This window comes from Phalacrocorax carbo, chromosome 4 (assembly GCF_963921805.1).
Source record: "Phalacrocorax carbo chromosome 4, bPhaCar2.1, whole genome shotgun sequence".
NCBI lineage: Eukaryota > Metazoa > Chordata > Aves > Suliformes > Phalacrocoracidae > Phalacrocorax > Phalacrocorax carbo.
This window is the reverse complement of record NC_087516.1, coordinates 3,978,395-5,131,827: the sequence shown is the minus strand read 5'-3', so window position 1 is coordinate 5,131,827 and position 1,153,433 is coordinate 3,978,395. Positions and strand designations below refer to the sequence as shown.

The window sequence follows — 1,153,433 nt, the reverse complement described above, 5'->3', positions numbered from 1 at the left end:
TTCACAGCTCCCTCACGAAGCAAATTATTCTGTGACTCCATGATAATCTTTTTCTGAATTAATTTTCTTATGTCATTATTTCTTTTGCATAGTCTTTCTCTATTTGAGAGTAGATACAGCATTTTAAAAAAAGAAAACACTTGTGTGGCTGTTGGTGGTGTGAAAAGTGCTCAGTGGGCAGCACAAGGCACTGCTGTTCTGTTTGCCTCCAGATGGGCTAGTCGTAGGTCCCAGTTCCCACGCCTACCTCACCTTTAACAGACCAACACGTAAGGTGGTGTGTACTTACTTCAGGCTTAATATTAATTAGAAATCTAAATGTAAAAGGTAATCTATTTATATTGTCCATTAGTACATGATTTAGCTAATATTTATTAATCTATTGATGGCAAAGTGGCTTTATAGAATTTTGATTTCCCCCAAACTCTCTTTATTGAAAACCTAATTTTAACTTATTGAACCAACCAGTAAAATTTTTTTTGACCTTTTCATTCTCTTGTTTAACATTGTGCCAAAGTGCTTTACAGAATATTTTAATCAAATACAGAAGCTTGTATAACTCTTAAGATTAATAGTTTGCATTTTCCAATACTGTAAGTGCCATTGTGTTAACAAACATTGAAATGTTAATTACAAGAATACATGACGTGACACAGACCTTAAATATATGTTTCACTGAATAAAAACGTAGGGTTTTTTTCCAGAATTATGAAGCAAGGAACAAAAAAGAATGGACAATAAATAACCATGCACAATAACCACAAGGCAGCATTTTCAATAGGTTCATAGAATTTAGGTACAAAAGGGACCAATATCATCATCTCAGCTTCCCTGCAGCTTAAGAGGCTTCAAATTTCTCCTGCTGACTCTTGCATGGAACCAACTAGTTGTTCTAATAAAGTGTACGTATGTTCAAATAAGACAATATTCTCTCTTCAAAGTATATCCAGGTGCTATTTCAAAACTTCACATACACGAAAATCAGCCATATCCCTAGGTAAATTCTTCCAGTGGCTAATCATTTTCATAAGAAGAATGTAGAGGGTTGCTTCATCCTTGGTTGTTTGTAGCTCTCCAGCAAAACAGTGAAGTGCTTGTCATAGGCACTTGTCCCAAAATGGAAAATGAAGCAATACTGCCTAACTCCCCTTTACTGCGGAACTACATCATTCAGGCTCTCACATGGGAATGGGAGATCAAGGTTTAATATTCTCACCTTGCTGAGAGTGCTCTGTTCATACAGTGAACCATATTTTACTATAGGGCAATCTCAGTCTTTCCAGTCCCTTTCTTTTCCTGTTGCTGTTTATTAAGCCAATGTAAGAGGATGAGGGAAAATAGCTCCATAAATTAGGGATTAGGAACTAAACTAGAATGCCAGGATTTGAGTTCTAATTTCAATTAATATGTAAGCACCATGGAAGCACGTGTAGCACTGTCAGAGGGATAACTTCAGAGAAAGGCATAGCACGATCGTGTATTGCAAGTTAACAGGGATACACTTGTGAGTACTGAGAGATCTAGGATTGAATCTCCATAGGTAGAGAAGAAAATTGAATTACCTCCCCTACCTCTTGTTCGAGTGCCTGATACAGTGGATTGCTGACTAAAAAACAGGTGCTGTTCCCTGCTTACATGCGTCCAATTGGTGTCCCCAGAATTTAAAGCAGGTCTAGACTGCAAATTTCACTCAAAACGAGTTGCCTCCTTTTTACAGGTAGTGCAAGCAAGAGCTATTTTTCATCTACCTATACTGAAATAGGGAAGCTCTCAACATGAAGCAGAAATTACAGTAAATGCATCTATTCAGCTGAAATTTAGACCAGGTTTGGTAAAGAGTATTAAAAAGTCAGGTAAAGCAGATAAAACTTTAATAACAACATGGTCCGGGAATGATTCTTTGCTGTATTACTAGTCAAGTGCGACATAATAAATTTCAGTGTGACTCCATGCTTTTTCTTTTCTCTCAGTGATTTAATTTTAGCACAGTCCATTCAATTTCAATTTCATACATGTATGAGGTAAAGGCTTTCTTTGCACACGGTCTGGAAAGCGCAGATGAATTAACTGTTTCTGAATTGATACAGATCTCAAACCTCATATAGGAATTGTGCTAGTTATTTAAGAGAAACCCCATATAAATTGAGCATATAGTACTTATTTACATATATGACAGAACACCACCTCTGTCCTTCACAAAGTTGTCTATTTTCCACATGCATTGGATCTGTAAAACAGAGGGCTGAGCTGCACTATTTCTATTAACAATGTCTCTTTTCTAATTAACGTTAATGTACATTAAAACTTCCATATACGTTCTTGTATTTGAAAATATTTTTCCAACAGAATACATATGTCCTATGGGACTAGAGGACTATATATTTAATGGGCTGAAACAACAATAAATATTAGGAATAAATGACACAGTCTGCTTTGCCGTACTGTTGCACAAGCTATTCAAAACTGAACAGAAGTATTCTGGACTGAATAAGCTTTCAGCAGTGCAGTGTGCATAGAATTCGTAAACAGGAAGGATTTCAAAGCTGTATAGAAACAAAGTAAAATACCTGTGAATATCTATGTATCTAACACAAAGATATGTTAGATACTGAAGTAACCCAAAATTTGACCTGATATATATAGACGCGCACAAACACAACCCTCTATCTCTCTATACATGAATATACATACCATATATACATAGCGAAGTCCAACTGAATGTAATAACACTGATTATCTCTCTTACCCTAATCACGCTATAGAATATGCTGATGGAAATCATAGCTCTGCCCTAGAATTCTAAAAGGTTTTCTTAAAAAAAAGACATTACGCTTGGGGCTTTTAGAGTACATTTTCCAAAGCCTTAGTACATCTTGAAAGGGGCTGATTATTTTTTTCCACAGTAAGATCCTGATGTCTTCAGAAAAAGGAAAAGCCTGTCAATGAACCACAGAGTATTGTACAATGAAAAAAACTAAAATGCGGTCTTCTCTTAATAAAAAATCAAAGAAAATGTATTCTTTGTTTTTCATGTAGCTTAAAATACTTACAGTGTTCTGTCGTCTAATGCCAAATATAATACCAGTTGTAATTATTTATTTCCTCTGACCTTTTCATTAGTATTTAGTGACATTATCATTTTGACACATTGGGGTAGGATAATTACAAAATTAAGTGTTTTTTCACAAACAAGAACAATCTTAAACCAATTTAGCCGAAGCAAGAGAGCTATGTTTAGAACTGCAATGATAGAGACCGATAAGGAAGTATCTTGCCTTGAGTGAAGACCCGAATACAACCAGTAGGCATGTTGTCACATGAAAGAAGCTAGGCAATTTGTTTCAATGGTTCTAAATTATTATACAGTCATGAGAGAAGTGGGACAAATATATAGGGATTTGTTCTGTTAAATTGTAAGGTTGCGAGGTCTACCCTATATTGTCTTCCTTTCTGTTTGCAAACCAGCGACTATATTCCTCTACACAGCTGGAAGTGTATATGTGATGCATTGACAAAAAACACAGCATAATCAGGACTTCTCCCAAAACGTTTACACTAAAAGCTTCAGTGAACTTTAATCAGTATAGCCATTTTGGTTGGACTGCCAATAGGAAGGATTTCACGTTATGGAGGCCTGAGCAGTTCTGTCACCTTGCACAAGAAGATATTATCTACTGAAAAATCATACAGAGGTTGAGTGATATTAGGAAAATGTTCTTCACGCAGAGGGTGGTGGAGCACTGGAACAGGCTCCCCAGGGAGGCAGCCATGGCACCAAGCCTGCTGAGGGGAGACCGTATCACTTTCTACAACTTCCTGAAAGGAGGTTGCAGTGAGGTGGGGGCTGGTTTCTTCTCCCAAGTTACTAGCGATAGGACAAAAGACAGCCTCAGGTTGTGCCAGGGAAGGTTTAGGTTGGATATTAGGAAAAATTTCTTCACTGCAAGAGTGGTCAGGCATTGGCACAGGCTGCCCAGAGAGGCGGGGGAGTCACCGTCCCTGGAGGTATTTAAAAGATGTTTAGACATGGCACTTCAGGGCATGGTTTAGGCGACATGGCAGTGTTGGGTTGACTGTTGGACTGGATGATCTTAGAGGTCTTTACCAACCTTCTGTGATTCTATATTCCAGAAGCACTTGGACAACACCCTCAGAGCCACAGTGTGAATTTGGGGTGTCCTGTGCAGGGACAGGAGCTGGACTCGATGGTCCTTGTGGGTCCCTTCTGGCTCAGGGCATTCTGTGTTTCTCTGAATTGCACCCTCTACTTCTTACCGTGTCCTTCGTTTTGGTGGGGGGATACTTAGTTCAAATAAGTCCAGTGGTCAGCTTTACAGTGGTTAAACTTATTTAAAGCAAGTTGATATCAAAGCAGTGTTGACATCCCTGCCTATGTAACTGGGAGGTACTTGCAGATAGAGATTTGAAACCACAAGTGGATTCATTTCCTACCCTTTCACTTCGTAATTCTTCTTTTCTGACATAATATGCAATGCTCCAGGTTACTTAGTCCAGTCAGCCTACATCTGATCTACATTTAGTAAAGTTTATTTTCAGTAATTATTTCTGGGTAGACTCCATCAAGCATATTTTATTTCAAGATTAATATATCCTCAGTTAATTTTTTCACAAAATAGCTGCCTTATACAAATTATATACAAATGCTAAAACAAAAATATTTTAAAATAAAAATACCTTATCAGTAAATTAAATGTAACTGCAACTCAACAAACCCTGTCTATCAACTGATAACATTGTTACTGCACCAATGCCCCAGTTAATTTCTCTACAGAGTATCTCATTGTACATTGCTGTGTGGATCATTAATTTATTTGAAAAACTAAGCAATGCACAGCAACACTAGATTCTCACAAGCAAAGCTGTAATGGTCATTAGCTGTTACAACATTTAAGATTTTAAAAATAGCAAAAAATTGCAATATTTTTTCTTTTTTTTGCTTAGTTCAAAACTTGACGGCGGTTTCATTTTTTAAAATTTGAAATATGTCTTTAAATATTACTGAAACTGAGTTTCTTACTACATTAAAGGTCCTAAAAATTGTTTTATAGTTTAAAAATCTGTAATAATTTCTGCGAAAAAAATAACATCCAGATAAAGGTTATTTTTCAGTCCCAGATTTTTGGCTGGTACCAGTAGCTGTCACTTACTTTTGGGTCAAACACACCTCAGCAATGCAAACTGTCAAATCTTCCCATGCATGTTATAGTCATGTGCATGCAACTTTTATGTACGTGCTCTTTATGAGAAGATGGGTTGATCTGAGTCACACTCAGGTAATTACCTTCAGCTGTGCATAGTCTGCAACAAGTCCTACTCTCTTTTCAGTCCCCAGGCTACGGAATCTGGTCTTCTCATGCTTTTTGACATTACATAAAATACAAAAGGCAAATATAGTGGCCGTATTACAATGGCTAAACACACAGCTCAGCGGTCACATACCACATACCTCCATCCTACAAAGTACTTAATGATTCACATTTTAGGTGAGTTGAGACAGAAATTACCTTTTTTTGGGTTGTGTCTAGTCATACTAAGGCTATTTGACTTTGAAAATAAGTATCATCCTACTAATAGATACAACACTTATATTTAGTTCAGAGACCTCTGGGGAAAAAAAAAAAGTTTTTAAAACTCCTGGAATAATTAATCCTGCTGGTTGATCATCCAGAGATGTCAAAGAGCTGAATTATTTGATCCAGTATCACTTGCGCCTATGCTGAATGGAAACCTTTTCTGTTCATCTTCTCCTGGGCTTCAGAATGGGCACAGGGTTTTCATCACAAGCTGCCTCATAAATAAGGAATCTCAGTTATCAAAAGCTCTCAGGTATGTCACACCATCTGCCTCATCTTGTTGAAACATCCCACATCGTGGTATGTTCAAAGAACATCAGCACCCATTCAAAACTCCAAAAGCTTGTACAGCTCTTTGGTATGTCATTCTTAAAGGCAGCCAGAATTTATTGTCCTATCGCTGCCTCATTTTTCCAAAGGACAGTTTTATAATTTTCATGATTTGGTGCAACCATTTAAGAGAAAAACCTCCAAAGAGGTTCATAACAGCTGCCTTGTTTCATTCAAGCATCATGCAGTGAGTGCTTTCTCCTGTTCATGAACAGCTGGGTCCTGTAGCCTGTAATCATGGCCCAAATGCAACAGCCTGGGCATCACCGACTACCTTCTTGGAGCACAGAAGCAACCGCCCCTGGCATGCAGAGCAATTACATTTGCTGGGCTTGTTCAGCACCATGTTACACCATGACTGTACCCCAAACTCCCCCACTTGCCTTTCTTACCTGAATGAAATGCTTGGCAATTTTAGGTAGTCTTGACTAATGCCTTAGAAATTACAGAAGCTTGCAGTCATTTGATTCCTTCAAACACCAATCCCAAATATAACAATAATTCAGAGGCAGAGCAGGCCGCCAATCTGCATACACTGCATCGATATGAATATTTTGGTTAGCCTTGGTGTACTTCCATTGCTACCATCTTGTTTGGAAATGCCAGTGGCTGCAGCCCAGGGACAATTTGCCAATTAAGACGTTAACCTATATATCGACTGCAAAGAGAGACAAGAATACAGGGCTCAGCTGTATGACAGTGTGAACAGCTTTGGAATAAGTCTGCTGTCTTCACCAGTAGTACTCAGCAGTAAAGTGCTAACTGGACATTACGGAGTTAAGGTGGGAAAGTTGCACATAACCTAAAGGCAACATAAAGCTGCAGAAAATGGCTTGACCGTAATGACAGCGACTTGAGGCAGAAACCATTCAGCAAATTGGAAATTGTGAGTCATTAATGATGCATATTGTTCAATTTACAAATTAAATTAATTGTGTTAAAAGTTCATGGTTGTGAGTCAAGTAATTTTTCAGAGTACGCATCATATTTAGAACCATTAAGGAATTTCTATGGATGGAAAGTGAGCTGTTATTTGATGATTATGTCTCTTTCCTAAGAACCCTAAATTAAATTTTTAAAATGTCAGGCAAATTACCCGTGTGTGCATTTCTGAGGCACAAAAACCTTTTAAAGATGTTATTTCTTCATCTGGTAAGATCCGCTATGCCTGAATATACACAGCACGGTACAGCATCTGGCCTTTTAAGCATTAAAAGCTTCTGAAACTTCTCAGAGGATAAAGTCATTATGAGGTGTATTTTAAAATTAATCCAATAAATTAAGCAAGAGCTTATTCAATTCAATTTACATTTATTTTTTTTTCTGGTCCATAGCTATGAAAGAAAAAAGAATAGCACTGCCTTTGTTCCCTGTTCGCTAACTACTGCACTGCGAGTGTCTAGGTGGCTAGTACGTAACTTATCTTCTTAACAGCTTTATTTCTTTCCAGGCATTAATTTGTTTGTTCGGGTTTGGGTTTTTTTAAATAAGTATTCATTTTTGCCAACTGGTACAAAGGGAATATATTGTTTGAACATTTTAGTGCTTTACTCATGTATTTACATTTTCTGCATGCAGAAAATACAATGCACGATGAAAGCTCTTACTCGAGGGGAATGCATATTGGTCTGTTCTTGTTTTGGCTTTTTGCACTCTGTAGTCCTGGTAGTATCAGCTCCTTTTAGGTGATGCAATGGTTTCAGTTTAGAAGACAGGTTTTCATCTGGAAGCTGAAGAAAGCTTTCTCTCAAAGTTCATCATCTTATTTCTGCTTAGACAGTGAAATTAGCTGCCAGAAGATTTTGTGAAATTGCTTTCACTGGAAGTATTCAGAATGAAACTCACCGTTAAACTGGGGAAGTTTGCGGAGAATGCAATCAGTTATATGATTAAGTGGCAGACACCCAGGGAGAGGCAGGAAGATTTCTCGTAAAGGTAGAGCACATAGTTCACCTCGCCTGGTTTTTCTCTATAATCCCCAAGTCACAGCCTCTGTGGAATATTCTGGTATAGGGAGGCAGTGCCGCCTTTTCTGATTTGAAATCTGATTCTTTTCTAACTTAACTGCCAGCACGTCTATGGTTCCTCACTCTTCCCTGGCCCAATAAAGAGGAGGCAGACTGTAGGTTTTTATAAGCAACAGGAGTAAAAACAACTTTCCATGATTAAAAAATAAAAAGAGATACTGCAAGCATCCCAGCGTGAGGAGTCCTAAGGCAACAGCCAGAGGAGCATGGTGGGACAGAAAGGACCTTTATAAGGAGTTTTAAGCACAGTCAGGTTTAATTGCCTTTGAAAGCCATTAAAACCCTTTCAAATGTAGACGCTTCTATGAAGCTAGTCAAGTTTCCTGAGCCCCCAGGAAACCCTCTGCCCATGGTACCCAATGGTCATGGGCCTACGGGCACTGATGTTTAGCAGAAACTGCCCTGCAGAAACACTGTACTTTAATGCCCCTCAGCGGCTTTTTTTAAAATAAAAAACTCTCTGACTGTCCTGTGACTATGAGCAGCATTGGCTCACAAGCCAGGGGATGATAACATCTGATTCTTCGTTACAAAACCAGCATTTCTGTCTATGTGCTAAGTGACTGTTACTCCAAAGCAAAGATTTCTGCTTTGCAGGAGTGACTAGCAGAAAACAGTTGGGTGGAAGACTATAAATATTCATTCCAAAAATGCCCAGAGTATGTCTGTCTCACCAGCCTGTTTCAAAACTAAAGCACACTCCTTGTCTTGAAGGAGAGTCCAGGAGAGTGGGTAACGAAAGCTGCCCCTCCCTTTACTCAGACACAGAGCCGAACAGCCACTGCTGTCATGCTATTCTGACGTGGAAATTTAAAACTAAGCTGCGTCGCCGTAAACACTCCTTAGGAATCTTTTATGTCAAAAATCACACTAGCATGTGCTAAAATATGGTGGTATTAGCTGTCACTGCACGAATAGGGTGCTATTTTTGATTCACTCTGGCAAGCGAAAAAGACAGATACTGAGTTAATAATCAGTTCCAGGATTAAACACACCTCCTTCTTATCTTCAGGCTGGATGGCGCACTCATGTTTTATAAATTCCTACTGTCTAGATCTGAGAAGCCGTGGATTTGTTTTTATTCTCTCCCATGTCTATTGTAACTTAAGGAGAAGACAAAAAACATTTATTTTTCTTATTTTACTTCAAGAAATTACGGACTCATTCGAAAAGCAACAGCTATAGGCACATTTTAACTGTAACTACTTCAAAAATTGAAATAACAATTAAAATTTTTAGCTTGGTGTATGTATTCTGGGTGGTTTGTGCTTTCAACGCATCCACAGATTTATTTTTATAAGTGTTCTTACAGATGATAGTCCTTTCCACAGAAATTAGTATTATATTAGTATTGATTAGTAGCAAATGGAATACCATATGCAAGCAGCATGCAGATTGCTGCCAAAGAGATAACTCATCTCTCCTCTACAGGATAATAATGAAAAGATAAAGATAAATTTCTATAGAGCAGTCCATGACTGTTGGTGCTCCCAAGCTCTGTTAGTGTCATTTGGACAGAAGAAAAGCAGAGGAGGGTCTGGGTGTGTGGCACCTCGCTGGAGTTCCCTACTCCGCAGCATATGTCCTGGATGACCTTGGCAGATCATAGTGCATCTTTGGTCTCACCTGTACAGTACAGTGGGAGCAGCCTTTAGGCCAGCTGTGCAGTAACACAGCTCATACAGTTACCTTCTGTCTTATTAATAAAACCTGGAGGGAATGCAAATACTACAAAGGCACGTGACAGTACTTTTGCTGTTGCTCTACACACACTCTCAATATCTTGTTTTCCTGGGATCAGGGTGAATTTTTCAGAAATCAGGACTTGGAAGCCTACCCATTTTTAAAAATTGAACATGTATGTACAAAGAAAAGTATCACAGTAATTAGTGATCAGTAGTTGAAACGAAAGAGCATAGTGGCATTAGAGATGCCCTCAAGCACCTTGTCTGATCTCCAGCTGCCACTCCAGAAAGACAGAGGAATCACGTCAGCTCACACCAGTCAGCCCCACTTGGAAATCTGATTCCCTACAAAATCTTCTGTGGCCCTACCAGCCTTTAAGTGGGCACCTGAATTTAACCCTAAGATTTCTCTTTTACCTTTAGGAACTTAAACCAGTGGCTGAGAAAAGACCTTTAAAATGCCAGCGTCATATTTGTCAGCTCCACTTAGATGGACATAGGGTAACTTAATTGGAATTAAACATCTGTTTAGGCAGCTGAGTTGCATGACAGCTTTATAAAATTTAGTAGAAGGATTCAGCTTGCTCTTTTAAATGCCTGAATATAGGAATCTACATGTGGGAGCAATATGTAGGTTGGGTGATTACTACATACCGCGTATCCTGGTAGTACACTCGGAGGCGGTTAGAGAGCTATTCATCTCATCCTGAAGTAGACTCCTACATTCATTCAGTCAGACAAACTGCTGTCTACATGTCAGTGGGTAAATCAACCAGGGGCTTGATAACATTGCTAAAACATCAGCTTCTGCTGTCATGTCAGATTTCCTAGGGTTCCTGAGGTGTTTTGTCAGGCTGGTAGATGTGATACCAAAAGTTGTTAATGAAAACAACTTCATTGCCTTCAGAAATAAGACTCGAACAGATGCCTGGCAAAAGAAGAAAAATGGAATTTGTATGTCTTCATTATACCTCATCCACATGCATGGAAATATGGAAATAGTGGTTCTTAAAATTGATGGCACCGGAACTCAACTACACTGACTTCAGCTAAAAACCTATTTTATACCAAGTAAAGCTACAAAAACATTATATTCTCTTTTTATGTCTCGGCAAATGTGAACCAGTGCAACTGGAAGAGACTAAAGTACAAACTAATATTTAGAATTTTTAGGACTATGCTGTGGGTATCAATAGCACCTTGACACAATGCAAAGGACTACACGTAAAAATGTATGAACACAAAAAATAGCAAGTCTGCTAATGGTACTGATCTCCCAGTACAGGCTCAGGCCAGCCTTTTTTGAACTCTCCCTGAGGACAAGTTATTCTCTAGCTTTGTGTCAGTGCCTTCAACTCTTACTGAGGGTATAGGTACCAGGCACTGCTGGATGCAGGATACTAATTTAGGGGTAAATTTCTCAAAGGTATCTAAATTCAACTATTCGGTGATTCTGCAAATGGCATAGACTTCCAAGCTGTCATTTCTACAGCACTGCTTGATTGCCTCTCATTCATTCATACTGACCTTATCCATCACTGTCTGAAACGCTGATATGAAACCAAAGTCTTGGTTAAATTCATTCCTCCAACCACAGCTAGTTGTATTTCTACCTGACTGCATTAAGCAGACTTCTCATTGAGTTAAACACATTAAGGTTTTGTGTAGATGCCTCTCTACTTTGCATTAATTTGATTTTCCTCTGCCTGACATTGTAGACAGACTGTACCTATGTGTCACTAACCAATCTATACACTACTCGGCCTTATATTGCTCTTAAATCTGTGTCTAAAGGCTTGCCTGCAGTTCAGTGGTGTTATTCCATGCACTGGACCAAAAATATGAAAAGGTCTTTGCTTTCTGGAGAGAGGTGAAAGTATAGGAAACTCTAGGAAGGAGCCACTGGAATATAACAATAGAGAAGTCCATTGCTCTGCTGGTTTTGGCTGAGAAGGGGTTAATTCTCTTCACTGTGGGGTCGCGGACCTTTCCAGCTTCCCGCGCTCTGCTGTGTCGGCGGGAGGCTGGGAGGGGCGGGGCCACGGCCGGGACAGCTGACCCCGACTGGCCAATGGCAGGTTCATTCCGTACCATGTGACACCATGACCAGTATATTAAGGGGGGCAGTTGCGGCGTCGGGCGGTGAGCAGCTGTGTTGCGTGTGGTTTGTTTTGGTGGTTCACCCCCCTACCCTTCCCCAGGTTTTCACGCCTCTCGTTTTCCTTTCCATTGCATTTTTGTTGTGGTTTTTTTAAATTATTAAACTGTTCATATCCCAACCCACGAGCGTTACCCATCTGATTCTCTCCCCCATCTACCGGTGGGGGAGTGAGCGAGCGGCTGTGTGGGGCTGAGCTGCCGGCTAAACCAGGACAATTGCTAACAGAGCAGCTGAGGTGTCAGGCCTGGAAAATAGAGCACTTCTAGGTCAAGAGGTTGAAAGTAGATTATAAGACTATGACCATTTAAGATCATAAGTCAATGACCAAAGGAAAAAAGATTGTGTTTTGGCAGTACATCTGCCAACTCTCCTTATAATAAAGAATTTGACAAGATTCTATCAAGATTTCGATTCAAGCTGCATTTCACTTAAGAGAATGGCAAAGACAATGAATATGTAAGATTTCTATGATTCTTGTTTGGAGAAGGATGTATCTCTCATTATGGTCTCTTTGAAGCACAAGGGAGTGGGAGACAGCTGGAGACACCAACCTGTAGACATTAATTTGCTACCCACCCTGGAAGTCCTGTGATGGGCACTTAAAAAAGAGAGGATGTCTCACACATCTATTAAATAGAATTTAAGTATTTTTTTTTAAATTTAGAGACATGGATAATATTAGTTCTGTTGTTGTGGCTTCAGCCTTTGGGGATAATACAAACAAAAAAGGTACTTCCCTGGGTAACGTGTCCAAAGTTTTTATCCCATTCTTGCCCACATGCTCAAAACAAACATGCTGGGATTCTCAGCTGCAAAAATTATTCCTGCTTTGAGAATAAGCAGTACAGTGGCTCCTTATGAGTCCTTCTTCCTTGCTAATCCACTCCATTGCACATACATCCAACTCTCCGTCTCCTATCCTACTACCCAGTCCCCTGCTGCCCCTGCAAGTTCTAGTGATAGAAACCTAACAGGAAGCATATTTACCAAGTACTGCAAAAACTAGATACCATCCAAATAAATTTGCCTTGGATCAGTGTTTTGCTTAAGGTAACAAGTTTCATAGAATTAATCACAAAACTCTGAGATGGAATCCACAGTATTTTATTTTTGCATGTGATAACATACATTTCAGACTACTGCATCATACCACTGTGTGGGGCATATTTTATAGCATTTTATCAAGTTGATCAACATATGTACTTTGAAGCCATTTATGTAGACATTTCATCCAGTATAAAGCGTAGCTTTTTAGCAGCAGGTAAACTCCTCAGGGGAAATATTTCAGAGGCTAAGCTTGAACACATATGAAAGTACAGGGATACAGCAGACCACAAATGAGGAAGGAATCTGAGAGCACTGCTAACCCCTCTGCTTCTGACAATATGTATTTCACACATTTGTCTACAGGAAATATGAAGTACAATAAAAAATGCAGCAGTTCTTTGTGGTAGGTGTTCCATTACAAAGCACAAGTGTCTCGGCTGTTTTTCCAGCATAGACAAGCTATGTCCTGGGAGCATCCCATAAGGGACCATTTTGGTTACTGACAGCCCAGGAAACTCTAAGTCATCTCTCCAGCTTCCTAAAAAAAGAAAAGCAGGTTTAGTTTTCAGTCCCACTGTTAAGGGATTTGCTCCAACACCATGAGAAAGGCCCACAAAGCTTTAGTTCTGCAAGTCCTAGCTGTCAAAGCCCCAGAAGGCCAGTTTAGCTTGCAGTACGTAAAGCATCTTCTCAGCTCCATTCTGCCCAATTCCTTGTGAAAAAAAAATTAAAAAGCTATAAAAGTAACATTTTAAAACTGATGGAGAAATATGTTCATATGTTTATTCTCTGATATTCTTGATAATCAGAACGATCTTCCACTTCTGAAGCACAACATCTCTAGGCAACATCTGGCAGCAGAGCTGCTGAGAACTCCATCGAGGGGAAGATGCAGTTTGCGTTCTGGAAACCTATCCATAGGTGCCTACTCTTCATCCCTGGACACAGCCCAGGCTAGCAGCATAAGCAGATAAGCAAGCTTAGAAATCATGCTCAGGTTCTCAATTTAAGGAGCAACTTTCTACTGCAGTGTTTCCACAACTGCTCAGAAGGTTGACTGTGCTGAAAACCTAGAGCTGCACAGGTTAAAATAAGGGTGGGTTTTGAAATTTTGTTGAATTGTTTGCTTAGCTACAATACCTATTAAAGCTTAATGGGAACACAAATCAGGCAGAGATAAAGAGATATAAAGTAATTTACATTATTTGTATATTTCCACTTAAAAATAGATAGTGGTTATGCTGAAATGTGATCAGGTATGCTTTTAAAAATGCATCAGATAACATGTCTTATACAGGCATATTTCAAAACACAGAAGTGGATTTTCATAGGGTAACAAATACCATAAAAATAATTAGGAAATAGTTCATGAAACACTCAGGAAATATCTTATTCTTTATTACATAAAGATTAAAGAAAGTATTCCAACCATAAGTTTAATAAAATATAAGATTAAGATTCACAAAAATGGTCCCCATGAAATTATCTTGAAATACATCATGAACTATTTCATTATATTGCATAGAATATTAATGAAATTTTATTCCTCGAACATTATAATATTCATGAAGTTTCATAGAAATATTATCAAAATGTCAAACAAAGCATAAAGAAGTAATCACAGCCACAAAAAAAACCCCTAGACATAAAAGTCACTTTTCCATACATAAAAAAATGTCATTTAAGAGTACACTTCTTAAACTCGTATATAAATAGAATACTTGGATTTTCAAAGAGCTTTTGAAAACACTTCTTTTCAAAGGAAACTAAGATGTCATGGGATAAAAAGAAAAGTCCTCTTATGGATTAACTACTGATTAATGAATAGGAACAAAAGGTAGGAAATAATTACAGTTTTCACAATGAAGGGAAGTTGCCAACATAATCCCGAAGGGTCTATGCTAAAACCTGTGCTTTTTGATGTGTTCACAGGTAATCTAGAAAAGGATACAGAGAGTGAGCTGGCAAATGTTACTGATTGTTCTAGCCGAAGGAGTAAAGGGGAAGGTTGACTATAAGAATGGCAGGAGGAGGTCACAGGTTTAAGTGACTGGAAAATAAAAAATAAAAAAAGATGTTGCTAAATAAGAAGCACTGTAGGAAAAAAAAACAGGCCACAGTATGCAAATCAGAGTTTTATTAACACTCAAAACAGGTATCTTAGAATCATTTCAGCGGTGCCCAACGCCAGGCCAAGGGGCCACGGGCACAAGCTGGAACACGGGAAGCTCCACCTGAACATGAGGGGAAACCCCTTCCCTGTGCGGGTGCCAGAGCAGGGGCACAGGCTGCCCAGAGAGGCTGTGGGGTCCCTTCCCTGGAGACATTCACCCCCCGCCTGGATGCGGCCCTGTGCCCCTGCTCTGGGGGTGCCTGCTCCAGCAGGGGTGGGACGGGATGAGCTCCAGAGGTCCCTTCCAACCCCCGCCAGTCTGGGATCCTGTGATTTGAGATAACTCTGAGAAAATATTACTTAATGCACAGTAGTAAGCCATAAAGAAAAACAATGCCAGGTTATTGGGAAAGAAATAGAAAATAAATGAGAAAATGTCATTAAACCACTGTGTAGCTCCTTAGGAGTGGTCACATCTTGAATACTACTTTTCCTTACATCAAAACCCACAAAGTAAAACTGGAAAAGGTACAGAGAAGAAAGAAGCAAATGGCCAAATACATACAGGCATACAGCAGGGCCTATGTGGGAGATCAGCATGACCAGGAGTTTAAACTTTGAAACTTAGCTGAAAATAAGGACAAATTCCATTGTAAACTGATAATTGGGAATTATCCTAATTATCCTTCCTATGGAGGAATTCTCCTCCATATCAGTGACCCTCATCACTGCTTGTCATCATTATGCTCAGTTCTGTGCTTCTTAAACTACTATCATCAGTGAGAATTTCTACATTACTTACATGGCCAAATTTGTTGTTGTTTTACCTGGAGAAAAAATAGATTTTAAGTATTGCTGTAGTTCTAACATCTGGTCTTTATGGAGCGAGTTTACAGAGCTGTAAGTTCTGCAATGTCTGTCCTACACAATATTCACACAGTTATAATAAATGGATTACCTTGTGAAAAATCTCTGCACACCACTGTTTAGAATTCTTTGAACCCGGAGAAGGCAAAAGAAAGGGTAATTGCTTAGCTGATGCAAAATGAGGCTCAAGGCTACAATTATTTAAACAGTGATGCTTCTAGCCATGCCTTCAGCTACTAAACAGAGCTGCTTTCCTTTCTTATATCAAGTACACTTGCAAAGGACTGAATATATTAGGTACAAAAATGGGTCTTTTTCATTCCAAACAAAGTTGTAGTTACTTAACTGATGAAAGAGTGAGTTTGGTTGGAACTACTGCATACACAGTAGAACATTTACTCATTATTAGAAATAAACCTGAAAGCAATATTTCAATCTTTCAGATTACTCTCTTATGAGTTGGGGTTTTTCTGGTAGGTTTTCTTGTGTGGTGAGACTAATCATCCTTTAATCATCTTTGTGGAACTTCACTGGACTCACTCCAGTATGTCCATGTCTCTCTTGTACTGGGTGGCCCAGCACTGGCCACAGCAATCCAAATACCTCACCAGTGCTTCATAGAGGGGAAGGATCACCCTGTATCACCTGCTGGCAAAGCTCTGCCTAAAGTGAGTTTATAAATTTTTAAAAGGTTTTTGTGTTATTTATCTGGGTTCTTATGAATATAGACTTTATAAAGGATTCTGTATTATTATCTAGGTGCACATCAGCAACAAAAAGCACTGTTTTCTTTAAAAGAAAGCTTCTTGTCAAATGTCTCCACTGCCAAGAAACAGGTGAGCACCTCGACCTCCTGAAAATTTATTCTAAAGTGTTTTCTTAATTTGTTACTTCCTCTTTCCCCCTCCTCTTCCCAACGAGTCTAACATATTTTATAAAAGTGTATATTGTCAGAAATTTAAAAGCACAATTCTCCTTCTTTGGTATTAAGGACCGTAAATAGCACAGTACTATACAAGACGATGGGAACAGTATGAAATGAAACAGTAGAGTAAGAATCAACATGGTAACATATCTGAATTACATACCTGAATTGAAATGAGTGCTGACATACAAAAACAAAAACCTGCAAAATTCACACTGTTTATATGCTATCACCTGTACGTATTTCATGTTCTGGTACCATCTAGGATTCTCATTGTGCAAGGTGCAGCCCAAGTGTAAGACAAAATAGTGTTCTGTGCTCCCAGATAACGCAGATCACATTCATCTGCAACTTAACTGAATGTTTCACTGTTTTCCAGAGGTAAATAGAATGTGTATTTATTAGGGGATTTCTTGTAATACTTGTGGAATACATAAAACCTTAATGTATGCAAAATAACTTTGATGATAAGGTCCATAAATTCTCTTTACTGTGATGGCTTTTATAATTACACTCAGTGACTCAGTGGCTATTTTGAGACAAAGGGCAGATACTTCCAAATCTTCATAAAATTTGAAGCTGAAGAAGGTAGAGGTACTTTCATGATCATCTAGACTGACCTTTCTCTGTTGCCCGACACATTTCTCCCAGTGAGACAATCCTGTACTGACTCCAAAGACTCACGGTTAAATGAGAACATCTGTAGAAAGATACTCTGGACCATAAAAATGATCTCAAAGGCCTCGATTCTAACTTAAGCTATCAAAAAGACATCTCGTATATGGCCTCCCTCTTACAATCAGTGAAATTCAGTCATTTGAAAGTAGCTGTCTAGGCTAGGTGGAACAAATGATTCCGGAAGTACCCATTTTTCTAGATAACTAAATTTTTGAAGACTAAAATTAGGTGAAAAGCATCCCTCCAAATATGAATTTTTAAGTTTTTCCCCTCTGCATCCATTGCAAAGTAATTGATTACCTGTTCCACTGACTGATCCCAGAGGTAACTTGCCTCCGAAGACAGGCTAGGGGGAAAGGTTCTCATGTCTCTTCGCTCTTAAATGCTTTCTGAAGACCTCAGGCAGAAACTTTGTCAGAGCTGGAAAACAAACCCAGATTTTCTTTCCTGCACTCCCTTATAATACTTAAACCTTTCTCAGGTGGCATACCAGGATGCAGTAGTAACATTCTCAATAGCTGGCCAGACACACAGACAGAAAAGTCATGCAGCTGCTTCATAGCCAGACAAGTGTTTTTTGCAACCCAGTGACTACCAGCAATGGTGCTCTACAAGGCAGTCTCTTTCCCAGCTTCCTTTCTATTTGCAGAGCAGGAACTGGAGCCATTATATGATCCCACCATTAAAAGTCTCTCCCCTCCCAGCCCCAAGACTCCCAGATAATATGTTATTTTAAATCACCCCACAATAATTTGCAGACCCCATACTGTCACCTTCCCAAACTGACTACTACTTATAATCCACTAGCAGATGACATCACATATATGTGAGGGAATACATTCAATGCATGAGGTTAAAAATCCAGTAAGGAAGTAGCTATTTAAGAAAAGCGTGCATACAGCTGGCTAAGCAGTAAAAGCTACAAGTAAAGAAGCATCCACAGAAGAGTTTGGGTTTGCTTGAAGACTTGTAAGAGGGGAGTGGCAAGAAGGGGACTCCAGCATCTGCAATCGCTCTGGCTCAGGCTGGCTATCAGAAGGAAAACGCTATCACATGAGGGGAGAATCTTTAGAATTAATGTGATATTGTCTGACCAAATTCTATGGCTCTTTTGTTAAATATATGGTCTACTTTCATAGTCTTCAAGCTGAATGCATAATATGAGATTTCTTAAATTGTAAGAGTTGTGGGGTACGTATGGGGCAGTTTGCAGAGATGTTTTAATTAACACCAAACTATATCTGAAAGTATTTCTTCCTTTTGTACAACTTCAGGTTTTAGTCCCTGGGATTTAAAAAAAGAATTTAAAGGCATGAAACTTAAATAGCAGTAAAAACGTTAAGGAAGCCTAAAGATAAAAGTGTTTTTGTGTTATAATCATTCCACTGAACACCTGTGAACTGTTGAGTTTAATTGGGTTACAGCTGGTGCTGAATCTGTGCTTGGAGATAGGGAGAAATGTGTGTGGGGAGGTGTTTAATGACTTCTTTGCCATGTATTTACAGTGTGATGCCTTGATTGTTTCTAGCCATGCCCTCTCTTCTCAGCTTCCACTTTCATGGCAGCAGATTAGAGCAGCCTGGACAGCAGAGTAACAGTAATTTAGCTTGCATAAACGTTCCCAAGTCTTTGCAAAATAAAAAGTTTGCTATAATAATGACACCCATTTGTAGCTTGGAAGCTAAAGTGGGTTGGGTGAGAATACTATACAGGTGCCTCTAGTGGGACAAGAACAGAAGTTAAATTGCCGTGTTCATTTTCCTTAGCCTGAGGACCACTTCAGATTGTAGCCTTCAATAACAGTAATTAGGGTAAAGGGTAAGGCGTTCCAGTGATTCCCATGGGACTGGACAGCACGAATGTGGTGCAGGTCATACAATCAGCATGCAACAGGGAATGAGCGTAACTTCAGGGCTTGCCTGGCACTGCCCAATTCCAGAGCTATATGTTGAGTGCAGCCCTGTCACACTTACTATCTTAAAACTCTTTACTGAGCTAGTGATTTCCCAGTACATGGAAATGGTTTCTAGATGCTTTTATATGCGCAGCTCTCTAGATCTGTGACAGATGACAGTCCTGAGGAAGTGCAGTCTAAAACCAGATGAATTTATTAATGCAGTTCTGAAACTGGTATGTTCTATACCTGTTTGTAGTTTGCTGAAATTTTCAAGTATTTCTATATAGTCTTAGCACTAGAGTAATTGTGTGTAAAAATAAGTGCTACACAGAATGTCAGCTTCAATAACCATCATGGACCTTCCTGATCTTAATGGAAAACTAACAAAATGTCTGCCAGAGGCTTTCAGTACATTAGCTATATCAAAAACCCAAGGCAACTGGTACAGAGTGTCAGTAAGAAAGGACTATACTGAGACGATACTGACAGGATACACCTTATTGTAACCATACATCACAGCTTTCAAAAACCAAACCCATCATGTGCCTTGGACAAAAATCCAAGTAATAATATGATGAAATAAGAGCTATTGGATTGCAGCAGAGATGTACAAAGTATCTCACCATTTAACTCCTCCTATTTGTAGCCATGAGAGATTTCATAATGAGCTGCTTTGCTAATTATACTATGACACAGAGAAAAGGGTTTTCTGAAATAGGCAGACCCATTGAGACTTTAGGAAGAAAGCTGACATGCATTCTAGTGTGGTTTCAGTTTCTAAAATCATTTGAAGCCTGAGCCATTGTATGCAGAACACACTACAGCGGAGTATCTTTCAAGTACAAGAGCATTGTCACAATCTGCCAGTTTTAAACTGAAAAATAAAAAAGCCCTCCTGGTAACTAGATGTACACCTAACATAGATGGAATTTCAATACAGGCAGGAGATAATACTTATTCCTATTTTTGTTCAGAAATAGATTAAGTCCTCACTTTGTCTTTGATTGTTCCTTCTGATTTGCTACGTTATTTCCACTTTCTCTCTAAAATTTTAACTGCTGCTCAATTCAGTCCGCACCATGTGCTGAGGTGAAATAGATCAGATTCTGATTAAATTCCCAAGCTTAATCATCATGAGTTAAAATTACCCATGCATAGACTTACATACTGACTTAATCAGAACTCATCTAACAGAGAGATCTTGAATAAGCCAACAGAGAGGCAGTTGTCTATGTCTTAAGCCATGTATGTTCCTGAAAATTCACTTATCCAAATGAAGACCTAGCACCTTGAAAGACAGTGTGCCTATTTTACAAGTCTCTTTGGACAGCCTTGAGAAATTTGCATTCAGTTGCAGAATACATGCAGCAATGAAACCATATGTGTTGAAACACTGACATGTCTCCTCATTGAAAACAAAATCTGTGTCTTTATCCTGACACTTAGCAATCTCTAACTCCTTGTCCTTCACTACAGCATCATAGGATGATTCAGGTTGGAGGGAACCTCAGGAGGTCTTTAGTCCAACCTGTTCCTCCAGTCCGAGCCTTTCTTGTTTCATCTTATTGTCTGTTTTCTCCCATCCCCCCACTGTACCTTCTCAATAAACTATCCACTGGTACTGGAAGGTTGATATCAGGTCTCCCTAGAGTCTGAACTGGCTGAACTCACCTGTTCCCTCAGTCTCTCTTCACAGGTCGTATTAATGCCAGAGCTACTGCATGGGTATTTGCCAAAGCTACTTCACCCTTATCATTTTTCCTTCTTAGTAACAGCAGATCCAGCTACACATCCCTTCTGGCCAGCCCACTCAGTACCTGTGTTTGGAAGTTATCCCTAACTCCTCGCAGAAATCTTCTTGACTGCTTGTGTCCTTCTGTGTTGTCCTTCCAGCAGATGTCAGGGAGATTGAAGTCTCCCATGAGAGCAAGGTTCTGTGATCTAGAGCCTTTCTTGAGTTGTTTAAAGAAGGCTTTTGGCCCTGACATACCAGTTCTCAACCAAACTGTCAACTGTTCCAAAGAAGAACTCCATATAGGCACCATTCACGTCTTCCTTGCCTGTCTTTCTTGAAGAGCTTGTATTCACCCATTGAAACATTTGTGCAAGACACCCCACTGCATCTCAGTCATTTGAACAGTATCATATCTCAGGGACCATAGGTGGAGCTCTAGATCCTCCTGCTTGTTTCTAAGGCCATATGTTTTTGTGTACATACACTTGTGGAGGACATCCTTATGCCCTATTTTGTCATTCCTGAGGTCTCTCTCATTCCAACTTTCCTGCATCCTCTGGTTTCCACCTTGGCCTCTGCTACCTCATTTAAATATGGTCATCATCTGCCTCCACACTGTTCCTAGTTTAAATCTCTCCTCACTAGGCTGGGCATCCAGTTGATGAAGATCCTCTTGCTCCACTTTGTTGGCTGCATCCTCTCTCATCACCCATCCTCAACCCTCAAAGAGGGTACTGTATAGCAGATCACCTCTGTTCCAACACAGACAAAGTTTGTTGCAAGGTATAACTTCTGCAGTGTAATTGCACCTCAATGAAAAAGAGTGGATGAGCATGAGCTTTGAAAATCAGCCCTGCAAAGGTGGAGGAAACATCATTAAATTAGTCTCTCTCGGAACTTGACAGTTAAGGTTTTCATCCATACTTTCCACAGAGTTATAGAATCATAGAATGGTTTGGGTTGGAAGGGACGTTAAAGATCATCTAGTTTCAACCCCTCTGCCATGAGGAGGGACACTTCCCACTAGATCAGGTTGCTCAAATCCCCATCCAACCTAGCCTTGAACACTTCCAGGGAGGGGGCATCCACAACTTCTCTGGGTAACCTGCTCCAGTGTCTCACCATCCTAACAGTATGGAATTTCTTCCTAAGATCTAATCTAAAGCGTCCCTCTTTCAGTTTAAAGCCATTACCCCTCATCCTATCACTATACTCCCTCATGAAGGGTCCCTTACCATCTCTCCTGTAGGCCCCCTTTAAGTACTGGAAGGCTGCTGTAAGGTGTCCCCTTGAGCCTTCTCTTCTCCAGGTTAGACAAGCCCAATTGTCTCAGCCTGTCCTCACAGGAGAGATGCTCCAGTCACCTGATCATCTTCCTGGCCTTCCTCTGGACCCACTCAAGCACATCCATGTCTTTCTTGTGCTGGGGACTCCAGAGCTGAATGCAGTACTGCAGGTGGGTTCTCACAAGAGTGGAGCAGACGAGGAGAATCACCTACTAGACCTGCTGGCCACAGTTCTGATGCAGCCCAAGATAATATTGGCTTTCTGGGCTGGGAGTGCACATTACAGAGTCACGGAATCCCAGACTGGTTGGAAGGGACCTCTGGAGCTCATCCCGTCCAACCCCCTGCTTGATCAGGCACACCCAAAGCAGGGGCACAGGACCGCATCCAGGCGGGGGGTGAATGTCTCCAGGGAAGGGACCCCACAGCCTCTCTGGGCAGCTGTTCCACTGCTCTGTCACTCTCACAGAAAAGGAGTTTTTTCTCATATTTAAGTAGAATTTCCTGTGTTCCAACTTGTGCCCGTCGCCCCTTGTCCCTTCATTTGGCACCACTGAAAAGAGTCTGGACCCATCCTCTTGACATCCACCCTTTAAATATTTATAAGTATTGATAAGATCCCCCCTATGTCTTCTCTTCTCCACACTCAACACACTAATGATTTATTTAAAGAAGCCCTTCTTGTTAACCTTGACATCCCTTGCCAGATTGAGTTCCAAGTGGGCCTTGGTCTTCCTTGTTGCATCTTTGCATACCCTGAGAATGTTCCTATCTAACTCCCAAGTGGCCAGTCCTTTTTTCCACATCCTGTAAACCTCCTTCTTCCATGTGAGGTTTTCTAGAATAAATTTTCTTATCCTGGCTCCTTTGCTTGACTTCTTCCTCATAGGGATGCACCAATCTTGAGCTTGGAAGAAGTGGTACTTGAATATTGTCCATCTCTCTTGGACTCCATTACCTACTAAAGCCCTAGCCCATGGAATTCCTCCAAGCAGGTCTTTGAAGAGGCCATCATTGGCTCTCCTGAAGTCCAGGGCTGTAATCCTACTTGTTGCCCTGCTTCTACCACACAGGATCCTAAACTCCACTATCTCATGGTCACTGCAGACAAGGCTACCTCCACCCTCACATCCTCTACTAGACCTTATTTGTTTGTCAGTATAAGGTCCAGCCGTAAATGTGTCCTTGTTGGCTTCACCACCTGTGTCAAAAAGTTATCCTTGATCCTCTGCAGGAACCTCCTGGATTGTGCACACCTCACCGTGTGTCTTTTCCAGTAAATCTCAGGGTGGTTGAAGTCCCCCATGAGAACCAAGGCCTGCAACTGTGAGGCTACTTCCAGCTGTCTGTAGAAGGCCTTGTTGACTTCCTCTTCCTGATCAGGTGGCCTGTAGCAATTGCCCACAACAGTGTCACCCATATTTGCCTTAAGTTTTACCCATAAGCTTTCAACTTGTTCTTACTCCACCGCTAGGCAGATCTTAATACATTCCATTTGTTCCCTCACATAAGGAGCTCCTCCCCTACCTTGCCTTGCTGGCGTCTCTTTTCTAAAATGTATGTAGCCATCCATGACAGCATTCCAGTCATGTGAGCTATCCCACCACGTGTGTCCCACCACGGCTGAACCACACTGTGCCCAGGTGGCCAAGGAGGCCACCAGCCCTTGGGCTTGTGTCAGCACTGGTGTGGCCAGCAGGAGCAGGGCAGGGATGGGGCCCCTGTGCTCGGCACTGGTGAGGCCACACCTCGAATGCTGGGCTCAGTTTTGGGCTCCTCAGGACACTGAGGTGCTGGAGTGTGTCCAGAGAAGGGCAACAAAGCTCGGGCAGGGTCTGGAGAGCAGATTTTATGAGGAGCAGATGAGGAAACTGGGATTGTTTAGCCTGGAGAAGAGGAGGCTGAGGGGAGACCTTATTGCTCTCTACAACTACCTGAAAGGAGGCTGTAGTGAGGTGGGAGGTTGGTCTCTTCTCCCAAGTAACAAGTGATAGGATGAGAGGAAATGGCCACAAGCTGTATCAGGGGAGGTTTAGGTTGGATATGAGGGAAAATGTCTTCCCTGCCAGAGCTGTCAGGCCCTGGCACAGGCTGCTCAGAGAGGTGGGGGATTCACCATCCATGGGGGCGTTCAAACAACGTGTAGATGTGACACTTTGGGACATGGTTTAGAAGACATGGTAGTGTCTGCCACACCCTGACTGGTGTGCCATGCCCTGTTTGCAGCACTCCTGGTCGATTGCACTCCCTCAGGCTGTTTAAATCTCCTACGATTGCTCCTGGCAACATCTCTGCAGCGTCAGCCTGGCTTGCGAGAGCTGCCAGGACCTGCAGGGGCACTTTGCTCTTCCTCAGGTTTCTCTGGCTCCAGAAACACCCTTGTCCACCCCAATCTAGCACCCAGCCACAGAACTTACTGTTGCTGCTGTTGCATTCCGTGCTGACTGACAGCTCACATTCAGTTTTTCATCCACCACACCCCCAAGTCCTTCTCTGCAGGGCTGCTCTCAATCCATTCTCTGTTCAGTTTGTATCTGTGTTTGGGATTGCCCCAACACAGGTGCAGGACCTTGCACTTGGCCTTGCTGAACTTCATGAGGTTTGTGCAGGCCCACCTCTCCAGCTTGTCAAGGTCCCCCTGGATGGCATCCCTTCCCTCTAGAGTATCAACCATAGCACTCAGCTCGGTGTCACCTGCAAATGTGCAAATGTGTCCGTCAGTGTTGCTACCAAATTTGTCAGGCACAATTTTGCCTTGGTGAAGCCATGTTGGCTGTCATTAATCACCTCTATTTATCATGTGCCTCAGGATAGTTTCCAGGAAGATCTGCTCTGTGTTCTTGCCAGGTGCAGAGGTGAGACTGACCAGCCTGTAGTTCCCTGGGTCTTCCTTTTTTTCCCTTTTTATAAATGGGTGTTATGACTCCCCTTTTCCAGTCAGTGGGAACTTCACCAGACTGCCATAGCTTTTCAAATATGATGAGTAGTGCTTCAGCAACTTCATCTGCTAGTTCCCTCAGGCCCCTTGGATGCATCTCATCAGGTCCCATGGAACTGTGCACATTCAGATTCCTCAGATGGTCACGTTACCAGTGAGTCATTAGAACACATGTCCTTTTTGAAGGGTGAAGAAAAAGCAAGGAGGGACAAAATAGTAGGGAGCTATTTTTACATTTTAAAACGGCAAACTGTCTCACTGAGTGCAGTGCATGCTGTACCTTTGTACATGAAAACTGCTTAGCTGAGATGTACCCTTTCTCCATGAAGCAAGGCATTCCATAAACAAAAATCACATTCAAATGACAAGGTTTCTATTTATTTTGTCAGGAAGAGAAAAAAAAGTGTCTTTGCATTTGGAGATTCATATTGGTAGTAGAAAGAGCTTAGAGAAAGATATTAAACTACACTTCAGACATCTAATTTAAACCAGGTGGATATAACCCTTGTCAGAGCATCTCATGCTTTTTTAATAAAAGATACCAATTTCATTTACATGCACAGTTCTAGCTTTAAGTGAACTTGTGATGAAAGCATCTTGGTGTACTCTTCTCTTCTTATGAGATGCAGGACACATTCATGACATTTCTTAACACTCAAAGGAATTGAATTGAACTTTATCCCACTGGAAAGGGATTTAGGTATTACTGAAGTAGATTAGTGCAAAGCAGGGACTATTTGAAGAAAAACCCACATCATTTACAAAGAAAATATCAGATAGTAACATTAATTGCTAGGCTCTGCTCTGCCTATTAAAAGTTGAATGAGGCAGCTTGACATGATTTTATAATGATCCACAGGGGATTTTTTGGTAGTGGTTTTATTTCTAATATACTCAAGATCTTCGTGGCCAGTTTGAACCTTTTTATGTGCAACCTGGTATCCCAGTTCAGATAACTAGACCCACCACAATAACTTCTTATCAGCTGCCAATACATAACAGTTCAAAAGAATATAAAAACTAATGTTAAGAGTGATGTAATAATCAGCCCAATCATATCACAGAGGCAAAATAGTTCCTACCTCCTGTGACTGGAGCATGAGAAATAATTTGCTGTGGTAACTCCAATAAAAAAAGATTGCTAGTATGTTGATGGTGTGATGACGTAATAGTGAAATATCCTGATGAGCATCCTGTGGATGTTTATCTGTGCTCTCCAACTTTCTGATCGTCCATTTCTTTCTTTTGTCCTGTACTTTGAATACAAGGTCTCTAGAGACATGGAATATTATAGGAAAGGATTCTATTTAATAACCCAAGGGATCTTTCTCAGTCTCATATTCCTTCTTTAATTGTACACAGGGCAATTCTGAGCTTTGTTTTATGGAGCTTTTCCCTTGTAGCTCATTGATTTAAACCTTCTGGGTAATAGCAAGTTTTACTAGTCCATACAAAGATTTTTCCTCTGCCAAGTAATGTACAGTATGAAAAAGCCAGAAGCCAAGGGTGGGGGGGGGGGCACATGCAGGGTAACTAACTCAAAATTTCTAATTTTAGTAGGATTATAATGATTTAATAAAGCCTCAGTGCCCAGGGTTTCTTTTAGGACTTGGCCAAATTCCCATTGAGGTCAGCTGTAGTCAGTATAAAAACTGAACTTGAAACAGTAACCTTTACTTTAAAATAGTAAGAGCTGCCACTGGAAGGGAACAGAGTTCACATCAGCCTAACGCACAGATTGCCCCACTCTTCATCGGAAGGCAGATTTCAATGAAAAACTTGCATTTAAAATACCATGAAGCTCTTAAAGGTAAAAAATAACATAGTCAAGAAATATATAGGAAGAGTGTATTTAAGATAATAAACCTAAAAGGTTTTCTGTATGGGATGTAATTAAATTATTTAGACAATAAAAGAGTTCTGACACTGACTATTCCATATGAAGCTATTATGATACTAAAATATGGTAACACAAATGTTGTTTATCAAGAAGAGTTTGCAAGTAATGATATGAGGAGGTGTTTGCTACACATTTTATTTCCTGTCTAAAATGCTTTTAAGGATATAGTTTTAAAATTTAATGGGCTGTGGGGGAGTGAAGAAAAAACAATTAGTCTGGAATTCAATTTGTAAAATATTTATATTTGTTCACTTTTTTCGTAATTTCATGTTATCTTTGTTTAAGTCCGTCTTTCATAACTGGGGATCTTTACACTGCAGAAACATGGAGCTTAAAATGATCCATAGCCAAATTAATAATTTTGGCTCTTATCCATTTCTTGAGCTCTTGCTCCCTCAAAATATATATTACAAGACATGTCCTCCACACAGGAAGGATTATATGCCAAGAAAGAATTTCTTCAGGCCACAGTTTATTTAATTAGAAAACAAACAAACAAAACCAGCCCAAAAGAAAGTCTAACCTAGGACTAGGACAGAGACCTCAAATTTTTCCACCGAGTAGCCAGCTTCTTGTCTGCACAATCTCAGCAGCCACAGACAGGCCCATTTTCCTGGGTCTCTTGCAGCTGTGTTCTACTAACTGTACTTAATTTACATAGATCTAAATAATAAATATTGAAGAAATTTATCTAAAACTTGAGCAAGGATGGCCCATGTAAAGGAAAATAGCTTTATCAGGGTTCCTAACATCATGAGTGCCTGTGCCGTCAGTGCAAAAGCTTCAAAAGAGGCACAATTGAATTGTTCTTGCATAAAAAAGACAGACTACTCAAAATTTATACTGCTTAGGTTTTCTGCCTGTGATTTTTTTAACCTTAGTGAAATTATTTGGATAGAGAATATTGTACTTGAAGGTCATTCCCATGTACATGATACTACATGACACTAAGCTAATGAAAAATGCAAATTTGTCTCATCTCTACCACATAGAAAAGATTCACTGAGGGAAAAATAATGTGAATTCAGTTTTGATGTCTTATCCCCAGGGAGTTCCCAAGTGCAATCCCTCAGAAAAATTGTGCTGCCTGCTTCCCCTAGAGCAATATATCCCAGCAGGTAGCCCCAGTGTATTTCTGCCCATTTGTCCCTCAGCTTCATCTTCCCAGTGCCAGTTCCCCACATTCCCTTCTTGACTCTGAGGTGTTCCTCTCTAAATCCTCCATGTGACCACTGCTGCACAACAATGTGGAGGGGGGAACCCAGGTGTCTTGGTTCTCCCACAGCTCCTGTGTCAATGCACCAGCCAGCCTCATGCAGATTTCTTGTCCACAGAGGCCTTTAATGTGGCACCAGGCCTGTAGGTTTAGGTACCTGCACCGCTCGGAATCTCCTCCTTTGGCAGCCACTCATGGCAAGTGTGTCCCAACCACAGAAGTGGAAACACTGGGCAAGTGCAGTTCAGGCTGATCTTGAGTGAGATTTAGAAGTTTCTCTGAAAAATGACTGGGTGGTTATCTACAGTTCAAGGACAGATATATGTGTTCAAGAAAATTCTGATGACAAAATATTTAAAGTTCAACATTTAATCATTACATTTAGCAATTTCTGAATTAACTACACATAATATTGTTGGAAACATGGACTTCCATTTGAATTGCCTTCAGTGCTCTCTAGATTTCTGCACTAATAGCACTAAGTATAATCAGTTCTGCAGCCACCTGTAGTGCACTAATTTAATTTTGGTCCCATCCCAGCACCCATCTGCTCATAAAGATCAGCTACAACAGCCTGAAGGCTTCTCTGTAGTGCACCAAGTTCAGGTGTACACATGAGTGTATTACAGGAGATGCAAAATAACCGATAGAGAATATTTGTCTGTGCTGGGATGACATAGCCACAATTCTACTCTTTGAATGAATGAAACCTTGCAAATGGATAACATGGTTAAGTGGCATGTATAATCACATATAAGGCTCTATTAAATCAAAAGATAAACTGTGGCATGACACCAAAAATTCTTATCAAGTATGGTGCGCAAAACTGACTCGTTTGTACAAAAAGGCTTATGCTCAATTCAATGTAAAAGTACCAGTTAACCTCTTGTTTTGAAAGAAGAGTGAAATGAAATGCACAAGAATAAGTTCTTTAAGTTCTTTCTCTACTTCTGTAAGAGATTCACTCCCAGATAAGTTCTAGAGTTTTCATTTGTTATTCTATTAGACACTACACAACAGCAACAAAAAGGAAAACCACAGAGAGAAAGGTCCCTGGTATTAATAGAAAAATGAGAGACACACTCTTAAATCTAATTTACGTTCGGCAGCAGACAAGATAAAAGTAAAAATATGAAACAAAGCCCAGGGATGGAAATTCAGAGATTGAAAATTACCCTGATAAACACTGCTATTTTTATTTGGCAGTGAAGCCCTACCAAGCCTGAGCTTTAACTTCCTGCTACACACATCAGAAAAAATCTGAAGTCCCAGCTATAAGCAGACTACCATATCAGTATGCACACAATATTTGGGTTTATGTGTTTCTTATGTAAACGCGTTTCCAACTTTATAAACAAAACAGTAATTTTTCCAATTTTTTCAATAAAACCCTTTTACGCTGTACTTTGTACTTTAATCTTATACAACGATTAAAATGGAGGCAGGTGCATTTCACGCTCACAGCACAGCACTTCTGCAAAGCAAAGATTTCAAGTAAGTCAGCGTAGAGAGAAAATCACTCCCTGGCTTATCTTCATATCTTAAGAATAGAAGTATTTTTCTCATTAAAGTGAAAGAATGAATATGCCTGTGGCTAGTGGCAAGCATTAAAAGAAAGGCAGAGATACTGCCAGGCATGATCTGTGTCATTTTGGCAAGCCGCAAACCTGTAATGCCTGTAATGTCTCAGGAAAGGTACTCAAGGGAGAATGAAGTAGGAATGCAAAGGACCCATCCTGAGCACAAAAAGTGTTTAAGTATTAAGTGAATTGTCACTTTTTGATACATGGAGACTGAGTTTTCACAGATACCTAGAGATCTTAGACTTTTAAGTTTTGAATTTTGAGATCCAAGCATCCTTAATCTCCTGCAAAACTGTCCACATTTCAGAATCAATCTCCCAAATGATAACATTATTTTATGACTCTTTAATAGGTTTAAATTAAAGTTACCCATGTTTTATCTGTCAGCTTCCATTGATGTGAATTCAGTGCTATGAATTCCAGCATTGCCATTCGCTATCCAATCCTCCCTGCAAGAAGCACTGAGTGTCTATTTAACATGTATCATTTCTTCCTCTTCAGCAAAGCTGAACACACACACACTTCCCTTGACACCAGTAAAATATCTAAATGCTGGAAAGATTAAGCTCTGTTAGTTCTGTATTTTCTGAGTAGTAGGCGAGATCATTTTCTGGGTTGGTTTGTTTATTTAAAGAAGCACTCTGTGTTCAAAGGAACAGATCATGAAATCCCAGAAAGATGTAATAGGATTTGTGTCTGAGCTTTAAAAGTTAACCCCACCATCTCCATTGAATTATGGAAAGTTTCCAGACTTAGCACGTGGAAACAGTGACATTGCAAACCTCGGGTATAAAATACAGCCTCAAGTTTCTCTTCATGACCAACAGCACCCTTGGGCTGATGTCTGGATCCTTACCCTGTATGACAGATGACTTGACCTCAACAAGCCTCATATGCCAAAATATGTTTAATCCAATTAATATTTAAGTTCTATAATAGGTACAGTTAGCAGTTCACTAGGTGACATTCAATAGGAATCAATATGAATTCTTAGTCTACCACAATATTATGTGTCGGGGCACAGCCTTCTTAGAAGAAAGCTGTTCATCACAGATTTCAATAACTGTAATTTAAACAAGAGTAAATGATATATGAATCTGCCTTTCCAAAAGATTACTGAATATTAGAGACCTTTCAAGGCTAACATATATCTGCATTTTAAACTCCTGGAACTTTCAGTTTTTGGTGCTGCTTGGTTAAGATTTTAGTTTTCTTGTTTGCCACTCGCATTTGATTCCTGAATTTAGTCGAGAAGGTATCATTTTGGTCAGCCTCAGAATGCAAGGCTCTGTAAGGATACATTGTCATGCTTCCTATTGATGACTTAAAAAATGGTCAGTGTATCTTATTTCCACAGTTATACCTTTCCTAACCTCAAATTCCTGAATGCATCTAAAATATGTATTATACATTCCCCCTTTGCTGGAGATGCAGGACGTAGAGATCTCAGTGTCTGGACAATGGTCTTAGTCATATGGTTTAGTTTCAGGTGGTCCTGCAAGGAGCAGGGAGTTGGACTCAGTGATCCTTATGGGTCCCTCCCAACTGGAGATATTCTATGATCTTATGATCCTATGATTTTAGTTTCTCAACTGACCTATGTTTTTTGGGAGCACAAATTAAAAGGCTTATAAGTGTCTAAATCAAAGAATACCAACCCTTCTGAAAAATTGAATGCCTTGATTAAAGATTTCTGAAGTTATTCACTGAATAAGTTAAGTGTCCGATGAACACTGGTTACTTTTGAGAGCTGTCTTCATACTACCCGGTGCTCACTGCGGTCATCTTTTCAGATTCCTGCAGGAATCTCACTGAAAGCAGAATTAAAGCACTCGGTGGGTCTGTGCCACAGGTTCAATGCAAACTGAATCATCTGAGCCAAAGAGAACAGCTAAGAGCCAGGCTACACTGCGTGACACTCAGACCTGAGTGCTGCATTACCATGTACATGTGAGAAGTACAGCGACAGGGATTCTGCAGCCTGCCAGGAGCACTCATGGAAGGACAGAGAATAGCATGCAGAAATTTAAAAATTAATTTTGGAAAGTGGTCAGGAATGCACTTAAAAAGAGGTCCAGAGGAAAGAATAAATAATTTTTCCTCTCTTCATATCTCTGATTGTCTGATAGTCTGCCATTCAGAGAAGCACATATGACCTTTTTTTTTTCTGTAGTAGTGCTGTATACAGATGCTCAGTCAGATTCTCTTTTGTTTCCTTTATTGTTTGCATCCCAACAGAGAAAGCCAGAGTAATCATATATACAAAGACACAAAACATCTGAGCAAACAACACGTAACCCCTTTCTTTGTAATTGAGTTTTGCATATCATATTCCTTATCTTATATGACTTTCTTTTTCCATTCTACTCCTCTAAAAAAGAAGTAGTTTCATTTAAAATACAGTAATTTACCCTAAAAGTAGGAAATGAAAATATGAAAATTAAATTTTCTGCAGGACTGGAAGATTATTTTTATTATTATACTAATTCTCAGTGGTCAAGTGATAACTCTGAGAAATGGCATCTGTTATGAAAAGAACTCATTTACAGCATATATTATTCATGTGTGTCCCCCTTTAAAATTGTCTGGCACAGAGCCAGGAAGTCTAAGGTCACTAAAGTAACATGCTTTAAAATGACACGTCATTGTAGCCCCTTGCTAACTTTGTAATAAATGTTTTAATTAAAGGGTAACATCGGACAGTCCAAAATCTGGATCGGATTTAATTGTAATTCCTAATTTTCACAATTTGGTATCTTCAGCTCTGAGAGAGCTGGAACATCCTCAGCTAATTATCTCTTGCTATTCAGTATTCTGCAAATGCATAATAAATAGAACTTAAATTTTTAAGGTGCAGTGTTATATAAAAGGCAAGGGGACAGCACTGTTCAGATTATACAGATAACGGTGTCCTTTGAAGTAGAAAAGTGACAGATTTGTTAAAATAAACTATGAAATAACAAAGTAGAAAATCATCTCATAAAGACCTGTCTTCAGTGACATCTTACGGGCTTTTGTCTGCTAGTTTGCAGATAGATATTTATTGTAGAAAGGACAATGCCTGCACCAAAATTTGAGGCAAATTTGTTCTGATGCTTTAACTCTAAGCATTTTGGATCCATGTTGGCCTTCTTTCAGGTGTTTCTAAATTGCGTGCAACAATAGGAGAGATGAAGCATCCATGATATATCTCAATAAATTAACCATAATAATTTTAATAATAATTTAAGCAACGATGTCTTCTGATATTTACCCATAACAGTAGCACTTTACTTTTTTGCACTAACTTTCCATATATAATATAACCCCCCTGCTGGAGCAGGCACACCCAGAGCAGGGGCACAGGGCCGCGTCCAGGCGGGGGGTGAATGTCTCCAGGGAAGGGACCCCACAGCCTCTCTGGGCAGCCTGTGCCCCTGCTCTGGCACCCGCACAGGGAAGGGGTTTCCCCTCATGTTCAGGTGGAACTTCCCGTGTCCCAGCTTGTGCCCGTTGCCCCTTGGCCTGTCGTTGGGCACCACTGGGAAGAACCCGGCCCATCCCCCTGACACCCACCCTTCAGATATTTATAAGCATTGATGAGATCCCCCCTCAGCCTTCTCTTCTCCAGGCTGAACAAACCCAGGTCTCTCAGCCTTTCCTCATCAGGGAGATGCTCCAGTCCCCTGAGCATATGCATAGCTCTCCACTGGACTTTCTCCAGTAGTTCCCTGTCTTGCTTGAAGTGGGGGGCCCAGACCTGGACACAGCACTGCAGGTGTGGCCTAACTGGGGTAGAGCAGAGGGGGAGGAGAACCTCCCTCACCCTGCTGGCCACGCTCCTTTCCATGCACCCCAGGTACCGCTGGCCCCCTTGGCCCCAAGGGCCCGGTGCTGGCTCAGGGTCACCTCGCTGCCCCCCAGCACCCCCAGGGCCTTCTCAGCAGAGCCGCTCCCCAGCAGGTCCCCCCCAGCCTGTGCTGGTGCGGGGGGTTGTTCCTCCCCAGGGGCAGGACCCTGCACTGGCTCTGGTTGAATTCCCTGAGGCTCCCCTGGGCCCAGCTCTCCAGCCTGCCCAGCCCTCGCTGGATGCCAGCACAGCCTCTGGTGCATCAGCCGCTCCTCCCAGCTTGGCATCATCAGCGAACTTGCTGAGGGGACGCTCTGTCCCTTCCCCCAGGTCACTGATGAATATGTTGACCAGGACTGGCCCCACCACAGACCCCTGGGGAACGCCACTAGTGACAGGCCTCCAACCAGACTCTGCCCCATTGGTCACGACCCTCTGCGCTCTGATGAAAAATCAGGTTGCACAAGGCTTTGAGGAACCTAATCTAGTGAAACATATCCCTGCACATGGTAGGGGGATTGGACTAGCTGATCTTTACAGGTCCCTTCCAATACAAACTATTTTACGATTCTATGATCTGCCACCTGATACCTTTGAAAGAGGGTCTCTATGCTGTTCTAGTTATTCCAAAAGAAAAAGGAAAAGGCTTTGGCACTTTTAGTATAATACACTAAAGCTGGTAAAAATCACATTTATTGTTATTGCAAAAAACAATAAGGCTGTTTTTCCCCTCACTTCACGGACTTCCTGTACGTAGTTTAAAACTCTCTGAAGATTTTTAAAAAGTGGAAGGGATAGAAAGAAAAGAGTATGAAGCCTCAGTGTTTCCAATCAAAACCTACTTGATTGTTATCTGATTTAGACCAACATATCATAGAAATATTTTTACTTATGTTTATGAGAAGAGGTTTACATCCTTAGAAGACACATTGTGTTTACCAGCTAAATGCAAGAATGTAATGTAGTGTACTACATCCAGTAGGTTCATATCTGCATGCTTTAAAAAAGCAAAAACAAGTTGAATTTGTGTCCTACATGCGACAACTCACCTTGAAGTCCCTGGAGCCTGTCAATTTCACCCCTAAGAAATTTAAGCTTTCTCTGGTATTTCCAAATAAGAAGCAACAAGGCATGTTAGTAATGTAGGCTAAAAGGATGTTCAAAGGGATGCAAAAGAGATTGAAAATCTTTATCCTCTTTAATATGCAAAAAAAGAAAATAGTCTGAAAAATCCACTTCCCTGCCTTATCACTTCATGTTTTTCTACTGCGTTTCCTCATAGAGCTCACAAAAACTGGTCGTCTGGTAAAAGAAAACATACCAGAAAAGTAAAATGTACAGATGAGAGGGGAAGTCTTCCTTATTATACTATACGGCTATAGACTGTGCGATGTTTTGCTATGCATTTAAGTTAGAATGAGATAAAGGATATCAAGGAGAAGGCAAGATGAAATAGATAATAATACAAGCTTAGGATTTGTGCTTTTACCATATTGTGTAACTTTTGAACAATTGCATAGGAAAGCTTTAGAAACATGCCTGGTGTTCTTGCTATATCCCAGTTTATGGAGTTAGGTGGCAAACTCTTCCTAACCAGATCTTATATGATAAATTTGTTACTAATTTCTGATGGATGTTTATCCCAGAAGTGGCTGCATTTTATATTGTCATTAAAAACTAATTGAAAAATATCTCGGGAGACTTTGGGACAGAACAGGAGACATAAATGGAATATCCTATTAATATTCCATTAAGTTAATAATATCTGTCCAACTAAATCACAGTTATATTTTCTACCAGCTTTTAAATACAGTTTAATTTATGTTGGTGTTTAAATTCCCATTGTGTAGAGCTGTGTTAGTTTCTTTGTGCTAGTTTTGGCTGTTTATCTTGTGTTCCTCTAAATGTGTGATGGATAAATTACTGAGCTGGAGGCAGAGGTATTAGAAACAGAAGAGTCTAAGGCAAAATAATGATTTTGACATTGTGTCCAAAGCATAACCACATCTCTCAGTGAATTCCAGACTCTGATTACACATTCACACACTGCTGGATGGTTGTTTATCTGCTTTGACAGTGGGTCCAGGGGAGTGTTCAATACGCCTTAATTGCATTAATTTATATAGATTGGGGGACTTTTCTGGGATTACATTTCTCATCAGGTTCCAACCAGACCTCTTCACACTGGTCACTTCACATTCGTACAGAATATGTGCTGCTTCATCAGATACTCCACCAGGTTTGAAGAGGTGAATAATTACAAAGACTAATCAGAGGGGATACAATTGCTTCCACCTGTAAATAAAATAGAAATAACCTTAGCTGTGGTAGAAACCCGGAGAAGGTTTTATTTTTGTTGTTATTATTAAATGCAGATATTTTCACTCTAGGTTTTCAAGGGGATCTATTCCCCTTTTTACAGATGTACAAGAAAAAAATCTAAGCTAACATTCCAGGGATTTCTTGTGGACCTACATGCTACATGCCTTCAGTTCTGATTCCCATATAAGTCTGTAGGTATTTTTTAAAGTTAAAATTAGAAATGTAGTCGTGGTGCCTTCCTTTTGGATCAGCTTTACTACTCTTCTTGCCATGATCTCAGTGTTACCCAGGAGTTTTCCTGATATCAGTAACTGATTGTACCTAAGCAAGATCAAAATTAAGTCTGTACAGATTAACAAATCAAAGCCTAGAAAAAGAACAACAGAAATGATGACAAAAGTTCATTGTAAGAGGTGACTCGGAATGTGATGCTATAAGCTCTTGTATAAAGCAACAGAAGAAGAAATGTAAAATGAAGAGCCATAAGCCCTGCAGGAAAGGGCAAAGTAGGTATGAATCGCTTCAGAAAGAAAGAGAGGGAGATTTAAGAATCTGGTAAGCAGGCAGAGAAAACGGGAATGATGGCAGAAGAGAAGCTTTTGAGCAAAGTAGTGGTTGCTCTTCTTCCCAAGTAGCTCATCAGTTCTTTGCTGCGGTTGTTCTTATAAATCAGTAATGTATATATTATCTATGTGTGCTACTACTTTTTTTTTTTTTACTTCAGTCAATGATCTCCAGCTGGAAACCTTACTCTTAAAAATGACGAGTATTGTGTAGTTATGAGTCACTGAAAGCAGTAAAAGCAGATGGAGCTTCCAAAGGAAACCTAGTACTAACCTACAGATGGTAAGCACTGTGCAGACAGCAGGATTTCAGCTCCTGAGCAGTACTTCCTAGCAAAAGCACTTTGCTCTGGTGTCTTTGCTAAGTTTCCAGGGAAACTAATGGCTAAACTGAGTATGTACAGACTGTTCTCTGAGGTGGAGACATTATTTTCATAGATTCACAACTCCAGCTAAAATTTCCCAGAGGACAAGTGAGCCAGAACAGAATAGCTTAGATGCTTACACTGGGATTTCAGTGGCTCATGTTAGTGTAATTTCCAGCTTCGCCAGCTCACCTGTCTCACAATAGGATAACCTAAAATGTTTGATGCTATGCTCTATTAGCTGGGTTCTCTAATATGAGAGATCTTAAAATATTAAAAGAAGTTATGCATGAGTTTAAAAGACACTTTAGCACTGTAGAGGGCAGAGGAAAGTGTTGAAGGACAGCATTACTGCCACCTATTCTTCAATGTTGATGTCAAGCAACATAAACTACAAAGGGCCATGTCTTTGCAAAAATGAACAGACATCACTCTGTTCTTCTTGAAGTTTTAATTCTTATTTTCATAACTGATATTTTAAAAAGATCATGGATATCTTTTTCAGCAGCTTTTGCTGGTGTTCAAGAATATATAGATAATATCTCAGTCAGTAGATTCTTTCCAGAAAGAATGTTAGTCCTAAAGTGTCATCTTAATCACACTGAAAATTTTAAAAGTCCATTTCAGAGCAAATCTTCCAATAGACATTACATAAAATAATTTAGAGGGCACTGAAACACAGTGTATCCATTAACCTTCCTTTCCAAGCTAGATACCTCAACCATTGGCTACATTCTCATCCTGATTTTGTTTGCTTGATAACTGAAAGACACTTCAGTTATTCTCCACAAAGTCAAAGTAGTTCATTAAAGGAAACTCAAAGATATCTACCTCTTGACACAGAGGAATAACTCATTTACTGATGAGTAGAAGAAGCTTGAATGTGGTAGTAGTTATGTCACTGAATTCCTTGGGCAGTTAAAAACCAGTAAACCCACATCCTGCATGAGATTTCGTTCCCGTCACTCCTGGCACTAGTGACAGGCATAACAAATCTCAGTTTGTGATTCTGAGAGGGATTAGGCATCTGACAGATGCAAAAGATCAGTTTTATCAAGAATAAGATGGTTTCAGATATACTCCAGTGGAAATCTTACACTTCTAGGGAACCTCTGCATCATGAGTCATGTTGCCTGCAGATCTTCAATTTAGGAAACATAGGAGAGGAATGTCATAGTGAGGTGTGGATATCTTAGTTTGGGGTTTGTGTCTTGAATGCAAGAGTCAGACTTGACACTTTAATTTCCTTTATGGATTCAACCCTAAATAACTCCTTTTATGATTAAGCTGTTCTGCTCACAGGAATCTTGTTGCAAAGCACTGAATTTGACCTAGTATGCAGGTAGTAATCCACAGACGGGACAATCTCTCCTTGTCAAAGATGCTGAATACATTTAAAAAAAAAAAAAAAAAAAAGAGAGTGAGAAAAAAATTCCTCACTTATAATGAAAAAGCCAATTTAGCTTCCTGCCAGCAAGGCCATAACATATGACATGAAATTAATGCCAGCAGTGAAGCAACTTATGGCTACTTTATTACTGATTTAGAATTAACAGTGTCCTTCAGAATTAGGAAAAAAAAAAAAGAAAAAGGAAAAGAAAAAGCCCAGTACATAACATAATTGCCTGAGCCAAAATTCTCCCCTACCTATGATTCTCCCACCCTACAGTCCTGCATTTGGGATTTTGGGGTTTTTGGAGAGATCTGAATATTTTTATGAGACCTGTGTTTTGTCATGCACTTTTTTTTGTGGCTGCAATTTACTCTAATGATATTCCAGTCTCACTGACCTTGAGTCTGTAGGCCAGAATGTAGATCGGATCAGCAACTCTGTGTTCAGAATAACAAAATTATTAAGGTTAAGAACAGTGTTTTATACAGCAGAAGCCAAGCTAGAATCAGAACATAAATTGCCACTGGATGTACCATACTTGGCAACTTGCTTAAGAAAAAAATTAATGCAGTAACCTGCTTAGAGTATAAAATTATCATCAGCAATAGTCACCGCTAAAAAGCATTAGTCTAGAAATGGGATTTTAAACCAAAATGACTGAAATCTAGTTCCAAAGCATGACAGAAAGAGGGAGAGGAGATGGATACAATTTAATCACACTGTAAAGTCAATATCTATCTGCAGGAATATTTGCTGTTTACTGTAATTTCCACAGGCCTCTTACAGACTTTTCATTTTTAAATGGAGATTTGCATAGGTTTTCTTATGCATAAAGTTTGTGAAATAAATGCTGTAAAGCAGCATAGAAGCTAAAGGATAGCTAAATATAAAAATATACATATGGAGAACAAGTAGGAGAATTTATGTTGCCATTCTTAAAATTATGCAGGGTAGCTAAGATTTTGAATAGACGTGCACAATCTTTACCACAAGAAAAAGCAATAAAATAGGAAGATAAGTCTTTGGACTTATTACTTTCCAAATTTATGGTCCATGAAATGTATTAAAGAGTTCAAAGCATATCTTCAGGTGATTTAAATCCATAAAGTTCTAGGAAAAGGGAGAAATCTGTGCTGAATTCCACCGTCTCAGGATCTGCCTCGCGCATAGATGCCAAGTTTCCTTCTTCATATTGCTATTACAGGTCACATGAAGGGAGAGAAGCTGACTTTCCTGCAAAAATCAGATTATACAAGGAAGCTGATCTGAGTTGACATGATTTGATTTGGGCTAGAAGATTAATCCAGACTTCAGCTGCCAGAGGCTTTTAGATAAATAGCACTTAGCCCACTTATACTGAATGGATTTTTTTTTTTTTAAGGAAGGGTTATTAATTAGAACAGCAGTAACTGGAAGTGTAAAAAAATCTGAAAAGACTTAGGATTCATGTGACAAAGGCTATGAAATACTGCTGCCTTCATAGATTATTCTATTGGTGTTCAAAATGGGATATGTGTTTCTTTCCATGATCTGGTTAGTGACTGTACTTGTGGCTCATCTGATGAGGAAAAAAATGTAGTATCTAAAAGCACCGAGAAAAACCCAGAATAGCCTAGCCTGCTTTGAAAGGACTATGAAGACAAAGGTTTTGAAACTGTTTCAAATGCCAGCCCTCACCTGAGGCTAAGTAAAACCTTAATCCAAGGTAGGGCAAGCTTTGCGACAACTTAGCATTTCAGTACAGAGTATGGGTGACGTAAGTTCCGTGCTGCCAGCAGTCAGCTGTGCTCCTTCTACATGCATTTCCTTCTGATATATCCTCTCTGAAATATTTCTGTTCTGAACATGTCATTACCCAAGTCTCTTGTTAGAGCTGGTTGTTCCCTAGATAGCAGAATCTTCTGCTAGGTTCACCCTAAATTAAAACTAGCAGACCAAAATAAGGTATTTCATTGTAATTTGGAAAAGTCTGAAGTTTAACATTTTTGGTTTGGAGAGGCAGAGTTTGGGATTCTACTCAAACTAAAACGGCAAAGTAAAACTTTAATTTGGAGAAGGATATCTCCAAATATTGGCCACAAAAATGATCAGAGGGATGGAACACCTCTCATATGATGAAAGGCTGAAAGAGCTGGGGTTGTTCAGCCTGGAGAAGAGAAGGTTCCAGGGAGACCTTGTTGTGGCCTTCCGGTACTTCAAGGAGGGTTATAAGGAAGATGTGGACAGACTTTTTAGCAGGGCCTGTCACGATAGGACACGGGGTAATGGTTTTAAACAGAAAGAGGGTAGATTCAGGCTAGATATAAGGAAGAAATGTTTTATGATGAGGGTGGTGAAACCCTGGCCCCGGTTGTCCAGGGAGGTGGTCAATGCCCCATCCCTGGAAACATTCAAGGTCAGGTTGGACGGGGCTCTGAGCAACCTGGTCTGGTTGGGGGTGTCCCTGCTCACTGCAGGGGGTTGGGCTAGATGATGGTCCCTTCCAACCCAAACTATTCTATGATTCTGAGAAGGTCTCAAAGGAGGTCAGAAGGAAAGAACAGAGACAGAGCTGAAATAGCTTGTGACACAACCCCAAAGAGTCAAGTGGAATGCACAGTTGATTGGTAACACCACAGTAATGCTTTAAGCCTGTGATGACTGTCAAAATCCCTGTGTTAAAGTTTGAACAACACAATTCCATTCATATATTCTAAAAAGATACAGCACAGCCAAGAGCAATGTAGGGCCTTTATTCCTGTTGATAACAGAAACTAATTGCATTTTCTAGTGTCATGCAGAAATCTGTGGCAGAACAAGAATCTTGGTCTTCTAAAGCTCAGTTAACAGCCCATCCATGAAATGCTGAATGACTAATTAATGTTCCTTAGGATTTCCAAATGAGATTATATTAAAACACTGTTCAAAAAAGTGAAATTACTGGCAATTTCTGTAAAATTGAGGACACTGGCACCTGGCTTCATTTTGCCCAAATGTCAAAAGTTTAGTCTAAAATAATACTAAGAGGTCCCTGTGGAAAATCACTAGACAAGGTGACTCAGGGATATGCACCCATCCTAAGTGTGTATGGTAAGTTAGCAGATGTGAGTGTGTGAAAAACGTCCCATAGAAATGTCAGACTTCTTTCTAGATATTTCTAAATCCTACCTAATATCTGAAACAGAACTTGGACACTGAAACTGAATCACCTACACTGAAATGATGCCATTTTGCCAGGTTGAGGTAATGCTATATAGATGACACCATGGTTGAACAATATCAATATGTGCACTGGTGAAACTAGATGGAAGTTCCATTGACTTCAAAAAGCTTTGCATAATCCACTAGCCAGGATTAATTAGATGTACTCTCTCAAGCCCTCACCCTCCAGTGGAGAAAGTCAGCAATTTGTAGTTACAAACTCAGTCTTTAGAAATTTAAATTTTAAACATTGCACAGTATTTGATTGGTTCACTATCAGTCAGCCAAGAAAGCTAGACATCTATAATAGAGAAAATAATTTTGGAATAAAAACTCCTGGAAGCCATGTCTTGGCAGATGGAGACTCCTAACACAGATTATTCTGTGAGTCTAAGAGTTCAGTCTTATGCTTTACAATGCATGCCTTATATTAAATTTACATAAACTAGTGTTGTCCAGCTCTTAGGACATCTGGTTCATTTTGGGAATTTGGATAGGTCCTATCTCCCTTGTTGTGTTGACTCATTCTCTTTATGCAGTGGTCATGAACTGTTTACTTCAGTACATTTCAGTTTTGTAACTGCATATGCTCTTTTCCATCTTATACTTGCTCAATGTTTAATTACTCCTACCACTTCCTATGGGAAGGAAGGGAAGATTTCGAAGCCTTCTGAATTACCAAGTGGCATAATTCTAGCAATCATTTCCTAAAATACTGGCTTATTTCATCTCAGCATTTATTTACAGCATTAAAGTACAGATGATTCCATCAATTCATTGTTCTGTTAAAGACTAAAAATCCATTAGCTACTGCAAAGGCAGAAATATATAGCTTACACACTAGTCTTTATTAATATCAGAGACTATAATATCAGTAGAACTTTCACGAGACGTGTAAGTACAAAAATCCCCCTTTTGCAAAAAAATAACTGAGGAGTTAATGGCAATACTGATACAAAGAGAGTTTCTTCACTGACAGTCTGATACCACCTGAATGCGTTTCAAAGAGAGCCCAGATAAGACTGAGTCCTGGGTATGTCTGAGGATATTTTGGACCAAAAATCAGTCAGTGAAAGGTCAGAAAATAATGGAAGTTGTAATGGTTTAGCCCCAGTCAGCAACTAAACACCACGCGGCCGCTCACTCACTCCCCCCACCCCAGTGGGACGGGGGAGAGAATGGGAAGGGCCAAAGTAAGAAAAGTCATGGGTTGAGATAAGAACAGTTTAATAATTAAAATAAATCAGTAATAATAACAGCAACAACAACAACAATAATATAATGAGAAGGAAAATAATGAGAGAGGAAGAGAAAGGTGAAACCTTGGAAGGAGGGAAAAAAATCAACCAACCAAGTGATGCAACCGCTCACCCCCCGCTGACCGACACCGCCCGTCCCCGAGCGGCGATCGCTGCTTCCCCAGGCAGCCCCCCCAGGTAACACACTGGGCATGACACCATATGATACAGAATACCTCTTTGGCCAGTTTGGGTCCTCTCTCTTGGCTGTGCCCCCTCCCCTCATGGCTCCTTGTGCCCCCGGCAGAGCTTGGGAGGCTGGAAAAGTCCCTGACTAGTACAAGCACTGCCCAGCAACCACCAAACCATCGGTGTGTTATCAGCATTAGTCTCATGCTAAGCCCAAAGCACAGCACTGGGCCAGCTGCAGTGAAGAGAATTAACTCTATCCCAGCTGAAACCAGGACAGACGGGTTAGTGACAACATGCTTGTGAATAAAATTTAGAACATTGGTTTCTCAACTAAAAGTTTTCTGAAAACTCAGCTCCTTTCCCAATGAGTGAATGCCTTCCAGCGAGCACAAATTATTGTGTAATAAACTTGTGAAGTTGAAATGAGCTTTACCTGCATTATGATGAAATGTTATGGATTCTTCAAAGCTGCAATGGAAGAATTAATCTTTTTCATACCTTTCAAGATAGCTACTAATTTTGTAGGTACAACTCTATCTAAACATGCACACATTTGAGATACATATATACACACAGACACACGTGCATGTATATGAATGTGTGATCGGGTGTGTATATTTGTATAAATATAGGTAATATATTTTTATTATCTATTGATAAAAATATCTTGGATAAGAAATATATAATAACATTTTCTGTCCGTAATCTTATTTTCAGTAGACAATCCTATTCACATTCATTCTCCTTATAGAATAAAATTTCAGCCATAATATCCCATGATTTACTGCTCAAGTAAGTTGCAGTTAGGCAATTTTTCATTAGAATTTGCGTGTGAAAGAAATACTAAAAGTGTCTCTTTTTTTTCTTCTTTTCTGACGAAGTAAGTTTATTACAGAAAGCATATACGATGCTTTTTTTCCCCTCAAGAACATGAATGTGGAACAGTTATGTTTTAAAGTACAAATATCTTTAAGGCCAACAAAATAAAGTTTTTGGAAATTACTGTTCAAATGGCTGTTGAGTTATGCCAACCTCTTTTTGAAAGCTATAAAGCTATGGCAGACAGCCTCGCACATTCTCTTTTTAAGATGGTTTATGATTAGACCCCTGTGTACAAATCAAGGGAAAAAAAGGTGACAATTTTCATGGACTAGAGACAGTGAATATAATCAAGGTTCTCTGTGGTTTGCCAAGATAAATACATAGGTAAGAAAACTATTAAACTGCACATTTTCACTATTAACAGTGATTTGACATTTTCAAGCAATAGATGAGAAATGAAAACAGAAATCTGTGGTGGTTTTCACCATAAGAATAAGTCAGGAAATAATAATAAAAGCTTTTCAGATCTGCTGTCTGATGTGTTTATAATAATATTCAGCTACTACCTAGTGTGCTTTTCATCAGTAAACTTCAAAGTATTTTTCAAAGCAGGTAATCTTTAGAAAGGTTTAGAAAAATTCTGGCTAAAACATGTTTTCATCAGGTTTTGCATAAGAAGGAGAAATAAAACAATTTGATTTCCAGCAATTTTCTCAGACATCAGGTAGGTTTTTCATAGAAAGTACAAACTACTTCTGAGTTTTATCCGTTGCGACGCTTTGTGCTGGCACAGACATTGCAATTGTCTGGAACATTGTTTGAGAAGGAATTTGCAATTTGTTTACTCCTTCTTTAAAACTGCTGTTCATCCAACAACATTATATGGAAATAACTTTTTATTTTTGAAGTAATCAATACATGATTTTAATTAAGGGCTTTAAAGTTATAAATATACTCTGACTACAGATCACAGTGATTAATGTAGGGACAAGTACGAGGGCCATGCCCAGGTCACAAAACTACTTAGGGAGGGAAAAGAAAGGTCACTGTCAGGTCCTACGGGTAAGAGGGAATAAAATTTTTAAAAGTAAGCTTTTATAAAAGGAAAATCACCTCAGTCCTTAGATGCTCATGTATCTCCCAATGCACGGACAGTTCTAGTGGCAGGGTCATCCTGCCATTTGTAAAATACTGTTTCTTTGTTTACAATCTGAATATTTTATTATTCCATGTCAGGAAACCGAAAGCTGAACAGACCAAACTGAAGCGAGTCACTAAGGCCCTGGCAGAAGCTTTTTCACTGACCAATCTGATAGCAGAAGAAACTATTGTCAAGCAAGGAGAAGGAACAAAATAACACCTCTTTAACAGAAAGGTTTTCCATGCATAAAAGGGATTTTTTCCTGTGACATGGATGCAGAATGCAGTGTTTGATGACCCCAGAGATGCCTTCTCCTCCTAAGATATATGACACTGTCTCCTGCACTTGTCCTAATGGAGTAAAGGACCATATTTCTGCAGAGCTCTTGTACTGCAGAAAGGTGATGCATTAATGATGGTGGCTTCGGTGCTGGCTATGTGCTGCAAATAAGAACTGAACTGAAATCTCCATATTCATTTCACAAAGGTCAGTGAACAGATATCATTGCAATGCATTTTTTAAGCCTGAGGGATCTGATTCAGTGTTGTATCATTTTAAGATTATGTCAGTTTAACTTCTCTGAAATCAGTTGAGTTGGAAATGCCGTAAAACTGGAAGAAAGTAGGAGTGAGTCATGTCTTTTTGTTTTCAAATATAAGAGCTGAGTGTTTACCGTGGTTTCAGCATGAAGCCAGAGTAAATGGGGAGATCTGGAGTGGGTTTTGATGACTTGTCTGAACCTGTAGCTCAGAAAGCACGAATCCATGCAAACTAAAACCAAGATACAGTGCATGCACACATCTTATTGAACAAAAACTGCTGACTTTCACACAGCTTTAGCTGCAAAGTCACATTCATTTAACTTTTTTTCCTTGATGAAAAATCTGCAAGTAGTCAGATAGGGAGTGTTTGCAGGGAAGAATGGTTTCATAGACAGAATGTAAACAGAACACATTTGCTAGTACATAAAGCAGGTAAAAAAAACCCAAATCCAAACAAAATACCCTGAAAACAAAAGCAGTATTCTCTTCACCTATTTGTGATTTTACTTAATGTCCTGCTTTTAGCTGGGATAGAGTTAATTCTCTTCACTGCAGCTGGCCCAGTACTGTGCTTTGGGCTTAGCATGAGACTAATGCTGATAACACACCGATGGTTTGGTGGTTGCTGGGCACTGCTTGTACTAGTCAGGGACTTTTCCAGCCTCCCAAGCGCTGCTGGGGGCACAAGGAGCCGTGAGGGGAGGGGGCACAGCCAAGAGAGAGGATCCAAACTGGCCAAAGGGATGTTCCATACCATGTAATGTCAGGGGCTGCCTGGGGAAGCAGCGATCGCGGCTCAGGGACGGGCGGTGTCGGTCAGCTGACAGGTGGTGAGCGGTTGCACCACTTGTTTCTTTTCTTCCCCCAGGTTTCATTTCTCCCTCTTGTTGTTTTCCTTTTCATTATTGTCATTATTATTATTGTTGTTATTATTATCATCATCATAAAAATCATTATCATCACCATTATTACTATTACTATTTTATTTTAATTATTAAACTGTTCTTATCTCAACCCACGAGTTTTCTTGCCTTTGCTCTTCCCATTCTCTCCCCCATCCCACAGGGGTGGGGGGAGTGAGCAAGCGGCTGCGTGGTGTTTAGTTGCTGACTGGGGCTGAACCACGACAATTGATCAGGCAACTGGCCACCTTCAAGCCTGAATGCCTTCTGTAGATTGTTGTCTTTCTGAATTAGAGGTAAAATCTCCAGACTCTATGCACTGAATTCATACATTTAGTGATGTGCAGTCAAGCATGCCATTTCCTTCCAATACAGCCCACAGGTAGTGTTCCCTTATCAGTCATACAGGTAGTGATTTAGGGCTGAATACCAGTAAGTACTGAGTCAATATCCCGCCTATGAGTATTCCAGTACCACCATATTACTTGGAGAGTCATGAAATTACAAGCCTGTTTTTTACTCCTCTGAAATATCGCTAGGTCCTGGCCTTAAAGCGCTGCAGTAAAGGAGTGTAAGTGTTAGTATGATGTACCACACACTCAGCCAATTTGTGAGCACTAAGTGTGTTTTAAAGTTTGTGCGCTACTTCTAACCAGTGCAGTAAATCTGGATCAATAAAGGTAGAAGCCCTCAATGGGTTTTTTTTGGGGGGGAAAACAACCCTTTTTGGTTTTTTTTCACATTTCTGGACAGAAACTCTCTTGCTTTCCCTCTCCCCTCACACTCCCAGTGCACAGAGTGGATTTCAATAAAAATACCACTTACATGAAAACAGTCTTTGCCTTTGCTTATCCATAATTATTAGCTTAGTGACTTAGACTTGATCTAGTCTTTGCCATAGTAAGACTGGGAAGTATTTTATAACTGTATTTTTGCTGTAGAACTGTTCTACATCAATACTATTGCCACTGTTGTATAAAGGCAGAAACTGAGGAGCAAACAGAAGCCGTAGAAGACTGGGGCAGAGATGGTTAGAGAATCCAGAACTGCAGCTCACAGCCCCACACTTTATCCCTTTTAAAACATGCAATTCAAAAAATGAAGTCCAGCAATACTGCCAAGAGAATAATTTGAAAGCTGCGGAGGCTGCAGGTATGGCTTAATATCATCTGGGGCACAGAACTCACTCATGAGAAGTTTTTACTCATTCAGGTAATCCCACGGAAGACTAGGAAACAAGGAATGTTTCGGGGAGCATAAACATATTGAGCTGGCAAATTTAGAACTGCATGTCCAGTAGGATTTTTTAAAGTACTTGCTTTCACAGTGGTGGCTTAAATCAACAGCTAAAACCCCTAAAAAAAAATTAAAAAATTCCAACGAACCAAAAAAACCCCAAACAAGAAAACAAAAAAACAAAACCCAAAACTATGTCAGGTGCTAATTCTCTAATATAAACTTACCCAGAATAGTGATCTCACCACATATTCATGCTGGTTTTGGCTGGGATAGGGTTAATTACCTTTATAGAAGCTAGCATAAGGCTCTGTTTTGGATTTGTGCTGGAAACAGTGTTGGTAACCCAGGGATATTTTAGTTCCTCCCGAGCGGGGCTTGCACAGAGCCAAGGCCTTTCCTGCCCCTCACCCCACCCCACCAGCGAGGGGCTGGGGGGGCACAAGGGCTTGGGAGGGGACACGGCCGGGACAGTGACCCCAACTGACCCCAGGGATGTCCCACACCATGTGGCGTCATGCTCAGCACATAGAGCTGGGGGGAGAAGAAGGAAGGGGAGGGACATTCAGAGTGATGCCGTTTCCTTTCCCAGGTCACCGTTAGGCGTGATGGAGCCCGGCTGCCCTGGGGATGGCTGAGCTCCCGCCTGCCCGTGGGAAGGAGGGAACGGATTCCTTGTTTTGATTTCTTGTGTGCGCGGCTTTGGCTTTACCTGTTAGACTGTCTTTATCTCAACCAATGATTTTTCTCACTTTTACCTTTCTGATTCTCTCCCCCGTCCCACTGAGGGGGAGTGAGTGAGAGGCTGCTAGGTGCTTGGTTGCTGACTGGGGTTAAACCATGACAATCATATTCAATCATTAATTTAAACATAATGAAAGGTGCAAAAGTTGAGATCCTACATTCCCTATGCAGTTAATCAAAAGAGAGAGGCTATGAGGGGAATGCTGCAATGCAGAGCACCTAAGACTTGGTAATGTGGATAAATAGAGTGACCAAGATTCAAGAACTACCTTGGCAAGAAGACTCTGCTCTCACATACACAAGAAATGAAGAAATGAAGATATAACACTGAAGAAAAATGGTTAGTAAATAAACTCATGATACAGGAGCTATGCTTTTCAAACTTTGAACAGGAACCAAAAAAAAGAAAAAAAAGCGCGACATACCTCTACACTAAGAAAATAAGAATTGGCAAAAAGCCAAGACAGTAGGAAGATGCCAGAAGCCTTATAGCTGTATGGATTGTGTGTTCTTTTTGTAGGAACACTTGAGAACAGATCTCCTCTTTTAATGTTTTCCCGCTCAGCAGGAAATGAGGCAGAGAGGCTCTTCATGGAGATGGGCTGCTAAAGGAGATGGTCCTGGACTGTGAAGGAGTTTGGCTAGCAGCAGAGGATAAATACAAGACATGGGGAAGGAAAGTACTTGAGAATAAACTATATTGCTCTTGCTGGACTTTCTTTTTTTTTTTTTAATTCTCAGATGGTTTCCTATTTTATTCCAGATCACACAGAAATATAGAATTATGTGGCTGGAAGGGCCAAAAATCATAGTTTTTCTGCCTGCTTTAAAGTAGGCTCAGTTGATCCTATCATTCCCAAGAGGTATTTGTGTAACCTGTTCATAATGGTCTCCCATGCTGGCAACTCCATGACTTGCCTAGTCAATACATCCCTGTGTATCACAGCCCTGATAGTCTTTTTGCCCCTAATATTTAACCTGAATTTTCCTTGCTATAAATTAAACACACTACTCTTGTCCTACCTGCCAAGAAGACAGAATAGAGATAATTTCTTTTCTCTTTGCTGAATTAGCCCCGCCCCCAGGGGGTAATTCTATGATGTCTGTGGTCTATAAGCAGCACTGGACTATGAACAAGTGCTGTAAACATCTACAAAGTAGCTTCAGACAGACCAGAGCCCACGGAAATTCTCTCTTTTTTTCTGTATCTTTGAGAAATAATCTTATTGACATCTTTGGCCTGTAGATATCAAAATTGCCACCGTAAGATCTGCCTCTCAGTCAACATGAAAAAACATTGTGTGTGATTCTCATCTGTTTGCTCTCTTGGTTTTTACGACATTACTATAATCCTCAATTTATTCCTCCATCTGAGTTTAATTTTTTTATCCCTCGTTGTATGTCAAATCTTTGCTTCCCTGCTGCTGCTGGTTCCCAAAACGCCGTGAGATCTCAGAGTGTCTGCGACACATCCGATGTGAATACAGAATAAAACACCAATTTGTGCATACCATCCTAATACTTAGCTTTTCCAGTTTCTTTTTTTTTTCAAATAAAAGTTTGCTCACAATCCCTGTCAAAGGAAGTAGAGTTGAAAATGTTGACAGAATTGATTTTCCAGTTTTGTTCCAATTCTTCTGTTTAAGGTTTGGGGGTTTTTTTGGCTCTATTTTGCTTTCTAGCTCCTCATCTACAGTGCTGCACAGGATTTGTTGTGGCACAACAAATCCCTCCATTGAACTCAAGTCACATGAGCTCTGTAATGCAGGATGTCACTCGCGGGGTTGAGTTACAAATAGAATTTCTTACTTTACCCTGAATCTCTCAGGTATACCCTAAAACCTGTCTTACTTCTTCCCCTCATTACCAGATTAACGAACTCAAATGAGAAAACTGTGGAAATAGGCCAGAGAGAAAAAACAATTCCTGAGCCTGTTGGTCATGACCCCAGAAAACCCCCACGTGTCCTCATCTCTGGAAAAAATGAAGGTTCAGCAAGAGGAAATTGTCACGAATTCAGAGTCATGATGGAGAAACAAGTTTTATCACTTGGCTTTCAGGGTTCAGGATGACATGGTCATGACATCTCACAGCAGTATAGGTATCGATCACTCCTCCACAGCAGCACAGAAGAAGCCGCAGGTTCCCCAGGGCAAGAGGCGTGGAGCCAGGTATCACAGGTTAGAAATGACATTTCACCCGATCTTTAGGAATGGCTTCACCAAGAAGCTTCTTTGAACAGCACAGTACCAAGTTAGCAGCAAAACACTAAGATGCTTGGTGGCACCGTACCCACTGGAATTCCACTGCAAGATTTTGAAAGGCTGCTAGATCTTTCCCCCTTCCTTTTCCAGCAGGACAAACTGTACATTTCTGACTGTGCAAGTAGTTCCAGTGCAGCTGAAATTTTTCCTGTACCAAAGCACACAATACCGCCAACAAATCTTTATGACTGTATTATAAAGTAATTGTTCTCTGTGGCTGTGAGAAGGGTGAGAACACTGTAGTTTAGATGCAAATACTTTTACTGTAGTATTGATAGCTGTCTCTCATTTGCCCATAGCCACAGTGAATCACTCATATCTTGGTCAACTACATCCAGATAGCAAGATTTTGTTTACTACTTCCCTGCTTAGACAGGGACTCCTTTTTCAGGGCAGGTGTTACAATGCTCATCACAAAGGAGACAGCACTTGTCAACAAAGACTGCACAACTGAATCAGAAATATTAATTTATACATTCTTAGTTAAAACGGGTGGGTACTGCTGTAAATTGTCTGTGCTGACAGATATCTCCTGCTCTCTGTAACATCCAAATTAACAGATTCACTCATACTGTAATAGGAAGATGTACCTAAAGAAGGAGCTAGGATTAGGGTTTAAAGAGTACAAGCTTCTGGCTTCAGTCACAGTCATATTATTAACTGCAAAATCAAGCTTGTGTTTTCATCTAGGTGTTGGGCTGAGCTCCTCTCTGCTTGCATCACCAGGAACATATGAAACACAGCAGTTTCTTGATGAGAAGAAGATTACAGAGAAGAATAATGACAATTCCGGGAAGGCAACACCCCTCCTGTGCCAAAAGCTGCATAAAGCAGGGACCACAGCACTGACCTGTGAATCCAATAGTACAATGAGCATTGACTGCGCAAATGAATATCGATCATACAAACAGCAATCATAATATTAAATTCTGTCATGATTTAGCTGCAACACAGTGAGGAAGTGTGACTATCAGAAAAGACAAAGAGCTATACTAAACAAATCATGTTACTGCTTGATAAAACAGACATTTGTGATGATGCAAAGATCAACACGTAAGTCTCAAAGAGTTTAATGCAGAGCTGCATATTTATGCAGAACACTAAGGGTCAACAATGTTTAGTCCCGTGTCAGGCATAAGTTGTGCAAACAGCTATACAGGAAAAAGGCAGGAGCAGCAAAACAGAGTGACTATCAGTCAGCCCAGCCCAAGGCTAGCCATACGTCGCTCACTCGTTTGCCTCCTCCTAGGGCAGGAGGATGGATCGCAGCAAAGACGGCAACAATTCAGTGCGACACTGAGCAGCCCAGCACTGCTTAGTTTCCCTTCCCCTGTTTCACTAACCTCTAGAGATGAAGCAAAGGGGTTGCAAAAGGTGATACTTTCAATTCCCACAACTCTGCCAACCACCATAATTAGCAAGAGCTTGTAGAGGCGAGGTATCTCATGCTCTTATGAGGAAAGAGGGCTTTGCTTTGTCCCAATGGGGAAATGTGGACAGACTTTAATGGAGAGGAGTGGACTGCTAAATGGACAGCCTTTCCAGCAGTCGTTTTTCTTCCTCCAACCAAGAGTAGCATCTTTTTTTTCCCTCCTGCATTGCTGTGAAGCAGTGAATAATTCCAGATAGTTTGGTTCATTGTTTAATCATAAGGTTTTTACTGAGTGAGGAGGTGTTTCCTTGAAAATTACACCTTTGGGGAGTGGAGTGAGGGTTTTTGCTGGGGCATATATAACACAATGTATGGTTTGAGGAAGGAAAGGTAAACAATTGAAAGGGGTTATGAAAGTCCAGATGAATTGGAGTAGCTTAAATTGCAGATCAATATTTCGTCACATATGATCCAACAAGTGTGAAGAACACAAGAATGCAAAATGTTTCACTTGTGCTTTAATTGCTAATGCCACAGAAATAAACAAAATATGAAAATAAGTAACACCTAAAAATATGTAAAGTAATAATATATGACTGCAGAATACAGTCTACTTGTTCTTACAGCTTTTTTAAGGGATGTGGATCTATAGAGCCTCCCAACATGCCTTGGATTGTCTAGTTAAATGATCTGATTTTTAATTTACTTTTTTTTTAATTGACAAGAACAGATATTCCTGACAGATTTCTAAGATCTGTCTCTCTGTAGCTGGAATTTTAAGCACAGATTTTATTGTTTTGCTCAAAAGTCCTGTTTTGACTTTGAATGGTGCCAAGAAACAAAAAGAAAGACAACAAGCAAGAGGATGAACCAGGCTTTCTGAAATCCAAGACTAAAGAAAAGGACAGAAATAAAGACTGTGAAGTGAAAAAAAAGTCTTATTTACCTCATTAATGCTGTATTTCTGTCTGTAGAGAAAATCAGAAATTATTTAAACAGGTTACTTCTAAACTGAAACATAAACTCAAAGTTTCTAAAAAACCAAACCATACAAAAACCAAAAATTGCTTTAGAAAAGTAAAATAAATTCAGGGGTTAGCTATTTTCAGGAAAAGAAACAGGCTGCTTGATGTATGGCGACTCTATAACCAGCTTATGCAGAGTCCTCTGGAGTTAGAGTTTCCCTGCATAATGGAAATAACCTAGAAATCAGACAGCCCTGCAATGGAATCATTTCCCTGTATTATAGTTCAGAAACTGAAGACAATTTCAAATACTAGGATACCTGAATGACCTTTGAAAATTCATTCCTTACAAGTTAAACAGATGGGCGTAGAAAACTTGCTGGTTTGGAAAACATTAGTTTAAATCAATGCTTCAATAGAACATAGCTAATCCTCATTTTCCAATGAATATACACAGCATAAAGTTCCAGAAAATCTCTCTGGCTGTAACAGAAACTGCTCTGTTTTCTCCCATGTTTTCAAATTGCAAAATAAGATGCAGAAAATAGAAAAATTACCTAAAGTATGATGAAAGCTATTTAATAGTCTGCTAGGAGAACACATATCTGTAGTTAGGAGAGAAAATACCAGCTGTGTTGGTTTAAAAATTAGCACAACTCTCATGATAACATGTACAAAAGGTCTGCCATGAAAATGGAGTTGGCATTTCTGGGCTAGTTCTATGTTTATACACGGTACCTACAGGCATATTCACGCATGACACTTTCTTGAGGTGAAGCCTTAGCAAATATGTCATTTGCCCAATTTAGAACTGGAATTCTATAGAAAAGGTCCGTACAGAATCGGAATTTCCGGTGTATTGCTTCATCCCCAAGACGATGCTTTGCTTCTCTCCCTTCTCAAACACTTTCTAATACGTGTTGTGCAAAAGGCAGAGAGAGGCCTTATTAATCAACCGCAAAGTACATTAAAGAAAACTGTCTAAGCACCTAAATAACTTGTTTATACAAATGATCTGCTCCACTGTAAGTGATGAGGTCAAGAGTCCCATTTGTTGTGGTGTGCCATTTTATTGATGCGATAGGATGCATCAGCAGCTGTAATTTTGTCACGGTTTGCTTTCCATTCCTCCAAAGAATAATCATTCCTGGGCTGTCCGATGCATCGAATATACCAGTGCATGTTGCATGTTTGATAGAGTGCTACCTTGGTCATTAATCATGCATGGAGTTAAATTTCCTCTGTCAATACAGTAATTCTGCAAGGACAAGAATGTCTGATCAATTTTTATTGAAGAAATGACAACAAAAACTGGGTCAGTCTGAGGTTTCTTTAAATAAGTTTCTTAAAATTAAAATTATACTGACTAGCTAAATTTCATAATATGATTTAACTTTAAAATAGTTTCCATATCCTGTTACATACCAAGTCCCAAGGACTGACTTTTTTTTGTTGTTGTTTACAAAGTGCATCTCTTTCTTAGAGTGTAATTTCACTTCAGGCAGAAAAATGATGATTTTCAACATTATCCCATGACAATATAATTGGCTGTGGCAATGAAAAAGAGTCTCTAGGGTCTTGCAGGTTTTGGAAAACATTTTAGAAAAACAACTATTCTGACAAGGATGCTTACAAATCCCCCAAACTTTCAATAGTCATTCCGATTGTCAAACAGATGCAAAGACTAAAACGAAGCAGTATGAAATGTCAGGCATTTCAACTTTATATTCCTGTACTCATTTAGTGTAAGGGTCAGAAAGGCTATGAAAAATCAAATCAACTTGAATAACGTAAAAATTCAACTTATAGGATTATGGATGATCAGTATTAACACAAAAAGATCTCTGATGGAAGAGGCCTCTCTGATCTAGCAGACAAAAGTATAATGAGACGCTATGGCTGGAAGCTGAAGGTAGACCTGCTCGGAACAGAAAGGAGGGAAACATTTTTAACGATGAAGGTAATTAACTGTTGCAACATTACACTTAGAACCACAGCGGATTTTTCATCACCTGACATTTTGGAATCAGTAATTTTCTAAAAGCGGCGCATTAGTACACGTAAAAGTTGTTATGAGCTTGGTACAGGAATCGCCTTGGTGAGGAGGACAAAAGAATAGGCAGATGTGGAGGATGTGCTAGAGGTCTCTTCATAGATACAATATCCTGCTACTAATCAAATGCATTTTTTTTCCTTTTATATCCTGCTTATTATGGTGATGAGAACAAATGCCCTTTTTTCCCCCTTACTCTCTATAATTAATACAGCAACAGAAGAAGGGTTAACTGTAGTGAAGATATTTCATCATCAGCAGTCAAATTAAGGAGCTGTGGGAAGGGATACAGTTATCTGTAGGAGCACTGTTCCGAGACACCAAAAATAGCAACTGACATTTAGTACTGGTGATGGTGACACACAAACCTTAGTGGATGTATTTTTGTTTCCACGAGAGTAACTAACTTGTAGGAGAGGTCTGGGAGGAAGGGACGTTAGGAAATACGGTAGATGTCATCTGTAGTAATTAAAAATAAGGACTGGATATCATTCCAGAAGAATCACTTTGAAAATCAGATTTTTCCTCAAAGAATGGTTAACTGGTGAAGTTCTTTGCCTCTGAAGACTCTCTGCTCAACATCCTGTGGAACATTTGAATAATCTCAGATGCAACATTTTCATTTGCAGTCTGTGAAGTTAGGCACAACAGAAAATTTATGTAAAACAAATAAAATATTTATTTTAATGTCTATTCTTTCTTACATTCTCTCTACTTTTGCACTGAGATACTGGCCAATGCTAAAGAAATCCCACAGCTGCCATTAAAAAAGGACAATTTAACCCTCCCTGTAGTAGATGTCGTAGACAAACAATGCATTATGCTTTATGTACTTACGTATCTATGAGTTTCATGTGTCACAGAGAAATAGAAAGTTTCAATATTCCCTAAACACGACAAGGCAGGAAACAGATTAGGATCAAATGTGGAACTGCTTATTTGGGGAAGGATTCTTCATTTCGCTTTGTTTCTTAGTTGCCCCTCTAAACTATTATCGAACCAGAAGTGCATGAGAAGGTCACAAGCTTGAGCTGTTTTCTCTTTACATACTCCAGTTAATGTTTCTTTGAGTGGGAAAAAAATGACTATGCTGATCCCAGGGTTGAGCAGGATTAGATTGATGCCTCTATTCTTTGCGCTAGCAAGTGACCTTATTTCACATATTCTATTTATTTTAATAAATTGTATTATTTACTGCACAGAGTGTGTATAATATTTTTTAAATATTTATGAAAGAATCCTTTACATACATACCACTGATGTTTGTCCTTGGACTGCTGCCAGAGAATGAGCAGCGTATGGCTTGAACAATGAGTTTGGATTATGCAGTACTTACTGCTTTTCTATTTTATCTCTTTCATACAATAGACAGAAGCTTCGTCTGTTATAAAGTACAATACTGTTTTCTCCACATGATACTATTACTGCCTTACTAGATTTTTTTTCCTAACCCACCCTGTCATTTCTGGTTTTGAATCTTCCTTTATGCATCTACACATCTTTTTGTGTTAATAGAACACAAATATTTTACTATTTTCTTGACGTCCCGTGTTCTACTAATATTTTAAGAATGTCACGCTCCATTTAAGTGTCAGGATGAAGACATCTAGTGTAATCTCTTCTTCCTCTAAGTGCTTTTGACTTCTTTTTTGTCTGTATAATTCTCTCTTCCATGGAGCCTTTTGCAAACTAATGTTCTTAAGAACACTGTAGATGAAAACAGCTCACCTATGGCATTACAAAGCAATGAAACTGGCAGTGGGTGAATAGCTGGGGAAGTGAGATATTAGAAAGAAAAAGAAGTAATCTAACTACAGTGAAGCAGTCTAAAAGCTCACAGCCAAAATGTCAGATACTGAATTAAAAATGAGTAATACATATTTCTTCTAAGTGAGCTAAATTCTGGTGAGAGCTACCAGACCGAGAGTTCTGAAGAAGTTATCTCTGAAAAGGATGTAAAGACCAGAAAGGTGCAAGCTTTTCTCTATCCCTGGGCATTCAGTCTGGCCTAGGAAGGTCTTAGTAAGGGCAAAGGATTCAGCTAGTTTTCTGCGTGCATTCAATCTTTCTCTTGGTGATTTGGATCTATCAGACATCAATAAGGAATGATCAATTAATTTCATATAAATTCACCTTCAAATTGTAATTGGTGGTGGTTATTTGCAGCCTACTGCACAAATTTGTGTCTCCTAGGGAACGCTAAACCTTTGCCCACGTACACAGAAATAGGAACAAAGTGAATAACAACAACAACAACAACAACAATAATAATAAAATAATACTTTATCTAGGAGGAGCTTTGGGGCACAGCTTCTCAGTCTGATAAAGATGTAGGGGGATAATGTTAGAAAACCACAGTTTTAACTTTACTTATTAATTTATTTACCAGGCTTGTGCAAGACCTTTCAAAGGACAATAACACCTCAAGTTCTAACATTTCACCTTAAAAGTGTAAAAATGCTTGACACACTAAAATAACTCTGTCTGTGAATAACTGGCGCATAGTAAAGTAGTGATAATAATCACATGAGGGTACCTACATTTTTACAGTTTGAAATTGTGATTATTTCACTAAATTTCCAAAACTGTGAGTGTTATTATTTAACAAGGCAAAATTTGCCACTGTGAAAACTGCAGGCAAAAACTACAAATTTATTTTACAAATTGTTCTGGAAAATAACATTCAGTCCTGTTGGAATGGGTTTGTATTCTCACATGACCCATCAATATTGAACTTGACAGAACTACTATTTGGAGAATAGTAGTATTCCTACACTTCCTTTCCAAAGAAAATGGAAGAGTTGATATTAAATGGTTGATAGATATAAGCTGATGATTTGAAGGAAGACATTGATAAAGCAGGCTTTAAAGAGTGGAATGAAGAGACATTCTGTGCATGTTTAAAGACTGCAGACAGAAATTATCAGAGAGTTCATCCCTTGATAAATAGATAATATTTGAAATTAACAAAATAGTAGTAAAAATAATTAGATTTTCACAGGTGTCTTGGGAGTGACTGTGATTTTTCCTGCCAAACTACGATGCTTTCAGGGATAGGGAGAGACAAGTATTTAATCTCTCTTGTACACTGATCTTTTCAATGTAATATAATGTTGGCAGTCTGAGTATGCATATTGGCAACATTTCAGTGAGTGACGGATAGGCCAATAATTTCTTACACAAGACCTAAAATAATACTACTTTTCTTTGACCTCCTGGACCATAGCTCTGTACAATAGATTATTCTATAGCCAAAAACATAAAAGAGAGAAACTCAAGATATATAAAGCTAAAATCTTGTCCCTAACTCCAGGGAACTAGATTGTCTCCAACAATATATTTGCTATTGCTTTTTCTAGAACACTGACCCTGACTGATACTGATACTCCACCTATATTGTAGATGTTATCCTATTCCTTCTATCCACACCTTTCTGCTCTTTACCCTTCTGACCCTGGCAACAGATGAACTGACATCCAGTATGAACTGAGATAAAAATATTTTTTTCTTTACATTTTTCCCATTTCTTCCCTCAGAAAACAAAAATGTTTCCTTAGATGTTTTCTAATTATTACAAGCAGATAAATAGCAAACTCCAAATAGCTACCCAAGTCTTTGCTACATGAAAGAAAAAAGATTCCATAAAGATGCAATAAACAGATGTAATAAATTGTGCAGCAAAAGACCAGAACCAAAACCCATGGCTTAGACATTAGTAGGATACTTATTTTATAAAGCTTCAAGCAAATGGTTTATTTATCTTTAATTATAAAAAGAATAATCTTTCAGTGAGAAATGGCATAACCCTGCAGTTTGTAAATATCCATTAGTGGAATTATAAGCTATTACTAATATTCATTTGTTCTGTTTTACTCCTTTTTTGGTAGGAAAGAAATCAATTTAAGAATGCAAATTAATGCTATACTTCCCTAAAATCATTCACCAACAGCATTTTAATCCTAGAATTAAATATATCTTGCAGTTAGGAATTACAGGAAGTATATTTATGTGTGTAAATAGGTACTGTAGAAATTATTAACTACTTTATGTCTCAAAATAACCAAAGCAATAAATTGACACTAAAAGGTCTACACAGCAGAAATAGTTGATACCTCCTGTCCTTGTATAACTTCTATCACCATGCACTGGTTCAAGAGCTGATCTCTTCTCTCTGGTGACCAGTAATAGGGAGATGTGCCAGGGGAGGGTTAGGCTGGGTTTTAGGAAAAGGGTCTTCACCCTTTTCCTAAATGCTTGTGGCATCCACAAGCTTAATCATAAAGTTTTCTTCTGACCTGAAGTCTTTTTTTCTTTGATATTTTCTTATTTGTTTCTTTGTTTGGTTCCTCTAATAATTAAAATAGTGTAGTGGAACCATAAGCAAAAATCCGTACTATTTCACATTATATACTGCAAGCCAACTTGTCTTCATTCATATAAACACACATGTGTAACATTAAGAAGTTCAAAAGTGTATTTATTCATACACCTGTACCCACACTGGTGTAAACACACAAAAGTCAAGACTACCACATTACCTTCAGGAAGGACAGGAGGAAATGTCCTTCCCCCATCATGCGTGCTCAACCAAAATATGTCTCATTGAAAGGAGTATGTCTAAGGTCAGTGTCTAAACATCTCTCACTGACACGAAAATGTCTTAGGGTACCACTAGCTTTGAACATTTTACCTAACAATTAAGAATGTGTTTGCCAAAAAGTATTAAGAACATTAAGAAAGAAAGACCTTGGCTTCTAATACCCAAATCCCATCCCATACATCTCTCTGGCTTATTGACTAGAGGCATGACACTAACAGATTTTGAGCTTTCTGGTGGTATTGTGGGATGAAGCTGAAAAAAAGAATATTAGTTAGGGTGTGGGTGTATACTAGGTGTATATATAGTATATATATTAGGTTAACCCCTCCCCGCCCCCCAGGTAGGGGGGCATTGGAATATGATACCATACTCAAGGCAATATCTAGTTCAGACAACTTTACTCTCAGATGTAGACACAAAGGAAAGGAATTACTAAAGCCAGGAAGTTGAGCTCTTTTTATCTCTTTATGGTTGATAAGAAATGCCATCAACCGTACAAGAAAACTTACAAAGCAAGGGATTTTTAAGCAAAATTTTCATCATCAGAAATTATCATTACCTCGGCTACCATAGTGAACGCTATTATTACTGCAACAATAATAAAAAAAAGAGTAAGTTGCCCTAAAGACAAGAACCAAGCTTTGCTATTCCCCCTTCATATGCAGGATTATCATCTCCACATAAATTTCCTACAGGGAAGCACTGAGTGATCTCAGTCTGCTCACGTTTTATGGATATGCACCATATGGATGAAGAGGAAATGTCTACATTGACAACAGAAACCACTGAATAAACAAAATGTTATCTCTGGGGCCCAAAGATAGACAAATTTACATAAGAAAGGAGCTGCACATTTTAAGAAGAAGGTTAATTAACCATTTCAAAAGTTTATCTAAAAACATGATCAGTTCCATCAGCTAAAGTCTACAAGTCAAGATTAGAAGTCCTTTTAAGTGATATTAGCTAGTTTAACCAGAATTTTTTTGGGAATTAATATAGGCATCACTGGATAAAATGTTACTAGCAGTGTATTCTGGCTTTAGAGTCTATAAATATAAGAAAAAAGGCTTAACGATAGTGGATGATTTGTCAAATGAAACACCCACTGATATGGAAAATGACCCCAAAACCTAATTGCAAGCATAAAATATTATGTAGCTCTTGTCAAATATTTGCCTAAGTGGTGCCTTTGCTTTGGAAAGACTGCATCAACATCTCCTCACTGTGCTGTCTTTTACAATTCATAAAAAAGTACTCATAAATTATGGAAATAAGGAAAATTTAACCAAAAATTAATCTGAATGCATATCTGAATAGACTCAGACAGAATGAGTGGGCTGTAACTTTTCATGTTTGCCTATCTCTAACTATGATTAATTATATAAGTGAGTCTGAGAAGGTCTGAAGGTCTACTCATGTAGGCATACAAAAATATTTGAGCCTAGCTGAGGCTATCCATAACTATCTCATCCATAAACTGGGTTGGAAACACGATAAACAAGCAATACCATGAGAGCTTCAGATTTCAGTTTCTTAATATTTTTTGCCATGCCTTATTGAATATAATTTTCATGCTTAATATGCAAAATCTTTTTTATTTTTTTTCTTTTTGAACTTAGTACTTCTAGAGAGTATTTTTTTCTGATATATATTAAGAGGCTAGTGTATTTGGACATGGAAACGGTTTTCCTCCCCCTGGTATTATTACAGATGCATGACATAAAGCTATATAAATGTCATCTAAATCTCAGAGGGCCATCTACTTTGGTTTCTTGAGCCTATCTTTGCTCCTGAAAGAAAGTCAAATTAAGATTGCTAGAAGTGATATGTACAAAGAAGGTAAAGTAACTGGCAGGGTCAATAGCCTTAGCCGTAAAATGTGTGTGAGCATTGAGCAACACCTTCTAATACTCATATAGCAGCATTTGGCTTTGGGATCAAGTTCAAAACCACTTTTGTATTCTTAGGGATCTACATGCTTGTTTCAGCCTGTCTCAAACTTTGCTTATGCTACCAATTTTCTCTGTGGTCCACCCTGACATCTTCCATATTTCTCAGCACAAGATACCAACTTGTTCAGGCTTCCTAATTCCTCTACTTCATAGTATCCTGGAAGAGCCTACCCCAACTCTTTTTGTAACTTTAAGAGTTTCAAGTTATTAGATCACCCAGTCAGATTCTTATATACCACAAACCACTTAACATCATTCAATTATCTTTTGACTGACAGCAAACACTTTCTATTCGATACACTTGCCCGGTTTTGAGGATTTCAGGAGGCTGAGAAGTTATCACTGTTTCTGTAGTTTGCCACAATTATTTTCCATGTTAAGGATTTGTGCTTTGCTTTGAAATTGCATTAATCTATTTCTAAATTCCAGCCATTATACCTGATTAGAGTAAAGGTCCTTTAATACTTGGCATTTTCTTCAGTGAGAGTATTTATGTGAGCTAATGAAGTCACCTCTCAATCTCCTTGTGGAAAACCAAACAAACTGAACCTAATATATTTATCACTCTGTGGTTTTCTCGAGTCTTTGAAACCCTTTGTTTGTGCATGCCTGTCTGTGCATTTTTCATCTTTTTCTTTAATTTTTAATGAACTACTCCCTGCTTTATACATGATGAATCACAGTCACATTATTGCACAAAAAGCTTGATTTTCTTGACTACTATAACTAAACTCCTTATCACTTCTTATAAATTTCCAGCATGCGTTCTCCCATTCTGAATGACTGGCATTCATTGTTCCACGATCTCTAATGCTTTATTCAGCTGAGCTGACACATACTTTGAGAGATCCAAAGTTACCAAGTAAAACAAACTTCTTTATGTGATTGGTGCACCCCCTTTTTATTTAATATGACACAAATCTTTCGGTCATCTCCAAATTCTATCAGGAGTAATTTCAGATCTGTCTCCTGAAGATTGATCAATATAGTCCATATCACATAGGAGTATTCACTGTGGACATCTCCATCTCAGTGTTTCCTTTCACCTCAATCTTTTTGACTGTGAATTTAACCTGGAAGACATTCAGGAGTTCCTCTGTACTCTGAGAGGAGAATAGCACAAGAGATTAAACACTGTTGAGGTCTCTAGATAACACCACAATGATTGATAACTTCACATTTGCATTTTTATAAAGACCAAGAAGAATTTGGTCCTTTCTGCATGGCACTCATCTCACAAACACAAACAATCAAGATCCCTCCTGGATGAATAAAGCTGGAAGTTCCGCATGAGATCAATAAATGCACATAAGCACATTTATTTCACAATTACAACCTTTGAAGGCTTGGAGAGAAAACTGTGTTATCAGCAGCTGACAACAGGTGGAATCATGACACAAGTCTGCTTCATGTGAATTAAATTTTGTCGCATTAAAAGTTGATTTAAAGCTGTGTCACTGCAGCCATGAGGCAACTTTGAGGCTTGATAGGGAGTTTTCTTTTTTTTGTTGTTGTTCTATAATTTTATCATTTACACCTCAGCCATCAGAATGCACAAGTGACCTACAAATACGCAAGTCACAGAGAGCATCTGGCAGCTTTGTGCTCAACCACCCTTCACAGCATGCATCATTCGCAAAATAATATAGGCTTACCTTAGGGCACTGCTGTTTGCATCAGCAGCTGCATCAATGTTTCTATAAGGAATACAGATTTGCATGGATTTTAGTTGGCTATAAAATTTGCTTTCATACCGATGCAGACTGAGTGGCATGAATGGTTTTTAAAATTTATTTTAAAAAGGAAATAAAATTGACATATTTTAAAGAACAAGAGCACCAGCTGTACCTAAGTATTGCTATCACACTAGTTTTTAAATGCAGTACACATTACAAAGGTTGAGTTACAGGGCGTTGTATTGGTCAGTTTTCAAGACACAGTAATCAACAGTCATGAACTAATTCTAGTTTGCTCCAGGGGGGTGGTTCTCTTGACTGCCACGACACTGGTTTGTCCAGTAAAAGCAGGGTTCAGTACTCAGACTAGGACACCTGAGTTTACCTCTGTTTAGGCAGGTAATTACAATACTAATTAGATCTGCCCTGGCCGTGAACTTAGCAGAGCTTTAAGAGCCACTTGGAGAAGGTGTCTGAGCTACCTTGGCTACCGTGAGAACTTAGGGTGCAATCCATTTGCCAAAAGCATCTACTGTCATTTGAGACAGTCTAGGACATCCTACATGGCCTGCAAGCACCAGTCCAGAGGATGCGTGTTTTTCAGCGGTCATGTGTCACACCTTTCAAACTTGTGGAAATGCCACAGACCTACTTGAAATGGCTCCAGATGGCCAGTTTTCAGCAACTGACTCAAGACTCTCACATATAGGCATCTACCTTTAGATACATCAGCATCTGCAAGCTGACTCCCACCCCAAATTTTCATGTTTCTCCTAAACCAGTAGCAGTACTAAACCATACAATGATAAAAATAACAGGAACTTTTGGCCTAATTCTGGTTGCAGACTGATTTTGAAGTCAGGAAATGATTTAGTGTTCACTTTTCCCCACTGAATATTTGGAACAGGGGATAGTTCAAATGCAGGCTGCTATTCGTTTCTTAATCTTAATTAAGAAGCTCCACTTCACTGTGGCTGTGTGTCTGTACATTTTGTTCTGGTTAAAGCAGCTAAAAAAAATAGTTACCAGTAGATAGAAAACACAATATATTTGGTTTCCTGAGATGAACCATCTTCCTGGAACATTTCTGAATAATCAAGTAGTCGCAGCCTGTTATTGTGACTAGTAAGAAAGCTGGAGAGAACTTTAATTTTAAAATACCAGAGTTGTGATTAGCAGTTTTATGCGTGAGCCTTTTTTCTGGACTGCTGCTTGGCTAGGATCTTCCCCAGAAATTCTTGATACAAATGACCTGCAAATTCACATGTGAATAAAGGGATGAGAGACCAGGTTATTTTGGAGCGTTGAAAGTAGTGATTGCTCTTCCTTATATAAAATCACAGTTCAGCAAATCAGGCTACTGGGGTCTTAAAGAAAAGGTTTTCTTTCCTTTCTCCCTATTCTCTTCTCACTTGCCTTTCTACAAAAATCCTCCAAAACTTCACTGAAGTTAATGAAATGTCACCAAAGTAAAAGGAATCAATTTCAGGCCATTTATGTTGTCTCACATTTGATCTTATTCCTGATGTTTTACTTGTCTTTGTCTTCCTTTTCTTATTTCCCAGGAGAACAAAATAAGCAGGATCAGAGCCCAGTTCATCACTGGATATTTACGCCAGTATAAAGCTATTTGTTTCAGTGCTTTATGCAGGTTTGAAATTTGATTTCCAGTGTTTGGACGTGCAAATCCACGAAACGATAAGCTACAAAGGAAGCATGTTTGAGAAACGTTAATGAGCTAGGTTCACGATGTTATTTTTCCACTCAAAGTTTGTTAAGGATTTGGTTTTTATAAACGTCTGAGAGATAAGGTATCAAATTTAAGATTTCAGAATTGAAATATCGAAAGATCTTTAACTGCCATGACAACAGCAGATAAATTATCAATAATTGCTATTTTGAATACAATCTGAAATTTAATTTCTTTCATTCCATGACAAAGTTGATAACAAAAAAAAGGAAATATTCCAATAATGTACATTACATTTTTCTGAGAAGAAATATGATTTCTTTTATGAGCAACCTGGAAACTGGCACATTTCATGCACAGAGACACCAAAGTACCAAAGTAAGCAATGATTTGCAATCACTAGAACTTCATATCAAAATTGAAATATTAATACGGTCCATTGCCTCTGCCCATTCCTGATGTTATTACCTACAAAGTTCAATTTTCTATTGGTTTTGTATATGCAGATTTTCTTTATGTTTAGGTAGTTCAACACGTAGGTTCAGCGATGTATTCCAGACACAACCTAGCTTTGATATTCCTCAGATGCAAAATTTCTCCAAAATGTTTTTGAATAATCGGTCTTCCTAAAGTATGTACAAACAATATCACATCTACTGATGTCGGCTGTGCCAGTAGCTACACTCAGCATTACTAGAACTCTATGCAGAGTAAAGTCGTGCTTAACCTAAGAAGGGCAGCAAAATTTATCTACAGCCATAACATATAGCTCTGCTTAACTTATGGAAACAAAACTGACAGATTTGGTTAATACTTTAATAAAAATGTTTTAAAGAAAAACATAAGGCTTTGGAGGAAAAAAGAAGTATGGAGGACGTATTCTGAATAGGTTTTACCTTCAGAATCCAGCGTGGAGCATGGAGTTATGATATATGAAGCTTTTAAGTATATTTGGGTAGACTTTTGTTGAAGTGCTTTACTCTGTATTTCTAAGGGGAAAGAGGAAAAACGAGGTTTATAATCCTCATTTTTCACAAAAGTGTGTTTGTGTAATAGGGAAGAATCATTTACAAAAAAAAAAAACCCACAGGATTTTAAGAAATTATCTGAATGCATATAGTATTCTGGCACTTTAAAAAAGTGCATTTAACATTCCACCAATGAAAACTCAGTAGAAAACTTTTTAAAATATCTCTATTAAACTGGAGGATATGTTTTGTTAAACATTTAAAATGTATCAAGGAAATTTAGCCTTTTCTTTTTTTTTTCCCCCAGAGAGCAAGTTACTGTTTCCTTAATATAATTTGTTCTGTCCCCAAAGCAACTTGGCATTTAAGCATGTTTAAATACATGCTTAGTCTCCTTAAAGACAATAAGACTTCTCACATGCTTGAGTACCTTACTTGACTGGGACCTATAGGCCTACTCCAATTTCAAACTGTCTTTTCATTTATTTTAATGAGTATTAGATTGGATGCTTTATGAATTTATTTCACCATTGTCATCTTCCAGTATTTTACCCTGGGGATTGACTGCAAATATTTGAGATTCGACATGTGTTGCTCATCACTTTTGATTAGAAAATATGCCATGTTTCCTGTCTTCCTGTTCTTTGAATGGATGAACACAGAAGGTCTTCCCACAGGATGTCTTCCTGGGCAGATTTAAATCTCCCCTTCTGCAGATGCTCATATGAGGCTTTGAGTTGCATTTGCTCTGAACATTTGTGCCAATAAAACTTTATTGTCTAGATGTGTGCAGAAAGTGAGCACAAAAGGCGTGCGTGTGTACAAAACCCCTTACTGCTAAGCGGTTTTCACATCTTTCACTGTGGCTGATGAACAGATGAGAGCTGGCTACAGGAACCAGCCAGAGAATTTAATTTTGTCACTTTTCAAAGGATTATTGAAATTTCTCTAAATACTAGAGTGCTGAGAACTGTATGAAGGGCAATATAGAACAAAATCTTTCAAGAAAATACCAGGGTTCAGTTCAGAGTGACAACAGAGATGGCAGTCAGTGCCTCGCACAAGGGAATTTACGAAAAGAAATGACAGCTGATGAAAAATGTCTGAATATGCATTAAAGTTGGGAAAGTAGTAAGGCCATTTTCTGTTTAAACTCTCACATTGCACAGATGAGAACTGTTAAATAGCTGTAACATTCAACTTCAGTGGTTCAATTTCAGTGGTGAGAAAAGTGTTTGCGAAGTGTTATAAGCACACATGAGTTGTATGCTGAATGATTGTATTTTATGATAAAACTTGTGAGTAAATACATTAAATATTTGCAGTGGAAAAAATCTCTCTCCAAGACAGGATTATATCAGATAAAGTTTGTATTTATCCCTACACACAAACCTAATATATTATAAAACTCTCTAGAAATACTTACAAGCCAAAATAAGAAGTTCATTTTACAGATGACCTCATAAATTGTGGGGTGAAGACGTTTGTGCCTACAAATGAAGGAATTTCCCTTCACATGTGTATAATTAGAAGCTGGAGAGAAAGAGTATAGATGAGGAGAAAAGGTGAAGATCCATTTCCTGTGGAAATAACATCCTAAAAGCTGGGTTATCAATCCAACAGGGCAGATTCCCTAATACAATAGCTACCTTTTAAATTAGCTCTTGTAAATTAACCAGCTCAACTAAACATTGGCAGGATCTTATCACCGTAATGCACAATAAAGCCTGCATTATTAAAATTCCACTAAAGAAAACTTAGTGTGAGATAAGGCAGCCATGAATGATCATTTAACATTAATCCTGATGACAACCATTTCCACTTTGCTATTGAAATTCCCTCCTTCCTACAATTTCATTTCCAAATACAATACGAACAACATGCTCTAATCAATCACATATACATCCACAATAATTTTTATACAAGGCCCTGTACCTTAGATATATAAGCCATTAAAGATAATTTATCTTCCCTCTCGCTTTGCAGTCTCACTGAATGAAAGGAAAGGTAGAGAAAGGTAAGGTGGTACAGAGAAGTAGCAGGAAGATATACAGTTTTAGGGGCCATAGGTAGTTTCAACACTGACTTTTCATTCAGAATTCATTTAATGTTGAACCACAGGTGTTTATAACAGGCAAACATATTCCAGTCCAAAAGAGAGCTACGCTTGCCTGGCACAACATCACCTGAATGTGATTACGTTGCTTCCAGCCTAGGTCTAAATCAGAATGCGCCGTCCGCATCATCTCTGCAAAGTGGTTCCAAGCCCAGGTTTGTCTCATACGGTATCAGCTTGATGCCCATGGCGCTGAATTCCCATCCACCCCTAAGTGTAAGGACGAAGTTAGTCAACACAGGCTATTTGTAGATGCTGGATGTTGGAGAAGTGGTACCTGCATGGCGCAGTTCGGATCACTTATGATGTGACCGGTTTGAGTTTGGTGTTTCTAGAGACAGGCGAGGATAGCAATGCGCCTAGTTTATACCTTATGTTCAGGTGGGGTAGCTGATATAAAGACCTGTTCATAAGTCCCCAGTGTCTGCTCTGAATGGGCATCAAAATCTGCAATTATAATTGCATTAAGCACTAGCACACATGGCCTACTTTTCGGAGGGGAATTATCAGTGAGAGTAGTTAGTACTTATCATCTCCAGAAGTAAAAAAACATCAGATCACATTGGTAAGTTGCCAAAAGATGTTTTAGTTTAGTTGTCTGAGCTTGGAATGGTGCTTTTACTACCCACCAAAAGAAAAAAAAAAAAAAAAACAAACCCAAAAAGCTTCATTTTTCTACCATAAAACTATATGTATATGTATGTATGTGGGTGAAAGGACTTAAGTATCTTCTCCCACTTCACCCTTAAACCTTCTAGTCACTCTTATTTCAACAAGTCAGCAGAGTAAAATCTCCAATTTATAAAGAAAAATATAGATGAGAAATACTCTGTGAAAACATGAATTATTCCTAGAATGTATCTATTTAAATAATTTCACTGATCTCTGAGGAGGCTGGCAAAGTGGAGAAGAGAAAATGGCTTTTTCACTAAAAATGATGACCCTTTTTTCTGAAATCTCCCACACAGATCAGTATAATGGTACCACTGAAATTTTTGCTTAGAACACGATTTGATAAAAATGTGTTTCTTTGATTTTTTTTTCTTTTTTTCCTGGAAAAACCAATTTGACATAGCTACTGAATGGAATAATTTTCTAAATGAAGGCAGCATTTCATTCAGCCTCCATCAGAAGATGAAACCGGAGATTTCAAAAGGTGAGCAGAGTATAAAGTGAGAAGAAAAGAAAATACAGCCAACATTTTTATCACAATTCACAATGACAATAGAAAAAGATGTTATGGAAAATATATGTAAAATTATTTGAAAATTAAGCACATATAACAATGGCTCTGAAAGAAGCATGAACTAAGAAGCAAAATGAAAAAAGGGGAGGATAAAATGCAACCGTTATGCATGCAAACAAGAACAAGGGTTCAATCAGCTCATGCAAATGCAAATCAAGACATTTAACATTTTGAAGATGAGAAATACAATGCAGCAGGAAGAATCTGTAGAGAAGAACACGTTCCGGGGGCCTGATGAATTCCACCTGAAAAGCAATTCGCTTTTGTTAACCTCAAAAGAAATATTTAGAATGAGTCATGGCTCACACAGACTTCCCTGCATACAGAGCAGGTATTAGTAACCATGAACTTTTAAACTTACAATATCAAGAGAAAAAAAAACCTGTCAAAGAAGGGGAAACACAAGAAGAAAACTGTGTTGCTAACAAAACACGTGCTTTTCCTAGTTGCAAGCATGCCGCAGGAGTTTAGGTCCCGGAAATTTAAGTCTTACAGTCTAAGATCTGTGGTGCCAGAATAAAACCAGAATCAGAAGTTTCTTGTAGCTAAAAAGAAATTGGGTAGGGCTGGTGTATCTATATTGTAGCCAAATGTTAGGAATAAGACTAGGAAACTAAGCGGCTGATTAAAATAAATCCCCAGGACCTTTTGAATATTTACTTTTCAGTAATATGCTGCTAATTGATAAACCAACACACAGCTAGGGAAGTTCCACAGAGCAGAGTTCTGAGTTGCTCTGTGACAGAAGATGAGATGCTCACCTCTCTTATTAGGTAAAATGCCTTTAATACCAAAACAGTATTTGATGCATTTTATATATTTGAATAAACAACTCTGGTTATCTCCCCATGCCCTCTAACACTAGTAATGCTGTAAATCTCTCATCTTGTTCTCTGGGCTGACCAAGGCACGTGGAGAAGGCAGACAGAACGTGAGACTTGGGGGCAAGAAAATGCTTTCAGGCGAAAGAACAGATGACAAAAAACATTAAGAGAGACAATTTCCAGCAGCACATAGGCTAGCCAAAAATACCCACCTACCCAGACCAGAAGTATCCAAATCTTCTTCAGTGAACGGGCAAGATCTTATGTCCACATTGACTGTCTTTGAGGTATTCAAACTGTGGTCAGTATGTTATCATCATGGGCTGTATATATGCCTTAAATGACAAAAATCTGAATGCCACACTTGAATATATCCTGGTCTGCCAGCTATGATACAAGTTTTCAACAGCAGATGTGTCAGACCACTGGCATTTTGTTCCTCATTAGCCTCACACTAAGCTGCTGCTTCTGTAACATCATAAGGCACTCCATCAGTCAGTTATCAATATTATGAGGCTTTTAATATAAATATTATAAAGCTTTTCTTCCAGGAAAGGCATGTGCTTTTCAATTCCATTTCATTAGATCATTGCAAATACAAGCTTCTTGGTACTGAGTATTCTTCACATTTCATTTGATTTTAAGATCTCACATATTGAGACCTCTTCAATTACGGCGTGTCCTCACTAAGCAGATGATGTGTCACTAAATTATTTGCATAAGAACAGATTACAGTTGCAGTTGGAAGGCACAGTGACTTAGCCCTTGTAAGATATCTGGTTTCCAACTAGGTTTTTTTTTACTTCCCAATTGCTTATTGCTCATTAATGTGTCTATGTACACAAGGTAAAGTTCTGCCTTATTTCTCATGTACTTATACCTCCTGCCTAAGTGCTTTTCTTATTTTTATGAAGTTAGGTCATGTCTTTCAGATAAGTTTGGTAAAAAACATAGTTTACAATTCTTTTTAATTCTTTTAAGAAGAAAATATTTCACAAAAAAAATAGCAGTTTCCATGGAGCTTTGTTTAAGAAAATAATTTCAGGCTGAAATACATTTTTTTTTGAGAAAGGGTTTATTGCTTATACAAATATAGTCATGTCTAGAAACATATATTTTCTATATGCCAGTGCATTTATTTCTTATCTATATGCATAGATATAAATGGGTCAACATGTATTCACACAAATACATATACAGAGAAAAAGAAACCAAGAAATTAACTATTCACTAACTTGGCATTTTGCACACTAACATCATGGGCTGTGAAACTGCCTTGCAAAACCTGTTCTAAATCAGACCTATCTATTCAAGGACAAATATCCAGGATAGAGATAAGTTCACCTCGGATAGTACACATTTTTTCTTATTTCTTCATCTAAAACCATTAAAGTTCTTGTTTTCATCCTAATGTAAAAAGGATTTTTGTTTTTAAGATATCACTAATTTTCATGGAAAAGAAAAATATTTTCCCTTTTCTACTATTGAGTAACATGCCTACGTGCAATGGCATGGCAGACTTTCAGCCCTTCCTCCTTCATTCATACCCTTTATTCTCACCTTGCTATTTTGCCCTATTTCCAGTTGAATTATGTTCCAGTTTCAGTCAACAGTGAGGAATGTTACTCAAGGTACGTACTATTTTGGCAGTAAATTTACTGTAGTGCATCACTCTGTGAAATAAAACAGAAATAGATAATGAAAGCAATAACTTTTTAAATGGAAAAATAAAATCTATAGTTTTGAATTAATCTAAAATTTGGTAAAACAGCGTTGCAGATATATCTGCAAACTATGCAAAAACACCACGGGATTTTTTCTGTGTGAGAAATTCCTGTACTGTCAGAGGGTGGACCTATCTTTTTGCTATGATGTGAATGTTCAGTCTTACAGGATGCACAGCAGCATGCAGAAATGTCAAGGAACTTCAGTGGGAGTAAACTAAACTAGTCACTGCAAGATAAATTTTCATATGCTTTGATTTTTTATTAGGATCCATTAAACATCAGTTAAGCTACTTCGGAGAGGTCTCCAAGTGAGTGAACCTACACCTTGTCATAGAAACTCAGCAGAGTGGGAACGTGACATACAAAGCTCACTCTGGGGGACCTTACCCCAGCCAGGCTTCTCAGTAACACCATAATACATTATAAACATTTAAACTTAATCCATCATCTGAAGCAATGCAAACTGAACTGGGAGAAGACGTGAAGAAAGTCAAAACTGTATATAGACTACAGAATTATTTGATTGACTTATAAATTAATGCACATGATTTCAGGAAGAAATAGGCATCCAGAGGTATTCGCTTTACCTGCCGCATTACGTTGGTGACTAGTGAGGCTTAAAGTACAGACAGTCTGACTTGGTGAAAGTAAAAAAAAAAAAGAAAACAAAACCGATGCTATGGTGGCGAAGAGCACAGGAAGCAACTGAGAGATCCAGCTTCAGTTTCTCCTTTATTAAAAGCTGGACACATTCCTGTAGGCAAATCCTTTAAATGAGACTTTCTAAAAGTGTTTTATTATGAACAACTGGGGACAGACACTCAAGTGTACTTCACAAATGGAAGGATATAAACACTTGAAAGACATCCAGCCTAGAGGTCTTTTGTAACTTTGATTCTTCAATTCTGCAGTCTTCCCCTTGAAATCAATGGGAGTTGAGGATGCTTGGCTTACTGCAAAATCACATTCTGTCCCTTTGTTTTCCCTATTTGTAAAATAAAGATAAGACAATATACTCCCTTCAGCACTGTGCAAGGAATTGTATCTTTAATGCTAGGAAAGCTTTTTAAGATTTGTGGATTGAAGGTGCATATAACTACTCCTAATTCAGGTACGTATCCCAAAGCAGCTGAATTCTGTAAGCCCTCCAGCTCTCTGAATGTCTCAGGGTGTTTATTTGAAATGTCTCTGAGTCTCTTTCACATGGTCCCACACAACATCCTTGTTGCTGAATTGGAGAGATATGGATGGACTATTTGCTGGATAAGGAACTGGCTGAATGGTCACATCCAAAGAGTTGCATTCAAAGGCTGCATCAGATCAGTAACAAGTGGTGTCCCTCAGGGGTCCGTACGGGGACCGGTACTGTTCAATACCTTTAGTAATGACATAGACAGCGGGATCGAGTGCACCCTCAGCACGTTTGTGGGTGACACCATGCTGAGCAGCGCAGCTGATACGCCGAAGGAAGGGCTGCCATCCAGAGGGACATCAACAGGCTTGAGAAGTGGGACCATGTGAACCTCATGCTCAGCAAGGCAAAGTGCAAGGTCCTGCACCTGGGTGGGGACAGTCCCCAGTATCAGTACAGACTGGGGGATGAATGGATTGAGAACAGCCCTGTGGAGAAGGGCTTGGGGATACCAGTAGATGAAAAATTGGACATGAGCCAGCAATGTGTGCTTGCGTCCCAGAAAGCCAATTGTACCCTGGGCTGTATTAAAGGAACCGTCGCCATCAGGTGTTTTCTTGAATAAATTACTGCTCCTTCACCTGCAAAATTAATTTCAGATGTTTTGGCTTGGAAGGTTCATTTTTATTAAATTCTTAGAAGAAGGAGTGTTTTTCAAGACAGAGGAGATTCTGTTTGTTTCAAACATCAACTATCTTCTATATGAGGAATGTAAATAGTGCCAGAAAAAAATATTATTAGGGTTCTATAGTCATATTATTTGCATTATTGTTTAAATACCATAATTATAAATATATGAAAAAAATTATTGTCTTATAAAAAATGAATTCTTGTATTTCAGTGTTTAGACCTGCTAAAATTTTGTGTTACAGCACTCTAAAGCCTGGAGTTGCATAACTTAGTTGTTATCCTTCTCTCTGCTTTTATGACCTCATATCTTGCACTATGAATGTATGAAGTATGAACAAAACCACAGCAAATTCATGGTTATGAAAACTTTTAGTTCTGTCATTCCACTTCACATTACAGCTATTTGATATATCAATGTAATAATCGAGGATAGGACCCCAAGTGAGTCTATGGCAAATAACAGCTAATAGAGATATGATACAGGTGTTTTGCAGCACAAAGGACTGTTAGGCATTTTTCGTCCAGAAGAGATCAGAGGTGATATATGAAACGACTTTAAAAGCTAACATCAACAGATTCAACTGACAAGAACAGATATTGACACAGGATCAGACGCATTTGGCTTTTCATGGCTCTAGGCATATTTAAGATCTTCTAAAATTTTCCATGTAGTGTTAAATTCCCTCTGTGCAGCCCAGCTGAGATTTGAGGGAGTTCACCAGCGCTCTTCTAAGCACTAAGTAATCCTTTGATTAGAGAAAGATTGACAAATGTCAGCATTACGCCTGCACTGTACAAGCAGATGTTTCTGATGCTCTTTAGTACAAAACCTAAACTAATTCAGAAGCAAACCACCCTGCATATTCCAATGCATTTCTGCAAATCCTATAGGTCACTTTAGATCATTGAGCACATGTAACATATTTCATATGAGAAACCTGTGAGTTTATATATCCAACGGACTGCTTGGTAAAGTTTAGAAGTTTCAGTGTCTGTCCGACTATGCTAAACCAGTCAGGTTTGAAAAAAATAATTCAGTGGTTGATTCCTTGCTATGAAAAAGGCTCTGAAAGTAGCCTTTTGTGGTAACACTGAATTCCTCCAAATCAGTAATGCAAGTGGAAATATTCTGTTATTCACTCGACCTAAACATAATGCAAGGAAGAGAAAGCACTCTGTTAAGCAAACTTTCTAATGTATACTTGAATGGGAAATTTCTCCTTTGCGCTTGATGATCTATAGACATAAGGCATTCGGACTTCTGTGCTGTCTGCTTCTGGGCCCAACACTCAGAAAAAGTGGATTTGATTAGTCCCAGATTTGCACCACATCAGTTAAATGATTAAAAATAGTCATTATATTCTCCAAACCTGTACCGCACAGTAATGCGAGGCTTAAAATTTGGGAAATTATTCTAATTAAATTTATCCATACCTTTAACCTTTGAATCAAAACTGGGGAAATTGAGTGCCTTGACGTAACTGAATTTGTCTTTTTGTTGGTCGTGTTGCAGGGCCCATGCCATCTTCAGTGCATGGGGCAAAGGAGAGATCTGGGCTGTTTCCCCTTTCACCAGCTTCACCCAGAAATTCCAAGGGAAGCAGATGAACTTTAGTGATAGAGGCATTGTTTCCCAAACTTATGTGGGCTATTACTCTGTCTAGCTGAATGATCTAATTTCCCTCCTGTTTTTTATATGTAATGATCTGTAAAATAAGAGTAAACCCCTACTATTTCACAAGCTGCTTGTAAACAGCACATATTTAACATATTTGTTTCCTGTACTTAGAGCACAACAGGCTTTTGTGACCACATTATTCTCTTCCTTGAATAACTGATCAAATTTGTCTTTGCTTATGAAATAATGCTGTCTATAATACACTCCCTTACTAGTTAATATCTTTAAAAGAAGAAAACATAGTTCAGCTGGGGGCTGGGAGGAGACATTTACTTTCCCTGCAATAATTTATAAAGAACCCAACAAACGAAACCCAAACAAAATGGCAGCTTTAGTAACCTCAGCAAGTTTATGCTCTAAAAGATCCAAATCATTAGTGTATTATTATAGTACCCATTATTAATGTATCATTAATTAATCCGTTCAACCAGTGCTAAACAATGAAGGAGCTTCTGCTGCCACCACCCCGACATACCACAAGTGTGGGTTTGTTAGTTACAACCACAAAAGGGCTTTTTATAACATTTTAAAATACTTTATTTGAGAAGCTGCAACTCCACTCTCATCACAAAGCATTTTGCCTTGCGCTGCAGTGTAAGCCTCAGTACGCTGTTTACTTTCTTCAGGGAGAATTTATTAAGATGCAGTGTATTTTTGTTTGCTGGACATTATTTCACAGAAACACAGCAAGCACCAATAAATCACATACTGTAAACCTATGGAGAGATTACAATGCACCGAACTATGGCCATTCAATCAAATTGTAACAAGCTTTGTATGGTCCTGGAAAGAGTTATAGAAAAAGCAATTCCAGTATGAAAAAAACTTTTGTTTATTTGTTTCTCTGATTATTAAAAAATAAGTTGTGAAAGTCTTAGATGTGTTGCAGTGATAAAACAAAAATATCAGCATTGGTTTTGGTGCTTTCTGATATTCCCTCTCCATTTTCCTATTCTGCACCAGTTTTGTTGTTAAAATGAATGTTACTGTTTTTTCAACAATTGAAACTGGTTTACCATATTTTACTCTGCCCTAGGGAAGACACAGCTCCGTACACCATTCATGTAGAAGCAAATGTATAGGCCTTATACAGCATTGCACACAAAATTTTCAGTTCCTTTCGTCCAGCTTCAAAGAATTATCCACTAAGTCCCGTGAAATTAAAGGAAAACATACTTGCCAAAAAATAATGATAAAGTGAGGCTACAAAAAACATTGTTCTGGTTTCAGCTGGGATAGGGTTAATTTTCTTCCTAGTAGCTGGTATAGAGCTGTGTTTTGGATTTAGTGTGAGAATAATGTTGATAACACACTGATGTTTTAGTGGTTGTTGAGCAGTTCTTACCCTAAGTCAAGGACTTTTTCAGCTCCCCGTGCTCTGCCAGGTGCACAGGAACCTGGGAGGGGACACAGAGAGGAGAGCTGACCCAAACTGGCCAAAGGGATGTTCCATACAATATAACATCATGCTCAGTATATAAACTGTGGGGAGTTGGCTGGGGGGCAGCGATCAGTGCTTGGGGACTGGTCAGGCGTCTGTCGGTGGTTGCATCCCTTGTTTTTCCTGGGTCGTGTTTCTCTCTCTCTCTCTCTCTCATTTTCCTTTTAAGCATTATTATTACTAATATTATCATAATCATCATCATCATTATTATTTTGTAATTTTTAAGCTGTTCTCTAGCTCAACCCATGGGTTTTCTTACATTTGTCCTCCCGATTCCCTCCCCCATCCCACTGCTGGGGGGAGGGTGAGCCAGCAGCTGTGTGATGCTTGGTTGCTGGCTGGGGCTGAACCACAACACATAGACTTGGGGAATGATTTATAGAACTAGTTCCAAAATAATTGCCCTCCGTTTAGAACTAGATACTAATCTGTCTGTCAAGGTGGGATACAGCCTTCTCTGTGCTGCCACAGTTTAGCAATCACTATGATGATAATTAAAACAGACTGAAACAGTAACCTTTATAAATAAAAACAGTACAGCATCTAAGCTGATTATATTTCCTCATTTTATTGTAATTTTGACACAAATTAAGCCAAGATATATTTTATTCATTTTGCGTTTTCTGTTCATGTTTTGCTTTATGGCCCTTAGGGATATAGGAGTATGGATGTAAAGAAGTCTATAAATTAAAACAAAACCATGTTTTACGGTAAATACTACCACATCTTTACAATGCATTAGCTTAATGTGAGCAAACAACAGTTTTCATAGTAGTTCATTTGCATTTCCTTCCCTGCAGGTTGCCAGGTATTTTGAGGTATCAGTACATAGCTCATGGAAACTATTATGGTGAGGGGAAGATTAAAAAAGGACAAACAGCATCGTCTGAGTTTTCTCATAAGTCATTTTATACTATCCAGATACAGTCCTTCCCTCCCAACAGGTGGCGATGGAGTGTCTGAATCTAACTGAATCCTGCTGCTCATTTATTATCAGGACAGTTGGAATATGAAGAATATGTTTTAAAAAGAAGTCCTGGGTTTGGGTGTGTATTCATAAAGGTATAATGTTTTGAACCTCAGATGTTAAAAGTTATAACTTCAAGTTCTCAACAACCATACAGTGCTCTCAGTGGATTATTGTAGGGAGCCTTCAATGAGTGAAATTTTCTGATAAGAAAAACTATACGTTTTCCCCTTCTCTAAACTGTTCTTAGAATCTCTGCATCAAGGATGAGGGCAGAAAGCCTTTTTTTGGGTTGTTTTTGGTGTGTTTGTTTCAATGAGTGACTAGGACTAGCATTTCACACTTTTATAGAGACCAATCTGTCTCTCTAGGTCTTCATTCTGCACCTTTCTTTGCTCTCCTTAGCATCTGAGCACTTCTTTTCCAAAAGAGATACCTGGAGATGACAAAAGTCTTACCAGAACTTGTTCAGTAAAAGATACCAGATACCTCTGCATCCCCAAAGATGTGTAATGATATTCCAATATCTATAAGTAATGCTCTAAACATGAATAAATTAATGGCTAAACTATCACTGATGTCAGAGGGAGAAGGATATCATCCTGTACCTTCTGCTGCTGGAAGTCATGCTCAGCTATCATCTAGTGGAGTATCTGAAAATGTAAGATATACTCTCATAAAAAGCTTCTGTTGGACAGCCGAGTCTGCACTTCATAAGGCAGATTTCATTTCACCCAAGGATAATGTGCACATCATTGGTGGTATACATAACGCGTGATTATTTAATGTGTATACTTACACATCATTGTATAATTTCTTGTAACACTCAGTAAGATTTAAACAGCAAATGCAGTCTTATTTTTATTGTTGGACAGAAGGCCAGAATACAGCAGAACGCTGACTGGGTTAATAGTCTTCCATAATTCTCATATGTTTTTCTTCTTTTCCTGAAAAGAACTACAAGTCTGTCTGTCTGTACATGCACACAAATACTGTCCGTGCACACGCACGCACATACTATGATGTATCTTTGCATGTGCAGTATGTCCTGCACAAGAAAATCTGGAAAGAAAATGAAAAAAGATTACTGACACTACTGTATCTTTTATAGGTGCATTTTTCTTCCCTGAAATATTCTCAAATTCTCATACACATATTTTTGTGCCAAAAATGTTGTTATTATGCCTCATTCCTCCTATAGAGATGAGGGGAAGAAAAGCAAATGTTTCATCTCCATATTATGCAGAAATTAATTGAGTGGAAGAAAGTTCTATTGATTCTTGCTAAAAATACGCTGCTTTCGGTTGTCATCCTCAAGTCATATGCTTTTTAGGTTCTCATGCAAGTGCATGAGATTAGTATACACCCCATTTAATCTGATCATGATTGCCTGCTATTTTAATTAACCTTTATTGGCATACCTATATTGCCAAGAAAATATACTTTGAGAAGCCCCATTAATAACAACATTATTTGTCAGGGCTTTTTTTTTTTCCAGTTTCACCCATCAAATTCTTTAGAGAGTAAATCTGTGCAGCCTAGGGTTATTGGTAGGCTGTTTGTTTTGTTATGTTTTTTAACAACACATTTTAAACTTAATTTTCTGAGAAAAAGATTTTTAGAAAAATAGTTTCACTTTTACCTTACAGAGAGGAAAACTGAGGCAGTTTTATGGCAGTTATATGGCTTGCCCCTCCCTGTACAGCAAGTCTAGCCAATAGTGGGGTCCATCTGTGTTATATGAGAGGTAAGTCAGATAATTCAAAGGTTTAATTTCACTATTTAATGATCATACCCTCCCCACCTTACATCCTTCCTTGCCTCCCACTGACACATCTCTGGGGCAGGGAGATGATCCCAGATCATTGTTCAGTTTCAGCTCAATCCCTTTTTTCTTACTGAGAGGTCTGTATTTCAATTCCCTTATTAGTCAAATCTCTGAATTTTTCTGCTGAAGACAGAAGCCACCTGTCCACAAAAGTATCTTCTGAATCTTCCGAGTCACAGGCCCCCTCACCACAATGGACTAAACCAAGACGTGTTATTTTACGCTCGCCCAGAAGCATGATACAATTTGGTGCAGCCATTGAAAAGCCCTGGTGGCAATGGAGCATTTATTTCCTTGAATGGCATCTCTGCAGCTAATCACCGCTGACCTGAAGACTTGTCACCAGGAAAAAGATAAGGTTGAACAGAAGCTCAGGTGGTGATCTATTAATCCTTCTTTCTGTCTTATGGCAGGACCCTGTGCCTGCCTGTGTTTTTTAACCCACAAAATGAGTTCCTGAAGGCTGTATTTTGGTAGATTTTCTAAGATCTTCAAGATGTCAGAATTTTTCTTCTTTTCCGCTATTTTTCTTCTTTGGCAATAGACTCTAACTCCATATGTTGCTTCCTTCTATGATAAAGCTATTAAAGAAAGCTCAGCAGAGCCTCTCCCACTCTTAATTGGATCCCTTCCACTCTCACTGGGAAGGCAGAGTACTTTAGATGATATGTAGCTGATTAGTTGTTCTCAGTGGCATTTGAATGAACCATCTTTACTATTACCTTGCTCTGTATGTGCACAGGCTTATCTCAATGAGAGTAATGTCTGCTGCTCTCTATCCACCATGGATTGTACACTTTAAAGAATTTACCTGGTCTCACTTCCCTTTTTTTTTTCTTTTTCTTTAATAGACCTAGTAAAAAAAGTGAGATTTTCTAGTTGCTGTCATCTGAATCGTAAACACAACCCTCCATGCAAGTAGAAATTGCAGCTCTGGTCTTATGGGCTGCTCCTGAAACAGCCTTGTGAATGAGAAATGACAGCACATCATAAATCTTATCCAATATTGAAACACATGCAGAGATAACACTGAATGACTGAATGGGTCCTGTTTGTTCTCAGTTATGCTACCACATTTTTGGTTGCTTACCCCTTGACAAACGAGTAAAATATTTTGTGTTTCAACCATGATCTGCAAGCAGAAAAAGAAGGTGTAACTTAATAAACAGAAATACCACAGTTACCTCTTTGGATTTCCATGTTTTTTTGAGTAATGTTACTTACGAGCCCTTGTACTGTTATTTGCCATTAGATGAGACACGAGACAAAGTAGTTGGTAGTAAAATATGAAATGTGAGAGAGAGTAATCTTTTCCCTAACTTCAAATGTGGAGAGAATTGGAGATGACATGATGGGAACTGAAGAGAAGGAAGAAGTTGTTACAGTTAATTTTTTACACTTAATGTTCTATATCTACTTTGTCAAAGTTATTTCTTAGTTTCATTGTTGGTGTTATGTGTGAAATCTGATTAATACTAATGGAAAGGTATCACTTGGTTCAAAAGAAATTTGAATACCAAATCAGCACAAGCCCACTGACAGAGCACTGAATAACCCTAAATGTTTTCCCCATACAAATCAAGCCATATGCCATATGGTAAGAGGAAAAGCAACTTTCTCCTAATGCTAAACAGTAAGTTTATTGGAATAAACTAAGAAATACTATTCCCCAAAGTAGTTTTTCTTTCCTCTGCTCATTGTAATGCTTATGGCTAAAAGTCTTCTCAGTTCTTTTCTGCCTGGACACCACCTACAGCTTTAAAGAAGCCATACATGTTTTATTTCACATGTTTGTCTTTGCTACAGTTATCTATCCATGGAAGGAAATCACTGGTTTTAAATCATTTTCCTTCAGAGGGAATTAATTCACAGGAGGCTCCTTGTGTATCTTTTGCCCCTTAATCTGAGGTTTTCCAAGAACAACCTGCTCCTACCAAAGGGGGATTTTAGGAAAATGCAATGGGACGTATGTCCCATATGCTACTGCTCTGGTAATATGGAAGCAGCCATGTGGTAGTAAAGACTGTTTCTGTCTTCACCCCTAGAAACTGTGACAAAGGCTTCTAATGTCTATGATCATAAATTTTTACTAGACAAGGTGCCACGAGATGACTCAACTGTATGTGGGTATTTAATGAATTCTGTAGCACCAAATAAAAATAACTGTGTGCTTTAAACAGCAGCTTTTGTGGATCTTGTAGTATCGTAATTCTCATTTTACAGAGAAGGAAAATGGGATACAGACAGTGAATGATTTATGCAAGATCAAATATATAATGCATAAAAAGTCAAACCAAGAATAGAATCCAGAACGTCTCATTCCCGTATCTGGGATTTGACCACCAGACTATGCATTTCATATTTGTATACTTTAGTGAGAAGGTTATCAAGGCCACAGAAAACCCCAAAAGCTCACAAATTGGGTTAGGCAACAATTTTCATTTTCTCTGAAAATATGCCTCTGCAGTCTTCCTGTGGTAAAAGACCACCATTTTGTGTATGACACTAGATCTGAACCTCTTTATCAGGTCACTGTACGAAAAGGAGTTAATTAACCATAATGCAGTGCTGAGTAAATGGCTTGTTGTTGAACTTCTTTCTACATGTTTAATTCCAGCAAAGAAAACATTTTGTCATTGGACAAAGCCAGCAGGACCATTTCTTAAAGCAAGGACTGTTGAAGAGGTTCCTGGGTAGACCATTACTCAATCAAAGGGTCGTCATTCACTTGCTCAATTCGCTGTTTTTTCTCCTGCCATTAATTGTTTATTTTCTGCCAAATACAGATTAACTTTTATGTGTCTGATGAGTGATAGATGGTGACTTCCATATAAAAACAGTTTCAGAAAAGCTTGCTCACAATGTACAGTGTCCTACCTCATGAATAATTATTGGCCCCATAACAGTAGACTCACATATAGCAGCCTGCAGAACTTCTTTTAGACTATTCTAGCAATGGCTTTAACAGAGATTTACTGAAGGATTGTTTTACTTCTGTGCATGGATATCTCTAATTTATTGTTTACATAGATAAATAGAAAAAAGGTCTGAACAACCCATCTTTTTAGTAATTTTAAGTGGAAGAAAAGCATAGCTACAGTCTACAGGGAATCATTTCTTTTGTACTAAACAAACAAAATAACCTTATTTAATTAACATTCAGTAACATTACACAAACTGAAAATTAAAATAATCAGAAAATCAGGTAGATTTTCTTCCTTGGTCCTGGTACCTCACATTTTTTACCTGCTATAGCAGCTCTCCATAAAAGTTAGAGAAGACAACTTCCTTAGGAGTAATCTTTTAACAGCAGTCCAGTCCAGAAATGTTATACACAACAGGATAGCTGCTGAAGGGAAGCACAAGGCTGGCAGGTATATGGTGAAATCCTTACCCAAGGTCTTTTCAAAAAAAAACAAAAAAATGTCTGTACATGTATATATAAAACCAACACCAAACAGCTAGGAGCAATTGAAGCAGAGATTAGATGAGATCTCAACAGCTAAGCAGGGCCAGGTCCCACAGATAATTAGACTGAGCACAAAACTAAAGCTGTGTAGCCTTGGGCAAGGCATGATTGCAGTGTTCATTAAGCTGACCACTAGAAACCCATTGTTATGTTGATTTTCACAGCAAATGTTTGGCAGAGGCATTAAGATGGGACAAAAATATTCCATAGTGCTGCTACTTGTAAGAAGATACCGATGCATTGAACCTGTGGTTTCATTCCCATCAGTGGTCCTCTACAGCGGATGAGTGCTGCTTTTGCCTGGCAGCAGAAGCCGGGCAGGTAGCTCTCCATACTGGGAGCCACCCCTGGTGAGGTGCTGGGACGAAACTTGCCCACAGCTATGTTGTGAGTCACTGCCCAGGCTGGGATGGGAGCCTACGGCTGATTTCACTCTGGAAGTCTGCATGAGTCCTTTTGCTAATTTCACAGTGCAGCATTCAGTTCAGATTAGGATTATTTGAAGAGTAGATTTTAGTTCAAATACCAGAAGAGAAGGGCAGGAGTAGCACAGAAAAAAATTACTATTTTTCATATTTTCCATGCATTCCTTACATATTATTTTAATTAAATCCAGATAAATATCCAAGCACAAATATGGCTTTTCAATACCTTTAATTTTTAGAAGCAGTGACATAAACCCCTTTGATTTCCTTATCTCCATCCCTTCCCCTGCTACCAAGATGAAACAATTAGATTCATTCACTGGGAATTTGTGATTAGTTTCACTTATTCTGAAACTACACTTCACTTGTTTTTGACAAATAAGCTTTTCAGCTATTCACCACATTCTACTGCAGAGCTATGGGATGGTAAACCAGACCCCACAGGTGTGCAATTTATTATGAAATGCTGAATCAGTCAAGAAACAATATAATAGTCTGACATTCTGGCCTGGATATGAATTAATTGTAAAAGCGGTACCTGGTCATTGAAGCGCTGCAGATGTTTAAATATTCTCCTGCAGCCACAGTCAACCTGGCCACAGCTGATCTTGAGGGCTTAGGGCACCATGTTAACCTTATCAAAGGTGGCTGCAAGGTAACAGCTTCACATAAATATCATCAACTTCACATATGTATCATAACTGTCTACATGTAGTAACAATGTGAACTGTTTCTTTGTGAGGAGCTTAGTGATATTCTTGACATAACATAGAAGTCTGTATCTCATTAGTTGGTCTCAAGCTGATGCCAATTCCTAAAAAATCTTCAGTTATACCAAAGACACCTTGGCTCCCATGTCAGGATAAATATAGTCTACAACAAAATCATCCTTCCTTTAGCCCACCAGGTCTAGTGGCCTGATAAAATATTTTCTAGGCCCTTCATTCTTCCAACTTCAAAAAACAGTCAACTAAAAGATAAGGCCTCCAGACAATGAGAGAGGGATGCACATGTCACCATGATTCATATCTTCCACTTTCTCACCAAAAAATTTAATCCCCTGGCTGTATCATCAATTTAAAATAGAACAAATACAGTTTCATCCTCAAACATCAGATTATAGTCTTCTGCAGATTTCATGAAAAGCTCCCTTTTCTCCAGGGTCCACCATTATTTCATATTTGGAATTTGGAATAAATCCCTGGGACTCTTCTGCATTCTGTAGCACCTCTTGAGCACCTGTGGACAGGTGCAAAAGCGAGTCATCCTTGTGCTGTGGAGAAGCAGAGCAAGAACACCACCTGTGTTGTGGGATCACTCAGACAAAGTCTGTAATAATAAAGAAGAGAAGGGACTAATCCATACCCTGGAACCAAGTAGTGCAGATTTCTTTACTCTTCTTAGCGCTATCTCAATATGCAGCAGACTGCTCCCAGAGAGCAACTCAGGGAACTGAGAACTGGGGAAGTGAGCTGTTAATGTTGGCATGTGGACAGTCAGTCTGAATGTTCAAATGCTCCTCTTATTATATTATTAACCTTCAGTGGCTGAGAATTCCAGTGATAGCTGAAGATCATTGCAGAAACTATTTCTGACCACAACAAGCAGGGCAAGTTTGGCTAAAAGTATGAAATTCTGGACTGGTATTGTAAAAACAAAGACTCCTCTTACTTGAAAGCATTTGCCGAAACCATGTATGCTTTTACAGTAAACTCTTTCCCAGGAGTAAACCATTTCCCACCGAGCCCTAAGAAGTTTTTGAGGCTTGGTTCCCATGTATAAACCGAACCTTTCTGGACCCGGCAGCTAAGATAGCAAGGATTCCTCACGCCCTGCCTGCAGAAGACGGAGGTAAAGTAATAAAAACAACAGTAAATTCATATGGAATCAGGTCTTGTCAAATTCTGGGCAGTTCTTTCAACCCCCAGAAGGTACGCAAGTTCAGAAAAGATTGTAGGAATGCAAAAATTTCCAATTATTTTTTCGCCAAAGAACCTAGAGGATTTATCTAGGGCCACAAAGAGCTGCATGAATGGACATCTCCAGCCCTGCTAAGGTTGATGCTTTATTGTGTTAGAAGCTGAAGAGGCTGGCTCCATTTCACCTGGCTGTGAAATAATTTACAACTCAATCCAGGTTGCTTTCTATTAGTGCTGATTCTGAATATGGCAGTGGGTCGAGGTATAAGGAGGGGATGAGGAAAGAAATTATAACCTGGAGGGACTCTGGACATAAAAAGCTATGTCCTGTATAATCTACTATTGTTATTACTGTTAATATTTGTGGCTATTGCAATGCCTGAAAATCGTAATCCTAGACCATGATCACAGTCCACTAGATACCACAGTTTCTAAAATAAAAATGTAAAAGCCTACTAACCTCAATTCAGGGAGAACACATGCTATTTTATTACTTAGGGAGCATTTTCTTTCTGTTAATAAAGTTTACTAATAAAGATAAACCAACAGCATGGTAATTTGGGATGGATGGACTGCTATGCTTTGTCTCCATCGACAGGAACCCAGGGGCATCCAATTTCATGTCAATGCAATGACACCCTAAGTCTTAGCTGATTTCTCGGCCTTCCTGCTCCTGGGAGATTTCAGCTTTACATATCAGGAAACTGAAATATAGAAAGGAATTACTTGTCTAAGGCCACAGAGCAGGTTCTGGCACATGAAAAAAACTTGTGAATGGCAAGCCTCACCACCTACCCTAAATAAAAGACAAAATTGTCTTTTCATTCTCCAGCTTTCTCTAATGTGTCTAGGGAATTACGGGACAAATTCAAGGTACAATTAACGCTTTATTTAAGTTCTTTGTTTTCTTGTCCTCAATTTTTAAAAAGACAACTTTGTTTAGATGTCATTTTAGGTATAGAAAATTTTATTGCTTTTCTTCAGACTGTAGGGAGGAATCAAAACAATTCTATTTAATTACTGCTGTAATTTAGCTTGCTTGATCATAAAAAGAGCTTATCAGGTTGACAACGAAGGAATTTCCAAACTAATTGTTGTACTTCAAATAAAAAACATATCACTTAACAATCACAGAATCACAGAATCACAGAATGGTAGGGGCTGGAAGGGATCTCTGGAGCTCTCATCCAAACCCCCTGCTTGAGCAGGCACACCCAGAGCAGGGGCACAGGACCGCGTCCAGGCGGGGGGTGAATATCTCCAGGGAAGGGACCCCACAGCCTCTCTGGGCAGCCTGTGCCCCTGCTCTGGCACCCGCACAGGGAAGGGGTTTGTCCTCATGTTCAGCTGGAACTTCCCGTGTTCCAGCTTGTGCCCGTTGCCCCTTGGCCTGGCGTTGGGCACCGCTGAAAAGAGCCCGGCCCCATCCCCCTGACACCTGCCCTTCAGATATTTATAAGCATCGATGAGATCCCCCCTCAGCCTTCTCTTGTCCAGGCTGAACAAGCCCAGGTCTCTCAGCCTTTCCTCATCAGGGAGATGCTCCAGTCCCCTGAGCATATGCATAGCTCTCCACTGGACTTTCTCCAGTAGTTCCTTGTCTTGCTTGAAGTGGGGGGCCCAGACCTGGACACAGCACTGCAGGTGTGGCCTCACTGGGGCAGAGCAGAGGGGCAGGATAACCTCCCTCGCCCTGCTGGCCACACTCCTTTCCATGCACCCCAGGACACCGCTGGCCCTCCTTGGCCCCAAGGGCCCGGTGCTGGCTCAGAGTCACCTCGTTGCCCCCCAGCACCCCCAGGGCCTTCTCAGCAGAGCCGCTCTCCAGCAGGTCCCCCCCAGCCTGTGCTGGTGCGGGGGGTTGTTCCTCCCCAGGGGCAGGACCCTGCACTGGCTCTGGTTGAATCCCCTGAGGTTCCCCTGGGCCCAGCTCTCCAGCCTGCCCAGCTCTCGCTGGATGGCAGCACAGCTTCTGGCGCATCAGCCGCTCCTCCCGGCTTGGCATCATCAGCGAACTTGCTGAGGGGACGCTCTGTCCCTCCGTCCAGGTCACTGATGAATATGTTGACCAGGACTGGACCCAGCACAGACCCCTGGGGAACACCACTAGTTACTGTCCTTCAAACAGACACTGCCCCATTGACCGCAACCCTCTGAGCTCTGCCATTCAGCTGTTCCTATTCTACCTCAATGTCTGCTCATACAACATTCACTTATGAGGCTTACCTATGAGGATGTTTGGGAGACAGTGTCTAAACCCTTGCTGAATTTGAGGTCAATGACATCCATTGCACTCCCTTCATCTGCCCAGCCAGTCATGCCTTCATAGAAGGCTATCAGGTTGGTCAAGCATGATGTTCCCTTGGTGAATCCATGTGGGCTATTTCTGATAACCTTTTCTTGTACATTCCTGGAGGTGACCTCCAGGATGAACTGCTCCATCACCTTTCCAGGGATGGAGGTGAGGCTGACAGGCCTATAGTTTCCCAGGTCTTCCCTCTTGCCCTTTTTGAATCCTGGAGTGACATTGGCTCCCCTCCAGTCCTCAGATACCTCTCCTGTCCTCCACGACCTTTCAAAGATGATGGAGAGTGGCTTAGCAACAGCATCTGCCAGCTCCCTCAGCACTTTTAAGTGCATCCCATCAGGGCCCATGGAATTGTGAGGATCTGGTTTGCCTCAATGATTTTTAACCCAATCCTCCTCAATCAAGGGGAAGTCCTCCTTTCTCCAGATTTTTTCTCTCTCCTCTGGGGGCTGAGATGCCTGAGGGCCAGCCTTAGCAGTAAAGACTGAGGCAAAGAAGGCATTCAGTAACACTGTCTTCTCTACATCCTGCAGCACCAGGGCACCCACCTTGTTCAGCAGCAGGCCCACAGCTTCCCCAGTCTTTCTTTTACTGCTGATGTATTTGAAGAAGACCTTGTTATCCTTGGCATCCCTTGCCAGACTGAGGTCCAAGTTCCCTTGACCTTCCTTGTTGCAACTTTGCATACCCTGAGAATGTTCCTATATTTCTCCGAAGTGGCCAGTCCTTTTTTCCACATTCTGTATACCTCCTTCTTCCATGTGAGGTTTTCTAGAATCTCTTTGCTCATCGATGTGGGTCTCCTGGCACCTGTGCTTGACTTCTTCCTCATAGGGATGCACAGATCTTGAGCTTGGAGGAAAAGGTACTTGAATATTGTCCATCTCTCTTGGGCACCTTCTAGAGCCCTAGCCCATGGGATTCCTCCAAGCAGGTCTTTGAAGAAGCCAAAGTTAGCTCTTCTGAAGTCCAGGGTTGTAACCCTACTTGTTGCCTTGGTTCTACCACAGACGATTCTGAACTCCACCATCTCAATTATCACAAAAGAATATTTCTGAATTCATAAAATTGTACAAAATCTTGAAATATAATGGAAAAGAATTAATTGTTCCTAGATTCCAATAATGGTGTTTCTCCTTTACCATGCTAATGAGAACTGAAAGCAAAAGTGTAACCAAAGCTAGCTTGTTCTGTAAATCATTGACAGGGACAGAAGGAGGACTTGGATTTTTTTCAGTCTCACACTAATAGTTCAGCAAGACACTGAAGTGCACTGTGTTAATGAATCTTATACTTCCCCCAAAATTTTACAAATGCGAATATACAGTGTGCCTCTCATTTCATTACATTAATATAAGCTTAATTCATCAGCACAGAAGTAAGAGCGAATTTGTAAATTGAAATGGACTCTCCTAAACTAACACAGTAGGGCATGAAGTACAAATTACATAATGTATTTATGCCACTTGAATAATGTTTTACACTCCATTGGTAGGGAATGATTGACTGAACAGGGATGTAAGAAACACACTGGCTAATCATAACCTTCATTAGCTGTAAACTGAAGCAGACTTGTGAAGGAAATCAATACCACCTCAGCATCAGGATAATGACAGTGAACCTTCATCTGCAAATTCTCATTCATGGCAATTGGGGTTTCTCATGTAGCTGGTCACTATTCAAGTAAAAGGGACTAGCACCACAGTAAAGATTTATAGGGTGAGATCCATAATGAAGTTTTCATTCTGGTTTTGCCCAGAATGAAGAGTATTGAGTCTCAGGTAATCATTAAAGTCAAGCGAGCATGTTATATCATGAGGACAGCTCATTTGCCTTTATTACATGGAAAGAATGAGATGTGACAAGGACCAGAAGATCTAAGAAACAGGGCTGGTTGATATAATCTCACCTGGGCAGGTCTAAGTGGGAAGCAGTAACATTTCATCTTTTCAAGATGAAAAAATTTTCATGGAGGCATCTTGCTCTACTAGTACATACAACTGGGGTTTCTGAACAACTGTAACTGTAAAAGACATCTGTAAAATTGTTAAGGACAAAAACACCTAAGTATTTCACAAAAATACTTCACACTGATGCTGAGGGAGTCTAATGTATAACTGATCTTTATATGCTTGAACTACGAGCAGTGAAATATATCTATTATGAATTAAATTATTTATTCTAGATACTGGGGTAGGTGGACAGAGGAAATGTAGGCATCACTTTTCACCTTGAGAGCCATACATGTTATGTTGGTATTTATCAAGGTTTCACTACAATTTTGGGGGTGTGATAACTCTAAAATACAAGCAGGTTCCTTTTGAAAACGAGAGTAGATGTTTACTATTTTGGTTAATATCTAGCAAAAAAGGGTTGTTCCTCCTTTCTACTTCTCTGCATTAGCATTCAGTTCGCTAATGATCCCAAGCCGGGAGGAGCGGCTGATGCACCAGAAGCTGTGCTGCCATCCAGCGAGAGCTGGGCAGGCTGGAGAGCTGGGCCCAGGGGAGCCTCAGGGGATTCAACCAGAGCCAGTGCAGGGTCCTGCCCCTGGGGAGGAACAACACCCCGCACCAGCACAGGCTGGGGGGGACCTGCTGGGGAGCGGCTCTGCTGAGAAGGCCCTGGGGGTGCTGGGGGGCAGCGAGGTGACTCTGAGCCAGCACCAGGCCCTTGGGGCCAAGGGGGCCAGCGGTGTCCTGGGGTGCATGAAAAGGCGTGTGGCCAGCAGGGCGAGGGAGGTTCTCCTCCCCTTCTGCTCTGCCCCAGTGAGGCCACACCTGCAGTGCTGTGTCCAGGTCTGGGCCCCCCACTTCAAGCAAGACAGGGAACTACTGGAGAGAGTCCAGTGGAGAGCTATGCATATGCTCAGGGGACTGGAGCATCTCCCTGATGAGGAAAGGCTGAGAGACCTGGGTTTCTCAGCTGGGTTCAGCCTGGACAAGAGAAGGCTGAGGGGGGATCTCATCAATGCTTATAAATATCTGAAGGGCGGGTGTCAGGAGGATGGGCCGGGCTCTTTTCAGTGGTGCCCAACGCCAGGCCAAGGGGCAACGGGCACAAGCTGGAACACGGGAAGTTCCAGCTGAACATGAGGACAAACCCCTTCCCTGTGCGGGTGCCAGAGCAGGGGCACAGGCTGCCCAGAGAGGCTGTGGGGTCCCTTCCCTGGAGACATTCACCCCCTGCCTGGCCGCGGCCCTGTGCCCCTGCTCTGGGGGTGCCTGCTCCAGCAGGGGTGGGACGGGATGAGCTCCAGAGGTCCCTTCCAACCCCCACCAGTCTGTGATTCTGTGATTTGATACATAACTCTGCCACTTTTGTTTCATTTAGGAACACAGCAACCAACACCTTTATCTTTTTTATAAGTTGGAACTCCTTTATTAGTCACCTCAGAAATATACACCTGAAAAACAAACTGATCTGAGTTCACGGAATAATTTTAATTTTAATCCTTCAGTAGAATAAAGTAGTTTGGAAAAGGATAACCATATCTAAACTTTTTTTTTTCTCTATCTGCTATAGAAGTTTATAATGAATGGGAGGGAATACCACAAAAATTTATAGTGAATTTTGTGTTGCCACTTCTTTCATTTTCCATCTTCAAGAAACAGCCTTTGACTAGAAAAAAAGACTTGTGATAGAAATTAATGTCAACCCTAATTGTGCTGCTTTGATGCATAGAGTGTTCTTCACTAGAACTTGTATTAAATTCTGGGCCTCTGTATGGAAAGCTACAGAACAGTCAATATTTATTTTGATTTATCACTGACGCAAAGTGAATAAGAATGAAATTTACAGATTTAGAAGGAAAAAGACCTAACATCTGTTTGAAATGCCGTGTGCTTCAGAGACCAATGTATGTCCTGTATTGTGTTTTTACTCTGGGTTAGAGGATCTGTTGGTTACATCACTCATTATTTCTTCTTGATCACACACTGTTTTTTAAATAGCAGATGACAGAGCAGCTAGTGCTGTTGGAAAACCAGGCCATGATATTATGCAGCTTAATTCTTTCCTCATCATGTATAATTAAAAGATGGCCCATGGATAGTTACCTCCATTTTATTTTAAATAACTTTTTTATGAGCTACCTTTGATTTCAAAGCTGGGCTGATTATAATTATTATGTTGGCTTAATATTCATCAAGTGATTACTCCTAGTTTATCTTATTTCTCATAGGTCATTTTTGAAGAGAAATGCAGATATATCATTAGAAGTTTTAATGTATCTGACACCTCAGTTCAAAATCAAATGGGTTTTAGTTCTATCATATTTTTATTTCACTTAGAAGATTCAGAAGATCATATTTCCAATATTTAGGGTAGACAAAATCTTTCTCCTACCTTACACTAAGAAGTTCTTATTTTGGGGGCATCCTAAACTAAAATCCAAGTGTACAAAATACATGAAATACTATGGGTAGTGATTCCATGACTTGTCAGACCAAAGCTATAAATAGATTATTATGCTGTTTGCAGTGATGTGCAACAGTGGATGCTTAGGGATTGAGTATAAGAAATTGGGCACACTTAGCATTAATATTCACTATTAGAACACCTCAATTCTAGTCCATGTAGAGGAATCAATGATAGCTAGCTTTCTTTTACAAAGAAAGGAGATGAAGGACCCTCCAAAAACCTTTCTAAGATAGCAATCAGGGAAGCAAGAGCTGAAAGAAACAAGGCCTGGCAAAAAGCACATTTGAGGCAGAACCTAATCTGCTGTTTCCATTCAATTAAGATTCAAAATCCTATGAGCTTTTCTGAAAGATGTCTGCAATTCTTATGGCCAAATCCAAGTGCAGGACATGGATGCCTCTTTTCTTTCCAAGGAATCACAGAATGGCTGAGGTTAAAAGGGACCTCATCTTGTTATCTTGTCCTCAGTGCCAGAGAACATCTCCAATGTCCAGGCTGCTCTCTAGCCATGACCATAACAGGAGACAGCTGCATCTTGTTTCTCCCACTGTCTATCAGAGACTCAGAACCGCAGCTCTCGCCCTCGGGAGAGGACCCCAATCACAAGCTCAGAGGTGACTGGCGCTGGAGATGGAATAATCTATTTTGAAAAAGACAGCTACTATCCCTAGGCCAGAAAGGACAAAAGAAAGAAAGGCAAAGAGTGAGAATATCCAACAGTTTGCAAATGCCACCCAGATTCTTAAACTCCATGGTTATAGAATTTCCTTTGGACAGGGGATTTCCATGTGGCAGTTGACACTCCATAAGCTATCCTTGCATTTTAGACATCAATCACCCTTTCTATGTACAAAACCTTCAGGGCACAGCCTTGAACTCCTCTATACTTGTCCTACATTAACCACTATACTATGGAGACACATGACATGCTCTTTTTTTCCACTTTGCCAAATGTATACAATGTATACAAATGCCATATAAACCAGTAAATACTCAAGAAAGTGCAAAATTTCACGCTGTTCCCCTGTTTGCTTTCAGTAGGAATAAAGCACCTAATTTGTTGTGATACCTGAACATATAATGAAGTTCCTTGAGAGATCAAGGTCTGTAAGAATGTCAGAAGAAAAGATGAAAAATCACATACCTTGCTAAAATAAATATTATACTACATTATATTATACTATACTAATTCATCATAAACTGCCAGAAAAGTGACAGTTTCAGATTGCAGAAACAATATCTCTGTCCTCTTATTTCTTAAACTGTAAAACAGCTTGAAATATAACTGGAAGCTGGAAGAAAGAGATTTAATTCAAGTTCTCTGTTAGTTTTTTATGGGATGGAAGCATTCTGCCAAAAATAATGTCTCATACTGTAATGTAACAGTAAATTTCTCGTTTTGAATACTTTTGGCAACGCTTATAATTATGATGGGAAAGTGTTTGGTAGAAATCTCGGCATCTCATCAGAATATGTATCAGTGTCAAGTCCAGAGTGATTATTTTTGACTGTATGATTTTTGCGTTTTTCATTATTTTGGCTGGGATAGAGTTAATTTTCTTCCTACTACCTGGCCTAGGGCCTAGTGCTGTGTTTTGGATTTAGTAGGAGAATACTGTTGATAACACACTGATGTTTTAGTTGTTGCTAAGTACTGCTTACACTGGTCAAGGACTTTTCCAGCTTCCCATGCTCTGCTGAGTCCACAAGATGCCGGGAGGGAGGGGGCACAGCCAAGAGAGCTGATCCGAACTGGCTAAAGGGATGTTCTATACAATATGACATCATCAGCAGTATATTAACTTGGGGAGAGTTGACCAGGGAAAGCAATGATTGTGGCTTGAGGACTGGTGGTCAGTGGGTGGTGAGCACTTGCATTGCTTGTTTGTTTTGGTTTTTTTTTTCTGGATTTTGCCTCTCTCTCTTGTTATTTTCCTTTTCATTTATAGAACCATGGAATCATAGAATTATTAAGGGTGGAAAAGACCTTTAGGATCATGAAATCTAACCGTCAACCCAACACCACCATGCACCCTAAACCATTTCCCAGACTGCCACACCTACATGGTTTTTGAACACCTCCAGGGATGGTGACTGCCCCACCTCTCTGGGAAGCCTGTGCCAGTGCCTGACAACCCTTTCGGTGAAAAAATTTTTCCTAATCTCCAACCTAAACCTCCCCTGATGCAGCGTGAGGCCATTTCCTCTCATCCTATTGCTAGTAACTTCGAAGAAGAGACCAGCCCCCACCTTAATACAACCTCCTTTCAGGTACTTGTAGGGAGCGATAAGGTCTCCCCTCAGCTTCCTCTTCTCCAGGCTAAACCCCCCCAGATGCCTCAGCCGCCCCCCAGCACACTTGTGCTCCAGACCCTGCCCCAGCCCCGCTGCCCTTCTCTGGACACGCTCCAGCCCCTCAAGGCCCTTCTTGTCCCGAGGGGCCCAAACCTGAGCCCAGCATTCGAGGTGGGGCCTCCCCAGGGCCGAGCACAGGGGCCCCATCCCTGCCCGGCTCCTGCTGGCCACACCAGTGCTGACACAAGCCCGGGGGCTGGTGGCCTCCTTGGCCACCTGGGCACTGCTGGCTCATGCCCAGCCGGCTGTCAGCCAGCACCCCCAGGGCCTTCCGGGCACTTCCCAGCCCCTCTGCCCCAGGCCTGGGGCGTTGCCTGGGGTTGGTATGACCCAAGGGCAGGACCCGGCACTTGGCCTTGTTGAACCTCATACAATTGGCCTCGGCCCATCGATCCAGCCTGTCCAGGTCTCTCTGTAGAGCCTTCCTACCCTTGAGCACATCAATGTTCTTACCCAACTTGGTGTCATCTGTAAACTTAGTGAGGGTGCACTCGATCCCCTTGTCCAGATCATTGGTAAAGTTATTAAACAGAACTGGTCCACGTTCTAGCTGGGCTTTGGCCCTTCTAATTTTCATAACCTCACGACATCCTTGTCATCCTCCTGAGTTGCCTGCCCCTGCTTCCAGAGGTTATAAACTCTCATTTTCTTCCCCTGAGTTCCAGCCAAAGCTCCCTGTTCAGCCAGGCCAGTCTTCTTCCCTGCCAGCTCATCTTCTGGCACATGGGGACAGCTTGCTCCTACTCCTTCAAGACTTCCTTCTTGAAGAATGTCCAGCTTTCCTGGACTCCTTTGCCCTTCAGGGCTGCCTCCCAAGGGGCTCTGTCAACCAGGCTCCTGAACAGGCCAAAGTCTGCCCTCTGGAAGTCCAAGGTAGCAGTTCTGTTGACCCTCTTCCTTACTTCTCCAAGAATCGAAAACTCTGTAATTTCATGATAGCTGTGCCCAAGACAGCCTCCAACCATCACATCACCCACCGGTCCTCCTCCATTTGCGAACAACAGAGCCAGTGGGGCACCTTCCATAGTTGGCTCACTCACTAGCTGTGATTATTTTTGCCTTTCAAAGTTGAACCCTGACTTTTTAACCCGATAGGAGCATTTTTTTATCTTCACATATTTTTGTCTCAATATTTTTTTTAGTACAAAGTATTAGTTATTTGTTAAAATGACAAGTAAAACAAATTTTTCAAATGACATAAGAAAATGTTTATTTAAAGCTTAATATTATGCTTAAACAGCTTAATCTAAAATAAGTAAAAAAAACCCCAACCCTCATTATTCAATTAAATTAATATTAGAAAAATCTGTAACCTACACAGTTCCAACTGCTATTCAGCAATAAGTACGTTTTTAACTTTTGGTTAATTATAAGAAAAAAGTTCCCAAATGAAACTTTTTTTTTTTAAGAAAAGAAAAAAATCTGAAAGATCAAGATACTATTTTCTTAATTTAGGTACTTTAAAATATGTAGAAATTAAATGGTTTGACAGAAACATTGCAAGGAAAGTTATTGTGACTTTAAGTACCAAAAAACCCTCTCTTAAATTTTCACTTTAATAGATGCAGTTTAAAATGTCAAATTCAAGAAAGTATAATACAAGTTCATTAAAGCATGTGCATGTTCAAGTTTGTTCCAAATGGCGGTAAAATTTATTCTCAGATTTTAAATTAGATTATGCTTATTCAAGAATTTCTGTAAATCTCTTAATTCCACAGCTTCATGGAATGGGTAGATTTAAGGAATGGGCACAATATATGTGAAGTTCTGCTTTCATCTAGTGACCTGTTTGTATCTGTAATTTTTTCTCCTACCTCAGCAATATTTCTACTGTTTTTGACCACTTTATCCACAACAAGGATCAAAAGAAACGTCTGTAATTTCAAGGTCTTTCAGAGATGTGTGAGAATATATATTATGTTCTCTGCACTTCAGTTTTTCCCATGAGATGTTACAGAGTCAGCTGAGACCTGTAGGTCACAACCATGCTCTCTGATATGTTCTCAGACCCAGAAAGGTTTTTTTTGGTATGCCAGTCAGAGGAAGACATATCCACCTTCAGCTCTCTCTAACCAGCATGGGTTAGGCGGATGTACACTGGGCAACCTCTAGAAGCAGGGCAGGGTGCTGGGCTTTGTGTGAGAGACTCATCCCTTTCCTGATCATAAAAATCCCTATTTATGACCTGGAGCCATTTTTGGTGAAAGCAGTTAAAATTTACTTCCAGCATCAAACCAATAACACAGCAACAAAGGTTTATGAAGACATGGATGGGAGATATGGTGGGGAGGGGGCAGAAGAAAATTAAGAGAACTAAGAATGCTTAATCTAATTATCCTAAGATCAAATCCAAAAGGTGTCTCTTTCCCCGTGTCTATCTGACACACTGTCGATGTTTGCTTTACTCCCGTGGCCAGTGACATGTTCTCTTGACCATCCTGTGTGCTCAGATTGCTATAACAGGAAACAGATTTTTCTTGGCAAAGTGTGCTAGTTTTTATGCTCAATCCTTTTCTTAAATCTCCCTGGGGTTCCATTTAGATTAAAATCCTCCTTCCTCCCACCAAACACTATTGATCCTTAATTTATTTAGGAGGCAGTTTCAGCACTCCTTCTTCCAGGTATTGACTGCCCTTACTGCCTTGGAAATGATAATGGCCCTTCAGAAAAATAGGTGCTATCTTTTGCACTTGAGTAGACATTAGAAAAATATTAACAGCTCTCCCCCACTTGGACAGACAATGAGTAAATCTCATTGTGAAGTTTTTTCTATACACTGAACCTTATATTTCATATTAATGTGTAAACTCCTAATCATACATCAATGGAATTGATGCTTGAAGCTCATTAGCGGGTGTTGGTTGAAACAGTATTGAAAGTAAAAAGTAGGTCTTGGTAAAGTTGATGAAACAGTTTTCTTGAGGAAAAAACCAAACCTGGTCTCTCAGTTCTTTACATCAGGACCTGTACAAAAACCTGTGTACAATTGCAACATCAGCGCTAGCTGTCTGAGGTGTCTTCTTATCAGACTCTACCTCCTGAAGTTACAAGTCACAAGTCCTTTATCCTAAGAAAGAGCTCACGAGTTAACTGACATCTGCAGGGTTTGCATGTCCTGTCAGAGATCATAATTACACCCTGCCATGGTTATGAAAGACTCTCTCTCAGGTATCACCTGGTACAATGTTACTCACCTGTTTAATAGCACTCCTAAATCCAGAAATACTCCTTAAAACAACCTCAATGAATGCTCAGAAAACTTCTGTTGCATCACAGGTGACAGCAACTGACTATCTAAGTTTATTAAGCTGAAAATAAAGGAGAGGAAATGTGTGTTCATCAACTGTTGGACAGAGAAAATTCTGCACATGAAAAATAACAGCTCTGCAGAATGGTCTGTCTACGTTCTTATATGCCCCTTGTTCCACATCAGTGTCTGAGATCTCATAGTGGGTGTTAATGAACTAAACCTCACACTATGTCAGTGATATAGGAAAGTGTCCACGTTCCCCAGCTTCACAGACAAAGAAATGAAAAAGACAAAGAGAAGCCAGAAGCACCCCACCCCATGGCACAGAGGAAAGATTTTGGTGTCCCTGAGCAGTAACACAATGTATTGGCCATCTCTCCTCTTCCAGCTTCTCTGTATTTACACACATGGCTGGGAGAACAGACACTCTGACCTTTAAAAAATCCATCATGAAAATTTCCTTGGTGTTTTCACTTTACCTTGAATGAAAAGCAACTACCCTCTGTGCTAAGCTCTGCTGGGTAATTACATTTGCTAGAAAAAGAAAAAAGTTTGTTCTCAGGTATTGTTCCATGTGTTTATTAAAATAAATCAGGGCTAATGCAGTGACCTCTCAGAATGAATTCATCTCCTGGCAAAGGATTTCATTTCCAGCCTCAACTATCACTGAACAAGGATATGGACTTCAAAGCATAAAAGCAATATGGATAGACTCTCTGACACTGAAACTCATTATTAAGGTAATAGGTATCATGCCCCATTACTTTTAATGGATTGATTAATAACAATTATTGCAGCCTTTTCATAGTAATTTTGGAAAGTAATGAATGTGCTAATATTTGGCTTGCAGAAGTAAAGTATTCATTTCTAATTGTTACTGTTTCTTGACCAAGTACTTGGCAGAAACAATTGTCCTCCTTTAACCCACACATCCTTTGACTGGAATCCAGTGATTAGCTAGATTAGACCATCACTTTCCTGACTCAGCCATCTTGTGACTGCCCCTGCATGAAAGGAAAAGGAGCCTGCATGCCTGAGTGCTACAAAATTGGAAGGCTAAAGTCTCCAAGCTTCTGTGCTACTGAGTCCAACTATATTCTCCCTACAAACTGCCCAAAACTGCTCTGTAGGAGGAACAAGCTGAATTATTTGTTATATGTATGGTGCCACCTTCTCCTCTATGTACATCTGGAGAAATATCTTATCCTCCAACAGAAAGAAAATGGGACATAAACAAGAAAACTGGTTGGTTTGGGTTTTTTTCCCCCATGTCTTTGTGTGCATTCATTGCAGATATAGGCCAATACCTAAAGTATCTCGTTACTGATTTCAGATTACCCATGTTTGATACAATTGCCCCATTAAAAATAGTTGTGAGTGCTGACCCCTCATGTCAATGACTGGGAAAGTTAGGGCTTATAGTTATATTCTGACTTTGCTAAATCAAATATGAAAGCAGCAGACAGAAATTCCATACCTGTGTGCAAGAAATGTACAGGAAGAAAAAGCCTACCTGTCCTGCAGCTTCTGGTCAGCCTAGCTCATCTTCCCAATTAACAACCAATATTATATACTCAGAAAAAAAAAATAAGAACAAAGAAACCAAATCCCTATAGACTGTTATTTTGTCAGCATGTAAGAAAAGGTACCTGATCCAAGGAGCTTTAAGTCACGTTGAGCACCATTTTGAGGTAGAGCAGGAACAAGAATCAAAACTACGCAAAAGAGGTGAGAAAGGGTATCGACAGTGTTTTTCAGCCCTAGCATTAGAGCCTTTCAAACAATACTGAGGTTTTCACCATTGCGATTGAACAGCTGTCGGTTGTACCTTTTGTACAAGAATAAAGCTGCTGAGCTCATGATCAGTCTAGAAAAGCAGTACATTGCCCCTCACCCCAAACCCCAGCCACCAAGCTGTCCGGACTGGGAGAAGTGTTGCCAGTGAAGCTGTGACTAGCATATCTCCCAGGATCATAAAATATCCTTGCACTTCCACTAAATCAAAGGTGCTTTGGGAACCAAGGTGATAGAGGAAGAGTGCTGAGCAAAACCAAAGTGTTGTTGTGATTTATTGGTTTAGAAAGGAAAATGTCATTAGCTTGAAAGAAAGGAGCGCGTGTGAGTAGAAGGAGCAACCTGCAAGCTTCCACCATGCTCAGACCAAGGCTGGAACCTGTGAATAACCCCAGCCATGGCATCACAAGGGGAATAGGATGCCTGCAGCTATGATAGACCAGCACCCAGGACATGCAGAATATAGAAATCTCACTATGGAATGATTAGTCACGGTTTGAGCCCCAGGACACATAAGTACAAGATGAGCAACAAGAGAATGAAGTGCTGAGCTGTGCAGACTCCGGAACTGAGTACACAAGGGAGGAGAATGAGAAAGGCAGACACTGCAGGGGCGTAGGCAAAATGATGGTACTGCAACGGAATAAAGCAGCCTTCCCATAGCCTCTGTTCCCTATTGTTATTTCAAGAATAACAGGGTGAGGACCCAAGATATGTGAGAAAATTTAGAGTGTAATTCCATAAATGATTTTAAAGTAAAATTTTAGAAATTATCTGTTTGGTAGAAATGCAGCTTTAAGACACTGACAAAGCAAAAAACTCAAAATAGGAGTTGTTAGCTATAGCTTCAAGCTTATAGCTACAGGCTACTGGTTTTGCCCTTGAACATATCATTTAATCCCAGATCTTAAAACTTAAAGCTAAATGGGCTTTCCCACTGGAATTAGATGTTTGTGCAATTTTGAAGATATAAGCTTTTGTTTTTTAACTGTGAATGGGAGAATAAAGGTGATATCCTATGACACATAAATTCTGAGGATAACTACAATAAAGATTATAAATAAAACCATGTAGTACAACAGTGGATTCTGAGTAAGAATGGTGAATAATATATTTTACAAACTCTCTGTTGCATTTCCAGCAGCAGCAGACATTATTCTTCAAACTCTAGGTAAGACGCTGAATTTTGAAAATGAAAACGCAGTATGCAGTACCACGCTGAGCAAAGAGCTTATCCAGACTACAGCATGCAGGAGTGACTGAAGAAGAACATACAGTACAGTCGATGATAAAATGTTTGTTTTTACCTCCCTGGAAGTTGTAGAAAATCAATATACCCATCAGTACCAGGCCTACTGGTTCTAACAGGCTCAGCCTTGCTGCAGGCTTTGATTTCTTATGTTCTGCCTGCATCCCAAGTAGGGATGCTTGTGTTGGTGCCTCTGTGTGTGTGTGTGAGTGAGAGATGTGCAGTGAGCTGGAAACCAATTAAACCATAGTGTTAGATAGGTGACGAAAAGGGCTCTATAAAAGCAGGATGGTGCCAGAAGCTAGAGTTAATACAGCACCTGGCACACAGTGAAAAATAATAACATTAAAAATATTCTGAATTAATTTATTTGTAGGGAGAATTGCAGTTAAAAAAAAAGCAAAGTTCAAACAAAATGTCAAGTTCAGGCAACAAACCTGGAGGAAAAGATGAAGGAATGTCACATCTGATGTTTAAAAAAATGCCCAGGAGTATAAAAGAGCAGTTAACAATGAAAAGCTTGCAGACTACCAAATGCTGACTGCCAAGCAGCCATTAAAAATAATCCAAAAATGTTGGGTGACTGTGATAAAGGCTCTCGTTGGGTGTGGTGGGGGGAATATGAGTAACTACAGCCACTGTGTCAAATCTCTTGAACTGATGATCATCAGTGTCCTCAAAGGATATTGATCCTCAAAACCCAGTGTGGCTTTTGCGTAAGTGCAGGTGGAAATGTGGCACGATACTTCTAGACTTTCAGCTGATCCCACCATGCCCTTTGGGCTGCTGCACCTTCGTTTCACTTCCCCTTATTCAGGAAGAGAAGAGCTGCAATTCCTGCTACCTCCTAGTCAGCGATGTGGAATGCAATAGAAACATTAGGAGAGAGTTTCAGCTAGAAAGTCAAACAGCCACGGTCTGTCTGCCGGAGGCAGCAACGTGAACTGTCTAACCTGGAAGCCTGACCGCCAGTGAAGATATGCCAATGGAGAAACTAATAGAAAGCCACCTGCAGAGGTTGGCTAAGTTATAGGAAAAACAATTCATCTTGCTTTTCATATTCTCTCTGTCCTTTATGCACCTTCTACTCTCTAATTTTCTCTAATCTTCATCTCCCCTTCCCCAGTTGTAGCCCAGTCTAACTTTGACATCAGGAGAGCTGCAGCACCGTTCTCAGAGAGCACCTTTGCCTCTCAGACTACCATACCCATCAGCTGTATAGCTGGGTCAGGCACGTCCACCACTTCGTTTTCTAAAGGATAAATAAAAAAAGGCTCTTGCTATCACCTTACAGGATGAGAAGGGAAGAAGAAAAAAGCTTTCCTCAGCATGTTCAGTCCTCACACTTACTGACAGCTGTTGAAAATGGGATGCTTAGGGAAAGTATTCAGAAACAGTTTCCAGCCCTGAGTTGCCACTGGCAAGAAGCTGAATAACGGACTGAACCAGCACAGTATCCTGAAACAAGGTAACTTCAAGTTCTTTAAGAAAAAAAAAAGGCAAGAAGCTAAACATCCCCTTAAACATATGTACAGCCACACTCCCTTGCTTGGGCAGTACATACAGAGCTGTGTACACTAGGCAGTGGAATAATCCTCTCTGGGAACAACCGGACTGAACATTTCTCCCATTAGAACAATTATTTGGAGGTAAAACCACAGATATGCACATGCACACACTAAAAACAAGACAAAAAAGGGATCTTTGTATAGGGAATAAATGGAGCTGTAACTAAACCAGTGGGAGACTGTTGTTTTTATATAGGCAGACTAATTAGCCCTGTTTTGAATGCTTGAATAAAGGAATAGTTAGGAAAAGGTAAGCCAGTATCCCTCATTAGCATTCTGCATTGTGTGGCAAAGACATTTGCAGTAGCATGACACTGGTCATTTTGAAAGACAGGAAGAGAATAAAAACTGTTTGCTCTGAACTTCCAATTTTGCCTTTTGCAACCTCATTATTTTCTGCAGGATTGTACTGTCAAAGAAAATGAGTTAAACACTGAATTAAGCTCAAAGATATTGGCAAAATTAGGTAAAATTATACACAATATTGAAGCTTCCCACTCTTCAGTTTCTTTCATAAACATCAACTTTTCAGCTCTTTAGAAGTCTTTCTTTCTTTCTTTCTTTCTTTCTTTCTTTCTTTCTTTCTTTCTTTCTTTCTTTCTTTCTTTCTTTCTTTCTTTCTTTCTTTCTTTCTTTCTTTCTTTCTTTCTTTCTTTCTTTCTTTCTTTCTTTCTTTCTTTCTTTCTTTCTTTCTTTCTTTCTTTCTTTCTTTCTTTCTTTCTTTCTTTCTTTCTTTCTTTCTTTCTTTCTTTCTTTCTTTCTTTCTTTCTTTCTTTCTTTCTTTCTCTTTCTCCCTTTCCCTTTTTCCCTCTTTCCCTCTTTCTCTCTTTCTTTTTCTCTCTTTTTCTTTTTTCTTTTCTTTTCTTTTCTTTTCTTTTCTTTTCTTTTCTTTTCTTTTCTTTTCTTTTCTTTTCTTTTCTTTTCTTTTCTTTTCTTTTCTTTTCTTTTCTTTTCTTTTCTTTTCTTTTCTTTTCTTTTCTTTTCTTTTCTTTTCTTTTCTTTTCTTTTCTTTTCTTTTCTTTTCTTTTCTTTTCTTTTCTTTTCTTTTCTTTTCTTTTCTTTTCTTTTCTTTTCTTTTCCTTTCTTTCCTTTCTTTTCTTTCCTTTCATTATACCTTCTATGCTCACAGACCCAACAGTAGCAGTGCCTGATTCTGATTTGAACTCGAAGCTCCACTGATTTTTGTTGGTTCTGTTCTAGTATTGATACCTGTTACAGAATCACAGAACCCCAGACTGGTGGGCATTGGAAGGGCCCTCTGGAGCTCATCCCGTCCCACCCCCTGCTTGAGCAGGCACAGCCAGAGCAGGGAACAGGTAACAAGTTACCTGTTGTGCCAGGTAGCTCAACCAGGACAAAAATAAATCCCTCAAACCCAGAGAATTTAAAATGAGAATCTGACCTGTATTGTTCTAGTATTAGTGAAATGAGAATTAGTTGTCCAAGTTTAAATTTGGAGCACTTACAATGAATAAAGGTGCTTCAGATTTGTGCCCGCATGAGAGCAGCATTGCTTTCGCAGATGCTTTGAGCAAATGCACAGGCTTAAAGAATAGCCATATTCATAGGTTTTGATGTGGTTTCACTGGATGAAGTTCAGCATAAGGCTGAACAGAAACAATTAAAATGGCACTGATGTGTTGTAACTGTAAAACACCTTTGGAGGTTCTTGTCTTTTAAGGATATCTTAGTAATGATGTTCCCATTGGGATATCCATTTAGATATTCTAAAAGGACAAGTCTTTAAAAGCATAAACCATCCCATTTCACTCCCACAGGTTTGCAAGCTGAATAGCTAACTGTCATATTCCTTTGAATCTCTCAGCCTTAATGGACAAATATAGGAAGACAGAAAAAATACCATTCCTTCTAACTATAATAGGGATCCAGTGGGTAGTTCACCATTCAGCTATAACTATTCCATTCTGCATCTCTCAGCAAGAAAGATGGGGCACAATAGGATTTCACCAAATTTATTATAATGGTAGAATAATTGGAATAAGTCTACCAGAACACCTGAAGGGACTGATGGAGTATAAATACCATTTCCATTAGGAAGTAGATATGAGTCAGGCTTACCTGCCAGCCAAAAAGCTCTCACATCTGCCTAGGATTTAGCTATGCTTGGTATCTCATGTTTGATTTTTCTGGCAGTATTATTTCGCTTTGCATGACATACAGGCTTTCGTTTTTTTTTTTTTATTATTTTTATTTTAAATGAGTATGTAGGTTATTATTTATGCATGGTAGGGAATAATGTGGTCACCTGTCTGTGGAAAGAAAAAGCGCAATTCATGCAATTTGACTGCTCATTATTTCAATATGGTACATATAGGCTGTATAAAAGGCTGCCAAATTGCTGTTCTTTCATCAGCCCCATTTTGCATAAAGAGTAACACAGGAAAGTAATTCAGTGGGACTTCTCTTTAGCTGTAAAACATTTTCAAGCCAGTCTTCCCTTCCTCTCTCTTACACACAAATAACTAATTGAATAAAATACCACAGAGCACAACAGAATAGAATGGGGGAGAACTAATTTTGAAAAGATGTTCCTTTTGAGAAATTTTTAATGCTAAAATACTGTAAAGACCCAGTGCACAGAAGCTGTTCAAAATGTTGTCTGGATAGTCAAGTAAAAACCCCAAGGTCTCAAGAACTCATCGATGAGCAAAATCTTCTCCTGTGAGTAACAAAATGAAACAAAACAAAACAAAGCAAAACAAACCAGAAAAGGAGAGCTGTTGCAGTCTGTTTTCGAAACATCAGGGAATGAAAATTGAGATGATGGTTTGGGATAACTCTTAAACCTTCTCTAGGTCCCTGCACTCCAGGAGAGTCTCCTATCCTGCAGGAAAATCTGAGTTCTGTATTCGGAAATATATCACTGTATTCCAAATATATCAGAATATATTTTGGTGAATTGTGACCATTTTCCCAGGCATCTCAGATCACGCCAACTTTATTTATATCCCAGCAATCTGCCATGCTCATGATTTGACAAGATATAGGTCATTGGATATGGGACTGGAACCCATGAGAAACAATTTCTTTAATGACATCTCCCCATTAAGACCTTAATTTGAGATCTGTCTGTTATAAGGTTATTAATCCATCTAATGTTCTTTGTTCATTCTATGTATGGAAAGCTTCTTTTATTCAAATGTCAGATAGTCATACGTCAAATGCTTTAGAGAAAACCAAAGTTTCTCTCTCACAAACAGACCTTTTCAGCCAGACCCAAAATCCTGTCAAATAAAACGTGCTCTTATTTTACAAAAAATTCTTTCCTTGAAGCTATGCTGACACTAACCTCATGGGCTTTTTTTAGTTTTAGCCCTTTCCTGCTGGAGTCTGCTTCCATATTTTACTAGACATGTTATTTGTCTAGAATAAATCAGCTGACTGAAGCAATATATTTCCCCACTTAATTTGTTTGAGTCCTTTTAAATATTGAAATTATTGAAATTTTGGAATCCAACTTGGTTACTAACAAACATTCATGATTCAGAGGGTCCCTTGGCTACCTCCTGTAATGCTTTTGATGTAAGTTACCTTGGTTTGCTAGATTATTAGGGTTTGCAAGTTTTCTATTCCATTTACAGACCAGAGAAATCTCGATCATCTTTTGCAGCAGGGATAAGCAGCTTGCAGCTGACACATGAAAAGGGAACAGCAGCCTATTTTTCTTCGTCACGCTATTTGGGGCGGTATCAGTATAAGCCTCTGTCATTAATGAGCAGCTATCCACTCTACCTACATAAGCAGTGACATCTGTTTTCCCACTTCCACCTCTCAAGCTATGCCTGGACAGGTAGACTACCCCTTCCCAAACCAAGCAACAGCCTGTCTCTGCGCGTGCCATCATCATTTACAGTCCATTTGCATTTGACATAAGCTGCTGCCTCACTTTCAGCATCAGCAGTTGTCTCCTCTCTGCTTTCTAAACAAGAGCAAGCAGTCCTCCCCTTCCTATTATTCCTAGACTTTGGGGAAGGCAAATCTGTTTTTAAGATGTCCTGCTTCATAGTTTAATGCTAATGCCTTTTGTAGTTCACTGCTTCCTTTGATTTAATTTGTAGCATTCCCACATTTTTTTGTTGGCCACAAGTCCTTTGCACAAAACAAGCCTGACCAGGCAATAACCATGGGTTGGTTGCAGAGTTGCTGTATTTTAAAGTATTGATTAACTTTGTACTGAAAATACAAAAATTATCCCTTGCTGCAGGACTTCACTGTATTTCTGATGTTTTGAGAATTAAGTGGGTTTTGTTGCAATGTCTAATTAATATTCCTCAGCTAAAATGCCTCAGTGTAAACACAATTTTTGATGTAGTTTAAGTCATTCTTTAGAGAAATTAGGTAGTCTATAATAAATTCCTGTCCTGCAATTTCATTACATACTGCTTTAATGGCTTAGTATTTGGAGTCTTGTAATTCTCAGTGGTCTCCAGTTACGAGCATCTGATATTGACCCCAGCAATTCTCCTTGCATTCTGATTCTTGAGAATCACCGGCTTCATCACATTTCTTTTCTAGTATGGTGTTGGCAGCAGTGCATACATACTTGTTCTTAATAGGCAATTTGGGGCTAGACTTTGTCAGACATAAAGGATTTCCAGCTCAGATTTCATGCCTCAGTATTCAGACATGACTGCTCCATTTTTAGCCTTCTCTCTCTTTTTTGTTTAATGATCTCTTGACTATGAAAAGATTTAGATGAAAGCTACCACATTTGTACAACCTATTCTCCCTATGCTAGACCTAATATTCCTTGGACTGATTACTGGTGCCACTAAAACACTGATGCCGTTTAAACATTTCAGTTTGGTATCACCTGGCTCCTTTCCTCCCTATACTGAAGGATAGTAGGTTTTCTGCGAAATTCATGGATAGTCTGGATATTTTTAACTTTCATCTTCCTACCCAGATCATTCAAGCTTTCCAGACTCTGAGGAACAGCGCCAGATGCTGTGTCACTGAGTCCAATACAGATGGAGCCAAAGGTAGCTTCAGTTTTCAGTCCTACAGTCTTGCTGATCCCTGAGTCATGGTGTTTGCCTTCATTTCCAAAAGGGAACAAAATGACACAATATCCTCCCAGCTTTTTACCAAACCCTGCCCACTCCTCTTAACATTCTCTCCTTTGCGACAATTGCCAGTTATGCATACTCTGTTAGTCATATCTGCACTTTATTCTGCTTTGAGTTGGGCTGTTTTGCCTACGTCAACCATTAAAGACCTCTCTGCCAAGAGCACTGTCTGCATATCCTTCATTAACACAACTGTGCCTTTGGAGGGAGAAACAGGCTGTGACTCATTTCAGCATCTGCTGGCTCCATAAGGAGATCTGAATGGATGGGTGGGTGGGTGGATGGATGGACAGAGCTTTCTGAATTCACCTGCCAAACAGACAGAAGAGTCTTTCAGTTCCAGCGACAACTTCTGAACATGCCATCTCCCAGTTTTCATACCCTCTGTTGGCAACTGAGTTGAGGACCTGACCCATCAATATGTTACATTCCCAGGGAAGTTTAACGACAGAAGACGACGGAGAGTGTGGGGCTTCTGGCATTTGTAGTTTTTATATTTCTAACATCTTCCTGGCACTGCTCAATGGGAAGTTAAAAGAAATTACATTCCTCATTCTCAGACTTTCACTTCCCTACCCTCCCACATCAGTGTGGACCAGCACATAGTACACAAGGATAGTGGAACCTGGTGCAAAGTGTAGGAATCTTTTCCATTATTAAAAGGGACTATTATTTAATTATTAAAAGGGGTTATGAAGAAGGTGGTGGATGACAGTCACTTGGAAGATGAAGTATGGCACTTCCTGCAAGCACGAGGGTAGCACACTTCAGCTCTAATCAACCCAGACCGTCAAATTTCAGAGCATTACGGACAGCCAAACAAAAACCACTTCCAGGTCACAAAGTTTAACAGACTGAAAGAAAGCCTGGACATCGGTAAGACTACAAAAAATATGTAGAGCTACAGTAGCCAAATCGCAAAAGTTCTGAGAGGTTATTAAGCACCACCCTTGAGTTTTAATACAGACTTTGAATATCAGAGATTAGCATATGACATAATGCAAATAACAGATTATTACACTTCTGCCTAATGTGAAATTCTTGGATCCTTTTCTGGGATATCTAGTACTGTGCACAGTAGGACACTGGACTCTGTACTGGACATCTCAGTTTTGAGCTAATATTTCCTTGCTAACTTGATATCAAATATTCCCAGCTGTTTAAGAAACAGTGCTGATGGGCTGTAAAAGGGAACTTCTCTATAGCATGTTTCTGCCTAGAATATGCTGCCTTTTGGGGGACCAGGACTCAAACCAAGCAAGGTAGGGGTCAAATTACATTTTTTTTTCAGAACACTACAGGATAACTGTAAAAGGTGACAGATGTAGAGGTGCAAGACAATAGAAAAGGTTTAGAGACATGAAGGGAAAGTTTCTCAAAGATTAAGAATTTTAAGTTGTATAGACACCCTCCTCTAAGATATTTTAAATTAAATAATGTTTAGACAACAGAGATTGCTGTATCACATATATCCCTGGAACTTCAACAGCAAAAGTTGTACAAGATTCAGCTAAGACCTTTGCACTGCTGAAAATTTCAGTTAACCTGAGCCAGTCATCCCTGCAAGTGGAATAATTATTACCTTATTTTTATAGACTGGGAGACTGAGCAAAAGGAGTTATTTTTCCCAAAATGACATATGAAGATTATTCCAACCTGCTTTCTAGAAGGCCTTTGTTTAATCACACCACCATTTTTCTTGCTTCTTCATCTGAATCCTATGAGCATGGAATAGTCACTCATATTCAAACAAGTACAATCTGTTAAGAAATTCTCTAACAGAAAGCGGTAACCTAAATGACAAAAAGCAATCACATTTTTCACACCCTAATTCTTGGTGCTGTCTTGGGGTTTGCTCTTTCCTCTTAAAATTTGGTGGTAAATGGATGACTGACAACAACTGTGGTAGAGTGAAAACCTTACCTGTTCAAAGATCCAGTGTTTCAAACTTCACTAGGTTGTACAGATAGAAAGGTGAAAACCATGGATAAACAGGCTCCATATCTTCTGAATAGATTTCAAACTAGTCAGAAAGTTGCCTATTTTCTTAGTGAATTTGAAAAAGTTTGTTAAAATGAACAAAATTGGATAGTAATTTTAAACCAAACAAGAGTCGTTGTTTTCAACTATGTTAGCAAAATTGTTTGGTACATTCTTTGCATCTGCTGAAGTGTTATATTTTTAATATAAAATAACTGCTTGGTCAGAGCTGGATTTCGTTTCCCTTCAGTATGGGCGGTAGGAAAACAGTCATGGGCTCTGCTGAAAGCTTTTTACATTATTTGCAGATTTTTTTCTTTTTAAGAAATCCACAACATCCATAGGAAGTGAAAGAAATAGTGTTGGATGGAAAACATTTTGAAACTTCTGCATTTTGAGCAGCAAAGAAAAATGTCTTTAACAGCTGATACAGTGGGCACATAATTCAAACTGTCCCTCATTACAGACCTAAATTTATCTTCCACCCCACGCAGATTTCTACTCCATCACACTTTTTCTACTCAAAATTATTCACATCAGAAATGTAGGCTCATGAAATGCAGGGTAGAAAAAGTGTTATTTATGCTAAAGAAACCAACCCCACTTCTTATTTAAGCTTTCTGACTGTGGGTTTATTGTGTCCTCCCTCTTGGTGCTAAGTCCCATATGGTATCTCACATTTGCACCCGAGCAGATTGAGAATATGATGTCTTTGCCTCTGAGACCTTCAATTAATATACTAAGACTCAGTCATAAAGTACTAAGAAGAGCTAGAGGCTTTATTGACTTTAAGCTCTCTGGATGCATTTTTGCCATGTGAATTATTTAAAATCCTTTGCGAGCTTCCCTGGGGCCTTTTGAAAAGAAATTCACAATCACCTTCAAATATGTGGTGGCCAGCTCTCCCTTAAAAAATTCTGCTTTCTCTAAACACCATGAATTCTGGCAGCATCTACCCACCTCTGTGAGGAAGTGGAGGCCAATAGTCAAAATTTTCAAAATGCTATACAGTTAGAAGTAATTCTACTTTAAATGACTGGCAATTTTTTTTTTCCAAAATAATGGATAAAAAATCCTGCTAATAATTATAGTTGTTCTGAGAGCCTGTCTTAATTCTATGCACAACATTTATCTTCGCAGGGAATAAGACAAGGAACGTTATTTGAGAATTGCACATGCATGACATTATGCAGTAATACAAACTCAAAAATACTTGGTTTTAGTTAAATTGCATTAAATCTAATTCATAAAGTCACCATCATTCATAGATTATTTCAGAAAAATAAAAAGATTTTCATTTCACAGTCTTTTTCAATAATTTCACCATGAAAATCAACTCAAAATTACATGGGGCACAGGAATTTCTTATGAAAGTATTCTGATAACAGAGTCTGATGATTACCCCAAATAATGCTTCTGGGGAACTTTGTTCCCAAAAGCTTTCAGCTGATGAATCCAAGGTTTCAGTCTTAATCTCATCTGTAAGAAATAGAGCAATAAAAAAGGTAAATCATCACAATATGCAGGTGAATTATGGCTATAAATTTTTTTACATCTGACACCAGTAGAAGTTGTTTTTTTTTTCTGTTCCTATGAACTGAAACAACACAGGTTGGACAGGCTGCATTGAACGACTGGGGTCAATTCTGTGAGGTTTAACAAGGCCAAGTGCTGGGTCCTGCACTTTGGACAACATCCCCATGCAACACTCCAGGCCTGGGGCAGAGGGGCTGGGAAGTGCCCGGCGGAGAAGGCCCTGGGGGTGCTGGCTGACAGCCGGCTGGGCATGAGCCAGCAGTGCCCGGGTGGCCAAGGAGGCCACCAGCCCCCGGGCTTGTGTCAGCACTGGTGTGGCCAGCAGGAGCCGGGCAGGGATGGGGCCCCTGTGCTCGGCCCTGGGGAGGCCCCACCTCGAATGCTGGGCTCAGGTTTGGGCCCCTCGGGACAAGAAGGGCCTTGAGGTGCTGGAGCGTGTCCAGAGAAGGGCAATGGTGCTGGGGCAGGGTCTGGAGAGCAGGTCTTATGCAGTGAGATTGAGGGAACTAGCGGTATTCCCACTGTGCTGGGTCTAGTCCTGTTCAACATATTCATCAATGACCTGGATGGAGGGACAGAGCGTCCCCTCAGCAAGTTCGCTGATGATACCAAGCCGGGAGGAGCGGCTGATGCACCAGAAGCTGTGCTGCCATCCAGCGAGAGCTGGGCAGGCTGGAGAGCTGGGCCCAGGGGAACCTCAGGGAATTCAACAAGAGCCAGTGCAGGGCCCTGCCCCTGGGGAGGAACAACCCCCCGCACCAGCACAGGCTGGGGGGGACCTGCTGGAGAGCGGCTCTGCTGAGAGGCCCTGGGGGTGCTGGGGGGCAGCGAGGTGACCCTGAGCCAGCACCGGGCCCCTGGGGCCAAGGGGGCCAGCGGTGTCCTGGGGTGCATGGAAAGGAGCGTGGCCAGCAGGGTGAGGGAGGTTCTCCTCCCCCTCTGCTCTGCCCCAGTGAGGCCACATCTGGGGGGCTGCGTCCAGTTCTGGGCCCCCCAGTCTAAGAAGGGCAGGGAACTGCTGGAGAGAGTCCAGTGGAGAGCTACCAAGATGTTCAGGGGACTGGAGCATCTCCGTGATAAGGAAAGGCTGAGAGACCTGGGTTTGTTCAGCCTGGAGAAGAGAAGGCTGAGGGGGGATCTCATTAATGCTTATAAATATCTGAAGGGTGGGTGTCAGGGGGATGGGCCGGGCTCTTTTCAGCGGTGCCCAACGCCAGGCCAAGGGGCCACGGGCACAAGCTGGGACACGGGAAGTTCCAGCTGAACATGAGGGGAAACCCCTTCCCTGTGCGGGTGCCAGAGCAGGGGCACAGGCTGCCTAGAGAGGCTGTGGGGTCCCTTCCCTGGAGACATTCACCCCCCGCCTGGACGCGGCTCTGTGCCCCCTGCTCTGGGGGTGCCTGCTCCAGCAGGGGGTGGAATGGGGTGAGCTCCAGAGGTCCCTTCCAACCCCTCCCAGTCTGGGATTCTGTGATTCTGTGAACTGGGGTTGTTTAGCCTGGAGAAGAGGAGGCTGAGGGGAGACCTTATTGCTCTCTACAACTACCTGAAAGGAGGCTGTACTGAGGTTGAGATTGGTCTCTTCTTCAAAGCTACTAGCGATAGGATGAGAGGAAAAGCCCTCAAGCTGCATCAAGGGAGGTTTAGATTGTATATTAAGAAAAATATCTTCACTGCAAGAGCGGTCAGGCACTGGCACAGGCTTCCCAGAGAGGTGGGGGAGTCACCATCCCTGGAGATGTTCAAAAAACCTGTAGACATGGCACTTCAGGACATGGTTTAGGAGGCCTGGGGGTGTTATAATGATGGTTGGACTTCATGATCTTAGACATCTTTTCCAATTTTTGTGATTCTCTGATTATATGAACACTTTTTTCTTATGTATAGCTGATCAGAAAATTGTGTTGTAACACATCAGCCAATTCAAGACACAGTGAAGAAGCATCACTACCCTCATTTATCTCTTTGTCCCTTCATCTCTCCTCTTCATCACCTCTGATTATATCAGCCCCCATTCAGGCCCAGATATAACTTCTTCACCTGTTCATGTATTCTAATTTGACTCTGAGTAATCAATTTTATAGACTATGCCTTCCCTTTCTTTTTCCATTTTCCATTCTCTTTTTGAATTTCTGTCTTAGGCAGGGTGTTTCTAATGAGTTCACCAGCGTCTTACCAGGGAAACCCTGCTTTGACTTGTATTTGTTATGCACCACTTGCAGTGACAGTCTCAATAAATAATAAGTATTGACAATAAGAACACCACCATCACCCCAGCACTTTGTTTGAGTTGACAACTGTGACATAAGGTGCTAACAACACAAGAAACCACTTTATTCACCAATCTTAACATTAATTTCTCTGGTAATAAATAATTACTTAAATGATTTGTAAAATTATCAAGTACAAACCTGCATTTTCCTTTGCAGATCCTACTTGCATGATGAAATTTCCATTTGCATCACGTTACAATATTTAAATTGAAGTGCCTTGGATGCTTATAAGATACTACTCTTACCCTGAAGAAGGATCCTTACCTGATGCAGTTTAAGGTTTCTTTCTCATCTGAGGTTAATACTAGGCAATATTAGGCCCCAAACCCAATGTAATAAGAAACCTACCTATTGTGTCAGAATCAATACATTTTTCTTCCCTGAAGAGGATTCTTAGTACAGAAAAGTATATTACCTGAAGCAACAGTATGATAATGGTAATTTAATCTCATAAGGAAGGTGAATTTTTGAGATTCCTAGATTTCATGCGGTTGTAGTCTTACTAAATTGAGAATATATGGGACTGCTGTCTTCAGAGAACAAATTCTATGAAATCCGTCATGAGGGGTTTGTTTTCTACTATACGTTTGCAGCAATTTATTTATTCGCCTGTTGAATTCAGGTTCTGATTCAGGAAAATAGATAAGGCTGATTCTTACTTGAATGCTGGAATTTTTGTCTCAACTGAAGACAAAAAAAACCCCGTTATGTTGCAGGTCTATATTTCCTTAAAAAAAATCACTTATGAGTTGTCAGACTATTTCTAATAATGTACTGATTCTCAAAACAGCCTTTTCAGTATTGTCAAAATAATTTATAACTGTGAAGAAAAATCAATTTCTTCTTTAGACATTAAAACAAATAAGTAGGCAGAAGATTTCAAAATCTTCCAATATTTTAGTTTATTGGACAACTGAGATTATTAGACACTGACTGAACAGATATTAGGACAAAACAAACCAGTGAGAAGACATTTCTGGCTCTTACCTTCTTCTGGCCATTCAAATCTACCTTCATCTGCAAGCATATACTGATGATATTTCTAACAATATGTCTGTATCTGGGAAAACTGCCAGAGAAAATCTCTCATTGAAAGTAAAAACAAATATGAAAAACAAAATAAAAAATTTCACTGGAAGGAGTGGTTCAGAGGTTATAAAATCACAATACCAGAGTATGCATGGGGACTCATCATCCAGGGAAAAAAAGAAAAGGATATTAAAATTAAACCATTTTCTACTCATGTCCTCAAGATCTGTCTCTTTTTCAAAAAAAAAAACCCAGCCTCAGACAAACACAAATCAGCACAGAGCAGGGGCACAGGCTGCCCAGAGAGGCTGTGGGGTCCCTTCCCTGGAGACATTCACCCCCCGCCTGGACGCGGCCCTGTGCCCCTGCTCTGGGGGTGCCTGCTCCAGCAGGGGTGGGACGGGATGAGCTCCAGAGGTCCCTTCCAACCCCCACCAGTCTGGAATTCTGTGACTCTGTGATTTCCAACTAAGGTCATCTTGAAGAACAGGTCTTTTTATCAGAAGTTTCCTTCTTCTCTCTGAGAGAAGGGGTTAAGAGGATCTTAGTAGATAGAATGCTGCTTACTTGCTGTGCAGCCCCAAGTATGAAACTGAAAGATAGTGCTTAATGTTTTGCTAACTATTGTGCAAATTAGCCGAAGCAAGAAGACTTGTGAAGGACAATTCCTGATATGAACCTGGAACTTGCCTTAAGAACCGGCTAAAACCGACCCTGCGGTTTGGGTAAGAGTCAAGGGATAGCTGAGTCTGAGCAAAAACAAAGGTTACTAGCGGTGATGAAGAGGAGCCATCAGCTTTCATCTCTACGACCCCCAACGACCACCATGAGGAGGAACTGTGCAAGCGCAGTGGGGAGAAGCTTATGGAAATGACTTATTGGCACTAATTTTAATACGAAGCGGGGACAGGTCATGCATATGTACAGGCGTTTTGGGAAACCTTGCAAATATGCAACACTTTGTTGTATATATCCAAGACAAGCGACCACGCGGGAAAGCACGGCTTTGGTGTGACTACCCGCCGTGCTGCCCAGCGCTGAATAAACATGCCTACTTTACAATCTTATAGACTGTGGAGTCTGTTCTCCCATGTCATCTCTGTATCCCCTACTCCAGAGACCCGCCTAAGTAGGAACCCAGAAATCTTTTACAAACTCTGTTTCCCGAAAATTACCAGAATGAGATTTACCACTTACACTCAGAGGGGAATTATCTACCAAAAAATTATTTGCACTTAAGTTAGAAAGCAACTTTTTTGGGGTCCTCAATGGCAGTAAGGACAGTACACTTTTCAAACTTGTGGGAACGGAAAAGCAACATTGCTTTGCAACTTACAGATGGAAAAAATCCTAATTATAATTTTTGTTTGCTGTTGCGTTCTCACCACTTCACGCCTAAACAAGACACAGGAACAATCTGATCCCTTCTTGTGCCTGAACAATCATATCATATTCTGACAGTAGATACAATAGATTCTGCAACTACTTTGGTCTGTGTTTTCTTAAAATAAGTTAAAAACCTCCAGATATTTCAATAACTAATCATACCAGTTCAGTTCTTAAGTAAATAGTAAATCAGTTAATAAATTAAATTACTTTAATCTTTCTTCATCATAGCACCTTAATGAAATCAGGAGATTAAAAATCCTTTAAGGTTACAAATGTCTCATTTAATAAACAATAAATTCTGTAGCAACATATTTTCTAGACATGTTCAGGATCATTTACACGTTGAGCTTCTGTCCCAGCAGTGCAAGTGGTGGTCTCTCCTTACCCTCCCTTTTATGACATGTAAGTCACCTGTTGAACTCTTAAATAAAACTCATATTTTGCAAACTCTCTGCCTTCATTTAACTGTTCAATGAGCTTTCACTGGACCCGCACAGCTTAATATTCACATAAGTGATGCAGTATGACTGAACTTGATAATAAATTTGCATATTAAACAGCGAATGTGACTTTAAATTGGAAAGGTACAAAAAGAAGTGATCAGAAATTAAGAAACCATACAGATAAAGCTAAGGCCTGGATCTCTCAGTAAGATTTTGCTATCAAATCATACTGGAAATACCTATTGAACAGCATATAATCTCATTAACTAAATGAGAAAATTACACGTAATTCTTATTCTCTGAAGGTATGAGTGATAATAAATCCTACTGACGTACCAGTGCATGGGCCCGGGAGCTGGGATCTATTATAATCTACTTACCCTCTGAGAACCTAATTACCACTTGAAATAATAATTAAAAAAAAACCTTAAATACATTGACCTCTAATACATTCAAAATGTTGGAATAAATCAAGTAGCAGAGTTAATAATTGACTCTTTACTGATGTGCTCTTATGAAAGAAAAGAATTCAATATGCTTAGTGCTATCCCTAATTTGAAGCTCTGTCTAATAGTCCGTTCTTCATATTATTCATCCTGCCATTTTCCAAGGTAAAACTTTTTAAGCATTTGCAAGAGGGAACAAAGGTGAAATAAGAGTATAGTTGTAGCTACAGCATGGTGGTTTGAAAGAGTACATAATCCGTTATTTTATGTCATATTTCCCACAGCAGTTAAACAATATTTGTCACTTACCTTGCAATAAAAACTAACAGTGGAGCTTCATTGTGGCAAACGTTATAACAAGACCACATTTTAAATAAGACATAAAAAGAGTGAATGAAATCAAGCTACACTCTCCCTATTTTAGAGGATGAAGTACGGCATGCACAGGCAGAATAAACTGGGTGAAAGTCACATTAAAAACCTGAGGTAAAGCAGAAAGTGGAGGTAACATGTTCCAGGTGTTAATCAAGTATTCTAACTAAATAAGTATCCTCCTTCCCTCGTCACTTCAGTGGATGATTATCTGCACACCAAATGTAAAATGTGCATACACAAAACCATTCTCATTCTAAAGTTACAAGAGTTATTGATAAAAAAAGAAAGAAACTAATCAAGCTTATCTATGAAGGAGGGAAATTTCTGCATAAATAAATAACTAAAAATGTAAGAAATGCAATGTTATATCATATTTTATTATTTTTATCGAGGTGAATGGAACACAGCATTTTTTGGGGGGAACTCACTTTTAATTAGACACATTCTCAAGATTTTCCCAAGATATTTAAGATGGGAAGGGGTCATCTACATTGGTTCTGCAACTGGGTTTAATGTCAAAGTGTATTCAGATGTAGTATCTATGATATCCTTGTGAAATGTAGCACTGCAACAAGCTGTTTGGGCTGCTAACTTTGACAAGAAAAACATTTTTAGCATGTAAATGTCAATAGAGGTTTTCAGTGCAATAATTTTTGGCTGAATAGGAAGACGACATATGTAAAAATCAATAATGATATGTTCCAACATAGTTATTTTTATATTCCTTTTTTCCTTCTCTTTTTTAATTTACATTTATTGTGTAGATGAAACAGATGGAAAAAAAATACCTTTCGCCTTCCATTTGGAGATATTTAAGAAATTATTTACATTCAAAATTCTTCAGATTCAGAAACCACTGGATGACATGAAAAATCTCTCTTAAGTATCCGGGACACTATCCAAGAACTTCTATTTTAATACATTTTTGCATTCATGAACTAAATTCATTAAATAAAGGCACTGGTAAAAGTTTTAACTGTGATCTTCCCAATTACAGTCTTCACTGATTGCATAGTTGCATCCAAAAACCTTATTGTATTTGCAGAGGCATAGAAAGTCAAGAACGGGAAATGCTGAGTGACTGCCTGCATACACGTGTTATGATTTTATCACATGATTAATTAAAAGCTTCTGGAAAGTATATTTCTGCCTGTCATGGTTTCAGCTGCAATAGAGTTAATTTTCTTCACTCTAGCTGGTATAGTGCTGTGCTTTGAAATTAGCATGGAAAAAAACCTGTTGAGATAACACACAGATGTTTAGGCTGTTGCTGGGCAGCGCTGATACTAGTCAAGGACATGTCTAGCTTCCCATGCTCTGCTGGGTGCACAAGAAGCCGGGAGGGGAGGGGGCACAGCTAAGAGAGTGGATTCAAACTGACCAAAGGGATATTCCATATCATGTAACGTCATGCCCAGTATGCTACCTGGGAGGGGCTGGCCGGGGGAGGGAGGGAGCAATCGCGGCTCGGGGACGGGGCAGCGTCGGTCGGCGGGTGGTGAGCGGTTGTATCGTTCGTGTTTCTGCGTTTTTGTTCCCTGTTTTCCCTTTCCTCCCTTTTCCCTTTTATTATATTAACCTTACTGTCATTATTATCATAATCATTTATCATCATCATTCTATTGTAGTTATTAAACTGTGCTTATCTCAACCCACAAGTTCTTTTGCTCGTCCGATTCTCTTCCCCATCCCACAGGGGTGGGGGGGGGGTGAGCGAGCGGCTGCGTGGTGTTCAGGTGCCAGCTGAGGCTGAACCACGACAGTCTATTTTTGGCGCCCAACGTGGGGCGAGAAGGGTTTGAGATAATAACAGTTGCTGGTCACAGCATTGATTAATCTGCTCGCAGTATTAGCTTGTCCAGTCTTTACCATGCTGATTGTAAAGTACATGTTAAAACTTGCTGTTGGTTCTGTCAGCTGGCTGTGCTCTGCAGTGATTAGAGATATTTTGCCTAGGAGACTTGTTATTAAAACACTGGCCTTGACTGTTATCAGTTATTTAGGTTTTGCATGGAAGCCGTTACTGTACTACAGCTACCACCTCATGGAGGCAATTAGCAATTATACCTCCTCCTCTGAGGAGTTTTTTATGGAGGAAATACAGAATGGCACCGTAGCTACTATCTTATGTAATGTCTCCTCCCTCCTTACAACAACTTTTCAGTATCTTGAACATCCTTGTGTAGTTAAGATACATCTGTTGATATTGCTTTGGCAAGTGGTATCAGATCTGTCTAAGGTTAGTAAGCAAGTTAAGAATATAATCCAGAGATCTGTCCCAAGGCTTGATAGCTATGCGTGGCAGGGTATGTGGGAAAGTATGGGCAAATGCCTAAGACGGTGGGCACCCCCCATGGTGTGGGACTTCACCCCTGAACAAGTGCAGAATCCTGAAAAATTAGTAGAACATTTGGAGGAAATATGTTGTCACCCTGGCAATTCCAGAGACATACAGATCACTGCCATGTGCTGGGGTCTGGCTTATGCCTATCGAGCCCTATTTAACACTATTCAGTACCCCCAAGGGAAAGAGAAAGGAACTACTCCGACCCCCGTGACAAGTACTGCGGCCACCCAAACCCTCACGACAGACACTGCAGCTACTCCAACCCCAGCGACAAGCACTGCGGCCACCCAAACCGCCGTGACAGAGACTGCAGTTACTCCAACCCCGGTGATGAGCACTGTGGCCACCCAACCTGCCGCGACAGAGACTGCAGCTACTCCAACCCCGGTGATGAGCACGGCGGCCACCCAACCCGCCGCAACAGAGAATGCAGTTACTCCAACCCCGGTGACGAGCACGGCGGCCACCCAACCCGTTGCGACAGATACTGCAGCTGCTCCAACCCCGGTGATGAGCACGGCGGCCACCCAACCCATTGCAACAGATACTGCAGCTGCTCCAACCCCGGTGATGAGCACGGCGGCCACTCAAACCCCCACGACAGGCACTGCAGCTACTCAAACCCCAGTGCCAAGCGTTGCAGCTGAACCAGAGGACCAACCTGTGCCAGTATCAGTCGCCCCTATACGCAAGAAGAAATCATGGAAGAGAAAGTCAACTCGTTTAGAAAGAGATTACGATGAACCAGGGCCATCACGAGAAGAGGAGGAGGAGGAGGAACCATGTGTACAAGAAACGGAAACTACCCGATCTCTATCCTTGAGTGAGTTGCGGGATATACGGAAAGATTTCGGGCGTCATTCAGGTGAGCACGTTATCACCTGGCTGCTCCGATGCTGGGATAATGGGGCCAGTAGTTTGGAATTAGAGGGGAAGGAAGCCAAACAACTGGGATCCCTCTCTAGGGAAGGGGGCATTGATAAAGCAATTGGAAAAGGAACACAAGCCCTCAGCCTCTGGAGGCGGCTCCTGGCCGCGGTGAGAGAGAGGTATCCCTTCAAAGAAGATATTGTATTTCGCCTAGGAAAATGGACGACCATGGAGAAAGGCGTTCAGCATCTAAGGGAATTAGCCGTGCTTGAGGTGGTTTATGGTGACCTGGACGATCAACGGTCCTCCAAAGATCCAGATGAAGCCGAGTGCACACGACCCATGTGGCGGAAGTTTGTACGGAGCGCACCATCCTCGTATGCAAACTCATTGGCAGTGATGTCCTGGAAAGATGACGAGACACCAACGGTGGCTGAGTTGATTGATAGACTCCGGGAATATGAAGCGAATCTCTCTTCCTCGCTCGTCTCTGCTGTTGAGAAACTGTCCCGAGAGTTCCAGCAACTCAAAGAAGATATGTCCTACTCCCCACCAGTACGGACCAGTATCTCAGCCATTAGGAGTAATCGTCCCTTGGCTCAAGAGAAGGGATACACACGACGGGGCACCCTATGGTTTTACCTGCGTGATCACGGAGAGGACATGAAGAAGTGGGATGGAAAACCTACCTCAGCCTTAGAGGCACGGGTACGTGAGCTGCAAGGGAGAACAATTACTCAGGGAAGTTTCTCCAGGAGAGCTGCTGCCCCAGTTTCCCGTAAGCAATTCTCTAGGCAGAGGAGCAGAAGTGCTGATGGCCTGACTGATCTTAACAGAGACACCCGTGATTCATATCTACCGGAAGTGAGTGATGAATACTATGATCAGGACTAGGGGGGCCCTGCCTCCAGCCAGGTGGAGGAAAGGGATAACCGGGTTTACTGGACTGTGTGGATCCGATGGCCTGGCACATCTGACCCACAGGAATATAGAGCTTTAGTGGACACCGGTGCACAGTGTACCTTAATGCCATCAAACTATATAGGGGCGGAACCCATCAGCATTGCTGGAGTGACAGGGGGATCCCAAGAGCTAACTGTATTGGAGGCCGAAGTGAGCCTAACTGGCAATGAGTGGCAGAAGCACCCCATTGTGACTGGCCCCGAGGCTCCGTGCATCCTTGGCATAGACTATCTCAGGAGAGGGTATTTCAAGGACCCAAAAGGTTACAAGTGGGCTTTTGGTGTAGCTGCCTTGGAGACGGCGGAAATTAAACAGCTGTCTACTTTGCCTGGCCTCTCGAAGGACCCTTCTGTGGTGGGGTTGCTGAAGGTCAAAGAACAACAGGTGCCGATCGCCACCACAACAGTGCACCGACGGCAATATCGCACCAACAGAGACTCTCTGATCCCTATCCACGGGCTCATTCGTCGACTGGAGAGCCAGGGAGTCATCAGTAAAACCCACTCACCCTTTAACAGTCCCATATGGCCAGTCCGGAAGTCTAATGGAGAGTGGAGGCTAACGGTAGACTATCGTGGCCTGAATGAAGTCACTCCACCGTTGAGTGCTGCTGTGCCAGACATGCTAGAACTTCAATATGAACTGGAGTCCAAGGCAGCCAAGTGGTATGCCACAATCGATATCGCTAATGCATTCTTCTCAATCCCTCTGGCAGCAGAGTGCAGGCCACAGTTTGCTTTTACTTGGAGGGGGGTCCAGTACACCTGGAATCGACTGCCCCAGGGGTGGAAACACAGCCCTACCATTTGCCATGGACTGATCCATAATGCTTTGGAACAAGGTGGAGCTCCCGAACACCTACAATACATTGATGACATCATCGTGTGGGGCAATACAGCAGAAGAAGTTTTTGAGAAAGGGAAGGAAATAGTTCAAATCCTCCTGAAAGCTGGTTTCGCCATAAAACAAAGTAAAGTTAAGGGACCTGCACGAGAAATCCAGTTCTTAGGAATCAAATGGCAAGATGGTCGTCGTCAGATCCCCATGGATGTGATCAACAAAATAACAGCCATGTCTCCACCAACCAGCAAAAAGGAAACACAAGCTTTCTTGGGCGTTGTGGGTTTTTGGAGAATGCATATTCCACACTACAGCCTGATCGTAAGCCCCCTCCATCAAGTGACCCGGAAAAAGAATGATTTCAAATGGGGCCCTGAACAACAACAAGCCTTTGAACAGATTAAACGGGAAATAGTTCATGCAGTAGCTCTTGGGCCAGTCCGGGCAGGACAAGATATTAAAAATGTGCTCTACACCGCAGCCGGGGAGAATGGCCCTACCTGGAGCCTCTGGCAGAAAGCACCAGGGGAGACCCGAGGTCGACCCCTAGGGTTTTGGAGTCGGGGATACAGAGGGTCCGAAGCCCGCTATACTCCAACTGAAAAAGAGATATTGGCAGCATATGAAGGGGTTCGAGCTGCTTCAGAAGTGGTTGGTACTGAAGCACAGTTGCTCCTGGCACCCCGACTGCCAGTGCTGGGCTGGATGTTCAAAGGAAATGTCCCCTCTACACACCATGCAACTGATGCTACGTGGAGTAAATGGGTTGCACTGATCACCCAGCGGGCTCGAGTAGGAAACCCCAGTCGCCCAGGAATCTTGGAAGTGATTATGGACTGGCCAGAAGGCAAAGATTTTGGAATATCACCAGAGGAGGAGGTGGCACGTGCTGAAGAAGCCCCACTGTATAACACACTGCCAGAAGATGAGAAGCAATATGCCCTGTTTACTGATGGGTCCTGTCGCCTTGTGGGAAAGCACCGGAGATGGAAGGCTGCTGTATGGAGTCCTACACGACAAGTAGCAGAAACTGCTGAAGGAGAAGGTGAATCGAGCCAGTTTGCAGAAGTAAAGGCCATCCAGCTGGCCTTAGACATCGCTGAACGGGAAAAGTGGCCAGTGCTCTATCTCTATACTGATTCCTGGATGGTGGCAAATGCCCTGTGGGGCTGGCTACAGCAGTGGAAGCAAAGCAACTGGCAGCGCAGAGGCAAACCCATCTGGGCTGCCGCACTGTGGCAAGATATTGCTGCCCGGGTAGAGAACCTGGTTGTAAAGGTACGGCATGTGGATGCTCACGTCCCCAAGAGTCGGGCCACTGAAGAACATCGAAACAACCAGCAGGTGGATCAGGCGGCCAAGATTGAAGTGGCTGAGGTGGATCTGGACTGGCAGCATAAGGGTGAACTATTTCTAGCTCGGTGGGCCCATGACACCTCAGGCCATCAAGGGAGAGATGCAACATACAGGTGGGCTCGTGATCGAGGGGTGGACTTGACCATGGACGTTATTGCGCAGGTTATCCACGAATGTGAAACATGTGCTGCAATCAAGCAAGCGAAGCGGGTAAAGCCTCTGTGGTATGGGGGACGATGGCTGAAATATAAATATGGGGAGGCCTGGCAAATTGACTATATCACACTCCCACAGACCCGCCAAGGCAAGCGCCATGTTCTCACCATGGTAGAAGCAACCACCGGCTGGCTGGAAACATATCCTGTCCCCCACGCCACTGCCCGGAACACTATCCTGGGTCTCGAAAAACAAGTCCTGTGGCGACATGGCACCCCAGAGAGAATTGAGTCAGATAATGGGACTCATTTCCGAAACAACCTTATAGACACCTGGGCCAAAGAGCACGGCATTGAGTGGGTGTATCACATCCCCTATCACGCACCAGCCTCTGGGAAAATCGAAAGATACAATGGACTATTAAAGATGACACTGAGAGCAATGGGGGGTGGAACATTTAAACACTGGGATACACATTTAGCAAAAGCCACCTGGTTAGTCAACACAAGGGGATCTGCCAGGCGAGCTGGCCCGGCCCAATCAGAATCCTTACGTACTGTGGAAGGGGATAGAGTCCCTGTAGTGCACATAAAAAATATGCTGGGCAAGACAGTCTGGGTTATTCCTGCTTCCAGCAGAGGCAAACCCACTCGTGGGATTGCGTTTGCTCGAGGACCTGGGTGCACTTGGTGGGTGATGCGGGAGGATGGAGGAGTTCGGTGTGTACCCCAGGGGGATTTAATTCTGGGTGAAAACAGCCAATGAACTGAATAATATGCTGTTAATTGTAATATGATGTTGTATGTCATCACTACTATGGTTGCATCAGTGGACTGTTATCATGGTGGGAATCTCCCAATTAATGATAATAGCAAATGAACTTTCAATGGAACCGAGCAAAGTGCAGCAGTGAGAGAACACGAACTACCAGTGCAGCGGTGATGGAACAAGGACTGACATGCAACAACCTGACCCCACGCACACCGCCGCACCGAAGGACCCTTACAAGAGATGAAATCCAAAGTCATGGACTAAATGAACTCAATGGACATTTTACAGGCATTCTACAGGGGTGTTCCATAAACTAGTGGAATGATAAATGAAAATCTGTATATATATATTGTTAAAGGGTAAGAAGATGGATAAGGATTATTGAAGTTGTACTGAATAGTATGGGACCTGAGCATGATGTCAATGATATGGAATAAGGGGTGGATACTGTCATGGTTTCAGCTGCAATAGAGTTAATTTTCTTCACTCTAGCTGGTATAGTGCTGTGCTTTGAAATTAGCATGGAAAAAAACCTGTTGAGATAACACACAGATGTTTAGGCTGTTGCTGGGCAGCGCTGATACTAGTCAAGGACATGTCTAGCTTCCCATGCTCTGCTGGGTGCACAAGAAGCCGGGAGGGGAGGGGGCACAGCTAAGAGAGTGGATTCAAACTGACCAAAGGGATATTCCATATCATGTAACGTCATGCCCAGTATGCTACCTGGGAGGGGCTGGCCGGGGGAGGGAGGGAGCAATCGCGGCTCGGGGACGGGGCAGCGTCGGTCGGCGGGTGGTGAGCGGTTGTATCGTTCGTGTTTCTGCGTTTTTGTTCCCTGTTTTCCCTTTCCTCCCTTTTCCCTTTTATTATATTAACCTTACTGTCATTATTATCATAATCATTTATCATCATCATTCTATTGTAGTTATTAAACTGTGCTTATCTCAACCCACAAGTTCTTTTGCTCGTCCGATTCTCTTCCCCATCCCACAGGGGTGGGGGGGGGGTGAGCGAGCGGCTGCGTGGTGTTCAGGTGCCAGCTGAGGCTGAACCACGACACTGCCATATCTGTGAAAGTATAGGCACCACCTTGTCTTTAGCTTTTTGTCATATTAATTTTCATATAATTCTGTGTAACATAGCTCTTTCTGACTCTCACCAGGCATGGATAATACAAGTTCCTTGCTTAAGGTCTATAAGTAGGGGGAAAAAATGTTTATCTTTAGGACTCTGCTTCTCATTATCTTTCACAGTAATTAGGTGCCTATTGATCTGCTCAAAAGCTTTTCCATGGATGTTAATTTGTTCAGTTTTGTTCAACGTGATCAACCTTCTTTTATTTGCTTGCCCACAATCAGATCCTGCAGCCCACCAGATCCAATGTGGAAATTTGAATGCTCAAATTATTAAAACCATCTAAACTACTCTGGAGCTTCTGAAAATTCAGAGAAAAATATTTTGATCCCTAAATCACAGAAATGCTTTTAAAAATATGGTAGCAGAACTTGAAGTCTCATTTCTGGCAAAATGGTAGTTTATTGAGACCAGTGCCTATTGCTACAATAACCACTTGATGTTATTAGTATTTAACCGAAGCATTTTACCTTCTAGTATGCTTTTAACCTTCTTTTCAAAAGTCAGTGCTTTCAGAGAATAAACAAACTGTATCATGAATTAAAGTATTTATATTTCTAACCTAATCTAGGTATTATTTCCTAGATAAAGAGTTGCTCAGGCATGTACTGCATTGCTCTCTTCACAATAGCCACTTGTTACTCTGAATTAAGCATACCTGAAGACATATCAAATTGCTAGCAGATTCATGGTCTATGACAGAAGGTCACAACATATTTTATACCATCTGGGTAAATCTGCAACTCTGATTCACTTGGAGTTCATTAATTATGTCTTTCCCTGGCATATGCTGATATTGAAATCCATGTCTTTGGTGCTAATCTTACAGGAGGATTTGTCGCATCAATATGCTTTCAGGTCTAAGTCTCCCTGCACTAAACAAAAATGTGCACTGGTGCATGGACATGCGGACAGTGCTGGGAAGGTCTGGAGTGAGCATTGCCTAGAGAAAGCATGGAAGTGCGAGACAGACCTGTGGTCTTTTCTTTTGCAAGGGCATTGACAGGCATCAGCTCTCAAGCCCAGACGCCAAACATCCAGAAGTCAGATGAAATGATTAATCATGAAACAGACATGCAATCAGGGCCTGACCTGGTGATACTACAGAGTACAACCTTCCGGATGGACAAGGTGATCAAGTTGATGAGTTTGTGGCCTTCATATTCGTGACTACTGGTGTCCTCTAACAGGTTAATATGAAGGGATGAAAGAGAGTGGGGAGTAAGGTGACAGTGTTTGTCCTCCTGCAACTGTTGTGTAATCTTGCAGACATTTCGGCAGAATGTGGTAACCTTATACAGCTGGCTAGCTGGGTAAGCTATGTAAAAGTGGACCCCCAGAAACCCAAAATGAAGCAGTAGGTAAATACTTGTTTCACGTTTTCAAAGGTTTGGCTTCATAGAGCTTCTTCTGGAAAATAAAGGTTGTTTTGAGTCATGGGTTATCCTTCAGGTGCTCCCTTTCCAACACAGTTCTTTGCACCCAGACATTAATTCCCATTGCCAAGCTGAGCAAGTCTGTTCCTAATGAAATGAAAACTATTGCTATGAGGTAGGGGCTTTTTTTTTTTTCTGCATCCCTGCTGTCTCTGATGACTGATAGATAAACTTGACTTTGATTTAATACTAATCACAACTTCCTAGAAGTTGCATTAAAATTCTTTTCATCCTTTTTTTTTTTTAATGATTTATAGGATTCACTTTCCTTTGTTAAAGCCTGTGACCTCCAAAAATTACAGTGGTGAAAAGTGATATTCAAAAAAGCATTATTTTCGTGTGCTTTCACATTCTTTTGCCTCTTTCAACTTAAAAGCTAGCAAACATGAGTGTAGATTCAAGTTTGTTATAATGTTTAACACACTGCACAGAGAACTTTGCATTGTACCTGCCTCTTGAAATATTTTACTTCTTTCTGCTACTCATCCTAAATTTCTGTTGCGATTTCAGCCAGCAGCTAAGCACTACACAGCCACTCAGAGCGATGGGAGAGAGAACTGGAAGGGTAAAAGGTCAGTTACTACAGTTATGGTCAGTTAAAACAGTTACAACGCTTTGGTGTCTTTCAAGGAAAGACTGATGTTTGGAAATCTAAACTGTCAGAAGTATAAATTCAGTAATCTAGAAACAGTTTGCTAATTACTTATACAAAGGAAATCAAGTCAGTCTTCATAAATTAGCAGCAACTGTGGCTCTTCAGGGAACTGAAATTCAGAAGATAATCAGTTACATGCTCTGTTTAGAAGGACAACACAGCACTCTTTATGAAATGCTGCCATAGACCTTTGAGCATTGGTAAATATTTGAAAGCTACTTCAGCTTGTATTTGGAGCCACAGCCACACTCTTCTCCCATTAGTGTGTGCATAATATGCTAGAGCTACTATTTCACACTTATCCTTGCAGTATAGTGTAAGGGTTTTTTATTATGTATGCCATTATTTTGTAATTCATATGCAGACTTGTATCCTATTACTTTTTAGGAGTTTTCATAATGAAACCCATTTGTTCTGCCTGGGTTAGTACATATCTCAGCATGGTCATATGTGTCATAGATTTTTCTCCCAGGATCATTCAGAAGGCGCCTATTCAAGGGACACCAGCCCAGCCACTCTGAGCAAGCTGAGTAGGTTAGAGCCAATTTTTCTCTCCCCTTTGGACTTTCTGTTCCTCTTATGACGCTCTTCCAAACCAACAGGACTGGTTCTGAAAGCAGCAACTGAACTCATCAAGGTTTAGAGGACAGTGCTCCTTCCTTCCCTCTTGAAAAGATCTCCAAAGTAGTCTCTTTGTAACTGCAGGGTATCAGAATTGCTGCAATGAGCAGAGGAGTGCATAGAGGATACAATTCTGATATAAGCATTCAGGGCCTTACAGAAAAGACAGTAGACCCTCTGCCCTAAAAGCTTTCCTAAAAAGACTGCGGTAAACAGCTAGATTTTCAAGATTTGGAAGCTAAAGTTTGAAGTTAATACAAGACAGACCGGCAATGGAAGACCGAAAGTGAAAACACATGCATACACCACCCATGAATTTTTTGTAAAAATTATTTTAGATGAGATTCCTCAAAAGTATTGCAAACGCTCTTTGTATTATCAGTGGGAGGAGTCTCTGTCATTCAGATAGTTTGCAGCCCCGACACAGCCCAGGCAGAGAGCTGCCAAGCAAGCATATGAGGGGAAGATGACTTTGTAATGAAGAATGCGTTAGCTGCATTTAAGTAACTCGGTGATAACATAGACTATATTGCAGGCTGCAGCAAGTGAAAGAAACATAAAACAAGAGCTAACAGTCCTCGGAGGATGTGATAAAGTCTTTGGATGAAATTAGCTCTGCTTGTTATTGATGTGTCTATTAAAAATGGCTGATGAAGCATCAGAGAGGTGAAGAAAACAGAAGACAAACAGTTCTAACCTAAAACCCTTGAGAAACAGCACAACAAGTGGCAGCACTAGGATGCAAGAACATGAGAACCAAGACTCCCTTACCACAACACACAAATCCTAAGATTCATCTTAACATAGCACTAGGGCACCAATGGGGTGCATCTAAGCCCAAATTCCAGGAAAATCTTTTGGGTCACAGCTTAGATAACAGCTGCAATGGTCAGCCTAAGAGTTAAGTGAAACTTGTTTGCCTTTGTTCACTGGTATTGGGCATAATTTACAAAAGAACAAAACTCTGGAATTTTTGTGATGGACAATACAACACCAGGAGCAAGCCACTATTTACATGGACACAAACTGTTAGGAATACTGTTCTGCTTTAGTTGCTTTGACTTGGTTTAATAATGCAAATCAGCCATAAGCTTGATTTTACTGTTATTGCTGCTTTTTACCATCACAGTAAAACAGCTGGAGTATATTGATGAAACTAGCTCATTTCTGTACATATTTTATAACCATCATCTAGTCCATCTGCTATCATAGACAGAGACTTTTTTTTTTATACCAGATACTTTCTAGGTCTTTATTTGATTTTAGACTACTTTCACAGTCCAATAAGTATCCAGCCCAGGAGATGTATTTTCTCCTTCCCTGCATATACATTTCAATGTGTTTGCATTTGTCATTTGCTAAATGCATTATGACACACCATGGCTTCAATTCCTTGAAGAATTCCTCAGATGATACAGTGATTTGGAAAGCAGCTGATGAAGGCACTGGGCTTATTAAGTTCCTAGTAAGAGCTAAATCCATACGCTTCAGCAAGGTAACAGCAGATGTTAAAATGTGTTATTGCCACCAGATAAGTACAGTTTGCAAAAATAATTTCCAGTAACAGGCTTCCAGTTTTCAATTGTCAGGAAATTTATTCTGGTTATAAAATATATGCAGAATCCTTTGTAGAAATACATTCCCTAAGTATGCAGCCATTCCAGAGTGCCTTGATCACTGTTTTACCATGAGGATGAATGTCTGCTTAGTCCAGCTTCTAGACCCTCTTGAGACTATCTGAAGAACAATGAGGCATATCTTCATCTTAAATGAATCTGGTTTTAAATGAGGAGAGACCAGTGGGAACAATTCTGTTCCTTGATCTAATTGCACTTTCCCATTCATAACTCCTACACTTTCCCATTCATAACTCCTACAGATAAGCCTATGCTACTGGCAATCAAATTCTGCTATCAAGTATGACTCCAGGGTGTAGCCAAAGTGACTCCAAAATTAGTACCCAACTACTGCAAAATGGTTCTTGTCTTGGAGTATGAAATCTCAAATGCAGACAAGGATTTATGTACCCTCGTACTCAGTGTTAGAACACCTAATTTTAGGGGACTTCACCTTGATTACCCACATAAGGGATCTACCTGGGTTGCCAACTGACAACCAACTTTTGATATGTTTACCAAGGAGAGTTTAAAGAAAAGCAGAGAGGGCATTCTCAGGATTGTGGGCAGATACCTGCTCCAGCTTACTGGGAGACTCTAAAGCACAAATAGAGTGGCATGCCATTTCACCAGCATTTCATTATCAAAGACTACAGGATACAGTGCATGTACTTAGCAACTACTACAGATTAGCAGAGCTATAATTAAGTGAGATACTTCAAATGCTATGCACCACCACAGGGGACTGTGGGTCAGTGTGTTGTTTCTTCTTGTTATTAGATCAGAACCTGCTTCCTTTGGTTTCCTTCTTCATTTTCTTCTCTAATTATTAATTTGTTATAGACTCCTAGCTGTAACTGTGCAACAGATTTCTCTGTTGGAATAGAGGCACTTTCAACTTCGCCTTCATCAATCTTTATTTCTCACTTCTTGTGGTTTTGACTGCTCCTTTTCTGGGGGTTGGGGTGGTTTTTTTGGCTTTTTTGGGTTGGTTTTTTTTTCCTTTTGGTTTCCAAAAAGCCATGCTTTCATCTATGTAAAAACAGTCAGACAATACAAGGTATGTTTTATTACAGTGTAAGCTTTTCTACCTAGTTCCTTGCCTGCTACCTCTATGATTGGGTTCCTTTGGGTCCTGCACTGGAAATAGAGTGCCTTTTAAATCTAACCACTCTCCAGGACTTAAGTATTCAAATAGAAAAAAAATTTTATCACTAGGCACCAACAGCACAAATCTTTTAATAAAAGGTAGGCCTTTGTGATCTTTCTTTCAATATCACAGCAGCGGCCATGCCTTTCTTTTACAGAAAATATAGAAGGCAATGGTGAGAAAAATCTCATTTTAAATACAAGGTTAGTCAGTAGTTTGCAGCTGCTGTATAGGGAATGGGGGGATTTCCCACCTCTCTTATTGAAGCTATTCCACCCCTCATAGAATAAGTAAAGTTTGAATGAATGGCAGTTTTACTCTTCAACCTAAGATATTCTCCTGTGGGGTTAAGATACCCACCCACTATGCTCCGGAGAAGCAAGAGCTCTCACCCTTAGGTGATGAGCGTATACTTTCTCTGTTGGCCACTGACTCAGCCAACTAACCATGAATGAACGTCTGATTTGTGGTTCCTGATAAGGCTTAAATACATCCTGTTGAGTGAGATGCTCAGCAAAAACAAAGGGTGAGAAGGAGGATAGTATCAGGTGCAGGTTTAGCAAAGAGAGGCTGCATTCTTTGCAGCCAGTATTGAAGCAGATTCATGACGATTAACCTAAAGTTTCTCTTCAAGCCACATTCAAACACAGAAGGCAAATTAATGCCAGCAGTAGTATTTTCTAAAGGAGGACAGCATCCCAGAGGTGTGATGCATGCAGCTAGGCTGTTGAGGACATGAGATCTTTGGGAGTCCGGTCATGCCAAGAAGCGGAACTTCAAGTGTTTGAAAAATAACATTGAAAACTAGAGTTTAAGAGCATCTGGGGTAAAGTGGCAGCTGAAGGGAGGGGTTTTAAGGATTGCAGTTTTGGTTTCAGATAACCAAAAGTGGAGGTGGGCTGGAGCTTATGAATGAAGGAAAGATAGCAGGAGAGAAAATAAATATATACTATTTATATATGCCTGTGACATTTAATAATTGCAAGAAATATAGTAAGTGAATTCCATCCATCTGTCCCACAAAACACCATTAGTCAGGAGATTTCTTATAAGACTCATATCGGAAGAGGGTGTTGAAACTTTTCCTCTTTTTTAACTTTCTCTTATGGACCACACTAATGAATCACTATTTTTCTAACTATTCTCTTTCCTTCTCCAAAGTGGCACTTCATGCTTCTTAATCCCAATTTAATTATATCTTAAGTAAGAAGCTTCACTATATGTGATTTATTGTACATGGGAATTAAAAAATAGACAAAGTCCATTACTTAATTCTTTCCTTCTTGCATTTTTCCTACACTGAATTACAAAGTGGAAGGTGAAAATTGATAAGAAGAGTCTTCCACTACATACAAATTTGGTGCCAGTTTTACAATTTCTTAATGTGCATATCAACTGTGGCTTTATGGAACAATAAGTTAGAACAGTAAATCACCTGTTGTAATTGCTAATAACCAAAGTAATACATTGGTAGTCAATGTATATATGCATATGCAAATCAAAAATTTATTATGTCATAGTAAGTCTCTCCCGCTTCTATTTTCGACTCAAAATTATTTCAAAATGAGAAATATGTATAATTATTGACTATACACACAATTCCATGTCTGATGAGTGGATAAGTCACTGTTTATCTTTTGTTCTCAATTAACTTTGAAATGAAATACTAAACAGCCATTACACCAATTAGACATTTTTTCCAAGCAAGTCCAAGTTCTATGTAGAAGAATGACATTTTGATTACAAAAATAATTTTAAAAAACAAATTCAGGAGTAGAAGGAAAAGACAGATCTTGACAAAAAGTAGAATCTTATCTAGTTCTTAAAAATATAGTAAATTCATGTTTCTAGCATGTATTAATCTGGGCAGAGGAGCTCATCTGACTATTTGACAATAAAAGCATCTTTTCTCACCGTTTTATCTGTAAATTATCAGAGTTTAGCCACTTCATTAACTCAATGTTTTGAATATTTTACTAGAATTTTTCTCCAAGCTATTTGTACATCAAAATTAAAAACTTGTACTTGACCTAGAGCGTCTTTTAGAAAGTCATTAATTTTCAATCCAAAGAAGATAAATGATAGTGGTGTTGTTGTCATGACTAATGATACTAATTGTTAAAATTGTGCATTTTACAGCTTCTTATGCTTTTTTTTTCTAATGGACTAAAATGCTCTTTGCTTTCAGAAGTCTGCTCTCCGTGTGGATGAATTTACATAGAACATCAGTAGGTTCTCTCTTAGCCTTCATTTGCTAAATTAAATGCTTCAATGTTTTAGGTATTTATTCATTTATTACTTTTAGGATGATTTTCCATAACAACTATAGTTTTTTTCTTTTTCTGAGCCTTTTGAATTCAGCAATGTTCATATTTTAATACTTTATCTATAAGCAATAATATTTTTGTATTGTTAGTATTGCTTTGATTTTATATGCAGCACTGTATTTGTTAATTTAATGCTGACCTTATCCCCTAAACACTATTGCTTATCTTAATCAAAGACAAGAAATGTTTGGTAAGAATATACATCTTTACTTTAACCCACTCCTTCCTGTATTGTATCACAATTTGAAATATGTTTTCTGAAGTTCCTAAGTTCCCTAATGTAGAGCAATAGGAAGTTATACATAAACACTGAATTAAGGAAATGAAGGGTGAGATTGAGCTCACAGAGTAATGGGCTCAAAATTTGGCTTTGCAGTGGGGTTGGCAGGTAAGATGCAGGATCTGGAAAAGACTCATGTACCTTTAGACCAATAATTGGAGATCAGATTGGACATCTTAGGGTACTTCTAGTGACACTAGGAACCCATGAGTGGGCAAGTGCATTAAGCTCTTAGCCAATACACTGATGTACATCTGTTATGGGAGACCTGAATACCTGCACTGACTGTGTTGATTAGATCTCTTGTTCTGTAATACAATCTTAGATAGCCTAAACTGGTGGATGTGCCCACACTGGCAACTAGTTTAGGTGTCTATATCTTGAAGTTGAACCCCATCTGAAATGGCTAAATTGTGATGATTTACAAATGACGAGTAGAAGAAAGAGCTATTTCCCTGCTGCTTTGCAACAGAAAATAACTAAGGAAAATTGTATTTGAAGTACTAGACATTAATGGAGCCATTTCTTTCCTGCCTTGTAGTGTGTGCTGTATTGTAACTTGAGGACCATGCTGTCCTTATTTTCCCTTTCAAAACTACACAAAGCTTCTTAGGTCGCACTGCCTTATACTTGTTACAAGGAACTACTGTTTCAGATTTGGACATAATCTACCAAGTATTTATAGTCCAAGCTAAAACTTGCAGGTGAACTTTCCTTCCTAAGTTTACTTTCTATATTTGGTAGGCACACAACTGGAACAGAGTTTCATGTAAAGCAACACGGTTCTCCTTTAAATGTTAGAGCTACTGTTATTAGAGTGAACTGATACTAATTTGTATGTTTGAAGTATGGTTTAATGAAGAAAATGTTAAAATTACAAAAGTCTGGAGGAAAAAAAAATGTAATTGGATTTTACCATAGTTAACCAACGAAGCTCACCTTGAAATCTTATATTTTGCACTATAGCATTTTTGTACCTGCTTGACTCTCTGAAGATAGGAAAATAACCTTTGAATGCTTTTCTTGCATTGCTCAGAAATCCATCAGAGTCCATGATCTGATAGACATACTTTTCATTCAAACTTTGAGCATTAAGTGACCAGAAATTTATAACCTGACTTTCTGTGAGGTCCTTACTGGCTCATAGCAGGGCTGCACCTGATAGTAGTTTATCAGGTTCAAATTTCATGGAATAACAGAAGCCTCAGTGAGCAAAACATTGATTTGGTGATAATCAGAAAGTTGGAATGGTAAAATGTATCAGGTACAGAGCTCCTGACGGTCTATTTCCAATCTTACTGGTTTCAACCAGGTGTGTAATTACTCATAGACCACAAAACCAGTTTAAAAAAATCAGTACAAGCTGCTGTGTTCAGATCCATTTATCATCTTAGTAGTTTAAAAAGCTGAAATCCTGAATGACATTTAGCACCAGGACAAAAGTAAAGTAGTGTTTAACAAAATTACGGATCATGGGTGAAGAAGTAAAATCATATAGGAAACATATGCAAGAGGTTTGTTCTACAGAACAGTGGAGTGTGATTCTGTGTGAAGGAGAGATGGTTTTGGCATTTTCCTCAGTCCTCCCACAAATCCAGAGTGAAAGCAGGATGGTAAAATGTGCCTAAATTTCTGCAAATCTGTGAGTGTCTTTGAAAACAATACAGACATACAAGCACTGCTGTGCTCCAGACACTTGGTAGGGTTCCATAAAATAATGAACTGTCATGCAGATGAAAGATCATAAGAATCACAGTGCTCACAAACTTCATCCATCTAGAATGAGTCACCATCATGATCACCAAACTGTAACAGATGGCTACTTTTAAGCACAAGTGCTGCACTTCATACCTGAAGGTGGTTCATCAATGGAATATGCAAAAACTAAGATATACTCTACGATATGAAATCTTTCGTGAAGAAGGAAAACACCCTTTTGTGTGCTGGGTTTCATTTCATTGCTGGTAGAAGTGTTATTTTAAAGTTTGGTACCCGCTTCAACAAACAAACAAAAGAATTGCTGTTACTGACTTTGAAACTACACAATATGGACATTCTTGTCATGAATTGAAGAACATTCTGACAGGCAAGGTTTCTAATTAAGATTGGTTAAAATAAGGAACATAGTAATTTAAGTTTGAAGTGTGTCAAATCTATGTATAATCTCTGAAGAAATTATGTTGATATAAACCTATTAATACTCAGATTGATCTGTTTTATGAACACACTAGATAATCTATTTTGTCTTCTTTTTATGCAGGAGTTCCAAGTAGACAGTTAATAATTAATACCTCTGAGTAGTACAGGCTTCAGAGTCTTTCCAATTTCAGCACCAGCCTCAATAAGTTATGGCTGAATGGTGGAATCTCTTTTAAGAAAGTCACTTGGTCTTGATTCAGAATGAACATGGACTGAGAGTGTATTATTTTTTTTCTCAGACTGTTCAAAAGCTGCATTGTACCTTCCCTGTGGCTCATCCAGCTTCTGCCTTTGACTTACTGGATATTAAGATGCTTCTGTTAGCTCAAAGACCCCTCCAGTATCAGATACTTTCTCACTTGTGCTAGGTTTTATCCAGCTAATTATGCTGATTTTATAAAACTCTCCAAACTTTTAAGCAGTTCCTGTATCTCCTTCATGAAATCTTCAAACCTGTACCTACATTTGAATACTGCAAAATTTACAAAAAGTATTTCAGGTTATGTTGTCATAAAAGGTATGGATAGAATGGATTTATAGCTAGTTACTGGAGGACTGCAAAGGATATACCATCATTAATACATGGTAATGCACCACTTTCTTCAAAATCACCTTTTGAGGTCCGATGTCAAGCCAACTTTTAATATGCCTTATGCCACTCTAAACCAAAATGTCCTAAGGATGCCTTCAACTTAAAAAAAAATAAATTGATAAGTGTGCTATTCTTTGAAAAAGTACTAAACAGCTGTGTAAAACAAGAAAGAAACTGCAGAGCATTTTATGGGGATGCGATCACAATAAGGCTAGTAGCCTCCAAAAGACATTTTGTCTAATAGAGCTCATCACTCTTGAAATTTTAAACCCTCAGAAAGAGAATATCAGGTTATAAATGTGAAGCATCTCCTCTGAGAGGAAACCCACTTTCTAATCATCAGTTCATAGTCACACTTCAAACACAAGTATCACTGGACATATATCTTACTTTTAAGTGCTAAGGGCAACCTATTGTTCACAATTTCACTTTTAGTTGCAGAACCACTCTGACTGCATTTCTCAGGTCTGTCATTCAGAGTTTAAAGATCATACTATTAGCACTGAAGAATAAATTTATCTGTACCTAAAGATAATATATTACAAAGTTGGCATCAAGTTAAAGTATTCAAGAAGGGAAAAGAGGGTAAAAACAAAAAGGCCAGGGGTGCAAGACCTCCAAAGCAGAACACCCACAAATCTTCAGATAAATGTGTCAAGATACAAAGGTTGGCACTACCTTCTCAGGTATGTTCTTTATGCTCACAGCAATGTAAATACCCAGGGAGAAAAATTGAGGCAATATGTCCGAACCCTCCAGACATTGAAAATTAAATTGATGTGACCGTCAATGTAAACACACATACATACAGAATTTTGAACATAACTCAGGAAAACAATAAATTTTCCAGGTTAGCAGAATAATTTTTCCTACTACCTGGGTTGCTTAATTAACACTTTCTCACAGTTGTTATGATGGGACCAGGAAAACCAAGAACTTTTCTGTCGTGGGGCAGCATCCTGATATACACAAGACCACCACTGCTTCATCAGGAAAGACACCATTTAGAAAGAATATAAAACTTGGGCACCTAAACATACAAAACCCAAAACCCAACGCAAACAAACCAAGCAAAAAACCCCAACAAAGGTTAGTGGAATCTTATCTCCATTTAATATAAGAGGAATTGAAAGGCAGAACCATGAAGTATGTTCCCAACGTTACGCAGGTTAGAGACTAGTAAATGTAGTGATCTATGTAGTAAACACAAGTAAAGGAGCCCAGTTTTCTGTGTCCTAGCTCACTCCAGGCACTAGTGGACTGGCATGGGGTAACTCCTAAGCACCTTATGTGAAGTGGTGGGGATGAGGGTCAAGACAAGGAAATGCAATTTACAGCTTCTGCTACGGAATATAAAACAGGTATTTGTTTTTCCTATACACCAAACAAGAGAATTCATGATTTTTCTATTTACCACAGTGGCACTGCATATGAACAAGTATGCAACATATTTGAATTCTCTACCACTTCAAAACCTAGGGCAAATAACTGACACCAGCTCCCAAAATCTGCAGGCTGAACTTGTCTTTTAGTCCAGAGCTATTCATAGGACATAAGAGTCTTTGCACGTTTACTCATAACCAGCATTCACTTCCCAACTGTTCACATTGTTCCCCCTTTCCCTTAGTCATACGAGGATTCTGCTCACAAGGAAGAAAGCATTATTTCTTTACACAGTCTGCATTATCTTGGAAAGGGAAGCACAGAGGCACTTGACAGTAAACTGCAGTGGGGATTTCAGTTGCTGTGGGTTCCAGTACACAAACCAGGCAGAACACTGGATAAGCTGAGCTAAACCGCAGTCAAAAAACCCAAACATCCCCAATGAAGCACACTTGAACTCTGTACATTTTTTCGTTTTCACTTTGTCACACACTTCATCTAAGGATCTCAAAACTCTTAAAAATATTTATGAAATCTTACAGCACTCCTGAGAGGCAAATTATCATGAGTGGCCACTTTAAAGAGTGGTACGCTGAAATTAAAAGCCAACTCAGCACTAGAGCTAGGAAAAGAATTTCACACATCTAACACCTTCCCTTTGGATCTGAATAAAAATGTCCTAAGCTGCATATAACGGCAAGCACTCAGAGACACCCTGGCAGCTCTGAGAAGACACATTTATATTGTCTATTAAATTACAGAAATAGATGTTTTGTGTTAATTGATTTTCTTTCTTGCTATCCCTTCTCTGTTCTAGGCAGTTAAGTGTTACAGTTCTCAGAACTGAACAGGAACATACTCTATCCCAACAAATGTCTCATTTTAAATAGGATTTTTCAATACAGATTCACAGAAACAATAAGAGAGTTTGCTATGAAGTTAAATTCAGATAATCCTGAGAATTTTCCTGAAAAACAAGCACCCAGAAACGTTTATGTCCCAATACATATTAATCTGCACTTGCAAATCTGATTGATTTCAACTCTCATTTCAGTGCAGAGGTTGACTGAGTGTTCAGTGTCACAGGGTTATATTTTCTTTATCTAAGAGTCTTCCAAACAAAATGGGTAAACGAAATTATTAAGTTCACCGAAACGGAATGAAATGGATAACTTTACAATATTTCTGCTGATCTGATTGAAGGTCTTTTGTATTATCTCAGAGTAATGGAGCAGAATTTGACCAAAAACCTTGCTTAAACTTTGAGGTAGTGAAAAGTGAAACCCAAGAAGGAAGAATCCCACTGAGAAAGACGGAATATGCTACACTGTGGACAATATTAAGTTAAACATGGCTTTGTGGTGGCTGATTGCAAATGTGATGGAAGCATAGGTAAACCTTAGAACCTTATTTTTCCATCAGTATTGGCCTGTTTTGTTCAATGAGACAGTAGCTGTTTAGGAAAGGGACAGCCTCTTTAAGCATTTTTGCAGATATATAGCCTTGATGCCCATGTCTATAACTGGACCTGTAACACTAACAACAGGACTCACCCTCAGTCATGGCTAAAATACTAAAAACACTTCAAACATACAATGTACGTAGTCCCCAAAGATAATTTTTCATTGGTCAGCATTGGTGGCTTGGTTTTTTTTGGTTTGGTAGTTGTTTCTTTTTCCCTAAGCTGTTCTTTGCACGGGTAAATTAATTCAAAAAAGAGTATCTAGTCATGAATTGAACCAAAGTGAAGAAAAATGGGGATGTTTTGATCTGATGCTTCTTGTTTCCTTGTGATATTTTAGGTGTGAACAGTGCATAACTCAGAACTGGCTAAGGCTAACTGTAAATTATGTGCCTGTGCTGTAATCTATTCCTCAGTTCCAGAAAGAAGAGAGTGAAAATGAGGGATGGATTTCTTGAGAAGTAAATACTTTTTGGGGGTTATTTGTTTTGTCTTTATTTGTTTGGAATTTGTGGTTGGTTTTTTTTCCTTTTCCCAAATGAGAGCCGTACTTTCTTATTGGTTACCAGAAATGCACACACTTTGTCATGTTTTAGCATGGACTGGGAATCAATGAGATGTGTAAAATGGCTGAACACAGATTACCCATTATGCAGCTTTCTGATTTAAGTTATAGTGAAAGCTGAGATCTAAAGGTTGTGAAGTGAAGGTAGAATGTGCTCTCTTTTTTTTCTTGTTTTGTTTTTTTTTTTTTAGGATTTCTTTCCCTATACCTCACTTTTAACACTTACAAGGGAATTCTTTCTCTATTGTGATAGATGTAGCTCATGAACACAATTATGTATTCTGTCCTTGAGGCAGAAAGTGTTCTCAAAGAGTTGTTGCTATTACTAAGAGGGAAAAAAAAAATCCTTAGAGAGTGCAACACTTTTTACAGTTTATCAATCCCAATCAGTGGGGCTAACTGTCCATTGATTTACTGACAACCCCTAATAAATTTTTAAGAAATGACTGCTTGTCCTGAAAAAAAAATTACTGTTCAGAATTTTTCGGTCCTGGAGGACATAATTTTTAATACTTTAGACTCTGGTGTGCTCCTCACTGTCAGCATTAATCTCAGCATTGGCTCAGTCTTAAATCAGAACTGCAGGCCTGTGGATCCTTTCTCTTGTATCAGTGAATGTGGTTGCAAGGTAGTTAATTAGTTTGCAGCTCTGCTACTAGCCTGATTTCATTGGATTCACAAGCCAAACAAAGTCAGTACCTATTAATATTTAGACAGAAGACTTGCAGCTTATTAACATACACACGTCTACACAAGTTGCCTACAAGGTACTTGTTTTAATAATTATTTTAGTTCTGAGGTAAGGGATTACTCTGTCAAGAGCTGTACTAGAGTATATCGACTTCTTAATTGCTCCTTTTCATCCATTCTTTTGTTCTTTTTCAGTCTGTGATAACAAGATCTGAATATCACATACTCAGTGCCGGCTGAACCTCCTACCCTTTGAGAAGGAAGGTCTTCTCTTTTGGGGAAGAGATGAGGTGACTTGTCCTCAGTTGCTTAGACAAAAGGTAGACTGTACAAGTGGCTCTAGACCTTAATCTGTCACAAAACCACAGTCATCCATAGCTAAACCTCCTTTCCACATGCCTGACGAATGCTTTTTCTCACGTGTTGACCCATGCTCTATGGATCTTTTTATTCCTTCCCTTTTGATGTTTTCCCTTTTTTCTGTTCTGTCTAAATATCTCTTCCTCTGTGCCCACTAACCATACGTTGTGTTCTTCCTGATCCTACCATCAAACCTAAATCCAAACTCCCACGATCAGCACATATATTTTGCTGTGTCAGCACAGGTGGCCTACAGGATCCCAAAGATTGGTTAGACCATCAGTACACAGCCCAAACAAGTGTCCTACACATCCAGTACGTCTGCCCAGCAAAGGTGGAATAGCTTTCTCTGTTGTGGACTCCACTTGTTGAAATGGAAGGAACTGACACCATGACTGGACCTTGCTTAGCTTTCTCTGTTATACTGGATTATTGCCATTCCTGTTATGGAGCGCTGGCACTTCATATGGCATGGCTTCTGCAAAAAAGTGGTACAGAAACTTCTTCAGCCCTCTGAAACATATACCAGACCACCCACAGTGATCCATGGCACAGGGCTCATGGCCATCTGTTGCAGTGACACAGATGCTTGTCACCTAAACTAAGGAGACATTTGTTAGCTAAAGCAATATTAAGCTGCAACTATTTGAGGATGATATGCCTAATGGACTATTTAGAGAGGTGCAGCCGTACACAAGCCAGGCATAAAATTGCAGTCATGAAACATTCTTGGGTGAGCCCCAGAAATGGGCAGAGGAATCCAGCTTCCCATGTCATTACTGAATTGAGAGGAAATAAGGGAAAGGACCATCTGGGCACCCTTTTTCTTTGCCCCTGTGAACATTTAAAAAGACAATGTTGTCATATTAATGAGGAGGAACTGTTTAATTTATTGATTCATCTTTAAAAATGATGGGAAATGTTGTGTACCTAGTCATGACATCTTTTCTTAATTTGATGCATTAACCAATGTTATATTCAGTTTCATTAAATGATCTCCCTTAATTATGACAATGGGTAACGATGGTCATTAAAGTAATGACATTTGTCACTATCAGCAGTGGCAAGGATAATGAATAATGAACAAGGCAAAATTTTTAGAGACTTTATAGTCTTATATTCCACTTAGCAGCAGGCTAGAAAAACACAGAAACCACATAGTTCCCTGAGGACAAAAAAGTTTGAGGAAGCCAACAGGGAAGCTTCCTCTTTAAAATACTAAAACACACCAACCAAGAAAAATATGGATTAATGATGCTGAATTTAAAAAAAAACACCAAAACTTAAAAATCTTGTGAGTGAATCCATCTTATTAGGTCTGCAATATTATCACCTTATACATTCTTTTCATAAAGAAACATGAACCAGTTTTTAATGTGATTGGGATAAGAAACAGTGATTAATTGTATATTCTATTGTCATAAGATAAATAAGAGAAATATATGTTACTGTACCTGGACAGGCTGGAAGACTGGGCTAGCAAGAACAGTGTGAAGTTTAACAAAGGCAAGTGCCAAGTCCTGCACGTGGGATAGAATAACTAGAGATGCCAGTACAGGGTAGCACCTGTCTGGTAGGGAACAACCTTTCTGAAGGGACCCGGGGGTCCTGGTGGACAACATGCTGCATATGAGTCCCACTGCAGTGTCCCGCTGCAGCAGCAAAGGCAAATCAGCTCCTGGGCTGCATCCACAGCATCATTACTAGCAAAGATAGGGATGTGATCATCCCACTCCACTCAGTGCTTGCCAGGCCACACCTGGTCCCCACAGGTCAAGAAAGATGTGGACAGATTGGAGATGGTCCAAAGGAAGGCCACAAAGATGATCAAAGGGCTGGAGAACTTGTCCTGTGAGGAAAGACTGATGGAGTTGGGTCTTTTCTCCCTGTAGAAGAGAAGGTTCCAGGGGACCTCATCACAGTATTCCAGTACTTAAAGTGTGGCTACAAAAAGGGTGGAGGTTCTCTCTTCACAAGGAATCACATGGAGAAGACAAGGAGCAACAGGCACAAGTTTGTCTGGAAAAGGATTCATCTTGATATAAGAAAGAAATTTTTTACAGTGAAAACCATCAATCACTAGAATAACCTCCCCAGGAACATGGCAGAGTCCCCATCACTGGAGGTTTTCAAGAAGTGACTGGACAGGGTGCCAGATAAACTCATCTAGGCTCCCTTTCCAACAAAAGGTTGGACCAGATGATCTTTCAAGGTCCCTTCCACTCTGCCCTGTGGACTGTTCTCTGGTTCTGTGGTTTTATACTGAATCCCAGAGGTTGTTTAAATCCTGATCTTGAATGAAAGAACTGACTTAAGAATGCAGGTGCGTATTTTGAGACATAAGAGAATTATCTTTCTGTCCACCTACAAAAGTAACTGACTCAGTCTTACAGTTAACCTATCGCTGTGATGCCTCCTAATTTTTTCCTGCATATGAATAAAATAAATTCCAAATATAATAATCTTTTATTTTCTTTTTTTACATGAACTTTGCATTTATATGCAGAAAGGTAGTTCACATGTGTCTTGCCGTTACACATTAAACTCTTCCATGAAAACATATAAAATGTGACTTAGTGCTTATTTCTGCTGAGAGGCATGAGGAAATGCCTAGGGCAAAAACCAGCCCAGGTAGTCTTAAACTTCATGCCATATATACCACCAAATCTGGTGGTATGTTCATTTTCTCTGAACAGGAAAGGAGGCCAAGCACCTTATTAGTGTTCATTCTCTTTGCCCAGATTCTCTATCCAGCTATAGGACAAGGCAGGGATGATACCTAAACTGAATTAAAACAGTGATTCCAGCTTAACTATCATTATGCACAATCTATTCTATTACCTGCAAAACCTGTTGCCCATTTAAAAATTGGCAAGGAGAACACTTAAGGCTGCTCTGACATGTGCTTTTCTAGGACATGACATAGCTTTGCAGATTTAAAATGAAAGTACACTTTATAATAAATGCCTTGATAGCTTTTAATCAAATGATCCATTATTTGCAAAGATTAAAAGAACTAATTATATACAGCATGGTTGAATGATGGCTGGGGGAAGAGAGATGATAACTATCTCTGTGTATTTGAAAACTAAGCACAGAGAAAAAGGATTTTTAATTTTTAAGGCAGCAGAGGGGGGACAGACCTCATCAAAAAAAGAAAACAAAACAAGACAAAACAAGACAATCTGGGGCTCAATATCAAATGGCTATTAGTCTGCAGACTGAACTCTTCAAAGTGATTGTGAAACCTCTGCAACTTTGGCTGCCAAAAGCTCAACAAGAAAAAAGTATTTGAGAAGACCCCAAAGGAGTATTTGTTGAGTATGGAAACCAGACTGCCTGAATACATCTTAGACATAATGGATAGCTGTGCCAGGAGAAAGGTCAGACTCTGGGCAGTGAGAACGATAATTCCTCCTGCTATTTTCATACGGGTGTGCTTTAGCTGTTCTCATGTGGGGGTCCACAGCCTATGATATGAAGAAGATCACCTTAGAAGACCATAATACGATTTTCCTGACACAGAAATCTGTGAATCTCAGGCTTCCTCAAGCACAGTTTTGACTTCATTTTAAGTAAGTGGTTTAGAAATGAAAATATTTAAAGCAGAGTTTAAATAGCAGTTGCGAGCACTGAGGTCGTCATATCACCTGTCTATTAACTGTGCTAGCTGGCTGTATAACTGTATTTTCGTATAAAAATATATGCTTTTAAACAAAATAAAAACTATGTTGAAGTGAAACCTAAAAGATAATAGATTTGAGCATGGAGTGAAAAGATTTTAATAATTTGACATGGCATGGATAATGAGTTTCACTAATTTCCGAATGGAGTTTGCTGATTTTTTGTTTGCCCATGAAAGAAGAGGGCATAGTGCAACATCCCAGGAAATCTCTACCTGCTCTACATCCCATGGACATACCAAATGAAGAAAACCATTCATGAACAGAGCCTCAAAAGTAATGGAAGTTGAAAACAATCAACTATTTCTTCTGAGATGGAGCATATATATCCCCACGTACTGCCAGGCAGCATGGAGAAGAGCTGGAACAGTGTTTCAGTAAATGCCCTGTTCTCTTTATCAAGGGCAGTAAAGCATTTTCATTCACTGTTTCTTTTTCCCATACTCAGACTATTGTTAGAGTCAGGCATGACTTAATGCTGTTATTTCCCTCTCCTCCCCCGCCTTCTCCTAAAAGCAGAAGCAAAAGGGAAGTAGCTGATGCTATTACTCCCAAGGCAGGCTCAGTCCATCAGGAAATCAAAACCAAGTCTATGATTAATGTGATTAATTTAGAAAAAAAAAAGCTCCTTCAGCTTCAAGACAACCTTTTTTTTTTTTCCCATTATGAATGTCTTATTCAGCTGAGGACAGTAAACGGTCTTATGTTCAGTGACAGATGTTGCATTCAAATGGACTGGAAATGTGATGAACTATCCAGTTTTGTCCCACAAAGGCTACAGGAAGTGCTGGAGTGAAACACTGAGAAAATGGCAACCAACCAGCCTAGATTTATGAGCAATCCAGAGGATAGGGAATATGGAACATGATCAAGAACATGAAATATCTGAACTTCTTTAAAATATTGACCATTTAAAATATTATGTTCACTAAATAAGACTCAGTTGACAAAAAAATGAACAGGTATGAACACTACGTGGTATTGCTTGGAGATGACTGAGAGATGAGTGAACACTCCGGAGTAGATTTCCTCTGCTCATTCGGCTTTGTTTGAAACTGTCTGTGCACAAGAACTAAGAAAGAAGAAACAGGGAAATTAATTAGAGTTACTACTTTGCACCATTTAAAAAAAAATTTAGAAGCTCAGTAGAATGTAAATCAGACAGGACCTTCAGAAAAACAAACCAATAGATCATGTTTGGTGTGGAAAAGGACACATGGCTCATGGACACGTGGGAAAAATGGGTAATATGACCAGAGCAATGAGCTGGGAAGAACATCTTACAGGCACCTTTGAAGTAAATTGTAGGGGTGAGGGAAATGTTGTCCAGGGCATGAGAAGAAGACGTTGTGGTAATGAAGAATCCAGACAATGAGGTTTGTGAATACTACTTGCAGTTTTTGATCAGCTGTGATCTGTGTGGAAGACATAAATTATTAAGTTTGGAAGCACATTCTTTTTCCTTTCCTATGGTGTGACTACATATTTTTCCTTTAATATATATTGCAGTAGGCTTAGAACGTAGGAGATAAGAGGCTTTGTTTCCTTCCTGTAATGTCCTCTTTCCCAACCAGAAAACTATAAATAAAACCAAACCCAACTATTTTATGGTTGATCTCCCAAACTGAGAAATTACCAAATCTGATATCAGAACAATATCACACAATTGTTTACTTTCTTATCACAGTGTTTACAGAGTGGAGCAGAGTGAGAATCTCAGTTTAATCTGAGTTAGTCTCATTCTAAATCCCCATATCAGATACACTGTCACATCACAACTTTTGTTACACTTAACAAGATTTCAATAATCTTTCAGAAATTTAGCATCAAAACCAGGGGTTTGATAAAAAAGTTTAAGAACCAAGGTTGGTTCTTAATAGAATGGGTATATTTCACTTGAGTGCTCTTTGTCTGATTTTAATAGAGAACCTTACTAAAAGCTGTTTTAAGGCAATAAGAGTTTATGCTGGAAGAATTTAAAAAACAACAACAACAACAAACAAACCACCCCCTCCAAAAATCCAATAAACAAGGTAAATAAAATGAAATTTTAAATGAAGAAACATAACCAAAACTGGCATAGGGAAAATTCATGATTGGTATAATTCCACAAAAGACAGGAATATTAACTGAGAGCAAGGCTGTATATGTAGAAATCTTTTCTATATTATATTATGTGATGTGGTGGAACTCAGATAATTTGTTTTTTAGTGATTGATGAAGTCAGAATAATTAGTATGTGGGGTTTTTTTCCTACAAAGAATGAAGCAGATGGATCTGTCAGGGCTTTATAAAGTTCAAATTAAAGATGAGGATTTTCCTCTCCACTGTTTGCCTTCATTCTACGGGGGAGGAGGGCTGTGAGACAGACGACTAACTGCTATTTCTTTGATCAAATCAACTTAGGATTCTGCATGAATTCTGAATAAACCCCTAGGTGCTTTTTTTTTTTTTTTTTTTTTTAAAGCAGTTGGGTTTTCAATCCGGTAAACTGTATTTTATTCCTTCTCAAGAAATTTATAGTCTTATTTCTTAATAAGCCATTCTCAAAAGACTTTCAAGACAGTTGCTTTGCAATGGGGGCTTATTGCTATACAGTTGTATTGTCACTAGAATTCAGTCCCTGATTCAACAAAAGGCCGATAGGCAAAACTAAATCATTAGTTTAATCCAACTTAACATCCTCCAAGGTCTTCCAGCACAGGTATCATTGCACAGGCATTTGGGATCTTTTTAGCTTATGTTACTGTAAATCAGAGCAAAATACCCACACTACTCCTAGGATTTCTAGAACAGTAATACTTGCCCAAGCCATCATACACAGCACACCTTGTTTAACATATATGTCCAACCTTCTTCATAGGCTTTTCTTTTCCTTAACAGATTTACTGATCATGACGGTTGATGTTCTAAAGCTTGTTGATACACAGTTGTCACAGAGCTGTAGCTCTTGCTCTGTTAAGACTATCAGGCTTCCAAATATTTCAAACCAAGGCAGGAAATCCTCACATCTGCTCTAAAAATTTTTCTAAATGGAAATAAAAGCAATGTAGAGGCTATGTGCACACCCAGACATGCAGGCTACTTGCTCAGACTAATACTAGTGCAGATGCTTTATCACACTCCCACTGTCTCTTAATTATAAATAGCCTCTTTAAAGGATTTTTAATAGCTTCCAGTTGAGCAGAGAGACAGATATGACAATTGATATGTATAAATTTGTCTGTCGCTGAGATGCAAGCGCCCACATGGCAAACTGAAGACCTACAATCTAGGTGATATTCTCAGAAATGCTGACCCACAATGACGTCCAACTTTTCCCCAGTGGGGACTGCTGCTTCCTGGAGTTTTGGGAGTTCGGCAATAGAAAGGTTGCAGCTCATGGAGCCAAACCCTCTTGTTTATAACAGGCAAGCTACAGAATTGCCAAAACCATCTGGGAGCCAGAGAGAAACATCTTTACACTAAATAACCCTGCAGGAAGCCCAGTGATGACCTTTTCTATAAAACACAGGGAAAACATTCCTGGAAGAAAGAGTTTGAAGTCAGGATTTTCCCCTGCCCTAAAGAAGCAAGATCATTCTTTGATCTCTTTAAAGAATCTTAGAAACTTCTTTTGCATAGTGACGCTGCTCTGCTTTACTTGGATTTGGTGAAATTTTTAGTCTTCACAGTCTTTTTATGTTGAAGGGGACTAAGGTTGCAATATGGGCTAGGTGTGCAGTGCTTACTCCAGCAGCGTATTAGGCAGCCTCAGAGGGACAAGATCAGACCCTACAGCAGACTTAGGCAGAAGGAATGACACAGAGGCTCAAGCACTAAGACCTTCAGCCCCGCCAGGGGGGACTGGTTCTGGGCTTTCGTAAGAACAGCGGAACAGCTATGGACAAGCCACAACGCAAAGCTGTGTAGACTGACCCAGGTTGTTGACCTCTACTCTCCCATAGTCCATCAGACAAGAACAAGTGCTAACCTAACACACATATTGCTTCTAGCCTTGACATTAATTCATTCACAGATAGCTCAGGCATCTCTCTGCAATAATGCATTGAGCCACAGAGGCAAATCTTAGTAAATTGGTGATGACTTTTGAAGATGACAGTCAGGCAGCACAACACACACCAAGCACTCCGGCGCTCCCATGGATTTTCCCCTTACCCCTGATTCAAATACTTATCTCTGGACACTTGATTTGGAGACATTGTGTCCCTGCCTGTCACCAGTCTGGGACCTGTCACCATACAGCCACTTTAGCACAAAACTGAAATATGACAGCAGAGACTGAAGACAGCTAAAATTAATTAGATTTATCTAGGATTAAAGACATACCTTGTTATAATTAGAATGCTTTCCTGGACACCCTCTGTTTAATCACACATCAGTCTGCCTGATTAGCTAATTGAATCCTTTTAATTAATTTTCCACTGTCCACCACCCCACCTTATTCTGAAAAAAACCCCACCTTTCCCAGCAGAATTCAAACAAGAATTGCATAAAATCTTTTCCAAAACTGTTCTGATAGAAATCATCTTAATGAAAGCTTGCATACAAAATTTGAAGTAAAATATGAACACAAAGATATTAAACGTGTCTCCTCTTTAAAAAATGTGCAGGTTTCAATGTCATTGCAAGCAGTTACCTAAAGAGTTAAAAAGGCTTTGTAGATATACCTGTCCGTAGTACTAGCTTATGTGTTACAAGAGAGAGCCTGCTGTAAGAATATAAACCTCTAATAAGATGAGAGACTTTTACTAAGCCACTCATGCTTGGAGCCTATTGAAAGATAATCTTTGGTACAGTACTTCCAGAAAAGCAGTGAACTGAAATCAATATTCAGTAAAAAACAGATTAAGAGACCAAACTAAAGAAATCAAAAGTCAGTCAGCAGAACAGACATGCGCCTTAAAGATTATCATTCATCGTGAAAGCATGGGGTCTTTTTAGCTCTCAGGAGAGAACAATTTCTAAGGACAAGACCCTGTCTCTTCTTCTCTTTCACTGAAGGTACAAGCCCATATATTACAGTGAATTTTAAATCTCTGCATTTTAATTTAAAAGTAGAGTAAGCAATAAAAAGAGGGTTCAGAGGTCAGCTGATCATGGGGAGAAAACATATTTTTGCACAAAAAAGGAGCTTGTTTTCCCTCACACATTTGAATATGTCTGGTTTTTTTCCTATGGAAAGAGGCAATTTCTTTATTCTTGAGGTGAAAGATGATCTTGCAGCTGGGAAACTGGATGAACACTTAGCAGAGGTGAGGTTATTGCCGACTCTTTCAGAGACCTTAGGCCATTCTAATTACTCCATGAGACCGTTTCCATCCACAAAATGTTGACAGTAATAGCATACACCCTTCCTACTCACATGGCCAACTCTTTGGACCTGCCATAAACTCTTACTATGAAAGCAAGCATATAAGTTCCTAACAAAAAATGATACATATCACCATGGTATTCTCTGATTTCTCTTTCAATACATTTAATTTTAGGCCTCTACTTTGTCAAGGCATGGTTTTGCCTTCCTTTCCCTATCCTTTGCTATATGTTAGCAAAATCAATTTGTATTTTCGTTTTCAAACTGTGAAACGTGAGAATGAACTTCTTTAATCTTTTAATTACTAGTATTGAGATAAGAAAACACAAGACCCAAAGAAGCCTAGGGATATTTTTGCAAAACAGTCTAACATTAGAGAAAAGCCAAATATCTTAACAGGAATTTCAGGGGGCATGTTTGATTTCATGTCTGAATGATTAATATCAGAAAGTAAAATAAACCTACTTCAGCAGACAGTATAGTTACTTATTTCCACTGTAACATAGTTCAAATCTTGGTCTACCCAGTACTAAAAAAGTTACATAGGGAAAAAACACCAGCAAGAATTAACATAAAAATCTATTTTGCTCTTCATTAAAGTGTATTTAGTATTGAACGTTGTTTTAATATTTCTAACATACATCCATATATTTTTGAGTCCTTATTCAGCAGGGAGTAACTCACAACCCCAAAATAACAAACTTCAAAATAAATTCAGATACTCAGTCCAGCTCTACAGGTTTACTGTTGTGAAAGGAAACAGTCTTTTAAAAAAAAAGCCACTAAATTTGCCTGGTTTTCATGTTCTCTGGATTATGTTTTTTCTGATTTCAAAATTTTCTTCTGATGCTTCCTATAAAAAAAAGTTTCACATACTGTCCTGGTTTCAGCTGGGATGGAGTTCATTTTCTTTCTAGTAGCTGGTATAGAGCTGTGTTTTGGATTTAGTGTGAGAATAGTTGTTGCTAAGCAGTGCTTCTACTAGTCAAGGACTTTTCCAGCCTCCCAAGCTCTGCCAGGGGCACAAGGAGCCGGGACGGGAGGGAGCACAGCCAAGAGAGCTGATCCAAACTGGCCAAAGAGATATTCTGTATCATATGGTGTCAGTCATGCTCAGTATATTAACTTGTGGGAGTTGGCGAGGGGGCAGAGATCACTGCTCGGGGACTGGCAGCGTCAGTTGGTGGGTGGTGAGTGGTTGAATCACTTGGGGTTTTTTTACCCCTGAGTTTCACCGCTCTCTCTTTCCCTTGTTTTCCTTTTCTTTATAATAGTAGTAGTAGTAGTAGTATTGCTGCTGCTGCTGCTGCTACTACTACTATTTTATTTTAATTATTAAACTCTTCTTATCTCAACTCACAAGTTTTCTTGCTTTTGCTCTTCCAGTTTTCTCCCCCATCCCTCTGGGGTGGGGGGAGGGAGTGAGCAGCTGCGTGGTGCTTGGTTGCTGTCTGGGGCTGAACCATAATACATTCTTTAATGTGTTTTTTTTTCCATTGTCCTTTCCTATTCTATTTTTTACCTTTAGAAGAAGTATAAGTTTAAATACTTAAGTACTTAAGAGCTCCCCAAATCTTGGCAACCTTGAAATCCTCCTTCTGCTACAAAAATAGTCTCCTTTCCTCTCCAGGGATTTAAATTTTCTACACTAGGGTGAAGCTTCTCCTCCCACCTTATCTTTCCTTCAATGGCCGCGTATATACAGACAATTTCTTTCTCCTTATGCTTTTAAAAGAAAAAGAAACAGCAAAACATGAAACAAACCGTAGCTGAAATTGTCTTCCCAAAAATGCAAACAGCCTGAAAACACAGCCTGGAGACAGCAACGATCAGGCGTTTGATCCTTTCCCTCTGTTCAGCACTAGAGATACTCATGGATACACTGGAGTGAGTCCAGCAAAGGACCACAATGATGATTAAGGGACTGGAGAATCTGTCATATGAGAAAAAGCTGAGATCACTTGGGTTGCTCAGCCTGGAGAAGAGAAGGCTCCGGGGGACCTTATGAACATGTATAAGCACCCGGTAGGTGGTAATGAAGAAAAGAGAGCCCAGCTCTTCTCAGTGGTGGCCAGTGAATGGACAAGAGGGAGTGGGCACTAGCCAAAACAGAGGAAATGCCATTTAAACATAAGAAAAACCTTTTTTGTTACAAAGGTGATTGAACACTGGAATAGGTTGCCCAGAGTGGGTTTAGGGTTTTTATTGTTTGTCCCTTCCAACCTCTGTGACTCTGTGATTCTACAGTTTACAGGTAAATGCTGAACTTCCAAAAACAGTGATGTAAATACCTTAATTGTTTATTTGTTTATATTCTAATAAGAGCTACTTAGCATATTGCATGCCAAGCTTGCTTCCAATATCCCTCACAAGTAAGCAATCCCTGCTGTGCCATCCCAGTGGCCAAAACCTCAAAGTTTTTAACTTTTAAAATAATCCTCTTAGGGAATCTTGCTTCTCCATCAAAAAAAAAAAAACAACAAACCCACAGAAAAAGACAACTATTATCTACAAAACAAGGCCTATCTTAGGGCGCATTCAACTTGTGTCACTTAACTTTCAGCCATTTTAAATTATGTTTCCACTGACTTCCTAGCACAAATAGTACATTGGCTAATTCTGTAAGTGGCAGATAGTAAGCTCCTATGCAATTCACTGCTAGACTTCTGTGATCTCCTTGCCTGACTGCACTGTCCACTTGTTTCTCACAGCTTCTACAACCTGTAACAAAGGAGACACTCATCCTGTGATCTTTCGCCTGTCAGCTTTTCTTTTGTTCTTTTCCCCACCCTCCATTCCCCTGATGTTGGAGTAAAGCTATATTTTCACTTCAGAGCTTCATGGAGCATTTTTTGTGTGTACCTTGAGTCTCACTCTCAACTGTTCACAGGTCTCTCACCTCCCTTGATCAAGCACAGCATTCAGCCTGCAGTTGTTCTTTCATAGACTTGACCTAGCTAGAGGCTTGAATTTGGGACAGCTTGTTATATTTTAAAGCAACAGAATACCCACTCTGAAATGAGGGAAAATGAGGCATTGACAGCTCTTCAGTTGTTTTCTTCCATTTTCTCCTTGTGCTCTCATGACCAGGCACATTGTCTCCTGATCTGTCTCCTATCAAGGTGGCACACCCAAAGGAATCCCTGAAAAAAATGTGCCATCTTCAGTTAAGACTTGCACAGCAGCTCTTCCCTTCCTTTTTGACCCAACAGATTGCAGATGGAGATTCACACCACCATTATGCTTTAATAGAAGAAGAAAGACAAACTCCTTGTGTGTAAATACGTAAATCGACTTCACAGTGTAGGGCTCAATGACAGGCTAGCTTAACCTTGCTGCTTAAATCTGGATGTTGCAAGGTGAACATACCCTAAAATAAATTAAATATTTATTAAACATTCCCAGACAGTACAACCTAAGGAAATTACACCACATCCTTATGCCTGTGTGACTGAGCTCCTTGGTTTTTTGCTAACCAGTTCTCAATTAAAGTAGTGTACATGTGTTTGCTGGTGTCAGCAGGAAAGACATTTTGGAGCTTTTAATCAGGAAAGAAGTCCTGAATGGTGTCGGAGAGGGGAAGTAGAAAGCAGAGGTTTATAAGACAGTTGCATCCAGGAAGAGTTCTGTGTAATCACATTTTAAGTGCTTCTGCTTCAGTACAGAGTCATAAATGTCAGCTGAAAGTTAACTTTGTTGTTTATTAAATATATGTTAATAATGTCGTTGGAAACCTAAGTTCTCTATTGATTGCAAATGTAAATTGGCAATGCTGTGGTCTCTATCTGCCAGTCAATCACAGCAGTATGAGTTAGTGAGGTAAAAACAGAATAAGGGAGCTGATTACAGAAGGCATTGAAGGAAAAGATAAATGACAGTGAATATTTTTGTATTTAGCAGCATCATCAGACTCCCTACAATATAATTCTTCATGCAGCAGCTGATAAAGACCCAATCCTTATAGACGGTTTCTCTCAACTTAAAGCTCAGAGGAGACACGCACAGGCCCACTACCACCTCCTTTAGGAAAGAGCAAGAAGTAACACTGGGTTATAGGAGACAGCCCATCAGGGAGCACCATCCAGACATACAGAGGCTGGATGGGGTCAGGGACTCCTAGAGCATCTCCCTTTTCTTCACAGCCATACATTTGCTGACAAGTTTGGCATAAATTTTTTTGTGCTAAAACTTCTAAAAAGTGACCATATCGAGAGCAAAGAGGAGCTAGCAACTAACCACATCTCAAGAGGGTGATAAAAAATCTTTGGGAAGGGAGAAGACAGCCAGCCTTCTCATAAAGATGGGCTGGAGTTTCAATCCTGCTTTTCTACACAGGTCCTACAAAGTTTATGGCAAAATATCTGTTAGTAAATGTGAACTCCTTAATATTGCTTTATTTTTGATACTGATAAAAATTCATTTATTATCAACAAAGGCTTACTGAGTGCTAGAGCCAACAAGCGCATAAAATCTCAGGTTTATAACTTACCCCAGCCATCAAAGAGCATAACATTATTTTGTAAATCTTCTATGAATGACTTCCTATATTGTTTACAATAATAAGGCTTCAAATTCATTTGAGCTCCTAATTACCAGTGTAGTCTGAGTAATAGTAAATCAGAACCACATTATTGTGGTATTATGCAGAAAGGGTCATAAGTGCTATTTGATTGACGCTATTTGTTTCCTGTACACAAATGCACGTTTCCCTCTGAGCACAGCAGATACTGTCTTGAACAATATTGTTATGGAGATAAAGGACTGTAGAGACGTCTTTTAGAGGAGAACTAAAATAACTCATCATCGGCTGAACTAAAGAAACCTGCTTTCCTGTGGATTTGAGTCCTATCTCCTACTGTTTTCCCTCATCATCTGTTCCCAAAATCTTCCCTGTTTCAATATTCAGTACAGGGCAAGCCACTGCAGTGATCCATCTGCCTTGTCATGGATCCGGACTATTCCCTGGAGAGCGGTACCTGGTTTTAAGCTACCTATTTGTCAGTCAATGAGCAGTAAGTATGTGCTGATTGATACACTGGCTGGCCAAACAGAATAAACTGAGTTTATATAGTTTCTGTTTGATTGGAAGCTCTAGTTTGAGTTGTTTGCCAATTCAGACAGAATTGTCACAAAACATTCTGGCCTTTATCTGCCTGGACATGTTGCCACTTCTGACAAATGGAGCAACAGTGGTTAACAGAAACCAAAAGCATAAAGAGGAAATTAAGCACCAGATACATGAATAACTTGATCTGATCAGCCTCATTTACACACAAAATTATTCTAAGTCCCTTCTTCAAATGTTACTTTTAAAACAGTTATTTCAAACTCAAAACTGTTAAGAGTCAGACAAATATATAATAATCTGCTAACAATTTTTATAAACATATACTGTGCTCATTTCAGACAAATGTGTAAAATAAGTCTATGTCAAATTTCTAATACTGGAGAAAAATCTCAGATAAAGAAAAATAATTTTGTTAGGTACACAATAACAATGCTATAAAAATACCTGAAGTCTTAAAATGTCAAGTGACAAATTATTTGATAAATGACTATTTAAGTCAAGTAGTAGTTGACTTGATTTTTCAAAAAAACTATAATTGAAGTACTTTGCAATTTTTTTGGTGCCTATATAAAATAAAATAATTACATAATTAGCACATAATTACTTTCAGGAGTGACTAATTTTGGATTCTATTAAGTATGTATTAATTGCTATGCTGGCAACTGTGAAAAAAAAAAGGAATTTAAAAAGTAAAAGCCTTCCCTTATCAAGGTCAGCATTTGCATTATAAGACAGTCAAAACAGTGTTAAATCAATTAAATAGTCTGATATTCAATGGCTGCAAGGCACAAGGCAGCAAAAGGGAAGGACAACCATAGGACTCAGAAGGCATTGCTGGCAGGATTCAAACTGACCTCAGACTCAAAGGTCTGGTGTTGCACCCTTGTGAAGACAAATGCTTCCGATGACTTTACTGCTGCAGGATTAGGTCCACTGACATGTTACCTATTGACTGATGTTCATTAGCTATGCAGAGTCCACTCTGAAACCTCTTGCTCATACTCTATCATGCTTAATTACTCCTGTCATTCAGTCTGAGGAGTTATAGAATCATAGAATCATTTAGGTTGGCAAAGACCTCTAAGATCATTGAGTCCAACCGTTAACCCAGCACTGCCAAGTCCACCACTAAAACATGCCCCAAGCACCACATCTACAAGTCTTTTAAATACCTCCAGGGATGGTGACTCAACCACCTCTCTGGGCAGCCTGTGCCAGTGCCTGACAACCCTTTTGGTGAAAAACTTTTTCCTATCTCCAACCTAAACCTCCCCTGACGCAGCTTGAGGCCGTTTCCTCTCATCCTGTCACTGGTGACTTGGGAGCAGAGACCGACCCCCCCCTCACTCCAGCCCCTCTCAGGCAGCTGCAGAGAGCGAGAAGGGCTCCCCTCAGCCCCCTCTGCTCCAGGCTAAACCCCCCCAGCCCCCTCAGCCACCCCCCAGCACACTTGTGCTCCAGACCCTGCCCCAGCCCCGCTGCCCTTCTCTGGACACGCTCCAGCCCCTCAAGGCCCTTCTTGTCCCGAGGGGCCCAAACCTGAGCCCAGCACTCGAGGTGGGGCCTCCCCAGGGCCGAGCACAGGGGCCCCATCCCTGCCCGGCTCCTGCTGGCCACACCAGTGCTGACACAAGCCAGTTATCTTATGTAAAGATAATTAAATGTCCAGCTTTTGTTTAATTTGCTTGTGGTTTTGTGTTATTATTGTGTTAATTTGCTTGTTTAATTTGCTGTGAGTGGGAATAGCTAACGGGAGAAGTGCAGTGTGAGTTACAAGAGAACTTGGCCCATGGTTTTATTCACTGAAATCAGAAGTCTCTTCTCATTTACTGTCAGTAGCCACTTATCTTTGCTAGTAACCACCTGCATTAACTAGCAGACTGAATTAATTGAGAGAGATAGGAGCCAGCAGCCTGATACAACATAATAAACTGTTCCAGGAGAGACCAAAAACTAAGAACTACAGGTTCCCTCCATGCAACATCAGTGCTTTACAGTTTCTAGATGTCCTGTTCCTCGTTTCAGCCTCTTCTTTAACGCCCACTTTTACAGATCACAACAAATGGTATTGGAAAAGCAATTCCCAGACTGTTTTTTAAGTAAAACAAGGGCTCTAGAAATATTTGATGCCAAATATGGCTTTGACAAAATATGCCCTTGGTTTCAAGGGCAAGTAATTGCATAGGACTAGCTCATTTTGTCTTGGAAGCCAAATGGGATGGCCCATCAGCCAGTGGAAACATGTGAATTTGTAAGCAAAAGGCAGAAAATTCTGACCTCCACAGCACTTGCCAGTGATTTAGCTCCCTTTGGCCTCCCAGCTGGTATTGTTTCCAATACAGTTAATGAGTCTTTTAAAACTTTAATCTGAAATATCATGATCCCATGTATTTCTTAGTTTACAGGGTAAAATAATGTACAGGGTACGCATCTTAGTCCAACATGATTGAAATATGAAAATTGCACACTCGGTTTTTCAAACCTTAGCTTGATGCTTATGGTTGCAGTTCCATTTATAAACAGGTAAGTGTATGACATACTCTTCACTCCTTTCAAAACAAATGCTAAACTCTCTCTGGCCCTTTGGCACTACGAGGACAAATTTTGCACATAAATTCTAGTTTGTTGAATGAAATTCCTGTAACTCCTTCGACTCAAAGTTTACCTAGAAGTATTGGGGTTTTTTTTAAAAAATATTATCTTTATCTTCAAATCAGCTGTCAATTCCAATGCTGAAGACAGTTCAGAATAATTACTCAGCATGGGTAGTTCCCTGTCTTTTTCACCCCTTTGCCTAGAATTTTTTGTGTCACAGTGTCAGAATAAATACAAACAGGTAACTGCTTTTCCCTTGGCTTTGAAGAGATCACAGCTGGTGGTTTTTCTATGTACAAGCGTCATATCTGAAGGCCCATTTTCTTTCATTCACACACAAACTGAAACTACTGAGTTTATGTTTCAGTTGACCTCAGCACTACAGCTTCTAGGCAGTCTGAATACATAGACTTGAAAAACATGTGAGATAATGTTAGAGGATATTGATACATGTTAAGCTTTTCACTCATCACACATTTGGCTTTCAAAAAAAGACAAAAAGACCTCAGCAACCAAGACAATGTTCTTCATTCACATTTCTTTGCCATCCTATTGCACTTGTAACAACTGAACTGTGAAGTTAAATTGATGATTCATTATTACAGCCAGGAAAAATGGGGTTAGTCATTGGCAGCTTCACAAGTAACCATTTTGAAGTTGTTGTTGTCTTTTGGTTTTGCAGCTCAGACTTTCTACATGCCTGGACAATTGTTTTTTTCCCCAGTAACGATCACTCCGCAAGCACATTTGCAATAATTGTGGAGGGAGGAGGAACACCCCCACATGTGACAGGCACACCGAAATCCCTCTGCCCTCCTAATACAGTGCTTTGGAAAAAAAGGAAGAGATACATAAGCTGATTGGGCCAGACAACAGTTTTCAAAAATAATTATTCTTATTGAAAAGCAAAAATATAAACAAAAGATATATAAGTTGAGCAGAGCCAAGAGAGAGAATAGTTTTGAAGATACTTTCTCCTCATTATGAGGACTGACCTGTATATTGTGAAAAAAAGTGATCACTTCAGATGCACAGAAAGTAGTACATTGAGCAGGAGAGGGTAAAGATATTGCTGCATTCAAAAGAAATCAATAATCCTTTCCCCCCCATGCTGATAATTTTACTAAATCGTATTCTCCAGTGATGAGTTCTGCCCTACATAAAAAAAAATCTGTTGGCTACAATTAAGAAAAGAGGTGTTATGAAGAAGAAAGGATTTTTAAAAGTGTCCTCTCACCTTTCTTGATTTCAAGTGGAGTTGGTTATTTAAGTCTGTTATGCAAACCAGATTCTCTCCCATTTGCAAAACAAAGCCTGTAACACTTTGAAATTAGTTTTTAGGCCTCTACCAAATATTTTTAAAAATGTTGCATGATAAAGCAAATGTTAATGGATGGTAACAAGCTAGCCCCTTTTATCTGTGGAAACATCTCTACTTAACTGACAAATATTTTCCTTTGGCCTAAATTAATTGAATTCAAAATGGGGTTTTTTTTGAGGCATAAATTATTCAGTCTGATTTTCAAAGACATTGAAAAAAGCAGAACCTTTGCTCATAACTGTTGCAACCATACTGAAAATTGCTGTATTTATATTTAAAAGAAATGTCTATTTTGTATGGATGGGGAGCATGTTAAAATTTGTAATACCAGCTGAGACAGTCTGATTAGCCTTTCATACTTATTCCTCCCTATTTTGATTTCATTAGATCCATATTTTGGCAATTTGAAATGGAGGCTAATTAGAAATAAGCCAAAAATTATTCTACTAGGTGCTACCTTACTAAATAATCTTACAGATGTTTCAAGGCCTTTGATATGGTCCCCCACACGAGGCCTTTGATACGGTCCCCCCAGTCTCCTCCTGGAGAAATTAATGTGTTATGGCCTAGACAAGTGGCCTGTGCGGTGGGTGGGGAGCTAGCTGACAGGCCGCACCCAAAGGGTGGTGGTAAATAGCTCTTTCTCAAACTGGCAACCTGTCACTTGTGGAGTCCCCCAGGGATCGATATTGGGCCCAATGTTATTCAACATCTTAAAAGTGATCTGGATACCAGCATCAAGTGTAGCCTGATGAAGTTTGCGGATGACACCAAGTTGACTGGGGAAGGAGACACTCCAGAAGGGAGAGCTGCTCTGCAGGGAGATCTGGATAGGCTGGAGGAGTGGGCCAGCAAGAAAATTATGGAGTTCAACAAGGACAAGTGTAAGGTCATGCACCTGGGAAAACATAATCCGGGAGTGCAGCACAGACGGGGATCCACCTGGCTGGAGAGCAGCTCTGTGGAAAGGGACCTGGGGGTCCTGGTGGACAGAAAGATCAACATGAGTCAACAGTGGCTGCTGCGGCCAAGAAGGCCAACAGGGTGCTGGGTTGCATCAAAAAGGGCATCACCAGCAGAGATAGAGAAGTCATTATCCCGCTCTACTCAGCGCTGGTCAGGCCACACCTGGAGCACTGTGTGCAGTTCTGGTCCCCGCTCTACAAAAAGGATGTGGCCAGGCTGGAAGGGGTCCAGAGAAGGGCCACCAAGATGATCAGAGGACTGGGAAGCTGCCATACGAGGACAGGCTGGGAGAGCTGGGTTTGTTCAGCCTTGAGAAAAGGAGGCTCAGAGGGGATCTCATCCCCATGTACCAGTACTTAAGGGGCAGCTACAAAGAAGATGGAGACTCCCTTTTTACAAGGAGTCCCATGGAGAGGACAAGGGGGGATGGACACAAGTTGCTCTTGGGGAGATTCCAATTGGACACCAGAGGGACATTTTTCACAGTGAGGACAGTCACCGTTGGAATAATCTCCCCAGGGAAGGGGTTGACTTGGCCACGTTGGGCACCTTTGAGAGTCGCCTGGACAGGGAGCTGGGCCATCTTGTCTAGACTGTGCTCTTCCTAGAAAGGTTAGAATAGGTGATGCCTGAGGTCCCTTCCAACCTGGGAGTCTGTGATTCTGTGATTCTGTGATATATGACACTGGAATTATGATTCCAGTAACATAATACAGTTAATGGTAGCTGAAGAAGGCCAAATGGTCCTTGAGCAGAACGGGGGAACATCTGAATCAATTCTAACAAAGACGACTAGAACCTGAAGCTGTTCTCTGAAACAACAAACCACATTTTGGAAAGCTGTTAGTGGAGCAGAAACAAGATATTCCACAGCTTGGACACAAAATCTGGTATACTGCAACTAGGAACTGGATAACAGCATGGATATTCCCTGCACTAAGGGGAAAAGTGAGGAAAGGACAGGAGTTTCAGTTCAGTTTCTCAGTGTGGCACTGTTCCAGCCAGGGTTTATAGGAATGTGGTGACTTGGCCTTAGCACTCTTCAGGGAGAGTCATGCTATGTGACCTGACACTGAAAAACATCTTCCCCTAAGTGAGGTGCCTTACACTGAATCAGCATTTCAGAGAAAAACCTCAAAACTTCCAACTCACTACAGACTGAAAGAGTAAATTTAACCTACTTCATGGGCTATGCTAATTTTTCAGACTGTTTTCACATCAATTTTATTTGAAAATGTGTTTACTAGTTGCATATTCAATACAAGCCCATACAAAATATAAGTATGCTCAATATGGAATAGATGCCTCCCTTATATCGCATTCGGTCCCTTATGTGCTTACACATCACTATTGATCTTTGATGTCTCAACAAGTCCAGGCTCCCAAGCTCTAGCGTACATACATACATCACACAACATAAACCCTGGCCTGCCTTGACATCCTTCAGTTAAAATAAAGATTTTCCTATACCTCTTAACTCTGCCTTGCCTTGGTCACAAAGCAAGTTGGAGACAATCTTCTTTTTTTTTTTTTTAATAATCCAGTGCTCCATTCACTGAATCACACAGATTTGTGAATTGTTGTGTTGTTAAAATAGTTTTTGATTGAGTAAAGTTTTCTAAGAAAAACAAACAAACAACCCACACATAAACCAACTTCATTTTCATACCATTTTTGTCTCTTAGGACATCAGGAAAACTTACAGTCAACTAAATGTATTAGTATCTCATGTGTTTCTGACAAAACCTTCTTTAACAGGAGGTCAAACCCCATTTAGTCCTTAAAACTTGTTCATTTTTGTTTGTTAGAGCTTTGACAATAACACCTTTCTTATGATCCTGAAATTACCCAAGATAGCTGAGGCATTGATAATATCAGACGTCCTATTTTAGTCACCCCTCATTACTATTTCAGTCAACAAAGACCAAGTTACTATTTAATCTTTTTAAAATGTTGCAATACAGTGATCGTCCTTTTATATTTAAAACCACTTAAAAATAAGACAATATGTATTGATCTGAAATACTAAAAGGACAGATTTTTGGCCTGATCCTGTTCACATCAACACCAATCTTGAAGTTCCTTGCAGGCAGCTATTTTTGCTTCTGTCATTCCTACATTTGCTGCTCTGCATCCCATCTGTATTGCAGGTATCTCAAAGTGATAATTAGCTGTACTGGTCAGTCTCACCTGTAGATGGACCACAAGTCATATAAATAGCTGTATCTCAAAGATCCTAAAAAACAGGTCACTGCTAAAGAAGTTCAATCTACCTTTGGAGAGTAGCAATAGAAGGAAACAATATGAGTGAAAGACCTTTTTGTAAGCCTTTCATGGAGGGTGAACTTCAATGTACTCAGACTGTGTGAGAGAAGGCAACTCCTGCCAATGAGATTAAATTGTCGAAATGAATGAATTTAAAACCTCGGTTTTAACTTTCTACCTATTTACATATCACATGGAGTTTAATGATTAGCAAATTAGACACAAATCATGTGCAAATCAATGCAAATTGCTGGTTCACACACACAATGTAAACTTCATTTTTCATGTTGGGATGTAGCCAGTCCCTAGTTAACAACCATATGGATTTCAGATCTGGGGTAAATGAGCTTCTCCGTCACAAGCCAAAGCTTCCCCTCTCTTCCACCCTCCTCCCCCCTCATTCCTCCACTTGGCACAAAACCACCAGACTTCTCATTCAATCCACATAATTCAGTCAATACTTGCCTTATGTCAGACTTTGTGTAGGCAGGTAATAACTTCTAACAGAGTCATTAAATTAGGGTATGCTTTCTCTAATTTGTGCTCTTTGGTTAGAGTTTTGTGGTCACTTACACTAATTAGAAATGCTTGGTTTATTAACAGAAGATATATATACTTTGGAAAGCCCCTTGAGATCACCAAAGTATTTATAGATCCCTGCAACTTTTGTTTTCTTGACTTTTGTACTATGTTGTATATAACTGCTCTGAACTGAGATGACAAAGCCCTTTGAGCTCATCCTCATAATTAAAGAACATTGCATTCACTGCCTCTCCAGTGCCACTTTTTATTTCAGAGGGGATCTCCTTTTCCCCAGGAGAGATTACATACAGAGTCACAGGCTAGGTCAAGAGTTGTGTCTGGAAGCAACCTCCGCAGGCCTGTTCTGCAAACTCTTGCTCAAAGCAGGAACAACCTCAAAGATAAATCAGATTCCTTGGGAAATTGTGCCACTGAGTGTGGAAAATCTGCAGGGTCTGCTATTCCGCTTTCCCCTTGCTAGGGCCCTGTTCCTGAGTGTAAACACTGTGATGGGGGAAAAAAGAAATTCCTAATATCCAGTCGGATTTTTCATTACTGAAACTTGTGGCCTTTGCCTCTTGACCTTTCATTGTGCAGCCCCAAGAAAAGTCTGCTTCTGCCTTCTTTCTATGTCCCTGTAGGCAGTGGAAGGAGGGTTGCTATAATTTGCCTTGCAACATCTCTCATCCCATCCGCAAGCATCCTGTTCTCAAACCCCCAACCCTCTCTGCTGCACCTGCACGAGTTTCTCAGCTTTGGGGGAGTCTGCAATATCCCAAAGACCCCTCAGCAGCAGTTAAAATATACGGCTGTCCATTGGTGTGCTGCTGCCAATCACCTGTGAAGTCTGAATAATAAACTTATGCAATTACCAACTGCATTTTTTTACTCCCTCTCAGCAAATCTGCATAACAGAGACCTTCCTTAAAGGTCAGGTAGAGAAAAGAGCACCTGGAAAACTAAGTGTTTCTCACCCTCAAACCGACTTTGAAGTGTTTCAGGCAGAGAAGATCAAAACAGACTAATCAAGGGAATGTGCCTGATCCTTAAAACACCAGTGTATCTCACAGAAAATCCCACACAATGTGTACATGCAGCCGAAGTTGAACTCTAACCATTGCTGAAGTCACAGCATCCATTTAAACTGCCTCAGGCTGGAGCATCTAACTGGTCATGAGTGATTTCAATCCCTTTCAGATGTGAATAACAGAGACAATCAAAGAAATATGTCTTCTCTGACATGACCCTTAATCACTGCAAAAAAAGAGATGCTGACCTTGATTAACATTGTGCTGCTGCATTTGATACAAGCGATGTCATTGATCATAGATTCAAATAACTGGGGACATGCAAAGCCTTTCTTTTCTTCCCTTCATTTAGTACCTATAGAATTTAAGGTACGATCAAAACAGAGGAGAGCATTATACACGCCACATCCATAATTTTCTGCTCCCTGCTGAATACAAAGCTCTTACATTTTTTGTTTGAGATAAGAAAGGAATACTCTCATAACCAGGGCTCAAGAGGAAATGCCGGTTAAGTTTCCGTTGTAATGTGTGTGTGGGAGGGCAGAGTTAAATTTCTGCAGGTAACTGCAAGCAACATTTTGTTGACCATTGACCATTGCCTATGTAATTTATACAACCTAAATCAATGAAATGTGCAGAACTAAAAAAAAAAAAAAAGGAAGATTTTAACCTTAAGATTCAGCCTTTAATCAGAAGGTAGTTTAGTGTTCTGTAGCAGTACTTGTACTCTTCTACAAAATGTTCAATTTTTTGTTTTAATGCTTTGTATGATTTTTTAAATTGTTTAAATTGTTAAAATTAACACAATTAAGACAATTTCTTATTTTTTTGTCTAGCCTGCTCCTTTCACAACTCATCCTTCTCCCATCTGAGATGCTCTTTCCTTCACTCCTTGCCTTGCTGCCCAAAGAAATTAATTCTGTTATGCCCATGATTTTGTATGTATAAAACATCAGATTTCAGCGAGCGTTTTCTGACTTTCTGTTTCTTTCAGAAGCCTGTTCTTTATTCTGTAACTTCAAACCACCAGGTACTGTTCATATTTTTTAGACTTCATGATTATCCATCCGATGTGTCAAATGTCTTAAGAGGCTTAACCAACAAATGTACAGCAAGCTGAAATCAGCAAAAAGCACTCATAGTCTGAATCTCAGTTAATAAATATCTACAAACAACTACAGACTTGTAGCTACCTCTCTCATGAGCCCCAGATACAAAGAGACCATAGTTATAGCTATATTCTAAATTCAGTATTCCTGCAAACACTTAACAGCCCCAAAAGCTAACTGCAGTGGAAGGGATATGTGGCTGTAGGGTTTGAAAAACGATAGCTGATTGCAAACTATTGGGAATGACCTCAGCAATGTCCTGACTCCTAAATCATGCTCAGAATTTGCTTCACAGAACACTTCTTAGCGAGTTAGGGTCTAGGTTCAGGTCACCATGTGGACATAACCCATGTTCTAGGTCTTGAAGGTAGCAAAGGGGAGACACATAATGGCTCATGATTTTAACAATACTTAGAAAATCTTTTACAGGGCATTGGAAAGTGAACAGGAAGATACTTGCCACTTTGGGTACTTAAGTAGCTTTTGAAATCCTGCCCTCCTGCAGATATCCACTTTTGAAAACCCTTCAATGCTATGGGTTTAGGAATTAACCTACACGGGGACTGTAGTGACAGTATTACTTCCTCAGCTGGGAGAGTTCTTCATTTACAGCCCTGGACTTGAAATTTTTGTCCCTGTTGCAGTATATAACAGAAGCTCATTAAACAAGGTGTCTGTGAGACGCTTGCTTTGTATCTAAAAATAAGACTTATGCCTTATTTGCACCATGTGATCAGTCCAAGAGGGAGATGTTTTTCTTAATAAATCAAAACGTACCATTATGAACACTGTATGTTTTTACCTCAGAAACCATATGGATTCACAGAGCAAGCAAAAAGGTTGTGGGGTTTTTTTCCCCTCCTCCTTTCCTTCCCTTTTGTTTGGGATTTTTTTAACCTCCTAAATCTGGCATTGTAAAGGAAGGTTGAGCACTAAACTGCATCCACATAGTGAATACAGCAGTACCCAGGCCTGGCTCCAATGCTTCTATTGAATAAAAATAAGCTGACATAAGCTGGACGATAGAATGACTGGGTTTGTGCTGTCATAGCTTTTAAACTGCTGTTGAGGTTGAGCTGTGATCAGACTGAAGTTTAACAAAATAAGCAAAGAAAGCCCCCTGAAAAAAACTCTCTCTGGCTTTGAATGAATGCTATTTTTCACTGGCAAACTTATGCCTTTCTTCTGTGTGTTCATTCTTTGCACTTTATCTGCTTCCAGGATTGCTTCATTGTAAAGATGAAGACAAGTATGATACTGCTCTGAGCCACAGTTCCTTTGGGGGGATCTATCAGGCAAAACCATTGCTTTCTCAGCTTCTGCAGAAAATTCATTCCAAATATATATATCTCATCTTAAATACATTTGCCTTTTTTTTTTTTTTTAAATACATCTCTCTCTATCCAAGTAAATACAGCTTATGCAGCTTCTGTTGTGGCTCAGATGTAAAGTCGTGGATCTCAAGCAAAGAGATTCATGATCAGACTTACCAGGGTATGGTGTCTTTGAGTGAAGCTTCCATTCCAATTTGGTTGCTTTTCCTTCATAGCTGTTCTTTTAACCTTTTCCACAGGAATTACTTCCAGACCAGTTTCTCAACCATATAGTTATATGCGCAGGGCGTTTGAATACTGTTTGCCTTCACAGAATCCCAGAATCCCAGACTGGCAAGGGTTGGAAGGGACCTCTGGAGCTCATCCCATTCCACCCCCTGCTGGAGCAGGCACACCCAGAGCAGGGGCACAGGGCCGCGTCCAGGCAGGGTGTGAATGTCTCCAGGGAAGGGACCCCACAGCCTCTCTGGGCAGCCTGTGCCCCTGCTCTGGCACCCGCACAGGGAAGGGGTTTGTCCTCATGTTCAGGTGGAACTTCCCGTGTTCCAGCTTGTGCCCGTGGCCCCTTGGCCTGGCGTTGGGCACCACTGAAAAGAGCCCGGCCCATCATCCTGACACCCACCCTTCAGATATTTATAAGCATTGATGAGATCCCCCCTCAGCCTTCTCTTGTCCAGGCTGAACAGACCCAGGTCTCTCAGCCTTTCCTCATCAGGGAGATGCTCCAGTCCCCTGAGCATACGCATAGCTCTCCACTGGACTCTCTCCGGTAGTTCCCTGTCCTTCTTGTACTTGGGGGCCCAGACCTGGACGCAGCACTGCAGGTGTGGCCTCAGTGGGGCACAGCAGAGGGGGAGGAGAACCTCCCTCACCCTGCTGGCCACACGCCTTTCCATGCACCCCAGGACACCGTTGACCCCCTTGGCCCCAAGGACCCGGTGCTGGCTCAGGGTCACCTCGCTGCCCCCCAGCACCCCCAGGGCCTGCTCAGCAGAGCCGCTCTCCAGCAGGTCCCCCCCAGCCTGTGCTGGTGCAGGGGGTTGTTCTTCCCCAGGGGCAGGACCCTGCACTTGCTCTTGTTGAATTCCCCGAGGTTCCCCTGGGCCCAGCTCTCCAGCCTGCCCAGCTCTTGCTGGATGGCAGCACAGCTTCTGGTGCATCAGCCGCTCCTCCCGGCTTGGCATCATCAGCGAACTTGAGCTTTGTTCCTTGATATAGTGTTCATTAACAGTCTGGTACCAATATGATATTTGGACACAAAAAGTGTTTCACTTGCAACCAAGTCTCCAATATGTGCCTTAGTAAAAGACAGATGAAGAAATTGGAGGATGTTAAGAGAGAATTGTTAAGCCTGGAAGAGAGAAGACTTAAGTTCCAAAGTTGTCTTTATCTAAAAGAAGAAAGGTACAAGGATAGAGAACACGGTAAAAGCCCAAGAGGCAACAGTAAATCTGCGCAAGGAAAACTCTGATTCAGTACAAGGATGGAAAAAAGGGGGGGAAAAACCAAAAGGTTTTTCCAGTAGGACTGGTTAAGTGCCAAAACAGAAGTCCAAAGGAGTAGTTTGACCCTTCATCCTTGGAGATTTTCAAGACTCAGCCAGACTAAGCCCTGAGAAACATGCTCTGACTTTGAAGTTAGTCTTTTTTTGAGAGGGAGGTTGGACTACAGACCTCCTAAGGTCCCTCACAACCTAATTTTTGTATGATTACAGTACTTAGACTGTATAAAAGTGCCAGCCAAAGGTGGGATTAAGTATGTGCAAATTAAACCCACAAATGTATAGAACAGCTTCTTTAGACTTTCAGTTAACTCTGTAGACTATTCTTGCTCATTGACTTCAACTGAAAGGTGGGCTGAGATACAGGCCAGTGTCTGCAGGTGGTAGTATTTGATTGTGCTGGTGTTTAGCAGAAAGAAGGAGCTGATGGCATTGATTTAGGGTTTGTGATTTTAAATAACTGACAGGCCAGGCAGAGTCTGGGGATGGGTGCTTTCTATTGCAGTCAGATAAAAACAAATAATATAGTTAAGTAGTCATGCAAACTTGTTTGGTTTTTGTCATATCATTACATGGTTTCTATTTCTGACAAACATTACTTACATTTCTAAACACTTTCCCCCCCACCTTTCCATATGTCAGCTGCTATCAAAATTCACTACTTCGAGTTAAGTGGAAAGAAAATTAAAATGATTATTTTTATAGTCTCTGATCTTTAGGTGCTCAAAGAAAATCCCAGCCACTGCAATCTGTGCTAAATGTCCAGCTCTACCCACAACTCTAAGACCACTCTACCGCCTCCAAGGATTGTCTGAGCACTGGAGGACTGCCACCTCAGCCCTGCGGCAAATAACAAACCCATACCTTTCTGAGGCATTGCTTCAGTCATTCAAAACTCAACTAAAATAGATGGCTCAAGGCTGGGATCAAGATTCTCCCATTTCATGTAAATGCTAAATATGTTAGTATCTTTGGAGAGATAACAAGCTGTTCTATAGTGTCAATATGCAGTGTTAAACATTAAAAATAGACATCAAAAGGAACAGTGTATACTCGTCTACAAAGTGGCATTGTGGGAAAACTGGCAGAGAAGTAAACTTCTGGATGGTTACTCAGGCCCTGTACCTGAAATGCCGAATTAAGCTAGGTTACCCCATGAAGGCACAATCGTAGAACGGTTTGGGTTGAAGGGACCCATTAATCATCATCTGGTCCAACCCTCCTGCCATGGGCAGAAATATCTTTCACTAGGTCACATTGGTCAAATCCCTGCCCAACCTGACCTTGAACACTTCCAATGATGGGGCACCCACAACTTCCCAGGCAACCTGTTCCCATTGATGGTATAGGTAACCCAAAAAGCACATTTCGGGGACCTAAACCAAGACAAAACCCTCTTAATCTCTAATTTTTCTTGAACTAGCATGAAAAAAATATTTTACAAGTCTTGTAGTCACCCTATCTCAAGGTTTTGTTTACATTCTCCTTGCACAAAGATGTCCATAATACAATTCACACAGCAAAGTAGCCTAAAAGCACCTCATCCCAAGTCAACACTTACCAGACAGTTTAACAACCCTGTGGCAGCACTCCATGAATAAGGGCAACATTTAGTTAATTTCAAAGAAGGCACTGTGTTCCTTACAGTTATACCATACCTGATAAATTACGTTTAAGAAAATAGAGTATTATATGTGCTGTGTACAGCAGCATGTCCAAAGAGCCACTTTTGATGGTGATAATACATGATATAAATTATTAATCTGAGATGTTACATGAGCACATAATCACATATGGTCTTTAAAGTTTCATAAGAATGAGCAAGAATTACTCCTAAATGGCTGTTTAAAGTTAATTTCAGGTCATAAGAAAGAAGGCATCCATCCAACATGCTTCTGTTTCCTCTAAGACCAAGCTCCAGGGAGCACAAACAAACACAAAAAAATGAGAAAGTGCTGAAACTATTGCAGTTCTAAAGAAGAAAATAACTTTTTGCATTAGCAGAAAGGATATTATTCTGGAGTTCTCTTGACCTATTATGGAAAATGGTTTCTGAAAATTCAGGTAAGTGGTAGGTAGTCTAGTGGGCATAGTGCTAGGGAAAAGAAATCACTCGCTGTAATTAGCAATATAAATGCAGATTTCAACAGGTGAGTGACAAGCAATTGCTGAAGTTAGATGTACTTTCAGTCTTAAATTCAGATGGTAATATGAGACTACGAGACAGCTACAGCATGTTAATGTAAAAAGCTACTCAAAAAGTTAAGATGAAGGTTAAAGCCTACTTTCAGCATGTACACTTCAGTTTCAAATTCATTGATGGGTACAAATAGAACAGTTTACTCATAAAATAGCTTTACAGTTCCTGATCTCATGTGTAGAAAAAAGCATTAGTGCCAACCTCATGCTAATAAATTGCAGAGAAACACAAGCAAAGCATGATCTACTTTGCTGAGAGACCTAGGGTTTGATACCAGCGGGAAATTTATTTTAGACAGGTTTACACCATGCAGTCAATAAAGCACTGACTTTGCAAAATTGTGCATATGTGAGCTCACAATAAAATTTGACCAACAAATCAGTTGTAACCATGAGTTTGTCACTAGCTTCCCATCCGTTATGGTTTCCTTCCTCTCTGCAGTAGCAATTCCATTATATATTATGTCTCCGCTTTTCTACAAGAGAGAACCCGGATTCCTCCAATTTTCTTCAGAGGCAACATTTCTAGATTCCTTATCACTCCTACTGCTTTCTTCTTCAGTTGATCCACAACAGAGTTGATTATTTCTACTTAAGTATAGAATTTTGAATTTATCTGTGATGAATCTCAACCCATTTTCTTCAGGCCATATCTCCAATTTGTCAGGATCATTCTGAATTCTCATCTTGTCCTCCCATGTACTTGCAGTTTCTCACAGCTTGGTGCAGCCTGAAATTCAATAAGTAAAGTTTCTATTCCATCATCTGGATCTTAATGAAAATATTTAATAGCACCACACTAGAACATATCCCTGAAGAGCCTCGCTTGATTCGTGCTTCCATTTCTGTCTGTGACTTATTCTAAATAGTCTCTGAAGAAAGATCTTTAACCAGCTTTGTACCCCCCAATAGTAATTTTATATACACCAGGGATTCACAAGTTTGCTTTTTATTATCATAGAATAGTTTGGGTTGGAAGGGAACTTTAAACGTCACCTAGCCCAACCCCCTGCAGTGAGCAGGGACACCCCCAACCAGATCAGGTTGCTCAGAGCCCCGTCCAACCTGGCCTGGAATGTTTCCAGGGATGGGGCATCGACCACCTCTCGGGGCAACCTGGGCCAGGGTTTCACCATCCTCACAGCAAAATATTTCTTCCCTATATCTAGTCTGAATCTCCCCTCTTTTAGTTTAAAACCATTACTCCTCATCCTGTCACTATAGGCCCTACTAAATAGCAATAATAATAATAATAATAATTTTTTTAATTTTTTTTTTCCCCCCTGAGTGCAAGTGTGACTCCTGGAAGACAGTACTATCAGAAATAATGGTTGGTGGATGGCACCAGTTCTGATAGTGACCTGAATCAGCTTGTTCATGGGACTGTTTTTATACAAAATATTGCTGTTCTTCCTGCTGATACCTTCTTTAAAAGAAAAAAATTCTGAAAATGAAGCACACAGCAGCCTAAGTCCACCAAACGGGCCAAATATGTGTGTATCTTTTGCTTCATATCCCTCTCACAGAAAGAGAGCTTACTATCTGTAACAGATACTACCTGATCTAATTGCAGTTTTCCTTCCCAGAAAGACTGATGCAGAAAAGCATTAGACCTTTAAGCCTTCTCCTCCCCATCTGTAGATACATTTCCTTGACTAGTTTCCACCTTTTTTTCTTCCATAATACATATGAGCTCATGTTAGCTTCATTATTTAGTTAAGTTAATCTTTACTATACTTTCTGTCCTTGTGCTGCTGTGGGCAGCTTGTACTTTATGTAGCTTACGTTTGTGATAAGTCCAGTGCCATAAACTGAAGGGGGAGAGTGGAGGAGTCTTCCACTAAGGATCAGGATGGTAAATTTTTCACACCAGTCAGTGAAAACCAGTATTAACAGACTGCAAATTAACACTGTGAAACAGTTCTTTAGTCCTTTTCTATCTAAATCATCATTTTAGTTTAATTATATAGAGGTGGAGAAACAGAATTTCTGAGAGGTAAGTGGCTCACAGGTTACAACTTTGCCGTGAAACAATTCAAAACAGTTTTAAATGAGCTGATTCAATTAGCCTTTGTTCTGGGCAAGTTAGCATAGCACCAGTATTCATGGTGTATGTTTATTTACATGGGAAACTACATAAGCCTCAACATAAAATGCCTTCTGACCTTGTACTTTCTGTGGGCTAAAATACCTGATGTTTCTACCAAATACTATTTCTCCCCTCCCAAAATATAACTTTATCTGTGTAGGCTTTTATATTTACCCTTATCCTATTACGCTGATCCAGCCAAATGGAGGCATCTAAGTCCCCTCACATTAGGAACAAAATCTGGGAAGAAAAGGTTGCTAATTCGTTGGGCTTTTCTTAGATCTACAGATTTTCAATACAGTTACAGCTGACCTTGAAACTTTCTCTCAGATTTGTGGTCTAAGAGATAATGGCAGAAGTGCTGATAGACTAACTAGTGTTTTGGGATATGAATCTTTGTTGAGTTTACTCCCAGTAGCAGTATATCATTCTGTATCTGAAGTATTACTTATTCTAGTACTCTCACCTCTGTCAGCACTATGAGTAGTTATCTCCCTCCATATCATTAAGGGAGAAAAATCCTGTAGAGTGGCAGGAAACAATTCACACTTTGGAACAAGAAAAAAAAAGAAAAAAAAAAAGAGAGAAAGAGAACACAATTTGAGTGAGAGAGGACTGTAGTCTCAAAGAGTGACTGAAAGCAAGAGTCTGTTGTTAGATTATTATTACAAGAGATTAAAACAATCTTAAGATGCTCCAAGGGGGTATTGTCTTTGTAAATTTCCAAATAATTCAAGAAGAATATTGATTACCTTACTCATTTTCTCAAAGACAGAAAATAAGGCAGTAGAACTAATATTTTCAGGCTTTACTGTATGAAATCAGGTTGTCTTAGTGGGAGGTGATGTGTTCAGTATCTTTGCAAACTATATCACTTACCCTTTAAAATTCTGAGTTTTAAATTCTCATGACAAAAAAAAAAAGCATTGAAATTCAGTTTAATTATTGGGACCAGATCATCAAAAAAGACATAGCAATTTACATGCAGGTATGTCATCACATCAGCTGCTATACCATCATCTACTGAGAGCAAAACAATGCATAACATCTTTTCATATCCTAGGAATCAACTGCTTGCACCAAAGCATCAAGTGACAATGTAAAATTTCCCCAGATTCTGCTGGCAATTATTAAAAAAATATTTAAAAAATAATAATCATTAGAAACCCCCTCCAAATCATATAGCATTTCTGGATGCTTGTAAGGTACTGAGCCATGACTTAGAGGGACAATTTCTGGAGTTACAAAGTTCTTTGGCGTTCATGGCTATCCAGACCTTGACACCTCTGGTAGGAAGACGAGCACAAACATCCACCGTTAGCGGTCCCCATAGCAGTTTGAGGGCAGTATTTGCCTTTTAAAAAACCAGGCTAAGATCTCTGATGCTCAGCAGACAGCCCTGAGAGAAGCAACAGCTCTGCTACAGAAAGGTTAGAGAGCTCTTTGCTCAGGTGTCTTCTATAAACATGCCAAGATCTAAATAACCGCCTGCACTGACTTCCAGTGACCTCTGTCCCTGGAACTGAGGGAAACTTATACTCAAATGATCCTAAATAATCCAAAGGATCTTCTAAGCAAAGGACCGATGCTGCTATGGGACCTGAACAGAGACACAAATCTCAAAATTAAGCCTGGAGCAAACTGCAGTTGTGTCCAAAAGAGTAGTCTGTACAGTGAAAACTAAGCATCCCAAACTGAGAGAGAGTCCATACAACTGTTAATTTGTCCATACTGTGGCCATGTTACATCAGATTTAGAGATTGCATCATATAATTGCAGCTTTCTCGATGTTTACAACTTGATTTAGCACAGACTAATCCCTGCACATGCCAGCCTAGCAACCTCCTAACCAAAACCACCATTTCCTTGGGTTCAGAGAGGTTTTACTTGTTCTATGCCTCTTCACACTTCAGGATACAGCAATGGCTCTGGCTATACTCCAAATCATTTCAGTTTAATATTAATCTATTCTGGTGTATTATGTCTGGTACTTGTTTGAAGAAACAATATTGAAACATATCTTTAAAAAACAATGGACCAGGACATAGAAAATATATTGCAAGTTGCACATCAAGATGCCCAGCCAGGACAAGTTTAAAGCAGTCAGTTTTCACAGTACCCCAGGTGAGTCAAGGGAACATGCTTTTAATCAATAAATGTCTCTGACGCACTGCCAAAGATATGTTTTGGACTTACAGAAGTTCTGAAAATTCTTTGTAAGTTTTTGCCACCAAGTTTTATTTTAAAAACCTATATAAATTTTATAGGTTCTCTATATAATTTATATAAATTTTATATTTTTATTATCTTAATATATAAATGATATAATAATTTACATAACCTATTTCGAAATACAGGGAAAAAAGAATCAGAATCATTTAAAATACTTCCCAAATGAAGCATAGGAAAAGAGTTAGTTCCCTGAATTTGACACCAAATGGCCAGGCGTATCTTAATGCTCCCCTGCTTATGAGAGTCTGCCCTGGGCACCTGTAAACAAGGACCAACGCAGCCAGCCCAGATACACACACTGACTGAGAGGGAGGGAAAGGAAGAAAACAAAAGGCCTCATAGTCCCCACCAGTGACTTGGTTTGTGGAAGGATCCTGAAAATAATCATAGCCTGTAAACAAGCGAAAGTAATATAAAATTAAGTTTCCTGTTATCAGGCACAGCCATCAGTCCGGGGAGAGGGAAGGCGCTCGGGTACCGCAAGGGGGTGGATGTTGCTGGGTAGATGCTCAGCCCGGCATACATATCAAAGGGGCTACGCAACTATTTAGCAAATTACTGCTCTCAGCATGTGCACAGCAGAGTAGACAATTGCCAGCAACCATTAAATATCCTAATGATGGGGCTAACTGGAAAAGGCGCCCTCTAAATGAAAGTGGGCAATCGAATGATGATGGAGTGCATGAAGATGGAAAGCTATGAATATACCAGCCTTCTTTCACACACTTTATATTATTTTACTGGATGTGTAATATGATCTCCACTTCTTTTTCTGGCTGAATTTAGGAAAACTGAGTTCTACCCCATTCTTGCATGTTCATCCTGTTCCAGCAGTCAGATAAGGATCTAAACATTTCAAAGCACAAATTTTAACTATACTGTACCATAACTAATTGGATAAGACCACTGGAGGTAAAGTAGATAATATTCCACAATCACAGAATAACTTCTTTGCCAGTAAACAGGCTGTTGAGTCTCGACCCAAGAGCCTCAAGTTTTACTTTTTCTCTGCAGGGTGGACTTGAGCAATTACTTTGCCTCTTCCCCCAGCTTTGCTTCCTGACCTCTGCAAAGGAAAATGATCTGCTTCTAACAGGTGCTGGAAGAGATGCAGATATTCTTTAAGTGTAGAAGTCAGGTAGCCAGGTAATGATATCTGCTTAACTGTCCCTTATCTCCCAAAGCAAATATTCTTTTGTCATTAAGGAAAACAATAACCTGGAAAAGGCACCAACAAAGAGGCTTTATTAATATAGAATTAAGGTTACCCTTATGTTCTTCCAAGACCGTTGGAAGTAGTACTCTTCCACCTAGGGAACACAAATTATATGGCAATGAAACCCTCACTCTGTGCTTACGGAGAAGTTAAACTTTGTGCTTGCAGATTACACACTTTTTATGGAGAAAAGGGTCTATGATAATTATTGCCTACCATCTAAATTCCCTCTCCCTTGAAAAGGGAGACGCTGTCTAGCTGAACCCTACCTGTCATAATATGGGTCCCTAGCTTTCTCCTAGGACCACCTTCACACCCCTCTTGCGACCCATTCCCTATTATGCCATGCTGTGCTCTCCTGCCTTTGCAGGCTCTTTGCAGCTGCAAAGTGTCACACTTTAGAGTGCCAACGGCAATATTCGGGCAATTAATTCTGAGCCACCCAGTATTAACAAGCACCTTCAATCACACAGAAACAGCAAAGCATCACCAGTAGCTGTTGGCACAGCTTTCCTCATCTCACATATTGCTGTTTGCCACTCCCTCAGCCCCCATTACAGCTGCATTAGACAAAGCAAAAGCAGTTTAGTGACCGCAGGTAGACACTAGAAATTATCACCAGTTTGGGTGCAAAAAGAGTCTGCATGGCATTAGAACCTATCATTTGGGTATTTTTTCTTTTTCAAACATTGAGTGTTACTGATGGTGTTCTGGAAAGGCAGATAAAGCAGAGAGCAATCTGAACTCTACGTAATGAACTCGTATTAATGAATAAAAGAACTGGTCTGGGGTGTGCTCTTTTAAATTTAAGTTTTTAATTTTTTTCTGATAACCACAATGGTATTAGAAGAGTCTCTTTGTACTAAGAAAGTGGAATTCATAGTTATAATCAGAAGTGTATTTTTATTGGGGGGCTAGAAAGAGAACAGAGTCTATAATATCATATTGTTGGTGTGCTTCCACATTCACTGCTTATTTCCCAAGAGCCTAGGACATTTTTACTTTCATCAGTGAAAAAAGCAGCAACTTCCCTTAATATCTTCCAGGTCATACAATGTCCATATTGAGGCCATCACATGCTGTTTTTTTCATATATGATGTTGGTTATTGGGTGGGGGTGTGAAGAGGGAGAGCGAACAGCATTTGAGAAAGAATTGTATAACTGAGACTACATCCTCTAGCTGTCAGTCAACAACTCCCAGGCAACAAATTCTGCATCCAAGAAGCTCAATTTTAAATGAAGAGTTAATTACTGGGTTTATTTTTAAAGGGAGAAAAAAAAAAAAAAGAAGGAAAAAATAAAAAGCACAGTTATTCCAACTTTCAGTAATTAAATATTGAACCATAGGATGATTTAATGTATCCTATTCCTGTCTGAGCCTGGTCACATGCTCCTTAAGAGATTTAAATGAAAACCGGTACATAATCATTAGCAATCTGTCTTCATCTGTCAAAAAACATACAAGTCTCATCCACATCAAGAGTGATATTTCTGTGGTTCTTTCTGCATATGCAGCTGACAATTGGCTTCACTGATACTGTATTTAATGGATTCACGCACTTCTGCATTCACATTAATATTTACTGCTAATCATTGTTGTCAATGCAGAGCAAGTAAATGAATTGTGGGATCCGTTTGGATATCTGAGTGAGGCTAACATTTCATAGCAATATCTTAAAGCCTCAACACATCCCATGAAGTTTTATCAGACTTGTGACATACAGCGTAATGGAAATAAATGCCAAAGGCATTAAAAATATTGTCCCATACTGTTTTTTGAAAAACAGGCTCTATGATCGCATTATAGTATAGAATGTAACTTTGTACTTCAAATATTTTCAGTTTCTGTCTGTGTGCATGAGTGCGTTGATAAGATAGTGAAACATAAAAATAAGATACAACCGAACAGCTTTCCTGTATGTGCAGCTATGCAAGTTGAAAAGATCAAAATCAGCAGCAGGAGTAGAGCAGCCAAAAATCACGGTTCATGAAGGTCTTATGGGAGGCTTATTGCATTACCTCCAGTACAGAGGAGATACAGATCTGTTTTAAACTGATTCCAAATCCATTTGGACTTCAGAATAATTTGCAATGATCTGGTTTGCTCCATTTTACTGTGAAAGCTCATCTTAAACACATATTGCAAATAATAGCGTTTCAGAGAGGCATAAAATACCAACCAGTCCACCATCCTGTCCTTGGGCTGAATCACTGTACCTTACTCAGTTTTGAGTAGAGCCACTTGCCATGGAAAACACGCAGTGATGTAAACTGGGTAGCGTCCTCCAGCGAGTCCCCGTAGCACCTGACCGTCAGGGAGCACATGGGAACCCTGTGCCATGGCACGTCCTTCCTGTGACTGACAGCTTTGGGTCGCGCCTGTAAGCACAGAGTGTGTCATCTGACACGAGATGCTGTGCTGTGGTAGAGTGGACTCAATAGGACCTGGATATTTGTAGGAGAGGATGGTGATCAAAGACGTAGCTGGTCATTTAAAGGAACCTCAGGGAAAGTTAAAAAAGTTAATACACCTTCAAGAAAAACAAACAGAAAAAAACCCAACACATCAAGATCTTAAATGGAAACATCTTGAAGCATATGCGTTAGCCAGTATTTCCTGCCAAATTCAGTGAAGTTTAATTACTAGCTTTCATCCAGTTAGCTTTCTCTTTCATATCTCATTTTTCTCACTTCAGTTCCCAAATCCTGCAATAGAGATCTATCAAGTGGTTAATGGCTGACATACTTTCAGCTAGAGGAAGCTATGTCAGGTAAGTGTTACTGATCCTCATACAGATTTCAGCTATCAGCTCACCTTAAGGACACTTCAGGAGTAAAGTTCACTTGCATTAATTTATTAAGGTAGGATTGACTGCTGAGCTGAATGCATTACTGCAGTGGAAAAACAAGTGATCAAACAGAACAATGATTTTTCCTCTCTTCTTAAGAAACACTGCAGTCTGTTAAAACCATTCCTGCTGAAGTACTTCTTATCCTGAGAGGTTCACAAATAGCAGGCTTTATTCTCTATGCTGACAAGTGGCAAGGTGGTTAGTTTTCAGATTTCCTCTTTTCAGAAAGGTCATTTTCCCTAGTGATTCAGCACTTTATGATTTCATTTTCTCTCTAAACATTCAAAAGTGGGAAACAATGCCTAGTGGGAGCACACAGACACACAAATTTTTGGACACAGGATGGAGAAGAAAAGGGTCAGATGCTTTCTTTTGTGCCAAGGAAATGATTACACTAACTGGTTGCTTGATTTAGGTGTAGTGCAGACAGCTTGCAGCTTGTCCATTAGAACTGTCTTGCTCTTCATAGCATTGACTTTTGAAAGCTTTGATTAATTAATTGCTGGAACTGAATGAAGGGAGAGGGACAAATAATAGATTTTTGGTTCAGTCACTGGAATGAAAAGAAATCAGATTGAATAGATTTATTTAATGTAGAGGTGGAATTTTTAATTGAAGTGAAAGAAATGTTCAAATATTTTTTTCCCAGTTTTGGAAAATTCATTCACCATGTGGGGATCGCTTTGGTCCCAATACTGAACTGCAAGCATTTGAGAGCCTATGCAAACTGTGCAGACAGACACTTTGCATCTCTATCTCATTTCCATCAAACTCCTCAGTGGCTTTCAGAGGTTTGTGCTAGTACTTTCTGATATCTATGGCACTATGATAAAAAATGATATGCTTTCCTGAGTTGCATAAGAAAAAAATTTGCATTCCATTCCCCCAATAGCCATAGAAGTTTACATGTCCTTGAAAGCATCACTTAAAGTAGGATTCATTGAAATCTAACTGATAGTCAAGCTTTTCAATGGCTTTAGTAATCCAACGGGGGAAATTGAATTGCCCTCTGCAAGTGCCGCTGCCTCTCCAGGAACTATAGAAGGAAGCTAGATGACAAGGTTAGACAAGATGCATAAAGTTACAGGACCTGTGTCTCTCTGCCTCATTTTCTACACCTTTAATCTGGTAACTGCAGCAATTCCCAGGGCTACTATATGAGGGCATATTCATTAACATTTCAAGTCCTGCTACTAATGACAAGTATAGGTGAAAGATTTAAGAGCGTGGCACTCTGGCTTCTTGACCGATTTTGCAGTGCTGATATTTGTGGCTTCTTAAATCTTACTGTTGCAGTCATTCCCATCTTTTTTTCATGCATAGTGGGGTTTTCTTCAACCCCCTGATAATATCTGGTATTCTTTTTCTCCTTTACCTATATGCCCTCTTTGGATATCACTACAGTGATTACTTTCTATTTAAATGCCTCCTAGAAATATATATCCTCAGATTTTTTTTTTCCTGATAATCAGATATTGGTATTTTTTATTATATTTAGTTCTAGCATTACTAGCTAAGTTGTAAACTGTAACTTGCAGTACTAGTTTCAGGAATGAAATGTAAATCTATTTGAATTAGCTTTATATGACATTTTTCCTTGTCATCTATGCTGTTACCCCATCAAACTTCAGACGAAAGCTTAGTGGGAATAGACTATCGTAGTTAGTTCAGGCTTCTAAATGTCTCTGCTTGCATTTCAGGCTTTGATTAAATCTGAGCCACTCCCCAACTTTCAAACTACTAGTGGGAAGCAGGTCAACTTGGGAAAGAAAACAGTATCTCAGGAGAGCATACATCAGCAGCTTTGGGGGTCAGGCAATATAACACAAGAGACACAGAGAAAATTCAAGAGTCAGCTCATGATGTATTGCTTTTCTTACTGCCTTCGAAATGGGGCTCTATCACAAGCAGTACAGTGATATATTGATGCTGCATCTTCCTCGTCCACCCCACCAACTACCCTCTCTATATCTGACTTGACTTTTGCTACAAAATAGAGCCTACATTTTTTCTAAACTAGTCTCTGTTCAGTGGGACGTCCCTCTACTTTAGGGAAAGTTTACCAGTAGGAGTTCAAGTTGAGAAATTCAGCTACTTTCCCTGACTGGATTTTAGCACCAAGCAGTCATAAGGCATTGGAAAAATGAAGTATAAGTGGTGTCTTGACGGGAACTACATCTTCAAGAGCTTTTAAGAAGTTGCCTTCAGAGAAGATATCCAAACTGTACATTTTCTGCCTCTGCCAGGACAACCAACGTTAAAGGAGTACAATCAGCACGTAGCCCTATGTGTTCTTCAAAGGCTGCACCTCAAACACTGGTTAGAGATGTAAAGAGCTCATAGCAGTGTCAGTTTGGGTAATCAAATCGATCAGCACTGAGAAAAAGACCCAACTCTCTAACAACCATCTCTTGAAAAAATCATATTCCCTACTTAAATCATAGTCACACACATAGCTTTCCAATCTGGCACTTAGCATTAAACAGAACACCTGATATTACATATACTCTCTTCATACAGAATTACCTGGACAGAGAGCTAGCTTCAGGGGGACACACGCAGCCAGTGGGTTAGCAGAAGTAACTTGAACATATGCAAGGACATCTAAGTGAAAGAAGAACTCAAACTTCTCCACAATTAGACCTCCTCACTGCACAGGATTTTATTTCTGGCAATAAAGCTGTAAGCATCTTCTGAAAACTAAGAGGTCCAATCTCCTCTACAGTCTTCGTTATAGGAATGAATTTTACAGTTTAACTACGAATATCAAATATCATTTCAACAAGCAGTTCAATGAAAAACAAAACTATTAAAGCTTAATTGTCTATATCTTTGATTTAACAGTTGAATAACAAAACCTACCTTTCTCCTATCTTTCCTTGCATAGACCTCTCTCAGCACAACACCCACCAACTTGCCTTCTCTTCCACCTTCCTTTTACTAGGGGACAGAAGAGACTATTTACAGGCCTGCCCATGATGATTGCTTGAGTAGCTATTTTCTCCTGGCTACCACGTGGGTGTTACATACTGCAGTTATGTGCAGTATATTGCACCTGTTGTAACAAACAAGCCAACTTCCCATCCTTTTGGCAAATTTGTACAATCTCTTCTGCCTTCTCTCCATAGAGAAATAGGTTCGTAACAGAGAACAAAAATAAAAGCAGTGAAGGATGCGAGGTCCTCAGGAGTACTGAGTCAGAAATTCTCCAACGATTGTGGAAAGGACAGAAACCCAACTTTTCCTGATGGCAATGATCTTTAAATTACTGCACTAATTAAACATTTCCCAATCTGAATCCAGAAGTTCTTAATCAGAGATGGGAGTAGGCATTCCACAAAGGGCCATGCTACAGCTGTAGCAGAAGGGTTTCCTCTCAATTTCTTGTGTTGTGGGTAACTTCACTCCCTATCTCCTCCTAACAGTGTGGCTTGTTTATATCTGTGTCCCCAAAAAGGCAACTCACCCCATTCATTCTTAACCCAGTTCTCTCCATTTCTAGAGGAAGGTAAACCTATCTGTAACACTTTGGGATTCTTTTTCCTTCTTCTATGAAGTTTCTGTAGTGACTTTTTGTCCTTATCTGTCTCAAATCTCTCCTTCTCTAACGTCTATGACAGTTCTTTTAAAAATCTTATTATATTCCCATCAATACCCACCTTCAGTGTGACACTCTGTAGCCACTTAACAAAGACAACCGAAATGACCAGGCTCCAGAGAACAAATTCACACAAAATGTTACTCGTGGTTTGTTAGGAGAAGGACATAAACAAACCAAAAATAAAATGGAGCCTTCTGGGCTGAGATTTCAAAAATTACCTTGAAACTCCTGGCTTCCAAGGCTCACTTAAAATTAATGAGATTCAAACATTTGGTAACACAGATTTTATTTTCTATGCTCCTATACTTAATAATCAAGTGCAGCAAAGGCAAGATCTTTTTGCTTTGGGTTTGCACTGGACTTAGCATGGTGAAATCTAGAATTGCTCTCCCTCTGTGCTACAAATGATGATTATGGTCTCTCTTCTCTATGAGTAATTTATTTATATTTTTCTAAATGATCATTAGTGAAACATTACTGAACTCATAAAAAAAGTAATGATGGATAAATTATGTTCCACTAACAAAGATAGAGTGAGTTATTCATGTTTTTCTATTTTGTAATCTCACATCCCCATTGGAATTTCCCAGAATAAAGTTTGATGTAATATCTCACAAAATTTTATTTACAACCTACATACTAGCATATATATCCCTGCCATGTAATCTGAGAAAAGAGGGAAAATACAAAGAATATATTAAACAGGACTGCAGCAGTATGAGTAAAGCCTCTAACATAATATTCTAAAACCTGGATATTAAATCTAAACATTGGATCTTAGAACTACTCAAGATTTTCAAGTGTTAAGGAAATTTCATTGCTAAAAATCATTCTTTTCAACTGGAAGGAATTTGATGACACTTTGGTAAAATTTTCTTCCTTGTGTTGTTCTTTCAGCTACTTATAGATCTTTCAGATGGCTTTCAAGTTTCAGGGAGAAGAGGGGAGGGTAAACAAACATTTTTAAACTAGGTGTGATTTTCTCCTTTTTCCTGGGTCAGCTTTATTAAATATCTTCATTACATAATCTCAAAAGAAGAAAGGGGAAAAAAAAGAAATATATAAAACTTAGAAAGGTTGAAAACACCCAGGAGGGCAAGAATATACAAAAGAATTTTATAACATTAGTGAAATGGTTAAATCCTAAAACTGCAAATTTGTTTTTATTTTTAGCTTGTATCACAGTGGAAGAGGATATTGTTTCCAAAGTTTTTTTAATGTAATTTATGTCATGACCAGTGTCTTGACTTTGAACTCATGTGACATAAAGAATGGCAGCTTAAGATCTCAGTTTCTATTTTTCCCATCATATCACACACTCTGCTTTGATCTCAACCAAATTTAGCTGAACTTTGCAATAAAACCAGGACAGAATCCATCCAATTGCATGAAAAGTTTCATCTTCTCAACCTTATTAAGGCAGAGGAAGGGAAAAGCAACCAGTTCAAGGACTATTTGGATAACTAACAACACCAAAGACTAAGGAGAAACTATTGGACTATAGCCAGTCCTGTTCCTGGTAACATCTTCCCTTCAGCTGAATCAATTAAAGCAAAGCGTTTTTTTCATATTCGTGGAAGTATATTGTCACTAGAGAGTTTCTTTTATGGCACCATCTTCTTACATTCAGGTTACCCACCTATGTTGGTTCCTGTAATTGAACTTTTCTCAAAAGCTCATTACTTTCTAATATTTTCCTTTCTATCAATGCAAGTTTATTTCAGAGACCCTCCTTAGCTCTTCCAGCTCTCCTTTCCATATGTTGAAAGACACTTATTGTCCTGTTTTGTAGTTACTTTCTTGCCTCCTGTGACTCCGTTCATACCCTTTTCTGCAAAGTTGTAGGATAGAAAAAACTCAAAGCTTTAGTCTCTTTCCCACAAAATAAAATAATTCATTTATTCTGTTTTTTGGAATAACTGCTTAATCTCTCAGGTCTTTATCATAAGTCATCTTGAAAAGACAACTAGAAAAGCACACAGCCTGACTATAGCTTTCCCAGACCAGCCTACTGCAGATGTGAGGTTTGCCCAAACAAAGCAAGTCTGCTCACAAACAGACTTTATCACTGTCACCAAGTTAACTCCATAAGCCATATGCATTAGTCACCCATGGGAAGTCCCACTGCACTTTTAGACCATGATCTCAAAAGAACTTAACAGCATTGGGAGATTTCATGTCAGTACTCATTCTCCTGTAAATTACTAGCTATGGAGAGCAACATGGGGCCTTGACACTGATTCTTCTCTCCCTTCAGTTGTCAGAAATCAGTTTAACTTGGTGGAATTACATTAGTGGAAAACCAGATAATGGTCCTAATTCAATAAGGCACATTATTTGTTTGCTTTTTATCTGGTGCCAGTCCCACTGAAGTTAACCAGCTTTAAGTAAATCCGAGAATAGCAATGCTTTTTGAATAAAGATTGGAATATAAAGTTATTTAGTCTGAATACTTCCCCCCCAACCTAATATAGAACTCTATGATTATAATTTAGGAGCCTATGATTTAGGACAGCAAGAAAGAGGGGGACAGAGAGAAAAAGAGCTGATGTGAATAACTTCATCGATGTGCCTGTTATAGAGGGCTTTCTTAAAAAGGGAGAACTGTTATATAAAATGGCCAAATTACCAGCCAGTATCAAAGGAGGATGCATTAAGAAAGTAGATTCCTAATTAGGAATATCAGCTAAAGATTTGTAATTAAACAAACTTAATTTGGACTTTTGATCATACACTGGCTGCTAAAAGAAGATATTAGGCTATAAAAAGAGACTTCTGGACCCTAGACCAAAGCAAATAATAAAAAATTGTTAGGGGTTGCCTAATCAGGTAGTCTGACAGCAGCAAATTTGCCATGGGTCAAGCCAGTGAGGCTAAATATTCATTGATGACTATGTTGACCAGGACTGAACCCAGCACAGACCCCTGGGGAACACCAGTAGTGACAGGCCACCAACCAGACTCTGCGCTGTTGATCACGACCGTCTGAGCTCTGCCCTTCAGCCAGTTCTCAATCCACCTCTGTCATGGTTCAGCCCCAGTCAGCAACTAAACATCACGCAGCCACTCTCGCACTTCCCCCATTCCTGTGGATGGGGGAGAGATTTGGAAGGGCCAAAGTAAGAAAACTCATGGGTTGAGATAAGAACAGTTTAATAATTAATACAAAATAGTTTTAGTAATAATAATAATAATATTAATAATATAATTAAAAGGAAAATAACAAAAGACAGAGAGGTGAAACCTTGGGAGGAGGGAAAAAGAACAAACAAATGATGCAACTTCTCACCATCTGCCAACTGATGACACCGGTCCCCAGGCCGCAATTGCTGTTTCCCCCAGCCAACTCTGCTCAGGTAATATACTAAGCATGACATTACATGGTATGGAACATCCCTTTGGCCAGTTTGGGTCCTCTCTCTTGGCTGTGCCCCCTCCCCTCCCGGCTTCTTGTGCCCCCAGCAGAGCATGGGAAGCTGGAAAAATCCTTGACTAGTACAAGCACTGCCCAGCAACAACCAAACCATTGGTGTGTTATCACCATTATTCTCATGCTAAGCCCGAAGCACAGCACTGGGCCAGCTGCAGTGAAGAGAATTAACTCTATCCCAGCTAAAACCATGACAACCTCATTGGCCTCATCTAATCCACACTTCCAAAGCTTACTTATGAGGATGTTACGGGACAGTGTCAAAAGCCTTGCTGAAGTTGAGATCAACAACGTCCACTGCTCCCTTTCATCTGCCCAGCCAGTCATACATACCATCATAGAGGTCTTGTTTTATTCCCTTATTACATGCTTCTTCCTCCCAAAACCACCTTGATCCCTCCCTTTCTCCATCTTTGCTTCTTCCCCCAAACATCCCATAATAAGTCTTGTGAAAACTCAAATGTTCTCATAAAGTGTCCCATATCTCTTAGGCAGTAAGTCTGTAAGGTGATCTGGAAAGCCCCTCCTGTTGACTTGTGACGGCCGTCATCCTGGCCAATGGGGCTGACAGGTCTCCTGGGGCAGCCCGGGGGCATCATAATCCTGGAAAAGGTGGAGGTGGTGCGAAAATACGCAAGCTAACTCAATCCTGTCGTCATAGTGAAAGAGTGCTGTGTCATGCAGGCACAACCATGCAGGTCTCAAAAGACCCTCTTGTCTTAAAACAGAGCTCTGAGCATCCAAAAAGCAGAGTTCACCTGTTCCTGCTGTTTTGCTGGTTTTTTGCCCCACAATTCCCTGAAGAGTTCCACTGAACAGTACGGAAATGCCCATGGGAACACTGGTAATAAATGAAAACGTACGGTATAGAACATTTTATCTTATTTTCTTTTAAAACAAAATAGGCCACTCAAAGTTTTAAGTGTTATGCAGATATAAATGGCTAGATGAGACTTGGCTTACCATGAAATGCTGATGAGGTTAAAAGTTCTGTTCTCATTTCTGTAAGGTGTCTTCAAGTAAGCGAAGGTAATTTCTCATCTGTACCAGTCCAAATCTAACACAGCTCAACTAATTCACCAGAAAAATAAATTGTGCAGTCCAGAGCACAAATAATAACCTGAAGAAAATCCTAGTCTTCATTAGTTATTCCTGATCAATTTAAATAATCCTCTAACTTTATCCCCAAATCAACTGACAATTATTATCAACCTAGAATCCCTGTGGAAAGGTGCTCCCTTCTACAGGTTGGTTGGCCTGTTGTATAAAACAAGACTCACAGTAAATCCATACAATCTTCAGGTCACAAGCAGACTGCATTTTAAGCCTTCTCAAACACAGCTGACTGCCTTATCTCTGTAAGTACTAAGACTATAATAAATTGATAGAATTTACACAGGTGTCCGAATAATTGGGTATAATGAAGAGGAGATTAGAACAATGTAATACTGTTATGTAGTATTTTGAATGCATACAATCTCAAGACAGATTACCAAATTAAAAGTATTTTGGTTACATTCTATGTGATCAAGATTTTGCCTGCTTTGGAAATGGATAGCAGTTAAACTATAACAGTGGAAGCTAATTTGTGAAATACTACACACACACACAAAATCAAAAGCCTGAAAAGGAATATTTAAGATTTTCAGGTCTGTTTTTGAAGCAGGGAAAACAAGAATATCTTTATACCATTGCTAGAAGAAGGTGTGAAGATTTAGAAGTCAAACTCACTTTTTTCCTAACCTAAAGCCTTCCTGAAGAATAGAATCATAGAATCATCAAGGTTGGAAAAGACCTCTAGGATCATCAAGTCCAACCGTCAGCCCAACACCCCCAGGCCTCCTAAACCATGTCCCCAAGTGCCACGTCTGCACGGTGTTTGAACCCCCCCAGGGACGGTGACTCCCCCACCTCTCTGGGCAGCCTGTGCCAGGGCCTGACCGCTCTGGCAGGGAAGGCATTTTCCCTCATCTCCAGCCTAAACCTCCCCTGACGCAGCCTGAGGCCGTTCCCTCTCGTCCTATCACTGCTGACTTGGGAGCAGAGACCGACCCCCCCCTCACTCCAGCCCCTCTCAGGCAGCTGCAGAGAGCGAGAAGGGCTCCCCTCAGCCCCCTCTTCTCCAGGCTAAACCCCCCCAGCCCCCTCAGCCGCCCCCCAGCACACTTGTGCTCCAGACCCTGCCCCAGCCCCGCTGCCCTTCTCTGGACACGCTCCAGCCCCTCAAGGCCCTTCTTGTCCCGAGGGGCCCAAACCTGAGCCCAGCATTCGAGGTGGGGCCTCCCCAGGGCCGAGCACAGGGGCCCCATCCCTGCCCGGCTCCTGCTGGCCACACCAGGGCTGACACAAGCCCGGGGGCTGGTGGCCTCCTTGGCCACCTGGGCACAGTGCAGCAGATGTTAAAATGTGCAGCTGAGCCTTTACCACAGTAGAGATTGTAAATTCCTTTAGGACAGGTGAAGGATGGCTTTGGTTTTGCATTACAACTTTTAAGACAGGTTAAGTTCTCTGCTCCTCGACAGACTTTCTCTATGACTTTAAGTCCTTATCTCTTATGCCTCAGTTCCCTATTTCTAAAATAAGGATAATAGCATTTTTCTGCCTCTCAGTAGTTCTGTGTGGATCAATACATTAAGGATGCGAGGCATCCAGATATTGAGGTGACGTGGGCTGTACATCTCCTAGATGGATGGCTGCTGAGTGGAAGCCAAAACCAGAGTTTTCAGAATACCAGAGAGATATTTATTATTCTGGTCCTTAAACAGTGTAGAGCTGCATGAAAAAAATGTGACCTTGAGATTCTATAACTCTTATTTTGATTACCTCAGTGCCCAGAAAAATACAGTAAATTAACCCAGACCCCCTCAATTTTCTGCTTCATTTGGGATTCCCATTAAATGACCACCCACCTGCACTGACCATTACCCTTTTACACTGTTAGTTAAAAGGGAACAAAAAGTATCATCCCCTTAATACAGTCGTGTACCTTGGCCTGAGGTGATGACAGAGATTGTAACATGAAGTGCAATCTGGTGGTACTCTGGGACTATAAAAATCTTAGAGTCCCACACAGGAAATAAATGTCACCTATGCATTAAAGAGTCATTCCTCATATACCAGTGACTCTCGTATACCTTTGCCCCTCAGTTCCCCATGAGCCACAAAAAACCATCAATTTTTAAAAAATTCTTTCTTTTCTTCTATCCCATTCCATCCTCCTGACCCCTCAAGATATTTCAGCAAAGACTACTGCAAATGTAGACAAATGGAACAAAGTTGTGAAAAAATGGGGATGGACATGGTCCTGCTTGATTGAACTTTTTCACTGCACTTCAAAACGTTAAAGCAAGTCTTCCAATATGACCTACCAAACTCAATACATGTCTAATGCAAGGTGAAATGGACAGAACTCTCTCTTAGAGTCAGAGAACTATTAGAGCTGAGTAAGGATTCAGTTCAGGGTCAGAAAGCAGCATTCAGATCATTGTTTCCTAAAAAGATAAAATAGAGGTGGGGATGTAAAAATCCATACCTGGAAATCCAGAAATATGGTTAGAAGCAGCAATCCAGAAAATTATCTGAGAGGACCAGGTGCTAGAAGTTCAAGTTTTTTATTCCTCATTTCAACATGGAGTAGTATTAGGAAGTGTTATTACTTTCCTTATGTTCATTCACAGAACACTGCTAAAATAGCAGAGAGAATTTTTTTTTTCACTGAATGAATGGAAACTATGAACATCGAAGAGAAGTAGGGCACAGCGTATATTTTGATCTTAATTAAACACTTTCCCATCACATCCTCAGGACAAAGTTCATCTGCTGTCACAGGAATATACTGCCAAACAAAAAAGAAAGGGAATGAGTCAAAGTGGCTGAAATCTCAGATAATACAGCATGAATTGTTATTAGATTCATACTCTTCATACAGCAGTTAATGTATTCAGTGTTTATTGATTCACTTGCCCAATGCTTATGCTACACACATAACAAATAAGATGTCAGGGAAAGCAGTAATCATTGTCTGCTATTTATGCATAAGCACTCCAAGAATTCTCACAAAGCCTTAATATAAGATAACTTAAGCACCAACATAATAAATAAAATACGTTATAGTCAGGACTAGCCGGCTTGGCCACTAGAACATTTATAAAACAAAAACATAGAAATTGCACCAGAGGATTACTAAGGTCACAGAATCAAAACCACAAAAATCAACCAATGTACTCCAGTGTGCATTATAATATATTTTCTAATTACATGAGCTCATGCTAATTCTTTTTTGTTGCTTTCCACAGAGTGGATAATGCTCGATTTCCTCCTGAGTTCTTTAGTGATGCTTATTACTATAGTAACCAAATGCTCCATAAAGATTAATTTTCAAAATATTTCTGTGGAATTAAAGCTGTTTGGATGCAGTCCTGGGCAACTGGTTCTCGGTGGTCCTGCTTGAGCAGGGGTTTTGGACCAGATGGCTTCCAGAGGTCCCTTCCAACCTCAACCATTCTGTGATTCTGTGAAGAATACTATTGTCTTTACTTTGTTGAAAGGAAACTGAGGTAAAGGGCGATTAAGGCTACTTTTTTTTCAGATCTCTCTCTCAAAATACCGCTGTATAATCGCAGAATCCCAGACTGGTGGGGGTGGGAAGGGACCTCTGGAGATCACCCCGTCCCACCCCCTGCTTGAGCAGGCACACCCAGAGCAGGGGCACAGGACTGCGTCCAGGCGGGGTGTGAATGTCTCCAGGGTAGGAGACTCCACAACACCAATAATGTTTTGGGCAAATTTACATTTGTCTCCTCAAAGAACAACTCTTTCCATCTTTAGTTTAGTATTTTTACAGACGTGATGCAGAGTTTTTCCTCAACTACCAAAAAGCTGACGGTCTCAAAACTGAACCAGCACTCACAGAGGTGGCAGCTAGGAAACTGTCCTAGCACTACCTGAGGAGTGCTTAGGATTTTCTTGGGGAGAATCTGTCTCCAAGGAGTCCCTAACCCTTTTTAATCATGAAACAATATAGTCAGCTCCATGCTTCATTTGGTAAATCCGTCCAGGAACAGCTTTGGGTTAATTTTGCATCTCACACAGTGCATAAAATAATAGTCCCAAGAAGGTACAAAGGGGAAAGTCTCCATGTCTTATATTCATTTATTGTAATTGTGGTGCATAAATGCACAGAAACTAATTTAGGGTTGCAGAGACAACCACTGTTCTGACAGTTTCTGACTTTTGTGCTTGAATTAAGACACAGGATGCCTATGTTAAAATAGTAAATAAAATTTGCAGCTTTCTAGTGTTTACAGCTAACTGTAAACAAAATTTACATCCAAGCCCAGTATAAGAAATTATACTGACATCCACATGGTTCACAAGTGTGCTTGGTGACTCATTTCCATCACACGACTCTCTGCTAAGTAAGTCAGCAAAGTTACTGATAACCCTAGGGGATATTCATCCTTTACAGGAATCAACAGAAGAGCAGAACAGACACAGTGCATTTCTCCAATATTTGCTGAAAACAGAACTCTTTCCTCAGATGAGGCTTGAAACCACACCGAGGTGTAAGATGCTAACTCACACCCCTGGAAACAAATGTGTTCGCTCCCACACTTGAGTTCTTCTTCATCTATGATCTCCCTTTTCTTGAATCTTCTTGAATGTTTCTTGATACCCTGTTCAGTAGTCAGACCATCCATTCCCATTTTCTCCAGTTTCATTTTCTCTTTCACCCTCCTTGACTGATTATCTTCCCTTCCTCCAGCCAGCTCCTGCTTTTAAATGTCCCTTTTTAGCTCTTCAGGAGATACCAGTCTCCATTCTCTGTCCAACTAGTTAGTCCCCAATCCTAATACTAATCAGTCCCAGATCTTTTATTTTTCTTGCCTGCTCTCCAGTTCTCAGGATGGTCATCCTAACCTGTTGATCGCTAAACCTCAGGCTACAATCCTATTATGGTGCTTTTACCAGATAGTTTTCTCTAGATTAGCATGTCTATATTTTGCATTTACTGTAGGGGAAAAAGGCAGAGATTTTTGTGAGTCTCCTTCCTCCTCCAAACCCCCCCCCCAAAAAATTCAGCACAGAGAAGTAAAAAAAACCACCTAAATCTTCTAAAGTTATAAACACCTGAACACACAGCTTTACAACAGGGAGAGTCAGGAAACTATTGAGTCACTAAAATATAAAACAATACCACTTTTATTAAATGCATTTCTTGATTGGTAAGTGAGCTACACATCTAGGTGCAAACAGTGTACTTACCAAATCTGAAGAGGGTATTATAGTGCATTCCTCATATGACTAAGCCAGTTTCTATCCTGCTCTGTCTCTGCTTTGTGTATCGAAGTGAACTTCTTGTTCAGCCCAAAACACAAGGAGCCAGTGCTAGAACCATACCTTCTACAGCAAAACAAAATGGGGGAAGGTGTTGCTTTTTTCCCTCCAGATTGCTGAATCCCAGATGTAGAAATGCAGCTATTATTTTCAAACCATACCAGCACCAGAATGTCAACCTATCATAGCAATCAGTCACATTTGAATTGGACATCATAGGCTCAGCTGCTGTAAAAGAGAAAAAGGCCAAAGACAAAAAAATGTTTTAAGAGCAGAAAAACATTCTCAGAAACAGATACCTAAAAATTAGAGCCTAATGCAGACTGAAGAAGTTTAATTCACAAGGCATTTATCCCCAGCAGCTCCATAATAACCTGTTCCCCAGTTAGGTTACAACTACTCTAAATTAGGATGGGATTTTGTACCAGCTGAGCTTTAAAGGTAAAAAGAAACTTTTAGGTATGAGCTTTGGCCTAAAGCTTGGCTTCTCTAGGTGGAATTTTATGGGCTGAGGAACTTTGTCTTGCCTGACATCACAGCTAAAATAAAACCAGTTGGTATTACACCAGGTAATTCAGGGACTTTAATAAAACCCTGACAGAGCCAGGCTTCCAGACTAGGGTCAGAGTTACAACCCAGCGGGCTGTGCTGACTTTTTCCAGCTAGGCAAAGCTTTGCAAGTAGCTGGAGCCCAGTATCATGCAACTCCAACCATTTGGTAGGCAGCAAACTACTTCATCAAATTAGTCCCATTGAGTCCAAATCATTAAACAAACCCTCAGAAACAGCAAGGGAGTAGCTATCACTACTTCCACTTTTGTTATTTGTGGCAACAACTACATCCAAATAAGCAGAAAAAGCTCAAGTTTTTCCTGTTTAATTTCATATTTTTTCTTCTAGATCTTTCCAGTAACAACTTAGCTACTATTCAACACCCCGCTTTGGCACAACCATGCCAGCTTCCAGCAGGCCCACATTCACAGTGGAAGCTCCTAGTCCCTACGACATGCTATTTCCCATCTACCAACTTCACTGGGGCATGAAGAGCAATTCTACCTATTTTAACACTTCTCTTCACATAAAGTATAGAGCCAGGTCAGGCAGGCAATGTCTGTGCATACAACCTGGTAGAATTTAGCAACTGAAACAGAAACAGCTGATTAGATCCTCAATATTTTCTCAAAGTGCTGATGACAAACTCACGGATTTGAGTAATAATGCCAGCAGATTAAATAAATGCTGATGACAGTCTAAGAAGTAGGACAAAGTAAAATTGATACCGTTGCAGTGGGAGGAGAGAAATACAGAGTAAAATATTTTTCTGGGTTCTTATACCTCAAACTATGTGGAAAACTTGCCTTATTGACAGTAGAGCCTTTATGGCATCTTTTCTTCCTGCATTGTCACAGGCAAACGAAAGGATGAAGAGGAGGAATAAAAAGAGCTTGCACCTCATAGAAAGATGAGCACAGAAGTAGCTAAAAGGATGCAAATATTTTATTCCTTTACAGAGTTGGGCCTACAGTGTTGGCTGAAATGTCTTTCTTCCAGGCTAACTGACTGTCTGCTCCATTGCTTATCAGTCCTTTTGCATCGAGGCCACTCCATAAAAACAGTACTTCAGGACTGAAAGTAAGAACTGTCCTAGAAGAAAAGCCTTCAGGCTTGTTCAGTCTTGAAAAAGAAATTAAGCATGGAATTCGTGGCATTATTTAGGACAGCAATAAATATGTGCTGTAAGACCCTATATTATTTTCATTTTTGTTGGACTAGACATGATCATATAAAAATATTACTTCTTTTACTGTGCAAAATTAGAGTCTAAATAAACCCAGGCTAAGCCTGTTTGCTTCCTTGGAATTCCATAGAAATAAGTGGCAGTAGTGCAAAGGCTTGAGTCTTTGCAGGCTTGAGGCTTAAAACTTCTCTAAAAAGACAGAAAGTTTCAAAAAATATATGGAAACTGAGTGCAGTTTCCATTAGTTAAAAATTGTAATGAGTCAGGTTAATCAAGAGAATGTCTTTATATCGTGTTGGTGTTTTGAGATAGACAAACTTTATTATTCCCGTCTTACAGAGTGGACTGAGATACAGAAAGAAGAGCCTATCATCGTACTTGAAATCTGTAGTAGGGTCAAAAATGGAAACAATGGCACTGTTCAAACCACAAGCCTATGCTTCAAACACAGATTGCTGGACAAGAAACATTTTGGTAAAGTGCTAATTGATTATGCAGTGCTGCTGGATGCTGAGTTTAATGTACTAGAGATGTTTGGATACTTTATGCTCTAGATATCAAATCTTTTATAAAATGAATGACCAGGTGTCGACAACCTCATATTTACTGTCTTAGCTATTATGTTTTTTTTCTTGCAGTTTCATACAGTGAAGCTAAGAATAAAAATATATTTCATTTTCTTTCTCCTCTAATGTGCCTTTATAAGTTATTTGATTGTGCAAACACATATGCAGAAATATATATACATGCGAAAAAGAGCTCTGTGGTGTCAGAGAATACTAATGTACCCTGCAGGTTTTTTATTACTACGTTGTGAATTGTACCTAGAACAACCCCCCCCACACCAGCACAGGCTGGGGGGGACCTGTGGAGAGCGGCTCTGCTGAGAGGCCCTGGGGGTGCTGGGGGGCAGCGAGGTGACCCTGAGCCAGCACCGGGCCCTTCGGGCCAAGGGGGCCAGCGGTGTCCTGGGGTGCATGAAAAGGAGCGTGGCCAGCAGGGCGAGGGAGGTTCTCCTCCCCCTCTGCTCTGCCCCAGTGAGGCCACATCTGGGGGGCTGCGTCCAGGTCTGGGCTTCCCAGCTCAAGCAAGACAAGGAACTGCTGGAGAGAGTCCACAGAGAAGCTGTGCCCAGAGAGGCTGTGGGGTCCCTTCCCTGGACACATTCACCCCCCGCCTGGACGCGGCCCTGTGCCCCTGCTCTGGGGGTGCCTGCTCCAGCAGGGGGTGGGAAGGGATGAGCTCCAGAGGGCCCTTCCAGCCCCCACTCGTCTGGGATTCTGTGACCTGATCCTGTTGTTGTGAAGAGTGACAGTAGAAGACATCAGAAGATTCATCAACCCATATGTGTCAGATCTGCTAAAGTTTTATAATGGATTGGGCTTGGCAGAGAGCCTGTTCTTGATTTGCACATGGAGAGGTGAAATATCAGTTCTGATGTTTGGCAGAGAACAAGACCACTCATGGGTAAAGGAAAAGGAAGAAAATGTCCAAAACTGAAGGAGAGAAGACATATATACGCCATTTCTATATTTTGTCCTGTTTAGCTGCTGCACAGAAACATGGATGAAGCAAAAGGATTACCAAGAAAATCCTCTTCCTTCAGGCTAGGGACACAGGGAAAGTATCTTGAAGTCTGCAGCTGAGCAGATATTCCACAGACCTCATTTGCTGCTGAAATGTAGGATGTAGGACCAACACAGCAATTAATTATCTAAGGTCATAAGTGGATCAAAGTGCTTTTAAGAATGGAAAGTAAATATTTAAGTCTTTAGAAGTAAGAGTTTTAAATAGTGAATATATATAAGGATTAGGGAATATATATAAATCCTCCACATATCCTAAGGAGCTTTCCTTGATGCCATGCATAAAATAACTGCCCACTTTATGGTATTTTGCATTATCTGCCAGACACCAACAAGCTCAAGATGCTGAAGTAAATGAAACTTCAGTCGTAGCCTGATAGCAATTCCTCTTTTCCTATGGACAGTCTAAGGGAAGGGTCTCTTCCACAAAGAGCAACCCAAATAATACAGTCCCTGAATTTCAGTCACAGGTATTCAAGTACCCACACTTTGGCTTTGTGGGTCAAACCAGACGGAGACAGAAATGTAGAAGGCACATATGATTTTAAGATAATCTTGTTTTCTGAAGGCTGGGAGATAAAAAGAAAGATGTAGTTAAATCCTAAAATGAGAAATAATTATTCCATTCAAATAATCAAAACAGACGGGTGCAATTTTAATTATTATAACTGGATGCAATTGTGACTAAACTGAGAAGTTGATTATTCACAAAATAATTGTGCCATTCTTCTACAAATAAAATGAAACAAAATGTATTTCATGGTTTGGAAGTTTAGCTAATACTAATAAAATCACTATATTTACTGATGTGAATCTTATTCAATAGTCAAGTGAGTTCCAATCAATTTTCTCTTATAAGGTGCATGTTCGAATTTTAACTGGCAAATTAGAGAGATGACATCTGTTGGCTCTTTTGGGAAATAAGAAATCCCTCTACAAGATCATCAAATTAGTTTTTACCAATTGTATGAAATGATACTAAGTAATACCAGGCTATGTTTTATTTATTCAAAAGTCTGCCTCAGGAATTGATAAGTCAAACCCAGCAAAACAATCCCAAGTGTGATTTTTATGATAATGTCTATTTCAAACCATTGAGTGAATCTGACAATTTTTAATTACTTGGGCACATGTATGACTCACACACAACCTCTGTAACAGATCAGGAGACAGAGCTAGATTTATATCCCAGCTGAACCACAAGAAACTCAGTATCTGGAGGTATAACCTGCCATACTCTGCTCCTCCTTGATGGGAAGCACCAGACTGTGTAGCCATTTCAAATCATCTGATGAGGAAGATCACCACCCATCAGTAAGCAATAATGTAGGGATGAGAAAGCCTCATAGATCTTGCCAGCAAATTTTTGCATCATGTAGTACTGCTTCTAAAACTCTTGAATACTTGACTACAAATAGGTCAAAAACTGGCATCTTCAAAACCTCAGCCAGAATCCTTGACTATCTGAACTAAACAAAACCTTCCACATCTCACATGTAAACATAACATAGTTTACCAAACTAAGTTACGATAAGATATATGACCACATTTATTAAAGTGTATCTATTCCAAAAAACCCCTTAAATTACAAGTTATTTTTGTGTAAAGATGGAATGAAATTTGAGATCTAAGAACTGCCGCTATCAATTACAAATAGAAATGGAACTCCACAAATAAAAACATCTAATCTGAAATAGGTAAATAAACAGTTTTCTAGTGGTGTGACTAAACCACTTGGGGACTGAATAGGATAGACATGTTTTGTGGTCATGTAACTAAAAATTATTTTCTTTTCACACTTTCCATATTTTATACTTCTTAAAATTAACTGTTAATTATTAATAGTAGTTTATTTTAACGCTCATACCAATCTAATGGTTGGGGATTTTTGCAGACTTTTATAAACTTATTTTGGTTAAAACTACTCAGTTTCAGCCTGGACACAAAACTAATTCAGTTGCTCAATGCCCATTTGTAATATAAAAACCAAACCGAACCAGATGAACTAGCCAACCAATAAACCACCCACCCATATTCCTGATAAATTCTTGTGGATTTTTTAAAATAAATGTGGTGTGTTATCTCTCCATGCAGCCAACAGGTAGAGGTAGGTACCTCCAAAGGACAAATCACAGCACAGATTACAGTTGCCATACACAGTGTACACCCTCCGCTTGGGTCAGACCAGCCAAGGATGTCCTGAGAGCGTGCTGTTACAGCCTAACCTCCATGAAAATACAAAATAGGGGGAATCTGTTTCTCTCATATGCTATTTTATAAGTTCACTATGCATTGATCTAAGAACACACATTCAGGCTATTGTTTTTAAGGGTTTGAAACTAACATCTATCCATATCCTTACCAACAGTGCTGGTAGTGGCACCATTTACAACATTTTAAGTCTTCTGCAGTGTGAAATAATAGCTGGGGTTTTTGCAGCGTGTATAAAAAGACAGTATTCCCTAAGGGCTGGTAGGTGAGGAATGTGTGTCTGCAGTCATGCTTCCAAGGGACCCTGAGTACAAATACTGTCCACAGGACTTGGCTCAAAGGGGACAGGGAGAAGGGGAAGGTGTGAGAGAGCTAACTGGTGTAGCAAGAGAAACACTCGATGGACTGTGTGCCTCTTCAAAGGCTTCAGTTAACTTGTTCTACTTCTATTTTATGTCATTCCCACACATAAAAATTATATTCACTGTGAACATAATGAATGCATATTGAGAGCTAAGTATAAATAAACATATAAGTGTTTTCTAAAGATACAGCAAAAATTACACAAACAGTGCAATAACTGGAAAAACAAGAGCTTTAAGAGTAAATTCTGAAATACAATTAATAACAAAACATTTTGCCATTTTCACAAAAATATTGGGCATAGAACACATAACCAGCCTTCCTCAAATAACTTAAATGCCGTTCTGCCAGAATGTTCTAAAGGGGGACGACAAATAAACCACCTTTAAAAGAGCGTTTACCTGGAACAACAGATAATAAGTAGCAGCAAATACTGTCTTCCTGTTACTAAATTATATCACTGTAGCCTAAATTGGTCAAGGAGATGTGACTGCTGAACCATCAATGGCTTGTTTTAAAACATCTAATCTTTGTATATACTTATGAATTCTAATATAGGAAATGAAATCTATATGTTGAACCATTTATTCAATAACCTGTGATATATACTCCATCTATACATGGTGAAATAAATCACAAAACTCCCACTAACTTCAATGAAGAGATATAAATACATGCACGCATATACGTGTGTATAAAACACCTTGTATAGATAGCCAAAGTATTGGTTACAAAATAGACACTTGGTTCAGAGACAGATTTGATATTTTAGTCTTACCCTCCTGCATAAGGCCTAGGAAGTTAAATTTGATGCCACCTTCAGCTGGATTTAGAAAGACTCAAGGAATTGTTCTGGCATAACCCTTAAAGCTTAACTGTGTGTAACAGCTTTGTATTCTTCACTTTGGCAAAAGGTACTTCTGCTTGCATGGATCTAGTGATGCAGCAAAATGTCACTGAGTCTTCTGCTTGTATAAAGATCCAACATTTCAGAGTGAAAATCTGGCTGTGTTGGACTGAGAAGGAGTTTTGCAGTCTATTTAAACAGAGCCAAGCTTTCTTCTTTGCATTTGAAATTTAGGAATGAAGGGAAATTACTATGGCTGGTGGCTAAGTCCTGGCTTGAGGTTAGAGAAAAAAGGAGGTCCTGATAACATTGTCAACTACTTCATAACATTATACAATAGGCAGAGAAGGGACTGGGTCAATCAATAAGAAGATTCATTGTATTAAGATACAGGTTTAAACTCATTTAAGCTCACTTTGTATGGCCCTAGTTACCTCTAGGTGCTCCTCAGTGGCTTCCCAATTATGCCAATTGTCACAAGCCCACTATTCCGAGAAGGTGGGACTCGGGTTCACTCCATGCCTCCATAAATAATGGGTGGTACTACCTGCCATCCTGCTGACTATGCCAATTTGCCATGGATGGAATGATGCATTTGACTCATAAGAAAGAAACCGCAGTACATTTATGGATACAAAACAGTGTTTTAACAAAGTCTGATAGTAAATGCAACAGTGGTTTAACAAGGTTCGATAGCAAGGTACACTTGTTTACTGCACAGGGACAGGATCAGACAAAACTGTTCAGGAGAACCTCCCATTGAAGTTCAGAGGGGACTCCTTTCCATTCTAAAGTCCTTCTCTTGGGTAAGGCTAGGTGCGGCTGGATCCAAACTTAATCCCAGACTTGGTCAATGGTTTATGTTTAAAGGATTATATGTGCACAATCAAAGATACTATATTAGTAAAGCTTACTAAGTTTAGCAAACAGTCACTTAGTGAGGATCTGTTGTGGCAAGGAATCTCTCAATATCAAGAACTAAGGGATCTCTACAGCAGGCAAAACCTTGAAAGACATCCCTACTCAAGGGGAGATCCTGTCATACAGCCCACTGCTGCACAGGAAACACAGGAAAAACAGGAGAACACAAAGGCCTCACTATTTATGGGGGTAAGATGATTGACTCATAGTTGTAGTCACATACCAACAAGAGATTTTATTTTCTTCCAAATTTGGCTTGAGTCAGGCATTGACCAGCACTGTCGTAAGGGGACATTGCTCAAATTAGCCCTTGGATATTGAGTTGTTACCTGTCTCTGGAATCCACTTTGAGCTGGACGCAGCCATCACAACCAGATGCATATAATCCTACAATCATTAAGGTTGGAAAGGACCTCTAGGATCATCAAGTCCAACCACCAACCAAACACGCCCAGGCCTCCTAAACTGTGTCCTGAAGTGCAATGTCTACACATTTTTGAACATCTCCAGGGATGGTGACTCCCCCACCTCTCTGGGCGGCCTGTACCCATGCAGGACCACTATTGCAGTAAAGAAGTTTTCCCTAATATCCAATAAAACGTCTCCCCAGACGCAGCTCGAGACCGTTTCCTCTCATCCTGTCACTGGTGACTTGGGAGCAGAGACCAACCCCCCCCTCACTCCAGCCCCTCTCAGGCAGCTGCAGAGAGCGAGAAGGGCTCCCCTCAGCCCCCTCTGCTCCAGGCTAAACCCCCCCAGCCCCCTCAGCCGCCCCCCAGCACACTTGTGCTCCAGACCCTGCCCCAGCCCCACTGCCCTTCTCTGGACACGCTCCAGCCCCTCCAGGCCCTTCTTGTCCCGAGGGGCCCAAACCTGAGCCCAGCATTCGAGGTGGGGCCTCCCCAGGACCGAGCACAGGGGCCCCATCCCTGCCCGGCCCCTGCTGGCCACACCAGTGCTGACACAAGCCCGGGGGCTGGTGGCCTCCTTGGCCACCCGGGCACTGCTGGCTCATGCCCAGCCGGCTGTCAGCCAGCACCCCCAGGGCCTTCTCTGCCGGGCAATTCCCAGCCCCTCTGCCCCAGGCCTGCGGTGTTGCCTGGGGTTGGTGTGACCCAAGGGTAGGACCGGCACTCGGCCTTGTTGAAACTAATACAGTTGACCTCGGACCATCGATCCAGCCTGTCCAGGTCCCTCTGCAGAGCCTTCCTGCCCTCGAGCAGATCAACGCTCCTGCCCAACTTAGTCTCATCTGCAAATTTACTGAGGGTGCACTCAACCCCCTTGTCAAGATCAAGGATAAAGATATTAAACAAGACTGGCCCCAACACTGAGCCCTGGGGAGCCCCACTTGTGACCAGCTGCCAACTGGATCTAGCTCCATTCACCACAACTCTCTGGGCTTGGCGATCCAGCCAGTTTTTCACCCAGCAAAGAGTACACCTGTTTAATCACTGCATCCAGTACAACTGCCACTGGTGGATATTGCTTGAGCAGGGCTAGGGGAGATAAAGGTCCTTTTGGGGCAGGAGGAAGCACACCGTCACAGCCTGGCACTACAGAGATCTAGGAAATGTGCATGGTCCCTACCATGGCTTACTGGGGGAGAGAAATATCAGTAAGTTATTCTTTCAACAAGTGTCATAAGAAGAATATAAATCAAAGAGAAACCAAAGTGTCTTCAAGGGGTAGAAGTGTTGAGTGTTCTGAGGACATATGAAAACCAATCCTATTGTAAGGTATTTCACAGGACTCTCCATCAGTTTATATTTCCTCTTCCATAGCCACAGTATCATAAGACTCCTGTAATTCTTTATTTTCTTGCCATTGAGGGACATGGAGCTCACTGTGCAATTTTTAGCAGATTTTTGAAGATGTCTGTCTGTCTAGTGGGACACATACGTCACATACGTACCTAAAGAGATTTTTTCAGAAGTATCTGCAACTTTCTGTATGACTTGATAGAAGGAATAATATTAAAGTACTAGACAAACATGGACACCTCTCTGCTTTTGGTCGTTACTTTCTGTATCCCTATTTGTATCTTCAGGCACACAAACATGTTGACAGTTCTGATCCTTTGATTCACTCTGATTTTTAGTTCACCCAGACCAACCAGAGCATGAATTGCATGGCATAAACAGTGCTGTCCTGCTTAACCTGGGATGTAGAACTTACAAGTTGTATTGCTTCCTGGCCCAAAAGAAAAAACCCCAGAAACAAAACAAAACAAAGATTATCTTCAAAGTATAATACATCATTATTTTGTAATTATATAATATGCCATACTAAATGCAAGCAGTGTTAAAGATGAACTGCTTTGGAATGAGTCATTCAAGCCCTGTGACTTTAAGAATCAGCCCTAAAAATTTTCTTGCAAGCAAGAATACTATCAGATTTGTTCTGCCTTCCATTTTCCAAATAAATAGCTGTGAAACCCTTACTTCCCCAACTCCAGTAAAAAACCCCATGTCCTAGACCAACTCAAGTGCACATCTATGTAGCTAAGCTGCACAGCAATTTTGCTGTTGGCCCTGTGAGAATAGGTATGGGTTTCTTTCCAAGTAACTAGTATAGCAATACAGGGAAGAAAAAACCAAAGGTAACCTTGTACTGCTTCTATCTATGCCAGCAGTGGGAGGTGGTTTTTTTGCTTTTTGTTTGTTCATTTGTTTTTTCTTACAGAGGGTGGACAACATAAAAATAATTTTTTTAAAAAAAAACCAGCCACATAAAGTGTTGATTCCATCTTGCCAATACATCAGCTAGTGGAGCTAAGCCAACCTGAGTAAACATGTAAGAAGAATTAAGCCATGCCAAGTAAACAGCTGGCACAGTTTCCTATCCTCCAGAGCAAGGATGAAGCAAGAACCAAGTTTGTGAACTCCTGAAGTTCACAATTTGGATGCAGCTCTGCTTGCTAGGCAGCAAAACTGTGCATAGCCCCTCAGCAAAGACTAAAATTACTTCCATTAGCTGCCCCTGTAGTTTGATTAGCAGTATTTAAAAGCATTTTGTACTTTTACAACCCAGTAGGCAATACCATCTTAGAGAAAGAATATGCATTATGTTGTCAAATCAAGATAAAATTGATACATAAACACCAGAAGATTATTGCGTGTTTCCAATACTCTGTAATCTTACATTGTAAAGACTAGAGACCATGCAATGTACTGTGTTGGTAAATAATAGCTCTGAAATATGAAATGCTTCAGTCTTAGGAAAGCTCGGGTCTGAGCCTAAGAAAACCACCTCACATATACTTGCACCTGCATTCAGAGGGTGAGACTGAAGTTTCCCTATACATCAAAAACACCAAGTTTTGCACTAAAATGTCAAGGTCCCCAGTGAGAGGTCAGACTGAAGGGTTAATTACAGCACAATGTGTTATTACCCATGGCAAGAGGAAAGTAGGACCGTGTGTCACCCTGCACAACACCAGCCCCTGCTTTCAGACTGGCCCAGTTTCAGTCAGAGATGCTAGTGATGCAAATTAATGAGATGAACGAGCTGGCTAATGTAAATGAGTTGGCTTATTTGTCAGTATGATTCCCTCATAAGATTAAAAGGTCTCGTCCCTACTAAAGGCAGAAACTTTATAACAAGATACAGAAAGTGCATGAGATCCCTTTTATTTTAATGTAATACTCCTTTAATTCAAAATGAAGGATTCAGTTGATACGCACATATTTCAGCTATTGATGTGCTGTTGAACATTATCTCTTGCTGTTGTTCATTTCTTCTTTTGTTGTGCAAAGAATACATCCCGCATATCTGCCTAACCCTGCTCACCTTTCTAGTATTTCTTCTCTTTTTTCTTTTCTTTTCTTTTTTTTTTTAATTCTATCACATATATTTATAGTGATTAGTCAAAAAAAATTAGAATTTTTCTTACTTTTTTTTCCCCATCCAAAGCTTTCATTTGCTCTCATATCACTCTGTTTCCTTTCTTGCATTAACATCAAACAGTTTGTCTGTGAAGACAGTCACTCTTCAAAATCACTTGGAGTAATTTCAATTTCACACTGATCATGCAGATCTGAAACCTCTCCAAGCAGAGATTTTCATCATGAGAGAAAATTTGGTCTTCTCTTGGGGTTGTTGGTATTTCAGCTCTGTCTCTTGTTAGCTCTTGGAATAGATGTGTCATGAGAGCTTACCTACAAAATTGAATTGATTGCAACAATGATTCAGGATTAAACAAGATTATCATATTTCTTTCCAAGGAACATTTGTGCTGCATCTTTTCCCCTTTTTCTTTTTTTCCTTTTTTCATTTTGAAACATGGCCATTTTGGACAGTATAAAATCTGGTATTGTCCCACCTTCTTACTGCTTCTTTTGATCCTCTTCTTACGTTGTTTTTATGTTAATTAATTAAGTTGTAGTTGCACCTGGAGTCCTCAGCCAAGACCAGAGAAGCCGTGATGACAGGCACTGCACAGACTGGGAAGACTATCCCCACAGCTCTCCAATACAAAAGCAAAGGCACAGAAAACGGAGCAGAAAGACAAAATGCGTTTCTTATGACCTACGAATGTGTCCCAGTGCTTCTGGATTTTCCAGCCACGCTCTCTCTGTTTATGTCCTCTGCAGTATTATTGGCTATGCACAGATTTGCAACTGTCCTCTGTAGGCTGTGAGATTGTTGATACTGATGAAACCTGGTTTTTTTTGCATGTTTGGAAGCCACCATACAAATATAAATGATTAATTAGCCACAGAGCACCTTAACTAAGGAAACTAAATGTTATCATAAGAAAATATATACTCCTTTTAACTAGCTTTATAAAGCTAGCTCAAACCAGTTAAATATGTTGAACATGAAGGCATTCTTCACAGATTATTCCTTCAGAGTATTAAATGCTTTATGTGTTATATTCATATATTCAATGTTTCTTCAGATTTCACAAAAGTATTTGTGTTTAAACAGTTTGGACATGTGTTTGAAAGGGGACATGTTAGATGCTATGATACTAAATGATCTGAAAAAGACACTGATAATTACATCACCAGAAAGATGGATTTCCAGAATGATCTTAATGTTACTTTAAAAAAAGAAGTGGATCCTGGAGAGAATGTATGAATATTAATCTCTTAAAATTTTTTCAAGAAAGATTAAAGGTAAACAGTATATCAATATATTCTACTTATTATGGCTTTAAATCTGGCACAGGTGAAGTTCAAAAGCCTGGACATTTATTCAAGCTTATCCAATTTAATTAAGTCTTACCTTCTCTTTCATACAACTCCATATTTCAAGGGAAATCTTCAGTCTCTATTATATTCAAAAAAAACGGCTCTGGTAAGTCTCTATTTTACTCTTTTTTGTGGGATTTTTTTTTGGGGGGGGGAACACAGATTTGCTCAAAAATAAAGTTTGTATTATGTGCAAAAGGAAATGTGCATTATGTTCAGTTCTTATTTGGCATTTTGATAGTACTGTCTGGAAACAGAGGAAATACTGAAAAAGTCTGTAATCCTCTGGGAGATAGATAAATGCAGATGGCATGTAAAGGTATCTGAATTCATGTAGCTAAGAATCACAGGGGATGAGGCACACTCCTGGGTCCAGATGATGTGCAACCTAGCAAGCCTCGTACTCTTGAACAAGAAACGGTCCTATGGGTCAGCATACCTTCAGTACATGACTTTTTCAGGTAATGAGTGTTTATCTATCTTCAGGCAAGAATCAGATATCTCCTCATCAGATCACAACCTCAGGGAGACTTTAGGTGTTTGGAGAATAAATTAGGAAGACTGCCACCGATTCGGTTTCTAATCTTGTAAATTAGAGATTATCCTGTGGATCAATATAAGTATATTCAAAACTACAGGCTGAAGGTGATGATCAAAAATTGCAGCAAGAGAAATTCCAATTAGGTATTAAAGAAAGCATTTTCACCATGAGGATATTCAAACATTGGAACAAGTTGTAAAAATAAGTTGTGGAATCTGTATCCCTGCAGAAATTCAAGGACCAGGCCCTCAATAATTGGTCTAATTTAAAAGTTAGATGCAACTTCAGTGGCCTGGTCCCAGGAGGCAGGTCTCAATGACCTCCAGAGGTCCCTTCCAGGCTGCATGACTCAGTATTTGAAGCCAAGTTTATTCTTCAGCTCTTGCTCTTACACAGAAAAGAAAATTGTCTCAATTTTCTTTAACAGCTCAGAACTTGGTGCGCTCAGCCAGGATGTAGAATATATGCCTGATCTAGTCTTTCCCTGTGAGGATTCAAAACCACATCTTTCTCCAGAAGAATGCATTAACCACCAGACTACAGCTGCTCCAGGGTGAAAAGCAGTAAGGAAAGCCTCGACCCCTTCCTTTTGGGTCTGTTTAATTTCATTTCAAACTTACTGAGGGCGCACTCAGTCCCCTTGTCAAGATCATTGATAAAGATATTAAACAAGACTGGCCCAAAACTGAGCCCTGGGGAGCCCCGCTTGTGACCAGCCGCCAACTGGATTTAGCTCCACTCACCACAACTCTCCAGGCTCGGCCACCCAGCCAGTTTTCACCCAGCCAAGGGTACACCCATCCAAGCCACGAGCTGCCAGCTTCTCTAGGAGGGGGCTGTGGGAGACAGGGTCAAAGGCTTTGCTGAAGTCCAGGCAGACACATCCACAGCCTTTCCCTCACCCACCAGGCGGGTCACCCTGTCACAGAAGGAGATCAGGCTGGTCAGGCAGGACCTGCCTTTCATGAAGCCACGCTGGCTGGGCCTGATCCCCTGGCTGTCCTGCACGTGCCTGGTGACTGCAATAAGGATGAACCGCTCCATAACCTTCCCTGGTACCGAGGTCAGGCTGACAGGCCTGTAGTTCCCTGGATGTACATATCTAGCTTAAATCTTCAGAAAATTTCTTACATCTCTGTTGTATTTTTAATGACATATGGCTAATTTCAGCCTCAGACATAGTATATGAATAACGCAGAACCTTACATTTCCTGTTATCCCTTATTTAGAATATCTGCCTACCAATATCTGTAACAGTATAATTTGTTAATATATATGCTCTTCTTTCCTCCGTATGACCAGAATAATATTCCAGTAATAACTGTAACAAACAATCGATCTTTAGATGGCATCTCAGTATTATCTGATGTCCAGTTGAGAGACTGTTATACTACTGAATAGTGTGGTGAACAGGAAAATATTTTTATATGTATTTGTAATATACAACATGAAATATTTATCTTCCTAATCTTTAAAGGTTAAAGAAGAATAGATGCAATCAGGAAGAGAAAAGCTATATCAACTTGGACTGCAGACTGAGACATATTTGTCCTATAAAAAACGCAGAAAACATACTAGGAAACATACGTTGCTTCCAAGGGGTAAAGCATCTCTTTAAATGCTGGCGTAGAGATCTTTTCTTTTTAATTTTCACACTCCTCTCATCTTTTAGAAAATATTGCACAAGGAAATGCTGGACTAACTTAAAAAAGCATTGCAGTAGTGCTAATCCTGGCCTCCTTAGCTGTGGAAATGCTTGAAAAAGCTAAACTCTTCTCACAAGATGAAACATACTTTACTCATCTATGCGCTCATCAAGCTTAATTTATCCTTCAGTGGAAGAGTTGATACAAAGTTCATTTTCATCTCAAAACAAGCTTGACAGTCAGGAAGAACCACAATTTTCTTTTTTTTAATTCTCCTTCTTCTTATTTAAGATAAGGCATTTATTTTTGAGATAATAGCAGCCGCTGCATTCCCACAGTACACAAGAATAGCCAAAACTTTTAACAAGAGGACAAATCAACACCTTCTTCATCATGCTGCCCATGAGCACAGCACAAGGAAGCTCTCCTCTTTAGAGCCTCTTATTATTTTCAATATGTTATTTGCTACTCCTCATTGTACAGCAACTTTGTTAACGGATGTAGTTTCACCAAATCACTTTGCATACGTTTATAATCTATTTCCATTTCTTTCCATAAAAGCAAGCCCTCATGTGGCTCATGTCTAAAAACCCATCTGTAAGAATATGGGGTTTTCTTTCCATTTTTTTTCACCCAGAGAATTCAGATTTTCTGTGCACTCCTTTTCTCCAACGAAAAGCTGAGCAGAACAATCCGTAGTCCTCAAGGCTGAATCCTGTTTCATTGCTATGACAAGTGTAAGATTTTCATGTTTAGGTAGAAGGGGAACAGAAAACAGCCAAAAGAGGTCTTTTTGTGGTCAAAAGTATGAGCTACAAATTGCAGGAGAATTCAAGGAATGACTGTTTAATGGAAACTTAAAGCTGTAATAGCAGGTCATAGAACTTATTTCAGCATAACTAGAATTTTGTTGTCACACAAAATTGCACAGACAATTATGACACCATCAGGGAAGTGGTGTTGTCAGAGTCGGTCTGAAAATTCAGTCCTCAGTGGTTTTTACTTTTCCATTCATGTTAGAGTAATTGATTTTTTTTTTTCTCCTATTGGCTTTTCTCTAGTGACTTATTTATTAGGTAAACAAGATTCCTACCCTTTTAATTTTTTTCTTAATTGCCTGTGATTATTAGAGAGCCACTCATTTTCAGTCACTATTTTGGCACTCTCTCAGCTAAAGATATGGTTAACTCACTTCATATTACAGTAATTTTACACACATCAGAAATATCAATAAAATGAAAACAGGCAGTTATAAGCTTCTGTCTGTTTTATCACATGCTCTGCGAAAGGTGTTCTTCTCTGTAAGAGCTGGAAACTGATAAGTTGCTGACATTTAAAGAGGAGGCTGTGTGGTCTGGGAGCGATGTACTTTCAAATTAAAAATGTTGGTAACAGAGACCTCTGAAACTATACAAGGAGTTTTTTATGTGTTCACAGATTGTCAGTCACCATTAGAAAAAAATCTGAATACATCTAAAACTATCTAAATTCACCAGATAATTCCATTAAAATATCATCGAAAGCATCCATTCTCTCTTCAAGCCAGCAAAGCTGATACAAAATTTTCAAACTTAAACATCCTATCTCAGGTAATTTATAAGTCTTTATAAGCACCATTCCTTGAAATTAAATTTCAGATAGTTTTCATGGTCAAATGACCTGCAAAAGTCAGAGGCAGGAGCTGCGAGATGTAGAAGAGTTATCGGAAGAGTATAAAAGGCTAAGGGGAGTCAGAGGATTTGGGGCTAATGGAGTTAAGGGGCACATTGCTGGGAAGCAGGGTTTTGACTGCTGTACCCTTCTCTTTGCATTACGTGCCCACATGTGTAACTGCAACGGTGTTGGACCAGGGAGTTTTACACTGTTCATCCTCATGAAAATACCACCTGCATGAACTGCATCTCAGAGAGCTCCTTAATGCCCTCGGCAATCCTTGACACTGGTGATGAGTTATGACCCAAAGCACTGGAGCCTTGGTGAAGTCTTCATAAGTCCTCTTCAGGCATCAGACACACCCAGATCCTGGCCATAAACACAACTAATTTAAACTGGCACAGCCCAAGAAATAAAATAATTAAAAAAAAAGAAAAAAGAAATAAAATCAGAATTATTCTAGATGGGAGTGGATTTAATCTGAGAGCACACTGGTGTCTCCCAGACATTCTGTTTCTAAACTGTGACATTTTACTCCCTTCATCACAAATGAATTAAGAGTCAGCACTGTACACGGGAAATTAAAAGCAGCAACCCTGAGAAGGGATTCCTCTGTGAACTTTTCCTGCCAACACACAACCGCAACCCGAACACCACTAGTGGTGCTAGACAGCAATATCAGAGCCTGGATAGATAAACTGGTAGATCAAACTGAAACCAAAAAGTTGAAGCTAAAGAGAGTCGGAATCACTATTTAACTGGCGGAGGCCTTCCGCAGTTTGAAGATTCAACCACAGAACTGATATTGATTCCTTAAAATGAATACCAGTAATAAAAAATAAAATTAAAAAAAGTGTACAAGTAATCAGACAAGATAGGAAGCGGGGGTGGAGCAGATGGGGGATAGGGTGGAAAGAGACCATCTTGAGCAAGAACAAGCAGTTCTGAGGAAGGGGAATGCTAAATTATACATCTTCAGCTAGTCTGTGATGTCTGATAGATGTTTCCTGGGAGTTATGTAACACGGTAATTGCTGTTATTTTTTTCATACCACGCTGATTTTATTAAGCCATTCAGCAAATGCTAATTTCAGAGTATCTTTTCCAATTAGTCACGACATTTCATGGGTATCTCTGCTAGTGAGCGGATGCTTCAACCTTTGCTCCTACTGAGCAATGTTTTTACCCCCTCAAATAATGCCTTGTACTTCTCAGGGTAAAGATGGTTGAATCTGCCCTCGACATTTTGCCATATACAAGTCATTTCCTTAGTCTTAGAGTCAATGGAAAAAAAGATGAGTCTTGTATAAGAGCCTCTCCACAGTCAGTAGGAAAATTGTATCTCAATCTAAATTTTGATAGGTGTAACAAACATTTTTGTTCAAAAAATAAGATGTTTTCAGCGAAAGGGAGATAAGAAATTAGTACTTTTCCACTTTAACTACTTTATACGTGGCTGTTTCCCATATGCGGATTTTCTTCTGAAAACTGAAAAAAATCCTTGAGAATTCTCACTACCAAAAAAAACCCCAAACCCCTTTTTTGTCAAACTGTGGAAAACAAAATCTTTTTAAAAAGAAATGTTCATTAGAACATTTTCAAACAACACTATTAAGTATGATAACAGTATGCTATTCAATCTGTTTTGCAGGTAGATACTGCACTGAAGAATGATGATTTATCTGGCACAAGGAAAATGTCCGTATGTTTTAACAATTCCTAGTTTATTTAATTCAACAATAAACACTATTTTTTTTATTCTACCTTTATGATACACGATATTGTGGAAATGGTATTTTATGATGCTTCACTTTCTGTTGCCTGTAACGTAACAGGTCTCAATTTCTCTGTCTGTAAAACAGAGACAATAATTGTGCTTATTTTTTTTCCACACTTTTTCCCCCCTTTTTAAAAATAAAATTCCACTGATGAGAAGTGTTGTATGAGAATCAAAGTTCTTACCCCTGAAACTTTTCCAGTATAGTTGTAATTTAGATTAAAAAAAAAAAATCATTATGAGTGTTTGCAATTATTGCAGGACAGGCTTATTTTCACAAGCACATTGAACACATGAAATATCAGGGACTTGAAGTACATCTTCCTGCATAACATCCCTCAGCATAAGTTCCAGCAGTTTATAAGACAAATCTTATGCCTTCATTACTACAGTCTTGTTCCTTGTCACATCACAAGAATGACCTGACACAGAAACTTGTATTGCTAAGGGACAGAAAGTCAGGTGGTCACCTTTACACAGAAGTTGTTAACTATGTGTTTGCGTTGATGTTCTGCCTTGAGGTTTCTTGGAAGTCTGCACAATAAAATATACAAAGACTTGGAGTTTGATCATTGTCTCCTTCAAAAAGTTTAACACATGTTTTCCTGAGTAAAAACTTCTGCTCATTTTCCCCTCCTTTTTCAGTTGAAAGATGGCAATTCTGAATAATTTTCCAATTATTTTAATAAGAAGTAGTAATTTATTTTCACAGGGTAACAAAATGTTCTAAAAAAATCTTTTGCGATAAAATTCCGTAGAAAAAGCTGTCCAATTTTACACTTATCTGATTTCTTGGGGCTCAGGACAGACAGAAAGCTAATTGCTTTTGTTTCACACCTCATTCACAAGACAGGAAAGACAATGCTTACTTAATCAGCTGCTACTTGATACTCTCATCTTTTAGTTTATTGGCCCTTCCTGTATTTATCCTGCCCTAGTCAACTCCAGCTTCAAAAACGTTATTATTCATTTCTTCCTGAACCTTCTAGGGTGCTCATCACTATAGAAACTGAGTACCTCATAAACATTAATTAAGTTACCCTTGCTGAGAGGCAATAATATCTCTATTCTATCAGCAGGCAGCAAAAGCACAAAAAGATTAAAATCAAATATATACATGAATTGAGAGTGTCCAGCCTGAAATACCTAGAATGGGGGTGGGTTTGGGGGTCCTTACATCATGTTTTGTTGCAAGCACAGTACTCAGTGACTTTGCCTGCTACTGCAGGAGCTCAGACTCCTGCCAGTCATCACCTAGGGTCTCAAGGTGAGAGACTGGGAAGAGAGGGACACTCAATTAATGACCATTTGTGAAAAGTTTGGTTTCAGTGACTTTCTGGGTATCACACAAATTGAAAGCAGAGGTTGAAATATAATTAACTCCCTAGAGCAGCATGCAGCTACCTCACCATGAGCCTACCTCCTCTTTCTGCAATTCTTTGGCTTGCTCAGTACAGTTTCTCAAAGAAAGTGAGTATGAAGTCTGACAGCCAGCCTCCTCTACTATACAGCCATGATATATCCCAGAAGTCCATCATACATGTGGAATAAGACAGGAGCTTGTGCAAAAAAAAACTGGCCATGCTTAAGTAATTAAAGCTTACTTAATAAGTAAATAGTCTAGACCACGAAGGGAACAGAAACTGGGCCGTGCAGGTAGCAGATAATCAGACATCTTTACGTTTTGCCTAATTTTGCGATGTTATGGATGTGCTGCTGGCTATGTGTTTTACGCGTACATTTGCGCATTGCAATTTCCTCCTCGGCAGTCACTAATCACACTGCATTTCCCTAAGAACCGTTACTCAGCTGGCAGGCTTTGGTTTTCTTCCATTTGCCCATTTACTTTCTTTGAACAATATTTAGCTTGAGAAGTTGACAGTGTGGACACCTATGAGTAAATCATCCTAAAATACCTTCACGACCAATAGTGAGAAAATAGACATTTTTGAGGGCTCAGTTAATCTCACATTATTTCATGATTATATGTTAGGACGTAATGAACTGGAGCTCAGCTGTACCTAGCGGTGTCATCTTTGACTGCAAGATTTACACTTCCACATTAGGCCAGATGAATGTGTGTGATTTTCAATCTTTGGAAGAATAAATCTGAAAACATAGCAATCCTGTATGCCCTGCATCCACATTCTTCAAATTGAGATTGTGTGAGTATTTAGATAAACCAAGTAATTACAGGCACATCAGCCTGACACTGGTTCTGAGGAAAATAATGGTTGACACAGGATATAGCAGATAAAGACCTAAAGGAAGGCAACATAATTTGCATTTTCTTATGAAAGCAGATCCTATCAAGCTAATTTGATACCTTCCTTCATGAAATTGCACATTCGGTAGATGGTAAAAGTTTGCGGTGTCAGTTTTGCATACTGAGCTTTCTACAAGGCATTTTTCATGGGATAACCTACCATTCGGGTTAAAAAAAATAAATAAACCAGAATAATCTCTAACTCACACAAAGAATATTTAACATGTTGAAAACAGCTAGCCAATAGCCTGCCTCTGTACTGAAATGCAACTGTGCGTGAAGAACCAGCACTGCAAAGATGTGCTCCAGTAGAAAGCTGCTCCTGTTTCCATTACCCTTACTTACTTCCTCAGAGCCCACATGAGCATCTCTACAAAAGCTGTGCTTTGTAAACCTTCTCTGGAAGCCATTTGAGTTAATGCCACCTGTGACATATTGCAATGCTCTATTTACACGGTGAAGGGAACACGGCTCACAATGGGCTGTGGTCCTCAGAGATACCTACTGGTCACAGGCACAGCAGGACCGAGGGTGGTGGGTTTGGCTCCGGGCAGTGCAGAGAAAACCCAATCTGCAGGGAGAATGATGGTGGTTTTGTTTACCCAGAGCAAAGCAATGCATTTTTTTCCTACATCATATGGAACAGAATTGGTCCAGGTGATTTTTTTTGTTTTAAGCTGGTTCATAAATACACGGTGTAGAAAGTGTCAGTCCTAAAGGCTATACTTTGGCAAAATGTCCTGCACCCAAAAAGTGGGTCTTTTAAAGGCATATATTAGGTAACTGTTCCTGGTGAATCCCGCCTATAATACTGCAAATGAAGAACGCAGTAAACCATCATGTTGTTTAGGTAATAACTTATAAAGTATCAGGTAATAGCTTATAAAACTGTAGAGGTTAAGTCCTGATGTCAGTGTGGCTATTCTGACTTAAATCAGATGAGGATCTGCTTAATGGAAAAAAATCACTGATTCTCTTCAAAACAGAACTAGCTGGAAATACATTGCTAACTTTCTCTTCTGCAGAAATTCTTTTTCCATAGAAAACTTTATTTCATTTAATAATTGACAGCAGGAAGATCAGTTGCTCACTGTAATCCTTCAATGCCTCAGTATAGATTTTTCTTACTAAGAGTGGAAATAGATTTGGTATTTTGCGAAACCATAGTTATTGGATTTTTTTCCGAAAAAATGAAATGCTCAGAAAATATTTATGAAATAATGTAATAAATATTTTCCCCTCAAAGTAACTACTGCCAGTTTCCTAGCTTGCTTGAAAAGGATGCAGTTCAAAGGAAGTAATTTTTTTTAAATGTTTGTCTTTCTTTTTTTATATATTTATTTTAAGGTGGAACTGACAGGAGAGAGACAATTTTTCTTAAGGATACAGTATCAAAATAAAGAGGTTTACTCTCAGTTATAGTACTGCCCTTCCTACTAGGAAGATATGGAGCACAAAAATCTTTCAAGCCTTGGATTTGTTCTATAAACTAAAACCTTCACTAGTAACCCCACAAATCTTATTGCAGAATTATTCTTCCTTTCTATGGCAGTGGTGTTGATATGGCACATCATTTGAATATTACCTTATTTCCTGTCCTCCTCCAGATAAATGGATATCCAGTCTTTGCCTATTATGGGCCAGAGATTGTTTGTTAGAGAGAGACCAGACCTGCCAATGGACATCACAAGTCCTCACTAACTTTCATGGAAACACAGAGTGGCAAGAGGCTCCTCAGTTTGCTCTGAAATGTTGTAAAATACAGAAATCTGACTGTTCCCAGGCTTCGTTTTCTCTACCCATCTGCACATTGCCCCTACTTGATATTTAACTCTGTTAATGTCAAGGTGTTCAGTGTTTCAGGAGTTGTTCTTAAATACTCTAACTTTAACATGGACACACAGTAGCAAAATTGTTCTCCAATTTCCTCTGTAGTTTTATGGTCACAGACAGCCCTGTGCCTTGCAATTGTGGCATGCTTGTGAGAGTAGGTTTAAACACCTGCAGCGAGGCCTCTGAATAAAACCAGAAATCTTGGTGAATTCACAGTGCAATAATAAAAAGAGGACAGCTGTAGTTAACATTAAACCCTCAGCCATCGATTATTGATGTATGTACTCCTTGTGCTTGCATAAGATAGTTTGTAAGGATCTTATTATTTAGAATTCTTGGTAAAACTTCAAATAAATATAGTTTCCTGCAGTTTGAATACCTTAGAAGTTCACCAGAAACTTTAGGTTGTTTAATGATAGGGTCTTTTTTTAACTTATCTGAACTCACTGACTCAAATAGCCTGCTGCTAAAACCAAAGCTGTCTAAATATGGGACCATGTTCTGCTCCAACTTGCATCAAGAGATGTCTCACAAATCTGCAGAGATGTACATGTTTTATCTATACAGTTTTGTGTACATTTTTTTTAAAATTAGTAATCTGGGTCCGATGCTGCATTAGTCTAGTTAAATATACCAATGACACCAAGCTGAGTGGGGGAGGAGGCACTCCAGAAGGGAGAGCTGCTCTGCAGGGAGATCTGGATAGGCTGGAGGAGTGGGCCAGCAAGAACCTTATGGAGTTTAACAAAGACAAGTGTAAGGTCATGCACCTGGGAAAACATAATCCGGGAGTGCAGCACAGACTGGGATCCACCTGGCTGGAGAGCAGCTCTGTGGAAAGGGACCTGGGGGTCCTGGTGGGCGGGAAGCTCAACAGGAGCGAACAGTGGCTGCTGTGGCCAAGAAGGCCAACAGGGTGCTGGGTTGCATCAAAAAGGGCATCGCCAGCAGAGATAGAGAAGTCATTACCCCGCTCTACTCAGCGCTTGTCAGGCCACACCTGGAGCGCTGTGTGCAGTTCTGGTCCCTGCTCTACAAAAAGGATGTGGCCAGGCTGGAAGGGGTCCAGAGAAGGGCCACCAAGATGATCAGAGGACTGGGAAGCTGCCATACGAGGACAGGCTGGGAGAGCTGGGTTTGTTCAGCCTTGAGAAAAGGAGGCTCAGAGGGGATCTCATCCCCATGTACCAGTACTTAAGGGGCAGCTACAGAGAAGATGGAGACTCCCTTTTTACACGGAGTCCCATGGAGAGGACAAGGGGGATGGACACAAGTTGCTCTTGGGGAGATTCCGACTGGACACGAGAGGGACATTTTTCACAGTGAGGACAGTCACCGTTGGAATAATCTCCCCAGGGAAGGGGTTGACTCGGCCACGTTGGGCACCTTTGAGAGTCGTCTGGACAGGGAGCTGGGCCGTCTTGTCTAGACTGTGCTCTTCCTAGAAAGGTTAGAATAGGTGATGCCTGAGGTCCCTTCCCACCTGGGATTCTGGGATTCTGTGAATACCGGTGGTTAGCCCTTTCCCCTGGAGAGGGGTTCAACAGCAGGGCTAAGTCATTTCTCAAGTTGTTTTAGATATGGAGAATTGAAAAGGCATAAGACTTATGGAGTTGGTGATCTCTTTAAAGACAGTCATTGAATATGTCACCAGAAAAAAAGGCAGGGCAAGGGTTTCAAGCATGCTCTGCACCCCAGGGATCCCTGCCACGGTGCAAAACAGTCCTTCAGCTACTCCTACCCAACAGCTTCCCACCTCCTTACTCTGGTGCTACTTTGGCTTCTTCCATAATATGGATTAGTCACTAGGTTACTTAAACTTATAGCACAGTTCTCTGCCCAGTGAGAGCAAGCAGCCAAGCTCCAGAGGCCAAGCATTCCTAGAGCTGCCTGTGAAAGATGCTAAAGGAAAACCTGGGCTAGCATTTTAATTTTTATATGAAAAAAGAGATCCATTAAAACTTCAACAGGATTCCAAAAAGGTAGTGAGCTGCCATTGATTGGTATTAAATTGGTTAAAGTAAAGAAAGAAATATTCCCTTCTTTAAAATAAAAAAAACCAAAAAAAAAGTAAAAGACAGACCCCACTGCTCGTGAAAAAGAAGTCCTTGCCAGCGCAAATTTAAATCTGGGTCAAATCACTATTGTCAGAGAAAATAGATGTATGAGAAAAGATCTTTATTCAGTATCAGCATATTATAAGCTAAGCTAATGTATGACTGAAGGGCCATTGCGACAAAATAATTATAGGCAATTTATGCTAGAGAGAGGGTATTTTGAATTTTCTCCTGTTTAATTTGTATACATAAGGGATATAAAGTCACTTTAATGTTACTGCACAGGACAAGAACCCACAGTTATGAAGCATTTATATTACAAAATGATACACGGTTTCTTAACAGAACCTCAAGCAAAGATAATTAGAATAAAGGAAGTTTGTGACGATTTCAAATAAGATTAATATAATCTCCTGATAAAATTCTTCACAAGGGGCTGCAGCATTGGTGATATGACTCATTGCTTTAGTATTAGCCATTCTTTACTGGTGCCTAATCTGCCAGTGTATGGATTTTAATATAGAATTAATTGTGGATAGCAGATTTTACATAGCCTATTTCTGAAGTTCCTATTCATTTTGTGGTTTGTTGTGGTTTTTTTGTTTTTTTTTTTTTTTTACCTTGATACAACATGTATGACTTCAGAAGTGGGTCTTTTGCAATTTCTTGATCACTTTTTCTCAAATTTAAATTGGTTTCTGAAGCTTCCGCAGGCAGAGAGCATCTGTGCTCAAGTGGCCTCACACAGACATACAGTCAGATCGTGCAGGTTAATGAGACCGACAGAGAGAAGTGAGAATAAAAGCAAAGCAAACATGTTAAACAAACCTTCACTGAGAGTCATGCCATTACACACAGGCTGCTTCTGGTACCCAGCCTGCTCAGCCAGCTCTAACACTCTACGCCCTGCAGTCACGGGTTTATTCTGAACACACAGACCAGGCAGCATGAAAACCTTCAATGTCAAACTTGATCTCAAAAGGCAACCCAAAACACCTCCATTTTGAATAGAAGCTCTGAGTATTTTGAAGAGATCAGACACACTTATGTCCCACCCCTACTTTTCAATGATGATCTGGTTTTCTTCGCCACCTCCACCACTAGTTCCCACGTCTGTCAGATTTGTTTATTTTTTAAGCAAGCTGACACTTTAGGAAAGTGTCTAAAAGCTTAGTTGCACCTCCGAATCCAACCTAACCCAAATAACTATGTTAGGTGTCCCAATACTGTCTTTTATGTCCTATTTGCAGAAAACAACCCAACAGTTTATCGTTATTCAGTGTACAAGTTTCTGTACTGCAGACTGCAAGCAAGTTTGGTGAGTCTTACAAAGGCACTAGCCTAGAAATGGAGCCAATCAAGTGACTATAACAAATATCCCAGCACTTCAGGGTCTGACTGTCTTTATGGGAGATTAAAAGCCCAGAAAAAAGATTTACAGGAAAAAAGAAGTTCTCGCTAAGAAGGCCAATGCTGAGCAGTCAGTTCCCACAGTACGGTTGTGCCATGCAAGGCACAATTTCATTTCAGTAGGACACACGCATCCCTGTCACATAAAACATAGAAACTCATCTCTCTCATCAGAGCCCACTTAGAGGAATTGCACCCTGACAGGACATCAACCATGTGCAAAACCAAAATCCAAACTCAAAAAAACCCCAAAAACCAGCAGAGCCAAAGTAAGGGAAAACAGTCCAGTTTCAAGATTGAAATACCTGGGAAATGAAGGATGGCCCAGAAGTGTATGAAATTGCTGCAGAGAAACAGTAGGCTCCTCTCTTCTGGCTTTATGCTGCTGGCCCACAGTGGGGAGCCCCTTAGGTATTTTCCTGGGGTATCCCAACCAAGTCACTCGCAGGTACCCGAGCAGCAAGCTGAACAAGGTGGTTTGGCAAAGAGGGTCTCAAGGATCACTGCTGAGTGCTTTCTAACAAGATAACACAGAGAAAGCTATTAGCCCTTTTCTCAGTGTAATCACCATAGAGTACATAATCCAGAAGGAACATTTTGCTTCTGATAAATAATGCTTTGAAGATGGTCTGGGATAGCCCTGCTGTGGACAACCATAATTGATGTATCTGCAACAGAGAGCACATCTTTACCCTACAACAGAGCATGGGGCAGAGACCCTCAAGCCAGCTTTGAGTAGACAGAAATGCTGGGAAAAGTGGTGGGGAGAAGTAGATCCTCCCTGGAGAAAGGGGGAAATAAGGCTCCAGAATGGGACCAGAAGAAAGGGAAGACAAGAGAGCAGGGAGCACATAGTTCAGAGAAAGGCATCTTGTGAGGTGCAGGGAGCAGATGTGCAGTGCAGTGAGATGGGAAGGGAGAGTCTTTGAGGACTGTGTGTGCTGTCAGTCAGAAAGCCAGAAGTTGGTGGAAACTAGCCTGAATACAAGGAACCAGCTCAGTGAGGCAGTGGACAAAGATAAAGTTGTTTATATTGCTTTTTTATGACTACCCTGGTTGCTCAGGACATTTTTGCATTTTAGTTATGTTAAGAAATATTATGTTCTAATGAATCTTTACTTTTATGATTGTTTTGATCTCCTTTGGAAAGATTACTATAGAGAAAAGACATGTTATTTCTGTGTTGAAACCCTGAATAATTAGGGCTTCTTTCAGCTGGTGTAATAATGCTGCTTGTTAGGGTTTTACTTGCATAGGAGATGGCTGTGATGCAGTTACGCTGCTTCTGCTTTCAGATGCAACTCAGGCACAACCAGTCTGGGTATCTCCAAGTCACGCTCTGTGGCACAAGACAGACACAATCTGGGAAAACAAAGAGACAGTAAAAAGAAACTAGGCTAGAGCTTGGACCCATCTGAATGGTGCAAGATGAAGATCCACAAGAACTTCCTGTATCATTCACACCATTGTGCTACAGAGGCGCTTGGTCCAAGCTTTCTTTTGCAGAAACGTGTGATAAAGGATAAAGATGTTTCACAACAACGTTTCCTGCATCCCAGGTCACTGGAAAAGCTTCCCGATGCTATCACGGGGGGTATTAGAGGATGCCCACCCAGTTAGGTTAGCGTAAATAATGATGCTTCCTCCTGAAAAAAAATGCTGAAGAGGGGGAAAGAAAAAAGTAGGCATAGTGGCTACACTCGAGACACAATGCTAGAGTATTTGAAACCCATAAAATCATCAGCAACCAAGTATTTGTTTAAGAAAGAACAGAGCTTTCAGTAGCTTGACTGCAAACCTAAAATCCCGTGGCTTTGGCAGGAGTGAGAAGAATCTGAAAGCAAAAAATTAAAAAGCAAGGTGCTCTGCATGATTAAATGAATAATGCAAAAAAGCCTTCCCAAATAAGAAATACATATTCTGAAAGGAAAAATAAAACTTCTCTGCAATCTAAAGTAGTTCATCAATAATAAATGAAATTCGCTTTTGAATGAGCTCTGCTAGCTCATTGTTTCCTGTAGAAATGCTGTGAATACAGGTTACCTACCACGCGTAACCTTCGTCGTATCACAAAAGACGTATTCAGCTTCCCAGTTCAGCTGTATCTAACAATCTGACGACCAGCCTTTGAGGCCCCGAGCATCACCTTTGCAGCAAGCAAGTCCTCATACCAAATAGACTAATGTGAAAGTCTCCCGTGCCAATAGCCACACCTTTACCGCATACTCACAGAGAGAAAGCACCTTTCATTCAGCTAAGTAGGCTTTTACCAGGAAAGCCTCAGGGGAAACAATTAAATTTAATGGGAGGCGTAACTCCTAAATAAATCCATCTTTTAGCCAAGGCGTCAGGAGGAAAAGGCCAGCTTACCCTCTGCAGCATGCAAGATGCTCTGAGACATTCCCACATCAACTTCAGCATTTCCATTTCTCTTTTCAAGTTTAATTTATGTCCTCATTTCCTAATGAGCTGCACTAAAGCAATAAGCCTTGATGAGGAGGGCATTATCATGAGACAACTTAGTATGCCCAACACATGATGCTCTACAGGTCAATTATAAGGTCAATTAACAAACCATATTCTCAGTCAGACATTTTTGGTAGTAAGAACAGTATAAATTAACAGGCTTTGGAACTGCCCTAGTAATTTTCACTTTCTTTAAGTCTGAAAAGCATTTGAGAAGGAGATTAAGGGAAAAAAGAAGTCATTTAAGGAGCGATTTCTTTACATCTTCATTAAAACAAGGCAGTAGCTTCTGAAATGGAGACAAATGACAGTCTTTTACCCTTATATTTGATTCTGGAAGCAGGTTTCTGCTTTATCTTTCTGTAGCTGAAAGAAAGAAAAATCATTGTGCCTAGCTGTACACAACTACTTGATATGGGGGCATGAGCCAGGCCATTTTTTCCTCAATCTAATTTATATTCTCACCTAGATTCAGCCTGGCCATACAACCTGTAATGCAAAAATCTTTATCCATGAAGTCAGTTTACATATATCTTGTAATTTCAGACCTAGCATTGAAAATTTCCCATAATCCACAAAATTCATATCTGGAAAATTTAAAGTAGTTTGACTTTGACATATGTTGACCACAGAATGTAGCCCTTTAAGCAGGTGAGTTGCAGGTGTTGTGTTATTGGTTTATGGTATTATACTGGTAGATCTGATATCTGGAAGAATCAAGAGACAACTAAATATGTCTCAGGGTGTTGTTTTTTTGTTTTATTTTGCTTTTCTTTTGGCTTTTTTAGGGGTTTTTATTGACTTGTGCTTTGCAGGAAAAAAATGCAAATTAATTTTTTTAAAGATTCTTAGAAATCACGTTAGATAAATAAAAATTAGCTGAGGAAATTGATAGTGATAAAGTAGGATGTAGTAATAATTTGTGTCTGAAAATCCAACCCATGACCGTGCAAAAAAAGTTGTTTTCACGGATGAAGTATGTTTAACAAATTAACACAGATTACTGGTTTACATGTGAGTATCTGTGTGGGTGAGGATTTACATTAATACTTGACCTTTTGTTTTTCTTACTATCAACTGGGTTACGGAGATTAAGTGGGAGGTCCCATATTTACTTTTCATTCAGTGCGTACATCAGCCATAGTGGTTTAGTACTTTTTTAGTCTGAAAATTTATTTTAACATTTTGAGTTTTTTTTTCAATTTTTTACTCTTATTTTTGCTTGAATATATGGTAAAACATATTTGCCCTCTCTGTGGATCACAGACTGAGCGATACTGTGCCTGCAAAAGCCCAGGTCTCTGCTTACCTTGGCCTGACCCTGCAGGGCCACACACCAGCTATAGGAGTCAAGGCTATTGATGTCTGTATTGAACAAGGTTGGTCCAGCTCCAGTCACCCTGCAGACGACTCTTGCAGTAGCGATACTGGCACCTCTCCAAGCACTGTTCTGTGGACTCATGGCATTCACGCAAAGTTAGACGGGAAACATTGCGTCAGCCTGGGCAAGCATGATGTGCTCATCTGAATGCTGATAGCACCAGGTCCTCAGGACAATGAGAGGGGGTGGAGAGAGACACTGAAGATTCATCAAAACCTTGTGTTTTCTACATTCTTTCTTAAAGTTTATAAAATTTTAAATTATAACACCTCCATACTCCTATACCTCTCTTTAAAATTTAACAGCAAATGAGCTGCATCCAAGTAAATACTTCTTAAAGTTATTTAACTTTTTTCCTCACTTATTTCCAAAGAAACAGGCATTTTTTACATGACCTTGACGCAGCTTTGAGATGACTATACCTGTCCATTTCCTATCTTATCTCAGGATTTGGTTTTGCAGGCTTCATTCCAGAGCGCCTTTTCAGCGACGCTAGAGCAAAATGCTTTTTCTCCTCCTCCTAAAAATACTCATTTAAAATTTTTCAAGGTACAAAGTATAATGACTTTCGCAGAAATGCTGTCATAGAGATATGGAATATAAAACCCTTTTCATGCCTCTTTTAAAAGTAAAGAAATTACAAAAATGATTGCTTCGATTGTGCAAAACTCAAATACCAGTCCTAAAATATTAATTGGTGAAACAGTTATACAACTTCCCTTCAGTCATAAGACTGTCTATTGTTTCACTCCTTTAGATGAGCTTTTCTGTCCATTAGACTTGTATTTACACTTGCGCTACAGCTTCTTCATGCCGAAGTGATAAAAGTTTACCTGTAAAAGAGAAAAAATAGGTAGATATGGATCTGTCAAAGCAGGGAAGCAAACTATAAAGAAATAAAGAGAGAGAAAAAGCAACCAGCAGGGTCTTCCCCAATACAGTTTTTGTGAGTCAAGAAAATACCTAAGATTTATGAACTTACATCACTCCTTCCCATTCCCATAGATATTTCTCTCATATAGTGTACATGTAAAATAGGTGCTGAGATGTAAGTTGGGTTTTTCCCCCCACAATCATTTGACAAGTTTGAAAAAGAAAAGAAAAATAAAGCTGATTTCTCTGAGCAACAGAAGCACTTGAAGATGCACACACTGACAAAAGCTAAATGCTCTTCCTATGGGGCGGTGACTAATACTCAATGTCCAGTAGAGCTGGTGGGTAAGACATGTGTAGCACACCTTATGAGCTCAGGCAAGGAATGTTTCTACCAATCCACACAAACATAAATCTGTAGATTAAATTGTTCCCAGTGAAAGGGCTTTCCCATGGTGTGTGAGATCCAGCTAATGTGATTTTTGAGATATCATTGGCAGCGAAGAGATATCATAAATGTTCCCCCTGCTCCCCAACATACATAATTGTGTGAACACCCAAATCAGCTTTGATCAGGACATTAGGGAAAACTGGAGGAGCTTTTCTTCACAGAGTGAATAAATGGCTCACTGAAATACCGTTGAGCTTCTCTAAGCTCTAGCTGCGCATACTGCAGATTTAAAACCCTGCCTTAGGGGACGAATGAAACTAAGAGGCACGTAGGCTTCATATAACTCTATGACAAAGTCTAGTGATCTTAATTTATTCCACAATTATGGCCCAAATAATGGATCTTCCTTACAGCCTCAGTTGTAGACCAGGGCCTAATTAATAATGAAAATTGTATATGACAACTAGCTGGGTCTTTGTTAACTCCTGCAGGTTCCAGACACCAGCCTGTGTAACACTGACTAATGCTGGGCAGTAACGCTCCTGGCAAGCTAACAAAAACAAGGATCCAGAGCCTATGGTTTAACTGAACAAGGTTTGACTTCCATGTAGCCAAAAATATCTCTCTATATATACAAACACACATATGTATGGATACATATATACATATATATGCATATATACATAGAGATATATATTTGAAAAGTCAGGCATTGGGATCGTCAGAGATCTTAAAAACTCAATACATCCTATACAGAAGGTTTTGTGACATCCTTGTGATATTCCAGCTAAATAAAGGCAACCCTTCCTTCCTGGGGAGTAGGTTGCTACTTGGTAGATTTTTGGCCATCTAAATCTCTGTGTATGCTGGGACTTTTTGCATGTGCATGCACATGCACACAAAGTAAATAAATACAAAGCGACACAGTTAAAGGAATATAATCAAATAGATTAAGAGAAATTAAGATTTAAAAAAATGGATTTGTTTCCGTTTAACCTCCTGTTAGCAGGCAAATCTATTGTCCAATGAGCCATTAAGAAAATTTAATATGACCTCCTGGAAAGGCAGGCCAAAGAATGTTTTTTTCATAATTTCTGCATGAAATGTTTCAGAAAAATAAAATAGATCAAACACATCCTTCTAGCAGGGTCATTATCTCTGAATATTATAGGAGGCTTTGGAAAAATTACTTTATTTCTCTTTCTTCCTTGTATTTAATTTTTAGCAAGCTGGGTTGAAGCAGGTAAGTATAAACATTTCATATTATGCAAAGATGCATCCCTTTTCAAGTCCATTATTATGCAGGAATTTCCAAACAACACTGGAACTTTGAAATTTTACCCAAAAGGAGAAGCTAATATTGGGTAGCAGCTACTTACCTATGACATCTTACCTGACATTATTGAAAGAAGGAAACATTGCTCAAGTAATCAAATATTTATTCCTTTAAAAGTATAACTAGAGCACAAAAATCCATTTCTACCTCCCACAGCTTTTATCAAGCTGTCAAGTTCTCCATAGCTTGGTGCTAACTGAGTCATAAAGGGAAAAATATCTGAAGCAGGAGAAATGTGTGAACCCTTGCTTGAGGATGCACTTGGTCATTCAGTGAGAAACCAGAAAAATTTTTGACTATTCCTGATCTCTGCAGGTACAAGTCAGTAGCAAGCTCGATACGTGCTGAACTGCCAAAAAAAAAAAATGCTTGAACTCACTGATGAGATGACATGGGATAATCTGCCCATCCTTGGACACAACTTCAGCTCTGACCTTTCTCTTGTGGACAAACTACTGATGAGGTTCGAACCAAACGACTTCTCTTGCTCTATTCCAGCTTCTTTCCTTCTCCACACACATAATCATCCTCTGCCTTGCAAAAATAACTCAACAACCAAGTCTGATCTCAAGGTTTGTTTGAAGGCATATTTATAAATAAAGTGAAAAGATGCATTACCTTATTTCCATTATAAGCCTTTAATATATTTTCATACTGGGGGGTTCATTAAAGAAAAAAAAAACCTACTCTCTTGGTTTTAACTTGAAAAACCCATTGAAATCTACATATTTATATGCAGAAATGTCATATGAAGCCTATAAATATACATCCTCTTTATTAAACTCATTTCATAGAGACAGAGGAAACTTATTTTGGCCAGTTTTCATGTGGAGATATAAAACAATATACTGGATATTAAAATCTCCACCCAGTATTTTTGTCTTTGTGGTATTGTTTCCTGGTATGTATTTCTACACCTTGGTGCACCTTTTTTAAAATGTAGAGGAACTGAAGTATTGATCGATATTTCACACTCTGAGGACACAGTAGCAGGAAAATACCAGATCAAAGTGAATCTGTGCTGAGGTTTATCCCTTGCTTCCTTATTATCAAAGCATTTGTGCAAGTTTAAGCATATGAATCTTATCATTTATATGCAGCCAAGCACTTAAACTCATGTCTAAGTTTAATGATGTCATTGAGATCACTGGGTATTAAGGATAAAGAAGTGCTATGTATGAATAATGTACTAAGTTATTTTACTACATTCAGGTTTCATTTCTTTGACCCATCCAAAACATTTAGTCCTTTGTAGTAATATGCCTTGCTCACTAGTTCCTTGACTACTAGCTCCTTGACCTCCAATACATATTTATCTATTTTAGCACTTCTTCTCACTTTCAAATTCTTAATTTAATAAATAAACCAACAAGGAATCTTAGGAAAATTATTTTGAAAGTTAACTAAAGGTTCTCAGGCCTTCTGTTTTCTCCAACTTCTTAATTCAGAAATTGGCTGAGGTTTTTGTTGAAGTATGTAATAAACTGAAATATTATGCTAGTCATTTTTCAATATTTTATTAAGATGTGAAGTAAGCCCATCTCCTTTACTCCTCACTGGGTAAAAAACTGGCTGGGCGGCCAGGCCCAAAGAGTAATGCTGAATGGAATTAAATCCAGTTGGTGGGTGGTCACAAGCGGTGTTCCCCAGGGCTCAGTATTGGGGCCAGTCTTGTATAATATCTTTATCAATGATCTGTCCAGGGGGCTTGAGTGCACCTTCAGTAAGTCTGGAGACAATACCAAGATGGGTGGGAGTGTTGATCAAAGAATAATAGAATCACAGAGTGATTAAGGCTGGAAAAGACCTCTAGGATCATCAAGTCAAACTGTCAACCCAACACCCCCAGGCCTCCTAAACCATGCCTTGAAATGCCATGTCTACACAATTTTTGAACACCCCCAGGGACGGTGACTCCCCCACCTCTCTGGGCAGCCTGTGCCAGGGCCTGACCACTCTTGCAGTGAAGAAATTTTCCCCAATATACAACCTAAACCTCCCCTGATACAGCTTGCGGCCATTTCTTCTCCTATCACTTGTTACTTGGGAGAAGAGACCAACCCCCACCTCACTATAACCTCCTTTCAGGTAGTTACAGAGATTGTGAAGGTCTCTCCTCAGCCTCCTCTTCTCTAGGCTAAACAACCTCAGTTCCCTCAGCTGCTCTTCATAAGACTTGTTCTCCAGACCCTTCCCCATATCCATTGCCCTTCTCTGGACACGCTCCTGCACCTCAGTGTCCTCCTTGTAGCGAGGGCCTCACCAGAGCCTTCCTACCCTCGAGCAGCCTCCTGCCCAAATTTGATGTAATCTGCAAATTTACCGAGGGTGCAGTCAAACCCCTCATCCAGATCACTGATGAAGTCATTAAACAAGACTGGCCCAAAAACTGAGCCCTGGGGAACATGCTTGTGACCGGTCGCCAACTGAATTTAGCTCCGTTCACCAAAACTGTCTGGGCTCATCCAGTTTTTTACTCAGCGAAAATGTGCTCGAGGGTAGGAAGGTTCTACAGAGGGATCTGGACAGGCTGGATCAGTGTGCTGAGGCCAATTGTAGAAGGTTCAAGAAAGTTCAGTGCCAGGTCCTGCCCTTGGGTCACAACAACCCCAGGCAACGCTACAGGCTTGGGGTTGCTGGAGTGGCTGGGAAGTGCCTGGCAGAGAAGGCCCTGGGGGTGGTGGCTGACAGCCGGCTGGGCATGAGCCAGCAGTGCCCGGGTGGCCAAGGAGGCCACCAGCCCCCGGGCTTGTGTCAGCACTGGTGTGGCCAGCAGGAGCCGGGCAGGGATGGGGCCCCTGTGCTCGGCCCTGGGGAGGCCCCACCTCGAATGCTGGGCTCAGGTTTGGGCCCCTCGGGACAAGAAGGGCCTTGAGGGGCTGGAGCATGTCCAGAGAAGGGCAGCGGGGCTGGGGCAGGGTCTGGAGCACAAGTGTGCTGGGGGGCGGCTGAGGGAGCTGGGGGGGTTTAGCCTGGAGAAGAGGGGGCTGAGGGGAGCCCTTCTCGCTCTCTGCAGCTGCCTGAGAGGCGCTGGAGTGAGGGGGGGGGGTTGGTCTCTGCTCCCAAGTCAGCAGTGATAGGAGAAGAAGAAATGGCCTCAAATTGTGCCATGGGAGGTTTAGAATTTCAAGTCATGCCAGGGAGATCTTTTCACGGAAAGGGTTGTCAAGCATTGGACCAGGCTACCCAGGGAAGTGGTTTAGTCACCGTCCCTGGAGGTCTTTAAAAGATGCGTAGATATGGCACTTAAGGGACATTGTTTATTGGTGGACTCGGCACTGCTGTGTTAGTGGTTGGACTTGATGATCCTAGAGGTCTTTTCCAACCATAATGATTCTATGATACTGTGATTCTAGCCTTCCCTTCATGGCCACAGGTCAAAAGATACAGCCATTTGTGGAAGAAGCATATAACTCAGTCTTGTATCTTGGGCTTCTAGTTTCTTGTAGAGAAGAAACTATTCCTGGCATGTGAATAGCAAGAAGAGAGGCCACAGCATGGAAGACCACACTAGGATAGAAACTGCCCCTATATCAGGGATACCTGCCTGACCTGCATGCTGATGTTCAAACCAGTCATTTGCTGTACATTCAACTGAAGTCTGGCATCAAGAAACATATAATTTCTAGAAACAGCAATGTAATTGCTTCTCTTGCATTGTAGGTACAATTTGAAGAGAAGATGTTCAGGGCTGTACACATACAGTAACAGGGATGGTAGCCATATATTTGGCTTGCGAACCAAGGTGAGTCATGAGAAACAGACGCAGGTTTCTGACTGAAGGTTGTGGAGGTCCAGCAGTTCTTCATTCCACTATGCTGGTGACATGTGTTCCCTTCTGCTAGTGGAGGACTGGCTGTAGTGAACTTTTCCAAAATCCACACACATTATTTTATGCCTGTACTTTATATTAGGCTTAAATCTAGACCTTTAAGATCTGCAAGATTTCAAGATGGAGCCTGTGGGAAGAATTCTTGGGTGGCATAGTCAACGGAAATGTTATCATTGTGGCAACTGTGACATTGTGAAAATGAATTCCACACTTCATTTATTTAAAAAAAAAAAAGCATTTTTAAAATATTGAACTTGCTGTTTGATAAGTCATTGTCAACCCTAATTTTTGAGTTATAAGGACCAGTGATTACTTGTTCTTTATTTATTCATCTCATAGCCTCACTATTTATGACCCTGAAGAAAATGGAGACTCTTACATTATTTAGTCTTTCCTTATAAGAGAGCAGTTCCAGACGTAGAATTCTTTCTCATGTTTCCATGTACATTTCCATCCTACAGCGGTTCTTCTTTCAGATGAGTTGATAAAAACTGCATGAAGTAGTCAAACATAGGCACATCCCTGATATATAGTATCATTCAATATTTTCCTCTTTCTCTGTTAAACCTCTTCTCATCAATCTTAATAGTCTATTGGCACGAGCTGAGCACTGAACTGGTACGTTCTGCTTGGTTTTTGGTTCTTGTTTTCATGTGTGCTACTTTTCATTTACCAACATTAAATTTTATCATGATACCATAAAGATATTTAGAGCATAGATAAACCCCTTCAAAAGGCAAATAATCCATCCTAAAGTAGGACTCTAATTCACGGCAACTAAGTTGTCCAATGACATTCTGGGTTTTACCTTCACACAGTCATTTGCCTTAGCATTTTGCTAACAGACACTGTCACTATTTTGACTGAGTGACTGGTAATGGATTCCTTGTATTACAGTATTCCTCTTTAGCCATGGAGCTTTAATCAGGGGAGACTCTGCAAGACATGTTCATAGATCTCATTGTCTCTATGCTTTGTTCTAAACTCTAAGGTGGAGATGCCTCTTATAGCAACAATATAATTTTAAAGCAAGCATTCAGTTAATCCATCACAGTTTTAGACCAAAACACTTCTGACAAAGTGCTATGACTTTTTTGTGGCCAGTTGCCTTTTTCTTTTTTCATGCACCATACTGGGACATTTTTATTTGTCTGTTATTTGCTGTTTTTTCTTTAAACTCAGTATCAATCTTTTGTCTCCGTAATTTTTTTGTATAGGTCCCAATTACTTTTAAATAGCTTATCAGTCTATAGGGCATTATAGGGAAAGCTCATTAAGGACTTCCCCACGTCTTGTAATATATTTTGATCACGTGTACAGTCTCCAGTTCTGATTGGAGAACCTTTTTATTATACAGTACAACTAAACAAAGCAAAAATAGTAATTTCCTAAAAGGCCGCTGAGAGTACATTTCTTTATAAAGATTGTGTAGGAGGGTAATAGAAGAAAATTTGGTGCATTGCTATTTCTGAGGGATAATCAGCATATCTGAGACAAACATCCAAATGTTTCTCAAAAACACTGTAAGGGCTATACATGTCACTTATGGTATACCTCACTGCTTGCCACAGTGTTTCAAACCCCTTATGAGGTCATGAATGTTCTCTTAAGTTATTACTATTTAATTATATGAAAAATAAACACACGCTTATTGTTTTGTTTTCATACATACCAAGACTTTTTCATAACACTAATACAATCTCTGCAGTTGATCCAACTGTTGGGGCTAAAAGGGAATAAAAGTAGATACTGCATTTCTTTGCACCATGGTCTTTATACAGGTCTATACAGTGTGGCCCAATAGATGATGTCCAAGGTTCTGAGATGTCAACCGTATAACCTTAACAGATTGAACTATCTTTATGCTGTTTCTGAGGTGTTGTATTTAAACAAGTAACTTCATCCCACACTTCACATGTATGTCTCATATGTATTGAGGTTTAAAACTGTCTCAGATTTAAATTCTGGTTTTGACCCACTGACCAATTTTGGCTATTCTGGTTATAAAAAAGGAGAAAATGAATGTAATGTTGTCTTTCCTTTACCAAAAAAAAAAAAAAAGGCATCATAAGGCAAAATTAATCACTGTCTACATCAATTATGACGCATATCTGTGCATTCAAAGAGATGAGCCATATTGAGGATTCCAAGGTTAAATGAGTTTATTGAGTTAGTGGTTACAATGGTATGTCAGATACCTGTAATCCAAGCTACACCTACATATTTGCCTCTAATTTCTCACACTGTCAGTTTCCGTGTCTCTAAACATTCCACCACCAGGTCTTCTATTACTAATATAATAATAATCATAATAATAATCATAATATAAAAGGCAATGTCGATCACCATATTGTGCTTCATACTCCACCATAAGGAATTCAACTGGCAAAAGTAAACCTCTGGTCATATTAATGGGATTAATTGAAATGTGAGCAATCATAACACTACTAGAATATAAAGAACAAAATATGGTTTAAAAGAAGCATTTTTAAGATGAATTAGTTTGTATCTGTTTTAAAAATTCACATACTATAATGAAGATGACTTAAAAGTTATATCATTTAATTATTGGGCCACACATTTAAGCATATTGGCTAGTACATTTTTGCACTGGAACAGAAGCAATACAAGCTTTATGGTCTACCGTTACAATTCCATTTTTTTTTTCACTTAATATACCTGCCAACCTAATGTTTCTTGCATGCATAAAAATTTCTGGGTTTAGACTTGAATTTATTATTTAACCCACATGTACCCCTGTGATGCAAATTCTTTGGCCAATTTAATGCTATAGTTTAGTTTAAAAAGTAAGCTTGGAATAAGTCCATTTAACATCAGAAGAGAATGCCCTAAATTTTGGCATTGCAGAAAGTTAGTTACTTCAATAGAGTCTCAGGTTGCATGCAAATTGACACTGCTTCCCCCACCCCATGCCAGACGCATACAAGTCGGCAGGTATGCATACAAAAAGAATATAAAACCCTCCTGGTAAAGCTTAGTGTTTTAGAATGAATCCATAGCTTTAAATTCACTTAAGGCCTGTACAGGGGAAATATGTTTCTTCTGGGACCCTCTTCTCACTCTTGTCTGATATTCTTCTGGTTTTTCTCTCTTTACTAGAGGTTTCTTCTCAGGGGCCTTCATCTTCCAAGATACAACTGGTGAGTTCACTGCGGCAGTACCATAGACCTTCTGATACTTAGTAGAAGCCACATACGATGCTTTCACTGTAAGGACCACAGCGTTCATCAGATTTTTAGCTGCCTGGATGAGAGAAGTGGCACTGTCCAGCTACAAACAGAAAAGAAAATTAAATATAGCAAGGTTAGTCCATGACTGGATCACCAGACCATTTCTTGACTGAGGTCTGGATACTCTCAGATCTCATTAAAGGTGAAATTAATCCTCTCCCTCAGGATTAATCAAGTAGCTTGTAGTAACAAGCATCAGCAACAACATGCACTGAACTGTAAAGGTAAAGACTATGGCACCTCACATTCCATCTTTTAATAATTCAAACGAAAAGCTTGTGTTGGCTGGTTTCTTGTTGATTCTTTTTCTATGGGTGAAGAAGTTGCTTCTTTTTCCACAAAAACCCATGACTTCTTACTTAAATCTTTAAAAATTTACTTTTACATGTCAGAAACCACAAAACAAGTCAACAAACATTTTTCCAAGTGTTTGGGTTTGTTCTAATTATTCCTATTGAGCCCTGGATAACACCCCCAATGATGTCTACAGGAACAGTGTGAGGCCAGTGCTGAGCTTGTCAGAGAATCCCATCTGAAAAGATGAAAGGAGATTTTTGAAACCTTTAAAGAAATAAAAAGATGAAACAGTTAAGTGCAGGTTTTTGTATCTAGTGTAATATTTGAGTTACTTGTTTTCACAAGGGCTCTTACTTTACGATTAGCCAGCTTTTCATACGTATACCATTGTGTTTCTGCCGTGCACGAGCCTGCCTGAGGTTCCTGATTCCTCTGGATATAAGAGGCCTTAAGAACTTGTTGAACTTCAAACCATTGTGACTTCCAGTCAATAAGCTTACATCACACACCGTAATCAAGTACATATCCCTAGCCAAATTTTTCAAAAGGATTTAAGCATATAATGGGACTCCCAAACCAATGCCTCAATGTACCAAAACACAAATTAGGCACTTGCCAAATCCAGCTGGACATCCTCAAATTAGTAGGTGCTAAATGTAGGCCGTAGCAACCCAGGTTACTATTTAGGATGTTCAGTTATCCTTTTCCCAAAAGGCTGAAAAAATGGGATACACTTTTGATGATAAAGCCTTTCAGTTCTACCACAGAAGCTGCCTCAGTTTTTTACAAGTCTTTGCCAGAGTGTAGGAAGGATTTTGGATGTAATATTATCTTAACCCTTTAATTCCACCCCACTTGCTCAGTAAGTTCTTAGCTATTTTCAATTAGTATAAAAGGCCCGTCTCCCTTTAAACCTTTCCTGCTCCATATTTTGGGAGCATATGATTCCTTAACATGAATTCTAAGCAAGATAACCAGGAGAAATACTCATAAGGAAATAACAGAAGCCATATTATACTTCACCTCAAGTATTTTGAATCATGAACAGAAGAGTTCAGGAGAAACCTCCTTCTGAAGTGTCAGTGACACGTTGAAGAAGAACAGACGATACAGAAAGCCTGTGTCTGGAACCACATTAATCTATAGACTTACCTATTATTTTTGATTTCTTCAGCTGTGGCCTTATACTCATTATAATTCATTAAATACATAAAGAGCGACATAGAGTGAGGTGAAAAACAAAAAAGCATTTTAATGATTTTCATGTACTTGGTGCCATTCCCTGAAATGCATGGTTAATTGCCTGCTCCCAGTAAGTATTTTTCCTCAGGACTAATTTGTATTTTCTGTTAGTAAAAGAAACTACATTAAAAGATGGAAAATTACATTATATGTCAGAAACATGACTGTTCAATAGGGAGTAATGAAATATAATTCAGTATAGTGTTATTCTATAACCACACTACTGCATGATTTATAAGGCAATCTGTATGTTTGTTGGCAAATAACAGATCATACCCTATTAAATTAGGATATTCTAATTTACTGCAGAGATCTACAGTCAAGCATTATTCATTGTTAAATGTTTCTTATTGAAACACTTGTGGATTGATCTTAAATATAAAGCGATAGCATCAAATAGTATTTACTTCATAATCAATGTGGATAAACTTCTGGATCAAGCTTATATTGCACATTTTTGAATGAATTCTGTCTGTTGAAGGTTTCTAATAGCCTCACATTTTCCAGCTCTTCTTTATAAAAGAATTCTGGTATCTATTTTACGTGGGGCCTATATTAAGGAACAGAATGATTAAAGGAAGCATTTTGAAATGAGGAGGAACCTAAATTAGATGCTTAAAACTCTACAAAAGATGCAGACTCCATCCTTAAACACATGAGTAATTCTATGGAAAATATCGATACAGGTGTGCAGAAGCGTGTACTTCTGCAGGACTGGATGCGGATTGCAACAATGTCTTTTAGAAAAACACGTTACATATTCTGATGCCATTTTATTTACCTCTACTTTCAATCTGCTGTTATAGTAGATAAGACCTCCCTATTTTCACCATTATTAATCACATTTTAACATGCAGATACTTAGTCTTTGCCCTTGATATCCATTCATATTGCAAAATGCTTTCAGGTCTTGGAATCAGAAAAGAGACACAAAACCCCATAATAATATTAGGCTATGAGTGTTCGCCAAAATCTGCTGGTAGCCATCCCATGTATCAGATTTGGCTACCTAACTACTTCCAGTGATTTTCTTATTGCCCCCAGCTCCTTGCTTGTATTATGGCTCAGTAAAGAAGAATTAAACTGAATGATCATCATTTCAATTAACATTTAGATCTTACTACACCACAGCTTTAAGCTGTGCTTTGTAATCAGTGGAGCTACAGTGGCATAAAGCTGGAACGAGGCCGCAGTGAATCAAGCCCTTAGTGCGTTAATTCCTTACAAAATCTGGGCACAGAAACATATGCACTTTTCCAAACAGATAATGTTAATAATAAAAAAAGAAGAAGGAAAATTAACATTTCAAATAAAAGTACCACTAGGAAATTATTGCATGGTACAGGAGGCAAACTTCACTCCCTAGCACTGGTTAGGGAATTATGCATATAACGACAGCTTTTTGTGCTAAGAGCTAACAAAGCCTTTGACTTGCTACACAAAGTAATAGTGTTCTGCTACTTAGGTTTCTTTACAAATACATTTGCCTTCATTTAGGAAAAAAAAGCCCTCTTAAACATAAGAGACAAATTTAGGCTACTGGCCCATAAAACTCCAGGAACAGAGAATGCTGGGGAAAATTCAAAATCCATAAAGAACCTAAGAATCATTGCACTGGAGCCGGTCACTTATCCAGGTTAAAACTGCCATCCACCCAGGGAAGCCATAAATCATTCTGAAAAAAATGAACAAAAGATTTTGCTACTAGCTAACTTTGCAATTAGTGAATGCAAGGGTAGAACGCTGGAGCAGCAGAGCCTATTATCTGCCAAGAAGATAATTTCAGGGTTTCTTTTCCCCTAAAAATCCATAAGGCTTTGAGGAGTTTTTGATCTGCTTATAAGCTGTGCTGCATTTTTCCTACATTATATGCAGAATTTTCCAGGATCTTGTGACAATCAAGATTTCTTCCTTCTTTTACATATACACATCTTCTAAATAAAATAATCAGTAATTACAATACCAAAATAGCTGAAGAAGCAGGACAGAATAAAGCTGGAAATTTTTCTCCTTAACAGTAAAGCAAATGAAGAGAGATGTAAGAAGGAAGAATTATACCACAGTTTTTAGAAAAAAGAAAATTTCATTTCCACAGATTATATTTGTAATCACAAATACACTACAAAAATTAAGGGAAATAATAGAGAAAAAAATCTGTATTTACAGTGAGCAAGCATATAGTATAGGTAGTTTTAAAAGAGCTGTTTCTTTAACAATGTTCTATATCATAATTTTTGAGTTTAATAAACCTTGAAAAGTGGGGGAAGACATCAAAAGAATTGTAGATAGTTCCTAGCCTGGAAATATCTGAGCAGCACAAATAGAATGACCTGTGAAATTATAGGCGAGTTCAGCTGACAGCACTCCCAACCGAAATAATGCAATACCTACAACAGGGTACATAAATAAAGGGAGGAAAGAAATACAGTTAATGATAACCAAATGGTTTTGTGGGTAAAAATGTTTTCAAAGTAACCTACATCATATTTTGACATGATTAAACTTTAGATTGCTTAAAATAATGCTGTTGATATAATTGGACATTTGAAAGGTGTTTTGCTCGGTACTATATGACAGTTGGATTAAAAATTCAGCTGATACAAAATTAACAAGGCACATACAGAATGATTCCAAATTCTCTAAAACCTAAGCTTCCAGAAGTATGTATGCAGAAAAAAAAATCATTGCTAAACAGTGACTTTTGCAGTGTGCTCTTGGGGAAACCATTCGTCAGCTTTACAATATTAATATTTCTGTAAAAAACTTGGAAAAAGTCAATTAACTGATGAAATTTGCAGATAATATAACAACTGGGAAAGTGGTAAGTCATACAGAGGGCAAGCGATTGATATCTTGTAAGCTGGTAAAGTCAGAAATGTAGATTTCAGTTTGGCCAACTTTGTAGTAGATGATACCTACTTACACAGTAAGGAGCTGTATCCCATGCAGGATCCTACACAGTCACTCCTTGAGTATACAAAAAGGAGAACACTGGTGAAATAGGGTAAATTATCGTATTCAGTTTATCTTGTGTCCACAGTTATAGAATTCTGACTCCTCAAGAACAACACTGAGGAACTGGAAATAATTTAAAGTACCTCAAGAACAAAAAACAAATTTTTATGGGAAAGATTCAGTCAGCTCTGTTTTTTACATTAATAAAGTGAACGATTAAAAATTAGTCGATCGAAATCAGCAAGTACGTAGTAACAGAAAGCTGATAATATTTCAAGCTCAACAGATTAGACAGAGATATCACAGAACTTAATGGCTGAAAGGTGAAGGAGGTCATTTGAGTTATTAATTAGCTGAAAATTTTTAGCAGTGACAGTAATTAATCACAAGAACTCATGAAAGATAGCGATTCTATTTCTAGAAATTGTGAAATCAATATTGGATGCTTTTGCTTAATATGCACACTCTAGTTTAAGCATAACTATTGGACATTTTAATGCACATTAATTCAGGGAGCCTATGCACCAGTTATGCGGGAGCACAGCTTAGATGGTAACAATGGCCCGTATTGACCTTGAAAGGTACAAATGCAAAAAATTAGTATAAGTAATTATTGACAAGTAGAGTTTAGTCTGGTTTACTTTGTACAGATTGCGAGAAGAAATCACCATTTATTTAACATATTGAAAAAGACCCTGTAACCCTTTGAATACTCTTGGCGAAGACTTGATTTGTATGCCTTCAGCCGATAATTTATGCATTGCCAGGCCCTTAAGGCTGTCTGTGAATTCTGGGTGCCGGTGCATTCCCTGCTTCTCCTCCTTTTCAAAGCAATTTCATACTTTTGTGGACAGATACAGTTGCTGTTACCACAAACCAAAAGTCAACTAAGAGCCTCTAGAGCCACTGAAGTCACATGAAGCAATTATGAATCTGGAGGGTGAATCAGGAATGGCATTTTCCAAGATTACATTCTTACGCAACAGAACGTTTTCCTCTCAGCTATGCTTAATTGTAAATCCAGTCCTCAATATGTATTTAAGATATATGTAAGAAAAAGATCTTATTCATAATACTTATGTCTTACATTTCTGTGGCACATTTCTTGCATAAAATATGATACTATTAGTGACAGCCAATGCAAGAATGGCTTATCTGCTATTCAGATGCACTCATCCCTATGGTAGGAGACACCTGCTATTTATCAGCAGTACTATGCAATGGCTGAAACCGTATTTCAGTCATTCACTTGAAAACACGTATAACGTTTTTGCTAGATAGGGGTCCACTGCAAGAAACCTATCCTATATATTTGAAATTGTCATTATTTGGAATGTAACGTGGTCACCATGGTGTTAAAAAGGCATCTGTGGCTATGTAGAGAAAACAGTATTATACTCCTCTTTTCCTAGCCATTTATTTTCACGCTTGATTGCAGTTAATTTACTCCTTTATACGTGTTGAATATTTAATTCTTTCTGGGGGTAGTTGTGTTTTATAGGTGGCCAATCCAGTGAATGACTGTCCTCATCTGCATTCTTGCAATTACAGGTAAGAAACCTATAGGGATTCCCAGGCCCATTTGCTTGTATTTAACAAAGGCTGCCACCTCTTAGGACAACAGAAAGCACACAGGTATACCAGGAACTATGGGTATCTTCTGTCTTCTGTGGTCCATTGCCATTTTAAAACACGTTTAATTTACAAGGTCAACAGGATACCAACTGCTTTATGCTACTTTTAAAAAGCATAACTATATAAAAATACCCCCAATACTGGCATTTCTAGTAAAAGATAACAGACATAATACATAAAATTTGCAGAGATGCATTTATATAGTTGATTTACTTATCCCAGCATATTTTAAAAGAAAGAGGATAAACGACAAAATTATTTCCTAATTCATTTGCTTTGAGTAGCACACTTACTATGAAACTACAACCAATATGTACATATAAATATAATCATAAAATACAGATAAATAAAATCAGCACTGGATATCACTAAAATTGTGGGTGGGGTATACTTCATTCACTAAATGAAGAGGTTTGAAGAAGTAATCTTCTTATGATAAACCCTGTAAAGTTAAGGAATACCACCCAAAAGCCCTCTATTGTCCTACAAAAATAACTTCAATATTTTTTTTGTAGCAAGACATATAGGCTACTTCACTGAAACACCAGGGGCCCTGCATATCTTTTGTTTCTCAATCAGCATCCAAAACGTTAAGCCATGCTCCAACTCAGGAATGCTCGGCTAGCAGAGACTGCATTTAAATTTCATAGTGGGTGCCAGAAAGCTTACAAATATTTTTTTTTTTTTTTTTTTTTTTTTTTTGGGAAAAAACCCCTCTTTTTGCTGTCTCAGTTGAGAGACTGAAACATGGACTGTAACATCATGGTCATTTGCCTATTTACTCATCTTTGCTTTGTCCTGTCTTCTCCCATCATCGATAGCTACAAGAAGCCTTGCAAAAAGTCGCACCCACAGGTTACAGTCTGAAGGATACCGAACCCGGCTGTCTTTGGCCCAAGAGCACCCTACACTAGAGATATTAGGCATCTCCAGCTCTGCTGTCCAGCCAGCCCTAAGAAATTGTGTATGCACTAAAACTGCTGGGTGCATCACCCGGGAACACAGTGAAGCACCCCGCTGTAAATCCTGCCAAAGTTTAGGTTTTTGCTAAGTGAGGTAGGCTACCAGGAACGGTTCTAACCAACACACTAGTTTGCACGTTCTGCAGCAAAGCACACACACGGGGAACATTAGTGTTGGAAATGCAGATGCTTTGTGAGGCTGGACTTTGAGGATGACAGCTCAGGGATGACAGAGTTAATACGAGTTTTAGGCAGGACTCAGACACTTATTTTCTTTTACTTTAGTCCCTCTAGTTTTACATATGATTTGTTGTACTGGTGGAAATTGCTAAATGCCCTCTGAGCAAGGCAATATCAAAATGTTATTTTTGTATCAATGGCTGATGTTCCATACTGTCGGTGAGCTAGCATGAAAGCTCATATTTTAACAACTGAAATGATGAAATAAAAAATAAGAGAATTGGAAACAACTAAAAGTTAACATTATCCTATTCTTCTTCTGAAATGTAGTTATTACCGACTTCTCTTCAGCCTGGCAGGTCCCAAAGGTGAAAAATATATTTTGGAATTTTTGATAGATACTAAAGTTTTTCTGTTCACCAACTGTATTTACAATCAAGAAATTATTTATCCAGTATGACATTACTGCCATAACACAAAATTTAATTTTTTTCTTGTTGATACCAAATATAATGCAGGTTATTTCCTCAATAGTTGATATTTCATTAATATATTGTTGCATCCTTTTCAGAATTTAATCGGGGAAAATATTTTAAGTCATAATGAAAGATTTCTCAGAACCAGTTCTTTTTCTTTTGCTCATTATCTGCCACCGCACAGCAGGAAAAAGATGCCAAAACAGTACAGTTCATATCATACACCAGAAACACTGCAAGGACAAGCAGTCATATATATAGCATTAAATTTTTTAAATAAGCTTGCTTTATCAGTCATTTTCATGCTAGAGCACTGCCTCAAAACTTTCAGAGTCTGTTACTGAATTAGGGTGTTTGACATCAGTCTGAATGCCCAAACATCTGGCAGAATTCCACAGACCAAGGAAGAAATCCTCAGTCAGTGAAGTCAAAAGAGTTTTGTAGATGGGAACAGGATCTCACCCTGCACCTTTGCTAGCACTGTGGTGGCATACACTGCACATTTTCTTTGCTAAAGGTGAATGTAGAGGAAGAGACACTTTCTGCACCAACCTACAATTGACAAACATGGGATTGAGTCTTCTGCCATGATGGCTCAGGGTTTTCTTCTTCTAAATCTGCCTCAGTCTGCACAGAACCAATGTCTGGGGGATGATGCTTATGATGGAATGTCATGGACAAAAAAGTAGGATTCTTTAATGGCTATCACAGTTGCATTACTAATTGTAGCAAAATTAGTACAACCATATTTGCCACCTTAAAATAATTTTGTTCCATGGAATGGATTGATCTGAATTCTTGGGTGATTAACAGGAAACAGACTTTTGTATGACTGGTTTGAAGATAGTCGCATACCTAACCTTCAAAGAGAAGATAAAACATCTGCAACAAAGATGAAGTCCCAACTATATTTGACAGGATAGGCTAACTCAAACTATAACTAGGATTTTGTGATATTGCCAGGAGGCTTACTGAAGAAAATTAGAATAAGAAGCCTGTGGAAGTTCAGTATCAGTCTCAATAAAAAAGTGATTAACACAAAACTCTTTGTAAGTGGTCTGTGTATTGCCAGGATTGTATACATCATTTCACACAAGAAAAACGTCTTTCTTACAGTCTTACCTGAAGGGAGTCCAAATCATGTCTGGTTGGCTGTAAACTGTACTTTCAGTGATAAAATGGAGGAAAATTTTGATAAAAAATAAAAAAGCACAGAAACACTATATTCTTTATATAAGAATGTCTTATCTCCTGCTATTCCTCCTGATTTTGTCACAATGAAAACGAAAAGAAAAGCAGCATAATGCAGGGTTTCAGACTGCAACACTGAGAAATGTGATATTTTCCCAACTTCTTTTCTAATTTGTAAGTGTCAGAACGGTATCTGTAGATGAGTTATCTCCATGTCTTCAGCTGTGAGGATCTGTCACATTTTGAGGCAAATTTGCTCCTTCGGCTAGCTTAGTATCTCTAAAGTTATGCTTGCCCAGGTCAGCAGAGAGACACTTTGAAGACAGCTGCTCTACAGGCATAGCTGGCTTTTCTCAGGAAAGAGCTTGGAAACAATGCATCAAACAGTCAAAATGAATAAAACAAAATCCTCTTGTAGAATGGAAGATAGTACCAGGACAATTGTTCCTTGCTTCCTAATGTTTGCCTGCTGTTGTTCATGTATATTTCATGTCTCTCAGAAGCAGATAAAGGGTTTGATCATTCAAGTTATTGATCACTTCTGAAGTGCTAAAGAGCTTTTATTTCCTTGGAGTTGAGGGTCCTTGCCGTCTTGCTCAACTCAATCAGTGGAAACATTCCTTTCTGTTTGATTCCCTGAGCCCTTTTCAGGACTTTACAACAGTATGCAATGAAATAAAGAAACAAAATTGAATCTCCACAGTAGTCTTCCAGAGAAAGCCCCATTTCAGCTTTTCAGAAAAGTCCCAGCACTGACAGAACTACCTTAATAATATATGGCAAATAATTTCTAAGGGAAATTCTAACATTTTATTCCAAATACAATATTCATAATTAACTGTTCTATTTGTTTGACCAACTCAATCAAAGGTTAAATAGCATTCAGTAAGTGTGCCTCTCTAGAAGGTTTCTTTTCCCCTGGTCAGTTACTGAATATACAATTTGTGAATGCATTTGTTCATTACATTTTTAACTTTAGCTAACACTAAATGTTATTAAAAAACGTCAAAACAAGCAAGAATTACTGGAAACTGTAAACAAATGAAACCAGAACAAAACAGAAACATTTGTAAAGGCTGTTGCAGTTCACAAGGTAAGAAAGCAAAGCTGACAGCAAATTAAGAATAAATTGGAACGAGTAAAATCTTGTTCTGAATTGTAAAGGCTCATTTTTATTACATTTTATTATGCAAATATTAATAGAATCATAGAATACTTCAGGATGAAAAGAACCTTTTGAGGTCATCTAGTCCAATGACCTCTTCAACACAAATTGAATAAATGAGGTTGTTCAGGATTTTGCTCAGAGTCTCTCCAAGGATGGATAGACCCCGACACCTCTGGACTAGAGACCTCCACTATGCACACAAATTTGACTACCCTCGAGGTAAAAGGGTTTTTCGTTATATCTAATTGGAATTTCCCATGTTTAAAGTTGTGTTTGTTGCCCCTTTTCCTGTCACTGTGCACCTCTGACAAGTCTGGACCCAGCTATTCTAGAGCCTCCTGTTTGGTAGCTGTAGACAGCAATACCTCCCCTTAGCCTTCTCTTCTGTCTCTATGTGACTGTATCTTGAGAGCGCAGTGTGGATGATGTTGGTGATCTCATTTTCACTGTTACAAGAGCAAGTGTTTTATCCAAAGGGAAAAATGGTATAACTGGAGAAGGGAAGAAAAAATACCAGCAATTTTTGAGAAATATTTAAGAGCTCTCTCAAGTTGGTTAAGTCCTGTACTACTCTCTTCAGAAAATATTCATGTTAGGAAATCCTGATTTTCTTGGTCTCCATTTTCTTTTGAGATTCAGTATTTTAGATAGCATTTTCCCTGAACAACAAATGCAGAAATACTTACAGCCTCAATGAATCGCGTAACTCAAATGGTTTCTGTGCTTTTCACCTCAGGACAACCTTCCCTACACAAAAACAAATTAACTCAACCACATCTCCAAATCTTCCCTCTAATCCAGAATTTATGCAAAGGAGATGAAGGTATAGAGTCAGCTGTTATTTAGAAGAATGGTGAAATGAAAAAGCATTTGCACCGGCTCTTTTCTTATAAAGCTGTTACCTAACTTAAATAGTGTACTTTAGTCATGATTATGTACAGACTTGTCTGCGTTTACTTGGCATCAGAAAAATGTAATTTAATGTCTTTTAATATTAGTCAGGGTCCAGGAGCTGTTCATAGCTAGTGGTGCCAGAACACCCAGAAACATTTTTTTCAGATGCCTGTAACTGAACAGTTTCACTAGGATGTAACCGGTTGTCAGTGTCTACCTGGAACAGCAATATCTGCTCTCTAGAAATGGCTTTTGGTCTCCACTAATTATAAAGGAAGCCTGGAGTGAACATCTCAGATGCAGACATTTACACTTGGCCAGATGAATCACTGTCCACATTGCAATGGAGATAATAGTCAAAAACTCTTCAAAATTCAGGCAAAATCTTTCCAAATAATAAAATACTCAGTTTTCATTACACCATAGACCTACTCTCATCTTTTGCACAACTTGAGTGGGGTAGCCTCTCCCTGTTACTGAAAGATTTCTTCCCAACTCTATCGTTTTCAAGCTGCTTGACTTGACTACAGCGAACTTTTTCTCCTGTTTGTATTTCTTTAATTTTAATTTGGCCATCCAGAGTGGCAACTGGGACATAGAATGGAAGACAGAGAAATGCTGGTCTTGAAAATTATCTGTGTCTTGGAGAAGGATGTAGTGTTTGAAACTCATCATGATTCTATCTTTTCTGCCTTAAGAGTGGCTCAGTATTCTCATTTGCAGAAGGGAAATAATGACAATATTTGCTTCTGGTTTCAGTTTTATGAGGGTACACCACCGTGTTTGCTTTGGGATACTCTGAAGGGACTGATAAAAATCCAAAGGATTATGATTGAACAGAATCAGGTTTAATGTCTTTGAGATGTAACTATGCCAGAAACAGAGAGTCCGGGGTGTTAAAGGCAGTCCTGGTTTCCTCCAGCCGGTAAACTCAGTCCAAGTGCTATTGAGCATTTTTGTTGACAATTCAAACAAGCTGAGGTCAAAGTTTAAAAGGATTGCTTTTATTGTTTAAATCAATACGGAGAGCCATCCAGAATGCTGTGCACTATCATTGTGACTTCTTTTGCTTAAAAAAGATTAAATCAAAAGTAATTCATTTTGAGTCAATGGTGTTATACCAGCCTAAACCTGCAGAGAGAGAGGGCAGGGTGATGAGCATCTATCTGCCAGCTGACATGGTTTGCGAACAGATGGTGCATTCAACAGCTCTCCCTCATTTCTCATATAGAAAAAGAAGGTAAGAAACAACCCACGAAGTTTTAATTCAACCTGTAAGAGATGTCAGCCTGGCAAATACAGAAAATTTGGGAATTTACATCACACCGAAAAAATGTTTGATCCCTATATATGATCTTACATCATTAAAGTATTGCTCACACCTTGACAGCATGACTGAGGAACAAATCTGTAATTTAAATGCTGACCTGCTTAAATATATAGGTATAAATATACTAGTTACAAATATACTAGTTACTGGTTTTGCTTTGAGTCAGTAATACACAATGTGCTTGCAATCATAAAACATCACAGTTTTTAAGAATGCTTTATCGTAAAGTAACTTTCAGTTTGCAAAACACTTATGAAGATTTAACTCATTTAAATTAGCATATATTGGAACAAGTTGCCCAGATATTTGTTTTCAAAAGTTTTCATATTAACACTAAATAAAATCAGCTGCAATCTAGGCCTTATTTTATTTTGCTTTAATTTATGCACATGCAAATAATATACAGTTAAAACAACCATTGCAATTGACTGAATAAAAATTCATGCCAAAGCTGTAAAATACAGGAATCTGTGTACTTTAGATCTTTTATTTTTATTTTTTTTTAATCTTAGGTGCTTGTAAAAATAATTTAACAGGGGAATTAGCTCTGTAAAATTAAAATTAGGCTATTTATCCTCCCAGTGTCAGGTTACTCAGGCAAACCCACATCCTGGGGTTGCATGGACAAACATTTATTAGATTTGGCACAGCCAGATTCCAGATTAATTATTGCAACAGTTTATGTCACTTTGAATATCATTCCCTCTACAAACTAACCCCTATACATAAGTCAGTCAACTGCTGATTTGCTCATCTTACAAGATAAATTTAGAGAGCAAATTTCTCTGGGTTCAAAGTATTCCACTGACATCTCTGTGCCGTAATATCCCCTCAGTGCTGATTGGTATCTCTAATGCACCTTAATTACTGAATGATACTGATTCTGATTTTCTGTTTCCAATCCTTATACATCTTTTACAAAGAATTTCCCCCTATATGCCACCAAAATGCTTTCCTAGTACTGAAGTGGGATTAGGGGGACTGTACAGTCGGTCCTTATGTTTTAGGTATTCTGTGTAAAAATTAAAGCCTCCTGCATTATGCACAAATAATTATGTGCAAGAACAATTTTGTAAATTCTTCAGCAAAGGATGTGTTTAGGATCTCAATTAAATTTTATCTCAAAGCATTCGCCTCTGAAAAGAACAAACCTCAAACTGCCTTTAGTAACAGCAGTTCCTATAAAGTTCTCCCAACAAAACATTAGAGATTGACTATCCTGCTTTTTCTTTCCTCCTTAAAAGATCAAAGTTTGTTAGGGAGGCTAAATTTGCTAGACGAGTTCTTGGCTTTGCAAAGGAAGGGTTGGAGGCTTCAATGTTTGGTTCACTAAAGGAATAAGCAGTAGTAATAAAACTCCTTGCACACATTATTCAAAGCTAGAAAAGCTACCACCTGCCAGGGAGCCAATTTTTGTATTCTTTGTCCTTATTTTTCTCTCTGACAGGAAGGGAAACAATCATTAGTGAAAGTTTTGGTAGCTTTGTAAACAAGACTTTCATCCTCCCAGAATTTCACTCAGGTCTCCTATGCACTGATACAAAGAGCATCACTGAGTCATCAGGGAGAAATATCTATCCATCACTACTGACCAATCCCCAATACATGCCAGTGACCAGAAGACGGAAGGCTCTGCATCCTATACCCAATTCCTCAAAGCCACCTAGTCACCTGAAAGTAGAAGTACTTCATCAATCAGCCTATGGACCACCTCTGCTGAAAAGGCTGTGATTGCACTCTCTTTGCCTTTGATTTATAGAGTATGCATTGCTGCCTTTTAGTGCCTTTCACTGAGATATGACAAGACCCCACACGGAGCTGGTAAAGAGCTTTAAATGAACAAGAACAGCAAGATTTGCAGTATCCCTAGGGGTCAAAATCTTCATATGATCCTTCTTCTGCCCTTTAGTATGGGAGCTCTGACATCTTGACAGCTTTAATAGATACCCAAGAGGCAGAACAAGAAAGGAAGGTCTTCGTAGTCCATCTTGTCTTTTTTAAAATGCTGAGGGATATTAAAACAGTGAAGCAGTAATACTTTAATACCTGGGGCCAAGGGTAATAGGTAACAAGACAGTGCTTTAAAGTAAAATAGTAATGTATAGGCAGTGACACAAGAAAAACACCAAGAAATTCAGTTAGCAATATCCCTGCCCATCTCAAGTTCCTATCACAGAAAGAATCAAATGCTTTGATTTATAATTTCAAAGGTTAAATCTCAGTTATGCCTCCTGGGGTTCGATTTCCTACTGAATTTCACATATTCCACAATTCACTTCTGAATTTTACTTCCTCTATAAAATAGGTCTTATAATTGGCCTGTTGTCAATACATAGCTTCATAAACATTCTAGATAAAGAGAAACAGAGAATATAGAAAGTAAAAATCCTGTCCTATATAAACAGGCATTATCCACAGTTAAAAATGGTAAATATATAAGTAACACCATCTGTCTTCAATCACAAAGTACTTTAGAAAAATGAAGGCCTAGCGCTACTGTAATGAAATTAATGACAGTTTAGCAATTGAGTTCTAGGGGACCAGAGCCTGCCTTTTCACAATGCAAGATAAACATGGGGGGATCAGTTTAAGCACCGGTAAATGGACCACCTCTGCAAAGAAACATGATCAGTGCTTTACCGGTGACATTAACTCTAGGACTTCAGAACAGGAAGGAAATTATTTTTCACAGGTGACTAAAACAACACATGCAATTCATTCTGTGGGCCCTATCGTTAATTAAAAAAAAAAAAAGGCTAACACAAAAATTCCCCATTCTCATGTCTTTTCCCTCCACCCCCAGACCTATAGAAAGAGTCAAAGATATAGATGAGACAGGAGGTTACTCACCGTCGAGGAGTCACTGCTTCCGGTCTCAAGCGTAGCTCCCTCAGCACAGGTGGGTGGGTGGGTAGAAAGTTGACTAGCCCTGCCCCCATCTATGACATCACACTCTACCTCATAAAAGGTAGTGAAAGTGCTCTGAACTCCAGTCTGATTTCCGAGAGATACAGAAAAGAGATAGTGAGAGAGAGAGCAAGAGAAATATTGTGCCGTTGTGTAGAGGTGAGGAGAGAGGAAAACGTGTGCTGAAGGAGCTATGCTTGGTCAAGGAAACAGGGACTCTTCCACGATGAGTAACCCCGCTGTCTGGTGGTTCCTCTCACTTGCTCCCATAGCACAGGTTAAGCACACAAGCCCTACAGGGTTTGCTGATTGGGAAAGGGGGCACATTTTGGTACCTTTAGATGAAAACCAGAGAGGATAGAGAGCTCTATCCCCATTAAAAGCTGATTGACATCAGATCCGGCATGAATTTGGTTGACAGATTTCTGAGTAGCATTATTGTGCATATGGTTTTTGAACAGCTGAACTGCTCAAAAACATAAACACTGATGCAAGCACCTGAAATTCCAGTGACTACAACTGGAATTACAGTTGTGCCCACTGGTGCTGAATAAATATTACACAATCCAGCCCTCTGGGCTGACCTTTGAATAGAAGAAGCCAAAGGGTAGGCCACCTACACTATTATACGAAGGAGGTCAGGAAAGAGTCATGTTTTTCTCACATTGAAAATGAGAACTGACAAATTGTGCTGAAAGAACAAGTGAGGGAAGTATAAAAATTCTGGGCACACATTTATTTACAGAGCACACTTTAAAGTTCCAGAAAATATCAACAAAATTGCAAAGAGGTGATGCTTTTAAAGACTACATTTTTAGACAAGGACAACTTTACAGGCTGAAGCACATTTTTTTCAAAAAACTTCCCATGAACTGAAACTAGAGGGCTTAAAATGGGATATTCATTCTAATTTATTGTAAATGGAATTTTTATCATCCAAATTCTGGAAAAGCAGGTTCGAGAGTAAACATGATTGCATATATTATCCACTGGGATTTTCTTAATAACCTAGCTGTATACCAAAATTGAAAAAAATAGTATATGCTGCTAAACCTAACTCCATTAAATAAACTGCTCAGAGAATGGGGGACCATTCAGTGCCAGTAAAGAGTGCTAGCATAAGATCCTGCCTTTTGGAAGACGAAAAATGAATGCTCCTTAAATCTCTTTTAAGAGTATGTGTTATAAGCACACAGAGTTAATATTGACGTTTTCCCTTAGGCTGTTTGTTGCTACAGGGATCATGTAAATTGTAATCTAATCATGATTATTTTTTTGGCCTTAGTAATGATTAATGAGTATTCCCTGCTCTGTTTGTGTGCTCTTTGTTTTTGTCTCCTTTCCTTCTATTGAAAAAAAGAGTGTGACTAATGTCTAGCACCAGTCACTTCACCTAACAACAGAAGTCAAGCATTTTTCTTCTTAACCTTCAAAACTTTTGTCATAATCTAACCCTGCAGTATCTGCAGATGGTACTGTAACCCAGTATATTTGTGGATTTAAAAACTCAACAAATCAGCTAGTCCAGTTGAGTAAATGAAGAGCTACTGTGACTGTTAGAGATTATATATAACTTCAGGAACACAATGCAAAACTAGGCTGCATCTAAGTCATGCAAAGTGATGATAGTGCTGTGAATTTCAGTTCATAATTGAATTAAACATATGCCTGTCTGATTCCTCGCTATATCATCTTGATTTCAAGCTATTTACATATATGAAGACAGAGAGCAGTAAAAACATCTCTGGTTCCCTCTATTGCATCTCTTCCTTATTAACATGTATGTCTACTAGTCTGCCAAAGAGAAAAGAAAAATTGACCTTTTAAAGGTTTTTATGGTAAAAAGTACCAAGTAGGGTTCAGTTAATTCGTAACTTAGGTAACCTATGACTTGACTATTGCACCACAGTTGTTTTTGCCAAATAAAGTAGGAATATATTTCGAACTCCTGTGACCACCAGACCTTATGAAGCCTAAGCAAGCTTGCTCAGTCTGATAAAGAAAAGGATGCTCAGAGGATATATCCTTAAACATAAGAAATATTACACCTGTAGTAGCAGTAAGGTCTAAAAAGAAATAAATTGTCTTTCATTGGAATAGAAACGTATGCAAGTAGCACAATTAAATCCTGGAAGACTGAGCATGGCCAAGAATACTCGCCAGTAACAGCACAAGATGAGATATATGGAGGAATATTGTAGATTCTGTAATGATGTGATTAAAACCAGTTCAATAGATTAGGTAGCAGATAATACCCCAGATGGTATTTTGGGGCTAGCACAGCTCAAATCTGAAATCTTGTTTTGACCTGCTTCGTATGATATCTGTAGTTGACAAAGAGAAAATTAAGGGAAGAGTAGAAAGGATAAGACTGATTTGCGAACCTACACTAGAACACATTACTTGCCTAAACAGGGAACTAAAGCAGAGAAAGAATATACTTAATTGAAAACATTTTAAAAATGTATATACATTCAAGGAAGGAGGGAAATATTCCAAGTGTTCCAAGGAATACAACTAAAATTAATTAAATGAATGCATGGAAATGCAAAGAGGCAGTAAATGAAGACTTTAAAATATTTTCTTAAGGGATATATGTTAAGCCTAACAGCATAAGAAAACTATGTGAATGTAGATCAAGTCATTGATTTAACCCAGGCACTAGAAATCAGGTTAAAAAAAGGGTCTGTGTTCAGTTTGCCATCAAGGATCTGTCAGAAAAAAACACCAAAGCACTTGTTTTCTTGCTTAAAAAGATGTACAGATGATGGGGAATGGGGAGGTACCAGTGGCTGCTGTCTATAAAGTTTAGTACAGCAAGATGGTGAAAAGCTGAGGAGTACCAACCATGTGGAAACGCTATATGTACTATTGGTATACCTACAGAAGGTAAAAATGGATATATTTTAAGAAATTGAAAAAAAAAACCAGCTTGGAAAAGCAATGTAAAACTGCAAAGCTGGCACATACCATAAAAGTTGAGACCTTAACACCTCTGACCCAAAGACGTCCTGTTGCTGTAGAGGATCAGCTTGACGGATGAATGGAAAAGACTTTTTTGTTCATTATCTGTCATAGCTAAGGGATGGTGAAATACGTAACATGCCATCTGAGACTGACTAAAGCTCTAACTTCTCTAATTTTTTGACAATGGGAACACTGCTTCTAGTTGTAGATATAAAAAAGGATGAAAATATTTCTGCAGTGTTTTGGATTGGATACCGGTGCTCTAATCCAGATTTACAGAGTTCTAGTTTGGCCTTTGTTGAGATTTAGGACCAATAACTTGTATTTTTTGTCTCATTTTCTAGTGATCTATTACCTATCTGGTAACCTCGTTCACAAGGTATTTTGATGATGTATTAGTCAAAATCAGAAAGAATTTAAGTTAAAAGAAAGCATTTGAGAATATCTAACAGTGAGAGGTTAGGATTGATTTTTCTGATACTTGATAGTTTACTTTGACCCATATCAATGTCTCGGACATGTTATACAAAACAAACCCCTTTTGTTGATGCAGCTGCTTCTCAGTTATGTCAGATCAATGATGTGATGTGAGAACAGAGATATTTTTCCTTTGCTCCGATTAGGTTCATAAATAGTACTACTAATAATATGTTCCAAATGTGGAAGAAAATATTTCAGAGGGTAAAGATATAAGGCAAGTTTTAACTTCCCTCACTCAGTTTGATCTCTTCCTAACGGCTATTATGACCTCCTACATTTAATGGAAATACATTCCTATTGTGAGTGTTATTAAATACTTTGTTGTAAGCTGTTTTGCTCAGTATTTGCAATTGAACCTGCTCAGGCTGGGAAGACCTGCAATGTTTTCCCTTGAGGGTATGTCTTCTTGTCTGTTAGTGTTTCTATGTGTGTGTTACTCATCTGCAACTCAGGTTGTCAAGAACTATAATTAAAGTGAAAGAAATTGATGAGTCTGAACTGAAGTTGTTATTCTTTTAATATCTGCAAAAGCAACATCTGATAGTACTTTTAGAAGTGAGATTAAGTCTCACTACTATCCAAATCAGGAATTTAAATAATTGCAAGGGCTAAGATATGCTTCTGTATAAGAAACACCATCCAAAATCTCCTATTGGGTGTTAAATCTGTCATTACGTAAATTCAGTTCTCCATAATTCCATGTGCAAGAAACAAACCCAATTTTTATTTAAAGCCTCACATGTGCTTGAGAATGCCCCAAGAGAAAGGAATTCTTATTTAATATGAAATGGTGAAGCTTGATCCCAAACCACTTCCTTTAAAGGCAGTAAGACAGGAGAAGAAGTGAACATGAGCTAGCACTGAAGTCCTCTCTTTCTTTATAGTAACTTTTATGGGAATAGTCCCTTAGGACCATACCATAGGGCACGTTAGAATGGTGTTGAGGCCTTGCTAATTGTTGCAGGGCTGGTGCAGTTTGTGTATCAGAAAGCCATAATATTCCCATTTTCTTCCCATCTCATTCAGCATGGCCTGGAATAGGAAAACAAGCTGGACTGAAGCCATAACTGCTGTAGCAGGCAAGCTTTGGATTTTAGAGTGGTTACTATTTTTAAAACAAATTCAGTATGTAATGAAGCATATACATTAATATTTCCTTCAATTCTCTATTTTTTTTTATGATCATATTTGTTTCAAGCCTCAATCTTGAATTGTAACACATTGCTTTGTTCTTATGGAAATAAATGTCTTAACATTATTTGGTACCATAAATGTTTTTCTTTGCAGAAAACTCTTCTTTCAATAAATTCAATTTCAATAAATGTAATCTTCTGAAATGTATTAATATTTGTTACCTGATAAAGCACAAGAGCATGTTCCCTGTAGCCAAAATGCTTCTTAACAAGGATAAAAGTCTGACCTGTCTAAATTTTAACCTACTAAATGTAGACATATAGATGGTGTGTGTGCTTCTTGTCTCCATTAATATATTCTAACGAAGACAAGTGTGGTGTGATTTTGCTTTGCAAATGAAATTCTAGATAACATCTTTCCATTTATGCAGGATATGTTGTTTCATATTTATGTGCATGTGTATTTACATGTGCATTTATATACAATGAGATATTTTCTTAGTCCTGAAAATAGCCTTACATCAAAACACTGTAGCGTCAAAAGAACTAAGATTATATAATAAAAACATTTTCTTGTTGATTTTTTTCAGTTACGTCTTAAGCTTCATTCATCTACTTTTCCTTATGTAATGTAAACTCTGCCCACCACCAATCCACCTTCAACTAGCTGCTGTGAAGAAATAACCATAACACTAATAAAAATAAACCAACCTTTCCAAAGTCTTCAGCACTATTCTGTATGTGGATCATACTTATGATACCCCAGGTGCCCAAAGCTCAGGGTATATACTATTGTCCAAACAACAACTGTTATAAAGGCAAAACTGTGTGAACTCACAGACGTAGCAATAAGATCCCATGGGATCCTTCACTTAGCTGAATAGAAACACTGTAAAAAGGTCACGTGAAAGAGACCGCTGGAGGTCTCGTGTACAACTTCCGACTTGAAATGAGTTGATTTCCAACATGAGACCGCCTCAGCTGCTGCATTTTCTGTCTGAGGCTTGAACTCCTCCAAGGATGCCAACTGCGTAAACTTGCCAGACTCCTGGTCTGTGTTACCTTTACCGGAGACATTCACCCCCCGCCTGGACGCGGCCCTGTGCCCCTGCTCTGGGTGTGCCTGCTCCAGCAGGGGGTGGGACGGGATGATCTCCAGAGGCCCCTTCCAACCCCCGCCAGTCTGGGATTCTGTGTTTCTGTGATTGAGATAATGAACTAAATCTTTATTACTGATACATATTTGGAAGAAGTATTGTAAATGGCTTTAAAGCCACTATAGATACATCTATTTATGTCTTTTTTTTCTAATTGTCTTTGAGCTGTTTCATAGGATAATTATGAATTCTTCACTGTTTTAACTTTCAGCATGCCCTAAGACAGTGTTTCCATAAAATACATCATATATAATGAATATATGACATGAGGGATTTTATCAGCACTCATTTTGATTAACCTGCATAACTCACTGATGCCTTTATCCTTTAGGAGTAGTAAATTGACTCAGTGTCAGGATGATAAATTTTTTATGTTACCACACAGAATCATAGAATACTTTGGGCTGGAAGGGACGTTTAAAGGTCATCTACTCCAGCCCCACCTGCAATGAGCAGGGACACCCCCAACCAGAGCAGGTTGCTCACAGCCCCGTCCAACCTCACCTTGAATGTTTCCAGGGATGGGGCATCGAACACCTCTCGGGGCAACCTGGGCCATGGTTTCAACACCCTCATCATAAAAGATTTCTTCCTTAGATTCAGTCTAAATCTACCCTCCTTTAGTTTAAAACCATCACCCCTTGTCCTGTCACAACAGGCCTTGCTAAAGAGGTCTCCCCCACCCTTCCTAGAGTCCCCCTTTAAGCACTGGAAGGCCCCAATAAGGTCTCCCCGCAGCCTTCTCTTCTCCAGGCTGAACAGCCCCAGCTCTCCCAGCCCGGCCTCGCAGCAGAGGGGCTCCAGCCCTCGGAGCATTTCTGTGCCCCCTCTGGCCCCGCTCCAGCAGCCCCGTGTCCTTCCCGTGCTGAGGAGCCCCGAGCTGGAGGCGGCACTGCAGGGGGGTCTCACAGAGCGGGGCAGAGGGGCAGGACCCCCTCCCTCGCCCTGCTGCCCGCGCTGCTGGGGATGCAGCCCCGGGCACGGTTGGCTTTCTGGGCTGCGAGCGCACATCGCCGGCTCGTGTCCAGATTTTCATTCACCAGCACCCCCAAGTCCTTCTCCGCAGGGCTGCTCTCAAACCCTTCACCCCGCCACCTGCATTGATACCAGGGGTTGCCCCAGCCCGTGTGCAGGACTTCGCATTTGGCCTTGTTGAACCTCATGATGTTCACATATGCCCACTTCTCAAGCTTGTCCAGGTCCCTCTGGATGGCATCCCAGCTCTCAGGCGTGTCAACCGCACCACTCAGCTTGGTGTCATCTGCAAACTTGCTGAGGGTGCCCTCGATCCCACTGTCTATGTCACTGATGAAGATATTAAACAGTACTGGTCCCAATATGGACCCCTGAGAGACACCACATCATCAGGTAGTCTGTGCCTACAGGAGTTGGAGATTCCTTTATTAGTCACAAATGGAAAAGCTCAAACAATTTGTTCCAGATAAAGTCTTATCAAAACCTATATATTTATAAGTATCATGTGTTTCATATAGCCATATATTTTGGAACAGAGTGCACTTACTATGACTTTATTTCACCCTCTCATATATCAATATGTCTGTACGCATTCAAACACATATGAAGAGGTTACTTAAATATATCTCCATCCCAAAGGCACAGATGAAATATCTCCCTGTATTTTTCACATCTTCCAAAACAGATGAAATGAGCTAGTTGAATACACAATACAAATCGAGGTCTCTCACTTTCCCCACCTAGCCCCAGCCTTCCTCTCCTGGAAGCTGCCTTTTTACAGTGGTAACTTCAGAGCTGAAATAAGGACCTGAAGTTTTTATTTTCTCTCCTTGCTTGTACTACTAGGGGAGAGAGATTATTGTGGAATCCAACCAACTTTATGGTCCTGACTTTATCTCAGTCCCTTCCCACCATTACAATTCTTTGATTTCATATACCTGTCTTGCTTTTGCATTGGCTTTTTCTTCCCCAGACTCTTGCATATCTCATATTTCAAGTTCCTTGGCTTCTTTATTATATCCAAAGTCCTGTCCTTTACCCATTGTTTTCATTCCAAGCCTTAAAACAGAACTCCTGTCCACCAATGTCATCCTAAAAAAATCCTTTTCTGTGAGTCCCACCTCACATTATTTTCACAGCATTGGTACATACCATAGACTGTTAGTATTTGCAAACTCCCTTTTTTGCCATTCTAACTTCTTACTACAATATTGTGGGTGAAACAGTGGGTGAAAATGAAAAGCAACTTGCAAAAATAAAGCCTAAATTAAAAAAGAAAATCACAAAGGTCAAATTATAATTTTAAGCAATTCAGTAACTATCTATATGGCCCCCCCGGTCCATCTTTCACTTCCCTTTACCAACTTGAGTATATTCACTTGCGTTATATCCACTTGTCATGTATTACCATAACCCAAACCCTAGTCTTGCAATGATGTCAGCTTACACACAGGACTATAACTCCTCTTTGTGGTGTGTAACTCTTTGAGCACCCACTGTCCGACAAACACGTATGCAGCAGTTATTTAGGAATAACTGCGCTTACCCTCAGCTCCAAGTCAATTGAATCACTAGCAGACAAAACACAAATTTCTATTAGTGGTATCTATTAATCATTAAGTACAGCTAGGTCTTAGCTCAGGTGTTTTCTACTGAAAACAATGACAGCTTGCCAGTTCAAGCAGCCCAGAGTCCAGGAATATCTTCAAACCCTGGTTCTGTGAGTATTACTTCATGTAGCATTCTTCTGTTTCTGTTATAAATTAATAGTAAAACTTATTTTGCTGCTAACTAAATAACAGGAGTAACATTTTTGCACTCCTGAGAATCTTGAAGAAAAGGAACGCGACAGTTTTGTCGATTTGCCAACTCTCCCTTCAGTGAACTTTCTTTTACATAATGCTAAATTCTTGCCTTGTTCAGGAGGAATTAAATTACTTTATTTACCAATCTCCAAAACAACATTTTCTCCATACTCTTAAGAATTGTAAATGCAAAGGTTCCCTCTGATTGCCTACTTGAAAACAAACAAACAAAGGGAAAAAAACCCAGAAAGGCTTTCCTGGTGCAGGGAAATGAAATACCACATCAGTGGCTCTTCAGCAACTGCTAATGCACAGGGTCTCAATCCAAATTCAATGAAAGATGGCCTTACTCACTTTTAATAGCAGATGAACTTCAAACTACCTGACTTTTCTTTGAGTCTATAGAATTCATAAATAGCAGCTTGATGCTACACTGCTTGTATGTATACCAACTTGCTTTTACAGCACAAGGTAGTTTGGGGTGATTCAGCCTTAAATGAGAGGAAAGTATGACCTTTAAACTATTTTCTTTTACTAGATGTAAGTTCCATAGGCAGAATTGATAGGGAAACTGTTTGCCAACTGACCTGAAGTAACAGCTGGATGCACACAGTTATTTATTCTGTGATAAATCACAGAATCACAGACTAGCGGGAGTTGGAAGGGACCTCTGGAGATCACCTCATCCACCCCCTGCTGGAGCAGGCACACCCAGAGCAGGGGCACAGGGCCGCGTCCAGGCGGGGGGTGAATGTCTCCAGGGAAGGGACTCCACAGGCTCTCTGGGCAGCCTGTGCCACTGATAGAAGGCTATCAGGTTGGTCAAGTATAATCTTCCCTTGCTGAATCCATGTTGACTATTTCTGATAACCATCTTGTCCTCCTCATGCCTGGAGATGACCTCCAGGATGAACTGCTCCATCACCTTTCCAGGGACGGAGGTGAGGCTGACTGGCCTATAGTTTCCCAGGTCTTCCTTCTTGCCCTTTTTGAAGCCTGGAGTGACCTTTGCTTCCCTCCAGTCCTCGGGCCCTTCTCCTGTCCTCCACAACCTTTCAAAGATGATGGAGAATGGCTCAGAAAGAACATCCACCAGCTCCCTCAGCACTCGCCAGTGCATCCCGTTGGGGCCCATGGATTTGCGAGGATCTAGTGTGCATAGGTGATCTCTGACCCAATCCTTCTCAACTGATGGTAAGTCTTCCTTTCTCCAGATTTTATCTCTCTCTTCTGGGGGCTGGGATGCCTGAAGGCCAGCCTTAGCAGTAAAGACTGAGGCAAAGAAAAGATTCAGTAACTCTGCCTTCTCTACATCCTGCATCACCAGGGCACCCACCTTGTTCAGCAGCAGGCCCACAGCTTCCCCAGTCTTTCTTTTACTGCTGATGTATTTAAAGAAGCCCTTCTTGTTATCTTTGACTTGCATTGCCAGATTAATTCCAAGCAGGCCTTGGCCTTCCTTGTCGCATCTCTCCAGACCCTGGCAACATACCTATATTCCTCCAAATGGCCAGTCCCTTTTTCCACATACTCTGAACCTCCCTCTTCCATTTGAGTTTCTCTAGAAGCTCTTTGGTCATCTATGTGAGTCTCCTGGCTCCTCTGCCTGACTTCTTCCTCATAGGGATGCACCGATCTTGAGCTCGGAGGAAGTGGTCCTTGAATACTGTCCAGCTCTCTTGGACCCCCCTGCCTTCCAGAGCCCTAGCCCATGGGATTTGTCCTAGCAGGTCTTTGAAGAGGCCAAAATTGGCCCTCTTGAAGTCCAAGGTTGTAACCCAACTCATAGTCCTGCTTCTACATCGCAGTATCCTAAACTCGACCATCTCACAGTCACTGCAGCCAAGGCTACCCCCAACTCTCACATCCTCAACCAGCCCTTCCTTGTTTGTTAGGCTCAACCTTATGGTTGAGCAGCACATCTTGCCTTGGTGAGATTCTTTTTTGATGAGGACTAGCTATTTTCAGTTACCTTATTCTTATCATTGATCAAGAATAAACAAACAGGCAGTTATTTTGCAGTACATCCCATATCTGTTAATATTTTTATGTGTCCAAGCTTCCAGTCTAGATATTATGGGAATTTTCGTAATGTCCTACCCAAACTTAATGGGGTATCTCCAGCCCTTTTACCTTCCTTTTTCCCCCAAAAAACTCACTTGAATTCACCAGCAAGAACTCCTAGATGAAGTCACAATCTTAACTGTATTGCAGCTGAGCCTATTATGCTAAGATGAATAGGCCTTTGAAAATAATTGGAAATTGGACCCAGCTAAAGTATATGTTTGGAGTGTGCTTTGGCTATTGATTCAATATTTTTGGACAGTGTTCAAAGGTACATGGCTGTTACTCTGTATGACACTGCATATCTATCTGGCTCAGAAGTTTAAGACTGTTCCGGCAAATTTTCTGATAATACAGCTGATTATATCTGTAGAGTTCTAAATCAAAACTGAAAACAATAGGGGGCTGCCTTGGATAAGGGATTTCCATAGATTCTGTTCAATATAATCCTGCAGGAAAAACTGTAGCAGAGCTACTAACATAAACAAGAATTTAAAAAAATGCAAGCTTATAGCCTAAATAGAGAGTAGGTAAATGAGCTGATCAGCTGCAGAGCAGCAGTAAACAGAACAAGCGGATATTTATCCTAGGGTAAGAAATGAATATATAGATCTGTTTTATTGTAATCGTCTAGCTAACAAGAGTCCAACAGGAATACTAAAAAAATAAAGCAGCCCTAGAGTTAGAAGAAGCCTGAATTTTTATCCAAATAACAAACATTATGGTTAAAACCAACTCCATTCAACAAAAGTAGCTATCACAAAAAGACTATCTATTGGCATAAACTAAGCGTATGTAAATGGTATTTACTTCACTGAGAGTAGCATATGTTCAGCACCTCTGAGGATTCATCCCAATACAATGGTGCAACTGATTATGGAGCAAATATACATTAAACTGAATAAACTAAGGCAAGAGACAAAGAAAATTATTTTGAAGTTATTTTAGTCTGTGTTTTTATTAAAGGAGATTGTTTATTCTTAGAGAGGAATTAGAAATTGAATATTCAACTTCAAAAAAATTACAGAAACTTATATTTGTTGATGGACCAAGGTCAAAGAGACTTTTTTTAGGGACAAGGGTATCATCTACATAGATTAGAAATATTTTAAAATATTTTTCATTTTTTTAATATTAATTCCTTCTTGCTTTTATTTAATGCTCTCCTCATCCCTTTTCTTTACTTTCATGCCTATAATCTTCATGTTTACAAGGCTCCTCACTGAAGAACAAGCATCATATAGTTTTTCCTTATTTTACTTTTCAAAACTCAATTGGAATCAGGAATTAAGAGTCTCACCTTGCAACATAAAGGGCCAAGTCAACAGATAGTCTAAATTGGCCTTGCTCCATTGATATTAATGAGGTTAGGCTGATGTATGCTCTCAATTGCCAGATCTTACTTATCTGGTGAAAATAATTTTGCTACCTGCTTAAAGGGAATTTGATGGGAAAGATCAAAGGAGAGAAAGAGCTGGGGGAAATGGAATGGAAGAAAGAAAGGGAAAACCAACAGCGGGTCCTTTCCTTTACTGAAATAATTTACACTTCAGGAGCGTGACATTTTCTTACTTTTTGATCTGTTTTTCTATTTGCAGCAAAGTCAATGATGCCAAAAAGAACCCCTTCATGTGCTATGCTAGTATCATATCAATCTATAGAGGAAAAAGCAAACAAGATCAGCTTTATGCTTATTTTCAGAGATAAACTATACTGAACTACTGAATCTTGGGGGGAAAGAAGAAATAAAGTTTCACCAAAAGATATATAGCACATTATATGTTGTGTACACACTATTTCTGAAGTTGTTGCAACACATTTTTCTCTAACAGAACTGTAAGAACTGTGGGGTGGCTTTCATCTGTCTTTTAGGTTTTAATTGGTTTTATGTCTCTTTCCTTTTTACATAAATATACATATGCCCACACATAGATTCATATATACATATGCATACATTCATTCATTTATAAATATTGATTAATATTCTTAATAATGCAAAAATTCAAGCAGAGATTGCACTCCCCATAATAGTTCTGAATCACTACTCATCTTTTGGATCACTGAATTATATTGTGGTTCTTTGTAAACACAGTAGTAAATTACAATATCGTAATAATCATCCTGGTGCTTGATATTTGCATCAAAACACTTAAATATAGTGCATTTGCATAAACTTACTTCTGTAGTCGTAGGTTGGGAAGCTTGAATTCTGGATTTCTATTGTACTTCTAACATTGTACTGTATGCAAGTTGCCAAATAATGGTATTTCATTTTAATGTAAATAAAATACTGTTTATTTGTAATTGGCTATCCAAGAGAAAATGAGGAAGAAGATGGAAGCAGAAGCAGCAAGTCGACAAGCAGATGTAGATGTGCACTTGGATACCAGACCTCTGGATAGCAAAGGAGCATACAGTACCGAGCACCTTGAAGAAAAACAGCTTGGAAAACACTATCAGGAAAGCCCTGTGCTACCTGTGTTATACCAGGTAACAAGATAATGCTCTCAAAAAGGGATGCACAGGAGTTCAACTCTCTCTATCACCTCCTGTTCAGAGCAACAGCAGAAGAAGCAAGCTGGGCAATCTTAAAATTTTCTGTATGTCAGTACTACTGAGTCTGTGGAACAGACACAAATAACTTCTGTGGCTGAAGCTAGTTTTGCCTTTGTCTGCAACTGACTGTAAAACCCCAACCCAACAGAAACACAATGGTGATGAAGCCTGGTAAGCAGCAGATGCTAACAATGCCAGACTGGAAATGATGAAGTCAAGCGGTTTGGCCACTTAAATTTCACAACGGATGGTGATGTTCCAGTAACAAATAGATGCTAGAGATTCACAATGGCTTATTCAGCATCCACATACACTGAATAAAGAGACTTGAAAAAGAAACACACACAACCACAAAAGCCAAGCTGGTAGAAGCACTGATTTGGGTAATTGTTATAGATAGATGAATATGACAACTCAATGGGTATGAAAGCTGGACCCAGATGGCAGTAGGTAAGAAAAGATCATAGCATTTACTATGCAGCATAGCTGTCAGCGATACAAGGACAGATTACTCCATTTATATCTGGAAAATGGAAGAGGATCTTTTCATTGCTGTGGGAAGATCAAGGTATTAAAATTACATACGTACATACGTCAAGAAGTGAAGACCAATTGCAGGACAGACACAGGAACATTTAAGCAGCTCCTTTTAGGATTGCATATATGACTTCAGAATGTTTGATCCAAGAAAGCCTGGCAAATGTTTAAGACCTTCTATAGTGCTTTGCAAAAAATTAAAAAGTTATGTAGTTGAGAACATTTGCTCTGACTTCTGATACGTTTGAGGAAGGCCAGTGATTTCACTGGGGAAACTTATGGATGAAATGAAGGGCACAAGTTAGTTATCCTAACAGTCTTCGTACTTGATTGGGCTTAAACAATGAAAGGTGCTTTTTCAAAACCGCATTTGAAAACAATCTTGTTTCAAATATCTTGGGTCTCACAAATCACCATTATTTTGAAAACACACTCAGGAGAGTGAAACATATTATATGTTTACATATGTATGGTCTGTATTTGAGTTAGAAGATAACAAAGGTGTCATGGGGTTAATACTAGGGTGATTCCTTAAAAAAGAACAAAACAAGAAAGTCATGAAAAGCAGCAGTTGCTACTGCTTGGTTCTAGTAGTCCCCCAGAGGCACAGACTCCAACATTAGGGGAAGGGAAAAAAAATTGTTTAAAAATGTAGAAAACTCATTGTTATAATATTACTGCTGCTGCACATTCCTGTCTTTACTTCTAAAAAACATTGTGTGTAAAAAGTTTGCAGTGTTCATTGAAAATAACTGAAATAACTGGATGGGAATTAGAGTATATGATCCTTGTGCTTGCCAATAGTATTTGAAAACAGCACGTGCATCAAAAATTAAAATATTTTGCCGGCATTGCAGAGTTTTTGCTAAACCTAGTGTGCATTGGAACCTGAGTGAATGAAATCCCATTAGTCATCACCATCTTAACAATATGCACTTCATACAGAGCTGGCTTCTGCACAGAGGAAGGAAATTACCAGTACTAACAAAGGGAAGAAGATTTATAATGAGCAAATATACAAAAGCTCCAAATAATTATAATATTCACAGCTTGGCAATGACTTTCCAGGCTATGAAATGACTTCTCTTTTGGAAGAATGAAGATTTTACAAACAAAGGGTTTGTAAAACCCTTTAAACAGGGGTTTAAAAACAAAGGGTACTTGGAAAATCAAATTGCTCTACGCAAGTTATTGTAAGGTCTGGAACAATGGCAATAACATTTAAACAAGCTTGCTTTAAGAATCACCGTATCTTTGTTTTGTGCATTATTGCCATCAGAAATGCTCCTTTTCAAGTGGTACATGGGAAACATAAATGGCTAAATACAAATACCAGCTTACCCCTGATACAATAAGTTCTCCGCCCAGGTTCTGAACTTCTGCCTTCACTTTGCTGCAGATATTGAGTTGGTGGCAGTAGAGGGCGATGCGCTGCAGGTAGGCTAGCAGATCCTGTTTGCAGGCCGAGTCCGGGCACTACGGACAAAAGAAATATTTGGTTAGATGTAGCTGAGTTTATATGGTTATAGAGACATAATCAGAGGAGACAGTGGCAATGTGTGTGTGTAGTAGGTGGATCCACTTCACTTCATCTTTACAGGAGATATTTGATGAAATGTGGAAATTCAAACTCTACCCTTCACTTGACTCAAGACTTACAAATTCTAACCTGAAGATGCACTATACCTTTTCATAAAAATAAGAAACCTCTCTGTCTGCCACTAACGAAATACAATGAAAATAATATGATTGCTATGTTTGTGCGGGAGGTTCACCCGTGATATCAGTTTGTACGGAACAGAAGAATCTATTGAGCAGCCAAAAGACCAAGTTTGACCTGAAACTCCAGGTTGCTGGGTGGATGTCCAGGTTAAGACACAACATGAACCAGTTAAAGTCCGGACAAACCCAGTTCTGACTGATTACATCCACTCTAATGCCAACCCTTGACTGTCTTGCCAGCTTCCCTGGCATTTGTGCAGACCTTCAGAGGACATAGCTCTGCTTCAGACTTGGCAGAAGCCAGGCCCCTTACTGACACATTAAAGACTCAAGGGGCAGAGGTGAGGCTTGGTATTGACAGATTTGGCAAGCTTACTGTTAATGCATAAATACCATAATCTGTGCCAGAAGGAAATTATTTACTAAAGTGTAAGTGACATATTACAGAGTCTCTCAGCAGATGACATCAGTATTGCAGCCCTTCTCAAGAGCACAATGAGATAAGTCGGTCCCTCTGCATGTCTAACAGATGCCTCTTCATACTAGAGGGAAGGCTATCTACAGTCCTGTACCATTATGGATGCTTTGCATCTCAGATATGTTTCGATACAAATTACATATAGGTTAATCGTGGTAGACTCAGTGAAGGCTTTCTAATCAATATAACTAGAAAAGGCCCAAGTACAATTTATTCTTAGTCTTTGTGACTCTTATTAGAAACTGCATCATCCCCCACAATATCAACAGCGTCATAAACAACACTCTTGTAGTTAATATTCAAAGTCTTGCCTCAAGAGAACAGACCTCAGTACTGCACTCTGATGAAACATTGCTAAAAGGGTCCATTGCTAACAGCATGCCTCCAGTAAATACTCTTTGGGGCTACCCAACAGTGTCTGACTGACAATGTTCTTTGAATGTATAGCTTGGGGAACAAATATGTCTTTTAGCATCTTAAAAAGTTTGTGCTCAATTTTTCTATAACATTATCAGAGCACTTTGACAAAAACTGGTAGAATTAAACACACACGAGTCAACAGCATCACAATCTCTGCCTGGAGATGACTGCTCTAGCCCCAACAGCTAATGCAGGTAAGGAATATGTTTGCCGTGAAATAGTTGCATAAACTGTTGTCTATAACCCTGAAAGCAGTCACTTTGGTTTTTTTCTATTCCTTTAAAACTAATAATAAACAAAGCTGGAGGTTCTCTGTGGCTGTTAGGTTTAATCTGCTCTATACTTATGGCAATGCTATAATGCCTCTCTTTCTCAGACAGTTGCCACATCTTTCAGGCATGAATCCCTAAGAGACCTCTTCTCCCTACCACTGACAATTTAATACGGAAATATTTACTCTAGTCTTGAAGTCTATGGACTGAAAGAAATGAACTTTAAAGCAATACTTCTAGAGAGCTGACAAGGCTTTAAATATAAGTACCTTGGAGCAAATGAAAATGCAAAATCTCTCTCATTGGAACAGTAATTAAAAATGCAACTGTCCATAAAAAGTTTATATTGCATGAGCGTCTCCAAAGTTCTGTAAAGTATCATTAAAGAACAAGCATTAAAACAAACATTTCATTCTTATAGTGATTTTACTGTTTATTATTGAAGTGTGCATGTTACAGTCTTCTGAAATTTAAAATGTGACTCAAGCCAAGGCACTCTAAGCATAGCAAGTCTCTTTGTGTTTCTTTCTTTAAAATATTCCACCTCTGCAAATATTGTAGACTAGGAATTTCATCAGCTGACAGATGGATTTCTTCTTTCTTATGCTAAAATTAACAGATTACATTTGAAGGATTGGAATGGGTTAACTACAGGAAAAGTGCTTGCTGATAATGAAGAAATTCTAAACCCAAAATTTCTGAGGTTATAGGAAAATGGGCAGCTTCAGATTTCTTGCCACTCTGGCCCATATTCCCCAGCGGGATGTGTTACACACTATTACACGCTTACTTGAAGAAGAAGAAATCTTTATTTTGAAGAGAAAGACTAGAGGCAAGGAAGTTATCAGTTCCCACTTCCAGCAAAATTTCTCCCGGTGACAATGAAAGGAAACAAACTATAGGAAGTTTACAAGGGAAAAAAATAGTAAAATTTAATTTGCCTAAATCTAAAATTAGCTACTTAGAACCTGTATTTGAAATTTGCCTCGACTTTTAATATGATGTTTCCTCTTGTTCTCCAGATAATCCAGTCGGAAAGAAAGGGGCTGAATATAGCAAGTTCGTCTTTCCAGTAGTGATATGAATTTGCTAATGTGACTGAGGACACAGACACTAGAATACGGAGCAGGGGGCTGTAAGGTGAAAGTACAATAACCTGATGCAAAGCAGAAGAAAGGGAGTCAGGGAATCTTGAGAAAGTGCTATATCAAGGGAAATTGCTGGAAGAATGAGGTGAAGAGAATACAAGGATTCCTAGACATATGGCAAGGGTAACAGACCACCCAAGTCTCTGCTGCCCTCATGACAGCAAATATATCAGTCTAATTCTAATACAATCACCTGGGTCCGGAAATGAGGCTGTGGAACAATTCAGGCATTTCTGAGGTTTAGAGAGACTCATTTATTTATGACTTTCCTGTACTACAAAAACCAAGCTGATTGGTATAGAAGAAACAACATATATTCAATGGGTAGATCAGTATCCAGGCAGTGACTTTCAACAAGTCATCTTCTGCCAAGATAACCTTTTCCTGCAAACAGCAACTCATTGATAGAGGTTACATTATGTTTCTGCCCGTTTTCGTTGTTACCTGATCAGCTACTGCCCGCGCCAATTTGTCCATCCTCGATCCTGCCTCTGCAATCTTCTTGGCCGCATTAATGACATCTGATGTATTCTTCAGAGGGCCTTTGCCTCTGTGAAATACAATACAATTATGCACAATCTAAATAAATCATGAAAGGCAACGGTTTTAGTGACCCTGTTTAGTGTTTGATTTTAAAATAGTAACATGGATGACTTCTTAATTTATTACATTTTCACCTTTTAACTACTTTATAGTATAGCTTGATTAAGAAATCGGTCTGCTATACTTCCTCTCTCTTACAAAATACCTCACTAGCAATTCAGTCTGATGGCGCCTTCAAGCACATGAGCGATACTTAATAGTATATGCATTTTTAAGTGTTCATTAAGACAGCATTCTTTCTGGAATACATAAATATTTCAAAACTATGTTATTCCCAAGCCAGTACTAAATGTTAAGCCTGTCATGTCTAGGGCAAGAATGACACATTTTAGAAAATCTTTTTTAGTAGATTTTTGTCAGAAAACAAAGATATGTGAAGCATAATCCTTATGTTACACTTAAACGTTACACTTAAAACATGACATTTAAAATGTGTAATTAGCTTTAAGACTGTTCTTTCACTATACTTTTAAGATGATGCACAAAACTCTGATTTTAGTCATTAAAGTTACCAACAAAAGACAAAAAGCAAAAAGTCACTGCAGACTTTTCTAAGTTTGCTTCAGACTCAAAACTTTAATCCTGTTTGTAATAATAAATTTGCTGCTGCTCCTGAGAATGGCTCAGTTGGAAGTGAGCTGATTTTCCTTTATTTTTTTGAATACTATGTAGAGAAATAATAGTCTATTTCTATTTCACTAGTGTTAAGACAAGACTGATGGCAAATCATAATATGATCAAACTTAGGTTGTTTAAACTAAAACTGAAAGCATTTTCTCTAAGCACAACATAGTGTCATTTTTGCATTTTTTTACCTATAATGCCAAGAACAGCATACTGAAATATATTTCCATTTTCATCTTTTTTCCATACTTTCATTTCCACCTTAAACAGATATTGAAATGCAACAAGTATCCCACTTCTGTTGAACTTAAACTGTAGCAAAAATCCTTCATAGTGACCTCATGTGTTTCTACATTAATTACATCAGCACATCTGACTGTCACAAAGTCCACACATTTGAAACATTATTCTATTTTAACACTGCTGAGGTTACAGTCAACCAAAAAGGTGTGAAAGGCTTTGTTCTGTTTTAATGGAATATATTAAAAAAGTTTTTATTGAATCTGATGTAAACAAAGGTGCACTTTGATTTTTTTTTTATTTTACTTCAAATGTGACAGTAGTTTTCTCTCATTCTCATATTAGTTCTGTTCTTTTGATGGTAAAAAATGTAATTACAAAATTTTCAATTTGATGTTCAATATATCAAAGGTTGTCTGGGAGGTTGCAGGAACTGTTCATATTCTGGGCTGTTGCTTTAGAACATGATTTCTTCCTTCCTTGAAATGAGGGTACTGTTTGGGCAGTTTTACACTCTGGTTTGCGCGGAAGGATCAGAGACCCAAAGACGATACAAATACAAAAGTAATTAAGATTCCTCTAAACTAAGGGTGATAAAATCTAAGGGTGATAACCCTTCAGAGGAGGTTCTACACTGTCATGTGGTATACAGGAGTGGTGAGTTTACTGCAGAAAGAATAGTAGTAAAAGGACAAACTGAGAGAAAAACAAATCAGCTGAGAGAATAATTACTTGGAAAGAAGTATAGTAGTAACCTATTAAAGTAAGCAAACTTTCTATATGCGTAATTAAATCTAAAATGGATAAAAATGTTTGCTGTTGCCTATTACCAATTAAGTAATTATGCAAGTGCAAGTAGTCGAGTTCTTTGCAAATTAATGGTATTTATACACACAGGGCTCCATCCATCCACCTGTCTATCTATATATAAGGTATGTGCAAACCCTAGCTTGTCAATGCAGAGACTGTCTCTTCTGAAATGGGTTGAAGTCTCCAGACACAAGGCATGTGATCATCTGGAGATTAAGAGATCCCTTTAAGGATCTCCGTGAGAAGGATAAATGGATGTCTTTTATTTTAATTCTGAAGAAAAACATGAAGATTTTTGGTCCAGCTTTCTCTAATCACAATTTGATAAATACCATTTCAACTTTTGAACTCCCATTAAAAATAAACACTGAAAAACCTTTAATTTATTATGGTGATCTGTAATTCAAAGAATCTTGTAAAATGTTCTTCCTTGTGTGATTAACAATACGACTACATTTAAACAAAATAAGTCTGTTGATATGGTATCATTAATGAATGGCCTTTTGATGCTTTGTTATTAGAAAAGAACAAGACATCAACAGAAAAAAAGAAATACAAGCAAGTAAAACCCATTACTGACAGGCTCCAATAAAGTATTAGATCAGAACAGTTTAATTTCATTTGGGATTTTTTTGGAAAGAAGTTCACTGTTCAAAATGATATAAATAGTTTTACCATTATTTTTGATTGACACAAATTGTGTTGAAATGTTGAAAGTTCAGAGAGGCGCATGCATTTAGATGGGTACTAAACGAAATGTCACTTGAGTGTCTGTAAGGTCACAGACTATCTTTGCTGCTGAAAATCAAGATGATCCGCAGATAAAACAGATTCACAAATAGGACTAAAACTTCATGTGATTAATCTCATTTGGAGAAATAACCAGAGCAGTCGTGTGTAGAGAACTGTACAACCCATCCCGTTACGTAGGATGTGGGTTACCTGGCTTTGCATCCCCCAAAACACAGCACATCATCTCAATAGGCTATAAATGGCACCAAAAAAGAAAGACGTGTGGTGTCTGAAGAAGTCCTCAGCACAGGTTATTTTGTCCTTACCTAGTAAAGTCTGTCATTTCCATCATAATCATGCACATCTGCTTTGCCAACACAATGATGTCATTACCACTGTCATCCCACTTGGCCACCTCCGCATCCAGTTTGCTCTTTTCTTGGTGGAATATCTCTACCTGCTCAGCAATCTTAGCCTTCTCCTCCTGGGGAAGCTGAGCCATGATAGCCTGGAGAAAAAAATGGGAGAAGGTGGACATGGTAAGAGGAACGTAGGAACAGTACATTTCCAATCGTCTAAATGGTATGCCCAACTCCTAGTTTCTTTTTATGGGAGTTGAAGATGCCAAGCAAAATCCAGTAGACATTTGATTTCTGTTAGGACAGGCAAAAACAATTTCACAGGATGTTTATAGTTCTTCTCATACCTCCAAGAATTTAAAAATTATATATGTGATGCCATGATACACAGATTGTTCACCAGTTGATACAGGAAGATTAAAGAAAATCCCTGTTAAATCTTAACTTTTAGGAAGGACAAAAAGAATGACATCTATGGGAAAAGGCAGACTGAACTGCCGGTATCTCTGCCAGTCTCTCTCTCTGTCAGAAATAGAGTTTTTCTGCTCAAGCAACACTAAAATAAGCCATGACATGCAAGTAATACATTTGAAGTGAATTATAAAGAATGTACTTTTCAATAATATTTAGTGCTCTAATTGGCTCTTGGAAGATATGCAAACAGGCACTACACAGGCTGCTACTAATCTGCCTTGACGTTACCAACAAAGCAGAAAGTTCCCTGCCCCCCCACCCCCCCAAAAAAATGAAAAAAATAAAACCCTACAAAATGATGAATAATTACTTTTGAAGATCAGATGGACACTTCCAATAATCATTGCCAAGTTGAGCTACTATTTGGCTTTAGGGGTTCTGAAGACCACATGCATTTAATGGGGAGTGACACATATTTAAGTGTCATTACATTTTTTCTTGTTTATGTCACTTTCAATCAGCTGAAGTCTTTCTCTACATATTCTTAAACTGCTCTTGGCTTTTAAAAATTCATAATTGACCTTTTCCAAAACTGAAATTAAAAAAGGTTATAACCGGTAGATCAGAAAAGGAGAAATTTGCAAGTTAATCAAATTAAAATTGAACACGAGTTTTAATTAGGCCTTATCAATGTAACTCAGCAGTTTCAAATGTAAGCATATTAGTCTTTCCACAGAAAAATGCAGTGTAAGTCAAGCTAATAAATAAATAAATACATAAAATACACATAACACACTAGAACAGATGAGTTAACTGAAATTAAGAGAATGTGATAACAGTAGTGAAATTTGGGAAGCCAATCTGTATGTCTTGCATGTGGTTTCTTTCTGTGGGCAGCTTCACCTGCACACCCTTTAAACCAGTATACAGTGTTTTAACATTTCTATTCCAGCTCCTGATGTGTTTTCGAAGAAGCTATATCCTATAGCAAATGCAGCTCGTATATTCAAGTCTTATGTCTATTGAGGACCAGCACAAGTCTTTCTACTGAAATACTAATAGCTTTATGGAGTAAGCATATTAAACAAATCCATTACTTTCCACAAATAAAAATGAAGCTTCTCTACAGAAAAGGTTCAAATAAGATACAACTCTGCTTAGCAGACTCATTTCAATGAGTCACTCAAGACTGTGGACTGGGTGGCTTCCGCTCACCATGTTTCCATTTTAAGTTTTTGTCATTTGTTGCTTCTTGTGACATGTTGCTTTTTACGTTATTCAGAAATGGGACTGTCTTTATAATATATTATGTTTACACAGTGTGTAGCTGATCAAAGCAGAAGGTTTTAAGTGCAGCAGTGATAATAACCACAATAAATGTAATAGAATTGAAGACTCCTAAGTCCCTAGGTGAACTAGATTCTTAGTAAAAATATTACTGCAGTCTTTACTTGGCTTTCAGATCAAGAAAGGATGATATGCTACCCAATCCTAGATGTAACAGAAAAAAAAAAAAGAGACTTTGAAATAACTGCATTGTATCTCAACACTTTTGTACCTGAGACTTTAATAGTCAATTCTTTGAATATATCAAACAGGACTTTATGCTCTTTAAAATATAAAAATCCCCCAAAGATAGTCAACTGCCTCCAGAACATAGTTCTGTCGTCATTCTCAGGGTCAGGTATCTAGGTATCATTCTGCTGTTCTCCTGACCGCATGGTTTGCAATGCTAGTTCCTGGCCGCCCACCTCCCTGGGACAGGACCTACCATCCACCTGCTCTTCATCTAGGTGATATCGAGATAGTTCTGTCCTTGGGATGTAGTGATAGAAACCCCGCTTTTATGATGGTTTATTTACCATCTGTATTCAATATGCAGGGAAATCAAGACAAAAAGAGACCTCTGACCATTCCACTGTGTCATTGGCTCACATTCCTCCCATACCCCTAAGCAAGCTTCATTTAGGTTTGAATTACTCTACTGTTTCTCTTCAGGGTGTAAAATGTTTGAGCCAAGCCCTAACATGCCATGGGTCTTCCTAGAGCAGCTTGAAAACGCCTCTTTCCTGGTCCCCTGAATTGCTCTTTCAAAGCATCATTGCCTTTTGGTCTTCAGGTTCTCAGCCCTACAAATCTTTTTCCAGCATTCAAGGTAAGAAGTCACTGTTTCAGTTACCAGCTTTTGCTACAGTGTGTGAGTGTGTCTGGGGAAGATGCTTCTCATTTAGTCCACTGCTTCACTTCTAGCACTTACCAGAAGAAACTGCAGACTTTGCAAAAGAGCCATGAAAAGCATTCAGGCCATTCCCAGTTCCCCACTGGTTCTCTGCTGGGAAATATTCAGGGTTGTTTTTTTTTTTAAACTCTCTTTCCAGGCAAATATGTTTTCATGATGTCACTTGTCCCCAAAATTATATTCTGAATTTTTTTTTTAATAATCTGAGCTGAGCAGCCTATTTAGTGAAAGGTAAACATTCATCAGAGGGTGGCATAATCCTGAGTGTTAACAAACTCCACTTCTCCAGCACCTGTGACCCCTGAAGCACTCATCAGCTTAATTTGCAATCCCTATGCACGAGCTGAGGTCGCAAATCACAATGACTCGAGTTTATCATGATGTAATTACCCTGGTAAAATTACATTGACTCAGTAACAAATGTCTTCAATTACAATTAAATTACAGGGACTACTCCGTAGCTTAAACAGATCTTCTTGACAGGTTTGCACACTAGGAAACATGACTAATATAAGATTTCTCTGGATACAGCACATGGTGCCCTGATGGGAATTTTTTTTTTTTCTTTAATTTGCTGACTACTCCCACGGTTTTAGCACATTCCAAACCTGCAAGGCCGCCTTCTACAGCACTAGCTGGGACAAATGTCTGATACAAGGCATCACATAAGCCTAAGGAAGATCATTCAATACAGTCAGTGCTTTTCAAATAGGTGAAACATGAAAAAACTTTAAGCTCCTAGGTTGACTTACTCTCATCCTTTCTTACGTGACCCTGAAGATTTGAAACCACTGCATTTGCTTTCCGAACAATAGCTTTTTGTTTGTAGCTTTACAGACACTTAATGTAGTACATGGGTTTTATACTCACCCTTGCACTCTGGCCAGCAATAAGCTGGTCATCTTCAGTCTGAACACTTGTTCGGCTGCGAACGTCATAATCTTCCTGCTCAAAGTCCGAATCATCCTCTAGTTCTTCAGGGGTCTAGAGAGAGCGTCAGGGAGAGGAAGCAAAAGAGAGGAGATGGCAAGCTTATAAAGGATACAGACAAAGTCCCATGTACAGTAAGCTCTTATTTCATCAACTACCTGCCCAGGAAATGCTGTTTCTCTTTTCTTTTAAATTAACTTGTCTGCCCAAGCAGTCAAGAACTGAAATTGAATTGTCTTAAAAATTAAGTTGTTTCAACTCTAGATTTCTTTACAAATGGCATTTATCATTACCTTGCTGCAACTTTTCTTAACTCTGTTAACATGACGAATGCAGTTCCAGGAACAAATGTCCTTTGGAAACACTAACAACTGGAATGCAGTATTTCAAAATAATGTTATTTCGTATATAAATGGACACTAATACTATTGTATTACTGAAATCTCTGTGTAATTGTCAAAAGAGAAAGTAAATACCTGGGGGAAAGTAACTAGCATCCTGGAAGAAAAAATTACTAAAGCAAATAAGAGATTTCCCACTTGAAAGAAAACATAAATTATGTCACCTGGTTTTGAAACAAATATAAACTTTATGATCTGCTTTATCCTGTTGGTTCACATGGTTCTCTTCAGATACAGAGCTTTGGAATTTGCCTCACCCCCTAAACTGAAACCACGTTATCTCCATTGCTAGTGCTACGAATGGTGTGAGGGTCTCTGGGTAGATTGATTGAATCTAGTCACGTATAAGCTGGCTTCAGGTTGTTTAAAATGTTGGAGGGAGAAAAAACAAAAGATAACTGATGGATCCATTTGGGTTTTTCAACTTCTAGCAAAAAAGTAGAAGCCAAAAAATTTCCTTATGTACATATGGAGAGACAGCCTACTTTAAATCACTGTTTTGTACTATATTTAATATAGATGGTGCAAAACCAGAAATAATCTTTAGAAGGAAGATTATATTCCATTTCGTGCTCGAATAGCATCTAGTACAACAATCTGGCCACGAGTGACTCCTTTAGGTACAATACATGGCAGTGGTAAAAGAAAAAGAAGATCCCAGTAACTGTGCAGAGAAATCCTCACCTTACTGGATACCTATATGCCTCAGTATTAACCTAGAGGACCAACGATTACAGAAGAAGTCATCCATGCTGGCATTTCATGCTTGGAAGCAACGTCAAGTTTGCTAGCAGAGGTACTAATCATTGCCAGTTGTCATTACAGCTGTCTTGAAGATGCTCAGTCACTAGGAACTGGTCCAAACCTTCTAACATAATGTAGAGAAGCCTTTTGGCGATATTTATATTGCAGCCTGGTTTCCAACATGAAGTGCACATCACTGTTTGTAACGGAAAATCAGCTGCTGTGCTAGCTACATGGTGAAGTGCACACGATGGGGAGAGTAAAACACAGCCATCTTCATTTGGCTTAAAAAGTATGAATTAAATATGTGTTTTGATGCTGAGCACTAGAGGAAGAAATAACCAAGTATGACAGAATGGTAATGAAACGCAGGCTGCATATCTGAAGAGATGCATGTACAAAAAAGAGTGTATATAACAGGATAGACAGGAGATGGAGTTTAGGTGAGAAAATGAATTTGCCTTTTCTCTACTGCCACAGGAAAAAAAAGAAAGTTTAGTACCCATCCCTATAATGTCCAACGGTCTTGCTTTCCAATTGCCTTTAATCACTTTATTCTCTCTGCTTAGTTGCCTGAGGGTAGGAAGTGACTTTAAAATCTGCCATAAACAAATCAGCTACTAAGGGGAAACTCTGGGAGCAAAGGAGAGTATTTCCTACCATAGGACTCAGCTTTTCACCTGCCTAGCCCTTACCATGAAGAACAGGAACAGGGTGGAACGTTCCAACCCCTTCTTCATAAACCAGCTGGCTCTTCCCCATCCTCCAAGTCCATACAGCTAGCCAGTTGCACTGGTCATTGTAAAACCAGTACCCTCCCACTTCCCCCCACAAGTATACTCTTCTTAGTTTCTTCTGTCTCCACTTTTATAAATAAGTCTATAAAAGACCACGGGCAGCCCTTTCCCAGGCTTCCATAGTCAGAGTTGCAGTAAAGTAAGGGCATAATATTCAAAATTACATCTCAACACTGTAACCAGTAAGGACATGAGGATGCCTCTTAATAAGCTAAAATATTCTGAAAATTCTACATTTCAGGGCTTTATTCTTAAAGAAACAATCAGAAAAAAACATATTGCTGTTACTGCTGGACATTCATAATCTTAAAACTCGTGGTCTTTAAAAGATTGAAACTTAATGGGTATAGATGTTGAACTTGGAGACGCAACTTTAATAATATACTACAAGTGCAAGAAATCTCAGTATTTCCCCTCTGCACAAGTAAGATCTAACTCAAAAGTAACTTTCAGAATCACTTACTTAAGGTTTTCAAGTGTGGAGAATTTAGCACCCTCACGTTCTTCCAAAAATAGTGACATTTTACATTAAGATGAAGACTAGTAGCTAACTATTATCTGTATGCTGCCATTTCAAACAGGTTGTGTGCTTTTCACTCTTCCACCACTGCTTTGTGTTATCTGATCTCTTGGAAGTACAGCCCACGTATAATGGGCTCTCCTATTTGTTTGGAAATAAAGGTATAAAAAAGAAATATTATCTTGAAGTACCTTAACATAAAGATTTTTACCTTTTGCAGGGCCTTCTAAACACACAATAACAACTCTAATTTTTTGTGCACAACTAACAGGATCTTGGTATTTAAAACCCAGTTTCCAAGACAACAAAGTCTGGAACTTAACTTATCTGAGTTGGAAGCCAGAAGGACTGAATCAGTCTTGTAGACACCTGAACCCATCGTCAAACAGATGTAGGAAACACGCATTTGAGATTGGAGACAGCGTCCAAACGAAACTCTGACAACCACTGGTAGCAGGAAGACCTAGACTAACTTTCGTAACTAATAGATTTTAGCAACTCATTGGCTTCAACAGAAAAATGGACCATTTTAATAATTTTTAGCCTGCCTGTTCTATAGCACAGGCCGTAAGACTTCCCAGGGCTAATTTTTTTTTCCAAATACAGTATCTCTTCTACACATAGAGCATATTCTTCACTTTATTCATCTAATTCAGATGAATTCTCCCACTGGAGAAGAATCTTGCACAATCCCAGATAAATTGCCCAATAAGTATATACTTTCTCTTTTAAGATGCATGCTTTATTTCTAATATGAATTTGGACTTTCAGCTTCCAGTCATTGGAATCTTCTTTTTTTTTTTTTTTTTTTAAAATCTCTCTGCTAGACTGAAGACCTTGCTGTAAATAAAATATCTTCCATCAATATAATTTTGTTTTATCTTTGTAGCTGCAGTATAAAAATGTGAATTATGCAGGTATAAGTCATAAAATTGCATATATAGGCAGGTTTATAAATGCTATTTGTTTAATATTTCACCAATTCAGATATACTTAATGAAGATAGAAACCCCATGGTGCTGTAGTGCTGTATGCACTTAAAAATTGTGAGATGCAGCTGTAAGAATTTCAGCTCTGGAAACACCAAGTCAAGCTAGCCTGGTGATGAGAGGAAAGATGGACTGACTGAAAAGATATTTCTCTATTTTTTACCATGAAAATACCCTCTCATTCTAAAAGATAAGGAGAAAGAAAAGAAGCCTTTATAATATGCTTTTCTATTCAACTCCATGCTATTCTGTACATTTGTTTTTGTACAAAGGCAGTTGCAGCCTGAGTGAGCAAAGACAGAGAACCTCTCTCACGGCAGGCCTTCAGGAGTTTAATGATTTACAGTAAAATCTAATACTTTAAATTCAGCCTGAGAAGCAACAGGCAGTCAAAGTAGACAGCGAACCCCATAGTACCCATTAGAGATAGGCTATTTAAAAAGCGGATGGGATTCTGCACCAAGTCTAGTTTTCCAGAGGATCTGGGATTTCACCACAGTGGCTACGCCATAGGTGATCATGGCTAAGCCTACACTGACAAGTGTGGAAGAGTAGAAGATCCTTCATACATCCAAAGCGTTGGTGCTAAGGGCCCCACATTTGCACTACCCTCATTTCATTTTTATTCAGGCTTGCTCTAGTCTTCTCCCATGGACTGAAAGTCCTGTAATGATAGAAGGGCATTTAAGACACTCCTAGAGCACATCTTTCAGGATCACCCCAAAGAATGAAGTTTAGATGCTCTCAGACTACTCTGTAACATCAGCTAAAACACGGCAAGAGAGAACAACTGGAGATTGGCTCCAAAAGTGCACTCCTGATCCAAGCAAATGTAACGCTAGTGCTAACGTAGAAGCAACTGATGGCGAGGCTGCCAATAGCAAAGGCCGTGTGTGAAAAGAGAAGACTGGCCTCAGAGATATACAAGAATGAGAAAAGGTCACTGTGATTCTTCCTAACGGTAGAGACTGTTTCTGTCTTATAACTGAGGGAATTTCATATGTAGCTATGAAAAAAACCAAAGTGTAATTTGATCCCAACGCAGTAATATAAAAGATGTTAGAACTAAGTTATTATTTTCTATCTTATTTTTAGGTTCTATAATTATACTCCTAAATTTATTTCTACTACTTCTTAAGTTGTGAAAGAGGTTTTTTTCTTCTGTATAGATCATAATAATAGTCCCCAATGCAAAAATGAGTCTCCTTTCTCCTCCAAAGGAACAATAAATTCTCCCTTTCTCAAGGGAAAAGAGAAGAACAGAGATCATACCCCTTTCCTTCAGCTTACTAAAAGTAATAATAGCAACAAAAATTAATTTAAAAAGTGGCTTTATTTCCGCCATGGAATGAGGGAATCATCTCAGATAAATTCAATCTTTCGTGGTATGCACATGAACAATTACTGCCTGAAAATTGTTGTTTGTGTCAGATGCTCTAAAAAGGTTTCAAGGTTCGGTATTTTTTTAATATAATTCTGCAAGAAGTTTTACAGCCTGAATTAAAGGTGTGCATGAGATTTAATAGATTATTAGATAAAAATAATCTAAAGACTGTCCTTTATAGCTTAATGCTCTCCCTTTAATTATGCATTCTATTTCAGTGTGAGACGTCCGGATGGGAATGCTAAAGAGTGTCTCAAACTGAAACTAATTTTGTTTTCTACAGAAAATAAGGCTCTGATTCAGCAAACTCTGGCGTATGTAAGTTATGTATGTGGATTTTCCCAGTTAACTCACAAGGCTAATGAGTCCATTTATGCACTTTAGTTCTCTTCCTGGGTAAGGAGCACCACATTTAGCTCCATAAATAAGTAAATTGTCTGAATGCATAAATACATCTTCCTAATCCGGGTAAACAGAATTCCTTAATTCATATCACATGAGGAGCAGAAAGTAGTAGCGATACAATTGCAAAAGCAACCTGGGATGTTTCCACGGAGCCTGCTAAGCCTGCACGCTGCTCAGCTTTCCAAGCTAGAGGTTAATATAACGGTAAGACAGCAACGAAATAAGTGAATGTGCCTCCAGAATTTAAAATGGTGCTTTGTGCTTAGCAGAAACATCTCGCCCAGTGTGGACAGCCTCATGACAACCTCTCTGGGACAGCTCTGGTGTACGGGGGGCTGCTGGAAGCCAGAACTCTGCATAGGCGATGGGAAAGCGTGGGTCTATAGCAGATCCCACCTGACGATTGTGTCTCAGGAAGAAATTTAAGATGACCCATGAGAGACTGTAAAAGATGAAAATGTGCTTAGAAATGGGATCTTGTCCTAAGAGAGGTTTGGAAACTGCTGTTATTGACTAAGGAACTGGATAAAAAAAGGCAAAACAGAGATCCTTTACTATGTAGATCTTTCACCTCAATCCCAGTCCAGAAGTGTTGCAAACACCCAACGCTGCAAATGCAGAAAACAGTGTGGGTTTGCCCCCATCATCAATCATGGCTACAATTCAGGCTACCTGAGATTAGCACTGGGTAAGGAACGGAGTTTGTTTCACAGTTACAAAATTAAGCCTGTCAAAAGCTTTTTGTGTAAATGTTAATACATAGTGACAGACAACTAAAATGAAGCTATTCTGGAGCGCTCCAACTGCCTGGAGTCTCACATCAGTGCCATGCTATAGTCACAACCACAAGTGTATGTTACCTGTTTGCTCAAAGGAATGAGTTGTTGTTTTAGCACTGTTATTTGCTTCATAATTTTTCTCTGCAATTTTCACTGTAGCTTGATTTGTACATGGCTTTCACTGAGGCAGATTCAAAGTAATTCAGGTTTCAAATGAGAGTTTCAATTGCTAAGAGATGTCCAAACCAGGTTTGGTTTGTTGTTGTTTCTTTGTGTTGTTTTTTTTTTTTTCTTTTTAAATCTTTGACAGTAGACTACACTGAAAAGCAAGTCATGCATCTACTCTAACAATAATTATGTTGTTCTATGGTTTTTTATAATTGATTTGGTTGTTTTTTTAAAAGATGCCTAAGCAAATTGAATCAACTGGTTAGTCAATGCTGAAATGACACATTCTTTACCTCGGTAAACACTCAAAACCATCCCTGCAGAGGCTCACTGGAGCAGCAGGATAATTTATTTATTCATTTAGATCTTAACCAGACTTACCTCGTATCCTAGGAAGCACACATACATTAGGGGAAAAAAAACCCAACCAAAACCAAAATTCTACACAAACTTTGAAGACCTTAAAAAAATTAATCTTATTACTATGGAAATGGTAATGAAGTTTGCATCTATTGGCAGTTGTGATCAAATCTTCTCCTAGGTGATTAACAAATTAATTGTGGTTCATCCCCTAAAATGCCCCCATCTCTTTACTTACAAATTCTTTTTTGCTGCACGTACTTTTGTTTCCTGCTTGTTTCAATGTCAAGCTTTTCTGGCTTATTATGAAACAATGTTGACTCCAAGCAGCTTTTATATTCCTCTTACCCAATGTGATACTTTCCTGTAAGTCCCAACTTTTATTTCCCAGGTGCCTTACATACCCTTATCATCAGAACAGCTTTCCTGATGTCACGAACTCCATCATAGACCAAGCGGGAGGCATCAATGAACTCATTCTCTTCAAATGGCTGTGGGACATTCGCACTCAAAGCTTCGATGGCAACCTCAACTTGTTCGGCAAAACGTGGCATAACTAGATGAAACAAAATGAAAGGCAGTAAGATTAGACACCTTCTTTTGTGAACATTTTCCTCTTTCCCTTGGGCATAAATACCTTCCAGTAGACATGGTACATACGGTTGTTGCAATTTCAAGCCCCAGGAAGGCTCATGGCATGGGTGTGTACCAACTCTAAACATGCAGAGCTGCAGCACATTTTCTGACAGCATGAAAATAATACTTTTCATATTCTCTTCTCCAGTTGCACAACAAAGAATGTAAAACTTCCTTTACAAAGTGTGATTCACTAACTTTTAAAAAGTCTGCAAGCCGTCTGAGCTATCAGCAGAGTACATTTAAAACCTCTACAACCTGGAACAAACACAGGACGTATTTATACCAAATGATCAAAGCCAAATGTAGCCATTATGTCTACTAATTTAGATAACTAACTGCGGTCTAGCTCATATTGAATAATAAAAATTGTATTAGGGAAAGAACACGTTTAGAATGCAAAATCTAGCAAATGACTTTTGTGAAGCCATGTAAATGGACATTCTGTTTCTTCTCTATCATCATTTATATAACACAAAAATAGCCATAGATATTAGCTATAGATATCTATATAGATATTAGCTATAGCTCTAGAAATATATAGATATTATAAACTGTGGTATGAGCTTTTTGAATGCATATCTTAAAGCAATTATTTACTTATGTAAATAGTTTAAAGGCATTCCTTGAAGTAACCAGATGCTTTTCTTCAAATTTTATACAGGATTCCTTTGAAGGTATAATCACTTTCTGCATATCATATATGCAGAAACATAAATGTTCTCCAAATCAGTCCTCTAACAACTTAAACCCAGTATGAACATCAGGTCCCACTAATTATAATGCACCTATACTTCTGTACTTAGTTACTCTTATTCTTCAGTATTTTACCTCAGTATTGGAGGTCTGGGCTCTCATATACTACAGGACAGATAGAATCAGTGCTTCATTAGAAACCTGGGTACAAAATCTATTGGGGTTAAGTCTCATAAAATTAAGGAACTTGGGTCAATCTTAAGATTTATAGATAGCCATCTTTCATTATATTCACATAATTTTTATTATTTACCTTCTCCTAGCGTCTAGGTATCCAAATCATGTACCATTGGCTTTATTATTTTGGCACTATAATTGGAAGAAGAGGAAAAGATGATTCCTAACTCAGACAGTTGCCTTTTTTGTTGTAATATGATCTTTCTTTATAATTTTTTCCCCTAGACCCTGTTTTTAATGCACCTTTTGGTAGCCTGATCCCAACTGATGAATACAAAGGGGAATTCCCAGTGTCATTTTCATCAAAAGCAGTGATAATCTTCCCTAGGAAGTAAATTTTCACTGTGGCAGGAAAGTCCATTTTCTTCTTGACTGAATGTCCTTAAATATATTTTACTCATAATAAAAACTATGTTTTAAGCATCTTTCTTATGATCTGATTCAGAGTAAAAACACAGAAAAACATGACTCAAGACTACTTCACATTTTGAAGAACTGGCGGCAGCTATGAGCTCAACTTTTCTGGTTCTGGGATTTAAGTATTACTCACTGGATGTTGAAGGGGAACACTTTAAATGCATATATCTACTCAAATCTTGTTTATTTTGCCTGTATATATACAAACATATATATGTGTTCATGTACACAGATGAAAGAACAGAATTGTACCTTTCATGCAGATAATGTTCAATAAATGCAATAAGTGCTTCAGATATACTGAAGAAAGCAGGAAAAGGTGACAGATAGAATAGACTTAAAAAAAAATAAACATTAACAAAACACTACTAAGTAGAGGGGAAACATTTTAAGTAGAAAAGGAGTTCGAGAGAGCTGGAAGTTTTGGAAAGAGAATTAATAAATGCATATATCAAATTATCTTAATTAATAGAACACTTGACAGTGTAGTAGGAGACTAATATGATTGCATAAGGAGGTCTTTAGCCTGCAAATCAAAAAGCAATCATTAAAAATACAATGAAAACAAGTAAACATAAAGAATAAAAGAAAAAAATATTTACGGTGATAGGAATAAAACAAGTAAAGCTAGAGCTGCAAAAATGGCAACAGAAAAGGAGGCAAAGAACCCTAATTTTTAGGGTCCTTAAATATCTGTCTAGAATTTCCTAAATAGCAGAGGTAGTCAGGTATTTAACATAATTAATAGTAAGTGCAACAGAACTGAATTAGGCAAGGGAAGTTTGGAGAACATTTACATAAACATAAAGAAATGTATCTATTAAACATGTCTTCAAGTTAACAGAGCATAATAAAATTTACCCTGCAGTTCTTAAGAAAATAATCAAAGCAATTTTTGAACCATCTTTGAAAACTCAAGAAAAATAATAACAGTGAAAGTTCCAGGGATTTAGAAAAAGAAGAAAAAGCACATATCTATTTATATGAAGGTAAAGAAGAAAAAAAGGAAGAATTGTAGGATATTCAGCATAATTTCAGTACCCAGAAAGAAAATGAAACATGATGTAACACAATTAATATTTAATTATCTTGTAAATAATGAGCAGATGCTGGAAAGGCAACAGATTTGTCAAAATAGGTTGCAACAAACTATTAGAATATTTTCCTTGACAGGGCAGCTAACTGGTGGGTTGGGAGAAGCAGTAGATGTGATAGAGCTTGACTTTGGTAAGATTTTTGACATGGCCACACATGACATTCTTAGAAGTAAAACAGGGAAATGTAAATTAAATTACTATAAGGTGGACTATAAGTGGAAGTCATGAGAAAAAGCACCTCAAGAAATAATCACCTGCGGTACATTGTCAAACAGGAAAGATAAGTCAAATGGATTTTGCAATGTGTCTAACAATGTATGTAAAAAAATGGCACAGATCAATCTAGAATTCTTACAATATATAAAACAAAGACTTGAGAGAAGGTACTGTTGCACAGTGAGGCCCTAGTTGGAGTAATATGCTCATTTTTAAGTACCCGACAGATTTTTGCAATGTGTGTATAAGAAAGATGTGAAACTCTTTTTTTAAAACAAAATATTTTGTGGTTGTATCCAGATACATATTTCTATGTTCCAATAACAAAATTTAGTCCAGATAACATAAATGTTTCTATACTCCATATCGAGAAGCTATTTCTGAATCACGTTTAAAATGCTCAGATGAAGGAACTTCCACCAACTCCTCAAGAAAATTGGTCATAGCCTGATAGAGTTCACTGCTCAGATTTCCCCCCCCCCAAAGAAAAAAGTTTATGAAGATGCTTATTTTAGTTGACCACTGCAATTCATTTGGTTTCTTGCAATATATATTGTAATTTACATTTAACATCTAAACATTATATTTGGGCTACAATTACTGTTTTGCAATGTTTTTTCACTTGACCTATGAATATGAGAGCACACAGAAGTGGGCAGGGACACATGCTGTAGTTGTTATGCTAGTCTGGTCACAAGCAGACCCTCTGAAGTTGTAGTCTTAGGCACAGAGATCTACAAGGGAGATACAGAAGTGAAACATTTTAAGAGATTTTTACTTGCTAAATCAAAAGTCCCCCCAGTATCATAGATGTTGTTAAAGTATTTAATAGGCAGCTATAGGGTCTTTTTTTCAGCACCAGATCCTGCAAATGTGCTACAATAAGAAAAACTCCTCGCCCGAAATAAACATTTTATTTCTGAGAGGTGTTTTAAACTCATGCAGTAATCTACTAAAACAATGTTATTGGACTTACAATCACCCTTTCCTTGAAATAGAGGCACAGGAGCAACAAATAGGTAGAGGTCAAAGCAGAGCTCAGTTGTCGAAGGATGCCAAGTTCTTCCATATTTTTCCATGTTCTCCCTGCATGGGATTTTTCTCCCCTTCTACCTAAATTGTGAAGTCCTTCAGCTCAGCCAACGAAGCCTCACACCAACAATCTTCCAGACTGAAGGCCCACAGGTCATTTCACTATGCCACTAGGAAGATGCCAACAGTCATGACTTCATCCATTCATTCCAGCAGCACCAGTAATAGATTCATACGCATCAGGCCATGGGGAGGAGATGGAAAAATACATTTTGTTCGCTTTGGTGAACATGAGGTACGCATTTTTGACCAAAGCCCATGGGGTGTGAAAGCTTCTTTCAACAATTTTGACCTTGCAGACCTGGCTGCAGTTTAGTCCTTAATGTACATTTTCACACATGAGCATTATCTACTGTTTCAAAATGGAAATAGCTATTAAACTATATTATGAATTGCTTGCTTGCCAATTGCATTTTTACATCAGTGCTCATTTTTGATTAGAGAACCACGAAAAACATCTTAAACTAATAAGATGCTATTACTTATAGTTTCTCTAAGCATACGTTGTCAGTAAAGCTTTTGGAAATTAACAGTTAAGGTTACTGGGCCATACTTAAAGAGCTCCATGACAGTGGTGTATGGGGACATACCTAACTGAGATGCACCCACAAAATCTCCAGTCTTTCTTATCTGTCATTTACTGTACAAGGAAGGATATTCTTATACCGACAGTGAAATTGCTACAGGCAAATTTCAGGCAAAGGCATAAAATCTGTATCTGGAGTTAAAACTTGTAAATGCATCAGACAGAGGACGATTCATTTATTATGTACAGAGAGATTGGCTGTGGATTTCAGAATCAGAAGCAAATCAATACTTTGGAAGAAAAATTAAATATTGGTTTCTTAGTTTGAGCCATGGTCTGGAAAACAGTTATGCATACACATAGACTGAAAAATGTGATCCATGCACATCTCTCAGTCTAACTACATGAATTAACTTGGCATCTGCAAAAATGTTGACAGAATCGGGTCCCAAGTTAATAGCGACACTTCTAATTTACTGAATATCTTTCTAACAAATACAGATTTTAAAAGCTTTCTGTAGATGAGTTTTCAATGCCATTGAAAGTAAGATCACTGCTAACAAAATTTAGGTTGAACGGCTGCTGGAGAAAAACTGGGAAACAACAAAGTTAAAATTCCTTCCATTTCCTCTATTGATTAATTTTTTAAAATTTCTTTTTTACTATCAACATAATAGAAAAGTTGCACATCACCATGGGTGAAGTCGTGCCTTGATACAACCTGCATTTTCTTGTGAACCACCCTGCTCCACACAGAAAATACTTTCTCTGAAGCTCTTCTTGGTTTGTTTTTTTTTTTTTTTCCTACCCCACCCATATCTGTTACATATTAAAACAAACAAGTAATTATCTATTTTCCAAAAATATCTTCTCTATTGACTTTTTCTTCTATGGCAATCAGTTTGTACTGCAATGTTTGTACTTAAAAACATAGCTGCATATTTTGATTAGTGATATGGGAACAATAAGATGACTGATAGGGAAAAGTTAGGTTACATAATAAAATTATTGAGAAAAATATGAAAAATGTTTGGGTGTTATTGTTCATAGCATTAGAATATATGCAAGATTAAATGAATGCCTAGGTAATTTAACGCACTTTTATGGCCTTGTTATTTAGGAACTTTAATTCTTCACAATCTTAAGGAGATGCGAACATTCAGAAATCTAGAAAGGGATAATTAAGACACAGGAAAGTTATAAAGGTCAAGGTCCCTCCAAGGTCACGGGTTCCTAGGTCTTAATGATATCAATTGGAGGTAGGAAACTTGGCCTGGCTTCATCCTACTTCACACATCTGAAAGTTAGAAATCTATGTTTCCCTATACCAAATGGAGGGCAACAGATGTTTCCGTTAGACAGTTAATCACACCTACTTTAAGAGAGCAGTTCAAGTTCAGCTGAATCAAATTTTGATATTCCTTTGCCCATTGAATAGAGAAGGACGACTGGCTTAGGCCAGATGTCTGCTTTGGACATCCGAGTTTAGGCATAAATAAATCCCATTCTTGCACCAAATCCTAGAACCCTTTTGGCTCTAAATCAGAAGGGTGCCCAGGAGGGCATGGCTGAGCAAGAAGTGGCTATTCTCCATCCAAATCTCACTGGAATTGAAGGGTACCCAAAGGTCCCAACTTCGGGACATTTTTTCTAGCCAGAAGACTATTTCTGAATGGCATCAGCAGAGCTACTTCATAGAGTTTCACTTTAAAGAGACAAGCACCTATTCAACTCTTTCTAGTATCCAGGGGTTTGGATCTAAGGGAATCACACAACTCAAAGACCAGAGGTTGTTCTCTGGGCCGACTGTCCTCAGAAACACCAGATGCTTGATCTCCAGAGAAATGACTGATCTCATATACTCCAGTATGTTCAGCCCTGCCATCTGGCTAGCTCTTGGTAGCTCTGCGTTCATTTAAGCATTTAAGCATGTAATTTTAGCTGCCAATCACCCAGTCGAAATACCCCTTAAGTGGCTGTAAAAATCTGGTCTGATTCAGGTGAGATTATTCAGGAATGACATGACAGTCTAAAGGTTTGGACTGCTTACTGCTAAAAGTTGAAGGAAGGATCCCTGGCAATCTCACACAGAGAATCTGTGCTTCTACTAAACATCACAGTTGTGTCTGTCACATTAATCAACAAAAATATCCAGGATGACTGGCTGTATTGCAAGCTACTGCAAGTTATTAGGAGAGATGAAAAAGAAATAATCCATGAATGTCCCAGTACCTGAGAAAAAAAAGTGATGCTCTGTTAGGAAAAGAGGCCAACCTTTACCCAGATTTAAGAGGTTTTAGTACTGGAAATTCACAAAGCTGTAGCTTAAAATTTCAGAATTTTGAATGAAATTTCTTCTAGGACTTTCTTTTGTCTTGGTTGGGTTTTTAATTTTTTTTTTCATTTATTAACCCATTATTTTACTTAATTGAGGAAAGAATACAGTCCACTACTGGGAAGTTTAAGTATATAAAACAGGTATTTTAAAAATAATTCCTTTGGGGTAGCTGACATACTCTGTTGAAGACAGCACAGTTTCTCAATTTAGTTTGAAGGATGAATAAGGAATTGAACATGGCACCTTATTTAGCTTGAAGTGTTTTTCAAAGTCTGTTTCCAGAGGAACTGTAAATTCTTGATCAGAAAATTCTAAATATTTCATTAAATGTTTATTAAACCCTGGTCTCATATCATATAATAATTTACAACATTTCAGTCATGATTATTATATTGCTGATTAAAAAGCTTTATAAAGCTCCACTGAAATAGTATACGACCTATAACAGTATTAGACCAACTGTGTTTCTGAGAAGCAGATTTGATTCAAATATTTTGTTGCTTGGGCTGGTGTGTGCTTCCATCTATGTATCTTTGTAGCACACATTGTGCATAGACGTATCATACATACACATACATATATTAATAATATTTTGGTTGTCATGGATGAAGAAATGCCCATACATAATGATGTTTGTGTTTTACGTCACTGGGTTGGGTTTTCAGAGTATTTACCATTCTGTGCTCGGAGAAGCGGTCACTGACTTGTGTTACAGCTAAATACTCATCAGTGACAATGTGAACCCTCATTGGTTATGGATATCAAACCCTATGCGTCTCATACTGCTCACTCAGGAAACAGGAAAAGCAAAACTAGGGCAAAATTTGCAGTGTGCTGGTTTAAGTGCTATGGCATAGAAAAGGATGAAACATCACTGAAGCACAAGACCATCTCTTCTCTTCTTGCTATTCACCAATTAGCTTTTCCCCTGATTAAGTGGTTAAAGGATAGATGTAAAACGATGAATATGCATAGCCTATAGCATTTTGCAGTAAACACAAGACTTGTGGGAAGAATCAGCCTTCACTGCCAATACACTGCATCGCCGGTTAGCCATGGACTGTAAAACCAGTATTTTCCGGGTGACTTGAATTTCTGGCAAAGTGCTGACCCTTTGGCCCATATGTGTTAAGTAAATCTTCTGGCACTTCACAGAAGGCTCCTGCTTTATCTCTGGGTATATGCAACTATGCAGGATAGTCATGCAACACTTTCAGGAAAGGTCGGATTTGCTCCTGTGCAGTACAGGTGAGCCCTACGCTACAGAAATTAATGGGGTGTCTGGAGTTACGTTACCAAGTATTGGGAGATACAGACACACATAAAAGAAGAAAACCCAAACCTTCAAACTTTGCTCTGATTGAATTGTCATTTGCAGAAAAATAAAATGTCAGGGGACAACCAATGTCTGCAGGGAGGTGCCTCGTGGCCAACATAGTCGGCGATCGCGTAATGAAAGGGTACATCACAAAGCGTACAAAGAAGGATAACAAATGATGCCTGCAGGGATATACGTGTCTCACCAGCTTCAGATGTCTCACTGTGTACTTGTGCAGATAAAGACTACATACAGTGACTACCCCCAAAAAATATTAGTACTGCTAAACGCAACTCCCTTCAGGTTAATATTCCAAATAAAAGTTAGCTGCAGCTCTTCAAAAATTCCTCTGAGGAAAACAGTTGCATGCTGTTGGACACAAAATGGCTTATATAACACAAGCAAAACACCCTTTCTGGCTTCAGTTATAAGTTTGTGTATATCTATACGTAGGTGTGTGTAGGCAAGGGGATGCGAGGAATGCCAGTGTTTTTATTTTAAAAGATTATTGTACAATTCACACATATTCACAAAACATTCTGTTGAAGCTAGTCAATATTCACTGCATTTTTCTGCCTATATTTTCTAGACTTGGTATAAATTCTTTTCTACCTCCACACTATCCTCCTCACTTTAAAAAATGGCTCTTAAGAATACAAGATATTTTTGAGAAAAGATTTGAACAGCGACTAAGTAATAATGGTTTATGAAAATGGGCATTTCTATTATACTAACCCAATATTCATTATCTAAGGCATCTGGCAAATCCAAAATAGATCATCCTAGCCTTTTTAACCTCTCCCGGAGTTAATTTCCCTCCAAATCCCCACATTTCTCTGCTGCCCAGAGAGGTGGGGGAGTCACCATCCCTGGAGGTATTTAAAAGATGTGCAGACGCGGCACTTCGGGCCATGGTTTAGGAGACATGGTAGTGTTGGGTTGATGGTTGCACTTGATGATGCTAGAGGTCTTTTCCAGCCTTAATTATTCTATGATTGATTCTATGATTCTTTAGTTTTGTGTTCCTTATCTTGACCTTCTCCAATTTCTGGAAGATCTTTAGGTTGTGGAGATCAAAGCTGAAACAACTGTTTGGGGCATTCAGTGAATACTCTCCTTAAAGTACAGGCTAAGATTTTAAACACTGATGTGAGGGCGATTGTGCATGGAGAAGGTATCTTTCCCCAGCTGCCTATAATGCCATATTTTTTCTGAGAGGATGAATTAGCACAGAGCCTTCCTGTCAGTGTAGATAATATAGTTTAAATTGTTCCATTTACCTAGAGAAATTAAGTAAAATTATCTTTCAGTGTTGTCTTTCTGATAAGGAAACTCCCCTGCTCCCACCAGCCACACCAGCATTGTCCTTTTGGCAATTTTTCCCTCTGTCTATTCACCTGTTAATACATACATTATACACCAACCACAGCGCTGACCCTTGAAGCATCACAGGATTTATCTTTCTGCCTGCTGAGAAATGGTCATTTATGCTTTGCTTGTGCCTTGCAACCAGCTCTTAATCCATCAATGGCCTTAACATGCACTCCATGGTTACCCATTTCCCAAACATCTCTGTGTGCAGGACTTTATGAAAAGCCTTTGAAAATCTAAATCAATTACGTTATATTGTCCTTTAGTACTATACTCTATTTTTAAGCTCTAAAAGTGAAGAAAAAAAGAAATAGTATTTAAGCTTTTAGACACCATGGTGATTTATTAATCTGTCTCTCATTCAATTGTTTTATAATATATTTTACATTCTTTCTTACTGTATTCCTCTGCATATTGAACGCAGCCTCTCTGGTTAAAAGTTCTCTGGATCAAACCACGCAGTAGTGGAACATAAAGTTGGGTATTCACTGGTCCTTTTGTAAAATACCTTTTTTTAAAATAATGCATTAAATGTTTTTTGTTGGTGATACCTTGACCTTTGGATTTCAGTTCAGCAAAACTTTAAAGAAAATACTACAGTGCTTTGCAGAATAAAAGAATAAAATAAAAGTTTTTCATCAAAACCCCTGGATAAACGATCTCATCTTCTCAGGATGATGGTAACCATAAGTTGTACTATATTACCTAAAGCTCCCATAAAACATGAATTTAATATCATTTATTCTTCAAATAGGCTCCGTTTTGCAATTTTTAACTCTCCCTAAGATTCGTATGCTTGTTTTTGATTACAGCCGCGCTTAAATTCATCTTCTTGCTTCTACATTTTGTTTCCCGTCATATCACTGCTGAAAAATCCATTTTTACCACATTTTAGTATTAGCTTTGATAATATCATTGAGCTGCCTTTTCCCAGTGATAAATATCTTTAAAGTTTGTCCTACTCACACTGATAAAACTCTCACAGGCTTATTGCTGAATTGCCACTAGTGTTGATTTTCAACTTTAGTCCATTCTGATAAAGATAAAATAAAAAAATTGAGTCAAAATGGAAGTCAGAGAGTGACCTACTTAAAAACAGCTATTTACAAAGTTACTAGGATATTTTTAAAATATGCTAAAAAAGCTAGGCTCGAATTTCTGGTCTGAATCAGATGATTTCAAATATCCAATGTCCTTCACAGGAGTAACCCAAGTACTAAGGTACTTGCTCTTCCAGGATGACTTCCAGACATCCCAATGCAAACTCAACAGAAAAAAAAATTGGAGAGTTTTCACAGCCCTTCCCAGGCAGTGCTTGTCCCATTTCTTCTGCTTTTTCTCCTTCATTTCCCATTCACTCCCTTTCATTCTAACCCTACAAAGTCTACTCTAGTTTTCCCAATTTAAATTCAACCGGCTGACCTTTAAAGAATGTCACAGCTTTTTCTTCTCCCTGCATCTCAGGAATCTTGAAAAATAATATTCAACCTCATCGCCTGCTACTCGATTTCCTTTCTATGGACAATTCTTTTTATTCCTTTAGAAACTCATGCTTCTTCCCTTCAGTCACAGCTTCTCAAGCAGTTGCTGAGTAGACTTCAAGCTCCTCCTTAATTAAAGGCAATGGGATGCTCTCAGCTGGCCTCAGTCACTGCTAGGACAGGATGCTGAGCAGTATGAGAGATCTCAGTATTCAAACAGAAATGTCGCTCTCTCTTTTCTCTTACTCCCTTCTCTTACTTTTTGCCTTTCTTTCCTTGTTTTTCACCATTCCTTCTTTCCTCCTTTCCACCCTTCTCTCCTTCTTTCTTTTTCATGGACCACCTGTAGCAGGATAATTTCACACTTCTCTACAAATGCTGACTGCCAATATAACATTTAACAGGAGCCATCAGCATGGCCCTGCTTACCAGTCCCTGATCCTGGTTCCCCTCGCTGGGCCTGATCCTGACTCCCACCCGTGGGCTGACACCCCAGCCTGGCCTCAGGCCACCCCTGTCCCCATGGAGGTGCTTGATGCCCAAGGCTGGGGCTGCCCCCAGGGAGCCACTGGCCCTTGCTGTTTAGGAAATAAAGCTAAAGATATTAGTAAAACTTCACAGCGGCCAAAAAAGGAAACAAAAAAATTAAACCCTGAAGCTCTGGTTTACTCCTGCACACAATTAACAGTCACTAAAATCTATGAGCTTTGTGTTTGTTCCCAGCAAGCCCTGTAGACTCTGTGGTTTTATAGTTTTCATCTTGGATTTACAAGAAAGTCAGCAAGTGAGAGTCAAGTTTTTATTTTGGTTTTAAAGGAAAATAGAAGTACCCAATTTTAAAAAGACATTAACCAATATGTCACTCCCTAATACTGCTTTCAGAGATAAGAATCTAGCCTCTGCCAAATACTTGGCTATAAAGGCAGTGGGTTAGTCAAGCGCAGGCAGAAAAGCATGAAAACATTAAAAAACCCGACCCCATATATTCCAAAGGCGGTAAATGAAAACAACAAACAAATAAAACTTTAAGGTGAAAACAGTTATTAAAGTAAGGCTTGCAGAGTTTCAATTTCTCAGAACCTACCAATATCGTTTTCATTAAAGATTAATTTTCTCTCCACCCCAAAGAAAACATCAGCAAGGTGTTTCTCTTTCCAAAACAGCGCATACATATTTCTGCACTACCTGTGGATCAAACCTAGTAATCATATAACAATATGGAATCCCTGGAAAAGGAGGCTTAATAGAGGTTTTCCTTTCCTGAGCTGATAGTTAAAAGTAAATAATAATTATAAGAAAAAAGTAATGTGGTTATTTCCCTTCCATTGTCATTTAACTCAATTTTTCTCAGCTTTCAAAAGCAATTCATTTAAAAATAAATAAAGGTACAGTTAAAAATAAGAAGGAACAAAGAAGAAAATGATCAGGCATTCATCACTGAGTTTCTCACAGGCATTTTGATACGTTCACTTGTGGGTGGAGCCTGACTGTCACCATCCTTGAGTGTTCGGAAAAATCTGCGCAGGATCTCAGGATGGTGATAGAATGAATATAATAATATATGTACGTATTCATAGATACCCATGTCTCTCTATCCATAGCTACGCGAACGGATGTGTAGACAGAGACCAGTTCTGGGGGAGAAGGCAGGGTATAAACGGGCAGGGCACAGAATGGCACAGGCTGGTCTAAATACCATAAATACTTTATTTTAGAGTGACAAAATGAGTCTGTAAATTCTACCTTTTTTAATCAACAATCATAGAGAAATAATAATAAATGCCTTGTAAATGGCCTGAAAAGCTGCAGATAGAAATTGTGCTGTAATATTAATGATCCACATTCGTGTCTGGCACAAACCATTTTAGCTTCATTGGCTCTGCTGATTTTGGGCCCTTTCCATCTTCTGAACTTCTGCTGCACAATTTGTATGATGTACAGTTCTTAACATTTAAAATATAATATTTTTTTCTTACTCACAGGTTTACGTACATTGTACAAAATGAAGAATAAGTAATAACTTTGGCCTTGAGGAACAGGGACTCAGTCTTAAAGAACAAATCTCAGCATTAACAAGTTGATATTGTCAAGATGCACTTAGTCCAGAGTTTCTAGCACTTAGATATAATTGAAATTATATAAAAAGGTGCATTAAATATGGAATGTATTTACTGTGCCTATTATTGATCTATTTTACTGTGTTTTATACCTGACAGTTACTCCTTTAAAAATTTTACAGAACATTAGGTCAGAAATTCTAGCTGAATAAAAAGTCTGAAAATGTCCTGGTTTGCTTAATAAAGAAATCTCATTGATGTGAAGAAAAAGTCTCCTTGAACACAAGGAGACTTTAACACCAGAGTGCAACAAAATATATAACCATCTCAAACTAAACAGATTATTTGCGTTTTGTGAATTCATAATACCAGTTCATAACTTTTTGCAGCCAAGGTATATTTACAGTACTCATTCCACTGATCTCTTGTTGGGTAGTAAAAAATAGGGAGACTAATAAAAAATTTTTGGACCCACTTTTGCTTCTCCCACTTAAAAAACACATGATGCTTAAAAAGAGTCACTAAATCTTCAAGGAAAAAAAAGAAACAAACCTCACTGCGTTATCTTCAAGATGTACAAGGCCAAAACCTGATCCTCAGGGTTCAGGCAGATGAAAAGTAACCATGAATGTTGCATAGGAAATAGGTGTGTAGAGCCAAATGGAACATGTAGGCTGAAGAATTTACTGATTCCTGACCTCTCCCCAAAAACGTCTCCCTGCTGCTCACAGGAAAGCCTGTCAAAGCTAATTTCTACAGACTGATGTGAACCTACAATCATTGTGGGTGTTCAAGGCACAGATTTCTAGTCACAATCAGAAGAGTCCACACTTCAGCTATAATTTCCAATAAATCATAACGAAAGGTCAGAAAAAAGAAGAAACTGTTGATTTTGGTCACTGAGATTTACCTGTACATATAGGGCTTGGGGTCCTGTCCTGGTTTCAGCTGGGATAGAACTGATTTTCTTCACAGTAGCCAGTATGGGGCTGTGTTTTGGATTTGTGCTGGAAACAGTGGTGATAATGTGGAGATGTTTCAGTTGCTGCTGAGCAGTGCTTACACTAGTCAAGGACTTTCTCAGCTCCCCTTGCTCTGTCAGGGACACAAGGGTTCGGGAGGGGACACGTCCGGGACAGTGACCCCAACTGACCCCAGGGATGCCCCACACCGCATGGGTCATGCTCAGCACATAGAGCTGGGGGGGAAGAAGGAAGGGGGGGACGTTGGGAGCGATGGCGTTTCCCTTCCCAAGTCACTGTTACACGTGATGGAGCCCTGCTTTCCTGGAGATGGCTGAGCCCCTGCCTGCCCGTGGGAAGCAGTGAATTAACTCCATGGTTTGCTTTGCTTGTGTGCACGGCTTTTGCTTTACCTGTTAAATTGACTTTATCTCAACCCATGAGTTTTCTCACTTTTACCCTTCCGATTCTCTCCCCCATCCCACTGTGTGGGGCTGAACTGCTGATTGGGGCTAAACCATGACAGGTCCCTATTATGGCTAAAAGGTGATAAACTGGGGACAACAATAACACAACAAGCAAAGGTAAATCATCCCAACATTTTTTTAGCTCATTTTGCTGATTTCTGTGCTCAAAGCTGACACAGAGGCTGCCAAAATTACAACAGGTTTTGCCTTTCTCCTAGGGAGGTGTCTGGTTGTTTTGTCCCATTGTCACATTTGCCGTGACCTGAACTGGTGCATTCTCATTCGTCCCTTCTAAAATAACCTTGATTCTTTTAAAGCCCAGATGAGGAAGTGTGGTGAGATAAGGGAGGATCAGCTCAGACATTTTCAGACATCTACACTACGTGCACCTATATCATAGCTGGTCACTTGTACAGCGAGTGGAGACCCAGTCTGTAAAGGCAATGAAATTCAAAGCATGATTCATCTGAAGAAAAGTAGACCACTGCTTTAGAGATGAAAGCACTTGATAGTACTGCCAGCACTGAACAATTCAGACACACACCGCCACAGATAATACAGAGTATAAAGGAGTCTAAAATGACCAGCTTAGATGTAATCACCTACACTTAGATGAATCCAACCCCTGCTCTGTGAAGGCAGAAACAGGTTAAAAAAAAAATCAGTGTTTTTTCCCAGTCTACCCATCTAGCAGACTTTATACTTTTATATAATCTATGTATTTTATATAATCTAGCAGACTTTTATATTTTTTTCAATCAGGTAATATATTTTCAGTTGCTCAAATGTATTTTCAATGAAAAATTGTTTTGTTTAGAAACACAACTTCAGTCACCCACAAGTACATCCGCCTGCACAGACCACAGAGTAATGTTTGTAATGATTTTCTAGAGACACATAATACATAATCAACTGACTCAGAAAGGCTGGGTATTATTTACTCAAATCATTGAAACTTTGATGAAGTAGACTAGCCTTGATGGGTTACTGAATCTCTTATATGGCTCTTGTCAATATGACTTCTGCAGTGGCATTGAGTAGAGAATAAAAAAAAAAAAAATCACGGTCATTAACTTGTTTGTTTATATCTCATTTCAAGCACAGGTTCCCCTCTGAGCTACGGATTTCAGAGAACTAACTGAAAGTTTTAACTGACTTAATACTGAACAGTATTTCAAGCAAGCTTACCAGTTTCAGAGAGCAGCTTGGTAGCTTCCAGTACCTTCTCAGTATAAACTCCAGTTTCATAGTTTTCCATCTCTGCATTAATGATGTGAATAACTCTGGCTGCACGGCCTCGGATGGCACCCGCAGTTCTGTCCAGTGTATCGACATCCCCCTCTTGGAGAGCAATCACACACTTATTCACATCTTCCAGAATATGATTTTCTGGAATGTAGAAAAAAAAAAATAAGGCTCATTTCATTTTGTTCTTTCCCATAGCAAAGCTTACTGATTTGGGTAAACGGCAAATGAATGGACATTAAAAACGGTATCTGTCCTTATCCAGGTCTGCAAAACAAATACCGTTCCGTGATGCTTTGCCACATAATAGTAAAAATCCCGAGTGTGATATTTATCTCTGAAGGGGAGTGGGCTATGTCCTTTCATCTATACTGTGAGTCTCAACCTGTAATTCTTTGAAAAACAGTCACATTAATTTCAAACATCACACTGAATTTTATTATAATGAAAGTGTAATAAAAACCAATGCAAAAAGGAAAATGGTCAAATATTGTGCAGATGATCTAATAAACAATTGGGCACTTCTCTGAAGATGGATTTGCACATTCCCATAAACGTTTAATACGTTTGGTTTATTTGTGCTTAAATAAGTTAGAAAAGAGAATAAATCATTTTGAAAAGACAACAGCAAACGGCCTTTGTAGATAAAAGGAGCCTGCGCACGAGCAGTTCACCTCCTTTACTCCATCTATGCCAGAGATAAAGCTGTGAATTTTTCATGACACAGTACAATTATACGTGACTGTGCAGGTTCTGAAGTAAGAGTAGACACCGGTGAGTCTGCTCACATGATGTAATATCAAGTAGCTTTACTGAAACCTTGGGAGCTGCAGCGTTACTTCTCGGCTTAGAGTCAGGCCTTCTTCTCTCACCTGGTGTGGTATGATAGTTTATGTAGTATTCTCACATACAGATAATGTGAAAGGATGAAGCAGATTTTGACTAGGTCAGACATTATTTCCCTGCAGCCAGCGCAGTTAAAAATATTTCAGTAATAAAACTATGACTGAATTTCGTATTTGAACAAACGCACTCTGAGAAACTCAGTGGCTCTAAAGAACAATTTACTTTTCTGCTACAGACACCACTAAACTGAAAACGAAATGCCATTATTTGTAGTAGCAATAAATAAAACAGAAGCAATCAGTTCACCAACTGCTTTTTGTTAATTATCTTTGGCCACAAAAATAGAACGATGCACTAATCTTCCCTGGTAAAAATCCCAAGGTTGGATCATTTGAGGGTTTCAGAAATGTTTTACACGATGTTGAATTTTAAACTGTAATGACTCTGAATGCAAACTGAAAGTCCCCTGAGCTGTGAATCAGAGGCAAGGCAAAATTCTTTGTTTAAAAGACTGTCTATCCACATTTAAAAAACATTGCTTTGCTAAAGTATTTCTTCACTATTTCCTCCTCACCATCATCAATTTTTTTTACCGTGGTATAGCCAGATTTTGCCCAACACAAAATGTTATATGGATTTGAATAAAATAAACTAACTGATTAAAATTATGGTCAACCTTCTTTTGGTAGCCACCGTATTAATAAAACATGCCATCAAATGTGAAACTCAATATGAAGAGGAGGAGGTGTCATTTCATGAAGTATGTTTAATCAGACACTAACCCATTTTGAATGCTTCACTGGTTTAACATCCAAAATTAAAACTACCTTGTGTAAGCTGAGGCTTCCAAGCTTACAGCTAGCAGCAACAGGCTTTCTGGATACATGAGATGTTTTCTCATCTTTAATAGGGATGCCTATGGACAGCTTTAGGAAAAAATCTAAACCCAAGAGAAGACTGCTTCTCAGCTGCCTTGGAAAGTTTGGATCTAATTCAAGACTATGTTGGAAGAAAATATTATTTGAGAAAAACAAAAAACAAAAATGTATTCTGTTCAAATAACATCTGGTTTTTATGGATGCAAGTGCTTGGAGTGAAAATAACCAAATGGCGATTTAAGCAAGTTTGCCATCTCTTTGGCTTCTGGACTGGGTCTGCGGTTTACAGCTTGGTCTGCCCTTTCGCTGTAGAACTAGGTCTGTTGAAAAGTGTTTGCCGCCTTCAAATCTCAAATAAAAATCTGTGTGCTACCAGATTCTGAAGTACCCTTTTACTGTGAGAGTTAACTTTCATTTTGTTGTCATGGCTTGCAGTAAACACTCTAGCAGTGGTGTTGAACAGTGGAGTGTAATTATACTAAACCAAACCATTTCCCTGTTACTAATAACATTGGGATACAACCAAACTAAACAAAGGGCAGGGCTAAAGAGGAAAGAAAGGATTTTTTAAAAGGATATTTTTTTTCCACAAGCATCTTAAACTTTTATTAGGGAATATAGGAAGCATCAAGGAAAAGAATGTAGAATGAAATATAAAATTAAGGCCAAGCTATCTCCTGAGGTTTGGCTCTTCTGTGATATTAAACTAAGCAGACTTGGCAGACTCTAAGTCTTTATTCACAGCAATGAAATTCACTTCTTTCAAACCGTAATAGCAAAATGAGTTTTGTACAGCAGACAATTAACCCAAGACATGCAGCACTTCGCAATTACAGTATTCATTGTGTATGGCTGTATTATAACAATACACTCTGCCACAAGCTGTAGCATTGTACAAGGAGGATGCAGAAAAGACCATGACCCAAAGAGCCAATGTTCTTCTCTTCTCCATCCCTTCTGCATGTAAGGACTAAGAAATTTTGTCTATTTTCATAGAAGAGCTTGTTTTGCATGGTAACCGTTCCTAGAGAGGTCAGAGACATGCAAAGATTTGCTGTTTCTTATACTACTTTGCTACTACTCTCTGGCTGGTTGCATTGCTACACCAATGCCCCTGGGACCCAGAAGTGCTTCCCAGCTCTCTGGAAATGTACACACTGGTCATGTCCTGACAACACATCTAGATGGGACTCATATGCAACCTCTGCCTATTTCCCTTCTTCCTATCCCTCCTCAGGGCCTGGTAACCTGGTACAGATGATCAGGGAGCCGGGACCCTACGGTACATCTGCCCCACTGTTCAGACACAGCTGATCTGAGTAAAGCTACAAGATAGAGTAAGGAAAGTTCATCTTTCCTCCTCTTGCCTACAACTGTACACGGACTTTAACAATTTTTATAAATACTGTCAGCCTGTCACAGGTCTGGAATATGTTTTCAAAAGGTGGCCAAAATCCTACTTTGTGCCTGAGCTGAAACAAAACTTCTCTAGAAATAGAAGCACAAAAAGCATGCTATTTTCTGGGAGATGAAAACCTAGCCTTTGCTACCAGGGATTAATTGGCATGGCTTGGTTGCTCCTACTGAGTGTAGAAGATCAGCATTCCAATAGGGACAGACTAATGGACTAATGATGCTTTAGTAATTATAGTTTTTCTCTGCTCTGAATCATTAATTTAATTTAGGAGTATATTTTTAGAAGAGTCCCTTGATCCCAGTACCTGAAACAGAGAGGAAATCATCCACCGAAGTGATGTCATCGACAGCTTCAGTGAGAACTCGCACTTGTTTCTCCCACTGATCTTTAAAGACGTCCATGTTGTCCTGTGCTACTTTGCTCTGGGGCCTGGCAGCCAACGTGAGCGCAGCATTTATTACCTGTTATTCAAAATTATTTATTATGAAGAGTGGCAAAATTTTTTCAATAGGGAAAGCACAAGTAGATTATGGACAGTGTTAAAAACACAGCATTAGACTGCACTCGATATGCAGGTCTGAAGATATGAATGTATTTTTCACAGTTCATGGAAAAGAGGCAATGATGTAACAACAAAGGAAAGACTATAGTCTTCATCTAGGCTGTTTTCCCTGTCTCAGGTGATCCTTTTTAATGCCAAAAGAGTCCTCAAGTGCTTTTTAGGATGAATCTTACTTACCTGTGGGCACAGACTATCAATCTGTGTTGCTGCCATACGGACTAGCTTCACACCTTCTTCATTATTCGAGATTGAACAGGCCAGATTTGCAACCTGCAACGACATCAGCAGAATGAGAATCAAGTTTTAGTCAAAGCGGGCCATTTTATACATTTCTCTCCTTTTATTGAGTGTTGCCTAGAAAGAAGGAGTAATGATACAGCATCTTCTGTGCTGGTGAACAGAAACCCATGTAGATTATATCCTTATGAGCAAACTGAACTAGACATCTTCATAAGATTTTTCCAAAATCTTCCCTCACTCTCAAGTGCTTTACATCCTCCTCTATAGCTTAAAAATAATCTCCTGAGAAGTCATATAGAGCATGTAGAGCATCCAGACAATTATCTCTACTTTTCCTTCCCTCACAGTTTCTTTTTCCTTTTATTAACCATGTCTACTATGAGTACTAGTAATCAGGCTCTTCCAAAATGAGCTTTGCAAAATAAAGAATCTTTGATGTCCTAGCACATGGAGTTGTCTTTTCCACCCATCAGCTGATGCCTTCACTGATACTGGGAAGTTACATATTTCTCAAGTGTCTTCATTGTTTCAGATCCTGAATGTTTTATGCACGTTAATATCGTTTTAATTCTCAGGTGGACCTCTTTATTTCTGTGTGATTGCCTGCCCTAGACTAAAATGTCCGTTAGCAAGAGTATTATAACTTGGTCATGTGAAATGTCTCTGTTGAAAGCCTCATTCTGTAACGGATGCTTGAAGATCTCATTCAAAGACATAGGTACCTACATGTACTTGCTCTGGAGCAGCTTTGGGAAGTCTGAACCTTAGAAGAATGAAGGCTGTTTGGATAAGATGAAGACAGGGGAGACTTAGAGAGACACCTGAATGAGGTCTAGCAGTCAGACCATGCCTCCAGACACCTGAGAGCTGCCTCTCTGTGGCTTGGATGCAAGTGGCAGAGCATGTTCTCCCAGCTCATGCAGTGCTTCTTGCAAAAAATCCATTCCTAAAAGCTTTGTGTGAAGTCCACGAATCTGCCATGGGTTTTCCAAGCAGCATTTCATGTCACAGTGTACGTAACTAAGCTCATCAGTAATATTTAAATCCCAGAGGTACATTCTGTGAGGGGGGAATACAAGATATTTTTTTAAATCATCCAAAAGTATGGCTCTTAATTCTAATCTGCATTAAAACAAACTTATAAAATTTTAAATATGCTTCCTTGATATTATTCACTGTGCCTGAAGGCATAACTATCAGTTGGAAATGATTCATGAATTCGTTCAAATACCCCCATCTTTCCAATTTTCCTCCAGTCTCCCCTTGTGGTATTAATCTGTTCTCGTCTCCAGTGCACATTGCCACGTTAGCCCAGGCCCATCTGTTCTGCATAGAACCTATTTCACTTCACAGTCATGTAGAACGTGGTTTGCATATATCACGGTGCCAAAGCCCTGGGAAGAAAAGAACCTAAGGCTTCAAAGAGTCTTGCAGGCATTTCCTAGTCAAGATTTTATCATAATGTTGTGATGTTTATTTTGATTTCATGGTGAGACAAATGAGTTAGTCTGTTTGTTAACAGCCTTACAGCACTCATGTCAAAAACATTCTCCTAGGCTGACATCTTCCAATTAATTTACCATTTTCTGTAGTCACTTCTTTGCACACATCAAACAGACCACTTTAATCTTCATGAGAAACAAAAGCTAAGCAGGTTAATAATTAGAATGCAGTAACATGAATGGAAATTACAGACCTTAAAAACTAGCAAATGGTATTACGTTCACCAAAAGATATCTTCTGTATTTTACATAAGTGCTTTTTCAGATTGCCATTTCATTTTGTGATGATCATGATGAAATTCTGTCCTGAGGCTAGACCATATATCTTACTTTTTCTCAGATAGCAGTGAGATATGTGACTGAAAGGGGCTGGGTGTCATGAAACACCAATCAAAGTATTAAGCAGGTCTTTGAGTTCTCTTGGACGAGATCTCAGAAAAAATCAGTGAAAATAAAACGTATGTCTTCTCTGTGTCTGTTAATTACTCTTTCAACAGAATCTGATGAGGTAATAATTGGATACTGCAAAGCACCCTAGTTTTCCAAAGAAGGATACAGATATAACCACAGAATCACAGAACCCCAGGTTGGAAGGGACCTCAGGGATCACCTAGTCCAACCTTTCTAGGAAGAGCGCAGTCTAGACAAGATGGCCCAGCTCCCTGTCCAGGCGACTCTTGAAGGTGCCCAACGTGGCCGAGCCAACCCCTTCCCTGGGGAGGTTATTCCAACGGTGACTGTCCTCATCGTGAAAAATGTCCCTCTGGTGTCCAATTGGAATCTCCCCAAGAGCAACTTGTGTCCATCCCCCCTTGTCCTCTCCATGGCACTCCTTGTAAAAAGGGAGTCTCCATCTTCCTTGTAGCTGCCCCTTAAGTACTGGTACATGGGGATGAGATCCCCTCTGAGCCTCCTTTTCTCAAGGCTGAACAAACCCAGAAGAAACTTTTTCTCCTTTTTTGTAAAATAAGAGTCCAGTACATGGCTTCGGCTGTTACTATCGATACATAAGGAGTACAAATGTAATCTATGGCGACATTAAATATGCATCAAAAGAGCATTACAGTTATCTGTTATGATACATATCACATATAATCCTAATTTAAATAGTTTCTGTGGTATATTTCAAGTCTTGCATAAATGCAGTCCTGTACCATCAGCAGCCAGAAAGCAATACTGCTTTCACAATTCAGCAGAGTACGCCAGCCTGTACCATGGGAAGATCTGATTATGTCAAATAAGCAGCGATAAGCAAATCCTACAAAGGTAGATGCAATCTGGATGAAATTGAATTTAGCACTACAAATCGAAAATACTATGACTTTACCCAAAACTTATTTTTAAAACATGGCAAGAAATAGATATTACTTGCAAAATCCTGCATTTCAGTGCTGTCATGTGAGCACGGATCTGTGAAACAGTACAAGTTTTAAGTGCACTCAATCACCAGCTATGACCCTATTTAATTATTTTGATTGACTTTGTTATCCAATACACAATCAAGTGACCATCAGTTAAGATTCTTGACACAGCAAGGTGCATATGCATGCTTTTAGTCAACAGCAACTGTGAGGTAATTCAACATGCTTTAGTCTACTCTAAATTCAGCAACTTCAGATATTTTTCCTACCTGAAACTATGACCAAAAAAGATTAGACCCAATTCCACTCCACTTAGCTGAGACACACTGGTTAGGTGCCAAACTGATGTCTCTGGATAATGGATGAAAGGAGAAAGGCACTTCCAGAGAGTGTTTCAGGTCCTTGGTTGACTATCTCATCCTCCAGACGTACCTAGTTTATTATTTAAACTTAGATTACAGCTAGCCCTGACAATTGTTGAAAAAGGTATTACTGAAATAAAAGAGGGTTTAATGCTGCTTTCTAACTTGTTTTGCATGTGCATATTTAATACATGTATTGTGAAGAAACCAGGTTCTTCAAGGTTGGGAATTGGTTTAATATGCCACTCCCGAGTTGGATGGAGCAGAGAGCTTGGAAAGGGAAATGAAAAGCCTGGATGTTATCGTAGCTGCCAATCTGCCAAGACTTTGATTTGACAGCCTTTACCTTTATGCTTCAAGTGCTCTGTCTCCACTAAAGCACTGAAGAGGAGATTTCATGAGAGGCTGTGGAAGTAACCAGGAAATTAATTTTTTTCCTGTTTATTAAGTTCCTTGAATATACTGAATTCACTGATTGCCTAAGCAGAACTTAAGTTCGTATTAAGATCAATGTGAAATGTCTGAAGAGGATTTATATGAATGTATACATTTTAAATACCAAAATCAATGGACTGTGAATCATCCTCAAAATGCACGGGGAACTTAATAACAGTGAAACTGCTGTGTGGATAAACATTATTGTCCGGAATTTCAGGTCTGCTAAGCTACTCTTATACCATCAAAACAATTGCTAAACACCTTCAACCTGTCCTGCAAGAGCACGGAAAAGTAACGAGCAAGAAAATAAACACTCCAGCTGCAGGGATGCTGTATTTTCCTGCAATCACCAAAGCCACTGAACCAATCCTATAACTGGGGAGGTGAAAAAGCACGTACCAACTCCTTCATATTAATTTCCTATCTCTGGCACCGGTAGCCCAAGATGCAATTCTGTGGCTTGCTAGGTATCCATCTTTAACCATGCAAATAGTTCCACCAGTTTCAATTATTCAAAATATATGCAGGATCAGTCCCAATAAAACGTATGTGCATGCATTTGGTTGCATTTCAGCCTCATGCAGTTTTCTGCTGTAGAGCGGATGGGGGTAGGGAAGGGGCTTGTTTCTAATGCCAGTTTTTATTACTGTTGTTGAAAGGACATAGCAAGGACAGGATTTATTCTAAAGATACCCTTATATGGCAGCTGGATGTGTAAGTGCTGTACGGCTAGGCATCGCCTGCACTAGTTTTTCACTAGCTAGCAACTGAAGCGTGGATTAGCGTTTTCTCATTGCTTTTGCCGTGCATCCTACCTAGAACAGAAAAACTTTATTTCTGCCAGGAAACTGCACTCCAAGTTACCAAAGTAATCAAAGGTCTTTCACACCAATTTACTTTCTTTTTACACCGATGAAAATCAGGTGCAGTTACCTTTTGTTGTGCTTTTAAACTAGACTTTTTTCCAATTTTGACTTGAGATCTTTTTACCATTAAAGGTAATTATGACAATCGAAATGTATTGTCCTCTGCTTCAAACTTTAATTCAAAGACCACTCTGAATTTAATGTATTAATGAATTTAATGTACGTGAAAAAGTCCAAGGTCTATTGCTTAGAGCAAAAATGTAAAAAAGGGAGAAGTATATGCTATAGCAAAGGAGCAATAGCAACACGAAGGCTGCAGAATATTGCAGCTAATGTATGTATTCTATCTTTTTTCTTTTATTCTTTTATTCCACCATAAGTTGCAGAGAAGAAATGATACAAAAAAGCTCTATTCAGCTTCCCCAACCATTTAACCATTCTAAGGTAGAGAATGCAATCTATTTATAGCTTAGTTTTTTGTATTATTTATAAATAAGGTTTTTTTACTTTTGATATATGTCTTTTTTCATTTATGTAATTTATTTTTTTCACTGTAATTAACTGATGGAAATATTAGGAAGATGGAAATTTACAGCAAGTAATTATTTTTTTTAGGAAAATACAGAATGTCCTAAACAAACCCAAGACACCATCAAACTTATCTGTCTACACCACACATTTGAGAAACTCAAATTTTCTGAGTTTAATAACTTGAGCTAAAGGCGGTTTAAGGAAGAGTCTTCTATAACGTTCACAGTGGACTAAAGCCAAGCAAATAACTAGTTACCATGCTTCAGCTGATGCGTGGTAACTTGCTGAACTGTGGTGTCTTGACTGTAACTATTTATCCATCCACGTAGTAATTTATCCAGATATTGATACAATCTCTGAAACCTTCAAAATTTTGACATATATTGACGTTGGTACTGCTGCAGGCAGCCAGTGGTATTAATGGAGCCAAAACGAAGGGATTTTTTCTAAAGGAGAGCACAGAGTTGAAGCTAAGTTACCCAAGATCTTCCAATTATTCATCCTCTCTCTATTCACTCAAACATTCTGAGCAAAACTCTGTTTATCACCAGGCGGGATGTTTTTGCACATACACAAGCAAGTGCCAAAAATCAAAATGTCACTGAGAGGACATATTGCAGCAGATTCCTCTTCCTTGTCATGCACTGCAGTGCCAATTTGTACTACCACGAAAATATTAGGCTGTGGTGTCTTTCTCAGTACCTATTCCATACGGCATGGGGGGCACCTCAAACTTGATAACATTGCCAGTTGTCCCTCATTTATATTAACCGGTCACGTAGTCTTATCTAAATGAGAGACGTATTTTTAAGTTGTTTACATGTGCGTACATTCGCGTCTTTAAAAAAAAACTAATTACATGCACAGCAGTAAAAAAGGCATTTCTTTTGTAAATTACTAATGATCTCGCTTACTGAGTTTGACGCTTGCTCTGAAAATTTTTAAATACCCAACCCTGAACATATTTAATATAAACTGCTCGGGCATTTACAAAACTCTGTACGTATCTGAGCAGGTTGGTAACAGCACGGCATTAGAAAGCTAACAGAGAATTTTAAGCACAACAGTTGAACGTTTTATTTCATGCCCTATATGCTGCCCACTGAACTTATGAAAAACTCCTTCACTTCTCAAAAGGTCAATAGCATATTCACTCATACTACAGGAATAAGGCTTTTCCACTCACTCAAACTCCCTTGAGACTTCCTCCATATCAGATTTAGATGAAAGAGCCTTAAGAGATTTCTGCTTCTGGTAAAGTTCAAAGTAACTCTGACTTGAATAAATTTAGTGGGGCTTGGACTGAGATTTTTGAAAGAAAATTAAGTGTTAGAAGCCTCATGTGTACTGAAAGCTTAATTCAAAATGGAAAAATCCCAGCTTCAGACAATTCCAGTGAAGTGTTGTTAACGCAACCTGAATCTCCTCCATTTCTAGGACCATTCTGGTACATGTCTTGATTATTGCCTATAGGATGGGATAGAAGTGACATCAAAAATGATACACCTTGAAAAATCCTTCTACTTCACTACTTTCATAACAAACCCCCCCCCCCACACACTGGTTCATAATCAATTATAGTGCTGCCATTAAGGAATAAAAGGGTATTGTGTTATGTCTGATCCTTTACTTTTAATATTAGACAACAAAAATTATTTTAGATATGAATAGAAAAAATATATTAACCAGGAGTAAATACTGACTCTTTTTTTCCTCTGTCTTTCTACATGGAATTTGACCATACAACTCTTTCTTCCTGAAACAGGTCAAGTTTCTACACCACAATGATGAATCCCAACTGCGATAAATATGCCTGATGGCAAGCACAAGCAACCCCCTACTGTGGTCCAAAGACCTGCTAAAACAAGAGGAGTATGATGCTAATGTGATTCTGAGATTTTAGACCAACTTTCCAGGTCACTGATTTCTCAGCGGGGTCAGCCCAAGCATTCCCTGTCAAAAATGGGGGAAAGCAAATTGATTATAGAAAAGGCAGGTGACTGTTTCAGAGCATTTGTCCAATTTACGTCTGAGACAAATAATTCTGGAAACCTCTTAAGTTTCATTTGTAAAATTATTCAAGCAATGCTGTTGGGCACTTAGAGTGGAGCACTGCCCAGAACTATCAGCCTGTGTTCTCAGCTGGAATAAATTGGCTCAGAGCTGCTCCAGCTACCATACATGAAGACCCGAACCCACAATTAAAAGTCTAGGCATACATCTGTTAGGGGTTCTGTGCTCAAGGACTTTAGAAAAGTGCGTGCAGATGTTAATTCTCAGAGCTGAAATCAATAGAAATGTTTTCTGCTTTGACAGAAAACTCCCTTAGGAATTACAGATGATTCTCTCTCATTCTCATAAGTGTGTTTCTGAGGTGTTCAGCTGGAATACAGTAGCATTGGGGAAGCCATATATGTCCCAGCTGGCCGGCAGGGAGGGAGATGAGTACAGCAGAAAAGGGCTTCTCTCCTGGGGTTCACTCCCACTGGATTTGGGAAGTGCAGCGGGGCCCTCAGCTTCAGACGTATGGGGCATCTCCCTTTAATGATTTACCCACTATATTGATGTGATTTCCGATTTTTCTCTCTGTGTATGTGCATCCACTGCCAAGGAAAGAAACAACAAACAACTGTAGTAAACGAAGAAGAAGAGTAGGACATAGTCTCAAGAACACAATTACGATTAAGATTACTGCTTTAATTTTAATTGGTCTTGAGTAATGTAGCATTGCACTGATGAAACGCAGCACGTCTTTCTCCTACAAGAAAGCAGCCTATAAAGGCATAGGGGATCTGTTCTCTGCTGTCCATCTATTCAGGTGGGCCATGAAGCAGGTATCCTGTTCTACGCCACATAGTTATAACACAACTGCTGAGCCTAGGTAGGATAGCTGTAATTGATTAATTTGATTTACTGATCTCCTAAGTTACAGACATAAATGCATTCTACATTGCAATGGTACACATTTATTTTCTTCCTTTCACAGAAAGCAAATGCAAAATGTCCAACTACAAGAATTCCTTCCGCATAGGTCGGAGACCAGTGACCCATCTCAGTGCTCTTTTACCTCTGTTAGGAGGATCAGGTTACTTTTCTATTTAATTTGACAATAGGTAAAGGCTTTCTTACACCATTCTTCCATACCTGGTCTATTCATACTGAAAAAACAGTGAAGGGAGAACACAGAGGAACACCAAAACTTAGAGCAACATCTCTGAAATGTCAGACAACAGAACCTTTAATCAACAGCAACTTTTATGCTTCAAAGCATGCAAAAAGGCCGAAAGAATTTCTTGTTTTGGTATACCAACAAATGAGGAAGAAATTCAGGGTGTTTGTGTATTAATCCTTTCTGGTTAATCTGCAATCAAAGCCACTGCTATGAAAACTTATAATGAATTATGATCAACATATACTGAAATACTCAAGGGGTGAGAGGGCAGTTGGTGTCCTATGGAAACAAGATTTACAAGACTACGTGTATGAGTTGATCCCATAAAGCAATTTTGACAACATACCCCTGGCAGTGCTATAATTAATAGAGATTAATAGCAAGTAGTTATCAAAGCAATCCATCTATCTAATAACAGCCGACTATTTTGGCAAAGTATTCAGTGACCTTAGAAGAGGGATGCGTGCCTGACTAGGCTGTGATAATCAAACATTAGCTATATTATTAGGAAGCTATATTTTGACAGTTGTTGAAGAAAAACAGAGGGTTGTGGTAGGAACTCAGAAAAGTTCACGATAGCAACAGAAGCTTTGAAGACATTAACACAGTGTGATATCAGACACCCCAGGGTATAAACAAATCAGAAATTATAATTACCGATCCCTAAAGAAACGTAACTTGCAAGTTAGATGGAACCCATTTTAGGGCTGAAGTTGAGCAGATAAAGATTTGTATAACAATCTATTACAGCTGCTAGTGTTTGATAGCACAGGTGGGACATCTTGAAATTCTATATAAGCATCCAACAAAAGCAACTAGCTGTTCACACGAAAACCTGAAAATTGGGTATGCAGGAGTAGTCGCTCTGTTATCCTGCATTGCTAGCTGTGTAGCTATTACTTTATTATCATTAGGGGGATATGTATCTCTAGCACTTGTGCTTCGTCCATGACCCTGCCTTTGAGGCAAGGTTAAGATTTGTGACCGGTCCCACTGGGGGAGAATTCAGCTTTTTGCTTTATTTGGCCTATCTGACAGCCTGGAATCCCGGGTCAGCACAAACACTTATTCAGCCACAGCTCATGCTGCATTTTACTGCCATCAAAGGAGGCTTTGAAGAGAAGATGAGGAAGTTAATGGGGATGAAAGAATACGGGCATAGATGGAAACTGGAGACACTGCAAAAGCAGAAACTGTGATACACCGTCATAAGGACTGGAGAAAAAGAGTAGGATTGCATGAGAAGAAAGATTGCTAGTGTGAAAGAAATCTGAGATTATAATGACACGTAGAATGCAAATTTATTTTTAAGAAATCAGAACTCATTAGTTCCCTTGCTTACCGACAAAATCTTTTAAAATACCTTGATTGCCTTCATAGGGGTGAGTGAAGAGATTTTATTTAGAGTAATATTTTAAAAGTTTGCAAAGTCACATTCAGAGAAAGGTTGATTTTACGTGTCCAATTTTTGTGCAATAATAGTCTATAAAATGTTTTTACAATAATTTAGTAATGGTTCAACAGTAATGCAAAACTGTGTCATCTGCCCAGAACCAGAATGTGTAGACAAGGCAACAGAACTAGATGTTCCCTTTTCTATTCCTCCTGTCAGTACGCTTTAACCCTGGCAGGGAAAGAGCTCATATTGGATCGAAATATCATTTAATTTACTCATCTGCTCTAGTAGCCTTTTTTCCTGCTTATACATCCTCTTTTCTCTTGGAAAAGTCATATTTATGACAATGATTTTTACAATATGAGCGTCTGACACCGAGAAACAAAGACCCAGAGTATTTAACAAAAACCCAATACGTGGATATAAGAGGTATTTTCTCATTTGTGTATTATAAGAAACCAGCCAGCCAGTTACTCCTCCCTTTTTGTGCTGTCACTGTACATCCATACTTTTTGTATGATCAGAAACAGACATGAGTTACAGTCGTTTAACAGCAGCTGCATTTATACCAGTAAGCTAACCACAGCCAAGACACAGACCTGAGCACTTGCACACATCCATCCACCTTTTCTGACTGTAAACATAATCCTTAGCAGGGTTTTAGCTTAAACTACCTCATCTATATAACACACGGTGTCTCTCATATCTGTTAAAAAGATGCGGGCAAAAGAGATGACACTGAGAAACCTTATATCTCAATCTGTTCTTACAAGTAAGTAAAGGCCAATGAGGTGAGAAAAACTGCATTTATATTTAGTTCTTCCTCCTCTTCTGAAACGGTCACACATTTTTTAAAAAAAGGTGATATTAATTACTCATTGTGTTGGAATTCATATCCTCAATTTATATTTTCTCTTAATTTAAGACTGCACGCTTATGGGAATTTTGTTCCTGTTATAGTACTAATAAAAATGTGGTAATTTTCATCTTAGTTGTAAACTCAATCATATGGTTTATTTAATTAAAATTTTTTACATTCTGACTCAGTCTTACATTTTATCCCAGTTCTCACACATTTGCAGTTCCATGCCTGAAAGCTGATTACCTTTTCAAAGGCTCATCATTAGCTCATAAATATCCAAAACAATTTTAACAAACCTAGGATTATTTCTTGTGTATTAGACTGCTGTTTCTGGCTTATTCTTCGACTCCTCAAAAAAAAAAAAGGTATCGTCATATGAATGCAGCTCACACGCAAATAGTTTTTAATAATGAGCTTTTATATCAAGAACTCTTCACGTGACTTTTAGCATTAAACATAAAATGGGAACAAACATATATCCAAGAAATCAAAACTGACATCAAAATTCTAAATCGGACTGCAGGCAGAGATCTTTAATTCAGTGTGCTCTGATTTATGGTCCTCTCAGCGTGCGGAGAGCAGTATATTAAGTCCATTGTCTCTGCTCTTAGACTTAATGGCAATAGCAGTATGCATTTGGGCTCCTTTGTAAACTGCTAGCTCGAAGTCTACGGCCAGTGTGTCCATGATAAAGCTGCAGAATCTCTCCACCAGTGCCTCTTAACAATTTTTTTAAGCTTTTGATTAATTTAATTCAAAGTAACATAAGTCTGTGCCTCAGTGAAAATTAAATTCCTAACATTTCAATGAAAACAGGCAACTGTTTTGATGACACAAACGTTATTAGCCTCTTAACGCCGCACTGAGGAATGAGTTTACCTGGTAGCCCACACTGAGGAATTCGAGTAGGTGAGAGATTTAATAAATTCCCTAGGAAAAGCTGCAGCTGGATTAACCACAAAATACATTTGACCACAAAATACAGATCTCTAAACAGGATTCATAACATCCAGTGTTTAGAGAACTGCTTCTCTAATAAAAGATATTACTTCTTCCTACAAAACTACAGCAAGTGTTGCATGTCTGAAAAACCTTCAGCTAGGAAGCAGGAGCGTTCCTGTGTTTCTGTGGGGTTCCGTGTTGGTTACAAGAAGACAGATTTATAATAAGAAGATGGTTTAGCATGCTTTTGTAGAGACTCCTGGCCTTTGTGATATGTTTAAGCCAACACTGTTAATATCACTCTGGACATGGGAAACCCTAGGTTGAGCCGAGGAGTTTCTCAGCACTTTGGTTTCTTCTTTCCCTAAGAACTTTCCAGTGTACCACCTTTAAAATTAGCCACAGGTGAACGAATGAATTATTGGAGTAGATTTTTTGCCCCTGGGTTGATTTGGAAGCTACCCTTCATCAAGTTACAGGTCATCATTCAGTTTTCCAAGATTGGTCTTTAGACTGATATCTGAGATATCACCCTGGAACAGGAAAAAATTGAAAAAATGTAGGGAATGCAGGGAGACATACAACGAAATGGAGCATTACTGTGTCTCTGCTCAGGCCCATTCCATGCCGTTTTTCGAGGCAGTAATTGCACCCATGAATATGTCTAGGTAAGGTGATGGAAGCTAACTACTTTTTTTTTTATTAACCCATTGATTACTTATCTGTGGAGCAGGTGAGGAATAACACCTCCCTGTAGTCGTCTTTAGGAATAGGCAGATCAAGTTTCTTTTAATGTTGGGAACATTCTGACCAAGTTTGATTAGTTTCATTAGGAGACTAGATAGCACGGGAACATCTATTTCACTACACCAATATTCATATAATATTACTTCGAGTCATGGAAATTGGAGCCGAAAAGAAACCTGACAGATGATGCTCCTGTCTGAAGGCGGGATCAGCTGTAACTAAACCATTCCTGGCAGATGTTTGTTTCACTTAGTCTCACCAGCGTGCACTGATATGACTTGTACGGCTTTATATCCCTGTACATGAAACATTTAATTAAGGAAAACAAATAGCAACAGTGTGTGACGAGGTCAGATTTACTAGACCAACTGTAACGAGTGTGCACTAATCTGCCCATTCAAATACATGTGAAAAGATTGAGTAATGACAGCAAGAAGGAAAAAAAAAAAAGAAAGCAAACCATTTTTCTTTCCTCTACATGTTTCTCCTTTGCAGACTCACTGTTAGCTAAAATCTGCATCTCAGCTATTAGACTTTGTGATGGAAAAGAACAAGGGAAAAAACATTTATCTACTGCACAGCAGTAAGGCTATTTGCATCCATTAGGACTATCTTTACATGCTTATAATAAATTCACAGAACTTCAGTGCCTTCAGAAAAATACAAACTAAAAAAAACCTTAAAATGGGACCTACGGAGAAGCTTCATACATCAGTGTAGGTGACATTTTTAGCAAACAGGAATTTTGACATCCCTTCATCTGTCTTTTTTGCATGTGCATTTCTGTGCTTGGAACACCACCACAACAAATTATTGGTTGAGTCTAATCAATTTATCTTGTAAATTAAATTTCCACATATTACCCAGGTTCTTACAATATCTTTATGCACTTGGAAGACCAAAGGGAAAAATATTAAAACATATCTTTGAAGGATTTTTCTTTCTCTGACAAGTTATTTTCAGAGCAGGTGACATACTGGTTCCTCTGATCTGTTTTCACGCACTGTTATTGCTGGCTCTACTAAGATGTCTGTAGTATCTTAGACTCCCCAAATAACGCAAATATAATGATAAAATTTTTGATCACTACTTATGTCATGTTATTTTAAATGTAACATGGTCAATTCATTTCTATGTATTTGAAAACTAGTCCCTGTTCTCACAGGGAGAAATACCAAGAGAAGCCCTGAACACATCAAAAGGTGCTAGCAAGTTTTAAATATAAACTCTTTAACCTGTATGTGTGAGACTAAGAGACAAAGGGGGTTCGAGTGCAGCTATAAACAAAAACAATTAAGAACTTGCACAGTAAAGAACTACAGTTCACATTCAACATTTCACTCAATGACATAATTTTGAAGTAGTACTACAAAACTCACCAATTCTAACACAAAATGACCAAGCCCTTTCATTCAATCCATCCCATGAGACAAAGCTGAAGATCCCCAATTGATGTACAGCAGCTTTCTTCCACTTCAGCATATCTTAGTGATTTCCACCAGACTTGGCTCATATAACACACTCTTTGGTTAATAAATTGTAGCTTTGACATTAATTTCCCAACCCATCCACCAACGACACACAAATGGTAGTAAATGTTGCTCTGTTTGCACTTCTCTATGTGTACAATGACATTCTAGAAACGTTTACGGGACTCCAGAAGTGTCTCTGTAGTACCAGTCCATGTATAGAAAGAGGTAAATTAAATAGGATTTCCTAAATCATAGAATCATATAATAGAATCATTAAGGTTGGAAAAGACCCTTAAGATCATCGAGTCCAACCGCTAACCTGTCACTGCCAAGCCCACCACTAAACCATATCCTCAAGCACCATGTCTACCCTTCTTTTAAATACCTCCAGGGATGGAGACCCCACCACCTCCCCGGGCAGCCTGTGCCAAGGCCTGACAACCCTTTTGGTGAAGAAGTTTTTCCTAATGTCCAACCTAAACCTCCCCTGGTGCAGCTTGAGGCCATTTCCTCTCGTCCTATCGCTTGTTACTAGGGAGAAGAGACCGACCCCTCTCGCTACAGCCTCCTTTCAGGTAGCTATAGAATGTGGCAATTGATCATGAAAACTCTTCTTTCATTGGCATGAGGCAGACATGACTGGATGACCAAAGAACATGTTGTAGTCTATATATAAAAAAAGTATATATAATTGCTACCAGAAATAATAAACAATGTTTTATGAAAACACATTGGTCCTGTTTTCTTTTATTCTTCTAACCTGCATCTTTTTAATGGTTAATTTATTATGAATTTGCTGAACAACAACCATCAGCACATATTTGCACTACTACAAACTGGAATTTATTCATCTAGCTGCACACTGGGATTTGTTTAGTTATCGGGGGTCAGTGAACATGTAACACAGTTTTATAAACTGATATTGAACAGGAAGAAACTGCATTAGAATGAAGCTAGAATAACAATAAGCCAAGGAGTCAGGTGAGTATTTCTTGCTTCAGCTGTTATATACACATTTTTTTCCACTGTCAGGAAGCTGATTCTTTTTGTTTTTAATTTTTTCTTTCCAATCCTTACTTTTTCCCATTAAATTTTTTGTTTTAGCTCTTTAAGCCCCTTGGCAGCTACCATGATGACAGCCTCCTGCCAGCTAAAACGGCAGGGGAAGCAATGGCACAAGTGGTCTGACAGCGTGTAGCTGAACCAAGCATACCACAGGGTTTTGTCCCAGGGACAGCGAATCCCAAACGGCAGCGCAATGTGTTGCAACATTTCAGTGCTAAAAGCTTTCAATACTACCTTTCTTCTCTGTCTTTCTTTAAAAATTACAGTTTGCTACCAAATCGTTGATTCTCGTCTTTCCGTATATTTAGCATTATATGGTCATCTGCTTCAGCAGAATTAATCCTGATTTACGTTTGTATGAGTGACAGGAGAAATGAGCTCAGTAGTTTGAAGATAACAGCTGTTCAACGTGTTTATTTGCATAAACACAAGGAAACCAATTCAGTTTCTGAGTTAATGGAAACATAACCTACCCTAGGCTGTTCCCATCTGAGAAACCATCTTTTCTGAGAGAATGACAGCCAATATTCTGTAAGCTATTACCTGCTACCTATTATATTAACATTACGCTGTAGTCTTAAGAACCACATCAGGAAACAATGTAAAATCGTACAGAACTGTGTACTAACACAAGAGTGCCTTTTGAATTAGTTTGTGAATAGGTGGCTGCGATGCATGTTCACCATTTAGTTAAAATTACAAAAACCAGCATCACACACAGAGGCACAGATATTCATGCAGCTGTTCAGAATTCCTTGATTATGAAGAATTTTAAGAAAAAATATTTTTCTGTTTATCAATCAGGGCCCAAATTCCAAAATTTTCTTTTCTTAGCTGGCAAAACCCAATCTAAATAATGCTAAATGGACTCACACTGAGGATATTTGAATAGAACATATGCTGAGAAAACAACTGGAGCACTTAAGATCAACTTTACTCATTTTAAAAGTTCACAGAAGAACAGCTGATTTTCATGTCATGTTAGTCCCAGTGTAGGCAAGCATTCAATTTGAGAACGAAGCACAGAGGTGATTTACATAGAATATCTTGATCTCATTTCAAGAGAATGGCTTAAACGCAAACACTGTCAAGTTGAAAGTCTAAATGTTCTACTTGAATTCACATGATTTATGGGAGGGAAAAAAATCCTACACTCTTTCAACAGGCTGAGAAATGCTAGTTTCATCTACATGGACTAAAGGAACCCAAATTCAAACAACAGACACTCCAACTAACATTTAACACTCCAGCTGACATTTGACACTGATGTTCAAACTAACATTCCAGCTAAGAATAAAACTTCTTTTGAAAAACCCTAATTATAAAATAGGGCAGATACTGCATTCATCTATACTGGTATAATTAGACATACTGGACTGAATTCATGTTCTTACTCTGGATTTACGCAGTGTAATTGAAGCCTACCCTTCAGTCTTCAGGCAAAAGCCAAATATACCATTGAGAGTGCTCAAGTGACAGTTCTTTCTCCTCAGAAACACTGTTCAAATTGGAATTAAGATGCCCAGATATGCCAGTGCAAGCTTGCAGTATTATCATAAAAGATTCCGAAGTATTTTGAAGCATTTTTATCCATTTTCAGAATCACTCATTGGCTTTAGTGAGCTGTTCTTCATATTTGAACTTCACTCTTACATTCCCAAATGGCCTACAGGGAAGTACTGCTTTGGTTTTGGGGTTTTTTTTGTGTGTGTGTTTTTGGGTTTTTTTTGTTAATAAATGTTGTTTTTTCAAAGGATGGCACTCTCTGCTTTCCAGTTCTCCAGATATTAATCCCAGTATATGCAAGGTGACTATATAATAGCAAAAGGTGACAATCCTTACTTGCAATTCTGTGCTCCCACCTCCACAAGACCCTTATGGTTCCTTGGATGTCTGGACCAGACAGCGAGCAGGAGTAGCTAGTCCCTGCCATGCTGGTGTCAAAGTAGAGAAAAGCAAAGCTAACTACAACACCAACCTAATGAGCACACACAGAGTGAAGGGCTTGTTTTCCAGACAAAAAGCTAGTATATCAGACCATAGGCTTTCCATAGAGCTCCCTAAATGTGGGTGAAGAACAAATACTAACACCACAGGTTTCAAGTAGCTCCCCAAAAGTCTGCCTTTTATAAGCTGTCTAGTGTTTACTCAGCAGAATTTAAGCTCTTTGTTTACTAAATAACTACACAAACTCTCCTATTTTCTCCACTCTAATTCTGAGGGAACACTTTACACAACCTACACAGTGGATAGGCCAATTAAAAAAGAATTCCTGCCCAACCCAAAGAATAACTATTTTATCAAACTTGATAACAATTTGTGAGGATTTGTGCGAGTAGAGGTTTCTTCTCTAGACTGCTGGCACCCAGGCTGTTTTCAAATTAACTAAGATAATAATCTTCCTTAATGTTCACTGATAGCACAGCTGCTGCTATCAAGCAGTTTTCTTCTTTAACAAGCTAAAACCTCAAGTTCACTGTAAAAAGGTAGATAATATGTAATTAATTGATCTAAATTTGGGGAACATTTTAACTCATCAGTGATGTCTCAACTTTGCATTACAGGGAATTTATCTTCTGTATGTAATGAAAAAAGTACTGACAAAGATGAACCAGAGACAATAAGTGTCAGTTTTTTGTCACTACATTATTTTTTCTGAGTTAGTTCAAAATGTCATGCTGGTTATGAAGGGTTGTGCAAGTTCAGAAGGGAGGACCAGCGAGGGCTCAGCTTCTGTCTATAATATTACAAATTTGAAACTTGGTTGCTATAGCTGATTTAAAATTTGTATATCCAAAAGAGATTAATTTTTCTTCAGCTTGATCAATTTATTTAACAAAATCTAGAAAACTATTCTTACTCAGGCTCTCAGATCTCAGCTAGGCTACTATTGCTTTCTGTGGCCAAAGGAACACTTAGGTTTTTCATTCAGCACTAGCAGTGAAAACTAGCTTCAAGTTCTCAGAACAATTTGTAAGAAACCAGCTTTACAGAAGCTCAGGCTGGCTTTGCTCTCACAGCACAGATGAGTGAACCAAGGGAAAAACCTCCGTATCAAAGACTCACAGCTGACAAGGTTTTCCAGGAGGTGAGAATGTATATCCTCTCCCATCCTACCTACCCATCAGCAGTGGTGTCTCCTTGATTTTGAAATATGTCGGGAAGAATAGTTAATATATCCCCATCTTAGTATAATTTAAGTTTTAGACATCTAGGACTGTTTCCATTCTTTGCCTGAAGGTGCCCAAACCCACAGCTTTAACCTCTGTAGACGATGCCCAAACCACCAGGCTGCAAAGCACTTGTACTTGCCACCTTCGTACTGAAGTTTTAACACCATGCAGAAAAATTTTTAAGATTCAGTGAAAATCGAGAAGGTTTTGGCCTGAACCCAAATACAACCACTTACACATAATTCAGAACATCCTTCAAAAGGAGTTTTAAATAAAACACAGTCATCCTTTGGTAAAACTCAGGCTAAAGCAGTTAAAAGTGCTAATGCAAGGAAATTTTAGTTCTTGAAAACTGAAGCAATCCTACCCATTCATTTATGTGTCAAAAAGGAAAACTATCAGCGTTTGTTTATTGGTGTACATCTCCAACAGTTAGCAAAAGTGAGTTTAACTGAAGAGAGTAATTACACATAATACTTTATGTCTGCGATACTTTATGTATACGATACCACATTAAACTGCTACAGGGTTTAGAAATACTAACATATATACTTTTTCTGATCACTATAACATTAACTTACTTTTGTTTTAAATAAAAATAATCTGTTCCTTCAACATAAGTAAAATACATCTCTACAGGATTTCTTTCCATCTCAAATCATGTATCTCAGTCCCTTGACTTCCAAGTAAAAAGAAAGACAAACAGTGGAAACAAACATTATAAATAGTTTCCTTGCAATGGCTTCTTTTCTCCTGGCCAACTGTGGCTCACTGAACACCTTAAAAAACTAAAGTTACATCAAGAAATTAGCAAGATCATATCATTCTGTTATAGCAATTTTTTCCCTCATTGTATGCTTTAAATACACTGTCAAGATCAATTTTATTTTCTTTAATATCTATACTTTTTTTTCACCACACTCACACATTATCATTTTTTGTCTTTCCAGAAAAGTCTGGTGGCTTTTATATGGAGTATATCAGCTGTTTAGAAAAAAAAACCCTGGTAATTTCACAGTTCAGCTTATGAAGGAAATGAAGAATATATTAATAAGCAAAAATGAGGGGGACCGAGTAAAATAGTTCCAACAGTAATTATTCAGGACATTATGTTTGATATTACACCCTACTGCAGGAAACATGACCAAGTTTCTAAAATATGTGAGAATTCCCACACAATTTCAAAATTAATACATGAATTTATCCTCGTACCTTTCCTCCAGTTCATTATTGTTAGTTAAGTAGACTATATACATGGGTGAAGGTTGACCTTTATTATAAATATATATGACAGATTCAGGAAAATTCTTTTATAATAAGAGAATAAAAATACAGAAACTGTGCCAGACAGAATATTTGTATGTGATATACATGCCAAAAAATAGAGCTGTTTAAATAATATTTTTTTTCTGTTCAGTGGTTGCAATGTAAAATAATCACAAAAAAAATTGTCTCAGGTTGATACCAAGTGTATTTCTATTGGCCAAATTCAGTAAACTTTTACAAATAGTTTATGTTGACCCAAAGCTGCATTTTCTTACTGAAAAACCATTCATATGAGAAATTTCACACAGCTTCTCTCTAGTTCCAGGTTTTCCCAGAATAGCTCAAACCTATAATTATATGGTTTGCTTTTCTGTATTTAACAACCCCAATGTATATTTGTTTAGAGGGTGCAGAAGACTTCGTCTTCAGCTGTATGGATTCACTGCATCAGCTTCAGAGTGGCACCGCCTGGTACCATGCAAATAAAACCATTACTCCTACCTGCCACCTACAAGCATTACCCTTAATTATCAAGGCTATTCTTTTAGTGCTAGTTTAGTGTCTGATATAGCCAGCAAAATTTAATGAGCTGTCTTATTTCTCAATGGAGAGCCCTTTTTATTGAAAATTTCTACCCATTTTTCACAAAACTGACATTTTGCTGCACCATCCCGCCATTTTTCAGCCTTATATAGTCACACACTGTAGATACAAGTATATTTATCAAACAATTATCATCAGTTACTGGAGAGGTCGAGCTTCACAGGTATTTTATGAATTCCTGAGATTTTTCAGGGCACTGACATGACAAAATACATGTCTGTATGTTTTAAAATAGTTGAAACCACACAGCCAAAAGAGGAGGAAAAAAGCTCAGGGTACGTACCGCTTGCTGCTGCGGGTATCACTGTCATTGTGCCTGTGCGGCCTTCAGCAAAGAGTATTCTGGGAAGGAGCCTTTCTTTTCAAGAAGGAAGGTCTCACAAGAGTCTCCAGGCACAAAGTATTTTCCACAAATGATTAAACATTGTCTCTCTGTCCCTTTAGATCACACGTGTTCCCAATAGATCCTTCCATCCTCCTCCTTAAAACGTAACTCCCTCATGGATCATCAGGGGATGCGAATGGTTGCTTTACAGACAACCATGCTTTACAGCCATGTTATGCTATGTCTGTATTGTTAAATAAGAGAATTCCACTGAATGATCTCAGCTCTTGCATTAGGTCTTTCGTCCTCTTTTATTCAGAATTACAGATATATGGATGAGGCCAAAAGGCTTGGACTTAACTCTCTGAGGAACCGCCAAAGGAACATGGATTACCTCAATGTCCATCAGACCAAGAAACTGCAGAGCACGGAAAAGATTAAGAATAAGGAATTATAACAACTCTGACAGGTTACAAGCACAGATGATAATCTATTGTAAGAGCCATACCTGTGTAATCAATTTGAAAGACTAAGGAGACCGGATCAGAGACAAAGTACGGGACACAGGAGCAGATAAAGATGTTGAAGAAAAAAAAAATCAATAGCAGCAATTTAAGAAAATATATTAAATTGTTAGTACAACCCTTTGCAAAGCTTCACCTAACCACCAGTACCAAGAGTTTCTAGGAAGTTTGGGGAATTAGGACATTAGAGTAAGCTACAATAGAGTTTTACAAATGATTTCGACGTAAGTGCTTGGGAGGAAATATAACTAGAGTTTCACATTCTGGTAAGATTTTCAAAATTAAATTTAGGGGACTTGTGAACATTAAGGGAATGAAATTCTGGCATCACCTGCCAAATAGCTCTTTGGCGTAGCGCTTGAAAGTTTCTGGAATTTACAGATTAGAAATTGGACTGGAATTACAAATTAGGTTATGGAATACTTAGAGAATTTTATTTCCTGACTTACCATCCTTGATGGTGTTTCTTGCACTTCATTTCTATAGCACTGAGCATGTAAGCAGGGTTATCAATGCCACCTGATAGGGCTTTTTTTCTTTTTTAAAAGGAGAAGAAAAAAAGCAGCTTGCCTTTTCAGGCAGCCTCCTGCACCTTCATAGAAAGTATTGACTAAAATATTCTGCTTTCTTGGCAAGTGCAGGATCTTATACATCCTATGAGAAGAATGTTAGAAAATTCTGCCCTAAATGTCTTCTAATATAATGAAAAGCTCTCTTAAACAGACACCGAGATGAAAAAATAATAATGATAATTATCATGTAAGTATGACAGAGTTCCAGAATGAGGTATAAACACAAAACTTAATTTGATCACAAGAACTTCTTGAAGGTGATTATTTATATAATACACAGATACATTCTTAACTTTGAAATAAAGTTTCTAGTAAAATGAAAGTAGAGTTTCTAATCACAATACTCTTCCTTTATTTCCCTCTCCTGCAAGCCTTCTACAAATCATCTCAATAAAGATTAAATAACTCTCTCTTGTAAGATTCAGATTTCCATTACTTCATGCACAGAAACACAGATGGGCCTTTTTTTTTCTTTTCCCAAATCAATATTACAGCAAAAATGCCATAATTACAATATAGGATATGAAGAAGAACACACAAGATCTCATTTTTATTTATTATATTACTGAAGAAAAAGACAAGCAGGGAGAATGAAAACAACTACAAAAACCCATGCAGAAAAAGCTGCAGAGAACAGGATCAGTAAGTAAAAATATAGACTTCTGCCTCCCTGCTATAATAACTGCTGTGAAAGACAACTTTATTATTTAATTGCATAAAGTTGTTTTGTCCTTTTTCTTTGAAAACACTGAAAAAAAAAAAGCGATCTAGGAACTAGACTTAAACAGCGTGCTCAGGTTTGCTAAAGGAAGATGGGTTTTGCCATGCGTTAGATCATAGTACAGTTATGGGTATATCAGTAACTATGTGGTATAATATGACATTATTAGTTGGTGTAATTGAAAAAAATCAGACACAAAGGCCCTTCTATAAAGCATGTGATATACTCCCAGCAGCTCAAAGGAAGCAAGTATTGAAATATGTTGCTGTGTTATCTCAGTCATTCAGTTTTTAAGAAAAAAAAAATCCATAAATATTGCATATTTATAAAGAATGAGTCACACATTTTCACTATATGCCCACTGATTTGATTATGGCAAATTTTTTGTAATATTTGAAACCCACATCTGTGTTTGCCAAAGAGCAAGTTGATTCAAAGGCATCTGCGCTTCCGCCTGACAAATGGGATAGGAGCTGGAAGGATGGACCCTAAATTCATGTAGGAAAAATGAATCCTGGACGTGAGAAGATGTAAAAATAATCAGATCTAAATATTTTAAAAAAAGCGTTGAAAAAAGGTACAAATTGCTAATGAGACCATTATGCCTCTTTCAGAGGCCAGGATGCACGGGGCAAGTGTCCTTTTTGACTGCTTTTTAGTAACTACTCTCTTCTGATCTTCACATTGTAATAGATATATAAACTTATAGTGTTTATTTTTCTTGAGGAGACAGTATTCTTGAGTTCTTCCAGGAAGTCTCTGGCAGAAAATAAGGACTGGCCTGCTAAAGATTCAGAGCTGGTAGACAAAGGTGTTACAATCCAGCCTAAAAGGAGGTTAAATAACAGGAGAAAAGGGGGTATCAGGAACCAAAAGCAACAGAACAATAGTACTAAAAAGAAAACCTTCTCAAGAAAGGGATAGTCTTGAGATGAAGTGTGTTGAACTCTCTTAGCACAATTTTTCAGTTCCTAACATTGCAAGCCCCATTTGTCCTCAATCTCTTTCCAATGATACTAAAAAATAAGAGTGTGACTTTGGAAAAACACACTAATGAAGCCTGCGTGCACTACTACCAATGTTATTTTAGCTTCTTTGTCTTAGTCAGAGGAAAACGTAAGTTTTCTAGGCATTTCATCCCTCTGGTTCTCATTAAAGTCAACGGAAGTATCTTTCATTCCCATGAAACAGTTATGAAAACTGACCTCTTCATCGATTGCAATTACAGGATTGCAAGTGGCACTTATTAGCTATTCAGCTGGGTCTACAGTATAAGAAGTTCTTGGAAGTTTATTTTACGGTAATGAAATCAGTTTAGCTATTTAAATGCTGAAAGTAGAGGTCAGCCAATTTGCACTGTGTCCCATCTGTTGTGTTAAAGTTACACGCCAAGATAGCTTTCAATGCACATAAGATGGAAACAGGAGCATCTTTGACAGACACTGCCAACTAAAATAAGCTCAGAGAGCTCAAACAGGTTAAGATTCAACCGACCACAGGCAATGGCTGGAGGTTATTATTCTTTTGCTGCAACTTAAAAGAAATTATTAGAGAAACATATCGTTAGCCTGCATGAGGTGAAATATGTTGATGCTCCCCTTGGACACGTGTGCCACTGGTTGTCTTACTTTCAAAGAGATTTGATATTATAGTGTTATTTCAAGGGAAAAAAAATCATGCAAATGAAGCATTCTAGGCTTTCACAAGAAGGTAACCGTAAGAACGTAACATCCTCACTGCAAGTAACTGGGGGCAGAATTAGAAGTACAGAACATGCAATAGCAGCGAATTCTGCAGTAAAAATCTTTTACCAGAGACATGACTTTTGTCATTACAGATAGAGGTTCACCATACCTAACTCAGCAGTAGCTGTCTAAAAGGCATTTATTGCCACCTAATTGCCTAGGGTCCCTACAAAGTTGCACAAGAGAGAAAGGCATCTTCAGGGTCAACACATCCCACGTATTTTGACTGATAGCCCTACTTTGGGATGGTAAGAAACACCTTTTAGAAGTACATCTCTCTACAGCGATAACCCAGAGGATGTAGACAATAGCCCTCTGAAAGGCTAAAAGATTAGTTGAAGGCAAAAGTTTGGCAAAATGGATTTCATCTTGTATGTTAGAAAGGTTCTAGCTATTTAAAATTAATATTGGAAGTATACTATGTTTACTTTTACTAGCTTATATATAGTAAAGTGTAGGCTGTATCTAGTAGCTTCTAAATGCTCGGAGCTTTTTGCTCACTTGTATCTAGTTTACTATTTTAAGTGATATGTAAATAACAAGTCAACCAAAATTCAAATGATAGTACGGTTAAAATCCAGAAATTGGAACAAGAAGTGTGAAAGCCCTAGTGATGAACCACTGATAGAAATCACAGTGATCAGGCTTTTTTTTCTAGACCTGCCACAGGCCCACTAATATTCTCTGGGCAAATAATTCCACCTTCCAGGATGTCACCTACAAAATGCAGATAATAATGTCTAAATTTAAAAAACATTTTGAGGTTAAAAAAAATATCTGATTTAAGACAGACTTTTGGTGCTCTTGAGGTGTTTAAGGCAGGAAGCATCACCCAAACGCTAAGATAACCTGAGCCATTGTAGTTCTAAGTTCAGTCAAGTTGGATCAAGTCAAGCCTTGGATTTACTCCTGGTGGATGGAGGCTGACATAGTTCATATGAAGATGGAGGAATACTTATCATTTTACACCAACTGATCATCTGGTTTTACATGTTGTCTTACGGCTTGCAAAATGCCAAACATTTTTGTGTTAAATACTACAAAATGAGAAAGAATAAAGGTTGCTGTTCTGCTTTGAAGATGTGGGAAATAATTGTTCTCTAAAAATGAAAAGTCTTTGGGAAGGTAAAAAAGGCAGGTAAAGACAAGGAATGGGATCGTATTCAGCAAAAACACTGGGGAAGACGTTTTTGTATTTGTAAATGTAACACACAAAAACGATGAATCATTCTAATGACTGCTACCAAATTTGGGTATATTCAGATAATACCTCATTCATTTGCAAATCATCAAATTGAAAAATGGGGAAGGAGATGAAAGTTTCTCAGCAGAATTCTGAGTTTTACTAAAAATAAAACTAAAGGAAAAGATGATCTTTGGTCATACTATGGACGAGAAAGAAGGTAACTTCTGCAGAATACGGCAAAGACAGAAAGATGTAAGGTAAGAGCAAAGGTAAAACCATACTTGCACATTGTACTCAGAGCTCCTGCTGTTTTCTGGCTCTCTGCCATCTCATTCTCTGTACATCATTTCAGATGGGAAAACTGCTATCAGCGACTTTCAGAAATGAAAATATATGGTGTGACTCAGAAGTTCCTCTCTAATCCAAAAAGGGATGGAGAGGAGAAAAACGATAGACTTTTACCTGGGGCGGAGGTGGTGGTGTAGAAATAATGAATTCTAGAATATTACCGTACATTTGAAAGATTCATTAACCTCCATTTGTAATTGAGTAGACAGTAAATAAAAGGCTGACTGAAAATAATCAGATTAAATAAACGATTTATGGCCTTAATGCTTTTATCTGTTAGGCTTTTGAAAATAGTGTGTCAGAAATTAGTATCATTAATATTTTGTACTGATGTAGAACCTTTTGTATAAGGTTGCCAGTGATCTATTCATGCTATCTGGATTTACCATTATACAATGAAACAGGCAAAGATTACAGTCATGCTGAGATATTGGTGTGCAACACAAGATACGGAACTTGATCTCCTCTTGCTTCCTTTTATACAGTCTGTGAATATGAAATCTGACAGCTTCATACTTGTGTTATTTGTTTTACTTTCTTTAAACCAGAGGATGCCAAGGTAACTCAGTGATTAGTTCCAATACTATGCATTATTGCAGGTTTAATATTATACAGTTTTGTAAGTACAGTGGCCGTTGGCAGCAGCTGCTACCATTTCTTGTGCACACTTCAATTTTAATAACTTAACCCAACAAAATTACCATTCTTTTGTTAAAAAGGATGCCCTTTGATATTGTTGTTATCTGAGAGGGATAACACGAAGCCTCAACTCTTTTCCTCTCCTGCATAAACTCTACTCAGCTATATTGGCATCCCAGCAAGAATAATTATCCCGCTGAGGAAGTTACACTGTGAGTCAAATAAGGTATCATTATTGCTTCTTTCTCATTTTCTTCTCACCTATCTAAAAAAATCTGTATGTTAATTTCCTTGTTCTTTTGTTAATAGACATTGCTAAGTGCCTTCATCTTCCTTCTGAGATTATGGCAATAGCACTTTTTGCAACAAAAACACATCCATGGGACTTTTCAGTCATGTTACAAACAGCAGCTCATAAATGTTTCCTTGGGCATAGTAAAATTTATAAATCCCTTTATACTGTAGAACAATATCCATTGTGTGTTGGAAAGGTTAACAGCTGATCTGCTACACACTCTGCGTACCTATGGGTAAGAATTGCACTTATTTTCATTACAAGTAAAAGAAAAACTTGAGTCATTTAATTGGTACCTCAAAGGATACAACTATGGAATAGGGCACAATAAGGAGACACGTAACACAACCAGTTTTGATTTTTTGATAAGAAGTTCTCATTATAAAGCAATGACTTGACTAGGTATAATGACACAGACATGAAGGTGTTATCACTAGCCTGTAAGCCACTCATTTTTAGAAGCAGGACCGCTATTCCACAATCCTTTTGGCTGCAAGGGCTATGAGCATTGATAAAAATCTTGACTTTTCCTCCCTTCTCTACCTCGTGCTTTCAAGCATAATGCATTGTAAAGAGATTAAGGCTTACGGAACCTCTTTTCCTGAACTTTTGAAGCCTTGGAACCAATTCAGGATCATGAAAACATTATTTTACCTGGAGTTTTATAACCTGTGTACTGTGAAACTAAACTCACTGTTGAGATTACACTTTCACGCTAAAATCCTTTTCTTGGCTACTTCTAAGTTTCTTAAGAAGTTGTCCTCAGGCTGAAGTTCCTCATGCTTGCTCCGAAGCCAAAGAAAAAAACATTCTAGTACTTTGAAGAAAATCCACTTAATTATTTTATTTGATTTTCAGAACTCCTAACTTGGAAATAAACCAATAAAACCAATGACTTTTCATGCTAAGTCATGAAGTCAGTCTTCATTTATCATCATCAATATCTCAAAAGGATTTTCTACTGAAACGTGATCAACATGTTTGTTATGTTATTCTAACAGAGTAGTGAGGTGGTTGTTTGTTGTTTGGAAACTTTTCTCCAAATTAAGGTATAAAAACCATTTTCAAACACTAAGAAAACTTGCTATTAGGATTACAGTATTTTACTCAGCAATATCTAGTTATTTTCTGCATCCTTTATTATTATATTTAACTAATGAGATATAGCACAGTTGCAGCAGTAGAGATTTTCCCGTGTCTCTTTTCCTTCATCTCTGAGCTCAAGCTTTTACCTAGGAATGTTATGACTGAGAATACTTACTTTCTGGATCCATATCTACAGGAAATGTTGAATTTTCTTGTTGGTTTTCTTGTCATGGGTTGTCAGTAAGTAAAAAGAAAAATCATAAGGAAACTCTTGGGGAAAAAAAAAATCTAGACCTGTACATACTTGACATTCAGCAGCATTACAAGCACGTATAAAGATCTTCACTGAAAATTCCCCCTAAAACCTTCTCTTCCCCCAATAGCCCTACCAGACTTTATTTCTCATAGCCTGTTCTGTGTCCATTCATAGCATCACCCTGATTTCTGTTACCATTTCCCTCATGCAATTCAGTAGCAAAAGCTTCCAGCAAGAGATGTAAATTTTGTCCAAAGAACAACTATCCTGGGGGAAGCAAAGACATGGTTTATCTGACTGTACGAGCAATCTTGAGGAACTATTTTGACAGAAAAATATTTTATAGCCGCACAGGCCGTCCAAGGCTTAGACAATAGGTGTGAAAACACAATAACAACAGTTACTGAATTATCTAAAATGGCAAAAGGTGCTTTTCATTACTGAAAACACCTGGCATTCCAGGAAAAGACACAAAACGTATTGATGTGACAAGATTTTTTCATTCAAGAAAAGACACAAAACACTATGTGTAGAGGTATTACTTCCATCTAGTACATGCTAAGAAAAAGTAGGACATTTTATGTTTGTACCTAGATATACTAGTGAAATTACTGAAAAAAGTGTGGTATAGAGACAAGTTACAGAGGTGGTTAAACTTTTGGAAAAAAAAAGGCTTATAGGAAGAGACCAAAGGACCTCATTCAACAGCCTAAAGTTTGGGAAGTTGGATCAAAACCTGCAAGTATCTACTTGGGGATCAGATTTATTATATGAAAAGTCCTTCTTAAGAAAGGTGCAGATAAGATGTGGAACACACTGTAAGGGCTAAAAAATATGAAATACCCATCTTGAGATTACAGATAAAGTAATAAACTTTATAACTGAGGGGAATTCATTGTTGAAGTTACTTGGCTTAATTGATTATGAATTCAGTATCCGTAAAAGTTTTCTAATCAAAACTTGGAATGGAGCAGTTTTGGCCCTCCTCAAAAATAAATACACCAGGGTATTGTAAATATACCAAGGGAAATGGATGTGGGTGCCACTATGAACACTCAAACTCAGTTTGCTGCAAAGCTCCCAGCGTATCCTTCTGCCACAGGAACTTGAAAAGTCAACACAGCCAGCATCACTGACCAGGAACATTTAGGCAATAAGGATTGTTTTGGCATTTGTGCACTACCAACAGCTAGCCTTGGCACTGCAGTAGACTCAGTAGGATATAACTGTGATGGGGGTATCATCACAACAGCTACACTTGTTAGAATACAGCTAATAGGATACAGGAGAAAAAACAGGATAGAGGACACTGTGACCCACACATTGCCTAATCTAAAGCAACACAGACACTCCCATACAATTCTAGTGTACCTACAATGCTAGTATTTGGAGATGATGATTTTTGCATTTGCGTACTTTGCTCTGGATTAAGAAACTTTATTACTCAAGGGTCTATATTTGAAATTTTGCCATATCTATCTACCTATCTTTCGATTGCAGCCTTTTTAAAAATGAAAGCTGCTAAGGCTTTTGTTCAACTTCATGAGAGTTCTTGATTACAATTTCTTCTTTTACATCAGTTCACAACTCCATCATTAACCATGCCATTCTGTCCTCAAGTCTTTGACATGGCTTTTCCTTGTGCATCTTCTGCTGATTTTTTGAGCAGGTCTGAATGCCCTCCTTTACTTCTGACTCATTATTTTTTTGTGCATGGTCTTTTCAGTCTCCTTAGAAGGATTTACTGCTTGTACTGAACTTTTTGGCTTCTTAGATAGTTCTAGCCCCTCTATCTCTGTCCTGCATGCTGCAAGTGGCTCAGTCATGGATGACAAATTCCCTTTCTCTATAGGAATATAAGCTGTTTGTTTTATTTCCTACTTTATCATGGGTTTGGAACACCAGCATAGCTTCTTGTATTTCATCCTTTCTTTTATTCCCCACCACTCCCCTTGTTTCTATTCAATTTCATGCTGTAAGACAGGTTATTTGATTAAACTCTTCCTTCTTACAGTGAAACCTAAGATGCATATATAAAAGCACCATTCTTAATATTCACTGATTGAAATATAACCATGCTAATACATCACAGAACAAAGGCCAAGATGCTAAACATTTTGCATAGGAGTAACCTGTCTTGAGTCGCAAAAAATTAATCCTAACGTACAGCTTCTAGAGTATAGACTGAGGTACTCTTTTTAAAGAAACACTGGGAAAAAGCATCAGTTATGGTTAGGGCTTGTTGCCAGAGACACAAATAAAACACTTTATAAAATAGGATATGAACGTAAAATTAAATAATGGGGGTAGCTAGGTGGGGCTATCTAGAAAAAAATCACCTTTGAATAACTAACATGCCAAGTATCTCATTCTCCCTATCTTCAGAAGGTCATAATCCCTTCAGATCCCCACAGCTGGCAAGTGGAAGCAGGAAAGATGTCTGCGTTACACAAAACATTGAGGATAGTCACATGAAAGGAAGAAATTAAGAAATTAATGGATGAAAGCCATTCTGAATATTAAAAGCACAAGCCTTGATATCAACGCAGTAATAAAAGAGACTTGCTCCGAGTTCCTCTTGAAAACTTATCCAGTGCCTTACCACATCTTTAATGGGTTGAAAGATGAGGAAGCTAGTAGCAGTCAGCTGTAGCACTAGTTGTATTTCTACCTGATCAATCCTAACCAAAGAGATGGAAGAGATGACATGTCTGTAAATAAAAATCAAATCTATCAGAAGGGTTTAAGTTCAAAGTAAAAGGACATTTAGGTTCCAGAGGGCCCCTTCCACTAACAGGTTTATATATTCATTCCCTTCAAAGCAGTCCTGCCTATGGAAGAGTTAGGGGATGATTTCCAGCCTAGATGTTCTATGGCACCTCAGTATACTAAGGTTATAAACTCAACTGGTTAGGAGGAGCTAAACCCATAATTTATGTAATCAATTAATTAAAATGTTACCAAGAGCTCTTGATTGTATTATTAGTAAGTTTTAAGCCGCAGAGACTGTTATGTGATTGGATTGTATGAGACAGTAGACATAAACGGGTACAAGAGATTGTAGGAGTCATTTTATTTTGGGAAAATGTACCTCATGAATCACATAGCGCAGTAGTGTGATCAGACTGGAGAAGTGAGTCCCTAGCTAAGCAGGTGTTATTCACTAGAAAAATATTTTTTTAAAATTACTCAGTGATTAAAAAGGGAGTAATTGGGCTCATCCCTTTTACAGCAGCCGTAAATAAGCATGGTTAAAAGTTAATTATCATTAAAAAATATCAGCTAACTGGAAAATATTGGGAAATGACTAGGAATATATTTTTCTGCAAGAAGAAACGCAGCTATTGCTCATGAAAATAATTAATAGAGGATATGAAGAGAAGTTATGTTAAAGAATTAGAGAAAAAAATGAAGAAGTGGCCAAAATATATTTTAATTTGTAGAAAATCCTCCAGGATTTTTTTTTTCCAGTGAGTAGAAACACATAATACAGTCATTTGCTAATGAATGATGACCTACGGTAAATCAGATAACAGAACCAGCACAGCACTGGCTTTATGTCTACAGTCCCAAAGCTAGAGATGCACTCAAATTGACATGGAGATTCTGCAGCAATTTACCACTCACTTTTTTTTATTACTATTATTATTTTCTATTTTTTAATCCTGTACTCTCCTGGGAAGGGAAACAAGAACCATCATTACCCACAGGTTGCCAACTTTGTATAGCTTTTGCTTATTATGTACAATACAGAAAGATGCGTGAACAAAGAAAATTATCCTTCAACCCTTTTGGGGTTGCTATGAGATGTAGGAGGTTAGCAGTGTAAGACTAAAGGAAACGGACATATGAATAGAAAATGATTACTCAAGATAATGCTAATAGTCTCACAGATTCTGGCATGCTTGTTTACCAGGGTGTTTATTAGTGGGAAGAAATTTTGGATCAGGACTACATCGTCAAAGAAGCCATCGCATAGGGAAGTTCCTCCCCTTTCAGCCACCCTGGGTTTCATCAGGAACCTGCTAAGGGCAGGTGTTGAGGGACCAGCATCCAGGGGCTTCAGCATCGGCTGTAGCCAAGTGCTTCACTGTCAAATTGTTTAATTTCACCCATGTTTCCATGTTAATGATGCAGCCTGCAGATCACAGGCAGGTTCTGCAACTGTTTCCTCCTACAGCTGACTTTGTAAGCCTCAGAGCTGGATCCATGTTGCCTGAAGACAGAGATGGCTTTGGGATGAAAGCAATCTTGAAAATGTAGACATTGATTATTTAACTCCTTTGATAACCTATCTTCTTCAGGGACAGGCACACAAGAGGCTCAAAAAGTCACAAAGCAGCACTTATTTCTGTGCCTCACCTTTTCTATACGGCAATTTGATTTCATTTCAGTGTTCAACTAGGAACCAGAAGATGAGACTGGCATAGATCCCAGTGGACTACCAATATCCAGTGACTAATGTAAGTAAAAAAGGCAGCGTAAAGAGCTCACCAGTGACATAGCATTACCAGAAAGTTGTTTCCTGAAAGACTTTGAATTCACTTTGCCTCAAAGACACATACACCACCAAGGTAAAGAGATGGACTAACTAGATCTGGCTGCAGCAGGGACTCAGAAGAAATAAATTCAGAGAGTTCAAGCTTTACATGATCTCATTGCAGATAATTGGACTTGTGGTTTTAGCTATCAACAAAATACTCATGATGTTTACTAGGAATTAAGAACATCTGTTGCCCACGCAGGGAAGGAAGGCCTGAGATGGAAATTAAAACTAAAATGAGCAGATGAACCACCAGGACACAGAGGTAGCCCACAGCTTTAATTTCAAATAAAATCTCTCAACTTGAAGGGCTTGAATTAAACTAATCTATGACTTTCCTAACACCCTTTGATTAGAAACAAGGATTACTATCTTCTAAATATTATTTCTTAACTAGCTTAATGTCAACTAAAAGAAAAACAGAAGAATAAAAGCTGATCAGCCTGTAAGAGGAAACCAGCTATGTATGCATTTTTTCATGACTGAAGTTGGATGCAGAAGTTATGAAAGAATATTGGCACTTTTTCTTCATTACCAGAAGCAAACAGTTAGTTGTATAGTCTGATAATGCGGTAATGTGCACATAAATAAAAAAAAAAAAACATAGAACATTTCAAGCATGGACAGGATATTTGTGAAATACATCAGTAGGAACGCTCCTTGTTCATTGAACTAAAGTTGCAGAAATAAAGGAGCAAAATTTTTCCCTCTCAGGGATTGTTACTGTGGGTTTTATCTTAAATGAAAATCCAACTCAGTTAATGAACTTATACAATATGCACAAAAACACAAACACCACATTGCTATATATTCCTTATGAAGATCTCTAGTACATCCTGACAGTGAGCTAGAGTGCCACACCAAGCTGTCGGACCTCCACCGACCTCAAGCGGATTGCAGATTTACACAGAACTTCACTCTCTAAGAGCCTACCTTTGTGTTTCTTGGGGACCAAACACTTTGTATGCTTTTCTGAGAGATATTTCTGGAATGAAAAAAGTGGGTTGGATATTAGTTCTCTTACTGCTGATGTAAATCTCGATTAAATTCACTGTCAACCACCAGAGCAAGATTTTCTTTCACATTTTTTCCTCTCCTCTCATTACCAAATCAAAGAAGCAGGGGTCACTGAGCAGGTCCAATTGCTTGTTTTGTGTGCTGTGCATGCTAGCAGTGCTTTTTTCCCTCCTGTCTTCAGTGTGCAAGCCTGTTTCCACATCTCTGATGGGAAAACATACAAAGAGCCTGAATTAGGGAGCTACAGGTAATAGAGTTCTTGGAAAATGAAGGGTAGCCTGCATCACGTCTCACGAAGAAGTTCAAACACTAACTTTCCTTGAAACTATAAAAGAAAAAAAACAAGCCCCTAAACTCCCCAAAGTAACCCCAGTATCACCTTCAAAGTGGCGATCACATGGTCAGGAGAAAGTTCATAAAGACTCCTGCAAGCCTAATGGACAAAGAGACTGAAACAGAAACAGAAATGCTGCTGTTAGGTTTCATCTGCCACAGATTACTATCCAGCCTTGTGATACTATTGATGTTGCTTGCACTCTATCAAATTTTAATCACCATAAACCATTGCCTAACACAGTTATTCCACAGCCAAGTGTTCTTAGAAGATAACTCTGATTATTTTGGTATGAGATGAAATCCATAGATACATCTAAGCTCCACAAAAGTATTCATAATAATTAATTCATGCAAAATTGGTAAGGCTCTGTCTTTTCCAAAGATTATTTTCAGCTCTTTCAAATTTGGTGCTGCATCAGTTCATGATAAAGAACAAAAATCCCCTTCGTTCCAATTTTGTTGGAAATAAGTTTCAAGGGAGAATAACGCAACTGGATTTAACTCTTGTAAATGATCACTGACCACCAAATGGTGAAGCCCTTCCATAAGAATAATAAAAACCTCCAAAACTTAAATCATTAGTAGAACTCTCTTGGAATTTTCTCCACCCTTGTGAGGATGGAAAGCCTGATCCAATCCACTGATTTAACTAGAAGGCCCTATAATCTGAATTTTCACAGTTCTTAATGAAACTTCAAACATGTTGAAGCTTCCCATTGAAAGCAACTAAACAGCTTGATCTCATGGCTCTTAAGAGTTTACTAGATGCTGAATTTCATCTCCCAGGAAAACTGGTTGGATCTAATAATTTATTTTTTCAAGAAACAGTCCAGAGAACTAACAGTTAAACCAAGGAAGCTTTACTAAACAGAATAATAAAAATTAATTAATTAGCTGCCATATAGTGCTTTAACAGATGCATTGAATAAATCTGAGCTGATTTGTCAGTCAAGTGCCTTTCTGTGGTAGGTATTAGAATAAGCTGTCATTAACCTTATGCTACAAATGAAGGTGCCTGGATAGAGAAGTTAAATGACTTGCCAAGGTCACATTTGAAGCTGGCAATACAACTCAGGCATTTACTGACTTTGAGTCATTAGAGATAAATTTTTTAAAAACATTAGAGGCATTCATGAGGTGAAGATCATGACCTGGAAAGGCACAATCACTTCTCTAACTTCAGTTTCAGAAGGCAGAAAAGTGGAGACGTGACTGCTGAAATATGATTTGAAGAAAAGGAGTTAGCCATCCAGGCCTGGAACGGTACCATCTAAATTCCCTTTTATTTCATTATTATCTTTTACCCCCAGAATCTGTTTGACAATTTGAGTCATTCTGGATGATTCACATTGTAGTTAAGCTGCGTCTCATTCTTGAGGTGCTCTGCCTTCTTGGACTCTGGAAGCACCCTGAGACAAGAAGGCTTCTGAACAGAGGTATCACAGATAAAGTGCCTTAAGTATCATGGGATGACACTTTCGTCTGGGTTTCCAACAAAACTCATAGACAAAACTGGTTGTTAATGAATTTCTAGAAAAATGAGAAGTCATCTTCATGGTTATTATTCTCAAACGAGGCATATCACAGCAAGTCAAGTGAAAGGCAGAAGACAAAATGTTATGATAAGAGGCAGGGATGGGAAAAACATAAATAACAACAGCAGCTTTTAAGAGAAGATTTACGTATTCTGCAGCGTGGACTATAAAAGAAAGTTAACTTCTATAAGCTTCATTCTTACAGCATATATTTTTGAAAATGCATTGACTATGCAAAGAAAATTCTGCCATTTGTATTCATCAAATATCAAGAAATGCATTTTCTTTTCTCAGAATTGCAAAATGTAGCTTTTACGTAAAGAATTATTAAAACATGAGTTATTTTTCCTGACCTTTTGATAGACTTTCTATTGAGCTTGGTAAGAAATCCAAGAAATTCAGATTCTGATTTTTAAAATTAATGATTAATGTTACAGAGCTTTCACAGTACTGGGTTTGCAGTGCCAAATTCCTCTAACATAAGCAAGTGCAACTGCACGTACTTCACTGGAACTGTGTTTGCATATATTACCAAGCAGTTCTGGCCCTGTGCCTAGGAAAGGATCTTACATTCCACAGTCACTTGATTATGTCTCATCTTTAAACCACATTTTACTATTTGTAAAATACTTGACCCACAAAACCATAGAAGCCCATCTGCTAAGATACCATTGTTCATCGTTAAGTAAAAATGATGAAACTATTTTAAGTGTAAAATCCAGTGTACAAGGGATATAAATCTACTCCAAATCCTTATTTTCTTGTGCAGTCTGATGAACCCGAAACTTGGGTTGCAAAATTCCACTTGCACTAGAAATTAATTTCTTCAAGATATTTTAGCATCCAAGCCAGAAGGAATCCTTACAAATAAAAGATTAAGATCCACCTAAAAGAACCCATCTTTGGAAAAGAGTAAGGACAGACCCTCAGGCTAGTACCAGATGTCAGAGACATACAAGAATCAATTAAGGATCAGCTTGCAATAGACTGGAACAACCTACACGGCATAAAATATCAGGTATTAGTGCCATGACATCCATTGTTACTATCATAATTGTTTTACTGATGGGTGCCTGAAGATCTTCAAAATCAGTAACCAAACTCTAGTTTGGTCTAAAATACAAGTCTAACATAGCGTTAGGCTTGTAAAACCAAAGCTAGTTAATCACTCTTGTTGGGTTTCTTCTAGTTGAAGGTTGGGTTGTTTGGTTTGTTTTTTGGGTTTTTTTTGTTTGTTTATTTTTTGGGGGGGGGGCTGTTGGGTTCTTTTTAACTATAACCTTTAAAATATATTTTTCCTCCTTTTATTCACTACCTCTCATCATATTTTTAAACAGATCTGCTCAGTTAATTTTAACTTTTAAATAATGCTATTAGACCCATAATTGCACCACTGTTGTAAATCTGTGGAGGAGGGGCTGCTATAATATTAACCACATATGTACATATGTTCATTGTTTATTATGTGTACAGCTACAGCTCTGACTGCCACTACAGTGTAACTACGAATACTGTGAAGGGGTTTTCTGTTTGTTTGTTTTTCCTCTCTTTAGATACCTACTGCCTGATGCCTTTTTCACTGCCACAGCTCCAGTCACCAGGCGGCAGTAACAGAGGAGTCAGGACTGAAAGCTGCCAACAGCCCTGTGCATTTGTTGCAGACACAGTAATAAACCTTGCTGTATTCAGCATTGTACAGGATCCATCCAGAGCGTTTAAACCCCAGGACCTCCTTTAGATGCTTACAGGCTAAGTACTATAGCAAACACCTGAATCCCAGACCCTGAATGAGGTACCTCGACTCCCGGTTTTGTACATGGGAAGAGTCAGATGCTCCAGAACAGTACCTTACTCCCACTAAAAATAAACCCCCCTATATATTTTATCAGGGAACTGTCTAGCTTTAGTCAAGAGTAACCAAGAAACCTTAACTCCTTGCTTCAGCTCAGGTACTGGAGAATTAGGACAACGCCTGTTTTAAAAACAGAAGTCATTCAAAGGGATAGTTCAATACCTGTCAAATCAGTAGTTCCCTAATAGCATTCTCCTCTGCCAAAGAACACATGGCATGGCAAGAGAGAAAGGACTCAGTCACCAAGGTGAGCAGCTCCAGTGCCAGCATGATCAGCAGCGGAGCACTCCAGCGCGGTGCACAGGGGGGTTTCCCAAACCAGGGGAACCTCTTGGGGAGTAGAGAGAGATGCCAGGAGCCCGCAGCTCATGCGACAGTGGCTGTCGAGACCCAGCTGGGGCCAGGAGCAATGGCGGTCAAGCCCCACCATTTATAAAAGAATATAAATATATAAAATAAATATATTTTAAAAATATAAAAAAAAGGGGGCTGAAGCTCTGCCAGATCAACCAGGGAGCAATGGTATCCACCAGGCAGAACGCCATGGCCTCTCTAAGCTCTGCACCCACCACGACTGACGCAGCTTCCCAGACAGCTCCGTCGGGAACATGCTGCCGCCCCGGCGTCGGGGCGCAGGTGTGCCCTGCTCTTACACCAGCACGGGACGGCAGCGGTGAGCACACCCACGGGAGGTGTGCCCAGGTACGGGAAATCCTCCGCTTAGCGACAGAGCTCAGGAGGAGGTGAGGAGGTTGAGGACTATCAGGAGAGTGAGAGAGAGACAGACTACTGGAATCGTGCCCTACCTTCCCCAAGACAGGCCCCACGGGCAGGCAGGACCCGTGATACGCAGGATTCCCTATCCTCTCTCTGCCTGGCTGAACACAGTGACTTAAGGGATGGGGGGCAATGGTGAGACATTCCTGCCCGGCACAGCAGGCACGTCTCCTCCATGACTACCCCACCTTCCCAGGTGCCCTTGCACCATAGGTACCAGGTTCTGCAAGTGGAACCAAAGAATAATGAGGACAATGGTTCATCTAGCTTGGAGGTGACGCTGAGATTAAGTCAGCCTACGCACTGCATCAAAACAGCTTCCATATAGACAAACAGATGGGTCATTGTCATAGGAGACTCCCTTCTAAAGGGAACAAAGGCCAAATATGCAGACCAGATCCACTTCTTAGAGAAGCCTGCTTCCTCCCTGGGGCCCAGGTTAAAGATTCCTCTGCTGGTACAGCCCTCACATTATTATCCATTATTTTTCAGGCAGCAATGAACTTGAAACTAGAAGTCCAAGAGCAATCAAGAGAGACTTCAGGCCTTGGGATGATCAGGAGCACAAGTAGTGTTCTCCTCTATCCTTTCACTTGCAGGGAATGATGAGAAAAGAAACAGGAAGAGCCAGGAGATCAATACCTGGCTCCAAGCTTGGTGTCATCAGCAGAATTTTCTGGGTTTTGGTCATGGGTTGTTTTACATGACATCAGGCCTGCTGGTGGCAGATGGGAGACACCTGTCTCAAAGGGGAAAAAGGATCTTTGCACAGGAGTTAGCAGGGATAATTGAAAGAGTTTTAAACTAGATTTGAAGGGGGAAGGGACAAAACCAAGATCACTAGAGATAAGTCTGGGGTGACACGGTGAGGGACGTGTGCTAGAGAGGTCACTCAGTCTGCCATCTCAGTGGAGGTAGGGATGGAGGTTCATGCACCTGCAAACACACAAGGGTTCTTGATGTGTTATAAACCACAGAAGCACCAGAGAATGGTCACGCAGGAATCAGGGCTTCTTCCCCCATAAAGATGGTGAGATCAATAGCGCAGCTGAAGTGCATCTACACCAATGCACACAGCATGGGCAACAAACAGGAGGAGTGGAAGCCACTGTGCAGCAGGAGAACTATGACATAGCTGCCATCATGGAAACATGGCAGGATGACTTGCACAACTGGAGTGCTGCTATAATGTCTTCAGAAGGGATAGGCAAGGAAGGAGAAGTGGTGGAGTAACCCTGTTTGGATTGTCTAGAGCTTAATGATGGTGACAATAGGGTTGAGTGCTTATGGGTAAGAATCAGGGCCAACAAGGCAGATATCATGGTGGGAGTCTGTTATAGACCATCCAACCAGGATGAAGAGGCAGAAATATTCTACAAGCAGCTGCCAGAAGCCAAATGATCACTAGCCCTTGTTCTTGTGGGGGACTTCAACCTACTAGACATCTGCTGGAAATAGAACATACCAGAGAAGAAACAGTCTAGGAGGTTCCTGAAGTGTGTGGAAGATTACTTCTTCACACAGCTGGTGAGTGAGCCAACTATGGAAGGTGCCCCACTGGCTCTGTTGTTCGCAAATGGAGGAGGACCGGTGGGTGATGTGATGGTTGGAGGCTGTCTTGGGCACAGCTATCATGAAATTACAGAGTTTTCGATTCTTGGAGAAGTAAGGAAGAGGGTCAACAGAACTGCTACCTTGGACTTCCAGAGGGCAGACTTTGGCCTGTTCAGGAGCCTGGTTGACAGAGCCCCTTGGGAGGCAGCCCTGAAGGGCAAAGGAGTCCAGGAAAGCTGGACATTCTTCAAGAAGGAAGTCTTGAAGGAGTAGGAGCAAGCTGTCCCCATGTGCCAGAAGATGAGCTGGCAGGGAAGAAGACTGGCCTGGCTGAACAGGGAGCTTTGGCTGGAACTCAGGGGAAGAAAATGAGAGTTTATAACCTCTGGAAGCAGGGGCAGGCAACTCAGGAGGATGACAAGGATGTCGTGAGGTTATGAAAATTAGAAGGGCCAAAGCCCAGCTAGAACGTGGACCAGTTCTGTTTAATAACTTTACCAATGATCTGGACAAGGGGATCGAGTGCACCCTCACTAAGTTTACAGATGACACCAAGTTGGGTAAGAACATTGATGTGCTCAAGGGTAGGAAGGCTCTACAGAGAGACCTGGACAGGCTGGATCGATGGGCCGAGGCCAATTGTATGAGGTTCAACAAGGCCCAGTGCCGGGTCCTGCCCTTGGGTCACACCAACCCCAGGCAGCGCCCCAGGCCTGGGGCAGAGGGGCTGGGAAGTGCCCGGCGGAGAAGGCCCTGGGGGTGCTGGCTGACAGCCGGCTGGGCATGAGCCAGCAGTGCCTGGGTGGCCAAGGAGGCCACCAGCCCCCGGGCTTGTGTCAGCACTGGTGTGGCCAGCAGGGGCCGGGCAGGGATGGGGCCCCTGTGCTCGGCCCTGGGGAGGCCCCACCTCGAATGCTGGGCTCAGGTTTGGGCCCCTCAGGACAAGAAGGGCCTTGAGGGGCTGGAGTGTGTCCAGAGAAGGGCAGCGGGGCTGGGGCAGGGTCTGGAGCACAAGTGTGCTGGGGGGCGGCTGAGGGGGCTGGGGTGGTTTAGCCTGGAGAAGAGGGGGCTGAGGGGAGCCCTTCTTGCTCTCTGCAGCTGCCTGAGAGGGGCTGGAGTGAGGGGGGGTGGTTGGTCTCTTCTCCCACATAACAAGGGATAGGAGGAAACGGCCTCAAGCTGCATCAGGGGAGGTTTAGATGGGATATTAGGAAAAATGTCTTCACTGAAAGGGTTGTCAACCACTGGAACAGGCTGCCCAGGGAAGTGGTTGAGTCACCATCCCTGGAGGTATTTAGAAGACATGTAGTTGTGGCACTTAGGGACATTGTTTATTGGTGGACTTGGCAGTGCTGGGTTAGTGGTTGGACTTAATGATCTTAGAGGTCTTTTCCAACCTAAACATTCCTATGATTCAATGCTGCAAAGGGGCTACATATTCTTCAAAATAATGCTAGCACAGAGAAGTCAATAATGCCACATAATAATATCAAGCAAAGCACTGAGTTATATTTGTCTTCAAGAATACAAGCATTTTTCATAGTTCTTGATCTCTTAATGAGCAAACTGAGATGAACATCATAATTGTTTTATTAAAAGTCCATTCAATGAGCACGCAGGTTTCAATCATTATGTTTTATGCTCCTCATGGTAGAATAGAGCTGTTTCAATATCATCCCCGAAGACATGAAATTCTCATTTGTCTTTACACAGTAGGTGTCTTCAAAAGGAGCAGATACTATATATATATATTTAATAAAGACCTTTCAAGAGTAAATATGGTCTTAAGGTTATGCCTTCTCTGTATGTCCTTTTCCCTATTTTAGTTCAGCATAACAAGCCCTTAAGTCTAGAGCAGCCTTTGGCCAGTACCAGACACAGTCCTGTGAATCACCTATTTGGTGTTTTACTTATTAGAAATTAAGATCTATTTTACTGTTAGCAAAGCTGAAATGCAATTTACTTCTTGTTGCTCATGACTTCTGACAAAATACTGGAAATACCATTTTCAAAATGCCATTTTTAAACACCATTTTAAAAATTCTTCAGCGAACTACTGACGTGCAGCACATGTGCCTCTCTGCCAGTCATTAGACACTTGCAGTGCAAAGTTGACCAAAACTCCTGAAACCTGTATTACAAATATGCTACCTCTAACATTTCAGCCAGTATATAATTTTCTTGCCTCTCCTAGAGAGGCAAGATTTAAATCTAGCTGTGTCAATAAGGTCACTTACCTCAACTAACTTGTTGGCGTGCTCACGGAAGACCTGAGCATACTCCTTCACTTCCTTCTCGTTACCGCTTTTTGCAGCCTCAATGAGAACCAGTAATGGGACATTGGTCTCCAGGAATGAATCCGATATATGATCCATTACTGCCTTCCGTAGCTGTGGCAAAAGAAAGCAGACCAGTAAATAAAAGAAGAATTATTAATATACATTCCCACTGTATTCATTGGCTACTTATATTTAAGCCTTGATGTGTCACATCTCACAGCATTTTATGGGAGCTTGGGCATTTTTCTTTCTTTCCTCCAAGTTATATATTTGCAGCAAGGACCCAAATATCAAACACTTAAGGGCCTAGCTCTGCAAAACCCTTCGGAGATTTCCGCTGACTCACACATCTAATCCAACTGGACTGAATGGATCTATATAGGACGATGGTGATTTCCCACATAATAAATTGCAAATTGATGAGAATTGAAAGCTGCACACTACTTTAAGAAACTGTTCAGCTCACTTAAAAGCCAAATATGGATTAAGGAGCTTAACTTCAAGCAACCATTAAAAATATTAGCCTGAATATTTCTAAGCTTTCTCTAATTCCTGCACTGAATAATATTCTACACAATAATGAGCATTTTGTTTAGCACATGCCTTGTGCTTCGTATTCTCTTTGAAATGCCTCAAAGATATATAAACAGAAAACCTTTCTAAGCATTTTCCAGGTAGATTAGAAAACATACTACAATTTATTCCAAAGGAAAAATAAAATCCCACTGTACAAGATACTGAAGATTAAACACCTGTTATTTCATAAAAACATCTGTTTGAAAAAATATTACTGTAAGAATGATGTCACAAACATCTTCTCTACCTTGCTAATAACCACTAATTAATGTCAAACTTCACTAAAACTTGAAAGACAGCCAGAAAGATGACTGAAATCTTAAGTAATTCTTCCTGGAAGCTAATTGCTCTACAGGAGTATAGATCAGAATGTTTTCTGCAGCTTTTTGGTTGTTAAGAAAGAAAACCTGTGGACTCAAACGCAAGCTGGGAGCTATTCAGCCTGGAGGTCTGGCTAGCTATTAGCCTTCTTAAATCATGCATTTTTTAGTTAGATGAAACATCAGGAAAGATAATTTTCTCCATTTTGCAGTCCAGACAAGAAAGCTATAGCTAGATAAGGTGTCATCAAAACACCCAATCATACTGGAAACTGGTATATCATTAGGCACTGTAAATACATGGTCCAAGACGTATCTGCTGTTTGACAGCAGCAATTGTCAGCTCCAATTGAATCAGGAGAAAGCTAATTTTGAATATTTCCATTCAAAGTGCTATAAAAACAAAAAAAGCAAAATAGCATATATGTTTTTGCATGAAGTATTCCTTTTCTGTCTATTACAACTAAAGCAGCCAATGTAACTGCAATGTAAACAAGCAATTCTTAATTCCCCGTAAAAATTAATTCTACTCAGATTCTACCTGGAAAGTATTTTTCCACTTCCAGAATGATTAAAGGCACTCAGAATAGCTAACATATTAATAGAGAAAAAAGGGGGGAGGGGAGGACATGACAAAAAAAAGAAGAATATATCAAAGAGACCTGCCAACAGTTAGGAAGCTGGTGTGTGGTTGCTACTACCTATCACATTGTCACCTTGTGCTCCTTTTTTTCTCTCATCAATCTGCTGATACCACTTGCTGACTCTTATTTTATTCTTATACTGAAAGCTCTTTCACACCGCCCTTTGGGTCTGTTCGCACAGCATCTTCTACAATGAAATCCTGATCCATGAATAGCTTTCATAGATACCACCTCAATACAAATATAAAACTAATATTGCTCCAAATATACAAAAGCATTGTAAAAAAAAAAAAAAAGACAAAAATACACTAAGAAGCTAAGTGAGCCAACAATGTGCCCTTGGGGCCAAGAAGGCCAATGGTATCCTGGGATGCATTAAAAGGCATGGGGCCAACAGGGCGAGGGAGGTTCTCCTCCCCCTCTGCTCTGCCCCAGTGAGGCCACATCTGGGGTGCTGCGTCCAGGTCTGGGCCCCCCAGTTCAAGAAGGACAGGGAACTGCTCGAGCAAGCCCAGCGCAGAGCTGCCAAGGTGATCAGGGGCTGGAGCATCTCCCTTGTGAGGAAAGGCTGAGAGACCTGGGTCTGTTCAGCCTGGAGAAGAGAAGGCTGAGGGGGGATCTCATCAATGCCTATAAATATCTGAAGGGTGGGTGTCAGGGGGATGGGCCAGGCTCTTTTCAGTGGTGCCCAACGCCAGGCCAAGGGGCCACGGGCACAAGCTGGAACACGGGAAGTTCCCCCTGAACATGAGGACAAACCCCTTCCCTGTGCGGGTGCCAGAGCAGGGGCACAGGCTGCCCAGAGAGGCTGTGGGGTCCCTTCCCTGGAGACATTCACCCCCCGCCTGGACGCGGCCCTGTGCCCCTGCTCCGGGGGTGCCTGCTCCAGCAGGGGGTGGAATGGGATGAGCTCCAGAGGTCCCTTCCAACCCTTGCCAGTCTGGGATTCTGTGAAGTATCAGAGAAGAGTGCACCAGCATAGCACTCTGCCTTATATGGCTGACAGATTTCCAATCACTATGTGTATCAATCCTTCCCTACTAAATGAAGGGTTTCATTTATAGCTAGCATTAAGGGAGAGATACTGCCAGAGATGGTTCATCTCACATTTGCTTAATCACCCTCTGCAGATGTCCACCTCCCAACACTTGCTGGGAAACTCTGCTCCCAAATTTGATGTTTCACTTCAGTACCTACAGTTAGAATTTTTGAGGTCCATTGGATCAAAATATGCCAAATGGTGGCATTTCCAAAGGAACACACAAAATTTTAAAAATCCCATGTGGTTCCCATCTCATTCTCAGGGAAAATCCTTACAAACAAAATCCACTTGCTCATGTTCAATGCTGTTATCAATAAAACCCACCATCCGCTGCACTGAAGAAACTACTTTAAGTGTTAAATGAACACCGACGTTTTTCTGTTTGTATCATTCCATAAGGAGGTATGTGTTTCAAGTGTTGTGTTCAATGAACAAGCAATTCAATTTTCAACCAAGGTTAACGTGGTATTATAGATCTGATTATAACAATATGCCCCATGGAACTGTAAGAAAAGTCTCAGGGTGTTTAAGTATGCAGCATATTTTCTTCAGCATTAAATACTTTCACTCTACAACCACATACTAGAAATCTATAAAAAGGACAGTAAGAGCATCAGCTAACCAGCAATTTGGGGTTTACCACTGTAAATATACAGTAGAGTTATATCTGAATAAAAATGAATGAATAAAAGGGATATCTTGTTTCAAATGGTAACTGTATGTTGCCTTCTGCAGTTCAGTATTGCAGCAGCTGAAAAAAAAAATCTGAATTCTGACTGTCACCGGTTTGATAAATATAAAATTAACAAATTCTGTTTTCCTCTGCTGTGTTAATCATAGATGTCAGCAGCATATCTCTGACCCCTCATGTAAACACACATAATTTCTTTAGAAATTGGTTATCTGAGTTTTAGGACGCCCTTGCATTGAAGTTGAAAGGTATAGTTAACGGGTTTTATATACGCAGGAGGCCACAAATTTTGCTATCCATCACCACAGGCTATAAAGAATGACTTGACAAAATCATTTGTTAAATGTGGCAGGAGTATGAACATAAGACATTCATCCAATAGCTCAAATGGATACATGACAAGGTAATATTAATTGCGCAAGACAAGACATTTAAAAGTATTAGCTCAGCATTACCAGTCTATTTGATCCAATTAGGGCTATTCATCAAGGTAAATAACTACTGGAAAACTAATCCTGTGTGTTCCTCTGCATACTGCAACGAAGTCTAGCCAAAGTGATGGCTTATGCATCCAGAGATTTTACTGTGGCGTACAACCAACATCAGTTCAGAAGGGAATGGGAGAAGACTGTGACTTGAATTTAAATGCTCATAAAACATGCGGTAAAAACACATCAAGTTTTATTCTAAAACCAGTATGAGATCTTGCGCTCGTACGTACATTAACAAATGTCTTTGCAATGTCTTAATTTACCCTGCATTCTGATGAAAATATTATGACCCAAACTATTACTTATAAGACAATGCTTTATGTTTTTCTTTTCCCCACTGAATTTTTAAGTTAGAGGTGACTTCAAAGGGTGGGTAGTTTCCACTACATGAAACTCCATTTGTTAGAGGAGAAAGCACATTAAATAAAGGTCTGTCTTAATGAATTTTGTCATGGAGAAAACTTTATTAATAAACATATAGCTAAAAGAATAAGAAGTTCGCCAGACCGGCACAAAGATAGAAAAGGAGAACATCAAGACCTGCAAATATTTTTAAAGTATGAACGGTGTACCACAAGGCAGATTTTATGACTTTCCAGTTGAGGCAATTTAGTCAGTTTATGCCGCAGAGTCAGTTGCTGGGTTTGATAGCATCATGTTCTACTGTTCTAAGCGCTATTTAGGGCTGTTTTATCATTGTCGGTTCACAGCTATAATTGAGCTCAAAGAGGTTAAACTGCCCACTGAAATGATGTTTTCCATGGCTATATAACAATTTTAGAACCAAAATGTCTCAGTGCTACTTACAGTCTAGTAGAGAATTAAATGTCTAATCCTGACACTGGAAGGTAAAGTCACAGCAGGGGATTAATGACTCTAACAGATTGTTAAACTTTATAAAGACTGGCAGTATAAAGCTATCTGTAACAAAAGTTTACCAAGGAGCACCTTATTCACCATTTTCTACTTAACATGCATTACAGGCTGAACCCAGCTCCAGTTGGCAGCTGCAGAGCATTCCCAAACAGGTATTAATTTAATTGAAAGAGATGAGAATAAAGCCTTCTCCACTGCAGTTAAAGTGTGTCTCCTCGAACACATTGTGAGATTGAGTTCTGTAGACCAAGACAGTGACCATTAGAAGCCACCGCAGTAGAGTACTACAGAGAAAGTCTCAGTTGATTCTGCACACTACAACTCATGAAGATGTGACCAAAAAATGGTATATTGGGGGATGTGGACGCTAATGCCATCAAATTTGTCTTGATAGATTAAACAGCAGAAGGATTAACAATTGAAGCATGTATCACACTTGGACATCCACACTGCAGATTTCTGGAATATCCTACATAAAAATATTAAAGATTCGAACCTAAGAGGAAAACCTCAGGAAGAAATGCTGTTACAAAGACTGACCATATCTTTTTCTGTGTGTGAGCTTTCTTCTCTCCAAGGAGAAACTTCCCTAGTCAGGGAGAGACTGGGGATGAATTTACTAACGGAAAGCAACTTGAAGTGACAAATTTTGACCAGAAATTTGAAAGAGAATAAGACATACACAAAAAAAGTTCCTTCTAGGTGTAGGTAGCTACAAAGGAGTCCTCAAAATAGTGTATGGCCAGAAGCAGAACTTAGTTAAAGTACTTAGGTACTTAATCCTCATTGATTTTTTTTTTTTTCAGGGGGGATGTTTAATCCATTTTTGTGACTTAGAAATTTTATGCTGCCTTTTCAAAAAATAGTTTTTGGCAAGAGCAAGCCTCAGGCTTGCTAACAACATTACGGCAGTTACATGAAAGCAGAGAAAAATGTATAAGCTTGGGGGACAGATGTCCACATACCCCCCCAAATCTATGAGTATTATCAGGGCAAGAACTCTGTCTTGTTTCATGTCTGGATAGAACAATAAAATCCTAATGTGGATTGGAGTGCTGGGGTAGTACCAAATATTTATAATTTCTGACAATAAAGACGATACAGGGCTTTAAAAAGGTAGAGGAGCTTACCAAAGAATGCTGGAAAAACAGGACGACAGAAATACAGGTGGGGACTGAATCATCAATAAAGTCAAAACAATCCAGAAGTGAAAGACAGTGATTAACTTTCGCATTCTGTATGACCTGGGAGGGCAGAGCTGTGACAAGGACAATATGGAAGGATGAGGTTGCAGAACAGGACGTTACACTTAGGAACAAAGAAGAAGAAAAACATTGTAAAAGGTTACTCCAGCAGAGAAGAAAAGGGATAAGACTTTGAAAAATATCCTTATGAAAACTGAGGAAGACTGTAAAGTGTCAAAAATGTCACCAAGACTCCAAGCCTAGAGGGTCTGATGCAAAAAAAAGGAGAGATAAGTGACAAAGAGGAGGGTAATGAAGAATAAAAATAATGGATTAAACATCTATGGTTTAAACAGAGAAGCACAACACATTGTGTGTCTTCATGTATTGTCTCAGGCTCTGCTGAAATGATTTTTAAATCAAGTGGAGGGGCTTAGGAGCTTTATGGTTTTTTATAATACAGTAAACAGAAATAGTTGGGGACAACACTGTTTTGAGGAGGTTAAATAGCTATTTGGTCCCAAATGGGAAGGAAGTTGTCTATGAAATCCCTTCAGGAAGTTACCCTCACTATGCTAAGCATGCACAGTAATCACTTAAAAGCAGTTAGATCTGATAAGCTTTAAAGGGTTAATAGTGTAAGTGCTACATTTGCCACAGTTGCGCTCCCACCTACCCCAGCTGCATGAACAGGCTGGCATAATAAATATTATTATCAGCTTCTCTAAGACCTAGAGATTTAGCCCCAGTGAAAGCTGACGACAGCTCTCTCTGGCAACCCGTCTATTGGAGTTCCAGACAATGGCTGAAACAAGATTAAAAATTGATTATGTTCTGCAAAAATGGATTTCTCATCATCCTTTCCAAGAATCAAAGTTACAAACTGATCCTGCCCCATGGACAGTGATGACTGATATCTGATACTATCAATTATCATCCATACCTTTCAAAAAAGCCCTTCCTGCAGCGAGATCACAGCCTGGGATTTTGTTTTGTTTTGTTTTGTTGAGAGTTTTCGGTTTTTGCTCTTCTTTTGTTGTTATTTTTTTTCCTTCTCCTTTGCAGTAATTTCTATAGAGCAAAAACTAAAACCAAAACTTTTTATATTTCTGGTTGCTTAATAACAAGTACCATTAAAGACATTTTATAATACTTTAGAAATAGCGTTACTGAACGAAATTAATGTCAATTAAGAAACAAATGCAATGTTGAAATCCCATTTGGAAATTAAATTCTACGTACTTCGCTATTGTTCATAAATCCATTAGGACAGAATTACAGACGTCTTTGGAAAACAACTGTTTTGCTCTGCCTTTATAGTGCTCCCTACCTCACACTACTGCATTATTGATAATGAACATCACAATTTGAAGCCGTCTTTATGAATCCACGCTTCTATAAGTTTCTTTAGCTGATGTGACTACAGGTCATTCTCTGGCTGACACCACAGAACAGTGAGAGCTTCTTTATGTAAAACTATCATCAGTAGAAATTTCCTGGAATAGGTTTATGGGTTTGGTGGTTTGTTTTGTTTGTTTGTTTGGGTTTTCTTGGGTGGCAACATTATACACTTCTGTTGAAGGTCTCCCCCGTTTACAGTGTCTCTCATTAAAAAGAGTTCTTAAAACTCTATACTTGTTTCTCGGCAGTGATTACAGAGTTTGGCATCTTCTAAAGTTCCTGGAGTGAGTAGAAATATTTGTTGAAATATGTGAGCTTTTACAAAGGCTCATTATTTGAGGAATAATAGACAAACTATGTGCAGTAATCTACTCGAACACAATATAGCTGTCACCGAGTTTCGCCTCATAATTCCTCACAAGCCACTTCAAAAGGCCAAGCCTCTGTGCTCACAACTTCATTCGGTAGGAAAAAAAAACAACAACAACAAAACAACCCTAAAAAACCCCAAAAACCAAAACCCCAAACTAAACAACACTATTTCAAAAAAGCAAAGGTAGCTATAGCCACTACATTCGTGGGATTTTGCCAGACAAAAATAATCCATCATTTCTCTTATGTTGCAGATCAAACTTCCCTTCATTTGATGAAAATGTTACACACTCTAGCCTTACACAAAACTACCTGAAATGGGTATAGTTTCCTGAAATATGGCACCATATGTGCATCAGTAAACATTATGTGTTGAGTAAATTAAACCAAGCCTTATAATTAGGCGGTAAGGAAATTACTGCAGACCTGAAGAGTAAATCAGCAGTATTAAAACACTCTCCATTTCCTCTGAAGCACTTCAGAGTACCATAAAAACCTCAATGTCACAGTGATAAACACCTAGAAGAAATGCATTTTGAGGGAGACAAAGACACGTGCATTCAAATAAGTTCAAGTCAAAATCAAAATTAAGTGCAATTTAAACAACAGTTCATTGCCTCTAACTTTTTAGATCAGATTTTTAGACATTTTTCTAAAACTCCTTTTCTAAAGTAAATAGTCCAGCTAGCCTATCAAAGGGGAGCAGACAAAAAGTGCATGCAGTATTGAACAGCGTGCCAGGGCCTTACAGTTCTTTCAGCCGAAGCTGGTCAAATTCAGCGTTTCATTTCTTCTACTTCTGTTGCTTTAAGGAGTGGCTATAAACGCAGTGGAAGCTGGAGTAGAGGACTTTACCAAGCAGAGCATGACTGTCTCAGCTTTATAACCCAGTGTGACCCCAGAGTCCTCTCTAATACTTTTGTACGAGCTACTAGAGAGACCCAGGAAAGAAGTACTGATGTACACGCAATGCAGCGCACCCACATTAAATGAATACAAGAAATAAACCTGTAGTGCTGGCACAGAAATAAATCTGTATTAGCATTTGATAGACCACTTTCAGAAAGCCAGCTTCCAGATTTCCACAATCAAGAGCACTAGAGCCACTGCAGGTGAAAACATAAATGATTAAGCAACAAGGAAAAGGTGATGAGTTTCTAATGAGCAAGGGCTGATGCCACAGGTGGCCTTAGGTTCAAAGACATTTGGATTGACTTACATCTGGCTCCCTTTAAAAAACACCAACATTTTGTCAGGAAGCATTTTCATGCAACAGAATGAAGCAATATCACCAATCACACTGTGCTTTCCCTTAGGAACAACCAATACCTCATCTCTGGCAACATGGCACAACCTTCACCAGCCTCCTGTAGATCACCTATTTAAGTATGACCTTGCTTCTACTTTGCCTTTGCAAAATAAACCTTTAGTAAACATTCATGCAAGGCTAAATTTTGAAGTTACAACGTTCTTGGATATTCTGCTACTTCTTAACACTTGCATGAAGTTTTGCATCTTCAAAACGCTGTATCAACTCTCTTACGAATTCTTACCGTGTTATGTGAGCTAGGTAAGGTCCATGACCCCCTCTCTCCATGTTTTCAGCCCTCCTTAAATTATACAGATCTTGAATTAAAAAAAGCCATCTTCAGGATTTATAACCTTAACCACTACCCTCTTGTCTGCAACAAAGGCCACATCAGGACCTACTTTTATGGCAACGAGAGGCAGAGCTTGCTTCCCCAGCCCTCCTAGAAAAGCACCTATTGCTGCAGTGTTGACTGGCTCTATAGCTTGAAATTAAAAAGATTATCCATGCAAACCTACCTTTAGGTTATATCTCTTGGGTGCCTAAATTAGGAAGCAGTTCACTCATGACTCCCTACAGGCGAAGAAAGATGAGCTTGTCCAAAATACAACCTTCAAACCACCCTCTGAAAGGAAACTCTGTTGACTGTATGGGAGGTTGAAGGAAAACCAGCTTCCTTATATCATCACCCCATTTCCATCCTTGACAAAAGCTGGTGTGAATTCTCCAGGTTCTCTTTTTCTCTTCCCCCTGCCCCCTCAATACAGGGTTTTATTTCTTTGGCTGTGCTGTTCAGCTTCTCAGAGGAGCTAAAAGGAATTGCTTATGTAATATCTATTAAGTTTGATTAGAATTGGGTTCACTGTTTTCTTCTGAAGATCTTAGTTTTGTTTGCTTTCTGAGCACTCATACTTCCCTTGGGCTTATATCTGACTGCACAGATCACAGATGCTGTGTACCTCTTAAAATTGGTACAACACGGAATATCTACGTTGCGGCGGCTCCGCCTTCAGAAGCAACTTTGCTTTTCTGTGTTTCAGATTATTCTTCTAAAGCTGGACAGTAACTCCTGCTTGTCTTCATAGAGCATTTCAGAAGGGAGAGAGGACAAGCCACATGCCAGTAAATCATGAATCAGGGCAGCAAGATGTAATTTCTAGGTGCCGCTAGCCCTCCCTAGAGCATTTGACAAGTCACCTGGTCTGTATATGAGACAGTAGCTTGGTGCAAAATGATGGCAATGAAATTTCCTCTTTCGGAGAGGGTCCTGTGCTTTCTTCAAAGCGTTTACATACTCTAAAGAAGCAAACTATGCACATACTTAGAGAGAGATTTAAGTCCACAGACTGAAAACATCATATGAGTGTCTATCCATAATATAATTTGCATTGTGTGGGGTAGATACAATAAAAACTGTTCCAACAGAACACATTTTTTCAGTTTTAGGTGTCCCTTTGGTCTAATTGCATGAGCTAATATTCATGTCTTTTACTCCAGGAGTCTCTCCAGAGTCTACGTCAATTTTTGTCAGGTTTCAAAGTGCTAAACAATTACTTTTTTACCGCAAATAGCATTCATAAACAAGAGCAATACAACTTAATCTACGTGGAAGCAACTGACATAAAGAGCAAATGGAGATAAGCCACCGCTCAAGAGCCAGAAATAAAAAAGATAAGCCTACGAACATTATGAAGCCTGTTATCTAATTCAAACTGTTGTAACCCATATTAAAGAAAGTACACCGAACCGAGAGTACTTTCAGAGACTTATGAAGTAGGTGAAAACAGTACAATCAAGAAGTTCTCCCCAAGATGTTTGTTTTACCAAATTTGCATTAACAAATTACAGGAGGTATTTGTCTCATCAACCTTTAACCTTTTATAAGTTTTACCTGTAGCCTAATATAGCTACTGAAACAGTCCTATCAAAGACTAACAGATAACGGGTATAATAATTGTGCTGTGCAATTGAAGGGGGGTATGTTAGAGAATATGGCTGATAACAGACTAATAAATACCATGCCTGTAGTCCACCAAATGTCTTACAAAAGTATTTGTGAGAACGTAGCTTAGCACAAGGATAATGTAAAAAAGAGCAATCAAAAATACATGAGGGTCATGTGAAAGGATGTAGTAACTACATGATACATAAAGAATGGATTAGAGGACTAGAAAGGGCAAACATGACTAGGATATATATATATTTTAAATTTAGGCTGCTGCAAAGTATGTGACTGATCAAGTTTGGGTGTGTGACTGACAGTCATCATTAATATGAGTTTAAGCCTAAATGGCTAACCCAGATCCTGAGTACCTAAGAGAGTGTCACTGCTCCTAGGGTGCTAGTAGTGGCTACTGGGAAAAAGCAGACACAGAAGAAGCAATCAATATCCTAACCTCTATTGATATTCATAAGAAAGAGGGATACAACCCATCCAAAAGAATACAGAAATCGTGCAAGTGCCTATCTTTCACCTTTGAGCCTACAAAGTAGCTGAAATTAAATAATCAACTTTTAAACGATAAACCACGGCCACAGGTGAAACCCATTGTTGGAAAATCATAGGGGAAATCAAGCTACACGTAGCTGTGGAAATCATATTGAAGGGGTTATTTACGGATAATAACACGCTATAGTTGTACAGTCATAGAATCATAGAATCATAGAGTACCAATATTACTGGCAAAGTAGCACAGTGTAGTATACCCCCATACAAATTAAATATACCTTTGAAATTTTGGAGTGGTGTTGAAGGTAACAGAGTAAAACAGAACAGGACCGTAGCCTGACCATAAAGGCTTTTGTTCCTAGACTGGGTTTCTGAGGGAATGAGGCTCATTACTGTAACTCTGCCCATTTTTTCAAATACATTTTAATGTGTTGGCCAATTTTAAAACCATCTGACAGACAAAACAGGTCTTGAGGATGTTAATACCTGAAGTTTGATGAAAAATTGTCTGGGTAGGAGAACAGTTACCTGAATTAGAGTCCTATGGAGGGAAATTTGTAATGTGAAGTCAATAGCTGGCTGGCCAGCATACCAACACAGGTACCAGCTGGCCAACCACCATGTGGGTACCAGCTGGCCAGCTGGCAGAGGAGGTGCCAGAATCAGCCTCACGTCTTCCTGCATTTCACCAGCCAGCCTGGAGTAACAAGCGAGCTAGCGCAGAAGAGGTAGCGGCAGAGCGGAGAAGGATGGATGTGAGAAAATGAGAAGAAAGATGAAAATCAGAGACCATGAGAACAAGCGCAGGTATTTTGAGGCCAGAAATGATGACAGCTTTCCATATTCAAAATCGCCATCCTAGCTACTAGCTGTATGCTGATGTTGTTTTGCTTTTTGTGGCACCTGCCCAACAGCTGGATTACATCCAACGGCACAGAGTCTAAGGTCACTAAACAGTAATCAGGTTACAAACCCCACCTTCTGATACTGCACACATAGACTTAGATACCTAACAATAGCATTAATTTCTATTAAACATCCACTCCATTAAAACAAAAGCCCAGGACATCGGTCTGAACATTCAAAGTATTTATCAAAATGCAACTGGTAATGTAGTTATTTCTGGACTTTCCACTTTGTATTTCCTATTAATATATTTTATAATAAAGGATTTTTTTGCCTAAAACTGCAAGGAGAACCAGAAATCCTACGTCAAGCAGAATACAGTAATTATTAATTTTTGCTTTATTCTACTGTGGAATGAAACCTGGAAAATTCAAAATTATCAAAACACCTGAAAATGATGGAAACCGTTATTGACAATTCTAAAAATATATTTTTAATTGTCAATATTTATTTATATGTATATATTTATATTTACAGCACAAAGCTAAAATAAGCTACTAACTTTCAAAATGAAAAAAAAAAAGACTTTTCAACACTGTCAGGCTTTTCCTTTTTATTTTCAGAAAGAAATTTCTGGGTAATTTCTGATGTTTTTCAGTTTTAAAGAAAGTGGAAATTTTTTGTTGAGTATTTATTTCATAAAGTATTTCTGACTCGCTTTAGTAATGACATAAACCTAAGTCTGCAGGAGGTGGATGAATTGTCCTCAACAGCTATATGAGAGCATCATCTCCAGTAAAAACTGAGAATCACTGGTAACAAATCTTCCTGTTCCTTCACAGTTCCTTCCACTTGGAGGCACGCGAAGTATTAGTCTGGCTTGAATGGACAAAAGTGAAGAATTATTTTCTTTCATTCTACCGTACAGAATACTGCGGACGGGCTGCTCTGTTAAAATGAGCAGCAGTACAGATATCTGCTCTTTAAGAGAAAACGAATGGGTTTGGTTATTATACCTTGTGGGGAAACCGACCGGCTAACACAGACTGAACAAGCTCAGCTGACCAGCTGGAACAGGGCACAAGGCAAAGAGAGGATGGGGGCCGGGCGGGCGGCGGCGCTAACAGGTGGGACGGCGGTGGTGGTGACGGCAGAGCAGCCGGTGCCCTGCTCATACAGCTCCACATGATCTATAGGCGGTGGTGGGCCCCGCTACGCGTCCAGTTTGTGCGTTAGCCACATTGTGTGGTGTGCCCTCCCTGCTTATCTTTGTTTCAGTGTCACCGCAGAGTTGCAACGCTTCAAATACCGTGTGTGCGCGGCTGCTTCGTGATCAGCTGTAGAACTTCAGCTATAGGGTTAGTCTTTTTTTTTTCCCTATGGAGGTAAAACACACAAATTGGCATCCCCAAGCACCCTGCTGCTGGCCTAGCTTGCTGTACCGCACAGTGAAAGGTGCCTCTAGGTTTTGGGGGGTTTTGTTTGGGGTTTGTTCTGTTCTGGTTTTTTCTTACAACAGACTTGTGTATGGGGGGTGGGGGGGGAAAAGACCCCAGATCCCACCAACTGGCACAGCTTGTTATCGGACACAGAACTCTGTGCTTTTTCCCAATTGTCAAAATGAAGTAAGAAACGGCAGCAGTAAGCTATGGGCTGGTGAGACTTGGCTGCTTTCAAGAACTTGTTCATTCTGACTTACATTGATATTCTTACTGGCAGTTTATATTAAGACATATAATTAGATCTCCGTAATAGTTTTCCAATGCTCAGGAGAGTTTAAATTATGAGTATAAAAGATGTAACGCCATCAGAATAGGAAATATTGATGTGACTGTAAATTGTGAGATGGAATTTTAGCACCGTGTATCACAACCACAATCGTTTCATATGTCTGCGTGTTCTGCAGATAATCAAATAAAATCTCAGAAATAGAAAGCTAAGTAACCTGGGGAGAGAAGGAAAAATCAGTCTTAGATGGTTGACTACTGGAGCCTTGCAAGGGAGCCTGTCTACCAAATAAAATATACATCCCTTCTTCATTGCCAAAACACATTTTGTAGTTTGTCCAGTTTTATGGTGATAACACTAAGCTTCATAAATCTGACAAGCAAGGCTGCTTTAAAAGGCATTCATTAAAAACAAAAGGCATTACGGTATTCAAAGTTGGTTGTCTCTCCCATGATTTAGCCCAAAATAGAAGGACAGAAATAGTATAACACTGCAATTTCAACCCTGCTTCATTTCTTCTTAATCTTCCAGCCCCTCTCCCCAGCCGTTAAACTAAGCCCTCGGTGACATCCTCATACTATGAAATTTAGCAGGGGTGTATAGGCAGCTCTGGGTAGACATGCACCTGTATGCTGTTGATTATGCATGTGATGAAGCAGAACACTGGTTTTAATTCTAAAGGATAATGATTTATAGTGAGAATACGCACGGCTGAAAGCAGAGACTCCATCTTCCCCTATGTTTGTGCAAAACCTGGCACAATTATGATCTAATCTTGATTAGTTTACTAGCAACTGCCACGATTTAATAAACATTATACCTATGTGATTAACTTTCATAAATATCAGAAACTATATTAAAAGCTTCATCTCCAAGAAGGAAATTATTATATATGTGCTTCACTTTACCCACATACAGAGTTCCAACCTTTCTGAGATTGAATTCAACACCCATGGGGCTGAATATACACAAGAAGCAGACAGTTTATTAAGAAAGGTGCCATTTTTATATCACGTTTTGGAGTAAATTTGGCTTTAGAGATGAGTAATTCAGGCAACTGCTGAGAGCCTCACACAGAACAGCAACTCATGTGTTAGTCTGCTACTTCCTTCAAGCAATAAGAACAGAGGTGGGAGGCAACACATGGTACCAGCTCCACTGCAGAACCTCGGATCCCACAAATTTGGAGGTCACAGTCGCAGAGATCTTTCTTCTGTCATTAGCTGAGCAACAGATGTGATGCTAGGCTTTATACAGGAGAGTCAGTGACTCATATTGTCTGCAAGCCCATTGCAATATTTTTATTATTTGGAGAAATGAGCTCTGAGAACGTGATTCTTAAGCACGTTTGCTGAAAGTTAAGGAAGAGACGAAATGAGCTGAGTTTTAGCAGTGCAGAGCACTGATTTCAAAACGCCTATAGGGGCCACTCTTTGTTAAACTGTCATGTTGCAAATAGGTATCTGAAGATCCATTTAAGTCATTACTTGGTCTTGCAGATTTGTGGATTTGGAATCATTTTCAGAGAGGCAATCTCTGATTGGCCAGGCAGAATGTCTTTTCTTTGATTTATTGTATAGAAAATGCAGAATTGGGATCATCTCAAAAGGAGGAAAAAAGGTAAAAAGAGGCAATCCCTCCTGACTTAACTTAAAAAGTGTAGAGAAACCTGTGGAGGGTTTCTCCCTGTTTTTTGCCAATGTCCCTTCTATTCTTTTCCATCTCAAGCTTTTTGAATGAATCTTTCAGTCTTATTACCAAATGCAATGATAAATGTCATATAAGAAAGTCAACCTTTATTGTTTAAACTATGTTTTACAGTTATTTATAGAATCACAGAATCACAGAATGATTTGGTGGGAAGGGACCTTTAGAGGCCATCCAGTCCAACCCCCTGCAGCGAGCAGGGACACCCCCAACCAGATCAGGTCGCTCAGAGCCCCGTCCAGCCTGGCCTTGGGTGTTCCCAGGGATGGGGCATCGACCACCTCTCGGGGCAACCTGTTATTTTTCAGCCTTCTCTGTATCTTCATAGGATTTTTATTTAATATGGTACCTTAGAAGTTTTCTTTGACAGCATTCTGCTCTTACAAACTTCTTTATATTCTGCTCATCCTTCCTGTTGTTTCAATGAGAGGATACAAATAAATACAAATAAGCAAATATGCCAGTGTTTTTATGACTGGGGTCGCTGGGCTGCAAAGGCAGTGAAGGTCTGGCCAACCTGCCTTCCCTCCACATATTAAGACCGTTGAGGGTTACACCTGGAATATGTTTGTCTCCCTTTTTTTGAATCAGGAAATACTAGTCTTTTGCTTAATGTCATGTGTAACGCAGTGGCACACCTAAATAAGGACGCAGGTTCTTTATACCTCTACAGGTGGCAAAACCATTCTGAAGCTGAAAAGCAATGACTTCCTTGGAAAATCAAAAAGCGTTATAAAAAGCATAGATTACCTGTCTTCGAAGGTCTCGTGTTTTCTTGGTCATCTTGTCAATAGCAATGTTGAGTGGGTCCCCCTTCTCCTTCCTTCCAGTCTGTTAAAAATGAGATTTTGGAGTTAGAGAAAAATACCGCAGAAAATATACACTTTTTTACAAAATAGTGCAGATTTATCAAAAGAAATCTGTGCATCTCTTTTTGTTTGCTTCCACTAAGTTTTTATGTCCAATGTAATGTTTTTAACATGTTTACATGCAGGGGGCATATCAGATTATTTTAAAACAATCCTAAAATGATAAGAAGAAAGATTAAGGTGACTCACTGGAGAGTTCAGAACTTTTCCACCAATAAATTATGTGCATATATTACAGCCTATACTCCAAAAATCTAGCAAGACCTCTCACTATAAAACGAATATTAAGAGTCTCTAATCTCCATCCTGCCAGGCACTGGGAATGTTAAACATGATAATAAGCAGCAACACAGCTTGAGGACAGAAGGAAAATGGTTCCTGTGCCTGTAACAGGAATCATATTGGCAGACATTAGGTGCAGTATAAAGAATTCCACTTAAAACACTTTTCTGCAGAAAGTCTCAAAGCAAAAATCCTCACAAAGATTAAAAAGGGGGACAAAACCTTTTTGTGGCTCAAACCCAATTAAAAAAAAAATATTTTTTTGGGTTCAGTGGTACAAAAAGCATTACGTGACTTTGCCAGCTGTATTACCTTTCTCTTAAGAGAAAACTGCGCCTCTAAAGATTTGTCACATCTCATCATATTGAACTCTGTTTGAGAGCTTTTCATCAAGAATCAAAATGATCTTCAATTCTTTCCAGCGTTACTCTTTCCTTCCCAATTCTGTTTTCAAATACTCCTATTTAGAATTGTTCCTTGCATATGATTAGGAGCGATTTTCTATTTCCAGCTGAGCCTAATAGCATACATTTCTGGGAACTATTGAGAAGTCACTTTTGAGGTGGGATGGGGATTAAACATCCCCTTTCAATAATGATCTCTCAAATGTGCAGCACTGTTACCAGCTCTGCATGGCCACATTGGCAAGCGGCCTGTGTTCCAGACTTCTGCTTTAAGCATTCATTCGAGGGAACGCCTGCTTTCTATTATTGTCTGCAATTCTAATTATGATATGAGGCCAATGATCTTTTAGATATCTGTAAAAGCCATCCCCTTTTTTTATTTAGAAATTCAAACACAAAAATATCAAGTGCCACCAGAATTTAATACAAAACATAAATTTACCTCTTAGGTTTTTAAAAAGAATCCATTACAAATTCTGGAGTTATTCATACAAATTGACACCAGAAAATAGGGAGAGAAAGTGTTTGCTGTGATACAAGAGGAGGCATCTGTGTAACCCGCTGATATTTTTATCTTACTTTTCTTGTGTTCATCCTTTGAGTTCTTCTGGTTCCCAGCTAAAGAACTACGGCTCTTTAGCCTAAGCAATTTCAGCACATGCTTTTAGATTTAGACGCCCTGAATTCAGTCCCCGGTATTTTGTCCAAGACGCAGATGTGATGTGCACATAATCGATAGTTTTTCAAGCTGAAATTGCACCTTAAAAATGAGGCAGACCAGGGCAGGTAAGTTTGGTACAGGAAGCCTCTCCTAACTCCTGAAATGGTACAACGGGGACCGCCAGATGAGCTAGTCTCAGCCAGGTTCCCAGTCTCTCAGGCTACAAAGCTATAGTCTAAGAAAATTTTCAATTACTCCAGCTGTGTGCTGTGTACTAGCTGAAGCAAGTATCCTTGGTGACATTAGTGTTCTGGGACGCTTTATTTTCCTAGTCAAATAATTCAATTTCTAAAATATTGTTTAATTTTTTCTCTTCCTTCTCATTGTTTAAACTTTAATGCATGGGCTTAGAAAGATACCTAACCACACAAAAGGTTTTAAGACATTTTTTGCTGGGGCAAAGATAATATTTTTTCCCCCCATCAAATCAGGGAATAATTTGCTAAACTGTGCATATTGTAGTGAATATTAACACAATGTGAATAATGAAAAAGCAAACACCAGGACACTTAAGGCTACACTGGGAAGGTGTTTTACAGCTCTCAAACAGAACAACTAGTTAACAATTCTTTTTCACTGATCTCATGCAGTGCAGAAGTATTTTGTGTTCACCACCCACATGCAAGGTCAAGCACTAAATGCTTGGCACCCATTTAGGAGGTCAGAAAATTGTCCTGAATAGGAACTTAGGAGTTCTTCCAAGGTAGTCAGCTACGGGATCCAGTGGCACTGAATACATTAGGCATTTGATAAACTGCACTGTTTAGGAGCAAAGTCTCCGGATATTCCCTAAATGGTCATTGGAAAAAAGTAGAAATTGAAGAAGAAGGTTGAGTTAAAAGTTTGTAATTTAGGTTCCTAACCTGGGTGTTTTGTATTGCTGATAGGGGGAAACTATCACTGAGAGTAGGCCCATGGCAGCCTACATCTATCACATCTCCTAAGCCTCCAAACTTATCCTGTAACTTTTTCAGTCTAGTTTTAAATTACATAAACAGTGGCCCTTAAGGTACAGCCTACTGTGAAACACAAGACAACCGGGAACCCTTCTGTGACCCTCAAGCCACACAACACAAACTGTCAACATCCATCTGGCCAGCCCCTTCTCCCTCCAAAATAGAGAAAAGCCTGTTCTACGCTGCTTACTGAAAACCTGCCTGCTCTGTGCAATTGCCTGAGTCATGCCTACACGCTGCCTGAGATGCGAAATGGCACGAACCAGGCTGTGCTGGGAAACAGGCTACCACACCAAGCGGACAGAGATCCAGTTGAGCTCTCTCAATGGCAATACTTTATTAACACGTAGGAATACAGATGAAGTCAAAGAAACACTTCCCATGTTCTGCACGGTTTTTACGTATCCAGGAATTTTAGGTGTTCTTCACCTGTTGTAAACATGGCTACTGCCTTTTAATCTGGATACAAACCCCTTCTTCACTGTTTGACTTCAAAGAAGGAGAAATTTGTTTAGTAAATCACATTATTGAAAAATAAATAGCACGGCATGTGATGTTACATAGCTTCAGGCAGGTCTGTCAAACACCATCTGCTCTGTGCCGAAAATATAAGTTTATTAAAGTTTATTTATTTAAGTCCTTAAATACTCTTATATTAATGTTTCTCTGTGATAAATTTTTGGCATTCTATTCCTAAAAGGGATGGAAAGGAATTCAGTGGTTTCCTGTGTTTCTGAAAAAAAAAAACCAACATTGAGCCTTATAGTATTTCTCTGTTAATCTTTTTCTGCAAAGGCAAGAAAGCTACTTTGGAGACGGAATAAAAAGGAAGTAAAAAATTGCTGCTGGCATTGGGTTAAAAGGAGAAGGAGGAGAAATGCACAGAATTCCTTGAATGCCAAAATACCGGTATTCAGAGTTCCAGTGGACAGAATTACATCCATTCATGGTGTAATGAGGAGAACTTTGTTACAGTAGAATATATTAATCAGGTTCCTGATTTCTAGTGACCATTAACAGCATTTGCATAGTTTTTACTCGAGATATTTTCAAATTACTCTCTCAATCTGTGTTACTCCCATCCTAATTTCCTTAGAGCTTTTCCCTGCCTGTTTGATTTATTCTTAGCTGATCAGGATGAGCAAATTTCCACAGGCTCCCGACCAGGGGCTGTGCTGCCTGCGGAGACCCCTGGGTCAGGAATGGGTCTTCCATTGCACTTCTGCCCCAGGGCTGCAGCCTCCCTCCCACATCACGCAACGTAAGATCCAGCTCCCTGAATACATTTTTCAAGCATTATTAAGACTGATTCACCGCTTGGCATGAGAAGTTGAGTATTTTTTCAACACATCCATGTCTGGTTAGTGTAGAAATCAAGGTACTGTCCTTTTACTCTAGAAAATGCCTACAGTTGCAACCACTGTCACCGGTATTACTCAAGCAATAAAACAAATATAGAATACAAGTGCCTTCCTTATGTTAAGCAAAGTCTAAAAAGCTCCATAGTTAAAACTGCATAATATTAAGGTAAACAGTTAGACAGGGAACTTCAACTTCACTTAGTTAGGACTGGCAATAATAACAAAAAACACTTAAGGATGGCAAGATATTTCAGCACCTGCTAGAGTGATCTCTGCTAAGATATGGCACCATTTTTCCTTTTGAAAAATACCTTTTTCTTTCCCCCCTTTTCTTCTTTTCATGAGCTGTTCATCGATTAGACTGTTGGAGTAAAATAGAAATCTCCCAAAATATTCTTCACAATGATTAAAGACATTTACATCCCACGACTTGCTTATCACAGAATTCTTTTCATCAGCATGAGGTACTTAATAGGATACTCTTTTTTCTAACCCTAGGGAATATCACAGAATCAAGACACGAACGGTCAGGCCAACCTGCCTAGAGACATAATACATTTTGGATGAGACACAGTCAAACATGGAAGAAGATGCTCCAGACTGGACCTGTGTTGTTAGTTTTGAACAATTCCAAATTCCACCAATATGGGGAAAAAAAACCAAAAGAAAGAAGTTTCAGCACATGAAACAGGGAAAATTGCTACTACCAAAATTATTATTATAAAGAGGGCTTAGATGTTATGGTAATGAATATCCTTATATTGAAAAGTTAGGGTTACTTACAGTTGTGTGAGGTGCAAACCCCCTATTTTGAGCATATAATTTAAAAAAATTTGTAATCAATGGCAGACGAACATGGCTGACAATAGTAACCTGTTAAAGAAGGGGACGGAATGCCAAGAAATATACAAAACGTACAGCATCTGCAGAGCTGCAACATAATGTCACATACAAAATACCAACGTGTATGACAGTTAAATGAGATGTTAGAATTATTGTCCTTTTTCTTTAAAGTGCATAATTTAGAAGCTCTGTGTTTCAAAATAATATAATAATAATGACAATAATGATAATGATGATGATAAGAATAATAAAATAATAATAGCCTGAAAATGTGTAAGAAAATTTGGGACCAGGGACCACTGTTTTCACACATTCTTCTGTCTTTGCTGCTTTAGATATAAGCCAAAATACCTGGGAGAGCTCAGTCTCCTAACATATGACATGTTGCATGTTCAAGACATCGTTGCTGCCATTAATCGAGTAATTTAGCCTCCAGCAGACAGGTGGAAAGATTATCTATTGATCCAAAAGCTACCAAACCTTGATATACTTTTATATTTTCATCATCCCCTAGGTAGATGGTTCCATTATTTACAGTTTATTCAGAACTTCAATATCACAATGTTTTATTAAGGCGTAAATTGCCGCTCAAAAGTATATCTGTCCTAATATTTTATTTTAAATGTTGAACAACATCACTCTTTAAAAACTATGCTCATGTTCAATAGCCCTTTTAAAAGTGATGAAGAGAAGCTTAGTACTAAGAGGGAAAACATTTTGAACAACAGACATAAGCTGCATCAGTGCTTTTAAGTAGAAAGCTAGGTTTAAACGCACCAATACATAGTCTCCTTTTGACAGGGGAGGAAAATTAATTTTGGGTCAGGAAAAGGCTAAACTATATATTCTAGCAGAAGCGAGCAGAGACTAAATTTCACTGGAAGCTGAAAATCCTGGCTATTCACTAGAAAGATGGGTCAGGAAAATATATTTTAGAAAATCTGTGTGGCTCCTCTATGGATGAGCTGAAGAAGACATCTTAGGATAAATAAATTAAAAAAAAAAAATTGGATGGTGAGAAATCTCTAGCAGCATGGTGTGAATGTGAGTTACTGTTCTACTTGGGTCAGTGATTTCATCCATACTTTATGTTTATTCCTAGAATTTATTTTGGCTTTTAGTATTTATCCTAAGTAACTACAGTGGGGGTTCTGCAATCACCTGTTTTCGATCTTTGGTTTTGCCAGAGAATCACCTCATGTGGAATGAAAATTTGTACATTCCCTTTTCCTCTTAATCATTCATTTTTTTTTCTTGAGGAAAAATGATAATTTTCCATAAATGGGGGGGAAAAAAGGTTGCTTAAATAACCTTTTTTTACGCAGGTATTTTGGCCTTTGTTTATACAGCTGCAAAGGAGAAAGGTCCAGTCACCACAGAGAAAGGACAAGACAGAAAGATCCCAGTATGTGCAGCATCTTGCCGCTTTGCAATAAAGCACTGAATTACAGGCTTTCTTCACGGCGCTTCCACAGCTCCTCTGTTCTAGAACGCCACTCAGTAAATAACCCGCTCATAAATATCAGTTACCGACAAGAAGTTCTCCTAAAATAAAATAATTGCTTTCAGCAGATTTTAATTGCCTTACAAAATTGTGACCAGATCACAGTGAGTGTAACTGGTTCCAGTGTAGCATAAATAATCACAGCTACGCAGAAAGCCGGGTAAGGCACATCCTTGCAATCCCAGAGAGTAAATAAAGTCACTAAAATATAAATGAACCATAACCTGGACACGATATCAGTACCTGAGGTGCACAAATCTTGGCCTTGGCCTGGATCCAAGCAAGTTTTATCTAGATCTGTAGACAATTCAAAGTAAGTATGTAATGAAATGAAGAGATTATGAGAACTGAATATGTCAGTGGTTGAAGACGCCTGTCTTTTTCTATTTTATGTACGTTTTTATGCAGTCCAAACCACCACAATATCTGAATGCCTTCAAGAGGTGAACCGGTGAATTAAGTGCTGTGTTTAATATCATCTGTGTCTGGTTTCGTGTTTTATCTTCTCACAAGAAGAAGAACTTGTGTGTAGGGGAGTATTTTAGTTCAGTTGGTTTGTGGCTATTGCTTTTCTCGTTTGGCGTAATTCACTGTCGTAACTACTTCTTGTCTTTCGGCAATAACTGAGGAATTTCAGAAACATTACCAATGACTGCAGTTCGATTTGAAACACCAGTTAGGATTAGGGCTTTATTTCTCTAGTTCCCAAGTGAGAGGTGCTACTATTAATTGATATTTACCCATAGTTACATACTGGCATCCAAGCTTCCCTAAAAAAGAACTGCCCGAAGAATCTATAGTTTTCATTCTTGAGAATGAAGGCAGCAATTTGTTGGTTTTGGTGAACTTTCTTTCATTTGTAGATATACATTGAATATTTCTGTATTTTTGTGTATTTTTGAACTAGTTTCCAAGATCACTGTGGTGAGGCTACAGTGCTTCCCTTCTAGCCACTAGCCAAGACTGGATTTTACAGCATACTGAGGTACCAAAAATGCAGAAAAGGCCACTGGTGGCACTTTCATAAGTTACAAGGCAAGTGTAACATACAAATCTCATTGATTTTTGTTAGGTTGAATAGGCACTGGTTCTTTTTTTTTTTTTTTTTGGAAGCAGGGGGAAAGCCACGCATCTATTAGAAGTTCTTCCCCAAGGCAAGAATATCCTATCTTCGAGTTGTGTCATTTAATTAAATTCAGATAATAATGTAGCACACACTGCCATTTGAGAAAGCAATGATAGTTTTCAGGGTAGGACCATCTCATTTAATTTTACCATCTAGAAATACTGAATAAAATCTAGTTATATTAGCTCCTTCTGTATTCAATACATAGTGACAGGCATTTTTAGAGCACCCATCTGTATTACATATTTATTTTAATATGAGATACATATCACCACATGGGCTTCCTTCTCTCCATTGACAGTGTGGTACTAGATGACTAATTCCTAAACAACTAAGTTTCATGAGATAAAACCCCTTCTGAATAACTGCAGAGATTGTCCAGCCCTCCTAAGGACTTGGCTAGTGACTGCATCTTGGACAGATTATGTGTGTTTTGGAGGATTTTCTTCCAGAGAATTTAAAAATATTGGCATCGTGAGGACACCTTTTTCACCAGCTTCCCCAAAAGATATTCCTGTACTTCCAGGCTGAGATATTTTGAGGTCTTGTAAATAATTCACTTTCTTCCCACTGTCTAAAAGAAACACACTTCATAAATTTTAAAGTCGGCATTGGATCTTAACAACAATGCTTGATTCTCCATGCTCATTTTCGCCCTTTAAAACCCCATAACATACAAACCCATAAAGACACACTTTAATACTGCGGTCATCGCTACCAATGGCCTTAGGACAATGCCATGTAAAAACTGTTTCTTATCATAATTATAGGTCTGATTGCAACAGACAGTCGCTGGCCACAGAAACATCGCATCCTAATGAAGAACACAAAAAAAACCCCATGCCAGTTGTAGCTGCATGTCCCTAATCTGAGCTTTCTCACATAAAGACGTATGCCAACATTACCTGAATTTGGAATGGAAGTTTGCTGATAACAGGGGAAAACAAGGAAATGCAGTTGGAGGAGCCAAGACTGACAACCTGAGACGGGTTTTCTGATAGGTCCTCAAGAAATCTCACCAATACGTGTGTAATGGGATCTACATCACTGCAAATGCAGGTGGTAACAAGGGTTAGCATGCAAGTGTACTTCTGATAACGGTTTCTGTCCTCATGCCCTTAGGAACTGGGGTCTCTGAAGCTTCCCCTTATTCCTTTCTGCTTGAGGGGGGTGACTGTAAAAATATGTATTAGAATATTGATCTGCAGAATATTTCTTGCAGTTAAAGAGCATCTTTTCCTTTGCAATGCTTACCCGGAGGACTCAAAGACGAAAACATGAGGGTTTTCATCGAATAAACTGCATATTTCTATTCAGAAGAAGTCAGTACACAAAACTGATGCTGTTACACTTAAATGTATATAAAACCCCCAGAATTTCTGAGGAAAGAAATGTGGATGGTGTAAACTGTTATAAAACCATCAGCTTCACTGAAGCCATGCTAATTTACACTAGCTGAGAATCTCCCCACTCATCAGTTAAATGAAATCTTGCAGATGCTTCCATTTAAGAAGGTCAGAAATGTTTACTTCAGAATTCGAAATTATTCTAATTTCTTCACAGACATCTACTTGCAAAGGGTCCACTGCAAACTCCTCATTTAACCACCAACTGCTTTCCAGCTGTAAACTGCAATCTGCTTTAAATTGCTTCTGCATGGCTTCTCTTAATCTAAAATAACTGGAAGAAAAGGAGAGCGTACACTTCTTTTTTCCCTTCAGATATGGAAGCCCATAGTGAAGGACTACGTACATAAAAACTGTTAAAATTTACCCACTTTAGTACAAGCACTTGAGAAAAGTCTATTCAATTATTATAAGCATAACAATTAACGGTACTATGTAATATAATATTTATTAACAAAACCTTCTATCATATTTTCTATTAAATTTTCTCTGTTATAAAGCTGCAGTAATAGCAGGCAACTAAGAAAAGAGGAGTGGTAGAGAAGTTCATTTATATTATATATAAAGGTTATATCGTGAGTCACAGGGATGAGTGTTATTCACTGAACTAAATGCAAGACTTCCTGAGACATCTCAGCATCCGTTGAAAACATCCTTTTAGTATTTTTCAGGTCTCCCTTTTGGAGGAATAGGAGAACCACATAATGTTATTTGGTTGCAAGCAAAGGCTTTTTTGTTTGTTTATGTATTTAAGAAAAAGGCTGCAGTTCGTGACAATATTTGACTATAACATTGGCTTCTGTAGGGTGGACCTTTAGGCAGTTTTTCAGCAAAGGAGCTTTTTAAACAGAGAGACGTCTCTGACAAATGAAGTGGCCACTGGGAGAAAATCAAAGATTTCACAAGGTTCACAGGTATTAAATGAACATTTCTAATAAACATATTGAAGTTCCAACTATGCCTTTCTATTTAGAGGCAGAATTGTTGTTAATGGCTTAAAGACAGGTATTATATAGCCCTGGAGTTCAAACCCCCCAAACCTCGCCTGTCTGTAGGAGGCACAGAATTGTCTTGTCTGAGCTTACAGTGCTTTGATTATCAAATATCACCAAAAAATAGGATTTCAACTTGTTGGTTGCATCGGTCACCATCTAATAGATCTCTTTATGAGATATGTATCTAGTATTACATCTGCATTTCTTTCTTCTTAATTGCGTCATGCAATTCCATAAGGAAACGAGGTCTTGTTTATTTCCTATCAAACACGTGTTTGCCAATGCATGCGGCTGAAAGTCAATGCTAACTCAATATTTGTACTTATAACAGAGAATTAAATGTTTTTCCAAATCCTTTGCTACTTTCTTTTCCCTTATCTTGCCAGTTCCTTCTGGACCACCCAGGTAGGGTTTTTTGTTTCACTGGGGTTTTTTTTGTTGTTTTGTTTTCTCTTTATCCTCCAACCTGTTCTGAACACTTTCAATTACAGTCTATACCAAAACAATATTTGAAATTATTTCGGCTGATGTTTCTTGCAGCCAGTGAAACCGCTGTTGCTTTCCAGCTCTGACACCCGACTTGGCATGAACTACGCAGCCTACACAATATCAGGTTAGTGCTTGGGTCAAACTTTCCGGGGGCAGTAACGTGTGTCTGGCAACAAGGTTTTTCAGCCTGGCACATATCCCGTGAAAATGCCACCTGCAAGCAAACAATGCTCGTGAGATTTAATTGGACACAAGCTGTAACTTCAGCTACGGCTTTGAATGAATGGAGATAGAGGAAAGCCTGGGAAAGAAAATAACTCAGTCCTCATTACAGTAATTAATCATTCACTTTGAGTAGTGGCTTCTTTGCGCCCACTTGTTCCTTTGTAGGACATCATAACCAGTGATGAAATAAAAACAAAACAACAATAAAACAACTAGTTTAAACTCCAACCAGACATTCAACAGAATGCAAGAGCAAAGGACCAGGTCCTTCTTTTTTTTCCGAGCAAAGCCAGGGTCTATTCCTGTCACCACCTCAGATCAATGTGCTAACTGTTATCCATTCAAATTCCTTGTCAGTTTAATCAGAAGAAGTAAAACACAATTACAGGGCATTAGCGTAAAAGCCAGCACAAAATAACAGAACGTCCATGTGGGATATCTGAAGCAAAAGCCTGTTGAAAATAACTCTGTGACATTTTCATCAACAATCTTTGTACAGAAAAACAACCCCTTTGTAAATGCTATTACAAACTAATTAGGCATAAAATAATGCTTCAAATCTATAAACTGATTAGAGTCCTTATTTCCCCTTGTAGATATCAGAAATTTTTTTTGGCTTTTGTTCTGTTCTCAGAAGAAATCTAAATGCATAAAGACCTGTACTGAAATGATAGCTAGTGCGCTTACAAAGCCTCTCTGTGCTCCCTCTCGAGTCAGCAGGAGTTGTACCGTTATTCCCATTGAATGATTGGAACATTCACTTTTCACGGACAATCCACACTTCCACTGCATATAAGCTGTATTTTTGGAATCATCTAACAGATGCCTTGGAATAAGCGGATGAAACGGGAACAGGGAAGGGGAGAAGCTCTTTCTCCACCTGAAGGCAAGGATACAAGACTGATGGATTGAAAAGGACAAACAAATGCAAACCTGCCCCCGAAGCCTTGCCTGGAGTCTCCAGCTGGGGTATGCTGGGGTGGGCTCTGGTGCCTGGAGTGCCCTTTCATCCCAAGCTGCACCATCGCTCGATTTCAGCAGGATCAGTAGAAATATACACCCGGTCCAGATGTATCAAGTAAATAAGGATTTGTGAACACACACAACAGGGTATCAGACCGAGGCCTTTCATTTCCTGGGAGATATTCAACTCTTAAAAATATATATATAGAAGGCAGATAGTCTTTTAAAAAAAAACCCTACCAATACATGTCTTCAGGCCAGAGCATAAGTTGGAAAACCCCTTCTCCTTCCAGCCCTAACTTGCTTTTTAAGATGCAGAAGGTATGGGGGCTGGGACTGTACTCAGCACAGTTAACCTCCTGGATTGAGGTGACTTCACTTTTTTCAAGAGTCACAATGAAAAGCCCAAGTCCTGGTGCCCCTGTGGTTAAAAAATCACTTAAAATGTACATGTTGTAGTTCCGAGCTCATAGACTCTGAGGTCTTTAATTGGATTTGGTCCTTTATCTTCTATATTCATGAGACAGTAATTAATTTGACTATCCCTGCCTGGTCCACATGGCAATTGAATGAATAGCTCTGCACATCTACATAAATGTGTCCAAAAAGAGTTATTATGAATGTGCAATATGACAAGTTAACTCTGCTACGTTAATAATGATGTCATTGAAACCACTAAGGCATGTGCCATTGGAGCCCACCTCAGAGCTAAGGGAAATGGAAGAAAGTATATGAATAAGCAACATGCAAAACCACTGCACCGTTTACACTCTGCCTGGCCTTTTAAAACAAAAATGATGATGATAATCCTAGTTTTCAACTTTCCTTGATATACCTTCATCTTCTGGCACAACTAAAATCCCCAAAATACTGCAAGAGGGGTTAAAAACTAGACAGTTTTTTGGTACATTGCCACAAAGACTTCTTGTAGGAAACGCAGTGTAAGAAATTTTAAGGAATGTTAAATGAAATCACAGCAGACTGAAACTTGTGGTTCCAGTGCAAGACCTGGTATAACTTTGAAACAGATGCTAATTGGCACCACCTTCATTCTGATGTTCATAAATGAAACTGAACAAGCCTTCAAAGGTGCCAAAGGAAGACTAGCTGTCCAAAGAACATTAACATGTGTTTGGACTTGGTCTGTCGGCTCCAAAGTTATTTATATCCTACTAAGTTATTTAGATACTTTTGAAAATTCATCCAATGAGACAAGTGTGCATACTTTCAAAAGGACTGAAAGTCTGTGGAATTTAAATTCTCAAATTATCCGGGATATACCTTCCGTTATCAGTTAGCACTGGCTTTGGAGGCGAACCGCCGATCTGGAGTTGTACTGAGTTATGCACTGCAGGAGACTTTTTACTGGGGAACCGTCCGTGGTTTGTACCGAGACAGACGTGGGAGGTTGCAGCTCTCAGTACGAATCATGCAGCTGTTTAGAATACCTTTTAATGACAGATACGTATAGAAACTACTTGCAAGTGGTAAAAGTGCTGACTGGCCTCTACATCTGGTTTTCTCCTTTCTCTCCTAAATAATTCAAACTTCGATGTTCCTGATTAAACCTGTTTTTAATATATAAAGATATCAACTATTTTAAATAGCATTATTCTAATAATTCACTAATTTGCCTCTGCAGTGCCTTCAGTAGCAATTCAATAGCAATTACAGTCACCATGTAGCTTTCCACACTTTCTATTTATTACTCTATTCTTACATCCCTTACCCTATAAATTAACTGGCATTATCTATAAAAGTATCATTGAATAAACATTTCCTACAAAAATCAATTCTTTCAATAAAACAGGAACAATTGTAGGGATTCTGCATGCTAGGCATGGTCACGATGCACTCCAAGACAGCAGCTGAATCTACAGTCTATGGGAACTAGACTGTACTTCCAATTGCCAGTCCAGTTCTGTTTCTAATAGGTGGTATTTCAGCAGTTTTCTTTAGCATGGCAATTAGCGTAAAGGGTGAGTCAATTCCATGATGATCAAATGCCTAAAGAAATTAAAAAAAATAAACTAAAGCCCAGCAGGAGAAGCTCTGTGGCTTTCCACACCACATGATGCTTTTCACTTCAAAACTACTAAGTAAATTACTAAGGAAAAGTTACTGTGAATAAAATGGGCTGCACTGTGTTAAGTAATTATTTCTAAAGTGTGAAATGGGTAGGAAGTATTTCATCTTAAAGTAGTGCCTTGATGCATATTACCTCTCTAGTATAAAGTGAACAGGTTTTATTTTTTTATTTATCTTGCAGGAGCAATCACAGGAATGAAAACTTTGTTTTTCTAACAATCTTTTATGTGGGAGAGACGTGTAAAGACTCAACCTGTGAAACTATGCTGTCCTCCACCATTCGTACCGCACTACTGTTTCTGGAAGAATCTTCTAGACTTTCATGAGCTCTCAGGAAATGCCCAGTGAATTATAAATATATCTGGTTAATGCTCCCCGTTTAAGGACTGCGTGACGGAGGCGTGATCGCCAGTGTTAAAGACCAGAGTTCTGGGATTGTTCAGGGATGCCCCCCAGTTAAGATTTAATCTGTGAAACAAGGCAGAACACAGCTTGCCTTTCAATATGTCCTGCAAGTACGTCACGCCGCACACCTGTTCTGTTCCTCGGCCTTGAAAACCGGTGGTAAAAAAAGGTCATTTTAATACAAAAGTTACAATCACAGCATGGGTTAGGAAAATACCCTTATGTTGCTTCTGAGAGAACAGAGGGGATTCTTGCAGTTAATTAATACCTAGATGCAGAACAACAGGCTATTTCAACGAGAAGAAAAGGTTATTTTTTCTCCAGGGTTTCTTTTTTTTTTTTCTTTGACAACTGCTATTAAAAGTTGCAGGGATTGAGAAGAAAGAGGAAAACCACGTAAGAATTAAAAAAGAGCTTTCTCCAAGACAAAAGATGACACAAATTGGTAGTAATGAATTGTGTATGCTAGCTGGCTAAAATACTGCTGTCCGTTTAGAGAATAATTACACATACATTAAAATATTTATGCAGAGTACATGTGAGATTCAGTCCCAGATCAAAACCGAGAGGTAGTAGAGAATAAGTAAGAGAACACTAGCCTGGGTTTAATGGCTGACAAGCCCCATTTAGAGAAAATATTTTCCCTTAATAATCCCTTTCAACACATGCAATACAGGCTTTTGTTTTGTATTGTTCATATACATAAGAGATTCATTCCAAAAAGTTCAGAAAGGGTTGTTTTCTCAGTTCAAATATCATATGGATATCAGAATTACACTCTGTGAGGGCACGGCTTCTGAAGGCACACCGAGCCACTTAGTGCCCCGCTCATGAGAAAGAGCAAAAGTCTGCCTACAAAGTGTAAACTCATTTTGGCCTCAGTCCTGAAACTATCTTTGAGGTTTGACCTTCAGAAGAATTTCACATAACACAGATGGGTTGACTAAGGTTGGCCACGGGACAGTGTTTAACAAGTCAGTGTTGGAAAGCTCTGTAACGATGCGGAGCAAGCCTCTAAATATATCAAGGGAGTTCTTCTCTGCTGACATATCTATATGTTAATAGCTTGTTCTCCACGATCAGGAAGAGTTACCTCCAGGAGGGGAATGGATAAAGCACAATAATTTCAATGCAGGCCTTTGAAATTGTATTTTTTAATGTCATTTTTTAATACTTTAACATTTAATTCATTTAATTAATATATTAAATAATTTTATAAATTTGTCTACTTTCAAATACGGCAATTGTAAGGTGGGGTTAGTCTGTACTTAGAGGTAAGCAATGGCCAACACCAAGTGATTTTGGAGGTTTCCCTTCCAAAGTAGGAAAACTAGGCAAAGGCAACAACGGTTGTGCTGGTCATGACACACACCCACCGATGGCTGTAGCCCTGATGCGCGTGGACAACCTCAAACCCATGACCACATCAGGCAAGGTAACTATAAACGTTTCCGGTGAGCCTGTTCATATCACATGCTTACACAAAACAAAAGGAACTGTGTTTATAAAATTAATATTTCATGGGCTTCACTTCTTCTTTTTTAATTTTTGTTTTTATTTTTACAAAATTGCCTCAAATGCACACTGGTGTGAACTCATTTACAGATATTTGTATACTCAAGGATAAAGTTTCATTTCTTAGACAACTTGCTAAATCAAGATAAGAATGTCCATCGGTCATCTAATATAGCTAAAGAGTAGAAAATTTGGGTAAGAGTGCTGTTTTTTAAAAAAATTAGGCTAGCAGAATCACTGCTTATGCCAGCATTCATTTTGACTGATGAATTCCAGAGCAAAGTACAACAAAGAGCATCTCCTAGTAAAAGTCTCTACTTCTAATATCATTCTGCTCTCCAGAAACATATATTTTTTTCACATCAGAAACAAATTGCAAGAACATGCCGAGGAACGAGCTGTTACCTCAGAAAGCTCTTTCCAATATTCCACATAACTTCAAATTTTATCAAGACAGAGAAATCTGGATGACATATTTATCCATTTGTGTATGGGTATGTAATGCTTTTATCTTTCAAATCTGCTGTTTTACCTTTATACAATCAAAATAAATCAAAATTCAAACCAGCCATGATTTCTTGACTGATATAGTATTTTCAGTGCTAAGAAGGGCAATACCCAATATTAGGTGTTATGTATATCTTATTTCAACTGCCACTTCTTCTTTTATGCCAATATTTGTTAAAACTGCAGAACCACACGCTTGAAAATAGAATACTAGGATTACAGCTGCCTGCTCAGCTAGAATTTCCCGTTTTTATCCACACATGTTATTGTGCAGTCCTCAATTATACAGAATCATAGAATCATTAAGGTTGGAAAAGACCCTTAAGATGATCGAGTCCAACCGCTAACCTGTCACTGCCAAGCCCACCACTAAACCATATCCTCAAGCACCATGTGTACCCTTCTTTTAAATACCTCCAGGGATGGAGACTCCACCACCTCCCCGGGCAGCCTGTGCCAGGGCCTGACAACCCTTTCGGTGAAGAAGTTTTTCCTAATGCCCAACCTAAACCTCCCCTGACGCAGCTTGAGGCCGTTCCCTCTCGTCCTATCGCTTGTTACTAGGGAGCAGAGACCGACCCCCCTCGCTACAGCCTCCTTTCAGGCAGTTGCAGAGAGCGAGGAGGTCTCCCCTCAGCCTCCTCTTCTCCAGGCTAAAATATGATCGGGTCTTAATTTTTCCACAGGAACTCTGCTAATGTGCACGGGAGAGATGAACCCCATTTGTTGCTCAGGTGTTTATGTAGCTAAAGTATGTTGTTTTCAAAATTAACACAGATTAATATAGTCATCTAAAAATGTTGCTGGGTATTTCAACAGTTCCTTACGAAACCAAAACCACAGTTTAGCTGCAAAAACCCATAGTATTTAAGGTTGGAGGCCTGGCAGAGCAGATCAACTTTTTCTTTTGAAGTATCAGAGAGAGTGTTTCTATACGCAAGATGGTATTGTTTGGGTTGGCATTAATATGGGATTTACAAAGTAATGTGAAGCGTCGTGGGGATGCTGAGTTACCGCAGCTGCTCAGACCTGTTTGCACGTCTGAACAAGAAGAAGCTGAGCTGTAGCGAACGGCGCCAGGAAAGTGTTTGGAAGGCATGGAATTATGAAATTAATTCACTATTAAGTAAGTATCTGCAGAGAAATGCTGTAGGACAGCAAAAAATGGTGTGAAAAAGATATTTTCTTCTGAATACAGAATATCACAAAAGGTTCTGGTTTGGTATCCTCATGACTAGTGACTTAAATTGATGTTTGAATTATATTGACTTAACTGGTTTTGCTACTACTTCTGATACTTTTTCTTATACAAAAAGGCAAGCATTATTATAATTGTTTTTTTCTGGTAAACCTTGAATCTAACATGTTAAGTGTGACCATGATTCTTCCCTTCGGAAATAAATCCTAATAACCCAACTTGATTTATATCAGCCCATTATACAGCACGCTCATGAATATAGACCAATTTTCAGTTTCTTGGACTAGAAGTCACGATCACGCCTTATCTTCTGTGCCTGGCAGTGAGTTTATGATGGTGAGTAGAAAAGCTCACAGACTTCAGAGGTCATTGAATGAGATCACAAACTATTTTATACAGCACAGTTATTAGTAAGTAAGTAAGTAAATAAATAAATAAATAAACAGAAACACGGTAGTAAGAATAGCAGACAAATACTCCTCTTGCCTTTTGTATTGCTCTACACAACACGGATATTACAGGCTGTATTATTCCCCAGACGACACGCTGAAATAAATACAGAAACTCAGAGCTTGGGGAGTTCTGGAAGTTGGAAAAATTAAAAAAAAATGATTTTTTTTTTCATGAGTATTTTAGGAATTTCAAAGTTCAAATTTTGAAGTTGGATGCCCCGTCCCTGGAATTGTTCAAGGTCAGGTTAGACGGAGCTTTGAGCAGCCTGATCTAGTGAAAGATGTCCCTGCCCATGCCAGAGGGGTTGAACCAGACGATCTTTTAAGGTCCCTTCTGACCCAAACTATTCCATGATTCATTGGGATTTTGTTATACATTTTTGATTCAATATTTTTGTTTCTAATTGGAATAATTGTAATTAATCAAATTCTGCCTTCTGTATTACCGGAATGAGAATGGTCTAAGGAACAAAACTTGTATTTCTGAAAATGTCCCAAGTCTCTTCTCTGCATTCCCCCATACCGTACGGGGTATTTGCGCAGCAGTTGTGAGAACCTGGTTGTGCTCTGCTGGGAAACCACACACAACACTGGTAGGATCAGCTGGGTAATTCAGCGAATTGGAATGAGAACCTGGGCACCTATTATATCTCTCTCCAGTAAACAAGGGGCATGTCTCCACCCAAACTGTAAATAATAAGAACAGCCACTTTGGGATTTCCTGCACAGATACACACTGTTAAAATTATTAATTTTGAAAGTAATGCATTGTATTTAATTGAACATTGTAAAATCAGTATTTAGATAAAGTAACCTTTTTAAAAGAATGCACTGAAAATGAACAGACCTGTTTACTGCTTCATAAGCAGAGGGCGAAATACTCTGTTTTGTAAGTATGACCTGCAAATATTTATTTTAAAAAGCCAATAACCTAAACATTCTTCTACCCAAGTTGTTTTTTTAAATGTCAATTACTATAGCATCAGAGAGCAATCATCCAGCTAAATGATGCTTTAACCAGCTTGCTTTGACAAATACTCTGTGACCGCAACAGAGAATCTAAAAAGTATTTTCCATTTGAGCCAGTTGCAGGACTTGCGCTGAACTAGCAAAACAGGGGAATGGGAATAAACTGCTCTACTGATTCCTAGAACACACAATATAAGTCTAGCAGGAAAAATTCAACAAATTTTGATATTTAGTATCTGTTCAATACTATTTTTTGAGCACCCTTGTGGAGTGCCTCCCCTCTTTATATCCCTTGCAGGTAGCATTAGCATACTGTACGGAACATAATAAAGGTATGATCCCCGGACATAATAATGGCAGCCTGAAGAGTTTAAAATCATAATATAAACTATGAAAACAAAAGAATGCTGCTTAAAATACACAAGCTTTCAAAGATATAATACTTTTTTGTATTATGCTTATTTGTCCCTTGGCTTTATGTCTTAATGACCCGTGTTTCAAATATTTCTACACATGCCCACTGGTTAGAAGTTTCCTTTATTAAAATTAAGAACATTTTGCATGAAACAAAGATAGGGGAATTTAGAGAAAACTTAAATATTTGGAGACACAGAAACAGAAGAGGTAGCTACAGTAACTACAAAACATTAATAATTTTTGCAATCTTAATTACCCTCCTACTCTCTCATATCACCAAACCCCTTCCATGTTCTAGGGCAGTAACCACCTACTCCCTCTAAATCACTCCAGTGAAGCCTGCAAATGCTATCTAACGTTTCTTTTCTGTTACACAAACATATGCAAATGCTTCTCCACATGTATAAGCACATAGACACACCTCCAGAACAGAACTCAAATCCCTCCTTCAAGGTCAGTGCCTTAAATTGTAGCTCCCACCCCAAAGAGTCTGGCTGAGCTGTGCATTGCAGGGCAGGGTGAAGGCAGATTAGTAATAATAATATTGGCATAGAGGCCAGTTCCAGGCACGATAGCTTGACGGTTTAGCCATTTTTCTCTTCAGGACCTAGATTCTTACGTGTCTTCTACTTCTTCTTGCCCACATCAAAAGTATGATTCAAGGTTTGCTGCTGTTAGTGGCATTTCTGTAGCTTATTGTTTCATTTCTTTCCATAGAAACAATCTCATATTGACCGCCTAGCTGGTGTTATCAGTAATTGGTCTTACAGCAGAATCAAAATTATCTTCACGGTCCTTTTCATAAGTTCATTTCCCCCTTTCCATACATCACTAAATAAGCTGGGTTTTGTCTGTTAGACACTCGATACTCTGCATAACACCTATGTGTGCTCAAGAATTTGCATCAGTTCCACAACAGTGTGGTTTTGTTCCCTGAGCTGAGATGCTACATGGCTCAGTATGCTTTCTTCTGCCTCCTCGCCCATCCAAGTCATTCTCTTTCACCCATGAAATAGTTTCTGGACTTGCGACCTGCCAACACCTAAAGAGCTCATAAGGCTTCAATGGAGACACCTCTTGGTTTGTTAAGCCGCTCTACTGAAAATGCAGTCCCTTAAAATATCTCATATACAACCTCTCCCATGCCTCGTTGCTTCCATTTCTTTACTTCAGTGGTGCCACAAATTTTTGGACCAATTGACTATTCAGCCTTCAGTCTCTCCTTCTGTACAAAGGCTTATTTTGAAGCGTGGGCTTGAATGTTGTTCAATGACTAACATGACTGCCCTCATAAACAGACATGAACATCAATTAAATCTGGGAAGGAAGGAAAAATTGTATGGGAATATTTCACAAGGCTAGGAAAATATTATTTAAAAATTAAAAATTCTATACATTTTTTTTTCAGTGATTTAGAATAGCAATTAGTATTACAGCTATTTGTATCGGTGCAAACGTAACGAAAATAATTGAAACAAAATGTTGAAAACTAAACAAAATAATAGCATCAGTGATCTCTGAAATCATTGCTGCACTTGAGAAACATAATAAGATTCAAGCGTATGGGACTTTCCTGGAAATTTCCCACACATTTTCTTAAGACATCTGTTCAAAGCAGAAATGTAGGGTAAGTTTCTGGAGGGGAAAAAAAAAACCAACCCCCCCCCAAAAACCCTGTATCTTTCTTATTTCCCCTATAGATTACACACTTTAGAGCAATTTCTTTGGGGCATTATATGACCTTTTCCACTTGTGTGAGTTTCTCCCAGGCTCTGGGGTGCTCACAGAGAAGCCCTGAATTAGCTCTATGAAGCTTTTCTGTGAGGAACAGAAATGGACTTTTAGCTCGGTTTTCTGTGTCTCCAGACACGGACCCATATTTAACTCATTTGTCTCACTTAAATCAAGTGCTTGTTATAAAGGGACATCCCCCACCACCCACAGGAACCTGATGCTGACTGCACTGTGAACAAATTTCATTTGTATGCTGATACAAGGATAGCATATTGCACTGATCAAAACCACATTAAACACTGCCACATTTACAAACCGAGGCAAAAATTTAATTTAAATGTCATTTAAAATTTCCGCTATTAGATTTCCTCTATTACTACCCTCTTTTTCTTCCTTATTCCAAAGCTACTGGATACCTTTATGTTCACAGATTTTATTTTAAATGCATATCAACTATCCCAAATTATTAGGCATCATAGCAAGGTAGCAGCAAATTGGCATTATACCATTTTCTCCATATGCTAAGCAGGTCAAATTATATCACCCATATGCTATATTCCTCTCTGCTGCGAGTAAACCCAACAAATATAGTCTTTGTATCTCTATAAGAGAACGCAGAATTGCTTCAGCAGATCTTGAGGTACCAGCACCCATTCATAAATCAGTGTTATTGAACACATTTTTTGTCTAAGACTGCAAACACTAGATATGTATATTCATACAACTTTTGTCTCAAAATTAAACTGTTTCTACCAGTCCTATCAAATTCCTGCGACTTTCTCACAATATCAGTACCTGTAAATTTATGGGGTTTCTCCTGCCTTTGTCCAATATTGTATTTCTCCAAATCAATAACTTTCTGCTTTAAATCCTTCTGAATCAATTCTGCCTCTATTTTCTCTCTTCCCTCATTACTCACAATCTCGAACTCACAAATTCGCAGCCCCTACTTTCCTGCCTTTCAAAGCCAGCTGTAATTTCTGACTCTCTGTTTATAAGCTGTGCTTTAACCCAGCCCCTCACAAAAAGCCTCGACCAGCTTGGGCTTGTTCTGGCCATACAAACATCTGAGATTCGCAGGAAAGGAGAAAGGGTTACAAGTTTTATCAGTGGTGCCTGCCTTAAAATTGACCATTTACAGGTGTTTTGTCCAGTTCCAGCACCGACATTCCATTTTGGGCAGAAACAGAAGAGTCTCTGGGGTTGCCTGATTTAGGAACAAAAATACAGGACATGGAGAAGGGAGCTTAGAGAAAGTACTGAGGGGGAACATGTAATCCATAAGGGAGGAAGTTCCTGCCCAAAATACATACTCGTCTGCAGGGCAAAATGGTCCTTTTGGAGGCAGCGGTGGCAAAACTTCTCTCAGCCAAGCTTTCCCCATGTATGTGACACAGGCAGGTCCAAGGAAAAAATATACAGTGCAGAGATTTGCTCCACCATCCATGACGGTGAGTGAGTACAAGACACGATGCGTCTGAAAATATTCCCCTGCCATCCAGGAACCGGTCTGCCTCCCTTTCCTAGGCCAGTTAAGCAAGACATGGTGCAACACAAGACACACTCTGCATAGGGATCACCTTTGGGATCTGCCTTTGGGATTGCTCCTGCGAATGCTTCTGCACAGGTGATGCTTGGGAGCAGAAAAAATACCGCCTCAGACCTGTGTTGCAATTGGCATGTGGCCATCTCCTGCTGCAACCCCCCAAAACCAAGCAGTACATTGGCTCGTGCCCTACTGGAAGTTGTAGCAGCAAGATTAAATGAGAAGAAAATCGAAATCAGGATTAGAGATGATAGATTTTACCACACTGGGAAAAAATCCCCTAAGTATGAAATAAGGGACATGGGATTTGAAGCTGCACTAGGAGAAATTTTGTACTATACAGAGTATTTAAAAACCATAACATGATTCAGCAAAATACTCCTGTAGAGACTTTAAGCCTCCGATGTCAAAAGGATTGAGCAGAATAGCTCTGAGTCCACCTGCTGCCAGCCCTTTGCAGACCCCGTGGTGTAAAAGTATGCCTAGAAGCCAGCATGACTAATCTGGTCTACTGAGGGTGATGAGACGGGGCACGTGAGCTCCTGCGCGTTGGGACAGTCAGCGAAATAGCCTGTACGTGACAGTCAACCTCTTCCGAGAGGTGGGCTACAACAAAACAAAACGTGCGATAAAAATAAAAGAATGAGAAATACAAAAGAATAAACCAGGTCTAGACAAAGCTGCTCTTTTTTCTTTATGTGCCTCATTAAGCTATTACCACCTCGTAGGCACGAAAACCAAATCGCTATGTGGGGATGAGCTGAGAACAACACGTTTTATGCAACAAGCTGCAGAAGAAAAGGGTTGGATGCCCGCGGTGCCGGTATATGACTTCTGAGGCACAAATGCTTCAGCACAGGATTCCTGTGTGGTGTTTGTCATGTTAGTTTAGTCTCTGTCTACCTTCTCTATCTATTTATAAGCAGGAATATTTCACGCAGGTATTTTGAAGATAAATGACATACAGGAAAATACTGGAAGTGCAAAAATACTATTGTACTGGAAGCTACAGAAGTACTTTAGATAGCTAGATGTGTCTAGAGTATTGGACAGGTGTCACATAAATTGAAAATAATAATATAATAGATTATTCCACATGAGCCAAAGTTTCATGGAAATGATATTTAGATAACAAAAAATATCAGCGTGTCGTTTATTGCGTGTGTGGGCTTGTAAATAACCATCCCAACAAACTAAAGCAAAACTCTTTCAGTGTATTCCCAGCACAATAATACTACTGAAAAAATATTGGAAGCTTTATTTCAACTCAGCAAACCAAAGCTGTAAAAGAGTCTCCTAGCCAAAAATATTCTGCATCTATGGTGCTCACTGACTAACTGGGATGACATTGAGGTGTTGCAGCTTAAGGCAGGCAATCACACATTCAACTTAATGGATATAATATATTCCAGGAGTTCGCTGAAAGAGCTAATGCTTTTGGGAGTCCTCAGGGGCTAAGCTGTCCACCTCCATGACTCTTTACACATAATGCAGGTAATCAGTAATTCAAATGTTATGTCGAGCTCATAGAGACAGGATATATGAATGTAGTATGTCTTCTCACAGAAACTTTACAACTAGCAGAGTACCTATTTCCATAGTAGAACATTGAAAATATTTTTTAGACTCTATTTCATATTAAAATAAAAGTTAAGAAAATACATAATTCAGCACAAAGCGATTTGTGCAGTTAAGTGAACGCTTAGCATGACGGAGCTCTGTGGGAACGGCCGTTACACAACTGAAATGGCGAAGATGGGGGCTGCAGCTGTGGAAGCATCCATCTGACCAGAGCAAGGAGGAAGAAAATGCCTTTTTTTTGTAAGTCCTTGCAGGTTCCCTTATTTATATTACCCAGTTTATTCGTACTCTACAGACTTTCTGGGCAGGCAGAGGAATGAAGCATGTCTTACGTTGCTTATGGATGTTACCTAAACTGTCTGTCTTTCTCATTACGTTCCAGGACTGTAAATGCCCAGCTCAGCCCTGGAGAGAGAAGGAGAAAATCTTGTTTGCTATTCCTGTGCCCTGCCTGTGAGCCTTAGATGGTAATGAAACAAAGTCAGATCACTTCAGCTCAGGCAAAAACTGAGAGAAAAAGAAATCTTGGTGTAGGAGAGCTCTTCTTCCATCATCACTGTTAGATGTGGATAGTTCCTTATGTTACACAGTTTCATTAATATAATATAATTATCCATGCCATATAATGAGTTTGCTACCTAAAAGCAATTCTTTGACTCACTTAGAAATGACACAGAAAGGTCTTTTCTGGGTCCATCAATGTTTCATATTGTCATTAATGACCTAGGTGGTAGAACACGGAATACGCTTATTAAATTTGGAGGTGACACCAAGCTGAGAAGCACTGAACGTACTCTGGAGGGCAGAATAAGAATTCAGAATGATTTTGACAAATTGCACTTTTGTCCTCAAAAGAAAAGAAAAAAGAAAGAGATGCTATCCGACAGGGTCGTGTGCAAGATGTTCACTCAGTCAGGAATAACCAGCTATAAAACACAGAACGAGCCGTAGCTATGTAGAAAATCTGCAGAAAGGGTTCCAGGGGCTTTTGTGAATCACAGACCGAAGAGGAGTCATCGGTGTCACCCAGCTGTGGATAAGGCAAGCACTGTTCGCAGGCAGAACCCAGCTGAGCCAGGGAGACACTGTTCTCCGAACTAGCAAGGTCACAGCTCGAACAACATGGGATGTTTTTGACACCGTGTATCAAGAAAATGTGGACCATTTAGAATGGATCCAAAGGGGATCAAAAGCAGTTACCAAAGATCAGCAAAAAATTCCACCAACAGTAAAAGCTTGGACGCACTGGGCTTGTTAAACTCTCAGAATTTGAGAAGTGAGGCACTGGAATAGATTTACCTGAGAAACCTTCAGTTCTGGAGTTTATAGGAGGAGCCGCTGTGTCAAGAATGACAAAACTAACGTTGCCTTAGAGCAAAAAGATGGACTAGGTGGTTTCTTAAATCCATTACACTTCCATGAACTAAGAAGGTTTATGTCACAATGACTTGCCCAGCCATGACCAACAGAAGGAATCACTAATGTGATTAGAGAGAGGGCTCTGTTGTCGGGGCTGAGACTCAAAGGTTCAAGGGTACTGCAGACACCCTCATCCCATGGTTTTGGTGAGACTCCATTTCAGCTCCAGAGAACGTTTGGAAGATCATCACATGCGTTCTTAAATTCTGTCTGTTCTCCACAGTCTAAAAAAACAACACTGATGTCTAATTCATTTTAGATTTAAAGTAAAAAAAAAAAATTTAAAAAATTAAGGTAAAAATAAAATAAGCACCTAAAATAAGCACCACTATTGTATTGGACCACTAGTGTTTAAAGCCAGAATGAAATGGAGAAAATCCATGCAAAAGCTGATGTCTCTTATCTGGACCAAAACTCTGCATTTTTTCCCGAGGGATTAAATGCAACGTAAGAGAAATGGATCACAGGGACACTGTTTAGTGGTGGACTCGGCACTGTTAGGTGCACGGTTGGACTCAATGATTTTAAAGTCTTTTCCAACATAAATGATTCTACAATTCTGTGATTCTATATATTCTGCATCTATAAATTTCTTTTCTATTTCTTGATATTTTGATCAAGCTGACTGGATTGCAAATTTCATATGAAGAGGTTTTTTTCTTCCTACTATGTTAAATGTTCTTTCAGCCTTACAAACTGTCAAGAAAAACGTACCTATACACAGAATTTATTCAATTGCCGTGATGTTGTCTAAAATGGTATTATCTAAAATTTCAACACAGAATAAACATATTGCAAGAAAGTAAATATATATTTTACACTCTGATGTAGTTGCTAAACTGGTCTACTCTGTTTTGTAGTGAAACAGCTGGATAATCTACTTTGGAATGAAAAGTAAGGAGTGTGGTGTATGGTATATAGCAAAAGGAGAAGAATTTTTTTCAGTTCCTGCAGTTGTTAGTCTAGAAATAAACCATGGAAATGGTTATAGGGAAAATGTCACTGTATATATAGAAATGAATATTTATATTTAATATTGGGCTACAGGCATGGCAGTTAAAGTGGAATATCCATCATAACATTCACCGTTTGATTCGGATTTTAACGGCACCTCTTAGGTAATGTTGCATTTGAAATCTCTGAACATGGACAGCACTCGGGGAAAATCCAGTCAGCAAGAAAAAACAGGATGAGAATGTGAATGTGCTTGTGAGCTACCCAAGCTACGCGCTGGACAAGCACGAAGAGAAGCCTAACACCTGGCTGCCTGTTATCCGTTACCAATCTCTTTTTAATACCAAACACCTCCGCATTTCAACAGATACTTCAGTCTGTAAAAGCACCGAAAAAGACCAGCGCCACTACACCGCCATATTTTGTAAACGTCACGTGATCATTTTAAAAACCAGACCAGTAAAGGGAAAGCTAGCAATTTGTTTTAGGGATCATAAACCCAAAGTATTTCCTAAGTCAATACTTTATCTTACTACCAACGTGAGCAGATTTTTCAAACTGGAAAAAAAACCCAGTTGTTTTTACTTACTGAGGAAACCACGTTTCAGAAATACTTGTTCATATGAGTAGGACAGGAACTTTAAGGAAGAACTGTTTTATGATGAGGGTGGTGAAACCGTGGCCCAGGTTGCCCCGAGAGGTGGTCGATGCCCCATCCCTGGGAACACCCAAGGCCAGGCTGGACGGGGCTCTGAGCGACCTGATCTGGTTGGGGGTGTCCCTGCTCACTGCAGGGGGTTGGGCTGGTTGGCCTCGAAAGCTCCCTCCCAACCCAACCCATTCTGTGATTCTCTGATTCTATGTTTCTATGATTCTATGATACAGTCACAGGAGAAGCAATGCTTCTGAATTACTTATGAGCAAGGACTTGCAGAAGGAAATGGTATTTGCATGCCACCCCTCTCATAAATACGGTGCTTACACCAGGAAAACCAGCTGTTGCGTTTTAATGGCTTTTACCAGCAGGAGCCGCACAGAAGCCAGCTCGATGCTTTGGTTTTGCTCCATATTTTAATCAGAAATAACTGGCAACTATCTTCCCGACGCATGAGACCTTCAGGATACATTTCTAAACTGCATTCTTCACTGATGTGTGTGGCAATTCAATGGATTCTTAGCGGAGAAAAATATATAGTTGTGCAGTTTGGGTGTGGGGGAAGCTCTTCAAATGTATGCTCTGCATTTCCTAATCGGGGCACAAGGTCTTTTCAATACTGGAGTAGAATTTTTGATGAAGTGCCTGGTGGCGAATTTGAAATACTAGCCTGGGGGCCCCAACGAGCCATAATTCATTCCAGTAGCTAGAACAAATCTAGCTTCTACATTCATTCCTCTAAAGTCATTATTGACCCAAGGGAAAATGCTAGCCTTAAGCAAGTTTTAATAAAGACTCTGGTGGAGTAGTTTCTGTAGCACTAAATGCGATAATGAGAAACAAGCCACTTAGCTGCAATAGACCCAGGACCTGTATATAACCCGAAAGTCAGTTTTCTGAGGTTCTTGGGATTCTTTCCAGAGATGAAACAAGCATCCAAAAGAGATTTTATTACCTTGCTCACTAATTTGTTACATAAAAATCAGTCAGGCTTAAATGGACCAATATTCTGCTTGTCCTATATGAGCATAATTTATTTTAATACTGTTTCTGTGAAGTAAAAATGTCCACAGACTAATCAAGTCTGGGTTGAAAACCAAGGTTTTTACTAAACCAATAGAAGTGTGAACATCTAAATCTGGCCTTAAACATTGCTCGGCTTTAGATCTTTTTGCAGTTTATTTCAAACAATAACCGTTTGTTTTTGACTGTGACCATAAGACCTTGTATCCAGCAGCATCGCTGATGTGCTACAGGCTGTGGCAGTTTGAAAGTTTCTTATGCAATTACAGAAAACTCTCTATGGATGAAGCAGGGAAACAACAACAAAACCTGATAAGCTGCATGTATGCTTCTGAAGTTAGATCTGGACTTATTTAAAAAAACATTAAAAAAAATTTTTAAAAACCCCTCTCCCTCACTCTGCCCCCTTTTAACTGTCGACCAGTAAATAAAACCTTGCTAGACACAGTGGAAATAATCTGAAAATTAAACTACATTCTTGATACAGAGAGATAGAGAAAGGATCCTTTGTGTGACTGTTATGATCATTAGTCTCCATCCCAGGCAGAGCAATCACAATCTTTTGTGCCTGTTGTTGATGTCTGGCATTCATTCACAGAGAGGTGCTTTGTTTTGTGTCTCCAAATTCTACAGACAAGTATTTACGTTGTGAAAGTCAGCGGAGGAAAACCAGGAATAGGCTCCTCTGCGTTGATGCTTTGGTAATACAATTGATGGGATGGAATAAAAGCACAAAGACGATAGGCTGAATATAGCAGCGCTTCGAGCAAGAGGGGGAATCGGAGCATATCCTCATGTCTACACAACGCAGTAAACCCCCCTCCTACGCTTGCCCTGATCCGAGACAAGCCGCATCCAGGTACATCCTTATCAAATTCCCAAAGAAATACCATCTGCAACTTTTTAAAAAGTGTGATCGAGTATTTACTGTGCATAGCAAAAGCAAATTCTTCAACATTAACACGGGGGAGGTACGGACCCTACGCTTTACAATCAAACCATCAAACTTAAAGCCAGTATGCTGTGTTTGCAGCCAACCCATCCATTCCTTTCACATAAAAAAGAAGTTTGGGGTACTAATCCTTTTTATGAAAACTCCTAAAATATTTTTAAAAGCTATGCGGGAATTAGCGTGTGCTTTATGATCCAGGAGGATTGGTGCTTACGGGCCTCTTTGTTTTTTCTTTTTGGTACCGTTTGAGTTCAAATCGGATACTATGTGGGGATTTCAATAAAAGTAAAATTGAATCACGTTTCTGTGAAAGTCTTAGCCATTTATATAGATGAGATGGGGAGGGTGGGCACAGAAAAGATTTCTAGTTTGAATGGAGATTAAATGTCACGAAGACTGGAGTTGCCATCTACTGGAGTGTGCAAAGAATGACAACTGACATGCAAAAACCCTGAACTGAAAGCATTCATCACAGTAACACTCTAGGTACATCGTACATTGCTCCACAACTCAAAAAAAAAAAAAAAAAAAAGAAAAGTAAATCTCCAAAGACAAGGAATTCTCCCCTCTCAGCTTTTGAGAAGTCGGAAGATGCACGAGGAGGCTGTGTTAAAACAATCTGATTTCCCTACACCTTTTATCCACATTTAGCAAAGGATTATATTTATCACTTCTCATCAGGACCCAGATAATTCCACTTTCCAGCTTCAAAAGCACAAAACAATGTCAGAATCTGAAAAGGAGAGAGTGGTAAATTCTTCAAATATGAGCATCTAATATCTGCTGCATTTTTAAACCACCACCTTTTAACAAAATGTAATATTATGGAATATCTTCAGTTGAAAAAACTGACAAACGTAACAAAAATCTTAAAAGTTGCTTTTCATCAAAGACAATATTTGCTGTGCAGTTCTAATTATCTGTAATAAGCTCATATGAAAGAGTAAAAGTATTCACTCATGTTTGTAGGGGATCTAAGGTAGAATTTTTACTTCCTACATACAGGTCTTGCAAAAGACCAATTATTTGCACAAGCAAATTAATAAAACCCATGCTTACAACTGGACAGACAGCCAAACCCGACCTCTCCAGGGCAGTTCAGGGGGGAAAAAAAGCAAGAATGTTCTTAAAGTGCTGTGAATTAAATGACACAAAATTAGCAGGAGACATGCTGTTGAGGACAGCTACAGCCTGGCAATTCAGTGTATGTGTAGACACGAGCACAGCATGTCGCACCTCACAAGACCATAACCTAGTTAAAAACTATACACATGCACTGGGATTTTCTGCAAGCAGTTTAATATTTTCTCATATTTAGTGAAGATGTTTCTTAGTCTCTTACTAAATGTAGAGTATGAAGTGACTGGACAGAAGTATCTGACACGTGAACTATGTTATTATGACTAATGGAGCTCATCCATAAAGGGTTATTTCTCTGGAAAATGTCAGATTGAATAATTACTGGAATTAATCCCAAAGGGCTTTAGAAAATTTTCTGCCCAGTTTCTAGTCACATTTTTGTCACATTTTTCTTTTGACTAGAGGGCAATCTTTAATTGCAGTTTTAAGTTAAACAAGTACTGTAAGCAATTCATCAAACATTATGAAAAATGATGTATTTCTCTAACAGTCCTTGAAAGTAGCTAATTCACTTTTTACCCTCATCTCTAGGCAATATAGCAAAATCCAATCAATAAATAAACCGGGTTTGTTCTGCCTCTGAAACAAAAAAGCATACTGGCCCTATTTTTCATGCATCAGGTTAGGTATAGAATATCCTAGAAGTGATATATTGGAATATTACTGGCAATATTATTAAGATAAGTAGGGAACAGATGATAGCATTATTTGGTCTCTTGGATTTCTTAAATCTAATCAGTATTTAATGGATACAACGGTGCCAGCAAATCCAGAAAGTCAGAGAACACATCTCAAAAGACTCGGAGCTGAATGTGTTTCAGGGAAGTATCCCAAGGTCAGCATTACTTTGCAGTGCTGCAGATGCATCCGACAGGCTCCACGGCCCGGCAGTCTGAGGACCAAGAAAAAGCAGCACGTATCAAAGATTTTGGGGTTTTTTGGTTTGTTTGGTTTTGGAGTTGTTTGTTTTTGTTTGTTTTTGTGGTTGTTTTTTTTTTCCAGTAAATGCTTTTATAACTGCTGTCAGGATGATTATCTTTGGGCAGAAGGTAAAGAAGCAAATACCTCCCAACTTCATCCCTCTGGCACTAGGGGAGCTTCTTCCCTCTACATTTTCAATGTCTCCTAACCCTCGTTGCCTGCATGGCCCTCATGGCCATGAAAACAGCTAGAAGTGACTTCTGCTGACCTAGTGTCAGCGCATGGTCCAAGCTCAGCTAGCAAAATGGGCTGCAGAAAGACAACATGACCAAAACTCCGTTGTATAGAATATGTACCTGGGAGCACTGTAATTCACTAATTCTTTTCCAATAATTATTGCCTCGAACACCCAAGCTGTGTTGATTAGTATCATATTCATTAGGCCATAGCAAAAGATAGTCCATGCTGGGCATTATGCAGGGACATAGGAAGAGACAATCCCTGAAATTAAGAGCTGGAAACAGAAAAAATAACCCTAGCCTAGGAAAAACAAGAGCATAGAACAAGAAAAATAGTTATAATTTGAAGAAGCAAAGGGAGGATGAGGACACATAGTACTGCTTCCAAGACTAATTTTTTTTAAGCTAGGTATCTTTAACGCCTCTCTGCTCAGACACGACTAGTTCCATCTTTTTAAGTACAGAAGTGATGCCTGTTAGCCATTCCCATTCCCGTTCTGGCCTCTGTTGGCATATTTGGCAATCACTGTCATACCTTGCTTAATCACCTTTTGTCCCCGACCTGCCGATTCCCCAGATGGGCCCCTGTCGAGCAACATACATGGTGATGTCAGCACAGATTCGGGGCTGGAGGATGATGCTGGGGGGGATCTGGGGGCAACTCCTCTGCCCATCACCCACAGGGCTGGGGGGAGAAGGGGAATCGCTGGGTACAACGTGCCGTGGGACGTGAAGCCTCAGCCAGCATTTATAGACCATGCCAAAGAGGTGCACAGTTCAGGAGTTTCACACCAATGATTTGCCACTTCTTTAGGATTGCTGTTAGGAACATTACTGATGTAATAAGGAAAAATGGTTAATTTTCCAGAGCCATGCATGCAATATACAGCATCCACTTAAATACATAAACACCTTTTCATAGACAAAAATCTCTGAATAATGGGGAAAGAACCACAATATATCTTGAGCCACAGGCATTTCACAGATACTGACCTTTGATTTTGATTTAGAGGCTCTAACTAATAAAGCTTGGCTCTACACCAAATCTGAAGAAGAAAATCAAGCACTCTCTTGTCAAATTATAATTAATTTGCACTACAAAAAAAGAGCAGAAGTAAGCCAAGTGTTCTTTAAAAATGGTCTCTAGAATTCAAAACACACAGTAAAATGTCCTGTAGCTTGAAAAACAGGCTGATCTTTTCCTGTCTTTTCGAGTTGATTACGCATCTCTCCACTCATTTAAAATATAAATTGAGTCTTAAGAAACAATAAGCTTTTCATTTTACATGAATATTAACGATTCTAAATTACAGCAGTGGGAGGGGAAATGTGATCCTGAAGCAAACCTGAAGAAAACCCTACAGCTTTGTTACTATTTGCCCCCCAAATCTGCTGTTATACCTTTAAAAACATGTATAACGTGAGGGTAATTTAAAATCATAGTATTGTATGTATGTTGAGAATGTGGTTTGCATATGCTTCCTATAGTTTTGCAGGTAAATTCAGGATCTTTAAATATGTTATTAGAGTTGACTATATCTTTCTACAAACTTATTGAGAGTAAAGGAGCAACACAGTGTCTTGATTACATTGTACGCTTCTTCCTTTATAAGACATCAACATTCTTTAGCTCAGACACATAAATACTTTGAAATCAAACCAAACAAGAGTCAGGAAAGCACATTTCAAACACTTCCATTGGATCTCACAAAACTAAATAAACTGTTGAGCAAAGCTGGGTTTCTAAGATTACATACACATAAACCATAGACAACCCAGCCCCATCACATGAAACTGTGCAGTATTGGCTCAGAGTTTTTAAGCTGCTTGAAAGAAGAAAGGTCAGGTTATTGCTTTTTTTAGAAGGCATGACTATCTTTTGTTATGCCTTTAAATATGTCCTTTTGAGACTCCTGACCCGTGATTATTGCTCTTAGACATTACATCAGTTGCATATAATACGTAATGAAGCCATAAATATTTCAGGTAGTCAACAAACCGTCTTCCTTAAGTTTGCCAAAATCACAATGACTTCTATCTGAAATGTGGTTCTTCAACCTGGTTTCTGCATTATTACTTCTATGTATGAGCTAATGATTCAGATTCCCTCTAATCTCCCATAAGATGCAGTACACAAACAACTAGGTTTTCAACAAATTTTATCCTGCGTTTTCCCTTCAGATTACGGATATCATCAGAGCAGAAGGATGGAAACATAAAAATCCCGACTTCTCCATCTGCCAAAATATACCAAGAAGCACACATAACTGAGAGTAATACAGTCTGCCAAAGCTCCAATTGCCTGTTTGCTATAGGCACCCTGCTGCGGTCCAACATCTATGTCCTCGGCTACATAATCTAGCTCATATTGTTCAGGTCTTCCGTAAATCCAGGAACCAGGTCTAAGAACATTTTCAATTATATTATTTCCAGGTAACATTATCCAAAAGGAAAGTTTCCCTGTAAAACTCCCTTTGGAGTCAATTCCAATGGTACCCTCTGTTATAGAAGAGAATTCAGTAAGTCTTTATCCAATTTCAAAATCCTAGTTTAGCACCGACTTTACCATCAACCTGTATTTCTTGCAATGATGTATCTACAAAGGCCGGCATAAGGTTTGTTATCTTTTCCGATTGTGATTTAAAATACATTTGGAAAGAAGCAAAAGAAACGGATTAAGAACAACTGATTGTCTAATACTGAGAAGAACAGATTTTCTGCTCTGGGAAAATTTTCCAAGAGCAGTTCATCCATTTGTAAAAAGACTTTCCAGGAGGCTGCCAGGAACAGCTTTTAACTTGTTCATCCTAGCTTTTAATAATTGATTTCATAAATTCCTCTCAATTCTCTCTACTTTCTGCACCGTGAAAGTCTGAAAAGTGTTTACTGCCACTAAAATTATGTCGCTGATAAAAAGGGTGAACTGTTTTGCATCAAGAAGGCTATCCCAACGTAAAAGGAATGAGATTTTTCACAGTCCTAACCAACCCTGCTATTCCGCCGTGTTGTGGTGTATTCATAGTCCACCATCATCCAACCTCTCACAGGCCTGATGAATCTGAGCAAATGCACCAAGATCACCCACCCAACCAACCAACACGAGATGCGATGGCATCAATAGCCATCTTGGGTTAGCTACATCCCTGTAAGAACAGAATCCTTCCAGTAAAAACACAAATAAAAGACCACTTAGCATTATAGTTTATTCAAGAATAATCCTTACAGATGAACTATCAACAGTAGAAGAGGGCAAAGTTGATGTATTCAAGTGTATGGATAAGCTGTGGCCCTCTTCGCTCTTAACCTAATGGGAAATCAATTACATTTGATTCGCTGACACCTCCAGAAGTACTTGGGAAGGTCTTGAAACAAACCTTTCTGGAGTGCCTAGCCTAGCATTTCTGAAGGTGGAACTAATTGATTTCCAATTAAATATGACTACCTAAAACCTTTACAACTGCTAATCACTGCACTTGACACATGTTTCCTCTAAGACCTCCCAAGACATTTTTAGAGCTATAAAGTAGCAAGAGGTCATTGAAAGCCAAGGTTTAGATTTCCACTTTCCCTGTAAACCAAGAGTTCCAACAACCCAATAACTTGACTGTAACACACCAGTCTTTGCTTAACCGGGATGCTACATGATCTTCAGCAATGTGCTGATGAATCACAAATGGATAGTTTTTACTTCTCATTCTTCCATTATACCCGGACATTCGCAAGCAATGACACTGTCTAGAGTTTGACTGCCCATCCAGAAATCCATAGGCAATTTCACAGCTACTTAAGAGAGTCAGTAACTCCTTAGCTTATTCAAGTAGTCTATCAGTAATGAATGGAGGAGACACTTCATCTCCCCACTGATATATTTTCCTAAAAATTGACGTTTCCCTGCTGCATTGACAATTCTGCACATAGGGCTTTATGGAGCTGTACGTGACTGCGGCTGACGATGAGAATGGAGTGACTGTAAAGGGAGAGAAAACTGTTTATCACATTGTCAAAAACAATAAGATGATTTACATAAGAACATCTATTATTTAAAGGTAGTAACAAATCCAATGTGTCTGCTTTGCACTGCAATAATTTAATGGTAGTTATCATTATTACTTTGACATCTTGAATTGCCAGAAGTATTTTAGTCAAAAGCTTGGGTAATATAGTGCATTTTCATATTTACAAAAAGAGACGTGTTACATAGGTGATGGACTTCTTATCAGCTGAAACCCTGAATTCTATATAGAAGGGACAGCCAGCCAAATGCCAGGGATGACCGAGATATGAATACTAGAGCAATAACAGATTTAATTTGCTTTACTTGAAGTCACGCCTTTTTCTTCCCTTTTCTGTTGTTAAATGTTTCCTTTATGCAAAACGCCACGGTTCAGTGCACTTGGAAATTAAAGACTAACTTGTAAGATCAAGGTTTGACTCCGTCCATTCATGAAAGGAAATTAAAATCACCACTAAAAGTCCCACTTTTTATTATACTGACAGAAACCACTCAGAAAATACCAGAAGGAAGAAATACACTCAGTATTTAATATACGGCTTTGTCTTTTTGTATTTGGTTGGTTAATCCATTAAAACACGTGTAGATGCACAGTTAGACATTAGTGGCCAGATTCTGATCTTATTCTCTCTGTCCCAGCCCCTGGATTGCAAACTCAGGCAGTTAAACATCTAGGTACAAACAGTAATGCCATGCAATACAAGGAATTAGTGAGCATGAAAGGATTCTGAGGCTGGCTAAATGATATGTGACATTAATCTGAACACAATATTAAAAATGTGTAGACTAAATACCTTGAAAAATGTTTCCCTTTTTCTGCCCGAACAGTTTTGACAATCACTGCAGGGGGTTGCCAGTGAATTACACTTGTCGTGACTCCAAGAAATAGCTCCCCAGCTAAACTTCCTAAAACTTTACTCGTGTCGTTATTCTGTAACCTACTTTACATTGATTTAGTCAATCTCCCTTAAACACAGAAAAAACTTAGTTTGCGTTTCTTAAAATGTTTTATAATAGCACATTTAATAAAGCTAATTTAAATCTGCTAATTTATAGAGATTTGCCCGAGGCTTTGAAACTTCAGAAAATGTGTAAACTTAACAGTTTGCCTGTGATAACAGCTGAGACAGTGGAAATTAGGCCCTTTGCATTACAATCACGTTCAAAGCAGATTCTTAGTTTTATTGAAAAAAAAAAAAGTATATTTCAAAAATACAGAAGAAAACCAAATTTATGGAAGATATTTCAGATCTAAGACGTATATTCATCCAAGTTTGTCTTTTCTGATCCACGCGCCACAATTCCTGAATGTGCTCACTACTCCGCCTCAACATCACAGCCCCAAACATAGGTAGAGGTCTCTCATTTTAAGGCTACCTGGATTTGTTTTTACAAACAAATTTTGGACGAATAAGAGCAGAGTTTCTCATGCAATAAACCTCTGACAGAGCTGTGAGATAGTGTGCTTGGGGCGTTAATTCTGGGCTCCTAATTCTGGTTGTCAGTCTTCCAGCTGGTGCTATATAGGTTTGGTACTGTCTGCTCTAATTTCTACCTCTGGAAACCAAATGATAATAGATTAGGTGCCAGCGTGGGAAGAGGCAGATTTGTTAGCATCCAGGCTGCATCCCAGGTAATAGCAAGAAGCAGCAGTGAAAAAAAGCGTTCAGCTCTTTACAGGGATGTATCAAAGTGTTTCAGCTCTACTAGAGGAATTCTTCTCTTTATACACAGCATTTACATGGTAACTAAGTGATCATTATCATCAACTGATTTGCAGAAAATGTCAGCTTTCCTGGAAGACATAGTTGAAATATTTAGGGCTGCTGTTGCAGATCTTTCCCCAAATCGTACATGGCAGAGGGCAGCGAGACCTACCCCACGAAGACTTACAGGGTTGCTGTCCTTTAAGGGATACAACCTTATCGCTTTGATCCTTTTTTCAGCATCTGTGAAGTTCAAGTCATCTTTTGAAATTTTCCTTTCTGCTAAAATTGCATCAAAATATTCAGAAATGTAATCCGGAATATAATCTTGGACAAGGTTTTTGGGTTTTTTTAGTCTGTTTTCCTGCTTCAGTGCTCTTTCTCCTGGTTCTGCTATTGCTTTCCCTCCTGCTTTTGTGTACTGAGAAACAGAGCTAAGGTGTACTGCAACCAGTGGACGCTTGCATAAACAGCCTGCTTTGAATAAAACACCATGATCTTGGGAGAGGAGGAACACATTCAGCTTTCCTGCCCAAATGCTAAAACATATAAGAGATTCATGTATTATTAAAGCATCTCATTTTAGCTTTGAGACCACTGAAATGCAAAGGCTGCAAATAGAAGAAAAATGTGAATAAACTTAATTGGCAGCGTAAAACCACATTCATTCCCAGGTTCGGAAACCACAGACAAAGTGGTTTATATTTGTAATTTATTTAAGACTTTTTTTGGCAAATACATTCGTAATGACTCTCCCTCACGCATTTTTATGCACGAGAGCTTAAGTTTTCCAGGACTTCTGTAAAACAACTTCTACTGCATCAAATTACTGCATTCCTTGATCTCTACCAGCACACACGCAGCAGCCAGCCACACTCAGACACAACCAGCAGCGCTAGGATTTCGCAGCTCTCCCGCAGACACTTCAAAAAGAAGATTTTTATTTTTTTTTTAAATTAATACGGTTGTGAAAAAGCAAGAAAATGTAACGGTTGTGCCCTGCCTCCAGCATTTCACAACCGATGTTGGTTTAAAATTAGCACGATCTTCTGCAATACTTGTATTTCCGTGTGAAACTTCTTCATAGAGAATTCAGGCAGAATCGTGAGCTGTCAGCTCTGATCGCATTCACCAGCACACAGGCTTTAGACTCTATTTCATAATAGGAAAAGATGGCCAGCGTTTTCCTGACAGAAGTATCGTGTATTTTCCAGTCAGTAAAAATTACAGAGAGAGCTCATTGTCGGTGCAGTTCCCATAGATAATGAGGACTGCAAATTATCAGGCAAGCATTTTTTTTGGTACATGGAACAAAACCCAGCACAATCTGCAGAACTTATTAACTAATCGGGTTTTAAACCCTTTCTCTGCATGCTGCTGACACGGTCAGAGTAACCTGTACGTTGATCTTATTCCAAAAGCACATTAATCTTTATGCTGCAAGAATTACAGTCGTATGTGCCGTAGCGTACAGTGCAAAAAAAAAAAAGCCTTTAGGAAAGGCATGTGCTGAACACACACAAAATATGCAGGATGGAAAAACACCAAATGTAATTAAAGCTTATATGAACCCAGACATTCCTATTTGCAGAGCTCTGGCTGCATTTCTATGAGAAAGAATGCACAGAATTTCAAATCATGCTCTATTTAGACAATGTCAGAATAAAACCACATTCCCGCCCCCCCCCCCCCCCCCCAACTCCCCCACCCCAAGACTCCAAAAGGCAAATCTCATCATCAGAATTAGAGAGAAAAAGCAATCCAACGATACTGGTTTACATATTCCTTCCCAAACCAAGAAATCAAGTATCTCCCTCTTCCGGCTAATAGCTTATAAATTCAGACTTTAAACAAAAGCAAGGAGAAAAAAAAAGGATCCTAATTCTCAAGCTTCCTACTTAGCACTGCCTCGCTGTTGATGATTTGTGCGGCTGTGTGTGCGTGCGTGTTTGAGAAATGGCGAGATAGGCTTAAAGTATTTTCCATTTCATCAAAGAGCATATATTACTTTCCTGGTTCGCTCAAATGTTGGTTTTATGCCCACCCCTTTTCAATCTGCCCATGTCTGAGATGCACAGTGCAGGCGTACAATCATGAGCAGCTTACGACACTCAGTGAACACTAGGTGCCTCTGCATGCTCTAGCAACATACTGCTCAGCTGAAGGGAAGGGATTCTTGCTGTCTCTCTCTGCTCTAAGCATCACCTAACAAGCAAAGCGAACAAAGAATGGGAAATAAAGCTACCCTTAGCCGGTCAGTGAATGAATGGTAATCTCTCTATGGAGTAAAGGTTGTGCCGGTCAATGGTCGTTGCAAATGATGGACATTAAACAGATTGACAAATCCTGTGGAGTCGTTAGTAAAGAGTTTGGAGTTTTTTTCACGCCACAGTGTTAACTGCAAAGGACAGAGGGAGAAGGAGAAGATCAAGCTCATGTACATAGTTCTGAAACTTGCAGGTCCTAGGAGTCAGCTAAAAAGCTAGCTGGACAAGCCTTTCGCTCTTTGAGCAGAAGCGAAGTGAGACATTGTGAGCTTGCCAGCCTTGCACAAAATTGAAAGGGACTGAATTTGTAGCACAGAGGGGTCTTTTTTAGCTCTGCATATAATTAGTCCAAACACAAAGGAAGCAACTGAATGGAGGTTGTCACTCTCTGGAAAAGGGTGGGTAAGACACTTTTTAATTAAATTCTTTCATGAAGAAAGATTTTTTTTTTCTTTGCTGCAGCATTTAACATGAACAAAATCACTATCATTTTACCTTTGAATGTCTGTGAACTTTAATGCTGCACAGCTCCTGCATGCTGTAAAGTGAAATATTTGCCTCTGTGTTTGTTCCGTTTGCTGTTTTGCTTTGGTTTTCTGGCTTTGTTTTGGTTTTTTTTTTCCTTTTTTTTTTTTTTCTTTAAATAAAATATGATGTAGAATTTGAAAAGATTCAATGGACATTCTCAAGCATATTTGGAAATATTCTTGCTAATGGATTTCCTTCTTATTGGTCTCTGTTTAAACTGGCTGCTGAGGAAGCCCCCGGGGTTGATATTGTGTACGCTGGGTATCTTTTCTAAAATGCTTCCAGCCGTGAATAGTGGGTGTCCACAGCTATGTCGGTGTGAGGGCAGGCTTTTGTACTGTGAATCACTGAATCTTACAGAGATGCCTCGCAACCTGTCGGGCATGATGGGCTTGTCTCTGCGGTACAACAGCCTTTCAGAGCTGCATGATGGACAGTTCACAGGGTTAATGCAGCTCACGTGGCTCTATCTGGATCACAATCACATTTGCTCAGTGGAGGGGAATGCCTTTCAAAAATTGCGGCGAGTTAAAGAGCTCACCCTGAGTTCCAACAAAATAACCCAACTGCCCAACACCACTTTCCGACCCATGCCAAACTTGCGCAGTGTGGATTTATCATACAACAACCTACAGTCTTTGGAGCCTGACCTGTTTCACGGGCTGAGAAAACTGACAACTTTGCACATGCGGTCGAACGCCATCAAGTTCGTGCCAGTGAGAATTTTTCAGGACTGTCGCAGCCTGAAGTTTCTAGACATAGGATACAATCAGTTAAAGAGCCTGGCTCGAAACTCTTTTGCAGGCTTGTTCAAACTCACTGAGCTGCACCTCGAGCACAATGACTTGGTGAAGGTGAATTTAGCCCATTTTCCCAGGCTCATCTCCCTGCACTCCCTCTGCTTGCGAAGGAATAAAGTTACCATCGTAGTAAACACTTTGGACTGGATATGGCAACTTGAAAAAATGGATCTCTCCGGCAACGAAATAGAATACATCGAACCTCATGTTTTCGAAAGCGTACCTCACCTCAAATCCCTGCAGCTGGACTCCAACCGGCTGACCTACATCGACTCCCGAGTCCTCGACTCCTGGAAGTCCCTCACTAGCATCAGCCTTTCTGCAAACGCCTGGGATTGCAGCCGTAACGTTTGCGCCCTGGCCTCCTGGCTGAGCAACTTCAAGGGTCGCTACGACAGCAATCTGCTCTGTGCCACCCCCGAGTACGCACAGGGCGAGGATGTTTTGGACGCGGTGTACGCTTTTCACTTGTGTGAAGACGCGGCAGACCCAACGAGCGTTAACACCCTCTCCCCGGTAACGAACAGCAGCGACCAACCGTTCAGCTACGGCTCTGCCACCGCCACGTACGACGTGCAGGACAGCGAAGGGGACCCAACGACATACGCCATCACCGTGACCATGCCCGGCGAGAACTCGGAGAACGCCGTCCAGATTCACAAGGTGGTGACGGGGACCATGGCACTGATTTTTTCCTTCCTCATCGTGGTTTTAGTGTTGTACGTCTCCTGGAAGTGCTTTCCAGCCAGCTTAAGACAACTAAGACAGTGCTTTGTAACACAGCGCAGAAAGCAGAAGCAAAAACAGACCATGCATCAAATGGCTGCCATGTCAGCCCAGGAGTATTACGTTGATTACAAACCCAACCACATTGAGGGAGCCCTGGTGATCATTAATGAGTACGGATCTTGTTCCTGTCACCAGCAGCCAGCGAGGGAATGCGAGGTGTGATTTTCCTTGGGGGATTTAAACAGTGTGCAACCAAATAACAGCGTGCAGGCAGACAGTGGCACAGGGGGGGTTGCTGTGCTTTGCTGGTGATTTCTGACGTGCTCCTCTGCCGAAATTGTTACGAGGGGCTGCCTAAGAGACTTAATATTTTAGCTTTATCGTGTCTTAAGAAATCTTCAGGACAGTCAATCTTAAGATTTCATATGCTAATACTCCCTTTGAAGATCTGTCAATATTCAGGAATCTGAGAGTGTAAAAAGGTACCAATTATTGATCTTTTGTAAACTAAGAAAACTGTTTAAAATAAAAAAAATAGCATTTACAGTTTTTACAGACTGGTGTACATTACATGAATTGTTCCCTGTATACAAAATGCAACAGTTTAACCTCTTTTTCTCTTCATACTGAGTGTTGAAATGAAAGTCTAGGAGCAAAGAAGCCACGTAAAATTGCAAGCTTAAAATTAACCAGATGGCTTCACACTGTAATTAGTACACATTCACTTACATCATGTTACTGAAGCTATGGAGCATGACACTGGAATTATATTTTTGTTAATGTGCTACCTGTAACTGGATGTCAGTACAACAAGGAGCCAGTGAACCTCAGAAAGGCTAAAGTTTTGACTGTGGGACAGGATTTCTGAGGATTTTTAAGTACAGCTCACTTGTTAGTTCCTGTAAGATCCATAAAACACTGCATCGTAACCCCTGAAAGTATTTTGTATCAGATCTGACCATACTGCAAAGTCTCACTAAAGAGAAAAAAACAACAAGCAACAAAGCCCAAACAACTGATACACTGCCAAAAGAGTGCCCGTCATCATCTTCTTTAAAGCCAAAAAGAGAAAAGAAAAAAAATCTAAATTTAAGGGCTTTTACTAGCGCTTCCCACTTTTAGGCTTGTTTTGAGATAAGCTACGAGCAAAGAAACCCTTGCTTTGTGCACTGTGGTGCCATGGTGAATGGAGAAGAGCAAAAGCTATTCGGTTCTCAGTGGTGAAAGCTGTGTGTGTTTCAGGAGTAAAACCTCGGCTGTAACACTGTCAGAGTAAGAGAGTTGTTAGAGCACACTTCTGGGTCCTGTACTAAACTGCTAGCAAAGCCTGTCTCGTGTCCCTCACTTTCACCACCAGCCTTCACTAACAAAAAAACCCTGCTAAAATCTCTGCAGAGGCTGAAAGTATACGAACCCTCCTTACTAATGACTGATAAATGGAACTGATGGATATAAGCAGTGATTTTAAAATGTAGAATCACACAGCTGTTCTATTTGACTGCCCTTAAATAAAGGCTTCCTTTCCTTGTATTTTGGATTTCTCATTCCAGTATGTGAACAACCCACTGAATGATCTTTTCAACAACTCCTCTCATACTAATGAAGATGAGGTAGTTTTATAACACCAGGCAGAGCATCTTCAAATTGTCTTCATACAGCGTTACATGCTACTGAAATGTTACGGATAATGATTGGGTAACATTTCAATGCTCTGTACATATTCCTCTCTCCTTAGGTTACCACCAATAGAGGAAAAATTCAGAAATCTAACGTACGTTTTAGTTTAATGCAGGCTTTTTCTATTTTATAGCATCAAAGTGCCACCTACCCTTAAAAGGCTACAGCAGACTTACAAAGCACAGAATAAACCAATTCTTTTCCTGCACAGCAGGTTTTAGCCATTAATTTTAAACAGAAAGAGTGAATTCTACTTTTTTTTTTCTGACTGATATTATTTTTAAGGAGTCAGAACTTATTTTCCTCTATATTTGGTACATCTCAACCTGTTTAATATTAAATATGATGATAGCCTCCTAACCAAAATTTGTATTTAGTGAGGCTATAATGTAATCTGTGAGAGCAATGAGAGTAGGTATTGGGAGAGGACTTTTTTCATAAGAAATGTAATGACAAGCAACTGCTTTTGCATTAAAGTGACTGAAAACTCACCCACAGCTTTGAAACAGGCTGGCACTGTTAAAACTAGGCTTTTCTCTCTTTAAACAAATGCACGTTTCTGTTTCTATGCCTCAAACTCACAAGGGCCTGATCCACCCTGAAACTCCCAAGTGACCTGAGGGGTTGAGTGTCCATGTATGAACCCAGCAGGGAGGGCAGAGAGTAGGTAAGGACCCCCTGGTCTCTTTGGGTGCCTGATGGTATTTTAAGAGAGAATACTTTACACCATGCTAACTGAGGGCCAGACTACCTGTATTTTCTCCATTAAACCCTTCTCTGAAATCAAATCAATAGGGAATTTAACTGTGAAAAATTGTCTCTCTAACTTTGGGCTATGTTATATGTTCCTCAGATCAACATGCAGCACTGCAGCCAGAAGGACTGGTTACAGCTAGTTGTGAGGAAGGTTCCAAAAGCAACCAAGATTGTTAAACTATTGTCTGCGTATGGTAAAAAGAAATAGATGAATTAGCTTTATTAGTCACCCCCTGTTGCTATAAGGAAACGTATTAGTTCAGTCATGGTTTTGCCCCTGTAAATCTGATGCAAGACTGATACTGACAAACGATCATCCCGTGGTTGTATTTCTATGTATTTTTAGCATATTTGTGGGTTGTATTTTAAGCACACTAGTGATTGCACCCCTCTGGAATTATTCCTGCTGTTTATTGGTGTTAGCAACCTCAAGCTACGTTTGCAAAGACATGAGCAATTCCGCCTTTGGAATTTATTCACCTCTGTGCTTCATGCATCTTGCATTGACGGCTCAAGTAAACTGAAGAGAACATTTTCCTTTAAAGGTGCAGTGATTTCCTAAGTGAGAGCTGATTTCAGTATTGCCTGTTGCCATTTCTCCTGAAGAGAGGTAATGACCACCAGTGACTCGCCACCCTTAGCAGGATGATGGATGGAGCCTCCATATAGAGCACAGCACTTATTAAACTTCAGAAAATGATATATTTCAAAATCTTAATGCAGAAATCTTTTCTAAGGGTAATATCTTCTAAAGACAACCTCCTAATTACCTCCAGAGGAGATCTGGAGATCTGGATACCTTGTGAGCACCTACTGTTGGAGAGAGGGCTGTCACTGCTGTTACGTGGCTTGAAGGTACTCCACAGGGTGCCCACATCTAGTCTGAAAGTTTACATCAAAAATATATGGATTGTAAAGAAATAAAGGAGCGAGTATTTAATTTCAATCCAGCCTTTGCAAAGCCAGTTATTCATCCTGCTCCAGGCTGCTTGCATTGGTACATACGAGAGTTATTATATTTGTACTGCATTTACAGCAACTGCAGGGACAAATTTTCCCTTCCTTCCAAATTTCACGTTCACCAACTGTCCAGAGATATGTCATTCCCTCTCTTTTGATGGCCTTATTCTGGCTAATGAAATGGCTCAAAAAAAGAAGAAAAAAAAAAAAGGAAGAAGAAAAAAAAAAATGCTTTGGGAGTTAGTTGTGGCAGTTTGCTGCTCAGGGGATGCTTGGGGAATACTGAAGGAATAAAAATATTCTAAATATTCCCCTTTTAACGTTCCACTTAATAAGACTAATCTCCCTTTTACAATTAGGTAATTAACATTATTTTCTTTTTATTTAAGTGTCTTCTAGCATACGAGGCAGGGTGAAAGGCAAGCAAAAGAACTACCTTTTCTGAGGATGGTTAACACTACCAGTGTTACAGACCTCTAATATGCAATCTCTTGCTGCTAACATCAATACACACTCACAGTGCACCCAGTGATGAAGGAACTGTTGCTGTGTATGCTTTGAATGTATATAAGGGATGATTTATTTTCCTTTCTGTCTTTTTTCCTTCCTTTCTGTACTACTTTAAAAAAAAAAAGTGATATGAAACCACAGAATCAATGCTAATGTACCACATTCTGTTTCTGGCCTGAATATATAAAATACAAAGAAAATCTGTGTTAAAGATGCAAATTCCCTCCTTTACCATGCTGTCTGAGTGCTGCAGGGGGTTAGACCGAGGGGGTGATCTGTTCCTCCATGTTGCACAGCAATAGCTCGATGCTCTGTACCAGTCTGAAGATGCAGCCCCACGCCTGGTTCATAGCTGCCTCGCATACGTGTACCAGAGAAAGATCATTAATGATACCTAAGGTTATTTTTGTATGCTTTAATATATTCTGTATGTTTTTATGGCTAAGGCATTGAGGGACACTTGAAATGAGTCTATTTGATCATTTTTCTTTGGTTCTGATAAAAAGCCCCTCCTTTGCTTTTGAGATGGACTAAATTTGTTTCTTGTATGTGTCTCATTCTGCATTAATAGCAAAAGAACGCTCTGAATACCCCTCCCCTTCCCCCCAGCTTCTCCAATGGTATTCAGAATGGCAAATCAGCAGAAGTATTTAAATAGGAAGCTTATTTCTAGTGCTATAATAATAATAACAGTAATAACAATAAGAGAAATGAAGAAGAGACAAAAGATGAGAGAAAAGGCTGGAGTGACGACAACTAAATCAGGTTGTTGCTGGCTCCCTTTGCCTTTGCTTTTTTCAAGGTGGGAAGTCTAAGGGACTAGCGCAGATGGAAAACCAAGACTGAAGGTGGGTAGAGAAAGCAGTTTTAAGAACTGAGCAAGCAGGGATGAAACAGCCTCTGGCAAGGAGGGTACAACACTAAATAGCTCCATTGAGCAAGAAAGAGAAGTGGAAAGGGTGAAGGGACAGGACGAAAGGGAGGACAAGAACCGGTGAGAAGGCGAGGAGACCACTGCGCGCACAGGGAAAATGGGATTTTTCAGTGCCTTCACGTCCCACGTTAAGACCGTGGCAAGGACAACAGCAGAGATTTAAGAAAGATACCCAGCATCTCTCTCTGCCTCTCTCTTTCTCCCTGTCTTTTCAAACTCTCAGTCACACACACACACTCTCACAGAAGCGCAGACGGACAGGCTTGCCCAAACACTCACGCACGCCACCCCGGCGTTTCCTCTGCCACCTCCCTGTTCCCGGGGAGCACAATGTCCCCCTCATCCATCGTTTTGTTTGCTGAACTCCAGCACTGTGCCTCTTCCACTCATGCTTTTTGGCCGGACTTCTTAGCTACCCTTGTCACAGTTCACCACAGACTTTCTAGAAAATCAGACTTTTATACCCAAAATATCTATTTTTTCCCCCATCCCTTAATAAACCCTCATCTAGAGAGATGGGTGATCTTGAGCGATAGCAGAGTCTCCTGCTAATTATATCCACACTCATTCTCCCTCACATTCAGCTTTCGTATTCACAGCTATTATGACAAACTAATCTGAGATATTTTTGCTGTGTTCCCTTCATCATCATGCACCAAGGTTATACTTTTCCTCGACCTGCTCAATCCAGTCTAATATTAACAAATTGAGCATTTATATGGGCTCCTTTCCAAGCATGAAGTTGATTAGGAATTTAGGAAATGCTGGTGATTTAAAGATTAACCTTTCATATAATTACTGACATAAGCCAGAGCTATTAAGGTGTTAGAAACAACTATTCTCAGTGTATTCTATGTAAAAAAAAAAATCACATATAGAGCCATAAATGCGACTTTCCATACCAGCCATTTTTTTTTTCATTTTTTTTTTAACAGCAGAAAAACCTGGTGAAAGGAAAGGAGTAAGTGCAGTCTACCTCTAAGTTACGTAGAGGAAAGCAAGGCTACAAAAATATTACAGAAACCAAGCAACAATCTTCTGCTGGCAAGACACAGCCTGTAATTGGGTGGGTGGCTGTGAAGATCCGAGATGAATGCTGCAGAGCACTGTAATTTTACTGCAGTGTGTCTGCTTTAAAGTGAACATATTTGCAATGAAATCTGTTTTTTCCGTGAGAACAAGGCAATTGTTTTTGTTATAAAGATAACGTCGCTTGTTGGCATTCAGACACAATTATTTAGCCTTTAAACCAATTACTGTTCTTATTCCCTTTTGCTGGGGTGATAGTTTGGTGAGACAAGTCAAATGTAACAGGCTGCACTGAAAGGAGTTTGAGTTCAAAGCACCCAGATTTGCATTACAAGAGAAGAAATTAAGTTTAAAAGAAACATCGGCTTTTCACCTTTTCCTCCACTTCTCTCTTCACTAAAATCCAAATATGTACATCACTTATAGAAATTAGAGATAATTGGCAGTGGCTAAAGGATAATACTCAGTGCGCCTGTGCTCGGCAAACAGCACCTACTGTTCTGCTAAGGCACTTTTTATTTTAAACCCTTTTTCTGCTCTCATGTTCTCCACATCCTCACCAGACACGGTAACTACTGCCAGGAAGATGTCTTTCAACACGGGTGCTATGGGAACACGACCAATTCGGTTCCATTTCTGAGCTAACGGAGACTAAATCCAAGATTGCAAAGGTAATAGGTAAGTATAAATATCTGCTTCATCACTGAATTACCATTTTTAGCACAGCAGATTCCTCTGGCTGACATGGTTACACACTAAGCCTGGTCATTCATTTATGATGAACTTGTGGGCTTTTTCAAGACGTACCTGTCTCCTAATAACAAACCAGAGCACGACACCGGGGAGAGGACTAAAAATTGTATTTTCAGTGAAATTTGAGATAAAAAAAAAATATGCATGAGCATATCAAATTGATTTAAGGGCTTATCCAATGAAAGCGATGCAGCTTATACGTACCAAATCTCTCTGAGGCAGCACACCTCTGTACCCTAGTGGTTACAGTAAGGTATGAGCAAACATCCTCCTAAGAGCTGGGGGACTCAAACGGAAAACAGATTTCTGAATATTTTTTTTAAATATATACTTTCCCTCTAATATTTATCCCTTCTCACCCACTCTCCCATTTTTCGTTCCCAGAACCTCACAGACAGAGTGAATCAAAAGCATGGGGAGGGAAGGGGGGAAACCCTGAATATCCCAAACTAAACTGCAAGAACAATCCACAGCTATTGAATTCCAGCGTTTTTCGTTCTTTTAACAACTGCCAGCCCTTTGCAACACATCTGCTATCAACCCTCTTCGCAAGATGAGAGGTAAAGTGTGCTCCCAGGAGTAAACCTGAATCTGTCTCTGTAGTTCAGCGCCTCTGCTGACAGTCTGGCTTGCTAAGAGAACCTGGTAAATATTAAAGAATGTTAATAATAATGAGATAAACCATCTAGGGATTCCTCCCCCCCTTCTTTATAAACTTGTCTCCTCACTAAATTTTATCTTGACAGAAAATTTACTCCGCTGATCCAGATTATTTCCCAAAGCAATTTTTACAACAGCAAATAGAAATTTGTGGCTGCTGCTAAAAGGTTTGCAATCCCCATGCTAAAGAGGCCACCACATGTCAAATGTTTACCTTAATTTCATGTAAATGTCTCTCCATATTGGACATTCCGTATGTCTTTACCGGCCTGTGCAGCTGCCTCCATCTTCACGAGCCTTCCCCTTGTGCCATAACTACCTTCACAAACAGCCCAGGACCCAGCGCTACTGTCAGAGCAAATTCCCAAACAACAACTGGATGTAATGAATTTATTATGTAATTGCTGTAGTCTAATAAACTAAATGCGAATCCTATGGCCGGAAAGACAAAGAAATAATGGAAACAATAAATGAGTAGAAGAAATGCATGTGACGTACTCTCTATGGGGAAAAAAACTCCACAAACCAGAAAACACTGCGCGGGACGATGCTTAAGCTTGCAGAAGGCGGAGGGCATTGAGCATCAACTGCAAGAAGGTGAATTACATGGGATAGAGAAAATCACTGCTAAGAAATAAAGGGGAAAATTGAAAAGGGGACAGTGCCCATAGCAGATTAATCACAAACAGAATTAGGTGCTAACCAACACGGGAGAAACTCGTCAGGGGATAACAAAGCAGCGCGGTGATATTTGACGACAAAATGAGTATATGCAAACGTGTATTTGCAGGGGGGGGAAACAGCACCCCATGAAGTCCCATGAATCTGAACCCTGAGCTTATTGCTCTGTCACGATGGGCTTTTTGGTACATTTTTAAGAAGCTTAACTATTTAATTGCTGGTATGCACAGAGCTGGACCCTTGGAGATTGTGCATTTGCTTTATGGAAAATATGCTAATCTAGGAGTTGTTTTTTCGATGGGTGGCACTTCTAGCCTGCAGTAAACCCTATTGCACTGGGTTTGTGTATGTATTTCCCCGATTCCAGCAGCTGTCAGGGATTACATTAAGTTATTCTAAGATGGTGGAATGAAGATCTTCCCAAAAAGTTCCCCTAAGTAGGTTTATGAAATTACACTGTGTAACTTTCAGAAAAAGGGGAGTTGACAACCTTTCTCTTTTCCCCCCTCGTTGTTTTCCCATTATGCAGAATAACCTAGCCCCAATCTGTCATTTTTCATTAGCAAAGGAGTCAAGCTATGGCTGTTAATGATTACTCTTAATGGGGATTTGATGAATAAGTCCTGGAAAATCAAACCTGAAACAAACACTAAAATCTATCTCAGATCTCTTGTTTCCAGGTAATAGAGATGTTAGCAATTGGGAAATAAAAGTGAGAGTGTTTAAAGCAAACTAGGGCATTTAAAACAACAAATCAGTAGGTCCAAATAGTGTTTATCAAGAAATTTAAAAAAAAAACAACCAAAGAAAACAGGTTAAAAATGAAGTGGAGGAGCTGGTAAAGAAAAAGCAGATTTCTAGTAAAAGTAGCTGTTGCATGAAAACCTGAATAACTAAAATACGCTGCAGTTCCCCTAATGTAGAGCTGGTTAGAGATGATCATAATGGACTGGTAAATCTTACCTCAGTAGCTGTTAAGTTTGTTTCAAGATCTGTTAAGGTCTGTAATACCACACAATAGGGATAAACTGACTGGTCGTCTGTGGAGTAACATCGTGCTTCTGTAATAACCTGTGGTCCTGAACTACCATAATAATATTAAACAAGTGGCAAATACAAAAAAGACAATTTTGTATTTGGACTTTAAAAGAGCTTTTGACAAAACACCTTTAAAAGATATGCAGTTTCTCATAAATAAGACCAGCTCTATGGTCATAAAAAACTCGTTAGGCACCCAAAAATGCAGCAGCCTTTTACTCACTACAGTGAAAAAAGGAGTGCATTATGGTCCCAAGGCTAGGGCTGCTGAATCATCCGGGGAAATATATCATCAGGAATTATATGGCATTTTTCAAATGACAGATTATTTATATCATAAAAATAATGAAATCCATGAGGATGTGTAAAGGGACTTCCAAAAGCTGGAAATTATATAAGCTTTGATGGATGAAATTCTGAATTGTCAGATAGAAAGCAAAAGACAAGATATAAGGAAAACTGTTCAGCCATGCCTCGGTGATGTAAGTTATACGCAGTAACTGGACAACTACCTTTCTGGATATTGCATCGAATAGCTCTGCTCTGTGTGGAGCAAAAAGGAAAAGAGGAATAACATCTACAATGCACACATAACAGCCCAGCTTTCCAGAAATTAAATAGCTTGATATAAATCACTGCTGTGCCTTCAGGCAGAAACCAGTCCCCAGCTCTGGTAAGCATAAGGTAGGAAAGGATATAACTGCTAGATAAGGCTACTGACAAGTAAAAGGATGAATGAGTCGGGAAAGTTGGTAGGTAAGGAGGGAGGCAAAGAAACCGGACCTACTGCTGCGGCGCGACAGCAAAACGCGAACCCATTCCCCCTCTAGCGGCCAGTCCTCGCAGGGCTTCGGCAGCGATGAAACCTCCAGGGGGAAAGGCAACACCCTGGCAACTGGTTTTTAAAACAAGCACCCACCCCCCCCTTTTTTTATTCCTCTCACAATTTTACGTCGCTTCACTTTATATTATTATTATTTTCTGTTCCTCATTAAGCTGCCTGTAGCGTTCCTTTGTTGTTTCTCGCCGTTACCTAGTGCAGAAGCTGTTTTACAGTAGAGGTATTTCTTTTTTTCTTTGTGATATGCTTGTACGTACCTGTGAGAAGATAATATGCAGTGTGACAGGGGCCTATGCACACTCTAGCATCAGAAATAATCATAAATTAAAAAATAAGCTTTGTAACTCATTGGACAAGGGCATCACTGATGCAAAAGATGGGCATCAAAAAAAGGAACAGTCATACAGAAAAGGAAACGATGAATTAATTGTGGACGTAGACCCCTAAAACCTTTTGGATTTAAAAAAGGTGCTTTCTTAGGAACAGCATCTGGGACAAGGCACACCATGTGGTGGAAATGATCCTTTTAATTTCCTAGTAATGGAGCAGTCGCTGAATTTCAGTGTTCCCAACCCGCACAGCTACCGTCACCCGGAGAAACTGAGGCCAGCCGAGCCTTACACAGCCAGTCACTCCTTCCGTCTTCTGTAGGACGTTTGCTAAAACTGGAAGAATCCCCATTTTTACTAATTCCTCTGCATAAGGTAACATAACAGACCATTTTCTGTCCCTATCTTTTAAGAATCCTACCCCAGAACATTTTGTGGTCCGAAGGAGCTGAGATGCTAAGCCGGGTGCACTGAGGGGGGCTGCTGAGGACTGAAAGGGAGCTGCGCTCTGTTTCCCCTTGAGATAACATCAAACTCTTCGTTAGGGCTGAGCAGCGAGCAGAAGTGAACGTCCTCTGGTTGCACTTTCAGGGAGCCTTCTACATCCTCAGGCTGATAAACTCCGGTACAACAGGCTGTGGTTACAGGGCAGATGCGAAGCAGCAAGGGATTAAGTTTTCCTCACATAAAACCCTTCCATCACTTCAGTTTCCTCAGTCTCTGCTTCAAATGCCACCCTGACTAGTGGTTTTTTTAGAGATAGGTTAATTTGTGTATCAGACAGACAAACTAAGTAACCCTTTCTACAAGTGATTTGCTAAGAAATTGCCCAAGAATGTGTTTCTAATTAGGGCTTGTACCACGCTCTGCACTCTCGTACGCATTCTCACAACTAAAGCAAGGTTACTGCCCTTCCATAGGTTATTCTGAAAGTACCTGTTACCCATCTAAGACCGTGCCTTGCTCTGTCTGGTGGCGGCTTTTGGCAAAGACCGAATTCTAGTTTAGATGGAGTTCAGAGCTAGCACTTTTATGTTAATTTTGGTACGTTGCTCTTAATTTGTTCAACTGAAACTAAGGAATTGCACCACAAACAAGGCACAGTTTGACTTCTCATGTCTTAAATTTAAAAAATGAACCCATTTCCAATGTGTCTTAATAACTTTACCTAATTGAAAATATTTAGAAAACAGATTATTCACGATTCTCATATAATAATGTAAGCAGTTTGCTCTTCCAGCATAAAATTAATTCATTATTATCCAGAGTCAGAGCAAGTCTGTCCCTTACTGATGCAATTTCAGACAACACTTGTATTCATAATGCTCATTGTCGAGACAGTTTCATGAATAAAAGTATAAGGAACTGTACAGCCAGAAAAAAAAAAGGCACTTGAGTGCTATGGGGATGGGTGCAAGTAGGAGAAGCTTGCAGGGAAACCGAAAGAAAATTGATCCTCTGCTCAATAAGGAAAGAAGACTGATCCACTAAGGCCATCCATTTCCCACCAATACTTAGAGAGAGGCACATACATATTTCTGGCAATTACAGAAGGGATTGCAAGTGAGTGACCTACAGCATTTGGCTGAGCGCCTCATACTCGGTGGGAGTGTTTTACCTGTTGATTAAGTGCAATACTATCCTTACTTTCATACGGGAAGGAAATGCATATTTTCAAACATAGAACTTATTCTTCTCAACCGTACTTTGTCAAATAATAAATATGCTTTTTCCTACATTTCTCCTCACAGTAGCCAAAAGGCAAACCCTGATTTTTAGCTGAAGAGCTGTAAGTTTCTACAAATTGAAGAAAGGGGGCCTCTTTAGAATGACAGCCTAGAGTAATCTGTGATTTCCCTTGAACATTATTACCGGGGTAAATTAAGTGTCAGGTTCCAGACTAATTCGTCACTTATTAATTAACAGTATCAATGATTCCTTTTTCATTACAGATAACACATTTTGCAGACTACCAGGGGGGGTCGGTCTCTGCTCCCAAGTCACCAGTGATAGGACGAGAGGGAACGGCCTCAGGCTGCGTCAGGGGAGGTTTAGGTTGGAGATGAGGGAAAATGCCTTCCCTGCCAGAGCGGTCAGGCCCTGGCACAGGCTGCCCAGAGAGGTGGGGGAGTCACCGTCCCTGGGGGGTTCAAACACCGTGCAGACGTGGCACTTGGGGACATGGTTTAGGAGGCCTGGGGGTGTTGGGTTGGCGGTTGGACTTGATGGTCCTAGAGGTCTTTTCCAACCTTGATGATTCTATGATTCAATGAAATCAGCCTTGCCCAGCTCCAGCTTTACAATATATACATACATATGACCAATTTCTTTTGTTCAACTTCTGCATGATGTGTAACTCCTTAATAACTGTTTATAACCAGCAGTAAACACTTAGTTGGAGCAATTCCTTTTCCTTCTTAAATGGTGTATCTATTTGCTCCTACTTCAGAAGTTTTACCTAACCTATAGCTAACCTTGTATGAGTTTGTTTTCCCATTCCAGGAGTTAAAACGAGAAAGTTTCTTTATATTTCAAATATAATTTGCTAAGTCTCTTATGTGTGTATTCTGTGCTTCCAGAGGATTAAAGAAAAAAATTTATCGCCAAAAGAATAGGAAAATAGATTTGCAGATGTAGCAATCTTGTAAAACCCAGAGTTCAGAAAAACATTTGCGCTCCCATCAAGAAGGAAAAATCATTTCTCAAATTGCCCCAAGTCTCAGCCTACAGAGATTAAAAGGACAATGATGAAACTCCTACGTGTCTCCTTTCAACTGCATATAACAACAGACCAGATTCAGTTCCATTCCTGTGCTTATGCTCTCAGGATTATTTCATGCCTGTCTCTTGGTTCCTATATTCGTCGATGTTAGGCATTTCTTGCAAGATGGACACAAGTTATTTTATTCAGAGGTGTGAAAAAAAAAACACCCAAAACTGATGCATTAGTCAGGTTTCCATCACTACAAAGTAAAGCATCAATTGGGATTAAAACTCTGGAAATCACATTTTTTGAAACTCTTGCCAACTACATAATTATGCCCCAAATGGTTTTGCGCCAGGTGGTTTGGCTAACAGATGGAATGGTATATTTGTTCACTCTTCATAAACCAAGCTCCATTCCAAAAACTGTGAGCCAGAAGTATCTAAATTATTGATTGACAGTTACATACACCTAATAATTAATTAAACTCTAGCTACAAATTGCAGTGAGTCCTGTGAGCACTTAAGAAAAAAAAGTCATATAGAAAATGTGCGTTAGTGTCTTTACAGTAATGTTTTTAAGTTGTGGCAATTAAAAATAATGGTATGCAATGATGCGCTACAGACAAAAGAGCTTTGGTATGAAGCATCTTAAAAATGTTTAAAGCAGGATATGATACATAACATTAAAAACTGATTATTTTTCACCATCCCAAACTTCACCGAATGCTTACTAAAACCAACTGGGAGTTGTGACCAGACCTACAAATGTAGTCAGGTTCAGAAGACTTTTCCCAGACAACGTATATACTATATAATCGACACTAACGCACTGGAGGGAGAAATTAAGCTGAGATTAAACCACAAGATAGCCGTTGCTTTCTACATCCTGAATTAGGAGTTATCTAAGGCTCACGTATTTCTTGCCTGCAAATCCCAGACGGAAATACGGACACCTTTGTCGCCTAGTGTACGGCCAGCGAGTCCATTTCATCTGGATGTGTCAAAATGGTTGCGTATGTGCTCAAGCAGTAATGAAGGCAAAGACAGTAAATCCAGTGTGGTCTGAAGGTGTTGGCCTTCCAGCACACATGCAGATTAATTGTGCTGAGGATGCACGGCAGACATTTCAGATTGATGAATGGCACATGCCATCAGTCATTTTCAAGCTGGAAACAGGCTGCATTTTCTGTTCCTGGGCAGACCAGCTGGGCCACAAAGGTGCAAGAAGTCTACAGCGGAGCTGACCCTGTCCCATTAAACATTTCCCTAAACGTCTGCAGACATCACTGGTTTTCCAGCCCATGCAATGGCCCTCATCAAAATCCCATGAAGCCGAGGGTAAGAATGGATACATTTCCCACCCAACCCCCCACCATGGGAAAATAGTAATTAATTTAAAAAACAGAAAATGAGAAAAGCTTTTTGTCATAGTATATTAATATCCCTATGTCTGCTATCACAAAGCTGTGCCAGAAACACTGATTTAATAGGCACTGCAAAGCAATTACCATGCAAATAATATTAGGCAGCAATTTATTATTTTTTTAGTAAAGTCCTTGTTTTGGCTAGCAGACCACAGCAACAGATTCCAATAAAACTGGGTAATTGAAAGAAATTTCAAGTGTCTAAATAGCTGTGACACCAAACATATGAAGCAACAGTTCTCAGACTGGCCTGTTGGTCTGCTTGCGATTTCAAGTACGGACAACCTGGGGAGCCAACAGAGGAACAACTCAGACAGCTCTCTTTCTGAGAGCGTTGAAGCAATGGGAGGGAAAGATGTTCAGGAAAGCTCTTTTTTACTAGTGATATTAGCGAGGAGAATAATGTCGAGGGTTTTAAGCCACTTAGGAAATAGCACTCCTGCAATAACGCCTTCCTTTGCCCCTGGTCTTCGTAAGAAACTTTTTATTTGGAGTAAGAAAGTCTATCATTTTAAGTAACATATATTCATCTATTTATGGCACAGGATTGGAAACTTGCTTAGATTCACTGAAGTGCTAAGCTCTACGTTCAGCTTTACAAGTTGCCCGGCAATCTTCTTGTCCTGGATTGGAGTTAAATCACTTTACGGAAATCACTGAATTTCCCTACTCTTCATTTCACTACCAGAAAATGAACTAAGTTGCTCACCTCACGCCAGAGTGCTGTGACACTCACTGTGAACAGTTATTCTACAGTGAATAGTCAAAATACGACGGCTCTTGTTCACCATGGTTTTGTCGAATCAAATTAGTGAAGTAACAGACTTGATTTTGTGTTACCTCTGCAATTGAAGATGAGTTAATTAAGATTCAGCTTCCAGATACCAATGCAGGAGACAATATTTCTTCTGATTCCCCTGTTGTAGGATGCTGATTATATAGCATGTAAAAATACAGTATAAAAACACGTATCTTCCCTATGTTTTCCCTGATGCTTTGAAATTCAGATGCTTCTTTTAATTCACAGTCTAAATACTACAAAATCTAGAAATATATTTCCGCGTATCTTATGAGGAGAAAAAGAAAAACAACACTAGCGTGTGTCCTAAAACTTCCAAATATTTTGGGGAGCAACAAAAGAAAACTACTCTCTAGTTAAACTGATGAATATACAAATATTGACATTGTTGTGCTCAAGATCAAGTACAAATTGAATCTGTGATTTCATTTATGGAAATAGGTAAGCTGGGAAATGCAATTACTATCTATAAATCATTTTGCTATAACCTTCTACTTCAATATCCTTAAATAGCAAAATGCAAGTGAAGCTATTTTAGTTAAAGCTTGAACAAAATAAATCCTTGTGGCAACACTCATCTGTCAGGGGATTTGATGTTCTCCAAAGTACTTGTTGGTATTAAGCAAGCAATCTCTCACTTCTAACAGACTTTCTTATTGATATGTATGAGCTAAGTAGTTTATTATTTATAGTTAAGTGTGAAGTGATATGTCAAAGAAAAACACAAAATTAAGGAAACTGCATATTACAAGATCTAACATATTTAATTCTCGTACAAACCAACTACTGACAGTTGTGCGCTTGGAGACGCAATAATGTGGCTAACAATTAAATGATACCTCCTAGGAAATCTGGGATGAGAAATTACACCATGGTCAAGTCTGTCATCCCTGGAAGGACCTATGAAGATCATCATATATGCACCCACTTTTAAGCAGGCCGAGGAGAAGCCAGAAAGATCACTGGAAAGCTAGTAAAAATGCCAATAGTAAAACAGATAAACAATTTTTGCACAAAATTTTCAGACTCTTTGAGATGGTTGGTGAAAACCTCATCAAATTTCCAGCACTCAGATCACTACAGGACTTTATCAAGAAGCAGGGTAACGCTAACGGGCAGATCCTATGCTGTGTAACAGGCGCTTATGCACAAGCTCAGTGCCTTTTACAGAATCTGTCTTAATATAAGTGAATCAAATTAAATGTGCATAAAGCACATGCCTTTCTTGAAAGAAATAGCCGTTGTCTTAATTTGTTTATATATCTAATAATCTTATTTGAACCTTATCTTAGGAGAATACCTTTGCTGGTATGATAATTGAATTAATGCTCCAGTATTTCGCAATCGAAATCTGCCTCATTTCCTCAAGAGTTCTTCAGGCAGAATGGCAGCTGATGTGACAAAATCAGGCAGGAACACATTTGGCATTTGCCACCAACCTATATCAAGATACATAGTCTTGACTCTCTAGGTTTGCCAAGGAGTAGGAGTATTCGCAGGCAAAGATCCCAGTTTTAGACACAAGATTTTAAATACAATATTGGTGGTTAATAAAGCACTGTCTATACCTGAATTTAATGCACAATGTCAAACCTTGTATGTATTTTCAGAATTTGGTGGATCATACTGCTGGACTGATTCTGTCACTGTGATTTCAGACGTGATATTTTTTGGTATAACCCAAACCTAGGGCCGTTGATGAGAAGCTGCCATTAGTGTTGCTGTTTCCATCTAATGTGATCTGTAGGACATCCACCTATCCAAACACGGATCAAGTGCTGTGTTTTCCCAGGGAATGGACGTGCCATTAACATCTGAAATCGCAGTGTTGGTAGGTGCATTGATGACACTCCTCGCCACAGGAGCCTTGTAGGAAGCCAAGCGAATTGTCCATAATGGGAGTTCAATTGCGTCTTCCTATTTGGTGTAGGTTTTCACAGCCAACAGGTTATTCCTAGACCTGTCCTGAGAAGTTGGTACCTCAGCTCAGTTAATTTCAAAGTCTGATTTTATCACGGGCATTTAAAAGATTGACAATTACAGCAGTATCACGGAGAAACCAGAACCTCTTTGGTTGCTTTTTCCCTTCGCCTCTCTGGTGGGAGTACGCCTCACTTCTACAGATGGGAGCTTTGCATTGCTGCTGCTGATTAAACTGGAGCACGCCTGGATGGATCCGGAGAAAGATTTTTTTTTTCTTAGACACATCACTCCACCAAGGGCTTGGTTAAAGCTCATACCGGTCTTTAATTCTCACGTATCAACAGAGTGCTCCATAATAACCTTGTTATTGTCACGCTTCACTGTCAGTGGCTGCCTTGGTTAGACAGTGCTTGACAGCTAAAAAAATATAAACATGGTCAATTAGACCATTCTTTTAGAACTCTGTGAAAGAGGCTGGTTGTAGTCTAAAGAGATTTAAAAGATATTTTATTGGGGCCATCAAAGAAGCAAACAATAGGACAACTTTTTGCTGCTTTACTTCTGCCATGTTAACTAAAAGCCTTGATTCTCAGATCACAGGTAGTCTGGTTAATCCAGAAGGTTTCCACTTCTCCAGTGATGTTACAGGCTTCATTTTGCTGGAAGTTTCTGCTAAATTTGTGTATTCAGCTGGCTGGCTTCAGATTTTTCAAAGATGAGCAAAGTTTCTCCAGAATGATGCTGGCAAGGGAGTATCAGCTCATCCCAGAGATCTGGAGGATTCTTGGGATCTTGGAAGCCACGGCTGTGGACACAACATTTCCTCACACAGGTACAAAATGCACGGACTCCTATTTTGGAGCCGAGGAGGAACCGTCTCCAAGCCACACAAGGACACAGATGTCCCACCAGAGAGGACAGCAGCTTGCTGAAAGTGACTTTGAACAGCTAGTTCCAGAAGCAGCCGTAATTTCGGCAGCAAACTCCATTAAAGTAACAGAAATCACCTCCAGCAAGGTCCTTTATCTCTGACTGATTGTGTAATACAAGTTTCCCCATCACGGCTCAGGAATCGTTGCACTCTAAATTCACACCCTACTTCAGAGTAATTTCTTCAAGAAGGTAAGTAATGTTGTTTGAAAATATAGATTTGCTTAATGTCAGAAAAGAAAAAGGAATTCCTTGTAAGAAGGTACTGCCACCGGCATATCAAATGGCTGAATTAAGACTAATGGAATACTTCCAGTTTAGGCTGGTCTAAACAGCCAGTGGAATAGCATCAGATGATATTCACAGGATAAGAAACTCTATTCTAGGCAAAAGTGGCTCTGAAGAAACACAAGGTTTTCAAATCTTTTGTAAGGGAAACTGTTCAATCGTCCTCCATGTCTACGCAGGGTAAGAGAAGAAGTAATCAGCTCAGTTTGCAACAAAAGAGATTTGGGTTACATATTAGAAAGCATTTTCTAACTGTAAATACAGTGCAGCACAGGAGATGAAATAACTTCTATTTGTGCCCAGAATTTTGGCATTTTAATCATTTATTGCAACTGAACTGTATTAGGACTCTTCCAAATAACTGTCCGTATGATATTGCTTTTTAGGTACAACAAAAACACTTCATGTTGTACTTTGCAAACTAAGATCTTCTCCACTTCTGTCACCTCATCAATTTTCTTAATTTAAACCTGTCTAAATGCAGAAATATTTAAGTGAAATATACACGTAGAAGCATGTGTATGCCTCAGTTTTTGACAGCATGCAAACCGACAGGCAATGAAATCATGAAACTGGATTAAGGTAATTGTCAGGGAACAACTAGCCTTTACCTTAAAGCTAGCGTGTAGGAATCCATACACCTGGATTGGTACATTTATCTGCACCGTTTTTAACTGCAAAACTACTGAGTGGCCATCAACCTTCAATCAGATACGCAGGGTTTCGTCTAAAAGGTGGTATCACTCGCACAAGCACAAACTCACACCTTTCACTGTAAATGCATCTACATCTACTAGTACGATACAGATTTTTTTGGTTTTAGATATTCAGGATAGACTTAACACCACTTATCTTCAGGTTAATGGAAATTCCTGTTGACTTGACAGCACAGGCAGACCGCTGCTTAGTGATTTTGAAAATAAAGTGCAAGTCTGAGACAGAAACAAGGACATATGATGTTAGTCTTATTCTATTTGCTTATTTGATGCATAAGATAAAGGCAGAGCAGGACAGAATTATAAATCCCTGGGTTTATTTTATTAAGCAACCAGTTTATAAATTGGACTAGTTTTGATCCCTGCATTTTTCATTTGCTTTTTGTTCCAAGATATTTTTTTTTTCTTTGCAGTAGTTTAAAGAAGAAAGACTGCCAGGAGAAAGAATGGGTATCATTAACACAGATTTTTCATATTCAGAACAGGACTAAAATTTTAACAATTCCAGATGGGTCTGAAAACAGGGATATGGTACAATTTAATTCAAGGATGTCTTTATACTTCCATTTTCTAAAATATTGTATACAAGTGTATTAAATATTGTTATTTAGCTGCTAAAATTATAGAAAAATAATTGAAAGCATTTTAAGAAGCTGTTTCGCTCACTTGCCTGCAACAAGGCGAAATCAGTTGTATCATTCCTGACAAATGTTAGGCTATTATCGAAACCCTCCCCTGAGAAGGATTTTGCAGCATCCTCAGGTAATATTCTTCTGTGCTGAACTCCTATTACTGCTAATACATTTTCCTTAATTCTAATCTGAGCCTTCCCTGATGCAATGTTATTCCAGAACTATTTCTCCTGTCCAGCTGGAAAATGAAACCCGTTTATTCAGCTCCGCTTCACAGCAGCATTTTACATAGTTCAGGACCTAGAGGAAAATGGTAGCAATTTTCCCTTCTCCAGACGAAACACCACCAGTTCACTCAATCTTCTCTCATCAGCCATATTTTTCTAGGTCTTTAATCATTATTTTTACTTTCCTTTTCAATCAGGCTTCATATCCCTTGCAGTCTGTACCCCAAATGGACACAGTACTGCAGCAAAGGTCTCACAAATGCAGCTGCGTAATATATCGCGCTTATACCTGGCTGGCCTAGGAACAGCTTATCTTGTACTGTAACTCACCTACACCCTTTCCTACAGAATCTCTGCTTCCTTAATTAGCTGCTTCTTTTTAGATGATGTGTATTTTGTTAGGTAAAGGTATTTAGGGATGATAAGTGGAAGCTCTAGAAAACATACTTAAGGATTGCGCTTTCTTATGCACAAATACTGAAACTATGCATACCCATGCCTACAAATAATTTTAAAAACCCCCTATTTATTTTTCACTACGGTCTGTGTTTTGTTTCATTAATATCTCAGTTGCATTCATAAAGTTCAGCCCTCTCAATACTGTGTATACACCAAACTACATTCCTTTAAGGAACAACTTTTCTTTTAATGAAGCAGCTCATTTGCCTAAATTGACCGCGCAACAATTCTTGCACAAGCAGGGTTGTTAATTTATCTATCTATTAATTTATCTATTTCAGCCAGGCACTTAACCATATCCTTAACCAGAGACATACTTTATAGTGACCTAAAACTGGGAATAAGCCAGTCATTCAATATAAAGTAATAAATCCTTCCTCTCATAAACTGCAGTCTGGGAATACATTGTGTCAGAAAGGACTTTTAAAAATTATTTTAAGACGACAATTTTGTTTCAGAAAATCATTTAGCCATTGCAACGATGATACATTGGACAAGACACCACTAGTATTATTTTTTAAAGTATATTGAGAATTTCTTTTGCCGTATGAAGGCAGGGGTTTCATTTTCTTATCCCTTCCAGAGAATGGCAGCTCTCCTGACAGCACTGCAGTGCTTCTTCTGGATGTGACCCAAGTAAGCTGACATTTGAGAGACATTACAGAGCCGAGAGGAACTATATTAATTATTACGAAAAGTCAAAGCTGTCTTCAGAATATCTCAAACAACATCATGTATTTCAGTATTGTGTAAAACATGTTGGGGTTAAATTACACCCCAAATATTATTTTAAGGTCTGATCTTTGCTGTACATCCATTTTTAATTAAACAAAATAAAGCACACGTTAGGAATAACGCTTTCATGAGAATACAAATATTCAGAGGGGAGATGTGAGTCTGTTTAACTGGTGACTATGCTAAAGCGCTTTAATGCCCTGATGCAAAGCCTACTGAAACAAGTGGAAAGACTTCACGTATTAATCAGGCCAGGACCAGCCTCAATGGTCACATACTCACAAAGGCACCTCATACAAACTTCTGGTTTTTGTCACAAATTCTCTGCGTTCTCGAACCCCCGCATTGAAATAGCCATGTGCACACAAATCTGCCCTTTTCTCTGCCTCCGAGGCTAATGACTTTGGGCTGTTCACCATTTTATGTGTCTTCCCATTTAAAAAAAAAACTTTAATTTCGCCACATTTTTCTTGGCTGAATTGTTTTTCACCCCTGCGTGTCTGTTTTTCACACCTGGCACCAGCATCTCTTCCTCGATTCTCTCTCATCTCCGACTTTTTCCTCTTCCACATTATTACCAGCAAGAACATCTTCACACGGGCTCTCAGGAAAGAGTTTCTCACTATGCATCTCCCTTGGCTACAGACCTGATTTTTAAAATCAATTTCTCATATCTAGCCACATCTCAATTTTTCCATTTTTCTCTACTACACATCTTCTTCTTTCTTCTCCCTTTGCTAATCTGATGCATACATTTCCTGCAAACCCATCACCTCCTCAAGGCTCACTGTTACTCAATGCGTATATTAATCCAGAACGACTTCCAAATACATCAACTTTCTAAGTACAGCTGTGTTATCAGTTTTTCAGGCATTTGATCCAGTTTCTATTTGGGTTCTAATCTCTTCGGGACATACTTTGTGTCTTCATTTGCATTCTGCACATAACTTTTGATACATTATTTTTTAAAAAGTGGGATTTTTTTGTTGCCACTTGTGGCTTTAGCATTAAAGCTATATCACAGCTAGTAATTGGAAAAGTCCAGTGTTTAAAAAGTTTTTATTTTGTCCTAATTCAGGCAAAAATTGACTTCATCTTAATGAAATCCCTGACTAAATCCAGACTGATGAAATACTTAGATCTGTGAACACTGGAAGTTTTCCATTACGTAAATGAATCCAGAGTATTAATCTAGAGACACGTTATGAATGAGAATACTTATATATATAATTTAATGCTAAAAACTATCGGATTGGATATACTTTTTTTGTACACGTGTGTACGAGTAACCATAGCCTGGTACTTCCTGAGTTTTACTGCTTTTTCATTACAGTTACTCCTACAAATGATTACTGTGTGGAAGCAGACAGAAATGTTGATAACCACACATTAGAGATTTTATTTTGTGTATTCAGGACTAAATATATTTTTAATGAACATTAGTTTTTTAACTACCTCATTTTCAGACTTCAGAGCAAGGAGTGCCAATTCCGAATTCAACCAATTTTTTGGGGGGTTGCATGAGTCATTTGTATAAACTGTTCTTATGTTTCCCATAGACACTCCAAGACTGTTAAAAGCTGCAGTTCATCTCTTAGCTCCAATGCAACCACCAGCTGAATTAATGAATTCACAACCTGGCCTTGATAAGTTACTATGTGGTTTAGCACAGGCATGGTAAGTATCATATCCAATTTCTCCCCACCACCTCTCTCTCTACATGTATAAGTGGATATTTAAGCTTATTTATACTATACATATACACAAAGAGGGAGATGGAGAGATATATAATGTTGTTATATATATTCATGCATGACTGTTCCAGCCATGCTATTCACTATTAGTCATGATAATCTTGAAGAATCTTTTGAATTACTTGTGTTGCGTTTACAACAATTTAGTATTATCAAGGAGTTAATATTTACCAGCTTTCTTTGGAGCTCTTAGAATCAATTTTACCAACAAAGCTCAAAGTCTGACCACCCTGTTAAAGAGAGCAAGCTTTTGGCAGAAAGAGGCTCTGTTACAAGGATAGAGTCAATACTACCTTTAGTCCCTCACTACTTACCCAATTTTATTTAACTGATGCTATTTTTTTTTGCCTTTTCCAAGCATATAACCTTAGTGAAGGCCTACTAGTGATTACTAGTTGAAATTTGGCAACGGTCCCAAAGAGATTTGCAGTGTTATCAGATACTAATCCTGCTGCTAAAAACAAGCATCCACTCCTGTACCGGGATCTTCATATGGCTTTGCTAAAACATTTTTCTTTCTGATTTGTCAGCAGCCAAACTAACAAGACTTCAGTGACAAATGATCTACTTAACCCTCCAGAAACGAATCCCAACTTGTTTTTTAGGACAGTTTTCATTTTTAGGTTGGAAAGATCAGACAAAGACACATTACCTTTCAAGGAAAGTGATGATGCGACCACGTTTGGAAAAGAATCTCATTCCACCTGAGTGTTTTTCTTGTTTTGTTTGATTGCTTTTGGGGAAGGAAGGAGATATATGCAGAATCTAATAAAAATCTGATCTACAATGGCGAGATTGTCCTAAATTTCTGAGAAGCTATTTCCCTAATTCAGTAGGACAAACAAATTGTTTATGCTTTTAACTTTAACAGGTACAGCCTGGGATAACCACATATCTCTACAGATTTTAAGCGTCATTAATGAGTTGACACAATGACAAAGTCACAGGGGATAGATGTAGGCGAGACCTTTGGAGGTGATTTAGTGTTTCCCTTTCTCCTTGGACACTGCTTCACAACCTTACGCCAGCTGGAGGATTTTTTTGTTTCTTAGTCTCAGACTTCTAAACAAAGTGAGTTGGCTTCAGTTACTAGGTTTATATTCAAAGAAAGGCAGAGAAAAAGACTTGGTAAAGACTTACTTGGTAAGAGATGTCTTTCTCTAACGAAGACTTGACAAAAGCAGTTAATTTTCATAGATGCATAAAAAATGAACCAGGAGATACCTGCAAAGTCATCTAGTCCATATACAACTCTCAGAGAAGGCAACAATATGTTCTTACTAACTTTAGTATAAAGTGTATTAATTCCATTACCAGGAAATTATATATCATATTATATAAGTAAGCTAGTCAAGGGACCAGTTTTATTCATTATGTTTACTGAGCCTGGAGTAATTCCGTATTCGTCCTGACCTTCTTAATGAAGACATTGTTGATCAGCCTTAATCCTTCTTGGATTCCACTCATTCTTCTCACCAAGTTACACACCACTGGAACTAACAGTTGCATAATCAGCTTCAACAATTTATCTTTTTTTTTTTCATATCCATACTTTTCAAACACCTACATACATATCACATCCTCCTTAGCTGCTCTAGATCCAATGTTTTAACTAATTCTTCATGACAGGATGTCAATGTCAAGTATTATTGAGCCTTAAACACTCAGGGGTTGCCAAATGTAATATTCAAGCATCTTCCCAACCATTATATAGCAAACTGTTGAGAGCTGATTGTAGGGAGGGCTTGATTCAGCTGCACGTACCTACATAGAATAGCTTTTTAACCTCTTTATTCTGTAAGGTCTGTTTCTGCTTCTTTGTTCTGAAGGGTGCAACAGTCCGTTGGAGTAAGGGCTTATAGGAAAATTATGTTCCATTTCCATCACTGGAGCAGAAGAGGCTATGAAGCCAAGGCGCAGCAAAGAAGCTCTTGACAAATACCGCGGGGCCTACTCTCCTCTTCCTTCACAAACATGATGTAAATGATATGATGGTGCAGTTCCGAGGCATTTTTCATGGGCTCTTGAAAAATAAATATGAAACTTAAAATTGTCTTTAAATTTTGAATTAAATGTACTTTAGCAAGCACTGTTAGGGTGGATGATTCATAAATGCACGCTATTACAGGACCAGGAAACCAAATTTGTGAAAATACAGCAGATGTATTTTTAAAATTGCTGTAATATATCACCAAACCATTTTTATATACACATCTTAAGAAAATGATAACAAAAAACCAAGCCAGGCCACACAAGTGGAAATCTGGCATAATTATTACTCTTTTGACAACTGTGAAACTACTATGCTCAATTAGTAATTCAGCTGAGTTGATGACAGATTTCTCTTTGTCCTCATTGATTTCTGAGCTCATCTTGTCAACTTTTTCCCCCTTCCCACATTATTTACACAAGTTGAGGCAGTTTTTTCTCTCAGAACAAATGGCAACATTTCAAGAGACACTATCAAATTGTGTAAATCCATAACTGGCTTCTGAAATTAAACAGATTTGGTCTGGATGCTATAGCTCAAGACCTATAACACTAGGGCACAATCAAAAAGCAAAACTAACACAGCTCCATATGATGAGAGTCCAAATGTCTCAAAGGACTTTACCTTTTTTTCTCTTTTTCTCACGCCAAAGACAGTGCCTCTTACCATGAGTAACTTCACAAGGACTCTTCATTAGGACCTAGTAGATCATGACAGGTATGAAAAGAAAATCTGAATCCAAAAATCCAGTCTTTCATGATACGTAGGCTTTTGGTTTTTAGTTTGGGTTTGTGGTTTTCGGGTTTTTCTGGGTTTTTTTTGGTGGGGTTTTTTTTGTGTTTGGGTTTTTTTTTCCAGATGGAACCTGATAGTTTATTTCTATTCTATTTAACTAAAAGGATTTTTATGAAAAGCAAATGAGTGGTTGGATCGTTAATTAATACCTGGTACTGAGCATAAGTGTAATAAAATGAATCTAAAATGAATAAAATAAAATCTATTATATGGTCAATATCAATCCAAAGAAGAGCAGTGTTCAGTAAGTATCTGTATTTAGAAAATGTCCGCTGATAATTAAATATTTCACATCCCACAGTAATAAGGAAGATATGAAACAGGAACTCCAATGGAAGTTGGAAATTCAAATCAGCATGTTTAACTGATTGGCATTAGAGAGTCTTAAAAGAGCCAGTCAGTGCTCTGGGACATAAGGGGAACAGGTATAAAAAGAAGAGTGGCCCTACAAAACAGACTTGAAAAGTTGAACCAAACAAAGCGGGAAAGGGGAATTCTGTAACACAGTTAGTTTCAGACTGGATTTTTTAGAACTTTACTTTTTAGGCAGTGAAATCTCCCTGAATGACTGAACTGCTTTCCAAACTTTTCAAAATCCTAGCATTTAACTTCTCGAAATAAAACATATCACCCAGTTCTTCTTGTCTGTCCTTCCATTATCTCCTACAACTTATATAATCTTTTTGACCTCGCACCTTCAATATGAAGGATAAGAGTTGGAAGACAGTGTAGACACGTAATTACGGTACTTTTATTAGTAGATGGTGTATGTCCTTGTATGAAGTTGGGAAATGATAGCAGGTAAAAGTGCCTTCCTGATTCTTTTGATTAGCTGAATAATCAAGCTGTTGTTTCTTTGAATGACCTTTCCTGTTATGATATAGCTTATTATCAGCTCCCCTACATTGCCTGTCCTCTAAATACTGTTCCCTCGATTGTAATTTCTTTCTTAACTCTGGAGAACACATTTTCTCCTTTACTCTTCTACTGAAATCGTCAGCATCTCCTACAATGCCTACTCTTAGACCTATTAGATCAAGATAATCGAATGCTTGTCTCTTATTTAAATGATACTATTTAAAGTCTCATTTTAATATCAGTCTTACTTCATACTACGTAAAATAGACCCAAGCTTGCATAACCCTGTCAGTATATGGAATTTCGTCAGAAATACCAGGGTCGGCTAATGCTTTCAATTCACTTGTTAAGCATCGTATTACTGCACTTAGCCTGAAATACATACGGGAATTTGTTGATTGTATTCAGACGTCAAGCTCTACAAAAACCCTGTAAGGAGGATATTGTGTATGAATTTCTTGGCTACATGGTCCAGTAACAGTGGCATGGAAAAGTCCAGTGTCTTTAAAAAACACTACTTGCAAGAACGAGGTTATTTAATATGAATAACTACTGGAGGGCCAGGTCCATCATTTGTACGTGATTCTTTTCGCTCTCCGTCCTACAGAGACAATTTAGTTTACCTGTCTCAAACTCTGGAAGAAAGTAAAAAAGTGTAAATAGTTTTTGTTGATGTAATTTACGGAGCTAGTTTAGAAAAAAACCACATAATGTCAGCAAAGGGAACTATTTTTATCACAGTATATTGTTTAACAACCCTTCACGGTCATCAAATTTAGTGCACCTATAAAATGCAAGGCAGCTGCAGAGGATGAACCAGCAGTTTAAAAATACTAAGAGCGAAAAATTATCCAATTCCCCATCCCGCTGAACCACTGATATTGTTAGTTCTGCACAGAGGTGAAGAGACGTGTATATAGAGTATTTACAAAAAGTTGCCAGAGTTTTAAAATTGCACAATTTTAGGAAGCAATTTAAGCTATTATTAGAATTAGGAGAGTGAGTGACTGTCCAGAGTCACAAGCTGAGTTAACGTCCGCAGAAGTACTTTCTTTCGACTTAAGCAGTGAAGTTCTTATAAGCCTGAGGTAGGATTAACACCACTGAAGTGCACAGAAGTATGTTGGTGTCAAGCCGAATGCAGATCAGATCTAGAGGGCCAAATTCGCACTTAATGTGAGCTGCTGAATTTCATTAACTTCTGAGGAGCTGTGCTAATTTCCATCACAGTAATACAGACACCAGATGAATAACTGAAAACCGTTATACGGCCCAATCCCCCATAAATCAATACTGTATAAAAATAATATTGTGGGGTTTTTGATCTTGGTTTTGCTTTGATCTGCATCCTAACGACATGTGTAACAATTAATAATTGTGCTCACTCTCCAATTTACTGGGGAAAAAAAGGAATTGCTTGAAAAAGCCTTGCTTTTTTTTTTTTTTTCTCTGCCTGTTTCACTAGCTTTCATCTAGCCTCCAAGTATTTGGCTCCGTGTTACCTACTCTTGTCTTTCAGCTTCCATTTCTGCTGGTGTCAAGCCCACATCCGTTCTTTCCCCCACTGAAATCTCCGTCACCCGTTCTGCCTTTCAACATCCCTACCTGCTCCTCTCCCCATCGCTCTTTCAAGATTTCATCTCTCCTCTTGGAGTCAAAGATACAGCTCGAAGATTCAGGCAGCAAAATACTGCTGTGAAAAGCTAGCTAAAATCCTAAGGAAAAATCACAGCAAGGAGTTGGAAGCCTGTTCCAAGGAGCAATGAAGGAGAACCTTGCCACATCTGGCTGAAAACTTCCAGGCCAGCACTGGGTATGGCATCAGGGCAGTGACCGTATTAATGCTTAGCTGAGTAGTATTTAGCTTGGAAATCCGCTGTGTGTTGTAGCCAATAAATATTTGCTTAAATTGTGTGTATACTGCTTGCGGAGTCCCCCTGTACACAACAAAAGATGCCCAAACGGAAGCGGTGCAGAGAGGAAGGGATACGTAGGCAGCCAACTAGGATTTTCCTCATCTTGGCAGGGCTAAATTTTCCTAATGGTTCTATTGATAGAGCTGGTGACCCATGATCTCATGTCACTGCAAGGATAATCCAATCCCAGCCAAAATCCCACCATTCCAGAGAAAAATCGCAGCTGTTGTCAACATTTTGCAGCAGCTTGGTAAGTACTTACTGTATGTATGCAGCCTAACAATTCAATTTTATTTTATGAATGCTATTTTATCTTCTATTTTGTGCTGAAACCTTCAAAGGAGTAACAAACATCCCTGCATCGACCACACCACTGGACGTGGAGAACAATACGAGTCTGTAAGGCAGCTGATTTTTCATTCAGATGGAAACAGCATGGCACAAATAGCCGGCCTCTACCCCAAAAAACCAGTCCTGCCAGGTTGCTTTTTAGTCCTTCACTTAGAGGTGGATAAGCTGGTCTGCTTTCCCTGCTTATTTGGGAGTCGTTTTCAGCTAACGTTCCCTTATTGCAAGGACCCAGGAAGAATTTTTAATAGTCTGTTGTGCTTGCAGCTTTTGGTCTTTCCCTAATGAACTGAAATTTCTTAGAGGCTGTTCAAAAGCACTTCTTTGAGTAGGTGGCCTATGAATTCTCCTCCTGTGGATAATTTTCAACTCAGCCAAAAGATAGTGGTTTGCGTTGTGGAGGTTTTGTTTGTTGGGTTTTGTTTCTTTTTTTTTTCTTAATTTTTTGGGATAATAATTGAGGATAGATTAGAATCAGGGAAAAAAAAAAAGGCCAGCAGAAGAAGTAAAGGAATATCTTGGTTCCTAAATGACCTGCCAGAGCCTGATTTTGCTGGTTTTCATATAGAAATCGAATGCTAGTTAGTCATATACTCCACTTTTTTTCTTTTTCTTTTTTTTTTTTTGAAAAGCATATCAAAGTGACAAAACCTATTTAAATCTGACAAAAATACAGCAGACATAAAGCGCTATTGTACAACTGCGTACAGCTAACTCTTCTCCTCACATCTTACCTTTGGCTGCACGTGGGATTTCTACATAGTGGTTCTTGTTGCTGCTGCCTTTCAGAGGCCTTAGTTGTCTCTTTTCCCATTTTGTAAAGAGAAATTTGTTTTCAGCTCTGAGGGTCACTCTAAGATCAAAAAGCCATTGTTGATGATAATCAAAAGGCTGAAGGATTTTGTGTATGTGGATCTTTGACTTCAAAACACCCCCATAAAAATCAGTGCAGAAGAAACAGCGTAGAATTTCACTGGAATTTCTCAGGTAATTAGTCTGGACAACCTTGGCCAGCTGCAGTATAGATACAGTGTTAATCAGAAATATTACCAATTAATAAGTGCCAAATTTACACATACATAAGCTTAGGTCTCAATCCCTGAATTATGAAGTCATCCAGATCTTTCAGAAACATTGCATTTCTCCCTGTCTTCCATGCCACAAGACAAGGAGGTCTTTGCTGCTAAGGAAAGGTTTTCCATATTCATCAAAATATTGCAGTTAAAAGTACATATCAACAAGTGGACACAACAAATGAAGAAAAATACCCTAGCATGAGGATTGGAATATCTGACATTTGAGATGAAACCTGGTCTATTTAGGAAAGGGTCGATATAAGATTGTAGCTGATGTTAGAATGGGATGGATTTGTGTAAATCAGGGAGCCCTTTCCTGCTCCTTACAGACTAATCCTGGCGTCCTGTAATGGGTTAAAGACAAATATTTTATACAAGCATATAATCATATGCTTACCAATACTGCAGAGGCGCAGCAAATGCTTTCCGTGACACTGCAGTCCAGTGCCTGCTACAGTCCTCTTTCCCTGCGCTCGTAACTTCTGCAAACCTTCACACTCCTCATGTTTGTTTTTGTCAAAAAGATATTTCTACCTCTTTGTACAGAATAAACAGTTCCAAGGAAAACATGAAAACCAGAGACAACACAACATGAAAACAAACGCAGAAAAGGAGCAGGCAGCAGCTCAGCGCTCGCAGCTGGCACCAGCCTGCGTGTGAGAGCCAGCAGGGGACACAACGCGACAGTCCTGCGAACGCGGCGGCCTTCGCTTTGAAGATAAATTGAAATCGTGACTGTGAGGGAAAAGGTGGCTCCTTCACATTTTTGCAGTGCTTTGAAATATTCTGTAGGCTCAAAGCTTTCCTGACCTCATTTCAGAGTTAGGCCTGCAAAGCCATGTGCAGGGAATACCCATCAGAAATCCCAACAAATGAAGTACTTTACTTCACTCATTAAAATGGGAAAGATGGTTATGGCATAAAACCACTGTTTTCAGATCACTCACTAGCCTCGTTATTTACTTTTTCTAGACACGTCCATGATACTCTGTCTCTCGAGCTAACAGGTGACAACAGAGCTCGTCTGGGAAGATAAACTGATCTACAGACACACGTTTTTCCCATGCTAATCTTCTCCCTCAAAAAGGCCCATAAACAACAGCGCCGAGAACTCCTACATAAATCACACAACTCAATAACTTTCCCACCTGCGTATTTTTCTAATGTCCTCTTAAAAGATGCTGCGATCTTCCCCAACAGAAAAATGAAGTTCTTTGCCTCTGTAAAGGATTTGCAAACAGAAAATAAACACCGTAGACAGCCTAATGTCAGTGTTTGGGATTGTTGGTGTTTTCTTTTTTTAATGAGAGAACTCTGATTCATCAGTATTTGACAATTTAGTCAAGACTTTCCTTCACTCTCCTGAATGCACTCTCTGGAGGGAGGAAGACAGACATAAAATCATTCAGACAGACAACGGGCAGAATAAATAATCCCTCTTTATGTAAACCAATGCATCTTTAATTGCGTACACAAACCGAAAGCTGCAATGGGAGACACTAATTCCACACTCTCATGGTCCTGGTAATTGTTTTGATTGCCAGGCTCAAACTCCTGTATCAATTCTGATACAGCAAAGTCTGCATATCCCACGCCCCTCGGTTATTCTGTGCTACAAGAGGAGTATGCGTCTGTGTTTCAAAATGCCTTTTGCATCCCATAAGAAAGCTTCATGGCATAAGAAATGCCTTTTTACCTTCATGTTTAGCAATTTGTTCTCGTATGTAGACACACAAACACCCACGCCTCTCTATATACACACAGATAAAACAACGAAGGCACCAGGCAAATGAAAAGCATAACTGAAAACCACAAAGAGCAACGTATCAAATGATGATTTGATTAAAAAATATTATTTTCATTATTAGAAATAACATTCGATTAATATTCATTTAAGCCTAAATAACTGCAACGCTTAATTATTAGATTAATCAGGCACCAAGCTCTCCTTGGATCCTTTCAATAAACTATTTCAGACCATCAGGGCTGAGATCTCTCCTGGCTGAGATGTTGGGACAGCAAATCATGCAGAGAGTTGGGCTTTTCTGCTCCTGTATTCTTTCCTCAAAGCTGAAAATATACATTTGGGGAGGATGGGGAGAAGAGCACAGTGGGAGGAAATTCTGGGAAAAGCAGACTAGAGAACTGTGCAAGTACAATATGATACAGGAAGGAATAAAAATTCCTTTTTTCTTTATTTTTCTTCTTGTAAGGTGTATGCGTTTTGCAATCTAGACATTTTATCGTTAAAAACAAACTTTAAAAGGAAAAGCTTTCAGATGGTACCTGAACTGAGATTCTGTGTAACCAAAACAAAAATCTGATTTAATTGATTTAAGAGACTCTTAACGGTCCTCCAACCTACATATCTCTTTTCCATTTAACTCTGCTTGGTGCCAGGTACTAAAGGGATTATGGTTTTGCACCTGTTAGAAATAATTGATTTAGGATGAGCAAAAGTCTATTTCTAAGCATAGCAGCGATAACCAGATGTGGATAAAATCCTCAGACAAATTCGTATCCTCTGTATGAATAAACAGTGATTTAGGGAAAATTAAACCTAGCTGCTGAGCCTGAAGGCTGCTGAGAAACATGCCCAGCCACGGAAGTGATACCTCAGCGATATCAGTGTCATTCTTAAAGGGAATTGTAAAAATCTAAGGACTCTACTGAAGGTTACAGAGGGAAGCCCTCTGTCCATACTCAGAAGGCTTTCCAGACTGTTTAACTAAGCCCTAATAAAGCAGAGACACTAGTAGCCATGTTTAGGCTAAGCAGCGCAATAAACAATTAGAAGAAGAGGAAATTCAATGTTAAGCGTATGGTCTGACAACCACACTCCCAATAGTTTTCTGGTGCGTTCCACAGAGACCATCGCTAAATGTGCTGAGAAAGACTGAGTGTTGTTGAACCAGCTGCACAGTTACTTATGATCATCCTCCCTCCGCCTACGCTCAGGTTTTCTTTTCCATTCTCACAACCCCTGGGTCTTCAGTGGCTCTTTTCTCAGCCCTTAATTCCGTATAAATATTTCCCAGAGGCTCCTTCAAATGTGCAAAAAAAGGAATACTTGAAAATCAAGCAAGGTAACCAATCTAAACACTAATTTTAGCCATTTTATTTGCAAGGAAGGCATTTTTTGCCCCCACTGATTGACTTATTGTAACCATTAGATGCTTCATGGCAGAGGCTGTCTCACACCCTGCCTGCCTAGTGCTCGCTGCAGAACGACACGTCATCTCAAACTGCCTCCCGGTGGTTTGATTTTATTAGCAAATAACTAATAATAATAGCTGAAAATAAATTAACCTATTAGCATTGATTGACTGTAGAAGGATATAATTGAATTAAAGAGAGAGTTAATACCTCCTAGTCAGTCAGAAGAATCACAAAGAAAATTCATTAGAAAAATTTCTGCAAATATTCACAGTTTTTTTTAAAGAAGTTTAATAGACCTTTTCACTTCAGAAGCCTCATAACAAGGTTCTATTCTACAAAAGTATTTTTAGTAATGATGAAATATCCCAAGTGATGATTGTTTTTTTATTAAGAGGAAACTATTTATATATATTTATTTATATTATATCTATATTTTATATAGATATATATTTAAATAATCCAAGATTACTAATCTAAGAAAAGGGTTTGAGCAGTTATTTCAGATAAACTCATTTTTAAAGCCCAAATTGAGTCACCTACCCGGAAGCTACAGACTATTAGGAACTCTATGAAAAAAATGTGGGTTTCTGGTATCCTATATAATTCCTACCATCATTAAAAAGCCATGAGATTCAGTCCATAATCTACAAAGACCGTTCTGAAAATTAAAAGGAAAAGAGATTTTGAAGCAAATGGTATGACCTTCAGTTCTTTACCACTGAACAGAAGTCAAAGTGAAATTACAGGCTCCTAATATCCAGATAATGTTCACATTACAAAAGAAAAATACTTGCTGAAAGCATTTACAAGAACCCCAGAAGAAATTGATCCCCTATATTTCTGGAACTCTACAAGTTGGGATGATAACATAGCATGCTTATCAGAATCATATAGATTAAGCCAACATACTTTTATAAAAACTCATTCAAGTCTATAACATAACTGCAGAAAAACCCGACTTTTTGGTATCCGCGACCTTCAGTAACTCAATCAATAAAATAACATAAACGCACACCAAAATTTCCCACCTATTATCAGTCAGAAACAATGGTAAACACCAGGTATGGTAATTTACAGCCTTCATGCTGTCTGAGGATGGATTGCAAGCTGTCATTCTATCAAGATCATTTTCTACTGAAGTATTGGTGCATCAAGGCTTGAAATCAAATACGGGTCCCATGGTCAACACACCATTTTTCTTTCCAGCAGATCATTTGGTCAGACTGTAGAAATGTGATCTTGGAAATTGGAAAACCCTGAGTCGTAGATTATTCCACACCTTTGCCAACTGGATAGGTACTAGGGCGGCTGGAAAGCTTAAACTATTTGATCCAGTTTAGTGCAACAACGAAAGCATGTTGACGTCCCTGAGCCACATGTAGGTGCTTCGCCTGAACTGGCTGACTTTACAACTACGTTTTCTCAATATGTGCAATAGTAACAAAATGCAATAAAAATGTTAATGAGGTAAATTAAGTGCAAGAAGTTAAATGATGCTGATAATATCATAACTCTGTGTCAGCTATCTTGTGTATAACATTCGCACTAAGTTAAAGGAAGGAGGCGGCGTAAGCTATTTGTGTTACATGACAGTTTTTGAAACCTAAACAATTTTCTCAGATAATGAACTCACAACAGAAAGCCAGGAAGAAAATATTTTTCAGACATCAGGGGTGTAGAATGTAGAATATCTTTTGTTCAGATTTTAATCGCCATTTGTTTAAGGCCCATTAAAATAAAGGAAAAAAAAAAAAAAAGAGAAATTTGTAACGTACTCAAATACATGCCAAACAGAAAATAGACTGGAAATGAACTGGTGGTAGTAATCTGGTTTCTTTCTTACTCTGTGATCCTCATGGGTTTTCACAGGAGCTGCAGTATGCTCAAACTGGCATGTACCTAAATCGTAGGGTGCAGCGAGACCCCTCTCATTGACATAATTCTCCTTTCAGTAAAACCCTAGAGGGGCAAAACGACAGGCAGAAACTCCACATCCCCCCGCTGACTCCCCTGCGCCCTTGCCCCTGCTCACACAGGCCCAAAGGAATACAGGAATACCAAAATGCTTCAAATGGCCCTTGTAAAACTTAAGGTGAGCTGCCGCTGATTTCTAGAAATGCAGCGCACCTCGGCGGTCCCGAATGACTTGACTGAAGTTGTCTGAAATTGGAACTCAAACCAACCCAGAAATAAAAGAAAAAAAAGAAAAAAAAAAAAGGCATTGAAAACATTAATTCCGATGGAGAATGCTGGCCATAAACTCTGGGTTCCTTCAAGATACTGCAGGTATTTTTACCGTTTCGCAGCAAGCATCAGCTTCACTGGACAGAAGCAAAATTTACATTTTATAGCCATAAACTGCAAATTCCTTCTTCCCAGCTTTACCCTAATATATGTACTCTTGATAATTTAAGCACTATACACCTTGCACTGAGTAATTTCTTGATTGCACAACCAGACCGGTTCATTACCGACATAAATACTGCCATAGATACTGTACGTATATAATGCGGTATATACTGACATGCTGTGTGCACAGCTAAATTGCAATTATACACATCCCAGTGCATATATATAAACACATATAAAAGTTTTTCTTTTCTCTTTTTCAAGCCCTAATCACTTGCAACCCATGTTCCTTCCTCTTAGCATTTTGCATGTCCCTGCACCTACTTCATCCGTTTGTATTGTTAATATTCCTTCCATACACGCGCTTCCTGACCTGCGGGGCACAGGGTTATCGGTACGGAGTCCAGCACAAAGACGTGGTATTGACTGCCATCATATTTTAATCTCTTTGCTTTCAAGAGCACTCAAGTGGTTCATAAGAATTAATTCTGGTTTATTTTTTCACGGTTGGATGAGACTGGACTTCACATTGATGATTTTTCTCCACCAGACAGCTGCACAGAAGGTCTTTGAATTGCTTATGCCTAGTTTTATTTGACTTTCTTGCACCAAGTTCTTCTATACCTCCCTACCTCTTACATCGGCCCCTCTTTTACTACTATGCTATTATACTTCTATAGTTTTCTAATATACTTAGATCTGCTCTGCTCTCCTAGGTCTATAGTTGCTGCATATGGTTTTTGGCTCATCACAGCCTGAGCTGCCACCTTTCCCCGTGTATGTGACTTTTTGAGGGCTGAACCACTGGCCATCTCATTGACTTGTCTCCTTTGCCAACACAACCTCGTTACCTACAGTAGGTTCTGCCTCCTTTTTATTACTTCTATTTTTTGTATTTCTGTTATGCTGTTATTACTCTTTCTCTGTTGTTCTGGAATTCCCACCCTTGAGGATATTCAAAACTTGCCTGATAAGACCTTGAGCAACGTGAGGTAAGATGACCAGAGGCTTGGACACGAGACCTTCATGGGTCCCCTTCCACCTTAATTATTCTGTGATTGTCTCGCTATGCTATGGACAACTAAATGGGAAGCAGAATCTGGGTTGTCCAGTCTGTCTCGATGCAGGGTATTATGCACGAAATTTGCACAGTGCTACCCAACTTTGCTCTACATTTTCTTGACTTGCTTTCTTTTGTATTGAAGTCTTGCTTACTTTTTTTCCTTTGCCACCAACGCCTTTTGTTACTTTGTGGATATCGAGATGAAGTCATCCTGTACTCAAATTCCATGTATAGCTCTCTGTCCTTGCTATTTGGAGGCATTTCATTTGCTCAGATCTGCTTTTCTCAGCAAATGATTCACAATTCCCATGAACACTCCTGCTTTTAATTAGAGATTCGTTAACATTTTCAACGCTATTCCCAGATATCACAGTTCTAACACTGCAGTGCCTACTCTTTTGCTTTTTTATTCCATGCAAGAGAAAATGTAGAGAGCTTATGAACGATGATCCCAACCCATTGAGGGCAAGGGTCATCAAAACACACATAATTCCTTACCTTAGTGCCTCTATAATTTCTCATCCTATTTTCTCCCTGAAATAGGGTAGAAAATTCTTAATTATGAACTTCTTGTTTTTGTTGCCTCTACACACTCAGCACTTTTATGTTGGTGGCATGCCCAGTGACCCTGGCACCAATACCTATGGAATTTTCTTCCATGTTTTGGGATTAACCAGACAGACAGTGATCATGCGGTTTAGCTTCTTTCAAGTAATAGCATTTAAGAGACTTTGTACCAGTACAGTGAAACTCTTGCTTCAAAATGGAGCACTGGTAGAGATTCTGCAACCAAAGGTTGCCTTCAAGACTGACTTTCCTTTTTCTCCTTCAAACATTTATTTCCAACACTTGACCATTTCTCCAGCTTTAAGATAGACTCTTGTACAAGCATAATTTAAAAGATCACAGAATCCCAGACTGGTGGGGGTTGGAAGGGCCCTCTGGAGCTCACCCCGTCCCACCCCTGCGTGAGCAGGCACCCCCAGAGCAGGGGCACAGGGCCGCGTCCAGGCGGGGGGTGAATGTCTCCAGGGAAGGGACCCCACAGCCTCTCTGGGCAGCCTGTGCCCCTGCTCTGGCACCCGCACAGGGAAGGGGTTTGTCCTCACGTTCAGGTGGAGCTTCCCGTGTTCCAGCTTGTGCCCGTGGCCCCTCGGCCTGGCGTTGGGCACCACTGAAAAGAGCCCGGCCCATCCTCCTGACACCCACCCTTCAGATATTTATAAGCATTGATGAGATCCCCCCTCAGCCTTCTCCTCTCCAGGCTGAACAGACCCAGGTCTCTCAGCCTTTCCTCACAAGGGAGATGCTCCAGCCCCTGATCACCTTGGCAGCTCTGCGCTGGGCTTGCTCCAGCAGTTCCCTGTCCTTCTTGTACTGGGGAGCCCAGAACTGGACGCAGCACCCCAGATGTGGCCTCACTGGGGCAGAGCAGAGGGGGAGATTAACCTCCCTCGCCCTGCTGGCCACGCTCCTTTCCATGCAGCCCGGGACACCGTTGGCCTTCTTGGTCCCAAGGGTGCATTGCTGGCTCAAAGATGTAAATAAAAAGATGTAAAAAGTTTGTGCAGGGAATGTTGGGGAGCAGATACACAAACACACTTAGCTTTAGAGTTTTTGGATTAAGAAAAAAATCTTCATTTTGGGGAGGACCATTATTTTTTTTAATTTGGCTGTCTTCGTTGATTGAGGTTTTAATGCAGTCCTGTAAATAATTTCATTGAGAAGCACAACTGGAGGGCAGCTTTGCATGGCACGATAATGAAATTGAGCACCTGAGGATAACTGAAATTCTTGAATCACATATTTTACCAGAGAAAGAGCAATGTGAAGCTCTCCCCCAAAGGAATTTTTATGTAAACCAGAGTGGATTACCAGCATAGCCACAGCTGCTCTTTTATTAAAACGTGTATCTGCAGTTGCAAAAATCAGAATCACCCGGAGGTCTCCTGAAATCTATGTCATTAGTTCGATGCTATAAAGGACACAATCTCAGAACCGTGTGGTGTGATCAAAACTCTACCTCCATCTCAGAAGGGTCTTACCGATTTTTATGGGACTTGATCTATTGCTTATTGTAATAGTAGCTTTTCTTGCTGGAGGAAGATACACTGAATTGTTCTGTGATTTGTAAGTTAAAAGGATAGCTTGAATACTTCCATTTAAAAAAATTAATCATTTAAAACTTTCTGCTGATTTATCCCACTTTAATTTCATATACATCATTCAGCAATAAATCTGAGTAACTGCATCGGATTATTTTTTCCCCCAACATTTTCTTAATACCGGAAAATGAGCAAGAAGGCAAACTCTGAAATGGAGTTGCTGCTTTCACTATCCTACTGTCAAGTTGTAGCTGTATACAGAGGGTTCATGTTACAAGTAGCAAGTGAAATAGTATTTCTTTTCAACAATATTTAACAGCAGAAATGTAAAAATCACAACTGAACACCTTAATTTTCCTTGCATCAACAAGAAAATAAAAAATTGGAGCAATAACAGCGGAGCTCAGCCACGTGATAAGGTAGTTTAAGAGGAATATTTCTGGAGTAGTCAAGTGAAGTTAAATCTTCCCTATTGAAATGAAACATTGGAAACTATCATTGCAAAACACTCCTGACTAAATGCAGTCCTGGGGATACTTTAGCTTTAAGTAAGACTCTCAAGACAGAAACATAATTTGATCTGTACAAAATTATCATTTTTTTTATTTCCAGTTACAATGAAAGATGGAGAAAGCAGAAATGTCGAAAAACATAGATTAAAGAAAAATTTAAATATACTTGGGGCTTAACAATAAAATCCAACATCTGTTTTCATATTGTTTTTCTCTATTACTATTGCACATCTCCCGCTAGGTTTTCTCCTTTTTGCCTTTTTGAAATTGTCTTTCTCAAGGCAGTTCTTTGCTTCTTCACATATTCCATTTTTCACTCTTCTGCCTCTTATCCCATTATCTCCTCTCTCTTCTCTTTTTCCCTGGCAGACAACCATGTGGCTTTTGCCCTTATGGCCCAGCCTATAGGGCACTGCTGCTGCCCTGCTCCATCTAGTGGGATTGCTGCAGCATGTGCTCCAAAAGCCTGTATCGCACTGGAAGAGGGATGAAGGACACAGAAACCAGCCTGGCCTCCGAAAACAGCCAGCTTCCAAAGACTGCAGCTTATTACATGGCTGCATTTAACTCCTCAGCCCGTTTCACAAAATGTGGAGCACATGCCAAAATCGCTACTCGCGCTACCTGAGCACTACCGCAAGCACCACACCTCGGAACACCTATGGATTTCACAGAACATTGCAACTGGGTTTTTATCTCACTTGTATCAAACAAAAGTAAATGCAGATCAGCCCAAAGAGCCAGCCCTGCCTTCAGATTTATGACTGAAAGGGTATTCCTATAGCCTCTGAACACCAATTTGGTCAATAAAGTATTTAAGCCCTCAGTGCTATGTGGGCTCTTGTAAGATTAATTTTTGAAAGACTTTTGCAGTGTAAAAAGGTCTTTAAGTTATTTTCGCTCTAAGCATCACAGCCAGCACCAGCGCAATAAACTTGCTCTCGCGTTATTCTTTTAGTGTCAAGGCTTTTGTGATCTGGTGGACAAGGCAGAACTCACGCTTATACCTTCTGCTTCTATGTATATTCCCCGTGCATTGAGCCCTGAAGCGCTGACTCAAGGAAACTCTGTCCTTTGCACACACTAAATAAATATGGATCTCGCTGTCGGGCTCAGATTTACTTGCAGTGGCACCAGCTGAGTCAGCGCGTTGGGTGAATTTGGAATTTAAGTTGTTCGGCTTGTAGGGCCCGCAGAGTGAGCTTGCCTGCCTCTGTGCCTAGCCAGGACAGGGTCTGCAAACGGGTTCGCAGAGCCACCTCTCGGAAACTCTGACGGCAGTGTCTCCTACTGGGTAATGTGACCCGGTAACTCAGACCGCATAAAAACCTCAGTAATATGACCCCGATGTTAGTGAAGTTGGGAAGACTTGTGAGGATTGAATGCAAATTCCTAATTTTAGATTTTCCTGTAAGGACCCAGTTCCTGGGACAAGGAGGCTGCCTCCTCCCTCTGCTGTCAGACACCAATCTCACTCCCGCTTCAGCTGGGTGCGTGGCACACACACATACACCCCCTCAAATGCAAAATGGCACACAAATCAAGACGTTTGTGTGCCAGCCCAAGTCAGACACACCGTAATGAAGACAACATTCATCATTGCGTCTTCTTCAGAAGGGATGGGGTAAGTAAATGGTTCCAGAAATTATTCACTACAAAGACTCTGAAAGCGCTGTCGCCTTTCATCAGTGCTAACTACATAGGTTTGGTGTTACCAAAGCCTCACGTGGAACATATAAATGGGTATTTGCCAACTAACTTTAGGCATAGATCGTAGCTTTGGTTCCTCATATAGCTAATGGAGAAAGGCAGGTGCTATCAGAAGACCATTCAGAGCAGAAATCGAAATACTGTCTGCCACAGGTGCTCTAAGTCTTCCTAAGTTAGGTGCCAAATGTAACATGACTACCCCTTGATGCTTTCCACGAAGGCTTTTGAGCAATGCAACTTCTGTGCCTCCGAATGTAAAATCAGCTGCCTCCGCAAGTGTCCAAGTGTATTATTATCCCAAAGCAGCCCATCTGCTCTGCATTCACACCCAGCAGTATGTTAATTTGGAGTCTGAACAAATTACATCTGTGATGTGGCCGTGTGTCACTGATCCAAACCAAGCCCAAACCCGGTTCTGTGGTGCACCAGCACAGCCACACATGTCCTTCAGGGATGGCCATCACATATGGCCACGAGTGCAGCGCATGGCACAAGCGTGCGTGATGTACCGGGAGTGGCACCATGGGGGACGGCGGCTCCAGTCACCATAGCTGCCTCGTTCAGTGGGGTTTACTCTTGGGTATATAACAGTCTGTGGTTTGCATGTTGATTAAATGACAGAAGTTCCTATAGAGTAAATTAAGCACACTATAATGAATGTAAATCAATGGATCTATTAAATTCTTTCCCTTCTACTGCATCAGAGTTACTTATTTTTATTTTCTGAGCATGCATTTTAAATCAACCCTCTCAAGAAACTTGAGCGTAACATACAGATGTGCAAACACCATCACCTCCCAACTGCCACATTTACCGTTTGCAAAGCGATCCAATATTCTTCTTAAAATTCATTATCTCAAAGTTGCACCACACCTATAATCACGCCATAGTCAGGAGATAAATCATGGCAACTTGGACCGCTCTCTTGAGTTGCCCACTGATCTAAAAGGTTTTGAGCAGTTTTGGAAGCTCATGCTTGTACTGAACACAATATCTGGAAGGCTACGGGGTGAGACCAGAGCAAAGTGGGGTCTGCTGTAGCCATCGCTTTGCTGTGGTGCATGTGTATGTGCTTATTTAATAGTTCCGAGGGTTATTCTGACTTCAGCACCCTGCAGTCCCTGACCCAATATGCCACTCCACTGGATATAAAAGCCACATGCTCAGGCACAGATTGGCTTGCAGATCCTGTTAGTAATAAGCAGAACTGCTTTGCAAGTCCCATCTGCTGGGAGGTCAAGAATTCATTATCAGCACCAGTAAACGAGAGATTAAAATGGACTCTGGCCAATTTAGCACATCTGCCACGGAGGAACATCAACACCGGTGCTTTCAGGGGAGAGGGGTTATTAAATGAGGTTTCTCCAGAGATATGAAAGGTATGAAAGACACCAGAATGCATCAACTGCCTCTTGCTGGGACAAATCTTCTGCCTGATCCACCATCTCCACAAACACCCTTGGTTGTATCATAACTCTGTATGTTCACTGAGGTGACTGTGCTCCCACATCTATCCAGCTAAGCAGCAGAGACATAACAAAATCAACACAAAACATTCTGGCACATACCTGCTTACTTGATGATCAGAGCTAAAATGTAAGTTTTTGGCAAATTCTTCAATGTGGCCCATGAACAAGTGAGTACAAAGGACGAGAGCTAGACCTAGACTAAATAATAATTTAAAAAATTGGAAGAACCTCCCAAAAGAGTGCAGTTTCCAACATGAACCCAAATCATCTTGTAAACAGAAACCAACATGTATCCACTAAGCTGCAGGCCAAGTACGTGCATGCTGGTGAGAGCATCTGACGCTGCAAATGGTGTTCTAGTAATTTATTATTTTCATTTTCTTCAATAAGATTAAGAACTGAATTCTATTTTTATTAGGGAACCAAGTCTGATTATAAGACACTTGTTTCCCTAACCCTGACCTATCTACAGAAAGAAGGAAAATATGTTTCATATTTTTCTTTCCTTGTGTTTTGATGCACTAGTAAACAACACTGAAGGTTCCAAATAAATGCATGACTCACAAGAACCCTTAAAAATAATCTCCTCAGACTGAAGAACAACTGAGTTGTTTGGTGAGGTGAAGCTCAATACAAATAACTTCCTATCAGTTTGTGTAATAACACTACACCTTGAGAAAGGCCATGGTAACAGCCAAATACAACAGAGACTGTTCATTGTCAGGAAAAAAAGACTTTTTTTTCCATAGTATAATTTGATATAATGATTCTCATGTAAAGATAAACCTATTTTTCTAACATTAGAAATAGCCAAAAACAGTGTATTTATAATTTTAAACCCTGCAACCTCAAGAAGTATAAAATAAATATCAAGTGGAAAAGTATAGAGGCTGAAAAAGGTTTTTTGCTTCCTCTTACTACTGTCCCAACGTGACGATCATTTTTTAACATGAAGAAGAATTCAGTAATGGTACAGAATTCTCATATCTGTAACTAGAACAAGAGGAACGGTAGAGTTCAACAGCTCCAGGAATATTTTTTTCCTTTCAACTCCAATCACAAAGTTTTCTGTGCTTAGGCACATGCCTGTAGTTAATGCCAAACTCCACTAGGTGTCACCTACCACTGTGTTTCTACAGCGACTATGAAAACGCTGCCTCCTAAGACGTCACGTATTAATATTTCTATATATTAGTCATTCCTTGTGTTAATTTCTTGGGATGCATCTATAAATTTCCATTTATTATATTACTTAGGCACATACCTTATTACTATAACCACTGCTGCTACTCTTAAGCTTATTTTGTATGAGAATGTACCTTCTTGAAGGTATGGAATGCTGTCATGTTCTCAGAAAAACATATCCAGACTAACTCCAACACAAAAAAATCCAACCCTGTTCCATGCCTTTTGATGACATTCCTTATGCCTGAACAGCTCTGTTGCTGGATGAGCACACCTTTTCTGACATACAGCTAGAAATGACTTCAGACTTGCAATAATACCGCCCTGGATGGTGCTGAGAGCTTATAATTCAATGTATATTCTGCATATTCTGACAGCCCCATTAAAACTTCATTGCTGAGAGGCTCTTATTTATCTGATAAGTATCTGGAGCAGCCTAGCTAGTGCAAAAAACACATTAGTCCAGACACACGAAACTATTTACCTTTAGTGTTCTGATTTTCTACATGTTAAGACAATCCTTACAACCCCCAGCGTATAATTTGAATCTACATCTGGTCATAATTAATGCAAATAAAATGTTCAGCTGAGATTAGAAATCAGCAAATAGCAAGATAAATATGGTTTTCAGATGTATGATGGAGTTCATGTACAAGCCGGTATAGAAAGGTATCATTACTGCTGCGTGAGGCATTGATATTGAAACACGATAAAAAATTCCATCATTCCTGTTCAAGACCTGTAAACCCCAAATATAAGTACTGAAAGAAAATTGCTGCCGGGGCACTCAGAAGCACAGGGCTGTTTAGGCAAGGAATGGGGCCCCGAGGAACTTGCTGTGTTTAGAAGAGCAAATAAAACTAGACGTAATATTATGAGCAGCCAATAGCTCTAGAAGAAAGGAGCAGCAAAGACTGAATCCAGCTAGAGCGCGATTCTGGCCCAGGAACACCCAGATATGATAATAAATTAATTTGGGTTAATTCAGAACAGAGAAATAACCATTAAAACATTAAGGTTTCTGAAATGACTTCTCAGTTGGGAGTAGCAGCTGGCCAACTATTTTTAATGTGGACATTTCTCTTTTATCAAACTTATATGATACAACTCCTGTTGGAAGAGCTTGGGGGGGCAAAAAAGTCAATGGTTTTTGAAGCAACTGAGCTACTATTGATTTTTTTATTCACATGGTTGACATAAGCCATGAAAATGAATGCATCTCACAAATTTAATTGGATTTTACTTTTTAGTTTACTATGCTTAAACATTTTACCATCTCAAAACATTTCATGGGTTTCTCTACCTCAGTGAAACAGCACACTAGGATGCAGAAATCATTTATCTGTGATAAGGAACCAGATGGTTCTAGTCAAGAATAATTTTCATTCCTTCTTATTGCACTATTTGATAAGAACTGGTGTGTGAGCAGCTACCAGTGGGGTTCGACTACATTTTCCGGAATTTCTTTATATTTGTACATACAACACTAAATCATAACTTATATTTAAGTATACTATGTTACTAACTAGATGTCATAGCAATATCATAACATGTTAATAATCCTAGGCCCACAGACCACAGTTTTTAAAATGTTTGTTTTAAATACAGCAAAATTAATAGTTATCTTCTTTTGCACAGACTTCATGCTATACTCTGGACACTGGATTTGTAGAATTTATAAGTCAGTATACCTCTTTTGTGATAAATTTACTCGTCTAGCTTATGTATTGCCTTATTGCTTGACACATATTGTACAGTTAAACTAGGAGGTATCTTGATTTGTGCTTTACACAGGTGGTAGGCACGTAAAAAGAGAAAAGGAAAAAAAAAAGAAATAAAATGCAAAATTTTAAAAAAAGTATTACAGGCAAAATGCAAACATGACATCTGCAGGCTCAAATGTGAGTATTGGCAAAGTATGAAGAAGCCCAGATAACAAAGACGAAAAATATTCTACAAAATTAAGCAGAATTTTCCGTGCACTGGATGAGACGGACCAGTCGCGTCAACGAGAAACAACGCAACTCCAAGTCCTCTCCCGTCAGATGCGCCCACGTAACGTTAGTGCAGGCAGGAGACTGCTAGACCCCGCTCCGCCGCCGTTACACGAGCGTATCTGCTGTCACAGTCTTGGATCAGAGTAATTTATTACGACCACATAATCTGCAGCTATATTTTTCTACGATGGCTCACCAAAAAAGCCAAACTAGAAACTTTTCCGAAGTTTCCAAGTTCAAGGTGACTTTCGGGAATCATGTTTAGCAAACGAACTCAAAGTAACGGGGGAGAAAACAAAAAGAAAGAAGCTGTCTCAGTACAGATTTAATTTCTTATTTTTTTCGTAACTTCACGTAATAGACGATGTTTAACTCAATGGAAAATGTTTCATTTATTATTGACAAAGATAGTGCTGCCTGGGTCACTTCCTACAGGGCTCTCTATTCTATCTCTATTCCTGTAGTTTCTCTTTACCTTTTCCTTGCAACAATTTCCTTCATGTCAGTCTGTGTATTAAGAACACCCGTACAATATTGGTGTGTTGAACAAATAATGCAGCGTCACACCAGATATTTGTACTTCACATTTCATACGCTAAATTCACAAATGAGTTTTCAAATGGCTTCCTCAATAGTCACTTAATGAAAAGCTTTATATAGCCCACGGATAACTAAGTATCTGAATTGGCTTAAACTCCCAGTACTACGGAAAGCGTTTCCCCCTCACCTCCCATGTTTTTGTATTATTTCCATATAAGTAGTGCTTTACAAAAGATGCGGTAGTTGGGCTGTTGAAAGCACTTGCTTTTCAGCAAAATAACACTATTACCTGCGATTTCAGTAGGAACAGCTAGGTCAGTCCTAAAAGCCATGTTCATTTTTCTTTTTTCTTACAATAGCCCTGCACAAACCCCTCAGGGTGGGGAGCCCATGTCCTAATTAACAGCCAGGCTTGTGCCGTTCACCCTTTTTCCACTCAGCTCACTATTAGCATTAACCAGAAACATCCCAACTTACTAAATATCTCACCATTTCCCAGGCAAAACCCACAAAATACAAGTGCTTCCCTCTAACCTCCGAGAAGCATTTGGAAATTTGAGGTCTGAAGACCACAGCCTCCAAAGAGACTGCAAGAGCACACGGGAATCTGTAACGAATTCAAGGAAACTGGTGAAATTTCAAATTATGAGATAAATCTAACGCTCCCAGATGAAAGCGGAAGGGAAGATTTATTCTGGTTGCAGCTTGGCTTTTCAAGCCCTGCCCTTCAAGTACAGAAGGATTCACATCATCTCCATGACTGAGACCACGTATTTTCGGTATGGAGTTGTACATCCAGAAAAAGCACGTCTAGCACTGACTACTACGGATGGGTTGCAAAATGGAAGCGAAAGCATAACTTGAAAAATAGTTTTAACGAAGAAATATTTCCTCAAAGCCTCGTGTGAACCAGACCCTATGATGTTTTAACAAGCAACACCGAGGTCACAAACTGGGTGATGGGTTTTTCTAAGACGGAGCATAAAAGATGAAGCTCTACCAGAACAGAATATTATATCAGGGTGAGACGTTAACCTTGCTTGGTGATGACCTGCTTGTGGTTGATTTTCCAGAGACATTATGCGCTGCCTACCAGTGTAATTATCGCGGTGTAAGAATTATTTACATTCCCTTCCTTTTGAACCCAAATTTTTCATTGATAAGGGTGAGAATGGAGCAGAGACCTAGAGCAACAGGCTAACAAAAAGAGCAATGGGGTTTTTTTGTAATTAAAAAATATGTGTGTCTTTCAAAGGTTAAACCCCAGGTGTATAATTGCAGAGGGAATCTAACAGAGCTTCTGATTTCTCATTAACACTTTCCATATGCCATGGCAGGGGCAAAATGGCAAAAGTTCTGCCTTGCACTGGGCAGACCACTCTGTTGCATTGTACATATTCCCCTCAAAGTCCTGCCAGCTTCGAGCACATAAATAGTTCAAACAGTCATTACTTATGGTGTTTAGTCTGTATAATGATAGCTAGGTAATGGCAGATTTGGTCCAGGAAAGGTTACAGGTCACACAAGGAGATCCCAGACCTCCGCATTCCCGCTTACATGTAAGTGCCCTGTTTACCTTTGTACATAAATACATGGTAACGTTTGCAAAATTTCCAAAGTATTTCATTTTCTTGGGAGAGAGAGGGACTGTAATTGGGTGGGCTGTGCAACCTCATTCTTCCTTCTGCTAGTTAACTCATGGACATTCATCTGTCCACAAAGAGCCCAAATTGTTCCCATCTGTACCATACGTTTTGTTGTCTCATTTTAACTGACCGATCAGACCATAAAGAGCGGGACAAGGCCTTCACATCTCTTAATTGGTGTCATTAGGAGTCCTTTCTCATTTACTACTAAAAGGACTGACATCTCCTAGAGAAGAACTGAAAAGCCTTATGTGTGACCTCTCAGGTTTGAAGTTAGAGGCAACGCTGACTAAATATAATTCTTCATTAAAAGATACAAAGCAACTGGGACTGGCTTTTTGAGTATACAGACATTTCTTATTAAAGTTCAAACAAATAAGTAAAGTCTCTCTTGCCAGTTTTCTTTATCTTGCTTTGTTCCCTTCCCTGCACAGGCTGCCGGCTCACTGTGAAGGAGAGCAGCAGACTTATATTCACGTGACTCTGAAGTTTCACCTACGTCACTCAAATAAAATATGTTATTTCCAGTATACCCACTGCCAGAAAACATATATCAGCTGAACGCTTTGAAACTTCAATTAACAAATGAGCTGTAGGCAGTGTTGCCATTTCCAGTATACCTGCTGCCAGAAAACATGTATCAGCCGAACGCTTTGAAACTTCAATTAACAAATGACCTGTAGGCAGCGTTGCCTCGCCGTGGTCTGCGAACACACATAAAGCAGCGTATTAAACCACTGTTACATTAAACAGCTTCACAGGGCACTGAGCACCTGAAGACACCCTGTTCTCTTTCTACCCTCACAAAAGACTTTGTTCCTTTACCGATACTGCGCGATACAAACTGTTCCGTGCAAAAGACCGCAAAACACAGCGCCGATGTGAACTGACGACACCGAAGGACATTAATAAAGCTGTGATCCGGTCCCTTGACAGATCTGTCGCTATCTATGCATTTAACAAGGATATTATACAGCATGAATATCCAGTAATAAGGTCATCACTACTTGCCTGGCCTTATTAATGAGATAAACTCATGCTGGCTGAATCGAGGCAGTTCAAATGATACAGCAGGAACGTGCAGGAGGGCTGAAAGGTGGCTGATCCCTGATGGCTACGGCCGGAGCCTGATGGCTCTATGTACACAGCAAAGGGGCGGCCGAGCTGGGCCACGTCCCCGAAGGGGATACAACAGCAAAGAACTGACTTCGAGATGTTTGGTGGCACCTCTGAAAAGGCCTAAATGTAAGATAAAATGCCTACCACGAGGCATATTTTTAAACATTCTGGCTTAGACTTGCTTTACCAATTTTAGCATTTACACTGGGGAACAAAACAGCAACTAGAAATTCCTGTAATGTATTCAAGTATCTGATTAAATTATACCATGTAACGATTCTGTTGGACTTTCTGGGGCTGATATCTGTTAATCAGGCAGTTTATGGAGCTCTTGTAGAAACATATCATAGCTCAACAACTATTCAGCAATTCTTATTCCATAGGTGATGGGATCTGCCTCTAATGCCTTCCAGAAGTGCATCAGGAGCCTGCTTCCTGACTATTTTACTATTTTTTTTTTATTTAAAACAAGCAACAACATCATTTTTGGCAACGTTTGGAAAAGGAAAGCTTTCTCTTGACTACTAATGATGCAAATAATAAAAACAGTCTAGGGTTTAATTTGCCCTCCGTACAAAACTCTTGCAGTCTCAAAAATTGTATGCACTCAGTTAACAGCAGAATTTCACTCCCAGTTAATAAATAAAAGCACTTGTACAATATAATCAATGACATAAACAAGCTGTAGCACTTCTGTATCCCTTTTCATCCAGGGCTATATTTTAACAGCTCTCCAAATAAGACTGCCAGACTCTTCCTTGCTAAGGGATTTTTTTTTTGTTTCAATAATCATCTGATGGACCACAGACACAGTGAAATCAAGGCAATTTCTGTTCTCTCTGGTCTTGTCAACTTTCGTACCCCTTCATTTCCCTGCAAACTTCCCAGGAATCGATGGGTAGCTGGCTCAGCAGGTCAGCTAGTTCCCTTCAGCATCCAGATTCTACGCTCTGAAATATTGGCGAGTAAAGGAACGTGAGGGGTTAACTAGCCCGGGGGGGTCACCTAGCCCGGGGGCTGCTTCTGCAGAAAGGCTAGAAATAGGAGAGATCTCAAAAATGCCAGGCTTATGTGGTTCCACCTTGTTTTTCTAATAGGCACCTTTAGTGGATTCATTACCCCTTATCAGACCTATTTAAGAAAACAACCAAACAGTGCTTTTCATTGACCAGGCTGGAGATAGCCATTATCCTAGGAAGATGCCTAAATTTATACAGGTGAGGGCAGTTGGAGTAAATGCCATGCATTACAGAGAATTTAACATCAACATACACTGGAAGAAAAACCAACATAAGTATATTAATTCTAAAATACTTCTTTGGATTCGACTAAAAATGCCTTGATATAGAAGGATCCATTATTACACCTGCAGCAATCAGTAACTAAGAAAAATTTACTAGCCTCATGCCTAGTTGTAATAGCTGCTCTGAACATGTTTTCAGCATGTCTCTCATGTAGGACAACTGCACTTATGGGCTGCTTGCTGCCAAAAGTTGCAGTCCTGCTCCTACTAACATCTGTGCAACGACATTTGGCAAAAAACCCACCCCAATCCTACACCAAAACTAATCCCCCAAGAAAAGGGAGAAAAATAACTCTGTAATATTTTCCTGGGATTTGTTTTCATGACATTTGGTAATTAATTCTTGGAAGGAGGCAGGTTAACATTAACAGGGTGCATACATCCACATACGGACAAAAAAAAGCCTCCACTGCATAGCTCTAGGTAGAACTGAGCACTGATAAACCAGGTGCTTTCCCCGAGACATTCTGCAGTCTTCAGGTGGAATATTTTGGATATTGATTTTGATGGACTGACTCAAAAGCAAAAGCCTGCATATGGATAGAGTCATCCCAGCTCTCTTGCAAACTTCAGATGAAATGCAAATAGTGTGTCCTTTTGATCCAGTTTCATCTTCAGCTTTACCCCTCTCCATAGGAGATCAGAAAAGATTCTGACTTGCGATGGCTGATAGAGATCTAGTTACAAGATTCAATACTTGGCTACTGGAGCTAAACAAATTCAGAATGCCAATAAACTCCTAAGTAAGAATAATAAACCCGGAGGAAAACTGATCAAGGCTCAGTGAAGTTGTAAGATCAAAGCTGCATGGGAAGGGGTCATATCAACTCATTTGAGCTAGTTAAAGTACAAGGCCAGTCTAAACCTGAGTACAGGCAGTGGGGATAGGCAAGACCTCCAGTGGGCAGCTCAATTTATTACGTTTTAAGTAACTGAACATGTGGGATGAATTTTTCTTAAAAGGTGCCTCTCTTTTTTCCACTTACTTAAAAAAGCTGAGACCATATGACTATTTTTTTGAGAGATTAAGTTAGGGGAGATACATTATTCATCACTTTTCAAAGAAGCACAGGCTTAATCATCAGACCTAATGCAGGTAGAAATTTATGTCATATGTTCTGCCAAAGGTCAGATTAGACATAATCAGAATGGCCCTTTTGACTTTAAAATCTATAATGGCCATAGATTAGGAACAGCTCCCTGGAAGGCAATGCAGTTACATGGATTGGGAACTGATGTGAGATGAAAGTCATTCATGACAACTCTGTTATATTTCTTTTTAATAATGGATGTCCATAAAGAACAGCTCAGTTCATTTTTAAATGACTGAACTTTTTGAAGCGATCTGCTAATGGCTTCAATGACATTGACAAAAGCTGAACAACATTTATCAGGTACATAAAGCTGAGAACATGGTCTGTACCCTGCATCACAGAAATTTATCCTACGCTGCCCCGTACTTGCTGACATCTTTAAAAAAATGGCTTTTTTACCAATAAATATTAATACTGTCTCAAAGGACAGATGATATAAAATTCTTCCATTTCCCAACAAACCAATATACTTTATCTGTATAAAATATTGGGTTTTGACTTGTGTCTGGAAATAATGCAAACAAGCACTTTAATAAACATAATTACTCCGTTGAGTGTGTGTGGGGAAAGCTGAGTAACCTCAGATTTACATCCTTTTTAAATAAAGATTGTGTGACAAGGTTGCAATATTTCACCTCATTCAGTTTGGATGTTTTCTCTGGGATTTGCCAGATGCGTGCACCTACATAAGCAGGAATGAGCTATAGCTGTTTATAGGACTGGAATTTACTGGTAAAATAGATTCATCACAATAGAATCAGAGAACATATATTTTTTCTAAAACATGTACTATAAACCCTTCGTATTTTGGCTTCTTCATGATTCGTATTTAAATATGATTATTTTCCCGTTAGAACAATAAAACAGACTCTCTTTTTTAAATGGCAGGAGTCCTCCATTGACAAAACAGAATGATGCACTTCAGTCATATACTGACACTTTTATTAATACACTGACATAACAGAAGCAAAATAATAAACCACAAGAGTAATGATTATTTAGCACGGATTATTAAGCATGGCTGTGAAGGGTAGAGATGCTCAGTGGATAGGAGAAGCCAGATCTTATAGCTACAATTTTCTCTGAAGTACTGTAAATATAAGTTCATTTCTCAGAAATTTATATACCCGAAGACTATTAAGAAATTACTATAAAACCAATATGGACTCTCAGAAGAACTTCAAAACTTAGAATTGAATGGGGCCGCTAGGCAGCCTGCAACAGTTGCCTCAGAGATTATAAAACACTTTAAAAAAATCCCTACAATTAAGTGAAAGCCTACAAATTCTGAGTGCCAAAGTTACAAGTAACCTTGACAGCAAGAAAAGAACATGGCAGCTTACAACCGTCACCATTGCCCTGGCTCCCTTCCACCATATGGATTACATGGAACAGGCAGTTCTGAAAGGTAGACCGGACAACCCGGTCCCAAAAATCCCTGCTGATTTGTTGAAAAACAGAGAATTTTGTATTGGCCCCAAATCTCATGACTTTAACATCCCTAAGGTGAAGAATTTAAACCCAGTAGGAGCACGCTGTCTGTAAGGGATCTCTAGGTGAGATTCTCCAATAGCTTATGGCGAGCCAAAAGGAGTCAGAGAAATGATGAAACCAAAGTAGGAAGAGAAGTAAAGTCTTAATGATCATGAAAAGACTTATTATGAGATGACTAGAGTATAAACAGACTCCAAGTCTTAGGTACATCAAAACATTGCATTTTCAAGATAAATGTTCTCTGGAAATAAGAAGGTTTCTTATTCTTATCATCATAATCGTTGCTAGGAAAATGGGTAAATAAAGTACTTCTTTATAGCTGTCTTCAAATTTTGATTAAGTTTATCCAGATTTAGGTCTTGTTTCTCTTCCACTTACAAAAATTGTCTTACTCAATTGTACAAATAAGTATCTTGGTCTGTGAGTCTCTCCATAATTAGTGTATCAACGCAGAGATTTGAACATCCATCTACTGCATAGAAACGCATTACCAGGCAAGGGTAGATGAGCAAGGTATAATTAGGCTTTTTACGGCAGTTGAAGAGCACCACCACATCAGTAGGATTCTGTGATTTATTCCTTAACAAAAGCTCTACAAGAAACTATCTGGTACAATTCTGTTCGGAAAATTCCCTCAAAGATTTGCAACCTGTTCAAAGATCAAAGACGGACAATTTTCCCAGTGAAGGGAAGTTATTAGTGGAATCCCACAGGGATCTGCTTTGGATCTTGGCTCATCTTTATGTCCAGAAGTGATCTACAGCTGGTGAGGTGGTGAAATCTGCTTATGATACCAAAATATTCAGCATAGTCAAAACTAATCGACAGTCTGAAATGTTGCAAGGAGCAAGAAAAAAATTAAAACAGCAAAAAACCAACCACCAGCTGAAATTCAGTATTAAAGTGCTTGCAGCACCCCGACAGTATATTTACAACAATATTTCCTACTTTAGCAATTCGCTCAGGAAGGAAATCTTACGTCAGTCTGGGTTGTTCTCTAAAAGCACAGCTATAATGTTCCTGGATGATCAAGAACACGAACGGAACTATTTTGCAGGGGTAAGAGAACAACACAGAGACCATCGCCATGGAGCCGTACAGCTGTGGGGTGCGCCCATGCCACAGGTGAGCCAAGGAATAGAAAATACAGACAAGGGTAATAAAAGTAAAAAACTTCTTCCATTTAAAATGAGCTTTGTGGAGAAAGAAGGAAAGAAAAAAAAAAAAAAAAGCAGACCTATGCATTTTTAAACTTAATGGAAAAGGTGAATAGAAGGTAACTATTCATTGTTCTCATTATACAAGACCTTGGGGACAACTGCATTGAATGATTAGACAGGAAAATACTTTCTCGCATACAAACAGTTGTCATATATATCTTGGAGCCATACATAAAAGGACTCAAAAAGCAGTAAATCAAACTCAGGAATTATTGCACAAGATGTCCCAGCTGCAACTTTTATCTCAAAGGTTCTTTACATCCAAAAGAGAAGGATCACTCAGCACTTCTCCTGCTTTGTTGTTTACAGAAGCAGCTGTTAACAGCTACTCTCAGAAACAGGTTAAGCCTAGAGATCTTTGGTCCGTCTACCTCTGCAGATAGAAGTGCTTTCTTGCTCTGTTGCAAACACCCTAACCTGTCTCCACTCCGACATGCCTTACGGAGTCCCCAACATGTTGCAACATCTCCGATAGCTCCCCACAAAGAACCCATCACCCCGTGCTGTCCCCAGATCCTCTCTCTGTTGTTCATAACATCTCTTCCCACCCAAACTCCTCAGGTGCCATGGAGCCCACCCATCCCAAACCTTTCCATGCAACCCCGAGCTCTTCCCACGCTCCTGCCTCACATCCCTCAACCCAGAGAGCCCTTCCTGGCTGCTGCAGCTCCTCCTGCTCTGTCTGATGAGGCCCCGAATGGTGCACCAACACCCACTGCTGTCGGCTGCTCTCTGATGCTGAGCTCTCCTACAAGTTTCACTGTCCCTGGAGAAGTAAAGCCCTTGCGCTTGCCCTCACGAAGATCATAACCCAACAAAAACCCTCAGGCAGAAAGCTGTTATCAAAAAATGACATGACTCTGGAAGCCAAAAAGGAGGACATAAAGGAGAAAACCAGGTATAACTTGTTTCCAGGCAGAATAGGTTCGGGTGGCTAATTTTCGGAACATTTGCTTCTCTTTTCAGTGCTCCGTTTGGGGCGGGGGGGGGGGGGGGGGGGGGAATATCCTGCGTCATTTACTAACACAAAATGCTCTTCTGAAGTGTGAATGCTTAGTATCTTTAACAATCAGGCAATTTATTCAAATGCCTGAAGACGGATACAATAGAAAATTATTTCCTTACTGTCAGTTTTAAAAAAAAATAGTACACTGAGATCGACAGTTTCTGTACTGTTGTAGCTTATCTTAGAAAGGCTTAAAAAAACCCTTGAGAACTCCACAACAAGCATGTAGATGGGTTAGATTTTTCTGTTAAAAATGTTTCATTTCCAGAAGGCATAAATAATTGCTGGGAGACCAATCCTAAGTCTTATCCAAAATCAGCAGGAAGACTCCTACAGACATCATCATACCTGGATCAAGCCCAAGGTTTGTATTATAGCTTAATGTATTTTTATACTGGCGCTGCGATGAATTCCAACAAAAATAAAGTTTTAAAATGTTAAAGGGGAAAGAATAGGTTACACTGCTACATCCAGGGAAATTTTGAAATGGATGTGCTTCCTACATGCAGAGCCTCAGTTCTGCTCTGCTGTTCCTGTCTACAACAACATAAAAGTCCCAGTAGGTGTAAAAATCTTCTCATAATGCTGTCTCCTTTTCAATACATACAAGACAAATGCACTCCCTAAACATATTTCCCTTCAGAAACTGGTAGTTAGGTAACAATTTCATCTCCTCTCCTCCCCCTTATTTAACTCCCATATCTCCTTTCTCTACCTCTAAACATTTAAAGAGCTTTATACCACTGCTGATCCCAGTTTGATTAAATTTGCAAGGCTGCTTATTTCCTGCAGTGATTTGAGAAATAATCTATCAATGGAGGTCTCAGCTTCTCAACAGGATATACTTGGGAACACGTGCTCTTTTCTTTAGGGGATAAATCAGCTTTTCAGATGCCACTGCTTAACCTGGGCTGAGAGGCATCCAAATCAACAGTACTGAAATTTTAAGAGGAAGTTTCTTAAAGCAGGTAAGAAAAATACTTTGATAAAGGTAATTGAGCTTTAAGGTGGAAACCTTTACCTACAAACACAAACTATCACCAGATTTAAAAAAAAAAAACCCACAACCTAATCCAAGATGAATTGTATTAGTACTTTCCTCTAGGGATTATTAGTGATTTCATACTGTCCACTTTCAAAACATGCCAGGGAAGGACCGGTGAGCACATTTACAATACTTGATTAAAACTATAGAGGAATTATGGTAGAAAACATGAGCATTTTTACATCAGAGAAGAAACAGTGGTGAGATCTCATTCCCTCACAAATGTTGGGTCAGCTAAGACCATGAATCATGAATCTGAGCATCATTTTTTCTTACAGCGCATCAGATACAGCTGCTGGAAGTGGGATGCAGTAGCTGGTTTACGATCCAGCGCTGGACATCATGAATTTCAGAGTGGAATCTTGTCTGAGAGATGAAAGACTGTAGGAATAAAAGATTAAGGGCAAGAGGGTGTGAAGTCATGAATATTTGTACTTCTAGAGAAGCTGAACCTTGCCCACATACTCCTGCAGCATTACTGCATGGTCCTTAATGTAAACAGCACTTTTTTTTCTCTCTCTTGCTCAGTGAAAAATGGTGGTAATTAGATAAAACTGCAAAGATACCAAGAATTTAATTTTGTGCTTTAACAATATAGAAATTAGGCACCAGCACAGCTTCCCTAAATGAGGTTTGCTTCATTTCCCTGTCTCCTAGACAGAATGCTCCCTCCTTCCAGAATAAAATACACAGAAAACTACAATAGCCCAAGGGAATCCCCTCGACAACGGATCCCCTCCAGAAGATGGGCTCACGGAAAGAGCAATGTTGGGGAGGCTCCAGATAGCAGCCTGAAGGAAACCCAAGGCATACGCCTGTCCCCAGCTACCTGCTCTTTCCCTTTCCTCCAATTTAAAGGGAATAAATTTGCAGCTTACCTAAGTCTACTAATTCCTCCTAGGCTTAATATAAAGTTTCTTCAGATGCAGGTTAAACATTTTTCAGCTGGTGAGCTAAGGCACAGCTGCAGCTCTCAGTAGGATCTGTATCTTTGCTGGTCAATGCAGCCAACTGAGCCCTGTGGAAAGACCCGGTGGGTAACAGCCTTCTGAGAGCAACTTGTACCTTGATCAATAATGTCAGCATGCCAGACTATGCCGTATTTAATTGATAAGCAGAAGGAGAAACACTTCATTGGAACGGGATTTGTACATAAGGATTTAAGCATCAAAATTTGGGCTGGTTTTGGAGAGGGGACTGCTGTTTTGGTTTTTAACTTGACCAAAGCTATTATATTCTAAGTGTGAAAAATTTACTGAAAAATTACTGAATGTATTACTGAACAAATCAAATAAAGGGGAGCATACTTTAATGTCAATATTGCACTGTATTTTAATTTCTGGTGCCTCAATAAAATAATCTGAAATGCCTATCCTTCCTCCTATAATTTATCTTGCAGAATTTTTTTTTGCAATGAATATTAATGCCCTTTGCTGGTCTGATGTCACTGATATCAGTATTTATTGCTGATTTTTATTAGCTCTGCTATTATAATTCACAGAAAACAAGGCACAGCACAAATAAGAAATGCTGTAAATCACTATAGAAAGCAAAAGCAATCAAGTTCCTATCAAGGCATGCATTTTAGGCCTGGTTCTAATAAAGGACTTTATTGTACACATAGACTAAGCCCATCTATATGTTTTAGGTAGGTACAGAATTTTACATGCTTTATCACATCAAAAACAAACTTCCAGGTATGTGAACAGAAGAAAGAACAGTCATTCATTATTAAAAAGTGACTTTGTGCTACAATCAGCACTAGTTTGCATGGGAGATATACAACCCCACTGGAGCACTGCACGCAGCTCTGGAGCCCTGAGCACAAGAAAGACCTGTTGGAGCGGGGCCAGAGGGGGCCCAGAAATGCTGCGAGGGCTGGAGCCCCTCTGCTGCGAGGCCGGGCTGGGAGAGTTGGGGTTGTTCAGCCCGGGGAAGAGAAGGCTGCGGGGAGACCTTATTGGGGCCTTTCCAGTGCTTAACGGGGGACTCTAGGAAGGGTGGGGGAGACCTCTTTAGCAAGGCCTGTTGTGACAGGACAAGGGGTGATGGTTTGAAACTGAAGGAGGGCAGATTTAGGCTGGATCTAAGGAAGAAATGTTTTATGATGAGGGTGGTGAAACCCTGGCCCAGGTTGCCCCGAGAGGTGGTCGATGCCCCATCCCTGGGAACACCCAAGGCCAGGCTGGACGGGGCTCTGAGCGACGTGATACTGGTTGGGGATGTCCCTGCTCACTGCAGGGGGTTGGACTGGGTGGCCTCTAAAGGTCCCTCCCAACCCAAAGTATTCTCTGATCCTCAAATACACAAAGTATTTCCCTTTAAGGTATTTGGAGCAGTGTAGGATTATGATATCTCTTGCAGACTGTTCACGTTGCTCCAGTGGCCAAAGGACTCCCACTCCTTGACAGAAGAAGTCTGAATAATAGATATGTGAGAGTACGGTAGCAATGTAAACTGACAAGACTCCTCTCAAATATAACAGGAAAAGAAACCAAAATCTTGCAGGTTTTGGCAGACAACCTGACTGTATAAAATAATTTAAAAAAAAATCATTAAATAACACACACTGAAGGGTCAACCTTTTTAAATAGACTGAGTCTGTGGTTTGTTTAGACCTTTTTCAAAGACTGGCATTTGTCCCAGGCTGTGTCAATGGGAGCTCTGGAAGCAATCTTAAAAGCAGCACTACTGCTTCTCCACCCACATTGAGGTTTATGAGGTTTTCCAGACACTCGTGTCTGCCATCAGATGCCAAACCCATTTGGTATTTCTGTCATCAAGCTTAGCATGATGCTTTAATTATTCCTTAGGTGGCAGGCATAAAAATATAGGGGTCCTTAAGTTAGTGACAGAATTATAATGCAAGTTATGTAAAATTTATTTCCCTCTTAAAATACATGAGTGCAAATTATCAAGTAATTCTATGGATGACTTAAGTTCATGTATTTATTTACTTATTTACTTATGGGCAGAAAAGAGGGGTGACTGGTAAATTTATAATTTTTTATATATATATATGTGTGTGTATATATATAAAGATATATATAAAAAAATAACCTGACATTGTTGCCGTGTAAATATTGAACGAGAAGTTCTACAGAAGATTAAAGGAAGTTCACTTGCAAAACCAGGGTCTTTCCATATCTAACATTGGCAATATTTGGCACAGTGATTTCTGGAAAATATAACACTGTTAGAGAGATTTCACTTAAACAAAATTCTATTATAAAGAGCTTGGTTTATAATGAAGCAGACATAAACTGTAGGGAAAAGATCAGAAGCCAATATGTGAGGCTGATTACACATTCTACAGAAGTCGGTTTTATATCATAATGGAGAATCTGCAAGCAAATTTCCATTGCAAATATAATTTATCTATAAATATTAATGCGTAAATATTAGCTACAAGTGTTTCATACAGCTTGCATATCCATGATGTAAATAAAATAGTTTACTATTTCTTATTACTTGTAAAACAAGATTTCTGGAGATGTTTTATATATCTAAATGATATAATTAAAATAAAATTATAACACCATGTGTGCAGGATGGGACATGAGATTCATCATTACAAGTATACTTGCACTTCATAGGAAAAAACTGTGACCATATTAAGGATAATAGTAAAATGTAAACTTCAATGAGCAATGTTATATTGCCTCTTAAGATATAAAATTAAGAATGCTCTATACATAACTATACTACTACAACACCAGTTATTACTCTAACCATAATACTGGTTGAAGCCCATTCAAAAAGCAGCCTAAAACTTCCTAAGCTCTGCCAAGACAATATGTTGGAGGTGGAATACACTCCCAGGGTAAGAGGCAGATCTTTACTTGGCAAATTTTAAAACATCACAGTAGGAGAAAAATCTTAATTTTGTATGAAAATTGAATGAACGACTTAAAATGGCATTTCATTCATCCTGCGAAAATACTGCCGAGGGATGGAGCAAAATTATTCCCCAAATCGGTTAATGCTCCCGTGTAAACACACGAGAGTGAATGAGGAGCTCTGCTGTCAGGTTGGGATGGCCATTCCCACAGAAGAGAACACCAAAACCAGGACATCCAGCATGGATAGGAAGGCAGAGAAAGGGAAGGAGCACAAAATTTATCTTACCTGATGTGAGCCACCCTGAAGTTGAGCCTATAAACTACATTAGACAGGAAAAAAAAATGGATATTCAGAGCCTGATTCCTCCCATCCTAAGACGGGCACCTGAGGCAGAGGATAAAATTATCCTTCGCATCCTTTTGCTCCCAGTATGGAAAACATAGGGGTGCTTAATTTGAATTGTCTAAAGAGCAGGTGAAGCGCCGAAAGGGCAGAGCTTTGGCTTTGTACCTGCCACAGCCCAACGCAGCTGAATCCGCACTGGGTGGAAATTAAGAACGGTCTATAAGCAATATTTTGATTAATTTTCCACACACACGTAAAGAACAACACAGATACATTTCATGCCCACCTCGCTCCTGAAACAGCACAATTGCAGGCTGTTCCTTTTTCAGGGCGAAATACCCAAGTTTGCCCCCGGACAGATGTGGTTGTCATTCTTTTGATCACGCACAACAGAAAACAAGCAACGGAAAGAACCACGGCAGGTTTTCCTAATGTATGTGGTACGAACTGAACTCCACTGTCATGCTCCGAAAGCCAGTCTAAGCATGGTGTTAAATGAGTTATGAAAAATATGTCAGGTGATCACTTGGCATTGATTTGTGTTTGATTCAGTCTGTTAAAAGAAAATAAATATGTATTATATTAATGACACTGTAGGTATGCCATACAATTGAGGAACACAGTTTTACCTATTTAATGCTTTTCATTATAGACTGTGTTTGTCAAAAACAGACCAATGTACCCGTGAAAGAATAACGTACCACTGGTTTAAAAACAAGGTCCAGGCGTTAACGCAGTCTTTGCAAATAGCTTAAAACATAGGAACTGCATATAAATGACCAATTCATTCCATGCATACTTGGAAAACCCTTGAAAGGAAATCTGCAGGGACAGCAGCGATCAAAAATTGAAATAATTCCAGATGAGAACAATTCTTTCAAGCTGAACCAATCAGTTCCTTTCCAATTCATAACCACAGCATGATATTCTCTAGATTTATGACTTTTACATTCTATGTGGAGACCGCAGCCTGGGTGAACCACACTCTGCTAGTCTGTGCATAAAGTCGTATTAGCTTGGATATTCTAAGACCACACACAGCTATTTCCCAGATGACTGCGGGGGGTGGTGTCAAATACAATTTAATATTTTTCCTGACATTTATTAATTTTTATTTCCTTAATTGTGGTCAGGGAAAAAAATACGGGAATTTGCTAGGACACATGCAGACTTATGGATACTGAACTATCTGCAAACCACCATACTTGGGTCTGCCTAAAGACAGAGTGTATTGCTGCTGAAAAACTAATAAATATAAAATAATGAACTCTGCAGTGATAACGTACAGGGTGGACCCAGTGTTAATACCTACTAATGTCTCCGTTCCCATCCTTTGGAGGTGATACAGACAGCTGAAACATCTTACCCTGCAAATCTCCTTCAAAACATTGGCACACAGGAGTGAAAAATAAACTAATTTTATTTAGCGTTTATTCACTTTTTCCTACCGTAACTGCCTGTTTCACTAACCAGAGGATTGGGATACAAATGGCATGTTCTGAGACAAGCTGGAACTACCCGGAGCTATGACTGGGGTGACCATTTCACATGCACCGTGCCTGCCACTGGTACCCTACTTTCGCAAATAGCTACTAATAAAGAATTTCCCATCGCCTACACAGGCAATCACTTCTGCAATGCAAGACATGTCAAGTCACAGTCTGAGCTATCCTGTGATAACTTTCTATAATTCAAATAGTTCTACTGCATAAATAACTGTGAAATAAATACCAGTGTTTGATTAAAAAGTAAAAAAATGCAACAGCGGCAAATTGCATCCAATACTCTGTTTAGGAAAATATATAAATGAAGCCATTGCTTTAGGGCAGGAAATGCAATTTTCTTTCAGTATAGAGCATTTAATGTATTGGAATCCAAATTTGGCTGATAAACATGTCTAGCCAAATAAAGCAGTCTTTCCCAGTAAATTTGAATAGTTTTAATCAACTTGTTTATCATAACTAAATATTTATTTGCTAATTAAAATCTTAAACACAGGGCTTTTAAACTTAAGGGAACTAAGCACAGTAGGTCTATATTTGTTGAATATGAATCCTATGCTGTTTGTAGTCTGCAGTCTGAATGAACTGAGGTTTGTGCACTCATGTGTGCTGGTCTGAACCCATCTGCAGGCTTTTGTGCATATACGTGAACTTGAACATTATCAGAGAATCAGAGAATCACAGAATGGGTTGGGTTGGGTCGGGTTGGGTTGGAACGGAGCTTTAGAGGCCACCCAGCCCAACCCCCTGCAGTGAGCAGGGACACCCCCAACCAGACCAGGTCGCTCAGAGCCCCGTCCAGCCTGGCCTTGGGTGTTCCCAGGGATGGGGCATCGACCACCTCTCGGGGCAACCTGGGCCAGGGTTTCACCATCCTCAGTGTAAAACACTTTTTCCTTACATCCAGTCTAAATCTGCCCTCCTTTAGTTTCAAACCATCACCCCTTGTCCTGTCACTATAGGCTGTATTAAAAAGTCTGTCCTTATCTTTCTTATAAGCCCCCTTTAAGCACTGAAAGGTTGCAAGAAATCTCTCTGAAGTCTTCTCTTCTCCAGGAAGAGTTCTCTAAATGAACACATGAACCCCTCTCACTTTCGGTATAACTTGATAGAAGGCCAATAGCAGCTCTAAAGATACCTAACTTATGAAAATCCAGATTTAGGAAGGTAGAGGAGAGACATTCTATTTGTTCTGCCCCTTATAAAAATGCTGTAATGTAAACTCAACCTTCACTATTCACCAGGCAACCCAACCACAAGCCCCACACCTGGAAGAGACAGCTGTAGTAGTTCTGTGATCCACAGAAGTGTTTCTTTTCCCTTCAGTCTGGGCTAGATTTAAGAGCAGACAACCCATGTTCTAGTTTACTTAAGCTGAGACGGCAATAATCTTTTACAACTTAGCTAATTAATTTTCCATTTGGGGATGAAATTTTGTCTGTCCAATGATGCTAATGGTATACATGAAAACCAGAGCTTTTAGTGTTGGGTTTGGTCTGAAGCCTGTTAACATCAACTGAAGTGTTGCAATTCAGGTTCCTTTATGGAGAATCAAATCTCACCTCATCGGCTTTACGCTAACCACCATATTTTTCAGTAACTTATTTTCCTCTCCTGCTTTATCACTGCAGATATTATTAAAAATGGTTTAATAGAGAAACACTACCGAAAGAATAATTGAAAAAAAAATATTAAAGCACCTTCAGTGGGCTTTTTTCCTCTCTCTTTCCAGTTTTGCAGGACTAGTCAGAACTTGGACTTGTCATAACTCTGAATGGCTCAGGCAACTGTGGCTTTTTTCTGGTCTCTTTAGAGTGAGAGGAGGTTCTCAATTTATTTGGGATCTGTTTTCTTGGGTGACTTCAGTTGATCCAAAGCTCTTTGGGCACATTTTGAATCAGTCTTTAGTGACCTTAAGTTCTGCCGGTGCTTTTCGCTGTCACAGGATTATTGTTCAAGCCATTCAGTTCTGCAAAGAACAAGTCCAAAATTCGTGTTGCTTGATTTGCAGCCCGGGTAATGAGCAGTAAAGCAACGAATTATAGTTCAATAAAAAGAACTGACAGGTGATCCCAGTTTAAAATTTTTGCTAGAATCTCCCTAGCTAAACAATGAGGAACTGGTTTATCTTTGATTTTCTGCTCAATCTGCTAAATCCTGACACTTCTGAATATTTTTACCCGCTGCTGCAGTACAGGATTATCAGATTTAGAGATTCCAGGGTATTATCTTATAAATGGGACAAAACACAGAGCGACGCTGCTATAGCGGCATTCCCCATGCAGCGTTCCCCAAATAACCTCTATTAAACCCAATACTGCGTATTCCAAAAAGAAGAAAATTCAAATCAGAAAAGGATCAGCTCTTGAAAAGCACATTTATTAGCCAGGCTAAAAGTAATCTTATGCAGGGTTGATTCACAAATATACATAGAGGAGAATCTATGTAAGAGCAGGGAAGTCCTTCTATAATATTTTCCTTACTTCTGAAATCATATATAAATATATAGATATACAGGGAGAGAGAGGGAGAGAGATCACACAGTCACTTAGCTCTGAGGACACTTCACGGGCTTAGTAGCACCATATGCTTTTGTTTCCTGAAGCAGTAAGGTAGATGGAAGGGGTAAGGTGGACGTGAACAGTCCATTCAAAGGAATAACATTACTTGAAAATTTAAAGACAGGTGCACCTTGAACACCTTTGTGGTAAGAAACTGAAAATGCTCCTGGCACAGCGCACTTTTGGCACAGTTTACATTTTCTACCACACGTGACCTACCCAGTCGTGCCCCTGGGTCTCTCTATATGTTTTTAAATGAAATGTACATTTATAAGTTTGATGCTAAACTATGCACTCATCTATTCAAATGCAACCCGATGTCTCCTGCTTTTGGTCAAAGTTTCCTTCCTGTGCTTTTGATTCATTCCCTGATGTCTCTTCTTTTCCTTGTAAAAAACACCCTCATACTTGCACTCTGTCTGACTTAGAGATTGTACAGTGGGGACATCTCGTCTTTACTGTCATGAAAGTATTGGATATAAGAGCAATATATTCAGGGAATCATCCCCAGAACAAACCAGTCCTCCTTTACTCTTCCTGGAATGGGCTTCTTGCAGCAACTTAACAGTTCCTTGCAAAGGAAACATTACTAGTGGGGCTCAGGGAATACACTGAGTGTATTGAAGGACCATATCTTGCCAGATCACATACAGAATCACCCATACAAACAACATTTTTATAAAAAAAAAAAAAAAATAAAATTAAACTGCCAAGACTCCAAATTCAGAAATGTAATTAATGCTGCAGGCTTGAAGAAAATCACCCACCTAGGGAAATCCGGTTTCCTCTGGAACCAGCTAATGTAGATGTAGAAAATAAAGATTACTACCAATAAAAAGCCCTCAGACCTACGCTAGTTGGGAAGGCAAAGTAGGTTCAGAGCTCCTGTCCATTTTGTGTGCCTGAAATGGCTGACATTTTTATATTCACGCAAGCTGCAGCGTAACGCACCTCAGACCAAAGACCTTCCTAAACCCAGCCCAGACAGGTAACAGCAAAATCCCTTCTTATTAGGGGGAATAGGATTGATCATACAGAAGAAGGTTCTTACAATGTTAATAGCCATAATATAAATATTCAAAACAGCTATAATTTTAAGCTGGCAATTAAAAGAAGGGGAAAAAACCCAAACGCTTCTCAGAGTGCAATTTGAAATAAATTTATCTCCATGTTAAAAAGGAAATTTATTAAGTTTGTCAAGTGTTTTAATGAGACCTTCATCTTAGAGCGAACACAGAATCGATGTCTGAAGGGAAGTCCAGCTCATCAGGCTGCACCAGCAATACTTGCTGACATATTCTCCCTTTAATAATGTATTATCCTGACTTATACTTTATACGAGTCGCCTTGTCTTAACAACAGTAAATACAGCCACAAGGCAATGAGAATTACCAGCAGGATGATGACACTAATTGTACTGTCTTGACTTGAATTAAAATTGCTGAACAGTAAATGAGATTACTAGACTAAAGATAATCTTAATTTAAATGTGCAGCTGCATTTATCTCATCTCAGATGCAATTTTCCAAAGTGCTTAAAATAAATAGTACCAGACAGCCATCTAATAGAAATAGAAGGTTTTAAAGATAATTAAAAGTGCCCTCATATGTTTTGTTCTATTGCCATATTCTATAACAAAGAGTAATTTGCAGGTCAGAATATGAAAATCAGGTAATTTCTTAAATTGTTGTAATTTTCCTTGCCTTTGATGCTGTCTTCTATTTTTTCTTGGACATTTCCAAACATGAAATATGTTTGAAGAATAGAAGATCAAATAGTTAAAATAGATGAAATTTCACACACTCATGACTTACAGATAGTCTATCCTGGATCATATAATTTTCTTGTAAGCATTGCGAAGTGTTAGAAAAGCTTTGTGAAAATAACTTCAAAATATTACTTAGCCTACCAATTCTAAATAGCAGCTAATGTGCCATTTTTTTCCATTAAAAGATTATCCTGACAAGCTTAATTAGAAGATTCACAAACAGAAAATGTGCTTTCATTGTATTTGCATCCACGTCTGTCCCCAGAATATATGAGACCTCCCTGAAAGCATCCTTTCCTCTTTTTTTTTAATTAACATGAGACAATATATCAAATACATGCAATTAGTGAGGGCTCCTACACTGCCATATATTTGCAATCCCAGGTTGTCTGCAGATACTTGAGCAAGAGGGAGGATCCTGACTGGCACAATGTAAAGCCTCAAAATTAAAAAAAAAAAATAAAACCCAAACAAACCTCAAAGCCATCTGAGAGAAATACTTCTGAACGGATTAAAATATTGTTTTCACATTTTAAAATGTGGATTTTCACCCGATAGGAGACTCAGCATCTTTGTGAAAATATCTCATGCTCTCTGCATGCTCTCTTCCACATTTCCTCAAACCTCATCATTCTGAAGTAATATTTAGTATTAGTTATGTTACTACACGGTAGTTAGGGAGTATTTTCTATACCCCCAAAGTCATCAAGCACCTTTCTTTCCAGTGTAAATTGGATCAGGGCTGCACGTAGCTCCATTTGGAGTGGAAAATATGATTTTCAACTGTAAAGACGCTTGTACATAACATGACCTGGAGCACAGATGGTGTATTAAAAGTTTTAAGGGGTACCACCCTTTCTCTCTTTTTTTTCTACATATAAACTCACACCTGAACTGTATGTCTGTTAATGTAAACATTTTTCCCATGGTAAATATCAGCTTCGAGAGCAATAAACTAGGAGCGCTATGAGAAAATAAAACAGTAAGGGAATGTAGCAATTATTAATAAAAAAAAGGCATTTTAATCTGAGCATAGAAATATATTGACAGTATAGATTGCTACACTGTTAGAGATCTAAAGTCCCTATACTTACATATAATAGGGCCAGGGTACTTTTAGGGCACCATACACTCATCTTCAGAGAGATGTGTAGAACACATCGGCTGAGCCATCCGCTGAAATTCCCCGGTTTTCCCAGGAACTACTGGAGGTTACAGCCAGCTCAGATGTAGGCTTCCACGCTGTGAATGCTGGAAGTACAGTGAGATGACTCCTCCTGCTCTTGTAAAGGCCTGGTGGCTGTGGCTTTTTGGAAGACTATACGAACCAGTATCTGCACCGGGGTCAAGCACGCTACTACGCGTCCACTGCACCTTGACACGTGAACTTAACTGGTACAGTTGCATAAAATCCTCAAAAGATGGCTTCCGTCACCATCATATCCCAATCTCCCTTTCCTTTTTGCACAGCTAGAAATTACAAGTATTCTGTTGAATGTCTGCTTTTCTATGACCTATCTGACTCAACAGGTTGCGATGCTCTTCATGCAGACTTACAGACAGTAGAACGTGGCCTCCCTCACCCTGCCATCGCTTGTGCTGTCAGAATACAAGTATTTCCCTGAGTTCCCACATTTGAATGCTTTTGCGTGTAGCTCTGTTTGTCTGAACATGAGGATTTCTATTGATCTTCATTTCAAAGGCAATTCTTTTTATAATTGATAATTTTTCATGCCTTCATAACTCCAGGGTGGCATTTAACAACAGACTCCAGCAGACTGTGGAAGTGCTGAAATGTAAAGGTCAAGGACAAAACAGAAGCTTTCATGAATTGCAGCCCTCACACAATGTTCCTTATGGTGCTGGGTTAGAGTTAACTTTCTTCACAGTAGCTACTATGGGGCTGTGGTTTGGATTTGTGCTGGAAACAGTGTTGGTAACCCAGGGATGTTTTCATTCCTGCCGAGCAGGGCTTGCACAGAGCCAAGGCCTTTCCTGCCCCTCACCCCACCCCACCAGCGAGGGGCTGGGGGGGCACAAGGGGTTGGGAGGGGGCACGGCCGGGACAGTGACCCCAACTGACCCCAGGGATGTCCCACACCACGTGGGTCATGCTCAGCACATAGAGCTGGGGGGAGGAGGAGGAAGGGGGGGACGTTGGGAGCGATGGCGTTTCCCTTCCCAAGTCACCGTTAGGCGTGATGGAGCCCGGCTGCCCTGGGGATGGCTGAGCTCCTGCCTGACCGTGGGAAGGAGGGAATGGATTCCTTGCTTTGCTTTGATTTTATACAGTTTTTCTTTACTTATTAAACTGTTTTCATCTCAACCCACAAGTTTTCTTATTTTTAGTCTTCCAATTCTCTCCCCCAGCCCACTGAGGGGGAGTGAGTGAGCGGCTGGGTGGGGCTTCATTACCAGCTGTGAAGCTACCGTGGGGCTAAACCATGATAACCCTTTTTGGCGCCCAACGTGGGGCATGAGGAATTTGAGATAAAGAGAGTAACTGGGAGAGGTAATGGACAAAACATGGACTGAAAACAGCTGGAGATTGAGAAGTGGTATCATGCAAAATTTCTGTTGTTGCAATCGTGGTGAGGGATGAGGGGTGGATTTTGTGTAAATTGTCCAGTTTTGTTCGGAATTCTGAAGTTATTTCATTTTTGGTGTGTGAAATTCTTTTTTTGTTGATGTGAGTGAAGTTTGTGAAGATTGTGAAAACTGATGGATGTTAATTTTAATGATAATTTTAAAAAATGTGACTCACAGAGGCAAGGGGTGGAATGTATTGGGTTTCTAAGGCAAGGTTTTGGTGGCAGGGGCACTACTGGGATGGCTTCTGTGAGAAGCTGCTAGAAGCTTCCCCGATGTCCGGCAGAGCAAATGCTGGCTGGCTCCAAGATGGACCTGCCGCTGGCCAAGGCCGAGCCCAGCAGCAATGGTAGCGGTGCCCCTGGGATAACAGATTTAAGTAGGGGAGAAAAAAAACCCGTGCAACTTCAGCTGGAGAAAGGAGTGAGAATATACGACAGAAACAGCCCTGAAAACACCAAGGGCAGTGAAGAAGGAGGAGGAGAAGGTACTCCAGGTGCTGGAGCAGATATGCCCCTGCAGCCCATGGTGAAGACCATGGTGAGGCAGGCTGTGCCCCTGCAGCCCCTGGAGGTTAGCGGTGGGGCAGATATCCCCCTGCAGCCCCTGGAGGTTAGCGGTGGGGCAGATATCCCCCTGCAGCCCCTGGAGGTTAGCGGTGGGGCAGATATCCCCCTGCAGCCCCTGGAGGTTAGCGGGGGAGCAGATGTCCCCCTGCAGCCCATGGAGGACCCCACACCAGAGCAGGTGGATGCCCAAAGGAGGCTGTGACTCCATGGGCAGCCCACGCTGGGGCAGGTTTGCTGGCAGGACTGGTGACCCCATGGGGACCCACGCTGGAGCAGCCTGTTCCTGAGGGACAGCACCCCGTGGGAGGGACCCACACTGGAGCAGTTCATGAAGGACGGCACCCAGCGCGAAGGATCCACATTTGAGAAGTTCACAGAGGGCTGTCTCCCGTGGGAGGGAGCCACGCTGGAGCAGGGGAGGAGTGTGAGGGGTCCTGCCCCTGAGGAGGAAGGAGCGGCAGAGACAGTGTGTGATGGACTGACCCCAACCCCCATTCCCCATCCCCCTGCGCCACCGGAGAACAGGAGGGAGGGAAATCGGGAGTGAAGTTGAGCCCAGGAAGAAGGGAGGGGTGGGGGGGAAGGGGTTTTAAGATTTGGTTTTATTTCTCATTACCTTACTCTGATTTTATTGGTAATAAATTAAGCCAATTTCCCCAAGTTGAGTCTGTTTTGCCCATGACGGTAATTGCTCTCCCTGTCCTTATCTTGACCCACAAGACTTTCATTATATTTTCTCTCCCCTGCCCAGCTGAGGAGGGGGTGACAGAGCGGCTTTGGTGGGCACCTGGTGTCCAGCCAGAGTCAACCCACCACACTTACAAACACGCTTTTCAAATTAGCAAGATCTCTTGGTCCTGAGCACATGTAAGGAAATGGACCTGGTTTGTCACCTGAGCTACATTAAATAAAATATTATATAATCTTATGCCACCTCGCTCAGAATTCCCTGCCGTTCTGCCCATCCACGGTGCTGGCCTTGACTTTGCCAGGTCTCATGAAACATTCACGCCAATTCTCACAGACTTATTTCTCACAAGTCGTAAAAAGCCAACTATATTTCAAGTTGTGATAAAATGTCCCAATATGGATGAATCAAGGTCTGTAGCAAAAAATTCTGTCCCTTTCTCTGCCTTTGATGGTGAGGGTGGTTGGTGGTTTAATCAATGAAGTCCCCTTCTCACCTCCAAATGTACACAAACATTGAGGTTGACTTAACCCTTCATTAATTACTACCCACCCCTCTTAAAAAGTAAGAATAAATTAATATATGTCACACCTCCCAGAAGGATCCAGGGACTATCTACAAGGATCAATAAACTTACAGTCAAGATTTACTGTTGTTTAAAAAACCTCTTCCCTCTGAGTAGATGCAACTGCCTATTGGTAGCAGCAAAAAGAATTCACATTCTTCCAGTGTAATATTCAGTTATCAATACTCTTTGATCCTTTTTTCCCCCCACGAAAACCTACTTTTATAAAGTATAATCATTATTCTTTAATTCTCCTACTAATATTATGGTATCCAATGATATGATCTAAGTAAAGGCAAGCAGTGACTGAATTCAGCATAACTGCCCAATGCCATGTGATTTATTAATGCTGGTGACTATATATTTCTCCACTTTTTATAATGATCCCATGAAAGTTGTTCCATTAATTTGAAAATGCAATTGTTTGAAAACCATTCTTATATATATTATGAATCACGTTTAAAACTGACGTAAGACTGATGCTATCTGTTTACACGTACTACGTAACAGATGATTCATCATGGCGTCTATGTAATTTGATACAGGATATCTTGTATGCATTCATATTTTTCCTTTCCTTATATTTCTGTTGTCATATATTTCTAAAGTCTATTCTTTCTTGCTCTTTTCTTAACTGTGGGGTTTTTCTGTGTGTGGTTTGTTCGGTTTTGTGTTTGTTTGTTTTTTTTTTAATAATTCCTAGCATTTAAGCATTATGTATTTAAAAGACTGCTTCCATTTAGAGCTCTAGCTTGTCATCTTTGAGTAATTCTTTCATGATTATTTGTAAAGATAAACTCTATGGTGAATCAATTATATGAGTCATCTAATTAATAGGCATAAAGTGTCATAATAAAGAACTTAATTCAAAACACAGTCTTTCAAACTGACCTTCTTCCGTATTAGCAATGTCTACAGTAATGTTAAAATGAGGCAGCTGGGAGTTGCTAGAAAGAAGACTAACAAACAGAAGGGTGGAGGAGGAGATGTAAGACACAAACAAATCTGAAAATCTTTCAATTTCCTTAAAAAAAAAATTACAATACTGGATACTCTGATATCATTTTCTTTTAGGAAATGATGGAGGTTATATTGAGTACTTTAGGTCATTATGATTTCTGAGGAGTAAAATGTAAAATCCAATTATACATAAGCATTTTTGCCTTCTGTGCCACTGATCACCTATCCTCTTTCTCGCCTTCATGACTCCTGAAGTGCTGTGTACTTGCATGTTGCAACACAACCAGCTTTCTGTCATGTCTAATTATTGCTTCTATGGGAAAAAACTGAAAATCAAACATTAATACATTAATTTGCATATGAAAAAGCCGCAGACAGATTAAGGGTTGGTTTAATTTCATCTAACCATAAACATGTAAAACTGAGACATCCAGCCTAAGGCAGTTATCTAGGCTGTCTTAAGACACATGGAAGACAGGAAGGATTCTTCAGATGATACAGTCGAACCATCACAGGCAACTATTCTGGATTATGATGAATCCCCTTCTGAAGATAATTCTGCTGAATGCAGAGGGATCACAAACAAGATTAGATATGACCCTTGCATTTGAGACAGAGTTTGGAGGCAAATTCTACTCTCTGATTTTCATCAGACTCTATAGCACGGCTAAGGCACAACCAAGACCCTTGGTCTCATGAGTCCCTTAAGCACAAGAACCTTTCCTGGGCAGCTGTATGACTGGAATGTTTTCTCTAACAGACACAGCTGATGCATCACACAGGAGAAACTGATAGAAAAATCAGTAGATGTGGTGCTTGAGGATATGGTTTAGTGGTGGGCTTGGCAGTGATAGGTTAGTGGTTGGACTCGATGATCTTAAGGGTCTTTTCCAGCCTTAACAATTCCAAGATTTTATGATTCTATGATTTACCAAAAATGCATTTCCAAGCCACAATTTGGCCAAGTGGACAACACAGTTGATCCACGTGGATGTTTCACAGCACCTCATTAATCTGCCCAGAGAAATAAAGTTCCCAGAGGTCATCCACTCACAGGCCGTGGTGTATTGAGCACATAGACCTGAATGGAGCTGGTAGCACCCCACATTTCATGGTTTTTTGAGACTGCATTAAAAAAGTGAATTAAAAGTTCAAGCTCCCTATATACGATTTCTGGTAATTTTCAGAAAAGTTTGGAAAAGTCTGAAAAAAAAAAGTAGAACTTAGAAAGAAGAATGGTGGGCTTTTTCAATTTTAAGACTATGCCTACATATCATTTATCAAGAGCAGCAGAAAAATTGAATTCCATTTTTTATCCTTTCTTCTTTCTTAGAACTCGCTCCACACATGTTCCTTCTTTGCTTGTTGAGTCTGGAGGGGAGGAGGCTGAGGGGAAGCCTTTAGCTCTCTACAGCTGCCTGAAGGGAGGTTGTAGCAATGTGGAGGTTGGTCTCTGCTCCCAAGTCACCAGTGACAGGACGAGAGGGAACGGCCTCAGGCTGCGTCAGGGGAGGGTTAGGTTGGAGATGAGGGAAAATGCCTTCCCTGCCAGAGCGGTCAGGCCCTGGCACAGGCTGCCCAGAGAGGTGGGGGAGTCACCGTCCCTGGGGGGGGTTCAAACACCGTGCAGCCGTGGCACTTGGGGACATGGTTTAGGAGGCCTGGGGGTGTTGGGCTGGCGGTTGGACTTGATGGTCCTAGAGGTCTTTTCCAGCCTTAATGATTCTATGATTCTTCACTGGACCTATCTATGTCTGCAACAAAATTCCGGTTTCAAAAACGTAATCTCTTTACCCCAAAGCTTTCTGAATGTTGTAGTAGAAGTCTCCCATATCCACTGACTAAAGTACCCCCAAACTGTTTTTTACAATACAACAATAGTACTTTAAAGAACTGTCAAAAGCATGCTTTATAAGAAAAAATGTGCAACATGTTTAAGAAGGTCTATTATTCCATCTGAAGAGCTAAAAATCATTCTCATGGCATGTAATAAAAAAGCATCATGTCTTAGTAGATATGTAGTAGGAATTAAGGATGAATCTTTCAAGAAGATCTTGTGTTGCGGAAGAAGATTTTCAAAACCTGTTGATTTTCATTATATTAACTCATGGATTTTCATCCACTAAGGTGTAACCATAAAGCAGGATGTGTTATAGAAAGAACACAGAAATAATAATGTCCTAGTCAGTGAGTTACTGAAGTGAAGCAGAGGTAGGCTAGGCTCAAGAGAAAAAAAGAATTCTATCCATTCTTGCACTTCTGCAATATCCTTTTGGATACTTTAAATTATATGACACATATATTCTGATCCTGAAAAATTAAGGCATACTTTCTGGACAGTAAAGGCAAACCCGAAGAAAGAGCATAAAAAATAATAATACATGGACTTTGTTTCCTTTCTTGCTTGAGGAAAAAGCCCCCATCAAACACAGCCTTCACAGCAGCTATAAAAACACACGCTTCCCTAGGGCTACAAAAGGCAAGTTCTATTTTACCTCTCCCTTTACATCAATTTTCTAGCACTATTCTGACTTTTCTCTTTTTTCTTTTCTTTTCTTTTCTTTTCTTTTCTTTTCTTTTCTTTTCTTTTCTTTTCTTTTCTTTTCTTTTCTTTTCTTTTCTTTTCTTTTCTTTTCTTTTCTTTTCTTTTCTTTTCTTTTCTTTTCTTTTCTTTTCTTTTCTTTTCTTTTCTTCTTTTCTTTTTTTCTTTTCTTTTCTCCAAGCTCAGTCTCCTGGCTGCCTTTCTTTTCCCTTGGTTTCTTAATCCTGAACTCATGTAACAGTCTTTTCTTTATATTTTATTTTACAATCTCCTTCTGTGACTTCACAAGCTTACCTACCTCTGGAGTTTTCCTGACTCAACTAGTGTTACTGAGAGACATGAGATGGACCGAATGTTCCTCTCCCACATCTGTGTCTCTCATTTTTACACTGTTTCATCCATTACCTCACTTACATACCTTCATATGAGTGAAATCGTCCATGGAAGTATCTAACATTTCCCCTGTTATGCCCTAAGCTTTGACTGTATTGAGATAATCTTGATTCCCCACCTACCTATTGTCATTGCTGCGTCCTCTGTAGACACATGCCAGTAATGCCCTATGGGTCTTCTGTTTTCAAATCCTGTTTCTGTTTACATGCACTCTGCCCTGTTGCGAGAATTTTCCTGATTCCTCCTCTGTTCTGAACACTAGACTCACCCGTCTTCCCTTCTGCTGGGTGTAAAACAGCTTAACTAACTTCTGTAAGCAAATTCATAACTACCTGCAACACTTCCTGAAGACAGTAACCATCTTAGTAATGGCTGCAGTCTCTATCCTACAGAGAATGATATGATTTATTTCAGCAAAGTGCATTTATGGAGAAAGTGGCCCAACCTTCTTGGCAATGAGCAGATTTGAAAAAAAAATAAATTAGAAATACAGGACTTAAAATGGCATAACACAGCTGAAAATACTGTTTCAAGACTATCTCAGAGTTTTGTGTGATTTTCCAGACTGCTGTAGCACTCAGGAACTTTGCCCGAGCTCAGCTCTTTGCTCACTTCTCATCTCGTAGCCATGTGAAATACGAGCCCCCTAGCACACCCACACTTTCTCAATCAGCACAGAATGGCACCTTTGCGTTATTTAAATGCTTCAGTGTACAGGAAGGAGCATATTCCCTTCCGTGCCTTCAACTACAGCCTACAGCAAAGGTAACAGTGGTACTTTCCGCATGCATGGAGTAGCCTGGCAGTGGTCAGTACTTACACAGAAAGCCTCCAAGAGTAAGCGGCGGCGTTGATGCGAGATTGCAGCTGGCCTGCTTCTCTCCATGCCAATAGTAAACTAAGGACTTGGCACAACCTGAGCCAGTGGGGAGCTATTACACGTGCTAATATCAAATGACATAAAATCAAATAAAGTCTGAACAGCTTGAGGTCAAGTGTTGAAGAAAAAAAGACAGAAATCATGGTGTTGTAACTAAGACACTCCGCTGACGAACCGATGTCTTGCATGACTTGGGATGTTCCCTTAGATTTCTGAAACAAAATGCTGTTCAAGTTAAATGTTATTCTGCCTGATGGGACTACTTGTCTCGTAAGAAGTTATTTAATGGGACTGTTAGCAGAAAGTCTTCTTTCCTGTAGCCCAGTTCTTAATAATTAATCTTAGACTGATAAAATATGCCCTACCTCTTGCCTACTTAGAGCGTAGGTTCTTTAGAGCAGAAATCTTTCTTTATGCTTCTGGTAATTCCAGTAAAAATCCCTATTTTCACCACATTCTAATTTGCTTAATTATTTTTCTATATTGCCCTTTTGCCCCAGTATAATACATATTCTTCAATACTTCCGTATTTTCCAAATGCTGTTCTATCTTTTTGAAACTGCTACAACTTTTTAAAGGATGGTTGTATTGTGATAATAACTAAACTGTTAGTGCAAGTGAAATGCTTTGTAAGCTTTGAAGGGAAAAGGGCCGTATACAACTCATCATCATTTAAAAAAAAGTACATCTTAGGAGGCACATGGAGATATTCTTCTGCTGCTTTTTTAAACCTAAGAAGAAAAGAGAGAGGGAAAGACACAAAAAAAGGGGGAAAGGAGAAGAAGACAATAACAAAGAGAAAGACAAAGTTAAGTGAAATAAGAACCAGGAAGGTGAAATACCACTGAAAGTGGAAGGAAAATACGTGAATCTCCGAACATCACTTCTAAAAGCAATATAATTTTCACAAACTTTTTGATAGACTACCTTCTCGTAGTGTTTTTCCATTTTTTGGGGAAAAAAAAATCTTAAGCTTTTTTTGATTTGGAATATATATCCTCACAACTTAATATTCCAACCTCAGTTTTGCATAAGAATGACTTTAATTTCTTTCCCAGGTCTTCCTGAGAATTGTCAGAATACATGATTAAACAGTATCAATCCCTTTATTAAGGTCATTTAACAATCCTCATGATAATAATTTACCCAGCTGTTTGAAATTTATTCCAGAGTTAGCAGCCGTCAAGGAGATGTCCTGTTTGTACGTGGCCAAAGTATAAGTTTCAAGAAATCATTATTTGCACCCTTTGCTGTAAAAGCTTGCCAGAAGCATGCTGCTAAAACCTCTCACGTTCATCATAAGGTCCATAACGTTCTACTAACTTGACTTGCTTAGACTTTGTCACAATACTTATTGGTGGACTGATCCCCCCAAACTAGAAACAGAACCATACTTCTAAAATAAGAGCAGTGTCTCAAGCAACCGAGCGATGCTCTAAGAGTTGTGTGGAAACTGGAATTCCCATTTCAGGAAAAAATCCCCGGAGATGCAGAGGAGAGTGGTCTTGAACAGGTATCACATTTCTCGTCCTGTGGAAATGCCACAGTTCTTTAGCAGAACTCAAGCTACCATTCAATTATTACATTCTTCCAGTCTCCTGGAGCTATCTGGAGTACCCTCACCGTGAGCAAGCACTGAAAAAGTGGACAGGAATGTTGGAGAGCTGATGTAATCAGAACTTAGCCAAAACTGTGACATTTGGCCTCAATATTTCCCATGGAAAAAAATGTTATACTGGGAAATTCCCAATGGACTTGGGTTATCCTCTTTTCAGAGAGCTCGGCCACACTGAAACTGAAAGGGAAGATAGATCTAGAAATCCCATTTCCTTCAGATCATGCATCAACATCAGAAGTAACTCACATTCACATGTATTGACATTCTAAAAGCAGCCGTCAGGACCGGGCTCGGGCTGGGTACTGAGAAAAGAGTGCACACCTTGACAAGTACCACACAAATTATTTTCAGCAAGTTAGCACCAAAACTAAAGGCAGGACCCTGAGGCTTACCCACACGGTTTCTTCTCATTTTCTTTTGACTTCTTGCTGACTAGTCCTGTTTTCAACTATCCAGCCTGTACAGTGCATGAAGTAAGGAGCCTGCAGAAGCAGCCTCGTTCGTTATGTAACACAGGTTTATCTCAAAACACGGCACTGATCAGTTGTGATCAAAGGCTGAAATATTTAACTAAAAGGCAAGTTATGCTGAGACCAAGAGCTGTCATTTAACCTGGGAGCTGAAACTCCCCCTTTATATTCACTCACCCACTCCAGGATTTTTCTGGGTTTAATTTTTGGGGTCATCCCCCCCCCCTTAATCTTCTGCCATTTATATTTTTCACAACCAGGTCTTTGTATGTGATCTTTGGGAGAGTGGAAGAGTGAGATCCTGAGATCTTCCCAGCTCATATTTTATAAAGATTAAATTTCTTAATGTTATCTATTTAACAAAATCATATTCAAGACCCCCACGTGGCACTGGTTTGAAATCGTGAAAGCAGAACTCTTTGATTATTGAAAATCAATATTTCTTTATTCTTTTTAGCATAAATGCTTTAAGCTTAACCAGGCGTCCTGCAAGAGTAGAAAATTAAATGCAATTGTAGACACAGTAAAGCCGAGGAGAGAACTTAGAGAACAGCCATTTAACTCCTAAACTCACCTAACGCACAAAACAGACAGACATCGTTATTATTTTGGGCCAAAGGCAAAGACATGTTGTGTAAAATACAGTCTTAAAAAGAGAAAAGGGGACATTATAGTTTTGCATTGATTTACCTTTGGAGGAATCTATACCAGCTTTCTGTTAGAAAAAGAATTAATACTACAGCAAAACCCAACAGCCCATTTCTGTACAGCACATACAAGGCGAAGAGATGGATGATTTATAAAGCTGAAATCCAAATCAGTTTTTATACAGCAAGAGTAAGAATCTAGAAATGATTGTTCAGTCAATTCTTTCTCCTACAGTGTACATTTTTCAGCACCATATCTTTTTTCACTTCCTTCCTCCCACATAATAAATCAGCAATATTTTCTGGCATTTTCCAGGGACAACAGATGCAATATTTAAGCTGCTTTCTGATAATGTCGAAAAGTACCTTAAGCAGTAAATACTGAGCTTTGCTGCCAACCACTCTGGTTCTCTATTTTTTATAAATATATTTGCAGTTTTGGTATATATATATATTCATATAAGCTATACATTTCCTCACATGCAGATACACACATTTAGATAAATCTATGCTTAAACATCTATTGCAAGATAACAACTCAACTTTTAAATGTTTATTTGCTCATTAGAAAATGCAGACACTTAATAAAATATTATTATTTTATTAAAATATGAAAGGATCTTAAGTTTTGCCATCATGTCACCACCTGTGCAGACCTACGGACGAGAAACCTTTCACACAGTCCCTCAACCAGCGTGATCCGGGCTGCGGATTTTCACTCGCTGCCACCTCATTCTGCAGCTGATTATGCAAAATGAAGCACGGTTACACGTGTCTCAGGTGATGCTTCTCAGGTGCAGCTCTGATCCAGTTCTCACTATAATCAAGACAGGTGAGTTGAGAAATCTAACCTTTGAGCCTCAATAGCCTGTAAAAACTGCTGGTTTTGCTAGCGACTAGAGAAATTTTTCTTTTTTTTTCCCCCTAAACTGCAGCTATTGATCTTTTAAAACTACCGAATGTTCAAAGAGTTTGAATTCTGCGGATGTATCACAGTTCTTAACAACTTTCATAGTGCTGGACAACTGTTGTGATTGGGGAACGTGAAAAATCCTTATTGATAAGGATTTTTCCCTAAGATAAGAGACACTATAACTTCATAGCAAGGCTCGGTTAGGTGGTACCTACGAATACACAGGCATGTTGAGAGAAGATTTCATACTAAATTTTGTAAGCAGGGTTTTGAGTCTCTAGTGGTCACAGTAAAGGTTCTTATGTTGTAAAGTCTGGAAGAGTTTTTTGGTTAAAAAAAGTACAAAATGGGGTAAAAGCACGATAATTTCTGTGATAAGGATCAAAACAAGAATAAATGCTCTGAGGACTGCAACAAATACCAACCACTAACATGACTACAAACGCATCCTTTGTTTTCTTTCTGTTTTAGAAGCGCCTTCTCATTTTAATATCAAAATGCTTATTTTCTAGGAAGTTCTGCTTAGTGCAATATTTGCCCTTCAGTTGCAAACTAACAGAAGAACGAAAAAGAGTGAAGAGAAAGAATTAAAAACAAAATATATTTACTTAAGTAAAAGAAAAAAAAAAAGAGGAAAAAACCTACAGTTATTACCCAAAACACCTTTAGTCATGATGAAGTACCAATATCAACTTTGCTTATTAAAGAAATTTGAATAAACCCTTCTCCTAGGACCAGCAACAGGCCAAGCAGTCTTGGCGAGAGGAGAGGGTGCTAAAAGCTGATTCCTTCGTTCTCTCCCTGAAAAAAAGCACGGTACAGTAATTCTGCAAAGCGTCAACTTGCACGTGACCCGGTGACTAGAAAGCCATTTAGAGTTTATTACTCTTTTTAAACAGCGTTATAGATTTTATACATGGTTCAACCCAAAGACATGAGTGGCAATGGAAAGCCAATTTGGGCTGAAAACGTACTGGAAGCAGCATGTTCCAATGGACGTGCATTAGACACAGTAAAACAACTTGGGATATTACTGTAGTCTTCTGTGACTTTGAGTAAAATAACAGACAACACTCAGTTTCCCTACCTGCAAAATTCCATACTGATACTTCTCATCCTTTGTCACATATTTTGACGTCTCTAGATAAAAGGTATAAAGGCAGATAAGTAATATTAAATCCGTTATCTGTGATGGGTGTAATTATCTTCATCCACACAACTTTCTTTGACTTCTTTTTTTATTTAATCTGAATAGTTAGTTATAGGGCATTTCAAAATCCAACTTTATATTATGCCAAGCGATATTATTTTAGAAAAAGAAAGAATAAAACATCATTATGCTTGACAGTTCCCAGGGATAATTCATCCCATCACAAATAGGTGTCTGAAATAGTCTGTGATTTTTTCCCCCTGCGTCTCTCGCCATTGACTACAGAAGGATGATTCCCTGACGTCGGGCGCATAACTTTTACACAGCTGCACAGAGCTGAGCAGGACCCTATCAACACAGAAAATCAGGATTTGGGGTGTAAACGCACAGCTTTTGGGTTGTAAACTACAAAAGTGCATCGTGTTTGCAGTATGCAATGTTGAAGCTAAACACATTAAAAATGGAAGTGTGAAAGTTCTTCACTTTTCCAGTATCGTTAATGTGATGATATGAGGAGTGGAATTTTACTGCTGGTGTGTTACAAAATCGTAGTTTTAATTGGAGGGGGCTAGAAGCATGCTAGAGATTGTGATGTAGGGTCTTGATCTGTGTATTTTAAGAGTTTATTGCTAATATTTCGTATTGGCTATGGATTATTCATCTCTCTTAGTTGTCTAGAGGAGCTATTGATCACTGAGTCACTGCTCATGGGACTTCCATGGAATCAGTGTGTCACTTTCTTATCAGGAGATCAGAAGAGAGCTCGATTTAATTATTTGTGAGTGAATCCTAAGCTGCCTTAAATATTTCCATTGCTTTATGCTTTCTTATTAAGTTTAGAAAACCCCACATAAACACATATTCCATTTTGCTCTTTTTATGTATATCATTATGGCTTCTCTTTAACCCTTTTAAATCTTAAAGAATCCATCTGCATATTGGTAGGCACTTAGATGAAGTCCCTCACTGTTCAGCATCAGCTCACGTCAGAAAAAATAACAAAAAGTCTCAAGTGAGCTACCTGGATAGAAGATCTGCATGCTGATATATGCATATAAACGCCTCTATAAATAAACCATACTTCCCCACTCATTTACAAATATACATAATTGCCCATGTCTGCCCTTTAGAGGTGAAAAGCTCATATAAATAGTTCTCTCTATACAGTTCAGCTACTCAAAATAACAAAGACATTTTACTATTGCTAATCTGGCTAAAGCCAATATTGGTTCTGCAGCAATAACGTATGTTGTTTTCTTCTCTCCAATATTTTGAACTGTTATGGAGACATCTCTATACTAAAACTAATGGATTTCAAATTAATTCAACTTTTATATTCTGATCACATTCTCTATCGTGTATCTGAAAGGATGCATTCTGTTGATGATAAAGGCTACAGGAAACAATACTGATTATTTTGAATTAAAATAGCAAAGTTGAAGCTATTTTAGGTTGAAAAGAGCATATTGATGCCTTTATTTGCTAGATGCAGCCACGTCACTGACACGAGGACCAAGCAGGTGACAACTCAAGGTGGGAGTGCAGCAAGACTGGGTGTTCGACCTTCCCCAGGCCCAGCAAGGCGGGGACACAACTCCTCCTGCCTCTCGCTGCTCCCTGGAGGCTGCACTGGCGATGGGGTTAAAGCAATTGCTGCTGTAGGTGAAAACCTGCTCCTGCACCATTACCGCGGTGTGGTGGTCCTGACTTCCTCGTCCCTTCCCCGGCCATTTGAAGAGCAGCCATGAAAGCTCTGGAAACTTTCTTCTCCTGCTTTTAATTATACCACTGTCAAGACAGTAACAGTAAATAGACACATCTCAGAGCCGTGGGGCAGCCCGGTCTCATATGTCCTCACCCTGCGCATTGGCAAGCAAGAAGTTGTCAGGGGACACACTCATACACGGGAGGGCCAAATGTTGGCACCACACAATATAGGTACTAAATGCCATATACTAATACTGCAGATATCTCTTCGTGTATATGTAATGCAATTATATATAATATTTTATGCATATGCAGAAATATTTTTTGCACACTATTTCAGGCGTGGCCTAACAAGGGCTGAGTACAGCGCAATAAGCGTCCCTTGGTCTCCTGGCTGCCCTCGCTGATGCCACCCAGGACACAGTTTTAGCTTTTTGGCTGCAAGAGCAGCAATGCTGACTCACGTTCTGTCTTTTCTGTCTGCATCCCCAGCAGCGCGGGCAGGTGGGTGAGGGAGGGGGTGCTGCCCCTCTGCCCCGCTCTGTGAGACCCCCCTGCAGCGCCGCCTCCAGCTCGGGGCTCCTCAGCACGGGAAGGACACGGGGCTGTTGGAGCGGGGCCAGAGGGGGCACAGAAATGCTCCGAGGGCTGGAGCCCCTCTGCTGCGAGGCCGGGCTGGGAGAGTTGGGGTGGTTCAGCCTGGGGAAGGGAAGGCTGTGGGGAGACCTTATTGGGGCCTCCCAGTGCTTAAAGGGGGACTCTAGGAAGGATGGGGGCGACCTCTTTAGCAAGGCCTGTAGCAATGACAAGGTGTGGTGGTTTTAAACTGAAAGAGGGTAGGTTCAGACAGGATATAAGGGGAAAGTGTTTTATGAAGAGGGTGGTGAAACCCTGGCCCAGGTTGCCCAGGGAGGTGGTCGATGCCCCATCCCTGGGAACACCCAAGGCCAGGCTGGACGGGGCTCTGAGCGACCTGGTCTGGTTGGGGGTGTCCCTGCTCACTGCAGGGGGTTGGACTGGGTGGCCTCTAAAGGTCCCTCCCAACCTGAATTGTTCCATGAGTCTGTGATTTTCCTGGGCCTGCCTGAACTTAACATAGAGGTAGGCAATTCTGCTGCTGCCACTAATGGCGGTATTACACAAATAGAGTAAATTTATGAGCCCTTTTTATTCACCATCATCACCAACATCATCAGAAATGAATCTCCACATTTGTGAGAGACTGGGAGGTCTTTTCCTAAGAAAAGGTAGATGTAGCTGCAGTACTCATTGCATTTAGCTGTATCACACCAAAGCACGTAACAAAGACAATTGCCAAGTTGGGATCCTTCTGGGGACTCGCACAATAATCGGTGATTGGCACGACTCCATTTCAAGGTCAGAAAGAGGTTTTGACATCTCTTGCCCCGACAACCGTTACCTGCCCATTACAGAGTTTGAACAGGAGAAAAAAAAAAAATAGACTGAATCAGGGTACAAGTAAACCCAGTCAGTGGTATGAAAAAGTCAGAACTTTACATTTTAAATACTTTTTAATATATTTTAATTGCTTGGCACTCCATGTTATCTGCATTTGGGCAATTATCTGTTTGTAATACTGCTTCTTTTTTATATCTCCAATACAGTGCTGGACATTATCAACAGGTAAAAGGCTATCTATCTACATAAATCAAAATATTAAACGCCCAAAATGTTAAGCTTATTAAAATAAAACTAAAATTATTCTTCTAGACATAAACCTGTCTTGGACACTTCCATGGCCTTTTTTCTCCCTACAGACTACATTTTGACAATTCTTTTACCTAAGTATAAAAGAGGATTTGAGAATTTCCACTTCAGAAATTGTAATGTCCTCCTATCGCTTCTGGGTTTTTCTCCACCACAGAAGATTTGTAGTCTTCTACATTGCTGAAGGTCGTGGATGGTTTTATCATCCAGCCAAGCAAATAACCAGAATTTGGCCGGGCAGCAGAAAGTAATTTTTCAAGTTGGGCAGCTGCCTGCCAGAGAGATGATCGGGCCTGGAGACTTCATTTTAATTAGTCCCTCTTCTCCCTCAGGCTGATCTTCACTTGATTCAAAAGGGGTCAAAATCTGACCTCGTCCATGACTGTAGAGATTGTTTGGAAATTTTAATAATAATTTACCCGACGGTGGGATTAACCACCTCAAATCTTGTCAAACATCAACCAGATACTTTGTACTCAGTAAAGGAAAAAAAGAGAAAACCTGACATTAACTTTACTTTTTAAGCTATACTTGCCCCATTAGAGAAATCTTATTTTACCCAACGCAAGATGCTGCATACACATCCCTTCAAATCAGTGTTTGTGTGACAGTGAAAGTCAGTAATAATATAGCATTTCAATTAGAAACATACATCTGATTTTCAAATTCACTGCCCTTGGTTCATTTCCATCATCCCATTATGATCCTTAACACACACGCTTTGCTTTACGATTAATACTGTTTACAGCTCCCCACTGAGACTCATCTAACAATGGCAAATAGTCCACGGTGGCTACGGACTGGCCTTTTGCCAGGTGCAGGCAACGATCCTCTACCAGAATGACACTTTTCTAGGACAAAATAAGACAAAGTCATGTGCGATTTATCCCTGTGCCCATGCTAACCAACTGAAACACCTCAGACTGTTACAAGCTCTTCCTCACCATCCAGCAAGGTTTGACTTTCAGTGACCACCTACAATTGTCATTGAATCAAGACAAGTATCTTAAAGTAATAACAAAAAAGTCAATCTATTTAAACTTAAATAGAGTTGATTTTCCAGTGAGTTATACAGCCTAAAACTCATGGATAGATATTAGTTCAGGAACTTAGAAGTTATTTTTCCTTCATAAAACCTGTAACTGACTTTCTTCCTTACGGCTAGGCAAGAAACCATCACCCTGCTGGAAGCTCTAGCAGAAGAGAGCGCCGTAGCGAACAGCGCTGATTTCTCAGCCGCGCAGGCTGCAGAGAGAACAGCAAAACTGCCCTTCACTCCTTTGACAAAGGTAAAACTCTTCACTGCAGGAGACAGCTTTTTATTGCTCACCTTGAGACTATAGGGGGGAAAAAAGTAACCACAGAAAATAACACAAATGTCTATGATCAACATAAATGCAGAGAATGTGAAAGAATATATAAGATACAGATACCCAGAGACAAAAGTAAAGCTACAGATATAGGAAGATGAGGAAGCAGATCCAGAGAAGAATGTCAAGAAAATGAAACGTTAATAATGTAATGCCTATCTTACAGACAAAAGTATTTTTAGTCTGAAAAGGATTAGAGGAAGGATAAAGAGTTCATAGGAGCTGTTTGACATACCACTAAATATACATTACTGGAAAGTACTCCACTACAATGGCAGTGAGATGGAAGATGCAGAAGCTGATAAGCATGAGAGCAAGAAAATGTAGGGATTTCAACAGCTGGACCTTTTAGAAATGATTGATATTTCACATTTGACTGCATGAGTATAATTTACACTTGAAAAAAATTTATTCATTAGGACCTGGGTTGCAATATTCTCAAATGCAACAGAGCTATAAAGGATTATTTAAAAAAAAAAACCACAAAGCCAACAAACCCACCTGATTTTCAACAAGGTGTTACAAATGCCAAAAGTCAAGAAACTGGTTGGAAAAAAATATGCCTACGCCACGCATTATATGACAAAGAAAACCTAATTTACAAATATGAAAGAAAAAAAAAAAAAGAAAATAAAATCAGTGGGTGACCCCAGCCGACCTTAGGTGTCAGCCGAGCCGTGATCCTGCTGGGCCTGCACTTCTCCCTGGCCTTCGGGCTGGTTTTCTGTACCGATCGTTCCACCTGCATCCAGAATTTCGCCAGCATAGCTGTGCATCGCACAAGACTGCTGCTCCTCCACTTCTCTTTGGCACACAAGCCTACCCTTCACACCAACCCTAAAACGAGAATCCGGACTGACTTTATTGAAGTAAATAGCTTATTCTGCTTGGCTATCGAGCATTACTTTAGACATCGGCGACTGGGAGTAGAGGACAAGATTCATGCTTCAGTTTCCCCTAGAAGTTTTTTAAATTACACTGAAGCTTTTTTTCCAAACCATACTCTTTCATCATTCAGCATAATAAAATCTCATTCAAAAAGAGATTATTTTTGTTGATTTTCTTAATCCAGACTCTTAAATGAAGTCCTCCTGCAGTTAACTCTATTTTAAATTATCTTTCTAATGTGCCGTAGGATTCATCTACGTGAGAACACTGCTTCAATTTAACCGTTCACAGTTTGATTTAGTTGAATGCAACCTTGCTTTATTTCAATTTATCTTGTTACAGTTTAAGTTAATGGGGAATCGACTGAAGTTCTGGCTCAGCTGCACAGAAGCAAACAGCTGTAGCGATTTAAGACGTTCCTGTTCTCCAGCTGCTCACTCTGTCCCTCTGCCAGGTATCCCCATCCCTAGAAATTTGGCAAAAGTGAGCTTGTGCTCAAGCCCCGGCTACCGTAGCTGACATCAGTGCACGTTGAGTGAAATGCATCTTCACCCGCTTTCTCTGTTGAATCTACTAAAGGAGCAATAACCTTCAGAGAAGGGACACATCAGAGCGTGGGCACCGTCACATTTGAAGACGGCTTTCTGCTGCTTAACCCTGCACAGGGGACCTTATCGAAATTGTCCTTCCACAGACATAAGAAAAGTGCCCTGCATTGCTAAGTCTCCAAAGTCTGCCAAATATCTCACATAATTCATAGGTTTACCTACATGCTCTGGTCTGCTTGAATTCCTTGCTCTCATGGAAGCTCTATGGCTTATACCTGCCAGGCTCGTTTCAGCTGTTTTCAACCCAAAAAGAGTAAATTGATTGAAATAATGGTGAGAGATTAAATTCTTGATTCCATGTGCTGGTTTTGGCTGACAAAAAGTTACAGAAGATAAACATTTAACGTGGTATCATGAACCGATCTCCCGTCCAAGATGCCACAGAGGATTTCTTTGTAAACTCCCCTGAGAGGGGAAGGCGAGGGGACGGAGCAGCAATCCATCCCTGAGCAGCTACCTTTCAAAACAGACTTTTAAACCAGGGGAAAGGAAGAGGGTTCCTGGCTACTCAACCCTTCAAGTCCAGGACTAGATTGTTTTGAGGAGTTTTGTGTACCTGTATCCTTCTTTGTTTCCTTGCTCAAGGCAGGAGCCCAGAAACGCATTGGCAGCGGGGTTATTTTTAGAATAGCCTTCGTGCCCTTCGCGACATTTTCATATCCGCAGGGGTATTTTTAAGAAAGGAATGCATATCTTTCCCAAGTTACCGTTGTGCTGCCAGACCTCCCAAAAGACTATTCATGGCAGAGTACAGGTGATAGCTTATGCATGCCAAGTCTTTTCTCCAAAACCATCCTCCCACCAACATTTCAGGGCTCATGATGTCATAGCAACTACCTAAACTTCCACACAGGCAGATCTGCCTTAGAGCCCATCTGTCACAACTCCATCTAAAATTGTATTAGTGACTCTTCGGAGAAAACAAGACTGAATGTGAGAGGTTGTATCATACATATATATATATATTTTTAATATGTACATTGAAACCGTTGGGGCAAAGTTGTAGGGAAGGTGGAAGAGAAGATCTAAAATGCCTAAAGATTTTTGTATTGATTCTAGCAATGGGTGACTCCTGCGAAATCATCATGGTTAAACATGCAGTTAACCACTACCTACCAAAATCTCCTGATACTAGAGTAGGCTTCAGGTTTTGTTTGTTTCTTTTTCCATGTCTTTATCTTTTTTCCTTAGAACTCAAAGGTTATTTCATATACTACACAGCGCCTTCAAGTAATTATAGGCAGCTAACCGCACCGGGGCTCCAGCATCACTTCCCACTGCAGTCTTGAAACTCTTGCTCTCTGAGGGCTATTATTCTTTAGGCTTTACAGAATTATTTATTGCCTGCAGTTTATTTTCTGAACTGATTAGCTGACAAAAATGTACTGTGCAGAAAAAAAAAAATCCTACTTCTGCTTTCACTGTGTTTTTTTTTAAACTTATTAAACTTTAATAATGGTGTTTATTACTGTAATTCTTCCCTTAAAAATCCAAAGGCTAAACCAAAAATCCTTTAAAAGAATCTCAGCATCTCTAACATTTTATCTTCCCACCCTGATGATTAGCTTATGTTAGATGCAGGAGTCCTTTTTTAAAAAAATAAAAATTAAAATTAAAAAATCTAATTAACTTTTTTAAAGAAAGATATTTAAGACTGCAGCCTTTTGTAAGGCTAAGAGGGAGGAAGGTTTATATTATGTCTCCCCACACCAGGAATAAATAGTGCTATCCCAAGGACTTCTTCTAGCCTTTCTCTCATTGCGTGGTTTATTAACTGATACACGATAAATCAAGAGCTCCCTCTATTCAGTACTTTTCTGCTGACCACACTTGACTCAGAGTCACAGGAGACTTTTTTCCTTGCTTTTATCCACCATCTCAACAAAAAAGACGCTGCCTAAGGTACCAGCCAAATTATGTAACAGAAAGTTCTTCACTCTCTCGGTTACAGCACTTCGGCATAAGGTAAAATATCGCAAACTGGGTATCTGCGTTGAAGAAAAGCGCGGTACAGCAACGTCTGAGCCAGTGTGGAACAAAGCTGGAACATTTAGACAGTGAAATACAGTACGATACAAAGGTGGAATTGGTTTTGCTCGGGGGGATAAGTGCTGCTCCTTAAACTGACGGACTCCTATTCAACAAAGAAGCCTTCGGTAAGGTCCATCTGCATAATCCCAAATTATACAGATAGGAGCTTGGATGAGAAAAAAGCCAAGCAAAGCTTTTAAGAGGACCTGTAAGAGGAACCACTGTTATTCTTGCGTTAAATCACCTGGGCACTCTTTTTATTATTATGTGCGAATTTAACAATACAGGTAAAAATGGGAAAATGTTAAGGATATTATATAGCGCGTGTGTCTGCATACATATATATGTGTGTGTGTGTGTGTATATATATGTGTATATATTTATATATATGTATAAAAGCATGAATTCATGCTGAAAATTCAGGTTTCCAAACAAGGTTTCCAAATGATTCCATCCATTCCTCCTGTAACGTAAAAAAAAAAACCCTATAGAAATGCTAGGAACAACTGGAATTTAATATCACAAAAAGGTGAAGAAATCGACTGATTTCTTCAACACATCCGTGCCTACAGATTCACCCTGCAAGAAGATCGTCCCACCTCTCCTCTGGCCCATGTACGCCGTTTCGTGGTGCTTTACTCCGCTTGCCGCAAGCCCAGCTGGAGACGGACTGGCAGCGCTCGCGGAGAGGGAGGCCGCCCACGTCCTTCTGCCGCGACATGCTAAATGGACTCTCAGGTGAAACGAGACTGGGAACTGTTCACGATCACCACCACAGCATGCCGCTGAGAAAAGCAGGTTCTGTTAAGCTTTATATGAACCAGAAGAGTGAACTGAAAATTTAACGTGAAAGGCAATTTACCAAGAAAACTGATACCGTTTCATGAGTGGCTCGAGGGAGGGAACAGTCTGCGTAGCGGATTAAAAGACTGACAAATGTTTCTTAGGAATCTGGAGATGGGCAGCACTAGATAAACGCTTAATACTGTTCAAAGGAGTCAATTATTTCCAAACCAGTAAATACGACATAAGTTATTAGGTTAGACAACATGTATTTGCCTTGTATCTACTTCAAGTATTTTCATAATAACTTTTTCCTGCAGCACACGGGTACTGGGACATTGAAGCCCAAACCTCATCAGAACTCTGCAGAACAGAGCTCATGTCCTCAGCAGCCGTCAGTGAGTTTCATTGCGCTACATGAAGGTCTGCAACTGGATGTAGATAAGAGGGGGAAAGAAAAAACAAGGAAGGAGGATGGCCTCTTGACATCTCCCCAAGACTCATCTTCCCGCCTGCACTCCTGAGCCGCTTCCCTAGAATGGTGAAGACTTACTCCATGCCACGGAGTTAATGAATCTTTTCTTGCTTCTGTCAAAGGAGGCAGAATCTGATCTGCAGAGCATTTAATTATGGCATTTAATAACTTGCTTTTTCTGAATGCAGAGAGAAAACAGATTAGACACCAGTAATTTTTTTAACCTCGATTTTGAGGGGGAAAAAAAGAGAAATCCATTTAAAATGAGAAATTGTGATTGAGGGGAAAATAAATGCTACAAATCATCTCTTCTAATGTTTTGATGCAGCATTTCAGCCATCTGCAAACCACCTTATAGCCTCCCACTAATCTGACTCTTCTAACACGCCGCAGGTTGACATCTATTGGCACCAGACTTTAAAAATGCTTCAATCAAGATCTGTATAATCCTCATAACGAAAATGCCTTTGTTCTGTTTTATGATCAAACATTTCTGAGAACACAGCCACCAGTCCCAGCAAGCACCCGAGATGCTCACAGGTGAGTTAAGGCACAATAAAAAAGCACAGTAATCTAGCAAATCTCCTAGGAGAACGTGTTGTTTATCACCACGCCTGCAGACTCTTGCACTACAAACGCATTGGCAACCATTTCGAGCAGATCATATACAAAGACATGAATGTCATTTGAGAAGTTCAGAGATGCACAGAAAAAAGCAATCAACAGCCTCAATAGGAAATTTCAGGAGAAAGTAAAATGATTTGGTAAACATGAATGATTGTTAAGTCCTCCAACAGAAAGAAAGGGGGAACTGAAGAAGCAATGACCTCTCGTAGCCATCCTTCAAGTAGCAGTTCTTAGAAACTTCTGTATTGCCCATAAAATTAGCTAGGAGATAAATCTCACTATAGTGATTTGCTCTTTATAAGTCCAAAGCCAGTGTTCTCAGTTCTCACTGCATAATTACTTCAATATAGATAAAGCATGAGTCATCTGTTCTGCTCTAACCTTTGCATTTAAATTTGAATTTTATTCTTGCTTATCTTTTTTCCTAAATTGATATTACTGTCTACTATGTTTATTAAAAACAAAGCCACAGTGCATGCCAAACTCTGCACTGAGGCACCGTTTGTTGTGTTATTTTAATTGACGTGTCTCAGGGAGATTACAATTTTAATAATTGCTATTAACTATGTCAAAGTTTTCTTTTTCTTAAATGTCAGACTTTGTTTCCCATTTCAAATTATGCCTTAATACCCAAGAGGCTTTTAGTAGATGCTCTGCACACCCAGGCACGACACCCCGAGGCACTGTCTTGTTTCCCTGCTAACATCACAACCATGGGTGATTAGGCAGTGTCCTTAGCAGGTGCCCAGATTTGCCCCCTCTGGATCTCTTCCTCCTCTCCCATTTTTAGGGAGACAAAATTTCCATGATGCAGAATTCAGGAAAAAACACAGGTGGGAAATAAAACACTGAGTGGTAACTACAGTGCCTTCTAACACCCCGGAAATTTATTCCTTGACCCAGACTGAGACCAGCTGGTACCCTCCCTCCTCTCATCCTAGAACAGGACTGTGCGAAAAAGGAAATTAAAAAGAATGTCCCCCACAGCTAGACCACAATGACAGAAGATTTTAAGGTTAAATACTTGGTTACCTCTGTACATTTTTGCCCACAGCTTACCACAACCCTTCAAACACACTTGGGTAGTAAACTGGATCTCAGTGTACTTAAATGGATGCAGGATGAGCAGCAGCGCACAAAGGAAAGAATCAGTTAATACTGTGTTGTGCTGGTTTTGGCTGGGATAGAGTTAACTTTCTTCACAGTAGCTACTATGGGGCTGTGGTTTGGATTTGTGCTGGAAACAGTGTTGGTAACCCAGGCATGTTTTCATTCCTGCCGAGCAGGGCTTGCACAGAGCCAAGGCCTTTCCTGCCCCTCACCCCACCCCACCAGCGAGGGGCTGGGGGGGCACAAGGGGTTGGGAGGGGGCACGGCCGGGACAGTGACCCCAGCTGACCCCAGGGATGTCCCACACCGCATGGGTCATGCTCAGCACATAGAGCTGGGGGGAGGAGGAGGAAGGGGGGGACGTTGGGAGTGATGGTGTTTCCCTTCCCAAGTCACCGTTACACGTGATGGAGCCCGGCTGCCCTGGGGATGGCTGAGCTCCTGCCTGCCCGTGGGAAGCAGTGAACGAATCCCTTGGTTTGCTTTGCTTGTGTGCCCGGATTTGCTTTACTTATTAAACTGTTTTGTTTTTTTTTAACCTCATCTCACGAGTTTTCTCACTTTTACCCTTCCGATTCTCTCCCCCATCCCACGGTGGGGAGTGAGTGAATGGCTGGGTGGGGCTGAGCTGCTGACTGCAGTTAAACCATGACACATGTTTAAGTGAGTTTCTTACAAAGCTTGGCTCCAGATATCGAACTGAGGCTCCAAACCACTGAAAGAAGAAGAAAAAAACCCATGTTCCTACACCTTAGGGGGTTGTGGTTATTTTCAAAGCTTCCCTTTTTAACCCCCTTCCCTCCTTTTCAGTGACCCAACCATGGTATCTATTATTTCTCCCAAGCCATTTTGGAACGGCACAGTAACACTTTCTGCTAATCTGAATAAATGAAAGCGTGGCTCTTATTCAGTATTTTGAATGGGATTCCCTTTCTTCATTAAACAATCTCTTTTCCATGACCAATGGGTATGAGCCGAGTGGAAGAAGCGCTGTGCAGGAATGAGAGCTTGGTGCTCTTCACCGCTGTCACGTTCCCCTGCAGGGAGCTGAATCTGGAGAAGGTTTTGCAAATCACTAGCAGAGAAAGCAGGCAAAGGCACATCAGTCTCAAAGACTCCCCCCGTCCCCCACCACACTAAGACATTACATGATGTCCTGGTTTTAGCTGGGATAGAGTTAATTCTCTTCACTGCAGCTGACCCAGTGCTGTGCTTTGGGCTTAGCATGAGACTAATGCTGATAACACACCGATGGTTTGGTGGTTGCTGGGCAGTGCTTGTACTAGTCAGGGACTTTTCCAGCCTCCCAAGCTCTGCCGGGGGCACAAGGAGCCGGGAGGGGAGGGGGCACAGCCAAGAGAGAGGACCCAAACTGGCCAAAGAGGTATTCTGTATCATATGGTGTCATGCCCAGTGTGTTACCTGGGGGGGCTGCCTGGGGAAGCAGCGATCGCGGCTCGGGGATGGGCGGTGTCGGTCAGTGGGTGGTGAGCGGTTGCACCACTTGTTCCCCCCTGCCCTGGGTTTCATTTCTTTCTCTCTCTCTTGTTATGTTTCTTCTCCTCCTCCTTCTTCTTCTTCTTATTACCACCATTATTCCTATTACTATTTTACTTTAATTATTAAACTGTTCTTATCTCAACCCATGAGTTTTCCTACTTTTGCCCTTCAAATTCTCTCCCCCGTCCCACTGGGGTGGGGGACCGAGCGAGCGGCTGCGTGGTGTTTAGTTGCTGGCTGAGGCTGAACCATGACACATTAATAACTTTTTTTTAATGTCCCTTTTCTTTATAATTAAAGGACGAGTACTCCTTTTACTACCATCAAGACAGTTTCACAGGCTGAAAGGCTAAGAGTCTTTAAGCTCTTAGTTTTGAGATAGTGGGATGTACCAACTCATGCAACCCCACTACTGCCAATTAAATTCAACACTGCTGTCTACCTGTTCCTTTGGAAATCCAAAGAAAATTAATTGGCTCTAGATTGACTTTTTCCTCAGTCTTAAAAACAAAATTAAAAAAAAGAAAAAAAAAGTAGATATTTGGTTGCAACATCAATCTTAATATGTTTAATGTGCAAATATGGAGTAGTCCTTTCTCTGCAGATTTTTGTTAGGGTCTTGTTTATATGTAGCGGGCAGGATCTTTGAATAGAAAAAATTGAATTTTTACCTATGAAAAAATTTCCTGAAGTCTTTACAGAAAGTCAGAGTGTTTTGCCTCCCCTTTTGTTGTATAACGCAAGAGAAACTACAAGGAAAAACCCGTTATTGTGCCTGTATCTGTATCCTTCAGATATTTTCAAAACCAAACTCCTTTAATTCTACCCATCTCATCTTGTCATTCTTACTTAAAAGCATGGTATACTTTTCATTTTTTATTTTTATTGTTCTCTCATTTTGCTGAAATATGATGATCCAAATAACCAGAGCCCTACGACTATTAGCAGGATTCTAGATGGGCTTTCACTATTATTTGGCAGTGCCGTAACACTTCGCGGAGCTTTCGATATCATGGCAGGTACAACCTGCTGAACTCAGCAGCATTCCACTCTCTGAGGTTCACCTGAGATTATCATTCATTTTGCAGTTTCTAACACACCCATGGATTTTTTCCCACTCATTTTCTCTAAACTGATTTTTGTTTTTCTTGACATTTGAATATAGTTTTCTCACTTTCCCCCTCTTTCCTGGTGAAAGAAACGTGGTTTGGATTTGAGCCCCGCTCAGTGCATGTTCAGAAAGCACATTTTGAAAATACAGCACACCTAGGAACGAGGAGATGCAAGAGCTCTTTAAGCCTAAAATCTTACAAGTAGACACACACAGAAAAATAATCTCAAATCCATCAGCCTTTCTAGCAGTTCTTCAGCAGATGCTACAGTAGCATCCCCATTTGTTCACCCACCACTTTAGTCCCTGAGCAAGGTATTTTCAAGCGCTACTCAAACTGGGGACAACGGAGGTTGTCTCCCAAGTTGCAAGGCTGTGTTTCACCCTTGCTACTTAAACCTCCCAAGACCAACATGAGAAAAAGGAAAAAGAGGTTCCTCTGTGGTTACACGTAGTGTAGATCAATGCCAGTCTTTTTAGAAATTGCAATCCTTTCTGGCTCAGCATGTATAAAGAGTGAGAGTAATTGCTGGGCACAAACGTTTCCCATCCCTCAGCTGAGCTGCTGAGGTTTCCTATCAATGCTTGAAAGAGTACAGCCTGTTGTTAATCTCCCGCATTAAAGAGCTGAGCTGACATGGAACTGGGGTGGAGCCATCCAACTCCCCTGTAACCCTAGGAAGACCAGGACCTAAAGTCTTAGACATCCTGAAGCCAGTTGATGCTGGCAAGATTGCAGAGGGCGCTTAAAACGATGCAGCAAACCCAGATTTCAGGCAGCCGAGACGGAAACCTTTCCCAGCCTCATTTGCCTCCAGTCCCATTGGGCTGAAGCAGCCAAGAAGATATGACACCCATAAAACCAGACAAAACACTTTGATTGTCTGCAACTCAAACCACTTTTGCCTACCTGGCAGATGGTCTGGCAGAGGAGGGCAGTCGAGCAAGAGGAGAGGGAAGCAGGTAAATTTGCACACCAGGGTGTGCTCTGCGACCTGGCCTCCTGGGAACCTTGTTGTATAAACTCCATTTAAGAGTTCCTAACATCCCTTTCAGACCCTTGTGGGGGAGTATTTAATAGACAAAGGGCTCTCCTCTCATTAAATTAGATTCTGGATTTAGAAACACACCTGTACCGCCTATCTCACTGCAGGAACTCTTAAGCACAACTTGGCCGTAAGCCTGCATAGCGACTTAGTGAAGTAGTATTTAAAGCCCTTCACGGAATTTGACAGCTTTCCCAGAATATCCTCTTCACTAATCGGGGAGACAGAGAATTATTTTTTTCTAAGAACTAGACTCTCCCAATTTTAGCCCAGACCGCTAAAATACAGTGTAATTAAATTATTCTTTCACATCCGACCAACAACTAAACCTTCCACTTCAGAATAGGTTAAGGTAAAAAAAAAAAAAAGAAGAGAAAAAGACAAAAAGAAAAAAAAAGCTTTTACTTCTAAGCATTCAAGACAAATAATGAAATACTGTAAAGGATCTTGTTTCAAATCAGTTTCCAGAAGCAGCCCTGAATTAGAACAGAGCAGAGAGAGGAGCTGAGGAAGAATCCATCTAGACAAGTTATTTTCTGTCCGTATCCCTCAGTTTAGCCTCCAGTGCATTTGTCCACGTAAGTCTTTGGACACAGGAACGTGACGGGACTGTTACACGGTGGGACTAATAAATAAAATATTTTGATTTTTCGTGTGCCTCACTGCTGATCCTGAAGCAGTTTCTAGATTGATGGCACCGACCTGCACCTACAAGGTACATATAGATTTTGGCACCATTTCAATACCGAGCAAAGTCTTGCAAAGGAAAGTTAAAACACTTTGCTAAAAGTTTCAGAGTTTGGCAGAGCCGTGTAATTAACGTCTTGCTGCTTTTCTCTATTTGGTGAAAGTATTCAAAATAATGTGATATGAAATGGATGATTTTTGTTTGCTTGGCAGCTATCCAGCATTGCAATAGCAGGGTGGCTGCTGTGCTCAGGGTTGAATTGTCCCAGCACATCACGTTTGTACAATTTCATCTCTGTCGTACACAATCAGGCAAGGGAATAGCAAAAAGTTTTTTTTTTAATATTCTATCTTTACAACAAGCAAACAACCCAGAAGAGCGGGTTTCAGATTTTGGCTGGGGATTAACATACAAATGTTCTGAAAATTAGGGATATAATTACGTGAAGTCAATTACAATTTTCAGTTACATATTTCCTAAGGCTTTATGTTAAGCAACATCAGGCATCCTGGGCTTGTAACTCCTCTCAGTCCTTTGCATCATCTACCAACACAGAAGCACCACAACCAAGTGACTCCAAAAACAGATGTTAAGAATTTTGCGGGTAAGCAAAAGAGAAAAAAGACTTGTGTGTCTCAGCTTCAAAAAGTACGTGGGGTGATCTTGGGGCTCTTGGTCATCCAAAGCTTTTGCTATGCTGGTGATAGCAACAGAAAGCTGAGGACCCAGATATATTTTTTCACTCCTGGATCTAATTATTTTAGGGTTAATTGCAATACAAAATAAAGTTACTGATTAATAAAATACGTGTGTGTGTGTGCGCCTTTCTCAAATTTTATTCACAGTTTGTAAGTAATAAAGAAGTGGGAGTCAATTATCTGCACTGAATGTAATCACAAGCCCATAAATTCTTTTTAGTATATTGGGTTATGGCTTTGCATACTAATGGCTCATATTCCTTTCATTTTTTTCCCTAGAAGTTTTCTGTACAACATGGTAATTACATAAATTGCAGCATTCTTTTTGAGTGGCTATTGGAAAAAAGGAGTTTAGAATTTTAAAAGAATCGTTGTTTCCTTGCTTTTAAGAGAGTCCCACATCTGTACACCCATGCATCACACGCTCAACAGGAGCTCTGTAGGGAAATACCAGGCATTTACATGACTGGAGAGTTTAATTCAAATATTTCCTAGAATGAGAAGAGTCAACAATAAAGACAGACAATGACAAAGGAAAGGTGACAGCGGCTGGGGAAGAGATCCTCGGATAAAGCACTGCCGTGGTTTAGGGCGTCATATTTTCAGATAACTGCAGACTTCCTCGAGAATGTACAAAGAGAAACTGCAGGCATGTTGAAGAGATACAGGAAACACAACCTCCAAGAGAAGACTCTTTGTTTACTCTGAGAAGAACGAAAAGGATGGGTAGTTACACATTAGCCCAGTACAGCGTGAGTAATGCCAATCTCGGAGGACCTCAGCAGGCTAAAAGAACATCTCTGGGAGAGGAACTCTATTTTATCTTGCCGATAAGTAAGAAGAAGGGACACGGTGATTTCTTCGGGTGTCTTGTAGGCAATTCTATGATTCTTTAAAAAGACGATGAAAAGGCAAATCTGAAATGGAAAGACGCCTTAAACTATTTCGTCTGGGCTTTTAATTCTACAAAAGCTAATCAGCTTTCTTTCCTAGGTTACATAAACCATAATTTCCTCTATATTTGTTACATGACTACAAATAGCTAAAAAGTATTGAAATTATGCATGGCTATAAGAATTGCCATGTTTCTCAAGTGAGTTACTGAATACCCTTAGCATACCTCATAAATGTCTCTATATACTAATGACCAAACTAATTGTTAGTAGTATTTCTCCTATTCACTCATTACAGTCCAGTTTCAGAATATAAAATGTGCTTGATAAAATAAGAGTTTTCATCAGTTACGGACTGGCAGCTAGCAAAGCAGAAAATAGAGAGAATGGCCATTTCTATTTCATATTGCTTAATATCCATCACTTTAATGGAAATGAGATAAAGTAGATAATGGTAATAAGAATAGTATTAGCAGCACATACATACATTACATATTTCTCAGAGGTATCATTGTTGTACCATTTACATTATTAATATTAAAACGTCTCGAGCAGCACAAGCCAATGTAACCAATACTATAAATATTACCTTTAATATAAAAGAGTTGAATGAGCTTTTAACCTTGAATTTGATACAATGTTGAAAATAACTTTTAGACTTATATGACCTAGCTCATGTGAATAGCTAAGTACTTTTTCCCTCAAATAAATCTGTCTCCAAAGTAGAACTTCCTTGGACTATTTTTAGCTGTAATAACTGTTGCACATTAAGTGATCACAGACCTTTTCTGCACTTCTTGTAAGTCTAACTCAGGAAGAAATGTCAGTTTAGAAGAAGCTTTTGTAGGTAACGTTAAATACAAAGACACACTTTAAGAAATGTTCCATTTTAGGATTATTTCATTAAGGGAAAGTGTTCAGGAAGGTTATCCACATGTTCAAATACCCTGAGCCCGAGTAGAAATCTGATTTAAAATGTTTTTTGAATCAGACTACTTTACAAAAAAAGAAAAAAAGGAAAAACGAAAGGGAGAGGGGAAGAAAAAAAGAGGGAGTTTGGATTCTTCAAAATAAGCAGCACCCGGATCATAGAAACATTGAGGTTGGAAGAGCCCTGGGGAGGCTGCTAGGCCAACCTCCTGCTCCAGGAAGGGTCAGCTACGGGAGCCAGAGGTCTGGTCTGTCTTCTCAGGGCTTCCTCCAGCCCATCCCAGGTATCCGTACCCCCTTGGGCTAAATTAGAGAATTTAGAGAAGGGAATTAGAGAAGCAGAAATGCATGTTGTGCTCGGAGTGTAGCTCTGTGCAAGAAGCCTGTGAGGGGGCACACCTTTGCCTGCTCACCCAGAGGCGACAGGGTCAGGAATGAGGCAAAAACGGGAAGCCGGAGCGCAAAACACTAGTGGCAGCTTTAGGAAGAGAGCAATCATTGGATCCTGTCTGCAGGGTGCCGCCGTATGACCACGGAAGAAATGGCAGGGCAGAGCCTGGGTAAGGGAGAAGTAGAAAAATCAGTGCAGGAGAGGAGTGAGCTCATTGCCAAATGCTACGAGCTGGAGATGGACTTACAGAATAGGTGCTGTTATCTGACCCCGACTGCTGGTATGACTAATTTTTTATAAAGATGGTTGAGGTGATATGTCTACTTTCCATTTAACTAAATAACTATGGGGAAAAAAAACCTCTTTTGTCTCCCTTAGCCTAATATACATCAATTTAATGTAGAGGATATAAAGCATATAGTACGCCCAGATACATGTGCCGGCAGTCATGAAATTTGATTATGCAGAAGAAATGGAAGGAATCTTCGACGCAGATTTGAATGACTATCACTGTGAAGAGCTGGATAACCATGAGGTTTAGGTGTAAGATGTAGGTTAGAAATTAAGAGTTTGAAGCTCAACCTCTTACACTAGGGACTATTGATAAGAATTTGTTGTAAGTCAGATAATCATCAGGTGCAAATGGTGATGGAGGGAAGACCTATTACTCTAAATAAGTACAATCTACCAGTATAATGTGCCTGTGAATAAGGCAAATGCAATACCAGGATTGCTGGGCGAGCAGAGGTAGGAAATATTAATGATGTTGCATAAGGCAGTGATGAGTTTTCACCTGGAACACCGTGCACTTGCAATGTTCAAGAAAGAGTAGTTTAAATAAGCAAAGCAGAAAAAAAAAGTTAGGAGGAAGTGCTAAGGTACTACTGCTGGTAAAAGGTAAAAAAGCTGGGACTGTGTAGTTTTAGCAAAAGGAAGGCTGCGAGGGGACACTGTAGGACTGCTTGGCTGAAAGGTACTGTGAAATCAAACCGTATGGAGCAAGAGTTATTTAAGATGAAGGATGCTGTTGGCAGAAAATTAATCAGGTATGAATTGGCTAGGAACAAACACAATCCAAAACCTACAAAGTTTCTGAAAATAATAAGTCTGGGGTTCTGAAACAGCCCTTCAGGAAGTGCTGGGACAAAAATAACCCGTAATTTTAATGCAAATCTTTATGGCGTCACAAGCAGGATTAAAGACATGTCTGCAATAGTGGGGGTCTGCTCAGAAGAAATGTAAGAGGCTTCTTCTTGGCTTGTTTTTCTTCTCTCACAAATCCATACGCAGGCAAGCACCAGCTGTTTATCGGTGTGGTGCTTTCACTCCATATGTCAAGAAACAAACTCCCATCTCCGTGGTGCAAAAGGAAGAATAGGAAGTCGCTATTAAGAACATGGGTACTGTTTTATTTTTCATAAAATGCTATGATGGAGTGATACAGCAACGAGGAAAAAAAATACCCAACTTCAGATCTCCCAAGAATGACATTAAAAAGTTAAGCAGCACTTAGTCTTCTTTAAGATGTCATTTCTGTTCAGTGTAACTGTTAGACGCTTAATGCAGATAGATGGGCTAAGCAGACTCTGTGAAGACAAAATTCCTCCTTTACATCCACTCTAAAAGCTTTTAAAATCTCTCTGTCAGGAACAATTTGACTGCATATCAATTGCATTCCCCTACCACTGCAAAACTTATAATAAGGGAATATCATGGGGAGGAAAAAACACATTTTGATAACTCTGACAGTAAAATGAAACACTGTCAATCCGATCGGCAGGAAAGCTGGGACTGTACATTAACCTCGCTTTGCTCATTAAAGTTCTCATTCAATTAAAATAGCAGCCGGGATATGCCTGAGTGATGCCACAACGTCCTGCTGCCAACAAGTTCATTTCTGGTGTTTCTCTGTTGGTCTCACGAAGAACGAGCTCTGGGACTTCAAAGCTTTTCAGGGCATTGACGTGGTTTATAATAGAGATCAACTAACAAAATATCCTATATCCTTGACACAAAGGATGTGCTGTGCCTATATCTAAGGACCGATTCAAACATTTTCCTGGTATTTTCAATGTGCAGTCTGAGGTTTTCTACACCTCTTCTTTAAGTGTATGGTTTATATAGATAAAACCACTCTGCTTTGAAAATGAAAGATCTGAAAGAGGTCTTACTTCGTGTTCTTCTATTTTTTCTCTGTGCTTTTCTTTCACAAAATAGAGAAGAGCTATGAAATTCATAATTTAGCCTGGAGTTCTCAAAAGAATAAAAAAGTCAGTTTTATCCACAACAATAGATATTTATCAACATACTAACAGAAGCATAATTGAATCCTCTTCCATGTATATCTATAAGATCAAACTGATACCCAGGGTGAGAGGCACCATCTCCCAAATACCTATATTCTATGTATCAGTAAAATTATAATTCTCCTCACATACTCTTATTTAGCTCATAGTTTTCATAATGGCTCTAATAAATAGGAATAAGGGTGGCTATTTCCAAAGGACAAACTGGTGGCTTTATTCTCAATTCACAGTACCGCCTAAGCAAAAGCAAAAATAAAATAAAACCCAGGCATTCAGGCAAGGCTGGGAGCGGCTCCATTAAAGTCAATGTATAAGAATACATAAAACTGGGGGAAGAAGAATAACAAATGTCTTTAGATAATGCATGAGAATCACAGTATGAACCCTCAGCAGAGGAACATCTACAAAGAGAAGTTTGTCAGGAGAACCAATTTTTAACTTGCCATTTCACGCCAAAGGGGGAAAGAATAAAAATTTCATAGCATCAGCATTGTCTGAAGAACTCTTTTGTGCTTAAATAGTATGTCCTGAACAATTTTAAAGCTCAAAGTATGGAAATTAGCATCACAATCCATTGCATCTCCTGCTTTCATTTGTGAATGGAAGTTGCTATTTAGCAGGACTGTCAGTTTGGTACCTTCAGTGACCAATGCATTACTTAGAAAAAAAAAGGTCTTATTAGCCAAAGTTTTTGCATCATTTTCAAAAGCTTTAAAAAGTGATATTTTTTTATCGTTTAACAAAGTTGCAAGCATCTCTGATTTCACCCCTGGACCAACTCATTCGGTTTGACAGAGGAAATAAAAAAGTTTTCTTTCGTCAAGGCTTTATAAAAGTTTCATTTCAAAGAGATGTTTTACGGAATTAATATAATCTTGTAAACAGTCAGGATTAGCAACAGCAGTGCTGATCTGAACTGCAAGCGTGCTGATAAAGGAGCCACCAACGACACTTCCGCTACCCCGGGAACACATGAGAGGCTGCACGGAGCTTGTTCAGCAGCAAATCACTGCAAGCGGCTGGACAGGACAGCTGCGCTGGAGGAAGGGATCTACAAGGACAGAGCAAACAGGGAGACTGATTTCCAACCTTCATTAAATGCTGCACTACGACTTTCGAGTCTTCTCTACCTGTATGTTTAAAGACGTACAATATTCTAGCTTAGTATTTTGTGTTCTTAAGGAGAGAAAAAAAAAAAAAAAACAAACCCACAACAAAAACCCGAACATTTCTTTTTATTAGAAAGCTCCTGGTACATCTCAGCATGTTTCCACCCAACAAAAGGTAGTTATCATACAGCTCTCGCCAGCTCAGCATCTTCTCAGTTTTACACCCTTCTCTTGACAGAGAGTGGGATTCTCTAACCAGACACATCTCCAACACGAGATGTCCATGCTAGAGCTAGCTGTCTAAAGTCTCCTTATAGTCCATAGAGGAAAACAAAACTTTCAGGTTACAATACTTGGCTTTCCAAAGCATGTCTAAGAGAAGCCATGAGACTATTTATTGCCTTAAGAAAACTTACTTTCTTCTTTGCCAGAACAGTGAGCCTAAGGTGAGAATCATTTCAGGTGAGATGGATCCCACCCAGAATGGCTTGTAAAGGCTATTCATGATAATATGGGGAGCGTCCTTTCTGTTCTATTTCTCTCGCCAAAGACAGTGGATAGTGTTGCTGAAAATTGCCCTACCATAGGTATGGCTGCATGTGATTCCTGGGTGAGTTTGTTCCTGGGGCTGTAGCCATGGTCTGCTAACAACGAGCTTTCTCCAAGGAGGGGAGAACATTGATATTGCCAGTGACCGTCTCCACTGCTCTTCCACGATGTGCTTGGGTTTCAGTGCTAGGGCAACCGAGTGAGAAGCACATTCTTCACCAGGATGAGTAAGAAGCTTCAGACATTAGCGAGAAGATGAACAGGTTTTTACCACCACAACAGAACTGCCAGATACTACGAGGAATAAATATCATGATAAAATGAGTTTAAAAAACCCAAACTAAATAATTGTGATTGATTTTTTTTTTGATACCCAAAGGTTTTTAATCTCAAAATTCTAATCTTCTGTCTGTTTAAGACAGGAGCCATATAAAAAATGTTTTAACATAACATGACTCTTCCCTGTTTTGTTCCACATCATGACTTGACCTAATACTTGGTCATCTCTTTTTTTTACATATTTGTTTCCAAGGTGACTCGTAACTGCATTCATAACGGCTCTTCACTGTTTGTCAGGCAGTGCCACTGAAATGCTGAAAACATCAAGCCCCATAAAACCAAAGTCTTGGAGCAATACAAAATCTTTTTGCTGGAGAAAAGCCAAGTTAGCAAAGGAACTGTGTGTTGCATTGCCCCTTCTCTCCAGTTTCCACGTAACTACCCTGTACACAAGTGACACTTTCTTCTCTCCCCTCCATCCACCTGCTCCACCTTCTCCCTTCACCAAATCAGTTACCGTTGAGTTGACCAGTAAAAGGGACATTCTCCACTGGTAAATCACTGCCACGGTGGATTGGTTACAGCAGGTTACTCCGCGCAGCGTTCCTGGGAGCGCAACTCAAGGTACAGAGACCCTATTCCCAGTTCTGCCATTGCCTTTGAATGATGCTGTACAAGTCGTACCACCTTTCTGTCCTTCAGTTTTCCATCTAAAATGGATTTATTAATACTCAATCTTTTATAAAGTAATTTGAAGTCTACAGCTGAAATATGATACTATTTTTTTTTTCTTTTTCATCATTGACCCCTCTGATTTTCTAATTTATTTTAGTCCCACTCTGCATTCTAAGTTTCTTGGTGGAGCAGGAGGGAGTTAAACAGGTTTGGTAGCACATTGAGTTATAGTCTTTCTCTCTGAGCCTTTAAGATATATACCGACACTCCAGCATCCAGAAAACTCAAGGAATATTTATGTGGTGAACCAAATCGGTGTAACTTCAACAAATACACTCAAGCTTTATGGTGTTGCAGATGCTCATCAAATTGTTGTTTACTTTTAAGCAGGATTTTTTTTTTTAATAAGATATATACTGAATCAATAAAATGCCATCTCCTGCTGCATATTTTACGCAGCTCTCACCTAGCAGTTCCAAATATTCAATAGATTTATAATGAACTTCATTGTCCACAGCTGCACTTGGCTTTTACATCCTTTCACACCTAATCCTCACCATCTGCACACTCAAGATCTGACACGATCCCTAGCGGACCTTGCAGCGTACGAGCCTCCAGCTCTGCGGTTCTGACAAATTCCTCTCATCAGTCAAACCACATCCCATGCGCCTACAGAATTGTCCTTTTAAATTACTCATACGTTGTCAGCATATCGATGGTATGGGTTTTCAGGTATTTTAAAATTTTATAACTAAAGTTTAGTGTCTGTTTATCACCATATTAACAAAGGGCCTGCCTTCTTATTATACTAGATTTAGACTTTAAAATAGAAGTTTGACTATTCAAAACAATCTGAGTACAAAATGTATTGAAATACCTTTTAAAGGTCAGTTCTAAAATGATTATCATTACGGTTTTGACATTTCAGATTTTTTTGCAATTATTCAAAATCTTAGTCCTCGAGCTATTTGCACAGGAAAACAGGCAATGTAATTAGACATCTTTAAATACTTAAGACAGTAGGCGCCATATCATTCACCTTTCACATCATTTAAAGATACTTCTACAGCTTTCATTAATATTGCAAAGTTAGCTGCAATATTCTTGGCTACGATGCCTTTGAAGTCATTATTATCTCTGGCTGCAAAATCAAACAATAAGCTGACATATTGGCTAGCTCATTAAATGCTGTCTCCTTTGTTGTTGGTTTTTTTTTGGGGGGGTTCTTTATATTATTTTTCTAAGGAACAGATTGTACAGTCCTCTTTCATGTGAGAATGAAAGCCTGAAGGATGCAGCCCAGCATTATTGCCCATGCGATCTGCATGACAGTCCAATTATGGAGTTACTTTTGTATGTCAATTTAAGAAACAGAAACCTAGGGGTACCGAATCAGTGCGTTTGTTTTTCCTATTGAACCTGTATAATTCAGCTGAAGAGCGCAGGAAGTAATGGTGATACTGCTCCAAACCCAGGGAGCGACAGAAATTTGGATTACCAGCACAGAGCCGCTGTGACTGAATACGACAGCATCCTTTTAACCCAGCAGCATCAGTAAATCCCCTAAGCTCATGGCGTGCTCCACATCCCAGACGCTTTGAGCTGGGAGAACGGTTTTACAGGCTGGTCTGCACGCAGGACAGCATTCATTCAAGTGGTCACAGGAAGGCAGGAGAGAAAGTGCTTGACGACAACCCTGACACACAGTTAATGCACAGCTATATCTCCTTGTGGACCTGAGGGCTGGACACCCTCCTGCACCCTTCTGTTAGATATATCTTAAAGTCTTCTGGGTCTTTTCTAGCATTTATTACCGCTTCACTAGAGCCCTAGGTGTACCTTGAGTGGGGAGTTAAAATGTATCTTAAGAACAAGCCATTATTTAAATAAGAAATAAAATAATGATAAAAAAGCCTACAGGAGTTGGGGTGCACCACGACGTAAAACTAGCAATATTTTCAATTTAATGTAACAACTTTCTTCCTCTCTAACAATGCTGGCTCTCAGAAAAGTTTGAATCTATGGGACGTACCAATTTTGCCCTACTGTATTTTCCTTGTTACTTTCAAAATAATCAATAGTTTTAAAAAGAGAAGAGAAAGTTGTAATTTCCGCCCTGGAAAAAAACCACCTCTATTTTCTGAAAAGCAAAAGGCATGGTTATCTACTATTGAAGGACAAGAATAATAGGTATTAATGATGGCACTTTTGCTAATTTCATAACCCTTTCTCCCGGCTGAGTGAAACAGGCTTTATTCAATGAACCTCAATGAATTTCAAACATTGGGACACCATAAGGTAGCACCACTGCAACAGCACTGTGCAGCACATCTAAACAGTGCAAAGACACCTATTTTAGCTAGCTGCAGTAGATAATAGATTAGCTATATTTGTACTCCTCAACAGCAAATGCTCTTTAAAACAAAATTAGCCTTTGCAGGAATATTTCAAAGGAGTCAGTGAACCCATATAGCTTGGGGAAGTGCAATGCAAAGTCTGCAATAACATATCCTGTAATTCCATTTTATTGCCTTCAGTGATTTTTCCATAGATTTCCTCATCCCTAATTTTAGAAAATAATTGTCTCACTCATCAGTTTCTTGAATGCAAAAAAGTCACTCCTAGGAACATGAAAAATGGATGTCAAAACCCGCCATGTACTAGACGGAGTTATTCTCCCTTAGAAGTAGCCATAAGAAAGCAATGAGCGTTGGCACAAAATTCCTGCTTCATAGATCTGAAATTTAATAGGAGTAATTGTAACAAATGGGAGTCTTATTATTCTTTGACCTACACAAAATGGGTCAATTTACAATCTTTTCCAAAGTCAATGTGCATCTGTTCAACACCCATACTACAACATCCAAGTTAAGGTACCCGAAGCTGTACCGCACCACTCACATCCCAGCTGAGCAAAACTTTCTGCCAGCTTCAGCCCTGGATTTCTGCAAGTCAAGCTGGAAGTTGGCTCATGACACATAGCTCTAACGAGGAAGATAGTGCCGCTATTTTCACAGCAGCATCGGTCTCTCTAATGCCAAGGAACCGTTCTTGAGACGTCAAGAAAAACTACCTTGGCTTAACTATTTCTTCAGGAACTTCCCAAGGACGTTAGGGAGATGGGGAAGGGGAGGGGACCTGGAAGAAGGATCAGAAAGGAGAAAGGACAATTAGATGGTGAGACTGAGTGGTACCAGAGAGGGTTGCCTAAAAGAGGTGGAAATTTGCAGCTGATGTGAAGTGAATGAGACAGGCTTTCTGCTGGGATGACAGCATATCGTAGTATAATTAAATATTTACCATAATGAGTACTCACAAGGGAGTGTCCATATGCAAAATCCATATTTCCTTCCGACTGCTTGGCCTTGCAGCCCTAACAGTGCTCTTTTAACAATGTGTGTGTGTGTATTAGATCTAATTATATACACACGCACCGCACACCACACACCAGTTTTCATATGGGGATATTAACATTCCTTATAAATTAATTAAACCTAACAAGACGCCCATAATTAAACTGCTAATGTTTATTATTTCTGTTTTACTATTGGGAAACAGACCCAGTGAGATTAAGTGCCTTATCTAAGTAAATGAACCTCCAGATTACAGTGGGAACACGGTCCAAGGGCCCTGATTCCCAACCAAACGACTATTTAAACTTTGAAGGCTCTGTGCATGAGCATAAAACAAATTTCTCTCTGCTTAGTTTTGAATGTGTCCTTTTCCAGCTGAAAAATTACTTCCATTATTGGATATTAACAGTAATAGCTGAGAATCTGTTCCTTAAAAAATAAAATCGATTCAACACTTTTCTGAACTTCTCATGGTCTTCATTTTGTGTGTTTGCTTTCAGATGACTTTCAGCAACACGCAGTCCATTTACATTCATTCCTGTGAGATGCAGGAGCAGTGCCTTTATTAAGCCACTGCTCTAATTAATTGAAATGTTTTTGCAGATTGACAAATACATTAGGTGAATTACAGTTTCTTCCATCTAGCTGTCTGACCAATTTGGGCTGGAGCAGATATAGATATCGAGGCATCATCTGGTTATTTTTTAACCTTCAGCTGTACAGGACTTGGTAAAAAGCAGTGAGATTTTATGGAATGTTTCTTCTTTTAGATCACAAATAAACACCAATTAAAGTACTGAAACACGACCTTGAGGTGACCATCATTTTCATGGGCCATTTATAACTACCACAGATTAAAATATGGAGAAAAACATCTTGGTATTTTTCTTTAAAGCTATAGGTAGTGCAAGTTGCAAGAGTACAGAGGAGCTGAAAGACCATTAGCCTGACCCAGTGTGGCGGTTCCTATATTCCTAATGAAAAGAAGCCATATAACAACCTACAGTCAAATCCATTAGCGAAAGTAATTACCTACTGACCTCAAATCACATTTTCTTACTCTCTGTTTAATTGCAAGATCGCTGAACAACTGCAGTTTCAGATCACCTGCAGCTAGTTCCTTATAAAACCTCTACATACGGGTGAGCCCTAACCAGTCCTCGTGCCGGAGACTGTCAACACATCAACTTACCTTTGCACACCATTCGAGAACCTGAAAGAAAACCAGACAGTTGTTTTTTAAGCTTGAAATCCCTCATTATTGATCCATGGAACATTAACACATTTCATGGTTTGTTTGTTCCATAAAAATAGTAACTAGGTTGTGTTGAAGCGCCACTTTTTAAAGAAACAACAAAACACAAAACAAAGCGAGACAAGCCTCAGTGGGCAATTAGGTTCTGCTGACGCTCTTGGAAAAGGTCAACACTGCCAACTTGCACTTTAGAAAAGACGAAGTAAGTGATTCCTCTACAGCTCCACAACACCAACGTGTTTGTCTCAGCTCTTGCCTGGTACTGGGCGCCAAGCAGACTCTACAAAGGGTACAGAAACATCCTCTGCTTCGTGGGAATCTCTTACAGATGCAATCTGACTGAGTTCTGCTTTCTTTTCTCCCCCACCTTTACAGTCTTCCCAGCGCACAAATCTGGCCTGGCCCTTCATGTTGCTTCTTTAGATTCCTCTGCCTTCTGCCAGGCAGGTGATGGCTCAGTGACTCTTTGCCCTGTATCAGTATTTCCTGCACAGATGCCCAATATGATAAAACACACAATCAACGCCTGTATCAATCATTCCAGAAAGAGAAACCTGAATTTGCACACTAAGTTATATCAGCAAACCTTTTCTTTTTTCTTTCATTTGGTATAATTAGCCTTGTTTTTTCCTGCTGCCAGAGCAGTAGGCACTCCATAATCACTCCGTTGCCCTCTTCTTGCCAATATATCTGCTGCTGTGACTTACTGCTCTGCCGCAAGTACTCTCAAAAGAGCCTGGCTGGAAATGGAGACCCAGAGAAACACAAGAGCCACCTCCAGCAGCAGTACCGTGAAACAGAATAATTTTGACAAAGTGCAAGTACAGCATCACCTTGTCAAACACGACAGATAATGAGCTTGGAAGCAGCCTCCAAGCTACTTGAACCAAAAAAGATGAAAGCTGGCCAAACGTTGGTTAGTTATTACAAAGTTTTAAAAATCTGTCAGTCACATAGGAACCTTTTGATAGACGGTACCTTTTCCCGCTCCTAAAAACAACAGATAAAAAGAAAATAGCAAGAAAGAAGGATTTTGTTTACTCAGCTCTCCAACCTGTGAGTTGAAAAGGAGTGCCTGGAAGTCCTCTGATATCTCTCCTGATCTACAAAGCCCCTCAGAAAGGCTCCAAAATCATCTGAGACATTGAGAGCTATCAAGCACTTCAGCTACCTTCTCCCCTAGAGTTCTGCTCTATTTCTGGTCCAAGAAGAGGCAGTGGGCTCAACGGCATGCAAAAGTATGAGAATAAACAATTACTGAATGTCAAAACTATCAAATTCAGATAAGAAATAAATATACTTTTGAAACAATGAGAATAATTAATCATTAGAAAAGTCTCCTAATGGTTACGCTAGATTCTTCAAAATGGGCCACTTTAAAATGAAGAAAGGATTTATTTCTGGAAGATAGGCTCTACTTTGAATAGGAATTTAATGAGGGAAATTCTTTGCTCTGTGTTATGCGGAGGTCAAAACAGATGATCAAAATGATCCTTCCTGGATTCACCATCTGCAAATCTATGTCTGTCTTTCACTAGGAATTGTATTTTTGTGCTTCTGAAGGAGGATGAGAATGAAAGATAATTCACTAAGCTAGAACGAATAAAAACCTTGGGAAAATTTACTTGTGCTGCACTGCAGTCTATACCAATGACAGCAAAGCAACATTTTTTTTGTTAAGGAAACATATTGTGCAAAGACTGTCATGCATTTACTATTATTCAGTGCCAATTAAAGTAAAGGTAGCCTAAATTTGGAAAAATCATTTCAAACTGTTCATTAATCCTTAACTACTGAGATAGTGAAGGGGAAAGTGATCTTTAATTTAATGTGATATGCAACAATATACTAAATAACAGTTCTAAGACATAGAGAAACATATAAAAATAGGATAACCTAATTATAGGCTTAATATATGGTGACCTGATAACTATAGGATGTACAATATATTAATAACATCCATTGTGCACAAGATAATATAGACTCCTAACTTCTGCTGCATGCACACTCCCAAAATACACAAAAATGCATTTCTTTTAGAATTTAAATGTAAATATTTCTTCTTAGTAATATGGTGCTGGTGCTGTCTGGAAGCTTTTTCCCACCTATGGTCCCTGGGGTACTACTGTTTTCTGGGTTTTCATCTGGGCAGTTCTCAGTGCTGCTTTCTGTTACACAGGGACATTGTACTCTAAAATGTTTTTCATATCTTTATGCAGTCTTGTTGTGGAAAAGCAGGACCCAACAGTGTCTTTCTTCTCCGTGTGCCAATAAGGTTACTTCTGAGCCACATTTCTTGTAATGATTCCCCCCCCATAACTGAAACAAAAAGCTGTCGGAGCTTAAGATTTACACACAACTCGCGTGGGATTCTTCTCACCTCTTCCCCCTCCTTTTATTCTCCTACCTCATTTCCTTTTTTCTCACTTTATTTAACTGAACCTTCTACATTTCTTTTATCTATCCACCCTCCTTTCCTTCCCCCTGCCTTGTCTCACTTTCTCTAGTGAACCCTTTTCACCCAGCAGGCAGATGCGTGCGCTCTGCGGCTGGAGGGGCCAAACCTCTTGGTCAGCTTATCAAAAACATGGAGAGAATGAGGGGAAAAAAAGGTTAACAGAAAGAAAACAGCTACACTTTAGAAAAGAAATAGAAATACAATGGTTTTAAGCTGAATAATGATGCTTACACCAAGTAACCAAAGCACTGTGAGTCACAGGACTGAAGATCCTCCTTTGGAAGAATTGATGCTGGAAACAAACACCTTGAATTTCCGAAACAAATAAACAAAGAAAAGACCCCACAAGATGACATTTTAATTGTGGACCAAAACAGTGTAGGAGAATGTAATGTGGAGGGAGGATTTAAATGCTGTCAGGTTTTCAAAGCAACCTTGCATTTCATGATCTAGAGCTTTGACACTCCCTGTCTGAAAATTCAGCTTATATTGAAATTTTCTTCTCTCTCTCCTGGTTTAGTTTAGCTGTGAATCACCTGTTCTTCTGCTCCTGGGAAAGATGCTGTTAACAATTTGACATCCCTCCCTCTGTGCACTAAGCACATTCCAGCTCTTGCTCCTACTGATTGCAGACAGGACATAGAGATCTCTCAGATAAACATATTTATTACGGTATCAGAACGCATGGTTACACTTATGCCTTGGTGGCTAGAAACACCTACCTAGCAATAAAAATCTTAGCAATAAGCAACTCTGGTGCAGAACATGAAACTCTGGGATGGACAATTCAGGTCTCCTAAAATACAGAATTGTCTCCCAGTGGATTCATATTTATTGTACTTTAAATGCCCATGTTGAAAAGGAGAGTACCATAGTGTTATCCTAGAGAGCTTATAGTCTGAAAGACAAGAGTCATGAACACGCACAGTGTGATGGAGGATGATGACACTGTGAACGTGTGATCAAATTATAATTGCAAATACAAATGGTAAACAAAATTGTAATGATGCCAGTTAGCCTTCTCTTCTATCAAAGACGTGGTGTCCTGAACAAGGCGCCAGATCCACCAAGTAACTTCAGTATATCTAATTCTTATTTACAAATCTGCTTCTACCCGCTTGAGTTTTTAAAATAACGTTGTGGACACATGTCCCCATTCCTGTATTATGTGTTACTTAAATACATTCACATGAAACCTTTGCCTTGGTTTCCCTACTATACCTGACCACAGCAACAACTAAGAGCTCATTTCCACTGCGCAACCATGTTCATCCTCCAGTCATCACTAATGACCACCTTACTGCATAAAAGATCGAGGGTGGTGAAGGTACATGAAATAAATATACCTGGAGGTGTAAAAAAGCAGGCTGAGAGATACTGAAAAGCAGATGGGAAAAGAAGAACTTGACAGTTTGTTTTTTTCTGTCTCGGGGCAGGGGAAGTGAAGACAATAAAAAGAATATTATAATTATCTTGTTTATGGAAAGAGAGGAATTATGCATGTGAAATAGGAGTTAACAGTGGCTGGTTTTGCCTTCTTATATTTAAAAATAATTCAACACTTGGGGACCTTTGGGTGTGATCCCCCCCCCCCAACCTCTAGTTAAAAGACAGACTAAAAAAACCTCATGCACCGATAAATATATGGAAACTTTAATAGCTACCAGAATAAATGTGCTAAATATAGATACTAAATGAAATGCTAAATCATAAATAGAGATATTTTTCATTTATGTATGCTTTTACTTTCCCATTCACATATCCAATGTACGTACATACATACATTTTTTTGGAGGGGGGTTATAATTTTGAATTCTAATTCCTGTCCTAACAAACATGTTTTTTTTTCACGTACAGCTCTGTAAGAGCAGAAATGTTACACTCAAATCTATCATTCCACAAGCTGATTCAGCAAGCGTCACGCCATTTAAGACATGAATCTTCAACCAAATTATAACAACAGAAATCGTTACCTAGGAGAGAAATCTGTCTTAAAAGAAATGTCACAGTATAGAGGGTATCAGCTGAAGAAAACCCATCCATCATCCACATCCCTTTATACTACGTAAAGCTGGCCATGAGAAACAACATTTCTCTTTCCCGGAGGCAGCTTCCCAAGTGCTGAAGCCAGAGCCATCACACTGCAGACACCACACTGACACCGCAGCTTCAGATTTTGATATTAATGGATTTTCTTTAAGGTTGGAAAAGACCTCTGGGATCAGCAAGTCCAACCCCCAACCCAACACCCCCAGGCCTCCTAAACCATGTCCCCAAGTGCCACGTCTGCACAGTGTTTGAACCCTCCCAGGGGTGGTGACTCCCCCACCTCTCTGGGCAGCCTCTTCCCATGCCTGAAACAGCTGCTTATAACAGCTGCTTATTCTACAGACAGCTGCGAATAGCCACCTACAAGACAATATCACGACTCATTGCACGTTGTAAGCCACCCCATTCCCCATGTTACAGTTGGCTGACAGCACCCCAAGGGCTGCAGGAGACACCGCGGCTGCTGGGCCAGGCACAGTGCGCTTTGCCAGTCGATGCTGCCAGCAGGCACATGCCTGGTGAATGGAAATTAAAAGCTGATACCAACATGAAATCAGACTCCCCATAATTACTGGTTACAGGAGAGGACCCTGCCTTGGCGCACACTCCTCCTACTCAATCCGTGATGCTCCACTTCCTCTTCACACACCACGGCATAGAGTTCAGAAGAAAGACCTTCAAATTATAGAAGTTGGAGGAAGAGATTTACCTATCCCATACTGGACATGGTGGTTTCTTTTATTCACAGAATCCCAGGCTAGCAGGGGCTGGAAGGGCCCTCTGGAGCTCATCCCGTCCCACCCCTGCTGGAGCAGGCACCCCCAGAGCAGGGGCACAGGGCCGCGGCCAGGCGGGGGGTGAATGTCTCCAGGGAAGGGACCCCACAGCCTCTCTGGGCAGCCTGTGCCCCTGCTCTGGCACCCGCACAGGGAAGGGGTTTGTCCTCATGTTCAGGGGGAACTTCCCGTGTTCCAGCTTGTGCCCGTCGCCCCTTATTCACGTAAAGGAATTGAAATACAGATATTATTTACGTACGGTCTCTTACCTTACAAGTAGAAAGAAACACGCTCCAGTGCAGAAGTGCTATAGCACAGCTCTTTCTAACATTCCTTGTGGTTTTATTTAGTTAAGAAATTTGCACGAAACTTTAAGAGGGCACCTGATACATATGTACAGACAGATTTTTTTGTTACCCCGTTCCCACTGTTGTTTAGCAAAGAGACGGCATCTATCACAAAAGCTGCAATAGACTGTTATAGCTCTGCTACTAAGAGAAAAAATATGAATAAATGACCCTGACTGCAGCAAATTGTAGCAGAGATTTTTAAATTGCATAAATTATATTATATATTGTGGCATATGCTTCAGGCTACACCAAAACCAAAGGGCAGATCCCTGCGTGCTATTCATGAAGCCAATTTTCTTATGCACAATAAGCTGTAAAGGTAATAATATCCTGTAAAAGCAATTTAACAAAACAGAAGAGATACACACACCATAGTCAAGCTCTTTACTGTAGCACCCAAAACCTGTTCTCTGCTTCATGGGGCATCCACATTTTTAAGTTTTAACTCCACAATGCACTTTTATAAGCAAGGCCGAGGATTCCTCCTGACTTCGCTCACTCTCCACACTAAGATAGACAGAAAACTAAGAGCATGTGCTGCAGCACAGTTTCTTCTTGCAAAACAAATTTCTGGCAACTTCAGCAAGAATATAGATTCTCGCAGCATGCAGTTAACCTCTTGGGCAAAACAGTATTTCTAAGTATATCTTCATGAATTTGGAGACAAGAAACAGGCAGTATAATTCTGTGTTGTCTTTGAAATAGACAAAAATAATTTATTGGGCCAACAGCTTTCGGCACTGATTCTCTGAAGTAACCACTAATGCAGAAAGAAGAAAAGGGACGAGGCTGGAATTAATGTGCTCTAGCGCCATAGATGGGCTTCAGCCCTTTCATGCAGGACAGTATTCAATTTCTTCCAATTCACACCTATAATTATGTTTTATTTTTGTTACATAGACTCTGCAGGAAGCGTTCTGTTGGTGGGCACTTTCATCCTTTTTTCTTCACATTTCTCCTGGCTCGCAGGAAGGCAGAGGTCATTATGAGAGACAGCAATAAGGATGTTTCTCCCCAAACAAATCTTTATCCCATAAAAATGTAACGCAGTTTTTGTTTATAAGCCTTAACATGTCGTGGCATGAGATACAGTTACAAGCTACACATTCAGCATGTCTGGCAGGATATAAAGAAGTCAAGCTAAAATCTTCAGGCACTATTTTAGAAACACACATTTCTGACTCAGAGACCTTTACCTCCTGTTGGCCTTCGCAGAATCACAGAATGGTTTGGGTTGGGAGGGAGCTTTAGAGGCCATCCAGCCCAACCCCCTGCAGTGAGCAGGGACATCCCCAACCAGATCAGGTCGCTCAGAGCCCCGTCCAGCCTGGCCTTGGGTGTTCCCAGGGATGGGGCATCGACCACCTCTCGGGGCAACCTGGGCCAGGGTTTCACCACCCTCATCGTAAAACATTTCTTCCTTAGATTCAGCCTAAATCTGCCCTCCTCTAGTTTCAGACCATCACCCCTTGTCCTGTCACAGCAGGCCTTGCTAAAGAGGTCCCCCCCATCCTCCCTAGAGTCCCCCTTTAAGCACTGGAAGGCCCCAATAAGGTCTCCCCACAGCCTTCCCTTCCCCAGGCTGAACCACCCCAGCTCTCCCAGCCCGGCCTCGCAGCAGAGGGGCTCCAGCCCTCGGAGCATTTCTGTGCCCCCTCTGGCCCCGCTCCAACAGCCCCGTGTCCTTCCCGTGCTGAGGAGCCCCAAGCTGGAGGCAGCACTGCAGGGGGGGATTTATAACACCCCAATTCAATCCTTGAAGGAGATCAGAAAGGCCAGCTTATTTCTCTGTTTTCCTAGTGTGTTTGCTCGGTGGCGTCCTCGTCTCATGGCGTTTGGTCTGAGAGCATTGCCTGGTGCGATTGCACCGAGGACAGTGCGACTCCCCAGAAACACAAATCACACTGCATGCAGGGGTTACAGACACGACCGTGGCTTCACCTCTTGCCTGCTGACTTTCTCACTTTTTTTTTTTTTTTTTAAGAAGGAAACACACTGCAAAAGCCACCCATCTGGAGTAGATCGAGGAGATGCAAAGAGATTCATATGCAAAGCTGATCAATTCCTAAATCACTGCAATACAGGATTGCAGGCCTAGCATTTCTTTGACACTGCCTGGATGAATCCACAACTCCGCAGTGGCTCTTTACTGTGCTTCATATTCTGATGGAAATAATAATTTATCCTATGCTAATAGGTGACTGTATATTGATGTTACAGTTTGCAGGCAGGAATGAGATAATGGCTGCTCTGAGTCTGATCCTCAAAGGCAAAATCCTCAATATAATTATAGCAATGCAGTACCTAGTCCATGGGACCTACCCTACTTTTAAAGGCAGGTAATTTCAAAACATCCCCTCCGTTTCTCTTTTAAAACAAAGTAATTTTTTTAAATTTTAATTTGCAAAAGTTAGCTAAGAGAATCAGGGGAGGGAGTAGCCATTCAATGTTAAAGATGAGTGAAGAGAGACTTTTTGTGTGACCGGATATCAGTAATCAGTAGTTTTCACTGACTTCATCAAATCATGCATTTTTATCATTTATTTAGTTCAAACTCAACATCTGACGCATGGTTGCCTTTGATTCAAGACATTCAGAGTGACAAGAAAAAAGTTTACTGTTAAAGATTAATCATATTCTTCTGTTCCCACTCTCCTTCTGCTCTTAGATTTAGGAGGATGCACTCAACTGTAGCTTTATTTTGACATTATGAAAAAATCTGGTTTAGATTCCATTTATTTGAAAGTTATTCTTCCCCATTTCTTACTCAATAGACACAAGCATACACTCTGCATGTGATAAACATTCATTTCATTCATTATTTTTGTATCTGACTAATAAATGGTAACTACTTTCACAAAGTCCTTCTGTTTATCCATGATTCTAAAATGTGTAGTTTGCCTTTTTCTTCTTTGTTCTTCTCACCTTTAAGATGTCCTTACGGTCATTAACTCTCAATTTAGTACCACTTGGCAGAATTCTTACTCCTGCCTTCCTGCTTCTGGTACAGGAAGCATTGCCACTTACCCTTTCTCGACTGTTTTAAGGCACAGCTCCAATCCTCATCATACTGTAAGAAAATGCACGTGCTGTGCACCCTACTTACCATCCACAGGTTCCAACACCCAGCTATCACATTTCCCACTTTAGTATACCTGATTTTCGCCTTTACTTTTGACGTGAAGCTTCATTCTGTATGAAGCCTGCTGTACCGGGAGCAGAGGACCTGCCATTCCAGAACTGACCACACGTTGATCAAATCACAGTCATTAATAACAAAAAAGGAAATAAGCCCCATTTTTTCCCATCCAAAATACCTCATCCATTTCTTCTCCTAAGATGAACAAAGCCATATTTTCATGGTAAGTAGCAATACTTCCCACATGACTCCCATCAACGTCTACAGAGTTCTAGCTTTTATTTTAAATGATATTAAAAAGAGGTTCTGTCATTTAGAGTTGCAAAGATAACTGCTGAAACATGAAAGCAAGAATATCAATGCCATAGCTGCCTCCTGTGCCTGACAGCTGCAGTGCTTCTGCTGCTGCTCAGAATGAGATGCTGAGCGGCCACAGTGAAAATAATAAAAAAAAAAATTTAAAAACAAAACACAAAAGCAACTTTTCTCACTTTTTAAGCCTGCCTTCTCCCCGCTTGCTGCTGCTCCTAACAAACTTGCACGCAAACTCCTTTCTTTTCTGCTTGTCTAGTACGCCAGGTTCTGAAGATAAAAAGAGACCATTGGAAAGAACTGGAATTGAAAAGCATTCCTCTTTCTACAGGGAACCATGATGTTCTGCACAAAGGCAGAGAGAGAAAAAGATGGGATCAGAGGGGAGGAAGAGGAAGGACGGCGGAAGGCCTAGTTCCACCTTTATGTTCACTCTGCTACTGCAATTCTTCTTATCCTTTCTGGACTTTCACCAAGAGGAGCCCATCGCCCCACGCGTAGTTTCTCAGCTGCGGGCAGTTAGGAGACCTGAAGGATGCAAACACATTTGTGCAACCTCTCCATACAGCACTGCAGTCGCCTCCCTCGCTGGTGAAGGATGTAACGGCTGGGACACCAAGCGGTAGATCTCCCTTTGATAACACGACCCGCCCCACTCAGAAAACGGCAACTCAACTGAATCTAAGACTTAAAATTCAATTCTAAGAACACTGATTTCAACAACAAAAGAATTCTCTTCCAGCATAGAGGTAATCAAATACTTGGGCTATATTGCTGCCGATGGGTTTTACCTCATTAGATTGCTATTGGGAGGACAGATAAACACATTGGTGAGCTGAGAGCGTTGAAACCATGCAATATGGTAAAAATACCATGCATCATGTATCAGCAAAATCATGACAGTCAAGGGCTTAACTGCAACAGTAGAATGAAACATCTAAAATAATAACTTCTTATTGTCAACTATTTCCAAATGTGTAGATAAGCAAAGGAAGTGAATGTGGCATTTTCCCTTCAATAAACTAAATACTGGATACCATATGTCACTAGTAATCAGACAGTTTAGCTGTATATTAAATGAATGAAGTAAATATAATAGTATAATATATAGTACCTCTTTAAGGAATGAAGAAAGTTTATTTCCTAGGAATCAGTGGAATTAAAACACGGTAAACCTCAGTTATACAATTACATTAGCAATTACAGCAGCCCTACAGAGTTAGTTATTGCCCTACGACTGACTAAATCTTTCCATGGTAATGGGCATTGCGTTCAGAACCGAAGGATGGTATTTTATGGGCTGCTGGAGGCTTTTAATTCCTTTATAGCACATTAAAATATAGTCAGTCTTTTAGCCATTTTAACCTTGTTTAGCACAAATGGTTGAACTTGAAATTCATCGACTTATATGATCCATGGAAGATATCATTAAGAATTGCTGCGCTGGAATTTTTTTTTAAACTTGTAATATAATTATTTAATTTTAGCATTTAATTATTAATGTCCCTCTATCATCTGTAGCCCAATATTTTTCAGATTTCCCACATCATTCACCGTACCTGTTCAAAGAGTTACAGGGGCCATAACACAATATTCCAGGTATAGACGAAGACGTTTGCTGTTATCCCTAGAGCCTGCATTAGTCAAAGGTGTCTATACCTTGAGTCTCAGTGATTATACAAATATCCAAGGTAAAGCTGAATAGTGACCTGAGGGCAAAGCTATCATACACACAGGACAGTCAGTGCTGAGACTCTATATGCTCATACTCCATAGAATACATTTTTCACGCATATAATTATGCATTCTTTCAGCTCTTCTTCCTTTAGGATCAGATGACCTCTGAAAGTAATTTTATTTATGTTTCTGTGATCTGCAGTACAAATTCAGGCATGCAGGTTAACTATCTGATTCTCAGTAACAAGGGGGCCTGTAACCTTCACAGGTTATTAATCTTCACAAGTTTGACTTCAACAGCTCCAGTGTTGTTAGATTTTAATCTGTGATCTGCAATAGCTGACCTCCTTTCTGCAAAATTCAACAGCAGAGCGATGAGCAGGACTTGCCTTTGAAACAGAAAAGGGAAAAATAAATCCCATAAAAACTGGCCCCATTCATCTAGGCAATACCTTTCTTATACTCCTATGTAGGCTAAAACAATGTGGTTTTTTGTGTAACACTGTGGAAGGAGTCAAGGACGGTCCCTGATTTCTTTTTTCTGCCCAAGAAAACTGTATCAATAAAACACTGAACACAGAGTTATCTGTTTGTCTTTCTTTGAATCATTAGCTATTGGCCACTGTTTTGTAAGTCAAACTGGACCAGGTTTTACAACAAACACCACCTCTCTGGTTGGTATTTCCCAGCGGCACACCCAAAACTAAATTCTTGCCTCTTGGCTCAGCTTAATGTACCCCAGGCCCATGAGAGCAGCCCCAAGTCAAGGACCGTGCTCTGAGCCTCACCACCATCACCTCCCAACGTCCAAAGGCAACAGTCGGAGCATGTAAGTGGATCTGGAGGGAGTTAAGAAGCTGTGGAAGGAAGCAACTGTACTGAAGGAGCAGCCAGATTTAAAATATATGTGTTGAAATTCTCAAGGTGAGTGATGGCCGGGGAAGTGCAGGTTAAAAGGGCTATAGTAGAGCTGCCTACAAGTTTTTCAACCTTCTGTCAAAGCTACATTAATCAATACGGTCCCAAATATTATCCCTTTGGGAAAAAAAAACAACAAACCAAAACCAGGAGGAAAAGAAGGGAATAGTAGAGGTAGGAGCCCAAAGCTTTGCATATTTAGTAAGTAAAAGCATTTTCATAAATACATATTATACATCTTGAGCAGAAAAATGTTGAGGGTTCATTTCATGCAATATAGGCTCATTAATATATCAAGAAAAAATATAATTTGTCATGGCTTGAGCACAGTTTTCTGTTGAAAGTGCTAATTTATATAGATTTAAATAGCCTGTGGGACTGTGTTAACGTCACTGATACACCGACCGTGTCCCACCTCACCTGCATTCACCCCTGATCTCTGAGGAAAATTATGGGACAAGATGTCAGGGAGCCCAGAGCTCCCAGACTGTGGTAACTAGTGGAATTCATACGCTCCCCAGTTTCTGGGGAGGCAAGAAGTCGAGGCGATGCAGGTGATGAGAACATATTTTTTTCTTTAAATGTAGTTTTTTAAAAATGTAATTTTCCACATAAATCTAGAAAACACAGAACATTTGGCACCGATTATCACGCTGATGGGAAGTCGTCCATTTTGTGCTGTGGACACAATAAAAGCTGGCATAGCAAGAAGTCTGTTTCGGTAAAGAGTATCTGGATATCTTTCAGCCGCACCAGCAAGCGCAAATGGCTCAGCTTCGGCAGCTAAGATTTTTTTCTTTCCTTTCCTCGGCATGCTCTCACACCATCCTAATTACCACAAAAGATCAATGTAGCACCTTCCAGTGGAGCATTAAGTGGCACAGCTCACGTCAGCTTTAATACCAAAAAGCAGAAATACAATAGCAAAGCAGAGGGTTCAGTTTTGTAAACTTATAACCTTGAAAACACATCTCTACATGAAGCAAGATAAGACACATCAAAAAATATCTGGCTTTTTTTCCTTTCATTTTTCCTTTTACCTTTTTAAGTTCTTTATAACTTGTTTGTGATGCCGCTTGATAACGTAATGTAAGAAAGGCATCCACGGACTCTTGCAACAAAAAAAAAATCAGGTGAATATGTTAAAAGCAACAAAGGGAGTAAAAATATTCAAAACTACTTTTCATTGCACAGCTCTGGATTTTCCTGACCTACGTCTCTCAATGTTTCCTACTGAGAAGTCAAGCTAACAGTAAACTTGAAACTTCAGGAAAAACAAATCTGAATCTGCTTAAACTTTCCAAATACAACACTCAGTCAGCATGAATCTATGTCTCCGTTTTGAAAAGCACATGTATGGGACCACCTTGGAAATACAGTAATGGAAACATTGTTTTATGCGTCCTGATACACATTTGGATTTACTTAGCAAAAAAAGAAAAAAAGAAAGAATAACAGTAGCCAGTTAACCGCAGCAGCTCAGAACTGTGCACATTAGATACAGGTTTTTAATATCCGCACACGGAAGTACTAGAAATAAAACTTTTCCGCTAACTTTTTAACAAATGTCTTTTCATTTTCAATCTCATCTTACTTTACAAGCTGTGATTTGGCACAAGCTGGGAAAGCGTTCTAGGGAACCATCACTCCACGCCTGTTCTATGGATGTATTTTTTTCCCAGGCACCTCCTGTTGCCTGTGCTGTTCTATGTTTTCACAAAGTCGTAGGAATCTTATTAGAAAATGTTTTCCAAAGAAGCTATGCCATTCATTTGGCATATTGAATTACGGTGGGGGGCGGGAAAGATAAAAGTAAATGCAGGAGTCTAGTCCTACAGGCTTCTTGCAGAGCCGGGAATACAGAAGCAGCAGCCTCCATGTGCAAAGGCTGCGATATATATATTCGCGCGCACACACACGCTTAGGTCTGGTAATTCAGTACAAGCAGAACAGGATGTATTTTCTATACAGGAAGTACAAAATCCAAACAAAAGTGAAACCTGCTCAGTTTGGCCATGGAATAGCCAAGTATAGGTCTACATTTCCTGAACAGAAACGAACTGAAACTAGAGCTTTCAAAGCAAAATAGGAACAACTTTAACAGAGTGCTTTTCTTCTCATACATTCAATGCCATATTTTACCTACACAGCGTTACAATAATTAAAATACCCAATCAATAACTAGGTCTGCTAATTTTATTGCAATTTTATAAGAAAATAGAGCTCTAATAGTACACGTCATCACTGAAGAGCGAGTAAACTATATATTTTATTGCCGGGATTTCTTTAATAAATAATCCACATTGGATAACCAACACAGAAGGACAGTAAGCGATCCAGACTACAGGCAGAGCACTTCCGTCCGTTTTTAATTTCCAAAGCATCAGTGGTCTGTGTCAGAATTGCCCTGTTACTTCTATTTATCTCTCCTGTTTATACCTGGTAATAAAAATGCAATTACCAAGATACCTGTATTTAGAGTATGATATATGTATCTAAAATGTCTGCTTACTCGTTACTTTACCTAAATGAAATATTACGTCACAAAGAGACTAATTTATGACAAACTATTCCCGAGGGTTTTTAAATGTGTCTGCACACTACTCATTATAAATGGAAAATTAATGAGGAAACTTGTTTTAAAATTGTCTCCAGTTTCCCAGGGGCTTAAGATTAACATTTAAAAGTGCAAGCAAGCTCATTTTGATACGTTACGGTCCTTAGCAATAAATAAGTTATATCGTTTCTCAAAATTACTGTTAAATTAATCTTCTGGGTTTTTTCTCATTTCGAGTATTACTATAGCATCTCAGCAGACGGCCTAGTACAGTAAACACTTACTTAAACTATATCACCCTTACAAAATAACCCTTTCAAATTCTGTTATTCAAGTGAATAGGTCTAGGAATGGTTAGCCATATTGCTCATGAGTATGTGTATGGACAGTACGTAAACTCTACGTTGAGACAGGCCCAATACGAACTGTGACATCAATATACATATACCAATAGGAAAAAAAAAAAGGTATGAAGAAATAAATGACAGAAAATATGCTTGCTCCAATTCTCTTACGAACAACAGTCAAAGTGGAGAAGGAAGAAGCAGTGAGTCTCCTTTTTTGATCCCAGGTGTTCAAGCTGTACGGACCACCAAGAGATGCTGCAAACGCCAGTAGAATAAACTAATAAATTATTTTGATTCTAAGAGAGGAAGACTAATGAGCACAAGGGTCTTCTCGTTAAAGTGCTGGATGGGCAGTTAGAAAGTGTGACTGTACTGTAGTCTTACTTGCGGCAACATAATTCAGCATGAACTCAGAAGACACTAGGAACTTAAATCCCGTTACAGGAAATGGATAACTTTACACTTCCTAGGAACAACCAAAATTCTCTCCCTATTTTTTTTTCTTTGCTCCTGGCATACTTTTCAATGTCCCAGTGGCATCAAGGATTTCCTGTGTGCTGGATTCTCCCAGTCCTACAGAGGGCCCAATTTCAGCTCACTCTTTTGTACTTCCAAAGGGGTGATAGGCATCACTTGTACTGCTAATAATTTCTAGTCCAGAAGTAATTTTAAGTACACTTACAGTCTTGTTCTACTTGAAATATAGAACAAGCACAAAAGCCAGGCTACATGACCACTAGCTAGTCCCTTTTCGTGTTGCACTCACTTTCAGATAGAAATTTTTCATTTTCTTTCAATTTCTCAGCTAAAATTTCTTCTTGTTGCTGAAATGTGTTGCTGGGAGGGAAATTACACGATGCTTCCCATCCTCTGGTCAAAATAATAATAATCAAATGATTTAAAAAATAAGATATTTTTACTAATGTCAGTGAGATTACTTGTGGATACAGAAATACTGTATTTTTTGCCTCAGTCACCCAAGACACTAACCTGTGGACTTGGTGCGAAGCGTGACGACAAATACAAAGTTTCATGTTTCCTCTACAAGAAATGACCGCGCATGGAGCTTCTCCATTTAGTATTACTTAAGAATATCAGAAAACAGAATTTCGGAAATGCAATATCACCTCTTTCATAAATACTAACAGGAGTTCTTAAAGCAAAGCATTACAGAGCCTGCACTGAACATTTCCTTTCTCTTGATTCAACTCTTAATCCAAAGTGAACTATTAGGTTTTTTACATTATAATCCAATGAATATGTTGTAATCAAGCTCATTGGGTGTGGAGGGGAGGGGGAATGAGGAGTGTGTGTTCTGAGTATATTTAAAGGAGAGCTGAGAAGTTTTCTAGTGAAAGGCTCTGTTGATAAATGGTAGTTAGGAGAAGAAAATTGATTATTCAATGAACAAAGTGGTGTGTAATTTATTTTACTTCATTTGATGCTGAATTCTTCAAACACTGCTAGGAATTAGAATGCTTTGAAACTAATTATTGTAAGTACGTTTAATCATAGCTTTGAAGTTAGTTTCAATATAGCATGGTTTTTTAGATTAAATTATATCTTTCTGCCATTCCATTGCAACTACCCAGTTCAAGGGCAGAAGGGGAGCAACAAAAAACCTGTTAAATATTACAAGTAAACATAACAAAAGTTTTTTTCAGTAATATTTCCGTAACCCCCTGTTGCTACATGTGCAGCAGTTCCAACAGAAACTTGAGTATAATTTTGAATACATAAACATTATCATAATTTAAACATTTATGTTATTACATATAGTAGAAATAATTGCAAGCAGAGAGCAAAATAGCAGGGAGAACAAAGATGGACAAAAATGCACTTGCACAGTGCATGGATTTGCTGGAGCAGAGATTAAAGGAGTTTAATATACTCCCTCTCTCACCCTTACTTCCTTGTACATACAGTACCAGTAATTCAAGCACTCAGTTACATGATAATTCTCTTTATCATGATAGATGATTGCTGAAAGAAGCAATTTGGGTTTGGGCCTGCTTCCTGCTTGAAAGAGAATTTTGGTTCAGTGATTTAAGCAAGGCAGAGCACCATGAATCTCCTCCCTAATCATGAGCTTGACTTTGACATTATCTACGGATCGAACTAGCTGTTTGTGTGGACACAAGCAACTTGAAATGTTATCAGTCTGATGAAAGAATGCAAATGGAGTTTCAAGTAGCTTTGCTGATCTCGCTGATTTCCAATCACTTCTCCTATTTTTAAATCTGCATGTTGTACTGCAGTGATTTAACTGGATTTTCACTGGGTCTGGATAAAGCCCTAAGTGAAAAGAAAGGGTGGTTTTACACACTTCTCTCTGACTATTTTTTGTCTCTGCTCTTTTGTTATGAAAAGCACCGATACAATAGTGTGGGTATATGCGTTACATTCGATAAGTCCCATTATCTCACAGACAACAAACATGCTGGAGGAGAGATTGTACTTTTCCTTCCATTCTGTCTTTGGTTTATTAAATGTCTGCACAGCTCGTAACAAGAAACAGTAAAACTACCTTATGGTAGAAATTCATATATTTCATAGTCTAATGTTATACATTTTCTAGTGTTTCCATGTCTACAACATGGGTGCTTCATTGCACTTGGCTGAAGGGCTGGGGAGGTTAAAGTGGGTAAGATGTATTTTGTAGCTCTTTGCAGAGAAACCCTCAGAGCCTTGAATAACCCAAACAGTCCCGTAGACACAGAATGACACAGGTAAATATCTATTGGCTAAATTGTCTTAGTCCCATAATAGGAAAAGGAAAAAAAGTGGTTTAAGTGGATCAACAGAACTAAAATATTTCCAAAAGGAAGAAAATGGAAAATGGCAAAGTGTGGCCTGGAGACAGGGACTTGTGAGGGCAGGTAGAAATGTCCAGGGAAAAGTAGGTTAAAGAGGTAAAAGAAGCAGCAATGGCTTAGCTGGTCAAATACAGGGTCTTCTTAATAGGGATGCAGTGGTATACAAATAAAGAGATATAAAAGGGAGACGAAAGAATGTGTACTGAATATTGTCGTCAGCATATGGAGTAAAAGAGAAAACGAGAGAACATCTCTTCATTCCTCAACTCAAAAGTACAATATTCATCCAACAATTGCAGCCTATCTCCAAAATGTCACCCAACTAAAAAAGAAATCCTTAATGGCACAAAGGAGTGGTTCTACTTGTTCTTTTTACATTTCTTTCTTTCTTAATGGCATACTACATCAGTTCTGAACTTGTCAGAAACGGTGATTAGAGCAGGAAAGAAAAAAATCGCTTTTGTTATCCCCTACCTAAAACTTCAAATCAGCGGTGACAGGGAGTGAAGCACAACCCCACCAAAGTGAGCAGCTTTCATTTGGTAAGATTGAGCTTTATAAATTTAGAAGGCTTTCCTTATCATGCTTCCCAGTACTATCACAAAAGCAGCACATCACAGAAACTGCAAATATTCAGAGGCTTCTAGTTCTGTTTTGCCACGACCCAAGGGCTTCAGTGCATAGACACTGTCTGAAGGGGTGGGGAAAAAAAAAAATAATAAAGAATTACCTGCCTGAAAGAGTCACAAAATGTTATTAGGGACCATTTCTTTCACACACACTTGGTGATGTTCATTAACTTAAAGCACTGGTCAACTCTACTTGCTTTACAAGGAATTTTCTTCAGAAAGATCATAAAATCGTGGAACGGTTTGGGTTGGGAGGGAGCTTCAGAGGCCACCCAGTCCAACCCCCTGCCGTGAGCAGGGACATCCCCAACCAGATCAGGTCGCTCAGAGCCCCGTCCAGCCTGGCCTTGGGTGTTCCCAGGGATGGGGCATCGACCACCTCTCGGGGCAACCTGGGCTAGGGTTTCACCATCCTCATCGTAAAACGTTTCTTCCACCTATGTAGTCTGATCCCACACGCCTACGCGTCCTGGCTTTCCCTGGTGACTCTAAATGTATTTTTCTCTACCATCAGTTTTAGCCAGTCTTTGAACATCCCAATCACCAGCGACTGAAAGGATGTCTGAATCTGTTTTGCACACGATACTGATAAACCATTATAAGCTTCCAACGAACAAAGAAATTCCCATTTATATAATTTAACTATTGGACAATTTCTAGCCAAACTGAAAGGCTCCCTAACATCTGAGCACCCTGAAGCTGAAAAAGAGGCAATTCTAGGCAATATCCTGAATGCACAAATTGCACAATGGCTCCTTTGACAGAGTCAGGAAAAAAATTGTTATAGGTTCTTCCATAGACATTCATAGCTGCATAAGAGTCAGAAAAGAGCAACCTAATTTCTTCTTTAAGTTTTATATTAAATTTAGCCTGTGTTGTAATAAATGAGTCTATCTTTGTTACTGGAACCACATGTTTAGACTGAAAATCAGTAAATCCTTTAATTTCTTAAGGACATTTTCAAATAATTTCGATCATAAAAAGCTCTCTCTACATAACTTTATTGGGAAAAAGAACACGCCTTAGTGTTTTAATTAACTTTTATCACACACATTTGGTGCAAGCATCCATTCTGAGTATATGTAACTTATTTTTTGAGTCAGATATGAATATTGAGAAGAATACAAATATGTAAAACAAAATATATCTTAATTATTTGCATTATTACAGTGTTTCCAGGTACTGTATAGCAAGATAAAGCAACGAAAAACAGAAAATATTTATACAATTTTTCAGCATTTTGATTTCCCTGAAACCAAAGTTTAATAGCCATTAGTTTATGAGATGCTACAAACCGATACATTATTCCCCAATCCTTACTAACTGTCAGAATAAAATGCAACAGGAAACATCCCTGTCACAAATACCAAAAACAAATTGTTAAATAAACAAAAAAATTAAATCTGTTTGTTGTGGGCGATATAATTAGGAGCATGATTTTAATAAGATTCTAATTCTCTAAGCCTCTGATACTGGCACGTTTCACAGTAATATACAGCTTTTATTGCTTCCATTTAAAGTATTTTAAGGTATTCATGTAAAATAAGCCTCGCTATACATATCTGCATTATATGGGTTTCTGATTTGTCCTATTTATTTTTTTGTTAACTACATCTTCTTTATATTTTACAAAGCCAGCTTCTCAAATGCGTCAGTATTAGATAGCTAATCATAGCAATTGTATATTTCTAAATTACAGCCAGGTTTAACACAAAACATAAAATTAGAAAATTTATGGTTATACGTAGACATTTTTTCTTAAAGCCTCTATAAATGTACCCTCTTCCCTTTGCTCTGGCTCCCTTGTATACTGGGCAGTAAAGCAGGATGAGCTTTCTGGAGAGACCTACTGGAGTCCCGCTGCCAGAGAGCTTGCAAACTTGTGCCTCGAACATCCCTACACTAGACAACGAGAAACCGAGTACAGCGCTGCAATTACGTTTGTATTGCAAACGTGTAAACTCAGTGACAGCGACCTACAAGGGTCCAGAAACAACTGCCGAGGCGAACAGGAAGAGAACAGTAGTAAGCTGCAGCCATTTCGGGTTGTCATCTACAGCCGAACAGAGGACAATAAACAGTGCAATAAAGGTTTTAACAGTTGGGGTAATTTTCAATGTACGCATATCAATGTGGGTAAGAAGCATGAACACCCCCCATGTTTCTTTTAAAGGCATATGTAGCGCTCCCTAGAATTATGATCAGCAATAATAATGATGATGAAGGTGATGATGATTATTATTATGATAATAATAATAGTAATAATAATAAAAATAATCCAACCTGCTTTCACACATTCAAAATTTCCTAAATGATTCTGATCTGAATTTTCATTTTAATTCACTATTATTTGTGAGTCAGTTTTCAATATTTTGCAGATTCCAACTCTTCATATTTCACATTCCAATCAGTACTGTTATATCTACATGTTTAATTTCCCACCATAAATATAAGGGACCGGTAGTCCACTAAAATAATATTCCAGAGAATTGTCAACAGCCAAAGAAAAGAAGTAAAAGTTAGTTTAAAAAAAGCTAGTTAAAAATATTACAGAGGAAAAAGGACAAAAGAGTTTAAATACATTAAATTTCTCATTGTAGAAGGAATTTGCTTTAAATTTCAAAAAAATAAATATTTTAAATCTATCACGTAGATTGATATTCTGCTATTCCCCTAGTCTATGAGCTCAACAAGATGGCATCAAGCAGAGCTGGCTAGGAAAAGCTCACCATGCCAGGAAGCTTGACAGCTCAGTCTTTTACTCGCATTGGGAAGAGAACCATCTTTAAAATATTATAAACAGGTGTGCATTTTTGTCCCAGACTAAACTGCAGGGCTTTGACCTTCAAACAAAGACTTGGCAATCTCACAAGCAGCACAAGTCATCCCGGATACCAGGGAGACCCACTGATGGTCGGCACTGAATGCCTCTGATTGAATTCAAAATACAAAATTGGATTTGGATCATAATCTAAATTCTCTTTGGTAATTAAAGAATGCAAAACCTGTTTTAAGAGACATATTATCCTACAGTAACCACTCCAGGTAGTTTACAATCTGGCTTAATTTATAACAATGATGTTCTGACTATTACTGTAATGACAAGAGTAAAGATGGACAGACCAACAAGCAAAATCAAACATGGCTGTGTTAAAGGAAGACTTCACAATAATACTGTACGTGGTGAAATGTTAATTCTGTAAATTTAACTATTATCTTTACAAAACACAGTACCAAGAAACTTGAAAAGGTATAGCAGAAATGTACCATTAAGAACAGTAGCATACTGTTCTAACAAATCCATGATGGCTGCGTGAAATAACCACATTTTCAAAACTCCCTCTCTGATGGGGCAGTTTTTAGAGGAAGTCAACAAAACCAAAAAGAATATAGTCTTATCTAAAAATAATAAACCCCTCAGAAATATACTATTAAAAGCTTATTAAAGATTGACTTAGTATCAGATATTCCATTATACTACTGTGTAAAAACAAGGGATAAAACTATTCAGCCCGCTCCCAACTTATCATCTGTGGGATGGCAAATGGACCAGGCCCAGGTGCCCACAACAAACTCTTTGTTTGAGGGACATTTTGGGTTTTGATTGAAAAATAAACAGATTTGTGAGAAACCAGAAGAAACAAATATTTAAACTTTTTATTTCTATTAGGGCTATACAATATCTTATCATACTTCAGTAGTAAAAAGAAGGGATTGTGGGTATGAAGCAGTGTTCAAGCCTACAGATGTGTCCACCCTCCATCCTCAGTGCTTTCATGAAAGCTGACTTCACAGCAATACGAAGAACTGAGATCCCCAGTGGGACCAAGCCGATGTGTAACCACCCCACTGCAGATTGGATGAACCATGCAAAAGCCACCACTCAACCCAGCCTCAAGCATCCTATGTATGTCGCCAGTCACCCACACCGACGGCTCTCCCTACTAGACACCAAGGACTCAGTACCGTCCTTCCAGTGCTTAAAGGGGGACTCTAGGAAGGGTGGGGGCGACCTCTTTAGCCTGTTGTGACAGGACAAGGGGTGATGGTTTGAAACTAAAGGAGGGAAGATTTAGACTAAATATAAGGAAGAAAAGGTTTTACACAGAGGGTGGTGAAACCCTGGCCCAGGTTGCCCCGAGAGGTGGTCGATGCCCCATCCCTGGGAACACCCAAGGCCAGGCTGGACGGGGCTCTGAGCGACCTGGACTGGTTGGGGGTGTCTCTGCTCACTGCAGGGGGTTGGGCTGGATAGCCTTTAAATGTCCCTTCCTACCCAAACCATTCTGTTATTCCATGATTCTATAAACTTTGCTTGTGAACCAGCAGTCTTGTGGTTAAATCAAAAGAAACCTAAACCTTGTAAAATATAAAGAATATTCACTCATGTTACTAGCATTTTAAATTATTATGGTCAAATTTGATACTATAATTCTGCAAGAAGTACCATCATTTATAAAGAGTAATGAGATGGTTTCATTCTAATATCTAGCTGTAACTCTGTAATGAAAATACCGACTATCTAAGGCAAGGCCATGATGCAGACACTCAACCAACAAGAAAGATGGAATTTGTCTGCCATGCTCATCAAACAGAAATCAAAGTGAAAAATATCAAGATCACTTGGCAATAGCCGTTGGGTTATGACAGTTTTTGTCATGGGTTTTGCAATATTTTGCCAAAAAGGGGAAAATCAGAAATAAGCCAATCGCTACTGTTTGTTCTCTTTATCATTATTTATACTGATCCGTATTTTTTCAACTCTCACATGTAGAAAAAAGAAAATAAATACCCTTCACTGCAGAGAATCAGTACGTTGCAGATTTATAAGGGCCTCATATTTCTACAGAAATCATCAAAAATACTTCACATACCAGAAGTTAAAATGCTGTCTACAATCTACTCACTTTAACAGATGGGCTGCCTGTAGTACAGAAGAAGGGAAGGAAGGAAATTAATTACATCAAAGCACAAACCACAGCAATCGTGTGACCGGCTGTTTGGCGATGCACGGAGCCCCAGATAACATACACATCGTTCCTGCTCAGGTTCTAGAATATTCAGTATTTTTCAGACCAAAGTTGCTACTATTTCTGGGAAATGATTCTACGGGGAAAAGAATCACAAGGAAATTCTGCTCTTCTGCTGTCAACAGTTTTCATGCACCAAGAAGATATCGCCCTGCACTTCCTGTCCCTAACTGACCTAGTAGCTAATATCTAATACCTAGTTGTAACTACTTTTTTAATGTACAGCTTCTAGTAAGTCATATATTAGAGAGCAGAGATTTAAAATAACTAGTTTACTTACTGGTCATTTTTAGGAGCAATGTAAAAATAAAAATCAAGTGTCATTATGTCATTTTTCAGACTCTGCAGCGTAGACGCAAATTCGTCTTAGCTGGTTGGTTCTGCTGCTTCCAAGAGTCACATCCACAGCGGCATCCAAGCTGCATGCACACTAAAATCCTTTTGCGCATCCTAAATGTTGCTTCCATATTTCTAACATACTCTATCACACAGCGGGAACTTCAGGAATGCCAGCTTTTCCAAAAGCTTTTGTTGCATCCCCCGTGAAGTCCTATCGCTGACAATACGCCCCACTTTTATGGTTTTCAGATTCCCCATAACTAGGTGAGTCTGTGAGTGTGTCTCAGAGGCCTCCTTGCTTATCTCGTGGGCTACGCACGCACCCATGTCCTCGTTTTCCCAAGGTGGAAAAGGAAGGACCTGCTCAAGAGGCTCAGAAACACCCAGAAGTACTACAGGTCAAAGGTGTTCCAAAAGGGGAAATTCAGAGGTGCCCAGTATCTGGAACAAGCATCATTTGTGGAAGGGAAATAAAGTTTTGTGACGTTGTAATGTGGGGATAGCGAACGCAGGTGTCTAGGGCATAAAAACTTCATTCTTGGCAAACACAAAGCACCTTGGGAATACTCCACAAATAACCTCAAGCAAGAGACAGAATAGCTCAGTTGTACTGAAAATAACATTTCCAGAGCCCTGACGTCGTTTGACAATTTAGGAACCATCCACTTTCATTTCTGAGGCTGTCTTAAAGTACTCTAAATCTTACTTGTTAAAGGAAACATAACAACCTGCGACAAACCAGTAAGCCACCAGTTCATATAACACAACCTGAAGTAGGTGTTAAGTCTTGACGAGCATTGAGAAATACTCCAAAAGAAAACGTCACAGTTTGCTTTTTCCGATAACATTCATGTCTCTTGCATGGGTCTAACTTCTTTCCCATCACTTCAAAAGTTCATTTTAAAGGAGGTCATTAACTGAGAACTTCAGAATTATTGTGATATTTCTTGAGCTACTGAACATCTCCCCACACAAGCCGATAAATCATTCAAAGCCACAGTAACACAAGCAACCAGGACTTAAAATTAAATGTCCAAGAACGTTGTGTCACATCTACTATAATAACAAACGCAGATTTGTTTGTCCAAAGCTTTTTTTTTTTTTTCCCCCAAAGCGCAGCCTCAAAGTACAAAACAGCATTGGGTCAGTCTCCAGGCTTTCACGCCGTGCTGCGTGCTGCTGTCAGACTATCAAACTGTACGGGAACAAAATTATAATGCTTTAAAAAAGTAGTTTAAGGAAAAGCCTAGGATGCTGTCTGTCCTATGCAGACCCTGTTCCAGAACAAACAGCCCATGACAGCTTTTTCCCAGGTTTTAACTTACCTCATTAATGAGAAAACTTAGACTAATTGGAAAGTCAAACTTCCCACTTACCTTGCTTTACCTATTGCCTTTCTAATTAATTTCTAGATTTTCACAATATTTCTATTTGCATTGCTTGAAATGGCAAAATGATGTCTGTGATTGGACAAGTGTCATTCTCAATGCACCATGTAACGTGATATCTCATAGTTTGACACGATGTAACAAGAAAAGATCTGCTCCTTTCTGCAAATCTCCTGTTGCCCAGGACCTTGATTAGACAAAATGTTTCTGTGAAATTCAGCAATCTAATTAGCCCGTTCAATTACCTGAAATAAAAGAAATTCTTCACAAATATTAAATCACCGTGTACTTTTCCATCATATTAATTTGCTGTAAGTACAGGTAACCTGAATACTTCTCAGTGGACAAAAAAAATGACAAAATTATGGATCTACACCCGTTTGCCCAAATCAAACCATCAGTGACAACCTGCGATGAGCAGTCCATGCTCTATTTAAGGCAGAGGGTGAAAGGAGATCCCTGTCACATGAGGGATAGGGACAGATTGAAGCCTGGGACACGTCTACCCTCGGCTCTTTACCCTCCCACTTCACAAAGAGGACCAGTGAAAGCATCTCCCACATGGAAAGCCTCCAGAAGTACCTGCAACCCTTCCTCTTTACCTCTCACTCCTGCCTGCTCTTCCCATGACAGTCTTCCTCTGTTGGAGACACCACCATCATGTTAAGACTTTAATTTATATTTTTTGCTAAAGCATAGCCTGAATCTTTACCATGTTCAGAATGCATCGTGTGTGTGGCAAACCATTAAGTGTTTATCACTGAACTCTTCCCTGATTTCTTATCTTCGTGATGCGTGGAACTCAAGGCACTACACCACGTAGTCACGCACAGGGAGGTTTTATCCCTTGACTTCTGCTTCCGCACAAATACTGCCCAAAGTAAATGGATTCACACGATGGAATGTTTCCTTTTTTTTAACAGGAGAGGGATAAAAGATGGTATGTTCCAAATAATCCCATTTTGCTCTTCCATATTAAAATTCCATTGGACTCCCACCTCCGCATGATTAATCTCATTATTCTGCAATTAATTTGGGAAGACAAGGAATTCATTTTACACTACCATAATTGTTTCTATAATGCCAGCAAATCCAAATTACCTTAATACATTACAAATTAACAAATCATGGTCCACATTAAAGTTTTTACCTCTAAAGAAGTACACTCGGATTAAGGAAATCTAAGGAATGTGCCTAACACTGCAAATTAATCTAGGCAAAATGGAGAGAAGGCATGTCAAATCTGCAAACTTATTTTCCCCATCACGTCCCATTAAACAGCTAGCTGTAACTTTACGACTCCTTCTCATTTTTTCCCAAGCATCCACGTCTTATTTTGATCCCATGTTTGTTGTTAAAATGGCAGTAACGCTTTACAGAAATAGCCTAAAATTAAGGCATTGTGCTTATTGCTGCAAGTTTTCAATTCCGTCCTCAATATCCTTTTCCAATGGTACAATGAAACCTCCCGAAAATCTAATTTCAAGAGTAATTAGCAAATTGTATTAAGAACAAATTAAACCGATCCACCCTGATTTGTCAATATTATTCAGCTGTAGCTAACTGGGAGCCAAAGGTCACTCAAAGATAATAAACTGTGTAACATCAGCACAAACTTATCATATTGCATTTCACTGCTGCCGCCGGCAGTTGTGAACACCAAAGCAGACACCCTCTCTGGACACAGAATCCCAGACTGGCGGGGGCTGGAAGGGCCCTCTGGAGCTCACCCCGTCCCACCCCTGCTGGAGCAGGCACACCCAGAGCAGGGGCACAGGGCCGCGTCCAGGCGGGGGGTGAATGTCTCCAGGGAAGGGACCCCACAGCCTCTCTGGGCAGCCTGTGCCCCTGCTCTGGCACCCGCACAGGGAAGGGGTTTGTCCTCATGTTCAGGGGGAACTTCCCGTGTTCCAGCTTGTGCCCGTGGCCCCTTGGCCTGGCGTTGGGCACCACTGAAAAGAGCCCGGCCCCATCCTCCTGACACCCACCCTTCAGATATTTATAAGCATTGATGAGATCCCCCCTCAGCCTTCCCTTCTCCAGGCTGAACAGACCCAGGTCTCTCAGCCTTTCCTCATCAAGGAGATGCTCCAGCCCCTGATCCCCTTGGCAGCTCTGCGCTGGCCTTGCTCCAGCAGTTCCCTGTCCTTCTTGAACTGGGGGACCCAGACCTGGACGCAGCCCCCCAGATGTGGCCTCACTGGGGCAGAGCAGAGGGGCAGGAGAACCTCCCTCACCCTGCTGGCCACGCTCCTTTTCATGCACCCCAGGACACCACAGGCCCCCTTGGCCCCAAGGGCCCGGTGCTGGCTCAGGGTCACCTCGCTGCCCCCCAGCACCCCCAGGGCCTGCTCAGCAGAGCCGCTCCCCAGCAGGTCCCCCCCAGCCTGTGCTGGTGCGGGGGGTTGTTCCTCCCCAGGGGCAGGACCCTGCACTGGCTCTGGTTGAATTCCCTGAGGTTCCCCTGGGCCCAGCTCTCCAGCCTGTCCAGCTCTCGCTGGATGGCAGCACAGCTTCTGGTGCATCAGCCGCTCCTCCCAGCTTGGCATCATCAGCGAACTTGCTGAGGGGACGCTCTGTCCCTCCATCCAGGTCACTGATGAATATGTTGACCAGGACTGGACCCAGCACAAGACCCCTGGGACACTCACCACTCCAGTCTAGTACCATTTTCTTCCTGACAGAACAGCCAATTCTAAGAAAAAATTACTGAAACTCTTGGCTGAAAACAAGGTCTGCATAGATTTAGATTTGACCTCTTTCTTTTCAGTTCTGTGAAGATGCAAAGCAATTCTCTAACTAACCTAAGGTTAATAAGTTGTACTGCATGACTTATCACAACATCTTTCTTCGAAGATATTATTCAGTTGAATATGAGCACTGCCTCTACATTTTTAAAATCAACTTATTAAATAGTATCGTTACTGAACATTATATGAAAAAGGAAAGGTTAAAAAGATAATCACATACAAATTGTAAGACCAGAGTATGCTTTCTTTAATAATAAAATGAGAAAGCAAAGTATATATTTGAGGGAGCAGCATCGCTTGAGAGACTAGTAGTTACAGCAGTTCAGGTTCTAAACAAAGAAAATGGTCATTAAGTCAGCAAAAGAGGGAAAGGGAGAGACTTGTACTTTGTAACTTGGCCACTAATCAATAAATTAGGAGATCTATAACAGGATAATCAGGTAGGACATTTAAAATTAATAACAATAATTACTATTTCGTACAATATCTAATTAATTTCAGCAACTCGTTGCAGGAAAGCTCAAACACATGAATCGGTTCAATAAATCTTTAGCAAAATGCGGGGATTATAGGTCCATCGATGGCTTTTAAAACAGTGTTTCAGATACTAATTTCAGCTCAGGAAGTTTCTATATCACAGCTGCATGGAAGCGTGGAGGATATAGCAGGGAAAAGCTCGCCCCACCTTGCCTTGCTCCTTGCACTTAATGTTAAATGCAAATGCCAAGAGGACAGTGAGCTAAAGGTCTGCTGGTCTGGCTCACTATGAGAGGTGTGTTCTGGCCTTCATTTTCCTTTTCTTCCAGAACCCCTTCTCTCTCTTTGCAATTTTCCCCTCTCTTACGTATGTTTTTCCTTTTAAAAATGAAAGAAAAATATTGAGCCCTTTGTCTTCTAATAACTGGCAAGAAATGAAAACAATACTTTGTATGTTTACCTCTTTTTAAAAAAAAGTAAATCTTCTTGCTTGGGTTTTGGTTCTACCTTTTGGAGGGAGCTGATAAGCAAATATTTTCTGCTTAATTTGACATGTGAGCACACTCTTTAAGTGTTTTCCAGGCGTTGCTGTCAATTTTCAAGCACAGGCTTGCCGACCTGTGCGGGACGCTCCTGGCTCACACGCTGCTGCATGCGAGTAGGCAGGCTTCACCGTTTTCCCAATATAACTCTTACGTTCTGCCTAAGTAGGAACGAAGGTTTCAACAGTAAAGGTCACAGACACACAATACGAAGCTACTGACAATAAAGGCCTTTTCCTGGGAGCGAGGTGGGCTTTTTGCACATTTCTCCCATGAATGATACTGAAAACTAAATCTAAGCCCAGAATTTCCCCTGGCATTTTCCAGCCTAACTCTCCGTTTCAAAGCTAGCTTGAGCCGATGTTATTTTATCAACTTTGACACTAAGTTCACGGTGATTCTGACAATTTCTATCCCTTTTACAGTCCTTATGCAGTAGCATAATGCTGACCAAATTATAAAAATGGGTTAAAAATATTCAGTCACCACCATTTCAACCTATAAATAAATACTGATGCATCAAATATAAGGGGTAATAATGACTTCTCAGTCTGCGTGAGAGAATTCTATTGCCCTCCAACTATATCCCTCCTCATTTTCATTTTATTTATATACGGAATGCCGGGTAGCCTGTAGTCATAAGTGAACCCTAAATTCACTCCACTTTAATTAAACTTTGCAGTGAACAAGAATGACATGCAAGGTCTTGATTATAATACGTGAGATGGCAAGTTCTTTTTGAGTTTGGATTGATACAGACAGTGTCTGCTGGTGGTGCTGGTTAAAGTTCTCACAAAATCATATTCATTTAATTAATTAAACTACTATATGACCTAAGCACTCTTTTCCAAGAGAATACAACAATCAAAATGCAAAGCACTACAAGTAACTTTTTAATATCTTAAAATTTCAGTACTTTTTGAGTGTGATTAAATTCTCTGGTTAAGACAGAAAAATAATTATCCATCAATCCCAGGAAAGTGATTTTTTCTGCATGCATACTCCCATGACAAAATAGAGTATTTCATTTAATTTTGGAGAAGATTACCACCTACAAGAAAAGGGATATAAAATGCAGTAAATCGAATTATGAGCAATAAAACTTACTTTTTTTTTTTTTTAGTATTTTCATTTTTTATTTTAGTTTCATGGTGACAGCTTTTTTAAATGCAATCCTGTTATTTGAACACATAAGAAACAACGCCTGGCACTTAGAATTCCATAGTATTTGTGAATTCTTTTGAAAATAACAATGGTTTGATTCACGGGCATCAAGTGGAAACTACTAGTCATAACATGACAGCGAAGAGAAAAATGTTTAACCAGAGGAAGAGTTACGATACGTGACTCCATAGTTGGGGTGGGGTGGAGATTTGCCTGCTCAAATGTCTCCTTATAGATAAAACTCCATAGAGGAACAATCTGGGAACCGAGAGTGACTCTACATCTGTATTTTAGGACTGTGCCTCCCTCTGTTCCTGTTCACTGCACGTTGGCCCATACCACGGCGTCCTCCTCAGCTCTATGGACTGGACTCATTCCAGATGAAACTAAAGCAGGTGGTGTGATTCAGGAGCTCCAGCCACTGCCAGCTGTCCACGCCATGAATCCAGGCTAGACCCAGGGCATCACAGACCCTTCTGAAACGGGTATGATGCGAACGTCCGGGCCCCGGCACCGACTCCTTTGCCCTGCAGATGCACTTTTTTTCTACTCCTATCACACAACCTTCCACCAAGTTCTTCTCAGCTCTGACACCAGAGTCTTGCTATGCCTTAGAGTAACGTGGATTTTATTTTGCAATCAGTTTGACAAGGTAAAACTGTTGCCAAGGGAAGCCTGTTCCACCACTTTTTTTGGTGCTGTGACTTTGCCACTTCAAAGGCACAAGGAAATTCTTTCATTTTGATACAATCTTATCTGTGACTTTTTCAGATTAAATCTTGAGATTGGCAAAATAGCCCTTTGAGACCTTACACTTTCAGTAAGGTTGAAGTTGATTTATACTACTAAAACTACGCAGAGAAGTTAACTCTCGTTCTATAGATAAGAATTTAGCTGATGAAAATTGAAAAATATGAGTAACAGATTTACCGATATGTGTTAAATTACTACCCCAATGCTCAACAAATAATGGTATGCTGCTTAGCACCAACAAAACAGACACACTGCTGCAAAAACTTTACAGTATTAGAAAATGGAGACAAACAAATAAGGCAATAGTGCAGACAAAAAGTCTATTATTTATGGAAGTTATGAAGTTATGGAAGTTCTGCACCGTTCTACTGTTTGCTTGCTGACAGCTCGGTTTATCTTCTACGCCCTCATCCCTTTCCGTGGTGTCTCAATTGTTGACTACCCATAAGGTTCAATTCAACCTGTTCTTTTCCACTGACTCTTCCTCCAACCTTTGGGAAATTTAGACATAATATAGGAAAACAGACAACCTGATAGCACTGAAGGAAGCAGAGCGATCGAACCGACTCAAGAGGGGAAAGTCTCCCTTGTGCCTTTAACTTAGAAGAAAGGCACTTTCAAAGAATGTACCTGTAGTGGTATCAGCATGGATGCTTTCTATACTGGGGAGAAGTAAACTGAGGGAAAGCAAAGAACGAAAGAGTCCCAGCAGAAGAGATGGATGGAAGATTTAAAAGGAAAAAGAAAAAAGTCAAAGCAAAGAAAAAAATTAATACACACAAGTTTTGAAAACAAGAGAGGGAAAGAAAAGAAGCACGAAGCAACCAAAACAAGACATTTCAGTGACCAAAAGAACTCAGCTAAGCGTTTCATTTAAAACGTGAAGTACCTACAAATAATAAAGCACACATCTTGATCTTTTAACAGTTTCAAAAATCACTCTTACCGCGACCTTGAATGAGTTGCAAGTTGCACTTGTGAAATCTGAAGCTTCATTGTGAAGACTAAGCAAAGACAAAAGCAAAATTTGTTGAAATGCATTCCTTGTCTGCTACTTCTGAGACACTGTAATTGTGCTTACTCTGTATTCCTGCACGCAACACTGAATTCATCAGTCTGCTGCCAGGTTGTCATTCCATACTGTATATTATTGAAGTGTAAAACTGCTGAATGTGTTCCAGTGCGATTTTGATCATATTATAGAAAATGTTTCAAGCTGATGTAATCAAACGCCGTTAATTACGGCCATCAAATGTATTATCAGTTTACTATTGCTAACCCACAGTCGGTACACAGAGAGCACCCTGAACTGTGCATGGAATAGCAGGGTCCGCTATTTATACGTGGCTTAGTTCGACCTTACAGCAAAATGCCTCTTCCAGTTTAGATACAAATATTTTAGTCTCTCATTACTGACTACCTTAGGGGAAAAAAAATACTTTAATGGAAAGGTACACTCTATATAATTTTCATCAAAAAAAAAAAAAAGGCTGATCATTTCATGGAAAGTTCACGCAACAAAGTTATTTATTGCCGGTTCCCATTACAGACAGGGAAGCACCAAGCACCCCTGGAGAGGGCCTTGCCAAAACTTTTGAAGCACGTGCAGAGCCAGGCACCTCCTCACACTCTGAGCAAAGCTCCAGTAGTTATATCCACCCTGTCACCTCAAACTGAGTTCGACTAATGCCCAGGTAAAGTCTAAGATATTGCTAATCTAAGGTTGCCCAAAGAGGCTGTGGAGCGTCCACCCTTGGAGACCGTGTGAGACGACAAGGCCCTGAGCATCCTCATCTAACACTGACGGCAGCTTTGCTTTCAGCAGGTTTGAACCAGATAACACTGGCTCCTTCCACCTGAAAGTATTCTCTGGTTCTCCATCAGTGCAGTAACGGCTGTTCATAAACTTCAATTCTACATGCTAAAGTTGAGGGGAAAAAAAACCTTAATGTTATCATGCTGTTGAGAAGGTAATCCACAGTGAGAACTTCGAAGAGAGCATTGTTTCCTTGTTAAGCACATGGAGTTTGATTATTTAAATAAATCATAACTTCTTACTCATCAGACAGTCTTTGCAGCATGATACAACAGAGGCTGCCATAGTTACATGGGTGAATCAGTTTGAGGGGGCCGTGCAAGTTGTCATGATATTAGGAATTCTATTTAGGGAAATAATTATCCACATATGATGAAAATGATCAATCACCTCAAAGTTAGTAACAAATGTGCAGCGTTATATGGCTCATTAGTATCCGTGATGCAGATACACAAACCAGAAAGTTTCTTTGTCACCGATAGTTCCAAGTACTGCAATATATTTTTGCTTGACTGAAACAGATAGGAGTTCTGCGGAAGCAGAAAACATCCTCCTTTTATCCCAAAATAGTGTCAGGAGCTGGGATTCTTGCACTGTTGCAAGGCTATAAAAGGAAAAGCCTCCTCACCTGTGATACACGCGGAATCTCGGGCAGTATTGTGAAGGTAGCTGCCCCCTCAGCTAGCATGATATAATAGACGTGTCTGGCAGGACAACTCAGAACGTCAGAGTGACATAAGCACGGGAACATTCTCAACAGGATAAGATCAGCAAGCTCTTCTAAGGACCTAATGTTGGGTAATTTTAGCATTTCAAAGACAGGAATGGGATTCATTGACAATATGGACTGAATCATCCACAGGGACTCACTCACTGACAAAGATTTTTAAACACTTTTCCCAACCGCATTATACTCTGAAGTTGCACAGTTTGGAAAATCATAGGTAAAGAAGGGAACTGAATTTAGATCAGGAGAAATCTTGGGTTCCGGCACCTGAATATAGAAACAGCATGGTTACTGGTGGCAAGAGCAGCATTTATTTCTCTTCTTAGCACAGCCAAACTCTTGTCTTTAAGAAATTATCTTGTTTGTTATTAAAGTAGTTACCTAATTACAAAGCCAGCTGTGTTTCTCTGTTATGGCCCTGATTCATCAAGTGAATTGACCTCAATCCACAACTGATTTTTTTAATTACTGTTTCTTGGGGGGGTGGTTTTCTGGTGATTTTTGGCCATTACTGGCTGTACCTACATTAGTAAGTAGTGTAGCGTAATAGCAACAGAAGTCGGGACAAATGCAAGGTTTTAGAAGGCTCATGAAATCCTGAACTGAGTGGAGAAGAACTGTCAGAAACTGTCCACGTAAACGTCCTTAAAAAAAAAAAATCACCCCGCAAAGCCCCCCAAAACCAAACAAAATCCCACTACAGATCCATGCCCCAAAGATGGATTTGGATTTATATGCTGGGAAAAATTAGATATCAACTCTGGACTTTTCTTCTTACCTCCAAGAAGGAGCATTGCTACCGCTGCTGCGGAAGATGTTATCTGATGTTAGAAAATTACAAAAGCAGTAATGAAAAATAACAGCCAAACATATAATTTTATGAGCTCAATTGCTTATGAAAGAATGTGCATTTAAATATACTACCTCAAGGCAGGATTATAATAATTTTGTGCCAAAAGGTCAACCACTTCAATTCAGACGTTTGGCATTTCTAAATTTATCAGTTGGCATTACTTAATTTCTGGGTGACGCTCCGGATCTCAAAATGTTGTCTGCCGAGATGTGTTTAATGAAAAGATTAGGACTAGATTATACGAACATGTACCCTGCAAAGTTTAAAACAGGAGTGACACAATTTTTTATAAATACCATGAGAGAAATGAAAGAGGAAATGCAGTTTCATAAAAGATCATATAATTTAAAGCCTCAGCAACCACAAGACTCTCTGCAACCAAGCGGGTGCAGTCCACACTTCCAGCTCATGAAGAAACAGACCTGAGGAGAGAGAGCAAACCGGAGACGAGCAGTGGAAAGAAATGAGCACCATCCAGACTTGTTATCCTGTGCTGCTTTGACTAGAAAACATCTTTGACTTTAAAATACAGAAGACCAAGTCAGATAATATCTGAAGAACATAATAGCTTCTCACTCAACGTATTATTTCTCTTTTTGTAGGAGAAAGCACGAGGCAACTGCCCTTTGAGGCAAACTCCACTGAAATGTAACAAGGAACAACCCAAATATATTTTGGTTGAGAAGCTGTATATTTAATATATATTTTAGACTTTCAAATATTTTCCTCAAGAGCTCTTTCCCCTAACGTTCATTAACTCGCTGTTCGTTAAAGAGGTCCAGTATTTGCAGAGTGTCTCAGAAAACTCATTAATCACCTCCTGAAAACGCTCTGCCAAATTGTATGCATGGCGCCTACCATAATGGAGCTCTGGACTACGGCGGTGTTACCTACTGCCTTCTCAAATAAGATCTGCTGCCATCATCATTACTTGTGAGGGCGACCCAGTGTAAGCGTTTTACACCACACTGGTAAAACACCAGGGTTTAGAACTGTCACCTCTTTCGGAAATGATTTCTTCAAGATCCAATTAGAAGAAAAAACAAAAGATACAGGTTCACTAATTTAATAAACAAGTTGAAGAAATTTAAAACTCAGTGTTGTTTTTCTCTCCTTAACAGAAGTTGCTAATATAAAGAGGAACTCATATATACCCAACAAGATAATCCTTTGGATCTTGCTGTAAGAAGCTGCGTTGACATGCAGGAGATTCATACAGGGCATATAGAAGTAAAACTTTATCTGTTTTGTTATTAGTGTGATTTTGATTTTTAAAATTAAGAGGGAAAAAACCTCTATAGATTTAAAGAGGATGCTTTACTGCGAAGACTTAATTCATTTCAAGGAAAAGACTATAATGCCTTTGAAATAAAAGCAAAAATACTAATTCCCAAGTCTTAGCTCTAGAGAGCAATACAATCCATGCAACACATGGACAGCTAAAACATCCAGAGGTTACCTACATTATTCACAATTAGTAGCAGCCTACGTTACCGTCACAAATTGCAACACAACCTTTCTTTACAAGAATATCTTCTTTCCAACAAAGACTGTAAAAATATACTACCTTAACTAAAATATGAATTGCATCACCTCTAAAAATATATCCGTATCTCTATGTGTTCCTTCACTGGAGAAATTCTTAGCAATATAACCAGGCAGTATCCCAACAGCTCTTTCAGGAATTAACAGGAAGAAGAAAGGGGCAAAAATACCTATTTCGCTTAGGTCAGGCAGCCTCATGTAGCATCGTATGATTTCTCCAGGCTGCCAGGCAACAACACGCTGTCTGGCAATTCTCATCTCCACTTCCTAAACTTCTCAAATTTAAGGAGCAGAACAGTAGAAAACATGCATTAATAAGCAGAGTGCTCCCTTTTGTGTACTTTCCTCCCCAATTCTCCCCACTGGTTCTCTCCTCTAACTCACTCGTTTCAGTTTTTGCAGTTTTTGTACTTTTAATTATTAAAGTCTTGGAGTAAAAAAAAAAAAAAAAAAAAGAAAATAGAAAATAAAAAGAATATCAGGAAAAAACATATGAATACAGTTCAGTAGTAAATCAACTAGTATAGCCCAAAGGACTGTTAACAGGTATTCACTGCTTTCAAAATATCTTTGAAATGATTTGAATATTGCTTAGCAACACCAACACTATTTAAAGGCCTGTGACAATAACATATGTGTGAGTAGGTCCAGAAAATAACAGCTTCATGACATTCACACCACTGCTTTATCCAGAAAGCTGGCTGCTTCTGTCTTACGTCCTTGCTCTCTGGAAGGAGCAGGTTCTCATCCCAGAACCCAAATAGGGTTTATAGGATCAGGATGCAGGAGACTGAAATAACCTCGCACAGACCATGCACTTCTGGCTTTAAAATGCTTAAGAACACAGCTCTAATAAATAGGGTGTCGCTAAACTTATTGCTTCTCCTTTGGTAGGAGAAATTACTACATTACCAGGTTCTGTCCTGTGCTTGTGAAACTCCAGAACATCTTTAAAAACTGATAAAGAGAAGGTTTGCTTAATAGATGAAATAGGAAAAATAGATGCAGTGGGAGTACTGTTATCTATCAGGTTATGAAGAGGGCACTGGAGAGGTGGTACAGAGATGTTCATGCCAGCCTACCTTCTCACAACACCCTACTTCATTCCCACAAAGCACTGGACTACGCGAACAAGGGAACAATTCCCCAAAACACAATGGTGGCAGCAAGTCACATAGCATCATCCATTTACTAAAAACAAAACAAAAAATGGGTCTTCGTACACAGTGTGACTTTATCAGTTTAATGCAATGTAATTGCTGCATGTGTTGTAGAGGTAACTCACAATATGGGACTGAAGAACAGGTTCCAGCAACGACGACCACAACAAAGAAGAACTGATATACATTTTACTATGGAATATAATAGCTGACATCACTGTAGCACAAAACATATTGAGAACAGACTTGGGGACATTATTCTCTCCAACTGGCAGATCATTGGCATGAAAGGGATGAGAACAGAATTATTGCGGAGAGTTTTGCAAAAGCAGCCATTTGCAACGCACAGTAAGTTCTATTCAGCCTACAAAAGCCACCAACAATGCTGCAGGGCTGCCACCTACTGGGACTTGATAATATACAAATATAAAACCAGGGCTAACAAATTAGTGACTTGGATGGAGAAAAAGAGGAGTGGCTGGTTACAAGGGAAATTGTGATATTTATAGTACGTGCATCCAGATAAAATTAGATTAGATTAGATTAGATTAGATTAGATTCACACATCCGAGAAAGGAACAATGAGACGCTCTCTAGGTCCTTCAGACCAATTACATTTAAGGATCCAGACTTCAGTGACTTCTCTACGTTTACCAAAAAGGACTTTTTTACCAAAGGGTTTGGGCAATGGTCCAAGACATGTAAAAAAGGCAGATGAGCAAACAGAGAGCACATCCTAGCCCAGAAGCATTCATCCTAGCGTAATGCAACTCAGCCCTAAATCTCTACCATTATCAGAGTCATAATACTATGGAAACATCAGAAAAGAGATGAATTGAAGTGGATTTTTTAGTGTTTCTACTGAAGGGAAACATTATTCTTGTTTTTATACAAATTGATGAAACTAACCTGCATTTCAGGTCTAAAAAGTATAGCTTTTCCAAATGTGCCGTAAGTTCTGAACCAAACAATATCTAAATATCGATTGTCTTACAACTTAAGGCACTGCTACACGCCTTCTTTTTTAATTTACCATTCTGTGTCTCTACCTTTTAATCTTCTTCCTACAGTTCCTCTTACTTTTAATGTTTCCATGGCAATGACAGCAAAAGAAAAGATTAAATATCCTTTGTGTATTTCTTTCCTTTTTATATAAAATTTTGAAAGATGATGAAGAAAAAAAAAATAATCTCGCATATCCCTCCGAGTCGGGACAATAACTCATTATGCAATCACCAAGATTTAATAGCTAACAGCTATTTGTAAGCTCATCTCCATAAACATTTAAATTGAGAATAACAGTTCTAAAGATATCATGTTAAAAAAAAAATAAAGGGAGAAAAGTAAGGAAGTATAATCCAATGGAGAGCAAAAGTTAAACTATACAACTAGGGCTCCTGAAGTGTTAGCGCTTATTGTATACCTTCAGGATAACCTCCAAAGTGCCTTCTGCATTTTTTTTTTATCTAAGTCTTTACATTATAGCGAAAAATCACAGATCTAGAGTTAAGAATAAATGCAGTTTTGTATCTGAAGTTACAAATCAAGAAATCCACGTGGAGGAGCCTATCCAACATCTGCTTTTTTTTTAACCCTTCTCAAAGCACAGAGTTCTCCTTTAATGGCTCGTTAGATTGAAAAGGAATTCTGGGACCAAGCTGCGATTGTTACAGCTCAAGGGCCTGGCAGCTGCACTAAAAACGTAACTGAGACTGTTTATGTTACAAATAATTTAGAATTTAACAAGAAAGAATTGGTTCTATTTTTAAAAACCTTCTCCTGAAGCACCCATGGATCAATAGCAGACACTCCCAACTCTGTCAGCTAAGCAAAGGCACTCTATATGTATTCAATACAACTCCTGAAAATACATACTCATGCGGATGCCGATGTAATTCAAGAAGAGAACATACCATCTGGGGAACTCAAGCTATGATACCTTTACATCTGCAACTGTTTTCCTTCCCCTCACCCCGCAGCCCCTCCATTTTGGATGAATAGATGTCCTCTGAAAATGGAAGCTGGGAGGCATCGAAACTAGGTGTCAAATCAGGTAAAAGTCAATGAACAGGTATATTTTGCTGACTTTTTTTTTTTTTTAGTGAGAATAGCAAGACAAAAAATTCCCAAGTTAAGACACTGAATGTAAAATGGTTGTTTCAGGGTTACGTTTCACCTGAAAAGATTTTAGAGTGGTAATTGGGTAATTCCAAACATTTTTTAAGAATTTACATAAGAATAAATAACCTTAAAACATAACCCAGCTTTTAGCGTTACCATGGACAAAAACATGGGAATCGCCACACAGCAACCTTTTTAATTTTATTTAAAAATGGTTTACACCACAGCTAATTCAACTCTCTCAAGTTTTTTTCTACATATCCACTTAAAAGTTCTTTGGTGCCTTTTACAGACAGAGGAATTTGCTGCACGCCTTCTCTTTTCATGTCTTGCTTCAGTATTCAAACTCTGGTAAATGCTGGTACGCTGATATTTAGAGAATTGGTCTATTTTCAGAGGAAAAAAATATTAATATTCCTCAGTGAGCTCAGGTACCAAAGATATGCACCCACATACACGGCTGTAAAGCCTAGAAATTCCAGTTCCACTAATTATACAAAACATTTCCCTTAAGCATTGTTCAAATTAAAATAGTAGGAAATAGTAGGAAAACACAATGCGGAGTGCAGCACAGACTGGGATGCACCTGGCTGGAGAGCAGCTCTGTGGAAAGGGACCTGGGGGTCCTGGCGGACAGAAAGCTCAACATGAGCGAACAGTGGCTGCTGCGGCCAAGAAGGCCAACAGGGTGCTGGGTTGCATCAAAAAGGGCATCGCCAGCAGAGATAGAGAAGTCATTATCCCGCTCTACTCAGCGCTTGTCAGGCCACACCTGGAGCGCTGTGTGCAGTTCTGGTCCCCGCTCTACAAAAAGGATGTGGCCAGGCTGGAAGGGGTCCAGAGAAGGGCCACCAAGATGATCAGAGGACTGGGAAGCTGCCATACGAGGACAGGCTGGGAGAGCTGGGTTTGTTCAGCCTTGAGAAAAGGAGGCTCAGAGGGGATCTCATCCCCATGTACCAGTACTTAAGGGGCAGCTACAAGGAAGATGGAGACTCCGTTTTTACACGGAGTCCCACGGAGAGGACAAGGGGGATGGACACAAGTTGCTCTTGGGGAGATTCCAATTGGACACCAGAGGGACATTTTTCACAATGAGGACAGTCACCGTTGGAATAATCTCCCCAGGGAAGGGGTTGGCTCGGCCACGTTGGGCACCTTTAAGAGTCGCCTGGACAGGGAGCTGGGCCGTCTTGCCTAGACTGTGCTCTTCCTTGAAAGGTTGGACTAGGTGATCCCTGAGGTCCCTTCCCACTTGGGATTCTGGGATTCTGTGAAATTGAGCCTCACCCTTAATTTAATCACATAGATATTGTAAGGAAACAGAATAGATACCATGTTTCAATAATTCAGATGGGGTTGAAATTATGTAGAAATTGGATTTTTCCTGCTTATGCAGAACATGACTTAACTTGAAAGGTTCAGGTATCTTTTGGGCTATTTGTTCCTTTCTACCTCTAGTCCACAAAAGATCCACCACCACCTTAATCAATGTGAAATGCTCCAGTGTTTTGCACTTGCAAATTACATTGACCGAACAGATTTCGTTGTGAATTTTTAAAGTTTTTTCAAGATTCCTACAAAATTAACATCATTCTTGCATATATTGTGTCTCCAAATACAACATGGAACACTGATTAAATCTTAAAACATATTTTGACCCACATAGAGTTTGTACAAATAACCACAGAAACCAAGTTTTCCAGTATTAAAGTTCTGACGACACATTAAACACCCCTTCATAAGAAAACAATAGATGTTAGAAAAGTGGACGTTACTTTGACTGATTGCCATCCATGCCTACAACTGCTTACACAATTAACCTATTGACATGAAGATTTCTTCTTAATAAGAAATGTGGACTGTGTGTGCCAAGGAGTCTAAAAGCTAATGTGATATGTTACTTGATTTGTATCCAGAAAAAGCAGCATACTGGCTTGTTATTGTGCATCTAACCACCTATTTAACGTTCTTATAATTTGAGCAATCCATCTTCATAGACTTTTTTGTGACTATTTTCCTTGCTTTCCCCCAGTAAATACTCAGCCAAGTGACATCTTTTCCTTATACAGAAAAAAAATGATGGTATAAGGATATACCAATTTATATTTCAGAATGTAATATAAGACATCGAATATTTTTCTTAATCAGCAAAGTGCATCTGTGTTTCTTTTCAGTTTGGTGGGGTTTTTTCTTCACTTTCACTGCTTGTGAAGGTTATTGCAATTTATGGAGCAAGCTTAATTTTGAAGCCTTTGAGGCCTCTTTGCCCTCTGATGCACGTTTTCTGTAGATGGAACTACACAGTTCTATCACTCTTACTTGGAAATCTTCACGCTTACAAGTCACAATAAGGAGTTTGGATCGGAAGCCTGTAAACTCTTCCTCTAGAAACCTGTGATTGCATAAATTTCCACTAAACAAAACTGTTTTCTTCCAGAAGCAGTTCTTTCCAAAACTAAAGCCGAACTCAATCGCATGGCAAGCACACCACTTCAGAAGATGAATATTTCTTCCGTTCTAACGTGCACACGTATTGTCTCCATTGCTTATTAACTTGTCTAATTATGATTCGGCTTAGTTTCAGAAATCTCCTTTTTGCACCCAAGAGTCCGTATTACGCAGATCCACCCCCTATTTTTGTATTGATTCGTGCCTCATTCTGCTCAGGCAGTTGACAGCCCTTCCTCCAGGTTTCATCCCTTATTTGCAAGATGAACCTCTTGACTGTCCATCAGTTTTTGATCGCTTGCTTTGTCGCTTTTCCAACGCTACCACCTAAACTGCTGTGCACTTAATCAGCATCTTCCTCATAACTAATTACTCTGGCAACTCTGGTTTAAGTATTTGCTTGTCTAGATCACTATTCTGAGTTTTACCCGGTTCGACCTGGCGTAACACAGACTAGACCATCATAAACAGGCAGCCATAATGGGCAGAGAAAATATTAATGAAATAATGATACAAATAGGTTCATGCATGGAGCTGGGCTCTGCTGGTCGGTCTGTCTTTGCTGGACAAGGCAGCGTGTAGATCTTCTTGCACTGACAGATCTGAAGCTTTATAGATGCACATAACTGGAACAAATAATTATTCTGGAGTCAGAACAATCTCAAGCCCTTTCCCTCATCCTTCTGGTTACTCAGCAGGTTTTGATATCCATTTCTCTCTATTCCCTTGGCACTCAGACTTTCACTTATACAAGTCCATCACTTCCCTGCTCGCTATTTAAACATCAATTTTAAAGCCCTATTTTCCAACACAATGCAATACTACTCCTCACCTGCCAACACGTCATTGTACTGTCTTCCAAAGAGACAAAGAGCACACGCGTCTTTTAGGGCGGGGAGTACAGACTCCAGCAGTGTGAGGTAGCTGCTAGGGGCATCTCTCAAATAAGCTGGAGGCTAAAGAAACCCACACTCCTATGAGAAGAGAAGTAAACAGCTAGGGTTGAGAGAAGGCCAAACACCTATTAACTGCAAGAACATCACAACTCAGCCCTAGACACCCAGCAGCTGAGTACAAGCAGCTTTAAGTGACGTAATTCCCACCTGACACCTTATAATGCCATCACGGTGGTGTCAGTGATGAGGAAGATAATCATGTTGGATTATTTTAACCCAGAAAGGCTGACAAACTGGAAACAGGAAACTCTCTAAGAGTGGAAAGTGTCATTTTGGTCCATCATGTTCTTAGGGTATTATAAAAGTCTGAATGATTTCCCCTAGATTTTTTCAAACAGTGAAATAGCCTCTTGCAATAAACATGTGTTTAATATCAGGGCACTTGCAAATACATCGTCCAGAACTGTACATTCTCATTTAATTCAGATTAAAAAGAAAAAAATAAAAATCAGAGCTGGGAACCTATGATAATAAACTTAACACAAAGAAAAGCAGGCAAAACCAACATTTAGAGAAGCCCATATAATTTCAAAAGAAATTTATGAAGGAAAACTACAACAGGGAGGTTTAAAGAGCCAATTTCAAAAACCATGTGAAGGTTGTCTATTAGAAATTATTCTTAATGGTATTTGTGACAGCTTAATCTGCCTATTTAAAATGAATATACTCCGATTCCTTTTTCAAATGTTCTTCTCCCACTCTTAAATGATACAAGCTCATTTAACAACTGGTAGTCAAACATGTTCCAACAATAGCAAAGCAAACTGCTGAGGATTATTACAGGCAAAAATAATTCTGCCATTCTAAAAAAAGTGGCTGGCAATTACTGATTTCGGTTGGCCTTTTCCCCACAGTGTTTAGCAGAATGTTATATTTAAGCCTTATTAAAATGTACAGAGATTCTAAAATCTTAAATATAGATTTCCTTGCTAATTCTCTTTCAAAGTCAAATAGATAAAGCATAAATGTGGAAACAACCTTAGACAAAAGAAATGGACAGACCATATTGGTTTATAAAAGAAATCCTTCTATCAATATACCTGCATTGTCTGTATCACCTTTTGATATTCCAGAGGAGTACTTTCTTCAACACTGGGGTTAAAGCCTATTTCTACACATACGAGCACCTTGAAACCTAACAGGGTCAAGAGAAAATGGAAATAACCACTTTTAGAGTATATTTATATGCATTGAAGTTAAGCTGTTGGCTTTTTCCACCTCTGAGTTTAAACTCACAACTCCTCGTACATCTTTTTTACACACTAGAAAATTCACTGCTTCCTTTGTCAGAAATAGTCTACTCATCATTGATGGCCTGGAGCAAACATGGGTGAACTAGAAGGTTACCTGAGATTCCTTAAATTATACTCTCAACTCATTTCTACATTAATCTCAGCATTTATTTGTATAATATTATGGCATTAAGAACAAAAGTTTGCTTGTTTTGCTTTTTCATCAAAATGAAATGTAGCATCTGATTCCCATTTTGTTACTCGGGCGTAACAAGACGCGAGTGCACCTCACAATGCCATAATTTTTGTTTGTTTTTGAAAAAAAAAAACAAAAACCCAAATCAAAAGGTAGTGAGCTAGGTGACAGCCTTGGAAGCAACTAGCACAGATTGTCTTCAAAGGTTTCCACTTCTGCAAAAGGAATCAGTGGGGGGCATAAAATCCCAGAGCAACTTCCTAATCACCTTTCTACTATGTTTCAAGAGGAAGAAAGTTTATATAGGAGAAAAAAGAAAAAAGAAGTCATAGCAATGACACACAACTATATTCTTTGGGGCCACACATGGGTGGTTAAAAGCTAGATACACATTCTGGCCTGTCTCTTGCTTGCCCTTACTGCATAAACAAAGATGATTTAAAGCACTCTTTATGGTAAAGTTCATTTGGATTCTACAAGCTATACAGCCCACGCAGAATAAGGAAACAAAGACTGGATCCAATTAAAGACTCATATGCTATTTTTCTTTCTAATATAATAGACAAGCTGCAAAAGGAGGGAAATATGGAGCTGTCCTGCATCACTACTTGCAGTATTACATTATATTTTAAGAGTTTTATCGCTTCTCAGCTCCAAGTCTCTGCAGGCCACCACAGCTGGTGCTCTTCCTTCCCCGCCAGCCACCCTTGGCGTATAGATCATGAAAAACTTGTCTCTGTCCCATTCTCTCTCCATCCACAGTGCAGGAACAGACCCATCCTTTACCTGTCTTCACTACTTCTGTCTTTGCTAATAGCGACTGTTTCTACCAATGGATGGGCCTCTCATTCCCTTCCCCCTATCGCCTCCCCCGCCACTATGTCAAGCTGTAGCATAAATATTAATGTAGAGAAAAGTGTAGATCAGAGAGAAAGTCTATGCCATTAACCAGTCAAGAACAGATTGTCTTCTGGAATACATGATTTCAGCGGCACACCAGCACAAGGAGGCAACGTGATCTCGGGCAAATACTTACAAAGAAACATTCTGAAAAAAAGCAGCCATCTCCTCCTTTGACTTAACCAAAGTTAACCATGAAACCTACTTCAATTGCTCCAAGTTCTCGCACTGACTAGATAACAAACAAAAACTTAGAAACACTCCAGTGAGAAAGAGTGGGATAATAGTACTAAAAATCAATGCAATTAACTATGGACTCCTGACTATCAAGCAGAAGCCTAATCATTTGCCTTCCGTACGTGCTGAGCTTAGAAGTTAAAATAATGTTATTTTTAATGAACATTTCATTGAGCAACGACATTCTTTGCCCCTTAAATAAGAAGTTAGGATGCATATACAAAGAAATTAATACAGGAGGCAAGCCTGCAAGTTAGTGTGATGAAAACATTTGCAGAATAATATTATTTACTGCCTTTCCAAATTTTTATGCCATGCAGAAAACTTTCCCAGTGTTATAAAGAGTATTTCAGAGACAGGTGATAGAACAAAGTTACTGAAATGCCTATGTTTCCATTCTGAGAATATGTACATATTAATAAATATGGGTGAGATTAAGTCAAAGTAACTTATGTGGGCAATTGAGCAAGAAATTTCTAAATCACTGGGGATTGCTAGTATACTCCTAATTTATAGAACTAAACAAATCTGTGATTATATTAACATACAGGTGAAGCCCACAATAAAGGAGAGGTGGTATAAAGAAGACTAAAGAGAAAATATGCCTGTACTATTCTTACAAGGAGCAGACAAAGAAAAAAAACCACCATTTCTCATTGAACAGGAAAAAAAAGTCAGTTTCTTAGTTCATCAAGAAGAACGAGGAGAAAACCAAATTCTGCACATATTAGTAATTATTCATAGGTTTAAAGATGATAACAGTCGGAGCTGCATTTCTAATCAGATCTTTTGGCCTTTGAGCCTGAAAAAATAGGTATGAAATCCCACTCAGTTTTTTGAAACAAGATTATAATTCTGAAACAGGAAATGAGAAGAAATAAAAATATGTATAAAAATATGTATATGTCTCTTTCTATTTATTTATACATTATTTCAGATCATCAAATGCACCTCAGAAACAGGTGACAAATGTCTTTAAATAAAGAAATTAAATAGATTTTTGTGCTGCATAAATGCTAAAGCCGGTTTGCCGTCACATAATTCTTGCCAAGACCTCGACGATGGTTCATCAGGTGTTTTGCTTATGGCTCAGTTTTGGGTAGGTGTCTTCAGGTGTGTGTGAGATGCTTCACCAAACGCAATGAGACACCTACTTATGGGCATCTTCTGAAGCAACACCACAGGGTATGGGCCGATGAAATATATAACAGCTCAACATCCTCTACTTAACCAGTATGGAGGTCCTTCTCTAAATCCAGTGCAGTTTCTGGGCTCTTTACTAAGGATGGATATACACAAGATCTTTACTACATAGAATGGTCAGCAGTAAACCGACTGCTTCAGTCTCTCATCCTTCTCCTTCAACATACACCTCCTTCGTTGATCCTTGAACACTTTAAGCCCCTATGGAGCTTATTTCCCACAGAGACAACCACAACAGATACACTGTCCATCCTGTACTGCTGAAGATGGAAAAAACATGACTCCTTGAGGCTATGCCTATGTCCTCTGTCTCTCTTAGCAACCTCATTTTCCCAGCTCTCAACAATTGAAGGAACATTTTCTTTTTTTCTCTTGCAGTCCAAAGAACCCATTTCCCCGACTGATAAGCATTACATCTTAGCTTCTAAGATAAGTATTTTGAAGGCAACAAGTGCATGTTTTTGTATGTGATGAAATATTACACTTTCTGCCCTTTTCCCTCCCCCAGATTTAAATCAAACAGACATAAACACGATACGAAACCCTCCTCTTCATGTTGAAAAGCACTGACAGAATTTATACAGAAGGCTCTCGTTACCATCAGGCCACCTGTCCTCAAAAGAGGTCTAGGCTGACGCTGCCCAAAGCAGGCAAGACCCGTCAGATTTCTTCCCATTCCCCACAATCTCGGTGCCGGGTGGGGGATCTAACATACGCAGTCTGGGATGTTTTGAGAATTGACTTTTCTCCAATAGAGAGAACCACCGTTGTTTTAAAGCAAACTTCTCCATCCGGATGTGGATGAAGAGAATTTCAGAGAGACATTACCTGCAAGAAGGACCTAATTAAACAGAATTGATTTCCTCCCAACTGTTTGTTGCTACTTACATTTTAGGAACTTCACTAAACTTCACTGCACGGGAGACCGGTGAAATAAGAAGGAAAATCAAAGAAATTATATATTTGAATGGCAATTATTTTCTATCCCCCAGCTGGTTCTAGCAGTTAATTCAAAATGCCAGAGAATTCATTGTATTTTGATGAAGGCACTTGTTATTTCTTAGTTGTGAACAAGCCAGTCCAGGGCACAAGGTTCAAAATATAGCATTCACAGAGGGCAGTAATTAGAACTACTCAACTCCGCTAAGACGCTATTGCAGCTGAACAGCTCTGTCTGCTAGTAACAGGGTCAAAAATTTAAGGTTGCACCATTTGGTGTAACGGCTACGATAACTGCTCACTTATTTTCACACCTATAGTGGAAGGTGATTAATTACCCTTTTATTTGTAATTAGGTGGCAGTACTCATTTAAACCAAACACAAAAAATTAGAAAAGTGACGGATCAGAAAAATGAAAAAAGGACCAGATTTTATAATTAGCAGGTCGGTACCATCCCTAGCCTGAATTTATGTCAGAAAACAAAACTATTTACTAAAGGCCTGAGAATTAAATGCCTCTAGACTTTATTCTTTTTCCTTCAAAATATGAAAAAGCCTACAGAAGGAATGGATTGTGATTTATATATTTTTAAATAGAGTTTTTACATTTAACTCTTAGGATGCAATTGCATTAAAATGAAAGTAGCCAAAAAATTACATTTTATTATTTGGTACCACTTAATATTTTGATTCCACCCCCTCCCCTCAGGATAATGGGTAAATCCTGCAACATACCTAAAATAACAACGGGCTCTCAACCATAGACTCGCTTCTGTGTTTGCAAGAAGTTTTCTTTAACTGCTGAATTTTATTTCCTAACCTTCCTGCACCTCTGATGAGGCGAAAGCTTGCACAGAGATTAGAAAGGGAATGAGCACGATTTGACAAGCCATTTGATGTATTTGCCTGTAATAACTTTGGCATTGCAACCTTCAAGGGGACAGAAAGCTGAGCGCCAAAGAGAGGAGACAAAGAATGTACAAACCGGCCTCTAATAAAAGGCTCTGGGTTTTTTTTATGAGGGAAAATAGATAAACTTCTTAAGCACTTTTTAAAACTTCTCTCATCCTGAAAACAAAATACATTTGATTGCTAAATATAATAAAACCTAGTGATCAAGATCAAAAGTTGCAATAGTTTGAGCACAAAATAGTCAAAATGCTCTGCACATGAAGATAATTAGAGTAGCTGAATGCACAAATCAATAGTGTATGTCTGTTGGAGGCGTTTTGACTTTAAAATCAGAAAAGATTTGAAAAAGAGTCTTAAAGAACTAAAATTGTTTCGCTCTAATGGGGCAGTGCTAGGTCACCAGAAAAACCTCAAAGAACATTTCTTATTTTTCTTTTCTTTCCCCCCTTATTTTAAATTGTGAGATTTACTGCTCCTTTGAGATTCTTGTTTTGACCATCTTAAGTACATTCAGTTGTTTGTCCTCAGAAGCCCTCCGAGAAAGGACTTCTGGCTGGCTCGTTCTGCAATCACTGAAGGTGATAGCGCAGAAATGTGGAAATCCCTGTAGAAGTCCACGTATCTCATTGCCTAACAGCTTTGTTCCGTTCCTGAAGTGTTTTATTCTGCATGTAATCCTGTTACAATTGGCAAAACTGTCAATGCAATGAAGCATATAAAGAAAAGTGCGCAACGCAGCCCAACGGAATCATTATAGACATCAGAACAGTTCTGGATGGAATGTATTTAGGCATTCTCCAATCCATTAATTTGAAATGAAAATATAAGTATCAAGTCACTCAAAATCTTTCTTTTTAAACATGCAGATGTATCTTCCCGAATTTCACAGTCTTGAGTCATGCAAGCTGTACATAAACATTAAAGTATTGAAACACCATAAACTTGTTAAGTGGCAAGTTCTCCTCAGTGAAGTGCAGAAATTGAAGTACATCAACTAAACTTCCTCAATTATTTTCCATCTACTGGAATTTACAATTTTTCATATAAGCTTGGCTGAAGACAAATATTAATGCTGGGGAGAAATTCCCAAACAGAGTTACTAGAGAAAACATCAAGTATTCTGTTATCAAGCAACATGAACTTTGTGCACAACAAAACCCTAACTCCGATATCAGTGTGGCACTTGCATAACTAGAAAAGCTTATATCTGCGTATTTAAGGAAAGACCATATAATCCATCTAAATGGTTTTTATTTCATAATCTGGAAGATCAGCATCTTCATATACCAGGACTAAAACAGGTAATAATCTGAAAAAAAATTAACATTTAAATAAATGGCTAATAAGATTATTTACCACACGAATTGAAAAAATAACAAAGTACTTCAATATTCACAGTACTTAAGTTTATACAAAATTACAATGTTAGTGGCTTTAAATTGTAAGCAGCAACCTTTGACAGTACCCAAGACGCATGAGGCAATTTTTCTATAGAAAAAGCCCGATTCTCTGTCTTGACACGTTTCCCAGCTAAAGTCATAGGCCTCCCTAAACCTGCTTACACAGGCAAAAGTCTGGTTAGAGACAGGAGTCAAAACATTTTACAAGGCAAGAGAAATAGTTTCAAAAACCATTAATCACGTTCCTGTTTTTTCTTTTAAGAGTTTCAAACTGCAGCCCCCTCCCTCAGATGTCGGTATGGCTGTGTTACTGAGAAACAACAAGGAAACTACTTCATAAACTATTACTAAATAATACTGTTACAAAAATCTGTTTCAGTAACAGTAAATATCAAGCTCAGGAAGAGTAAATGTCAAAACTCTTGCAGTCTTTCGGCCAGCAGTAGTCTCTGCAAACATGATTTATTCCTTCTACTTAGCATGCTCTCATTTCTTACCTGATTTTGCTTAAGGAAAGAGATTCACAAACTCTAGTATCAACCGCAATTACTGTCAATACGCAGGAAAATGATTGCAGAAGTAGGGCATGGAAATGATGATGAAGTAAAAAGGCAGGACAGAACAACTCTATAAAAGACTGAGAGGCAAGCAGAACAGGAATAAATGAGTATATATATCCCAGCAGCGTCAACCTAGTCTCACAAAGCAATAACGATCTGTACGTAATTGGCAGTAGGATTGTACAACAATATACTTAGAAGGAAACACGTTGGGAGATACTGGAGATATTCAAAACACTGCTAGCCATGGAGCTGGGAAACCCGGACTAGTTGATCATGCTCTGAACAGAGGGGTTGGACTAGGGGATCTCCAAAGGCACCTTCCAACCTCAACAAGAAGAATGAAGAATTAATTGAACCTACCTGATAAAGCTAACTTTGACAGTTTGGGGTTTTTTTTGGAGTTGATGTGGGATACACCAAGGTCCAAAATGAGTTCTTAGGACCTGGGAATGTTGGTAATAACACATAGAGTCTAAAATTTTGGAAAATCAGGTTACAGTAGATATCTTCCACCTTTAAGCTGTTGAGATGACACTGTTGAGATCTACTTGGCATTCACAGTGGATTCCTTCCCTGCACATGAAAAGAAGCCAGTAGCACTGAATTTTCTGAAGAGACCTTGGTGTTCAAAACTAGGCTGTGACCGTGTCGCATAGCCCTGTGTTCTCCCTCTTCTCGAAGGTTTCCCTAAAGAAACTTTGTTCAGAGTAGGCTGATGTAAGTATATTTAGAAACAATCTTCTGTTCTCTCATGACATTTCTGTCATACAAGTGCTCACATAGGTGTTTATCCTTGTGCTGTCAAAATTTTGAAGAAAATTAAAATATATTAGTTTGAGCTCTGATTATCTTTTTGCCTAAAAACAATTAATGAATTATTTTTTTAAAACCCACAAAACCAAAACACCAGGAATGTATATATTTTAGTAGAGCACAGAAGAATAAAAACATCCTTTGCAACTGTAATTCCTCCTTACTCAATAAATGGTCTCAGTAACATTCATCATTCATTAAAAATGATTCACCTCCCTTGGCCTTTATTCACTGCTTAGTCTTTCTAATGAACTTAATGTAGCAAGTGCTGTAATCAGACAAAAGCATGGTGAGAGCTCTTTCTGCCACTATAGGCACAATCACATTTAATTAAGAATTTCGTGTTAACTGAAGGCATTAGTTAACTATTACAGGCCCAATATATTGTCTACCTTAGAGAAGCAGTTTCCTCATTAACAAACAAGAGCTAGGATCTAATCGTTGCCTCTCTAATCTGCCAGGTACAGCAGTATCTCATTAAGTGTGCCTCACAGAACAACAGGATTTCTTTGATAGCATTGGAAAGGATTAACAAAACCGTCATAAGTTCTTGGAGGCTGTATCCAGGACCCATTTGCAAAGGAATAGGTATAACCACCCATTAAGTACCGCGTGCCTGAAAACAGGAAGCAAAATAACATTCTGATGAGTGAAGCATAGATCAAAGCTTCAATCTGGAACTAGTACTCATTAGTGAATTGTACATTTTCCTCTGCAGACAGCTGTTAAAACAGCTCAGTGTTTGAAGAATAACGTCCAGCATCTACTAATTTTGTTGTCTATTTCTACATACATCTTAGAATATTTCATTTAGATTCCAATATGTATAGGTTGACAGCACTCCTTTCTTCTCCACACATTACATTACAGAATGAAATAGAAGTATAACAACTTTAATTTTGTGTTTGTGTGGCGCTTTTTTTTTTTTTTGGGGGGGGGGTGTTGGGTGGGTTTTTTTGGTTGGTTGGTTGGGGTTTTTTTGAGTTTTTGTTTAATTTTGCAAGAAGTCAAAGAACATTCTGGATCCTGTTCCCTCCATTTCATGAATATCCCTTCCATAATTGCATAGATCAGCATCCTTGTGATTACCACAAATACAGAATATCTGTTAGAAGTCATACATCTATCTGTCTGTTTTTAAACGGGCAATACCACCTCTTAAGTAGAGGGTACCTACAATTCTTATTTTTCCATAGCTAGAAAACAAATAGCACCTATTATTAAACAAGCATGGTAGGGCATTCCGGAGATGTTTACTGTGCTCTCATTATATGAGCCTGATTATCAGATGGTAGCCAAGAAAAAATCCCCAACATGACCTCCGGAAGATCCTTCGAGCAATTTTGACTTAGGGATTCGGTGAGACAACATTTGCGTCTTTGTTTACAGAAAATTATTAAGTCCTACAGTTTGGCGACAGAGATAAGAGAGGGATGTAAATTAATCCCATACTGGTTTTTGGCCAATTCTCAAGAAGTAAATTGTGCAAGAAAATGCTGTGGGGGATAAAAAAAAAAAGAAAGCCGAACGCATGTGTGCTATGAAAGCACTTTTGTCTGAGCAGCAATACTTAAAAAAAAGAAGTCTCAAAGCTATCAGTATTTTTTCACAGATGCACTGATTTCTCACTGGAGAATGTCAACAGGTCAGAAACGCAAATACCATAAAATATTATTTCAGTTTTTTCTAACACTCTGTAATGAGTAATTTCATCCATTACTGCAGTCTTGAAAAAGTGAATCACAGTAGTTCATATTTAATGGAAATGCTTATAAGTAGTTTCCTTTTTTTTAAAAAAAATTAAGTAGAGACAGGTTTCTTTTCACCTTCAAGAGATAATTATTCCTATGTGAAGGAAAATTCCTTCACATTCTTAAGAAAGTTGTATAAAAATCATAGAAATTTTATATCTACTTGCAGCAGCAATCTTCTGTTTCCATTTTATGTTCATATACTCACTGCCATAAAGAAGGAATTCAAGCTATTTGTATGACAAAGGAAACAAGACAGCGCTCAGCACGATGTAAAATTCAATAAAATATTCAACTGCAATAAAAGATGTCAAAGGTCTACCAATGAAGATCACGGCAGCATTTACTTCAATCACGTATAAGAAATCCACAGTACCACTGCAGCGTATGCACCACCACTACAGAGGGCGCAACGACCTGCAGATTCGTCACGATGCAATGGCTGCGTGTGGTTACATGTCAACCAGTTCAAAAAGAGAAATCTTTGCTCCCTGAGTACCCTGGAAGTTTGATATTGACATAAAGAGATCAGTATTCTCGTAGCCCACACCAAATCCTCCAGGATCCTGAAGACTATTTTCTGCTGTCTTTTGGCAATCACCTTAATTATCTCTATTCGACACCTGTAGACGGCTCAAGTGAAGGAAAATTCCCTTCTTTCCCCCCATTTTCTTTTTTGGATGGCGCATTCTGTATCAGGCTGGTACTTGTTTATCCTGCCTGCTGGCTTTTGCAAATATCAGAAAGGTTCCCATTCTCCCCCCCAATAAAAATTAAATGTATTGTTCCATACCGAATATGTGAATAAAACATCCTCTTCATATTTATTTATGTAGATCCCCTATGACACCAACAAGAAAGTAGAGCGCAGATACTGATGAAAACTGAAGAATTTCTGGGGTAGTCATGTGGAAATCTGACAGTGGAAATTTTACAAAGGAGTTCAATGACATCAAACTATCACACCTTATAAAACAACAACAACAAAACAGATACACCAAATAAGCCTGTGGATTCATTATCTCCTTTCTGCGCCCCTGCATGTATGATTTACTTTTTACATAAAAAAGAGGATGCAGATTCACACACTAACATACTAGAAAAAATTAGGTGTTCAAATTTTTCTGCAAGTTTTAAGCGCTTAATTTTACATTAGCCATTAAAAAATGATTTAAAACCCCCGCAAACTAACAAAACAAAACCAAAAAGAAAAAATAAAAAAATAAAAAGAGAGTGCCTCAAATCACTGCAGGCGAGAGACAGTTTTAGACAAGCAAAGTCTGTTCATTCAAATTTTGACAAGTTCCACTTATAAAATCAGCCGTTTTCTCAAAAAAACCCTGTTTTCTAATGCAGATTAGCGGGCCCCATGCAGGTTTCTGTGGTATTGACCCTACTGAGGGTGTATCATTTTCATACTTCCAGTAGGATTACCTGTATCTTGAGCTAAAGTGATCTAAACTGTTGCTAATCTACTCATCCAAGCTTTAACAGACAGTGACCTCCTGTGATCAAATTAGGAATAAACAGATCCCATCTATATTAAACTAAATACTATCTCACCTCGGATCATCTATTGGATTCCCCAAACCAATATGTGATCAAAAAGAGCGTTGTAAATTTATGCTGTAAATAGAATACCTATAGGTGTTCTTAATAAATGTGTATTTTCTTTCAACTAGCTCCTGCTATTCAGATTAGGTGGCGCTTCATCCATTGGAGTTGTCTTCCTCACCACCCCCTTTCTGCATGTGGTGTCTTGTGATTTTACATACCTTAACTATCACAAGAGAAGTTTGGTCCAGTGAGTATGACTCTTTCATCCTATGGCTGTGACTTCTGTTATTGCTAGGCGTAGTCTATATTGGGTAAAAAGCTGCAGCAACTGATATTGCGCTGCTGCTGAGGACCAGGATTAAACCAGCCAGTTTGGACTGTTAGGGCTTGAACCCTTGAAAGGCTTACGTATATTATTTATAATATAAACAATACTTGAAAACGGATGTTTTTCTGGCATGCTTAGTAATATTAAGTAACTTATAAATTATTTAGAAAACTATAAATCACACAGGACATTAATAATAAAGTTCTATCACACGGCTGCGACTTTCTAAAGTTCAGTTGCTTTAAGACTGACTTGCAAACCTGTTCTTCTGGAAATTTTGCTATAAAGTAAGGCCCAACCATATTTTTAAAAGGACGCTTTCTATGTTTGCCTAACACATTCTTTCAAGAAAAGATTTTTGGTATGTTGTTAAAAATGCCTTAACATTTAACACTGAAAGCACCCTTTAAATGTCTTTTGTGGTACTGGTATAATGATTTTTAAAAGCTGGAATAAAAATCTACTATTTGAAAGCATGACTGAAAATTCCAAGACCTAAAATATTTGATGATAAACTGCAATTTTCACCCTTTTCTCTGACTCTTACCCTCTCATTCCCCCAACTCTTGTGTGTATCTTTAACAGAGAAGTGTTTTCAAGGGTGAGACTTCCCGTATAGCTAGAACAGACCTAAGGAAACAGCATAGCCAGAAGATGGCACCCTAATGAGTCGATGGTTTCGTTTCTGTTTAAGAAAAAGGGTCAAGAGGTAAGTAGGTCCAGCACTGTAAGCCAAAGATGGGTAAAAATCATAGAAGACTTGCTACCTATGTGCAGAAAATAATTAGTTTCCTGCTCTGAATAGATAACATCTCATACCATTCTTGTGCTTCGTTATGGACTCCAACATTTAACATAACATGTTATAACTGATTTAATAAATGGGGAGAACTGCAAGGCTCAGATCCAGGAAAGGCCTATGCCAGGGCCTTGCCAATCTCCTGCCTCTGCACAGCAATTGTTTTGAGTGTTTAATAGGCTTTTGTTCAGGGCGGTTCTTTTGTCACATCTGAAGTGCCCGCGGAAAGAAACAGGAGGCAAAATGAAATATCAATAGTACTTAAGTATAGCTGAAAACAAGACACTTAAGGGGTTAGATTCCTGTTTCAGACTTGTGAATTCATCTAAGGAGAAGGCTTCTTGTTAGAACAAGAGGACTGAAGCAACAGATAAAAGCACTCCCCTGCACAGGGTCAGGGACTTAACTCAGTATTACAACAGGTTATTCTATTTTGCAATACCCCAAGAAAGCTAAAAAAAAAAAAGATTTTAAATACAACGGAAGAGAAGGAAAATGAGAAATAAATATTAAGACGAAATAGGAAAGAAACCTTTTTTTTTATTTGAAACTAAGTTTCAAATCCTATTACAAACTGTCCTTCAAATCCACACAAGTGAATATTCTTTCCATTAATTCATAACTTAAAGACCATTAACCACATCACTGATCAAAATAAGTCTGTCAAATATATATGAAAATACGCAAAAGCATAATTGGCTGAACAGAATAAACAGAAACAGAACACATGTGCATATCTAAGGGATCTCACCCACAAATTCCCACAAAAATATATAGCTCCACCCCTTTGGAAATGCCTTAGATAGATTCCTGCTGCTAAAAGCAGTTCTGATTCACATTCATGATTAACTCTAGCTGTGTGGCTGCTGCAGTCTATACAACATTTCCTATTTCTCATGTCAAGCCAGTTATAATAATGAAGGCGTATTTTGCGGAGCCGTAGCACTTCCTTTCACCACAAACCATAATGTAGATCGGTTGTAAGGAGTGACATCAGTCAGCTGATAGATGTAGTGCTGCAGTTGTTCAGTCACTTCTTTCTATATATATATATTTTTATTTTTTTTTTTTTAAGAATAAGGCAGAAATTGAGATGTAAGAAAAAAGTAAAACGATATTTGGGACATCAGAGCTGAATTTAATAAACTCTCTGAGGAACATAAACCAAATTCTTAAAGCGCAACCGCGGGTGGTTTACTAAAGACAAAACACCAAGCATTTGAAAATCTGGCCAAACTTCCACACAAGGACAAGATCCCTCACATGACGGAACATCTCCATGTATTAGCTCTACAGGCCTAAATGTTTCCCCTTCCTCTACTTGGAGCACCTGTGACCGCATAACATTCCTCCCTCATGTTCTTAATCTGTTCCCCTTGTTGCCAGTGTTAGGGATTTGCAAGAGGTTGGTTTCCAGGTCACTGTTTTTCACTGGACATGAGAACAACATCTCTTCCTTAATCTTGAATTCAACAGCTTAAGATCTGATGGGAAGCTATTCCATGCAGCTTTCCATGCATTTAAAAGATAAAGGATGCGACAAGTATTTGTAATTAAAGCTATGAAATTAAACCACAGATGTCACTCATTAACAACATTGTAGTTTGTGCCTCTTATTAAAAAATAAGAGATGTTCGAGTAAGTTCTGATTGTGTAATAAGGGTTTTATGCCTTCTTCCCTGTTCCATAAACTTTTGAATTTCCCTTCCTTTTCATCTGTCACACTCTCTTACTCTCTTTTTTCCACAATCCTCTCTAATCTCAACTTTTTTGCTGGTTAAGCAGCGCTTTACCAGATGTGATTTTTTTTTTTCTTATTAAATAACTATGGAACCATTAACTTCTGTGTATCCTGATGGCAATGCCTGATTGTTGGCATTCAAAGCTATGACACTGCAGCGTTCAGTGGATGTTGTCACTAAATACAATTTACATCAGACTTTTAAACTAAGTACAGTGAAACCAGCATTTTCCGTCTTGTCCTCTAAAATTTTCCTGTGTTTCCATGTTTACTTGGTTTTAGAGTATTTTTTGCAGCGTTCCCCCTGCAAAATATGTGCAAACCGGCACACAATAAAATCTGCCGTGTGGACGCTAGTAAATGACACAAGAATATCTCAGGCTTTTCCCGTTGGCTCCTAAACGAGGCGTATCAGCTACAGAATCTACTAACGAGTTAAACCTAGCACAGGGAATCTAAACAGCTCAGAGGGTGGCTTAAAAAATGTGTATGCAATGTTTGAAGATGGAAAAAGATGAAGCCAGTTGAGGAACTGTGAATAACTAGCAAAACGGGCAATGAATTGTGCGCCCACTTTATGCTTAGAGTTGCTCTTTCACTCTACAGCATGAGCTTTATTTTTCAGTAACTACGCCTGGCTACAGTGACACAAAAAAAAAAAAGTAAAGAAATGGGACTTTTTCTTAATTTGCTTTTCCTGAGAACGTGCAAATGTTTGACTATTTATTTCTTTTATCTATGGCAGCAGTGGGAAATCCTTATCAGCATACAACAGCGCCCAAACTACAGCGTGTTTGCCTTTTCCATGGTTAGATACAATGTCAGTGAACTCAAAGGGCTTTTTATTACTGATTGTACAAGGTCAAGGTTTCACCTACCAGCTCAATTCTAAAAAAAACTTGCAGGTTAAGATGGTAACACACAAGGTATTTTCTGATATATATAATTAAAAATATTAATTGAAGATAAATATATACTTACAGTAGAAACCAAAGATCTTATCTGGGACAGAACTTGTGCCAATGATATTTTCCCTACATTTCTTTCAATCTTTTTTCAATCTAAGGGTATGCCAGGGTCAGAGTTACACAGAAGAAAAATAGGATTTAACCTTCTCTTCAACTTCATTAGAAAATGGTATAATAAACATATACCATACATGCACACCCTCTAAAAGAATAACAGTGCACTGATTTCACCAGTGCCTTGGGATACTCATGACATTCAGCCAATGGCCGTTGGGTACAAAATTGGAAAAAATATAAGACCTATCAGGGAAATGGTATAATTCCTCCTGAGTCTGCCTTCACGCAATCTGCAGGCTAGAAACTCTTCAGATGATTAGAGGACCATCAGGATTAGACACCACCAAACATTCTACTGTCCTTGGATTTATATAATCCTCCTTTGAAATCATTAAACTTCTGCATTCAAAACATCTAAAGGCAAATAATTCTACAAATATGACATGCAAAAAAAATTTAATAATGTCTTCTTTGCTTTAAATCTGATTTCTTAAACTTTTCCCCATTTCTCTATTGTACAACAAAGTGAATAATCATTCCCAATTTACTTTTGCCAAAACATTCTTGGTTTTATCAGATCTCTTACAATGTCTCCCTTCAATCATCCCCTAAGCAAGACGAAGAATAATTTATCTTTCCTTTTCAGAAGCATCTGTCTATTCCTAAGCATCACTGTCAATCTTCCTTGAACCTTCTCTGTTCTGCTTAATATATAATTAGAACTGCATTTATTATTCAAAATAGAAGTGTAACAGATTATATAGTGGCAAGAGGACATTTACCGTGTTGCTGTCTCTTCCTTCACCAATAATTCCTAGCACTCCATTTGCCTTTTGAGGTCACTGAGCAGATGTTTTCCCAGAAGTATCCCCAACGATTCCTGAGCCTTCTCCCTCTCTGCCTCCCCGGCCCAAGCGATAACAGCTAACGTAGAGTTGGGGACTGGCAACGCATAGTTGGTACTTTCCTCTTTAATCGCACACTGCAGCTCTACGACACTGAATTTACCACTGAGTTTTATCCAGTTCCCTTCTGCTAAGCCTCTCTTTACACCATCCTGACTGTTGTAAGCAACACTGTACCACCTGCAAATTTCATTACTTTATGACTTACACCTTTTCTAAATTATTTATATCTACGTTTAGGCTGTTAGATAGTCGGACCTGCTAGTCCCAGTTCCTGCCACCTACTCCTTAGATGTCTCTTTAAAGCTGAGTCGTATTTGCTGTCTTCCTCTCCTCTAACAGCAAGGTCAAATTGGGGAAGAGGTAAAAAAAATCCCACAATTTCATAGGTAGACTCCTGTTAGCCATTTCCGTGCTTACGGCTTACCTCGCTGCATTGTTGCTTTCATCAGATTATCCACTGCAAAGGACAGCTCAGGAACGGGAATCTCCCTCAGCTCCTAAGCAACCTTAGAAATTAGTTTAAATGCACTCAGGACTTCTTTTATACCATAACTCATTTACTACCTCAGAGAGATTTCCTTCTTCTGGTATATTTGAAATCAACTAGCCCTCAACAGCGTGTTTCTCAAACATTACTTTGGTCTATCTCTTGTTGTGCTTTTACATTCAATTTACCTTTCAGTATTCCATTTCCCTCATTAGCATCTGACTTCAACTCTTTAATGTCCTTTTGTTTGTGGGATACCTTTTCTTTGCTGTGGCATCCTGCAGGCGTGTGTTCATTAAGTCTGGTTCTTGGGAGTTGTCTGCTTTGCGCTTCGCTGCCTCTCTCTCAGGATATTTCAAAGTTCTCCGTACCATCTGTAAACATGTCACCCAACTGACTGGTCTTGTAACAAACAGCTGAATTTTTCTGTACAGAAATTTTAAGTTGGGGGGGAACTTTTCACCCCTTTTCATACATTTTGGCAACCATTACAAATCAATTGTCCTGCAGCTATATCTTGAACCAGGTCTGGTCCCTAAGAATGAGCAGATAAATGGTTCTCTCTCTTCTTGCTGATTTCACAACTAGTTGCTTAACTAAGGATATGATTATAATTATAATAATGCTGAACTAAGGATTTTGGTGTCTAACACTCAACATGATGTCCAGTCTATACAGAAATAGATAAGGTTGTTTCAGAGGCTCTAATTGCCTTTTCCAATCACAGACACTTTCACCAAAGTGGCTGGGAATCCAACTAAATTGGTCTAACACTGACGATAGTTCTGTACTCTAAAATTCCTCTTTTGGCACTGACTTTGATTCCTGAGGTTCTCTGGCAAATGTTCGTACCATAACTCCTTTACCTGATTTGACTCAAATGTTTCTTTCCTCGGGCAAAGTTCATGGCAAGATGGAGCCTGTTATTCCCATGTAGTTCCTACCTCGGCGTGGTTCATTGTAAACCATAAGCCCTATTGACAACACCAAAATTGTTTCCTGGCTGAGGAAACAGGCTACTACTCAGACAAGTAAATACATACTGTTTTGCTATTGATCCACAGATCAATAGGAAGCAAAGCCAAAGAGGACTATTAGATCATCTAGTGTGATGCCTAGTAACACTCACATTACATTTCATCCAAATGTGCCATGTAAAGAAGACTTCAGCTGGGTTAAACATTTCAAGTCCCCTCTCTTATCCTCCCAAACAAACAGAGCTCACCACAGTAAGAGAATAAAAAAGGCACAGGCAAGTGCAGCGGCAGAGAACTAGTTACTAGAGCGATGAAAAAGCGATGCTAGCAAAAAGGTGTCAGAGAAAGGCAAAAGCAAATAAATAAAGCAAGGATAGGAAGTCTCCCTGCCCACCTAAGTTGGGAGAAGATTCAAGTATTTTTTCATCTCTAGAAGTTGTCCCAGTATATTATTTGGGAGGTACATCACAGGAGTCAGTTTCAAAAGCTACATTAATACTCGAAGGGCCAATCAAAATGTTTTAAGCCTTCAGGGGAAGAAAGCAGATTTCTGGCAGTAAACTTAAAAGTAAACCTAAAATTGGTGACTATTAAGGTACTATACAAGCCACCATCCCGCAAGTGGATAGGCCAGCTACGTATCCCCAGGAATCGGTCCTGACTCACCAGTCCTCCTGTAGCCACCACCTGTACTCCTTCATTTCCCAGGATCCCACCAAAGCTGGGGACCACGGGGGGTTCAGTTTAATCCTCCAGGGCCAACACAACAGAACGAGCAAGCACATGGGACTACATGGAAAGATTTACAGCGTTCTGAACATGTGAATGCTTTTAGCCACTGAATAAAACCCAAGCTGTTACAGAGCAGAAAAATCTGACTATATCCTACCCCTCTTGTGGGTTCACTAATTCCCTTTGGTGCTCTGAGAGTCTGTACGCACTGAGGAGAGGCAGGAGCCTCCTCCAGCTTCTGATACAAGCACCTTACCATCATCTTGTACAGCAGAAGAGGACCAAAAAAAGAAAAAATGTCTGAGATCCCTTTTATCATTCTCTGGCTCAGCCAAATCACTGATTAGCTTCTTTCAGACAATAATAGAAGATTTTGTTGCCAAGGTGACCTCATTTCTGAGAGCCCAGATCGCTTGCAGGGTGATTATATTTCCATGCTATAGCCCTGAAGGCAAAAAAAAAAATCTTCAATACTTGTATTTATTTTAATCTCTGCACTGATCTATAATTTTCAAAAGAGAAATTAGTTACACATTAAAAAATTGAGTTAGTGGCTCATTAAAGACATGCAGAACTTTAATGTCCTACCACATTTATTATGGACGGGCAGATTTTTCCGAGTTCATATAGTATAAAGACAAGACTGTGAGTAACAGATCAGTCACACGCTGCTGAGTGTCGCTTACCTTCACCTTGGTGACGGCAGGGAACAAAGGAACAATTCCTCTGCCTTCCCCACATTTCAGTTTACCCACTGAATAACATAATTGTTATGCCTTAAACACTCACCTGAAGTGCCTGTCTTATAAGATTGGATAACAATTATTGTCTTAAAGTAGAGTGAAAAGTACTGTAAGCATGTTGAGATCCATACAAGAAAACCTGTTTTCCCACAAAGCTCAGGGAAAAAAGTGAACAGAGTTTGCGATTTCTCTTACCACACTGAATATGGATTTCAAAACTTCTTCCAGAAGCCAGAGCATAATATTCATTTTATTATTCTGAACCTTTAAAATTCTGTAAAAACACCATTGTTTCTTTTTTCTTTTTTTCTAATAAAAATTATGAACACAACCCATACAGAAAAAGAAAATATAAGGACAAGAGATGTAAAGAACCATGCACATTGTGCTGGAAACAGTCCCCTGCCCCAAACACACACACAAACTTTCGACTGAATTAAACTAGTTTTAAAATAAAAGCAAAAGGTACTTTCAATCCCCCCAATACAGCCAGGACCCAGGTCAGCACGCTGACCAATAAGTAGGGAGGCTGGGATTCAGATCCTCTCCAAGGAGAGGATGTAACTAACTTTTCCCCCTCCAGACCACATGTTCAAGTGGTGAAGAGGCAGAGGAGCAAGGACATGACATTACTGACCATCAGTCACATCACCACCCTCACACACACAAAAAAGAAAGGAATAGCGGAGCATAGGAGCCTCTGCGTAGAGCCTGGCCTGGCAAAGAAGTGCCTTTTGGAATGAAAACAGAATTTATGAACACAGAATTAGAAAGTTCTAACCATTATTGAAAATCAAATCTTCTATTCAACATCATGGCTCCAGTCAAATCTTATCAGTGTGGCTTGTTGCACTGCACAAAAGCAGGCACAACTGTATTATTTCTATTATACAGCTCTGAATGCATTTTAAAATGCGTTAATTCTTCTCAGCCTCGCGTGGAACATGCAGGCTTCTCATAATCTCCAACACATGATCAACATCTAAAGAATGTTTCAGGATTTTTCTGTTCCTAAATGAACCTCTCAAGTATGAATATTTAGATGATTAATTCCTTAGAGTATCTCCTTTACTGATTAAATACATACTGTTAGTAAAGAAGTTAAGTGTGTAAATACTAACACCATGATCTAAAGTTATGTCACTGTGGCTTTCCTATGAAGTTAAAATTGGTGACAGGCTAAAGACATGTGAATGACAGTAAACTATCATTAAATTACCTTCAGAAAAAAAATTAAAGTAATGAAATATGAACTGGTTTCTTAACCCAGTTTACACTCTTTTCCAATGCCACCAAAGTCCACTTTTATTTCAAATACCTGAGTCCTTTAGAAATTACCTTGGGAAAAGCAAGTAGGATACCATTGGACAGAGCTCTTTACAAGTCCGCTGATTTTAAACAGGAATTCTTCTTTTGCACAGGATCAGGACACTCCTTTATCTGTTAACTCTGGGGATTTAGTTATCTTTTTTTAATATTCTTAATCTTTTTTTAAATGCTTACATCACAACAACTGAATAGTTAAGGGGAAGCCTATATTCTCATAAATCACATTTTAGAAGCCCGCTTCCTATAGCAGGCAGTTTTACATTAATATTTGAACATGGTTTATGTTACAGTCCATGTGTTTTAATTAGGTTATCTGCAACCACAACTCACAAGGTACTCTCACAGCATTCAAAGAACATTACTGAAAAACTAGCAATAGAAACTTATTTTGAAGGTGGGTTCTTGCTTTATAAATTAGCATGACCTAACACCATCTAATGCAAATCACCGTTTCAACAGATGGGCTATACAAGCACAGACCCACTGCGAAATCCGAAGCATTCACAAGGAATCTCAGTTTATTCTCTCTAACAACGATGGTCCTCATTAGTTTTCTTTATTTCCTGAAAGTTGGGGTTCACAGAACATTATTTTCCCTAGAATACGCATAAATCAATCTCTCTCTTGAAAATAATAGCTAGCAAAGAACTTACCTTGCAAGTTTCCTTACATAGTAATGACAGAGGTAACAGAAGTTAATAACATGACACTTTCTTGGCTTGTAGCCTTCAAGCTTCAAATTTAGCTAATTTATTTGCAAACTGTGATTATATACTTGGGAGAGGGGAGGGCAGTGTTCAGCATCCTTGGCAGGAACATAAATCCGTGGATAACTTTTGAGAGTAACTACAAATTGACATACTGAAAGTTTGCGAGTGCACTTGGGCCTCATTTACACATATTATTTTGTCTCATGACATGCAAAAGCAAAATTCTACTGAAAAGCAATAACAGAAGAAACGTAACTCTCAGGTAAAACGACAAAAATCCCCTCTAAAAGTCTAATAAACATTTTAAAACCAATATATTAGTGCATATTTCCAAAATATTTCTTCTTTTTTTTCTCCTCTAAATGATTTAGAATAGAAAATGGAATTCCCAGGTAGATAATGAATGCAAGTGTACATGAATGTGAGAGCATTAAGACCCAATGTAAATTCTATTTAAGTTAAACATAACAAATTGTGCTGGCTTTCACTGGGATAGAGTTAATTTTCTTCACAGTAGCTACTATGGGGCTGTGGTTTGGATTTGTGCTGGAAACAGTGTTGGTAACCCAGGGATGTTTTCATTCCTGCCGAGCGGGGCTTGCACAGAGCCAAGGCCTTTCCTGCCCCTCACCCCACCCCACCAGCGAGGGGCTGGGGGGGCACAAGGGCTTGGGAGGGGTCACGGGCAGGACAGTGACCCCAGCTGACCCCAGGGATGTCCCACACCGCATGGGTCATGCTCAGCACATAGAGCTGGGGGGGAAGAAGAAGGAAGGGGGGGACATTGGGAGCGATGGCGTTTCCCTTCCCAAGTCACCGTTAGGCGTGATGGAGCCCGGCTGCCCTGGGGATGGCTGAGCTCCTGCCTGCCCGTGGGAAGGAGGGAATGGATTCCTTGGTTTGCTTTGCTTGTGTGGGCGGCTTTTGCTTTACCTGTTAGACTGTCTTTATCTCAGCCCATGAGTTTTCTCACTTTTACCTCTCCGATTCTTTTCCCCATCCCACCCTGGGGAGTGAGCGAGCGGCTGGGTGGGCTTAGTTGCCAGCTGGGGATAAACTATGACAAATATATATACCATTTTTGCAAAACCATTCATCTTAAACTTTGAATAACATGTTGTACACATCTATTCCCAATTTCTCAACAATAGATTTTAATTATTGGTATCTTACAAAAAGATTAAAATAAATTTTTTAGGAGTAGAGAATACGATGACAAGAACTAGCATATCTAGTTCTGCTTGTAAATTCCTGGCTAACTTAAAGTTGGGTCTCTCTTTGATAAAATGTACACAGTCCTAAAATGAAAAAAAGTAGAGAGAGAGAGTAATTCAATTTGGTAAATGATTCATGATTTTCAAGTAAAAAACATCTAAAGAGTATTTTTTAAAAAAATTTTAAATCGTATGTATATTTTTCTAAAATATACTTTGCTTGTAGAATGCAGGGCTCACACAAAGAATCAATGTACATTTCTTCTATACCTAAATTACTTCACAAAGTTGTAAGACATTGTTTAGAGTTAGTGTAGTAAAGACCTCTTTTATTTTTCCTAAATTGAAAAAAGACCAAGATATTACCACTAGGACCCTTCTCCATTATATTAATGAGCAAAAGAGAAGCAAATGTCACAAAAGTACCCAATGTCTGTTTTTATCTTAACAGTTGGCAGAGGCATACGGGGAATCAGCTGGGAGTTAAGAGTACCTTCATACCATCCTTCTATAAGAAATCAGTATCCTTTTTTAATTAATAACCTACTTTTGTTCTGCTTCATCAGTTGACGGGCATATCAGCTCTACCACACTCTGCAAAATGCCAGAAATACAAACTGCTGTCAGCTGGAATCGTACAAGAACTCTGAATGTCAAAGGGGCTGTCGCGCACCCAAGGTCCCTTAACTGTCGTAGCATCAGAAAATAATTTGGTTGGGAAGAGACTTCAGCAGTCACCTGGTCCAACCTCCCACTCCAAGCAGGGTCAGGTATGAGGCCAGACCAGGTTGCTCAGAACTTCATCGAGTCTGGTCTTGAAAAGCTCCATGGATGGAGATTGAATAATCTCTCTGGGCAACCTGTTCCAATGCTTGACTGCACTCTTGGTGGAAAACTGATACTCTTCTTAAATGCCAAATCCCTTCACTTTGGGGAAGTTTGCTGTATTTCCTTAGAGTTCACTGCTGAGTTCCCTGCTAGAAATCACAGGTGCTACTAGCAACTCAGTCAGGAAACTGAACTGGGAGATCTACCCATCTCATAGATGTAGACTTCCTTGGGGACTGTCCTCCTTCCCCTTCTTCAATTTCAGGAGTTAGGTCCAAGACACTTTTAGCTACAAAAGTTCCTTTTACCAGGCCAACAAAGCACACAATGATTATGGGCAAGTAAACTCACATATATGTCCCTTAGCCACCCTGGTACAATAATAATAATGATGAAAACCAGATATTGATTTCTACCCCCCCATCCCCCCATGCTGTCTATCCACAGAACAGTATTTTAAAAGAACTCATTGAAAATGTGTTTAACTTTTAAAAAGGACAGGAAGAAATCATGTTTTCCCAACAGCTGTGACCCACTTCTGCCCCCTTACTTATTTAAGAAAATAAATATACCAGGGTAGGAAGAAATAGTGTTTCGAGAACCTGGAGGAAAATTGAAAATATTTATAGATCCCTCAAAACCATAAAATTTCAGATATGAGAAAAATAAAAAAAAAAATTAAGACCGTTATAAAGCAAAACCAGATCAGTTTCTAACTTCTCTCAACTACACTTTTTACCATCCCCCTCCAACAAATGTGTTCACAGGTGCCAGACACACTTTAATATCATAAAGTGACAGGCGAAGGTTGCATTTCATATCCCAGTGTCAGGCTCCTTCTGCTCCCTTTCAGCTGGGGTCTTCACGCATTATGTTCTAGGTAGATCTTGTCAGTTATATGTCAGGAAATTTGGAAGGGAGACAGGGAAATGAAAATGACTCTACTAAGAGTAATACAGACATCAAGATCGAGATGAAAATGGTAAGAATTGTTCTGAATTCTTAATAACTCTTTGAAAAGGTCATTTTGCAACTCTGAGTTTAGATCCTTCCTCCACAAAGGAGAACTGCATGAACTAAAAAAGACCAATTTTAGTACTTTGTTTTCCCGAAACCTACTAAATACGCTAAAACATGCCCTTTTGCAGCACATGATAAATATGCCACAATGCGCATACAGTATATAATTTATTTTGCAAAAACATCACAAAAAGAAAAATCTACCTTCTTGCATCTGTCTTAATAAAGGTTTGCTGTTCACAGAAAGCTATGCAAAAATCCCCTGAGAACATGAACTGAAAATCTGGGCACTATAACCATCCATATCTTTGCTGTGAAGTGCAATCCTGTAGTAGCCCAGTAGTATTCTTTTTGCATTAGGCTCTGGCAACTCCACTAAGGATGCAAGTTTCTCCCTTCTTTGGATTCACAAAACCCTGTTATAGCAGAATGCCATGGATTAGATGAGCCATAATAGAATCATTAAGGTTGGAAAAGACCTCTAGGATCATCAAGTCCAACCATCAACCCAACATTATCATGTCTCCTAAACCATGCCCTGAAGTGCCTCGGCTACAGGTCTTTTAAATACAAATACCTTTGCAAAGGCCTTTGGCATCCAGCAAAACAATGAAAGCAAGATTTGCACCTCAAGTGATGATTTGGATGTCCAGCATCAGATAACAAACTTCTTTCACCTGGTGTTCAGATAAGAAGGTTCTCCTCCCTATGTTGGTGACCTGGACGATTAGGCTGTTAGTCAAGGGTAAATACTGTGTTGAAGGAGGAGTGATGAGGAATCCACACAGTCATTTTTATTTTCTTTAATAAAACAACTGAAGCAGACAAGAAATAGCTCTAGATTCAAGCACCCTGTTGCCATTACTGATTGGCAATGTTGGGGCGTTGTATAACGCACATTAGCACGGGAGCTTATTTCGGCCTTTTACCACAGAGCCTGTCATAAAAGCCTGTGCAAGTACTAAAAACCAGGTACTTAACCCTAATGTTTTCAGAGGCTTCGTTTAGTACCTCTGTCTCTGCCCACTCCTTGTCTGTCCAGGCTCTGAATCAGTTAAAACACACGCACACACATACACATACATATATATATATATATATCAGCATGTATGTTAATGTCAAGCTGCTGTGTTAAGTTTGAGCTTTAAAAAACTTATTGTACTTCTTTCACAACCCTCTATTATCTGTATTTTCCACAGTCACGACAGATACAGTGAAGAAATAGCACCCCCTGACAAAAGCACATGCTCTTTCGTTCAGGAGGAGGGCTGTAAACTAAATGCAGGTGGGGATTTTTAATTGGTTTTTTGTTTGTTTGTGGGGTTGTTTGGGGGGGGGGGGTTGGTTTTTTAAGTTAATTATACAAAAAAATGTCCTCAAGACAATGAAAAAATGGCATTCCTCTTAAAAGGCCTCATTGCTAACCAACTCAACAAGTGATATAAAACCTTCATGTTATTTACAAAAACATCCTTGTACCAAATTTCCAGCCCCCCCATTCTTAATTAACTTTCTTTCCAATTAAAATGTATTTGTTATATTTCTTTATATCTCCCCATCTTTCTAGCTTCAAACCCCTTTTCAAGTTATCCTTCTCCCATTCTCATTATTGGGGCTCTTACGCAAGCCAAAATGTGCACGGGGATCTGAAAACACGATCCTACTATCTGTTCATATAGTAACAGGGTATTAAAGACACTTCCAAATACTAAAATAGAACCTGGAAAAAGTCAGGATAATATATGCAAGTATAACATACGAATTATGAATGCTTTAAGAGCCAAATTGCTCTTAGTATATTGATATTCGTGCAGACAGTAACATTTCAGCCCTATGACTGCAAACATATAGAGTGTATATTTCTTTTTCAGGTCAGGGATTTGGTTTACGCATTAATTTTAAACAAACTTACTATCACTCAGTGACTGAAATAAACAGGATGAATTTCCTATCCGCAGTAGTTCTTGATGTTGCTTAAATGTTTAGTACTTCAAGGTCCAGATATTATATATTCCAGATATACTGTGTTTGGGTAGGCATCAAAGCAGGGCCAGATTTCTATTTTCCCAACAAAGAGTTGGGGTTTTTTGTGCATCTGTCACCATAAATGTGAAGATATTTAAGACACTTTGTTAAATATTTTGTAGAATACGAATTTCACAATAGTGAGGTTTTGGATGAACTTTTTGTTGAGAACTGAAGAAAAATCAGGTTATCTGATTGTCAGCTGATATACAAGAAGTATTGCTACAAGAAATATCTACTTTTTATTTATAGCTTGTTGTAACTGAACATTATAAAACCAGAAAACTGGTTTGTATTCTATTCTTCATGGACGTCACTTCTTTATTACTGAAGATAGATTTAATTTCATTTCTATCAGCTGGTGTTGCACTTCAGTTATTATAGTTCCAATGGGTGTAATGAAATGTCACTGCACCGCAATACGAGAGTCAGGAACAACATTATAAAATCAATATGATGCTTAGGCTATTCTCGGCATTCATAATACTCACGGTTTATTTTATAAAAATCGTGAGTGCTAACTGTATTAAGGTTTCTTCCCCTTATATCCTCTAGTTTTCAAATTCCTATGATAGAAAAACTTCAACTGTTCAGCAGAAATTCTCCACATTTGGCTACCCTAGTGTTAGTTTCTTTCAGGAAATGTGACAGCTCTTGCCTTTTTGAATATGCAAGACAAAAAATGTAGAAAGCAGCAAGTTTATCTCAGTTAAACCCTACACTATGCCTTGCTGAAAGCTCCCTCCTTTCCTTTCATCAGGTTCTTTTTTGGGTTCAATAACAACAATCAGGCAGGGACTCAACCAGTGCTTGAGTGGTCATGAAAATGATCCAGCCTACACAAGGCTCCATCTGAAATCAAACCTTAATGTCTCCTTCAGCAAGTTCCCCTGCCTCGTTGCTGCCGAAAGCTGGAAATTTGGATTCGCTCGGCTCTGCTGCTGATCACACAGTGCAGTCAGGGACACATCGTGGCTGACAAGAGATGATGTGTGGCTGGGCACCCAAAAGGTTACCATTTAATACAGATGGACAGTGGAATTGATTTGCTCCTTGACTTTCTAACTTGAGGGTGGTCAAACACTGGGACAGGCTTCCTGGAGAGGTGGTCGATGCCCCAAGCCCGTCAGTGTTTAAGAGGCATTTGGACAATGCCCTTGATAATGTGCTTTAACTTTTGGTCAGCCCTGAAGTGGTCAGGCAGTTGGACTCGATGGTCATCGTAGGTCCCTTCCAACTGAAATAGTCTAGTCTGGTCTAGTCTAGTCTACTCTACTCCCAAACATTTAAGCTGGCAGGTACTTTCTTGCCAAGACAAAAATTATTCAGGCTTTGCCTGAAAAAATATCAAGGTTGAATTTGATAAAGACGACATACATCGTTCAATTACATACTCATTGTCCAGTGTCACCACAAATACTGTATATGCATTTGTTACTTTTATTAATATGGATTTTAGAGAAATGTATTTCCTTAAAGAGTTGGGGAGAATTGATCACTCTCTTCCACACATATAGGTTAACAAAAATAATAGTGATGGCAAACTGACTTCAGGCTGCAATAAAGCAAACTAACACGATCTGTGACGCTGTGTGTGTTGGCCCGTGTGTGTCAGGGACAACTGCAAAAACATGACACAACCGGTTACTGGAATGCATTTACAGCCAAGCAAACGCAACCCGAAGAGCTCCTGCCAGCTGATCTGAACACTCATCACAGGTTATCAGTCTGATCGTTTCTCTCTAATTCTCCAATGCCAAGATTAACGTTGTGTCTACTGTTTTAAAGATGTTGCCACAGCAAAAAGATTGGAGTGTCTCATCATGAATTTGGATGGAAGAGGTAGAGGCCGTGTTTTGACATCATAGACATGAACAGGAGAGAAACCTCTTATTTTAATTGCCATGTTTTCTTCCTCCTTGTCTTCTTAGATCCACCCCGTAATGAACCTACAATTATAATCAAAGCATTAAATAAACATTCCTCCTATTCTCCCATGATCAAAATTAAACAATGACACCACACAGTGAGAAATTATTTTAACGACTGCAGTACCGAGGGTCTTCTGAAGCTGTTTTAGCATGGCCCGAACAGATCCTCCTTTTTTTGAGCATAGTCAGTGAGATGAAAACGCTGCACTTCACCCAGTCACCGTGGTCTCCCTTAGACCAGACCATGTAGATCGCTACCCAAACACCTGTGTGCACCGGCTAAATGTTAATGTATTCTGTCAAAACCAGATTACCTTCCACACTAAATTATTCAATGTCATTATCGGTATCAGCCATCTGCAAGCCTAATGCCCTTGTGTTCTACAATTCCGAGTGCCTGCTGTATTATTTTTGTTTTACATTCTTGCATAAATCCGTTAAACTCAATATGTTACAGCAAATGCACAAAATCAAACGCAATCTGCTGGACTATAAAACACCAGTTACTGAAAATCGAAGGATTTAATATAGTAACAATTCAAGAAGTCAGTAAGCAGTCTTTGTGCGCTGAAGGTCGAACCACACGCTAAGTAACAAGTTAGATAATCCATGCTGTAAAACAAGGTATGTATTTGCTATACATAGCGTGGCCTTGAACCCATTCGTGTACTTCATACCTAATAAAACTCTGAACAGTTGGTCTGACTGGATTTTAAGTGACGCAAATTTGGAAATCAAATAGGCAGACTCCCTTTAGACTTGGTCTATTTAAACTATAATTGTGAAGAACTGCAGATTACATTTACAGTGCTACTGAATTCTCAAGAGATTCAGTAAGAGTTTTAGGGAAGGAAAAGTATTTATCATTTTAAATTTGTTATTAACAAATAAAAATGTACACAGCATATGACACTATCATTTTGTTACTACAATTTTGCTTACATAGCAGTAAAAAGTGTAACCACTCTTCAGGAAATAGAATGCACTTTGGTTTTCAGAGCCATTTAATTATATGGTTTGACAAAAAACAGTAATATTATTCTCATTCTGCCAGCATGGCAACGCTAAGTAAAGAGAAAAAAATCCCACTTACGTTTCCCAGACTACAAATTAAGGTAGGATTTGGAGACCAGATTCACATTCTCAATTAGGAAGTTGAAGTTTTATCTTCACAAATAAATCATAAAGCGACTTGAATGTACCTTTCTTCCTAACACTTAGCGTTCAGTGAGGGACTTTTGTCTTCGGTTAAGAGGGACAGAGCTAAAAATGGGAGATACGTGCACACACCCCCAGCACATTGTGAAATATGAACTCATAGAAATACCAGCTCAAATCAGGATAAAACAGAAAAACGCCTCCTTTTTTTCCACTGTGATTAGTATCTCCATCAGAAAATGACCGGTGTCCTAGTTCTCGAAGACGGGTTTATGAGCACTGGCAAATCACAACAGAGTTAAGATTTTCTTGCACCTTCACATCTAAACTTCATCTACTTTTCTCATGCTTTGACACAGTTTATATTCCTCCTCTCGGGAGAAAGTTATCTTGTGCATTTTTGCCCCTGATTGTGACTTTGCTTAGTGGAGAACCCTCTTACAGAAGCAAAGATTTACTAAACATTTTATAATATTTTCTGACAAAGAAAATGCTACATTTCGATCACGCAACGCAGCTACCCTGAAGACGCTGTACCTTCTGACAGGACTTCTTTTAACACCGCTTGTTTAGGGAGCACAAAGAGTGAGACTACAAGGGTTCCTGACTGAGGTGGGTTGACCCTGGCTGGACACCAGGTGCCCAGCAAAGCTGGTCTGTCACGCCCCTCCTCAGCTGGGCAGGGGAGAGAAAATATAATGAAAGGCTCTGGGTCGAGATAAGGGCAGGGAGAGATCACTCAGCAACTACCGTCAAGGGCAAAACAGACTTAACTTGGGGAAATCAGTTTCATTTCTAACCAGTAAAATCAGAGCAGAGTAATGAGAAAATAAAAAGCAAATATTCAAACATATTCCCCCACCCCTCCCTTCTTCCCAGGCTCTCCTTCACTCCTGATTTTCCCTCCCTCCTCCCCTCCAGCTGCGCAGGGGGATGGGGAATGGGGGCTGGGGTCAGTCCATCACATGCTGTCTCTGCCGCTCCTTCCTCCTCAGGGGCAGGACCCCTCACACTCCTCCCCTGCTCCAGCGTGGGGTCCCTCCCACGAGAGACAGCCCTCCGTGAACTTCTCCAACATGGGTCCTTCCCATGGGCAGCAGTTTCTTCATGAACCGCTCCAGCGTGGTCCCTCCCATGGGGGGCCGGCCCCAGGAACAGGCTGCTCCAGTGTGGGTCCCCCATGGGGTCACCAGTCCTGCCAGCAAACCTGCCCCAGCGTGGGCTGCCCACGGGGTCACAGCCTCCTTTGGGCATCCACCTGCTCTGGCATGGGGTCCTCCATGGGCTGCAGGGGGACATCTGCCCCACCGCTAACCTCCAGGGGCTGCAGGGGGATATCTGCCCCACCGCTAACCTCCAGGGGCTGCAGGGGGATATCTGCCCCACCGCTAACCTCCAGGGGCGGCAGGGGGATACCTGCCCCACCGCTAACCTCCAGGGGCTGCAGGGGGATATCTGCCCCACCGCTAACCTCCAGGGGCTGCAGGGGGATACCTGCCCCACCGCTAACCTCCAGGGGCTGCAGGGGGATACCTGCCCCACCGCTAACCTCCAGGGGCTGCAGGGGGATACCTGCCCCACCGCTAACCTCCAGGGGCTGCAGGGGGATACCTGCCCCACCGCTAACCTCCAGGGGCTGCAGGGGGATACCTGCCCCACCGCTAACCTCCAGGGGCTGCAAGGGGATATCTGCCCCACCGCTAACCTCCAGGGGCTGCAGGGGGATATCTGCCCCACCGCTAACCTCCAGGGGCTGCAGGGGGATATCTGCCCCACCGCTAACCTCCAGGGGCTGCAGAGGGATACCTGCCCCACCGCTAACCTCCAGGGGCTGCAGGGGGATATCTGCCCCACCGCTAACCTCCAGGGGCTGCAGGGGGATATCTGCCCCACCGCTAACCTCCAGGGGCTGCAGGGGGATATCTGCCCCACCGCTAACCTCCAGGGGCTGCAGGGGGATATCTGCCCCACCGCTAACCTCCAGGGGCTGCAGGGGGATATCTGCCCCACCGCTAACCTCCAGGGGCTGCAGGGGGATATCTGCCCCACCGCTAACCTCCAGGGGCAGGGGGAAATTAAACAATCAATTCTCAGTGTGTTAGGCCTGATACATTTAAAAGACACGATGCAGAACGTTTAGTTCTGTTACAGTATTCAAAATGGAAACTGCTGGTTAAAGTTGATCATATCTACAAACCATGGTTCAAAAATGTTTTAAAATATCTACAAAAAAGACCTATTAGAGTGTAATAGCTTTCACGTCTCTACTTACTGACTCAAATTTTCCCCCTCCTAATTCATCCTGGGCTGAACATGTTTCAAAACTCAAGAGAGGGGAAAAAAAGGGGTAAAAAAAAGGCTCATAATGGTGCAAAATAGCTATTCTAGAGACCTGTGTAAATCCCCTAAAATCTTAATGCTCTGCAGTCCATGTAAGAAAGGATGCCAGATTATTCATCTTACACAATAAATATCACCTTTGTTTCAGGGACTCCCTGAACCATAAATTGCTGGAGGCGAAGGTAATGAATTTTGCAAAGAAGAATCAGTCACAATATGTTTGTCAGGTTCTTGTGCTCTTCTTCAGTCATCCCCTGTGACCATTACCAGAGATCAGATACTAGGCCAGATAAAGCTTAATTCTAAGCCATTTTATGTTCTTAATTCCCCACATGCAGCCACCTTTTTGAAGATAAGACCAATTTTCAGTGCTAAGAACCTATATCCAATTATCTAACATCACTGCAACGCACTCCGGTAAGATACGAGCAAATCACCATATGAAGTTATTCACAGGAACAGATGCTAACAATTTGCTACACAAAAATTTTATTCAAATGTGGCACTGCTGAAAGGACCATATTTGCACAATATATTTGAAAGACACTTTCAAACCCTTAGGTTGACGTTACCCTTCATAAACTGCCCTCCTTTTCAATACGCTTCTCTTTAGGCCTGTTCTCTACGTATGTTTTTATGTCATTTCCAGACTTGCCTCGTGTGTGATTTAGTCAATGCTGAGAGAAAGGCACCCCCAGAAAATACTCCAGGTCACTTAAAATACAGTGTGCTTTGAAGGTATCAACCTCTTTTGGCTGCCTTGGGGGAATCCACAATGACACGCTTTCTCATTTACATGCCTGAAAAAGGTTTCTCCAGTGATATTAATCCAGGGCCAAATGAGCAACCATTTCTCATCCTAAACACTTGAAACATCTTAAATTCATAAAGACAAGAAAAAAATTCTACAAGAAAATATACATTTAAAAAATCTATTATTTTCCACTGTAATCTGTGCAAAATCATTCTTCTTTTGTATTTTACACATATTTTCATAGTCACTCAATGAGAATGGCTTTGATTAATTATCTATTTGAAACAAAATCCAATATAGATAAAGACAGTCAAATTACCTTCTACCCAAAACAGTTTCCAGGGATGATAGTGTCTAACGGATTCTCATCCCTCAGCAAAAATATTAGAAATTGATAGAAACCCCTAAGAAGCACAGAGTCACCTTAGCCATTTATCTTTTAAGGCAAAATACTTCGTTTTACACAGTTCTAGAGAAAGCTGTCCCTTTACCTCCTGTTTGTGAAAAAACCAAGCAGTTGGAATCCTGGGGGCTGAGGCATCTGGCTTCGGGGCTCATTAGTAAAGAAATGAAAAGAAATGACCCCTATGCATAAAACACAGTTGGGTCATACCACGCTAATGAGCCTTCAAGTTTTATTGTTTGGTGCATACAAACGGTCGGATGTAGATCTACTTTGTAAGTCCAGCCTCACACACTCACAGGCAGGCATACCTTTTGTTTATGCACTCCCTTATTTATTTATTTACGTTGAAAGGAGAGAAGAAAATTGCTTGCGAAGAGAAATAAAAGCCTCTGTATTTATGCTTCAAAATGTATTTCACTACTTCAACCATGATATGAAATTACAAAGCATTCACTTCTTTATGGTTTGGTTTTTTAAACATCTGATTTCAGAACTTTAATTTAAATTCACACTGACAAAATGCTTACAACTGAACGTTCGGATTAATCACGGAAGGGCTATCCACGCAGAACGCATGAGGACAAAGCAGCTCCCATAAAACTCAAGACCCAAATCTAACAACGTATATAATTAAGTTTTAAACCTTGAGAATTAGCCTTATTGCCTTTCCTGGGGACGTCTCTATACTGGAAGTCAGGCATTTTATATTCCCGACCGTATCCTTGACGCGTTTGTGTAACGATGGATGACTTTTCACTGACATCGATGGGATTTGGCTCTATGGCTCTCATCCGGTATGCAAAAATCGGGAGTACTGCATGAGGCATAAGGGTTTGTGCTCACCTACCCAGTCAGAAGAATAAGACATCATTTTATAATGAACTAATATATTTATGACTGACATCAACAACAAAAAACTCCCCCTCTCACTTTCTTGCTCTTTTTTCTCTTTTCTTTCCTTTTTTTTTTTCTTATTTATATAGGAAAATTTTTAAAAAAAATTATAACTGACTCTTTCTGGATACTTACTGCAATTATGGAGTCTTATGCATGAAACAGAGCCCTGGTTTTATTTATGTAATAAATTATCCACATTACAGTTTGCATGATAAGGCCTTTAGTCATTAAACATACTGTCGCATTTTAGATGATAAAAGTTATGTTTAAAGATAAAATAATGGAATAACGAATTCAAGTGCTTGAAGTTCTAACTTTTTAAACAATTTAATCGTGTGAGTGTGCCTCTGTGGACAACAAGAGGAAGTTACCAGTAAAAAGGTCATGCATCCAATAAAAATGAAAATTAAAATTCCACCAAGCAAAACCGTCACAGAGAAAAGAAATGCCCAGGCAAGTGTTGTGGCCATTTCCCGTCCCTCTGCTCTATAAGAACCAAAACCCCCACCATTCAGTAGCCTCAGCAAAGGCTCTGGGGGAATGGTCCCACCAGCTCGGGAAAACTCAGTTTGGGACTTTTTATTTGGTTTCTTTCCCTTCAAACCACTGTAATAAATTACAACTAATGCCATTTTCTCCAGTTTCGTGGGTTAACGGTGCTCCAGATAATGTGGTTATGTTATTATGTGCTTCTGTGATGGTGTTAGATACCACTGTTCATCTTGCCTATCACTGTCAATCTCTTTCTACTCTACCATGACATCTCTTTTCGAGACGAGATTGTACCGTGTTTAATACAATAGCTTTAAGAGAACGAAAGGTTTCATTACGTTAATATGTCTCTGGTTAATTCTACCTTATCTACTTATTCAGCTTACCCTTAAAGCCCAATTAAAATCTAATTTATCTGATCCCAGGATTCAAATACTACCTGGCAATGCATTTGACAGCCTTAGAGTAACTACATTACAACACATCATGCCCGAAGGTATTGTAGATCATTTCAGAAAGAGCTCAGTCACTGTCCACTTAAAGCTACAGAGTTTTGTTTTGAGGCTCTCGGATTTTATATTGAAATATATAAATTTAATTGCAATGTTACTGCATAATTACAATTATAATGCATCCATCCAGGCTGTCACTCCCCTAGTGTTGTTTTGGGTTTTTCTTTTTAAATAATTGCTTAACAAGTGAAAGAATTGGTCAAGGTAGCAGTTAATTAATCTGACAAACATATAAAAAAACCTACCTAATGTACGTATTGTGAAAAGGTGTGGTCAATATGTTACCCTAAACTTAATCGTAGCTTACTTTATATACCTTATATATAGGTGAGCTTAAAGCTTTATTATAGGGAAATGAATTTCACAAAATGTTTCATTTCATTCTGTTGAAGCCAAATGCGTGCTAAAATATTTTTAAACAGTCGTAATTTCTGTTAAAAGGAAGGGTTCTGACAAAGTTTCTGAGTGGTATTAGATGTTATGGAAATTGGATCAATATTTATAATTCCAAAAAGAATCCAAACAAAAATGAAAATTACTTATTCCTCTAGCTCAGTCGTCTTAAAATAAATTAAACAACCCTCTTTCCCTCCTACTGTTTCACTAAGGAAGTTTCGGAGAACTGATTCCAGTAGAGATGCTTTTTCTGTCTTTCATTTCTCAAGGGAAAATATGAAACCGAACCTCTTGTGCTCCCAGGGCCTGGCTAATGCACAACCCCGGAAAAAGCGACAAGTTACCGTGTCACGAGACACAAAGTCCGTGCAGTTGTGCCGTATTTAGGGAGTCGTAAGAGGATTTCCCAGGTCAATATCAAATCCCACCGAACACTGATACATCTCATTTCATATCAGCGTAGATTTGATTGTTAATTAGCTGGTATTGCAATGCGTATGTTCTTGAGCTCTGCATCACACGTGTATCTGAAATTATTTCAGAAGGGCAGGAGAGGCTCTTACCCCTTGCCTGACAAATTCCGTACTGAAATCAAGACATCAATGCTATTCCAGACTGCAAGCAGAAATTAACGCCTGATTTCTATTTGGTAGTTCACACACTTAATATTAATTCCATTAAAATATATATATTTTCCCAAATAACTTTTTGGATTTATTTTTCTCTAAAGATCCCGTAACTACTAACAAGGCAACCTCTTCTTTTTCTGTATGATTACATTTTCTTTGATTACCGCCGTACCACATCGGCATGCAGATCTTCAGTGGTGTAGGGAACCTTTCTGGTGTGCAAGTGTGCCCTCTTCTGGGCATCCAATACCATCACCTCAGATGACGATTCTCTAAATCATACTGAATTTTCCCAGCACTAATTTACAATGCCTTGTTCTCTTTTCTAAAAACACCCCTTGTGTAAACAAAAACCCGGATAATGCAAACCAATGCAGGATACACAAACCAGATGTTTACACAGACTGATGTAATTTTCTAGTTTTGTGGCTTTGATTGCTAATCAAAGTGTAAATATTGTAAGGACGTTACTAATAGGAAAAGAGTTTTGACCTTTGCCTCTGGGAAAGTGTACCCTTGACTATCAAAACGATGATCTCATGCACTAAAAGGGACAAATTTCTCTTCACATCCTCTATCCTTCCCCTATTTTGATGTGACTTCCTACCAGCTTTTAATGAATTATAGAACCATGGCATGGTTTGGGTTGGAAGGGACCTTTAGAGGCCACCCAGCCCAACCCCCTGCAGTGAGCAGGGACATCCCCAACCAGACCAGGTCGCTCAGAGCCCCGTCCAGCCTGGCCTTGGGTGTTCCCAGGGATGGGGCATCGACCCCCTCTCGGGGCAACCTGGGCCAGGGTTTCACCACCCTCATCATAAAAATTTCTTCCCTATATCCAGTCTAAATCTCCCCTCCTTTAGTTTCAGACCATCACCCCTTGACCTATTGCTACAGGCCCTTGTAAAAAGTCCCACTCCAGCTTTTTTGTAGGCCCCTTCAGGTCCTGGAAGGCCCCAATAAGGTCTCCCCCACAGCCTTCTCTTCTCCAGGCTGAACATCCCCAGCTCTCTCAGCCTGTCTCCAACAGAAGAGGTGCTCCGGCTTTCTGATCATAATTAGAACGAAAAAAGACTACTACTAAGTGCTCAGAGCTGATTTAATGTATATATCATGATGTTAATACAGTTGGCTATGTCACATTTTGAAAATGCTCAGGAGGAATTACATGGACTTATTTCCTAAACAAGGGCTAACATGCACTTAACAATACATCCCTGATAGGCGCTTCCACCCTTATGGAGCCCACGCCTGCTTACAGCTGCTCCCTCCTCTGCTCACCTGCAGAATAATAATATCTCAGAGAAACAAATGTGCTTAGCTAATTTACTCTTTATGTTTCCATTGCTGCCTTCGGGTTTTCCACATGATTACCAGAATTTGGACACATTATGCATGCCAAAACCCCTGCAATGTAAAATGAACAGAAAATGTTATGTAGCCTCCAGGAGACACAGATTTTTGACATGGGTTTCTGGAAGCTCACTAATTTCGGTAGGTCCATGCCTATTTTATTTTGATGTATTCCCAATAATTCTAAAAGCACGGGCAATACTTTGCTTCGCATCCAAAAGATACAATGCACAACAAAATTAATCTGGTCTGTGAAAATATTGAAAGAAAGATCCATACACCAAAAGCAGGTATACATAGAGCTAATAATCATATTGCTATTGGTATAGTATAAAATGCATGAAAAACTTCTCTTGAACTGATATTGACTTGCAGACATGAAAAAAAAAATTAATGACCTATAAATGCTAACTTCAGTACAAAGGAAAATTATAGAAGTTATGAATCACACTACATGCACAAGATTGATAAAGGACTCTTCCACAGGTGAACAAATAGCTTTAACAACATCATTTTCAGATAGCCTAAGTCTTGCAAACATTACGGGAATGCTTTCCAGCATATTAAAAGCACTGATGCAGAAGTCATGACTTCTGTAAGAACACACTTTAGAAAAAATGAAACTAATTAATGCAAAATAAACTGAACTAAAACATGAAAAATCACCAGAAGACAATGCAATGCTTTTTTGTTTGTTTTTTTTTTTGAGGGGTTTTGAATGTTGTTTTTCCCCCTAAAAAAATGCATTTTTTATCTGAATATACTGAGTTTTAAATGAGCACATCCTCTGATAAGGAATCAGACGTATGGCCAGGGATTTTCTATGCATACAAACGTATACAACATAGAACAAAGAGGAATAACAAATACACCTGCCAAAAAAGAGGCAAGTTTTCTGGAGGCAAAGTATTGATGAACTCAGGGTCCACTTAATAAATCATTTATTCCAAACTACGGCATGCAGGAAATTAATATCACATTTTATAGGAAGGTGGCTTGGGTTGTCGGTCAGAAACAAACCTAAGAAATCGTCAGAAGGAAATCCCACGTAACCCTCCCCACGACTGCTGCGCCCTCTGCGCTCTGACCCGTGTCATTCTTCCCCCAGTTTGCAGTTCAACAGGCAAACCAAGGAAATGCTGTATTTGCCCAGTTATAGCAAAAATTCATGTGCTGAGGAGATCCGGGTAGTCTTTAAAGAGGAAGAAATTAAACTGAGAGAAACCCTACGCCTATGAAGAGACAGTCGTCACGCACACCCTCCAACAGTCAAACAAAGATACAAATATTGCAATATTATTACAGGTGGGGTTTTTTATGTGGAGAAGGCACATTTCAAGGCACCTAAACTTTAATGAATTAAGACCGACATGTCCTCTATGTTGGAGTAACAGAGGTCCAGAAAGACTAAGCATTATATCAACATGCAAAATCAGTCATAAAGGGCAAATAACTTTACTTCCAGGCCTGTGACTTAACCACTAGTCATTCCTTCCCCCTAGGATAAATAGCAAAGAAAGAAGCAAATATAATTTATAGAACTCTCCTGAATATTTACATACTTTATGAGGCTGAAACATTTGAATTTACATGTGGAAAAAACAGTGTTTCCTGAGTAGGTATCCAGTATTTCTAAAGGCAAAGACAGGGGAAAAAATGGAAAATGCAGAGGAAAAAAAAAATCTGATAGAAATTTAGAATTTATTAGAAATAATAATGATTTTAAAGGATTATATGAGACACCAAGAAAATTTTCTTAGAAGTTGAGTGAAGTAACGCTGGATCAACTTAAATTTTCTTATGTGGACTGACAAGGATGGCAAGAGGGATGTGGAAGATACAATACCTCCGGCTGAACTGATGGTTTGGAAGTTGTCAGCCCTCATGACCCCAAGGAAATGGGGCTACTGATATAATCATCTCCGGCAAATCATTTAAACCTGTGACTAAATTCCACTGCAACCTAACAGACTCTTAATTTTAAATGTTTATAAGATGTACTGGGACCTGAGAAGCAAAAAAGGATGAACAACATTAAAAAGCACCACCACCACCACCACCACCACCACAGTTGTGAAGACAATTGTTTCTGTTTTAATTCTAAATCTGGTCATTCTAGATTTTAAAACTCCCCAAAACTTTGGTCACATGACAATATACTACCATTGTTACCAAAGTTATATTTACTACTATATACAGGTTATCATTATTTTCTGAAAATATATTGGTTTTAATCATTCTTACAAACTGCTTCATAGCAGCTGAAAATAAATGCATAAGAATTATCTTTAATACTTCTTGAAATGCCAGACATATAAAATGTAAAACAGCAGGTTGAATATATTCTAGTGGAACGTAGACAAGGGAATAGAAAGAACTTTATATTGCATATGTGTGAACAGAACTGTGTGTCAAGTCTATTGACATCTTTCATTAACCTGATTCCACCTCCATTTTCCTTGTAATTAATTTCTCACAGGTCTCCTAAATATTTCATAAGCCTACCCATATTGACATACACCCAATATATTGACATATATTGGGCCCCTCGGGACAAGAAGGGCCTTGAGGGGCTGGAGCGTGTCCAGAGAAGGGCAGCGGGGCTGGGGCAGGGTCTGGAGCACAAGTGTGCTGGGGGGCGGCTGAGGGGGCTGGGGGGGTTTAGCCTGGAGCAGAGGGGGCTGAGGGGAGCCCTTCTCGCTCTCTGCAGCTGCCTGAGAGGGGCTGGAGTGAGGGGGGGGTCGGTCTCTGCTCCCGAGTCACCAGTGACAGGACGAGAGGGAACGGCCTCAGGCTGCGTCAGGGGAGGTTTAGGTTGGAGATGAGGGAAAATGCCTTCCCTGCCAGAGCGGTCAGGCCCTGGCACAGGCTGCCCAGAGAGGTGGGGGAGTCACCGTCCATGGGGGGGTTCAAAAAAACATGTAGACGCAGCACTTCAGGGCACGGTTTAGGAGCCCTGGATGTGTTGGGTTGGCGGTTGGACTTGATGGTCCTAGAGGTCTTTTCCAACCTTGATGATTCGGTGATTCTATCCCTATATACACTTTAAAAAAAATACAAGCCTTTTATACCTGTCTCTTTCAGATGGGATTTGGAATTTTTCTTTTTCTTTGAAAAATTCACAGAATTTTGAGAAGGGAAATGGGAGTTGTTCTTCCCATTTTATGTTAGTGACCAACAAAAAACAAAACAAAGCAAAAAAAAACACCCAAAACACCCCCAAAAATATTGCTCTTGGAAAGGTTTTTCAGAGAAAAAACCAAAAGGGTGAGAAAGCCTTTGAAAAGGTAAACAATTCTGCCTCTTAAACCAGCTCTGCATGTGTGCAACTTAAACTAAAAATCATAAAAAATAAAAAAATACAGCCTTTGTCACTAAGCCTCTTCTCCAAAACTGGATCAGATGTACTTCTATCATTCATCTTACCTACTATTTAAAAACATCTAGCGACCAAGATTACAAAATCTTCATGGGCAATATATTCATGTAATAGAACCTGAATTAGAAGAGGTATTTTAGAATGCCACTAAATATATTATTTTTTAAAGCTCAATTCCTGTGGATAGAGCGTACTCCTGCTGAAAAAAAGCATACCAATCCCTGGCTTGCTTTCTGTTTGGCTTCCTTAGGAATTCCTAATAAGAAAAGAGGTTGTGGGATATAAAATATAGAAAAAACTTTTAAAAATTATCATGAGCAGTTGAGAACCAAATGCCTTATTTAGCAGTCCAAATCACAGTATCCAAAGTAACACCAACGGGAATATTAAGTGGATTAGGCAGGATAAACATGGAAATAGGAAGACGGAGCTCCTTCATGTTTTATCACACCTACACAAGGTGGGTTGCTCTGCAAAATATTACCCAAAAACTACTTTATGAGACATTAAGGCCTACAGAGTTTTTTTATCTACATAAATGGGATAACACACCTGTCGCCCCTGCACCCTTCATCTAATATCATTTGGAGGGTGAAGTTGGAGAACTTGTTAGCTTCACAACCAGCTACCTTCCGAGATGTCTGGACTGGAACAAGTATGGGACAAGACTATGCAGCCTGTTGCAATGTTTGCAGGGAAGTTCACCTTCACTCCTCAAGTTACGGAAATACGAAATGCATGGATTCCAGTAAGGAGCTTGCCTAGATTTAAACAGTTCCTTAAAAACACAGTTTACTTAATAATGGCATAACAATAAAGGGATAATCAGGAAGAGAATTCAGTGAGGCATTGGAATGTAACATGATTTAGACCCTTTTTTCCCAACCCTTCAGGGCAATCACTGGGCTCCATTAATTGTATAGAGATAGAAATGAAAGTGAGAAAATAAGTTGTCGCATGCAGGCACTTGGTTGGATTTACTGGCAGTCTAGAAAATTTCCGCCCTAACTTGGAGGGAAGTATCTTGTCAGAAACATCACTCAACTTAATATAGCAATTCAGCCTTAGATTCCAAAAACTTCCTGTGCTTCATTTATATTTGAACAGAGATACAAAACTCTTCTCACAACATAATCGTCCAGCTTTCAAGACAAAGAGCATGTAGGAGGCACCTATAAAATGTTCTCTAGTAGACACTACTAGGGAAAAGCTATCAGCACTGTGGTTCAGAAAGAGTATTTCCTCCCATAAATATTAATTCAGCAAATTTAAAAATCTATTGGTCCCAACAGATGAAACACCACAGGGCCGCGTAAATTTACTACCACCAGAACCTGAAGCCAAGACAAATTGTTCGCATATTTGTCATTTCCAAGCCATAAAGTCCTACTGTCTCACAGGGCTTTTCCATTTGTTTCTGATGGAAAACATCAGCATGGTTCTCTGGATCTGCTAAGAGAAACAAAGCAAACACTGAACACTGATTTGCAAAACCAGAAATTACAGGAATGAAAAAAATAAATCAAAACTCACTTGTGCAATTGTAAGCAGTGCAGCATTTCTGTAAAACTAGCAAGAAATTCTGGGGAAACCCAGTCCACGTCGGAAAAAAAAAAAAGAGTCAGAACGTTCCTTAAAAGGTGGCCCAAGTTGCTTTGTAGGTAACAGACCGTGATTTATGTACAGTCGTGAGAAGTCGAGGCATTCAGGAGGGATGCATAAACGTAAAGAAACCTAAACTGGCTGAGAAGCAATGCTGTGACACATCATAAAACATTTGCCCATCCTATTCTTCCAGTAATAACACTGTGCTTCTGCTTGTTTCTTCCAAGTTAGGAAAGACAAAACTGCTCATACAGCCTCTCAAAAAGCTAAATGAATAGTAAAATAGCTTATCTCCAGCGTGAAATAGTCGGAAGCTTTAAACAAGCCATTGTCCTCTAAAAAATATTTGGAAAGCTAGGAACTCAGCAATGGTGCAACGGCAAAACTGTCCTGCTGACAGTCATGCCTCAGTCAGTCGATCCTGATGACCCAGCAGACAGTCGCTTGTCACTCACCCCCGATCACTCATCTCAGGACGGCCACAGACATTTCTCTGTCTCCTAACTGTAAGTTACTGCTCACTGTCACCCAGATTAACCTTACGCGAGTCAGCACCCAAAGTGAAACGTACACAAGAATTATTACTTTTCTCTTAAATCTGAATTCAGATGGAGCTGTTCAATATGGAAGCTGACAATGTCTTGAGAGTTCACAGACTTTTATTTGCTATCAGGTTTTTCGTTCTCCAATCAAGCACAATAACTTCAGCTCTCTGTTAAGGACATTTCCTTTTCATGTACTGAAGTACTATAACTTTACTTTGAGCAATTCAAATTCTTCACTGATATTTGTGAAGAAAGACTGCCTGTAGATTTGTGTCTTCTCGTTCATTCTTCTTACATTTTGCATTTTCAAGATATGACATTTTCTTCTCCGTAGGAAACAGGAATTAGAGCCTATTGCATCTCGGTTATGCTGAGAGACATCAGGAATGGGTAGTAACTTCAGAGAGCGAGATTACTAAGAGCAAACACTAAGCAATGTTATTCCTATGGTAATATCAGTAAAATAGCAACAAAAATAAAAAAACCTAGCCTGCAGTGCTCTGGTCCTCATGGCTGTATATTAAATCGACAGTGGTAATACAAGGACTTCATAAAGGACTGTTCATTCCACTTGGATAAATAGAAATATTCCCTATCCCAAAACCCAACTCCACTAAAAATAAACCCCAAGCTCTTCTGAAATGTTGGCAGTGGCTGGGAGCCGGAGCAGTGGGTGAGAGGAAAAGGAAGGCATAAGAATGAAGGTTGCCTTAATAAAGAGTCCCAAGGTCTAAGAAGATAATCTTGTATTTGAACAAGACAGAAAATGCCTTTTCAAATGCAGACTTGAATTAATGCCAAGCCACTATTCAAGTGATTACAGGGGTCTTTAATGGTCATAGTTACTCACTTGTCAACTGTTTTCTGAATTTCTCTTTACGATATACCCCAGCAACCCAAAATTCAGTCTTTCTCCACTTGGCACAGAAACCGATAATGTCAGAGAGAATTTACGGCATCCTTTTTAAAGCATATTTTTCTAAAAATATAATTTTCTTCCTTTCTTATCCTAATCAGATACCAACACAGCAGCATCCTTATGCTGGCTAGAAAGGGTGCCCAGCGTTGGGTTACAGGAGTTTGGCAGTGTGCTTCTAATCCAGGAGTCTAGGTTTAAGAGCTGGGACTCCCCGGTTTCTAGGATTTTTGCTCCCTGACAGCCTGCAATACAAATCATGGCGGATCCAGGAAAGTAAACCAGCAGGAAACTAGACCACAATCAGAACTAACCATCTGTTAAATAATTTGTTAATTTAGAGAAATGGAAAACAATTGTATTAAAAGCTTCTGTGGAGCTGTATTTAGTTCTTCTCTGCAGGACGGAAGTCTAAAAATGTAATTTTATTTTGAAATAAATGATGGGATTTATCACACAAACATAGAATCTGAAAAAAAAACAACCTACAAATGTTCTTTAAGAGATGGAAAAAAAGTCATATGACCCAGCAGACTGAGGTTTCTCCTGCTCCCGCTTCCCAGAAATAAAAGATTTAAAAGTTCATCTGAGTTCAGCATAGAAATAATAGATACCATGCTGGGAAAATATTTTGACAGATTACCGATAAGACAAATGAAAGTAATACATATTACCAGCTACACAAATAATAATGAAACACTTTATATCTCATCTCCATCGAAGTTCTTGCAGAGGGCTTATGTACTGTGAGGCTCCAGTCAATGCAATATACTATGCAAATGCATAATTATTCACAAAACTGGTAAAGATCCCAGGGACTAATTTTCCTGCAGCAATAATAATTCAAAAACCGCCCACAGCAATAATTGCTTAAGTAATCTCTGAATTGGGACCAGAACATCTGAATATTTGTGAAGACAGCTTGAAAAATAGAAACTTTAAAAAAATCTTGTTTGACACGTAGGAAGTGGAACAAACCAACTATCTGAGGAGAAGCAAGGAGGAACCGAAACACACCTCTCCAACCAGGTCTTTTCACAGTCCTCTAAATGCATCTGTCACTTTTCCTAAAACCTTTATAACAGAAAATAATACAACTGCAAAACCAGCATTATTTTTATTCATCTGCATTGCAATCTGCCCTATCCTCCTTTGTACAGTATTTTTTTACATATTTTTCTTTGGTTGCCAATATTTTCAAAGTGAACATCTGCAGTTTTTTTTTTACACTCGTATCCCTGTGCCTCACCTCTTGAAGCTTGGTGGCACCAAATGATGAGATGACCTGTGGCATCTGCCCATCTAGTTTTCTGAAGTGCAAAACAGCTTTAACTTACTTTGGTAAAACTCTGGATAATACACAGAGAGGTCTTACCCCTGGAGTATAAGAAAGAACATCATTATCTTCTCGCTAGTCTGCGATGGACCCATAAAAACCGGGTGGATGAATGGGGAAAACAACATTGTGATGTGTGTTAAATTTTCCCTTCCCATATAGCAGAGAATATTGATCCGCTGAAGTCTGTTAAAGCGCCTAGCGATGAAACAGATCTCGGGCAGGGAATATACCAGGAGATATGATGGATGTACTTAAAAAGCCCCGCAGGAGCACAGAAGATAAGACATGTGCCTCTCTACAGGCGACTTTGTAAGAAAGAGGTGGGCACAGGGGGATGCTCTGGAGGCGGAGGAGGTTTTCCAATACATCTTATACTACTTAAAAGGCAGAAGTTCTACATTGTTCAGTTGTAAGCTATTTTTTTTTCTTGCACAGAAAACCTGGGAAAACCCCTTTTTCTCCCTGTATTGCCTTCAGCATTCATCATTCGAAATGCTAGACGGTACGCAGCATCACACAGCTGAACCTGTATTTCATACAGCTGCCTGTAAACCTTCCAGTTTCCCATTCGCGCTCCAGTACCCTCCACTGCTGCAAAAGCAAAAGATACGTGACGCTTCAAGAACGATGCCTCCATTCTGAGTATGTTCTCTTGCACCTGATATTGTACTTAGCTTCTATGAAAATTTAATGTAAGACAGAGCACAAACCGCAAGCAATTCATAATGAGACTTGCAGTGTAAATATCCAACAGGTAAAAGGGAATACAGAATCTAATTAACAAAGGAAAAATGGAAATGTTCTTGTACACAAAAAGAAACACCCTGTGGAACCCAAATCATAGAAGTAGATAACGCGAAAGAAACAGTTTTAAGGTGGATAAGGATTGAACTGATATTGACTGTACAGCACCTTGCCAATACCCTGCAATTCATTTTCTGTATCCTTTAAATATGGCCACAAAATATTCCATTTGTTCTATGTTCTCTGAATCTCATAGTAAGCATCCAAATCAATATGCATATTTGATCAACAATCATCAGCTGAAAATGATCTGTCATTTTCCAGACATCAAACAGCATCAATGTCTTACCAAATTTCACCGGCTTTCCCACAAAAGCAGGACTGCAACAGTTTAAGGCTATGTGGGCAGAACATGTTAAAGACATCCATCTTCGCTGAATCACCCCAAAGCTAACGTGCTCTGACAGTCTAGCCACCTCTTGATCAGACTTACCGCTGTGTTTTACTCTTTTGAAAGTCATCCAAGCTTTTAAAAAAACTTTCCAAGTGCAATCTTTTGTCAAATGAACACACTTAGCATTATTGTGAACCCCAAAAGAATCCATCCCCATGTTTCAAGCAACAGCTTAAATACCAACACAAATTCTGCCGGGGTAGATAAATGGGTGAAATTCAGTGCCTAGATAGATGCCTAAACAGGAGCTGCCTACAAGCTAGGTGCCTAGTCTTTTATCCTCGTGAACAGGGATTTAGTTAGAATACCCAGAGGAGTCCAGAGTTATTCAGCTTATCCCATACTAGGTTATAACACCTAGTCATCTGAATGACCCTTCAGGTTCCTTTGGCAGTACTGATCTGATTGCCAGTATTGATCCGATCTCTGTCAATTATAACAGAGCTTATGCAACTGGGGCTCAAACGATTTGATAGAAGTAGGAACCTGGCCATTTTTTTCTTCCCTAGAGCACACGTGACATGGAAGCGGGGCCGGCAGGTCCTACACAAGACTCATGGTAGATCCAAGTGGTAGATTGAGGAGCCTCTGTTCAAATGAGCACTGGACCATTTAAACTGGTAGTTTAGAGCAGCATTAAGGCACCTGTCTTTAAGCAACTGAATCAAGGCCCCTGGTTTACCTGTTTGCACCTACGTACAGGAACCTAAATTTAACCTGTAAACTGAATCCCATCCCTTTTATCGGCTAAGATCAGCTTGGAAGACAACATTTAATGCAATATCACTCTCAAAATCTACCATGTCAGATGTGTTTAAATTAGAAATACTTCACTTTATGTCCCTTAAGTATATATTCAGTTCTTTACAATGTTTACTCAGTAGCTGTAAAAAATAGGTTAAATTGATTACATTTCAATATAAGGCAGGAAAACAAAAAATTATATGAATTGTGCAGCTCAGACTAATTAGAACAGAGAAAAAACTCTGAAAAGAAAAAAGGAGGAATACAAATGCAAATAAAACATATCGCGGTAACCATAAAAGCAGATGCTCACGCCATTATGTCTTTAAGTAAACACACTGAAACTACATTAGCCACCTTCAGTGTGGCCATAAATGCCTACAGTCACTTAAAACTCTCCTTCCTCTGTAAATGTGGTCAGAAATAAAATGTTTCTGGTCCAAGGGCAACTTGCATTGTGATCAAAAACCTGCGCACTTAAAACGAGGCACCGCAACAGAACAGGGAGCCACAATCCACAAGTTCTCAAAGTTGTTTTGAAAGACTTTTAACGAATTCACCTAACAGTAATAGCTCTACAAAGCAAGATTCTGTAGGAATCAATCCAGCAAGTCCTCGTCCACCACAGTCTCATCACTTGTTTAATGCTCCCTTCATAATTTCTAACCCATAACCAAACGGCATAGACTTTGCTTTCATTCATGGTACAAGAACCTTTCAACTCTAACCTCATAAAAACCAAAAAGCAAATAATGCGTGCTTTTAAATTCTGCACCATCAGAAACAGCTATTCCTTGAGGCAACTCTATTATGTGGAATAATACCTTAAAAATCCTCATAGTTAATTTTGAGCTGTACAGTACAAGGACTAAAGGCTGAAGTTTGTGCTATTGATACTGCACTGTATCGCTCTGCCTACTAACTATAACAGTACCAATGAAAATAACAACGTTAAAGGTTTATCCCTGAACAGACTCTTCAGCGTTATTTTTGATGATTCCAGCAAAACAGGATCAAAATGTGCCACCTGATTCTCTGGTAGCAATGACAGACAAGAAACAGCACAGTATAGGATGTTCAGTCTGATATCTCTTTGCAAACACTTCTGTTTTGAAAAAGGGTTTTGATTTTGCTTAGGACTCTTTCACACGCCCTCCAAAGGACCCAGTGGTAGTACTCGGGAATTTTAATACACAACGTGAGGTGGAGACAGTTCTCTGAATAAGTCACACAGAGCAAAGGTTATGCACTCCAGGTTAATACCATGCTGAACAATTTAACACCTCTTGAAACCCTACACAGATAGCCGTATTTAAGATACCGCAAGTACATTTCTTTGTGTGAACAGTAATAGTACTAAACTCACTACTTTTAGAGCAACTGAATATTTAATAGCTCCAACAGCAAGCAAAGACCTTCAATAGTTTAACCCACACAGCAAACAGACAAGCTCACATGAATATCTACAGGTAACATCCTAATCAACAAACCCAATAATGACCATCATAAAGTGGAAATCACGGTGAAAATCACCCGTATTCACTCTCATTAAGAAAATAATACTAAGGCAGTTTCCCCCGTGTTTGCCCTTAGTTGTCATTGAAAAAGTGTTTCACCTCAGAAGGAATTATTATGTAAGAAGAAACTTTAATGCTAAAGCTACAGAGAGCATGGAGCTCCTTTGCAGGCCAACATTAAATCCCGTGAACTTTTAATTGTACCAAACTTCTTTCAAATATTTGCATATTAAAAGGTTAAATAATTCAAATAGCGGTAGCATTAAAAAGTTAAATAATTCAAATAGCAGTACCTTTACTCCTGGTATCAAGACGCATTATTGGTTTTGTTAATTATTAAAGTCATAGCATTAGCCTCAAAAAGGTTTAATCATCTCCTGAAAAAGTAGTAAGAGGGTATCACTTACATTATTCATATACTCGCTGAGCAGATCCTGCAGAGCCTGCCGCACGGCATTGCACTCGGCTACGATTCGCTCCCGGCGGTCGTCTCGCGTGCACGAGGAGTCTGCCATCAGCGCTGCCCCGCTGATGATACTCTCCAGCCTTTCCTCAAGAGATGGTCTGAAGCGGGCCTCGCTGAAAGTCATTGGGTCTAAAATAATTTTGTTCTAAAAAAAAACCAAAACAAAATACAAGCGGGAAAATTAGGAGCGTGCATGGGTCTTCAGGAGTTCTTCAACGTCTTATTTCAACAGCTTCATGGTGTTCTTCATCTTTCATACCAATAAGCTATCTATCAAAGTCCAAATCAATATTACAGAAATATCTGGTAGCCTTGAAATCCCAATATATACATAACATTTAAAATAATTATATGTAAAAATAATTCAGAACATGTAGTTATAAAAGACTACTGGCAAAAGCAGCACAACTGCTTCAGGTATGTATTTGGGAAGCCCATAGCGGAAAACAAACCACCACAAACGACGGTAGTATGCATACAGTATGTGCGTGCGTCCCTGAACGTATGTATTATTGTATACATTTCACCTTGAAGTAAACTAATATTCTTCTTTCCTGAATCTTCTGAAAATGTCTGGGGTATTCAGGAAATTCATATGAAAGCTGCAAGTTATTTATGACTGAAAAGAAGGTGGAATATTATCTGTTAACTAATTCCTTCATTTTCATTATTTTTGTTGGTAGGCTACACTGCAGACATGCTACCAGATTACCTCAGTATTAAATGAAAAAAATTGAGGAAATTGTCATTAACGCTGTAAGAAAATCATTATTACATAATCACACTTAGACAAAAATGTGGAATATCTCAGATTCCCATTCTGTAGGGGATGTTTCAAAAGCCTTTTTCTAAAATCTTTTGCAAGTTTTTGTGTTTCTTTTTGTATCAGGAAAAAGTGCTGGATTACTAAACTAAAAAGAGACCACTACAGGAAGACAGCCTTAGAACTTCTTTAATTTGTCACGTTGCCTGCTCGTTAGCAAAGTATCTTCATTCCACTAGAAAAAAAAATATTTTCAAAGACTGTTTTCTATTAAAGACAATAATTTTAATTCCTAAATTATGATCACTGCTAAACACTTGCGGACTTTATATATCAAACTTATTACCAAATTTCAAATAGGGCTAAACCACATAGATTCTACCCCTATCAGTGTACAACCTGGTGTAAAATGATGAGGTTTGAGTCACTGCTAGATTATATTCTGACTTGCTTTTCTCCTTTTGCAGTTCAAGGTAACAAACACCAAAAGCAATAATTGCCTGCCCCCACTTGCCGGCACAGTAACGGCACCACGTAATTCGGTAACCTTTTGCCGCAATCATGCAAAGACCTTTCATCATTGCGTATTGTCTAAAAATGCGCTGTAAACTGTGCGCTTCTTATTTTAGAAGAAAATAAATCATGAAATAGGAATGAAAAAGTTAAAAGTACTCTGTTTTCTAATAACCACACCTATTTTAAAGCACGTAGGATTTTTGCTAATGAACCATTTCAATTTTCACAACATTTTGATAACTTCATGATTAGTCTATTTCCCTTAATATCCAAGAGCAATCAACAAGCACAAGCCAAATGATATGGTTAATGTGAAAAAACACAACGCAGTGTATTAAAATGTAAATCAGGATTTAGGGACATGATGCATAATCAACATCTGCCTTTCACATTGCATCCTATCAGTTTATTACAAATCAGAACATCCTCAAATGAACTTATTCGAGGCTAAATTCCGATTCCATGTGAACATGTTTTCTTTAATTCAGCAGGACAAGGCTTTTACAAAAGATCTGCTTATTTCTCAATAAAACTTCCAATTAACTCCCCACACAAAAACCATAACTCTCACTACTGTCCAGAGAAAGAAGATCAAGCCCTGAGAAATCTATAGCTTAACTGAATGCATAGCAGTGAAATAGTAATAAACATACGGTTGTCAGGAAATTTACAAAGATTCACCATTTAATAAAAAGGAAAAATAGAAGAATTTGAACCAGACAGCATATTGTTCCAGCACCAGGAACTGCTGACTGAGGAGAAACGAACGCAGCTTTACGCAGAATGGGAAATAATGCCTCACGTGTATCTTCTGGGCTCTGCCTTTCCCAGCAGTAAGCAGAGCGGGTTTGCAAGCACTGAAATTAGAAATGACTTCTCTTCGAGTCAGGTCTGTGCATATTTATGTAGCTGTGCTTTTCAGTCAAATGCTAACACTTGGGATTTTCAGAAGTCAGCTATATAAATTCATCTTCACAACAGCACATTTAATTTAGTAGTAGCAAGACCAAAATCGCACCAAATGAACTATCTTAGCAATTTATGCCATTAGTAGGAAAAAAAATATTTTAAAAAATTAGCTGCATGTTTCACATTGGTTTTGGTGTTTCCTTATTAAAATCAGCTTGTATTTTTAAATGACTATTAAATGGTCATGTTAATGGTCATGTGGTGGGTTGTTTCTTCTTTTTTTCAAATGACCTTAAAAATGGCCATTAACAAAGACAGAAAGTGTTCTTCACTAGAGACTAGAGGATTTCCAACAGCCAACACACATTCTACTTGTAGCAAACCTCTTTCTCAATCCATAAACTCGGAGCAACATCCACAGTGCGATTTTCACATTGCAGTTACAACAATGTGACTGTTCCTTCCAGAAATGCCTCGCTCTTCTGCCTCTTCCTTACAGGTGTTAAGTTCTCGACCTACACGGCAAACTTCAAACAGCAGATCTTACACCTCTCAGCGAGTCATGAGTCACACTTTTCTTCTTAGAGGTTTCTGAAGACCCTGCACTCAGTCTATGAGACCCCAGGACCTACCAAGAATGAATTCCTAGAATATTTCCCTCCTTTTCAAGCCCTGAGAATGAACAATCTGCAGATCAAATACCTCCAATATCTCCGAGCACTGAAACCCAACTCACTGTTTTCACAAGCAGTTCTGTCATACTCCATGAATAAATTTAGGAAATCCCATACAGGCTACATGCAAATACCATTTACATTTTCAATAATAAAGTGTATATCATTGAGGGTGTATAATGAACCACGCCAGCTTTCCTCACTGTAAAACACAGAAAAGGCATATATTTGTGGGGTTTCTTTCTAAATAAGAAGAGATCTTTATGATGATCGAACCTTAGTTCATGAAGAACAAAAGCCACTGCACTGCACTCAGTAATTTTTCCTCCATATCCCACAAAACTTTTTGTTTATAATTAATTTCTAGGCTTAAGAAGTCAGTTAAATATTTGTTTAGGATATTCTGTTAATGACAATTCAGAATCACACAATAATTTAGGTTGGAATGAACTTCTCAAGGTTATCTGCTTTAAATGCTTCCTTAAAGCAGAGTCAACTTTGACATGAGGCTGGGTTGCTCAAGGCTTCATCCAGTCAAGATGAGATCTCCACCCATGGTGATTTTCCAGATCTCTCTGCTCCATGTTTCGGTGTTTGATCACCTTCATGGTGTGTTGGGTTTTTTTTATTCTCCCCAATATCCAAAAAGTGTATTGCTTCAATCAGCTTGTGCCAGTTGCCTCTCATCCCAATACCACGAACCTCAAAGTAGACTCTAGCTCCATTTTCTCTACACCCTCCTACCAGGCAGTTGAAGGCACCGACAAGATCCCTCCTCGAAGCCTTTTCTTCTGCAGTCCAAAAAATTCCCAGCTCTGCCAGCCCTTCCTGAATCGTCATGTCCTGCAGTCCCCTCATCCTCTTGCGGTCTCTGCATGATCTGCTCAAGTAAGTTAAAGTCTGCCTTGTGCTGGGAAGCCCGTCTGGATGTGGAACGCCTGACCCAGTTTCATACGTGCCAAATATGACACCAAGCTGAGTGGGGAAGGAGACACTCCAGAAGGGAGAGCTGCTCTGCAGGGAGATCTGGATAGGCTGGAGGAGTGGGCCAGCAAGAATCTTATGAAGTTCAACAAGGACAAGTGTAAGGTCTTGCACGTGGGAAAACATAATCCGGGAGTGCAGCACAGACTGGGATGCACCTGGCTGGAGAGCAGCTCTGTGGAAAGGGACCTGGGGGTCCTGGTGGACAGAAAGCTCAACATGAGCGAACAGTGGCTGCTGCGGCCAAGAAGGCCAACAGGGTGCTGGGTTGCATCAAAAAGGGCATCGCCAGCAGAGATAGAGAAGTCATTACCCCGGTCTACTCAGCGCTTGTCAGGCCACACCTGGAGCGCTGTGTGCAGTTCTGGTCCCCGCTGTACAAAAAGGATGTGGCCAGGCTGGAAGGGGTGCAGAGAAGGGCCACCAAGATGATCAGAGGACTGGGAAGCTGCCATACGAGGACAGGCTGGGAGAGCTGGGTTTGTTCAGCCTTGAGAAAAGGAGGCTCAGAGGGGATCTCATCCCCATGTACCAGTACTTAAGGGGCAGCTACAGAGAAGATGGAGGTTCCCTTTTTACATGGAGTCCCATGGAGAGGACAAGGGGGATGGACACAAGTTGCTCTTGGGGAGATTCTGATTGGACATGAGAGGGACATTTTTCATGATGAGGACAGTCACCGTTGGAATAATCTCCCCAGGGAAGAGGTTGACACGGCCACGTTGGACACCTTCGAGGGTCATCTGGACAGGGAGCTGGGCCATCTTGTCTAGACTGTGCTCTTCCTAGAGAGGTTGGACTAGATGATCCCTGAAGTCCCTTCCCACCTGGGATTCTGGGATTCTGTGAAATATAGGGGCAAAAATCACTCTCCTGTGCCTTACGGCCTACAGTCTTACTAATGCAGCCTCGCAGGTGCCTGATCTGCATGGCTGTAAGGTGCACTGCTGACTCGGGGTGAACCTGCTGTCCACCATGAGCTTTAAATGCTTCCTTTTTTGCCCCCTGCTTTCTTAACCCTATCATCACACAAAATGACCAGAACTAACTTTTGTGCCTCTCTTAATTCACTTTCGTAACAAGAAACACTGCCTGGAAAGAAAACCTTAGAGATCCTAAGGAAAGAAACAGAACAACTACGCATTGTTTAAAATACAATAACTAATGATGTTGCTACTTTCTGCCAAGTGGTTATAAATAAATTATATTTTAGGTGTTTATTTTACACTCTAAACATTTCGCAAATGTCTCACAAGAACAACAGGTTTTTGGGATTTGGGGAAAAGAAAATAGGGATGAGAACCTGCTCCACGACAGCTCTCGACATTTGGTTCCCAAAGAGACAATTCTTTTTGCTTGTGAAAGGTTTTACTCCATTTCAAAGAAAGCTTGGCATCTAAATGCAACTCAGACTATGAAGTTGATGCATCCGAAGTCCTTACACGTGTATTAACATTACGTTAAAAAGGAAATAACATCTTCTTGGAAGGAAGAAAAATAGTTGCCAGGAAATCTGGCTCAATAAATTCCTTCAGAAGTCTCAAGTCCCCATCACCTCTTGATAGCTCATTACCGAACAATGAATGGAAATGAATTGGAACATTTACGTTTCTAGTTAGTTAACTAAGATTAGAGCCATATATCAAGGCCTGACACCACAATTCAGGCCTTACAATGAAGCGTTTCAAGCCTCTTTACAACTGCAGACAGATTAGTGTAAACTTGTGTCCTCCCTACGAACGTACACCATTTTTGGCTTCAAGTTGCTGAAACAAAGTCCAAGGAAATTAATTTAAATATAATTGGAAACTTATTTGAAAACTGTTACATGTGATAATACCTTTTTTTAAAGCATATCATAGTTAACTGCTTTCTCTTATACTCTCCATTTTATTGAAATCATATAACGGTGTGTTCATCGAGTGGTTGCAAAGTTTTAATAGAGAATAAAAACTTTCAGAAAATAGAGCCCTTCATACTAATTAGTACTACAGACCACCTTTGTCCTGTTCAAAAGGGAATAAACTATCACAAACACTAATAAACTATAGGGCACCACTTCTGAAATGTAAAATATCAGACAAATTATTAATACTTCAACTAAAAATAGTGACAATAACCACGTACTTTACAGAAATGCATTATTTTATTATCGGAGAGCACATTATCAGTGAAACTTGGTGAAATTTATCTGGAATAGAATATCTTTTTCAACAATTCAAAAAAATATTTCAATTAAAAATAAAAGTAAACCAAAACATTAAATTAATCTTTTAAAACAATTTTACATCTCCAAAAGAACTATGATTACTGTAACACCTGTGTTTTCCAAATTAAGCGTGTGCTCTTGCAAAAACTTACTTATTATGTGCAGTGCCTTATTACTCAGGAAAAATCTGGTCCTCTACTCCTTTCCGTAAGTAGAAAGCCTTAAGGAAATTTCAGCAGCTCTTCACAAACACAGCTTTCTTTACTTTTTAAACACTTACGTAATGTTAATCATTGGGGAGGCTGGAGGGGGGAGGAAGTTCCAAAGTCAACGGATAGACTTTGACAGTGCTCAGCATTCTGGGAAGCTTGAAAAGGATGGCAAAAGTAATGATGACCTTTATTGGGCCCTTCAAATAATTTACTGTGCTCTGATCTTTGAAACAAACCCCCCAATTAAACAAAAGTTATTTCTGCTTGTAATTGAGTAAAAGTGAATTTTAAAAGAAACTATCAAATCATATAAAAGAAGTCCAATACCCGCTTCTTCTGTTCTAATGGGGAACAACCTTCTTATTTAAGAACAGTAACATTTTAAAAGCACTGATTAGGAACATACACACACACACAAGACCCAAACCAAAACTAAAAAAAAAAAAACCCACTTCATGGCCTTCTGTAGGGCTGTGGAAGGAAGGAAAGTTGAATGGATTTTTCAGACTCGTATTCTCAAAGACAGGAAAGGCATCTTTGAGGGCATAATGATACAGATGTGAATCCAATAAGAGATGCTATAAGGAAAAAAAATATAACCCAAACGTAAAGTTTGAAGAGTATTTGTATAAGACAATGTGGCAGCTGCAATCATCAGCGTCCAGCTGGAGCTCTGCAGGCGGAGGAGTTATCCTAGATAGAACCCAAATATCTTTCGAGTAGGAAACTTCTGTTTAACACAGTTTTACAAACATTTACACCTAAGACAATCCCAGTAAACACAGGTGAGGTATCCTGTACCACGGTAAGCAGCAGAGTACAGCAGAAGAGAAACGTTATTAGAATCTAGGGCTTTGGGTCCTTTATTGACTCTCTATTCATCTGTTGTGTGACTCTGGACAAATGATACCTTCCTTCCTCTACTTCTCTTTTTACACTTCATTAACTCGTCTGTTTAGCTTGTAACACCTTCAGGGCAGAGACCATTTCCTAACATGCTTCTCTGGTTTAGCACAATGAAAATACAATTTTTAAGGCAAATGCCACTGCAAAGTGGCAGAACAATATGTCAGAAGAAGAAACCAAAACCACAGTGACAAATGCCATTAAAAAAATCAAATTGATAAATGTCTTAGAGAAACGATGTCACAACCACAAGCCAGTATGAAAAACCGCCTCTGTGTAAAAAGCAGCACACAATATACGGAGGGACCCAGTTTTTCAGAACCACCTGGGAGACAAGTCTGTGTAAGTAAGAGTGTTCAGGGTGTTTCTGTGTCAGAAGTGCCTGACCAACCAGGAAATCAGTGCGCTCGCGGGTTTGGTTTATGTACGTGTGTCAGCGTCCCTCAAAGGGCTAACACGGTTGTTTCGTTCCTGTTCAGGGATAAATCAACTGTTTCCACCTGTCGCTGTGCTGTGTTTCACCGACAAACCGTACGGGTGTGAGGGGAAGGAATACAAACAGCGTGACAGTGCAACGCCCCGGGGGGGAGGAGGGTCCCCGTTCCTCTGCCTTTTCCAGCTCCCCAAAACGCACCCCTGCTCGCATCGCTCCAGCGCGGCAGCTTTCCGTGAGCTGGGCTGGTGCGTTAAAAGAATGGAGAACTAATTCAGAGAGACAAGGGAATATCGTTGCTTCTGGGCCAGCGGGACGACTGAATCCATAGCAGTTTGGTGACTATCACACTCGGGAGAAGCGCAGAGCCAGGAGCAGACGGCGTCGGAGCAGCCTCCAGCACTCCGCTCCTGACTGTTCTCTACACGGAACAGGCATGTTGTTTCCCAGAAATATCCATGGTGTTCACTTATCACATACTTGAGTTACACAAGCGTCTCGGAGGTGCTAAATAAACACCCTCAAAATAGTACCAAGTGTAGTCTAATGGGAAAATTTCACTCAGCGTTATTTTTGAGCTATTATATGTAACCTGACAAAATTTTAATATATTTTTGATTTAACAGCTCAGAAATTCATACTTCTTAGTAACAATGAAATAAGCAACCTATAATAAATTGAACAATAATGGAATAATTGCATTGCTACAGAAAACATATTTATCTATAGAAATGTTTATTAGGTCTTTTAAAAAGTGTGTTTCCTTTCTGTGTTTTTCTATTATCTCTAAGAAATTGGTTTGGATGAGGGTTCACTACAACAACTCCTTTGCAAAGAAGCCGGTTACCGTCCTACTACAAACAGGTTAAATGTATTTGACGGGAAAACACACAAAGCACCTGGCGTGTTGACACACAGCTTTTTCTGCCGTCAAAAGAAGTAGTAGCCATGTGGTATGATTAAACTTACAAACAGTATTTTTCCTTGCTAAATCTTTTTATAATACTAATTTACTACACAGGAGCATTTCGCGGAGGGGAAATAAAATTTAAAAGAAACCATCGAGAATCCCACTAGATGGTGCTGTTATACAGCAGATACAGACCAGCAGCACCCTTCTCGCTGCTCCATGTGAATGAAGGTAAGGGGTTCCTAAGGGCGCTTCCCTTTCCAGAGGTCGCATTTCTGCTCCGCATCTGATAGCAAAACCCTGCCACTGCCAGTGCTGCCCCTCACGCTCCGGAGCTGACACTTCACAGTAACATAAATGCGTTCCCACACATACACAAGCACAGATAAAACATTAACCGCAGCATGACACGAAGCCATCTACTAAGACTAAAAGTAGAATGAACTTCTGAAACAGGTGATGAAAACAATTTGAGTTTCTTGCTGCTAAACTACTCCCATTCTGCACAGAAAATTCTGTGGGGAAAAAAGACCCCAGAAGAAGCAGACAGAAGGGGTTGCAGTGGGCAGGAAAGTGCAGCGATGACTTGGGAAAAAAAAGCTTGTTCTGCCCCTTAGTGTCACCAGGACCCTGAAAATCTGCTGTGCTTATTCCTCTCTTAGAAGGATTCCAGCATCCTCAAACATATTTTTCTGCAAACAGGCAAGATTTCAGGAGTACCGCGACGTGCAGCGCTGCGCTGCTGCTCCCTCCTTTCTCAACACACGAGGGGCGACCGCTCTGCCCATCTTCCCCACTCAGGGGAGATCGAAGGAGTGCAGAAAGTGCCGAAGGATCCCACGCTACGGAGTAGGAGCTTTTGAAGCATCGGGATGCAGCCTTCACACGCGAAATGATGGACTCAGCACCATTCCAGTTTAAGAGCTACCTCAGCTGTACAAGGGGGAAAAATAAAACCAACCCTGTTTTTCATTCAAAGTCATATACGAGGTTATCTCAATTTGCAGCACACCTTCTCCAGTGCACACCAGCCCAGGTGCTCCTATTTAAATTCGATTTATAACTGCTGCTACACAGAAATAACCATTTGACTGTGCCTCCCCAGACAACAGAGCTCAACAAGCCTAGTTTCAAATTGCTGTGGGGGATGTGCAGTAGTATTTTTGAAATCGTTTCTTATGATTTCAGTGCTGAAACAAACACGTTTCCATTTTCATTTCGAAGCTCACATTTTGTCCTTTTGTCTCCAGCACCACAAATCACTTCTCTGAAGAACGTTTTTCACAAGTAAATTGTGATTCCGCAAATATTCTGTGAAATCCATCCTCAGGCTGAACATCTGCTATGGTTATTTGTCCAAAACCCAACATTTTAAAGGTAGTCACTTAATGATAGAGCATCCCTTGTGCCTGCTACCTTTATGCCACATTTTGACTGCTCTTAATTTTATTACAAAAAGAAGCATCCTTTTCTGTCGTTGTACCCAAGTAATAAGTCTTTTCAGCTTCTTTGTAATATTTTTTTTTCATTACACGCTTATTAAATCTTTCGCTCCATTTAAGGAGCACTGCATTCACTAGTCCTGATAATATTCCTGAAGGATTCTTAATATCTTTGAGAAATATGCTGTGATAGTGCCTTTAGTAAGGATGAACTTCATTTTCCAGCCTGGAGGAGAGCGATCAGTGCCATCAGCCACTTGGTTTCTCACCAGACATAGTCATCTCCCACATGGTAGACTTGCAGTGTTCAAAAACTTATTAAAGCTTCAGTTACCCTGCCTGGAATTTTTCTGTTCAAATCCTTCTCATAATAAAAAATTGTACCTTTTCAGTACCTCGGGACCTATCGCAAATATAGAAATACATTACGCACCAAAAACTATTTTAATCAGCTCTTTCTGTTCTCAACCAGACCAATTCCTCCATAAACCAAATTATTTTCATATTAATTCAAGGCTCAGAGCGATTTTGAAATCTGAGAGTAAAGGGGTGCCACACAGGCAGAGCAGTCCGAGATGTGGCATGGATGAATGCTGCTGGAAAGCGGCTTGGAAGGGAAACGGATGTGGACCCCCAGAGAAACAGAACGTCGCTGGAGCACTGAGGTAACATCGAGTGCAGGCCGCGTCTGTTTGGACTCACATATTAAAAAGTGAGCACTATATATAGATTTTATCAACTGTAATGTTGTTTTATTCCACTGATAGATACGGAACGCGCCAATTTATTATATACACAGCACATAAGCACAGAACTGACAGAGAAAGTCAGCTAAGCAGTCTCACCAGTGCCGATGTTTTCCTTCTGGAGCACTACAAAGGATGACAGGTATTTGGTTTTACCTTCAATGGAAATCAGGTTTTTTTGGTCCTTTTTTCCCTTTAGACATCTCCCCCTTGCTAAGTCACAGGCTTTATTCATTTGTTTTATCCTTGTCTCATAATTTATTGCGGACAATCCAAGGTTTGGTCCAGACATAGAAACACTCCTTTTTGTGGGTCTCAGGTGCGTGCGTAGTAAACTATTTGGTATTTACAAAACTGTTATGATTACCCTCTTTTGTCATATCAAAATCTAATGCAAAATATTTAGAATTGTTTAAAATGTGAAGTATTTTTGGGTGCCCTGTTTGAAACCCCTGGAATTTGAATTTCCGCAGTGGTTAGCACATCTGAAGTGCTGTCAGCACATCCCACTGACACAGCTATGGTTCTAGAAGCTAAGAAACCACAACCTCAGCCCTTATTTTGAATGGAGGCACTCCCCTGCTACTCGGAGATCCCTCTCCGTTCTGCCACGCAGAACACGTTCCCCTCCCTTTTGCCTCCAGCCCTTGCTGTGCTTTGCACCCATCACTCACTCGGTACCTATTTATCCAGTTACCAACCCGCATCGATAGATGCCATCTATCTTCACCTCAGCTTTCATCTAGCACAGATTTCCTGGCCTTTCTCACTTCATTTCTTCGCACTTGGCAATTTTACTCTTTTTATCCACCTCCCCACTGCTCTGCAGTTTGATGGGTAGGTCCGTGGCTCTCATGATGGCTGTGGGGAGAGCACAGAGGGCAACAGGTGAATCAGCCGCAGGACAACACAGCAGTGCCTCGGCAATCAGAATGGCTGAGACCTACGCAGGCTTACCAGACCAACGCTACCACTTCCTCAGCGCAAACAGTATTTTCTGAATTCACTGTAAGGTCTTTAACAAACCTCTCGATGGAACTCGGATAAATTTGGGCACGTTTCATGACAGAAGTCAAAGGTGCATCCTCAGTTGCTGTAAGAACCCAGAAATATACCAGATTTTACTAATACATTAAATTATTAATAAATTCAGGGATATCTGGATTTATAGTATCTAAAAATAAAGCAGGAACATTTAAGTTAAAGGACAAAAAAATGGGGCATTAAATGCATACTTTTTAATTTCACCAACTTCAAACAGTACTTTAAAGTAGAAAATCAGATAAGCAAGAGTTTTGTGAACTCTCTTCCTTTCTACATACATTATCAAGGAGAAGCAAGAAACTACAACTCTTTCCAAAACTTTGCTGCTAATAACTCACAGGTGACTTCACAGAAGTCCCCTTTGTACAGAGTATGACAATTAACATGACACCTATTTAAACACAATAGCTCAAGTACTTAAAATAGGTAGAATAATTATTTATATTACGTGAGGCGATACCTTGATTGAGAGGGTATTCAGACAATTTACACTGCAGTTATTTAAAACGTTCAGCCACAGAATGCTGATTCTGAAATTTGAAGTAATGAAGGCTAAAAAGTGTTAAATATTATGGAAAAACCTGTAAACTTATTGATAATATAGAATTACCTTGTCATGTAATACAAGGTTTAGTATGCACTTCATACCACAGACAAGTTGATCTCAATCAATATGACTTAGACTGTAAAATAAATATACTGTAAAATTATTTTCACTAGAAAATATAAACTTCCTTTTCCTTGCTGAAGTAATATATTGCCAGCTAAAAATCAAACTTTTTTCTCCACCACCTTTTTACCTATGACATAGTTTCACTAGTCGGGTAATTTGTCTTGCTTTTTTGCTTGTAACACACACAGGTAAATTCACAAACATCCCACTGTCGCAGCTATAAATCTCAGCTCTCCCTGGAGTTTAGGGAATGTCGGCTCTGTAGCAAGATTAGGTATGAATAAATCTCATTCAACAGCTAAGCAGTGAGGCAAAACAGGAAATATAGTTGGAAAGCAGATAAAGCAATAGTTTCCACCTTTGTATCCTTAGTAAGTCAGAGAAGAAAATTCTCATTTAATCTCTTAAAATTAGAGAAATTTCTCAGAAAAGACAGGCTCTTTTTCCACACGTAATTGTGAACAGACCGTGATAGTATGGCTATAATGCCTTATGTCCGCATTCATAATGCCTGCCGCATCACATAAAGTGGAAAAGACTTTACCTGAGGAGAAAAATGATGAAGAAATATTCTCGCAAAGAGGCGGGGGACAATATCAGATGTCTCGCATAGTCTTCACTGAATTTACTTTCACAATGCACAGCGACTCTCTTTGCATTGAACAGCAGCCTTTTCCAGAGAGCAGCAGTATCGTCAGCTGGTCACATGTTTGCTGTCACTGTCTGTCAAACCTCTGCTGTCCATAACACACAGCGTCCCACACAAAAGCCAGAGTGACAATCAGACCAAACAGCGATGGCGTTCTCAGGACCTTACCAATAAGGGACCTGTGAGCTGAGAAGGCCCTGAAAACCGTGCAGAATTCCTTAAATCTTGACCCACGATAATTTTACAGGAAAACTATAGATCTAGAAATATATATATATAAAAAAAGGTCAGTGCAGTCGATGCAGACAGTACCGTTTCATTTACTTGAAAAGCACGGTGGAACTGGAGTCAACCTCTGGGTCCTGCAGCGGTTCTGAACGGGTTTGCCCTCTGCTCGTCTCTTCCTACACCTATCCACACATCTTCTGCTGTCATGTTTGCACCTCTAACCCCATTTCCCTTTTACTATTATTTGTCTACTCATTTCTGCCTTTTCGCAACACCTTTCTTGATCCTGGAGCTTCCCTTGATCCTATAGTATTTACCCTTTCCACTACGGTCTCCAAAGCAGACCCGAGGACAGGCCGCCAGAGACACAGAAGGCAAGCCCAGCCCGCCACGGCATGAGATGAACCACCCGCACCACAGCTCTGCTTTCAGCCCTCAGTACAGCAGGGCTCAGTAGCTCCTGCGGGGGTATGCCAGATGCTTGTATCATAACGTGATGTATTAATCAAAGTGAAATGGACCCCATTCCCTAATTACAGTTTAAACAAACCTTTACCTAAAGTCAGAATGAAAGAGAAGAAAACCATACTTTTAGATAGTGTCTACAAGTATTTTTTTCTTCCCCACTTTTGAAAGAACAGTCCTCTAAGACAGGGACAAACCATAATATAAGACTGGCAATGAAAATATGAGTTAAACAACTAGCTGTTAGGAAAGTTGCTTAAGAAAAACTGTAGCTATTTCTGGAATAGAGGCTGCAACACTTTCCCTGCAGCTGAAGTGACCACTATCAACTATTTGAAAGATGCTTTTTCTGTATCTTTGATTAACATAATTTATGAGGAAGTTGAATATTAATGTTTCCAGGATGCTCAGCTCCATCACCGTCTTTATTTTACCGTCTTGACTTCCTGACTTGCCAGGCAAATATGATATTACCATTCAAGAAAAGACAGATCTTGGTCGCAGAACTAAAATGCCAGATTAATCAGACTTTGCACCATTTAGAACTACGTAGCTAGGCTTTTCAAGGACGCAAGAGGACTTCCTTCTCTCTATCGCAGCCGCTGCATATGAGTACAAATAGCTCCTTATAATTCAAGTCCATTAGCAGCAAACAACTATTCCTCATTAAAAATAACACAAATCAACGTCTGCACTTTACCTCTGCAGTCCGAGGAAATGGACCTGAATGAAAAGGAAAATTTGAGGCCTGTTCAAGACCCACTTAGTTAAAAGCACTGCAGATTTCATGGAGAAACACTTCGTTTTCCATACACATGTGACACTTACGTCAAATTCATTTAGTGCAGCAGCAAGCTCTCCTATGCCAGTGTGCCCCTTGTTCTCATCGGTGGGGGAAGTGGCCTGGGCAGCGTTGGAGATACCAGCAATTGCTTCTTGTACTTGCTTGAAGACATAGTCTCTGTTGGCCCTAGTGGCTGCAACGTCAGGGTGACGGAGGAATGCTTGGGATGCAGTATACAACATCGTGGCATTCTTCTTCAGAGCACCTCGAGCTGCCGCCATTTCATCCCTGCAGTGAGGATCTTTCAGTTCCTATATAAAAACATGCAATTTTTATAGCTGTAAGTGAAAGTTTTCATGTCAGCATGTATTGTCTCTACAGCTGAAGTGTCTCTGAAATACCGTCCCGTGATTTTGCACAGATGGAATCGATGGCAGAATCTACCATAAATCACAGAAAGAAATCTCCCTCCTGTCCAAGCAAGTCTATTCCTTCAGCATAGCTAGAGCTGTTACATTCTGCTCACAATACCTTCTTCTCAAAGACTCTAAATGCTTCCCTTCTTCAAATACCCGCAGAAAATTTATAACAACATCCAAAATTACTCTTCCTGATTGACTGGATTCGGTCTGCTGATTCCATACAGGCAATGCAAGTGCAACGCTCCTGTTGCAGTAAGCGCCGTGATTTTTAAGGACTATACCTACGTCCTTTATAAAATCACCATAAGGTAGACTTTTAAAAAAATCTGAAAATAAATTGATGAATATGTATTTAGTTCTTGAAGACCTACTATATATACCCCTCATTATTTTTAGCCTTTCCTTCACGTTTTGTTCTATTCCTTGTATCATTTAGTGTTTGTTTTAATGACATATACTTTCCTTTGTTTCCCTTGACAACAAGCATCAGACCCTGTACTGTAAGTTGCTGGAATAAGATGACCCTGTATTATTGTTATTTAATCCATTATTCATACTGTCCACGAAATATATATATCCACGATATATCATACTGTCCACGAAAGCCTTTCAAATATCAGGTAAGGTAGCCGTAGCAATATTCATGAAGTGTAACAAAACTTTATTACTTTTATTTTAAAACTACGAACAAAGAGGTCTGGAGAGCTTAGTTGTGTTCACGTATTGAATCTATGCCAAAAATCAGAAAAGAAGCCAGATATTCTGAATTTAAAGGTTCTACCCATTGACTGATTTCAACCACACACGACCGACAGGTAGCAGTTTTTTAAAAGAACTGAGTTCCTAAAAACTTTATCAGGCTACAAAACAGAAGAGATGAAAGGAAAATGTACAAACAGCTTAAGTAGTAAAGTTCTAATGATGGCAAGATTTTCCAGTTCTACGGAAAACCTTACTGGCATTATAAAAAGGTGCCATAAGAAGAAAATTTTAAAAGGTTCATAACGAAGATTTTCTTTTATCTTTTCATACCTCCAGTAAGAACTTAAGAGACATACCCCTTCATTAGCTTTCACTTTTTTTCTTTTTCCCATATTTGTAGCTATGCTTGCACAAGGGAAGTGGCTGAAAACACAGAATACTACTGTCCACATTGGGACTAGATTTTATATTTTTAATTTATTTAATTTCACTAAAACTTGGAAAACACATTTCATGAAAAAATACAATAGCGATCAGAGGTAAGCTGTGATTACTGTAAGGCAGAAAATAAAGAAGCAGAAGGATAAATAGGGAAAGCCAGCTTTCTGAATGTAGTGTGCTGTGCTGTACAAAGACTACGCCCCTGAATCGTTGGAGGTATTCAAAGACAATTGAAGTCGGAGAGACCTTGTACAACTCCGCAGTGACAGCACTGTCTGGACTCTTAAAAAAGAAAGTTATCTTTATTGCAAAGTTGTAGAATTGCAGACGTTGAATAAATTGTTATCGTGACTTTCTGGTCTTTTTTCCATCTGCCTCAGCAATGAATGAATTGAGGACTTGGGTTTTCTTAAGTCTCTGAAAATTAATAATGATGGTTTTAAACACGAAGTAGATTTCTGTTCTTCCTGAATTTGAGTTATACTAGAGACTACCAAAGAGCTCATGCTTTACCAGCTGCCACAGTGACCTCAAATCAGCATAGGTTAGAATTAAATGGGAATAATCATCAAATGAAAACTATCTTCAACCTCCTGAATCACTTCCCTTTTCACCCTTCACTCTGTTAATAATTGAAGCCACTTTGAAAATATGCTTACAGAAATTGCATTTTTTTAAAACTTCGTCACATTCAAAAAAATCGATGTGATTAAATTATAGGCCACGACACAGTAATCACTTATGTACATTTTGAACCGGACTTGGACGTGAAATACAAGATCTTCGGAACGAAAACAAACTTTCTTAACCACTGTTTTAAAGTGTACTCACCTGTTGTCGCCTAGCAGCAACGTAGTTCAGTTTTACCATCTCTTTTCCAAATTCTTTAAAGCGATTCGCTAAATCTTGCTCATTTGTTGCATTTTTCACTGCTTCTAGCGCTTCCTCTACCTAGAACAGAATATATCAACTGTGTCAGCAGTTTAGTCTGGGTGCCCTCTTTGACCAAGTCTAGAACTATCCTACCCAATGCTCTTTATTATATGGACCCAATTTGGCTTTTACATCCATCGCTGTACAGGGGCTTTACGATAGCCCTGCTGACTGTGATCGGGTTTCTTATTAGAGAAGCTGTCTGATTGCCATTCTGCACTACCTTCCATTTACTGCGCTTTGGTATCACGTAAAGCTAATGTAAAGGGCATAACTACATGAATACCCCCACTTACATTTATTAGATTAAATGTTTAATATCTGCACGTTTTAAAACAAAATAGATTAATATGTTCTTAATGTTATTAATTCTGGACAAGAAATAACTTTTAAAAAGGAAACTCAAACCTGGAATTAAGATTTAAATTTACCCCAATACACCCAAAACACTGCATCTTTGTGAAATAAATGAAACAACAACAGATTGCACCCAGAATATATTTATCACCTCTCTCTTCTCAGCTCTCAGCTTTCCTTTTTCAATTACTTTAAAACTGAGAAAGGAATCTACCAAAGCAAGCATACCTTCAGTTACTCAGTCATCCTGTAGCTAACAGGCAAAGATATAAAACCAACAAGTTAATCTACCAGATCTACTGTAGAGCTTTACCTTATGTACAGCAGGAAAAAAAAATACCTGAAGGGATGAAATGCTGCTTTCATATCATAAATAAAGGAAATTTTCTTGTGACTGGATGAAAATTCAAATCTGTATTTCTCTCCCTCACAAGATAAGAATGGAATTCCAAGCAAAAAGGCTGAGAAGTTAAAAGCTTCTATTCATCCTTCTTTCTAAAACCTATTGCTTCAATTCATGACAGTGTGCGGAAGCTTTCAACAACAGACGAATTTTCCCTTCAAAGAGAAACAGCAAATTCTGAGGGGGACACGCTCCCGTGCCGAAGCAGAGGTTTGCAGCTTACTCTCCAAACGCCACTGGGAACCCATAAATCCAGCAGTTGCCAGGGTCTAAAGAATTTAGAAAGGCACAATTCTGTGCAGAATCTGCCCTTTTATCATTTGTGTTGCTCTGTGTTTTCCCACCAGCCAGAGAGGATATTTTCATGTTGAGCTTTTACCTGCTTATTGGGGCTTTACAACTTACAGGGCAGCAGAGTAGCAACCCACCCATTTCTATTGGCAAAGTATAATCCAAGCACATAAATCTATAGCTGCTATGTTGGAAGTGTTATACTGAGAGTTGCAAGCTACACCCCATTCAGAATCCCATTACCTCTTCTTTTACCCTTAAAAAGAACAGCAGTTTTTAAAGCTGAACTATTTGACTGCCTTAACCATTAACACAAATTACAAAAGCATCACTGTGTTAATTATTTTGGTCTTGCAGGATTCCTTGCAAAATGTGAAGGTCTGTCCTTCGTATCAGGACGCATTTATATTAAACTATCTTAAGCTTTAATTTTTAACATGTTTGTAATGATGAGCACAGGCATAACAAACCGATGCACGCTTTTGTAAGTCCTGCCAGCTCCCTGTTAAATAAAATTGCTAGAGAATTTATTACAGATTCCACTCCGACAATCGGATTTCAAAAGTTGTTGACCACAGTCTGTTGTGTCAGTCTGGGCTCAAGCCCATGAAACTTCAAAATGAAGAAACCGGTTATGAGAAGCATTTGAAAGGACGTGAGCACAAACCCTTTTTTAATTACCATTTATTCTACAAATTCATGTTGGAGCAAGGTCTCTGTCCACAAAAACCCCACGACTTCCCTCAAGTGTACAGAAGCATTCCTCTGATTAACTAGCATGTCATTAATTACACTAGACTTCGAATTCTGTATGGGCAGGATCACATACTATATTAGTATATGCCATTTTATGAGCATTACACAAGCTTGACTGCAGTAAGCACTCTTACTAATTTTAGTAATGCAAAAGAGAATCTGAAAGAAACGACCGAGTGTCCTTCCAGTAAGCATCTGCATATATTAGCTTAAAAGCGTTAATTAAAATGCACTATTTCCCATGAAGTCTTAAGCATAACTCACTCCTTTGACATGCTTTCGGTCAAAACTGATTACAGTGCATGTCAGTATAAATCAGGCTTCATAACTTTCACATACAGAATGATTTTAGTTTATTCATTTTATGGTTAACTTACACCAGTCTTTGAATGTTACCTTTGAGTCAATACAAGAGCTGTCCCTTCGTCAATTTTGTAAAATATAAACACTTTTTCTCCCTAGTAATTTCATTTTTATTAATCTAAAATCAGTATGCATCATAAAATGGTAAGATAAAAATATTTACACTGTCAATCCTCAGAAATAAACTAGCCTTTTTAACATGAAAAAACCCCAAACAAATTTAGGATTTATAAGTTGAATTTTGCCAAAACCAACCAAAGACGTCTGGCTTCTTGGAAACAGGATTCATAGTAAGATCTAATAAACGCAGAGACTGCAAACCACATTGCCATACACTGCCCTTGCAAATCAAGGGTGCAAACTGCGTAAGTAAATACAGCCACTCCCAAAACAATATTAGACACTTGTGTTTTAAATAACAGAGTACACTGCTGTAACAGGAGGGAGGCACCTGAGATGTGAGAACAATATTTCTCATTGCCTATTAAAGACCTTGAATATGAATTTTAATCTTAACGTTTAGAAAAATCTATTGTTTATCATATTACGGTGTCAGGCTCACTAGCAACGGATTCCTTCAATTACAGTTGCATGGAGTATTATAGTAGGGAAAAATTAAAAGCATATTCGAGAGCGACAACGCTTACACTGCACATAATCAGAGCCACATGCTGACAATTACGAGAGCAGCACTCTGCTCATTACAGCAGAGCTCACTAGAATCTGTGCTGAAAAATCTGCCTTTTTCATTACGAAAACTGTTTTCAAACTATTTAGCTTATCTGCAGAGTTCGCAGGTTGAAGGGTGCTCATTGTTTTTCTAGAACATATTATTGTCGTACAGTTACACTATTAAAAAGACAAATAATAAAAAAAAGAAAATACTTTTGGGGCACTTGGTCAGTTATTAAAAAGAAGTAACTGTCCGCATCCTCTGCTAAATTCACACTTTCAGTCTGCAGGCTTTAAATATTCTGTATATGAATTTATGCAAAGTTTTGGTTTATTTCAGAGGTTTTTGTTTACTTGTTTAGACAATAAAAGTGAAATGGTCCAATAACTATCAGAAAAAAAAATTACATTTCCCAGTTTCAGCTGCAAGGTTGTTTAATACTCCTGTATAAAATCGTGACTAGTGGCAGCCAAACTGAATACAAATTCACGCTAAACTATCTGGCAATCTTTAATTCCTCTTTATTCTGTTTTTCCTCTTTGATGACTGATTAGATGCTTTTCCTATTGTCTCACTCCAAATTAAAGATTCAATCTTTGGATACATCCAGAAGTCGCGCAGAGGATAAAAAAAAGTAGAACAACTGTAGTACCTAAACTCTGCCACCAGACAGCAGTACTTGACAGGTGCTGTGTTAGTGAGCCATCCACAACACAGGCCAGGCGAGTTAAGAAACGCATCTGTTCAGTTCGGAGAGCTGTTTAACAGCAGTACTAGTCTAGGCATTGAAGATATCTAATATTTACATTAAGTCTCTGACAATTAATTTCTGCAAAACTAGAAAATGAATAAGACTAATGCAGAAATGTGTTATCTCCTACTTCTTGTTCAGCACATTAAGAAACATCAGTGAAACAGAGTAAGAAATGTGAACACTGACATCCATTACTGATTTGTTCCCTGTTTTTCTACACCCAAAGCATGCAAAAAGAACACAGGATACTAAAAAACGCATACAATTTTCAGATGTGATAGAAGCCTCATGACATCAGCCATATCAGCCAGGATGAGTAAGCGAGTGACAGCAGAAAGCAAGGCTCGGGCAGCCCGCACCATGGTGCCCCGCTTCACTGAGGAGCAGGGGTCGTCAGCAAACTCCGAAGAGGCGATTCTCATTGTTTCTCCTAGAATTGAAAAAAAAAAAAAATTGTAATTAAAGATAAGTTTTACACTTGTACTTTTTTCTAGAAGGTATAAAAAACTTACTAAATAAACTAACTGCTGTTAGGCAAAAATTAGTGCCCTCCTTACTGACTATTGAATTGTTCAGGAGAAATATTGGTTTTAAAACATAAGCAGCAACCACCTCCATACTCTGCTTTTTTTTCTTTATTCCCAAACTGTTCTTCTAGAGCAGTCACCTGTAACAAATAAAAAGGAAACCCAAACAGCAAGACAGACTGCTGAGCGCAACCAGCTCAACAGAAGCCAAACAGCAGCGTATTACAGAAATACAGAACTCACCTGCACTGGTAGGGAGGACGCGACAGAGCTCCCCAACAGCATCATCCCAATTCCATCTCTCCACAATTCTGCCTTCACACTACATCGCTCCCCATCACTCCTGCTCCCCAGTCCTCGCCTTCTTGCTCAGATACTTACTCTGCTCTCCTCTACCTAAAAGAGCTACTTCACCTATTAAAGATTTTTTTTTTCCCCAATCACTTAATCATAGAGTCATTTAGGTTTGAAAAGACCTTTAAGATCATCAAGTCCAACCATTAACCAACTACTACCAAGTCCACCACTAAACCATGTCCCCAAATACCACATCTACACATTTTAAAGACCTTCAAGGGTGGTGACTCAACTCGTTCTCTATGCAGCCTGTTCCAGAGCTTGACAACCCTTTCGGTGAAGACATTTTCCCTCATCTCCAACCTAAACCTCCCCTGACGCAGCCTGAGGCCGTTCCCTCTCGTCCTGTCACTGGTGACCTGGGAGCAGAGACTGACCCCCCCCTCACTCCAGCCCCTCTCAGGCAGCTGCAGAGAGCGAGAAGGGCTCCCCTCAGCCCCCTCTGCTCCAGGCTAAACCCCGCCAGCCCCCTCAGCCGCCCCCCAGCACACTTGTGCTCCAGACCCTGCCCCAGCCCCGCTGCCCTTCTCTGGACACGCTCCAGCCCCTCAAGGCCCTTCTTGTCCCGAGGGGCCCAAACCTGAGCCCAGCATTCGAGGTGGGGCCTCCCCAGGGCCGAGCACAGGGGCCCCATCCCTGCCCGGCTCCTGCTGGCCACACCAGTGCTGACACAAGCCCGGGGGCTGGTGGCCTCCTTGGCCACCCGGGCACTGCTGGCTCATGCCCAGCCGGCTGTCAGCCAGCACCCCCAGGGCCTTCTCCGCCGGGCACTTCCCAGCCCCTCTGCCCCAGGCCTGGGGCGCTGCCTGGGGTTGGGGTGACCCAAGGGCAGGACCCGGCACTGGGCCTTGTTGAACCTCATAATTCCCTCTGTGACCATCACTGCTGTGATTTTACTGCCCAGTCTCCTCTACTCACTCTCCCTATTCACCATCCCAAACTGCCTGGATACCCCTATTGCTGCCTCTCCATGGACAAAGCAGAACACTCTTTTTTACAACAAATGAAACATGCTGGTGCCTAGACACATTATTCCTGTTTAATTCCAGCAAAAAGCATCTTACTCAACATGGTACTCAGTAACTAAATCAAGATGTTTAATTATGAACTTTATTTCTTTTTAGCAGATGAAAGTATCAAGAAAGAATAAACAGTACTTCATGCCCCCAGCACTGAAAGGGCTTGAGTTCTGCAGAGCTGAGATCTAATAGCTTTCAGCTACCGAAGGAGAGTGCTTTAAAATGAGTTAGACTAGGACTGGGCTGGAATACAGCAGCAAAAGGACAACATGGAGAAGCTGAAGGGAGTATCTGCTTGGAAAGAAGGGCAAGCCAGGGACAGCACAACGCGTTCAGAGAAGTAGGCAACATACCACCGGCAAAGACCTTGGAATCAGAAAGTGGGAACTTTTTTCCCCCCATACTTACAGTAAGGAATAAGTTGCATAACCGGGCATAAAAGATTTTTTAAAATCATAACCACCTTTCAAAGAGTTGATAATCTAATTTAAGCCAACACAGAATACCAAGCTCAAGCAAAAAGGCAGATGTTACATTAAATTACACAGAAATGTGGTTAACATCACAAGGAGATCAGGTAAATTCTGCTATGTAAGAAAGACTTAGTGAATGAAAAATCAACGGCACGCCACTGGAAGTCAAGTAAACTAATAGTTTAATGCAGTGGTAATCAAAAAAGAATGGCATCTATCTTTTCCTTTCATATATGACTCACAGAAGACAGTGAAGGGACTTGTGCCATAGGATGTTTCTTTTTGTAACCCCCCGAAAAGCAATACCGCACACAGACCTTACAGAAATGTAGAACATGGATCAGTCCATAATTTTCCAAAACAATACCAGATACATAAAGAATAGTTTTTTTTCATGAATCACTGGGAAAACAGATTAATGCGTTTGTATTTCAAAAGCTACTTGCAAAATAACATGGTTCTAGATGTAGGAACAGAAACCTGGACCTGTCATTAAAAATAAAATCTAAATATTTATATTAATAGCTGCACGGTAAGCATTATCGTCATGTCAGAAGTGAAAGCCAGCTCACTCCTGATTGTGAGATCATCATCGTGGATGAATCAATAGAATATAAAAGCAAACATATTAAATGCTGAGGCCCCCCAAAAACTGACTGATTCAAAAGCGTTATTAGAATGTCTTTTAGTAAGCCACAATCTTAAAAACTGTTACAAACTCATAGAATGTTATCCTAAGCAACAGGGAAACCATGCGTCACTTGCCTTCGTCCTGGTAGGAAATGGGTGATTACACCACCTTACTTTAAAGTGTCAGCTGAAAATAATTACGTGAAAATGCATCGTCTTCCTTCACAATTCAAGAAATGGGAGAAAAATGATGCATTAAAAAACAGAAATTCAGAAACGTTATTATTAATGCAATCTATGAGAAAAACACTTGTGTATTTTAAAGACTTCAAAAGGCTATGGAAAACAAGCGAGTATGGAAACCTCCAAACCTGAATCCTGGGTGCTCCCTCTCTCCACGGCCAGAAGCAACTTGGCTGTACAGGCTGAGGAGCCTCGCTCAGAGCCAGTTCTAGTTAGGTTAGACTGCGCCACGCTGATGACTCAAGATCCGAGCTTGTGTAGCAGCATAGGGATGCCCTGCTGTTACGCAGCTTTAGTAACTTCAGACCACCCTGGGATTCTCCCAAATGCATTGTGTTCTGCTCTGTGGGCTTGTTAAAAGTGTTTCAAACTAACCAGCCTAGCTATGGAACACAACCCCATCGATATATTACCTGGAATTATATTGTGGCTGTGCCAAGCAAAGCCTCATTTTTAAGATGATCCACTGACTTCGCTTTCTGTGTACTGTTATCCTTTCCTGAAAGCAAGCTCCGTATCCACGTTGCTTTCTTCAAAATTCAGCATTTTCTAAGTGCATCATAAACTTTCAGCAGTTTCTCTATTTAAGTTCAGTCGTTATGACCTTCTCTTCAAATCACAGTTTTATTAATTCATATAATAAAAGTTTATTCCTACACAGATGAATTAATAGTTTTACGTTAACTTTCACCTATCTTGCTACTCTACTGCCTGAAAACCCACTCCATCGTACTTTCTCCATGACGCTTTCAATCAGAGAGAAATAGAACGTGCTTTGCCTTGTCAGGGCTACGCGTGCGGCGCCCGACCAGCCAGCAGCACAGACAAGGGTGAATTGCACCTGCCTTCTCTTGGTGTGAACGCAAGTCTCAGTTTTTATTTTGTTTTCTTTTTTTTTTTTCTCCAGTTGCTGATTTTTAATTATGTTTACATTCTTTTCAATAGCTTGAAACTGGACAATAATTTAAATACATTAGGAGTTACAATCAGATCAATAATTCTGCAAGCCTCATTCCCTTACGAATTCAGGCTGGAAGAGGAGCAAACACCATTTCAAATGAGATTTTATATTAACCTTAAAAAAATCTAAAAACCCTGTTTGTCTCCAGTGTAGAAGCTCAGAAAGAAAGTACTTTTACTATGAAATCATAGCATATTTACATTGCTTGTAAGACCATTATAACCACATCCAAAAAATATCCCAGATGGCATAACTTCCCATAAGACGATCCAAATACTGGAAGAGTGACTTAAGACAGCCACAGTGAACAATTCCCATCAGAACTCTTTTCTTTATTATAATACCATTAGAACTGGGTGTTCTTATTGTATTTTGTGTGCAGTGTATCTTGGATGATAAGCTGATAAAACATAATTTCAGTAGAAAAATTCAACCGGATCATTTCTAAGGCTGCATGCTTTTCTTAGATTTCCATAAGGTTGCCAACACTCTCAAAGGATTTAAAAGAAAAGGAACGATCATTGTCAGGTGAAAAGAAAACAAAATTCTAAACATACTCATCATTGCAGAGTCAAAGTTCTAGGTGCCTGGTCTCTGCAGGGAAACAAGGTTTCTGTGGAGAAGGACCACAGTTTGCTGTACCCATGTTCCCATGCATTTTGACAGAATCCCAGGCTAGCAGGGGCTGGAAGGGCCCTCTGGAGCTCATCCCGTCCCACCCCTGCTGGAGCAGGCACCCCCAGAGCAGGGGCACAGGGCCGCGTCCAGGCGGGGGGTGAATGTCTCCAGGGAAGGGACCCCACAGCCTCTCTGGGCAGCCTGTGCCCCTGCTCTGGCACCCGCACAGGGAAGGGGTTTGTCCTCACGTTCAGGGGGAACTTCCCGTGTTCCAGCTTGTGCCCGTGGCCCCTTGGCCTGGCGTTGGGCACCACTGAAAAGAGTCCGGCCCATCCCCCTGACACCCACCCTTCAGGTATTTATAGGCATTGATGAGATCCCCCCTCAGCCTTCTCTTCTCCAGGCTGAACAGACCCAGGTCTCTCAGCCTTTCCTCACAAGGGAGATGCTCCAGCCCCTGATCACCTTGGCAGCTCTGCGCTGGCCTTGCTCCAGCAGTTCCCTGTCCTTCTTGAACTGGGGGGCCCAGACCTGGACGCAGCCCCCCAGATGTGGCCTCACTGGGGCAGAGCAGAGGGGAAGGAGAACCTCCCTCGCCCTGCTGGCCACACTCCTTTCCATGCACCCCAGGACACTGTTGGCCTTCCTGGCCCCAAGGGCCCGGTGCTGGCTCAGGGTCACCTCGCTGCCCCCCAGCACTGCCAGGTGTGCCCAAATCACAGAAACTAGGAGCAAGGAACTCTGAGGCCACAGAGATTTTCCTGACACATACTTTAAATCAGTTACTGGAAAAATTTATTACTAACTCTTGGCTGAGAGTGGGCTAAAAAAATGGGAATGAAGTCTCCACAAATCTTGTTTATTATTATTATTTTTGAGTCAGTGACTCAAATTATTCCATGTCAAAGGAGAGGCTGAGAGCGATCACAGAATAGCTGAGAGTCTAGCATGTGGGCAAGGGTTAGATTTGAATTTCCTCACCTGGGAACTTGATCCAAAACGTCGACAACTGGATTCACCTAATCAGTGCAACAACTGGGAAGGCATCATCTTCCCTTCGACTGTTTTTTAAAGGAAACCAGCTAACACAGCTTTACGTAGAAAGCTTGATCCAACATGCACTCCTAGAGCATATCTAGCTGATGGAACCCAAGGGGACACATGCAATGGTATGAAAAGCCCAGCATAGCTTTTCCTTATTTAAGCTCTAAGTTGGATTCAGATGAGATGGAAGCGATTCTGAGCATCCAGCAACAAAGCTTTTGTATGTGACCGCATGTGAACTTCAGGTATATCCAAGACAAGATGAAATAGCAGCAAGAGCAAGCTCTGGATTTTGGAACCAGGTGCCTACAAGCTGTTTAACTTCCATTTTGGTACTGAAGACATTTTACAGTTTTCTGCCAAATTACCAGTCTGTAGCTTCAGACAAATATTAACAGTGAACTATGAAAGATGGAAATAATGCTCAGTAATTGGCCGGTGGCACTAGGAGAGCAAGCAGGAAAATGATCATCTTAGGCTTGACTACCCAAGGAGATACAACTAGCAAATATATTTGAAAGTCAACACTGGTGGACAGAGGGAAAATACATGGAGGGTCAAAACAACAGTTTAAAAAGTTTGGATTAGTTATTTAACCTTAGAAAGCTGAAGTTAGGTGAAATAGATCTTCTCCAAAATAATTAAGCAGAAAGTGTTAAATAGACATAAACAAATAACCAAATCAAAAGAGTATTAATATTAAAGTTCGTAGCAGGTTGTTTAAATCTTACAAAGAACTCATAGTTCACAATTTAAAATATAATAACCATGAAAGCCAGCTGTTACTGGGGAGGAAGGATTGTCTATCTCAGTGACAGTTAACATATTTTTATCCTTGTAAAGCGATAGTATCAAACTGCTCTTATGCCACAGGTAATGCGGAGCTACAGTTAGTCATATTATTTTGCAGAAAACCCTTTTTACCTGGAAAAAGCCAACCCTGCTCTCAGCTCTCCATTTCTTTCCAAATCCATTTCAAGCTATTCTATAATCTATAGTAAATTACTTTCCGTGAAAAGTAGGTCAGCACAAGAAACACAGACATCTTGAGTCATCAGGTCTGCTTCCTTGCCACTGCAGACAGTCATGTCATAACATAATTAATAATAATCTTAATGTGATAATAACTACAGTCATAAACTTATCAAGCTTCCATCTTAGAAACAGCTCAGGCATTTAACCCCAATTAATCCTACTGGAAGTTGGAAACTCATTCTAAAGTGAACACCAGAATCTGACAGGTTTTTTTCATTAGAGACACTTTAATTCCATACTGACTGTATTTGTAGATAATTTATACCCATATCTTCTCATGCCCCATTTGTCCTTCCTTCAGTTTAAGTAAGTATTCTTCTTCCATTGTTTCCTATTGTTCCTTTTTCACTTCATGCACTTTTGGGATGAGCCATGACAGATGGCAGTACTTCAGTCTCCTCTTACTGCATAGAATATCCATTCCTATAACCATTTCAGCAGCCCTAGAAAATAATTATGTTCCTGGAATACATGTGATAAGAACTGCCGTTTTCTAGGAGGTATCAAGTGCAGCTACAAATAATACTTTACCTGATACCTTGCAGGATCCACACACCCTTTTTATTAGACAGAGAGTGTCAGACATTTTCTCACTAAGACCCACGTACCAAATTCTTTGGCACATTGCTTTGAGAAAAAAGCATGCATTTGGTTTACATTTTGTAAATTGAGAGTCTTAGTGGGGTTAGGAAGTGGTTTAAAAAATCTAGAACATTAAATGAAGAAAGCCCCTATCAGCCACATCAAGAAAAGTTCATCATAAAAAGACAACAAATAACCCAAACCAAAACAAAAAATAACGACCACCACCCACAAAAAAAACCCTCTCAAAACTGAAATCCAGGTTAATTACTGAATTCTGTTATTACTGGTAGAACTGCAGCTGGTGTGAAATTAGGACTCATAGCTGGACAACATTTCATGTGCTTAGATTTATTCTGCACGGGGATGAAAGGTTTTCTTTCTTTTAGAATCCTCTTTTTGCCTACTGCAGCCCAGGATACCATTGGCCTTCTTGGCAGTATCGCCGCAGGTCGAGGGAGGGGGTCCTTCCCCTCTACTCAGCACGGGCGAAGCCACCCCTGGAGCGCCGTGTCCTGTGGGCTCCCCATTACAGGACAGACTCGGACATACTGGAGAAAGTCCAACGAAGGGCCAAGAAGATGATGAAGGGACTGGAGCACCTCTGCTATGAGGAAAGGCTGAGAGGGCTGGGACTGCTCAGCCTTGAGAAGAGAAGGCTCAGGGGGCTCTTATGAATGTATACAAATAACCAAAGGGAGGGTGAAGAGAGGATGGAGCCAGGCCCTTTCCAGCAGTACCCAGTGACAGGACAAGGGGCCATGGGCACAAACTGAAGCACAGGAGGGTCCCTCTGAACATCAGGAAACACTTTTTGACTGTGAGGGTGACTGAGCACTGGCACAGGTTGCCTTGAGAGGTTGCAAGGTCTCCCTCCTTGCAGATATTCAAAGCCACCTGGGGACAGTCCTGGGCAACCAGCTTTGGTGGCCCTGGTTGGGCAGGATGGTTACACCAGATGACTTCCAGAGGTCCCCTCCAACCTCAACCATTCTATGACTCTGTGAATCTGATAACAGCCACACAACAAGCCCCTTGCCTGCACCAGATGATGTGTCCAAAGTTATTATTTATGTTCTGGGATCTCATCAGCTTGAGGGGGTTCAAACCTACAGCTACCGTCTCCCAACACCACTATCAAATCACTTAGCTTCCTCTGACAGGATTTAACTGGGGGACCTGCTCTGTCTATCCTTCCTTGAGGGGTAATGCAAGATTAGATTTAGTCATACTCAGTCACTTTGTCCTAACAAAGATCAGCTACAAATGGAGTCTTTTAGACCTCTTTCTCAAAAAAACCTCTTTTCCCTTAGATTTTCAAAATAAGATATCATTTAATTTTGGATATTAAATTCAGGCACTCATATAGGAGCAGTTAAAGATATCTTTACACGTATTGAACCAGAATCATGCACACATACAAGTCACCCAGTAATCTGTGTAAGGTAATTCAAGTACTACAGGCTTAACTTCTGCAAAAAGCTACCGACCGACGATCGCAAAGGTCGCCAAAATTCCGAATGATTCAGCATAACCCAAATCCTGAACATCCTGAAAAACAAAAGTCAAAAAGGCAAAAGGAAGGCACAGTCCGCTGCATGTCTCATGCCGAATCCTATTCAAATTCCTACTTCTTGTCATTAAATTCTTAAACTAGAATAAGGCCCCAAAAAACTGGAAAGGTGTTAAGTGATTCCAACATATTGAAAGTGAAAATCAACCTGAAGGGGGGGGGGGGGAAATAATCAGAAAAACAGATGAAGTGAACAAATCTACACTTTTTTTCCTATAATTTAAATATTTATATATACATGTTCAAAACCTATATACAAATACACATATCCAATCAGAATTTTTTTTATTTTCTGAATATATTTTCAGAAACCACTAGGTTGACTGCTTCCTATTTTTTACTGAAAATGAATTATTTTTATTATACCAATAGCTAGGGAAAGTGTTGATAAACAACAGAAATGTGTAAATATTTCACGATGTTCTTAGATACACATACAAAAATATATGTACATATCTATGCATGTATATCAAAGAGAAACTGAAGGATGATTACATTATATTTTTCAAAAAATAAAAAGCCTGCAAGTGTAACTGACAAAAAACAACCATGCTGTTTTCACAAATACGGCCTTTCATAGGATTTAATTTACAAACAAATATTCTGATTAAAAACCTGTATAAAAATATCAATGTGGCCATATTAAATGGAGTAACAGATTAATAATATTTACAAAAATAATGAGGCTAAATAACCAGTTTTTCCTGGTAAGACTTGCCTGTGGGAACCCCAGGCCCCTGGAAGCAGTGGGAAAGAAGGCAGGTGGGCTTACCCTCGGTTAGGGAACATTTAAATAGACTGGACGTGCCTAAGCCCATGAGCCCTGACGGAGCGCGCCCACAGATGCCAAGGGAGCTGCCCCTGTTCTCTTTCAATTATCTTTGAAACATCACGATGATTGTTTGGGGTAGTTTCCTGAAGACGAGAAGAAAGCAAATGTAATCCTTTCTTTGAGAAGGGCAAGAAAGTGGATCTGGAGAGCTACAGGCCAGTGACCCTTACCACGATCCCCGTAAGAGATGGAGCAAATACTCCTGGAAGCCATTTCCAAATTTATGATGGAAAGGAAGGTGATTGGGAACAGTCAGCATGAATTTAGGACGGGGAAGCCATGCCCAATCAATCCGATAGCCTTCTACAGTGAGATGACAAGGGGAATCACGGGATGGTGTGGGTTGCAAGGGACCTTTAAAGACCATCTAGTCCAACTCCCATGCCATGAGCAGGGACATCCTTCACTAGATCAGGCTGCTCAAAGCCCTGTGCAACCTGACCTTGAACACAAGGAGAGCAGGGAATGCTGCTTATCTTGGCTTTATTAAGACTTTTCACACTATCTCCCGGAACATATTCATAGGGAAACTGATGAAGTGTGAGCTTGCTAAGTGGATAGTGAGGTGCATTGAAAATTGGCCGAACTGCTGGTCTCACAGGGTTGTGATCAGTGGCATGAAGTCCAGCTGGAGGCAGGTCGCCCGTGGAGTATTCCATGGGTCAATACTGGAGCCAAGACTGCTTAACCTTTTCATAATGACCTAGATGATGGGACAGAGAGCAAGTTTGCCGATGATACAAAGCTGGGAGAGGGGGTTTGATACACCAGATGGTTGTGCTGCCATTCAGAGGGATCTCAATACCCCAGAGAAATGGGAAAACATAAACTTAATGAGGCTCAATAATGGGAAATGCGAAGTGCTGAGACTGTGCAGGAGCAACCCCAGGCATCAGCACATGCTGAGGACCAAACAAGCTGGAAGGCAGCTCTGCGGACGAGGCCCCGAGGATCCTGGTGGATAACATGAACATGAACCAGCAATGCACCCTTACGGCAAAGGTCAACAGCATCCTGGGCTGCAGAAGGAACGGTGTTGCCAGCAAGGTCAAGAAGGTGATCCTCCCCTCTCCAGAACAGGTGAGACCACACCTGGAGTGCTGTGTCCAGTTCCGGGTTCCCCAGTACAAGACAGATATGGGCGTACATAAAAACCAGGGCTTTAATCCTTTTCTCATGGATGCTGACTTGTTAGTAGAACAAACAAAACCAAACCCTTCAGGATGCAAAGATCTGCAATTTTATCCCCTTTGGACTTGTCTAGAAACTCACCAAATAGAGTAGGACCTCTTGCTGTCCACTCCCGTATACTTGTCAACTGCCAAGTTTCTGATTCAGGAATAATGGACTAAATCTGGTCTTTGATGGTTCTTTTTTCACTCTCTATAGTCCTCCTACCTTAATAATCATAATGATTATTCACCCTGTATCTTAAAATACTTCTTTTACAGTACTTACTTTAAAATCCATTCTCCATAACTGAAAATAGTTCATTTCAGTAGTAACCTCTATTTGATATTGTATAATCATTGGTTAAAATTTGGGAAGTAATTTGCAGAGTATTTTCATACTGAAGAATTCTGTATACTTACTAAATAGAAATATGCATTAAAAATGCTATTCCCAAAGCTTCACATGAATGGCTGTTAAATCTTCATCTCCCCTTCCCTAATACTTTTGTTCTAAATCTTCACTACTATGTCCCCTAAACTCATTTTCCCTTTCACTTGCAGTGGGATTTCATTCTCTGTCTGTGGAAGAATGACCACTGTTCTCATCGTATTAATAGATTTCAAGGCCAGGAAAGGCCATATATGATCTAGGCTGATCTTTTCCCATTACATTTCAGCTACTAGAGCTGTGTCTCTCTGGAATTGATTATACAGACAATCTAGTTCACTTAAATATGACTCACTTTACATTTGACATTTAGATTAAGTGATGGAAGATGAATCAGTATGTATTTTAAAGCACAATGGATATCCCTAAAGCCAGTACATATTTCACATTCAATATTCTCATTTAGATCCAATAGCACACCATCTCATCCACTTCATAGACTGTAAAAATGTGTAATTTTAATTAACCCAACTACTTCTTTCCTAAGAGATAGTAAAATACCAAGAATACAGAACTCTAAGATATTTAGCCACATATCTGTGACAATCTAAAACAATTATTTCACAAATGTAACATTTTAGAAAGAACTTTTCTATTTAATAGATTAATAGTGCATTTGAAACATCACTGATTCATTTCAGTACAATAAAACATTAATTAAATTTCTTTTCAAAAGTAAATGGTTTCGGTTGTGAGAATACATTATCATTTCTAATCCCTGTCTATCTGAAGCTCTCAGCTACTCTGCAGTTTAACATCCTTCAGGAAAAAACTAAACAACTAATTAGCCTTCACTGAACTGGAGAGTTCATGAACGTCAACGTGAACACTTTGTGGCTGGTGCTAGGGACCATGAAACACACTGGACCTCTTAAGATATCAATAAACACAGAAGCAAATTTAAGAATTCAAACTCAACTGAATTATAATGTGGCCTTATTTGTACCCTGGCAAAAGTCATGCAGCTCAACTTCAGTGTTCTACGGAAGGCAAGGAAAATGTCTATTTTTATCTCAAAGTAGCATCTGTGTTGGCAAATTGACTCTCTCCTCGCTTTGTTCCGGTGCCCTGAGAAACCTGATTGTCCGAGGCTATTTTGTTCTCACACTGCAGCCGGGAGGGAACCCAGTAATGTCTCTCCCAAGGAAACCTGGGTGTGCTTGTCTGGGTAGTTCAGATACTGAAAGTGGCAGGGCTGTCTTTCAACAATCCGTACAAAGCAGAACAGATTTCTGCCACGCAGCAAGACACCGGGGTGCGTGATTCAGCACTGCAGGAAGTGAGTAGTTTTTCCATAACTTCTATGTTTATTCTAAAAATTTGAGATTTCTAATGAAATATAAGAAGTGTTTCCTTCTTTACCAGGTAGCTGCAAAACTGAGACAAGAAGCACAGTCAAAACGAGTAGAATATTTCACCACGTAAACAAGACAAAACTGTTCACATAACTACAGTGGCAACTGCTAGGCAAAGCTGCCATCTTTTTGGTGAACGGTGCATATTAAATTAATTAAAATAATTTTTGTAAAACAGGACTAAAATGAATGTAACTGACAAAGAAAAATTTCTATGAGTCCTGGCAATTAAAGCCTTGAATTTGATCATTTGATGGGTTTCTGCATAACAATTTATGAATTGTAAAGAGAATTATGATTAATAAATTTGAGTGAAATGTTACCAGGTATAGAAAGGAACAGCATCTGAAAAGCGCACCCAGCTTTCTAACAGGCATAGAAAGGAAATTTAAGAAAATTACTGTGGCATTCTCCATTAGGCATCCATCACTCTGGATATTACTTTCATTCTGGGGCTCGAAGAGGCTTACAAATACTGTATAGCCAAGCAAGTTAGTGGGTAGATTATATCTATGCCCCAGGCACTGTGAACTAAGTTCAAAAACATAAATCAGCTACATCATCCACTATTATCACATAAAAAGAGTTGCCCAATGAAAAGTTTAGTTGAAATTGATAATTTTTTGAGATAAGCTTCAGTTTCAAAAGGTTGATACTTTCCAGCAAGCCATATTTTCTTAACAAAATTTATCAAAAATTCCCAACGAGCTCTGAGAACGGAAGGAGCAGCAAGTTACTAATGTCAGCTGACGGGGAGCACTGTGAGGAGGTGGGTAGGTTTGATGATGAGATTGATCAGCCTAGTGCATTGACCAGCTCACTAGATGTTTTAAGGGGTCAGTTTTGTATCCCTGGTAATTTATGCTTTTCCTTATACTTAGTTCCTATCTGAGAATGACTTGACAGAAGCAGTAAGAGAAGCAGGGAGCACTTGGCTCTGAACGGAGCACGTTTCCAAGCACACAGTAGCCTAGGGATTAATATAGCAAGAGGTGTTGCTGCCTGCCAATTGCCCAGCTTTCTGATGAGCCTGAGATACAGGAAATGGGCAGATTATGAAAATGATAGAGGCATACAGCATTTTCTTAACATCATTATTAAAAATCTGGGGAACAAGCATGCCTAAAAGTGGAAAAAAAAAAAAAAAAGCCTTTCTGCAACACCCCGGCTGGGATTAAGAGAACAGGCATGCTAACGTTGGACAATTTCGGGTTTTGTGGTCAAGAAAAATAACAGGGAAAATTTAAATACAAAAATTGAAAAAGACACTCCAGTATGAAGCAGCATGAGAAAGGAGAAGAGCAGACCAATGAAAGCCACCAGGACAGGGAAAGTCTATGGCATAGGCTTACAATAAGAAAAGATAAGAGAAAGAACACAACAAAGAATACAAAAAGAGAGCACTTGCAGGTTTACATAGAGCAAGAGCTAGAAGGCACAATAGCACTTTTAAAAAATCAAGTTATTTCATTTCTACTATCTGTTCACATAATCTGCACACATTATTTATGGTAACCTATATTTGGGACCCAATGCAGTTATTTTTACACTATAAAAGAACTTGTCAAGGATCTCTGAAATCATAACCAAAGCATCAATCTACAAGAAAACTAAACCTGTCTTTCCAAAATTAGAAATTACATTTAAAAAATAATTCTCACAGACTATAATGATCTTTCACCTAAACTTGACTTGGAAGCATTTTAATATGCTCACACTTGATTGCTCCTTTCAATGGGAATTCTGTACCATACAGGTGTTAATACAACGTAGCCCCACATATATACATCATGAATGAGTATTCCCAAACTGGAGGAGCTTCTGTGCAGAGAGATAAAGAGATACCTGACCTTCATACTGTGAAATTACACTCTGGTGCAGGGATCAAAACACAAAGCTGATCTAGGGACCACCACCAACACATAGAAAGACCAACAGAATCATAGAATCATGGCATGGTTTGGGTTGGGAGGGAGCTTTCGAGGCCATCCAGCCCAACCCCCTGCAGTGAGCAGGGACACCCCCAACCAGATCAGGTTGCTCAGAGCCCCGTCCAGCCTGGCCTTGGGTGTTCCCAGGGATGGGGCATCGATCACCTCTCGGGGCAACCTGGGCCAGGGTTTCACCATCCTCATCATAAAACATTTCATCCTTAAATCCAGTCTAAATCAGTATGTTTTGTATAATAAAAAGTTAATAAACAATACATGATGATTGTTAGATTTTCACCGAGAACAGAAAGAAACCAATCATCAGTGAGAGCTGCAGCGCAGGTGTCACAGCGGAAGCATATTAAGAAACACGAGAGGTGTAAAAGCTGTGCTTAACTACCAGGAAATGCATCTATTCAATGCGTTTGTCAGCAGATCTATTAGTCCATACAGATTTCTGTGCTAGCTTAGCTAGAGGATCTCTGCTCCTTAAACTAGCACGTATAGAACTAATCAAGTATTTCACAGAATTTAAAAACAAACAAACAAACAAAACCAATCACACATCTTTGGTTTTGACTGAGGCAAAGGCAGAAAAAGGGGATTGGATTAGTCAGGAAATTCATAGCTAAAGTGCAGAACAAAAAGGGAAATGGGAAAAGGAAAGTGGAAATAAAGACAAATGAAGAAAGAAGATAAAAAAATTTGTCCTACCATGGAACCTTAAGGTACCCTTTGGATAGAAAATCACTTTGGCCCATTTTTAGCTCTAAGTACCGTGTATGATCCTTGCACTCAGCCAGATCAAGTTGTATGCAGGAACACGGGACTGGAAGCGTGCCTAGATCATCATGTCTACCCACTTGCTTCCACCTGCGATCACAGAATACAGTCTTCCAGAATTCATCATAAACAGCCAGATTTATTCTACTACTCCCTCACCACCTTCTGCCTCTGTTATTGCTATGTCTGGGTTATTCCAGAACCTCATTCCTCTGACTTTGAAACTTTCTTTTAATTTCCTAGTATATAGTACTCATGAGGAATTTATACTGTTTTTTGTTTGTTTGTCTCAATCTTATACTATAAATTCAACACAATCTCTGCCATGCCCACGTACCTATAAAGGACAGTCCTAATGCTCAAACAGCAATTTTTCCTATTAGCTCTACAGACTCAGAACAAATAGAAAGAGGGCTTTTCTGCACGGAAAGTGTCCTCAGATGTAGAAGCAATAGGGAAGGAGCACAATACAAGACAAATGAGGGGAGAAAACGGAAACTGCTTCAGCCAGTTGGAAATACAGGAAGATTAACTGAATGGTAGCTTAATTCAGGCACGTGTTTGTGGACAACCATACCTAGCAAGTTAGCCATAAAATAATGGCAAGATCAAAGTAATAAAATTAAGAGTGATTTAAAACAAGAAGGCCCAGAAGAAACAGATGAAAGGAAAATAGGGTTGACATATTTTTGTGACAAAAAGTAACATATGTTTCGTCAAATAGTGTAGAGATCACACAATAACATAAACAGAGCGTTACAAACAGATTTATCTGCAATTAAAACACATGACAAAAAGCCAAGCCTAGCTGAGAGTCAAATTTTAACAATTATGCATGAATGAGATCTGCAAATATCACAAATCAAATCAATGGGGAGTCTAGACTTTTATTTTTACTAGTTATAAAAATAATTCTAAATTGCGTAGGCACTATAGAACAGTCTCCTTTTCCCGTTCTCCTACATAAACAGCAGCCATAGGATCTTGCAGACCAGAAGTTTAAAAAGTATTTGTCTCTGATAAAGGGACTAAACCCAAGAGAAAATGCGATAGCTGGCAATCAGAATACTATAATTTGACACTTCTCAGCGGAAAGCAGCGCATGTTATTTGATTAGAATATTTATGTATTCCCTCACTGTATAATGTATTACTCAGAATACTGGCCTTTGTAATATGTGAAAAGCGTACTCCAGGCGTGTTCAAAATGGCAAATGGAAAGGCAATAAATTAAAGCCTTTCACACATTGACTAAGCACATTTTAGGATTCAGACATGAAGGAGCATATTTCAGATTTCATGCTGTCATTTTTATTGCTTCTCTCATTGACTACCACTTTATGAAACCATATCCAAAATTAAAGCCTCATCTGTATGGGAGAACGATGTTCCTTCACAACTGCTTTTACAGTTGGGTGACCGCCATGGAAAATATAAGTCAAAAATAAAGAACACAGAAGGAAACGTACTTCAGGCGAGGAGGAGGACGGAGGAGGGGGCAAGGAAGACTCCCAGATAAAGTTTAATCCTCCAAGCACTGCTTATATCTTTCTCATTAAATGTGAATGGGTAAGTAGCAGAAATAATCCCGGTAACACGGATCAGAACCCAAGGTTCCCACTTTTTAGGTGAATTAGAGCAATATTTACAACTACATTCTGAACAAAGAAAACCTGGGGTTTTTCAAATTGAACATATATTTCACCACCTTGTTTACCACACTTCCTCAACAGAACAAAATTTTTTTGTATAAGTTTGTCAGTAACTTTTTTCTGTGTCGTAATTACTAAATCACTCCTGAAATTTTCCAGTTACAGCTTTTGAAGGACTGGAAATGACCCTGTTTCCCTCGTTCAGCCCGGGAAGGGAGCAGGACTGGAGGGGCGAAGGCAACAGGGCAGGACAATGGTGGCAGCGCAGAAGGAAGCCTGTCTTTCCCTTTGGGTGAAGGATGGCTTCGTAACACATCCCACATTGTCCACCAGCTCTTCAATCAAAGCAATGCAGCTGAAGCAGAATGACAAGGCCATCTTGACTTTCTCCCTTGGACGGACCACTGCCCGGACAACGTTTCTGCACTGCTGCAGAGTACCCTCCCAGCCGGTTCCCCGAACTCTACCCATTGCTGTATTAGACAGTTGGTGAAACCCTGATTATCTTTGCTCTGTTAAAAACTTCCACCACTGGTGATGGAAGGTTTAGAGGGCACCTACACATGGTCATCTGAGGTCCCTCCATTGCCAGGCTGAAAGGAATCTCCTTCTATACACTTTCAATCTAATTGAGGCTGTAAAATAACTGATTTTCCAGTTCAAACCATGAATCAAACTTTTCCTCTTTTTCTTTTTTTCTTTTAATGTTGGGTTGAACAAAAAGAAATTCAGTTCAGAATTTCTGCCCAATGAATCAATAGTGATTTCAAGCACACAGCTGTGGTCTAGATGATGTTTCACTAGCACACAGATTAGAACAGCTTCAAAAGGAGAGGCCGAGATGCTCATCCCGCAGTGCTCTATAGCTTTATGGTAACGGCGTTCTTCTGAGGGGTCAGGGACTTCAATTCAAATCCCTATACCGCATTACGTACAAAGAGGACTTAAATACAGATTTCACGCATGCGGGAAAAATCTTCTTGCAGAATATTGTTCATGGTTATCTCAAAACTCAATTGAAATGGCTGTGCATTTAATACTGCTGGGGATTACTGACTGTGGACTAAGCCTACCCAGTGTTGGAATTACTGCTTGAAGACAGAACAGGGCAAGGGAATTGCCTCAGGTGCCTCTTCCAATTTGCAAAACTCTACTTTTTTTTTTTCTTTTTATATTTTCAATCCTAGAAAACTATTTCCCAAATATGACCTGAATTCGGAAATTTCATGGATACCAACACTACACTGTGACGGGTGGTGAAGTAAAATATTTACTGAAAAAATATGCCCTACTTATAATCCTTTGATAGGTTGTTTTGCTTCTAAACTGTGGTGCATCTCTGCAATCCTTTCTCAAATAAAACCTTTCTTAACAGAAATATTGCTTCTAAATGAACAAGTGGTAATTTTAGGTTCTGATTTTAGAATTCAAGTCAAATAGTTCTGGAAGAAACACTATTCCTACAACTTTCAATTTGTGAGTGTAATTTAATTTTTGACAACTGTCAGAAGTTGACATTCTAATGCAATTTCATTCTTCCCTGCTATAGAGTCACGAGAGTAATAAAATCTTCAAGAAAGACAATATAAGTAAATATAGTATGAAAAAGGAAGAATCACCTACTATATTAATTTATATTATTTTTCAAACATATATCACTTTGCTTTTGTAAAACCTGTCTCAAACTGTCATATTTGGGCGATATATCAAATGCCAACCACCCTTTATAACAAACATTTCTCAGAGATGTAAGCTGCTTTCAAAATTGAAATTAAAATTAGTTTAAACAACATGTTGAAAAGCGAAATGAATACGAGAAGCTCCAGCCAAGGCTGTAACAGAAACAGATCTTCAGAAAACGGTGCAGAGAATAACTACAGGCTCTCAGTCCTCAGCTGGGTTTACCAAGAACCAGCATCGTCATCAGTTCAAGATCTCCCCAGCTGCCTGAACTATTAAGGACGTGTACAGAGGAGCACCTGTATGCATTTCATTTCTCTCTGTTTTCAGCTTCCTGCGGAAGGACACAGAACTCACTATGGGATGCAGGGTAAGAACACTTTAGGACTGCACCAGACTTGTAATGGGATGTTTAGGGGAGGAACCGAAGGTGGGGAAAACGAAGGATAGAGATGATCTGGGGAGGAACAAGCATGGGAAAATGGAGGGATAAAAGGATAAAAGGGGTAGTCGTGTGTAAACAAACTGCCGGTCAATACACTTGTCTGGCTATGCCTTTGGCCAGATTTTCTGATTTCCAGTTGCTGGAGGGACCACAGCGTCTGGAGGCTGACTGAGACAACCGCTTCCATGTGTTTGTGTCTGTGTGTGTCCTTGGGAGTGGGACGACAGGGGAGATCAGGATCCAGGGGCCAGCTCTGGGCCACAGTGAGAGGCTAAACCCAGCTGCTGAAGGGTTGTATATACAAATGTGTATACAAATATAGGTACTTCCCACTAACAAATGTGTATACAAATATAGGTACTTCCCACTAATGGACCTTCAATCCTCATCGGCCAGAGAGGGGAAGAGGATAAGACTCTTGGGTTTGTTTCATAGAATCATGGCATGGTTTGGGTTGGGAGGGAGCTTTCAAGGCCACCCAGCCCAACCCCCTGCAGTGAGCAGGGACACCCCCAACCAGATCAGGTCGCTCAGAGCCCCGTCCAGCCTGGCCTTGGGTGTTCCCAGGGATGGGGCATCGACCACCTCTCGGGGCAACCTGGGCCAGGGTTTCATAGAATCACAGAACAGTGAGTGCTGAGTGTCTGATGTGTGTGGTCAGCCTGGTATCTATGTATCCGTGAGCTGCATATGCGTGTTTGTGTGCATGCGCCTACTGAGAATATAAGTTCAGCCTCGCCATGGGGCCATGGAGCTGCAGCAGCCTCGCTACTGGATTGCGGAACCCCTGACACTACTTATCTGTGTAATAACTCTGAGGTTCTGTACAATGTCTGCTCTTTCATCAGAAGTGTTTTAAATCATTTTAGAAAAAGAATTGTACTGTCTTTCAGAAGCTAACCTCTCTGAGAGCTGAAAGATAATTAATGGATTTGAAAGGGTCTGAAAGAGCCAGCATTAGAGTAATTGCACAGAATGACATTTAGCAGGCCGCAGTTCTTAGGACGAGCACTGCAAACATGAATAACAATTGAAGTCGCTTCCAAAAGTAACGAGCAATTCAAAATAGATTATGAATATTTTTGAATAAGAAGATAGAGTTTTCAGCCCATATCTTCAGGGACTTGCTGAATATAAGACTTTAAATCTTCATGCTCAAAGCTTCCTGTTGGGCAGGGGTGAGCCATCAGAGAGTGGAAAAAAGCCAGCTGCCAAAGGCAGAGATGCCACTGACAGAACAGAGAATATGCTTATTGTACACACAGGTTCTTTCAGAAGTGTAGACTACAAGTCATTCTCCCATTAAGCAGGACAGACCACAAGCCTTTCCAAAATGGATAGGAAGTCTAGTTTGTCTAAAATAACTGCTTTTCAGTAACTTCTTTCTACACTCACCTATTTTCCTTTATCTGGAAATAGTGGTCACTAACAACTATGGAAAAAAAAAAAAAAGAAGTTCTCATACACTAAAGACAAGATAATTTTTTTCCTAAAAAGTATTTCTCTAGCCCCTAACCCAGGTAAGAAACAATAGCTCAGGTTATGTAGACAAACTCTAAGTGATAAAATATTAGTAACAGGAGGGTTGTTTGTTTTGTTTTGTTTTTAAGAATCCATTATTCCTCCTCCATACTTGCCAGATTCAAACCCAATATCCTACAATTCATTCATTCAACTCCGACTTTGGGACTAACAATTGGCCAGAAAGACTCAGAAAAATGCCCAAGAAGCCCCAGAGTAATTAGTGCTCAGTTGTTACAGTAAGAGGTACCTTCAACTGCAGATCAACACTTCATTTTGAATTCTGTCACTGAGATTCAGAGTTGAAAATGGATGCAGAAATCAGACAATACTTCATCATTTGCTTTCTCTATAAAAAGAATTTCCTCCTCTCCCACATCAAGTGACAGTTATATTGTGACAAGTCTTTTAATGGCTTCTACAGAAACACCCTTATGAAGTAATTCCACTTCCATATATTTTATAAACTAGGAAAAATGCGGAGAAACTAGCAGAGAGACAGAGCAAGCCTACATCTATTAGCTGAATTCTTATTAACCAAATGAACCAGTGTAATGTATTCAGCTAAGGGGTTTTTTTTCTATTTCGAATGTCATTTTAAGTGTTAAACCCAAACTATTCCAGGAAAGCTTTTAAATACTAAGGGGTACAAAGATTTTTGGTTGGTTGGTTGGTGTTTGTTTTTTTTTTCTTTAGTTTTGGGTTGGGTTTTTTTCCTTTGAAAAAGAAGGGACAGAATGGATAAAAACAAGTACGTGAGAAGGATGGGCTAACGGAACAGTGTGAGGCAGGTATCCAGGGCCAGAGAAGGATTCGGAGAGGAGTGTAATCTACTGGTAGGGAAAGCGAGGACAACAAACAAGGCACATTAAGTGTATAAAGTAAAGGCAAATAAAAAGAGATGGAGAAAAAGACATTTGATTTTTTTTTTCTACTTTGCATTACAAAACCATGGCTGAACATGAGAGACAAGGAGGAGGACCTTACATGAATACAGAACCAGGGTATGAGAAAGAAAGAGAAGTAAGAAGGGTTAACAGGGAACAGGAGCTATAAAGAGACCATGAGATAGGGGAAATTTCAGGCCCTGAATTGCAAGGAGACAAAATAAATGTATGACCACACGAGGGCAGCAAAGAAAAGGAGAGGGAAATAGGAGGAGTATAAGCGCAGCCCAGACTGTGGGTAACTGAGGTGGCTGCTAGGAGTTCCCTTTAATGCAGTTAAAAAAGAAAATTTATTGGATTAAGGGGCGGAAAACAAAAATCTGAAGTGAGTGGAGAAGTTTTAAGGACGGCAAAAACTGAGCAGGGATTTTCTGCTTCAATCGGGAAACTCAACGCCTCCTGGCAGCCAGTCTTAAAGACTTGGGATAACACGGCACTGCAAGGACTGGGCCTTAGGAAGGAACTGTTGGTCTAACACGGTCTAACTGAAAGAAAGTTGTACAGTCAGGAAAGGTCTGCTGAAGCACAACTTGCCAGCCGAACCGGATCACTGTGTTGAGACTCAAAGAATGCTGTGCTTTTGGCTAAGGGTTCGGCAGTCTCTGGGAACACAAAACAGACAGCTCCAAGTGACGGCGTATGTAACGTTACAAATCGCAAGACAGACTCTGTCTCTCCGTGTTATACTGCTGTCACTGAAGTCAGAAGAGATTAAATGAGCTTAAATAACATAATAATTTATTATGAAAATAACCGCATCTTGTGTATGTTCTGTGGTTTTGGAGTTTGCTCCCACCACCATACGCAGATTCCCTAACTTTCTCCCCAGGTAACTGAAGCAGGATGGTAAGGAAGATGGCCTTTCACAGGCCTTAGATTAAAAATCTTCATTTTTAAAGTTTTAAAAACTAGGTAGTTAAAAGCATTAAATTAAATCATTAAAAACATTAATTTTTAGTATATTCGATCAAAGAGACAAAAAGCTACCAAGAAAGTTAAACTCGTTTTTGTGTGCCAGATATTGATACACACTTTCATGCTTACTGACAGTCATGGAGTACATGGATGTCCTCCTATTCTTTTTATGCAACTTGCATAAATCTGCATGAACGAAAATTTAAGTCTACCTCAAGTTTACACTGTCCTCAAACACAAAAAATACCATCAGCTATTTTCTGATCCTTTATTCAAGTATAAATTTCAGATCGTGGTGTGCAGTTGTATCTACCCTGCCTGAAAAGCTAAAACTTAAAACACAACAACCAACTGCCAGACTAAATCATGTTTATAACGGAAGCTTTGGCTATATGTCAGGAAACTTTTAGGAGAATTATATTAAAATCAGGCAGTCACTAGCACATACTTATAAGATAAATGTTGCCGAAGTCATATAATAGATAGAACAAATTCACATTAAAAAAAAATAAATCTATGTCCTTATCTTGCTTTCCTCGGCACACCAGGCTGCTTCTTAATAAATTTAATCAGGTCTGAGCCCAATGGACCAGCAGTTCCTTGTAGGTTTTTGTGTGAATCACAACCTAAATCTCTCCTCCACAGGGAATTTCCCTCTTCTCTAATGATCAATAAAAGAGCAGTTGCATTCAGACACCTGTGCTATGAGAACACATCCCTCTGCTCCCCTCCCCAGGCTGTATTTCTTATTTCTGTGAGTTCTCCACTTTGCTGCACTTCTTGGGCTTTGTAGTTTTCTTAGGGTTACTGTGACCGAAAAAATACACAAAAATCTCACTCCTCCCAAAACCTCAGTATGCAGGAGGCTGATTGTTTTCCCTCACCTCTAATGTAAGACGACATGAATGACAAATATCAGCATTTCCCAGGTCTCATCTGTCCCCAACCTGGGAGATCTTTTACACAGTTCTGACAACATGGGAATAAATACCCATACCCAAACAGTAAAGTATTCCGTGGCACAGCAGTTGGATAATTTCACTTAGACAGTTTTGAATGAAAGCTTATTTCCACTATCTTGGTTTTTTTTTAAGACCTATGAGGCCAAAGTATTCCTATTATGGAATTATTATGTGATACATACATACACTCAGAGCTACATAGTTATGAGCTTTATGCATAAAATATTTACTCCTTTTCATAAAATTATGTGAAATAAAAAATAACCCACATTAAAAAAAAATATATCTATCCTCTTGCTCTTGGGTTCATTTTTTTTAGAACTCAACTTTGTAAATCAAAACTGTCGCTCATCAGAGTTCCATACAGCTCTCCAAATATATTTCACCCTTCCACAATATTAAAGTAACATGCACCTTAAAGCTGTATATTCTTTGCATTCATGTTCATTCCAAAGTATTTTGCAAAGGATACAGTACATTCATTTCATACCTATCAATGGAAAGCAACTCCCTCTGGGATGAATGGCAACAACCGTCTATAGCAGCATATAACAGTATACAGTGATACAGGGCAGCAACTGAGGAGCACACCAGAGCCAGCTGTAACTGTAGGAGATGTTTTTAGGTTGACGGTGTAATTATCCAAGCTGGAATTTCGCCAGAAAATCAACTAGCAATACTCTGGCAAAGCAGGGCCTCAGTTCATTAATCCAGCTCTTTATGGCACTGAGCTAAACATATCATTTCACATTTCAGCAAGGCTGGTCTAGTTTACGTGGCTCGTGTGTGCTAATAACGGTGTTTGGTGTCTCCTGCTCCCCTCATTATGGATTCCTCTTGTACAGACCCAAAAAAGCTGCTCCATTTTCCTGCAGACTTTTTCTAGCCTGTGGTGTTGGCAGAAGAAGAACGCCTGCATTATTCTGCATAATACTGTTTAAGGTCCTTTTCCCTCTCTGCTTCCTGCAACACTGTTGGGTTTGGGGTTTTTTTTAAATATAGATTATATAAAAAGAATAAAAGGTTTATCATGAATTAAAGTCAGAAATTCAATCAAGAAAACCAAAACTCTCCACAGCAAATCCTCTCATATGCCTCTAGCAATACAAAGCAACAAAGAAATCACTGTTAACTAACACAAAGCTCTAATGATAAAGAAAGATAATAAGAAGCTCTGATACCATGCTAATGAATGTGGTGTATTTCCCTAGATCAGAGAGCGTGTAACAGGCTGATGCCTCTAACTCAGGAGAAGGCTCCTTAGGAGAAGCTACCAAACCAGAGGCAGCATCGCAGCCCCAGAGGGAGAGCGCTATCACTTCGGAGGGGACAAGGGCACTCGCGTCAGCACTGAAGATGCTGTAGTGGAATTTGACATAACATAAAAAGTTTGATGATCAGAGGACTGGGAAGCTGCCGTACGGGACAGGCTGGGAGAACTGGGTTTGTTCAGCCTTGAGAAAAGGAGGCTCAGAGGGGATCTCATCCCCATGTACCAGTACTTAAGGGGCAGCTACAAGGAAGATGGAGACTCCCTTTTTACACGGAGTCCCACGGAGAGGACAAGGGGGATGGACACAAGTTGCTCTTGGGGAGATTCCGATTGGACACGAGAGGGACATTTTTCACAGTGAGGACAGTCACCATTGGAATAATCTCCCCAGGGAAGGGGTTGACTCAGCCACGTTGGGCACCTTTGAGAGTCGTCTGGACCGGGAGCTGGGCCATCTTGTCTAGACTGGGCTCTTCCTTGAAAGGTTGGACTAGGTGATCCCTGAGGTCCCTTCCCATCTGGGATTCTGTGAAAATAAGCCATGTAAGCATGGGAAACTGAAGTAGTTGACAAATGAAACTGCATGCCAGAACAAGAAGGCATCAGCATCAAAATTCTAACAAAAAAAAGAACCAACCAAACAAAAAAAACCCAAAATAAACAAACAAACAAAAAAAACCCAAACCAAACCACACGAACACACACCCCCCAGAATACTGGCACAGCACTGTACAGAGAGTATACAGAACATACTAGACTTATTACGATGTACTGGCAATTTTATATTAAAAAAAAAAAACAACACACAGGAACAGGAAAACAGTGAAACCAAATGTATATACAGTGGGTAGGAGGAAGAAATAGCCTTGGGACAGAACAGACTGGAAGATTCACAGCCAAGTGTTTATGTATACAGGATTTTAACCCTGCCTGCTCCTACGATCGTTTGAGTCCACTCTTCCCAAACTGAGTAAACCAACACCCATGTGCCGGGGGCCTAACTCACTTTATACCTCAGTCCTTTAGACTCCTTTCAAAAGCTCAGCTGGAGATCCACCAGTCTTGTTCTAAAACTCAGGACCAATAATACTGGCAGATGGTATCTTTAGATCATAGGATTTACAATGGAAAATACCTGAAAGGCACTTAATTCTGCTGCAGTAAAGGCAATTACAACCAAAGTCAATGAAAGGGAAAAGTTTTGTTAAGAGCATATATTGAAAACATATTTTTCCCCCACCACACACGTAAATTTGAAAGCATCTGACATACATTTTATCTTTTGAAGGAAAATTGTCAGACAATACCATGATATCATGGATATCCATGATATTTCTAAAAAACCAATGCCTTATTTGAAAGCGGTTTTCTTATAATACCAATTTAAACTTCAAGTATTATATCATGCATAACCAGGATTATTTCTGCCAGTAAAGAAAATGTTGTTACCCCACATGTGAGTCCCATGCCCAACGCGGCAATATTTTGTAACACTGCGTATCTTGAAGCTTGCAGTTCGACCTAGGCAGTGTGCAAAGTAATGTTGATAACTATCTTTTTATCACCAAAACCCAGAAAAAATCCTGGCTTCAATATTGCTGTTATCTGTATATTTTCAGACTTCGATAACCTTTGCAGGTATCTCAATATATACTTGAAACCACAAGTAATTCTACACTGCTGTACTATTGGATTGATAATTTTCAGATTGCTCAGAAAGGTATGCACCGTAACTCTCATTGTACCTTTGCATCCACAGGCTTAAAACCATTGCTCAGACTTAGCAAAGTGAAAAATCATGTTATTTTGTTACACAGCAGAATAAAAAGCAAGTTGAACATCAAACAACAAGCTTTGACATGGCACAGAATGGCCGCTAAGTAGTATTTTAATTTCCTATTTCGTGATAGAGCAGCCAAAAGGAAAAGAAAAACAACAAGAAACCCACATTTTTTTACCAAAGTTAGAACATTCCTTACACATATTGCCATTCACAAAGGTAGAATCACAGAATCATTAAGGTTGGAAAAGACCTCTAGCATCACCAAGTCCAACCACCAGACCAACACCCCCAGGGCTCCTAAACCATGGCCCGAAGTGCCACGTCTGCACGTCTTTTAAATACCTCCGGGGATGGCAACTCCCCCACCTCTCTGGGCAGCCTTATTGACCTTAGGTATAGCTATTTTAAGACTTACATGCCATATTACAGATATACAGTAATATAGCACATAGTTTTCATTACATTGTCAGAGCAGCTGATACACTTGGTTTGGAAGAAATCTTTAAAAGCATCAAATAAAACAGGTACCCAGTTAAGCATCTTGTTCCACGTACCTTGTTTGCGTACATCCTCCACAGCAGCAACCAATTCCTCCTTGAGATCCTGGCTCTCTTTAGCAATTTGATCTCCTTTTTCTAAAAAGTTTTGAGTGGCCTGTTCTACCGAAGCAGCCAACACATGAGCCTTCTTAGAACGCCCTTTCTTCTTGCCAGATGGTCCTTTATTGCTTGTGTTAACAAGCGTTGTTACCTTTGGGAAAGAAAAGTTTTTGTCAGTTTGAAGGATTTTTCAACTATTAATAGCGCAATAGATGGCCCCCTAATTCAATACCCCCACTATTTTCTTTACCTTTGAAATGATGTAATGGTCACACGTATTGAATAAATAAAACGTAAAATTTAAAATCCAAAGCATAGTAGTGCACACCTCAAAAAAGCTTTTTCCTTTTAAACTCTATTTAGTCTGGGCTAAGCAAATCACAGTCAAGCAGTGAAGGAGAAAAAGCTAAGAAACAGGTATGGTAGGGCATTGTGCTAAAGCACCATTTTTGTCATTGTTTTTCATTTTAAAAAAATGAATAAGCCGATAAAATGAAAATCTACAACATACGGGTCAGAAACCATTCAAAAAGCAACCATCCCTTGAGATAAGTACCGTCAGTTACGTTCAAGTGGTGACAAAAACATTGCAGATGTTTTCCAGACATTAGGGAACTAATAGCTCCTGCTGCAGAGATTACACAGGTTAAAACTATTCATTCTAGTATTGCTCCAGTATATTTGTAATATATTGGCGTAAGGCAACAGCAGACGGTGAAATGATCCCACTCCCTCCCCAGTATTTAAACAGAAAATCTGCTTCCATCATTTGTAGAAACTCCTAAAGGAACTCTTTATTGAGCTGATCAGAATCTTCAGCTGCAAAGCTTAACAACACAGCACAGTCCCTTCCACAGCTTTTTGCTGGACCAAAAAGATCTTACACCACTCCAGGAGCAAAAGCCTGCCTGTCTGTAAAGCAGGAATACTGAATCGGATGTCATCAGGTGTTAAATGCATGAAAAAACAGCAATGGACCCATAATGCTCAGGGATGCAATGCACCCTAACTGGGCAGGTGAAGTGACATATCGGTGTGCTAACCCAGCAAGTTACCGTGAGAAAATAAAAACCTTTCCAGTAAAGACAGTGCACCACAGAGCAAAAGATTTCAAAGCGAAGTATAAAAATTCACTGTCATCCCATCCCTATGACAAGAACCACGACGAGGTGTTCGGTACCGTTGTGACCCAAGAGCCTCGTGACGTGCTGTTTGCGCTACGTTTTACTCCTCTTTGAGTTAGTGGTTTGTGTTTATTCTTTTTTCTTTCAAATCACATTTAAAAACTACAGACTATGGAAGAAGGAAAAAAAATTAAAAATAAAATAATTTAAAAAAAGAGATTATCAGGGCTTGAAAACACCACACGCATATGCATGGATGTGTTGAGTGAAAAAAATGTATTCCAGGGCCTTCTTTCTGGAAGGAGTCTGCTTGGCTGCAGGAAGGTAATATTCTTCCATCATCTGTTTTTTTCCACTATTTATATTTAGAGATAACATTTTCTTTATTAGTTTTCCCTTGAAATAATTCTTCATTAAATTTCCCAAAGATCCTTCCTTGGCTGATCACTGTCTATTTAAGGATTTTAGAATTTTAGAAATAGACAAACTAGGCTACCTCTGCAACCTAACTCAGGGTTACCAAATTGAATGGGTTTGTCCAGCACATCATCAGGATGACTACGAAAAGCTTTCACATACAGCAGGCAATAAAACTGGTTATGCAGATGCTGAAATTCACACAGGAGACACGAAGATGAATAGAATAATGTCAGAACTTAATCTTAATTATTTAGACTTATTGAACAAACTGGAATTAGGCTGCTAGAACAGTTCAGAGAGGACAGAGAATCATAGAATCATTAAGGTTGGAAAAGACATCTAGGATCAGCAGGTCCAACCGCCAACCCAACACCCCCAGGCCTCCTAAACCATGTCCCCAAGTGCCACGTCTGCACGGTGTTTGAACCCCCCAGGGACGGTGACTCCCCCACCTCTCTGGGCAGCCTGTGCCAGGGCCTGACCCCTCTGGCAGGGAAGGCATTTTCCCTCATCTCCAACCTAAACCTCCCCTGACGCAGCCTGAGGCCGTTCCCTCTCATCCTGTCACTGGTGACCTGGGAGCAGAGACCAGCCCCCCCCTCACTCCAGCCCCTCTCAGGCAGCTGCAGAGAGCGAGAAGGGCTCCCCTCAGCCCCCTCTGCTCCAGGCTAAACCCCCCCAGCTCCCCCAGCCGCCCCCCAGCACACTTGTGCTCCAGACCCTGCCCCAGCCCCGCTGCCCTTCTCTGGACACGCTCCAGCCCCTCAAGGCCCTTCTTGTCCTGAGGGGCCAAAAACTGAACACAATATTTAAGGTGCGACTAAAGAAAAGAAAAGGTGGTCAATAAATTAAGTCAAAGAAGAGTATTTCATAGTTCTCTATTAGATAGATGCAGGGATAAAGAGCTAAAAAAATGCTCAAAGTAGCTCAAACACAGAGAAGTTGCAGATGGCAGAAGAACCAGTGAAGTCCTGTGAAGACACAGAAATTAGCTGGATTACGGACTTCTTTTGGTACCCTAAAATTTTAGTTTCCCATTAAAAGTCATCAAAATCAGTGTTACTAGCCCAGATAAGTCTGCTGCTTCTGTGCACGTTTCATCTGTCAGGCGGGATACTTTTTACCTAACCTTACCTACAAGAAGTCACACATCTGTTGGAAGATCATCTACAAGTTCTGAACTAATGAAGTCAATGAATGGGAATAGGGACCACAGCCGTCGTAGAATATGATAAACTGGCACCTACAGACACTCAATGAGGCATCATTAATGAGGAAGGGGACCTAAAAAATCAGATTCAGATCAAGCAAATAGGTATAAGATTGCTAAACTAAGTGAAATAAATCCTGAATATTTTACCATGATAATCTACAAAATGCAGTATATATAAATATGTATTTTTAGATACAGGTATATAGAGGGGGGGTGTTCTTTAACACAATGTTGCTACATGTTGGATTTACTAGCACAACAATGGTCTCAGCAGAACCAACGAACAAACCATTTTACATGCAGACCTCATAATACAACAATTTTCTCCAGGTAATTTTAAATAAAACATACTTAGAAAAGTAAATATCCTGATTTAGTTTCCACCAACTGCATTGAATGACAGGAGAGGCCTTCCTCCTAAAACTGGTAAGTATGGGGTGAGTCCTGGAAAAATCCATTCCTTGAACAGGTAAGCATGTAATATGCAGAGGAAAAACAGTGATTGGTTGAATACACGTTGAATTTAATTCTGTGAGTTTTGTTCAATGGCAGCTCACTGGGTTGGTTGGGGTTTTTTTTTCCAAGAAAGGATAAGGACAAACACAAAATTCAGATTTTCTCACGCAGTCAGAGTGAACTGCAGGTGTCTGTAACCCCGACCGCGGAGAGTGGTTTGCTGAATCCCCGAGAAGGGACTAGTCAGGAGACGGGCACCTTATGCAGCAAGCTCCGAGGTAGCTGCAAGGGCACACCACAGGTGCAATTAAATCAAGAAATGAGAAATAAATATTGATTTTGGCCCATATATAGGGAGCTTTTTCTCTCCGTACCTTTAATAAAACTAAGGTGTTTTCAAAATAGCTTGGTAGTCTACTTTTACAACATAAACAGACAAAATAATATAACTATATCCATTTAAAAAAGATAAAGGAACTCTTCTTGGCGAGAGGATGAAAGCTGGGAGTGGTTTGTTTTTAGAGAAAGTATGCTCACAGCAAATAATTGTTTCAGCTTTAAATAGTGCTCTTCCTAGCGCATCGGTATCTCATTATGGACACCTACAGACATGCAAACAATTCTATATCACCATAAAACAATAAGGAAAGTTTATCAGAAAATTGCAAAATATATGGAAATAATTATAAATCAGAAGTAAGTATTTAATAGCATTTTCTATAATGCTTTTTTAACATAGAACAATTGCTCTGTCCTATGCTGACTAATGCAGAAATACAGAAAAATCACTTAAAGGTGTCTGCCAGCGCTCAAAGTCTTCTCAGTAAAGGAGCCCTGCGTTAGAGTCCACCCAGATGTACACGTGCAGGTCCTAGAGCTGGAGGGGAACCAGCACTGGGATACAACCTTTGTTAATGCACTGAGCCACACCATTCCAGAAGTAGCACAAGGCATTGCGAATTCCTAAATGCCTCGGAATGCGGAGACTTTTGCTACCACTTGTTACAACAGACATGTAGAAAACAGCATCCCCAAAGTAAATCATCTTTTTCAAAAGGAAATGATGATTCCCAATTCCCTTCTGAAAATTTTGCTGCTTTTTTTCTTATTTTGTTTTGTTTCTAGCATTAAAGAAACACCAAAAAAAATCACTGTTAAAAAGTCTCTAGCATGTCAAAAGCTCAGACTAAAATATAATCACGAAATCACAGAATCACAGAACCCCAGGTGGGAAGGGACCTCAGGGATCACCTAGTCCAACCTTTCTAGGAAGAGCACAGTCTAGACAAGATGGCCCAGCTCCCTGTCCAGGCGACTCTCAAAGGTGTCCAACGTGGCCGAGTCAACCCCTTCCCTGGGGAGATTATTCCAATGGTGACTGTCCTCATCATGAAAAATGTCCCTCTGGTGTCCAATTGGAATCTCCCCAAGAGCAACTTGTGTCTATCCCCCTTGTCTTCTCTGTGGGACTCCGTGTAAAAAGGGAGTCTCCATCTTCCTTGTAGCTGCCCCTTAAGTACTGGTACATGGGGATGAGATCCCCTCTGAGCCTCCTTTTCTCAAGGCTGAACAAACCCAGCTCTCCCAGCCTGTCCTCTTATGGCAGCTTCCCAGTCCTCTGATCATCTTGGTGGCCCTTCTCTGGACCCCTTCCAGCCTGGCCACATCCTTTTTGTGTAGCGGGGACCAGAGCTGTACACAGCGCTCCAGGTGTGGCCACACAGTACTCCAGTACGACGTGCTAACAAGAGAGCACCACCAGTTCACAAATGGTGCTAGAGACGTCGTTTGCCCATGTACCTCAATGATTTGTAAATTTGAAGGAAAGGCTTACAAATTTTAAACAATGGAGATCCACAAACATGACATCCATGAACAGCGGCGTCTCACTGCTACCTGAATGGCAGCATTCAGATGCTGGGGTTTGGTGGGGTTGATTTTATTTTATTTTGCTTACAAAGAGGTGACCTGGCACACAGAGGTAAGATCATTCACATGAAACTGTAGGAAAAATTTTGAGCCTAACTCAGATTAGTTTTTTATATATTTAAATTCCATGGAATACAATAAGAGGAAAGTGAATGAATGCCTCTTATGATTACATTGATTACTATTATCTTCCCCACCACCACCACCGTATATAGTTATTTTTAATTTAGTTCTGCAACCCAAGATTAGTACAATGAGGCCATAGTGGAGACACTCTTTCTATCTGGAAATATTCATGGGCTTATATGAAACCCTACTAGCCTGCTTTCTTATTTTAAATATTTGAAACAGTTTTAAAAGCAAATGGAGACGTTGCATATTTCCTGACCTTGTTGATAAAACCCACTTCAGTAACTAAAATGACTGGTGAGCAGAAAAATTTCTTTTTTTCTCACACTCTAGGTTAGGAAACACCAGCAGGAACGGTTCAGTTTTCCACATTACTTTTTTTTAAAAAAAATCAATTTAAATGTTAGGAACTTTAAGATAGACCTCACATATTTTTTTGTGAAAACAAATTTCTTAGGGAAAAAAAAACCAAAACTCTAAGATCAAAGGAAAGTATTTGCTAACGGAAACTACAACGAAAAGGAGGAGCAATATAATCTTCAGTGAGCACCAGCAGAACATCGTAACATCTCCTGCTGTAACATGTCCTGCGGATGAGGCCAGCAGAGAGAAACCATCTATTTTAGTCACAGCACTGTCACTCAAGCCTCTGACCTCATACAACTCATGTCTCCTACCTATGATTTCACTTTTTTTCCCCTCTATTCCAGACACTTATTTTGCTGAATCGGGGTCCCAAACCAGTTTGATCAAAATAAAACTATTCATTTCAGAGACAGTCTAGAAGCAAACACCCGAGGTTAGTTTCCTTAAGAAAAGGAATAGAAAAAACACAGTGCACGCAGTTTTAATCTCACATATGCATCTTTCAGCTACTTGTAACAGAAGTATAAATTGAAATCTCTGCCGCATATTATAACTGGCATGTATAAATACATGTCTTTCCAAAAAGCCTTCACGTTCTGAATTTATCAACGACTGCAAGCACAGGAATAAACACAAACAAAACGATGCAGCCCAACATCGACTACTCCCAAAAATGAATTGGCATATCAGAACTAGATCATGCAAACTTATGAGAATAGCTACAAACTTCTACAAGTTCTTAAAACTACAATTCCTGAGCGAATAACAAGGTCTCAGGATGCTTAAGTGACCTATATAGTAAAGAAAGCATTGAGAGCAGACACAGAGAGCGCATATATTCTTTCCAAAATGTAAATATTTTCCAAAGAACACAACAGAACTTCCTAGTCTTGTACCATGGGCTCGGAATCCCTACTGTAATTGTTACTGCTATGCCTAGAAAGCTGAGCACCTTCTTCTATGAACATTAATGATCATCTTCCTCATGCACTGAGTCAGAGAAAACTCTCACGGACTTACGGCACCACTGAAAGAACTTTGTAGTGAGCGTGTATTGTGTTTCTCTGCATTTATTTGTAGATGACTTAATCTCCACGTTAGGGATAGAGACGACTGGTGTCACGGTCATGGAGCGTACTCTCATCAAGTTGCAGACGATGGATTGGGGGGATCAGTCGATATCCTTCAGGGCAGGGCTGTCACTCAGAGGAACCCTATGAAAGTCAACAAGTGCAAAGTCCTGCACCAGTGAGGGGGAACCCGTAGCAATAAGACGGGAAGGACTGACTGGCTGGGGAGCAGATGTGCTTCGAGGGACCTTCATAGACAGCAAGCTGTCAGCCATGTGCCCTGGCACACCTTGAATATCATGTCCAGTTTTGGGGTCTCCGATACCAGACAGGCTCAAGTTGAAACAAGAGAGATTCAAACTGGATATAAGGAAAAAGTCACACAATGATTTGTACAAGTACAGTGATTTTCATTTATAAAGTGGATTTTACTCAAGGTCCCCTAAAATATTCTGTAAATGTAATATGACAGCCTAATAAAAAGAGCAAAGGAAAGTAGTTTGGACCCTCCTGATGCAGAGGAGACATCCCACCTGCCACGGAATCATTGTAACCAAGGAACTGCACGCTGACTGGAACGGGGAGGGGGATGCTTCTCTCTAAACAAAGTTGGACCATCATGTAGCAAGAGACAGAAGACTCATTTGACCAAAAGGCAGTAAGCAGGGGGAGGAATCATTCGCAATGCAGGGTTAGGACACTCACTTGGGACAGGGCAATTCTGGATTCCAGCCTTCGCACTAACAGGTGGGTTCTGCACAATACACAGCCCTCACAGGAAGGTCACCACTCATAATAACTGGCATCTTGCAATTTTGCCCACCTTGTGTCAGCTTCTTTAAAATTACATTAAATTACCAGTTTGAAATGCTAAGAAAGCAATCTCTTCCAAAATTAGAAGTACCATTCAGAAAAGTCAGCCGTACTGGGAGAGGGGAAGGGGAAGGAAGACTTATTTTATTAGTGACAAAAAACCCCATAGCATATTAGCCACCTTCCCCTTTCAAAAAAGCCATCTATCAACCTAGTACTTAATATAGAGTGCATGATAAAAAGAAAAAAAATAGTAACCTGCTGTTTTATTAACAGTATGATTGAGTTTTTCAGGAGTGTCTACCCAGAAGATTTTAACTGCACTTGCGCTTGAAGAAAAGAGGTTGAAAAAAAGGAAAAGACAAAACAAGAACATAGCTCAGTTTTCTGGCAGGGCTTTAAAGCTAACAGTTTTATTTTAAATACTTTACCCCACCTATGCTGGTACAAAGGAAAGAACGTCTCTATCAGCTTCTGTTACTAATTAATGCAGACCTCTCCCCAAATTCTGTACAACTATCAAATATATCACTTGATAATTACCATAAGCTCATTTGGCAACCCCATAATGATCCTGGCTTTGTGATCACACTAGGGAACCTTGATCTCTTATTTTATTAAAGAAGCTTCACACAGTTCTAGCACAAATCTCTGTTGGAAAAACAGAACTTCACTAATTAAGAGTTCAGTCCCATCCCGAATTAAGTCTTCCTTACACAGCTCCAGCAGCACAAAAGAAAGGTGAGGATGCCTTTGCTAAAAGCAGAAAATTCTATTAGCATGGATTTCCCTATTGTAGAGGTCATGTGCGGGCAGGGATGCCAGAAGTGAAAGGGGATAGAGCTACATCACATACTCATCAAATTAATCCCAAGTCAGCAGCTACAGCTCATAGCAAAACATTCCTGGCCCTGTCAAGATCTGACTTCCCTACAGATTTCTTATTGCATGTGCCAAAAGTTGAACAACTATAATACTCCTCCCTCTGTTTCCTCAATACCTGCTTGAACTGTACTAGTCAAGATTTTCCATAACCACATTACGAAATATACTGACAATTTTTGAGAAAAATATTGCTATGCATTTTTTAATTATACTACTATTATAATTCTTGTGATTTGTCACTGACCACTCACCTAGGACGGATGCCGTGTCATTATCTTTTCAGTACAGACTGGGTGATGAAAGGATTGAGAGCAGCCCGGCAGAGAAGACTTGGGGATACTGGTAGATGAAAAATTAGGTATGAGCCAGCAACATGCTCTCGCAACCTAGGAAGCCACTCTACCCTGGGCTGCATCCTAAGTGCAGCGAGCAGGTCAGGGCAGGTGATGGTACTCGGCTCTCGTGAAACCCCCCTGCAGTGCTGCATCCAGCTCTGGGGTCCCCAGCACAAGACAGACACGGGCCTGTTGGAGCGGGGCCAGAGGAGGAACATGAAGATGGTCCAAGGGCTGGAGCATCTCTGTTGTGAGGACAGGCTGAGAGAGCTGGGGTTATTCAGCCTGGAGAAGAGAAGGCTGTGGGGAGACCTTATCGGGGTAAAGGAGGCTTATGAGAAAGACAGAAAGAGACTTTCTACCAGGACCTGTAGCGACAGGACAAGGGGTAAAGGTATTAAACCAAAAGAGGGTAGATTTAGATTTGATATAAGGAAGAATTTTTTTCATGGTGAGGGTGGTGAGATGCTGGACCAGGTTGACCTGCGAAGTTGTGGATGCCCCGTCACTAGATGTATTCAACACCAGGTTGAATGGGGCTTTGAGCAACCTGATCCTAGCGGAAGATGTCCCTATGCATGGCAAAGGGACTGGACCAGATGATCTTCAAAGCCCCCTTCCAACCCAAATCATTTGATGATTCTGTGATATTATGGTTTTTAAATATCATTAAATATCATTGACAGGGCATTTTCAAAGGGTGGACAGCACGTATATGTTTGCTTGTTTTTAATAAGCCAAAGCAGGTAAATCAAACATGGCAATGCAAACATGGACATTATGAAAACCATTCACACAAATACTTTGGTTTGGCTGCAGCAAATGAAATCTACATAAAAGGGTTTCTCTGAAACATCAATAATTATTTGCAAGAAAATTCACTATTCTCCCCTATGTCCCCTCTATTTTCAAGTAAATATTACTTGTTCTTCCCAGTGGCATTTCTTGAATGCGAACAGCTACAAGTTATTCCTCTCGTCTCATACGCCCATATATCACCAAGCTGCTAGAAACACTCAATGACCTGAAAAAAAGACAGCCCTGACATTTTAGTGTAAGGGCCCTTTTGCTTCTAGATATAAGGCTACCCTTCCACTCGAATGCACTATCTTACTGCCTCACTGGTTATACTAATGGTATCCCCTTCGGCATTGTTTTTCAAAATCTTCCTGTTTCCAAAAGAAATTTGTTTCATCAAAGAAAAAAAGCCCTACAGCTGTCTGGAAAACACAAATTTTGTTTTCCAAACTGTCTCAGGGTTGGGTTTCTTTTTTTACTTTCTTTGGCAGCAGGATGAAACAGAGACCTTTCGAAATACTTTGTGAGAGAAACAGATTATGTTATGGGTCAAAGCACTGGCATGGGTTAAAGCACTAGCATGGCTGTAGGAAGACCAGATTCAATTCCTGGCTCAAGATAGAGAACAGACCTGAACACTGTGTTTATGACCTTCTTCACTTCGGCCATCTAAAACCAGAGCAAAAACATATGGGACTTCACTTCCCATATTCCAACTTTGCATGCCATAAACTTACTTTACGATATGGCTTTCAGCAGTAGCTCATTAGGTGTTTCTAATCCAACTATAAGATATTATCAAGAACATACAGTCAAAAATATTTTCAACAAACTACTTCTCCATTCCCACACAAAACAGAGGAGCAGCTACTTGTCGGTTTTTTTCATATTTGTGCTTATTCTCCAGTGCTACTTAAAAAACTAGGTCTTTTTCCTTATTACACCAACATAATTGTGAACAAAGATGTGCTGCTGAGCACGATTCACTCTTTAATATACCTCCTTTTTTTGATAATAATCATTCTTCAATTTTCTCTATCAACTTAACAAATTTGCCACTGTCCTTAGCCTATAAATCATGTTAGTTTTCCCCTAACGCATACATAATTAACTTTTGTAATTATCTCTGCACAATTATCACCGGCTGTCTACCTAATTCATAAAACTGAAATTCTTTTCCTATTATATATAGACATTTGAATTATCACTGACAAATATAACTTCCACTATCCACACCAAAGTCCAGTGTTTTAACCCAGTCTTTTTGTAGTCATTCCAGTTCCCTTCAGTGTTTGCAAACACCTGCGGGTTAAAAGAATCAATAAATAAGCAGACTATTCTCTCTAATGTATAAATTATTAGCTAGGATGTTGAAAAATGCCAATGACACACCTACCTTTTGGATGCGAAGTACAGAGATAACTCAGGCAACACTGATTAGAGCCAGTATATTTTCATCCAATCTCGCTTGAGGACACCTAGCTGCTCTGATTCACTTTTCTGCTGCCAAATACAAATTCCTGAACAGATTTGCATATTTCTATTCTGTCTACATGATGTACCTTTAGGATGCAATTTCGAGATAGCAACACTGTTACTGTTAATTTATATTCTTCTTATCAGTGTTCACAGCACGGGAAGAGGCTTATATCCTGGCCAACGTGAATGAATATTATGTAAGAAACTTTTAAAGTTCTTCAGCAAGTATTTTAAAGTTTTTCAGAAAGTATGAATTCTCTGTGGAATTTCCTACTACTTCTTCTGTTGACAAAAAGAAAAAAAAGCACAATTAAAAAAAGCCCATCACACCTATTTTCCTCTTACAAATCTTCTCAAAAATTATCTGTTATACAACAGACATACAAACCAATACGCTTTGACTCTCCCACCACTGAAACAAGAATCAATATAATTTAGGCTAATAAAATATCTCCCCTAATATATTTTGCTTCTGATTTGTAATAATTTAGGAGCAAAAAAATCTTTAAATTCTCCTTTTGTGACAAAGTTCTCCTGTTAATTGGCACTTGTGTCAGCACTGGTGTGGCCAGCAGGAGCCGGGCAGGGATGGGGCCCCTGTGCTCGGCCCTGGGGAGGCCCCACCTCAAATGCTGGGCTCAGGTTTGGGCCCCTCGGGACAAGAAGGGCCTGGGGGGGCTGGAGCGTGTCCAGAGAAGGGCAGCGGGGCTGGGGCAGGGTCTGGAGCACAAGTGTGCTGGGGGGCGGCTGAGGGGGCTGGGGGGGTTTAGCCTGGAGCAGAGGGGGCTGAGGGGAGCCCTTCTCACTCTCTGCAGCTGCCTGAGAGGGGCTGGAGTGAGGGGGGGGTCGGTCTCTGCTCCCCAGTCACCAGTGACAGGGCGAGAGGGAACGGCCTCAGGCTGCGTCAGGGGAGGTTTAGGTTGGAGATGAGGGAAAATGCCTTCCCTGCCAGAGGGGTCAGGCCCTGGCACAGGCTGCCCAGGGAGGTGGGGGAGTCACCGTCCCTGGGGGGGTTCAAACACCGTGCAGACGTGGCACTTGGGGACATGGTTTAGGAGACCTGGGGGTGTTGGGTTGACAGTTAGACCTGCTGATCCTAGAGGTCTTTTCCAACCTTAATGATTCTATGATTCTAAACTACTCAGAAGCTATTTAGAAGGACAATATGAATTCCAGCTTTTTTTTTTTTTATAACTCCATCATATAAGGAGTTAGCTGGTAGACAGGTAAAAGACATTATTTTTGTATTCCAGTCACGTAAGACAGCAGGTTTATATTCCTCAAGTTTCCTACAGATTTACCTGCTCATTTACATGACTCAAGCTTCCCCGTACCACCCAGACAACTTGCCTCAACTGTGACCCCAGAAAAAGGCCTAAAGACACAGAATCAGTTGCTCAAGTGCTACAGCTCATTCAACCTCCATGCAGAGCCTGACAAGAAGAATGCCAATTAATGCCGTTTTAAGCAGTGCCGGACTGTGGCATGGACGCTTGTCAGCTCATAACAGCACTGGGACCGAGGCCATCTCATGGAACCGGCGCTACAAACAGCAACATTAATTAGAAGATACCCTCGTCTCTGCTTCTGCGCTGTCAGGATTGCAAAACTTCTCTTTTAAGAACCAAACAATCCCCTTCCTGAATACAGGTTTCTAATATCTTGTTAGGAATTTTGAAAATTCCAGCTTTTGTCAAGCTAGAAAAGCTTAAGCAGGTGTTTAATTTGGCCAATTACACAACTGGGTTCTTTGAGAAAAAAGTCTTCAACAAAACTATTGTCTTAATTTGACTCCTAAAAAATCTGCTCAATGCCTTTAACACAAGCAAAATATAAAAGTCAAATTTTAAGATGTTGCTTTCTATTTCTAAATCACTGTGGTTCTTCTAATTGCACAGAAGGGCTTGCCAAAGACAGTAAGAAACAGAGATTCCCATTATCTCAGTTTTTTAGGTTACACTAAGCAAGTTAGGTTGTACCATTTCATAAATTCAAGTTTATGATTAGTGCTAAAAATGCATTTTCTGTCATCTAAGAATAGCTGATGAATATACTAAGATGGATAGATGAACAAGAATTCTTCCCCGCATAATAGCATACTTTTAGCAGGATTAGTATTTTACATGGCTTAGAGACCAGGCTACACACTGGTGGGTACAGCATTTTCTTGGCAGGGGGGTAAGAAACGTGGGTTTGAGGTACACCTCAGGCTCAGGAGAGAAGTGAATCGAGTCTTCTTCCTTCATGGCTAAACACCTTAACATCTAGAATATTATATAAGGTGGGCTGCAACACTAGTGTGGTTGGGTTTGAAAAGAGAAGAATGAACCATTTTTTCACACCGAAGGAGGATTTAGACTAACTCCAAGCAAACCTGCTGTCTAGTAATCACTGTATGACATAAGTTCTGCCCTGTGGGCTCAGAGTTGAGCATATGTTTCAGAAGGGGATGGAATTTCAAAAAGTCCACTTCCTTTGACATGTCTCCCACTTGCCATCTTTAAGTCTCACTCCTAAGCAGCTCTTTTCTCAATATGTTGAACAGGGAGCCTAATCACATAAGTGCAGTTTATAAATTACATCCCAGGAGCTGGGTGCCTAGAAGGACTTGGCATCTTCATACCTTTGAGTCTTTCAAAGCTCTAAATCAAGGACACTTATGGGTTTCATATAGCACAGGTTGAATTTTAATTGGAGCAACATTTGGAGATAGCCGTCCTTCCTGCTTATGAGCTTGTAACCATCTTATTTTTGTTTACCATTGTCCTAGTGAGACAACATCACAAAGCCATGTGGGAATTTAAAATGAAACCAGTAAAGGCAAGTTACCTCCAAACGATCACCTCTCTGCAACTCACCAGTGGTTAACAGGCTAGAATTCAAAAAATGTTCTCTTGAACAGTAAAACATGAGGTTTCTCTTACCTCAGCTAAAAATAATCAGAAAGCTGAAGTCTACCTGATAATCCTTAAGTACACATTCAGTGGTACCACCCTCGAAGCAGACAGAAACGTCAACTTTCAGTTGTGTCCAATGGTTTTAGCAACAACTGAGCAGTAACTGAGGGTGAAGTCATCTTTTTGCATTCAATAACTTAGCTTCTCACAGTTAATAAGTTATTACTAGTGGAACCCCCCCTACTGACATCTGTTGTTTTCCTTGTTACTTGAAACAGTAAATGTCACTGATGCCATAAGTGCATTTTCCTGTTTTTCTCCAATTCTACCAATCCTTAATTTGGGGCAAAAAATTTTACACTACTTTCATAAGTACAAGAAAAGTCATTACCATATGCAATTTGCTGTAAGGACATGAAGCCCTCAAGAAAGCTGCTAGCAATCTACATGAATTATGAGACATAAAAACCGGAAAACAACACCTCATTAACTTCAAGTCCTTCCCAAACTGAATACTGAATTAATAGTCAAGCTTACAAACACATAACGTGCCTGATGTGAGATACATAGAGTAGCTAGCTATGTATTATTATCACAAAAATAATTCTTGTAGTACACAAAAAGTATCAAAAGGAAAAGACTACTGGAATTATATATTATATGGGAGAACATCAGCAACCTAGTTTCCATTTCCACACTTAGAGTTATCAGTATTAACCCATCAGAACGGAAGCCACTTTGTCCTAACTATTAGTAAGCGGATCCTCAAAATCCCAGAACGCAAGACAAGCAAAATGCACACATCTGCTGCTGAGTCAGAACCAAAAGCTACTGTATCTGTACTCATCTCCAAGTACCAAATCATCTGAGAGCTGTACAACAAAAAAATACCAAAAACCTACCTAGCGTCAAACTATCTCCCATTTAGCTAATGCTCTTAATTTCTCCCAGTTCTTTAGTTGAATAGACAACAAATTCAAAGGGTGCCTGGCGCGTTGAAGGAAGATATTTCACTTAACCACATGAGGGCACACCACACTAGAGTAACAGCAGAACACCCTTCTTGTGAAATCCCTGGGTTTCGTGTACTTTGTGCTGCATTACTGGATTTGCATGAGACTTGTCACTATAAACAGCGCGTACTTTACGAAGTTAAATTTTTAGTTGCTATTTAATGTACCACTTTCTTGCCATTTCTTTTCGGTTTAAAAATTTGTTAACAATCTTAAAGGCAGCATTATTTAAGATTTAGTTCTCAAAGGAACTCAACTGCAAAGCAGGAAAAGTATTGGCTAGGAGAAAAGGAAAAAAAAGGTAAAAGAGAGATGGCAATTTGCTTAGTAAGGTTCTACAGCTTTTTCTAACTGTTTCTGGAGTTATTTATGTTGGGGGGGAGGATTATTTCTGACCTTAATAGATATTACATCTAGAAGAGAAGCTTTAATATTATCTACCTTTGGTTTTGTTTTGTTTTCAAATGTCCGAGACATTTTATTAGAGGAAATAACATCAGAGGATTTAAATAATCCTTAACTGGATACTAAACTAAGATAGCAAGCAACTACAAAGGCAGGTGGCACTAGGTTTAAGTTTGCCCTAGGCAGGCTGATCTCCCCAGGCTTCCGCCAGCCAAAGGAAAGCTGCACTCCTGGGAGTGCCCTCCGTCCCTCCATTAGCGGTTGATGCAGCCTCGAAGAGTAGCTCCCCTAGAGTAACGTTACTGTTTGTGACCTCCCCCAAACAGCATTCAGAACAATCTTATACATCACTAAAACCTAAGGAAAAAGATTCCCAGGAGTTTCAGTTTCAGTTGAAGTACTGGAAGTGAAGGAAGCAGAACACATTAGACATATGCAGCAAGTTAGTACTCTGGTTTCTCTGTAACAAGCAATATATCTTTTTCTAATGAAAACCCTTCCTATAAAGAACAGAGGCGACCAATCTTCCACTCTATTTATGCAACAGATTAAATCAAAATCCCCCCAAAATGGATATTATTTAATTTTCTGGGAGTTCCATTTCCAATAGTAGGAAGAATAATGAAATTAACTTATACTTCAAGTCCTTTTTTTTTTTTTTTTAATAATAACAAACAACTGGGGAAAATGGAGAATATTCTTTAAAGTATCTACAAAGCAAATTAAGAAAATATTTTTTTCCCTACAAAGACTGTAAAAAATTATTTAAGGCAAAATGTGGACAAGTTAGAGCAATATTATTACCATGTTATTTTAATCTTAATCCAAAACAAATTCATTTAAATGAAATCATAACCCTACAAAATAGTATGATCTGAGACAGACCAGATGAGACCAGACTATTATATTTTCCATTTTCTTTTCCCACCGTTTCTTTACCCTTAACAAACCAATAAGCACACACTCAGGTATCCAGTTTGGAGAAAGAACGACTTGAATTACAGAGTTTGAACAAAGTAACATTTCTGATCAGGCGTTTTCAGATGCCGGCACATTTCACCTCCAGCCACCCGTTTCCCGGTGATGACAACCTCCAGAATAGGTGCAAGAACACAGGCAGAAGGAAATAACTGTTTCAGTCTCTCCATTTGAGTTTGACAATTATTTCAGTTCTGAAATAATCTGAAATGTAGTCTTGAAAGAATTGCACAACAGCACCAATAGCCACACCTCCACCATTCAGTTGCAGTCATGCTAACACTATGAACAGCAGAAACTGTAAATATAGAGCACCTATAGATTCTCACTCAGAAAGACAGAAGAGAGCATTCCGTGAATGGTGCTTTTTTAGGCTGCTTGTTTTGCACATTTCACACACTGTACAAAATCTCTTTCACCCACTTAAAATTCAAAAATCAGGTTGTTTTATTTATGATCAGAAGTTAATTTCAGCTGGAAGGGACCTCTGAAGGTCTCTAGCCCAGGACCTCACCAAAGCAGAGCCAACTGCGATGTAAGATAAGGACTCACTCCCGTATAGCAATGCCTTGTTCGGCCCTGAGCCCCACGTAGGACTCGGTACCACAGATGTGTCGTGCAACTACTGATTAGAGTGGAACAATCACTTACCATGACCCTCTCTTCATGCTTATGCTTATTCTAAACCCACGACAATGGCTCAGTATGAGTTTGGTCGCCTTTCCCACAAAGTTGCTCTCCAGTCTCATGTTCAATTTGCTGTGCACTAGGACTCAAGTCCTTTTCTGCAGGGCAGTGCCCAGACAGTCCATCCCCTGCCTGTATCATGGCATCAGATCACTCCATCCTACCGCAGGACTTTGTACTGGCTTTCGTTGAGCTTCATTAGGTTTCTGTCAGCCCATTTCCTCAGCCTGTTGTGATAGTCCTCATGGCAGCCCCAGCTTTCAGCATCCCAACCGTCCTCCCAAATTGGTGTTTGGGGGAAATTTATTGAGGGTACATCTCACCCCGTTGTCCAAACTAATGACAAGACGTTAAACAACATCAGCCTGACACCAAGGCCTGGAGAATGCCCGTGGTAATTGGTGGCCACCAATCACTGACCACTACTCTTGAAGTCCAGAAGCCTGGCCAGCTTTTAACCTGCTTTGTACTCCACCTATCCCCCATACACTGTAAAGAGGCTCAGAAGGCATAGCCTGTACTTCGTCTACAGTCAAGATCTATTCCCTTGACAGAGCACTCAATTTCTCTCTATTGTGTACCTCTTGCACAGCAATTCAGGAAAGAAAACTATCCTTAAAAAATAGAAAAAGAATACAATTGCATTATTAAAAAGAAATTGTGTGAAAGACTTGAATGAGTTTCTTGAAAGGCTGCTTTGTTTCTTTTGTTTTTGTGTGTGTGTGTGTGTGTGTTTGGTTGGTTTTTTTTTCATTTTGTTTTTTTTTTAACCGAGCTTTCAATTTATTACTATTGAATTAAACTGAGTTTCAATGCTGTCTTTTGATGATCATATTATGGTGTATCTGCCACTAGGCAACAACCACCTTGTCCATTTGGGCTGGGGCAGGTGGGATATTATCATAGATCATTAAGTTTGGAAAAGACCTTGAGGATCATGAAGTTCAGCCATCAGTCCAACACCACCACGACTCCTAAACCATGCCCTGAAGTGCCGCATCTACACGTTGTTTGAACCACCCCCCAGGGACAGTGACTCCCCCACCTCTCTGGGCAGCCTGTGCCAGGGCCTGACCGCTACTGCAGGGAAGACATTTTCCCTCATCTCCAACCTAAACCTCCCCTGACACAGCTTGAGGCCATAATACTCTTCAGTAGAGCATATTCCATGCATTAAAAAGGGTACTGTGCTATGCTGGCACACAAACGTATTCAATTTTATTTTAGGATTTCAGCACCGGGGACCTGCCATGGCAGGACAGCTTGTTAATTCAAATGGCCTGTTCTGAGACACAATTCTAGACGTGGCAAAAGAGAACCTTTCCAGAAACCGCCTTCGGTCAAACTAGAAGCAAGTACTGGCTTTCTCCCAGCATTTGCCAGGAACAGAAACCATCTCTGTGTTCCTTCTGCCGATCTTGATTTCTTGTCAGAACAGAGAGCAGCAACATCCTCCCACACAGATCTAACAGCTACTTCTGTCCCACACATTCTACAGATAGATCTAGTTGAGTAGACATCAGCAATTTTTTCATTGTTTGTTTCAACAAAACCATGAGTAATACAGCTAATTATCCTGCTGCATATGGTACCTAAACCTTTCTAATCACCACAGTACTAGGCATTTGTCTGCCTACCTGATAACTGAATCTGGCTTTGTGTTTTTCCCCCCATGGCAGAGAGATCAACCGTTTGCCCCTCCGGCTGCAAGTGAAATAGTCCTTCCTAACCCACCATCTCTTACCATTACCCCCATCAGCATCAATTTTCTGAATAGCAACACAGTAACAATAACTTTGGATTAAACTTAACCATATGGAGAAGGAAAGAAGAAAATTACAAATTTGAGGGGAAATAACCCCAACTCGCAGTGACAGCCAATAAAAGTCTTAGCAATGTAAAAGAAAAGAATCTGATATATATATTCCCAGCAGTAAGTGGCAATTGGCAGAACAGAACAGCAGGTGCCAAAGAAAAGGTGTTATGTCTGAAACACAGAAAGTGACATTAAGTTGGTTTTCAACTCATGCCAGCACGCGCAAAGGCACAAGAAATAAGCTTTTTGTTAAAGAACGAATGTATTAATTAACAATAAAGTATACGAACTTCAGGCTGTATTTTTAACAATAAGCTATTTAACAAGGATGTCATCCTTAACAATATATAATTCCATATTACATTTTTACACCAATTATCTCAGTGGGCTATTACTGCTAAAAATTAAAAAAAAGAAAAGACTTTTTTCCCCAGTCAGCCTCCTAACAAGCACCTCTTAACTGTGATTTATTTAATTATGAAAAGAAAAGTCTTTGCAAAATGCCAAAAGTCTCCAGCATAACTGTTACAGAAAAGACTGCAACTCTTCTGTAACATGACATTCTTCTACTGCTAACTACTGCTCAAGAAAAGAATGGTAGTTCTTCCCAAACACTACTAGACATGTTGGAAACCACCCTACATAGTATTTGAGGATGCAGCTTAATTTCTTCATCTTCAGAGCAATGCATAGGGCCTGTAGACATTTGTACATCTCTAATTAGAAAAAAAAATAGAAAGGATTGACTCACAAAAGACCAAAAATTTGTAAATAAATATATCTGAATGTACAATATGGAAAGTTTCAGGCGGTTACCATGGGGAACATGTAACAAATTGTAAAATATCATCTGGAGTATAACCCAGCAGACTCTAGAGGCTGGGAACAGAAATATTAAGATTTGTATCTATCAGTGGAAATGTTTGTTAAGCACCGCAGTGAAAGCAGAGCAAAGGATTAAAGAACAATCATTTAGTCAAACCAAACATAAAAATTCTTCCACTCTGCCACTTGAAGGATTGCACATCAGGCTAAGTACCACTCTGACTGCTGTTTCAAGGAGCATATTTACACTTGGGTTGGATATTGTTTGTATACTTTTATCTTAGATACAATGAAATGTATTTTTATTATTATTAAACATGTTAATTGATTAAAGTTACATTTAAATATGAATGCACTGTTTCTAGGTAACTTCTCATTTTTCCTATTTGCTGTAAATTATATGAAAATCATTATCAAGGAAAGAACAAAACTAAATTTCCTTCTATTTTTTTATGAAGCACATGGTTCTGAGTTGCTACAAAGAACAGTCCCTTATAAATGTGAAGGGAACTACGTTTATATAGTGTAATACATTGGGTAACCTAGGCATACTCTCGAAGGAGCTAACAAAAGGCTATTTTGCTGTTCAATCACTATACAACATAATTCTACATCACTGAACATCAGTTTCACTAAGATTTTTCTATCAATGCAAGTTCTATAAATCTTTACTTATGGGAATTATCCACAGGGATGACAGAATGATGTGTTCAGCCTATGACTGAAACCAAAATGTTTCTTTATGGCTAATGTATGAGGGTTTGGAGGTGTCACCAGGGGTTCTTGAAAAAGAAGGGATAAGACAGATAAAAAAGCCTAGTGTCAACCTACCCTGTTTATTTTGGATAGTTCTAAAACTGCACTTGAGGCCAGATCTGTACCAGAAAGGTTCGCTGCCAGGATTGTTGATGATTGCTGAATCTCCTCTTCCACAGGCACGGTTGCTTCGCACTCTGCAGCCTCAACACGGATTATTTTAGGCAACAGAAGCGGCCCATCGTGAACAAGAGTCTATGACTTAAGCTGCTGATCCTGTTACACCATCAGACCATAACCACACTGGATTTTCGCTTAGCTCAAATAAATTGTCGTGTTCACAAATTGGTTGAGTTAAACCAGCGCAGAGCCCACTACAGCCTATTACCGCAAATTTAAAATCAAGCATATTTTGCCGTGTAGTTTTGCCTAACTATGAACAGCTTAACATACATAATAGTATAAAATTAGTCAGCAGAAGTAAGGGCCCATACACAAAGATTGATTGCATTACTTCAGTGTTTATCTGCTGCTTAGGCTTTAGCTGTCAAAAATTATGATCTTGCTCTTTTTCCAACTAATATGTAAACCTTGGAGTTCTTCAAGGCAATATTCTTTGGTCAACTTGACATTCAAAATACAACAATAGTAGGAGGAGCAAATGAACTTTCTTACATTTAGTGCGGGTCAACATTCACAACAACGCCAGGCAACACCCCAGGCCTGGGGCAGAGGGGCTGGGAAGTGCCCGGCGGAGAAGGCCCTGGGGGTGCTGGCTGACAGCCGGCTGGGCATGAGCCAGCAGTGCCCGGGTGGCCAAGGAGGCCACCAGCCCCCGGGCTTGTGTCAGCACTGGTGTGGCCAACAGGAGCCGGGCAGGGATGGGGCCCCTGTGCTCGGCCCTGGGGAGGCCCCACCTCAAATGCTGGGCTCAGGTTTGGGCCCCTCGGGACAAGAAGGGCCTGGAGGGGCTGGAGCGTGTCCAGAGAAGGGCAGCGGGGCTGGGGCAGGGTCTGGAGCACAAGTGTGCTGGGGGGCGGCTGGGGGGGCTGGGGGGGTTTAGCCTGGAGAAGGGGGGGCTGAGGGGAGCCCTTCTCGCTCTCTGCAGCTGCCTGAGAGGGGCTGGAGTGAGGGGGGGGTCAGTCTCTGCTCCCAAGTCACCAGTGACAGGGCGAGAGGGAACGGCCTCAGGCTGCGTCAGGGGAGGTTTAGGTTGGAGATGAGGGAAAACTTCTTCACCGAAACGGTTGTCAGGCCCTGGCACAGGCTGCCCAGGGAGGTGGTGGAGCCTCCATCCCTGGAGGTATTTAAAAGGAGGGTAGACGTGGTGCTTGAGGATATGGTTTAGTGGTGGGCTTGGGAGTGACAGGTTAGCGGTTGGACTCAATGATCTTAAGGGTCTTTTCCAAACTTAACGATTCCAAGATTCTATGATTCGGTATTCAGACTCTATTTTATCCCTAATACCACTACATTTAAAAGTTCAAGCATGAATCTTTTGCAAGGTTGTTTTGCTCTTGTATTCCAATCTTTTCTACTTTGTCTTAACTACTTTTGGCAGCAAGTTCTCTAATAAAAAATGTGCAAACCTTATCAAGTTTTCATGACAGAGCAGTAACTAAAAAGTATTTCCTTACTACCAGCATTAAGGACTGAAGATTACATGTCAGCCTTACAAATGATACTTATTTGGTACCATTTATGAAGTAAAACATTTAGTATTAAAAATGCCTATTTTTAAGTCTAAGGCCTTTGTTAAATGAACTGGTTTTCCATTAAATTTTAGGCCAAATAAATGTGATTCACTGTGTTCACAAACTGTCAGAAAGATGGAAAGAGGTTTTGGAAGTATATGTGGGAGTATGATATACAGAGGCACAGGCCTAGCAAATGTTCTTGGGGTTGGGGGGGGTTGGTTTTTTAGTATCTGAACTGGAAGAAAACATATGGAACTTATATTGTGGAATATTCTTTTGTAAAGTTTGATTAGTTCTACATTATGTAGCAGCAGATACCTCTATTCCTTTGAAAGCTAAGCGCAGGTTAGATTTAATTAGGTCATTAGACTATATTTGACATCATTTCATTTGAATCCTCAATTTCATCTTATCTCAAACCATGACTCCCAAGGAAGAAAAAACAGACTCCACAGTGCATACATTTCAGCCAAATGAAACTACCAGCACACTGAAAATCCAGAAATTATGTGATTCCTGAAATCTCAATGTTTTACCATGAAAACAAAGAACCTGCATTTCAATACAAACCTGTTCAAGCCTACTGAGGGTTTTTTTTTTTTTCAGCTGATTGGTCAGATTTTTTCTGAAGTAGGAAAACAAACCTCCATGAAACAAACACACAAAAAAATAATTTATGCTGAATTGTTGAGAGCTAATCCACAACCTCAAGAAGAACTCGGAAGAAGAGCAATCTCACTGTGCTCGTCCCAGCAGGTAGTCACACAGGTCTGCAGCAGAGTGACTACGCCCAGAAATACAGTAACAGAATTACTGAAGTTATTAATTTGTGAGAAAGAGTAGGAAAATTTTGCTTTAACCGTTTGTTAGCTAACAAGGATCTCTAAAGCTTGATGAACATCTTCACAAACATCTTGCCAACGTCAGCAGTTAAGAAGGATGAGTTTAAAGAGAACAAACATTCTTCTTGGATGTATGTATTAATATCAAATTAAGAAAGGGATTATACACATCAAATAGCAGGAAATGTTTCTTTTCAGGAAGATAAATAGGTTGGCGTGTCATTTAAGAACAATTAGGAAGATTTACATTTCCTGGGTGTCATCCTCTCTTATCTAATGTTCCTCTGTGTATTCAAGGTTTTTTATTATTGTTGTTTTTAATAATTTGAAAAAGTTTCACCCATGACTGAATACAAACAGTGTGGAAATTGATTAATTAAAATACAATCATCAGGAAAGGTTCTGTTCATTAATAATGAAATCAACCTAAGCTAACACCCAGAGATATCCTCCGGTGTTAGACAGAAAGAAGCCCTTTCTATTCAAACATTCAGATTTTCAGAAGAGCAGGAAGCTGCTCAGTACTGGAACAGATACTGGTGTATTTACTTTCTCTCAAAGGCTTGTTTGGCAATTCAAAATTCACAGAAATTTACATTACATCGATTCCAAAGTAGATAAGACAGAGTTAAGTTACATATAAAATAAAAATCAATAGTATAGCATGAAAGGAAGTGGCAAACAACAAACCTTTCCTCTAAATGAGCCAGGATTTGCCTCAGAATGGCAGATTATCTTTTTTTTACAAACAGAATTCACATACAGCTCTTCAGTATTTCCAGTAACTGGTACCAACAACCAAACTTGAAGCCTAAATCTAAATAACCTGATGATTTTCTACATAGGCAATTGTGAGTGGAAGTAAGGTATTCAAGGGACTTAAATATTCGCTTTTATTTCATAAATGAAACAAGTCACAGAACGGACATCAAGTTAGACAACCTTAGAAAATTACCACAGAAATCCACTTTATATTTGCTAAATATTTTTGGCCAGAGTACGAATTCAAGTACTTAAGTATTTATAATCTCTTTAATCAGTTATGAATGGGAAATTGATTAATTTTAATGTTTTATTGCACGAGCAAACATTTCACAGCTATTAACTTTTCAAAACCAAACTATTTCCTATTTAACTATAGATACTCTGAAGGGTGTTTTCTACCCCTTTATTTCAATGCCTTTGAAAAAAATTGTAGCTTCAGAAGCAGCCGTGCCTTTTGTTTCAAACAATCCACTCTAACAGCTCTGTAAAAATTCCTTATGCTGAATTTAAAAGACAGATGCACAAAGAACTAACAAGAGAGGAAAGTAGCACAGACCAAGTGAGCAAAAAGCTCTTGGAAGTAGGAAGAGTCACTTTGTTGTGAGTTTGTACAGATCATGGCACAACAGAGCTCTGATCCTCAGCAGCACAAGCTAGAAGATGCTCAGGTCCAAATACGTGCCATTATTCATTAGGTATATGATGTTAATGCTTGAGGATTCTGTAATGAATCACAACTTCACTTCGCTATGACTTGGGGGCACAGCTTGCACTCAAAGATAAAGTCCCCACTTAAAATCCTGTTACCACAGGAAAAATGTCTGCTAATTTATTTCCGGCTGATAAATTTCCCCATTTTTAAGAAACCATTAGGTCACTTATTAGTCTCAAACTTGACCACCGGGGCGGTGGGAGGAGGTGGGGGAGGGCAAGCCAAAACTTCCTTATCACAAATATTTGGCTCTTCCAGACTAAGTGGAAGGGAATAATTTGTTACCAGAATAAGAAGCCTCAATGCTGACCTGAAACTATGCAGGCTCTGCAAACAATGAAAATGAAAACCCACACATCCACACACTCCAGGAGCATGTTCCCTGTTTGCTTTTAATACAGAGAAAAGAATCGGTCTTTCAAGAGATAGCAGAGAATTTTCACAGAAAAAGGCAAAACACCATGAAAACTCCCACAGTATTTAGTTAAAATTTGATTGCTCGTTATTTCTGATTGTCACCGTCTGAGTGAGGACAAACCTTGTGGTTGTTTATTCTTGACCCAATGCTTGATCCTGATCCCAACACTTGATAAAAATCTTACTGCTTTCTTAGAACAGTAGAATCTGCCAATCTTTTTCTTCTTAAAGAAAAAACATCTTGAAAATTGAAACAAAAAGAAGGTAAATTAAAAAAAAAAAAAGAAAAAAGTGTTGTGACCTTTCCTGCTTTGTCTGTAACTAAAATCTTAATATTATGCCTTGTATTTCTTCACATATTTTTTTTTCAGGAAATTGCTCAGACTGTAGTCATAATCTTTCAGAAATCCCAGAAAAATATAACTCAATAACAAGAGTAATTAAAATGTAACAGCTAAGTTCCCCCGACCCAAGATCTCCCATGCAGAGTATCTCTGATCATCAAAGGTCTCCATCACTTTTCTCACTTCCTCTTGGGCCTGCGATAGAGATTTTTAACTGAAATACTTCAGCCTTCAAATTTAGCAAAGTACATAGAAAAGATACTGGAGAATTCAAGAACAATGCTGGTGTTCAGTATATTAATAAAGTGGAACTGAAACAAATGACACAATATACATAAAATACAATATGTTAATGAAATTAATCAAAACTAAAGCTGACCACAAAGAAGCACAGAGGACGCTTGCTGCATTTAGTGATAAATTGGCAGAAAAATTTCAATACTGAAAATATAAAGGTATGCACAGTGAGGAAAAAAACAAGGATATATACAAAACTATCACTATTCAGAAGAGATCAAAGACATACTGTGAATGCCACTACCAGCTGATGGTCAAAAAGGCAGAGATTTAACAGGAAAGAAATTCAGAAAAACAAACAAACAAGCAAAAAAAAAAATCATTCTGGCACTATATGCGTGGAAACAGTGTTAGAAAAAAAAATACCTAGGCTGTCTCACCCCAAAACAGAATCATGTCTACCTCTGCCATTGCCGACAGTGGTATGGCAGAACCATTACCTACTCCAGTTTTAAAGACCTTGAATACCATCCATTGCATGACTTTCTTGGAAAATTTATTTCAATGCTTCACTAGACTTATTATGAGAAAGGTTTTTTCTGATATCTATCTGGAATCTTCCTCTTTTCCATTTAAGTCCATTATTTCTCATCTTATCCACTACAGGCATGGACAACAAATTGTCCCATTCCGTCTTCATGTATTTGACAACTATTACATTCCACTTCAGTCTTCTTTCCTTCAATAACAGCTCCTATTCGTCCACTCTTTTGTGGAATGTCATCTTTTCTAGATTTCTGATCTTCGTTATTGCTCTTATAACTCTTTGTAACAGTTCAAATCTGTCTTGAAGTCTGGTGCTTAAACTGGACATCATATTGCATCTTACTTGACCAGCACAGCCCTCCCATGCTGAAAAGGACAGAGAAGCATGGGAGGATTATTTTTCAGGAAGGTGTATTTCTGTCCTACAGCTGAATTTAGTGCATGCCTGTTTAGTAAATCATGACAGTCTTGACGTGCTCGGCTATGATCCACTACCATTCCTTGCCTCCTCTACAATGGCAGGTCACTGATGTGTATTTATGCAGTTAATTACGCCTGGCCAAGTGCAGAGCTTTCTAATTGCCTGTACTGAACTACATTTTATATTTTTAGACTATGATCTGTGATTTGCCAAGGTTATGTTGACTTCTAATTCTGTCTATCAGCACGTCTACAGTCCCAGCTCTAGCTTCAAGTTCTCTGCAAAGGTAGTACGTGTGCCTCCATTCCATCATCTGGACCATTAACTAAAATACTGAGTAAGATCAGAATGCCATTCAGTTGACTCACCTACCAGTGAAACCTGGTAGCAAATCCAATCTCAGAGCAGTTTCATCTAAACCATGGCTTACTCCTCAGAATTGCATTTCAACCAGTATTAAAAGTCTTAACAAAGTCACAGAATGCCCTGAGCTGGAAGGCACCCACAAGGACCATCAAGCCCGACTCCTGTCCCTGCACAGGACACCCCAAATTCACACCGTGTCTCTGAGGGCCTTGCCCAAGTGCTTCTGGAACATCGCCAGGCTGGTGCCGTGATGCCTCCCTGGGGAGCCTGTGCCAGGGCTCCATCACCCTCTGGGGGAAGGACCTTCTCCTAATGCCCAGCCTAACCCTCCCCTGGCACATCTCCCTGCCATTCCCTCGGGGCCTGGTGTTGGTCACCAGAGAGCAGAGACCAGCCCTGCCCCTCCTCCTCCCCTCGGGAGGGAGCTGCAGAGCCCATGAGGGCTGCCCTCGGCCTCCTCTGCTCCAGGCTGAACAAACCAAGTCAAGATACATGGCACTGAACTCTCCTTACTTGGTCTAGTCTAGTCCTGTTACAGGAGGCAATCACAACAATCCTTGTTTCCTGTATCTTGGTACAAATTCAGCAAAAAGCGTTGCTGATTCAGATCACTCCCTCCAAAAAGATGCAGTGGAACTAGAACAAAAAACCTGAGGAAAAAGAGCAACTGGAGAGAGCAAATCTTCCTCCCTGCACACAATCTTCATGGCACGCTTTGCATTCTCCTCCTTTGTCTCTGCCCCCAGGTCTGAGGCTCAGGATGTCTTGGCTCCTGCCAATCGGTGCTTCAAGGACAGGAATCTCTACGCATTCCGAGCCTTACAATCTCCCATAACTATCTGCTGTTGGACACTGGTGAGGACAGGAGACATGGCAAACCAGAGCTCAGTCTGACAGCCCTTACAAGCATCTGGTGCTTATCACAGTGTCTGTCCTTGAGGTTTTTTGCTGATTTTTAACAAGACTTTGCCTCCGAAATTGGCTGCCTGGACTCGGCAGCTATCTCACAGCACTGGTAATTCCTGTCTTGGTGTGTTGTAATGTTAGAGGGTTTGAAGAAAATTTCAGTAGAACGAATTAGATCTCTTGCTACTGAAAAATTATTTCTTGGCTACCACAGTACTAAAAAACATATTTGGTCCCACCAGAAAAATCTGTTTAAAAATTGCCTAGCAACCAGGTCATTGAACTCCGCCGACACGTTAACAAACAGTAATAAATCTGCCCAGGTCTACCATCGCATTTGCTTGTGACAAAAGCAAAGATGGGTTAGAGTAGCTGAATGAGTAATGTAAAACATTACTCATATGTGCAGTGGCACAGTATGGCAACAAACACCTCTTCTGCGGCATCATTTCCTAATTACCTTTTTGCAGTCTCAGCATAGTTATGTACATACTGTATAATTTTTATTCTAACATCTAGAAAAATAGAATTATAAAGTTTGAATACCTCTTTCAGTAAAATGCACAATTAAAGACTTCTAGCTATAAAGCTAATCCTTCGCAAGAGAAAGCACTTCCACTTACTCAGTCTTTGAATAACTTGATTTTACATTTATCTGTAGGAATCCATTTCTAAGAGCATATGTGACTTGAAGTAACTCTAGGGATACCTGCAGAACCTACAGGCTAAAACTTCTGTTAGTCTTAATTCTTCTTCTTTTAATTTTTATTTTATATGGAGTTTACTGTGAGATGTTAATGACAATGTTAATGTAAATCTTTCAAACCTTGTCACACAACTATAAAAATAAGTAAGATTATATCACTTAAGAGAAATGTTTATTTATTTAGTACAGGTACAAAAATCAATCCAGGGCAGCCTTATCGATTTCCACTGTCGCAGGCTAAAAGAAATTAGATCCTGCTTTTTTCTTCTTCTTTTTTGAACTGGCACTTGTAAATAACCAACCAGGAGCTCAAAAGGAACAGGGGACTGAAAGTTACAGTTCTTATCAGGAAGCCATCTCAAGGAAATACCACTAGTTAGGATGGCACTTAAGTATATACTTAGCATTACACAAGTACTTCTGGTAGAGTTAACGAGAGTTTCAATCGTTTTCATAAATCAACTGGGTAAGAATGAGCTAGCACGTTGCTCACAGTAAATCCCAGAGTCATGCAACAGAATTATAAGAAACCGTGTTGTAAATGAGAGACAGAGCTTCTTAGTCACAATATTTCTAACAATAAGAACTTTTAAGAATGAGAAAGTAGAAATTTGAATTACTCTCAGCTCATAACCAAACAATTAGGTAGTGAGTATTAGACTTGAGACAATCTATTATTAATACTCTGTTTTCAAGTATTTATAAATTTGCATGAAACTATACCTTCCCGCTTGTTCGTTTCCCCACTCCGGATGTACATACTACACCACGTTTTTGTGAATAGGATCATCAGCAATGGTTCTACCATTTCCAGACCAACATTACTCAAAACGTGTTACTTTGCCAATATCCAACAGCCCTTTTGTTAAGGAGACCTGGTGCTCCCGTCTCTTGCACTGCAGACACGCAATTTATGAAGGCACAAGAGGGAGCAAAGGCTGCCCAACAAGAACGAGGAGATGGCTGGTTTTCCTTTTACTGCCACTCTGAAAATGCTCCGAAACACGGCCAAGTGATTTCCAAACCACTTTACTGCAGAAGGCTCAAAATGAACAATAAGCAGGAACAATTCAAAAGCTCACGGGACCTTTTCCCAACTTCTTCGTTTTTCACCCATACTTAAAAAAAAATAATAATTTCACACTCCTATATCAGGCTATAACAAATCATTGCTTTAAGTAATGCAGATCTTAAACCAGCATATTTTGCATGACCCAGTAATAACACGGTACTGCTTGCAAAATATTCTGATTTTGGATTAGCTGATAAACCTTGGACAAAAAGAATGTATTATAATTGTATCCCACAGCTGGGCAACCATTCCAGAAAAAACCAAATACTAGTATAAGCCTATGGACCAAACACCAATGTTTTTCAGTAAATTAATCTCAGAGCATATTGGTATAACATCACTGCAGTACCACAGCACCTCAAAACAGATCTCACAGAAGAGCAATCTCTCTTTTGAGCTCTAAAAATTCCAAATGGTCTCCGGCATTCTCCAAACACTTAGATTTTTGTTAGGTATTTTTCTTCTTTCGGGAAGACAGCTGCTCATCTGTCTCATCTAGGAATGGTTTTTTCCCTTCAGCCATTTAGGAAGCAAGGCAAAAGCAGGTCAGATTTTCATCATAACTAGATTATGATAATTTTTTATACAAGTCTGGTAAGAGACTCAGGGACAACATTGTCATCGTACCAAAATTTACCTTGGGAGGATGAGTCTCAAAGTAGTTTCTTAGTGATGAAGTGCTCAGAGTAAGACAGACAAGGCTGGTCTGTGAGCACCTGTTCTACGAGCACCTTAGTCTCTTAAGTGTTTTGGTTTCCCAGCTCCCCATCACTTGCTTCCCAGCACACCCAGTCCACATCCCTCCAGCTGCAGGTGGGCTGACTGGCTCGTGACCGCTTGCATGGGAATCGATCGGCTGGCTTATGTTTCCCTGTGCGGAATGACTTGCAAAAATAAAGCGTATGTTAAATGAATAAATATGATATGGCAAACAGAAATACCTGACGAATAATGAACTATCATACTCACTTCATCTCTTCATAAAACCAATTTTAGAATATGAACTGTGCTAGGGAATACAATATAATATAAAGTCTTACATGGGGGGAAAAAAAAAATACATGAAATATACTTCCTAGATTCATTTAGGACCAGAACCAAACAATCTGATAGAGTAAAACTTCTTTATTTTCTTTTTTTTTTTTTTTTGGTTTGTTTGCTTGTTTGCGGGGAGATGATGATGACAGATGACACCCCACTAAAAGGCCTCCTAGAAAAGGAAAAATATTTGATTAATGTGTGAGTCTTGCCCTAAAAGTAATTGAATATTCAGGGCTAAGGTGGTTAATAAGAATTGATCAATATGGTCAACGGAACACATTGACTTGATCAATATGGAAAATATTAAGGAAAATGCTAGGGTTTTTTACATATATGCACCTTATAACAAGATAGAATCTTTACTAAACCCAGAATCTATTAAAATTAAATCTCTCCTAAGTCACAGAAAAATTTGAAATATATATAGTTACTTAAAATGAGTCAAACAAGAAAAAAATTCAATTAAAAAAGCCTCTGATCATGTTATTTATGTGAAGTTCTTCAGTATCTTGTATGAGATTTACTAAATTAAGACCGCAGTAAATAAATTTACAAGGACAATCAACATCATAAAAATCTCATGAAAAGTAAAAATTAATTATGCAGTAGTATAAAATGTAATTATAAGTGTTAATAAAGGCTTTATGAATATCAGGTTGCCCACACACTCTCAGTGGACAAAAGTGGAACTTAATGAATCCAGCATAAGGCACATTTTGAGGAAACAATTAGCTTTCTGATAGTTCCACCCTACATGAATGGAAGTGCAGGAACCCAGCATAGGCTTCCCTGTTGGACTTTTGTGAAATTAGATGCTGATTACACATATTCATTTTCTGGCTAAATAAGCTTCTTGCAGAGTGTTCAGATACCGCAGTGACAAATATATCGTCTCATATAGAGAGCGCACAGTGACAGTATCACATACCTACACAGCAATCCATCTAACCTCACAGTATACATCATATAAGCTTAGAGCAACCACTGACAAGCAAATCAATGAGGATAATGTTCTATACAGTATGGGGCAGTGCAAGGAAGAAAAGGGATATCATAACAGAAGCATCTATTACTTTCCAATATATATCTTCTTAACATGCAGCCTTTGAAGCCTCAGCTTTCTGATGGCCACGGCAGTGAAAGACATGCACATTGGAAGAGCAGCTGACTCACTGGTCTGAGTTAACTCATAAAAAGTATACATTACCTCAGTATTTGCCAGCAGTTCAATGGAAAATTTGTAGTTAAATTTGCGGTTCAGACTGCCAAGTATACGGAACATTTGTAACATGACTGATTGCCCAATGAATGAATGAGATTTCTTTAAATGAAACTCGATATATAACCAGCTGATTAATTCAGACCCACCAGCCTGTTAACCCAAAATACTTTTCTCTAAAACACGAAATTCTAAACTAAAAAAATGCAATCCTGCTGATTCCTGCCCTTTTCTGTAATAAAAACACAGTAGGACCAAAAGCCGTGTCAGAGCGAAGAGTAAAGTAGTACCTAGGAACCAGATGTTACCATGGGAGCCTTAAGGAACTACTGACGTACCTGCTGTAAAGGCAAGGACCTACTAAGAGTTTGGCAGAGAAAAACAAGAGATCAGCACAGAGTGTGGTCTGAAGAAAGGCACAAGAATTTCTCAGTTAAAAGGAGCAGCGATATTTTTAATGCAAAGATGCTAAAAGAATCTAGAGTAGCAGGTATTGTAACCAGCAAGAATAGGGAGGAAGGAAAAAAAGAGAAAAAATTATCACAGGACATAGAATGATGATAAACAACTAGAAATTTTTTGGCCAAGGGAAATATTTGAAGGAAAAGACAGAAATGGTCTGGTCAAATGGGAGTAGTAAGATAATCCTGCATAAAACTACTGTAAGAAGCTAAAAACTGAAATTAAACTTCTAAAACCATCACCTCCAAAGTTCTAAAACTGCTTCTCTTTACTAAATTTCCACTCCATAAAGAATGAGAGCTTAAATATTTTCCGTAGCTTTCCTTCCAGTTCAAAAGTAATTAATTACACTTTCTTGACATGCAATTCATAAGTTTTATTGGTATTTTGGGACAGAATGGTGCCTGGGACAAAACCAAGCCATTGGCAAAAGCAGAGGACTCAGGGGGAGGTCGGGAGGACAAGGAGGTGAGAGGACTATATTACATAAAGATCCTTTGGCTTCCCTGTCATGGCTTAACATTTGGTATCAAGTCCAGTGGGAGCCACAAGTTGTAGGTCAGTAGAAGCAGCAGCAGATAATCATTTCAGGTTGAGGTTTTGTCCTTCAGAGGAGCTCTGCAGTCGCAGCTGATTCTAATATGGGACAGAGAAGTGCCCTCTGTAAAATGATTTCTTCGCTGCTGTCAGAATATAGACCAAGGTTTTTGCATTTTTTAGAACATTTTAGCAAGCCAAATGCTTCTTCAGAATTGAGATTTAAGAAAGTACGACCCAAAAATGGAAGGGTTTGATTGTTTTTCTAAGGATGTTCAAAAAACATACTGTGGGTATGACCACTGCCTATTCGAGTGGCCTCTCTTTATATTTGCTGAGTCCATACCCTCAGTTGGATGGGACGGTGGTATGTAGCTACTAATAACTCACTCAACACTATGCAAGGTTTTAAAACAGAAATAAAAGGTAGAGTATCAGAGAGCAGTACTCCAGACAAAAGTACAAGTGCTGCAGTCATTGAAGTCCTCAGTCTCAAGCAGCAGAGGGAGTAACAAATACACATGAACAGCACATTAGCATGTACCTTCTTCAACTGATGATTTTTAGGTGCACGAGATCAAAAAGCCCTCAATCAGCACTCAGGGCCATGCCACTCATAGCAACTTGCACTTTGATTCCTCACAGGAATAGTGATCCCATTTCCAAAAGACTTAAGCACCACATTATTGGCTACTTAATAGGACTTCCAGGGGCATCAGCTCCCAAGAGCGTCGACAGAAACATCTGCACATCTGATCGCAGCTCTCCTGTTCCAACTGGTAGTGGCTTATATAGATATATTATATAGATATGATATTTCCCGAGAGAGAGAAATGTGAGCCTTGCTTCCCTTGATTCCCAGCAGCCTTGGAGGAAAGGTTGTAGGCAGAAGAGCTCTGAAGGACACAACCCTCTTCAAGGCAAATCAGCATTAGGAGCATCATCGTTAATGAATAGGGAAGCATCATATAAGCGTCTTAATTTATTATGACTTTGTTTCTGACATAATTGTTTCAGAACTTCTTTGCTGACAAAAGTATGTATAAAAATACACCATTCTAACTGTTTGAGTACACACAAAACTCACACTGCTCAGTACAAACTGATGCTCTGGGTTTCCTATCTCATTTCCGTGACAGATGTGAAATAAATCATCTATGGATGTTTAATGTCCTTGCTGGCTTATCCAGCCTAAAGGGCTATTTGTAAAAACAAAACAGTCACAAAACAAAACAAAGAAAAGGAAAAAAAAAACAAAGAGAAACAAAACAAAGCAAAACAGAAAACCCCACAGAAGAACCACAACCAGGAAAGGCGAACTCCCTCACATTAATTGATGATACTCTCCTAAGTCTAAAGAGAAAACTGCAGGGCCAATCACTTGAAAAGAGCACACCATTGTGTTACTTGATTATACCAATTTTACTCTTGAACATTTTTAGTTCAATGAGAAAGGCTGAGAGGTGTGAAGAACATATGCATTACTAAAGTTCTCATTAAAGATGTATAAATTATTATGCAGTGACTAGTACATTGAGCTTAAAATTTCAGTCTTCCGTTTCAATGAGCTTAGTAAGTTTTGTTCAGTAAAACTTAAACACCTGCAACAGCTCCAGGACTATGATTACAATAATACATTTCCACTCTTGCCATTTGTCTACTGCGAGGAGAAAGTCAATTTTTGTAGGAGACTAAAGACCCTAAAGACCAGTAGAGTGCTGCAATTTTGTTAGTGTCACAAAGTACCCACCCCACCTTTTTCTTTAACAAAAATCTCTCACTACTTTCTACATAATAGCCAAAACAAACTGAAACCTAAATAAAGAGAAGCACTCACGATATGCCCTTTAAAAGAGAAAAAAAAAAAATAGCTTTGAGCTGCATCAGTCCATTTTGTATATTATACTACTGGTATGTATCTATCAACAAAGCTGACAGACACTAATGGGAATATGTACAACTTCAACCATTCGGCCCAAAGAATTTATAATGTTTGTGTAACAGGGTATATTAATAGCAGGAAATATAAGGCCTGTCATGTTAGCAGGTGTGCACCCACCAAAAACAGGTCTGGCCTTTTCAGTTTCAAGTGATGGTCCACACGAACAATGGCTGAGGAATGATGATAAAGGACATTTGACAGAGTGCTGAGGCTTCTAAATTTTACCTTGATAGAGAACAGAAGACCAGCTTTTCACTTCCCATGATATGGCACTGCAGCTTTCTACCCAGCTTTACTGCAGGTGATGAACCTGACAGAGGTAACCAAGCAGAGAACACTGGAAAGTCCCTAGCAGAGACCGAAAGCCTCTAGCCTCTAGTCGGTTGGACCTGGTGATCCTAGAGGTCTTTTCCAACCTTAACGATTCTATGATTCTAGCAACCAACCAAACCACCAACATATGAAAACAGAAAATAATGTTCTTAACTCCTCATTTGTCCAAGCAACCTAGCAAGGAAGTAGAAACTTCTGTCTCCAGGTATGCCTGCCACATGGGGAAGCAGATAGATGTAGCTCATGGCCTGGACTTCCTTTTTCTGTGTCCAAACACACACACAATTAAATTATCTTTCCTGAATTCTTGATACTTGCAATAAGGCAATTAAAGATACACTCTGGATGAGAAGGCATGTCTGTAAAGGGGCGTTCACGTCTGGTTGGAAATAAATGACATAACCCAGATACATTTTGAAGAAACAAGATAGAACCCAGCTGAATTCAGAAACTTCCATATAAAGATATCTATTTGACAGTGAATTTATTCTTCACATAAGCGGCTCATAAAGAAAAGCTTATTTTACAGGTCAGGGACCACATTATAAAATGAACTAACTGATCATAATCACTACTACAGCAAGAACTCACCTACATGTTTTTGGTTACTCTAACAAGTACTTCCGTTATGTCAGAGAGGAACTTCTCAAATAAAGTCAATTTCCTTTTCTAAAAAGGACAAAAATACTATCACAGACTTTTTTTAATCCATCACATTCCAACAGTCAACAATATCATATTTCACATCTGTGAAGGCACCAAGTCCCTCAGTTTAAAAAGAAAAAAAAATATAAATATTACAGGTTCATGGAAGCATTCAAAGATCTCTTATGTGGTAGAACATATGAAAGAAGGAGATTAAAAGAATACAGACTGAGAAAACAGGAAGGAAAAAAAGAATTTTATATATATAGACACACACACATATACATATGTGTGTGTGTATATATATATAAAAGACATATGTGTGTGTGTGTGTGTATATATATATATATAAATACGCGCACACATTGTCTCATGCATTCATTTTCCTCATGTTTTTTGAGCCAATTGCTTCTTCAGCAAAGTGAAAAACTACCTGGCAATTAAAGTATTTCAAGCAGAGTAGCAAAAGCTTAATCGTTCTGCACCACAGAGTGCAGATATGTATAATTCGCTGGGAAAAATTGAATAGGTTAATATGTATCCCTTGGAAACAACTCAATATTCAGTAGCCATTCAGTACATTGGATTCATTATGCTTCTATATGAATACCTTCTAATAAAAAAGCTTACTATTAGCATAAGCAGATACAATACATTTTCATTACTATAGAGCAAAATGAAAAGAATCAGGAAAATTAATTCCCGTTGCAAATCTCATTTCTCCAAAATCCTTCTCTGAAAACTTACAGTTCAACCATTTGTACAAGCAGATAAGGCTTTAGAACAAGGAAGTGCACATGTCTAATAATAATGATGCTCACAAGCACAGGGCTACCTTGCGCTTTCGCAGTTCTAAAGGTCAGTTATATTGCTGTACACCCTCAGGATCAGGAATAACTCTGAAAGGCTGACTGGCTGCCAGTCTGATTGCTGCTTTGAGAAGGGAGTTACACTAGACCTGGACATGGCCCAACAAGTGCTCCCTAGAAAGTATATGACCAGGGGGCGGGAAAGCAAACCAATACAAAAACTAAACACCGGCTGAATATGGCATATGCTGTCAAGAGTTTTCAAGGTGGGGCAAAAGGTGGAAAATCTTCAAATGTTGGATCGTAGGATGCATATATGCAGGGAGAAATGGTCAAAGGGGTCAGGCTACATGAAAGCTGGGTAATATCCCAGGTCAACAACCAAGTGTCCTTGGCTGTAGGACAGAGCGAGGGGCTCCACCAGGCTGCTGCCGAGCAACGGGCAAGGAGGAGGCACCGACCTGGCGTGGGCGCAGCACAGAGCCCTGACAAGCCCTTCTGCTCCAGAATCCACCATGTCAAGTACAGCCCAGAGCCAGGGACACAGCACAGGGCACTGCTAAGCCACACATATGAAAAATCAGTGCTGCGGGAGGTGATTCAGGGAAGGAGAGCAGATTGAGAGCAACCCAAAGAGTCATGTCTGCAGTAACTTTTAGAAGGTGAGGAATTATTTTTGGCTTACCCTCTTCTACACTAACAGTTTCTCTAAGCTAAAATTAAGCTGCATTTCTTGATTTAAAAGAGTATGTATAATCAATTCCAACTATTTTGATCTTTAAACTACCTTCTAAAAAAAAAAAATCCTCATATAAAATAAGCTGTCAGGACTACATTCTTACAGTAATGCTTTTTTTTTTTTTCTAAATAACCATTTATGAGCTAGCTATCGACCAAGAGTGAAAATTTGAGCTACTAGTCCCTTGCTCTACACTGACCCAACAAACTAAATGAAAATGAAAATCCTAGTACTGACTTCATTTAGGATTTTAAAAAGACTTATTCTAAAAAACAGATATCTACAAAAAGGAAGATTTCTGCTCAGCAGAGCAATATTGCTTGTGTATTCTTTAAAGGTCACCTGCACAATATTGAACATATCTGTGTGGAATACGCCAAGCATGAGTTACATACGCTTAATAACCCTATTATACAGTAGTAAAAGGTTTGAGAAATCTCATCAATGAGTACTGAATGACTACAGTACTACACAGAAATATACTAAATAAGAGAGAAACTTCAACACATCGAGGCGAAAATATGATCCCATTGAAAGAGACAAGTAGAAGATGACGTTTAGAATCACAGAATAATAGAATCATTAAGGTTGGAAAAGACCTCTAGGATCAGCAAGTCCAACCGCCAACCCAGCACCCCCAGGCCTCCTAAACCATGTCCCAAAGTGCCACGTCTGCACGGTGTTTGAACCCCCCCAGGCACGGCGACGCCCCCACCTCTCTGGGCAGCCTGTGCCAGGGCCTGACCCCTCTGGCAGGGAAGGCATTTTCCCTCATCTCCAACCTAAACCTCCCCTGACGCAGCCTGAGGCCGTTCCCTCTCGCCCTGTCACTGGTGACTTGGGAGCAGAGACCGACCCCCCCCTCACTCCAGCCCCTCTCAGGCAGCTGCAGAGAGCGAGAAGGGCTCCCCTCAGCCCCCTCTTCTCCAGGCTAAACCCCCCCAGCCCCCTCAGCCGCCCCCCAGCACACTTGTGCTCCAGACCCTGCCCCAGCCCCGCTGCCCTTCTCTGGACACGCTCCAGCCCCTCAAGGCCCTTCTTGTCCCGAGGGGCCCAAACCTGAGCCCAGCATTCGAGGTGGGGCCTCCCCAGGGCCAAGCACAGGGGCCCCATCCCTGCCCGGCCCCTGCTGGCCACACCAGTGCTGACACAAGCCCGGGGGCTGGTGGCCTCCTTGGCCACCTGGGCACTGCTGGCTCATGCCCAGCCGGCTGTCAGCCAGCACCCCCAGGGCCTTCTCCGCCGGGCACTTCCCAGCCCCTCTGCCCCAGGCCTGGGGCGTTGCCTGGGGTTTTCTTCCAAATCTGAGCATTTGCTGCTCAGACACATAATATTCAAGAACACCAACATTTATGAGGTTGTGGGATGAGATACTAAAAATTAATTTACCAAAAAGGAAACTAAATACGGTAGTTTAGACCATGTGCTTAAGGCAAAAACTGCAATGCATTTCTAAATTTCTGTCTGAAAATCAAGGTCTCATTTAAAATATACCGAATGCTCAGATCTCTCTAGTTCCATACTACTGCATTTTATAAAACATTCAAAGATCGCTAAAAATGTATCTGGATGCATTAAAAGGTACACACTGAATGGAATCAATATTCCAAAGAGTTTAGCGTAGGGAAGGAGAAAAAAAACAATAAACACCTATCCATGCCCTGAATTCCTTAAACTGCAAATAAATCAGTCAAACTTCAGAAATACATCTTGAAGGGAAATGGAACAAAAACTGCCATTGCTTTTCAGAACATGGACCTATTGTAATTAGGGTAATTAGCACCTCAAAGCAAAATCTTGTAATTAGCGTACTCTTTTTGTAACCAGGATTATATTGTTGCCTTTCAAACTTTTACGGATTAATGATATACAGCAAATTAAGTTAATGAAAAATAAGAAACCGAATAAGATTTTTACATCACTCAAGAACGAAGCTAAGAGGGATTACGAACTTTAATTTCCAAATTATTTCCGAAGTCATTAAAAGCATGCGTATCTATTCACATAGGTTGTGCGTCTATTTTCTCTTTTTGCTGGCAAATCTGATCTACGACAGAAAACAAGCAATCCTGCTGCTGCTTCCTCCCTGATTCATAAAGTGAGAATCCCATTATTGGGGCTTTTTGTTCTTCCAGTAATTCTTTTCCCAGTTTTACAATTCCTGGTGGACCTAAAGAATGTCTTTCAAAAATATAACCATTTTGAAAACAAAGATTCTGGTAGCACTGAGTTCCCCAGTATTCTAGGAGAACTATTCCAGCTCGTATGTTATTTATAGTTTATTTACAGTTTATTTTTAATTATCTTTCCATTTTCCAGCAGAGAATTTTGTCAGATTATAAAAACCCCTCACAGGAAAACTTTTTGCTCATACCTAAATGTATGCTGGTTAAGAACATTATACCTCTTACCTTACTACAGCCTACTTCCATGAGCACTTACTCCAAAATTCCTACTGAATATCAGTTGAATGTTGGGATTTTTAGCTTCAGGGTGTGAATCTGTCCTGGTTTAAGCTGGGACAGAGTTAATTTTCTTCACAGTAGCTGGTATGGGGCTGCGTTTGGGATTTGTGCTGGAAACAGTGATGGCAATACAGGGATGTTTTAGTTGCTGCTGAGCAGTGCCTACAGTAGCCAAGGACTTTTTCAGGTCCCCATGCTCTGCCGGGTGCAGGAGAAGTTGGGAGGGGGACACGGCCAGGACAGTGACCCCAACTGACCCCAGGGATGTCCCACACCGTATGAGGTCATGTTCAGCACATAGACCTGGGGGGAGAAGAAGGAAGGGGGGGGGAGATCTTTGGAGTGATGACGTTTCCCTTCCCAAGTCACCATTACATGTGATGGAGCCCGGCTGTCCTGGGGAAGGAGGGAATGAATCCCTTGGCTTGCTTTGCTTGTGTGCACGGCTTTGGCTTTACCTGTTAAGTTGTCTTGATCTCAACCCAGGAGTTTTCTCACTTTTACCCTTCTGATTCTCTCCCCATCCCACTGTGGGTAGTGAGCGAGCGGCTGCGTGGGGCTGAGCTGCTGACTGGGGCTAAACCACAACAGAATCCCACATTTGAATTTAGCTGAAATTAATACTAGAATATTATTTACACTGTGCTACCAGAAATAGTCTTAAAATCTATCCTGCCAGTTAATTTGAGACAATTCCTTTTTATTGTTAGGCCTGCATATAAATGAAATACATCCAAAGTCTTTAGTCTGCCATTAAAAGACAAAACTCAAATCATTCACATAATTCTTCTCTGATCTCCTTCCAATTTGTCAACATCTTTTTTGAGAATGGGGAATCCTTCCAATAATAAACTCATTAATGCTATGTTATAACAATAATACTGTCTCACTAAATTTACTTTATACCCACCAGCTGATCCACTTAAGGATCCTATTATCTTTTGCTACTACGAGCTCACATTCAGTTGGATATCATAACAGCTATTCTGAAGCTGCTGCTTAACAAACCATACCAACGCCTTGCTCATACAGTATGTGACTGACATTATTTATTTTTAATACATTTGATTCGCATTTGGTGATATTAGAAACATTTTTTCAAGTTACCTCCCTATTAAAGCACTCAGTTACATTACAAATATATCCTAGGCTTAGAACTATTATAGTTATATAAATCATTATGATAACAATTATATCTGCTGCAATTATTTTCAAGTCTTTTATTTTAACCACTGCAAAAAACGTGCCAAGCACCTTTAGTAAGCGTAGGTTTATGAAACCATTTTGGCTGATAAGCCAAAATGAAAATCCGCTACTTTTTCTGTAACAAGGCCACCAGCTATTAACTATGCAATCATCTTTTAAAACCTAAGTTGATATACCTATCCTGCTTTAATTAGCTTTCTTGACATAAAAGCAGAAGACCATAATTTGCTAATACATTTGTTGACTGTGAGAATTTTTGCAAGTGACATGTAGCTCACAAGATAGTCTGAAAAAACCCAAAAACATATAACTGCTTTTCAAGCAAACTGAAAAGAATCAACTAAAAATGCAACCGAAGCCAATTTTCCCTGAAAACCTTTAGATGTTCTCCTTCTACAGCAATGACCCCAATTAAATCAACAGGATTGTTAAGAACCTGCTGAGCTGTATGTTTGAGGACGGAAAAAGGCTCAGCTCTGCTTCACTGCACCTTGCTATACATCTTTAAGGACACGAGTGAAAGAAAGACATTATAATAATTATTCATATTAGCTTGATCTTCTTGCTAAGTGTTCAGAAATCCCAGGCAGGAACACCATTCCCTGAAAACTCTCCATGAAACAGTTGCAAGAAAACCATATGCAAAAGAATCCGATTAGGAAAATGGCTAAACGAGTTTCAGAACTCCAGGCTGTACTATTTCAGTAGGCAGGATGAAGGCAGCATCACGGACTCTCCCAGGTTTCAGCTAAGCAATTGCTTACACTAATTCTTCCCTGAAGAATGCCCTACACTTATAGGAAAGGTTCATCCAGCTCCCCCCCGCCCTGATCTCTCCACTGCAATTCATTCGTTTGTGCAATGGAGCTGCAATTGGAAATACCAGCAAAACCTCTCAGTGTTAACTCTAGCTGGATATCCAGCTATTTGGCTTTTCTTGTTGTTGATGTATTCCGTTTCTTTTCAGTCAAGACACTGGCCCCATTGCGATTACATTCTAATGAGCCACGATGGGGGAACCTTTACAGCCGCTCTCTCTCTCCTCAAGTTAAAACACAGGTGCTTTGCGAGGACAACTGGTGTCCCTGCTAGCCAAGCAATGGGGTTTGGGGCTGGGGGATTATAGTAATGTGCACACCATTGACATAAAGCTGTGTTTCTACATGGTGTCTGTCTTCATGTCATTAGATACGTATTTATTCCCTGTTCCTCTTCTCTTGGTTTGGCTTTGATGAGATGATGTCAGAAGCCTGGACACAGAAAGAGACTCCAAGAACACAGATGTATCTCAATTTGTAAGAAGAGATCAGCTCTGTAGGTGGGAAAGAGCACCTACCTTCTGCTCATTCAACAATCAAAGGCCATGACGTGACCTACACAACTGCATCAAGCCAGAGAGTTTATTTTTTCACTGTATTTGCAAGGACATCCAGCAAATTCCTTCTCAGAACTTACTGCACTCAGGCATGTTCACGCACAGCAAACCTGCTGCATAAGGATAGTACCTGTTAGACTGAAGAGTCAAAGCAGTAAATGCTTTTTTTTTTTTTTAAGTTAAACTGTGATGAAAATGGTTCTGTCCATACCACATAATGTCAAAAAAACTTTCTGGTAAGCCTGAACCATGAATAATTTGCTAATGATGAATGAGATCAAAGAGTTTCTCAATGGATGTAGTGTCTAGCATTTACAAATACAGAGTTACTCAGCAGAGTAGGTCCATTTTAGCCATAAGCTTTTTCAGTCACCTAGTCACCTACACTAGTGCCAGGATAACTTGGATTTCCAGCTGTGATACTACAATAACATATTTTCTCACCATCTCTCCATATTGGTTTGTGTGGCAGAAGAGAAGAAAAAGTAGCCATCGTGTTTCATTGCTCTGAGTTTAAGGACCATTCCTCCAGAGAAAGAGAACATGGGATGAGATATAAAGCCCTCCGAGTCTTTATTCTGCCCCCAGCAAATGCTAACCTATATACACATAAAGTACAAACGCATACATAAACACCTCTAAACAGTGAATATAAGCATGGGAAGGCATAGACTGACAAGGTCCAGACCTTACAGGACACTACATACTATAAATAGCATGCAGTTCTCCAGCAAGGGAGAATAAAAATTGAAAAGATTACATTTAAAGGTTCTCTTCGCCAGCACAAAAAGTCTCCATACCGAGAAGACCCCAGCTGAAGTTTAGAGAGGCACAGGTCTTACCAAATCCAATGGCAAAGAAGAAACAGCGATGGCCAGAACGCAGCAGATGTTTCCTGCAGAATCTAATGGATGAACAAACCACCCCAAAGTAAACAGGCACCTGCTAGTTTTTAATTCAGAAATTATTTTAAGCAAAACATAGCATAATGTTGGAGAATATAAGGCAGATTCTGTTCCTATTCAACAAAATAACTTCACAAATCATGTTTAAATTTCAGCTTCAATTAGAAAATAAAAATTCCAAATTAATTTTTTGACAGGTGTTGGCTTTGACTCCCAGAAACGAATGGCCATCACTTAATAAGCCCACGTCAGAGAATACTGACGAGCAGTCTGACCTCCTGCACTCCCAGAAACACCACAGATCTGGGGGCATTCTAAAAGAAACAGAGCTCAAAGAGAAACTAACTTCACAACTGGGAAGACAGTCCTGTTCATGTGAAAATAAAATTTTAAATTACATTGATAAGGATAATAAGGATTGCACAGATGAATTGAACACGAATGATCCAAAAATAAACCTTTATAACTAATTTTCCCTTAGTTCTGTCTTGAAGACGGCTTCAGCTGAATCCAGCTATCAAATAGAGAAATTGCTCAAAAACTCTTGCACAATTACTAACGCAAGTGGGACGTGCGCGGCCCACATGCGCTGCTCCATTAGCAGCTACTCAACTTCCCTCAGAATTGCCTGAAGCGTGCGTACACGTTCACAGGCCCTCCGAAAGGAAACCCACGCGTGTCCGTGCACAGGTGCGGTTCAGGTGCAGCTCCGTGACAAGCGTAAGCAATATATTTCCCGTGGAGATGAGTTACCACACCAGATTTAGGGTTCAAGTGCAACAAAAACAAGGTTCACTGAATATAAATAATTTCTGATTAACTGGAATGGTTGGGAATATAAACACATTTCCCATAGCAACACAGAAATCAAACCATTTTCCAAATATACTGCACAAGGGATTGGATTGGGCCCAAGGTCTTTGAGAAGAAAACATGAAGTATTACAGCAGCCGTAATTATTATGATTTTCTAAATAAATTGCGCTAATTAAAACTATGGAATTTATCAAATGGCTTGTTTATTTTACAGATATAGGTTATTTAATTTTACTGAGTAATACTATATACAAAGGAAATGCAAAAATCATTATTCAGTTATTTTTGCCTGCCTTACAACACACTATTTTTTCATTCTAAGCTACTATAATGGACATCTTAAATTTACTGTGGGGAAAAAAAACCCGAAACATGCACTGCAATTCAGAATTGTCTCTTCGCAGCAACTCCAGAAGGACAAAAATGTGTCATACTGAAGGAAAACATAATCAGTCGTGAAAAATCTCAAACAGGAACACCCACTATTATTTGGGTAATTGTTCTAAAATAATTCTAAAATTCTAAAATAATACATAATTGTCCAAAAATTTAATGATCCTAAAAAAGCACAACCCCTGCACGGCTCTGGTAATAAAGGCACATTTGTAAAACAGCCACGCTGCTATTTAAAATACCTAAGAAAAACTACCAAAAAGAACCACAGGTTGACGCTAGACAATTGAAATCTCATCAAAAGAGCAAATCTTAACTGCAAAAATTATACACAAACCCTAATCTTTTCATCCACGTGTTCACACGTCAGTATTTTGGGTGTTTTTTCCAAAAAACAATTGCATTAATGTTGCTGGTCCACGGTTGTTTTTTTTTTCCCACCCCTCTCCTTAATTTACATAAATTCTATTCATATTCATATTAATCATTACGCAAAACCACCAGAAACCAAAAAAATATCCCCTGAGTCCTTACAGGCAACATCCACAAGCGCTGTTTTCCAGCTACATATAAAGTCTCAGGTAATGGCAGTTAAGCCCTTCCCAAAAATGTAATTCTTTTTTCTGAAGAAAACCGTCCATGGTCTGACAAACAGAATGGTAATTCATTTTGGTTACTATGCACGGAGGTGAGAGTAAGTGGCAGCAACCCTTGAAGATATAATTTAGTTACACATTTCTTTATAAAAATTTCATAGAATTAAAAATTATAAGAATTATAGTTAAAAAGAGTAACCGTTATAAACTCAGAAAACAGAACTAGCAATAAATAGGATGACCTTCTGCTTTTAGCTAATTTGGACATTGAAGCCAGAGAAAATAAACATATTTCAATTATTAAATTCAATATGGTTGAGAACAGAAATCCTAATGAAATTTTCAGTCACCCTTTTCTTACAAAATCTCAGTAACGTGATAAAGGACATGCAGCAGAGCATATCTGTTACTCTAAACATGCCAACAAGCGCTGGGAGAACGGGTACCCCCAGCAAGCTCCAGTACACTCACATCTCTGACAGCGAGAGAAAGTTTTAATTAGTTTGCTAGTCCAGGGCTTCCTAGAATAAAGGCAATTCTGTCATTTCTATTGCGTTCTCATGATCAGTTAATGGATTTCTTCTTTTTTTTTTTTTTTTTGCCTCCAGCTCAGACAGCCTCCCTGTCTTATAATTTCTTCTAAATCATTTCTTAGGTTATCCATATTTTCTCATCTGGAACGCTAATGAGCTTGTCTAAAATTCTGTTTTAATGCACCATTCTCCTGACTCACTGAGGTGTTCTTTTTCAAATCCACAGCCCATGTCTTTATTGCTCCCCACAATTTCAGTAGAGATCAGTGGATGCACCACCATTTGAAAATCTCTCACTGATGTGCCTATACACACACTGAATTCAGAGCCTAAATCCCCACCCCCGCACGCAGACACAAAAGGCTTGATTAGTGTTTTTGGAGCCTAAAGACTTGTGTACAACCATTTTTCGTTTCTCAAGCACCCTCTAAAATCATACACAGCTTGGAGAACAAGAGGATACCCTAAATACTTAAGTGTGAATGCCAAAATAAAGCACAGATTTGTCTTGGTGGTGCTAGAAATCCCAGAATCAGACAAATTTTGGCTGCAAAGGACCTCAGGATGTCATCTACTCCAAACTCCTGGTCAAAGTTGAGCTGCCTTCAAAGCCAGATCAGGTTGCCCAGGAACACGTGCAGCACAGTTCTGTGGCGTTTTGTGGCCATTGGATCTCTCTCTTCTATCCATAACCTGTTTTTAATGACTTATGGAAGAAATTCACATCTCTACGATTTCTGCGTTAAGCAGTTCTTATGAATCTACAGTGGTCTTCAGAGTTCAAATTGAACAGGGATTAAATACTTATCTATTTATTTACTTGCCAAGATAAACTTTCAAATTAGATGCTCTCTTTAGGAAGGAAAGTGCTTTGAAACTTTTTACGGAGATCCAAATCTCCGCATGTTGAATGTGCACACAGCATCTTGTGGAGGTTGTCGGCACATAAGCAGATTGCAATCTAAGCCCAAACAGAGGTAAATGAGATACTATTCTTGACTTGACCAGACTGTATATGCAATTTTAAGCAGAAAAGAGAAAATTCTTTAAACTGGGATCATCGTTAACTTATCTGAGAAAAACAGAAAGAGCAGCTGAATAACTTCAGCTAAAAATGCAACAGATAAACACAATCTGAAGGTAGCACATTTCTCATCACTTGAAGCTTTCGTGATTACATTTGTGTGGCTCACAAAAATATGCTTGAGTCAAACATACTTGATTGGAGTCAAAGTAGAGGAAAATAAGTAAAACTTCTACTTTCTCTAATGCGAGAAATTAGATTACATGTTCAAAAAGGTTTTTCTGTATGTCCATACTATCTAGAAACCTACGAAATGAAGAAATCGGAATGGAAATATTCATAAATGTTGAATAAAGCAACAGCCCAACATTTCTCTAGCCTCTCTGGACTGCACTTTTTTCCTTTAGTCTTCTGGACATACTGCTGAAATAGAAATGCATCGTTCCTCATCAAAATAGAAAGGTGAGGATCTCGAGCACCTCAGTTTCCACCACTGAAGAAACCCACGTCCTGTAGTTCAACTTGTAATTTCTTTATTTACATTTGTTGAGGCATGCTATCGCAGTTTTGGTTTAGCTAGACTGATGTTAACTCAAGCAACTTGAGAAACTACAACGGTACTTTCACTCCTTGGATGATGTATTCTCTTTTCTGGGCAAGGTGTTGGAAAATAAAACAAAATGAAAGGAAAACAGGAAACTGACCCACAGAAGACTCGGTAATTTGCTCTTTTCACAGCAGATGATGTTTCAGAGAAGCTTCGCTTCCTATGCCAACACCGGGATCAGAATAGTGGTTGGACTCGATGATCTTAAGGGTCTTTTCCAACCTTAATGATTCTACGATTCTATGATTCTAATTTTCAGTTGGCATCACAATGGATTCGGGATTTTAGCCTGTCTTCCATATCAACAATAAAATTACCAAGGTTTATACGGAAAGTTAATTACCATGTTATCAACAGCTACGGGAAATGAAACATATAGCTCTTTCCTTTGAGTCCGTAACGTGTGTACACTGTTAGAGACTTTCATGTCCAGAGCAATTTGTAGAAGGATAATAGGTTTTTTTTTTTACAAAAATAAAGGAAGATGAACAGGTGTATTTTGGGGGGAAAGTGACTCACTTTAAGGAGCATAGGAACCATACAGAGACATCATTTTTTGAGAACTAAAGAAGTAGCGATTTATATTTTATCTCTGTTTTATCCTAAAAAACCAAAACCATCAAGTCTGGGCTCACGCTCAAAAGAAGGCCTGCATCCCTATGCAGCAGACCAATCTCAAGATCCATAGCGCCTGCAAGAAAATTGTTAGTAACAGGTGGATGGACAGATGGGGTTAGCTGGCATTCATTTGTATTATAATGAGCATTCCTAGAAGAAAAATCACTTGTGTGTGTGTTTTAAATAATGGAACTACCCATCTCGAAGCTTACTAGAGTAAAATTAGGTAAGCAGCTTCCCATTATTAACGGCAACTCAGGAACAGAGAGGCACCAGGTCACATACTCGGCAAATCATACTGACGGTGACAGAAGTTTGATGTCTACTGCTGTATTTCTCTGGACCACACAGCTCCTGCCCCGTGCATGCACTCACAGCACATGTAAATTTGTACAGACACAGGAAACGTGATATGGATAGGCATGCAAAGGTTTTCTCTGACAATAAGGAGATCGGTCTACCTGGGTAAAAGCTGAGTAACACTAATATATACATTATACACGTTACGTAGCTTCACTTTCATCTTGCTCTTTCTAGACCATTGGACAAACGATTTAGCTGCTATTAGCAAATTTTACTCAGTTGAAAGACAACTGGTTGAGCACACACTCCTCATCGATCGCAGCAGGAGATGAAACAGGTTTTAATAGTTTCTTCAATCTGGTTGGTTGGTTTTGCCTGGATTTAACGTGCACCTGTCTTCCGTGGTATAATAACAAACCACGAGTAAGTGCTCAATCAGATCCCTGTCTTAAACTGTTCCATGAATTTCTAAACTGCTTTTAAAAGACAAACATAACTAAATAATTGTCGCTACTGTATTCCCACTCATACTTTGAGACTATAAATAGAACAAGAACTTCTAAACGTGTTTGAACAGAGCTTTCCGCTAGACATCACGCACAAATCTTTCATGTTTTTCTAATAAGTTTTTATTATCAAAGATTATTAAGATGATTATGTAAAATGAGTTAATATAGCATCAGGTTAAAGGAAGAAGCAAAACAAATCGAAGATACTTGCCTGGGTGACGAGTGGCTCCAGTAGCCTCTCTACTGTGAGAGTCCTGATTTCCAAACTTTTGGGGTCCCATTTCAAAATGATAGGTGATGTTGCAGAAGTCATACTCCCTGGAACAGACAAAAATGACACAACGTTCATTAAAATTATTAGTGTAATATCCAAATACTGCATAGAATTTATTTAGAGAATAGCTATTCTCTATAATCTTGCTAGTGTTCCTCTACTCCCGAGAGCTCCCAGGTGCACCACTGCCACATCCACTGAGTGCTTAAAGATTTAGATTCAGAATTTTTTTTCTCTCCTATATCCCTTAAGAATAGATACCCTATCATGCTGCATACATGTCGTTGTTGGGTGTACTTGGCGGGGATTTGGTAGTGGGGGGGTGCAAGGTAGGCTCTGTGAGCAGCGGCAGGGGCTGCCCCATGCTGGGCACAGCACGGACCCACCACAGGACACAAGCCGAGCCCATCAGCGATGCAGGTGACACCTCTGGGAACACACATTTAAGAAAGGACAAAACGCTGCCGGGCAGTGTGAGGAGTGAAGTAAAGGGTGAGAAAAATCCCGCAAACCCCAAGGTCAGTGAAGAAGGAGGAGGAGGAAGAGGAGGTGCTCCAGGCAGCAGAGATCCCCCTGCAGCCCCAGGAGCAGCCCATGGTGAGGCAGGGATTTCCCTGCAGCCCATTGAGGACCACCCCGGAGCGGATATTACTGCAGGCTGTGGAGGACCCAACACCACACCAGACGGGTGTGTCCTGAAGGAGCTGCTTCCCATGGAGAGCACGCCCAGGGCTGCAGCCCACAGAGAGGACCCACGCTGGAGCACGGGAAACACGTGAGGAAGGAGGGGCAGAGACGAAGCGCTACGAACTGACTGCAACCCCCATTGCTCATCACCCCAGTGCCGCTCAGGGCAGGAGAGGAAAGGAAGTAGAAGAGTCAGGAGCAAAGGTGTGAAGTAGAGACGGGGAAAAAAGTGAGGGTGGGGGAAGGTGGTTTAGGTTTTGTCTCTTTTTTTTTTTCTCTCATGATCCATCTCTATTTTAATTAGCATAAAATTAAGTTAATTTTCCCTAAGTCAAGTCTGTTTTGTCCATGACGGTAATTGGTAAGTGATCACCCTATCTTTATCTCCACCTACAAGGTTTTCATCCTGTTTTCTCCCCCTGTCCTTTTGAGGAGGAGGATCGAGAGAGCGGCTTGGTAGGCAGCTGGAAGGCAGCCACGGTCAACACACCAATGCATGGAATACAATAAATTCAACCAGCCTGTTCAGCTTTTTGAGAAAAATTTCCCCACAGTATTCAGGATTCCTCAATTTTGCACCAAAAATTTCAGTACTCATTTATAAAACAAAAAGGATTCCCCAAACCATCTTAGGCTTAAAAGCTTAAACAAGGCCTAAAACAAAGACAACAGCAAGTTGCTGTCATTTTATTCGCCATTTCAGGTTTTCATGAAATTTTCAAGAGAGTTGGCTTCCTTTATCAAATTCCAGATACAGAAAAATCCAGCTGTCAGGCCGTAAGAGACATAAAATGCACCTCACAGAGCTGGAAAGTGATGCAAGTATTTGGTGACAAGAAATGCCACAAGTAAACTAGATTGTCCATAAAGACAACACAGGAAAAAAAATGATTAAAAAAATGTTCATTTTAACTAATTCTGATTTAAATATTTCCCTTTATTTTAGAATTAAAATAAAAAAATTAGAAGTCCCATATACCTAGAACAGCACGAGAACTCTAGCAGGGAAAGACACACCAGTAATATCATATTGTACATTGCATAAGTGAGATCCAAATCAAGCCCTCTGTATATAATATCCCAGGCAGTTAGTATTGTTTTCTCCAGAAAGCTACGTTTAACTGACAAGGTAATTTCAGTAATACAAAAAAACCCAAACCCAAACAATTCAGTGAACTAAATCAAAACAAGTTCAGCTATTGGTCCTTGAAACTTCATAAAGCTTAATTCAATAAGGTACCTATTCAGTACTTAGAAATGTTATCTCATATATACAAAATAAGTTCTACTGCTTTATTCAGGAGAATGTCTTGACTAATTACTGTCACTCAAAATTAACACTAAGCCTATGCAAAATTCATTCACAGCGTGCATGATTCTCACTGTGTTACTAGCAGACTACTTAAAATACTTGCTCAAAAAGAGAGGCGTATCAGAACTCCCTAATCAATGTATTTATAAATCACACATAAAAACAGCCCTCAGCCTCCTCTCATTCGCAGACATTTGGGAGCAGAATTATCTGAGAATATCCAGTGTGTGCTAAAATTGCTATTATTCAGTTTCCACTCTTCTGCAAAAAATCATTAGGCTTCATGTTCTACAGTGCTGAAAACACCCATACATGGGATTAAAGAAAACTATAAGACAGATTCTAGTCGTTGTAAACATGGTTAATGGGGGAGCTTCTCATTTTTCCAGCAGACAGTGCTGAATTATCTTTCAGAACCTGTTTCTTTTTTATATAAAGATGGTTGCTATTCCGATCAGCCTCTGTATTCAAAAAGTAAGGTTTAAGCAGACAATTATTCTAGTCAATAATTTATGAGTTATGACACTTTTAAATGTGTCGAATACAGTTTCTTTCTTTTTAATAAGCACACTTTTCCTCACTAGCTATTAATGCGGGTCCTCAAACATATACCTCTCATTACACAAAAATATATTCAAAGCTGTAACATAGTCCAAAGCCTACAAAAGCAAACTAATTTCAGTGGATGACAATCATACAAGTGACACAAAAGACAACCTGGATGATCAGTTATTTCAATCAGAACACTGCCTCAGTTTCAACCTTTATTAAGAAACAGAAAAAAATATCCTTCAAAATTCAATATGAAAGGGTGAGAGATGCTTTTAGCCATAAAAGGATACAAACAAGAAAAACCCTCAATAAAAACCTATAAGAAGTTTTTCCATTTGTGGTAAAATCTACCCCACAAAACAAATAAGTAAAATTAAAAAGTCAAATTAGTGCATTTGCCTCAACATTTCTCCAGCTGCTGTCATAATAGTGACTTTGAATGATAAAGGACTAAAAATAAGTTACTTGCCCAAGTGTATATATACGAGAAGATGGAATATTTATTTCTTGCCATTTCTACAACCATCTTCCTAGACTGAACAGGTGAATGGGAACTGCTCACTCAGATAAAGGACTTCATGCTAACCATATCTTATGACTATTTGACCACATATTCCCCAAACAACTAGCTTTAACTGCTCCACTGAAAATATAAACTGCTTCACAGCTTATACATGGCCTGTGGCTGTGCAGTACCTGTGAGGAAGGTAACCCACATGGGCAGAGGATAATCCCAGAATCCCAGACTGGCGGGGGCTGGAAGGGCCCTCTGGAGCTCATCCCGTCCCACCCCTGCTGGAGCAGGCACCCCCAGAGCAGGGGCACAGGGCCGCGTCCAGGCGGGGGGTGAATGTCTCCAGGGAAGGGACCCCACAGCCTCTCTGGGCAGCCTGTGCCCCTGCTCTGGCACCCGCACAGGGAAGGGGTTTGTCCTCATGTTCAGGGGGAACTTCCCGTGTTCCAGCTTGTGCCCGTGGCCCCTTGGCCTGGCGTTGGGCACCACTGAAAAGAGCCCGGCCCATCCTCCTGACACCCACCCTTCAGATATTTATAGGCATTGATGAGATCCCCCCTCAGCCTTCTCTTCTCCAGGCTGAACAAGCCCAGGTCTCTCAGCCTTTCCTCACAAGGGAGATGCTCCAGCCCCTGATCCCCTTGGCAGCTCTGCGCTGGCCTTGCTCCAGCAGTTCCCTGTATTTCTTCAACTGGGGGGCCCAGACCTGGACGCAGCACCCCAGATGTGGCCTCACTGGGGCAGAGCAGAGGGGGAGGAGAACCTCCCTCGCCCTGCTGGTCACACTCCTTTCCATGCACCCCAGGACACCGCTGGCCCCCTTGGCCCCAAGGGCCCAGTGCTGGCTCAGGGTCACCTCGCTGCCCCCCAGCACCCCCAGGGCCTCTCAGCAGAGCCGCTCTCCAGCAGGTCCCCCCCAGCCTGTGCTGGTGCGGGGGGTTGTTCCTCCCCAGGGGCAGGGCCCTGCACTGGCTCTGGTTGAATTCCCTGAGGTTCCCCTGGGCCCAGCTCTCCAGCCTCCAGATGTTATGGCATCCCATAACATTCTTCATACAAACATAAGAGTGTATTATGATAGAAGAAAAAAGTAGTAGCCATAAGTAAAAGAGATCTCCTTCCCTATTACTTTCTAGACTAGAATGATGTTTTCTTAAGTAGCTTAATATTTTTGCTTTCACCCGGTTTCCAACTTATTGTCATTTTTTAAATACTCAGCAAGATACTTGGACAACAACCGATTCTTTCTCCAAAATGTGAAATTAGGTTTCTCGTCTGTCTTCCGACCTCTGCAATTTAGAAACACTTACTGATTGTTCTTTGGGGTAAATCCCACTGAAGTAAGAGTCACATGGTGTTTTTATGATTGCTGAGTTAAGAAAACCTTTTTAGGTGAAAGTTTCAGTGAAACTTACTCTCTGCTGTTCACATATATTATCAACTGGCAATGTGTGATTATTAAGTCTGAATCTGAAATTTGCTATTATCAAATAAGGAAAGTAAGTTAATGGCACTGCTAATAATACTTCTGAAGAAGTTTACAGATGATTGCGGTCCTAATCCTGAAACTAGCTCCACACTTCTTCAAGAATACATTTAACGAATTCTATTGCCTAACCGTACTTTTAATTCCTAGAACATATGCCAAAATGTGTCCATCTCTTGTTTCAGGCTTTTACCTTTTCCTAAACACAGCAAAACGGACACGTCTCTACCCAACCCGATAACATTTGCTTAGGCAGCCTCTCTTCGAAGCCTATCTGTAAAAAAAATAAGTATTTACCTTAGCCAGCACTTCATTAGACTGGATTTCCATATTATAGCCAAAATCTAACTATGTCAGTGGAATCCTTCAACAACGAGTCACCAGATTAACTCAATTAACCAGTCACCAAAAATCTACTACCCTTAGCACCAACCTTTTCAAACAGTAGAATTTTACTATTTGGAACCTTCTACAAAATCAAAGTATTCTGCTTGTGAAATTGTTTGTCTCTCACACCATAACATAGTTTTCCTCCACAACAGTCATGTTTTCCTTGCGACTTACACAAATGTACCTTCTGACGGTCATAAACTGCTCGCAAGTGACAGTGCATCTCATTTCTGTGCTGCAACTTAAATGTCATAGTAAAAATATTTTAACTCTACATGAGCAAAAGCAATGTTTGCTGAAGCAAACTGATAATTTTTTAGAACTGTATGCATTGCCAGCCAAGAGCAGGCCTCCAGTTGTTAGCCCAGTTCACATCTGCAATGCAGAACACTGCAGGCATGAAGGATAGATGCTAAACATTTCATACTGAATAAAGCAAAAACCCGTTCGACCTGATTCAGAGCAAATCCATAGGATTAAGCTGGTAGCAATACTGGATTGACAATACTGGCAGCACAGGTCTGTACTTCCAACAATATATTTGCTACTTGAAGGCAAAAAAATTATCTTCACTGGTAAGAAGGAAAGATGTCCAGCAAGGTAGTAAGTCAGTAAGTTGAGAGGAAGCAAAAGGCAAAATAATTTAGCCCTTATTTCCAAATATGAAATTTATAATAACCCTAATACTTCAAAAGATCTATATGGACTATTTAAAAAAAAGTACGCTTTACAAATGATTCCCCCACATCAATGATCATCTTGGTTTATAGTCCACGTGTCAGGACGAATGGGGCACTTCCACGTGCTTTAAACCGATCTAACCTTTCACAGCTGAGAGGGCACTTCAGCGCTTTCTACATGTTTCTGTTCTTTGCACTGAGTAACGGCGCTGTAAATTCCAACAAGAACATAACCTGGTTGAACACGAACTAATCCTACTGAAGAAAAACGAGCTTTCAGTCTCCTGCTGGACTCCAGAGCCACGTGAGTAACAGCACCAGCAACAGCCAAAGCTCCAAATACAGCAGCAGAGGTGAAAGGGAAGACAAGGCTGCCTTTTCAGCAGCAGCACGGACACAGACTGGTTTAAGATGAGTGGGAAACTGAATGACAGTCTGTTCTTTCTTGGTTTGCATCCTTAGATTGAGAACCATGTCAAAACAAACACCTCTCTACAAGGAAACAGGCTTATGTGAAGAATATGGAATTCTTTACAGCAGGATACACAATCTCTTGAGAGACAGACGGAAAAATCCTGACTGACTTCACAGATGCATTTATGTGCTTCACTGGGAGCTGGAAATCTAAATACTTGAATGGTTGTATCCTTGAGTATGCCTACAGAGGATAACAGTGTGACATTAGAGACGCGCAAGCCGGCTCTGATTCACCTTGTACGGGTACGGAGTAAGCTGGAGCAACAGGGCAAGCTATCTCAGACATTAGAAATACTAGCGACACACACAGCCCTAGGAACCCTGCCTCGTGGCTGGTCTGGCTGGCAGCGGACTGCAGCGATACCTGGCCACACAGACAGCTGAGATTCTGCTGTTACCTTATGTGTATCTGCAGCACTGAGCAATGCAGACGTACGTTGTGATCTGACCTGAGCGGCGTAAAGTGCTGTTGCAAGAGCTCTGATATTCATGGGAGCCTGGTTTCCAACACCGTTCTCAATGCATTGGCCCATTCTCTGTCTCTACTAATACAAGAACACAAGTAGAGACAGAAGGACACAGAGAAAAATGAGTGCATAACAACTGCAAAGGAGGGAAATAAAGGGAAAATGCTAAAAGGATAGACTAACAATGAGGGCTAAAAGAGCAATGGAAAAGGGAGCATCCCTTTCTACAGATAAAAGCACCTATCATTAGTCAATGACAGCCCAGTACAGTCTCCAGCAGATCTGGCTGAAACGATCAGAGTTGACATGGGCAGTTCCCACCACCTTGCTTAAAAAAGGAGAAAGAAGAAAGGGGAGCGGGGGTGGGAGGCAGAGAATGGAACAGGATGGTTTGGAGACATATCAGTCTCCGCATGTTGGAACAGCAAGTTTTTGACATACTTGTTTATTTTGTTCCATTAATGTGACTCTTCTCTCTCCTTTCCTACAACTTCGGTGGGAAAAACCATACCAAAATAAACCTTCAGGCCCTGCTCCCAAGCGTAACCACACAGAGGATTTTTAATTTGAGCTTTTCTAAACTCCCAACTTCCTTCCGGATTCACAGCCTTCTCCCCTTCTGCTAACCCTCCACCTCCATGTTGGGTTGAGATTCTGGTCCGGCCTCAACAAAACTAAGTTTTTAAATGGAAGCAGCCCATTATGTAAACTCAGACTTCTAGCCAATAAACCATTAAGTAAGGAGGAAAAAGGCCTTGACAAGGGGAGGATTACCTTGGTAACAAAGCTAGCGGGACGGTGACCACGGAGTGCCCTGTCACAGAAACAGGAGAGCTATAAAAAGGCAATGGCTGAGTCATTCACACTTTTCAGTCACATTAACCAGCTCAGTCTTGGAGGCAACTGCCTACACCAAGACCTGATTGAGCTGGGAGGGAAAATTGCCTTCGGAAATCAAAGAGGCCACAAAGAACTCAGGGAAGGTGCAAACTGCAGCGTAAGGGTCAGCCTAACAGAAAGGTTCCACCTCCACCCACCCGCCCGACCTGCTTCCTCTTCTGTTTTAATTACAAACAGTGATGATATACTTCAAAATTCTGTGCAAAGCCTAACTATGTGCGTTGTCCAAAGTGGTTGTTTTATCTACTATATGGCTTAGAAAAATAATTCTGCTTTAAAGGCTCACACATCTACAGCTACAGAGTGACCATCTCTTTGGACCCTTAGATCAGCATTGCCTGCGATGGCCCTGAGGAACGCGGTACCACAGTGCAGCACTGGTTGGACAAACCCAAGTTCCCTCCGGTCCAGCACACCTCTAAGCTACGTCTGGTCCCTCAGAGGGCCATTTCAGAAGGTTCAGACAAACTATAATATGTATCTGAGGACAATGGGACAAGAAACGGCACTACAAATTCACCTCTCATGTGGAGTTTACTACTCAGAAGATCCTCACTCTAGGAGGATGTTAGGTACAATACCCAGTTCTTAAAACCCCTACAAAACTAATGGCTGGTTCTCCACGAGTAACCCGGTAATTCTGGGAGGGCTATCAGTAGGAAGGATGAAAAACGGGGAGATTCACATTTGTTTGCTCTAGCAAACATTAGGAGTAGAATTGCTTGATGTGAAAGGTAATTTACTCCAAGATGAGCAAGCAACGAAAAAATGCTTGAAAGCTGTTTTAAACAGCCATATATAAAATTCCTATATTCAAATAAATCATCTTACATTCTTCATAAGAACATGCTTTTGTCCACTAAATAACTTTTACTGTCAAGGTAAGGGAGTTTCTTAAAATGCTCAGTGAAATTGAAGATTTTAAGGAAGCTATGCCAAAAGGGAGCCCAAGCCCCAGCAAAAGATTGCCAAGATTCTGTACAAGTGAAGATTTTTCCCCAAATCGCTCTGTATTCACGCTGCTCTTCAGTGCCTCCTAATCAAAGTTTTCTCACAGAGTTCTGGACATGATCAAAGCCTCCGAGCTCACTGCTGCTGAGGTGCTGGTTCATGTAGGGTCATATTGCAAGCCCAGGAAAACCAAATTATTTTAACTCAGGTCCTTGGTGCAGATCCTATGCTCTACATGCTCTCACCATCATAATTCCCCCCCCCAAATGAGTGCAGATTTTTACATATAGCAAAGTAATACATTTATAAGACAGAATACTGTAAATAAGATGTTTACAGAAATGATCCTCCTTTTTAGTAGTGAAAAGGTTTCAAAAACTTATTCTGTTCCTTCTTAAGAAAACATTAATCTCGTGTCTTGCAGAAAAAACCAAACACCAAAACTCACACTTTTATTCACTGAATCTGTTTACCCTCATTATTTTTATTCACTGTATTAAACTCACATTAGCAATACCAGTTTACATTTTACAGAGCAGAGAAGTATTAAGCATCTTTAGTTTAAACTAAGGCATGCTACTCCCCCTGCAACACAGAATTTATACCTCAAATTCCAATAGTTCTTCAAAAAAAGTTCTTGAGCTTGTCTCTAACCATGACCTTGCAAACTTCTGCTTCTGCGTGTAGGGCTCATCCTTTCACTGAACGTACCTTATTTACAATTCCTCATACTTGGAAGCTACAATTAACCTTACGTCTGTATTTCCCTGCAGCTTTTCTTCATGTCTCTGAAAGAGAACTCTATTCCACAAGATCAACCATTGCCACCTTCAAATGCAACAATTTACCTTTTTTCCTATGGAGAGTCAAAGCTTTAGGGCTTTTGCGCTTTTTTAGTTTGGCTGGCTATTTAAGACTATTTCCCTGCTAGTTTCAGTACAGTAGCAATACTGCTAGGATCATCTTGACAAGATTTTCTCCTTCATTAACCTTTAAATTATCTAACTATTATTTTATTTAAGATGTTTTTGCTCTTGTTCCTACAGATGCAACACTATTTTCCTGCACTGAACAGAATCTTTTAGTTATCTGAACTACAGATACAACCAGCCCAACGCCTGTACAATCTCACTGTGACATACTGCATGACAACAGTCTCCTCTTGCCCTTCTAAAGTCTACAAAAGCTTCCATACTACGGAGAAGGAGCTGCTCCATTTTCCAACTCCATAATTAACACATTAAACGGGATTGTTTTCAAACCAAGCCCTGTGGGAGCACAGCTGACATTTTCCTCGGCAATTAATATTACGGGCCATTAAGAACCTTTCTGAACATTCCCTCCAACTTCTAGACGCGCCCAGCGTCTCATTGCCGGTACCTGCATTGTCAAATCTGTTCATCAACTGCCTCTGAGAAATTCCTAAAGATCTTAGCAAAATTTATCATCTAACCTTGCATTCATTAAATCTGCTCCTCCTTTAAACATGTTAAAGAAAGCTGCTCTGCCCCTCGGAAGCCCCTGCAGAACAGGCCTCGTGTTCTGACAGAAGCCACACGTACCATTCCATAGTTCTGTCCCACTAATCCAAAACAAAGGACAAAGTAAAAATCTGTAACGACGGAAAAAAGTTTTAAAGAATAAGAACTAAACTGCTTAATTCTGTTTGATCTCTTCTTACTGAAACTTTTCCTGATGTTATTTTTCTGCTGATGGATGTTTTAATTAAAGCACAATGCACTGATAGCCATCCATGATGATATCAAAAACCTTTTATCTTCCCCAGCTGTGTGCACGATTTCCTGTAGGGTCGTTAGTCCAGCAATACTGAAATACAACGTGGCATAAGAATCACATCATTATTATATGCTCAAATTAATTAATTTAAGATAATAAAGGTCTGTGTTTCCTGTTCAGAACAGTCCTTTATTCGAAAGGAAATAAGTAATGTAGACAATCAGGGAACACACACAGTGCCTAATGTAAAAGATGACATCCAGAGCCACAACAGTGCAGACGACATGCGTAATGAAAATAAGCAGCTGTTTCTCCAAAAACCTACGTACAATTTTGGAAAAAAAAATGAAGTTAAAGAAACAGACCAGAGGTCCTGGCACCTGTCCCCTCTCTTTAATCTATTATACTGTATCTTGATTTTGCCTTCTTTTTCATTAAAATGTGGGGTACTGAAGATGTTCCAGAAGAGCAGAAAAAACCCCTTGTGCCTTCGTTTAAAATTTGAAGATGGAACAACCTCAGAGTAAGGCTGTCAATCCAACATCAATCTCTCACAAAACGATGGGAGAAGTAGGGACTTGAATCTGTTATCCAGAATTACACAGGAGTTATAAAATTACTGTTGGGATCATAGATTTATAGATTTTTAATTAATTTTAGATATCATAAAAAGAAAAAAATTTATTGTAACAGACTCCTCAACCCAGGCCAAGGTATACTGCAATCCAGTAAGTGAAAGCTGAAATTAAACAAGCTCTTAACAGAAATAAACAGCTTTTTAAATATTTTTTTTAATAGGGAAAATATTTATGGGGAACAGTTTACAGGAACCTGAGATGGATTTTCCATCACTGCTTATTTTAAATTCAGAACTTCACTGCCTCAGAGGTAAGGATTACTTTAAAACAGGACTGACTTCATTAAAAGATACGGTTCAAGTTATGCAGGTGATGACACTAATCACATCTCTTCCTTCCAGCATGCCATTCTGTGAATGTACGAAAACACACTGCTTCGGGTTTTGTAGAGGGGATGCTTGGTTCAGCCAAAATATAATACTATTACTGCATTGCACCTGGAGAATCTCACTACTTAACTTCAAATGCATCACAAGAAAAAACAAAAGCAACCGATGGGATCTGGCTTCATTTCAGAAAATTCTGTACAGCCATGTGAAAACCTTGAAGGTCATTTTATGGCACTCAACAAATAATCTGGTTTCCAGAGATGTTGATTCACACGCTCCAGCAATAACTACATTCAGCTTTTATTGAACTGAACTCCAGAACCCTTGAACTCCAGCAGGGTTCAGTCTACATACTACTTTCCACTATGATAAGAAGCATATAGAGATAAGAGTTCCTGCTAATTACAGATGTGCCAGTACAGGTCAGACACGCAAGTGGCACCTAGAGATTTATGCTCCACGGCACCATAACTCGTATGGCTGGCAAGCCACTGGCACCGACTGGTACAATCCACTATGTCTTTAAAACTACCCATAACACACAGAAAATTATTTCATGCAAAGAATGAACATGTTGGGGTTCGTCTGTTTTAAGCAATGTTTCTCCAGCTTTAGCTGAAGGGATTACTTACAGAAGAGAGAAATGGAATGACAACAGCCTAGTGACAGCTGATATTTATAGTATACAACCAGAGCAGTAGCATAAAAAGTTACTATCATTGTAGCTAATTTCCTAACCGGTATGGTTACCATTTTAAAGCTTCCTCCTTTATGTCTTACTATGAAAAAAGCCAGTTTTCAAGACAGCAAATTTATTTTATTTGGCTCACATCCATGTTTTTAATAACTTCAGTGTATCTTGCCAGCCATCACAACGATGCACGGATGTTCTTGGGTTTTACTAGGGTCTTCATCATAGAACTAAAGAAAATGAAGATAATTTAATAGCAACAAGCATCATCATCATTTGTCTTCATTGCACAGGCACGTAAAGTATCCAATACCACATCTGTCCCTGATCATGGCATGTTTGTTCTTTAAGCCTGAGTAGTTCTGGGGGTTTTATACTCAATTCAAATATCTCCCCCCCTCGCTAATCCAGAGCCTCCTATCACTTGTTCTGCTGCCTCATACAAAGCACCATAAGCTTGTCCTTTGAGGCTATTCTGTTGTTGTTGAGTTGGTTTTTACTACATTTACATCCCACTCCTTAAAATCCCTGTTTGTCTTCACATAATACCACTGTGCCATACTATTTTTTTTTTTTAAATAATTCTTATCACTGCAGCTCCAGCTTTCTGATGTCTGAGGGCAGACTAGATGTGGCTGCTCCCAGTCTACTCTGCAATTCTATTCATACTCTAGTTTGCAACATGATATCTAATACGTTATCATCAGTCCATGTTTTTTGCTTTGTGTGTAGTACTCATAGCTAAACACTTTTTACCCCACCTCATCCATGATGGAACTGTAGGAGGAAGGAGACAATCATCCCAAGGACAAATGAGAGTCGTCTACTTCCATTATTTCCCTATTTATATATTTTACAACTTACTAATTTCATTTTGTCCAAGATGTAATTGTGTTGTCCTCTTAGCATCAGAGTCCAAGCCAACAGTACCTGTTAAACCCAGAGAACATAAGTGGCCCATCAACAACATTGTGCTTTTCAAAGGCCCAAAACCCATATTTTTAAAAACAATTTCCTCAGACTTGTCTTATTAACCAACACCTGAAATATGGCGAGAAAAACAAACCGAAAAACCACAATGGCAAACCAAATTTGCAATTTTCTAGTTTTTGTCAGCCAGTTGCCGTACCTATGGATGTGTTACGTATGCGAGCCAGAACTTCTACGGTCACTGTTCTAGAAATCTTTACAAAAATCTTTTCTTTAAATTAGCTGCTGCTATGTGTGATACGACCACAAATGAACACAAAACAGTTCAAATGAAATTAGTGGCCAGGCCAAACTACACCTACAATTGCTAGCAGATTGAGGGGATTTCTCAGATTCATCACTGTCACTGTAATTCGGCCCTACATCAACCACTACTTTGAGCTGGATCTACTCGTAGCTTTTCTTTCAATTAAGCGTACCAAAAATACTATAAGGGCTTTGAATTAGTAAAACTAGATTTTATTAGAACACAGCTTGGCCATTACAGTAAAGAAAACTCAGAAAGACAGAATCAAAATGAAAGGGATTTATGAACGACTGTATGTCCTTTATACTGTGTCCTTCCAGGGTAGATCTTTCCCTTTGGTCTTGCTCTCAGGTCTAGCACTTTGTGGAGGCTTGTTGGGTAGCGACACATTTTACTATGTCTTTGAAAGCCTGAAAAAGTCCATTTCCAGAACTGTTATAACACATCTTCTTGGGTGTCTATTCATTACTTCTTAAGAAGGCATCAGGTTTCTGGTAATGCTACAGGTTCCAGACTTGCATCTGTGTCTCACGCTGCCTCCCTGACCCACCATACCATTATAATTCAAACAAACCATAGATGGCTGAAGTTTTATTATTACTTTATTTTACTTTCAGGTCCTTTCCCCTTGTTTTTACCTCCTCTTGTTTCTGAGAATAGTGACAATAAATTAACTGATCTCAGGACTGAATATAACATCCACTAATGTGCAAAATGCCAACCCACATAATCCGATCATTTAGCTGTTTCTCCCTTTTTCCTTCCTTCCAACGAAACAAGAACCACGGAACAGAACTGCTTTGCTCTTAAACAAGTTCCTAAAATGGCTATGAAAAAGATAGACGGAATCTAACTTTGATAAATGTAAAGTGATAAAAAACAGGAAAAAGGATCAGGATTCTGATTACATACGTAATGATGGACCCTGGAATTAGTTATTAATACCCAGGAATGCAATCTGTGAATTATAATAGCTTTATGTAAATGCCAGCTTAACCCAGAGTAGCAACCAAAAATAAAGTGAGGAATTATTCTGAAAGGGAAAGAACAAAAAAGAAAACACCATTATGCTATTATAAATCTATATCATGACTCTATTTGGCCACCACTTTCCTACAAAGAATATTGCGGAACTGAGAAATACACAGTGGCAACAATCATGAACAAGAACTTCAAGGAATAACTAAATAGATTAAAAATCTTCATTATGCAGAAAAAAAAAAACAAAACCTGAGGGGGGACAATACAGCCAACGTGAAACAACCTTTGCTTTTCTTTTCTATGAAGAATAAAAAAAGAAAGAAAGAGTCAAATAAAAAAAACCCTACACTAAGTTATCAGCAAAGGTTTTGGAACTCCTTGTCATAGGCTACTGCAGACACTAGAAGTTTACATCAGCTCATAAATTAACTCAATACATTCATGAAAGGGAAAGGGAGGGGAAAAAAAAAAACACAAAACAAACAAAAAACTTAACAGCTTGACCTGAAGCCCCCGAGCTGCAGGCTGCCTGTGGTTTGGAGGGTAGTCCAGCAAAGTATCACTGAGTGCTTTCTCTACACTTTCAGTCTAAGAAATCAACCATTTCCTCTCCTCATTAAATGGAGCCTGCAACTGTTGACACTCTGGCCTACTGCCTACACTGGTAAAAAGAGAAAGACAAATCACTTGGAGACAATCCCCAGGAAGATGAGGAAACCGCAAGGGAATAAAAGATTGGGCCAACTTTTTGGAGTGAGATAAATCTACTCCCTTTCCTATCCTTGTGTGACAAAATAACCAGGGCATGGGGTGCCAAGCTATTACAGCAGGAATAGCTCTGCGCTGACAAGGCAGATCAGGAATCGAGTAACCCAGTAGATAGTGAGGGTAAACACAGAAATGACAGCTCCAATTTGCCTTTCAAGCATGAGCAGCTTCATTTACTAAAAAAGGCACACAGAGGAATCATTCAGCTTAGCACACAGGCACTCAAGAAAATGACTTCGTATCATAGACCTACAATGTTCCTGGAAGTGAGGAATCAGTGCTGCGAATGACAGGCACAGAGGATAACCCAAGTGCTGGTGGTGACACTTACAGGGTAAGTTACACGCACTACAGTGGCACGGCTTTCAATGCCTCTCACACCACGAGGAGCCAAGGGGGAGGTTCACACAACACTCTATGGACTGTTGGTGCCAAAGGAGACAGAAAACACGTTAGAGACAACATACAGAATCATAGAATCATTAAGGTTGGAAAAGTCCTCTAGGATCATCAAGTCCAACCGTCAACCCAACACCCCCAGGTCTCCTAAACCATGCCCTAAAGTGCCATGGCTACACGTATTTTAAATACCTCCAGACCACGTAGATTTATACACGACCTACTTATTAGTCAAGCCAAGGACCCTTGTCTTTGTCTTGCCCACAGAGGTAACACACGTGTCCTTCTCTCCCGTGCCTTGTTTCAGCAGCAAAATATAAAGACCCCTTGTTAGTCCATTTCAGGTTTATCAGCTCCTTACTATCATTTTAGTTTGACAGTAATATGCCACATTCAAATATCCACATCATTTTCTGCACTTTGTCCCTTCTCTGGTCCCAGCTTTTAAAGGACCCTCAGTAGTTCGCACATTCTCAGAAGAGCCAATATAGGTTTGAATCCTCTATACTACTTTTAATCCATTATGATCTTGCACATCTACTTAATGGTAAGAGAGTAGCTAATGAGAAAATTCAAAAGAAAGTGAACTCATTTCAAGAAATAAAATTCTCTTTAACAGCATTTAATTACTTCCTTAGATCACAGAAAGGAATTCAAACTTTCATACCAGCAATTAAATTTTTTTAGCGAATAAGGGCAAAGTCTTCTGAAACCAGATAGTATTAAAAAAATACTTTCCTTTTGAAATTTTTTTTTTTAAAATTTCTGTGTGTCACGGATAGAGAAGTGTATCCCACTAGAATATCTGATAATAATATAAGCTGACAAATCAGACAGATGCCTTAGCAATAAATATTCCACTTCATTTCTGGATGATCTTGTGATTGTCTTTCATTTGTCATCTACCATAATGTTAATGTAAAAGACACTGCTTTTCTCCAAATACAAAATTATTGCCAAATTAACCCCTCTGATTTCTTTTTAATAAACTGTTTCAAAAGTATACGCCATTTTTTCCTACATATTTAACTCTAAAAATATCCCAACATATAAAATACAATGCAATCAAAAAAGATAGCAATAGCCTACTACTAATTTTTCCAACACCAGAAACAAAATTCTTAAACTCTCACAGTGGGGGAAAATTCATGATTTATGAGGTCGTATTATGGAAACCTATCAAATTTTCCCCAGCTTTCCTGCCTCTATTTTCTTTCATTATGTTCAAGTGCTTACACGTCTAATTGCTACTAAGAGAAAATTGCTTGTGCAATACCCAGATAACTTACAAACTCCAGCCTTGTTACAAAAAGGACTGTAGTATAAATGCCAGAAAAATTATAGTAAAATAAATCCTTCCACCAACTTCTTTTCATTTATCTCTTGTAGCAGTAGCATCAGAAATTTACTATTCTTAACCTATTTTGTTATTTATATTGCTCCATTAGAACCACTTCTTCAGCTTCCCCTAGAAGTTCATCATGAATTTGAAATATTGAACCTTCCGTAACTTTGACATTCCTTATTTATAAAACCTAGATATGAATTTGGGAACATCACCACACAGTTGGCTTCGTAAGGAGACAACTGAGAAAGGATTGGTAACCACTCATGCTATTTGGGGAAAAAAATTAGTTCTACATCATTTCACTAGCTCATTACAAGTAAGCAAAGTAAATTAAAATATTAACTGAAGATAAATCTTAGCTATGTAATCCTTGCAACATTATAATGCATCACAACAAAGAGCACATTTAATCAAATCCATAAATGAAACTAACCTATTAACGTACACAAAATTCAAGCCATTGTAATACAGTATATTACCGAATCACACAAAATGCTAATCCCAGAAACCTACAATTTTGCCTACCTCTATGTAGTGGAATTTGTTTACTGAAAGACAGGTTTGAAAACTATAACTACATGGGGTAAGTCAAGGTAGTGTTTGCTAAAAATTAGAATACTAGAAATAGCATTTATGGGCTAGAGGTTTTTCCAGGACTATGGCAGAAATACCTGTGTGTGCATTATTTCCAGCTGAGTTAGGCGGAACTTCCACTTAGTCTTAGTGGAACTTATTCTTTTTCTTACCAAACTAATAATAAAAAGTAAAACCAAAAAGGAGGAAAAGCTTAACATTTTATTTTATTTAAATTGAAATATCACATTCAGAGCCCAAATTCTAGAAGATCCAATAATGCCATTACGGTAAATATCTCACATTATCAGACATCTTGGTAGCACTTATTTGGGACAGTTGGTATAATTTATGCCATGTCCCAGCCTTTCCTCTTATTTGTACTCGTCTCAGGACAAAAGGAGCATTGCCTCCAAGAATATGATGACCTAAAGGGAACACCCTCAGCATCCATCTTCACTTTTATAGTTACATTGTCACCTTTTGCAATTTCTAAACAATTCTCTTTAGATTGGGATCCACAAACTTGCCACATAGTTTGTTTAGAGACACAGTATTCATGCCTGAGAAGAAAGCATGAAGTCAAAAGAGATTATTTTGTGGAATTAATTTTGATCACCAGTGAGACAAGTGCCTAAGGGGGAAAAAATGACAATTTCTTAAATGTTCTTGACACAATCAATTTCCTAATCACCAGTGCTGTGTCTTACTTTCATTCAGACTTATCTAGCCATCATCCATAGTTCCATTCTCTTAGAAGGCCTTAAAATAATCTGTTTTATTTTACCAGCAAGTAACAGAGGAACGAAAAGTAGCTCAGTTTATCCTGATTAGACAGAATCGTAGAATCATTAAGGTTGGAAAAGACCTCTAGGATCAGCAGGTCCAACCGCCAACCCAACACCCCCAGGCCTCCTAAACCATGTCCCAAGTGCCACGTCTGCACGGTGTTTGAACCCCCCCAGGGACGGTGACACCCCCACCTCTCTGGGCAGCCTGTGCCAGGGCCTGACCGCTCTGGCAGGGAAGGCATTTTCCCTCATCTCCAACCTAAACCTCCCCTGACGCAGCTTGAGGCCGGTTCCTCTCGTCCTGTCACTGGTGACTCGGGAGATGAAACCAAGAACCTCCTTCTAAAAGCCTGTAAGGACCTGGCTACTTCTAGTTCAATTAAAATAAACTTAATTAATTTAAATGCAACATTTACAGAATATGCTTTGTACAGTTGACCTTGCTCTCTGAAACAACCTTTTACACCATCCTGCTTGAATCACATAAATTGTCTCCTCTGTCACTTCAATCCCCTGTGGCTATGATTCTGCCTTTTCATGCCCTGTCCTTATCAGCTGCCTAACTACAAATACACCTCACAAATTACGCTGTCTCAAAGGACCACAGTATGATTTTCTACTGTTGTTGTGAACTGCAGGTTAAAATTACAACTAAAATAATGTACGGAAATCTACTTATATACTAAAAATTTAATTCACGTTCTTGTAAGATAATAAGAATATATTTCTAGGAAAAAGAAAAGCATGTGTGTTCCTGAAATTCAAGAGATTAATTTGACAAGCTACTCTTAATATTCACATTCACCACCAAAGAACACAATATACAGATAAGTCTTATTAGGAGTAGAGAACTGTACAAAGCCAACTCTCTACTGTAACAGACAATTCAATATTTCTGTGCCTTTCAAAGTTAAACACGAAGAGGCAGTAACTTATTTATCAAGCATTTATACGCTAACTCCTTCTCCTCAAATGCGGCAATTACTGAAGTGTTTAAACATAAAATTACACATAACAGCTTTAAAATGTTATATAAATCTTTTCACTCATGACTCTATTTTTGCATTCAGAATCAGAAATTCCCTATGACTGCTGGTCATGAAAATTTCCAAGTATTTCCAATTCTAAGTGATGCTGTTTTGGAGGTTACATGCATTACCTGCCTTTCCCACCGTCCACTTTCAGCTTTCCAGTGTCTACTGGTTTTCCAGCCAGAAACGATAGTGCCAGAGTCCCTTCCTAATCTCACCTCTTACAGAGGCCTGACTCACGCAGACTTGCCAAGCCACACAATTCAAGCTGAAATGGGATTTGCCACACAGGATTTTTTCGTGTAGTACACAGAAAGCTTAACACTGCACATTGCTGATCCAACAGAACATTGTAGCATCCAGCTATACAGAAGCCTGAATCCAAAAAATCTGAATCCTGGCTCCTGTTTACAAGCATCTGATGAGCTCTTCATGCATTTGCCTATAAGTTACCATTTCCTATTATGCACCATTAGGCACGAGTAGTTAATTAGTTTTTCCCATATGCCAGCACATACATAAATTCCAATTATTAGCAGTGTTAGATCATCAGTTTACACAAATTACCTTTAAATCCAGTATTTGCATATCTTCTGGTCTGCATATCCTCCTCCAGAAAACAGCACATGTGTTTTGGAGGACTTTGTCAGTTCTTTGAAGATATATATGCTTCCTGATATTTAACCAAGTATTTAAATTGTCATCACTTGCATCACCAAGGTCTTCATTACTTCAGCTGAAAAGCTACATAATTTGTCCTGGGCTCATATATAGTAATTGAAGGGCACAATAATGCTGTTTCACATTTAACGTTATTTCTGCTCAATGCAATACTAAAACTCATAAACCTGAGCGCACTGGATGGAATTTCCAGATAAAACAATTTCACTAAAACAAAATAAAAGGCATGGCATTCTTCTACCTAAATCACTGAAATCTCCATTTATTGAACTCTTACTCTTATTCTTCATCCCTCTTACACCACAGAAAAGGAAAAAAATGTATTTCCAGGAAGAACCTGGTTGAAGGAGAGAGAGAGAAGGTGGAAGCCAACCTTTTTTCCTTTATGCAAATGGTAGCGAGTATTAAATACTGAACAGTTATGGCACAGTTTACCTTGCAGTCCAGCAGAACAAGATCTGTGTCTGGTCCCAACAGGGTTTAGAATCACCAGCACCTGACTGCGTGGACATACCACAATACTAAGTTCAGCTTGTTGGATGAATGTGTTTGCCCAAGCACAGCCCCACCTTATGACAATTTCTACCATTTTCAGACCAAAAGCGTATCACCACTTCCCATCTAGCAAACGAGCAGTGCCATCTGCCAGCTGAGCGATTACATCTCCCCCCCTTGAATCTCATCCTGAAATGTTCTGGCTTACTGGCATGGTTCGGCATAATCAGTGTGAAAGAGCATGGAAAAACAGAACCTACAATGAGTGTTCGAAAATGTCATACTTCAGACAGACATAAAACCTTAACACTTTCATCTTTATCGATAACAAAGAATTATATTTCATTAATGACTCCATCAGCCACAGAATCCTCCGGGCACAGAACACACACTTCCCTGCATACTGGTGCCATAGCTTGATTTTGTAGGTAGCTACTTTTTTTATAACCTGGGTATCGACTCCATGGGTAATTCATATAATTTGTATAGGACACAATGCTCAAAACCAGATTATAAGTAAAATACGGAGTCAGGTTCTCTAATGACTATTTACTTTAGAAGGTATAATGGGAAAGGAAAAGTAGTAAAAATATGCCAGCAACTCTAGAAAAGCTAAATGAAAAGCTAAATTCCCATTGACAGCCACATTATGATTTTCGAGATTTTTTCATGAAAGGTCTTAGGGGAGAAAAGAAAGCTAAGCTTCATAAAATAATAAGCAGAACAAACGAAGGTAAAATATATATATATATTTCACTTAGGACTCTAGTGTTATAAACCACTTCAGCTTTGCCTTATGGTGTGTAACTCCTACAGAAACTACCGAGTCATTTTCTTGTACTGCAGCAAAATGCATTAATTTTTTCCAACATATCCGCTCGGTTTTTGCTCTCCTTTGCTAGCTGTGGAAGCCTGAGACTTAGGTATCAAGGAGACACCCGAGCAAGGTTTTAGATGGAAAGAATTTCGGTATCGGCCATGGATACGTATATGCCAAAACGTTACAATGGCATTCAGTATGTAACACAAAAGAAGCAATCATCTGAAATAAAGACCACACAGAAGACAATCTTGTACCCAAGGAAACTGAACAGCAAAGTATCTCATTTTTCACACCAGATTACACAAGCAGTTACAAATTCTAAAGGAAGTATGTTAAAAGCGCTACTTTCCACTAAAAGAAAAAGGATATGATTTTACAAGCCCAATATTATATTTTCATTCATGAAATCTGGGAACAGAGCCAGACCTGACTGCATACATTCGATTTGACCTTTCAGGAACATTTATTTCACTGCAGAACCTCCACCCTAATACATAACTTTGAATCACACCACTAATGCCAGTCACAGATATCACCCCCCAGTGAAGCAGCAGTTATTGATGAAATCCTTCGGGGACCATCACTGGTAAAGTATCCATCCTACAGATTACACCAATGAGCCTGGCTGTCTAAAGAAAGCGACAGTTTTGGATGCTAGCAATGTAATTCACTAAATTGTGTTGATTAACACAGAATCTTGCAATAACAGTAATGACTGCATCTAAGAAAATAGCTCCGCTTTTCTATGACTGTTCAGTACAATGGTGCCCAAACTTTGCAGCCAAGAAGAATATTAGCTTACCCTACTAGCAGGGAGGTGGCTGCAACTACAGCAAGATCAAGCCAACCTACTGGTAGATGGAAGTCATTGTAGATAGATGGAAAAGAAATCGTGGTGATTACCTGTAGAGCACGCAGCTCCCCCGTTCCTGGATGAAAAGATGCATCCCAGACCGGGATCCCTCGTCCTGACCGAAGCCAGAAGCTTGCAGTGAGCTGTTACTAGCACAACCTCACGCTTACCTTCCCATTTACTCAGAGACCTTGTGAGACCAAGTTCTACCACAGATAGTTTTCCTTCTGGGCATATGTTAGATACTGTGGGGTGTAACTAACACAGAACTGGATTAGAAGACACAAAATTCTGTTTCAAATCCTTCCTTGGCTTTAGACTTTGTTAGGAACTGCAAGCTGTCACCTCATCCACGCCGTTCTCTTTCCTAGCAATAGACACGCACGGTGTTCCCTCCAGCTCAAAGTACTGAAGAAATAATTTTGTGACTGTGAGATGTTCAACATTACAATGTCAGAACCTTACTAGCTATACAGGCATTGTATTATGCAAGAAAACAGAATACATAAAAGCTAGAATGAAACTTTGGTGTACTCAGAGTAACTGAACTTGGTCACTCGACCAGCATCTCTTTCACTCCCGGACTAAAGGAGGGCCCTATTACAATTACTTTTCATTATGTTTCAGATTTCCTAGAAATCTAAACTTTGTATAACTCAACTTCTCTAATATTCAGAATTTTCTTCATAACAAAATCCAGCACAAATTACTTTTCTGATAACATTCCACTAGTAAAATCAATGTAAAAGTACCAGAAAATTGGAAACTAGTTCTGGGACACTCTTACTCTTTTAAATGTATCATTTATTAATAAATTACCAATTTACTGGCAATGACTGCAACAATGCACACAATTTATTCACAATTTATTCATACTGAGCCATGCCATCTCAGTAGAGTCATTAAAAAACTCGGCAAAATAAATTTTTAAAAATCTGACCACTTAGATAGTATACAAATTTCAAAGAGTAACCAGACTTTAATTGGATTTTTTTCAGACCTTCCATCATGAGCCTAACGACAAACCTGAGACTCAACTCTCAAATGATACCTTATAATTCCTCACATTATTTGAAATCATTTTAATTTTCTTTTTAGGCTATACTTGCTGGTCCTGCAGTCAATCCACCACATTTAAGTTATAATTATGACCCTCAATACTGCAGATTAAGATAGCATTCATCAGTAGCGGCAATTCAAAAGAGTGTGTCAGATACAAAGGGATCTTAGAAGAGCAGGGGTTTTTTCCTCCCCTTACAGACTCCGACGTGGGCTTATGGAAACCATTAGTAATTTTCTCTATTGCCTTCAGTGGGAAAGAGATTCAAGTTCCTACTATGTAAGGTTGATGATGACTAAAGCACCAAATATTTTTCTTCCCCCCTCCCCGTTTCCCATTACCTTTCTGTTGTATGCACATCTCACTGCTTTATTAATAACCTTTGGAGAAAATTTCTAAATTTGGGGTTTCAGATGACTTGTCCCAATTCTTTCTTCTCCTAGCAGCTCTCAAAAGCTTTCCTAAAACCACCTTTTCCCCTCAACAGAGTATTTTAACATTTCTATCTATTAAAAGACATAAGTTACTTTCTGTTGGCAGTTCCTGATTGTCATCATTGTATTTGTGTTTGGTTCAAGGTCAAGTCAACCACACTGATGTGGTTCCATTGCAGTGTTTGTAAATAAAGTTAATTCTATACATACCAAAAAACAAAGAAATGGGAAGGTAGAGTTTGATTCAGTCTCATCCCCTTGTATGATATTAAAGTTGACGGTGTGTGATACACTTAGCAGAACTGAATTACGATTTCACATGATCCTTCACAACAATCAGAAGGAATTTCCCCCCAGTTACAGCATCACACATTTTAGAACCAGCAACAGGAACAATGACCACTGTTAAATTACAGTGTCAGATCTTTGTTTACTAATTTTGGTCTAGAAAGCTCAGTGTTTTAAGATCTCATCCAGGGAAAGAAAACTATTTATGATGAAATACACATTACTGAGGACACTTGACCTGGACACATTCATTTTAAAGGCCAGGGAAGCAACTGCTGCACTACTGAGCTTGAGGGGAGGCCTGGAACTCGAAGCTTAATCCTTGTGTTGGATCACTGACAACTTTATACTTCCTGGCTTTGGACAGGAAGATACAGAAACATTAGCCATAAAGCTAATATCTAACATGGTCCATTTATTCTATCTCACCAAATGTTCCTGGAAAATAACCTGTTGTACCACTGACACTGAAGTGTATAGTCAATTTGTGAACAGAATAGATAAAGCAGAAAGGAATGGACGGCACTAGGCAGCCTCGAATTTGATGATTACTCTGAATATTCCCATTAAAAGGTTTACTTCAATTTTTCAAACTGTCTCTGTAATTTCTTCTGTTATTTAAAAGCCTCATTGCATACATAACAAAAGCCCAGGAAAAAAAATAATCTCCATAACAACTATTCCAAGGCATACAGTTTGGCAATTCCTACCATGAAGAAAAGCACTGGAAAATTTTACCTAGACCCATTTTTTTATCTATGTTCAAATGGAAACATTACTATTGTTCGTGAAGAGTTTTGTATTAACACATTGTTAAAAACTAAATTTTACCCAGAAGAGTGTTCTATGATCCCTAGACAAACTGTGATGTCAACCTTCCAAAGTTCAGCATTTCCAAACTCTAAGGTATTTCAAGTAAGAATTTGCTTCAGTATTTGAAATGTCTGCAAAGACATCACATAAAAATACTGAGAGTATTTATACAGTTTTTTATATTAAATAAGACTTTTCCACAGTAAAAAGACACAGAAGCAGAGTTTCTGCTTAAGCAGCCAGAATCTGTATTTAGACTAATTGAGTGGTTGGAGGTTTGGAGTGGTTTAGTTTTGCAAATCCTTTTGGAATTTATACACTATCCTTTTGCTCTCTCATGCCAACATATTACTGCCAATGTACTACGTAGTGCATAATCATTCTTTTAGATAAACAAATGTAATTGATTATTAAACTATCAGCCTCAAACACCTTAGAACGGATTCCAATTGTACTGTGACCAGAAAAATCTTTAGCATCATCTTAGTCGCAAAATAGGGGATTTTTATGCTATTTTTAACATCAGAGCTGACAACATGCATAATATACCACAATAAGCTTATTTAAGGGAGATTATTTACTTAGGCTACACCTGGCTGTATTCTTCCCTATTACAAAATATATTTATATTAGTTTTCTTGACCAAAAAAAGGGGATAGTTCTTGTCAGGAGAAAATTCCTATCCGAAATGCAAAAACCGAAGTGCAAAATACCATCACCTTTTCCTCTAGGGGATTCCCCTAACTGAGGGAGGAAGGCACATTCCAACAATAATTTTAACTTCTATTTCACAAGAAAATTCATGTGAAGTTAATAGACCAGACTGGAGATCAGAAACAGAGGACTGCAGACACCTCACATGCAATTTTTTTGTTTGTTTACACACAACCTGCGTGTTCTTCCGCTGAAGCCACCAGATTCACATGAGCATCTGTCAGAAATTCCTTAGTACTGAGTAGTCTCGTGTCATTCTTTGTTGCAAAACTGAACTTTTCTGAAGGAACCTACCAGTGGGGTCCAGTACTGAAACTGCCTCTGTGATAAACAGCCACAAAGAGCCTCAAATTACCACACTCAGAGGGGAATGCCATGTGAAATAGCTGTTTAGAAATAGAAAGGAGTTCCTCCTAAGCCCACTTTCCCTTCAAGGCTCTAGGACGTAGCTCCAGGTGACAGTGCGGCACATCGTGACCCAGAAGAGGCAGCCCCCTCCTACATCAGTCCACCCCACTCAAACAGGAGTAATGGTCACTCTGAATTTAGAGACGTAAGCAGCAGTCAGGGCATGTCATGACCCAGCTCATGGTTACAAGTCTTCCTACAGACTTGGAGAAAGCTGCCTTTGATACTTTCCTCAACCAGAGTCCTTATTCCCCCGGAAAATGTCCTACGCAACAGACCACAGCCTCCTTTCCTCTATACCCCCCCAGCCTTTTCATCCTTACAGCAGTAGCACTCCCCGACTCTCCTTTTACAGGTGTGCTACTTAGAACAAAACATCATGAAAAAAATAATTTAAAAAAAAAACCCTAATCTGAAAAAATAATTACAAATTAAGGATAGGTGAACAATGCTATTGAAGCTACCTCAAAATTCACAATAGTCAGCCTGAGAAATTTCGGGTTTTAAGACACTAAAGAGTAGTGGTGGGTGGGGATTTTTATTACGTTCATTAACAGACAATGACACATAAATGCAAAGATATCAAAGCATCTCATGTTCCAGCAACATCTGAAGAAACAATTAGTTAGTGCTGAAAGTGGAGTCTTTGGTCAAAACCAAGATGAAGAGTATCCTTATAAGTGTGTGAGCACAGAAACCGTTAAGTGATTAAAAGCCCACAAATGTGTTTACAGTTTCATAAATAATACTCACTGCTAATTAACTTAAGCACTGGCAGGGATAGAGAAGCGACTACAGATACCACAACCTTCACTTTAGGCTGCCTCTTCATTATGAAATAGTTTTACCGCATTTAAATGGGATACATTGAACACAACAGAAATTCATGTAAACTTCAAGAGAAAGATCAAATAAAGAAGTCGCAGTAGAAAGGAGAAAAGGAGAGTTTGCAACATGTCTATCTGTCTATCTAGAAAGATCACAAAGTCATAGAAAAAAGAAAATTGCTGATTGAAGGAAGTATAAGCAGTGAATAAATCGTGGAACTTGAAAAGAGGATGCTCCAAGGTGTCCGACTGCTGCTTTACCCACTGATTTAAAAAAAAAAAACCCAAAACAAAAAAAAAATAAATCACAGAACCAGGAAATCCAAACATATCCCATGGTATTAACGTCCAAAAGCTTTGAACTGTAAATTATTCACACTAAAAAGTCTATAAATAACTGTGGCGTAAAGAGAAGGAAAAAAAATAAAAATAAAAGAAGTTAGAACATGAGAGGGCTAAGTATAGAAAGCACAACTTACATTCTCTTTAATCACATTAACCTCTCAAAAGAATCAGTGACAGGGCTGCAGGAACGCATGTCAGAATTAAAGCAAATCCCACTAGCTATGACTTCCATAAACTGAAAACACCTGGACCATCAGCAGCAACACTGAGGTCTCCACAAAAAGCAAAAATGAAAGCAAGCAAGGCCAAAAATCTCATCTGGTTATGTAAACCAGCTCGTTTTAATCAAGCAATCAGTTGATTAGAGTGAGAGGTCACTTAAAAATAAAACACAACAGAAATAAACATTGACTCATTAAAGGAGTGGGGAGGCGAAGCAGGACCAAATAAAAACTTTTCCAGCCTCACCCATAAAATGCCTTTAAATCCTGCCTTTCTCCAGCTCCCCGGTATGTTTTCAACACAGGAATGTACACTTTAACCTAATGCGGCCACTTACATGCTTCAGAACCCATGTATATCCACGCTGTGGATGGTCTGAATCACTACCTTTCAAATGTGATTCTACAGCTTTTATTCTGCTTTCATTCGAAGAAGAGCAAGTTGGAAAAGCTTTTCCCCAGAACCTGCTAGAGCGAGCTCCGGTGGAAGAAACCAGATGGCTTCTTGTCAGCAGGCAGTTTATACGGAGGATCTGCAGGTAAGAGCAGAAGAATATTTTTCCTCTGATACATACCCCTCCCCCAAAACACAGTATCAGTATTTGCGATCAAGCTTCCCCATGTACAGATTTTACATTTATCACATTTTGGGAGAAAATAGTAGTTTTCATATATTCTGCTTAGGTAGAGCTGCTTATGGTCACAACAGCAGCTACACTAAGGCCAAAAATTTTCTGGAGGCAACTGAAATATGACTGGTTACAACTTTTTTACTCAGACACATATACCAGAAAAAAAGGTCTGCCTATAGGCAAGTGCCAGCCACAACCGCGTTCGCTCCATGCTCCCTTTCTGCATAACACAGTTCGGAGTGAAACCCGACTTCACGTTCCTGAGAGACAATTTTAAAATAATATAAAAGGGAGTATTTGTTAGCAAGCTATTAGTGTGGTATTAAATTCAGCCTCAAAAATTAAAACTACTATATATGATGTGTCAGTGTCCTTGATATCTATTCCATAACATGAATTACAGAATCTGCATAGATCTCACTCAGATGAGCAAATTAACCAGGTTGTATTGTGTTTTGAAAGAGAAATCGCATCAGGACCAACAGCGGCTTGTGTTGTCACAGAGCACTTACGGGTTTTGATCGCATCGGGTTTAAAACTTCCAATGAACACAATGCACTTCTAGCTCACTATCGAGGAAAACTAATGAGCAAAACTAAACTCACGATTCCCTCAATTTATAATCCAGCTGAAGATAAAAACCTTTTCTATTTTTTCATCGCACGTCTTTGGAAACTAAAATTTTAGTTTCCAGACATTTTAGAATTCCTATCTTGTACAACTTAGCTAGAGGAAGTAAGAGAATACTTCATGCTAAAAATTCATTCAATAGTTTGATAAAGGGACAGAAACCTGTCAGACTAGTGAAATGAAGAGTGGGAGGGAAAAAAGGTAGCTTCAGGAGAATTATTGACTGAAAAAGATTTTTCTATATTTCCTTATTTTGTCCAGGAATGATTTTCAGAATCACATTTTATTGGGGTTTTTGCCATAAATACAATATTAAATTTTAAGCCAATCCTCAGTACGCAAACCAAACAGAGAGACAGGTAGAGCGCAGGCCTGCCCTATGCTCTCTGCTGGAGTTATCAAGGTCAGAACTCGATTTCCAGCTCCACTTTTTAGAGCTCTGAATCACAGCTGAGTTTATGTTTCTACTTTAGACGATACTTCATACGTAACATCCAACCACTGCACAAACCAGCATCATCCAACTGGTGAAGTATTTAAAGAAAACTATCACCAGAAAAAAAAAAAAGTCATCAGAAAGGAGTGAAGGAATGTAAACGAATTAGTATCTGAATAGGACATGTTCACTACATGCACCCTAATGAAAGCCAAATTCTAAAAGTGGAGGAATTCCCTGCCTAAGAGGCTCAAGAAAATTCTGCTTGCGAGGCCAACCTTTTCAGGAGATGCAGTGAGAAAACAGGTTTGTTTCAGTCTATCTGCTTGATCTACTTCCACATCTTTTTCATTCAAAGTTCAGGCACTAACTGGTCTTTGAAAATGCAGGAAAGCTTTGTTTCTTCTATTCATCTGAGCATTTGCAGAAAAGGGGTGGGGGTGGGGGTGTGAAACCAGTATAATAATCTGAAATCTACCAGAAATCCACCATTTCTAACACTTACAGGATATAATGAACATACACACATAAAAAAAAAAATAGTTCATTACTACAGATAATATTTGTTACACTAATTTAAAAGGTAAGAAAAATATTCATCCTGTAAAAATTTTTTATTAAAATAAGAACCATTTAAAGGCCGATTTTCTGCATTTTAATTAAAAATTCGATTCCAAAGTTCACCAGAAAGATAGATCTATTAAATAACATTACCCAGCACTCCAAGTTATTAAAAATTTTAAAATTAAGCAAAAGGCATATACAAAGCTCAGAAGCAGACAGCCAACGTGAAAGACCACAATGGATATTTAGAAGATAACTACGTTGCGTCAGTTTGTCAAGTTTGTCTTCTGCATGAAAAAGCCTCATTAAAATCGGATTTCAATTTTTATGGTAGTATTTTCCATCACTATGATGTTTAGAATAAATTGTTTTTACAGTGATAGACAAAACCGAATGTTTAAATATTAATATTGTCGAGCTTCCCGGCTTTATTTTTCTCAGGAATGTAAATGACGGATTGCACTTAAATGTAAATCAACTAGTTTTAAAGGTCACCGATCAAGAATGATTTGCCTCTCAGAAAAGTAACTGATGAGGATAAAAACAGAACAAACTTCAAATTATCTTTTTCTTCAATGACAGTTCTTTAATGTGAATGAGCAGACAGACAAGGAAAGCACAGAACTGGAGATATAGGATGTCTTTCCAATGGTGAAGTGTATTTTGAGGCTGTGGAAAGGGCTTGGAAAGAGCGTTTGTGATGAGGACAGGCACACACGCTTGAAAACGCTGTTTAAAGGAAAAAAATACTGCATTGTCAAGAAAATAATCTGCACAAACTTGACAGGTCTTTTCCCCCTCTAATTGCTCAGATTTTGGGACTTGCAGATCATACATTACCCCACAGCAAAACAGAGCAAGAAGTGTTTAAGACATAGCTCTACTGCCTAAAACGTCAGCAGTAAAATACCAGAAAAGAGATGATCTCCTTTCAAATTTAATTGTGTCTGCCAGCGGCGTCTGCTTACATTACGCAGATTCGCTTGTTCCATTTTCTTGTGCCCTTTTAAACTATCTAATACTTAAAAACCAAAGCACGTAGATATCTATACGTTACATACTCACCCTTTCACACAAACATGCCGAATGCCATTTCATTCCATATCATATATGGAAGAACTCTTCCATAGTTGTAAGAATACTACTAATCAAAATACAGTGAGATTAAAAAGCTTTGTCCACTTTATACACTCTATATAGAAATATATGTAGAGAGAGAAATATATATAGTGATATATGATGATGCTATAACGATTTTCAGTTAGGCTAAGACTTCTTTATTATTAACTATCCACCTAAGAATATCTCTACTAAATGACACTTTGAGATTTTCAAGTAGAAGAATTGTGTTCAGGATTTATATCTGCTATTTCCAAACATTATTCTACAGTCCAGAGTAGTGTTTCAGGCTACTTTCAACCTTTATAGACGTTGAAAATATTCATAGGATGTTTTACAACAGTGTAAATACCATTTTAAAGCAGTCATTTTAAGCCATTCTGGATTTAAATAAGTTTAACAGAACTTCTTGGAAAACATATTTGAGAAAAAGATGAGCAATAAATCCAAACTAAGCTGTTAAGCACCTTTCTCATGTATAGTACCTCCAAAGCAAAGGTGGAATAAAATATCTCTCACTCCTGGCCTTGACCTTCAGGTCCTTATAAATTTCAGTTTGGCCACTTAGAATGGCATTAGCTCTCTGCCTCGGGTTGATTGTGGTTGGTTTGCATCGTTGTTTGAGAGCGTAAGAAGGAGACAGATATTTAACAGGAATTATTCAGTGAATTCCTAAAGCAGGACCTGGGGGAAGGAGAGAGACACCTATCAATCAATCAGTCAAACTTAACTCTAAAGGCTGAAGCAGAAAAATCCATACATCCCAAAATGCTGGGGGTGCGGAAGATGTCCTTTGGGCAGAATTTTCTGCCAGTAGATTCAGTTAGGGCGTAAATAATATTCTCGGATCTGAAAACTGAGCTCCACATGAGGTACAAATGTAACCTCTAACTTTCCTTCAAAGAAAGATTCTCCTACCAACTCAGCCTATTTAAATTCTTTCACTTTCTGGAATAAGGATGGTAAACTTGGCATCTTTTACTAAGCAAAAGGTACATGTGATTTCCCCAAATACTTCCGGAGCACGTTCTTCCGCAGTGCCAAGTTGCACTCCAGGGCACCTAAACCCGTACCAAAGAGTAACGTCAGCCAGGGAGATTCTGCCCAACGTGCCCAGAGAGGATGGCGCGGCGAGAGGGTTACAGCCTAACCGCCTGCTCTTCCCCGATCCTCTCTGACCTCAAAAGGTGTAACTCCGTACAAAAGACGGTAACGCCGCTGGTGCTGCCTGACCAGCGTAAAGACCAAAATAGATTCATACGAGCTATTCTTTCACTTTGCAGTTTGGCCTTTGGAAGACCCAAGTCAATGGATTTTGTTTTAAATTTGTTTTACCTTTTTTAATATTTCTACAGCAACTTCCGAGGTCAAGAAGTCACATTATTAGAACTAAATTCAATCCCAAAATTTCCATTTCTGAAACTCTAGAATACAGGAACAATCAGAACTGAAAGAGCGATGACTAATTTTTCCTTAATATATGAAAATCACTATGCATCTATAAACTCCATGTTCTACAGAACTGCCAATAAACAGACCAGATGAAGAAAGCAAGCTGTCAGAGGAGAAATTGATTAAAATTGATTAAAATGCCTGACAGAAAACCAAGGCTTTTCATTTTAATACTGATAATTACAGAAATGAAATAATGCTGGCAATGGAATGATAATAATTATACACAGAAAAAGAGCAAATTAAGAGGAATAAAATAATTTTAACATTACTTAGAAAAGCTGCCTCATGAAAATACATAATTTTATATATTTTTTTTTTATGTTTTAGCCAGGAAATGGTAACATCACTTTTTTTAAATATGCATGTTTTTGTCCACTTCCTTAGAAAAAACAGTTTGTGACATCACTGACAGTTTTCTGATCTACATTTTCCAAAGCCATCGCTTCATAACCACAGTAAAATAACTAAATTTAACACAACTAAAAAACCTAAAAGTTAACAAAATTTCTATAGCCCAAAACTTAATCCGAATGAAAAAAAAAAAAAAAAGAAACCATTTCTTTTTCTTGAAGCAGAACTACCTTAATGTGCTGCTTAGAAATCTAAATAGAGCTCTGACTGAAATATATTTTTCCTTCCAGTTGCTAGTTCAACATTTACTACACACTGACATCTCAGCAAGAACCAGCTCAGCGTCGCGTGTTTCCCACGGCAGTGCTGCCAGAGCAACACCACGGTGCAGGAGCTCCCTTGTGTTCTCTTCTCTTTCCACATTTCACCCCATCCCAGCTCTTCCACCATACGACCCAGAGGGACCTGGGGGCCCTGGCCAACGGCAGGCTGAACACGAGCCCCCAGCGTGCCCTGGCAGCCCCAAGGGCCAGCCGTGCCCTGGGGGGCACCGAGCCCTGCATCGCAGCCGGGCGAGGGGGGGATTGTCCCGCTCTGCCCCGCGCTGGGGCGGCCTCACCCTGAGTGCTGTGGGCAGCGTTGGGCGCCGCAGGACATTGAGGGTATAAAGCTACTGGAGAGTGTCCCGAGGAGGCCACGGAGTTGGGGAAGGGTTTAGAGGGGAAACGGTACGAGGAGCGGCTGGAGTCCCTGGGTTTGTTCAGCTGGAGCAGAGGAGGCCGAGGGCAGCCTCATGGCGCTCTGCAGCTCCCTCCCAAGGGCAGGAGGAGGGGCAGGGCTGGTCTCTGCTCTCTGGTGACCAACGCCAGGGCCCGAGGGAATGGCGGGGAGATGTGCCAGGGGAGGGTTAGGCTGGGCATTAGGAGAAGGTCCTTCCCCCAGAGGGTGGTGGAGCCCTGGAACAGGCTCCCCAGGGAGGCATCACGGCACCAGCCTGGCGATATTCCAGAAGCACTTGGCCAAGGCCCTCAGAGCCACGGTGTGAATTTGGGGTGTCCTGTGCAGGGACAGGAGTTGGGCTCGATGGTCCTTGTGGGTCCCTCCCAGCTCAGGGCATTCTGTGATTCTATGACCCACCAACATTTCTTTATGTACTGTGATGCTGGGCTACTTGAACATCCCAGTTTTCTGCACCTGTGTAAGAGATGCTCAAAAAAAGGTGTTATACCATTTTGCGGATGCTAGTGGGAAGAGGTTTACTGCGGGCTCATCTTGACTTCTTGCTCTTGCATGCTAGAGAAGCACATGGCTCCTGCTGCGGGTGCCCTGACAGTGCTCACAACCCACTCAACCAGACTCTCACCCATGAGTTGCTCCTCATTGAGGAGAAACACATGTGAGTTTCTTTTATGTCTCTGATGTGGGCTTACTGAAAAGGGAAAACAAAAGCCTTTTCTTCAGCTCCTGCTTCTGCTTCCCAGGTGCAACCCAAACATTCTCAAGGCAGCACAAACGGCCGCACGTCCTGAGCTGCTCCCACCGCACACACCATGGACACCTGCACAGCAACTACAAACGCTGCCCGAATTACAGCAGCAGAATATAGGGACTACGCTCTGCCCAGGTGGAGCTGCACCTTGCAGCTTCCAATTGTTTATTTTATACATTCTGGAGTACGCAAATTGACAAACTGTTACTAACCCGAGTCAAAACTAAACCGGTGGAGGAAGAGATGTGAGGAAATCTCAGGTCCGACTGAACTGGAACTGATCTAATGAACTTGCCGGTTTGAATACCTGGCTACAGTTAGAAACTGGGCACATCGCTTTCCTGCTAAAGACCGCTCATAAAACCTACCAGCCAGCACAAACCGCGGTTCGCTTTTTACAGCAACACTGTTTCTTCAACTGTGAGGCCCGCGACTTCGTACCATTGGCAAGATTGCCACAACAGTGCCAAAGGTGCTGTTATTCTAAATGCTTAGAGGGCTATATTATAACCAGAAGGGGGGGGAGACTTTGTTTAAAAATTGTATTTAAAATTAAATATAATCAGATACAATTTATTTTTTTTTTAATCTAATAATAGGCCCAGGATTTTTCTTTGCCAATCCCACAGTTCGGCTTTGCCATGAAGGAAACCAAGAAATCCCTCTCTGTCTATAAGAGCAACTGCCTTTTCATTCTGGCTTTGCCTTTGCAGGTCCCAGACAAGATTTCTTAATCACTTAAGACTTCATGCCACATAAAGAAGTTTACTGTACAGACGGGAAATTCAGCATTTAGGCAAACCAGGAGTTTTTGGTTGTTTGCTTATTTTTTGTAAATCACGAGCACGCTATGCTGGCTTTAAAAGTACTTGAGGATAATTTTTAATACCACAATTTCACCATGGAAGAGCTTGACTATATTTGTATTACCTTGTAAATGGAAAATTAACGCTCTTAAGCTTGCTAATTCATACAATGATTCTAAAATCCAATTATTTTTTTTAAAAGGCAGATTTTTACTACAGAGGCATTTTCAGCCCCATTTAAGCCAACATTTAAATTCTATTAACTTTTTAAAATTTCTGCAGTGGTTTTAAGTTCCTTCAGTCTCTGAGAATATCAGACAAGCACATTCTGCAGGAAATCTTTCACAGAATTATACCCAGAGCATCCCAAATATGGGGGGCAGGTATGGGGGGGTTTAATATCAAATATTATTTGAATATGTTCTACCTGATGATCTCTGTGCCAACTTACAAGTATAATTTAATTTAAAATTCCTTCAAAATCATGTATGAGGACAAAAATTAATATATCTGATGATGTATTCATACTTTTCCTTACAATTCTACTAATACTACGAATGCAGCAATAAACAACAACGATGTAAATTATTGAAATTACCAGTTACTGTATACACATATCTCCACTCAAATTCTGACTTAATTCTGATCTCAGCCCTTAATCTATGCAAAAAGCATGCTTAGCCTTGCAGGTAAAGTAAAAAAGTATTAAGTAATGAAATTTTCACTTGTTGCAATGTATCCTCTACATTAATCCAATATTTGGCCCCTCATAAACCCCTACCCCCTGAAAAATAAAATAAATTTTTAAAAATCAATACAAATATCTTCACTGCTACAAAGTCCAGAAGTGTCATTTAAGAATATCTGCACACCAAAGTTTAATGCGGAGCAACTGGCAAAGGCTTACATCAACATTCAGGTGACCAATATAAATAACCCCTCGAAAGGATGCTTTACTGCTGTACCTTCCTTTTACCATGGCTAATGAGCACTGATCCAATCAAAGGCTTTAACTACCTGCTATAAGTCTTTCCCAGCACAAATGTCTTCCTGCCATAATCAATTTATCTACCTGCCTCAAGAGAATCAGTTTAGATGTTGGTGTGACTTCTCAGGTAGAAGAAAATTTTTCAGGCTGGCAATGCATTACTTGAAATCAAATATTTTCCCGAGCACCTTATGTTTGTTACAGAAAAAAGAATAAAATAAAATAATAAAAAAAAAAAAAACAGGTAAAGCGGTAAAAACTGCAAACACTGCAAAGATAAACAGACAACAATGAAAACAGTTCAGCCACAAAATCCGAGTTATTTGGTAAACTGGGATCGTTCAGGAAAACTGTTGCAAAGTAACAAAAATGCAAAAGGATAAAGCAGAACAGAAAAAAACTGGCTCCTTCTGAAAGGAGTGGGAATAGTGTGAAAAGTAATGACTAAAGGGTTTTAAAGGTCATATAGAAAGCAACAAAACTGCCATACTGCATTTAGTCCTGAGAGTCAGATTTTAGAGCAGTTACCAAGAAACTGCAGAGGTATAGAAGGAAGTCACGTGGCTTCTGTTCCTTGCGCCTGGATAATCATATCCACAGCCACAAAATGAATTTACTACCTCTCTGCCCTGTTATATAGGTATTATTTTTTGATTTCCTTTTATGTAGTCCAACCCAAGCTACACCTAAATCTTCCAGATATACTCTTATGATATGCTGATTCATCCATACACCTGAAGCTCAGCTTCCTCCTCTCTTCTTCTTGGTATTATCATCCTGCATCTCGCTTTCTGTGCTTCCTGTTAACGGCAATCTTATTCCATCATATGCACTCAGGAAACTATTACAAAGATACTTTGGGTTTTTGTAAAGTCCGGGCTTTCTCAAACTTCTTCCACTAACTAAATCACCTTTCTGCATCATATTGCTCACCTTCACTTTTAAAGCTTTTCAGAAACTTTGCCGCAGTCACCTAATGGGGTGTAGTTTAACGAGCCTTTCCTTCTGCAGCAGCGATGGTTTCCGCAGCATCCACCCACTTCTGCCTATCCCCACGCTCTGCTGAGTTCTGTTCATACAAGTACTTGTGCAGGTACGTAACGAACCAGATGAAACCAAGAAAAAAAATCCAGGTTTAATAAACATTTTTTTTTAAAAAAGAAAGTTAATTTAGCACAGATCAGCTGTGCACAGATAATACAGCATAGCTCAGGAGGTTGCACAGAACAGGAATCATCAAGCGCAGCTGCTTAAGTTAGCCCTGGAGCTAAAGAATTACTCAAAATAAGCCACTTGCAACAGGAAGTTGACTTCAGCTATGATCATTCCATAAAACAGCTGACTAAATTGTTAAACAGGTAACTTTGAACCTTCGCAAAAGCTCCGCTTTACACCTGCAAGGGAACTCTTCCAGAGCTCGGTCTCATTGCTTTCTTCCAACCTCCTCCTGGTACTTTTCTTGGCTGCACCATGTAAAGAAACTCAATGGCAGTTGGCTTGGGATGGGCTGTTGTCACCAAGCCTTACCTTGCTGATGAATTCTAACTCAGTCTGTGTTTGCACTCCATCTGTCTAAATCCAGCTGTTGTCTTCCATTTTCAACAGAGAGACCACGTCTGGTTTTGCCAGGTACTTCCACAGCACTTAGCACAAACAGAATGGGATCTTTGTCCAAGACTCAAAATCAAAGGCAGTAAAATATACGAAAACCAGCCTCTCCTTCCTCTCAAAGAATCATAAAAACCATCACTGCCCACATGTGCACGACAACTACAAGGTGAAGTTCTCTAGGGTCTCCCCTCCCCCTCATTTTTTAAAACAGGAATGAAATCTGGAAGCACCAGCACAATGTTATGCATTATGGATCAAGTTCTTGCTATATGGACATGGATACAGGATGTAATATAAGTAAATGGACAATAATGAAAAATAGAGAAAAATAATCTTTCAGGGGTTACTAAACAGATGTTATTATTTAACTTAGACTGAACTTTAAAAAAAAACAAAAATCAAGAAATATATGTATATCAGTATATACTGGACTTCGAGCATATGGATAGAATTAGAAGAAAAATAATTACTGAAAAAACACTTTTTAGTCCATAAGCTAAACTAATTTTTTCTCCTCATACAGAGAACCCTAATCTGACATTTCCTTCTCTCTGAACAAAAGGGTCTGGATTTTTCTTTAGTACAATTTTTGCAAACTGCATGTCTTCCTGAACAGGTGGGAAGGTAGTTTCTGCAAATAAAATTTGATTAGTTCAACGTGGACCTTCCATACAATGTTCTTATAATACATAAATTGATAGGTGATATAAAACTCTGATAATGGAAAAACTGTAATGAAAAGCTTAATATGCTTTTTACAGCAATGGTGAAAGAAGTGATGCCACGTTTAAGTTGATCATGTTTTTATTCACACCCCCAGGCAAACCACCAAAAACTCAATGAGGGGTGCGATTTTATTAAATATATTTGTAATGAACAATTTTCTTCTCCTCTGAAAACAGCTGACTTGGAGAAACACGGTAGCACAGTGACGGCCAACTGACGTATGGGTACTACAAGCTTTCCAATTTGCACAGGATTTCCTATTGTTGACTGAAGGCGAAAGAATCGCGAACACAAAGAGAGAAAAGAAAAAGCAGCCTTAAGAAGCCAGGAGCACATGAATTTTAAACAGATGAGAAAAGTACAGCAACTTTGCAGGAGCTGGTGGGAAGCCTGCTACACTTAGAAAGCTGTTCAAACATCCCCTCTGCTGAGCCTATAAGAGGATGCTCGGGACACCCATTGACTTCAAAGCAATCTGCAATCATCATGGATTAGAAAGTGCTGTGATTGCATCCATTTGTAACCAGAAGCAGGACAGCGCTCGCCTTGTGCAAGCGCACTGCGAAATGGTAATGAGAGTATACTTTGCTTTCCGGATATAAATCTCTGCTCTGGAGAAGGACAGAGCAAAGGGATATCAGACAAATATACAAAAGTAACGCAACTTACTTGGTTTTGTCCTAACTCCTCAGAGGTGAAAAAAAAACCTGGCTGACCTTGAAAATTCAGAAAAATCCATATGCCAGAAAACAAGTAGCATTTAAATGTGGGATCTTTCTCTCTCTCTTAAACAAGGTCTGAAGAAGAGTGCTTGATCCTTAAAATGCCCATCACTCCACAACTGTACTCTCTGAACCAGCAGACATATATAAGCACACATGGATACAGACTGTACAGCTCCAGTGAGAGAGATACGTTGTCAGATATCTAACTGAGAAACGTCAAAATCCATTCATCTGGAAAAGCAACAGCCATATCCATACGGTCAGATTCCTTAAATCTGAGATGTTTTTGGTTCTGCACTACCAGGTTTTGTAAGTAGCCATTTAAAAATTAATATGAAAATGAAAAAAAAAAAATCTCAAAAATTGGAATTTCAAACATAAATATTTAAACTTTATTACATGAGGTTCTGTATGAGGATTTAAAGAATTAAAAGCATTTTTTCATTGATGCACTGGTGCTATTCTCAGAAGGAAACTGATTTCACCACTAATGGATCTGATAAGAATCTTGAGAAGCAATACAGAATGAAATAATATCAGCTCAGAAAAAAAACAATATCTATAGATATATAGATATTTAACAGCAATAAGTGTTCTCCATGCCTTCAAATCCAGGACAAAAAGATACAGTAACTTCAGGGACATATTTTGAATTGTTTGCAAGCTGTCCAAGAGACTGCCATCACGATGTGCCCTGACCACAGAGGAAACCAACATATCTAACCTGTTTCTTTTTCAGTCGTCAAAACACCTTTCCAGTCGGACTACAAGATTACTCTTACTGGAACCGAAAATCCCCTAAATTGAGGAGAAAGAAAGAAAATGCATTTTCTTTTTTACCAACATTAAAACATGAAGTAACTTCTTGCATAAATACATAAAAATCTGCAAATTATGAGAGGATTAATTAACAAATGACTAGTATTTGCAGGCTAAAGGAAATGCAAGAAGGGAACAGGTGACAATGAAGTGCCAGTTCTTCAGAAAAAAAGCAGTTTAGCTAATGTCAGATTAATTTTTCCACAGAATAACTTTTCTTTTCAAAAACAGTTTCCATCTTGATAGTGATTCTTTGATCAGTGTGTCTGAAAAAAATAATCTCTGTGAAGATTAAGAGAACAAAGGAACCCAGATAAACTCAAAGATGGCAATGAAACTTTTCAGGTCATCAGGTAAATAAACTACTAGAGGCACCTCAATGGAATACAAATAGTTTTCATATAGGATTATAATGGAAAGTGAAGTGGTTTTAAAAAAAAACAACCCATCCAAGGTGAAACTGTCCCCCTATATACCTTTTCAAACAAAATAATACATTAAGCATTAATAAAAATTGGCAAAAAATTAGACAATGTCAATCCAGAAATTATAGAAGATTAAACTAACCGTCGCTTACTGTGGTAGAAAACCCAGCACTTAAGCCAGTCATCGTATCTTAGACACAGAGAGGAGCAAGTGAGACCAGTCATTAAAAAAATGAATACATGGTGATCTAAAAAAACCTCCATTTTAGTGACCTGATACTATTCATTGCATTTTCTCTAAAACACCTTTAATTAACACTTTGGCCTCAGACACCTTTCCTGTAAGCTCCTCCGTGAAAATCCTTCATAAGCTGTTTCACAGCTAACGAGGACGCACAGAATCTCCCCGGCTTTTCCGCCGGGCCTCGTGCTCTTCGACTTCACCTTCTCTACCTCGCTTGTCTACTGGCTGCCAACTCGCTGGAACACTTCTTGCTTCCAAAGTATTTGAAAGAGATCCATAATTGGTTTTCATATCTTGAACATTCTTGCAGATTTATTTTTGGCGTCCCTTACATTTTGGGCATTGAACACTCTTGCACATTATGACACATTTTTAAAAAAATACTTATTTATCCAAAAATAGCTTTCCCTACCATCCTGATTCCTCATTGTCTTTTCTTAATTTTCTATTTCAATGAATATTATTTATTTTCCTCACTGCCTTGAAATTTCTTAAGAACAAAAGCCCACAAGAAATTAATAAGTTTTACTGTTCTTTTTAATTTCCTTTTCAGCATGTCTCCCTGTACATGTAGTTCTTTTTGGAGATTAAACACTACCACAGTAAGTTTGGGGTTTTTTCCCCACTTCCTACAAGGCTTTGAACTAAAATATGTACGATCACTGTTTCAGATGTCGTCAACAGTAATAGGTTTAGTCTTAAGCTTATTCAAAACCAAGAGTCTTCCTCTTCTGTGACCCCTGCCTACAGGTCAGTAAAGATGTCTTCAGACAACTTCTGCCTCGTCGTGGGTGAGCTTTTCATCTGTCATCACAGAATTTCAGTCCATAACAATATAACTATATTGCCTATTAAAACAGTTAACTTCTTTAAATGACTGGATTCCAAGCTTTCTGGAAGGTAAAGCACAACCTCACCTCTACCCTATATAGCTTGTATAACATCACTAGTCCACAGACTGAATTCCTGCCACCACTTGGAAAAAAAGGAGGTGAAGCATGAAGTGCCTATTTCTTAATGTTAAAAAAAAATAATACTAAAAGCAGAATACTCCAGTATAAATCTCACTACACAGCACTGCAGATCTTATCAAGCTCAGTGACCAGGGGCAAAGGTGGCAAATGAAAACACATTTTCCACCACTGCAAAACATGGGGAACAACACGAGGAAAACACAGGGAAAAGCCACCCTACCTTACAGGTAAAATGATTGGCTTGAAGTTCGCAACTGATCCTAGAGTCACAGTTGGAAGCCCTCTAAAAACCAGCAGTTCTGCACAGCTTTGCTCAGGAAAGGAAAAGATGGGAATACTTTCACGTCACTCTATAAATCTATTACACCTCTACAGTTTTAATGCCCTGTGCCCTTCCACCTCCAAAAAGGTCTGGTAGAACTAGAAGATGTACCTATAAAGTCTCCATGATCAGAAGCATTGAATGCTTTCCATATGAAGTGAGTCTAAACACGCTTCAATCTTCAGTTTTCAATATAAATCACAGAGAAGAAATAGGATTAAGATCACGTGAAGACAGACAGCACGGAGATGAATAGCACTCACAACAGTTCCTATGGTACAAGAACTTAAATGCATCTCAAATTCTTCAGTCATCAGGTTTCCAAGTATCAAATAGGCAGTACTTCTTCCCTCAGATTTGTGGAACCAATTGCAGCAGGATGTTTCAGAGATGAAGGGAACATTAATGAGAGAAGTTATGAAACAATAATACATCTGTCCTCAATTAAAAACTATTGTCCAGTTGCTAGCCTGAGACTGAGGAACTCTTCATAAACAGCTCTTACAAGCTAGGATGGAATAAGCAGGGATGAACCAACCTATACATGTCCTCTTCATTTTCAAATGCCATTACAGAAAGGATACCAGATTTTAGCATTAACATTGCCTGTAATCACCACGTTTAATATTTTCTGAGTTGTAGAAATCTTTGTACAAGACAATCTTGGACTTACGCAGACCTTGGCATTTCATATATATCATCAGATCAACTCACATTTCTGTTAAAATCCCATACTTGTTCTAACACAAGCCACTTAATAGTCAAGGAGCTTTATCAAGCTTTTGGCGTTCAGTTCACTTTCAGACTTTGGAGGCATCCTAGTGTTTATGTTTAGGTTTAGGAATCAAAGTTACTCAAATAGCGTCAATGGAGGCATCTCCAAAAATTATTCAGACACCTTGGGCAGACATTCCCAGTCATACTGAAGTTCTACTAAACCCAATTCATCCCAATATTTGCAGATTTACAAATGTGTAAGACAGCACTTCCCAAGTCTAATTAAAACTTTCCCAACTTGCACATCTGTTAAAAGCAAAAATATACCAAAAACAAATCCCCCAAAACACAATAACAAACTACACGCTGTACTTCACAAAGCCAGATTTCATTCACAACTGTATCAGGTTTTATTCTCAACAGAAGATGACTCACTGCGTGTTCACTCCCTTCAGCCTTCAAACTTTTTGTTAATATAGGCAGGAAACAGAGCTACAGGAGTTTGCTTATGAAAAGGGAGGCTTTTTTATAAACTAAGAGCTTGCAAAAGACGGAAGAATTGTACTTGCACAGAAAAGAATATTTGGTATACAGTAGACTATTTAGTAACAAAGACATACTCGCGTCGGGATTTATCCATCTCACAGAACAATGAGGAATTATTACTACATGAAAGAGGAGTTATCAAGTAGGTTTGGCCCAAATCTAGAGGGAAATATAAACCAATTATTGGTAGTGATTGACTGAGATCACCATTTCATTTACGTAAGAAATGAACAGAAATAAACAAAGCCACAAAAGCTTACTTTTAGGCTGGATTTTATAACAATACACTACTCTTGGCCAAAATGTAATGAAGAAGGTGAGAATGCTGAAAACAGTGAAAAACAGAATTTACTCTCGGTCTTTCATCACAGTCTATTTTTATGTCATTTGAGAGGAAGCCACCCTAGCAGCCCCTAAAATGTAAGAGTGTCACAAATCTTAGATGTATTGCCCTTTTCATAGCAAGTTCTTCAAAAGCTCATGTTTCATATGTCGTCTTAGTCAACTTTTTGTTTTACTTTTTCTTTTCAAAAATAGGGGCATTTGAAACTGCCTTTCTTGTTGTGTTTCCTAGTTCCACATCGTAGCATCTGACCTCTCTTTCCTAAGTCAGAGCTCCTTCTACTCATTTTTATTCCTTAATGCAAGCCAGAAAAACGCCTCAGTTACTTTTTATCTCCCCATTCTGAATCTCTGATTTCAAATCAAACAAAGGAAATAAAGACAGTTGTAAGAAACAAGACAGCTTCTCTCAATAACAGAGAAAACATACAGAGAGATCGCTGTTTTTTCTCAAAAATACTCAGACGAAGACCTATGATTTTACCTCTTCGGGGGAAAAAATAAACACTACCATTCCCTTAAATCTGGCCATAGGCTACAGCCTATATTATCAAGCATAACTACCACTCAGATCTAACAGATTCCAACATCCACAGGCCTTCTCTTCAGGCACTGTTAGTAAAAGCAGTAAGACCATTTTTCAAACTGAAATACCGTTTAACTCTAACAGTAGCAGGTCAGAGACAGCAAATTAAAAACAAGTAAAATGAACAACCCAGTTATGTACATCCTACCATGCTGCGATCACTGACTAGGCTACTCTTGCTCCTCCCAAATCTTCAACAAACTACAAGTTTACTTCTGCCCACTCACAGAGTTGGCAAAAACAACTCAAATAGGAACACGCAATTAATATGTTAAAATTCAGTCTAGAGCTACTTGGAGCTTGGGAGACAGATTCCAGCTCTTACTAAATGAGTTTATGACCCTATTCCATTCCAATGTCCTTTCATGCAAACCCTGTTTTCTACAAGGTCTGTGCTTCCCCACCTCAAAAGCAGTCTCAGCTAAGGCAAAACATGGTAGCTTGGCTGCATAATAGAGAACTTGACATTTATTTTAAGTTCTAATAGCCCAAGCCCATTACTCGATCTGCACAGCCCCCAGGTTAACATTCTTTTAAAAGATTCCAGCAATAAACCAAACCAAACAAAAATCCCTCTAAAAATTGTTTTTCTATACTTCACCTTATATGGATCTTTGGCTAAAAGAAAATGCTAACTATTTTCGATTAACACCTGTTTAAAATCGATCACAAGAGTTTACAATGTCCAGGTGAGATTACCCTCACTCTTCCCCTTTTTTCCCCGTTACCACTATATTACCATGGAAAAGGTTGGCTCTCTTTCTTGAGTAGTTGTTACTGCTTGTCCTCTAGATGCAAATTATTCAACAGTGCTTAATGGTGGTAAGTCTCAGAAAACTGGTCATTGGGCTGCAGGTTCCCAGGTAACAAAAATCTAATCACAAAGGTCGTTTCCTCTGCTTCTAAATTATCCCAGTCTTTGAGACAGATGCCACACAACTGCTGATGAAGAAACAGACCTGCTGTGCTGTGGGGAAAACTCAGTTTTTTGCCTTAAAACCACTTCAAACTATGCAATCATTTTAAAAAAATAAATAAATAAAATTATTTAGCTTTTTCTGGTTTGTCACCTCTTGGATTTAAATGGAAGTAGAAATACTGGTTCTTTGATCATTACGGAATATTTATGAAACTGCACGGAAATAATTCACAGTGCTGGACTGCGACAGCAAAGCTGTTGGGAAACCAACAATAAAGGAGACAGTGATTTAATTTCAAACACACCTCAGCAAACTGTAGGCGGTTGCTACTAGAAAAAAGGAGAACTATCATTGCTGACAGGAATGATCCAACCTCCCCCTAATCTAGGGTGCCTGTTTGGGCAGAAGGGCTATAAAACCCAGGAGTCATGGATAAAAAGTGACATTCTTTCTAGAGGACAGGCAGCTGTTGCTTAGAAACTGTTTACAGACAGATCCTGCTGGTGTATCTAAAATAAAAAAATTAAAAAATTAGGTCATTCTTGGCTCTAGGTAGAAGAGATCTTTATTGATATAAAATCCTCTACATCTTCTCTTTATGTTTACCGTCAATAATTAACAATGCTTTAGGAACGCTTCTTGGCTGCTCTTTTTACCGATGACTGCACGTTCCCAAAGGCAGCATTACCAATTTTGAAACAATCTGGTGGCTGAACAGAGTGGATTCACATCTCAGTTCACACGGTGGGCTGAGCCCAGGCTGCAGGCGTAGACTGGACCATCTTAGGAGAGGACTGGCATTAAAAGTGAAATCAAAAGCAGGGGGTCAAAAGTGTTAATCTTCTCTCCATCTCTCGATTGGTGTGGAGGAAATAAAATATACAAAACTTAAGAACATGCCAATAGACCAAGAAAAATCTCAGTTCTCTTTTTTAAATGTATGATAAAACCAGGTGCTAAAAATGAAAGGGGAAAGGCCACAACACTTCTTCGAAGCCATGAGGGAACAAAGTTTGCCATGAGGAACAGAAGGTGAGGTTTGAATCGAATCATTTTATCAAGGGAAATGGTACAAGTAGCTCCTAAGTATCTAAAGCAAAATTGCAAGCATATCGAGCACTCACTGCACAAAGAAAACAAATTAGTCCAGAGAAGATGGGAAAGAAAAATTATATCAATCCAGAGCCAGTTTTCTCCCCTGCATAAATAATCCGCGCTTGAACAGTTTTTCCTCATATAAATAACTATATTTATAAGAAGCTTCAAGTAAGAAGGCTCTTATATCATTATTCACTTAAGAACCACTCCAAAAATTCAGACAAATCACTGCTTTCTAACTAAAAGAAAATAAAATGCACAGCTTGTGGTAATAAAGAGCGCATTGTCATCATTCCAGAGAAAGTCATTTTTTTTTCTCTTCATTTAATAATAAATGTAGTATGGGCTTGTTTTCTTATATTAAGCAAATCACATCCAATGAATACAAGGAGAATAAGTACCACCACATGGCACCTAAGGTAGCGAAGGTCCAGATGTGATAGCGATAAGCCCAAAACACAAAGCTGGTGTTTTAGAACAAGTGCCTCTGGTTTAAACTTCAGGGACAGATCTCGCATGCAGCTAACAAAGCACACATTCTCTGTCGTGTCAACAGAAGGTCACCGCACCATTCTTTAGGCAGCAAAAATAAGGATCACGAAAGCATGTGTAATTTAATCACGGTTGCTTAATTCAAAGGACAAACACGACCCTGTGTTCTGACGCTGTGAGTGACAAAGAAGCTCTCGTAAGATGACTTGTGGAAATTATAGGTGGAGTTAACATATAAGATACATGTTTGGGTTTCAAGGGTTATCACAACATAAACCAAGTTCAAAGTCTGTGAAAATTGTTAAAACGCCCTCATTCAATGCATGGCTTCCCACGAAAGGAAGGTGGCTAATGGGATAAGAACCTGCTCTCCTACGCCAGAAATGTAGGTCTAGCCAATAAAAAAAGAAAAACCTCTGAAGAACTACAACTATTATTATCTGCAAATTAATCCAGAAATATACTTTTGATAAAAATAACTGCACAGAGCATGTTAATTATTTACAAAATTGGAGACAACGTGGCCCATTTCCCAAAGGTTTATAAAGGCAAGCAGGAGACTTCTGAAGCATGGAAGAGGCCACCCAGATTTTTAATCATATACTTCTGTGCTTACCTACATGGAAAACAGATTTATTTTCTATTTAGCCCTCTGTCAGGCTTTTGGGGGTTTAAAATAACTGTTAATTAAATCACAAGGCTTCACCGCAAAAAGCAGTTAACAAAAATAGCAATAGGACAGCAAATATTGGACTGCAGCAAATCTGAGCAAGTGTGTAGTAAAGACCCACCTCCTTACATTCAGTTTTCTTGAAATAAAACACAAGGAATAATAGATTACACTTTACTGAGGCCTCACTACAATGATATGCATTTGCTAACAGTTTTCACAGAAATACAGCTCCTAAAAACTATATTTCCATTGGCTTAAAAACATAACTTAGCATAAAATAGTCCAGCAGTGGAACTAGTCATTCCTTTAACAGATAAGATACCTGGAAATCACCTGAAGCATACATAATTTATTATAATAAAAAATAACGTGGTCTGTTTTTCTTTTCCACAGTATTCTGCAAAGCTCCATATTAACATATTCAAATGTTTTTAACTTTACAAATAATACTAACATATAATTTTCATTCAATTATTTAGAGCTATACAGGCATACACTTTCTGGACAGAAGTTTGGACTAAGGTTTAGGGTTAAAAATAAACAAATACTTCCTTTAACTGTTTAGCCTGGAGCAGAGGGGGCTGAGGGGAGCCCTTCTCGCTCTCTGCAGCTGCCTGAGAGGGGCTGGAGGGGGGGGGGGGTCGGTCTCTGCTCCCAAGTCACCAGGGACAGGACGAGAGGGAACGGCCTCAGGCTGCGTCAGGGGAGGTTTAGGTTGGAGATGAGGGAAAATGCCTTCCCTGCCAGAGCGGTCAGGCCCTGGCACAGGCTGCCCATAGAGGTGGGGGAGTCACCGTCCCTGGGGGGGTTCAAACACCGTGCAGACGTGGCACCTGGGGACATGGTTTAGGAGGCCTGGGGGTGTTGGGTTGGCGGTTGGACTTGATGGTCCTAGAGGTCTTTTCCAACCTTAATGATTCTATGATTCTGTGATGATTCTATGATTCTAAAAAGAGCTGGGCTTTTTGTTTTGTTTTGCATGTTCAAATGAGAGGACCTTCAGAAATATGGCTAAAAAATCAACACTTTAATGGTGATTAAATGTGCGACATGAGAAATCAAAGTGATTACTAACCTTCATCTAATTCATCTATTTCATTTAGTTGGATCCAAAAATGAAAATCCAATAGCTCTTCAGACACCAAAATTTCCTTGGAGAATCAAATAATAAAACCTTTCTAACATACTGACTATGATCACCATCCTTGACATAACTTGCATCTCACCTTGTAATATTTTCCATAGTACTCTCTGTATTTAGAAACACAGGCCCACAATGAACTTAGGTTCTTCATACAGGATATTCTGCATGAGATACCTATAATACACATCACACTAAAACAGCATTCATAATTCCCCCTATTTCCACCTATTTCCTCCCTATGTCAGTACTCTTCCCAAATTTCACAATTACTGAATGTACCTTGCCACACTAAAGACTAACCAAGGACTGCGGTTCCTTCCATGGCACTCTTCCACCCACATTAGCATCATTTCAGAGAAATACATGAAACCATCAAGTAACTCAATGCCCTGATACATTTGGGGTCTTTTTCGTTACTGAGATGAGCTGTAACCCAGGACACATGACCGAACTGAGGAGCAAGCTGAACGCTGTGAGGTACCCGCAACGGTGTGCTACGAGCTCACGTTTAGGTAACTGAGTCCATCTATAATGTTTTGTTCAACCGGCCCAACATGACAGAACGAGTTTCTCACTTCAGAGGAAAAGCTATCTTTAGATCAAAACAGGAAGGAAAAATAGCTCATTAAAATAAAGGTTTGAGCGGTGTGTATTGCATAGTTGCAGGAGATGATAAATCAGATGCAAAGAGCTGACATACTGGACACTTGTTGTTACCTTTTTTTTTTAAACTGTTGAAATGTTAAAAAAAAATCCTGCTCACATAAATTATCTGCCTTCTAGAGCATGTAATGGATAAAATTAGTACTCACAACAAGTCTATAAGGTAACATAGATAAGCATTTGAATTTTCCAGACATTTAAGCAACTTATTACGTATTATTGTAATACCACACAGGACTGGCTCCTGCTACACTTGGAAGACACAGACACAGTCCACAGCTGAAGGTGGAGCCAGCTCCAGAAGTGCTGGATAAGAGCATTGCAACATCAGTGGAAATTCTGTAATTAATTTTAAAGGATCAAGGATTTTATCTTGTGTATTCTGAATACCCAAACTAGTCCCTCAGGTAAGTTACCCAGAAACCCATCTGCAATGCTGGAAGAGGCCCCCAGTAAAATAAATCTTTCTACTTGGTCACTGTGAAGTATTTCTCATGTTTCTTGAGACCGGAGAAACATATTTCAGGTTCGGGCAGTTAATTTCCTACAAAAGGAGTGTTATGTGAACATCAGAGCTAAGACTCAATAAGGGTCCTCTTTTTTTTTTTATTGGAGAAAGGAAGTCCATCTACTCAAGACGCAGCATTACATATTTACATACTGTCCTCTTATTTAAAGGAGCTCTAAGCAGTTGAAGCTGTTGAATGTCTTCCTGCAACACACCTTTCCTACAGCCGCTATGCTCTGCCTGTATTTCCTAACATTAGCTGAAATGACCAAGAGATGACTTCTATTCTAAGCAGTTTTTAGTCATTTCTAATTAAGGCTAGGTGGAAATGATTAAAAATACAGTTTTCAAATAATTATTTCAAAACTCTTTCCTCACTTACATGATCTTGGTTTCAACCCAATGGAAAAAAATAACTTCTCAATGAAGAACAGCAATGAAAGAGAAACATCCAAACCAGCGCGGCCAAGAGCTCAGCAGACAAGACCACTCAAAATCTTGGAGGTCCACCTTCCAACTTTCCAATTCAGACCACTAATTTCAAGCACACCTGAAGGGTTTAAACTTCAACATCATCTTTGTTTGGGGAGCATGGATTTCAGTCCTTACTTAGAAGGTGTTACTTTTGCGTAACCAAATACTAATTGCTCTGATCCACCCATGTCTTAATCATTACAGAGTCTCTCTCGCTCACGATCCGTTTCAATAAATACTTAATTATTGTGGATTAGCTCCCACGGGTTGATAAGGAAAGGCTTTAGCCATCACAAGTCCTGCAACATCCTTAGGGTACAATAAATCTTCATTCTGGGTATCATGGCAACAGAATGGACCTCACACCACCTCCAACACCTTTATGGTGCAAACAAAGTGAAAATAAGAGTTCCCAATTTTTATATCATATGGAAAATTGATTTTTAAAAAAAATAGTCATCTCCAGTGTTTCCCCTTCCTCCTGACTGATCTTTTTATGGAAAAACAGCCAAGAAGCTGTTCTTCGGCTATGTAAATTTTTTTCTTTCTTTTGGCTGACTGTCAGCCACCCAGCAAAAATAAACTCATTAAGTTGACAGGAGACCTGAACACACTCATGTTGTCAGTGCATCTCAGCGTCATTCTCATGAACCCAAAAGCCACAAAGCAATTAAAATAAAGTTAAGCTGACTCCACCCTTAGGATGCAACCAGGTTTGGAAGGATCTGTCAGTCCAAAGTCACTCTCCCGCAGCGTCTGAGCTAAAGGGTACGACTTCAGCACCTGTCAAGCCAAAACAGTTCTAAAACTAGTAGCAAACAAGGAGAACATGGAATGCGGAGCCTCAAAAAAGCATCTGTGCCATTACAGCTCTCAACCTAATTTTGTTTGCAAGCCTGCTATTTTTGCATCCAAACCACGCTGCTTTTCGTGTGTTGAATCTGTCCACACATCTATGATTTTTTCTTTTGCTGCCACCAAATTTGTAGCTTGCTGAACAGATGCCCAGCTTAAAGCTCACATGAAAGCTAGTAATCACTGATGTGTCTACTTAAAAGCAAAAAAAAAAAAAAGAAGTCACCATAGCTACTACAGTCACTCAGCTTTCTCAACTACTTCAAGACATTAATTCTGAAGGCTTTTTGGCTGCGTCTGCACAAAATGTATGCTTCCATATTACTCTGTCACGTAAATTAGGTTATGCTGCAGCATTTGAGATCACCTGGGACCATACAATACCTCTGGCTGGCATTCCAAGAAGACTCAGCAAGCAGCAAGGTGATAGTTTCTCTGATGACATTAAGGAAATTATATTAAATATAATAAAAATTAATAAGAAAACGCTATTTCTTACCCTGCCAACTGAAGGTAAATATTGAACATAGCCCATACATCTTCTGGTTCTTAGGCTGAATTTATAAACAAAAATACTGTTCATAGTACATACAGAATTCGAACAAGGCAAGCCAAAAAGTATTTGTAAGGCTGCAGAAAATACTCTGGAACTGAACTTCAGTTATTCAGAAGCTGAGGAAAGCACACAGGGGAATGATAACATTTATATAAGGTTTGATGCTGGTTTTCACACGAACAGAGCATGAGTAGAAGACAATTCTGCTCAGGACTCATGTCCCGACTGCTCTTTAGCACCTAGAAAGCACCTGTGCGGTTCCATTACTCTGACCTGCGCTGAACCAATACCCCCTGGGCTCAGGCCTCAATGAACAGGCTTGAATTTGAGTTTATATAAAAAAAGAAAAACCAACAACAAAAAACCCACCCTTTTTTCAAGGATGCAAGTCACCTGAAGACACTTCAGTGTGCAAGAGCAGATTAAATCATCCAAGGATCCAGAAAGCTGGCTGTCTTAGCCATGCACTGAGTCCTCCCTAAGCCATGCAAGTAAAATTAAATCATAACACAGCAACAGTTTTTATCTTTTTTTTTTTTAAGTGTTCCTGTTCTTGCTAGATATGAGATGCGACCCAGAAACAATATTTAGCAAGTCCAAAAGTCCAAAACATTTTGTCAGCTGAGTGAAAAAAGCTTGGATTTCACAGAAAGCATAGGCAGCCCACCCAAGTACAAGTAACAGTTTTGCATACTGCTGAGGCCTCTGACTTCTTGCTGGGGCAAAGTGCTCCCAGCTAACGAGAATCTATTTATTCCTATTCTACCCCTACACAGCCTCATCCTCCTTCATTCATGGACTTCCTGACGATTTATTTTTCTTAGAAGTATTTCTGCGTAGCATCTAAGCACTGGAAATGTAGATTACAGAGATAATAGATATGTTTAAAATTAGACTAAGCAGCTGTAATTCTGAATTTGCATTTCTGACTTGATTATAGTAAGCACTCAAGACTATTTGTATAAGAACTAGAAATGAGTTCATATGCTGCAATAAAAAGATATGAATCCCTCTCACTTTGACCCCAATCCAAAAAAAAAACCCCAAACCTTGGTAACAAATGGCAGTTGTTTCTTTCTAGCCAGTACCAAACGAGAGTTGTGTCTCTGCAATTCCGTGACTTCATTTTAGAGATTCACATGGGGATTCTAATTGCAAGAATTAAATTAACTGGATTTCCTGTATTTTACAAATGGAAGAACTATTCTCCTACTTCCGGATTTAATCTGCTAAATTATTTCAAACAGGACCACTAATGCTGATGAGTGATAGCCTAATCTTAATCAACAACAGGAAAATGACATTTGTTGAAAGCCAAGCTTGGCTAGGTGCAAGCACTGCTGGCCCTAAAAGATGGAGGTATTTTTTCATCATCACCCATAAACAAGCGGAAAATAGATACTTAAAACATGCATCCTTCCTACTCTGGATGTTCCTCACTTGAAATTTTAGTTGTTATCTATTTTATACCTTTTCTTGAAAGGCTGAAATGTCTTTTGGTATCTATCGTTATCTAAACGGTCAACTTTTGTAACCATTGGATAACCTTTTACGAAGAGTTTTGATAAACTGCCTATCAAAATCAAGCATAGATGATACAATTTATTTCACTGAAATATTCTGACACAATTTTAAAAAGTTATAATTAATCCTTTGCTATTTTGGCAGAAACTGAAATAACCATTTCCATCATATGATTTTTTACAGAGATGCAGGGGGAAAAAAAAGTAATTGGGTTCGATGTTCAAAGTTTCTCAATAAGTATAGTGGCATTTGCTAAAGCAACTGCAACTTTTGCTTCCAGTAATTTAAGCATGAGATCTAGTCATCAGAATAGGAAATACATATCATGGTTCTTTTATCTAACAAAATAATCAGATGTTATAGTCACAACAGCGGCCATAAATTTCACCTCCGTGCATTAGCCCCACCTTGCTTACAGAGGCAATATTGCACCCAGTGGGAGACACGTGACTGTTCAGGTATGAACTCACGTGAAGAATTAACCATGGGGAACTTCTCACAGCTGATCATACTTCATACCAGAGAGACCATTCAATAAACGTTCAAGGAAGATATTTAATGACAGAGAACATCACACCTGTTTTCTGTTTATATTCATTCGTTTACTTAATTACCATTATTTATTTACAGAAACCTCTAAATTGACTCAAAACTTACAAAATTACTTTAAAGAGGGTGTCTTACTAGACCAAGCAGAAAAAAGGAAAAACAAAACAAAAGTGGCTTTCCAGAGGCAGCAAAGGAGCAAAAATAAAACCTCATCAGATAAATATGCCTGCCTCAGAATATTTGAGCAAATTAAAACTGCAAATATTTTTATGCCACTTTTCAAGAGGTTTTATTAATGTTTGTTAACATGGTTCCTTTGGAAAGGGCCCAACTATTGCTAAGAACATTATGATATGGCAATAGAAATAAAACCAGCACTTACTAAAGTTTTGTAGTAGTATTTCTACTCCACAATCTAACCTGAAAGTTAAATCTTTAGGAAGAGGTCTTTTGGAGCATCTTTTGATGCTTGAAAAGATTTAGAGAACTGATAAAAGTAGTTTTCTCAGCTCTGCACAGGATGGACACCGTTTCTGCATTTAAAATATAAGGAATAAAATATTTCCAGTTGATCCATTTCTTGTAAGTAAAACTTAGAGAACTGAGAGATTGAACTGCCTTTGCTGCACTGAGTGGGCTTTAATGGAGAATTGCCATGAAGACAGATTCAACAGAATACAGAGGGCTGGCTTTTGTTAATAAATAATAAAGCATTAAAAATTAAAGTTGATTAGTTGTAAGAAAGGACAAACCGATTAATCCATTTACAAGAAGCCTTAAGTAACTTAAAAGCTTAAGTCCCATTTGCAGAAGTCACCTGGCCAACTGGGAGCCTACCCTGGCCAAAACCACTTCTACTTTCTGCTTATAAAAGTGTATTCAGAGTTTAATTTCCACTTGTCTTCAGATTGTCTTCTGTTCTAATATTCTTGTCTACTTTAAGCATAATGTAGCATATACTTGTTTTTAAAATACATAGCTTCAAAGAAAAGGAGAAGCGCACAGGAGAGAGAAATGTCACAATAATTATTATAAGACCAATGATAACAACAGATTTGAATAACTATAAAAAGAGCTTTAAAATACTCTAAATAGAGATTCTTTTGTATAACTGAAAATCTACTCTTTTCCTTACCTCTCAAATTAAAATCCTGTGAGATGTTCTTACTGTTACAGGATTCAGCCTCACTTAACCAAATAATTCTCATTACTTAAGAAGCCTAAAAACTTGGGCAGTCTCTGCAGCAGTGTCAAAAACGTTTCTCTACTGTTCTCAGTACTAGAATACTAATGCAGGGGTGATGTGACTGAAAAGGGTAGCCAGCCAAAAAATATACCCAACTTGCTGTCAGAAATGCTGATTCAGCAGAGTAAAAGTACTTCAAAGAAAGGTGTGCTTTGTCAACAGATCCAAAGAAAAACTTTTGAAAAGCTTTCCTCCTGCTGGCCATAAAGTCAGAATGCTTTGTCTGATGACAGGATACAGAGTTTGAAATAAAATATGTGTATTGGTGGGTTGACAGGGGGTGGCGATATTCCTACTTGGGGAAATAACTGTCATTTTACTGGAAATTTTAAACTTCCCACCTTGTTCCAACGCAAAATAAAACACTATTCCCGAAGACAAGGATTTTCCATGACATAAAAATCCTGATTGTCAACCAACTGTTGTGATGCTTACAAGTAGTTCATTTCCTAGAGCAGCTGATATTTTGTTATGTAAACATGAGTTCAACCTACCCTACTGTTTGAAAACTTTCAAGAATTCTTTTATACAACCAGTTTTTTTGGAACCAGATATCTTAGTACCCTCTCCATGCCTCACGTATGATGTTGAGGAAACCATTTAGAAAGCTGAGATGTAGAGCTTTATTCCAGAAACCCAAGACAAAATTCATTTACATCCGAAGAATGCCGAGCCTGCCTGACTGAAAACTCAATACAATACCGTTATCACTCCGAGATACAGTTTGATGTATTATGAATTCCCATAAGACAATAAGAAGCTGGAATACAAGAATAGCTTGGTTATTAACCACATCTTCTAATAGGCCAAAACCTGGTTTCCGTTCTTTGTTGTCATGTCTTCAACTTATTTGTTACAGCAGCCTTAAGCAGTTTTGTCTCTGTAGCTTCCAACAGTGCTCAAGGTACACTAGACTTAGAAGTGGTTTGATCACAGTCAGGTTCACAGTGTTGCTGAACAGCTGGAGGACCTTACCCATCAATAACAGAGCTCCACAGAGGAACTAGAGTCTCATCCACTTTCGCTTCTTGCAGAAGCCTGCTGTATCGGAAGCCGTGCCTTGGGGAAGTTCTCGCTGGTTCACTGATACACAGTACTGCTTATCTAATTCCTCAAGAAAGTTTATCCTAAAAAAATACTATGTTTATAGAAAATAAACAAGTTTATTTTGGTCAAGAAGCAGCTCTTAACTAGCCTCTGAAATAGAACTTTCTTTTTGTCACTTTCATCTTCCCCTCCAATTCTGTTCTTTTTATGTCGTCTTCTTGCATGTTACCTCAAACCAGCTTTAGGGGTACAACTTCTACAGACCTGAGCCACAAAAACTCCAATCAAGTTATGATCTAAGTATGCTACTGCAACTACCATAAGGTTAATCTTGCTATTCTTTATTTCTGCGTGCCTGCCCTTCGTATTTCTAGCTACATATCCTATTTTTTATTTCTCTGTACTTGCCCTTCCTATTTCCAATGTCATTCGGTACTACATCTACACCCAAAGTATGTCCTATGCATTGTACTGCCTATGGGCAACGTATGGAGAAAAGAAATAAAGAGCTTAGCTTTCTTTAGCCAAGCCTTGAAACATGCTCTATTAAAAGCAGAAGCCTACTCTGCTCTGAAATGTAATAAATTGTACAGCTGTGTTGTTGTACACAGGAAAAAAACCCTCATACTCACATGTTCCGACAGCATGTAATACCTAGAAGGCATTGTCATAACTACTGCAATTTGGCAACAAAACAGATTTCAATAAATGCTGCTATTAGAAGTGTGAAGCCATACATAACAAGAAAAAAAATGTATTAAGGGATACAAAATTACAGGCTTTTTGAATCAGTAAGTGTAAAAAATTGGTAGGTGAGGATGAAGACATTTCTTGGCAACAGGAGAAAAAGGGGTTACGGATTTGTAAGAACAAAAGAAATCTTAGCCCTCACACAGGTGTGCTGCTAAACAGGGACTCTGAGCCACACTAACAGTGCAAAAGGGCAGATACAGTCAGTCAGTAACTCTGCACTTGTAACGAAGCGAGATGATTTGCTGGTACCTCGTGAGAATGATGAATTACTTATTCAGTCCACTGCAAGTACAACATTAAAACAATATTACTTTGCCATAAATGTTTTTGATCAGCAGGACCAAAGATCACCACAGAAGAGGGTTCTCACAGAAGTGACCATGGACCATGTCTGTCCCACTGACATGAATTTTTAGCAATTCTGAAAACACCGGGAAAATTTCAGACGTCTGCATGAACGCTAATGTTACAACCGTACTCTAAAAAAGCTAGTGAGACAGTGTTTATAGCTACAGGAAAGTTAGAACGATGGCAGTCCTGAGCATAATAATATAAAAAAAATTATGAGATTCAACTGATGTACCAGAGCTATATAACAAATAGGAAGCAAAATTAATGAAAATAGATCCTCTTAAATGAATCTGGTTTTATTCTTTGCTAAAATTGATACTTCCCATTGGTAAAAATATCTGTATCATATATAAACTTCTGTGGCACTTGGTGCAGTATTCTGCAACAGCTTGATGACAAAATAGCACCAATTAAACAGGTCAAGAACTGGTTAAGTGACACCTTAAAAAAAAAAAAAAAAAAAAAGAGCTTTCAAGAAGGCTGTAACACAGACTAACACGGAGTTCCCCAAAGGTGGAGCCACTATCACAAAACACCTTTTTTCAATTTTTTCTAAGTCTACATGATCAATTGTGACAAAATTTGCACGTTATAAATTGATAGAACACTACATCACTGAGATAAATTGGTTCCAAAAAGCAATCAGGAGTTTTTGGTATATTCAACCTATGCCAGAAACAAAACATTCTTTTAAAAAAGCTATGTGGAAAGTTATAAAGCTACAATCAGGAAACACATGCTGGTCCTACAGAATGATGAACTCTTGTGGAAAGAAACAGTCCTGCAAAGGCTGTGCCACAGAGAGCGTACCCAGACCACAACGCAGTGCTGCAGACGAAGGGTTAATACGTAAATGCAATGGCTAAACAGAAGGGTAACGCTAGAGAGGTAATATTTAAACTCACAAAACACTCCTGAGAGAAGGCATTGGCAATGTTGTTTCCAGCTCATGTTTTCATAAAAATGCTGAAAAAGTGGATTTGGAAAAAAAAGCCACAGAAAGCGAGCTGTGAGGAAAATGCATGCAGTGACGAATTTAAAGTATTTTAGCCCACTTTTTTTCTTTTTTTTTTTCAAATAGAAAAGAGAGGAATTACTAGGTTACAGCAGATAAATACCTCCATGGTAAGAAAATACTTTGAGTTCTTTAGCACAGTGGAGAACGGCACATCAGTAACCAGTGACTGGAAGCTGAAGCCAAATAACTTAATAAACAGCAGATTCTCCACCTCTTGCTGTCTTCCTGATCAAAATTCCAATTTTTCTGGAAAATGCGTTTCAGCCAAATGCAAGTTATTGCACTCAAAAGTAACTGGCTAAAGTCCAACTGACTATAATTGTGAAGGGGTCAGAGCAGAATATCTAATTGCTTCTTTTGGCTTTGCAGTCTCAGTCTACGAGCACTCTTGGTTTGCAGAGCTTCAGAGGCATTTCAGTAGTACCGCACGTGCTCACCATTAATATTAAAAATAAAAAGCTTTCAGAAATCTGCATAAATTAGGGCTGCATTTCCACGTAGGGGCTGAAGCGACACTGGAGCTTTTCCTGGTGAGGCTTTTGTCATCAGCAGAGCCCATTAATGGAATTACAGCTATCCTGTACACAGCTGAGGTGGCATTTCTGTAAACAACCATTTACACAATCGAGTGCAAAAGTTCATCCTTCAGGTCAGTACTTTTCCTCCTCTAGAAAGAATTCTCTTTGACCTGGAGTATAAAAAGCCTGATACAATACATAATATCAATCACAGACACTATAGGTAAAAAGGAAACCAGCAGCATTGTAATAGCCACAAAGCCAGTAAGATCTGTTGTTTGCATCATCATTTAAGACTGCTCCTGCTTATGCTACTTATCTACCTCGTACTCCAAAACCCACAGCATTGACTGCAATCCCGACAAGTTAACAGAATCAACATCTCTCAGGGAATACATGCCAAGATAGTGTATAACATCCATGTTTTAATGTTATTCAGGCTGATAGAGTTTTGCTGTCGTATCGGTTACTGTGGTATCTATGGATTTATAAAATAGTAAGGGTTTTGAAACATATGTATCCTGATGAAGTATAAACAAACTTCTAATTCTGCAAACAGAAGCTCAGAAAGGCTGAAATCATCTGAAGCATGCTAGCAATCAATGTTCTGCCACTCTGCAACTGATGAAGAGAGAAATACAACCACCAACTGATCACTTCAACTGACAGAGCATCACCTCAAAAATAAAACAGGCAGCGCGCACGGCCGGCGAGACGCGAGGGAGTACATTCACTCCTCCAATCTACGGAGGGGCAGGTGCATGCTACCTACTCCTCACGTTACACCCCACCGTGAACATGTAGAAGTTACTTTCCCGAACCCTGGGCGTGCTGACGCTCCCCTAAGCACACGCATCCACAACGCCAACCCCCAAACGGGCAAGGCAGCCAGGGAAGTCTCGCAGCAGCCACGCCGCTCCCCGCCGCCACCACCATGCCCAAGCAAAACTTCTTCCACTCCAGAAGCCACGCAAGGAGACGCTTTGGCCGTCGCCTTTCAGCCGCCATCCACGCAGCTTTCGCCATCCCCAGCACGCTCCGCGTAAAGACAAAGCCGCATTTTAAACTTTCACTCTTTGCCACCGGAGCAAATCCTTTGACGGGAGCTGGCACCTTTCGGGCTGGATTCCGGGTGGGATACGAAGCTGGTGGATCGGAAGGTCTCAGACCCTGGAAGAGGCCTAGAGGGATGGGATGGAGGAAGGTGCTTTCTGCTGTCGCCCCCTCCCCACCGCACAGCACCGCTGCCCGCGCCCCTTCCCCGCCGGCTCCCGGCTGAGGCAATCAGAGCAGCAGCGACTGTAAATTACAGAGACGCACAGTGGATGGATAAAAGGGAGGAAGAAACCTCTGATGCCTGAAGGAAGGAGAATAATTTCTAAAAATTTGAAAAAAAAATGCTTAAAATAACAGAGAGCTAGGTTTCACCTGTAAGTGATGCCAGGTAAATGGATGAATAAGTGAAACAGCACACCCTTGACCCTTTCTGTTCTTCCCTAAATATAAGCCCCCTCTTCCCATAATACACACACCACAAAATGACCATTAATTCAAATCCATTCTTTAAAGGAGAGGGGATTATCTCTGTCTGTGACCGACTCTGTCTCTTTCTCTTTCCCTCTTTCACTGGGCGAGAATTAAAATTACGTTTAAGAAAGGAAAAGGGGAAAAAAAAAAAAAGCATGATTATTATTTCTGGTGGGTGCAAAATGTGGGCACGGGGAGAAGAAGTCTGGGGGATGGGGAGGAGTGGAGAAAGGTGGCTGAGGAGAGAAGAAAGGAAAGGAGGACCAGGAAGCGCAAGGAAGGATGAGGGGAAGGAGAGATAAGGGGGAAGGAGGATAAGGAAAGAGGATGAAAGGAAGGAGCTCGGGGAGGGGGGAAGGATGAAAGGGAGGAAGGGATGAGGGGAAGAAAGGAGGATGCTTTGCCCTGGCCTCACCTCAGCTCGGTGGGTGGGGGTGGGAGAATCTGCCGCCGCCGCCGCCGTCGTCGTCGCCTCCTCCGCCTCCTCCTCCTCCTCCTCCTCCCCAGCAGCGACGGTTACAGCCGGGCTGGGTGCGCGGCGCGGCTCCCTCACACAGCGCCCGGCCCCGGCCCCCGCCTCCCGCCCTCGCCACCCGCCTCCCGCTGCCGGCCCGAGCCGCGCTCGCTCGGCTCTGAGGGGAGCCGGGAGCTGCCGCCGCGGCCGCCAGCCTCCCCGCGGCAGCCACTAGGGGAGGAGGCAGCGCGCCTGCGCCGCCGCCGCCGCCGGGCGCGGGGAGCTGCCCGCCGAGGGGCTGACGGGGCGGGGGGAGGCCTTGCCGCCGCTGCCGGTCCCGGCTAAGCGGGTCCCCAGGCCGGCCGCGGGCCGCCTCAGTGCGCAGTTGCTGTGAGTATGGAAACGGCGTTACCAAGCGGCGCGGTGGGGAAGGGGCGGCGCGGCGGAGGAGGCATGGGGCTGGGGGTGTGAGGGGAGGGGAGCGGGGCTTGCGGGAGGCGCCCGGGGGGCCGGGAGGGAGAGGGCGGCGGCTGCTGCGGGGGCCGGGAGAGGGCTCGGAGGGAGGCCCAGGGTGGCGGGGGGCGGCCGCCGCAGGTGGGGAGCTGAGGTGAGGTGAGGGCTCCCAGGCTGGCCGGGCGCTGCGGGGCCCGGCGGCCTGGAAAGCGGCGGCGGGAGGGGGTGGCGCGTCCCGGCAGCGCGGCGGGGCGAGGCGCGGGTCGGTGGCCGCGCTGGGCCCGCCGTGTGCCGGTGGTAAGGCGGGGGAGGCCGAGGGGCAGCTGCGGAAAGGCTGCGCCTGGCAGTGGGGGCTTGGCAAGCGCAGCCCGGGCGCCGGGGGACAGCGCCGGTACCTGTGACAGGAGGGCTCGGCGAACAAAGAGCTGGGAGGGGGTTTATGTGGATCTATAATGATCTCTTGTACTCCTTCAGATACTGCGCAGGGGGAAGATAATCCCTTTATGAGGGTACCGTCGGGACCGGTTGCAAGAACTTCGGTTCTCCTGTCCTCTTAAAAAAACTTTGCTTATGGCTTTCTGTTACTTGGGTGTTGTACAGCCCTCCATTCGCTGCACCAAATGTCAGGTTTTGTCCCTCTCTGCAAAGCCTTGCACTTTTTTTTCCACTGTTCCTTCGCTTGTATTGCTAATCTTACCAAGCTTAAGGTTTGGGGGTTTTTTTTCACTACACTGCAGCACCTTCTGCTCTTCCTTTTGGAAGGAACACGCTGCCACCATCCTGCTCCAAAACTGCTGAGCCTCAAGTCCCGTAAGCCGCGGTGGCAGAGGATCCCTGTGGAGTAGGTGTCGCTGAGGGGACTTCGCCGTTCTGAGGCAGTGTGAATCCCACTGACGTGCTGTTGTTCCACGCGTCCTTTGCACTTCTTGTGGCATCCATCTGCTTCCCCAGCTTCTGCGTAAACTCACAGGCAGCAAGGAGGGGAGGGGGATGAGTCCTTCCATGCTTTTACCTTTTCTGGCCGGTTTAGGCTTGGAGGGAACTGGCCAAAACAGTTTCCCGGCTCAGCTTGTAAGGGAATGATGTTAGCAGTACAGGTATCCATTAGGCCTCAAGTAGAGGCAGTTGTTGCCAGTCGTCATCTCCTCAGCCCGAGAAAAATATAGTCAGGATTTATATTCATTTTTACAATGAATAAATGAGGAAGGGAGCTGAATTGGAACCTTAATTCTCTTTATCAAGGCACAGCAACAGAGTCCAGGAGGAGTTTGAAGCAGAAGAAAAAAATTTCTTAGGCAAGAGCTCATTTAAATATGAATTTAAATGTGATCAGATTCATCATGGCACACACTTGGCACGGCCATACAACAGATGTAAGTAGTCACAGTGTGTAGTATGCAGAAATACTTTGAATTATTTTAACCTCACAGTATCATTTAGGACGGAAACATAACCTATTCTGCAAGTGTAAGCAGAGATCATGCTGGCCTGCCCTTTATGATGATGTGTAAATTATTGCTGTGAGACAAACTAGGCATTTACTTTGTGTCTTTAATAGGCTTTCAGGTTGCATCAAACTGCTTTTTCTAGGTACTGGTATTGTCTTTCCCATCCTATTGAACAGAGCCAGATGGTGTTAGGAAACCTTTACCTACAGACTTTGTTTCTTGCCTTCACTTCTGAACTCCATATCTTTTGGATTGCTAGTCCTTCTGTGTAGGAGTGGTACCTTACTTTGTGGTAACTGGCTAGTCTATTGTGAATATCAATGGAAACAAGCAAGGTTTCCAAATAGAACGTAGTAAATTACCTCCTCTATCACAGTGCATTACTTCACTAATTGAATGTCAGCTAAATGTTTCTCCAGGCATTTGACTAAAATGAGCATGAGCTATAGTATACATATAAGAACCACAAATAGTAAGTAATCATGATTATGAAAAATGGTATAACTTCTCTCTCTACCAGTAACCCAGCTGCAAATACATCTCTCGTAAATTTGACCCAAATGATTCAGCCAGCTCTCTGGGCATGTTTCTGTTTAAAGCATGTCAATTTAAGAAACAAATCAGATTACTTGCCTAGTCCAGATTACCTTTGTCTAAGACAGAAGACATGGATTGCTGGACTATTGCTAAGAGGTCTGCCAGAATGTGATAAAGAGATCTGAAAATCTGGAAGAGCTCTGTGAACTTATTCTTCTCATAGTCCTGAAAGAGGGCTCTGGCCACTGTTTAGACGTTTCTTTCTTCAATTTAGGTAATTAACATATTTTTGAAATTACCCATATTTTTAGTCACTGTTAACTGTCTCGAAGAAAACTGAGTTTGTTACCACTGTTTACTAAAAACTGAGATAAGCTGCTAAGCTGCCCTGTAAATGAATGTAGCTCCTACCAGCCAAGGGAGGCCAGCGACAGCTCTTAACAAACGCAACTGCCATGGGATCTCCCACTGCCAACTTTCTGCTACATATAGGGAAGAGACATCACCAAAGCATCAGAAATATCAGGCACTTTGATTAGCAAGACAGACAAAAAGGCTATTCTGCTGAAGTGAAACATACACAGGTGCTTTTTGTAAATATATGTTGTTGTTGTTTTAGTTCTGTGCCAACTGTGAAACTGTCACAATGTAGAACCCAAATATTAAGTATATACGTGGAAAATAGGAATGATTGGAATAAGGACGACAGAAAAATTCAGACAGGGTATGCGTCACGTTTATCAGTGAGTCTGGTCCTGGTTGGCCATTTAGTCTTTACCTTTCCTTTACTTGAGATTTTTATGCTGAGTTCTGCAATATGTAGTTACTCAAAGGAGTAGCTAGTCAGATACAAGTTGGCTTTCACTTTAGCTCGTACCAGGGACAGCTGGTTGCAGAATTTCTGGGGAGAACATAAGTACACCTGAGCAAGAGGTCCTGGGAGGGTTGGAGTTGCTGAAGTGGCATCCCACGGCTCAGGCCACCATGTGCCATATGAACCCTCTGGCTGTGCCCAGTCACCTCACGTAGGTGCAGTAGTCTTTGTCTATATATAAAAGGCCATCAGGAAATGAGTGGGGTCGTTACTGAAAGATGTTAATGCAAGATCTGTGGTGGTGGTGGTGTGATCAACCAGAACGCAGATGTACAGGAGAAACCATGGTTTCTTGTGAGCTCTGTAGACGATTTGCAGTATTTATGTTGTGGAGACTGCGTGGCAGAAAGGGCATTTGGGTTCTGTAAGTGCAGCACGCTCTGCTGCTTTTGAAGAACTCAAAGCTGTGTGATCCCTGGGATAAAAAGGTTAGGAAATCAAGGGGGTTTCAAGTTTCTCTGCTTAGGGAAATCTATGTTGGCATTTGTGGTTATATAGGCAGATTGTTGGTTACAAGGGTATTGCATAGCAAATCTCAGCGCATAGCAGTCCTGGTTTTCACATACTGACCTATGGTTTACTGGTGCCTGGACAGATAGGAACGTCACTTTCTAAATCACCTATTGAATATTTTTCTTTTTTTTTTTCTTTTTTTTTTTTTTTTTACTGTTAATGACAACATTAGAAAGCAGGTACCCTGCCATGATGTAGTGTACTGGAAATCATTTTCTTTTGCATGCCATTTAAATCTGTAGTAATCAAGCCATAGTCTGTTACCTATTATGACAAAAACTGTGACATGATATCCAGCAAATACAGGTTTTCTCCATAAAATTGCATGTTACTTGTGTTCTCTGACAAAGTTATTTTTGGATAGTGGGGTTAATAATCTAGAATTTTTATATTCTCCAGCACACAAAAAGACTTTACACTGAGGGTAGATCTAAAATTAATCAGACCATATTTACAAATATAACCACAACATTATATCTTAAAGAGGAAAAAAGCTGGAATTAGCATTAACATAACAATCAATTTATCTTATTTTTACCCACATTTGTCTTAATTACTGGGCATTTAGCTTTTGCTATAATAGATCTGTCATGTCATTTAGCTCTTTTTCTGTATTTTCTTCAATGTTCCTCACATCCAAATACTGTACAATATCAACTTCTTCAGTAAGACCTAATATTTGACAGTTTTCAGTCTTAAAATAGGTTAGTCCACCTCTTGAAATATTACAAAGTATGTTTGTATCTTTACACCTAGCTCTCGTGAAAATACCACAGCAGGAATTACCCCCCTTATCCCAGCATAAAGCCTCAGTATTGTGTCTGCATACACACAGAAAAAAACCCTCCACACCTTTTGCTCATCTTTTCTCTTGTAGAAGGTTCTTCTACATGAAGAGGGGTTATTGCTAAAACGGTCTCGATTGTCTGCTTCAAGAAAATGAACTTAAAATTTTGAGGTTTTATTTCCTCTGTTATGATCTCAATACCTCTTTGTGTCTAGATGGACTTCGTTTCTTCCACCACCTAATCCCGAACCCCTGTTCCTGTTTGGACAACGTTTGAGCTTTATTGTAAAAGAGAATTTCTGAGAACAGGAAAATGAAGAATAGCAGGGTTTTTAATTGAAAGACTCGGTTAACTAATATATGCTTAAGAGAAATTGAGGAGGATCTGTATCTCTTGGACAACTCAAGCAGATTTTGAAAGCTGCAGGTGGAACTAAGAATGCTTTAAGCTTCTTTTAGGCTCAGTTATCTTTAAAGACAAACCAAGTAATAGGTTGTTTCTTTAAGGTAGCTTGTTGCCTGTCTATGCTGCAGGGAGATCAGCAGCAGTTCTGACAGATATTTCAGTGCCTTGTATTAATAAGACATTACCTTTTGGACTTGACTGTCTGAGTGCCCATAAATATACAGGGATTGACTAAAATCATTGGCCGTCCCTGAGCACATTTGGGTACCTTTTGGGTAGGTATTTTAGAGCCCTATATTTTGGTTTAGGTATGTCATTTTTTGCACATTTGCTTGAGCACTGGGTCGCAAATATTTCTTGCTTCTCCTCTGCAATGAGACACTTCTGTGCTAGATATTGGCACGAGAAGCACAGTAAGCAACAGGAAAGCCTTCACACCCTGCAGGTTATTTAAATTGGATATTGTATAAAGAGTCATATGCAAGGTGGGTTCTGACACTACGAGTCTCCTGCCTGCCATGCCCTCTGCCACCCCTTTTGACCGTGTTCTCTGGCTCAAAAGAATCTGCCAGTCAGAGCATCCAGAGACTTACCCTGACTTGGACCTCTGAACTAACTAGAAGGCAAGTAGCAGGTGCAGGTTGTTCCGAAAAAAACCACAGGAGATATGTCTCTCCACTTTTTTTTATGCTGGAGCGGATGGGGCAACTACCTTCCCTCCTTTCAGAAAGCTGACTCTAAAAGCTCAAAAGAAGCGCAGAAAAGACACCTGGTCTTTGCTGTTGTCAGACTAATGTTGACTAGATTAATGACCGCCATAGCAGACTATTACGAGGCCTTTTCCTACAATGATTACTTTTCAAAACCACAGGAAGAGATTTTAGATTTTGTTAAAAGTTTATTTTGAACGTCACTTGATGCCACCTGTTAACGGGGCGGGGGGATGTTTGCGGAGGTCATCTCTCATCCTTTAATTGCAAGAAAGGCAATGTGCGGTAGCTTTATTGCACTTCCATATTTTGAAGGGGAGATGAAGAAAGAATGGTTTAGAAATCTTGCATATATTCAGAGAATGTGCTATAGACTTTGGAATATTCAGTTCAAACACCATAAAATCTCTCACATTTATTAAATGAATTGTGTTCTATCTGGACAGGGGTGACATCTAGGGAAAAGATTGAAACTCAGGAAAATGTGACTTCTCAGCCCTTCCTCAAACCTCCTTGAATAACTGACTTGACTTCTTTAAAGCTGCCTCAGTTTCTCTACGTCTAAGTTGCCTTAGTTATACATATGTCAGAAAAATTATTTTTTATATCTTCCCTTAAAGCTCTTCTGTCCTACAAAAACGTTGATCAAATAGGCAGCTCTTAAGCCGAGAGCGCTGCTTTTCATGTTGACCACCACCTTCTAGCTGTTTCCCATCTGTTGTTTGTAAACACTTCATGTCTTGTGCTGCTGATGTTGTTAGCTCCTTGGAAAACAAGCTCTATTTTCTCATGTTTGCACACTGCATCAAAACAACAGGAAATCTGTCCATGACTGTGAATCCTACGCAACACCAGAATATAGTTTTTTCTTGCTAGGGATCCCAATTAGTGAAACTTATCAGAGGTAAACAGTTATGTTGCAAGCTGTAAGGCAATGTAGTTCGTACGAACCCAGAGCATATGCTCAGGTAGTCTTGTCTAAGGCGGGGGGGGACAAGATAAGTGAGAGAGAGATCAAAGGAGGGAGCTGGGCTGAGTGTGTGAGAGAAGGGACAGGAGGTAGTAGAGGAACTAGGCAGAAGGTGCACAGATTAAAAACTGCAGTATGTATTTTTGGCCCATGCCGTTGCAGAACTAGTTGCAGTTGTCTTGTAGAACTGCGCTGTCCCTAGAATCCCTTTCTTTTCCTAACCAAAGAAAGGCTTATGGGGAAGGATTAATATCCGGATCCTAATAACTGTCACAGAGTAAGAATGACTCTCTTCAAAATTTCCAGTCTGAGGAATGAACCGTTTTATGTGCTGCCATGGTTCCAAATGCAGTGCGTTAAGTATTCCTCTGTTGAAGAAAAAAGCCAGTGGATTTGCTTCACTTCAGGGAAATCACGGTCCTCAACCTTCTACATTTTCGATTATTACATCCTGTTGTGCTTTCTGTACCTGTGAGGTGGGATGGAAAGCTGTCTGGAATTTGCTCATCCACATGAGAATTGCTGGATTCCTCCACCGAACCATAGTACTTTTCTGCAATGTTATTTACAAATACTGGAGTAAATTTCGATCCTTTCTCTGGCCTTACTGCAAACTCCTGTTCTCTTTGTGACACTTCTACTAGACAAAACGTGACAGGGAATGTCCATAGCTGACATTGTCTCTTGGTAATCTAGAGGTAACTGGCTGTAGAACTTTTAGCCTACAGGAAAAAGAAACGTGTTTTTATTTTTATTAACCTTTCTTTTTGATAATTAATTCTGGTTTGCACTACATGAAAGATTCTTTGTATCACAGAATCACTGACCAGCACACCCAGAGCAGGGGCACAGGGCCGCGTCCAGGCAGGGGGTGAATGTCTCCAGGGAAGGGACCCCACAGCCTCTCTGGGCAGCCTGTGCCCCTGCTCTGGCACCCGCACAGCAAAGGAGTTTGTCCTCATGTTCAGGGGGAACTTCCCGTGTTCCAGCTTGTGCCCGTGGCCCCTTGGCCTGGCGTTGGGCACCACTGAAAAGAGCCCGGCCCATCCCCCTGACACCTGCCCTTCAGATATTTATAGGCATCGATGAGATCCCCCCTCAGCCTTCTCTTCTCCAGGCTGAACAAGCCCAGGTCTCTCAGCCTTTCCTCACAAGGGAGATGCTCCAGTCCCATGATCACCTTGGCAGCTCTCCACTGGACTTGCTCAAGCACTTCCCTGTCCTTCTTGAACTGGGAAGCCCAGACCTGGACACAGCACTGCAGGTGTGGCCTCAGTGGGGCCGAGCAGAGGGGGAGGGGAACCTCCCTCGCCCTGCTGGCCACACGCCTTTCCATGCACCCCAGGACACCGCTGGCCCCCTTGGCCCCAAGGACCCGGTGCTGGCTCAGGGTCACCTCGCTGCCCCCCAGCACCCCCAGGGCCTCTCAGCAGAGCCACCCTCCAGCAGGTCCCCCCCAGCCTGTGCTGGTGCGGGGGGTTGTTCCTCCCCAGGGGCAGGACCCTGCACTGGCTGTTGTTGAATTTCGTGAGGTTCCCCTGGGCCCAGCTCTCCAGCCTGTCCAGGTCTCACTGAATGTGACAGGACAGCCTTAATTATTGTACTTAATTAAGGGTTAAACGAGATACTTGGGATATATTACATGCTAAACATTTTTTATCAGAAGAAAGCAATCACTTAAGTATAGTTTCTGTCTTGTGGGCAGGAAGCTGTGGTGAGATGGAATAGATGAAATCAAGATTTGGTTTAGGTATATAATATTTACAGAAATTATCTCCCACATCTTGAAGTATGTAAAATTTCTAATTTCTTTTTTTCTTCTATTGACAGAAGCCCAAGACGATGCATCTTTCCATTAACTTCTGTAAAAACGCACAAAAGAATTTTAACTAAAGCATGGCCTGAAGAAAGTTAATGAAGTTGTTTGTAGTCTGCATCACAAATGAAAAGACTATGGATGACTCTGGTCTTTTCCTTCAGGCCTTGATGAATCATGAAAATGACAGAAAGTTGACTTTTCTAAAGGAGCAGCAGCTGTAAGTAAAAAAAAAAAATCAAGAACAAAAAGAAATCATGGAAAGCTGATGGCAAGAGCTGCTACTGGTGGTGACCAGTCTGTTGTAAGCTGAAATTTTCTTGCATCTTAATGGACCTTTTGACCTAATTTACAGAGCCTTTCTTGTTAATTAACTTTTTTAGAAAGGTCAAACCTTTTCTTCTGCTAAAGATCATGTACTTCAACCGCGAAGTCTTTTCTCATCTACAGTAGCAATACAGCAACATAAAATTCAGGGGGTTTTATTATGAACAAATTAATAAATCATGAGCAATAAGCCTGGAGTGTTTCACACCCATTTGCCCTCTCCTCGCTTTTCGTTGACAGTTAAAGAATGATATGAAGAATTCCTTTTTGTATTTGTCTGTTTGTCATGACCAGTGCAAATAATCACATAGGCTTGTGGGGGCAGGCAGCAGGCTCACCCATTTCCAGGCTGGAGATGGATATAGTTTCAAACAGAAAGAAAATGACATTCCAAAAACCCACACGGACCTGTTAATTGTGAGAGAAGTAGAAGTGTGAGAAGAATGCTCCATGTAAAATGAGCATGCCACATTTAGATAATAATCCTGATTTCAATATCAAAAATGCTATGCACGTTCAAATTGAATTATGCAGCTTATTACTTCTGGAAAGGGTTGCACCTCTTGATCGATCAGGTCAAAAGTTACGTAAGGCCTTACATGCCTTACATAAAGCACACCTCAAATGGGAATGACACTGCAGGAATATTTGCGTTGTCAAAGCCCTCCTCATGTTTGAATGGCAGCTGAATGAACCATCCCTTAAAAAAAGAACACCAAGAATACTTTTTCATTAAATTAATGGACCTGCTCAGAAATATTGAAAGAATGTCAACAAACTATGACGACTGTAGGATTTGCAATAATATGTTGGGGGCAGGGTGTGGGGTAAAAGCTAGCACTGTACTATTTTGGAAATTTCTCTGACAGGGTACTAGGATCCATTCCATTTCATGATTTCTTCATGCAAACTACATAAAATACTTCATAAAAACAGAATTTTGGCAAATTAAATTAAAACAGGTTGCTATGACAGTTCCTACAAATATTTCTATTTTAGCTTTGTTTTGTATTATAAATATGTCAAGATGAAGCTGTTTCTGTCAAAACAGAAATTTTTCCTCTTGGGAAAATTTTCCAAGCATTTTTTCAATGCCCTAATTTTCAGTATTCGTCAAAGTCAAGAAGAAGGCTAATTTCAAATGCTCTAGCTTACATCTGCATAATCGTAAACCCATGAGAACATAGCTTTAGTCTGATAAATGAGTAATGTCATTAGATACAGTATTGTTAGTTTAATTGACTTTGTTTACTGCTCTGTATAACAAGTGACTGAAAAATAAACGACACTTAACATTGGCTAAACCGTTTCTAGTGGTTTCTGAAATAGAAGTCAATGGTACAAATACAAGCCATTGCCAGAAAACGTTAACAGTGCAGGTTTTTGTTCCAGTAGCACAATGCCAAGTGAAATCTAAGTGGATACAGCGAATTGCATCTAGTCCTTTGTAAATAAGAAACAGGTGAACTCTCAAAGCTACAGACATAAAAATAGTCCAGATTTATCATACAAACGTCACTGATGAAATCTTACATAAGGAACTCATTTAATACTGGTGCCGGTGGACGACTGTGAGTGTTAGGCAACAGTTGAAGTAATAGTGCATTTACAACACGATGAAGTTGACTCAAAGTTCTTTGCATTCAGAGGTACAGAAAGGAGTGAGTATTTGCCGGTTTTAGATTCTTTTAACATCAGACCGTAAGATCTCTACATAGGAGAAGGAATTGCCAAAGATAGACTTCGCTTGTGTGGGGCAATAGTTGATAAATTACAGTTAAAGGTAATTCTTTAATGCAAGTTCATAGATATGCCTCCCTGAAATTAACCCAGATGTGCCCTATACACATGGGTTAATCATGGGTTTTATTGCAAAGCGGTTTTTTTGCATTATCGATGGATTGTATCTCTTAAGACTGGCAAAGCATCTATGTTGGTTTATGCCACGTTATCTCAAAACGTGGTCCAAGAACTGTAACGTGGCAGCAACAGATGCTTAAGTTCTGTCAAGAAAGTAGAAATCATTTGATTAATGGCAGCTTATTTCTGGTGCTTTGAAGTTCCTAAGAAAGAAGAAAAAGGCAATGTCCCGAGGCAAGGAACAAGGTAACCAGAGAGCATATTGAAAAAGAAGGGGGAAACAGGCAGCGGGTGTAATATTCTGAAAAAGCAGATAGAAAAGAGCTGGTTTAAGATCGATGAGGTGAGGAACTGCAGGAGCCAATGTTACCTGCATTTTTTCAGCACATGTTGAAAGGTACTGTGCTTGGAGGGATAGAGCACAGCCTTTTCTCTCCCAAACCTTGGAATGGTCTCAGAGATGTTAAGCAGTTGGGAATGGAAGAGAAAGATGGTCTGTATAACTGTATATGAGATGTTATGTAGTCCTATGAAAAATGATTCTTATCATGAAATGTTAGAGAAGCTCACAATTTTTTTTTTAATTCAAACTCAAGCTAATTCCACTCTTTCTTGCCCCCCACCCCGCTGACATTAATAGGACTTTCACAGTTGACTTGCAAGGAGCAAGATACATTTGTTTTATGCTTTTATTTTACTGTTTCAGTGCTTTTGTCCTGTTAGCAGGTTATAAATGCATATGGTTTGGGAGAGCTTGGAGTAATAGGGAGTAAAATGGAAAGTGCTCCTGGGAAATTGGTTATTTGTATAAAGATGATGAGAGAACAAGTGCTTTATGTGAGGGCTCTGACTCTGTTAAAGGACATTTGGCTTGAGGACAGCATACTTGTTGGCACATGCATTTAAGTGTGTCTGTTATTACACTGCTTTGTACTGTGCACAGAAAACCAGCATGTCTCAGATGCTTTTTATTATGTATCTTTGCTATACGTGTCAGCATGCATTGGCAATATACTGACAAATTGGTTCTGTGAATGTGTATGTCCAAATCATAGAACAGTTTGGGTTGGAAGGGACCTTAAAGATCATCCACTTCCAACCCCCCTGCCTTGGGCAGGGACACCTTCCACTAGACCAGGTTGCTCAAAGCCCCATCCAGCCTAACCTTGAACACTTCCAGGGATGGGGCATCCACAGCTTCTCTGGGCAACTTGTTCCAGTGCCTCACCACCCTCAGAGTGAAAAATTCCTTCCTTATATCCAGTCTAAAACTACCCTCTCTCAGTTTAAAGTCGTTACTCCTTGTCCTGTCACTACATTCCCTTGTAAAGTCCCTCTCCAGCTTTCTTGTAGGCCCCCTTCAGGTACTGGGAAGCTGCTATAAGGTATCCATGGAGCCTTCTCTTTCTCCAGGCTGAACAACCCCAACTCTCTCATCCCGTCTCCATAGGAGAGCTGCTCCAGCCCATAGATCATCTTCATGGCCCTCCTCTGGACTCACTCCAGCAGGTCCATGTCCTTCTTATGTTGGGGGCCCCAGAGCTGAATGCAGCACTGCAGGTCGGCCTCACGAGAATGGAGCAGAGGGGGAGAATCACCTCCCTCAGCCTGCTGGCCACGCTTCTTTTGATGCAGCCTGGGATACGCTTGGCTTTCTGGGCTGGAAGCTCACATTGCTGGGACATGTTGAGCTTCTCATCAACCAACACCCTGAAGTCCTTCAGGGCTGCTCCCAGTCCTTTCTCTGCCCAGGCTGTGTTTGTGCTTGGGATTGCCCCGATCCATATGCGGGACCTTGCTCTTGGCCTTGTTGAACTTCATGAGGTTTGCGTGGGCCCACCTCTCAAGCCTGTCAAGGTCCCTCTGGATGGCATCCTATCCCTCAGGCATGTCAATCACCCCACACAGCCTGGTGCCATTGGAAAACTCGCTGAGGGTGCGCTCGATCCCACTGCCGATGTCGCCAACAAAAATGTTAAACAGTGCCGGTCCCAATACCGACCCCTGAGGAACGCCTCTCGTCATTGGTCTCCACTTGGACATGGAGCCATTGACAGCAACTCCTTGAGTGTGACCATCCTGACAATTCCTTATCCACCGAGTGGTCCATCCGTCAAATCCGTGTCTCTCCAATTTAGAGACAACAGTGTCAGATGCTTTGCACGAGTCCAGGTAGATGATGTCTGTTGCCCTTCCCTCATCCACCAACAGAGAAACCCCATCATAGAAGGCCACTAAGTTTGTCAGGCATGATTTGCCCTTAGTGAAGCTTCAATGGCTGTCACCAATCACATCCTTGTTTTCCATGTGCCTTAGCATGGTTTCGAGTAGGATCTGCTCCATGATATTTCCTGGCACAGTGGTGAGACTGACTGGCTTGTAGCTCATTTTTTCCCTTTTTAAAAATGGGGCTTATGTTTCCCCTTTTTCAGTCAGTGGGAACTTCACGGGACCACCATGACTTCTCAGCTATGATGGACAGTGTCTTAGAAACTTCATCTGCCAGTTCCCTCAGGACCCATGGGGGCATCTCATTAGGTCCCATGGACTTGAGCACCTTCAGGTTCCTTAGGTGGTCTTGAACCTGATCTTCTCCTACAGTGGATGGTTCTTCATTCTCGCAGTCCCTGCCTTTGCCTTCTGCGACTTGGGTGGCATGTCTTGAGAAGACTTACTATCACTCAGAGCCATCATGCAATCAGTCAGGTTCCAGCCACGGAGAAACTGTGTAAAACTGGGGGTCAACATGTACAACACAACTTCTATTTAAAGGCTCAACAGGTATAAATTTATGTAGCAGTAAAAAGGATGCGAGTACTAAGAATATCTGTAATTGCTACAGTGACTGTGAACACGTTTGAGGGACCACAATCACAGAAATATCGTAAGAGCAAATGGCAAAATAACCATGTTCTAGACAATGTGGAAAGGAAAAAAAAAGAAAGCTTACCTTTCAGCATCTGATTTTCTGGAAGCCAATGGCCAATACAGACCATCCCATGGCAGGTGCTCAAGCTGGATGTCACTGGTACTTTCTCAACTTGACCTAGCGGTATAAAGCTTTCGGAGTAGTTCAGATCTGTGATTTATTTGATTCCGTAAATGCTTTAAAAATATCAATAATGATTTAAGAGAAAGACGCGCAAACTATCATAAAAGATGAGCATTATTTAAAAGTAAATTTGGGTGTGATGCCTTGACCCATTTAGAATATTAAGAACTGTGCTTCATTAAAGTATTGAATACATATTTCCATTATCTGTTGAGTGGCCAGAAATATCTGAGGAGGCTTTTAGGTAGTGTGTGTTAACATCCCTTTCCCAGAAGTGGGCCAAAAGTGGGTGAAGGCTTATGTAGCCTGCATTTACAACATGGGTCCCTCTCAAAAAAAATAATCCTGACCGTAGAGAAGGAGCTAACACTACGAAGGGTCCAAATCCTGTATGTCTTAACTGAGTATCTCCTTTGACCTTGATAGGCCTAAACCTGGAGCATTAGCCACAGGAGGATGTGGTCTAGTATATATTAATGACAAGTTGTCTTGAACTCGTGTTGCCTTCAGTGCTGCAAAAGCGTGATGGTGATGATGTATACTGGCTCCTCGGTCTGCCTCCAGATGAAACTCCCTCTTTCACATGACAAGAACAACAGGGCGCCTCCGATGAGAGGAGGGAGGCTGCCAGGTTACTGCCCACAACGGGAGACTGTGTAAGAGCAAAGGAGTAGCACGATCGGAATTTGACATAATGAAGCACCTAATGCTAATCACAGCGGTGAAAAGATCCTCCATTTGTTCAGTTAAGACCTTACTTGTTGCACCTTTTATTAGTTACAGGAGATTATAAAGATGTAAATTACAAGGTAGTTTGATGAGTTATAGCTACGTGGAAGTCAGATCTAAACTGAGACTGTAAAAGTAAGATACTGAGCAAATAAGCTTTAATACTACTATATTATGCATCTCACCTCTCCCTCACAGAGCTTTTTGTAATGTTATTTCCAAACAGTATGTTTCAGGAAGAATGTTTTCTTAGTAAGCAAACACTTAGGTATTCCAACACATCCTAATACACTGAGGACTTTTATAGCAATCTTTCTTTTTCTTTATAAGGTGACACTGGATATCTCTTGAAAAATTGCCTAATCTCTCTCTATCTCCAGATTCTCTCTGGAAACTGTATCATTATAAATTATAATGAAACTGAAAAAGTGACCAGAATAGTAATTGAAAGAACATTTGGCATCTTCAAAATGAGACTTAGATGCTTAGATAAATGGGGTGGAAAGGAACGAAACTGCCCTTCATGAAAGTTCAGAGCAGCCCTGGTAGGTGTCTGTTATGTAATACAGCCATTAAATATGGTTCATCTGTAAAGACAAACAGGAAGAAATTGCGTGAGTTGATCCAAATTACTGAAGTAAACGGCCGTAATGGTGTACATTTGGAAAATTATATCATGATAGGACAGAGGAAATTAAAAATAAGGTGCTAGCTGTCCGCAACCAAAGTCTAAGCTGAAGTACAGCTGACGCCTTCATTCTGAAGCGGTGCAATAGTAGTAGAGAGCTTAGACGTGGGCCTGCAGCACAGGAGAGGAGGTGCTGTTTCTGGCTGTTACGCAGACCCCCCGCATGTTGGCTTATATGCGCCTTCGGAGTCTCCTGTGTCATTACATTTCATCCTAGAACCATTTTAGCATCAGTAAAATGGAAATTAGAAATACAATCTTTCCAATGCTAAAGGAAAAGTGCGCTGCAGACCAGTAGACTACAGTTTCAGGCAATAAATTGATTTCAAGTTCTTCTCATGCCAAACATCAGGAGTGGGGACGGCTCCCCTTCCCCTCCCCTCCTGCAGTCTAGTCAGTGAACAAGAAAGTTCTAGCAAATGCTACAAAATTACGTTCCTGCTTTTTTTTTTTATTTCCCTGCAGAAGTCCTGAAATTCTACATTTTACAGAATCCCAGACTGGCAGGGGTTGGAAGGGCCCTCTGGAGCTCACCCCGTCCCACCCCCAGAGCAGGCACCCCCAGAGCAGGGGCACAGGGCCGCGTCCAGGCGGGGGGTGAATGTCTCCAGGGAAGGGACCCCACAGCCTCTCTGGGCAGCCTGTGCCCCTGCTCTGGCACCCGCACAGGGAAGGGGTTTGTCCTCACGTTCAGGGGGAACTTCCCATGTTCCAGCTTGTGCCCATGGCCCCTTGGCCTGGCGTTGGGCACCACTGAAAAGAGCCCGGCCCCATCCCCCTGACACCCACCCTTTAGATATTTATAGGCATTGATGAGATCCCCCCTCAGCCTTCTCTTCTCCAGGCTGAACAAACCCAGGTCTCTCAGCCTTTCCTCACAAGGGAGATGCTCCAGTCCCCTGAACATCTTCGTAGCTCTCCATGGACTCTCTCCAGTAGTTCCTTGCATTTCTTCAACTGGGGAGCCCAGACATGGACGCAGCACCGCGGATGCAGCCTCAGTGGGGCACAGCAGAGGGGGAGGGGAACCTCCCTCGCCCTGCTGGCCACACTCCTTTCCATACACCCCAGTTTCTGTATATATATATGCCCAGGTCCAGCTACAGCAGGACAGGCAGTTCCAACTTTATGACAGCATGTCCAGCTTTGCACCCACTCCTTGAAGTGGGAACTGTGGGTTTGAAATCCCTCAGGCAGTCTGGCCTCCAGTCCAGGTCATCTTCCTAGGCTTTTGACCAACAGGTTGGCTTGGCTCTGCCCTTTTATGGAGCTTACCAAGTAAAACAGCTGTGACTGATCGCTGCCTTTTGTCCTGCCTGTCCTGTGCTGGAACATATCCACCAGCTCAGGTTCCTCAGGTGATCTGAAGGTATATTTCTGAATTGCATGTAGCCTTGGGCTGCAAACAGGCACTGGTGCAATGGAGACCATCATGCTATGTGCAGCACAGGAGAAATGTAGGTGGTTTAGTAAGTTCTCTGTGGGGAGGATGTATGTACTTAGAGCTTCTTAGAAGCCGAAGTAGGTAGGCTATACTAATATCCTTCTTCAGGAATTGGGTCTTACAATCCAGTAAACACCTCAGACACCCAAATTCTTCATCACCTCTTCTCTTGCCAAATTCTTCATGGTCCTACAGGGGCAAACACCCTTTCCCAGACAAAAAAACTGTACTAGTGTGAATGGGGGATGTGTAATTTCTTGCACTGCAAATTTAAATAGAGGGGAAAAAGGGTTTTCAGCCATAGACTTTTCTGTATTTATAAAAATGCTATAAAAATTGTTTAATGATGAGAGACCCTGAGATAGACAAGGTACTGCAGCTTTTCCAAGAAAGCTTTTGTTAAAAGGACCCCAATATTTGGTTACTTATGCACAAAGTGCAATAAGCTCTTCCATGAATAGTATTGAAACACTTATCTTTCTGTGCATTTCTGCCCTATATTTTCTATGCGTGGTCCTCAAAATCTTAAAGTATCCCCAGCCTTTATTGCATTCAGGTTTTTGACCCCCTCATTGCAAGAAACGGCATGTGCTACATAAAACTTCGCTCATGCCAGTTGTCCTGCTGATACACATATCCTGTCAGACCAGCTGGCTGTTGGCAATCTGCAGAGGTAAATGTCAAGTTCTTGCCCGTCCCCCTGCTATGAGGACAGCACAAAACTATTTCTGTGTAAACAGCATGGTGTAACTATAGTCCACTGATTCGGTTTTGGTTGGGTAATTTACAATATTGCAGAAAGTAAAGAGGAATAAGAGGGTCAGAAACACATACAGAAAGAAGGAAGCGTACTGCACTTAATTTCTCCTGAGAAATTTCAAATTTTTTTGTTTTAATTAAGTTTTCCCATCTTAATCCAAGTGGTGTTACACACGAGCTGATGAACAGTCTTCAGAGCTAATGTTTTTTCCCTCTGTCTATAAAAACTTATTTAGTTCTTACTAATGAGAAATGAAGGGCCAAATCATCAGATGGGAGAAAGCTGTGTTACTCCATTCAGCTAAAAAGAGATCAATTTGTCCCAGATCTCTATCTGGTCTGCTTATATGCCTCCAGGTTTGAAAGGAAAAGAAATCCTCCTACGTGATTTTGTCAGAACTGTCTTGTTAGGGATCACTTTGACATCCTCCTCCACCATCCACATTTTGGAGTTTTTTCCCATATCAGGGCCATGAGCAAAGTGAGAGCGTTATGGAATAGTGGGGGAGTTGGGCTCTGACACTGGGGGGGGGGGGTGGTCGTGCACAGCTGTGGGATGAGCAAGGACAGATGTTACTGCAGGATTAATCATGGTTCATAAAACTGGGATAGAAAATGTGTTGAAAATGTTTGTTGTAGGAAAAGATTGAGGAATGTTGTTGCTCCTGTGGACTGGATGGGCTGTACAAGGCATTCAGAGCAAATGTGGCTGTGGAGCAACTGGTGACACTGCATGAAAAGAGCTTTAGCAGGGGAACATGAGCGATAGAGTTTTATCTTTACTGCTGATTGAAGTCTGCCAGTACTGCATCTACAAAATTATGCACATTTTAAACAAAAATCTGCAAGAAGTCACAAGCAAGAAAAACAAGTCACAGGGTGCAAGGCAAAGTGCTTTCCTGCAAGGCACTGATGTTTAATCGGTCTGCTGTTACCGTCCCTCTCTCACAGCGACTGCAGTGCCATCTCAGTTGTGGACATACTGCGTTGTGCCACCAGTTGCCACAATACAGCTGTTTAACGCTTTCCTGTGCTCAGCTGAGCCACGACAGATACAGGTTTTTTAACTGATACTACCTTCCAAAGAAAGAAAGGTTCATCCTGAAATAACTCACCATACCCAACATCCCCTCCAAATATGAAAAAAAAAACCAAAAACAGAAGACCAGGGATAAAAAAATAGAAAACATAGGAAACACAATGACATAGCGTTAAAGAAAGTCACTCTGTGGAAAGGATTTAGTATAGCAAAAATCCGTCATAGTTCTAAACAGGGTGGTACATAACAGATAAGGAGAGCTGGAGAAACTCTGGAGAGAGGTTTACTCGATATTAAATAATGATGAAACATCTGTATATTCCATCCATCACTGACTACGCGAAAGAACATTTGATTCGGCAAATTATACAGAGGCCTAACCCTCCAGCTTTTGCAGAGAAAAAAAAGGAACAGGTTATACAACCTTGAAAATACCCAATTTTTCTTTTGTGTACGTGGAAGCAAAACGATGTGCAGATTTTGTACACTAGGCTGTTTCTGAACAGCTAGTCATTAAAAATATCAGTTGTGTTCTCCTGGAATGAACAGGTTTCAAATATACCAAGAAAATGTGTTTTATTTTTTAAAACCTATTTTTAATTAGAACTGCAGATTCAGATCCCTACATATAAAGGGCTTCAGATCTACATTGCCAAACTTGAACCTGTTCTTAGAGCTGTAGTCCCAACTTCTATCCCAAGTTATTTTTCCTTCCTAACATTCATGCGGAACCATGCATAACACTGACCCTCAGTAAAGACTTTTCTATCCTTATCCATTTCATATTGTTCTGTTCAAGTTTATTAACTTTTTTTAATTAAGTCCTTTTCAAAGTTAATTACATTTCAAAATTAAGTCCTTTACTAGCTTTCCAGCAAAGGAATTAGATTATGACATCCACAGTGTCAGTGTTTGGCAACAGAACCCCCACTAGAACAGGCAAATGCAAAGTACCACCTAATTCTGTGAGTTTTCAGTCTCAGTCACAAAATAGCAATGATCCTGGATTTTAAGTCATCCCACAGCCAAATCTTTGAACGTTAGCCAAAAGGTAGTCCTAGCGCAAGGATCGCTTTGCTCGGTCCAGTCTGTAATGTAGTGTGTAGATGCAAGAGAAAGGTACTGAGTCTCACAAGTTATGGCACGGCGTTCCTTCATGTGCGTGCCCTTTCCCTGTGAAAGAAGTCAGTCAACACAGATAAGTTTGATTCTCTTTCATTTTATGATGGCTCAAGTCAAATTAACTTGCATTTGCTATGGATGCACACAGGGACAGGAAAGCACAATTCTGTCGTATGTGGTTACATGCTAAGAAGTTGGTAACTCCACCATGAAGCTTTACGAGATGGCTGAGAAATGGAAAGCTGATCAGCAGACCGTGGGCTAAACGCGTCTCTGTAACATGCCTCCCTAAAGAGTATCTTCAAGATTGAAAGTCTGATTAGTCTTTGCTCGATCTGACATGAAGCTGGGTTGCTTGAAATTGCTTTTTGATCTGAATAAAGGCTGTGATACAAAAGCAGTGTTGTAGCAAAGGCATTTTGGGGGGGCGTCAGAAGAGCATCACCTCAAAGGAATTGCCAATTATTTTTTCCACTTCTGTGGTGTACCAAGTTCAAGACGAAAGTTACTCTAGGAACTTGAATCGGGTTATAACATTTCTAAAATGCATGGCTAAGCAGGAAATGTCATTCACTCAAGCCATCATCGAAATGTTTCTAATTACATCCCTGACTAATTACATTACCGTATACCTTTTAAGTAGTATTTTTAAAATTACAACACTTGGCTCAAGATTGATTCCTTATTTTTAGGCAATTCTACCTATCAGCATGAACCAACCGTGCTTAATCAGATGATAAGTTTTCACATATAATTGCTGATTATAATCCCAAACCTGCAAAGTGCTGCAGGATCAGAGAAGGATCAGAGGGGGAGGGAAAGAAAGAAAGAAAGAAAAAGAACAGGATCACTTCATTCTATAATTCAGCTAGGAATAATTAGTGCAGTTATTTTATATGATATCCTAAGGTTATACTGAAACTCTATGTCCTTCCTGTGATACGAGGAAAGGACACTGAAGATCCTAATTGAAAATAGGCCAGAATTTTGAGATTGTTGCTCCCCACCAGCATTTCTGCCACCAAATGGGACAGATGGGACAGCCAGGAAGCCCTGAGTCTACAGAACATGTCAAATACTTCAGCTGGGGAGCAAAGGAGGCAGATCCAATGTTGTGCCATTATCTTTTGTTCCTTAAACAGTCAGTTTGGCTATGATGGCATGAAGAAGCTAACCACCATTCCAGAAGGTCCAGTTCCCATGTGCAGCCCAGCAGCGGGTGCAGAGCACAGCGGCTTTGGATAGACACAACCCGCGAGAGCAAATCCTGACTCAATGGGAATATTGTCTCTCCAAATGACAATTAAAAAAACCAAAATATATGTACTCTACCCCTTTTTTACCTGGCTGCACTAGATACCTGGGGACAGCTTCTTGGTTGGACGTTTTGTTTTCTCTTCTACACACCTCTCCCAGCCACCGCCACGTGCAATCGACTCAACGCTCCTCAATTGCACACTTGTGCCCAAGAGGGTTTGGCTTTGACAGCTCTTTCAAGCATACCAAAAGGTGAATTTTCCTGTCCAAAGCTTCTCCAACATTTTTCAGATCTTTAAGCTGACACCTTAACTAAATTTTCTGATGTTGTCTTGCTAAAGGTTTAAACTAACAGGTATAGATAAATCCTTTAAGGAATACATCGTCTCTTGCCAACATCCTTGGCAAAGTTTATGCTCTTGTTAATGGTTCTGTACTTAGACATTAAACAAACCTTAAGCACTTCCACTTGGCTATATAAATATGATTATTTTATTCGTGTGAATATTTCTGTTCAGTATATTTGTTGTGAGATACCTCATCTAAATTTAAGTCTGGAGAGGACAGGGAAGACAGGCGATTTCCATCCCGTACTGGCATTTGGTTTGGACTATGAATAAGAAGTCCGTACTGAGGTCCCAACTTTTGTGTGGCAGGTGTTGCACAAACACTGAATGGAGGCATCATTGCCCGGCAAACTTTACAGATTGAGACACAAACACAGGAAACATGAAGGCTGAATTTGCACATAGATGAACATAGCAAAGAATTATTACAACGTTTTCTGTTCCATTTATGTTTCTGAGCATGAGAAATTTTTCCTGTGGAATCTTTTTGATGAAAAAAAAAAGAAGCTGAATCATGTCAGCCAAAATATGTGCATAATCTTTGAAAAAAAAGAAAAAAGCTAGTAAAAAATCATTTTAAAAATAAAAATAAAGTTTAAAAAAATCAATTCCTTTATAATAAAAGACGACGCTTAAGAAACAATTTGAATTACTTTGTTTAGGGTCAAGCAAATACTTATTCGATTCCAAATAATTTCATCTTTCCTTTCATTTTTGCAGGCTGACTAGAAATGAAAGTAAAATGAATTATCAAAAGAAAATATTGATTTTTTTTTCATTTCAGTCAGCAGGCAATAACAATGAAATCGGGTATTCATGCATTTCCAGTATTTTTGTTGTTTTTAAAGCAAGGGGAGAAGCTGGAGGTAAACAAGTAGCAAAAAAGGAAGACGTGAATAGGTTACGTGAGAGATATGAGCTCTAAATCAGGATTTGAAGAAAGATAAGGTGACGGATGTTTGGATTTTCGTATGGAGCTTTTGTTTGAAGAGTAGTGCAAGGGAAAGTGTGGATATTCAGGCTAAGTCAACAGGTGGACAGTGAAGTCGGAGAATATTGGGAAAGGTCAGCGTCCTGGCTCAAATGGGTCAAACAGGCTGGACCTGAGTAATGAAGGGGATTGACTTTAAAGACAAGGAGCTATTATTTAATGAAGATGTGCAAATGAAGCTTGCATCTGAGTTATTCTGATACTTGGCAAGCTCCCCCATATAAGAAATCAAAATACAGCATGTTGTGGATGTGTTTTCCTCGCTTGCTCCAATTTTGCTGTCAAAAAACCCCACTGGCATTAGGCTGCCCAGGCTGGTATATAAGGCGTATGGTTTCAAATGGCTTTTCAAAGTATTTCTTATTTGCCAGAGGGGAGAAAATCTAAAAAATAAAAAAAAGAGAAAAAAAAAATCATATTTCCAGGACTGTTTCTATGGTACTAGAAATGTACAGTGTAATCTGTCTGTTATTTCCCATTGCCACCAAGGTCACACCTATCTGGCAAAAAGCCTAGATTAGAGGCTTTTTTAACTCACATATTTTAGTTGTTCAGAGTTAAACGTTGTTTTGCTGTTGTATGGACAGATTATAATGTTTAAAAGCTGTGTTCACCCCCAGATAATTTATTTGTCTTTATTACAGTAAATTTATATATTGATCTTTAATACAGTAGCATTGAACATTATGTTTAGCATCCATACTCTATCATGCAGGGCTCTGCACGGCTATGAGAGGAGAATGCAGTCTAGGTAGTATAGCATATAGGGAACAATATGTTTATATGATTATATATATATAATTTAGAATTATATATAATATAGAATTATATAGGTATGAAGAAGGAGGTTTGTTTCTGGGGTCCCATTGTCTGTAACACTTAGAAAATATTTTCTCTAGGGTTTGCTTATTCCCGTTTTATGAGGATTTTTTCCCCCTTAAATTAATTCTTTGCCAAATTTCTCAGAAATTTTCTACCTATTATACATCTCTACTTTTTTCTTTCTTTTTTTTTTTTTAATATTCTCACACTTCTTTGCATTTGGAAGGATATCAAAATAGTAAAGCAGCCGTGCTACTTTCATTGGCCCTTTCAATGAAGAAAAATATAGTCAGACATAATAAATAGGCATAGAAGAAAAATTAAGTACTATTTCTCAGAAGAACATATAAAAAGTGAGCCTATATATATAGGCTCAAGTCATATATAAACGACTTGATACATACTTTTATGTTAGTATTTGCAGGAAGATGGATCGCAGCCCATTAAAACTAAAATTTCCAGAAAGACAGGCACTCTGACGTATCATCTGTCAAGGTAAGGGTACTGAGAACCACTAGCTGACTGATATGATGGATTTTCACTTTCTTACTCGCTTTTAGAAGGAAGAAAGTGTGGAGCTGAACAGCTGGTAACATTTGCTAAAAGATTATGGTGCCGAGATTCTGATTTAAATTTGACTTCTTGGCCGTAAACACATGAACAACACATTAAATGTTCCTATTCCTTAACATATTTTCACTCGAGAAGAATTACTTCAACTGTTTCCTATGTAAAAACCATATAGGATTAAAGAGCAAAGTGGTCTCCAACTGAAAAAAACATGTATTTCCTGTAAGAGGAAGTCATGTAAGAGGCACAAAGCTTTCTTTAGGGTAGCTGCTACCACCTTCTGTAAGACTGTTGAAACACATGTAAATGAGAAGAAAGGTTAAAAAAAAAATTTAGAAAATATTTGGCAGTATAGTAAAACTCTTCCCTAAATTGTCTTCTTTAGGTTTAGAGCTACAAAATCCTTTCCTCATATATGTGACTGAGTAACCGAGTGAAAATGTCTCCGAGTACTCTGCCAAACGATGCAGCTTGGAAATATTTTAGAAATTAAGTGAAACTAGCCCATATGCCGTCACCAATACTGTTAGCACCTCTCATATGTGCAATTAAAGAAAGTAGTTGGTGGTATTTGCAGCCTTTGACCAATCACTAGGTAAACTCTCCTAGCTATTTTGGTAAATTCTAGAGGAAGATATTTACTCACTAAAACTAGACCAAGACCACCAAACCTGCTGAATGAACAGCAAATAAATAAGTAAATCAGGTCATAGTGTTTTCCAAGCTTTGGCATCAGAAGTTGTCTATGAAACAGCCATCCAGAAGTGAAAAGCTGAACAAGTGTGCGAAACTGTAATGAAAATAAATACAAGAACACTTTTGGGGTTTTCTGAGAGGAGTCTTTGCAAACATAATCTGAACATCCTCCCTCAGAAATCGCTAAACACCGAAATATAATCCAGATCGTAGCTTTATTGCTCTGTAGACCTGGGGTAAGCGGTGAGACGGCATCCCAACACTAATTACCAATCACAGCTTGGCGTTATAAGAAATGGTTGCAGTGAAGGGCTGATTTCACAGAGCATTCTGAATCGTTTGATGAGGCGGCCTGGTTTAAGCTGCAGAAATTTCAACAAAACCTGGAAAAGTCACACAAATAGAATCAGAAAATATGTTGGATAGTTCAGATATGAAACCACAGCTTGCAAAGTGGAGAGTCTAGAAGAGTGTTTGGATTTATAGAGGTCTGGAAAGACTTCTTTATAGTCAAAGACTAAACAAGATTTATTTAGTTTATCTGAGAAAAGATTATGATTAAGTCACCTTCTAATCTGTAAGTAGGAACATAGAGATAAGACTTCTGATAATGGAAAGCTCTTTAATCTGTCTGACAAAAGCATGGCAAAAGCTGATGGACAAAATAATTTCAATAATTTTGGAAATAAAACACATATTTATAAACCATGGGGGTTCTGTGTAAGAAATTACTAAAGCACATTATTGATTCCCCGTCATTTTAAGTCTATGTTGGGATGGTTTTCTAGAAGAGTCCTAATGCTGCCAAAAGTTATACCCTTGATGCAAGTGCTCAGTGATAAATATCATGAACTGTACCAAAAGTCAGATTATGTGAACATAATGCTGTCTTCTGAGTTTATAATCTACAAATCTTCAATATCAGGCCACAGTTTATGCACTTCTGTAGCTTCTGTGATAAGTTGCATTGTTCGCTGGGGAAAATTAAAGTAGATAATTTTATTGTTTTCATTTCATGGCATGTTCTAATCCCGCTGGCTTGTTGGTGCCTGCTGAAGAGCAGAGCTGGTATCATTTAGGGCTTCACAAACATGTGGCATGTGCTCCTCGGCTTCATTTTTTACACTACAGCTCTTGGACTCTTAAGAATTAATATCTCGTGTCCTTCATTCTCCCACACACCTCACTTTTTAATTTGTTGTTGGTGGTGGTGGTGTCCCTGATATTTTTAAGACATCCAGAAAACTTCCTGCAGAGCAACCCCACCTAAATACTCTTATAAGGTTCATGTTGGTGAGATGTTGAGTCGTCTCTGCATCTGTTGCCTGCAGCCAAAGTTGTGGATGTGGTTTTAGAAGTCTCAAGCGGGAGAAATCTGTGTGGGAAAATTAGAGGATGCTACTAAGCAGAAATATATTGACAGTCAGGTCGGTTTATTGAGCAGCAGGCATTTAGCAGGGTTTGCAGTATCAGTAGTTTATAATTGTTTTGTTTAGTAAAAAAAATTAAGGTAGGCTGTTTCCATACTGCAAAGCAAAGGTAGATATTCAGCCGTAAGGGAGTGTGGGGAGGGTGTCTTAAATTAAGTTGTGCTCGTCAAACATTGAAAAACTTTACTGGACAGAAAGACTTTACTTGGTAGCAGAAATCTTCAGAGAGGATTCATCAGTGCTAGTAAATAGAATTGGTGAGAAGTGATTTTTAACGAATAATGCAGGAACTGGCAGTAATTTTAACAAACAGTTCCGCTGGCAGGGACTGACTCACTCCAATACAGTAAAGACTTTGTTGTTAGAAGTACTTTCACTCACATTAGGATCCTGACTACCTGAAATCATCCCAGACGTAATGGCCCACTTCAGAAGAGCAGGAAGCATTAAACAGATTGACCAATCCAGGGCAAATAACCACACTAAAATTTATTGAAAGCCTATTCATCAAATAACGTATCCTGCAGTTAAATTCAGTGGCTTTTAGTCTCCACGTACCTAGACTCCAGCCTGTGATTTCAACTCAATAGTATGATTCTGTAAAATATGTCCTTGGAAGACCGTAAAACTAGTAGACGTTTTGGGGCAAGGGCTACATAAAGACAGCAGCAACAAAAAATCCTTGTTCTATAAAGAGAAGGGAGACCAGTGCACTAACAGTATGATTCATCCTCCTTAACTTTAGCCATCCAAAAGGTAGGTGTTAAATCAAAGTTAGTCATCCCTTTTTTGTCACTTGTGGAGGAAGATGTATCCTGCCTGCTTTAGACAGCTACTTTGGGAATTGCTCTTGAGAAAGACTTCCCTCTCTCCATTGGCGCTGGAGGACACCGAGGGGAGCAGCCCCTGGCAAGCTACATCATCCAACCTAAAGCTAGCCAAGCCTCCTCTTAGGGGCCGCTCTGTGCTGAAACCAAGGATGCGGGGTTCGTTCTGTTCAAGGTATACGTACAAGGGTACGTTGGTCTTGGTGTATGCACAAGTTTCAATTAAAATAACGAAATAGAAGAGAAAGCAGGGGAGAGCCAGAGGCAAAGTAAAATTAAGTTAACCACAAGACCTCAAGAATCACACTTGCCTCTTCAGCCTATAGCAAAAACAAGAACACCATCCTAATCTCAATGAACTGAGACAAGGAGAAAAATTGTGTCCAAGTGAGGTGAATCGACCGCTATACTGTCATAGTGTTGTTGGGGCTTCATAAAAACATAAAAATCAGCAGAGAAAGTACAGTAAAGCAGTGAAAGAGACATTTGGAAGGGCATTTCACTTTTAAACAGCTCTCTGCTTCAGAATGATTTACTGCAGGGTTTGTATTGATTTACAGTTATTAGATAGTTATTGTAATTTATGTTGATAAAGCAATAAGGGAGTACTGAAAATATTTATTAAATATGAGAAACTCTGTAGCACTTGGGCATTAATCAAAGTTGCTCATCTACCATACACGTGCTAATACACCATTAGTGAATATTTAACCTGCAAACACAATACAACAAGCTGATAGATTGCCTCCTTCACAAACAGATAGACTTCATGGGAATTTAGAATTATTTAGCTTGTGACAGAGCACAAGATTTAAGAGTGGGAAGCAATTTTACCATGTGATTTTCTGTTTTAGTGTCTGAGTTCCTTAAGGAAAGAGTGCTAGAACTAATTTTGTTTCTTTTGATTTAAGCATCAACAATCCTGGGGTTTGCAAAAACCTTAAAGATTTATAAAGGTGAGTCAGATACTCTATTGTATAATGTAATCAGGTGGATTTTCATGCAGAAAGCGTAATAAAACTTGGGTATGAGAATAACTGCATGAGAAGAGCCCAAAGGACCTAAGGCTTCTCAGCACTTGGTTGCAGGTGTCAGAGAAAGGAGTATTAGGGGTCAGTGTAGCTCTTGCGTAAGCGTCCTGATTAATCAGAGATTAAACGATCATTTGCTCAGCAAAGGGTGCAAAATACTGGGCATGCTTTTCTGACCAGCTGAGCTAGTCCTTTGCTAGGCACATCTCCAGGTTAGGGGACAGCTTTCATGCTCACCCTGTCCTTGAAAAGGTGGAGGAGCGCTGGACGGGACACTGCCTGGAAAGGGGTTAATCCGTTAACGCCTCCTGGTTGATTAATTTTCTGCTGAAACTCATTTTAATTCTCATTCTGCTGATTGTTACCTTTTAGGAAGGGCATCTGTAGAAAGGTTATCGGCTTCTTGGAAGGACTTACCAAAGCCACCAAGCACACACCTAGCCCATTTCTCAAAATGAAATGAGGTATAAACGGCTGCAGACGAAGCCTGGCTTCATTCATGTGAAAGGGTGTTTTCCTGTCAATGAAGACCAGAATTTGGCCCTAAGCAAAATGTTTCAGCTCTGAGTGACATGACATTCATATTACAAGCACAAAGAAACAGTTGCTTTTAAATTAGCAATAGGGAAAGAAGGAAATGGGCTATTACAAACCGTATTCGGTAACGGTGGGCCATATAACGAAACGCCAACGGTAGCAGCAAACTGCGGTTACCCAGGGAGGGTAATACGGGACGTGAAGCATTAAGCTTTATAGATGTGGAGACTCACTACACAGAAGTTGGAGCTTTAATTACCAGAGGAAATGATAACATTATGGCAGATACCGAGGACGTGTATGATGCATTTATAAAAAATTAGCGTGAATTGCAAAGACTTCCCTTAAACTATCTTAACTAAAGGTCTTTCAAAACTTCCATTAACTCCTTTTTGAGACAGGCTGCAAAAGTTCACCAGGCACTAAAATTTTCTTCCGCAAAGTTTCAACCTGTGAACCATTAATATTTCCTTTCATTTAGCGCGTGTGCTATATAAAGATGAGAGTTGACTGCCTATGGAAACAGAGCTGTTGCAGGTAGTTATCCCATTATATGGGATGATTGCTTTTGTTATTCCCCACCACCCCCCAGGTAAAACTGCCAGACTCTACTGCTTACTCACAGGAATGACTCTTCGCAAAGGTTTTTATCTTCCAACCACAATATTGATACAAAATATATTCAGTTCTTAGTAGGTATTCGTGGCATACACTGTCACAGTCCATCTGTTACTACCACCCTGCTATGTGTAATGTTTAGCTGTGTGGCTTTCGGGGTAAGAATGGTTGGGTGGGGTTTGTTTTAAACCATACCTGTCATTTGCTTAGCACAGTGGGCACGGGAGGCAGGAGAAGCTAGCTTGGCTGAGGTGGAGCTGCTACTGTTGTGTGTCATTTAATGTTATCAACATGAGGTGCTATAGCAGTCCATGCAATATAATCAAAAATAGCTATCAGTTACTGGGACTGGTAGAAAAGATCTGGTGTTAAAATGCTTAAAATACAGAGATGTTCTGCTATAGTTTCTCTGAGGACCCTGCTCATAGATGTAATCGAAGATAGAGTTATAATAAGGTTATACAGCATGTTCAATAACAGCAGTGCCAGTGGTTCCCAAGACTTTTCCCACACCATGTTTGTGTCCATGATTCCTCTCGCTATATCTCACTTTGACATTCACAGGTCTGCTTCTGTTGTTCAGTGGACAGATGTCAATACCCAATAAGGGATGAAAACTTCATTTACTTTATCCTATTTAGTAAATACATTTCTAAACCAATGCAAAGCTGCAAAAGATTCCCCCCGCCCAGAAGAACCGCATATCCAGAGCTTCCATTTACGTCTCTAGATATGCTGTGGGGTGGTGGTGAGAGAAGGCCTTGTAGGCACATCTGGTGACTTTCTCCATGGCAGCATTTAAAAAAGGAAACAAAAAAGTTAATCCAATACATGCTTCAATGTGGTAAATTTTAGACAGAAATGCTGCTCGCCCCCAACATTTTTATGAGTTCCAGGTGGAATTTATATGGCCTCAGTGATTCGGCGATATCTGGAGATAGCACAAGCCCATCAAAGGTGCAGGAACTATCCCAATCCTTCCTTTCTCTTGCCAGTAGAATATGCAGCTAGCAATTCCCAAAGCCTCCCTCCAGCATTTCTCTGTTGGATTCACATGATATGTCAAAGAAATATTTTTTTTTGTTATTGCAGTAAAATAAAAAGCACTGAAAAAGCAACCTCTCAAAAACTTACATTACAGTTACATGAAAAATCCAGCTCCCTGTATAAAAGCACAATAACTAAAGTCCCAGTCTCTACTCCTCTTTACAGCACCTTATTATTACAATGCCACTTTGAGACCCTTACAGTACGAAAGTAAGAAAGAGCAAGTCAGCAATCAACTTCATAGGCCCATGGGCTAAGGCACATTAACTCCAGCTTCAGAGCGTTTGGACTCTCCAGAAGTTGTTTGTTGGCTGAACTGCAGAGGCTGGAGGAGAACAACATTCTTCTGTCCTGTTGGCTTCTTCTACCTCTTTCCATCTGGCAGTGGCGCCTCATTGTTACAGCAGAAAATGGAGCTCTGGCTCTAAAGGTCTAAGATTTACTTATTGTCTTCAGTAATCATATACATATATATATATATATACACACACAAACAGCTTTAGGCATATTTAGGTCCTTAAGTTTTACTAAAGCAATTTGGAATTAGGCAACTAAATACCTTTCAGAAGCTTACAAATCCCTTTCAAGTTCTAGTGCTGCCTTTTTTTTCTTCCCTTCCTTTTAAATTTCTAAGACAACAAGAAACATCTGTGTTAGTGGCTTTATTTTCGGCACTGCCAATTATGTGCTGTTCTAATTAGAGTCAATGAGAGGTGTGGGCTTTTACTTCCCCTGTAAAAACATTATCAAATGAAACAGGGCATTTTATTCCAGCCTTCTCACTTGATTCAGCACATTGCAGGTGTAGGGTGGTGATGTGACACACTTTTCAAAGAGCTGAGAATGAGAAAAGCAGGCGGAGCTGATCCTGAGCTTTAAGAGTGGTGCTACAGCTGTTTGATTACTCTGGTTTTAAAGCAGGACTAAGGTAAAGGCGGAACAAGCATATACTGAGCCAGAGAGCTCGCTGACCCCCCGAACAGTGCAGGCTTGGCTGTGCAAGACCGTAACTACAAACAGAAGCCTTTAAAGGGCTCAAGATAACCCCAGCCCAGGAACTTTGCAGTTAGCAACAACTTTGTGATTAGCGTGACATTTTTCAATACAGAAGGACATGTGAGGTCAAGATCTCGGTATCCCCTGTTCAGCACTTACTGCTCCCCTTTCTCCCCCCAGCTACCATTGCTGCTGCTAGGCTTGGCCGCCTCCACGCCACACTGAATCGGCAATTTCTTTCCTTTTTGCACCAAAAAACAGATTAAAGAAACAGATGAGATGTATCGTGGATAAAAAGGCAGGGAGGGGATTTAAATCAGCTGGGAAATTCGGAGATGGGCAATGCTTGTTTGTAGCAAAGGGAAACTAATGGGTCTTACTGGGTAGAACAGCATTCACCTCTGCTTTCTCACCCCTGTTACCCATCAGGTGGGACTGAAGTGACTTATTTGTCTGGGGAAGGATAGTGAAGAAGCTGCGAGTAGAAAACAAAGAGCTTTTTACAAGTCAAAGATCAGCCCGTGTTGTAGGCCAGACATCTCCCTGCAGCAACGTAGTCAGCAGAGCATAAAACTATGTTTTACTGTTCAAGGTGCATTCAGGTACTGTAGCAAGAGCAGAAAAATACACAGCTTTTAACAAGCCAGCAGAGTAACTTAGTTTTCTTATCTGGCTGGGAGATTAATTTGCCCACAGCCACAGTTTGCCAGATACTCAATAGGAAAGCAGGTGCCTCCATAGAGTTGTTTGTCCCACCAAAACCCAAAGGATTGGCTTGTCTTTGGGAGGCAATCCTCACTTCCCAAAACGAGGGGTTTATATACCAGATGCCTAGTTTGGAGACTGCTGATTAACTTGAGAAAATACAACATGCTTATTTTGAAACAATAATGAAGATACCGGTGGAGGAAGGTCTGGCTTGCGTTATACCCAGCAAAACGCCAGAAATGTAAGTCGCCAGTAGTACGTGCTGTTAAGATTTGTCATGGAGTATCAGTAGAAGAGAGTATGTGATAAAATATCATTCAGGATACGAGAGAATTCCAGTGTTATTGATTCTTTATGGCTTTGGGATATTTTCTAATTACTTATTCAGAAAAAAACCCAGAATGAAACTGCCAATTCCCATTGGAAATAGAGAACAAAGTTATTTAATGAGCCACCATAAAACATAAACCAGTTCAGTTGGCATTATGCAGATAAACTGAAAGAACTTTTTCAAGATAACACTTTAAAAAAGGGGACATACTTCAGAAGTTATAACAATATTACCTCACAGTCCAGCTGTTTACATTGTACTTTTAGCTTCTTTGAAATTATGCCAAAATAAAGTAAATTTGAATATTATCTGCAGAGAAGTTCTCTGTGGAATAATCACCGGAATGCTTTTCATTATAACACAATTATATCATCAGCTTCTAATGATCAGAATGCCGAGCAGCTGATTATTTTCATAATGCAATTACTTCGTAACATTTGAGAAAACTCAGCTGCATACAAACAGTTCTCTCCAAACACCTCATTTGTCTGATTAATCGTACGAAGGGAACTCCTCTCTTGCCCCCTTCTAAACATTCACCTGTTTTCACTGGGCTGCTGAGCTACCTTGGTTATTACAATAATAAACTCAGGAGGAAGATGGGTCGTTTCTCAGAAAATACAGACTGCTCCTAACGGGCGGATCTTCAAAGTGAGGGAAATGCAATTGTTCACAGGTATTTGCCCTCGCCGTGTGTGCAAACCCCAAGGCATGCATATAAATCAGGTATTTGTGCACGGGTTTTATTAGCTTACAAATGCAGATAGCTGACGGGATGCTCCGCTGTATGCACACCCGAGTACCTGATGTGTCTAGTGGGTATTTTTATACACGGAAATTTCCAAATAGCTGACTTTAACCCTCTGGTCCTCGCTGTCAGTATGAATCTCCAAGGCGTTTGCTAATAGCGGCTGTCTTTCATGTGTATTTTAAAATAACTGTAATCCTAGTGGAACTAACCACATAAGAAAATATAAAAGGCTGCAGGATTTGATTGTTCAGCAGGATCATTTATACATAGATGTCGAAATTAAATATAATTAGCGCTGCTAGGGACTTTCAGCTGAAGATCTGAAGCCTTATTTGTAAAAAAAGAGTTAGTCTTACGTTTAGACCGTTCCTTTCGCGAAACTCCCTGACTTAGAGAAGAACATGTGGGCCGTTATCCTGTTTCACTACTGAGGCTTTTCTTTTTTTTCTGGTGCTTTGCTAAAGTTTATAAATCTTAAATGAGAGGGCCAAGAATAGGACTCCATCCCCAGACTCCTAATCCCTCTCCCAGGTAGATAACCACGTTACCTCTGAGGGTAAATAACATTCTCAGAAGGTGAGAACTTACAGAAGAAAAGGTTTCACGCAAGTCTACTGAAGCCTAGACGTGATAAGGATAATATTTACATGAAAGGCAATCTGACTTAAATGCACATATGAGAAACAGACTTACGATATTTTAAAAAGAAAATTATTGTAACAATTATAATGGTAATAACAATGCTATTGGAAAGAAGACTCCTACTGTAAATGCCAGTGTCTTTTTAGGTGAATAATTTATTCATTTTAATTTCCTTAGACTGCAAGTATGCAGAGTATCAGCTTTACTCAAAAGACTTTGCAATTTGGAAGGGGGAGAAATTTGTAAAATTGCAGCCGCTTAAGCTTAAAATCTAATTACAGTTAGAGAATCCCCTCTGCCTAACATTTTATTTCATATTGGTCCAAGTCATATATTCCACACCTGGATCTCTCCACAGCCATTAGCGTCTCTGCATTTTAATTTTGGTAGGTAAGTGACGAATGGCAAGCCTAGGCTAGGGTTTTAAATAGAACCTTATACTGAGTGCATTTTTACCCTTTCCTATTTTAGAAAGAAAAAAAGCCAGTGATAAATATTCCTGCCTATGCTTTATTCTGAGAAGTATGGACCTCACTTTGGAAAAATGATTTGGTTTAAAACATCTTCCACATCCTCCCTGAACGTGCCTGAAAAAAATACTTGTCAATATCTAGTACAGATTTTCCCCTGCATCCCACAAAATCCCCTTCACTATGCGACACATGCTTCTGCCCAGTGGGGGCATCAAATCAGGAGCGTAAAAACAAACAAGCGGCGTGTTTTATCTGCGGCTCAGATTCCAATCCAGTGCATTAAACTAGTTGAACTGGCTCTTCACACAATTCAGGTATAGATTTGAAGAACTTCTGTAAAAGGGTTTACCTAAAGCCAATGTAATTGAGAAAAGAAATTACAAAAGAGAGGCAGAAAACTGGAAGCCAAATAGAGTTCAGAGGGAGCTTTGGTCTGTGCTGCAGGAGGGTATGTGCATCCTTGCTGGGCGGCTTTTAATGGGTTGTTAGGAGGCAGGAAGGCATTTTAGGGCGCTTCAGCTAAAGCTGAGGGTGCTCATGACTAGAGCTGTGCAAGCTACAATCCTTTTGTCCTCAGTGCTTCCGCTGCTGGCTGTCAGGCGTACATCAGGAGCCTCGCCCGTGGAAAGCACATCCCGTCGGATCAGTAGGACGCAAACATCTTCCTAAGCCTGGAGCCAGGCTGCCTCTGACCAAGCAGTAGGCAAGAAGCTGCCTTTTCCCTCCACGTACTGGCAAGCAGATCGGATAAATATAGAAATAAATTCTTCAGGATTCTCCTTCTTGGGATTCTCCTTTTCAACTGCTTTTATTCCTAGCAGCTCTGGGAGGCTGTTAGTTGAACGCCTTCCCATTTTCTTCAGCACTTTAAACCAAGCCATTTTCAGTTAGTCATTTTTTACACTGTTTTTTAAACACATTGACAGCAAAAGATTGGCTGAATTTGTAACAGAAAACCTACATTTGTCGCGAAGAAAGCGCTTAGACGATCATTTTTGAAACATCTAAATAAAAAATACCTATTTATGAACAGTTTGAAGGACACAAACTTTTCATAAGGTTTAAGGGAATGAAAAAGTCTTTTGGATCGTCCCAAAATAGCGTGGGAAACATTTTAATCTAATGTAGTAACTTCGCGTTCTCCGTGACAGGCCAACACACAGTAATCTCGCCGCAGCTGCGTCCTTCAGTCGGTGCTGTATGTGCGTGTTGTTTAACGAAGCATGTCACTGTAGCGTACAGGGGGAACAGGACCCTGCGCAAACCTCTCTTTTCACTCAACTGGACTTTTGCCACTGGTTTCAAAGACAGCGTGTTATCTCGTACTGAGAGAGAGCCCAGCAAAACCAGAAAAATAGGTCAACATGTTCAAAACAACTATGACTCGACGCTTCTGGCCAGTTATTTTTGTACACTGTGATTAATTTAAATTAATTTAATTTAGCTTGTTTTAATAATTGCATAACTTTTATCCGGATGCCCATGCCAGATGGCTCAACCAGCCTGAAAACAGGAAAGACGCTGTAATTGTGGCAGCGTAATAACATTTATTTACTACAAGTCTGACTGTCTCTGATGCTCATCAGGGCTCTGCAGTATTGTGCTTTGCAGTATATTGCTTCAGCTCATTTCGCTTTTATTCCACACAACCTTTTTCTTCGTCAAAATTATTTGAATAAATATGGTGGTTTTTTTTTTTTATTGAACTTTTCCCTTTCGTGCTTTTTGTGAGAACTCCACCAGGTCTCCCAGTTCTGGGTGCTGCCTCCACGCCACTGCAAATCACCGGCACGACTTCAGGGTTAAGCTGGTGTCAGGCTCTACTCCTGGACTAATCATTGCCTGGATGACTTGTGTGCTTCAGGAATTCTCTCATAACATTTGGGTGATTAATACACCCTTAGGTTGTTAATCCCCCGTTTCAGAACTGGGGAGATATTCTACCTCTAAATTCTTACGCAAAATCTTTCATTTTTAGACAGGACCTTTCTGCTTCCGACCGAGCAGCATTTCCTTTGGCTTGTTGCTGCTTATTTCATTTACATTTGCACGCCGCAGGAGGCAAAAGTCATTTTTAACCTCAGATTTATCATCAGTGATTTCCAACGTTCCTCCTCTCAGACCTGCAAGTGTGGGTCTCATTTACCCATGCGCACCCCAAAATTCATGCCAAAACTCCTGCAGGTTTTTTCAGAGACTGAGCAGTGATGTAAGAAAGTTGGCAATGTAACTGAGTTAGCTTTTTTGAAGGGAAAAAAACTGAATTTGGGAGCAATTTAGGTGCATTCAGGTTAGTTTCTCTGCATTGCTACTTCTTTGCCGTTACTACACTGCGGATCATCTGCCCTGGTGGTTTGGTAACCCACCCGACGCTCCTCGGCAGAGAGAGGACGGGCATCTGCCAAGTGCACTCCTCTGCCAGCCTTCGGTGTTTGTGCAAACAGCCGGTGGCGCCGGTCTTGAAGGAATTCATATATCCGTTCTTTTCTGCCTTCAGAAAAGAAGGCGTACCTGCTCTTCCTGCCCTCAGAGAGGCCACGAGCAAAAACTCTCGACAGCTTCAGCTGGAGCAGGACCAGGAGCCCACTTCTCTGAACGAAATGCTGACTCTGTCAAGCCACGTACAAAAATTACAGACTTTCTAGAAAACCCGAATGCTGCTGGTGGTGTGCTATGCTAATGGAGAGAGTTATAAATACACACTTTTGAGGATGTTGAGGCAAACCTTCCATTTAAATAAAATAAATCCATCAATATGCGCTTATTTGGGGCATTTGATGCTGTCAAGCCCGCCTGTGTTATGCTACCAGACATCCAAATACTCTTGTCAAAAACACGTCAGCAGGTCGGGTAAAGCCATCTTTTTGTCTCACTTATGTATGCTACGGTTTCTTACTGAAATCATGGATAATTTTCATGAAGTTTTTTAGGTAATAGGGACAGTTTTCATTGCTGAACCGAACCAAATACTTTCCTTAGGAGAACTGAAATCAATTGATTTGAGGAGAGAATTCATTGGCATGGCCCAAACCCTATTTTCACTGAAATCAGATCAGTGGGAAATTTGCTACACGTGATCAGGGGCCCACATTCTAATTCCAGTTAATCGGTTATCCGGTGTATTTGGCTACTCTTTTTCTGTTCACAAATAATTTGCAAATCACACCGGTTTTCTTGCATACTTATTTCTTGCCTGCAATAGTTCAATGACTAATTTAAGCAAACACATTGTGGCTCATGATGTGTACATGCACTATTTATTTAGATTTCAGGTGAGTTTTGCTGTTTCTGAATGAGACGTGCTACTCTTCTTCCTTTGAATACGTGTCTGACAGTTTGAAGGTGGGAATGATTAAAAAAGAAATTATCATAATTCTTTTGGAACGCTGATCTTGGTTTGTTTATTGACCAAACAAAATATATTCAGGTTTTCATTTTCCTTCCCTGTTTTCTATGAAAAGTCAAGGGGAAAAAAAAGATAGAGAAAAATAAAGAAGACAATAACCAAAAGTACTGCTGTGCCTTTTTTTTCTGTTTGAAAACCGATGACTGCAAAATGCTGGGCGAAGTGACAAACAAGACTCCTCAAGAAATGGTGGTCTTGTTAAAAAAGGAAAAAAAAAAACAGTGATGTCTCGTAGGAGGACGACGAATAATGAATGGCAAATAACAATAATATAATATTGTGCACACAAGAATATAGGTGCAGAACAGCTGTGAGTTGGGCAAATACCTGATTACACAGTTGTCAGTGATTAAAAAGGAGAGAGGCTTGGCTGAACTGAACAACCATTCAGAGTCTAAATGAGTGTTAGCAAATGCTGATTTTCCAGCAGTTAGGCAGCTCTAGGCTTGCTTTCTCGGGGATGGATAAATTAGGATATGATCCAATGCCCATTGAATGTCAGTGGGAAAATTCCCCGAGATATGAATGGACTTTGGGTCAAGAAAGGAAATCATGAAATGTAAAATGAAAATAATTAGTAGCGTGGGAAGCAACTGTTGGGGCAAGTAAAGCCAGTCCGTAGATGGGCTCTGATTTCTGTATGTGTAAGCCCCAATCTGCTAAAGACAACTCTGAACAGGTGTCAGTGCTGGGGGACTGGCATCCCAGGACCACTTCGGAGGGTGCAAAGCAGGCACCTTTAGGCTTTACCTTTTAACAGGGCTAAATTCTCTAACTGCCTCTGGTTTACTATATGTAGCGCATCATTTAATGTATCACCTTCGTTCTCGGCATTTTGACAGTTTTTAAGTCATTCAGGAAAATTTACAAACGAACTTTCCAAACATTAGATCAGATACCCCATTTAATTTCTCTTTATGGTGTCCCAGGCCGATTATTTTCTGTAAGTGCTGTGCGTATCTCAGACTTCCGTTTTACTGAATTTTTAGTGTTACCTTTTGTTGACTTAGAGTGCACCTGCTTCTAATTATATGCAGACTATATACACCTTTAGAGGGATTCAAATGACAATGTTTCCCTGACTTTTAGTGCTGCCTTTCTGACATAAAGCTCTGGTTTAGTACAGGTATTAACAAAGCTAAAATCAAATAATCATATACCTTGAAATACCTTGGCTTAGGCACTGCAAATAAAAAATATTGAAAGCTGGGACATCTTAATTATGTTGGGCAAGTGTCAGGGGAAGGTTGCGTGAATATTTTAATTTTAAGGGATTTTAAATCACTATGGTGTTTTCTTTTCAATAATTCCCATTCTCACAGGCAACTGTACCAGCAGGATTTTGGAAATCAACGTAGAAATTAGTGACAGACTCATTAGAAACCTAATTCTGTGATTTACAGTCATCCAAAAAAATAATTTTAAGCATATAAAATGATGTCTTTGAGCATCACTAAGTCTTTGAATACAGAATCATTGCAATCAAATGTTGACTAATGAGCCATAGAAAATATTCAGCTACGGATACAAATAATGTTTCCCAAAGAAATCATAATATGGATTTTTAAAGAAACAGAAATAGGTAGAGTTCAGGAAATTTTTTTACTTATTTATTTCTTATTATCATTTTAATAGATACCTAAGCATTTTCTGCATGTTGGTGGCATGTGTAGAGCTAGGACATGTCAAAATGCACGCGTGCACAGAAGCATCGACTCATTGCATACTGTATTACCACTGCTACTTTCAAAGCAGAAGCGCATCAATCCTAAAAATACCTCCTAATTCTCTCCTACTGCCAGGTGTCTTCATCTACATGCTGCCAGATCTGCAGGCACGTTGCCAGGATGATCTGTCACGCCAGGAAATACTGCATTTCCACTAGCCATCTCGATCTCGACAAGTAGAGATTAACAGATGCTTCAAGGCAATTTTTGATTTACATGAACCATTTTGGAGTGACATGATTAAGGATGGCAGTTCAGCCAGAACCCCAGATAAGTTTTTGTTATTTAGTAGCTTTGCAGTGACCTTAGTAACAATAAAATATATAACGTTAAGAGGATATGAGGATTAGCAAAAGGCATCCATTCCTGGTACGCAACAAGAAATTTACTGACAAACCAAAAAGACCTGCTGCACTGGTTTTGGCATCGTTTATTTATACCTTGTCTATTAGCTAACACAAAAATATAGTTGTCTTTCTCGGCTACCCTAGATATGAGACCAGGATTCCTCTACTACATTCAAATCAAACACGGATATTTATCTACAAGGTCTCATAGCACACACAGACACTGCAGGATTGATCCAACAATTCTGGTTGAGGGTCTTGTCTTCAAGTAGAAGGTGGTTGATGAAATCAGGTACAACAGCCACAGCTTAGTGGAGCACCGATAGCCCATTTTGTGCTGTGTGTTACATTAATACTCATGATTTATTCTATTTAGCTGGGAAAGACATGCACAAATCTGCGCCTTAAGAGGGTCTGGCTCAAATGAAGAGGGAAATGGTTGTTTCATTATGCAGTGGCTTCCATCATTTCATGCCCATTGGTAAAAATGCTTGCAAACCTCTGGGCTGAGTGATTACTAAGTGATACTTTCCACATCTGCCCTTCCATTACGCTCTGTGTCCATCCTGTCCGCTTATCACAGAGTGCAACAGAGGCTTGGGAGCTATTTGTTATCATTTTCAGTGGAGCACAATTGACCTTGTGTTTGTAGAAAACTTCTTTTGACCCATCCACTTTAAAGAAAAAAACTCCTCCAATCAGTATATAATGGTGAAACAGAGGGAGAAATATAATGGTATTGATGAAATGGATATAAGACTACTTAGGCTGCATTTTAATTCAGTCGTGATGCAGTTTGCATCTAATAACATTCCTCTCAGGAAAATTTTTAAGCTGACCTCTTCAAAGTAAATCACAGCATGATTCACTGTATACCACACGGCCAGTTTTCATAATCACAGTGTGAGAGATAAAGTAAAAATGCAGTGAGACACGCAACTAGAGGACAATTGCGAACTATGATCCCACAAAGAATGAGTGGAGAAATTCAATTAACGTTCCACTTTTTCAGAAGAATCAGTGAGGATGCATTGTATTGGTTCAGAATAGGAAATGGCATTCCGGACTTCAGCGTCCAGGTCCTAGCGCTGCTACCGTCCCTCGGGAGGTGATTTTGCTAATGACAAGACCATGGTTCCTCTCGGCTGTGGCTCTCTGGGATGGTCTCTGGCCACTGCTGCCTTGCCAAGTAACAGGATACTGTAAGAACACATCTATAGGGTGAAATATTCAGTGCTGAGCACCCAGAGTCCACGCTGTAGATGTTTTAAGTGTTTTCATGCTGGAGTAACACTTATCCTCCAAACGTAAAGCACAGCAGCTGCTCCAAAGCCAGTCCAGGATGTGAACTAACGTGTTCTGGGTGGACATAGTTCAACTCCAAAGCACGTGGTTATCCAAACTAGACATACAACCTCTTTGGGCCTGACCTGATACCTTCCACGAGTTATGAACCATCCCATCCCATGGCGATACTTTAATGATGTACAAAGGGCGCTTTTTGATTCTGCAAACTGTGGGTGAATTCCACGCTGGTGATCTGAGAAGACACGAGTTTTAATGCTGAGTTTTACACTGTAAGATGATTTGCAATAAAACCACTTCAAAGAAGAAACAGCTTTAAAATCCTTCTTAACTTAAGCTCTTCCCTTCTTCCTTCTCCCCAGACTTAATGCAGTTTTATTTACTTATTAGACAGGGATCCACTTATGGGATGGTATTGGATGGTTGCCTCAGACAGGCTCTGTTGAAACTATATTTTTGTACTGCATATGGCATGTTATGAGGCTTAAGACAACTTTTAAAGTAAGGAAAATCAACTGCAGTTGCTGATATTGTCAACCGTATAGTCCTAAATTCCTCAGATTCAGGGATCAAAACTCAGCGGGAAAGAATGCTGCAATAGCAGACTCACTGATAAATTTTTAACAGCAAATGTGAGATACAAAACAGCCCCCTACCCGCTAGTGGTTTGGGTGCAGGCAAGGGAGATAAACAGAAGTTGAATAAATTTTTTTGCTAGTGAAATTGCATAGGAAAAAAGGAAATGAGAAGACACAGATCCTTCTCTTCCTCACCCCACCCAGTCCCTACCCAGGTATCACTCCTCACCTTGAGAGGAAGGGCTAAATCTTGTTTCTTGCAAGGACAGGGCCATCACTGTCCCCTTACTGGGTAGCCTGAATTTATTTCATCTGGGGCTGCTGGCATATGCCAGTTTTCTTCACATGAAAATCAGACTTTTTTCCACTGAGACGCTGTGGGAAATATGCATACAGGCCTGTGGGAGTACAGTCAAACTCCAGAAAAAGAAATGAAAACAACATCACCGTTATTTATAGGGAAGATCCCGATGAGTCTGGAGTCATGAGTTGGACTGAATCACTTTCTTGGGATTGGTTTTTTTTCTTTTTTCACATCTTTGCTTAAGTTCCTACAGCTTCGTGTTCAGTTATCTACATCTGTGAGAGGTGGGAAAGATGTTTGATTTGTGCTTGTACAATTTACTTTATTAGCACATGTACATTTTACAGTCTGTTTAAAGGCTAAGAGGGTGGGCAGTGGAGAAGAGGGCTGCTGTTCCTTCCCTGATGGCAGCTGAGTATGTCCAGGCTGCAGAAATAGGATGGAGCTGTGGCAGAGAGAGGCTGAATGGCGGTTCATGGGCAGGCTGAAAGACCTCTGGGAAGTATGGTCTTTTTGGAAGGGACCCAAAGGTAACCTTTGCAGGTGACGGGAGAAGGAAGACTCCCCAGAGGACAGTTTTTCAAAGCAGGGGAAAAGCAAAGCTGGAAATCAGTACAGGGGGAAGGGACCTGCAAGGACATATTTTACAGTCAATTCTACAGACAATTTTACAATCTTCAGTGTCACTTGTCTCACCTAGCGGACTTGAGACTCTCCTATATAGAGAGTTCTCTTGTTCTAGTTTAGTGGGTTTGGGTTACAATAAATATAATGGTAACGCTTATAAACCTTTAGGGTCTCCTTCTTGTGAATGAGCATGATGAAAGTGTGTCCATGTATTTGTATAAGGAAGTGAGAGAGGAGATGAACTTCAGCTCAGACCATAGCTTTGCAGATAGCTCTCACGACCATCTTGGAAAGGAGGACATCACACTTCCAATTTTCTTGAGGTTCATTCTCCTCTGTACTGCTTTCAAGGTTAACAACTGCAAAAGACACATGCCAAAGGAGAATCAATATCCTTTGCCATGTATTCTTGCTCATTTTTCTTGTAGTTTGGTTGCATTCCTGCCTTTTCAGCTTGACTTCAAAGTACTTTCTCAGAACAATTCCAGAAAACGAAGCTCTGGTCTTAAGTTATTATATTTCTGCTGATTTCAGAGGAGCCATAATTTTGCAAGTGTCATATCTGGTTGTCTGGTGATAAGCTCCGTTAATACTGTGCGAGAGGAAGATGGGACTTCTACCATTGTCAGACTCCTGAATCCTGAGAAGACAAACCACAGAGCTACCACCTATGTACCATCTGGTCAAAAGGCATTTTATCCCTAGATGAGTTTTAACAGCAGTATCAGTTAATGTCCAGGGAATCCATAGCATTTCCATAGCAGCCAGTGACATAATATAGAAGAATTTAGACGGCAAACAGAATGCGAAACACAGGACTGTAGAAAATACCCTGTTACAGCAATAAATCCTCATCTGCACGGGTGAGTCATCATAACACAAAAACTCTCCCACGGGAAAATCAGGGGATGCAACACGAGGGAAGGAAAATCCACAATCACACGTGCACGCATACACTTGCAGGTACGCTGGCCCACGCTCCTCAGTTTCTTGAAATAGATATATTCATTTACCGTTGTGCGATGTGTGGATAAAATGTTAGCAGACCAGGAGGGCGCCTGGAGTCACCCCTGCAAACGTGCCTATTTCGACCCTCCCCGTGTTCTATCAATTTCGCTCTGTTACTGACCACTTCTTGCCACGGAAGACGCTCCCAGCATTGGTGACACCTTGCAAAATTATAACAGTGCCAAGGCTGCCCCAGAACAAACGGCTGGAAAAAATGGGCTTGTTGCTTTACGGTGAGTTTTTATACGAAAATAATTCTTCAGAGGATTCACAGAAAAATCATGAGGGATATAAGAAGCCACTATAACTTCCAGCACTTTGATATTGCAGTCTGTGGTATTACATACTTATAGACACCCTTAAACGTGTCAGATTGTTGGCCTTACGCTTATCCTTGTCAAAGTGGTTGTGCAAAACTCAGCTTTCATTAAAAGCGGAGTTTCGTTCATCACGAGCTTTTTAACACTTTGACTTTGGAAACCCTTAAATGAAATCATCACAGAACCCGGTTTTACCAAGGCTTTCTTATCGCTAATTCTTCTTTGTATTCTTCTTTGTCGTGACGGTTAGGTATCTCAAAAGAACAGTGTGGTGAATGCTCGGCTGCCACTAGCTGTGATTGTGTTTTAGGCAGGAATGGTTAGCATGAAGAACTTCATTCAGTGTAGAAAATAACTAAATTCCCACATGCATTTCAGTGCCTGCTAGAAATCATCTTTCTATTTACAGCTGAATGACCTGAATTACCTTTTTTACATACACAGATGAACCAAGACTCTGTAGGTAATCAAAAGACCATTGCACAATTTTAGATGCTGATCTCTGAAGTAGAATGGCAAGAAGTCCAGGAGTGTGTGTAGTGGAAAATTCAGGTTTCAAAATACATTTTCCAGTCTGATTCAGAACAGAACTGAAGTTCTGCAAATGTGTTTTCAGCTGCTTATGCAAAACAACCCCTCGCCTTCCCGGGAGTACGCCGACAGTCTGGAGCCCGGCTCCGAGGTGTGGCATGACTAGATTCAAATCGCTCGTCTGCTCAAGCGGGATAAAAAGAAGTGATCCTGGGCATTCACCTTCTCAGAGTCTCCAGGTTTATTCTGTTATTATCCTCTATTGGGCATTTTCTGGGGGAACACGAAGAAAAATTGCATTTGGGTGGGGTAATTTTTTCACAAAAGTAAAAGCACTCCTTGGGAAATTTTCACTGGGACAAATGATTTCAAGTCCTCTGTGCGTGTGCGTGTGAAGGTACCACTTTTCTCCTCCCCTTTTTGCACGCCCTCTGTTCTTTGCTAACCTGGTGTGAATATTGCTTCGGGCTCCTGCTGGCACAGTGGCCCATCATCGAGGCAGCAGCGGGGCAAACTGCTCACTCGCTCCCCAGCAAGGCTCGCTAACCCCTACAGCCCCTGCGCCTCCATGAGACGTGCCTCTCAGCTCGAGAAACCCTCATTAAAATTTCATGTATCCCCCACGTAACTGTTATTATCTGCACAATCCCCAGCCAGCTCCATTCTGACAAAATTTGATATCATGTAATGCAAAATGCATATTTATCCTTTTTTTTTTCAAAATATTTTTTACGGCATATTGACTCCTATCATCAGGCCATGCTCTGGAACTGATGAGATTGCAGCTGTTTGTGGCATGCATCACCTAAATTTTATAGAGTGCCTTCCACTCTTGGCTTTCAATTGCAACAACCCACCAAAGATGTGCTGTTTCACAGCTTGGGGCTCTAAGTCACAGGAGTTAAAGTGCATATTGGAAGAGTAAATTGGGTTTTTCTTTTTTTTTTAGTTTAAATCGAAGGAAAGTAATAGTTGGGGTAGAGAAGAAATAATAAATCTGCTTTCTGGAGCAAATAGCAGCTCTCATGGTTTCCAGCAATAAAATCAGGAAGAAAGGCCTAAAGACATGAACATTTAAACAAACAAGTTGAAGATCTTACAGAAGAAATGACAGTGGGAGCTCGGGAAACCGTTGCCAACTTTCCGAGAAAGCCTCCTTTGTTTGTTTGGGTTGTTGTTGTACAGGAAGGAGGTAGGGGGAGAGAAAGCATTTTAAACAAGGGTTTCCTACCCACATGGGTTGAGGTAGGAGACTGCTTTCATACTGGTTGCATGCAGAGAAATGGTTATTTTAAAATCTTAAAGGGGAAGCTGTTAAAAAAGAAACGGGCAGAAAACCAGAGAGTAATAACAACCTAACAGCAGAACCTCTGAGATTTGAAGCTTTGGGGAAGAGTAAACAACCAAAAAAATGCCACTGGGGGATGTTTCCCTACCATAAGAAAAGTTCAGGAAGAGGACATTGCCCAAATCTCCTATTCATGCCTGATATACTCTGTGGTGTCCAGAGACTCAGCTACACCCACAGATGTATCTATTTTTCTCTTCTGGGCAACGTGAGCTTTGGTTCCTGGAGCCTGGGCTTTATAACCCGCAGTGTATCTCCTTCCTCCATACTCCTGTGATAGCCAAAACCCCACATGCAACCTTCTGTCTTGGGCGTAGATCCACCTTCCTAAGTTAAATGCTTGAGGAAGGAAAGTATTAACTACATTACAGGTTCTTTTTTGCTTCTCTTTCCTTCTGTGTTTCAGATACGAACCTTTTGCGAGTCTATGCCAAACCTTCATCGAACAGTTTCAACGAAGACATCTCTGTTCAACACAGGGCCTGCCACAAGACTGAAAACACTCCATAAATGTGTTACTTATTTTCACATCTAATGCATTCTCTTAAAATATCTGCACATTATTTGGAAACTGAGCAAAATGGACCAGACTCCACTGTAATATTTCATTAGCTTTGATGGAGTGACACCACCCCTTGGTGAGCTATGTTATTTAATACTTAGCCACAGACTCCACTGTCAAACGCCAGGATTCTTTCGAGAAAAAACACTATTCATGTTAAGAATTCACATCGCCATTTAATTATTAATTGTGCTTTAATTGGCTGTCATAAATTCATTTGCCCTTTTATCTGCAACAAAGATTCTTTGGAATTGTTATGACTGCCTGCAAGTGTGAGCAATGAGTTTGACTTCAATGCAAAGACGTTAGAACGGTGTTGCTGTTACAGCTGAGGTGACTGAAGGAAGTCGAGTTGTGGTGGTAGTGGGAGGATGGAAGAATCACAGCCTTCCAGTGTTTCAAAGCATGATTATTTCACACCAGGGAAGAGCTAGGTGTAGACCAGCCAGCCAGAATAGTGACCGCAGTCTACGCGAACATCAGTTTGTGTAAATGAAAATTAATAGAAAATAAAGGGGAAAAAAATAACAAAGGAGATAAAAGGTGCAGCCTGTAAAAAAGATGGGTCATGTTAACTGGCAGGTTGGGTAAAGTAGGAGGTTGCTGTGCATAGCTGAACTGTCATGTTGAGCCATAAGTCTGGGATGGCTTAATGCAATATGATACCGATACACAGGATAAATCTGTCAGGTAACGCTTTATAAAAGCTGCGTACTTTCTGAGTGTATGGCCACAGCACACTGGAGTTAATGAGAAGAGCTCTTTCAGAAAGTAGTTCTGAAAGAGACACTCTGTGCTTGGAGTCCAGTCCCCCCAGCGCGGGCGGTCTGGCAACAGATTCTTAAGCCCAGCAAAGTCTCACATCCCTTCCTGTCACTCCCGCACATCACAAGACAAAAACTCCTCCATGAAACACCCTATAACAAACACAGATACTTGCAAAAACTGCCAAAAGCCACAAAATATATGGAGGTGCATAAAAATACATCCTTTTACGTCTGATTTATAGCTATATAGTTATAAAATATGTAAAAGAATCTAATGTTCTGTGATTTCTCTAATACGTTTTCCACTGGAAAATGCATGCAATGAACACACATGTCCCAGGCCAGTACTAGAACCAGCTGCTGACTTCTGTACGAGCAAGTTGGCAGCAGATTTGATCCAGGTCAGTAGTTAAGAGCGAGAGCATCCAGTTGAATTACATAACTTGGCAAACTCCTTCCTTTTCCAATCTCCTGCATATTCAATGTACCTTACCCCTAGCAACTTGAAAGTGCAGGCTTTGGGGGAAGATTTAGCTTTAACTTTGGCTTTTCTACATCCTGCTCTGAAATAACCTCACCTCCTATCACCACGTCCTACACATTCACTTGCAAGAAGCGCCTTTTGTACACCGCAGACTTTTTGCTCACGTGGATCCAAGCAAGCTGAGGGCCAGAGGATACCTGGCTCCAGCTGCAAGGAGGCAACTGCCCGTCACGCTCGCTGCTACGGACGTTGCTCTCCATCTCCAAGGGAACAGGCAGGGGGAGACTCTCATTCCCCAGCCACTTTCCAGAGATGCCAGGGAAGGATGGGGGTCCTCCCTCTGGGGCAACAAATGGGTTTTCACATTCTTTCACTGCTGTTGCTCCCAAGCTGTTGCGTGACCTTGGGTTGAGACATTTCCATCTCTCACTTTTTGGCATTTCTAATTTTTAACTCATTCAGGAGACCTGCTTTCTGCCTTTTTCTTTTATTTTTTATTTTATTTTTCTTTTCCTTTTTTTCTTTCCTTTCAATTTCTTCGCTTTATCACATTTAAAAAGAAATTTTCAAAACACTGAGATTTTATGGTGTTCTGAAGGTCTTCTGCTACTGCTTCTCACAGAGTAAAAATGAAGGGAAAATAATAAACTCTTTAATGCCTATCATGGGCATCTTCAAAAAGCATCCCTGGTGTCCTAAGGGAATGAATACATCTAAATGCCAGAGGAATTCAATGAAAAAGTGAAACTCCATCCAGCTACGGGATTTCTTTTTCTCAAAACAAACAACAGTGAAAAACTTCTTAATTTCTTTATGCTTCTGTGTGCATTGGGGTGGGTGAGGATTGTGTTAATTTCATCTTTAAGAGAGAGGGTCAGCCTGATGCAGAACAGATTCGGAGTTTTTTCTCCCAGGACATCTTATCCCATGTGTTAGGCAGCTTCTGCTTCCAGCCCGCCCGCCCACCTGCCTGGCGCCCGGCCATGCACTCAGATAAACAGCGCTCACCACTTTCACACCTCCAAGTCTTGAGAGGCTTCTCTCTTGGCAATGGCAGAGCACGGAATTTATGCCTGAACACTGCTGAATGACAGGAAGACAGAAAAAACCCACAGAAGCACAGATAAGGAAGCAGCAAGGAATCCCCCTCTGATGCTAATCTATCGTTCCGGTCCCATGAGGAAAGCAAGAGATGTCAGACCGCCCACATCTCCTATTTCTGGATTGTGATCTCACCTTTTAAAACCTGGGTCCTCCACACCGAGGATGGAGATGATCCTCAGATCAAGGGGCTAAAAGAGAATTAATTAGTGCTCAAAAGGCGCTTGCAAGAATGCCAAATATTTGGAGTAATGAAAAAACAAATACAATATTGCTGACATTTTGGGGGGGAGATACTGGATTCATCAGGTGAAATTGTCAGCATCTGTTGGGGTAACTCCTCTGACTCAGTTCTTTCCCCTTTGTACTTCGACTCAGCCTTGCATTGCATGTGTGGGAATCCACTTTCACATGTCCCCACTAACTATAGCTGCCCCAATTTTGGGGCACCCATTGCATTTGACAGGTTGTGAATATCTGCAAACTTCACTGATTTAAACCAAATTTGTTGGCATTGAGTACCTTTGGAAGCTGGCAGCCTTGTCAGTGTTTCATGGCATCCAGAACCAAGAGGTTTTTTTCTAGATTTTTACACATTTAATGATTCGAACAAGGAAACATAGAAGTGATGTTGTTATATAAAGCCGAAAAAAGAATCCAGAGTTCAAACTCCCTGATTTAAACTCAGAAAAGTATTTTTCTGAAGTATTTCTAGTGAAATGACGTATTTTCTATTTTATTTAAAGGAGAGACAGCACACTTTCGTTGCCAGTAGTAAAACTTTCCAAACAAAAAAGAAGCCATGAACACACATCTCTTTCCCGAAAACTCCCTTCATTTAATACAAGTTTTACATACCCTAACTTTCCTATGCCACTGATACCAGACTTTATTCTTTAGTAATTACTGGAAGTGCACACAGTCATTAAGCATTAGTGCTTTTTCATCTCTCTGAAGGGTTGAAATTTCCATGTCTAGGATAAGCGATTTTCTTTGCCTTTGATTCATTTAAAGGATTTTGCACTCAGAGCAAGTGCAATAATTTAAACAAAGTGCTTCTTCCCAGCAAAGTCTCAGAGTCACTAGTTACAACAGCCTCAGAAATGCGCACTGTCCCAAGCACTAGCACTAGCGGCGGCTCACATCAGCATCCTGCAGTCAGTCACATTTGCTTGCATTATCCTCTCTCCAGTTTAGCCTTACATCACCTCCTCAAGGGAGCCCATGGGTGAGCTCAGCTGGAAGTCGCCCACCGGCAGCTGAAAGCTGTTCATCTCCATCAAAACCTCCACCCCTCTTAACCTTTGTGTGTTTGGAGAGGCGGAGAACGGGGAATGACAATTCATATCATGAAAATATAGGGTTTCATGTAGTTGTGCAGATGAATTTGAGTTTACGTTGATTTATTTGCGGTTTGTCTTTACATTGCACCAAGCTTCCTTCAGGTGCAATGTGTAATTTTTGCTGCTTCCCTTCAGGCCAGGTTTAGCTGCCCTCATTCCCATCACTACCTATGATTTGTGGCTGATTTTAGGGGATCGATTTTCAGAATCAAGCACTGCTCGGAGTGAGGAAGAGGGGCCGAACGGCACCTACACGTGCTCGCTCACTTCAACCCTGCATCATGCCATCAGTAGATGGAAAGCCTTAGGGGCAGTACTGTAAGCCTCAGTGCTGTCTCTGCCAGCTGCAGATTTTCCAGCCTTAAACAGATTTGTAGCAATCAGCAGTTCCCAGTTTCCAGAGGGACACAGCTACACGTTCCTGGATCATTGCTAGGGTTTTTTTTTTTTCTCATCTGAAAGCTCTTTCCTGCAAAATAAAATGCCAGGGCAAAACCTCACAGACTTCTAGAACTGCCTCTTTTCTCCGGTTCCCCTGAGCCTGCCCAGTGCCCATCAGCCTGTTATCACAGCAGCCCAGCATGACGAGTCCTCTCTGAAAAGTAAGACCAAAACCAGAACAACTAAAGCATAGGGGGAAAAAAAGTGAGGTTCCAGAATTTTAATGCAAGAGAAGCTTAGATATTCCAAAAGTTTTAAACCAGACTTGGTTTGCATTCTTTTACATTTCCTTGTGGAAGTAACATTGTTGTTGAAAAATGGTTGGTTTTTAAAAAAAGCAAACTCTTCTGAGAAAAAAAAATGCCCTTTGAAATTATTGACTTTTGCAATGTGGCCTATATTCTTAGTGCAAATATTTTTAGAGCAAATACAAGGCTAATTTATTACAGCAAAATACATGGCACTGCAAACACATAACGATGTGAAGGAAAAAAAAAAAAAAGGAAACCATTTCAATTTTCAGGAAAACAATTTCCCTGTGGTTTTACCTGTTACACTTAGATATGTCAAAGAACTGTAACTTATAAGTTCTGACACATTTTTGGAATTACAAAGCCTAATCAGAAACCTGAGCTGCCAGGTTGTGTAATGCAGGAACGGGAGTAATTGAGGCCAGGCAAAATCTGATGCTTGTACGATATTAAGATTATCCAAATAAAAACAACACTTTGAATTGCTAATTTTTAAGAGTCCTGAGGTATACATGGAGACAGAACAAGTGTATTCAAGAAGAAATAATAAACCCCTTAGATGACAGAATATAAAAGGCAAAAGAAAATACTCTTTCTTGCAGGTATTTAAAATCGGGAACATTAATTGGAGCTTGATGTGACTTGCAGATAAAAAGAAAACCTGCGAGTCTTAAATATGCAGTTATACACAGGAGAAAAAAATCATAGCTACGCCACAGGAATGTCATTGAAGCCCTTTCCACTTCAGGCATTTCAGCTGATGGATCACTACTGCCCGTTGGCAAAACCCGCATCCAATATGCAGCACAAGAGCCGGGAGACCCTGGTGGTGATGACTCCTGATGTAGACGGTTGAGGGTAGGTCCCAATAAAGGACAGAAACTCAGAGAAGAATTTGTGTAAAATTAAAGAACATAGCTCACTAATTATCACCCATACAATCCCCCGCTCTCCTTTTAGCTCTGCCTAAAAGCGTCTCAAACATGCATGTCCTCATTCAGATCCACCTGCCCTGTAACAGGACTTTTAACATCTGTCTCTGGCTTAAGCTGGAAGAGAGTCGAGGAATGTTGAGGACCCCCAACTAACAAACACCTTCATATGGTACCCAAGAATAGATATGACTGTGATCTTTGCCTTTAAACCCAGTGACCAGTACGTTCATCCAAGAGGTGTGGGTCCTGAGCTAAAATCCATCCTCAGCCTGAGAGCTTTCAATCTCACCTGTTCCACCCTGCAGGAGAAGACAATAAGCAACAGCTGACAGGTATAGATGGCATATGGCATCATGCAGGAATATTGCAGGCGAGGTACTTGCCATCATGCTATTTTGAAGCTGCTACTCTTTGCAGCCAAGAATGCAGAAGTCAGGGAGCCAGGAAAGATAATCATGTAAAAAAGAGGTGACTGCAAATTTTTTTGACAGTTAAACTGGACAGTTTAAGCATGTTATTTGATGACCATTAAATTACAGAGACTGTCCCAGGAAGCAACAGCACACCAGCCCTCCCCGTGCCAAATGAAGCATCGGGCTAGAGAGAGACCCATGAATGCCGCTTTCCTCGGCTCTACGCACGCGAGTGGTAGCGCGAAGAAGTGAAGTACAGAGTACCCAGAATAGCCCAAAGTTGAAAAAGATTAAACATCTGTTTGTGAGGTGAGAGGTGTGGGCTGAAACCCTTTCTGAATGGAAGGGGCAGTGAACTATGTCTTCTGCTTTCACGTTGAGTCCTTCAGCCATGGCTAAACAACGTGAAAGGCGAGTAGTGCTGCAGCGCAGTTTTAAGGCAGCACTGAACTCCCATCGTATTTTTCAAAGAGGAGGAAGCTATTTCAGTAGACTCCTTTTCTGCAAGGACAGGTTAAATATTTGTACATTCTTAATGCAAGGACTTGGCATATGCATCTAGCTCTGGCATTTGTACAGGGAGCAGTCCTTCAAAGCATCAGGTTTACTCTGTCTCCTTACTAGTCTGTACAAACTGAGGCACCGGGCCAGATGAATAGCACTGACTCCCTAAGGCTGACCTGGTCAGAGAAGTCAGAATATGACGGCAGTGAAAGGACTGATGGAATAGGTTTTAGAGAAACCATGGACTAGCTCATTCACGAAGCAGCTCTGAAGACACACAGACAAGTAATACTCTAAGCTTAGTGCTGCCAAATAACTGGATCGGTGGGCACAGTCATCCCTCTGTGGTCCTCCCTTGCCCTGAACTGCAGGGACCTCGCACAAGACTGAGGTGACCTGCAAGACCAAAAAGGTGCCAAGTGCTAGAAACCAGGGTCTGGAACAGGCAGAAGCCGAGCTCTGGAGTCCTTGGCGCTGCGGAATAGCAACAGCTGGAGCATGGACACCCGAGCTGGGGCACCTCTACCACTGCATCAGCTGTTCAGCACCTCCTCCACCCCCAGTGCTGTATGTAACTCCTCTAATGTGGTCTTGCTTCAGCTCCGATGCAAACCTCACAGGTGGGAACCAGAGCTTTCCAGCTTTTTAAGGACTGTGGGAGACTTCTGTCAAACATCCTGTCCCTAAGAGAGAGTTTCATGCTCTGCTGGCTCATTTTTTTGTCAGAGATGTTCTGTATCTAAGGGTACTCATATTTAATCTCAGTGAGTTTAATTTTGTTTTGATACTTGTGGAATAATTCCCAAATGATTTTCAAAGGGCATGTTTATTTTTTATTTTGTGTTATCCCTTTTCTTCTGTGCAGCATAATTACTTGCCCATTTGCCATGCTCAAGTGGTTGGTACAATTTTGCTGGCTCTCAGTAGTACCATTTGTGTAACATTTCTTATGCTGAAAGAAACTCGTATTGTATTAGATGCAGTTCTGTGGCAGGTTCACCAGGTCAGTGGTGGGACATTATTATATCAGATTGCAATATAATACTAAGCTCCTTTTGTTAATCATGTTCTGTCTTCCGAGGGGGAAATGTTCTCGTTTTCTTCATTTTTTCCAACTATAACAAGCTCAAAAAAATGTCAGCTTAACACTGCTCTGAAAATACAAATAAACATAATGTCCCATTTCAGAACTACGAGGTAAAAAATCAGATTTTTGCCTCAGAAAAATGTCTCCAAGAAATACATGGAATAAATTAAGCCAATGACTGCACGTATTTATTTCTAAAGCAGTTTCATAAGAGCACATTGATATGAGCATAATTAATCATAGCATTGTGCAGCAAAGTGGGACAAACAGGAGAAAAGCATTGTGAACATTTATGCAAATAAAAGGCTGACCAGTTTGTTGCTGAGGTATCTGCAACTCGGTTTTGTTCAAGAACGATCAGGTGGATGCACTGATATTTATCACAATGTTGGGCAGAAGACAAAAGCTTCCCAGATACTGTAAGCGTGCCAGAATAGTCTCAATGGGACTGCTCTCACAAACATTTTGGAAAGCTCTCTTTTCAGAAAAATCACTTTGCTAGTGGATTATATCGTGTTGTGGCCGTGTCTCATCCTTGCATGTGATTAGATTTAGTGGGTCACTGAAAATGATTTTGGGACGCATAGAAGTTGTGCCCTGTCTGCATCATGGGTTGGTCAAAGGGGGAACAGAGGGAAATATAACAGTAGTCTGAAAATGATTATGCAGGATCACTCATTTGGACTCCTAACGCTGGAGGCTGGGAACCTTCAAAGCCTGGAGGCTTGATTCAGTTTGCAAAAAGCAGCTGATTCATAACTTATAAGGAAATATGGGGGGGGATTTTCTTATTTCTTATTTTAGAAATATGCCATACAAGGATGGTGATACTCTGTACACAGATAGTCTGCTATGTTGTCCTCAGGAAGAGAAGTCTAGAAGTAGAAAAATCTTCCTACTAAAGGCAGTTTGGTACCAGAGCAGGGAAAAAGATGGATTCTTCATCAGTACATACTTTAAAGAACTAGTAAAACCAGTCTTTGTCAGGGACAGTCAAAACACATTCAGTCTGTCCTCAAAACATTGGCTATACCTCTGTGACTGGATTCTATAGCAAGATCCAAATAGAATTTTCCAAATAGGATTCCACTACATAGGGGAGGCAAGTGGGCTCAGAAGGGAACGGGAGCATGGCTTTCAAGCCGAACCAAGACAGACAGTGTAACATAATTCCCGTTTGATTATGCAGTGCTTGTGCCAGCTCTGAATGCCTCATGGAGCAGATATTGCACGGAAAGCTTCTCTCATCCAGTTTATTACAGCTGTATGGCAGCTTGGTGGATATCACATTTTAAGAGCAAGAACTGAGGCGTTTACAAATGGATAACTGTAAGCATAAGTTTGTCAATTTGAACTTAAAGCTAAAGGTGTAAAGGCTGTTTTCAAAAACAATGTGAATTAACTTGATCAGGAAGGAAGATAGGCCTACTGATAAAAAGGGGTATATTTAAGAGTTTAAGGAACTTGCTTACTCTTATTCTAACAAATTTGTTGGTTACTCAGCAAGCTAGCAGGACTATTGCATAGTGATTAGTGCATAAAAGTAAATCATTGTCTCCACCCACAAACATAGCTGGACAGGACAATGCATGTGGATATTATTCAACCTTACTATTTCATTTATTTAAGTACCTACAGTAATATTCATTATTCATAATGATTTAGAAAAAAAAGTAATTGCACTAAAGAAAGCTCAAGCTATAAACTGATTAGCAGCCTCCTTGATTCCCTTCCTCCTTTCCTCCCTCTCCCTTTTGTATGGCAAAAGGCAATAGAAAACGAATCCCACTAAGCCAGCGTTAAGAGGTGCTATGTGCATAATTAATGTCAGTTGTCTCTTCTGTCACACTAATAAGCCAGAGGGCAGAGAAACATCTCCAGGATATCAGACATCAGGAGGAGAAAGAAAGGCTGCAAAGGTTAATAAAGTATAGTCCATGTGTTGTTTGGCTCGAGTGCTATCAAAATAGTAGGAGAAGAGCAGTTTCCCAGCCATCTAACTTTGAAAGTGTCCTTACAGAGCAAAACCTCGAATTCCTCTTTAATGGTGCTCTTTGATACATTATTTGTGCCCTCTTAAGGACTCATTGGATATAATGATGAGGTAACCACTGCTGTCAATAGCTGCTGCTGGCTTGGGGTGCAGGGTTCCCTCGTGGTGACTGCTTCACTCTTGCACTGACCTTGAGCTGAAGGATGACACAAATGATAGATGGAAGCTGGACAAGAGAAATATGCAAAATTTCAGAGGAAAAAAAAGCCCAGAAAACCTCATCTTTTTTCCATTTTTAGATACTACCAACTGGTAAGCATTCTTGATGCTGTATGCTAACGGGTGAGCACCAAACGCAATGCCGCAGGGTAAACTGTGTCTTATTAAGCACCTTGGAAAGTAGTGCTTTGACTGTGATCCATCCGAGTTTAGTTGAATTAGTCAACTTCTTGAACTGGGCAAACATTAACTCTTGAGACAGTCAATTTGTATCAGTTTTCAGTGATGCATAATAAAATTACCCCAAACTCAAGGGTAAACAACCACCTGTAGCTGTTTTACCCTGAGTTACAGACTGTTCTTTCAACAGTTACTGCCTGTAAAATCACCCTGGTTGGAGCTGACCTCAGGAGATCTCTAGCTCAACCTCCCACACAGAGCAAGGTCAGCTGAGAGCTCAGACCTGAGAGCTCAGACCAGATTGCTCAAGGCTTTGTCCATTCAGCTCTTCAAGGACAGCGTGTACCCCTATTCAGGCTCTATATCTGCTGCACGTAGGAAATAAAATATGTTGGTTTAAATGATGATGTTTTCAGTTAACTTGTTTTACCTTGTATTTGCAATTGCATAAGAGTGTGCAAAAGTACCAGTGAGTGTAGTTCAGATGATAAATGGCACTGCATTAACCACAGCAATGTCAACACTTGCAATGTTTCTAGAGGGACCTACCTGTATAAACAATATTTAACTGAAGAGACTGTTGACCCAGCTTACGGTTTCTAGATCTACTGGAAAAGTAGGAAGTGAACAGTGCAATAATCGAAGTAAATAATCAAGCATCGTTTGGGCTAGAATCAGGTTCTTACACAGTAGCCTTTATAAATTTAGTTCCATCTTACTTTAAGTACAGTTGCAGAGTAGCTTTAATTTTTAACACTACATGTTTAGTACAAAATAGATTATATTGGTGATGGCAGTCCCTTTTTGCAGGGAGGTGGTCTCATAAGCATTAAATGCACCAAAATATAACTCTACTACTTAGCTATGTGTACAAGAGTAGCTACAACGTGGATGTGGAGAGATTATGTGTCTGAAGGAAGAGCTGGCTGGCAGTGTATTTCTATAGTGTGTACATTTTTAAGGCAAGGCAGGTCTCTCTAAAGAAAGAAAACAAAGTATTACCCAAGGCTGCTTGGGACATTTCTAAGAAATTGCCTTTTCTTTGATAAAAAGCAGTTTCATCAAAAGCTTTCCACCTTTCCTTTTTTTTTTTCTTTTCTTGAAGCAAACTAGATAATGTTTTTCTCAGAAAAGACGTTTGGGTGCAGGCAGAATTTCTTGTCAAACTGAAGAAGAATGGGGATTAGGAGGAGAGACACAGTCAGCTATTCCGAAGAGCCGTTAGGTCAGCGGAGAGAAACAAGGCGTTACATCTTGTATTCATAATACGGGCAGGTAAATATGTGGTCTAGGTGCTATGAAGTAGCACCACTTGGTTTGCAGGCATCTCCCCTTGAGATGGTGTCTGAACCACCTGGTGTGGATAACGGGAAATCTTTTGGATTTTATTTTACATAAAATTGAGCAAAAGTTTTTTAGAACATATTAGGATTTATCTTTCAGTCTCTTCCTTTCCAATCTTCTAACCAGCAGACTTGGGAGATAAGTCAGTTCTTCTTTCTTTCTTTCTTTTCTTTCTTTCTTTCTTTCTTTCTTTCTTTCTTTCTTTCTTTCTTTCTTTCTTTCTTTCTTTCTTTCTTTCTTTCTTTCTTTCTTTCTTTCTTTCTTTCTTTCTTTCTTTCTTTCTTTCTTTCTTTCTTTCTTTCTTTCTTTCTTTCTTTCTTTCTTTCTTTCTTTCTTTCTTTCTTTCTTTCTTTCTTTCTTTCTTTCTTTCTTTCTTTCTTTCTTTCTTTCTTTCTTTCTTTCTTTCTTTCTTTCTTTCTTTCTTTCTTTCTTTCTTTCTTTCTTTCTTTTCTTTCTTTCTTTTCTTTCTTTCCTTCTTTCCTTCTTTCCTTCTTTCCTTCTTTCTTTCCTTCTTTCCTTCTTTCCTTCTTTCTTTCTTTCCTTCTTTCCTTCTTTCTTTCTTTCCTTCTTTCCTCTCTAATTTTTCACAGTTAAGGTTGTTTTGATGTTTGTCTCTATCCACACAGCTACCATTCTTCAAAGCACATGGATTTTTGCAAGGACAGAAAAACTGCTTCCTGCCCTGCTCTGATATTAACTGGCTGGTACCTAAGTTTTGATCCCATTGTTGCTCTCTGCACATAAATCTTGTTTAGTCAATAGGATTTGCCTGCCTGAAGGAATGCATGATCAACTGCACAGAGAAGCATAAAATAGATTTTTGTGCTTCAGGTCCTTAAAATGTTTTTGTCAGGAAATAATTCCCAAAGCTGCATGTGGCTAATATTTCTTTTTTCTTCACTGAAATTTTTTCTTATACTTTTTGCTTGGTGAAGAATATGAACTTCAGTCTCATGTATAAAATCTTTTGGTCTAAATTTTACTTTTCCTTCTGAGTCTGCCGTATTTTAAAATTTATTTTGACATCTTTAACATCTTGGCATGACGCATTCTCTCGCAAGAAGTTTGTATACAGTAATGCTGATTCACCAACAATTGAGTCACGTAGGTTATTCTAAAGTAATCCAGCACAAAAGCATAATAATGCTCATTGAAGCAATCTGGCAGTATTAAAAAACCCAAAACTTAAGAGTAACAGGGCAAAACTTTGTTAGCCTCCTCTGCCAGTGATGTACGTGAACGTGTGATAGGTGTGATACATCTGCACGTGTTTACATCCATTGCAAATGCATGAAATTCTCTAGGCTATAGTAGGCAAACTGCAGAACCCACAGTGTAAAAACTGAGATAGATTCCATAATGTGCCCAGTGGGGCTGGTGCCTCCAAATGCCCTTACCTGCCATTTGGCTGGCATCCTTTCGCTTAGTTATGTCCCTTAGGGATACCCACCTCTAAGTCTGAATGGTATTGACAGTTATTTCTGAAAGTGGTTAAGCTCTTGAGCTGAGTTTTTGTAGGAAGAGGTTGCATGTGTTAATTATAAAAAAAATCTCAGAGGTTTACTTAGTTCATCTTTTAGACAGTGGCCTCATAACGTGTGCTGCGGGAGAGGGAAAACCGAGCCTTTCGTGTCATATGTTTGTGTTAATGTTTTAATGTTACCCTTGTATCGTTTTTTCATCATCTTTTCTCTTTCCAGTAAATTATTGTGGAAGGGGGTGACCACAGTTGGTCACAGTGTTCGAGGTGACTGCACACCATTGACTTAGGCCATGGCACTATAATACTTCCAGCCTTAAACCCTAACCCTCTCTCACTACATCTTGACATTTTGTTTGCTTATTGATCGCCGCTGTGCACTGAGCAGATGTTTTCACGGAGTTGTCTACAGTGACAGCAAGATCTTTCTCTTGAGCGATTACCGTTAATTTGTAACTCAGCTATGCGTATGAGCAGCTGAATTGTCCTCTCCAGCATGTATCACCTTGACTTTATCGCCAGTGAATTTCATCTGTCGTGAATGTTGTGCAGACAGTTTAGTCTGGCCATTGAGAATTCTCCAAAATCTTATTTGGTCTTGGCTGGTCTAAATTATGTCACATAAACCACACTTTTCCTGGAAAAAAAAATTTAAACATTTTGCTGCTAGAGGCCTTGTTCTAGATTATTAAGAACATTTACTGCTGTTTGTCTCAGCTACTGCGCAGACTATGCAAGATATTTTCCAAGTCAAAAAGCAAGCAGGAGGATTATTAGCTACACTTTTTTTTTTTTAAAAAAAGGAAGCTATAGTTTTTAATAACATTTGGAAAAAACCCAAACTGCTCCCAGACACCCTTCGGGCTACTCAGTGTACATAGCTGCGTCCCTGTAGGCAACATTACAGTTTCATTCCTGTTGCAGATTCCTGTGACAATCATCCTTCTGTGATGAAATGTGACTATCACGTCTGACCCTTTTTTAATCTTTTTACCAGTTTTTAACCCCAGGCACAACTTCACCCCATGATAGATTAGTTTCTTAAGCAGCTTTTTGTAAGGAATGCTGTTAAAAGCTTTTTAATAAATAATGTTAACTGCATCTCCTCTAACCACTATTTTAACAACATCCTCAGGCTCAGATTCAGCAGTCAATCCATGTTTAGCAGAACACTTCATCACAAGCTAAAAACTAAACACATGCCATAGCGCTCTGCTGAAGAGAGTTGGACTTAAACATGCTTTCAGCTTTGCTGGAAAGGTGACTTACAGAGTAGATTAAGCAGAAGCTGAGCAGAGACTTTCACGTTCAAAGTACTCTTTATTTTGTTATCTTAATCTCTAAGCCTTCATCTCTTATTTCATCACAGCCACTTGCTATGTATGTAATACATTGATTGTAATCCTCGTGGAACACTCACTGCTTGGCTTTGCTGCCTGCCTGCCCGACACCTAGTTCAAGAAAACACCCATCCCCACTTGGGTTTTCTAGATAAAACACTGCAGATATCTATAGTAGTAGTGCTAGTAACCTAGTAGCCGGTAGCCTTTCCAGTAATTTGCAACGGCAGAGATTGATTCCTATTCCTAAGTGTAAAACCTTCATGGAACTGAGATTGCCACATTCCACTCTTGCATAGCTTTGGTGAAGTGGCCATCCATTTCGCCCGAAAGCAAGATGAAGAGCGTTCATTCTTCTGTGGCTCGTTCCCAGTGAGAGAAAGTTTCACTGTGTCGCTTGTGCCTGTGGAAGTCTAACATTCACGGTAGCCCACAGATCACCCGAAGAGTGATCAGATGTAGTTCTGTTTCTTCCTTCTTTCCCCAGTTTATGCCATACCAATAGTCTGAAAATCATTTTAGTGTCTGGCAACAGAGAAGACTGATGTAGATTAGGGTTCTCAATTTCCTCCATCACCAGCTTGGCAACTATAGGCAAACAGAAGAGCCTTTTACAGGACTAAATGAAGAGTAAATCTATAAAAATTTAATTAACCTCTGCAGAGCTTATGGAATCCTAACTGAGTTTAATGACAGTTTTTGTAGGTTAGGAAATGCTTGGCATAGCTTTGACTCTTGTACAATAGTTTGAATTGGCCATATATACAAACCAAATTTGTAAAATAAAATTAATAGATGCTGTTATTAGGATTTAATGGAGTAAGAATTGCCACCTACATGTACAAGAAAAACCCATTTCTGCTATAAATACTGCTTTTGTTTATTTTCCTAAAATACAGATAACTAAAAAAAAAGAAGGAAAATCACCAAAAAAGGTGACGTGAATCAATGCATGGAAACAAAATAGTAACATACTTTATATTCTACCGACTGGGCTTAACATGGCTTGTGCTTTTTTAGTCACGCAGATGTCATTGTGAGTTATGTCAGTTCATGCTGAAAGAGTGGATGGAAAATCAGTTGGTCTGGACTGATCCATCCCCCTCCTCTGTTTCAAAAGGATTAATTAAAAAACTTTTATTCCAGAACTAAAGACCTATCAAAGCTACCTTTATTATTTATAGTTACTTCAGGTTGTCACACCTCCATCTCAAGGTCATTGACCAAGACTCCATTGAGCAAGGTAATGGGTACAAACCAGGGTGGAGGAGATATTTTGGCATTGAGAACTTAGCTCTGAGAATTGAAGGAGACAACTGAGTCCGAGGGAGGTGTGAGGAAGGAATGACACTGTGCTGGTCAACCTGGCGGTGTAGGCAGCATGGCTCTACTGAGCTGCTGGAAAGGAGTCAGGAGGCAACTCCTTGCTGTGGGGACAGACACAGATAGGCATAGATAGGCAAAGCCATCTCTTCCACGTGCACTTTGTCCCCTTCACCTAAGCTGTAAGTGAAATACTACTTCTGAGGCATTGGCACTTCTTTTTAATGAAGTGGAAAGAAGTTCTTGGACCTGCTTTTCTTCCTTTACAATTAAATCCTCGTCTGAGCATTTTTCTCCTTTTCTAGAAGACCACAGGAAGAATCCTGGCCTCCCACACACTGCTGACATAATAACTTAAAGTCATACAGCAAAGTCTCTTGCTTTAAAGAAGTCTCATGAAGAAATCAAAGAACCATAGGTTTAAAAGGGATCTCGACTGAGTGCTTAGTCTCTTGTCCTCTCTTGGTACCAGCCGAAGGCCTGGCTCTCTGCAAGGATTTCCATAGAATGACCATAGAACAGCAGTGGAAGAACCACAGGGGGAATCAGTCAGTCATTGCACATTCAGTGTTGTCATCCCAAGGGAAAAAAGCAAGGCATTTTTCCCTTAAAACATATTGTGCAATATAATTGTCCCTCCCCTCCTCGGGGGTCTGAGGGAGCAAAGTGTTTATACTTTTGAAGGTGGTGTGAGGGGACCAAACTGTGAACGAAAATCTGGCCCAGTGGCTCTCATGCAGTTTCTGGATCTGATACCCACCTTTCTCATCTCTCTGGATTCCTCTGTTTATCATTTTGCTTTTTTGCAGATGTTGTAGATTCTCTTCTTGATTTCTTTGGGTAGGATTGCAAGAGTAAAATAAGGATACACGAAAGCTGTCACTTTCCCCCATTTTCACCATTAAAAAGACTACACTTTTTGTCTTTTTAAATGAAGCCTGCTTTTTGACTAACATAGATTCATCATAAATTTTCTATTTGTTTAAAGAAAAAATAAGACATATTTGTTTTCCATTCATGAACTCGCTTGTTATCTTCAAGACTTAGGATATAGGCTAAGAATATCTAAAAGACTGTGTAAACTTCCAGAGTAAATATCGTGGCCAAAAAGTTCATTTCTTTGCCACACTATGACTTCCTTCAATATAGCAAAAGGTCAGACGTGCAGTAAATTCACTGAGGCCAGGACACTATCCTTATAAATTTACTATCTTCATGTCAAAATGCCAGGTACTTGCTCTTTGTTTCTATCTTTTCACCCCTCCATAAAAATATATCAATTTAGTAAAAGACACCCAGCCTTCACGCACCCTGATTAATAACATTCTAAAAACCAAAACCGACCCCACAAGCACATGCTTGTCTTGCTACAGAGACAGGAGAAGAACAAATGTGACAAATGGTATTATGTTGCTCAGTGTGGTATTGGAAAGTGCTCAGATGTTACGGACATGTCTCAGCATCTCTGTAAAAGACTCCAAAATGGAATAAAAGTGATCTCGGACTAGTTCAGAAATTTCAAGTCTACTTGTGAAATACAGATAACATTTTTTCCCCATTCTAACTTCAAAATCCTTATTTCAAGAGCTGCTGTTCACATCATGCAATGTTTCTCTTCTCTGTCTAATCAGAAATGCAAGATTTTCACTACTGAAATATCTTATGTCAGATCATCAGCTGGCAAAAATCATCCAGTCTCCATTACTTACCTATTACTACCTACCTATTACACCAGCTGAGGTTCTGACCACAGAGGTTTTCCTGCCAGTGGGCAGGAAACGAGCATCCATGTGAAGCAATAAGAGTAACCTGAAAGCTAGAGAGCCCTCTATGAACTATTAATGACTACCACAAAATTCTATATGTTCCTATTCACAGGAGCTTTTAACTTTTGGACAACTCTATAACACGGGGAAGAGGGAAACAGCACTGTCCACGCTTGCAGTACTGTGTTACTCGTGATTAGGGAATACAGATTAAATATGGCTCAGAGCTTTTAGTGACTCATTTTTCATTCCATATGTGCAGTCATGTGGTTTAGTTACCATTAGTCCAGTCTAGAAAGGATGAAGAGATAGGAGAAGCCTAAACTAATGTTTGAAAACCCTTTGATGTAAAATAAGCTAAAACTGTTTCTGTAATTGGAAGAAACATACATTATGTATCATAGTTTGGGATCTAGGGACTCATGCTGGACCTGATATGGAACCGGAGATCTTTGTTTTGCAATGCCAAAATTCCTCTACTTGCTCATGGAGCCTGTGCATTATAAGATACTTGTTTTTCAGCTAGCATAGAAACACTATTGTTCATTCTGCATCCAAGTGAGAGCACCCTAATCTCAGGCAAGAAAAATTCCACGTTTAAGCAAAATGGAGAAAAAGCCCCAGGAGCTCTACGTGGTTATGTTTAAAGTAATACAGAGGCTGCTTGAAGCCATTCAGAGATTTTCAAAGTTGGAAGGAACTCAGGGAGAGGAATAGACTAAAGGATACAGTGCAGGTGAGGAAGGCATAAAACCACAATTTATCACCTGCTTATGAACTTTATTGGATACATATCAGCACCAGGTGGATTTTTAAATGAGATGTGCATATATTCCTCAGCCTTTCCAGCAAAACATCATCAGCCTTCACAGTAGTTTAGCGCTGGATGCGAGTGCATTAGAATACAGGATACTGGCACTTCTCAGTATATCAAATATATATACTCACATTTTGCAGTAATGGTCATTACCATGGGCTATAGGACAAATAGGTTTCAATGGGTCTTTTAAAATTCCATTTTAAATACTGCCAGAAATGATGAATGTGCTATCTAGTTGCAGGGAGAGCTTGGGGAAGTAAAATGTACTATCCAAATGTGCATTTAGCTCAGAAAGGGCACTGAATACTCCTAACACTTGTGAGCAATACTATGAGATTATCTCAGTACAGGCTGTCAAGGACTTGTCAATTTATAATGTTTAATTATATATATCTTATGCTATAATTACACCTCATTAGTAGTTTTGGTTGTTCTATTGTCAAGGCATTTTAACGATACCCATTTCCAGATAAACTGTAACCAAATAAAAATTACCTATTAAGATTATTATCTTTGCTAGTAGAAAAATATTTAGCCCAAATTATTTTTTTTTTAAAATGGGTCGCTAATTATTTTTTTTTCTGCTTACTTTAACAGGGCTTTTTTTGCTGAGAGTAAACATATTTTCTACCCTGGCTCTTAGCCACCAAAAGGAAAAAGCTTGAGGGTAAAAGGAGAGAGAACCTTGGTCATCAATCTGTAGCCTACATGAGCATAAAGGCATAATAGTTATCTATCGCTTTGTTCTGCATTCCCCAGGTAGGAAAAATGGCCATTACTAAAAGCAAGGATTGCCATACCTGGTGATACATATCAAGTAAAACCCTGGCTGTCAGTTGGCTCTCATTACTAAGAACAGGATTCCTTTCTGAGCCAAATTTAATTTCATTTTCTGTATGTTGGAACTTTTCCCAATTTCATTTTGTTACTCAGAGCACCATTACTTGGGATTCATAGGTTGCCTTCTATTGCTTCTTAGTCACTTTTTATGCAGAAAGGCACTTTTACTATTAGATGCTTTATTTAGGAATTAAGTGTTGAGTCTTAATTCCACCTGTAAGTGATGGAGAGAGGCAGATACTTAGCTTGGATGCTTTGCCCTTTGGAGTCCCCATGGGCCATAAACTATGCTTTAGTACATAAGTTAAGAAGAGTAAATTTCTCTTTTCTAAGGGCTTATCAAAAATTCCTATTTAAGATCAGAGTCTTGCTAAGCTAAATATGGTATAAACACACAGGAAGAGATGAGCCGCGCTTACCCAATGAAGAAAGAGAGGCACAGAAATCTGGAATGGCTTTGCTAGTTTCTGACAAAACCTTTTGCTGCGATGTTAAGACTATCCTCTTTCTGCCCCCCTTGGCTTTTCTTTACACATCACTGTAGGGAAAACAAGAGTAGAGTTGATAAGCACACCCACTGACACCAAGAGGAGACTCCAAATCCTGCTCTGTGACCTCTAGAAACAAACTGTCTTAGTGGGAAAGTAAAATATAACTTCCATCCAAAACATAGGAAATTATTAATCAGCACTTTTTATTTATATTATAGTGGTCCTTTAGATGTATTAGGCCCTATGCAAAGACACAGAGACTCAGATCAGGTCCTCAGAGAGTGGAAGTTGTTATAGCTTTCAATGGTTCTTGGGTTTTTACTTCACAGGTATTACATTGGTTGACACCAGATGTAGACATGATCCTTCTAGCAGGTATTCTCATCAAGAAGTATCTCATATCTGTTCAAATGCTACTGAGGGCCTAAAATAGATGCACTGATGTCACATCTGGTCTTCAAGTGGAAGGATGGGGTGGAAACTTCAAGGCAACATGAATAAAAAGGGATTTGTCAGCATTGTGGTGGCTATCAGTGGGAACTCTGCCTGTCATCATAGTAACACAGACAAAAAAACCCTCACTATATGAGAGATTATCATGGGTTTCTCTAACCCAGTTTCTTACAGAGGAGTCATGAATGAAGAACTGGAAATGAAGAATTGTGGTGTTTTGGCTGCATCATTTAAGTTTATGGGGGGCTTTGCTGCATTATTTTTAAAGGTAGTAACATGCAGCTCCTCTAATTGACTAGAACCTTCACACTGGTAAGATGATGACTGGAACCCAGCAGTGCTGAGTGACTGGGAGCCAGAATTTCAAGACCGTGATGGGGAGGAAGGAGAATTTGAAGTGAAGCCTCAGGTGTGGCCATTGTATGGCTCTTGTGGGGGGTTTAAATATATGGAATATAATTGGGAACTAGGCCATGGCAAGCATAAGGTGGGACAGAAGAAAAAGAAATAGTGCTTGAGGTTTATTTTAGTTGTATCCTCCCTGCTTGCTTATGTAGCAGAATTTTGGACATGAAGAAATAAGCTCAGTCTGTGGAGGTGTTGGGCAACCCAGAGAGGGATCTCCATTTCTGTACTAACTGGTCCCCATTGCACTACTCCCTTCGTTTGCACACTGTAAAAGCACAGTCAGATCTTCCTCAGGATAAATTCCTTTAATTTAGGCCCCAAAGTAATAGAAATTAAGATGCAGCTGTGATTTGCAGCCACACTGCGGCATGTGTATGTTCTTAGTTAGGTTGGGTCCCAACCTGTTCCCAAGGCCAGACAACATTTTCAGGAGCAGGGATGCGCTTCAGGCCATAAGTTCTTCTGGGAAGCCTGTACGCATTAGTGTGCACGCAGGCTCTCATCCATGTGCTCTGGATGCCCTTCAGCTCGCCAGCAACCAGTGATTAATGGAGCCTGAGGCATAAGGTGTCTCTTCTGAACCCACTTTACAACAGGGCAGCTCTTGTGTCTCAGGTCTTAGTGAGCCTTTGCTGTCCTCCCCTTTGCTTCTGTAGTACCAGGGGTCCAGAGCGAGAGCCTTATTTGCCAGGAGGCAAAAATATCACAGGATGTGATAGAGCAGGACAAACCCTCAGAAAGCTGGAGAGCAGCAGAGAACAGGAAGAAAAACTGGGGGCAGCATGGGCTTGCTTTGCCAACAAGCAGCCACTACTTATGATACAGTCTCCTATTAAATAATGATGACTCACTCTTCAGACAGTAATTTATTTATATGCCTTCTTTAATGTTTTGCAAATCACTGCTTTAAAAAATGCCCAGCTGGAAGACAGGAAAGCTTGGGAGACAGAGAATCAGCTTGATAGGGAATCAGATTAAATAAAAATGACATGGAATCTGACAGCGAGTGCACGTGGTTGGAAATAAAAAACATAACCAACCCCCAAGCAGACGTGCAACCTCATTGCTGGGACTGGTTGCTGTAGCTTGAGAGACCAAGTTTTTACTGTATCTAGTGAAACAAAAAATTTGAAAAAGATAGGAAGAGGAAAAGAGACATTGGCTTATATTTAGTGACAGCACTTCTTCCAGTCTGAAACACCGATGAGCTGCTATTTTTTCAGCCAGAAGGGACTACTTTGATGTCATAGCCTGAATTTTGATAAATGAGGCTATGCTTTGTGAGGACAGACCAGTGGAACCAGCAAAATACAGAAGAAACTCTTGATTTGTAATTAATGTTGCAGAAATGTGTATAGTTCACAGAGAGAAAATTAGCATATGGAGCACAGGGGAGCGGTCCATCAGTGCATGCAGCAGGTACGACAGTGTGGGTTTGGTATTTGGACTGGCAACGAGGTAGGGACAAGTGGATGAGACAAGGCTAAAACTCCTATTTGATTTCTAATTCTGCCACCAAGGATTTCCCAGGCCTGTGTGCCTTGATTCCCCTAAGAGTGTGTGGAGGGTAATGCCTTCCTTCGTAAAGTGTATTCAGCTTCATGGGTATAAACTGCTTATAAAGGGCCAAAGTGGGGATTTCCAAGGGGCTGACTGTTTCAAAGGCAGTGAGGCTGAGCATCAAGTGTACTATTTGGTGCTTTTGAAAATCTCCCCTAACTGTAATTAATATTAAAGCACTTCAGCTGATGCACTCAGTCACTGGCCCAGGTGGTTCCCTTCATGCCTATGACTTGCTGGAAGTTAGTCCGGTAACTGCAGCCTGGAACAGCTCAGCTCCTCTTGGCATTCTTCTTTGTGGTGATTATTAACTTTAATATACCCTGCTTTTATTGACACTCCTTCCATGTCCATCCACCTGCCTTTACCCATGCCTGGATGCACAACCCACAGTCTGAGCTACTCTCGCTATTCAGAGCTGATGCTTAAAACCCAGACAGGGATTTTATTGTTTGCTGGACAGCAAGAGCTCGGCCAGCTGCATTCACTCACTTTATAAGCTAAATTACAGTTGCTCCAACAACATGGCCAAAGAACAGGACTGTCTATTGTCCCTCTTTAAAAGGGGTCAGGTGCTTCATTGCAGATTTAAATGTAACCAAGGTCATGCCTGCATGGGTGGTGCAGACAGTCCCAGCCTCCTCTGCCCAAGCTCTTAGCTGGCTGGATATGAGCCAGCTCCTGTCAGGAAACCATAAAGCTCATAAGTCTTACACAGTTAGTCTTCTCCAGAAGTACTAATGCGCTAATGTGGTTATGCAGCTTCTGGGTGGGAGAGCAATGAGAGAAACTCGGGTCTCACTGCACGTTGATGTAGTAATGCTTTCTGCTCAGATGTTCACAAACTGATGCTTCGCTTAGTTTGTGCTTTCCAAAAAGCTACGAAGAAAGTCTGAACCCCTGTATTTTATCCTCCCTCCCAGCCACTGAGATTGGTTGTCTCCGTTCACGTTCTCTACACATAATTCTTTTAGGGGCATCCTGAGCTCATCTGAGATTCTGAGGTCCTTTGGTTGGAGGCCAAATGCATGTGGAAAGAATGACTCATGATCATCAGACATCTCTTAATTCCAGGATAAAATAGGAGCACCAAATGGCATATTTTCATGTTAAACTAGTATTTTCCATATTGTTTTAGTTACCAGGAGGGCACAGAAACAAAAGAGTTAAAAAATATTTTTTGATAAATCCAGAGGTGCAAAATCAACTGATACTCTGGATTTGTGCCACAGCCTGTTCTCAGATGACCCGCTGATCCACGGGTGAGTGGTTGTCCTAGATGGACATCTCACTGCCTATCTTCAGCCTTTGCAAAATATGTCACCTTGCCTTAGGAAGGCATGTGTTTTTTAAGGATGAAATGAATGCACTGCTGGAATTACCAATGCTTTCCATTGGCTATAGAAGGGGCCCAGGTACTTGGCTTTCACTAAACGCCTAACTTAAATACCCATGAAGTGATTTTGAGCAGGCATTAGCTACTGGACACAGACGTGACACGGGGTTCTGATGTGCCACTTGAATTCAGACTATTTCACCATTAACATTTATTTAAGCACTGTTGTTTGAAAAGATAAATAACCACAAAATTAGAAGGAAAATACATAGTAGCCAATGATCTTCTCACATCAGTTCTTTGCTCCTGTGACTCTAAGCTTGCTGTTATTTACGCTGAGATTTTACTGTGAACTTCAGCGATGGAGAAGCCTTCACTGCAGTAACTGCTGAGCAAAAGCTGCAGCTCCTGTTACACGTTGGGATAAGTCAGACCTCCACCAGGTCTGTGCTTTCTGCATGCAGTGATCTATCCCAGACCACAGCATAATTCGATTAACGCTGCATTTCTGTTTAGCGTGTCCACCAGCAATTCACATCAAACTCATTCCATCGGTTGGTTACAAAGTCCTCACCAATAAATCCTAGCCCAGTGGCTGCTTTAAAAAGTAGAAAACCATCTGGATTTGGGGCTCAGCTGTATGTTTGAGCCACCGCTTATGGAAGGCAGGGCAGTATGTGGAGGCACAGCACTGTAAGGGCGGGCTGCGTGCTCTGTAGCTGATAGATTCCCCCAGGAATAACATAGGTGACAGCGCCCTTGGGAACTGCAAGCATGGATAGAGACAGGGGGTGTGCATGGAGGGGGTGGGTCCTGCCGTCTGGATTTTGTACTAATACACAGATCCAAGACCCACTTGGGATCCAAGTAAATGTGACCTTTCAAGGTGCAGTTCAATTGCTCTGATTATGATTATTGCATCTGGTGCTGTTATCCTCAATTTGTCTGGTTTTCTGCTTGTTACTATCTTTTCATTTTTTCCCTGCTGTTCTTCTCTTTGGCTAGATGGCTGTCGAGAGCATTCAGTTCCACTTAGTTTTGATGTCAGTGAAATAATTTTTGACGTACAGAAAAAGCTAGTTTGGGGATTTTGTTCTCTGTCATTTTTCTGAGGTATGTGCATTTGCTTGTATACCGCTGTGTGGACTATACACAGGCTTTGCTCCTCAAGAGAGAGGGAAGAATGTTGTTTTGATCTCCAGACACTTTGCAATGTCATAATCTCTTTGTGCAACGCATTCAAAATTTAACATTAAGAAAAATTAGGATATGCGTAGGATGGACTATAACCACAGCAGTGAGTGCTTATAATTTTCCACCTTAAGTGTGACCTCCAATATGACTTAATTTTTATTTTCCTTTTCCTTTTCCTTTGCTCCAGAATTCATATCAGCACTACAGCACTGTTCAGTTCCTGCTTGCTGAGCTTGCTTTCATTTGGGCCTGGACCCAGGATCCTGAACTCAGTGGCATTACCCCTGTGTAAGAACACAGTGAAGAGGGAATTGCAGCCCTTCAGCCTTGGCTCTTTTTCCTATGCTCCCCTCCAGATGCTTTCTCAGAAAATGCACACTTGAGGACTCTGGTGGATATATGCTAATATGATCATGGTATATGTCTCAAAATTTTGGACAAAGTTTGATGTAGATTTGAAAAAAAAAAAGACTTTTTGATAAATTGGTTGGTCTCTGATGTCTTGCTGTTGGAATGAACTCTTAAAAAGGCAAAAATTAGAATGCAGGACCTCTTGCAGTGGAAAGTGGTGAAGAAAAGACCTGAGTTATAAAAGCACGGCATATGAGCACAGACTGCTCCTGTTGGGAAGGTATTCTTGACCTGATATCTATAACTAGTGCAACAATCAGTAGAAACTTACCTTCCCTCATCTCCCTCCGAGCAAATTAAAAGTATTATTGGGTTGACGGTTGGACTTGATGATCCTAGAGGTCTTTTCCAACCTTAATGATTCTATGATTCTATGATTATTTCCATCTACACCTATGCCTGAGCTGTTTTCTGGTTTTTGGTTTTTTTTTTTTTTTAACTTTGATAGATACTTTTTCCATTTGCTGTCCTTGTCTCTGTTTAATTGCAATCTAATAAACCCCAGAATGGCCAGGTAGATTCTTCTTTAATTTATCAAAATCCCATCGGGCCAACTTTAGGTCAGGTTGCTTATTTGCTTTCAGTGACTGCCTTAATCTCCAGCTTCCTCATTACCTACCTGGAGTCTTCTGTGTATAAAACTTGATTCTAAAAAGATGCAATTCCAGCCACAAGGATTATGCCACTTATATCCCCTGTTCTACCAGTTCAACCCTCATTTTGGTGAAGCCACCAAGGCAAAGGGTTCTGGAACCGAGTGTCGCACCGGAAGATCCTTTCTAAAGCGGCAGAATAGTGGCAAAAGCACAAAGGCAAAAGAAAAATTGCAGGGAGAGCGTGGGTAGCCATCCCACCCCAGAGTGGGAAGGAGTGAGCTCCTGACGGGACGCAGCTCTGCCTCAGCGCGGGCAGGACAAGGACGAAGGTGGCAAAACCCCCGCACATACAGCAGCCCCCCTCAGGGACCGCAAGCGACCAGGAGTGCGGCGAACGGGGTGGCATGCAGGGCATGGCATGGCAGTTCACCAGGGCAGGGTGCAGCCCCTTTCCTGGCTCTAATGAGTAACTCAGCTAGTGGTCAATGCCCCCCCTCCAGGAGAGGCCCCAGCCATGGTCTCCACTCACCTGAGAACCACTGCTAGAAGGAAACGTGGTGACTCAGATGGCCCCCGCCCCCCCCCCCCCCCATAAACACGCAGCTGTCCAGGTCTTGGGCTGCCTGAGCCTGGCACTCATATCAGAGGGCAGCAGACACAGCAGCTGTTTTCTGTATGACCAGATTATGGAGCGGTTCATCCTGAGCGCAGTCACCAGGCACGTGCAGGACAGCCAGGGGATCAGGCCCAGCCAGAGTGGCTTCATGAAAGGCAGGTCCTGCCTGACCAGCCTGATCTCCTTCTGTGACAGGGTGACCCGCCTGGTGGGTGAGGGAAAGGCTGTGGATGTGTCTGCCTGGACTTCAGCAAAGCCTTTGACACTGTCTCCCACAGCCCCCTCCTAGAGAAGCTGGCAGCTCGTGGCTTGGACGGGTGTACCCTTGGCTGGGTGAAAACTGGCTGGGTGGCCGAGCCTGGAGAGTTGTGGTGAATGGAGCTAAATCCAGTTGGCGGCTGGTCACAAGTGGGGCTCCCCAGGGCTCAGTGTTGGGGCCAGTCTTGTTTAATGTCTTTATCAATGACCTGGATGAGGGGATCGAGTGCACCCTCGGTAAATTTGCAGATGACACCAAGCTGGGCAGGAGTGTCGCTCTGCTGGAGGGCAGGAAGGCTCTGCAGAGGGACCTGGACAGGCTGGATCCATGGGCCGAGGCCAGTTGTGTGAGGTTTAACAAGGCCCAGTGCCGGGTCCTGCCCTTGGGTCACACCAACCCCAGGCAGCGCCCCAGGCCTGGGGCAGAGGGGCTGGGAAGTGCCCGGCGGAGAAGGCCCTGGGGGTGCTGGCTGACAGCCGGCTGGGCATGAGCCAGCAGTGCCCGGGTGGCCAAGGAGGCCACCAGCCCCCGGGCTTGTGTCAGCACTGGTGTGGCCAGCAGGAGCCGGGCAGGGATGGGGCCCCTGTGCTCGGCCCTGGGGAGGCCCCACCTCGAATGCTGGGCTCAGGTTTGGGCCCCTCGGGACAAGAAGGGCCTTGAGGGGCTGGAGCGTGTCCAGAGAAGGGCAGCGGGGCTGGGGCAGGGTCTGGAGCACAAGTGTGCTGGGGGGCGGCTGAGGGGGCAGGGGGGTTTAGCCTGGAGCAGAGGGGGCTGAGGGGAGCCCTTCTCGCTCTCTGCAGCTGCCTGAGAGGGGCTGGAGTGAGGGGGGGGTCGGTCTCTGCTCCCAAGTCACCAGTGACAGGGCGAGAGGGAACGGCCTCAGGCTGCGTCAGGGGAGGTTTAGGTTGGAGATGAGGGAAAATGCCTTCCCTGCCAGAGGGGTCAGGCCCTGGCACAGGCTGCCCAGAGAGGTGGGGGCGTCACCGTGCCTGGGGGGGTTCAAAAAAACATGTAGATGTGGTATTTCGGGATATGGTTTAGGAAGCATAGGGGTTTTGGGTAGATGGTTGGGTTTGAAAATCTTAGAGTCCTTTTCCAACCTTTGATTCTATGATTCTATGATCTCAAGCACAGTGACACCATCAGCAACTTAGAAAAGACCTTTTTTCCTGATGTTTTTGAATTCTCAGTTATCATTTACCCAGAAAGGACAGAAAACACCATGGAAAAATGGGAAAGAAACTAATTTCCAAGATTTTGCAAACCATCTTGCCTTGTTAAGAAAAACGTATAGCTTAGGTTAACTGGGAAATATCACACAAATCTCAGTGGGGTATGTTGTTTTGATAATCTGAAGCTATTTGCTATTGTGGGATCTGTCTCCTTTAGCCCACCAATGTTTTTGGAAAATGGTACATTAGTTGACACCCTATCAGGGGAAATTATTCTCTTGTCACTGTTTGGCTGCTCCCACACTGGCTCTTGCAGGCTAGCTGGTAGCATGCTCCAGCTCCTTGCATCCCCAGCATGTGCCAGATTGCACATCCCATTGTTTTGGTGGTGAGTCAGGTTCATTTGAACCTATTGCTGCTGAAGAATATGTCCATGCTTGTCACACGGACCTGAGCTCTCTCTCTAACATCAGATGAACTTAAAGAAAAAACCCATTTTATTCTAAAAAAAGAGTATTGTTTCTTCATTAGATTATTGGTTGCATACGTAGCATTTATAAGAATGTTAAAGAAGGAAGCACCAATGAAGTGCAGTTTCAGGTCATGCTTTCTTAGCTGCCCTAATACATCAGAAATTTGAAGCCTGGCTGTCTGCTTCCCCCTAGTCCCAATCTTCTTTAGTCATGAGTCAAGGTAGAATCTCTCTTTCTCTCTTGCATCTCATTTTAATTTCCTTCTTCTACCCAACAAGAATGTAATATTAGTTTAATATCTTTATTGATCAGTGGTTCCCAGAACTGCACAGAATGCGCAGCTCCAGATGAGAAAAGGCTTGTTCTGGAAAGGGCAGTTAATATTCTTTGTACCTATTTGAAATATTCAACCTGATACCCTTAGATTCACGTTGGTCTTTTCCATGGCCATACTATGTTGGTGGCTCACAGCCATGCTCTGAGTGCCTAACATACCAATATAAAATAATGTTATATTTTCCTATCAGCTGTTTGCACTGTAAAGCTTGAAGCTTTACTAGATACATTCTTCCTAGTCTCCAAGTGTGTGTCCTTATAACTTCAAAGTATTAAATCTCATCCCATTTCTGTTATTTCGGTTCCCATTCAATTATTTCAGTAGATTGCACTCCTCTGTCAGTGATGTCTCCCAGTTTTTGTCATCAGTTTAATTGGCATACTCCTAATTTTGCCAAGTTTATTAGTGAAAGCGTTAAACAAGATCATTGCCAGCGCCCAATACTTGAAAGTCTCCTCAGAAAGCCTCTTTTCTTCTCCTTCAGCCCAATCCACTGACATCCTCTAATTGTCCCTCATCCTTGTACTTACCTTAGAGCTACTATTCTTCCCTTGTTCTTCCACTGATCTAAACACTTTCTTTGGAACATCTTACTAAAAAATTTCACTTGCATTTAAATGGGCTAATCTAGCATCTAAATCAGGAGTTTCCAGAGGATGAATGTATGTGACAAGAAAGAACTCTTTTCCATATCAGTGACAAAGGAGAAAATACTTTTCCCTTTAAGGTATCAAGGTTTGTAACTAATGACATATGCCATGCAGTGCTCTATCCCCTTGGAAAGGCGACATGCTTTGAGTACAAGGTTGGACTACATAAATCCCAGAGGTTCTCTTCAAAAGGAACTGTTTCCTTGATAAAAAATCAGCTTTGAGTGGAGACTCATGATGGTCCTTCCACCTGAATTTTCCTATGATCCTCCACACCCACATCTTACTTTACCTAATCTGTCCAAAAATGATATCCCTAAGCTCCAGGTTACCCACACCCTTGATAGAAAGACATTTCTCCAAAGGCAAAGCTTACCCTCTATATGTTCTTAGCCGAAATGAATCATCTATCACTATTCACTAACTTCATAGAGGAAGCTTATAAGAGCCCAGCTTAGATTAGATGTGACTGTGACTTTACACGGCTAAGGTTGGTCAAATGGATGCTGCCTCAGCGTAGTCCACTGTCTGACATATTTCACAAGTTGCTAAGTTAAACACGATGCAAAAGTCTGAGTTCATATTACAATTACCTCCCTGTAAACCTTCACTAGGGTGCTCCGACTGACTCTTTTTGGATGGATATGGTTTTTTACTTCCAAAACTGAGAATGTAGACGAAGAGAAAGGTCTCTGAATATCTTCTGTTGTTTTTTTTTTTTTTGTGGGGGGTTGTTTGGTGCTTTGTTTTTTCTTTTTTTTCCCCAATATCATTTGATATGAGAAACTCCTCTTTCACCTCTCCATCTAGAATTGCTATGAAAAACCTTTAGTCATGTACATATTCAGAGACCATAAAATAAAGCTGCCTGAATTGTTAGGAGCAAACCTCACGTCCCTCACATACACACAAAACAAACGACCCTGTGCGTATAATGTACCACAGTGACTGCACGCTCTCCCAGCCTATAAATAGTGACTGTGGAGGGAAAACGTGCTAAAATATCACCTAGGGACAGAGGGTTACTGAGATTGTGATGCAATGCCTGGAGCTAAAGGCTGAAATTTCTTCATGTAACGCTGAGGCAGCTTTTTTCTATCCTGAGGGCAATATTTCACTCTGCAGTTCCTCAAAACAAAAGGCTAAAGAAATATTACAAAGATTTTGTAATTCACGATTTTTTTACCACACAGACATGCATAGCCCACATGGTTTTATTCCATTTCCTTTTAAACACCAGCTATTAATGAATAATGTGCAGATTGAATGTGTTTCATATATGCAATGAAAATAATTAGAACAAAAAGCTCAGGCTGTAAAGTCAAATAAGTAAAACTCAGGAAATGCCACAGTTAAGGTTGTTCATGCAACTTGACCTTGACTCTCTTGTGGCTCTGCCCTGGGTTGCAGTTATTGCATGTTATTTTCCAAGGCACATGTTGCAATTACGCTATTTCAATCTGCTTCTTTGTGCCCCCACTAAAAAGTATCACATTTCCAAAAAGCTCCTACTCCACAGTCTGCTTATTTTCACTCGGAGTCTTCAAGCCTTCTGTCTCTCTTGTCCTCAACTTCTGCCCTTCCTGAAAAATAATGTAAACCAAAATAAATTAATAAACCAACTCATGAAAGAAGGGCTAAAGTATGCCTCACAAATATTTTTACTGTGACATTAGGAGAGCCAGGGGTATTGCTTGCTTTAGCATTATTTCAGCCCTTATGTGAGAAAGCTCTGTTAAAAATTAAGTGGAAGGTGGCAGTAGAAATCCTTCCACAGGTCCCCTTGAAAAGAGCAGTGTTTCCCAGTGGATTTACTCTGGGGGCTGGCACTGCTTTGAGGTGTTCAGAGCTCCAATAATGAGTCCTGTTTTTACAGTCTATGGAAAAGTAACTCCCAATGTTACAAAGGGTGTTTGCCGTCGTTGAGATAGGAAGGAAACAAGGCGCTGAATCACAGCTCAGCACCTTAATTGCAGGGCCATTTGACCAGTTTTCCCGTACTCTTTTCCTTCTTAATTCCTACATCAAACACTAGGATTACCTGAGGGACGTGCATGGTACAACTGCCCTGACAACACCTCTTACACTGCTCGTAGGATGGTTTATGAATCTCTTGTGAAACTGCCTCTCATAGATTTTTGAAAAGTACATTTCTCTCTATTAGTTTTCTTTCTTAGCCCTGTAAACACATATGGAGTGAATTAATTTTACGCAGTTATCATCTGTCAGTTATTACTTTATGCATCATGAGGTTTATTTGGAAAAAATTTGGAAAATTAGGGTGCTGCTCCTTCAAGCATTAAGCAGATGTTCAATGCCAGCAGTGAAAGCAGCCCCCCTGAAATCAATGAAATTATTTGTACGTGGGAGGCTAAACAAACCTGCCTCCATTTGCAGGAACAGGGACCTCTTAGTTAAAAATAATGCATGTATTGGGTAAATGTCCAAGATTTCCAGTTAAGGCAGCTGTTCCAGAACTAGTTATAGAGCTACAGCTTGCTCTGGTTTTTTTTATTCCCCCCCACTGACCTCCTTATTAAATGTGTACTGGAAGAAGGGCAGCAGATAGACCTAGACATGGAAATAGCAATGTTTTATTGTATTTGTCTGTGGATGTTCAGATATTGCCAGCATATGGTGGCTCCCCCTCCACGGCCAACCTTCTCCTCCCCCAGTCTAGTTAAAATTGGCTGAGAAGAGAGCTATGAATCTTTCTTTTTTTTTTTTTTTTTTTTTTTGTTGGCATCACATATTAGAAGGTGACAGCCCTATTATATCATAGAAATGAACCTTTGCCTGATGCCTGAGTCATATTACATTTCTCCAGGCAGAGAAACCTGTTATTATTCTTACACCTTTGATCACATGTGGCCACATCGTATAGCACATTGTTGATCTACTATGTTTAGGAATTTGTGCTGCATGTACTTAATTTATGTAATTTTAGAGCTATTTTCATTCTGAGTTCCTTAGAATGGACTGTAGTCCCATTTCAACTGTTCATATTAATGCCTACCAGTAATTTTTGGATACCTGAAACATATAAATTTTGCCTTTTTTAAAAAAAAATAATTATTTAAATAACAAAAGAAAGAAAATATATGCTTTTTAAAAAAAATAAAATATTTGGTTCTCTATTCTTTTCAATGACAGTTAATATAGCCTTTATTTTCTTTCTGATAGGAAATAGGGGTAGAAATGGGGCAGACTCCAAATTTTGTCCCATGCCAAGAATCAGACCATATCATTTAAATGCTTTGTGCTTCAGTTTACTCATTTGCAAAGTAGAAATACTAATGATATTAGGTTTGGAGACACAGCCCTTATTAACGTGATGCCGAAATATCTATTAATAAAGGAGGGGAGAGTTGCTTAACCCCAACTCTGACCAAATAGCCTGAGGGCAGTGGTGAGGAGAGCGGGTAGCCTTCCCTCCCCAGGCTAGGAAGGGCACAACACACAGAGCAAAGTTCGCTCCTACTCTACCAGTTTTGCACTTCAGTTTACCCAAAGCGTTTCTGATGTCCTTGATCAGTGCAGGCGAAGTCCCTCCGGGAACCCCTTCTCCTCCCCTCATGCCGTGACATGCCTGAAGTCTCTGACAGTAGGATTTTTTTCTAGCCTAATAGTCCTCATTGAAATCACCCCTTGACTTACAGCAGTGAGAAGAGCTTTGCAAATCCCCCTGCCTTTGTACCATGGAGCCAGACAGCACACGCTTCCTTAAACCTTTGTATTTATAACGAGGACAGGAAAAGCTGTGGGCACACACCCACACAAATCACAGAACCTGAGATCTTCACATCTCTCTGTAAGCTTCAGCTCTTTCAGCAACAAGCTGCACATTCTAATTTTTCCTGAACAGCAGGTTTCTGGCCCTGAACTGCAATTGCAGATGTAGAAACAACTGCAATAACAACAACAAAACAACAAAACTAAAAAAAAAAAAAAAAGGAAAAGAAAGACCATTGTCTTTTTCATGCAGGCTTAGAGACCTCTACCCAAGCTAAAAAATTAGAGCATAAGTGAGTCCTCTTAAATTGCCACAATTTTCCTCAGGTATTCACTTGCATGAGACTGCAGTAAAAACTCGTGGTATAATTTGACTGTTTAGGTTAACTTTTATTTAATGCCTTTAAAATGAAGGAGGTAGGAAAATAAGGATTTTGGAAAGGAAGGAGTAAGAAAACAATGGAAAAAAACTGATTAATAGTGTTGTGAATAAATAGCTCCCTTCAGGGGACAACAAACTGGGTTGATGTACTGTGCACACCAGAAGCTGAAAAGATTTTTAGAGCTAGGGAATTAATTTTCTAGAGTAATTTTTATTTCCTTCCTCTCTCCCACCCCAGGCTGGGAAAACAAGCTAGTTCAGGGGGCTGGAAACTGAGGTGCTTCCTGCTGAAGTAATTCATGCAGTAATATCTGTTAGATTTTTCATATGGAGAAAAAAAAACATTGCCTCAAATGCCAAGCACACCTCTGCATATTTACATTTATCTTAATCTGTTTCTTCACAGTTAGTCTGCCAAAAATCAGGGGCCTGATTCTGTGCAACGTACAAACCAAGAAAAATAAGGTACACTTATGCAAAGCATTTCAGATCAGGTGGCAAGGACTAAACAGGTATGTTTGTGGACATCACGTCAGCAGGTGATGCTACTTTGGAGACATCTGAACTCCTTCACTGGAGGTGTCAGCGTACAGGCTTGCACAGAATCAGGCCCAGATGGCTGAATTAAAATGTTCAGGATAGGATAGCACTTTTAGTTTCTTTGGATTCTTGGCCTTGTCTCATTTCTTCCTTGACATATTGTCATCGGCTTTTATTGTGGGATTCAGGCAATATTGGACCAGACTTCTTCCTTCTCTGCAATGACAAAACTCATGGCAGTGAAAATGAAATATTTTCCTGTTTACACTTTATTTTTCTTTCCTTTTTTTTTTTTTTAATTTCCCTCTAAGTGTTGAAGAGGGAAGCTTTGAAATGAAACGAACTTCCTTCAAGCCAGGACACTGTAGAAACTGATATACATCCTTAAGCAGATTAATGAACCACTGGATCAGATTTTAAGCTTACCCTATTAGATGCTGACCTTTCCACCTTGCAGTCTCATCCCAGACATGCCTCCTGCAACCAGCTCGTCCTCCTTGTACCTAAAGATTTTTATTCAAGCCATTACCCATTAAAGATGAAAATGAAAAGGGAAAATCAAAGTGAGATGGAAATGAAAGATTTATTCTTGTGAAGTGGCCTAATGTGATTAGGTTTATTGTAAAGAAGAGCTGGCAAAGTTGCAGTTTTGATCTTTCTCTTGCTTGGGAACTGTAGCCGTGTTGTACAGTGTGCTTTAAGATCTCGGTGCTCTGGGCAAGGGGACCAGCCCTTTGAAGTGCTTGAGTTTTTTTCTCTCCCTCTCCTTTTTTTTTCTTGGGTGGACAGGAAAACTAAATAATGTATTTAAACAGCCTAGGTTTTTTTCACAGTCTATAGCTGATCTCTGGGTAGGGATAGTCCTCATGGTTTTGTTGTGACCACCAGCATCAGGTCTGTTGGCTTTGCACTGGATATAGTAATAACAGTCAAGTCCCAAAGTGCTTTATAGAGGTGAAAGGACAAGCCCCATTTCACAAATGGGCTATCTGAGGTATAGGGAGGTTAAGAGACCTCTTCATTTACTGCAGCAAGTCAGTAAGAGACCTAGGAATATTCACCACTTCTCCAGGCTCCCACCCACTTATTTTGGAAATGAAGTACAAAAATAGAAAGTACACAAAGAAAACAATAGAATGATAAAATAGCCCTGCCACCACCTCTTCCTCCATCGCCAATTTGTTAAGCAAAGTACATGCTTTCTTTAGGAGCTGGAGCAACTTGCACTGGTCCGACGCTGTGCAGTATGACATTTTTTCGCATTGTTCCCTGGAACGCTGTTCCTCACCAGCATTGCTGAACTTTTGTCTCTTTTCCCTCAGTGTAATCACAACGGTTGTTGCTTTAAACTGGGTTTGAAGAGCTAAAGCCTGTGCTTTGCCAGGAGTTCTGTGCATACAGCATTTACTTGAAGTCAGTGAAATTCTTACGAAGTTAGTTGGTAAGTTGAGCTTGTTATCTACTAATTAGTCAAGACTTCAGTTATTAATCAAGAAATCTGCCTTTATCGAGGTCAGTGCAGGATAAAGCCACAGCATCACGTCCTTCTGTTCATGTACCCTGTGTGGGAAAGGGCATGAGGGACAGAGACAGCTCCTCTGACTTGAGGCATTTACTAGGCAGATAGTTTACCTCTGAGCTAGCTGTTGAGCATCCCTTTACAGTCACCAGAGAGAAGGAAATGCTCTTACAGCATACAATTTATCTCACCACAAGTAGATTCCTAAAATATGTACCGTAATGGTCTGTACTGTGAAGTCCTGTGAGAGCGATTTAAGTGACCAACACAGATGTGGACACCTAAAGTAAAAATTTAGAAGGAAAGTGAATCCCAATGAAAATTCCTTTATCTACACAAACTTTTTTTCCTAACTTCATTTCTTGACTTGTTATAAAGATCTTCTTTTGCCTGAGTTAATGTAAATTTTAGAGATGTCTATAGGTTCGGATGGAGAAATAATTACAAGAAAACAAAGGCTGAGGAGAGGAAATGTATGTGTTGAGAAGGTAGTGGATGAAATTTCCCAGGGATTTATAAGCTCTGGAGACTAGTATGATCTGCAAGAGCTGGTAAATTCAGGAACCATTAGGACTATGGTAAAATTAAAAAATTACTTAGATGGAGAAAATAAGCGTGTTCAGGGAGGTAGCTCACAGGAGACCACAGCACTGAGGGGACATGGAGTTTCTCAGTGGAAGGTGCTGGAAAGCTGGTGAGAAATGTTGCAAAATAGTGAATAGATCAGATGGGTAATCCATGGATGGTGTGATATGATGTACCTGTGCCCTTGACCTCTACAAGGCAGAATACCAGAGGCTATGAGACAATGGACCTTACCTTTAACTCAAATTACATTTTGATGCAAAATGTCCCAAGCATTGCGTGAACTGTTGGCAAGGAAATCAATACGGCAACATTACACAGGAGACTTGATGAATGCAAACTCTTATTGTTACTCTCAAGGAAAAAATGACCCATGCAACTCAGTCATTACTAATTATTAGCATGACAGTTATCTCCTAGAGATCCTACACAGTGTTCACAGGGGCAGGCCCTGGTCATATTGACAGTAAGAAAGCCTGTACCTTGAAGAACTTATTCAGCCATATACTAGAATGAGAAATGGGTGCAGGAATCACTTGTCCAACACAAGACTAGAAGCCGTCCTTGCACACAAGTAGTTTAGTGGCATTTCTGTGTTTATTACTGTAAATAAGGTCCCTCTGTTGAAGATAAGAGCTTGGTGGTACATGCTTCCTTCTGTACGTTTTATTTTGCTAACATGGTTTTCTGCTTGAGTCTGACAAAGAGCAAAACATCAAAGTCATAGTTTTATGAAGACAAAGTTTCATGCAGAGTTTCTGCACTGGGATACAAGGTAAATACACCTTACAGACCCCCGCTGCACATTAAAAGTTAAAAAGAAGCCTGTAACAGTATATCTCATTGGTGTCCACAGCTCTCTGTTACCACCATCAATGTCCCTGTTTTACAGGATTTATAAATCAGCTTTGAAAATTTTCTCCAGGCTATATTTTGGCATAGAAGGTCACAGCCACGTTTTGGTTTCGCTAAAACTCAATAAAAATGGTTTGATGTTTTAAATTACACTGAAGCAAGAGAGGAAAAATTCTATTTCTGTGGCTTTCAGCATGTCCTCCCCCACAGTCCCATCCAATTTGAATTAAAATGCATCTGAATAACTCTGTTGTGGTACCACTTTCTTTTCTGTGGTGTTGCCATCCAGTCTTTCTGTGGGCAAGACAGCCCCTTTCTAATCTCCAGAATGTGCAGCTCAGCTGCTGAACACGGTTGGAAAACATTTCTGTTTCAGAAGTGGTTTTCCGCTTTAAAAATATTGTAAAATCTATGGCAACCTAATACCATCTGGGCCCAACTGAAAGCCCATCTAATTCTCTCCGCTGACCTCAGCGGACACTGGAAGAAGTAGTGTAAGAACCAAATGTTGCTCCTTTAGATAAGTTTTTATTTAAATTACGATATGGGTGGCTGGAAGAGGGAATGGCAGATGAAATTAAGCATTGCTAAATGCAAAGTAACCCAAGTGGAAAGAAGCAATTGCAAATATCCATTCTCAGTGAAAGGCTCTACATTAATTATTGCCACTCAGAGCAGGGATCTTGGAGACACTGCAGATCAGTGCAGCACTTGGAAGGTGCTTAGAGGCAGAAGGAACCTTACAGACTGTTGGGATGGGAATGGAGACCCAAACCACCACCACAAGTCTGTGGAAATCCACATGTGTAGTGTCTTCTGAGAATTATGTTATCTCAGAAGGGATATTTCCCCTCAGAATTAGGGGGAAAAAGCACACATAAAGATGGCAAAGATGGTCAGAGGTGTGTAATGGCATCTGCAATAAGGAAGAAACATATAAAATAGTCTCTTTAGCTTGGCAATGACTCGGATCACAGAATCACAGGATCACAGAATCACAAAATCACAGTATCACAGAATAGTAGTGGTTGGAAGGGACCTCTGGAGCTCATCTCGTCCAACCCCCTGCTTGAGCACTTGCTCTTGTTGAATTCCCTGAGGTTCCCCTGGGCCCAGCTCTCCAGCCTGCCCAGCTCTTGCTGGATGCCAGCACAGCCTCTGGTGCATCAGCCGCTCCTCCCAGCTTGGCATCATCAGCAAACTTGCTGAGGGGACGCTCTGTCCCTTCATCCAGGTCATTGATGAGTATGCTGAACAGGACTGGACCCAGCACAGACCCCTGGGGAACACAGCTAGTGACAGGCCTCCAGCCAGACTCTGCCCCATTGGTCACGACCCTCTGAGTTCTGTTGTTGAGCCAGTTCTTTGTCCACCTCACATCCGACTCATCCAACCCACACTTCCTTAGCTTGCCTGTGAGGATGCTATGGGAGGCAGTGGACATGATCAGAGATGTAGAAAACAATGAATGACATTGAAAAAGTGAGTAGAGAATCATTATTCTTCCTTTCTTGAACTACACAGAATAGGAGACACAGAATTCAATTACCAAGCAACCAGTTCAAAACAAAAAAGAGTGAACTACTTTTTCATATGGAGCAGAATTAAATTACCCAGGAAAGTTGTGGAAATTTGAATGAATGTGCTCAAAAACTGACTAGACTTTCTCAGTGAGAATATATCAGTTAGGAACTATTAGCTGCAGTGGCAAGTCCGTATACCACTGACTGCTGGAAGGATTTACCAGGGGGAAGATTTCACTATAAATGTCTTCTCAGTTATGCACTTTCCCTAAGGATCTGCCACTGGTCAGTATCAGAGATAAGGAATTAGCCTAGATGACTTTTGTATCTGGATCTATAAAGCTGGTTTTAAGTCCTTTTCTTATTTTATTTTTGGGTTTATAAATTCCAGCACTGGAAAAAAATATGTTTGATTAATTAAGATTTATAGCCTGTAGAAAGGGAAGTCTGTTCCAAAAAGCTTTAAAACACACATAAATCTACCAAGGAATGTTCAGCCTGGAGAGACTATAGAGATGGGGAGGGTCAATTGTGAGCAATAATTGTAATTGGATACATCCAGTTATTCATTCACTTGGTCCTCATGCTGTGTCTTTGCAGGCAGCTTCTACAACCACACTGAAATCTGCAGCCATCCTTGCCACTGGATGGTCAGGATAATGGTGGTGAACAGCTGGTCTATCCCCGGTACAAAGTGAAGCAATATATACATCTGTGTTGACTCTGGAAGCAGGACGGGGCCCAGGGTCACACATTTCATAACCAGTTATTGCTCTTGACAAACATAACCAGTTTATTTGTCAGGTATGACAAGGTACTCAGTTGGTTTTGCCAGCTCTTGAGATGTTATCATTCCTAATGCTACATCTCCAAAAGTCATGTCATTATGGGGGAGTCTCAGTTTGCACTTACGAAAAAGAAATGTAAGGATGAGACTCATCCCGCCTATTGCTGAACAGCTAGAAATGGGCTGCTCAGCCTAGGTTTCCTCAATAGTCAATGAAATCCTGAAGTCAGTGAGTCCTTACAGACTCTACCTTGTGGGGCTGCTGGAGGTGCTTTCTTTCTGTGCAGAGTAACTAAGCTAGATTTCAACTAGACCCCTAGCTTTCAGAAAGTTGGAGATAGCAGAGATAAAGCCTACTTTAAACTCTAGTTGCTTCCAAAAAAATGCTGCTAAAAAATTAGCCAGAAAGGGCAAAAATATGCTTGAAATCACCAAGTAAAACAGCAAGAGATGGAACTCATCATAGGTCTTTTTTCTTTTTTTAAAGGGTTGAAGCTGTTTAGCTTTGTCAGACATACATGACCAGGGCTGGGAAGGAATATCAGGGCAAAAAAATGTCCCTATAAAAGGAGAAGCTCAGAAGTGTTGTGAGTTCTGTGAGCATGATGGCTATCACTACACAGCTTATTACTGCTCAGTGAAGATTACATTAACTTTAGTCAACCCAAAGCTGAGAAGTTGACAGGTAAAGAGAATGAATTGTTTGCTGCAGTTTGCCTGGTTTTCACAATATGTTAACAAGAGATTCTTGTCCCATAGCAGAGGCTCCTCAAGAGTTTCTCTACTGGAGCAAAAGCCTTACTGAGACCAGGTTATGCATTATTTCTTGAGTCTCATCACATGATTTCCATCATGTTACTGGGATTTTTTAGAGCATCAAATTATGTAATGTAATGAAGTTTTTTGAAAAAATCTTTGCTTCTACCTAGAAAGGAGCTGATTTTCTCATAGTAACTGAAGAAAAGCCTGAAGAGACAACTCTGCAATAAGATGAATGCTCAGAAAATAAATAACAGTAACAGAGCAGTGGCAGAGGCTGCCCAGAGAGGCTGTGGGGTCCCTTCCCTGGAGACATTCACCCCCCGCCTGGCCGCGGCCCTGTGCCCCTGCTCTGGGGTTGCCTGCTCCAGCAGGGGTGGGACGGGATGAGCTCCAGAGGTCCCTTCCTACCCCCACCAGTCTGGGATTCTGTGAAAATGACTATCAAATTACCTGTTCCAGAAACTTCATGCAGTAGGGGCCAAGATTTGGGTCTGTAATACCTTTAGAAAGTGTTTATCTTCCTGAACATTCCTCATTTATCCTTTTAAAACCTTTTTTTAACAGTTAGGATATATAACAGCAATTTCTGAAGATTTAGATTAAGTGTGGAGTCAAATAAAGGAACATGAAAATCCCTGCTGTGATTCAGGAGGCCTGACTTTGTTACAATGGCCCTCTACAATCTATCATGCTTGAGAGGACCAGAGTAGATGTACTATATCAATTCAGTACTTTATTTGTGAGGAGTTATCACCTGCTTAACTTAATGCACTAAGAGTAGCCAGGTTCATAAATTTAATCTTCATACGTAGTAAATTTTCATTCTGAAGATTCTGCTTTTTCTTAAAATGAAGAATTGTCTTCAAGAATATTAATTTCTTGTTTGAATTATTGGGGGTGGTTTGGTTGGGTTTCGGGTTTTTTTCTCCCCCTTTGAGGAGAAATAGCCACCAAACCTCCTTTAAGATCCCCACTGAAAACATATTGTATTTTGAATCTGGTCACCATAATAAAAATCAGATCTGAGTTCAATCTAAAAACAAAAAAGAAGCTGTTTAACTCATCTGAAATGCTTTATTCTTCTGAAAAATTACATCTTATTTCAGGGACTTCTTGTTTTCTGATAAATACCCTGGAAGTATATATAAAACTCAGGAAACCTATTTTTCATCAGAAATTCTCATTAGTTGAAAATTGGTTTAGACCAGTTTTATGAGACATGTTCCTAAGGATGAACACTTGTACAAGCTTGTTGCCATGGTCTTGCTTTCTTATTTAAGAGCACAAACTCATGTTGGTTTTGAAAGAAAAAGAGACCTTCCACACATCAGCATTTCTAAACCTGTCTGTGAGAGTTTTAGGTAGACATTGTCAGGTATTACGCTGGTTGCATTTAGCCAGAGCACAGTGAAGAGATTTTACATGGTTGTGACAACACCAGTTTAAGTCTATTTGCTTTTCTACTAAATACTACTGGGCTTTTTTTGCCCCAAACCATAGCAAAGTCGAAGGAATGAATTGCTAGACATGAGCATTTTATGGCCTTTTGTTATTGCAGAGGAAAAAAACTATCTGGCTGCACTGTGTTTAATAGTTGCTGTGCACCCGACCAATAATTATTAAAAGATGCAGTCAAATACCAATCTGACCTGAAATGCTTCATTGCATTCTGTTACAGTACCTGCAGCTTGTGCTTTGTAAACCATATTCACAAGGATTTAAGTGCTGAGGCCAAGTAGTATTTGTGCGAGAGTGTTCCCCAAGGAAAACGGAGACGCTGCAGTAAGCGATGTTATCGGACCGTTAGCAGCACTATTGGCCATACCCGGTCAGGATAAACCACTCTCGCCATGCGGTGTAAAGGGTCGCACCTCAGAATTATTCTGCAAGTGGAGGGGATGACTAAGAGTACAACTGGGTGAATGAAGAGCGTGTCATACAACAGGGAACTAAAACAGCTTTAGTATCGCCCAAAGAGTTGTGTAGCGGTCTACTACTTCATAGTTAAACAGTGGGGTGTGGAAACAGCTATTTGAGCTGTAACACAGGTTAATGCCTGACACAGGGATTAACAGTTTTCATTCTTTATGTTATTGCTAGGTATCTAAAGGTTTTCCCAGTGGAGCCGTGAATCCTCTGAAGTTAATACACATCTATCGAGTCTGTGCTGGCCGAGAGGCCTCTAGAAGCTCTCTCTTGGGTACCCAGAGCCTGCAGATCATGGGCTGAAAATCGCCATTAATTACCCAGACCTGAATAAATTCAGGATGGAAATCAAAATGGAGTTTCTAATTGCTAGAAGGCTGTCGTTGTGTGTCAGAACCTTCCGAGAGAAGAAATGGCAACATGAACCCTAATTGGTTTCCAAATTTGACTGATTTATGAATGAGATGATTAAATCTCTAAGAATTTAATTTTAGGACTACTTTATAACTATTTTTTCTTGTGTGTGCCCTCGAAATCATCCTGGAAAAGAAAAATTGGTCAACATGCGAAGTCTTTCAAAATTTAGCTGGAATTTTTGAACATTTTGTTGTCCTAGAAATTATTTTTCAGGCTGCTGAGCATTTCCCTAGGGAAAATTTTAGATCAAACTAGAGCATGGTCACACATTTAGAGCTGCTTCATAGTTAAGATTGGGGATATATGGCAGCAAGCTGGAACTCCTATACCTCCATGCTGAACATATGGGCATAGGCAATAATTCTGATGATTCTGGAAAGCATCCGTCACCGCACGGATTCTGCACACTTGTACAGACCTACTGTGCATGAGCTGCCCAGTTTTTTCCATAGAGGTCTTCAGTATATTCAATACCATAGCTTCCATTTCTAGGTAGCATTTACTAGTTTTATACCCTGAGATATATGAATATAGGCCACAATAGGTCTGGCTTAAACTATAAACTACTTACTTGAAGAAAAGCAAGGTATTTTTGGAAGATTAAAAGAAACAGAACTAATGTTCATTGAGAAATCCCCACCTACTCAATGAGATAGAGTAGCTGAGCATGGTCTGATTTTAATATCATTTATATTCTGAGGTAAAAACAGTTTATCTCAAATAATCCTGAGTGAGATTTACCTAACACGTTTTATTGTACAAGTAAAGAGATTTGAACCTGGCATGGCCAGTTACCCTCCCTGGCCATGTCACAATTGTAGCTTCATTTAGATCCATTAAGGAAAAACGTAAATTTGTTCATGTAGATTTGCAATATGTTTCCAACATACTAATTATTGAAACAATTGTTGAAGGACAATTTAGTTAGACAAGCACATTTTTAACATATGTAATACATGCTTTCAAGGCCATCCTTCCGTGGACTTGAGCCGTACTGCATTTTTAAATTCAGTCAGCCTGGGTTGAGGCTTTTTGCCTGAATCCTTACTCTGTTGAAGGCAATGGCAAAAGTCCACTCACTTCAAGGGTAAGAAGATCTGGCACTAGCAAAGAAACTTGCCTAAAGTGCCTTTGCTGCAAATCTCCTGCCTGGGATGCGATCCCTGTTCTGCAGGCAGGTTGGGTTGCCTCTCAAGGATCCGTCTGCTTAGGTACAATGCACAAACTTTATACTTAAGTGGCTAAATTGTTGATGATGACAGTTAAGCTAAGCTCCTGTTTACAGAGCTAACTTATCTTATTCTTTCACTGACTAAGCTGGAGTTGAGGGACACAGAAATGTCACACGAGGCCTGAGCACATTTGTTACCTTTGAGGCAGATTGGTGCAATGCAGTGCATTGACTCAGTGAAAGGGAGAAAGGGAGACTCATGTTTTTTAAATATCATATGTTCCTGTTTGGTCTCTAGGATATATTTCTGTTTCACCAGAGTCAAGTAATTCAGACAACTGTTTCTTCTTCCCTTCTTCCACCTGTCCTAAGCAGTAGGCAAAAAGTTTTTTTCATATTAAAGGGTCTTCCTTCATCCTCGTGGCATTAACACGAAGAGGAAGGTGGAACTTGCTTACTTGCAAAACATCCTATAAACTGGTGCTTAAAGCCTGGCTGTGGAAAGACACAGCTTTTTATTTCCTTGGACCAAGGTGGAAATTAAAGTTATGTTAGCTGTCTCCTGCGATATTGATCTAAACACTGCTGCTGTTCAAAGGCTGCTGATGTGCACTTTTTCATAGATGACCTTAGTGGTAAGTGTACTCAACCAGAGCCCCCTTGCAGCCAGCAACGCTTGCTTGATTCCCATGGACAGGAGCTGTGACTTTGTAGCCTGCTGGCTAGGATGTTAGGCAGGGGTAAGGAAAGCAGCTTTGTTTACTTTGATCTCCTTCTGCTTTTCCTTTCTCTTTCTTTAACCCAATAATTATCTAAGGTAAAGTATAAAACAGTTGTTGGAAAAATAGCGACTTAAGCAACTGAAATAGTTTCCTGCTCTTTAGGTCTAATTTACAATCATGCACAGTTTGTAGCTGCAGCCCTTGGAGACATGTCCTCAGCCATGCAAGAGACAGATTCAAACGCAGACAAAACACCTCCTGTTGATATTTCTTCTTGGCTCGTCATGTTAATGCCATGACTCTCAATCAGGATGTTAGCGCTCCCCCTGAGCTCGTGTAGCTGCACAGGTGCTTTGCTCTGTTCTGTGTTATTTAGTCCCTGAGATGGTTATCTAGCTTTAAACAGTAGTCAGTGATGATGGTTGCAGCGCCAAATTCCTCTTGTAATTCAGTGTCTGCTCTCTAATAGGGGAAGGTATTTTCTCATTCCCATGACATCTTGCGAGGCTGAAGGCATCTTGTAAGGAACTGGCCAGATTAGGTCAGGTTCCTTGGGGCCTTGCCCAGTTGAATTTTGAGTATCTTTGAGGAAATTACTCCACCTCTCTCAGCCCCTGTGCCAATGTTTGTCAGCCTTCATGGTGGGAAAGGTTTCCTTCTATCCAACTGGATAACAACTTGTGTCTGTTGCCTTTTGTCCTTACACTGTGCACTGTTGAGCCACATCTGGCTCTGTCTTACCTAAATCCTCCCACTATGCAGTTGTGGACATTAACATCTACCCTAAGACTTTCCTTCTGCAAACTGAGCAAACCCAATTCCCTCATTCTCTCCTTACTATAGCATATGATAGATGCTCACCAGACTATAGAAAGCCACATACATATATAAAAAGAGAGGGATTGCTGGAAGGGGTCTGAACAGGAAGACTTTTCCCTCCCTCTTTCTCCAGACCAGGACAATGATTTCTGTACTCTTTCTGACAGATCTGGTCTACCTTGTTCTAAAAAAGTATCCTGCAGTGGAGGTTTCACTGTATCCCTAAATGCTGGTGTCCTGTGATCACTCTTGGTCTCAGCCTCCTCTTCTTTCAGCTTAACAATTAAGTCAACAACTTGATCACTCTCGGTTCTCCTGTCTGGATTCCCTCCAGCTGGACCATGTTTTTCTTCAGCTATGGTGTCCGTAGCTGGACACAGCGTTCAGTGGAGCAGAAAGGCCTGTTTATGCCTCCCAGAGGGTGTTTGTCTCTGCAAGTGCCTTTCTCATTTCTAAGTCCTTCACTAATCCTGGGGTTCCAGCCAGCAGGCAAAGTGTTTGCTTACAAAAGGGAAGGATGCAAAAGTGTGGCAAATCTTTGCTTTGGATAAGAGAAAATGTGTATCTTAAGGTTTGAAGCTTTCAATTAATAGGGATGTCCAGGACAACTGCATAGAGGGGTCACTTAACCCAGTACGAATGAGAGCAGACTCCCCTATCCACTCAGTCACTGCAAACCTGGCTCCATCGCTGCCTTCTTTCTTCTGGTAGACACATGTATGTGCTATCCTCCCTTGATGTAAGGAGATTTAACATGCTGAGGTGTGAAATGCGAGGCTGCCTCTCAGACATGGGCTCATCACATCAGAAGATCATAAGGTTATATTTGTACTGATAACTTTAGGAGCCATTGGAGGATTTGGCTTGAAACTGTTCCTCACAGCTGGCCGACAGCAGCCTGACAGAGGTTTATAAATGTTTCTCTCTCCACCCTCAGCTCTTTTTTTACTTGATTACTTATTTGCCATTCACAGTAGTAAAGTTTCGTAATCATAAGTTTTGATTCAGTCAGAGCTCAGTCTTGCTAAAAAAAGCCCTATTGTTAGTCATAATTTTAAGAGTTAATGCCTAAATAGAGAGAGAAAAAAAGCAGATTAAAAGGAAAAAAAAAAGAGGAGTTTAGAGAAATATTACTAGTCTTTTGTGGGATTTTCCTTCAATTTTCCTGCAATATTTGAAATACAACCTCTTTGTGACAGACACTTATCTCTAGTGTGTATAGTAGGCTGCAGGCTCTAAGCTGAATCACATCTAATAGTTTCAATTTCTTTGTAGGATATGTGTGCTCAAAACTGATGTAATCAAAGACAGTTCATAGGAGGCGAACACTTGTTCACAGATAAAACTTCTTAACTTTATATGACCAAGATTTTCTGGGAGCTTCATGCTCGGCAATTATATTCACACATTTAAAGAAATGTCCTTGATTTCAAGAAAAATGACTGATACAGGGACTGTTTTTCTAGAAAAGCTCTACAACCCCCTCACTCACAAATCATCTATTTATGGGCAGTTAATAAGTTGACTACAATTGAATCCTTTGTTTGAAAATTGGGACTGTTTTTACTTGAACCTGAAATTTAAACCTGGTTTTGATAATACTGTCCATATCAGATACACACATCCAGATCAGCTGTTCATATCTTATGAAAGGACAGTTTCTTGTCAAGTGAAGAATTTAAATGTCCTATATCAGGAAAACTTATGAGTTTGTATAGCATTTTGGGAAGCTTGCCAAAGCTGTAATGCAAGTCTGGCCTTTTCAAAGCTCACTGAATTTTATTATTAACCTTGGAATAAAAAAATATAGGACCATTTGCAAATCTTCTTTTGATAATTACCATGCACAAGTGATAGAAAGCAAACAGCAACCTTCCCCTGGACACCTACTCCTCATTTGCACATGCTAATTACTTACATTTGCATACACATATGAAAACAGACCGCTTTCCCCATTAGTAGTGATCACATTCCTCATTAAGTTAAGTAAATACCCCCAAAATACAAACACAGTTGTAGCTAAATTTAACATTATTTTTCATAGACTAACAGCCAATGTATTCTTCTGTCTTTTTGGCTATCCTGGATGATAACATTAAAGCAAATAAAGTGATCACATGCTTTGATACTGCATGCTTTGTGTCAGCACTGGGGTGGCCAGCAGGAGCCGGGCAGGGATGGGGCCCCTGTGCTCGGCCCTGGGGAGGCCCCACCTTGAATGCTGGGCTCAGGTTTGGGCCCCTCGGGACAAGAAGGGCCTGGAGGGGCTGGAGCGTGTCCAGAGAAGGGCAGCGGGGCTGGGGCAGGGTCTGGAGCACAAGTGTGCTGGGGGGCGGCTGGGGGAGCTGGGGGGGTTTAGCCTGGAGAAGAGGGGGCTGAGGGGAGCCCTTCTCGCTCTCTGCAGCTGCCTGAGAGGGGCTGGAGTGAGGGGGGGGTCGGTCTCTGCTCCCAAGTCACCAGTGACGGGACGAGAGGGAACGGCCTCAGGCTGCGTCAGGGGAGGTTTAGAGGATATTAGGAAAATTTTCATCACCAAAAGGCTTGTCGTGCCCTGGCACAGGCTGCCCAGAGAGGTGGTTGAGTCACCATCCCTGGAGATATTTAAAAGATGTGTAGATGTGGTGCTTGGGGACATGGTTTAGTGGTGGGCTTGGCAGTGATAGGTTAGCGGTTGGACCTAATGACCTTAAGTTCTTTTCGAACCTAAATGATTCTATGAATTTATACTGGAAACAAATAAAACTCTGGCTGGGTCACCTCCTGACACTGTCTGGTTTTGGTCTGCAGTTGTCAGATGTTGGAAAGCTGAACAGCTGCTGGCACAGGCATGCAGTTAACATTTCCTCTATGTGAATTGTGACCACAGCTCTGTTCAGCCCCTGCATCACTTCTGAACCCACGTGGGCTCTGCAGACCCCTCTGTTCTAAATATCGAGAGAGTTTGGAGGGGAGGGTGAGAAGAAAGATACGTTTTTGCCTGGAAGTTAGGATGGGTATTGCATTACTATAGGTGCGAGTTTGTGAGTGGGGTTTTGGTGGGTCTGATTAAGGAAATTAGAGAATAGAGCTTAAAGAAAATGCTGTGCAGCCATCCAGACTGTTACTCAAATCTCTTGCTGATACAGAAATTCAGCTCAGGAGGTCATAGATGAATAGGTCATCATACCAGGATGAATATTTATCTTAAGCCCACATCCTACATTAGAATAGTAATACCTAAACTGCGTAGCATATACTCTGAAAATAGCTCAGGGCTGGTCTAGTCTGGATTTTCCAGAGACATGGGCTCTGCAGCAATCTCATTGCTCTCCTACCCTCACCTGAGCTAGCCAGGCAGCTGAGCTGAGTTTACATCTGCCCGGCATCACCAGAGCAATGCAAAGCAGTCACAGAATAGCAGCGTATCTGTCCTGTTCTGAGAGCGCATTGCTGCTTCCAGTCACGCCGCTGCAAGTAGAAGTGTTGACATAAAGATGGCGATTTGCTGAGACCCTTCAGTAGGTCATTAAGGAGCAGGAACACACTCATTTACCTCATGGCAAGAAGCTACCAGAGGGGAAGCTGAAAGATGCACCTCCAAAAATGGTGTTGTTTAAAGAATGCTTTAATAATCTACAAAAGATGGTGAGCAGGGAAGGAGGGGGACTTGCAGGTAACAACTACTGCAGTTTCCAAGGTAGGAGAAATCTAGGCAGAAGGAGCTTTCCAAGCTGGATAAACAGCAGAGGAAATACAGTGTTGAGAAACAAAAATAACAGACAATATCTTGAAATACTCACATGTTTATTTTATACGGCTGCCTTTGCAAATTCTATATTAACTGTTTCAGCTCTGGTAGAAGATCTGTGACTCATCATGAATAATTTAATGAAAATACTTGTTGTGGAGACAAGGTCAATTGAACAAAATTCTCCATAATGGAGAATAATAAAGAAAATGATACAAACCTGTATAATTCAAAATACCCTTTCACCTTGAATGCCATGTGCAGTTCCAGGCACCTAAACTCAAAAGCGGACACAGCTGAAATGGAAATGATTCTGTAATTTGTAGCAACGATTATTAAAAAGCAAGATCATTCTCCTTAGAGAGGGAAAAAAAAAATACCTAGACCATGATAAATGTGTATAAATAAATAAGCTGTGCAAATGAAGCAGCTGGATAACTCTGGTTAGTACTTTCTTAAAATGTTAGAACAAACAGTATTTCCTGGAATTGAAAGGCAAGAAGTTTTAAACCGGAAAGCAAAATATTTTCTGCAGTGAAATCATAATTAGCCTCGGGAATGTATTGCTATGTGATATGGTGGTGATCATAAAGTTGATAAGGTTAAAGAAGTTGTTTAGTAGAGCTAAGAAACCTGGGCTTACATCCTAAATCTCTCCTCTTCCCTTGTCTCGTTGCCACCTCTCCTACCTGCTGGCTTAAGGAAGTGGCCTGTGTCCTGGGCAGGACACACATACTGGTTAGTTAATAGGTATTTCCTCAAGGGATGAGATTAACACGTTAATAACACCTTCTCTTTTTCTTCTTTCTTTCTAAAAGGTAGGTGGATCTTGACAGCTTGGAGACTTCTCTGGTTGAAACTGAGCGAGATGTTCCAGAAAGAAACAGCTAGATAGGTTATCAGATTGAAAGAAATGAGGATAAAGGGTAGTGCTTGCCCCTAGAGGAATATAATTTGCTCTAGGCTGCCATTCAGTTTTCGTCCTGGAGTAGCTTCTAAGGAGACTGATCCCAGAATGCCACCAGGTCTGGGACACTGCAAAAGATTTTGCGAGTGTTTCCAGTAATAGCTGGGCATTGGAGTCCCACAGTGCTGCAGAATCAGCAGGGTGGGGAGCCAGGAATATGCCACCAATGAGGATGGCTCTTCTTTTGCCCCCTGCCTGGCTTCAAAGCCAGCTGGAGGGACACTATAAGAGCTGGAGAGCCATGCCTGACTGAATGCAGAGGAGGAGGATCAGTAGGTTTGCTGGGGGAAAGCCAGGGCTGAAGCCCAAATTTGACATATGAGAACTTGAAAAAGTTGCAGAGCAGCTAGATTAGGAAATTTTGCCAACGTATTTCTGTTTGTTGGAAAGATCATGTGTCAAGATAAGCTTGCTAACTCCTTCCTGCCCGTAAGAGATATATTCTCTAGTAAATGTGGACATTTGCTATGTATTCAGATAAGCTTTTATTTTCTCTGACCTTTTCTCTGAGAAATAAGGATATTTTGATCTGATACTCCTTTTTCAGCTTGCAATACTAAAAGAGCATGTGCTGTTTCAAGAGAGTGAAGAGTGCGTACTTTCAGTCCAACATCACTTACTTGGGATCAAAAAAAGTTATGGGCAAGAATAAAATGTCTGCAAGAGACATATTACTGTCTCTACACATCTTCTGTGAAAACGTGGAGCAGTTTGGAAAATGAAATATCTTCTGCCATCACACACAGGTCGAGATTCTTCAAAATCAGAAAGCGCAAAAAAAAGCAAACAAATTTTTCTGAGCTGTGGAGCATTTTGTGCTTTAGTTTTTATCTTCACCATACTATTACTTTCAGAGAGTAGTGTTGAAAGATTTAAGTCATACATTTTGACACAGAGCCTTCTACATCCTCTAGTTTGCACAGAAAATTTTTGCATTAGTGGTCCTTAAGCCTGCTGTGAAACAACCTTGGGAGCTGAGTCTGCAAGCCACGCTGTACCCTCTTGATCTGCCTTTACTGTAGGGACACAGTAATAGATTGAGCGCTGTGATAAGTTTTGAGAAGCAGGTATTGTGGGGCTCCGGTGAGAAAAGATTTCCATTGAAAAGTCCCATTTGTTACTATTGAAAAAAATCTGTTTGATGAATTTAAAGGTATCTGCACTCTCACTGAGTATCTGCACAATATCTGTAAGCTTACTGAGGCAGTCCTTTTGTGGGATTTACATGGAAAAAAACCCATAGAAATGAATGAGTTTTACTAAGAGGTCAGACATATTTGCAGCTTATTCAAGGGAGATTAAGTAGCAAGACTTTCAAGTGGGAGGTGTAGAAATGCATCCCTGAAATTCTCATTTTTCTGTCATTTTAGGAAACGTATGTGTGTGCCAAAGCATCTCGTTGTTCTTCTGATGTTTTTATCAGATCCATGCAAAATGCAGTTGGTTCCAGCCTTGAAATGCAAATTTGTCTTACACTGCTCTTGCTGCCAGTAGAAAGACTAAAAATACATATGTAATGATGTTCCTGGAACGCTTGCAAATGCCTTTAGATGATGATTCCAGGTTTTTTGCTGCTATCCAAAATAGTGTTAATTTCACAGGCTCATTTTGGCCAAAATGTATGGACTCGTATTTAAATTAAAAATTCCTCTGAGGATAAGATGGCTTAACTATTAGAAGAACTTTGCCAAGTAGGTAGGTCATGAAAATGGAGTCTGAAAAAAAGAAAAAAAGAAAGAATTAGGTTTTGCCAATTTATTATGCTTACATCTGGTTTCATGATTTTCTTGTTACTTTAAACGTTCTTTGCAGTATTAGAATCCCAAAACAGCCCACAAGCCTGGTAATTCAGGAAGGGTTATAATTGAAGAAGGTCTATTTAATTTTGTTGAACAGAGAAAAATGAGAAAAGTAACAAAAAAGTTAGAAAAAGAAGCATAACCACCACAGCTAAAGGCACTTGTTACAAAGGTTTCTGACTAATGCCAACAGAGATTTTGAAAGTGGGGACATTTTAAGGCTGGTGCCTAAAAATACGGCTTTAGGAAAGCATACAGAAGTGACTATTTCAAGCTTGGAGTCAGGAGAATTTTTCTGTTAAAACCATGTTTAAAAACTGGCCTGAGTAGAGGCAGAACTAGACTGATTTCAAGAGTCAAGATACCGTTTTTCAAGGAGACTCTATGTCCCTGTGTTTGTTTTGACGGGATCCAGGAGCGCTCAGACCTTCTGAAAAACAGGCAGTTTAAAGATTTTGATCACATAAGCCTAGAAGAGCAAGATGGGACACATCTGGGTTGGGCTTAATGTTTTATTTTTAAATACAGCTGTAATTGTGGAATTCATCTCACCCAACTTCAAATATACAATGTGGATGTTACTGTTGGACTTGGTTGTCCACTTTGCCTTCAGTCAATGGAGAGAAGAGGCATGAAAGAGAATGAATCATCTCATCCTTGAGTAGGTATCTAAGACTGGTCACATGAATCTTCCCCTACAAGGGCACATTTCTCGCCGTGCCTCTAAAAGGAGTGTAGGATGGGTGTCAACAGCACAGATGTCTGAAATTTGAAGAGATACATCTTGTCCTGGATGCTAAAATCCAAGTAGCAACCTGTGAACATTTTACTTCAATCTTTATTCTTCCTTTCACCACTTTTAATGTATGATATGGTGGTAATGCCCCTTTAATGATTTTTTTTTCCATGGTGTGCACAGGTGGAAGACATTTATGCTACTCAGTAAATTTAACTTCATACTTGCTGCAGTAAAGGAAGTGAAAGTGCACTTAAGAGTTATAAAAAATCTTGGCTCTCAAACCATAAAATTTCTGCAGCGTGGGTATTTCAGGTGTCTTATCGCTGAAGGTGCTTAAACTAGCCTAAATGGTCATTGACAAAAGGAAATCAGCATCAGTAGCGTAGTAAATCTAAGTGTTGTCTGGATAGCAGTGAGAGGTTAAATGTCATAAACAATGACATCAGGTAATGGTAGATAAAGGGTTGTGAGAGATACCACATACAAAACTCTGGAGAAAGAGGCTTTAAGGTAAAGCTAATAAAACAGATAATGTGGCTAACCTGGAGTCACTCAAGGTGAAATTCAATTCCCAGAAAATTGTTGGTCCTTTGATGAGAGCACACTTTACTATTGTAACTACAGTTCTAAAAATGCACGGCAGTAGCACTCAGACTTAAAACTAAATATAGTTTGATAATTAGTTGCAGAAAAGTACTTGAAATTATATACAGCGTCAACAAAGAAAAGTAATTGAAATGCTTAGCAAAATTACAGGTTTTTAATGAGAATCAACTCAGCTTCATTTGAAATGACTATAGAGACTGAAGGTCATTTCAGTCATTAGACAGTCATGATTTATTCCGTAGAAACTAATAGGCACACTCCAAACCTAAACAGAATGAAGGATTTGCAGTGTATTACAGTATTACATGTTGGCACTTAGGAAGAAGGCTTCTTGCGTGAAGGCAAATGACATTTTTTAGCTGTAGCATGGTAATTGTTTGAAGAACAAAAGAAAAAGCACAACAAAAAAGGAGCAGGTTGTTTCTGAAATAAAATGCACCAACAAAATAAGAAATGGAATTGAGTGAGAAAAATACATTTGCCAAGGACAAAATCAGACAAGAGGGAGAATTTATAGCCTTGTACTAATTTTGTAATCTCCGATCCTGAGCTGGATGGAAGAATGACAGAAAAGGACCTTATCTAATAGATATGACAGAATTGATGAGACTGAAGGATGATAATCATCTGAACTGCTACCAAAGATTCATATTCATAGAGTTCAATGTTAAACTTTCTCATAAAAGTGAAGTGTTTGCACTTAATGTATTTAGAAATTAGAACCAGGAAGAGCTTCTCCTTCCACCTCATCCTCTATGGCTTTTCGGCATAAACTAAGTGTCTTAAATATGCTGGGGAAATCAGATAAGTGCATGCTTAGCCTGTTTGCTCATTCTCTCACATTACCAAATCGAGAAAGTTGTAAATGTGTTTGTAAACAGTAACTTATGGGCTTATGAATTTGCTGTGCTTCAGAATTATGCAAGTCACGTAGTCTTGTACATTTTCTCCTGCAACGTTTTCAAACCAAACAAGATCAGGCAGGGTTTCTAAGGGAATGGGAGCCCAGCTTGCTGAAAAAACGTTAGGGTCGGTGTTTCAGTAGCTGGCAGTCTGCCCTTTAAAATAGTAGAGCAACAGGGAATGAATCAGCTTTGCCAGTATTTAATCCTCAGCCTTTTACTTAATTGTTTAAGTGTAATTTGGTCTGTTTTGCTTAAGCTTCTGAAAAGCTCAAGAATGCTGCTAGGGTGCCTGAACTGCAGCAGGGTTTGGGGGCTCTTTTGCCTTCACTCTCTGACCCTCTCTCTTTTGTTGTAAGGTCAGCCTAGCCAGCAGCAGCTCATCGTCAATATTTCCTAGCTTAATCTGTGTCCTTGTCCACCTGAAAGGTCCTAGTAGACCTAAAGTGGTATGGTCAAAACTGAATTTTTATTCTTTCCCCTACTAAACATCTATTTAGTGGCCATGGGGAACTTGTGTGTTCCTCTCTGTTGCTCTGCTGAGTAGGTTTGGCTTGACTCTGACTTGCCTCTGAGAGCCCCAGCACAGCCAGATCTAAGCTACATCGTTTTGGGGGATGCAACGTCTGCGGGGGAAATCTCTTGTTCAGGTCATTCTCACCTCACATGCTCATTTCTTCTTCTTATCCCTGACAACCTCTTCTTCATACATATATATCCTTTTAAAATAGAGGTGAAGTGACTGTTCCTGCAGTTTGTCATTTAAGGAATAAGGCACCTTGTCCCTTTTTTGCATTCCTTCAGTGGAAATCTCCTGCACCGTCTTCAGCACAAAGCACTCATGTACTTTCACAGACCTCCGCAGCCTTTCCCAACCCTGCTGATGGTCTCCTACATCGACTGAGGTGTTGCTACACAGGCACGGTCTACAGACTTCATGTCTGTTAAAAATATTAGCTTCTTCTTTTCTTCCTTTCTTCTCCTCATTCCCTTAACTAGAGAAGGGGGAGTAGACTAGAAGACCTCCTCAACTCCTTTCTAATCCTATTTTCTGTAATTATCTAGGTAAAACCTGCAATCTATTAATAGACCCAATTCACTACTCACCTTCACATTTTGCTTGAAAACCATCTGTGGTGCTGCCAATGAAGAAGGAGCCAACCTTGGCAATCATTAGGCAGATAGGTTAATGAGGCTGCTACTTTTCAGGCTGATCAGATTCTTCTGGTGGTTGTCTCTACGTCTCCTACCTTCTACAAAGTCTCATGCCTGAACTCTGTGTCATCACCTCGCTTTTGGTCAGATACTTGCACAGTACCCAGTGCAACAATGCTCTGGCTCATTTATGCTGCTAGGTAAAGATAAAAAAAGTAAAGATAACAGTTCTGAGTGGACACAGCTTGAAGCATCACACCAATTATAAGCAAAGGTAAAAGATTCTGTCATTTCCAGCACTGAGAAGTTCTCACTTACTGAACTGTAGCGTTTGTGGTTTACAGTGAGTCACTAAACCAATCAAAGGATGTGCGTGTATTGCATGAAGCAACGGAAATGACAGAGATTAACAACATTAATCTGGGACCTAAATTTCTCCATTAAATGCTGATATTCAAGACTGCAGAAAAAAGTATCTACTGCTGCTCTTAGGGGTGCCTGTGCTGTTTGGTAAGCCCATTTAACACTGAAATACTTACTGTATAGAAAGAAAACCCTGCTAGCAATGTCTGAATGCAAGAACTGGGCATTAACACATTACTTTTGAAAGGCAAAGACTTATAAATACAGCCACAAACAATACAGACACAAGTCTGGAGTCTGGGCCTTACACAGCCCTGGTTGGGTTGATTATTAGTGTTAATTCCCATCACCGTGTCTGTTATGGCACAGAGAACAACAGCTCAGGACTGAGCATGAGACGTGGGAGCAGAATTCCCATTCCTGCTCTCATTTGCATAAATATAAATGCTGAGATCAATTATACAATATCCAGACTCTTTGCTGGCTCATTTCTCTCCTAGCAAGGAATCACACTCTTCAGAAGTTCAGTTCTTCTGAAACTTCTTAGAAGCTGGGACAACACATTATGGAGATTGCACACCTTCGGCGTGTCTGAAACCACGAATAAAATGAATTCAGCCACCCAAGATGTGTGATTACTTCTGCATAGCCATATTGCTTGAGGCATCCTGCTGCCTTTATTGCAAACCAATCCTCACACTTATAAGGATATCACACATTTATTTTGCAATGTGAATGTGACTAAATATTTTTTTTCCTGATTTGGAAGCAAAAAAATACCAAGTAAGCGGCTGCTGTCATGGTTGTGAGCAAAGGTATGAAATGGAGGAGAAAAATGTTGGCTCCAGGTAAGGTGAAGGCTCAGACTGGTGTGACCTGTTTAGCCTTTGGCTGGTTAGAAGAGAGGAGTGCAGAGACTCTTGGCACAGCAATGAAACAGATGGGCAACTTTGCCCGAACAAGAACTTTTTCCTCTTGAAGAAAGAAATGCTGGAGAATCTGTGATGAAGGAGGTATAAATGGATATTCTAGGAAACCAATAAAATTTGGGCTGCAACTTTAGCTGGTGCAAACTGGAAGCTAATGGAGCAGTGAATCAGAGATTGGACCCATTGTGCTCTTCCTATCTCTCCTTTGAGCGAGTGTTTGAGAAAATGTGGTGTTGCCCCTGTCCAGGTCTGTGAATAGTAACGTACCTGCACGGTTATCAGATAGGTCGGTGGCAGAGGAGAGAAAATATATGTAGCACATGTGGCAAGACAAACTGGGACACTACATTATACTTTGCAAATGTATTCCTAGCCTTTAAAGCATTTGCTACTAAAAGAACCATTTAAGAAGGTAACCCAGAGCCAGACTGTGGCTGCAGAACAGGGCGATAATCCCATGCCAAGGTTGCCCATTTGGGTTCAAAATCAGCCCTTGTGCAAGCTAGGGCAATGTTTCTGCACTCCTACGCTGCGTTTGCATCTGGCAGCCAGTTTTTGTGCTTTCACTGCATCCAGGGCACGCAGAAACATTACTCCCATGCCAGACGGTGTTTTATTGCTCATGGGCTGCTAAAGGATTATCGGTAATTCAGGTGATTTGCAGAGAATTCCAATAACAGTGTTTCAGTGAGCCCTGTGCATGAGATAACAATGAAAATGTATTTCAGGCTGGAAATATGCCTCCTATCTCTTACCCAGTCAAAAGCAATTCTATAACAGTGAGGTGCTATACTCTGGGATGGATTTTAATCTCCCCTACACCAGTGGAAATTAGAGAAAGTTCAGGTAGAATCAGTAGAGTTGCAGCAACATAAATCAATTCCTTTTTCAGCTGTGCATGTAGGGAGAGAGACTTTTTTCCAAATAAAGGAGGATTGAAAGGCAGAATTCTCTCTCCTTATATCTTCGTCCCTGTATATACTGATGAATTTCAGGTAGAATGAATAAAGACAGGGTGAAGCACAAAGGAGTACAAGAAGTAGTTGGTGACAACAACAGTTAATGCCAAGGAGGCTGCGAGAGGATTTAGTGGCTGTGGCACTAGTACGTGGAGGGAGATAAGGCAGAGTCAGTCAGCACAGAAGCAGCAGGAACAGAGTCAGCAAAAGACAAGAGGAATGAAAGAAGCAGCTCAGTGATTAGGAGAGTAAAAACCACTCAGAGGTATTTGTTCCCATCAGCACATGTGTTCAGCTGCCGTCGCAGTACAAGAGGAGTGCGCCTCGACAGCAGAATTGAGCCCTTTTAGCAGGAAGGATATTTGCTGTGATCTATATAGTCAGGCCTCCACCACTATCATTTCTGATGGCAGAGACAGTGCTAAAATTCACACTGCTGTATGCAACTGGGGCTACCCATTTTGTGTGGCATCCTTACCATGCTGGTGAATCAACAGAGGGAAGGTTTCACCCCACGACCCTGTGGTGGGCTGGTACGGGGGCTGGCGAGCTGAGAGGCTGGCATTGCAACTCTGTCATTTGGTTTCTACTACTAATATCATACATGAACTTTGTACTACAATTTACTCCTCTAGCCTTTGTCAGAAGGTTGTTTTTCATAAGGTTGGTGGCATTTTTCAAAGAGCAGACCAGCAATTTTTGCAGGACACTGCTGCCACGTCGTGAGCATGCATTTAGACACTATCCCCAGCCAAGCAACGGGGTGCTCAGGGTATTTCTGAACCAACATGAAGGGGAAAAAAAACTGGAAAAGAATTTCTGTGTGCTTTTGAACTACTTGGAGTGTTCCTTTGGCTAACAGATTCAAAGCATTGGAGACAACATGCACAAAACTGTGCTGAATAGGGATAAAAGAAACAGAGATTCAATGCTTTCACCCAACTGAGTGCATCCTGCTGCAGCTTTCTGACAGCGCTCTGGTGCTATCACATAGTGACCATATAAAAAAGGCCTCTAAAGCCCTAGCCCTGCCCACCAGCACATGCTTGTGGAGAGAACAAGCTGCCAGCCCCAAGCATGCGTTCAGCCCAGAGGATGGATAATTATCATTTCTCTATTGAGGCATCTGGAGGCCATGGTCATGATGCAAGACACCGCCAGATTTAGGCTGTTGCTCCACCCCAAAGAGTAAAACTTTGTTTTTTAATAACGCAAAAGAGGTGGACACTGGAAAATTATGGCTCTTATCTAGCAGAACACCTAACGTTTGAACATGAACAAAATGCAGAACATGCATTTTTGACACTTATGTTTTTCCTTAAATTTGAACATTTAGAGAGTACCATAAGAGAGGCACAGATCCATGTGTGCTCAGCTGTCCTTTGGACAAGGAACAATTTGAAAGGTTTCACCTTGCAAGACCAAATCCTCACCTCCTGTACCCAAATGAGAGGAGTCTTCTCCTCCATGACAAGTAAATGGAGGTTTTAAATGCACAATATCAAGAGTAACACTAAAAGAGATTAAAATGAGCGGACAATACCCCAGTTTAGCGGAGAGAGTGAAAACCAAGCTGCTTCTGCTATTTGTTCCTGCTTTTAACTTATGCCAACTGCCCCAAAATCTGTTCTGGCAGCTGGGTACCAGCAAGCTGAATCTGGAGAGTGCATTTCCAGCAACAGCCCTTGGTGATTAGCCACAGCGCTGGTCCTGGTCAGGGTGAAACCATTACTCTGGCCATGCAGATTTTTAGGATTGCATCCACAGTCCTCCTGTGATCACAGTGACCTTGGGGCTATTTTATACTGGCAACATGCTGCAAAGCAGCTACAGCACAGCTGAGGACAAGGCCCGCGGAATTGGTCAGAGCACTGATTTACATTTGGTATGAGCATCACCCAGCTCTGAGCAAAGCTGTGCCAGAACAGTGGTGAGAGCTGCTCTGCATTTAAATGAGAGCTTGAAAAACATTTTGAGCTGTTCAGATGGTAAAGACGTGCATCGACATCCTTAGTCCGTGTTTATAAAAGGCATGTATCTCTAAGTACCAGTGCACAGTGTTAAGTTCACCAATGGCATGCAAAAATTAAGACAATACAGTCTTGGCCACTGATCTGTGGAATCTATTACCAAAAAGAACGAAAAAAACACCCTAAGAAACCATTCAGCACAGATGACTTCAATGAGACTTGCCCCATCTCCTGCAGCAAGTTAATTTCCCACAGAAAATAGTTGACAGAGAATGGCAGTTGCAAGCCTTGTGTGTGAGAGAGACTACGCTCTGTATCTCAAAGCATATTTTTATGAGATTCTGGAATGGAGCTGGTCTGGGATAATTGTTGCTGCAGACACTGAGAGTCACTGAAAGGACCGGCAGGCATTTTTGACTAAACCCAATAAATTCTTAAAATGTAAGACTCAGTGTGAAAGGAAAAAAGAAAAAAAGAAAAAGAAAAGAAAAAAACCCACTAACCTCCCTCAACCCAAACCCCGCAGTTGTGAAGCAAAAGGAGCCCTCTGAAGACAGACAGTAAAGTCGACTCCCTGCAACTGAGAGTTCTTGCAATCAGAGAAGACACAAGCATGAATTTTTCTTTCCTCATGCACTGGAAAAAAGTCTTTGATATTCTGGGGGGAATTAAAAAAAAGAAAAAGAAATTGAAAGCAAGTGAACTGCACTAACAGCCTTCTCCCCTTCCCTGCCCCTTGGCAAAAGCGTTGGTATTCACTTACGCTGTTGCTGTGTAAAACTGGTCAGATATTCCCTGACAGAATGTTTTTCTGTTTGAAAAATGTTGTTTTGCTCAATATTAATTATTTTTTGTGGACGTTTCTTGTCTCCTTTCAGAAGCCTGATCTGTCTGATTTATTCATATTTCTTCGTGTCTGGCGTTTTACCTTATAGGTACCACCCACATCAATTGTTCAGTCTGTGAACGGGGCCCAGAAGCGGGTGATGCTCAGATGGGAGTGCCAATGCATGCGGAAGAAGATGTAGCCATCTTCTGAAAGCAACAGCAGAAATCAGTAATTCACTTGCCTCAGTTGCTTCTGGTAGTTTAATACTTAGCTAGAGAATTCAGGAGTAAGCTAAAACCTGAATAATTCACTTGCCTGGTGCACACTTCAGTCATCAGGTGTTTTTCCCTCCCTCTGAAAGGTATCAAAAAGAAGATATCCTGTCCTCGAAATCCTTTCTTTTTTTCTTTTTGTATAAACTACAGGGAGATTTTAAGCCTTTCCTCTACAGCCCTTACCAAATGAGCCACACATGCAATGTGGGGAGCGCAGCAGCTCTTTTCCGATGTGGGAACTGGTTGGAATAGCATACGGGAATTTTTCTTCTCTTTTTACTTATTCCTCCCATATAGTTACTTTTGAGGTCCCCTTTCAACCCCTGGCTGGGTTTGAGACACCCCAAGAGTGGGAATGCCTTACGCCATGGGATGCGAGCGGTTCCCCAGCATGGGTCTCCCCAGGGCTGATTTTGAGATCACACATTGAAATGATTAAAACTGACATCAGCCGCAAAACTGGCGGTGGCTGCCCATTAATAGTGATCGTTTTTCATCTCCATTAAAAAAAAAAATATATAAAGGATTTAGCATTTGATTTTTCATCTTTGGTCTGTGCAGTTAAGATGCTTTTATGCACCTGTCAGTAACATAATGTTGCCTCAAGAATGAGATTTCCTCTCGTTCAGCTGATTGAATATTCTCTTGCTGTATAAGAATAGTCCTTTGTCTGATGAATACATGTTATTTAATTTTTGAACAACATGTCAGGGACTCCTATGGCTTGTGTATGCAAATTCTTCACAGCTTTAAAAGAGCCATCATTTTTGCATCTTGATGGATCACTTTTAAGGGCTAAGGCAGATAATTAATTTATTATTATTTTTTTAAAATACAAAAGCATGATTTAACACAGAGAACAATTAAGTAGATGTGAAAAGTTTGTAGAATTAAGAGTACTGGCAATGCAGATGAGGCTTACTCACAAAGAGCCTTTGTTGTGGACACATTGATATTCTCGATAAGTCCAGACACTTCTAGCTTTTTGTTGTGGCTTTTTATTCCTGGTTTCCTTTAGGGGTTTCTTATTTTCTCTCTTTCTTTCTGTTTTGGTTTTTTTTTTTTTTTATTTGAGGTTGTCTGAGGTTTTACAGTAGCCGTTCTGAGATGTACAAATTACAGTGCTAAACACAAAATGAAGTGGAAATGGGAAATTAGTGTACTGCACAATAAAGTCTGGCTGATAGATTGCTGCAGTTCACTTTAAGCTTCCTTTGAAAACAATGCTGCTTTAAAAGTCATCTTTGTGATCTGACTTTCTTTTCACTTAGGAAAGAAAAGAAAAAGAGACTTGCTCTTAACTTAAATTAACTTGGCATCATTGCTTTGAGATAAATCCCTAGCAAAGACAAGGCAGTTTGGCACTTTTGCACAGGTTACCAATTTAAATTAAAGCTTTTCTGAAGGGGCACCCCCAGGCTGGTGTAAATCAGGAGCAGCCAGCCCAGGGGCTGGGAGAGCATACTCTGATCCAGACGGCATATGCCAGTCTCATGACTATCAGAGCACAGGAGGTTGCTGTGGCTACAGAGGAAAAGTGTGATTTTTCCAGGACCTTTCCCACGAATCAGCGATGTCCAGCACTGACGGATTCACCAAGTGTGCTTCAAGCTGACATATAAATATGAATGACTGGGCAGGAGACATGATATCAAAAAGCCTTAACAAGCCCAGTTTATCTTGGATGCAGTCTGTCTGCCTGCCTACCGTCTGATCCTTTAGTGGCAGTGGAGCTGAAATGTTGGCTATGATAGTCCTGGAATGGCCAGAGGCAAAGTTTCTTCATCATGGGTGAGACATTCGCAGACAGAACACACTGCCTAGAGTAACTGCTCAGTGTTACTGTAAACCTGATACAATCCTGCTCTCAGTGAGCACTTTCCCAACTGGATAAGCAATTGCCTCTGTCGAGGCTGTTTGATAATGCTTTAGACCTATCTTGCATGTCTATGAGGTGAGACGTTTTCAGTGATATTAAAGAGTAACTCTGGCTGCAGGAAAAGCAGCCAATAACAGTCCCTTGGGGCCCTCCAAAGACAGATGTATTTATTTTTTTTAAAATGCCAGTATCAGCATTCCTACATCAACCTTGTGCAATGTAGAATAGTGCAAAGATTTTCTTTCTTATATTAGATTTAAGTACTGTGGACAGGTTATGCTCTTGTCTTTTATTAAAACAATAGGGATTTTTCTGCATATGCTGATAAATTCAGCCTTTTTTCTGGTACATAGAAGAGCTGGAATGCTAGAAACCATTTTGGACCAGTTGCTTAGAGGACTCAAGGCAGGTTGTGGCTGTTAAGGGGAGTGCAGAGGGCTCCTTATCCACATGTTGAATAATCTTGTATGCAGCTGGAATGTAATCTTGAAAATGAGAAACCTGGAGTCTCCCTAGCCTGCTGGGTAGATCCCCTCATGCAAAGCAAGAGCCTCAAGAAAGCATTAAAATAATGCAGCAAACACTCACTTCTTCTTCTTCCTATTTACGATATGAAAATAGATACGTTTTGTAGTCATTAAAAGGAATGGCCACACTGTGTCTTTTCTGACCTGCTCATCATAACAGTCTAAATTGTGGCAAGATTGTTTTTTTCTTGTGATTTAATTTACATAAGGTGTAAGTTACGGCCTGGGCACTGACAGATTCTGCAAAAATTAGCTGCTTCCTCTGCCAGGTCAGTGGTCGTTCTGATGTGCATGACCCTGCTGTGAAGGGAGAGTTACCTACTCCTGCGGCACTGTTATATGTCCCCAACCTCTCCAGGGCACATCTGGCCTATGTATATATCTCTATACATCTACATACAGAATCATAGAATCATTAAGGTTGGAAAAGACCTCTAGGATCATCAAGTCCAACCGTCAACCTAACAATACTATGTCTCCAACACCATACATATATATATAAAAATATATATTTTTTTATAGATATATAAAAAGTCGTCTTTGTAGTCCCTGTTCATTTGCTGAATGTCTGTTTTCTCCATTTGATGCTTAAATCAAAAGTTTTCAGAGTGATGCTATTGTTTGACAAGCTTATGTCATGTCTATGCTCCTTTCTACCGTATCACAACAGTGACACCAGCACAAACTGCTACACCATTAACTTTATAGAGAAAGAAAGGAATTAAGGGTGAAGCCAACACTGTCTGAGACGACCCTGAGTATATGAGATACCCAGTAGGACTGGCAGATATATCACAGTGCCTTACAGATGGCTGGAAGCCAAGTGCCTCTCTGCGGTATCTAAAGTAACACTGGACCCCTATATGTCTTTAGACAGCTGGATGCCAACATGAGTGATTTACCTGAAGTCACAGATTATAACCTGCTTATCCAAACCCATTAACCACACGATCCAACCTTCATCTCAAATCCCCACTTGTCAAAGAAGAAAAAGTTGCTCAAGCTTCTGCTGCCAAATTGCCTCTTCCAGAAATACGTGCTGCCTCTCGCTAGTGGTAGCCTGGAAGGTTACAACCAAGCTCCTGGTAAACGGAACTGGGAGAATAAAGGAATGGCAGCAGATTGTTCTCACAAGTGGTAGTTTATCATTGGATTTGACAAGGAGACAGTTAGCAGGGAGTGTGTATCCACATGGGAGGTGAGGTAATGCAGGCAGCAGCATTAAGTTTCAGTGGGTCACATTTTCATAGCTGATGGCACAAAATGCAATTAGAGAGGAAAAAAATTAGATTTAGTGACTTTCCATCCATAAACACATGTGCTCAAGCTGCATTTTACGCCAGCTGCACAAACGCAAAGTACTGAGTAACTGCTTAATTTGAGAGACCAGCTCCTCAAGTCTTAGGCCAAGATAAGAAATCAAGGCCAGTTATCTCAATGTGGAGAAAATTAAAGATTAGAGTTTGCTTTTTAAATATTCATAGAGCGCTTGAAGCACTCTGCCAAAAAAAAAAAAAAATCAATGCAAAAAAAAAGAAAAAGAGGAAAAAACCCCAAACAACAAACCCCCTCAGTAGTCCTTGGATAAGATTTCATTCTGAACCAAAGACTCATTGAAGATTTTATATTTTGACTTAGTCAGGCCCAGGGAGGGAGGATGGTTATTCTATTGCAGGCAAGCCAATTTCTGTCTGAAATGGATGGTTTTTCTGCAAACTTGTTACGTCATCCACTTCCTTAAACACACTAGGACCTACTTAACCTTTTTAATGTCCAGGACCCAAGTGGCATCTGACTTTATTCTTTAGTTTTAAAATGAAATAAATTGTTTAGATTTTTTATTTTGGTCTAAGGATTTGAGGAGTTGGGATCTCTAAGTTGGTAGAGTAGTTACAAAATGACTCTAATTTTTGCTTGAGCTTCTAGAAATTACAGTAACACACTGTTTTTGATAATGATGAGAAAAAAGGTTTATTTTTGTCTAAAATCATGTTCAAGGAAAGAGTAATTGGGTTGTACTAATGCAATATTTATTTTTAGATATGTGTTTTAAAGTATTTGCACCCATCATAATTTTAAAAAAAGCAAAAATTAAGAACATAAATGTACAACCCCATTTATGTTGTTTTGTTTACGTGTTCTTTGATGTAAGGGAAGAATCTGTCAATCCTTTGTCCGTCCTCTGGCTGGCTGCCACTGAGAATGACACGTTATAAGGTCATTAACACAGTTTAAGTTAAACTAAGTCTAGAATAATAGTTGTGAATGCAGTTGTGCTGTCTGAAATGGGGGGGGGAAGAGATTGCTTTAACCCTCAGCTGAAACCATTATGCTGAGAATTACTGACTGAACGTTAGCCATGTAAGAGTTAAATGTTTGATCCAAGTTAGTTGTCTGTAGCAACAGGAAAGTGAAGGATATTTTTCCAAGGCTGTTCTTGGCTTGAGATAACCAAACCAGTAGCCTGGATCCCATCAGGAGAGTCTACTTGTTTCCACTGAAGGAGTTACCTGAAGAGGTATGACTTAATTAGCTTGCATCTGATGTCTGGCTGTTGGATAAATCCTACCAAAGTGAACATTTTGAAAAGACAGACTAAAACCACATCACAAAGAATATTCACCTAGGCAGGAAGACGTATATAAATCAGATCACTTCTCCTCCTTCGCAGACATCATCACTCACAAATCATCTTCTATGTGTGTTATAAAAATAATTAATGACCCAATTATAACTTTTTTCCCACAGTACTTCAGACACCTAATGTGTGTAGGCATGCTCAGAAAATCCCAGAAAGTGTCTGCTTGCATCTGTATGAGCTCAGAGATCTTTGAAAATCTGGTCCTAATGGGATTTTAAAATGCTGCCCTGTGTTTTAGCCTTTATTATGTGAACTTTTCTGCTGTCATGTTCATCCCTTACACTAATGAAATGTAATGTGGTAAAAAGAGTGAGTGTTTTTCTCCAAATATGTTTAGAAGTAACACGGCAACATTTACACGCTGCTTTTTGACTGGAATGATTCAAAGGCAGTGATTTGTTAACTCCAGTATATATGTACAGACCTGGTTTGTTAAAGACTAGCTTTGCCAAACAAATCACCAGCTTCCACAGATTGGAGTAACCTACTCAGCACGTATGTGTCACAGGGATGCCAGGGCTTGGACTACTTATGCAACAAGTAAAGGATCCCATAATATCATTTTTTGTCCTTAAATAAATTACGGTGTGAATTCAACATAAAAACAGACTTCAAGCATGCTGCCTGATAATTTGGCTTGGATTCTAATCAACAGCATGTTTACTAAAGTGAAACATAGTGATAAATACACTGAATCAGAAGCACGTTGTGATTCACTGTAAAATCCTCGGTGTTAAATTGGTTTTTTTTTCCCCCCTAATTGAAGCTCTTTCATTACTTGAACAGAGACAACAGAAAACAATTTCTTCAAGGAACCTTGTCAGCCAAACTCTGGATTTATCAAAGTCTACCCAATGAGCCTGAAGCTTCCGTAACATTACTTGTAGAAAGAATTATTTAAAGATGTCTTGCATTGAAAGTCCTGGGGTTCTTTGTTTTTGTTTGGTTTATTTTTTTTTCCTTAGAAAAAAAAGATCTGTCTTCAACAAAATATCTTCCTGATAATTTTCCTTCATTTCGTTTGCATGACTGAGAGTCAGGAATGCCACCGTGGAGTCATGGAGAAATATGAAGGGAAGAAGTCTTCATATGAGACTTGTTTAGATTTATTTTGATAGTTGCAGTGAAGATTTAGAAGACTTATTTCAGAGCTGTTGCATTTTATTTCTCAGTCCTCTGGGTAAATTAAGCTTCCTTCCTTCCTTCCTTCCTTCCTTCCTTCCTTCCTTCCTTCCTTCCTTCCTTCCTTCCTTCCTTCCTTCCTTCCTTCCTTCCTTCCTTCCTTCCTTCCTTCCTTCCTTCCTTCCTTCCTTCCTTCCTTCCTTCCTTCCTTCCTTCCTTCCTTCCTTCCTTCCTTCCTTCCTTCCTTCCTTCCTTCCTTCCTTCCTTCCTTCCTTCCTTCCTTCCTTCCTTCCTTCCTTCCTTCCTTCCTTCCTTCCTTCCTTCCTTCCTTCCTTCCTTCCTTCCTTCCTTCCTTCCTTCCTTCCTTCCTTCCTTCCTTCCTTCCTTCCTTCCTTCCTTCCCTCTCTCTCTCCCTCTTTTTCCCTCCTTCCTTCCCTCCTCCCTTCCCTCCTTCCCTCCTTCCCTCCCTCCATTCCTCCCTCCCTCTTTTTCCCTCCTTCCTTCCCTCCTTCCTTCCTTCCTTCCTTCCTTCCTTCCTTCCTTCCTTCCTTCCTTCCTTCCTTCCTTCCTTCCTTCCTTCCTTCCTTCCTTCCTTCCTTCCTTCCTTCCTTCCTTCCTTCCTTCCTTCCTTCCTTCCTTCCTTCCTTCCTTCCTTCCTTCCTTCCTTCCTTCCTTCCTTCCTTCCTTCCTTCCTTCCTTCCTTCCTTCCTTCCTTCCTTCCTTCCTTCCTTCCTTCCTTCCTTCCTTCCTTCCTTCCCTCTCTCTCTCCCTCTTTTTCCCTCCTTCCTTCCCTCCTCCCTTCCCTCCTTCCCTCCTTCCCTCCCTCCATTCCTCCCTCCCTCTTTTTCCCTCCTTCCTTCCCTCCTTCCTTCCCTCCTTCCTTCCTTCCTTCCTTCCTTCCTTCCTTCCTTCCTTCCTTCCTTCCTTCCTTCCTTCCTTCCTTCCTTCCTTCCTTCCTTCCTTCCTTCCTTCCTTCCTTCCTTCCTTCCTTCCTTCCTTCCTTCCTTCCTTCCTTCCTTCCTTCCTTCCTTCCTTCCTTCCCTCCCTCCCTCTCTCTCTCCCTCTTTTTCCCTCCTTCCTTCCCTCCTCCCTTCCCTCCTTCCCTCCTTCCCTCCCTCCATTCCTCCCTCCCTCTTTTTCCCTCCTTCCTTCCCTCCTTCCTTCCCTCCTTCCCTCTCTCCATTCCTCCCCCCCAATTCCCTTTAAAACCTACAAATACAGAAGGAACAAACCCGTCTCATAGGAAAACAGCAAAACTGTGAATCCTGCTGAACGTACTTCCCCAAGCAAGCACTGCCTTTCTAAACGACCGAGGATCAGAAAGAAAGATGAGCCCCCGATGAAAGCACCCAGCGAGTCGCTGGGGCTGCTGTTCTGCTTCGCTCTGCAAGCAGTAAGCCACAAATTCAGAAGCGCTCAATTCTTTCTGTGACATTTATGACCAGATTTCCCGGCTTAGTTCACTGCCTCATGCCCAACGTCCCGAGGAAATTCTAGCCTTTAAAGTAACTCTTCTTGCATGACTTTCACTCAAGTCCATATGTTAGTGGACTCTGAAGGCCTACAGCCAGCCCAAAGGACATATCAGGCTGAGGGATGAAGAAAAAAGCTAGACCAGAGGAACTGGGGCTTATTTCGCTTTCTAAATGGTAGCTGAGTTCTTTGGAAAACCTTGTCTTTAGTCTCACTTCTCCATCTGTATGAGGCAGAGAGTAGTCCTGCCTTTCTTCTACTGTGTATACATCCTGTTTGCTTAGAGTAGAAACTCTTTAAGGCAAGGACTGTCTTTCATGAAGCACAATGGGACCTTGATCACAGGAAAGTTCATAGATGCTTCAGTAGTACAGATAGTGCAGAAGCACCTCAGTTCCCACAAATGAGTGTCATGCATATATTATATTGATTTTTTCCCTCTTAGTGAGTTCCCCTTTTCTTCTTTTTCCTCTGAACTTTTTGATGGATAAAGAAGATATAGATTTACAGGGTCAGAGAGCAATTTAACTGCATCGGTAAAAAGAAATCTGAGCAAAATATCAATCTGCAAAGAAAAAAATTCAAATGACAAATAAGAAGCTGAAGAAAGACAAGACTTGAAAGAAAACTCCCCTCTAAAGGAGGTGGAAGATGAATGGCAAATGATCTTTAAGGTTAAGAAGAACTACCCAAACAGGAGTCCAACAGGATTTTGTTCCTAAGTAGTAAAGGAGAGAAACAATTAAATAGATGTAATAGGGAAGGTGGAGGGAATTATAAGCCAAGAGGAAACAATGATAGGAAAGAGAAAAGTAGGCTGAGTAGGAATTAACAGAAAAGGAAGGGGCTTTGTAGGCTAAGGCGGCCACACAGCAGAATATTATTTTAAAGAGACAGATCTCTACTTCCTTGCAGCCTGATGGAAAACCTCGATATGAAAGTCCCAGCTGTTTTCTTACATATCTGCTCTGGCAGCCCTCTTTCCCAGCAAAATTTTGTCCCTACTTCCCCCCTTGCAGTCTACTCTTATTTACAAAGGGCAAAAATCTGGGCTAAGTGAATACCCATCACACTGCCTTGTGTCCATCAAGGGTCTGCTGATACCCACCTGCCTCCCACAGCACAATAAGGGTGTCAGGACAAGCTGTAGAAACTGTAAACTCTGATAAACTTTCACTTTATTAAGCATCTTGTTTTGTCTCAGTGTCAGAAGCGAAGCAGGGAAACTGTGGCTCTGCAACGTTTGTGGAAAGTTTAAAAACTCTTAACGGTCGCACTTGAAAACCGTGATCACGTAGCTTACTACTGCAAGGTGAGGATGAACCTTTTGATGTTAAGTTTTTCCCTAGCTAAGAAGAGATCATTGCAGTTGTACTTTCCATTACAGTGTCAAATTCTGTATCCTGGACTGAAGAAAGAACACAATTTTTGTGATAATGCCAGGGAAGGTTCGCGTGTGCTAGCATTTATTACCCAACAGATGAAACCAGGCTTTTGGTCCATTTCTCAAGAAAGGATATCTAGACAGCAACATTTGTGCAGAAAATGCATTTCACGGCAGAGTTCATTTTAGTTGTGACCCTATGTGTGAGCAGGAGCTTGGCAATACGTTAAAATCCACTTAAAAATGCCATCTTGAAAGATCAGATGAAGGAAAGCTGGGCATACGCTCCTGAAAATGTAGGCCAAAAGTAGCTGGGTAATTTCACTTCTTTGAATTCGAAATGAGGAATCATACTCGCTGACCTTCCAAACTAAACCTGTGTATGGCAGAATGCATACAAACCTAGCTGCAAAATAAATGTATCGCAGCCACCCTCCCTTACACACACACAAATATAGGATTTTTGTATACATATAAGTCAAAGCAATTTTCAAGGCAATTTTCTATCTTTTCTATCATTCACAATATAAGTAAATGTCCCAGCAGTGGGTAAATCATAATCTTTACTTTTCCATAGCAAAAAAAATTTCCCATTTTCTTTTGTAACATGTTTGCTAAAGACCTTGATTTATTCTTATATAGACACAGAAAGTGAAGAACTATTGGTAACATGTGAAGCGGAAAAAATGAATGTTAAAGAATGCATGATGGATCCCAGTTAGCATAAAATATTAATAAGGTCGTGTGGATATTGCAAGCCTGCTGCCGTCTAATTAGAGCACATTGTCTCCTAGCAAAGTTATAATACAAATGTTTCTTCTGCATATTCCCAGATTTGCTGCTCCCCCACCCCCAAAACCGCCTGTGAAAATTTAACATGTTTCATTGTCTTTTTTTTTTTTTTAAAAAAGACTAAGTGCTTTTGTCATTACGTACCAGCTGGAAGAGAATGCTGAAGGTCAGCCGTCCTGGGAATTCAAAATGCAACCCTCAAAGAGTTTCTTTTTTTTTCTTCTATAACCTAAGATGAATGAAAACAAGTCTTGAAATGCAGAGGGAAAACAGGGTGATTTTTACAATTGGTGTCTTTCTGAGCATCCTACTTACTGACGTAAAACCACCAGACATGCTAGCATATAGGTTACTAGCAAATCTGTCCCATGACCTTAGTCCTGCAGGATGCTCCAAATGGCAGAAAAGAGTTTGGAATTTGGACTGGTGTCTTTTCAGGTTCAAAACCGTCTCAAGTTTCACCAGACTTACACAAGTCCTTCTCTCATGGTTATTTGTTAGCATATTATAACAATTTTGGATTTTTAGACAAGTTCCCTTGGACGGGAGATTTAAGATTCCCTGGTTGGACTAGTGGATAGATTAAACACAATCAGTGGGTAAAGAAAAGGTGGTTTTTCAACATTTCTCCTACATCAGTCACTGCCACTGATTAAAGGGAAAAATACCCAGTATGCCCTAGTCTCATCACATTGACCTGTTGGTGTCTAAAGCAGGAGATGAAGTTGGCAACACAGACCCTTCCAAATCTGAGCTGTCACCAGAAGATGCCCGTTTCTCTCCTCTGTCTGAAGAGGAGTGTACAGTAAGAACACTTTTTTTCCAAACTTCTCAACTACAGATAAAAAGTTGAATAGGGTCTGTGGCCATTCTTCACAGAACTGAATGCTCTGAACTGATGCCAGGGTATGGGACCATCTATAAAAATAGCGTTTGTGAAACGAGAAGGTTCTAAGCACTTTAAAATGAAGCTCGCACTTTCAATCTTGACAACAATTGGTGTTTAAAAGTCATGAGCCAGTCTCAAAGGTACAGCAAACTTAGCTTATAAATACTCTATTAAAACTAGACATTTTGTTTGTAGCCCTGCAGTTGCATTTGGGTTACATTTGCAAGCTTTCTTCCTCATTACAGTATTTTCTAATTTCCTCAATGCCACTTATCATACCTTGATTTAACCTGAGGGTAACCTTTCAAAAGCGTCAACACCTCAACAGTGTGATCCTACACAGGGTGCTCTGGGACCCAGGATGAGAAATGCTTTATCAATGTAAGATCATAATTACTGTTGTCAAAGGTTCATGCACATATGTCAGTGCAAATCTTGCATCAGAATTTATTTGGGAAGGTCGTTTTCCTTCCATCACCTCACATGAGCATTTCACACAAGACTGCCTTCTTCACAACGTACAGCAGGGCATGTTTCAGGTCTTGCCAGATGGCCACTACTACAGAACTGGGAATACTTAGATGGTAGTTTCTGGGTTAATTCTGTGTTTATATCAACTTTTTTTCAACCACCAGTCAGAGAATGACTTCCTCTCTGATAACAGTATTCAATTACTAGAGCTTCACTACAAAGTCTGAGTGTATGTAATAATAAATCACAAACATATCTTTTTTGCATCTTCTGTCTAAGGACTGCAAAGCATTTCACAAGAAGTCTTGCGTTTGAGGGAATGCTCATGAAAGTGTTAACTTGAAAAAAGCAATCTTAAGAAAGAAACTGCTGGGAATTTGCCTACGATGAATGTAGGGCAAGATCAGCCATTGAGATTTTCCAGTATTTCTCACATGGGCTATTAAATGTGGTTGTCATGTCCCATCTGACATGAACTCATTTCTAACTTAGATGTTGTCAGTGATAGTTAGGGCTCTTCATGTAAGTGGAGACAGTCTCAGCCCACGGCACTGATTGTACCTTCTAGGAAAGCATCCGGTGTTTTGATTAAAGAGCCGATGTGAATCACACTCTATTCTCATCTGTGAAGGAATTCGTTGTATGAAAGAGCAAGAAAGTCCTGTTAACAGACTTGCATTATTAGATTAATTTTTTTTTGTAAGTAATAAAACAAAACACGAACGATCAGTTGTGTGGCATGAAGCACTCAGACCCCAGACCTTGCCCAGAGTGTCCCAAACCTTTTTGCACTTATAGATAAGGAAAACACCCAAATATCTAGTGTTCACAGTTTTCATTTCTTGTGATCAGGGACTCTCTGATTCCTATGGTGACAAGTAATAGTTCAGCTCACTTGTTACCCATGCTAGTCGGGGAACCCTTTGCAGCAAAATGTGTGACTTTCCTCATTAGCATCCCAGTCATAAGAGTCATCTTTCTAATTATCATGCTGACAAGGATATTTGAACAGGTGTCTTCTCTGGGGGGACGTGACGAATCTCCATCCCTCATAGACACAATATTCATTAGACATTTCTTTTTCATTCAGTATTGCATTTACCTTCTGTCATGGACCAGCAGTTTTTAATTCTTGGTTTCTTACAGCTCTTTAGCTTTTTAGAGTATGTCGGCATCGCACATTGGAGTGGAATACATGTCTCCCCGATCTATCAGAAGCTGGTCTATCTTTCGTGCGTGTGTTGATTTAACACCAGACTTTTTTTTTAATTTTGTAATTTCCTTCTTTAAAATCTGTGTTTTTACTTATGAAGATGAAAAACCACTACCCCTGTGAAAGTTGCCTCTTGTAGAAGCAAGCGTCATCAAGGTGGAAGAAGTTACACCTCAAACATATATTTTATGATTGAGGAAAAAATAAAATAAGCTGAACTTGCTAAGCCATGTAGGAGAAATAGGCTTTAATAAGGGCATAGATTCAAGTCTGCCAATTCCCTGCCTGAATTTCTTTCAATGCCAGCGAAGCACATTTGTGTTGAAATTTTTCAATTGCCTTGAGTTCAGTGCAAATTTAGTCTTGCACTAATCTTTGAAATTGGGAATGACCTTAACATTTACTGCTAGATGAACTCAGACACAAATACAGGAATAACTTGAATGTCATACAATTACCTCCACTCTTCTGCATATGTGTGTACATATAAGTAAATGAACAAGGACTTACTTTCTGTCCTGTTAAACAACCAGTGGGAGATTTTTTCAGTGCTAGGCTGACAAATTGAGTGTTTACTTTCCTATAGAGGCGATCAAAGTTTGCCTGCTTTTAAATCCCCCTCCTCATTTTCAGCTTCCTCTCCTTCAGTTCACATTGTCTCCAAGGGAACAACATATTTCTGTCTTCTGCATTCAGTTATGTGTATGATGCATATTCAAGAGGAGAACGTAAAGTATATGAAGATTGAACAAAGAATTTGGTAAGGCTTTCCATGGTCTCAAGCAAACTAACCAGCTGGTTAATCTACAGCACAACCATGCTTTGACATTGTGTTTGCCAACAAACTGGTTCCCAAATGTTGGGAAACTATTAATGCAGAGAAACCTCAATAAAGAGTTATGACCCTTATCCTGACCCTTTCAGCTTTCAGAACTAGCACTACCAGGCCTGCTTCAGAGATCTGCAAAAATTTCAGCATCTGTCTGCACTGATCACATTACAAACCCAATGCCTTTCCTTGTTAGGTATTTCTAGTGCCGGTATGCCATTGAGTAGTTCCAAAAGTGACAGGAGTATATCTGGTAAGTCCAATAACCTGAGAATCAGTCTCAAATTCCACTGGGCATATAAGTAAATGCTTAATTTCTACTTCTGCCACAAAGCATTTAATCATACGCTTAACTTGGAGTTCCATCAAAGGCAATTATTAAGTGTGTGCTTGGATACTCAGCTAAAGGCTCATGACCTTCAGAAAAGAAACTGACGTTTTCATGTAAGGTATTTTTTTCTTTTTTGGGGTGAGAAGTGATTTGTGACATGCAAGTTAATGTCAACTCTTATAAATTAATTAACTATAGATGAATAAAGATAATTAATGCTTTAAAGTGAACATTTATTGAATCGGGAGCTCCAGCCCCTTCTTTAAGCATTTGTTTGAGTGGTTGTAAGTGTATGGTAGGTTACTTACCCTATTTCCTTCTTTTGAGGTAGCTGAACTGTTCTCTCTTAAAACTCTCAAACAAAATTTCCTTTCAGTAAGGGTAATTGTCACTGCTCCATAAGTCTGAAAGAGAGTGAAAAAACGTTGAAGGGTCAAAAGTTTGTTTCTTGAAACACCACCAACATAGCATCCCAGTTCACTCAGGGATGAGTAATGAATATTGTTGGAAATTAAGTGAATTTTAAAATACAAAATAAAGAAGGAGAAATTTCAGGGGTGCAGAGGTACAATACAGAAGTTACAGTAGCCTCTGCTTGTTCCCTTGAGACTTGATTGTGACAATAGATTGATGCAGGTCCCGGTTCAGCAGTACTTTTCAATACCTCTTAACTTCAAGCTTGGGACGTCTTTTTCTTTTCTTCTTTTCTATGAGGGAGAATAATCATATATTAAAGCCTAACTATGGAGTCTGGGCCATATAGAGTGTCCTGGTATGAGCTGTGAGGAGACGACTTCATATTTATGCATGCGGCTAGTCTACAGCCTTGATATTAAGAGTAGTCCTTGTTCAACATTTTCAGGAACACTCAGATATCAACAAATTCTGGGTGCAAATCTGTGTAATGGATACAGAGAGATTCAGCTTTCTAAGTTACAACCTGGTTAGACAAAGCAGTCCATGTGAACTTGCACTGAAATATGTTAAATGTATTTTGAGGTCTTTATAACAAACTGCAATAGCTTATTAGATGCCAGGTTGGCCAAAGCAACCACTGTATCAGCTGTGGGCAGCAGATTATAAGGAAAATGATGGAACAAATGGCTGTAAAAGTTAAATACGTCTATATGGGGTTATATTCAATGTAATAATGTTCCTTAATAAGCGTTTTTGTAGTCTGTTATAACAAACTGTCATGTCGATTAAAATACAGTTTAATTCAAAAAGAAAAAAGAAAAATATTGCCAGAGCTGTTTCTTAGGGTGAGAAAAATAACAATCTCTGATAGTCCAAAGAGAACTAAAAGAAAATTGTGTGCTAGGAAGGAGTCACAAGCTAGAGTCATGCTTGGCTGCACATTGAGGTCAATGACTTTCCAAGAAAAGTTTCTTACATGGACTTGTGTGTTCTCGATCTACTCCTGTACCTAATTCATCGTTATTTATTTGTCATAGTACCATGAAGCTGCAGTTCCAGAGCAGGATTCTCCTGTGTTAGGTACTGCGGAAACATACACTAAAAAGGCAGACCTTCCCTAAAAAACTGAAATGTAAAAAGAGAATGAAGACAAATGTATACAATTACCCTGGGAAGTAGAGGAAAAGAAAGGGATAGTACTGTTCAGTATGACAGGACACAGTCTCCTCTGAATTTTCAGAGGAAAGAAACACATCTAGGAATATATTTGCCCATCACAGCTACATTTACCATAACAACATCCTGTGTTCCTGTCTGTCCAGAGGGTATGAAAACATAACATGTGGAGGATTCCTATATCTATTTAGTAATTGCTCGTGGAGTTTAGGTCATGAGCTTAGACTAGTTGCTGGACATGCCTTAACGTACCTAACACAGCTAAAGTTGGAGAAGATGAATCCCAAGTGATAGGAATTTGAATGAGATTTTTGCCCTGAAGTCAAGTAGGAAAGCTGGGGTTTTTTGTTTGTTTTTATTTTAAGGTATGTTAAGATAACTCTTCCCTGCCCCCAACCAAGATTCCTTGCCTGAAGGACGGTACAAGCAGAAAATGCTGTCTGAATTCATGGATGAGCACAAGAATGGCTGTAGAGAATGAAGATAGCCCAGAGGAATCACAAGAAAGGATTATAAGCTCTGTTCTAACCTTGCTGAGCTTGAACTGGTACATAATCACACACAAGATGATGTTAGTTTGCCTGGAGGGAGATTCTGGAGTAGAGAGATCAATCTCTGAGCTTGCTGTGAAGAAATGATGAACATTTGTTTGAGATTTACCTACAAGCGAGTGGCAGATCAAGATCAAGAAGGACCAAGGAAAACAGCCTTATGAAATCCAGGAAATATTTAGCAGATGGGAGGAGGAGGCAGGGTGGAAAATAGAGTCAGAAATTATTGTCTAATTTTGGGCTTGCTTGATAACATCGTGGCTACAAGTAAACTTCTGGTTTACTTACACCTCTGATGGCAGTTATTGTTATCTTTGCAGAGGGGCTCAGAGGTGCTATAATGCAACTTTCAGCAGAAAGATACTGGGAGATCTTCCTGGGAATTCAGGTGGTTTCCAAGGGTTACAAAAGCTTATTCTTCTCCTTGCTTATTGGAAATAGGAGAAGATACCCTGATTCAGAACTGATTCATCTGTTGAGGAAAGAGTTGGCTTTCCTTCTTGGAGGTTGTGTCTCTACTGCTAAGTTAAATGGGGCAAAGAAAATTTCTGCAGACCTGAGGTGCCTTCATGAGATGTGATATGAGGTCATTGAGCGTGTTTTATAATGCAAAGTCTGATGGGGTAGCTTTGGAGAACCGTACAAGGTACAAAGACAAAGTTCACATCACGCTTTCCACGTGACCTCCGAAGAGCTGTCCTATTCCCCAGACTACGCCTGGGCACTGCCGGGGAGACCATTAGCTGACACAAAGACAAAACCGAACAAAAGAGCAGGTTAATAATTAAACAGCTTGGGCAGTCATGGGTTAGTACTTTAGCCAAATGCCCTGTTGAATTAGCCTGTATAGTTAGTTTGAGACACTGGAGAAGCATCACTACCTGGCTTTCCTAGCTGTGCTGACTTGGTGCTCCTATGCAGCCTCAACAGTAGGTTGAGGTCACTTTGGCTAGGGGTGTGATCCAGATATGCTTGTTCTCCTGTGCTTTATGAACTGCCGCGTCCCTCATTCATTGCTCTGCTTATAGCATTTATTTTTCTCCAATAAACATGAGGAACAGCAAGAGCAAAATGCTCTACGTTAAGAAACTTGAAAGAGGAAAAAAAAACCCTACCCAGAACTAGTGTAAATCAAATTCTTCAGTGAGAGTCACATCTTTGCTCTGATTCATCCTACCCACTTAAAGACATTTAACTGAGAGGACTCAGGACACACAAGGACCTAAGTAATCTTAGGTTTCCTCCATGGTCAAAAGGAGAAAGGAATAGAAATTAATTGCTTAGGAAGTTTAAACTCACCCTTCGAGAAGTGCTTTCTCCATCAAACGTTTTGGCATACTTGTTGAGGGTTTAATCAAAGTGTAATACAGTCTGTCATATCAAAACAAAGACTTTTTTGCTTCTTTCACCAGTGATTACTATTTTCCAAAGATTAATCAACATCAATTACAAAATATTCATTGTCAAATGATTCAGAAGTTGGGATAAAAACCACCAACTCATGAGACAACTTAATGGCTTTCTGAAGCAGGGACCACAAGTTGTTTTTGACGTTCACAAAGACTGCTATCCTTAAAAAAGCAAAGGGAAGAGGATTTGTATTGCATGTGAAGTGTAGGATAAATGCTGGAAGAGGGAGTAAATATCATGCAGAAGGAGGACAAGGTGTTCATTTAGCTGTGGGTCATGGGGTGGGAGTAAAAGCTTAATGGCAATAATAGCACAAGGAATACATTTGTTATAAAGGCTGAATCAATATTAGCAGAGGTTGTTTGCAGAGGAATAGAATTTTACTGTTGTGGAAGACATTAGAAAGAATAAAATCACATGCAATATAGAGAACAAAAAGGAGCACAAATGAATAAGGAGAGGAAGGAACTACCTGGTGAGGTGATCAAACTCCTCCTTTCCTCTTGGAGGAACCACTACTACAATAACCAGGTGGAAGGAGGTGGTTTACCTTCCACTGTCCAGAAGTGAAGGTGTTTTCTCCACTCAGCAGCAAAAGAGGTGTCAGGCCTTGTCTCTCCTACATCACCATAAAGATTGGACCCACCCAGACTCAGTACGGTAGCATCCCAGTTCCCACTGCATCCATTGCAAGGCCTTGCGCACTTGGAGTCTACAGCCACATAACCCAGCCACGAGCTATCTGGCTGCTGTCAACCACGGGGTGGCTGCAGGCACTACCAGCAACGGTGGCAAAACTGCACGGAGAGCAGTAGCTACAGATACCGGTAGCAATTCCCACATCTGGGTTTAGAGAAAATGTGAAGAGAAAAAAGGAAAATATTCCTGTCCCCTGCCCTTGTAGGATAGGATGCTAACCACATCTGTCTGGCACATCTGTCTGGCACATTCCTCTGCCATTTCACACTGAGATCACTGTTGCACATCATTTATCTTCCCCTCTGCTTATCCCCCAGTCTCATCTCTCCATTACCCTAGTTTTGTCCTCCACCTGCAAAAAATACGCCCTAGCCTCATCACCATCCCCTTATGTGCTCTCCCCAGGCCCTGTCCCTGCACCCTCATCAGGAAACACAGGCGCTGGCACCATTTGTGTCCATCCCACCAGTAACAGAATGGACTGGGAAGCTGTGGCAGTTCCAGCTTGTTACTCCTGATGAGCTGAGCGGTGTTAATCACTGACTGATCAGTGTGTTGAGGTGTGGAGGTCAGGATTAGTACCAGATTGCTGCCTGCCTTCCTGGGAAATGTCACCTGGCAGCTCCTGTAAAAGCCTCCCAATGGGATCTTCCAAACTTTTCATTAGGGTTTTTAAACCCCCAGTGCTACGTGTAACAGTCTAGAAATACCTGATCTATAGATTCTTGTTCATGTGTACCTAGAAATAAACACCCATAAACACATGTGTACACCCACATGTGCAGAGGAGAGGCGCCGGGGCACTTTAAGCCACTCTAAATCAGGTTTGCTGTCATACTGCCCTCAATCCCGCCCTTTTCCACATGGTAGCATTCCCTGACTTGCATTGTCAGTACAGGATAATGACATAGCTCAGGGAAATGGACTGGCCAAAACCTAGCCTGACTGGTTTCTAACTGCATCAGCTCCCTGCATAACATGGCATAAAAGATCAACATTTATAACAAATCTGCCAGTACCAGCTCGAAGATGAAGGTAGGAACATGAGGCTGGGGGTGAAGGAGAGAGAGCAACTGCAGTAGCTCTGGTTTAGATTAGCTAAAGCACTGTGGAATTGCACTCTTAGAGTGTACTTAGGGTTGCACGGTGATTTATGGGCATCCTAACACGCACACACACGCTTGGGAGCATGTGTGATAATAAATGTGGCAGAAAATCTTGGACAGAAAGAAAAAGTACTGTTAATAAAAGCTTTAAGGAATGACAGTACCTACTCTGCCTGCAAAGTACCTATCACAAAATAGCAGTCAAAAAAATAAAATTAAAAAAATAAGCAGGGTGCTAGAGCTGAGGAGGTTGGCAAGGGAATGTTCGCAGCCTCAGAAAGTTCACAGACTCTGTGTGTGGAAATGAGGTGTGAGCCCTGCCATCAATTTGAACTGTAACACAGTTGATCGAATACGACGAACGTGCTCATGTTAAGGCGGCGGAGACAGAACCAAATGATTCACAGCCCCATGGTTTTCATCCTATTAAATGGAAATGAAACATCCCCAGCTGAGGCGCCAGCTCAGGGAGCAGTTGCGGCTGTGGCCGTAAAATAGTAATGGCTGAGTGATTTTCCAATTATTCAAACAATGGTGGATGAGAAGGGCTGCCCACCCGCTCAGAGCTGCCATGCATGCTGTGGCCACAAGCACACTTCCAGAGGAGTTATTTACAAACCTTTATAAGCTCCCTCTGTTCCATGAATGTTTAATCTAGAAGTTTAGGCTTATGGTATATAAGGACTCATCTGGATCCATAACAACCTCTCCCCTCCCCAGAGGAAAGGTTTGGTCATACTGTAGACCAACACTGGCGGTCTCCTGACCAAGGTCCAGTCTTCTGGAACCAGTGAAAATTTCATCAAGATCAAAGGAAAATCTCCTATTGTCTTCAACCATCTTCGGAGCAGGCTCTTAATGAAACCATCTGTTCCAATCAATCTTCACAACAGAAAGCACAATTTCAGAGAAGATTTGAGGCCATTGCTGCTCTTTGCCTTTTGTTTATCACCCTTTACCATCTGTCCTCCCTTCCCCAGGTGAGTAATAAGAAGTCCTTAGGTGCCACAGAGAGATGACCGGTGAGGTGCAACCTGGAAGGTATGAGTGATGCTCCATCTTCTGGCTCTTGGCACCTCCGTAGAAAGGTCTGTGTTAAATGCTGTGAGGATCCTGTGGGTTTGTGAACGCAGCCCAGAGCTAAAGCTGTCATATTTGGGCAAAGGTGACACAGCAATAGAGTCGTCAGCTCCTGTTGGTGGTCCTACGCCATGTTACAAACTCTGTCTGCAACCCCACAAGTGCCAAGATATCTCCAGGTTACCATGTTTGGAAGGGAAGATGATGGATTCTTCTTGACACCTATTATTGGAGGAAGAATTCTATCTGCTAGTGAGGGCACCCAATTATTTGGCAGAGGCTGTTGTCATAAATTAGTCAGTCTTTACGGGGATCTGTGGCTCTAGAAGGAATCTGCTCTGCCCTAATAACTCCAACAAAGTGCCCAAAATCACCTCCTTCCTCAGGCGTTCCTGGAATTGGTATCGATGTGCCTTCCTGATATGAAAGACACTTCATGGGATGTGGAGTTTACCGAGGCAGGACAGACCTTGGATAGAAGTATCAGATTTGAACTCTTTGGGGTAACCAAAGGCATGATGAAGTAGAGAAAGCAAACGTCACATCTCACCTCACCCCAAGCCAAGCTGTAGGGTGGGGCAAGGAGACATGAACAGAAGTGACAAAGTAGGAAAGCAATTAATGCACAAAGCAATACCATGGTCTAAGCTGGGCATTAGGAGAAACTGTGGATATGAAACATGCACCAGCCCTACCAGGATGAGTGAATATGTGATGGCACAGAAGCAATATGTGTGTCCTAAAGCCATTGCTGAGGTGATAATTTCTTAGCAGGAGTGGAGGTACAAACACAAAGGGAAATGCAGGTATCGTAAACCTACCGCTTCGGTTGCATCATCTTGCCAGGCGCACGGCAGTGCTGAGTCAGTTTTCTATGAATTTCAATGGCTCTTCCTTATGAAGGTGCTGCCAAAACACAGGTACCTTCAATCAACAGAAACGAGCTGGCATCTTGCACTGAAATAGGAGAGCTAACCAAAATCAAATCAAATCAAATGAGATCAAAACTGTACAGAAACAAAACACCTCCCACACCGCTTGACCATCTTCAACTCGAGATTCATATAAGCAGGAGAAATATTGTGACTTCTTTTTCACAGCTCATTCTACCCTTCTGTCTAGGTGTGGCAAACGTAATTGCTGAAGACTTGTTGCTGCTGTTTCCTTCTATGTATATTCTCCCATCTTTGCTGATTGGATGACACATCAGGTTTTTTTTTCAAACGGAAACCTTTGAATTTATCTAGCTGAATGCTTGACTCAAAGCCAACAGAAGTCGGTCAATGGGTGAAAAGATTTTCAGCCTTTTCTTTTAATGCACCTTCACAGACCATGTAGGACTGCGCTGCTAGGCCAACAACATGTTATATATGAAGGTACTGCATAGATACTGAAATAGTATTGTGGCTTTTTGCATAACACATATCATCTGTAGTCAATGAGGGAGACGACATCCCACCTGTCTGAAATCAGTATCTAAGGATGGGACGAATCGCTCTTCCAGAGGTGTCAAAATCCTTTCCCATTGACAACTGAGAGAATCTAAACAACAACCTTAGAACAGGCACTGAGATTTAGATTAATCTACATAACTGAGTGGTCTTTGCTTTAAATTCTCAAGGATTTCTTCTACTTTCACTAGTCAAAGGAGAGATTTCCCTTCCTCTGATAGTCTCTGCAGGATAGCCTGTGAATCGAGCCATATACTGCTTTACAAAGATAAAGTGATAATGTGATTTGTGCTGTATTCCTGGAGCAGGAGGGGCTGTAAATACTGTCCTCTTTGCTTTTTTCCTTGAAACTGCAGTAGCTAAGGCTGTAAAATCTTAGCAGAGAGGAAATGAAGTTCAAGAACGCTCGATAGAATGTGTTTGTCCAGTCATGTCATGTGGGAATGATGCGAAGTTAAACTCTCCCCTCCGGTGGAGATAAAAACTTGTTAAGTTGCAGCATGGACGTACATCCCTGTTGCCAGGAGCATCATCTCTAAATAATGTGTTACTCTAGATCATCCTTAAATCACACTGGCGGTTGAAATGACTGGGGTATATGATGTGAACTGAGAGACTCATGGATATCCTTACCGACAGCAAGAGTATTACCTTATATTTTTTCCGCATTAGTGGTCAAAAAAGTAAGTTAGGACTGTGACACAAAAATGTGAATTGTGCCTTGGATTTCACTTCTGACTTTCTTGCATTTCCCTGGAGTAGTGCCTAAAGTGCCTAAGAGCTTTATTATTTCCACAGTTCCCCTTGACATGGCTAAAACACAGACAAAGCATGCAAGGTCATCACAGAAAAAAAAACAATTTAGGGAACCACTGAAGTGAACAGGAGTCTGATCTACCGCCTTAGATAGTCATGAGAAAGCCGCTGAGTACTTTTAATTTCAGAAGCAGTCAGATCCTTTTCAGGCTGTGAAGGAGATGCTTTTGCAGCCCAGTTTGTTAGAAAAGTGGATGAAAGATTCTTAATGTGTTTTTACTGTATACCCAAACTTGGCTCAGATCTGCACAAAACCTATCTGAGACCCTCTGTTCAGCCGGTACATTTTAGTTTTCTGTTTACTGTGGTCCTCTGTTAGGTCTGCCAACCTGCTTTTCACTGCCATGCATTGAAGTAATCTTCCTTTAAAGCTAATGATAAAATAAATGCGAGCACAACAATGCAAAGAATGTTGTATCAAACCCCCAAAATTCTCGTTGTTGACCTTTTGCATTTAACTTGAAAAGCATAACAAAGCCAATATGCTGTCAAGAGTTAGCATGGAAAATCCAGCTGGGATCTAAGGATAACAGATCAAACCATCACTGAAATCAGTGGCACAATACTGCCGGCAAACAAGCTGACCTAATATTTACAGGTCATTTTAAACACTAATGATGGCCTGATTCTCCTCCCCCACCCCGGTATGACCCCTTTGCACCTAGGTTGCATTGCCAGTAGCCTGGATATTAGCCATGTGTCTCCATCTGATATAAACCTTCTGCTAGTGGCTAGCTGGCATAATTGGATGATATATCGCCTTCAACTGCTGGATGTGGCAGAAAGATACATGAAGACATGTGAGATAAGAGGGTCACAGGCAGAGCTCACCAGATAAATGAATGGTTCCTTGAGGACCTTTGCTAGCTGGTATAAGTCAGTTGTCCCAAGGGAGACAGCATTTACAAAAGCCACAAACATAAGTACCTTCAGAATAAGACATCACACATAAAGGCTTTGATATGAAAATGTTTACATCCCATGACTGGAGTCTGGGCTTTTAATTTACTGGGCCTGGTCAGGCCGAGGGGAGCTGCTGGAGGTCTGCACGCTTGCAAAGAGTCCCCCGACCTTCCCTCAAATAAAACATCCAAACATATTTATTGTGGCTTGTATCTACTAATATGAGATCTGCTAATGATATTTTATCTACAGCTAATAGCAAATGAATAGATACTGGGTCATATAAGTCCCTGGGTACATAAAGACATCAGAAAAGTGGAAGCGTCTTTTATCTGTTTGCAATTCATGGCAAATAAAACAAGATTAAAAATGAAAGACACAACTGGTAATTTTTTTCTGTGTGCTGAAGCAAAAAATGCCACAGTAGGGCAAGTAGATGTGCTGTACTGTTCCTATCTTGAAAATCATGACAGCAGAGAGGGGATTTGGACTGGGTTGGGGTTTTTTTAAGTGTCTCAGGAGGTTATTCTTTGCAATAAAGACTCTAGTCAAGAGCATTAACAAGGCCTAAGCAGATGTTAACATCACTGTAATTTCCTTCTTGTGTGTTCTAGCTGTTGTCAAGATGGCAAAAGCAGGTGGAATGGGGTAAGCTACTATGAACTGGATGACCCAAAAGGTCCAAAATGTTAAGAAAACAGGACACCTCAACAAATATATACCTTCCTGTCAAATATAACTGTGACTCAGAGGAAAGATTTAATTCACTGCTTAAGTAAGATTGGACATCCTTAGAGGACATTTGGGGGATGTACTTCAAAAATCCATGAAATACATGCAGGAACAGAGCTGCAGTGGTGGAATGAAGCATTGGCAATTATACTGAGGCTTGAAAAGCCTTGAAAAAGATAAAAACTAGGTATATTGTACAAATGTAATTTTCATCAATTAGTCACCATGCACTAGAAGGTATTTCAAAAATAAAGAGAAATTATTTAAAATGAGTGTTTAGGTATGGATTTAGGCAACATAAATATGGTACCTTAGTCTATCTATCTAAACATTGCATGAATTTTGGTTGTAATAAGCATACGGAGATCCCAGAAACAGCACTAGAATTAAGGGTGTTCAACACCTCTGAAAACTAGATCATTTTAATGGTGTGCTAAATATAGAAATATGTGCCTAGCTTTGTGCATCGCTGTTGAAAAGTTTGGCCTCGGGTCATAATTGCATATGCAAAATGCATTCCGGCTTTAAAAACACCCACAACAATGGGTTTTAATGACAAAGATAACTAACTGACTTGATCTAAACTCACAGGGGCTCACCATTTCTAAACTGCACTGACTTGGACACTCAAGTATGAAAGGAGGTGCAATCAGGTCTGCATATTTTTAAATCCTGATCTTGATGAATGTAGGAGTTAATATGTAACTACCTACAAATGAGGGGAAAAGAGGGCAACAGTTCTCAAGTGTTAAGCAAGAGTTTTCCCTCTATGTTCTGAGACTAGAAGATGGTGATAAAAGTGGGGGCTAGAGTGGAATGAAAAGAGAAAGTAGCAAGGATTTATTAAGTAAAACCACTGAAAGCAGAAATACATTTGGTTGGTTACCGTCTGAAGCACAGAACGAAGTATAGGGCAAAGCTTGCTTTGAAAGATAAAACACATGCTAAGAATAATGTTAAACTTTACCCTTTGGTAATGCTATCTGACATGCAGAATCTGTGCTGCATCACTCTGCCCTTCCCAGGCATTGCCCTTTGTTTTGTAGAGCGTCAAATCTCTTTGACGATGTCGTCATAAGGATTTTCCCCTGACCGCAGCCAACAGAGGGGCTGAGTCTTGCAGCGAAAAGGGAATAAAAGAAAACCTGGATAAAAAAGCATGAAGAGCCAGGGTACAGAGTGGGAAGAACAGATAAAAACAAAAACGTACAGAAGGGCTTCAGTGAGGAGTGACCTTTTCCGCATTTCCAGGGCTGCAACACTGCAGGGTAGATGCTAAACTATTGTCAGGCTGATGGAGAGAGACCCCGATTCAGCCTCTCTTACTTCACAAGGATCCCCAAAGGTAGGATCGCTCTATAATTGGTGGAGACCATCCCACAACCTGAGTAACATGGAGATGCCTATAGAAGAAGAGATACTTTTCTTTGCTAGTTTTGAGAACAGAGGTGTATTCGTGTGGCAGCGTTCAGCACTGATTAGCAAGGCATGGATCATGGCTTTTTCAATATAGGTAGTTGTCAATACTGAGACAACCTGAAAGGTTTCAGAGGCTTTCAAGGCAGGGTTGGGGTCTCTTTTCTCATTACTGTCTTGTGTACTGAAGGCTAAAGCGTCACAAGTAGCTACCAGAAGGTGACAATCTGTTCGGGGAGGGGAGGAAGAATACTCTTGTCCTGCCACGACTGGCAGACTCATTCCAACTAGCAAGTACGAGACAAGGACAATCTAGTACAAGGCTTAGTACCTACTCAGCTGGGAGGAAGAGGCACTTTCAGGTGGTGATTCAGCATGGAAGAGGTTGCTGCGTGCTGGAGATGTCTGTCTGTCACTGTGGCAGGGGAGGATCCTGGTGTGAGCGGCCTTCAGAATGATGTGCCACACAGAGTTAGATGGGAGCAGTCCTGTATGCACTCTGGGGGGTTGCACTCGGTCAGCTCACCGCTGCTGCTGAGGCACAGAAATACAGAAAAAATCCAGCAAAGCAATGGTTGAGACAATACTTGCTGTAAAGTCAAATAATCTAAATAAAGAATAGAAGCGAAGGGTTTTTTTTTTAACTTTTAGGTGATCTCACCCCAAGGGAGCTGAAAGCAGAAGACAGATAGATGCTCGGTGGGCAGCAGAGATTGAGCTCTATGTTGCCATGACTACGCTGCTACCCAGGGGAGATGCCTGTATCCACACAAGGTGAATTTTTACTGCTGGACAGACTTCACAGTCTCACAAAAACCTGCAATTGGAAATGAGCCAGAACCTTCCTTTGGTAGAACATGTCTTCAACATGGTCCCAGCTTGATATCCTGGGTGGTACCCGTCCCAGCTGAGTTTCAGGGAACAGTTTTTTGAATATAATTCATTAAAGATCTGTAAGTTGGCCCTACTACCCCAGATTGGCTGAGATCCTTAAGAAACCATCTGATAGGTATGTGGATAACATCAGTGCTAAAGCAGAAGCAAAGCACAGATCCCTGGGGGATCACGAGCACCAAGAGAAGAAATCCAGGCAAGTACAATGCTGTGGGAGTATGTACCAGTATGTATGTACAAGTACATTCTCCCACCCTGACTCCCCACAGAATCCCACATCTCTTTGGTGTGTGCTTTGATATTCCACTGTTTCCAGTTAGGGCATTCTGTGAGAACCACTCCATGCGCAGTGTGCTGCTGATGGAAAAAAATAAATGAAACAGAGCAAACCAAGGGAGAAAATAAATTTTTCTTTAAGGTCTGATTTGTTGCTGGCTGACACTGTGTAGAGCAAGACACACCAATGGCAACTAGGCAACTAGGACCCACCCTGCAACCAAGTGGGGTAACATTCTGCAGCAAAAAGACATCTAGAAAGAGCCTGAGAACCAGCTAAGCTTGTTGTTTTCCCCTTGCTTTTTTTCAAATGCATAATAGTTTCATAAATTGAAAATTTTATGTACAGATATCACATCTTTATGTGCATTCTATTTGAAGGGAGTGAGGGACATAGAAATCAATCCAAGAAGTTAATTTTAGACTTAAAAATCCAGGTTCATTTTATAGAAGTTCCCAAGTGGATTCCTCTTTCTTACTGTCAGGAAATGGTGACAAATGACGCAAGAAGGTAAGCTTAATATCAGGACAAAGTGTAGGCAGTTATAAGTCTTTTGAAATTATGGTGAGATTTTCATAAATCTTGGGTCAGACTTTTTTCAGAGCACTCTGCTTAGGAGAATAAAATCATACTGTGTATCTTGAAAAGGGACAGCAGAATGTAATTAGGCTTATCTGAAAAAAGGCATATGAATGAAAAATGTCAGCAGTCAAACAAATATATTGTGTAGCAGTGCATTATTTGATGATTGAGTGGTTAATTCTATAGAAGAAATACAATTCTGAGGCCAACATGGGAATTACACAGATCTACCCTGCTGGAACAGATCACAGATCTGTCAGAGATGGTTTTCTTTGACTGGAAAATGAATGGTTTAAGGGGAAAGTGAACACATTTAAACGTCTATCAAGGGATCAGAGTGACATTTGCATTTCAGCTTTCATTTTAACCAAAATGATCCATGTTTGGATGTTGTAAATATTCCTATTCAGTAGAATAAATGCTTAAAACAAAACATAAAATATAGCCTTTTAGGAATGACCTTTCAGTCCTGGTCTCTGTAAAAACCCAACCCAAACAATAGCAGTCCAACAAATAAATAAAACCCAAATGGCTGGTAGAATAAATCCATCCATAGGAATTTAAGAGTCAGTCCTCTTCAGAGAACACCAGGAAAAGGGAGATTTTTGAAAGCCACTAATTATATTCAGAGCATAGCACATTCTGAAATTCAGCCTTCTTCAAGGTGTCTCTAGCTGAGCACCTAATATCTAAAGCACCTGCAATAATTAATTGCTTTTCCAAAACCTGGACTAGGACCCAGATTCCAGTATTTGCTCAAAGTCAGGACAGCAATATCTGGTCCTTTAATGAGATTTCTTTGTCATGCAACGCTCTTCTGAGATGCATGAAGGGGATGTAATATACACTTTTCAGAGCGGTACAGAAACTCGTACAGAGTTTGGAAAGCTTCCAGCAGTATTTTAGATGCTGTCGCAGTACAAACAAATCCAACAGTAACAAACCTTGTTTGCTATTAGATATATTTTTTAAAATAAACGTGGAGGAAAAATTGTCAGAAAATTGGACCATCTGAGGCTTTTTACTTTCCTGCTGATTTATAGCTATAACGCCCCTGCAAATTTTAAGCTAGTATCAAATCCCCGCAGAATCTTTATCCGTCTTAAACCAAATAATTGTCTTCTGCTCTAATACCAGTTTTCCTGTGCCTCTAGGCTTGTGGGCTTTGATAGAAAGTTCTTTTGGATGCTAATTTATTTGGTTATATTACAGTGAGATAAATCTGTTTGCAGCCAGTTTCTGGTAGGGCAAAGGAATATAAAACCACATTACCAGTGTATATTCCAGAAACATTATGAAAACTGGAAACAGAAAGTGGAAAATACAGGAAAATGGTCCTCCTGAATATATGGGATCCCCCCAGATAACACGATTATTCATTCTATATGGCCATGCTAAGGGCTAGAAAGGACAGTGAAGATTAAAGGGTAGGCCAGGGAGGCTCAGGAGATCAGATTTATTCTTCAGCAGTTGCAGCTCTCCAAAAATCTGGCACCTTGCAAAAGTGTTTATCTGGACTCTCAATAGCTGATGTAGAGAAATGAGCACCTCAGGAGGATTTGCTTCTCATCCTGAGGCAGAGATCTGTGATAGCTAGATAATTTTTCTTCAGAAAAATAGATCCAGCTAACGCTTTTCTTCTCATTTCTAGCTTGGTTTTCATTCAGCTTTAGCTTACACATAATTTAAATATTCCTTTCCACAAAGAAGTTAGCAGTGGGCCAAAACCCCACTCGTAGCTCAGCCGTCACATCACCTGGGCTGGAATCAGAAGGACACCAGACCCCATCTGTTTCCAGACTTTTGTCTTCCCCCTGGCTCTTCAGGCACCTCTTCAGCTTTCAAGGCTGAAATAGCAGCAACATCCTTCTTTCCTGTTCTTTTACACTCTCTTGGAGAAAAGGCTTCATCAGTAAGGTTGTGAGTTTTACAGCTTTAGTTGACTTCTATATCTTTATATGTACGGAGGTAAACTTACCTGCTCTTTGCATAAGTAAAGATGATCAGTGCAAAACAAGGGTACTAGTTAGCATGTCTCAAAACTTTTTGCATGAGTAACAAATCGCAGATTGATATAGCCATCCTCACATTGATTAGTAAACTTGATTTTTAGACCCAGGTATTTGCCCACAGATGTGGAAAGGTTCCTACTGTTAAAAAATCTGTCTTCAAGCAACCTAAATTCCACTGACGCAGGGACTTAAACTCCAAATTCCCATGGACCCGCCAGCAAAAGATAATTAAACCCTTCAAGTTACCACTGTGAATTCAGACCAGGGCAGCGACACTGACATCCTTGCTCCTGCCTGAGTGGAAAAGGGGTTTGTCTAGCCTAAAAAAAAAGAAAATTAAAAAAAAAAAAAATCACTCTTTATCAAGATACAGCTAGACTAGTATAAACAGTAAAATATCCGTATCAAGAAGAATTAGAAGGCAAATCCTTAAAACTAACTGGGTGTCTGACTCATAATAGATCATTTAGGTATTGGCTTTTTGATCTCTATGGAAAATAAGTGTATATAATTAAAACGCATGAATTTTTTTTTAAGAGAATCTCATCTGGTATTTATGCACCTTGTTCTGAGTAAACAAAGGAGGTCCAGGCTGTAAATCTTCAGCCTACTGAGTTTTTTGTGTTGCTGTTTTACAAGCCTTTGGACATAATTGCAGCAACTTCATTGTTTATCTGCAGACGTTTTGGAAACAAGTAATTGTTCCTGGAACTCTGCAGGCTGTGGGAAATCATATTTTTGAAGCTGTATTGGTCTCAGGAAACCAGTATTTCAAAATCTTTATTAACCATAGGTAGTTGCTGCTCCAGTCACCCTACTGAGTTCTTCTTCTCTTTTGCTAAGCAACAAGACAATTAACTTGACCTATGTCTTCATAAATTTAAGTCAGATCTTCAGCAGTTAATTACAGCAAAATGATAGCAACATTACGCTTAAAACTCTGCAGTTTTCATTTCAGTAGGGGTGACAATGTTTTCTGAAAACCTGTATGCACTGAATTATAGCATTAATTTGAAATTGTTATTTTAATCTGTGCAATGATTAAAGTTTCTGGGACAATTTGAAGGTAAAAGAGAAACCTCAGCTGTATTAAGGAAGAAATATATTTAAATGAATAGTCTAGGTGACAGACAGGCAGGCAGATTTTGGGCCATATACTGTGCTGCTCTGCCTCCCTTGACATCAGGGGAAATTTTCCCAGTAGCTTCAGTTATAAGCAGTATCCTTTCAGGTATAAAATATAACACGCCACTCAAGGCATATTATTTAAAATACTCCAACACTTTAACGTCAAAAATCATGTGATTCCATAGTTTCTCCCTTATATAAACAAGTCATAAAGCAAGTTTTTGTCTTCGGGATTTTCATCCCGATGCACATCATACAATTCAGCATTTGCTGCTATTCTGATTTTGCAGCATCTCTACTTGAAAACTCCTGCACCGTTTGTGAACTGAAAGAAGGAAATAGTTGGTTTTTTTAATAAAACCACTTCTCAGCTGAGAACTTGGGTATATATTCTCACTCATTTAAAAAGGAAATCAATAATTTGGACTGGTGGCATATTATTTAAGTCATATATTGCACAGTTGTCTTGATTTAGACGAATATTAATAGAACATACAATGACTGTTTCTCCTTGGTAAGTACCTGTAAATTGATCTATGCAGTGATGAGCTGCTGCTGTTACGGACCATCATATGCTGAAGGAATTTCCTGCACCTTTTATTGAAATAATCTTGGGATTGTCACTGCTCGGACTGCTACAAATGCGGTTCAGCTTTGAGTTTTAGTTGCCATGTGTTCTTCGGAGATCCAAATTATGGGCCACTGAATATTTGGCTTTTAAACAAAAAAAAAAATGCAGCTACGCCTGTGTGACTGTCTCAGTGCAAGCCCTCATTACTCTGGGGTAAACCACCCGAGGGTACTCGAGTGAAAGCACGTCCTCGCTGCTGCAGCACATTTATATAATATGGGTTCATGCTTATGCAATGCCGATGCAAGCAATGCCGTTACATCAGTGCAGAAACCTAACGCAGAGAAAAAGCTCTTTACCTCTGGAAGTCATTGTTCCTTGGAGGAAGTGATGTTCTAAAATCACATAGGGGTTTCTGTGTCCTCTGTTACAATCAGTGCTTATTAGATTTTAACTCTTCCTGAAGCATCCCAGAAAAGGGTCTGCTGTAAATATAGCTAATAAAGTTTCCAATTTCTTTCTCTTAAACCAACAAACACCTTAACGGTGCTGTGCTCTTGAATGTGTTGGATCACAGAACAGCTCCCCAGCAGGCGCAGGTTCAGTGCCCCCGGTTTTCTCCCCGTTTCACATATAGGCATGGGCAATACTGTCAGACAACACCGACCTTGTAAAACTAAAATGTCCCTTTCCAGAGAGAACCTTTTGCAGAGATGTTGGGGCTGGTTTTCCACCCCTGCATAAGGACTGACTATCATGTCTCCTTCCAAGCTCCTCCCTAACAGTTCTGCAAGGCTTGCTATGATTTAGACTTTGGTATACCAGCAAAATAACTTTACCTCTAGCTGATTACTTTCTGCCTGTGATTTCTTTGGTGATCAAATTGTGTGATCTTTTCTCCACCTAAGTGAAGTGTTGGTGCTTCCAACAATGCTACTGCAGGGCTTGTGAAACCAGAATGTTGGAAGAAAGGCTGGTGTTTCACAGGGGAGGGCAAGAGGGGAACGAATTCACAGCAAATTTCGAGCTCTTAAATGAGGGCTCATAAGAAGCAGTGGAGCTTTGTGCGTCCAGTGTAGAGCTCTCAGAAATGCAGAAAGCTACATGATTGCATTGGTAGCTTAAAATTAGGGCAATCACACTTCCCAGATACTTATCTAGAAAGAATATAAAGATTTTTAAAAATCTATCTATTGGCTTTTTGATCTATTGTTCAACAAGGATTCACTCTTAATTTTATTGTTTTGATATATATACATAAATCTAGTATGTGTTGGGCCAGCTATGGACCCTGGCTGAGTGTCAGTACCAAAGTCCTATTGCTTGAGAGTACAAGCTAATATAACAGAGATGGGCTTTTTTCCTTTCTACATTTTTTTTTTTCCCCAAAGTCTGAAGAATAAAAATAAATATTCTTCCATTAACTTAGTTCATTCCTTCTCCAGGCATGTTTGCATTCATTATTAACTTCCTAAGAACACACGGATATGTGGTCCTATGTCTACAAAACCCAACTCTCTTCCCGCTCCTCCCTGCATCCCCTCATGACTTTTGAAACTCGTTAGTCCATCCCAAACACATTTGAAGGGGAGGAGGTAGCAGATTCAGAGAGACTTCATTGTCCACAAGGCTGGTGAAATCTGTCGTTGGGTGGAGGAGAGAGGAGGGAATTAGCACCCTCTAAACCGAAAAGACAGGAAGAACTCACAATAGCCAAATTGTGCGGTGGCAGCTGGCCAGCCTCGCAGGTACTGGCCCACCGGCTGGCCCGCATAGCTCTGAGATAGGCATAACCCACATTGTTTCTCGCCCAGCAAGACACTGAGAGTCTCAGAGGGAGAGCTAGAGCTGTGAAGGCACAAATCTACAACAAAGCTGGTTTCGTTAGCTCCTCTGCTCACAGAACGACTTCTTTCATCCTCTCTTTGTTACTGGTTCAGGAATCACATCCATTTTAATCAAAGAGAAGTTACTGAACTTACTCAGAAGAAACCAGGTGACATTTGGGAAACTTAAATTAGGTAACCTCAGAAAGCCCTCTGGCGTTAAATCCTGTGAAGATATGAAAAAAAAATATACAGATCAAAAATTATTATAAAGTGAACTCCGAAGTTACCTGTGATGGTGGCTTGTAGAAACTGACTGTTTGGCTGCTCATGGTCATCCAGGTGGTGCAATGAGGCCATGCAACTCTACAGCCGGTCATAAATGAGCAATATGGGCTACATTTTAATATCCTTAGTCAGTCTATGACATCAAAGTTCAGAAAAGGTAGATGTGAAGTACAGCAAATTCATTGAATAAGTCAGTAATCATGAAATCATTTGCTCAGCTCTAATGATTTCCTTTCCCTTTATGCACGGGATTGACAGTAACAGGATTTCAGATGTAATGAAATAAACTTCTACAATAGGGAGCACCTGGGAGAAGCAAATAAGACAAGGTAGTTAATGCACACTTTTGCTTTAGCTTTTCACCTCTGGAGACTTGATTTCTAATCTTTTTTAGATCACAACAGGGAAGAGGAGAAAGAAGAAAAAGGGGAAAATTGGAGGCTGCTGTGAGAGTCGTATAACACGCATCCCTTAAGCGATATTTGCTCAATGCTATTGCTTGCACTGAGACATCAGAGAGGTGGTCGATGCCCTATCCCTGGGAACACCCAAGGCCAGGCTGGACGGGGCTCTGAGCGACCTGGTCTGGTTGAAGATGTCCCTGCTCACTGCAGGGGGTTGGGCTGGGTGGCCTCGAAAGCTCCCTCCCAACCCAAACCATTCTGTGATTCTATGATCAGCCTCATCAGATCCTCTGAGCATGATGCTCCTGTGTCTTCCCAATATCAGCATTACCCCTGATTGCCACTGGTGTGAGAAGGAGAACACAGGCACTCTCTGCATACAGTACCTTGTGAGATGCCAACAGGGGACAGAGTGTATCAAAGAGAATAGTATCTAACACAGCTCTTTTAAAGAATTGTTTAGTTTCCCAGAGAAGCGGGAAGCTTGCCTAATCCATAACGACCCAAATCGTTTTGCAATACATTCTTTTAAGTGAGTTTGGCCATGTAGTTTCTCACTGACAAAATCCCTTGATTTTCTAGGGGTGTAGAGAAAGATTAGTGCATAAAAGACCATCTGTCTCCTTGCTGCTGACAGGCTAAAAGATGGCCTTTTTCTTTGTGGAGCAGGTTGCAACCTTCCCAATCTGGGGGCAGCGAGCATTCGTTTGCTCTGTGAAGCACTAGCCTGCAACAAGCATTTCCTTTTTCTGCAATTTGCTGTCATGGGACAATCACTTGGCTGCTTAACGGGCTCCTGGAGCCCCTCACACCCGAGAGACACAGGCTCATATGTCAGGTATTGATGGTTTGGCTTCAAGACTGGATATAATTGCGTCTTTCCACCAAGTACCCAAGCTGGTCTTCCAGCAGGAAAACTTCTCTTCCCAATTACTGACAAAGTCTTTCAGGAAAGAAGTGAGATTTTCCCACCTGTCAGAGGTAGCAAACCAGACATTACTTCCTTTATTGTGGCCAGTTCTGTGCAATGAGAAGCAGACAACCGTCTGACTTTTATTATTGCTTACAGTAGTGTAGCTTTCGGAGCCCAGGGCCCTTCAATGCTCTGCACTTTGCAAACTCAAAATAATAACCACTTCCCATCCTGGGGGACTGTAGTGTGAATAGGTAAGCCAGGCAAAGAAAACAAAGACTTGTATTCCTGTTTCAGGGATGGAAACAGGCATGGAGAGACTGAGAAATCTGCTCAGAACAACATGAGGATATAGAGTCAGAAGCAGGAGACACATTCAAGTCTTTTCCCAGTCTCCTCACTGTCCTATTTCTCTGCAGTTTTCCAGTTGGGGTTGTTCACGTTCTTCCACCCCAGGCACGTTCTTACACTTGTGTCAAGAGAATTATAAATAGTCTTGATAGTCTTTAGCATTTACAACAGACAGGTGCAGGAAGCATAATCCACAATTGCGGGTTTCTCTGTCCTTGCTTCTGGGTGTCTCATAAAAAATATAGTTACTCACCCCCTTACTCATCACATATGCAGTGGGCTAGTATAATATCAAGTTAATATTTAATAGTTGCAAAATGGTATGCTATCCTCAGGGAAAGATGATTTCTAAATGTAAAGTGTAATAGCATATTTGGTGGATTTGAGCGCTGCACATGTCACTGGATCAGCTGCTGCTACTACCAGATAGGCTTATCTAGATACTTACAGAGCTAAAAAATTGCATATGTGTATCATTTGGATTGTGGTCTGTATATCCTATCAGGCACATTCAATTGCTTATTTGTAGGGATCATTTTTTTTCTTGGAAAGAAGACTCACTTTCTTGACTTCTCCCCTCCCTGCATGATTTTTAAGCATCTTGGTTATCAACATGCTCATTTCCTCATCCATAAAGTACAGATAATAAGATAGGACTATGTATAGAGTGAAATTGAAATCCCTAACTTAATCGTCATATCTAAACGCAAGCCACTGTAGCATTGACATCCCTGGTGGGCCACTCAAGGCAAGAGAGTGCTTGGAATACTTTCTCCTTGGTCCATGTATTTTAAGAATGAGGACAGCTTAAGTCATAAATTGTTTAATGGAAACAAAGGGGAATTTAACTAGCAAAAGGAACACAAGTTCAGGACAGAAAAGAGAAGCCAAGAGAAATGATCAGCTCCTTTCCAGGCAGAGAAGGGAAAGAGGCTCCAGTGCTGGGTTTTTCATCTAAGGGTTCTCAGCATTCACACAGCTCATAAGAAAATACACCTCATATGGCAAATCCTCTTTCCCAGGAAAAGGTAGCTCTAGCCTTCACCAGCCAGACCCTCCGGGCTCTCCACGTGAGAGTTTTCATAGTGCTTTTTGTTTCCACCATGCATGCAACATAATGCTGTGTCAGAGCTCCCTTCACGCTCACTGGCACAGCTCAGGGCCATCCCACAGCTCTGACTTCCTTGGGAAAGCAGCACAGTCACAAGGCTATGGTCTTGATAATCCACTGCTTTTTCCTACAGCTGCTCATGCTCAAACGTAGCACTGTGGTTTTTCAGCTCTCTGACTGGCTATTTCTGCACAGTTTGCCATTAATAGGAGACTGTGAGAATGACCGTGCTGGGTCAGAGCAAAAATACTCCTAGCCCAGCATCCTCTTTCAGACAGTAATCAACTCTGGATGCCTGGGAAGATCATAGGAGCAGGCATGCATATCATCCTACTTCCTCAGAGGACTTGTTCAATCTCTATCAGCTTGAGGCTTAGCGCTGTGCTAAATGGGAGGTGGTGTTTTCATACTTCACCGACCTCAACGTAGGGCATTTTTTCCTATGAATCTCAGGTTTCTTTATGCACCAATGTAAATAAGGTTCGGCACATTACATCCCCTGCTCACTCAGGTTGGGCACTTCACAATTACTCTTTAAATGCTTAGTCAGACATGTGGGAGAGGCTTTCTGCTGTGCAGAGAAGATGGAAGAAGAGGAAAGTTCTGTTTTATGCTGAGAAAACAATACTGCTTTACAGAGACCATAATCCAGGTTCTTGCAGCCAGGAAAGAGGAGATGCTGAGTTTTAAATGCCTGCATACAAGTGTGTGAAATGAACAGGTTTGATTTATAATCCTTGAATTCTTTGGATGCTTCATAACGTATTTGGTAGAAAGGATTCAAGCCCATTGTATATCTACAAGTTTCTTGCACTCTCCTATTGTCGCCCTGCCCAAGGGTTGTGCTTCCACTATTCTTATTTTAAATAGTAAAATTTGTTATTGTGGATTTGGCAGAAACAGAGTAATGTATGTGCAAACTTTTGTCTCTACATCCATCTGAGAGGGGCAGCTGTAGCTCTAATATGGTCTTTCTTTCCTTGCCAACAGATTAGAAAAGGATTATGGAAAAGTAGGATACCAGAGGGGAGCATCATTCCATGTCTGTACCGAGGCAATACTCCAGCTGGCATCAGTCGCTATTTGCTCTATGTTTTACATGTGGCATCAACAAGGGAGACAGAAAAGAGACCAGGAAAGCCTAGAAGTGGAAAACATATTGTCTGGCTGTTTTCATTCTTTTATATTTGTGTAACACCAGCCTGCAAGACAACAACAGTACACCCAGAAAGGATGGATTCAAGATTTGGGTGCTATCTGGCATGCACGTTCCTGCTCCGCCACTGACTCTCCATGCAGCCTTGGGCAAGCTCTTCAGGGCCAGGCCTGAAACAGCAAGACATGACCACACCAAGCAAAGCAATGCTGTGGGAGGGACCATCAAGTAAGTTGTGAAGTCTCCACAGAGAGGGCAGAACCACGTAGAGACACAGCTCAGGACTGGGCAGAGGAAAAGCTGGCATAGAGTTTTCAAAGTTGACCGCTTTTGGTTAACGTGGCAGAAATATGGATATTTCTACATCAGACTCCATTGCAAGGCACAAGAAATACCAGACAGATAGAAAGCAGGGAAATGAGGTTCCTAAATCCTAAGCTATGATCATGAAAATCTCTGTTCTTCAGATTCCTAAATTCTAAAGATCTTGCATTGTTTTTAACTTAAAAATTCCTTGGGCATTCAGAAATTCTGATGTTATGTTTGCCCCCAGATAGATCTACGCTGGCTGGGCTGAGAGACATGACACCCATTCTGTGTCCAAGTCTGGCTGGTGCAGAAACCACCTCTAAGTCTCACGTGAGGAATCATTCCCTTAGGTCTTCTCAGACGGTACCTAACACAGACCGGTGGGATTGGGTTGCCCAACAAATGCAGTCATGACAACTCCTGTTTTGAAGTATGACTTAAAAACAACAAGCCCACCTTTGTGGAGGATGGAGCACTCGCATGAGCTCCATTCCTTGGCCCAGGTCTGATGCCACCCGGTCTCCGTGTGTCCCACGCAGGCAGCCAGAGTCCTCACCACTAGGCTGTTCTACCCCAACTCTGAAGACCATGTCGCCATCCCAGAAGCAATTCAAGATCCACTGGGCTGGAGACGAAGTATGTGTGACTAAACACATGGCAAAGTGTAAAATCTATGGAATCAGGGAGTTATGGCTATGAAGGCTAGCATACATTTAAGCAAAATTCCCACAAATGTCCCAATTTAAGTAGCTGAGCTCTTTTTTTTTTTTCTTTTTATTTTCTACCTTAAAGTCTGTTGCAGTCCTTGGAGCAGGCACTTGTAAAGGCACTTGTAAATTGCTGCAGGTTTGGGCTGAAGTCTGTTTCCAAGGACCTCAGGTGTTTGTGGAAGGAAAGTGGTTGTGCCAGATAACAGCAAGTGCCACATTTTAAACACACCACACCAGGCCTGTTAAAGTCAAGGGATGCATTTGAGGGTTAGAGTGAAAGATTAATTCCAATGGATATGTTCTTACTGGGAAAAATATTCCAGATGTAATACAGTAAGTTACCTCCTAGGGCAGAGGAGAATTGCAAAGCAGTGCAGCTCTTAAAACTTGTTAGAGAGCAGGGCACCACTAGGGAAGGCATTACAAAAATGGACATGAGATGAGTTAATAGGTCCTTTTTTCCTCCATTTGAAATATACGATCCAGAAGAAAATATGCAAACGTCAGGGCCACCTCCTACTACCCAATTATTCAGAAAGGATAGAGTCCAGGCTCTGCCACAGAGAAGCACTTAGACTTTCTCATCAAAATGTGACTCTCTGGCAAAGTGAATACTCTGGGAGGTCAAATGCATTACCGCTCAGTGCAGTATCACTTCCAGCAGCCTGAATGAAGGATTAACGAAGATGACTTGACATTTACCTAGATTCGTGTGCAGCTAATAGGGTTGATAAAAGTGCTCCATGAATAATTTATATTGGGTAATTCACAGATGGAAAGATTCATTTTCTTCCCATAAGCAGTAGGGAAGGGGGAGGGTAGGACATCAGACAGAAAAGATTGGTCTCTAGCTCCATAATACACTTACGAGTGGAAAGGGAAGTCAAGACTTCCTGGTTTAGTATCATGGTTACTTCCATTAAGGAAGTAACTTCAACTACAAAGAAGGCTACAGCCCACCCTTTTTCTCTTGGTGGAGTGGGGAGTGTTTGGAGTAATTAGCAAAATAAATCACAGCTGTGGTCCTTGTTGTTGGTACACAGAGGGGATGAACAAGGTATAACAGAGTCACGGAATAGTTCAGCACAGGAAAGACCTCTGGAGATTGTCTGCTTCAGCATCTGTGATCAGAGAAACACCAGCAACAGCAAGTTGTCCAGGAAAATGAGCAGTTGGGTTTGAAAATCTGTAAGGATAGAGACTCCACAACCACTCCGGGCAACCTGTTCATGTTCACAGTAAAGATGTTTTTTCTTGCATTTAAATCACATTTCTTGTATTTCAATTTGTGATAGCTGCCTTTTGTCATGCTACTAGGCATCCCTGAGAAGAGTCTGGCTCCATCTTCTTTTCTGCCCCATCGGGTATTTATACACTTTGATAAGATCATCCATGAGGAGGTTCTTATCTCAAGTCAAAATAGCCCAGTTCTCTCTCACTTCCAGCTGGTCAGTCCATGGCATGTACTGGTTCATGTGGTTATTTCTCCCCAGGTACAAGACTTTGCACTTCCCTTTGTTGAACTCCATGAGGTTCCTGTCAGCCCATTTCTCCAGCCTGCCAAGGTGCCGCTGGATGGCAGCACAACCAGCCCCAGTGGTTCAGACAGTGTTCAGTCCACCTCACTCTCTCCTCACCCAGCCCGTACTTCATCAGCTTCTCTAGGAGGATCTTAGACTGTCGAAAGCCTTCCTGAACTCTAGGTGGACAATGCCCGCTGCTCTCCCCTCATCTATCAGGCCAGCCATTTCACTGTAGAAGTTTACCGGGTTGGTCAAGCACGACCTCCCATTTGTGAATCCGTAATGACTACTCCTGTCGTCCTTCATGTGCCTGGAAATGGTTTCCAGGATTAGCTGCTCCATCACCTTCCCAGGGATCGAGGTGAGGCTGACCAGCTTGTAATTCCCTGGGTCCTCCTTCCTGCCCTTTTTGTAGATGGGAGGGACATTTGCTTTCCTCCCACCCTCAGGCATTTCTCCCAATCACCGTGATTGTTCAAAGATTATTGAGAGTGGCCTTGCAGTGACATCAACCAGCTCAGCACTCGTGGGTGCACCCCATCAGGTGTCATGCGCTTCCACATGTCCAGGTTCCTTAAATGTTCCCTAACCTGATCTCCTTCCACCAATACCCTTGGTGGAAGAAGTCCACAGGTCTTTATCTCCATATACTTGAAGTAAACCTCCTTAATATTGTATTGTTGATTACAATGTCCACATTACCCTGCACTTTGCTTCCCAGCCTTGTCCACCACTTCCTTACTTGATTGCTGGCTGTCATTTCGCAGAAGGGGAAGACTAAAGAAATGCAGAAGGTATGGTGGCCTCCTCAAGCCAAGGCTACCCCCATCTGTGGTGGTGATATTTAGACCATGGATGCAGTGAGTCCTTGAGTTCACAAGGAAAGCTGAATGCAAGCCTTTGAGGACCACTTTCATGTTCCAGATAACAGTGGACAGGAGCAAGTATCCACTCTCCCCTGCAATTCATGGAAGGGGTGACACCTACCTGTCACTGTGCTTCTGGTGTTCTTCAAAATTCTTCTTGTTAAACTTCACAGCTAGTTGTAAGAGAGGCTTAGAGAAAAAATGGCTTACCCGGAGCCAGAATTAATGAGATTTATTCCTACTTGTGGCCTTAGCACTCTGATTCAGCTTGGAAAGCATTGCTGTGGGGTTTTGTTCAGTACTGTGATGGCATCACAAATCAAGCACAACTTTCAGAAGGATGTGTCTAGGTAATTTAATAATATCCCCATGAAGACCACAGTGCCCTTTAAACTCAAAAGGCTGGGTTGTACACAGACTAGAATAATTACCTTTTTAATTAGGACAACTCAAAGCAATTAGGTGAAGCAGAGCAAGAATGAGAAGTTTTTTGAACAAGACAGTGTGTCCTTATATCTCCTTTTGATTTCAGCCAGCTCAGTGGTTTTCTGGGTTTCAACAAATTCTGTGCAATTCCTTTGTTCTCTTCAGCAGTCTCCTAGTCTTGACCTGTAGCATTCCAGGTCCTTGCTATGCTCTCAGTGCCTGCAGTTTCCTCCACCTGCCACATTCTTCGGTCTTGAAGCCTTCTTTAGAAAGCCAATTTAGTCCTAAAGGAACAACTTTCTCCCTCCACAAATTTTCATCTGACCCACTCACTCACTTTTTAAAGGAATGTGACATATGTTACAACTTAAACAAAGCAGATGACCTTTACCATAGTCAATTGGCTGAAAAGGCTCTGTCCTGTTGATGTGATACGGCAGCCGGCTGAGTTTGACTGGTGATCAAAATTCTCCTTTCGCCATAGCTGGGTTGATTCGTACTCCAATGCAGTGTGATCAAGTCCCTGAACGAACCGGCTCCACGTCTCCATTCATCTCTACTTAGAGCTGAATTTTAGTTTGAAGGTGAAATCCTGGCTGCATTTAAATGAACGGCAAAAATCCTCCTGCTTTCAACAGAAGCAAAATTCCTTTGCTTGAGTTGAATTTTACTCAGTCAAGAGCACACGCTCATCTTGGTAAATAGGAAAAGACATAACCAAGCTAATGTGAGGGACTCTGACCAAACTCCCTGAGGCTGCACAGAAGGGTTAAGTCTTCAGGGACGTGAAGTCAGGACATCTGCCTCCAAAGCTAGACCCTGCTTCTAAATCAGTAATAGGGCTTGGGCATGACTTGACTTCGGTGGCACAAAGCGCACACAGCTCGATCAGCATGAATGATACTGGCTCTCCTCTGCCACCAGCATGAGACCTCAAAGGCGACCGGTGATACCGCTGTTCTCACTGATAAGAGTGAAGTTGTTAAAGCTCCATCAGGGGGTCAACACAGCCTGGGTTGTGGAGACAGACTGGTCATGAGCAGGTAATGCCAATATTGCTAAGAAAGGGAGGAAACATCATAGCCCAGCAAACATGGTTAAACTGTTTTCTGCACAAAAATGTGGTTGAATTACATGGATTCTAAAGCACTATATTTAATTAGGGACTGGGGTCCTTTTCTAGAACAAGCTGTTGGAGGTACAAGGCCCTTCATGTGGTGCTTTGTCCCACTCCAGTTAGCTGAAGCTCTGTTTCTTTGCATATTCAGAAACTATGCAAGACTGTGCGTGTCTGCATGTGTGACATTCACTGGCAGTTGCATCTCCTCGGGGACATATTTGTGGAACACCAGATATTTAGTGCCATCTTGTTTGCTCAGTGGGCAAACCAGAAATCACTATGGAACAAACCCAAAAGAAGCCTTTCCTGTCCTGGAGGATCTGGTGCTAACGCACCTCTCTTATCTTGTTAGACCACCAACACGAGTAAGGTGAAATGACATGCTGAATGTCCTCGGAGGACTGAGCCTTCTTGCACTCTGTTGGGTGTGTTGTGTCCCAGGAAAGGTTTCCACTCTGCTCTGATATTGCATCTGAGGCAAGGATTATTGCTTTTCTGTAAGTTGTGGCTGAGTTTTAACAAGAAGTAACTTCTAGTTCAAGACTGAATTGCTTCTGAGTGCATACAGCCAAAGGCAAAGGGACCTGAGATTCAGCTAGCAGTGTGGAGAGAGAAACGACAGTGGTATGGGAGAGAAAGGAGTTCGTTTGGTGAAAACTGAAATAAATGAGACAACAGGAAAGTGTTCACTTCGTGCCAAGTGAAAACCCTCTTGCTGAATAAGAAAATGAAATATTTCTAATTTGGAGCACCAGGAAGAAGAGCAAATACAAAATGAAGGACTGTATTCCCTAACTGGAGAAGAGATGTTTCCTCGCCCCAGCTGCAAAAGCGCTGACCCTGGATGCAGGAGGCACAGATTTCACCCCTGCTTTTGCTTTGGTGTATGGAAAAGCCACATGTCTGTATTCTTTAATCCTTCTGCTGTCAGGTAAGCAGGGCATAGCTGTTTCTGTTACTACTTTTCCAATTTGTTAGTACATTCTCAGCGTAGATATTAGGAGACAGGTATCTCGCCTCCTGTGTGAGTATCCCAGCTAACGCTTGGGTTCAGGGAATATTGAACACAAAATGGGACCCCTCTGACTTTGAGGGAGAAAATGCCCCTACGATACTCACCTAAGGCTGCAGTCTCTGAAACAAGGAGCATGTAGATGTAAAGCTAAGACTCCAGCCTCCAGGGAATAATGACGTGCTCATGGAGTTGTAGGCAAGTCTGAGCTGGGGCTTAATGAATTGCTATTTTGTTTTCACAGAGGCAGGGAAGAAGAACGAGTTTAGTGGTCAGGAGAACTAACAATCAAACCTTATGTCAGGTGAAAGTTTAATTAGCAATGCCAGACGGAACTGCATCAACAGGAGGCACCGAATGCTCCCTTTCCCTCATAAGAATATGCCACATTGCAGCCGCACGGGTACTCCTCCGGGACGGGGGGGTGAAATCCCTCCAAGCAGAAGATGGAATTGGATTTAGGTTTTCATCTGTGGGCTGATGCTATAAGCCCTGGGCCATTGTTTAACATCTCCTGCTGTGGCTATTTTGCAACTGTAATGCTCCTCTGTCTCCCCTTTGTTTTCTATTTATGTTGCACCTACTTAGTGAGTTGACTGGAATCCTGAATAGTTTTGGGGAAAATATATATGACATTTTCTGTTGGTAAATTAACTTCCTGCCCTTCCATTTCTTACCTAGTTCTCAAGTTTCTTCCATGGAGGAAACATCCAAGGTATTGTAAAAGTAATGTTTGGTTGTTTTTTTTTTAGAGCAAATCTTTTGTAAATAAACTGCATCACTGCCGACTGCTCACTACCTTATTGAGGAGGTGGAACTCATCTAATAATCATTACAGTACAATACTTCCCCTCGAAGCACTCCCAGGAGGCTCTCTTTATCTGGGAAAGGGTAATGGAATATTCACACCTAATCACCACGACACAGAAATACAGTTCTTTAAACGGGAAAATCAATTTTCCCTTAATATTTAAAATACTAACTGTGTACTTTTCTGGAGCTAAGCAGTTAGATAAGATTATGCATTTGCTGCTGAAGATCAGGAGCATAGTGTCTGAAAGGGAGGCAGGCAAAAGTAGTCATACTCTGGGGTTCAGTAATAATAACTGTTTTCCAATAAAAAACAATTTATTAAAAAAAAAAAAAGAAAAAGAAAAGAAAAAGAAAAGAAAAAAGGAAAGTGTTAGATGACTCTCACCTCAGCTCCGTTCCACACGTAGTTAGTTTCAATTAAGATTTATTCCTACCATGCCAGTGCAAAAACCTGGGTGTTGATCCCTCAGGTTAAAGGCATGTTTTGTCATCCTTTCCGACGTTAACAGGGCTTTTATCCGTCAGTGGTATCTGCTTGGATCCCTGACACACAGGGAACTTCTCAGCTCTCACCCGGGATTCTGCTCTCTTTTCTCTTCCCCATACCCCCACCATAACTTTGTTTGGTGAGTCACGGTGGTGGCAGCAGTTGTGTCCCTTGAGATCACATTAGAAACTTCCACAGAAATTCGTGTGATAGAAATAGAAAACCAGGTTGTCAACTAAACAGTCTTTTTTTTTTTTAATGAAAAGTAATTCCTTTCTGTGGGGAATGCACAATGTCTGTTAAAAAAACCAACCAAACAAAAAAAAACCTGAACAAATTTCCATATAAAATCTCTTATGAGAGAAAATCTATAGGGTTTCCATTATTCTTCTCAATGAGACTATGTATAGGGGATAGCTGAACAAATCCAACCCATTTCTTCCATGCAACATCCTTGCCTCCTGAGAATTTCAGTTATGTCCCATTTGTTCCTGCAGTCAGCCCACAGTCCTTCCTTTCTTCTTTCTTTCCTTCTGTTTCTTTTTCTTCCTTCCTCCCATCCTCCCCCTTTTTCAAGGTCAGTCTAAAAAACCCCAGCCCTGGAAAAACATGGGAAAAAAATCTAGTGTTTGGTATTATTGTAACCCCAAACAGAAATCAGATTAAAACCTGAAGCTTAGTGATTCTATGGACGTATCCACGTAATCGGTATGATTTATTGGACGTGTCAGGGGTCCATTTCATCTTTAAATAGGAAAGCCATGAGGTGTAATTTGATGACTTATTAAAAGAATGTCACACTATCTAAAAAGAATGACACTGTAAAACAGTTAAACACATGAAAATTTCTGGAGAGGGTCTTGTCAGAAGAATATTCTGGCATACCATTTAATGGAAGAAAATAATTATTCACAGACTGTTGGTTTTGCTTTTTACAGACGATGAGTACAGTTAATTTTGTTGTATCTCTTGCTTGTGTTTACAAGCTTCAATCACTCCTTTAAAACAGCACAACCTTCCCAGGGCATCTGGATTGAAAAAGGCATCATTTTAATGGACTTGTAGCTAATTAAAAAATGTGACATTCAGAATGTGGCTGGAACACGGCATAAAAAAGTAATTACAGAACAATACATCATGTCACGAGCAAGAGGCTAAATGTGAGCGTGTGCTGGCAAATATTATGTAGGAAAATCCAGCTCGAACTATGCTCTTGCACGCAATCAGGACCCTGCATGTTTCAGCTGGACATGAGCTGTAGATGTGGTTTTGTTACAGATAAATGTGAAGACCTGTTTTGCAATCCCTGCGAGGTTCTGCCTTTGAGGCGGCGGCGCAGAGTGATCTCTGTCCTAGCAGTGGGCCGGCTTCTGGAAAGCACGGCGTGGCAAGCAGCTTTTGATCCCCAGGGGCAGCATTTTGCGCGGTGAACAGGAAAGATTTTTGTTCTTTGTCTGATGTTTTGTGTTACAGGCTGCTTGGTCTCCCTGACTGCACCTACCAAGAAAATAAATACATTGGGTTTGACTGGACCCCATTTCTTTAGGCCATGCAAAATGCGCTTTCCTGCGCTGATAAGGGCTGCTGGGCACCCCTGAGGGGCATTCAGCCCCAGCGGGCGCCGGGGGGCCTTTGCACATGGCTTTCCGTGTAGAAGACCAGTTTCATAGAGCAGCCTGGGTCTCGGCAGACAGCTCACCCAAAAAAACCAGCCTGAATGAGAAAGGCTATTGAAAAAGTTTTAGCAATGATAGTGTCTTTCAGGGTAAGGTCCTGTGTGCAGGATGCCTTCCTGTGGCGATATCTGCAACCCGGTCAGTATGTTAGTTTTGAACAGTGCCTTCTCACCTGAGCTATCGGTGTCATTATAGCTGTATACAGCTGTTTAAGTAGATCACTATAACGATTCTTTACATTGCCGTAATGACTCTGGGCCCAGAGATGGAGCAGAAATGCGGTACCTGCACGGAGCTGGTGGCAGAGCTTGCTGCAGAGCGCACTGAAGGAGGCAGGGAAGTTCAAGGAAAGAATAGGTCAGCTTGTTGGAAAGGAGAGAGAACAAGATTCTCTTATTTATTTGATATCTAATAAGTGTAACAGAAAAGAAGGATTTTAAGGAGGGATTTGTCAAAAAGTTAGTGGTCAGGTGTGGATCATCATAAGGGAGGTTTCCAAATAGATGATGAAAGGAAATACTGCTGTATGGGCTGATTAAGCTAAATATTTTTGTGTGCTAACCTTCTCCCCTCCTGCTTTTTAAACTATTCCTATTTATCGTAGTGAATTAATTCTTTATCTTTCTTAACTATGGATATTGGCTCACACTAACACAAAGATTAAAGATTTTGTGCTATTTCCATTTAAAACCTAGTTAGAATTAACCCAAGATTCATAACTTAGCAGTCAAAATGGACTCCATGCTTAGTCATTTTTTTAAATGACTTTTTAATAAAACTCAGCAGTACATTTTTTTTTAAAGATTAAGCCTATGCGGCTGCTTTTCAAGGAGAATAATGCAAGAAAAAGGAAAAAAGGGAATAAAAAAGGAAAACAAAATGTACCAGTACCATTAGATTTATTGCTTTTATTATAGTTTCTTTGACTTATGTAAATTTAAATGAAATTTTCCAGACCATTAATCCATAATATAGACTATAGCCCTCTATGTACTTAATTATAAATTGATAGATTGATACAAGAAGGATGAGATTTTCAGAAGAACTCAATGTTGACCTAACTCTGCTTTGATTGAAGTCGGTGGTGAAACTCCCCCAGAATTCATTAAGAAGGGAGAAGAGCATGGCTGAGCATTTCTGACAATCCTACCCAAATGGAGTGTGGTAAAGCATCATTTTCAAAGCATTGCAACGTGTTTAACAGTGTGGTTTCCATTAAGTTGGGTTTATTCTCTTTTTTTCCTAAAAAGTGGCTTAAAGTCTTTAAAATATACATCACAGATAGGTTTTGTGGACTTTAAAGGATTCTCTTGAGTTATTGTGGTTGGGTTCAGAGGAAGCTAGCAGAGGAAAGCATTAAAAGCGTACATAGAGAAACTGAGAGGCATAACAAGTAGCAGTGTTTTGAGGCTGAAATGAAACAAATAAATACTGCAAGAACAGATTTAGAATATTTTAATGGATTTATTACTCGCAACCGACACAAGCTGCTAAGGGCAGTAACAGCTTCCTCGCCTCTGGCCGCTTCAAATCCAGCATGAGAACCAGAAAGCATGGATGAACCAAGTATGACAGATGAGTCCTGGTGCAGAGTTGGGACAGGGCAACTACACCGCAGCATCGGAAAGGGCGGTCCAACTGAGATCTTAAAAATTCATAAAATTCACCACTATTCAAAGCATCAGCACTGGCGGGTCAAAATTTCAAGCAAAGCTGTGCTTTCAACTATAGAGGTTCATTTGGTTTATCCTTACCATTGAGGAAGACATAATGTGTTACAGAGGACTTGATCCTAAGGGATGAGGTTGAGAAGAAGATATAAAGTAAAACAACTGGCCTGGGGGTTGTATTCCCTGCAGGCCAAATGCCTGTGAAAACATACAGCCCCTTTGCCACCGCAGAAGCTGTAGGAGAGGCAGTTTAATGGGGCTCTGCACAGAAATTTTAGAGCCTTTCATACCACAGATATAAATGATACATTTCATCTTTATACCACCCTTCTAAATCACAATAAAGTAAATTCAGCTAATGCTGAAAGGCAGAAGCCCTGAGATGCTTCTCTGCTTTGCTATTTATAGTGCCAGGGCCAGCTCGGGCTTAATCTTCCAGGTCTAGTTCAATATATTTCTGACCCAACCAGGTAGAATGGAAGCCTTGGCTATAATTCCAAGCTCTCAGAGTTTTTAAGACAATCCCACAGCTTTTGCTGGAACTAGTTTTTGCAGGGTGCTGATAAATAATCTCAGGGAGAGTGTAATTGTCCCCAAGAAAACATCAGCTGCGGAGCAGAAAAAATCCCCCCCAAATCCAAAACAAATCAAAACAAAATAGAAAAGGGATGTACTGACTTTATTTTTCCAGCAGATGTCTTTGCTGAAGTCCCTCCCTTCCCTGGCTCCATTCCTGCCATGTTCATTGTTGTAACTACCTCCTATAGTTCCTTGGTAGGAGAATTTTAACAATTAGCCTGTGACTTTACCCCAGCTGTCTTGGCATAGACAAGGCAATGTGCTTTGGACTCCGAACACCTGCAAACCCAGTACATGGTGGATGTTTGGATGCTAAACTAAACAGCTGTTGCATTTCAGGCTCATTCTCTTGGGTAGGGTGAGGATGGGGGAGGGAAAAATGGAAAAATGTATGCCCGAATGCCAGAACTTCCCCTTCTTGAGGTTTATTCTGTGCATTCCCTTCCCTTATGCTGTGTCTCAGCTGATTAAGGGATGGTCCTAGCAGTTATCTGGAGATTATACAATCTGTAGGGTTCCATATGTTACGAGGCTTTGTGAGTAGCTCTGAGTAGCTAAGGGGCGGGGGGGGGAGCCCTATATTTATTTTTATTTTTTTCCATTTAATCCCTTTTCAGAGATCTTAAAGGACAGTACAATTTGGTTTGTACACTTCTTGATTAGTGTAAACTGGAAGCTGGCAGTTAGCACTTTGGCAGTTTTAGCCCAGTGAGTTTAATAACCAAACGAGAATTGCCGAGAACAGTGATATCGAATTCACAGAAAGGGCCATGAATGCATTTCTTTTCCCCAGTAACTGTTCAGTGGGATTATTCAAGAGATTTAAATGTGGGTGGTATCAATTTGAAATGCAGATGGTGTATCTTATTAAACACCATTTTAGCTATTTGTAGTGCTCAGAACAGTATTTGCCCTGAATTTAAATAACGATGTACAGTATTTGTTAAAAAACATGCTTGGGCATGTTTTGTTTAATTAGCGGCTTGAAATTTCCTAGCATATGGCTTGTCATTTGGTAAAAAGATATGCAATTATGAACTTCCTTGAAGTTTTACTATTTAAATGCAAAATTTACTCGCTATGTTCGGCAGTTAATGGCAGGCCATTAAATATAGTATTTACTAAACAAAAGACATATAGGAGCAGCTCAGTACACCTAATGCCATCTGTACCTATAACACCACACATCCTTTGGTTCACAGGAGGCAGACTGGACCCACTCTGCTCCCACAGTTCATTACCAGAGTGTTCTGCACATCAGTGCAAACTACATCATGTCTGGTTATTGTGTTTAAAGGCCTGGATGATGCTTTAGAAACATCAATTTAATTTTCCTTCTTCAGGAAAGCAAACAGACCATCTGCTTAGATATCCACTACTTTCTGAAGTGCTGCAGGTTTTTTTTTCCCCTGTCAGATTTTGGATGGCCTTTTAAAGTTTTTGGAACTTTTAGTTGCTCGCCTGTTCATTTTTCATTAGGACATAAAAATGAGAGTCTGGAAGACTGAAGGGATGATACGTGTTGGGTTTTTTTTCCCATAACTTACCTGCTTAGTTCCCACCCCTCATCACAACAGATGACTAATTCAACATCTGACTCCCTTCCACCAGCTTAAGCCACTTCCTCCATCTACCACCTTCATCACTCCCCAGTCCCAGCAGAGCTGCTGAAAAGATTTGTCTCAGGCCTCTCAACCAGCCCTCATTGCAAGCAATCCTATGTGCCCAGATGACTCACAAATCGGAGGATTGTCATTTTTACGCTTGGGAATGACTTGGAAGGCAAAGCGAGAAGCAATGAAGCCTAATGAAGAAGTATGAAAGGAATGACCCCCAGCCTGACATGTTAGTTTCCTTCACAAGTCTTATTTGATGGCTTTATCACACACTGCACTTCTTCAGACACAGAACAGGATTCATCTCAGTGTATTATAGACACCTACACACGAGCCAGGCCCTCCTAGGCTTAGTGTTTATTTATGAGAGAAATAGGGTCTTTCAGGATTTTGCCTCTTCTACACCTTTCCATCCGGAAGAGGTGAATGGCAGCCCTGAATTGCCCGTTTCTCTTCATTAACTATGAAGGGAATGTAAGAATCTACAACGTACATGTCTGCTTTTGCAAATACAGACTCCAGCTGCAAAGTTCACAAAACATCTGAAATCTTTACTGCTTGACATCAGTGAAAAATTCCTGTGGCTTTTGGGAAAGTCAGGTTTTCACTTTATTTTGTTTCTTCTCACCATATATCTTGGTTCAGTAAAAGCAAGAAGCTCAGCACCACCAAAGGAACAACAAAAGCCATGATCCCTTCCAGGATGAGCTGCGAAGCAGATGAAAGGAGAAACAAAACAAGCGAGAAGGGGAGAAGGTTCTGTTTCCTTGTGGATGATGTTTAATCTTCTCACTTTAGCCATGGTTGCCAATGCCTTTGCTCATATTTTTTCTATATTTCTTCCCACTAGTCTGTCCACAGCATCCCACCATCTCACTGACCTGCTTCACTCCCTCTTACTGTGACTCCTCCAGGTTTCTCTTTGTGATTTACATAGAAGTGCCTCCTGGTCTTACCACTGTGCTTCTTTCTTTCTTTCTCTTCAGTCTGCCTGCATCACTCTCTTTTCTGATCACTGTGCTGGTTTTCTAACCCAGCTGTGTGCCTCTGTTATTTTTTACCCAACTGGCTTGATCCCTCTGTCTAATGAACATCTTCCCTGTCTCCCAGAACTCTTCTGATGAGGATGGAAAGAGCTTTATCTCTTCAGTCATAGAACCCTGGGCAATATCATACAGCAAAATGAATTAATGATACAAAAATAGGTCCATAATATGCCCGCTCTTCCCTCTTTGGCAATACAGAAAGTGACTACCTCAAGGCAAATGTTTCTTTTGTTATTTGGGTTCAGCTCTTTTTTCTCTGCCAAGTAATCAATTGGTTTTTGTGATTAAGGAGCCAAAGGGTATGGAGATCAAGGGCGAGGTGCTCAGCAGTCTCCACACACGTACCGCCAAAGCAGGGATTGCACCTAATAGGCAGTGATAATTTCTAAACCCCGTCTTGACGTCATTAAGACGATTAGCTTTTGAGATTCTCCGTATAGAGAACTTAAGGTTTTTTGCATCCTAGTATATACAGTGAACTCTGATCCAAACTGACATCAAGGCAGGCCAGGGTGTAAGGACTTTGGAATTTGAAGCAGGGGATTTCTACAACAGTGTGTGCGTGTATATACTGTGTCTGTTTAAAAGGGGCTTTGAAGCAGTGGGATCTCTAGACCTGATACCGACTTGGATGCTGCTTGGGAGAAAATGAGAGAAAAGGGAAGGGGAAGGGAAAGGTGAAAGGGAAAGGTGAAAGGGAGGGGAGGGGAGGGGAGGGGAGGGGAGGGAAGGGAAGGGAAGGGAAGGGAAGGGAAGGGAAGGGAAGGGAAGGGAAGGGAAGGGAAGGGAAGGGAAGGGAAGGGAAGGGAAGGGAAGGGAAGGGAAGGGAAGGGAAGGGAAGGGAAGGGAAGGGGAGGGGAGGGGAGGGGAGGGGAGGGGAGGGAAGGGAAGGGAAGGGAAGGGAAGGGAAGGGAAGGGAAGGGAAGGGAAGGGAAGGGAAGGGAAGGGAAGGGAAGGGAAGGGAAGGGAAGGGAAGGGAAGGGAAGGGAAGGGAAGGGAAGGGAAGGGAAGGGAAGGGAAGGGAAGGGAAGGGAAGGGAAGGGAAGGGAAGGGAAGGGAAGGGAAGGGAAGGGAAGGGAAGGGAAGGGAAGGGAAGGGAAGGGAAGGGAAGGGAAGGGAAGGGAAGGGAAGGGAAGGGAAGGGAAGGGAAGGGAAGGGAAGGGAAGGGAAGGGAAGGGGAGGGGAGGGGAGGGGAGGGGAGTGGGGGGGGAGGGGAGGGGAGAGGAGGAAAACCAGCACCTCAGGCACAGTGTTATGGTTTTTTAATAGCAAGCTCCATATGCAGCTTTGACTCTAATTTATCCTTCAATGAATTGCTTTTTGAAATCCAGCATCCTCCAGACAACCCTGTCATATTTCCATTCCAAAGACAATTAATTCTGGAGTGCTTTTTGCCATATCTGTCTTTGTAGAAAACCCAGCCAAGATCAGACAGGAACTTCCTGAGATTTTTCCAAAGTTATTATGGCTACCTCTCTTTAGCATGGTCCACAGCCTGTCCCTCGACTCTTCTGAATATCCTGGTAATGCCTTTCTGCATCCAGGGTACCTAAAGACTTTACATGCTGCTCCTCTGACAAGCGCCTCCCACCTTTTTCTTTTCTTTTTTTTTTTTTTTTAACAAGCTCCATCAAACATTATGGAAGAAATAAACCATGCTTTGATTCCCTATTAAACAGTTGTGACTGGGAACAGACATCTCTGGGAGTAGTTTGTCTCAGGCAATATTTTTAAAAATCTAGATATTGTTATTAAAGTATAGGAATAGTTCATTAATCCTTGGAGAATGTATTAATACAGCATTTTTGTAACTTTTGGCCTTTGACTTAGTCTTCTTTTTGACTTATTGTCATGATGTAACCCCAGCTGGCAATGAAGCACCACACAGCCGCTCACTCGGTCCCCCAAAATGGGATGGGGGGAGAGACTCGGAAGAGTCAGAAAAATCATTTGTTGAGTTAAAGACAACTTAACAGGTAAAGCCAAATCCGGGCACACAAGCAAAGCAAACCAAGGAATCCATTCCCTCCTTCCCACGGGCAGGCAGGGGCTCAGCCATCCCCAGGACAGCCGGGCTCCATCACACCTAATGGTGACTTGGGAAGGGAAACACCATCACTCCCAACGTCCCCCCCTTCCTCCTCCTCCCCCCAGCTCTATGTGCTAAGCATGACCCATGCGGTGTGGGACATCCCTGGGTCAGTTGGGGTCACTGTCCCGGCCGTGTCCCCCCCAACCCCTTGTGCCCCCCCAGCCCCTCGCTGGTGGGGTGGGGTGAGGGGCAGGAAAGGCCTTGGCTCTGTGTAAGCCCTGCTCAACAGGGAAAACATCCCTGGGTTACCAACACTGTTTCCAGCACAAATCCAAAGCACAGCCCCATAGTAGGTACTGTGAAGAAAATTAACTCTAACCCAGCCAAACCCAGCACACGTATTTTGGCCTATAAAATGCTTCATTTTGCATTCAGATACAATGAGTTAAAATATTGTTTTATCCCTTGATCATATGTTCCTTGCTGGACAAAAGACCATTTTTTTCTACAGACAAGAAACAAAAAAGGAAGAAATTATAAAATGCACCCTGTTATCCATCCCTTGTTGCTTTAAACTATCACTCCAGCAGCAAAATAAGCCCATTCACATCAGAAGAAACCAACGAGGCTTGACAGCAAAGCATTAGAGGAATGGTGGAGGGAGGAAATGATTCAAACTTTAAAAACACAAACACATTCTAAAAAAAAAAATAAAATATGATTTTTCATCCCTACCCTCCCACATCCAAATGGGATTCTTTGTGGTGCATTTTTGACCTGCTCAGATGCCCTGAAGGCTAAGCAGTGCTTATGCCATCCAGTCAGAGGCAACTCCAAAAGTACAACCACTATTAAAAAAATAGGGTACTAATGATTCACCATGGAGAGCTCTTTCCTCTGAGTTGTTGCGAACCGATACTCAAGTGGGAAGTTGGGGTCACTGTGTTTCTGGATGCAATTTCTTAAAAAGGAGACATAAAAAGACACCTTGACAAGTTGTCATTAAAGATTTCATGGCAATATCTGTAAGTGCAGGGATGCCTACTCTGTTGCCGTGGCAAAATTCACATTCAGATGATTACATTTTGCCTACTTACACTCAGCCTGCATTTTCAATTCCATATGCCATTCTTCTTGTCTTTTCATCTTAAATTGCTGTATAGCACTGCTGTACATTATTAAACAGTTGCCACATTTCACCTCAGTGGATCTTGCATTTAAATGATGGATTTACAAAATCTACGCTAGTTTGTTAGGTTTGCCTGTACAGCTGGTTGAGTTTTTTCCAAGAAAAAACTTTTCCTTCATAAACAGACTTTAAAATCACTGTGTTTCATTAAAAATTTTCAAAATCTTGTTTTCTTTTCATTTTTTTCCCAAAGGTTTCTGGCTTTCTGATTTGAAAATGAAATTAAGTAGATGTATATAAAAGAAATAGTGTTAAAAAAATCAATGTTGTAATTATTAACAAAAAAAAAGGAAAAGATTTTCCAATTAAATATTGAACGTTATTCCAACAGTATTTTAGACATCTGTTTTTTGGTTTTTGCTGTGAATGGAAAAAGAAAGAAAAAAGGAATCCATTTCAAACAATTGAGAATGAAAACAATGCCAGAACTGCAAATAATACAGCAAAGATCTTACAATTGTTTCCAGCAAGTTCTTTTTGTGCATCATCATTTGAAACTTGTGAAGTATTGTACCATTCAGAAAGAAAAACTGCCTTTAATTCTGTTTCGTGGTAGATGTATACATAAAATGAAACCCGAGTGCAATTTGTTTTTTAGATTAGAAACTCAATGAGACAGGGATCACTGCTCCATGAAATTAAGCACGTTGTATGCAGGCTAGAAAAACATTCCTAAAAAGGCGAACTATTAGAATCTGTCCCAAGGAGGATACTGTGTCAAGGAGGGCTGAAGAAATGGAGAACTCAGTTTTGGGTAATGAAATAAGAAAATATATATGTTAGGGAGATGGCTGAAATGCGTTACTGATGGGAGGTATTACCTGGTGATATCTGTTGTGCTTCAGCTGCTGTTCAGTAGTGGCAAATGAAGAACTTAGAATGATTGGCCCAGTCAGGGAAACCATCACAATGTGCACGTTTGTTATCTCGGGAATACAACTATCCCCGAATGCGAAATTAGAGCAGTCAATACCCCCTGAAGAGAACTTAGACTGTGTTAAAGCACATGAAAACATCCCTAAGGACTCAGATTCCCTAGAAGACTTAAAAAAGCTTCAAAGCTTCTCTTTTTATCCATAGACAGCTTCATAAAGTCAACTGCTAAAATGTGTTAAAATAGCCTGTGTTGTACAGTCCTTTTAGAAACAGTATATTTCTCAGGATCAGACCTCTAAGCAGAGCCAAACATCTCACTCAAAGGTTAATATCTCCTATGGCTTGAAGTATTGACTACAGAGGGAGCCCTAGGCAGACGCTGCTGCAGAAACAATGTAGGTAATTTTGCAAAACAGGAGGAAAGCCAGTAAGTACCATGCAATTAAAAGACATTGCTTCATCCTACTTTAAAAGAAAAATATTCCCTTTGTATTTGTTAGGACCATAGCCTCCTTGCCTGACCATAAATAGTTTCCTTCTGCTCTCAGAACAGACGGGATTCTGCCTTCTGGATTTCACATAGGTTTGTTCTGGTTATTAGTAAGATGTCAGGAGCTGATGCAGAAGAAGAGAGGCCTCCCACCACTTGTACATCCAACCTATGTTTTAAAGGAAAGCTGAGATTGCAATCAAATACTCTGGTTTAATGAGCTGGGGCTCCAAGTGAAACATCTGGGATAAAATCAGGAGTGAACATGTTGAAGTTGGAAGAAAGCACCACCCTTCATCATATTCATCACACCTTGTAATTCATCCCTCATCACATGGTCCAAAAGAGAAATAATGAAGATTTTACAAAAGACAGTGATTTCAGAAGGAAGGGCAGTCCTTTCTCCTTCCACCCAGGCACAAGCAGTTGTTCAGAAATGAGCTCTAAACTGCTTGTTTTTTAACATTGAACTGAATTAAGAGAAGCTGCCTCACAAATTAAAGGCAGCCTTGTAGATGAGGATGGACAACCAGCATACAGAAGTCTTCTGGATGACTTTTGAGGGACTGTTGTTTTTTTGCATCCAAGTTCAGAAAGCAAGGCAGCATCTACACAAGCTAAGTGTTCAGTGATTTTAAAGAATATACATGCACAAGAGTTTTGTGATAGTTCAGTTTAGAGGTCATAGAATTGCAGAATCATTAAGGTTGGAAAAGACCTCTAGGATCATCAAGGCCGACTGCCAACCCAACACCCCCAGGCCTCCTAAACCATGTCCCCAGGTGCCACGTCTGCACGGTGTTTGAACCCCCCCAGGGACGGTGACGCCCCCACCTCTCTGGGCAGCCTGTGCCAGGGCCTGACCGCTCTGGCAGGGAAGGCATTTTCCCTCATCTCCAACCTAAACCTCCCCTGACGCAGCCTGAGGCCGTTCCCTCTCGCCCTGTCACTGGTGACTTGGGAGCAGAGACCGACCCCCCCCTCACTCCAGCCCCTCTCAGGCAGCTGCAGAGAGCGAGAAGGGCTCCCCTCAGCGTCCCCTTCTCCAGGCTGAACCCCCCCAGCTCCCTCAGCTGCTCACTGCTATGTATAGCTCCACCCTGTAACAGAAAGTGGGAAAAGATGGTTATGCAGACATGCCAGTAAATATTTAATTTCTTCGTTTTTTTTAATGGACTGTTTTCATGGAACAATTCTACAGATGGGCTCATTGATTTCAGTCCATTAAAAGAGGGAACAACTGTGACATGGGAGATAAGGCATATTTTTAAAAAATAATCCTACAGGTGGTGTAATGTTGCAAACAGAAATCACTTATTTCAGTGGGACACTGCAGAGAACAAATGAAACAGTGAAATATATAGTGACACAGATGCTCAGGAGACTTGCTTCTCAGAGTCCCATTTTATCTTTAACTACAAAGGCAAGATTGTCCCTTATGTTCAGCGAGGATGTGCCAGAGGAGGGTTGCCATGGCAGAGGATAACCACATTAAGTCTCCCAGCCCCCAGCATGTCTGCTTCTGTTTCCACCCACTCACCCATCTGGCCAGGTTGCAGCAAAGGTGCGATGCCTCGGGGCCCAGCACATAGACCCACCAGGGAATTCTTGTCTAGGCAATTTGCGGCTGGTTTACTGCATTTCTCACCACCACCTGCGTTAAGGGGTCCAGGCACACTCTGTGAATCCGGCCTGATAGGTTTTCCACCCTGAATTATGCCTTGGCCGTCTTCCAGATATACCATTTGGGACTATGATTTTGTTAAATCCGATTCCCTTGCAGGGTCAGAATTGATCAACACAGGACTTTTTCTGGCAGCACAAAGGGATGTGTTCTTTGGCCAAATCCTGTACTCAGAGAAGATGAAAGTAAATCTCCCTTTGCCTTCATAAATGTAAGCTTTTCAAATTACCCTCATACATACGCTGCACCAGGGCATGCGAAAAGGTGATAAGCACCCTCGTCACCGTGAAAAGAGGGAGAGCCAAAGTTAACTCAGCACCTTTCAGGAGCAGTGCTTCGGGCCATTTTATTCCACTTGATTCAGGATTGAATCCATACTCTAGCTTCATGCTAGAAGGAATCCTGCCTATTTCTAGTGGCTTGCTTCAGAAGAAATGTAAAATCAGTCTGCTGGCTAAATTTCAGTTTGGATAATTACATTTTGCTCACATAAATTACTTTAATAGTTTCAAAGAGGGGAAATTACTCTCTGCTTGCTCTTCCAAAGCTATTTGGTAGCGTTAGTAGGAGAGATGAAATGGGCCGACCCACAAGAGAGGTGGCTGCATTTTAATGGGGGATGAAAATCCCCCTGTAGAGTACATATTTTGTGCAGAGAACTACATCCAGCCTACATGAAAGACAGAGAGCTACTAACATCTTTCTAAAACCTCACAACTCTCAGCCTGTGATATATCTCCCTCAACCCTACTCTCATGTATCAGACTCTCTCTGACAGCTTTTCTGGGATGGCTTAATAAAGGCCTACTCCTAACTCCTTATTTTCCCATTGTAAGCTTGCTTGTTTCTTCCTTTCTTTCCTCCATCACCATTCCCCTTCCTTCACGATTCACTCTGTCACCGGGCCAGTTGTCTCCTCTTACTGTCCTCTGACATCCAGGCTAGCTGCAAGACTGCTTGGCTCTCTATCCATCATATCTTAAGGAGCCAGGCTTTTGCAGACAAGCTAAAACTCTTGTCACTGACCTACGCACCCAGCCGTGCGTACCAATGTAACATCCTTGCCTCTGCTTGCACAAACTGCGGCTCCCAAATTATTCCCTTCCATTTCAAATGATGCTTCTACAGCCTGGCTGTGGCAATTACGGTTTTAGCTATCTTCATCCTCACATCTTTCAGATGCAAGCTGATTTTTCCCCTCTGTACCCAATCCATTATTCTTATATCTCAGGTATCAAATCCATCACAAGTTTCATCTTTCTTATTCTTTCTTGCCCTCCTTAAATTTCTTCAGTGATCCCATCACTCACTCCAGCCTTGATATTTCCATTGTCATCACTTTGGGCATCATTGTCATGCCTGGAATGTCCTAATTTTTCACATCCTTTAAGTCTGCGACCCAAAATGACATTCTTCCTGAATCAGGGAATCAGTTGTATTATCTTTATGATTATTCATTAAACAGAACTTTTAGAACAGCTAATGCATATGCATAAACTTATTGTTCACGCAGTCTGATTGTTCAAACACTCATTCTGTGAATTCATTACTGCAAGATGAAATTTCCTCACTCTATGAGGAACAGACCAAAAGACATACATGTAGGATGGGAACATTTTGAAGTGCAATGTGCAAGACTTTCAAGCAAAACACATGATATTTGGAGGTGAGGATTATGCTGCTAAATGGTAACACACGACTCTGTCTCCCAGCTGCTTCTGGCAGGGAAGAACTACAGGTACCAGTACGGTGGACGAGATGGATTATCCCATCTGCTTAAATGCAGAAATCCTGACATCCCTCCTCCCTCCCGTAACCTCCCTCCTGCTGCTCCCTGAGCTTTTTCATTTGGTCAGATCTGACATTCTGCAAAGATTTATGCACATCTAATCTGAATATTGCTAGCAGTCCCACTGATACTTGCAGGAGTAAAGTATTGGTCTAAACCATCGCATGGGCTGGACTTTCTTTGGGCAAGGATTGATTCTACTCACCAGAAGTGAATTGATCTCATCTTAGGTGATAAAAATATTATATTTTTAAATATTGTTTTTTGTAATTTCTGAATTTCTGGATATTGTAACAGTTTTAATGGATTTGAGGATTCTGACCTTCCACTATTATTCACACAGAGATGAACAGCCCACTGCTGAAAAAAAGTACAAATATATTCCCTGAATATCCTTAGAAAGGAGAGAAAGAAACCAATGAAACATTGTATGAAAATTTCCCAGGTAAAAATGTTTTCCTGTGTCATGGAGTTACTTCCAAAAGCTATGGCTGTTGTATGTTTCGCACCGTGGAAGATCTTTCTCACAAGTCACTGTTTTTATTAGCTACTAATGTACACAGCACTTATCATTTTACTGTGTTCTTCTTTTGAATATTCCCATATCATTAATATTTTCTTACTAAATTTTTCAATACTTTTTTCCCCTCACTTTGTGCATCTTTTTTCCCTCAGTCCTCCCATGGGCTTAAATGTTATATTTGCCTATTTATGTAATAATGTGATTTGAAGAAACATCAGGATGCAAGAAGAACCATGGGTGCTGGACAGCTTAGGAACGGAAATTCAAGATGTCTGCCATAAATTATAGCAATGTTTTGGGCTTCTGTACTCCAAGAGAGCTTTGTTAAGGTCATTTATGTGTCATGCCATAGGCAAGAGCTACCTGGAAAAGAAAATTTGGGTTCTACAGATGATTCTGAAGTCTTGGAAAATTTTAAATCTTAAATCAATGGCAAAAAGGAGAATGCATTGCTTTATTTTTCCTCACTGCATTTTTGTTCTGCAGAACTTAAATATTACAACATTTCATTCCAAATCCACCAAGGCAGTCTGATCACACCAAGACTACTCCTGTTTCTCCAAAATCAATATGTGCTTTCCGCTGTCCCTGCCTTTTTGTTTGGGTGAGCTGGAGAAAGGGGATCTGCATGCTCTCCTCTGTGAAAAATGGTTAGACAGACTGCCAGGGAACTGGGAGCTTGGAAACTGGCCAGGTTTGCTGCCAAATGCCTGGTGGGCTGGGAAATTTGATTTTTACTCAAAGGACGTGAAGTTCTGGTGTACCTCTCCTATGAAAAGAGGCCAGATGAGACCTCATGGCCCTGGAAAGCTCGGAAACATCTGATCCTAAATCATCCACACTCATAGCTTGTTGAAAATCTACCAGGGAGTCCAAAAGCCCAAGTTCGCTATTATTTGTAGGCACAATTTTCATGGTCTTCACAGAAAATAGATCCTCTAAGTGAAGTTTCAGCTTTACAGTTTCTAATGGAAAAGCATTGGCTCTGAGAACTCCTGACTGTAGTTATACAGAGTCTCTCCAGAGCTTCAGGGATATATTCCAAGTCACAACCTTTACACTGGGCTTACAAGGGAGCAAGGTAAATGTTGACTGCTTCAGCTGCATTCTTTTGCACCGGGAAATTTCCCCTTTATAGATCACTGAAATACTCTTACAGAGCTGAAGAGAAATGTTTTATTCTCCCAAAAGATTACATTCAAGACCCATAACATCCTACTGGGGTAGACGCATATTTTGGTATTACCTTTGCTGCATTGGGATTTATAATTTAAGAAATCTTACTTTGCCATCAGTTCAAATCTGAGGAAATGCCAAATGAATATTGGAAGGAACAAAGTGAAAAGGAGGGTGCCAAAGCACGGATGGAGGCTCTTGAGGTGGTGAATGCTCAGATGGACACTGAAGACAGTACTGTCTTTTATGTGGGCTGAAAGCAGCGGACATGCGCTCAGGTGTGGTGGAAAGAAGGGGTGGGATGTGATGACTGTGCTACGGAGAGTGTCATGGCTAAATATCTGAGAAAATACAGCCAGCCAATGTGCCACAATGGTTAGACTCCTTATGACTTTTAATACTGACCTTGAGCTAGAAGTCCTTAAATACCTTAAATACCTGCATTGTATAACAGCATTGTCAGTTATTAATTATGTCTTGTAATTGGCTAGAAAGTCATTAATGGCAACTTTCTTCAAAACCAAACAGCTGGTTCTGTGAACCTCTAGGTTAAAGAACAGGAGGGTCAGTAATAATTTAAAACCACAATATATCCAGTTGCTGTTCTGAATCCTAAGGAATTATTTTTTATATATATATTTCAATAATAAACTGCTCTTGAAAGTTTTTCTGTTTAAATATGTAGGAACTGAGTCTTGGAAAGGTGTGGATTTATTTATTTATTCAGGTTTTTTAGTTTGTCTTTTTTTTTACTTTCTCAACCCAAAGCTAGTTTAATTCGGCGTAATAGTTCTCATTTGTGTCTTAAAACCCCCACTCAGGAATGCTTTGTGTTCTTAAGAACTTCACAATCATAAATTAGTATAGATGCACTGACTTTAGAAACACCGCCATGATTTATATCAGTTGTGGATCCAAGTCTCCATTCTTTGGTACTAGCAGAACAGTTCACTGAAGTGTACCAGAATGTTTCTGATCAATAGGAAAAAAAACCTTCACTTTTTTTTTCATGTTAAGAATGTCTATTTTTTTACGATTCTAACCCTGGAGGGTACTTGAACCCACATTCCCTGCTATTTGCAAGGGCCTCTCATTGAGTTCAGTGGGAAACTGGGGGCTCTTAACCCTCTGCAGGACAGGACATTAATAGTTGGAAGGAATTTGCCTTGCATCTTGTACAACCTGCTAATGTGCTTGTGCATTCATGCACAGCAATTGATCTTACAAGCTTCTGAGTGTTCACTGGACTTGCCATTATACCATGAATATTTTATAGCTGCATCACTATAATAACAGTAATTACATTTGCCCTTTTACAGAACCTTTTATCTAAGGATTTCAAGGTACTTTATGGACGTTAATTAAGCACCACAGTCTTCTTGTGGAGTGAGAATTATTATTACCATTCTGCAAATGGCGAAGCTGAGGTACAGAAAATCAAAACTTGACCTTGCCCAAGGTCATATGGCAAACCCCTGCCAGGACTAAGACATGAATTCAAGGGTCCTTGCTCCAGACTCACTGTAGTAATTTACGTGAGTTGGACTAAGCCACTAGCTGAAGAAAAGCGTTTGAAGATGAAAATTTGGATATTTTCCTATTATTTGGAATTCTGTAAATTTTTACTGCTCTGAAGAGTCACTATGCCCCTCAACACGCCCTCACAAAATAATCCATGTGTCAGAAGATACTCACTGAAAGGAATTTGAGGTGCTACGCCCAGAGGACCTGATGCTATATCAGAGATAGGTTACTAAGCATTAGCCCAGTCTTGCAGGTACCAATACAATACAAAACTATTAATTCCATCATGAGCAGTCAATGAGCTGTGAACAAAGTTGAAAGGCACTTTTCTCTCAATCGCTTTACTAATAGTGAAAAGATGTCCCAAGGTATGTTCTAATGTCAGTGCCTGTCATTCAGATGACTGAAAATGACTCGCTGTGATTGCTTCTTTGATAAACTTATTTACTATGAGAGTGCTAGTCCTTGATTGCTTTGTAAAAAAAAAAAAAGTAATTATTATACAATGATTATACAGTTAGGCTTGTGACTAAAATGAATATGAAAACCACCTATTCATTCGGGGGAAATGAGCACGTTTCCTAAGTGGAAAGGTACCTTAATGCACCTTAATCTAAATGGGGTGCATGCTCACAGCCACAGCAGGGCATGGTAGCCTTTGGGAAGGTAAACTTTCAGAAAGAAATGCCAGATCAGTGAGCCCTCATGCACAGCAGAAGCAAGCTGCAGTGTTTCAATCTCAGTCACAGCACTGAGGCAACATGAAGTGTCCCCACATTTCCAGCTTCAGACTCGGTGTGACCAAAAGCACGTGTGGGATTTCCCTGCAGCTGGGGAACAGATGTGAGCCAGGTTATGCAATGTGGGAAGCGGGGACAGTGGTTCCATGCCCCTAGCTGCTGCTCCCCACGACACTGAGCTGGTTTGGGATAGTAGAACCCCCAGAAATATGTATGTAAATACAAAATGCTCTCCACTTCCTAAAGCGGACAAAATCCTGGCTTCACAAAAGTAACTGGGAAATTATCACTTACTTCTGCCCATCCAGGACGTCCTTCAGGGAGTTCAGAGATACCTTTACCAGTTAGGAAGACACTGTAATTACTGTAAATGATGTAAAATCTTTTAAGCTATAAGAGCTTTGACCGGTCTAATCAATATCTTGCAATAACAAGGTTTAGCCTGGTAAGAACTATTGTGGAGTAATAACATTGTCCATGATTTATTCTGCTTAACTTCGAAGCTTTTAGTCCAGCAAACCTATGCCTTTCAGCAAAACAGTACCACAGAGCAGCGCTGGCGGGCAGCGCCAGTTCGATATTGCCACTGGAAGGCGATGTGCTCCTGGCCTGGGTGGAGGATGAGTGGGGATGAGTGGGGTGCCAGCACATCCAAGGGGAGCAGGAATGAGGTAAGACGACTCTTACCGCAGAGGAATGCCCAGTGCAGACAACACACCTTGAGAAAGGAATTATTCTCTCAGCACAAGTTTCCCATCTTTTTTTCTTTCTTTTCTTTTTTTTCTTTTCTGTTTCTTTTTGCTTCCTTGTGGGATCTATGTATGCATCCCATCCTAAAAAGGGATGGAGCTTTCTGTTCCTAGCAGGGCTAGATGAACAGCTTTTCCTTTCTTCTTTATAAAAGCATCATTCATGGCAAAAACTTCCAAAGGAAACTACTCACTGTATCTTTGACTAACTACTGACCTGAAATAAAACACTGGGCATAGCAACATTGTACTGAGTAATGTTCCACGGATCGCCAACAGCAGCTCTCCGAACTCTATGTTGTGAACAGAACTATAGTTTAAGTTCAAGATCTGATTTGCAAACACCTTAGGACAGCCTGACAATTTCCCTCTTGCCTTTCACTTACTCATTTCAGCTCTTCTGCATTACCACTTCTCAGCTTTGATGCACTGAGAATCATTAGTAAGTAAAGCACATTTAATCTATGCGCTGAGTTTATATTTCTGAGCAGAAGCAAAAACTCATACCAACTAATTATTTACTGAGCTGGAGACTTCTAAAATTTATCTCAAGGTAGTTCACAGATTTATTAATTTCAGTTCATCTTATTTGGAGTTTTGTTAATGGGATTTTCAGTAGGTGAATAGCTGTTTTATTTTAACATGCATCATACTCCGTTTAAATGCCATTTCATTAAAAACTGTTTATGAACAAAATGCTTGAAAGCAAATGTGAATCACCCAAAGCAATTTTCCCCATTGCCTGTGCTTAGGCTGTTCCCTGAAATCAAGGATTAGATGGATTTTTGTTTTGTTTGCACTACAGGTTTTTATTCCATGCGTGTAATAAACGAAAGTCATGAATTGGAGTGGACATTGCGTTTTGAAAACCACAAAGCACTCGATTTATTCAAATTATGTTTACATATGAATTAGTTCACCCATCAGTGAAATGCAGCTGCCTCTGGCTTGGAAGACGTCAGTCTTTAAAAAGAAACATTGCTAAGTGAAAAGAACTTTATCGAATATAAAACTTGAGGAGCAATGTAGACTTGCAGAATATAATTACTCATTTGGATCTTAGCCCAGACACCAAAGCTATCATTCCCTCTTTAGCAGAAGTAACTTGGAATCTTAAGTGGTTACAGATAATGAAAGCCTAGATTCTGCAACCTTTCTGGAAAATAAAAATAGCATTAGTAGTATAACGCTTCCCATATATTTAGATGTAATTGCATTTAATGCTTACACAGCACTTTAATCAAGAGACTTCCAAGCGCTCTATAAAAGTAAAGGTGTGTTTGATTTTCAGGGCAGCCCTATTCACTACTTCTGGTTCTCCACGTTTCAAAGCCTGAAGCATGTTGTTGCAAGGCAAATAATTGACTCTGTTCTGGCCTCTGAACTCATGCAGAACTTTTCAGTGTTTCTGACAGGGAAGTTTTCTGCATGGATCATTGGCAGATGTAGCTACAAGGAGGTGGTCACACAGTAGTGACTATGACAGCCAGTGTTGGCGTGAAGGATTGGTTCACCTTCCAGCCTATTGATTCTGGGTTTTGTAGCAGCATATTTAGCGCTGGTGTCAAAGTCACGGATGGGTTTGTGATAATGCTTCTGTGGTATTTTAAAAGCAGAGAGAGCGATATTCCAGAGTGGGCACATCCATTTTCTGTATGATGTGCAACATCTTTGCAATCATTTCTATCCACAGCAAAATGTAACCTATCAGTCAGTGAGCATGTTTCAGCAATGGAGATGTTATCTCTTTCCTTCTGTATCCTTGACATTTTCATCACTTTCCCTAAAGGATTCTGTCTTCCCTTCCCAGATTTTGAGCTATTGCCAGACTGTCATCTGAAGATCTGTGTTATTTTACATTGTCTTGGGAAAATATCGGTCCCATAATTGGAGGAGAAGGGAAATATTATCCAAATGGTACTAAAATCCATATTTTATGTACTACAGCAGTTTCATAATACCCATTGGGGAGACACAAAGAAAGACTTTATGGAGAAAAAAGAGTGGAAGGTTGCAAGGAATGACACATAAATGAAAAGAAAAAGAGTGTAGGGTTTTTTCTTTTTAAAATGAGGAGTCTAAATATCCTTCACTTTTTTTTACAGTCTTACCTTACAAGATGTTAGAGAGTCTGTTATGTGAGCTCTCTGTAGTAATAATAATAACAACAATAGCAATAAAAATAATAACAATAACAATAATAATAATAAAAAATAATTCTTCCATACAGTTTATGATATATCGGTTTATTTCTGTGAAACTGTAAAAAAAGTTCCAACTGATCCCATGAACATTAAAGATTTCATAGCAAATCTTGTTGTTGGGTAAATATTCCTCATCCCTCTCTCTGCATCAGGATTACAGCATCAGGATTTCCTGAAGAGCGATGCTGCTTAAGCCAGTTACAGCTCTATTACTGAGTTTGGGGACAAGAAATAAAATTTGAAGGCCACATAAATTCCTCTGATGAATAAACTTTTCAGTGTGTGCAGAGACAACAGAGGAGAAAAACTTTCTTCTGTAGGAGGGGTAGGTTACTCCCACACTTTCAAGGCAAGAGCTGTAGTTGAAGATAAATGTAGTGAAGTATTTTGGCAGAAAAAGCTATTGTGACCTCAAAAAAAAAGTTTTTATAGGTAAAAATCCTGAATTCTAGAAATACTCTTCAGTCCATAAGTGTCCCCTCAAAAGGTCAGGGGGTTCAGTAGAAACATCATCTTGGGTGGATGTAACTGTAAAGGTGAACTTCATTTAATTCTAGGGAAGGTTTTCCTCATGGTACTATGGTACTGAATGCTTTCTTTGCCTCTGCCTTTACTAGACCAGCCTTTAGAAATCTAAGGACCTAGAAACCAGGGATAAAGTCTGGAGCAAGAAAGACATGCATTTGGTGGAAGAAGATCAGGTTAGAGAATATTTAAGGAACCTGGACATGTGGAAGCGCATGACACCTGATGGGGTGCACCCACGAGTGCTGAGCTGGTTGATGTCACTGCAAGGCCACTCTCAATAATCTTTGAACAATCACGGTGATTGGGAGAAATGTCTGAGGGTGGGAGAAAAGCAAATGTCCCTCCCATCTACAAAAAGGGCAGGAAGGAGGACCCAGGGAATTACAAGCTGGTCAGCCTCACCTCGATCCCTGGGAAGGTGATGGAGCAGCTAATCCTGGAAACCATTTCCAGGCACACGAAGGACGACAGGAGTAGTCATTACGGATTCACAAATGGGAGGTCGTGCTTGACCAACCCGGTAAACTTCTACAGTGAAATGGCTGGCCTGATAGATGAGGGGAGAGCAGCGGGCATTGTCCACCTAGAGTTCAGGAAGGCTTTCGACAGTCTGAGATCCTCCTAGAGAAGCTGATGAAGTACGGGCTGGGTGAGGAGAGAGTGAGGTGGACTGAACACTGTCTGAACCACTGGGGCTGGTTGTGCTGCCATCCAGCGGCACCTTGGCAGGCTGGAGAAATGGGCTGACAGGAACCTCATGGAGTTCAACAAAGGGAAGTGCAAAGTCTTGTACCTGGGGAGGAACATCCCCAGGCACCAGTATGTGCTGGGGGCCACTCATCTGGAAAGCAGCTTGGCACAAAAAGACCTGAGGATCCTGGTGGACACCAACTTGACCTTGAGCCAGCAAGGTACCTTTGCTGCAAAGAAAACGAACATTATCCTGGGCTGCTTTAGGAAAAGTGTTTTCAGAAGGTTGAGGGAAGTGATCCTTCCCCCCGATCAGCACTGCTGAAGGCACACCTGGAGTGCTGTGTCAGTTCTGGGCTCCCCAGTGCTATGAATGTATAGAGTCACTAGGATGATGAAGGGACTGGAGCATCTCTGCTATGAGGAAAGGCTGAGAGAGATGTGACTGTTTAGCCTAGAGAAAGAGGGGATCTCATCACTGTGTATAAATACTGGGAGGGAGGGTACAAAAAGGAAGGAGCCAGGCTTTTTTCAGTGGTGCCAGTGACAGGACCAGGGGCCATGGGCACAAACTGAGACACAGGAGGGTCCCTCTGAACACCAGGAAACAATTTCTGACTGTGAGGGTGACTGAGACCTGGTATGGGTGGCCCAGAGATGTTGTGGGGTCTCCGTCCTTGGAAATATTCACAAGTCATCAGGGCATGGTCCTGGAGAACTGGCTCTAGGGGGCTGTGCTTGGACAACATGAGTTGGACAGCATGACCCCCAGAGGTCCCTTCTGACCCCAGCCATTCTGTGATTCTGTGACACAGTAATTGGGTGACTCTGAGCCTAAAAAGCTGTCAGCTTTATGAAATTGAAGTTCTTCAAAATAAGATCAGAGATGTAAAAATATCTGGCTTTACAGATGCCTCCTGGCTGTTAAAAGAACACGTTCTCCTTAGCCTACCAGGTGGTCTGAAAATTCCCTTTTAAATGTTTCAAATGCTTTATCATCTGATTTAAAATATCCTAAACCAAAAAGCTTCTAATTATACATTGCCCCAGGGAAGGAAAATTGCAGGTTTCCCAGGCCCTGTTGTTGGATTTTACCCTACCCATCAGAGTTAGGGGTAAGAGGCAGAAACACATCAGTGTGTGATGGAGCAGAGAGCAACAAGCAAGAAAGGATGATAGAGGAGTCTGAGAAATTGCTGGTAACTGTGGTCCAGCCCTTGAAAAATTTCTGTCAAGAGGCAGCAGAAGACACATGCTATTTTTCAGTAGTCTGTGAGCTTCCCATGATAATGAGAAAAGCTTGTTTTATTTTTTTTTCTTTTACTCTGTATGCATGTGTTTGTGGCCACATTGCAGAGGTAGGAAGGAGCTATTCATTTCCTTATGAAATGATATTTGAAATCTTCTTTCCCTTTTAACAACCTCATCCATCTTCACAGCACCTTTGCTACTAGGCAATTTCTACAAATCAAGCTGAACATTCGATCTGTGTTGTTTTTAATGATCCTTCTTGCCAATATTTATAATGTGCCTTGAAAGCTGAGGCAGACCATGGGTTAGATATTTAGTATTAATTAACGTGTCACTCCCCAGAACACGCACATGCTGAGGAAACTAGTAGCTATGTTTAATTCTACCAGAGAGGTTGGAGGCACTTGTAAATTGCTAATATATTTTAAAGGTGTTCATCCTTACCTTTCTTTGGAGATTGAGTTCATTTCTTCATGCTCTCTTCTCCCTTTTAATTGCTGCAATCTCACTTCTCCAACCTGAATTCCACCTCCCTCTTGTCCAGACTCCCATTGCCTCTGACTTTAGCTATCTTAACACTCTTTCTAGCATGCTTATTAAAACTTTTTGTAATTGCTATCAGTGATTATACAGTAGCACCTAATGGGGTAGATTGTTTTTGAATGGTAAGAGAAGACTCTGGAAAAAAGTATCCCAAAATATAGAGAGGACATGGAGATGACTGTCATGTCAAAACATGCACAGGTTATTTCTACACTAGTACGTAAATGAGGGCCAAATGTGTTCACCCTGCTAAATGTCATTCAAGAAAGACCGACAAATGTTCTGCCATTGACAAATTGTGAGTTAACACTAAGATAATAGATAGACCATCTAGATATTAACTTAACAATAGATAAGGCAAAAGAACCCCAATGAGATAGTTCTGGTCAATGTGATAAGGAAAATGTTTTAGTACTGCGGAGCCAAAGATGATCAGAAAATCAGTCTTACTTTCCCTTTTCTATAACATAACAAAAAGTTTACCTTCAGGGCTTCAGTAGCCTGCAGCCTCATGAACTGGGGTCTTCTCTTTGTCCATGCAAGTTTGCCCTGGGCACCGAGGGGCCCTGTTTACCTTTTACGTTTGAACCAACAGGGTCTGCAGTGACGAGGTGTAGCACAGGAGGTTTTAGTCTACACTCAGAGCATGTAGGCTCAAACTGAAGCATGGTGGCTTTCATACAATGATATCCCAGGTGATAAATGACCAATGCAGTAGTGATTATGCACATATCTTCCCTGCCTCCTGTGTTTATTTTCTGTTTTCCTTTTCCAAAGCAAAATGCCACACAGCTTCTATTGAGTATGTCTCAGTGGAAATCAAATAATTCAAACAGAAGAAAGGTGAGGCAAATTTTTCCCCTCTCCAGCTGGTTAAGTCTGTTGGAGCTGTATTTGGTTGGATTTGTTATATCCTTGAATTGTCTCAAGCCCAATTCCTGTGATTTTCCCATCAGAGCAGGTGGGAGAATGGAAAAATTGCATGTTGGAATTACTAGTTTCTATGTTAAACGTCATATAAGAGCCATTAGTCTGAAATAAATTCCTAATTTAGATTGGCTTTTTTCTGCCTTTACCCTTTTCCAGTAGATCACTATTCCCATGTAGTCTTAGACATTTCCTGAAGTTCTTCCTTAGGCCACAAATACCCCTTCTTATATTCCTTCCCCCTAGCTGCTTTATCCCTTTTTAAATACCTTCCTTATCATCTCAAGATAAAGTTTTTGAATTTTTAATGTTTCCCCTTTCTGGACTGGTGTGGGATAAACCTAATCATAGTCACTGTTGAGAATAATATGATGCCACCAATGGAATTAATAAGAAAGGAATAATAATATGCTTTCAAAGTCTACCCACCTCTGTCCTAGAAAGTCCTTCAGATGGGCACAACGGAATGCACTGGGTTTAAGAGATATTAACAAATCTCAATAAAATAAACCAGGTTTCACAGAGCTATGCATTACCTGAGCTCACTGTTAACTTACCTTACCTCCAGCATATTGGTGACATGCCAGCAGATTGATTTGCAAAATTTCTGACTGTCTTTATAACATGCTATAAAGTACTTTACGGGACCGAAGACAGATATATCGCTGTCTTAGAGAGCTTCCAAATTACAGCTTAATTAAAACACTCTGGGACACAAAGGGAAGACAAGGGCGCAAGATAAAAACCAGAGGGTTATATTCTTGCACAATGGATTCCCATTACCCTAAACAGAATCATACCAGGGAACGTATGTCTCTCAGCAAGATATCTTTTATGACACTGTAAATACAGCTAGTAAATGCTAGAATTTTCATTCTGTTGGACAGGGAGAAGTGAAGGTCAGTCAGAAAAAGAGAAGGGAGTATCTGAAATTATTATTATATATTCCTTGAGTATGGGGTACTGGCATTGTTTGGATTGATCAGCTAGGGTTTTCCACCACAAAACCTTAGAGAAATGAAGCAGTACACTTCCTTCAGAAGGTTATGTCATACAAGGTCATCCTGAACAGCATAACGTGCTGGTTTAATTCACAGCCTCATAATAATAGCTGGAATATTCTTAGCCAAACTGAATCATGTAGTCAAACCATCACAAAAGAGGTTAAAGCCAGCATATTTTATTTTGCAACTGACATGGACAGAGAACCCAACTGGTGGTTGTCAGGGATCTGCCAGTGAGTGATAATTCAGTGCTTTCAGTCATGTGTCCACATTCATAGTATTTGGGAACCAACAGAGGGGAAAAACAATGTAAATAAAGCGAGAGAGTTTTTTGCTGAATTTTATTGAACTAAAAATGGAAGTATGAAATGAGGTTGAACAGGCAATAAGATGAATACACAGGAAATTTTTATAGAGAGAATATAAGGGTAATTGCAAAATACCGAAGTTTAACATTAGCCTATTTTTACTGCTTGGGTTTTAATATTAGGGCTCTAGACCAGGAAAAATGAAAGGCTTACACATGTTACACTGCAAGAAAAGAAATAAAATACCTAAAGCAACACATAATTAGTTAATACCAGAAAATAGTCCCTCTTTTATTAAAATCATTAGCTTGTGTTGAGATCCATATGTAGCTGCCTCCTGGGCATTGTTCTTTTAGCACTATTAATTGTAGCTGATGGTATTAACTGCCTTCTGTGTTTATATGTCAAATGTGGTAGGAGCTACATTGCAAAGGCAATCTCTTTCTGATCTTCATTTTCAGAAATAAGGTTGGAGAAGACTGAGGGGAGGAAGCTCAGAGAAATACCAGCCCTGTGTGAGAAAAAGTCTCAAAAATCTCCCCAAGGAGAGCTGCAGTATTCATGTTCTAACTGTGTAATAATAAAGGGGTTTAGTTCAATATTTTATGGAGGGATTTTTTTAATTGGATCAGAATTCTGCCTTAAGTTTTCATTAAAACGTCATCTTCCCCCCCCCCCCCCCCCCCAAATTCTCCCCACAGAGCTGTAGATGCTGCTGATTTTGTCTTAGGGATATTAAAGCATCAGATGTGCTCATGGACAGCACTCATTTCACATGCATCGAAATAGCAGCGTGTGTTGCTCTGTGAATGATGTTGTCTGTCCTACACAGCAGTTAGGAGGGGAGCACAGGTTCCCATATTCAGCCCTAGATGTGGCTGTATTTGATGGCATAAGCTCCAACACTTAAAATCTACTGCTGTAAGCTTAGCCCATAGCATAAAGCCTGTTATAGGACTGTGGTCTGTGTCTCTGAAATAGATGTTGTTATAGCTCAGGAGTCTATAAATGCAAAAGCCAGAAAGTCCTAGTGCAATCATTTTCTGTTATCTTTTTTACAACCTGGGCAAGAAAAACCATCATGATTTATCATGGACCCTGTAAACACAGAGCCTGCCAAGGATCTGCCCGAGAGGCCCTAATTGCAGCCACTTTATCCTGGCCTGCATAGGACATGGGGGGAGCACTGAGTAAACACATGACAAAAATTGCATAGGTCATTAGCCAAGTTCCCCTCTGCCTAGCAACTTGTGCTGTCACTTATAGATACACAGATTAAGCCCCAAATGGGTTTTATAAGGGACCAAAGAGGATACCCTACAAAAACCCTGGTGCACTTGACCACACAAGGGAGCGAGGCAGACCCTACCCTTCTCATGCATCTTTTACTTGTTCTCGCCAGTGTGGGAATTTGTCCATGCAGATAGACAGGCAACAGCAGAGTAGCAAGCAGAGTCTGCAAACGTAAACCCTGGGTTTATCAAAACCAAAATCTGTTGCCTAACTTCACTTGCCTTTGCACAGAGCTTTTTGTTCCCTAGGTGAAAAGCAAAATCAACCAAGTTTTAACAATTTTAGATCAAACTGTAGATTTCCTTTAAGTCATGCTACTCTATTAGGGTGTTTGTTGTGAAATTTGGAGCAGCAGTGATTTCCAAGACATAACAGGAATAGCTCAAGTGACAAAAATATGAATTTGAGCACCCACCTTCCAAAAATGTGGTTTCTCCACGATGCTACGTTAGAAATGAAGAAGAATCCTCAGTGACTGTTGAAAAATCTGGGCAAGCATAACTGTATCTTTATAGTCAGGGGCTTTATTATCTTAAAAGTTTAGAGCTTATTATAGTGTAATGCAACATTTAAAACTCACTGTGTTCTCCTGAATTCAAGTTTTTCCTTCCTTTTAAGACTGTTGGTAGTATCCTTGTAGAACTCGAAGACCTCAGGGAGACAATGGTTTCTCTGTGACAATTTCAGTCTCAGACTCCAGCTGAAACCACCACAATGGACTAGGGAAACAAACACAGAAAGTCCCAGCAGTTTGTTCTCGGATCACACAGAAACAGAGATACTAGAAAACTGAGCTGTGATAATACAGATACTTATCCAACAGGCAGCACAGCCTTGGAATTAAAAACCCGCTCTCTATTTGTTGAAGTACTGACCCAGCAGGTGTTTTCTGCAGAAGGCCTGACATGAAAAATAATTCTAATAAGTACTAGAGAGATGTGTTTCAAGATTTTTTTAAGTGAAACTATAAGCCATGAGAAATCTGGTATAGAGAAAGAAAGAAAAAGACTCAGAGAAAAAGAGGCAAAGACAGAGAAAGATATACACAAATGGCAGGAACAAAAGAAATACAAAAAGGGCAGGAAAGAAGGAAAGAAAGAAGGAAAGAAAGAAAGAAAGAAAGAAAGAAGGAAAGAAAGAAAGAAAGAAAGAAAGAAAGAAAGAAAGAAAGAAAGAAAGAAAGAAAGAAAGAAAGAAAAGAAAGAAAGAAAGAAAGAAAGAAAGAAAGAAAGAAAGAAAGAAAGAAAGAAAAGAAAGAAAGAAAGAAAGAAAGAAAGAAAGAAAGAAAGAAAGAAAGAAAGAAAGAAAGAAAGAAAGAAAGAAAGAAAGAAAGAAAGAAAGAAAGAAAGAAAGAAAGAAAGAAAGAAAGAAAGAAAGAAGAAAGAAAGAAAGAAAGAAAGAAAGAAAGAAAGAAAGAAAGAAAGAAAGAAAGAAAGAAAGAAAGAAAGAAAAGAAAGAAAGAAAGAAAGAAAGAAAGAAAGAAAGAAAGAAAGAAAGAAAGAAAGAAAGAAAGAAAGAAAAGAAAGAAAGAAAGAAAGAAAGAAAGAAAGAAGAAGAAAGAAGAAAGAAAGAAAGAAAGAAAGAAAACAAGCCTGCAGCAATGGGAGATGGAAAGATAAACTCAGAGGTAGACTGTTAAACTCATTTAGCAGCCAAAGAATCCAAAGATACCAACGCTCTGTTATCAATGTGAGCTGTGCTTCAGGCAAAATTTCTTTGGCGCATTATTGACCTTTAAATTACATTCTACTCCCATATATTGCTCCATGCTGCTATCTTTTATTATACTTGGCTTTCTTGCAGCAATTGTTTATCAGTCTGCTCTTCTGTGTTTTACCTTAAGCCTTTCAGAAGCAATTACATAGAGGATGGACATAACCCAAAATAACAGGTACAGCACGGAGCAGAAGAGAGACTAACAAAGTTCAGGATGAGGGAAAAAATGGGGAAGGGACTAAAGCTGAAAGAAAAAGAAAGTAGAATAAATAATATAGAAGGATCCATTCACTTCTCATTTGCTTACAGGCGAGTTAGGATTTGACAGTACAGGCAGCATAAAATATAGGAAAGATACAAAAATGTCAGCCCTTGATCAGACCAGATGTCTGGTGCACAATCTATGAGTAAAATAACACTGACAGATGCTGATTCCACAAGACCAGAAATGATCCTTTGCTAGACTGAGACCCTAGAGTTAGCCTAAGCCACAGTTTCACTAGGGGAAGCTACCTAAATGCTGCCTTATTAAGTGCAAAATGGATAGGCCCAGAGATGGTACCAGGAATCATCCTACTGCAGCCAAGCAGGGTTTCAGACACCAAGGGATTGGGTAAGGTTCAGTCTTCCATGCCTGCTGAGTTTTGTCTTGAGTATTATGGTATATACAAACAGAATATAATTTCTTCAGAGTTTTTCTTTCTGGGAGTGTTCCCAGGACACAGCTACCCAGATAAAAGCTTCATTGATCCTGTTCCTGACAACATCAGTCTACAGATTTCTCCTGATCTTCAATCAGAGAAATCAAAATCTGTCTTTCTATATGAATGGTTCAAGCAATAGACCCATAAAGGACACCAAGGGGGAGAGAGCACTACGCTGCTTTACAGGGTCCTTTGCACTGCCTCGTGAGGTAGAAAAATAGAGTAAAAAATAAAGAAAAATTGAAAGGCTGGGGAGAAGAAAAAAAGTAAGTCTGTCCTTGAACCTTCCGTGGGAACTCGCTGATTTGTCAAATGTGATTTTGCTGTCGCCTTGCACAGGGATGACACACACACAATGCATTTTCAGCAGTCTCCTGTCAGTCAGTGATGCGACGCTGGGCACACGGCAGAGGGATCTTCCTTTATTCCTTGCTGTTCATTTTAAATAAATTTTAGAATTATGAGAAATGTCAGATTGTCAGCTGAGCAAGCACTGAGCAAAATCATCCAGGCAAAAGGATGGTTTATCCATACATTGTGGCCACCGTGTCTCTGACGGGAAAATCACTCTTCAGTCCCTGGGAGTTTCTTTTAAGAAACTTGGTTATATCCTTGGTGACCACTGGTGAGCTCCATACAGCTTGATAGATGACAAAACCCCAACAAAAAGTTGTAACGGTACCTAAGGGGCATCTAAGACCCACAGATCTCCTACATGTTTTCTACTTTGTTTTAGATGCACCTCATGACTTAGTGTGCTGGCATTTCTCTCTCATGTACAGGAAAACTTGGCATAAGTTATTGAAGAGGTAGATGCTGCATCTGATCTCTTGCATCGTGCTGAATGCAGGAGCCCTTTACAGAGTCGTCCCTAGATCTGTGGGGACCTATTTACATGACCTATCTTCTCCACCTGTAAAGCAGGACGAAATAGCCCATCACTGTCTCGCAAGTGTTACACAGATAAACACATTATAAAGATTACAAAGTGCTTGGAGACCAAGAAAGTATAAGCATCATTAGCAGATCATGATGTAGGAGCTGCACTGAGACCCCTGAGCTCATTTTCATCTAGACCTAATAGTTATTTGTCAAGAGCGAATGATTTTTTACCTTCACCTGCACAGACTAAATTCCAAGCTGTGGTGTAGAATTCTTTTACCAGTCAGATCCATCCAACTCCTGGGTTACTCAAGCCTTGGGATTCTGTCTTCTAATGCATGTGTTCAAACAGGGCAGATTCAGATGGCACAAATAAGCAGATGAGCTGCATTTTCAAGTTTCAGGCTGACAGACGCTGTACTGTGATGTTTTCCATGTGATTTTTAACCCTGTAACACAGAGAAGTACTTTTTAAGGTGACAAGGCACTTCTTCCTTTACACTGCCCAGCGCTGCCTATGAATAATGTACCTTTGGGAGGGGGAATATTTATTTTTGCGAACTTGTAATCATTTGCTCATGAATCAGCAGGGAGGCCACTGAATATAATAGAAACATTTGCATAGACTTTAATAGGCTTTGTGTTGGATCCATAGCATTGTGAGATAACAGAGTGTATTATTGCTTCTTCATCTAATAATCCCACACAGAGATAGCGTTACACATATTACATTGCTTTACAAGGATAAAATTAGCTACTTGACCAGTTTAGCCTCCATGTCAGTTATAATGCAAATTTTTCTTCTCCTCATGATGGCTAACATCATAAACACCATTTCCATTTATTTTCAAATATCTGTGTGGAATGTCTGAAGTATACAAATCCTCTTTATCACAACAGACCACAATGGAAAATATGGATGTGTCGGTGTTTGTGTATTTGTGTGTTCTACTAGGAATTTAACTCATTTTGCCCTGGCATTATCATGTATGTATGTGTGTTTTAGGACTCAGAGAACTGCATTTTTCCATGTTTTCATTAATTTTGTCAGACCTTCAGTTAAATTTAATTGCAGATGCCAGTCTGAAGGAATTCATTTTGTGGCTATTACCATTAGGCAGAACGGTTAGTCGTTTAATGTCGCCCTGTAGAGGAAACCCACAGAGCAAAACATGAGAGTGGTAATAGCTATTGCTTTCTCATTTTGAAGCAGGAATTACTCATCAGCTGATTTTTCTGCTTTAAGCATATTTTCTATTAGTTATCCGTGCAAGGGAATTATGAATCTGGAGAAAGTGTGTCTGAATAATCCCTCACCCTGCAAAGTATTAGGCACAGCATTTTACTCTGATGCTAACAGTGAGAATGGTAGCATGCTGGCAAAATACTTTAGGCCTCTGGACAGCCGTTTGCCCTACCCTCGAACCGAAATGGTTCTTGAGCAGCCACGTGCATGGCAGCTATGTTGCAGTCCAAGGCAGAGGGGAGCCTCACTGTGTTAGGGATCTTCTCCAGAAAAACACTCTGGCCCAACTCTCATGCATGCTAAGCTCAGATTTACTGCTTCAGCTGTGTTGAGGGGCTTTAAATTTAGTGTGCCCTTCAGGCCAGACCCCAACCCCCACAAGAATGAGAGTTAGGACAAATATTTCTTTTCACTGCAATTATGATACATGTTTGGAAGTGTGCTGGGATTGTTGCTTGTGTTTTCAAGATGTATGAAAACTTTTCTACCAAAAAGTGTGAGTTGGGTCAAAAAGTCTTAATAACTACCCATGAGTTCTTTTTCATGCTACATTGATTTTGCCCTTATAACAGCAATTAAAATTATTAATTTTTCATCCCTTACACCTTGGACAATGTTTACACCTTGCTTACACCTTGGACAATGATGTAGCCATCAAGTTTACTTGTAGTGTTACTATACCTTAAAGTCCATGGGACCTGACGAGATGCATCCATGGGTCCTGAGGGAACTGGCAGATGAGATTGCTAAGCTACTATCCACCACGTTTGAGAAGTTGTGGCAGCCCAGTGAAGTTCCCACTGACTGGAAAAGAGGTAACATAAACCCTATTTATAAAAAGGAAAAAAAAAAGAAAGACCCAGGGAACTACAGGCCAGTCAGTCTCACCACTGTGCCTGGCAAGATCATGGAGCAGATCCTACTCGAAACTATGCTGAGGTGCATGCAAAATAAGGAGGTGGTTGGTGAACAGCCAGCATGGCTTCACTAAGGGCAAATTGTGTCCAAAAATTTGGTGGCCTTCTACTTGGGGTTACAGCTTTGGTGGATAAGAGAAGGGCGACTGACATCACTTACCTGGACTTGTGCAAAGCATGTGACTGTCCTGCATGACATCCTTGACTTTAAATTGGAGAGACATGGATTTGACGGATGGACCACTTGGTGGATAAGGAATTGTCAGGATGGTCACACTCAAGAAGTTGCTGTCAACAGCTCCATGTCCAAGTGGAGACCAATGACAAGAGGCGTTCCTCAGGGGTCGGTATTGGGACCGGCACTGTTTAACATTTTTGTTGGCGACATCGGCAGTGGGATCGAGTGCACCCTCAGCGAGTTTTCCAATGGCACCAGGCTGTGTGGGGTGATTGACATGCCTGAGGGATAGGATGCCATCCAGAGGGACCTTGACAGGCTTGAGAGGTGGGCCCACGCAAACCTCATGAAGTTCAACAAGGCCAAGAGCAAGGTCCCGCATATGGATCGGGGCAATCCCAAGCACAAACACAGCCTGGGCAGAGAAAGGACTGGGAGCAGCCCTGAAGGACTTCAGGGTGTTGGTTGATGAGAAGCTCAACATGTCCCAGCAATGTGAGCTTCCAGCCCAGAAAGCCAAGCGTATCCCAGGCTGCATCAAAAGAAGCGTGGCCAGCAGGCTGAGGGAGGTGATTCTCCCCCTCTGCTCCATTCTCGTGAGGCCGACCTGCAGTGCTGCATTCAGCTCTGGGGCCCCCAACATAAGAAGGACATGGACCTGCTGGAGTGAGTCCAGAGGAGGGCCATGAAGATGATCTATGGGCTGGAGCAGCTCTCCTATGGAGACGGGATGAGAGAGTTGGGGTTGTTCAGCCTGGAGAAAGAGAAGGCTCCATGGATACCTTATAGCAGCCTCCCAGTACCTGAAGGGGGCCTACAAGAAAGCTGGAGAGGGACCCTTTACAAGGGAATGCAGTGATTGGACTAGGGGCAACAGTTTTAAGCTGAAAGAGGATAGATTTAGATTAGATATAAGGAAAAAATTCTTCACTCTGAGGGTGGTGAGGCACTGGAACAGGTTGCCCAGAGAAGCTGTGGATGCCCCATCCCTGGAAATGATCAAGGTTAGGCTGGATGGGGCTTTGAGCAACCTGGTCTAGTGGAAGGTGTCCCTGCCCAGGACAGAGGGGGTTGGAACTAGGTAATCTTTAAGGTACCTTCCAACCCAAATCATTCTATGACTCCTCAAACTCTTCCCCTTCTCCAGCATGACAATGTCTCTCATGGGAGACAGTCCTCCATGAACTTCTCTAACATGAGTCCTTCCCATGGGCTGCAGTTTCTTCACGAACTCATCCAGCATGGGTCCCTTCCCTGGGGTGCAGCCATTCACAAACAGACTGCTCCAGCATGGGTCCCCCATGGGGTCACCAGTCCTGCCAACAAACCTGCTCCATCATGAGCTGCCCATAGGGTCACAGCCTCCTTTGGGCATCCACCTGCTCTGGCATGGGGTCTTCCAGGGGCTGCAGGGGGACATCTGCCCCACCGCTAACCTCCAGGGGCTGCAGGGGGACATCTGCCCCACCGCTAACCTCCAGGGGCTGCAGGGGGATATCTGCCCTGCCACTAACCTCCAGGGGCTGCAGGGGGTATCTGTCCCACCGCTAACCTCCAGGGGCTGCAGGGGCACAGCCTGCCTCACCATGGTCTTCACCACAGGCTGCAGGGCAATCTCTGCTCTGGCACCTGGAGCACCTCCTCCCCTCCTTCTTCACAGACCTGGTGTCTGCAGGGCTGTTCCTCTCACATATGCTCACTCCTTTCTCTCTGGCTGCAGCTGTGCAGTTTTTTCCCCCCTTCTTAACTTGTTACCCCAGAGGCACTACCACTGTTGCTAATGGGCTGGGCCTTGGCCAGTGGTGGGTCTGTCTTGGACTCAGACAGCATTGGCTCCGTCGGACATTGGGAAAGCTTCTAGCAGCTTCTCACAGAAGCCACCCTTGTAGCCCCTCCGCTATGAAAACCTTGCCACGTAGACCCAATACACAGACTCTAAAATTTTGTGAAAGGCCCACAGATGCACTGAAAGTGCTAACTGAATCACAAAACTTATTATTTCTCCATCCTTACCTTTAGAAAGAACCACTTTCTACCAGAAGGAATTTAGAGGCCAAGTTTCAAACTTTGACTGTGACCTTTAATAAAAAAAAAATACAGATAAAATTTCTCTTTGATACGGGAACATAACAAATGGAACAAGGGGCAAAAGGGCCTCAAATATTACAGCTGAGCTGCAGCTGAAGATGGAAATGAAAGGAAATGTCTTACAGAAAGTATGAGAACCCTGAAGACAGCAGTGTCCAGTATAAACAGCTTTTTCAAGTGTACGCAATTCTCATTAACACGCTCTGGGACTTTGTTCCTTCCCTGTGGTAGGTTTGCAGAAGGGGCTTGACAATTTGCTATTGCTTCTAGCAAATAGGCTTAATTCCCCTTCTAAAGCCCATTGAAGTAATTTTAAAAAAATTCTTGTTGAGTTTGGTGGACCTTGGCTCAGTCTCTTTGGCATTTAGCTGAGGTAGCTGAAATCTGTCCCCCTTGAGCTATCCAGGTTTTGTTGAAGTCTGCGTTCTCTCACAGTGTGAGGTATAATAGGCCCATAGTTGAACAGATTAGTGAAAAGGAAGGCCAGAAATCTTGCTTCCTTTTTAGCACTGCTACATAAGACTAGAAATCTGTTAAACACTCTAGAATACTTTGAGGCAAAAGTCATAAATTAGTGGGGAGTATCTATATGTGGAAGCCATTAAGGAGTTGGAAACAATAAAAATATATTGGAATATATTGGAAACAATAAAAAAAAAGATAACTAAACAGAAAAAAATAGAAAAAAAGGCAAAAAAAGAAGGTCATAGTTTTGCTTCTGTATCTCTGTAAACATCTGTTGTGGCAAAATAACACAGACACAGAGGAAGATGCTCTGGAGGAGATCAGCACCTGGCCTGGCAAAGCAGCATCCAGGGCTCTGAAATAACCACGTGGTTTGCTCTATGTAATGCATGCCAGAGCTAGGTGTTTCAGAAAGGGATTCTTAAAAAACAGCATCCTAAACCAAAAGCCATCAGGTTCATGGTGATCTGCAGGGGTGGAAAGTCAGAAGGCAACAGTTTACCTTAATTTCTCCCTATCCCTTTGGGTACTTTATTTGTAGGGAAATCATTCTTATTTAGGACTGATAAATGTTAACCTTTCACCTGGAAGGTGGAACTTTGGTCCTTTCTTTGCAGAGCTTGGCAGAGTGTTATTCCAGTGTTTCACTGCATAGCAGGTTGTTTCCACTACTTATTTACAAAACAGCTCTGTTATCAGAGCACCTGTGGAAAATGGAGCAGATCAGAGTGCTAGTGCCTTCCCATCGCCTGGATTCAAACCCACATCTCCCATGTTCAAGGCATGTGCCACAAGGCAAAAGAACAGCTCTCCATCAATTTTGCTGGAAGTTTCCATTGTACAGATATGAATTGAGTGTATATTTTTCAGAAAACATGCAAAAAGGGATATAATTGTGTTGTGAAGCCATTAGGATGCCCCTTAAAAGCGGGTTAGGGTTTGAGTTCAGGTTACGGACCAAGACCCCAACCTCCCCTTCAAGGACTAGACATGTATTGTAAGTAAATTTGTAATTGTATAACCTGAAAAAAACAACTGCAAGAGCAAGCATATCCACTTTTCGCATGATAGCGCTAACTGCTGTGTCAGGTGGTTTTGCTTTTCTCCCTCCCTGTGGTCCCACACTCTTCTGAAGACAAAAGCCAAAGCTTCAAATCTCTCTTCCTCTTTTCTTCTTTTCACCCAGCCTGACTGATCTGGGTTTGAGATGACACGAGGTAGGACAGGACGTTAAACCTCATTCTCCCAGGCTCTTGGCAAGTGCTCCAGACCAGGTACCGGACGGGGAGGGTGCATTGGCGTCTCCCTCCATCATCAGCTACGGTAGAGCGGAAAGCCCTTCCATCCCTGGGTGCTGCATGGAGCCTCAGCCAGCCAGCTGTGCTCTGTGTATCCTTCTCTTTCCAACTCCCTCGGGCAGATGGGCAGAAGTGTGCATAATTCACAGGGTTGGCAGGGTTTAGGGCTGAGTGAAGCTCCAGAGCTGAGCCATCGTGGGGCTGAAAGCTGGGTAAATGATTAGTCTGCCAGCCTGGTGAGAGGGCTGTGATGTGCCGTGTTTGCATGCAGCATTTCCCCACTACAGCTGCAGTAGTAACAACAGTGTTCAGGAGTACCCACATTTGCACAGGAGAATGATTTTTTTAAAAAACAAAACAAACCAAACCCAAACCAGAATAAATCGACAACACTGAACCAGAAATATATTGTGTTTTGCAGCGACCTGCAGCTTGGCCTCTGCCTGCATCTCCCATGCACAATTTTTGCTGTACTCAGACCTCTGTGTCAGACATTTCATACCGAAGATTTCTGCAGGTTATCTCTCCAAAGAGAGCTAAAGAGCAATAACTTCAATTGCTTCCAAAGTCTCCTTTTCAGATCATTATGTTAAAGATTGCTTTCCTGTGTGAAGTTAAAGGAAGGCTGTTACTACTACCCACGGAGCTTGCTCTGCCTTGACAGCAATCTTACACTGGAGATTTTTAACTCAAAGGATTCCCCTTTTCAGGTGTTTTTTTCAATGCTTCTTCAGTGCAATCTGAGGATAAAATCATTCTTTATGAACAATGAAATGAAGAAAGCAGTGTTAAGTTTGAAAGCCCCATTTTCATTCTATCACCTCTATTTAAGCCACATAGCATCATCTTCCCTTATGTAATGTGCCATGCAGCAAAGAGAGGGGCAGGAAGCACAACAGAGCTGGTGTGATGTTTTGCACAAAGCTGGCAAACCCTCACTATCAGCTGAACAACTGCAGAAGGTGTTATTTTCACACATCCAGCCAACTCACAATTTCTCCCCTCTATCCTTTTTGCACAGAAAGAGCAATTATAAAGATGTCTATCCCAGAGCAGAAGCTAGCTGGGCTAAGCCTTGCTAAAGAAAAGCACAATATGGCTAACTTGCCTGGGAAACTAATCAGGTTGTTGAGACAGAGGTTGTCTCTCAAAATACTTTCACTCTTTTGGGATCTAACATACTGGGTCCGTGTTATCAGTTTTCCCATAGGCACCATCACTGTAAACATAACCAGTTAAGCTAATTCTGTGTTCTGAAGTTTTCCTGAATGTCTGTAGGTCTAGACCATGGAAACTAGATAACACATATCCTGCAAGAACAAGCTAGTTCCCTTCCTGGGTGCATGAGTATCCTGACAAACCAGAGGCTTAACATAGCTGGTTTTGACAGTTTCATGATCTTCTGGGATATGCAGCAATAGAGAAATATGAGAACAAAAGAAGAAAGGTTTTAGTTACAAAGGTCACAGGTGACAACACAAAGGATATTGGGGGAGCAATACCATTTCCAAAGGCTTAGAAGGTGGGAAAGTGAGTAACAGACTGCAGGACCAAGTTATTATGCTTTGTTACTTTGTACAAGTTAGCAGGAACATGAAATTGTAGGCATTAGAGACACAGATAAGAAGCCACTGGAACAAAGTGCATGTCTGGAAAAAAAAAAGACACATCTTTTCTAGCAAGTCTTAAGGTCGCAGGTTTCCGAAGAGCGTGCATTTACCAAAGTATGGAGCCCATCTCCCTCCAAGATTTGCCCCTGCAACACATCCAACACAATCCATAATGTGGTACATGGTTGGAATATACTAGTAGCCCTATAAGCTGTTTGCAAGCTAAACACCGTTATTTATGTCCCCGGCTGTGCCAGGGTGAGGTTTTTTTGTATTATTTTTTTTCATGGCAGAGGTAGAGATACATAACACCCACTGTATCCAGTCTAATTTTAAATTTGTTGAGCAATGGGATTTCTATCATTTTCCTTATGAGGCTATTCTGCAGTCTAACAGATCTCACCGTGTTGGAGCATCTTTCTTGATACCTACTTCTCTAAGTTCATCCCATCACTCGTGAAAATCTGTACAGACCTTTTCATCATGAGAATGACTGTGCCCAGAATAAATTTTCATACTCTATACCTGACCAAGGCTTAAGGAGTTTTATCTGTGCAACAGGGAATTTCACAGTTATTGAGTCAATATTTTTTAAACTATCTGGTGCTATTTATAAGCTTCCCCCTATTCTCTGGCACGTTTCCTTAAAGATTTCTTAAATCCTTCTTAGCCTGATAGAGATTTACAACAAGTTCACATATCTCCTAACCTGATTTTCTTTATAAATTCAGGCATCAAAAACCCACTGATGTAAAGGGAAGTGGGTTGGGGAAATAGTTACACAAGTCTTATTTGGTGGGTGTTGCAAGTCCTGTTTTACTCTGATTTGGCAATCTGTCCTGCAAGGGTATCCTTAACGGAAGTTTGCTGTCTATAAATTGGTGACAAACAGTAGTCGATTAAGAATGCCTGAAAAGTCTCTCCTTATTGACTAACAGCCTGCAGAATTTCACATCCTTCCTTACTTAGCAGCAAGGCTCTTCAGCATGATTAATTACTTTCAAATCTCCACAGGTTCATAACAGCAAGGTACAAAATATCTACTATAAATTTGCCAATAAAGTACTTATAGGAGAAAATAATAAGACGACCATGTCAGCTGTCCTACTGAAGGCACAGTCACATACAAAGCTCTCTGGCTCAGCTGCTTTCTCTGAGGACTAAGTTAACCCTACTTTTTTAAAAAAAACTTTGTGGTTTTTTTTTTCATTTTTGTCCCCTTTTATTCTCCCTGGACTATTGCATAGCAGATCTGTTTAAAAAAAGGTTATTACCTTGCACCATTCTTCTGTATCTCCATTCTCTGTCTGGAGCACAGGCTTGAAATAGTATGTCAAATCTAGGTGTCTGCTGTTTGCAACGCATGAAGACAAGCTGAAAAGGATTTTGGAAGGAGCTACAAGAGAAAAATCTGATCAAAAGCACAACTAAAGAAAATCAGATACATTTTCAAAACTCACATAGACAATCTCAGTTAAGAAAGTAGCAAGCTTATACCTTGAATATTGCTGACAGCTAAGTGTTCTGTAATGTGGAAACAGAGACAAGGTCAAACTTTGTATCTAGAGGTGAATTTTGAGAAATAATGTATATATTTCTATTGAATATTTAACAGTCGGAACACTTAAACTTTGGTGAAGGGAGTTCCCTTTGAATTTGAGCCTTTCAGTCATGGGTAGATAGTTTTGTAGACTGTAGGGAATAGCTCAGCATAACTGGCAAGTTATTGCTGTCTTTTCTACCTCTCTGAAAATAACATGATGGATGATCCTCTTTCCACCTTACAGCTAGCTGCCTTCTCTCCAGTGTCCTTCAGTTACCTATAGGCAAGGAGATCTTTCAAGCCTTGTGTCTGGGTACAATTTTTCTTGTGATGCTCAACATGAACTTAGGAGCTACACCTTACTTGATGCAACTCATGCTGGAGCTGGGAAAGACGTGGGACGCAAGCCTTGTTCCTCTACTGCCAACGGTGGACGGCATAGAGATGGTATGGAATCAATGCCAAAGGAAATGGGAAGTTTGCACACAACAGTAGCAGCTTCCAAGGAATAGTCTCTGTCAGTAGGAGAATGAGTAGATATTCTGAAGAAAAAGGATCAAAGGGCTGACTATCCTGAAGCAAGGAAGATGATTGCATATGAATTTGGGACTGCTAATTCAGTATTCCTTTCTCATTTTCACTGAATTGCTTTTGAATGAGAAAGGAAGCATCCGACATCATGTCTAGAAAGACAAAAAAGAAGTGACACAACAATGTCAAGAAAAGGATGTGTTCAGGTCAAGGACCATTTTACAATCAAAGGTAGAGAATCTGAGGGGAAGAAGGTCGTGCTTGCAGTAGCGCTGCGACAATTTAATTGTTGGCACGGCATTGTGCAGTAGTATGTTTTGAGGTTGATTGCTTCGTTCAGTGTGGAGGCAGCTGAATAACTGTTGTTCATCCCTTTACCTTCAGTCCTAAACGGTTATGAAGCAAGGAACACTGTTAATCGTGATGAGGGAGACCTGCTCTACAAGGCTACCAGGAAAGGCACAGCTTCAGAAAACCCTCTTGTCAAAAAAGAGGGAAAGAAAAACAAATAATTGATTATTTAAGTACCAGAATCAATAGCAGTGAAGATCACCAACTGGTTTCCCAATAGAATAAAACAGCTAGATGTTTGTAGAAGGCAAAACATTTCCTTTTCAGTGCCATGCCATCAAGAAGGTCCGCATGAAGAGAAGCATCTTTGAATCCAGAATTCATAAAGCAGAGCAGCAGTTTCAATGAGAGAAACCAGCCAGTGCTCGTGCTTATTGCCTGCTGAACAACCCATCCAGCTGTTGAAAATTAAAAAATTATTGGGGTTGTAATTGTACACCCTGGTGGCTGGTTCAAGCTCCAATTCATAGATGAAGAAATAACAACGCGCTCAAGGCTCATTGCAAAGGGTCACCGCAACACTGGAAAAAGCGATCTGACAGGACTGGCGGCACTCGGATTTGCACGCGCGCGGCCGGCAGGTTGGGGTACTGCGCTCTGATCTGGGACAGTGCGTGCGGTGGAAGTTTGCACTTTGGGCTTGTCTTCATGTCCACTGTTTAGCTAGAAGTAGGGCAATTCTGAGGAAAGGAGGTGAAGATTAGAGATGGTAGATTATTAGTTGTAGAATCAAGGGAGAAAACTAGAACGTGGGAGGAATAGAAGAGGTGAAAGACAGAGAAGGGTGTAAAATGAAGACCAGAAGCATAACACCACACAGATCTTGACATTCTATTCTTACTCTTAAATGGCTCTTATTAATTTACTTTTTATTCAATATTACATAACAGTGGCAAAGCTTTGGGGTATCAGTTCTTCATAGAAAATGCAAAGCATATATGTGTACTGCCGCATTTCTGTTCCTAAACAAGGGAATATTTTCTGATTCCTATTAGAAAGCAAACATTCTGCTGCTTTTATAGAGGGCCACAGCAGTGGTTATTACTAGTCCATTCCTGTTAATTGCAGGATGTCTTCCTTCTCAGTAGGTATTGACCAAATCTAGAAACGATGGGAAACATTTGCCTCTGTGTAAACGGTAAGTCATTATGCATTATCTAGGCTGGTGGGTTTGCAAAATATTAAATCCATATTATATCGAAACAGAGGAGATGGAGTTGTAATCACACTGATGCATGACGCACAATTAAGAATGTTTGTAAATTTGCATTTATGAATAAAATTCAGATTTAAATGGATACTCAGCAAACACTAATGAGGTTTTAAGGACACAGCTAAGGTATGTTCATACAGTATAAATCAATGAAGCATGTGTGCTGAACAAACATGTTAGCATGGATAACACATTCCTTAATGAAAAAGTCAGAAAAATACTGGCAGGGTTAGTGCTTTCATCATCAGCCTTCACGTGCTTTTGAAAGGACTAAATCCTGGCAGCAGAACTCAGTGTTGGATCACCTTGAGGGACAATAAATATTGCTCTGCTTGGACGAATTATGAAAACGTGCACAGGTTTCTCATAACTCTTCCCATGCCTGATTCTCCCCGGCATGAAATCCTTAGCCATCCCTCTCTGTTTACCAAATCAATTTGCTTTGAGGTTGTGGGTGAAGGAGAGTATTAGAGCACAGCTGGCGTTTGAATGTGCTGGAAAACGTTGGTAGCTTTTTTCTTTCCTCTCTCTTTTTCTAATTTGGTGACCCTCCAGTGTTTTTCCTTGCAATATTTCATATAGACAGGTTTGGCTTTATTACAGCCTTTGGCGTCTACGCACGCAGATGTTCGTAAGTAATGTTTGGAAGTACCAAGTACGTGTATTAAATTTTTGCCTCAGGCAAATTTGATGAATATTTGAGCTGGTCAAGAACAGGTATTTTAGTGAATTCAGAAATGTAAAATATTCAGAAAGCATGAACCATTAAAAGGTGTTAGGGCATCCAGGAGGCATGCTTTTCCAATCCATGCCTACAATGAACTACCTACAATTTTTCTAGAAAAAAAGAAGGGCTAAACAGACCTCTGCCAGCTTGAAATGTGTTTCAAGGAGATTGGTAAAGCAAAGAAATCTGAGCCAAAAATGGTAATTACAGGAAAATAACAAAACCATTGTCACTGGCTTGCAATTTAACACAGCCTTCACTTAGCAACTCCTGCCTGGGCACATGTTGATAAATTGGAGGTAAATACAAGAAGAAAAATTATTAGTATGAAGAAGAGACTGATTTTTCAGACAAGATCAGAAGAACTAATTAGGTAGATCTCGGCTAAAGGAGAGCTTGGGAAAGGGACATAAATCTACCTATGATGTCTGTAAGCTGAATTCCAAGAGAATACCAAAGGTAGGGTTGTTTAAGTAGGATCATGGCAAAATTGGGTGATCTGGGAGGGAGATTGGGGAAAACAGTTCAGTCAGTAGAAAATGCATGTTGAGAGTAAAAATGAAGATTTTCATTAGTTTTGGTCAAATCTGATCTATACTTGGCCCCTTGCTCCAAACCATTATATCTGAAACATTTCAGTTCTGTGTTTTTAAATGCCATGTTTTGATTTTTTCACATTTCAAATAATGCTTTAAGGTTGCGTATAGTTACACTTCATTGTTTACAAGAATTAGACAGTGAAAATGAAGCAAAATACCTTGGTTTAAATTTAAAAAAAAAAAAATTTTATTTGACCTGAGAAATGCCAGGGAGGAGGAATTCTTCATGGTGAAAAAACCCAAATGTTTTTCATTTCCAATCAACCTTAAATAATTTCCCTCCCCCAGTTTGGCAAGGAAACAAACAAACAAACAAAAAAAAATCAATTATTCACAGAGCTCTGCTCCTGGGGGCACAATTAAGAATAATTGGAAGAAATTAAGCGAGAGAGAATGTAGGCTTCAATAGCAGGACTAACTTTTCTCCTGGTGAGAAATACGGGCTTGATCCTGCAAGATGCTGAGTGTTGCTTGTGAGATGCTCAGCCTCATTACAGCGTCCCTTGGGAGGTGCCAGTACCATTAGGGCACTACTAAATGTCCTTAGAGCTCAGTTCAAAAATAACATTAGTGATAACTGCTTGGAAATATTCTTTAGTGCATCAGACATTAGGGTTCATTCTCATGGAATCATAAAACCATTTAGGTTGGAAAAGACCCTCCAGGTCACCATATCCATCCTAGCACTGCCAAGTCCACCCCTAAACCATGTCCCTAAACGTCACGTCTACTCATCTGCTAAATACCTCCAGGGGTGGTAACTCAATCGCTTCCCTGGGCAGCCTGTTCCAGGGCTTGATAACCCTTTCACATATTGTCCAACAATGGAGATGATGACCCAAAAGTGTCACTGTCTCTACCTGTGCCACTCTGTAGGGTAGCAGCTGGCTCAGTACTAGCTATGCAGGGCTATAATATCTTTTTTTTTCTTTTTTTTTTTTTCAGGATCTTTGCTGTAACAAGTCAGGCAGAATTTCTGGAGTTCCCTGCTGGGTGTTAGAGAATACCTGTATTTGAGGAGCATAAGGCTAGGAGGGGTGCAGGGGGACCGTAGGTCAGGCTGTAGTTAAACCATACACTCTGACCTCCATACACTGTGGTCACCTGCATTTTACTCCTGTAATCAGCAGAGCAATCTGTGTTTGTTTCAATGATTTTAAATTTGTTTCCCAAAGATGTGATTTCCTCTTAGGCAAAACGTGTCAGTTAGGTGGCAGGGTGTATTGATATTTGTAGTGCTGTATTTTTAGCCAGAAAGTTGTACAATATAAAGGCAAGTGCTCTAGGAAAGTCTGCTACATTTATCAGTATGTTTTCCAGCCAAAACAGTAATCTTAAAGAACGAAATCAGGTTTGTTTGACAGGCCCCATTTTCCAGACACAGTTTTGGTTGGCATTAATTATCTTCACAGTCTTTACCAAGTGAATCTCATATAAGCTTTTCCATTATTTTGCTTGGGATTGATAGATGTCAGGTCTCCAGCTTCTTCTGTGCCTTGTACAATATTAGCTCACATATAGTCTTTCCATCCTTTGGAATTTCAGTGGAACAAAAAGATCTATTAATATTCACAGCAATACATCAACCACCTCCTCTGCCAGCTCTGTCAGAGTCTTCTGGAAGTTGTCTGAACTGCCTGATCATGAAAAGGGGTGTTTTTAGTAGGTTTGGCTATTTATTCCTTGATTTACTAATATACAAACAGAGCTATCATCATGGAAAATATGTAATAACCTCTGGTCATTTTTAAGGATGGAAGTGTTTAGGGAACTTTTCTTGATATTCTGCGACATCATTCATAATGGTTACCCCGTCTCTAGCAGAGGCTTATGCTACTGATAAGAATCCTTTTGCTCTTAGTATATTTTAGAATGTACGTAACCCTGCTTGCAATGGCTTTTTCTCTCACATCATCAGCTTCTATTATCAATTATCTTATTTTCATAATGTCTTGGTGATAGCAACTGCCATTTATTTTCATTTCCTATATATTTAGATTTTGCTAAATTTTTTTTTGCCCCCCCTCCACCCCCAATTTCTGCATTTCTTTTTCTTATTGAGATGAGAATGTTCTTTTTGGTAACCAGCTTCTTCTTACTTGATCCTGACTTGGTGGGCTTTTTGGAATTTGAATCTATTTGTTAAAATAAAATCTGATTTTTCCATCCCTATTTTTATTCCCACTTTCTTTGGCTCACAATTTTCCTCAGCATTGGGAACTGGCCCTTTTGAACCACTGAGTGAAAATATTACTGCTTAGGACTGTCCTCTATTTATCCTGCATATAATCGGGTTGTGACCACTGGTGCCTTAGCAACGAGCATAATCTAGTCCAGTGATTAATTAATTTTTAGTCATCATATCCAGATCCCATATAAATTTATCCTGCATTCTGTGCATTAGCTTTTCATTGAAAATTAAGGCTAGTCTGGTGGAAGGAGCCTGGAGGATATTAAACCAACAACAAAGATGAAGGCACTAAGGAGGAAAATCAGGATGTAGTTAAATCAGCACTTCACATAGAAAAATGAAAAGTGTGGAAAAATGGAGAGTTCTGAAGCTCTGGAGTTCTGAAGCTCTGGAGAGGTTGCCGAGGATGGAGGTCAAGCAACGTAGCAGAAATACAGCAAAAAGAAATAAAATCATCTTCTCAACTGGCCCACACATCAGTTCAGGAAGGTACAGGAAAATATTTAACAAGTGAAGCATGGGTAATAAAGATGGTCCCGAAGCATCTGGAAAGCCCTCTCATTTGAGCAAGCTATTGTGAGGTGAACGTGTATTTATTTGGTCTGCCTCTAAGTGCTCCCAAAGAGAAAATGTTTAAGAGTCCATTTTAAGACAAAATCTGTCTGTTTCCCTAGGAGTTTTAACAAGCGGCTTATTTTGTCTAAAATTAACTCGTCTGACACATTGTCATGCTTGGTTACCACAGTAACAGTGGCAACAGCTATGCCACGTGATATTAATTTTATCTGAATTTTACCACCTTACATTTTAGTTCTATACATGTATGTGTACATAAATCACAGTTCTGCATCAAGCTCTCACGCAGCTGAAATTATCCTGTTTAGCTGACAAGCTTTAATAACAATGCCCAAACCAATATTTCTATCCTAAGATATACTTTTTTGATCTTGACACAGCCAGGAGTTTTCTTAGTTCCCTATAAGCAAAAATATATAAGGCTCTTTCCCTCTGAACCTGCAGTTTCTTTCAGAGGCGTGCCGTGGTCCTGACATTCCCAGAGCACTTTGAGCAAGAGCAATGGGCTGAAGAGGTGGAAAAGCATTTGTACGTCACCAAAGCTGTGTAAGCAACACAGGTTGAAAATACAGACATTTTTTGGCAATGTGTTTCCAACAATTCACTTGCTTTCCCCAATGGAAAATTTCAACATGGGGCCAGTTCTAATAAGGTCCTAATATTACCCATTTGTAAGGAGCCCAGCGCTTTCATCATTGTAACATCACTATTATAACAGTTCAGTGAAACTGTGGATTTTAACAATCTGCCTTAAAAATATGTGTGAGACCTTTTCTTGTCCTCTGTTCCCACTGTAATTCACCGTCTGCCACCCACATCCACAGCAAAACAAACACTGAGACCGGTTGTCTTCCTGGTCATTTTCCAGGACTGGAGATTTCAACGCAGGCAAAGCAGAAGAAAATCTACTATTGTTTGTAAAGCCTTGTAAAGGTAAGCTTAAAATTTCATTTAATATGACAGAGAAGAAAAGGGTATAGTTGGCTTTGGACATTCAAAGCTGTCAGTCTGTTGGATGGCCCTAGAAAGCCTCAACCTGCCAGAACCTGGAGCTAGAAGGAAAAATCAATACGAAGAAATTCTGCTGGCAGTATCAGAATTGATAATTATTTGAAGGGTCTCTTCCTTGCCCAGGAAAAGTGCAAAGCAAAGGAAAAGAAGGACTTGGGCAAACTGCCCACCACAGAAGAAGGGAGGAGAACCGGAAAACTGCTTTAGATCCCACATGCCATCCATCACAGCTTAGAAAGTCTTTCAGGTAAGTGCCAGGCGAAATGGCTGTGGATTTAATTCCTTGTGCATGAATTACAAAGTGATCGTAAATAAATACCTTTATTGCTTGTGTAACCTAATGCCAGTTCCTTCCTAGGCCATATATATTTTTCGTGACTTGAATCAATTATGTCTTAATGGGTGCTGCCGAAATGAAAAAAATCCCAAGATGCTCGTTATTTGCTCAGTCCCTATCTACTACAAAATTAATGAGAATTCTCATCCACACAAATGGCTTATCCTCTTCTCCAGTCCTTTGTGCTCTACCAGGGAGGCCCAGGATGAAGGTTTGCATTAGATACCAACTGGGACATCATGAAAATGTGGAAGTGTGGAGCTGAATAAGTCGTGCATTTATAGTGAACAAACACAAGAGGGTGCAATAAGCATGTCCAGAAACCCTTTAGCTGTCATGGAAACATCTTGGGCTCAGAAACTGCAGCTCTAAGGTATATCCATTGATTTGTATCTGTTATTCAGAGGGCAGCTGCATCAGAGGCATTGCTGAGTTATTCATCAGCCTTCCAGGCAGAAGATGAGGCACTGAGAATCTGGATTTGCAAAGCACATGCAAAGTAGTCTCGTTCTGCAAAGAAAGGATGCTCTGTCTGCATGGGGACCAGAGAGAGAGGAAACCAAACAACCTACTAATGAATAAGAAGAAAAATAATCACAGAGAAGTTATTACAAAAGGGACAGATCACCTGTAGAAACTCATTATCTTCCTTAAGTTAAGGGCTGCCCACCTCCCATCACAGAGTAGTTAACAGGGGCGTTCCCTAGGATGCGCACCTATCACAAAATGACAACTTGGGTGCTCCGAGCCGTTGAGGTTGGCAAGACCCAAGCTTTTTGCTCTGTGATATTCAGTTAGCCCCCTACTGAAACCAGACTGGGCCAAGACCAAGAGCTCATATGTCCCAGGTCACCCAGCTAGCTGGTATTACAGCTATGTCTCCCAAGTACCTATCCTCCGCTCTGAAAACCAGGGAGAACTTGGTTTTTATTAATGCCTGCCTCAGCTATGTCCCAGCTGTGTTGAGAGCCTTGGAGCCAGATTTTGAAATGTTGTCTGATTTCCCTTGAAATCATCAGGCCTTTAATATTGTCCTTTGAAATCCCAGTGGTGGTCACAAGACTTTTCCTGTGATGCAAATGGTGGGTCCCTTATGTCAGCAAGATAATTCTTTATGTCCCAAAGGACTTCATGTTGCCACTGGAGACAGAAACAACAGTGAGTCATCATGAATGGTATGGAACTTTTATATAACAGACAAGTCTGAGGTCCAGTGCTGTGATTAAAGTCTGTAGCCAGTGCTGACTTCCTTCTAAACACAAATTCTGCTTTTATCCATTTGGCAAAGGGGTGGACCTCAGCTGGCATAAGCGAATGCAATCCCACCACCGTTAGCTGACCTCACCTGTCATCTGCAGCCAGGGATCCAGGCCGTTAGCCTTTCCTGCATGCGAAATAAAACGAACGTTTAAAAGCGCGGTTGTAATTTTCTACTTCAGAACTTCCTCCAGCTGGGTGCCTGCCTCAGTAGTTTTCTGTTCTTGACTTAAGCAGTACAAGAACCGCAAATTGATTTTATCAGAATTTAATTAAATTTGTGCTGTGACCTGCAATGCAGTGTAATTCACACAAGTAAAATCTCTGATTGCACCCAGGCTGAGCTTGGATATAAGGGTCTGGTATTTGGACCTTCCTGCAATCAGTAGGGCCCAGCGGAAGTATTTCTGGTTTACCCAGTATAGTCCTGGGCATATGCTCTAGCATAGTCCTGGGCATACTTCCCCTAGCTGCTCTCTGTTTACTTCAGGCTGAGCATATGAGGCAGATTAAATAACATATTCGGGAACTCAGATCATCTACATCAGCCTCAGAATGGGATTTCCCAAGGGAAGTTCTTCAGCGGCAGGACAAATACCATCACGGCCATTCTCCATGGATGCATCTACTTCCCACATGTAAAACTCAGTGTGAAATCAATGGACTATTGGCAAATCAACCGGTGTGAATCCTCTGGAACTGCGATTTTGATTTTGCAATGCATGCCATTGACTCCTGGCTGTATGCAGCAGTAATTATTTTAATTACCACCACTGTAGCATTAAGAAGGCACTTTAAATGCCAAAATAAAGTGATTCTTTTTTATTGGACTCTATATTACGGCTGCACACAGACATGATAGGCATTCAGTACAATTTACCTTAATGTGGAAGTGGCAATAAGTCTGTATTCACATTCTCAGTTCACTGAATTCATGTTCTTATGCCTTTTTTTCACTTACTTTTCAGAGCTCAGTCCACTGCACAAACGTCTATGCTTTCTTTTGGAGCAAGCTTCATTTCCAGAGGGAAAAAGAAGTTTCTAATCACTGTGCTCATCCTGGAGTGCAGAGGATATTTCCAATCAACTGAGCCACTGAAAACTTGAAAAGCAGGACTGGTGCCCTCAGGCTGGTTCAATATTTTGTGGAAAGCTGCGGTAGAAAGCCAAGAGCAGGCTCAGCGTGGTGGAGTTCCTGAAATGTGTCGAGCGCTGATGCTTCGGGTGTAGATATACTTGACTGTCGCTGTTAAGCAATGAAAGCATGAGTACGTGGGACTCGGACACCCCTGGCTAATCAAAGGTCAGTTTTACTACAGACTTTAGTGCCCAAGTGGACACCAGGAGCTCTCCTAAGCACTTCCCCGGTTCTGAGGCACAGGGGCTGGTACAAGATTGTGGATAGAGATGCTTACGGGAAATATATGTTGGCTTTTTTTTTTTTTTGTAAATAGTTTTCCATTACAATAAAATTCAACCCCAAAACTGTATTGCAGATCTGCAGATTCAGGTAATTATCTGGCTAACCATTCATGAGGTCACTGGAGATGGGTGGGCACCTACTGACAGGGAGATGGTTGTCTCACCCCAAAGCAGTTGGCATGGCTCCCCTTTAGAGATGCCTACTCCTTTCTGTCAGCTATAGAGGGAACCTACATTACATTGCTGTATAATATCCTCTGTACTACTAATATCAACCAAAGAAAGAAAAACAAGAATGAAAAACACTACAGATGAGCATTAATACATCTCCTGATTGAGTTCACAAATCAATGATTTAGTAATATTCATACACATTTCAGAAAAAAATAGTACACGCTTTGTCTCATGTGGATCATTATGACTGTTTTCACTCTAATGCTTACAAAGCATTTGGAGTTTCCGCAGCATTCAAAGGGAAAAATATAATATAAAGTTGAAAAATATTTTCCAGCTGAGCTTTAACTCTTAGTCACTGGTAACCAAAGGGAATCTGAGTTGGAAGGATGTCTATAAATTGGAAACTGGGAAGCTGGTTTATATGGTACCTAAAGCCAACATTTTTTAATTTTAATGCTAAATTATCTGCTTCCATATGGACATCTCTTCCCTCTGGTGACCAACGCCAGGCCCCGAGGGAATGGCGGGGAGATGTGCCGGGGGAGGGTTAGGCTGGGCATTAGGAGAAGGTCCTTCCCCCAGAGGGTGGTGGAGCCCTGGAACAGGCTCCCCAGGGAGGCATCACGGCACCAGCCTGGCGATGTTCCAGAAGCACTTGGATGAGGCCCTCAGAGCCACGGTGTGAATTTGGGGTGTCCTGTGCAGGGACAGGAGCTGGGCTCGATGGGCCTTGTGGGTCCCTCCCAGCTCAGGGCATTCTACAATTCACTGACCGATTTCAGGCATTTCACTTTCAGCATTAGTTAAATCTCGAAAACCCAGTCCCAAGAATGGTTAATCAAGAACAAGAAATTCCATGGAATAATTCACAAGCATTTTCTGTACTGAATAAGGAAAAACAATTTGTGCAGTTCTAAGTTAAAAATAAGCTTTAGAAAAGTATTGCCTGAGAAGGCAATAAAAACCCCTCAATATTTACTCACAAGCACTTCATTTAATAGATTTTGTGATCAAAAGAAACCATCATATCGTTCTGTACATAAAGATTTCCAGAAATTAAAATTTTGCTGGGACAAAATCCCTGATCCCGGTGTTGGGGTATTTGTCATTTATTTTCAGCTTGCCCTTAAACCTTGGCTAACATTTAATGCCTTTGTGCTTTAGTATCTCTAGCTATAAAATCAAAATAGTATTGTTTCTGACTTACCCATTTGAAAATTCATTTATCAATAGTCTTAAAGGATTTGGGGTTCTCTGTGCAGAAAAAAGCAAAGTATTATCACTGCTATTACAGAATAGGCAAAACACATCCTGCACTTTCCTACCTGCTTATTCCAAGCATATCTGTATCTTTCTTGGAAAAAGAAAAAAAAAAAAAAAAGAAGAATTTTATGTGTATTATCTTGGTGTAAATGGCTTTGTATTAGTAGCTGAGCACAGGTTCCTACCGTTTTTTGGTTCACTGGATCATGAATATGTGAAAAGTCATCCAGGGCTTATGATCATAGACCCAAAACAGAAGACAAAGTGTGTGTGACTCCTTAAAGAGAGTTCCGTATTAATCCATATCCCACTCGTATCCACTTGTGGTTGGCAGAAATCATTACTGTGTTTCATATACATCCTGACAAAAGACATTTTCCGCTTGCTGAGAATTACTGGTGTTACTGGTGCATGCTGGAGAAAGGCACTACTCTGAGTACTGGCAATCAGTGCTACCAGGCAGGCCAGTGCAGGCATATTGTCAGCTTTTTGTGACAATTTTGGAATCCAAATCTGCTCAGAGACTCTGCACGTGTTACATGAGACTGATTTAATACCATTCAGTCCCTCAATTATCAAGTCCAGGTATGCAATTTCACTTTCAGGGAGTGCCTTCTTTCTATATTGTGCATGCTTCGGGCTGGATTATTTATTTACTTTAGCAGAAGATGTGCTTGTGTCAGTGTTGCTTTTCACATTCACTGCGCACTTTGGGTGATGGATTGCCATTACAAACTGCTGTTTCTCATTTATTTGTTAAACAAGATCTTAACAGTATTCCCCATAACAGTTTTAAATGTATTAACACGCTTGGTGGCATTAATCTGCTGAGGAAGTGGTTTAGACAGAGGATATAATGGATGTTAACTAAGCAAACTCTTTCTTGTCTTGTTCCCCTATAATTTTAAGCTAGTGTTTTCTGTGATGATTGCCTTCTGTTTGGTGCTTGGGAGACTGCTGTGCCCAGTTTGGGGCTCTCCAGTGCAAAGCAGACACTGCCATACCAGAGCGCGACCACTGGGATCATGTGAAGGTGGTGGCGAACAGAAAGTACAAGGAGAGGCAGAGACAATATGGTTTGCTTAGCTTTGAAAAGACGAGCAGGGGATGAACAACTTGACCCACAGAGGTCTTGTTCAGTCCAACCTATTCTGTGATTTTATTCACCACAAGGAAAAAAAAAGAAAACCACCTGGGTTTAACTTCATCAAATAGGTGAGCTGCTACATGTTTTCATACAAGTCCAGCTTTTTCTGTGACAGTAAAGCAACCTTCTCAATTTCCACAACTACAGCCTTTAAGTGAACCAGCCTCTGTATTGGCATGCCTCTGGAGTCCTCTTCCACCTCATATTTGGTGATCAACCGCCAAAGACTCTAGAATTTGGGGAAGTAATCAAAGCAGAATGAGTAAAGTCTATGTACATGTATCGTTATTGAGACTACGATATTTTTACAATATTCAGACTGGCTTGGCCAAATGTAACAGCCCAGCCTCTGGTTTCCAGAGCAGCTCCAGGCACCACCACACTTTCTACATGTCTGTACCTTTCTAGCCCAAGTAGCCTCACCTCCAGGTTCAGCAGCCATCTGCTCCTCACCTCCAGCCCCTACACACCTCCACAAAAATCCCCCCAGGAACGGCTTTCCTCTGTCCTGCCGTGCCCTTCAAAAGTTGCCTAAGACCTGTTTCTGCTGGAAGTGGAAATGCAGTTGCTGCAGACACTGCAGTTCATCAACTCTACCTCAATGTCACTCACCAAATTATTCCACAGATTAGGAAAAGGGGGAATCGGGACATAAAAGCAATACGTGCCCCATCAAATGGCTTCTCATTCCTCTCTGGAAAGTGTGTGCCAGCAGTAACCTCACTGGCTAGTAGCGGCACTCCAGAGAGTACTTTTGGTGGGTGAATGAGAAGGTAAGAGACAAGAAAAGATAAGTGGAAAGGTAAAAGCAGAGAATTTCTCTGCCAGGGTACAGCTTCCTTCCTACCTCTTCGTTTGAGAGCACTGGATACAGAAATAAGTCAGTCTCCCTATGTTTACTTGAGCTGCAGAAGCAATTCAGAGTATTACACTACACTCTGTGAAAAGCTCCTTAAGCGAACGAGGTAAATTAGCTGAGGCAGACTGCCTCACTGGCATGGCCGTGCTCTCGCCATCCTCATATCTCTGTACTGCTTATCGCATAGTACAGGTATACCCAGATGTACTCGATGGTAATGCTTTCGATCCAATCCAAGATCCCAAATGCAGCACTGTGACCTGATTTCAAGATAGCCTTTTCTTCCACATATGTTGTTTTTAACATTATGGCAGGTTATCACAGAAAGGGTCTTTTGGAAAACACAGCTTCTGAACAAGGCATTGGAAAGAGGTGGGCTGACACTGAGGATTCAGACCGATAAGGAACTTAGAGAGAACAATGGATAGGAAAAAGAAATTTGTCTCTGTTCTGCTGCAGGTCAAGTGAGTAAGGTATTGATTTTTGCTCTCAGCACAGTACGAGCTAAGAGTGGATTCTATTAGGTTACAGAGCGCAGTGGCTCAGACCTCTCTTTGGATGGCATGCATTTTCCAGCAGGCATATGAGTGGCAAAGTGAATAATGACTATTGAAAAAAAAAAAATCAGCAATAGAAACATGTCTAGTAACAAATGCCACTTCTCCAGAGTCTCACTCATCCATCTGAGCAACATCCCCCTCCAGAACTAATCCTACAATTACATGAATGTTTGTTTAACTAAATACAAAATGCCTTTCTGCTGAATCCAAAGTCAATGAGTGGAGCAGAGGATTCCTGGACTTACATATTCAGCAAAGAGAAAGTGAAGCTACTTGGCCAAGCGCAATAATCTTTTGATGGATACATTCAGCAAACAATAGGCTTTTGAATAGTGTTTACCATCAGCCTCAGGAGTACACGCTCTACGGGGCTGAGGCTTCAGGCTGCATCATTAAGATAAAATAAACTCAGCTGTGGCTTCTTACATTCACTCTCTTCCTTAATGTTTAAATACTAAAGGGAGCAGACAAACTGCTAAGAAGCGGCTGCCTCTTTGAAGCCCTTCTAATGCCACGAGGCCCCAAAAGACTGCAGGAGAAAAGATCTGCAGGTGGGAAAGAAAGGAGTAGGTAATTCAGCCCACAAGGAGACAGATCACAGAGAAGGAGCTAACACGTGATAATAGAAACAAAGTACTTATTTTTTTCATGACAATAACTATTGTGTTTTTAAATATTTTCTGTAAAGATAGGTTTCATTTTTTTGCAACCTATACGAAAGAAATAAACCTTCTCACTTATTGTTTTTTCCTACAAAAGCCAGTTCTGGTGCAATTTTGAAATGCTGATCCCATTCCTCCCTGAGGTTTGTGGCATGTGATTTTCATTTTCCATTGAAAAACATGGGAAAAATTCTACGCAAAATAGATAGATTTGCATTTCTAAAATGCCCCTTAAAATGTCACCAGCCATAAAAGAGGTGCAAATGCCTGTTGTATGAAACCGGGGGGAAAAAAAAGTTAAAAGGTCATCTGTTCCTTTTGGTTCGTGGAAACCTCATGGGAAGACGAAGCAGTCTGTGGATGAGATATATGGACAGCCATCCTCAAACCAGGAGGCAAATCTTTTCTCTTGGGTAGGAGCCCCGAGCCAGCGTTTTAGCACCACATCTCCTTGGTTTCTTTCTAGCTGTAGATTTTTTTTGCTTCATTGAGTTCAGGTTCAAGCAGAAAGGTTTCACTTTGTATGTCCTTTATCTGCTCTTTAAGGCTACTCCTGAGCAGGCCAGCTCTCAGGCTAAAGCCTGGACTGTTTCTTGTGTCTGAGAAAATATCATTCAGGGACTCTCCACCTTGAATGTGGTATATTTGCCCTCCATTAGTGAGCATGTCAGTGCTTGCTGAGAGGCCGGTATGCCTTTCCTGGCCTTTTGGTTTTTTTTAAGATTGTACCACCAGTATCTCCTATCATGGGCAGAGGGAAGGACTGTGATTTAAGGGAGCTCTTCCATTTTGAATGTTTATGACCTGTCACTACTCTTTAACAGAGCTGATCTTTAAACTCCGCCCCCTGCAAACACTTGTTAAAGCCAGCCAGACCTGATTAGCAACTTATATGCAAGATTAGCATATAAAATGGGATATTGAGATTTTATAAGGTGCTCACTCAGTATTAGCATATCAGAAATACTCACCATTGTATCCACTCAGAAATGGATTGTAGAATTTTTTGCAGAGTTGGCTAAAAAGATCAGGAAGATCCTTATGTAGTCTTTGGCTCAAGGACAGTCTATATAAAATCCTGATTAACTGGAAATTGGGAACTTTTGGTACTATAGGTCTGACATATGGTCCTAATTCCCACTACCTTCAGTAAGAGTTACCAAGAAGGGAAGAAGAAGGTCTCCTTTCATTTAGCAGTTCCTGCAACAACCACCTCTATAAGCATAGTGACATGCTACATTACTTGACCTGAAGAAATTTTAGAAAGTCAGTTGTCCTACAGAGAGAAACTCAATCTAGTATATATTAGAAATGTTAGAATTAAGTCCTATCTATCATGTGCAATTCTGATATAGAGTTATTATAACAGCACGCTCTCTACTTTTTTCTCTCTATAGCTGCAAGCTATAATCAGTGTAAAGATTTATAGACTTATTTCTTCAATTGTATGGAGGGGAAGTTCACAATTGTGAGTTATGAACATGAAATTTCCTGTACACCAATAGTGAAACCAGGCTGGTGGATGTTCCCGATGCAAGAAGGAGTATGAAGCCACCTTTCTTTTTCACATTTATTTATGTCTGTCTGAATATATTTGAGATAATGCCTGAAATAATCATGCTTGGAGAATCTCAAATACTTTGTGAAAACAGGCAAAAATGTTTTTAGATTGTGTATTTGTGAATGAATGTCCAGCATTCATTCACTACAGAGTTTAGATTATGCTGGTTCCCTCCCTCCCTAAGCTAGCTAAAATAGCTAAATCCAAGGAATTTACAACACATTGATTTCTTCTTCACTGAGCTCCACAAAATTACTTTCCATTTCTGTTTTTTAGAACAATAAACAGAAAATGTGATGCTTCTGAAAGGTCTGACACAAAGAGACTGTTAGACAAGCCAGCTGACATGCCGCTTGTCTGTAAGTAGGCCTGCTGGGAAAAAGGGGTGGTTTTGGGTGGTGGGTCCATTAGTGTGGGTGTTTCCCAGCACTGCTTCTGCAGCAGTTACAGACTATTGTGTAAGCTGAAGGAGTGATAATTTGGGGTGAGAACATGAAACTCTGTTGATCCAAAAAATGACAACATCCCATTGTCTATGGTTTGGGCATAGAAATTTACTCTTTCTTCAGTCAAAATCTGTTCTGGAGTTTTGAACTCAGTTTAATATATAGATTCAGCCACAAGAGCCTCATTTTAATTTCTAGTGGATTAGACTGTAATGGTCCTCAAATTTTAGTCAAAAAAAGCAAGACCTGTCATATTAAAATGGGCAGGTGTACCATCTTTATGGCAGAAGTTCTGTACTACAGCTCAGCTTTTATAAGCTGTTTTTCTCTTTTGTTCCCCACCTGCAAAAACCTGTTAGGTGAGCTTGACCTCAAGTTTAATTGCCAGTTGTAGACACAACATGCACATTGCTTTTTATTGCAGTTTAGTTTAAAGTATTTGGGTATTAAATTCCTGTGGAAATCTGAGATATGCCTCATAAAATGTCATGGAATACCTTTTATACCCAAGTGCCAGTTACTACCTAATTATCTAAGATGACAGTCTCTTCCCAAAGGGGTTATGCAAGGAGAAGACAACCATGGAGCCAAAAAAGGTTCTTTAACAGACAACCAACATTTCATTTAAATGCGACTGTTGTTATTAATGTGGTAGTTTCCTGACTTTTCTTACACTAAGCTACTGGTGATTGTATAGTCTTTTAAAGTCATCTTGGCAACTGGAGCTCTGTCTCCCAAAATATTAATAATTTTGTTAACAAGGATTTGTTTTTAATTTTTATGGTACTTGGTAATATTTTCCTTGTTAAATTCTTACAACTCAGTGACTTATTCCAGGTCTCCATATAAATCATATTACTCATTTTTCATTAAATCCTGTGTTTCATCAGAAAATTATTCTGATGTTTATTACACTATTTCCACCTCTTCTGTCTTAACAATACCAGAAAGCTGAAACACTATTTGATATAGGAGTCAGTTCATGATCTTAACCTGCCTCATGTATTTTTTCAGTGTTAAAGAAGCCCTCATATCTCTCTTCACAGCCTTTTGTTACCCAAAAGAATCTCAAGGTAGGGGTTTGCAGCATTTCCAAGTAGGTAGCTGGGACATCTAAAGAAAACATATGGAGGAAGTAATGAGGTTTGGGAGCTGTACATATTTTATCACATTTAACGTCTGCCCTAATACTGAAGTTTTACAGATTCATCTGGGTCCTATTCTGTGTTGCAGAATTAGGCCAACATGGTTTTTCAGCACGTCCTTCAGATCAACCCTCACACAAATCCCCCTTTTTCATTTCTCCTGCTGAAACTCAACATGAGTAAGATACATCCCTAAAGAGAAGAAAAGCACTTCGAAATTTTAGGAGCCTGTTTTGAGCTGGTTCATCTGTGATTTCTCAGTGACAAACTGCTTCCAGAAGTTTAGGCACTTCTCTGCCGAGTTCTGCATGAGCACCATGTGCTACCAATTTACTGCAATTGTCTCCACTCTTAAGGACTGATACAGCTAGCTGTTTTGATCCAAATGGTGATGATTAAGATCCTGAAGTCAATTAATTCTTTTTCCATTGATTTCAACAGACCTTGGATCAGGTCTTGGTGGTTCCTGAATGAAGTGAGAAACATAATGAAAGCAGTCTTGTGCAAAGGTATGGGGGTAGGTGGAGGAGGGGAGGGAAGAGAGAGAAAAAGAGAGGAGAAAAACAACCTCTTATTAAATAGAGTTAAAAGATAAACTTTTGAAATATCCCTGACTTCTCTGAGTTTTTGTCAGAATCCTTTAAGATATGTACTTACATATGTTGCAGCTGAAAAATACCATTGCTTGACCCCATCAAAACATCTGCTGAGTTCTTGTCATGTTTGATGAACTCTCCTTTGAAATGTGCTCAATAACAAGCCTAATAGTATTTGGAAATAATTGGGCTCCATGTTATTTCTTACTTTTTCCTAGAAGTCAGCCTAGGTTTCTCCTTACTTTACTTCTTACCAGTGCTCATTTTTTGATGTCCTGAATCACAATGGAAACTCTCTTTTCAATACTAACAGCACATGAAATGCTCTATGAAATAGCAAGGAACCAGTCTATGAAAGAGTCATTGCAGTAATCATCTGGGAGCCACCTGAAATGTTATCCTGCTCATCTCGGTGCTACCTTGCTTCTTGACTAAGTCCATGATATAATGAGTTTTGTTTCTCACGTATGAAAATGTTACTTCCCATTCAGAAAACATTGAGACAAGGTCTGAAGAGAAATTGTCAATGCAAAAGTTCTTAGGTCTGTGGGCAATGCTGAATATTGGCTTTCCCAGGACTGTTCTCACTAAAAGTCAAGACAAGTGTAGATAAAGTTGTAAATGATGGGAGTACCCTAGAAAATGTGGGGGGCAATTTCTGCAGAGGACTTCCACTCACAATAACTCATTGCCCACATATCTGTTCCTCATGAGTGGTACCAGCACCCAGCCAGGTTTTCCAAGGCACTGCAGTATCCAAAGCTGACAGACACACGCTCCCCATTACAAAGCTGTTTACTTTGTTTAAAACTAGAACCATCTCTGTGAAAAAATAACTCATAGCTTAACCCTGATCTCTAAGAACAGAAACCTTCACAGAGCTGGATGGGATTTGAGCTGGCATTATTTCTCCTCGCATAGCAATGGAGTACTGTTGTAAATTACCACTCCCAGTAGTGGAGGACACCAGACTGGCAAACTAGTCTTTGACCTTGTTTTTTTTCAAGTTGCTCCAGCAATGTTTTTGCAACTGTTACAGGGAATTGTTTTCTCTTATCATTTTCAGCAGAAATGACAGGCTGGTCTTTTTCCACATCATTAATATTGTTCTCGCCCATGGCAGTATGAATTGTGCAATGTGAGACTTCCGTTAGTCTGGAGTTGGAGGATGTATGTTTTCTCACATTTTGTCTAACAGAAGTGGGGCTGGGTTTTATCCAAACTCATTCATAATGTCCCATATTCTTTGTCACAATGTGCCCTGGCTCCATGGATCTATTTCTGACTGCAGCTATCACAGCTCTCCATCCATGCCCTAGCACATCCTGCATGAATGCATCTAACGTTGACAGGGAGATTTCACTATGAAATGGGAGAATGACACATGTGCTCAAAATAGGTCTCACATTCCTACTATAATTTTTTCCTCTTTGCCTATGTCATTAAGAGTTGATTGAGGGTTTTTTCATATTGTGGTTGAACCTATAATCTGCAGGTGAATCGGTGACTCCTTAGGCTTGCTAGCAATGCTGAAAATTAATTCAGTCCTATTAGAATGATGTAGGCTCTTTATTCTAAAAGTCAAATACTTAGTTTTCATTTCGAACTATATAAAAATTGTTTCAAGCAAAGCGTAAGGACATTTTGAATTGGAAAGTTGACATGGTTCTTTAAGTAAAATTAAAATGTATTTTGAAATTTATATTTTGTTTTGATTATTTTATTATGGATGTTTTTAAACAGTGGCTAAACAAAAAATATTGCTTTTTCATTTATAAACAAATTATTTGGTGAAATTGAAATTGTTTTAGGCAATGTTTCTGTACAGCTAAGGCTGTACTCTTAATTAAACTCAGTTGTCTTCATGACATACTTGTTTAACGTTCTGTTTTAAGGACCCTGTTATGCTGACTTCTGAGAACTCAAAGTGTGGTACCATCCCTATCCTGGGACACCAGTGTTTAAGCAGGAAGGCTTATTTGCCCAGTCTTTTACTATCAGGGTACTGAAATGGAAAAAGAAACTGTTAAATAAAAACCTTAGGTGCTGTAAGTTTGATGCTGCTGCACATAAATTTCAGAAGTGTGGTCTGCAAAGTGGATCCCAGAAGCGAGGCGTGTTAGGTACATACAGTTCCCACAGCAGATGGGGAAAGTTAAATCTTCCAGAATGAGGCCCAAAACAAACAACCTGCTCAGTTCAGAGAGGCTTAAAATAAAAACAGCTGATGAATGAGATAAAGATGTCTCAGATCCCTCCAGGAGGTATCTCTCTTCACTTGCAGATGTCCTCTTTGAACCTTGAGATGAAACTGTTCGTAGTACCAAGACCTGAGCAAGCACTGGATAAACAGTTATTGTCTGAAGTGTAGAAGCCGTCAGGCAATGAAACTGGGATGTCCTTTCCCTGACGAGTTTCCAAGGGGTTGATGCATTGGTGCACAGTGAATATTTGAGGAGCTGCCCATAAGATGAGTAATCTGGGTTGGAATCCCAGAAGGACATGGAGGCACCTGAGCCTCAGTTAGGGTGACCACGGTAATCAGATGTTTTCTGTAAATGAGGTAGACACATATTTCAAAAGAAAGTGAAAACATCTTTATTCTTCATGAAATGCTGGGTCCTGCCAGTGTATTGGTTATGTTCCAAGACGATATTTGTCTTGATTGCCCGTCCAAAGACTTTTGTGAAAGAATGCCTATTGGGGTGCTTGGTAGCAAGAAGAGGTTCAGTGGGAGGCTAAAAGCCTTTAAATGGCCCAAGTGTCCTTCCTTTTCACTCCTTTCCTGTTCCGTGTTCTTTCCTTCTGACTTTATTTCTTTTTCTTTTGGCCCAAGGCCTTCACAATTTATGCAAGCTTAGTGTACATAACTACAGGAGCTTATTTCAGATGACTTATTCTCTGTGGCTGGTTGAGCTTGCCAAGGACTTCTGGTGAGCAGATTTGTGTGTGTCTGTGTGTAAGTGTGGAAAAGGGGAGGGAGAGTTTTGTGTTGCTGTCAGTGAAAGGGGGATCAAGCCAGACATCTGATTTGCACAAAAAACAGCATTAAGGAACGATCTTTTCCTCTCAGTGCAAAAAATCTAATGAAGAAAGTGAAGGAAGCTTCCTTTGTTGTAAATGTCCAAGGCCTGGGACTATGGAAGAGACTGGAAACCTTTCCTGTGCTCTACAGCTGAGCAATTTTCTAATTTTTGTATTTTACAGGAGTGATAAACTGTTGCTTAATAAATTATCTTATAGTTACTCTGAAAAATTGTTCTGACCTAATCAATCCTATAGCACTGTGCCAGTTAGGATTTCCCTAACACTTTATAACACTGTCCTAATAGTTGAGTTTTATCCCCATTTTCCTAATGAATAAACTGAGGCCTAAAGATGCTGGATGACTTGTGCTAGAAAAACTTGTGGGTTAGCAGCAGATTAAAACCCCATGAATGCCATGGCCCATGCAATAACTGGTAATTAATATTCAAGATGATCAAGGAGGAAAAAATAACCACTTTACCCCAATGCTGTCTGTGCACTGTAAATATTTACATCAATATGATTCTCTTTCCACCAGGATAGGTCTTACTTAGCAGAAGGAGGAGAATAGGATTAATGTTTATACTCACATTCAATGAAGTAGGCTTTCACCATCTGTGAAGTTAATGTAACAAAACAACATTTTCACATGTCATTTACTTTTAATTTCTTTTCTGTTTTTAAAAATATACTCTAATTAAAGAAGGGATTGTGAAGGAGAAGAGCATGAGGTGAAGAAATCTAAATGCAGAGCTTGAAAGTACCATATTGTAATTTGGGATTAGAAGAGGAAGAGATGAATTTGCATGATGATGCCTTTCATATTTATTCAGTTTGAGAAATGTTTATTGAATGCTTTAGGCAGGGAATACTGATTACAGACATGCTCAGAATCTCAGCTGCTCAAAATAACCAACGAAAATATACTCTCTGCTTCTTAAATGGAATAGGTTCAAAAGTCATAGGTCCCCTTGTACTTTTATCAGATCATATGCTAAAGATGCCCTGAGAAGCACCAAAATCTGTCTTGTAATCCTTCAAATGCTTATTTTCCAAAAATACTTTGACACATACTCCTAATTAAATGTACTGAAGTTAAAAATGAACATGTGCTGCTACACCAAAGCCTTTGGTTTCTACAGTTTGACAAGGAAAACTGAATCAGAAAGGCTGATATATTATATAAGGGAAAAATAGCCAGAGCCACAAAAATGTGATCTTGGCAGCTGTAAGGTTCATTAGTAGCAAGTGAAAAAACTAGGAAAGTTTTCATCCTGATTCAACAGAAAGTAGGAATTGTCAACAGATAATGCCAAGAGGTCATGATGCTTAATGTCATTTTTGCTTTAGCCTTCACTAAAATAATTAGCCTTAGCCAGATACACTAATAAATCTTGCACAGAGCAGAAAGGCCAACCCAGCTAATGCAAGAGGTGACTAAGATTAGAAACTGAAAACAGGTAGACAGTGGTAGGAAGTATTAAAAGTTCCTATCTAACTTTATAGTTTTAGTTACCTTCATATAAAGAACTCACTGAAATAGCTCCCAATCAGCTGAGTCTTCTGGAGAACGGATACCTGAAGTCCCAATAACTGGAAAAGAGACAAAACCAAAAACCATATTGACTATCTTTTAAAAAGAGCTAAGCACAGCGCTAAGGAATTATTATCATCCACCTTAATCTCCAGCAGCTAAAAAAACCCCAAAAGCTGATCCAGGATCAACAACTGGCAGACACCTAGGAAATCAGGAGTTTAGAAGCTAACATGAATCTGTCCAGAAAAAACGAGTTTCAGACCAATCTATTTTCCTTTCAAGATGCAGTAATGGTCCTTAGGGAAAAGGCAGCTGATTTTGTATCTTGACTTTAATGAAGCTTTTTGTGAACTACTCTATGAAAGGTACAAAAAGAGCTCAAAAACTGTCCTCTAATTATTACAGGTTGACTGCCAGTTCAGACAGAGCTGCATGGCACTGGAACTCTCTTGGGTTTGGTGCTATTACATATATTCAGTAACCCTGACTCATAAACAAAAGTATGATTTTAGGCTTGTACACAACCTAAAATTTTGTAGCAGTGAGAATCTGTCAGCATACTGGAGGGGATAAGTAGAATTCTGAGTATTCCTGATAAACAGGGGAAATATGTTACTATTCATTGCAAATAAGTGGAAGTTTCTACTTTTAGCAGTGATAATCCTCTTTATAAATGCAGAATAAGGAAAAACGGTTAGCAAATCCACTGAAAAGAGATTTGCTGAACTTCAGATTGGAAACCATTAAAGAATACTCACAGTAAAAAAAATCACATTTCTGGAGAAGGACAAACTTTATACTGGGCTGCATAAACATGAGTGACATCTGTAAGACACAAAAAACTATCCTTCTCTCCCTTTATAAAGCCTAATCTGGAATAGTCTGACCTTGATTTGAATCCCACGCCTTAGTAAAGCTATGCCTCTTCACTCTGTGTCCAGAGGAAAGCAAAGAGAAAGGTCAGAAGTTTTTAAAATACACATCAAAAGGAAAAATTGAACGAACTGCAGTGACTGGGCCTAGAGAAGAGACTGGTAGGTGAGACCGTGGTGAGGATCTTCAGACCCATAAGAGGAAAGCGCAAAGGCAAAATATGATTTTCAATATATACAGAGATAAGACAAGAGCTATTAAGAATAATTTCCAGCCAAGCAGATCCCTGAGTGTAAAAGGCAAACTAAATTATCACTTAAGATATCTTTGTATTTTTATTTTCTATGTCTGCTTCCTAGAAGAGGGCAGAATTTTATTTTTGGCAGGTGGGGTTAAGCATATATAATGTGTTTTTTTTTGTTTTGGTGGTTTTAGGGATCGCTCTTGACAGAAAACTTGATAAGATGCAACATAAAAGGAACACTGCACCACTGTACTCTTCTTCCAGGAGTCCACATCGCTTCTTTCAAAAGTGCAGGGAAGCATTTTAGTAACTCTTTCAGACCTAACTATTAGTTGGTTGCTTTGGAAATTCTTTCACTTGCCTACTGCTTAAGTTGTGATGGATTTCTCCAGGGCTTGCAATAAATCCATAAATGATAGCAATTTGACACTGGGTTGCATTGTTAAAACAACACGAAGCCCAGGGCAGTTACACAACCAACAGCTTTCATTCCACAGGCATCATACGGCATAAATAATGGCCATTTTATTCTTAGTCATACGCAAGCCAGATTGCAGATTCTTTACTTGCAATTTTGAATGCTTACTCCCATGGGCCAAGGCATTTAGAAACCTGGCACTTTCATGCTAGTATGCTATTTCTGCCAGGCTTCTCAGGAAGGCTGACATCATGTTTTGTGACATGTCTTGCAGATAGCATTTTCTTTTCAATTGATCACCCAAATGTTCGCTGCCTGTTACACACAATACAATGTAATATTGCAAGCTGCTTCTGTACCCTGCTGTTAAGATGTAATTTGTGTTTCTTCTGTAAGGAGCTGGTGACGTTCATTTCTAATGCTCACATTAGAGAAGAAACTCAGAAGTGAGGTTTACAATTAGACAAGAATTTGATAAACATCAAAGAATTAGAAGCAGGCACTCCTTAAGTCCAAAGATCAAAAGAATTTCTAGAATGTATATGGGTTTGAGTAACCATTATTGCATGAATAGTGAATGCTCCTGAAATGATAAACAGGAGAAATATCCGACTTCAGAAGAGTCTCAGTTACAGAAAAGAAAAATCTTATAATAACTGTGTAAAAATTTTAATTACATGGCAAATATTGCCTAATGTAGTCACCATGACAAGACTGGAAAGAAATAAAGATAGAGCCACTTCAATTAAAAAAAAACTCAAAAAACAAAACTATTTTCATCGTGCGAACACAAATGAGTAAATGAAATATCAAGAGAAATGGAGATTAAAAAAAATTAATTATGTCTTACAAGATTACTATGAGTTAAGAGAAACACTTAATTCAGCTGAAACCAAAGAAGCCTTGGTACAATTTTCATATTTGGAATTGTTCTGCTACTTTTTGTTTTAGCCACAGCAAAGGGATCTTTCTGGGAATTCTCTACACTTTGAACACTAGATATGAAATGAGAAAGCAAATGCACGAAACAAAGATTTGTTCATCAGGTGACAAAACTATGTCATTTCATCCCATGTCATTAAGTCCCTTGGGCTTGCAAAATATACCATGCTAAGAGAAGCTGAGCACATTTCATTAATCTGTAATTTATTACTTGTCCAGATATTTTCTGACACTTTTAGAGAAGCTACAGAAGACCGTTTGAAGTCAGTGAAGTTTTAAGGAATAATTACTTGAAGCTCTGCTTCCCCAGTTTGTAGTCGTCCCCTTTCTTTATGTAGAGGCTTGCAAGGAAATGAAGCTACAGCTCCAAATTTACAGTGGGAAATCGTGAGCCATGGTGCTGTTCAACACCGTTCTGCTCAGACACTTGTGGGTGGGTAGGCAAGTTATGTGTGGTTTTTTGAGAGAGAGAAGAATGGACAATGAACTAACATAGCATATGAATAGAAACCCCTTGCCTGGTACATGTTGCACATATCCTCTTGTGGCATGACACTAACTGAAGCCCAGTGGACAGATAACAATGCTTCTGCCAGGTTACAGTGGGACTGTTGTGAAGACTTATGAAAGCTCAAATCCAAATGTGAATTTTTCTGTAGATAAGCATGTATCTGCTAAGTCTGTGCCTTTTCTGCATGGTGGTGAGAGAAAGGAAGAGAAAGCTTTACTCTTTACTCACATATTGTGGGGGCAAAAAATTCTATGTCAGAAGAAATATGTCAGAAGATGCTGAACTCAACATCCTCCTCTCCTATTCTAGGTGATACTGAGTATGTATTTCCTGGCACACTTACTTCTGTTGCTTCAGAAAAAAACCCCAAACCCTAGTGATCATAGGAAAAATTCCTGACTGTCAGCGAAGGAGAAGGAAATGGTCAGGGCATGGTGACTGTGCTACCACTTATTTTGCCAGCATCCCAATCTTCTCAGAGATTGTTCATCACATGGCTTGGCACACAGGCGAGGTCAGAAGCAGGGCTGGCTTTGCTGAGGAGGGGCTGTGTCACAGTGACTGACCGCCCTCTTCAGACATTTCCAGGCAACCGGAGCCATGATGGAGACCTTCAGGCTCATGATTTCACATGACATAGTGCAGGGGTGCGCAAAGAACCATATTTTGGTCCTGCACTGCCACATACCCCAGACAATTAGCCTTGTGTGGATGTGGGGCTGTACCGCGGGTATACCTTTGCACTGCCTCCATCCTACATCCCCTGCAGGGTCAGATCCAGCCTCACAGGTCAGCGGTCAAAGGATGAGAAGTCCAAACCAAGGAGTTGTGTGTTTTCCCATTCAATTGAATTAAGCAGTAAATTTGTCTTCAACACAGGGACCTCAGTTTGGCTCAGAGTAGGAATGTGCTCCCAGGTCTCTCAAATAACCCTAACAAAATCATTTACTAGGCCAAATCAAGACTGAGATTTGCCCTGCAACTCAACTGCAGATGTTGCTTCTAGGCAGCAGGTGATTCCAACACAAGTCCCTTTGCCAGCTAATATTTAATTCATTTGAACTGCAAGAGGGAAGACCAAGACATCCCCATTTCACAGTAACATAGAGCTCATGGGCTCAGGCACAGACCCAGCAGGCAGGAGGCATCAGCACCAGTTTGCACTGTTTTTTCTCAGCTCCAGGAGTTAAAAATGAACCTAGCTTTGCACCAGCTTTTAGATTTGAAGTGCTGCCTCTGCAACAAAACCTAGCAAGATGACAGTCTGGGAAATTTTACCGACTTTTTAGTACAACCCCTTTGTAGCAGTTTGACACCTGCCGCCTTCTTCCCCGGCGCTGTGTAGGAAGCTCAGGCACTTGACTGGAGGCCTAACGGGCAGTGCTGAGTTTAAGCCTTCTTTGGGGATCTTGCAGAAAAAAAATTGTTCTCAGAGGCTTTTCCCTTGGGAGAGCTCAGGAGTTCTTGCTACCGGTGCTCGTAGCAAAGAGAAGTCTGCAAGGTTCCTTAAAGAAATAATGGTAAGATTCATTTCTGCCACGTATTTCCTGAGACCCCTTGTTGTCCTGAGACTCAGGCAGAGGAAAAGCACATCATTTTGAAGTGAGATTGCAATCTGGCCAACAGAAAGTGTGATGAAACGTCATAAAAAATATTAGCTGGTGAATTTATCAGTAAATGAACTCTTTTTCCACAAAACAGCCCTGGTTAAGCAATATGACCAGTGTATTCAATTACCTTCCAGAGTAAATATAAGCTATTTTATAAGACACTTTCCCAGAAAGAAAAGGAAGCTACGACTGAATAGAAAATAGAGCCCTAGGCATTTCAACTTAACTCTAAGACTTCTAGGCTCCTTTATAGTGCTTTTCAGTGCTCATTTCACTGAAATTCTAATCTTTCACACGGTTAAGTAAAACTGGGAATCTGATAATGAGAGCAACATGGAAACTGCAGATACTCAGAACTTGTCTATGATTCATCAGCTTGAGAATGGCAAGGATGGTTTTAGTTCCATTTACAAATACAATATCTTTTCCAGAATCCAGAGTGACTCTCAGTGCCCAAGGGTCCCATACCTTCCTAGCAGACCTTGAGTTTAGAAAGTCTCATCAGAAATGAAATAGTGGCCACTTCTCTAGTGCCTCTAGGAGAAGAAACAAGGTGCAAGCACATTTTGTGAGCTACAAAGTGCACTTTGGGTCAGAAGACAGGTTCTGGGATTCTAGAAAAAGTCCTTTGGTTGGATAGGACTGCAATTTTGGGCCAGAACTTTGTAGATGCAAAAGTCAGATTTGCTGTATCTCTCAGGAGAACCTGTAACGAGGAGTGACTATCCAGCTGTTTGCCCACAGGGGTACTCCTTGTTGGAAGTTGTTTACTTTCTTACTGCCCTGACTTGACCACATCCTTAAAAAGAGGTACTTTATAAAGGGGCACTTGTCTCTTGGGCAGTATTAATCAGTTTTTTGATTCTTTCCTGATCTCAGTGCTTGGGTTTGTCATTGTATGCATGTCCATACCACAGAAAAGCTACCTGAAGGAGGGGCTTCTATGAAACACTGATGGTAGCATGAAGTGTCTAAATATGTTAGTATCCCTTCTGTAAACACAAAAAGACAACACTGAGACAGAATCACTTTCCTAAGCCCCTTGTTTAGAAAAGAAAAAGGACTTCAGAATTAATACCTCAGTAGAAGATTTTTGTTATTTCTCACCCCTAAGTCCTTTAGATCAAGAAAAACAGAAGTAATCTTTACTATCTGGATCATATCTGAATCTTAGTCCTCCAGAACTCACGCCTGTGAGGTAAATCAATGGGAACAGCTTTTCTGATAGATTAAATTTTTCAGAACATGCCAGAGAGCTTGCAAGGATGGAATTTCCTCAGGAATTTTGAATTTATGAGTCTATTCTCACTGGAGAGATCAAAAATTAAAAGATGGAAGGAAGGGAAGGATCTAAGTTGCAAAATATATCTCCCATTTTGTATACCCAAGCATTTGTCAAGGACATGGGTTTTATTGGGTTCCTCTGAGATTCCCTGAGAGATATCCAAGTTTGGGTTTTAAAAATAATAAACATGTAAGACCGCAAGACAGAAGAAACTGTTTGTACCAGAACCCTGTTCTTGGCCATCGTTAGCAAATGTCAGTTTCTTCTTGTAGACACACAAGAAATTGCTCAGAAATATTAAATTTTCCACAGTCATAGAAATGGGCAAAGATTCTGGAAATTGATTTGTTTTAATTTATTTGGCTCATCTCTAGTGGGAGCAATGCAATATTGACAGCGTATCCTCCCCTACTCATGAACACAACTGGTGTTCTGTTCGAGCCAAAAGAGAAAATATGAACAGACTCTGTGCTATTGCAGCATTTTGGAAAAAAAAAGGAAAAAAAAAAGTCTTGAAATGACTATGGGAGAAAGAGTTGCAGTAGAGATATTAGGAAATTTCCCAAGTAGTACAGCCTGAGCCTGCATGAAGTTGGCCTGGCTTGACTTTGCTCTGTGACCAAGCTGCAGGAAGGCATTTGAGGCTGGTAGCACTCTGAGATTAAAAGTTTGCTTCCACATAGAGGTTCCTCTTTCTTCCCAAGGGCTCTTACTCGGAGAACGGCAACTGTGTGAGTATCAAAGCCTGGTGAGTAAATCCCCTTGAAGGGCATTTTTCTCAGCTGACAGCTAAGAGATCTTGTCCCATTTAGGCTGAACACAGAGGGCAATATGTCCAGAGCAGAGGAAACAGCTGCAGCATCCTTGAATGACATTTTCTAGAAACAAGTATATTGGATGGAAATGTCTTTGTGAAAACTAATGGGATGTACATGCCTAGTTTATGAATAATGCATTTAAAAGCAAGCCCAGTCCAACATAACTTGGCAGATCTAAGGACCTGTACAAGGTCCACTGCAGAGTAAAGACTTTCTATCCTGTTAGCTAATGGCTTGGCCATGGGTTAGTTTTAGGCATATGTGAAGGTACGATTGCCCTATCCCACTCTTAAAATGGTCCAGTTCTGGGTGCCCCACAGAAGATCCTCACTATTCAGCACCAGTGAAATCTTGTTTCTCTGTCCAGTTCTGGGCTCCCCAGCACAAGAGCAACATAGAATCATAGAAAGGTTTGGGTTGGAAGGGACCTTTAGAGGCCACCCAGTCCAACCCCCTGCAGTGAGCAGGGACATCTTCAACCAGATCAGGTCACTCAGAGCCCCGTCCAGCCTGGCCTTGAATGTTTCCAGGGATGGGGCATTGACCACCTCTCGGGGCAACCTGGGCCAGGGTTTCACCACCCTTATCGTAAAAAAATTTCTTCCTTATATCCAGCCTAAATCTACCCTCCTTTAGTTTCAAACCACCACCCCTTGTCCTGTCACAACAGGCCTTGCTAAAGAGGTCACCCCCATCCTTCCTAGAGTCCCCCTTTAAGCACTGGGAGGCCCCAATAAGGTCTCCCCGCAGCCTTCCCTTCCCCAGGCTGAACCACCCCAACTCTCCCAGCCCGGCCTCGCAGCAGAGGGGCTCCAGCCCTCGGAGCATTTCTGTGACCCACTCCAACAGGTCGTCTGGACCCACTCCAACAGGTCCATGTCCCTTCTGTGTTGGGGGCTCCAGAGCTGGATGCAGTGCTCCAGCCAGGGTCTCACCAGGGTGGAGTAGAGGCATAGAATCACCTCCCTGAACCTGCAGGCCATGCTGCTGGGGATGCAGGTATGGACATACCGGAGCAAGTAAAGGGCCCTGAAGATGATTAAGGGCTGCAAGCATCTGTCATATGAGACAGATATGGTTGTTCATCCTCAAGGAAAAGGAGCTTGGGGCAGAGGTGGACCTTATCAACAGGTATAATGTGTAAGTACATGATGAGGGGAGTCAGAATTTTCTCAGTGGTGCCCATTGAATGGACAAGAAGCAATGGGCAAAAATTGAAAAACAAGAAATGGCATTTAAATACAAGAAAAAACTTTCCTACTGTGAGGGTGATTGAGCACTGGAACAGGTTTGCCCAGAGAGGTTGTGGAGTCTCCATCCATAGAGATATTCCAATCCTAACTGGACATGACTCCAGGCAACCTACCCTAAATGACGCTGCTTTGAGCAGGAGGGTTGGTCAGTGCAATCTCTAGGGGTGCCCACCAACCTCAATACTTCTGTCATTCTGTGATTTTGTGTCCCACTAATGGTGTAGCTATTGAATACTCAATCTTTTAGGCCAGAGAGGTCCAAGCACCAGGTATCAAAATTGGAGGAAAGGGCAAGTACTGACAGATAACTGCCGCAAGGGATGGAAAGCAGGGGAGCCCTTTCATCACTTAGAACTTACAACAAACACATTAAAACATGAAATGTGACTTTTAGCTCAAGATGCCGTCTTCAGGTGCATGCAGCATAGTCCTAAGCTGTGCCTGTGAGTGGAATATAGCAAAAGCCGAAACTTGCATGCAATTTGGTTGGTAGCACAGGAAAGCAAAAAGCAAAATCCTATCTCCATACCCCTCATAGAGCTTTTAATTAAATTTTCCATACCAGGCATCATACTTGCTTAGGTCAGTCCTATGGCCCATAATATGCCCAACAATAATAGAAACCACATACAAACATATCGTGTTCCAGCTTTTTGTGAAGTAGTCCATCTCCACTGAAATCAGTGAGGAGGTAGCTAAAGTATTATCACAGTTCTTGTAGCGAGCAGGGAGCACATGCAGTACCACGATATGAATGAGAATGGAGTAGGTGAATTTGGGAGCCGACTTTTAACATGTAGACACTAGCAATGAAGCTGCAATATTTTAATCAGCTACACTGCTTTACATGTGCCACGCACATCATTTGCTTATTTTGGGAACAGCTTATTACTGTGTCTGGTCTACTGTAAATGTTAATGCATGTAAATGCTCATCAAGATTCTTGGTCTGGTTTCCCACCTCACCTAATTGGATTGCATTAGAGCTTGTTTGAAAGTTTGCATTCAGAATCACAAATGGGATTGGATCACATCTCCCTTGTCTCAGCATGGTGGCAGCTGTGCTGCAGAGGAAGAGTGGAAACTAACAGTAGCAAGGCCAATATCTCATTGAAGCCAAATCCTTTTTTTATGCAAATAAATGTCCTGCAGAGTTACTTGGAGATGGTCACGGACCTCACTCGAGAGGGTCTAGCAAAATTAAGGAACTGTATTGTTTTACAACAAACAATAGAGGATTCACGGTGACCGCAGGGTTTAGGTGAATGAGGGACACCTGGGAGGCTGTTTATTGAAATGTAACACATTAAAAATACTGTGATCAGACTTAGGGAGGGAAGAAGGGAGGGAGGGAGTATGAGCTTCTTCCTCCTGATACAAGTTTGGTTTGGCTGCTGTTGAAATCTGAGGAGAAGCCCCATTAACTATCGTTTGGTTCTCAGGGCAATACGTTGGACTTCATGAAAGTAACTACTCCTGAATCACAAGAAAACAGAAATAAAACTTATCATGTAGTTAAAGGTGTCCCAGTTTTAGTGTGCAACCACTTCTGCCAATGGGCCAGTTCTGCATATTTATTCACCCTTTTTTTCATTGGCTAAAGTCCATAACCCCAGAAACTTTACTTGGATGATGGGTTTAATGTTTTCTGAAAAGAAAAGTGAAGTGACAAAGTCCATTCTAGAAAAGAAGATGCTTCTTTCAACTTTTCTTTTCAAGGCACTGATGTGATTGGAAAGAAATACCCACAAAAACTACTCAGATATTTAGCCCCTCCCTAGCAACCTTTACCTAACAATCACAACACTTTATATAAGATATAATCTATGAAATATATAACATTTAACTTACAAAAATTGTCACAAATATTACTGGTCAGAAATTCTTTGAGATGATAAATATTAATCAAAGGTGAAACATTCGCATCACACTTATGGTGAAAACCTGCCAGATCCCTGCTCAGAAAAGCCTGAGTTTCTGACAGCTCTTGTGGGGATCTAAATGGGAGATCAGCTTTCCAGGGCTGATACCTTGAAAACAGACCCTGCTATATGGAAGAGAGCTGGTAACTCTACCTTCCCCGAGGCAGAGGCAGGAGCCCTGTGTCCAGCCCCTCGGCAGATTCATCTCTTCCAGACCGCAGTTGTCCAGGCTTGCTTGTCTAGACTCAGTAAAAGCTGGGAACAAGACACCTGTAACTGCATGGATTTGGAGTCCTCATTTAATTTTTGTTAAACAACCTTCTTTGTTTTCGTCTTCCTTCCACAGAAAATTTTAAAACATCCATTTTCCAATTTCTAAACAGAAACTTTAAATTATAAGAAAGGTTTGCACTTTCCTATTTGACAGAAGTGGAAATAGGAGCTCAGATGCATTAAGAAATATAGCCTGGAAAGCATTTAATTGCTGCTAAAATACATGGGACTTATGAGCATGAATATCACTTCAGATTTGGCCGTTGTATATGATAAGGACATCTTCATTGTTTTCCCCCAAATACTTATCTAGCTACCAAGAGGGAAGTCTGGTGTTTTATGTATGTTAATGTTACTCACTGAGGTTCTCTATAAAACTGTCCAGGACAAAATGTTTTTGACTATTTATAATTTTATTACTGATGGAGCCCAGGAATGAGAAGGTACCAGGAGTCCCAGGTATGGGGGTTTACCCATTTTTCCTTCTAACACTCCAACTTACTGACAATCTCAATTCATAACTCAGTGCTCCAACACACTGCTGTTAGTTTTCAATTTTCTTTATATCCTGTGCTAGTGGCAGGAAAGAAGACTCAAGAGGAGGACAGCAGCCTCTCCTCACTTCAAATCTTCACAAAGGGGAAGACTGAATGAGTCCTTTCAGTGGGAAATGACCCTCAGGAAGATCTCCAAAGAGCCAATTTGAACCCATTTGTGTGCTGTGCAGAGATTCCTAGCATGCCAAGCTGATACGGCATTGAAGGAAGTTGTAGTGAATTAATTTGGGGAGGGGGAATAATTTTTCAATTGCATGTGCTCTCTACTAGGTTCAAAGAGAAGGGTGAGCATGACAGAGAGAGAAGAAAGGAGGCACTGAAAGGAAGCTGTTTTGCAAGAAGATGAAGGTGTAATAACCCCAATATGATAATTACCATAGTCCTGTTGGTTAGTTGTATTTTGCAAGTTTAAGTTCAGAGCCTGCACCGTAAAATACCTTCTGGCTTTCTTATAAATCAACTCCCCTATTTATTATAAATACAACCTGACTTGGGAAACAGCAATGACAATGATGAAAGAATTACCTCTGCTCCTCTGAGAAGCTTGGCTTCTTTCCCATTCCTAATGCTTTCTCTTTCCATCTCCTACCAGTTCAGCCCTATTTGCTGTGATCTTCATTGTGGGTGCTGAATACTTAGTGTCTGTAATATCTTTGCAAGCCTGACATTGAGTAATAGCTTTCTAAAAATGCCTTGAAGGCCGTTTTATATGTGGCAAAATGGTCTGTAACAAAATAGGTAAATGGAAAAACCTCATGGGATTTATACAAAAAGCCCCTGAAGAAGTGAAGGAAACTAATTGCTGTCTATGTTCAGCTATTGTGTTAAAATACCTTTTGCTTCAACACTTTTCATTGATTCAATACTAATACACTTTTTCCTGGGGAGATGTAGCTTCTCTCACAAGAATGTCTATCACCCAGAGGATAAGACATTATTCAGGTCAAGAAACACTGCAGAAAAGAGCATCATATACGGGAACATTTTCAGGTGCTTCTATTATTTTCCCAGACACTGCAGAGCCTCGTGGAAGATTCTTCCATGTGTCAAACATCTTTACAGACCCAGATTCTGACTGAGAGGTGTAATCAATTCTCTAGGAAAGGTGGTAAAAAATAAAAAAGAGTGAAGAAAAAAAATTTTCATGGTTGCAAATACTTCTGTCTACATAATTTGTTTGTAACTATAATTTGCCTGTACTAGATTATACATGGAATTTTATCCCAAGCTTGTAAGTGCTTAGGGTTGGTAGCCACCTACACAAGATGAAACAATAGTCTCTTAAATAACTGTTTTCTCAGTAACCAGCTTCCTGGGATCAGAAAGAAACAACTAAGAAATAATGCTTTTAGGATGAAATAAACTGTTGTAGAGACAATTGCCAAAGATTTTATCTTTAGTAATTATCTTTTCCTGTCTCCACTGGAACAGAGGTAAAGTTGATAAGCCTCATTGAGATATATTTTATGTTACCATTACACACAATCTATGCATGATGTCCAAATGCTTTGTGAAGGCTGAGCTGGGATAAGGGTGCCACTGAAGTTCTTACTGTAGGTAGAGAATAGTATATTACCAACATGTTATGGCAATGGAGGGGAGCATGCAATGAAGAAACGGTGACTTAGGCACACCTTGGTAAGCAAATATATCCATGATCCTGATATATGCTGTAAGCTACTAATTGTAGAAGTTGGAATGACATTAGTGGTGGAAACTATGGTGACACTTAGGTGACCATAGAGGAAAACGCTTTCATGAGGTGGAAAATAATGTAACCAACAGAGAACATTTAAAAGAATCATCCGACACTATATCCTTTTTCAGCATCATCCTTGAAGCTGCCTGCATAGGAGCTGCTCGGTTACATCCCACCTCTCTGGGGCTCTGTTGTGGTTTAGCCCCACGTAGCCACTCGCTCACCCCCCTGGTAGGATGGGGGAGAGAATCAGAAGAGTGAAAGTGAGGAAACTTGTGGGTTGAGATAAAGACAGTCTAATAGGTAAACCAAAAGCTGTGAACACAAGGAAAGCAAAGCAAGGAATCCATTCCCTCCTTCCCACAGGCAGGCAGGAGCTCAGCCGTCCCCAGGACAGCCGGGCTCCGTCACGCTTAACGGTGACTTGGGAAGGGAAACGCCATCACTCCCAACGTCCCCCCCTTCCTCCTCCTTCCCCCCCAGCTCTATGTGCTGAACATGACCTCATATGGTGTGGGACATCCCTGGGGTCAGTTGGGGTCAGCTGTCCTGGCCGTGTCCCCTCCTGGCTTCTTGTGCACCTGGCAGGGAATGGGGAGCTGAAAAGGTCCTTGACTGGTGTAAGCACTGCTTAGCAGCAACATAAACATCTCCACATTATCAGCACTGTTTTCAGCACAAACCCAAAACACAGCCCCATACTGGCTACTGTGAAGAAAATTAACTCTGTCCCAGCTGAAACCAGGACAGGGCCCTGCGACTTGTGGCGGTTTTGGTCACCCTCCAGCCACCGTGCAGTGCTCATAAAGCCCCTTCTGTCAGGAGTGCAGTCACTGCCCACAGCTCACAGGTATGGGCCAACCACAGAGTGTTGCTATATTATTGACCTGGTGAATGAAAGAAGACATGCAAGCACGGACCACTCTCCCTACCACAGTGAGGAGTGCTTTAGAGATGCTTTTAGCAAAGAAAACAAGTACAGAAGGAAAATCTGGCAATCAACCTGGCACCTTTCACTGAAGTGAAACCATTATTTCAATCAGCCACATAGTTATTCTCTTATTTCCAAAGTGGAGGCTCCAGGGTGTAGCCTGAGATGTCCAGATTGTATTTCATAACCGTTCTGCTTTATATTTCATTTGGCTTAGCTTTATTATTTGTACAGCCTACCAAATGCATTGCAGGGGTGTAACAACCATTTTCAATGTCTTCTGTTTATCCTTGAGGCAGTTCCCTCCTGCGTGTTGCTAAACTGCTTTGAGTAATGTGGTTATTCAAAAAATAAATACATCTCTGTGAAATGAATCTAAATATGATCCTCTCTGAAATGTTATTTAAATTCTATACTATATCTTTGGCTCAGAGGTTTGGGGATATATTTTTAATCTTTCTCTCTCTAGTCTTTCAGTCACAGATGAACTTTCCAGGAATAAAACTTTGAAGAGTCTTATACATGATACGATGAAATTCGGCAACAGAAATGACACAAACTTTTATCCACTTGCTGGAGTTGATTATTTCAAGAAATATATTCTGCTCAAAGTACCAGTCATGTTCCTCTGCTGTATGTGTTTCTGAAGTAGTCATGGCTTTCATCACTTTACATTTAAGGAATCTTATGCTATTTCTCTGTGTGCTGTACTACAAGCTGTGAGGACCTGTCAGCCTGAATTACTTTCATTCTCGGAGTCGTTATCAGGAAGAGACTACAAGAAAGTCTTGTTAAGAAATAACATCCTCTGTTTTTCCATGTAATTGCCTTTATTATATGTTAAAAAAATAAAGTCTTTGAAGATATCTGCTTTGAGGAACATTCTGAAATTAGTAGAAAAGGGCAGAGAAAACAAATCTTCATAGTTTCACAGCTGCATACACTAAACTTCGTGACTGAAAGCTCTGATTTCAACCAAAAACATTAAAAAATAAAATAAAACAGAGGCATAGCTCATTCAGTGGAAAGCTAGCGGTCCTAAGGAAAGGAAGATTTCAGTTAGCTGACTGTCCCATTTTAATTCTCTTCCTACAGCCACTCATTTTACTGTGGCCACAGCTGCTGTACACCACAGATCAAACACCCGCCCCTGCAACCACTTTTAGTGTTAGGCTTCTGCAGCCCCGTGTTTCTAACAGTTTGTTGCGTTGGCAGGGCTGCAATGCCCAGGGCAGCAGGACCTTCCACTCACGCTCCCGTGCTGGAATAGTCCAGCTAGTGGGCACCACAGGGAGGCGGCTCTGGGCTAGAAGGAAGAGTCTGCAGCTCAGCACCGTCTTGCGAGTACAGTGATGGTCTTGGTTTGGGTAGAAAGAGGATAATGTGCAGCAATAAGAGGATAGAAAGCTGTGCTGGAGAAGTGAATGGTCTTTTAGGTGGCCTAACTCAGCAGCTCCTCTATTTTACAACTCTGTGTACATAGCAGCTAAAACTGTTTTAGAGTGGAGGATCAGTGAATTCATTTCCAATATCTTTTTTAAAAAGTAATTAAGCTGGGTTGGAGAAAGCACACACAGGTATCAGGAGACAATTCCCAGAGCTATAGCATAGATGTGCAGCTGCTGAGGATTTTTACCTGCTAGAGGAGGGAAGGTGCTGATAGATAAGACTGTGTACACTGGCAGTTTGTATTTCTTTAGCAAATATCACTTTCTGGCAACAGTTGCACAGGAAATCTTTTCCACTGTGGGATACTATCTGACAGAGAAGTGTAGTTACCAATGGAGAAAATGGTATGTGTCCAACCAGAAGGGGTTTATCCGTCTGCTGCCCAGTGCTAATAAATATCTGATTATAATGGAGAAGGACTAAAAATGTTCCTAAATTTTCAATTAAACATTCCACTGCACAAGTCACTACACAAGATTTTCTTGGGGGTCCTCAACCTTTTCTTTTTTAAATGTAGGGAGACACTTCTTTTAAAAGTTATTAATTGCCAAAGCTGAAACAAAAAAGAAAATCTATCAGAGACAAACTTTATCTGTAATCCACTTACGAACAACTCTTAATAACCCTTTATGACAAGAATTTTTTTAAAAATGTAATAGAGAAAAAGCCATGAGGTTAATAAGGTCAACATGAAATTTCACATTGAAATGCTGCTCCAGTGTTTAGAGAAGAGTGAGCTGTGAACATATATTGCTTTTGGCCCACAGAGTCAGGCTAATCACAGAACTAGAATGGTCCCAGATAATCCAGCACAGATTTTTAATTGAACTCTGCGCAGTGCTGGGACAGGGTTCTGGGAATTTAGTCATTTCTGCATGACTAATGAACACCAAGTTAATGGCCAGAAGGGACCAACAGATCAATCAGTCTGACATCTTGCAAAACAGAGCTCATAAGAGTTCACCCACTTGTCCTGCACCGCTTCCAGAAACACATCTAATCTTGATCTACAGATAGCCAAAGATGGAAAATCTGTTGCCTCCTTTGGGAGCCTGTTTCACTGTTAAAAATGTATGACCTGCTGGCAATTTGAATACCTCTAGTTTCTTTTTCCAGCTGTTCTTTCTCACTAATATTTTCCTTCCTGAGTTAAAGAACTTTTTTTTTTGCATTTGGGGTTTTCTCCCCACCAAGCTAAGTGATATTGATAATCAAGTTTTCTTTCTCAGATTTCTTCTTGATAAGAGAATCTATCAGTGTATGGCACTTCTCACAGACCTCAAAAACTTTTTGCTTTTTTTGCTTTTTTATTTTTTTACTTCTCCAGACTGTCCCAGGAGACTCTGCATAATGTGAAGACCAGCCTGGTAATCCTCTAAATGTACGTATTAGGTAGATGTTGACAAATTTCAGCTTCTGGTTTGAAGGGTTTCTTCATTATCCCAAGATACAACGATGATCTTTTCACATACTCAGTGTTATAATGAGTGGTACATTAGACATTTCACAATCTCTTATCTTCCTGATTTCATGTGGCTAAATGCTATATGTCTGGCACTCAAAAGCTTAATAAAATTAAATAAACTACTGCATTATTTCAACTCAACTAGTAACTTAAAGATGCAGTGGGATGCGTTTAGTCCTTTGCATTACATTTGTGACATTGTACCAGGTAATTAGTCTAAGGAAAGTCAGTTCTGATTTAGCCCTCTGCCTTCCACCTTGGTTGTTCAAGTTGAATTTACTGATCACATCATCTTCCTCAAGGATAAGAGGCTGCATGACAGGGGCTGTACTTTCTGATTTAGAGTTGACTTCTGACACTGCAATCACAATTTTCTTTGTAAGAGGCAAACTGTAGCTCGCAGTCACGCTGATGGTGGACTGAATCATGTTACCTTTTCTGCATACTCACACTAGAGTTTAAATACTCCCTGGCTATGAATGTGATTGATAACCTAACCAGACATGTCCCACAGAGCCTCTTCCTTGCCCTGTTCTGATCTTCCAGAAATGGTCTCAATTGCCATAAGAAAAGCATTGTTCCCACTATTGCTTTGTCATGGTCTGGATAACAATTATGGGTAACATTTTATACAAATGCATTCTGTCTGCCTGTATTTTGTGAAAATTAGGCAATCGGGATCTGATTCTTTCCCCTCTGCAATTTTCTTGCGGGGTTCATCACATCCCATTGTGCCCTCATTGAAGAGGATACTTCTCTTTTAAGCACTCCGAGTGCATGCCAAAAAGGTGCCAGTGAGGCAAGGATCAGAAAGAGCAGTACCCACAGGCTTGCTGTCTGTAGGGAGGAAAAAACAAAGGAACAGGAGAAGTTTTATAATATGAGGGAGACAGTTTATCTATAGAAAACCATCTTGGAGACTTAAAGTCAAGGTGAAGTCATTGAAAAGGGCAGCTGGTTATCTCATCCCAGCTCACTCTTTTCTTAAGGTGTTTTTCCTCCTGGCCCCTAGTTTAGACATCCACCTCTAACATGCCAAAACCTAAGATGGCTGCCTTACCTTTCTTAAAATCAACAGAAAGAGGTAAGAAATTGCAAGTCACGTTAAGACAGGTGTCTAGGACAGGTGGCTTAGTTTAGAAACGCATATCTCCCTCCGACAATTAGAAAAGAGGTCAGAGTAACCAGGCTGGACTTACAGGTCAAGTATTTGGGTGCACAGGTTAGAGAAGAGGCATCTGATCTTCTGCACCTCCATGTTGTTTCAGGTCTCTTTTTGGATATATGCTGGCACAGTAGGACTGGATTTGGCTCATTGAATCTCAGTGCCCGTAAGATCCCCAGGAGCTTGCTGTGAGTTGTGACTATCTCCAGTGTTCTGGCAGGCCCTGTGTGTGGGCAGTGCGCTATAGGCAGTTTGTAATTGCAGAAAATATTTGAGTGAAAGAGGGTCGGCCAAACCTGTGACTCACATTCTTGCATAGTCATTCTGCAGATTGTGCTCAGAGGTCTGAGCACAACTGTGATATGAAGTCTTTCATGTGCAGTTGGTTAGTTGGGCAACTGGACATACTGTCTGGAAGCTTTAGAGAACAGATTCATTACCACCCAATGAACCCATTCTACATAAATGGCCTACAGGACTGGCAAATCATCTCATTTCTTATAGAGAGACTGGGTGATGTTCCTGGTCCTTAACTACCTAATCACAGGCTTTCTAGGAGGGTCCTAACCTTTACCATCTTTACTACATCCCAAACTGATTGCCCTTGTAGGTTAGATCTTAGTGCCTCAAATGAGGCACTCATGTTCTCAAATAACAATCTGAAAGCAAACTGAATGTTGCAGAGGGTTTACAATCAACAGACCACCTGTAAAATAAAATGGAGGTTGCAACCTGTCAGAAAGACAAACCTCAAAACTCAGTTTCATGCCTGTATGATGGTGATACCACGTCCATGTGTTCAGCTGATCTAAGGGATTTGCCCTTGGCTCTCTATGGCTAGCAGAGACAAACAAGACGTCTCTGCTTGGTGATTCATCCCTCATTCCACATCATCCTAACTACATCTTTTTTCTGTTTCTGTTTTGAAATTGCCTATTAGAGATGCTCACTCCCTAGCCACACACCTCATGCCACTCATGACTTTATTGATCTATATCACACTCCTCCTTAGCTGTCCCTGTATGCAGAAAAGTCCTACTTAATTCAGCTGTTCCTCATATGGAAGTTTCTTTTATTCTGCACAAATTGCCTCCAACTCAAGAGAATACGAAGCCTGTTGTCTCCTTTTATTCTATATCATTCGCTCATGGGCAACCCAGCACCGCTCAGGTGACTCTTGTTTGGGAGCATTGTTTTCCCAAACCATTAATTGATGATGCCAGAAGGAACGCAGAATGGTTTCATGAATCAGAGCAGGTAGGTGACACAGAAGTATGCATGGAAGACTTTTAAGGTTATTTGAGATTTTCTGAGCAGACAAATGCTGCTATGAATGTTTGTGACAAAGTCTCAACACTGTTATATGAGCTGGCTTGCTGATGTACCTATCTATAGAATAACCACATACATTTTTTGAAATACTTTTTATGAAGAGTGATGAAGTAAAATAGATATTTGTGAAATTATGCTGCTGTAAATTAAACTTTGGTATAGATGTGATGATATTTTTGTTTGTTTCGAAAAAGCAAAACTCCAAAAGTTTCTCATTAGAATTTTACCATAAAGTGTGTATTTGTGATACACACACATTAGCCACAGAAGAAATGTTGCTATTTGCATCAGAAAAAAACTCCAACTACTTATATAGCATTTGCAAGTTGCATTTTATTACTTTTCCTTAATAAAATAACTCCTATTATATGGTAATAATGAAGAAAAATCTATCATGTTTTCCTTTTTTGAATTGTGAGTGGTTCAAAATGGATTTTGTTACCGAGAGGTTTTATGGCAAGAATTTCAAAAGTCATTGTGCACACCTGAATTCATTGCACCCTGAAGTCAGTGACTGTACCTGTGAGTTCCAGCGAGAGCACAATGTGCTCAATGCAAAGCAGTTTAGATACTGAGCTTTATGTATTTACTTCTTTCACATCTCTATACCTCATTTGTGCTCTTGTTTTTTCACCCTTCTTACCCTGAAACCACTCCAAAGCACCCATGACTCAAAGAATTGCTTGCACTAAGCCACATTCATGCACATGACACTGTATCCTGTATCTTATTAGATTAAATTAAGGCTTTTGGCATCAAGCCCCTGCCCACAAGAATTCCCTGTATCTGCATCTTGTTACAGGCTGCACCCCATCCAAATGCCATGCTCAGCTCAAAATTTCACAATCCCTTTTAGTAAGCACAGTGGAAAATGGTTAGTATGTAGAATTTTGCTATAAATCTGGAGAAAATTTTGCCTTTGGAGGCTTACTGATCACTGAAACTTAGAGGTTTGCTCACCCACATAAATAAAACAGAAATTGTTTACCAGAACTGTTCTGTTGAAACCATCATATTTTTTTGCATATTGTTGGTTTTCGCCTTAAAAATAACTTTTTTTTTTTTTTTTAAATGGCAGAAGCATTTCTAAAGCTGCTGAAAGGCTTGCAACCAAAGACAAAGGTGATTTAAAACAAAATAGAAATCCCATCAGATACTACTTCAAGGTTATTTAGAGATTTACAGGTTCATTTAACACCTGCATAAATGAGACTGTCCTTCTGCATGGTTTAAATACCTGGTGGGGCAAAGACAACCCAGTGGGCTTCTGTATTTTTTGTGTTCAAAGGGTCTTTGTTAAGTATATCATAAGAAACTCTCTGGTTAATTCAGTCAAACCAATACGTTCATTGGTCAAAAGCAGTCCTGTCAAAACATTAATTGGGAATTCAGAAAATGTAACCTCAGGACTGATTCTGTCTTAATCACAGAATCCCAGAATGGCGGGGGTTGGAAGGGCCCTCTGGAGCTCACCCCGTCCCACCCCAGCTGGAGCAGGCACCCCCAGAGCAGGGGCACAGGGCCGCGTCCAGGCGGGGGGTGAATGTCTCCAGGGAAGGGACCCCACAGCCTCTCTGGGCAGCCTGTGCCCCTGCTCTGGCACCCGCACAGGGAAGGGGTTTGTCCTCATGTTCAGGGGGAACTTCCCGTGTTCCAGCTTGTGCCCGTGGCCCCTCGGCCTGGCGTTGGGCACCACTGAAAAGAGCCCGGCCCAACCCCCTGACACCCACCCTTCAGATATTTATAGGCATTGATGAGATCCCCCCTCAGCCTTCTCTTCTCCAGGCTGAACAAGCCCAGGTCTCTCAGCCTTTCCTCACAAGGGAGATGCTCCAGCCCCCTGAGCATATTTGCAGCTCTCTGCTGGACTCTCTCAAGCAGTCAGGATAAGCATGCTATTTAGAGCAGATTAGTTAAAGTCATTAGGTGCCCTACAAGTGCAGATTTTTATTCACATTGCACAATACTTGAGCCAAAGGCTGGCGTTTACTGCACACCTCAACATTGGGCTTTGAGATTCAAATGGATTTTCAAAGCCAGGCTTGTTCCAAAGGCAGCTTTTGGACTAGAAATGACCTCTGAGGGACAACCCAGAAACTTCACAGGAAGGCCACCTCATATAGTAGATGTCCTGTGGCACAGAGTTTCAAAGGAGCCTGAACAGGGTGGTCAGAATCCTCGAGTCACCCATCTCCCTCATCCACTCAGCTTCCATCAGCCCACTTTTTCAAATTGTTTTGTCCTTGCACCCATTATTTTTTTTTAATCTATACAAAAATGTTGTCTTTAAGCACTGCCATGAGTGTCTACTGAGTTCACAAAACCTTGCAAGAGGGAACAGTTGCAGCTGTCACTCTTTTAGGTTGTAAGAAAATTGCAAATACCAAATAATGTTTGTGGTCTGCTTGGGTTTCCTCTCGCTTCTGATTATCATTTAACTCTTTGCTGAAGAATGACATTCACAGTATTATTATAGGGGGAATAGAAATCTCTGGCTTATGTTGACAAAATGAAAAAGGAGTGTCCTTTTTTTATAGAATGTTCTTAAAATTACCATGAATCAAAAAACTAAAATGTAATGAAAAATTCTGCCTAGAGAATATGCTTTGTTTGTCTGCACATTCAGAGTTGACGTGATACCTTTTTGTTCGATAAGGGATACTGGGGGCAGAGGCAGTAAATATCTGTCAATGGACACCTGACAGGAGAATGATTCATATTTTCCACAACAAAAAATAAAATAAAAGTGGGGTGTGGATGTAAAATGGAGACTAAACACAAGTTTCTCTCTGTAAATGTTCTATGTTTTTACTCGAGGAGGATGGAGAGATGCTTTCACTCAGAAAGGAGAAGAGCCAAGGACATTCATTATTCAGGAGGAGGAGGATGTTTAGTATTGGGATACTTTACATTAGGGGCAAACCTACTCTCATTCTTAGCTTAAAAAACGGCATTAAATTGTCCTTGGGGTATGCAGAACAACAAAACAGTTTAGCTGGAATTTAGGATGGTCACAGAAAGAATAAAGCACTGAAATAGATTAGCCAAGACAGCAGGAGCATCTTCAGCCTCACAAGTTTCTAAGAGCAGACACTGTCTGACAGGATGTGTTTACACAAAGCTGAGTCCATCCTGGTGCAGAAGGATGGACAAGTTGACCTTCCAAAGTCCCTTCTACTGCTATTGCCTCTAATTCCATCTTTCTTGTGTATAATATAGGATTGGATTAATTTAAATACTCTGAGAGTGTTTGGGCTGGGAGCTGAGAATCACAGGTCTGCCAGGCTTGCTGCAAGGTTTCTTTCTTTTCCTGCACAACATTTTGGGGTGAAAGGATTTAATGGGCCATTAAACAAGAAACTCTTTGCATTTGCCATGCAGTATCTTGATGGTAAACTTCATATTTAAAGTCTGCAGAAATACACACCAAGACTAAAGGCCAGCTGAAGGCACTTCTTCCTCCTCTACCATAAGGGCTATGCGGCAACAAGAGGGAAAGCTGGATAAACCAAAAAGGCAGCCTGGTCAAAGTGTTGAAAATAACTAATCTCGTCACCTCCTAGCATTTTGTTTTCTCCTTGTTTGAAGAAAATTTTTATCAATTCTGGTATAATGTAATTCTACTTTCAGGGTCACATTTAAAAACCCCGAAGAGCTAGTTTCATCTGCAGCACACATTCATTCTGTCAGTGTCAATCTCTTTTCCAATTATTACCCTCTAAATCCTCTTGCAAACAAAATCAGTGCACGCAACTGGCTGTGAGACTTTTTGGTAACAACGAACAGAATGAGGTCTTGATGAAAAGGTCAGCCCAAATCCATGCACGGCATCTTTCTCCTTCTGTTCTGATGCTGCTGTGAAGGGATTCAAAGTAGGACAAACTCGAGTGTGAAGTCTGACCCTCTCTTTGGGTGATGTGGGATGACAGGTAAAGAAAGGGGGAAAAATTAAAACCTTAGATATTTTTTCTTTTATAAGATGAACCTCAGCAGATTAACAGAAACACTTTTTAAGGTTTTTTTTTAAATTCTATCTAGTTATATGACTTTTTTTTCTTATAGTGACTGGTATCCGGACACACTTCCTGGGACCCTGAGAGCTTTTCGTAGGATATTTGGAAAGACAAAAACAAAGATTAAATAGATTAAAAATTCCTGGGAAACTAAAAGACTACTTTCTTTAAGAAAGCATCACTGACAATTTTACTTTAAATGCAACAAATATCTTCTCCCAGGGAAGAACTGTTCTTGCTTTCAGGACTCTCTTGTGTCTTCCTTATAATAACTCATAGTTTTTTACCTGAAAGGCAGGGCAAAGATAATAGACTATGTATGACCCTCCTTCACCAGAATAAGTCAGTAAAACCTATTGTTTTCCAGAACAGGATGTCTATATGAGAGTTATTATACTCTTCTCCTCTTTGTGCAGAGAAGATAGTTCAGGCAGGAAGGCAAGCAATGGCTTTCAATCACAGGCACCACAGATCTCAGAACCATGCTCCTAGAAACCACCACCTGGACCTCAAAAACTGACCCCATTGAGTCTGCGGCCTCAGGGCAAAGAATGGAAATAATAAAAGCCAGAATCTGGCAAATAACTGATGCCAAATGTACAGAGAAGCAGGTGAAACTCTATACCAGGGAAGCAGTGGCATATGGGAGAGACCAGGTCCACCTTATTTTTGAGGGAAATGGTGAGCCTCTGGAAAACCATACCTTTGTAAGCCCTCAGGTGCTTTCACCTTTCTTTCTTGGATGGTATGTTCCTTCCAGTACATAAAAACAATGCTATGTTTCAAAGAGGCTGTCCTGAGTTAGTACATCTTCCTTTGAGTCACACCTACTAAAGGAAGAGGGATTTTCACATTCCAAAGCCTGCTGGAACCACTCAGAAAACACAACTAGGGCAAAGCATCTTAACAACATGCAGTAAGAGCCCGAAAATCCTTGGGTTTGGGCCTGATATGAGAGCAGTGGCAAGGCTCAGTCACCAGCAAGGGTGCATTTCAGAGATGCTGAGGAATTGGGGCAGCTCAGCCTGGCGGAGCTGATGGAAGGTAATCGCTGAACTCAGTAAAACATAATGAAAGGCAAGGTCTTTTCTGGCTCAGTACTCAGTATTATCTTTCGATGGATTTGTTTCTGCAGAGGGTTTAGTGTGTGGATAAGTGTAGTGCAGCCCCCACCATAATATAGCCCCCATCATTCCTCTCCCTTCACTATGGGTCCATTTACTTGCAGATCTCATTTTACTATTAATTCATATCACATGATGTGCTCATCTACACAACAGAGAAAGACACAGTCACTGCTTAATGGAGCATACAATTGAAGATAGACAAAATGATAGGTTGGAAGGCCTGCAGATGAGGATCCAAGCTCAGTGATATGAATTTTGATTATTCTGGCAATTTTTTTTTTCTTTCAACATAGGCATTGTTTGTAGGATTGGGCGCTGTTAAAATCTTTCACAGAGACATCTGAACATAACCAGCTGGATGTTTTCAATGAGGTTTGTCTTCCTTCGCTTTAGCTATCTCTTTGGTATTGAAACCTGAAGACGTGTGGACCTGAGCAACACTATACTAGCTGTGGCACGGTCTCATACAAGATTGGCAAAATCAGAATCCAGGGTAAGATCTAAGGAAAAATGTAAGATCAATGCCTTAAGTATTGTGGAAATTATTGGGTGAAGACCAGACATCTGAACCACTATTGAAAAGCCATAAAGTTTGGAACACAGTCTTTCTAGCTGGGAAGTAGGAATGAGATATATCAATATATGTATATATATTTATACTGAGGTATATGGAGATACATTGGGAAGGCCTTTTGCCATCAGTTGGCTTTTCAAAAGAGATGCCCACAATAAAAACCCCAACGCCAGTGGGACTGTGAAACCCATTCGAACCAACCCTGGTGCTCAAACAACACTGGTCAATTCAAATCACAAGGCACCTTTCTTGGAGAAGAATTGCAAACTGTCGATCACAACTGACAGAGTGGGGAACTCTATGAAAAGTTTCACTGACTTTGCTCATGTTTTTCCAGAGCTGCAGTTAAATAGAGGTATTTCATCTCAGAATTTCTGCTTGGCACAGTGCACTAACAGCAAACTATGCTGCAAGGCATGAAGTGCCGACTGCAAATCCAAAGAAAAGGGACATATAAGGGGATATTTAAGATATGTGACTTTTTACAGGCCTCTTGGGAATGTAATATTCAAACACATCTGTGGGTTTTCTGATGTTCAAGGAGACCTGCACAGATATAAAGCAGAGTTAATGATTAAAAAATATAGTGTAATAGAAAAAAGAAAATCATGAAACCCATTGAAAAATGTCAATAAATTTAACGTGAAAGAGGACAGAGCTCCAGAAACATGGTTTAGGGTTTTTATCTGGTTTGGCAAAGTGACGTTGCTGTTTATGTGCAAAACAGCATTATGTTTTCCAGTTCTGTTCAAAACCAGAATTATCTAAGTGGAGATTCAGAAAAGTTAATATAAATGGACTTACACCATATACTAGTCAAATTTAATATGGTTTCAGCATTGCCATTCTTTTCTAGCTACATTTATACTGCTCTTCATGAGCTAACCTGGTGTGGACCAGAAAACCAGATTTGAATGCTGTAAGAATTGTAGTCACAGAATTACAGAATCCCAGACTGGCAGGGGCTGGAAGGGCCCTCTGGAGCTCACCCCGTCCCACCCCTGCTGGAGCAGGCACCCCCAGAGCAGGGGCACAGGATTTGAAAGTCCGTGCTCAGCCATGTGCAACAAGTTAAAATGCTCTCAGACCTCCAGGTTGCTTAGTCACTGTCCAAGGGAAGAAAAAACACAGCTGGGCTGTGAAGCATGATGATCTGAGGGACAGTGTTGTACCCACCCATAAAGGATGAGGTAGTATTAAGGAGATATGGAGTGAAACCAGATCATGTGTCTTACACTTGGCAACACCCCTTAAACTAGGTCTCTTACAGAGACCGTCCTGGGTAACTTCCTAGGCAGCAGATATGTGAATGGCAGTGAATACCCAGCTTGGAGTGAAATAAACCCAAAACACATCTCATAAATTGAGATAAAATACAAATAACCATAGCTTATTGTGGACACGGCTGTTCCAAATCCTCTTGAAGGTCATACATGGACTGACCTCACTGAACATAAGATTAGGTCAGTGTTTTGCATTTTGGTGTGTTTTTATCTGTTTGCTTTTAAATTATATCGCCTCAGCCAGGAACTAATAGGAGGTGAGGATCTAGCTTGCTCGCTATTCAAGGACAGTGCCTGAAGTCCTGCAGCCTGCCATTCTCACTGTCTGAAGATATACCATTGCAGCTCTTTCCACAGCAGTCTTGGACACTCACCATGTACTGAAGTGTGACTACACACACTCCTGTGACCGGACTAACTGCATTTTGCCGCAGAGGTCTATTCTGGAGCTCCCGGCAATGGGGAAAGCACTGCCAGTTCCCGCTATCTGTTTTTTTAATGGGGTGCTGTCTCCACTCCCCAGTCATCCTAAAAGGGGCAAAGGGCAGAAGTCACCAGTTTCCCTGCTGAGCTCAGATCTTGAGGCATCTAAAAAGAAAGCTCCAGAGAGCTTATCACATCTCTTACTGAAGATTTATTAATTGCAGAAATGCAAATCCCGTTCAAGAATTCTGACTTGGATCTTCCCATTGGAGATATTTGCAAGCTGTGCCGGGGAGGGGGAGAAGTGTTGACCTAGCAAAGACTGCAACTATGAGCGTCAGGGGAAAGCTATCAGTCAAACTTTCTACAATTAACAGAGGGGAAATGTCTTGACCTGTGTTTACGTAACAGCTTTAGCTGTGATTGTCATTGAGCTCAGACCGTTCTTGCATGAACTGAAGGACAGAATCTCATGAATGGCAGCTGCAATAGATGCACATCCTTTATCCCTGGACACAGAGATGGATGTGAACTGTTCACTAAATAACCTTCACATCTCTGAGGGTCTTTAAATGCTAAAATGTCCACATAGGATTCCACTTCCTGAAAGAACAACTTAGGTTACTGGCAAGTCAGGGAAGAAAGAATAAACGACTTAAGGTTCATTTTCCCATCATTAACATCTATTCCTTTTATTTCCTTGCATTGCAAAGAGAAGTATTAAACTACAGGATCAAGCCTCTGAAGTGTGTTTTCAGTATCACCCGAGAGGGCAGAGCCAGGCAGGGGCAAGGTTACTGTGGGATGTTAATTAGCTGCCCGTTTGACCCCATCTGCAACCTAGAATGAGTTTGTGTATTTAATTTATTTCACACATGAATGGCTCCTGCAATCCTTTTCCCACAATGCCAACCAGACTATATGGTAACCTTGGGCTCTGCTTCTGATATTAACAGCTCTGCACTGTGCTGAAGTCAGTATGAGAAATAAGTGTGTGCGCGCACATGCACGGCAGGAGGGATGGGAGGCATCCTTTGTTTTAGTGAAACAGCTCATGCTTCAGAGGCAAATTGTGTCTGGTTGATGGATTAACAGGCAGGAACTTGCCTTCTTCTGGGTCTATCCATTTACAAATGAGGCATAACTACCATTCCCTCTGTTACCTTTAATCAATGCCTGCAAACCTGGAGTCAGTACCACATACAACTTAAAAGCTGTCGCACTGAGCATCTCCTTTAAATATCTAGAGGTCACGGGAAGCAACACTTGATAAGAACCTTATTGTACACGGGTTTGTGCTGCTGAACAGGGAGAAAAGCAACTGAGAGTGAACTGGGGACCACGCAGCAGCCTGGCAAACAACAGCGCATCGTGTGGTGCAGGAGTCGGCATTTTCCCCGCAGGGATGGAAAGGGGAGATGCGTTTCCCTCGATCCATGCAGGTAAAACTACAGGTCTCAAATCTTCATGATACTGCCAAAACTAGGACACTGATGGGTATTAAAATACCTTTCACGAACTGCAGTGTGTGTGCATCTTGTCAAAACATCATCCAGGAGAGAGAACATAGCACCTCGCAAGTCTCTTGGCACTTCTCTGCCCTAGTTCCCTTCCAAAATAGGCGGGCAGAGCTCTCCCTGACACACATTCAGGCTTGGTCCAGAGTGGGGAACCACACTGCTCCGCTCCGAGCAGAGTAGGACCCTAGCGAGGACAGTGGGGTGCATGTCAATGCACTCGCTGACCCCTTTCCAGGCTCTGATTTAGCAGCAGTTTGTATGGATGGATGGTTTAGTACCCAAAACCAAATATCCACAATTTGCATGACAACAGGAATAAAATGCTGCCTCTGACTTGGAGTATTTTATGGATTTGCAGCTTCTGGCTCTGAGCACAGTCCCACCGTGCTGAGCTGTACAAATACAGAATAAAAAGATAATCTCTTCTTTTCTGATCTAAGTACAAGGCAATGAACAATGGCAGGTTAAGAAGGAGAAAACACTATGACGGTATTGCTCAGCATGCAAGGGGAGAAAAATGGTTTGTTTCAAATTATAATAAAGGGGAATAGGCACAAATAAGAAGCGATGTGCTCAGATGGTCTTCCCTCAAGTCCAGCAAAGTGTGGAAGGGGAAAACTGTGCAGATGTGGCAACCTGCAACCTTCTCACTTCATAATAGTCAAGACATGAAATCAACAGAGCTTTAGCTCTCTTGCAGTTATGACAAAGTGATTACGAGCTACTATACCAAAAACACCAGCAAGTTTCAGATATGACCTGGGTTGACACTGCAGCCCAGATAAAAGCCCGCATGTTCTATCAGCTGTCACTCTGCAGCGTTCCCATGCAGTGAGAAACAGCTGTAAAAGAGTTAACGCAGCACAAGGCTCACCACAGACTAACCCCCAAGTTTTTTGCCTTCCATTATCCAGTCTGACTGCTGCAGATAGCTGAGCCATCTCATTTAAAGGTGGTTTGACTATGTCTAAAAACTCTACCTGTTGTTGTTTTGTGCTGCACCCGGTGACTGCTGAGCGGAGATGTCCCCAGGTAACACGTGGAAGTTTCCAAGGGATTAAGGGAAAAATCGACTGAAGTGTTCCAAAGGGAAGATTAGTCATTATGTGTTAAACATGTTTAGCGTGAACTAATGATTAGACATACGCAAAGAAAGCTACAGGTAAGAGGTAATTAAATGAGGTTCTTGCAGTATATCAGCTGCTTCTCAATTCCCTATCAAATGAGGCACATTATACTCGTAACAGGCAGCTATTTTTCTTCTACACATGCTAACTGAACCTAACATTAAATACAGAGCAAAGAGCACTCTGTGGTGTGAGTATTAAAAAAATGAAAAGAAGGAGCTTCAGTTTTGAAACTGATGCTATAATTCAATTTGCTCCCCCCCCCCAAAAAAAAAAAAAAGGAAAAAAAAGGATTAAGCCTAACAAGCTTCAAGGGAAGTAAACACGCACACTGTTTGTTGTTGGAAATTGTTTGCTTGGTGTAATGTGTATTTTTGGTCTCCATGCCTGCATAAGTAATTACAAAGAACTGCTCTCATTTGCAGGATACATCCAACACATACTGCCACAGATTCTCACCACTCCATCATGGAACTCTGAACAGCGAAAGGCTGGTGAAGTGTGTGGGTTTTTAAAGAGGTGAATGTCAAATAAGGACATCCATAAGTAAGAATCAAGGCCATGTGGTTAATCCAGCTACAGCACACCTTCTTCCCATAACACAGAAAAGCATCGTGTCTAGGTGAATCTGTTCTTCCCAAACTAAATGCTCAAGTGCCCATTTTACAGCTTGACTAAATAAAAGGGGTCTAAAGGAAGCCTGGAAAATGCAATAGTTATAATTTATTATTTGCATTGACTAGGCACATTGCAGCCAAACAGGAAGGTATAGGCTCTACAGGTTTTTTGGTGGGTCACCCCTTGACCTACATGAAGCTCTGTGGCCCCTGAATACAAGAATTTCAGGGACCACAGCAGAAGTAAGGAAATCTAACAGGGTTTACGATGTTTAAAAAAAAAAAGGAATACAGTGTTTATATTGAAAGTATCAAGGCAGCGCAAAAAGCGAGACCTGCGTATGGCTCTTAGCAGTAGTGACAGTGAGGTTATAGGAACGTTGTGTAGGTGAAGAACTGCTCATTAGGCGGTTGTGTTCACTAGGAGGTACCGCTTCGCCATGCAGCTTGTGGAAACACAACCAAGAGAAAAAGCACTGGTTCATTCAGAGAATTATTTGGGCCATGTTTATGGAGAGGACTGGTTCCTAACCTGCTGAAAACTAGTGCTGGGTGCTTGGAGGAGCATGACAGGGTATGAACAAGACACATTTCTGGTTTTAACCGTAGGGAGTGACCTGGGCCAAACAAGACTTAACGATGTGTCCCACTAGCCTCTGACATTCAAACCCTCCAAATTGAACACGTAGTAGCAAAGAGAATCTATTCTAAGGCATATTCCAGAGTGAAGCACTCCCACTGCCATTTATGTACTTGAAGAAACTCCTCCTACGCATCTAATTACATCTTTAATGTAGCAGGGTGTGTTTTGTAAACAGACGAAAATTAATTGTGCTGAATTGTTCAGGAAGATATCACTCCCAGACAACGCTGCTTGTCTCTTAAGTGCTTTGCAAACATCAGATGATTATGAAGGCTTAAGGCTAACCCCTCTGTACTGAAAAGCTACTTTAGGAAGGCATGGTTGGGGGCTGTGGATTCCTGAGTAAATTTATTTGTGCACCAGGTGTCAGCACAGTACCATATTTCATTTCTGCGGGGATCAAGTCTGAATAATATGACCCTAGTTACTCAGTTGTTAAATTGCTTCCTGATGTGTGTTTAATGCACACTGTAACTGCCCCTTTTTGATATAATTTCTTTCATTAGCTCTCAGTTGTGTCTTTCTCTGTTTGGTGAAATTGTTCCGTGCCTTATTAGGCTGTGCAACCACTTGATTATTTTTTCCATCATTTTCTCAGAAAAAAATATTTAATGTTGCAGTAAGAACCAAGTCTGAAAAGAAATTAATGCTGCACCATGTCACCCAGAGTGATAAATGTCTTAAAGACATTTAGAAACATGATTCAGCCCTTAGATGATATTTTAGTTATTGGTATTCTAGTCCTTACAGTTTAAAGGTCTAGATTTAGAGGCATTTAGGCAACTGATCTCCAGTAAAATCAAAACAATGTGTATCTAGTACCTATCTTCGATTCAGATTTTCATCTCTGAGCTCTCAGCTGGTGTTGAATGCTGAAGCCAGACCTGCCTTTAGCCCTGAAAAAAGATAGCCAGTAAGGGGGAGAAGGAAGATAAGAGATACCATTTGAAAGGCAGAAGAGATGATCTCAAATCTCTGCTCTGCTCAACCTGGAAAGATGCTTTCTTAAATCCCAGAAAAGAGCCATGACTCTCAGACCTTTCTATAGACAGATCCCTTAAAACCTCTGCCTGGAGCTATTCCGTACTGTGTAAATAAATATTCAGTGGAACACATGCCTGACCTTGCCTCTCCACTGCAGATCCCTGGACAATACTCTAATGGCCAGACAGTAACTCATTTTTGACTTGTTTACTCTTAGATGCATTGGATATCGAATTATTTATACAAAACAGGGCAACTTCAGTAGGATTAATTAATCCAGACTGAGCCAGCCGCATCATGGTTACAACAACCTCTTTGACAGCCGGAAACCTACGGTTATTTCTCTGCTTCAAATCAAACAGCAAGGGGAAGTAAAAACAAGTTTTCCAAATCCCAGATGAATCCCCTAACTACTGAACAGTGGTGCAAAATCAAATAAGGTCCACCTTGAAAGGCCTTATTCCAGACTTTATCTTTATGTGCAGTGATGTCTCAGCAATATGTTTGGGAACCCCTAGAAGATAAGATCTTTTCAGGGATGCTGGGGTGTCATAGAAATCTTAGAGCAGCATGAGCAGCTGGATGACCGCGTGCCCACTGGCAGACAGTCGTACCTGGAAAACGCTGTTGGCAGAAAATTTGATACTACGTGAATGTAAATCATGTGGGAAAGAAGTGGGATTTGGAAATCTGGGCTGTACCTGAACATTAGGCTTCAGGTAGCTGTTGGCTAGCTCTCTCCCTTTGCTATACCCATTCAGATCTGGCGCAGCTTTTCGTTGGGCTTGTATCAACACATTTTGTGCCGTGGACCGACTTGACACCAGATTGCTTGTGACTTTGGGCCTGGTGACCCGAATTGTTGTTTTCTGCATTTTATCTGAATGGGTTGTTTGTTAATAGTCAGTCTTGCTGTCCCCATTGCAAGGAGAGCTTGACGTTGCCTTGGGCTTTGCTTTCGTTGCAAGGCTGCTTATTTACAGAAATCTCACACACAGTCCTGTTTCTTTCTGCTCAGGAGAGATTTCCTTTTCTTTCCTCAGTTTCTGAAGACCACATGCCAACACTTTTCCCATAAACCTTCTCCAAATTGTCTCACTGATCCTTCTGGAAGTATTTTCTCTTAATCCACTGCTTTCTGCTGTGTCCTGTATTTGATAGCGGGCTGTTTCTAGCTCTGCCTAATCTATGCCGTCCCTGCACCTCTCTAATTGCACTGGTATGTTCAGCAATATTCACCTGCGATTTTGGCTGATGACTGCTGTTGCTCAAGATACTCAACTTTGGAAAAAGTTTAGTGGCTTACATTCCTACTAAAGGAGGAATAGACAGGGATCAGCTTCAGCCAATGTTCAGCGTAACAGTGCTTGAAATAAAAAAGGCACCAGGATAAAAGCACAAATCAGATGAGTCTGCACCGTTGTCTTTCAATGCTGCTTACCAGCATTATGCAAGACATCTAGATTTTTTAGGGACAGGCTGGAACGAGAGAAAAACTGAAAGAGCTCAAACTTCTGGAAGCATTTTCCACGTTTTGTCAGGAAGGAGCTAGAACCATTCTCTTTAGGATGTTCATGGATATATGAATGGATCAAATTACCTTTTTGGTCAGCTGGAAATACAGTCTGGGACTAACCAGATCCAAAATCCACTAAGTCACAGGGGACGTGTTTATAGATGTCAGTGGAGTCTGGGTAAAAAAATTTGAGGATGCAAGTAGAAAATCCAAGCATCTGCAATGAATGTAATTGAATAGGGTGAAGGAAATTCTACCCAAGAATTCCACAACTGGAACGGCTGTAAGGCACTTATTTTGGCACTCAGAAACACTTTTTTTGCAAAGCTGCCCCTCAGTGAGGTCACAAAAGATTTGTTAATGTTGCCTCAAGTTTTGGAGCAGTTTCTTCTTAGAAACATTGGGGTAAATCTTGGCTGAAGTCTGGAGTTGCGTTATGAGGAACTGGATGTTTCTTTTTTCTTTTTCATTCCTCTGAGATCATTGAACTTACTTTTTCTTTTTTTTTGTAATGACAAGGGAACACAACACTGCATCTCCTTTGCAGGTGGATTTTTTTTAATACTATTGACTTTTCAGGCACAGTGAAGGCTATAATAGAGCTCCATTTCTGCACAGGGCTGCTCTGAAATCCTGTGTAATGGACTAGGAAATCATTTATGCTGTTTCCATTAAGATACCTTCACACTCCCAGATATAGTTCTGAATGTGCCTAGAGCAGCTGATGTGCTAGGACAGCCCCTCTGAGCATCCACCTTTCTGTCCTTGTTACAGATCTGCTTAGACTTCAGGATTTAAGTGGCAGGGGATTTCTTTTTGCTATGTTTTTCTACATCATCCACTACAGAGGGGCTTTGATCCATTTTAGAGGCTTCTAGGCTTCACTGAACCAAAACCATTATGATTCTAAAAAGGTGATAATATAATGAGCAAAGGAATGAAAATGCATATGAAAGCATGTTCAAATCAAGAGAAAGCTGGTAAAGCAGACCCGGAAAAGCCCAAATATTAAAAATGTATCAATGACAGGAATATTCTGGCTTGCTGTGGTCTATTTTCTAGTAATGCAGGCAGTCATATGATGTAGACTTGTTCACAAACACATGCTGCATTTTAAAACCAAAGAGGTTTCTTGTACCAGCATTTAAGTTTCTTGGTTTTAAAATAAATACTTATTAAGTCCATTTTGCCATATTTCTAGCAGGTTGTACAGGCATTTTGTGTACCTTGACAACCTCGAGCGGTTGAAAATCTGGTTAGACCTTGTCAGGTTCTTCTAAAGACAGTGCGGTTGCACAGCTCCAGCACTATGGTTCGTAGACCTACTCAATTCCATAAATCAGAGCTCATACAGGTACAGAAACTGCAGTCAGGTTTTCCTGAGAGGGAAAGTGAACAGGGGCATGGCCAGCAGTGAAGGCAGCTGGCATCTGGCTTAGTGCATCCTTGGTCTCCCTCTTCTGGCTCTCCTTGAAGGAGCGCGCTTCATCCGCGATGTGCTGCAGCTCACCATCACGGTTACTGCCAGGTGGTGAAGGGGATGTTTGCCAAGAGAACACGTCCACAGCAGCTTTCCAGTGCGTGGCTACAAGCACCAGCTTGGAGCACAGAGCAGTGGGCATTTTCATTCTAGCTCTCCCACTCGTCTCCCATTTTTTGTGCACCAGCTTGAAAGTTTGAGAAAAATCACCAGATATCTTTAATACACCCAGACGGGAAAAAAGAAGGGATGAAGGAGATTTGGAAATGTGAGTGGGTAAATATATACAGGTTGTGACCCTAGATGTTCTGATGTAGCCATTAATGCTCAGCTCTGGCTAACTTGCACGTTTGACACGCTTGGCAGCACTAAGGGCTTAGAAACTCTAAAACTCAGTTACTAAGTTACCAGTCATTAAAATATCCACAAAGGCTTTTCTGCACTTTTTTTATACTGTTACAAGTCATTCTGTCAGCAAAATCAGAGAGGAATTTGAGTTTCCTCTAAAGGGATTTTGAGGTGAAGGGCGCATTTTGGATTCTTCCTCTTTACTTTTGGCTTTCTGAGGCTTTCTTTTGCAAACAAGCCTCTAAATAGTTTTACTTTGAAAAACAAAAATAAAATGTGAAGGCTACAGCTGTTAACATCAGTTTTAAAAAAATGTGTTATCAGACTTCTGTGCCTCACAGTATTAAGCTTTTTTGCTCATTTTGAAGTTAAGCATGAAACTGTGAGAAACAGCATCACCTATTTGAATTGGCTTCCTTTTCCCAACACCTGGCTTACAGATATGTGAAATTTAGGAGAGAATTTGGCAATAGACCCCGAAAAAATTGATGTTAGTAGGAGTGTAAGCTTTGAGGCAAACAAAGATAGATGACGATGGAAATGGTTTTTATATATTTTGCAATTGCTCCCTATGAAAGACAGGGACTTGTTAGACTTGTTAGACTCTGGTTGGTACAACAGTCCTCCTCCTGTAAAACCAAATGCCTTTGGGACTTTTTACTTGAAATGAAACAAATATGTGCCTATATATATAAAAGCAATATCAGAAAAGCTGGACTTGTTTTTGCTGTGCTGCCTGTAACTGCTTTTGATTTTTCTTTATTGTGTGTGTCCTTACTGATAGCCTATGCATGAAAGAAAAATAAGATTTTTGAAGTTTGGAAAAGAGCCTGATCTAAGTATGTTGTGGTTTGAATTGCCTAACAAGTTTTTTGTCTTTGTACTAATATGTGCTTTGGGGACGAGATATGTGGCACACGTGGAAGAGTTCCTGCGTTTGAGAAGAACTACAGCCCAACGCAGTATCTGCTGAACCAGTTAGCTTTTTTTAAAATGTCATTATTAGGATTTTAGCATTAAAAATAAAAATAATCAGGTTAAATAAGGAAAGACTATTTTTAGCTTAACCCCGACAAGGTACGATCCACCAGTTCCTGTGTGCAGCTGGACATTGGTACCTAAAAACCAGTGCCACTTGCTCAAATCCCTACATCTCTCACCAAGACAGAGGGATTCCTCTTTGCTCCAGCCCAGATAAAATTTGGTTGCAAAATTAGAAATTAGAAAATTAAGGGAAAAAAAACACCAAAAACCAAACCCTGCAGCAAGATTAGAAAGGAGTCTCACTTTATTAGGAAAGGGGAAAGATGGCTTTAAGACAAGATTTCTTTAAGTTGTGGATTTAACAGCACAGAGTTGTAAATTGTGCCCTTTAGAGAAGCAGATTTCTGAGTAATTGTATCTGTAGGCAAAAGTGCCCCTGTCCAGCCAGCCAGCTGTGATGTGGCACGGGTCGTGTGCTGCTTCCTGTGATTCTCTCAGGTTTAATTAGAGCAACGTTGAGTGCGTGAACTAACCCTAGAGGGCTCTCACAACTCAGAAACAGGCTGTTCATAGAAAAGAAAGGAGAGGAGTATCAGAGGAGAGCCTTTTCATTCAACCTGTAAATGTTTTCCTTTGAGAAGGAAACACCTGCTACTATTGTGGGTGTATCTCTCTACTCATATATGTGTATTGGCAAGAGTTTTGGTGCTACATTTCTCAGTTTGAAATACAGTTAGCAAGTATCAGGGTTTTATTATGCTTTTTTCCCTTTGCTTTGTTTTGCTTTTCTATCCAGGGAGAGGATTTTGTGAAACAGTAAAAAGGACTTTTGCATACGTTTGGCAAATCTGTTGACAATTTCATAATAAAATATTAAATGTCAGCTGATGAGCTTCAATTGTTGGAGGCCTTTTGGGAGAGCTATAAAAATATCTATGAATTGGAAGATGCAAAAGTAATACATCTTCCCTTCATTCAGATGATCTTGATGCTAAAAAAGGCACATACAAATATAAGATCTGTGATTAAATACCATGAGGGCTGCAGACTTTCAGAAATAGCACAGGATGTGTATATTAGACACTAAATTCTCCAAAGCAGAGCAGATAAGTCAACCTTTTTAGGCTTTTTGACATACGAAAGTTGTACAACTCCAGCTCTAACGACAGAAGTTATGTTTGTATGGGCCATGTATTTAACAGGAAGATTTACAGCTGGCTTGTTTTTGAGCCAGCGTAACAGCTGCTGCTGTTACTTGGAGTACAGTATGTCCTCATTGCGAGTGGCTGTGTCAGCAGATGATGTCACGTCCCATGGTGAGGATCCCAGCATCTCTAGGAGCAGGTATGTCACTGGAGCAAGAAGTTTGCCAGGCACTGTGGGTTGGTCGAAGACCTTCCTCATTCGAGTAGGGGGCTTCATTCAAGGGACACAACGGCTGTGTTTTGCCAGCTTGCACCAAACCATTGCAAACCGCTTCATACTGACAGGGCTTTGTAGTGAATATGAAGCCTAAAAATGGTGTCAAGTTTAGTGGTTAAAAAGGTGGTTTACCAGGTAGCGGTAGTTGCGAAGGTCATGGCAAAGGAGAAGAAGACAGAATGGGACCAACAGTGAGGATGAGTGAGAGGTAAGGTTTGGTGCATCACCTCTGATAGTCCGATAAAATGTGGTGTGTCCCAGCCAGACACTTCTCAGATTTAATCTCCCTCAAAAACATACCATTAAATTACAAATATTATTTAATGCATCTACACCTTCGAATTTATGGGGCCAAGGATAGGTCCCATTAATCATATTTACCTAATCAATAGCATTCTATAGCACAGTTTAATGTGCTGGGTAATTTTTCCATATCTGCTGGCTATATCTGCAATTAAACCCTTGAACTAAAAGTGCTCTGATTAGGGAAATAGTTCTGTAGCATTAAGAACACTTTACATTAACGATTTTCAAGTGAGTATTTATACACTAGTGATTATAATCCTAATGAAGACATTATGTCCTGCTCCTCCAGAAGAAAAAGTCCTGGTCTCAACACTAAACTAGTTGCAAGCTTTTATTTTTCCTGACATTCTAATTATATATGGGAACAAAACCGAGCAGCACTCCTGGCATCTCACATGGAAATTCTGCTCCTTTTTTAAAAGAAAAGGATGGCAAGAAACTGTTTGCAGCCAAGCTGGAAAATCCCACATTATTATTCAGGATTTGTTGGTTTGTTTTAGAAAAAGCAGGAAAGTATTAATGATGGGCATATTACCTTGATTCAACCATATTGGCTGATCAGAAAACATGTTAATAACATGGTTAAAGCATTGAAGATAACTTTGCTTGGGTACCAGTGTACTAAACCCAAACAAACTATAAAATAAAAATAAAGCAATCAAATAAATCTACCAGATCAAAAGATTTTTTTTTCAGACACATGACAAATTCCTCAGGAATAAGAGCTGCCTTATATTTTAGGGCCTGATGTAAAATACTCATAGCCCCTTTGCCTTTTGAAATGTTCACCCTCAGTTACTATTCACAGGCATCAGAAATTGTGTAGTGCTAGTAATGGCAAAGAAGAAAACTTCTCCCCTCTGTGGCAATTTTCTCCCATTAGAGAAAACAGTATCCCACAGAAAGCAGTAGGAGAAAGTAGCTATTACGGTCTCAAAGTTAGCTGAACCAAAGCAGAATGATGCTGTTGCTGCTGGAGGTTAGTGAGTCGAATCTTACTGTGATATCCACTGGAGTATACTGCAACATTAAACCCGAGTTCCTATGAAAGAGATCATTCCTATAAAACATAAGGATTTCATCTGAAATAAAAGCTGGGATAGGAAAGAACGTGCAATCGTAGTTTGTTCTCCTGAAAAGGAGAAAGAAAATTTGCTAGTAAGGGATATTATTTCATAGCTTAGGAAGGACTGATTGGTAAAATGAGCTGATTCATACACACTCTTATTCTTTTCCTACCCTTAAGAAAGCAAAATAGAATAGCCCAAGGCTGCTGGAAAACACCAGGATGGGAAACCAGCCCAAATTAATTATAGTTCTTATTTTAGATGACCATTAATTTTTTCAAAGTACTTTCTGCATTCCTGTGTACTGACTGTATCCATCTCACTGTGCTAATATCTCCCTACCTATGCTGATTTAACAAAGTCCTCACACAGGACAATTATTGGACACTGGTGGTACAACAGAATATAAATTAAGAATTAGCAAGCTTCTCCTTCTCTCTCTAAAACCAGTTGATGTGTTTTGGAGCTCTATTCCAGTATTAGATTGGGGGGGTGGTGTGTGTTTGTACTCATTGTTAGAGATTTTAGGTATTGTGAAATATCAGCCACAGCTGTGATAAATGAGTTCCTAGAACTGAAGTCAATTTTCTGCTTTCCTGTGACATTTTCTCACTACACATCCTTTAGTTTCATGCAATTGCTCCAAGGTGAGGCAGAGTATGGCTGACATCCTTTGTAAAACTGGATATTTTCACCTGGAAAATGTGATAATCCACATTGCAAATAAGGAAAGTAACCTCAGGTAAGACTGAAAAATAAAAGAGGCAAGGGAAGTTTTTAATTATAAACCTTTTTATTTAATGAAAGAAGTTTCTTTTTAAAAATGCAGAATGGAAAAGATTCTTTATCCTGGGCTGCATCCCCAGCAGCGAGGGCAGCAGGGCGAGGGAGGGGGTGCTGCCCCTCTGCCCCGCTCTGTGAGACCCCCCTGCAGCGCCGCCTCCAGCTCGGGGCTCCTCAGCACGGGAAGGACACGGGGCTGTTGGAGCGGGGCCAGAGGGGGCACAGAAATGCTCCGAGGGCTGGAGCCCCTCTGCTGCGAGGCCGGGCTGGGAGAGCTGGGGTGGTTCAGCCTGGGGAAGGGAAGGGTGTGGGGAGACCTTATTGGGGCCTTCCAGTGCTTAAAGGGGGACTCTAGGAAGGATGGGGGTGACCTCTTTAGCAAGGCCTGTTGTGACAGGACAAGGGGTGATGGTTTGAAACTAAAGGAGGGGAGATTTAGACTGGATCTAAGGAAGAAATGTTTTACACTGAGGGTGGTGAAACCCTGGCCCAGGTTGCCCCGAGAGGTGGTCGATGCCCCATCCCTAGAGACAATTGAGGTCAGGTTGGACGGGGCTCTGAGCGACCTGATCTGGTTGGGGGTGTCCCTGCTCACTGCAGGGGGGTTGGACTAGAGACTTTTAAAGGTCCTAAAGCATTCTATGATTCTATGATTCTGCGTGCATCTGCTTTAGCTCCATCAAAGCTGGTGGTTTTCTTCACCCATGAGGTTCACAGGCTGCATCATACCTGGATGATTGTTTCTGGACTGCAGACCAAGCTGACATTGAAAAGCAGCTAAGATCACAGGTCTCCAGGCTCAGTCTCCTGGAAAGCCAAGCAGATTATTTCTAGTCTTAAGGGAAAAGCAGAAAGGAGAGAAATGGTCACTTGTGCTTAGTACACTGAACTGATGTGCAGGAGACTTGGTTTTCCCACCTTTATTTACACTGAGTGGCTGCTGAACACTGTTTAATTTGGGTGCCCAAAGTATTATCATACAAAAAACCTCAAGATGTCCCATAAAATGAGTTGCACATGATGGGAGGCAGAGAAAGTCTGGCAAACTGCTGTAAAGCATAAAACATTATGATTAGTCCTTTATACCATTCCTCAGCTGAGGCAAAATAATACATTGAGATCCTTCTGGTCACCTCCATCAATCCTTGTGTGTGACAGTTTCCCAGTAATAAATGGAAACAAAATTCAAATGCACTTCGTAAACAGGTCAGGGAAAGACTGACTGTTTTCCACACCAAAATTCACACAAAGCCTTGGTCGTTTTAACTGAAACCTCACTGCACTTCTGTAATGCAACGTTTGATAAGAAAACTCCTTAGCAAAGGCCTCAGATCAATATCTTCTCCAATGATCTGCCACTGTCTTTGCCATTCCTCCTTTGAAGCAATTCCCTTTCCTTTATGTACACATCTGTATTTTATGCTCACTTTTTATTTCATTGCGTACGGCACGATGGATAATAGTGGGAAAGAACCAGCGAACACATGCCGTAAGATGAAGCAGTTATAAAACAATAGTTCAGGCAGCCTTGGAGTGGAAATAGAAAATACATATTAAATCAATCAGAAGTGACTTTGGTCAACAAGAATGAAAAACAAGTTAATGGGACTGCGTCTGGGGTGCCTGTCAATCTCCGGTTCGGTGTAATGTTTTTTCATGGCACTTGTTCTAACACACTGTTAGAGCACAGTCAGAGGCAGCACAAAGAGCTCGCATGAATTGCAGCAGCCTTCGTGTCTGCAGTGTGAGTCACACTGATCAACACCACCTGAATATTTGGCCCAATGATTGTGTTTTCTGGGGACAAGAAATTGGATTTCAAAGCACTCAGTGGAAATTAATTTTAAAGGGTGTTATTTTGGTCCCTTGCAACGCAAAACTATGCAGGTTCCTTTCCTTTCTCTCTCTTTTAACACAGCAACAACAATCCCTGCCTTTGGGGACCCATTTTAATTAACAACGTTCTATGGTTGCACATCAAAGAGCTGGGGATAGAAAATGAGTCAAAACCTGAGCTTTTAGGCCCTAGGAGTTTCTCCATCCCACGAAAATTACAGGAAATTGAAGTTGTTTATTCGTTTTCTTTTGCCCATAAAATATTCCAGGAGAATTCAGCTCAACCCAGTTTTTTGTTTCAGCAGATCATTAACAACTATTTTAAAAATGCATAAGAAAGTGGTCAAGTACAAACAACTTTTTCTTGGCTGTCTTCTGCCATTTTCCAGCTAGCCACAATTTAGGAACATCCAGGAATATCTGTGTTTCTAAAGCTGCTAAGAGTAAGAGTAAGGGGGCAAAAGGATGCAGTTTAGTGTTTCTTTGTAGCACATGAGCCAAGATCTGGCTGCCACAACCCTCTCTGGAAATTTCATATTAATTGCAGTAATTTTGTTTCCACTTCTGCAACTCCAAAGCTTTTATTATTGGGAACAAGATGGTTTATTTTTCTTCAGAACATAATGATTTCCTGATTCTTCCTTGTCCATTTCCCAGGTTTAGACCCTGTAGGCATCCACCACAGCCACCTGCTTCTCCAGAAAGGACTCTCCGAGGAGCTCAGTATATTTCGAAGGTCACAGAGGTGCCCACTGCTTTTCCTCCAACAACCTGAGACAGGCCATGGCCAATAATTTCCTTCCATGCATTCACTAGTGAATGTAATTTTCAGTAACTTCCCTGGGGATATTTGAGGAAATTTGAAAACTAGATTTACTTTTTAATGTTACCCTTACAGCCCCCTTCAAGCAACATAATATCTTGAAAGCCTTTCTATATATTCTCTGATAGAGGACTTCTTATGCTGTCACTGATTTTTTACAAGCTAGCCCTTTAAAATCCAGAGTTTGATGTTAATAACATACCAAACACACTCCATCCATACTAGTGAAAGTCTCGATTCATTCCTGGGCAGAAGGAATTTTACATGGTTATGAAAAAGAGAATAAGGAAAATTCCTTCTGGCCCCAAATTCTATGAATATCTATATTTTCCGTGATCATTTCTTTTTAACTTACAAACATTATTACAAGGTTGTCAAAAGAAACAGATCACTGCACTTTATAAATAGCTTAAAGCATGCAGCAAACATGGCACTGTTATCGAGGCATAGAGAGAAGTTATATTCATCAAAGCAATACTTTTAGGATATTTTTAAGCGGTCACACTTCTAATTTGCACTCTGCAGGCATGAATTCTGTGAAACTAAGAGGAATTAGAGTCTTGCTTTCTTTTTCACACTGTACAAGCCATTGAAGTTCCTTCAGCTAAAATTGAGTAATAAAGTCACTGCTGAGCAGACTGCCAGGGTCTTTCTCATGTTATTTCAAGAAATCAAGAGCTCATTGCATCATATGAATTTTCCAGAAATCACACAGTTAAACACCTTTTCTTGCACAGCACAAATATTTAGATTTGTGCCATTCATAGCCTGAAAGGTCAGGACATCAGCTCTTCAGGGACGATCAATGTATCAAACCCACCAACAAATCAATTGCTCACATGAGTTTAGAGTGTCCAGAGAAACCTTTGTGCAATGCTGGTCCCAGTGTGCTGAAAAATCCGATGGATAATCTTTGACTAGAAAAGCTCTCAGATAGCACATTGCTGCATCTCAAGGCAAAGACATTTTTTCCTCCAAAGAATGAGTAATTGCAGTCTTTCTAATTCCATTTCAGAGCAGACAAACACAATCTCTTGTTAGGATATGCCTACAGCCAAAGGTAGTCAACTTCAGCAAGGGGGATAAGGTGTGCTAAGCTCTTTTCTTTTGGCCATGAGCCTTTTCAATAACTTTGGGATGATTTTTCCATATTCTGAGAACGGGGCAACCTCAACCTTTTATTGTTTTGTGTTGTCTCTACACAGGACATCTGGTCTGAAGCATTCACCTGAACAACTGATTTGCCAAAACTTATCTACCTGTGTTTGTACAGACAGCGATAGGTATGTGTGTTGTATACACAAGCACACACTCACACTTCCAAAAATTCCTAAAGTAGCTGTAGGTGGGGCGGAGATTGCAGAATTGCTTTGGATTTAAATGTTTTCAAGGATTGAATCACAAACATACCAAAGCAGACCTTCTTCTTCTTCTGTGTTCAAAAGAACAAGGCCATTCATTATGCTAATTGCTTGATACAGTTTGTGCTGCCAGGTAGATTACAAACATGCAACCAATCAGTCCTATGTTCTTCTGTTACCTGAATAGAGTCATCCAAAACCTGAAGACCCACTATAGGAGACATCCTATAGTTAATCTGCACATCAGGAGAGTGCCTGCATGACTAATGCTGATTGAGAAGGTTTTTAACAAGAACAAAAGATTCTCATTCCAAGCTTAAAATCTTCTTTTTTTAGCTCAGCTTCCTTTCAAACCTCTCTGTGAATGACAGTTAGATTCTTTTACCATCAACAGTTTTCACAGCATCCATCATAACAGCGAGGAAAGACGGTGACATCCAAACCACCCTATCCCGGTTTCACCTTTAACGGGTTTGCAGAGTTTTTGCCAAACTAGTTGATGCTCTTTCTGTATTCTGCATGAAGCTACATGTTTTTATCCCAAATATATATAAAAAAGATTTCTTTCATGGATGTTTCCATATCTCTACTTCGTTTCCAAAAAAGTAATTATCTCTTTCTGTTCCCCCCCACCCATACATTTGCGAGCATAGGATAAACTTGAAATTCATTCCAAGATTTTATAAAGTTGTTTTCCCAGTATGACCCCACCTTTTACCCTCACTGGATGGTAATCAGTCCTCCACCAAAATGCAGACAACACCACTGGCCTGTCTCAAGATCAAGCCAATTACTGACCTTCGCAGCTTGACCATATTCAGTAACACTCTGACATTTGCTAAACATTGCTCTCCACAAAGCCAAAGCAGATTAGAAGGGTGAGAGCTGTAATCTCAGTTTAGTTTGATCAGGTAAATTGCTTCAGGTTGTTGGGGTTTTTGTTTTTTTTTTTTTATCAAGAATCCTGGTGTTTAGGTATTTTAAGCTGCCAATAATTTGAAAGTCATTGGGAATGCATGCAATCTCTTGAAAATATTAACTAGGATGAGACAGTTTCTGGCCTGTTACTATGATGTCCCACAGTGACACATTGTCTGAGAAAAAGGCATGGTTCTTTACATGGAAACTGCTACTCTCCTTCCAAGTAGTGTAGAAGCCTGAATCCCATATTTCACTCTGTCTCCCTATTTTCCAGTATTTTACTATTCTGGGCTTCAGTTTAAAAGAGAATGGATGATAAATCACAGCTGGTCCATTCTTTATGGCCTAGGATCATGTGTATATATATTAGGACCATATATTTTCCCTTATAGAGAATGCTAGGTAAATAAATCTATTTCTACGCCATGATCACATGACCACAAGCCATGGGGTCCCTACCAGTTCAAAAACTGAAATAGACACACGTTCTGCAGAAGTGGTTATTCCTCTCTTTCCCCATCAGAAGTCAGGATTTCCCATTTTCCTCAACATTTGGTTTGAATTGTATGCAGTTTGAAAGAACAACTGAAATCCTACACACTCCAGTGAAAATCAAATGTAATATATGATAACATTGTTTGTATGTTAATATTTTTGTAACTTTCTCATTTGTAATCCATAGATGACCAAATTTGTCATCAACTAATCCTTTGTATAAGCTTAATGCCTTGCATGAACGAAACAGGATGTGAGTCAATGCAGAATGTGATTCCTTGAATGTTGTTCATTATAATTATCATGCCCTTAGCAGCTTTGCCAAATCTCACAAAAAATATTGATGTTCCATTTTAGAATCCCAGCAACTTCGGGCTATTTATTAAATGAGATTCTGAGGGGAAAGGAAAGAAAAAGAAAGGAAAGTTTTCTAGCTCAGGTGTTGGTATAAAAAGATTGAGTGCTTCCTGAAGATCCTGCTGTGTCCTAAAGGATGAAAAGGACTTGCATTCTTGAAGATGCATCCTTGTATCATTGTGACAACAAGAAATTTAGTATTCTGTATTCTTGTAGGGATTTTTCTGAAAATGTAACAAAAAGCCAAGAAAAATCTGTAGAATCTAGTATTTTCTGCAGAGAGACTTTTCTAATTAATATGTTAGTGTTAGCCCAGCTGCAGTTGTTATGTCATTTTCCAATGTCAAGTAATATGTATTTCAGGATTTGGTTAACCCTCTTCAATATATTACTCATCTTTCACTGACTCCACCATTTCCACATCTGGATCTAAAATTCTTGTATGCTTCCTCTTTAAATCTTTATGTGGGGAAGTGGTTTAGTTTTGCTTTACACAGTATAAAAAAAAAAAGCCCTCTTTAAAAATATTCTAGCCTCATTCAATCGCAATGGACGTGCTGACCAGCAAATGTCTGAACACTCCCATTTGATTGTTATTATCTTCCTTATGGGCAAGTGGGCTTGGTTGCAGCAAAGTACCTATTTGGTTTAATGAACAGGTCAGGAGTGCTGAAAAGTGTGTACAGAAAAAGCACAATGTTTTCCCATTAATCAGGAAGTTGTGAGGTTAAGTAAGACGCAATGTGCTTTCAGAGCCCCAGTCAGCAACCAAGCCCCACGCAGCCGCTCGCTCACTCCCCCGCAATGGGATGGGGGAGAGAATCAGAAGAGTAAGAGAGGAAATTCCTGGGTTGAGACAAAGGCAGTTTAACAGTTAAAGCAAAAGCCGTGAACACAAGGAAAGCAAACCAAGGAATCCATTCCTTCCTTCCCAGGCAGGAGCTCAGCCATCCCCAGGACAGCCGGGCTCCATCACGCCTAATGGTGACTTGGGAAGGGAAACGCCATCACCCCTAACGTCCCCCCTTCCTCCTCCTTCCCACAGCTTTATATACTCAGCATGACGTCATATGGTATGGAATATCCCTTTGGCCAGTTGGGGTCAAAGCCCTGGAAGTCCTTGACTAGTGTAAGCACTGCTTAGCTACAGCTAAAACGTCTCCATATTATCACCATTGCTCAGCACAAATCCAAAACACAGTCCCACACGAGCTACTACAAAGAAAATTATCCCAGCTAAAACCAGGATGCAGAGTTTGTCCAGCTGTTCAGTTTTCACCTCAGCCTTCTGTTGTTAGAACTCAAACTAAATACCTATGAGAAAAAACCAAATTGGTGGCTAAATGAGTATAAAATAGTATTATTGTAACTCATGCCCTTTCTCACTCTTGCACTTTCCTACCTACCATATACTGCAGTCTCATTCTTCTTTTAAGTTCTAAGTCTTATTCTCACCTTATGATTTTAAGTAACATCTCTCTCGCTTGCAGAACAGCACAACCTCTTTGGGATGCAGCCACATTTGCTGTGGTTTTTGTTGGAAGGTAAGACAGGATAAATGCAAGTGAGAAAGAAGGTATATGTTTAACTTCAAGGATGACAATGAAAAGCAGTAGTGAATTCCCCATATGAAGAGCGGAAGGTGAACTTCAGCAGGAAGGCATGCATGAAAGTATGGGTGAGATTATCCAGGTAATGCTACACCCGAGGTTAAGCAGGATGATTAATTTGTTCCCTTCTGCTTCCCCTCTGACTTGCATCTATGTATTTTGCAAGACTTACGCAATGGCGGTAATCACCATCTACATAATCTTTATCATGTGTTCAGTGCTCTGAACATTTTTACAGCAGCAGATGGCTTTGTTTCACGGCTTGTCTGTAGAGTTCACATGCAAATGTGTCACTTCTAGTGTTGTCTGTGTCATATAAGGTCACTGGAATTACATAACTAACTGGTTTGTTACACATTCTACTAATCATTCATCATCTTGTGGAAGGCTGTAGGTTCTTTGCGTGACGGCTCCTAAGTCATGTTGAAATCAGGCTTTGGGATGAGAACAGTTAGCATAAACTACTGGAAGGACTTGCTCAGAACTTATCTGAAATTTCCAGGGGTGGCATGAAAGAAAACAGTCTAGACCTTCAATTCTGCTACACCAGCAATACTGTATGCTTTATCAGGGGCATTGTTTGACCTTTCCTTTTGGCAGCACTATAAAGTGGTCTCAGAGCTCTGCATCTGAAAAGATACTGCATTTTATTCCATGTGCATAGCAGTGAAGTCCACTTGTCTGAGGGCTGGTACTATTAACTAAGCGAAAGAAAATTTATTTTAGATGTTTAGCTCATTGATTTACACCAGTGAAATGAAGGATAAAATTAACTTCTTTATACATTTGTTAGAAAAAAATTAAATCATTCTTTTTCCTTTTATTAAACTAACCCCCTACTCCAGTTGAATTAAGTGGATTGCCTTCATGTGCTCCTTTACCCCCACACTTTCATGCTTGTATACCAAAGAAAGCTGTTTCCAGATGGAAAAAAAAATTGAGGGCAATATCACAGTTATTTCCCAATAACAGTTCTCTTTTATAAACATGAGGATATTAAATATATATTTGCCTGTAAGGTCATATGAGATCAGATTTTCTACTACAATTGAAACTTGGCTGGGAGACATTCAAGCAAAACCGAAACACTTACCAAAAATGCAGAAAAAAAGCAGAAAGACATTCCTTTTCCTGAGTTCAGAAATTGTTTGGCTGGAACTACCTGCCTTAGATTTAGCAAATGCACTAGATTATCTCCCAGGGTGTATTTTTGCTGGCTTTCAAAGCTTATGTGGTTTTATTGAAGTAGTGCTGTGATATGGCTTGAGGAAGCAGACCTGCTGAAGACGACATGAGCATTTTGTTAAGATGGCATACACAGAATGTGAAATATCGGTGGTCAGAATACGGTCTTTAGACAGATGCATTTGATGTCTATATCCATTATAATTATCATCAAGAAACAATGCTTTTCACTCAAGCTTGATCCCCATGGAGTTACTTTTGAGATCCAGATTGTCCTCCTCATGCTATATTATATATTACTAATGTGATGGACACTATGGCACAGATTCATCATATCTAACTTAAGGCAAATATGCCTAAATATATAGCCAAATATAGCCAAATAGTTGCTGAGGTGCTCTGGGTTGCTCCCACAGTCAATGGAGGGAGGTAGTACCAGAACTGCCACATCTTTCTTAGCCTGAATTGCCCTGTGCCTGTCCACCTGTGGACAGGAACCCTGTGACAACTAATCTAATTGTTTCCGGTAACTGCTTAATATTAAACAGCCTTCTACCCTAGGTTTTGAGGTGGTGGGGTTTTGTTTGTGTTTTTTTTCTTAAACCGCTTATGCTGCTTTCAATGACATTTTTGTGTGTACATTTGGCCCTCTGCTACTTCCCTCCTCTGGGTAAATGTTAATAGTTTTTTGATAACTTTTCTGAGATCAACGCCTAATTCTAATCAAGGTCTGTAAGAGCTTGGAGGCAAAAGACAAACACAGAGAAAGTACTGAGAATTTCTCTCCATGTCTTGGAAAAGTCTTTGCTTTCTGTCTGCTAAGCTAATTGCAGCTCCTGCCAATTTGTACGCTATGAGAAAAAGAATATTAAAAATTAGAAAATAAATTTTGTGGCAAATTGTGTCATCGCAAACCCAGTAGTTTCATGCTTCAAATTTAAACTTCACGTCCACAAAATATGTTCCTTAAATTACAGTATTTAGCTATTCACATCAAGACACATTACTCCTCCACCTTCAAAAGGTATGAAAATACTGGTGACACTATATAAATGAAATATGCCTTTTGAGCTTTGCTTATGGTGTGAGAGATGCATGCTTTGTTAGGGTGCTAACTGTTTCCTTGCTGTTAAGGTTTGCAGCTGATGGAATTAGATATGAGTTGTCCCCAGGCAACCTCCAAGGACTAGTGCAAAAGGTCTTTGATGTGGATGTAAGATCAGAGTATGTTTTTACCTGGACTCTTCAACCTATTATTCAAGCGAGCAGCTGTCCTCAAACAGGGTCGCACAACCCAGGCTGCTAGCTCCTACAGTGCTTCAACAAGCAATTTTGTTAGCATTGAATAATTCATGTAGTGCAATTTAAAAACATAAGCCTTTTTAAAAACATGTATACATCCTATACAGCACAGCCTATCTAAAGTTTTTTCATCAAATAACATCCGCTATATTACATGTTGTATTTCATGGACTAGACATGCCACCAATCTGGTTTAACATCAGAAAACTCTTATTCAAAATCAGATTAAAAAAGCATCAGGTTGGTCACCCAGACAGATCTTCCTATGTAGCAGATGAATACATATTAAGATTTAATGGCTGGAAACAATCTAGGAAAATTCAGACCTATAAATAAGTCTGAATATTTCTTATAGTTATTTCAGTTAACAACGGGAACACCTTAGTAAGGACTGTATGAAATTAACTGTAACTTGAAGTCTTGAACTGAAGTTTATGGCTCCAAGTAAATCACATGATGTGGGCTTCTTGAAGGAAGACATAGAATAAAGTACTATAGTTTGTGTTATTTAAATATCAGATCAGATGATCTAATTTTATAATCTGAGAAACATGCCATCAAAAAATAATATATAAATAAGTTGGTCTAATAAATCAATGCTGAAAACTTGCAAAAATGACCTATCTCTTCCTCTTTAGCCTGAGAGAAAAACAAAACCCAGACTGTGTAGAACATATATTCAGGGCATCACAGAGCGTAAAATTGAACGCATATCTCCATGTCTTTAATGCCTGTGCTTTTCCACAAAATCCTGATACTCAACTGTGTCAGAAATCTGTTAAAATTAATGGGAACTGCCATTCATCTCATCTAATACCACCACCCAGAAGAGACCCACCCACTCGTCTGAAACTGGAAAAAACCTAAAAAACCCCAAGTGATTCTGAGCCTGCTAAAATTTCTCCTAGTTAGTTCTAAAATAGCAGACCAGATTGCAAGGACAGGACTATACACTCTCCTGAAGTCGCTGCAAATACCTGTAACATAGCAGCTCCTGAAACCAAGAGCACCAATTAACTTCTATTGCTATTTATTAACTTCCTCTGTCATCAGTCATCCATGATTTGAAGGTTTGTGGCCCTGTAAACCTCTGCTCACCTTTGCTGATCACGCTTTCACGAGTTCAGTCAGAAAGTAACTATGGCAATCCTTTTTATTCTATTTTTCATCCTACCCTGCCACAATGCAAAGATCTTCCTACTATATAATTTTCCTGACCATAGACAGACCACAGAACATTAGCTTCATTTTATGACCATTTAAAAAAGAAATTATCAATTATCCTATTGATTGGTATTTCTTCCCCTGGTTGCCATCGGAGGACTATATTCCAGTGTCATTGTCCCTTAGTAGAGTTGAGTGGGACTATTCCCCTGCAAAGTATTCTCATAAGGTCATGAAACTGTTATAACAATTATTTTGCAAATGTTAAAATGTACCTTTGTATCAAATATACTATGTTAGGTTTCCTGAAAGAAGGGAAATGGGGGATGGGAGCGGGAAGAAAATGAGGAGTAATACACAGTTGATCTCATCTCAGAAAGTGATTCAGTCTCAAACCCAGTGAATAACACTTCATTTTCGTGCCGGGTAGCTGCAAACAAGGGCACTGTGTAAAGAGCTCTTCTAAAGTAATAAAGGTACATTAGTAAAAAACATGTTTAATTGATCCTTTGAAACATTATTAACCATCAACAGCACTTGGAAAGGTTGAGAGGAAAAGAGCTTTTAGTAGAAATCTGAAAGGCACTGTTTGAACAGAATATATGTGAGCCATGCCTGGGGTCTCTGATATGCCTCATAAAGTACACTCAGTAACCGCTGGGAAGAAAAGTCGCGCACGCTCTGAAGCTGTGCTTTCTTATTTCCAATACAGTTCTTCCACTTTTGTTATACTAAATGCAGACCTTTTGCACTGCTAGAATAAAACCCCGGCATTCTTGTAGGTTATGTTTATAGCGTACACAAGAGACAGGCTGTGAGCGCATTGCTTTTGAAGGAGCAGCAGATCTAAAGAAAATGGTGTTACAAGACGTAGCTTTCACTCTTTCTGCCAGTCAAGACAAAGTGAGTATCATGGAGGCTTGAGGACATTTTCCCTGGGGATTTCAGGAGCTGGCTTGAGGGATGAAACCCCTCCAGGTATATCTTGGGTAACGTACCACCAGCATGGGTGAAGAGGCAGGACAGAAATGAGCAGCAGCAGTAGGAGAAACCCATATTATCAGAGTAACTGCCAACAGCAGAGGTTTTAGCTCAGATTGCCAGAATTTAAGCTCAGAAAGACACATCTGGGAGAGCAAGTTGGAGATGCTTCCTGCCTCACATAACGAAAAGAAACATTTGGCTTTTCTCATATTAGCTAAATCCTCAGTCTTCCTGATGCCCACAGCTTATGCTGTGTAACTCTCAGCAGTGTGTGTCTTGGACATGTCATGTTCTCTTCAGTTGGAACCAGCCTGCATTATTCCTTTCTCCTTGAGAGATCATCTTTTCTGCTCAAGTTGCACCAGAAGGTAGCTTTACCCTGATGTAAGTGGAGCTTTACACCGCTCCACACCTTGATATATCAATAAAGACAATATGTGCTATGAAGGTATCTCACCCAGGTATCAGAACTGTAGAAGCCTTCATATTCAAGGCCTCCAGCCTTTGACGTGTCCCAGAGGGCTTGCTTTCTTCCAGTAAATTGCTTAGATTATCACAGGAGGAGAGGTGGAATAAAAATTAAAGTGAAGTGACTGCTTGTTTATTAATACCCGACTTGCAGAATTAATATGCTGTAAGGCTTGTTTGATTAGGGTTAACACTTCGTGGAAAAGAGTATTTTAATGAAATGAGAGCATTTGCTTCCCCGATACTTTGGAGACACACAGTTAACAAATATAAAATACAGGCAGGAGTAGATGGGATATTCTGACCATTTTCCTGGGTTTTTTTGGCTGAGCACTGCCTGGTCTGTTGAAGATGTAACAGTGCTACCAAAGTTGATGACAGAAATAGAAACAGTGAAGAACAAACTGTATTTGCACTTAGCGCTCATTTGCTTGGCAAACCCACATGGTCATGTTCTGAGGATTTAATATCACAGCTTTGGCTTTGGCATAGTAATTTTTTTAAGTAAATGTCAGACAGAGGTGTGCAGGGGAGAAAAAAAAAGCCATATTCAAAGTGAGATTAAAAAGCATTTAGCAGCTGTCTCCCAAATCATCCCTGTCATCCCTGCACTTATATTTATTTTTATACATATATTTTTACAGCTCATTATGGAGCCATTCCAAAAGCCACGCTGACACTGTGCAGCTGCAAAACCCCTAGGGCATTCCAAAGACCAGATCTCCTGTGTGGCCACCACCTTATTCAGCTCATGAGGCTTTTTTGGTAAGCCCACAACACTGCCATTCTAGCTGGAGCATTGCATTGTCTGTTTCTCATACCACCCACCTGCATGCCTCTTGGGCTCTCTGGTTGCCCCCACACCAACAATTATTTCTGGAGAATTGCCCTCTGCATCCTCATGCTCTTGTGTCGTGCCCCATATCTGTCATGTAGGACATGTCTCAACGTGCTCTGGAGCAAAGCAATGCTAGGCTAGCAAAGCTGTTGCTTTACAGAAAGTATGTTCCCTGTGCTAGAAATACTGATCCCTTCTTTAGACTCACCTGAGCCCCTGCTTCAGTGATCTTCAGCCTACCATAGCCTGACCAAAGGCTAGGTGTACTGATGGTCAAGGAGACACAAACTGATTGCAGCATGACAAGCCTGAAGCTTTTATGCTAAAGGGGAAAAAAGCAAACCTTGTACAAGACTATCAGAGGACATGTTCTGCACACTTTAGAGCCCTTTAACCATTCCTAGAATAGTGCAGAAAGGCTTGGAACTGCTGCACTGAGTTTCAGACCTTCTGAGTCTCAGACTGAGTTCAGTTTTCAGAGTAAATTTTCCAAAACCAGCCACTTATTTGGAGGATCCTACCATATTTTTGCCACTTTTCCCACTGCATGGAAAAGGGGCAACATAAGCCCCATTTTCAAAAAGGAAAAAAAGGAAGACCCGGGGAACTACAGGCCAGTCGGTCTCAGCCCTCTGCCTGGCAAGATCATGGTGCAGGTCCTCTTGGAAACTATGCTAGGGCACATGGAAAACAAGGAGGTGATTGGTGATAGCCATCATGGCTTCATTAAGGGCAAATCATGCCTGACAAATCTAGTGGCTTTCTACTATAGGGTTACAGCACTGGTTGATGATGGAAGAGCAACTGACATCCTTGCAGGCTGGCCAATTTGGTGAGGTGGGCTTTGAACTGAAGGACTGGGGGGAGTGGGGTCCAAAGTGGCAATGCCAATGCTATCACAGCCAACAGAAGAATAAGCCAGGCCAACCAGAGCAGTGACAAAAGTACCTTAGCTGCCTCATGAGGTGACAGTTAGAAGACCAACTACCTCAAGGTGGGCATGGCTGTAGTGGGTCTTAGTGCACCCCTCAGGGAAACCTGCATACTCAATTATTTCTCTGAAACAGTTGTACATCAACGATCTGATTGCAGTTAAAGAGACTTGGTGGGATAACTCGCATGACTGGAATGCTGTCATGGATGGTTACGTACTTTTTAGGAAAGACAGGCCAGCAAGGCAAGGTGGGGGAGTTGCTCTTCATGTGAGGGAGCAACTGAAATGTAACAAGCTCTGCCTAGGGGCAGAGGAAGAAAGGGTAAAAGGAAGGAAGGGGTAAAAATTAAGGGACAGGCAAATATGGGTGACACTGTTGTGGGCATCTGCCACAGGCCATCTGATCAGGAAGAGGAAGTCGATGAGGCCTTCTACAGGCAGCTGGAAGTAGCCTCATAAATGCTGGAGAGGGACTTTTTACATGGGCATGTAGTGATAGAACAAGGGCTTTAAGCTTGAAGGGGATATATTTAGATTAGATATAAGGAAGAAATTCTTCACTCTGAGGGCGGTGAGGCACTGGAACAGGTTGCCCAGAAAAGCTGTGGATGCTCCATCTCTGGGAGTGTTCAAGGTCAGGTTGAATGGGGCTTTGAGAAACCTGGTCTAGTGGAAGGTGTCCCTGACCATGGTAGGGGGTTTGGAACTAGGTAATCTTTAAGGTCCCCTCCAACTCCGACTATTCTATGATTCTATGATTCTAGGATATTTGAACACCGAGTCCAGCTGGTTAGCTTGAGCTGTGTTAGTAGGTATCTTCCACTCTACGTCAGAGGCACCCGATTAGATTTTAGCTGCAGACAGAGTCAGAATACAGTGTGACAGGTTTGTGAAGCTGCTCAGATCTCACCTAAAATAAGGATTACAAGCCCAGATTCAGATGTCAGGGCAGGGGGTAGAGAAAGCATTTCCCTGAATGTTACATTCAGCAAATGTGTAGTTCCAGGGGAATTGATATTCACTGAACAACACCGGAATTTAAAATTAGTACTCACCAAAAGCCTTCTCTGGAGTATTCTTTGTTATGAAAATGAATTGATTATAGTCTCACGTTTTATTCTGAAAGTGTATAAATGCTTAAATTTTAATGCAATTGAAATGGAACAATTTGACTATGCAGGAAATAAACATTTCAATGTTTTGTTTTACACTGACTCATTTCAGAATGCTATTATATATAAGGTTATTTTATATTCCGACTGTTTTATCCAGAGTTCCACGTGTATTTTTATATAAATATATATATGCACATATCTTATATGTATTACAAATATATATGTAATCATTTTGGTTTCTGGTAACATGTTAAAAAAACCAATGTCTTTTCTTCCCACCCAGAACAACAATGAGCAAAAGCAAATTTAAAATATGGAATGAAATTGGATAGAACCAGATACTTCTCATTTAGATAAAACACATTCTTCTGCACAGCAGCATGATCCAGTTTGAAGATAAAAGTGTTGTCTTCTTGACAAAGGAATACACATGCCTTGACTATTAGCTACTCCTGTGCAGCAAAGTGGCAAATACAATATCCTGGATGGCCAGAGACAGACAACATTGTGCTTGGAATATGCATTTGCTAGAAGGTTTGGATTTGATTTAAGTACTCTGAACTTCAAAATCCAGCATTAGACATAATGCTACTGGCACAATCCACAATTGAGCAATGTTCCTGGATAACGCTGCAGTTACTTTGCTATTATTTTGAAGTGCTTTTACTTCCATAACTCCATTTTGCTAAGAGTTTACAGAACTATGGTAAAATATTTGCTTTGCCGTCCCTGGGGAGGTGCTTTGCTGAAGGATCCAAAGCTGACTCATCTTCTACAGCAGGTATTTTGTTTCTTCTTGCTCTTTTCAGATCTAGATAATTTGTAAAGTATGTGTGGGCTGGCAGCACAGGTACAGAATAATGTCCTTAAGTTTCCCACCACTTTCACAGAGTTCAGAAGGAACAGTACTCAATGCCCACACATTGTCCCTGTCTCTTGCTATTTCTTGTCCATATCAGAACATACTGCAGTCATACCTAACATCAAAGGCTCTGTATGGGAAGACTGCCATCATGCTTCGCCAAGCAACCACCAGTTCCCACTGAATCCCACTTCATTAAGGGGCTCTAAGAAGTTTAGTTTTTCTGACTGCCACTTTTTGCTCAATAGCTTTATGCAGATAGAAAGTCCTACCTGATGCTCTGTCAGTTGGAACTTTCAATACCCTCAGCTGACATGTCATTTGTCTTTGTCTCTCTCCCACTATATCGATTATCTTTAGTTGATTTTGATTCTGATCATTCCGTTATCTTCTCAAGCCACAGGAATACATAATTTAAGACCTGAGCTGTAATAATTGAGAGGACAGAGGTACTGCCTACTCCACCTTGATTGATAAACGCAGAAGGTCTGGCCTTCTGGATCTCTGCTCTGTGTTAGTCAGGAAGCTGGCAGGTCCAGGGCCATCACCTTTAGGGAACATTTAGTCCTAAAGGGAGTGGCAACTCCTGCTGCCTTGACTGCCATAAAAAGACAGGTAGAGAACTGAACATTACATTAGATACAGATCATCCTTCCTGTGGGATCAGCTCCTGGGAACTCCAGAGTTTTCTTGGGCTCCACCACTTCGTTCTGAAGACCTCCAAGTCCAAACCTTTGAGAGATGTGTTTGCAAGAAAATGCAAGACTGTTCTCCTTCACCCATTTGGACCTTTCCTAATTACTCTGAAGTAAAATTAGAAAGAGTACCTTGATGGTCATAACTGCCATGTGAGTGCAAAGCAAGTAAAATGGAAGGAGATATTTGCACTTGTCAGTTAGAGTTGGCTTGGTGAAGGATGCTGCATATCCCAGAAGCTACCTGCTACATCTTTACCTCTAGTCCTAGGAAAGGTGAAAACCTGGCTCACAAATGCTTTGTAGCTAGTATGTGCAACGTGCACATAGTCCTTTGTCCTCATTCTGTAGTAGCCATGGCATACAGGGTATTTGCCACCAGTTCTGGGCTTACATGGTAGGCCTTTGGTTCGACTAATAATGTGTCTCAGAAATGTTGAGCTTCAACATTGCTTACTGAAGGGGATGAGAGAGTTTCAGCAACAATATTGATGCAGAGTGGCACGTCACACACCTGTATCATTTGGCCAGGCACATGGGCAGGTTGTCTTCTCTATTTGGATAACGACTGTGGAGATTCAATCTTCACAGGAATAAATTCAAATATTTTACAATGCATCTGTGGGAAGAAAGAGCTGGCCATAATTTTACATCTGGCAGCACCATCACTCACTCGTTCAGCATCAATCTGTGCTGTAAATAGCACTGTGATTCCAATATAAGTTTGAAGACTTCTTGTGGGTTACATTGACTTGTCAACCAGTTAATCTGATCAGTTCATTGCTGAAACATCTGTTTAGAGTGAAGATGCCTGGCTGTAAGTAAAAAAAAAAACCCAAAAACTACTTGGGGCTGTAGGTTACAGAATTGTAGATGCATTTTACACAAAGCGAGACCAGTTATCAGCCTTCCCTCAGTGGTGGAAGGACCAGTTTGCTGTTGCAGATCCTTAAGTATTATGCTGTGAAGGCATCCAAAATTTTAGCATAGTATGTGTGGGAGTTTGTCAGCTTTATAATTGTTGTATACATTGCAGACTTCTGCTTCCTCCCCATGGTGTTCATCTAGATAGACATTCCTGCTGGAGCCTGATGAGTTTGATCACCCTTAACTGCAGTGAAGTTACAGCTTGGGAAAAATGTGTGTTGGAATGGGGTGGTGAGGATTAGGAAGTTATTGAAATCTCCACTGCCTGAGGCAGGCACCCGTGGACAGCAAAGGCTGCCTAGAAAGGGCCTGAGACCGCTTTCTGAGGGCACCATGAAGGAAGAAAAACAAATCTCTCAGTCTAGGGACTGCCCTGGTCCCTGCTGAGTGAAAAGTCTGAAGAATCTCTCCTTTAAAACAAAATGCAAGAGTCTGCCTGTGGTATGTGCTAGATTAAAAGCTACTTCTTTTTCCAGAGGGAGCCCTTTGTGTGGATTGGTGCTGGTCACATGCATTGGTATCATGGTCCCCAAAGAGGCAAAAAGAATGGCAGTAATTTCAGTTTTATTTCCAGAAACAAATAAAGGAAAGATGTTGACAGCACCTGGTAATATTAAGTTGTACCTTTAGAGGTCACTTGATCACAGCACTACTGAAATTAAAATAACTTCCTAAATTAACATTTGATCTTGCAGAGAATTTAATTTATACAGATTTAAGTGAGAGGAGATGGAATGACCTAACTTGTAACTGCAAGCCGCTGCCTAAATGTGGCAGCTTGAAACTACGCTGCTGTGATGAACCGTTTATACAGCTGTGTGCCTTTGATCTGAGAGTCTTGAATGCTTCAGAACATGGCCCTGAGGTGGGAAATATTCTGAAGGTCAGTAATGTTTACTCCCTTAGATAAAAAAGGAGTGTTAGTCCTGGCAATAAAGCAGTCATATTTTCACAAGTACACAGGATAAATTAGATTAATTTAAAAAAAAAATTAATTTTTTTTAAAGAATCTGAAGGGTATTTATAAAGTCTCTACAGCTTGCCCCTTTTCCATTTTTGATACACTTAAGGGTAGATACATGCACAAGATCATTGTGTGAGGCCAGAGATGAGCTTTCTTTCTATCCCAAGGTAGGCTCAGGTATAATTTCTGACCCTATGAGGTGTTTTGCCCAGCCTGCTTTCAAAGGACTCCAAAGACAGAGACTGAGCAACGTCCCAGACAATTAATTTCAACACTTCACTATCGCTACCTTCAGAAAGTTCTTATTAATGGTTTGGGGGTTTTTTGATGTTGCAGTTTATTCTTCTCACTTCTTTTTCTGTATGCCATAAATACGGGAACAGTTTTCTACCTTTTCTTTGCCAGAACACTTCCCATATATGATGATTCATGGCAGAGCATGCTGAGTGGTGAATGACACAGGGATGTCAGCTGTGGATGATCTTTCCTCTGTGACACATTGCAGAGAGCTCCTGATGTCCTAGCAGTAACAAATAGTTCATACAAGAGACTCTGCCAGTCCAGGAGTAGTGGAGAACTCAAACTGGGCACCATAGTTTGATGCTTTCCTCACTCTTAGAAGCCTCTAAGCTTTTTCACTGTGGAGGTGATTTACACACACAAAAAAAATCATGCCTGTGATAAAAATTCAGCATGAGATGGAGATTGCAAGGAATGGGTCCTGTATATGTTCCCTAGAGTGGTTATCATGGTTTTCTTTATTGCAGTAAGATCCCTGTGAGTGTGTTTGTATGTGAAGCTGGATAAAGCTAATGTAAAGAAGACAACAAGCACCCTCACAGTACCCACTGAGCTGCAAGAAGGAAAAACAAAATAGACACAGATGACATTTAAAAGCTCATAGGCAGCACCTTTATCCTCATGTGCCCTGTCAGGATTCAGCTCCTAATGACAATAACTGCTTTAAGGTCAAGGTCAACAGTAGCTGAGCTGCTGAACCTACAGATAGAAACAAGCTGTCATGTAGTGAATAAAGTTAGTTCCTATAAGGAAGGAAAAGCTTGCAGTATGGCAGGAATTGCTGCTAGTGCTCATTAGATGGCACCCTTCCTTTATGTTAGGAAGGGAAGTAACAGCTTGGCTAGTTTTGAATTCACGACAGTCTCTCCAGCAAGCACAGAAAAAAAAATAGACTCTACCCACTTGTTGGCATTGGCAAGTTTTTATATTAGTTGTTATGTTGACCCACCACCCACACTGAATTCACCTCATCCACCCAAACCTTCTCTGAAATAGCAATCCAAAACCGTTCCCCCTTCCAGCTCAACTATGACTCACAGCAATGCTGTAAAAAGCAAAAGGTGAGCATATTCCTCCCTCTGAAGACACCTCCATATCACTCCTGTTGAAGCAATTCCTAGACAAAGAATTATATATAGGGTGCTCTCTGGAATATTTCCAACACAAGAGACTCAATCAATGCATAATAATATTATGTAATTTGGCAGAACAATATGCTGTGACTGAAAAGGGCTTCAGCAATGGGAGAGAGCCCTGAACTGTAATGCAACGTGTCGTGTCAGCAAAGAGGGTCGGTGTCATGTCAAGGTCGGTGACCTTGGTTTGATGTTTTATCATTAGACATCAAACTCTGCTTTCAACCACTTCATGAATTTTTTACTTTGCCTTTAGGGGGGCATGCTGATGATTTTTTTTCCATCCTTTTTCAGCAATAGGAAATATTCCCTTTTCATTAGCTGAAGATTTAAGCTCTACAGTAAGCTCTTTTAATTGATTTTGGCATTCATCATGCCTTTTAATTGACTGCTTAGCCACATCATGATTTTAATGCCAAGTCTTTTTTTCAGTGGGTGTCCCTTTTATTATGTAATTTTGAAAGGCACGTTGTTAGCTTGCAAATCAGCTCTATTATTGTTCTAGATCTGAGTGAAGAGAACTTTGTTAATAGAACAAAAGCTAAAACAAAACAAGCACCGTGATCTGTTAACCACTAACACTTTGTTCAAGATACATAGAAACTGTATTATAAATTGGTATAAAACTGACTAAGTTGGGAGCAAATCACAAATAAAATGCATCTATAACTTCATGGCAAATGAGGCAGAATTAACGGTATCTGAGGTTAGTAGTCCATGCTTATTAGAAATCCAAATGGTGTGCTTTGTAAATTTACTGGTGCACCTGATATAGTGTTAAAACCAATAAAGCAGCTGACATTTACTAGCTGAAAACATAATAAAATATGATGTTTCAGTACCTGAATTTTAGCAATTCTCAAATTGATGCTTCTGCCACCGTAAATTACTCGGAATAATTTAATTCCTCCGAACACCTGCTCTGCAGTTTATTTACAGAGATTTTGCCACGTGAAAGTAAAGCTCTCATTCATCTGTGTTCCCGTTTGTACTGGTGTGAACCTTCCAGCTCACAAAGATAAAAGGAAAAGGGAAGCTGGCTGACCCACTCGCTCCTTTACTGCTATTACTGCTTTTATTATGCTTGTACTTAAGGACTTAGAGGGCCCTGTTGTGCTTGGCATTGCACTAAGAGGAGCAGACAGTGCTTCTCCTAAGGAGCTTATAATTTAAGTAGAAATGTTACAGCCAGGATGGAGGGAGAATTACAACACACAAACAGAGTATGACAGCAGCTAACTTTCTCTCATTCCTGCCTGCCATTTTTTAGAGTAAGTGGTGTTTTTTAGTACGTGTGGACAAGCAGAGTGAGAAACAGGAGGAGGCTAAAGGATGAGGTAGAGAAAAAAGGAAGGAGGGAAGGTGGAGTACTGCAAAGAGGAGGAAGGACTGAGGAATCAAGGGAAGAACTGGGGGAAAAAAGAGCAGAAAAATTCAATTGTATACTAGAGAAAGCTCCTTGATCCAGAGGTCTCAACTCAGATGGATTCCAACTAGTCATTTCACCAAGGCACCTTACCTAGGGACTGCATTGCCTTGCATTTGCTATAGCTATGGATGGAGAATGGAGGCCAAAGGTATCAATCTTTCTTCAGAATTGCTCCTTTGTCTCCCTTATGATGGACCAGTTCCAGAGGGACTACAGTCTGCCAGAAACGGGTGCCTTAGGTGGATATCTATAGTTAGATGCAATAAGTCCAGGCCTTGATGTTTCCAAAGGCCTTGGCTAGAGATTTTCCTGTCATCCTATGCCCATTGGGCTGTTGGGAAGAGGGATGACCTTAGCTAATCACTTCTACAACCTTATTTTTCCACTGAGTCTTTGCTTTGCCTGCTGCTATTTCTGGCAGATGGAGAATTTGGACGTTTCTTTCTCTAGTCCCTCTTAATCCCCCAACAGCACATGGTGGAGTCTACTGGAGATGGGACAGTGTCCTGGTGTAGCAAGGTTAATCTGTTCTTCCTCCAGCACCAGCTGCAATTCAAAATGGGCGGTCAGTTCCCAGAGAGATGAATCAGCAATCTCCCCATTAATGCTATTTGTCAGAAGTCCTTAATATCATACTTGCCTTTTAGCCTTACTCATCAACATCCAGAGGGGAAAAAAAAAGCCCCACCAAACCCAAGAAACCTCCTGATTAAATCAGATTTGACAGAACTTTCCTCAGGAACAATGGCTTTAAAAACATCTAGAAAGATGCTTCTAAAAATAGACCAAATTGATCTGTTGCCTTTGAAAAAAAAATCAATCTTAAGATGAAAGAAGGAAATTCTATTACTCCCCTTCTACCTTCTCATAATTATTTTTGAAGTCTGGGTTTCACCAGGAAAGCCATTTCAGTCAGTCCTTTTAAAATGGGTTAGAGAGTTCCTCCATTCTTTTTTCTTCTTTTTCCCCTTCGTGTAGCAGCATGGTACACAAATTTCATGTCTGTACTGAAATAAAGAATGTAAATCTAAGTTCCAAGACCAAGTAAATGTAATGAGGAAGAACCTAAAATTAACTGTATTTCTACTGCCACCAAATAGATTATTGGAGTTGCTTTCATTCACTTACATATTTATTTATTTTTTTATTCTCCCACTGTCTAAACAAAACCAAATTTTGTAAGATACATAAAGCAACTTCAATTAACAATCACTTCTCTGTGAATCTTGGTAAGCTCAAGGTAGATATATACATCACTGCAAGTCCAAAATACCCTCAGTAGGAGATATATATATACGTGTGTGTATAAATATATATACACACACAGAGCCTTTTTAGGAGGGCCTGCTGTGACAGGTCAAGGGGTGATGGTTTGAAACTAAAGGAGGGCAGATTCAGACTAGATCTAAGGAAGAAATTTTTACTATGAGGGTGATGAAACCCTGGCCCAGGTTGCCCCGAGAGGTGGTTGATGCCCCATCCCTGGAAACATTCAAGGCCAGGTTAGATGGGGCTCTGAGCGACCTGATCTGGTTGAAGATGAAGATCTTTAAAGGTCCCTTCCAACCTAAACCATTGAGTCTAATAATCCTGGTAAGCTCAAGTAGACGTATATACATCCCTGTGAGTCCAAAATCCCCTCAATAGGAGATATATAATATATAATATTTTTTTCACACTCAAACATTGCAACTAATGTTCAACCAGGTCTATGGAAAGATGGCTGTGGATTGTAATGGGTTTTGAATAAGATTCATAGTTGCAAGATACTGCTAAATGTGTCCGCCATCTCCCAAAACAGACAAATGTTGATGAGAGAAGAGAGGTTTCTCAGTCCTCAGAGGCAAGCTCACAGACACATACAAATACTTATCTGCAAAGTGTTTGGAGGAGACACTGACACGCACCGGTAGACTATTGCTAGAATCTTATTATTGTTTCCCAGCTCGTTAGTTGCTCAGAAAAGGAACTAATAATCACTTGGCACCAAAGATCATTGATGCCTGACTTCAAGCTCATGAGTAACGTGGCTTAGTTACGCTCTCAAGCTCAGTGGGGATCTTTTTTTTCTTGGGGACCTTTCTAAACTGAAGCCTTGATGAAGCATTGCAAAATGGATTGCAAGCTGGACCAGGCCACTCACTCATTTTGTCTGGTAGCTTTGAGAACAGACATTCTACCTGTTTCACAGGAAACTGCATGAGAAAATTTCAGGATAGCCTTTTGCATGAGAAAATTACAGAATAGAGTATCTCCTGAGAAAGCCTATTCCTAGCCACAGTATATGGAAGTTGCTTTAAATCCTGAGTCATTCTGGGGAGGTTTTTTTGCTGGTATAACTCTAATTATTTGTTACCTGACTCATTCAATCAAATGAATCTCTCTCTGCTGTTTAAGACACACATTTTTTCAATGTTTGTTTGCCTTATTTGACAGGCTAAGTAATGAGCCCTCTATTGTTTCACAATGTAATTATTACATTAATCACCAGGTGAATACATTACATCAAATGACTGCATGGCAGGGAAGCCTTCCACACAACACAGGCTGATGATTTGTCTGTCTTCTGTGCTGTTACAAGTTCTCACAGTTTGGGTTGTGATTTCATAGATTTTAGGATCATTTTTAGGGTATCTCTGTTTCTTTTCACCTTTCCTTTCTCCCAGTTCCTTTCCCCAGAGTATGTTGGTACAAATATTAAACTCTCAACCCTAGCAGCGTTTGTCTGTGCCCCAAGATAATGACAGAACACTGAATAAATCTTGGTTTTAAAGATTTCTGATTAACAGGTGGAATTTATAGTTGGATAGAAACTACTGTATGTTTATTCATCAGTATCCTTCATTTGTTCTTAAATACATGATAAATTTTGCCTGGAACATTTCATTACATTATCCTCTTTTTATTTCACTCTGAATGTATACAAATACTTTTTCTTGGATACTGTTGTAAAACTGACAGCTTACACTCTGCAATGTCCTTTTAAATTTATTGCTTGTTTAGCAGGCATAGATTTATCCTGTGAGTAGAAAAAGCTAGGAAGAGAACTATCTTTGGCTATGTTTCATATTAAAAAATCCTATACAAATATATAATACAATTAAATGTTCCCTTTCCAACAATATATTGCACAATTAATTGCAGAATTCAAGGCTGGCGAGATCCTAGAAAGCTTTTCTGGCTAGTGGCTCATGCATCAAGATTCAACCATGTTGAACTTGTTTGATCCTTATCAAGTCTTTGCAAGACCTTTAGCAAGGTCTTTGGCCTCTTCAAAGACCTGCTTGGAGGAATCTCATGGGTTAGGGCTCTAGGAGGTAGGGGGGTCCAGGAGAGATGGTCAATATTCAAGTACCACTTCCTCCAAGCTCAGGACTGGTGCATCCCTATGAGGAAGAAGTCAAGAAAAGGAGCCAGGAGACCTACATGGATGAGCCAAGAGCTTCCAAGAAAACTCATATGGAAGAAGGAGGTTTAGAGGATGTGGAAAAAGGGACTCGCCACTTGGGACGAATATAGGAAAGTTGTCTGGCTATGCAGAGATGCGATGAGGAAGGCCAAGGCCCCTTGGAATTAGATATGGCAAGGGATGCCAAGGAGAACAAGAAGGGCTTCTTCAAATACATCAGCAGTAAAAGGAAGACTGGGGATACAGTGGGCCCACTGCTCTAATAAGGAAGGGGCCCTGGAGATGCAGGATGCAGAGAAGGCAGAAAAACCTTCCCTGTGCGGGTGCCAGAGCAGGAGCACAGGCTGCCCAGAGGGGCTGTGGGGTCCCTTCCCTGGAGACATTCACCCCCCGCCTGGACGCGGCCCTGTGCCCCTGCTCTGGGGGTGCCTGCTCCAGCAGGGGTGGGACGGGGTGAGCTCCAGAGGGCCCTTCCAACCCCTGCCAGTCTGGGATTCTGTGATAAGGATTCTAAGGTGGTTTTAGTATTGGCTGATGTGACAAACACACACCTGTAATTAACTCTGTTATACAGCTTCTCATCTGGTATGGTCAACTCCTGGAAAAATTTGATTGTAAAATCTTACGTGCTTAGATGAACACAAATTCAAACCTCCTGTTGAGCTGCAGTGTGAAGTATTATGTATGCAAAAGACACAGAAAGCGCAATATCTTCAGCAACTGGTAACTGGACATTGATCTTGGCTCAGGTAATCCCCATCTCCATGCCTTCAGAGGACCTGTTTCAGCCCTCTGTGCTGGTTTCCCTTCCAGCATTGCGTCTATATTGCAGTGCAAAAGTCTAAGCCTGCCTGAGGGCATTGTGTAGGACTGATATGGAAACCAGACCAATTTTCTTATAAGGGTCAACTTTTGGTGGAATTATGGAAACCGTGTTGCAGAAAAAGGAAATCAGACTTCTGGCATTTGTGTGTGTGTGTATGTGAGTATTTTCCCATTCTTTTGATGTATCTACATCTTTTCAGGCTAATATTTAGCATGATGACTTGTTGTCTGTAGAAAAAGAAATAAAGGGGTAATGGAAGAAATTTCCTGTAGAACAGGTCTATTTCTTTCAGATAACCCTTGACAGTTGCGTCCTCTGACTAAAAATTGCTCGGTCATTAAGAGTGAGCAGGTGTGGTTTGATGAATTCAGAGCACACATGGATTTTGATTTCTAGATGCAATCAGGCAGTCCTTTATGTTCGTGACAGGACTTAAAAATGCAAATACTGAAACAAGCTGAGAGCAGCTCACATTGATCAGTATTATCAAAGGAAAAGGATTTAGCAACATTAACACAGTAATCTTACCTCCTTTATGCTTAATTTCTAAGAACTTTACAGGTAACAGTCTTTCAGGTAGTGATATTGTTAGTCTTCAACTTGCAGAGGAACAAAAAAACCCTCACAAACTTTAAATGCTGAAGAACTCAAACCTTTTGGATATTGTCAATAAGGACAATAGTTCAAACACACAAATATAACTGGAAATGTAACCATCACCAAAAAAAAATCACAAAAAAAGCTTTATTTATGGGTAAGACTGTTGAAGTAATTGAAAATTGCATCTAGACACAATTTTTGGGGAACTCTGTTATTAAAAATATAATAGACTGCATGACGCTTGTCAGGTATAAATGTCTAAAATCTTAGGGCTGGGAGAGGCTTCACTCCACATGGGATTTGCCATTCAGCACCAGGGTGTCATTACTGACTCATATCCAACATAGTGTAGGGCTTGTCCAGCGGCTCATTCCAGTTTCAGCTGTTTGCTGCCCTTTAGTTCATATTACTTTGCTTGCCTATAATGTTTTCAGTGCCATACTTCAGCCAAGGGCACAGATGATCACCATGTTCGCTCTCAGGAGCGAAGCTGTCTGCTCTCGTTGTTACTTTCAGAGTGAAAAAAAAGCATAAATGAGAAATGGCAGAATAAGTGTCTTGGCATTAGTTTCTTGAAAGAAGTTTGAGAGTGTTTTGGTTTCTCACTTTCATCAGAAGAACTAGACCTGTGCCAATCTAAATGACTACCCTATCTTCTTTGGTTAATTCTTATATCGTTGTTTTTGGGGTTTTTTTTTGATCATTGGCTGTAACTGTCTGGCATCTTCACATTGTAACACCTTCACTGCAAAACCACCAAAGTCTTGCCTCACTGTGCATGCAGATATTCTCTAAGAATCAGTTTTATCTGGCATTATACGAATGTTAAGGACATTTCCCTCTGGGGAGGGAAAAAGAGGAAAGTGGAAGATAACTATGAACTTATTATTCCAGCATACTAAAAATTCATAATAAACTTTATGCATTCGTGAGATTTTAATACAATTTCTTTTAAAGAAATAACTCACTGATTTCACTGAGGCTGTGTTTAGTAATAACACAGTGTTCACAGATTATAATTCCTTCTTTGACTGGAGAAAATGTTCATAAAATATTCAATGTAAATTTTTAGGAACCAAATATTTAATTGTTTGTATATAGTCACATAATTGCAAAGAAATGATGTAGTTCAATGTAAATTTTTTCACTCTAATACTTAGGCGAAATTAAAAAAAAAAAAGAGCAAAGCTCATGATGAATATTTGAAACATAAATAGCATTTTAACCAGATGAGTTTTCTTGCCAGCTCTACTAAGCACATCGTCTCAGGTAATATTTTAAACTGATTTAAATTAATGCAACATGCCCAGTTTGGAGTTTGAAGTATCAAATGAACCAGAAGGATTTATGAGAAGTTAATTTTACAGAAGGAATACAGAGAGACATGAAGACATTTTGTATTGGTTAATATCTCCTCTAGCTCCACACCTCTGAAAGTGATTTTTTCCTCCCATTTTGTTGACATAACAGACTACAATTCTGCCACTGAATCACAGATACAGTAAGAGATGGTTTCACAAAAACCCTCTAGTCATTCTACAAATAAATATCACAGAGTTATTCTTTGCCTGCATGAAATATTGAGTAGAAAACTGATTTCCCTGTGGAGAATAGAGCAGAAGTTGCATTGAGAAAAATTAAAAAGGAATCAAGACAGCCCCCCTGAAATGTCAGGAACAAAACTTAAAATAAAAACCAAAGCATGTAGACCACACTTCAAACTAATTAATCAAAAAGATTGGATAATTGGCTCCTGAGTTGAAGAGTATTGATTCTCATGCAGTGCATGCTGCATGGATAATAAAGACAGGTTTGCAACAGTGAAAAGGCAGACAAGCTGCCCAGGCAACAAAATGTAATCTCGGGGAATATCCTCTGGGTTAAATTTGGAAAGTATAAAGGCTTCTCTTTGGTATATTGAGAAAAATGCAGGCGAGGAGAAGACGACAATATAAATTACTATGTCAACCTGTGATGAATACAATTCAAGCACAAGGACAGTATTTGTAGGTCCTGCTTACAAAAGATCATATTAGATTTCAACATCTTTGCTTTAACTAATAGTGGAACTGCTGATCGTTGCGAAAACAAACAAAGCAAGCAAAAAAAACCCAGTCCTGACTAATGGGCACTTCATTCTTTCCCTCTGTCCCACCTTTTTCTGTTCTTGTGCAGGAGTTTTCTCTTTTGGATGGGCACTGAAGGTCTGGGCCGGGTGCAGGCGGAATCAACATGGCATAAATGCGTGATTAAACAGTGTTTTGATGAATCCGCAAATGTGGGTTTATTTTACCTTCTCTTTGTGGGACCAACCTCACTTTAGCAATTTAAAATTTAGGAAAGGCAGTTTCTTTAGTCTGAAATGATAGATAGTAGATAGAGAGAAGCACCTGCATGATGTTCTGAAACGTATGTTGACATTGCCATCTGGAGAGTTTTGGTATTATGATGGGATTTCATGTGAATAAATACTGACGGAGCAACACAGCGTTGTGTCTATTTTATTTACACGAACTGTTCTCCACTTTTTCAGAAAATGCTGTTTTGTTTCTGTCTGTAAAACCAGTTATTCTTCTCTTACACAGCTTTCGTCCTGCTTTTCCTGACTTGGTACTCGCAAGCTCCATTTAATTTCATTTTATTCTTTGATAGATAAAATTTTCCATTTATCATTTCTGGGAAACAGGTGCAGTTGGTAGGGGAGAGAACAAGACACACACTGCTTAGTTTTGCAGTTTTCTTATAATTTGTTATCCTGTGCCAGTATGTAAAGAAATGATCCCGGAAAATGCAAAGCACCTTCATTATTTTTTATTTGCAATAGCGTTTAGGAACCTGTCATGTTAACGTGTGAGCATACAACAACAGTTTAAACCAGCAGTTAAATTAAACCAGGAAATACAGACCTGGGCTTCTGTTCAGTAAAACATTTAGGATCCCACTCCTCTTTTTCAAAACTCCAGCTCCAACCAGGGCAAGGTCAAATGCATGCAACTTTCAAAATGTGCAGACGTGAAGTATTAACTAGTCTCCAGGACCATGATTATAAAGACGAGAAATATTAACTAGTCCGCAGAAGCATGATTATGAATCCCAGCGGCAGCTGTAGCCTGACAGATGATGTAGCCCCAAGTCTGTGGGAGCTGGAGTACCCAAGGAGGCAGGGAAATGTTCACCTTCAAAACCTGCCTTGGAGGATTTACCTTCAGACGTATTTCTTTAAGTTCCTTTTTTGGCTCTCATGTCAGGTCAGCTCAATGCAAGTTAGAGCATGAAGGAATGCTACCACTAAATAACATTTTAAGGATGACTCCCACCCCTTGCACCAATTTTGCCATAAAACCTGCAAAACTTAAAACAAGACCATGGCCCTTTACAGACCAAATCTGTCGAAGATAAATCCTCAATACAGACAAAAGGCATTTTCTAAATTAAAAGACTCAGAGCAATCAACCCCCTACACTCCAAATCTGAATTTTTTTTTCTTTTTTTTCTTTCCTCTCAATTCCCAATCCCTAAATATTTTATTCTTCCCCAAACTCTAACATCTTTTATCTTTTTTCCTAGGCTGATGGAAGTTCTGCACATTTTCATTGCCTCTAAATCTAGTTCTTGTAATCACAGTCAGCTCTGAGTAAAACCAGACTGCTCTGCATCTGTAAAGCAGGTTTCCTCCTTCTGCAGTTCTGATACGTAAGCCCTGATAGGCACCATGCCCACCTGAAAGCTCAGCAACTTAATATTAAAGTGCCATCCAACTCTAGATTGAACGGCATCCAGTACTGCAGTTAATTGCTGTCCGTTTCCTATTATTTGTTGAAAGATATAAAACAGTTGTGTTGGCTCTTCTGTTCAGTTCAGTTCAGTTTAGTTTTACAGAAGAGCAACGTAGGTCTGGTAGGAGTATCAGGGTTTCATATTTGTTCTCACTTGTCATTCAGATTCTATGACTGCTTTAGATTATTTTCCTTGAATTTTATTTTAGACGTTGTTTTAAAGTTGTCTACATTTTTAGGTGCTCATTTTCAATATGCATATGTATTTGAATTTATTCATACTCCCCCTCCTTTCAGTGTACTGTCAGCTGTGTCTGCAAAACCTGCCAATTATTGTAACTTACAGAACAATAACAACCTAATTGATAGGCAAAGTAAATGGAGGAGCAATGAAGAGACCATCAATGCTGGCGAGCTAGTCAACAACACCCAAAACAGTCATCAGGTGTTCTGCTACCTAAAGAAGTTCAAAGCAGCTAATAGAAATTAATATTAAAATGCACAGAGAAGCAAGTCTATGATCCTGCCTGCTTCACTAAGGTTGGGGCAGAGTGAAGAACTTAAAATTATACAGGATTTTAGAGCCTAATTCACTTATATTTGAACTGTCCTAAGTTTTATGAGGGAGGACCTTAGAGAGGAAGATCTATCACAAAAGTTTGCTTGAGCTGTGTAGCTCTAGGTTGCATTCAAAGGCAGGCAGTGTCCGAACAAAGCACCATAGTCCTTAGCCTTGGTATAAATCTAGATCTTTTAAATGTTTCAGTCTCATTTCTGCATTTCTGTGTAGAGGAACGTATGTACCCCAATACTCCAGTATGGAAATGCTTCTTACTTTTACAAAAGGCATGACATAAATAAAAAGGTAGTTCCCAAAAATGGGCCTCAGATGGCAGACCAAATCTGTTGGTGTCTTCTGGGTGATGGGAAGTTGATTTCTACTTTCAATAGCATCTTCCTCCTACATTCTTGCTATGTTGATGCGTTGATTTCATGGGCTGCAAGAAGGAGATAAAATCCTGGAAAAAAGATTTACGGAGCCTTTGTGTCACAGGTAATTTCTAAAATTTGGGACAAATAGTATCTTTAAGATTTTTTGGGGGGATGCTAGAGCAGAGGTTTAGGTTGTGGAGCTGTATCGGTTTGTCTGGGATATCCAAATAGTGTTTTGTGTTACCAAGTGATACTGTTATATATGTGCTGTCGTGCTGTCATCTTGTTTTCCTTCAACTACAGTTTGGCTTTTTCTTTTTTTTTTTTTAATAAACCAAAAAAAGAAGCTTTTGAGGAAGAATTTAGGACAGTAAAAAATTGCTTTCCTGGGTTATTTACTCAAGGTTCTGGGAGATGATATTTGTCATACGAGGCTGTGCCTATCTTTTCCCCATGATGAGCTCTATTCCAGAACATATATGACTATATAAATAAAGGAAGTCACATTTGTAATATACACAGACACTCATCATTGATTTCAGGGTGAGCCGTCCTGCCAAATCCCTGCTGTAAGGCTGTGCTAAGTGTCAGGGGAAGAGTTTCCTAGAAGAAAAAGAACATTAGTTCCTATTTCTTTTCAGCCAACAAGAAAAAAAGTAAAAGAGAAAGTGGCAGTGATCGAATCATCCTAGAAAGTCAGGGATATGAGTCCTCAAGGGTGCTCAGGTACTTGGTTTGCTATCTTGGTTGCTGAAGTCCATTACAGGGTAAGCATCGCTTTACTTGTATCTGCAGTCTAATCTTGTGGATTGCTCTGTACTGGGAGACGTTATGTGTCTGGCTGCGGCATGTGGAAATCCACCTAAGCACTACCTTCCACCTAATTTTTTTTTTCCCAGAGCTTTACCACAAACAACAACCAGATGGTTGAGCTGGGAAGTCATCATCATTGAAGCTAAACCTATGTACAGATCTCCCAGCAGCACACCCAAAGCTCAACATTGTTGTGGGTAAAGCTACTCTCAATCTTGAGAAAAATAAATATATCCATATAGGAGCAAGACGAGAAAAATATTAACAATGACAGGGAAGTGAGATACAGCCACCTCCTAAGTGGCTGCACTGAATTACATAAAGTCAGCATTATAGAAAACACCTTGGGAAGAGAGAATAGAAACACTATGTCTTTCAAAAGTTATTAGCAGTCTCTGAAAAGCTATAACCTTGATTGCTTTCTAATGATCTTGTCCAGTTATAAAATGGGGTAAAAATAACAAAGAAGTTCAACAGGAAAAGCTCTTAGTTTGTGAATAGAAAGCATGGATATTATACAGAAATTTACAGGCTGGAATGACAACTTTGGTAGCTGTTTGATGTACTCAATAGATATAGAATAAGACTAATAATTCTAAATAATAATAATCATCTAGCTCTTCTATATCCCTTTTCATCAGCAAATCACTAAGCACTTTACAAAGGAGGTCAACACCATTGTCACTATTTTAGTTTCTAAGAAACACCTGAAACAGGATTTTTAGCAGAAATCGCTAAGTAACCCGCTCTTGGAATTTTCTTATGATGCCTTCCTCTTTTGTCCATCAACAGCATTTGCAAGTCTGAGCAGCCTGGCAGAAGTGTACCAGGTGATTTTTTTCCCCTTTTTAATATGCAAACGACATTTCTTTTTCTGTACAGTGACTCATCAGAACAAAACCAGGAAAAACAACTCTGGTGTCTGCTCTTACACTTTTCCAGAGTTGCTTTAAGAATTTTCTTGGAGGCTTTTTTCTTCCAAGTAAAATAGAGTGGTACCATGTTCTCCTTCTTGAAGTTCCAGGTAACTCAGGATCAGTCCTTGACCTTTTAACAGCCTTCAGCCCATGGCTTATTTACCTAGAAATAAGCTTGAATGTGATCATCCTAAGGCAATGGTGCCTATAATTAAAAAAACAATAATTATGAAATCCGATTAATTCCCTCCATCATTAGCTGTGGTCATTAGGATATTTTTAGTCAACTGAAAAATAGATTCTTCATTATAATGTGATTGGCTACATTTACAGTGTTTGCAAAAATGTATTTTATGAGTGTCTTTTAGTGCACACCAGCAGCCTTCAGTCTTTCCAGGTGCTATGTCAAGCTATGCAAGAAAGAGACTTAAAGAATTTGATTGATGACTGCAGCAATCACTCTGGTTTTGTTCAACCAACACTAGGAGGAAAAAAAACAACACAACCCCAAACAAACAAGAACCGCCCCCAAAAACCACCCTCTGGCTGATTTTTCTTTTATTGACTGTAACATGGTAATCGGTTTCTCTAAATATCTGGTTGCTCAGAAGGTTGGAAGGCTGAGGAGGCATTGTTCTGTACATGCCCGGTTTATCATTTACCTCCTGCAGCTCCCTTTACGCACCACGTTCAGAGCATGGATGTTATATTATGTGGTCCTTTGGTCTGATCTAGGACTGGTCCCCGCTGTACAAAAAGGATGTGGCCAGGCTGGAAGGGGTCCAGAGAAGGGCCACCAAGATGATCAGAGGACTGGGAAGCTGCCATACAGGGACGGGCTGGGAGAGCTGGGTTTGTTCAGCCTTGAGAAAAGGAGGCTCAGAGGGGATCTCATCCCCATGTACCAGTACTTAAGGGGCAGCTACAGAGAAGATGGAGACTCCCATTTTACACGGAGTCCCATGGAGAGGACAAGGGGGGATGGACACAAGTTGCTCTTGGGGAGATTCCGATCGGACACCAGAGGGAAATTTTTCACAGTGAGGACAGTCACCGTTGGAATAATCTCCCCAGGGAAGGGGTTGACTCAGCCACGTTGGGCACCTTCAAGAGTCGCCTGGACAGGGTGCTGGGCCGTCTTGTTTGACTGGGCTCTTCCTAGAAAGGTTGGACTAGATGATCCCTGAGGTCCCTTCCAACCTGGGGTTCTGGGATTCTGGGATTCTGTGAGGTTCTTATATGCTTTTGGGTAGAGAGAGGAGAAACACTGGGACTGAAGAATTCTTTTTATTTTCTGTGTTCAGACAACTATTTCAGTCAAAACCACTAAACCATCAAATTTTATGCATGTCTACATAAAGAGGGGTTTATTATGCCACATTTCATTCAATTTCTTACTGTTCAACCAATCTTCAGATCAAAGAGGAGTAACCCACATTTCCGACGTGTTTTAAAATATGAGGAAAAGTATACTAAAAATGTTATTTTCTGCTCTCCAAAAAATGTTTTGGTTCCCAAATCTCTTCCACAAGCTTTTTAAGGCTCTCCAAAATATTCTGTTTTTAAAATCTCAGAAACGTCTAATTTCACTGAGGCTAGGGCAGTCATGGTCAAAATTAGATTCATAATGGTTTAATCTGGTGGGCTTTTTAATTCTAGAGAGTGTTCCTAGAAGGATTTATGAAATAGTCCAAAGAGTAGGATGAACCCGTAGTGGTAGCTCAGCAGAAGTACAGAGAGATTAAGAGAAGTATCCACTTACATGGATAAATTCTGTGTGTCTCCATCTTGCAAAATATTGCAGAGCACAGAAGAATCCAAGCTACCTTTGACTGGTTTATTCATATATCAGAGGGATCCCAAAGCACAGCAACATGGACCAAACCTTGGGTAAAGTTACACCACAAGGCCCACACCATAAACGTGAGCTGCTACCCACTAGATTGCACTTGTGTGCAAGGTTCAGGTTTACATATTCAGGCATCTGCTGACCCTGAAATGACTTGAGACACTATCAGGTAGACCCCACGATGATACCTGAAATTACCACCTCTTTTTTTCATCAAATAACTGTATTTTCCTAAAGTGGTCAAAGTCTGGAGGTCTACTTCTTCTTCCAACCTGTTTTAATTAGGAGTTGGTATAAAGGAAGGCTGTATGTTTGGGATCTGGACCAGGGATCATTGGAAAGCATCTGAGGATTCTCTAGGAAAACAAGGACTGGAAGATGGTATTGAACTTTGGGTCCAGGTAAAAGGCGGTTTCCCTGGTGAGAGAGACCTCTTTAAAATGGTCACTTTAGCACGGAGGCCATTGCTGTCCCTCTTATTGCGAGAAAATTTTCTTGTTGTTTTGTGGTTTGGCAAAAACTACTCTGAACCCAAGATTTTCGTATCAGTGTGTTTGCAACACTTGTTGCCCTTTTTGGTAAGAGATATGACTAAGTCACAGGGGTGGCCACAGCTGGGACGACACAGGAATGTTTTTGGTCTGCCCAGAGTGGAGCAGATTCCCATTCTGGAAATGAGAGACGTGTCCTTTGACTGTGATTCCTTTAACACATTGCATATAAAAGAACTGCAACTTAGAAAAAAATCTTCTTGAATCTCATATCTGTAGCACAAGCCAAGGTGGTACTTGTAAAAATAGATAACCCCTGGGGAGACAGGAGTCAATAGCACCTGAAACAGCATGTGCCATAAAATTTTGGATACTTTGAACTGAATTTAGCCACCATCTCCCTTCCCTGCAACACCACACATGCTTCAAGATATCCTGAAATGCCTGTGCCTGTCTCAGCTTTCACACCAGCTCCAAACACCATCGTTTTGCTTGTCCATTGAAAGCAGAGCGTGGAAGAGGGATCCGAGCAGATAGATCCGATACAGCACAAATACGTCTCTGGCGGAGATCAAACTCTCATTTCCCTGTTGTTCACTGCAGAGGGTGCTGTCTGCCCACGTTCCTGTTCCTCACGAAACAGGTGGGGAAAAAAAGGTTCTGAACTATTTTAAAGTTGAAAAGGCAGGTCACAGGATATTATCAAAATGTACTAAACATTCTCATAGTTAAAGACATAAACTTACATTTCAGAGCCAAGACTAAAATGCCTTTGCTCCACAGGGGAGCACAGCTGCCGTCATCGCCTGATTTGTAATCTGAAGAACACAGGGCAGTCACCCCTGATTTATAATGCGAACAAATGAGGCTTTCCTCCCTGCCTTTAATGATGTTTAAATCTTCCTGAAGTCATCCTTCTAGGCAGCAGCACTAAGGTGAAAGCAACAACGCTTTCCTGGAAAAGACACCACATTTTGGAAATCTGTTTTCATAGTGAGTTTTCACTCCAACTCTGGAAACCAGTTGAAGCATCAGAATTTTGTTATGAAACAAGAAATCCTGAAAAGATATTTTCTCAAAGTAGCTGAAGGGTTTGGATTCAATAAGAGCAGGGTTTTGTTCAGAAATTAGCACCCAGTACTGAAAGAAAGTCAGCCAGTCAGTCATGTCCCTTGCATGTTTGTGGGGATGTCAGGGAAGGTCTGGCTTTCAGCATAAATCACTCATCTGGTAGCACCAGAGAATGACCACGCTAGTGTTATCCATGGGGGACCACGTTAAATATAACACCGTATCTTGCCACGTCAGATTTGGTGACTTTGAACTAGCAGCTGAAGTCTAGAGGTGCACAGGACAGAGTAAAGTGGCAGCCTTTGGAGTCTTTTTGAGAAGCAAAGAAGCAAAAGCTGAACGGAATGCAGAAGATGGGAGTATGCTGGAAACAACAGATCCATCTCAACCCCCTTCTGGATCGGAAATAGGCAGAAGGATCATGGAGACAAGGGGGATTTCAACACAGAGACAGGGTACAGCTCATTCCTGGGAGGACACGAGCTGCACCTTTATGAGTAACCAATGAGCATGGCTGTTATATGTGGCTTGATTTCTCATGCTGAACTTGTCCAAGTGAGCAGAGCTGAAATGGACTCTTTTTATCTGGCCAAACCAGTCATCAGGACTCAGCAAATATTCCTGTGCTTTGCCTAACAGACAGTTATTCACTTTGGGGTTTTTATATTCCTGGTGTTAGAGGAAGATGTGTTAGCATGAAATGTCGTATATTAATTTGGAAAATATGGGGCTGGGGGAATTTTATGAATGAGGTCCTTTCCTGCCTTTGATAACAGTTATGCGGGTGGAGTCATGGTGTAACTGTTCTCCATCACTGAGATACATAATCTTTAATGAAAATTCAGGTTCTTTGTTCCCAAGAACACAGCAATTCAAAGCTCCATCCTGTTGCCAAGGCTAAGTGCTGTGGAAGTGGTGCTTTCCCTGTGTGAGAGGAGAGCAGTGGACACAATGAGGGAGGGCAAGATTTAAAATCGAGAATAGTCTTAACAATCATGACAGCTAAAATAAGGACAGGAGGGAAAATGGATAATTCTGACTGTGTTGTCCCTGCTCTTTGAGTCTTTTCTGAAGAAATCCTTTGATTGTATCTGCATGAACATAAAGACAGGAAAGATTAAAGCTTTACTGCAAAAAATATTAACTCCTTGAGTACAGTATTAAGGTCAGCTACTTACCCTCTGTATAAGAAATTTGCCTTGACTCCTTAAGCAAAGCCCACGAATCTTGAGTTGAATCAGGTGAAGAATCTCTTGCCTCTATACCAGTTAATTCTCCATTGCATTAGGCTAGTAAAGGTGGAATCACAAAACTGTGGAACCCTCACTAGTTTACAGAAATTGTATATTTGATGATCATTACCAGTTCACTGAATAGTTTAACAGCCTTCCCTCACCTGAACATAGGTATAAATCAAATTAAATCAATTAATCTTTTAAAAATGTAAATGAAAAAACTCACAAAACTCCACAATTTTATTCATTTCATACATTAAATATTCCTCATGATAAAACAACAGATGACATCTCCTTGGGGATTTGTCTTTCCAAATCCTTGCTGGCAAGAAGGTATTGAGCTCAACTGGGGATTTTGCCTGAGCAAAACTTCCAAAGTTGAGTCAGGATCAATCCCAGAAAACCAGTTAAGCAAAATTATGGTAAACAAGTCATCATCATGACACTCTGAATGCAGTGTCTTAACAGTACTTGTGCTGATACGTTGCCTCCCGAAGAGACAATCATCACATTCTTGTACTTAAATTTTGTATAAAATTAAATATTTGGACTATCCATAAGCATTCATTCTGGAAATGTATTTTATTTTTCTTTTTGCAAGGGCCACCCTCTTCTTTTTCCTTGTGTGTAGATGATCTGTGTATGACGGAATCATCTTTATAGCCAAGAATATTACGGGTGAAGATACTGTGCAGCGGAATCAGTTGGGCACAATATGCATGAACAGAGTGTGTTTAAACTGGTCAGAGAGAAACCCTAAAACCTTCAAGGACTGCAGGAGGACAGGACTGCTAGATAAAGGCTGTCAGAAGATAGCAGGATGCCCCACACCGTTAGGCAGAACCCTGTTCTCCAGCAGCACATCTGTGATTTATAGAAATCTTTTGCCTAAGGAAACATCCACGTTCTCCCAGTATCACACTGTTCCTTACCAGTTTGCCAGGACAAGAAAACAGACCGAGCCTGTCCTGAATACATTTACACCTTTGAAACATTAGGTTTTTAACGCATTTGGAGATACCTCTCATAAACCAAGGGCCATAAAGCTGACGCACATCGGACATGTCGTAGACCTTCATCCCGTTGCCTGCTGAGCAGCACGTCTAAGGCTCCCCTGAGACATACGCCCCAGTTCAGCTAGAAAAGCCGTGTAAGAAGCAGCTGTGTTTGTGTAAACATAGACGTGCGGAGCCATTAGAGACGCACCAGGATACCTCAGACATCGGCACAGGCAAGCAGGTGACTCACGGCGGCCAGACAAGCTGCTCCAGGGTGTCTGTGATTTGAAATTAAGCATGTGAAAATGAGATAGAATTCAGGCAATACATTTTTTGGTGTAAGCTGTTCCAAAGGCCAATTAACCTCGAATTTAAATGATGTATAATAGAACATTCAGTCAGCTAAACTCTTAGAAAGTAATAACTCCAGGGAAATTTTGAGAAGACAGAGTAGAAAGTACAGTGATATTCTCAACTTTGGAGAATTAAAAAAGGAATTCATGAAATAACTGGTATTTTAGTGACACTGTTTTTCACAAAATAGATTTTTCTAGACAATGTGCACTCTACAATAGACATACAGGAACTTGGCTTCCATATCACAGACTTCTACTATCTTTAACTTTAGCCTAACAAATTTCATTAATATTTCATAGTTATTGATATGCCAATAATAGCAACTCTAATACCCACTTTTCTCTTTTCCCTTTGTTTTTTTTTTTTTTCTTTCTGTGGTGGACAGAAAACTTCTCCACTGAACCAGTAGCAAAAGCCCTTGCTTTGCCTTTCATACCAACAAGATTCACCAACCTTAACAACAAGGACTTATTTATAGCAGTGCTTAATTCATCAAACGTCACTGAGCTGAGGTCACATTAAGAACACAGTGAGTGTGGCAGAGTGCTATAACTTTGATGCCATGTTTTGTATAAAGAAATTCTATACAAATAAGCAATGCAATTAAATATTCCCTTTCCAGTATTATATTGGTAAAATTAATTATAGAATTCAAGACTCACAGGATCTTACAAGACTTTTCTGGCCACTGGCTTGTGCTTCAAGATTCAACCACGTTGAACTTGTTTGGTCTTTAGCAAGTGTAAAGTAAGTAAGTGAAATATCTGTTGTGACTCTAAGGCACGCAATAGTTATTGGAGATATTAAGCTACATTTATAGTTATGGAATATGTTAACACCTGGGAAAAGGAAAAATCCACATTTAGTATCTCAGCATTTGTGCAAAGATTGCTGAATCACAGAGCACAGATACAGGACGAAATGGAAACAACAAAGCTCCTCTGACCTCTTCACTCGCTGTGCTAACAATAATTAGCTTGCTTAGGAAAGTAAGGGGACAACAGCATTTATAGATGTTATTAACTGGGTGACACCCCCCATCACTTCATACCATTATGAATTACTTTATACTATTATGAAATGTATTTATGCATGATAGCGTTATCAGCTGCTATTACCTTCACTTATGACTTTGAGCTGAGGTTGATATGTGTAACAAAGACCAACTGTAGACCCGAGGGTGAAAATTTTGGAGCTACAAGCCCGGGGAGCATGGCTGACCTTCAGAATAGATTATAATATTTTCTAGATAATAAAAGCAAACATAATCCAAAAGTGCACTGGAGAAATTTTGTTAATACAAGATATTGCTGGAAACAGATACTCCCTACGAAGGCAGGAGCTAGTGATTCCTCATAGCTTCCCTGTCCTCCAATCCTGTGTCTTGTATTTGATATTAATCAATTCAGTGCAGATATTTGATTATTTGTGTAAGCTTCAGACCCGCTTTGCACAGAACTGAAATACCGTAATAAGGTAGGAGATGAGTTTCTGAACTGCTGCACTGTCTCAGCCAAATTCTTCTGGAGTAAACAGAAACAGACCCTTTGGGCTTCCTTATCCTTGGGATTTTCATTAAGTTTCTCTCCCACCTTACAGATCTTTTTCTTATTTACTGCATTGCTGCTCAACTTCTCACAACACCTGACTGCATTCATTTAAACATCTCCTTGTTAATGGTGTATAAATAGCTTTTAGTTTTACTTCCTGTCAGATTTAATTACAAGATTCATGTTTCCTTCACCACACGTGCCTTCGCTGATGTTTAACGAATCTTTTTTTCAGGGAAGAGTAGGGTTTGCACAAAAGCTCTGATTACGTTAGAGATAATTGCATCTCAGTTTTTGGAAGATTATGCTGTTAGTCATGTATGCCTACGTGCTTACAGTCATTTCCACAGTCTCCACAAACCGAGAGCCAAAATAATATGAATGGGTAAATAACAGTAAATCACCAATAGCCTTATCCTCCAAGATGCAAAATGACCTTTTAATCCATCCTTTAACTTGTTGAACACATGGTTTAACATATGGTCTAATCAGTAGTTCTGAGTAGCTTATCAGTGATTTGTTGTATTTTGCTTACAGAGGTATTCAGGAAGCAAGCATCTTTTTTAAGCTAATTTCTTTCATTCTTGAACCAAAATCTGTTTTCTATTGCCTTTTAAAGAACTGCAGTGGCACTTCCAAGATCTTTGTCGCCTTTTCCCTTGGTTTATAATACCTATAATTGTTTTATCCTAGGTTGCTACCTTGCTACCTAACATTTTCTGGCGCATTTGTGGTTGCTGCGAGTTCCTTCGCTGCTACTTCATCACAGACCCAGTTCTTCCACCTTATTGATGCAGCCAAAGTGACAACTTGTTTCAGGTGGAAGCATAGTAAACACAGAAAAAACCTGCTTCACCTACCTCTTTTTCCATCTTCTGGGGGGATTGTTTGCGTGTTTGGACACTGTTGCAAAGGGCCGGAAGACGGAAAATAAGATTTTAGCCCTTTTCAGTGGCTTGATATCAACGTTGCAACTTCCTACTCTGTGCTTAGCTTGAGCTGATGCAACTTTTTTTGACAGATGTTTAAAGTATTATTGGTTTTACAGGATTTACTTCTTCATGGTGTGAATCACATTTTTGTTTTATTTGTTCATGTTACCACATGGGGAAGGGTCTAGAGAACAAGTCTTATGAGGAGCGGCTGAGGGGGCTGGGGGGGTTTAGCCTGGAGCAGAGGGGGCTGAGGGGAGCCCTTCTCGCTCTCTGCAGCTGCCTGAGAGGGGCTGGAGTGAGGGGGGGGTCGGTCTCTGCTCCCAAGTCACCAGTGACAGGGCGAGAGGGAACGGCCTCAAGCTGCACCAACTTTAACGATTCTATGATTCTATGATTTTTCCAGTGACAGCCTGTCTCCATAATTTTGCTGGTTCCTCCTAGGCCTATAACAGGCACATAGATGGAGGTACATGACCAAAGGCAGGAACGTAAGAAAGTTTTAATTAAAAAAAAATCCCTACACAGTCAGCTGCGAACCTGTTTGGTTTTTTTTTTGTTTTCTACTTTCTGCATGTCCTGTTTGCCTCCTGACCTTCACTCTGGAATGTGCCTGTCAGTGTGTGTGGATTTGCTTTCTCCTTTTTAATCTTCCATATTATTTTCCGCGGTGCTGATGTCCTCCAGCACGTTGGCACTGAGGATCCTACTGCGTCCCAAGTAATGAACTGAGAAAGCGGTAATTAAACAGTGCTGCAGTGTTTTGGTGCTGCAGACTTCAACGAGGCTCCAGTGCTTAAAACTGACTTGCAAGGAAGGAAGGACAAGTATGATCTGGTGACTATTACTTTATTTTGTAAAACTAGCACATTCCAGAATACTCTTCTGCGGAGTCCAGCTTCTGCCAAAAAGAGAGTCATTGCCAGGGAATGAGAAGGTGTATTTGCAGCACGGGAATTTAGTCCATTGCTTGAACATATTTAGGAGAAATATGATAGGATATATGTAATATTTACATATGTCTGGGGTTTTTTTTGCCTTTTGAAGTTAGTTTAGTATTTTGCTGTCCCTACCTGCACCAGTATACTTCAAGAAATCTTCCATTTTCAGAGCTACTTTATACGATTCTTATCTTATTCCAGAGGAACAATCAAGTGGCTGTCTTTTTTTTTTCCTTTACTGATTTGTCTTCCAGAATGTAGAAATTTTACTGTACTGTATAAAATGAAGAGGAAGGGCAAGGCAGTTCAAAACAAACCCTTTGTGTTTCAGATTTGGAGATTTCATCTTTAGGCAAATCGATCATATTTATGTTTAATGTATTTCAGCCTTCTATTTTTTATCTTTTCTTTTATAATTTGTTGTCACTGTAAGTTTTAAATCACCTGAATATAATTAAACACAAATTTAAATTAAGAAATTAAAGGAATTAAATACAACCATCCCCCCGACTATGAAAGAACAGTTTATCACACTACTTTAAAGAGTGGTCAGGACAAAGTTTTCATTCAAACAGATTCAGTGCTATAATGCTATAATGATCTGTGTTCTCTCTTTTCAACCTCACTTCTAGGGACTGAAGGGAACTGAAGTTAGCCTGATAATAGCATACTCACCAGGACAAAATTTAATAGTAAAAAATAAAGGCTTTGAACTTACAGGCTGAATAGTGGTGATTTTTGATGCAATAGAGGAACTTTTTGGTTGGAAGTGAGTGAGAAGAAAGACCTGCATACACTGACTGATCACAGGACAGCTGCGACGCTGACTTTTTCAGCCTATAGTCTTCTTCATGTCTTTGGATTTTTCATATATTCCTGAACCAGGAAAATGCGTGGATGTCGGTTAGTCATGCTCAGCATTGCACCGTTGAGCAAGTTCTCACATTAGACAGGAAATTAAAACATTTCGGACTTTGTTGAAACAAAATGTTTAAATATGTTTTAAAAGTTGTAGGACAAAATGTTCTGAGAATACTTTCAGAAACATTTTTTCCATTAAATAGTATTTTTCTGTACTGGAAAGTGGTAACATACAGGAAAGATTCAGCCTCTGATAATGAAGGAAGAGACTCAGCTGTTCTTTTGTACATTAAATGTCTTCAAATGGCCTAGCCTCAATTAACTTCTCTCTAGGACACTTACAGAACTAGGAGACATTAGAAGTTATTTGTGATGATTGAGCTTTCAAAGATGGTAAAAGCTGCCATAAAACTGGAGAGAACTATCAATGCATGTAGAATAATATCTGTTTCTGCAGGCAGTACCTCCCTCTTCCCCCAAAAAAGAAAAGGTTTTGCACTAGAAAACAATTTTGGCAGAAAGCACCTTTCATATCTGAGTAAACTAACATCCATAGTTGTTGATGTGTCAATTGCTGCAGCTCGATGCAGTAGTAAACCACAAGTAAATAAAGTGTTGAATATTTAATCTTCGCAGTACCTAATGAAGGTGACTTCTGTCTATGCTGCCTCAGTGCATCTGGTCATCAGGGTCTCCCACAGTGAACCGGGGCCTCTCAGAAGGAAGAAAAAAGTGGAAAAAACAACCACCGCTGAAAACTATAATGGCAAGTTTCAGCTATGCAGATGCTACAGCAGCAGCTACGTACCCTGAACGGATCAGAATCCTTGCACATACTTGGATATGAGATTTTTATCTGGTATTTCCTGCTAGAAATACACATTGTTGCAGCTGAGTGCCCTGGTGAAACACAGGGGTCTGCTCATAATCTTGTAACACCGTCGGCACTGTCATGTTGTGGGAATTATGCAGATATTCAGAAAGAATAATACAGTTTCTTCTACTTGCTCAGGTACGTAATTGATATTTTCATTTAGAAACTCAATTTGGTCATCCACATACAGGCTTCTAAAAAAGTATTATTAAAACATTTAATGTGTGGACCACAATAATACAAAGTTGTTTCACAAACTAGTTGCTTGCCCGTATGAATAAAGATGGAGCAGAGTGCAAATTTAAAAGCAGATATGCTGCAGATCCATCTAATACTCACTTCAGCCAGAACTCTTTTAAAAAAAGACTGTGATTCATCAATGAAAAGAACAATTTCCATGTCTAAAGCTCTTTTTCATTGTAACTCTAAGTACCTGACAATCAGTGGAGAATTGTCATTTTCCAGCCCACATTTATGTCGTGAGCTGAGTGAGTAACCTATTCGAAGTGTTAAGCGTACAGCTTGGAAAACACAGAAAGATCCAGAGAAAAGGAGAAAATTAACATCCTGAGGAGTATGAAAAGCTCATGTAAAGCTCAAGTTTCAAATAATCTCCATTCTAGTCTTCTAAAAAATATCCAAAGGTCTATGAGCAAGGATTTTCACTAAATTTGTGGCTGATGATATATCTGATATTGAGTTTTCCCTAAATAAAAGGTTTTATCATGCTAGGAAAGTTGGCATTTAGACTGAAATTTTGGAGTAATCTTTGGAGCATTGTATGTGAAGGGATAGAAACAAATGAAAAACAAGATAAAATGCAAGCTGAATTTACCGTGGGTAGATAATGCCAGAATTACTTGATACCTTTCTCTGGAAATATAAGATATATTCCAGGAAAAGTGTTGCACATTTAGTCGAGCTCAGAGTGGGTATAGGATCTGATGCAATGCCACGGAGACACTACCAGAACTCTGTGGTGAGAAACACCAGGTAAACAGGAGATGACAACAGACAGCAGGTAAAGAAGTCAGTGGCAGAGTTCCTCAAGAACTAAGACTCAGGCCTCATGTCGTTTCATGGTTTCTTTTATAAGTTGGCACAAAATGAGACTATGTTAATTCAATTTCCCAGTGACATGAAGCTAGAGGGAATCTTCTCTTAACAAAAAAAACAGTACTTTATATCCTAAAAGTTGCATGACCTTGAAGACTGGAACTAAAAGAAAGCTCGAAGGAATTTAATAGAAAAAAAATGTAAGATTTCACACTTGGAGACTGACCATAGGCATTTCTGTTGCGAACTGTGGGCTTTACCATTTGGAAATGAGTGAGAAAGAACAACAGTGGCGTAGTGCAGCTCACAGCAGGGTGACCGTGAGATGCTGGTGAGATGCCAGCAACAAGGAAGCTGAATACAATAGCCAAAAACTTTCCAGTAGGCTCAAGAAAAATTAACGCCCTAGTTTAAGAAGTGGAAGAGATCTCATCTGAAATGCAGTGTTCTAATCTGTCCACCCATGGTCAAGAAAGACTGCATACTGAAGAAGCGTAAGGAGACACTGCCTTGATCAGGGGACTGAAAACCCTCTTGTGGGATGAAAGAGTGAGGGAAAGGCAGCCTTGGCATGTCAGATATAAGGAAGACCAAGAAGAGAAATGATTATCCTTTATTTGTTCCACAATGGAACAAATTCCAGGGAAAGAAAAGATCTTTTGAAGCAAAAAAAAAAACCATCTTGGGACAACAACTGGATTTAACTGTCCGTGGGTATCTTTGAGCTGACAACAAAAATTTTTCATACTATAAGACTGGTGAAGTTTCGGAATATTATGTTAATAGGAGAGAAAGAAAGAAAGTAGTTTTGTAACAACTGCCATGAGAGATACAGCTGTAGTTGTCATCTCTCACAAGAACACAGGAAGGTCTTTCTGAGCAAAGTACTATTATGTATTTTAGGGACTTCTGGCTAAATGCTTATCTCTGAATCCGCAGAGCAATGCTGCAGTGATTTCTGTTTTGGTGGAATGAAAAATACTGGCATCTCTACAACTTTTCTTTTACCCTCTTATAGTAAAGCATGATGAGAAAAAGCTCAGTTCTCATGAACCCAGGAGATGGTTGCACATGCTGATGAGTTCCTTCATTGCTCACCCTGATCAATGCTCCCTGACTGAGATCTCTCTAAACTGCACAGGAAATTCAGATGTTTATACCACTGACCAGCACTAATAATTTAAAAGTGCTGTTCTACTGTTAAGGTCTTGTAATTTCAGATGCTTTTTTCATTAAAAAAATTATATTGGCTACACATACCCTCTTAGCCACTGGAAAAAAAACCTCTTTATTATTTCACTTATGCTCAGCTCCTAGTTGTTTCTTAGTGGAGGCAGAGTGATTCCACAGCCTAATCTTGTAATTGGGTTTTATTCCTAACATTTTGTTTTTCATTTCAATTAATTGAATTGAAAGGAATTGAAAAGTGAAAGGGATTTCTGCTTAAGCTCATTGCCTTAAATTTCTTCAGACACTGCTCATTGCTCCTCATAATGCTACTCCACCTAACTTTAAGTCCTGCCTCTTCTCTGTTTAAATGAAAATTGTTACTGTAGGTTTTTAGTGTACAGTACCGAAAGGTGAAGCATAAATCTAATCTAGACTTGTTCTTCTCAGTTGGAAAGAAGCTTGTAAATCTAATGCACTTCGACAGCTGTTCACTCAAAAGTTATTTTGCATCCTTTGCACCTCCTCCAATCTCCTGAAGCTGCTTGTGCCTCGTCACCTGTTTTTTAAGATGGTACTTAGTGTTGCAAGTACCTGTGAAAAGTACAGCGTACCATTACCAGAGGCTTCTGGGATGTGCTTCGGGAACTTCATCTCTTTTTCCATTACTATTTCCTTACCTGACAAACTCAAAGCCCTGCTCCCATGCCTATAGCTCCTGATAATCAGCAATTGGGAAAATCAGAATCTTTAGAGGCAGGTTGAGAAAGTAAAAAACCTCACCAAACACTACCCTGTTTCATCATCCTCACCATCTTTAAAGGAGGGCCTGCCTGATTGCTAACTGCTTGTAACAAAGCAAGAACCCTTTCTTGTCACTGTTATTCCAGGTGAGACCAACTTTCAGCTTACATCTTTGTTTTAGCAGGATGACACCGAGAGGAATGTTGCTTATGGTGAGAATAAAATATGCAGGATTTGGCTCAGAGTAAAAACAGAAATATGGGTCCTATTTCATTGTTTTGTTTTGAAGGATAACTCATTTGGACCTAGTTTCAAAGGCAAGTTTTAATTAAAAGCACATTGTGCAGATTTGTAAAGAAGTGGCTAACTGTTAGAAGGTCAGCTATCCTGTAAGCAGCAAGTCATGGGAAAATTGTGCTATTATGGGTTACATAAGCATAACAAGGCTTTCATCTCTAATTGCTATTTAATTTGTCTTCTTTGAATAGATTGCATAGCTCTGTTGGCCTTCAGGGCTTTAGTTAACATGGGGTTTGACTTTTTGCTAGTGAAAGATACTTCCCAATCAGAAAAGAATGAGACCTGTTTCTTCACTTTCAGTGGGCGGAAGAGAGAATTCAGTACAAAGCCAAAAGAACACAAAGATGTCTGGAGCACAAATTGCACCAGATAAAGGTCAGCTGGGATTCCAGGAGAGGCCAAATTTAAGCCCAGAAATTCTTGGTCATGTATGAAACATTGAAGAAGGGCATGTCCTGCAATGACTGCTAACAAAATGGGGCATCACTAGTCATCTGTGAAGAGCAGACAGGTCTCGGGCAGGATGTAATATTCAGAGGGACGAAAATGATTTCTTACCATAGCTGTTCCAGAAACTGTACCAAGCAATTGATCCATCCTCAGATTCAAAGCTTGGAAGCAAGATGAGCATCACAGAGAACGACCATCAGCTGTGGAGAACAAGGTAACACAAGCAGAGGGCTAAAGTCTGGAAGATGAAACTCGTATCACCATACGTCTAGGTATCTCTAGGTATATACTATTGGACATGTAGCAAAATAGAAGTAAGGGTTAGACTTTTGGCTATAGTTATTTTCAAGCTGTATTGCTATAGCCAAGAGCAGGAGAGGTCTTTTTTATATATATATATGACTATATCTTTGATGTTCTCCACTGAGACACATTTGCTTAGGTTCTGCTCAGCTCCTTCAGCTGTCTAAATATCTACTGAATAACATCCTGTGTGATGTATGGCTGAAGCTGGAAATGGGCTCTGAAGCACTTCTTATACATCGCTGTTTGATGCTTGTCCCTTTAAACTCCTTTTTTTCCAAATCGACAAGTACACTAGCAGATCAAAGTCATGTGGTTGAAACAAGTTAAATCTGAAAGGCTTGACATGACCCCATCCAAACGGAACCAGAAGTACAGAAATTACCTTGCTGACTGGACATGAGAAATGCCATCTAAGGTTTATTTACAAGAAGTTGCATTCAGTTAAACATCATCAGCTCAGGTGTAGTGCTATGCAAAGCAGCTTCACTGACAAAATAGTGACTTCTGCAGCAAAATTCTTTATTCGTAGTTATTAGTATGTCCAAAGCTAGTGGAGCAAACTTCTCAGTAACTGTTTTTTTAATGGGTTTTAATAAAGCTAAAATCTTTTCTTTCACAGAGCAGGAGACTGAGACAGTGGTTCTTGCAATTATTTTGGCTTAGGACTACAAATCCATTAATTCTCCCAGTTAGGAAAGTGCAGACTATATTGTAAGCTTTGAAGAAAAAGTCACTTAAAGAACAGAAAGTCCCCTAAATGTTGCTCCTGCTGCATGGCCAGGCAACTGGAATGATTACACTATTATGATGCTGTCTGGCCTACTGAAGTTCTCTAGAGAATCATCACCTTCTATCCTAAAGACATACTCAGGTTCTCCCTCCTGCATATCATCTTTCAGACACTATAGTGTTCATTTCTATAGATAATTATTTTTACTGTAAGCTTCTGTATTTCCCTGGATATTTTCTATCTCTTGCCATAAAGTGCAGACAAATGATTATACTTTTTCCTTCATTAAACTGCACAGAGCTAAAAATCTGCTTTTGATATTTACTACATGAATTTTGGAATATTTAAAGGTACATTTTATTCCCCTTAAATGTTTCAGTAGATGTGTAGACTAAGAGGTGTATAAGTTTTGGTTCTGGGGAGACATAGATATGTGCTTAAATTTACAGATAAGCGCAAGGGGACCACTCTGCGTTTTTGCAAGACTGGAAATTTAATGTGCCATATAAGAATAGCTGAAATAACTACCTTTCAAGGAACAAAACATGGAAGTGTGTTTTCCCAACAGGTCTATTTTTCTTAATGCCTACTGTCATTTGCTTTGAAGAGTAAAGCATGACTCCTTGAAAATGCCTTCTCAGATTGAAAAATTAATGACTAGGACACGTTGTGTATGTTCTTTCATTGTATGAAAACAACATGAAACCACTATTTTATGTGTAAATATCTAGGGAAACATCTGCTGTGTTTCATTAGAACTAACTCATGTGCTAGCTCCCTCATCCTGAATTTTCCTATCCCGGTTTCCACTACTTGAGCAAACAGATAATTTTGTTAGTTGTGGTTGACTATCAAAGCATAACATTTCATGTATCTTTCCCAGCAGTACTTTTTTCCCCAGTGACTCTTGGTCTTTTTCCATAGTAAGATTGCAGTGTTTATCTTTACCTGCAAGCCAAACAGTTAGTGATGACTATTAACCTGCATAGTCCATTTTTTCCTATCTTTGTCTCTTCCAAATATTTAATTTATCTTCCCCTCTTTGGCTTTCAGCTTTGGAAGTACTTCTCCAGTGATTCTTGGACACTTATGGCACTGGAATGAGATTCTATTTCTTAATCAAATAATCCAAGAACAGGGTTGCCAAGACACGTATTGAAACAAGCTGATATAGGAACTGGAAAAAAGAGAGTATATGGATGTTCAGTGCTCCTAATAATTGAGTGTATTTTTGCCTTTGGTTTTCACACTTGCAATATATGGCTCAGGGAAAAAATAGATATTTGTTTGAAGACTGTATTTATAAAAAGAGAATGTTTGCACACAAAAAAAAAAAAAAAAGAAAAAAAAGGCTTGATGATTCCTGTCTTTCAATAAGACCTATAAGTATATAAAACATATTTCTTCTTCTTAATTATGAACCTTGAAAATTCAGGTTGAAGATGTGAATGAACATGGCTTATTTCACAAGGGTTAAAGGGCATCTGTATCAGTGATACAAGACATGTTGTAAACCCAAACTAAAGGTGTCTTTTTGAGCAAGATTTTTAGATCAGTACTTAGGAGCAGAAAGCAACAGTTACAATACCCCCTGCCTTTAGATCAGTTTCTGGATCATAGGCTACTTTGCTACTCAGTATGTACTGAAAGTAAGTGAAGAGGCAAAATTGCCTACACTTCAAATTTTATTAGAGATTTCTTACTGTTATAAACCATAACCCAGCTCTAAAGATTCCTGATTTCTTATAAGAAATAGTAATTTTCAACTGTAGAAGGTCTTGAAGTTGGAAAGGAAAGTTGAAAACATGATTCTGCAAATGTTAGTACAACTCAGAATGATAATATTAGTCCAATGCAGCTGGTCTTGATTTCTGAAGAACTGAGGTTGACTGGAACAGAAAGATTAAATAAAATTGGAATAATGTTGCTGCTTTATATCTCCTGAAATTAATCCAAGATAGTCTTAATCAAGACTAGGATTTTAGGTGATGGTTTTGTGTGTATATGCATGAAGCTGTCCTTGGTTTGGCTGGGATAGATTTAATTTTCTTCACTGTATCTGGTATAGCGTGTTTTTGATTTGGTATGAGAATACTGTTGATGGCACACTGATGTTTTAATTGTTGTTAAGTAGGTGCTAAGTGTCGCTAAGTAGTGTTTATATTAGTCAAGGACTTTTCCAGCTTCCCATGCTCTGCCAGGTGCACAGGACGCCAGGAGGGGAGGGGCACAACCAAGAAACCTGACCTAAATTGGCCAAAGGGAAGTTCCATACCATATGATGTCATGCTCAGCACATAGAGCTGGGGGGGGAGGGGGAAGGGGGGGACGTTGGGAGCGATGGCGTTTCCCTTCCCAAGTCACCGTTAGGCGTGATGGAGCCCGGCTGTCCTGGGGATGGCTGAGCACCCGCCTGCCCATGGGAAGCAGTGAATGAATTCCTTGTTTTGCTTTGCTTGTGTGCACGGCTTTGCTTTACCTGTTAAACTGTCTTTATCTCAACCCATGTTTCTCACTTTTACTCTTCTGATTCTCTCCCCCATCCCACTGAGGGGGAGTGAGTGGCTGCGTGGGGCTGAGTTGCTGACTGGGGCTAAACCATGACAGAGGCAAATGAAGATCCTGAAACAACAGTACCAAAGCTGCTTTGAGGGTCCATCCCTACTTTTCTACTGTATACCTCTGGATGCACTGTAAATACAAATGGAATTCCACCTCTACCTCCATTATTGGGGTTCTTTTCAGCTGAATAGCAGTCCTAATCTTATCCCAGGGCCAAATTCCAGTCCAGAAGACCCCTAACTACCATAAAACACAGATTTCACACTGGGAACCTGATCTCAGGAGTTAGATCCATACACTTTGACAGGTACTTCATCCAAACAAAACGTCTGTCTTGTCCGTGGCTCTGACTCGGAACAAAATAGATAACCCTTATTTATGGGCATAACAAGTATTATTAACAAATGTCCTGAAGATGGCCAAAACATGAAGGATTTCTAGTGATGTGTGCATTTGTGATTAAGAAATTTACACAGTGACAGTTTCAAAAGGACCTTTTGATCATCTAGATCAGAGGCAGGCCAGTTTTTCCATACTGAAATTTTCCTGGGTTCATAAGACATAACATGTATTCCAGAGAGCTGTGGGGAAGGAAAGTGTCCATCAACCAGTGGGGCTGGATTTACACGGTCCTAGGAGCTCCTCCTGGATAGACCCCTCCTCTCAGAAAGTAATTAGCCAAAAGCCACTTGTCAACATCAACCTACACAGCCCTGGCATAGGGGCTGTGCTTCAAACCTCTTGAAAGCCTCGCCTCGTGAATTAGTCACAAGATACCACTTGGACACATCTGTGTAAAAAGATCCCATCATTTCCCTCTTTTCTTCTGTATTGCTCTTGATTAATACTTATCTTCCTGAAACACAGACAGTCTTCATCTGAAGTTGATATAGCTACTGTTTTCCTGGTAGACAGTTCCAGTTGCTGTTACAACACATGCCGTAATTCTCTTTAGAATTTGTCTGTAGTTTACTCTGTCCAGATTTTCTCCGGTTGGTTGAAAAAGATTTTATTCCCTTGTATTGTATCTCTGTGAAGGTACTTACATACTTTAAGCAAAGTAAGTCTCCATCTTCTCCTTGGGTAAACTTAAAGGTCTGCTTTTATTTCCCGTCTCGCTGGGAGACCTTTAAAATAATTTTTGAGGCTCTTTCTTGAATCATCTGCCATACTTTTCCCAAGACTTTCTGATGTAGGAAAGCCACATATGACAGAAGGGTCAAAGGCACTAGCAGTAAGAAAGTCAGTTCTGTGTCTAGAGTCAAATTAAGAAAGCTCAAAGATGTTATTAAAGGAGAATCGACAAGACAGATTTCTGTAAACACAAGACAAAAGTCCTCTTAGTGAAAATAGGCTGTTGATTTTGCTGACAGCCATGAGATTCCAGCTGAAAAAAGAGAATTAATAATAATAATAATAATAAAAAAATAATCTTGCAGTGCCCCAAGCTGCAAGATAGGTTTACATTCTTTTTTTTTTTTTTTAAATGAAACAGCCAAATTAGACATGGGAAGAAATAAAAAACTACAGGAGATATGGTACCCAACAGCTAATGGAAACGAAATCCAAAATGAAAAGATAAAGCAAAACTAAAGGACCTTAAGGTTGCAAGTTGCTTTCAAACTGAAGTTTGAACTCCAGTTTAAAGTGGAAAATGTGGATTTATCTCAAGAGGCCACAGATTAAGATCTGCCACCTGCCCTAAAGACTTTGCACTCAGAGTAAATCAAAATGAGAGTCTCTCTGGAGATTGCTTAGTGCCCTATGATTATAACAAAATGCCTTGGGGCATTTTGAGTGAAATCCCAGTTTAGAAATAAATGATCAAAACTCTGTTTTCTGTTATCCTGCAATAAATCCACCGTAACTATCCTGATAAAAACTTGGCTGATGTCTTCACCATATCTAAAATGTTAACAAACTATGATGCTGCCAGATTGTAACAAAAGTTGTAGAAAAAGCCTCTACTGGCACAGTAAATCTAGGAAGATTAGCTAGAAACTTTAATTTGTTGGCCTGACAATTTCAATTTCTGGACAAAAATAAAGCCAACACAGAAAATCAGAAGCAAAGACAAAATTTCCAGCTGAATGAGACTGATTTGTGAGCCCTCCTCTCTCCCCACATAATGAAAACTAAAGATAATTTGCTGGCTTTTGAGAAATGCAGACTTTTCTTCTTCTTCATTAAAGGTTATATAGCTGTCCTGAAGAGTGCCGGTCTGACAGCCCTGAGTACTGTTTATTCCCAGAGCACTTTAATCACTCACACTCACTTGATTTTCATGGTTCAGTTGACAAGATACATGTAAACTTTGGGCTGCTGCTCTTGCAATACTGATGGCAGTGAGAAGAGAGGAGGACAAATAAGAGAATGTGAATAAAATTTACTCCAGATCAATTACTTTTTTTTGCCAGGAATTTTGTCCAATCCCAAACTTTTGCTTAAAATGATCCCTGGATGTGGGATGGAATCCCAGTAAGACTGAGGAGCAATGGGGAGGAAGGATGGATTTTGACTTAAAGATACAAATAGCCAAGTGCCATCCTCACAGCCAGCTGACAACCACTGGCTGAGCCTGGTGCCTATATGGGAAGTCCTTCTTCCTAGTGAAGAACTGCAGAAGGGTCAGACTGCGATCTGAGCTCTTGCGGTGCCCAGCAAGCCTTGAGCTCGGGAAAAATCAGCTCAAGCCAAAAGGATGTGCAGACAAGTAGCCCCATGTCTTGTCTCACTCTGCATGGGAAAACCATCTGTAATGTGATTCAGATATCCATCCCTTTGTGCCATACTAGTGCTAGAGTTGCCCAAAGCTTCTCCGCGCCTTGTAAAACTGTGTCCGAGCTGTAAAACCAGGCATGTGGCCCGTTCCCGTGGCTCAGATGGCATGCAATAACTTGGGCTTCACAAAGCAACACCCCAGGGCCCACAAGCACCAGCCTGAGCTGCCAACCCTGCTTCAAGCTTCCTTGGATGGTTCACTGTGTTTTCATTTGTTATTTGTAAAAGACGGATAACAATACTTCCTTTCTCCCACTCACTTCCTTTTTAAAAATTTATTTCAAATTTGTATAAATACTGTCCCCATAACACCAGTTCTATGGATCCCTTTCCCAGGATCCTACTGCAATGACTAATAGGAGCAAGGAACAGATATCTAGCATCAAAACTATCTTTACACTAATGAAGCCTCACAGCAAAACGCAACTGCCAAAAGGAAAAACAGAAGAAGGAACATAAAATCAGTACGAAAGGGAAAAAAATAAAAGGGGGGGGGGGGCAGCACAATAATTATCAGAAACATCATCAGCAAAAAATAGCTTACTCTCATAAGCTATACTGTGGTACACAGCCACCTGAGCTAGTGGCTTCAAAAACGAGCAAGTGGGCAGGCTGTAGGAGAAAAGTGGTGACACTGAGGTCATTCAAAAGGAAGCTTGTAATGATTTGAAGATCTGAAGACCCCTCAGAAGGACAGGACTTTAGAGCATCTTTCGCAAATTTTACTCTCTTCCCATTCAAGAAGGCAAATATATGTGTTTTTTGGGGGTGGGGAGTGATAGTCAATAATGTGAGAAAGATACAGGTACCCGATACCAACAGGTGGCTTAGTCACACACAATAACCTCTGAGGTATTAAGCCTGCAGGTTAGAAAACCCATTTCATGGAGGCTTATTTTGCACACAGGATTATTTCCACTAGGGCACCGTTCATTTTTTGGCAGGCTGATGTGAGAGGCACCAAAGCACCTGGCAGATGAGATGCTCAGGGGCAGGTGGCTCAGAGCCAGGGGATGCTGTCAGGGATGGTACTGCCTGTCTCACCATGTCCCCACTGCCTCTTCAGAGAGCACGAGATTATTAGCAGGGGAAGATGTGTCAGGGGATGGCTCACAAGAGACAAGGATACTGCATAAAAACTTCAGTGCAGATCAAGAGGGCCAGATCTGTATTTCTCAGAGGCAGCATCTTTTTCCAGTCTGACATTTGTTTGCTTTGGCATGTTGCAGGTGCAGTGTCTCATGTGCACATTTGGCTCTTCTTGTCCTTTTAAAGTTTTATGATCCCTACGGTGAGGAGTTCTAAACATTAATTTCCTTTGAAGAAAAATAAGGACAAACTCACAGAGGTTTCAACAGGTATTTTTTGCTTTATTTTTGTATATCATCTTGGACAAATAAATTCTGCAGGCCACCTTCGTTTCCAGAGGACGCCACTATTCAGTTCTTATGTAATCTTAAGATATACAGTCCTATATAAGAAATACAGGACAGTTTAAACACATGAACCAAATCTCTTACCTATGTGTTTGCTGCAAAGTTAAAATTGGGGCTGAAAACTGCTGCTCTCTAGGATATTTTTCAAAGCCTCCAATGAACATGGTAAATGATGGGAAAAGATGCTACTCTGTTGTTACACCAGCACAGGTGGGAAGGGGTGTATGGAGGAGGTATGGGATGATGAACCAGACATGTGGGAGATGCCGCTTGTTCACAGTTGGGAGTGTTTGAGTAGGTGATCCAAATGAAGAACAAGTATAAAAGACTGAAGCAAGTATCTCTCACATCAGTGACTTGCGGGAAAAGATGGGCGGCAGTTTGTGTCAGCTTAAATACAACTCCAAATTAGAAAACTGAAAGCTTTAAATACTTTTAAAATAGAGTTTAATCACTTTACACAAAGGGCAATAGAATAAGGTTGCCTGGCCTGGAAAGTCTCTGCTGTGCCTAAATGGCAAAATCTCATAAGGGGAAGCATGCCCAAAGAGTCCCCCCAGGGGAAGAATAGGAAAGAAAGAAGGATACTGCAAATTTAAACTGAAAAATCAGAAAAGTCGATTGTGCTCCTTTAAAATAACACACTGTTGGGCTTTGTGTGCCATGGATTTCCACTGGTTTGCAGCGGTGGATATCTGCTAAACAAAACAGTATTATTTCTGAATATATATATATCAAAATAAGTAAATGACACAGTTGTTATGACTACAGCACCCAGAATGTGTTTTCACTCCAGGATTTCATCCAGAAAGGCTGCTTACAAAGCACTGAGAAATAGCTGCAGCCAGATGAGAGCAAAACAGCAACAAATGAAGGCCAGCAAAGCTGGAAGATGAAAGCTTCATAGCAATACAACCATCCTACTTCTCCATGCCTGCTTGTCTTCAAAGACAACCGAAAGCAGATGACCTGGGAGCAGACTCCTGCTCAGGACTGTGGGCTTTGCCCGGGGCAGGGAACCACCTCCCCAGGGAGTTGGAAGTGAGTGGCTCCATCAACCTACTTCTCCCGGCAAGGACTTGTTCTTCTCACCTGAAGCTATTGAAAGGGTTTAGGCGCACTGGACCTCTCCATGTCCCCTCAAGGCAGGGTTTTATTTCATTCCATGGCTGAGAAACCAAAGTATGTGGAGGTCAGTTGGCTCCTGGCAGCAAAGCCTTTCATTCCTACAGGATGTAACCCCACTCTTCCAGCACTCCCTGTTCTGGAAAGTTAGCCAGGAAGATATAAAATTAAATATTTATAGGAACTAAATATTTAACCAATCTTAACACCCACATCTTCTCTGCTATATTCCACTTCATTCCTTCTCTATTTCATGTCTTTCTTTTACCTCTTCCCTTCCTGCATCCCCCCTCTATGGTTTATGCCCACCATTTTTACCCTGCCGCTCATACTACCGTTACTTCCCTGCCTCTGTTATCTACAGTCCAAGTAGTATGCAATGTTTTCCATCACACACTGACTTTACGAACAAAAGTTCCTGAGACTCAAAGCTTCTAATCTGCTCTAAATATTCCTTGCCTTCTAATTTGGGGGCTTATTTGGTCCCTAGACGGCCCAGTGCTGTATAAGGGGCAGAAGAAACTACCATATCTCACACGATGGGGCGACGGCTGAGTCAGTTACCATAGCAGCTTGTGAGCTGGGTGACCCAAACACCACCAGAGCGCTGCCAGATGGACCGGCTCCAGGTCCTGCGTGAGCGGTGATGTGAGCACATTTCTGCCGAGGGATGGAGAGCTGCTGCTACTTGAGAGCCGCTTCTAAGGACTGACATCTTGATCTCTGCTGCTACCCGGTGTTGTTAAAAGGCTGCTCTGGAAATTGCCACCTGTCCCTCTTCCCTGCAGGGCTAATCAGATGAGCAAAGGATGAGGGGGAATGAAAAAGCTCATCCACCTTCCCGAGCGTGCAGGCGAGGGAACCTGTGTACAGATGTCAGGTTGTGCAAGTGAAGTGGTACTGGAAGAAGGAAAGTGCCTCCACCCTCACTAAAGCAAGGAAACAACCCCTGACACAAAGATAATCTGAAAGCTGCAAACTTGCTATTTTTTGAAACAATTTGGAGACAAACTTTCACTGTTTCATGGGGTTTTTTTGTCATTTTGCAAACCTTCTGTTGGGTTCCACAAACAGCCCAGAGAAAAGGGCTACTTAGCTGTCACTTATGTGAGTGTCTGTAGTTATTTCTCTTTTATTCCTCTGAGAGTTATCCTATAATTTTTGAAGTTGTAGGTTGGTGTCAATAAGCTATTTGTTCAGGGCTTTTCTATTCTTTAGACTTCTCCTATGTTCTCACCCACTCACAGACAAAGGCATAAACTTTTCAGCTACAGTATTTCTCCACTCTGTCCTGGGTAATTGGATATTAGTCACCTTATGTATGTTTCTATTCCCTGGACTTCTACACAGAAACAGAGTGAATAGTCAGTAACGGACAGACTTTCTTTGCTTCCAGCTAAATCGGTCCACCCACAGCTGAATAAGAGTGTTTGTATGAAAACCAATTGTTCCTTAACCCCCAACTTAAAAAAAAACACATCTACACAAAGAATTATAGCAACAGAATACCAAGAACAAGTAAGTTTGACCTGAGCAGCTGTTAAGAATTGGGGTGTTGTTAATATTAGATATTTACAACCAAGGCATGCAAAACTCTCCCTTTTTGTCCCAGATTTTGTGTCAAAAAGAAACTCAAATAGGCTTTACTGGGAGACTCAGAAACATTTCCGGTGACATGGGGGTTGGACTTAAATGCCCAAACATTTGCTTAGCTTCTCCACAAAAGTCGGCAGCGTTAAAAGCAAACCAAAACTAACCCTGGAGCTCCAATGCACAGCACAAAGTAGATTTTTCCTGAGCCAGGGCACTGTGTAGGGTGTAAAGCATCAGGCACCTGCTGCCCACTGGCACTATTGGGGACAGTAAGGGACCTCAGTTCTCTTTAGCCTGTTAAACCCTGTAAATATGTGTTTATTAGCCAACCCAGAACATTTCAGATGCTGGTATGAGTGTGTCATCAAATATTGGTTTTATTTCTCTCAGACTATGGGAAGTTTCCTTGCCTCTTCATGTATAAAATCTAAGTTTCTTCCAGCAGGGTCAGGCTTTTTGTTCCTGGTTTTTATAGTGCTGGGCACCCCTGGTTTCTGAGTAGGTTGCTGATGTCCTACAATACTACCGTCGATTGTTACCATTAGTTCCATTCCTGATTCAAAGGGGACTTTTGCATGGACGTTCCTCTTTCATTTCAGTGCAGTCAGTTTGGAGCAATCGGGGTGGAAAGGTTTTTAAAAGGCAGGCTGGAATCAGCCTGCATGTAAGAAATCAAGAGAGATGACAGCCAATGTCCAAAAAAGAAAGATTGAACTTTATTCTGCTCTATATTTAGACACTAGGGGGAGTGTCTGTCCTTTTCCTGCCAAAGACCTCTAAGAATACTATAGGGAAATAATCTCCTGCAAGCTGTGAGTTAAATGCAATTCATATTTAATCACACAGAATCATTTCAGGTGCATAAAACCAACACTGAGTCATCATACTGACATATCACCATGACCTTTGGTCTGTTGTACTGTTGCTTCTCCCACATCCAGTGTGTGGTTTGCTTTTTTTTCCCCCAGTTTTCCATCTCCAGGTAGGATTGTAACTGGCTGAGGCACGGCTGCCCACTTCTCACTCTTCCGTGCTGAAGTAAACTCTTTCTGCCTTAAAGAGCTGTAACAGGAAACTGAAAGGCTAGTGTATTCACCTGGCAAATCAGGTTAGCTGATAATCCAAAGTAAGTCTTTAAATCAGTAGAAGATCATAAACTGGTAGAGGTGCAAATCTTATAACTTTCTATTTACCAAAGGCAAATAATAGTATTGCAAATATCAAGGGAAGATAATTTTATATACCTTTATTTAGGCATATTTATACACATGTATATATGTGTGTGTATATATATGCATTAACACGTAAAGTATCCAAATAGTATCCAAAGAAGAATAAACTCTAATGTTAAGTAAGACTAAGGATATGTGTCAGGGTATGTTCCTGTCTTAACATGATGCATGGCTAAATTCAAGGTGAAGCAGATCTTTATCTTGGAGTAGCTAGCTGACTATCAGGCCAAATAGCTCTTTGACCTCTTCTTTGTAATCTTTTTCTGCAAACAACATTCAGAAGAGAAAAAATTATTAGGGAGAGCAGCAGTGCGTGCTGCTTAGTTTGCAAGCTCACTCGACTATCAAAGGGGCCATGAACTCAACAGCTATGAGCATAGGAACTGGAAGATAAGAGGACATTTCTTAACAAGCACATGCCAGTAATTTGAGAGGCTAATTGGTGTAGGAAGCAACATCCCAAAAGTTCTTGGAGAGATTACATGGAAATTAATTAAATTGATTTAAAACACTTTGAAAAATCAGCTATCATAAGTGACAGTCTTGGGTTGGACCATAAAATAACTGATTAAGTGGAAATAAACGCAATTGGATTTGGTTAACTAAACCATAGACAGCCAAAAGGGGATGGATTAGAAAGTGATTAGGCTAATCTTGAAAGGAAAATGAAATAAGAGGAACTTTCCAATCCTTAAATGTTGTCATTACCTTTGTTAATACGGACAGTATTCAGTTTTGAGACAAGTGGGGCTTAAGTAAGAGGTACACGAACTAATAAGTTATTTAGCAAATGAAGGCAGGACACCCCTATACACCCCCTTTCTTACAACAAGGAAAAGGAAGGAAAACAAAGGAATCAGAAGACAACAGGTAAGTGGAAATGTTTCCTTAGATGACTTAGTTCACAGCACCTTTAGCTCCCCAAACCTTGCAGAATTCCATGAGGGATTAGACACTTATACAGACACTGCAAGCAGGAAACTGCTTGAGGAAAAAAAAGGTGTTAGAGGGGCTCTTAAAGGTTAGATAATCCATTCTCCAGAGTTAACATCAGCTACATCTATCTCATCCTCCTAAATTGCCTTATCTCAGAAACAGCTTACCAGTTACTGTGCAACAAAGATTAGCATGTTTTTCTGCTCCATGTTACAGTTTTCACCATCCGTGGAAGAAATACAAACTGGGTAATGCGGGACATTGTCCCTTGTGTCCTGTCTGGTGGTTCGTGGACCCAGAGACCAGATACACCTTTTACAGGTAGGTACAGAAATGGATGTAACTTTCCTTCGGATGTATAAGCTGTGAATTCTCAAGAAGGTCATATTTAGATCTGCTGGCATTTAAATTAAAAAGGGATAATGATATCCATAAAAGGTTTACAGCCTTTTCAAATAGGACGTAAAGAAATAATAGGGAGCATGCAAAAGTTATTGCAATAATTCAGTGTGAGAGTTAGCCCACAACAGCTTTTGGAAACAGCCTTTTAAAATACACAAGCTTTCACAATCATGTCATATTGCCTCTTCTTTCCCCGAGGTTTGTGACTGTACACAGGCACTGCAAGAGAAAATGCAGTAACTCGAGTGTCATTTGAGAGCCATTATTCACAGGACTGAATAGTCAAACCTATGAGAGCACTACAGACTTCAAAAGCCACGAATACAGAGGGGGAAAAAAGAGGAGCTGAAACATGATGCTCTTCAAAAAGGCTCAAAACTCATGATGATATATGACTTGGAGGCCACTCAGAGGCTTCAATCAATGCCAGTATCTTTCTGTGCTTAAGTAAAGTGCAAACAGGCACACAGAGCCTTCCCCAAAGCTGGAAAAAAACAAGATGACAAGTCAAACACATGGTATGTGGTGGCGCTCAGAAAGAAGCCTACGCCAAGTACCAACACAGCTTACAAACAAACAACAGTTATTCATTTAGTGTAAATATATGACCTGTAATCTCTGGAGCCACTGTTAACTCTTAAAATCTCACAGATGAGTAATGTAGAGACATGTGATGAAAGGATTGGCCCATGCTTTGCACTTCATGTTGGAAGATGAGCCATCCTTGAGGTGCAGATCTTAACAAAGTCACTCAATTAAACATTCTCTGCCCTTCTTCTGACTCTGCATCTTGGTGTCTTACCTTAGAGGACCATGTTTTGGCTAGGGTGCCAGTTCTTACATCGTTCCTCCAACCTAAGTGCAAGAATACTACTAGGTGGCTGCAGATCTAGTTAAAAGGTTGAATGAAGAACATAATCCCTCCACTTTGCATGATGAAGCATCCAGCCTTGAGCACCTAACACTTTTGGAAGCACTGTTGCCTGTATCAACACAAAGAGCAAGGGCAGAGTTTTAAAGAAAGCTAGCTGAATACTGTGTTTCTATCAGAAGGGTCTTCACTAGGGAAAATGAAATCTTCTTTACTCAAGTTTCTAAGTCTGAGTTGGCCCCACCCCTAGAAACATTCAAGGCCAGGCTGGATGGGGCTCTGAGCGACCTGATCTGGTTGGGGATGTCCCTGCTCACTGCAGGGGGTTGGGCTGGATGGGCTCTAAAGGTCCCTCCCAACCCAAACCATTCTGTGATTCTATGGCTCTGTATAACTTGATGTAAAATCCAAACAAGGTGAAGATAATGCAGTGTAGAGTTTTCACAAAACATAGCAAGTTGAGTAAAAACCTCAAGCTCCTCTGTAACCATAGCTCTGTTTGCAAAGACGAATGAAAATGAAAATCTGTCTTCTCAGTAGAAATCTTGCTGACATTCATGGTTTTGTGCTAAAAACACTTGAGAAAACCTAAGTGAAGAAAAGGCCATTTTCATAATCGTCAATCCTGAAGGCAGTTAAGCATGTTCACAATAGGCAGCTTAACTATAGGAAGAGGGTAAATGGGAGATATTACACTGGAAGTAGCTTGAATGACCAAAGTAGTGATTTCTGGAGAAATAAAAGGAAAACATTTTAGGGTGTGATCAAAATCAAAGGTGTTAGGGATTCTGGGGAAGAAACCGTTCGGATACAAGTTCAAAGTAGGTAAGAAGAGATATATGTTGCCTTCATTGTTCAGTCTGTTTTGACATCACTTTAAATGTTTGGGGGCATAAAAATACATAAAATTCTAAAGGAATAAGCTACACATCTTTTCAAAGATCAACAAAAAACCTGAAGCAACATGTTAAACAATGATTTGTAATTCTGGTGTGATTTTAACTAAAGATAGAAAATTATGCTGGTAGAGATTCAGAAGATATCTCAATCTACCTGAAAAACTGTCAACCCCCTATCTAGCTGATCCTGAGAGAAACACTTTCATGCTCTTCCCAAGGCTGCTTTTTGTGGGGAATGGTGCAATTTCCCCCAACATAGCCTATTCCAGGGCTTAACTCTCCTTACTCTTAGAAAAGTCTCCTGGGTAGCTAATACAAATCACTTCTGCTGTAATTTAAACCATTTCTTCTTTCAATGAACAAGAATAGCATGTTTCTACATCTGCTGCCTTTATTGGAAGACTCTTGCCACATCTTCTCTCAATCTTCATTAGTAACTGTAGCTTTAGGGTAATTTTCTAGACACTTGCATTGATTTTTAAAATGCTTGAGAGACGTACGGTCCAAATGTAGCTCATTTCATTCAACTAGACAATAGCATCTGCATTTCAGTGAGTTATTCTGATCTTTCTTTGTAGTCGGGAAAGAGAAATACACATATCTGAGTTTCCTATTGACTATAAAGACAGCCATGAGGCAATTGCTCAGGTGGAGGTGTCTGCACTGGAGAAGAGTGATTCAGCTAACAGGTGTTTGGTACTACGCAAGACATTTCAGAGTCTATTAGGCATCTGCATGGAGCTGGCAGATGTGCACAGCCTATGGGATTCCTGCATTGTTCACAAAATTTTGCAAACGTTTTTGACTCTCTTTATCTTGGTTCTTCAGTAAATTCTAACTTTTAATATAAAGTTAGATAACTTTTAAAAGTTAGATAACTACAAGACCCTATTGTCTTGTAGAAAGACTGTTTCAGAACCCCAGAAATTTAGGGGCTAAAGCCCTCTTCTAATTTCTTTCCAACTTTATCTAAGATCAGTTAGGTCATGGAAAATGCTATAGCCTTTTGCACTTGTGCCAACATGTTCTTTAGCACCAATAGCTCCTTTTATCTCCCCTCTTGTTGGTTGCCCTGACAAGCGTAGGGAGAGAAATAGCATCCTATCTCAAGCCTTGTCTCAAGCTAAGGTCTTTCGGTTTTCTCTCAAGATGCTTTCTATATACACGGTACCACTAAGTACAAAACCTTGCAAATTTACATAGCCATTTTCACACCATTCCCATTATACCAGTTCTTCAATCCTTGCCCCATTTTTAATGTCCTTGCCTTTTCTGTCTTAGTCATGCTTCCCACTTCTTGATAATACAACTATCACATTAAATGAAGTGGCCCACCTATTTGGAGTATGTGACATTTTCCTTCTACCACTGTTGTGCCATTTTCTGTACCGTCATTCCTATTAACCATCCTCTCATTCCCTCATGTTGTTTTGTTGCAAGCTAAGGCACAATATTTATTTTGTCATCTAGCTGTATCCAACGTAATTTGTGGGTCTCTCTGCATAGCTACCTGTTTTATTCCTTCCTCATTTTCTTTTATTTGTACGACTGAAAGAACCTTTGCTAATTGTTTCATAAACATCCACTTGACTTCTGGCAATTTACATTATAGTCTTATCCTTCATGACCTCAAGAGCTTATCATTCTTTGCTGATCAGCCCTTTTTTCTATTCCTTTTAAGCAACTTGTTCATTTTTTTAAAGCTAATTATTCATAGAGACAAACCTGGAATTCTTCCTTACTGAGCTTGTTTTTGCTTAATATATAAATTCCTTTTTATTTTTGCATTTTTGTCTTAAAGAAACTGTAGAAAGCTGCTATGTGGAAATCGTCAAAGTTTTCAATTGAGTTAACGCTACTAGGCACTTCTTTCAGCCATCAGTAGTTTTTCTTTGGAATTTAAAATCTTATTTGCAGTCTATTTTTATCCCTGCATAAGTGTCCCAATGATATATTGGCATCAATTTCTTTTTTTCTAAATTGCTTTTGCTGAACGAAACAATTAAGTGTGGCTTTCCATTCCAATTCCTCTATCAACATTTTCTACTAGTAACATATGTTATCCCTATAGCTTCTTCCTGGAGGTTTTAACCTGCAATTTGTGCTCTCTTCTTGCTGCCTGAGTTTCCTGCATATAGCTGTTCTGAAGAGACCATCCCCAATGACATAAGTGAATCAATGACATAGCCACCTCTCTTCCTATTTACCCTTCAACCAGAGATTGTCATTAGTTATATTGTCATATCATTTGCCTAATTTTTCTTCTCTGAACTAACACCAAACTTCTCTCATCCTTTCTTATTCTAAAATTCTTTATCAGTTCTGTTATCCTCTTCCCAAGAAACATACTCTTGTAGGGCCATATATGTGTTGAGAAAGCCCCTCTTCCCAGTAGTCACTGTCCCCAAAACTTCCTGAGAGCACCAGCTCTTGAATAATCTGTTGACCATCACCTTACCATCTTCTTTTCCTCTTCTGTGAAGTGCAAAATTACCACAATAATGCCCCAAGACTCCAGTTGCTAGTATTTCTCCCAGAGATGTATGCTGAGCTTTTATTAGAGAATCTGGCAACATAACTTGTCCCATATGATGACTGGATTCTTCTTTCCTCCTTTCAGGGTCTTTTTCCAGTCTCAGATCTACATTTGTGCTCTCTTTCTGAGAGATGGCATGCTCTTATTTTGAATGCACTCAGAGGCTGCAAATCTTACTCCTTAATAAGTGCCTGGCTAGCAGATTTGCTTCTTGCTCAATTTGTAGGTTCATAGGATGTCCTGAGCTGGGCGGGACCCACAAGGACCATCAAGCCCAACTCCCATCCCTGCACAGGACACCCCAAATTCACACCATGGCTCTGAGGGTCTTGTCCAAGTGCTTCTGGAACATCGCCGGGCTGGTGCCGTGATGCCTCCCTGGGGAGCCTGTGCCAGGGCTCCACCACCTCTGGGGGAAGGACCTTCTCCTAATGCCCAGCCTAACCCTCCCCTGGCACATCTCCCTGCCATCCCCTCTGGCCCTGGCGTTGGTCACCAGAGAGCAGAGACCAGCCCTGCCCCTCCTCCTCCCCTCGGGAGGGAGCTGCAGCCTCATGTTCCCCAGCCTGTCTGTACATCCAGGGTTGTCGTGCCCCAGGTGCAAAATCCAGCACTTGCCCTTGTTAAACTCCATACAGTTGGTGATTACCCAGGTCTCCAGTCTGTCCAGGTCTCTCTGCAGGGTCTCTCTGCCCTCAAGAGTGTCAACAGCTCCTCCCAGTTTTGTGTTGTCAGCAAACTTAATTAGTGTTCCTTCCAGTCCTGCATCCAAATCACTTATGAATACATTAAAGAGCACTGGCCCTAAGACGGATCCCCGCAGAAACCCACTAGCGACTGGCCGCCAGCCTGATGTAACCCCATTTGCTATAACCCTTTAAGCCCAACCCATCAGCCAATTGCTCACCCAATTTGATATCACCTTTCCAGTTATTGTTTTCCTTCCATCTGTAGTTCCTCTGCTAGTTTTGTGCTTCTGCTTCTTTTTTGTGCTCTAATATCTGATTATCTCTATTTTCTTCTTTGGGCGTGGAAGCATCTTCTCTCCCTTGGCACTGCCACATCTACCTTTTTTCCTGGTGCAGGTAATTCATAAATCCCTTTTTTTTCTTAGCCTTTTGCTTCCTTTGGCCTCACAATCATATATTTACCTAGGACACCACTGTCAGTTAGGGGTTTTCTCTAGCCCAGCAAAATTATTCAGCCTTTTTAGTTTCCTGTGCAATTGCCAGATGGCATTTCACACATCTGCAGCTACTACCAGCACCTATTCTCTTGGCTGCAATTTTGCAAGCCCCACAGCTTCTTCACCCAGTCATCTTTCAAGAAGGAAACACCATCCCTCTTTCAAACTCTCAAACACCTTTACTACTGTGTGAAAACAGCAACAGCATTTAAAAGTGAAAAGTGCAACTGAAATAAACTGCACCCTTTACTGTAACAACTCCATCTAGAAATAAACATCTTTCCATATGGATAAGACTGAATCATGATGTTGAACAGTGCACCACGCTGCTGGAAAGGAAAATAAGTTATGGCTCATGATGTTCTCTAGGCAGAGTGTGGATGATCCTTACAATCCAGACAATAGCTTGATCTGCAGCAACAGGTGCTTACAGCACTTCACTCCTAGTTATTCTCCTTTTTCTTGCTTGCAACAAAAACAAACACTACAACAGGCCAGCAGGGGAGCTATACAAGAACTTCCCTATTTTCCTCTAGAAAGAATCATATTAAAAATATCAAAGTGGCAGCCTGAGGGGACAAACCATCTACTGCTTCTTCTCTTTTGCCTTCCTCATCCAAACATAGCACGTTTCAACATAGCCCAGAGTAACATTGGCTTTTTCTAGCAGAAAAACAATTAGGGACAGGTGGGAGATAAAATAAATAATCAGAAAAACAGAACAATAATATCATTAGCAGGTACCTGCTGGTTACTTCCCAGCTTCACCAGAATGTGCGTGTCAAAAGCAACGAACCTCGGAGCCGGTAACAAGATCACAGGGTTTCAATAGTCTTTGTTTGCAAGGTCTCTGTGGCCCAGCATAGGCCCTTTTCTGGCATTATTTATTACCTGTAAATTTAAACAGCACACTCCATGAAAGTGATCTCAACTGATTTTTCGACTAGTTTGGATCAGAAATACTTGTACCATTAAGCTATATGAAAACCTATCCATGCTTGTCCATCATAGGATAAATGTAGACAAATTCTTGGAGTGCCTGAGCATGCAAGCTCAGAGCCTTCTGGTGAGGATTCACAGACCAGCCTGAAAAGCAGAAATCAGGGCTGGAGCAGCTGTGTAACGCACCCCCGCACCCAACATAAGATCAGACGTAATTCTGCAGTATTTGTCTAGATCGTTCTTAAAAACATGTAGACTTACTTTTACAAGCTTTCTAGGCAAAACCAAGAGACAATTCATCAGGTTGTTTCAATCTCGTGCCTTGGTCCAAATGAAGCACTGTGTTGCGCACATGCTACCTTATCATTAATTAATGCCACTCTTTCTATATAACATCCCAAGTGAATTTATATCATACTAGGCAATGGCTGCATGGCACTGCTTGTTCATGCTCGGTTGATACAAACTTCCATGAATCCCAAGTACCCCCTATTTTGTTCTCAATGACTAAACTCACAGATACTTATGTACACCCTCTTTGCTGATAAGTTTTCATCTTCACCACAAATGGATTTAAAGCGTCTTAAAACCCCACTCATAATACTTGCTCAAGGCCTGCTGCTGCTGCCGAGATGGAGTAATGGCCAACACCACATCGCCTGAAACACAATGTAGGTAGGCTTCTTTGTGAATGTTGCCATTTGCTGAAAAAAGTTTGGGTTTATACTGAGAGGTAAAACCATAAAACCGGTCATAAATCACATGTGCAATGGAAGTTTCATAGTCTGATGCCTCCAGAAATCTCATCATTTTGACTGGAACCAGAACACCATTGGAAAAAAACAATGCTAAGAAAAGGCAGAACAACTTTTTATATAATCATATAATGCAGTCACAGAACCGTCTCAAATATATTTGCTGACATGATTTTTTTTCTACTTAAACTCTTGCAGTATTTAGCAAAAGCATTTCTCGCTCTAAATTCTGAATGTCTTGAGGGAATATTACCAAATGTAACTACATCCCAGTGCAATTTTAAGTTGCTTGACACTTGTCAAATTTAATTATTTTGCCTGCATTATCCTTCCTCAGCTTAAAAATTTATTACTAAGATATAAATCAGTCATTTATACTCCAGATATTAATTAAAAAGAATAAAAGAAACCTCTTTGTTTGAATTAATTGAAATTTGAGGATAAAAATACATGCACTTTATTCCAATAAATTTTTTTTTTCAGCCATGGTTAGTGCTTGTTAGATGTATCAAAATATTTTCTGCGTATGTGGGAGCAGAACTTTGCAGCCTTCCTAGAAAACATAAGTCAAGATTTACTGTAGAGGAGGAAATTGAGCAATGAATTGAAGAAATTAATGCTCTTACAGGCTGAACACTTTCTAGAAAAGATAGTGGATGTCTTCCACCACCTGTGGGGGTACTCAACTTCGTAAGATACCATGTGACTTAATAGATGTGATAGGATGGAATTATTCTCTCTGACGTTTATGAACAGTGCAATATATGCAAAGTTACATGTCCCCTTTGGCCACAGAATCATCTTTCCTACAAGGCAGTAAAATCCTGAGACAAAACAAAATAATTTTAATCTACAACCTCTGAAAAGACACAGACCTGAGAATTTTCATCTCAGAAGTTCAAGTTTTATGCACCAATTGAAAACTAAACATCTAATTTATAAATTCAGATACTGGCTTTGTTTCTTCACTTTAAGTATTTGCTTTTGAAAATGTAGTTCTGGGACTCGATATGTATGCATTTATTCTTTTCGTTTCAGAAGTGCCTCCCAGCTAGGAATACCAGGCACGAATCAGTTAGCCATCCCATTATTTACTGCTCTTCTGTTGACAGCCCGTCGGCCTCTTTTCACCACTAATCCACTCATTCACCACGGAAATAGAAGTCAGACTCCCTGTTAGGGGCTATTTGACAGCTGTGTGACCGAGGATCAGGGACAGCTTGCTAAGGCCTCTCTCCTCGGAACCACATCCCTATTAGTATTATCCACTCTAGAGTTGCTGCCCTTCCAAGCTCTTGCAGGCAAGTCTTCCGTGTCCCTCACTTGTGGTTGTTGCTAATGTACTACAAGTCTTTCCTACTGTTGTTGGCACTTCTTGCACTTCACTCTTCCCTTACCCCAAGTTCTTTTTTCAAGGTAATGGCAATAATGGCACTTTCACCTAAATGACTCCCTGAGGGACCATGCTTTTCCCAGGGGAGCGCACTGACAAGGTAAACTTTTCATCCTCTTGTCATTCCTTTTGTCCTCTCAGAAGCTCAAAGAGTGTGCAAAGACTAAGGACAGAGACAAAGCTTGGACTGGAGACACCACGATTTACTCTGAACGATGTGAAGGTTAATCTTGGATAAATCCATAACTGAAGTTCTCAAGTAACCTTAAGTTGGAGTATTTCTTCTGTCCTCTTATAGACAGAAGTTGTCTTGCCATAAAGATAGTCCATAAGCAGAAAAAAAACAAACTGTTTTTTGAGGCTAAAAGAGAATGGACGAGGTTAGGAGATAGCACCTGAAAAATCTCCTAGACATTTTTTTACTGGCAGCCATCAGGGAACTGTATATCTGGGAAGGGTAACATTAAGATGTGGGTCTGAATCAGGCAAGATACATCTGCCTCCGGAAGTCACAATATAGATATGTTTGTCTATATTTAATTGCTCCTACAAACACATACAGTAAATTTATAAAGCAGGGTTGTGATCAAGCAATTCTTGGTTTAAAAATCTATTCTCGTCATCAGCTGCTCATGCTACTCAAGAAGAAAAATAACAAGAAACACAAAGTGCGTATGCAGGACACTGATGACCAACATGTAGAGACAAAGGGGCAATTTCCCCTCTAGGCTAAGATGGATGGGATGAATCAGTTTCCAATTCTGTCTTTATCTTTCTCTCGATTGAAACTAAAGGAGGTTTAGAAGAATCACTTGTACCAGACGGTAAAATTTCAAGACAGGAGAGCTCTACTCACCTACCGTTAAAAGCCATGAATAAATGGATTGCAGTATTACTACCTGGCAAAGATATGAATCCTAATATTTGACAAAGTGCTTTTCAAAATGCATGAAATGGCTCAGCATGCAAACACCTCTATTACCACAACGCAAGCCAAGATCTATTAAATCCAGAAATAAGATGTTCTGTCCGGAATAGAGCAAAACTGCGCTACAAACTTATCTTCCCTAAACTTTACAAAACCCAAGAAGAACCTAACACGTGAACCAAAGCAACATTTTTCTCTGAGGAAACTGAGAAGTGAGGATCATGGTGTAGAACTCAGAGCCGTCTGGGTTTATTACAGCCTTCCTACATGTTGTGTCCAGCGTACAAAGGTGGTGCGAGCGGTAAGACACATTGAATCGGGCCATTACTGAACATTTCAAACTCATTCACTCCCACCTCTCTCTGTGCTCCTTTTGTGCAATCCTTGAAACTATAGCAAATGCCAGAGTAAAAGATACAGTTTGTGTAGGACTTGGAAACACCGGTCGCACTGTTCGGGGTGCAGAAATCAGTCATGGAGGGTATAATATTAATTTTTTGTGTTATCTTATTCCTTATTATTGTTTTTTGAATATTCTTATTTTGATGTTCAGATCCTCTGGACTGTGCTGGTTGCGTAGAGTTGAGCGCTAGACCCATTTTTATTGACAGCTTGGGTGTGTACAACAATAGAGTGGTAAAGCAGCAGATAACCAGGGTATAAAAAGGGTACATGGATGGCTGAATTTTGCCATTGTTGAGTTGCCAATCAAAACCCACATTATTATATAAAAATAAGTTGTTGCATCCACAGAGTTGGAATGGCTTGTCAATCTACAGTATTATTCATAGACACAGCCTCACACCAATGACTAAAAATGGTTTGACAGACAACTGTACTCCGTAGTGAGAGCAGAAATCTCCCCTCCTGGTTTTAATTACATGTCTCTTGTAAATACATATATTTAAAAATATTAACTAAGATGCAGCTGTGTTTAACTATGATTTTCTTCCTAATCTTCCAGAGTTTTCCTTAGTATTTGTGCAAGACTGAAGAACTGCGTGACATGGTAAGCATTATTGTTAAGCTGTCTGCCTCTCATGGGAAATTACAGCATAGCTAAAAGAAGCAAGAGAGTTTCCAGTATAACACAGGATTGTAGATGCTGAAAACTTTCAGAAGACAAAAGGTCTTTTAAACATGAAACTTCTCCTGTCACTTTCCAAGTTGAGTAATCTGAAAGGAAAACATGATCCGCTTTTTTCACTTGACATTTCCATTCCAACTCATTCTCCGACTTCCTCTCTTCTCACGTTGACTCAAACTAACTTTCACAGCCACGAGTGCAGCTAAATTGTCCTGACTCTGAAAGTCTGTGTACATACTGGTAATTTAAGGACAATTTTGGCAAAAGACCAATGGGATATAAACCAACCTGGAATATGTTTAGGCTGGAAAAAAGAAGAATTTCTGTTAGTTCTGTGTGGTGCATGTGGTTCTGTAATAGCCAATGAGATATATTTGAAGGCTATTTTAACAAGGATAGTTTATAAGGTTAAAGGACTTTTCTATCTGATGCAAAGCTGCAAACGAAATTTTCATGAAACTGTCGAGACTAGCTTCATTTTGAAAGAACTTTTGCAAAGTATGTCTAAAAATTTTAGTGATTATTTTTGATGAGTTGTTTGCCTTAACTTTTAATGTTTCTGTTTTTACAATTGCCATATGGATACCAGTTATGATAATTTGTGTCTGGTACTTAGGTATTTTTGTACATCTGCTTTTAAAATAGGCAGATGGAGTTTAGCTGAATTCAGTACAGCTATAAACAAGTGGATATGAACCAGGGTGTGAGAGTGTGCTAAGCTTGCTACATTTTGTTTGCTCAACTGCAAGAAAAGATCAAAGTTTCCTTCAGGTATGCTTACATCACTGATTGCTGAATATACAAGAAGGAACATAACCAACCTATGGAGGTGACGCCATAGCAAACAACCTTTACAGGCACAGGAGGAAAGTCTACTCTACAGATGCTGCCTTGCAGAAGTGCTAAACATAAAGGACTGTATTAACAATTAGATAAGAAAGGAGAGCGAAAGCAAGGAGCCTCCAAAAAATTCAGCGGACTAGCCAGACTCACTGTGTGCTCAACCTACAGACTCTGGATTTTGTGAACATTTCTGATGAGCTTATTGTGAAAATATCGCATGTGACCAAAATAGTTTTCCTCCTTCCATCATGACAGCATAAAGTGTCTACCAGCTGGAGGTGGTGAAAAGCCAAGTGTGCAAAAAGACCGGTCTCAGATCAGATGTGGGCAGAGGACACTTAGGATCCTCCCCACAGCTTCATGCTGTGCCGTGGTTTCTCTCCAGCGTTAGCCATCAGGCAGGAGTTGGCAGAGACCTCTTTGCTTTCTGGAAGGAAGATAATGACTGAGACAAGGCTGATGATCTGATGTTGATCACCCGTATTAGGATGACCTCTGTGTTTACCCCAGGCACTTAGCCTCTGTCCAGAAGAAAAACAGCAGATAGGTCAGATGACGCATGCAAATCTGCATCTGCAAGGGAAATTCAGATTGTAATAGGATAAGGTTATCAATGAACATCTGATCTGGGGCGTGTGTGAGAAAGTGAGGCACAGATCGGAGGGGAGGGGAAGGGAGGGGAGAGGAGGATTGAAACTACCTGGTGTGAGAGAGCAGGAGGCTATAGGATGCGCTGGGCTAAGAACAAGGGGAAATTTGCAGTCTTGGCTGTTGCTGTACCGTCAAAGGTAGCAGACACAGGTACGAATGGTGTTGAAGAGGCTGAAAAACACTGAGCCTGGAAACAGCAGAGAGGTGATGGTAGGAAAGCTGAAATGGGCTACTGTATCTACCTCCTGTCTGTCCATGTCAGATTACAATGCAACAGCAAATACTTGTTCTGCAGCCAGCCAGTGAATGACAACCAGGTCTTGCAGGGGTAACTGATGCTAAGCTCTTTCTACAAGTTCTTGCCTTTTTGGACCTCCATTTTCTTTTCATTATTCACAGAAGTTTGCAGTTTTCATACTAGTCATGTTTTGGGAAATGTTTCGTAGTCTGTGGTATATGAAGTCCATGCTCTAGGGACGTTGCAGGGCTTAACATCTGTGACCCTGTGGCCAGTACCTTTCAGCGAGTGGAGCTACTGACTGAGGTGGTTCCCTATGATTTTACCCCTCCAAGAGCTCGATATGAGTATAGAGGGAAATGAACCATCATGGGCTTCCAAGTCACCCTGTACACCCCTTTACCCACAGAGCAGTGGTGGGCTCCTCAAGGGTAGCCATCAACTCCCATTTCTTAGCATCACCTAGGATCCCTTCTTCCCTTGTAGTTATGTGCTGGTGGCCAGGTGAGAATTTTAGCAGCAGTTTGTGAAGCCAGGAGGTTTGCACCGCAACACTTACCATGCTGTCTGCCTTATTGATACTGGGAACTCTGTGGGAAGATAGGCATCATACCATGTACCTGCAGAACACAAGATACAGCAGGGTCCTGGCCCTAGCCAGGGTCCCCAGATGGTACAGCTACGTAGATATAGTTATTTCAAGTACCTAAGACTATTGGTGTGACTTATGTCATTACACTTTATCAAGTACTTACTAAATGCCATAGCTTTTTAATACAATTTCTTGTGCTCTTGTGTCAATTTTTGGAATGTTTTAGGGCTCTGAGATTCATTATAGATATGGCTACAGTGACATTTGGTTTAATTAATTTCTCTATTATGTCACAGCTTGAATGAGAAGCAATCAGATATTATTAAAAAATGAGAGCACTATGCTTCTTTCGTACTTTGGAAGACTCTTTAGTTTGTTTTTGAAACTACTCTGGAAGTAAATGTGTAAAAGCAAAGTAGTTCCCCACTCCTGACTGGCATTGTTGGGGTTTCTGTTAATTTTCCTTATGGCAGAAGAAGGTGTTGATAAAGTCATAGTGTTGCTAGTGGTAGAGCCTCCTGTCCTCATTTAGAACAGCATCAGGTACAGTTGGATTCCTGTCTTAAAATGGGGCTTCCTTGGGATTGCTGCTAAATGAATATCAGTTAATAATTATTAAAGTGGAATATTGGGCCCAGCTTCTCAGATAACTAATCTCCCACACTTCCAACAAATCAGGGGTAAATATGAAAGCATTGCCGTCTAATCCTCACACTGCCTAAATGCAGAGCTCCCTTTCTTTTGCCCCTACATTTTCCACACCCATGCGTGTGCAGAATTGCTCCAGCCCAAGCTTGGCAAGTCCCATTTGCCACAGTGACAGGGCTATGGCTGGGACTAGGGTCTGCAGAAGCCGCCAGTAAAGACAAGCCAACAGAAGAAGGTTTCCCGTCATAGTTGTTACTCCATCCCACCAGCGACATGATGTAAGCCAGCAAAAACAGTTGCTGGGCAGCACAGCCACATCTGCATTCAGCGTATCTACTGCATGAGGAAAGGTGAAGTTCGCCAAACTGCCGTCTGCAAAATCATGCCAAGAGAACTGTAGTGGACCCACCACCCTTTTCCCGATCCAGACTAGGCAGAACCCAGATACAGGTGACTCGGGGGATGCTAAAAGGTAGGCTGCGGCCCCTTAACCACCTGAGCCAACCTCCAGCTGGCATCTAGAGTGCTGAGGCATTATTTACAACAAAATTAGGTAGGCTTCTTGCAAAATGCAGTGGTAGTCATTATTTTCTTTTAGGACAGGGGCTGAGCACACTTTTTAGGCATTATGCAAGAATGTAGAACATTTGCCTAGGAAATGGGAAGCCTAGGCTCAGTCCTTTCTGTCCCTGAAAAAGCTGTAACCTGTAGGTTGGACTCTGGAGAGTGATTCAACAACCTAGGTGTGTAAAATAAATAAACAAAAATCAAGTTTTACCGAGTCAGAGACCAGAGATATGTAGACATACCTCTGTATTGCAGTCACTGAGACACCCAACTCTTAGGGGACACTTAGATGCTGGTCCCAGCATCTGTTTTACATTTTACACAGTGACTTTTTAATACAACAGTCAAAACACTAATATCTCCCTTACCTTGCAATAGGTTGGCAGATTCTTGTGCCACAGTGACTTATTTGACAGCAAAAATTAGCAGGTAGATTCAAATAGAAATGTTTTAAATCGTAGTGATAAATGGCAAATATTGCTTGGATGGGAAGTAATTAAGACTGTGATGATACGTTTATCTTAGGAGGTGGGGAAAACAGACATAACACCTAGTATTTGCAGTCATTAAGAACTGAAGTATTTTGCCAATTAAAATCCTACAGAGAAGGGAAAGCATAGAGCACTTGCAAGATGATGACTCATTTCTTGCTCAGACAAACCTGCTAATGAAGAATTTTGCATGCTTTCACAACTGAATTTCTTACGTGAGCCCCATGTAATAACATCAGATTTCACTTATGCTGAATTAAAATATCTTGGGGAGATAAATAATCCCAATCCCTTTCAAAACCCACCTCTACCTGGACAACCACTTCAGTTGTCAATGTTAAGTTACATCATCCCAAAAGCTAGATTATGTTGGTGGATATTTTTAAGTGCTACACGGGTAGGTTTTGGTGTGGTTCAGACCACGCTGTCAAACCTGTCATAGGCTGGGCCAGTCTGACATTACTGCTAATGTAAGCATCACATTACAAAAATGAAAACAAAAACAAAAAACCCCATACAAACAAAAACAGAAAAAAAAAAAAGAAAAAATAAAAGAGAATAAAAGAAATTATGTTTCTTACAGCATAAAAGCTTTGTAGTAGATCTAGAATGAGTATATGCTGTGTGGGGCTCATTTTACACCAAGGACTGAGCAGTACGAGACTTAATTTGACCCAAGCCTGATGCTTACCTTCATTTCAGATGCTCTGACTGTTGTAAACAATTTTTCACAGAGAAACACAGTTCTCTGTCTTAAAACTGCCTATCCCAAGTTTGCTAATATCTTTGAAGACTCCTAAGAGGGATTGCCTTTAATCTTTGTTCCCCTCCCTGCCTAGAGTGAAATTTATATGGAGTTCCTAAGCAATAATGCAGAATTGGGAAAGATAAGTGCAGTAATTTGTATTTTAGACCCCTGTTTAAGAAACAGGCCTTTTTTTCCTAGGCTTACCCTGCCTTCCTGCAAGCAGGTTAACTGAATGTATTATCATTGTGTTACTAGTACTATTCTTCAGTTTGTGGCGCAGGCACTCACATTCAGTGTATGTTGAAAAGCCACTTGTATTTTATTGGGATCTTTGCATGGGGTGTCTTTGCATAAGGATCTTTGCTCAGGTCGTACATACAGCTGGGTGGTGGTCCTATGAGTCTGGTCCCACTCGTGCCTGATTCATTGTTACTGATGATCTTAAAATGCATGCAAAAATCCCTCCTAAATGTATTAACTGCGTAGAAAGGACGGCGCTACGCGGCCATTTCTGCAGCTGCAGGAAGAGTTCTTCACAAGTGTCTTTTCCACGTGCACTGGTCAAGACAGCCAATTGCCCATCAACCCTTCCCTAACAGATCATCTGCTGGCGTGACACTCTCACAGCCGAAGGGTACAAATATATCATTCCAGCCAACTGATTACAATTACCTGATCATCACTGCAGCCCAAAGGACTAAATGTAAGTGCTATACTGCTTGTTACTATAAACACCCACAGATAATGTAAAATAAGGTTTTCGCCCTGCTAGGGTGCTGCAAAACGAGCATAACACTTTGCACTGGACTTGTTTGCAACACACACTTTTAGAGAATGAAGCAACTGCCCTCTGTTAATTTTAAGGCAAGATATAAGAAACCAATGTTCTGGTTTTTTCCATATTTGCAGTTTTAAAACGTAGAGAAAAAAATCTGCTAAAGAACCCCACAAAATACATTGTAATCAACAGGTAATAAAAAAACCCTCCCTTGAACAATTTTTTAAGACACTGTAGCAATCTAAAGGTTACATAAACTTCAGCTAACCCTTTTAATATAGGTATTTAAGTGTTATGGAAATCTGATTTTTAACTTAGTGTGGTAAAAAAGGCCTTTTCCTTAACAAATAGGTGAGTCAAATTTAAATACTAAACAGAGATTATTGGTTATTAAAGCCACTATAAAGTACAGATATACTGGTAGCTAACATGAGTCACGTAAATTAAAGACTTTGGGCACAGATTTCTTTCAAAATATCCAATTTTCTATGAAAAAAAGATTAGAAGTAGATTAGCATGTTCTTTGAATAAAAATTAATCTACTAAAATTATCTACTAAAACAGTTAACAGTAAATATGACATTCAGATAATCTAGAGAGCCAGAGAGGGAAAGATATTACCGATTCTTCTCTGACCTACAGGGTTTAATCCTTCCTTATTAAAAAAAAGTCGTCAATAGACTATAGTGCCTCTGCTACCCACCATACCATAGCCTTTGTGAATAACCTGGTTTAAACAACGATCCACCAGTGTGCTGGAAGCGGGGATGTCTCCTTCTGATTTCAGACACAAGAACATACAATAATCTGTTAGAAATCAGATGGTCAGGAAGAGTAAACCTTTTAAGAGATTAATTAGCAGAACAACAATTTGTTTGTTTGTGTCTCATTGTTGATCAGTTCTTTAGAGGCATTCTTAGCCCTTGCAATACAACTATTACATGCCTTAAAAAAGAGTATTTTGAAAAAATAAAGGAAGCCAAAACCAACTGCCTTCAAGAGGACACCACTGCCCTGCAGGAGGACACGTGGTTTACTTTGATCACGGGCTCTGGTCGGGAGGAGGTTGGTGCAGAAGTGGAGGAGACATTTGCTCCTAACAACCACCATCCGAAGTGACAGGCAAGGAGGAGCATCAGATGCTGAGGACTAACATTGGCATTGCTGTGTCATGCATCTTCCCAATGCAATTTTCCTATTTGATCTTATTTAGACTTAATTCTCAGAGGGATTTCATTATCTATGATCATTGCCAAATGAAAACACTTAAAGCTGCTGTCACTGAAAATGTGTTTATTAACATTTATGGTCCTTCCCAAGAAGTTTCCAGCTTCTACAGCAATTGAACTATAGGGAAAATAATTGTTTTTAAAAACAAGATCTTTAAATCTGCTCTTGGTTTCTTTCAACTATGAAATGTTCCTGCTGTGGAGATTTGTGTCATTTAAAAGGCCATCTATTTAGTAAAAAATCAGATTTCACTCTTTGCCAGTTTCATGTTGCTAAAAATGCTATTTTTCCTTTTCCAGCTCTTTCTGCAGAAATACTGTCTTGTACAAGTTGGATAAACAATACATTTAATTGTCTTTGTGGTGCCAAGTGGAGCAGAAAGTTGGTGTGGGGTAGCGTTCATAGCTATCAAAACAGCTCCCTGGAAAAGATTTCTATATTATTTTATGGTGCATGACTTATCTCAAAATGTCATTTGGCTTTATGAGAATCCTGGATTTTAACTTTTCAGGCTAATGAATGAAAGACTTGACTCATGGCTATTTTTTTATTTTTCTGGGACTTTAATACGGCTGCTTGAAATATGATATGTTTAAGAGAATTTTATTTAATCCAGCAGGGACCTGGGTCGTAAATCAATGTTAATCAGGTAATACATGTAGGGGAAATTGGAACCATTGTCACATTTGGCACACTAATTTGTTACATTTATAAGCTCATCCAGTTAGTTAATTATAAAGCTCCCAGAATGTCGAGTAGGGACCCTCTAAGGATTTTTCTCGTGTCTACGATGCATCTAAAATGTTTCCCTTTTCATAGCAAGGGTACAAAACTCATGTGGTGCTTCCAGTTCTCAGTCAGTGTATACACAAAATACTGTTTCAGGTAAGTATCATGAGACAGGGTTGAGCCACAGAAACAAGTTACTATAAAGCAGTTAGGTATGAATTTTTCACCTGTTAGTTACCTTGCAACATCTGTTTTCATCCATAGTTTTTAATAAAATAGCGTGCCATAATCTGGGGTAGGTTCCCAGGCACTGCAGAACCAGGACAAATCTGGTTTGAGTTTGCCGAAGGACTAGAACAAGTGCAAAAGGAACTAAAGAGCTGTAAATCTACACCCTATAGAAATTAATTGGTGGAAAAGAAAATAATCTGCTGGATAAAACATGATGAAACTTCAAATCTAGGTGTAATCCTGCCTGTACCCTGGGAAAGTCTGGACCTGGCTCAAGCACCTCTGCAGCATCCTTCACAAGGCTTCAAAACTGCATCCAGATAAAAACTTTCTATTTACAGTTTGCTTAGGTTCCTATAAGTTCCTAGGCCTAAACAGCACCTTGAATTATGTTATCATCAGGGGCTCTGTACTGTTCTGTTGCACAAGGATGCAGCTCCTTCTGAGTACTTGCGCTTTTGCTGAATTAGGAGGATGCACATCAATGAACCAGAACCCTGTTTCCAGTGCAAGCAACCAATTCATAATTTTTTTGATATATTCATTTTGGCTAACTGCTCTGGACTTCTACTGTGGGGAATAGAAATTTTGTGTCTTGGGGCAAAACAAAACAAAAAAAACCCTGCTAAAACTTCATACAGCCAAGGAAGATGAAATATTTTATACATTCAACCCTGAGTTATGCTGAATAACAAAGATTAGGAGCTGAAAAAGCAAAGAAAGCCCAAGCAGATAACACAGAAGTAGGCTAAATTTTAAGCGTATGGTTAGTATATTCATCTTTTAAGAACTTGCTGATGGGTTTCTTTAGAGAACATCTTCGAGAAGCAGAAAGCAGAGTAGTTCTGACATGAGTCGCAGGTTTCTTCCAATGCAGAAATGTCGGGGTAGCTGAAGCTTGGTTAGTGGCAGCCCAATCATCCTTCCCCTCCTACTCAAACAGCTGAAGAAAGGTTGCATTAGGTTTAAGGCTCAGCATGAAGTGAAAGATTAGGACATTTACTGAGATGAAAAGTGGAGCCCAGGCACGCTGCCGCCAGAGCTCTGGCTTCCATGGGCCACCACTTTCACCTTTGCTTACCAAGTGAAAGACTTCCAAAATTGCAAAGACAGCTTTACAGCTGTAGCTTTACAGCTACTACAAACTAAAGTACTTCAAACCAAACCAAAACAATAAATTTTTCAAAAGTGTCCAAAACTTTAAATCTTACGACATGCTACTGAATTCATTTTCAGTCTTGTCTATTATATTTTCATTTACTTCTTCCTAAACAGGAAAAAATAGGCTCTCTATAGCCTTCAGTGCAGGAAGAGTAGGTTCTGAATTTTCACATTCCTGTTACTGTCATGTGGATTTTAACTTGGATTCCAGGACCTTCTCCTTTATTTTAGTTTTTCATTTTTTTTCTGGGCAAACTAGTTCTCAGTCCTAGCTTTCTTAATGCATTGGTAGTGCATCTTTCTTTAATTTACTACTTGTTTGATTTTGGTAAATATTACAGGGGAAGTTGTCTAAAATGATGTGAAATAAGTTCTTAAAACAGTTGTAGTATTTAGGATGATAACTGGATTGGGCAGAGATGAGTCATAAGTAATGAAATGCAAGAAATAAAAAATTGATGTTATCTTGTTTGGCAGAAACAGAGTTCTATTCCTTCAGGCCAAACTGAGTCAATAATTATGTCTTGCACCTTCCATTTTTATGATTTTTTTTTCGTTATTTGTTTAATATAATAGGATTATGCATCATGATAAAAGGAAAACATGGTTGTTATAAGCTTGCTGTAACAACATTGCTATTTTTGGTTATGATCTCAGAATTATTAGTTTTTCAAGTCAAAGTCAATTCGCTGCCTGTTTAACATTATTATATCAAATTACCTGCAAGATTTATGGAAAATAGTAATCAAGTGATAAATATGACCCTTTGATATCAGTCAGCCTTCACAAGGGATAACACAAGAAATGTCTTATTTTTACACAGTCAGGAGCCAAAATAAGAAGTTTCAAAACCAAACTTAAGAACATGCAAGAAGAACTAAATGGAGGGAGAAACCCCAGCGCTGTCGTACACACATGTGAATATCAGGGATTTAGCTAAAGAGCAGGAAAGATGTACAGATTGTAAACAGAAGGTGGCAATCATATGTACATAGTCTATTTTAAGTGCTCCTTTCCAATCTGCTATAATCAGTTTCCTACCTAGCAGATAGGTGTCTGGAGCCTGCCAGGAGCTGGGGTTCCTGGACCAGGACTGAGGGTCACCATTCCTCGCGGCACATGGTACCTCCAGGCAACCTTCACAGAAAGGCAGGGCAGTTCAAAACTCCCATCATAAGTCACGAGCTCTGCGGCTCTGCCACCTTTGCTGACTCACAGCCCTTGGCATGGTGCATCAGCCAAAAGATGTTTGCTGCATCATAACTCTTTTTAGCAAAGCCAGGAGAACATCTCTTTTCAGTACACAAGGTGATTGCAACCAATTGCCATGTTAATTATAGACACAGCCTTTATTATAAACCCCAGAATGTTGAATGCTAACAGTTACAAGCCTTGGGAAAGTTCAAGATGTAGATCATATTCTTCAATACTGCGTTGACTCGTCCCTACCTTAGTGCTGCCTCACAGTCCTCTCAGTGAACTTGAGTAATTAACAGAGTGGTATTTATTGGGTACAGCCAGCTCCGTGGTCCATAGCTGGACTGTCCGTGCCACTGCTCAGTGTTATGCAAACACAGCAGCCTTTCATGCACTGCCAGTTCATGTCTGGAGGCTTTCACATGTCTCATACCCTGAAGCCTCAAGCCCTCCCAGGACTTAGCTCCTAGGAAAAGAGCATGCTGGGCTGCACCCAGCACAGGGCACCCAAGGCGCTGGGGCTATTCATTGTCAGCCCACAATTCATTAGACTATTTAATGTGGGTTCAACACCAGGTCTACCATGGCAGACAGAGGAATGGGGGCAGCAACCCTAGAAGGGAGGAAGTCTTGGTGTTTTCTCCTCCTCTCTGCCATTGCCACCACCTTTTGGGGTATAACGTGTCAGGCTAGTGAAGCAAGGAATATTAACAGCAAATAATTTCAAGGAGAATATGAAAATTGCGTATTCAAATTGCCCCATTACTTTAGGTTTTTTCTTTTAATACGTAAGGAAAAGTTATGCTACTTGCACTCTATTCAAGAAAAAACCCAACACTTCGGTGCTATCAAAGACTTATGGCATTTTAAGAACCTTGACAATAAATCTTAAATATTTATAAGGCTACATCTTCAGCAGTATTTAACAACATGGATCTGCTGTAGATTTACATGAGGGATAGAAAATAGGAATACTTAATGAATTGTCAGGTCTCATTGTAATACCTAGGCAGCCCTCAGCAGCTGTCTGTTCAACCTCAGCCACTCTTCTTCCTGCAATACTCTGAGGCACAACAGAGTGAAGACGTAATAGAGGGTGCCACCAGGTCAATGCTGAACTATTTCCAGTATGTTCTCATCTTAATCCTTTGCCCTTTGATACATATTTTCATTGTGCAAATTTAATGACCAAAGCCTGCAAGATTTAAGCTCCTTAAACTTTTCTATAACAATTAGACTCCTCCTTTGCTGTGCTGCCTACCTCAGAGACATTAATTCAGCATGGATTTTGTTTGCCATAGTTTCTCAAGATGAACCCCAAAAGATTTATTTTTCCTTTTTTTTAATGGATTAGAACTTTCCTTCTTTTTATATTTTGCAGGGCTCAAAAAGCAAACACCAGAAAGGCACATAATTTTGAACCGATAAAGGTATAACAAAAAAAAAAAGTATATTCAAGTTTGCTGCAGTCACTGTTTTGGAGTCAAAATTTTACTGTAGGCCTAGTTGACAGCACACACAAGCTTCAGTGTGTGACAGCGGAAAATCTGCACAATGGATGAGGTCTTCTACCTTCAAGCTGTCAAAAAGATTAAACTAGAAATAAAGGAAGATATTCTTTACCTCATAATGGAAGCGTGTGTTTATGGAATTGAGAAACTGGGCTGCAGTTTCAGCTTCGCATGTGATGTGCAGAGGTTTGTCTTGCATTTATGTCCACTGCTTGCAGGACACACGTTCAGTTGCACGCTGGAGCCGTTGCATCACCATGTTGCCTATGGCGACTCCCTGTTGGAAATGAGCCTATACCACTTTACGCTTCATGAAATTTTTGAACTTTTTGGAACTTTTGAATTTCCTAGTCCTGGAAAGCAATGTTAATATAGCAAATCACAGCAATAAGGATAGATTTATGGAAAGACAGTGCTATACCTCCTTTTTTTCTACCCTTAGAGGCCAAATTTTTGTCAGAATTAATATTCAGCTCATGAGAGCTAACACTGGCATATAGGGTAATTAAAGTAATTTTATAGGGGTTGTCTAATTTCATTTCCCTTTGGACCAGTGATGAAATTTGCTGTAATTTCCAGAAGCACGTGGTTTTAATACACATGGACTTGCAAGACCTCAGTATGGGCTAGTTGGTTGTTTCAGATGAACTTAGGGAGCATTTGGCTGATAAGACCCTGCCAAGATGGGTTAATGGTTTCAGTAATGTATAGCCAAAATCCTACCTCTTCCAAGCATGTGTGTGTGCACATGCACATCCACACACCCACACACCCTCTCTTCAGAATCAAAGCCCCACTATACTGGATGCTTTGAAAACACAGCGATCAGTAAGACTGATTTCACCTATTTGCAACATTTTGGAGAGGTATTGCTTGACAATAGTGAGTTAAACCCTGCACTTCTCAAGCTTAATGCACATCTTCTCCGGCAATGAATAGACAAAATGATTTTGTGAAAACAGTTTAGGGGATGATTTGCATTAAGCAATTCTGAGCATGTTCATGTAGTTTACTACTAACATCAATCACAGTGAAAAGATTATATGTTGAAATGCTTCCACATGGAAAGCATTTTACAGAATTATTTTATGGACAGACAATACCAAAACGATTAGGTTTGTGTCTTCCAGGATGCTGGGACAGGCTTCATTTATCCTAACTGAAAATGTCAGTGTTTGAGCCTTAGACCTAGACTTTCTTTCTAACCACTGGGAAAGACTTAATCTTATACTGGTGAATCCTACCTTGAGAGGAAATTAATTGTGCCCTGGGAGTGTCCATTTCTCTCCACCATGTAATGACAATCTAAGCTCAGATGCACACATATACATTACAGACAAGAAGAGCTTGATGAGATGAATCACACCCCACAGATCAGGAAGATAAGTTACTACAGCAACACTCACCTAACTTCTCTCTTTGTCCTACTAAATCAATAAATATTTATTACTCCAATTACTATTAATATTATTTCTTTTACTTTTAAATTATGTGTTAATATTATATTATTAGCAACCATTTTTATTGTTGTTTATATTGTTAATGTTAATTAATTAATTTAAATAATTACTACTTAAATAATACAAAATATTCATGTGGGAACAGACCCTATATCATCTGAGTTTCTTAACTCCTAAAGGAGTTATGGTCTAGGGAAATTTACTGCTAGATACTTTACAATATTATGAGATCACAGATTTAATTGCCCCGTATCAGAGCTACCCACAGCAGGAGTCACAACTTTGGTAAGAGGCCCAACATATGCAACTGAGGGATGATGAAACCAAGACCGCAGTCTGTTCAGCAGTGCTGGGACCTGTCGTTCCAAAGAGGAAAGCCAACATGCATAAGCTTCACAGAGGTAAAAGGGAAAAGAAGAAACTAATTTCACCTAGTTATTACCCATAGAAACAGCATTTGGAAAAAGCATGCTACTGATGTAAGATGAAGAGGTCTGTTACATGAATATCAACAATTGTGAGGACAACTTAAAATAAATTAATGAAATAGTTTGACTGGCAGCAGAATATAAGGCAAATTAGTCCACATAAAATGTTGTATACCCACCTACATGATGCCACAATAGGTCACACAGTGTCAATTCCTCTGTGCAAGGGTCAATACGAAATATTCAAGAATCAGGAATGTACTATTGTACCTGGTCATCTGTGGTATTATAAATATTAACTCTCCTTGTTTTGCTGAAACAAATTAAAAGGGATTAGAGTACTTGGAAAGACATTTTTTATAACTTGAATGCTGGCACACTGGATGTTATCAAGATAAATGCTCTGTTCAGACTTAGTTCTCTCTGTTCTGTCTGCTGATTGCCTTGAGCGGAGAGAAAACATTATGAGATATCCAAGTGGTAATTGCCAAATTTATCTGGAGTGAAAAATTCACTGGAGTTCAAAGGAGAAATCAACCCCCAGTGCTTACACCCTTAGTCTTCTCAGCCCTCCTATGAATATCAAAGTGCAAATGAGCCGAATCAATGCTGCCTGCCTGGGTGGGAGCGCTGCAGCAAAGCGCCAAGTTTGCATTGATTCTCACTGGGGTTAAATAAAGTTGAAGGAGTTCGATATCTTTTGGCATCAACACCTTCAAATGAGAAATAAAGACCTTCCTTTTCAGTCAACATCTCCACTGTACATATTTTCAGACCAATTCTCTTGATTTACTCAAATAATTGCTACAATTAAGTACACAAATTGGGAAACTGCAGACAAAGAAAGCCAATTTCAAGATCTCTGTTGTATTTATACTTACTGTTAAGACTGACTCATCTTAAGGATGGAGAAACATCAAGCCTAAAGAAACAGACCCATGTGAAGAAAAATTTACAATTCACCTGGTGCTTGCAGGAAATATGAAGGCTGTTAATGCTTGGTATTTAGTAGGTAAGTTAAGCCTTACCTTGGAAAATAATATAAGGGTTTGTTCTTTCTTCTCTGTCTCTGAAAGGAATTAACAAGTTTGGAGTGTTTCTGCAGAGGGAAAACAAAGTTGGAAGTGTCAAGCATAAATGAATCCTTGAACCGGGCCAGTCTTGGAAACATTAGGCTGCAGATCCTTTTCAGAGAACACTTCTATTAGCAGAGACACCCATTGCCATGAATCAGCACACGGTGATTATCCCTGAAGCAAAACTCCCTCTTTTGGTTTTACTGATGGGAAGCCTAACCACTGTTCCAGACAATGGTTAAGAAGTCATCTCTAAATGTGAACACAAGGACAAGAGTCAACTGTCAGTGTTCTTTGCACGTTCTGCGAGATAAACACGAATACAGTTCCAACAGCTTCACAGGGAGAAAAAAGTAAAAGAGTTCCTCTGGAAACTTTTGCAACTATTGACGTTCCCATTAGGGATCAGGGTGGACACAAGAAGAAGGATGTGTTGGACTGATATCTTGGGCAGCTGATATCTAGGACTGTAGAGATTCTTATCAAGAAAAATGATGCCTGAGACCACTAGGCAGTCTAGTATTCTTCCTTGCTTTCTAGTGGGTATCAGGAAGAAGGAACATCAAAAGAAGCAAGACGTTCAAGAGCAAACCTCAGAAATCTAGAAAACCTCATCAGGCAGTCTTTAGGGCATGCCCTGGAGATGTAAGGTGACAAATACATGCCACAAGCAGGAGTTCAGTCAGAGCTTTGCTTAGTGCCATCCCTTCAGTTACGCTTCAAAAGACTCCAGAGATTCATGCGATTTTCTCCACCTGCACAAAAAGTTGAAAGCCTAAAAGTAGTCAGTGGTGAAAGGTCTTTCTATTGGTATAGACAAAGGAGACATGGCTGAAGAGATAATTTTCCTTTGTTTGGGGACTGATGGAAATAAATTTGGCCATGGTGTTTTTGGTTAATATAAAAACTGATTTTTGAAAGCAGCAAGGATGCATATTAAGATATCCCATTCTGGACACACAGAAGTCTATAAATATGGAGGTAATTGTGGATACACGGCATGAAATAGATTTCTTCTCAAAGTGAACCCTACTGAAACTCATCCTTTCACTGGTCTTTCATCCATGACTTCTCTGGTTAACAGCAAAAAAACTTGATACGGGCTTGGAAAATATAATGGAGAGGACCAGCTGTTTAGTTGCCAGCTTTCTGCCCTGAAGGCACTGAAATGATGTCAGAAGTAACTGATTTCTCTGACAAAAATAGAGAGAAAACATACCAGCAGAGTAGGCAAAGGCAAATGTTGGGGGCAGAAATGAAAATAAACCTAAACATTATTCACTCTAGGCTATTTATGTTATAAATCGTAATCTTTTCAGTGTTTTAGTCATCACAAAGAATAAGTTGTTTAGTAGCTCATTATACTTTTCTTTTTAAAATTGTGAGAAGAGAAACACAAAAATAACATGGCAGATTTGCTCTTAAAACTCTGTGTTTAGTTGTTTTCTCACTGACCCTAAAGTTAAGGTTTCTAAAACTAGAAAATAGCTTTTTTTCATGAAACTCTACTATTAAATGGGGAAAATTGGATGGCTATATGAGGTTTGTACAAACAAATTATCTGTTTGTTTCTCTCTGTTGGTAGAAAAAAATGATCCAGACTTAGAATCAGAATGACCCCTTGTAGAGGAGGAACCTGGCTTCCAGCATGTCCTTCAAACCTCTTAGCTCTGTTCCAGCAAGTTAGCAAGACCTGAAGCATTTGAGAAAACCACATCACTGGTGGATTGTTGTAATACCTCACTTGAACACCTTACAAAATTCCCATCTCACCTTTTGCTGGTTTTAATATTACCTTAGGAGCATATCTGATCCTGCAGTGACTCAAGTACAGCATGGATTGAGGGAGCTAGGACACCGCTATCATTTGAGCCATGGAGGCTGTTGCTTTCTTTCACTGAGCTCTCAAGGTGTTTATGCAGATTTATGTTGAACTTTTATAGCTTGGAGCAATTTGCTTGTTGCTTTACCTACTGTGGCACAAGACCTCCAATAACTAATGTGAAAGCTTGCACAGAGAAGTCCATTATCACATTAATATAGATGAAGTTGCGCCTTCACTGTCAGGTAAGGGTTTGAATTCACAGATGTGTGGCTGAGCTCTCTAATCCTTTGCAGTGTTTGTGTGTTGATTTACTGTTGGGCTTAAGTCTGGAATGAGCCAGCTGGATGTTCGGGTGGACAAAACCACACAAGGACAGGAATGACGAAGCTAATACAGGTCCAGACTAGCACTCTCTTCAGATCCAGTTTCATAAAATCCTCTTCCTTCACCCCACCAGACCTCAGCAGAGGAATCCAATCCTTTCTGCTTCCTTCCTTCAGCTGCCCAAGAACTGGAGCATCCCCACAAAGCTGCTGAGCTCTATCTTTACCCTTCTGCACACTCCCAGCACTAAGTCCCTCTACCCTCATCTCATTGCCCGCTCCTGCCTCTCCTCAGTGCAACCCACATTGCACATTAAGCCCGCCAGCATTTCTGCTCAGTAAGGTATAATTCAGGAGCAGATAGCAAGATAATGCAGCAGATATTAAAGATAACCCCATTTTATACTGGAAGACAATGGGAAACCAGTTGTTCTTCACAGACCAGCCTGAATAAAAGCAGATAATTAACAGGTCAGTGTGTTAGCAAAAAGCAGATAAACAACCTGTGCTACCCACACATTTCTTTTTTTAGGTCTTCCTTGTGATTAAGGTGGAGGCATACGTTTTACAGAAGAAAGCACAGACAGGAATCTATATTGGTAACAAAGAGCACTGATTAATACCAAAGAGGTGTTATTACCTTTGAGGAAGGCATTGCCATGGTTGGACTGCTGCATCCAGCCAGGCATTCATATTTTAGCCTTCAGGGAAGTTTTCCAAAAGATTCAAGGTGAGGAAAGCATGCCCTACATTGAGAAGATAAAGGTGTTTGCTCCAGTAGTTCAACTGGAGAGGTTAAGAGAAGAAATAATTTCCTTTAAGGAGGGATAAGGTGTCTGCCACTAGCAGGCTTCTGAGTAGGCACACAGCAGCATCACAAGGCTGAGAATCTGGAATCAGAGCCAGGAAAGCTGAATGTGACATCAACATGCAAATCTTTTAGGAAATTAGCTAACCACTTAAATCATTCACTCCATTCATTTCGTATCTTCATGTTGAGATTAAATTAGGAGAAAAGGTCACTGGAAGTAATTGTTTTACATTGTGCTTATGACCCTTCCAGCACGCAGTTTAAACCGAACGTGGCCCAATCAATATCACTGAATCAAAAAGGCTGAATAATTACTTCAATCCATATTTTTAAATTAATCTCAGCTATAAACTAAATTCTTTGGACTAAAGACAGAATAAAATATTCCCACATTGCTCTCAAAATGCTCAGGGTGCTTTCTGCTGAGCGTTAAGATAATGATTATAATGAATATTCATGTTTCAGAATTCTGTGTCTCCTGGGTGAGCTGAGCAGGATTTAAATTTCCCCTGGTAGAAAATTGGGCAGACATATTTGTGTATCTGTGATTTGTTTTGGCCTGGTGCCATTGCCTGCAGATGGAGGCAGGGCAGGGAACAACGCAGGTCAGCATGCACCAAATCAGACAGAGAACATACCTTCTTAGAGACCTTACTCATGTCTGTGTTCAGCCTGGGATTCAGGAAGGAATCACAGGGGTTGCTGTGACCTACCCTTTGCACCCTTTTGCTTCACTCAGATCCTGCAGGCCTCTCCCCCTTTTCAGCAGCAGCCCTGGCTTCCCCCGCGCTCACAGCGCATTATAAGTAAGCTTTTCAAGAGATTAAAAGCATCTCATTTTAAAGCAGCTGGACTGATCGGAAGCTCAAAATCATGGCGCATGGTAGGCAGATGCAAACTTGCTTTCTTTCAGATTAGCTGGACATGAGCAGGCCTTAATCCCAAATGTACATGACTTCTGTACTCGAATTAGCATGGCCTAAGTACATTGCTACACAATCTGGTGTGGAGCTGGCTTGTATCCTGCTAACTCAAAAGCAATTTTGCTTCTGCCTGAAACCTATTCTCTCTCTATAGAGATATCCAGGTAGGATTTAATAACCAGCCTTTTCATAAAGTTCAAGGCCAAGGGAGACCATGACTTTTATTCTGACTTCCTTTACATCACAAATCCTAAAATGAGGATGCCAAGTCAGTAGACACATTTGACCTTCATCTTCCTGTGTTTCAGTTTCTCATCTGCAACACAAGGCCAGAAATAAGGGAGCCTGTGTTCACCCCAGTTAGACACTGTGAAAATTAAATATATTCACATTCAGAAGACAAAGCCTGCATCAATGAAACTCTCAGTAAAATCCAAGACAAAGTTGATGGTTTTGAACAATGTGTTGTACATAATGAAAGAGCCTCACTCACGGTGGTGGTGGGAAGATAAGTAATGAATGGTTTCTCTTTTAGGGATTGCTGTCTGACTGAGGCCATGAATGAGGTAGAGCTCTTGCAAAAAGAAAAGCAACATGTGATTCTCTAATTTCAAACACAGACACGTAATGGATGCCAGAATTAGATGACCAGGGGACCTTCCCCTTGCCTTCTTCCAGTTGCAAATTTCCACCTACAGAGGTGGTCTTTGAAAAGTAAGAGAAGGAGGGATCTGTGTGCATGTGCTACTATACAAAGACTATTGTTTTCTGACCGCGTTTCTTCCCTTTCCCACAACTCTTGTGTGGGCATTACTGGCTTTTCTAGAATTGTTTTCAATCCTCTTGCGATTTGCAGGTCTCTTTCCTGTGCATATAGAGAGCTGCATGGATTCTTAGTCATAGACACAAAAACCAGGGAACACAAGTTTGATTTGCATCAAATACCTATTAGAGATCAACATCAGCTTTTAGTTAGATCAACATCAGTAACATTGTTATTAGGTTTTGCAGCTATGTAAATGATTTACCCAACAGAGCTCATACTATCCCAAATAGCTATTCCTGTTGAATTTCAGTTACTTATGGCAATTTACTAATACTGCAAGAAAAACAAAGTCCGCCCCTGTGGGCCCTTCTATGGTGCCTAAACATTTCAAACTAGTAGTGAATTAATGTTCGCACATAACAGCAGTCTCTTGTCATTTTGCCTAATCTCTAAGACCACAGAAGGTCTCAGGCAATGGTTCTGGTGCTCTTTCAGTTATTCCTGTTGGGATTTCGGCACAAAACAGGGAGTAGAGCCAGTAACTCCAAGGACTTTGGTTTTCCTCCAAGACTCTTCCCTTGCCCAACTGGAACATATGTTACTAAACTTTGAGTGGGTTGCTAAAAGCATGTGTCATTGTTCCTTTAATTTATGCATATCCACAATGCAGATGACTTTTACACAATATACCTCCTTCTAGGCTGCAGATTTGCTATTTAATGCCTAGGTGGTTTAACTCATGAGCAAAAACCATTGGATGTGTTTCCTTATTTAAAATATTTATATCAGACTAGCTGTGATAGTTATACAGCTAACATATTTAGTGCACTTGTAATTAATTTTCAAATAATATTCTTCTCTGTGAAGAAAAATACCTGAGTAAGTGACAATTAACCCCAAAGGAAATTTTGGATTTAATTCTGTCCTTAGTCACTAGAGAACTTGGTACAGCTTTAAATCCACTAAACATTCAGTATGTGAAAGTACAGCCTTGCACCACCTCAGATTAATAAATTACCAGCACCGTGTTGGTTTTCTGACATTTAAAAAAAAATAAACCTGTAGACTAATGAGAATTTCACTGTTATTTAAATGAAAAAATGTGATGTATAGCTACCATGGAAATGAAACACACATGTCACAATAAAAGATACAGACAGGATGTGAAGATGAATATGTATATGCTACTTAAATATATGCTGGGTGTATATGTTGGTAGACGAAATGCACAAAGACCCAAATTTAGAATGTAGAAACCAACCAAACTATGCCATTAGCTTTCTAATAAACACAAGAAGAAAGATATTTTGATCTCTTGTCTTTTCTGAATAATAGCGCTGTGCCTACTTAAGTAGGCCTTAAGTCTTCATCATCCTTAGCACTCATGGACACACTGGGCAGCAGAGACATCTCCTCTCTGATACACAGAGGAAAATGTTCTTGCCATTAAGATGCTAACCCAGGGCATGGGAATCCTGCATTTAATTCACTTCTCAATCACTATCTTCTTTTAAAGCATCTGACAAGTTACTAAGCACCAGTCTTATTACTCTCTTGAAACCAAACGAGAAAAACAATGCTCTCTTGCCTTCAATAGCTCTTGCCGTGATAAATGTTTTTAAACTTGCATGGTACTTCTGTAATAGATATTCCTTAGAGTGTCTTCAGACAAATCTGCTAACTATGAGGGTAGCTGAATAACTGCAGGAGAACAAGTCATAATAAATACACTTACTCAGGCAGAGTTCACTTTAAAATTTCTGCCATAAAACCAGAAGTCATCACAAAACTCATCCCTGAAATTTATCTTTATAAAGAAGATGGAAGATATTCTCCTACTTCTTCAGACAGCCAAAAAAATGTTTAGTCCAAAAAGTGGTTTTCTTCTTTTTTATAGACAGAACTAAATGGTCAGAGATAGTATTAATTTATTCTCATCTCCTTCATTTTCAGTGACAAGCCTGATGCAACAGATATGGAACATTAAAAAAAAAAAAGAAAAGAGAGCTAGGTCTCTTTTCCTCAAGCGTGCTTCAATGTCAGATTCTCATTCTATCATAAAATGAACATTTTCTCTCAAGTGCTCTTCAAATTCTTTTATTAACTAGAAAGTTTTTCTGACTGTGTTGATTTCCAATGCAAAGTCAATTGGGATTACATTCATAACCCCAAAAGTAAGCTTCTATGTAATGGGTGACTTTGTTCCAAAATATAGCAGTTCAGAGGTGGAAAATGTTAGAGACTGCTTAGTCTAGAAAGAGAAGATTCAGGGAAGTCAGAATAAGTCTTCATAATAAGTTAACTACTTACACAAAAAGAAAATTTATTTTTTCTTTTTATCTACTGTAGCTAATATGAGCATAAATGTTAGTTTACTTGGCACAATATATCTAAGTCAGATTAAGGAGGAGAGCACATTACAGACAAACACCATTAAATTATTCAGACCTCCTGACAGTAATTTCATGGAGCATGGTTATGCAAAGAATTCAGCCCTTCATTTACATCTTCTATGCAATGCATCCATCCAATGGCAGGTTTTGGTCAGCCTGCTGGAGAAGCTGGACCTGCTGCCTGTGAAATCAGCTTCTATCCCAAGAAACAACCTCCTAAGAAGTGACATGAACTACTGGGATAGGACATCCTGTGCATCTTAACTCTGTGAGGACATACACATTTTCAACCTTCTCCTGCAGGACTTGAGCATTTTCCCATGTCGTTTTAGCAATTTGCTAGTGTGACCTATAATCACAGAATCACAGAATGCCCTGAGCTGGGCGGGACCCACAAGGCCCATCGAGCCCAGCTCCTGTCCCTGCACAGGACACCCCAAATTCACACCGTGTCTCTGAGGGCCTTGTCCAGGTGCTTCTGAAACATCTCCAGGCTGGTGCCGTGATGCCTCCCTGGGGACCCTGTGCCAGGGCTCCACCACCCTCTGGGGGAAGGACCTTCTCCTAATGCCCAGCCTAACCCTCCCCTGGCACATCTCCCTGCCATTCCCTTCGGGGCCTGGCGTTGGTCACCAGAGAGCAGAGACCAGCCCTGCCCCTCTTCCTCCCCTTGGGAGGGAGCTGCAGCCTCATGTTCCCCAGGCTGTCTGTACAGCCAGGGTTGCCGTGCCCCAGGTGCAAAATCCAGCACTTGCCCTTGTTAAATTCCATACAGTTGGTGATTACCCAGGTCTCTAATTTGCCTAGATCTCTCTGCAGGGCGTCTCTGCCCTCAAGAGTGTGGCTAGGTGCTGCTGTCACCAACTCGCAGGTGCTGTGACAATAGCAAAATTTGAGGCATAGACCAAGTGAGCAGCAGAGACTTCCAGTGATTTTACTATAACATCTTCTGTTTGGCAGTAGGAACCCTAAAACTAAGTTTAATATGACTTCAGATACACTTAAGTAGACAGTTTCTCTTATTTGTGTTTTTGGTGGCAAGTTACTGTCCTCCACAAAACTCACCCAGAGCCTGGGAGGAGACTAATTGCTGATCAGAGAAGACATGATGCTAGAAAGTAGAGTGATGTCTCTGGAGATGGCCAAATTTTCCCTTAAATTTTGTGGTGGGCTGGCCCTGGATGGATGCCATGTGCCCACCAGAGCAGCTCGATCCCTCCCTTCCTCAGTCAGACGGGGGAGAGAAAATGTAATGAATAGCTCATGGACAAGGACAAGGGGAGATCACTTACCATCATGGACAAAACAGATGCAGCTTGTGGAAAATTTATTTAATTTATTACCAATCAAATCGGTGTAGAGCAATGAGAAAATAAAAACCAAATCTTAAAATTTCTTCCCCCCACCTCTCCCTTCTTCCTGGGCTTAAGTTCACTCCCAGTTTACTCCCCCTCCTCCCTGAAAGCAGTACAGAGGGACAGGAAATGGGGGTTGTGCTCAGTTCTTCACACACTCTGTTGCTCCTTCCTCCTCGGGGGAGAACTCTTCACGCTCTTGCCTTGCTCCAGAGTGGGGTCCCTCCCATAGGACACAGTCCTCCATGAATTTCTCAAAAATGAGTCCTTCCCACAGGCTGCAGTTCTTCAGGAACTACTCCAGTGCGACCCATGGGGTCACAAGTCCTGCCAGCAAACTTGCTCCTCTCTCCGCAGGTCCACAGCTCCTGCCAGGAGCCTGCTCCAGTGTGGGCTGCCCATGGAGTCACAGCCTCCTTTGGGCATCCAACTGCTCCCCTGATAACCTCCAGGGGCTGCAGGGGGATATCTGCCCCACCGCTAACCTCCAGGGGCTGCAGGGGGATATCTGCCCCACCGCTAACCTCCAGGGGCTGCAGGGGGATATCTGCCCCACCGCTAACCTCCAGGGGCTGCAGGGGGGTATCTGCCCCACCGCTAACCTCCAGGGGCTGCAGGGGGATATCTGCCCCACCGCTAACCTCCAGGGGCTGCAGGGGCACAGCCTGCCTCACCATGGTCTTCATCACGTGCTTCAGGGGAATCTCTGCTCTGGCACCTGGAGCATCTCATCCCTCTCCTTCTTCACTGACCTGGTGTCTGCAGGGCTGTTCCTCTCACATATTTTCACTCCTCTCTCCGGCTGCTGTTATGAAGGTTTTTTTTCCCTTCTTAAATATGTTGTGCCAGAGGCACTACCACCATTGCTGATGGGCTTGGTTGTGGCCAGCAGCAGGTCCATTTTGGAGTCAGCTGGAATTGGCTCTATTGGATACAGGGGAAGCAGCTTCTCACAGAAGAGAGAAGCCCTTTGCAGCCCCACCCCCACTCCCGCCCCACTACTAAAACCTTGCCATGCAAACCCAATATAGTTGCTGGAGAGCAATGGTCAGGGTTTATACAACACGCTAACCACTGAATTAACCAAATTCTATACTGGAATCAAAGAGCTGCTCTGCCAGGGAAGAGTGGCAAGAGGAAATTCGCATTTAAGTCCTTGTGCTGTAATCTGGTTTACCTAATAATCTTTTTTCTAATAAAAGTGGTCGGTTGGAGGATGCTGGATGTTTGTTGTTGGATGCTGAGAGTGAATGTTGCATAAGGAGGTTTTGACATCACCATGACAGTAGTTAAACACTACAATAGGTACTGGGAGAACCTCCATCCTTGAAGATACTCAGAATGCAACTGGATAAGGTCCTGAGCTACCGGCTGTGAATTTGAAGTTCACCCTGCTTTGAGCAGGTAGGACTACAGAGCTACAGAGGTCTTTCCCACCCAGAGTCATGCAATAATTCAGTAGGAAGTTGAGCACACCTGGCCTCCAAGACAAGCCTTGTGCCAACTGCCCTTTGAGAAGGATGTTAAATTGCCTGAGGTACTGGTGAGTGGCTCTTTGTAGTGCCAGCGTGACAGCAGAGCAGAAAGCAGAGTGTGATGGTCATGCACAGCCCAGATGTCAGAAAACCTTTCCCAAAATGCAGTGAGGCAGGACAGTTGTCATCACCTGCCTAATTTTGCAGCTCCCCTCCAGGCAGAAGAGTGTGATAGAAAGAGTTTCTGCTGTGGGAGGGCACACAGAGCCAAAACACATTAATCAAACCTCTAGAAAGAACATTTTATCCAAGCACCTTGTCATCTTTGTTCTTCATTGCCCCAAGCCTGTTGTTAATGTCACCTCTAGAATCCCATTAAACACAGACCTCTTCACGGCCTGGGCTAGATCTCTTCAGAGCTGTATGTAGCATCAAGCACTCTTTTGAATTTTATATAAATATCCTATCAAAGCCTGAATGAAAAGTTAATAAATTGAATACATTGTCCTCTGTGTAACAGAAGGGGACTAAACGCAACATCCATTTAAAGCAAATCATGATGAGTGATCTGCAAATATGCAACATTAAGCATAGTCCTATTTTAAATAGCAAGAATCACTTTCACAGGACTAGAGGGGTTATAAACCATTTACGTTTGTATTCCAGGAGCCCTTACAAAGCTTTGTTTTGAAAGCTTTATATTAACTTACAAAATGAGCTCAGAAAAATACATTGTTTTGTCATTGTCACTACAATGGTGGCACCTACTTCTCTGCTTCTTTGCTTTGTTCTGTTTATATTGAGAAACGAAGGTCCCACGTGCTTTCTACTTACTCTTCTTTCAGGCAGTGATTGGGGTGCAGACCTGCCAAATGGGAACGACAAGAGCTTTAAAAAAAGTAAAAAGCTCTGGAAAAAAAAACCCTAGCAATTTCCCTCTGACAAAGCAGGTCCTTACTCTGTCCCCAGATCCCTCTCATCTATGATGCCTTGTCTTGAATCCCACAGGTGAATGTTTGTCAAGGGCTGTCTGATGTCAGCAAATTCTGGATATCTGCAGAAGAATTATTCAGTGATTCTGACCTTGCACATCTTTAGGGTTTGGTTTTTTTTTAAGTCAAGGTGTACTGAAAAAAGCAGCTGCCACACAGCTGTGAAGGTGGCTATTTGTGATTACTGCCAATGTTGTTTGGTCCTTGGATACCATAAAAAGAAGAGGCAAGTGCTCATAGTGGGTGGCTCTGTTAAAAGGCACTGACGCACCCATCTGCCCCCCTGGCAGGAAGTCATGAGAGGTTTGATCCCTTCCAGGAGCTACGATCTGAGGCACGGCTGAGAGGGTGCCACAGCTTGTCAAGAGCACAGATTACTACCCACTGTTACTCTTCCATGTGGACACAAATGATGCTATAAGGCAAAGACTGGAAAGAACCAGAGAAGACTATAAAGCCCTGGGGGAGCACGTGAAAAATATTGATGCCCAAGTCATCTTCTCCTCCATTTTATCAGTTGGAGAAAAATGGGCAGCCATTAATAGATGAATAATGCAGATCGACTCTTGGCTACATGGCTGGTGTCGGTGTGAGGGTTTTGGCTTTTATGACAATGGGACTTTCCCCAGCAACCATAGCCTGCTAGGGAGGGATGGAACCCACCTGCCTAGAAGGGGCAAGGGAATCTTTGGCACCAGGCTGGCAGGCTTTGAACTGAAGGAGTTGGGGGTGCGGTCCAAAGTGGCAATGCCAATGCCGTCACATCCAATGGGGTGTCAAGAGGATGGGGCCAGACTCTTTTCAGTGGTCTAATGACAAGACAAGGGGAAATGGGCACAAATTAGAATGCAAGAAGTTCCACCTGAACATGAGGACAAGCCCCTTCCCTGTGCGGGTGCCAGAGCAGGGGCACAGGCTGCCCAGAGAGGCTGTGGGGTCCCTTCCCTGGAGACATTCACCCCCCGCCTGGACGCGGCCCTGTGCCCCTGCTCTGGGGGTGCCTGCTCCAGCAGGGGGTGGGACGGGATGAGCTCCAGGGGTCCCTTCCAGCCCCTGCCAGTCTGGGATTCTGTGATTCACAAAGCTTTAAAAAACTGTCGGCTTTGCATCTTATCTATGTATGATTTTTAGTAGATTCATGTGGTTCTCTGTCACCTTAGCAAATTTTAAAGCCAAGATCAAAACCATTTTATTATGATTATGCTCAGTCTCCAATATTTTCCAAGTGCTCTGAGCTAAAATATTCTTTTAAAAAGTTTGTAAAATTACTTAAGAAATTAAAGATCAAATTTATTCTTCATATCACAAAATGTTTCTTTTTATCCACCGGAGTCCTGGAGGACAGGAAGATGTTCCTGGAGGGGATGTTGTCCTCACTGGGCACAGGTCGTGAGAACCTTTTTGACCTTGCTATACTCAAATCCCTTCTGGCCAAGGTCAAAGCACACAAATCCACTTATTTTTCACTTTCTCCTCTGTGTCACACAGCCTTAAAAATTGCATTAGTTCTAGCTCCTTTGTAGCTTTGCCTTCTGGAAATAATATTTATAAACCCCAAATCCCTTTCATCTTTCCATTGTATCAAATGCATTAGTCTATTTGTTCATAATGAAAAGCGCCACTATAGTTGTCTCCAGGAAGGCTGACATCAAACCCAAGGTGGGGTTTAATGATGACCCAGCCTGGGGCAGATGAGGGCACATGTGGATGTTTTCTGCACTTGAATGAGGTCCCTAAGCTGGCAGCCTTGGGACAAAGATTCTGCCAGTATCAGCATTTGCAAAGTGCCAGCCTTTGGAGCTGGCACATCAAATTAATCAGACAGAGTTGCAGAGCCCCATATCAACAGGGAAACCCTTTGCAATATCACTGGCAAAAATATCTCACTCAGCACTGAGCTTGTCACTGGCCAAGGGGAACCATTCTCAAGGTCCAGAGGAAATCTAGCAAATTTTCTGATAACAAAAAACATACGTGCAAACAACTCAGGTTTGTTGATTTTGGAATATCACACCTGAAACATCTTAGTTTCAAATGAACATTTTTTCTTTTTGTAGTTGAGAAACTTTATATTTTAATTACTTCGGAATTTGTATTTGGTAGGTGTCTTTAGGTGAGGAAAGAGGATATTTACAGCATTTGAATCTTTGGGTCCAGCATGCCAGATTGACTGTCACTGTAATGGGGACCTTCCCCTTCCCAAACCAGTTCAGCTGGCAAGATGTGGCACTGAGGAAAGACAACCCTGAAACAAAAGAACCTTCCTCATAGCAAGGCTAAAAGTCATCATTCAGCACTGGAGAAAATAGTGGCATTTTAAAAGGATTTTACGATGCTATCAGAATTTCAGATGAAGTTGGGCTGAGGGTGGAAGGAAGGAGACTGGACAAAAGATTGAAGGCAAACCAGCTGGATTATACTGGTTGCAGCCTTAGAGCTGCAGGACCATTATTTCCAAGAAAATTCCCTGGAGAATTTCAAGTACTCCTGAGTTTTATCCTATGAAATTTTTTAAAAGCAAAAATTGTCCATGAACTAGAAACTCTGCCTTCAGCTCCTGATTCAGACATGCAGCCCATGAAAGGCTGCAAGGTTTTACTAAAAGAAGAACATGGGCATCCTGTTCACATGTGTGGGGACATCAGCTCTGTGCCCCCAGGCTATTCACCTTAACTACAGACCTCTTTTACAATATAATACAGCTATAGGTTGTAGTTTGGAGTTTGCTGCTATGGTAGCAGAAACCTGTCTATAGAGCTGTAGAACCTGAAGTGCAATGTGTAATCATTCTTGCTCTGTGGTTGGCCTGCTCCACATCAGGCACTTTGATGTGAGGGAGGGGAAATATTTCACAGCCCCAGACACTCTTATTTTTGCCCTGTTATTGCTACAGCATCGTAAGAGCTGAATATCACTAAGCTTTCTTGTTTATGGATGAGCAGATACGCAGCCAGGACACATCTGCTTAAGCTACTGAATGCTCTTGGGCTTTGCTGAAGGCTGCATGGGAAAGATCAGAAAGGAGGCAATAGTAGTACTACATTGAAGGAAAACCTCCGGTTACTGAAATGTTAGCAGTGCATTAAAGTTCCCCAAAGCTACACAGAGATACCTCTCACTGATGGACACATACTACTGATGCACTCTGGTAGGATTACAGCAGTATATGTTAAGTTGTGTCTATACCCAGGATGATGGAAAATATATTCAACGGACAGAATGGAGCTCTTTTTTTTCTTCTTTAAGCTGAAAGATTGCTGCATGCCTTTAGGCCAGGTCCACCGGATCCATGCGGAAAGTCTCCACAGTAGGACAGCGTACTGGGAAAAGGGCAAAGGTTCTTACTGACCTTTTCCAGCCTTCCTCTTCCCCATCTTTTAATCTCAGGCTCCAATATCTTCCCATCCTCCCCTTTCCCCTTTAGATACACACCTTCCTTTTTATCTGACTACTACTGATATTCTTTTTTTCAGTCTTCTCTTTCTTAGAATAAAATGCTTCAGTTCTTTCAGTCTTTCCTCATCGGGCATGTTTTTTTAGGAACTACTCTGTATCTTACAAAAGTAATTTTCTCAGAGATAAGGGATTCCGAATGTGTATTTTTTCTGTAGACACCTAAATAACAACACAGAGCATAACCTGTTAATACCTCTTTCCTTTCAGAAACTGTTCTGTATAATTAGTGGCTCACCAGAGACCTTCCTAAACCAGACACCCATCTAAGGAAAAAATTGCTTATGATTGCTACGGCATGAAATCCCAGACAGCCACAAGACCAAAGAAAATTTCCTGCTTAATAATGTTTTCTTACAAGACCAAGCTTAGCTCTCTTCTCTGAAAACACTGAAAAGAACTAAATTAAGCCTGAAAACTGAAGGGAGTGTGTCTGCAAGTGACTGGAGGAGGAAAGGAAGCAGTAGTGCCAATGGGTTGGTCAACACGTCTTTATGAAGAGCTGCCACCTCTTAAATCCCAGTATACGTTGTTCTTATTTAACCTTCACAGTTCCAGAAGTGTACTGGTATTTGTCATCTTTGTACACAGCTGGATACTGAATGTTATTTTGGTGATCCTGACATGGGTCTACCAGACTTGATTTCCAAAGGAGTTTCATGACTCTGTGGGGCACTTGACCTGAAATGCAAAAAAGACCCCAGAAGGGCAACAGCACTGCTTACTACTCTCTAGTTTTGCTACATCAATTTTCCACTGCATTCTTTTTCCAACTGAAGAAAGACTAATAAGTCTGTCTTTTTTATGTGTATTCTTTGCACTCAGTTAAGGAAGGAAATATTGTCAGCTACAGCTTATCAGCTCTTTCTCTACTGCTTAGTTCTCAGACTGGTTCTTATTTCGTGCCTTATTAACCTTTAACCTTGAAATAAAAGGGCTTGCTGATTTATTTGTTATTTGTTTGCAGGAGGTGAAAGATTTTTGAACCTGGTTTTGTAATCTCTGTGGTGAAAAAAGAGAGATTAGTATTAGCATCCTTATAAAAATCAGGTGATCCTCACAATTAAAAAGACTCACATTAGCAGCATTTCTCTACAGTGGAAAAGTGTCAGACTGCTGACCCATCCAGAGACCTGACAATGAGTCACGCTGCCTCAATGGGCAGAAGCCACAGAAGGAGGTATTGACTGACTTTAGTCATGATGCATAATGCATTAATAAGAGCATCATTAACATCCATTTGTCCTGGACTCACATCAGTTACTGTAGCGAGTGCTCATGTAACCTTAGATTTTGTTGTTTCAGAGCCTGAGGGCAGTTTAAACCGATATGTATTCCTTCCCACTTGCAACAGGGTAAGGACATGGCCACAAGCATTTGCTGTGACCCAGATGAGGACAAGTGATTCATTGAACTGGAGTAATTTGAATGCTTACGGCCATAAATCCATGAAGTCAGACTGGAAGAAAAGCAACAATTTTGCATTTCTTTTCTGTAGCATAAGCTCACTCTGGCTTGACAAAGTGGAGTTAGATGATTGCTGGGATGTCCTAATAGATATATAACTCTTTTTTTCACTCATTTCAGGCAGAGAGCTGGAGTAACTCTCCCATGTTACTCCATTTTGTCAAGCCGAAGTAAGTTTCTTTACCGAAGAAAAAGGTAGCAAAAGGAGTCAGAGTCTACTACTGCAGCACAGATTTATGTACTGAACTGAGAGGTACACGTTTACATTAGGCTTCTTTATACAATCACTGGAAGAAATCAGGGATCTCCAGAGACTTAGAAGGGCTAAATCAATCACGTGCCAGAGGGTTATTCCATAGGGAGAAGGAGACCAGCTTCCAAACTTAAGCATCTGGGTTTGGATTTGGAAATACGAAGGTGGAAAATGCACTTCTTTCCTTGTTGGTTTGCCAGAGTAACTCATCACTCTGTAATGAGTTTCATAAATACCTGCAGAGAATTTAGGTAGTTAAAGCTGAGGGCAGAGCAAGAAGGTCTGGATGCTGGGAATAAAAGATAAAAGAGTACTCAAAACAGCATATGAATGAAGATATTCAGGTCTTAATTGCCTTTAAACTGAGAAATGCAAGGTGTGAAAGTAATAAGAATTTCCTCACTTCACAACTACTTTATTTTGGCCTGATTTTCCCCGATTTTCCCCAAAATGTAAGCAGGACCAATCAGACTCTTCAAGACAAAACATAAGATGCAGTACACAACCTCCTTCTTCAAGAGCAGTTCCCAGCACACAGTGTCAGAGTTACAATGCCACTGGTTAGGCAAGTCTGACAGTCCTGCAGTGAAACCTCTTGGTAACTGTGTAAGTAATAAAACAGAGACAGTGGCTTACATAGAAGTAAGGCAGTAAATATAGTTGGCTTGAATAGTATTTATAAAAAGATCTCTTTTTTCATCTTTGAGCCAAATTCCTATCCGGTTCCAATGTTAATCTCAAAGTCTCACAGATTTATGTAAAGCATATTTATTTTAATATTGTCAGAGAGCATTCTAGGAGACAGAGAAATAGTATTGCCTATACAGGCAAACTCAGACCCCGCCTCAGAGACTTTGTATTTGTCCTTGCAAATACTTCATTTTCTTCTTTCAAATCCATACTCAACATTACTGCAATGGTGGTGCTAATGTTTCACGTTCCTGCTGTGCTGGGTTTGGCTGGGGTAAATTTTTTTCATAGTAGCTAGCATGGGGCTGGGTTTTGGGTTTATGTGGAAAACAGTGTTAATAATACAGAGAGGTTTTTCTTCCTGCTGAGCAGGGCTTACACAGAGTCAAGGTCTTTCCTGCCCCTCACCCCACCCCACCAGCGAGGGGCTGGGGGGGCACAAGGGGCTGGGAGGGGGCACGGCTGGCACAGCTGACCCCAACTGACTCCAGATATGTCCCACACCACATGGTGTCATGCTCAGCACATAGAGCTGGGGGGAGGAGGAGGAAGGGGGGGACGTTGGGAGCGATGGCATTTCCCTTCCCAAGTCACCTTTACCCATGATGGAGCCCGGCTGTCCTGGGGACGGCTGAGCTCCTGCCTGCCCATGGGAAGGAAGGAAGGAATTCCTTGGTTTGCTTTCCTTGTGTGCACCGCTTTTGCTTTACCTGTTAACCTCTCTTTATCTCAAGTCATGAGTTTTCTCAGTTGTACTCTGCCGATTCTCTCCCCCGTCCCACTGAGGGGGAGTGAGTGAGAGGGTGCGTGGGGCTGAGTTGGTGGCTGGGGTTAAACCATAGCACTTGTTCAGGACACTAGATTAAAAGCCTACTACTTTCAGACCAATAAGCCTTTTCAACCTGTATGTAGTACATAATACATGAAAAATAGGAAATACAGTCTCATGTTCCTTTTTGACAGTTCACTGTTTATGTGCTGGAAGAATTCCTTGAGTGTTCAAGCAATTTCAGTAGACTGCAGTCTGCTCCAAATGCCCATTGGTGAAGGCTGTGTTCTAAATAGGAAACAAAAGTAATGAAGTAACAATGCTAACTGATACCAAGAATCTAACTTCACACAGTGTTGCTGCCTAAGCCCACAGTAGCATCGAAAGTAAGCTTTAATTTCTTTTTACTCTTGGACTTGGAATAGGAAAGCAGCCTGTGGCAATTTTATGATCTGGTTCACTCATTTTCTTAACCTAAAATTTGTAAATCACTTTATTTTACGAGTTGTGACTTGTGAATTTTTTTCAACCATATGAAACATTTGTGCAGAAAAGGCTGCAAAGGATGTAAAAGTGAAGGACAGATCTTTGCATAAAAGCGAAACTATTCCCAAGAAGAACTAAGCATTTAATCACATTTGCAAGAAGCATATGGAATAGATGAAGGCAGAGTTTTTAATTCCGTGTGCACAATCAGTATGACTTTAATCTTGTGTCTCCACAGCCTTCCACAAAACCTTTCAACAAGATACATTCAAATGAGGATAGCAACGGAGAGACTGATCTCAATCATAAAATGCAGAAAAGGAGCAGAATTTAATTCTGCTCTCTCCCAGTTAATGAACAGGAGATTTCCACACCTACTGTGTGCCCTCATAGCCATCCAAAGGGTTCCCTGAATGAAGACACAGTTAAGACAACTGCTGAGTGCTGCAGTATGTGATGCTCTTAGAATAACTGGGGTGGAAATCTGGAGAGGGTCCATGCACATCTTCCATGCAGGTGAAATCTGGAGCTTCATTCTTTGGATACACCTGTGCTCCATTTGTAGCAATTTGATGCTGCAGCTGCCAATGGGAATTTTTCCTCTGCCCTGCTGATTTTCCTAAAAAGCAGCAAATGGATGTTCAAGCAGGACCCGCTGACCCAGCTGTGGGACACTGCATTGGCAGACACAGAGGGGGCCACCAAGACACTGCCATTGGATTCCTACAGAGAAGGGACAGGCTTGTTAAACACACCTGTATCTGCAATGTGACACCAAACTAGCAGCCGTCCTGAATCTGGCCACCAAGCATGAATAGGTCAGTCTCCTCTTCAAAGAGATACCTCACAGAAAGCCACCAGTACAAGTCATAGTGCCAGGGAGGAGGTTACTGCAGTATACTCTCAGCAGTCCTGCGTTGCTCCATGCACGACATCTACTCCTCTCTTATCGTAAAAGAGGACGGTCATACAGAACATGCACATATCTTTTTCACAGCAAGCAGGAGCTCCGTACTGGAGCCATGAATTCAATACTGGAGCAATAAACTGATAGATTTGCTACAAGTCTTTAAACCTGTTTTATATTTTAAATATTTTAAATTCCAATCAATCCTCAATCTCTTTTGGTCTCAATCCTAAACCAGAAACAAGGTCTTACCCAAGTGGATCAGCAATTTGCCTTTGTGATTCTGCCTAAATCTATGCTCTTAACAGCTTCCTTACCCATGAAAGACTGTGAATCTGGCCATGATCTATACTGTCATGAAGGAATGTGTTGGGGATCCTTTTCAGGCATGTGTTGATCGTATGGACATTACAGTGAGCGTATGTGACAGGCAGAATAGATATTGACAGATGACAGCATGAGATCTTTAAAGCTTGCAGTGAATTATGTATTTTACCAGTCATTTTCTACTCTGAAGGATGTTCTGTGTGTCTGTCTCTACAAAACTGTAGAGTCGCTACAAAACTGTACAGATTGTGTCAAAACTGCCCACTATTACCCAAGTCGTACTAGCTACCACTGACAAAACATGCACATCTAATTAAGAACATTTTAAAACTGACTTATTTAAATTAAGAAAACCTCCCAACCTTCACTTTTTTACAACTTACTCTGAGATTTTTGTAGCAGGAGGAGAAGGAAAGCAAGAATATTTTAGATTTCTTCCCTCATTTCTTAACTGTATAGAACACTAAAATAAGTCACAGTGTGCAAACAATATGTCAGAAAGAAAGCCTTTGGCTTGACAGATTGCAGGGTAGAGCGTTAAATAAAATTGTGTTGTTCTGAAGATCCGAAGTACAGAGTGCAACATGCATTAAATACTTCGATATTTTAAAGATCTCTAAATGTTTGGACATCTCAGGTGATAACTTCATTCATCCGTTTAAGTTAATGGCATGTTTCTCTTGCTGAGTTCTTGTGTAAATGAGCAGAACACACCTTTGCTAATGGTACAGGAGGACTTCTAGCTTGGCTTTCCAAAATTATAGTGTGTTCTGGGAATAACGTGAATACAGGCAGCAATTCCCTCTGGCTTCCTTTTCTAAATACTGCAGTTCACTTTCATTTTGTTGTTACAAACGTACTTTGTGAGGCAGGCACTTTATCAAGCACTTGCAGTTTTGTTTTCCAACCCCAGTTTGGAATTCCTCATTTCCAATAAGCTCGAATTTGATGATGAAGGATCAAATTCTGCACCTAAGAAGACTTCAACTCAATCCCTTTGTGCCTTCTAATTTTCTAAGACCATGCCAAATTTGTTGGCCTAAAAGATGAAATGAGTGAAAAACGGAGCTCCACAGAGAACCTAAATGCAGGTTCATGTCTTATGAAAAGGTGAGGAAGGGAAGAGGCTGTCACTCATCTCAAAACCAAAATGGATTTAAAGATTCAGTTGAACACCAGAAATGCTTTTACAAACAGAGTAGAATTATTTCACAGTGTCACCTCCAATTCACTTGTAAGAGAGACACAAAAATAACAGAACTGATGACTTGAGAATAGCTTGCCTTTTTACAAGGTGGAGGAGGAGATACCAAACTGATATATTCTAAATGGCAGCTTATGAAAGAGCTGGAGTCGGATGGTAGAGCTCAACTTCTGCCTTATCTATGGGGAAGAAACCCCCAGAGTGCACAGTCAGGCAACACCTTGCCTTGTTGCAGGTCTCTGAGACAGGCTATGCCTGGAGATGTCAACAAATGTACCCAGAATTTGCTGCACCCTTGTGTTCTCTGATCAGTCCTTTCTGTCATCTGTGAACTCTTCGCAGTCAATGAAGTTTTGTTTAGTTTATGAGTTGAGTTGAAAACAGTCGGCAGTGACAGCATGACTGACTGGCTAAAGCCACCTTCCCAGTAGTGTCACACAGTAGTATGTCAGTGAATGCTGGTACTGGATCATCCTCCATTTCCACAATGGGGTTTTTTTGGTTTTTTTTTTTTTGTTACTTTTGAGTTTTGAGTGTTGTGACGGAAGCACAGGGGATTGACTGGGGTAAGCAATTAATGAATCCAACTCTTTTGCATCCAACACTGGATGTATGAAAGGACAAAGGAAATTGCTTTTGCTCCAAAGTAGGTATTCACATGAGACAGTCCTTCCAGGCTCCCCTTGTTGACAGTAAAGAGAAAAAGGTGCTTTCTGGTCTCACTTTCTACAATATATTGACCAGTAAAACCTCTTTCTAAACTGTATGTTTATCTCAGGAACTGAATACTTCCCACTTGAAGAAAGAGAAATTTGTGAAAAGAACCATGAACACAGTGTTTCTATCTCAGCATACAACACTGCAAGAGTGTGGCAGTAGGAACCTGAACACCACACAGCTTTTTTTCAGGGTGCTTTATGCCCTCTAGAAGAAAGCTTTAAAGCTTCTAATCTAATAACTCTGCATTGGTGGTTTGGTTGCAGGTGGGGTAGCTTATGGTTGGACTGGTCCAGTGCTGATGGGAGTTACTACACTTAATGTTTTTGCGTGTCATAAACCTGACCTGATGCAACCTGGGTTGCATCAAAAAGGACATCACCAGCAGAGATAGAGAAGTCATTACCCTGCTCTACTCAGCGCTGGTCAGGCCACACCTGGAGCGCTGTGTACAGCTCTGGTCCCCGCTGTACAAAAAGGATGTGGCCAGGCTGGAAGGGGTGCAGAGAAGGGCCACCAAGATGATCAAAGGACTGGGAAGCTGCCATACGAGGATAGGCTGGGAGAGCTGGGTTTGTTCAGCCTTGAGAAAAGGAGGCTCAGAGGGGATCTCATCCCCATGTACCAGTACTTAAGGGGCAGCAACAGAGAAGATGGAGACTCCCTTTTTACTTGGAGTCCTATGGAGAGGACAAGGGGGATGGACACAAGTTGCTCTTGGGGAGATTCCAATTGGACACCAGAGGGACATTTTTCACAGTGAGGACAGTCACCGTTGGAAAAATCTCCCCAGGGAAGGGGTTGACTCGGCCACGTTGGGCACCTTCGAGGGTCGTCTGGACAGGGAGCTGGGCCATCTTGTTTAGACTCTGCTCTTCCTAGAAGGGTTGTACTGGATGATCCCTGAGGTCCCTTCCAACCTGGGATTCTGTGATTCTGTGATTCTGTGAAAACATCTTTAAAGGAGACGCTGTGGTGGTCAGGACAAGTGCTATTCACAAACATGCTGTACATTAAAGATTCACACACAAAATGGCATGACATTTGTCAATGGTTCAGCCTACCTGCTTGGGAGGAAAGCCAACATTGCAACAGAGTTCCTGGACTTACAGACTTCACAGGATGAGCCCTCATTGGTGTTCATTATGCCAGACTGAACCGAGTAGAACTGAACGTCGTGACACTTAAAGACCAAATCTAGGCCCTGCTTAGTGTCAAGGCTGCGTTAGTATCTTTGATCATCAAGCAGGTTTTTTTACCTACCTTTCACAGAAGTCACCACACTTCTATGTATAAAGCACCAACCACGTGAGCATCAATACATGGATTAGTACAGTCCTGTAAAGCTCAAAAAACCCACTCCTAAAATATTCACTGAAACCAGCTTGTGTCAGAATTTACATTGCACTTTATAATTCCATCATTTTTCATATCAGTATAAAAACATTAAAATCACACAAGGTTAAAACAATCTGATCAAAGAGGCCAATGGAAGGAGTTTTCCTGGACAGCCCTGAATCACAGATGCTTTGAAACTTAGTGACTTGCAAGGGATAAGTTAATTGGCTATTTTAAGTGGCTAAGCAATGTGGGATTTTTCATAGCACAACTGCAAACTGAAGGACGCCCTGTAAATTTTATACTGCCCTTTTTTGGTAGAGAGACAAAACTATATTTCAGTCATCCAAATTTTTCTTATCTTGCGCAAGGTGGGTTTGGGGCTTAGGTACCCCTGGCTGTTGTGGAAGCCATCTGCCAAAGGGAGAAGCGATTCACTTTCCTCCAATGTCAAAAGCTAATTCAAACAGCTATGCAGCATCAAACCAATGGAACACAACATGATGGCCTCATCCAAAGATTTTCCTTCAAGAAAATGGTATTAATTTCAAAATCCCAAGTTGAAAAGACCTCAAACTAGATTTCTGGCTAAGGTTTTCAGTGCTGAAGGAGATTCATATCGGCTTCAAAAAAGCACTCAGCAGAAACAGATTCAGAATGAAAATCTCCAGGCTTCAGTCCATTGTCTTCCAGAACTCAATTCAGCAAGAGACAAAATGTCAGTTTGAAATGTTTTGCCAAAAGGCAGTTATCCAACTTCAGGCCTGTTAGTATTTAACTGGCCTCTACCGGTTCAATTTTCAGCACTTGAAAACATAGAAACCCAAGTACGGAGCACATGAAACAGATAGGTGCTATAGTAAACTGTTACTGTGAATAAAAGTAAAGATCCAAGAAATATTTAAATTTTATAAACTACAGAAGTCAAAGTGTCCCATTATACAAAAGCAGAATTTGAAATGAGTATTGCTCAGTGATGAGAAAAGCCATTTTTTAAAGAAAAAAATTCACATACACGTATATGTTTGTGATAATCCTATAATACTAATTAAAATACTAATTAATATAATTTAAATAAACCTGTTAAATCATAAACTGAGTTTCTGAGCAACGCTTTTTCACTGTATTTTCCAGGCTTTTGGTCTGTAAATGGTCTGGATACGTCTAACAAGGAAATCGTTGAATAAGAACAAGGTAAAAGGAATTTGATTTGCTAAAAGGTAAAAGTGTGGGAAAAAAACCTATAAAAACTCAATACCCTTTTGATCACATTTTGACCTGGAAATCAGTATTAAAGCCATTCAGAAGCCTTGATGAAAACCATTTTGAAATCTAGGGGAAGAAATTTTCCATTTCTGAGATCGATCAGAGTTCACCTCAATTAAAATGAGTGAAAGCATGACTTCAAAAAAAAAAAAAAAAAAAAGAACCTGCCTCATTCAAAGAATGGCACATTGTTTTCATCATTCTCTCATTGTTTTGAACACTGTGTTGAGTAAACCTGGTGTTTGGAAACAGTGAGAATAGGTGTGAGACACTGAGACTCTTTTTGTGAAACACAGTGATTTCTAGTAACAGACCAAGTGCTACTACAATAAAAAAATACTTTTATTTCACCAGATCTGCAATAAAATTTATGAATCCCTGAAAACAGCAAGTGTTACAGTCAACAGTACAATTTGCCTTGTGAACAGCAAAAGAGGATTACAGCTTTGTTTCTGTTGTTCCTGATGAACTAAGCAACTGGTCTTGTCAACTGAGCCTCTCAATTTTGAGGTACATACAAGCAGGAACAGCTGCTCTTTGGGTAACCACAGGATCCCAGACTGGCCGGGGTTGGAAGGGCCCTCTGGAGCTCACCCCGTCCCACCCCTGCTGGAGCAGGCACCCCCAGAGCAGGGGCACAGGGCCGCGTCCAGGCGGGGGGTGAATGTCTCCAGGGAAGGTACCCCACAGCCTCTCTGGGCAGCCTGTGCCCCTGCTCTGGCACCCGCACAGGGAAGGGGTTTGTCCTCCTGTTCAGGGGGAACTTCCCGTGTTCCAGCTTGTGCCCGTTGCCCCTTGGCCTGGCGTTGGGCACCACTGAAAAGAGCCCGGCCCATCCCCCTGACACCCACCCTTCAGATATTTATAGGCATTGATGAGATCCCCCCTCAGCCTTCTCTTCTCCAGGCTGAATAAGCCCAGGTGTCTCAGCCTTTCCTCACAAGGGAGATGCTCCTGACCATCTCCATAGCTCTCCCCTGGACTCCCTCCAGCAGTTCCCTGTCCTTCTTGAACTGGGAAGCCCAGACCTGGACGCAGCACTGCAGGTGTGACCTCACTGGGGCAGAGCAGAGGGGGAGGAGAACCTCCCTCGCCCTGCTGCCCACACGCCTTTCCATGCACCCCACGGCACCGCTGGCCCCCTTGGCCCCAAGGGCCCGGTGCTGGCTCAGGGTCCCCTCGCTGCCCCCCAGCACCCCCAGGGCCTTCTCAGCAGAGCCGCTCCCCAGCAGGTCCCCCCCAGCCTGTGCTGGTGCGGGGGGTTGTTCCTCCCCAGGGGCAGGGCCCTGCACTGGCTCTTGTTGAACTTCATCAGGTTCCCCTGGGCCCAGGATGTTGTCCTGTCCCTACTAGCTATCATGTATAGAACTGACAATGCCAGCCATCATTAACATACATACTGCTCACAGCAGGCCAGAAGAGGTTTTGTCACCTCAAAGTAACATAAATTGGAACTAGTGCTCAAAATCCTGCTGCTTCTTCCTAGCCAGAAAATGTTTATTTTTTGCAATGTATCCCAAGTACATTATTCAGAGATCCTGAGAAAAAAATAATACACTCCTATAGTGAGTAAGATTGATTAATACCCCCCACCACCACTACCCCGTTTTATAGTTTCTCCATGGGCATATGGGGGAAAACATCTCAGCAGGGTTTGGGTCATGGATTTTCTGAGGGTCGGGGGCATACAAACCACGTTCAGTATGGTAGTTCCTAGGGACCAAATACATGCAAAGTCTCACTGTGGTAGGCACAATCCTTATTGCAAAGAGATGATATCCAAGTAAAGGTGACACAGAGAAAAAAGAACGTATAGAAATTAGAAATACAATAAACAATGTAATGACAGCATATGTTCCATGAGTTGGATGAGTCTGTTTAGGAAGTGAGAGGACATTGAAGGCAAGGATGTCCTCAGAGAGAGCTGAAGCCACAGACTAACCCTGTAAGCACACCACAGCCTGTGCTGATTTTTCAATCAAGGGTTTAGCTTCCAGTGCTGAAGGATAGCTTGTACTGATAAGCTGAGACAATGAGGGGTTTGACAGAAGCCAGGGGTGTATCTGACTTGAAATGGCAAGCTGCTGTCCAAAGCTATGTGCATATTGGTCTGAGCTGTAAGATCTGAATTGCTTTGTCAGCCGTCATATCAACTTACATTTACAAGGTAGGTTTTTACCTTAGGGACTTCATATTGAATTGGTTTAATGTCAGTTTGGATCATTCTTTCTCATTATGTTCTCTTTCATACAGCCAATATATAACTGGTGCTGCCAGCCACGGATAATTGATCTCTCCTGTTTGAACTTCAGCTAGGTTGCTCCAGACTGCAGTGGTGAAATCTTGCAAAGTGTGTGTTATCTTAGAGACCTGGGAAAAAGGATTTAGGGGAGGCAGTACCAGATCATGAAAATGGCAAGACATTAGGTGCTGTAAAAATGTCCGGAAGTTTCTGCGGCTGATTATACATCCCTTTGGATCCTGTAAGATTGAATTGGGAGTCTAGATTTAGAAACTGAGTTCCTTGTTGAGAGTGCTTTCAGAACCACTGACTCACAAATACAGGTAGACTACAAGCTCAGATTACAAGTTCAGGGCTTCTAAATCTTGCCGAAAAACTTCAACGTGAAAAAGTCTCTGTTCCTAGTATTTCTGACAAAACCCCATCATTCAGTATATCATAGAATGCCCTGAGCTGGAAGGGACCCACAAGGACCATCGAGCCCAACTCCTGTCCCTGCACAAGACAGCCCCAAATTCACACCATGGCTCTGAGGGCGTTGTCCAAGTGCTTCTTTGACATGCAGTCTCTGTGGAGAACTGGGTTGCAACCCTGTTATGGAAATTAGCAATATACCCCAGTAAATGCTATGGAACAGAGTAGCTTATAGCAGGAAAGGCAAGCATGCCAGATATTTCAGAAGAGCATTCACAGGCTCCTCTGTGCTTACAGCAATTGCCAGTTTATACTCCCTTGGTAACAGAGATCCTTGTGGTCATAATTGCTGGTTTTCAAGATCTGAGAATCCCAAAACATGTCCCTAATTTGCCCAGTGCCTTCATCCTATAATTATATTAATAGAAAAGCCTATTTTTTCAGTGTCATAATGAGGACCTGCAGACTACATTGGCAGGTTTCTTCTGAAATGTAAGACCCATGGGATGATTTCATGTAAAACAATGATTTTGTAGAAGCCTAGAGTATATGTAGTGGAGACAGTCGACCCCTCTTCCTTCCCAGCAAACACAGATGGAGCATCCTTTTCTGTGATTAGTGATTATAATCTACTAAAGGTGTCAGAAGTTATGATGGTTTTAATTTGTAAACCTATTTCTTTTCTTTCTAAAAAATTATTTTTGCCTTAGTTAAGTGAATGGTACTTTAAACATGCAAGCAAACAATGTGTTTGTGTCTAACCTGTTATCGTCATCCAATGATCATTGAGAAATTACTAAAGGCAGAGAAACAGCTCAGCATCACAAATCTCTGCTTAAAGAATGAGGAAAGTAAAAGGGGAGGAAGGTCTCCCAACAGAATTAATCTGGTCTAACCTTTAATTTTTGTCTTTCCAGACAGTCATACATGAGCTAGTCAGCCAAGAATCTCTTAAGAATTAAAGGAGAGAACTAGGCAATTTTAAATCATGAATCATCAGACCCACTTTACACACCTGCATCATGAGCTGACTCATCCACCGGACTCATTTGAGTATATTCACTTGATTCCCACCAGCTACTAAAAGATCCTATGGTGATTAGCTCTAATGTAGATATCCGCATTGCACATGTCCACATATAGTTTGACCAGTGTGCATTTCCTTTAGCAGGAGACTGGTTGCAAAGCTGAGATTTCCCCCACCCAAGTTTTGTTTTTTTGTGGAAAGGGTTGATGAGAAAGGGTGAGGTAGCTGTGAGGCCACTGAGGAGAGGAAGCATATTGGTGATATTTGACTCTTCTGGTCACTGGTAAAGAAAAGCTCTTTCTTCCAGAAATGAAGCCAAAGTTCCTCTATGGAAACATTCGTCTCCCTCCTGTGGAGCCAGTCCAGTTATAGAAAATACTTTCAATGGTAAATCACTGAAGTACTGTCTTTGTAAAGAGAAGGAAGGCACAGTCATATTCCCTTTTGGGACAGAAGAATTTTCTTGCCTGGTCAATAAGTTGACAGAGAAAGTATGGACAGGACATGCCTTACTCCAGTTTCAATCCCTTGCTGGTCAGCATGGGTAGAATAAAACTCCCCAACTCAGAATGAAAGGAGGAGGTTGTCAGAATCTTCAGTCTGTGTTGTGTTAGTTTTAAAGAACAGCAGAAGAGACCTTGCTAACTGTTGACAATTGCTCTCCAGTTTAGGTTTACTCTGACATTATCATCTAGCTTTATGCCAACTCTATCTATACCAAGCTTGTCCCGTGTCAGCCTATCAAATCTGATTATAAGAAATTAATATCAAAGTGAATAAAGTCTGCTTTGCAGACCAAGTACCATGTAGAGAAAGGATCAATAATATTTTGTTATTTCTTGGAAGCAGAAGGTCCAGGGGACTGTGCAGACTCTGTCTACTCTCCAAAGCATAGAGTTTCTAAAAAATAAACCAGGACTTCTATAGCATTATCAGCAAAGTAAATCAAATTAGATCCGATCATTTCCAAAAGAGCAATGGTCCTAGAGGTGCAGGTGCTGTCTTTAGAAGGCTTGGAAAGGAAATTGTAGGTGCTTCAGTGCGCTGACACATTTTCTCAGCTTCATTGGTGAGTGTGAGCTCCACCTTCACAGAGACAACACTAGAAAACACTAGGAAAACACTAGGGAGATGGTTCTTGTGGTGGATGTAGAGTACAGATCATAAGGGAGGAAGAAATATCAGCAAAACTGCCTCAGAAGAACTAATCTACTTATAACTCAGTTGATGAAATGGTATCATGAACACAGCTGTAACAAAACCTTTTAATGAATGAGTGGTTATCTCTTCAATCATCTGCTCCTGCACTGAAGAGTTTTTCTCCACTGCAACCATATAAGATGGTGGCATTTCTCATTTTACAGAATTTTCTTTAACAAATGACAGCAAGATAGGCAGTTCTATCAAAAACTGATTAGACACTAGATGTCCCAGATGCTAGAATGAATCTGAGGGTTTTTTCAAGTCCTCGGCGTCTCTGACCAGAAATTTGGTGTGATAGCAGCATATTCACACATTTACTGCTGATCTTCTCAATCCCAACTTCTCTAGACTAAAAAAAGTCATATCATCTTTTATTCTCAGTCCTAGAAACACCTGTCTTGTCTAAAGACAGATGATATTCCATAATCTGATTAAAATCCAAGCAGATGTTTAAATTCCAAGGAAATTAGTTTACCAGTATAATTTTGCATTTCTCCTTCAGTTTTTATTGAAAGAATAAAAGAATAAAGAAAGTGTGAAATCAATTATGAATATATTGAGAACAGAAGTTCCCTCCCATAGACAAAAATTAGCTAACTGTCTTTTAAGTAGAGTCAGATTCAGCAGTAACACAGAAAAGCATAGAGATTCCCAAGAAAATTTGATTGGCTCATGAAGAAGATGTAAGACAACTTGTTTCTTCTTTGTATCTATGCAGGAGTTTGGAGCACTGTGTACATCAGTGAAAAAAAATCCACATTCTTGAAAATCCTAAATTGGTAACTTTCTAAGACCATATTTGCTTGGTATTCCAAGTAAGTTTAGAATGCAATAGAACTATCCATTTTATTCATTAAGCATATACAAATGAATGTTTTTCATAGCAAACTGCAGGTTTACAAAATTATGAGATTTCTTTCAAAAAAATGCCTCATCAGTAATGCAATTCCTGCTGCAGCCAAGAATACATTACAGTCCCTCTTTATGAACGTAGAGACCACACTGTGTTTTTGAAAGTCCCATCATAGTCAGGCCTAATTTTTCACCTAGCACTAATTACTGTTCAGAACCAATCAATGAATAAAGGGGAAGTTTGATTTAATCAGCTTTCAGGACTATGAGCCTAAAAAGCAACTCTGGGAATCCCAGGGAAATATCTTGATGTGAGATTCTTCTCATATCCTACACAAAGAAGTCTCATGTATTGGAAAGGGAAATGGTGGTGAGATTGATACTTCCCCATTAGTAGCAATATGGCCAAAACTGCCAGATATGCCAACTTGTCGTTCCCTTCCTCCACTCCTAGGTTTGGCTTTTTAAGCCCCTCATCGGAAGACTTAACATCTGTCTTTACAGATGAAAAGAGGTGAAAGTTCAGCTGTTAGGAAAAGCAGTTCTCCAAGAGCTTGACCAATTCTTCCTCAAACCAGAGTTTTAGAAGCCAAACCAGCATGCGCAGACACTAGGCTGGAGGATATCTGTGTAGTCCTGTATGGCTTGTGTCTGTTAAGGAAAAGGAGATTCAGCCACCAGCAGGTGTGCTCAGCACCTTCTCATATCCAAAAATTGGTAGCAGGTTCAAGCCAGCTTGTAACAGGGCTTTCTTCCTCCTGAGCTATGAAACTTTTCCTTCAACATTTCAGTTACGATCACAACTGCAAAGGACATGCAAACCCCAATCAGTTTCTGTCTGAAGAGTAATGGGAGTGCTTCAGGGATGAGACTCAGCCTTCAAAAAGTCAAATAGTGAAATGAGGTGAGGAACATGGGCTGACCTTTCCCTGGCAGCATGGTCTGCAGAGCCTGCAGTGTTAGCTCAAAATTCTGGAGCTGGACTTCTATGAGAGAAAACAGACAGCTTCAGCTAGGAAAAGGTGCTGGAGACAGCAGGTTGTAGGAAGCTGTAAAAGTTGGCAAGTGTCACACATCTAAAAAGCATAGATTACTTGTCAGTGTGCTTCTTACACTTGGAACACATTTAATTTTCTACCACTGGACTGAATTGTAAATAAATTGCTGAATTTATCTGAGGAGAGTTGTGTGTTCACAGGGACGAAGGAGAAGTTGCTATTTTCTGATGATATAGGTCTTATTCTGTATGCTGAATAAACAGGAGTCTGGAATTGCAGCATGAGATAGTCTAAAGCTTTGGAAATCAGAAAAACTATAAAAATTATTAGGTGCACTTTCAAAAGTGATTTTGTAGAAAGAAGGTGGAAAAAAAGCAGCCATTGGTCAAACTTGTTCAGTAAGAACGAACACTTTGTAGTCACAAGTCCGTGTGCTTCCTTCAGTCCTCACTTTCAGGTCTATTGAATGGTTTATGATGAGTAGCAATGCCAACAACAAGCACTGTGCAGCCTAAGAGTCACTAGAAAAGAGTCTCAACTGGGGAGAAGGGAAGTTTGGTGCTAGGATACCAGGGCTTTTTTGAGGTGACATGATGCCATTATACCTGGGGTTTTGCAGCTTTTGAAGTTATTCATCTTCCTTTGCTATTTCTGTATACAAGCACTTAGGAGAATTAATGGTATTATTTCTTGTAATAGCCTGTAAGCCTGTGGATTGCTCTGATTTAATCGTACTTGTGTATCGCCTATATGTTTCCTAGGATGTAGAGACTTTGAAAAGCTTTAATAAAAGAAACCAAAGCCTCTGATGAGTCACAGCCGATTAGTCATAGATGGGATTGGCTTCTAAGGGTTGGTTGCCCTCTCGGCAGACCTGCTCTTCAAAATTCCCAGCAATTGTCACGCTTTCTCCCACACTGCCCTCAAGAGTGGGAAGATCTCAGTAAATATCCACACATTCACCTTGCTGTCCTCTAAAACCAGCTCTCAAAATGCCTAGAGAAGGAGGAAACAAACTTAACAGGGTGAGTCCATTGCTGCGTTCTAATTGTTATATTTCACTAGAGCAAAAGTATAAGTTTTCTTATACTGTTCCTGCTGATTATTTTGCGAGATATTCTGCCTTGTCTTGTGTGAGCTTTCTGGGACGAGGACAGTCATATACATGCAAATTTGTGTATCGCCCAGCAGAATGGTGCCTAAGTGCCTTAGACCTAAATAGCACAGGCAAAGCACCACATTAGCATGCCACTGTTAAGTTGTGAGCATATGTGAAGAGTACATACTTTAATTAAATCTGGATTATGTACGGGCACTGTATGAAATCTTGCAATAGATGAAAAATAACCCTTCTTCCCCTGATAATGGCCTTCGCAGCTGTTTGGAATTGAGCAAAGAATTCTGAATTCAAATAATGATTCAAAAGAAAATTGTTGCTTCAAAACCATCTGCACGTACCCCAGAAAAGAAGGTTTTGCCAGTGTCATTATCAGTGGCCAGTCAGATTGGAACAGAGGCAGCTGGGCCACTGAGACCAAAAGTTGTTTTTCACAGTGTCTTCAAGTAAGACTATTTCTCCTTAAATTTTCTTCTAAATTTAGAATTCAGAATGTTTGCCAGTACCTTCCTAAATAGGTACCTAAACCTTTGATAGTGATGGAGATCCTTTCAGCTGAAGGATCTGGTAGATTAATTGGACATAAGTCCACGTCTAGTTTGTTTAAACATATCAGCTTTCTTTTTAAGAAGGGAGTCTGCTTGCACAGAAATGGTAGCCTCAGTCACTATAGAAAATAACTTATTCATACAAGAAATACATGGTCATGCATCCTTCTCCAATTCTACTACTGCTGCACCCCCACCAAGGAGACCAAAGATTCCTTTGGTAATGTTCTCTAGTAATAGTCTAGCTCACCTAATATTGCAAGACTTGGTAAACCCTGTCTTGGACATGTACGCAGAATAAAAGCCGCAGTATCAGGGAGGTATTATTATGATGTGCATTATGTGGGTGTCATGGTTTAAATCCAGCTGGCAACCAAGCCCCACTCAGCTGCTCCCTCACTGCCCCACAGTGGGATGGGGGAGAGAATCAGAAGTTAAAGAGAGATAAAGAGAAGATAAAGAGAAAACTCATGACTTGAGATAAAGAGAGGTTAACAGGTAAAGCAAAAGCCGCGCACACAAGCAAAGCAAACCAAGGAATTCATTCCCTCCTTCCCATGGACAGGCACGTATTCAACCATCCCCAGGACAGCAGGGCTCCATCACATGTAACAGTGACTTGGGAAGACAAACACCATTGCTCCAAACATCCACCCTTCCTTCTTCTTCCCCCAGCTCTATGTGCTGAGCATGACCCATGCGGTGTGGGACATCCCTGGGGTCAGTTGGGGTCACTGTTCCAGCTGTGTCCCCTCCCAACCCCTTGTGCCCCCAGCCCCTCACTGGTGTGTGGCATGAGGGGCAGAAAAGGCCTTGGTTCTGTGTAAGCCCTGCTCAGCAGGAACAAAAACACCCCTGTATTATCAACACTGTTTTCAGCACAACCCCAAAACTCATCCTAATGCTAGCTACTACGAAGGCAATGAACCCTACCCCAGACAAAATCAGCACATTCGCCACCCCTTATTCCATACCATTTACATCACACTATTCAATACATGCTCCTTAACTACTATCCCCCTTCCCATCCTTTGATATAACACACAGATATCATTCCCTTAGTCTATGGACTGCCCATGTGAAATGTCTGTAAAATGTCCACAAATATCCACTGAGTTAATTTAGCCTGTGACATTGCTCTCCATCTGTTCTGGTGGCCACTCAGGACAGGAGAGGTGGTGTGTTGCATGGAGTTACTGGGCACCAAAGCCACCTCAGGTCAGGTCACAGCTGTGCTTGCACTGCTTCTTGTAAGGCTTGTCCTCCTTTGGTTCAGGTGGTTCCTGCTATAGTAATCTCCATAACATGCACCTCAGATCATGGGTTACAACAATTTAAAGATATTTCCATTACAATCTCCACCCCTGGTCAATTTGGACCAGACCATCGGGTTTAACACTGTAGTGAACTCCTCCCCTTGTCTCTGCTCCAGCTTGGACTTACCCACAGACTGCAGTCCATTAGGGTCGTACCTGTTCCAAATGGAGCCTTATCTATGAGCCACGGTCTCTCCAGGGGTGTACCTGCTGAGGCAGATACTTATCCATAGCCACAGTCGCTTTGAGGTGCACCTGTTCCAGTGTGGCCTTCTCCATGGGCCACAATGCCTCCAGCATGGCCTTACCCACAGCCACAGTCCCTTCAGAAGTAAACCTGCTCCAACACGACCTTGCCCATGGCTACAGTCCCTCCAGGAGAGTACCTGCTCTGTCAAGGGCTTAGCCATGGCTACACATTTTGCAGTGCGCCAGCACGACCTCATGCACAGCCATTGATGCTCTGAAGTGTACCTTCTCCAGTGTAGACTTATCCTTGGGCCACAGTCCCTTCAGAGGCACAGATATAACCACAGCCACAGACGCTTTGGGATGCCTTGCTCTCACATGGACCCATCCACAGGTCACATTCCCTCTGAGCTGAGTTCACACTGGAGTTCCAGCCTGTCCAGTACAGCAGCACAGAAAGAGCAGTGATGCACTGGCCATCTGCCAGCCCAGGCACGTCACTGTTGCTGTTATCAGAGTGTTCCCAGGCACAGCGGAGTCAGATGATCAGCAGTAGAGCAGTAAGCAAGCAGCAAACGCAAAAAGAAGCCACTAACGAGCACTAGACTCGAATATGCAGCAAGGCAGGCAAGCCCCATGGCAAGCACAGAAGCCTGTCAATTAAAAGATAAACAGCAATAACAGCTATAAATTTGATCTGGCACATTCCTATCAAATCTGTCGTTATCTTGAACACTTTGAGCCCCACGTTGGTGCCAGTAAGGACTGTTATGGTTTAACCCCAGCCAGCAACTAAGCCCCACACAGCTGCTTGCTCACTCCTCCAGTGGGATGGGGGAGAGGACTGGAAGGGTAAAAATGAGAAAACTCATGGATTAAGATAAAGACATTGTAACAGGTAAAGCAAATAGCTAAAAGCATTGTTTCTAGCATAAATCCAAAACATAGCCTCATACAAGCTACTATGAAAAAAATTACCTCAGCCAAAACAAGCACAGTGAGATAACTGATAAAAAACGTTATAGCTTTCTCTGCCACATCCCTAAACATAAGGGAGTGCCTTCAAAAGGAGTCAGCTGGTGGCTGTGTGTATGTGACAGAAGGTTTGACACAAAAAAAAGCGGGGAAAAAAAGCCCAACCGCCTATCTGTAAATATTCGGGTCAAATTAATCCTGTTCATGGCAAGTGTTGTAACGAGCTCTCCCAAAGGAGGGCGCTCGTGATGGCCCAGAACTTAAGGTGGCTATGGATTCCCCAATACCATAAATCAAAGACAGTCTTCAAGGTAAATGGTTTTGAAAGTCTCAGCTGCAATTCTATAACAAAATCACACAAAAAAGGCACTGAAATGTTGGCGTACAAGTGCTCTGATGTCCAGCAACTAAGATTTTAATTACAAACACATCTATTGGCATCTGATCTGATTTCTTTCAAGAAGTTATTGTGAAAAGAGTTAGAAAAATTTCAGAATTTGACTTGTTGAGATTAAAACAAAAACCAGCTGAGAAGGTATACAGTAAATGCCATTGCATTGCTTCTGAAAAGGGTTTCTTCAGTATCAGATGAAGAAATTTATGAAATAGAATTAAAAATCAGAGAAAGCAATAACATTCCAAGGACTAAAATTGTTTTCAAGTGGCAATGTAGTTGAGAAATCAGGAATCATACCCATAATTACAGCAAATTATGGCAGAAATGGGTAAAAATTCAGGACAAAGTAATCTTAAAAAAATGTGTGTTAAGAGGACCCTAAAGGCAGTGTTAGCACATTTATTCAATTTATGCAGATCACAGTCATGATTCCTAACAGCATGAAAGGGTGCTAATCCATAAGACAAAGGGTGCTAAAAAAAAAATAAATATTTTCATGACTAGAGGCCAGTCACCACTAAATAAATAGTTCTGCAAATAGTTGCATGGATACTTTCTATTAGGTTGGCAAAGACATCCCCAATTAACTTTTGACAAAGAAGGACTATACCACTCTCCAGCTGCTCTTGCAGCTCGCTATGTAACATGTCAAGAAAAAACCAAAAGCTATTGGTATGAATGTCTCTCCTGGCTGTTAAAAAGGAAAGGTTTCAACCAGCACATAATCAATGTCATTGAAAACGCCTATCAAAATGTTATAACATCTAGAATGATGAAAGGAGTGTACAGAAGTAGTACATCTCAAAGGTGGAGTCAACTAAGGGGACCCGGTATCACACTTTTTTCCATCTGGCAATTGATCTACAGTCCTTAACAAGAGAACAGTGGCAGTGGCTGTCAGTGAGGAAGACCCCTGCTAAGGAAATCTCAGATTATGTGGTTTTATTGAGCTAATAATTTGAAGGTTTGAATTATGCCATGACAACTGTTGTGTCTTCTTGTTACTTGACTGGCCTTAAGACCCATGTTAAAAGAGCTACAGATTTTACATTAAGCCCACTGACAACCCAGGTACAACCAATGACTGAGGTCTAGAAGGTAAGCACTGAAGGCTTAAATATGAGAACTCCAGACCAGTCTGTAAAATACCTGAGTCTCTGGTTGATCCTGAGTTGAAACAAACAGATTTGGAAAAACTTGAGACCTGCTTGATAAAAATCAGATGGGTATTCTTGAACTTGCTGGGGAAGCTTTTGCTGTTTCATGTGTTCACAAGCCCAAGACTCACTCATCTAGCTGATCATTCAGATCCAAAGGAGACTTCTTTCCACTCTCATCCCCAATAATTAAAAAGTGGTAAAGACACTGTCTCCTTGTTTGAACAAAAAAGAATTTCCATATGCCAGTACTAGAGATGGAGAGCTCCTAAATTTACTCTTAATGTGAAAGCTGCTGCTCACATGTACCAGCTCGCTCTGGTGGCATTATGATCCACCAGATTTCTTAGGGGAGAGAAGAGATTCCAGAAAAATATGGAGAAGCTATTTCTGATTGCTGGAGATATAGGGAAGGAGAGACCACAGAATCACAGAATCATGGGTTGGAAAGGACCTCAGGGATCATCTAGTCCAGAGGTGTTATTTCTGTCCCCAATACACTACTGCAAACCTCCAAAACACCTGTATGTGCTAGTAGTTCTTTTGATTCAAACCAGTTTTCCCAAGGCCTGTAAATAAAGAAATAGTTCATTCAAACAATAAACTAAACTATGAAGATAAGGCTGCAAAATGGGACATTATGAAATTTGTCCAATTAGTATTGACTGGATTATGAATCACAGCAGGATACTTGAGTGGCAACTGCTTATAGCCCTTTAACTTTAGGTAACATATATCCCACCAGAGATTTTTTTAATTTGGAGCAAGGACTCTAATAGAGTGATTCATAGACAACATCTGCCAAGCTGTGAAAGATGCCTGTATTAAAAAAACAACAAACTGTGCACCAAGAAACCAAGAGATACATGTGGGCAGACTATCAAAAACTTCATCTCAGTGATGAACATGAATACCTCAAAGCTTGACTTAACATTTGCAAAGGAAAAACTGATCCAGTGGTGGACTTTTCTGTCTGCTTTGACGGCGAACCTACCGCAGTCAGGGATGCAGCTGCAGAGAGTTTGAAGCACAGTGCTTTGAAAGAACGAATGACATTAGGCAAGGGCCATCAAGGTCACTGCCAAGGTCAAGTACTATTGGTTTTCCGATAGGAAAATAGGAGCTAGAGGGAAACAGTATGTAACCAGCCACAAGTCATTAACTACACAAGGCATTTTAGAAAAAAAGGCAAAGTTTTTAAACAAACTGTTTTAAACAAGGATTTTAAACAAACTGTTTAAACAAACTAACTGGGGAGTTACCTGTTTGTTTTTTAAATATGGGAACATTTCAGATATTGGATGGACAGCTGGTCTAGGTTATGCATGAGCAGAGGACTAACTGAGGGAGTCTTAGTTTAAATGATGGTTGCATTAAGGACTCATGCAGGCCTATCTCAGCATGAAGCAGATTCCCCATAAGATTGTTGCTCAGAGAGCACAAGGAGTATTGGCATTCAGCCAGTCCTGAAGACAGTACCATCTTACACTAAACAATTTAATTCCAAACCCATTTTGATGCAATAGGTGATAAGAACCTTATTAAAATCGACCCTCCCATTGATAAGGGAGGGGCTCAAATACACAGAGCTCCTCTTTGTCATGGGCCTCATAATTTCCAAGTCAGAACCAAAAGCACCTCCAACACATAAATATGTCACAGTTGATATCTACAGAATGTCCCATTCAAAAGGAGGAGGAAGATGAAGTTTTTTTCAAGAGAAGTTTCCTGATTCTAGTGTCTGGTTGTCATGGTTCTCAACCAACCTGACCTCTCCTGAGAGGACAACACAGTAGGGCACAACCAACCCACGACTTTTTTGTAGTGCCTTGGGGAAAAAAAATTTATGCTGGTGGAGGATGGCTCACTTAGTGGAGTGTTCTGCTTGATGTGCTAGTTACAACCAGGGAAACAATAGCTGATGGTCTCGTACATAAGCAGCAGAACGAAGACCAGGGATCACTGCTGAACAGTGCAGAAAAACTAGTGCTGAAGTAAGTTGAAATTTCTGAGATATTTGGTGCCTTACTTACCTCTTTTTTAACTGTCAAAACATTATCTCAGACTCTCTGGATCTCCACAACTAGCAGCAAAAGTTACAAGAGGCAGGTACCACTAAGAGTAGGGGGTAATCACTGCCTTAGAAAGGGACTGCTTGAAAATTCTTAACATACACAAGTCGACTGGACCCAAACTGATGCATCTGTGCGTGCTGAAGGAGCTACCTGAAATAATTGCAAGTTCTGTAATCTTTGAATTTTTGCTGTGGTCAGTGAAGGTGTCCTTAGGGACTGGCAAAAAGAGCAAACAGTCAAACAAGGCAGGAAGGACTATTTGAATAATTACTGGCCAGTCAACTTCACCTCAGACTGTGGAACAAATTCTCATAGAAAACATCCCCAAGCACAGGAAGGACATGAAGACAACTGAGAATAATTAATAAGCATTTTTTGAGAGTGAATCACGCTTGACACCAGCCTGATGGTCTTCTATGGTGAAAGAATTAACTACAAGAATCAGGCTACAAGTATAGTGGTTAACAGTTTCAGGTTTAAGCAGTGACCTTCAAGCACCAATATTGTGGTAATGCTCATCAATGGTCACAGCGAGGGGGCAGAATGCATCTTCAGCAAGCCTGTTGGCAGCACTCCCTGGGGCAGGGAGGGGTCTTTGCAATGGAGGGCAGGGCTGCTATTCACATGGTCCTCAGTAAGCTGGAGGACCAGACCAGCGTGAACCTCATTAAATTCAACCCTAAGAAATGCAAATCCAGCACGTGGGACAGAGCAGCACCATGGATCAATGCAGGTCAGCATCTAACTTACCAGTTGTGGATGCACTGTTATTAGAATTGTTCAAGGTCTGGTTGGGCCGGGCTTTGAGCAACCTGATCTAGTGAAAGATGTCCTTGCCCGTGGCAGAGGGGTTGGACTAGATGATCTTTAAAGGTCCCTTCCAACCCAAACCATTCAAAGATTCAATGATTCTATGATTCTATGATTCTATGATTCTGTAAGCTGCCTGAGGAGTAGCTCTGCAGGGAAGGAAGCAGCAGCCATGGGGACAGTAAATTTCACAAAAGCTAGAAGAACACCTGGCCACCACAAAAGCAACAGCATCCTCAACTGTAGTAGTAAGAAAGCATCCACCAGGTCATGGCAAGTGAGCATTTCCTTCCGTTTGGCACTTGTGGGGGCACATGTGAAGTACTCTTTGCAGTTTTGGCCCCACTAAATACATGAGAGTTGTTGGAGACAATGCAGACTAGGGACTCCGAAAATGCTTGTGGGGCTCGAGTCTTCCACTATCTAAAAATCTGCTCTGTCCTTATAGGTAAGATGGAGCCAGACTTCTCAAACAGGCACAGTGCAAGGGTAAGAAGCAAAGCAGCAAAGAAAAATCCTGTTAGACATAAGGGAAAAGTTCTGATTTTGAGAGAGTCATTGGGTATGGGAACAGGTTCCCTAAGGACATGTTGAATCTCCATTCTTGGGGACATTCAAAATTCTGCTGGGCAAGGCTCAAAGCAACTCCGTTCCGCTCTGCAGCTAGCTTTGACTTGAACAAGAAAGGTGTTTTGACCAGGGACGTCCAGACACCCTTTCCAACCTGATTTTTAAATTATATCTATGAAATGTGATATCATCATGGAGTGGGAATATATACACTAAAAGAAGCTAAAATTATTTTCGCTTCAGAAAAACTAGTTTCATTACCTTTAGTTACCTAGTTATTACCTGATTCCACTGTAGGCCACATTCAAGATTTTTTTAGCTTTGCCTTTTTCATCTTATTATCTTGTATTTCTAAGTGCATTCTTAGCTCCATTTAGCTGGTTTTATTTTACTTAATTTTGAAATTTAACACATCCTTATTATTTTATTACTGTTTTTCTAGTTTACGTTTATACTTTCAGCCTTAATGACATCTTAACTTTGTTTTCTTTGAGAATTAATAAAATTTTGTGACTTAATCCTGGATTTTAGGTTTCAAGGTAGTAAAAAAGATTAGTTCATTGGACAATATTATTGATGCCCCACACAGCTACAACACAACTAGAAGAAGCAGGAATCTCATCACAGCTGAAAAGGAGGACAAGTTGGGTCTGGATATCAATGACTTATTTTTTGTAGAAATAAGCTTTTTTAGTTTTTTATAAAAACAACAGTAAGGGACCAAGCAAAAAGCAAAACATTGACTTTCACAGCTGATGGTTCCCCCTTACTCAAGAGGGTTTTGTGTCAATTTATTTTACCTTTCCAACATTTATACACGTCTCCTACATACGAAGTGGCTCTTCTCTCCCCCATTGCTTTTCCAGAAAGGCAGGGATCTGACCTGTTAGGACTTTTCCATAAACTTCCTTAGCATCAATTTAAAACAGGTGCATTCTGAGACTGGATTTTACAGCTTCACTTCCTCTGAACAGCTCTATTTCCTCTGAACAAGAGCTACTGCAAGAAACGAAAAGAGAACCCAGAATTCATGTTCAAGAGTAGCAGAGAAGTGAAGGGGATCCTTCAGATTCCTTTTAATACTTCTTATCCCACAAGAGAAGTAACCAGAGATGGAAATACAATCCCTGTTTCTCCACATATGAGATCTATCATCCAGCTTCATTCTGTTTCTGCCTCTCATTTGAAATGCAAGCCCCGAATATGGTTTACCTGTACAAAGGAAAAAAAATCAATAAATAATAGCACTGAGACTGGATGGTTGTTCACAGAAGCTTTGAAATTGTTAGTATTTCTTCTCTGTTACTTTGATTACAGACAACCCAGGGGGAACTTGCTTAAATCAATATCCATGAAAGAAATAGTTTTTTAGCTGTTGGAGTCTTGTTCTGGGATTGCATCTTATTTTTTTTCAGTTACTTAATTTTGTAAGTCCACATGCAGGAAGATCGAACAGTGTTAGAGGTCTGACTGAGAAAAACAAGACAAAAAACAGCTGCTGGGGGTTATGGTTGGACCAGGGGAAGTGAATGGAGCAGATTTGTCAGCGCTGAAGAAATTGAGGTATAACTGAAATGAGATGAAGGACTTGCAGGTCCTGGATGCATCATACATCAGGGGAGGACCAGAAAGACCTTCTCTCATGTAGTCTTTGAGTGCTCCCTGCTCAGCTGTTCATGATGTGAGAAATTCAGAGAACTCTCTACTGCTCATGCTTTTCGGTAAGAACAGAACAGAGACTTATATCTTCAGGGGAGTCTTCCTGCCAAAAAAATCCACACTATGGATCTCTAAAAGCCTATTAAGAAGAATATAGTATGTGTTTGCCAAAGTTAGCAGAACAGGTCTTGAAGATCTACAAGTTTCCATTCTGGTCTGCACTTCTGTGCAAAAACCTACCTTTCCTCACCCAAGAGAATTCTATGTAGATTTCAAGTTGTTATATGCAGTCATCTACTCAATTTGCAAAGTGAACATAGAGAAAATTCATCTGCCATAATTGACTCCATGAGATACATAACAATTGGTTTTGATTTTTTTAAAATAGACACAGGTATTCTAAAATGGATTTTTAAGTTTGTAATAAATTACATTTAAGTGCTAATTGCAACGGAAAACACAGGAACAAGCTGCTGGATTTCAGCAGTTGTTCTCTCAAGGTCAAAAAGAAATCAGGTCAAACTGGAAGAAGCTTTCAGAAGGCTTGGGAGGAGGGAGACAGAATGGAAACCCGACCAGGTGAAGAAACAAAAAAAAATTTTTTTTATTGGGCCTATGACAAGCGGAATGGAAGATCTGATTGCCATCCATAAATGCATTGGGCTAGAATTGAAATCACTAGTGAAATTAAGACAGGGTAAGTACAAGAACAAACATGACCAGTAATATATTTGGGTTGGAAATTAGAAAGTGTTTTGCCATTTCAGAGCAATGAAGTTCTGGAACAGCATCCCATTAGGACTTGCAAAAGCAATTAGTTTGCAAAAGATAATAAACTAGTAGGTCTCACATATCCCATGAGAACTGTGGAAGATAGGCATAACATTCAAAATGATCTGAACAAATTAAAGATATGGTCTGAAATAAATACGATGCAATTCAATGCAGGAAATTACAAGATACTACTTTTAACTGTGAATAATCAACTGCATGGAAACAAGATAAAAAATTCCTGGCTACAAAATTCTGTAGAAAACATATATGGAAAGACGAGTGGGGAAAAGAAACTATTAGTCAGCCTTAGCGGGAGAACACACACTTGTTACTGAGAGGCCTACAATATTGCTGTCAGTGTAAGGTATGTGAAGAAAAGCATCCTGCTTTTCTCAACCACTAGAAATGTCCCAGTCACTATAGATGCAGAATTGCATGGATAATTCACAGTCTAAGAAGAGGCAATAGGAATGATGAGAGTTTTGGAAAACAGAGCTTCTAAATAAAAAGCCAGAGGAAATGAGTGCAGTTTACTTTTAGGGAAAACAGCATTGCTTCAAATAAGTGTAGACAATGAAGATTTGAAAATGATGATTTTTTTTTTTTCCCTTATTATTAAGTTAAGCATCCTGTTGTTATTAATTTGTTTGGGACTTGAGCCAAGCAGATATTTTAGAAAATCTCAAAACAAAGGAGCAATGTTTCTTAACCAAATTTTACACGTGGTGGACATATATTTTAGACTGTGCTCATGATATAAGTAAGACACACTAAAAGAGTCAAATCTGGAGTAATGTATCAAACTTTATACCTATCAAAAGTAGCATTAAAGTAACAGCTAGTAAATTCCCAGAAACTGAACAGCATCATTAATGAAATAATGAGTTAGTGTTGATCATGCAACAAACCAAAAAGGAAGTATTCCCGTTTCTCAGGCTGGTCTACAAATAGAAGCAGCCCTGAAACTCTTGTGGACATGTCTACACAGTAACAAGCAGTTATCTAGCTTCCTCTGTCATTTCTAATTAATAATATCATGTCATCTACTTAAGAAGTTCGGTGGCATGGTGATTAAATACCACAAAGCAAAAACTGCATGTGTAATTTATCACTAAGTTCCTACGCTAATTGCAAACCTACCTCCTGAGGGTGTCACAAATGTTGATTTCTAGTGTAATGTTTCATTCAGCTTTTCCATTTGGGCATTTCAGTGTTGCTCATTATCATGGTATTCAAGTGTGCGAGGACATAAACTTATTTGAAAATAAAAGTTATGATGCTCTTAGGAGGGGAATTAAGTGCCGAAATAGCCCTGAAATGGCCCCATGGAAAAAAATGCAGTTGTTAACGTATCATTTTCTGACATTGGAAAAGCCTGGAAGTTAATCACTGATAAAAGGAGCAACTATGAAGTCAGAAATATAACAGCAAGAAGCGCTATTTTTCCATATGCAACAATAAATATGTAGATCTTTTCACTTTCACTCTTTCTGCTTTAATTTGTCAAGCAAGGAGTCACTGGGTTAAAAAAATTAAGTATTAAATAGAACAAGGATGAGATTACCTCATGTGCAGATGATGTCATATCTTGCACCTTCCCCAGTCACCTGTTTGTACTCAAAATGTAAGCGTAACCTCAGCTGTGCTGGGAGGTGGTGTGGTGGCTGGCGGGGTAATTCTGCCCCTGTTGAAAGCACGGTGACCTGCGCTGCGGTTGGCATTAGGGAGGGCAGAGCACCGTGACCTTACTGCATTGCTCTGCCCAGTGTGAAAGTAGCAGAGGTGACTGGAGTAGAAAAAATAAAGACTCAGTCCAACCTCTGAGAACTATTTATACAGAATACCACGAGGACTGACAGATAACAGGATTAGAATTACTCAGAATGGTAGCGATTATTAAAACTTTATATTCCACCCCCATAAAGGGGCAAAACAGCTCTTTAGCTAGGAGTCCAGAACACTTGTACCATTACAGATCAAACATATTTTTTGTGCATCTTCTGCAGAACTTCCAAGACTTAGATCAAGATGCTCAAAAGTAAAAAAAAAAAAAAGTGAAGTTTTCAGGACTGTTTGTTTGCTTTTCCTTTTTCTTAAGTTTGTTTTTCCACTTCTTTAAAAGAGTCTTTGCTAGCCTGTACAAATATGCTTGAAGCTTCAAGAAAGTGGATGGGAAGAGTCCATCCCAGTTTGCATTTGAGTCCAGCAAAGGTGTACTTCAATTCAGAGTGAAGGTTTGGTAGCTGCTTTCAGGAGCACAGCTGTAGGCAATCAATACAAATGAGGGAGGCCATGCTAAGGCAGAAGTTACCTTTATTTGGCTTTACAAGATCTACAAAATACGACTGGAAAATTCACCTTTGCACGCTAAGCCCAGTTCTTTGTATTTGACTATTTCTGCCGAGAGAGTTTAGTCTTGAAATCCTCATTACAGGTGCAATCTGTCGTAACCCATCACAGTTTTTTCCAGTCATTGTTCAACACTTGGTGTTCAAATGTCTGGGGTTTTGTTTAGAGCAGACAGAAGACCAGAATCTTCCTCACTCCAGGAGTGAACACATTTTAAAGCACTTGGTATTGCCAAAATTAAAATTAAAATTGGGAAAGGGTGGGGTTAACTGATCCTACAGTCTGAAGAATTACGCATTAAACTGGTTTTTTTCTAACAGTAACGAGTCCATTGCTCCAATTTGTAGGTTCTTTTTCAGGTCCTCAACCTTTTGCAATACATTTCACCACGCAAGGTATGACTGTAGGCACAGCCCAGCAGCGGAGAAGGACATCATCTGATATGCAGTTAAGGAAGGGGAAGAGGACTAGGAAGGAAAATATAGTGCTCCTGGAAAACCGCTCCTGAGAGGCAATGATCCCCAAGAGAATACTGGAGATTAGTCTTTAGCTGCCTTACAGCTAAAATCAACTGCTCATTTCAAACTGAAATATTTCAACCATATTGTCCTGAAATACACATTTTTAGCGTTCCATTTAGGACTGGGAAATTTTGGTTAGAAAAGTGAAAATTTTCAGCAAAAGTAGATTTTTCATGACCCACCATTGAAGGTGAAAATAACCCCAAGGAAAATCCCTCAAGTCTTCACTTTCTAACTTTAGAACTGACTAGATTGAACCTTCCAGTATTGGTTCTTGTCAAACTTTTCTCCTGTCATGACAGGACAAAATGCAGCTGCATGCATTTAACCTAATGCTCCTTAGGAGCGTCTGCCCTGTTGTCTGTCTGTCTGTCTGACAACTCACTTCAGGAGACATTTTTTATGCATTTCGTCTCTTATTTATGAAAAAAAGAGTGGTTAGGATCTAAGCAGCCGCTTATACCTTGCCTGTTAGCTTGCTTATTTGGCATTATAAGTTTTTTTCTTTCCTTTTTTTTCTGGGTTTTGGAGATTTTTTTTTGTATTTTATTTTGGGGGGGGGGGGGGGTTTGTTTGTTTGTTTTGGGGTTTTTTTAGGAAAGAATAGTTCATAGAGCACAAAAAAATATTCAAAGCGTATTATTCTCAGAATATTCAGTTCTTGGGTCTATAACCTTTTCCTTGCTGAGGGCTACAGAGGCCTTTCAAACACATTTGGTGGGTCTCATAAACACACACTTAAGTGTTATTTATAATAGAGAGAAAAAAATTCACATCACTGCAGGCTATAAGAAATGCTGTCTTGGATTTATCGAGACTCCTCTCACATGTTATTTCATAGCTGAAGTCTCCTAAGAAGGGTACTATGCTAACCGCATTTCTGTACTAAAGGTTTATTTTTAATGGGGATTTTATTGCACTTTTAAATTGTATAAGACACTTTTATATAAAATAAATACATAAGCTGAAAAAAAAATCCCTTTAGTTTTAGAAGATACTTCAGTTTCAGCCCAAGTGCTTAAGATTTGGGATGGAGACTGTAGAGATACTGAAGAGTTACTGACAGAATTAACTACCTTTCAAATATAGCAAGTGTTTTTAGATGAAATAATGCAGGATTTAAATAGAAAGTGTTCCAAAATAAGACTGTTACGTATTATTATTTGACCTTGTTATTTACAGTAAGGACATTTATAATCTAATTACGCTAAAAATCTTTGATAGTCAGTCCTTGCATCCTTCAAACACCAGCTAGTCAGCTATGGATATAGTAGACATGAGAGGCACATGGACTGACTTTCTGGAACAAACTTCATTTCTGTCTTTATTTCTCTGTGTTTGTTTCATGGTGTATTGTACAGCTCACCCAGGAAAAAGAGATCACATGAGAAATATTAACTTCAGTGAAACTTGATTTTAAAGCAGAGCAAAAGATATTGCCCATAGATGAGCACTGAACTTGAACAAATAGATGAAGCAATAAGGTACAGGTAAATGTATGCTTCATGGCTTCGTTTAATTGAATTCATTTCTATTCCAGCCTAAAGGATGGATTACAAAACAGAGAAGCAGATCTAGTATGTAACATGCTCCACAGGGGTGTTGTTTATGGAGAGTGCATAGTACTTGTCAGTTTATAACAGTGTTATGTTAAAGTAGCTGCAATATTAATAAAGTCAAATAAAACCATCTAATAATCAGGGTATAAAAACATCAGTCCGGTCTTTTAGTTTGCAAAACCTACTTTCAGAAGGTCATGCGAGGGAACTAATCATTTTTAGGACCTTTTTCCTCCAACAAAGGAAAAACTTTTCTCATGAGTTGCTTTTAAACTACTGCCAGAAGTGTTCTGCGGTAACTGAGATACAATTACACAGCTTTATTATTATTTATACCTTTCTTATGCTCTTTAATTTCAGCTCAAACATCTTTCACATTTATATCTTCAGAAGCCTGAGTCACACAGCTGCCTCCAAGATTTATACCTTTCCTGACACTAACAGCCTAATTTTGCCTCCATGAGAAATAAAACTTACACAGAAACCGATCTCCAACCTCATCTCCGGTTTTAGACACATCAGGCTTTTAGAATCTTTTCTCACCCTGCCTTCAAGACACCATTTTGTTCAGATACTTAAAAAATCTGAGTCAGTGCAAACTATCCTTAAAAACTCGTGTTTCATAGGAGAGGGGAATGGATTCCAGAGAATGGCAAACATAGCCGTATGCTTTAAAAAGGGAATCAGAAGTACCTCTCAAACTTCCTAAGCTTCAGTTTCTGGAAATAGCGGAATTAAATTATTAAATATGTAATAAACTCTTACATCATAGTAAGGCAGTAAAAATATGGCCAATGTGGAACTGTCAAGAACAAATTATGTCAAAGTAACCTAATTTCCATCTCTGACTGATAATTTAGCCTACCTAAATGGAGAGAAAGAAGGGGCAACAGGTCTTCAAAGTTTTTCATAGTGGTCTGCTCTGAAGTTCTCAAACAAATTAGGGAATATGGCCTATGTACAAGCACCAGAAAATCACTGTCTAATAAACTGGAGGAGGAGAAAAGCACATCCTTTTGGTTTTCCTTAAAAGGGATGATATTTCAGGTGGAGGTCCTACAGAATCTTTTCTGAACCTGCTTTTATTTAATATTTTCATTAGTGACGTGACTATAGAGATACAAAGTTATGTGATACAATTTACAGTTAACAAGTTAGAAAAAGTCAGAACATTCTGAAAAACAGAACCAGAATTTAAGCCACCTTGGTAAACTTGACAGAAGTTCAAAAATCCTCAGGTGACGTGCAATTAAAGAAATACAAAGAGATATAAGAATGAAGCAAAAAAATGATGCAAAAAAAGGGGTGCCTTTAAAGGTGTCCCCTCCCCAACTGACTGGGGCTGAACACAGACAAAATAGAATCAGCATGGATCCTGCTGGAAAAAGTTGAACTCCAGTCTGGACTATGTTAGTACAAAGTAATTATTATTCTCTATTTGTACCGTGATGGCGTCATCTGGAATACTGCCTTCAGATTTGGGCACTGCAGCTGCAGTTAGTCATATTGGAGAGAGTTCAGGGAACTGTCCTAAAAATGAGAAGACGTTTAAAAGCATGACTTATGGAGCAAGGTTTGGAGGAGCTGAGTTTGTTTAGTCTAGAAAGGAGAGGTTTAGGAGGGAAGTTTCAGTTTTTTGATTTATGAGGTATTGCTATAGGGATGGGAACCTTCAGCCTTCCCAAGGAGAAAGGCAGTGAGAACAAATCAGTTTAATCAGCAAAGGCTGAGGTGGTAAGAATAGCAAAAAAGCAAAGTACAGCAGTAACAAAGTAATTTCAACAGTCTGAGGAGGGTTGAAATAGCTGCTTTACCAGAGAGTTTAAAACAGACTTGATAAACGCATCAGAAGTAGATCCAGCTCTTCTTGCTTCTGCCTCGGAGGTGACAGCAGGCCTAGCTGACCACTCAATGTTCCTTCAGATTTTATGTGTGTTTGGAAAAAAAGAGGCATGTGAGCACTATATAACAGATACTGGATGTCCTAATCCAGCACGTCATGTATTTGTTGCTGTGGTGGTGTCAGAGCTGAGCTGGGTTCTCAGAGCACAGGACAAGCAATAACCTGTTTGAGGTATTAAGAGCTCAGATGTCTAAGACGAAAATGGGCCATGTTTATTTCTGTTATTACAATGTCAGGCACATTAACACCTCCAGAAATTATGCTTTTTTTCCCCCTGAGATTGGCCTGCTTGAAATGGAGGGAAATATTGAATGTGAGTTAAATGTGAGTCAAACCATTCACTCAGCAGTTTCAGCTCTTGAAGGATCATCCTTTCTTGCTGCATGTTCAACGTGAGCCCATGCTTTTTCTTTCCCTACGATTTCTTAGGACACTTGATATAAAATTATTGTAAGTATGTAATCAACACACAATTTATCAGTGCTTCAACAAGCCTAAAAGATAATTATAAAAGCTTGATCATATTGTGCTTAGTGTAGTGCTTACTTATGTAAGAAACCCTATATTTAAGAAAGGGGACGTAACAGGAATACAAGCCGCATACTCAGTGGAGGTTTTATTTGGAAGATTCTCTGTAACAAAACCTTTGCTGAGATATCTGTATCTGTACAGGCAAAGTTCACTGTTTGACTGAGATAGCAAGACCTAAGGGATGCCTAAATCCTGAAATCACTACCCATGTACTCAGGGCATAGCCAACAGGTTTTTACTTGGTATCTCCACAACCTCCCCTTTGCACATTCTCTGTTGAAGAAGTTATCTAGTAAAGAAACAGAAAAAGAAAATTATCCAGACAGGAGCTAACTCATGTTTGGGATGACACAAGAAAAAAACCCACAGCAATCTTGTTCCTCCTCATGATTCAAACCTACATAAAAATACTGATGATTTCCCACGCTGAGTTTGTCTCCTGAACCTGCTGATTTGGAGCTCTGCTGGGACTGTTCACGATCTCTTCACTTTTCTGGCTATGGGATGAATTGCAGCATTTTAGGGTCTGGCCCCATCAGAGAAGCTTCTTGCCCCTGGATGCTCTGGAGAGCCTTCTCACATTTACTCTTGCCAGCTCAGTCCCTGCACTGAGCAGAAAGTCACCATCATTTTTGCAGCGCCTTTGCAAGTTATTGCTTTTCTTTTACATTGTGACTTTTCTCTGAAAGAAAAGCGTGTTGCTGCCTGGCAAATCAAGGGCTTCTGGATTTGTAAATGGCTCATGCAGACTGTTAGCAACCTGTTATGGAATGCAGGGGTCAAAAAAGTACAGCAGACATCAATGGAGGTGGATGTTGTGAGGTGGGAGTTGAGACATCTGTTTAAGATTCAGTGGGAGGAAAGAGGAGATGCTGCACCAAAGCACATTGTCAAAGATAAGCTGATGAGAAGTGAGGAGCATCTGAACTCTAAAATACAATATCTCCTGACCCTATTGGATTTCTACCAGCAAATTTCTAATTTAGAAAGAAAACTATAATCTGATGCATGTGTTTGAAAGGCTGTCAAATCCTTTAGTGTCAGTGACTCTCCAGAATCCTGTCAATCATAATGACCTTGAGTTTTGAATTCCTTGGAGTTTCTTTTTCAATAACAGGAACATTTTCTCTGATTTTGCCTTTTCAACATACGCAGAGCAGTCTGTTACGAAGAAATATGAGTTCCTCTTGCCAAAGAACAGTTATGTTGTTACATTTTGCCAGGGGCTCAGGAGAAGGGGATGGAAAGCAACAGCACATTTGTTTGTACAGATCAGACTGCATAAACACAATTCTTAGGATGCATGTCCCCGTTATTTTCCCGTCCCACAGAAATAGTTAATGGCATAGCCAGAGTTCTTCAAAAGTTCTTGAGAGCTCTGGAGATTCATCCCATGCTTTCCCTCTTGTCCTGCACTTTTGATACTGCCTCCAGTTTGGGGCCTCCAGGTAGAAGAAAGAGGTTGGCAAACCAAACTGTTTCTGCATAGATTGCCTTCTGCATATAAATAAGATTGTGTTTTGCACAAATTAAGGAATTTTTGCCTCAAGCATCCCCCATCACAGGAAGAGAATTAAGCCAATATGAAAACTCCAGGTGTTTTGAGCTGATCTCTAGAAAAACTGCCTGCTTCGGCACCATGAAATGCATCAGTATAAATCCCCCGCTCCTATGGATGCCTTATCCAGAGACACGTGTACTTGCTCATTTAGAACAGCACACAGCTAGATCAAGCCTTCCTGACGTGTCTGAGAGTGCGACATCACTAAAGCATTTCCCTTAAATGCCTGTAGTTCCTCCACAGGTCAAACCCTTCCTCATTTTGCAGTAGCACAGTCTCCTTTTGGTTTTAACTGCAAGTCATCTGCCAGCACTTCTTCGTGCAGCCTGGAAAAGGGTAATGCTTCACGGATCTCAAACACAGCCGTCCCTTGAATCTGTGTAGGCATTTCAGAAGACAAAAAGCTGTCGCTGTTCCCATCACCTCTTCAGCTATGCATGCACAGTGGAAAAATTCCAGAAGAGTATGCCTAAACTATGCAGGCTACAAAGAAAATCCAAATTCAGACAATGTTTCAGACCCCCAGACAGTGGGGATAAACAGCTCTACTCACTGAACAAGGATGTTCTGCTGGATGATCCAAAAACCCAGAGATTCTATTTGCAATATATTTTGCAGAAAAAACACCACCTCAGAGAAAGACTTGAGCTGTTCAAACATGCCACAAGAGGAATAAGAAAGATTTTCATTAATGAATTTCAGCAAAACATGTTTTCTCCAAAGACTGGAGCCACATTGGAGATGTAAGCTAGACTGTGCTTTGGGCAGATAATTCTTGTGTTAAGAAACTATGCACTCCCTAAACAAAGGTTTCCAAGGGTTTGTCTAAATGGTCTTTTGAGGGATCGCTCTGGACCCACCACTAGTGCTGCAAACAGTCCTCAGCCTAGACTAAGGTCCTTTGTCTCCTGATAAGAGTTATTAGTGGAGGCTCTGCAATGTATCTGCAGTTATATGGCTTCCACCTAATAATCTGAGTTCTCATTCCATATCTACTTGTGGATTATTATTTGCTCCAAGATCCAATCTATTCCATTTTTTTAAAAGACTTTAACTTTAATATCTAAAATTAGTCTTATAAAATCTTATTGTAATCTAAAATTTTGCAAGACAGAAAAGCTTTTACAATAGAGGTGATGAAAAATAAGGTTTTCAGTATTTTTGTCATAGAATCAACTTATTTTTTAATTATAAACTCTTATTATTCCCTTTCCACATACTTTTAGACCACAAATGTAAAACTTTGGCCAACATTCATGTAAACTCTGGTTCAAAAGAATAATCACAGAATGGCTGAGATTGGAAGGAGCCTCTGGAGATCTTCTGGTGCAGCCACCTTGCTCCAGCAGGGCCACCCAGAACCAGTTGCCCAGGACCACGTCTAGACAGATTTTGAATATCTCCAAGGATGGAGAATCCACAGCCTCCCTGGGAAACTTGTGCTGGTGCTTGGCCACCCTCACAGTCAAAAAGCGTTTCCTGATGTTCTGAGGGATCCTCCTGTGCCCATTGCCCTTGGTCCTGGATAGAGGCTCCATCCTAAAGTTATCTTCCAACCTTAATGGAAACAAAGCTGAATTCCAAGGAAAGATGAGTTAAAACTAGTATAACCTGCAGTGTTTTCATTTCTTCTGCTTTTTTTTGTGTGTGTATTTGATCAGTATTGTTCTGAACAACACTATTACTTCTACTGCTGTGGTATCTCTGTCCTTTTTATTTTACACATCGTAATACCATTTTTTTGGCTTCTCAGGGAATGACATATTTCCTGTACTTTTATTGTCTTCATGTTTGTAAGTTCTTCCAGTTTTTTAAGAATTCTTCATTTATGTTTAAATGAAACCAGAATTTTTGCTTTAAAATCCCTCCCATCACACATTGTCTTCCATTTTTTTACTGTTTCACTTGTTCTTGATTTTTTTTACATATATTACTGAAATTTCTAGAGATGTTCCCTTTTCCTTTAAATAATTTCTACTATGACAGGTTATAAATTATGTCCTAGGATCACTGCCTTCCCAACACCCCAGCCATCTCTTTGCATTTCTAATGCACTCAGCACAATATCCAAATGCCAGCAAGGCATTTAACCTTGTCATTTGACCTGAAATTAGGTATTCAGATATTTTGTCTTTGTTTTTTTATTATTTTGATTTATTAGTGAAACCTTCTTGTTGCAAGTTACCATTTCCAGGATTGGCTCTGAAGGTGTTTTAAAAGCACCGGAGATGGAAAGAGGAATTTTATGCCCCAGTAAGAGTTTGTTGGAGATTATCCATGTGCCAAATTAATTATTATTTGGGCCAGACCTATTTTAAAAGGTTCACTTTGTTATTTTAGAGGTGTCTTTAAAAGGTCCTCATTATTTTATTTTATTTCTTTAGAAGAAAGATACATTATAAGTTATCTAACCCTTTGGCTAGATCCATAAAGAGATATAATGATGTTATTGCCTACAAAATCCTGACAGGTACAGGAATGACAGGCATTCAGAGAACCTGTGGTTAGTGCCTGTGAATCAAAGTGATCACAAGTTCTCGAATGACATGAGGAAAAAGGAAGGGTCTTTTTTCTTTTCTTTTTTTTTTTTTTTTTTTAATTTTGTGGTCTCATATGCAAAGAGGTCTGTTACGATCAAGGATATATTTCTCCTTGTCAGACAAGAGATCTGTAGATGTATTCTGTCAAAGAGCCTCAGTAGGATGTTGTTAATAAACAACTGGCCATTTAGTCGAAATTGCCATGTCCGCTCCTCTTCCTCGTTGGTTACCAGTCTTCTCTACATTTGTTTACTCATTGGTAAGTTGCAAATTTTTGTACGACGCTTCTCTTACAGAAGACCTTTCATAAGTCTGTTACAAGAGCAAGTCGTTCCATATAGAGAGGACAATTCACCTTTGCCATTGAAAAGCTGTCTCAGGGGATAATTCTCTCCTACAGCGTTATGTAGCTTGCTAGAGCCTAACAAGATGAATAGCATCGTAGCCCTTATATTGACGTGTTTTAGATTCCTTCTAACTCAAAAAGGATGTTGAGCCGTTCTGTCTAAACCTTGAGCACCATTTTATGAAGTTCTCTTACTTACAGAGAGTGGCAAGTTTTATCCATTTTCATAGAGTTCAGGTGCCTCTGGTGAAGAACTTGGACTCTGAAGGAATGTAGTCTATATTACAAAAAAATAAATTACTGAAGACATACACCTTAAGATGGTCAACTGCGACATGCAAGTGCTCTTCTCCCCAACATTGAAAGCTTTGCTAGACTACTTCTGCCAGCTCAAGAGGATCAAATCATAATCTCACTGAAATCACATGAAGCCTGACATGATCAAAGACAAAGCCTTGTCACTTGTACTTGGGAGAATGGACGAGTTATGTATTCTCTTTTTATACTTTTATATCCCTAAGCTGCATGTTATGTCCATCAAGGTGCTCTCAGGAGAGACATAACTTGCAGAAATTTGAATGGAATTTCCAGAAATAATCACAAGAGGCCTGACTCTGCCCTCCTGTGAAGGCACTAAGGTACACCAAAAAGTACAGTCACAATCTGAATATATGCAGCTTCCTTGCCAAAAATTACCCAGTAAGGTCTTTTGGCAAAGGGGCATCATTTTCTTAAGTGGTTGGTACAGCACAATGACACCTTCCTTTATTACTGCCACTCAGACCTTGCCACATGAATATGGAAGTGAAAGCACAGGGAAATTCCATACCTGGTTTTATTTTACCTAGTGTACCCCTGTTTTCCTAAGGTAGCAGAAGTCACTGTCTAAAATCTCTCAGTTTCATTTGACAGTAACATGCTCTGCATTTTATAAAAACCTGCCAGCTTCAGTAATTTTGGTATCTAAAAGTGAGCCAAAACCAAAAGTCTGTAGCACAGTTTGAGGCTATATAAGCCACATGGGATGTGCAGGCATTTAAAACCATTTTAAAAGCAGGTAAACAATGGATCCTTACTCTATTCCTTTTCCTGAAATCCAAGTCTACGACTCCTTATTTACTTTCAGGACTGCTACTATCCTCCTTTCAACAAGATGCTTTGGACTTAAGCTTTGTGTATTTCTTGGCTACATTTTTAACAGGCCTTCACAAAGCCTAAGAAGGAAACTTTTCTCTCCTCCTTCACCTCTCTACACAGACTTCTGACTATTGGCACCCACTCCTACCGTAGATGTATCCCAACCAGAGCTTTAGCTAGGCTGCGTAGAACAGGCTGATCTGTCTTTCCATCCATCTGCACTTGTGCCAAAGCAAATTAAGACTTTGGTTGAGTCCTTGATAGCCTTCATAACGATCTCTTCCTGTTATTTCCAAGTGTGTGCAAACAAATCCATAGCACAGAGTAGCCTGACACTGAAATCTCTGGTTAATATGCTTGTCCCCAGAGTGTTACGTCTCCTGTCAGGGTGAGAATGAAAAGCTTCATGAGCCTTCATCATTTGTTTTTGTGCTACAGCAGTGGCACCAGGATTGCATCCAAAGAACTGACTGCTGAACAAATGAGCACCTCTGATAAATCTCCGACAACTATCAAGAGCAAGCCTTTGCAGGAGGATCGGAGCTGAGCTAGGTCAGATTCAGGGCTCTGAGCAGCTTTACAGTACAGGAGCTCTTAGGCATTTTCAACCTCCCAGTTCTTCCTTTCTCTCAACACACCCCACATACTGTTGCTCTTCTAAGTGTCCGTAATCAAAATACTGAGTGAACGCTCTTCATCAGCCAGGCATTTCTTGTGCTAAGTGAGGCCACTGGGATTCATTCCTGTTTTTCTCTTGTTCTTCCCCATTCCAATGTGCTTGGTTTTAGTCAGAATTGTTTTTTCTGGAACAGGGAATAGAAAGGGATGACTTGTTTTTGATATGGGCGTTTTTGCAACCATCTAATATTTTCAGTAATCTTTAGGCTCCTCCTAAAAAGCATATATGTACATGTTGTACATATAATTTACACAAAATATTTCCTCCTGCCAACATTTACAAAAGCCAAAGACCATCAGTTGAGAAACATCTGTAGGCAAATCTCTGCCATAGAGAGACAAGAACATCAGAGAAATTAGATTAAAGTAGGGCAAAGTTAGTGAATCTAAAAAGTGTTTGAAAGCAAGGCCAGAATGTGTGTGTGAACAAAAGAACAATACATATAGCTAACAGCATGGTCAGGATGTTAGTTCTTAGTCACTTATGTCTATAGCAGCATTTGAAAAAAAAAAACCAAACCATATTTCTCCAAACTTATTCCCCCTCTTTAAATCCCAGTCACATGCACTTTGTTGTGCACCAAGATTCATTATTCACTGCATTGCCATCGCCTGTTGTTCACTGAATTCTGACCTTTTCTTTTAATTCAAGGAATTTCCCTCTGCAAACTAGAAAAAAAAAGTCCCTGTTCTAGCAGATGACTCATTTCTTTGCTGCCACATCAGCTTCCATAGTATATTTAACTTCGAAACATTATTGGAACAGAGGAAGAGAAAAGAAAAAGGTGGATCAAAAGGTCATTAGTAACTAGTGTTCTGGGAAGGAACAGGTGAATGTTGTGAGACTAAAGTTTAAAGAAGTGACATAGAAAGGTTCACTGATGAAAATGGAAAGGGTTAGCAGTAAGAAATTACTGGTCATCTTTAGGTGTTTCTTTTAGTAGAAAAAAACAACACGAGTGCGTTTAATGGAGAGAACTAGTGAGGTGACATATAGTAACAACGTCCTCCCAAGTCCAAACAAATCAATGCCTAACTCAAACCCTTTGGACAGCACGGATTTAAGTGATACTTACAAGGAGTATTATGATACTCAGCCAGAAGCGTAACATGAAACGTACCAAGGGCAATGAAAAGATGGAGATCAACACTAAAACTCTTATTTCCAATATGTGAGGAACAAGTCTCTCCTCCTCTCCTTTTCAGCTGTTGACTACCTGGTCACTGTCTGGAAATTCATGAAATATTATGAGCTTCTGGAAGGAAGGAAATGCTACTGAGTGTTGGTCAGATCTATACCTCATGGCACTGGGAAGAGAAAGGAGAAAAGATTTTGGTTTGTGGGACTGAAATGATATTTCTTTCTTATTTGCAAGAATCTGTATGTGGAGAAAGGAAGAAGTTTGCTTGCTGTATGTAGGTTCTATCCTAGGAAACTCACAAAAACATAAAATGATAGAAATGTTTAGGTTGGAAGACCCTTAAGGTCACGGAGTCCAGCTGTTAACCTAATACTGCCAAGCCCGTCACTAAACCATGTCCTCAAGCCCACATCTACACATCTTTTAAATACCTCCAGGGATGGTGACTCGACCACTTCCCTGGGCAGCCTGTTCCAGGGTTTGACAGCCCTTTCAGAGAAGAAATTTTTCTTCATTTTTAGTCTAAACCTCTCCTGATGCAACTTGAGGCCATTCCTTCTCATCCTCTCACATGTTACTTGGTAGAAGAGACTGATACCCACCTCATCACAACCTTACAATGTAAGACTGAAGTGTGATTATGATCCCAGTGAGAAGCTTAGGACTATGGTCATATTGGGAAGTGTGAGGATGAATTAGCCATAGCACTATCTGCAGCATTCAGATTAAAAATATGATATTTTACAGTCACTTGTCCCACTTGATAACAAAGGGACAGTGTATATTAGGGGGAAAGGGGGAATACAGAGGACATGTTGAACATCTCCACTGTACAAACTACAAAGGAAAGAAAAGGCGTGAGAGCATCACTGAGAAAAGATGATAGAGTTTTTAGCAGAACTAAAATATGATCTATAAATTACATTGAATTAAAAATGAACGTCATTCCTCTTCTAAATATATGTAGGCAAGTCTTTTCAAATTATTTAGTCTTGTAACAAGATGAGGTCTGTCTTCAGACATCACATGCTACAGATTGACCTCACATAAACTCTTCTTCCTCTCCTCCCCAGTATCTTTTAGGCCTTTAATAATGCAGAATAAAGTTTAATAAAACTCTGATATCCCCTCAAAACTCCCTTTCAAGCTTACTCCCAAACAACAAAAATAGCTTACATCAGACCTCCCGAAAGCTGGCATTGAAGGTCCTTTATAGCTTGATCTCCAAACAGAGCCAACCTTAGACAGAAAAAAATTTTTCATGTCAAAAACCTACTTTACAATGTTTTAAAGTGTCTGCCTACTGAGATCTATAGGCACCACTTACTATTCTTTACAAGAGTGAGTACAATGTATGCATTGCTATCTAGATTTACTGCACAGTATTCCAAAATAGGAAGTTAAAGCTCATTAACTGCACAGGCAAATGAGGTGAGTCCCAACAGCTCTGACTTGACAAAAGTCTGCTGTCAACACAGAGCCTTATTTTGTCAGGAAATAGTTAGTCTAATACAAAAATAAAGTCAAGATAACCACATTACTCTTGAAATCTCAGTCTAGATAATCAAAATCACACACATACACAACGTCACAAGCAGCAAGATGTTCTCTACACATCCTTTTAAAATACTTCAAACTTGGGACACAAGGCAAAGAGGGTGAGTAAATCCATGACTGCTTAGACCTACCGAAGACCATGCAAAAAAGCAAAGGGTCTAAAGTGTTTTTCCAGCTGAACAAAATACAGCCAGCTGAAGCACAAAGCATCAGCAGGGACAATGTCCACTATGGCAGAGATCAGTGCCGGACTTTCCGTGGGCTTCAGTGTCTTTGGGAACCGGTCAACCCAGCTTTGAGATTTGGGCAGGTCAAAAACACAATACCAGAGTTCAGCTCTCATGAGCTGCCTTCACTTGCTTCTTCTGTTTCTGTTGATGCTTCCCTCTTTGCCTGAAAGAGTTCTGCCTAATTAACTATCGTTTGCAAAGGACAGTATGTGGTAAATGCCATTAAAACTCCTTGGCAAAGATGCCTGATTAAGATTCAAAGCACAGCCAGAACAGCTGTCAGAAAAACCTCTTGTACTGTCGATGCCTCAACAATGCAGATGATGCCACTGGATACAAATTCATCAGCAATTAGTTCTTTCTTCAGCTCGCAAAATAATTTCTAAAAATTTTCTCAATAAAACTATTTTCTGCGTCTATTTTCTGTCACCAGATCCATTCAGTAAAGCCTAGTATACTGCTTCCTTGTATAGTTTTCATCTATTTAGGGCAAGCAGTTAGCCAAAGCAAGTGTAATCAGATACATAATTAATTTATTTTAACAGCTACTTACTGCTGTAAACACTTTCCTGTTAGAACAATCGCTCTGGGGCAGGTTTTTTCACTGGTATACAAAGAATCAGCTGGGCCAAAACTTCAAGTTGATATAAAACCATTGTCTCCCACTGAGTTCACACTCGTACCAACTGGCACTAGCAGAAAAACTGGTCAGTTTTGTTTTCCAGTACCAATTAAGAAGCAGGAAACCTTCATCATTTGTCAGATCATAAAAATTTCAAATTTTTTTCCTTTTTTTTCCCCTTTATTACTTAAAAATTTATTGATTTAGTACATTATTAACACCATTCCAAATTAGTGTTTTTTTCTGCAACCGGCCCATGCTGAAATCCCAAAGCCAGTCTGCTCGGAAGTTTTGGCTGACATACTTCTGTCTTTGCTTTCTTTTTTAAATTGCTGCGAATAGAAGAACAGGAGAAGTCAGTTTGAAGAATCTGAGCTGATACATGACTAATGAAATAATAACCATTATTCCAACCCTTAAAGATCTTTTTAAAAGAGAAGCTAATCTTTGCAGGATGCAACCATTCCCTATGACCTTGAATTAAATTAGTCCTGTTTACATGGGAAGTTTATTCTTTAGGCTCAGTCATTCCTGGCTGCCTTTACATTTATTTGCAGTAGCACCTGGAGTGCAAGTTCCCATCATATGTTTAAGTGCTGTAGCACCATATAGTAAAGAATAGAAGTACTTGAGAGGCTGCAGAATAATTTCAGGAGAATGTGTTTAAGAATAATCAGTGAATGTCTATATTAAAGACAAATGGCTTTTACAAAGGCTATGCACATATCTAAATACCTAACCAACACTAGTGATGGAGTTCTCCTTTCTCTTTAAAATTATGTTCTGATATTGTAATCGCAGTGTTTTTCTTACCCCCTGCCATGCACACATTAACCAACAGATTTCTCTCTTCATTTGATTCCACTGAGCAAAAATGAATCTAACCCTTGTGATAAATCAGGAGCAATCTCTCCAAGACAGCTACAGAGTTGTAGTGTGGGTTTTTTCATACAGGAAGATCTGAGAGCCATGGATCTGAAAGAAGTTTGGGTCCTGGGATTTTTACAGTTGCTTTCTGTCTTACCATATTCCTGTTGCTGCTTTTACCTGAATAATTAGATTTCCAGGTAACTCCCTCTGGGACATCACTATCTTCAGTCATTTAAAATACTGTAGAGACTCTTCTCTGGTTCTTGTCCCAGGTATGTCAGAAGGAGCTAGCACGTATACATGCAAGAGTGAATCAATCCATCTGTAAGGTAAATAAAACCAAGCAGTTGGTTTACAGAAAGAACAGTAACAAGTACTCAAAAAGAGGCAACTTTTTTTTTTTTAAAAGCCCTCAAACCTGAACTTTTTCCATTGAATCCCAGTGAAGACAAGGATATCTTTCATATTAGATGAAGGATCTGTGGGGATCTATCATCATCTGGGAGTGCTCCAACCTGGTACAAGAGCAACAACCCCTTTTTTCCCTACAGAAGGTGGAAATATCTTCTCAATGGAATCTCCTCAAATGCTGAGTGAAGAGAACATTGGAGCTTTCAAAAGTGGCACTGGAACTAGCTGCATTCTCTGCAAATTTGATTCTAACCTTCCTAGCTTGATGACTGACCAGAGGAACACAGAAGGAATGTTTAAATCTTGCAGTGAGTTCTGCTGTATACATTATTAATATCATATTTACATAAGATGAGATTTTGATGAAACCATTAGCACAAATATTGACATTAACAAACGACTGGAGGTTTGAGACACTTCTATTTGAGTTTTCACTCACACCATAGTTGGCAGCACATCATAATAGAGCAAGTCAGCCCCTTCAACAGCCAAGAGATTTGGTGTTTGCCAAGATCACTTGATTCACACCATGTGGGGTTTGCAAAACCATAGGAATAGTTTTCAGATCGCTACCTGCCAAGGGAAAAATGAGCCATCACGTAACTCATTCAGCCCTGAAAGGAAAGGGATAAAAATCAAGAGCAGAAAGATTAATTGAATTCAAGACAATACAAAAAATGTGTTCAGTAATAATCTTTCTAGGTATAAGGAAAATGCATCAGAGATGCAAGCAGTTTGCACAGATATCAATGAAAACCATAAAACCCTGAATAAAAACTAAAATCTGCCTTTGGACAAGGTTAATGTTTTTTGATGCAATTGAAACCAACGTAATTTATTCTGGGGTCTGTCATTCCCTTCCAGTTCTCGGTCACACATTCATATTTTTTCCCCCTCTGAGATATTGTTTGGAGCTTTAGCTCTCCTCACGTTGGGTAGCATAAGAAGTCAGCCTGGCGATACTTTCCTGTGCTGTTCCAACAGCCAGGCTTCTGCTTTTTCACTTTTGCCACTAAAGTCCTTTTTAGGAAGCAAGAGTCTCTGCTCAAGATCATCTTGAAGAACTGACTGATATGCTTTCTGAGAGCAACAGATGACAGGCCAGTTGAGCCAGAAACTGCTTATGAGGATTAACTCCTGGAACAGAAGGATGAAGTGATGGAAAGCATCAAAATGCATTCTCTGTGAGTCTGTATGGCTGGAAAAAACACTTGCTGATCCCAGTACTGGATATAAAGCTCCTAGGGAAATCCTGGGAAATCTTACAATCATTTCCTTGATGAAAAGACCTGGGAAGTTACTCAGTTCTGATTATATCCTGATGTCTTTATGCCTTAGAAAGTTGGAGGATTCAAAAGTGCCAGTTTGTTGAGGCTAAAATCTTTGAGGTTTTACCAAATCTACCCATATGACCTGCAGATTGTTTAGAAATATGGCATAAAATCTAATTCTTTGTAACAGAGATAAATAACATATTGGGTGAGTTACCTTCCCCTTGGTCAGTTTTCCCACCAAGAAAATAGCAATAATTATCCTTCCCACCTTGTGACTGACCCTCGAGCTCTGCAGAGGATGTCACCAGGTGTTAGTGTTGCACTGAAGCTGACTGCAGTGATTGAGGGCAACTGCGTCTCCCCACTTCCAGACTGTGACATTATTCACCTTTCAGTTATACAAATTCACTTTGAAATGTATAGTTCACACTGAACTTGTAATATAGTTGGTATGGCTGCTCTGTGCTGTCTCAGCACTGTTCCTTTATTATCTAAATTTGAAATGTTTATGAGCACGTTCCTCCCCATGGTCGTGAACTAGTTTTTGCACTTTCAACATCTAGAATCTGCCTGCTGTGGTAACAAGACTACACATATGAGATCTGAAACAGATAGGTTTTTAAAGGTATGCAATTAAAATTGCATTTATAGGGTCAAGTGAACAAAGTAGTTTTCTTTTCACATAGATACCAGCACCAAATGAATGCTGCATCAGATACAATTGAGAAAGAACACGTGGCCACATCTGATGTTTTCCAATATGTTGTATGTGAAGAAAATAATTCTAAGATTTCAGGTTTACCAGAACAATCGCCGTGTTTTTGTTGGCTGTCTTGGGAATGCAGAGCAGATGGGGGAGATTTCTGAAGGCTGGGAAAGAACCCATCTGCCTACCTGATAAACAGGGAAAAGAAGGAAATAGCATTCCATTCTCAGTAACATGCTAGAAAAGAAATAACCAAACTGTTTCTAAATATCTAGAAGACAAATGTAAGAAACTATTGTATTTTACCAAGGGAAAGTCAAGGCTCATTTCTTTCTGTAATGGGTTAAAGTGGAGATAACAGAAGAAGCAATGTAATATTTATCTTTTATTTTTGAAAGATAGCTGCCAAGACAGAACCTGGCAGACCTGACAGACTGCTGCCAAGACAGAACTGTTTGTAGCTATAGAGGACATTGCAAGAGGGAATGGAAAAAAAAATGGAGTATAAGAGATTAGGTCAGGCAACAGGTAAAAACTTGCAAGTGAACATGAAGCAGCTAAAAGGGACGAGTTTTGCACTGGTCACCGGAGGATTTTAGTGACAAACATCTGGAAAGTCGTCTGCTAGGAAGTGATGTAAATAGAGGTGACTGTGTCTTGGAACAGGAAAGAGGATAGATGGTCCCTTTTGGGTGGCAATACTTGAAACTAAATATAAGAAACCTTCAGAATGTGAACATTAAATCAGGCTATATTGAATATCTCAGATGGTCTTCCTCTGATCCTACCTGTCAATAGTTAAATGCCAACAGCTCCTATTCTAAGTTCCACTTTCCTCACAATAAATGCACTAAATATTTTTCTTCTCAAGGTAAGCATCTTAGGCAATTCCAGAATGCAAATCTACATAACATGTTCTGACTATAATAACAACTTAAATAGAGATGTCTAACTTCATGATATCAGCAATAGCTGGCACAAGTCCTATCTTGCATTTAGAAAT

At 40.1% G+C, this 1,153,433-nt stretch overlaps 2 protein-coding genes across 4 annotated transcripts; one reads left to right on the top strand and one right to left on the bottom strand.

Annotated features, from left to right (window-relative positions):
* Window positions 1-229,860: 229,860 nt before the first annotated feature.
* On the bottom strand, window positions 229,861-752,150 carry CTNNA2 (catenin alpha 2). Of its 3 annotated transcripts, XM_064448879.1 has the most exons (19): window positions 752,040-752,144; window positions 692,241-692,347; window positions 643,484-643,679; window positions 616,433-616,599; window positions 612,471-612,590; window positions 610,119-610,385; window positions 595,469-595,672; window positions 355,257-355,337; window positions 338,829-338,981; window positions 297,460-297,552; window positions 297,025-297,181; window positions 293,523-293,723; window positions 277,828-277,979; window positions 270,817-270,930; window positions 267,261-267,442; window positions 264,370-264,475; window positions 261,227-261,361; window positions 246,155-246,298; window positions 229,861-231,014 (listed from the first exon to the last, which is right to left on the bottom strand). In XM_064448879.1, exons 2-19 carry the CDS (start codon window positions 692,340-692,342, stop codon window positions 230,727-230,729), a joined length of 2,862 nt encoding a protein of 953 aa, XP_064304949.1. In that variant the 5' UTR covers window positions 692,343-692,347; window positions 752,040-752,144; the 3' UTR covers window positions 229,861-230,726. The 3 variants fall into 3 exon arrangements, with proteins under 3 accessions (XP_064304949.1, XP_064304950.1, XP_064304951.1); XM_064448880.1 differs by lacking the exon at window positions 246,155-246,298 and having other exon boundaries at window positions 752,040-752,143; XM_064448881.1 differs by lacking the exons at window positions 229,861-231,014; window positions 246,155-246,298; window positions 261,227-261,361; ... (7 more) ...; window positions 338,829-338,981; window positions 355,257-355,337 and adding an exon at window positions 470,092-472,103 and having other exon boundaries at window positions 752,040-752,150.
* LRRTM1 (leucine rich repeat transmembrane neuronal 1) lies at window positions 394,135-400,762 on the top strand. Its single transcript, XM_009509113.2, has one exon. The coding sequence runs from the start codon at window positions 395,064-395,066 to the stop codon at window positions 396,627-396,629; it is 1,566 nt and encodes a 521-aa protein (XP_009507408.1). The 5' UTR covers window positions 394,135-395,063; the 3' UTR covers window positions 396,630-400,762.
* Window positions 752,151-1,153,433: the final 401,283 nt, after the last annotated feature.

What these genes read in the sequence shown, in the direction of transcription:
- LRRTM1 (XM_009509113.2), top strand. Translation starts at nt 395,064, where the DNA reads ATGGATTTCCTTCTTATTGGTCTCTGTTTAAACTGGCTGCTGAGGAAG.
- CTNNA2 (XM_064448879.1), bottom strand. Translation starts at nt 692,342, where the DNA reads ATGACTTCTGCAACATCACCTATCATTTTGAAATGGGACCCCAAAAGT. An exon ending in GAAATGACAGACTTTACTAG is followed by an intron (nt 264,476 to 267,260) that starts GTAAGGACAAAA and finishes TGTATTTCACAG; the next exon opens with AGGCAAAGGCCCTCTGAAGA. An exon ending in GAAGCAGTGACTCCTCGACG is followed by an intron (nt 231,015 to 246,154) that starts GTGAGTAACCTC and finishes TTCTGTTTGTAG; the next exon opens with CTGGACAGTGCCACTTCTCT.